We start from the raw sequence: 873,362 nt of genomic DNA on the forward strand, positions 1-873,362 counted from the left end.
GCCACAAACAGATTATTAAGCATTGCAAACATCCCTCCCTGGCATCTTGCAATCAATGGATAATTTACATACAAGGCGGATAATAAGCATGGAAAAACTAACGTCGGTGTTTAAAAATAGTAGCACCCTGAGTGGGATGCTTCAAATAAAGAGTTGTAATGTGATACCACAGATAGAACATGCATTTATGTCTCAGTGCAATTGTCTCTCTTTAAGTTGTCAAATAGCGTGCCCAGCAAACTAGGTATCATGTCAAGGTACTCAAGACTGCCTGGTGCCACGTGATTCTGTCTTTCCACTCAGGTCTTTGGCAGAGGCCCTCTTCCGCCTCCTACCACAAACAGAGGTTGGTGAGGATATAGCAAGGCCTTTTCCATTGTGGCACCCAGGCTTTTGTGCCCAGGGAGGCCCAGCTGACCCCATCATTGGTGGTGTTTTCATGCCTTTAGACAAACACTTTTATTTTACCATGTTTTCACCCAGAGCAGAGATGGGGAACCTGTGGCTTTTCAGACACTGTTGGACTACAACTCCCATCATCCCTGACCATTGCTTAGAGATCTCTGAGTGACAGATCTCTGAGTGAGTTGCTCCTATTTAACATTAGCAGCAAGAAACTTACACCCCACTGCCCCATAATTGACACTGCTGAAATGAAGAAAGCTCAGGTGGGGATTGGTTAACCAAGGGAGGGGTTCGTGTGGTAAGAGTGTAAGCTCCATTCAGTTTTTTAGAAAACAAACCATGGCCCTTCAAATTCCTTAATTCTTGGCCACAGAATTCTTTAATTTGAAGTGTTACACCAGGCTCCAGCTGGTGGAGCGGGATTTTAGTTTTTAAAAAACCACACCCCAAAACAACAAAGTATGTCTGAATGACTCTGCTCTATGAAAACACAGTAAGAGAGGACCCAATACAGTCCTGAGATGCTTTGCCACACACTCCTACAGTGGAGCTTTTGCTTTTGTGTGAGGAAAGAAGGTTGTGGCTGTTTTCTTCTCCGTGATCTTTTATGGTTCCCTCCCTTCCCCCCCACCATCTCCCCAGTATTTCTATTCTCTCTCAGATCATCAACTTTCTCCCTCTTCCCTTCGGCAGTTCCTATAAACAGTGCTCTTTTTCTGGGGGGATGCAGGGGCACGCGTACCCCTAAACATTTTGTGAATGGAAGTTTGGCCTCATTGAGGGGCAGTATTTAAATATGGGTAGGAAAATGAGAGTACCCCTAAACATTTTTAAAGGAAAAAAGCACTGCCTATAATGGTGAAAAAAGGGCTGTGTTCCAGGCATCCTAGAGGAAGTTACTTCACCCACAGCTACAGAAATATTGCAATTTGATAAAATTGCACAGAGAAAATCTGTGCCGAGCAATTAAAAACCAAAATCAATAAAAAGCATGATCCCATATGTCTTTCTTTGACACATAAGGTTCTTAAAAAAAATAATAATAATTCACTCAGATCTCCCTTCATCAAAAGTACTAAGACTGCAGTCCATATGCTCTCTTATTTGGAAGCAAGTGAAATGGAAATAAAAGCAGCAACAAAACATCAAAGAAACATCACATTTCACCTTTCCTATGCAAGAAGAGCTATTAGTTTTGTGTTTCCTCTTTCTTCGAGCTTCCCTAAAGGTGGGCCCTGTCCTTTTGGACTTTATGATGGTGTATTGCATTTGTGTTTTTCTATGATGTTGTTTTTAGTGGCTTATATGGCTGGTTTTATTGTACATTTGGGATTTATTGGAGACTGTGTAGAGATTTTTAATATGAAGAGGTTTAGAAATGGTCTTAAACAAACAAACAAACAAACAAACAAACAAACAAACAAACACACTCAGTACAAATGCAAGAAGAGTTTCTTGTGTGGAGGACCTGGTGAGTGAAACAGAAGAAGAGAGAATGATTCTAATCCTACACTTTTCACTAAATATGTAAAGTGGCTCACACTATTTGGAAGGGGTTTCAGATACTGAACTTGAGGGTGAAGAACTGTCTCAGAGATAGAACTCCCAGTATAAAAAACACTCTTTTCCTTAAAAACTACAGAGCAGCTCCCTTTTAATAGCTTTGTTCAAACACATGCGAGTCAGTGACTGAGAAAGGCACACCTTTAATTAGTGCAGACTGGGAAGCAAACAGAAGATGTTAGGAAGAAATGGGAGCTATTCACAAATACATCACCACTGTGTACTCTGAAAGAAGTTGCAACATCAGCAAAGCAAAGGTAGCATTTCTGGCAGAAGGAAAGTTTGATCATCTGTTTTGAGTCCACGTGGCTCTGAGTCATGTCTCTTTCCTATTCAGTCTGTGGTGTTGGGTAATCTTTGCATTTATAAAATGAAATAATGAACAGATCATCACATTTCTTTCCCTGTAACTCTGAATGAAGGGCAAGCGCTGAACAAATACATGCAGATTTGTGCACAAATGTTTTGGAAGCATCTGAGCTTGGTGTGTTACAATTCCAAGGAATAATGAAAGACCCTTTAGATGGCCTAATTCAAATCAGATTGAAGAGAAAGGCAAATGTATCAAAGACTGGTGCAAAGACTGATTTATTATTATAAATGTGTTTATTTGTTACATTTGTATCCTGACTTTTTAATCCACTGTGACAGTTAATATAATATAGATGCAAAGAAGTGTAATAAAATACAAATAAAAAACAAGGCACATAAACATAAACAAACACAACCAGTAGAAGCCAATTTGTACAGATTGGCATCAGGAGCCTGAAAAAGTCGTAAAAGACAGTATTACCTTGGTCTTCTTTGGCAGGTAGTCTGGGAGCAGCCACCAAGGAAACCAATGGTGTTTCATTTATGTAAAATAAATGAAAAAGCAAATAAAATAAATGAGGTACCAAAAGCAAACATAACACAACACACTCTATGTGGGTCTACTTATGAAGGCAATCCAGAAACCAGTGCCAAATGTGGCTAGAGTGTTGAGCAAACTAGAAGCAAACAGAAACAATTAAAAGCGTATTTGAAACTCTAGCTACCATTTAATCCAGGCATGTCCAAAGTCCATTTTAGGGGTCTAATCCGGCCTGCCAGTCAATTTAATCCGGCCTCCGTGGCAGTATATGTCCTGGGGTAAAGTCCCAAATAAAGCTCAACAATTGGTGGGAAATGGTAAAAAAAAGCTCAACAACTTTGGTCAGCCCTCATGCATGTTCACTCCATCAAATCTGGCCCTCTTTGAAAAAAGTTTGAGCCCCCCCTAATAATCTATTAGTTACCCTGGGACTTCAGAATTGAAGGGAAGCCCACATGGTCCCCATCCATCTGCCAGAGGACTCAAGAGGCAATAGGACACCATACTACTTCTTTTACAGAAAAAATGCAAACGATCCATGGTATGAGGAAGATCAGACTAGGCCCAGCCCTTGGCTAGAAAAATCACATCTTCTTCCACACCCACTGCCAGTAAGAACTGTGTTATAACTACCCGGTGTTCTGGGACTGCAAAGTCGAGGGACAGTCTGGCTCTATTTCATTGGCCAAATAACTTGAAGCCAATGATAATTTTTGTTACTGACTCTAATAATGGGAAGTGGGTGGCATAATTAAGTGTATCACGAAACATATTCCTTAAGCTTTAGAAGAAAATCAGCTTTATGGCTCCTGAGTGTACTACATCTTTTACACACACACAGCCAACCACATGCCCAGTCCTTCAACATCATTGTTGCATAGCTCTCTGCCCAGCCTAGGGTAACCCTGCTTTTAGTAATACTAGTGGAGACATGATTCCCCACTTGGAAAAACACCCTGCACTTTTATTGCTTATAGACCTAATTACTGATAATGCATCCCTCCCCCCCGAGTGCCTTCAGTTTGCATTCAAGTTGGTGCAGTATGGGTGTTTTAAAAATATATGCCTGCATGTGTCCCTGAAAAGAAAATATAGTCTGATGCTAATATAGCAGTCACATTTTTTTGTCTTTAACTCCAAAAGATCTGTGGCTAAATAGGGACTGGAACCAAGGTCTCCTAGTCTGATTATGGGGCATATTTAAGGAACTCCCTAGAAGACATCTATCTTATTAAGACCATCAGGTGAACCTGAGAGTGAATGGAGGAACATGTTAGTGACATGGAATCATAGAACTGTAGAGTTGAAAGGGATCCTGAGGGTCATCTAGTCCAACCCCCTGCAATGCAGGAATCTTTAGGCCAACATGGGGCTCGAACCCATGACTCTGAAAGGAAGAGCATCATGCTTTATCAACTGAGCTATTATGAACAGAGTTCTAAACATCTTGCCATATATCTACTACATATGATATATGCAGTGATTTGCTACTTGCAGACTAGATGACCCTTGGGACGCCTTACAACTCTACAATTCTATGATTCTATTACTGAGTAAACATGTTGTCTAATTATTCCATTGCTGCACATGTGAAATACAATGTGCTGCAATTACTAGAGACAATTGCCACCAATCCCACTGGCAGGACTGCCTCAGCCAGCTGGTATGTAGGGTAACTTCCTCCTCCCACGAAACTGATGTGGGCTGGAGTGGGTCAAAGTGATCCCCAAGCTTATACTGGGGACTATGAGTTCCTACCCTCCACATTATCCTGCCTCCTCCTATATTGCTGTGCCAAGTTGCATAAGAAGTGATTACCCTATAAAGAATATTTTTGAACCATATTTATTTAAATGATTCTTATACTACTTTCCCCAATGTACAAAGCAGTTTACATAGCAATAAAAGAATACATTTTAAAACAACCTAAATACCACCAGCAGTACCAAATATTCTAAATCTTAACAGTTCCTACAGAAACTGGGCAAAAATCTGGTGGAAAAGATTACATACTCCTACAGCCCTTTCAAAGGTCCAGGCCTGCAAACTTCTTCCCTTCCACTGGGAAGACAGTCCAGTGTCAGCTACTGTAAAAATCTTAATATAAGCTGCCCATGCCTGCTGCAAAGGTGGCATAGATGAGAAAACCTGTAGGTGGGCTTTTATAGGGAAAGGCAAGGGACTGGAGTCATGGAAGGCTTGAAAAGTTCAAACCAGTGTTAGAAACTGAAATATGAAAGCTAGGAGATAAATGGCATCTTAAACTTAGGTTATGGGTGCAGCAAAAGAGTGTCTAGGCATGCTTTTTTATAACAAGAATACAAAGCTAAAAATGAATGATTTGCGGACTTCCGGGTTGGCGCCATCGCCGAATGGCGGACTCCCTCCGAGCTCCGGAGGGAGCCGGCTCGGCAGGGGCTGGGTTTTACCGCACCGGCGATGCGGGGACCCTTAGAAACCACGGCCACGGGGGCCGTGGACTTGGAGACTCGGCTAGCACCGCTAGCGCCCTCCCGACTCGTGAAGGAGCCTTTTTAAAGGCTACGGATCGGGTGCCGGGGAGAAGCGTGGTGCTTTGAGTCCTCTGCCATCCCTGCCGAGCGAAGCCGCATGCCATCCGGCGGAGAGCGCTGACTTCTTCCATTGAGAATTTGGACTTTTAACAACAACCCGTGAGTAAATTGGAAATCGGGTTTAAAAGAAGAAAAATTTTTTTGGATTTGAGACGAGCGGGGGGGGATCTAAAAAGGAAGTCAGTCCCCCTCCCTATTGTAGACATTTTAAAACAAGGATTGGGAAGCCAAGGCCCAAAAAGAACGGTATCTTTGCTAAAATCAAGAATTCCATGATGGGGAAGTACAAGAATTGTGCTGGAGGAAGAATTGAAGGAGAAGGAAAATGCACCCCCCTCCCTGGGAACCGGGGCGATTGAGGAGTGAGCCTGGTGAAAAGAGCCGGTGATTTTGACAGCTGTCAAAGTAGCTGTCAAAGTCGGAATTTTAAAGAGGATTTTATTACAAGGACCTTGCTGGTCAAATTTGTTACAACTTGATATAATTTGTTAAGACTTGAATACAAAATGGCGAAAATACGGAGAACAATCGGATTTTTGGAAACAAAGCTACAACAACCCCCCTAGAGGAGCTTCGGGACATTACAAAGATGGGCGTAAGCCGGGAAAAATACAACACTTCGGAATTTCACAGAACTGGTTATCTCCTGGGAAAGCTGCAAAACTGAAACTGAATCTCGTCTACAGGGTGTTTAGACTAAAAGGAGACAACAGAATACTTTACTGAAGAAGGAAGGGACTGAACGCAAGTTTTTGTTCCTGAATAACAACAACCCATGTAGAGTTACTAAACTTCTGAATAAGAAAGTTTTAGCAGCGGAACAAGAGGAAGCTGGACTATAACCTTGAAAGAACAATGGGGGGAATTTTATAATTTGACATTTTTAAAGATTTAGGAATTAATTTTTAAAAAGTAATCCTAAAAATGGGAAATAATTCTGCAAGGAGTTGGGGGAAAAATGGGATTGATGGACTTAAGACTTCCAGGCTGGAAACATAGATTGGAGGATAAGGGAAATTAAACCGGGGAAGGGGAGGGAGAATTAGAATCCAAAGGCTTGCAACTATTTTCTGAATTGGTTTTCTTTTTTCTAATATATTTCTTATTTTTTTATACTTTTATTCTGTGTGCTTTTACTTTAATGGGAAAAAAGGGGGACATTGTGGAAAGAAAAGGGGGTGGGCTATGGGGAGAGATCTTTTGCTTTTTTTTATCAAGGGTGTTGCATAAGGTTTGTATAAATTTAAATTTGAACAATGGGGTATATAAATTGTGCTTTAAATCAGAAACAGAACTTGTGGAAACAACAATATGAAAGGGGAATACGGTAGGGGTGGGGGAAGGGGGGAGTCCCAGAAAGTGGATGTTTGAAAATAAGGTTCTGAATGTATCTTCATAATTTCTTTTCTTCTCTTTCTGTATTTTGGAAACTTCAATAAATATTATTTAAAAAAAAAAATAAAAATGAATGATTTGCAACTAAAATATTATGTTCATTTTTCACATGGTCTAGTCCTTCCCCTGCCCACCCCCCTAATATTCTTAAGGAGGTCTCTTTTCCAGTCTTCAGTGAGGAGCTAGAATTGGGGAGGCAGAAAGGGGTCCTCCTTTCCTTCCACTCTGAAATCTTAGGCACAGTATTGCGCCCAGAGCTCAGAAACTGCTCGCACTAATGAAATTCCCTGTCGCAAAAATGCGCCTAGAACAATGGGAGTTTTGAACACTCGTTCAAACTAGTACCTTGAACTGGAACTGGAAGCAGACTGCCAGAAAATGTATGGCACAGAACAAAACGGATATGGGTGAATCCTTAAAACCACTTAGAAAGCGCAGAACTGGAATCTGTACCTGTTGAAGCTGCATAGTAGTCGTCAAGGGTAGCCCCACGTTGGGCACATTGCAGTAATCAAGCCTAGTGCCGCATGGCAAGGTCTGGCCTGTCTATTAGAGAAGGAGTATTGATTAGCCAAATAAAAGGTAAGAGGTACTGGCAGCACATGTGACCTGCTTCTCATGAAGTAATACAGAAACTAGTTAGCCGTATCCCAAGCCTAAGCTATATGCAGCAATGGGAACACTCTAGCCATGGGTATTGCCTCACCTCCTTCCCTGCACTGTGTACATCAATCAGGCTTGATAAAACTCTTCTACAGGAACTCATTGCTATAAAGGGGGGGCATATGGGGTACATTGCAGCTTCCCTCCCCATGAGCTTGGCTCTCTCTGCAAAATCACTACCTTCCCCTTTTACAGAGCAGTCCTTTCCACAGCCGTCTCCTATCTACATCACTGAGGAAAGATATATCCGAAAATAAAATCTGATATAAGGAATGAAATGTGAATTAGAGATAAATATGTAATATCAAGCAGCAATGGGGGGGGGAGTAGAGATGCGTCTAGGGCAAAGAGTTGGAAGCCAACTTTTTTGGGGGGAAATAATTTAAATCTGATGTGATTTGATATTGATTCGTTAAAAAATTGAAAAACTAAACAATATTATTTGACAGAAAATAAAACATACAATGTGATGCAAAGACAGCAGTCACATATTTTGTCTGTTCTGAGCGAAAGTTAAAATTCCTGGGGCAGTACCTCCCATTATCTGTGCAGCTCAAGGGTTTTATTTCAAGATATGCACTTTCAAGCAATACCATCCCTCTGATATAGGAAAACAGCATTACAGCTTGCTGTGGCCAAAAAGGATATTTACAGGGTACTGTTTTCTACAAGAGCTTCAGAGTCAGGTACACACCCGGTTTCAACCCAGCACATGGGACGGATGCCATATGTGTATCCAGTCTCTGTCTACATAACCAGCTTGAATTTTGAATGTAGAGGTGTTCCCAGTTGCTAGTGTAAATACCCTCCCACTGCCTCTGTTAAATAACGTAGGAGGCAAAAATCTCTCCTCATGATGGATTGTGCTTTGTCCCAGATTCAGATTTACATTCCCAGCCCCCCTTACATTCCCTTCCCTGCTCCACAAATCTGGTGTTCATTTAAGAAACTAGCACATTCTGGCAATCCGTTGTCCATATGAACCAATTGTTACATTGAGGTAATGTACGTAGTCCAGGTGCCAAAGAAACTGCATAAGAAAATATTATTTTCAGATGTGTCTAAAATGCAAGATATATTGGAATCCATGAATATCAGTTGTCTGTCAGGGAAAAACCCAAGGAATTTTGATACTCTTTTGAGTCTGTCAGTCACTGATGTCAAAGCAAACCATCCATCTATATAACCTGTAGGTTTTCAGTTTCCTAATTTAAACATCTAATCATAACTGAACTATTGAAACACCTGCACTGTGTGGCAGATTTCAACTTTTGCTTTTCTTTATGAAATGTCCCATTGAATACTGGTACTGTCAACACTACACATTTTAAGCACTTTCATTGCATCATGGCTTTCGCCAAAGAGACATGGGGATTGCAGTTAGTTAATGGTCTCCTAACAACTCCAAGCATCCTGACAAAACTACAGTTTCTAGGTATCTTTGCAGGAAAGTCATGATTGTTAAAAGTAGGATAAGAGTGTTTTAAATGTAGAGTCTGGATGTGCCTGAGACAACACATTTGAATCAAGCGACAGCTTATGTGAACCAACTCTAGTCATTCTCAAAAAAGTGTCTGCGTCTTTCACACAGGACTGAGTAATGATCCTACTCTATGGTATATTTTCAAAAAGGGATGCATTTTATTGCCAAGTGCACACAAGTCATCCTTTGAAGAGCACTTCATTCTATTTCCTGGATTTCGCTTTCTTTACCGCTAGAAAGCAAATTAGCTTCCAGGAACGAATCTGTACAATTTAGACAGTGCATTGCACCACCCCCTTACATGCACATACATTTTATTTATTTTTTTTTTAAAAAAGATCTAATCAGAATATCATAGAAGGTTAAAGCTTTGTGAACTTAGAAAATATCCCTTGCTCTTCTTCATACTGCCTTAAGGTGCTGTGTTGGTATATTCCACTTGGGGGCATTACATTTCTATGCTACCAAACAGGGTCAGAGAGGCATATACTAAGTGTTGATTATGGCTGGATCAGCCTATTTTCAGTCTGTGTGAATTGTGCATGCAGGTACTCATTCACAAGTCTGTTCTCCCCTGTTTACACATTAATTTGTAAAAATATATATTTTTAAAAAACCATGAGAATTATATTTAACTTTGATTTCCCCCCACAAAATATGTATCTTATCTCAAAGTATGTGTTTCTAAAAACACATTTTAACACAAAATATACATTTTTAAAATATGCATTGTGGTATGTTTTTGAGCTGAGAAATGTATAGGGAAAATTCAGAGAAGTCTGAAGGACAATTATATTCCAATCCACATGCTAGTTGGGGTGATGTGGATCAGGTCAGTCCACTTTGGAACTCACAGATATCAAAAAAATCAAAATCAAATATCTTTAATACGGTCAGTGACCAGGAAGCAATTTATAAAAATATGACATTAAAAGTAGTATTGTGCTACAAATAACAGTAGGAATATGGCCAATTCACAGAATTGGTGCTTATATTTATAACCAGGTTTTGACTTTTAAAGTTTTAAAAATTCAATTCAGGTGTCGCTACTGTTTATTATCGTTCCTTCGATGTTTACAATTTGAACTCCGTTGTTGACATCATTGCTCGTCTTATTCTTGTTGCAATGTAACAGTACTTTGCCACGGACCTGTTAATTTCGGGCTCTTTGTCAGCTAAGAGGTGTCTGATATAGGTGTCGTCTGTACTGCGAGGTATTTTCCTCAGAATCGGTTCGATCAGCTCTTTTCTTGAGTCTCGATATAATGGGCAGTATAAGATGACATGCCCAATGGTTTCGATTTCATTGCTGTTACAGGGGCATAATCTTTGTTCGATCGGTATTTTATTGTATCTTCCCTCTAGAAGAGCTGAAGGGAGAGCGTTAAAGCGGGCCCTGGAAAATGCCCATCGGTGTTTAGCGTTGTCTAGAACTTTGAGATAGTTTGCTAGATGGGGCCTTTGGGGGTTGTATAGAAGTTTGTAAGTTATCGGAAGTTGATTAAAGTCATTTTGGGCTTCAATGTCCCTGAGTCTTTCTTTGATTATGTTCTTGGCCCTTCCCCTTTCTAAACTTAATAGATACTCTGGGGAGAGACCATATGTGGCCAGTTTTCTGAGAGTGCCCTTCAACCAACTAGATTGGAATTTGTCAAGAAGCATCAGGGAAAGTAGTCCAGCCGGCGAGTTGTTAAGTCTTAGCCAAGTGCATAAGGTTCTTATCCATACTTTGGCTTTAATGCTGTATAAGCCCGCTTCCAGTCGTAGGGCGGCGTTTGGGACGCATTTAGGTGTTTGCAGGAAACCTGATTGTATCTTTTCATATGGGTCTAGATTAGAGAGGGAGACGAGTGGTGCGCCGTATAGTATTTGTGCTGTTGGTTTTGCAACGAATAGTTTAATTGTAGCAGGAATGAAATTTCCTCCCGTTGTACGATGGAATCTTAGGATTGCTGTTGTACTTTTTTGTGCTGTAGAGGAGCTGTAATTTATGTGGGCAGTCTTCTTCCTTGATGTTTGGAATATAACTCCTAGATATTTAAAGCATGTCACTTGTTCAATCTCCTGATTGTCTAAATTCCATCTGTATATTTTTCTTTTGTTAGAGAAAACCATGATTTTTGTTTTTTGGTAGTTCACTGTTAATTTCTCTTCTCTACAGTATTGGGATAAGCTGTTAAGAGCTCTTTTGAGGCCCATCTGAGTCTGGGACAATATAACCGCATCGTCTGCATAGAGTAGGATAGGCAGTTTTTTGTCTACTAATTTTGGGGCGTGTGTATCCGCTCCTTGTAGGTGGTCTATTAGGGAGTTTATATAGATGTTGAACAAAAAGGGGGCCAAAATGCATCCTTGTTTAACTCCCTTTGTTGTTCTAATGAAATTAGAGAGTTGACCTTCTTGGCTGCATCTTATACGAAGTCGTGAGTTGTTGTACAATTTGTATATTAGTAGCAGCAGACGTCGGTCTATGGATGATTTGTTAAGTTTGTCCCAGAGTCGGGTTCTTGGGATGGAGTCAAAGGCTGCTTTAAAATCTACAAATGCTGCGAATAGGTGGTGATTGTGGTGCGACGTGTATTTCTCAGCTAGGTGCTGTAGGATCAGGCAGTGATCCATTGTGGATCTCCCCTGTCTAAATCCTGCCTGTGCATCATCAAGAATCTTCGCTCTTTCTATCCATTCGCACAGTTTCTCGCTGAGGTGTTTAGCGTATAATTTACTTATTATATTCAGGAGGCTTATAGGTCTATAGTTGGAGGGATCGTCCCTCGAGCCTTTCTTGTAAATGGGAATAATGATGGAAGTCCCCCAGTCGTGTGGAATCTGTGCAGTTCTATCTATATATGTGAACAGAGAGGCTAGCAAGGGGGCCCACCAGTTCGCATTGGTTTTAAAAAGTTCCGCTGGTATACAGTCAATTCCGGGGGCTTTCCCGTTCTTTAGTTGGTCAATCAGCAGATGAGTCTCTGTTATTGAGACTGCTGGCCATGGCTGTATCTGATCTTCCGGTATGTCTAATGCATAGGACTCATCGCTAGATTCCTCGTAAAGATTATGGAAGTGTGTTTCCCAAGCTTTCATTGATATGCAGCAGGATAGTTGTGATAGGCCCCTATCCAGCTGTACAGCTACGATTCTCCAGAATAATGATGGGTTACTTGATTTGGAGGCCTCTATCAGTTGCTGCCATAATAACTTCATTGCGTATCTTTTCTTTTGTGTCAGGAGTTTTTTGTAGCTTCTTTTGGCTTCAAGCATCTTTTGTCTGTTATCCTCTGTTGGATTATCCTTATGGCAGATGAAGGAGTGGATCAATGATTTCTTGGAGGTTATACACTCGTGATCGAACCACTCCCTGGAAGTTTTCCTATGATGGGGAGACTTGGAATTCGGTTTTACAACAAACTCTTGAATTTTTTGTATAAGCATTTCATATGTTGTCATCATGTTCAGGGCGCTCTCCTCTGTTTCTAGGCACCCTTTCATAATTGCTTTTGAGAGACGGTAGCTCTCCTCAGATTTGTACCAATTAGATATCCGCTCGCTCACTTGTCCATTCCATCTGATTTTCTTGAGGCCTGTTCCGGGTGTTAGATCTGGTTGATATCTGTGTTGTGGTTTGGGCAGATCAAAGGGTAAATCACACACGAGGGATAAAGGTAGGTGATCACTTTCAGCTCTTGCTGTAATGTTGAATTTTGATATCCTAGGGATCAGGTCATGGGAAACAATGCAATAATCTATCGTTGACAGTTTGTGTCCTGACCAATATGTATATTGACCAGGATAATCTCCTTGTATAGCCCCATTCAGTAAGTGTAGATTCTGTCTGTAGGCCATCTGTGCTAAATGTAGTCCTCCAATGTTGCATGTCTTATCGTAGGATGATCTTGTCATTAGGGGTGGGATAGTTTCCATTTCTGGAGGCCATTGGTGAAAATGTGCGTATAGGGCGTTGTCGTTGGGGCCCACTCTTGCGTTTAGGTCACCAGCTAGTAGTATCATGGCTGACGGGTGTTGTCTCCTCCATTGCACCAAGTGGGCTTCCACTTCTTTCCATATCACAGATATCAAATTCCACCTGCATTTCTAATGATAAATAACTTCTTTTCTGTTAGCTAATTAAGAAACAATGGAAAATGTTGAGTATGTTTCTGATTCAGCAGTATAAATCAGGAGGCATCTTCATACCTTCCCATATTTTCTTCCTGATATTGTCCCTCAACTTATTTAGACTGATAGTTTTTCAGGTATAGTTAAAATGCTATAGGTTTTAAAAAACTATTTATCAGTAAAGACCATAGTTGAAAATGACAAAATGGGCACTTTGTCAAAACCCATTTTGCAAGACAGAAACATCATTCCTTACAATTGGTGTTAATCCATGTTAGGTACCCAATACATTTAGTAATGAAGTAGATCCCAGGATCTTTGGTGATGCTAAAAAGTCAAATGAATCCACAAAATCCCAGGAAAACTAAATTCATGTTACATTTTTGCTATATAGACTTCATACAGCTCCAGACTGGATTGATCCTCTTGAGAATAGGATTTTAAATAATAAAAACAATAACAAATAATTTACTTAAAATAAATGTGCATAGGATTTCAAACTTACACAGCAATTCTAAGCTTACAAAGAAGCACCCCCGCCAAGTAATTAGTGTACATCCTTGCATCTAAATATGCTTTGGATCAGATACTTAAATTAGCTTAAAAAGCCAAAGATATATGACTGGGTCCAAAGGAGTCATTCCCTGAGCAGTACAGCACCTTCAGATCCAATCCAGAATCTCTTTTGAAAATTGTTGAACTTATTTTCCATTTTTTTGTTTCCTCTTGCTTGATCTTCTCCCTTTTATTTATACAGACAGGTTCCAAAGTGGTGTTTTGAGCCAAATTGTTTAAAAAAGCATCCTCTGGCAGATTCCCTATAGTTTAGCTAAGTTTCTAAACTAATTCAATTTACATTCTCTTCCTCAAGGGTACTGGTTATTTTTTGTCCGTGGCGTTGGCATTATAATGGGTGACATGTCAGCGTTAATAAAGATTAATGGTAATGTACTTCCTAGCAGGGACAATGCGAGCACTAAAACTCAAAACCTGTTTTCTCCTCCCAGCGCTCTTCTTACTGATCTTGGTTTCCCAATGTTAATAGTTCCATTAACCTTTCTTATCTTTGTGCTATCAAAACACCAGAGATTTATGGCATCTTTTCATTGGACTTTCCTAACTCCTTAAATGTTTGAGCATGCTGGGAAACGCCAACGAGTTAACCTTATCCCAATGTGCACTGGAGATAGGTTTATATAAAATTTACAAGCACTCTGAAGGGACTGGATAGGGAAGAGTTATTTATACACACAGCACAAAAGCTCAGGAACATCCAATGGATCTATAGGTTTAAAGTAGTACTTGGAACTCATATGGGCCATTGCTCAGTGGTACAAAACCTGTCTGACATGCAGAAGTTCCCAGATTAATCCCTGGCGTTTCTGAGCGGGGCTGGGAATGTCCCCAGTCTGAGCTAGATGGAACAATGGGTCTGATTCAGTATAAGGCAGATTTCTATGTTCCTAAATAACACCATTTTAAAAATACAAACAAAAACGGCTGGTGGTTGCTGAAAGGAGACCTCACGGTCTTCCTTTCTTTTTTAGCTTCTGCAGGTACCATAATCACATCTTGTTGTAGTGGGGAGGTGTTGATTCTCAAAAGTAAAAAAGTGAATTAAATAATTTGAAATTAAATCTAAAAGTGGCAGGGGGAGGACGTTTAATTTTCTCAGTAACACTATAATGCCTCCTCCCCCCACTTTTTGGGGTAATGAGAGTTTTTATTCACTTTCATCTTTAAACTGTTGAACATGGTTCCACTGATATATACATACAGTGGTACCTCAGTTTAATAACAGCCCTGTTTACGAACGATTCGGTTTATGAACTCCGCAAAACCGAAAGTAGTGTCCCGGTTTGCGAACTTTACCTCAGTCTAAGAATGGAAGCCGAACGGTGGAAGGGCACCGGTGGCTGGAGGCCTCATGAGGGAAAGTGCGCCTCAGTTTAAGAATGGTTTTGGTTTAAGAACGGACTTCTGGAACAGATTAAGTCTGTAAACCAAGGTACCACTGTCATTGTTTACAATAGAGTATTGTACAATTGCATAAAATGAAAAATGAAACAAGAAACACTCAGGTTCCTCATCTCCTTTTAGCCAAAAAAATCCCTATGGATTTCCTCTCAGTGTTGTTTTCAGCTTTTTATGCAGAAACTCACCTCAGGCCAGGTTAATGGTTAACAGACTCGATTTCTGATGATGTCTGGGAAACTTCTTTGAGTAGTAAAAAACTTCTCCAGCCAGACCATACTTCTGCGTCCGCTCTCTGGAAGCAGGCTTCCTGGGTCATAGCTACTTTTCTTAAAGGGCTCATGTGCCAGGATGCCTAGTTGATAATGCACACATTACAGTGACAACTGAGGAGCTACTTTTCAAAACACTGCCTCAATCTTTCATAATAAGCATAATATGCAATCTGGAAAAATCTAGAATACAACACTATATATATAAATAAAATCAGTATTGAGTTTGTTCTCCTATCTCCATTTCAGCACTTTTATGCTTGCTACTGATACCTTCATTTATTTGCTCTCCCTACAGAGGATGTCGGATAAAAGGATTGAGTGTCTTAGTATAAGGTATAAGCAGTGTTTTCTTTAATTTAAATATTTATTTAAACATTTATATTCCCCTTTTTGAGGAACATCCTCCACAAAGCAGCTTATAATCTCAACTCCACCTGACAATAAAATAAAAAGATACAAAATACAGTACAACCAAACAAAAGACCAACATAAAAAGTGGAGTACAGAAATAGAATATAAAACAGATTAAGTCATAAAAACAAGTAAGAATTTAAAACTAGAAATAACAAGGACTAATTTGAAAATGTAACAACGCTGGAGTTTTTGCCATTTCTAAGGGGAAATAATTCAGGTTCATAATTCTCTTTGCTTAAAACAATAAAATAATCATAAAAGCTTTGGTGGATTGCAGAGGACTTAATAGTTCTCCATTTTTCTACATGCTTATTTGTCCCCTATTTTTCTCATCTCCTTATTATTCAATGACCAATTAAAGTCAATTAATCTTAACAGAAAGTCCAAATTGGCTGCAATAAGTTATTTCAAACAAGTAATTAGATCTTTTCCCACGAGAGAAGCTGTACATCTATCTATTCAGACAGCAAAATATATATTATTTCCAAATACAGTACTTTATTGCATGGGAAAATTAATCACAGCCATTGCAAAAAGCAGCAATAACATTAGCTGACTAAAGACAACTGGGTCATTTCACCGAGAACCTTTCATTTTGACAATATATTGAACCTGGGGAGGATTATAAGGCTGGAATAATGGTGTGATATAGTACAGTTCCCAACCGCTAACTGTGAAATATTGTTGTGTTGGCTGCAATGAACTCCTATAATAAAATTCTATTTTAGTCTCCGTATGACTTTAGCTCACAAAATTGGTGTGGCTTAACAATATCACTGCAAGCACAGAGAAGAGGCCTGTTCGTTTCACAAATCCCTCTGCTGTCAGAGACACCCACCACCACCTAAGAGAGCAATGATCCATCAAATTCAGCATTTTGCTTCCCAGATTGGCCAGCCACCTAGAGCGCTGGTAATACTTTAGCTAGATTTTTGGCCAGCCTTGTGACGTGACCCAGAGCTTTGCCTTGAGACTATTGTGTTTCTGCTGCCATAAACCACTTCTTTGCAGGCTTCTAAAACCACCTTTCTTTCTTTGAACATTCACTTTCACTGAGGCAGTAACATTTCAAGCGAAATATGAGAAGTGGCAGAAAGAAAGGGCCACATGGATCCTATGTATCTTGTAAGAGGCAATATGCCTGCAAATGCAAGTTGCTGCAAATCGCAAGTGGGGAGAAAGCTATTGTACTCATACCCTGCATGTGGACATCCCATGGGCATCTGATTGCTGTGAGAAAGCTGGACAATATTGCCCTTTGGCCTGATCTAGTAGGCCTCTTTTTATATAAGAAATATGAGTAAATATAAGGCTGTGTGGGGTGTTAGGGGAAGGATAGTACCAATGGTGAGGGACATGTTGTGCTCCTTCTGGGATAATATGTCTTTGTAGTCATTGTAGGGATGTGGGTGGCGCTGTGGTCTAAACTACTGAGCCTCTTGGCTTGCCGATCGGAGGGTCGGCAGTTCAAATCCCCAAGACAGAGTGAGCTCCCGTTGCTCTGTTGCAGCTCCTGCCAACTTAGCAGTTCAAAAGCACGCCAGTGTAAGTAGATAAATAGGTACCACTGTGGCGGGGAAGGTAAACAGCATTTCTGTGCGCTCTGGCTTACATCACGATGTTCCGTTATGCCAGAAGCGGTTTAGTCATGCTGGCCACATGACCTGGAAAGCTGTCTGTGGATAAAAGCTGGCTCCCTCGGCCTGAAAGCGAGATGAGCACCACAACCCCATTGTCACCTTTGACTGGACTTAACCATCCAGGGGTCCTTTACCTTTGCCTTGTATGTCTGCTTTTGGTCCTCACCCTGCATTCAGCTCTCACTTGTGCCTCCTAGAAGCTGTCAGCATGCGACAGTGGCAACACTCCAGGAACAGCTCTGACTGGCCCGCTAAACCAGATGAGGGTAGCCAATGGGTCTCAAACCCTTGGTGAATTAGGGACTTCCCCTGCATGCGAAGACAGCCATTGGTGGACTGAATGGATGAGACTAATAGTGGGTCCAGTGGTCAAGAAAGCAGTTTTTGCATATGCTGTAGAAAGAAGTGAGGGGCAGATGCAGCTTGTCATCCTGGGAAATAACTCATCTAGAAGGAAAACACTGATCCTAAACCTCCACTGCCTCGCGGGATATCTTTGGAAGAAGAAAGGCTATGGTGTAAACCCTACAGAAATCCAGAGTGGAGTCCCTAAGATGGTTGGATGGCACGTTGTATGTCTTCTTCTGGCAACTCCTACAAGCCAAGCTGGTGCCAAAACGTATTTCTCTGCTTTCCTTTGGACCACATCAGCGAGGCCAAGAGGGAGGTCTTGCCATCTGGACCTCCATACAGACTGCCCAAGTTTGTGTCCTGGGTAGGTCACTTCAGTGCTGCTAATGCAGCGGAGGCACATTCCATTGTCTTGCGAGACATATGGATGCCAACAACGTGAGTTTTAGTTAAACTAAAATAAATAAATTGCAGGAGCATGGGAAGAAAAAAGGCAAACATCTTTAGCTTAATAGTCATGTTCTAGATCAGGCCTTCCAGATGTTTTGAGACTACAATTCCCATCATCCCTGACCACTGGTCCTGCTAGCTAGGGATCATGGGAGTTGTAGGCCAAAAGCATCTGGAGGGCCGAGGTTGAGGAAGACTGTTCTAGATCTCAGGATCTAGGAAACTTAGCAGAAGAAATGGGAATCCCATCTATACAAATATACTAGTTTCAGCATTTTCAGACATGTCATTATAACCCAGGATGAACTCTATACAGATTTAATCTAAATAATTATGCTGAGAAGCTGTTTAAGTTTCCTGTAGTCAACATTTTGGAAAACCCCACATTAAAAGAAAGGTTTTGGAATGCAGCCACACAGTTTACATAACCTTTAATAAAGATACCAATATGATTATGCATTAATTGTATGGATGGAAGAAAAAGCTTTAAATGATGGGAAGGGCCAAACTGGATAAAAGCAGTGGTTCTCTTTCATTTTTCATCTTGCCAGATCATGTATTAGAAATCTCAAGAGCAACCTCCCTTGCTCACTGTTTGAGCCACTGCTAATGAAATACCACTGAAGGAGCAACAACAATAAATTGCTTTTCTTTGAAGCCACTAAAGGATCCCAATTATTGTTATGAAATGTTCTTGGGAGTCCTACAACTGGGAACACCACCTTGAGAAAGCAGGATAGTTCAGTGTCTTAAAGCTAAAGCTGACTTTAGGTCCAGTACAGTACTGTATTCAAAACTAAAAGTTTAGCAAATAGTTAAACAAGGACAACATTATGGATGTGATTATATCCTCTTTTGAGAATTAACACTACAAAGTTTAGGATGAACTAAGTCACACTAAGGATAGGCTCACAGAAATCAGTGGATTTTGACTGGATCTATTCTGACTAATGTCAGAGACCACCTTTACAAAATATTTGAGAAACAAGAAAGAGTTATCCTTGTCATCCGGAAAGCAATGAACCTCGGGGTACATCTACAAATTGGTTTTTCTAAGTAAAAATGCACGAAACCTAATTTTACAAGCAAATATAGACAAAGGCATTAGGTAAAGTACCACATACTAAAGCCTGACACAGGATCTACAGGATATAGTCTTGCTCTTATTCCTTTAGTGTCAACAGATGAAATGGCAATCAGCCCAGAAAAAGATTCTGTACCTCTACAACAGATGCTGCAGAAATAATCTTATGGGAAAATTGCACTGGCTTATGTGGATTTACTATGCAGGAACTCAACAACCACCAGATCGCAGTCAAATCATATTGGAAAATCTCCAAGGGGCCCAGGCTGTTTCATTAGTGTTAATAATTATTATTATATTGCAATGTGTTCAAAGCCGAAAGTCCTCCCAAAGCTGCTCACAATCAAAAGATTATAGACAAACCACACAACAATACAATAAAGCATAATCAAAATTCCATTGCTAAGATCACATATAAAATTTTTCGTGAAGGTATTAATCTGTAAAGGACAGCCCACACTTTTATGGAGAGCTGTATTGCGTCAGGGGGGTGGGGAACAAAACAAGATATACATATATGCCAATTCACTGAAACTAAAGCAATCTACAGTGGTCAAATGCTTAATGTAATGCAATGAAATCTGAAATGAATGCCTTACTGTTTGAATATGTACTATGCTGCTGCAATCACCCAATTTTAAGAAATAGGCTAAATAATAAGGTCCTTTCATTCCCCCACCCCAACTCATCTCTTATTAAAACATTGTGCCGTATGATGTTCAGTGGTTATTACCATCAACTTGGTAACAACTGACCTGCTGATCATGAACCATCATTGGAATAAATGACCGGAAGCCAGGCTGAAGCACATGTGAAGTCAGGCAGGTCATCGTATTTTTCGCTCTGTAAAGACGCACTTTCACCCTCCTAAAAAGTAAGGGGAAATGTGTGTGCGTCTTATGGAGCGAATGCAGATGGGAGGCTCTGCTCAGCACTCCCTTTAAAGAGCCGCGTGGAGCGCTCCAGCTCCCTTTAAAAAGCCGCACAGCGATCCTGCTTGCTGTCCTGGCTTCTGGGATTCATAATATTTTTTTTTTCTTGTTTTCCTCTTCCAAAAACTAGGTGTGTCTTATGGTCTGGTGTATCTTATAAAGCGAAAAATGCAGTAGGTAGAAAGACAACCACAGAAAAGCTCATTGTATAAATGAGGCCAAAGGTATACTTAAGAGTGAAATTCACACAAAATGGAATAAATCAATAGATGCCAGGAGCTGGAGTCAGGGACAGGTCAGCAATAAAACAATAAAGCAGCCAATGTCAGTGAAGTTAACTCTTTATTCAAAGAAAGCAAGCAGGTCAGTCCTAGCAGCTGCAACAACCCTTCCCAGTAGGTCTTGCTCCAATGAAGCAGTTGTGAGGACTGAAAGTCCTCACCTTCCCACCACTGAAGCTCCCCACCCCCTGGTTCCTTCCCTAGCAGTCTAAGGCTTTGTCAACTTGCCTCTCGTTCATTTCTCTGCATGTTCTGAGAGACCAGGGGAGAGGGGAGCTGGTTGCAGCAGGAGTGGGGGCTTCCCTATATTCTTCAGCAGCCTGCCTTATCTCTATCTCCTGCCCCCCCCTCCTTTCCTGCCTCTGAGTCTGGACTGCCCTCTGCCACAGCCTCTTCCTGCTCACTAAACTCTGTTGCCTCTTCCGCTTCCAACGCCTCCTCTTCCCAGTCTTCTCCCTCTGACTATTCATCACCATCCCACCACCACTCCAGTGGCTCTGAGCCTTCTTCCCCTGGGGGTTTCCCAGCTGGTGCCTCCCACCACTCCATGGCATCCAGCCAGTTCATGACAATAGATTAACAGAAGAGTTTAGGCATGCTGTGGTCTTTGCCTTCTGTCTTTCAGAAATAGTTGACATGAAACACATATGTACAGCTTGAAAGAGGATGTGGGAATGTGCTCCCAAGTCTGGTGCCACCACAGCATTTTTGTATGAATGTATTTGAAACCTCAGGGACTCTAGTTCAAAACCGACCAAGGCACTTTCCCTGCTGTCTTAAAGGCACCAAAAAAAAAAGTATTTTCATTGCACACAGTCCAAATAAAGTAAGGTTTGATGGGTTTCCTTCAAGTTCCCAGAGGGGAAGCGGCAATAAACTAGTTGCATAAACCAGAAAAACTGCAAACCTTTTGAATAAGAACAGCCAATGGCTGTGGTAGCAGCTTGAGGTTAGAAGCCCACAGGAGGCTGCCATGGATTCTGCTTTGCCAGTTTACTAGTCTTTTGAAACCCTCTTTAATCACTTTCCATTTTCCTGGATTCTCTTCTAGAACTTCCACCCAATTCTTTTTCTTTCTTTGTCTTTCTTTCTTTCTGCTTGCCTCTTAGCTACTTTGAAGAATGACATTGATTTTATGGGGTTTTATGTTTTATTTGATATGTTGTATTTTAACAAAATGTTAGATTATGTTGAATCTTATTGAAATGTTCTGAACTGCCCTGAGAAAAGGAAAGCAGGGCAATGCATTTGGCACCAGCTTGGGGACAGGAGTTGCCGGAAGGAGGTGTACAAGACGCCACCCAACCGTTTTAGGGAAACCACTCCAGATTTGTGTAGGGTTTACTCCTTAGCTCTTTATTCTCCCAAAGATGTCTCACAAGGCACTGGGTGTGGATTTTTCCTTGGGGTTTACTCCTGAAGCCTGTGAGAGTAGAGTAGGCATAATTGTGCTGGGTTTCCAAGTGGACAACGGCTACTACTTCATTTTTTTTTTTATAAAATATTTATTAGCATTTTCAAGAAACACACGACAAACAAAAACCAAAAAATAAACAAAACAAAAAACACAAAAATACATAATATTCAAAACTAAACACAGAAAAAAAAATAGAAAAAACACATAAAGTTTCTGTTACTTATTATTCTTAACCTTATTTCTCAGACCTCCTCACACCTCCCCTTCTTGTATTCCAATTTAAATTGTCAATTCAGCAAGTCCTTAACTTATTTCTTTACCTTAGCTTAAACATTTATTCTAACATACTATTATTTTATTTTACTTCTTTTTTCCATTTCCTCAATTTATTTTTAACAACCTTATTTTCAATTAATTTAAAGAGAAAAAACCAATTTTACCTTATTAAAATTATACATCAATACTTATACCTCATTATTTATTTTTAGACCTTTTTCCTAAAGTTGACCAAAATTTCCCTTCCACGATTTACCCAATTTCCTTACCACTAACAAAATATAAAAAGCAAATTATCCTTATGTACCCTTTGGATTCCCAACCTCCACCCACCCTTTTCCCGGTTCCAGTCCCCAACCAATATCCGTCAGTCTTTATGTTATTTATTTAGCCTGGAGATCTCACATCCGAGGCCCTTATATCTCTCTCAGTTCCTTTCTGCCGGTCTCTTTGATAGTCTTTGATATTAAGCCCCAAGTCTCGGAGGGGCACCGGCCCAACAGAATCCATGTTACTTCCAGCCGGTCCTCCATCCTTAAAAGCAAAGCCTATGGGGTGCTCCAACTCTTGTTTCAAATTTCTTCCAGATCCAGATGTCCCCAAAGCTCCAGCTTTCACCTTCAACAAATTTGTAATCCTCAGGTCTTCAGATCTCCTCCAAAGAGGGTCTCTCCATTTTCCAAACTCCCATTCAGACCAGGCTTTCCACATCCAATTTTTATTGTCCTTTTTTGTCATCATGTCAGGCCTCATATTGTAACTCTCCTTTAACTCCTGCAAATCTCCTGCTCCTCCTTCATTTTCTTCAAAAACCACATATTGCTCCATCGTATCTACACTTTCAGTTTCATTTATTTGTTCAGTAGAATAGGCTTCCTGTTTCAAGTCCTTATCAAGCTCAAAAATGTTGTTTACTGTCCAGTGTAGTAGTGATGCCTCTGTAGACAAAGCATTGTATTCATCTTGCAGGTTTCCCAAGAGAACGAGTGCTCTGTCCAGTTCTGCTTGAAATTTACGTACTCCAGCCATTTTTATGATGTAGTGTTGTAGTGTCCCTATTACCCCTCTAGGGGGATTTTAGTTCCTTAGTATTCCTTTCAGCTCAAAACCAAAAGTCCAGTTATTTTGTAACAGTCCTCCTTGTTTTCAACAAATTATACCCAGTAAACCAGCAAAAACAGCAGAAACAATGTTCTCTTTTTCCAGCTGACAACTAGCTGACTAGCAGCTCACTTGACAGCTGTCAAAATCTTCAATGCAACAGGCTTTCTCATAGGACGTTCCCGGGTCTCGGGGGGGGGGGTGAAATTTCAACTCCCAAAATTCTTTTTATCCTCCAGTAAATCTTCTTATCGTGTCAAAACCGTGAAGTCAGGATCTTTCATTAAAAAACAAGAGACAAATTCTCTCGACCTTAGCTGCCCAGTCCTTTGCTTTAAATTGTTTACAAGAGGGGGGGGTGGACTTCCTTTTTAGCCCCTTCCCGCTCGTTCCAAATCCAAAATTAAATTTTTTTTTAAAGTTCCAATCTCCGTATTACTCACGGGTTTATGTTTTGGAGTCCAATCGGTCTTGGAAGAAGTTGGCGCTCTCTGTCAATGGCTTGCGGCTTCACTCCGTAGGCGAGGGAGTACTCTCAGCACCACCACCCTGCCTCCGTTCCGAAGCCTTTAAAAAGGCTCCGTTGCGGATTGGGGGGGCGCAAATGGTGCCCGCCGAGTCTCTGTGTTCACAGGCATCCGCGCCTGTGATTTTAAGGGTCTCCGCTTCGCCGCAGCGGCCAGACCCAGACGCTACGGAGCCGATTCCCTCCGGAGCTCGGAGGGAATCCGCCATTAAACAATGGCGCCAACCCGGAAGTCCCCAACGGCTACTACTTCATTGTCCATGCAGGTATGCTGTTGCATTATCTGCCTTCAGGAGAGTTTGCCTGTTGCAATTCTGCATGAGCTTCTGCTCTGCACTTGCCTTCTGTGCATACTTTTATTAAGAACACATGCTGTACATGCAAAAAGTCAAAGCTTCAGTGACTGGAATCTCCAGCTACAAGGATTTCAGATCCAAAAGACATTCACTTGATGCTGAGAGCCAGATTATGTCTACTGGCATAGACAGACCAATTGCTTGTAATGTGTTTCCTTCCAGTGTAATGCAGTTTCATGTGCATTCATTTATAAATGTTTATTTGATGTTAAATGCTTTATACTGTTAAAAGTATTCAAGGTTGGGCCCACTCAGCCACCTCCTCCCTTCATTTTAGAATGCTATATAAAAATATTGATACCTGTAGAGGCACACTGTTTATCATTATGATTGGGGAGAGGGCAGGATATATAAAAACCTGAGCCCAACATCCCAAGAGGAGAAAGTGTGTTTTTCTACAGTCAAAAAGTGAGTGGCAGTTTTAGGATAAATGGAAATGAAATGTGACCATGAATGATAGTGTAGAAGTTGCTAAAACCAAGATTCACCTTGGACGTGCCCAAGGATTAAGGCCTTCTGGGAGATGATATATAATGAATTGAAAAAAGTATTTAAATATACCTTCTTGAAGAAACCAGAGGCCTTTCTCCTGGGCATAGTTGATCAATCGGTGTTAAAGAAGGATAGAACTTTCTTTATGTATGCCACAACAGCAGCAAGAATACTTATTGCAAAACATTGGAAGACACAAGATTTACCCACTTTGGAAGAATGGCAGATGAAGGTGATGGACTATATGGAATTGGCGGAAATGACCGGCAGGATCCGAGACCAGAGGGAAGAGTCAGTGGAAGAAGATTGGAAGAAATTTAAAGAGTATTTACAGAAATATTGTAAAATTAATGAATTTTAGAATAATGTTGGATTAAAATTAAGAGATTTCTAGCTGTAATGAGTTATAAGAATATGAAAAAAAAATGGGTTTACAAAAGTAAAATATTAAGAACGTAACAATTTAAGAATAAAGACTTGGGTAGAATAAAGAGGGAAACAAATTGCTGAGTTAATAAAGTGAATTGGAATACAAAAAAGAGAGGTATGAGGAGGTCCAAGAAACAAGTAAATGAAAAATAATGTGATGGAAAGATCTTTTTTCTTTTTTTTCCTTTTTTCTTTTTCTGTTTGTTCTTATTTCTTGTAATGTAAAAATCTCAATAAAAATCTTATAAAAAAAACCCAAAAAACCAAGATTCACCTTGTGGGCAGTGACCTTCCTTAAAAAGGAAGCACAAGCAATTGAAAATAATAACAAAAACTTCTGCATGTTTCTCCCCAAGTATTTTGCTTACTTACAGAGGACTCCTCTTTGGCTGAGTATGTCAAGCACTGAACACTAGTTGTATTATACAGTCAATTTTACAGCCCATTAGTTGTTGAATTTATGTAGGAGAGATGAACTGCAAAAATTCCAAGTCAACACCTAATGTTGGCTAAGTGCTTATTCTCCTTTTATCCAATTTATCACACCTTGTTCTTTCAATACACCCCCATTCCAATTATTTTTAAAGTCCCTTCTTTGTTGTTCTTCCTTGTGATGTAGCCTTTTGTGTTTCTCTTCCGTAACTACTGAACTATTTGTCTTAGAGCTAGGTCTAAAGCTTATTAAAGTTATTGGACTTTGAAGTATAAGCATTTGTATAACTGTCATATGCTATGGTTGCTATTTAGAACAGTATTCAAGGCTCCTTTTATGCCAGTTACTGCCTGTAATGTTTTATTAACCTCTCCCTTCCCAACAATGTCTGGACATTTTAGATATATTTGTTGAGAATTGGTAGGCGGGGGGGGGGGGGGGGCAATCATACATTGCTTTCTAGGTTCACCCACCACAGAGAAATCCTTCCTAGAGAGCAGAGTGTGAGCGGAAAAGATATACTGATTTCAGGATGATTTTATTTATAGGGGGAAATAGAGAATGTACTTTGGTATTAAAAATATGTATGTAATTAATACAAAGGGTGCCCTTCCATATTGTTTACATTTTATATTTAAAAGCCCCCCCTTTACTTAAACTGTTATGAGGAAGCGGTGTTTTTTTTCTAGAAAAAGAGGTGTCGATATTCACCATGAAGCTATTATAGTAAGTATCACACTTTTTCACCAAAAAGAAAGAGGTGCAGGTACTCACCACTGAGTTGTTACAGTAAGTCAAGTGCCACACTTTTCAACAACAAAAGAGGTATCCCCTGAAAAAAAAAAGCACTGTGAGGAAGCATTATAGTATAGTGACTATGAATGTAAGCTAGACAATTCGCAGTTCAAATCCCATTTCAGCCGTCACCTTTTCAGGTGGCCTCAGACAAGTCACTGTTCTCTCAACTTCTATCCTGCTAGTCTATAATACAGAGACAGACAGGTAAAGTTTACTTTACAGGCTAGCATCATCTGAAGTATTACAAAAGTTGTGTATGTTGAAGTGGTTTCATCACTGAGGAAATGGAGCTATTTATAAACACCAGGCACTGTCTATTGCTATTTATGTCAGTCTCTTTCCTCCTCTCCAATAAAACCACTACTGCTACTTTGCACCAGCAGAATTTCTCCAGATCAAACTCCCAAAACCAGGGGGGTTGTCTGGGGTGATCAAAATACTGTTTTGTGCACAAGTCTTCTCACATATACAGGGTGTCAGAAATTCCCATTCTGTAGCTTAGATATATGCTAGGGACATGCTTGCTTGGAAACAGATACTACTGTACAAAACAAAGAAAACTTCTTTGAAGTTACCCTGGGATAACTACTCACTCTCTGTAAGCGAATGTAATTCGCTTTGGAAATCTTTTAACAGTAAACTGCCGTGCAGGAATACCAGCAGCTTGAAGCTCCCAACTAACCCCAATCCGTATATACCGGGAAAGGTTTCACGCGTTCAAATGCCTGCATGTGGGGACGCAACCCTCCACACCCTTGTTTAGGAGTTCTGGATCCCGGTGGGATTCACTGCTCAGTTAAGTGCACAGGCTCAAGATGCAACCCTGTGCACATTTGCTCCACTGGGCATAATGGGGAATATTTGAGCAAACCACTCAAATAGCACACACGTACTCGCAGCTCCTAGTTGGGTTTCCCCAGTCGGTGGTTTGTCCCTTTTTAATTCCTACTCACACGGACACTCCGCTTGGCCACCCGAGGAGCTCAACTCAACATGCTTCTCCCCCCCCCCCCCACTCCCATTTCACCCTCGCTAACAACCCTGAGAGGTAGGTGAGGTCCCGAGGAACCTGGCGGCTTTCACACCCGAGTCAAGTCACCGGCTTTCCGCCTATAGAAAGCGGCGCCGGCGGGTCTCCCGCTGCCCCTACAAGCCGGCCGAGTAGCCACCCTTGCATGCATCACGTCCCTTTTCCCCGGGCCGCCTCCTCTTTCGGGAAACCGTCTAGGCCGCGCCTGGGAAGCCAGCTCCGAGGCCGACGGGATGCCGCTGCCCTGTCGCCGCCGCCTTCTTCCAGGAGGAGGCGCGGCAAGGACGCAAGATGGCTGCGCAGGATGACACTGCCCGTCACGTGGCGGAGCCGTCGCTTTCCCTCCCTCCCTCTTTCCCTGCTTGCCTGCTTGCTCGCCCGCCCGGCCGACAGTCCCCTCCTCCTCCGCCTCCGTCCGAGACCGCACGGGCCGCCGCCGCGCGCTCCCCGTGTTGCTGGCGGGCGAGGAGGCGAGGCAGCCCCGTCCAAAGAAGCCTCCTCCATCCCGTCGTGAGCTAGCTCAGCCGGCGGAGAAGCGCTTGCTGCAGAACCACAGCTGCTGCTGCTGCTGCACGCCAGGCACTGGCAACCGGGAGCCTCCGGAGGGAAAGCGGCCCACGGAAGGTAGGTGAGTGCCCGGTGGGTCCCCTCGGGAACCTTCCCCCCCCCCCCGCCGCCGCCGCCCGCTTGCTAAGCAGCGGCGCCAGCGGGAGCAACCGGGATTCCCAATATAGCTCTTGACGCGTCAGGGGAGCGCGGCAGAGGGCCAGGTTTGGAGACATATGCGAACTGGTGGCTGGAGGGGGGGAGGCGGGAGCAGAGGCGAAACGCGCCGAAGTTGGGGGCGAGGGAGGCGCGAGTGTGGGGTTGGGATGTTTGCAAGAGTGGCCGGGGGAGGGGGCCGGGAGAGCGGGGGTCGACACTTGAGGAATTGCACTCCAGCTAGTCGCAGCAGCAGCAGTAGTAATAGTAGTAATAGTGGTGGTGGTATTTTTTCGTCCTCCTATTAAGCCTTTGCTCTGGTAGCAACGTCGGGGCGGCTGAGGGCGGCGGGGTTTCTGCTCGAGCGAGGAGATGCGGCCGGGGCGGGGCGCGCGCTGGCGAGGAAAGGAGGGCAGCAACTCCGGCGGCCGAGGTCGAGGTGCGGCTGGTGTGTTACGTAGGACGGGGTTGCGGTTGTTGGCCAGGTGAGTTGCTACGATATGGGGGGGGGCGAGGAGGAGGAGGAGGGAATTGAGGCGGAGGGGCCTCGGCGCCTCAGCCAGGAGCCGGTCGAGTCGAGAGCTGTTGTGTACACACGCCTTGCCCGTCTGAAGTGACCAGGTGAAGTATTTCGTGAGACCAGTTGCTGGGGAACGTGGACGGCAGAGAGTGCTGTTGTGCTTTCCGCCCCGCTTGTGGGTTTCCCTCACCTCCCCCAGGTATCAGCTGGCTTGGTCAACAGAAAGCTGGACTTAACTTGGTAGGCCTTTGGTCTGATCCTGCAAAGGCAGCTCTTAGGTTCTTAATACTATGACTGGAGGCAGTTACAGGGCCAGGGCTGTGTGTGTGTGTGTGTGTGAGTGGGGTGAGACAGCAGCTTTGTAGAAAGGCTGGGCCTATGAAGTCCCAGTGACTTAAATGGGTTTACGCTCAAGTGTGCATAGGATTACAGCCTGGGGTAAATATATAAGGCAGGAAGTGGGATGAGGTGGGGCTGGTGATTCTGGTTAAGAGTAGTAAGGTTTTAACTGTGTGTGTGAACAGGAGGCTACAGGATGTTTTGCAGTGAAAACTAGATAACACCTGTTGTTCCGTCAAACTGCTTTGTGTGCATTTATATCAGTGCACATGCACAGTGCGGCAATATTAGACACCATGCAGATGAGGGGCTTTGGGTGATGGCATAAAGCAGGGGTAAAACTAGGCTTTATTTCACCCGTGTCAAAGACTCAGTTTGGCTACCCCCCCATGTGCATTTGTGTGTACACACACACACACACACACACACACACACACACACAAGCTGGGAGCCTCAATGGCACACCCCTCTGGAGACTTCACCCAGGGCCAAAAACCTGGCTAGCTGCGCCTTAGCTACGCCTCTGGCATAAAGCCGTCATTTGAGTTCATACCTGATGTTGGCTTTGAACTAGTTGCTTAGGAAGCAGCTCTAATCCCACTTATGTAGAAGCAATCCCTGTCAATTCTTTTGAGTAGAAATTATTAGAGTTGTAGCCTTAGCATGCTATCTGAAGGTGTGCTAAGATTAAAATTAGAGTTTTCACCATAGAGGAAATTGATTTGGAAAGAAGATTTGTGTACTATCTGAGGTTAATGTGAAGGTTGGAGAGGGGTGTGTTTGGGAAATATTGGACCTGGCTAGTGTGCTGTTTGTTAGTCTCTTTTAGCAGTGCTATGGATAGCAGTTCTTAGGAGAACATTTAAATAACCATATCACATGCCATGTTGCATGCACTATTAGAATTGTCAAAGATCTTCTGTGGTTGTAAAGTATTTTTTTAATACTATACCTAGTTCTTGGTCACTGGAGGAGTGGAGCATTGACAAAAAGTTTAACTTTGCTTTTAGAAGGCAGGGTCAAAACTATATTTTAAAAAACGGTTTGCTGTGGCTGCCCAGAAGAGGAAGGAACCTTTTCCCCACAGTTTTGACTCTTTCAATTGGAGAGCATGACTAATTTTTAGGTCTGTGTGCTTTGCAGGCAGGAGCAGTTACGATTTCTTTCCCTTTCCTTTTCCTTTTCCTTTGCTCTCCAGCATCACATGTTTTGAAGGAAGGGAAGCTTCTTATTTTACCTTTCGTTCACACCCCAGCGTTGTAACCAGGAGAGACAGGGATCCAGATTAAGGGGAGGGTATATCTAGAGGCCCCTTCTGGCTCTTCCCCTCCTTGGCGTACCACCTTGCAGAGGGACAACAACATGCTTTTGTACAGCTTAGCATGTATCTGTCCTTCCACCCCCCCTTTCTTCCTGAGCAAACAAAAAATTGGGGCCAGTGCTAAACACAGCATGGCTAGCTCATGTTGGTGCTCTGTTTCTTTGGGGCCAGGTTGATAGGCAAGGAATGTGCTCCAGGCAGCTCTGTGTCTCCTCACCATCTCTAAAAACAGTAAGGAGGCAGGTTTTAGCAGGAAAGTTTGGCCCATGCCAGTTGCTTGGGAATACAGACTATATGTTTTGAGAGTGTAGGGAAGGAATTGAAGGCCCAACATGTCTCTTAGTGAGAAGAGTGGGACGTGCTTCCATTGCTTGCGAGGCATCATCTCCTTAGATGGAGGGAAACTTCAGACATGTAGCAAAGGACAGGAGCTTTTATCTGGGGATAGCCCTGCTGCAAGGACAGTGAATCCTTCAGGGGATCAGATCCACTTGCCCACAGAGATATTGGGCTGGCTTAATGAAGAGGTTATGAAAGAAACACTTGCCGAATGTATTTCATGCCTGCCTAGGCACTGAGAGCATAGATCAAAGAGACAAAGGGAACATTCATTCCCCCCACCATCGTTCTCTTTTTCTTCATCAGCTCTTCCAGAAAGTGCTGCAGGGACATAACCTGTGGCTCAAACCCTGGTAAGGCAATCAATAATCTAAATCAAGGTTGTCCACCATACCTTTTTTGTAGGGGGAGGGTGTGTGAGTTGTTCTTCAGTCCTTGGCACTGTTGGCCCAGCTGTGGCTCATAGGGGTATACTCGTATCCTTGTGTCAATGGTAAGATGATCAGGGTCTTTCCTACACCAAATCAACCAGGAATGTTCAGGTTATTTTTTTCATCATGAACCCATGCTCCTTCAGATAAGAATCACTGGAATCATTTAACATTAAATTCAACATCTTGAGGTGACCATAAGCACTGCTCAAAAGAGAGAGAACTGGCCAATTCCAAGTTTTAACCATTAGACCATGGACTTTGCTTGCCTTCAGGGCTCCATGGCAGTCATCAACTTGCTGCCCTAGGGCGGTTCCATGCCACATTCGCTGCAGTGGCTTCTTCTGCCCTTCCAGACCTTGACAGCTGGGAAGTTGGTTGGTATGTCTGTCTAGGGAACGCCGCCACCACCTCCTCCAGTGGTGATTGCACTTCCCAAAACTGCTCAGGGTTGTTCCAGATGCCAGCTTGATTGGATGGAGAGGCAGCTTTGTCCAAGTGTGTGTGTGGAGAAGGCAGCCCACTCCCATCAGCTGACTAGAGTTGAGGTCTGTCTACTTATTCCTCCTAGCCTTTGTTGATCTGATCAAACAGAAACAACTTATTACTGTCCTACAAGGAAGAACATTTCCTTGTAATTTCAGTAGAACACATTTGGGTAATCCACAGCATCAAGGTGGATTAGCTGAACAGAATGGAGATTGATCAGGGGAGTGGTATCTCTATCCAGTAGTGTTTCAATCCATCATAAACAAAGGTGGGCCTCCCACGGTTGATCCATTTGCCACGAACAACAAGAAAATGGACTTCTTTGTGTCCAGATTCTGGGACCCCAAGGTGCATACAACTCTTCTACCCAGACTAGGGCTCTCTGGGCCCAGGTCCTTCTAGTGGCTCTGCACTGTGGGGACCATGGTTTTTGGACTTTCCATTCTGGCATGGTGACTTCCATTATGCCTGGGCTTTTCCAAGGGCAGTTCTACACATGCACTAGCTCCAACTCTGCATCGGGAGTTTGAACAACACACATTGCTAGAAGAGGGATTCCTCAACATAGTCACTGACAAGTATCTACTAATTGGATATATGAGATTATGTGTCACTATGCATGCAGATTACCGTATTTTTCACCCTATAGGGCGCACTGGCCCATAGGATGCACCTCATTTTTTGGGGGGGGGGGAATGAATAAAAATTTTTTATTTCCCCCGACCCCAGCCCCCAGAACAGGCTGCTATCCGCAAGCCTTGCGAGCCCGGCGGCAACTCCCACCGGGCTCGCAAGGCTTGGGGACACCTGCGCGAAAAGCACGGGGCGTCCCCTGGAGGGCGCCCCGTGCTCCGCGCTGCAGGCTGCCGCCAGCAAGCCTTGCGCGCCCGGGGGGAGTTCCCCCGGGCGCTGCAGGCTTGTGGACACCTGCGTGAAGCACGGGGCGTCCTCTGGAGGGCGCCCCGTGCTCTGCGCTGCAGGCTGCTGCCCGCAAGCCTTGCGAGCCTGCGGGAACTCCCACCGGGTGCGCAAGGCTTGCGGATAGCTTCCTGAAGGCTGGAGAGCGAGAGGGGTCAGTGCGCACCGACGCCTCTCGCTCTCCAGGCTTCAGCGAAAGCCTGCATTCGCCCCATAGGATGCACACACATTTCCCCTTCATTTTTGGAGGGGAAAAAGTGTGTCCTATAGGGCGAAAAATATGGTATATTAGTAGAGATTCATCAACCAGTGAAACCACACATACTTGGATCAGCAAACTTTGCTCACATTGTTTGATGAGTGCACACGATAACATCATTGCATGGGAACCAAGTCAGTTGCTCTGTGGTAGGCTTAATATAAAACTCTCAGGCAAGAAAAGAGAAATGAAATTCAGGAGTGTTTCTGCAAGCACAAGACATTTTTCAGTCTCTTGCACAATCATCATCTAACACAAGACCTAATACAGCAACTTGTACAATATGTCAATATGCATGCTTGTGCTATGTTCCACATTTTGCAACATTTTTTGTGGAAGGCTTTCCAGAGGTGCACGGGACACAGTCTGCCATTTGGAGGCTAGAGTCCCAGTAGTCTTGGGTTTCTTGAAGGCAGATCTGAAGCAAGGCCTTGCTCCCAACATTTTTAAACACCAGCCAGTGGCCCTGGATAGCATTATGTGGGTACCAGAGTACATCTCAGTTTTTGTGAGTGGCTTCCATAATTTCCCCTCTGGTAATCCACATACCTCCTGACTGGGATGTCTCCTTTTATGCAGAGGACCTTCATGGTATCTTCCTTCAAATCATTGGGTTCCATCCCACATGAGCTTATGTGGAAGTTTGTGTTCCTGGTGGCAGTTGCTTCCATGAGCAGATAGGGAAATTGTGAGTGCTATCAATCAGTCAGACAGGAACTATGTGGCATCTATCCTGAACTGGGTTGCCTTGCATCCTGATCTCAGTTTCCTACCCAAGGTGAACTCTAGTTGTCACCCGTTCCTGGGGTCTATATTGCTTGACTTCTCAAAGCTAGGAAAAAGCTAGGAAAAGAAAAAAGAAAGCATAGGAAAAGAAATGGCATAAACTGGATGTCCAGAGGGGAGTCTGGATCTATTTGTCACGTACCAAAGAGTTGAAATGCACAGAATCCCTATTTGTGTTTTACAAGGCAGAGGCCCAGGGCAAAGGAAGTGTCCAGAGGAACCATTAACTGGTTGGTCAGGGAATGTATAGCACTGGTGTACCTACCATTCTAAGTCTCAGGCTATTCTCTTAGGCACTGTGGCCCATTCTATCTTAGCCAACCGCTAAGCCCATTGCTTCATCTTTGGGAGACTCTACAAGGGAGACAAATATGTCCTTGACAAGGTGGCCTTTAGCAGGAGGGTCCTTCAGCAGGTCCTGTGACTGGAAATTCTCCCAGCTAGCTTCTGAAAAACTTTTCCTGTGTGCTCCAGTCCTCGGCTGACTGACAGTGGAAAGTTGAATTTACCATGAAGTGTTCCTCTGGAGCAGATAGCCCTGCCTTGTGAGTTCAGCCTGGAATATTATGAAGTGGGGAGAGATTTCTGTTTTGTATCTTCTGCACTTTGCAGTGTTCCTTTCACTATTCTATCTCAGATTTATTCTGGGTTCCTTGTTCTCTTCTAGTTACCTAGTTCTGGTTTGCCACTGCTCTAGAGTTGTCTGTGGGAGACACTGTTATTGCTAGGACCAAGTCTATGGACTGGGGGACTGACCCCCTCCTCTTCTGGATGGTCACAGGAAGCTTAATACCGTTTTGACCTTGCCTTCTAGAAGTGGAGTTAATCCTTTCCTCTGTGCCCCACTGTCTGCTGACTAGAAGAATAATTAACAGTAAATACAGCTTTCCACAGAGTATAACAAAATCTTGGTCAGTTCTCCTGATCAGTAGGCAATGAGAGTTTGAGAACTTGTGTATTGCAATAAGGAGCTTGGGAAGACAGTTGATGCTATTACTTTGTGTAACAGTGGGATTTCGGCCTAGTTAGGAAGCTGAAAAGAATTGTGGGAGGAGCTTGCATTTAATTATTTTTGGCTTATCTTCCACTTGCTCTAGTATAAATGTAGCAGCTAACAAGCCTGTAATCCATAGCATCTCTTGTTAAGCCTGGGAAAAATTGCTGTATCGAGTCCTGATGAACTGTTGCCAATCAGCAAAGAAGGTAGTGACCTGGATGGGGCCACTGGTCTGATCCAGTTATAAGGCAGTTTCCTATGTTTCCATGCATCTTGCATAGTAGGACTTCTGCCTAGCAGAAGGTTTGCTATGATGGTGGGAGCAGAGCATGTGGCTTACCTCAGTCCTCTGGGTCAAGTAGCACTCATTGAGCTAGCAACTATTTGTACACAATACAGAGCAGCTTAGTTGAGTTTCACATGTTAGCATTGGCAGTGATTTGCCTGCTTATAAAACCGGGTGGCCAGCTGCCCTTTATTTAAGGCTTTTCAAACTATTGAAACTTGATTGCTCACGGAAGAAAGTTTCTGCATGAACGGACTAGAAACTTTAACATTGCTACTTGTCCTAGATGCCATTGTACCATAAAGTCTCTCCACCCATCCCAAGTCAGTTCCAAATGTTGCACACAGGAACTGCAGATGTGATGTACAAGTCACTTGTTCATCTGCTGTTGCAGCAGATAAAGTTGTGTTTAGAAGCTGTTGTCTTTGATTTGGAAACAATAATAAACATGACATTTAAACAATTCTTCTGGAGGGGTGGAGTTTTTGCTTTGAAAAGTGCTTCAAAGTAAAAGAATGTTAGGTCCTTTTTCTTCCCACACCCTCTTCTCTTTTGTAGTTGAGATTACTCCTGAGCTTACTGTATTCCAGCTGTGGCTTTGTATGAAATATTAATAATGGTTAATAACAGCTAAGTGAGATAATGCAATTTTCAGTTACAGAAGATGATCTGAAGAGCTGGCATGAGAGTTTTCACTGTGAACTCTGCACAGCAGGGAATTCAACTCATAATCAAGATTCTTACAACTTGACTATAATGAGGTTACCTGAAAGAGACTCCTGGCAATTTCAATGAACCGCACTTGCAAGTGTGCTAAGGACTGGAGTCTTATATCTTTATTCAGTACTCTGCTGCACATAGGTTTCTGCTTTAGCTTTGCCACACAAGATAATCAATATATCTGATAGTTTTATTTTGTTAATAGTTTGACATCTAAAAATAAGTTTGTGTTAGCTTAGCTTCCTCGCAAAATAAGTCGTAAACTTGGACTTGTGTGTTGTAGTTCATCAGTAGTTCCCTTTCTTCTTTAGGTTTTTGATATTTAACTTTGATTGCTAGGTCTGATTTAATGCTAAAAGATAACCTGGAAAATAGGTTATCTATAAGATTAAGGCTTGTCCCTGCTCAGAAGATACATTTTATACAAACATGTTTGTAAGCCATTTTAGAGACCTAGATAGCAGAAAGTATGATATAAATCTGTTCCATTAATAAATAATGCTGAACAGGAGAGCATATTATGGGGCAGGAGTAGGGAACCCCAAACTCTTCTAGTTGGTGCTGGATGGAGTACAGCTCCCGTCATTTCTTACGGTGTTGACTGGGGTTGGAGTCCAACAACTTGTGGACAGCTGCTAGTATAGGGCTCCCTTTCACATATATTTTCTATTCCTATTTTATGTTTCTTCTTGCAAGAAATGTACCCACAAGCTTGGATTGTCAAAAACCAAAGGAATGAGGCTGTACGTGAATTTATGATTATTGTTGTCAACAGCAGGGGGTTGCTGTCTGTCATTATAGGGCTTTTATTTTCTTGAAGGGGTGATTTATTAATAGAAGGTGGTATGGTCTATATGCTGTATTACAAAGCTAGAAAATATATGCTCCTTACTTCTAAGTTACCTCCACTGGACATAGAGCTTACATTTGTGTAAGTATGCACAGGATCAGCCTGACACTTAAGATCTAGCAGCTGTTTGAGGGAATGACACACAGCAGTGTTCACCTAAAGTAGTGCTTCAAATATTAACGCAGTCTTTCATAGTGATGTTTCTAGTACCTTCTCTGCCACGTCCTGCTTAACATGTGGATTAATTTTGTTGTTGGCTTTAACATGTTCTGCTGAAATTGCGAATGCCAGGTAGCTTGTTGTGGCTAAGATTGCAATACTAAGAACACTTTAACTTGGAAATAAGTCCTATAAATCAGGAATTTCTCTTATGGTTGGGCTGCAAAATACATCAACAAGTCTCTAGAATGTGTCTTCAGAACGTTGTCATTAAAACTGAATAATGAGTACTTTCTTGATTGTTTTCTTTTTCTTTTTCTTTAAAAAGCAATATATGTAGACTGTATAGAAAGTCTTTCAGATAAACAGTACTACATATATTACAGCACTTTAAAATACTTTTTTTTTTTAGTACTGCATAACCCTTTCTGCAAATTGTTCATTTTTGTTACCTTTCATTTCTTGTCTCCTGTCTTCTGTGGTTATTTTCAGTAGATGTTGTAGATAGCAATGGTATCCATACAGTATATATATATTCTGTATCTAAAGAAGAGGCTGGTTGCAATGATATTGAGGAGGGTGGGAATAAGAAAGCTTCTGTTTACTGTGCACTCAGACTTTTAAAATTGATACTAAAAGTAGTATCCTCTCTAATACTCTCGATGTGAACAATGGAAAGAATTCTGGCAGTGGTACTGCTTTGTAAAATGTTGCACAAGAGTTAGCAAAATGTGGAACATAGCACAAGCATGCATATTGACATGTTGTACAAGGTGCTGCATGAGGTCTCGTGTTAGCTGATGATTGTGCAAAGAGATTGAAAAATGTCTTGTTCTTACAGAAGCACTCCTGAATTTCACTTCTCTTTTCTCACCTGAGGGTTTTATATTAAGCCTATTATGAAGCATCTGACTTGGTTCCCATGCTATGATGATTCATGTGCTCTCATCAAATAACGTGAGGAAAGTTTGCTGATTCAAGTATGTGTGGTTTCACTGGCTGATGAGTCTCTACTAATATAAGCTTCATGCCTCATCCATAGTGACGCAATGCTGTCACTTGTCACAATGACTGCATTCAGATGGCACTTCCCCCCCATCTTCCTGATGTTTCCTTACCTGTTAATTTCCACATTTTATCTGATTTTACTATTTTTTGTTGGGAGCCACCCAGAGCAGAGTGGCTATGCAGCCCAGTCAGATGGGTGGCATATAAACAATTATTATTACTATTATTACTATTATTACTATTACAACTTAAAAATCACTTTTGGTAATCCAGTGGAGTCTAGCAGAAATCTAGTGCTCATTTCATGTTATCCATTTTTGGATAAAAATGGGTAGCAATCCTGTTAGCTTGGAAAACCACAGAGATTTGCATTGTGCTTTTCCTCAGGTTTACATGATTGCACCACTGCTGAAGATGTGTTGAAATCTTGGGTGGTATCTTAGTATGCAGTTCTTTCCTGCTATATAAAAGTTAACACAACTTGGCAGTATATGGATAAAAAAAAGGCCATGGTTCCATAACATAGTAGGTACTGCAGTGTAAAATGAATGGTTGAAATTGGGACAGAAACACTAGCATTATCAGTAAAAATAAAGCAATAAACCCCACCTCTAGATCCTGGCTGGGTCTCGGGTTTCTGACAAAAATGGGTAGGCAGCCCACTTCTGTAGCATCAGTTTTGGGGGCTACTCTGGTCATTACTTCAGTGCTGTTGATTGTGGTAGTATGTTGGCATGACTACCCATGCATGTACATCTCATTTCTGAAAGACTGAAATGATCGTGCATAGGGTTGAGCCATGAGTATGTGTGCTATATGTAATAGCTATGTAATCAACTGAAGTTTGTGACAACCATCAGCAGCAGACTTCTGCCTCTACAGCAGGGGTGCCCAAACTTTGAAAAGAGGGCCAGATTTGCTGAAGGGAACATGCGTGAGGGCCAACCAAAATTGTTGAGCTTTTCTTTAGGATTTTACCCCAGGACATATGCTGCCACGGGGGCCGCATTAAACCGACCGGCGGGCCGAATTAGGCCCCTGAAACGGACTTTGGACATGCCTGCTCTACAGTATTGTGCCCTTTTAGGTAGATGGTCTCACTTGCTATCTCAGACTGCTCCTTAAGTTCATGAAATTTTCTTGTAATTAACCTTTGACCTCCTACTGCTGAATTGGCATACTATGTCAACTTCTGGTGCAATCTTTCATTTGCTTTAAAGTAATAACTCACCATGCTATTGAAGTTCCTCTTGCTCTGCCAAACCAGAAGAGACCTATTTATGGTATATACAGATTAGAACATAAATATTGTGAAATGTTCTGCAGAACTACCACCAGTGTACAGAAAGGAATTGTACAGATACATGCTTGGACTAAGGAGGCTCAAAGCAATTAGTCAGACCTTTTCAAAGGTGCCACAGCATTTTTCGGTGTTTGGGCTCTGCAATGTAGGTTGGAAATTAAGTATTTTTCTTCCTAATAGGGGCAATATGAATCTTTGAACTCTGTCTGTAGCACAGACCTATATTTCCTACATTTTTTAAAAATGTGATAAATCATTGTTCTGCAACATAAATGTTCTTTTTTATTCCAAAATGTAGCACAACAAGTGTTTATAACAGAATAATAATAAAAAATCCTATGGGGAAACCCATTGGGCATGTAAAACAATATTGCTTTCTTTGTGTCTGGAGAATACACTTTCTCGTCATAATAGAAAACAACCTTTCAGGTGTCTAATTAAATGAAGTCTGGTTGTACTCCCTTGGTTTTCACATTTGGCATCCACTCATAACTATCCAAGTAAGAAAGGAATTGGTTTCAAAGTCAAAGGGGGGAATCCAGAATAGCATTAAGGAGAGCCATTCATCAGCATAAGGATTTCTGCTTGTGCAACAGAACTTAATCCTCTTCTCCTTCCCTGTGCCCCTAAATCTATTCCAGGGGTTTCCTCAACCATCTGGAGAAGATTTGAGGTAGGTGCTGGGCTCGTGTGGGTGGAGAAGAGGGTAGGAAAGGCCTGTTGTAGAAGTCAAAATCCTTGCACTGACGAGACTCTTTAGTGGAATACTGCCCAAAGGTCTACCAAAGGAAATACCACTGTTCATTTTTTACTTACAGGAGGTTCCGCTTAGTCACTTCAGCAGAGTACCACCTAAATGGGAAGTGAAACCCTGAGTTTTGTCAAGATAAAATGTCCAGCTTATGAAACGACAAATGGATTTTAGTACTTGGTAAACTTACAGTGATGTACAGGAAATGAAGTGAGTGATTCCTTGTCTGACACCAACATTCACCAGTCAGCACTGATACCTTGCCTTTCTGTATCTCTTGAAGACACCAGACAGGTTTTCAGTTTAGAGAGGGAGCAAAAAGGTAACAGTGATAAAGGCTTTTTGGGAATTATTTGAGAATACAAAGAATGTAATGCGATTACAGGTTTAGTGGAATCCTCACAGCATAAACTATGTGTTCTTCTTTTTAGGCATATAATAAAAGGCAACTGCAAACTTGAAATGTATAGGTGGATAGAGATTGGGTAGTCAAGAAAAAGGAGGAAAGTTCTGGGATACTTTACAGACTTAATAATTTTATTGCTGCATTAGGTTTTATGGACCAGAGCACATTGGGTGGATTAACTATTTAGTTTTAAAAGTTGGTAGGTGTTGAGGGATTGAGAAGAGGAAAAGTAATTTGACCTATTGTGGCAAACCAAAAAAGGCAAGATATATCTTCATTAGGGTAGGAGATTAACAAGGCTATTATTTGGAAACTATTAAAGAAATTTGAGAAATATATATTGCAAATCTGGTTATTAGTTGCTGCAGAACTACTCTGTCATTCTCTCTTACCTTTTGGCTTGAGTGAACTGCAATGTCTTGCTGTGAGAAGTACAGTACACAGCTGTTTGGACAAGATAGCCCAATAATAACAAGGATACCATTCTGTAGCTTAAACAAAGAAGCAGTTTTGCTATCGAATGAAAGCAAAAGTTGATAGGGAGTTTGATTTATAATGTGAGTCCCTGGAATGTGGCAGTGTTTCTTGTGCTGGGCAATACAGTTGCATTGCATTGCTTAAATAAATGCCATTCCATCCAGGCACAACATTTCTCTACAGGATAGAAAAGTTTCCCTTCCCCTTTCCCAAGATATTTAGGGGAAAGGAGGACATTGGACAGTTAGTCATGCAGCAATTGTCCTCCGTATGCAATTCAGTAGAGAAATTCTGGTAATATTTCCAAATCTTTTCTAGCATTTGGTACTTTGAGTTGTTAGCAGCTTCAAGTAATGGGGGACAGGAAGAAGGAGAACATCGTTTTATTTATTCAGATCAAACATGTATACGTGTGTTCACATTTTTTTCTCACATGAGTTGCATGCCTTCAACAGTTTCTTATGGGAGGTTTTGTTTGCCATGTCTCTCTTACCAGCTGATACTTCTGTTTAGCTAGTATGCCCAGGAGTCTTGTAATTGCTAACTCAAACATGTTTGGATGAGAGTGAGAAACAGCATACTTGACATTCCTTTTTGCCTTCTGAATATCAATCATACACCTCTTTTTCCTAACAGTGGATGCTGGAAATTTATTATTTGTGTATTTATGTCAAAGAGCGAGTTGGCAGTAAATCAGACCATTCAAAGTTGGGAGTTAACTCTTTGTAAGCAAAAACGTGATCTCCACAGACTTGGCAGAGTGTCAGGCCTAATGAGCACTGCACCTCATTCCTGGTAGGTCTTATCCCATGAATCAGTTGCTGAGACCGAAAGTTCCCGCCTCCCCAGAGTTTTCTAAGTTCTCTCCTTTCCAGGGCTTTCCCCAAGCAATCAGACACTTCACCTGCATGCAGCCTGTCGCTTCTCCGCCCGTTTCAGCTCCCTTCTGGTTTTGGGATATGGGGAGGAGGGGTGCTTGTTGGCATAGTAGGAGGGGGAGATACCCATGATTCTTCACCATCCTGACTCATTTCTGCCTCTTGCCCTCATTTCTCCTCCCACTCGCCGGCCTTGGCTTCCACCTCTGATTCTGGACTTCTCTCTGCCATAGACTCTCCCAGCTCACTAAGCTGTGTTACATCTTTAGCTTCCAACACCTCCCTTTCCCAGTCTTCTCCCTCTTCTCCCTCTGACCAGTCGTTGTTGTCATCCTACCACTGCTCCCCTGGCTCTAAGCCTTCTTCCCTTGGTGGTTTCCCAGCTGGTTCTTCTCACTATTCCTCTGTGTCCAACCACTCACTGACAATTTGTTACTTAAAACAATTATATCCTCCCCTCCATAAAAGTCCAGGGCAACTTACAGTCAAAAAACAATAAGCAGTAGTATGAAATAACATTTTAAAAAAGCAACTCTCTCAGCTGAAGCTAAAATATTTACTGTTTTTGATAGTCTTATAAGTGGGGGAGGGGGAGAGAAACAAGATTGAGAATTGAAGCAAGGGAGAAGTAGCTCCTTTCCAAGTTGTTTGAGAACTCGTACTAATATAGATGGTTAAACCACTTTCCTTTGGGCATTTCCCTGTTGAAAATTTTCTTACCAAGCTGCTTTTACATTTGCAAGGGAAGAGGCTTTACAGGAAGAGACTGGGCTCAGATCTGGGCACCACAGTTTAAGAAACATATTGACAAGCTAGAATGTCTGCACAGGAAGGTGGCCAAGATGACAGAGGGTCTGGAAACCAAGCCTTATGAGGAATGGTTGAGGGAGTTAGGTATGTCCAGCTTGTATAAGAGAAGACTGAGATGTGATATGATAGCCATCCTCAAATAACTGAAAGGCTGTCACATGGAAAATGAAGCAAGCTTGTTTTCTTCTGCTCCAGAGGGTAGGCTCTGAACCAATGGATTCAAGTTACAAGGAAGGAGATTCGAACTGAACATTAGGAAGAACTTTGGTCAGTAAGAGCTATTTGACCGTGGAACAGATTATCTTGGAAGATGATGGACTCCCCATCATCAGAAGTTTTTAAACAGAGGTTGGATGGTCATCTGCCAGAGATTCTTTAGTAGTGATTTTTGCATTGCAGAGGATTGGACTAGTTGACCCTTGGGGTTCCTTCCATGTCTACAATTCTGTCATTTTATAAACTTATGGGGAACAGACAAGCTGCTTTCTTGGTGCAATTTTAGGACTGCATTATGTTTGGGGTGCCTTTTATATGTATCACAGCAGTGAATTCTTACACTGAAATTTTCAAACATATGGGAAATTCATATGATTATTGCACTATATGGATACACTCATGTATAAATATTTTTTCTCAGTGATTCTATTTTGCAGTACATTAAATATTTAGACAATGGAATACTTAGAGGTTTGCATGAGCACATTTATGGCTGTAGCCTATGAAACTGTTCTTAAAAGAAATGGCAAGCATGTGTAAGGGCTAAGTAGCTGGATCTGGGAACAGGCTTTGAACACTACTAGCATGTTGGACATCAGCTACACCTATTTGTCATTCATATTGCACTTGTCAGAACAATTATGACTAAAAAGAGGTATACAAGATCGTAAATAAAATGCAACTATCACAGCAAGTTGAACTTAAAAGTTAATTAACAGTGCCTTTGCATGACTGTTCCAGTCACACACAATTAGTATGCACTTCTTAGGTTTTTCCCCAACAGAAAGTAATTTACAGGTTCTGGAAATCTGATAATTAGCTCATTAATGGCCATCACACCCCTGTTTTTGCACAGTTTTTCTTTTATGTTTCATATTTGCAGCAGAATAACTAGCTTTAGTGTATTATGGACAACTTTAATACTTAGAACAACAGAAATAAGGTAGTCCATTGATAGGATTCTTATCATTTGGAAGTGAAACTGAAGACCAAAATGTGATGTGAAAACTTATTTTGAAGATATATGGGTTACACCTCGAGGTGTTTTGGACTAAAATTCCTGTCTTCCCTGACCATTGGCAGGCTGGCCGAGACTGGGAGTTTGAGGCCAACAATATCTGAAGGACACCAGGTGAGGGAAGGCTGGTTTAAACTGCAATCTCCTCTAAACTATGGGGTGAGAGCATTCGCAGAGCCTAACCCCTGAAAGCAGTGTTCGGAATTCATCAGGCACCAGGCGCATTGTATGTAGCTTGTCACTAAGTGAAGATGCCTGGGTGCCAGGATGGCCCCTGATGTCTCCACCATCTGGAGGTGCATGCCTAGGAATCCTTGGATCTTGCCTGTTTTCCCAAACAAGCAACAATAATTCTATCTGTAATATTTTATTTGCACAATCAGAACAAATTTCAGGAACCAAAAATGCATATTGAAAAATACGACTTTCAAGCCATCTGGCCCCCAATGGTAACTAGGCATTCAATTTTGGTGGCCATAACCCTGTTTTAAGGAGCCATTTGGTGCCTAGCTTACATATCTGAGTTTCTAACACTGCCTGCAAATGTCCAGTTTATTATTCTCAGGCCTCAGGAATTGAAACTGATCCCACAGATCTGCAGGACCTGCCTCAACTGTGGTGTCTAGTTTGATACAGATGTCTGCAGCTTTGTTCTCGGTGCTTTTGTAAATGCATCCCAGTGCACTTCTGAGTGATTAGCTGTTTCTCCCCCCTCAGATTGGGTTTAACCAGCCTGTTCAGCCAGAGCTGTTCTGAGGATGCAATAGAGGCAGATAAATAGACTTTCCACTCTGCCAACAGTGCCACATGGTAGCCATGGTTATATGCTTTCACATATTCTCTGCTGTATTCACCCAAGACTCGTGCCACCTGTGCTCTAACCATCCAGCCCATTTCATTGCCTGGAATTCCTCAGAAGATCAATAAGGTTTCTGGGTTTCCTGCAGCCAGAGAGGGTACTGGGGAGTGATCATGTCACTCACAAATGCATCCAGTGTTGTTGTGTCTGCATTTCTCCATCTCCATCCACAGTCTTGTTGATCAGTTGTCTTGTTATGGTCCCTGGGGCTTTGCTATAAAACGATATTGAGCTGCTGCTTCCTCATGCTCGTTAGAAAGCAGATAATTGCTAATTCTAGTTTTGAAACTTAAACCAGCATGTAACAAGACAGGGTAAAGGTAAAGGGACCCCTGACTGTTAAGTCAAGTCGCGGACGACTCTGAGGTTGTGGCACTCATCTCGCTCTATAGGTCGAAGGAGCCGGCGTTTGTCCGCAGACAGCTTCCAGGTCATGTGGCCAGCATGACTAAGCCGCTTTTGGCAAAACCAGAGCAGCGCACAGAAACACCGTTTACCTTCCCACAGGAGCGATACCTATTTATCTACTTGCACTTTGACTTGCTTTCAAACTGCTAGGTTGGCAGGAGCTGGGACTGAACAACAGGAGCTCACCTCATTGCTGGGATTCAAACCGCCGACCTTCTGATCGGCAAGCCCTAGGCTCTGTGGTTTAGACTACAGCGCCACCCATTTCCCCAACAAGACAGGGTACTTTTATTAAAAAGAAGAGTAGGATTGGCTCAAGGTCCAAGCCATGCACATGGCTAAACCTTCTCTTATGAACAAGATACTGAATGCTCGTAGACAAGTCAGTAGGTTGACATATATAAAGTGGAGTTTTTCCCACCAGAATTAAAGGACAGAAGACCTAAATTCAATTATATAATCTTACTGTTACATATTTTACTAAAAATAACCAATAGGTTTGTGGTTGTTACCAGGACTTTTTCTGATTGAATTGAATTTTGTCTGCTTTATAAAACTTTATTTTCATGTTTCTATGTGTATGCCAGGCTGGGCAGCCAGGAGTGTTATCCTGCTGAAAAGACAAACAAATTTGCTTTGCCGATATTCAAGCATTTAGAGTTTAAGAAAATTGCCGTTGAGAGCTGGAGTGACAATGATTGTGTAAAGAATCTATCTTAGAATATTACAAGTATAATATTCCCGTTCTTGCCTTGTTGAGGAAGATAATGGTAACCTCATGTGTGATATATTAGAAGAGAATGTGTTGAACAAAACTACAGCAAAATAGAAGCAATATCTCTCTCAGTTTTTGTTATGACCTTGTAGGTGTGTGTTTCCAGAAAACAAGATAGTCAGTGTTGTTGTTTGTAGACAATACGGGGAATACATCCATAATGTGGAGCTTTTTCAGTTAGCTGGGACTTTTGTTGTCCTGTTCCCTTGGCTTCCCTCACCCTGTCCCATAGCAAGTACATTAGGTCCTGAAGGAAATGTCTATTGTTTGCTGAACACTTGATCTCTTCTAAGAATATTTTGGGCTGTTCTTGAACTTTTGTTTTGTTCTTCAGATAATAGAGCTATTTTTCTAGAACTGCTTCCTTTTCGTGCTATAAATACAAACATGTTTTCACACAGATATCAAGCAAGAGACATCAAAGTTTAAAATTAGTTGGCAGTAATTTACATTTGATCAAGAAAGGGTGTCCATTGATGGAGCAAGCGAGCGTAAATGATTTTGTTGACCGCCTCATTTATTGAGCAGGCAATATTTTTTTCACAGCACATTTTATAGATAAATGGAATGCGCACAAGACATATATGCACAACAATTTCTGCCCTCTTCTTTTGAAGGGAAAGGTTTGCATTCAGTGAAGCTTTTGTGCACCTGGAGCTACAAATATGTATTGGAGTTGCTGGAATCAAAGCGTTTGAGCTAAAACCCTCTTCTTCCTTTTGGTTTGTAATTCAGAATTCAGTAAATGTACTAAGTTACAGAAGTTAGAGCTTGCTTTTGTCTCGTGGAGAACAGTAGCTTGTTGATGCTGAGGAATTCTTTGTTTGCTACAAAATGTCCACTCAATCTTTGCCACAGCAGTCTTTTCTTTTGACACTTTCGTACACCTGACATACAAGAAGCGTCAAAATTATGTTTCCTGCCCCATTCCTGCTTTAGACCCTGAGTAGAGATTAGCCTTACCCTATTAAAAGACGCCTGCTTCTTGGGAGAAAAGCAATGACAAACCTAGACAGCATCTAAAAAAGCAGAGACATCACCTTGCCAATAAAGGCCCGTATAGTTAAAGCTATGGTTTTCCCAGTAGTGATGTATGGAATTGAGAGCTGGACCATAAAGAAGGCTGATCGCTGAATAATTGATGCTTTTGAAGTATGGTGCTGGAGGAGACTCTTGAGAGTCCCATGGACTGCAAGAAGATCAAACCGATCCATTCTTAAGGAAATCAGCCCTGAGTGCTCGCTGGAAGGACAGATCCTGAAGCTGAGGCTCCAATACTTTGGCCACCTCATGAGAAGAGAAGACTCCCTGTCCCTCAGACCTTGTGGGGGGCAGGACTATATTTTGAAAAATAAAATAAAATTGAATGAATTCCTATGCCCCACAAATAACCCAGAGATGCATTTTAAATAAAAGCACACATTCTACTCATGTAAAAACACCAGGCAGGCCCCACAAATAACCCAGAGATGCATTCTAAATAAAAGGACACATTCTACTCATGTAAAAACATGCTGATTCCCAGACCGTCCGCAGGCTGGATTTAGAAGGTGATTGGGCTGAATCCGGCCCCTGGGCCTTAGTTTGCCTGCCCATGGTCTATACAAAATAAAATATTGTTGTTTAGTCGTGTCCGACTCTTCGTGACCCCATGGACCAGAGCACGCCAGGCACTCCAGTCTTCCATTGCCTCCCTCAATTTGGTGAAATTCATGTTAGTAGCTTCAAGAACACTGACCAGCCATCTTGTCCTCTGTCGTCCCCTTGTTCTTGTGCCCTCAATCTTTCTCAACACCAGGGTCTTTTCCAGGGAGTCTTCTCTTCTCATGAGGTGGCCAAATATAGTTATTGTTAATTCTGGGTTTGTTAATGTTGACATTTTGGGGCACACGGGTCCAAATGCTGTTCAGTTGGAAAAGAGGCTTTCTGTGTCTCCAACATTTTTAGAATAATGTTAGCTTGACAGTTCTGCAGAAATCTTTGTGGAACCTGGGCCTCTTTTTCATGAGGGACTTTAAAATTCCTGCCAAGCTTTTCACTTATGTAAAGACTAACAATGGAACACATTCTCTTCTCCTAGAAACAGCAGTGACTAGCAGCACCCTATGAATTCAAACTTTGCTGCTCTTTTTCTCTCCCTTTTCTGTAGTAAAATGCTATGAATAATTTAGGCAGATGTTAATGATTGTCTTTTCAGTGTGCTATAAATTAATACTGTAATTGACACTTTTCTGCCTTAATAAATGGAAAGTGTTGGCAGATCTTCCTGCCTTTGATTGCTCTCTATGTATTCTTGCAAATAAATTGTTTTGCTTAAATAGAGAAGAATTGGCTTAAAGCTTGTAGGCTGCATGGATTCTGCATTTTTCAAAAGCTGCAAGATAGACTACAAAAGTTCATTGTAACCTGTGGTGGTGCTACGATGGTCTCATGCTGACACCATCAGTACCATTATACAATGCTGACCCACACAGAGACTTTTGAAGGCAGCACCATAATTGTAGAACAATTTGATGTTTTACAGCTTTCCCTAGATGTTCATCAGTGCCCTTTATAAAAGTCTACTGGAAGTGATATAAGAGTTGGAATTATGACCAAAAAATAGTATTCAAAGGGGTATTTTGAGGCAATCATTGTTTTTCAAAAGGAACTTACGCATTTATGTCAATTGTATGAAATTTTCTTTCAGTTGTAAATCAGTACAGGAGCACCCTCTGGATTTGCCACATGGACACCTCTGTTTATATGTATATTCTTTCAAAGGCATTTAATTACACTTCTTTAGAATTATTCTTAAATTTTAATTTAGTCTAAGTTATCTATAAATGATGACTTTCTGATCCTAATAGCTTCCTAATGCTGTTTTGGCAAATGAATGATTGGGGGAGGGTGGATTTGAGTAGCAGTGGGTGGTGGGGCTGGAGCAAAAAGTAGGTAGGGCTACCCTTTGTCACCCTCACATACAATCTTTCTTCTCATCCTAGTGCATGGGTAGGCAAACTAAGGCCCGGGGGCTGGATCTGGCCCAATCACCTTCTAAATCTGGCCCACGGACGGTCTGGGAATCAGCATGTTTTTACATGAGTAGAATGTGTCCTTTTATTTAGAATGCATCTCTGGGTTATTTGTCGGGCCTGCCTGGTGTTTTTACATGAGTAGAATGTGTGCTTTTATTTAAAATGCGTATCTGGGTTATTTGTGGGGCATAGGAATTCATTCATTTATTTATTTTTCAAAATATAGTCCTGTGACACGCAGCGTAAATTAATAATGCAGAGTTTTAAAGAATAAAAGCTTTACTGAATTAAAACAAACTTCTTCATAAACAACATGGTTCCAAACAGTTTGACTGAGATTACATACTGACTGTTCACAACTGAAACAGACTGACTCTGACTGACATCTTACAGAGAGCACAAAAGAGAAACTGGCTGCTAAGTCACATGTCAGAGTGACTCAACAGTTAGCAGTTAGGCCTGAATAACCTTAGTAGGCCCAAATGATTGTGCAGTCCCAGCACTTCCCAGCCTGCTTTGCTGCTTCTGCTCTCATGTGTCTTTGTCACATGACACGGTCCCCCACAAGGTCTGAGGGACAGTTGAAAAAGTTTGCTGACCCCTGCCCTAGTGGGTTACCTTGGAAGGAAGAAATTGCTGTTGTCTGAGGTCTGAATTGCATGCTTGAATAGGACTTTCCCCCTTTCTCTTCACATTGCTCCATTCGTTTTAGTATTCACCCTCCATCTCTCCTTGCAGACTCCCCCACCTCCCTAAATTAAGCTGAGGGCCACAGATTCCCCACCCTTCTTTATCTCAGTGAAACCTGATAATCAATGTATGTTGTTTGTATTAAATGGATGTAAATGTTGATTGCCATTCAGTCCCTTATGTACATATTTACTTATGCCGGAGTCCAGAGGGAGATAGGCGGCCAAATGTCCTTACACCCAGTGGGCTATAGGAGCTTCTGGAGCAGCTTCCAATAAATATAAGAAGCTAGCTACAGCAGTTCATTTAATCAAGTAAAAACAAACCACCCAAGGCTGTAATCCTACTATACCTGTGACTAAGCTCCATTTAACTCATTGGGATGTACAGTTATCTTGTCCATGTCTACTCAGAAGTATGCCTTTAGTATGTGTTGGTCAGGTCTAGCCAACATGGTGCTTTCCAGATGTTGTTGAACTTCAGCTCTCAGCAGCCCCAGGCAGCATGACCAATAAGCAGAGATGATGACAGTTGTAGTCCCACATCATCTGGAGCACATCACATTGACTACCCCTAGTGTTGGCCATTGATGCTCTTTGGAACTTACCTGTTGTTTACACATTCTTTTTTAAAGTGAGTTGTGTTGAAATCAGTGGGATCTTAAAGAATTTTATTGGTTTTGATTGATTTGCATCTAACCCTTTCCCCATGGGTTTTAGAGCAGGATCTTAGCCTCACGGTGAGCCTGCAAAGTAGATGTAGACTGAGGAATGATGTTATCTCAAAGGCAACTGTTAAGATTCTAAGTTAAATTGGCTATTTGAACATGGGATATTACACCCACTTCTAACATAGTGAGAAAGTGCATTTTGGAAGTAAAACTGTTTCCGTTTGGGGAATGTTTTGTAGTGGCGTTATTTCATTGCCTGGCTTTAAAAAAAACCAAGAAACTGTTATTTTCTTCTAGATCATCTTGCACGGTAAATATGATACATGCTTCAAATAAATATTCTCCCAGCTTTAACAATTTATTGCCTAGATAAAGGAAGTCTCATAGCACCTGCCAGGTTTTGCAAACCTTCAATAAGAATAAATATCCTGTGCCAGACAAGGTGCCATTAAGGATTTACAAGGGAAAATAATTGAACTTATTTATCAAATTCTGGTTTCAGACAGCAGGCAATTAGCAGTGTTCTTTCTATTTAGGAACATCATTATTTGCAATAGTATGAATAGTTTTAGTAGTGGATGCATATATTTTCACCTTTTTTTTTTGTTCTCCACTACAGAATTGATTATTGGAACTCATTTGCATTAGGATTCTCTTTTTTAAAACCCTTAAACTTTGACATTTCTGTGATTTTCAAGTACGTAGCTGCTATTTTGTCTCATAGAAATAAAGGAAGACTAAAAAAAGTAAAGCAAACACTTAAGTGTTGCACATATGTAGAAATCTATATCCCTACTCTCCTCTTGTTGCTGATAAATGGATGGATTCGGGTTAATTTATTCAAAGAGACTGCGGACCTAAAACTCAGGTAGGGGTAATACAACATTAATCTTCACAACAGCCCTATTGTGTATTATTCGGTGAGTCTTTCTGAGTGCAGGGTCCTCAAAGTCCAACATCCCATATACTGGACCACCGTTCTGATTCATAGTTAAGAAGCATAGAAATATATGTGTCTAAAATTTCACCATTTGACATGAAGGGTTTCTAGCATCCAATAGGCTAGATGTGATATGTTAGTAAAACAATTTTTCTCTTTTTCTGGCTGACCAAGTAGCAATAATCTCCAGCCAAGCAGGTGTGCTTATACTGTTGCTGGGGTTAAGTTACAACACTGTGTTTGCATAAGGCTGCAGTATGAGGATTGGTAGCTCAGTTGATAAGAGCATGGTGCTGATTAATGCCAAGGTTGCAAGTACAGGACAGCTGCATATTCCTGCATTCCAGGCATTGGACTACATGATTCTTAGGGCCCCTTCCAACTTTACAATTCTATGAAATCCAGCGGGTTCCCTTCTAGTTTAAAAACACACAGCTGAGCTACGGGTACTCATCTCCATTTTAAGACTTGGCACTCTCTGGGTGGCTTTAGGCAAGACAGGGTTGTATTCAAGTATATGGTCTTTCTCTGGGTATGAGGCTGAGAAAGGGGAGAAGCCTCCCAGGTGGGAGCTAGGAGGAGGAAACTCTGTATGTAGATGGAAGATTAAGATTAAATGATGATAGAGACCTATGTACATAAATATATAACTTCGTGTTTATTAGAATCAGTACTATTCTGGCGGTTGTTACTATTTTGTTTCCCCCCTCTCTCCTGCCTTCTTTCCTTTTTTATATATTGTTCTCTATTATTTCTTTCTAGATTAGTTAGTTTCTTATTGTATAGTGTGTTGGAAAACCTTAATTAAAATTGATCATAAAGGAACAAATAAATAAAAAGTGGCACATTCTGATCCTGGAGGTAGCAGATAACCATCGTATCATTGATATGAGTTTGTCCAATCCCCTTTAGAAGCCTCCAGGGTAGTGGCCATCACCACATCTTGTGTTGCCTAATTTCATAGTTTTTGCACAATGTGAAGAAGTCCATTTTGTCTGTTCTGAATCTTCCACTTTTTGACTTAATTGGATGGCCTGAGGTTCAGTATATTGAGGGAGGGGTGGAAAAAGAAGCTTCATCTAGACTCTACACCCTTGCAAGGTTTTTATGAACGTTGATCATGTTCCTCTGTAATTTCCCTTTTCCTGAACTACAAAGTGTTGAAACTGTGGACTTTTCTTGTAGAGAGGATGCATCCGTAAAGTTAGTACCTAGTATTTTTCAAAATCCCCTTACATGGTTCCTAACCACATGATTTAACATATTGTCTAACTTCACCATAGGTTCAGGGAAGGCAATATTCATCCAGAGCACGGTGCACAGGAGGAGAGGCTTAGCCCCTTCCCTACCATGCTTCTAATGAAAACCAACCCTTCATGTGACAGTATGCATTCCAGCTCAGCTTCTTTGAATGCGTTTTTGATCAATCCCCAAAGGTGCAATTCAGTATAGTGTTAAAATATAAAAGTGGAAATTCATGCCCCAAACCCCCTGAACCTATTCTGGGTTTCCCCCCAGCCCTACAGAGCAGATTTTTTTGGGGGGGGAGGGGGAGACTGGGGAAGTCCCATTGCACGAGCGAACCTCATTCTACTCATACAAAAACTTAGTTGGATCCACCCACAGTGTTCTGGAGAGAATTGAATCCATTGGCTTTCCCTTTTAACTTTTTTATTAGCCCTGTCATTTTAGATAAATTTCCTTTTATGAAATCAAATGCAACAGTGTTGGACTTTCCTGCCAATCTCTGAAAATGAAACTATCTAATTCTCATTTGCTGTTTAATGTTTCACAAATTACAAAATAACCGGTAGTGACTGATTTCTGTTATTAGAAGGTTGTAATTTAAAATGTGTTTTTAAAAACGATATTTGTCTTGAATTCCAAATGAAGGCTTGTTCCTTAGAAACATGACAAGAGAAAAAAACAAACTTCTTTTGCACCCCTTTATAAGGTAAAGGTAAGGTAACCCCTGACCATTAGGTCCAGTCGTGACCGACTCTGGGGTTGCGGTGCTCATCTCGCTTTATTGGCCAAGGGAGCCGGCGTACAGCTTCCAGGTCATGTGGCCAGCATGACTAAGCCGCTTCTGGCGAACCAGAGCAGCGCACGGAAACTCCATTTACCTTCCCACCAGAGCGGTACCTATTTATCTACTTGCACTTTGATGTGCTTTTGAACTGCTAGGTTGGCAGGAGCAGGGACTGAACAACGGGAGCTCACCCCGTCGCAGGGATTCGAACCGCCGACCTTCTGATCAACAAGTCCTAGGCTCTGTGGTTTAACCCACAGCGCCACCCGCATCCTGCACCCCTTTATATTCACTTTTAAATAGGCCATTCACTTGCTAAATTGACAGTTGTCACTTCCCATAGTTTAGGCAACAGTTCCTTTAAAAAACAAAAAACCCAAACATTTGAGCTAGAATCCTACTTCTGGAATATTTCATGGATAATTCTTTCAGGTACAATTATATTTCCATGTGAAGTACTTTGTTTTAAGCAAGGAAATGTTGACCCTGTTTGAACCAGATTAATTTCCCTGTGCGGTAACACCACACCTATATTCCCAACTGTTGATATTGCAGGTGAGATTCCTGTTGCAAGGACCCCCAGGCTGATAGATACGCGAGGTTCGCACAGACCAACGCTGTGACTCATAATGTTTATATTAATTTTTTGTCTGATGATTGCTTTGAATTTCGACATAATTGTATGCCAGAGAAATGTCAGGTTACTCCCCCCCCCATTTGCTGGCTTTTATAGCTTGATATTTGGGTGAGGTTTTTTGATATTTAGTACAGTATAGCAATCAAATAATTATTCAGTTCATATACAGATACAAATATATTAAATTACTTGTGCTACATCCTGATGGTTGCAGGGAAATGGCAAATATTTTAAAAACTTGCAGTCCTTTGGTAAGGAAAGGGAATTGCTTTCTATTTTGAATTATTTCTTATGCAGAGGATAGCAGGTTAATGTGAGCTTATTTGGTCTTGTCGTAGAAAGTGAGACGATGCTTGATTAGACAAAAACAATGTACTAACTGTAACAGTGACGAAAAGTTCACCTTGTACTGTACTGACACTCAGAAGAGAGAGGAATGCTAAGAAAGGCAAAGCTAGAACAAAATACTTGCAGGAAACACAGGGAACACAGTACAGGTGAGGAGGAAAAAAGAAATACCGTATTTTTCGCCCTATAGGACGCACTTTTCCCCCTCCAAAAATGAAGGGGAAATGTGTGTGCGTCCTATGGGGCGAATGCAGGCTTTTGCTGAAGCCTGGAGAGCGAGAGGGGTCGGTGCGCACCGACCCCTCTCGCTCTCCAGGCTTCAGGAAGCTATCCGCAAACCGTGGGAGAGCTGCCTGCACCCCGAAGCCTGGGGGCGCGCTGAGCTCAGCGCCCCCCAGGCTTCGGGCTTCGCGCAGCTCTCTGCAAGCCGTGGGAGGGCTGCACGAAGTTGCACAGCTCTCCCACGGCTTGTGGAGAGGTGCCTGTTCTGGGGGCTGGGGTCGGGGGAAGCTCGGGCCGAAAAATACGGTAATAAAGAATTTGCCTGAAAGTGCTCACTAGCGTCTCCTCATCATTCTGGGGGGAAGGTGACAGGTGGGGTGCTGCAGGATTCTACCCTGGGCTCGCTGTTGTTCAACATATTTATAAACAACTTGGATTAATGTATTGAGGGAATGCTAATCAAACGTGAAGATGACCAGTGGATTCAAGTTACGAGTAAGGAGATTCTGACTAAACAGGAAGAACTTTGACAGTTGAAAAGACTCCTATGAGAGGTAGTGGTTTCTCCTTCATTGAAGGTTTTTAAGCAGAGGCTGGATGGCCACCTGTCAGATTCCTACATTTCAGGGGGTTGGACTAGATGACCCTTGGGCCCCCTCCAAATCTACTATTCTATGATTATTTGACAGCTGCAAGAATGGAAGTGTAAACAGATATATGCAGGGCTCCCTCCAACATTTGGGGGGGCATTGCGTGTGCATGATGTCACACGCCACCCCCCAACCTGGCCAGGCCGACTTGGCCCGCCACCCACCCACTGCCAGCTGCCTTACCTTCATGAGACGGATGCACCGGGGTGAAGATGCTTTGCCATGCTGCGTACAGTGGTACCTCGAGTTACAGACGCTTCAGGTTACAGACTCCACTAACTCAGAAATAGTACCTCGGGTTAAGAACTTTGCTTCAGGATGAGAACAGAAATTGCATGGCGGTGCGGCAGTAGCGGGAGTGGTACCTCAGGTTAAGAACAGTTTCAGGTTAAGAACGGACCTCCAGAACGAATTAAGTTCTTAACCCGAGGTACCACTGTACATGATGGGAATGGCCAACACTCCTGTTAGGACTGTAGAGGTCAACATAAGGGAGGAAGACTGGCTTTCTTTGTATAGGGCCTTAAAGTGGGAAGCAGCAGTAGGAAATGGTATTACCACTGATTTTGGAATAAGGATGGCGTTACTATCAGCTAATTGGAGATCTTCAGCCATCCCCAATTCACAACAAATAGGCAGAATGCTGTTGCATGATCTATACGATTTTTGTGTATATGTGCCTTAATTTATTGACTGGAAAGGGGAACAGTATGTAACACATGACCCAAGATACCCTGGAGAATGTGCCAAGCTAATGAGGGTTAGTATGAAAGATTACTGAAATTACATAATGGACTTGGCTTAGATAGAGAATCTTCACAATCAGTACCAAAGCTTGGGTCACAGATTTTAGGATTGGGTAGATTGAACATCGAAAGGGGTTAGATTTAACTCCTTAACATTTAACTTCAAAATTTCCTTGGGTTGGCCAGGTTTATGATACAAGAGCTCTCGGTCAAGAAGATAGATTGGGCTTCAAGTGCTAACCCCACTTATCTGTTGAATTCAGTAGGATTTTCTTCTAAGTAGACATGATTAGAATTGCATTGTTAATGTAACTCAAGATGGAAAAGGCGAGTGCTTAATGCCTGCGCTACTCATAGGACATGTGGTATTAGATGCCACTGCTCCAAAATATGGAAGCTAATAGTGTGTTCCCAGAGGAACACATGTGTAGTTGCAGTCTTTTATTTAAATCCATGAAATGTGGACTTTTCCCATTATATTTCCCAATAATTCATATTGTATCTTTCTGTGGAACATGGTGTGGATTTGTAATGGTGGCAAGGACAGCAGTTTCTCTATGTACCGCTGAATCAAATGACTGTTGGGGGCCCCATGCTGTTGAGATAATACCGTTGGCTTACTATTTGTTTCCTGTTAATTGGGCTTGTCACATTAGCATAAAGTACTGATTGCTTTGGATGCTAGGAGGATAGGTATGCACAGTAAAATGGTTCTCCTGTGACTCAGGCAGGGATATAACAATCCTTCATGCTGCACAGAAAGGTCAACATTTCCTTTCTTGCCTGAGTCAGCCACCAGATCGGAAAAATGTGGAAAATCCTTCCTGATCCCTAACATAGCAATCAATTATGCTCTGAGACCAAAAATAACATTACCCATAATATCAGTATCCGTTGCCGTTTCCTAGTGCACATACTGCGCAGCTTTTGATGGCGGAGGGAACTAGTTTGTTTTAGAAGTTATCAACATACTTTCCAAGTCATTATTCACAGTAAGAAATAACAGTAAAATTATGGCTATAAAACACATTGACGATGCTTCATTTAAGGGCAAAATCCAAACTTACACTGGATTTCATCTGTGTCGTAGGCATCATAAACAAAATTTCTAAGTTATTCCTAGTTAAAGAGTAACTAAATCTGGTACTTAAGCACATTGGCGTAGCCAGGACTTAATGGGGGGGGGCAGGCTTTATGTTTTGGTGGGCAGAACCAAGTTATCTGTGATGCAATTGGCTAGTTAGTTAAACATTTTTATTTATTTACTTGAATGGGGGGGGCAGCTACCCCAACTTCCCTACGCCCATGCTTTCAGGATCAGAAAAACCTGGCAAAGAAAACTGCTGGCCATAAAGAAAAATAATGCTTTAGCCTGTTAATGTATGTAATTAATATGGTTGGTTACAGTGCACAAGCCATGGGAGAAATAATAGTTTGAGAATATTTGAGCAATATCATGCCTGAATCTAGGACCCCTTCAGGAGGTTTTTTGTTTGTTTGTTTTTTTACACAAAGATAAGCTGCCTGCAGGGAAGAATGCACACACCCTTGAGTGTTGTTTCACGTGCATAGTTTGGGAAGCCAAGCTGCAGCAAAAGTATTGTGTGCATGGGATAGGTAATGATGATAACCCCCTTTTGTGTATCCAGTGTTCAAGAATGAGAAACTAAGCAATGGGGAATGCATTCACTCTGAAAGCTATAATTATCTGAAATATTAAAAAAGAACTATAGGCTTACTCATATTCTCTCTCTCTCTCTCTCTCTCTAGAAAGAGACGTTTGAAGCTAAGAAGAGGATTAATCTCAGATGGAAAATTGCATTATGATGGTAAATTCCCACTATTCTGTTGAGTTTGTTCAATTTAGAAAATAGAATGCACTTATCTGAAACTATGTCAGTGGTTATTCTGGGGCAGTTTGTGTAATGAGTGGTTTGTTAAGGTGCTTTTCACCTATGTGGTTAATGTTTTTTTAAAAAAACTTTGCATAGCCTTTGGGAAAAAAGTGATTAAAAATTACAAATTTGTTTGCTGCATTTATACCTTCTTTGAAGACGCTCAAGGTAGCATCAGTAGTATTCTCTGCCCCCCCCCCCATCTTGTTAGGCAGATTAGGCTGAAAAATAGTGACTGGCCTAAGACCCCCGAGTGAGTTGCCTGGCTGAAGGGGGATTTGTGGTTTTGTCAGCCCCTCTATTATACTTATTCACAACTTGTTTTTCTTTTTTGCTTGGTATTGTTAAATTGCTTACCTATTATTATGCAAGTGTACATTTTCTACCACTGTAAAGCTTTTCACTGATCAGTCAGTTAATTAAATTAAATTAAAAATATTTTGATTACTAAAAGGCTGCCCTTGAATTAATTGGGCAACACATAAATATACAAATAGTTTTAAAAGACTAAAAAACAACAACTGCAGACAATCCCTTTGTGGTTATAGTTGGAGCACATAAAAGCGTAATTTCAGAAGACCAAAAACTGACAACATGTATATCAGCTGAGCAAAACGTGGAAATTTTGGATCTTAATGAAAGCCCATTGCTGAAAGAGGCTTCATTAACAGTGAGCACCCTGCTCTCTCCAGTGTTGTTGCCCACATGATGTAACAATTATATAGCTGCTCTTTCATATACTAAGTCAAATTTAGATGTATTAACTTTAAAGGAGTCAAAGTGTGGATGTTTCAGTGTGACCCCCACCTCTTATTTTAATGTTCCTACCCTCTAGATCAGTGATGCCTTTCTGGCCTCGGTGGCCTACAATTCCCATCATCCCTATGCATTGTTGGGACCACTGGCAGAGGAATGGGGGGGCAGGGGGAGAGCATTGCCCCTGGCACCATGGGGGAGGGGCGTTCTATCATGGCTGCCCCCTGAACGCACCGCGTACCCCCCCTGCCGTGCCAGGTAGCGCGCCATGCCCCTGGGACGCACACCACGCCCCCGGGATGTGCGCCAGCCACGCCCCCGCCTGCTCTCCGCCCCCACTGCTGGAGCATGCAGCTTCGCCATTGGCTGGGACTGATGGGTGTTTGTTTCCAACAGCACCAGGAGATCGCCATGGTTGTAACTTTGCTTATTAACATTTTGAATCAATCACTTTACATAGATAAAATGTCATTTGTTCTGCTAGGAGGTTCGTGTGTTTTTCTATGTGCTCCCCATGCAGACTCGCACTGTACACAGATTGGATTTGGAAGGGCCAAGACTCCCATGTGTTCCCATCCCATGCTGTGAGGCAGAGTTATTCATGCAGTCCCCCCACCCTTTACTTAAATGCTAATTTTCTTACAACACGTTTTAATTAAGGGTTTGAGAAATAAGTGATTTGCGTTTCGCTTGAAGGAATATTCCTGTTCTGAATATTTTAACACATCTAAGAAAAATACTTGAGGCAATATTGGGAGGGGAAAAATGTAGGGTTAGAGAAGAGGAATTAGTTTTAGAGCAGATGCAGCAGAAACCACCTTGCTTGGTTCCTCCCCCCCTCCAGTTTGTAATGGTGCATTTGGGATTGTATTGCAGTTTGTCTGCCACAGGGTTTCTTCAGTAGTTCATTCTATGATGACTGTGAGAGCACTGTAGGATGTTCATGCAAAACAAACCCAAAAAACCCACGCTTTCTTGCCTAGCCTTATGAGAATAAATATAAGGATTTTTTTTAAGTAATCATACTGTAATAAAACATCAAGTACAGATTCCAAGATCAGTTGTCAGATAATAGTACAAGTAGAAGAGAATTACACATCTATGGACCCTACAAAATGCATAGCCAAAAATTAATACAAAAACCGAATAAAAAATAACACCTCATCCACCCCAAATTCAGTTGGTGTACTTAATTCAGAAATGATGAATGTTGATCCTGCTAGCTCCAGCCAGAGGTTTACAGCAGGTTGGAAAAAGAGTTTGTCACTGATATGGAATAATTTGTCCTAGTTATTCTCCTGTGTCTGTAGAATAAAGGCAATGTATCCTTAGGTACATAATAAAAAAGATTATGATGAATAAGTGATGCATTCTGGTTCTGATAAATAGACAAGTCTCCTTGTGCAGTCAGGGATATAATACCTGCTGCGAAAGAAAAATATTGAGTGTTAACATAAATGTAACAATGGTTCTTTTTTTAGTGTAGAATATGCCAGTTGGGAGCAATGAACCAAATATTTGAAAAACTGTCACTTCTTCATAGAGCCGAGCATACCATATGAAATTATTTGAAGGGTTAGACCTCCATATACCTAGGTTTGTAAGACAGCCTATGTCAGAAAGGGTAACTGCAGTGTACATTAATTTCTGCTTGTACCAGACCACACTCCACAATGGGTAGTGTCTCTTCTCATCCAGTAGGAGCCTACTTCTTCCCAAGATCTATCGGTTGATGAAGATTTCCATTCCCTCTTGAGTCCAGCCACCACTGGATCAGAGAGGAAGCAGGTAGCCGTAACATGACTGATGCTCGCTAGGAGGCTAGGATAGCAGCCTTAGCCCCCCCAGCCCTTTTCTGTTGCAGCCTGTCAGTGGAAACAGAAAGTTTGGCTAGCTAGACCTGCCAGTAAAGAGCATGAATTTTGCCACAACTGTAGCTGGCTTCCAATGGGAAAGCCTCTGTTGGTGGTGGGTTAGTGCTGGCAGGCCAGCGCTAATGGGATGGTCTGGAAGGGTGAAACACCGAAAGGGTTTTCCCACTTTTTTGTGCCATGATGAGAGTGAGGGCACTCTTCCTGGGTGATTGTTTGTAGATGGGCTTGCTTCTAGGTGAGAGGTTGTGGCAGCTGAGGCATGGGGTGGGAGGGATATGGGTTAACTTGGTTTCTGGGAGAAAGTTATGCAGGGGAGCTGTATCTGTAGTGAGAGCATGAATGCAGCTTACAAACTCATACCCAGTGTGGCTGGCAGGTATTTTGTGATGCTGTTGTCGTACATTGTTTTGATTTACTGTATGTGTGGCATTTTTACTGCATATTTATTCTGTATTAATATATTCACTGTTTAGGGGGTCGTTGGGTCAAAAAGCAGCATAGAAATAAACCATAACATAACCTATTTTAGCAACTATTAATCAGGCCTTGCTACCTGAAGGATTGGAGCTTTCCCTCCATGTTTTTGAATTTTTCTTTTGCCATACTTACTGAGGAATTGATCATTCTCTAAGAGAAAGGGAGGTTTGCTTCCCATACCCCTGCCTGTGCAGTTTCTATTAAGATAGGTTCCTGACCCCACCCTCTCATACCACCCTCCAATTTTAAATGATGCATTGTGCCTTTTTGGGACTCTTTGCCAATTTCACCATTGTAGAATTCCACTGGTGAGTTAAACAGTGGTGAAGTAGATATGATGGTAATTGTTCATACTCGGCATACAGTTTTACCTCGGAAGTCAGAACGGAATCCATTCTGGAAGTCCATCCGACTTCCAAAACGTTCAGAAACTAAGGCACGGCTTCCAATTGGCTACAGGAAACTCCTGCGACCAATTGGAAGTCGTAGAAGCCCCGACGGATGTTCGGGTTCTAAAGAACGTTAGCAAACTGGAACACTCACTTCCGGGTTTGCGGCGTTTGGGAGCCAAAACGTTTAATTTGCAAGGCGTTCAGCATCCAAGGTACAACTGTATTATTGCTTGCTGCTATTCTCTTGATAGGGGACGTGGGTGGCGCTGTGGGTAAAACCACAGTGCCTAGGGCTTGCCGATCGTATGGTCGGCGGTTCAAATCCCCGCAGCGGGGTGAGCTCCCATCTTTCGGTCCCAGCTCCTGCCCACCTAGCAGTTCGAAAGCACCCTATGTGCAAGTAGATAAATAGGTACCGCTTAATAGCGGGAAGGTAAACGGCGTTTCCATGCGCTGCGCTGGTGCCGGCTCACCAGAGCAGCTTCGTCACGCTGGCCACGTGACCCGGAAGTGTCTCCGGACAGCGCTGGCCCCCGGCCTCTTAAGTGAAATGGGCGCACAACCCTAGAGTCGGACACAACTGGCCCGTACGGGCAGGGGTACCTTTACCTTTTTAATCTCTTGATAGTATCACATATAATTTCCCAGTGAACATTGCAGTCTCGTTCAGAGTAACATCCAGTTCTTGACTTGTTATATATTACAGTTCATAAAGTGCCCTTTCAGTTTTTGTTGAAATCCTGGCAGTTCAAGAGTTGCAAAGAGGACATGACCTCAGTAAGTTGCAAAGACAGTGTAATCACAAAGTAAATAAAAACTCCATTGCATGCTATTTTGAACCTAATAAATGGGCCAATGTAATGAAACCTGTTTCTGGACATGTGCTGTATTAAAAGTGTAGCAATACTAACAGAGGGTAGAATTTATTCTGTTGAAAGCAGAGTAATTTTAACTGGACAGGGTATAGTATTTGTGATGTAGATGCATTTTCACTATGAGTTTTCCACTGAACTGGTAATAGTGTTGCAACTTGGTTACTTAAGCCTTTGAAAAAATAATTGGATTTCTCCCGTCAAACCACATCATGTAAACTAGCCTATGCTATCTATCTCATTCCTGGTAAGCACAGATTTACTGGATTATTGAACCAGTGGCCAGTGTTTAGAAATTTGGACTCTTTCATAAGCTCACATCTTCTCTCACCTTTCCATTGGTGAAGATGGAACTGGTTATTGACCTTTATGATTTGGTGTTAGCAACAGTAGTGAAATTATGGAAATTGACTTTGGTTCTGATCCAGTGGAAGTTAATCACAATGAAGTTCTTTTGAAACCCATCAGCCAAGTTAATTTCAGATCAAAGGCCTCTAGTCTATCTCAGTAATAATTCAAAGTGCTTGCAGTAAGCAATGAAGTTCTAAATGGCTTGAGACCTGGGTTTCCGAGGCACGCCTTCAAGCTCGTGAACCTCATGTTTGGCTTTGGGCATACTGAGCCTGAGCAATACCCAATCCTGATCCTCATTAGTAATTTTTATTTATAAAAACACTCTGGATTACACATGCTTAGTACACACCATGTTCTGACTCAGTTTTGTAATATTTTTGGGGGGTATTCTGCTCAACATAGTGAAAAAGAGGGCAAACTCTGTCTTGATGCCTATTATTGTTTTTCAGCTCCCTGGCAAGGAAGTTCTCAGATGCTCAGATTCTGAGTCTTCCTCGGGACGTGGTGGACTTTCCTTCCATGGAGGTTTTTAAGCCACCTGTCATGGATGTTTGAGTCGAGATTCCTGCATGGCAGGGGGCTGGACTAGATGACCCTTGGGTCCCACAGGCAACACTGAATTTGATTCAGTTCCTTCACTTCAGCATTGTCTAAAGCTTGTAAGATCTGCGGCTCACACCAATTGTTTTGATCCTATGCGGTTAACATTTATTTACTTTTGATTCCTATTGTTTGGAGTACTCCTGGAGCTGAAAAATGTGCTGAGAACCCAAAGAACTAGCAGTGTGTTCTGCAATACAACAAAGTTGGCAAACCACTGCCCCGTAACTCGTGATATATATATATATGTTTGCTTTCTTTAACTGCCACTATCCATAGTGTGATCATCTCTTCACCCTTGTTGAAAACCACATTTTTCAGTTCCAGGAGTACTCAAATCAATAAAGCTCTCAATTCCTGGTGTAGCTACAGGTCTACCAATTGCTAATAGGAGAGGAACAGCCTTCAATTTGTCATCCCTTCTGGAAGAAGTAGATATTGTGAATTTTATTAATTTGATACTCCTTTTCACAGTTTTGCTAAGCTGTCTGTGAGCATGCTTTTAGAAGGGCAGGATGTACTTTTAATAAATAAATAATGTGGCTAAGCCTGCAGTTAAGTTGTTGGTTAACAGAAAGATTTGATGGCACCTGGACTACCAAGTTTCAAGGAAATCACTGGAGATTGCTGGCAAAGTTCTCCCAGGTCAAGAACTTTGAGAATAACTTTGATGGCTCCTAAAAAAGCCTACCTGAAGGTGGAGGTGAGCCTTACAAGTTCTCTGATCCATTTCAGTCTCAGATTAAATTCCCTGCCCACCTTTCTCTCTCCCCCTCCCCACCCTGGAGATATATAGGGAAGGAAGATCTATCCCTTTCCTCCATTTCCAGCACACTGGCACAAATGCCCTTGATATTTATGGACTATGACACCCAAAGTACCTTTCTCCTTAGTATACAGTATAGCAAAACACTAGAGTGATGAAGAGGTGCTCCCGTTTCTACACACCAGTAACCAGTTGGAAGGTGGGGTGTTTGGAGGGGCCAGCAGGAAAGTTGTTTTAGAAGATGCAAGATCTGTTGTGCATGGAGGAACACATTTTCTAAGCCTTGAGTTGTCTTGGAAAATGATCACAACTCTTTCTTGAGGTTTTTTCATGTGTTTTTTAAGAACATGGATAATTGCCAAGGACAGCAGAGGAAAACACATCTATCTCTTGGGATTTATTGTACTTGATTAACATGTATCTTAACAAACCTTTCTCAAAATGAGCATATTTAATAGCTTCTGTGGAGACCTGCTCAGTGTTTTTGATGCAACTTTAGAAGGTGTATTTGTAAAAGCACACTGCTTCATCATAGGATTTTGGGTAAGGCAATAAAGGTGGCATTTGTCTGCCACTATGGCAACAGATACTGACATGGAAATGACTGACTTGAAAGTATTATGTTATGATTCATTTCGGGGAAGAACTGAAACTGTTGCTGTTGAATATTGCAAATTATTCATGGCTGTACAATGCAACTGTTTTTGTTTTGGAGCTGTTGCCACAGCAAAGCATTTGGGGAAACACCCTTTTGGCTTAAGAAGGCTGAGGCAGGCTGCATGTAGGAAAGTGACTGCAATACAGCCCCGTGTGCATTTTTTTTGTCAGACCCTTCCAAGAACACCATCAGCTGTGTGTTTATTTAAAGTTTCTAGTTCTTACTGTTAAAGATGGCAGAAATGCTGAAAAGATTGAAGAGGTGTTTTTTGGTTTTTTTTAAAGAGAGACCCAACTGTGGTTACTGTGCATGTAATCAGTCAAACACTTTCCAGAGTTTTTACAATTCTAGATCAGACTATTGTAAAGTACGCACATGCATACCCCACCCACTAAAACTTGGCATTTGTCCTTTGTTAAACAATTTTTAAAATAATACGCAAGTTAGCTGCAGTCCTGCAGGTTTTATACACACACACACACACACACACACACACACACACACACACATTTAATATTTGGGCTGAGTGCTCCTATACCTCACCCCTTCTAGTTTGTATTAAGCCGCCATTCCCTATTGCATCCAAACCAGGGAACCCTGGCTTAATGTCTGTATCTTGGCTTATTTTCCTGGTTTGTTAACAGCATGAGGATGGGGAGTATAAGAGAAACTCTATGCATATAACGTACATGGTATACCCTCTGCGGTTATTGGTAGCCTATCATGCAAGAAGATCACTGATCTGATCTTGTTCCAAACCACTGAAGACAGCTGAATTCGAAAGGCCCCACATTCTCTTTGGTGACTTGCAGAAATCCTTATTCTGTATCTTTAGAAACCAATAAAAGTAACAACCCGATTCATAGTGTGCAATTGTTGAGAAATGTGCTGCTGAGAATAGGCATCACAAAATCAGAATGGGTAACCATTTTTTATTATATATAGCCAGCTGATTCTAGGATCTTTATCCCAGAGAGGTGGGATAAAGCAGAGAGAACAGTGACTTGCCGTAGACATTCCATAAATATTGCAGCTGAGTAAAGCTCTTTAACCTGGGTTTTCCCACACCGAAATCTAGCACTCTGACCACCACTCCACACTTGTGTAGCAATGTGCGCGCCTGTTCCTGCTGTTTTTAGTTTGAAACAGCATCTGTTTCTGTTCCTGGAAGCTGGTCAAATTCTTCCAGCATAGCTACATTCTTCTCAAAATGTATAAGGTTGGTCTTGTTGCATTCTGGGGCCCTGTATCTCAGTGGATCAAAGAATGTTCTTGTTTGGCTTGCAAACAGGGACAGGACAATCAAGCAAGGAATTTTCACCTCAGACCTTGTGCTGGCCGCCTACAAGTGCTATGTCTGGCTCTTGCTAGATATATGCGTGTGCAGATATATGTTAACGAGATGTTGTAGTTTCAGTAAAGTACAGTGGTACCTCAGGTTAAGAACTTAATTCATTCTGGAGGTCCGTTCTTAACCTGAAATTGTTCTTAACCTGAAGCACCACTTTAGCTAATGGGGCCTCCCGCTGCTGCCGCACCGCCACTGCGCAATTTCTGTTCTCATCCTGAAGCAAAGTTCTTAACCCGAGGTACTATTTCTGGGTTAACAGCATCTGTAACCTGAAGCGTCTGTAACCCGAGGTACCACTGTATTTTGTTTTCTGATGTGTTAAATGAATTTTCCTTAACTGCACTGCAATTACAGTTGTATTTTACCTATGTTAAGTAGCTGGAATTGTTTGTGAACATTGACTTTCAAGTGTCTCTATGTGATGAAGCTTGATCTTCATTCACTCGCTGAAAAGTGATTGAGGTAGTTGAAATTTGGCACAGATACTGTTTTAACTCCCCTTTGCCTCCTATCATCACAGCAACTGGCAGAGAGGCACAGGAATGCTGCGCTGTGAGTTCCAAATAAGTATTGTATTGGGGAAGAGGACATTTGTAGTGCTGCCCAGGAATAAAAAATTAGACCAAAAAATATACATTGGACTTTTGTCCAATCCTCAAGATTGTGTGCAGGTGGGGTATATGAGGAGAATTCCAGCAGCAACCAAACACATGTTTGCAAAATTAAATTTGTATTTCCTGGTATTATAGAATGTATGTAAGAAAAATATATATGAAACAATGTCATTGAGTGAGAAATTAGTGAAAAAGTTCTTCTTGCTTGGTAGGAGACAAATGAAAGGCAAGACAGCAACAAATTGAAAGGATGGGTGACACTATGACTTCAAGGAGCAAGATAGGTAAGGCAGTTCCATTTCTTTATTTTTAAAAAGTACATGTGTAAAGTATCACACAAGAGAGAAAAAGACTGGTGCTGTTTAATTCATGCAGGCATGTCTTCTTAGCCCAGTTTCAAGTCACCAACTATCTGCACAGTTGAGTATGTTCTTTCAGAGGCCATGTTTCTGAATTAAGAAGAGGTTTTCCCCCACCATGTGTGACATCTGATTAAATATTTGTTTCAAATACTTGTTTGTACTGTTCATGATAAAATAAAAAGCTTTAATTGCATGGAAGAAAACTCTGATGTCATATACTTAAGATGTTAAATTTGTTCCTGCTAGGGTGTTACAGTAGCCAGTTTAGGAAATAGTATAGATAGCTGTATTAGTACTATGCAAGAGTTGTCTAAAAGCACCTTGCAAAGTTCAAATCTTAATCTGGCTATTTCGCACATTTTATAGTAGTTTGGTTTTTTTAGTGTGCATTTAGAATATACATTCATACCTTGGAGGTCCATTCAACTTCCAAAATGTTCAAAAACCAGAGCACAGCTTCTGAAGCCGCACAAGCCCTGTTGGATGTCTGAGGTCCAAAAATAGTTTGGAAACTGGAACAGTCACTTCCGGGTTTGCGACGTTTGGTAGCCAAAACATTTTGACTGACAAGGCATTTGAAAACCAAGGTACGACTGTATTTTTTTTTCCACCTTCAAAGTTCATACTATCCGGTTTGTTTTTACAAATACTTTGAAATCAAAATTGCAATGTAGTTTGGTTCATGTGTAAGTGATCCTTTCATTTGCAATATCTGGGGAAACTTTGAAGCCAAGTTTTTTTTTTAATAAAAAAAAGCATGTGAAACGTGTTTTGTTGTAAAGTCTAGATAGAGGGAGGGGATCTCTGGATTTTGGCAAAACAAGAAAGCTTACATTCCTAAGAAGTGCTGGTAATTTTTTTTAAAAAAAGCCCAACAACTTGCAGTTATCACTGTACTGCATCAGTCATCCCTGAAGGTAAAATCTCTTGCATTCTTTCACCTTTCCCATGTACTTTTGCAAGCACCATCAAATCTCTCCCACATACAGACATCTGTGTTTGTGTGTGTGTCTGTGTGCAAATACAGGCTAAAGTACTAAAAGTGAGCACATGAAGTAACATCAGCTTGACTAACAATGTGGGATATAAGATTTTCCTGCAAGTTTCAATTCGTATTTTAACGGTCCTGAAATTTGCATTATGAGGGGAGGTATATAAATGTGCTAAATAAATATTTTGTGCATTGTTTTGAATAGCTTTCCAAATATGTATTCTAGTGGCTGACAATCTTTTTTTGTAAAGGTTCTCGCCCGCTTCATATCAGGGATGTCCAGCTTCCAAGAGACTGCGATCTACTCCCACTATAAAAAAGTGGCAATGATCTACCCATTGGTTGAGCTTTTTTAGGGGAGCCTTTATCAAAGTTGTTGAGCTTTTTGGGGAGAGGAACACCCACATTTGTTGAGCTTCTACGAGGGAGGCTTCAGCAAAGTTGAGGTTTTTTCTCCCCCCCCGCCCCCCGCTGATACTCCTGCAGGTCCTGAAACAAGTTTGCCACTTTACAGTTTACTTCCATAGATTATTTATTGACTGTGTGGATGTGGCTAATCTTCTACTATTCCCTCTTATTTTCTTTTTCATGGAAAGAAAATAAGAGGGAATAGTAGATTTAAAGCAAGGTTGCTGTTAAGCTATAATGCTACTGTCTCAGCCAGCATGGCAAATCAGGAATTTTGTAGTTAAGCACTATGTTAGCTACTCCTCAGCTAGCCCATGAACTGTAAGTAACCACTCAGAGATCTATATCTGATACGAGATTGCAGAATGTACTCCATGCTTTTGAGGTTCAGAGTGCAAAGAAGCTTATACCATATGTAGAATTTGCTAATCTTTCTGCCTTCATCAATCAATCTCTTTGTTATGGTCAATGACCAGCATTATTCTTAGAACATAAACTCTAGGGGAGAATATAAATCTTTTTAGCATGGCTAATCTTTTGACCTTTGTCCTGTCCACAGTCCACATAACACACGTTCTGCGTTGGTGATGTAGATGGCAATTCTTATGGAAAGGCAGTGGCACTGAGGCAGGAGAAAGAGGCAATGCCTGCCCTTTCTGTTTAATCCTGTGCAGACTTGAACTGCATTTTGCGTGGGAAATGTTAAAACTCAGCAAGTACACTTGCCTTGTTTCTCCTTCCTATTTTGATTCGAGAATTAATTTTACACTTCCGTTTAATTTTTGTGACATTGCATTTCAAGAGTTCCTTCCTCTAGCGGCACCGCTAGCAGAGGGACTCAGCAACGGTGACGCTTTCACCAGCGATATATCGCTGAGTGAAACTGCCCACTCTGCCCTCACATGGCTAGGTGTGGATAGAGCTTGTTCCTCCCTCTGCATCTTTAGAGTGCTTGACTGAGGGGAGTTGCGGTTGCCGCTCCCTGCAGCGAGCAGTTAAAGGAGCCCCGATGATCTTGCCGTTCACGTGCCAGTGGCGAGAGCACCGGGGCTGTCTCAGTCGGGGGGGGGGAGAGTTCCCTCCCCACAACTGAGAGGCACAAACAAGCTGCATTGTCCCAGCCCATGAGCCTGGGTGAGACCGCCTCAGCTCTCGAGGTGAGAGCTGGGGCAGTTTTACCTGATGTCTCGCGGGCAGAGGCCAATGCATCTTGTCTTTTCAGCATTGCGATATATTGCCAAACTGCAGTGTTTAGCTGGTGATACACTGCGATGTTGAAAATCATCGCCCAGCCCTACTGTGCATATTACCTGTGCATACTTACATTACCCCATTTAAGTCAGTGGGGCTTACTTTTCTATAGACATGCATTGAATTGTAGTTGTGGTTTATTCCTTCCCCCATGTTACCATACTAAATGATTTTCTATGAATGTTAGTTATTTGTTGCCTGGCTGAAGTTGCTTTGATATTCTCTCTGACCACACATGAAACAATTTCTACCTTTATGTGTGTGTGTTTACTTGCAGTTTTTTCATTCTTATTTAGGAACGTGTGCTGGCACTTTGATTATTTACACCAGGGGTGTCTAACTCAAATTCATCGGGGGCCGCATCAGCAGTTTGGTCACCCTCAAAGGGCCGGTTGTATCTGTAGGACTTACAGTACAGGAGAGAAGGGTTCAGGCAGCCGTTGGATCTGTCACATCACAGGATGGCATGCTCTCAACATAAAAACAAGTGGAGGTTTCCTGAATGCATGTAAAGTGGAGGTTTCCTGTGTAGAATTGCCGGTGCCGCTAGAGGGCAGACGTTCTCTGGCTTGTAGGCTGCCGCGCATGCGCTGAAGAGGCGGCTTTCTTGTGTCAAAAAAAAAAAAAAAGCGAGAATAAAAGGTGAAGGCCGGCGGCGGCTACACAGGCCACATGATGAGGTCTGGCGGGCCGGATTCGGCCCGCGGACCTTGTGTTTGACACCCGTGATTTACACCATGTGTTGTTTTTTACTTCTTGACTCTTGCTCTTTGTTACCTCTTCTGCTGACTCTTTTAAGTGCTAATATTTTTAGCAGTAGTTGTTGCACCATTGGTAAGCTACCAACCGTGGTAACTTCCGTTGAGAATGTTTACTTGAGCAGAACCACCTGCTTCAGGTGGGCAAAGCGCAAGAGGCAGAACTCCGCCCACCTCGCCACTTCCACTGCTGCTGGAACGCCCCTTCTTGCTGGCAAGAGGGAGGCGTTTCAGCATGCAGCATTGCTGCTAGTCTTCCCTCACCCAAGGTGGAAAAGCTGAGAGGCAACACTTTGAGGAACACCCCAGTGCTTGCCGAGCTCAGTGAGAGCTGGGACATTTCAATGTTGGTGGGAAAGTAGGAGAGGGCAGGAGGCGGTAATTCCTGTTTCGCCTCAAGTGGTGAAATGGGATGGGTCATGCCTGAGAACCACAGTAGTTATTGGGGACAGCTGTTATATTTGGAGTGTTGCATTGGAGAAGTGTTTCTAAGACCAGCGGTAAGTGTGTATCAGTAGTGGCAAAGGAACATTGAATGGCAGTCAGACTTTGTTACAGGTGTTAACTAGTAGCAGGTAGCAACTGCAACTACAGTAGTAGCATTACAATATGAATTGGTCTATAAGTTCTTATACTGTCAAAAAGATCAGATTGGCATAGTACAATCCCTTGACCTCTGATGTGTCTCTGTTAAGGGAAAGGGAAAGGTAAAAGGACCCCTGACCATTAGGTCCAGTCACGGATGACTCTGGGGTTGTGGCGCTCATCTCGCTTTATTGACCGAGGGAGCTGGCATACAGTTTCCAGGTCATGTGGCCAGCATGACTAAGCCACTTCTGGAGAACCAGAGCAGCGCACGGAAACGCCGTTTACCTTCCCGCCGGAGTGGTACCTTTTTATCTACTTGCACTTTGACGTGCTTTTGAACTGCTAGGTTGGCAGGAGCAGGGACCGAGCAATGGGAGCTCACCCCGTTGCGGGGATTCAAACCGCCGACCTTCTGATCGGCAAGTCCTAGGCTCTGTGGTTTAACCCACACCGCCACCCGTGTCCTGTGTTCTGTTAAGGGAACTTGGGTTTAAAAGATCAGTTTTAGAAACCTCCTTTTCCCTGTAATTGTTTAATATTTTGACAGAGTAATTTGGTAAAAATAGGATTGCCTTTTCTCAGTTTCCCCCCTTAAAATCCACTCTCTGTGATTTTGCACCCTTCTTAAAAGAATTAGCTTTGTTTGTAAAACCAATCAAAAGAAAGGCTTTCTTTACAGTAACTGACTGTTGTGTTTTCAATTTGCAACTTTAGCATCTGCAAATACTTACATAGGTAGGAATTGGAATGAATTTTGGATTGCCCCATTAATATACTTAAGATACTCTAAACTGGAGTTTTGTAACTCAGCTTTAATTATCTAGGTTGCATATACTTTTCAGGAGCAAAAAAGAAATTAAAAGCAATATATTTTAATCCTAAAATTGCCCCACCATTTTTAAGCACTGGAAAACTGAGCTTGCTGAATACCACCACACTCGACATACCATGTAATCTACATTCTCTTGGCACACCCTTCCTCATTCTCTGATCTGTGAAAGCTGCAGTGAAATAAATCTAGCATTTGTGAATGGCGATAGGCTTAAAGTTCTCTCTAACGGTACATAGTTCCTCCCACATAAGTTACAGGCTTCCTCCAGATGAACCGAATTCCCCAGTAAAGTCTTCTCCTCCGCCTCTTTTTCTTAAAAGCTACTGATGTCGCGCTTTGTACACATTGTATGGAGAAATGCAGCTGGGGGGGGGGGAACGTGAGTGTTTTATTTAAGAGCTTTATCTAGGCATGTATGACTTGGTCTGTTGTGGCATTGCTGCTCTCTGTGTGACTTTCAGTGAAGTTCCGACTCTTTTCTTTTTCCTTATGATTTGATGTAATCGTAGCCTCCCCTTACTCTCTGATCACACAGCATGGGGGAGTTCTCACTAAGGCAGGGAAGTAGCAGTTCTCAAATGTGAGCACTCTGAAGCCAGTCTGCCAAAGTGCCTCTTGCACTTGCACATGGCAAAGGCAGCGGTTAAAGAAAACAAGGAACCAAATTTTCTCACTTGAAATAGGGATAATGATTGCAGTGTTGTATTTCACTGTGTGGACGTGCCGATTGGTTGCTTAGAAATTGTGATAAATTGAAAAGCAAATTAAAACCTACTTAAGACTTAACAATATTGTTCTACACCAGGGGTCAGCAACCTTTTTCAGCCATGGGCCGGTCCACCGTCCCTCAGACCATGTGGTGGGCTGGACTATATTTTGAAGAGGAAAAAAATGAACAAATTCCTATGACCCACAAATAACCTAGAGATGCCTTTTAAATAAAAGTACATATTCTACTAATGTGAAAACACACTGATTCCAGGACCGTCTGCGGGCTGGATTGAGATGATGATTGGGCTGCATCCGGTCCCCGGGCCTTAGGTTACCTACCTCTGTTCTCTACCATTGTATGTTTTAGAATATAGAAGTTGCCATCACTGTTTCTCTTTAGGGTGCACTTTCTGTATCATTACAATAGTGGGCAATTTCAAAAGCGAACAGGTTTCAGGGTCCATTGTACTGGCTGTTTAATGGGCACTTTTGTCGGCGTGTTTCTTTCATCCAGGTTTCCGTAACAAAGCTGTCTTCATTATCTGGGTCAGCTGTAATCTCTGTATAAAGGATTCCAGCCAAGGGTGCCCTAATACTTTAGTAGTTAATTTGTTTAGGACTGTGCTGCGTCTTTAATAGTCACTTGGTGACTCATGGCATAATAGGATTATGCCATGGCACAATTGTATTTTTAGCATCTTCAAATGCAGTGTAGGTGTTGGGATTTGAGGAACGGCCAACACCTTAGCAATGGATCACAGTCTGTGAACTTCAGACTAGTATATGAGGTTCATTGTCTCCATGGTTGACTAAACAATTTAGGTAGTATTAGGAATTCCTGATGGGAATTCTCCACTTACTGCAGCTACATATACAGTGGTGCCCCGCAAGACGAATGCCTCGCTAAACGAAAAACCTGCAAGACGAAAGGGTTTTCCGATTTTTTAGCGGCTTCGCAAGACGAATTTCCCTATGGGCTTGCTTCGCAAGACGAAAGCCCACAGGGAAATCTCCGGGGACAGCGGGGAAGCGCAGCGCGCCTTCTCCTCTGTTCCCGGACCTGTCCTGAAGGCTTGCGGTGGGAGGTCCGGGAACAGAGGAGAAGGCGCGCAGCGCTTCTCCTCTGTTCCCGGGGCTTGCGGTGGGAGGAGGGTTTTTCCTCCCCACCGCCAACATTCAGAACAGCATTCTGAATGTTGGTGGTGGGGAGGAAAGCCCTCCTCCCACCGCAAGCCTTCAGAAGAGTTCCCCCAGGGCTGCCTAGGCTGCGGATAGCAGCCTGCTGCCCCGCGCGAGGGGCGCTCTGCTTCAGAGCGCCCCTCGCGCGGGGCAGACATTCGCAGCTTGGGGAGCCCTGCAGGACTTCCCTGCAGGGCTCTCCAAGCTGCGGATAGCAGCCTGCTGCCCCACACGAGGGGCGCTCTTAAGCAGAGCGCCCCTCGCGCGGGGCAGCAGGCAGCTATCCGCAGCTTGGAGAGCCCTGCAGGGAACTCCTGCAGAGCTCCCCAAGCTGCGAATGTCTGCCCCGCGCGAGGGGCGCTCTGAAGCAGAGCGCCTCTCGCGCGGGGCAGCAGGCTGCTATCCGCAGCTTGGAGACCCCTGCAGGGAACTCCTGCAGGGCTCCCCAAGCTGCGAATGTCTGCCCCGCGCGAGGGGCGATCTGAAGCAGAGCGCCTCTCGCGCGGGGCAGCAGGCTGCTATCCGCAGCTTGGAGATCCCTGCAGGGAACTCCTGCAGAGCTCCCCAAGCTGCGAATGTCTGCCCCGCGCGAGGGGCGCTCTGAAGCAGAGCACCCCTCGCGCGGGGCAGCAGGCTGCTATCCGCAGCCTAGGCAGCCCTGGGGGAACTCTTCTGAAGGCTGGCGGCGGGAGAAGGGCTTTTCTTCCCACCGCCAGCCTTCAGAAGGCTGTTCTGAAGGCTGGCGGTGGGGAGAAAAGTCCTTCTCCCCCCGCCAGCCTTCAGAAGAGGTCCGGGGACAGACTGTCCCCGGACCTGGTCTGAAGGCGGTCTCCATAGGAACGCATTAATTGATTTTCAATGCATTCCTATGGGAAACCGTGCTTCGCAAGACGAAAAACTCGCAAGAAGAAAAAACTTGCGGAACGAATTAATTTCGTCTTGCAAGGCACCACTGTATTTTGTAAGTGAAATGAACACTAGCGAATGCAATTTTAGTACTCCAAAGTGCCTTGAGTCTATTACGTTTCTGCATAGTGTCTTGCTGAATTTGAAGATATTGCAGGAAAAATGCTGTTCAGCATTGGCTGCTTTATGAGTAACAGGCAAAATCTCCATCTAGAAACACTAAAAATATCAGTAGACGTTGAATGTAACTTTAGGTAAAACCATAGTAAATTTGCTTTCCCCAAACATTTTAGAGATCTTGCTCATCTTTTGAAGAAGGCTTGAGTACTGGACTGGTTGAACATAAGGAGAGATTATGAAGTGAGATAGTCTTTATAGCTAAACATTAGTAAAATAGTCTTAAAAGATTTAACACTTTTTTCAGACAAGAGTGCATGCACAATATGGATCCCCTGTGATGAGTGGGAACTGTGCTGGTTGAGCTCGATGTATGATGAACCTTTCCTTCTGTGTTGCCATGAAAAGGAAGAAATGCATCCTCAAAAAAAAAAAAAATTTTTTCCCCTTCCAGTAGCACCTTAAAGACCAACTAAGTTAGTTCTTGGTATGAGCTTTCGTGTGCATGCACACTTCTTCAGATACACTGAATCTGAAGAAGTGTGCATGCACACGAAAGCTCATACCAAGAACTAACTTAGTTGGTCTTTAAGGTGCTACTGGAAGGAAAAAAATTTGTTTTGTTTTGACTATGGCAGACCAACACGGCTACCTATCTGTAACTGAATCCTCAAAAAAGTCAAAAGAGGGCACAGAACTATGTAAAATGTGCATGTGCTAATTTACAGGTACACGCACAAATTTAGAAAGAATTACTATACGTAGAAATATTATATACCTTGCCAATAGCAAATAATAAGACTGAACAGGTGACAACTGTGTCTTTCTCGGTCTGATGTCCTGATGTTAGCTGTTAATGGGAAAATTCAGGGGCTTTGCTCTCCCCTTTGAAAGTTATCTGTCTGTTAAACTGGACTTGGACTGGACAGCCCTCCCAACAGAGGACTGTCATCTGTAGTGTAGGACACTTGGTCACTGTGGGGCCAACACATTGGAGGCTCAAGGAGGGGGGGAGCAAAACTATTCAGGTTCACATAAAGTATTATGCTAAAGTCAAAAGAGCCAGGACAAATCTGAAGTCTCCAGTTGTTGTTTTTAAAGAGAGTGGAAATAGGCTGTGCTATGTTCTTAATCTTTAGCATTTCAGATGCCACTCCCAGAAACCCACAGGGCAATGTCTTCAGGATAATTTGTGGGCAGTGATGTAATTAGAAGCAGCCATAGTTGTTGTCTCAGAGAAGCACCACACAGTCTGCCCTTTTGCACCTCCCCCCATACTGTCCACATGACTGACATCTGCTCCTGCGCCTATGGCTCATTCTCAGTATCCACAACATATGTGGTGATCTTTTGAAATCACTGCAGTTCCACGTGAGTAGGGAATAAAGATAGTATAACTGGTCGAAGCCGTAATATCTGTTCAGGACCAGCTTCAAGTTACGTAAAAGCACACAATTCAAACAACTCTAAGCTGCAAAACTAAGCTCAAGTCTTGGCCACAACCCAGAGAACAATGTGACTAGCTAGGAGGCACACACTCTCCTCCCGTCAAAAAGCAACAGCAGCACTCTCCCTCCCTCCCCTCTTTCTTTCTTTCTTTCTTTCTTTCTTTCTTTCTTTCTTTCTTTCTTCCTCCCTCCCTCCCTCCCTCCCTCCCTCCCTCCCTCCCTCCCTCCCCCCAGGTCCATGGTAAGCTGCTTTAGAAATTAAAGAGGAAACTCTCTAGTAGGCCAAAACCACTGGTGCTTTCTGGATTGTTGCTCTAGCATGAGTGGAAAGACCTAGCAGCATGTTAGTGCTTTTCAAATTGTCGCTAGAATGGGTATTAGGTGACTTGTCTTAATTCTGGAGAGTGTCTCCTGTTGAAAAACAAAATTAAAGTAGTGTGGCTAACGTTTTGCAACCATTTAACACTTGTTTTCTTACACTAGGTAGGAAAATAATCATACCCTGAAGTTGTTGGGAAACTGGCATTGCTAGTTTTTGGGTTTTTTTATTTATACTGTACAAGTGTTAAGATATGATAGCAATATTCAGCCTGTTTTTCTCATGCACGCCAGCCTACAAAGTTATTTTGCTGAGGGCTGCAGTGTGTTGTTAGTGTAGTTCCACCTTCTCTTATCATAAGGGTCCATTCAGCCGCGCTATAATGTTCTGTGATGGAGAATTACTTCCTCTTATATGCGCAGAAACAGCCTCTATTTCTCCCTGTTGATTCATCAGATGTATGAAACAGTTTCTGTTATACTCCCACCATTATTGTATGTTTCAAAACCCTTTAAGCACTGCCACCATGTGATCTATGCTTTACTGTTTACAGACATGTTAAACTATAACCCAGTAGCCAAGCAGCTTTGTAAGCAAATCAAAACAACGAAATGTTCTTTATTTATTACCACCCGCAGGGGTAAAATAAGGGCAATACTGCAGTTAAATTGGTCACTAATGCTTGCTTTTATAACGACACTGTTGTAATGACAGTTGCTTTCAAATACAGAAATTGAATTAAGATGGATTTGTAAAACGCAGTTCCTAAAAGTGCCAATTATCCATAGTCTCTTTTCCTCAGGCATGCAGCTATCACCACTATCGGGTGCAGATGGCTTCTGCTGGTTTTCCTATCAGCCAGGCTTGCTGGAATTTCTCTCTGTTCAGCTCCAGAAGCTTTCTTGCTATAAACTCTCCCTTCACTGCTCACAGACTTTTCATGGTTTCTCTGCTAATCTTTGGCATAAGCCAGTGAATCAGCTCTTTTGGGGGCAGACTGTACTTCCTGGTTTTCCCTTGCCTCAGTAGCCTCCTTTCCATCCAGAAGCCTTCTGTCTTCTATCCCAGCTTTTTCTTTTTTCTACTCCTTCTGGTCAACACACTCCGAACAGTGGTAGACCCAGTCTGCTTATGTTCCTGCCAGCCCACGCTTCAATCAATCAGATTTGAGTGGCATAGAATTCTCTCTCCTCATGAGGCTTCCGGAGGCGGTGCCAACGGCAATGGCGGTCTCCTTCTAGCTTGGAGGGAGAAGCTCCGCGGAAATCAGGTCTGTCCGCTACGGCGAAGCGGAGACCCTTGTGAAAATCACAGGCAGGAGAAGCCTGTGACCGTGGGACTCGGCGGGTGCCTGCAGCGCCCCCCGGATTAGCGAAGGGACCCCGTAAGGGGCTCCGGAGCGCAACGGGAGTTTGGCGCGGTGCTGAGAGTCGATCGCTTTTTCCGTGGGTGAAGCCGCACAGCTGTTGCTGGAGAGCGCTGACCTTTTTCCTGTGACAATTCGGCTGCTAAACAACTACCCGTGAGTAGGTGAAGTTTAAGAATTGGGACTTAAAGGAGAAAAAAAGGATTAATTCGGCACTGAAGCGGGAAGGTGTAAACAGGAAGTCGGCCTTTCCGTTTTCTGTACACAGTTCAAAGCAAAGACTCTTTAAGCTAAAGACCCAGAGAGCGGTGTTTTAAAAGCTCCAAATCCGAACATCAAAGTGAAAGAACTCCCCCACCCCAGGCTACTGGAGGGGGGGGGGAGAAGGAAAAGTGACTTTTTTACTTGTGGAAAAAAATAGAGACAGTTATCTAACTCCTGGGAACGGACTGCCAGGTCCACTAGAATTGTTGCATTGAGAGTCGCACTATTTATAGACAATGTAACTTTTTAATAGTTAACTCTGCAAAGGAGATACTGGTTGAAGGTCTTCTCTGGATTTGAAACTGTTGCTTGCTTTCTTGAGGGTGACTTAGGAAAGCTGGAAAAGATTCTTTATTGTAACTTTAATGACTGCTACAGTGTCCCCCTAGAGGAACATTGAAATTGCACACCCAGCTGGGGGATTTTTCCATTCTTGACTCTGGGGATTTTCCACGGTAAGACTTGACCGTGGGATTGACCTTGATTCATAGACAAAAGTGTGATGACTGATAGGACAACAAGATCGGGCAAGGCTAGAGTGCAGCAGCCCAGCACAGTTTCCCAGCAATGTAGATCATCTGTTCCCGGCCCTCCTGTGACACAGGGGGAAGATTTTGCACAAGCTGGGTCAAAAGGAATGGCTTCAGAAGGGGATTTTACTTCTGTGTTAAATAAAATTTATGAAAAATTGGAAGGCCTAAGCAAACAAGTTATTGAACAATCAACTAAAATAGACCGGAATACTGCCAGCATTAATAATTTGGGACAGAAGGTGAATTCCAATACAGAATCTATTGAAAAATTGCTGAAAGAATCTGCGTCTAATCGAAAAATAGCTGAGGAAGCAAAAGAAAAAGCGGTGGCTGTAGAGGAAGAAATAAAACCGATGCGCAAGCAGATTGGGGATCATCAGTCACTTCTGTCTATGATTGAACTGAGGGAGAAACAGACCAATCTGAGGATCAGGGCAGTACCGGAACTTGAAAAAGATAACCCAAGTGACTACCTTACGCAGGAATTTGGAAAATTTTGGAATTTGGAGGTGGAGCAAGACTTTAGGATAGTAAGTGCGTTCAGACTTGGAAGAGGAGGGAGAAAAAACAGGGGGAGAGACTGTTTGGTTACCCTCCAAACGAAAGAAGAGAGAGACAAAATACTGAGTGCGCACTTCCAGAAGACTTTGGAGATCAACGATTCGAGAGTGGAGATTTTTAAGGATATTCCGAAACATCTATTGGATCTTAGAACCAACTACGGAGATCTGGTGGCCCTACTGAGAAGAAACAGAATTGTTTTTAGGTGGGAATTCCCCCAGGGACTATCTTTTACCTTTAAAGGGAAAAAGTTCAAAATAAGATCAGTGGAAGACAAGGGAAAATTTTTGAGAGACCACGAAGAAGACCTGCAAAAAGAAGTTCTAGAAGAGCTAAGAGCTTTAAGATCAGGAGTACTAGACATAGTACCACCACCTTTGGGACTGGACGAACTAAAAAAAGTGATACCACCGTCAGAACAAGAAGAACTTTTGGGAGCAGTTGGAGGAGAATAGAATAACCACACCATGTCTCTGCAATTATTAAGTTGGAACATTCATGGATTTAACTCCCTGGAGAAGAGGAAGAAAGTCTTTCATTTATTAAAAAAGGAACAATTGGACTTAATTTGTTTACAGGAAACACATGTGATAAGGCTACATAGGAAAGTACTGATTAATAAAAGATTGGGCCAAGAGTTTATCTCATCGGACAAGGTTAAAAAGAGAGGAGTTGTTATTTATGCCAAAGAGAGCCTATCACCGAAATTTGTTTTTAAAGATGAACAAGGAAGATTTGTGGCAATTGAGATTCAATCACAAGGAGAAAAATTTCTGATTGTAGGAGTTTATGCACCAAATGAGGGGAAATCTGAATTCTTCAAGAAATTGCATGAGACATTGCTAGACTATATGGACTACAACATTATTATGATGGGAGATATGAATGGAGTGGTATCTACAAATATGGACAAGTTGCAGAGACAGGTTGCAACTGAAGATGGCAGACTACCAAAAACTTTTTTTGAATTGACTGACAATATGGACTTGATTGACATCTGGAGAACTAAGAACCCCCTTGGAAGAGAGGGAACATTCTTCTCTGAAGCCAAAATGACATGGACAAGAATTGACCAAATATGGATAACTAGAGGACTGGCACCTAAGACTCGAAAAGTGGAAATTTGCCCAAAAACTTGCTCCGACCATAATGCGGTGTAGATGGAGATGAAACTAACACCAATCGGTTCCTTCAGATGGAGGATGAATGACACCTTATTTAGAGATCAAGAGGTTACCAAGAAGGCCCAAAAAATCTTGAGAGACTATTTTGAGATAAATTTGAATACCACGGTTGAAAAAAGAGTAATCTGGGACGCAAGCAAAGTGGTCATGAGAGGGTTTCTGATTCAACAGAACGCAATAAAGAAGAGAACTCAAAATGAGAAAAAAGATAAAATCTTGGAAAAAATAAAAGAAGGAGAGAAGAAATTAAGAGCGAAACCAAAGTCGCAAGAGATTCTGAGAGAAATAAAGCTATATCAAGTACAATATATGAAAATGATAAATCAGGAAGTAGAATGGAAAATTAAGCAGATGAGACAAAAGACATTTGAATCGGCTAATAAATGCGGGAAACTCCTAGCTTGGCAGATAAAAAAAAGACAAAAATTAAACACTATCACAAATCTGGATGTGGAAGGAAAGAACATACAGAATCCATTGGAAAGTGCTTCCAGAGATACTTTAAACAACTATATACACAAGGGCCACAGAAAGAGACTGATTTAGACCAATTTTTAAGAACAAATGGATTACAAAAAATCTCTCAAGAAAATAAGATAATGTTGAACCACAAAATTACAGAACAGGAGGTAGAAGGTGCCATTCAGAACATGCAGCTGGGTAAATCTCCAGGGCCGGATGGTCTAACCTCCAAATACTATAGATCTTTGAAAGACTGGTTAATTCAGCCACTAAAGGAGGTCTGTAATGAAATTTTGGAGGGGAAAAAGGCACCAGAGTCGTGGAAGGAAGCTTACATTACACTTATACCAAAAACTGAATCTGAAAAGACACAACTCAAGAACTACCGCCCCATATCCCTCCTTAATGTGGATTACAAAATTTTTGCTGATATCTTGGCTAACAGATTTAAAAAGGTATTAGTCGAAGAGATACATAAAGACCAAGCTGGCTTTCTCCCAGGTAGACATATGTCTGACAATACGAGGAATATAATTAACATTTTGGAGAAGCTGCAAGTGAACATCAATACCAAAGCAGTTTTAATTTTTATAGATGCGGAAAAAGCCTTTGATAATATTTCTTGGAATTTTATGAAGAAAAATCTTCAAGGAATGGGGGTGGGCCAAGGGTTTGAAAATGGTATAAGTGCAATTTACTCAGAACAAAAGGCTAAGTTAATAGTCAATAATGTGATGACAGAGGAATTCAAGATAGAGAAAGGCTGCCCAATTTCCCCATTGCTTTTTATTTCGGTTCTGGAGGTTTTGCTGAATATGATTAGAAGGGACCGTCTGATTAAAGGTATTCAGGTCGGAGCCAAACAATGCAAATTGAAAGCTTTTGCAGATGACCTAGTTTTGACGTTACAGGAGCCAGAATCTAGTACGAAAAGAGTATTAGAATTGATTCAAGAATTTGGTCATGTGGCAGGATTTAAGCTGAACAAGTCAAAAACTAAAGTGCTTGAGAAAAAATTTACACCAATTGAGAAAGAGAGGTTTCAGAAGGAGACAGGTTTAACATTAGTTAAGAAAGTAAAATATTTGGGGGTTAATATGACTGCTAAGAATTTAAATTTATTTAAAGATAACTATGAGAAATGTTGGATAGAAGTGAAAAAAGATTTGGAAATATGGTCAAATTTGAAGCTTTCCTTGTTGGGTCGAATTGCAGCTATAAAGATGAATGTATTGCCAAAAATGTTATTTTTGTTTCAGTCATTGCAAATTTTGGACAAGATGGACTGTTTCAAGAAGTGGCAGAAAGATATTTCTAGATTTGTCTGGCAGGGCAAGAAGCCCAGAATAAAATTTAAAATACTAATGACGCAAAGGAAAGAGGTGGATTTGCCCTGCCGGACCTTAAACTTTACTATGAATCAGCAGCATTCTGCTGGTTGAAAGATTGGCTGCTTCTTGAGAACACAGACATTTTGGACTTAGAAGGTTTCAATAATGTTTTTGGGTGGCATGCATATTTGTGGTACGACAAGGTTAAAGCACATAAAGCATTTAAAAACCATATTGTCAGGAAAGCATTGTTTAATGTCTGGATAAGATACAAAGACTTACTGGAAATTAAAACCCCAAGGTGGTTGTCACCAATGGAAGCAAAGGCTCAGAAAAAGCTCAATATGGAGGCCAATTGGCCGAAATATTGGGAAATATTGGAACAAGATGGAGACAAATTGAAATTGCAGAGTTTTGAGAAATTAAAAGATAAAGTGCGAGACTGGCTACATTATTATCAAATAAGAGAGGCCTACAATTTGGATAAAAAAATTGGCTTCCAGGTGGAAAAATCAAAATTGGAAGCAGAACTGTTAGATCCCAAGATACTTTCAAGAATGTATAACTTGCTGTTAAAATGGAATACGCAGGATGAAACGGTTAAATCTGCTATGATTAATTGGGCACAAGATGTTGGACATAACATTATGTTTGCTGACTGGGAACAGTTGTGGACCACCGGTATGAAATTTACGGCATGTAATGCCTTAAGAGAGAAAGACTCTCCTCCCTGGAAGAGAGGGGAGTGGTTGTGGGCGGGAGCCCGAGCACCGCCCCTAGCAGGGGGCGTCAGCCCCCTGCCTCCACCTCACCTGGCTGGCGCCCACCCCCCTCAGCAGGCACCCAACCAGGTGCCTCAGAGGGGGCGTGTTCAGCAGCCTTTTGCTGCAGCGCCAGCCTTTCCCCGGCCTCATTCTTCGCCGTCGTCTCGTCGCGAGTCACAACTGACTGGGAACAGTTGTGGACCACCGGTATGAAATTTACGGCATGTAATGCCTTAAGAGAGAATATTATGAAAATGATATACAGGTGGTACATGACACCTGTCAAGCTTGCAAAAATATATCATCTGCCCGATAATAAATGTTGGAAATGTAAAGAGAATGAAGGTACATTCTTTCACCTTTGGTGGACGTGCCCAAAGATTAAGGCTTTCTGGGAGATGATCTATAATGAAATGAAAAAGGTATTTAAATATACCTTTCTGAAGAAACCAGAGGCCTTTCTCCTGGGCATAGTCGGCCAATTGGTGCCAAAGAAGAATAGAACTTTCTTCATGTATGCAACAACAGCAGCAAGAATACTTATTGCAAAGTATTGGAAGACACAAGATTTACCCACCCTGGAAGAGTGGCAGATGAAGGTGTTGGACTATATGGAATTGGCGGAAATGACTGGCAGAATCCGAGACCTGGGAGAAGAGTTGGTGGAAGAAGATGGGAAGAAATTTAAAGACTATCTGCAGAAATACTGTAAAATCAATGAATGTTAAAATGATGTTGGATTGAAAATAAGTGGCATTAGCAACAAAGTTAATAAGAATATGCAAAAATGAATTGATAATGGATGAAAATATAGAGTTAAAAAATGTTAAGATATAGAGCTAAGATAAATGTAAGAGGGTAAGGATTTGCTGACTTGATTATGTAAATGGGAATACAAAAAGGGGAGGTGTGAGGAGGTCAAAGAAACAAGCAAAGGAGTTTAAAGTTATGAAAAACGGATTTGTTTTTAAATTTCTCTTATTTTTTTGTCTTTTGTATGTTGTATTTTTTATTTTTATTTTTTCTTTCATGTATTTTTGTATGCATGCTTTTGTAAAACTTTAATAAATATTTCTTAAAAAGAAAAAGAAAAAAAGAATTCTCTCTCCTCATAAGACCGCTTTTCCTGTGTGGCGAACAATCCAGAATTTCCGTCCAGCAGGCCAATTAGAAGCGAGGTTTTACAATTCCTCTAGCTCAGTATAAAAAGAACCCACTTTTCCCAGACTAGTCTTATGTGACAACCACCAACAGATACTTTGTATTTTGAACTGAACCTTTCATGTAATCCCACATACATTGTGAATTTATATACACTGCGTATATAAAACAAAAACATGTCCCAGTATGTTACAAGGTAAAGTAGCCATAGGGACGCAGGTAGTGCTGTGATTTAAACCACAGACCCTAGGACTTGCTGATCAGAAGGTCGGCGGTTCGAATCCCTGTGACGGGGTGAGCTCCTGTTGCTTGGTCCCTGCTCCTGCCAACCTAGCAGTTCGAAAGCACGCCAAAGTGCAAGTAGATAAATAGGCAGGAAGGTAAATGGCGTTTCCGTGCGCTGCTCTGGTTCACCAGAAGCGGCTTAGTCATGCTGGCCACATGACCCGGCAGCTGTACGCCGGCTCCCTTGGCCAATAAAGCGAGATGAGCGCCACAACCCCAGAGTCGGTCACGACTGGACCTAATGGTCAGGGGTCCCTTTACCTTTACCTTTAATGTAGCCATAGATACCATGCATTAAAGGCAGGGATACATCATAACCTACAGACAGAACAGTGGTGTAATGGAATGGCTTTAGGCATGTGGGTTTGAGATGAAAGTTTCATATAGGTAAAATTTCCTTGGGAATTTTAAGACAAGACATGGGATTAGGGGAAAAATGCTGGCAAAAGCAGTGTGAATATTTTGTGCTACTTTTGGTTCACCAGTAACTGGACAACTTTGTCTGGTTTTGATATAAGAGAGCTATCTGAATAGGAGTCCCGAAGAAAATGTTGCCTTTTTCTACATACTTGTGCCCTTAAGTAGGCTTCACGTTTGTGGTAGAAGACAACATTCTTCTCTCCTTTTTTTTTTGTCCAGTGCATATACACCAGGTAATGCATACGTGCATTTAAAGATCAATCCAATGTCATTTAGGCTTTTACTGAAAACTCCTTTGTTTGGTTTGTTATTTTGTGTTTGCCCTTGCAATGCAATTCCAGGCATTAAATGCATAAGAGCCAAGCGGGTTGAGTAGAAAAATGGGTAGTTTTAGATCTCAGTTCAAATTCTCATTCAGCCTTGACTTAAATAGATAGTAAATAGCAGTCAGTCTCTCTTCTTCAACTCTGGCTCACCTGGTTCTTGGGGTAAATATTTTAAAACACTCTCCTTCTCGGAAGGGTATTTAAAATGACAAATGTCAGACACTGATATGGATACTTATGGTGAAGAAAATTTCCAGTTAGTATATTAAAATTACTTGCATTGCATTTTAAAACGGCAGAGGCTGGAAAGTTTGCTGATTGGGTTGTAAAAAAGTAGGAAGTTTGTTTTGCTTGCCATGGTTTTTCTGAATCACCTCTTTGGTTTAGGTTGACAGTTTAGTGTTATTACAGTGACTCACTCTTTTGTATCGCAAACTCCTTTAGCTTCACAATAAACTGTCAAGGAAACTGGTAATGTTATAGTTGGCATCCGTCTGTCTCAAGATACAACTGAGTGCGTCTCTGGGGGTGAAGTCAAACTGCTGCGTTAGCTGCAACAAAGCGACCTCTCCGGGGTACAAGCCTGGGCGGTGTGTATAGAAGTCCTAGGCTGTCAGATGACAATACCCCCAGCCTCACTGATGTGGTCGAAAGCAAAGCAGAGCAATATGTTTGGTACCAGCCCGGAAGAAGGTGTACAAGGCACCATCCAACTGTCTTAGGGAGTCCACTCCAGATTTGTGTAGGGTTTACTCCAGGGGTCAGCAAACTTTTTCAGCAGGGGGCCAGTCCACTGTCCCTCAGATCTTGTGGGGGCCCGGACTATATTTTGAAAAAAATAATAATGAACAAATTCCTATGCCCCACAAATAAGCCAGAGATGCCTTTTAAATAAAAGCACACATTGTACTCGTGTAAAAACACACTGATATCCGCGGGCCGGATTTAGAAAGCGATTGGGCTGGATGCGGCCCCCAGGCCTTAGTTTGCCTACCCATGGTTTACCCCTTAGGTTTTTCTTCTCCTGAAGATATCCCACAAGGCAGCATAGATTTAGGATCAGAGATTTCTTTTTCTTAGATGGAAAAGGTTGAGCCTCATCTGCCCCTTACTTCCCTCTACAGCAGGCTTCCTCAACCTCGGCCCTCCAGATGTTTTGAGACTACAATTCCCATCATCCCTGACTTCTGCTCCTGCTAACTAGGGAGTTGTAAGCCAAAAACACCTGGAGGGCCGAGGTTGAGGAAGCCTGCTTGACTGTTGGACCCACTATTGGTCTTGTCCGCTCCATCCGACAGGGTCTATCTTTGCATACAGGGCATGTCCCTAACTCACTGAGGGTTTGAGACCCATTGGCTACCCTCACCTGGTTTAACCAGCTAGTTGAAGCCGATCCCAGGGTATGGCCACTGTCGCATGCTGACAGCTTCTAGGATCCACAGGTGAGAGCTGAGTGCAGGATGAATAATATAGCAAAAATGGCAAATAACTTGCAACTGTTTCTTATGTCTCCCCTTAAGGCAAAGTGATGTGGCTGAGTGAAGAAAACTTCACTAACTGCATTGCTGCACAGCAGTGAAATGCTTCATCTTGCCCTGTTTATCTTTTGCAGTGAGTTCAGCAAAAGTGAGGGAACAGAATTTCAGCAATCCATAATATGCTTCAAGGTGGCAAAGCACAAAATAAATGTATGCTTCTGAGTCCCTGCAGATTTATTCTGATGGCCAGATGCTCTGCGTTTTAATTTGAAAGTAAATCCCACTAAAATCAACAAGGCTTAATCTGAAGTAATTGTACATAGGTTTGCACTATGCAGCCCAATGCTGTGCAGGCTACTTCGTAATGAATTGCTTCAAGCTTCAACATAAATGTACACAGAACTGCAGCCGTAGTATATTTTTTATAAACTGCACTTCAAAAGCAATTTCCCAAAGTCCTCAAAGTGCTTCACGTATAACATCTCAGTAATTCTTATAACAGCATTGGCTTGTTATCTCCAAGTTGTAATGGGTAGCAAAAGGATGAGGCTGATGCTACCAAAGGGTTTGCAAACGAATTCTGATGGATAGCTGCCATTCTGCAGCCTACTTCAATAAGATTCCTTTTGCCTGTCTGTGAAAGTGAACCTTTAAGTTATGGTGAAGAAATTAAGCTGTTTCCCTACCACCTGATGCATAAATATGGCATCTCAACTTTTGGATGCCTTCCTGTTTTTCCAGAGTTCTGTGGCTCTCATGAGACAGGAAAAAATTCTATAATTGCATCTAACATCGCTCCTTCTCTTCCCTGTTCTTTCATTTTCCTGTAGCAAAGCTCTTAGGATTCCACCTCACAATTCAAAATTGGGTGACTCTCCATCTCTAGTCTTATCTCTGCTACAGTAACTAAGCATATAGACCAGGCAACACTTTGGGGTAGCCTGTGTACACATTAGTTTTATAGTGGCATTTCAAGTTGCAGCGACATTTTTTTGCTTCGGAATCATTTTGTTTTGTCACGTTACTACCTTTAAACCTTTTTTATATGAATAAATATCACACTTGCAACAACAGTGTGGTTATTGTTGGCTCTGTGGAGCAGGCACACTAATATCAGGTTCTTATTGGTCTTTGCCATATCTCTTGTAGTAAGCACCACGTCAAAGCCAATGGTGTTCTGTGTGTGCACAATTGTCGCCAGTAAAGTTCCCAGCAGTAATATTGCTAATTCCCTAAAATTAGCTTTTCTGTGAGTACCTATTTAAGACCTTGGAAACAACTGGATCCAGGTTGCTGATAGAAAGAAGCTTTTAACTGAATGGAAAACATAAAAACAGCTGCTTGCATCATATTCTAGTGTACAGTACACCACAAAATCTAGTCTCTCTACCCCACTTTTGATAACCAATTTCACAACCGATTCTCTTAATCACTAGATTACATTGTAGTGTACTAGTTCTCTTTGAAAAGTCACACATTAGTTTGGCTGTCATTTATGAAGCAATTAATCGAAACCGTTATAGGGAAAGATCAGAGCAAACTTTGTGTCTCTTCCAGCACCTGTCTTTGTCTCCTAGGGTTCCTGAAAGTGACCATTTACAGACCAGTTGTTTTGAAAGTAGTCTACAAAGAAATAACACTCTGGCACATATTTTTTTTAATGAATAAAGTTTCCACTGATTGTGTTCACAGTAAGCATACACTTTTGCCCTTTTGTCTTTTTAATGCTCTGTAGCCTTACTCACAGAAATAACAGGCTGTCAGCACATTATTGGCTCAGCCTGGGATAGTTTGAACATTGGTAAAGCCTATTGCAGAATTAATTTGAGTTTTGTTTGAGCTAGCAGATAGATTACAGCATGGTTTATGCATGTCAGATTCTTTTTATTTTACCATGGACAGATTATGCCTAAAAATGCTTCATTGAAATAAATTTTGGGGAAGAGATGTGACATAGGCCACTACAATTTTGGATACATCAGTTTGGCAACTCTGTTGGGCTATATACAAAAATGTCTGAAATGCACAAGCATGGAAACAAGCATAAGAAAATAAGCTAACCATTTTTAGAACTAGTGCTCACCAATTGCATGAGATGCGGTAGAACCAGAAATGCAGGAAGAATAAGAAATGAAACATTTTTGTAAACTACAGCCTATTTATTGCCTATGCAGTCAAGTGCTACACTGCTACCAATGATGCAAATTCTGGAGAGGAGAACTTGCAACAGGAGCAATACTTTAAGTTTAACAGAATGCAATGAAGAAATTATTTTAGCTCCTTACTGATATAAAAGGACCCAGAACCCTAATAAATAGTTAATTGGAAAACCTGCAAGTGACAAAACAAAACAGCAATAATGAAATGAATAATTCCTACATATGTATTACATCAAAGGAATGAATCGGTTTAGTCACTGATCATTCTTTATTCTTGCCTCTATTCCCCTCCTCTTTCACTCCTTTTTATTTCTTTCATTATCTAGATTGTAAGCCCCTTGGGCCAGGGAGTTGTCCTCTAATTCTTTGTAAAGCCAACACACTGCCCTCCAGATGTTGTTGGACTATAACTGCTCATCATCCCTAATTACAAGCCATGCTGGCTGAGGCTGATCGGGGTTGGAGTCCAAAACCATTGGAGGGCACCATATTGGCTACCATTGCTGTACATATGGATGACAGTATGTAACTATATGATTTTTTACTTCTTAAAGCAGAATCTGTCATCAGAATCATGATACCAAATTACATTGGGCCATTTTGGCTAGTTAATCAGACCGTACATTAGCAAGCACAATTTTTCAATGAAAACTTCTGCCTTCTGCTTTATATATTTCCTTGGTTAAACATGTTTACTTTATTTACTTGAATCTACATGAACTTCCAAACAATAGATTGAGTAACAGTGTGTCCTGAGTCCCTACTACAGTGGTACCTCGGGTTAAGAACTTAATTCGTTCCGGAGGTCCGTTCTTAACCTGAAACGGTTCTTAATCTGGAGTACCACTTTAGCTAATGGGGCCTTCCGCTGCCACCGCGCAGCCGTGCGATTTTTGTTCTCATCCTGAAGCAAAGTTCTTAACCCGAGGTACTATTTTTGGGTTAGCGGAGTCTGTAACCTGAAGCGTCTGTAACCTGAAGCATCTGTAACCCGAGGTACCACTGTACTGTGTTTATATGGGAACAGGTTCAGTATTGCTGCACCCATTTTTTTCACCCACTCAGTTTCCAAACACATGCTCCCATCTTATGTCTTACTGTTCAACCCAACCTTTCACCTACTTGGATTGCACAGACAATTAATAGGCAGACATCTCTGCTGAATTCTTGAAAAATATTAAACTGTTCCTCTGCCAGCAAGTTAGCCTTGTGCAATCCCTTGTCTCTTGGTATCTCCACTGAAGTTAATACTTTGCTTTATCCAAGATTATTTACCCAGATGTCATTTTTCAGCTAGCATGCTGTTCTAAAGGGAGAAGTAACCAGCATAAGGCTAAACAAATCCCAAAGAAACAGATTTCATTTTGAACTGCCGTAGTCCAAACGACCCCACTATAAAAGACTTGGATTTGCACACACAGGGGTGTTCCAACCCCAAGAATTAGCTTCTTATTCTGCCAAAGAACCTTTTGAAAACCAGAGTTTCTGGAGTCTTTTTTCCCTTGCAATGTGGTTGTGGGGGCTGCTTTGGGGGACTTGATATTTAAAAGTCTCACTATTCACAAAGCTGACTATATTGCCTTATGCATGGGGGTCAAGGAGAGAGAAGGGTTATATGTGTCTCTGTGGGTGGATGTGAAATTCCCTTTTCAGCAACAGTAGGCTGTCTGAGGTTCTTCATTCACAGCCCACATGCTTCTAGGCTTCTCCCCCACCACCACCTCCAACAGTAGGGCTAGGGACCCGTTTTCATCATGTGTTTTGTTCTCTTCATTGACTTGCAGAAGGGTGAATGTGACTTGCACTTTCAGCCTAAGAACCTCTGCTTGAAAGTGCCCTTTAATTCTCAGTGTAAAGGTAAAGTGACCCCTGACTGTTAGGTCCAGTCGCGGACGACTCTGGGGTTGCGGCGCTCATCTTGCTTTATTGGCCGAGGGAGTCAGTGTACAGCTTCCAGGTCATGTGGCCAGCATGACTAAGCTGCTTCTGGCGAACCAGAGCAGTGCACGGAAACGCCGTTTACCTTCCCGCCAGATCGGTACCTATTTATCTACTTGCACTTTGATGTGCTTTTGAACTGCTAGGTTGGCAGGAGCAGGGACTGAGCAACGGGAGCTCACCCCGTCGTGGGGTTTCGAACCGCCAACCTTCTGATCAGAAAGGCCTAGACTCTGTGGTTTAGACCACAGCGCCACTCGCGTCCCAATTCTCTGTGTAATTCACTTTAAAGGAAAGCTATGCTTAAGAATTGCGGCCCAAGGTATTGTTTTCTGATTCTCCCAACAGGTTGCCCGTTGGTACTTATGTGATCTCAAACCATCTTCTCAATAGAGTGATTTTCCCACCCACACCCCGACACTTGCCAGAAGAAATTGATCCGAATGACAATTTCATCATCTCTTTTAATTTTAAGGCATCACAGGTGGAATCCCTTAACCTCCTGTGGTCCATTGAGATTGCACCACTGAATAAACCCTTCCCACTTAGGGCAAATTGCTTCGTCTTGGGTCATGCAGTATATTTTTGCCTTTTGTCACATACAGTCACAGTCACAGCCACAACCATACCCCCCCACCCCCATGCTTTGCTATATGGCCATCCTCTGTCCCCTATCTTGCTACCCTCTGGTGCAGAATGAGATGCTGTCCTGTTGCCAGTGTCAAAGTAAGATTCAGCTGTCTGTCTGGTTGGCTTCTGATCATTGAAGGGATGGGGCTCTGGTTACCTTATTCTCTACTTCCGCCAGCAAGTTCATGCCATCCGTGATTCAAAGTGTTTGGAATGACACAGACACACATTGGCCATGATTATTTGCTGGCACAAAGTAAAGAGAAGCTACAAATTGTGGAATGAGTCCCCCCTCCCCCAAATCATTATATGTTTTTATCCAGGCCTTTGGTTGAGTAGGGGTTATCCCTCCTGCTGAATTGATGTTCTGTGCCAGTTTGTTAATTTCACAGTTTTTATTTTATGGGTTTACTACAATTGTAGCTTATTTTAGTTTTTTAGCTGCTTTAATTTTGTGGGGGGTTTTTTTGTAATCTTCCCTGGGACCATTGGTGAAGGGCAGGTTGTGAGTACAAATAATAAATAAATGAAATGCATCTGATTCTATTAAAGCAGATATTGCCTGAATATCATGTCTTTTGCAGCAGTAAGAAAAATGAATGTTCTAACTGCATTTCTCTCTTTCTCTCCCTTAACTGTAGAAAGGCAAATGCAAAATGAAGTGAACATTCCTTTTACATGCCACATGTCAATATCTGTACCAGGCGATTTGAAGCTGTTGTGCATCGACCTGCAAAACTGGTTTCTACTGATCTTTAGACAGGATGAGCGAGTCAAAGAAGGACTTCCTGTTAAGCAAAAATAGTGACAACTGTCCTGTTTAAACGTGATTTTTAAGACTGCAGGCAAGTGTTTGGACGAAATGAAAGAAATCACACTCTGGTCATGCGAGGAAGTGGTCGATTGGTTGTCAGATGTTGTGCCAGAATACTGTGAGCCATTGAAGAATTTCACTGGGCAGGACTTGGTGAACCTAACGAAGGAGGATTTCAAGAAGCCCCCTTTGTCGCGTGTGTCTTCGGACAATGGCCAACGTCTGCTGGACATGATAGAGACTTTGAAAATGGAGCACCATATTGAGGTACACAAGAACGGGCATGCCAACGGCCACTTGGTCATCAGTACGGAGGCCCTCACCAATGAAAATGGTTTCAGCAGCAAAAGCAAACCAAACGGGATGCCAAATGGGTACAGAAAGGATATGATACAAATCCACATGCCAGAACCGGAACGTTCTCAGTATCCCATGGAATGGGGGAAGACATTTTTGGCTTTCTTTTATGCACTTTGCTGTCTAGTCCTTACAACAGTGACAATCTCAGTTGTCCATGAACGAGTGCCTCCCAAGGAGGTGGATCCGCCCCTACCAGACGCTTTTTTTGATCACTTTAGTCGAGTTCAATGGGCCTTTTCTATCTGTGAAATTAATGGTTTGATCCTTGTAGGACTCTGGGCAGTTCAGTGGCTGCTCTTAAAATACAAGTAAGTACATGCATATTTTGATAATATTTAATTCAGTCCCAGATACTAATATTATGTTATTTTTTATACTTTGCTGATTTATTTTTTTCAAGCTGACTCTGCTTCTTTAATAATGAGCCTGGCTTATAAAATGTGGTGGAGAGATGTGTTAAATACAGTCGGAGGCAAGACCAGTAATTTTATGAAATCTGTATGTTAAACAGATATATAAGGATTTTTTTATACTAAGATGTCAACTTGGCTTGTAAGTAATTATTTAGAAAGAAGTTTCCCACCAGCCCCAATACTGCTCACTTGCATTGGTAATTTACCCCTCCTTCTCCTTGCAGGATGACGATGCTTCTCCATACTAGTTATGTTGCTGTCCTCTAGTATCAAAGGACCATTTTATTCATTTTGTTTTCCTTCCTTCCATGCAATTCAAGGCAGTTTGCATGGGAGTCCCTGGCAGTGTCCCATCCAGTTAATACATGGACCTGCTTAGCTTCAGCCAGGCTGCTGCATGATGTGCCTTCAGAGCCATGTCCATAGGAGGGGAAAGCACTTGGGCTGCTCATGCAGCTAAGATCACTGGTGCCTGATCTGCTGAAGCCCTTAAAGCAGACATGGCACATCTATGACCCATGGGCCAGATCAGGCCCATGAAAGAGCCTAGAGCAGTCAGCCTTTCCTCTGCCAAAATTGGGCACCTCACCTTACTTTGGAAAAGTGCCTCTTCTCTCTCTGGCATAGCACCATTAAAAAGAAAGCTGTAGAGGTTTAGGTAACGAGGGAGGGAGTTTTCCTTCCGGGGGTTGGGGGGGGCATCAGAATGTGTGGGGTGTATGTATGTCAGCACATGTGCATGTGTGAATGTGCATTGGCCCCTTCAGCAATTCCTGTTGCTGGCATGCCGCTGTCGGAGGGTTGGCCAACTCTCAGTGCTGCCACCTGGCTGAAAAAGATGGCCACTCTTGCTTTTAAAGGGCGTGAGGAAGAGGGCCCTTTATAGTAGTATTGCAGCATGGTTTCCCCCTAAAATGCTGCCTGCACAAATGCAATCTCAAGCCTCAAGTTCATTTTTTGTTCGTTTGTTTAGTTTTGAAAATGTGTTGATGTTTTATGAGGGAAAGATTCCATTGTATTTCAAAAATAGCATGTGCACAAAGATAGCTCCGTGCATCTAATAAAGCTTTTTGCATAGCAGCTCCTGCCTCATGGCATGGCATTTTTTAAACTGGGGAGGCAGGAGGGGGATTTGCAAAAGCAGTATGAGATATGGCCTCGGTTATGAAGTGTATGTTTGCACTTAAGAGAAAATAGCCTAAAGTCCCATGCCGTTTTGGATCCTGTTCATTGTTATCTACATTACACCTCAAACACATTTGTGTGTGTGTGTGTACATTATACATAATATAGTGTGTGTGTGTGCTTGTGCTTGCGCATGCACACACATATATTCATTCCATGAGTATATCCTCTGTTCTCAGGTCATTATCTTCACTTCCTAAGAGATAAGAATAAAAATTCTCCACAGGCTATAATGCACTGATAGTTTGGAATGTTATGAAAATTGTTTATAACCACACTTTGCTACCAGTACAGCTGAAATTCTGCCTTATAAGGCTATAAAGAAAACTTCAAAATGTGTTTCATAATATTTTTTTCTAATATATAAAGTACTTACTAGTTCCAAATGTAAAAGGAATAGCAATAAATGGCATTTAATGTCTTGTGATATTTATTTATGTTCCAAGCTAGCTTAGTGTAGATATCAAAAAGACCTAGAATGAAGCTATACTAATTGGCTGGCTGCACTTAAAATTGGCCTGTACAGAACAAGTGAGGTGCCCATAAACATGGCAAGATACATTTATTTTTCTCTCTTGAATGCCTTTTATTGGCTTATGTGAAAGAAAGTTAAGTCTGTGTAAACAGGGAGGGGGGTTGTTGAGGCAATAGGGGAGCCTACCTTCAGGTCTTCCCGATTTTCTCCTCTAAGCCTCTTTCTTCCATAGAAACAAATGGTTCACACTGATGTACTGGAGCAACAGAAGCTTCTGCACAATGTTCATGGAAGCCTGTTGCCTTCCTCTGCAGGAGCATTGTCATACTGGACCTCCAGTGCACTTCACCTTTCCCCAAAGGAATAAATGACAACCTCTCATTTATGGGGGCATGGGGAGAATAAAGGCATTTATTTAAGGACCCACTTGGAGTCTAGGTTGTATTTTGCCCCTTTAGAGGCGGGTTCTGCCCAGTGGCGTGCGGTCATTGGACTAGGGAGACTAGGCTAGTCCCCTAAACGTTCCCCTGGCGTCTCCTTCCCAAAGCCTGGGAAGCTTCTACCCGGCTTAAGGAGGGAGGCATGATGCTCCAGAGGGTCTAAAAGCCTGCCCACCGCCTTCCCAAAGCCCAAAGCTTTGGGAAGGAAGCAGGTGGGCTCCAGCATCCTGCCAGAGCGAAGCACGATGCTCATGTGCGTGACATCATCTGCCTTGCAAGCTGGCACCTCTGGCCCTGACTGTTCTCCTATGCAAAAATTCACCACTGGTTCTGCCCCTCAGCTGGATCCCTGATTACAGCCTTTGCTTTGTCCAATAGCCTGCTGATATCTGGATGATTCTGCCTACAGTTCTGTTCTTGGTCAGGTTAGGAGGGAATGTTTGGAACCGATTACCCTGCTGCCATTGCTATCTTGATTTTTCTGGTCTATTCCACTAAGTGAGAATAATAGCTTCCATTTGTTTTTAAATGAATGTTTCATTTACCAAAATGAATATGAATTATTTATTGTCCTAGAGCACATAAATTGCATCTAGAGCCCCATGCTTATTTTGCCTTGAAAACACTTACAATCCTGAAGAACTTCAAGTGATGCATAATTTCCTCCCTTTTCTCTCCAGGTCCATTATTAGCAGGCGATATTTTTGTATAGTTGGCACACTGTACCTGTATCGGTGTATTACGATGTATGTTACTACCCTCCCGGTACCTGGCATGCATTTCAACTGTTCTCCAAAGGTAACTCCCCCCCCCCCTTGTGTTATTGTTGTCTAAAATCTTACTCTTTATTTTCCCAAAGATTTGGAAAACTTTAGTCAGGGTGAGCTGCGAATCACTGGCCAAGGAGAATTGGCAACAGTTCTTTCACGGCTGATCAGTATTGCTTGTTGCTCAACCGTAGTGTTTGATAATAAACAGGTTCTATCAGAATTTAGCTCAGTACCACCTTCCTTGGATCACCTGAAACAAACAGTGTTCAATTTGAGAGCAGTCATATGATTGTCACTCTGAAGGCAGTCCACATTCCCACCAGCCCTCTTGAAAGGTGATCAGCACCGTCGGAGCTTGAGCACAACTACTAGTGACTTCCTCACTACAAAGGATAGAGCTGTATACATTCCCAGAATGTAGGGAGTCCCCTATTGCCACATTTTGAACATGGTTTTTAGACATTACTAGGACTAACCTGTGCTTATACCATCAGCTCTGCTGGAGACACATGTAGCAGGTTGCTGAAATTTCCAGGAAGCTCAGTAGTGCTGATTTCCCTCTGCTGGTATAGAGAGGCAACTCATACTATGGTTTACTATATCTCTGCCTCGTGCTTAGGCCAGAACCTGGAAATGAACTATAGAACCGCCACTTCTACAGGTGCCACATAATGTTGCTGACAAACTTGCAGGGAATCATCACTTTCAGTGCAGTGGCGCCTACAGTACACTTTGGAACTCCTTGCCCATTGATATTAGGCAGGTGCTTTTGCTGTACTGTTTTCAGCAACCACTAGAAAGGGTTGTTTTTTTGTTTGTTTTTGAGGGAACCTGCCTAGAGACATGCATTTGACATGTGTTTAAACATGTAGTTTGATTTACAATGCCTATTTTAAAAACTCTTTGATTTTATTTTGAAAACCTTTAGGCTAACTTTGTGTTGGAATACCTGAGTTTTATTAGTAAATTTTGTAACTCACTTAGGTTTTGATGATTAAACAGTATATAAATCCTGCTAAATAAATAAATAAAAATCCTTGAAAAGCCAGGGTAGTCAGGAGCTGAGTTGCAACCATCAAGTCACCATCCCTGAAATGAAAATGTGAAAGACTGGTTCATAATTTATGGGATTGTTTGTGACTACCATCTTCAGTGGCAATTGTTACTTTTATACCATGCAGTAGAGCAGTGGGGATGCTTAGTGATTTTCACCAAGCAGGACAGATGAGGTCCGTTGGTTGTACAAGCAAGCATGACAGGAGATTGTTGTTGCTATCTCTGGCATCAACCTTGTTCTACCAATGGCATTTCAGATTATATACATGCAAGCGTTGCTATCTGCACAATATCCCACAAACATGCCATAACTCTTGTCACTGGAAGAGGAGTAGCCTCAACAATCCTCTATAAGTCTTCATTGCATAATAGAGGGCAGACACAATAACGAGAAAGAGTTATATTCTTCACTGCATAATGTTTTCTCAAGCACTGTGCATGCCATTTGCAGCAAGGTTTTTGTGAATCTCTTGTCCTTTGTTTGCCTTGCCATCGCAAAGCTCCCTGTTTCTAAACAAACCTAAGGAGAAGTGGCCCTACAGATGATGCTGAACTACAGATCCCATAATCCCTGACAATTGGCTGTGCTAGCTAGAGCAGATGAGGCTCCCACAACAGCTGGATGGCTGCAAGTTTGTCACCCCTGGGATAGAGAAAGAGGAGCTCTTAAATATACCATGTCAAGGGTTAGCATACTATTCCAGTGGACCTGTAGGTCTTTATTGGATGCCAAAACAGTCATTGGTGTCGATGTACAAATCCTGCAGACCAAGTCTTGTATATACTTGTATATCCAAAGGTGAACCTTCTTATTTTGTAGAACTAATGTTGGGGCGAGAGGAATCCAAGATGATGGCGAGCAGCTTGTGAGAGGCAGCTGGAGCTTCCTGTTTATCTGTTTTGACCCAATTCATGCAGAGTTAGTGCCTGCAGGGCTCCACTGGATATTGCAGTTTGACAATTTTAATTACTATTTGGCTGAAATAATATGAAGCCATGGTACTTATAAGGAACATCTCACACATGGTTGCTATTGGTTTATTGTCTATGTTCCAGCACTTGTATATTATAGAAGGCAAGTGCTAGATACAAGATTGAACAGCTGTTCTTCTAGGAGGAGCTCTACATCTCTCCTTTTCATTCCACAGTGTGCTGCCACAGTTTACAAACCATTCTCAATTATGCCTTTATAGCTACTGAGAGAATACAGACAAGTTACCCATTTACATGGCTTGAGCGGGAACACTTTTTCTACACAGTAATGGGCATCATTTAACATTGTGAGCCATGCACACCCGGTTGGGGGCAGGGCCAGGATTTTAAATGGGAGCACTTATAAACATTTCACTATTCCTTGCTAGTTTTATTTTATTGTATCTGAATGGCCATTTATCTGCTGTTAAGATATGCTCCCAGGCATGGTCATTGGAGGTGAGCTGCTTACAGCCTGTTAATTATCTTTAGCTCCTTTTGTTGCAGAGGGAAATCTCAGAGAGAGAGAGAAATGTAATAGCAGTGAGAGTAATGATCTCAGAAGCCAATGTGAATCCCAGATGTTTTATGAATTCCAATATCATGATTTTTCAGGCGAGATTTATAATGTTTAATAGGCATGTGTTTAACATGTGAGACCATTGGCAATTAAAAGTGTGCAACACTGGCTGGATCTTGCCTTATGTACATAGTAGCCACGGAGGATAACATGCATGTCAGCCATTTCTTATCAGCCAACAAGCTTCTTTAAAGATGATGCCAATTGATTTCTCTTTCGCCAAATTATTCAGACCTAGCAAATGATGGTTCTGGGCAAGTTATTTGCTTTTTTGGCTTTGGGTTGTATCGAACAAAGTCATACTACTAGCACCTGTGCAGTGGGAGTTCTTCTCTCTGAATGCCTCCCAAATGTGTTCAGGGGGTTCCTCAACCCTCTGGAGCTGATTTGGAGGGTGGGGCAGGGAAGGTATGAGCAAAGGAGAAGAAATCCAATTATGCAAGCAGAAGTCCTAGCGCTAATGGGATGGCTTTGTTCGATACAACCCTATATTTTTAATTACTCATGCATTTGCAGTTGAAATAATTAAAGTGATATTATTTCAATTCTTAAGCCTTTCCCTTGCTGAAAAATTCATGAATGCAAAGACATGGTTGTTGGCTTCTTAGGATCGTGTGTGTGTGTGTGTTTAAAAAAGATATTTATTTATTGAATGCTATGATACATTAAGTGGTATAGAGTTTTAATGCCTAATAAGATTTATTTATTTATTTTAATTGCCAGGTTCTGAATGTAAATTAAGCTTTCTTTTATAAGATTATTCTAAATGGTATCGATGAAATGTGCTGATGTTTCCTCCCCCCTCTCCTTCCACCAGCTCTTTGGAGACTGGGAATCGCACATGAGGAGGATAATGAAGATGCTTGCTGGAGGCGGGCTGTCCATCACAGGATCACACGATCTGTGTGGTGACTACTTGTTCAGCGGTCACACAGTTATGCTAACACTTACATACTTATTTATCAAAGAGTGTAAGTTTGACTTTTTCAGTTTCGGACTAAAAAGTGTATCTTGGTTAATATGAGAACACACTGTAAAATACTGCCTTGCTGTTAGCGCTTTGTACCTTGATATTTTTGCTAAAAAGTATGTCAGTGGAAATAAATATCCAACACTGAAAGTAAACACAGAAACTCTTAACAAAGAACGCTAGCCTTCCTTTGAGCATGTTTTTAGAGGAACATACAATGGGATTAAAATGTAATTTAGCCCTTCTATCCAAACTCATTGCACAGCATTCTCATCCTTCTCTTATTATGACAACAACAACTTACGGTGTAAAACAAACTGGGGGGAAAGGAAAGGCACATCTCATCTTAATAATATTTGTTTGCTGGGATTGGAGTGTAGTCTATGTTAATGTATTTTCCAAGGAAAATAGTTGCTGAATAAAAGTTTTACCTGACATCACATCTGAATGCTAATACAGTTATGCTGGTCTGGTGTGGCTGGCTCAGTCATTTCTGATCTGCAGCCAAGATTAATGGGAAAACCAATTCAACTCTAAAGCAACTGAGATTGGAAGAAGATTAGCCTAAGTCTTTGGTTCCCTTTGTCATGATTAATTCTCTGCTACCAAATTTCAGTATTTGCCGTTTATAAACCAGTTGCAGAGTTGAAGCATCAATAAATACCCATACACTTGTAATTCTTGGAGAATCATGATCCTCCCATTCATTTTGGTTCTTTCAATTTTGTTTTTGTATGCTTTATGGCTGATAACTGCTTATTGAAAGTGGAAACTAGTACAGTATACAGGCAACTCCCCATTTATGTTCTGAGGCACTGCGTGTGTAAGTGAAATTGCATATATTTGAAACACCATTGATAAAGCCTGCAAACACCCCATTCCCCCACCCCATCCCATTCTGCCAAGGTGCTCAAGAAGCTGGTGGCAGTCCAGCTTCAGGCATGCTTGGAGGAAGCTGGTTATTTGGATCCATTCCAGTCTGGTTTCAGACCACTTTGCTAGCCGTGCTTGATAACAATTAACGAGGGAGAGATGGAGGGAGTGCAGTGGTCTGTGGTTCCCTTCAGATCTCATCTGACCCCTGTTTAAAACAGCTGCACAAGTTGCCAGTAAGTTTCTGGGCTCAATTCATGTGTTCATGTTAGTGTTTAAAGCCCTAAATGACTTAGGCCCCAAAAATCTGGGGGAAAAGCCACCTCATTCCCTACAGACTGCCTTGGATAGTAAGATCATTGGAGGGAGCACCCTTCCACAGCCTTCAGAAGCTTGGAGGGTGATGGTCCAGGGAGAGGCATTATCTGTGGCAGACCCTAGGCTGTGAAACTCCCTTCCAACAGAAGTGTGTCTGGCAATTTTAAATTGCTTTAAACTGCTTTTAATACTGTGTTTTAATTGTGGTAACCCACCCTGGGGCTTGGGGGTGAAGAAGGGCAGGTAATAAATTGTAGTGACAATGATAGCAATAGTAAGTAAACAAGAAATGCATGCTTAAATTGAGCTCTCATTTGAATGGCTGCACTATTCCCTGAAACGTTCTCAGGGAGGCAATGGCAGCTAGAGTTCTGAAGCCACAGATATCTATGATATTGTTACTATCCTCTTTCCATTCCACAGAATGCTGGGGGTTATCCCATTTGAAGATGTTCAGCTTATGATACTGTGTTTAATTCTTCACCCTGTGAAGGAGAATGTGCTATGTGCATGGCATTAATGCTTTCCACCTTTCCTTGCCTTCAGATTCACCTCGGCGACTCTGGTGGTATCATTGGGTTTGTTGGACTCTCAGCTTAGTGGGGATGTTCTGTATCCTCTTGGCTCACGACCACTACACTGTGGATGTGGTGGTGGCTTACTACATCACTACAAGACTTTTCTGGTGGTATCACACAATGGCCAACCAACAAGTGAGTCTCTCTTCCCCCAATAGCTTAAGCTGACCTATTCCAATACATTTGTTCTTGTACTAGATCTGATTTTTTATCCAGACCCTCTGGGAAGGCAATATATATATATGTGTACATTCACACTTACTGTCATGAGGAGGGGACTTGGGGGGAGAGTGAGAAGCAACAAGCTCAAACAAGTTTGGCTACTCATATCTGCCTTTCAGGCTTGTCCTGAATATGTTAAGTACTTCCTGCTCGGTGCTTTCCTACTTGTGAAACAGTCAGGGACAGGGGTTTTTTTTTGTTCTAAGATGTGAAACCATTTTTAATAGATAGTATGCAAAAACATTGATTGCTTCCCAAGATATAATAAGGTATGATAAGGAAAAAGAGTTCCTGAAGCAAAGCACATTTAAATCATAGTTTCCATGTGCCACTTCTGTTGTGCTCTTCTTTTCTGTTGGTGTGATGGGGTACATAGCAAGCTCTCCCCTGTGTTTCTTCTGTCCCCCAGCCCCAAAAAGTAGTAGTCATAATGGGACCCTAATAATGTGTTTCAGGCATGAAATATATTGGAAGAGCAAATAAACTGCTGCCTGTGGGTTTTCCTTTATTGAGGCTTCATTTGTAAACACCGTTGTTTTGCAGGTGCTAAAAGAAGCTTCCCAGACAAACCTCCTTGCACGAGTGTGGTGGTATAGACCCTTCCAGTACTTTGAAAAGAATGTTCCGGGCATTGTCCCACGCTCTTACCACTGGCCATTTTCCTGGCAAGCTCTCCGACTGGGTAGACAGCCTAAGTACAGCAGATTGGTGAATGACACATAACAGCTACAAAAAAGAAGAAGAAGAAGAGATGGCAAAAGAACTGTCCAAAAGTGCTAAGAACTCCGCAAGAAGAGATGCCATAAAAACTGAACTGCTCCCTTTCCTCTACCTTTTAACCATTACCTTGACTGTAATCTAGTCTCTTACCTGGTAAGCACTGTGATCTTTTTCTCTCTCCAAAGGATCTGCGATGGACAACAATAAGGAAACCGTAAATTATCATGCACTGTATACATTTCTTGTTAATAGATTTTGGATTTGCATTGCTCATCACCATGTTTCTTTGTATATGATGCAGCAGCGTAAACAGAAAAAGAGGCTTTTATATCATAAGTTCTGGTCTTTCCAGTCTCGTCTGGGAACAAAGCGTATTATTTTCTTGGGAAAACATAATTTTCATATCTCTTGCCCCAAAGATTGGGCTGTAAGCCATTTTCTAGCAAATGTCTATATGAAGGTTTCTAAATACCTGATTGGGATAATAATATACAGGAATCTTTCTACCTGTTTCACTGAAGCTACTAATGATAGACACAGAAAGGTTTGGTAAACTTTGATTTTGTAAATCTGCAGTGACAGTGTCAAAAAGTGCAAAAAATTATTCTGTTGTAAAGTGATTTTTCTAAGTATTTCCTAACTTTATTTTTCAAAATGATATGCGTAAAAATAAAATCTAAAAAAGATTTTTACATGTCAGAGAAAAGAGTTAAAATAAAAAAAAGCTTCTTGGGAGAGAGATGTATCTGTTTCTAGTGCCTTTCTTGTCTTGATAGTATGGTCAGTAGGCAGTCTTTACAAGTTTTAATTTAAAATAAAGTATTCCATGAAACAAATATTATATGTATTGTATACATTACTAAATTTTGATTTTATATCTAAATTAAATTGGGAATCTGCTTGCAATGTTCAGATGACTAAATTGGAAGAAAAACCAAATACCATAATCAAGTCTTCACATATTGTGGAGATGTTAGAGTGAAATTTGCTTCTTAAATTATTTTATTGTCCATTCCATACATGGATTTTAACTATAGCAAGAAAACAGCTATGGATTCCTTTTTATAAAATTATTTTTCTCCCCAAATGATTAGCAAATCAAAAATCAAACTATAAACAATGTCTCATCCCTGAATGAAAATTTTGTTGAAAAACAATTGATTTCTTGAAAACAGAATTGTGCAGAAACTGCATGTAACTCTAAAATTTCAGTCCTGCCATACATATTGTGTCTGGGGGAAGTATTCTATCCTATACTTGCCAATGTGCAGAACAAAATAGTTTTTTAAGAATGAAGAAGCATATATCTATCTATCTATATAAAAATATATATATTCATTCTGTATTTTACGTGAAACAGAGTTATCTTCTGTAGGGTTTTTTTGTGTGTTCAACAAGGTGAAATTTGTATTGTAAAACAATAATGGTGAAGGAAAATAAAAAGGCTTTTAAACAAGTAGTCTCTTTTTTATAACGTTAATGCCATCTGTGTTGGCTTTGGCTTTTTGTGGGGCTCATTCTGTTTGGCTTGGCTTTAAAACTTGGCTTTAAATGTTCAGCTTTGCTAGAAGGATTGTACAATTTTAGCTATGCTGAGTTCTGCAAACAAACAATATATGATTTTTCTCTTCACCCCTCGGAATTTTGAAACTATATAATTAAAAGTAGTTCTTTTTGTCCACAAAGCAACCTATGCTATGATTATGAACAATATACTTTTAGCTTCCTCTCTCTTTCTGTGTCTCTGGATAATGTAAGGGTGTAAAAAGGGGGGGAGGAATGGTATGGTAAAAGAAAACAAAGAAACATGAATCCTGTGCCTTATTGAAAGTGGGGCCAAAATTTTAATATGTTTAAACCTGTTCTAAATGTAGTGGATCTCATGCTTTCACACCTATCCGACACCTTACTGAGTGTTCCCACCTGGCTCCTGCATTTCTTTCGCGGCATCGTCTTCATCCGCTTTCCAAAATGCTCTTATTGTGCCATTTCATCTCTCCAGCTTGCTGCATCAGTTGGGAGTTTTCTCCTTAATGGTGGGGATGACTGCGGCAACACCAAACACCAACTCTGTGCACTGGTTGCAGTCAGTTCTTGCTTGCAGCTTCAGATTCAAACTGCAATGAACACTAGGTGAAGCAAGTAGCCCATCAAAGTCCAGTATCCTCGTTTCCAGCCATAGGCAGCTTGGGATGTATGTTAAGGAACTTGTAACAATATAGAGCCCTGTTGCCAGCGCTGGTTGAAATCTTATCAGTCTATGTGCTGCTGTACAGACTTAAGCCCCAAAGACGAGCTTCTGCCGAGAGAAGCTGATCTTAAGGGGCAAGGGGTGGGTATGAATGAATACATGTACTTTAGATGCCGCTACTGCTACTATTTAGATTTATATACCTCCCTTCATAAAAAGATCCCGGTGTGGTTCACAGGACGAGAACACAAGATAAAAACACAGCTTAAAATTTAGCCTGCGATGGTGATTTAAGAGGGTAGGCCAAAGGTTTTACCGGCAAGATGAAGCTTAAAGGTGGGGATCTGAATGAAGACAAAAAGGGAGCACTATCTAGATCAGGGGTAGCCAACGTAGTGCCCTCTTGGTGTAATAGGCTTGTATTCAACCTAACAATAAGGAGAACATTTCCCCAATGCAAGATTTCTCCTTGTACAATAGACTGTTCTCACACACACCATGTATCCCCAAAATCTGTACTGGAGGTTCCTCCAACCCTCCAGAGCAGATTTGGTAAAGGTTCAGGTCACACAGGAGGGGAGGAGAGGGAGGAAATCCCATTGCACTGGTGCAAATATTTAATGGAATATCACCAATGGAGTGCATCTCCCATCATTTTTGCCCATTGGTGATGCTGGCTGGGGCTGATGAGAGTTGTAGTCCACTAAACATCTGGAGGGCACCACGTCACCTACCCGTTCTCTAGATACTCTTGGAAGTAGGCACGAGAGGTAGCAAGGAAGAGTAGGCAGAGCCGGTGGCTGAGCTGGTTCAAACTGGAGGACTGAAGCTCATGGGGAGAGATAGAACTGGAAACAATGGTACAAAGATAGGGGTGAAGATATGGAGAGAGCTAAAAAAGGTAAGGATGCAATTTGGGTGTTCTCTGTGATTCAGTGTTTCTGCTTACCCAGGTAGCATTGGTCTCTAGAAACATTTACCAGCTTTTGCTAGGCTGCCAAAGCTAGCAGAAAATGGCAATTTGCTTTTGGTTACTGCTGCACTGGTTAAATTCAGACTGGGCTCCTGGGATTGCTACCTGTCTGTGGCTGCCTTTGGAGATTGCCGTCGGTTCGATATGCAACCAATAGGATGCTGATAGGAACAAAATAATTAGCACATTCTACCCAGTGCCTGCTTCATTTTCCCTGCCCCCCCCGGGGGGGGGGGGCAGAGGACAATTTTTAAGATTTTGTTTAAAATAATTTCAATGAAAAGTATTTGTAGGGAGGTTAAGTAAACGATGAGGATAAGCAAAAAGCAAAGGAAATATTGCTTTATTAATAGTAAGTTTGCCTGAGCCTGTGGGAACAGGGCAGTTTTGATTAAAATAATTACATCAGCAGTAAAGGGGGGGGGGACATACGGGAGTAGGTATGAAATTAGACAATTTTATTGCTGGGATCCTAATAAGTGGAGCAGAAGGGTGCAACCAGCTATTCCGGTTCCTGCAGCTAAGTGTACAAAATGTTCCAGCCTCAAATGAGCACAGCAAAACAAAGAATTCAAAATAAAGTTGTTTCCTCAGGAGAATAAAATGTCAATGTATTATTCATTGCAAATAACCCCGACATTGCATTAACATGTTCCTCGTGCAAAGCAAGCACAAAAAAAGTTTGTCAGATTTCAACTCAAAAGTAACTGAAATAGTGCGGGATGAAAATGGCAGAAGCAGCTGCTGCAGCAGCAGTGGAAGAATGAACACGCCCTTTTCAAATGTGTTGCAGAGCAAAAATACATTGAGAATGGTTCTTTTTATGTTCCAGCCAGCCTACCCTTGCAACCAACCAGTCAGATTTGAGGGGCATATAATTCTACCCCCTCACCAGACCACTTTGTTTGTATCCAATAAGTGACCAAGAATTTCTACCCAGTGAAATTTTACAATCCTCTTGGTTCATATAAAAAGAACCCGCTTTTCCATGACCATTCTTTTTGCAACCGAGTAGCTGCCAACTGCCATCTACCCTCAGATTCATGGTATTTTAAACTTAATCCTTCACATAACCCCACATCCACAGCAAACTCTTATTTTAAAAAAACAAAACCCTGTCTCAGGAAACACATTTTAAATGGTAATTTCTCCACACTCACGTCAAACCCTAATTGACAATGATTTATATTTGAAAACACATTTTAAAACCATTTAAAATATCTGTGTCGTATTTTCTAAAAGCCAGCAGGGAAATAGCAAATAGCCTATTTAGAAACTAGGCTGCAATGCCATTTATACAGCAATATTTGCAATTAGCGTCTGAAGGCCATAAAAAGGCCTGTTTAAAATTATCCAGGGGCGGGGCTTGCCTGACCTCACATGGGATGAAATTCCACAGCTGTGAGGCCACCTCTGAGAAGGTCTTGTTGCATATAACCACCAACATAATAGTATTTGTGATAGACAGGGGAACCAGACCAAAATCTGGTGATGAAGTCCTTCAGAATTGCACCCAGACCCTGATGACCACCAAGACAGCTAGCCGGGGGGCGGGGCGGGGTTGTGGAACAGCACTTTGGAGGGAAGAATAAAAGGAGCAGTTTCTGAGGGACAGAGTTGGACAGGGATAGAGAAGGGACTGAGGGTTTAGTTTGAGAGAGAGAGGGCTTGATTTGAGATGGGAGATAGGGATTAGGAGAGAGTTTGTCTGAGAGAATCTGATTTGAATTGAACATCTGCTCTGAGGAGACCATCGACAGCAAGAGGAAAGAGCCTCGCAGCAGATAGGAAGATGGCGTTGATTGTCTGAGGAAGGTAAACAGACAGGAGTTCACTGGAGGGCTGAGTCTGAGGCAGGAGAGGTAGAAGCAGTGGGAATACAGACTCCCTGGGTCTCATTCCAGTCAGGAGGAGAGAGTTTTTCTCGGAAAAGATTCCCAAGCCGGTAACAAGGGGTGAGGTAACTCCCTGGTTACTAATTGGAGTACCTCAGTGGTAGAATTGCAAATAGTGTGGGTAACTGACGAAAAGTGTCCCTCGCTCATGAACCAAAGTATTAAGCTATGAAGTGTCAAAAGCATTTTAACTGTAACACCTGTCATAAACTCAGTAAAGAAATGAGACTGAAGTAACAATATGGGCATGATATGCTCTGACTGACTGACCCCTAACAGCATTTTGGAGCAGCTGAAATTTCCAAACCATCTCTAAGGAGACACCCCCCCACACACACATAGCGTTCATTGAAGTAGGGCATCCTGGATAATAAATAAGGCAAGGTCCATTCTCTCCAGGTAGGGTAAGGAAACCTAAGTTGGTTACAAAAAAAACAAAAACAAAAAAAAACAACACTGGATTTTACTGCCATTTCAGCATCCATTCCCCAGCTGCTGGCAAGTTCAAACACCATTTCCAAAGTGAAAATTTGATCTGAAGGGTCATGAGGCAACCATTTTGCTGAAGTTACACAGGGAATCCCATGCAATCAGCGTGAATTCCTTGAAGGAAGGCAGGATGTAAAACTTGGTAAATAAATAAGCACCAGCACTTTGAATTCAGTAGAGAAGCAAACAGGAAGCCAATGAAGGTGGTTGAAAAGAGATATACTATCACACCCTCAGTTGAGTATTGTACAGTGTTAGTCATACTGAAATTAATGGAGATGACTACCTTAGGTCTATTCATTTTGAAGGGTCCACTCTCTGTAGAGGTTAGCTGGCTACAACTGCATGTTGGCAGGTTATCCATTGTGTAATGCTATACACCGAGTCAATTATCATCTTACAATTTGACATCTGGCTGTTTGCATTTTTGTTCCAGGCTTTTCACACTTTCCTTGCAGAGGAGAAATATTCCAACACTTCAGGAAATGAGCAAGTAATTCATAATGATGCCTCGTGGGGCCTCAGGTGAGCAATTCTCTGGTGACTTCCTGATTTTTAAAAAGGCTCTTCTCTGTTGAGAATTTTTCACTTAAGAGGATTATAGATACAGATATATAAACACCCACCCACACCCCGAGGACTGCAGGTGTGTCAATCTTTGCCTTTGCCTCAAATGCGTAACTTAGTCTTATCAGAGAGCGGAACTGTACCCTTTCCTAAGCACTCTCATGCTTTGACCATTGACTTCCTGGCATGGGGAAAAACCTGCTGGCTGCTTTTCCTTCTATTCTGCTTTGAAGACTTTGACCTTGTGTTTATGCAACTTCCCAGCACTAGAAGGCTGGCGAAACCTGTCACAAGGCATCTGTTTCCCTGTTACCTTTGGCTGCCTTACATATGCCTAAGGTTTGTTCTTTCATGTTGCATCTTTGACGGTTTTTGATTTCTATTTCTTCTCTTTGGAACAAGCTGCCTCCATATGTCAATTTATCTTACCTATTCAGACTTGCAAGCAGCATCTAATCTAGCAAGAGATGTTGACAGCACAAGCAGGTTTACAGATGTGCAATGAATGAGACTGCAAATGTGAACCTGAATACTCATTTGTATCCATGTGTTAATGCTCAGCTGGGCCCTATTAAACTAGCTGGATAACTTCTTTATATGAATCCCATCCAAGGCTTTTAACAATTGCAGAAGACTAAACCTGGATCATGTGTCATTATCCCTTTCTCCTTCGCTTTCCTCAAACTTTTCCATGTTTGGATTACTGTACTTTTTGCTCTATAAGACTCACTTTTTCCCTCCTAAAAAGTAAGGGGAAATGTTTGTGCGTCTTATGGAGCGAATGCAGGCTGCGCAGCTATCCCAGAAGCCAGAACAGCAAGAGGAATCGCTGCTTTCACTGCACAGTGATCCCTCTTGCTGTTCTGGCTTCTGAGATTCAGAATATTTTTTTTCTTGTTTCCATCCTCCAAAAACTAGGTGCGTCTTATGGTCTGGTGCGTCTTATAGAGCGAAAAATACGGTATATTTTAACTTCCTTATAAAAAGAGTTTAGGATGGAAGGCATTTAGTAGATGCTGATAATACTGATTGACACTTTCAGTCTCTCTGTGTGTGCATGGATAATGCACATGGAATTCTTGGATATTATCTCCCAATCATTACTGACAAAAATATTTTCTAGGGATAAGTTATCCATTAAGCAGAATGCATGAATAGCCATTTCAGGTTCAAAGACAGAAGGAACAACATGATGATTGAACACCCTTTTCTACCTGTTGCATTTGTAGGTGTCCTGAAAGAAGGGTACGTGTTTTTTATCCATCAGCTAGGGGTTGGAGTTGGGGACTGAATTCATTTGCACATTCTGTGTCAGAAAAACCATCAAAATGCCCAAGGCAGAAATGAGCTCATGAAAAGAACAAGCCAGGAATCCAAAAAATAAAGGAGAGTTGGGGCCAGATCTGAAGTGATTTTTTTTTTAAAAAAAACCAACTTCTTGTGCAATAGCAGTGTAAAGCTATTGAATGTGAACTGTCCATTGCTGTTGTTTTGGAGATAGTTTGGCCTGCACCCACTAAGCTAGCCGTTGGCCTTCAGGTGTTGTAAAATACACTGTCTCATTGCTGGAGTGTTGAAATATGATTTAATTTGCCAGTCTGGTTGATTTTTGTATGTGGAATGAGAGGGTGGCATCTTGCCCTTTGCTTCAGGCAACAGAATGTCCTGCATCAGACATTTCGTATATAGGAAGCTTCCCTGCTCTTAGATATTATGGTCCATCTCAGTACTGTCAACACTGTCAGTGAGTGGTTCCCCAGGGCTTCAGACAAAGAGCATTCCCATCCCTAGCTGGAGATGCCAGGGATTGAACTTGTAACCTTTGGCATGCAAAGCAGATGCTCTACCACTGAGCTATGGCTGGCCCTGTCTCAGAACCCAGTGGGCAGGTTTAGCTGGTGGGAGAACTTGAGGAAGTTGCTTAGCTACAGTAGCTTACTTCAACGTGACAACAAAAATGCTCCCTTTTGTATGTGAGGGCTAGGTAACGCATAAGTTCTGTGGAACAGATCTAGTACTATGACAGTGTTAGAATAGCATTAACCCCAATAATTCCCTTTTCAAAAATGTGCCGAAGTACATTCCAGACATGCCTAACTTGGCTGCTCCTTTCTGGAAATCATTAAACTGTGATCTTTACACTTGATTGATGCCCTGTATTCTACAGCCACTAAGGTCAGAAATGTGCTTACTTGCTGCTGCTGCTGCTGCTGCTGCTGCTGCTGCTGCTGCTGCCATTTCTATTTCTGCAAAAAAACAAAACAACACCAAAAAACCCTGAAGGCTTGTTGATACACTCCTTTTTCATAGACCTTGGTTGTGCATGCAGTGGAGATACTGTTCAAAAAAGTAAAACTGTAATGAGTACAAGCAACCACCGGGTGTCACTAGTGTTCCACATAAAATCAGAGACCTCCCTAAGAAAGCATCCCAGTAAATTATAAGCTGCTTTTTTGTTTGAGTTTATAACTTTATTCTAATAAGACTCATACCCCAGGCCTTAAACAAGCTCTGCATAGGCCTGCTTGCAGAGGCTGGGTTGCTGTTATGTCTGAAGAAGGGGAGGGTGGGTGTAGGGCATTTACATCAGACACCCTTGGCGTGCCAATCCATAAAGTCCAAGGGACATGCCACTTTTCTATGTGCAACAAATGTCTGTGGGGGGAGGGAGCATTTGGCCATTTCATTACCCAGGGCTTTATTTCTAGAAAAAAGAGGTGGTGGAACTTGCTGAGCACCCACCCAAGGTTGTTGAGCTTTAGGACCTCCACCTTCTAAGAGCTGCTGTAATTCAGTTCCAGGGAGTTCCGGTTGAAAAAAAAAGCTCTGCCATTACCCCTCCTTCCATCTGACATGGTACAGTCCACAAGCAGGTTTACCACCTCATCTGCTCTTAGGGAGGACTAAGCCTAAAGTAGTGCCCTTCAAAGCATGACAGCGCGTTCAGCCGCACCAAGCAAGAAAAGGAAAGGAAGAGGTGTCTGAGCAGCACTAGAGAAGGCAGGGCTATAACATCCTGTTTACTGAGTGTTCATCCTGATTTGTTTGCGTAATGCTAATGGAGAGGTTAGACTATGTCTTTTCTTGCTTGGGTGTTTGTTCTGACTTGTTTACGGGAAGGTGATGTGACAACAAACAAGCACTCATCCTGATTTGCTTGCGTAGTGTTCATATGTCTTCCCATGAATCTCCACCCCACACTTTTCAATGAATTTCCCCATTACTTTCTAAACTGCAAAAAGTCCAGTTTTTTTTTTAAAGTGGATTTATTGTGTTAGGCCAAACAGAGCACTTTAATCCACTCCAGTTGTGCAATCTCGACATGCGCTTGAATACTTCCTGCAAAACCTTGACCAAAACACTTAAAAAAAAAAAAGCAATTCCTTGGTCCTACCAATGAAATCACCTGAAAATAATTGAAAAAACACCAGAGTTCGTTTGATTTTACGGTTCCCAAACTTCTTTCCAGTTGTTGGCACATGGAATGCCAGAAGTAAAATAAGTCTTTATATGTGCTAAAAAATGTGCCTGGTTGTCTAGCATGCTCACAGATTTTAGGTGTGGTTGGTATGTCTGGGTAGTGGTTTGTTTTCTAGTTTTCTCAGCACATCTGAAACTATTTCACAAAAACAACCCAGCGTGAAAAGGGAAGGACAACTGAGTGTCAGCATAATAAACTGAACAATAAATGGAATTGTGGGTGGGAATAAATCAATTTAACAGAGTTTCCAAGTGTCACAAGAATGGTGATGTTGCCCTGTTGTGTACTATTGCCAGGGACATGTGGCTGTTCTGAGTGTTCTTAGGAGAGACTGTGAAGTGCCACTGTTCTTTTTCTGCTCCCAAGTAGCCCCTTGAACACCACATGGAGCTATAAGGCTAGTTGGAGCTGACTTACTAATCTAGGCTAAAATCCAACTAAAATTCTGCACCTGGGCAATTCTAAGCCCGTGGCAGGCCACAGTAAACTCTGTGACATGCCCAAATGGTACATATCGAGCAAATTTGTATTTTTACCTTATTTCCCCACCTCATCTATATTGAAGTTTTCCATGTTTTGCTAAATTGTAGGACACATTGAATGCTTAACTCCACCCAGTGAAACTCCTATTCCGCCATCTCTCTGGTACTGATTTGGGGGGACAGGCAGGTGTGGGAGACTCCCTGGTCCTGAATGGAGTAACTGTGCCCCTGAAGGAGCAGGTGCGCAGCCTGGGAGTCATTTTGCACTCACAGCTGTGCATGGAGGCGCAGGTCAATTCTGTGTCCAGGGCAGCTGTCTGCCAGCTCCATCTGGTACGCAGGCTGTCTCGCCAGAGTGGTGCATGCATTAGTTATCTCCCACTTGGACTACTGCAATGCGCTCTATGTGCGGCTACCTTTGAAGGTGACCCAGAAACTACAACTAATCTAGAATGCGGCAGCTAGACTGGTGGCTGGGAGTGGCTGCCAAGACCATATAACACTGGTCCTGAAAGACCTACATTGGCTCCCAGTACGTTTCCGAGCACAATTCAAAGTGTTGGGGCTGATCTTTAAAGCCCTAAACTGCCTTGGCCCAGTATACCCAAAGGAGCGTCTCCACTCCCATCACTCAACTTGGACACTGAGGGCCAGCTCCGAGGGCCTTCTTCACTGTGAAAAGTAAGGTTACAGGAAACTAGGCAGAGGGTCTTCTCGGTTGTGGTGCCCACCCTGTGGAACGCCCTCCCACCAGATGTCAAGGAAATACAGTGGTACCTCGGGTTACATACGCTTCAGGTTACACACTCCGCTAACCCAGAAATATTACCTCAGGTTAAGAACGTTGCTTCAGGATGAGAACAGAAATCGTGCTCCGGCGGTGCGGCAGCAGCAGGAGGCCCCATTAGCTAAAGTGGTGCTTCAGGTTAAGAACAGTTTCAGGTTGAGTACGGACCTCCGGAACGAATTAAGTACTTAACCTGAGGGACCACTGTAAACAACTACCATATCTGACTTTTAGAAGACATCTGAAGGCAGCCCTGTTTAGGGAAGTTTTAAATGTTTGATTTTTCAATGTGTTGTTAATATTCTGTTGGGAGCCGCCCAGAGTGGCTGGGGAAACCCAGCCAGATGGGCGGGGTATAAATTTATTATTATTATTATTATTATTATTATTATTATTATTATTATTATTATTATTTTATTGATTTTTGGCAAGCATCATCCAGCCCGCTCATGTTCACACATATATTTATAGCCATGAGGGAAATCGTAATTGGGGCAGACCCACTGATGCTAATGAACATGACTAACTTAGGCCCATTTGTTTCAATGGACCCACTCTGAGTAGGACTAATCGGATAAAATCCTTGGTTAGGTTTATTATTATTAATATTGTTATTATTATTAAAATGGAGATTCTTGAGAATGCAAATTTTGTGCTCATGCCCATTCCATGTCAGGGAATTTAAAGGTACAATGTAATGATTTAATTGCATTTGGAGCTGAAACACAGGTGCCTAACAAAACCAAGGGCCTTTTCACAAGCAAATCCACTTTTAAAAAGATCTCTGATATTTTCCCCAATCAGACTTTGAGGTCTTTTGTATAGGAAAATGGTAGCTGAAGTCAAAACCTCTCTGGTTGGCAGAGTACAGCACATCCATAACAAATGAGGATGCCTCATTAAGGAGGCAGCAAGAACCTAATTTTAATGCTACCTGTTTCTCCCTCTGGGAGAAAGAAACACAACTTGTTTCACTGTAGAATACAGAATTAATGCAAGAATGGGAAGCTATAAATATTCCAGAAGGCAGGTTAGAGTATTCCTCAGCCTATTTTCTTCACTTGGATAAGATCAGTGGCAACAAAACTGAATTTGCTTCTGTGGGGATTATACAGGCAAAAATCCATTATCCAAACTGTGCACCTTGAATGATACACACCTGCATTTGAAATCACATCTCACTCATTTCAGTGGGAATTTGCCTCTATCTCTTTGTTATTCTCCTCCTCCTCTCTGCATGAAGAGTAATGTCTAGACTTTTCCTGCGCAGCCAGCAATGAGGGGGAAATAAAGAGGCACTCAAAGTTATGCCCCTTGAAAGGCTGGTTAAAATGTTCTTAAAATGGTTCCCATTTTACAAGCCCTACCAAGAGTTGTTGTCAAGAGGTAGCTAGCAGTCCGCCTAATAGCAAACTCAGGTGGTGAGTGCTGACAGAACTGTAGTCAAAACAAAACAACTGAGAAATGAGGAGGATATCAGCATGCTTGGGGGATCCTTGAGATTTGCAAAATGGCAAGTAGAAAATAGGACCTTAAAGATGCAGAAACTCACAACATTCCAAACAGCCCAATGAGGACTGAGCATGACACAAATTCCAATGACTGGAAGAAGAAGAAACTAGTGCTGTGGGATGGGATGGAATTAAGTGGAATGGCCTATCCTCCTGGAATGGGACATGGCTGACTAAAACCCTAAACAGGAGCACGGCTGATAGAAGGTGAGGATTTACTACAAAAGGGATTTTGTTGCATGTTCCAATTGTATATATTTAATGTAGTGTAACCCACTGGCAGTGCCTGTGCTCTGAATTTAGAAATCACCAGATTCACTGCCCAGCTTTTCCAGATAAAGGATCTTGGTAGCAGGATCCATAGAGACCTTTGCCCTTGAAGAGCTGTTGTTGGTTTGAGTAAGCAGCGCCGGACAAGATCAATGAATGGGGTGATTTGCTGTGAAAAGCTCTCCTGTTAAAAGCAAAACAAACAAACAAAAGCAAAACAAAAAACAACCATGATAATATTTAAATATAATAAAGAGCCTGCTGGATGAGGCCAATGGCCCATCTAGTCCAGCATCCTGTTCTCACAGTGACTAACCAGATGCCTTTGTGTAGGAAGCTCACAAACAGGATCCAACAGCATTCTCCCCACATGTGATTTCCAGCAACTAATATTCAGAAGCATACTTCCTCTGATTACAAGTAGTGGAAATGCAGGAGATGGATGGTTACCAAGGACATGTAGGTGGCCTTGCACAATGAATCCTTCATGTCAACATGAGTTCAGCAACAGTGATTCTAATGCTGAGTTCTGCTGACTTGATTGCGCTCACAGGAGGGCTTCTGGCACAAAATTATTTGCTTGCCTGCTGGCCTAGCTCATGAGACCCCCAAGGCAGGTGAAGGTAGTAACACTCAAGCCAGGTGAAGGTAACTTGGGGGGTAGCAGTATTGATGCAGGCCTAAACTGATGAATGTGCTGTATAGTCTGGCCAGATTAGCGTCTACTCTTGCTGCTATATCCTTGGTGCTTCCAGCAGCTGAAAGGAGGGATTCTGCCATTCGCCTGGTATGTTAGTGCATTCTATTCTTGTGTCTATGCTTGTGCAAAGGAGTGATTCTGTATCCTTGTGTGTGAGAAGCCTGCTGCTCAATAAGTTTAAGACTTCCTTCACTGCTTGTGTTTTGCATTTGCTTCATACATCCCAGATAAAGAACCCATTGACAAAACACCATGAAGGCAGAACATAGCTAGTAGCTGTTGTTGATAGTTTTAATGTATCTGACAATATAGTTCTGCCAGCGTTTCATTGCCTGATGATCCACCCTACTGTCGGTCATCACACGTTTCCTGTCTGGGCTTATTGATAGGTCTTTACATTGGTTATTTAAAAATATGCTTTAAAAGACAGCTCGCAACAAATAAAGTTTGACCACCTGGTGCTCACAACACAAGAAAATGCCCTTTGAGAAAGAGCACACCATCTTAGCAGATGTGTGCAGTGTATCTGAGTGAATGGATAGTACATACGTTTCAATATTTATTAATATCATTAAATGTATATACTGCTTCATTGGCAAGGTGGCTTCTGAGCAGTTCACACGAATAAAAATAAACCTTCACAATTAAAATGGAGCAACAAAACAAACCTATTAACACACCACGACAATTAAAACTGTCAAGCCAGCGATTAAGACAAGTAAAATAGGAGCTTCAATCAGGAGACTGCTTATGTAAGGAGGTGTATCTTTAAAAGCTGGTGGAATGCCAGTACTGAATATGACTCCCAGCATGTCAATAGTAGCTTGGCAAGAGAGAAGACTAGGAGTTTCTTTGACATACCCATCTGTTATGGATGCTTTAGTTTAGATTCCTGCATTGCAGGGGGTTGGACAAGATGACCCTTGAGATCCCTTCCAGCTCTACAGTACTATGATTCGATATCATCTTTGCATGTGCAGGGAGTGGGACAGGACAAGGGTAGCGGGGCAAAGTCCCAAGGCACAAGCAGAAATCCTTGCACTGATGGGATAATTGCTTAGCATTGCATTGGATACAAGCCTTGGTACATCACAGAAAAGACCAGCTAGCTAGAATACTTAACCCTCATGTGCGTACCTCCCATTTGCAGGAAGGTTTTTTCTGAGAAGGGTTGAAATCTGACACCTCCCATTCTGTAATCTGAGATGGAACAGTTGCAAAAAAGGCTGCCGGCTCTGTAGATCTGCTTTTAATGTCCCCCCCAAAGGAAGAGAAATGGGGAACAGCAGAGCTCTGCAACATCCAATATCTTGCCTTTGTACCCTGGTTAAATATAATTGCTATTTTCATTGACACCTCATAGCAAGTAGGTCATTGTTTCTAGTGGAAATTCTGGCACACAGGACAAGGTTAATTGTGCTGTGCATCAAAATGCATTAAGCAGCCTGGCATTATCTTTTGAGACAATGACGCCACTATTGCCGTTCGTCAGCACAGCTGCTTATTTCAGGCATTGCTTTACTCAAGATAGCAAAAACTAAAAGACAGCGTGGAAGCGATAGAGAAACTTGAACTTTTGCAGACACAACACCAAATGAACTGCAGCTTTCAGATGTCAGTGAAGGGGCTGACTGCCAGGCGTACATAACCCACTGGTGTAAATCGGAGACATTTAAATGCTGTAAATCTTACTACAGGAAAGGGTTTAACTCAAAAGCGAATCCAGTCATTGCTTACAAACCTCAGTGCAGTAGCAGGCCATTTGCAGTTCACTGCCTTATGCAGCTTGGACTAGTGTACTGTTTATCTCCACTATATTTACCCTTTCCGGCCAAGTACTTACACTTATTTATGCCACTGGTCAGTGATAGATGTTGGACTGTTCCTTAGTCTTCCTTCATTCTAGTATTAGCCCACTTTAACTGGTCTAATTACTTTTTGTTGTTGATGTTAATCTGTCTCCTGCTTGTTTTCTTTCCCACGCTGAGGATTAGTGTTAGTATTATTATATGGCTACAGGGCATCAGCAGCGTGCATGTAAATATAGTCCTTGAGACCGCTGTAACTGGAGTCAGCAAGCTTTCTCTAGATGGTTTCCCTCCCTAATCTATGACTTTGATTAAAATGTAGCTTACTACTTAAACGTGACATTCCCTTGCATAGTCCAAAATTGTGAGCAGAAAATGAACAAGCCAGTTCTATCATCCCATATCCTCCTTCCAGTCTAAAGAACATTGACACAGTCCAGTAACACCACGTGAGCCAAGAGCACAGATGGGACATGCTTTGCCCCATCTTTACAATGACAGAAGGATGCAACGGATACTGTGTTAAACACTGCTGGTCTCCATTTAGTTCATTTGGATTTGTTCAGCACTGCCTTGCAAGAACCACTTATTCATGGGCATTGTTGCACAGTGCTGATAGTTGATGAATTCATCCTGCAGTTTTCTGCACAATTCATGCTACGATTTGCTGCTGTGAGCAAATACGTTTGACTACAAGGCATCACTCCTATAAAATGGCAAAGATTCAAATTTTCAGTTTTATTACTTTAAACATTTTTCACTAAACTGAGCTTTAAGACTTATCAACTGCAACATCTGAGATTTTTAAAAGGTTGTGTCCAAGATATTGTTGTTGTTAACAATCTTAATTTAAAGCATGTTTGCTTTGCTCCACAACTGAAAGCTCTCAGACCAGCTTACAAATTTATAAAAAGACAGTCTCTGCTTGTATGTAGGCTTACAATCTTAAAAGACATGACATGAAAGGAAAAACCGCTAGGGAAGGAGGAGGGGTTTTAAAAAAGAGAACTCATGCCTCGTTCTTAAAGGAGGCATGTATCATTTCGCGACACAGTAATTCAGTTTTACTAGCAAATCAGAGGTTAAACTCACTGCTATCCAGCCCTGGGAGGAGAGTGGGCAGCTTTTGCACCAGACACACACTGCAGTTGACACACTAAGGTGTCACGACCAGTGTTTTTTTCTAAAAAGATGTTTAGGGGTACTCTCATTTTCCTACTCATATTGAAATGAGGCCAAACTTAGATTCACAAAATGTTTAGGGGTATATGTACCCATGCGTCCCCTCCCAGAAAAAAAGCACCCGGAAGCTCTGTTGTATTTATTTTTTTTAAAGATATTTATTGGAGTTTTACAAAGACATGAATTTAAAAGATCATATAAAAAGAAAGAAATACAATAAAAAAATAGGAAAATACATAAAATAAGAAAAGGAAAATAAAAACAAATCCATTTTTGTAACCCTGACTCGTTATCTTATTTCCTTGGCCTCCTCACACCTCCCCTTTTTGTATTCCCATTTAAATAATCAAGTCAGCAAATCCTTACCCTCTTTCGTTTATCTTAACTCTATATCTTACCATGTTATAACTCTATATTTTCATCCATTTATCAATTCATTTTTGCATATTCTTATTAACTTTGTTGCTAATGCCACTTATTTTCAGTCCAACATCATTTTAACATTCATTAATTTTACAGTGTTTCTGAAGATAGTCTTTAAATTTCTTCCAGTCTTCTTCCACCAACTCTTCTCCCAGGTCACGGATTCTGCCAGTCATTTCCGCCAATTCCATATAATCCATCACCTCCATCTGCCACTCTTCCAGGGTGGGTAGCTCTTGTGTCTTCCAATACTTTGCAATAAGTATTCTTGCTGCTGTTGTTGCATACATGAAGAAAGTTCTATCCTTCTTTGGCACCAATTGGCCAACTATACCCAGGAGAAAGGCCTCTGGTTTCTTCAGGAAGGTATATTTAAATACCTTTTTCATTTCATTATATATCATCTCCCAGAAAGCCTTAATCTTTGGGCACGTCCACCAAAGGTGAAAGAATGTACCTTCATTTTCTTTACATTTCCAACATTTATTATCGGGCAAATGATATATTTTTGCAAGCTTGACTGGGGTCGTGTACCACCTATAAATCATTTTCATAATATTCTCTCTTAAGGCATTACATGCCGTGAATTTCATACCGGTGGTCCACAACTGTTCCCAGTCAGCAAACATAATGTTATGACCAATATCTTGTGCCCATTTAATCATAGCAGATTTAACCGTTTCATCCTGCGTATTCCATTTCAACAGCAAGTTATACATTCTTGAAAGTATCTTAGTTTTGGGGTCTAACAATTCTGTTTCCAATTTTGATTTTCCCACCTGGAAGCCAATTTTTTTGTCCAAATTATAGGCCTCTCTTATTTGATAATAATGAAGCCAGTCTCGCACTTTATCTTTTAATTTCTCAAAACTCTGCAATTTCAGTTTATCTCCTTCTTGTTCCAAAATTTCCCAATATTTCGGCCATTTGGCCTCCATATTGAGCTTTTTCTGAGCCTTCGCTTCCATTGGTGACAACCACCTTGGGGTTTTATTTTCCAATAAGTCTTTATATCTTATCCAGACATTGAACAATGCTTTCCTGACAATATGGTTTTTAAATGCTTTATGTGCTTTAACCTTGTCATACCACAAATATGCATGCCACCCAAAAACATTATTAAAACCTTCTAAATCCAAAATGTCTGTGTTCTCAAGAAGCAGCCAATCTTTCAACCAGCAGAATGCTGCTGATTCATAGTAAAGTTTAAGGTCCGGCAGGGCAAATCCACCTCTTTCCTTTGCGTCAGTTAGTATTTTAAATTTTATTCTGGGCTTCTTGCCCTGCCAGACAAATCTAGAAATATCTTTCTGCCACTTCTTGAAACAGTCCATCTTGTCCAAAATTTGCAAGCTCTGTTGTAAACCCTACACAAATTTGGAGTCCCTAAGACGGTTGGATGTACACCTTGTATGCCTCCTTCCAGCCAAGCTGGTGCCAAAAGTATTGCTCTGCTTTCCTTTGGACCACATCAGTGAGGCCAAGAGGGAGGTCTTGTCATCTGGGCAGCCCAGGAACTCCATACACACCACCAGGCTTGCACCCCAGAGTGGCCACATCAGTGCGGCTAATGCAAGAGGTTAGTTTCACCCCTGGAGGCACATCCCATTGTCTCTTGAGACAGATGGATACCAGCAACATCAACATTTCGTGCTTGCTGTGCATGTTGCATATATGATGTCTGCCAGAACAATCAAGAGGTGCCAATGAAACTAGAATACTACTAGAATTTCAAGACTGGAGGGATATATATTCATAAGTACAAATTTGAATGTAGGATGAAACATATTTCAGTATTTGAGTGATGAAACTCAACATTTTGATAATTTTTTAAAGAAACTTTTGGCCCAGCTCTTGAATTTGATGTATTTTAGCATGTTTTAGATTATTATTTCTTAAAAACAATTGTTAACCAGTCACCCTAAGTCTGAGTGATAAAGGAATTGGGAACTAAGTTGCCTTTGCTCAGAAAGAGCCCTTTGGTTTTGATGTGGAAACTCTGATGGCCCTTTGAAGCACGAGAAATGGGGACTTGTTTAGTTGCTCATGAAAGGTAAAAAGAAAAAGTAGCCATGTGCTTTGAAAATGGTTGGGCTTCTTGCCTCCCTCCCCACCACCTCCCACTCTGCAACAGGTCAGGTCTGGCCACATTTCAAACAAATGCTGTTATCTCATGCTTTGGAGAGACCTTGACTGTACGAAACAATTTGCTATTATCTGACCTGATGGACTGCAGTTGCATGGAAAAACAGAGATTGCTGTGGTGATGTTTTTACTGTGCACGTATTATATTGTATTGCATTGTACTTTCTGGAGTTTAGAACCTAACATAAAATAACAGAAATGTGCAAGTCTTTTCAAATGTTCAAGCTATACACTGGGCCACTTTTTAGGAGAAACAGTCCCTTCCCCCCATGTGAATTTTCTGCTCAGTTTTCCACTTCTGTTCAGCATTTCCAAATGACTGGTTTTGTTTTAGCATTTATCCTGGTTAATTTGTAGAGAGATTAGATGGCGCTGACTATTTAGTGAGTATTAATCCTGATTTGTTTGCTGGGAGGTTAGATGTTTCTGTAACAAAGCAAGTGTTGTCCCACACTTCCTGGTGAATTTTCCTGACTCTTTCCTTATCACAAAAAGTCCTTTGTTTTGGAGGCCTCTGCATCTTGCACTGAGGAAGGGGCTTGCTGCCATTTGCAGGACCCTGTCTGTCTGGCATCACATTGTATCCTAGCCTTACCCCAAGAAGCTCAAGGTGTTGCAACCCTCCAGACATTGTTGGACTCCATCTCCCATGAGTCCCAGTTGGCATAGCCAATGGTCAGGGATGATGGGAGTTGTAGTCCAACAAAATCTGGCATAGTGAAGGCCCACTATTGCCGTATCAGGTTACTCCAATTTACACTCACGACAGCCTGCTAAAATAGGCTAGGCTTAGACAGTGACTTTGCCAATGCCACATTCTAAGCTTGATATCTGAGCTGGAATTTGAATTCTGCTCTTCCTGATCTAGCACTGATTGTCAGTCCCTCTACAGTATGCAGGATCTTTTTTAGGTTGGCTACAGGTCCACCCCCCACCTCCCTCGCCATGGCCCTTAACTTTGCAGCCACTACCAGTGATGGTATCAGGGCAGGACTTTGAGGCAAACTTCCAGCAGAATGAGCAGGGGAGTCCGAACCCCAGCCACATTTTGAAGTAAATGAAGTAAAACACATCACCATGTAAGATGTTTTTACTGAGCACAGATTGTAGTTTCTGGAGTTTAGAACTTAACATAAAACAACAGAAATGTGCAAGTCTTTTCAAATGCTCAAGCTATACATTGGGCCTCTTTTTAGGAGAAACAGCTCCTCCCCTCCCCACGCAGTGTAAGTCCTTTGCTCCTATGGATCTGGGGCCTAACTTTGACAAGCGGTAGTGACAAGGTTCTTCACATCATTTCTACAACATAACCGGCACAATTACCAAGGAAAAAAAGGAGCCCAGCCTCCACTAGATGGCACAATCCATGTTCTTTCAGAACATCAGAATGTGTACCTAATGCACAGTTAGTGGAGATGTTGAATCCTGATTTCATGCACCTTTGCCCTTTGATGCAATTTAATTTCATTGTTTTATTTGCCTGATTGTGGCACACCTAGTGGAAAAGTGCCAGCATGTATCAACACAGTATACGGTGTCTATAGGCAATTGCTGGCCTAGACTTAAATGGGCATTTATAGATGACCCATGCATCTTGCAGTAAATGTTGGGCTTCAAATGTCATGTTTCATGTTTCTGTTTTTAAAACTGCACCAGCAATTGCTTTTTAAAGAGCCAGACATTCTAGTAGCCCTGGGCAATATACCTAGGAAATATTGCTGCTGGGTGGGATAAGGGGCAAAAATGGGTGGAGTAATGCACACTCTTTTCCATCCCATACCCAGAGAAAGTAAGGGGATGAGCACAATTCAGGGACAGATTTCAGCCAGGGAAAAACATGCAAGGAGGGTAAAGAGCTGTTTATTAAAAACAAATAAACAAAGGAAACTCTTTTAGTCTGTTTACTAGCACATCGGATTCAGAAACCAATGCAGAATATATTGTTACGGAGTAAATTATTGCAGAATATAACCAACAAAGAACCTTTAGTTAGCAGAATATAGTAGCAGAGAGGGTCATGATCCTTGGTGTGAGAATGAGTATGTTATGATGCCCACATAAGAGTGTTCCTACTTTCATCCATTAAATGTTGGATGGAGTGGTTTCAAGTGGTCAGAAAGAAGACACCAGTTAATATGCTAGGGTTGCCATACATCTGGAATTTTCTGGACATAGCCGGAATTTGGCAGTTGGAAACAGTGTCTGAGCGGAAATCACTGAGATGTCCAGAAGTATGTATGGCAACTCATGTTGGAAATGTAGCTATTGGTGAATTTCCTAAGAAATAGCTCAAAAACTATTTGTTGTTATTGGGATTTTGCCCCCCCCCCCCAAGGGAAAAAAGCTCAACAACTTTGCTAAAAGAAGCTTAACAACTGCGGCCATAGATAGATGGCCATGGAAGTAGAATCAGATGTTGATATTCTGGTGGATGTTAAGTGTTGTTGGAATACCATCTTTTAAAGATATCTGTCAGGCAGAATGCTATAAAAGAAGCAGACACGTCAACATTATTTAAGGAAGTTTAATCATTTCTTAACGTCCATTTGATCACAATTTGATTTACAACACAGTTTTACAGAATTTCACACCTGACATTATTTTTCTTAATTGATGGCTCACTATTCAATTTGCTGAATTTCCATTTTTGAAATGAACAGTTGTTCCAAATAAAGTTACCTCCATGATTTCACAGTGTTGCCGCAGTTCTATACAAAGACTACTAAAAGTATGAAAAATATAAGTGCTTTTATGCACACATTTTAATACTGTTTCTGTGTCTCAGGCACCTGCTTTATCTTACTGTGTATAAATAATAGCTGGGGGGGGTATACAGTTAAATAAAAGTAAGAAATGATTTCAACCAGATAGAAGTATTTTGTTGCTAACATTAGAGGTGTGAATACAGTGACACTAGGCAAGTTTCACAAGTGTATAATTAACAAAAATGATTTAGGTTGAACTCACAGATGGAGGCTGTTTGAAGACCCCTATAAACTCACCCTCCACCTACAAATTTTGTGCTAGCATGGAAAGAAAGTTCCAATTTAGCTTGATTCCAATGCATACATATGGATCATCCGAGGTGGCGGAAGGTGGATTGGTCTGCACGTGTTCAGAATACTGGACCTTAGAAGTGGGATCATAGATGAGTAGAATGTCATAAGGTTCCAGGTTCAATCCCTGTCTGAAGTCCAGGGATGGCCTGGACTTTGGACAGGGGCATCACCTCCATGAGGCCTCCACAACCCCCAAGTTCTGCTGGAATGGGGTTCAGCCCCTCCCAATCTTGAGGGGGCCAAGGAGGCCTGGAGGTAAGTTGCCCTGGGCTGTGCAACTTCTCCCAATGCAGCACAGCTTGGTGTGAAGTCGCTCCTGGTCGTGACACATTAAGAGATGCTGCACAGCCTGGCAGGATGTTGCACCACGCCATGCACCATTGGGAGAGGCCACACAGACTAGCACAGCCTGGCAGGCAACTGTCGCATCAGGAGGAAGCCTTGTCGGGGTCTCCTGATGCAGTAAGTCATCGTGCATGCAATGCACAGCTTCCTATCTTCCTGACACAGAATGTGGTTTTCTAGCAATAAGGTTCTGGCAGTAGTCTAAATGTCAGACACCTGCAAATTGTGGTTGGCCTTGGAAGTCACCCCATGTTTCTGGCAGGCGGCAAGTTTTTGCTTTCTTACCTTGCTCCATGGAAGCAAATTAATGCTGCCCTTCTGCATCTATTGCTGAACAAGCAGAGGTGATTTTTTTTGGTGGAGGGGCAGCAGCAGTCCTGTATTTGGTCTCACTGCAAGCTGCAGCCTGACAAAATTATAAAAGAGGCATTTTGCATTCCTGTGTTGTCACTGGAGGCTTTTTAGAGGCTTTCTCTGTTGGTCACCAGGATTAAATTTATGGTCACTGCCACTGGACAACTGGACACATGAGACAACTATGTTTGTGGACCTCTGCTAGAGGTCCCTTCTTTATTGCAACTTCTCACCAAATAGTTGGCAATCTCCATGACACTGTAAGCCATCTCAGTAGTTGGCAACTTTGATATTAGAGGCCCTCTAAGAACCACAAGCTTGAGACTCACCTGAATCAGCTCAGACAGGCACTATCCAGACCCATTGCAGTTGTGCTGCAATACAATAGCCAAATCCACTATCACTATCTCCAAACCTGCTTTTATTTCCTTTCAGGTGCAGTACTGCAACATGACTTTTTGGAGGCAGGTGGCCGGGCGCACAACATATTATCCTCCCCCAAACCCATGCGCAAATCAGTCATTTTATAATCACATTTGTGAGGATGCTAAAATAACATCTTAAGTCAGGAAAGCATCATTTCTAAATGATGCTCATAGAAGATACAAAATGATCCTTCCCATCTTTCTTTCGGGTGTATATTCTAGTTTATCTAGGGTGTTCCTTTGGTTTACAAATGTGGGGATTGGATTGCACAATTCAATTAAAAATCACTTGAGATAGCTATGCTGCAATCCTATGCATGTTTACTTGGAAGTAAGTACCCATTGAACAAAGTGGCTCTTGCTTCTGAGTAAAGTTGAATAGGACCTTTCTTTAATATTTGAAGCTAAAAATTCCAGAATAATTATTCAGCCATATAATGTTTCTAAAAGATTGAAAATGAACATTGGGACCAATTTATTTATCTTTGAGACATTGCTCCCATACTTCTAAGCTCCAATATACTTTCCAGCATGCAGGACAGAAGCCAGTGGTACCAATGAGAGCCTTGGATGAATAGGGCAACCGTGGGAGAGGAAAGGGTTAAATTTCCCCATCCTGTCTGCAGTGACCTCAGCAATATTCAGGGTCCCCTCCCCTGCGGTGTCTGCTATTTGCATTTAAAAACACCTTTAAATGCAGTCAAGCATCTAATGGAGCATCTAGTTTAGCCCTAAGATTATAGCTAGCACACCATCATAAGCAGGATTCATACCTACATGAAATGCTTTACAACAAGAATACCTGAGAAATATAAAAGCCCCACGACTTAAAAAACTCTACGTCAGAGGTTTTCAACCTTTTTGAGTCCACGGCTTCCTTGACCAACTACATTCTTTCTACAGCACCCTTGTGGGGCTCAGGAGCCCAGTTATGTCACCCCTTGCCTGCAGAGCTGGCAGCCTCTCACCCTTGTTTGAACACCCTCCCTTGTGGAGTGTTCCCTTAACCTCCTCTCCCCTCTCCCCTCTCCTTGGGAGTCCTCCAGGCAGCTGCTGCCACTGCCCCAAGGAGAGGTGCCTCCTCACACTGCCCTACAGGGGCCTGGGAAGCACCCCCTGGCCAGCCCCAGAGGCACCATTCACCTGGGAAGCTTGTAGGCAGGGCTGCTGCAATAAACAGCTGTGCAAGCCTTGGGGAGGCAGAGATGTGACAGGGCATTAGAGGAAGGGAGGGGAGGAAAGAGGGACAGAGGCCAGTGTTGCCCATGGCCCACTGACCATCATTCAAGGCACCCAAGGGTGCCATGGCATACTGGTTGAAAACCATTGCTTTACATTATTACAAAAATACTATTGGAAATTGCAATTAAGGACCATCTTTTGTAAACACAAATGAAACAACACACTCTTTAAGTTTTCTTTTCCTTCTTAGGTTAGGCTTACCTCCCTGCTTGTAAAAAAAAAAGTGGATTTAAAAATAAAAATCAGTGTCTACCATTATTAAACTGCTATTCTAAAAGCAGTGAAGCCTTGCTACATCAGAATTTGCCCTATCACTAATTCAGAATCATATTGAACCTGACTAATCATTAGCTTGAAGTAGCTCCTGCCCCCTGCCATAGCTTGATTAAATGTAAGACATTGCTTTAAATTACATAGGCCATTTGGGTTGTTTTTTTAGAATGCTCCATATCCATCACTCCGAGTAGCTACTGCAAATGCTGGATAAGCTTCATAGGTTGCGTAGGTTGCCAAATCTTGTCCCAGAGTCACTGCTTGCTTGAGTTGAGTAGCTGCCACTGCGGCAGTTGCATTAGCAATGTATCCTGCAGGGACATTAAAAACAAAACAAAAAACACAAGGCTATTTTGCTATAGCTGCAGAGACTGACTATAATCCTTTATTCACTTCTTTATTTGGGAACAACTTAAACATTCTTGTTCAAGGACTTTGATTTAACTGAATGTGCAGATTTGGCTGCAAAATGAATATAATAGGGTTGCTGTATTTCAAAAAAGTGAAAATCCAGACACAAAAGTAGTTGAGCCTTTTTTTGGGCAAAGTTGCTGAGCTTTAAACAGCCATGTAAAATATATAATAATGAGGATTTTCATTGGGATTTCTTCCCGCTAAATAGTGCCATTCACCATTCTAAGAGATACTATTGGCAAAAACCTCAGCCACCCTTGCAGTTACTTCTGGGTTAATGTCAGACAGATAGAATCTGATATTTTCATAGTGCTGTGATGTTAGACTACCCAAAAAAAGGGGGGTTGCATGGGTTTGCATAGCTGGTTGTACAATGGACAGTAGAAAAGAATATGCGATTTCCGCCCGGACGCTGTTTCCAATGGCCAAATCCTGGCTATGTCCGGGAAATTTCAGGCTTATGGCAACCCTAAATTACACAAAACCCCTAAATTACACACACAAAAATCACACAAGCCAAAACAAAGTTACGAGGGTCATCTAGTCTAACCCCCTGCAATGCAGGAATCTTTTGCCCAACATGGCGCTGTTACCCACAAATCTGATATCAAGAGTCTCATACTCTTACCAACTGAGCCATCCCAGAGCTATTGGTGCTATTTAGTTTTGTTTTACTGTTGCCATATATTGCTTTTACTGATAGCGCCTGCCTTAATTATTGACACTTACAGCGTAACCCTTTACTCAAAACAGTAGAATTACAGCCTTGATTTGTTTTATCTTGCTTTCTATTTGTACACTTTTTTATATACACATAAAAATGGTAAATAGACTGTAAGGAGGCCAAACATTCATCCAACACTACAGTAAAGAATAACATCCTTCCCTTATGTAGCCTCTATAAATGACACTTAGCCCTGTTTCGACAATGAATATCTAGACAACTCCATTCTTCCACCAAGAAGTAGAAGAAAATATTCTTTAGAATGATGCATTTTCTGTTAGCTTTGGCTAACCTGAGAGATTGTTCCCAGACTACCAAAGACACCTGAACTGGAATGGAGAAAAGGCACCTCTCAGTCTTCCAAGTCATATGTAACAGAAAATAAAGGAAAGAGAGAGGTCGTTGTAATTAAGCCGTAAATGGGACTGGGTTCAATAAAGCATCAGTGTATCTTACATAATGCGGAAGCTTGAACAAGCCTAGACAAATTGATTTTTCTCTGTGGCAGGAAGCTGGATAGATTTTAAACTTTTTTTTCTTTTTTTAAAAAAGCCTTGATGTTCCTGAAAGATTCCATATTAATCAACACATATTAATATTAATGGGCACATATTTCCAGTAATGTGAAAGAAAGAATTATAAATACAGTGCAGAAAGCTTTACTTATAATGTTATTTCAATTTATGTCTCGGCTCCTTATATGCACTAATTTACCTAACCAAGCTTCCTGTATACAAAAGATATTCTAAAAAGATGTTAATTAAAATAATCATATTGTTCTAACTAGCTAATTCATAATATGATCAGTGTGCTATGAAACAGTCTTCCTTTCTCCCATTTGGCACCCATGAGTGCTGCAATGAGTACAAGAGAACTCCTTGGTGCCTGTGAGACCCCTGATGACTTCTTTTAAAAGATAGTGGTACCTTGGTTCTTGAACTTAATCCGTTGCAGAAGTCTGTTCGACTCCCAAAATCGTTCAAAAACCAAGGTGTGGCTTCCAGCTGGCTGCAAGGGTTTCATGCACTCAAGAGGAAGCTGCATCGGATGTTCAGCTTCTGAAAAATGTTCAGAACACTTACTTCCAGGTTTGCAGCGTTCGGGTTCCAATTTGTTCGACAACTAAGCTGTCTGAGAACCAAGGTCCCACTGTGTTTATTTACCTGGTTGCTGGGTGTGTAGTAAAGTGTGCATTGCAAAGTAAAGTGTGCATTGCAGGGGTGGCCCCCAGGGATCTCTTCCAACTCTAGAATTCTATGCCTCTATGAAAGTAAACAGCTGGCCACCCACCAACTTCATTTCCCTAGAATGCATCTGGGATCCAAAGAGACAGGTGAGGACTGGGAAGGAGAGCAGAGTGAAATGACCAGGACCCGGGCAAGGGGAAGAGCCAGAGAGGGAGAGGGTAAACAGAGCAAGAGATAGAGAAGTTGCACAACACGCATGCACGCACACACACACACCAGTGAAAAGATGCTCATGAATTTGCATGCTCATATTTGAGAGATCAATTTTCAAACCATGTGGGGAGCCTAACATGTGGTGCGGCACAAGTTTTTACTGTGCATTATTGATAATTATTTAATATTAGTATAGGTACACTGCTTAGAATTGCCTTTTTAAAATGAAGTGGCTAATAGACGGGAACGCCACTCTGTTGAGTTTTTGTTTGTTTGTTACATTTATACCCCAGCTTTTCTCTAAGGAGCTGAAGGTGGCATACTTGTGATCATCTCGGCAATCCTGTGAGATACATTAGGCTGAGTCTGTGTGTGGCTGGGCCAAGGTCATCCAATGAGACCCTCACAGCTGTGTTGGGATTTTAACCCACGTCCCCTTGGTCATTGTCTCCTGGGTTTCAGGCAGACAGGGAATCTTTCCCAACACTACCTGGAGATGCCAGAAATTGAATCTTGGACCTTCTGCAGATTCTCTACCACCAACTGTGGCTGAGCTACCTATGAGGTGCAGTTAAATAGCCCAGAGAAGAAAATGTTTGCACAACCTTAACATACCTGGGAAAGTTGCTGTAGCCGCAGGGGCCTCTGTTGCTTCAATGGAAATGCCCAAGGTCTGAAGAGTATATTCTGCTGCATATGTTTTGGCTTCATCTACATAGGCACTTAGCTTGGATGGCGTGAAGGGATGCCTGCAAATCAGTGGTAAACATTAATTTCATTTTCCTATGGTTGGCATCTTGGCAAACATCCATCGTATCCTTTGATGCAAGATGTTAAAGTGTTGTTGTTTGACTGAATCACCGAAACCACTAATTAAATAATGCCCCAAACTCTGAAAATCTGCTTGTTTAAAAAATTGAGAGGATAATGGTTCAGGGTATGTACAATTTGCACCTGATGGTAAACCGCAATTTATGTGGGTGGAATTCAACAGAGCGCTAAAGAGATTGTTCTATTAGCACAAGCATTTCAGCTTGACACATGGAACAATCTCCCTTCTTCAGCTCCCACATGCTGTTTTGGGGTTTCCACAGAGCGCCCTGAGCTAATTTAGGAGTGGGTGGGATGTGCAAGGGGAGGAGAAGGGGCAAAAAGCCTTGTTGTGCTGGAGGAAGACCTAACAATGGCTTCTGAAAGCAGGACTGTTTGCTTGAAACTAGCTCTAAGTATTTTTAAAATATATTTTAAATTATCTATATTGTTAACGTTTCCCCTTCTTCCCAAGTTGCATATATTATAAACAATGCATTGTATGACTGAGGGATTAGTGGTGATATCAAATGCCTTTATTTTATAAAACTTTACAGCCCTCCCCCCACTCAAACACAAGGGTTAAACCCAGCAAGTGCAGTAGTTACATACATAGTTGGATTTTGACTGGCAAGGGCAGGAATGGTGATTTTGTACAAGAACAGCTGTCTTTGGTCTTGCCCAATGGCAGAATGAAGTTGGTAGACTGGCTGTCCCCAGTTATTCTTCTGACAGATCTCTTCTAATATCTAGAATGAAAAATGCAGCCATTGAATAACAGAATACATTACTGCAGTCTGGAAACTATATTATCACATCCTTTAAATTTTTTGAATACATTATATTTGCCCGGTTATTTGTGCCCTCCCTTGATACAGGGTCACTGTTTCTTGAGATCAGCAAACATACTATTGTATTTAGATGCATAGCAATGGGAGACAGGACATTTTCTGGGATGGAAACTTCACTATAGAACATCCTTCCTGGAAATATTTGCTTGGGGCCCACTTTTATTCTTTAGGCACCCAAGTGAAAACTATTTTTTCTCCAGATTTTTAGTTCATGACATTATGGTCTTATGTCATCTTTATGTCTGCTGCTAATTGACTTTGTTAATTGTTTTGTCTTTTGTTGAGGCTGATAACTTTTATTACTTTTTAGGCTGGTCATATTGATTCTTTTAAAATGATGGATTGCAAGATGCCTTGAAGTCTAGACCTTGAGGTGGAAAGGCAGGATATAAATTACGGGTTGGATCCAAAGGGCATGGGGACTTCAGCTCATGTGAGGGGGATATCCACTGCTGCCTTTCTCCATCTGCAGACCCCATGCTATTCTCTAATGACCCCCCCAACCCTTAGGACCAACTTTTTTGAAGGAGTGCAAGTAAAAGGATAAAAGCACTGTTTTGCAAGCAAAACAATTTATTCAATCCAAGCAATTTAAAATAAACTGAATAAACACAGTTTGTAATTTGAGACACACTGATGCTGACTACAACTAAATTAAACACGTTGTATCTTTCTCTGAGTAGTTTCTAGGTTCTATCCAGTCTACAGACCCAAATCAGTCTACAAGACCTAATCAGAAAGGCCACAGTGCAATGGCGCAAACAATGTTTAATCTGACCTCATCAAAGCTATCCTGATTTGTAATTTGCAGATTGTTTGGCTGGAAGACACTTTCCTTCTGGATCAGTCCCACAAATAACATTTACATATATTACCCTAATCTGATCTTGCTGTGTAGTAAGCCTTCTGTAAGGGATGAACTGGCCATCTCCTGCTCTGCTGGATCATCTGTAGCTTCCAGGACACAGGAACCTGCCTTATACTGAAGCAGGCCATTGGTCCATCTCAGCATTGCCTATAGTGATTGGCAAAAGCTCCTGCCTGGAGATGCCAGGAATTGAAACTGGGAACTTCTGCATGCAAAGCAGGTGCTTTCCCACTGAGTTACAGTCCTAGTAGCTGGTAACATCCCCACAGTTTGTCCACAAATAGATGAGGAAAGTGGAGGAAATTTTTTTCTTATGGGCATTTTCCACTTAAAAGAACAATTGGATCTATCAGCCTTAAGACAGCTATTTCAGATTCAAATTTGGCTTGATAAAATTGGTAAAGAGAGAGAGAGAGAGAGAGAGAGAGAGAGAGAGAGAGAGAGAGAGAGAGAGAAGCAGAAGCAGAAATTGTAGCTGGAAAAACCCCATAGCCACTAGGAAGACAAAGATGAACCCCAGGAATTATTTTTCTTTACATCTGCTTTACGTATCTAGAGCTAACAGAAAGACACATGCATTGGCCAAAAGCTGGAGCATCATTTATTCTAAATATGTCTTACCCACCTGTGGAGCAAGTTTGATTCCTTGCGGTTTTAAACTGCCATGATTCATTGGCGTAAGCTCCATTCCTGGCAAAAGGTCGTAGAGCTTGTCCTCCCCTTTTTTCTCTCCCTTGAGCTGGTATGCACGACCCAGGGCAGCGTTAGCCAAGTAGCCACGTCCTCCTAGTCCTCTAACTCCGGCAGCCCCTACAGGTACATTCATGTAAATTTCTAGGAATGTAAGAAGGTATTAAACTGAATCAAATTACCGGAAAATCTCCGATTCTTAATTCATTGGAAGACTTTGATCCCACACACTGACACATGATTACAGAGACTGGTGATGGCGATATAAAATTCTATTGGGCACCATGACCAGCTCAACTGTTGGGCAAGGCAAGCCCTACAGTTAGATAAGGAGATGTGGCTGAGCTCAGGCAGAAGATTTTGACAGTGCTGCGTAGACAATTTTTCAATCACTTTAATATATTTAGCCCCACCAGTGTGGAGTAAAGCTTTTATGGGTTGCATTCAATGCTAGTCCAACTCAGATTAGACCCACTGAAGTTAAGAAACATGACTGACTTAGGTCATTAATTCCAGTGGGACTCCTCTGAGTAGAACTTAGTTGAATACAGCCCTATGCCTCTGATACTAAAGTTTATTGTGCTGTTTCCGTGTTTACAGAACATAGTTCAATGAAAAGTAGCCATGTTCAAAGCACAGAATCCCTTTATTGCCTTTGAAGTGAAGGGCAATAATGTGCATGGATATGCACAAGCACCGATGGGACTGTACCTTGTGGAGGGGTTTGTTATTTTTAGTATCTGTAATTTTTAGCTCACAAAGCTTCAGGCACCTTGGGTTCATTTTTTTAAAAAAAGGCCTCAGTCAAGAAAACAATGTGAACTGGGGAACTGCAGCCTGCTGCAATGTATACACCACAAGTGCATCCTTCCAGCAGTATCATTTTGCACTGAATTCCAGGCATACTGTTAATAATACAAGCCAGGTCTCGGGCCAGTCTTCATTTTGTGATTTGCATGGTGGTTTGGGTAAAAACATATTAATTATATATTGCTCTCCTCATCTCCTTTCTTCTGTTTGGCTTAATATGAAGCTTACCTTTCCATTGAGCTCATGCACAGATTATTTTGATTTATTATACCCATTTTTAAATCTATCCCCATTTTATGGATGAAGAGCAATAGCTACAAATTAAACTGATCAACATACAAAGGAATAAATTTAAATTTATCAGTTTCGGTGTTTACATTTGATCCCATTTTCATCAAACTAGGAACTTCTTTTTATATGCCACCCCAATCCTATCACAGATTCCAACTGAGATGATGGGATGGTACACACTCACATGTATGTAATTTAGTAATTCATCCCTCACAGTGCAGCCCTATATGTGCCTACTCAGAGGTAAGCCCCATTGAGTTATAGAGGACATATACCGCATTGTTTAAGATTCTTTGTGCAATTTTATTTTCATTTGCTTAAAGTCTAATTTTTATGTGGAGACTCATAAATGGGAGAGGTGGTACTTAAGTTAGATGTGAATGCAAAATAAGAGGGTGGGGGGGGGGAGAGACTGTTAGGGCAAGGATGGAGAATTTGTGGCTTTCCATATGCTGTTGGACTACAACTCCCATCATCCTTGGCCATTGGCCATGTTGGCTGGAGCTGATGGGAGCGTGAGTAAAGCAACATCCACAGATTGCTGGAGGAAGGGCAGGATAGAGAACTATAATAATAAAATATGTGGTAGCACAGACAACTGTATTAAGGGGAACCATTGTAGTAAGCTTTAGGGCTTTGTGGCCCTCTAGGTACTGACGGACTACAACTCCCACCATTCCTGATCATTGATTATGCTGGCTGGAGGGCCACATTCCTCCTTTAAAGGCAAACTGAAGGTATGCAACAGAACGTTGACTTTTGCTAAGCACAGTTCAAATATCTGGTGCTTACCTGAAGGAATGCCAGATCCCAACCTACCTGTGCGCTCAGGTTGCCTATGGAAGCTATTATTTAGTTGCCTTACCATCTGAGAGAAAGTGCCCAGGTTTTTGGGGTTTTTTACTGCAATGATGTAATTACTTGCCATGCTATAAAGGATGTAAACAAGATTCCTCTGAACTTTGGCTGTACTGGTAACATTATATACTTCCAGTGAGCAAGCATTACCTCTGATGGATGGTGGCCTGATAATGCCCCTGTTGGTGAGATGTCCTTTCGCAGCAGGAAAATGAAGGTTGGGAATAGCAGCATAGGCTTGAGGTGCATAGAATACTGGGGCTCCCAAGTAGGCTGCAGTAGGATCATATACGTGCCCAAATGTATAAGTATATTCTGGCAACACTGTTCCACGCCCTCCTGTGCCTCTGGTGTATCTAACATAGCTGTCTTTGTCTACTGGCTTGGCTAATGTGACTTCAATGGGAGAGCCATCCACTACCTTTAAACAAAAAAAGACATGACAGAAAAATGAGGCATATCAATGCACGAATACACTCTCCAATACTGTGGCAGATACTAAACCTCTCACATCTCAGATATGATCTGGGATCACAGTACCTGAAGGGATGCTTCCTTCTGTATGGAGCTTCCTCTCATATGAGGTCACCCCTACAGGCCCTGCCGTTTCCCATCTAAGAGCCCTCATGTAGAAGGTTATTGAAGATGTCTCCATATAACAGTGGGTCCATGTAGGAGGATTATGATGTTTGAAAGCCTGCCATCACATGGGTGCATGGGCAGTTTCCATGCCAGTACCATGCATTCCTGGTGCTTTGGATATGCCAACACGATTGCTCAGTGGGCAAGTGGCAGTCAAGTGGTATATGAATTGTAATCTGACGGTTGACCTTTCCAGAGGGAGGGGAAATTGCATAATGAAAGGGGAATGGTTTGCACTGGTACTTGGAACAATTCTAGAACCATAAATAGGAAGCATGATTTTAGTCTTACTGCAATGGTGTCAAGATCCAAACCATAACAATGGAACAAGTATCACAGATTTGAAAGACCAGTAAATAACTTTAGCGTAAACCAAAGCCATCCAGGTCAAACATGCATAACTCTGGCAAGCCTCTGCTAGCACTATAGTGCATATACACACATATACACACAGTGTAAAATCTTATTTTGCCATATACATGCAACTCTCTCTACATCCCTTCTAGCCAATACTAAATTAATGCAGCATTACCTTTCCATTTAACACTTTCATGGCTTCAACAGCATCTTCTCTGTTATTAAAGTGCACAAATGCATAGTCTCTGATTTTCTTCACCCGTTCCACTGACCCTGTAGAAAAGATTTGGAGGTTAGGTCTGTCTTGGATATTGCTACAGTAGAAAGTGTCTGCTTGAATTGTGTCCTTGGTCATTAATCTGCCATGCTAATATGATTAATTTTTTTAAAATATTGTATGGAAAATAAATATTAGATCTGGGCATTGCAAGCCATGGACCATTTATAGAAACTTACTTATGTGCCCAGTCTTGCTTATTTTGTCTTTTGGTCTGCAGAAAGGTGCTCCTAAAATGGGTATGATGAACCTCTTGGCACATTGGCTTATCCACCTATTAGGAAGCATCATGTTAACATAAAGACACCCTCTCCCCAAGTGCATGTGAAAAGTAGTTCTGAGACATGGTCTGATTTTGTGTGTGGATGTCAGCCTGATGTAATTAATTTAAGGAAGGTCAGGGTTTAGCTTAAAAGCAAAATATTTCTACACTATCTCAAATTGTTAAAACATTTTTATGGTGAGGAGGTTCATAGTTAGAGAGGGGGATGTGGGTGGGTAGTGATGGGAAGGTTTTCAGTCCTTACTTAATCCTCACAACCTAATGTTCCAGATTTTCTTCTCGAGATTTGAAACCCGATTTTCTGGATGAGTGGGAATTTCCCAAGAATTCTTGCCCGAATCATAACTTTGCTGATAGATAAGAAGCAGAAGCGACTACCAGCAAAGTTCCTGTGTCTAATCTCAGTTACTTAAAGTTAAATGCACAACAATAGATGAACACATGGCACTGGGAAAATGGTAGAATGAGGTGCCATGGGTGGACATGTTTGGGCTGTGGTTTTGATTTCTGAACACTTGGGTATTTTACGTCTACTAAATTTGTTGTGAACCCCTCAGGGACAGAGGAAGAGTAAAAATCCAAAGTAACAGAACTGTAATATTGAATAAACACACATATAACTTCAGGAAAAATAAAGCTTAAAAAATATCCTCTCACAGAAGCTATATCTTTAGCTAAGCATGTAGACTTGAAGCTGAGTATAATTGCTTCTCTTATCACTCAGTTTTTATATCGTAGCTTTGGGCCTATAATGAGCCACTGGAGAATTTGTGTTCAGAGTTCTGCGCAACGGAATGGAAGTTTTACGCCTGTTAATTTCTGTTTTGATGGCCGATTATGCAATATTTTATTAAATTATTTCAGAGAGTATGGTCTGTTAAAAATGTTAATTGAGGTCCTGGGTTTGCAGAACCAAAAAACAAAGGGGGGGTGGTTAGCTTTCTTCCAAGCATATGCAATTAAACAAAACTGAGTGTTAGTTGGTTTATGGAACAATCCTAACTTCTGGCAGCCGGCAGTCCAGTTTAATAGAGTGGAGGAGCCACCAATGATGCCATAACTTGGTTATTTGCACAGGTCAGAATACAAAAATAATCTGCATGCTGGCTATGCGGTGTGCCAGTTCCAAGTCCTGGTCTGACAATTTGATCATTATATCCTTTCATCAAATATTTCTCCTAAGGACTTCAAAGTGGCATGCATGGTGTGTGTATGTGCCCCCTCCAGTTTTATCCTCAGGTTTGGCTGAGAGATGGTGACTAGCGCAAGGTGAGCTTCATGGTTTGGTAGGGATTTGAATTGAGTCCCCCCCTAATTTTAGTCTTGCTCTCCAACCACTACACCACTGCCTCCTGACATTGCAATGAATGACATTGCCTTGCTCATGCCATCTTCTATGTGCTGGAAGGGTGGGCAGGAAATCTTTGGGGTGTAGGTCTTGAAGAATGAGCTTGCTGAGTTCTTGAAAGGCAATGCAATGCTGAATTCTATAAAAGTGAAATATTGCTCCTAAGAACATTCCATACTTGTTTTGAAACCTGAGCACTTAGTAACATCTTAGATTTCATATGATTTAAAGCAGTCAGTAGTCAAACTTCATACGAGTAAGAGAAAGCATATCTGTTTTCTTGTCAAACTTGCAGAGGATTGCCAATTTCTCCCATTAAAAATATCCATTCTGGGCATTTTCTAGTTAATGCATCATCCTGAGTGAAATAAATTTCTTATATTTTATTATATTTCCTAAATATATATTATAATAAAACATTTCCTATATATATATTTCCTAAATTATATTAGTATATTATATAGCATATATATTCTAGTGTTTAACTCTGGATCCACAAGAGGAAAGTGGAGAAGATATAGTCTCATAGTAGCGTGTAAATTGTGGTATTCTTTTTTCAATCCTAGATTTTTCATGGAAAATGCTTTGTTTCTTTCCTGATATTCCCACATAAAAAATATTTCCTTTTAGTACTTTTGAAAAACAGTTTATTGTTCTTGCATTAGTTTACCAACAAACTCTGCGCAACTCTGACCAAGCTGCCTTTTAAATTTTATTTACCTGGTTTAATATTGTTGAATTCTTTTTCAATTGTCTCTTCCGTGGTTGATAACATAAGATTTCGCACATAGAGGATTTTGACTGATGACATTGTATCTTCATCAACCTCAACCTCTGGCTCTGCCCAGTCTACAGCTATGGGATGTCCCCATAATTGTATCCTTCCTGTGGAGTAATCAGAATTCCACAACTATGACAATAAATAAAATGAAAGATAATGGGACGAAGAAGTCCAATTAAGTCCTACTCAAGAACAGTTCATTAAAATCAAGTACATTGGTTTCAGTGTGTCTACTCTGAGTGTAACTTAGATACAACCCATTAAGTAGGTGATTTTGACAATACAGGTTTTCTCTACTTAAGTTTATTGCTAAAATGATTTTACACAATTGTAAAATGTGCTATTGATTGCATATAGATGGGAACACACAGGCTCTCATAGTTACTATTTGATTTCTTCATTGCTCAGGCGTGCACTGTGAGTGAAGCTTCACTTTGTGAAATAATCAGAACTGTGCTAACGCTTACCCTAAAATGCTAGCATATAATGTACTGAATCCTAGGGGAATTTTTCCACTATTCATGTTCAAATTATATACTGTATAAAAGAGGCACAAACGATAGCTAAAAGCCAATAGGCATAAGTAATGGAGAAAAGTGAAAAGTGTAAGACATGCTAAAATCCCCTTTCTTTCCACATTACCTGGCAGCAGTTTCCGCCTTGCCATAGCTGCTGCCCGATGGCTTCCATATTCCACAAAAGCGAAACCACGATTCTTGGCTTTATCGGCAGCGCTGGGATATACAATGACATCAATGACACCATCTGTAACTTTCCTCATCTCTGCCAAAATTTCTTCCCTCCTCTTCGTTTTCGGGATTCCTCCTACAAATAAACGGCAGTTGTCTACACTGGCACAAACCCCTAGGAGTCGACCATTCCTGCATACAAACAACAGTTCCAGGTTTGTTTGTTTTTATGGTGAAACAGGCTTAGCTCTTTGTGAAATCTTGACCCATGATTACAGTTTAGAGCCAATGCTCTCATGTCAAACTTTCTGAACAGTGTAGTTAGTCAAGCAGAAGTCAAGTGAACCAGCCCTTAAAAATATAAAGCAGGCATAGGCAAACTCGGCCCTCCAGGTGTTTTGGAACTACAACTCCCATCACCCCTAGCTAACAGGACCAGTGGTCAGGGGTGATGGGAGTTGTAGTCCCAAAACATCTGGAGGGCTGAGTTTACCTGTGCCCTGATATAAAGGGCTGCAGAATACCCAGTTTTCATTACTTAGCAATAAAATTCAGAGGTTTTTTTTTTTTAGAGGAGAAATGTTAAGAGTAGCCTAGAGCAGGGATAGTCAGGGTGGTTCTCTCTAAATTTTGCTCTGCTACAGGTCCCCTCATCCCTGACCATTGGCTATGTTGGTTGGGACTGATGAGAGCGGTAAAGCATCAGGTGAATATCACACTGGCTATCCCTGGGCTAGAGAATTTACTCATGCAAGTAGTTCTCACCAAAAATAATGATATTAACAAGATCAGGTTTCACATGCAACAAGCACTAGTTAACACATAATCAACAGATGTGTATTTATTCTGTGACAAAAATAGTAATGATTTCTTGTTGTTGTAGTAGTAATAGTAGTCATCTCTAGACACCAACTATGCTTCTCATAGTATCACTTTGTCAGTGGAGTTGGGGATCAACTCCTCTTGCACCCAAACTGGCCTTCTTGAATTCTCTTTTGCCACAAAGGCCACTTTCCTTCCATGACCTTCTTGCTTCTAGTTGGCAGCTGTGGAGTCTTAGGCATACAGACATGGCCCACAGGCTTTTCAGCTGCTGATTAGTAACATGACGCTTTGTTCTGCTGCACATGGTTTTAGGCAAGGAGACCTACTCCTGGTGTTAATAACTGTAGACAATACTAAGCTAAGCAGGCCAATAGTCCAACTTGATATAAGACAATTTCTATAGTTTTCCCTTTTTTGTTTTGTTTTAAAGAGCACAACTTTTATTGCATTTGTTGCATTATATTCAAATTGAGACCTGCTTTGCAGGTGTCAGCGAGATATGCAAAACTACTAAACAAACAATGCTTACCTAATTTCATAATTATTCAGTTGCCTGATTGCATTTTTGGCCTCCTGTTTGTTAGAAAATGTCACAAAAGCATATCCCCTGTTGTTTCCATTGAAGTCCATCATCATCCGCATTTCATAGATTTTTCCAATCTGCAAAAGCAAAAGCATGAACTTCCATAAACGAGCACGGAAAGGGAGCTTTTATCTGCACTAGAGAACATCTCTGGACAAAGTTCTCTTGTTCTTGTGATTCTGTTTGTATTTCTGCTTCATTCTAGATTAGCTTGGCCATTGCCTTGACCATAAACCAGAGCACATTTTACTCAAGATTTGCTTTCTGACCCATGTACAAAGTCAAAATAAACAGAGGCAGCATGTATCGAAGTCCAGGCTGTGCTGAGCTGGAGCCGTTGGGCAGGTTAGCAAAGCAAATGACCTCAGTTAACACACCTTGGTAACACCCTGACTGAGCTCCTGTGTGCAGATAACACCATAAACTTGGGATGGGGGACACACACGTGTGTATCTATTTCTTGCAGGGTGCTCTGGCTTAGAGCAGCTTTCACACATTAGACAATAACACACCCTATATTACTTAGCTACTGTTTGGATTTGCCGGGTCTTGCCTTCACCCAAAGGGTTATCATGACTGGAACCCTTCCAGCCCTCATTAAAAGCCTGGGTATAAATACTGTACCACTAGCCAATTGCCCCTGCATATTGGTGGTGTGTCTCATGAGAGGGGAAGCATGGTTTGTGCACTCACTAAGAATCACTACAAGGCATCAAAACAAGAAGGTGTTGGCATATGACGCAGGACTGTGTCTGTGCTAATGATGCCCTTAGTAGTCTTCACGGGCATTGCAACCACACTTCAAAATTTTGATGAACAATTCCAGTTCCACAGACAGCAAAAACCAAAGCTCTGATAACAGCAGAAAAGACAATGCTCCATTGCACATGAAGATTTAGCTAAATACTCATGCAATGCAGTTTTCTTTTTCCACATCTTTAACAGCACTGTCATGAGCAGTGGCCATACTTGTTTTTGGCTAAGTAGGAAATGGGCTGTGGTTGAGGACTTGTCATATTTACCCCATCCACCCATTATTTCCCCCCATACTTTGTCTCATCGCAGAAACCTTTGACCCTGTTGCCAAGGCTTGTATCTCTAGGTGGTACTGTCAAAAATGGTTTTACTCATGTTAATGGGAGCAATGATGTGAATAAAGGCTATAAGAATGTTCTCTCAGGACACAATTATAGTAATTCATGTCTAAAGAGCTCACTCTGCCATATTCAGAGGTTCTATCACTCAGAACTAAGCTGCAAGAAAGTGATTATTACAGTGCTGAATATAAAAAATGGGACATAGATCCCAAAATGCAGGGATAATCCTATTGGAGGAAGATTTGTACTGTTTATTTTATCATGTTTGCTTCTTGTTCTTCTTCCAAGGAGTTCAAGAGAGTATATGGCGTATTCCCATGATATCACCACAAAAACTTGTGAAGTACATCTGGCAAGGGGGGCAGGTGCAAAAGAAGACTGTGCTGCTGCACATTTAAGAGTTGTGTGGAAGAGGGAAATTTCACTTGCTGAAATTCCATCTTCTATATGAATATCAAAAGTGCAGGCCACCTGGCCACCTGATTACTCACTGAGTTTCATAGCCGAGCAGGAATTCAAATCCTGGTCTTTCCAGGCCCAAACTCTGTCCATTGCACTGTATGGGTGTCACTAGTATTGTCAATATCAGTATTACAAACAATACAACCTAGTTCAAGATACCAACTTTTCCTTGCTTCTCCTGATTCTGCACTTACATTTCAACCAAGATAATGGGATACAGGTGGAATAAGTGATGAAGTGATATGGTGGCTGTTGCTTGATTGGCAGCCTTGAGCATGTAATAAACTGCTCTGGCGCTCCCCATTTTAACCTATGGGTTTACATTGTGAATCTTAATATGAATTGATGTTTCCAAATGAACGTGGATTGGTTAATGTGGTATCTCAGCATAGAAAGCAATTGACTTGTTTAGGTATTTTATAAATGGGCTTTGAGAATACATAATCCAAAAGCTACAGAAGTTTGTCCGCTGCAAGAAAAAACAGCAATGAATCCTGTGGCACCTTTAAAGACATAACACATTTAATGTCTCAGGAGACGAGAGGAAGCAAGTGTCAACCTCATCAGATGCAAGTTACCAGACATATAAAATATGCTCAAAACATTTATATAAAGCAGTGGAAACTATTGTAAGTATTTGTGGTTGGTTCCAGCTACTTTGGTGAAGGGGTATCTGGATCTGAATTAGCATTTCAAAATTCCCGTAACTGGAAATGAAAATAGCACCATATGCTCCATAATTACATTCAGTTAAAAAATTCTCTTTCCATTTTATATATCTCACTAACAACACTTAGAAGTGGCATAGACAAGGCTAAAAAGTATTCTTAGTATCACTTGTGAAATCATTCTTAGGCATTGCGCACACAAAGTCCTCCTGATACTATATACTTAGCTTTCTGTGGCTTGCACCCCGGAAGCTGGAAGCTGACTTGAGAATTGTATTTGCAAATTAGCGACCTCCAGTAAGTACTTAAAACCACACAGGGTCATAGTCATATGCAAATTATTAGAACTGTGTTTTGTTCAGAATTGCATCATAAGAATATAAGAAAGGCCCTGGTGGATGAGGTCAAAGGCCCATGTAGTCTCCCATTCTGTTCCAACTAGATGACCGTGGGAAACCTGCAGTCTAAGAAGCTCAAAGCAATATCTTGGCCTTATAAGAATCACTCAGCAACTATTAGGTTGAAAGGTAGGACTTTTGTGAGGCCACCTAGTTATAGCTATAGTCAACCAGAGATTTGACCCTGGGCTTTTAGACACAGAAGGCTAATGCTTGAGCCACTGTGGCACACTGGCAGTTTCCCATATGGCAGTGTTCTTCCTACTAGAGACATTCTCAGAGTAGGAAACATGCCTGTCCTATTATGTGTGAAGAGCTGCACGAGTCTTTTCTATTTTACCACCCTGATTCTGCTGAGAGGTTCAGGATTGCTGCTGTTTGCACAGTCAAATTCCTAGAATATGAATGTGTGTGTGTGTGTGTGTGTGTGTGTGTGTGTGTGTGTGTGTGAATGAAATCTGCCCAGTTTAAATCATTACTTTTTCACATAACGGGATGAGTTCATCTTCAAAGAGGTCACGGGGTAATTTTCCAATGAAAATCTCACAGCCTCTTTCTGGTGGTGGTCCATCCCAGCCTGGTGGCGGCCCTCCATATTTCCTTTGGCCATTTTCCTGAATTGAAGAGAACAAAAGATGTTGTGAAAACTGGCTTAATTCTTCTCAACACTGCATATCTTTTTATACACACCAGAAGGTTTTCTTTGCCTGGTCATAACTTTTGTCTGTTCTTGCATCTTGGCTTTCATTAGATGTATCTTAGAAAAATTGGGAGTTTTAGTCCAAAACAGTTGGAGGGGACACAGTTCAAGACTTCAGCCAAGTCAATATATTTGGTGCCCCCCCCAAAAGCAACACTGTCCCATAGCCCACTTGAGATTGTGGGACCAGGACAGACTTGAGAGGGTAGAATATACAGATAGTAGGATTTGTATGGTTGCAGTGGACTTTTGTTTTGCCAATTAAATTGCTTACATTGTAGTGCTTGACTGTAGAGCTATCATGTGAAGCTGTAAGTGCATGCAAATGCTGCCCTCACCATGCAACCGCTGCTTGCTTCCTTTTTCATTCCAGTTGTGGGAATGTGAACCCTCTGGAAGACCACACCCTCCTGAAGGAGATTGCATGGCTGCTGATCACATGGGGGTTTCCCCCACATTCTGTATCTGGAATACCACCAGGTGCAGCATAGGTAGGAATCAAATGTCCCATTGCATGCAGTACTGTACCTTATAACAGAATAATATTTATATTTTTGCAATACACATTGTGGGTGGGAAGGGAGAGGCAGCTTATTTAAGCACTAAGTTCTGAAAGTCATTGATCGGGGTGCCTAATTTACCTTTAAATTAGCTGGGGTGCCTAATTTACCTTTAAATTAGCAGTCCCAAAGGAGAAATAATTTGACAGGGAAACTCCTACCTGAATCAAACTATATCCTGTGCGCTGCATTAATGTGCGGAGGGTAGCTTCTTTCTGTGTGCCGGCCAATCCATCCCCGGATTTTTGATTTGATTCCATTGTGAGTGATTATCACCAAAAAATCAGGTTAATTAGGGGTGCTCACTGTAATCAAATTTGAGATAAATTAAGCAGATTAATATTTTTGAAAAAGAAAGCACCACAATATGGGTGGGGACACTGTACACGAATCATTCAAAAGAATTAGAAAACAAAAGTAGAAGATCCAACACCTGAACGAAGCAAAGAGAATCAAGGGGGGACTTTGTAGATTTCTCAGACAAGAAATATACAGCAGGCCTCACTACAAAGTGAACTATAAAGGCTATTTTATTTTAAAGATTTATAAAACACTTCACACCCACAAGCAACCCAGGTGGTGTACGAAAAGATGAAATACATAAGACACAGACTCAATAAACTAAAAACAATACAATTTCTACAATTGTACAGATAATATTGTATAACATGACTGGGTCATGTTTCAGAAAAGCCTTCTTCAGGGAATGGTTGTGTTTAGGGAATGTGTGATTTCAGGTAGTAGGCTTTGAGAGAAGTTGTGTTTAAAAAGAGAGAGAACAAAAAGTCCCCCCCATGGTCAAGTCCAATGAACTGCCTCTTGTACCACGAATGTGTGGGCATGTTTCTCAATCACATCAGTATCACACACACACACACGTCATTAACTTGCGTCATTGAGGGGCAATGGTGGCTGTTGTAGGCACCTGGCCCATTTTCCCTTAATGGGCCATATTTTCGGTTAACAACCCAGCATAGCAATTAACACTGAGGGGGGTGGGGGGTGGAATATCCCATTGGTCCCCTTGGAATGTTTATTTCCTTAAATTGTGGCATCATGTATAGTTAGGCCCTTACTTTATCTACAAAGGGACGCGGGTGGCACTGTGGGTTAAACCACAGAGCCTAGGACTTGCCGATCAGAAGGTTGGCGGTTCGAATCCCCGCAATGGGGTGAGCTCCTGTTGCTCGGTCCCTCTCCTGCCAACCTAGGAGTTCAAAAGCATGTCAAGGTGCAAGTAGATAAATAGGTACCGCTCTGGCAGGAAGGTAAACGGCATTTCCATGCGCTGCTCTGGTTCGCCAGAAGCGGCTTAGTCATGCTGGCCACATGACCCGGAAGCTGTACACCAGCTCCCTCGGCCAGTAAAGCGAGATGAGCGCCACAACCCCAGAGTCAGCCACAACTGGACCTAATGGTCAAGGGTCCCTTTACCTTTACCTTTACCTTTATCTAAGGCCTTAAGTTTATCTAAATGTGCCTAATGAGCACTATTTTAAAAATGTGAGCTGAATCAGTTTGTGGGGGGCAAGGAGGCTGATGGGCTGAGAGCAGGTGTGGAGAAGAAATTTAAGGCTTTCCTCCTTTGGTGTGGGTCTTTTGAAGTTAGTGTTTCATGTCAGTGGGAGATTTTACCTATAGCAAATACTGGCGGGATTCCCCTCTGGATCACAACACAAAAGGATGAGGTTAAATTCACCTGCCATGCCTTCTCTGGTCTTTTAATTTTCAGCTCCCTCATCCTGCTGTTGCAATTTGCATTAAAAAGCAACAGCACATGTAGAGAAGTGCCTTTTAGCCCTAACAAAAGCAGTGTGTGGTTTTAAGGCAAACTATTATCTCTCCCTTCTCTTTTCATTACTACTTGCTGGAGTTTTGTATATATGGAGCTCCTTCCCCTTGTAATGCTCCTGCCAACCTAGCAGTTCGAAAGCACGTCAAAGTGCAAGTAGATAAATAGGTACCGCTCCGGCGGGAAGGTAAACGGCGTTTCCGTGCACTGCTCTGGTTCGCCAGAAGCGGCTTCGTCATGCTGACCACATGACCCGGAAGCTGTACGCCGGCTCCCTCAGCCAATAAAGCGAGATGAGCGCCGCAACCCCAGAGTCGGCCACGACTGGACCTAACAGTCAGGGGTCCCTTTACCTTTACCCCTTGTAATATAATAATGAAAGTTTCACCACTTCACATATCCTGCTTGTGTGACAGTGGTTGGTGATTTTAAACCAACGTGAAAACTGATAGTTTGTTTTGCTTTGTCAGTTTGAGATCTGTACATAACTTGAGTAAATAATGATGGCTTTGTGACTTTATGTAAACAATGCTGTTGGAATGAACACCTGTACAAAGAAACTCAAATTTTAGGAACCTGTTTGTATTAGGATAGTAAGTGGGTATGGGACTGCATCCTAATTACAGCATAAAATAGAAGTTTTAATTTGGGGGAGAGAATCTACATTAAATAATGCTCAAGTTAGCACCAATGAGTGATGGATAATATTTATTTATTGCATTCTATCCCACTTTTTTCTCCAAGGAGCTTAAGGTGGTGTACATGGTTCTCTTCCTCCACACTTAATCTCTACAACAACTCTGTGAGGATGGTTAGGCTGAGAGGCAGTAACTGGCCTAAGACCACCCAGCTTCATGGCCATATTTAGCCTGTAACAGCTTTGCAAACTGTAGTAGCTTCCAGAATTTAGCAGACACCATCTTAGTAGTAGTAAGATGAATCTGAAAACAATAACACTCAACTTGGAAAGCCACTACCATCAAAGGATAATTTAAAATGTTTAAACTAGGTAAATAAGTTTGACATACCTCTCGACTGTTTCAATCTGTTTTTGCAAGATCACAGAGCCCCGCAAATGCACAAGATTGCAGAGTCCCAAAGTGCACTTTTCTGGGCTCTGTGATCTCATGTGGGTCCTGTGACTCACGTGGGAACATAGCTGGGAAGATGTGTGTCCCGGTTTTTGCCCTAAACATGCTGGAGGATATGCTTTGATAGGTAAGAGTGAAACGAGATGTAACAGGGCAGATACATGGATTTATGTATGTATCTGCCCCTTTCACATATAAAACAGGGGAATGGGAATGTGTTGTGATACCAGAAGCAAGCCTGGATTGGAGGATACAAATGTTTGAAGTCATAGAACACAGTGTGTGGTAGTCAACTAAGTTTTAGTCAACCCTACTGAAATTAATGGACCCAACTTAGTCAAGTACATTGATTTCAATGGGTCTGCTCTGAGTAACAGTTGGCTGAATACCACCCAGTGAAGTATAAGTGTCTGGGGTGTGTTGGGGGGGTTAGCTACCCTCACCCATGCACTTTTTTACTCCCCCCAAAAATGTGCAGGCATACCCATTAATACATATGGCTGCCCCATTCATATCCAGTTTAAGCCTTTGTTATCAAATTACTTCCCTGCTTTAACAGGGGAATTTAACAATTTTTAATTGTTGTTTGATTGTGAAGTACTGTCTGAAGTTGCATTACCATTTCACATTTACAGTATCTCACTTCTTCTAAGGTGGCTTCTGTTAAACACTGGAAGCTGCCATGTTTGCAAAATTGTTATAGGGTGGATATTATTCACTATCAGATTGCTTTTAAGACTCTAATTTCCTTAGTATTTTGTAGCTCAGAATTGGAAGCGCAGTGTTACAAAAAGAAAGGGATTCTATTGGCCAGTTAAAATTAGAGCATCTTTTTTATTCCCATTCAAAAGCTGCTTCAGAAGGGGACTTTTAATATAATTTCTCCTTTTTTTAGTCGAAATACTTACAATCTTTTTGCCCTTTTAATATAATTTTGATGTGGGCATTGTCAGCTCATGCAACAAGTAAAATAAATAATTAAATCTGAGTACAATAGAGGCTCCCTTTGTCTAGACACCCATTAAATTCCCATCTTCTGGGAATGTATCTCAGAGCACTGAAACCAGCAGAAAACCTCAGACAATACACATGACTGTATCTAAATTACTTTGTAATACATAGCATATTTTCGATCACCAAGGGAAGGAAAAACCTGACTGACACTATTTTGCCATCCAAAGCAACATTTCCCAATTATTCTCCCACAGACCAGACCACACAGTGTGTTTCTGCATAAGATGCTGATTGGAAGGAGATGAGCCCAGAGAGAAGAAGTAGCAGCTAGGAATGTGCACCGATTTACATGTGCACCCCAAATTATGCAAATCAAGGGGAGGCAGAGAAGTTTCTCATGTTTCCAAGTCAGACTTCACAATTAACAAGGCATCTCAAGGCAGATCAGGGACTCTGAGCAGTCACTCTGTAGCCTCGACTGTCCAAAAATTTCACAACCATTTCTTCCCTCTTTTTCTTGAAAAACACAACCAAGCTGACTCGGGAAATGACCAGAGCTTTATAAGGCAGGGGATAGAGAGGCGGGGAAGATAATTCATTTTGACAGACAGATCTAGTTTTTAATCACAGTGAATTATTTTTCCAGGGCATTCCAGTCACGGGGATTTGGTGGAGGTTAAAAACAGTGTTTGCTTTTCATGCGAATCTATGCTTTCCCCTGTGAAATCTTCATTATATCTCCCCAAATACCTCAGGGCATAAGTCCACCTCACACCAGCGACCCTTGGGCAAAAAGAGTTCTTACTGGGTGTTTTGTTTTTCACATTTTCTCCACCCCAGTCTTCTTGCAGACCCATGCTCTCTCCACCCCATGATTTATATTTTACCCACCCAAAAATGGTGAAGTCAGAGAACCACTGTCACGGCTAAAATGGCCGCTGTTTCTTTAATGCTTAAAAAAGCTGGGTCAGCATGAGTCAGCGGCCTGCACCAGGTTGTATATATAGAGTGAGAAATGTTAGTTTGGTGTTGAGTTGGGTTGGTTGGTTGGTTGGTTAGTTAGTTAGTTAGTTAGTTAGTTAATGAAAGCTGGTAGTGTTGATGTGTGTGCAGTTGGTCAGTCGCTTTTGCAGAAAGACTTTTAAGAATAAAAGCAGAAAGTACTCTGCAAGGATACTTTTCTCGTGGACTCTTTTATGCTGACAAGGGTCCGAGGACCGGGCTGAGGTGACAAAGGGAGGTCAGAACCCTTTTTTTGCTTTTTACAAACACTGACAACCACTGCAGCTAGTATTCTGAAATTCAGAAAGCTTCATCCCCTTGGAGGGGGAGACCATGCCTCCAAATCACATCCAATTCTAGCAGAAAATTTAAAAAGGAGTTGAGGTCCAGCAACATCTCGGATGGTCACAGTTTTCCCACCCCTGGTCTATAGTGACCAGGAACAGTTCTCCAGGGATTCAGAGAGGAAATCCTGCTTGGAGACACTGGGATTGAACCGGGGAACTTAACCCCATTCTTCCCTTTTATACACTCAAGTCTAGATTAGAACAGCAGACTTTTTCAGTCAGATGGTGACTGACTGAAGGTTATCCAGTGATCTTCATAGCTGAGCAGGTATTTGAACCTGAGTCTTCCTTGTCTAAGGTAGCACTCTAGCCAGCATACAAGACTTATTCTCTTCATTTCATATATATGGTACGTAAGTAAGAGTTCCCAAGTAAACTGGGGAAACATATTCCTTATTGCTCACTGTGGCATTTCATTTCTGGGGTTGGGGTGGGGAGGTGGGTTATATTTCCCTAACAGTATGTCATCCGTTATGCATTTAGTAAGTGGTTTTGGTTTTTTTAAGGAATAATAACTTGAGACTTAAGGAATAATAACTTAAGACTTAAGACTGCTGGATGAGGCCAATGACCCATTTAGTTCAGTATCCTGTTCTTGCAGTGGCCAACCTACTGCTTGGGGGAAACCCACAAACAGTATTTGAGTACAAGATCTTGTTGTTTCCAGCCAGTGGCATCCAGAAGCATTGCTGCCTCCAGATGTGGAGGTAGAGCCTAGCCATCATGGCTAGTAGTTTTCAATAGCCCTCTCCCCATGTTGTTTTTTTTAAACCAACTGATTACAGCATTAGATTATATAAGATAACTATCCCATTACCATCTTTTTTCATCTTAATCATTGCTCGTCATGCCAATATATAAAATAGTCTTGTAGTGTTGGTTAATATCTGTGTTTATTATTATTTTTTAGAATGGGATAAAACTAGGATCCTCTGCATGCATGGCACCACTGAGCTGTGGCCACCCCACCTCTGCTGCATGTTCTTTTGATGCCAGCTCCTTTTTGTTTGCATGGCCATGGGCAAATAATAACGCCAGCATTGCCAAAATAACCAAAGATTGACAAGCCGTGCTACATGTTGCGCTCTCATTTGAATGGCTGGCTCTCGGTTCCCTTTGAGGATCTAGCTGGAACAGTCTAATTCATAATGCTTCACTCTGCTGTGGTTTCTCCTCCCCCTCCTCTCCCAATCTGCAGACACATTTGTCTTGACTGTTCAAAGATCAATGCACACTGTGAAGATAGAGATCGTGGGATTTCTCAATCTGATGGAAACACAGGTTTCCAGTGTATTACCATTCCCTCCAGGCTCCTGCTGTGCTTTCCCCCCCTTTTTTGCTTCTGTAGGCTGCTTGTTAGCTGCTCTTGCTGGAAGCCTAGTAACTGTGCCCATGAATAAGATAAGAAAAATGGTGTTTGTCTTCTGCAGATCAATAGACCAACTCACTTGAAAATACTGACTTGCCAGAGACACTTCTAGACAAATCGCATTGGAATGGTAAAGGACAGTATGTTTGGGAACAAATGAAAAAAAGCAGACTGCAACTTCATCTTAGGTGAACAGATGTTACATCTACATACATTTAAAGCATGCTTATAGCACTTTAATCCTGGGAACGGTCCTTTTTTGAGGGTGCTGGGAATTGTTGCCGTCTGCAGTGGTCTCCTGTCAACTCTCAGCACCCTTAGGAACTACACTTCTCAGGATTATTTCGGGGAAGCAATGACCCTTGAAGTGCTATAAGAGTGCTTTAAATGTACGGTGTGAATGTAGCCTGAGTGTGGAACAAAAAGTACTGCGAACTACAGTTGCCAAGCAATTCATAAATGGACTACATCATGATTGGATTTTTCTCACTATAAGATACCAGCAAATTTCAGTATATATTCATTGGGCTTGAACAGAAATTATTCCTACTTCCAAATCTAGGATTTCCCCCCCAAGAGTGGAATAGGGAGTTAGCCCTCAAGTTGATGCACTTGCCTGTTCTCCCCTCTGCCCTGCCAATATTCCTTTCATTGCTGGGTGGGAGAGAAAGTAAGAATTAATGTTAGAGCCCAAGATCTCCTACCTGAGGATAGCAGCTGACAGTATGCCAGCAGCTCCAATACTGAAACAAACACCTCTGATTGTGTTAGATAGGATTAGGGGTTGTGTGTGTGTGCTTGTGTGTGTGTGTGTGTGTGTGTGTGTGTGTGTGTGTGTGTGTAAGCAACACATGTATATGTCACAAGGCAAGTATTCTTCAACATCATGCACAATCCAGTTCATGATAAAGATAAACACAAAGCTTGCCTTTTTAAGGTGCAGCATGAGATAACTAAACGTGGTTGATGGGAACTACACTAATAGCAAACTCATTTCTCTGAGAGCTGTTCTCCTGTGTAGCCAAAATGACACCAACTTCAATCAAGAGAGAAATGTCAGCATAGTCAGGAAACCCCCAAAGTTTACAGAACAAAAATTTTTTTTATTTTTTTTTTGTGGGGTAATCTAAGCGTACCAACTGTTCTGCAAAAAAGCTCAAGGATGTCTGAACATGCTCAGGGGCTACAGAATGCTGACTGTTAGGAAGGAAAACATGAGAAACCAAGGTGCAGGCTGAATGGAATGGGGTCTCCTGAAAGAAGAAACAGCTGTCTGGAACACTGAATAGGTGTGCTCCACTCTGCAACATTTTGTTGCTGGTTCCACTTGTACAGTAGTTGCATTTCTCTACCTGCCTTTGACTGCCCATGATACTGCTTCTTTAGCAAGAAGTAGTAATCCATTGAACACAGAGGCAACAATAAGGCAAAATACACCATCTCTTTCTCCCATCCCCTCCATGTATGCTTTAAGTTGTGTTCAGTTTTTCTTGCAATGGCACCGTATCAGTAATACAGATAACTTTATTCGTTCAGTCCCTGCCCTCAGGTATAATGTATGTCATCCTCAAAAGGTGACTCTGGGCCCACAACGCTAATAATTTAGCGGGTCTGTCTTTTGCTGCTACACTATTTGCATTAAATGCTGAACTGTCAGCAGGCAATTTAATATGAACCATTTTGTTTAATTTGGTGTTCAGTTCATCTCTTCCAGATCTAAAATAGAACACCATGAGGCCAGAGGTAATAGTCGTGATTAAAAGATACTACTTGTTATCTTGCATTCCCTGGTTTTAAATTATAGTACACACTTTGGTACACAGTAGTGAAAGGCACCTATCTTGGCTAGCCATAGAGGTGCTTGCTTACAAACCAGACAGCTATGGATGCAGAAATAGAACAAGAATTCTGTTTATCTTAGAGAGTAGCTGCTTTGTAAGTGAAACATTCACACAATGATTAGCCTCCATGAGTTGTGTTTTAACAAATCTAAATTGAATTGGTGGAGCGGGGGAGGTTAGGAACCCCTCTTTTACCTCCTCCTCAGTTCTTTCTAAATGAAAGCAACCAATTTCTCTCTGGTGGCTGTTTGGTCTTGCTACATTTCCTATAAAACTGGATGCAGTGTCTGCATTTGATGTCCAATGCTTTGGGCGAAAAGCTAGAGAAGGCAAGCCATGCAAACAACAAGAAGGCAACTTTTTAGCCTTTGCCGCTAAGTGTATCTATCCCAGCAGTTGTCTGCATTTTGCAAATACTAAAAATCAACATTCTCATGCCCCTGGTAAACAACTGATTACCAGCACTGGGGAAATTGTATGATAAACACATGATTGCAGACAAAGCCATATACATCCTGCGAGCTGCAGACTCATGCAATTGAATTTTTACATTTCAAATGCTTCTCTTGTTCTGAACAAGCTGAGATTAAGTCCTTCCTTACAAATTATAATAACTGACAGTAAGAAACTTAGCAGCCTATCCCCTATTTTTAAATAAGGTATCAGAGTGAATAAAACTGTACCTGAGCAATTTCAGAGATCACCACCTGGAAGGGTTCTCCTTGATTATGCTGAATTTGCGACGTGTCACTCTGGTTATACTCTAATCATCATATCAAACTCCAAAGGTTCAACAAACCCCAGGTTGGTTTACAGTTCTGTCGGTTAAACTTTAACTGGCCGTATCTCTCTGCTCCATGCAGCCCTTTGACCAGATAGCTAGGTCATTGCAGCTCACTGTCTACACAATGTTTACAAAATGCACAAGGCAAAAGTCACTTGTGGGTCTGAATAAATGTGTGCGAGGTAAGAAGGATATCATTTGAAAACCAGTCTGCTAGGTTAGCTGGGGAAATGTTATTTCGGACAGAGAATTTTTAACTGAAAGTAATTGACTTTATCACACAGCTGAACGTTCCTTAAATAATCCTCAGAACTTCAGAAAGTTCGGATTGTTGACCTGGGTTTGTATGATGTCTAGCTTTTAAAGTCATATGATCCAATGACAAGGTTTTCCATGTTGCTTGATAAGAATCTGTGTTATAAACAGAAGTGCATGGTCTTGTGGGGGGGGGGGGATAAACTGCAAGCGTAGGAAAACAAAGGTGACTACCGTTAGGAATAGTATATTTTTTATACAAACACAAATGAAAAATAGGTCTTTTGAGTGGGTAGTTGTGATGGACTAACAACTTAAATCCTAACTCAGTACAGTAACTGGGATAAATTAAGCTGACATAATATTCTATTAATTAAAGTGAGTGGGGACAGTCTTTGGGTTGTAAGACGAGGCCTCCATTCGTCTTTTGTCTTCTGGATGCTTGACACCACATTGCTATTCTTGGAAAGTGGGTTGAGTAGTCAGGTGGTAAAAATGGGATCTGAGCATGAAATGAAGGGATCACATGAACACTTTGCCACATACTCACTGCAGAAAGTTCAACTTCTATTTACTCACCCGTCTTCTTGATACCAATTTGCAGTTAATGATGTAACACAAAATACACACAAATGCTAATACATACCAAACACGAGAGATGGAAAAATACATAGTTAAATAAATATGTATGTTAACATATATTTAAGCAATATTTTTAGACATGAAAAACCACACGTGCCGTTGTCTCTCTTGCATCAGTTTTAGAGAAACAGGCTGTTTTCGTAGGGAGGTTAGATAATGGAAACTCAAAGTGAGCAAAATCTATTTTTGTCTTAAGAGCAGAATCTGGTTTCTTTTGTTCATGTCTCACATTGTGCTCTGTAAACAGGACACACGGCGTTAATTGGTAAACAGGACACAGCGTTAATGAATTCATGCCTAGAACAAGATAATAGATTCTCAAACTTCCTACACAGCAGTTTTTTCATGAAGATAAACTGAAGGGGGCTCGCAATGCAATCCTATGCAAGGTTCCTTTTAATTAAGTCTCACTGATTTTGGTGCAATTTACACCCACGTTACTGTACATAGGACAGCAATCTCAGACAATGTTTATCCCAATGCCTAATGCCAGGCAGATTTTTCTAACCTCCATAGCATCAATGTTTTTGCTTATTTGCATATACTAATACGTTATACCATCAACCCATCTCTATCTTTTTGCTGCATAGTGTTTTTGAGTATAGAACATGACCATATACCAAATAAAATGGATTTTAGTGTATTCAGAGCTTTTTTGTGACAGTATTCACCAGCATGGAATATTGGCACCAATTTTCTCGCTGCCCATGGCCACTATTATGTGTGGGCACCCACAGCGCTTTTAGCAAGATGTGAATACTGGTACTTAATTTTTGAAAACACAGAAAAAAAGCACTTAGTGTATATTGACTGGATTTCTATCCTGCCCTCACCAAGGACTCAGCCTGGATACAGTGCAGTTTATGATTATCTCAAATATGTGTGTATATAGACATATATAATATATAAAAAGTATGTTTGTGTGTGTGTATAATGATTTGCTGTTCACACGAGTCACATGGCAATTTGCAAACATACCATAAAATCAATTAAAAATTCTTTTAAAAACTGTACCAAGAAAAACAACTAAAGACAGGTTTTAGTAACATGCAGAATAAATATCCAAGGAAGAGGAAACTGTAGGACAGTGGAATAGGGGCATGAAAAGCTAGCCCTGTGGATAGTGAATAACTCTAGTGAACAGTGTACAGACTCTGTGGTTTTGGTTTGGTTTTTGGAACTTAAATTAAGACCAATTCTTCTCTCTCTCTCTCTCTCTCTCTCTGTGTGTGTGTAGTATATATATAGTATATATGTATGTATCAATCAATCAATCAATAGATTTACATTCTATTACCCCCCAAACTGTTATAAAGTGATAGCTTCCTCTCATAAAGTTGGAACCAGAAACTTTGAAAGTCACCTATAATAATTCCAAAAGTAGGCTGCCTTAATTAGCAGCAACTGCAGATCAGTTTGGGTTTAAAGTTTGGGACTTTAGGAAGAAGCAGAAAAATGTTAGGGAAAATGGCCTTTGGAGATAAATAAGCCATTTTCATGTCCTTTTTCTAACAGTTGAATCATCAAGATTGCAGTGTGCCCCCCTTTTTGTACTATAATGGGAGACACATGGAAAATCAGTGTTGAAATATATTTGTCAGAGTTCAGGAATGCACGCTGTTTAAAAAGGGCCTTGCGGATATTTTAAGCAAGACCAGCCTTCTTATGATGTAATGGCAAGTAGTTGCTTTGATGGCAGATTCCAGGAGGGGGCTCCACATTCTTGCTTCCAATGCTAAGGATAGACAAATTTGTCAACAATAGTTTCACAAAAAATTGTTAAGGTTTCTCTGCACATCCAACATAATATAAACCTATTTGTATGTAATTTTCCAAGCAATTCTCCCTAATACAATGCATTATTTTATGTTAATTTCACCAATACAATGGTACCTTGGGTTAAGAACTTAATTCATAGAATTATAGAATCATAGAGTTGGAAGAGACCACAAGGGCCATCGAGTCCAACCCCCTGCCAAGCAGGAAACACCATCAGAGCACTCCTGACATATGGTTGTCAAGCCTCTGCTTAAAGACCTCCAAAGAAGGAGACTCCACCACACTCCTTGGCAGCAAATTCCACTGTCGAACAGCTCTTACTGTCAGGTAAGACAGTAATTCGTTCTGGAGGTTTGTTCTTAACCTGAAACTGTTCTTAACCTGAAGCACCACTTTAGCTGATGGGGCGTCCTCCTGCCGCTGCATCAATGGAGCACAATTTCTTTTCTCATCCTGAAGCAAAGTTCTTAACCCGAGGTAATATTTCTGGGTTAGTGGAGTCTGTAACCTGAAGCGTATGTAACCCGAGGTACCACTGTATATGTATTTTAATACATATTTCCACCCTGATATATGCATTTTGTACACCATTTTGGGTTAGAGAGCTGCACTGAAAAATTCAGAGAATGTGCAAAATGTGAAGGAAAGCTCTGTTTCAGTTTGCATATTTTTTTTCTGGAAGTGTGAATCAGGTAACTTGGCAGTAAATTGTGAAATAAACCATATTCCCTTTCCCCCCCCTCCTACAACCTTCATATCTTTGCTAGAGTTACTATACACCTGGAATTTCCTGGAAATATCTGAAATACTGCAGTCGGCAGCAGTGTCTGGACGGAAATCGTTCTAATGTCCAGAAAAATCTGGACATAAGGCTGCCCATGTCGTCGGTGCTGTTTTTGCTGATTTCCCATAAAAATAGCTCCCAAAGGGCCTTTTTTGTGATTTTCACTGTTTGAAATATGGCAACTATCTTTGCATCATTTGGTAGAAGGAGGTGCTTTGGTTCAAAGCACTTTGAAGTATGTTTCATTTTTTCTTTTTGATTTGGTACAAAAATTATCTGAAGCCAACACGGATTTTTGCTCTTAGTCAACCTGATGCTCTCCAGATGTTTTTAGACTACAACTCCCATCATCACAAGTCAGCATGGCCAATAGTCAGGGATGATGGGAGTTTTAGTCCAATAATATCTAGAAGGTATATTGGAAGGGTAGAGCTTTGTGCTGGGTGAATAAAGGGTGAGATATCAAGTAGAAGATTACAGCCTTGAATGGGCTTAGACTTTGACCATCCTTTATTGTACTCCTATTTTCAATTCTGGTAAAATATAAAAATGACAGGGTAAAACAGAACTGGCACATTGTGGGAAATTCATCATGAACACACAACAGTTCTGTAATGGTTATATGGGGTTGCTCATGCGTAAGTTGCCGCCACTCCTGGCTAGGTTGCCTGGTTAAACCTTTTTCTGGCTGGACAGCCCTTCACTTCGTGGCTGCTTCAGTCGCTAGCAGAATCCATCAGTGGGCGTTTCTTGAACTTCTTCCAGCAAAGAAGTTCTTTGACGCCAAGTCTACGCCTACTTTCCCTGCGCAGAAGTCTTCTGCGCAGGGTGGGTGTGGGTAGCGGAGGACCCATGCTCTCCCTGCTGGTCTCTGGCGAGGAGTCCTGGAGCCCCCTCGCCGATTCCCCCATCTGCCCCTCTTTATCCCTGGTGTTACACTGATTTCCTTCCTCAGCCGATGAGCTCCCTCTCTCCCTGCTGGGCCCTTCTCCAGCATCGCTTGGGAGCCTTGCCTCCACCTCTGGCTCCGATGTCAGTTCCCTGACAAGTTCTTTTATTTGTCATATTACAAAGAAAGTGCTTATTCACACAGCACATAGTTAAGCAATAGAACTCACTTCTACAAGGGCAGTGATAGCCATCAACTTAAAGGTAAAGGTAAAGGACCCCTGACAATTAAGTCCAGTCGCGAATGACTCTGGGCTTGCGACGCTCATCTCGCTTGACTAGCCAAGGGAGCCGGCATTTGTTCACTTCCACAGACAGTTTTTCCGGGTCATGTGGCCAACATGACCAAGCCGCTTCTGGCAAAACCAGAGCAGCACATGGAAACACCGTTTACCTTCCCGCCGGAGCGGTACCTATTTATCTACTTGCACTTTGACATGCTTTCGAACTGCTAGGTTGGCAGGAGCTGGGACTGAGCAACGGGAGCTCAGCCCATCGCGGGGATTTGAACCGCCGACCTTCTGATCAGCAAGGCTCAGTGGTTTAGATCACAGCACCACCCATGTCCCCTGCCATCAACTTACATGGTTTTAAAAGAGAATTGGACAAACTTATGGAGGATAAAGCAATCAGTGGCTACTAGCCACAACTGCTGTTTTGTGGCTCCACAGTCAGGTGCTGAATACCAGTCTCTGGAAGTCACAGGAGGGGAGGGTGCTCTTGCACTGAAATCCTGCTTACAGGTTTTCCATAGGCATCTGGTCAGCTACTGTAGAAACAGGAAACTGGACTAGATAGGCCACTGGCATGATCTAGCAGGCTCTTCTTATGTACACATGCTGATAACAACCTCTAGACATCTTTTTCTATTTTTGAAGTCAGTTCAGGGTATGTATAATTTTTTTAAAACAGAAAAGTGAGATATAAATATATAATAGTACTGTATCCTTCTCGTAGGTTTCACATACTTATGGACTGATTCAACTTCAAGACATTTCCTAAACTACCTAGCTTCATCAGGTGCCCTCCAGATGTTGTTGGACTACAAACTCATCTTCCACCCTGACCATTGGCTAAACTAGTTGGGGATGATGGGATTTGTAGTTCAACAATATATGGGAACTCAAGGTTGAATAATACTGTCCTAAACTGTGTATCTCCAACATGGACTTCTCAAAGTGTGTTGCAATAAACCTTAGCACACAATACGTCACACATAATAATTCTGCCCACTTTTCCCACAGGAAATTATTTATCTCAGGGGGTGGGAATCATTTGTTATATAGTCCTTAGTCACATGACAGTCTGAAGTTGATGTTCCTTTTGTTTTTATTAAGAACACATTGCTTAGTTCTTTTCTCTCTTTGTTTTCTATTCCCCTTTGTAGTGTTTGGTATAAATTCCTGCCTGTGTTCTGTGTAACAGATCAACTCTTGACCTAAGACTCATTTTTTAAAAAAAATCAAACTGAAACCAGTTGATTGTTTTCAGCCTCTAAAGCTTTTTTTATTTAGTATTTTAGAAAAGCTATGTCATTTTGATCTAGCTTAAAAATTTGGACATGTTATTAAACATTTTTTATTTAAAAATAGTGGAATGGATTTCACTTGCTTTTACAGAGACAAAATTATTCGTCTCCAATTGTACTTTCATGTGCTGAGGTTGTGTAGAACGGGTTTATAGAGTTGAGGGTGTGAGGAAGCATCCACCTCCTGCTAAAGCTCTTTAGTCTTGGTGCTCAAATGTCACATTAGACCTGATCATAATTTAAATGCTTGATCTACTGTAGGTGGCACACAAGAACTATGCTTCCTGACTGCCCAGAGAATGTCAGCTATCTGGTGAACTAATGATGGGAAGGAAATAAATGCAAGGGCTTAAAGGGAGAGAAGACTTACAATGTGTAAATGCCGGGCATTTTGAAGGCTGTTGCAGAAGGGCATTTTGGAGTTGGGGGGAAAAGTGAGTTTTTATTTTTATTGACTTCCATTGTGTTATCTTTTTTTCTTCTAGCCAGGGGATTGGCAGAGGGCCTTGCTTCTTCCCTGGTCCTCCCCTGCTTCTTTCCTTCTTGAGCTGGTCAAGAAGATGTGCTGCCCCTCCAGCTTGAGTGAGCCAGAGGGGCAGCGGGGCTTGCTCAGCTGATGCATGGCAAAGTGACAGCCGATGAGCTACCCTGCATGTTAGGACATCCTCTTCATGCTCTGGGGAGGGTCTCCTTGCGAGCCAGGAGAACTCTGCAGGGTGCTCCCCATTTCCGGGTTCTCGGCTCCATGTGTGTGCACAGTTGTAAGCAAATAGAGCTTGCGTAAATGGGGAATTGCCAGTATTTAAATTATAGTAATTCTTTCTAAATTTTCAAACACACACACACACACACAACCATATGCAAATCTCATGCAAAGTGGTGTGATTTTTGGTCCTCTCTCTTTTTTTGGCAGTGCATAACAGGCATTGTCTAATTTCTCTCCCCTCTGGGGCTGCAAAAGAATTGTAAAACAATATTGAACATTCCTGCTTTTCCTTGAGGATATGAAAAGCAGCACTCGGGAAACATTTGGCTTGAATGTTCACAGAAAAAAGAAACAGTGGAAAATGTAAATGTTTAGCTTTTTATTTTAAAAAAGAGTCACAAGCTTGAGTGATGTGGGTGGGATCATTCTATGGAGAAAAAGGGTAGCTTCTCAATCCATACAGAACATTTTACAAGGTATACCACTGAAATGAACATGCAGTGGTGAACGCGTTTCTGCTTTGGCAGATCCTATTTTATGTGTGCCCTTGTGATTTGAAGGTGTGAAAAGTATAAACATATTGGAAGTGTGTGATGAAAGCGTTTAGAAAATGTATGAAAAGGACTTGTTTAATCTTGCGTTCCTAAGGCTAGTGGCTCTCTATTTTGAGTTTCATATTATTTTCCATTTTAATTTCAGTTTTAATCATAGTGACTACATCTACCTGGTGTGTTAGATATTTGCACCAAATTTTGTTCCTTGCTGGTTTTATACAGCTTGTATATTTTATATGACTTGTAAATGTTTTAGCTGCTTACACTTATGTTTGTTTTAGATAATTCTTACTGCTGTGATTTGTATATTTGATTTTAGTGTTTTTACTGGGCAAGAATGGGGCTCACTCTCAGGTAACTGAGCACTGGATTTCAGCCTTCATGTCAATGTTTGCTTTTCATTTTCCCTTCACCGTAGGTGTCTAGTATGAAATACTATTTGGTCATCATACCATCCATATTTTTCTCTCTCCTTTTCATCTGAAGGCTAGTATTATTGATATTTAGCCACTACTGCCATGGCATAATGATGTTTGGGAAATGCTACTATTTTCAAATGTTGACTTTTAAAACAAACCACTTGTGTGTGTGTATGTTTAAACAGGAGCCAACTTTCAGCCTTAAAAGTTTCCTTGTATCGTCGTCCCCTTTTTTCTTTTTTAAAAAATGTGTTAGTTTAAATAAATAAAAAATTCCACATCTGTGAGAGTATTTTTCCAGTCCCATTTTCCAAACTGTTGTACAGAAATGGCAATTCAAGTAACTGAACAAACATTTCAGGTTCATTTTTTAAAAAAATCTTTTCATAAAGTCTATTGGGGAAATAGTTTTTGTAAGCTTTAGAGCACAATCTTGTAGATTTCTGCTCAGAAGTAAGACCCACTGAGTTCAATGGAACTTACTCCCAGGTAAGTGTATATAGGATGCCTGCCTCAGGAAGCTGTGCTCCTGCAGTTTTTTAGTAGTTTTAGCACACAGAAAATGCAGTGAAAATGAGCAGGCAGGAACAGTGTGTAAAAAAATAATATTGAATCCTGTAAACTTTTCAATGGATGTGGGTGGTGCTGTGGGTTAAACCACAGAGCCTAGGGCTTGCCAGTCAGAAGGTTGGCAGTTTGAATCTCCGTGACGGGGTGAGCTCCCGTTGCTCGGTCCCTGCTCCTGCCAACCTAGCAGTTCAAAAGCACGAAATGCAAGTAGATAAATAAGTACCGCTCCGGCAGGAAGGTAAACTGATTCCCAGCAGCTCATATTCAGAGGCATACTGCCTCCAACAGTGGAGGTAGATCGTAGCCCTTGAGGCTAGTAAACACAGTTAGTCTTCTCTTCCATGAATTCATCCAATACTCTTTTAAAGCCCTCCAAGTTGGTGGACATCTCTTGTGGGAGAAAATTCAGCCTGAATGCCCAGGTGGGAGAGAGGGGGCTGCAAGGCCAACTCCATTAGTTCAGTTGATAAGCCATCTGTCATCTGGCTCTCCCCTTCCTTGGACTGCCTCTATTCCAGCTGGTCATTTTAAGATCTGTAGTGTTTTTTGTTTAGAACTGATTATATATTTTCTTTTCCTTCTCATTCCTTTTTCTTTTTGTGCCATATCTTCCAGATTGTGAGGCTGTGGGCAGAGACTATCATGTTTTAATCTGCGTGCGGTTACAACACCTTACACAATGTGCTTAAGGCTGTTCCCAGTGCAAGTAATTATGTCTTCCTGGGGTCTTACACCAGTTCATTATATAACAACATGCACTAGATGGCTACAGTTGCTGATTTCCATTAAAAGTCTTCATACAGCATAAACTTGATAAAAACTGATGGACCTGAAGATAATACAATGGGTACAGTTTTTCCTGCATCATACGCTTTGCTGATGCACCATGAAAAATGTACTTCATCAAAGTTTGATCTTAGATATAAATAGACGCACTGTCAGATTAATATTATTTTCCTCCTTAAATTATTTTATTTCCAGGTAGTGATGATGTGTGTGTGTGTGTGGGGGGGGAATAACCCATTGCAGTTAAATAAGGAGCAGTGTGAATCTATCTCAGTTTTTTTTTTTAATGTGCAAAATTTAAATTATAGGAAATACAATTCAAGCATTCATTACGTGGCTGACTCAGTGTTTCCACATTTTACATAAATAATTATAGAATGGGACCAAAGCATGCCTAACCAGCCCATTATAATAACATTTTTATTAAATTTGAATACTTCATTATTTAGCCATTGCACATATGATTAATCAACCAATCTTACAAAAATGTGCTAGTGATTGTTTAGATCAATAGTCTTTAACCCATTGTTTTTAATTATTATCATTTTTTAAAAATGTTTTTATTTCTCCAAGAACTTTCATTAGAGGATCTGGAGACCATCCTGAAATGAGGAACCCACTTCTATTTTATTTTTTCACTGTATATATTATTCTCCTTTATCTGCTTGCCCCTTAATTTAAGCTTTTTAAAAGAGAAATTTACAGTGGAACCATTGATGCATTTTACCTGACTTTGCACCTTCCATCAATTGAAGAGTCATGCTTCAGTATGGGATACATTGTGGTTCATACAATGTGATCCAATGTCCCGCTTCCAAATCTGCAGTTCCACTAAAATGATACGATAGCTGAGAGAAGTGCAGAAAGAGACACTTCAGTGATGGAAACAATAACAGTGGTACCTCTGGATACAAACTTAATTCATTCTGGAGGTCTGTTCTTAACCTGAAACATTTCTTAACCTGAGGTACCACTTTAGCTAATGGGGCCTCCCGCTGCCACCATGCCATTGCCGCGTGATTTCTGTTCTCATCCTGAGGTAAAGTTCTTAACCCGAGGTACTACTTCCGGGTTAGTGGAGTCTGTAACCAGAAGTGTTTGTAACCTGAAGTACCACTGTAATAAGAACCAATTTAATAGGAGACAATGATCAGAATCATTGCCAATATAAAGACACCTGAAAGAACTTGAATAAAAGGTTTTGCAGGTTTAATATGATAGCTTTTTCCTTTTCCCCTCATGGGAAAAAAAAGCCCTAGTTCATTGACTCTACTAGCAGACATTCTTCATTTAAGTAAATTAGGATTATGGCAGTAGAGTGGTTGAGACCAGGACACAGCCATAAAAATATTTTTATTACAAAATATTTGTGTGATTCAAAAAATGTTCTCTGAGGGAAGATCACAGGAATATGGCACAACCACACCTTAAATATATAGTTTTTTTAAAAAAAATATTAAGAAATGGGCAGAAAGAGAGAGGAAAAAGCACTTCTTAAAAGGATACTTTTCTGACTAATATTTCTATGGCTATACCTCCAAGGGAGAAATTTATAATGCCAAAATAACCCAAAATACTGAAATTACATTCTGCACACCAAAAAGAATAAGAACAGGAGAACATCCAAAGTAAATCCATGTATACAGATTATTAACTAATATTAAAAATTCATTATTTTGTACAATTAATGGTCACAACCCAGCCAATGGTAGGAAACTTAGTGTTAATGCAGGGGTAGCCAATGTCGTACCCTCTAGATTTTGTGAACTTCATCTCTTATTAGCCTCACCCAGAATGGTCAGTGGTAGAGGATAATGGGAACTGCAGTTGAGCAACATCTAGAGATCTCCACATTGGTTACCCATATGTTAATGGGATAGTGACTCATGTGTTAGGTCTCTCCCAGTGCAATCAATACAACTAGAAATGCTTGATTTGATCAAATCCTTTGACTGGTGTTCCACAAACAATGGGCAGAACATTTTTAACTTTTCTTCACAACTTTTCTTCTCCTTTAGAAATCAAAGACCACCTTGAAGAGCTTTGTAAGGTTCCCCTAAATTTTGCTTTTGAAAATCTGTTCGTGCTGTCAGCTACCTGAGTTTTCGAGGAAATCCCTAAGAATTCTGTAATGGCAGTAGCAGCACCCAATATATCCTTGATGTCAGAATGCCTGTGTGTAAAGAATAAATACATATGGCAGAGATGTCTTTGGGGTGTGAACCAACATTACAATCTAGCACATTATAATCCACTCTCCCCCCATTGTTATAGCAGTGGAAATTGGCCAGTTTGTGTGAATGCTCCTCCTTTCATAGTCAAGGATAAGACCATGGATTGGTGGTTGTGATGGGTGTATGCGCCCTTTTTGGTTTCTCTCAGTTTTGCAATTTTTCCACTTTTAAATTCAGTTTTTTATATTTCTGTATTTATCTACATGAAAATTCACCAGTTGTGTTTTTTTTTGCAAATTTCTCCTAATGTACACATTTTTGCAAAGTAATTTGCCCTAATAAGATGCATTTTGTAAGTTTTCCCCTAGTAATATTTGCATTTATATATTTACTTTACCCTAGCGTAATGCATTTTTCTACACTTTATTTGCTGATAGACCTGCACTGGAAAATTCAGAGAAGTGTGAATTTTAGTTTGCACATTGTTTCAGACAGTGAGAATTTGCTGGGTTCATCTTTAAATGAGAACTGAATCAAATGTCTCTTCCACCCCTACTAGAGCCCTATGGTGTTTTGTAATATTTGAGTAGGCAAGGGTGGATGCACAGCTGAAAAACTCTGAAACTTCAGATTCACTGCCAGCATAAGCTCTCCAGAGAGAGGCAGCGAGCACCCTACGATGCGGTTAGCTTATAAATTATTCTTATTCTTATTCTTATTCTTATTATATTAATTTGTAACCCACCCATCTGACTGGGTTGTCCCAGCCACTCAGGGCAGTTTCGAGCATATATAAAAACATTCTTGCTCCATTGTCTTATCTTCAGCTCTACATCTAAGCCATTTTACCACATAGTCTGCTGGAAATGTTTCAGCTCCATTCTATCTCTGACATGACCCTTTTTTCCTTAGATCGTTAGCCATAATCTCAAAACTCTAGGTACTCATTCTAGCTCCAGGATTTTGGAGCAACCTTTGTACTAGAGAACAGCAGAATGTATATATTTGTGTAATTGCTTTACCCAGGGACCTGCTGCAATTCTTTGTTATTGACTGCTATGAAGCACAACCTGGAAATCTAAGTTATCAAGGATTTTAAATTTCTCTTCTATCTTAACACAAGCCTGCTTCCTTTCCCAGAATTGTTTTGCCTTTCTTTGTCAATGTTGCCAGAAGAAATGACATGAACCCTCAAGAGTTAATTTTTTGCAGTCCGTTTCTCCCTATAATTTTATTATATTAATATAAACCAAGAAAAGAAGGTGGCCTTTTTGAAGAGTGCAAATGTGCTGGGATTTCCCCCCTCTGTTAGTTGTGCTTTCTTTGAACTAGGAGCTAGCCTGAAATATATCTGAAACTCAGCAGAGGCTTTTCTCTGTTTGATTTCTGGCCTCCAGCTGAGTTTTGGCAGCCGAGTGCTCCCTGATTCTACCACATAACATTTCAAATTGGAAAGATTCCACATCAAAATCCTTACAAAGTTCTTGACATCACCTAATTACGACTAGCTCTTCTGGTCTAAATTTAGACAGAAGTTTTCAAAAAAAATGCTGCTTTGTTCCGGCATTCTTTTTTTTTGGCAACGTTATAAGGTTCCGAGTGTGCGTTTAAAAGCCCTCTTTGGACAATATAGCCCCAGCCCAGGAGCAGCCAGAGGTTATGGATGTGGCTTCCCAGAAGCAGTATTGGGCATTCAATGGGATGCGTGGGTTTCAGGGCAATTAGGATGATTGAGGCAAGCCGAACTGGCTCCACCCGTGCACCTGGACTGCCCTTACCTCCTGCACCATCCCAGAAGGCCGCAGCACTGCTAGGGTGCCAGGTCCATAGCAGCACCCCTCGCTGACAGCCACTCCTGCCCCACCCCTTAGCATCCACATGTAGAGTGCCCAGCCAATGGAAGCAGACAACTAACAATAGCAGACCCCTCTGCTCAAACATCTGCTCATATGCTACTGGACCAGGTCCAGGGCTCTTGTATTGAGATTCAGAGCCCTGAACAACTTGGATCCAGGATGCTTTAAGAGGTTACCTGAGCCCTTAAATTGAAACCTGGCCACTGAGATCACCTGGAGGAATGCTGCTAGTTTCTCCCCCCCCCCCATTACAGAGGCATGACTGGCCTCAGCCAGAAGTTGAGCTTCGCCAGTCCCAGGCTGTGGAATGCTCTTCCAGGAAAGATAGGGCAGGCGGCCTCGCTTTTGATTTTCAAATGTCTCTATGCAGCTATTTAAAACTTTATTGACTAGCCAGCCATTTCAATGATTGTTCTGCATAGCCTTTAAAAGTTTTTTAAATCACTGTGTTCCACCCTGATGTTTGATGAGAGGGCAATATATATATATAGATACTTTTGTAAATAAACAAATAAATATTCAGGGCTCAACAAATAATTACATAAATAATGTAGGCCGCTTACCTGGGTGTGTGGCCCATTGAACTCAGTGCGACTTATGTCTGAGCAGACATGCATTGGATTGCAGTTCTCTTTATCTTAAAGCTTAGCGATGCGGGTGGCGCTGTGGGTTAAACCACAGAGCCTAGGACCTGCTGATCAGAAGGTCATTGTTCCAAATCCCCACAACGGGGTGAGCTCCCGTCGCTCGGTCCCTGCTCCTGCCCATCTAGCAGTTTGAAAGCACGTCAATGTGCAAGTAGATAAATAGGTACCGCTCCAGCGGGAAGGTAAACGGCGTTTCTGTGTGCTGCTCTGGTTTCCAGAAGCGGCTTAGTCATGCTGGCCACAGGACCCGGAGCTGTATGCTGGCTCCCTCTGCCAATAAAGCGAGATGAGCGCCACAACCCCAGAGTTGGTCACGACTGGACCTAATGGTCAGGGGTCCCTTTACCTTTACCTTTATCTTATCTTAAAGCTTAGAAACTCACCCTTTCCCAATAAAGTGGATTACAGTACATTACTTCATTAAATGCAGTCTTTTTTTATTTATTAAAAAAAAGCAATTTAAAGAAACAAGCATACCATAATTTCTATAAGAAAGCCTTGCATTGCTAACATCAATCTACAAGCAAATGTCAAAGCTTCATCGAGGCTTACACAGGTGACCCTGGCTGTCTGGTCTAAGAGTGGAGGTATAATTTGACCAATTGTAATAAATGCAGAGTGAAAGGAGTCGCCTTGAATACTTGCTTATGGCAGATTGCTTTATCCTTGTTTGTGAAAATCATTTTCTACAAACAAAACAAAAACACTGAAAAGATTTTTAGAAGAAGTTATATTGGTTTTATTTCCCCTTCAATAATATTCCCCCTCCCTTTTTATTCCAATACAATAGATCTGTTGCTAGGCACTCACCAACATTTCCAAGAGCCAAGCAGCATACTGTTTCTCAAACATTGTTTCTACGGAGTTGGGCAGGCTCATTATTAAAACCACATTGCCTATTTTAACATATATATGCTGTTGAAGACATGCAGCCTGATTCAGCAAAGGCAATCTGTGTTGTTTTGTGTATGGGTTCACTTCTCTGAGTTCTTCTTGCTTTGCACCCACAGAAGGAAGAACGCTGCATCCATCACATGAATATGCTCCCTCTTTTATACATTATTCATTTGCATTGGGTCAGCTTGAGGTTTCAGAGAACAAAACTGAGCACTGATTTAATCTCCTCCTTCCCCACTAAGTAATCAGAACCACCAAAGCTGACAGTACTAATAATCTGTTTAGGGAGACATGTGTGTTTGTGCCTCCATGTGTAGTAACAGTTATGCAGCTCACTGCCTTATTAGGATATCTTGATGAGAGATTTGACTTTTACCCACATTGTTTTAAACTGTAGCAAATTCCTTTCCTTCTTTAAAAATCCAGGTGTTCTCACTGGACTGGGAAATCGCACAACACATCTGCTGCATCTGTCATTTGAATACAGTGATTAGCAGAGCCCATGCAGAGGTCTTTTAAATGCAAAAAACTGTCTCAGAGCTGGAGAAGCTTAATGGCTCAAAGGCTGAGGTCCAAACAAGGAAGTGCCCCAATTTAAATCTCACCTCTCTGACCTAAACTCACAAGGTGGCCTTATAGTTTGCAATAAGTTTGGGTTCAGTATACTAAGTAGGGAAACCATCTACAGTCATTCCATAGTCTATGTTCCAGGGGTCCAAAAATGAAGTGACTGTTATTATCAGTCATGTTGGTCATCAGTAATGAGTAGCTTTCACACATTCAGCCCAATAACATTTTAATTAGGGCTACATACATACTACTGCCAAAGAAGAAGCCATACATACTATACATTTTAAGTGCATTTAAAGCACATAACCTCTCCCACAGAATTCTGGAAAATGTACTTTACTCTTCACAGAGTTGCCATTCTCAGCACCCTTAACAAACCACAGTTCCCATGGGGAATAAGTTCGTTGAACAGCTCTCGGATCTACAAGGACTTTAGACCAGCTTTGTTCAAAAATTTAAATCTCCCACTTGGGAGATCAATTGAGAATTTGATTAACTTTTTATTAGTGGACAGGTTTCCCATACATCTTGGAAAAAGTGGCCTGTTTCGCCTTTAGAGTGGCAATCTTAAGCAGAAAAGTTTGTGGGGATGATAAGTTAAATTATTCAGGGGACCAAACTCTTATCTGACAGGATGTCTGGTTTTAATATTTATTTTAACTGTGCAATGCACTTTATTTTGCTTGTATTCTGTTTTGTTTATTTTATCTTTTGTAATAGTTTCAGCTAGAAAAAAATGATAAATAATAATAATAATACAATCATATAAAATAATTCTAAGAGCTAGTGAAATCAATAAGAATAGCAGTATATGCTATAGATCAATAAATTCAGAAGTTCTGAACTGTCCTATCAAATAATGTAGCGTTTATCACTTGATATCCAGCAAACAATAGCACTTTTCAGGTGTTCAAAAGAATGTGCAATGAGTGGGAAGAGGGCATGAGTGTGCATGTGCTGGCTTCACCCCAATGTCTTAGTGTACACCACTCCCTCCACTTCCTAGACCCATAGAATTGTAGAGTTGGAAGGGACCACAAGGGTCATCCAGTCCAACTCTCTGCAGTGCAGGAATCTTTCACCCAATGTGGGGCTTGAACCCAAGACCCTGAGATTAAGTGCTATGCTCTACCAGCTGAGCTATCTCAGTGACATCAAGGTCTGCAGGGACTGCAGCTGTGTTCAGTGGAATCCTTCCTTTGATCAGGACACATGTTTGTGAAGATGTCTGGTTCTGGGCAGTACCTGGGCAACTGCTTAGAACCCATATGTTCGTAATTTTAGGCCATACTGTGGAAGAAGGGTGGGATATATAGGTAAGAAAGCAAGTATGTTAACTATTTTAAAGTCCCTTTTGGCTTCACAGCACTGCTTTAACGTTCACCCTCAGGATGCTGCTTTGAAAGCAGTCCCTTTGTGATTAGTATCATTGAGAACTATGGCAAAACGAGTAGACTTGTCTAGGAAAATGGCTATACTAGTTGTGCATGGAGAGAAAGTCTTTATGGCTTTGAAAGTATAACAACGAGACAGAGTACATCCAAGGTGATTAGAAGAACCCAGCTAAGCTTTCCAGGCAACAACAGAAATAGAATAAATGAGATAGGGTTCTGCAAGCCTCATACAGAGTTGTGAGCCAGGTCTAAAAAAATGCAAATTAGCACGTTCTGAATTTTATGCTATTCTTCGCTTCTGTGAATGTCATAATCACTTCATAAAACAGAATGTAAAATAATAACTAACTGGCAGGTGCACTTAACAGTTTCCCAGTGACTCTGCATGGTTTCTAACACTGGGTAATTACAGAGTGTCTCTTAAACCACATGGAGGCAACCCATGGATTGGATGCAGCTCCCATAAACTGCCCTCCCACCAAATTCCCCAATCGCCACCTGCCTATGGCCAAATCCTGCTGCCCAGGAATTCTGCTGCCTACCTATGCAGCACCAATTTTTAAAATTAGGCATTATTTATATACATGCACAGAGACAAAAAAAAGGATAAGAAAATTGTCCAAGTTTCAAAATGAAAAGAAAATTGAAAATACTAACATTGACCATAACTTGTGGTTCTTGGGCTTAAAATATATATATATATATATATATATATATATATATATATATATATATATATGAGAAGTTTATAGCTAAAGCCTATCCATACTCCTTCTCACACACCCCAATTTTTATTTTTTGCTTTCTGTAATGAGAAGGATGGGGGGGGGTAAGTCATCCCCAAACATCCCCCTCCTGAACAGCTGTAAATCATCCAGAACAGCTCTGAAAACACACAGACTCGCATTGTGAAAGAGCTCTATTGTCCAGTGTTGTGAGGGATCTATTTTTGTATTGTGTGGTGTTTTTGTATTGTATTTCCATGTGAGAGCTAGAAGCATAGAATTTTGAAGGAGTCCTCATATGGTCAGATGGAGAGTGCCCTCTCATCACACACTTCAGAAAGGAACAGTATGAATTGCCCCACTTTTATGCAAGGGCTGGTTCAAGCCTACATCCATGTGCATCACTCAATAGACTCTCAACAGAATTTGTGGTCTGATTTAAATGGTACTGCAGGGAAAAAAGCTTTCAGATCATAGCTTTGCCCCTTTCTGTTATGTAAATGCCACTGGGTTAGTTTCAGATTTCAGCTTAGTTGGGCTGTGTACACATTACCATTTACTGTGGCTCTAGTGCACTCCCCAAACTTGTGTTTGAAGATGAGAAGATGGGACATTTTTTTGCATAGGAGTTCTGTAGTTTCTTGAGTAATACTGGTGTTTGGCATGTTTTCTATCAAACCAGCTTCAGATTGGAAAATGTAAGCCAACGTGAGGTGTATGGATTTCAGACATCTGTAGCGTATGCACAGATCGTGGCTTCAGTGAATGAGAGTTTGGGGGTGTTGCAGGCATGGGAAAATAAATCAGATGAAACAAAGCAGGTAATGGAAAGTACTTCTTCACATAGCACATAGTTAGACTATGGACCTCACTCCCACAGGAGGCAGGGATTGCCACCACCTTGGATAGCTTTAAAGGTGGATTAGACAAATGTACGGAAGATAAGGCTATATCAATGACTACTAGCTTTGATGGCTAAGCTCTGGCTCTACTGCCATAGGCTGTAAGCTTCTGAATACTAGTTGCTGCAAACTGCAGGAGGGGAGACTGCTCTTGTGCTCAGATCCTGATTGAGGGCATCTGGGCGGTCACAGTGAAAACAGGGTGCTGGACTAAATGGCCAGATCCAGCAGGTTCTTGTTGTCTCTCACACTGTCAGAACATATATCATTAACAGCATGGGGAAAGAACTTCTCTGTTGTCCCCAAACAGTTATGCTGCCCTGGAAGGGTTTGACCACTGGGCAGGAGTGATGGGAGCTGTAGTCTACAACATCTGGAGGACACCATGTTAGCTAACCCTACCTTACATGGTACAGTGTATGATTCAAAAAGGAAAGTTCAGAATTTCAGAAGGGAAAGTTTGGAAGCTATGTGCATACTGAGGGTTGAGACTAGCAGATAACCAAATTTTCTGTGTAATAGTAAGTCTGTTGAGTCTTTCCCCTCACCTGAATACAACCCAGTGGTATCTTGAATATTCTGCAGAAGCCACACAAAAGATTTACTGGAATGATACCTAAATGGATAACTGCAGCCACTGTGTGAGTAATGTCTGTGTGATTCTGTCTTGTAAAGTGATCTCCTTTTGTCAGAGGGAGTTCTCAGTGAGGAATGAAGGCACCCGCTCTTCCTGGTTCAATAGCTGGCGAGTCTTTGATATCTACTATCTGCAGTTTCTTTTCTGCAGGGGTGGGGAGTAGTAGTAATAACACCATTAGGAGCTGAGACAATGTTCTGGCAATCTTGGCTGTGTAACCCTGTGAAGTTAATGATAAAAAAAGCCACAGAATGACCCCCACCCCAACCCCAAGCATAACCAGGGGTTAGATTCTTTGAAAAAATCAGTGGCTAATTTTTGTGATTAAGGAGGAAATCAGGGCCAGGTCAGAGGCTGCTTCATAAATCTGTGAAGGACCCTCTGGTTCTGCTATGTTGCCTTTTTTTAGCTGTGCAGCACACTGGACTCTTAGGAAGATCAGATACAGAGCAAGTCTCTCTTATAGTGCATCAAACTTCAAAGGATCCAGTACAAAGGGAGATAGGCTGCCCCTTGAGTCTTTTGTGCATTGCACAGCCAACAAAAGGGACGTGATGTTCTCAGTGTTCATGCTGGGCTGCCAGGAAGGTTGAAACAGCACATAACTGGATGCACAGGGCTAAGGATGGAGCAGGATCTCATTGCATATGCCCCAAAAGCAGGTAAACCCAGAGAGGTCAGGAGATGAAGGATCAAATGAAAGCTGGGGGAATGAGGGTCCTTTAAAGCATTGTGGGTTTGGGTGTCTCTGGCACTTGCCGATTACTCATCAGGGAGTTGGCCTGTGGAGTGGATTCCATAGAGAAATCAATGCAATGGAATATATTTGCACTGACGTTTCATCAACGTGTGGTGTCGTACAGTGGAAAATCTTTGCCTGCTTATTTGGAAGTAAGCTCAATTAAACTTAGTGGCACCTGCTTCTGAGTGAACATGTTGCACGTGTATCTGTGGTGTACTTGAACCAGAAAATTAATTCTTCATACATGCACAATTACAGTGCAACTCTTTTTCAAAACTTCCATCCCTTGGGAATAGTTTCAATTGCCGCCTTTTGAGAGAGAACATTGGAGGGGTGTAGCAGGGCCTCAATGGAAATGAGACACCCCATGAGCCATGCACTGGTAGTCTGCTAGATGCATGACAACCCCTGTTTTTGCATTCTTTGGTGGAGGAGGGGAGAAAACAAAGCCATAACTTTGGGCCCATCCAGGTTTCATTACAGGTGTCTGCAGAAACCTGCTGCCAACAGCACATTTGAAGGGGATTTATACTGGACTGACCCCATGTTATCCTGCATTATTAGGTGTTCAGTGATGCTTTCCCAAGGTTCTTGCTTTATTTCACCCACAATTTAACTCTGCCCATTCCATTGTCTATGTTCCCACTATCCTTTGTTAAACCACTTGGAAGTTTGTTCGTTTTTTACAATCAAGTGGTGTATACATTTTATGAAATAAATAAATGAATCCTCATATCTCCCCTTCCTGCCTTTGTGCAAGTTAATTGCCCTATGATGCCACGCCACCATACAGTGGTACCTCAGTCTAAGAACAGTCCTGTTAATGAACGCTGTGGACAACGACCTCCCCAAAACCGGAAGTAGGTGTTCCAGTTAGCGCTCTTTGCCCTGGAAGACGAACGGAAGACGAACACTGGTGGTGGGAGGCCTTTTTGGAGAAAGTGTGTGCCTCTGTTTAAGAGTGCTTTGGTGTAAGAATGGACCTCCGGAACGGATTAAGTACGTGACCTGAGGTACCAACTGTACTTTCATTTTTTACACTTTTGAAGTTTTTGTGGTCAGGCTGAGATTGCTGTGCTAAACCATCACTCATTTCCACATGCATATACAAGGCCCTCGTGGGAATGCCTCTATTTGGAACATTTAAGAAGTATGTGCAACTAGCTATGCCACAAGGAAATGGATATAATTCAGTGTATTGTCAAGGACCTCTTGCGCTATAAAGCACATTAAAAATGGGAGTAACCCCCCCCCCAAACAAACAGAACACCTGTAGTATAGAAAGCTACAGGATCCTAGCAAGAAACTGTTGGACACACACCAGTTGCAGCTGAAGCAGTACAACCATTCTAAAACTTTTGCAAGCACAAATGGTATTGAAAGCATGATCGCGTATAACTGCCCTGACAGCATCCCGAGTACTAATCATGATGAATGCACAATAAACATAATACATGACTGATGGCCTGGGTTGGGCTTGGTGTGGCAGAAGTTGTACAAGGGTGAGTCTGAGTAATGTTTGAAGGGTTAAGAGAGAGGAATAGTTTTCTCAAACTGTAGCTCGCAATAATACTGTGGTTCACAGACATTTATTCATTTCTTCCATTAAAAGGCACCTCAGAGCAAAGGAATGGAAGTTCCCCACATGAAGGCCTCTGGGAATATTCCAGCAAACAATCTCCCCGAAACCACAAACACAGGACTATTCCAGGATTAAGAGCATGACCTTTTCTGACTTTGTGCATCAGGTGGTTTTAAATAACTCGCCCTTTTTAATCTGCTTTCAGTTTTAATAAATATAATTTAATATCCTTCAAATTTTTAAAAAATAATGTGCTCAGTCTCTACACCGTGGTTAACTTGACCTATTAAGATTAGAACTGAACATAAAATACCAAGTACGAAAAGTAAAATTGTCATGGCATTCATGTACTACTTAGAATACACAAGATCACTGTCTGAGGGGCAATTAGGAATGAAATATTATGCCATGTAGGTCCTAAAATAACAACTGGTCTTCTAGTGTTTCTACCAAACTAGGCCAAATGTATGCTGATTTCCAGGAGAGGCAGAAATGAATTCAGTAGCTGGCAAATGCCTTCTGTACCAGCCACACCATTTAAATATGACACAGGTTGGTATGCGAGATAACAGTGACTGATCCTGAAAATCCCCCAGAATATTTATTCCCCCCCCTCATTTTTTTATATTAAAACCACTGACAGAATTATGAACCTGCTTTGAAGTAGGGGGGGGGGGTGGAGGAAATAGTCGGCATACTGTGGTATCAATTTATTTATTTTAACCAGGAAATGTGTCTGGCAGCTTATCAGGCCGAAGCCAGTGAGATGTGTTGGCAAATGGCAAATCATTTATGCTAATGGCAGGAGGTGTTAAATTTCAGCATTGAGAAACTTCTGCAAAAATTTCCTGCAAGGTGTTCAAAGTCTATTTTTGTACAGCACAGGAAAAAAGAGAACTTAAATACCATTAAGACCTAGCATGATGCAGCATTTCTACCTAAATCTTAAAACAATATACGGCTGTAGTCCTAAACTTGCTTACCTGGAAGGAAGAGCCAAGATAGACAAGTGTAGGTTAAATCAGCAATCTGGTTTCATTTTGACCTAGGAGCAGCTGTGCTGCAGAGGAGTTCTTGGCCCTTTCTCTCTCTCTTCTGCAATATCCTAGGGTTGCATATTTCAAAAAGTAAAACCAGGACACCCCGAAAATTGTTTTAGGTCAGGGAAATGGCAGACTGCCTATGACAGGGATGGGGAACCTGTGGTCCATCAGATGTTGTTCAACTCCAGTTCCTATCACTCATCTGGTGGACAATCTCATCCTTGATTTCCACACTGTGGCTCCAGACCAAATCATCTGTCAGGAGAGCTATGACCTGGCCAGGGCCATCATTATTTTTTTTAATGATACCATCATTGTGATATAAATTACTTAGAGATGTTTATAAAGCTACAACAAAATGCAAAGAATACTGAATCACAGAATCAAAAGAGCATTCCATGCTCAAAACAAAAGTTGCATGTTCTCCAAAATAAAAAATCAAAAAAATCCAATAAGTTCCCATGGTTCCTTGGAGAGCAGAGAAAGAGGTATCCCTGCACCCCCTTCCAGCCAGCATGGAAAGAACCATGCACATATCTCTGCACAGCCAGTGGTGTTGCAAGGGAGAGCGGGGTGTGTGTGTTCGCCCCGGGTGCCAAGTCTGGAGGGGTGACAAGAAGGCATCCCATGGGGTGTTTGCCCCGCCACCCCTGGGCACGGCGGTACGAGCAGCCATCGCGCCGCCACAGCCGCATGTGGAGGATCTGACCACCGTCCGTACAGCGCTCGGGTGCTGGCGGCAAACTGCTATGTACAACGCATGCGCGGTGTCACACGCATGCGCTGTATGTATCAATGCTGCACATATGCTGTACATAGCGGTTTGCAGCTGGCGCTGCCCCAGCGCCATATGGACAGCGGTGGAATCCCTCTGTTGCCACTACAGCTGCGGACGATCCCTCCGCCGCCGCCACTGCAGCCGCGAGCAGAGGATCCCACCACCATCCGTACAGCACTCGGGCAGCGCTGGCGGCAAACCGCTACATACAACACATGCATGGTGTCACACACATGCGCTGTATGTAGCAATGCCGCACATGCGCCCTACATAGCAACGCATGCATCGTACGTAGTGGTACAACGCATGCGCAGCCAGTGGTTTGCCCTGCCCCAGGTGTTGGCTAGCCTTCGTTCACCCCTGTGCACAGCTGGGCACTGGCAAGTTCATAACTGACATCTTTGTGGTATCGGAGAGTGGTGGGCACACCTCTCTACCACCACACGAAGCCCTTTATCCTCATCTCATTTATGTACTTGTAATAACCAAGTCCAAAGGCTGTTGACTTTTAGTCCAAGTCCATCAGTCACCCTGACCGCAACACATTCAAGCTGCAACACATTGGCTTGTGGGCCAGGACGTTAAACGTAGACGTTAAATGTAACAACTGCAAACACACAGGATTAGGATTATTAGGATTATTATTAGGATTAGGATTATTAGCATTAGGATTATAGCTTGATTCCATCTGCAGTTATCAAGATCATTATCACTGACCATACTGGCTGGGGCTGATGAGAGTTGGGAGTCCCATCAGGCTTCCCATACCATCACCTCTCTTTACTGTCAAATAACTTCTCAAAACCCATGTTTCCTAATTTGACATAAAACCCTACGCAACCTAAGTACTAGTGAAAGAAAAGGCACAGTTGTTCTTCCACATTATTTTTTCTCCCCTCTATTTTTGGTCTTCACCTGCACTGAAAATTAGATTGTAAGCTTCTTGGGGCAGGGGACTGTAACTCTGTAGCAGTCTGTAACTGTAACAGGCAATGGGTCATATGTAATGAAATAATAATAAATAATAATAATAGTAATACAGTCCCCCCCATGCAGTGCATCACTTAAAATCATTGCTTGCTCTTCAAATATCCTTTAAAACAGCAGGCAGGCTTAGAAAGCTAAAAACACCCCAGCCAGGGAACCAGTTTAGACTGCTACAACGTCAAATACCTTTCACCAAGTATCATTTTAGTTTTGTATTCTGGGACCATGGTCATATTTCTTTCCACACCCTTCAGTGCTCCAACAAGGTGCTTTCAGACACGAGAGGGCGCTGTTTTCCTTTTATTTGTTTTTTTAGTTAGTTTGTTTTTTAAAAGAAAAAAGACCTAACCAAGCCTTCTGTTACTTACAAGTAACATGCGATATAACATTTAATTCCCTTTTAGGGCTGCTTTCACTTGGGAAAATTCCCCACTCCATGCTTCCATAAACAGGAGGGAGCTTAATTCTTCAGATGAAATCAACAGGACTTGAGTAACGCTTCATTTCCCCTGATTTGTGTCCAATGATTTTGTGTTTTCAGAAATCAGTTTAAATATATTTAAGTCTGACCAGGCCAGAAACTTATGAAGTAGTTTATGAAGAAACTATTTTCTGTCGTTAGGTAGGCTAATCTAAAATAGTGAGAAAGGCTTCCATTTCATCATTTTAGAACTGATTCTTTTTTTTCCCATGAGAAGATTTTTTTAAAAAAATAAGGATTCCTTAAATAGCAACTTGAACTTTCTTTAAATAAGCCTCCTCCCTCCTCTCTGCTATGTTTTTGGCAATTGCCTGAGCACAGCCCTTCTCAAGTTACTCAGATCTCCCACCATCCTTCTCCCTGCAAAAGGATGGAACTACATGCAGAGTCAGCACATGTGTGTTGCCAAATGCACATTTTCTTAAGAGTTTAAGGGCAGGGTAAATGCTTGCAGAATAAAATCAAGCAAGGGATACAAATGTCTTAAACTCCACACTGCGTGCCAGTTCTCCACTGCATTGTGGAGCCTGGCAAGGGTGGTGGGCGGGATTCAAAACTTCCCAGGGGGAATTTCCGGGGAGTATTGGGCATCCCTTTTTAAATTCTCCCCAAATTACTGTTATGAAACATAAGCCCTTTTCACACATTACTCAAACGTAAGGCATGGCCATGTTTACTTTGGAGAGGGGCCATGCTTTTAGCCCTACTTCTGAAACTGCACCACCTTCCTCAAAAGAGTTGTGCCTTTCTTCTGCACAGATGGGGGTTCTGACTGCTTGAAGCCTTTACAGGTGAGCAAGACCACCTGCATATAGATTTCTCTACAGACAAATAAGCGCATCAGATGGTTGCTTGTCAGGGGTGGCAATAGAAAGCACAGGCCTGCTTCCGGCAATGCCATGCCTTTGTGTAATGTGTGGATAGGGCCATAGAGCTATTGGTTACATCCTTCTACCTATCAAAGTTTATGTAACGTAATTTCTATTTTAGAAGCATTTTTCATTTTTGTTAATGACCCAAGTATTCCATCAAAATATTCCATAAAAAGTCATATCTGCCTTAGCTTTGCACAAAAGTGTTGTGTTTCACCATGGCTCCCCTTCCCCATCCCCCATAGCTAAATCCCTTCCCTACGACCCATGAGAATTGTTCAAGTATGGTATGCATTTGCAGAAGCACTGACTGGATGGAATTCCATTTTCCTTTTTGGATAAGGACACTCCCTAAAGAGCCTTCCCTCTCATCCATTCTCATTGAGCTTGAAGGGCCAGTTTCTACCAACAGCCACACATCTGTGTAAGGCACCATTTGAAACATTTGACAGGAGCAGCTGTAGAATATCTGTTTTCACTTAAACTCTGTTTTCTGCCTGCCACCATTTCATCTGACTTTTATCTATTTATTTACACCTCACCTTTCCTCTATCTATCCTTTTCATCCTTCCCACAAATCCCGCAAAGTCAGTTAGGTTGAGAGTACTGATGGAAATAATAATAATAATAATAATAATAATAATAATAATAATAATAAATTATTATTTATACCCCGCCCATCTGGCTGGTTTTCCCCAGCCACTCTGGGCGGCTTCCAATATTTGTAAATTTTGGTTCACCTTAGTTTCTCACTTTTATAATCTTAAATTCAGTCTTCCAGGTTTCTGCAGCAATTTGCTTTAAAAAAAGAATTCTAAAGAAATCCTTCAGCATTTCAATGTGAATTTCACCTAATAAAAGCATACTATTGAATAATGTACCCATTTTTGCAAGCAATTTACATTTTGTATGTTATTTTTACTAGTATATTCACCTTTATGCCCATTTCCCCCTAATACATGCATCTTTCAAAATGTTTGGATGAAAAACTGCATCCCAAAATTCAGATACAAAATTCAGATAAGTGTGAATTTTTAAGCTATGTTTCAGTTCTTGTGCTGTTTTGGAAATTTGGCTTTAAATGTGAACTGAATCAAATATATCTCCCACCCTTTGTTGAGAGAAAGCAATTGACCCAAGGTCATCAAAGAAGCTTCATGACCAAGTGTGGATTTGAATCTAGCTCTTCCAAGTGAACGTCTGGTGCTTTAACCCCACTGGATTGGCAATTGCTTATAATATTTGAGGAGGGGAGATTTGCACTAAGAAGATGTAACAGACAGGGCAGTATTCAAGTAATGTGTTCCATCCATGCAAGGATATCTGCTTGACAATGGAACTCCCCCCCTTCTCTTCTCCCCACATATACCCCACATCCTCCCCAAATCTCTTCCAGAGGGTTGGAGAGAACCTAGAACAGAGTTAGGAGGGAGCAGACTGGGTGGCCTGGTGCAGGGTCTGACACACCTGATAGCAATCCTTTGAGCATCTGGGTCCAATCCAGCTGGGAGGAGGTTATGCACAACCTCCATTGCCATATCCAACTTGCTTCCACTGTATCTGGGCAGTCAACTTCAAGGTCACCAATGACTTAAATGGGCTTTATTTTTGAAACTCTTCCCCAAAGCAGAAGCCAACACCACTTATAAGTTGCCTGTGAATTGTCTCCCCAAATAATTCCAGTAACATTGGCAGGAGTGGTTCTCTAGGGGTGCTAAATGTGGGAGAGTGGCAATGTGCTGAAACTGTGGGGCTTATGAAAAATAGATTATGTACGTGACTGATAGGAAATAGTATAATTACAACTGCATGGAATAAGATTCAAGCATCATGCTGGCTGTAAATTGGGATACAAGGTGTTCTAATATGCCTTTATAATTTGCTGGTGAAACCTAATTGGTTTCATTTTAAAACTATCTAGCTTTCCACTTAATTACATCATGATAGTTTCTTCAAGAAGTGACATTTTCAGGTTACTGGGTTTTTTTAAATATCAAGCAAGGCTTGCTAATTATGTCTCTGATATATCATGTTGGTGCTATTTAGAGCTGTCTCTCTCCTTTTTGGAACAATAGAGAGAGTTGTATTTAATTTTCTTTTTTAATGTGGAAACATTTAAGACTACTTTGCAAATAGCACCATAAGGCTACTTCTCACAAGGCGGCAGTGGCAGCATGAACAGGGATTTCAAAGCCTAACGAATTTACAAGGAAAACTCACATATAACAACTGAATGCCTGTGGGCATTGTTTATTTGATGCTGTGGATGCGTTGATAAAGAGAAAGGAAGATAATGGGGAAACTTCACACACAAAACTCAGAATGGTCATATCCTAGCTGCATTGTTTTTTATTATATAGCATTGAAGAAAAAGTCACCGTTGTATGTTTCCAAAGTTCAGTTTACAACCAATATCTTTACCAAAGATACGTTCACACACAATTCAGGGTTTGGAGGCTGCAAACAATAAGTGATGACTTCCATTTGTGGTGTAGCTATCAGAAACCCAAAAGTTTATATAATCAAGCATAGCTTTCTCCCAAGCCAGTGCCCTCCAAATGCTTCAGACTACAACTCCAATAAGCCCAGTCAGCATGATGGGAGTTGTAGTCTAAAACAGTTGAAAGTCACCGGGCTGCTTTCAGTGGAAGCTATTCATGTGCTCAGGAGCAAATCCATGAATGATAAACATTACCCTATGTGCAAAGTTCTACTATTCAGAAGGAAGCCCCACTGAGTTAAACGAAGCTTACTCCCAGGTAAGTGTGCATAGCATTACAGCCTAGGGATGCAGGTGGCACTGTGGTCTAATCCATTGAGCCTCTTGAGCTTGCCAATCGTAAGGTCAGCAGTTCAAATCCGCACAACAGGGTGAGCTACCATTGCTTTGTCCCAGCTCCTGCCAACCTAGCAGTTCAAAAGCATACCAGCACGAGTAGATAAATAGGTACTGCTGCATCAGGAAGGTAAACGGTGTTTCCTTGCGCTGTGGCACTCATCACGGTGTCTCGTTGCACCAGAAGCAGTTTAGTCATGCTGGCCACATGGCCCGGAAAAGCTGTCTGCAGACAAACGTCAGCTCCGTTGGCCTGAAAAGCGAGATGAGTGCTGCACCCCATAGTTGAATTCAACTGGACTTAACCATCCAGGGGTCCTTTACCTTTACCTTTTGCAGCCTAGGTCTTACCTTTCATGTGTTACATTATCTTACTTGCAGGTAGTGAGGACAGCAGGCATTCAATTACAGTGATGGCTCACAACCATAGATGCAGGATGGTAGCCATCCTTTCTCATTAGGTGGGGCTGCCGCATTTCCAGGTGAGGCTCCATCAGAGATTTCTGTAACTCTCTCAAAGCTCCACAGTCTCTGTATATTTTAGTGTCCATGAGTTGTTAGCAGAAAAAACATGTATGCTGATAGGGACCATTATTTTTAAGTTCAGAGGCTTTTACTGATACATCCACAGCACTTTCCTTAAATAAACTAAAGTTTATTAAAAGTTCTTTAAAGTTTCCTGAAGTTGCCCCTTTAAGCACTCTGCCATTTCTTTCAGTGTAATCAGGATCTCTTTCAGGATCATTTAAGTATAATAAAAGTGGTGATAATGATTTTAAAACATCCACCAGGAAGAGTTTGGGATAGCCAGAGCTTATTGGGTAAGCTGGATATTATTTAGAGCGCTATTATTTTGGGTGGCACCAAAATGATATTTTTTGACCCCCCCTTTTTCTCTTAACCAGGAATTTACATGTCATTTGGTTCTCCTGGACCTTTCAGGAATGTTTGATGCTGTTGACCATTGTACACTTCCAGACAGTCTGAAGGGAATGCACCCAGGACAGGGCTGGGGAACCCATGGCCCTCCAAGTGTTGTTAGGCTCCAACTTCCACCAGCTCTGACCATCAGCCATGCTGGCTGGGGCTTACAAGAGTTGTAGTCCAACAACATCTGGAGGGCCACAAGTCCCCCACAACTCCTGCCCTAGGAGGTACTGTGCTATGGTTCTGGCTCTTCATTGAGTGTCAGAAAGTGATGCTGGAGGACTAATTAAACACCTTGGTCATTTGCGTATGGCATCACTATCTTCTTTGGTAGGTTGTTCAATATCTACATACTACTGAACGGGGTTGTCTGAATGTTTAGAGTGTGTTGTAATCAACATGGAGATAGCACAGAGTTTCATTTCTCCTTTCCATCTAATACCAAGTTGTTGATGTTCTGAACTGCTGCCTGCTGATAGCAATAGGCTGGAGGTGAGGGCTAATCAACTGAACCTTAATCCAGATGAGAGAGCTGTTCCTCATCAGGAAGAAGATAGACTCTAGAATAGAACTTCAAAGTGGGGGGGGGGTTGGGAGGGGGGAGAAATCAGGTATTGAGTTTGCAGGTTGAAGAATCAGGTATTCAATTTGTGGATGTTCCTAGATTCATCCTTGAACCTGGATGCCCAGGTGGTTGCAGTTGCTAGGAGTGCCTTTGGCTAGCTTAGCTGATGAACCAGCAGCGCCTTTTCCTAAAGAGGTCTGATTTGACCCTAATTAAATGTGCCTTGCCCTTTAGTTACATCTGGACTATATTACTGCAACATGTTCAACACGGAGCTAACTTTGATGAGTCCTCGGGAAATTACGTTGGTCCATCATGTGGTGGTCAGGATGTTTGTTTGATCACATTTCACTTGTCATGCAGTACCTGCACTGATTACCAATTTGTTGAGTTTCAGGGTGTTGGTGCTTGCCTTTTAAAGTACTAAATGACTTGGGTCAAGGACACCTGAGGGATTGCCTCCTCCCATACCAGCCTGCCCATTCATTAAGATCTACAGGGAAGAAATAAGGCCTTCTCAGTACCTGAGTGTTTCCATCTTTGATGGCCTTTTACCAGCTTATGAAGACTTCTTTATTCTAGCATGTGTTTAATTTGTTAGGCTGGGTTGATTCTAGTGACAAACTTTGTTTTATGTGCTCTGCCTGCCTTTGGCGAATTGCATCTGTCACCTGTGGGTGTTACGCTGTGATTTTTATATTGGCGATGTTGCTTTTTTATTTTTATATTGTGATTTTAATTGATGTAAGCTACTTTGTGTAATGCATGTGAGGTTGCTACAATGGTTTTATTATAAATAAAATAAATATTCCCAAAATGTTTTTACTTTAATGAAAATGTTACAAATTGTATTGTATACACAGATTGTATACAAGGCAATTGTATGTTGCCTTGTGTTTGTTGGTAGTAAATCGGTAGTCCGGGTAGGGCAGTGCATGCTCTAGCCCCACCTCAACCAGAGCTCTGTGATAAGCATGGAAAATGCAACTAGAAAAGCAAAGCTTTTCCTTGCTCTGTTCAACATCGGAACCCAGCCAAGCTGCTCATGGGGACCACACAATTCTTCAGCAATGGAGATTAGCAAAGGGGACAACTTAAACAACCTCCCCAATCTTTAGCTCCCAGATGCTGTTGAACTGTAACCGCAATACCTCAAAGACCTTCTCTCCCCTTATGAACTTACCCAGACCCTGAGATCATCATCTGAGTCCCTTCTTCATGTGCCTCCTCCATGAGAGGCCCAGAGCATGGCAACATGAAAATGGACCTTTCCTGCAACAGCTCCCCCTTGTGGAATGTTCTCCCCAGGGAGGCTCACCTGGCTTCTTTGTTTCATATCTTTAGGCACCAGGCAAAAACATTCCTCTTCTTCCAGACCTTTGGCTAAGTAAACAATCTATGGCCTTTTAAACTGGTGTGGTGGGGCGGGAGGGGGAGTATTCTTTTTTGTTACTATGCTATGTATTTTTGCATTTTTATATTGCAAACTGCCCTGTGATCTTCAGATGAAGGGTGGTATATAAATTCAATATAAATATATAAATTCAATATAAATATATAATTAAATAGATTTCAGTGGAACTTATGTCTAGGGTATGGGTGGCCAATGTGTGGCACTACAACTTCCATTAGTCCCAAGTAGTATGGCTGGTGGCCAGAGGTAATGGGAGTTATAGTCCTACAACATCTCAAGGGCTACTGGTTTCTCCGTCCAGATATGCATCTAACTATTTTGTAGTTATTTTGTAGAATTGCAGAGTGGGAAGGGACCCTGGGGGTCATCTAGTTCCAATCTTTGCAATGCAGGAATCGCAAGGAAAGCATCCATGACAGATTGCCAAAATCTACAGTTGCCCCTCCCTGAAGCAGAGTGTGACACACTGTTCTCAGCCACCTCACTTAGTAGTAATAACTCACCTGTCCACAACAGCAAGATCCCCACCCCACTGCAGAGATGCTTCGAGCTTTCAGCAAGGCCTTTTCGCTCTCAATTCTCCTTTCCCACCCCAACTCCTTTCTCCTCCTGGTCGCATCACCTCCTGGCAAATAGAAGGGGCAGAAATGGAAGCAGTGAGAGATTTTGCTTTCTTGGGCTCCATGATCACTGCAGATGGTGACAGCAGTCACAAAATTAAAAGACGCCTGCTTCTTGGGAGAAAAGTGATGACAAACCTAGACAGCATCTTAAAAAGCAGAGACATCACCTTGCCAACAAAGGTCCGTATAGTTAAAGCTATGGTTTTCCCAGTAGTGATGTATGAAAGTGAGAGCTGGACCATAAAGAAGGCTGATCACTGAAGAATTGATGCTTTTGAATTATGGTGCTGGAGGAGACTCTTGAGAGTCCCATGGAGTGCAAGAAGATCAAACTTATCCATTCTGAAGGAAATCAGCCCTGAGTGCTCACTGGAAGGACAGATCCTGAAGCTGAGGCTCCAATACTTTGGCCACCTCATGAGAAGAGTAGACTCCCTGGAAAAGACCCTGATGTTGGGAAAGATTGAGGGCACAAGGAGAAGGGAACTACAGAGGACGAGATGGTTGGACAGTGTTCTCGAAGCTATTAACATGAGTTTGACCAAACTGCGAGAGGCAGTGGAAGACAGGAATGCTTGGCGTGCTCTGGTCCATGGGGTCACAAAGAGTTGGACATGACCAAACGACTAAACAACAACAACGCTAGAGCTAGGGGTAAGAAACCTGTAGCCCTCCAGATATTTTGGGGACTTCCCATCTAGCAAGGGTAATGACCAGAGAATGAGTAAATTGTAGTCCAACAACCTATGGAGCTACACTAGAGGCTTATCCCCTTAAAACAACAACAACAACAACAACAACAACAACAATTTTTATTTGTACCCTGCCCTCCCTGGCCGGAGCTGGGCTCAGCGCGGCTAACATTATAAAACTAACACAGTATACAAAGAACATAAGAACATAAAAACAGGCAATCAGTTAATTAAAATACATCTTAAAATTAGTTCAGAGCAAATTAAAATATGGGCAGATGGCAGTCCATGGGTAAAATTGAGAGTGGTTAATATTCTCCAGGGCCAAATGTTACCACTGGTCTTTTAAAGGACCTGTGAGCAGGCTAGGAGGCCTCTTTAATGCTTGTTCTTATACAGAAAGAAAAGAATCAGACTGAACCCCGACCAAAGGCCTGGCGGAACAGATCTGTCTTGCAGGCCCTGCGAAAGATGGCAGATCCCGCAGGGCCCTTGTCTCTTGTGAGAGAGCATGCCACCGGGCCGGGGCCACGGCCGAAGAGGCCCTGGTCAAGGCCAGTCTAATCTCTCTGGGGCCTGGGATCTTCAGGGTGTTATTATTTGCAGACCTTAAGGTCATCCGTGCGGCATACCAGGAGAGGTGGTCCCATAGGTACGAGGGTCCTAGGCCATATAGGGCTTTAAAGGTTAAAACCAGCACCTTAAACCTGATCCTGTACTCCACCAGGAGCCAGTGCAGCTGGTAAAGCACCAGATGAATGTGCTCCCATGGCGAGGACCCCGTGAGGAGTCTTGCCATGGCATTCTGCACCCGCTGGAGTTTCTGGGTCAGTTTCAAGGGCAGCCCCACGTAGATGAAAGATGTGCAGCTGGAACATCCTTGAACAGCATGAAAGATGTGCAGCTGTAACATCCTTGAAGAAGCACGGCTTGCCTGCAGCTATGGCGCTTTTAGGATTTCCGCCTGGTGCTGCAATCGTTTCCAGACTTTCTCGAGGAAAGCCCCACTGAACCCAGTAGGTGTACTTGAGAACATTGCCTTTCAGTACCAACCTCTAGCCATTGAAATCAGTGGGACTTATTTTTTTGTTATTATGGAAGGGTTACACTGCACAATATGAGAACAATATCTTCACATATATGTTATTGTGAAGATTATATACTCTAAATGCATAGGCACTCACCAAAGCAGCACTTGGGGTACTCGAAATGGGAGCAAGAGATCTCTGCCCTGGAATTCTGAGAGGCCCCAGTAAGGAAGAAATAAAAAGATTATTAAGAGTAAAAAGGTAAAGGGACCCCTGACCATTAGGTCCAGTCATGACTAACTCTGGGGTTGTGGCGCTCATCTCGCTTTATTGGCCGAGGGAGCCGGCGTACAGCTTCCGGGTCATGTGGCCAGCATGACTAAGCCACTTCTGGTGAACCAGAGCAGAGCACGGAAACGCCGTTTACCTTCCCGCCGGAGCGGTACCTATTTATCTACTTGCACTTTGACGTGCTTTCGAACTGCTAGGTTGGCAGGAGCTGGGACCGAGCAACGGGAGCTCACCCCGTCACGGGGATTCGAACCGCCGACCTTCTGATCAGCAAGTCCTAGGCTCTGTGGTTTAACCCACAGCGCCACCCGCATCCCTATTAAGAGTACTATGGTGTAATAGCAGGCCATGAGCTGACATGTCCTCAGTTCAAATCTCACATCAAGTGACCCTTATGTGGTCAAAAGGGTAGGAAGCAAAGGTCAGCAATAAACTAGCAAGTTTTCATGCCCAAGGAAAGTCAGCTGTGTTGTTCAAAAATGGCATCAGGAGTGAGCAGCGAAGTTGCCAAATTTATTTGATTATGAAACTCAAGGTAGCCTGTGAATAAATATTGGAAGGATTTCTCCATACAGCAAAATGGTGAATGAGATTTAATATAAGTAAGTGCATAGTCATACACATTGGGGTGAAAAAGAAAACCCACAACAAAACCAAAAATCTATATACGCACACTGATGGGGTCTGATTAGTCTACGACTACCCAGGAAAGATTAGTAGTGAATAGGTCACTGAAAATGTCAACTCAGTGCGTAGCAGCAGAGAAAAAGGCAAATTCTGTGTCAGGAATTATAGAAAAGAGGTCAAAAAGAAAACTGCCATTGTCACAATGCCCTTATGCAAATCTGTGCCCCAGCCACATTTGGAATTTTCTTGTACTGTTCTGATCACACCATCATTAAAAAGAAAAAAGAATACTGCAGTCCTGGAAAAGATATAGAACAAAAACAAGCCAGTTGATAAGAAATGTTATCCATACAAGAAAAGGCTACACTTTTGGAATTGTTTAATTTGGAAGGGAAGGGGAGACGTGACAAAAGTTAATACTGTAAAATTATGAATGAAAGGAGAGATTTCCCTGCTCCTCTTTTAATATTAGAACTTGGGGTCATCTAAACAATTTAATTGGGAACAGATTCAGAAAAAGAAGGCGCCTACTTTTTCAAACTATGCAGAGTTAACTTGTGGAATTAGTTGCCACAGGATGCGGTGATGGGTTTGTTAGGTCTGTACTATAGGTCTATGACCCTCCCCCATCAGCTGTAATAGCTGAACTTCCATGTTCAGAGAATAGTATATCTCTGAATAGCAAACACCGGGGACAAACGTGCAGACGCCAATTTCCTTCATGATCTGCTACTTAGCTTTTTGGAGGCGCTTGGCCGCAGCTTTTGGAGCCCTCCTCACATTTACCCTACGTGTCCTATTAAGCGAGCCACCAGTGCCTTCGGTTCCCAATTATAGCAAGCCGGTTAGTAACACTGACCCACTTTACAAGGCTGTTGTTAGGATTCTCGAGGAGAAAAACGCACCAGGAGTGCTTGGAGCCCTTGACATACGCCTGGCCAAATGCTAAGTACCATTATGAAGGAACCAATTTGTGGAGGTTATTTTGAGGGGAGGGGAGGGATCAATAATTTATGAAGGACATCTAATTTTACAACCCCGGACCCGAAGCTTTGGTTACAGGGAGCTGTGTCACCCTTCAGGCTGCATAGTAATAATGGTTGCTATTTTAAGGACTGCATCTCTCTCTCTCTCCATCAACTTTCTTCCTCTCTCTGTTGTCTGTACCACTTAACACAGAAGATGTGGTGTGTGTGAGTGAGTGAGTGAGAGAGAGAGAGATGGAGGAAGGGAGAGCTCTTGTCCTGATGAGAGAGCTTAGGAGTTTGGTGGGGCTGCTGTTGGCTATTCGCATGCCTCTTCTTTCCATCCTCCTCCTCCTCCTTCTCCTCCTCTTCCTCCTCCCCGAGTGAATCCGGTAGGTATGAAGGGCGGCGGCGGCGGCGGCAGCAGGAGGGTAGCTCTAATTGCTTTCTCAATGAAAGATAATCACCCGGTCCCGAGGGACGCTTCCAGATTAGCACTCAACATCCAGTGATCTCAGCCCTCTCTCATCCTGCTGCCTCCATTTACAGCCCATTCAGCAGTAAGTGGATCGAAGAAAGCCGCTCACCACCACCCATTAGTGACAGCAGATCTCTCCCCACTGCTTTGGACTGACTTTCCCCCCCTTCTTCTTCACTCCCTCTCTTTCCCCTTTCCTCTCTCTCCCTCTCTTACTTAGAGGCTCCATTCACTCCACGCTCGCCTGGGTCGCTGCTGCTGCTGCTGCTGCTGCTGCTTTTGCTGCTGCTGCTCCTTCGCTCCCCCGCTCGCTTCCTTACGGGATACCAAAAAGAAGAAGGAAAAAAAAGTTGCAGCGGAGCGAGGGCTTTCGAAACATGAGCGAGCTGGAAGGGGACTTTGCCAAGCTCTTGCTGCTGAAGGATGAGCGGATTAAAGAGCTGGAGAAGCGCTTGTCCGAGAAGGACGAGGAGATCCAGGAGCTGAGGAGGAAGCTGCACAAGTGTCAGTCCGTGCTGCCCGCGCCCACCACCCACATCGGACCCCGCACCACCCGGGCGCAAGGCATCTCCGCCGAGCCCCAGACCTATCGCTCCTTCCACGATCTCCGGCAGGCGTTTCGGAAATTCACCAAATCCGAAAGGTAGGGACGGTGGACGACGAAAACGGAGAGGGTGTATGTGTGTTTGGAGAGGGGAGGGGGATACGTGCGCGCGTGAGCGCGTGCAGATACGTGTGTCACATTTTACACCCTTGTCTCCTCCAGCCCCAAAGTCTCCTTAAAGCTGGATGGCTACAGCCAAGTGAGGGGCGGAGTTGGGGTGTGTGCAAACCCCCTCCTCGCTCTCTGCTGCCTTTTCTCCTTGGCGGGGCTGCCGCTTCTCTCCCTCTCTCCCCCCCTCCAACCAGCCCCGCTTCCCAAGGTTAGGGGGACAAGTTTCTCAAGGGTGAAGAAAGCGGTGGAGCCTTCTTGCCCTGCCCATCACGTGCTGCCTTGGAGCGGTGCAGAATAAAATAAAAAATAAAAAATAAACCCGGGCTGACAGCAAACCCTCTCGGGCATCTGAATAGTGCGCTCTCAAAGCGTGGCAAAGTTCCTCCAGGAGTTCTTGGGGATATTTTGGAAGAGTCCTCAACCACCTCCTGTGCCCCCTCCCCTCCCCTGCTTCTCTTCTTTGCAAGCCCATCGCCTACCGGGATGAAGAGCCTCTTTTGCTCCCCATCATTTGGCAGTTGGGCTGCCCTTCTATTTTTGTTGAGCATGCCTGGATGGCTGGGCATGCGTAGTCGGGACGGTCGAAGCCGCTTGCCCTTTCCTCCCTTTGCCCTTAGAATTGGCTGCTCTCACAACGGGGGGGGGGGAGGCGGAGGAGGTGTAGAGTGGGCAATCTAGAGACGTTTGGGAAATAAAAAGGGAGGGGAGAGGAAGAAATCTGGAGGGGAGGTCCTGGTGGAGAGAAGCCCAAATCCCTCCCTTTTCCTTCACCCCTTCCTTTCTCCCCGCTCTCCTGGCGCTCCAAAATAATCCCGCCTCCTCTAGCCCGTCCCTTCCCAGTCTGGTTTATGTTGCTGCTTTTTGCGAAAGAAAAAGTAAAGAAAAAGAGAGAGAGATCGTGACACCAGAGGAGCCCCATCGATCGGCCCCAGCATTAAACCCCCTGTGGACATTAGCGAGAGGAAGTACAGAGCGCATTATGAGCTTTTAAGCCGCTGGAAGTGCAGAGCTCAAAATGCATGTTGCAGGATATTGAATATGCCATTAAACGGCGTCTCTCCTTCTCCCTCTCTCACCCCACCCCGACTCTTTTCCTTTCATCATCATCATCTGTTACTCTCCTGCCTAGTTTGAATGATCATACCTTGGAGGGAGGGGAAGGATCTTAGTGAGGAAGGAGAGGTACCAGGCACGTGCTGGACACGTGTGTGTGTGTTTGTGTGTAAACTTAGAACTCGAGGGGGCCAAAGTTTTGTCTGGTAGGGATGGGACGGTTTGAGCTAGAGACTTGGTTTTCGTGCTGATGAGGATTTCAGAGTTTGTATGTATTAGAATCAGTTATAGAGTTGGAAGGGACCCCGGGCAACACAGGAATTTCAACAAAAACATCCATGACAGATGGCCATCCAAGCTCTGTTTAAAAACCTTTGAGGAAGGAGAGTTCACTACCTCTCCCACTGTCAGAAAGTTCTTCCTGATGTCCAGCTGGAATCTCCTCTCTTGCCACCTTTACTGCTGTGTCCATATTTCTCGACTTTTTTAAACTGGCCCTCAAATCTCTCTGAGACCCTTTTGCATTGTTTCTTGTGTAGAAATGTTAACCTGAGGTAGGCTCCCAGAGCGATGAAGGTGAGCAGGAGAGGTCATTGGAGTGGCCACTGTTCCAAGTATTGGGATCTGGGAAGCACAATTACCTTCCAACTACAATAGGAAACGTAAAAGAGTCCTTCTTTATAGTGCTACAATAAACTTAACTGCTCAGAATGGGCATGGCTCGTTTTCTCCTTTTTCAGGGATGATGACAGATTTAAAACCTTCCTGCATCTTCATTCACTTTAATTTACGTTTAACTGTAAGCTTCTCAGTGCAGGGACCCAACCACTTATATGGGTCTACAGTACCATGCACCTTGTTGACACTATGAAAACAATGAACAATAAGAAAAAGTGTCATTAATAAGGATTTTTTTTAAGTACTTAATGAATCATGAGTTTTAATTGATTTGCCCTTGAACAAAACAATAGCTCTAAAGGGGGGGCACCTATAAACAATTTTTTTAGATGATTTACACGCACTGCAGCAGACGCTATCTGCTAGAAGAAGCAGTGCTTCCTGTGTGTGTGGAAAATTCCTCTTCTGTGGTAGTGCTTTATATTCATTCAAGTAATAAAAAGGTATAGGTAAAGGATCCCTGACAGTTAAGTCCAGTCGCAGATGACTCTGGGGCTGTGGTGGCCAGCATGACTATGCTGCTTCTGGTGAAACCAGAGCAGTGCACAGAAACACCGTTTACTAACCTGATCCAAAACACCCACCCACCTCACTCACACACGAAAACAAAGATCACCACAGCCAATCACAAACAAACAATCACACCCTAGGCCAACCCCAACCTCTCTCACCACCAAAGGAACACAAGTGAACAACACAAGCACGCTGACACCAAACTCTACATACATTAAGCATAACAGAAACACCGCTACCCGACCCCACCCCCATCCATCTCCCCTCCCTCCACCCCCTTTCCTTTTTTTTTCTTTTTTCTTTTCTTCTCTCCCTAATGCCTCATCAAATGAAACAGATTTGTAAAATTGTTACATGGAAGGAAAAAAAAATACGAGGCATTATACTTACACTGTAAAACAAGAAAACCCTTAATAAAATATTTTTTTTTTAAAAAAAACACCGTTTACCTTCCTGCTGGAGCAGTACCTATTTATCTACTCGCACTTTGATGTGCTTTCGAACTGCTAGGTGGGCAGGAGCAGGGACCGAGCAACGGGAGCTCACCCCGTCGCAGGGATTTGAACCGCTGATCTTCTGATCAGCAAGCCCAAGAGGCTCAGTGGTTTACACCACAGCACCACCCGCGTCCCCCATTCAAGTAATACAGTAATAATAATAATAATAATAATAATAATAATAATAATAATAATAATAATAATGGATAAAAGTAATATATAAAGTTATTTCTATAATAAAAGAATATAAATTGCATGTTTTATTTATAAACACTGCTTGGTTACTTGAGGGGATCTTTTTTTAAATATATGAGAATGTTTTTAGTCAATTACATAAACACTGCTGACTCTTGTGACATCTGTATGTTGGCTGCAGGCCTAACCATGCTTGGAAAAAAGTTCTACTGAATTCAAGGGAACTTGCTCCCAGGTAGCCTAAACCCTATAAGAAGTTGTCTAGAACGTGGAATCAGCAAATGTGAAATAATTGTTACTGCTCTTAAATCTAGGAGAGGGAGTCTGGATGTGGGGGGGAGAAGATGAGGTCTGAATGAGGAACAGTAAAGATTTGTTTCTGTTGAAAAAGAAGTTGCTGGAGTGACAAAATTACACAGCGGTCCAAGTAGTCTCTGTAAAACTGTGTTAGACACATCCCATACAAAAAAGCCAGAAGGGTGTGATTAAAAATTGGCTTCCTCACAGTGTCAACTGTGGCTTGAATGTGTGTGAGTGTGTGGGTTTGGTGTAGTTCCTTAGTTTATTTCTGTTTTTTGGGTGTCTCATCTTTCAAAACGCCTGGAGTTTGGGAGGTCGGGGTAGGATTGGGGAAGGCTGTCATCATCTTTAATACACCCAGTTCGCTTAGAGGCTTTTTAATTTTTTTTTTAAAATGGATGCACTGGCCCCTTTGCTGCAGTCACCTTTTAAAAATAAGGCTGCATTAATGACTGGGGTTATTTTATGAATTTTGAAAGTCCTGCTTCTGAAGCCACAGCTTCGCTTAAAAGAGAGCACTGTAGGTCTTTTGTGTCAAAATTAAACTGGCCTTGTAAATATAGGATTTAAGTGAGGGGTTCCATGAGACTGATATTCCCACTGGAAAAATGACTTTCAAAGAGGTTTCGCAAGGCTGTGGATGTCGCACTCCTGCACGCCTCCCCGCTCTTTCCCAAACTGGGAAACTTGTGGGGATGGAGAGTTAGTCTCAGTTCACAGAGACAGATTTATCTCTTCCATCAGATGTCAAGAGCACACATTTTTCTTCCAACATTCATTGCAATTATTAAGTCCCAACTTCCTCTTCTTTGTGGTTTACACTAGGACAGAGGGTAAATTCTCGCCGCCGCCCCCCCCCTCAATGTTTGGGCTTCTGCTTTTGAATAGAATACAAGCCATGAAGTTTATTTTCAGCACACTGACTCACTGTAACAGGGAGTTATGACAAGTATAATATATGGAGATAGTAATGGTTGGAATTGAGGGTGGGAGAGATGCACAAGAACATTTAAAGGAACAGAATGTCTTTTTAGTAGCAATACCACAGGCAGTTTTCTCTCTACCCCCACCCCTAAAAGATATAAAATGTTGGCTCTAAAGGTTTTTAGGGTTTTTTAAAAAGTTATATCTGTGTTATTATATCGTACTATGGTTTTATAGGCTTTACTTTAAAGTATTTAAATTAAAACTAATTAATTAAACTAAATTAATACACACTTACCTGGGAGTAATCCCCTTTGAACTCAATATAACTTACTTCTGAGTAGATATGTATACAGTGGGTCTCAAACTGCCACCTCCCATGGACAACTGGAAAGTTGCTGAGGGTCTTGGCAGACCACTTAATGATTTGTCTGCCTGTTGAAGCAATTTTAATTCCATAGTATTCAAACTCTAAGGCAATATAATACATCTATAATAAATAATTCTTTTTTAAAAAATGGAAGAAGAAATAAAAATACAATTAAAAATCAAGATGAACAGTAAGCCCACATTTACTCGAGGGTTTGGTTCCCAGGGACCATGCGCAAACACAAAAAGGTGTAAAGCCAGGAAGACCATCTCTGCTTTTTAGCTCTCCCACCAGTTGAAGAGGAAGCTGTCTTGCATTTTGGGGCCATGCTTCAGATCACCCCCCCCTTGCTCTTAGACCACCCTTCTCTCTGCTCTCGCTAGGACTCTCTGATGATGCCTGAACACACTCCCAGGGTGAGTGCAATGGCTGGTGGGACTGCCAATTGTTGTTCCCCCCCCACACACCTCCTTTTGACGTTTTTCTACTGATTATTTTGATTCCCCCTGCATTTTCCCGATTTATCTGTTTTTCGATTAACCACATAAGGTTGCATCCATGTAAAAAAAGTGAGCAGAAGTTGCGAGTTTAGTGTATTCAGTGGGGCAAGTGGGCTAGCCCCCATCTTCTATCACAAATCCACAGACCAGTGATGGTCCACAAACCGCAGTTGAACTCTATGCGGTTAACTTCTGATGTAAGTAAACAGGAGTAAATATGCTTAAGATCAGGATGAAAGAGTATTTTCTGGATTTCTCTGCTAAAAGATGATGATAAATAGTGACAAATTAATAGTGATAGATTTAGTGCTGGGAATGGAAAGGGCCTTATACTGATGGATTGAATACTAGAGATGGAAAGACGAATTGAAGAGTCCGGTCAAACACAGATCCTAAAGTATACAGAGTAAACGACAGCTGTTAAAATGGCAGGATCCTTTTAAAAATTTGTTTTACTGAAACTCCACCTTGACCTCTCTCATTGTTGGGAAAACAAATACAAATACTGTATGTTTCATTCCCACTTAAATATTATTCCTATAATATTCAAACAACACAACTTCTGTTGGGCTGAGATTTCTCTGATTACGGAGGTGATGTCTATGAAGCATTTTGAGCACATGATATTCACTTGGTAAATGCTAATGGTTTTTTCCGGTAATAAAACAAATATATACATTAATCAAAGTCTTTATGTTGATTTATGTGTCAACACATGATATGCTAAAGGCTCCTGTGAATGATATGAAACGTTTATGGCATTTTTCAAGTATGTGATTAAATTATTGAAATAGTACCCCTTCCCTTTCCCTCCCTCAGGAGTCCAAATGCACTGCTGAATAATTTGGAGTCCCTCTGGCAATGCATAGTGCAGATTGGCCAGATTGCTTGAAAACTGTAGTGAGGAGTCTGAATCCAATAATAGGAGCTGATCTGACATTTGGGCAATGTGACAGCTGGACATTTAAGGTGTGGGGGAGCAATGCTAAAATCTGCTCACATAGCGGACTCCATGCATCCTTTTTTGCCTCCTAAGAAGTGCAAACATAAAAGATGCTGCAAAATCATAGCGTTTCCCTACGCCATGCAAAACAACTTCCTGGTTCAGAGCAATGGTCCAAATAGCACTATTCTTGATAGTACTAGATACTTCAGACTGGAGGTATCAGTTCTGTCAGGCTTCATTGATTATTTTTAGATTTCAGCAATCACTTATTTGGGCACATCAACTGTATCATAATAGATGGCCTGGTTCACCATTCATATTTTGTCACTGGAATATTTGATTGAGCCATCTGACACAGACAGAACTTTCGTATCAACCATTTCACACACAGTGGTTATTAATGGGGCGTGTTTTGTTTGTCCAGGACAAACAAAAAATGCACATGCATGTGTGAATTTGTGCTCAGTTAATACGATCCAGTGATCCTCGCTACTACACTTGTCACTCAATAAAATAAATCTCAACCAATTTACAGTATGAGTTCTAACACTGCAATCCTATGCAGAAATACTTAGAAATCCAATGGGGCTTTCTCCAGGTAAATGTGTATAGGATTGCATCCTAAGTCAATTTATTAAGTAAACTTGTTTATGATTAAAAACAATAGTTTGGAAGCATTCTTTCTTAGATGTTGCATGCAAATGTTTTAGAACAGGCTTTCCCTCTTAGAAGAGGAGGGATGTCTCTTTTCAAAAGGTCATTGCAGTTTGCATAACAGGGTTAGCATTTTGTAATGATTAGCATTGTAAGCCTGGAGGCCTTGGCTCAGGGGTCAGCAACCTTTTTCAGCCGTGGGCCGGTGTACCGTCCCTCAGACCATGTGATGGGCCGGACTTTTTTTTTGGGGGGGAGGAATGAACGAATTCCTATGTCCCAGAAATAACCCAGAGATGCATTTTACATAAAAGGACACATTCTACTTATGTGAAAACACCAGGCAGGCCCCACAAATAACCCAGAGATGCATTTTAAATAAAATGACACATTCTACTCATGTGAAAACACGCTGATTCCCAGACCGTCCGCAGGCCAGATTGAGAAGGCGATTGGGCTGTATCCAGCCCATGGGCCTTAGGTTGCCTACCCCCTGTCTTGGCTCAGCCATGAAGCTCACTGCAGGACCTTGAGTCAGTCACTCTCAGCCCTAACCAACTTCACAGGGTTGTTGTGAGGTTAAGGGGACTGAGGAAATCTTGAGATCCTTGGTGGAAGGATGGGAGTAAAATCTAATAATAATAACATGTGTTACAAAATAATAATACATTAAAAAAATCTGCTGCTTGGGCATCTTTTTAGTCAATCTTTTTTTTAAAAAAGAGTTTTATCTAACAGATTAATCTATTAAGCAATAAAGCCCTCATATCCACGTCTTCCGTGAACTGCTTGTTCTGATTTGGCAATGGAAGCTTGGTACTTGCGTATGCTGAGGTTCTCCAATTGAGCTCTCATAGTAACTGCAGAGAGGTTTGAAAATATAATAGAAAAAACTACCCAGCAAAGAGCCTGGAAGCTAAGTTGCAAATTAAGAGGCACCCAGATTAATTGTTTTTGTCCAATTACTATTCTGTTTAATTCCCTCCAGCAAGGTTTTAAAGAGTTGCTTCAAAAGCTCTTCTTCGCCCTTTTAGACTAAGAAAAAAAGCTCATGTCCACAAACATAGCTTGGGATTCATAATGCAAATTATGTTACGCATGCGAACGAAAAAATGGAAAATATTTGTGACTGTCAATATGGTTTATTTCTGTTGCAAGGCCCTGGATTAGTTCTTTGCAGTATGCTATCCAGATGGGCATTATCGCATGACATTACACAAAATTCCAAAGATCAGGCATGTGCTGTGAAAAAAACACTTCCTTTGGTTCATGTGATAGTGTTGCAAGTTCTCTACTTCTGGTATGTGTGAAACGATAAACAAATCTATCATAATTGCTTGTAATTCCTGACTTTATATACCGTTAACATGAATCCTCCGCAGTCATTTCTGTTGAGAAGTTTGAGAGCTGTGATGTTGTTAGTGATGAGCTGGCATCTTTGCTTGTGGCAAAATGATATATGAAGCTGTTCTCTTATCTTTTTGTTCTCCAGATTTCTGGTAGCCAAAACACTCTTTCTGAATTGAAGGCACATTTCCTGTTGCACCCATAAAAAGTTTCCTTTAGCATGAAAAAAGTAAAAAGGGTTCTGAAGAAACCACTCCACACTTGCACAGCAGCTTCCTGGAGCTTGGGGCACTGCTACTCTACAACAAGCAGCATTTTAAAGTGTAATAAAAAGGCAAAAACTTGCTGCCACCACAGTAGCGTACCCTCAAACATTCAACAGATGAAAATTGGGACAGATTATAATAGGGAAAACAGGGAAATGCAGATTCTCCTCCCTCCTTCTCCAAGCCTGGTAAGACCTTGTCCAGCTTTGGGAAGGAGGTGCGATGCTCTGGCAGGGTCTGAGAGCATTCCTGCTTCCTTTCCAAAGCCCGGTAAGCACTGGCAGAGGAAGAGGAGTGCAGGGGGAGCGCACCGCTCCTGGCAGCGTGATCCCCAGGGTGCCATCGCGGCTGCTCCCCACCTGCGCTGGGTGCCCCGCCCCTGCAAGCGGTGCACCTCGCCCCCAGGACGTGTGCCAGCCCTGCCCCCGCCTGCTCTCTGCCCCAGGTGCTGGAGCATGAAGCTCTGCCACTGCCGGTAAGTTCTTTCCAGCTTCAGGAAGGAGGCAGGAGGACTCTAGGATCCTCCCTGCAATCCCATCTTTATGCAGGCACCCCAGGCCCTTCTATATTTCCGGTACATTCCCAGATCAAATCAGAAGCCGAGATGGCTTCTGTATTTCTGGGGGTGTCATGGTTAAATCATGGCAGCTGAAAGGTATGCGGTAGCTGCTTTTTCCTGAAACTTGAAAGCGGGGATGGGAAGTCTTTGTCTGTCTGAGGGCCGCATTGCCTTCTGGGCAACCTTCCTCGGGCCACATGCCATCCTGCCTTCAGGCAAGGAAGAGGCATTATCAGAGTTGATGGACACAGGCTAGGTCGAAAAACGTGTGAAGGAGGGCCAATGATGGTTGAGGTTTGATGAAAGGGGGTATGGTTGGGGAGTGTCCTGATGGTCAGATCGAGGGGTTTAGAGAGGCACATTTGTCCCCCAGGCATGAGGTTTCCTACCCCTGCTTTAAAGGAAAGTCTGGGAGCTGTCCTTGGTGCCCCAGTAGGTTTTGTCTCTCACTCACAATACTCGAAATGTCACCTCTCCTGACATCCCACTCCACCTTGAGTCAGGAGAACCAGTGATTTTGTGTGTGTTTAGTTCAGCCTCAATGTATATCTTACATAGTAAAATGGTACCTACCACTTGCTGGATCAATTGATGAACAAGTTACAGTTACCTAAGTAAGTACATAGGACGAACTTCTGCAGCAGTGTAATTGTATGCGTGTTTACTCAGAAGTAAGTCCTGCTGTTTACAGTGGGACTTATTCCTTAGCCACTGTGCTTTAAATTGGAGCCTTAGCCACACAGATGCAAGATAGTGAACCTCAGAATAGTTTGGGTGCAGGTAAGGCAGTGGTGGGGGACCTTTGGCTCTGTAGATGTTGAAGGTCTGTGACTCGCATCATACCTGACCTTTGGGTCTGCTGGCTGGGGCTACTGCGAACTGGAGTCTCATCAGGAGAACCACAAGTTCCCTTCTTTGATGTAAGAACTGGACTTCCTTACTGCCCTTTCATCAGTGTGGTGAAGGTTCTTCTTCAAATCTCACTGAGTCTTCCATTTCTGGTGGCAGCTTGAAGAAAAGTGCAGGAAATAATAATGGCTAAGCAGAGACATGTCTAAATCACAACTACTGATTAGCCATAGAATCATAGAGTTGGAAGGGACCCTGTGGATTATCTAGTCCAACCCCCTGGCAATGCAGGAATACGCAGTTGTCCATTATGGGAATCGAACTTGCAACCTTGTTGCTATTAGCACCATGCTCTAACTAACCAATTGAGCTATCCTACCCCTTCTTTGAAGTGGTGGCAGCATTGACTCCTACAGAGAGGCTTACCTGGCATTAGGCAGTGGACATTTTGGCACCAGATGAAGAATTTAGCTTCCCAAGCTTTTCCATCTTAAGATCTTTTAGATCGGGGTGCAGATCCTCAGGCCCAGGGGCCAAAGGCAGCCTTCCAAGCCTCTCTCTCTGACCCTCAAGACACTCCCCAGAGTTCCCTGCAAAGAGGGTTGATTGTTAAATCACTCTGGAAATCGCAGCTCTGTAAGGGGAATATGGCTCTCCAATCCTAACAACTCTTAGCACCTGTCACAAACTACAGTTCCCAGTATTCTTTGGGGGAATCCACGAACGCATACAAGACCTAAGCTTGGATCCAGTCTTGTGTTTTAGTTTTTATTTTTAATTATAAGACACCCGGTGTAATTTTGTTCTCGGATGATATCCAATTATTGTAGATCAAAAGCAATAAGATGTACAGTATTCTTAATCTTTATTCTGGACCTCCTTTAATAATACCTTGTGTTGCAGCCTTGTTAAATGCTATAAGGAAGGGGCAATCATTTGGGGAAGGTTTGCGTGTTCTTTTATATGCGGCATTTGAATAATATATGTGTCAGCAAAAGGTCAGCAGCCTGAGGAGGAAATCTAGCTGGCAGCCAACTGTGTTAGGTAGGAGAGGGGGAAATGCACAGCATGGTGATGTCATGTTATGGGTTGTGTTATACTACATTAGGGATGGAGAACATGTGGGCCACCAGATGTTGCTGGATTGTAACTCCTATTATCCTTGACCTTTGGCCAAGTTGGCTGGGGTTGATGGGAGTTGGAGTGCGGCATCATCTGCAGGGTCACAGATTCCCCAGCTCCATACTCCTTGTTTCTGGGAGGAAGGGAGGAAGAGAGAAGGAGTGGAGACAGCTCCATGAATCTTATACTGTAACTTCTAGTTCCATCTTTATTTGGGAAGTGCTAGCTATTTTAAAAACATTGCAAAGCCCTATGCATATTGAAAGTGCTATATAGCTGGCAGAAAAGGGGATGGTCATCACGAGTTTAGACGTCAATAGATTGTAGTATATATACTTTAAATTTAGAAATGTGTATACCTGAAGTGAGAAATTTAGATTTCCGAAGTGCAGCTAATTTTAGGGGTGTGTGTGAAACACAGCTCTTTGATATTAAATATCCACCCAGCCGTTGCAATTATGGTGACAACAGCCGGTAGTCTTCCCCCTCCCCCGTCCCCTTAATTAATGCTGCTTTGGTTTATTTATTTCTAGGGTGCCCTTCATACAGTCAACTGTAAAATTATACTTGAGTACTAATTTAATGTGTGAAGTTTAGGGCTGTAAAGCTTGTTTTATGCCTTGGGATAGCCAACAGTCTCTTGAAGGAGAACTTTTCTTTCTCTTTCTTTCTTTCTTTCTTTCTTTCTTTGCAGTTTGGCATAAAAATAAGGCCACAGCTAATTGCAATTCTCTCCAAGCACCACCTTTGCCTGAAGAATTGACAGTGGTGAAGTTCGTCTCCTTTCCTGTTTTGCCAACAATTTCTGATCAACAGGCATTCTCTTGTGGGGGCAGACACCCTCTGTGGAGATAAAGCTGTAACCAAGCACAACTAGTAAACAGAACCACTAGCAAAATGGGAACGTCACAATTATTGATTGATTTATATGAGGGATGGGGAACCTGTGGCCCTCCAGATGTTGCTGGACTCCAACTCCCATCAGCACAGCTGATGGTCAGGGATGATGGGGGGGGGGTTGTAGTCCAAAAACACCTGGAGGGCCACACGTTCCCTATCCCTGATATTATGCTGCTCTTTCCTTTGCGCCTGCCATTCAAGCAAGCTTGCAAATTACAATGAAACATGTTTAGCTTGTTGTTATTTATCAGGGCTGGCAAACCTTTTCTTGGTTTTGTTACTGTGCTGTAATTATGAGGACCGTAGAATGGTGCAGTTATAGCTAGAAGGCTGCTTTTCTGGCTTTATTTGCATAAACTGTGAATGGCATTGAATAGCAACATAAGAAGACCCCTGCTGGGTCAGCCAGTGGCCCATTTATGCTAACATGCTGTTCTCCCGGCAGCCAACCAGATGCCTGTGAGAAGCCCACAAGCGGGACCTGAGCACAGGAGCAGTGACGGAGCTTCATGCTCCGGCACCAGGGGGCGAAGAGCAGGCGGGGGTGGAGCTGGCCTGTGTCCCGGGGGTGTGGCATGCGTCCTGGGGATGGGGCATGCCACACATAGGGGCGTGGTACGCACCCTGGGGCGTGGGGCCCAGCACGGGTGGGGGGGCAGCCATGATGGCACCCCACCGGGATCGCGCTGCTGGGGTTAGTGCACTCCCCCCGTACGCCTCTTCCTCCACCAGCGCACAGGAGAACTCTTTCCTCCTGTGGTTTAAACCACCTAGTATTCAGAAGCATACTGCCTGCAACAATGGAGGCAAAGCATAGCTGTTGGGGCTAGTAGCCATTCATAGGCTTATCCTGCACAAAACTGTCCAAATTGGTGGCCCTCGCTGCCTCCTGTGGGAGTGTATTCCATTGTTCAACCATGTGCTGTGTGTCATAAATTTATTTCTTGCTTCTCCACCCAGAAGCTCAAGGTTTTGAATGTTTTCTTCCTCTCCACCTTTTGTATTTGCAACAGCACTTTGAAGTAGGTTGAGCTAAGTTTTTAAAGAATGTTTATTTTTTCAAATTATTATGGAGCTGCAAAGACAAGTAAACAAATAACAAATATTTAATAATATATCCCACTAAAGACAGGACATACAAAACCTAAGCTTATTAAATAACACCCAATATAAAATCATGACCACCATCTTTTTTCTAGACAGCAAAGCTACCTTTAAATCTGAAACTAAAATCCCACCATACTGAACCTTACTTGTCCCTTAGAGACTCTAACTTATGCCTTACTTTTTTGTCCTGCAATAACCAAATTTCAGAGTTTTTTTGAAGTCACATTAAAAAAAAAGATTTCTGCTGTTGTGCTACAGACATCCTGGCAGTTGGCAGTGTCCATGTCAAAACTTCCTTTTGGTGAGATGTCTTCATAAGTATCTGTCCACATATTTAGTAGGGTTAACTGGGGAGAAATTTAAATATGTTGTTTTAATAATCTTTGATATCTCCTGATAAATTTTATTTCAGAATAAAGCAACCTGTATGGATTCACACCAGTGATGCAAGAAAGTCACTTTAGTCTCACAACCTAAGTTTATTTTATTTATTTATTACATTTATCTCCCACCGTTTCCTCCAAGAAGCTCAAAGTAGCCTACACATTTCCACCTCTTCATTTCATCCTCACAAGAGCCCTGTGAGTTAGGCTAGCTGAGTGACAGTGACATGCAGTGTGCTTCTTAATGCCAGTTGCTGGAAACTACAGATGAGAAGAGTGCTGCTCCACTCAGGGTCTACTTGAAAGCTTCCCATGAACATTGGGCTGACCACCATGAGAACAGGAAGCCACTGGCCTGATTCAGCAGGGCTATTTTTATGGTCTTATGCTGGTCTCCAAGGTCTTGGACGGGTCACATGTCATTCCCACCAACTGTTACCATGATCCCTTTGCCCAAAGAGGCCAGGAAATGAATCCAAAAGTTTCCGCTTGTTAAACGTGCCCTCTACCGTAGAGTTATGGTCCCTGAGTTATGGTAGATTGAGATTTGAACAGGTGAATAGATACCTTGAGGGCCTGCATGGTGCAGTGGATATAGTGTTGAGCTTGGTTCTGGATTAACATAGACCTCAGTTTGAACAAAGCCACAAGAAAGTTATGGCTGTTCTACTTTTTGAAAAAAAATATAATCTTTAAAGGTGGCTAGTCTGAAAACTCTGGGAGCTATCTTCTAGGAGCATTCTTTCAGCTTAACCTACTGTACAGTATTGTAGGAAGTGGTAAAATGGTGAGAGGGAGGGATCCATACCCTGATTTCCTTGGAGAGATGAAACCATAACAAATGTATAAAGAGTTATTGAGACTAGAACTACAATAAAACTATTTTAATAGTAACTGAGAATATTGGAAAAGAAGTATTTAACCTGGGGTTTTTTTGTAACCATTTTTACATTCTCATAACTTCCTCAAGCCATTAGGAAGCGTCATGTTTCCAGAAATGGTAAAATGCTATTTAAATGTGTCATTAGAAGAAGAATATATGGCAGATATATATGTGCGTGCCTGCGTGCTAATACAGCTTTATGATTGTAATCAGGTTTATTTCATGCACAATTGAACAAAAGTCATTTAAAACATTTCATAAGCATTTGGAGCAAAAAAAAAAAAAAAAGCTAATAAGGAAAAGCATTGCCATTTGATCCTATTTCCATTTATTTTAGGTAGTTTGACTTTTTGTCTGCGTCAATGTAGATTGAAAACTGGCCCTTACAAAGTTTTATTCTTCTTGCCATACCATGAGGAGGAGGAATAGAACCTCATCCTTTGTGTTTTCATAGTGTGTTGGAAGCCACCCAGAGTGGCTGGGGCAACCCAATCAGATGGGCAGCATAAAGGTAATAAAATTGTTGCTGTTGCTGTTGCTATCCTGGAAACTGGACAGAAATAACTATTCCTTGTATGGGTCTCTGGATCCATCTTTGTACCCGGAGGAAGACATTATAGTGGTACTAACAGTTACATGTGAGAAGAGAAGACTCCCTGGAAAAGACCCTGATGCTGGGAAAGATTGAGGGCACAAGGAGAAGGGGACGACAGAGGACGAGATGGTTGGACAGTGTTCTCGAAGCTACGAACATGAGTTTGACCAAACTGTGGGAGGCAGTGGAAGACAGGAGTGCCTGGGGTGCTCTGGTCCATGGGGTGATGAAGAGGTGGACACGACTAAACGACTAAACTACAACAACAGTTACATGTACTGTAAAAGTGTCTTCTAAGAGTTACATTAAAGATGAAGGTACTGCCTCTTCTCAGAGAAAGGGAATCTGACCACCCACATCCACATGTGCACACCCTTTTGGCTTGACTACTGTAATGCGCTTCATACGGGGCAGCCCTTGAAGACAACTCAGAACTTTCAGCTCATGCAAAGTGCTTTGGCCTGCTTCCTTAATAATGTGAAGAGGTGGGCAAATAGTCAACAAAATTTGTGCTGGGTGCACTGCCTTCCAGCTGCATTCTGAGCCCCGTTCAAGGTTCTGTTCCTATTCTTTAAATTCCTTTGCCACCTGGGACTGATAAACCTTTATGCCTCCCCCTCTCCCCACCTGTTCATATTTGCCAAGGAAGATACTCACTGAATGCCTGGCTGCCTTTTCCATCATTGTAGGAAGTAAGGATAGCCTCTACAAGAAGCAGGCCATTATTTGTACTTGCCCCATGTAAAGAAGCCCACCAGAGTTCACTCTTGCATGCATTCAGGAAATTTTACAGAATTTCCCTTTGTGCTAACACTTGTTATGAATACGGCAGTGAATAAATGATGCTATAAGGCACCATAGTAGCTATTTTTCTGCAGTAAACCAAAATATCTTCTATTATAATGCAGAATGTTTACATTCCTGTGAACACAGAGGAGAATCTTCTAGCAACAGAGACATCCTGGCATCAGAAGCTGCTTGCCTGGTGGTGCGAAGCCCCACTGCACAAGCTTCTTAGCAAGTGAAGTAGCTGTTGCTCACTGGAAAGGTATGGGACATCATGGTGCACATTCACCAGCAGAAGTACTGGGTAGACTCTGTTGGTACATTTGTCCCTTCTCTCTCGCTCCCCCTAAGCAACAGTGACCCACCTGCTGGGAAGCTAGTGTAGTAGCTTTACCCCATCCAGCACGCTTCTTCTGCCTGGAATAGTAAGCCAATTAAGACATGTACGGCAGATCCACACCATACATTTAAAACACACCCAACACTCATTTAAAGCACATGACAACTCCTGAAGAATCTTGGGAACTGTAGCTTCCCCTCACAGAGCTATAGAACCCTTAACAAACTACTGTTCCCAGAATGCTTTGGAGGAAGTCATGTGCTTCAAATGTATGTTGGCACATAAGCTTTAATAATGTTTTTAGATTCCAAATACCAAGAGTCCCAGATTATGTTAACAAAGGGGAAATGTAAAGGATACAGCACATTTTGAGGTAAAATTGGATATAATGTGGCAGTGATGGACTGCTGTTCATTAAAAATGCCTATATTTTTGATCTCTTCCCTTTGCTAATGTTGTTTTTCTTAATATACCCCATTGCATATACACAGAGAGTTATGCCAAAAAGTATTTATTTTTGTTTTAAAGCTCTAAACTCTAATTTCTCACAGGGTTGTCATGCAGTTAGCCACAAGATGGCAGCGGGAGCTAAGGTTTAACTTGCATTATTGGGGTGGGGGGTGTTCAGTTTTCAAAAAGTCTGCCTTTTCATCTCCAGGCAGCAGTGGTTTTGGGGGGGGGGATACTTACCAGGCAGCATTAAATGAGTCTGTTTCGTTTTGTAATTTCAGGGACACAGACTGGTTTCCACTATATATTTCTTTGGTATTATGGTTAGTTATGGTAGACCAGAGTTCAAATCTTTATTCAGCCGTAAAGCTTACTAGGTGACCTTGGGCCAGTAACCATCTCTCAGCCTAACCTACTTCACAGGGTTGTGAGGAGAATCATGTGCACTACCTTGAAATCCTTGGGAGAAAATTTGGTATATAAATGTAACAAATTATAAGCAAGTAAACAAAGCAAGTTCCGAGTTTTTAAGATCAATAAAATTTAACTTATTCTGTAAACTTAGGCAGTTTACAGAGTTAGGCAGACATGAAACAGCCAACACTTTAAAAAAGCCCCATACAATTCCACTGGAATATGTTTTATAAACTGCGAAACTTCCATTCCTCTATGGACACAATTCTATCCATGTCTATTCAGAATTAAATTCAGTGGGACTTACTCCTAGGTAAGTGAATATATGATGGCAGTCAGAATTGCTTTCTGCCATCCTACATCATGATGTAACTTTATGAAAGAATTAATAGTACAATGGTACCTTGGGTTACATACGCTTCAGGTTACATACGCTTCAGGTTACAGACTCCGCTAACCCAGAAATAGTGCTTCAGGTTAAGAACTTTGCTTCAGGATGAGAACAGAAATTGTGCTCCGGCGGCGCGGCAGCAGGAGGCCCCATTATCTAAAGTGGTGCTTCAGGTTAAGAACAGTTTCAGGTTAAGTACAGACCTCCAGAACGAATTAAGTACTTAACCCGAGGTACCATGGTATTGACTGAAGGGGGGGGCCGAGGGGAGAACTCCCAAAACAGGGAACAGGTAGGAGGAGTGGGGGGGAGATAATTCTATCAAGCAAGTGCAGAAGCACTTGTGCTGATGGGACAATCTCCTTAGTGCTGTGTTGAACTCCTATTGTTCTTTAATTGCCCTGGCTACTGGGCTTTATTTTATATGCCAGATTACAAAATAGTCAAGAAAGGAAGAGTGTGCAGAGTGTTTTCAGTTTTCCCTGCATTTCAGACCCCATGTGATATTTCCCCCCGGTTCTGTGTACCTGACTATGAAAGTCTGCATATGTACTCAGTAGTGGAGCTTACTCCCTAATAAGTGTGTTTAGGATTGAGACCTGACTATTATTATAATAAGCAATTGGATGAGCCCAGGGCTTTTTTTCAGCCAGAACTTGCTAGAACTCAGTTCTGGCACCTCTCGGGTAGGTGCCATCGCCATTGTAAGAGAAGAAGGGAGGCGTTCATGGTGAATTCTGGCACCTCTTTTTTTCTAGAAAAACAGCACTGAATGAACCAATGCACTAGGTATGCTTACCAAAGGTACAAATTCATTTGCTTAGAAATAACCACAGTATTAAAAATAACCAAATACTTCAGCATGGATCCAAAAGTTGTTAAGAATGAGGGAGATCCAGATTCAAATCCCCACTCAGGCATGAAACCCAATGGATAAACTTTGGCCACTTACTATCTCTCAGCCTAAGCTACCTAACAAGACTCTTGTAAGGGGAAAAATAGAAGGGAGAATCATGTTTGCTACAATGTGCTGCTCAGAGAAGAAGCTGAATACAAGAAGAACCTATTGTAAGGCAGAAGTGAGAAACCTATGGCCTTCCAGATGTTTGACTACAGATGGAATCCAACAAAACTTCTTGCTTAATGGCTGTTTCCAACCTAGCAGTTTGGAGAACAGTGAAACCAAATCCAGAGGAGTTATCCCATCCATGAAGGTGTCTCTGTGTGAAGTGTGTGAAATGTTGCGGTACAAATACCATTCACAGTTTTTTTTATGTGTGCATGAAAGTGCAGAAACTTTATAAAGTCTCTCTCTCAAAGAAGAGAGTATCTAGGAAGTGCTATCAGCCTTTTTTTGTTGCAAGGAAAAGATCCATTTCCCACTGATGGGGTAGCACAGCAGGGAATGAGATATAATGAGGTCATGTCTAATTGACTTCAATTTTCTGAATCAATATTCCCCTGGAGCATTCCATTCAGCATTTTGCAAGAAGATGATTTCATTCATTTGTACCTGCCTGTAATCGCAATAATCCTCCAGAGCCTGGAAGTGAAGCAATCTTTTCTGATGTCATGGCTTGCATTTTATAACACTCAGTATGAATATTCCACAAGAACATTAATGTACAAGTCCATCAATGGAATTGTGCTAAGGTTGGTTATGAATAGCTGTGGGCAGATTTTGCATGTTATAGCTGGCTAATTTTCAATCTCCCTGATCCCCAGTGCTGCTTGCACAAATCATCTACTTGTACAAGCAGTGTAACATGTATTATGGGAACTGATGTAATCTGGGAACAGCAGTAACTAATGGCATCAAGGAATCTTAGAGCTTCTCTAATAACAAGAGTTGCTTTCACACACTTTTGTTGGTGTCCAGTTTACATTTATACTGCTTATGTGAACAAACCACTCATATGAGAGCTGGAGAAAAAGGAAGGCCAACAGCCAATTGTACCGTGTGAATAAGGCTTTAATAATTCGTTTCAATGGACATATAGATAATGTGAATAGCAGCAAGTGAAACAACGTCCTGTTTATTGAACATTCATTTTTACAAAGCTCATGCTAAAGTTAGACTATTTGGGAGGTTTTACGACAATGAATATTTATCCTGATTTGCTTGTGCGGTGTTTATATCTTTCCATTAATTATTCATTCATTGCATACTTTTCAATGCATTTCCTCATTACTTTCCTAATTGCAAATGGCCTGTTTATTTTTCCAAGTTTATATGTTGCACTATGGCAACAGAGCATTTTGATCAGCTTTATTTGCATAAACCTAAATTTCCAGTATGTACCTGAACACCTCCTGCAAAACACTGGCAGTTTGAAGGCAAGCAGTGGGCATTGTTGCACATGAAACCTTATGCATTTCTTGCTGCAGTTGGTTTTTAACTGCTTTCAGGGGCAAGAGCCCACTTTGACAGATGCATGGAGTCATCATCTAAAATAGTTAAAAACCCAAACTGATCAGAATGCTCATTTCAAATGCACCCTCTCCACAGTAACAGCAAGCAGTTTTTCACATGAATACCTTGAGAGAGATTCAAAGACAATGACATCATCACGTATGGTACCCTAGATCTGATAGTGCAAAAGGCATAATTTTGTGTTTCTCCAATTCTGAGAGTAACATTTAAATAAACCCAAGGTAGGAATCTTATTAACTTGAAAAATTACTGTGTACAGTGGTATCTCGGGTTAATAACTGAGTTCGTTCCGGAGGTTCATTCTTAACCTGAAACTGTTCTTAACCTGAGGTACCACTTTAGCTAATGGGGCCTCCCACTGCTGCCACGCCACCGCCGCACAATTTCTGTTCTCATCCTGAAGCAAAGTTCTTAACCCGAGGTACTATTTCTGGGTTAGCGGAGTCTGTAACCTGAAGCGTATGTAACCCAACTTCAACAGCTTGGGTTACAAACACTTCGGGTTACAGACTCTGCTAACCTGGAAATAGTACCTTGGGTTAAGAACTTTGTCCCAGGATGAGAACAGAAATCATGTGCCAGCGGTGCGGCAGCAACAGGAGGCCCCATTAGCTAAAGTGGTACCTCAGGTTAAGAACTGTTTCAGATTAAGAACAGACCTCTGGAATGAACTAAGTTCGTAACCAGAGGTAGCTCTGTAGTTAATTCAGTGGGACCAGGCATGTGCATATATTTGTGAGAGTTATAGGATGAGTATTTCATGCATTCCCTCCCCCCCCCCAAAAAATGGGATGATTCCCAAGAGTGTTCACTAAAATGCTTTCTTCTGCCCACTTCCAAATGACTGAAATGATAGGAGGTTCCCTCAGGGAAGTAATCCACCGTCTTATAGATTTCACAGGATTTGAGATATTACATTTTAATACAATGTTCAGCCTGCAGAGATTTTTCATGGCTTTGTTATGAATTTTCAAAAATATGGTTATACAGAAACCTAAGAAATATTGTGGAGGTGCTTCAAGACAATGCTGTGATAAACTGCTCCAATCGATCACATCTTTCATATGAGCTCATTTTTTAAATTGCAGGAAAACGTGTTATCTATTCTTTGCATAATTCCCAAGATAGCATGTGGGCAGGATAGAATTCTGCTGTGGCAGACACTTTGATATGAGTTGCTGGCGGTAGGATTAAAAAGGGCACTGTTGTGAAATCCTCAAACTATGTACTTCGGGGAAATGGCTGTGTTAAGTCTGTATAAACAAGAAGGCAAAAGTATTCTGGTACCTTAGGAACCAGCAGCACATTCCTTTAGTTTAGAGGTTTTCAACTGTTTTGAGTCCACTGCTCCCTTGTCCAAGTACATTATTTCTGTGACATCGCTGTGGGGCTCAGGAGCCCTTGCCTGCAGAGCTGGCAGCCTCTCATCCGTTCTCAAACACCCTCTCTTGTGAAATGTCCCCTCAGCCTCCTCTCCTCTCCCATCTCCTTGAGAGACTTTAGGGAGCCACTGCCATCTGAAGATGTTTTTTTAAAAAGTCCCATCTAATCCTAGCCTGTTTTACAGGACAGTTGTAAGCATTACTGAAAGAATATATGGAAAGCCCTCTGAATACTGAAAGTAAGCTATTTAAATGCTAAATATTGTTGTGAAGAAGAGACAAGTGGCTGCCAAGCATGTCCTCATATCAAAAGGAGCCAAAATGCAACTTCACAGGTGTGTGGATTGGGTAATGGGAGATAATGCTTTATAGCCACAGCACAGACTTCAAATCCTTGAGCAGGCTATAGCTGCAGTGCCGTTCTAGGTGCCGATGAGGAGTCGGAAGTGAAATGATGGCTTTTCAACTAAGTCATTGTTGTCTTTTTCTGCATGTGGTATTGAATTGTTTCCGAATTATATTTTACTGGGGAAAAATGACATTGTCTAGAAGAATGTACATTCAGGCTGCAATCTGTGCAGGAATTAAAAAAATAAAATAAAGACAGAAATAAGTGAAAAGCAGTTTACAACTAAAACTTGTACTGTAAATGCCAGTGTATAGTGGTGGAAGATACAACTGTGAAAAATATGCACATGGTGTTGTATCTAAAGGTTCCATTTACCTTCCATGGTAAAAGATGTACAGTGAAGAAAGGAAGGGTTCGTCATTCTTCCCGCTCAGCATTTCTGTGTATTTCTGAAGCAGAATTTGAACAAGCACCTGACAGAAACATGCACAAGCTGTCCTTTCCTTAGAAGCATCTCACAGCAAGAGGATGTGTATTCATTCTAGTTGAGACAGTGCAAAAATAGATAAATGGACAAACAGAATCAGCTGCTTGTCACACTCTCTTCTCCCCCCATGTGCCCACTAAATCTGTTCTGGGGTTCCTTGCCAACCCTCTGGAGTAGATTTGGGGTGGGCATGAGGTGTGCATTGGGAGGAGGGGCCCTATTCCACAAGCGAAAATCCTTGCATTTGATGAGCTATGCCAGTTGCATACCACCCATTCTATCCAAAGCTATCTTTGCTCAAATTTTGAGTGTGCTCATAGAATAAGGACACCTTGACATGATTATTCAGAATCAAAGTGCTTCAAAGAGTATTCATGAAGGCTGATTTTGCCTGTCTAATCCCCATTTCCCCAGGAAATTATTGTGCTTGTTTTCATTTCATTCTTATTTTTACATTTATATCCCAGCTTTCCTCCAAGGAGCTCAAGGTGGCATGCATAGTTCTCCAAATTTCATCCTCAAAACAATCCTGTGAGGTAGGTTAGGTCACCCAGTGAGCATCATGGGGGAGTGCGGATTGAACCTTTGTCTCCCACATACTTGTCCAGCACTCCCAACTACTACACACTGGCTCTTTTGCCTTAGAAAGAAATTTTGGGGATTATCATTGTAAAATGTTACTGCATATACAAGTGGAAGGTTGGTTTCCATTCCCCACCATTACTCACTGACCATAGCTCAGTGCTAGAGCACAAGCTTTGTATATAGAAGGTTGCTGGTTCAAACCCAGGCATCTCCAAGTAGGGCTGGTAAAGAGACCCAGTATGAAACCCTGGAAAGTGGTTGCCAGTCAATGCAGATATAACTGAGCTTGGTTGACCAATGGTCTTGCTCAGGATAAGGTTTTCTATGTTTCCACCCATCCACTCTTTTTGCATCTTGCAAATGCATATCTGGATAGTACACATGTTTGAGTTGTTCCAGCCATGCTACAATAAGTGAGCATCTAGTTAACATTATTCAGTTTTAAAGAAATAGTTTATGTTATGGTCAGTTTGCTAATGTGCCACCCTTCAATGGCCATTGCACGGCAGGCTACTGGAGAAACACCCCCCCCCCCGATGTGACTTCAGTAGCAGGTCTGAGTTAACTGATTCAGACATCTAATCCTTAGTGTGACTGTAGTAGAGCTGTGAGCAAATGGCTTGTTCCGTTTTTCCACCCTATTTATGGGCAAAGGAATTGAGGAATTTACTATACCACATTTCTCCAGGAGGAGAATAAATTCTCTAGCAGTTTTTCTGAGGTGGCCATTAGCAGTGGCACTGGCACAGCTTTTTCTCCTTTCCTGATACATGTTTTGCTGCCATGGCAAGGAGCAGCAGCAGCAATAGTGCTGGCCACTCGGCTGCCGTTTTGCACCATCCACAACAACCCAGGCATATTGTCAGTCAAGGAGATTTCTGGGTAGCAGCTGGCACAAAAAGAATTTTAAAAAGTGGAGAATATCCTGAATACTCCTTTGGGGGGGGGCACGGGTAGGGGATGGGAAAGAGAAAACTGATCAGGTACAAAATGACCCCAGACTCAGGTTTGACATAAATGGCGTGTACCACTGAGAGGCTGTGATGTAAAAATTGCAACTTTAGACAGGAAAAAGCTAGTGGCTGCTATAACTTCAAACCCCAGAGGACATGACATTGATTAGTTATTCTCTAAAGACAGCCTCTAATTTGAGTTCTTTTAAATTGCTTTCAGAGGTGGGGCAGGCAGGGGTTGAGAGAGCCCTAAAATGAAAGCAGTACTTTATGTAAGATAAGAGCAGGATCAAAAAGAAACCCAATCCCACCCTACTGGACCCAAGCACTGATTTTTTAAGAATTTAGTTATACAGAAGCCAGTAAAACAGTATGAGTTGTTTTTACAGTTTTTCAGTTTAAAATGTTACATCTCTGATGTGTGCTTTTCTCAAAAGGGAATAAAATAGTTGCTGTTCAGAATTATTGCCTTTCCGAAATACTTTTGGACACTAAAAGAAAAAAGTGAAATATTTTCATGTGCCTAAAAATAACTAACTATATAAAGGAAACTGTAAAAATAGTTTTCAAAGGCAAAAGAAAATCAGCAAGTTAGACTATGGTAGAAGCAGCAGAGGAGGAAAAAGCCCCATTTTAAGAAGCAGTTTGAATGCAACTGCTTCAAGCAAGGGCAGCAAGCCCTTTTGAAGGATGGCTCCCAGGGCCACTCAGCTGATCAATGCTGGAAGAGGGCCTTTGAAGGAGCTTTCTCCCTATCAAACCCCTTCCTAGCACCGTTTTTGGAAGCTGCTTGAATGCAAACCACTTTGAAACAGAACAAATGAGCTCCCTCAGCTGCACTAGGGTGTTCCCAAAGGGCAAAATGAGTTTGGGTGAACTTGAATTTAACTAGTTTGTTTTGTAAAAGGATGAATTGGAACTGGAGTTAGTTCCTTTTTTTGGATGAGATGATTCCTGCATTTGCAGGGTTTGGGGCTAGATGATCCTCGTGGTTCCTTCCAACTCTGTGATCCATGAACTGGAACGAGTTCCTGTTAAAAATGGACTTTCCAAGCACTGAAAGTGCCACTGGCCTTCAGTGTGCACAATTTTCAGACCCCAGGACATAGGCTTTAAAGGCTCAATGCTAAGACATCACCTCTCTTCTTATTTTCTACCCACTTCCCATCTAGCACCGTGCCTCTGGTTGCATTTTCAAGATCATTTGAGAAGTAATGAAACCAGTGTAATTTAGTGGTCAGAGTGTTGGACTTGGATTCAGGAGACCTAGGTTCAAATCTCTACCTAGCTACAAAACTCACCGGATAACCATGTACCAAGCTAACCCACCTCAAAAGGTTGCTGTGATGATAAAGTTGGGTTTTGGGGGGTAAGGGTGGGGAGCCATGCGTGCCACGTTAAACTCCTTTACATGTAATAGGCATGTAATAGGCAAGTACATTTTCTTCTGTGCTTGGGTGCTGAAAGGATTACTAAAGCCTTCCTCTAACCCTCTAGATGTTTTGGACTATAATTTCCATTAGCTCCATCAGTGATGGGAGTTGTAGTCCAAAACAACTGAAAGGCACCAAGTTGGGGAAGGCTGGATTACTAAAAATGAATTTTCCATTCCTTCTCTTCTCTTTCAGTATGTGTGCTTGGACTGGTTAGTGTTTCTAAATTGTGTCCGCAGTGGTGAGCTAAATTAAATTTTTACATAATAAAAGGATGTGATAATGCATGTATACTTTGGCTTCAAGCCTAGAATTTTGCTAGGACCTTCCATTTTTTGTTCACATTTCTCTAGAGATATCACCCTTTTTTGTATATAGCTGCTGACAAATGTGACTTGAGTCTAGCTTGGAGAAAAGGTGGATGATTATCACACAAACATGAAAGTGTGAAACTGAAGTAAAGCACAATATTTCTGCACAATATTAAGGAAGAAATTCACTTCTGCCATATATATATATATGTATGTGTGTGTGTGTATGCATATATATATATATATATATATATATATATATATATATATATGTGCATATATGCATATATATATGCAGTTGCAGTGACAGAGCATTTCTCCCTTGGGGACTTGAAATCATTTCTGCTATTGGTCTTTACACATTTATCACTGGAGGGCAATAATGTCTGAAGAGAAGATGAAAAAGACCAAAACTTTGGATAAATAATACATAAAATGGTATGGATTTCCATTTTTCTCTTATGACTTCACTGCTGTTTGTGCTCTGCAAGTTGTATACAGCATTGATCATTAGGGTAGGAGGTTTTTCAAAACTAGCCTGGAGCCTTTTGGATTTTTACTTATTTAACAATTTCATCTTCACTTGAGGGTCCATCTGCGACAGCATGAAAACCACATATAATTTCAGGGAGATAGAACTGCCTTTTTTTCCCTTAAGACTTCTGTGTGACTTTGAGTCAACAGATTCTGCTAGTGTTTTTCTTTCTTTCCGCCATTATAAATGGTCGTACATTTCTGAATATTGACCCATTTGATCTGTGGATCTAAGCACCTTTACTTCAGATAGACAACAGCAGCATTCCCTGCTGACCTCTTGTCTATAATTTATCATCTCTGCCTGAGACATCTGTGCAGGTGGGGCTGCCACATTCCCAGGGAGGGCTTAAGAGAAATGAATGGTAATCAATTGTAGCATGCATGACCTATCTCTTTAAGAGCAGACCCGGATCGTAATAGCAGCTCTTCTCCTTGTTTTGGTGAGGGTGATGGCCTTGGTTATATCTGCTTGTATATTCAGCATTTTAAAAATATTTTCTCATGTCTGGCCCCAATGCAATGTAGCAGAATTCCAATCTTGAAATCTTTTGGTTTGTTGTAATCAATGAGGCTTATTTCTCAGTAGAAGCATAGGATTGTGCTGTATCAAAGCAATCCTAAAGTGGCAGTGGAGGAGAGATTCTGTGGCAGAGAAACAACCAGCTTGTGTTAGGCAGGGGGCGGTGACCTGGTGTGTGCATATGTGTGTGTACATTTTCCATTTCCTCCTATTTGGACTCCCACCTCCTCCTCTCTTCCATTGACCCTGATAATTGTGCCAGCTCTGGGGAAGGTAGACTTTTCAACTCTTCTTTCACCCTTCAAAAGAACGAGGGGGCTTTGGATCTCGCAGATCCAGTGCTCCAGTGAGATCTGGTCAGCTCTCAACACAACTTTTTTTTTCTTTTTTTTACCTTTTACCACCACAGAAGCATTTATGCCTTTGGAGTTTTCCATGGTTGTAGTGGGAGTTCCTGGGGTCTCCTCCTGGTCTGTATGTTCCAACCTCACCAAAAATAGCTTGTTTCCACTAGTGAAGTGGCAGCTCTATAAGATCTTATACAACCCATTAGGGACCAGTTCAATATGCTGTAAGAAAGATATATATCACTATTAATCATAAGAAATAGCAGTACATTTTTCACCAGACTTTTAGTGGTTGATGGGTTATCTTACAGTGCTTTTAATTATATTATTTATGTAATGTATGAGAATTGCACCTTATATTTTAATATTTTTGTTATGTATTATTTTTTAAATAACCCCCTTTCTTCTTCTTTTTGTAAACCACATTGGGACCATTTTTGGTGATGGGCGGTAGAGAAATCTCTGAATAAATAAATAAATGACCAGGAATGTATTACATAAATATCTTTGGCTAGCAGTTAAATGAAGGTTGTTTTTTCCCTTTGTAAGCCTTGGTTAAAGTTTACCCTTGCGTGAACTGTAAATTTTTGTTGCCATTGTTCATTAATAATGCACATTTGTTTTTGTTTTCCAAAGCAAATATTCTTTAATACTTAAACAAAATTGTAATATTGTGGCACATTAAAGAAGCATTACATAAAGGCATCACAGATTTTAAATTAACTCATCTAATAACTTCTTCAAGAATATAGGAATGTTGGTAATGTGCTTCTGAATAAGCTGTTACTCTGCTCCTGCCACCCTTCCTTTCCAGCTGTTGTAGGGACATGCTATCTCATTGCCTCGAAATAAATTTTTATTAGTTTTCCAATAATAGCCCAATTATAACAATAGCGATTGCTTCCTGATAAATACAATTACTCAAATACCAATTTATTCCCAATTCATACATTTTGGTTAAAGCAGCTCCCCACATGCTGGATTTGATGCATTTCTGATCATATATTTATGCGCTTTTCTTTTTCTGACCTTGATGTCCCTACCTCATGTTCCCACAATTAGCTTAATTTGTACAGTGGTGAAACCTGCTTTTCCATGGGATTATCCCATACCTCCCATATTCTTGCACGTTGGATGAGGCAGATGGAACCTGTGTGGGTCCTCCACTATGACTAAATATTCCTCTCACTGGTCCTAATCTGCTTATTGGCAAATGCCCATAGCAGCCAAGGGAAGCACCAGGCATGATGCAAAATAAGCAGTCCAATCCCTGGCTTCCAGCCATTCTTCCCCATTACAAAGCCATCTTACTTTAACTTATCAAAAAGAGGGAAATCCATCAAGTATGTCCCCTCCACCCTTGATTCTTTTTAATTCACATTCTTTTCTCCTTTTTCATACTCAAATGTTTTTTGTTACTCTTCCTTGCCCTAATTGTTTTTTCCATCACAAGGTGTAAGAAGCTTGGGTTTCAGGAAATGCAGTTGCTCAGCCTCCAGAAAGTAACTTGATCTCTATGTTAAAGCTGGAGGAGGGCACACAAGGTGAAACATCAGCTTTCATTTTCAGTGATGATATGAAAGGGCATTCAGAGAGATAACATTCCAGGCCATCCTGTTTTTTGTTTTTTCCCCTTCCAAAAAACACACCACTTTCAGGAGAGTCATCAGTACACAGAAGGACTGGGTGGGTTATGTACCAGACTTCCACTGCACCAACAAGCACCGCTCTTCTTCTGCCGCTACTAAAGGTTGGGGCACAAAGACTGGATTACACTCAAAGAAAGAATGAAATGGCACTTTCAGTCAGTGCTGGCCTAAGCCATTTTGCTGCCTGAAGTGGAGCCCAAATGGCATCTCCCTATTGCTTGGGCCAACACTGAAAACAAAAACCTTGCTGCAATATACAAACATCAGTTCCTTTCTTCATCTATCCTTCTTCATGGTGCCACACCTGAAGCAGGTACCTTCATCCAGTTGCATGGCAGGGCTAGCGCTGCTTACAGGGTGGCCAATGTTCTACCAAGATAACTGCAAAACTATAGGTGCACATAGTGTTTTCTTTTAAGCATTTTCTCTTGACTGTGAAGAATTCTGTCGAGCTTGGTGAGTAAATATATCACTAGCATTTGGAACCTTTGCTATGTACGTTGCTCTATGCTACACCAAGCTTGTCAGCTTGTGGTTTTCTGCTATATGCTGTTTGAGTGTAGGGATCATTTTCTGTTCTGCCCTGCATTCATCACATGCAGCACTGTTTATGTTCTGTTGCAGTTCATCTTCTGCTAAAAAACTACACTATTTCTGTCCACTGTGCTGAAAATACATACCGTAATTTACACAATTCATTATATCATTACATTGTCTTTCTCTCTCTCCACCCAATTCATTTCAATGAAGGAAACATATGGTAATACAAATGGGGCGGAGAGAACATAAACAATTACACAGTGGTACCTCGAGTTACAAATGCCTCAGGTTACAAACACTTCAGGTTACAAACTCCGCTAACCTGGAAGTGTTACCTTGAGTTGAGAACTTTGTCCCAGGATGAGAACGGAAATCGTGTGCCGGTGGCGCAGTGGCAGCAAGAGGCCCCATTAGCGAAAGCACACCTCTAGTTAAGAACAGTTTCAGGTTAAGAACAGACCTCCGGAATGAATTAAGTTCGTAACTAGAGGTACCACTGTATATAATTTGTGGATTGAAAGCAACAGTGGCATTTACCGCTAATACCAATAGTATTTGCTGAATTGAATTCCGTTCTGGACATAGAATGAATAAGCAACACTGGCAGTTTCTGATCCTGTTTCCATTTTTATTGGAACTCTCTGATATCTCTGCAACTGGTGGCAGTTTAGCAGTGGGAAGAGACCAAATTCAGTTTTCAGGTGAGTATGAATGGGATCATCCTTGCAGTTTATTTTATGCAATACAGTGGTACCTCGGGTTACAGATGCTTCAGGTTACAGATGCTTCAGGTTACAGACTCCAATAACCCAGAAATAATACTTTGGGTTAAGAACTTTGCTTCAGGATGAGAACAGAAATCGTGCTCTGGCAGCACAGCGGCAGCAGGAGGCCCCATTCGCTAAAGTGGTACCTCAGGTTAAGAACGGACCTCCAGAACGGATTAAGTTCTTAACCCGAGGTACCACTGTATTTTGTTTACTGGAGGAAGTAAGCACATACTGATCCTATTTTCAGGTGATTAAAAAGGAGGAGACATTTTACATTTCTGATGTAGTTGTCAGAGACCACAACAGACTTTTGAAAGTGATTTTATGAACACGGGCACATGGGAATGTTATGTGGGAGTTATCCTTTCCATTATTCATCAAGCTCTTTCAGTGGAACTGTGTCTAAATATTGGATGCAACAAAAATCTAGGATCTTAGGTAGTGGAGCAGTTCTCACTGTACCTTTTCTACTTGGAGGTACTCATATGCTTGCTTAAAAAATTAGATAATTTTTTGAATAAAGCCCTGGATCAGAAGTATCCCACATATGGAGAAGAATCCACAAATCAAACAGAATGAACTGAATTTAAGTAACAGACCTGCTGAACTTCAGTAGTGTAGAGTTCAAGGTCATGCATCTGGGGACAGATAATTAGCATTTGTGTCACTGGGTGGGACATTCAGCAGCGGGAAATGATTGAAGAGGGAAAAGATATCAGTATAAGGATTTTATCTAATGTTAAATTAACCCCTAAGTGTCTTTGATGCCCCAGTACAGAAATTAAGTCTTCAGAGATGATCAAAAAATGTAACTGCACTATGGGCCAAAACACATCTGACGTGAGAAAATTGTGACCATTTTTATTATTTACTGCAAAGCAGGCCACATGAACTGAAAATTAGAACCAGAACACGAGGTGGTGAGGTACAGAACTCTTTTTATGGCACCATTCCCCAGTCTAAATTGGCACCTGACCCCCATCATCTATTATTCTCATTTTGGAATATCAGCTTTGTGGAGTACGGACAGCTTTGGAAAGTACTGACATCCTTGTAGCAGGCATTGTTAAGATTGTGTGTTCAATAATGTGCCCACTCTAAATTATTAAGGTTGAAGAAGGAGGCATTCATGCTGAAACACATGAGACCAGGCAACCAAAATGATCAGAGGAACAGACCATTTATCTTACAAGCAGATAATGATAAAGCTTGTTCTGTTAAGGCAAGCAAAGGAACGCTATAGATGCAAGAACCAGTGTCTACAACTTTAATGCATTTAGATTAGACACAGATATGGCTTTTAAATGTTAGATGCATGCAATTCTGGAATAGCACCCATGGACCACATGCAGAAACATAGAACCATCACAGACTCAAGAAAGATCTGGATACATCTGCATGAGCTGGATAATGTGGTAAGTATTCATCCTACTATCTGGGCCCCCCAGAAGGTAAATGCTTATGAATCTGTTCAGATACTGCCATGTAATTTGTGAGCACATGAAGTGTAAGCACTCCTGTAAAATTATTATGAACAACTGCCTAACCAATATGAGAACTTTAAGTAGTTAACTTGATGCATCCAAGCTGTGAATTGTTGGAGTGCAATGGATGTAAATTTAAATTGTAAATTCATGCATTAAACTGCCAGCAGTGCAGCTTTATTGTTATACCAGAATGTTCATCTTCTACATCAGTTCATCTATATATTTAGTATTATAACATGGAATGAAAAAGGCAGCTATTTGAATAAAAAAAACTACATGAAGCTCAGGTTTGCCCCTGTGTTTATTATTCTTGATACTTGATTTTTCTTTGCCTTGGCATTCATCAGTAAGACATGTTATATTTAATTATAGCAGGAGAACACTTCTCTTGAGTGCGATATTTAGAAGAATAAATACTTGTCAGGCTCAGTTAGTATAAAGTACAATTACAGAATTTAATTCCTGAGTGCGTATGAGAGGTCCCGAGATAGAAACTTTTGCAGGGACTAATAGCCGACTTTTACCATAGACTCTCTTACATATAAGGCTTTCTTCATATGCTATGCTTCATGTGCTCTGGAGTTTTGCTTTGTATCAACTTGTATCCTGTGCATGCTCATTGCAGGTGACATCACCTTGTTCAAATAAGGTGGTTGTTGTTGTTGTTTAAGTCGTTTAGTCATGTCCCACTCTTTGTGACCCCATGGACCAGAGCACGCCAGTCTGAAGCTGTTATAGCTACATAGCAATTGTTTCCTTTCTGTCTCCCACACTTTATGCAGTCTGGTACAGCAGCTCTAAATTGTGCCATAAATTGTGACTGTGAGGCAGGATTTGAATAATTGCTGAATTTAGGTGCAATCCCTAATCCCACTTATTGGAGGGTAAAACCCATTGAATTCAGTAGGAACTTACTTTGTGCTATGCATTATTTGCTGGCGTTCTCCCATTTGGCATATGTTTTTAGAAAGGCATCTGTAATCCATGGAAGCTTCTAAAGCCCATTGACCTGTCTATTTTCATCTTCTCTGCCTGCCTTAAGTGTTTGCAGAGGGTGCAGAACACCTTGTTACAGCTGAAGTGACTTATCTAGAGATCAAACAGGCTCAGAAAACACACAGGTAAAGATTAAGGAACAGTTGTGCAGGAAATGACAGTACTCTTTATTTCTGAAGCATTTCAATATACACCCTTTTACAAAAGATAATGTAACCTTTTACATTAAAATGTGGCAGTTCAGTCCATGCACCCTGACCATAGTGATGATTAGTATGGTTAAGGTAAAGAAGTAGACCTACTCAGAAACAATCCTCAAGGTAACAACTTGCATTTTATTGCAGTGCAGTGCAGAGCTGCAGTTGTGAAAGGAATAGCTTGTGCTTGACTGAGTACAACTGTACCTTTAAAGCACGTTCAAAGCACATTCTTTCCCTCGAAGAATTCTGGGCACTGTCGTTTATCCCTCACAGAGTTATAATTCTCAGAAACCCTTTGCATGTTCAGACCCAGAGACCTCCCCCCTAAATAAAAATACATTTGACTCATATTTTAGTTTGGTTTTTGGTGGAATTTAGGCCACAACTTTATGGATTACAGAAAGTGAGTGGTTGCATAGGCTCTGGTTCAACTAGCTCCCTGCACCTTTGCAGGTACCGCTGACCCAGAGCTCTGTCGTAGGTCAGCCAAGGGTGAACACCTGGGGTAGGTGGAAAGCCTGGGTACAGGCTATGTCCACTCCCCAAATGCTCCCCTGGACTCAGGCACGGGCACAACCCCCTTCCTGGGGGCTGACCAAACCAAGTTGAGTCCCTGGATTCCTTTAACGGAATATCCTTCACATAGGGATGGCGAGACCATTCCCCCATCCCTATCACCTGAACAAGTGTCTATCCGCAACCTTACAAGTTGTGACGGTTTGCTATGCGGCAGGCGAAACCCAAATGGCAACAGCCAATCAGCCAAGTGGGGAAAATTCCTGCCGTGCCCCTGTCCCAATGACAGACGACACACGACGGCATAGCAAGGTCAATCACAAAATTCCCTAAATATAGGGAGAGGTGGGCGGGTGTTCCGATGCACAAGCTGAAAGAGGAAGCTCTGGGTCATGTGCATTGGTATTTATAGGTCCCTCGATCCGCTAAGACAGCACCCCATTGGCCAGATTAAACCCAGCAACGGGGGACCTACCAGTCGGGTGTTGTGGCTGTCCAGTATACCCACCCACAACAAGAAGGTCAGTCTCCAGGTCTCACCGCAACACGTGCCCTCTTTTAGGGAGGACACGCTTTACAAACTTCAGTGCCCAGAATTCTTGGAAGAGGGAAATGCGCTTCGAAGGTAGAGTGTGTAAGCAGCCCTGGTGTAATTATAGCAGCATCCTAAACTAAGCAAAGGGTGGTAATGATTGCATCCTGTTATGATTTCTGTTGGTTGCAATACCCTTTATAATTGCTTTGCTTAGCAAGTGAGTATAACTGTATTTTTATTCCTGGATTTTAATGGGTCTGAAGGTTCCTTAATACAGCCTTAAGTCCTTCCACTAGCCTGACATTTTCCTCTCTTCCCACTTCTCTGTACCCTATAGTACTACATCTGTCAATGGTAGCTGTTTCCATGGTGTTGTTCCAGTGTGACAGACATCGTGCCTGACCCAGCATGGGTAGTTACTAGTGCAGCTGTTAACAGAATTGTTAAAATGAGGTTAATACTTGAATGAAGGCTAATTGGGTGCTTAGTAACCCAGAGCAAAGTGAGGTTCTAGCGGAAATTAGCAAGGAACATTTGTAATACAGTATATGTGGTTGCTGTGAACAAAATTAATTCCATATTCACTTGGAACCATACAAGACAGTACTTTTTTCTTTTTCTTAAAGTTGGTCTTGAGCATTAAAAGAAAACGGGAACAAATTGTGCACTTTCTGGAAACACAATAGCTATAAAACAAAACATTTTCAAAATCTCTATTTGTCCCTTTTCCTCCTCATATTTTGGGGAAATGCATCTTGATGTGATGATCCTTTTTTTAAAAAATGGCATTAAAATAGGTTGTCAGATTTACATCTACATTGCTGTAAAATCACACTTCTATGTTACGAGTTATATTAGTTTTATACAGTTTGCCAGATGGGCAGACTATGAAGAAGGAGGAGGAGGAGGAGGAGGAGGACGAGAAGGAGAAGGAGAAGTTTTGTTGTCAGGCCAGGATTCTGGGAATTGTAGTTCGGTAAGGACCTAGATAAGTTTCTCCCTCCTGAAAGTACAGTTCCCAGAGTTCCTTGGGGGGGGGAGGGAATCACTGTTACACCAGTTTAAGATTGTTTTTATGCCCTCTTCCACATCTCACAATATGATTGTCCCATCCAAACACCCCACCCCCAAACCCCCAAATTTCCCTGAGAAAGGGGAGAGCTTCTTGAGTAATTTTTTAATGGAAAAGGGAGAAAGGTGCAGCTAGATTCTCTATCATGTCAGCTCTAACCTCATGGGAGAGAATAAGTCACCTAGGGTTGCAAGTTTGTGTAGTGGGGCAGGCATCAGAACTCCAGTATTAGATGCAGTTGCCTGTTGCTAGATTTCATAGACAGGGCAGTATCCATGTTTCTGCTGTCACCAGGACCCAGGCAAGCCATGCTAGGATGCCTTCTCCAAGTACAGTACCATGTCCAAATTCAAGTGGTCATCATGTGGTCCTGCATGATGAAGAAGAATGAAAAGGAAGCTCCATATCTGGACACTATTCCATATATATATATGGCAAGAGGTTCACTTCCATTTGATTCACACATAATTATGTTTGAAAAGTAGGTAGTTGCAGATATTTAGCAGGAAAAAATAATGCTCTTTAAAGCTGCACTCCTGTGTGTTCCTTTTCCTGATAGCAAGCCCCACAGAACTTCTGAGTAAATGTGCATAGGATTGCATTGTAAGTGTTGTGTGGGACCATCATTTTAATTTCACTTCCAGCTGATTGTACAAGAGCAATAATGCCAAAGCCACATTTAAAGGCCTTGCTGCAGAAGCCCCGTAATATTTGGTGTAGATGTGATCTTAGTAATCAGCACACTGTCAGGCACTAACCCAAATTCAGGAAAGCACCACAATTGGGGGCAGAGGGCTGGTTGTGTCACCCAGATCCGTAATGTATCATAAGGGATGCTACTGTATATGGAATACTGTAGCATGTGCAAGGAAGTACAGACCGTGAATTGCTCCCTTGACACATTAGGTTGCAATGTGAGTCAATGTAATCAGTGTCACAGCTAAGCCTGTGACATCTGAAAACAAACTCATGGAAATTATAGTCTCAAAATTATCTGTAGCTAGATAATTTTAATTTGCCCTGTATTTATAATAAGCAACAATTACAATTAATTGTCAGACTGAAGTTTGCTCCACAGCTGCCTACCCTTTTAAAGTCCATTGTTGCTCAACAATATTATATTTACATGAGCTGTCAGAATTGACTGGGCTGTGATCAGAGTTTGGTGCCTATGACAAAACAGAAATCCAGAAGAACCACCAAGAAGGATTTGTTTAGTTGGAAGCCAAAATATTGTTCACTTAACTCTGGTTTTTGATAATACCTACAGTATTCCTAAGCACACCTTCTATGGAACTTCTAGTCTCATGTCCAGGTGTATTCCACAATATGTTTTTAACACAATAATAGTATAGATTTATTCTGTTCTAATTTGCTCTGCAATGCTTCCCCAATGTTACTACTATATTATTGCTGTCTGGAGGGGATATAGTGCAACAAAAGTGGTGCAAAAATAAACCAGATTTGTGGTATAAAATGCTACGGGATTTCAGGAGGAAGTTATGGGGTATGCACTGATTTTGCAGCCACAAACTATTGAAAGTGGGATTGTGCATGACTACCCCGGTAGCATTATGAGCACAAATAATCATGAATGCACAATAAAAAAGACATCTAGAGTGGCTCTAAGTCTTACTGAAATTAGGGGGCCTAACTTCTGCTCTCTAAAAGTATTAAAACAGGCCTGTGACATTTCTGAGCCACCACGCCAAATGCGAATCACCAGTGTGTATGGCACTCCTCCAAGGACTCAATAAACCTCTTGTTGCTGCCTGCCTGGGACTACAAGAACAGTAATTTTGTCAAGCACCAGGCAACATGAGAGGGTGGTGTTGGTGTTGGTGTTGTGTGTGTAAAAGGGAGGGTCACTGTCTGAGCAGGGTTAAACTAAAACTGTTACTGTTTCAATACGGTGCTAAGAAACCAAATGCACAGACTATTACTTTAGGAAGCTCTGTGCCAGTAGGTACAGTTCATCGTCCTCTGTTTTTTAAAAAAAATACTATTATTTTGCTGTATCTGCTATTGGAATTCTGAAGCTGGCCTAGTATGCAGCAAATATAAACAGGCCCAACCCCACCATTAGGCAGACTGATGCAGCTGTGGGGAGTGGACTGGACTAACATGCCCTGCATCCCCAAAGGCCCCAGCAAACCTTATAAATTTAAAATAATATCATACTACTTTGAACAGTTGACTGTTTGTGCTTTTCCCCAAGGAATCCTGGGAACTTTGGTTTGTTAGGGTGCTGAGAGTTGTTAGGAGACCTTCACAGAGCTGTATTTCCCAGAGTTCCCTGGGAAGAGGGATGAACTTTTAAACCAGACTGGTGATCGTCAGCTGTGTCCTAAACAGCTCCCAGCATCCTTAACAGACAACAGTTCCCAGGATTCTTTGGGGGGAGCCAGGACTGTTTAAAATGAGATGATAGTGCTTTAAATGCTTAGCACAGGTGTGGCTGAGTTCTTGCCCTCAGGTGCAGTGAAGCATATTATCCCATCACCAGTATTGAAGTAAGATTCAACTGCTGGGCTTAGCTTCCCTACGTGGCTTGGAGGGAATTGTCATTTTGCCCTTCACCTTAGGCAGCAAAATGTCTTGGGCCAGTCCCGAACAAGAAGGTATCTTTCCCCAGATATTATTTTTGTATTAGAGTGCTTTGTCATGTTGTATAGTTTATGGAAATGGTTGAGCTTCTCTCACAGAATTCATGCGACTGCCAAACATTTAAGCTGTTATAGTAGTATGCTTATTATGCTAGGCACATTGATGTGAAGCGGCTTGGTCTGGTAAAAAAAAAAAAAAAAAAGGCACAGAAAGCATAAGCAATGCCCTTCATTATTATAGTCATTTTTAATAGATGTGAGAGAATTATTTAGGTTCAAGACAACTGTGAGCACACCATCTATTCAACCGTTAATGACTGCACATTGAAAATCAGAAGGCAATTTTCTAAGTATTAAACTGGCAATTAAACAAAGTTAGTAGTGCTAGTTAAGTTCAAAGGAATGCACCCGAGAAGTATAAAATTATGAAGTGCTCTCCCTGAAAGGGTTGTGAGGGAAAAGAACCTCTTTCGTGTAACTAGTGTGTGGGAGCCTGTGGTTTGGTATGTTTTGGAGGGAGAAAACTCCCCAAATCCCATTAAAAGAAAACTATGAGCAAACAGGCATCAGAAACTAATACAATTTTTAAATGTTTTAACAAAGCCAGAAGAAAGATAGACACACTTATTGAAAGTTGTTGTGTGCTGATATTACCTTGTTGTACTGTTGTTTATTACTGATTTTTAGTGTTACTTTAAAAAAGAAAAGAAAAAGAAAGTTCTATCCTTTTAAGAATTTGGGTATGTTTTTTGGTGGGAAACCCTCTGGAAGGTTTATTTAACTGTGGCTGGGAGTTATGTGCAAGGCAGCTAGCACAGCTCAGAGCTAAAACTATTCCCTGAAACAACATTATATTGAAGAAATCTGATACTTGTCTTCGCTGGTGGATTTAAGAGAACCTTACAGCAGGCTATTTTGTGATTTCAATTACCGTGCATTTTACTTGTGTCCCATTGGCAATCAGGCAGGATTCCCCTCAGTAATATCCTGAAGCATATATTGCGATAGAAAAGCAGCAGAGATATTTAAATATAAATAGAATGAACATTAATAAAACATGTTTCTTCCCATAAAGCTTGTTGCGTGGGTCATCTGAAGCAAGTCACCTCAATGTAGTGCAGCTGAGCCAGCCTCGCTCTTTGCATGCTCTAGGCCACTGCAACCAAACCTGGGTCAAGTGGGCCAATTGTGCTTCATAGGTGGAGGACCTTAGGACAGTGATTGCTTCTGATAATGGCCTTCTTGTCCTTTTTTTGCTTCTGTGTTTTGGTAAATGCTTGGAAAGTGGAGGTGATTTTAATGTGTTCTAGTATTTTAGCTTTTGTTATGTGTTACAGTATGACTGTAATTTTTTTCTTGATTTTTCTTGGGTTGGTTTGTTGTTGTTGTTTTGCAAACCACTTTGAGAGGTTTTCTTTTTTTAACGCAAACAAGAATTTCATAAATTGATTACCTCTTGATTCACCACTCCATAGCACAAGAAGTTGATCGCTATAGATCTAGGAAAGGTGTTTATCTACGGTCAGTGTAAATGTAAATTCCCCACCATCCCCTGTCTGAGCCTCTTTTGTTGATAGTTTTCTTAGGTAACATATTTTTTAATCTTTTTAATTTTCACTGCTGGTACAGTTACCTAATGCTAGATCCCAGTGTCACTGTAGAAATGGAGTATGCCCAGGAGCAGGATTATATACTGTATATCTATAATAATAATAATAATAATAATTTATTATTTATACCCCGCCCATCTGGCTGGGCCTCCCCAGCCACTCTGGGCGGCTTCCATAAAAACCAAAAATACAATAAAATATCACACGTTAAAAAAAAGCAGGGGAAAGTGGAGGGGATGGTCAATGGTTGCGATTCTGATGACTTTGGAGAATAAAATAAACAGTTTTGTACATATATAAATGCACAGAGAAAAAATGCACCTGTTAATCTTTGTCTGGGGGTAGGAACTGGCAGAAAGGAAAGAAGATACCTAGAGGAAGGAGTTGATGTGAGAAAAGCAATTAAGAGTCAGAAGTATGGAAATAAAACAGCATCTTCTAAATGGATCCACACAACCCTATGATTTTTTAAAAATACTTTCCTGTAATTTTGTATTGTAGCCCTTTCCCCAAGTGTATGTCTCTGTTCAGTGCTTTTTTTCTAAAAAAAAAATGTTTAGGGGTACTCTCATATTCCTACTCATATTGAAATACTGCCCCTCAGTGAGGCCAAACTTAGATTCACAAAATGTTTAGGGTTATGCGTACCTCTGCATCCCCCCAGAAAAAAGCACTGTCTCTGTTCCACGACATATCTCCCATGGCAGGTGCTATTGTTATCATACAGAAGACATGGGTAACCTTGTGTCATTCAGATATTGACTCTTCACAGACTAAACAGTCTCTCACAGGCCACACCTTAAACTGCTCTTTAACTGTGATAATGCCCGCTGCTTGCCTAGAAGCAGGATGGAGAACTGTGTGTGTGTGTGTGTGTAGGTGTAGAAAATTCTGTCTTTTGCATGGTTGGAATGTAACCTACTGGACAAGTTTCACTTCAGTTGCTCTGCCTACTTTCACATCTAGTCCCACCCACCACTAGTATGTGGCCCCTAGAATGTTGCTCATGGGGAAATGTGGCTCTCAGGTTGAAAAAGGTTCTGGTCATATATTGTTTTAGAAGGTCCTGCATAAAGGAAAGAAGCACATATTTCAGAAAAGTTTACAAATGTTACAAATTATTCCTGGTTATGATATTTTATGCTTGTTTGTATTATATTTAGAGTCAGATTGACTACCAAAGTGGCTTACACTTACATTACATTATACATGGGTGTTTGTGCAGCAGTTGAAGTCAAAGTTCATGTTCCAGGGCTCTTTCCAGCAAAGGGAAGAGACAGAACAAGCTGAAGATGGACTGTGAAACTGTATGGTGGCAAAGATTGCTAGTATTGTTTGTATTATTGGTGCTAGATGGTGAACCAATTAATGCCCATTTTCTATTTGACAATTTGACAGAGAGTTAATCTCGCAGTTATATGTGTTTCCTCAGAAGTAACTCCCATTGAGTTCAGTGGAGCTTAATCTTAAATAATTGCTCACAGGATAGTAGCGATACATGCTTATTTAGTCAGCTACACTAGGGACATCTAAGGCTTTGAAGAAGTTTGCTCTTCCCACTATCAGCTGGAAGTATAATTAAAATTGAGGTTCCATGCAGCAGTTAATATGCCAAAATGTTCCCCATAACAGTTGCACAATGCCTGTCCCTATAGTGAAGATCAGTACATGTACCTCAGTTTGTGCCTTTTCTTGCCCGCATCTGTGGAGACTGTTGTTGTTGTCTCCTTCCTTGCAAAAGTTTGACTTCTGCCACCTGAGAAAAGATGGAAAGAGTGTGGGGAAAACAGAGGACACTGTTTTGATGATAATATGTAGATACCCCATAAAAACCAGTGCAGAGCAGTGAATGGCAATTATGTAATAGTCACCTAGTGTGGAAATAAGTTCACTGAGTTTTCCAGTAACTATGCTAAAGATTGCAGCCTTAGTGCCAGAGAAAGTGTATATGGGTTGTATCTAATGAAGCTTTCCCATTTACACTAGGACTTCCAATTGCGCAGCAGAACTTCCCCTCCCTCTCCTCTCTTTCTTGCTCATCCCCACTCACAAATCTGCTCTGGAGGGTTGGTGAAATACTTCTCACAGAGTTAGTGTGCACAGGAGAAGGAGAGGTTGAGGAGGTTCTGCTGTACAAGTGGAAGGCCTTGTGCAAACAGGAAAACTTCACTGACTGCAACCCTGGGTCAACTTGGCTAAAGTGTGCTGTGTGACTATTTCTCTGTGAGCTCATTAATAAGGAAGCATGTAAAGAGCAATTTTGCATATTACATTTTTCGCTGCAGAGATGTCACAATAAAAAGTTGTAAACCCTAGATGCACAGTCACGTGTGAAAATTGACAGAGCACATAATTTGCCTTACAAAGACGTGTGGTGCTTTCTAAAACATGTATGCGTAACGAAACATGTACTTGTGAATTACATGTGTAATGGTATACACATGCCATATTTTGTATCTTACATCTGTGTACACATATGCAAGAAAACAGTCAAGCCAAATGTCCTTCTGATGCTGTATTTTTTTTAATAAAAAATCTAATTCTTTAGTGCTAGCATTGTTAGATTTTAGACACAAAACCTGGTCCATTAGAAATTAGTCTGTAAGGACGAATGAAAGCCATCTGTTGATACATCATAGGAAAGTACAATTTGCATTTCAGAAAACATCTTTGATTTTACTTGCAAATCTCAAAGGAGGCCAAAAGAGGGTCATTCAGCTCTGGAAAAGACTTGTGTTTTATTTACGATTGAATCAGTTGAGACCTAAACATATTTCATTTTATTAGGGGAGGTAATGTTGGAAGATATTTGTGCATATGCACTGTTACACATGCAAGTTTTTTGCTATGACACATAGATATAGCAAACAAGAATTATTCTCAGGATAACAAGGTCTTACTAGTTTACATTTAGTCACCAACAAAATCACATTTTGTTAATAAATAAAGGTTAGATTTGGGGGTTTGAAGCTCTGAGTGATTAAACATGAAGAAAATGCAAAACTTTCAACAACAACCACTCTTCCACTCCCATGTAAATTAGCCTATGCATGATGGGAAATCCAAGCCAAAGCCTGCCTAAAGTTTAGTTTTCTATTTAATGCAAAAAAAATGAGACTACAATGTGAAAAACCAAAAACTTTTTAAAAAGAGAGCAAACTGGAATAAGCTTTTGGCCATATGGTACTTCAATGTTTCACAAACATGTTCAGCAATGGCATTATTTTACTAGTTTCTTCCCCTGCTTCTGTTAATCCCTGGTTGCTAGGATGGGAATAAATCATCTACTCATTTTACGTTTGAATGAAGTGGATGGAATGGTTAGTGGATAAAATGGGTAGTGAATGTGAGCCTTTGGACATCTTGATAAAAAGTGTTCTGCAATATGTTACTGTTACAATCAATAAATTATAGTTCCTATGATGTTGTTAAGGTCAAGTCTTGGGCTTTGCATCCTTTAGTGCTCTACAAATTTCTTTCCCCTTAGAGTACCTGATCTGCTTATAGTCCTAAATAAGCCTGCTGTTTTTATTAGCCTGGGTTACTGTTTCCCGCTATTTCAAGTGTAAATCTAATGAACTTTAAGTAACCTTCATATAGCTATTTATTTCAGGTATTGTTAGTGCTGTGCTATCATAGTCCTTTGTATTCCAATAATTGGTTACAATCAGCTGTGTTTATTTCACTGTTCCTTGCATATTATTTATGCACGAACAACCATTTTCTGATCCAATATGTAAGTTCTGTAGAATGACCAGTAGGTTCACAGTAGAACGAACATTTCTCTTTGGTGGGTGGATGGGTGCATTCGTGCATAAGATTTGCTTGTGCTAGTGTGCCTTTGTGAAAAAATGGGGCTTTGTGATCATGATGCTACACTATGCTACACTATGCTACTGTGTTGTTAGCTAGCTGTCTAGGAGCCAACACTTCACAGAATCAGCAGATGACGCACAAGAAAGTGCCTTGAATTAAACACTGTATAAAATCGTGGGTGGGGCACATGTCATTCACATTCAAAGTTCCAAGCTACTTTGTGTCTGAATGCAGCTGTCTCTTTATAGTTCAGAAAAAGGCTAATGAATATTTTAACTATGAATATCAGAGTAGCATAAAAGGTTCTCATATTGATTTTTTTTAATGCTCAGTAAGACAATAAATATGCATCTGTCACAACCTAAAAGATAAGAAATCTGCGTACATTTCCATTTATTGTGAATCCTTTCAAGCAATGCTTTGCTGATACATTATCTCACGCTATTAGGAGCAGAGGTCTGACTAAGATAGCACAAAATGGAGCCATATCTCAATTTATTGGGGCCACAATCAAAATAAAGAGGAGACTTCTCAGGCCAGAAAGACTTAAGAAAAGAGGAAATGTCAATTTCTCCCACTGTAAATTATTTATGGATTGCATCTCGGAACATATCCATGTGAGGATTATAATGTTTGATCTGGTATGTAGCTAGCTAGTATGAGGGTTTCTGTTGCTTGAATGGGAGCCTCAGAGTCTGTGGGTAGGACCCAAGCTAGTGAGTCTTATGTGTTCAGGTCTCACCCACTTCAGGTGTAGAAGACAATACAAATCTCAGTCCCTGTGTTTGGCAGACGGTATAACACCTCTAGATTGGTTGGAACTGATATTGTTATTTAAATCTGTTTTAAATATTGTGTGTTAATGTTGCAGGCTCCAGTATCCACTGACCTCAGGAGAACACACACACTAAGTCTAGAGATACACATATGGTGGTCCACAGTCGCAGTATGGCTCTGAATCCCAGGAACAATTCCTACAACTATTGCAGGAAACGTGTGCTGCCATGGCTGCAGAAATTGCAAATTACAACTCTATGCATGAACTAGCAGGACCACATTGTATTCTTAATGTGAATGTGTCCTTGGAAATAGTCAGTGTTCCCTTTTCTTTAATTAAAAAAAAAGTTTCAAGTGTCTAAACTACAGAACAATGCATTCGTAACATTGAAAAGAAATGATTAGCTGACATTTCATACAGAGAAGTAACATTTTGCAGATGTAATGGATCAGTTAAAAGTGAAATCATGGGCATCTGTAAAAGAAATATGAGTATATTTGGATTAGGATCGTGACACTAAATTATTATTATGGCTATGTACTTGGATTCTGCTCAGACCAAAATTATGCGGTTGGGGCTGAAGGAGGCAAGCCGCTCTGTAGAGGGGGAAATAAAACATGTCAAAGATCTATTGAGGAGTATTTCACAGTAGTTTTGCAAAAATCAATAATTGAAATAGTGTAACAAATAGCTCATTGCTAGTTTCGAGAACTGAGTATGTGGTGTTTTCAGTTCAGAAGTTATAATTCTGGGGGGGGGGGTGTGGAATCAAAACATTTCATGCAACTATCAGCTTCGTTTTGTCAGCTCATTGTCTGACTTACATAAGGGTGAATGTTTAAGAATGAGGCTTGATGAGGATTCGTATTAAAGCAGTCCATATGAGCAGGTGAGCTGGTTGAAGTCCCTGTCTTACTGTGGAACAGTGGGATGCATTGGGCTCTTGCCTGGAGATAGTTCACACCTTTGTTTCCCCCTGTGTTTGTACTTTATACAATCAAACACCTAACATTTTTCCAGCTGCACATTATAAATCCCTGTTATGCTCCCCAGTGACTTTTTTCCCAGAGGAAACAAAACCTGAGTAAGCACTGCACCCCTGGAATTTCTCACCATTTGGAAAAGTTAGGGCAAGCCTTAGCGTATAATAGCTGCAGCCAGATTCATTGTGAGATTAAGTGTTCTTTAACTTAAAAAAAAACAAAAACCCAGCAACCTTAAGCTCCAGGGGCCTCAAAAGTAAGTCTAAACAAACAAATAAGGAAACTGTGATGAGGAAGCAAGCCAGTGCAGAACAGTCTGTTGCAGAGTAAATGAACACAGCACAGAAGAACCTTCTACAATGTGTAATAGTGTGCGTGGGAGTTCTCCGGCAGCAATCCATGGTGTTAGAATAGGGCTGTTGCAAGTATGCTGGTGTGCGACTATTTCCATCTGTGAAATGTTAAAGGAGATGCAAATGTATTAGCACTAAACACAATTCACAACACAGGAAAACCTGTTCCAGATTATGTTACTTGTTCAAGAAGTTTCAGAAATTTTCTTTAGCTTCTATATGCACATGAGAGATTTGGATAAAAAGAAACACTGCAATCTTATTCATGTCTACTCAGAAATAAGCTCTATTGAGGTCAATAGAATTTACTTCCACGTAAGTATATATAAGATTGCAGCCTAAGGCAATTTCAAGACGAAGAGCTAACAGTGAGGCAAGAGTGTCAGAGAGCAAAATCTGCGCCATGAATGGAAAATGCTTTTCAATTTGGGGCTGCATGTTGTCCTTTCATAGAAAAGAGCCTCAGAGAATCCTGAAAGACCAAATTTTCAAACAAGGTTTAATGTTTTGTCTCTGTGTGTGTGCTTTAAACAAGCTACAGTACATAGACAGAGTGCCACATTCTCAGTGGGGTTGCACAGATATAAACTGAGGCTGGTGTTGGGCCTGGCAAGGCGAGAGGGAATGAAAAGCTCCAGTGTTTAATCACTGGTATTTTTATCAGTTCTAACCCTAGAGAAGAATTTGTGTCAAATCCACCCGACTGGAAAAAAAACAAATGTTAGGTGGGGAGAAGCCTCTGAGGTTGGATTCCAAACAGAATTGGAATGCAGCAAATACTTTTACTGCTGTCAGAAAACTATATATGGAATATCCATTTTAGATGGCTGGAAAATGCCCAGACAGAAAAGTTCACTAACCTAATGTTATTAAAATGGGAGGTGGGCACCCTTATAGAGATTAAAACCATGGCTGGGGGAGATGGATGCACCACCCTTTTCCTGAATTGTTTTCTGCAGAAACATGCTGGGGTGACTTTCCCTCAGTTGTAGATTACATCATGCTTTGCATGCAAAAGGCCCCATGTTCAGTTCCTGCCATCTCTAGCTAAAAGAATCAAGTAGCAGATGATGTGATAACCATATGCCTGAACACCTGGAGAGTCACTTTCAGTCACCCCTCACAAACCTTCAGAAGTTTTGGGCTTCAACTCCCATCAGTCCCAACCAGCATGACCAAGAAAGATGGGAGCTGTAGTCCAACAATCTCTACAGGCCACCAGTTTGTGGGCTGGAAGAATAAATATTCTAACTGAGCATAAGGAAGCTTTTTATGTTTTTGCTTTGGTGAGATTGTTTTTCTTTTTGCCTTGCCCCTTTTTACACGACCGTTTTCCAGCAGCTCCATCTGCCGTGGGCTCCTCTTGGCTTTTTTTGTGGCATGGAAGCCACTGCAGTGTCACCTTTCCCAAAGCTCAAGAAGATAGTGTCAAAAGTAAGAGTTCCTTTGGGAATAGTCTGCACTATGCCTCCTTCCCATGCCAGTGCTGTTTTAGTTCCTTGCAAGGGTGATGCTGACATGGGAAAGAGCGATGACAAAGCCTTCTCCATAGCAGGCTCTCACTCCACTAAGGATATTTTCAGAAAGGGCAGACAAGTAGGATTTTCATTTATGGCTGTTTTCACATTGCTTTCATCAGGACAGCAGCAGGGGAAGAAAGAGTGGCCCTAGTGAAAATCAACCCCCTCCTTATGCCTGCTATTAATGGGGGGAGGGGAGACCTGATTGGGTCCCCAGTGCTATTTAGTGTCGTGTGTAATGGGGCCTTAGTTACACTTGGGAAGGCTCAAGTATTTGTTATTCTGATTTGAGGAGGATTGCAAACCTCTGGTATAGAACAGAAGCTTAGTGGGGGTGGAAAGAGATCTGTTTATTTTTTAAAAAGTTGTGCTGTTGCCATATTGTATTTTTGAAGCTGACCATTTATTCAGAAGTGAGGAACAACTGGCAGCCCAGTACCCAGCATTGCTCGGGAATTTTTAACCTCCCCCCAAAAAACACCACCACCACCACCACTGCTGTTTTGAAATCAGTGATTAAAATTAGTACAGTTTTGAAAGCCTTAGCCCACCATCTTTATTCAAAAGGCTATCCAGTTGTATTGAAACATAGATTGATGATGCAGTGTAAGACGTCTAGTCAGTGTAAGAGGTCTAGTCCTTGCTTAAAGAAGCTAAAATTGGACACTGTGGGGTGGGGTGGGGAGAAAAAGTGAGATAGGAATGGGAAGAATATGCATGCTGTTCAGTTACAGCTGAATTACAATCAGAAGTGACCTGCCAAACAGGTGAGAGCCACAAAACTAGCTTCCTGCCTGGTGGGTAGCAGCCACTTACCCGGAGCAGGAGGTGGTAGGGATGCCAGTGTGGTGCAAACGAATCAGCAAAAGCACCAGATTAGTTCCGCTGGTACCATTGCACTATGCCAACCTCCCTGCTGCTTCACTTCACCACCCGGTAAGCAACAGCAACCCAACTGCCAGGTAAGTGACATGGTGGCTCTTGTCTCTCCTAGTGAATTTATGAATGTAAATTTGTGCCAACACCTTCATGGCAAAGTTGGGTTTTGAGGAGTGAAGTAGTATAGTAGAAGTATGCCAGGCACAGGGAACAGTAAGGGACAAAAATGGATTTATTTGAGGTGCAAGAGGTCTTTTGGGGGGGCAGTTTGAAGGTTCTGGAGTTGGAAGAGTGAAGGTCACGGGCAAGGATTTATCGGAATATGCGCTAGACAGTAAGTAGAGAGGTAATACAGATTCTTCATCATTTGATGGAGTTAAAAGCATGTCCTGCATCTCTTCGGTAATCCACAGATGTCATCATGAGTAAGCCAGCCCCTTTCCCTTCCCTGTGTAGTTTACCCTCATGAGACAGCACTTTGCTTTGTCTGCCAAGCCTAATAACCGCATCTGGCTCCTAATAACTTCCTTGAATGAAATAAAAAGATGTAAATAATTAATATGTCTTAAATAATTCAAGCTGGAAATACAGTACATAAATTTAGCAAACTGACCATGATAATGAGTAATTATCCTTAATTAATCCATAAAGCTCACAGCTAGGAGGAAATTGCATATTAAAGTGATATGGTTCATATAGTTGTGTTAGTGGAAACTGGATTATAAAGTATAGGTCTGACAATATCTACTGTATATTTTGAAAAATGGTTTGTTTGTTCTCTCTGTGTTTGGATACCTCTCAGGATATTGTTGCACAACTCATCTCGGGGGTTTCTGAGGTGGGGGTGTTGGCATTGCATTTGAACCCCAGGCGCCATTTAGAATCATTTTCCTCCTTTCCCCCCTCTTATTAAAAAATAAAATGTTATTAAGATCTTCATAATACATTACAATAAAACAGTGGCGTAGCGTGGGTTGTCAGCACCCGGGGCAAGGCAAGTAATTTGCGCCCCCTAACCCGTGGATTTGCGCCCCCTAACCCGTGGATTTGCCCTAACCCCAGATGTTGCGCCCGGTGCGGCCGGCCCCCCTGCACCCCCCACGCTACGCCACTGCAATAAAAAAACTAAGCAAAACCAGAAACTTAAAGAAGAAGAAGTCCTTTTTCATAGATAAATCTTAACTTGCCCCACATAGAGAAAGGTGAACCCTCCCAGGTTTTCACCTGGGGGCTTCCTTTTCTTCTCCCACTCTCCTACCCTGGGAGTTCTTCCCTTCCCCACATCACACTCAGGGATCTTCATCAACTATTCATCAACTTCAGCTGCATGTTAGCCCCTCTTTAATGCTGAATAGAATAAAACTGCCATAAAACCTGCCTTCTCTTTTGCTCCCTTCCCCTACTCTGACTTTGTACAAATCCAGAATTGGGATGAGGCACTACAAATTCTCCAGTGGTGGCTCCATTCTGATTTCATGCAATCCACAATTATGATACCGCACTATAAATCCTTCAGTGGGGACTGCACGATGGCAGCCTTACATTTTTATGTATATAAGTTAAGATTTATCTATGAAAAAGGACTTCTCCTTCTTTAAGTTTCTGGTTTTGCTTAGTTTTTTTATTGCAGTGGCGTAGCGTGGGGGGTGCAGGGGGGGCCGGCCGCACCGGGCGCAACATCTGGGGTTAGGGCAAATCCACGGGTTAGGGGGCGCAAATCCATGGGTTAGGGGGCGCAAATCCACGGGTTAGGGGGCGCAAATTACTTGCCTTGCCCCGGGATGAGGCACTACAAATTCTCCAGTGGTGGCTCCATTCTGATTTCATGCAATCCACAATTATGATACCGCACTATAAATCCTTCAGTGGGGACTGCACGATGGCAGCCTTACATTTTTATGTATATAGGAAGATACACCACTAACTATCAAAACTAGCTGAATAAAACCTTAATAGAATTATTGGCCAAAAGCCTGAATGAATAAAATACAGTCTTTACATGTTTCCTGGATGTAGTTAAAGAGGGGGATGGCCTGCTTTCCCTTGGGTGAGGTGGGGTGAGATCCATAGCCTAGGGTGCCACTGCCAAGAATGCCCTATTGTAGGTTCCTGTTCTTCATACTATTCCTGCTGATGGGACCACTATTTGGCCTATGTCCTAGATCACAAATTTTGAGTTGAAAGGTATTGGAGAAGGCACTCTTTCATATATGTACTTGCTCCCTCAGGGGGAATGTTACATAGACCAGAACAGGTCAACATTCCAGTTACTGAACCTGTGTATTGTTGACCCACAGGACGACTGTCAGTGTCCAGATACTGATTCACCTGAATACCTTCTCTTGATTCAGGTAGAACCAAGAGATAGTATTGAGTATCATCTGCATGCTGCATGCATAACAGCTTCCAATAGTTTTATATAGATGTTAAAGAGCAGTGGGGTTAGATGGCCCCTTGAGGAATGCATAGCACATATACATACCATGGACCTAAACAGTAGTCATTCAGTACTGTTCTTTGGTAATGAACCTGTAAGCAGAAGTTCAGAGTGATCCCAGAAGATTATCACAATCAGTGATAGCAAAAGCTGCAGAGATATCATGGAAAATCATAAGCGTGGCACTTTCACTATCTCTCTCCCAGTAAAGGTTATCAGTGAGGGGGACTAAGGCTGTTTTGGTACCATAACCAAGCCTGGAGCTCGACTGAAATGTGCCTAGATGAGTAACATGCCTTTAAAATTGCTCAGTATATAAAAGTTAAATTCGGTCATCAGAAATCTGACAAAGTCATTTGACTTACGATCTTCAAATACTTCTCTAAAATATATGCTTATTTCATTCATTTTGAAAAGTTTGGATGAATGATTGAAAGCCTAAAGGCAGGTTTGTGTTGCATTCCGGTGAGGTGATGTGACGACTCAAATATGGTCATGGAACACGAGACACTAGAGGGCACAATTGTACCTTCAGATTTTGTATTTTATCCTTCCCATAAATTAACACAGAAAGAAAATCTGATGAATGTGGTGCATGGTAAACCTACAGCCCATTTAAGGCAACAGAAAAAATGCTAAACAAAAAAAGCAACAGAAAAAAGAAAGGAGGGGAAATAACTTTCTGATTGTTTTCGGCTGTAGTAAGAAGGAAAAACATGACATCCGCTTACTAGAAGGATAAAAATACAAATTATATTTGAAAAAGAGAAGTCAATGTATTCACAAAAGAACAGTGACATTTAAGAAAAATGGCACAGAAGTTACACTATTGTATTTGAATGGCAGAAATGCATTATAAATCTATTTGCTGTTAGCTAGCCTATCATTACGAAAAAAGGCAAGATGTTGCAAGCATTATCTCTTTCATGATGTTATATCGGCAATGCAACCACTAATAGAATGTTTAGTAACTAAAGTGAGAAAGCTTTTTGGCCTTGCAGATCTGCAGCTTTCATGAAATGTCACCAAAGCTATTTGATGCAGAATTGAAATAGTATGTTAGCTTTATAGCCTTAACAGAAGGGATAATTATCATGACCCCTAAACGTATATTTAGAAAGCATGTAAAGACTTTTAGGAAGGTCATAGACTAAAAAGGTCACTTTGTATCCCTTAAAACTCTTTAAGAATGCCATTCATGCCAAGTCACATTATAATAAAGGAATTTGTAGGTTTAAAAACTGAGTTTCACTTGGACACATGCCACTGTTCTGGGGCACTGTCTGAAGGCTCATGGAGCAGCACCCTTGTTGGAACTAAGTGGACCAGGCCTAGTCAATGTTTGAATGAAAGATTGCCTGGTAGTCCAAGGTATGTTGCTTTCAGTTCCATTAAAGAAAGGTATGAAATGAATGATGTGGCGACACTGTGCAGGACAAAAACAAGAATACCATTTGGGGGGGGGGGCGGCGGCGGAATACGTCAAGGTGTGGCAAGCAGATAGATTGTGTGCAAGGTTTCACAGCTTGCGGTGCCCTCTAAAGGTTGAACTATCCTGATCATTTACTATACTGGCAGGGACTGGGAGAAATGTAGTTCAACAACAGCTAGAGGATGCCACATTTGCTACCCAGCCTTACAGCATATCTTTGATACCATAATGGTTAGAAAGATACTACTTTTTAAATGGCTAATATCACATTCTTTGTCCCCCCCCCCATGCTCCTGTGGAATCCCAGGCTTCATGCAGGTTATAGGAGTAGCACCCTTTTATTACTTACGGTTAGTACACACTCCCTGTAGTCCCCTACATTATATATTATTTGAGAAAGACAGAGTTGGGTAACTATGATCCTGTTCCCTCTTCTTCTTGATACTGTCATGCAGTGTGGATTGCGTCATTATATAGTTTACTGGAAACCTTGTACCCGGTGTTGCTTGGGAATTCTAAGAAACCACAACGCAAAAATCGGGGCAGTTTTAAAAGCTTAACTTCACTATTTTGATCCAAAACAACATCTAATTATATCCAAACATAGACAAATATTTATTTATTACATTTATATACTGCCTTTCATCCGGATATCACTGTGCAATAATATTGCAGCCATATTACGGATGAGTTGGAATGAGGCTGAAATATATTGTGGGGATGGGGCTGAGACAGAGGCCCTAAAATGTAGTTTGTTCTTCATAGTCTTGTTGTGTTGGGTAGTTGAGCTCTATATGCTGAGAGAAACTGGCTTGTAACTTAGATGAAAGTACAAGTCTTGTTGCATTGCCACCTCTATTTTCCTCTCACCCCACTCACTTAAATGCAGGTTCTGTGGGTTTGGTTTTTACTCCTCCCTCAGGATCAAAAAGTATCTGCAATATCTTGGCTGTGAATCCTGGAAGACCTGCTCCCTGCCTTGCAGGCCCTGACTGACTCCAGCCACAGAAGCTGAACAGACTCTTGGGTTGGGATATTGTTTAGGGCATTTTGTTGGGAGGTTCTAATGCTGTTATTATTGCTCTAATTGTTTAAAATGGTTTTTAACTTGTGTGTTTTAAAATTTGCTTTGTTATGATTAAGGAATGTAAGATGTTCCAGGGAAGAGAGGAGCAGGGGAGAGCAGGGGTGCCCCCTATCAAAGTAGTTCTGGGCAAGGGGTGGGGCGGGGTCACATTAGATAAGGGGCACACGACACAGGCAGTTGGTGACTATGCCATGCGCCAGCCCCTCCTCCAACCTGGGGAATTGCAGTTGTCCTACCAGCCAGCCCTTGGGTCTGCAGCTGCTGTTGTTGAATGCCAGGTCAGCTCTGACTAAATCACCCCTCATCCATGGTGTGATTATGGATGAGGAGGCTGATCTGGTCTGTATCACTGAGGCTTGACGACTGGCTCAGGACTCCATAGCTGCCATGACAACAATGGGGCTGTCCCAACATGTCACTGGCCCAACATATGTGGCAGGCCACACCGGACCTTGTTTTCTCAAAGGGATAGGGAGAGGATGGTCTGAAAGTGGTGGATATTGCATCAGTCCCTTGTCGTGGTCAGATGCTTCTTTCAGCATCTTTTCCCTTCTGCAGAAGCAGGGGACTGATTAGGATGGGCCACTCTCAGAAGCTGATGAATTCAATGGGTTTCCAGATGGCTCTGGTTTTCTGACTGGTATGACTGGCACTCCTCTGGGACATCTGAATGGTTTGGGCTGATGATACAATTGTCCCTGAGTGCCCCCTCCCGCTTCATGGAGACTGCTTGGCTCCCTGGTATACTCCAGAGTTTAGGACAAGGAAACAAGCTGGGAGGCAGCTCAACCGTGAGTGGAGGAAAACTCTGGCTGAACCCACAACCCTTAGATTTAAAGACTCATGCTCACTGACTGAGCTATCCTTGCTCTTGCTAATGGTCCAGGGTGGCTGATAGTTTCTCAGTGGACTCTCATAGTTGGATAGTACCTGCATATCACTCTTCAGCTTTTAACAAGTTTATTCTTCCCACTTCCACCCCAACTGGGGAGTGTGTGATGATATAAAATATATTCATGAAGGGACGAAAGAAGCAGAGTGAGCAAGAAAGAGCTAAGAGTTAGGGTGTGTGCTCATTAGTGTCTTAGAGTGCAGTGAAGTTGTGATCTCTTGCCCCATGTGTTTCACAGCTCTTTATGCCCAAGCTGTTCACATCAGCATGATTTCATTAGTGTCAATTTCATTTCTATTTGTGTACACACCAGGGGACATCGATGGTGGTGGGGATGTCTTTTACCCTATCCAAAAGTGTTTATACATTGACTAGAGATGAAGAAGGAATGGCGTAAGGACTCCAGTTGGTGTAAAGCTGGTTTGAGAAACAATACACCAAACAGTAGGATTTTATAACAAAGTAGAGGATACATATGCATTTTGGATAACATCATGTTAATGTGGGTTTAAAAAATGGCACTGGAAATGCAGTGAAGGTGCAGTAAACAGGAGTGTGAGCACAGTTTTAGTTGAAGGCCGGAAGCATCCTGAAGCACAGGGTATATTTATGGAGAATTGATGTGAGGCACCCAAGCTTTTGCCTGGCAGGAGCATGTATTCTGCTTGCTTCCTCTTGTGCTTTGGGTATTGTTGCCCTTGGAACTTCTTGCTATTTGGGAAAGTCAGGAGCATATAAATCTGCATATGGATCATTTACTTAAAAATTATCTCTCTGAGCCTACTTGGTTACTGTTCCATTACTTATACTGGTACTATAGGGGAAAAGAAAAGAAAATGCTATACTGGCACATCAACTAACACAGATGCTGTTTCCTATGTCAGTTTATGTGAGACAGCTTAAAAATGATCTATGAATTATCACTCCTATTCATGGATGCTTTGAGTCACATGCTGCTTCCTTCATACACTGCAATCATAATGCCACTCCACATAAAGATCCTAATGTCTGAAGCAGTCCTTTTACTTCTACAGTCTTTCTCTCTCTCTCTAAAAAAGAGGAAAATGAATGGGTGAATGGATGGCTGGATGTGGTGCCACTGATAAACCCGCCTTTGCTCAGGGGACAATCAAGCTGTCAGTCATAGGCCAATGGTCTATGAGGGAAGGACTGTGTAGCAGGAGCTGCCCTGTCCTCCAGGCTTGGACCAGAAATGTCACCAGGATATGATCTGGTGTGGGGGAGGGTGCTTAGGAGAGAAACTGCTCTTCATCAAGGGCATGACAGCCAGAACCACCACTGACAGTGGCGAGGAGTTGCTACTCTTCTAAACATCCAAAATCTGCATAGACAGAACTGTATAATTTGCATTGCAAGAACCATAACTTGAAGCATTGTGACTTGTGCTTGAGCTTGCTTTCCCTTCCCCCTCCCATTCCATTTTTTGGGTGTTGCTTCTTTTTTAGATTATGAGCTTGAGGGCATGAACCATCTTAGGACTGATTCTTCCAAGTTGCTCTGATACCTTTTTGGCTAAATGGCATGGAATAGATGCAATCGCATCAATCAATCAATCAATCAATCAATCAATCACAGGTAGACAACCTGAGGCTTCCAGCTTCATTTTAAGTGCCCTACCCAATACCTCAAGTTCCTTCCTTATTATTTGTTTCAACCTCGTGCTTTTTCTGGCCCTTTTAGAGCACACCCCACTCTTTCTATGTAATTTGACGCAATTGTAAGGGGCAGTATTTTATTTGATAAAAAAATTAACTGATGTTTTAAAACCTTTTCAGATTATATTGCTTGGGAAACTTTATTTTTTTACACTGCATCATCCATATGAGAACAAATGTGTAGGATTTTGTCAAGGGTATGTGTGGAGGATACTGAAGTCAGAAAAGCATTGCTTTCACTTTTTTGCCAGAACTGTAGTTGTATTTATCTGTTGTACTTAAAAAAAACAACAACCCCTCTTCCTGCTTACTTGAGAGTAATCCTGTTAAACCTACCACCAGCATGCAGCCCCCAACAGATTTTCCTTTCAACAGAAGAAAGATTGTCTACCCCTTGGGTAGTTAGTAGTATTCTTAGGACTTCTGTGCTTGGAATGCTAAGAATGTGAATTTTCATAAACGCTTTCTGGAATTAATGATTATGCAGAAATGCTTGAGAACATGACTGCAGAATAGTGTAGCGTCTTAAAGGCAAAAGGGTAGAATATTAAGATATATTACAATTATTGGTAAAACTCAGTGCTTTGTAGGTCATTATTGAGGAACATACAGGGAAGCGGTAGCAGTATGCATGGCATACTATAATTACAAAATATTTACTTGGACCTGGATTGTCAGGACTGAGGAGCATTGCTCATTGCATATGCGTATGCACAAGAATGTTATGTCAAATGTTGCCAAATTTGGAACTTTGTGTAGGCTGAAGACAGAAAGAGATGTTGTTCTCTTTAATTCTAGGACACTAACACTAAGGATGGGAGGGGGAAAGAATGCAATGGCTGATTGCAATAGTCCTCTGTGGTGAAACACAATAAAGTCAACTTGAAAATAAAATTAAAAAATCCAACTGTGTTTCCCCCCACATAAAGACTTTAGGGTTATCTGTACATTAAGAATACATTTTCATTAAAAATGAACCTGGTTACTAAACCAACCTCTTGTCAATTTTCAACATATAATCTTATGATCAGAGGAATTAAAAGGAGACATGTTTTTTAGAACTTAAAATCAGTTTTTCCTGCTATAAGTTTTGATGGAAACAGCAGAACTTGGGTTGTTTTTTGTTTTGATTTTAGCATTGTCTTCTGTAATTAAAGCAAGTGCCTAGCTCTATGACAAGTACAGAGTCAGCCCTATACATGTTGGTGCTATTCCCCTTCTTCATCTTTACCTACTTTGGTTTTCATACAGCAGAGATAGTTGCCTACTAACCACACTTCTTCTGCTATCCTAAGTCCAACAACATGGCAAAGTCAGGAATTAAAAAAATGGCTTAGCTGTTGTGATGTCACAGGGGGATGACATTCTGGGGCCTCATGATTGACTGCTTAGACTTAGATAGAGGCGGCGTACACACCATACATGTAAAGCACCCACCTAGAATCCTGGGAATTTGAGAGTGCTGGGAATTGTAGCTCTGTTAGGGGAAAGCTACAGTTCCCAGGATTCTTGGAGGCAGATGTGCTTTAAATAGATGGTGTGTCCATAGTCTGGAGTGGACAGCATGTACATTGGGGGCTGCTGGGAGAACTCTGGGTGATTTGCAGCAGATTGGCAGAATTTCTGACTCAAAATTGTTTTAACAATAGCAACAAAGGTGCCTCCTCCTGCCCTAAACTAAGACAGTTTGGGGAAAGAAGAAACATGGAATACATTTTGGTTTAATGGAATGTAAACTCAATTCTAGTACTGAGACAGATTTCTGGGCTGCACACATACTGAGATGCATCCTGTTCCTTAATTCTACATGTATGTCCATACTCACTCACCCCAACCCACCAGCTAGGCTTAGGAGTAATATGTATTTCAATTACAGCAAGCAGAGGGCCGTGTGTGTGTGTGTGTGTGTGTGTGTGTGTTTACACAAACACACACACTTTTTGTAACTGTCATCCTGTACAATATTAAATGCAGAATTGCAACTTTGATCTCACTGACATAATGTTCATTTATAAAGGATCCACTTCCGAGTATAAGAAATCAGCTCTTCTGAGGACTTGCTATGTAACACATGGGCCTAGTTGATTATAAATTATAGCAAAGTGGTCTATTGCTGGCAGGAGGAGATAAGGTGTGCTGCTGGGCTTAGAAGGCTGTTGGATAAGTAGTCCGGAACTCCAGACATCAGACGTTGATAGTACAGCTAAGACTGTTGGTACTGGAAGCTAGCAAGAGCAGAAGCAATAAAATATAAAATGAACTATTTATACATACATATATATAATGGCTAAGGTATCTATGAATGTCTTTCCATTTCCTGATATGACTTACAGTTGTGGTTTTTCTTAAATTTGTTATTCTAAACTGTTTTATTATTGTCTCACAGCTACAATAAAAATGTATTCTGCATTTTGTAAGAATTGCTGAAGGCTTCTGGAAATGGGAGATGACATTTCTGGTGTTGTGAGATGAGTTACGTTGAGTGCAGATGCTTGATCTTAGCTGCCACAGCAAATAATGCTTTGAAAGTAAACAATGCCACAGTGGTAACACGAAAGCTAGTGTACAAATAAATTTGATATATTTTACTCAGCTGTGTTATAACCCATATTTATGCATGAGATCGCCTAACATGATATTGAAGGGTGATGCTACAAAGATGCTATTGAAAGCTTCAGGAGCAAAATGTTGAGGAGGGAGGTTGCCATATATATTATACATTCATTTAGGAAATTCTGACTTTGTTTCATACAACCAGCTTTAAAAATATATCAGAAATAGTTAGGTCAAGAATAGGTCGAGAACCAAAGGCCATGTGAAATATTAAGCTAGGAGCTGTTTTTCTGATACCCTGCTCCTGCAGGGGTGTGAGACTGAACTTCTACAGTCAGGTTACAATGTCCTGGGAGGGAGGGAGGTTGCAATGAAGTAGAGCCAACCAACACCAAGGAAAAAGTTGAGTCTACAGTAAGCCCTCAAAGCTGTGGCGGAATAATCTTTGCTTCTCACACCAGAGAACTTAGATATAGGGATCAGCTGCCTTACCAAATCACCTGTTCTGGCCAACTACTGCCCAATAACCTTTTTACATCTAGTTTGTGGCTTCACAGACCCAACCCACAGCTTGGGTTGCTTGGATATAGGAATCGTGAATGGCAAACAGCATGAATTCCTGCCCAGCAGGTTTGAAGTTCCAGATCCTTTGGAGGGTGAGTGGTATTAATGACACTTACAGATATGGTGAAGTACAAGATAGGCTACTCAGGTAGCTACCTAAGCAGCTGAATTAGGTAGTAGAAGACAGAGGTAGTGAACTGAGGCAGTAACGTGGGGAAACTGAGGCAGCTGGGGGGAAAGGTGCTGGCCTTGTTCTCTCCTTGCTGTACTAATACTCTACTTACACAGAGGCTTTTTTTTGTTTTTGTGTGCGACTGTGTGTGTGGTATTTTTTAAAAATGTTATGAAGCACTGAAAATTGTGGTTGCTGAGGCCAGCTCTGTATACACAGCAGATTGAAAAGTCAGAATCCTGACATGATAGAGTAGAGCAGGGGTAGTAGTCAACCTTTTTATACCTACTGCCCACTAATGCACCTTTCTTGATGGTAAAATTTCCTTACCGCCCACCAGTGCTTGGTGGAAGGAGGATTCAGCTTGTGCCATAGAACCCCCTACCGCCCACCTAGAACCCTGAAACGCCCACTCACTGGTGGGCAGTAGGGACCAGGTTGACAACCCCTGGAGTAGAGTGTTCCCAACTGAGGCATGTAAAGGCCCTGCAAGCAAAAGTTACACATCAGAGACAAATGCTTTAGCTCTGCTCATTCCCTGTTGTGCTAATGTTCTATCTGCAGGGACTTCTTCAGGTAGGAGAGCAGCACTCAAGTGCAGCCTGAAGTGGTATGGTCCATTCTCCAACTCATTCCCAATTAGTTCAGTTGCAAGTGCAAACAAAGCCTCAAGACTCTGGACCTTTAAGAAATTACAAGAGCACAGAAGTGGTAGAGTTAGAAGTAGTCTGTAAATGGTCAATTGATGGTGAAAAAGTTTCCATTGCCCGCTAGATACAAACCCTCCAACATTTTTCCAGTGCAAATAGGGACATTGTATTTAACAACAACAACAACAACACTCTGAGCAGTGTCCAACATACGTAAAAACATAACAAAACATCAAACATTAAAAATAACTTCCCTGTGTCTTCTAAAGGTTGTATAGCAGGCATGGCCAAACTTGGCCCTCCAGATGTTTTGGGACTACAATCCCCATCATCCCTGACCACTGGTCTTGTTAGCTAGGGATGATGGGAGTTGTAGTCCCAAAACGTCTGGAGAGCCTAGTCTGGTCATGTCTCTTGTATAGTTACTTATCTCCTTGGCTCAGGAACCAGATAACTGCCACACCCACCAACATTTCTCCAATGAAAATAGGGCCATCCTAAGGAAAAGCTGCATATTCCAGGATCAAATCAGAAACCGGGACGGCTTCTGTAAATCTGGGACTGTTCCTGGAAAATAGGGACACTTGGAGGGTCTGTAGTTATCAGTTCTTCCTTTTGTTGCTGAATTAACCTATTTCCGCCAATGCCTAGTTCTAATGTCAGCTAAAGTTTTTGTGAGTCTGAATGAGACAAATACTATTCTAATTTGGAACCAGATTTGGCTATATGAAAGTATCTAAAGCTGATTTTATTTATTTTATTTTTTATAGAATAACCTGATAAAAACATTTCAAAACATGCCATGCTTGGCTCATGCAAGGTTTCTGACTGAATAAACAGCATTGTTTGGCTTAATTATCTCCTGTGCGAAAGTGATTACCTGTCTCTGAGACTTGTTTCATCTCAGCTAAAGAAACCCTGCATGAGGCTTTCAGTTATGCTCATGGCTCATTGCTGTATATTAACTTTTATCTCTTTACAATCTTATAGAAAATAGCACTGCAAATTGGGCCCTCTGGATTTGTCTTTTGAAGACTGATTTGAACATGTATGTATGTACATAATTCGAATGCTCAATCATGGAATGATTTGCACACACATGTGATGTTTCAGTCCTTGTGTGAGGATCGGTGTGTTGTTGCAAATGTGTGTGTGTGTGTGTGTGTGTGTGTGTGTGTGTGTGTGTGTTTAAAAGGAGGGCAATTAGATATAAACTACAGTGGTACCTCGGGTTAAGAAGTTAATTCATTCTGGAGGTCTGTTCTTAACCTGAAACTGTTCTTAACCTGAGGTACCACTTTAGCTAATGGGGCCTCCCGCTGCTACCATTCCGCTGCCACACAATTTCTGTTCTCATCCTGAAGCAAAGTTCTTAACCTGAGGTACTATTTCTGGGAGTCTTTAACCTGAAGCGTCTGTAACCTGAGGTACCACTGTATATAGAATAGTTCTGCAGCATGAAAATGTACACAGGACAGAAATAATATTTAATATGCAGGACTGCTAACTGCTCGGATTTGGCTGGATCTTGATTTGTGTTCTTACTGTTTCCCCACTAAAAGTGTTATTTTTGTCCTGCAGCATGTCTCTCTGCTATGTTCCCTGTGCCTCCCTTTCCAGTTCTGTGTGTATGCACACATGCATCAGCGGTGTTGCATCCTTTTCTTGGTGCCCAGGGTGTGCATGCCAGGCGGGGTTGGGGCATGGAGAGTCAACAGAAGCCATTGCGCCAGCCCTGGTCTCACCGTCAACACTACTGGGCGTGCACACACGGGGTGCGGAGGATTCACGGAGCCCATGTGCCAGTTCAGCCCTGGCCACTGGAGCCAAGCAGGGCTGCATTGTGCCCCAGCCCACCCATGCAGGAAAGAGGCAGGCTCTTGGTGGACAAATCCCCCTGACACTGGCCAGGCGGCCATTCAGCAAGGCAGCCAGGGATGCGGTGGCGAGGCCAGGCTCCAAGGTCCAGACCCCCAATGGCAGGCATGGCAGGATGGGGATCCTTGCATGGGGGCATCTGGCTCATGCCTCCTAAAAATTGTGTGCCCGGGGCTATGACCCCCCGGGTCCCCCCGCACACTGTGTCCCTGGTGCACACCCATCTGCGCATACATTTGCATTACAGAACTGCTTAAGGATGGGTATAGCAAGCTATATGGAAGGACATTTTACTGAACCAGTTTAACTACGCTGCTGTTTTTCTTCTACCCCACAAATTCATCAAGGATGAAGGGATCTACCATATTCAACAACAATAATAAACAAGGAGAAGTTGGTCTTTGTGAACATATTTTCCCTTTTATCTTATTTATTATTTTGGGAGGTGCAAGGAAATACAAAAATAACATTATCTGTTTATTTTGCAGAGCATGGGATGATAGAACAGAGGCAGAACTGACTAATTTTATTTGCAAGTGCAGTAATGCTTCAGTTTTAAATTGCGTGACTGCCATTCATTTTTGCTGTTCTTGTATTATGGCTCTAATGAGATATAAAAAGCTAAAGTATATTACCAGTTATAGCTCAGTGCATCATTTATTTTTAGTCACTGCAGCAGGTGTCTTCTTTTCTTTCTATTGTAGCATAGATTTGGTCTCTCTCTAGCCCCCTCCTCTTTGTGAGCCATCTGCTTTTAGTTATCTAAACTCTTCCTTGGTTTCAGAATACCATTCTTGGCCAGGTAGCCTTGAACAGACATTTGATCAAACAAATGCTATCTCTAAACATTCTTTCTGGGGTTTTTTTAAAAGCAAGAATCTACATTTTAAGGTGATTTCAACTATTTCACAAAGTCATATAGGTCATAAGATGAGTCATATATGTATCTTTATATGTCTTGTGTTACCTGTGACCTGCAACCAACCCTTCAGATTCTGTCGGTTATTACTCTCTCACACTCTTATAACCTTCCATAGTAGAGGTGGGAACAAGTAGTCCCCCCCCCCATATTATTGCATTGGATGTTAATTTATAGCAGATGAACAGGTAAAAGGTGAAAATGCAACAGTATCAATATATGGAACATTTCTTTCAGAGATACTGGAAAGGCAAAATTCATTCCATGCATTTGCAAATGCAGCAGTAATCTTGATAATTGAATTATCTTGAATAGAAAAATCTCCATGATGCAACGGTCATAGAAGACCCATTGTTGACTCCTTGCATTGAGCTCCTTGCATTCCAGTGCTGCAGGAAGATGGTGGCAAACGTTTTGCCTGCTTTGCAGTTGGTTCCGGCTACTAGGGCTGGGTGATACCTGGTTTTCAGCATCACAATATATCACTAGCTAACACCATGATACACCCTTATATCATGATGTCTGAAATAAGGTAGAAGCTATGTAGAGGCATTGGATGGCTTCATGGTTCCCCCCACATAGTGATCTTTGCAAAGTGCATGCAGAAACACGCACAGACATCATGATTCATAATATATTGCCAGGTCAAAAATTAGGAAACCAATATCATATCAGACTTCAGACTGGTTTTGTATGATATATCTACCAGTCCTACCGTCTACTGCTTTTCTCCCAAGTATGCAACATAGTAAGATAGGTCAATGGGAGACTGAGAAATGGTGGCTTGCTGAAAGCCATCTGGTAAATTTATGGTTGAGACGAGATTTGAATCAGGCTCACATTCTGATTAGCCCTTCTCGAACATCAACTCAAGTGCCGGCCCCAAACATTTCGCTGCATAAAGCAGAGCCTAAATGGCATCCTCCTTCCCACTATAATATACTTTTAAACTGCCTTGCTGCACAGTTTAGATGCCAATTCCTGCCTTTATCCAATCCCCTGTTTTAATGCTGTCTGAAGCAAGTTGTTCCAGGCTGCTACATGGCAAGACTAGCTCTGTAGCAGTTCTAGGGCCACTGAATCCTAGGAAGGCCTATATTATTTGCAGTCTGTGACTTGCATCCTAAGACAAAATAATGTGTGTGTGACTGGAAGGGGGCGGGGCTTGCTTGGAAAGGAGGGAGTTGCACAAAATTATTCAATCTACACAATTTTCCTTTTCTGTCTCCTAGCCCCCATGACCTATCCTGCATTGTTTAGGAGGGGCCCCTGATCTTCTGGGGAGACTTTTCAGGGTACTGTAAATGGAGGGGGGGGAACAGGAAGCCTTATTCAAATGAACTTGTTGAGTTGACTTATTTTAAAATCCAGGCCAATGTACTTCATTATATTTTTGTTTTCATAATCTTTCAAAACCAAAGAACCAGCATCCTTATGGATCATTATCTGTGTGAGAATTATAGATTGGGTGAGCTGTATGTGCACAGGTTTCTATGCCCAGAGCTGTCAATTAGTTGTTACAGAATACCATTGGGTATGTGCTGCTTCATAAATCATATCATTCCTGACCTTCTATGCTTGTTATGGGATTATTGATTGTATATAATGGTTTGGCTCCCCCCCCCTTGATTAATATTCAAGAAGCCCACTCTATAAAGTGCTTTTTCTATGACGTATCAATATACGATTATTCTTAAAAAGTTATGGTACTGGGATGTATGTGCTTTGCAGCAATAGTCTTAGTTTTGCTGGTTCTGCCTGATAAATATTATGACAGTAATCACTTTTCATTGTGGGAGAGAGAAAGAGAAGGATGATGTGTTCTGAGATGAGCTGAAAGAAGGAATGGCTACTTTCATAATATCTAGCTATTTAACTTCTTTTCTTCTTGCATGTAGCTGACTGTACTCACACCACAGTTATGTAGTTCAGTAATGTTATGTTGCGCTGCACAGACCTTTGTGTAGGATTCCAGCCCCACAAGTATTTTGTGTCTTGTACTTTGGCAGACTGAGCTGGTTTTATTTCATGGTGGTTAGGTTTTTTCCTTTCATACAGAAAGAAATCTCTCTGATGTTAAGCATTTCTTTATAGCATTAATTGCAAACCCTTTGATCTTAGCAAGGCATTAAAGAATGTGGCTGTGCAGATTGTCTTTAGAAGGACATCCACAAACCACTAAGATTCAAATGTACAGACCTTTAGTAACCTAAATTTTTGGAAATTCCAGTTTTATCAAGGCTATAGCACATACTACTGTGAAACTTGTAATGGGGATGGAAGGGACTGGGAGGAACTAAAATATGTCTCTTGAGAAATGTATGTCAGAAAATGAAACCTGCCTTGTAAACTATAAAAACAGAATGACTATCTGTCCTTCTGAAGTTTCATTAATCAAATCATCTTGAAATATTTTGAATGAAGTGCTTGACCTCCTTTTGGTGTCTCTGCCACACTTATTCTGCTTTAAAGGAGATAAATTCAATGGCGACTAGTCAGTTAGGGCAAGAGGAGCACTGCTCCACCACCCCCAGGCTGCCCTCTGCCAGACCCCATCTGCCTGCCTCCTTACTTACAACCAGGCTAGTGGGTGGCACTTGCTGGCTGGCAGTCTCTTCTGCCATAGTCTCTGTGTTACCTCTGTAGAACTCAACAGAGGGGAGGATGGAGATAAAAGCAGAAATAGGTGGTGCCAGCTCTAGCTCTGACCGTGATTTGCTTTGGCTCCTTATTCTGTGGTTGCAAAGTTTTCTCGGGACTGTTCAGTGAGTGAAGAACTTGGTCAAAGGCTTTGTGGAAGTCTGAACATACAATGTTTACCAGATTCCCCCCGCCCCCATCTACATGCTCATTGATACTATTAAAAGAATCCTGAGAGATGTGACTCAAGATTGTTACAAGTTGTTTCAAACACTTACAGCTGATTTTGATAAAATGTTTTTCACACATGAATACTCATGAAATTATGCATTTGCTTGTGAAACCGTACAAGATGAGCACTTGGAGTACTTCCAGAGGTTGAAAGCAAGTTATTCATCTGTAATATGAAGATTGAAACAAACATCACATTACAGATGTTTACACAAAATAGTCTTGCCCTTCTATGGACCCCAGCACCACGCACAAATACTCCCCCAAGCCTGCATTTGATAGCATTAAGACCATTAACTACTAGGAAGCTGTACTGTGATTTCAAACATGACTTCATAATATACCCGTCATTCCACACACCATTCAACCATAGTTCAGTCCACAAACTTTCCTGTCAAGAGACTCATGGGAACTGATTGCTTGATTTAAAATATTTTTGCCCTTTCTTTCTGCTATAGTATTCAAGGCAGCTAAAAATGATCAAAACAAACAGTATTCTATAAATAATTATAAAGATTTTAAAAATAATCCAAAACAAATATTTAAGAAGGGGAAATGCAATTCCCATTGCATCACTTGGATTCAAAGCAAAGATGAACTATAGCTGAGTAGAATCAGTATACTAATTAATGTCCCAGTGCTACTTGGCACTTTCTGTCAGGCAGGAACAAAGCCACCACAAAACAGAGCTACTAGGGGAGTGGCTGCTTTAACCTTTGTGCTCAAAACCTCAGTCTCACTGTTCTCTCTCACTAACACATACACATAGGGATGTTCCTAGGGGTTGTCCCAGGGAGGCGCAAAAATCTTGCCTCTCCACTCTGGCTCATAGTGGCTATGAGCCCATCCACCTGCTTCTTGGGCCGCTCCTCCATTCCTCTGGATGCCTCGGTGGAGGAAGTCCCCAGTTGGCTGGTGGCACTATTAGAAGTATGAGTGGAGGGCCCAGCAGGGCTCTGAGTGAAGGCAGACAGAGAGAGTTTCAGGAAAAGGGAAGGAGGCAGAAGGGAAAGCAGCAAGCAGAGGGAAGGAGGAAGCAAGGGAAACAGATAGACAGACCGATGGAGGAGGAGGGAAAACAGAGCAGAGCAGGCCTAATCCTAATAGATGCAGAGAAAATCACTGGTGGGGCATGAAAGGTGACGAAAAGCTAAGTTGTTGAATTTCTGGTACATGATCTCTGCCAGCTTTGGATATGATTATACAGCTCTTTGTCAAGGGCACAAGGAATGGGGGATGCCAATATGGCTCCTTGCAAGGATACAACTCTACAAACACAAATGGTGCCTATACTTTCCAGGGGGGGAGGGAGTGGGGGAGTAGAAGCCACTGAAGTATTATTCTGAGCAGAAGAACATAGCTGGTGGGAGCAGAGATGAAGTGGTTAAGCAGCTTCTCTTCTTGCTAGTCCTCCGTCCAAGGATGCTCTTTGTTTAAAAATGAACTGTATGTGTTGTTTGTAGTCTCTTCCATCAGAGTCGAAGCATTTCTAAGAATCCAGCCCAGAATTCAAAATCTTCACAGATCTTTCTTCTTGTACAAGAATGTTCTGTAAGAAGGGATTATAGTGTTATCTGCTTGTGTTCATAGATCTTTCTTGCACAATCCATGCCAATTTTCTGTTGCAATGTAACATTTTTCATGAGCGTTCCTCCATGGAGGAAAAATGTTAAACCTCATTGTACGCCTGTTCTTCATAAAGCTATGAGCAAACCTGCCAGCTCAACTACTTTGAAGTGTACATTTCTTCACTAGGGGCGTATTACTTTCATGCGGGTACTCTCCCTCCAAATTTGTCACAAACAGAAACATCGCATCTGTCTTTACTGACACAGCTGCCCTCATTATGGTGTTTGGGAGACAAATGTAATCATCGTTCCAGTGCATCAAGCCATTCTAAAAATGCAAACAATAAATAACTTTAAGAGAGTTAGGCGAGGAAAGTACTCATATCTAAGAACAGAAAAAAATGCCTTGCTGTATCTCACTGAAGACCTACATTGTCTGCCTCTGCCTTCCATTAGCTCCAGCCAGAATGGCCAAGGGTCTGAGATGGTAGGAGCTGTACTCCAGCAACACCTGGAGGGCCACAGATGTCCATTCCACGCCCCTGGCCTGTATGAACCAGCACTAAGCCAAGGAACAGCCAGCCAATTGCCACTGGGAGCCAACAACCAGAGAATGATGAATACTGCCACCCTCATTGTTAACAGTTTATAATTTGGCTCTACTGCCTCAGTACATGGAAGTTCAAAGTTTAGCTGTGATGGCTAATGCCATTAGATACTGCATCTCTCCTGCCAATTACCTTTACCTTATGGGAGTATGCCATTTCAAACTTTTGATATTTGCACCACACATGTATGCTCATCCCTTGGTTTATTTAAACCTTAGTACTAAACACTTGGTTGGCAGTAGCTAAATGTGTGAACTGACTCTACTGAAAAAGCATTTCACTTGAGACAATGTGAGGAGATACTAAAATTCTGTGATGGTAACTTCTTCTTCTTCTTCTTCTTCTTCTGTGACATGTGAAGTTGATGCTATTGCACGACATATATGTTTGCATCAATCCTGTGAACCATGTTTGTAGAAGATCAGTGTAAACTTGACTTTCATCTGTGTGACATGTTGTGTTTGACAGCCTGACTACTGTTGTCCATGTACTAGTAACTTCCAGTTTGAACCACTGGAAGATGCTTTTTGTAAGGTTGCTGCTGAGGTTGAACTGGAAGCTGCAGCAACTATGACATGCATCAGCTTAAGTACTCACTGCAGCAGAATATCTCATCATTTTATGCTGCTGTTGAAGGACTTGCACTGTTGAAAGACTTGCCACTTAGGTAGTGGGCAAAGTTCAAGATGCTAGTGCTGATGTATAAAACTTTGTATAGCTTCCAACCAAGATACCTAAAATATAATCTCACCCCTCATTTACTGTGCTCTGCAGGAAGGGACCTCCTGCAGATACCATCTCATCAGGAAGTCCATTCCATATGATGTATGAATCAAACTTTCCGAGTGGCAGCACCTGCCCTTTGGAACTCTCTCCCATTATATATCAGACTTTTACTGTATTTTCAGCACCTTCCTCTTCCAACAAACCTTTTAAGTATACATTATTTTACAGTGTTCATCTGCATTGGCCAATAAATTGGGGTTTTTTAATGTAGATTTTGTTGTTGATGTTTTTATTGTAAAACCACTTTAGGATGTTTATGGGGGAGCATTTCATTCTATAACATAGAAGTGAGCTGAAGAGCAGCTCCACCTTTGAGTTTTGTGGATGAACTTAACTTTTATGCAGATTTGGCAGGATTAAGAAGCCAGAATTGTAGTTCTGAGTTTGCACATATATAAGGCAGAAATAGCCTGCAGAAAGAAGCATAAATAATCTGTTTTTGCCATGAAATGTCATATCTCAAAGCATTTGTAATAAGACACATTGCGCACACTACTTCCTTTCTTCTTCTGCAGTGAGGGGGTTTCATGGCAGTGTTTTGTTTCCTGGTATGAGATTTGGAATTGCAGGTGGGAAAGAATATTGGCTAGAGTGTGCAGGATCCAGGTGCTTTATCTGAAGTCATGCATCAGTTGCTAAGTAGGGACAGCCTGGGCCTAAATTAGTTTGGATTTTGGTGCAGAATGAAGGCTGCACCTGTTTCTCTCCTCTGATTACACAGTTTGAGGGTGTGAGGCCAAAACCCAGCAAGATCCCAGGTTGATGAAGTTGTTACCTTTCAACCCATTCATGACTGAAGCAAGAATGAGTATGATTTTTAAAAAAAACTTTATAGTCAGCAGCCTTTTCCAGTGAGCTGTTCCAAAGGTTTTCTTTCAAAACCCATTTAAAATGTTACTTTTCCCAGCCTCTGGTGAATTAGTTGTTTTTCTTTTCAGATAATTGCCTTCTTTTTGTGTGTGGCTGTAATGACACAGTGGGTGAGTGAGTTTACTACCCAACTGTAGTACAGTAGGACAAGTGACATAACTGTCCTGAGAAAAAGTGGATGTTCTGGAAAAACTAATTATGCCCTGCCTCCTTAAGTTCTCAAAAATTGAAATTCAGGTATCAGAAAGCAGAAAGATAGAAAACCCCTGGAGGTTGCTATAGGGCTGTTTGAAATGGCCTGGTAATGGCTTCACAATGAATATTTTAGATGTGTGTGTCTCTAAGTGTTTGGCGCTACAGATAAATCTTTCCCTAAACCTGGAGTTTGCTTTAGGCAGGCTAGGTTGCTTTGGGCAGGCTATGAAGATCTGTCTTTTACTAGGAGTGCTTAAGGAGAATGCGGAGGAGCAGTCACTGTGTTCTCTGCAACATGTGGAGCCTTGACATATACAGAGTGATATGTGCTTTCCAACTGAGTGACCATAAACAGTCTAAAATACATATTGGGGGTTAATTAAAGCACTTCTTACTATTAAGTAGAGTGCTTCTGGGTGTTATAAATGGGCAGCGAACTCTTAGTAATTTAATTGTTGTTGTTGTTGTTGTTGTTGTTGTTTTTAAAAAACCAACCAAACAAACAAAACCCTGGGAAATAAATGCTTGTGCTATTTTCTGCCTTGGGTTCCAAAGCAACCTGTCCAGCGCTGGGCACTATGCACTTTAACTGGGGCTGAAGGGGGCATTCGCCAACCCCAGACAGCAATGGGCTCTGCAGTCCCTGTTGCTTCTAATTTATTTGTGCGTTTTTAAACCGCAAGGCACTGCTTGGTGCGCGTGTGAGATCTTGCGTGTGCCCATCGTCCAAACGGAACTTCTTCTACCACAGCTGGAGGTTGCTTGGGGGGGGGGGGGGACGGCTGGAGAAGGTCTGGCCAAGCCCTTACTCCTGTGGATGTTTATAGCCGAAGTGCCTGTCTGCGTGCGTAACTAAGGCTGTCTGCCCGCCCGCCCTCCCGATGAAAAGTGTCCAGAGAGGCTGCACATTCCTTTGCAAACGTGGCGTGCCCATTTCAGCGTGAAGTGCCTGGCATGCCACACCGCCCACCCCCTCACCTACCTCGAGCAGGCGGGGCGGCCAGGGGGGTGGGAGTGGGGAGAAGCGAGCCGCTGGCTGTATAGTTGAGCCGAGTCCTAGTAGCCCTCCGAAGAGCGACGGAGGGAAAGTGCCTGGACTACGGCATGCTGCAGACGCCCCTCGCGCGCTCTGTTCCTTCCTTCCCTCCCTCCGTTTCCTTCTCTCTCTCCCCCTCTCTCTCCCTCTCGCTGCCTTTCTCTCCAGTCTAGCTTGACGCAGGCAAGATAGAAATCACAGTTAACCACCCAGCCGTCGCTGAACTGGTGCCGATGGGGCACCATTTAAGACGATGATGTTTCTTCGAAGCCTCCTCGCGTAGCCTGAATCGCCGCGCCGAGCCAAAAACAGCGCCGACTCCAAGCCAGCCAGGCTGGAGGAGGCGCGCGTTAAAAGGCTAACAGGAGCTGCGGGCGGAGGTTGCGGCGGCGGCGGCGGCAACAGCAGCAGCAGCAGGTCGATCGGAGGAACGATTGGCAAAGTTGGCTTGAAGTGGGACAAGCGGCAGGAGGAGGAGGCGGCGGCTACTACTACTTCTTTGTGGGGCGGGGGGGAAAGTTGCCACGCGCGGAGAGGGGGGCGCAGGCAGGAGCCCCACGGAGGTGGAGGAGGAGGTGGTGGCGGAGGAGGAGGAGGAGGTTGAAGGATGGGGACGCTGCGGGATTTACAATATGCCTTGCAAGAGAAGATCGAGGAGCTGAGGCAACGGGATGCGCTCATCGACGAGCTGGAGCTGGAGCTGGACCAGAAGGACGAGCTGATCCAGAAGCTGCAGAACGAACTGGACAAGTACCGCTCGGTTATCCGGCCCGCCACCCAACAGGCGCACCAGCAAAGCTCCACCACCTTGCATGGCGAGCAGAGGACCAAGAGGCAGGCCATTTCAGCCGAGCCCACCGCTTTTGACATCCAGGACCTCAGCCATGTCACCCTGCCTTTCTACCCCAAGAGCCCACAGTAAGCCAGGGGTTAAGCGTTGTGTCCGTGTGGCGTCCCTGTGATGTGGTCTCGGTCTCTCTCTTTCTCTCTCTCCCCCCGTGTATCTGTCTCTGTCGCCCGCACTGCCCATTCACTCGCCTTGTGGATCCCTGTGCGCCGCCTTCTGCTTCCCATCGCTTTCCTCCTCAGCTTCAGAAATTGCTTCCACCCAATCTGCCTTCCCTCCCTCCTAGCGCTAAAAACTCTTTTATCTTTTGAGCTGCCCACATTTCCAACGCCACATTCCTCTGTGTCCTTTTCAGATATCAAGGTATCCAAATCCCCCTGCAGAAAAATGAGAGTTCCTAGAGTGTGGAAATGTGAAGGGCGGGGGAGCACAGTTTCTCTCATTTTATCCCCTTCTCCCTTTCTCAAAATTATCACAGCAGTAACCGCATCATCAGACTGTCTCTTCCAGTGTGGTATGTCGTTTCTGTCTGGGATTTTGATATTGTTGTGGCTTTCTGCCCTGAATTTAACTGGGGACTGCCTGTCATTTGAACTATGTGAACCAAATTCACGGACCTTTTTTTTTTTTTTAATTGCACCCGTTTCCTATTTACAAGGTATTTATTAAAGAGAGAGGGGTGTTTTTGCTAACATGTTCTCCTATGAACCTAAGTTTTCTTTGGAACCTACTCAGGCAAAAATATTTGGGGTATTTTCTTTAACCGTTCTGTGTGACATAAAAAGGTGACCTGGATGCTCTTTATCTGTGACATATATCTATGACTTAGTAGCTCTCTGCAAAGCTGCTTTTCACTTCTTTGCTTGCAAGGCCATCTATCTGCAAGCTGAGCATTGGTGGTATCACAAGGTAGAGGTAAGAATGTGAGTGACAACCTTCCCCACTCAGTCACTTTCCTCTTTCTGTTCCCAGTGAGAATACGACTATAAGGGTTTAGACAGCCCCTTCACAGTACAGTCCTATATGTCTACTCAGAAGTAAACCACTTTGAGTCAAATGGGGCTTACTTCCAGGTCAGTGGACACTGAATTGCCATCTTTAGTGTCCTCTCAGAATCTGAAGAGGCAGCCTTATCTTTCTACACCTCAGAACAAGTTTCCTTTTCTACTGTGAAGATTTCTTTGTTCCTCTGACCCTCAGGTGGTTGTTGTTCTCTCCTCCTGGGTAGTGGAAGGCTTTGGGTCTATTTACTCTTTCATTTCAAACTTTGTCCGCAGTTCCTTACTGGTGTATTGAGGTGGGGGCTGTGAGGCTGCAAAGAAAGAGAGGAAACACAGAAGACCAGAGCTTAATTTCTCAAAAGTAAAGTGCCCAAGGTTCAAGCCTGCCTCTGTCCCTGACATCCTAACCCTTTAATTCAAGCTATATGGTGCCTTGTTGCAATTATTTGGTGATGAAGTAAAGGCAGGGACGCTGTGCACACTTTGCATTTATTGGTTACTGCATCCCATGTACGGGGGCAGGGGAGACTCAGTCCTTGCACTCAAAATATGTACTGTGATAGCCCCATTCTCTGCATTCTTCCGAGTGACCCTGAGAAGAGTGTGGCTTACTCTTAGACCCTCATCTCTTCTGTCTTTCTTCTTGGCTGTACTGCTGTCTGAAACAGAGAGGTGCCTCGCATGAGTTTGCAGCCTGGGCTTTCTCTAGTACATAATTTAGTGTGTCTCTGGGGCACAGTGACACCAGTGCAGGACTTCCTTCTGATTCCTCTCCATTCGCCAGCATTACTTCTTCCTCTCATCTCTCTTGAGTCTCTTTGGAGAAGTCTGGTCCGCTTCACCGTTCACAGCTCATCAAGTCCACCAAGGCAGTCAAAACTGACAAGGCTTTTTAGAGGGGAGAGCAAGGGGGAAAGGTGTCTGTTTTGCTCTTTCTGACAACCTAAGTTAGAATTTAAGAGGTGTCAAAAGCTAATGCAATGTTTTTGCTTCGAAAGCAGGAAGCTATGGGTTGCAATAGTCGACAGATGTTGGTGTGAGTTCAGTTGTTCCTTTGGACAGTATGATCCTATACACATTTAGTAAGCATTAGGGGGCATTGAGTTCAATTGGACTTACTCCCAAAGGGAGTAAATACAAGGGCTTTATTCTTGAGTGAAGAACACCCATCCCATATCGTTCCCTTTTCCTCAGGATAAATAAATCCAGGACTACATAATGACAAGTCTGTGGAGTAAATTGAATTGAGCTGTACTTCTGAGTAAAATTGAAAAATGAGTGTTGGAAACTTACTCACATCCATAAAATATACATTGCTTTTCAGTTTCCTCATGTGGTTTCAAATTCTTGTTGGACTTTGGGGTTCTCTGAGTTACATTGTTTTTCTTTTCTCAGCTTAAGGAAAAACTTTTGATCAACATAAGCTGTAGTTCTCAAGGCACATATATTAGTGTAAATCCCTTAACACCAGGTTTTTATTACTGAGTGAAAACATTTTAAGAATACTCCCCCATACCATACCTTTTACATCAGGATAAATAAATTCAGGATTACATAACAACAACTCTGTATATTCCTATACTCATAATCATCAACACAAGTTAGAATTGCTACTCAGGATGAAGGCATGAATTGAAAGACTCACAAGAACTTACCGTGTGTAACACAATTGTTGGAACACAGAAAATGTGTTTGATTATCTTGGGATTTCACCTCTGGGTTATCGTTACCGTCAATCCATATTTGTACATTTTTAGAACTCCCTGGTTGGCCACAGCATATGGAGGACATCATGCCGGTTATCCCTGTTGTACTGGAATGAAACTCTAGCAAATTCACTTGTGTGCTTATGTGACACACACAAACACTTTTTCTGGCTCACACTCTGGAAGCTAAAGATGCCTCCACACAAGTTTAGGATTGAGTCGCATATTCAAGAGTTGGCTCTCAGTTTGTGGCAACATTAAGGGAATCCATTGCATGTTGGAGCCGGCCATTTGGATAGGCAGTTGTCAAATTGCTCCATCATTGCCACATTTCTGTTTAACCAATGATGTGAGTAATTCCTTTCATCAGCTTTCAAGGCCAGTTTAAGCCTATCTGGGTGTACAAACAACTGGTCAGTTGGAAAGTACACTGAGGTGGCTTACAGTTTGTTTGTTTTTTTGTCAGATGAATAGCCAGCCCCATGTTAGAAGGCTCAAAGAGGCTGAAAGAAACATTGGATTTAATTTACCCACATGCAAATTAAATCACTGAATTGTAAAGGTTCACGCGGTTAGCAAAAACAAAGAGTTTTCTCACTTCAGCGTTATGTTCCACTGAGAATACAGAATAAGTAAAATTCTGTTAAAACAAATGCCCCAGTTTACATTCAGCTCTGTGGAGACATGAAGTACTTTGTGATTCGAATACCAGGGCATACATGCTTCTACATCACCATCAACAATATATATGCAAAAACGCTCAAAGGGTAGGAGTATAAATGGTTTTCTTTGTTTCCCAGCTCCATAATGTTCTGATACATATTTTTCTATATGACTTCTGTGAAAACATTCCCTTTGTTCAAATGCCTGAGAATATGTTCCTCTTGGGATTTCCTTGTATCACTGATGCCTGCTGTCCTTCTGTATAGAAGAAAGTGATAACAGAGGATGTAAGAGGTGATTTAGCTTGTCACTTGTCAATTATCATATTTTTCGCTCTATAAGATGCACCAGACCACAAGACGCACCTAGTTTTTGGAGGAGGAAAACAAGAAAAAAAAAATTCTGAATCTCAGAAGCCAGAACAGCAAGAGGGATCGCTGCGCAGTGAAAGCAGCAATCCCTCTTGCTGTTCTGGCTTCTGGGATAGCTGCGCAGCCTGCATTCGCTCCATAAGACACACACACATTTCCCCTTACTTTTTAGGAGGGAAAAGTGAGTCTTATAGAGCAAAAAATACGGTAATTGAATTCACTGGCTGTCATATCCAGAGCCACAGATAAAGGTGGCACGGTAGGCATATCTTGTATGGGGGAGTATAACTTGTGGAGGGGATAATTATTCAGATAGAGATTCTCCCTTCCAGTGGGAGTCAAAATGCAAATTGTGGGCCAGCCCATAACACAGGAACATGAGAAGCTGCTTTATACCACTGTCTGTCCATTTGGCCTGGTATTACCTTCTCTGACTGGCAGTGACTCTCCAGAGACTCAAGCAGAGGTATTTCTCACTTGCTACCTGATTATTTTAACTGGAGATTGAATTAAGAACCTTCTTCGTGCAAAGCAGGTGAGCCATCATTCCTCCAGAATATACTATTGGGGGTCCTAATCATGCCTATTTATCTAATGATGTTTCTGGCCCTTTTAAAAATAACAATACATGTTCAGGTAAGGAAGAATTTGCAAAGTGCATTTCCTTTACGGAGGACAGATTTGTGGCATCCCATTGGATTTATACATGGCTTCAGAATAAAAAAATGACCAAGCAATAAAATTATAAGAAATGACAAAATGGGAGAGAGGTTGTGACAGTGTGTTCTGAAAAAGGGGGAGGGAAGGTACAATACTCTCATAAAACAAAATCCTATTGGAAACCTTGTGGGCAGCAAACTGTGGAGTGACAGTCAATAAGATGCTGCTGAGTGAATGGGCATTCAGTGTAGGGAGCTCCTTATTGTCTGACATTCTTTGCAACTAGCAGAAAAATCAGGGAAGATCCATTGTGACAAAGATAAGATACAGAGCCTGAACACAGCACACAAGTCCCATTTGGCACTTACTCAGAGGATTGCCCTAGCGTTCCTGATCTTGCTTCTCTCTGTGGTTTTGAAATGTCTTCAAAGGAGAGGAAGAAGAAAAAAGAATCCTTTCAGAATATTTTTCCTGTGCTTGGCTTACCTGCTTAGAAAGGAGATGGTGAAAGGACAGTTGTAATAAATCTGACTTTGAATCTTTTAAAATAAATTTGAGGGAAATAATCTATTCTTGATTCTCACTTGCTGCCACAAGTTTTTAATTGAGAAATTGAAACCTCTGAAGAAGAAATACAGCATCCTTCACATGATTCTTAATTTCCTTTCATGACTGTCCAATCAATCTTCATGTATACCGTTTGGTAATCATGAAAAAGCACGCATACTTCTTTTTTTAAAAAAAGAAGCAATTCATGGCTTATGTCAAAACACACTATATGATTTCATTTATTAGTAGCATCCCAGTTGCTACTTGCATTGGTATTTTGCAAACAGAGTTCATTTTGACAAATTTAGATGCTATATTAACAATTCCTGTGAGGTAGATAAAATACCTGCAGATGTGAGAAATCTTCTTGAAGATAGACTATATAGCTTAAATGTTGATTTCTGTAAACACAATGTTGCTGTCTACGCTTTCCCTATTTGATACAGCTCACTGATGAACTAATGTTCTGTTTAGCCATTTGATATGATCAAATGCATGATCTGCTTGGGGGTTATGCATAACCATCAAGCTTTTCTTTCTGAGAGTTAACATTCAGAACTGTTGCTTCTGTGGAGAGTTTCTCCCTTACTTATGGTCACTTATAAGTAATCATAGACCAGAAGGAGAGAGAAACCTCATTACTTCAATGTCTAATGTTTATGAATAACATTTCCCCCTTATAATATGATCAATTAACTTGTGAATGAAGGCAGGTTTGCTGCTCACTGCTCTGAATAGCAAGGAATTATGTTACACATTAGCTCTCTCATTCATATAAATACTATAAATGAGGGCATTCTTTGCTGTTTGCTGGGATCTGTGATTATTGTTTTCTTGTTAGTTTGCTTTCTCTTCTCCTATAGAAAGGTGACTCCTATGCAAAATAACCTGGGCGTAAGTAAATCGCAAGATAAGCAGTAAAAATTGCACCTTAAAGGCTACAGTATTATTTTTTTTGCCCCATTGCTGCCTTGGATCCTGCACTTGGAGTAATATGGGATATAAATAAAACAAACAAACAAGTAGCAGTATTGATCAAAATAAAATACAGGTTTATTTTGCACTTTAAACATTCAGTAAGTTTCAAGCGTTGCAACTAAGATGGATGTTTCGAAATGAGGCCTCTTTTTACTCATCTGTTTCTCTTAAGTGATAAAACAGGAATTTTTTTTTTTTTAATCTGTTTTAACAAGTTTTTGGATTATAGGCTATCCTCCCTCTCCCTGTCTCATAAAACAATAAAGTATGTAGTTGTACTGTTCAGAAGTAAATTCCACTTATTTCAGTGGGGATCTATTTCCAAGTAAATATATAGGCTACATTTCAACACTAGGGATGGGCAGGTCAGTCCTTGCCCGTTTTGCGTATGTTCATTCCATCCCATTTCCACATTAAGCTGCAATTTTTAAAAAATCTCTATGGAGTGTGTATTTTATCCTAAAGTACACATCTTTATATACATTTTTGGACCTTATTTTTTGAACCACTAAGCACATGGTAAAATTTGGAGATGTGAAATCTGCGAAGTAACTACATTCCAAACATTGCACTAGTCTGGGAATTGTAGAATCAGGTTAGTTAATGTATAGCAAAGAACAAATTTTTAAAGCATCTCTGCACAGCACACAAAGTGCCATCAAGGTCTATTGCACAATGATCCTAGTCCTTTACAACTTTATGTTTGCAGAGTTACCATTGTTTCTCATTGTGGGCATTTTGCTGAGATTTTTATTGTGAGGCTGGGTTTCACCCTTTGACTAAGCCTGAGCTGCCAAACAGATATGAGGCAAAATGCTTTTGAAAGTATTCATTATGTACCTGCAGACTTCATGAGAAATTTTGGCACAGACTGTGGACTGATTTGTATAAATGGGAGGTGAGGGAGAGGACTCAAAAGGATTTGCGTAAATTGTATTTGCATTTACTCAAGGGGAATGTAATTTTCTGACAGGGTGGTGAATATAGGCCAGATGCCTATGATCAGGGCTAGCTCAAGAGCTTTTGCTATTATGTGTGGGGAAGGGGTAGGAGCAGCGCAAGAGGATCCATAAACAGAATAAAGTGCATCCCAAAATCCATTTCAGTATCATTGAGGAGGCTTCTGAGATCTTACTGATGGGGCATGATTGAGAAGATGTGAGGGGGAAATAGGAAGTGCAAGTGCCATTTCCTGCTTGTGTGCTGGTGTTTCTCCACAATGTCCCCATGGGGAGATGTTCACATGGCCCAAGTTGTTGAAATTAAAAGTGGGGACAGGGCTTTTGCATTCAGGTCCTGCAAGCAGGATTCCCATAGGAATATGGTGGGCTACTGTGAGAACAGGATTCTGGAGTAGATGGACATTTGACCTGATCCAGCAGGGCTCTTCTTATGAGCTTATCCCTTCTCAGAGATGTGTGTGAAAATTCTATTTGGAATGTTGTAGAGATGCTTTCATGGGGAACCAGCTCAGGCAGATGCAGTGCGTAAACCTGAGCTATTACCCTATTTCCAGAAGTGGTTTTTTTAATATATATGTGCCACTTCAAACAGCTGCCTGAATGGTTGTGCCAACCCAGTCCTAGCTAAGCTATCTGGATAACTAATGGTAGTACACTGACCATTTATAACCAGCTATAAGATAGATAGTGGGAGGCTTAATTCACTGTGTTGTGTCAGTATTTGCCTCAGCCATTTCAAAATAAGTTACTTTGCCAGTGTCATTCCGTTTAAGGAATTCAGTTACAAATGACGCATTTTATAAAATTGTTTCAGCCACCTTTAGAGCAATGTAGGAGAAAGTTGTGGGTTGTTCTATAACACGGGAGAAACTTTTATTTGGAATAGTTCACTATATGTCTTAGCAAAGTTTTAGAATACAGTTACTTTTAGAACATAAATTTAGGATTTGTAGGACTGTGATCTTCATTCTCTCTGAAACTGTGAAATCTATTAGAAGGAGTGTGTTATGATCATCATTAAGCAATACCCATAATATATTTTGTTGTTGACAGTAATAACTGCTAGAACCATGCTGTTGAAAAGAAAATGCAAACACTGAGATGATGTGAATAAGCTAGCCCTGTTCAGATGCTCATATGTTACCAGACATCCCCATTTCCTGGGCACAGTCCTTGGATTTACAAATAGGCCCCCATACAAAATCCATCTATTTAGTAGGAAGTTGAAAAGTGTCCCTGGATTCATTGAAAAAAATCTGGTAACCTTATGACATATGAACATTCAAGGGATTAAAGTGGGGAGGGGTAGCATGCATGCAAGGCCTGCCCACAGTGCCCTCACGCAGGCAGGGTCCTCTTCAGACCTTTGCATATTTAGTACAAAGGTCTGAAGGCGGTTTCTACATTCGCTTGGCTGAACACATGCAGAAGCCTTCTCAGGACTGGAAACCCTGATAAGGCAGGGGACATGTGTAGTAGATGTGTTCTTCATACCTTCATGTAAAACACACACAAAGGTCTGAAGAGATATCTGGGTGCACGGGGGCACTGGGGACAAAGCTGATGCAGTGTCCTCTTCCCATTTTATGTCCTCCTGTGTTCGGACAAACAGCCAAATAAGACTCCTGCTTATGCTCGTTAACCCTTCAGCAAAAAATTCCTGGCAGTTTTATATAGAATGACACTGTAATCTTTCAGATAACCTCTCTTGCATTAATAACTACTTATTAAAGAAGAAAATAATCAGAATTGATCTCTCTCTCTCTCTTTCTCTCTAAATAAAAAAGAGCCCTGCTCATTGCCATGGAAACCTTTAGGACATTGATAAGATAACCTCTAAATGCTCTAGGGGGTAGGGGAGATTTGTGTCCTAGAAAACTGGCTTTCAAATTGCAGACTGAATGGCCATTAACCAGAGGCCCAGTGTCTGCTGCTCTAGAATATGAATTGTCTTTCTTCTCCTTAGCCTACTGAGTAACAGTTTCCAGGTTTGTAAAGCATATTATTTCACCGGAAACTCATTCACTAGTGGAGATGGGCAAGAGGAAGCGGCATCTTTCTATTGTTACTGCTGTTTGTCGATAGGGCCTAGCCACATATTATTATTATTATTATTATTATTATTATTATTATTATTATTATTATTTTCTCCCTTGTCTGCTTAGCAGTGGAGGGTCTCCACAGTATCCTAGCAACCACAGGCTAAAATGCTTGGCTGCTGGTCTTTTTGCCATCTCTGCCTCTCTCTCTCCCCCACCCACTTAGTTGCCTTGACTGTGTCAATGAGGTGGCAGGACTGATGCCTTGGGGAACTCGCCTCAATCTGAAGGGAGATCTCTAGTTTACAGAGGCAGGTTCTTCAGGTTAAGTAGCATCAGAGCCTGCTACAAAACCTGAACGGTGCTGTCGCTTCTCTGTTTGTTCTTCCTGCTCCTTGTTTTAGAATCCACTGCGATGAAGCCTCAGCTGTATGCTGGAAAACTATTCAGTGTTTGATGGGCAGCACAGACAGAGGACAGTCTCTTTAGATCTGTCTTGTTTCGCTCACTTACTTCAGGTTTTTCCTCTCTCTTGGACCCAGATAGCACATGAAGGCTGATGCAGACCTGGATGTTTAATGCAGATTTGCTCCACTGATATGTAAGGAATATGGTGGAATTTCAAGGGCTAGAGTAGTATGTGAGTGAGAAAGCATTCAGAGCCTTTTCCCTGCTTGCTGTTCATAACCCCCAGTCCATCCTTCCAGGGATACTTTTCTTCCAGTCCAGTTTAATTTATAGTATCAGAGAAGGAAGTACTACATGGGAAAGCATGGAGTATGTGGGGAAGTCACACATTTTTGTGATTTGTGATAGTTCACCCAGATGTGAGCTGTTCAGTTCATGTTGCAGTGATCAGGTTGTGAAAATGTGTGTGAGAGAACCATTAGGACTTTGGGACAGAAATCCGGGGGGGCTTCCAAAGGCAGCAAGACTGACTTCCTAATTTTTGAAATAAATGAAGTAATACATGTTACTAAAGCTGGTGGATGTAAGACCACTGCGTTATATTCAGCACTGTGTGAGAATTCCATTTGTACAATGGGACCTCCCCTTCCTCTTCTCTCTCCACATGCTCCTCCCATCCCCATCTGCTCTTAGAGTCCTCTGGAGCAGGAGCTGAGGCTGTGCAAGGGAGAGGAGGGGGAAGATTCCATGGCACAAGCAGAAGAGTGTTGCACAAGTGGAATGGCAGCGATGGATGCAACCTTTAAGTCCAAAATTACGTAACTGCATCAAGCAGGCCCAAGTTCATACACTTCAGACTGCAAACAGGAACACCACCAGCACATTTATAACAACAATGCTCTTCCCAATAATAATACCATCCCTTGTGCCATTCTGTAACCAATAACTTTCCCTTTGTCCTTACTGGTTTGTTCTCAGTTTCTAGGAAGCTGGTGTTTTCTTTGTGAAGGAGTAGGGCATTCACAATAGTGACTAAGTTGCTGTAGACCTCAGCATCCCCTTCTTTCCTGTCTTTCCAGCTGAAGTTTATTTTCACAGATATTTTGCCCTTTTAAGGCAAATAGCTTGATCAGTGCTGAGTCTCGATTTTAAACAGACAGAGTACCAGGACATTTTTTAAAAAGCTCTCTCTTTATTTCCTCTGTCCATCCCCTGCAAACATCTGGCTTTCTGCGAAAAGTCACTGAGCTACGTGCTGCTGCTGAAAGTACTAATCGAGAGGAAAAGCCAGGAGAAGGGGAAGCATGCTAAAAGAAGATTGGGGTGGACAGTGAAATGGGATTTAGCATTCAATTTCTACCCCCCTTTTGTGTCTTTCATTACCTCCCAATTCCTCAAGATAATCTCCCAATAGCACTATTCTTCTGCAACAGAATCCCCCCCCCAAAAAAAGAGAGAGAGAGAGAGAGCCCAAACCCTACCATAGGGGTTGCCAATGTTGCACCCTCTAATCTAGATGTTTTGAATTACAATTCCTGTCATAGGAACCTAGGAAGCTGCCATATACAGAGTCAGGCCCATTGGTATTCTGGCTCAGTATTGTTTACACTGATAGGCAGCAGCTCCCCAGAGTTACAGACAGGACATCTTTCCCAAACTGAACCGAAGATGCCAGGAATTGAACCTGGAATCTTTTGAATACAAAGCAGGTGATCTACCACTATCTACAGCCCTCCCCCTAGTTGGGCACCATGTTAGCAACCCCTGACATACCATGAGACTAGTATTTGGAAAGATGTATATGAACATTTTATTTCGGACTTGGTTATACTTCTGGCCAGCATCAAATCCCAAGACGTAAAACCTGGATCCTGACATCTTCTAGCAGTCACAACAGATCAGCATAAATTGATCCGTGTGCAAACATTGCAGCTGATACCTGTCTCCTGTCAAAGGTTGTGCTTTAATTCTGTAGTCTGAATTCAATGTGGAGACTACCTTTGTTATTTTATTTAGTACATTTGCATGATATTGATTGGTGACTGATAGGTTTGAATGCAAACTGTATCCACCCATCTATGTAGATTTTTTTCTAGCTTTGGGAGTCTTATGTGCAAGGGTGAAAAGTGGTCCCTTCAGTATATGAAAGACAATGCTCATATTTTCTCTATGTTTTAACAAAAGCATTTTACTAGCAACTGCATTTCATTTTACCTGTTTGTCTAAGGAATTGAAATACTTCACCTAAATCCATTCTCTAATAATATGCCAGTTCATAGTGCTTGTATTTTCTCTTCCCCAAACACCAATGGAACTCTCTGCCTGCCTCTGCTGCTATAAAAAACGTTTGTGTGTGTGTGTGTTTTAAATGATGACTAATTGTCTTTTTGCATAATGAGAAATGGATATTTTGGGAACTTGGATGCAACACACCAACAATAGCTCCTCATCCACCTCCACCCCATCACCACTGTCTATCATGCTCTCCATTATATACAAACAGGATTGTACAATTCGTGACCCACCAAGCTGAACCAGCCCACCAGCAGGCTGGCCAAATGTGGGGGGGGGGGGAGACATGACATAACTCCTGCACCTTTCATAGTTAAGCAGAGTTGAGAATTTCAGCAGATGTCGCTTGTCATTCTACCTACTCCCCAGTCATGATTATAACTTGACAGCTTCCCCTGTATTTGCAGTTCCAGTAAGCCAGCTACACAGGGCAATCATACATACGGGCTGCATTTGCTTAATAGGGCATATGTCCCTCAAGCATGCACACACTTTTTTTAAAAAACAACTTTGCTAGTGTTCTGAATGTTTGTGAGCTAAATTTGTCAGGTTTGGGGGCCATTTGCTAAAGATAAATGGTCACACACAATTCTCCAAATAATCTGGAGAACAAAGAAGTTGCTGAGGACTCACAGGCTCACTCCTCCCCATGCTATCTCAGAATTAATTGGTTATTCAATCTTACGCATGCTTATTCAGGAGTAAGTCTCGTTGAGATCAGTGGTTCTTATCCCAACCTAACTGGATTGTGTTGCTACTGTTAACACAGACCATAGTTTCTCATCTAATATCAACTGGAAAATTACAGTCTGTGCTTGCCCTCCAAAGAAGATATTGACCGTGTATTTTAATTATGGGATTTTGACTAGGTAGATTATTACATTTTAACGCAGCTGTTCCCTAACCTGCTATCTCAGGACAGGAACACCTTCTAGACTACCAAAGCATCTGTCTAGGAGGTTGTACTTTTTATCTGCCTTTCTGTACCAATAAACTCTCTGGTAAGTTGCTACATGTTACTAATTGTTCCTGATAAGCCCCATTTCAGTATGTAATTTAATCATTATACCTTGGGCTAAGATTGTCAATATGGAATGCTTTATATGCAGGGTGAATGTTTAATAGAATTGCAAATAACTTTTAATGATAATAAGCTTCATCTAATCAGTGTCAATGACTAGGTATTATTTTCATTCCTGGTTTTAAAATATGAAAATGCATTCAGGAGATATAGAGCATACAAAACACATTAAGTGTAATAAGAATTACTAGAGATACTGGGGCATTCATTACAGAGAGAAAATAATAAAAAATAAATACTTCCATTATGAATACATTATTATATCATAAATCTGCCTATTACACTTAAATACTGTGAATAACACTCCAACAGACACTGCTGTTGAACAGTCATTATTCACTTCATTGCAATTTCTCTAAGGAATTATAACCCCTGGGCAATGAATGTTGTTTGCAGAATAGTACCTGTGCCAGTGGGCTGCATTTTATAAATGCAGTTGTATATTGAGAGAAAGAAAAATAGTACATTAATAATTATTCTTTATGTGCATATCTAGGTGAATTTCAAGTGTGTGGAATTCACACTTGAAACAGAATGTTGAGGACCGTCTATAGTTCATGAACTAGGACAAGAGTTTCTACAACTTTTAATGTTTGGATTACATACATCAGATGTTTTTGCTTCTCTTTTTAACAAACTATGGTTAGTCATTGTGCTTAGTTTCAACCATGGTTTAAGGACCAAACTGTTCATAATCCTGGTTTCTCCTAACCACGGTTCTTGGCTCAGACAAAACATGGAAGTGAAAGCTTTTAGTCTCTTCATGGCTGCACGTGAGCCTGTGGCTCACTCAGGCATACAGTAGTGGTAAACTGGTTTAGCATTCTCTCCAGTTGCAGCCATCCAGCCATTCATCTTTTCCTGAAGGCTGTATCTTGCATGTTTCTGAAGAAGACATCAATAGCTATACATCTCCTTTTTAGAAGTCATTACCAAAGTGGTTAATGACTGAATTGTAAGGTTACCAGAAATTTGAACATAGACAAATGCCATTTGTTTTTACTACATTGTTTAATCTTTTTTTTGTTGTTGCCAGGAATACATGTACTGTATTATTATTGTAAAGAGCATGGTATGTTATGAGGACATAATGTCTAGGAATGTTGCTTAGACATTCTGGCACCTGAAGCAAAAAATTGAAATAACCTCTGTTAGGAGGGATAAACTGGAGTAATCATTGCTGATATATATCTGCTGGATGTAATAAAAGAAGAAGGTGATGCTTAAACTAAGGGTTCTTCGAGACTGAATCTCACCTGAAAATAGGGATATTCATGTGCCACAGATTCAGGTTGTGCAATTAAAATTCTTTTAGTGAACAACAAACTCATCCTCCCTGTACCCCCAACATAAGACTTTTTGCAATTAGGAAAGTGATGGGGAAATGCAGTGGAAAGTGTGGAATAACATTTGAATGATGCAACATCCTGTAATCCTGCCAGAAACAGATCAGAATAAATAGCCAATGGCATTTAACCTCCCTGCAAACTTGATGCCCCCAAATCACGGTAAATTCTCAATAAAAGATTTGTCAGGAAATGACCTATGCCCTGCAGGACAGCCTCCAACCCTGAAACTGCTAAGGTGGGAAACTGTGATTCTGAGAAGCTAAGATACGAGACTTCTTCTCAAGGACCCAGGAAGAGTTAATGTATAGGAAGACTCACAGCCAGCTGCCAGATAACTTTATTTACCGTACCTATAAAGCTGCTCTTTATTTATTTTTTTGGAGGGGATTCTTTCTCTTGCTCTCCTATCTCAGAAGCAGCTGTTTTTTTCAGTGGTGACTACAGCAGGGAAGTTTCTGTCTCCTCTTGTTTTTGTTTCCAGCATGCCACACTCCAGCCTGAATTGATAGTTTATGAAAGCTTGAACCAAGCAAGCTTGATAAAGATGCAGCACTTTGGTCAGGGCAACCTTGTTGCTTCAGAGCTTGCTCCCCTCTTTAGCCAGCAAGTGTATCTAAGCTTATATTTGGTAGAAACATACCAGTGCTGCTCTGCTCCTTACAAATAGGTGTGTGGGACAAAGGCTAGGTTGTTATAACTCCTCAATGGTTGCTGACTGCACTGGTCTTGCAGGATCTTTCCTACCTCACCTCAATTTGCATCATTATTGCCTTAGGAATTCGGCTTCAGTTTAATTCTAGATTTCCATCTCCTTTTCTAACTCTCCATTCGAAGACATCCAAATAAGCTGAAATTACTAACTCTTACTGACTGCAAAACTTCTTTGCTAATTATGCCACCTGAGAAGAGCAAAATATAATTTTGTGGAAATTATGGACACAATATATTGATATCTCCATTCAAAGGGAATGTGCAGACATGCGCACCTTGAAATTTACTGAAATAAGTTCCCTTGGAATTCCTACAGATATTTCACTCAAGAGGTACTGATTAAATCAGCTTGGATTTTGTGATGTAAAGACAATGCATCTTGAAATGTTTTTGGCCTTGGCTGTCCATTCTAACCCTGCTCTACTTCTGAGATTCCCGCATCAGTCTGAAGCATGTACCTGTATAGAGATGGGGTGATGAACCCTTTTCAGCCTGTGGGCCACATTCCCATCAGGGCAGCCTTCTGAGGACTATGTACCAGTGGTGGGTGGGGCCAGAGGCAAATGGTGGTGAAGCAAATAATGTAAATTTTATCTGTATAGTGTATAGTGCTCCCTCTATCCTCCATCCAGACAATGAGGCTTTATCAGAGTTTAGAGGCACTTTCTGGTCAGGCAAAAATACTTGAGGTGCAAAGAAGGGCCCATGATATTGTGAACTGGGAAGAGTTCTGAGGGGCAGGTGGACCAGATTTGGCTATTGTGCCTGAGTAAAAATCATCTCAAGAACATCTAAGGCAATGTAAGTTGCTGGTTATATTGATGGCTATTACTTTCACGAATTCTTGGATTACTGACCCCCCCCATTTTAACAGTGGTGCCATCAGGGCAGGGTTTGGGGGCAGAGGCCCAGGGTCCCATTCAGCAGAGTGAAGAGGAGGGCCCCTAAACACAGCAGGGCTGGGTTACCACATTTTGAAGAAATTGAAGCAATTCCATTATTAGGGCTGTGCATGGTCTCCCTCTATTCGATCTGGCACTTTGTGTCAGCCCTCACAAAACCCAGGCCAATCTGGGACTGACCCAAACTGGATGTGGGCCCCAAATCAATTTAAGAGAATCCCTAAAATTCAGTTGGGATTTTAAACCCTGTTAAATATGTGGCAGAAAGGGAGAAGACGATGCTGTGGTTTCTCCTTCTCCATTTCCCAGCCACATGTTTAATCAGAGTTTTCAATTCCTAATTAAACATACAGTTGGGAGGGGGTGGAGGAAGAGGGAGGGGGTGGAGGAAGATGGAGATTCATTCCCTCCTGAACACACTACACAGAGCACGACTGAACCTTCGACTCAGACTTCACTCGTGCTGGGTGCTGCTCCAACAGTGTGTTCCTTGTGGAGAATGCACTAGTGAAGCAAATCCCTGCAGAGAGCAGGATTGGATCTTCTGTTCACCAGTTGATGAATGGCGAGTTCAGTCGTGTTGGGTGCTTCTTTGCCAGTACATTCACTGCAGGGAGAGGGACACAGGTGGCGCTGTGGGTTAAACCACAGAGCCTAGGACTTGCTGATCAGAAGGTTGGCGGTTAGAATCCCTGCGACGGGGTGAGCTCCCGTTGTTCGGTCCCAGCTCCTGCCCACCTAGCAGTTCGAAAGCACGTCAAAGTGCAAGTAGATAAATAGGTACCGCTCTGGCGGGAAGGTAAACGGCGTTTCTGTACACTGCTCTGGTTCGCCAGAAGTGGCTTAGTCATGCTGGCCACATGACCCGGAAGCTGTAGGCCGGCTCCCTCGGCCAATAAAGCAAGATGAGCACCGCAACCCCAGAGTCAGTCATGACTGGACCTAATGGTCAGGGTCACTGCAGGGAACATGCTGGCAAAACACATCCTATGGAAGCCATCTGTCTCTCCTTCCTCCCCCGTACCATCTGACCGGCCCACTGTTTGACCTCCCCAGATTGCTCCAGGTGGAGTGATCCAGGGCTGTCTCAACTTGATCAAGCCCAAGCTTGAATCTGTCTGAATTGGCCTGATTTAGTTGATGATCTGGTCTTTAACAACATCCTATTCACAGCCCTTCACATTATTTAAAGAACATCTCATGTAAGAAGAACTGTAAGACCATTACATTTAGACTAGTCTCTGGAACTACCTAACTACCCAAGTGTACATAGGAGCAAAAAAAGAGGTATTTGGAAAAATGGAAAAAGGGGTGCTTTCAGGAGGCCATTACTCAGTAGTAGAACATCTTCTTTATGTGCTGAAGGTCTCAGATTCAACCAGGTAGGGCTGAAAGAGACCTGTCAGAAATCCTGGAGAGCCACTGCCAATCGTTGTAGACAGAACTGAGTTATATGGATGAATGGGCTGTCTCAGCATAAGGCAGCTTCCTATGTTGTAGAAACCTTATTTTATTAATATCTTCTTATTCTGTTTCTACATGTGCTTCACTCTAGCTTTCTCAGCCTTCTTTCCTATCTCCAATGAACAAGCTTTTTCAGTGTTAAAAAAAGTTGCTGTTAAGTCTAACTCAACATGTGAACTTTATTTTTGGGGAAAAGGTGTGTTTCCAAAGCTCGTGTCAGTGAAAAACCAGTTTCTGTAAACAATACTCTGTTTATTTGGAAAATAAGGAAAATAATGTTCCTACCACAAATATGTTCGTGCAAAATGGTTAAGTACGTAAGTTGTGGCCTTAAAAAACACAACATGAATGGATCAGTCTTTTATCCTAGCCTGGAATGAACTCTCTCATAGCAGTTTGTATTACAGAAAACTATTTTTAGACCGTGTGCTTCAAACTGATCCTTAACAAATACTACACTTTATAAGGGCCCTTTTATTATTTCTTCACTATGGGAAAAGAACTATGCTTTTTAAAAATGCTTTCTTTTCTGATGGGCAACAGCTGTATGCATTTTGAAAACTGTACAGCATGTCCCTGTGGAAATCACAAACTTTGCTGGGAGTACATATTTTATGTCAAACAGAATAAAGAGTCGAGAGGGTACACATTCTACATTGGATCCCTCTCCAGCTCTCTTCCAGAGGTCACTGCTATTAGTCATAGGGGAAACAGGACTTGGATGACTGATTCAAAAATGCATATCCATTTGTGTGTATTGGTGTACAAGACTGGAGTAGCAATTCCAGTCCTACTGTTAGGCAGAGTGAGGTGGTTGCCTCAGACTCCTCTGAGCACCATAAACTAGCCTGCCCTGCACTCCCCAAGCTATCCTGCTGCCCTCAGGGGCAGTGTGGGGTGCAATTCAGCTGCTAGTGTTGAAGCACAATTCAAGTGCCTGGCTTTTCAGCTACTGCATATGAAATTGGGAGAGGAGTACCATCTTGTCCTTTGCCTCAGGCAGCAAAATGTCTTGGACCAATCCAAAGGAGTGTATTCTATACAGAGTGAGTAATTTGACAAAAAGAGAAATCAATCTGTTTTATCTCTTACAAAGTTTTTATTCTGCAGGGAACATCAGATTGAGAAATTGACTGGAATTTCAGGGATGGGGTGCTGAGGGTGGTGATGCCTGAGAAGCCATAATTTTGCAGTGGGCAAGCAACAAAACCAGTCTCCACAAAGTTTGGAGTGAGGCAGTTGTAGTTATAAGTACTTGTCATCAAGGTGGAGTTCAAGCCTTACTTGACCAAGTATTTTATAGCCCTTCCAGATTGGGGACTCCAATGGACTGCTTGGATGGATATTATGTGCTCTAGCTCAAAAGGTTCCCAATTGTAGTAGCCTTCGTAGTTGTAAAAAAAAGGAAAAGAAACATATCTTGACATTTTTTATCTTAAAGAGTTATAATTTTCTAGTGAAGTGGCTCAAAACATTTTTTGTGCCTGGGGCAAACGATCAAAATCACCCATTCCCGTGTAAAACAACAACATCAACATATTAAATAATGGATAATTTGTTGCCCTTTCATGATGGCCAGCACCTGTTGCCTCAGACGCCACTTCATTTTGCCTGATGATGGCATTCGCCCTGGTTTTGTAGCTAGCCATGAGGACTGTGCAAGCTGATGCACAGGTTAGAGCCATATCAAATGCAGTTTTTATATTTTGAAGAAAAACAGTTGTGGTGATTCTATACGTGACTTTCCTGTATTTTTCCCCATGGAGGTGCTGTCCCCTCTCTAATGTTTGAAGCAGCCCCCAGGAAAGTCACAAAGATCTAAGTTCAACTAACCCTGTGTATTTGGAAGTAAATCCTAGTGATTTGAATGAATTCCAAGTAACAGCCACAGGTGTTGCCTGGGACCCAGAGAGCTACTTTAAGTAAGACCCATTCAAGGACTAGCACAGCCTTCCCCAAACCTCCAGCTGTCCAAAACAGCTGGAGCCAGGTTGGGGAAGGCTGTGCTAATTTTAATTAAAACCTACCCAATTAATATTCATCAAACCATTACGCTAATCGAAACACAACTAGCCTTTGAAATTTGCACTCTGAATTGTGTGATATGGTTCTCCAACTAAAATACACACATATTAGGGAAGCACATGCATAAAATTGTATTAGTGGAAATAACATAATATTGCATTATATTAGGGAAGATCGCTTGACAAAATTTGTATAGTAGTCAAAGCTTCATACGAAACACAATTATTAGGAGAAATTTATACTAAAATGCTACTGAATTTCCATGAGGATTTTAAAATTGCAAATTGCTGCAGAAATGTGTAAAATGGGGAGAACTGCATTTAATATTGTTTCTCATTTTTTCCCAAAGACAACAGGTGTCTCCATCCCTAACTGGTGCATTCTCAAAAGGAGCTTTGGCTTTATGTTTTTGGAGTGGTGGAATAACTTTCCAGACTTTTTTTTTTTTTTAAAAGCTGTGATGTCCTTGGCTGAGCTTGCTAGCAATTGCAGGTATTTGGGGGGGGGGGGGGCTTCCTATTGTGTAACAGCAGTTCATATTTTTTAAAGTAACACATTTTTACTTTTGAAAAAAAATCATTGCAGGTTCCCCACCCACCCTGTAAATGAAAGGAATGGCTTGCCTTAACAACAAAATCAGTGAGTGTACCAACCTCAGGCATTCAGTAGCAGGCTTCTCTAGTTTTCCATCCTTCAATTAAAGCTCAGGGGAAGGCAGCATGAAGCAATTCGTCCCATGGGTCTTTTTTGGTTCAATGTGCAGGTAGTTAAAGAGGCTGCAGGGCACTGGAGAAGTGCTTAATGGGGGGGGGGGGAAATACACAACTCTCATCCACTTCACAATTATCCACAACATCACATCACCAACCATTCCTAAATAAAGTACCCTGAGAATGAGGCAGAAAAAATGAAAACCACTTTCACAGGGAGAAAGGGTTTTAGAAACCAGAAAGCAGGTTTTATACACTTTATATAAAGAACTGTTCTACACATTCAATGAAATTAACATCCTACTTGATGTGCTACTTTTCTCAATACAAGTAAAGTGGTGTTCGTTTGTTTTTTTAAGTGGGAGTCAAATATATGTGGTCTGAACTAGTTTAATCCAGAGTTACCACTATATTCAGGGCTTGCCCATGACATTTCGCTGTCTGAAGCAAAGGACAAGATGGCACTCTCTGTTCCATGTACAGAAGTTCACTGAACTGGAGAATCTTACTTCAACAATGGCAATGGCTTAGTGTCTTCCAGTGTTCTGATCTTTTTTACAGAGGGGTTTGGCTGGGGGCTCAGGAGGAATGACTTAGGGTTTGGGGCTGCTACTGCCCCTCTGGCATCTGTCACTCCAGCATCTGCCACCTGAAGTGACTGCCTCACTCTGTCTAATGACCACATCCTGCAAAATGTGTAGAACAGTACTTCCATGATATCACTGAAATGCTTTTTGTAGACATGTATAAAGGTCTGCAAATGTATGGCACTCTTCCAAGATTATGCTACAAAACAAACAATATATCTAAAAATTGTAGCCAAACAGTTTTTGACACTCTTTCAGAAACAGGCCTAAGAAAGTCATAGCTTTCCAAGTTCTGAAGTGAGGTTGAAGGCACAAACGTTTGCAATATTAAATGTCTATCATACAACATTTTAAAAACAAAACAAAACAAAACATTTTCATGCTTCACTGTGAGAAATGGTATATTGCGCCAACAGTTGTAATTGATGCATGAGGCCTTAGTCTTGGTGCGCTCAACTTGACTCTACTTAAATAAAGTTATGGCACCCAGGCATAGTTCATCAGGCCCACCTGGGGGATGAAGCCTGGTGCACCCTGGGCATAGCCCAACAGAAAAAAAATGGAGCCTAGTACACCCATGGCATGGTGACCACAGAAACCACTGTGTTCATCTAAGGCAGAGTTTCAAAACTTGGGTCCCTATCTGTTTTTGGACTCCCTTCATCCCTAGCTAGCAGGACCAGTGGTCATGGATGATGAGAACTGTAGTCCAAAACAGCTGGAGACCCAAGTTTGCGAAACCCTGATCTAAGCTGTACAACTACTTGTATGCACTTTTAAGTCACCTATGTAGGGTTTTAATTTTAGGAGGATTTTTAATTAGTTAATTAAAAGTTTGATCTGGAAGCTCCTTCTAAACTTCCTTATCACTTTCACCTGGTCTGTGGAGCTTTTGGTCATCCACTGGACTTATGGTGTCAACAGAACAAATGAAGTTATGGCTTAATCTCACTTACAGTTTAACCTTTAGCCTATGGTTTAACCTCTAAGGGAATAAAGGCACATAAGCATATAAAGAATAAACAAAAGAGACATTTCTTACATTCCAAGACAGCAGGGATATTGATGCTGATCTGTCTGCCTGGACCACTGTTCTGACATAGTCCATAAGTGTAGGGGTGCAGTCCGTGTAAGGTGATGTGCCTTAATTGCAGTATTTCTAAACACCTCCTTTTCTACACATGTGAATTTGGCCTCCGTCCCAGAAATCAGACACATGGAGTGGTAGTCAACAAAGTTTTACTCAGAGTAGACCCACTGAAATTAATGGACCCAACTTACTCATGTTCGCTAATTTCAGTGGGCCTACTCTGAGCAAAACTTAGTTGAATATCACCCATGTACTGTCTATGAGTGTCCCAGGAAGTCCATAGGTGTTTACTTCCCATCATGTGCCTCTGACCTTTTCATTTATTCTGCTTGCTTTCTATTTTTGCTTCAGTCTAACCGCAAGACTAAACACATCTATTTTTCCTGTTCTTCTGCAGACAGCTTTTTACGATATGTGTGAAAAAGAACACATGCCCTCTTTCACCTGCCACTGAGCAATACACCCACAAATCACATCAGGCTAACACAGATGACCCTAATGCTGCCCAAACTACATCTGCATCACATGCAGAAAGCAAGAACTGTAAACATTCATGCAGAATAAATAACTCAACCTGGGGAACTCAGCTGCATACTACCTGTATGATACACACACATGCAGCATACTGTTAAGAACTGAGCATTTAGAGAACATTCTAAAAATTATGTTCCCATTCTGCTAACGGCAAGGGTCACCAGTGAATCCATGGCAGAGAACTCAAATCACATGCAGAGTGAATCATTCAGGAAAATGTCAAGCCATAGACCAAGAAAATCACACACATGCATTATGTGGTCATAGAATCAAGCACATAGAAAACACATTATGAAAGTTCTGCTTTCATAATGCAACTTCTGTTTCTACCATTTCATGCCCCCCAAATCTGTTCCTGAGGGTCCCCCAATCCTCTGGGGTTGATTTTGAGGGCATGGGGGGCAGAGAAGAAGCCTGTTGCAGCAGTAATAGAGAGCATGTGGGGCTTTGCTGCTCACATGTTCCTTCTAACTGAGTGGCTGCTCCACAGCCTGGTGGAGAGAGGAAGGGGCAAGATGCTGGTGAGGTGCAAATGTGCTGGTAGGAGCACCAAGTTGGCTTTGGCAGCCTTGCCCTTGTGGTATTTAGCCATGACTCAACCAGAAAGAGATCAAGTAGCAGCACAGCCCTACCACACCATCAGCTATTGGTCAGCAGAGCTGCCGCATTAGTCCAAACATTTCTCATGGATTTGCGTGATCCAGATTCATCATAGACTGAGAACCTAAGATGGATCAGGAATTTGTGGCCCTCTATGTGTTGCTGTGACTCCAATTCCTGTCATCCCTGTCCATCAGTTGTGATGGTTGGGGCTGATGGAGTTGGAGTCCAGCAACATCTGAAGGGCCACATGTTTCCCACTCTGGTCTAAGATCAGACCTATGAAGTTTGCTCTGTTTTTCTCCTGTCCTGCCCCTTGTGTTCACACAGACCCAGGCTTTCCCCTTTCTTGTATAGGAACTGGATATCCGAAACCTGCTTGGGTCATTTTCTTCTTGTGCAACTGGCATCCTTACTTATCATGTAGCAAGTTATGAAGAAAGCCTCATGTTAGCACCTGACCTTTCTGATAATGATAAAACTATAAATGTTTGTTTTGTTGCATAAAAATAGTAGCAAACTAAGATGTCTTGCCATTTGTACGACTAAAACAGTCTGAAAGGGAGGGATCCTCTAATAAGCTGTCACTGTTCTGTTAGCTCCTATTAGCACACATAGACTAATCCTGCTGGGAAACTGATAGAATTTTAAATGAATTGGCTGTCATCTTTGTTAACAAATACAATTTATGTGCTTGTGTGTGGGAATTCTGTTAATTCTCCATTGAGTGACGTTCAGGAGCATCAGTAAGATTCAGCTACCTTGGAAGCAAGAGACTTGCGTTCCTAATATTTTTACACTTATCCACAGTGGGAGGTAGTAATGCTTCTGAATACAAGTTGCTAGAAACCACAGGAGGGCTCTTGTGCTGAGGTCCTACTTCCAGGTTTCCCATAGGATTGGATGTCCTCTTTGGATGTCCTCTTTGAGAACAGGCTGCTGGATTAGATGGAACATTGGCCCTTCTTACATTCTAAGGAACTGATTGTATACACATAATTTATGAGATACTGCATGGAGATTTTTGGCCGTGATGTATTCTCTGCATATCTAGCAACATATTACGGTACTAGAGTTGTTTGAGAAAGTTGTATCATCTATTTTCTTCTTGCCTGCCAGGCATAAGGGTTCCTCAAATCTTTACATCCCACCTAGACAGTGTGTGATTCACCAAGCTAAACGCAGATCACCTGCCATGTCTCAGTAGCATAAGTAGCATAAGCTGCCTTAGGCTGAGTCAGACCATTGGTTGATCTAGCTGAGTATTGTCTACAGTGACCGGCGGTGGTTCTTTAGGATTTCAGAGAGGGTTTTCCCCACGCCTGCCAGGAGGTGTCAGGGATTTACTCTGGGACCTTCTGCATTCAAAGCATGTGCTCTATCACTGAGCCACAACTATTCCCATCGCTTAATGTCTTTTACTGAAAAATGATAGGGATGTAATTAAGTACCTGGCATTGGGACACCTACTCTCGTTTTGCCACCAGAGGCAAAACAGGAATTGCTGCCTCCTGCACCCCTGCCACTATGCACCCCTTTCTGCTGCCCTCCCACCACTTCCTGGGAAACTGAGCAACAACATGGCATGCAGGAACGCCCCAGCTCTTGCCAAGCTGTGGGATACAGGGCATTCCACAAAGCATTGTTGTTCGGCTTCTCCATCTGAGATTGGGGAAGCCGAGAGGCAATGTTGCATGCTGGAATGCCTTTCTGTCAATGGCAAGAAGGGTGCATTCTGGTAGTGGTAGAAGTGGTGGGGTAGGAGGACCATTGTCTCTTGTTTTTCTGCCACCTGAGGTCTCACCTTGCCTTATGCATGGTTCGGCTCGTATTATTGATCCCATATTGTATTAATGGCATTTTTTTTAACCTCGGTAAATAGAGTTGTTGTTTTTTTATCTGGGTGGGTAGAGGGTGGCTCTATTCCTGGTATTAAAATAGCACTAGTGAGTGGAACTTTTTTCAGGTGTAGCATTTCATTTTTTTTAAAAAAACTCTTTTCAAGGAGTTTATCTTGAAGATTTTGCCATCTCAGCTTTCTCTGTGTTTAGAAGTAAATCTAGCAGTCTTCAGTCTGTTGCTTGAATCAAATGCACTGTTGATTGTTGTAGGCTTTTAAGAAAAAACTATTGAACAAACTGTAATGGGGGCGGGGCGGGAATTGTTTCCCATTTTTCATATTCAGCATTGTTAGAGAAATGTTGAGCAAACATGTACCTAACAAAGATCCTCAGGTGCAGGCAACATTATTGAGGCAGGACCTTCTGTACTAAAATGTTACTGTAATGCACTTATGGCAAATGATTCCAGATAGCCAAAGGTAGTTTGTTCTAACCAGAGGCAGAAGATTAAGGATAGAAGCCTTCTCCAAAAAGTCGCACTGGTTCATAGGCACAAAATCGGACAAACATACGATCCCTATTCTTATTCTTTTTGAGTGTGTTTGCCTTGCAATAGGCCAAGCTAAATATATTTGTTCATTTCTAATGCAGCTGGCATGTACAGCTAGTGGTTAATTTCTAAAACAAGGAGTGCTGCACTTAAAGTGTAACAAGAACTCACACTCTACCATAGAAGCCCTTGCATATAATCTCAGGGGTGCCTGTAATAATGGAGGTATGGTAGATGTGTGTCAGTTTATAGCAAGCTATAGACACTCTCCTCCCCGTCCTCCTCCTTTGACTATCTTCCCCAGACATCTCCCTCCTCACCTCTCCTATTTAGAATGGATACAGATGTGCAGTGGACATGCCTTTGAATTTTTCTTCAACTATAAAAGCATCAGTAGCAGAGCATATGCATGTATACCTTCAGCATTGTGGACTTTTTGGTGCAACAACAAACACAAGATTCCCCCCACCCCATGAAACTGCTGGTTTCCTAGGAAACTAGTGCATAAGAATGTATACCAAAACTTTTAACACTAGGCTTTGGTTTTTAATATTACCAGCAAATAATAGGTGTTAAGATTTTAAAATGGGGATGCAAGATAAGATTCAAGTGATTGTTTTCCCCTCCCCTGGTATCAAGGCCTGTAGTGAAATCCACGAGGAAGCTTTCCTGGGTAAGCTTCACCAAAATACATACCTTGCTCTTGCACAGGTCATACTAATAATAAAGTGGTTTATGCAAGACAACTTTCCACTGGACTTCCACCCGGGAAGGCCCGAAGTCCCTCACCATGACCCCAGTACAAACCCAGAACCGCGTCTGAGTCATCATCATAGGTCTGAGAGGACGTAGCACTAGATGAGGTGGAATTGCCATCTCTGTGCCTCTTGGCCCTCCGCTTGGAGTGACAACTGCTCTGCCACTTGCCACCAGATGAAGGGATTCTAGGCACTGGGAAATCCTCCTCCGAAGACTGGACACTGAGCGTCTGCCTTGCAGAGGCCAATCGAACCTGCGCATAACTAAAAATATGTGAGGTGCTTGGCTGGGGAAAGACACCTCCACCCACATGTGGTGCTAATTGAGGCTCAACATTCCCAGACCCTGGGGGTGCTGACTGCAAACGAGGCATTCCTGACCGAAAGGCCCGCTGCATCATGGCACTCAGACTCCTAGGGTGACCCCTAGGACTGGCTAGAACGGGGATCCTGGAAGGCTGAAATTGAGAGGGCAAAGCACCCGAAGTGTCATAAGCCTCACTCACCTCACTCACATCTGAAGGACCATGAGCCTCAAAAACAGTGGATGACGTGGAAGGGCCAGACTGTAAATCAGGCGGCCTCCTAAACTGCTGGGCCAAGGTCTCAAGTTCAGTGCTGAACCTAGCAATTGCGGCAGGGTCTGAATCGATATTAGCTACAATTGCACCCAAATGATCCAGCGTGTGCCGGGGAACCGCAGAGGCCGGTACAGAACGCAGGGATTGCGACTGATCCCTAATCACCCTCTTAGAAGGGAGAGCGGGGCTGGGATTCCTTTTAACAGGCATCTCTTTTGAACCCTTTCTTACTGGGTGGGAGGGTATTGAATCAAGGCCCCCGCTATAAATTAGGCACCCCCAACACTTAAAATGGTGCTCCCGCCAAAACCAAGTGGGGTTGAACCTCTCCCAAAGCAAAAAGGGAACCCAAAATGGCGACCAGGCGGGGCGGGGGGCGGGAGAGAGATTCCCGCCCTTAATAACAAACTCCAAATAGCCTTTTTACACAAACTGAAAACAGCAATTCTTTTTAGGAGAGGGAACTCTCATAACTGGAACCTGTTAAAGGCAGCCGCCCAAGGCAGCAAGAATCACGAAATCCTCCAAGCTGCCCTATGGCTATAAAGCCCCGAAGCCACAGCCAGCCAGCCAAAGTCCAAGAACAAAGCCATTGCAATTGCGCCCATTGGTGGAAATTAAAAGGACAAGTAGCAAGCTCCGTAGCTGGGAGCGCTCAAGGGGCTGAAAGCCCCCGAAGGAAGAGAGGGGAAGGGGAAGGGATCAACTTAAAATAAAGGGGGAATGGAAATAAATAAATTAAATGAAATAAAATAAATGAAATAATGGAAATGTATCACCAAAGACCATCGTTGAAGGCAAGTCTCTCGGCTGTGCAGTGGGCATGCTGTTAGCTGTTCCGATGCACAAGCCAAAAGAGGAAGCTCTGGGTCACATGCATAGGCATATATAGGTCCCTTGAACCATTTAGACTGCACTCCATTGGCCAGATTAAGCCCAGCAATGAAGGACCTACCAATCGGGTGTTGTAGCTTGTCCAATATACCCACCCACAACACAGGAGGTCAGTCTCCAGGTCTCACCGCAACATGTGCCCTCTTTGAGGGAGGACACACTTTAGATTATGAAAATATTTTCTGGAGATGTTGAAATGTAAAACAACTGTTATGACATAGAGTGGTACCTCGGGATGTGAACAGGATCCATTCCGGAGGCCCAATCGCATCCTGAACAGAACGCAAGATGCAACAGTGTGTCTGCGCATGCGCAGGTCGCGTTTTGCCGCTTCCGCCCATGTGCGTGATGTCATTTTGACCGTCTGCGCATGTGCGAGCGGCAAAACCCGGAAGTAACACGCTCCGTTACTTCCGGGTCGTCGCGGAGCGCAACCCGAAAATACTTATCTTGAAGTGTATTCATCCCGAGGTATGACTGTAGCTACATTTTTCCAGACCAAATATGAAATTATTTAGCATTTTGATGTCCTGATCCAAACTATTATGGGTGTGTAACAGTGTTACAGACCATTAAAACATATGTAAGGCAGTGCCTGCATTTACAAAATCCACTATTGAATGTATCTCAGAAGGAAAGGCATTCTTGGTGATCCTAGTGAAAACACTCTAAAGGTTTGCTATGGAAAAGAAGAGAAGATACTATCTTTTAAAAATGTGGATAAATGCGCTAAAATGAACAGATTTAAAAATAATGAAGTGAACTCAGATCACATCTTTAACTACATTTGTAGACAAGACCTATTTAATATTACATGCTTATGGAAATCATTATTGCTTCAGCTGCACCACCACCCCTTTTGAACTGCAGTTTGAAAAGTGTGTGTTTGCATCTGTACTGTTTCAAATGCACTGTGCATGAAAACTTGGATCATACTACAGCTTGTTTTAAAAGTATACTTAAAAATATGTGCCTCAAAAGGAATTAGTCTTTGAGGGAAGAAACTGTATTGGTTTCTGCAGCTTGGCAACCACAAATTCATATAATACGTTAGAAAAATTAATTGCAGACATAGAGGCTTTAAGTCTTCTTTTCATCCACTTCATATCACAATAACAGGGCTTAGAATCTGCCATTGCTTATTACTCTGTCTATACACTATCTGATGTGACTCGGGTAAAAAAAATCCATCGAGGAGGAGATAAATTGATTTGTGTTTTTGTGACTCTAAACATAAATGAAGAAAACTGCTTTCAGGAAATGGACACCATGTCTTAATGGACAGATAAGATTAAATGGATTAAATCACATTTCAGAAGACATTAAGTCCAGATTCTAATTGTACTGTGGTATGCCTTTTATGAAAATTTGGAAGTGTGTAGCTTTAGTGGACCAGTAAATATACAAGTGCAGTGCTCTTTGTATTAACAAAACAAATGCCATTAAATAGGATGGGAAAGAGTTGTAAAAAGTGGTTTTACATTATATCAACCTGATTAGCTACTGTTGCTTTATCATGTTCATGCCAACATTTGCTCTAATTCTTTGTAAAGGTGGTGGAGCCCATGAAAAGGTAGGAAAGCATGGGAGTCTTTTCTGTATGTTACACACCTTATTTGTTCTCTCAGCTACACTTGCAGGTAATAATACTAAGCTAAACTGTTGCTTAGCATCAATGTATAGGCTCCCTGGAAGGAGACTGCAGCTCCTTGACTCTTCCTTGGTCCTTTTAGCTCAGTATAGTGTAGCAGCTAAGCCAAAGTTTAGAGTATCATCTGAACCTGGGATCAAGGTTAAGCTCCTCTCCTTAACCATGAGCTGTAGCTGGGGCTTGGCTACAGCTCATGGTTGAGAGAGTTTAACCATGATCCTGGCTGCAGCCAACATGCTAAGTCAACTTTGGCTTAGATGCTGGCCTGGCCTGAAAGAACAGGGGCGAAGGAAAGAGAGTTGGCACTTTTTGGGTGCCAACGTATTTGTGTGGTCCTGGCTCAGTGTACCATGATATGTGAACTAGGCCAGCAAGATGAACCAGAACTCTATTGAATCTTACATTGTTCACAGAATCTATTGGCTATTGACATGTCTTACTTGTCATGTTCCTAGTGCAGCATCTGAAGCAGGATCTCATCATGCTTTTTCCCCATGATAAAAATTTCCAGGTGTGGAAAGTGCTCATGCATTTCATCACAGGGAGAGGTTAATGAGCTCTTTCTTGAAAGCTACACCAGAAGTCACATTCATCTGCATTTCCACCATTGCTGCCTCTGCATAACCTTTGAAACCACTAGCGGACATGGTATGACAGCCGCAGCAGCTTGCTTCGTTTGTGCTCCAGATCTGATTGACATTGAGCTATACTGTATAGACAAAACATGATCATGCAAACATTGTGCTGAATGAAAACCCAGCAGTGATTGTTTTTATGTCTTTCTGCAAGTCATCATAATAAAGGGGAACTTCAACTCTACTAGACTATTATAAATCTTTTCATTCCTAAGGATCTGATTCACCAAGATGTGGCACCAAATTTGGGGTTAATGGAAGTAGCTGAATAATTTGGCTTCATATTTGCATGCACTTCAGTAATTCCATTGTTTGTGTCAGTGGAAGTAGAAAAGGCAGAAGGAGAGCTGTTTATCCATTCATGAATGTTTGTATGCTGTTCTTTCCAAGTGAAATAGCTGAAAATATGCCTGGGGGAGAATATGAGTAAAATTTGCTGTACCATTATTGGAAAAAACAATGGTTTGGATTAAGGAAGTTTATATAAGAGACGGCTGCTATGGAGAGTGGAGGGGAAATTCCTATGCACTTCCTAAGTTAGTATATTACGATTCAAGCCTGACTTGAGGTGATTCACCCTTCACCCCACCCAAGCAATCCCTCAAGTTCCATCCCATCTTATTCAGGAGGCTCCTGACCTCCAGAGAGTCTCTCCAAGAGACCACGGAGGTGGCGTAGGGAGTAGAGAATTTCTTCCTTCTGTGCAATTCCTTAATTTAATGCAGCTTAGAATTCAAACCTATATAATTAAAATCAGCTTTCCAGGTTGCTTCTGCTCCTGGAAGAATCCTATAGCAAAGAAAACATCGTAAGGCTCTGCTTCAAATTAATTTCCAAATGGCACAAGTGCTCAGCCAGTGGTCTTTCCTAGCCATAGCCCTGCCTATAATTTTTGGCACTTGACATGAATAGGCTACTGTTGGAATGGCAAGGAATAAATCAGTGAAGCACAGCTGGCATGGTGATGCTTACCTGATCACAATTTCCATTCTAGTGGTTGATTATTGCTTAAGCAAGAACTGATGTAAGAAACCTGACTATCTGGATGCAGATATATGTAAATGTTTAAAAGCACAATTTTGATTAGTATTCCTTTGGCTTGCAGTTTTATTTTAGAGTATAAACACGTGCTGCCCTTTGCTATTTGAAATGAAGTTTCTCACAATGGGAATAACTTTCTCATTTTTTTTGGCCTTCCATAATATAAAGTGGCAGGGTTGTTTGAATTCTGTTCTTTTTCTTTTGTCAATTGCTGTCATTGACATGGCATTTCATGCCCAGAGATAATGTTGGCAGAATAAGGTCTTATGTCATTCTAAGGAGAGAAATTCTATCTCTCCTTCATATTCTTTCCATTCTGTGGCCATATACTCTTTTTCGTTTGAAAATCTCCAGGGAATGAGCCACTTCTGAACTACCTTTCTCAAAGCATTTGATAGATTTATTAATCTGGTTGATCTGGTTGCAGGAAGAAGGCCAATAGGGTGTGTGGGCATTTAATTGGGGAAATATGGCAAGGCTGAATGGCACAATTTCCCCACCAGCAATACAAGCCCTGTCCTTTTTTGTGTGCCATTCTTGTTTATTAGATATCAGGCACAAGGGGGAACTCGCTTTGATTCTCATACTGCCAGATCCCTGCTCCTACTAAGCAACAACATCTGCTATGCCGTCTGCTTTTCCAAGTATCATTATCTTCTCCATCAACCATCCTGGTACATTTCTCAGAAACATCTGTTATCCAAGACCAAGAACAATCTAGCTGTCCCTCATCAAAACTGGCTGCCACTTTTATGGTGGTCCTCTGAAGTTTATCAATTAGTCAAGATGGAGATGCTTATGATTCTTCAGATCATCAGCAGTAGCATAGGGCAAAATGAGGTCTGAGAAAATGATTGCAGCTTACATTATAAACTAATGCTGAATTCTGCAGATATGCTTGTCAGCTTATCAGCTGGTGATATTGCATACGTTGGAGATGCTATGCAGTGCCAAACAATGGAACTGTTGTAGTAAGGCATATTCTGAAACTCTAGCGACAATCTGTGACTCATTTGCTAAGCATTTTTCTGAAAAAAATTGCTCAGATCTTCTTAGATGTGGATTCCATGTTGGGTACAGCACTATCACAGGACATCCTGGGAGATGCGCCAAAGCTTAGTGGTAGAGCATCTGCCCTGTATGCAGAAGTTCCCACATTCAATCCCTGGCATCCTCAGGCTGAGAAATGTATCCTTCCTGTGAAATCATGAAGAACTGGTGGTGGTCAGTGTAGACAATATTGAGCTAGGTGCACTAATGGTCTGTCCAGTGGCGTAGCGTGGGGGGTGCAGGGGGTGCGGGCCGCACCGGGCGCAACATCTGGGAATAGGGCAAATCCATGGGTTAGGGGGCGCAAATCCACGGGTTAGGGGGCGCAAATCCACGGGTTAGGGGGCGCAAATTACTTGCCTTGCCCCGGGTGCTGACAACCCACGCTACGCCACTGGGTCTGTCTATCTCCTTATCCATTTTTGCTGCTATTGCTTGAATGAGCCTCATTTACTGCTGCCTGAAGATGCTGTTAGGCACTAGGAGAGTGTTGACCTACAACTAGCATTCTCAACCACTGCCCATGTTGCTTAATAACATTCATCCCAGGAGGTGTCTGATTGGCTTTAGGAAGTTGTGAATTCCTACATTGTCCATCAAATGATATGAATCTGTATGGCCTACAGTTAAGAGGCTATGTGACTGCAATTCCCATCATCCCTGTGTTGTAGAGATCTGGCTTTGGCTCACCTTTCTTTCCCTTTGTGCCTGTTCTTCCAGGAATGGAGGAAGCAGAAGTGCCTTAGACAGGATGATTGGAAGCTGCATACAGAAAAGAAAAGGGGAGGAAACCTCTAAGGTGAAGGGAGAGGAACCAAAGCAGCCTGATGTAGACTGAGTCTGCTCAGTGGCCACATAATGCTGAATGACTGGGTGGGGTGGGCAAGGGGGTTGCAATGGAGTATTGTATAGGAAAGAATGGCTGACAGACTGGGAGAGTGAACAAGAACACTGCACACTGCAGCATTTGGTGCAGTTTCCACTTGAACCCTCCAGTATATTTTATCTGATGAAAGCAAGAGCATCTCTTTTATATTACTATGGAAGCTACCTTGCTGCAGTTTGTCTAGGAAGCAAACAAAGTAGACACAGTACTTCTGTGCAGTCTGATGCCTTGCTCAGCCCACTGACAATACTGCAGAACTTCAAACAGACCATTGCCATAACAACACTTTAGGAGGAAAAAAAACTTGTAGACAACAAAATGGATATATTTTCAAGGTGCTATGCAAATCTAGCTTTTACTCGCTGTGACTGGTTGCTTTTTAATTTATTTTAAACTTATCTAAAATGGCCAAGAGAGTAATTGTAGGCAATACAGTATTATTAAGCAAGAGTGCAAGATTTGCAAAGGCTTGTAAGAAAGGTAACTGTCTCCCCCTCCCCCAGAATAATCACAGCTAGCAAAGGCAAAAGAGTGTTATAAAGAAATCACTGTCTCACTATACTCATTCAAGAAGAAACAGCTGTTAGTCTTAGTTAAGAACAGAGTGTAATTTAGCTATTTATTTTAAACTATGCAGCTAAGCTTAGCCTTTACTAGTTATTAGCCCTTATTCTTCCTGTCACATTTGTACTTCTGTTTCTAGGCCTAAATTCTTAAAGTAGTTGTGATGATTTGTTTCAACATTGTGTTGAAAGGATAGTAGCTGAACTAAAGCCTACCACATGGTATCAAATATCAAGACATAGATGAGGTGTAAGATGTGTAATTGGAATATCTTGATTATTATTTTAACCACGAAGCAGTTAAAGCAGGGTGGGGGACACACACCAATATCTTTTATTTGTTTTGAGTGTGTGTGTTTTTGCACTTGGAGGAGTGTGTTGAATTTTTTCCTACATGTAATTTCTGTATGGCAATTCTATATGGCAATTTACATGTTGGAAACACTTATTGTAATGCAATAATTGTACTCCATCAGGTTTTAATACTGTTCTTTGTATTAGCTTTTTAATTCTTGACATTGCTTTGAGAATTGTGTGGGAATCAACTCATAAATAGAAATAATAATAAGAATGTGGGTGACGCTGTGGTCTAAACCACTGAGCCTAGGGCTTGCTGATCAGAAGGTCGGCGGTTCGAAGCCCCGTGACGGGGTGAGCTCCCGTTGTTCGGTCCCAGCTCCTGCCTACCTAGCAGTTCGAAAGCACATCAAAGTGCAAGTAGATAAATAGGTACCGCTCCAGCGGGAAGGTAAACAGCATTTCCATGCACTGCTCTGGTTTTGCCAGAAGCAGCTTACTCATGCTGGCCACATGACCCAGAAAAACTGTCTGCAGACAAACGTTGGCTCCCTCAGCCAGTAAAGCGAGATGAGCGCCGTAACCCCAGAGTTGTTCGCGACTGGACTTAACTGTCGGGTCCTTTACCTTTACCATTAATTTTTTTATAAAAATGCATGGTAACCAGGTGACGAGTGTGCCTGCTCAGTCCAGGTAGATGGGCAACTTCAGGGGACCTGCTGTCCCTCCTTATGGCTATTTATCTTTAAAATGAACTTGAACTGAACAGTCCTTCAAGCAGAGGACTGTCATCTGACAACCCTTCTTTGAGGACTAGAACATCCTCTGTAAAGCAGGACACTTGGCATTCTAGGAACAGGTGAAGACCAAGCATGTCTCTCAAAGATGCACAAGGTTCAGTGGTACTTGGATCGCCCTCCTTTTTCTTGTGGAACTCTCCTTCTGAATGCTTATTCTCCACAGTAAGTCACAGTATGTCTGCTCAGGAGCAAGCCCTATGTATTTCAATGGAACTAACACCAGGTAAGTATGTCTAGGATTGCAAGCTTAATAGACACAGTTGTTCTTTTAGTGCCAAGTTGTCAGGAAGCATTTTTGTGCTAATTTATGACATCCTGGCAATCTGCTGCATTTATTACAATCCCTTCCAACTGGAAGTGCCAAATTGTTACTCTTAAATGGAGAACACAACCTTAAAGGTTTATTTTTCCAGAATGGTTGCAGATATAGTGGTCATCTTAAAAAAATAAAAAATAAAAATACGTTGTTTTATCTGCAGGCATGAAAGTGAAGTAGTTTACACTGGCTGAGAAGAGATCTATTGCAATTTACTGCTGACCTAAGTGCATTCTTACATTCTTGTAGCAGCTCTTTCGTTCTGTTCTTTGTTATGGCAGATTATGTTCCTCAATGTTAACTTTTAGTTTGTAGGATGAGAAAAGGCATGCAAGTGAGGGGAGCTGTAAGAGTGTTTAAAACAGGGGTCAGCAAACTTTTTCAGCAGGGGGCTGGCCCAGTGTCCCTCAGACCTTGTGGGGGGCTGGACTATTTTTGGGGGGGGGATGAATGAATTCCTATGCCCCACAAATAACCCAGAGATGCATTTTAAATAAAAGGACACATTCTACTCATGCAAAAACACGCTGATTCCCAGACCATCCATGGGCCGGATTTAGAAGGCAACTAGGCTGGATCCGGCCCCCGGGTCTTAGTTTGCCTACCCATGGTTTAAAAGGATAATGGTCAGAAGGTGACTTCCAGTGTGTTCAGTAAATTTCAGAGGTTATAATCTTTTGTTCCTGGGTGCATTCAGGGCCAATTAGTACACTTTTGTAAGTTTCCAACTTTGAAAAGAAACTTTTGCTATGAAGAGGCTTTAGGTTGTCAGAAAAACTTGAAAATTGTGGTAACACAAGGTAAAACTCTTGCAGTCCTGCAACCAGCTACTGTACTTGCCTAGTTATTTGTAGTAGGCATGAATCTCTTCCACGTGATCACACAGGAAAACCTTTATAAATTGGATAACTATCCCCCCTTCTTTTTCTTGCATGCCATCTATGTGGCACAAACATGGGTGTGTGTGGGTAGACAGACTGACATGAATGTTTGGGCTAGTAACTTCTGTGGGCTCATTTGCAAGACTGAGAGAACAGACTTTGCAGGCCTTCTAAACACAACTGCTAATTATAATTACAGAAAACCAGCAGTCCTACCATTAGGCAGAATGATTGAGGCACAGAAATATAGACACAACATGTAGGCTAATAACTGTTAAAGCATATATAATAGAATAATGATATCATTCAAAAAATAGAAAGAAATCTATTAGAGTTCATATATACAATATAGCAGACTAGTGGCACAGAACATCAAGCCATGTGTTCAAGATAGCCGTGTGATCACGTGACCTGTGTGTCTGCTCATTTTGCTGTATCCGTGCTGCTAACTGTTGATGGAGAACTTCAGAGTCCCCGCTCTCCCTTCTAGTGGTTCTTTATCTCTAAAGTGGATTAGGACTGGAGACATTCATAGATGGAAAGAACCAACAGTCCAGACTAGGGAAGAATGGCAAGCCAAACTGCTGGACTATACTGAAATGGCAAAAACTGACTGGGAGACTCAGGAATCAGGAAGATAACGACTTTTAAAAAGAATGGGAAAAATGCATAACTTACTTAGGAGACCATTGTAAACAAATAAAAACATTAGCTGGACTTTAAAAATAACTTGTAAAGACACGAAAGACATGGATAATTTAGAGAGATGAAAACTGTGGAGAACGTAAATGTCAGGGAATCAGGAGCAGGAGCAATGGGGAGAGAGGAATTGGAGAGTGAAGGGGAAGAATCCGAGGGCAGCGTAGGGGAGTATGACAGTGGCCCGAGAGATTCCATGAGCTTCTCCAGCGAATCAGAAGATTCCCAGAAGGGGGCGCCGATGGTCAGGGCAAGGGGGGTCCCAGGGGGGACGCACCAGAAACAAGGAGCCAGAGGGGAACCCCAAAACAGCAGTGGAGGATCGGGACCAGTTTCCCCACCAGAGCGTAGTGGGGGGGAAGAGTCACATGTGTCAGGGCCAGCGTCTCCTCCAGAGAGGGAGTCAGGGCTGACCACGCCTCCATCGGAGAGTGGAGGAACGGAAGGGAGGTCAGTTGCAGCTAGCCCCCCCGAAGGGGGAAGCAGTGACAGCAGCAGTGAAACGGTCAGGAGGAAAGCTGCTGGCTGGGCGCGCGCGCCAAGTTCAAATGTGCAGGCGCGCGGGACAGCAGGAGACCCGGATGGGGAACCAGCTCCTAAAGCCCGCCGGAGGGAGGGAGAAGGCTCAGGGGAATCAGCCTCAGAGGAGGCTAGAAGGGGCGAGACCCCGGCGGGCAGGCGGACCCAGAGGAGGAAAGAGCAGCGGAAAAGGTGGAGCAAGGCTAGAATCTTAAATTGGTGTCAAGGGGGAGGAGACTCAGACGGAGCATCAGCGGTCTAACGGTTGAGACGTAGAGCTGCGCGCTGCGGCTTTGGAAGTGAAACTGAACTTCAATAAAGACTTTTGTACTTAACAACGAAGCAGCATTGGTCCTTTGTGAGCTGGGACCTAGGGTAGCTCTGACAGTAAAGATATGTAGTCTTAGAAAAATTATTTTAAGGACCCTTGCAAGGGATGGGGGAAGTCATGAGATTCAGAAAATCTCATATATGGATATGTTAAAAAGCTTTTCTTCTTCGTTGTTTTAAATTTGTTCTTGTAAAAACAAAAACAAAAATATTTCGAATAGGAGTGGAGACATTCAGAGGACTGCCCTCTGTAAAGTAGGACACCTGGCAACCCTAGGCACCAGCCAAGGGTTTTCTCTGCCTCTCCTGCCTGCTCCACACTTTTGTTACAGAGGGCAGGGCTGTGTGTTCTCTAAGATAGCTGACTGCATTTAGGTGCAATTGATGATCAGTTTTCAACAGTCTTAAAGTAAGATTCAAATGTCAGGCCAGTCAGCTTTTATCAGGGTGGGGGCGGAGGGCGGGCAGCATCTTGTCCTTTGTTTCAGGTAGCAAAATGTCTTGGGAGCTGTTTGCCTGGGGCTCAATACTTCCATGAAGCTGTTCTTTCATTGTTGGAATCAATGGGTTTAATTCCAGATACAAGTGAACTGGTAATCAGTGAAGGTTAGTCCATTAGAGTGAATGAGAAACTGCCTCATCACTCTCATTCTGCCCTCATCTGTATGTTGTGTTGTTTTTTTTACATACAGCCAGTCAGGCTCTGTCTGTCGTTGGCTCTGGGTCTTCCTACTATTGGTCACTCTTTTTTCTATCATACATTCCAGTCTCAGCCCTCACATTCAAAATAGACTCTGGATCTGAATTCTGATGGATGCTGGCCTATTTACACAGTACTTGGTGTGGGGTTTGCAGTACTGTGCATTTGTATGTAGAATTTGATGCTTCCTTTTCAAATTGTAACATTTGCAAACTTACTAACCCTTCGGGTCCTATACAAAATTAGCCAGTTTGAAAAAAGGAAAAACCAACCTACTTGTTAAAGTGAATGTACTTGATTCACACAGGAATAAACAGTAAATTACAAAGACAAGGTAAACAAGGTTCTCTATCTTTCTAATCAAAGCAGCAGAAAAGGAGCATAATGTATACAAATGACATTTTGTAGTGGCTGCAGAAGAGAGTAGAATGTTACCCCTTGTTTCTCAATTCCGAAATACATGTATCAGCATTTAACAGTCCATGTTACAGCTGCATCTCAAGTGCAATCAAAGAAGGAAAGGGGGAGGGGGAAGAATTGTTGCAAGTTGTCTGTCACTCAGGATAGTAGAAATCTTTTGAGATAATTTAATCAGTTGATCCTTCTGGCTCTGTGAGTAGGTCTCCTGGGTATACTCCCCTACAAAGAGAAACTAGCAAGCCTAAGAAATCACTAAGCTGATTCCCCACTGGCATTTGAACTCCAGGTTTTGTGGTGGAATAAATGACAGGTAACTATATTTTATTTCAATTAGGAAACAAAAAGAACATAGTAAATCACAGGTGTATCTGGTCTGGGGTGGTCAAGTGTTGACTGACCATGTCCTTATTTATGACTATATTCCTTTCTCAATTTGTTCTCTATCACAACCAGCATTATTTCTGCTGTCATATACTTGTTAAAGAGATGCAGAGCTCAAAGAGAGTCTTAAAAGGTTCATTAGCCTTTTGAGGACCTAAAGGGTGAATCATCATCTTTTCAGACAAAACAGCTCAGCTTCCATTGAGAATTTAATCTCCTAAACACGTTCTGGAAAGGAATTTCCCCAATATAGAGCATAATACAATACAGGAAAGTTTGTAATTACACTAAGCCATGCGTTTTAAACTTGTAACATTAAATTTTAGTGTTGATGTAATATGTTTTATTAATGCAGCCTGAATATTTATAGCATCAAGGAAAGAGAAGGGAAGGAGACACCACAAAATGTGATGTTCATAATTTTTCTCATGGAAAAGTCAGTATTAATGAATTAGTAACCTCTGTTTTCTTCTCTGGTAAAGTGCCTCTAAGATGGTGCTGGCCATACTTCCTACATGCAGACTTCTTAGGGCAGGGGTACCCAATGTGGTGTCTCCAGATGTTGCTGGACTATAATTCCATTCACCCTTCTCCTTCTCCTTCTCCTTCTCCTTCTCCTTCTCCTTCTCCTTCTCCTTCTCCTTCTCCTTCTCCTTCTCCTTCTCCTTCTTTGGCGATCACTTGTAGCCAAGTAAGATTGTCTTCCATGAACACAGTCTTAACTGTGGAGGCCATTTCTGGATCCACACATCCTTCCACAGTGGAGACAACGTAGGTTTCCAGACAGGAGTTTTCATGGTGAGGGTTTGCCATATTGACTAACCCTGTCCTAAGACCTGGAATAGTCCCTCTTGGAATCATGCAACCAATGACACTTTGCATGTGCTTCCCTTCACTGTCACAGGAGGTCAGAGCTGGTATGCTGAGGTAAAAAGGGTGCATATCGTAAAAATCAAAATGTGGCATTTCCACATTGTACCCCAAGTCTACTTGCAACTACTTCATCATTATGCTGACATTGAATTTTTCTGAATGAGATAAAAAAGTTGGAAACAGATTGTATTAACTATGTGTTTTGCTTTGTTTTTAAAAGCTAAATATTAGATAATGGTAACTAGTATATTCAGTTGGATTGTGTGTGCTTAATATAGAAAACAACATCACTGTATATTCAAATCCTGGAAAGCAGTGTTCTTAGTCTTGGCATCCTTTGGCCATGGGAAAGCTACCAGAAATCATTTTCCCCTGCTGCCAGATCTGTAAGCCTTCCAGAGACAACCATCCTCCTTCCTGTGTCCTAACAATTTGTTACTTTGGCTTTTCTTCCCTCCCAGTTAAATCTTGTCAGATTGTTTTACAGTCACATTGTTTACACATTTCATTCTTGAAACTTTCACACACACAAAAGTTTTAGCTGCTGTTAGGGGGTGGCCATGTGACCTGCTTTTAAAAAAAGAACGGTCCTCTGTTTGAAGGGCTCCCATTCCAAGTCCACTTTAAAGATTAAGAACCTTGAAGTTGTCCACCAACAGTTAGCAACACCTGGATGGCAGACTGAGCACACAGGTCACCTGGTCATACTTGGTTCCCCACTATGATGAGATCTATTACATTTCTATTTAAATTATAGTAATTATTGCTAATTTTGCATATATACTTATGAATCACCATATGCATATTTTATCCAAATCTGAGCATTCTGAGTCATAATTCAGCTCTCAATGAATTGTGTATGTTAGGTAGGTTTGTTTGTTTGTTGGTATTTCTGCAAATCATAGGATTCTCCTGAACATGTTGATACCTCCCTCTTGTTTCTTAGTTTCTTAGCCATGTTTTGGCTCCATTTCTGTCCGCACTCACCACCTGATTTCTGTATTAATGTCACTGACTCTAATTCAGGCTTAGGAAATACTTCTCTCTGCTTTAAGCAAAAGAGTTCACAATGATCACATATGTTCTTTTAAATTTCACTTTCAATAGCAGCCTTTAAGTAGAGCAAATTAGTGACTTTGCCTGCGCTTAGTGAAGTCAAATTTCCCAGTGACCTTTGGTAGGAAGAATTAGCCTCCAACTCTGTATGAATGACGTTGTCTAGTTTAATTTGGGAACCCTAATAATTCCACAGGTAGGGTGGTGGAATGGGATTAAAGTGAGACAGATGCTGCAGTGTTCATTTTCAATAAATTAAAGTGAAAAAATATTTTCTCTGGGTTTAGGCCTGTATCATTTTTCAATTCCCTTTCGAAGTGACTTCCATTTCTAAAATAATGATACTCACTATTGTTTAGAAAGTTGTCTTGGTAAACTGGTTGATGTATAATCTTATTAAACCTTCTGCAATAGATAGCTTTGGGGGGAAATATTAGATACATATGTGGTATAGAGGTCTATCAATGAAAATGAGGAATGATAACCAAACGATGCCTTAACATGCCTGGGTCAAACAACACTTTCATGCCCTGCTTGCAAGTTTCAGAGACTTCTGGAGAAATGGATCTTCAGCTATTCATAAAATCATAGGAATATAGGAAGCTGCCTTATGCTGTCAGATCATTGATCCATCTAACTCAGAATTGTTGACACTGACTGGTAGAGGCACTCCATGGTTTCAGATGAGTCTTTCCCAGCTTAATCTGGAGATGATAGGGGTTGAACCTAGAGCCTTGTTTTTAAAGTATGGGCTTTACCACTGACCCATGGCCCTCTCCCTTGCAGCAGACTCCCATCCAGGTACTGACTTAGTCTGGTCCCAGTGAGCTTCCCAGATTAAATGGGATTGACCTTGTTTAGGGCAGTACAGCCCCCACAAATCCAGAGAAACAATTCTTAAATTTTAAAGATTTCAGTGCTTTGGCTTGAAGACTCTAGTCAGTGAGGAACAAAATACATGTTAGAATCTCCTGCTGTATTAAGTTGCAAAGCAGCAGTGCAATGAAAATACAAAGGTTAGCCTGTCACCAGCATCTGTGTTAATTTTATACTGGGTTCATCTGCCATCAGGAATTGCCATCAGGAATAAGGAGGAATGAAAGAAAGGTCATGCCTTCACCTTCCCCCGCCTCTTCATTCAAGCAAACAAACCTGCCTTCACTCTCTGTGATTCCAGACTGTTGCCACTTTTCAATGGCATTCAGTCACGTACCAACAAACTCAGGTTGCATAAATATAATTGTGTGGGTCGCATTGCACAACAAACCTGCTTCCCCGAAAGGCCCCATTCACTTTGGGCTGTGGTCTCACCCACCACCACTGTGTGGTCCCTCGCAGATTACTGTCAATATTGCCCTACACAAAAAAATGAATCTGCACTCCTGGATTAAATGAACAAATAAAGAAATGTGCATTGGCTGTATCCCCTCTCTGCCCTTTGGAAATGTTGACAACCTTGGTGTTCGTGCTTCTTTAGAGCTGTTTTTGATGTCTTTTGTGGTACAAAACTCAGCTGAAATTCAAGCTCGGTTGTATGTCACGACACCTTGTGCACCTCCTGAGCTGTTAAAAGTCTGAACCCCTTAATATAATGTAAACTCATCAGGTGTTCAATCCAGTTCTGAAATTCTAATCTCTGCTCTTTTATGCTTTGTGATTGATTTAGAAAGAGATGCTAATTAACTTTTGTCATAATGTTTATTATATGTGACTGATGCTATTAACCCTACGAGGAATTAAAACGTCCACATTGTCCAAATGTTTTCAAAAGACTTCCATAAACAGTAATTGTGCTCTGTATAATTTATGTATAACTGGCAGATTAACTCTACTCAATCACTGCACTGTGAGCAAATTACCTGCTAATTATACTAGTCTGAACTTCTCTTGTTTTCTAAGTGTACAGCACTTAATGGTGTTCTGTATCAGTGATCACATTAAACCTTTCTAGTCTTATGAAATGCAAAAAAGTGAGAGGCTTACATTATCTTTTGGTATTATTCCCTGGAAAACCAAAACAAACCACAACCCCCGCAAATCAGCCAAGCAACAGTCTGTTCCTCCCCACAACACCCCCCCCACAAAAACACCCAACACATCACCCTCCTCAAATTGTAACAGGCAGCACTTCCAAATGCTCTCCCTTCCCATCATTCCCCCAGTTCTTCCAGACACCTATCAGGCAGTTCCTCTTCCTTTCCTTAAAAAAAAATAGAATAGAATAAACAGTCAGCTCAGCTGTGCAAACTGGAAAGCAAAGCACCAGCTCCAAGCGCCCTTCTTTCTTTCCTATTCTAAGAGTGCCTCTGGGGCCAGGTGGAGTTCAGAGGCATTTTGGGGAGAAGACAGTGACTGGAAACTTAAGCTTTTCTCCCAATGGTAAAACTACATATCAGTGAACCATAATAACTCCCCAAATTTGCTACTAATTAGGAAGGACAGGAAGCATGGGGTGGTGGTGACAATGGAGATGTCGGGGGCACCTCTAAACACAACTTTGGTGGCCCCAAGGCTAAATGAATATTCCCAAAAGCCTACCTTCCTTGAAATGTGTCCAGTAAAAATGGTAGGCTTGTTTAGATTGTCTCTAATAAACTCATCCTTTAGCTCAGTTCAATGAAGTGGCTTTTTGTTTCCAAAAACAAAGGAAAGTACAGTAGCCAAAGGCTATTTGTTGTCCCGAAAAAGAAAAGCAAAGGATGAGTTAAATGTCTTATTTCATAGATAACAGAAATTATGTAAAACTTAAGCACAACTGTGTGGGTTTGGTTTTTAATAAAGCATGATATGAGGTTCAGATACTTTCAGAACTGTCCCTAATATCAATGTATTTTTATCTGAAGTAACTATTCAATTATACAAGATGTAAACTGCATTTCATTAAATGCTCTAGAGGAAATTAATCACTGCTGCTTGGCAGGTACCTGGGAAAAATGTGAATGTACAAGATTTGCAATGATGCTAAGCTGCTCTCATGGTCTCTGTAATGAATTAAACCTCACCAAGATGAAAAACACGTACTAGTTGTATTTTAATTAGTTATCTGCCATAACACTGTGTACAACTAAGTAAGGCAAAAAGATTCTTCCACCGCTGCTACACTTCTGCTGTTGTTCTTTTGACTAAAGTACATGGTAGGATGAATGAACTGAGCGATATAAGATGGGACTTAGGAGAAACATGATCAACTTTTGAAATTGAATCAAATGATAAAATTGTGGTTTTAAGTGTGAGATTACATGAAATCAATACAGTGGTACCTCGAGTTAAGTACTTAATTCGTTCCAGAGGTCCGTTCTTAACCTGAAACTGTTCTTAACCTGAAGCACCACTTTAGCTAATGGGGCCTCCTGCTGCTGCCATGCCGCCGGAGCACGATTTCTGTTCTCATCCTGAAGCAAAGTTCTTAACCCCAGGTACTATTTCTGGGTTAGCGGAGTCTGTAACCTGAAGCGTATATAACCGGAGGTACCACTGTATATGGAAACTGTGAGCACACAGAGCTTTTATAAGCATCGGCAGTTGTAGAAGTGTTGCTCACAAATGACGTGTGTGTGCGTGTGTGTGAGACAGAGAGTGTATGCAGTGGCCTAGCGTGGGTTGTCAGCACCCGGGGCAAGGCAAGTAATTTGCGCCCCCTAACCCATGGATTTTAGCACTCGAGTCTCTTCCACTAGAGAGCTGCGAGTGCGAGCGCCCCCCCAGATGTTGCGCCCGGTGCGGCCGGCCCCCCCGCACCCCCCACGCTACGCCACTGAGTGTATGAGAGAGATGCCAACTCCAAAACTGTTTTAACAGGGAAGTCTTGAGATGCAAATATCACTTTCACTTGGAATTTGCTGGTGTGAATTTTGAGGGAAATTTGGTTTAGATTCCATTTTAATGATGCTGCTATTATCAAGAAACATCACTTGGTTGTACAAAGAAACAGTATAATTGCAGCCGTTCTACAAAGCACTTGTCTACACCTACATACTTTGCAGTGTGATCATTGTATATTACATTATATATAATAACTTTTTAGTAAAATGCACAACATTTGTTTGTGTTTTACATGAAAATTCCTGCCAGTGTAATATTTGGGGAGCAGTGGTGATGATAATGGGTTTGAGGAGACCCAGAGGCACACGGGTCAATAAAAAAAAGGTGGACATATCATTCTGGATCTTTGCTCCACCAGCAACGGTGCAGCCATTGTAGAAAAAGTTTAAAATGAAGAAGAAAGAAAACACATTATGTATGACCTGTGTCATTAATGTGGCACTATCATTTTTGTAAACTGCTTAGAGGTCTCATTACAATCAAAGGGCAAATATACCGGTATTTTGTTCAATGAATGTAGGACCCTCCGTAGACCAACCCTAGTAGTGTCATTGTTTGAGAAGCTGTATCATTTTACTAGCAAGAAATGTGGCTTTAAATATTTAGGTGTGTTTCAGTTCACTTCTTTCTGCAGAGCTTTTCAATCCCCCCCAAATGCTCAATTTGAAGTTTATGTTAGCAGCAAGTTTATATAAAAAAATACTGTGCATAATATTTAATTTGCTTGTGGGATTTGTCCAGGGTGCAGTTGTCCAATTACTGCAGGAACCTTTCGCTGTTGTCATTCTCAGTTAAGTATTGTTTGTTTACAATTTTTGTCTAAAATCCCAGCTTGCAGGGCTAGCACAAACCATAATTTGCAAGTTTGGGAGGAATTTCCGTGTGCAAGGGGGAAGATAAGAGAGAATCTTTGAACACATGCCTAATTCCAAGCTCTTCAACACAGTGCCAAATCGTACTAGTTTGCCATCATGTCTGAACTGAGCCAGAGATGTCAGTCAAAGGTCACAGTGGGTCAAGGTATACAGAACTGGAAAACAGTTTTTATTTGATCAAAGACAGAAGAATAGCTAGTGGAGATAACTGAAAATAATTTTTATGCAGTCTGCACAGCTAACAAGGCAAATAATCCTACTGACCAGAATTTGAGAAAGATGTACTAAACTAAAGGAAGATCAGGGAGAAGGAAGTTTCTGTACTTTCAATAAAACGTTACAAGAATGAATTTTAAAAGAATAAAAGAACAAAGATCTTTGTATTGTGGTTGAAACTTGAAGGACATACTGGAAAGAAATGTTAATAACCTACAGCTATGCACATTTACCTGGGAGTAAGCCTCAGTGAACACTGACTTACATCTGAGTAAACATACATGCATTTATGTTGCAACTGTATAATATTCTATAGATTGAAAGTTGACTGTTATTATGGAAGAAGAGCAATGTGGCTTTGTTCTCAAATAGGTTACCTTGGTGTTCTTGTGAAGACGCTTCTACCATATCAATTGGGGGGGTAGAGACTATGCGATGCATTAAATATAATTATGCATGCCACTTAGACTCCTGGCCATGTCTAGCTCTAGCAGCTGGCATGGCTGGGCATGTGCTGTATGATCCAGACTGGTTCAGCAGCTAACCAAAGTGACAGCATGCAGAGATGTCCCCAGAGGCACTGCAGAGGAGATAGTATTGAAAGACTGACTTGTATATCTTTTTGGAAGAGTCACAGATTACATTATGTGTATTTTTTATATATAAAAAAGAACAATACTTCTAGTTTGTGCTGTTAAAATGCCAAGGTGTACAGTTTGGTGAGGTGATTAAAATACGGTTGCAACAGACTATCTGATAGGGCAGCATACATACTCTCCAACATTTCTGGTGAAAATAGTGACATCCAGTGCTATTTTTCTAGAAAAAGAGGTGCTGGAACTTACCACGAGCACCTCCCTCACTCTCTTAGAATGGCCATGGTGCCCACCTGAGAGGTTCTGGAACTGAATTCAGGTGAGTTCCGGCTGGAAAAAGGCCATGGGGATGTCCTATTCCATACCCTCCAACATTTCTCTGATGAAAATAGGGATGTTCTAGGGAAAAGTGGGACATTCCAGGATCAAATTGGAAACCAGGATGGCTTCTGTAGATTCGAGACTGTCCCTGGAAAATAGGGTCACTTGGAGAGTCTGAGTGTAACAGCATGAGAACATACAAAGCTTGAGGATGAGCTTACTTATGCTGAATGACCTGATGATCAGCTCGGTGCTATGAATGAAGTAACAACAAATTGTAACTCATTACGAAGACCATTGCTCCTAGATGGGTGCCCCTTAGTTAGAAGGCTATGTATAATATTGTTATGAGTTTTTTTGTGAGGGAGAAAAGAAGGCTGTAGGCTTGAGCCCCGCTTCAAATTCCTGGATACAGCATGGATTCAATTGCTGGAATAGCCAGGCCAGCCTTGTAATGGTCCGTTAAGTAAGTATGGGTCGTTAAGGTAACAAAGGGAGTGGCTCTGTGCCAGAGGAAAAAAACGAGTGGGTCTCCTTCCCTCAACTGTCTGTTTGTTAAAAAGACAAAAGGCCAGATTTTTGGAGAGTTGAGTGATGTGAGCTAGAAGCCAGAAGCAAAACCAGCAGGCTAGAAAGGTAGAGAGAGAGAGACCTGATTTCTGTTGGAATCCAAGGCTATGGCTATGGGAGAAGCAGGACCTCATCCAGGCTATCACCTCAACACAGGAGGATAGCCTGGCTTATATGTTAGCCTTTGCTGGATCCAGGGGTTAGAAGAGTCCCAAATTCATAACACTACCTTGTACTCCCCAGCAACACCAGGAGAGCCACAAGTTTCCTACCTCTGTATAAGTTTTTGAAAAAAAAACTGAGGGGGGGAAACAACCTTCAAAATATAGTTCTCTAAGCAATTAAACCAGCCAACCTTCTCTCCCCTGGTTGGTTGGAGAATCTAGGAAACAGCAGATGTTTCTGCTCCGCATATTGTATGTGAAGTGCTATTTGCTTGCACCCACAGTCACCCACATGCTCTCCCTTAATGTTGAAGCTACCTTGAGACCATAAAATATTTATTTGGCATATATTTAAATAATAACTAAAGGCAGGATTTGGCAAACAAAATTAACCAAGAATCTCACAAATACACATGGATGTATGATATTTATCTTTTGAATGTTACCATTTATAAATTATGTTCTTTAAGCCCCTGTTTGTTCACATTTATAATTTTCAGATGCTCATTTGCACAAAATCCCTTAAGAAGCTTTTAAACAATTATTGTCTGTAATCTTTATGTTGTTCACTGTATTATCAGATGGATAAAGATAGATTTGATAGACATACTGGGGGAAATTCAATATGTAAATTATGATGACTAGAGCACAGTTAACATTTGTGCTTGAGTGATTCAGAGTAGTAGATAATTCTTCAAGTCTTATGCTGATGCTTCATTAAAAGCTTTGTAAAACATTATGAAAAAACAAAGGGATTGGTCCTACCTGCATTGTTGAGATACTGAACTATGGGGATTTTTGAAAAGGTTATTCAAAAATTACAGAACTATTACAAGTACCACTGGGAAGAACATGGTCCTTTTAACGGTTATTGAAAAATATAATTACGAAAAGCTATGTGGTTACTCTATATTTCTTTCATTAAAACCAGACGACCTCAAACCTTTAAAGAAGTTTTTATGTAACTAAGATACCTCTATAATTTTTTGTATTTGAAGCTGGGGGAACTGCTGAGGTAAAGTTGGTGGGAGTTAATACATGAAGTTATTGTTGTTCATAACAACATTCCGTATTTTTCACTCTATAAGACGCACCAGACCACAAGACGCACCTAGTTTTTGGAGGAGGAAAACAAGATTTTTTTTTTTTTCTGAATCTCAGAAGCCAGAACAGCAAGAGGGATCGCTGCGCAGTGAAAGCAGCAATCCCTCTTGCTGTTCTGGCATCTGGGATAGCTGCGCAGCCTGCATTCACTCCATAAGACGCACATACATTTCCCCTTACTTTTTAGGAGGGAAAAGGGGAGTCTTATAGAGCAAAAAATATAGTAGTTTTTCTTGCGGAGATGTCTGAATTTTGGACTGCTTTATTCCCACAACATGATTGCAGTTTTTTGTATTTTTGACTAAGAGAGAACAATTAACAAGTCCCCAGTTTATGTGCATTCTGTTTCAATGGGTGCTAAGCATAGACCTAGTAGTGACAGTATTTGCATAACTATCCTCCTCTTGTGGTTCATAAACAGGAAAGGTCAATCTTAAAAACAAATTCTGAACATACAGGTGTTCAGCACCCCACTTCCCACCCCCACTCCCCTGCTTCTAGATTTAGATTTTGTGAATAAGTTGTATTGTATATGCATGCAATGGTGTGTGTGTGTGTGTGTGTGTGTGTGGTATGTGAATTGTTTGTTATAAGTATTTTCCCAAACTGAAAAGTAAGAAGTTTTTTTTTTAAAAAAATATTTCACATCACACAATGACATTCACACATGCTGCTTTTGGGAGTTGATTAGCACATTTTGACATATCTTTCCTTTCTCTCCATAGGTCAAAGGATCTAATAAAGGAAGCTATTCTTGACAATGACTTCATGAAGAATCTAGAACTGTCACAGATCCAGGAGATTGTGGATTGTATGTATCCAGTGGAATATGGCAAGGACAGTTGCATTATCAAAGAGGGAGATGTCGGTTCACTGGTATATGTCATGGAAGGTATGTCGTACAGCTGTTTCATTCATATATATATATATGTGTGTGTTTTCCTCTTAGCTGCTTCCAGAGGGACTATCGCTATATTACATGGAACATTCCATAGTGGCTAGAGGAGGCTACTCTTATAACGCGTTTCCACTCATTGCATGTTGCTTTCATACCCAGTATGGTACTTTAATACTAGAATCCATTTTTAACTATATCAGTAAGTGCAGCATATCTGCACTTACACCAATTCAGGATTGGGAAATCTGTGGCATTCCAGGTGATTATTGGCCTCAGTCTCCTATTATCCTTGACCATTGGTCCTGATGGCTGAAGCTGATAGAACTGGAGTTCAACAACACCTGGTGCAAGGGTGGGCAGAATTCATATTTTAGTGATCTTTTTTGTTCTTTGCTCAAACCCTGAGATTTATGAGCCAGAGCCTAGTGCAAAAGACACACACTTAGATGTAAAGAATTCTGAGCCCAGGACTTGTTTTGAGTTCTAGAACTGCCTGGAGCTCATAGTCCACTCCTTGTTACCTTCAAGGATTCTTCATTTCAATGCTATAATTTAGGGTGCTGTTCTTAAATAACTACAACTAAGAACCCCTTGTCTATTTCAAACTACCCAGAGACCTTGCAGTAGATCCATATCTGCCCACTCCTGGTCATTAGGGCTACAGGTAACCCACCCTGATTACAGTGCATTGTTTTGAACAATACCGCTGAAGTGAGAGTGTTGCAAATCTAGTCTCTTTCACTTTGAGTGAGAAACCATGTGGTGGTGTGTGGTACCCTGCTGCTATACAGAGGTTGTGAACACACTTATCTGCAGATTGGGTGCAGGGCTAGAGTACATATTGAGTGAATGGATTGGACTACACTGGGCAGAATCCAGTGCAGATTTTTGTTGATACAGACACAACCTGAGGATTGCTTCCTAATATAACAGTTTAGAACACTGCTATATTGTGCATATTCAGCTGAGTGAAAGGCACACACATTGCAGAACTACTTAGGAAATTTAACTATGCGTATTATCTAGATGTATATTTTAATCACGTTTGCATGATGTTTTCAGATCTGGGGATGATTCACAGTTTCTGTGAAATTCTAAACTGGAAAGCGGACTTAATACTTTGATCATACCCTAGGGTTGTCATATTTCAAAAAGTAAAAACCAGGACACCCCAAGCTTTTATTTTCCTTAAAAAAAATGCCGAAATAATGCGATTGATTTGCCTAAGATCCAGGACAAAGTGCTGCCTTTCAGAAATCCCCCTCAGACCTCAATTCCACGTTTGAAATCCTGGTAATGTCTGGGAAAATCCAGGCATATGGCAGTCCTATCATACCCTATCATCTCTTTAACTATTTGGTTACATGTGGAATCCTGTTGTCATCTTTGGAGTACACAACATAAGAAGGTAGTGACTGTAGTTTTAGACTGTCAAAAATCTAGAAGTTTGAAGACCTGTATTTGAAAACTTGAAATGACCTGTTGTCATTACTACATATACAGTATTTTTCATCCTATAGGGCGCACCGGCCCATAGGACGCACCTCGTTTTTTTGGGGGGGGGAAATGAATAATAAAAAAATTATTTCCCCCTCCCCAGCCGCGGCTGCCGCCCCAAGCCTTGCGCACACCTGCCCAAAGCACGGGGCGCCCTCCGGAGGGCGCCCCGTGCTTTGGGCTGCAGGCTGCAGGCTGCTGCCCGCAAGCCTTGTGAGCCCGCGGGAACTCCCGCCGGGCTTGCAAGGCTTGCGGATAGCTTCCTGAAGCCTGGAGAGCGAGAGGGGTCGGTGCGCACCGATGCCTCTCACTCTCCAGGCTTCAGCGAAAGCCTGCATTCGCCCCATAGGACGCACACACATTTCCCCTTCATTTTTGGAGGGGAAAAAGTGCGTCCTATGGGGCGAAAAATACGGTAGATCATTCATTTTAGGAGATCAGAAAAGTGAAAAATTATCACTTAGTGCAGTGTTTTTAATACTAAGATTGCTGATTATAAAGTACCTTGATAGCTTCATGCATTATAAGTATCACTTAATTGCAAAATATTGTTCTTATCCTTAATTTGTATTACATGATGTAAGAAGTTTTATCATGTTGCTACAGCACTGTCAGATGTTCTGAAAGGAGGAACTGAAGAGCTTTACAGTCTCAAGGGCCCAAGATAGGTTTAATAATCTATCTGTTTCCTGTATAACAATTTAATTTCAGAGAATATGACAGGCTTCTGAGAACTGACTGAGTTTTCTCCTTGTGTTTTCAACACCTTTGAAAAACAGCTGGTGGTGCAGTTGTTGGCACTGCATTTATACATGTTTTATTTGTCATTATCAAAGGGTCTAATTTGGCAGATTTTTGTTCATGTTTGTGGGGTTTTTTTGCACCAGTAAACAACCCAGGCAAATTGATACATTTTCTGGTCACAACCTAATACCATGGATTTCCAAGATATTTAAGGCTGCTTGCTAGGGGTTGGATTGTAGAGTTTTTACGGGGCTCAGTGCATCTCCTATAAGTCTCTAGCTTTCTGGTTTGGTGTGAAAAAAAATGGACCTATTATTACAATATTGTGTAGTATATTGATTTTCTGGGTAAAATGGTCCAGCCCGGATTGAAGCATTTTTAGTTAAATGTTTTCAATGACAGAAATTTAAGCACATACTTACTAACCTGTTGAAATCTATGAAACAATGTTTAACTTTGCCTGTGTCAATCATGCCCTTCCTTGTTTTGGTTGCTTAAATAAATAAAAGGAGCCTCAAAGTTACAAATTATGCTTTGAAATGTAATTTTATTCCAAAACCTTAATGCTACTCTTAAATCACTTTTTTAAAAAAGCTGCTGTCGTAAGTTTGTTTTCCTATCCTTTTAAGGCTAAGCCCTTTTGTCGAAGAGCAGTTTTGTTTTTCTTTCAGCTTTGGGAATGCATGCTTGACTAGAACAATGTAGTGCATTATGAATTGGTGACTGAGAGAGGTCCCTGAACTTGGTAGCTCAATCCTATGTCTACTCAGATTTAAGTCCTATCAAATTAAATAGGGTTTACTCCCAGGTAAGTGTGGTGGTTATGATTGCAATTTTTCCATACTGTGTAGGAAGCAGTACTAACAAATTTTATGTTGCAGTTTCATATAGGAAGCAATAACTTCAAAATTTCCATTGGCATAATATATGAGAACAAAAAAATACATTACCAGGAAATAATGGCGTTTCTCAAAATGTTAGTATTATATTGATATTTAAGTGACACTGGCAGAGGAGAACTTCAGGTTCAATTAAGAGCAGTGGCGTAGTGTGGGTTGTCAGCACCCGGGGCAAGGCAAGTAATTTGCACCCCCTAACCCGTGGATTTGCGCCCCCTAACCCATGGATTTGCACCCCCTAACCCTGACCCCCAGATGTTGCGCCCGGTGCGGCAGGCCCCCCCTGCACCCCCCACGCTACGCCACTGATTAAGAGTGCTTAATCCTCCCGCTACAAAAGTCTCCAGGACATTTTTATTACCTTCCCTCATCCTGGCAGTCTCTGGGACTAGAAATAAGCGCAGCTAGGGGGGAAATGGTCTCAGGGATGGGACTTTTGCAGAGAAGAATCAGTGGGTGCTGGAGGGTTATGCACCTCTTCCTCCCACCTAGTGATTCTCCCCTGCAAGTGTTGCCCTCAGTTCGTGTTATACTTTTGGGAACACTTATCACTTGACACAATTATGCAGCATCATCCTAGGTGAAATAGCAACTACTTTATTTTGTAAATGAGCTGCTTCCAGCATCTGGATGTGTTAAAATGCATGGGCATGGGCACAGCTTAATTTTATGTGAAACGGAAGTACTTTTCAAAATGAAATTCTCGTATTATTTATTTATTTAAAAAATACTTGTGTACCACTGTATCATAAAAAATATCAAAGCAATTTACAACAATATCAACATATAATAAAAACGATGTAAATGCTTAAAGTCAAGAGCCATCAGCTATTATGAAAAGAGGATTGCATAATTTTCTCCATAGGACTGGTGGCACAGAAGTTTGTTAAAAGCTGAAACAGAAGGCACCAGCTGAATCTCTAGTGGCAGAGCATTCCACAAGACTAGGCCAATGACACTAAAGACTTGGGTTCTTGTTGTCTGATGAGCCTTTCCAACTCCAGAGCTAGCCAATGACATATCTTGATGACTGAGCTGGGATATAAGGGTTTTGGCTGTTCCTAAGGTACAGGGCTTTGTAAATTAATACAGTTGGTCTAGAGTGAGATAAACCAGGAGCCTGGTTTTGGACAATGTAATGTTAAGCCAATCCATGGCTTACCTCACACTTGTGCAGTAGTGGCAAGAGGGCAGAAGGAATAAAGCAGCTGCTACCTTATCTTTGGAAATCTACAAAGCTTCCCATTCACACTAAGCCATGGTTTGGCATATTGGGTCAATATATAGATATAAATGGGGTCCAATTTCTACAGAGCTCTTGCAATAAATAGAGAACCTTAAAAAGGTTGAGAATTAGTGCTAACCTGGATTGTAAGAATTCATGTGCCACAGTACTATTGGCTCCCATAGAGTTGTAAGGTCCTTGCAACGTCAGCTAGCTGTTACTGGGAAGTACAGCCCAGTCTGTTGATGGTCACCAGATGTGATAATGCAGAGAATGCTTTCAGGTTTCTGGAATTTATCTGGCTTAACCAGTCTAGGTGTATCTGCGTACTGAAAATGAAATTATAAAGAAATTAAACAAAGTAATGGATAATGGCAACTAGAGTGATGTGATGGTAGCAAGATCAAATGCTTGTTTTCACTGGTAATATACATTTTCACTAGAGCTTACTGATTCATGACTACCTGCAGAATATACTGCTTATTCTATACTCATTTACCACACAGAGGAGCATATATTTAATTAGTTGACATATTTTGTGTTTCAACATTTATGTGGAACCTTAGAAATACTTCCAGAAGTGTCTCCCTTCTACCTGCACTATATCTGGTAGAAAACACATTTTTTGTTCTTTAAGCTTCATGAAATGTTGAGCTCCATAATTCCAGGGTCTTCCTGGATCAACTGTTAGCAGTGATCCAAAGTGGACCAGCCTCCCATATCTTCCTCTTTCCTTATTTTCCTGCACAACACATATCAGCATCAGACCTCAAATTATTTTTAAGAAACAATTATTCAGAGGGGGGCAATCTGCTTTTCAACTGCAATAGAAATTGGTGCATAGATGAACGTTCTCCTTTCTGCAGCCCCTAATGAATTTTCTTCAAACAGTTTTAGAAATCTGTATGCAGTTTGCAGCGTATGTAAACTCTAATTGCTGCTGTGGAGTTTACAAAACCCAAAGGTGCAGCTTACAGACATTCTAAGCTCTGCATGCTAAAATGTTTATGATGTCCACAACTGCATCTCTAGTGCAATAATTCCAGTATATAAAGACTGAAGTTCCAGTTACAGATAGGTAGCTCTGAAGAAGTGTGCATGCACACGAAAGCTCATACCAAGAACTAACTTAGTTGGTCTTTAAGGTGCTACTGGAAGGAAATTTTTTTTTTTGTAAAGACTGAAGTGTACACTAGATACATTGCCTGTAAAATTATACGGGTAGAACTTGGATGTTTTATGGAATATTATAAAGGGAACAAAAGTGCATCAACTCTAGTTCTCTTCTGCAAAGTGGGGCAATCAAGCAGGCCTCCTCCCCAACGCACACTATCTAGCAACAATTTGCCAGTGATTCTGTGAGGATTCTGGACTAGACGGTTCACTGGTCTGATCCAGCAGACTTTTCTTATCTTCTTAGAAATCTTGTGTTATCCTTGTTTCTTCATTTGCAGTAACATGTTCTACTGCTTTAGTAAATGGTTTACTTTACTTTTCTGTGAACAATGGTGCAAGGGATGGTTATGCATCCAAGAGAACACACTGAGTGGAATTTACTGTTGCGTTATGATGTATTTTCAGTGTGTGCAAGCACTGGCGGAGGAAAGGGGAGGCAGGGGGAGCACATTGCCCCTGGCAGTGCAATCTTGGTGGGGTTCCATCATGGCTGCTTCCCTGCCCGTGCTGGGCGCCCCACCCCCGCAGATGGCGTGCCCCACCCCCAGGACACGCGCCAGCCCTGCCTCCGCCTGCTCTCTGCCCGCCCCCCCCCGGGTGCCAGAGCATGAAGGTCCGCCACTGTGTGCAAGCGTTTCAGCTTACTAGACAGAACTATTCCCCCTCTACTCCCTCTGCATGTGGGCAGGGGGAACGTGGGGGAGGAGAGGGTGATTGTTCTTTGCAGGGCTTTTGCTGATGGAGCTCATTAGGTGAATTCCACCCATTATGTTTAAAAGGGAAATTAGTTACATAGAAGTATTACATTGTATTACTTATATTGCATAACTACCAATATTTTTCTTTATTGTTATTGTCTATGCCCATGAGTGTTTGCAATTTCAATACATAATTTTGGTTTTGATGATTGTGTTATTAGCTTGTCTGAATTTTCCTAAACCCACTTGATTTTTAGCAGTGTTTTGTTATTACACTTTTGGCAGTGTTGGTCATGTTTCTGCATGAGAGATTAGTTGTATAACACCATGCAAAAAACAATATCATAAACAGGATGTGTTGGTTGTGGTTATACATTCCCCATAAGAGCACTCAGTGAAGAAGCATGGCATTTATTAGCATGAATTCCGGCAAACACTTTCCCCTCAACCTGTCAACGATTTTTTCCCCAATCGTCTTCTGACCTCCCACTTCTCATTGGTGATTATGATACACATTAGTATTTTATGATGCCTAGCATGTGCTAAGCCTTTTAAAAACCAGGACTGGAAAAAAGAGAGAAAAGTCTGAAAGGTTAAGCAAACCTGCACTTTCTCCCTAATAAGGATGACTGTCACTGGAATGGTATGAAATAGCCATGCACTGCCCCTAGTCATGGTCATTGGATGCACTAACAGAGCAGTGTCAGAGCAGCCATCAATAACAGCAACCATGCTTCCATAAGCGTTGTGCTGTTTGTGCATGAAATGAGATAGCACATGCTCCATTTGTACTTCACTTATTGTTATCATTGCAGGCTTCCCCCCACTTATGCAGGGCTTACATTCCAGGCCCCTGCATGATAAGTGCAATCGCATAAAGTGGGGAGCACCCCACTTTATAAGGAGGGAATGTGAGGAGGAGAGAGATAGAGAGAGTGCACAACATGACTCCAGAGTAAGAAGACTTGGAAGCTGGCAACTCTCCCAGTGTGCGGAGAGGCAGTGGTGGAGGGCAGGGGGAGTGAGGTGGACCAGGCGAGTGTCAGGGGGATGAGGTTGGGCTAGGCAGGTTGACCTTCTGCCCCCTCCACTTTCCCCCCAAGCCCAAGCATGAGCAAAGTCAGGGAGAGAGAGAGAGTTGGTGCCTCATTCCCAAGCGGGGGACCGGGGTGCTCTGCATGTGTGCAGGCTCCACCCCAAAGCACACTGGCTGCAACATGCCACAGACGGGCATGGAGCGCCGCCCAGATGGGGCACCAGGCAGAGGCAGGTGGACAGTCTCAGGAGGGTGAATGTGCTGCCCTGGCCAGAAGGCAGGCGAGCGAACAAGCAGGTGGTCAGAAGCCAAGCTGAGGCACCGCTCCCTCTGTGCACCAGGAGGGCTCCGGCTACTTCAAGACTTGGCAGTTTTGAAAGTGCTGTAGCCCTTCCCTTGCTTGGTCAGCAGCTCTGAGCAATTTCCAGGCAGGAGGGAAAGCCAGCCTATTTATTGATTAATTTTGCAGAGACTTGGATGCAATTAAAGGGGTGGGGAGGGTGATGCTTGTATTACATTTCTATCCCATGTATCCCCCATGGAGCTCAAGGTCATGTACTGTCCTAAGTATACCCAGCTTCCAGTGAAATCTCTCTGCTTCTCTGCCACTGATGGCAACGATAGTCAGGGTTCCCATAGGGTCACTACCCGCCTAAGTGCACATCATGGGTGGACCAGCGTACATACCTTCACTTCAGTGACATCGCCATTTAGTTCCCATTGCAAGAAATTAGATTTATTTCTATGAAGTTGAAAGTTCAGGATAGCGAAGACTTTGCAGTTGTGGGATGGTTGGTTTTCATTTCTGTGCACCTGCTTTAAGGCATCAGCTGAGGCTGTCACACCCCATGAACCTGAGCAATACCTGGAGGTAACTTAGCAACCATGTCCTAGAGCGAATAAAGTGTTGGAAGATTTGTGTGTGCGGTGTGAGTAAATGTCCTCTGGAGACTGCTTGAAAGCATCAGGCTAATTCTCCATGACCTCTCACAACTCCTAAATTCTGCTAGAATGCTGAAGCTGACACAGAAAAAGGAGAAGTGAAAGAAAGGAGACTTTTAAAGTCGAGGAGCAAACAAAGCAAAATTGGGCTGGACACGTATAGTACAGTCGCCAGGGCCAAAGCCAATTATCCTTTTTCCAATTATACTCGGCCCAAAACATTGTTACAGTGTTCCAACAGCGTTTCAAAGAAATGTAGTTATGTTTACTGTAAAGTCCATGAAATAAATTTCTGTGCGATATTCAAAACCATGCTTCCTGCCATTGATGCCACAAGGCAATAATTTTTGGTTGGTTTTCTTGTGGCCTTCCAGCTGTTGTTGGGTTCCACCTCCCATTATTCCCAGCAAGCATAGCCAATGGTCAGGGAGTGATGGGAGATGTAGTCCAATAACAGCTTGAAGGCCACACTTTCCCCACCTGAGCCAGTATCTTTGCTTAGTTTAGATACAGAATAAACAGCTGAAGCTCAGAGCTCAGTTATACTTCATTTTGTTATCTTAATGCAAAGCAGTAGTTCACTGTTCTGCTTTCTTTGTGTGCCTCCTTTTGCTAAACATGTTCAGCTTTCTTCAGTCATTATTTTTAATTAAACTATTCGCAAAGGTCATTATGAAGAGATGGTGCGGCATTTTAATACCGCCAAAGCTGCACTAGGTTAACAGCTATCAGATGTGTGGGTGTTGCTTCTTCCTAATGAGGATCAATGTGTTATTTCACATTTTGGAAGTAGAAATCTTTATCCTATTGCGCTTCTTCCAAAGGTGTCTACATTAGTGTGCCATATTTAACAACTGAATCATCATGATTCCCCCACAACAATATAATTGATCACTTAAATGATAGCCCTATTATAAGCTTTTTAATGAATGCCAATATAAATAAATTTACAGTTTTAAAATATTATTTCACAAGAATTGCAGTTTGCATGAAATATGAGGGCAAGTAATTAATAATATTTTATTTTAGAGCTGGATGCTCATAGGAAGAGATCAAATTTTGATTTAAAGCAAATCAGATCCCTATATTGAAAATACATAAACTAGAGGTGTTTGCATTACTTCACAAAATGCTAGAACAAATAAATGAGGATAGACTAGCTGAAATTCCATGTTATGTTGAGCTATGTGATCTTTTTAAAAATAAAAGACCCCAAAAAACTAGTCTGGGCAGACTGTGAAGTGGAGCAGGGAAAGGACCGGCAGGGCTCAACATCTTCTCTGGTTGTCTTTCAGTTCGTAATCACCTTCCTCACAAATAATTTTCACTCACTGAAGTAGGATCAGGGTCAGCAAGGGTAGATAATGGATTTTGTTTATTTACTTTATTTAAATATTTATTAATCCTGCCCATCAGCCAGAAAAAGTCCTCAAGGTGCTTTACAGATCACAAAAAGGAGGCAGCCCTTGACATTGGGCTTCTAATCTAAAAAGGCATGACACAGAAAGGAAAATGGGTTGAGAAGGAATGTAAGGAAACTCCTGTGCACATTCTTAGTTGCAAGTTCTTCTAAGGAGCAGCTTGGGTGAAAACATTCAGAGAATAGGAAGCAAAAGTTGCTTGTTTTTTAGGGGCTCCAACAGAGTATCATTTCTCTTTCCTCTTCTGTAGCCTGATGTGATGGCTACTGCCAAGTGACTGCTGATAGAGGGAGGAGCCTGGCTCCCAAATTTACTTCGGAACAGGGAAATGGAATCTTGTAATTAATAGTAACAAACTTAATGCTGATGTTGATAGGATTGTTTTCTCTGTCCGCATTGCAGAAACTGCGTGCATAATCTATGTGCATAATCTGCACATAGTTCAGCTCAAATTTTGTTTAGTAGATAGGACACCAGAGATGAAGCAGAGTGTTTCATAAAATAGCAATGTGTTGCTGCTGCATATCAACACAGATGATATGGCACAGATCATATGACATAGAAATAATTTGGAATTTCAGATGTACAGTGGTACCTCGGGTTACATAAGCTTCAGGTTACAGACACTTAAGGTTACAGACTCCGCTAACCCAGAAATAGTACCTTGGGTTAAGAACTTTGCTTCAGGATAAGAACAGAAATCGTGCTCTGGCGGCGTGGCGGCAGCTGGAGGCCCCATTAGCTAAAGTGGTGCTTCAGGTTAAGAACAGTTTCAGGTTAAGAACGGACCTCCGGAACGAATTAAGTACTTAACCCGAGATACCACTGTACCCTCCATTCTGCAGCACTGATTGGAAGTGAAGGTATTTAGCTCAGGGAAAGTCTTTGCAAATACTGAAATGACAGTTACATGATCATTTACAACATAGGTGGACAACCCACAACCTACCCAGGATTTCCCAGTGCCCTATTAGTCTGCTAAACAGGGAGTATAATTTACATTGGTAGGAAGGTGTCCATGAATAACTTTCCCCATGCACCTTCCTGCCCATCATAGTCACTCTTCCCTCCTTACCAAACAGCTGTTAGCCAGGCTATGGGAAGCATAACTGCCAGCAGCAATCATCTGGTGAAAGATGGGATCACTGTTTGTTGTGCCCCTCTATCTGATTCCCAGCTGATGAGTATTGAGAATTCCTACACTTGCATGCCAACGAACGTAGTTTTCCATCTATAAGACGCCCCCATGTATAAGACGCTACCTATTTTGGGGGACTCAGATATAAGAAAATGGGGGGGAGATGTATTCATGTATAAGACGCCCCCTAATTTTGGACTTTATTTTTAAGGGATAAAACCTAGTCTTATACATGGAAAAATACAGTATGTCTGCCTTTGGTTGGTCTATGGTTTGTTCTGGTTTGTGTCCTATGATTCAGCATAATTCAAAAGAATGAAAGGATGGGGTGGGAACAGGAAAACCCAGCAAATTCAGAAACATTACATTAAAGATTAATGGTCAGGTGGAATGGCTGCTATTGCTGGGAGAGGATAAACAAAATGTCAACTGAACTCCTCAGTCTGATGAAGTGGACCTCACTCTTCTGCAGCCAGGTATAATATCCACGAACAGATAATAGTACTGAGAGGGGAGGATTCAAATGGCCTTTGGCTGAACATGAGCTGATGACCATGAAGCTTTATATTCAAAAGCTACAACAATAGACATTGGATGAGTATCCATTACCAGTTGCAAACTTCCTGTAGGCATCTAGTGGCCACAGTGAGAATGGGATGCTGGGCTAGATGGGTCTTTGTGTGATCCAGTAGGGCTCGTCTTATGTTCTTAGGAGCTGGCTCTGGTGGTTGGAATATGCTGTGCTATTTTTGTAGTAGTTTAGATTCACAGCAATGGATATTTTTATTTTATTTATTTTTACTAGCATGGAACAAAACAATGTTTCGTTAGTATTGTTAAATGATATCTAAAAATGTCTCTCTGTTTCTTTTCTTGCAACACAAGTAATTTTTTTTAAAAAAAAGTCTTATGATTTAAAGCCGTCAGCTTTTTGTTAATGTATGTGAAAAGCTTGCAAGAAAAGAAAATCAGCATAAATTATGCATGAAATCAAAGGAGTAGTTATACAGTTCCTGCAGTAGTGCCTGAGATTTGGTACAAAAAGTGACAGCATATTTTGACATGTAATTGAAGCCCTTATGCATATAAACAGTTTTGGTAGGATGTAGAAGTCATACAGAGAGCTCCTTATTCATTACATAGCTTTGAAATAATAATAAGGAAGAGACTGAACCACTCAGAAAAAAATTGACATAGTACCATTTGCTAAAATGGGATGGGGGACTGTTTTCCCAGAGACTCTCTCCACTTTCACTTTGATATGGAAAAAGTTAGCACGGGAATATGAAACAGCCTTGCAGATTTCTAGAAGCAGGCTGAGAGTTTAGGCTGCTTCAAAAGCATTTGCTTGCATGCCTTTCCAATGAAGTATGTGCTCCCACACCATATTTTACTGGGGGGGGGGATCATTCAGTGTGGTAGAAACTTTACTATAGAAACTGTATATAACAGCAAGCATGTTAAGTTAATTAAGGTAAATATATTTAAGAATAATTTTGAAAATGCATAATAAATCTTATCAATAAGTTAGTAAGCTGTCTTTGCAACAGAAATATCAAATTTCATTTATGCAATAAGATCTTCGTATTCTGTACAGTAAAGATAAATAATCTCTCAGCCTCACAACCACTTGCAGCAAGTGTTTCTATTCAGGTTCAATGGGTTTGATGATTATGATCATTCAACAGAATACTTTAATCAGTAGCAGTAACAATGAAAGAACAAACTTTTATGAATTGGATTGTTAGAAGAAAGAAAATACGTTTTGTGAAGTATGGGAAGAGAAAGAAAAGCTGCTGCAAGTCAGGAACTATTGCCTTTTTCCAGGGTCTGGAAGAGTATGTTGATCAGGCCCAACAAAATGCTTTTAATGTCTCGCAAGCCCCCGGTAAAATTTGTGCTGCTCCTTCTGTCGCCTGAGCTCCATGAGTGGTGGCTTTCAAAGGGAAGGAGAAACATTTTTGAAAGGAAAGCACTGGACAGGGATATCTTTCTCCCCATCCAGGAACCTTTCCATCCAGACCAGTGTGTAATAGGAAGGAAAATATCTCTCTCTGCTCTACAGAAGTTGATCTTCACTCCACCTTCCACCCCTCTACTGATTGGCATGGATTGGCAGAACAAAGAGGGGACACTATTATGTCTTCCTGTGTGTCTTTCCATAAACTGGCTATGTCAGTTTTCACTTTAAAATGCACATCACTGGCATTATTTGGAAGATTAGCCAGCAGTCAATGTGGCCATTGGTGTGATAAGGGTTAGGTGCCCTGATATTATTATTATTATTATTATTATTATTCTATTGTGTACGGCTGAGAAGACCTTGGTTGGAATCATGAAGGATACCCTTCTCCCCATGTCTAGTTGTAAACTTGAGGGAAAACAAAAGTCATGATCTTGGGGGATTGCTTTTGCTTTTCTGCCTTTTATCACAAGCTATCTGAACACATGTAACCAAATGGCCTGCAAGCATCTTTAACACAGTTCACCTTGGAAGTTCCCACTGATTCTGTGTGACATGATGAACCGCAGGCTAAACTGTCCTTTCATTTTTGTGGTTGTATAATTCTCAGGTTGCATAAATGGACAGTGAGAACAGTCGGAAGCCCGGTTATAAAGGACAACATTGTAACATACAAAATAATGTACAGAAAGATGAATTGGGGCAGTCATTTTTTAAAAAACACGCACCATAAGATAAACACAAGAAGGCATCTAGAGAAACTGAAAGGTGCCCTATTTAAAATGGTTAAAAAGAAGGACTTTTCGTAACACATAATTAACCTGTGAAGCAAGATATCATTGACTTAAAGAGATTAACTTTATTCAGAAAGATTAGTCATTAATGAGATCATCCACAGTTACATTGTATGGGATTAACAACAACATTTGGGAAACATCCTGCATGCTTCATGGATGGGGGCTGTGGGGGGAGGGATTTTAATAAGAAATATGAGAAGTGACTACAAGAGATGAGCTTTATGCTGTTTTATGTGAGTACAAAGTTACAATCACTCTCTGCAATTATTGTTCTTAAGAATTCTTGGCACACTTATTTCAGCCACTTCATAGCGGTTATTTATTTAGTTCATGCACAGATCCTCATATGTGCAGAGATGTCTGGTTTTCATCCTTAGTAAATAAACTTCCTTCTTTTTGTATGTACGGAAGAGAATTTATTCTCAATCTGTACAAATGGACCACAGACATGTATGTTTTTAAAGTGGGTATGGCATGGGCAGGCATCCTAGGAAAATGTACTAGTTCAGAAAAATAGCAGGGAGTAGAAATGACCTCCTGTCTTACCCTTCTGCCTAGCACAAGCCCATGTGGAAACGTTACGGCAAATCTCTTCCCCATGAGAGATCAGAGGGTGGCAACATGAGAAAACATGAGAAGGGCTTTGTCTGCAGTGGCTCCCAAATTGTGGAATGTCTTTGACTGATTACTATGCTATACATCTTTTAAATGTGTTTTTTGTGTGGGGGGGTATTGGTTTGTGTTTTTTTGTTCTTGTGATTATTACGTAGTTTATGTTTTTATATTGTATTCTTATATTGTGACCCAGCCTGACATCTATGGATGAAGGGTGGTATCTCTCTCTCTCTCTCTCTCTTTTGACGAGACTGAACAAAAGGGTCTTTTAAAAAACAACAACATATGAATGAAACAAATAATAACATTTCTATTTTTATGTTGTGAGCTGCTTTGTGTGCATGAGTACAGAAAAGTAAAATGCAGTTGTTTATTATTATTATTATATAATAATAATAATAATAATAATAATAATAATAATAATAATAGTTAATAGCACCATATTTAGCAGGTCTTACAAGAGGATCTTGGCACTTAATAATGTTCATATACAGTGGTAACTTGGGTTAAGTACTTACCGTAATTCGTTCCGGAGGTCCGTTCTTAACCTGAAACTGTTCTTAACCACTTTAGCTAATGGGTCCTGCCGCGCCGCCGCTGCGCGATTTCTGTTCTCATCCTGAAGAAAAGTTCTTAACCCAAGGGACTATTTCTGGGTTAGCAGAGTCTGTAACCTGAAGTGTCTGTAACCTAAAGTGTATGTAACCCGAGGTACCACTGTAGATGCTATATTATCTGGTGGAAGAACAATCAGGCAGGACATAGTCCCTTCTGTGTACTTCTTTTATGGATTATTCTTTAGCTGTATTTTAAAATTTAAGAGTACTCTTGAGTACTGGTGAGCAGAGGCCTTTTTAAAATAAAACCCTCAAGCAATGCATTTGTTTGATAGTTAATCCACTCCGACAGAAGTGTCAATGAACGCAACTGCGGTTAATGAAAGCTTAGTGGTTCAAGTTCTGGAGGAAACAATTCAAATATAAGCTAATGAATATGATATTAACAAATTGCCTTGCAACCCAATCAATTATTAATAATACAGATTCCACAGTAACAAAATCTAGGAAGCTTTGTCTAAATTGTGAGCAATAGAAAAACCAAACATTGATATAGTACTGTTTCCCCTATACATTGCATTCAGCCTGTCTCCAGAGGCGTGGTACTATCTCTGTTGGCAGGCATGTAAACACAGACTTTAAATTGCTCTGTGGGGAAAATCCCATCTCTGAATCATGTATGAAATTGACCTGGAGATTTTGGCAAGGTATTAATAATTTAAAGGTGACACACTGAGTTTGCTTTAGGACTTGTCCATATTCACCTTTTTTCTGATTAGTCCTGACATTTTGCCCACTGTGTGTCCTTAGCTTTCTTTAAAATATTAGCTTTTTGCTTTCTTCCCTTTGCTTAAAGGTTAGAACTTCAGTGTACAACGTGCAGAAAGGATAGATGTAAGGATGACATAAACATATTAAAAACAAAATGGATTTTTGTTTCTGATTATAAACAATCAAACTGATCTTGTTCTAGCCTGTGCTCTTTTAAAGACTTTTGCTACCTATTAGTTTGTTGCCAGCTTTACATTCCTGAAGAAAGTCAGTGAATGCTGTGCTTTTCCTCATTCTGTAATCATAGTTGATGTTGTTTGTGCCTGCTTCTTTCCCAGCATTATAGACTCAAGCAAAGCTTTCTTTTATCAAGCAGATCACTTAGATAATGGACTCATTTATTTTCATTGAAGTTAATAGAGCCTCAAGAATTTTCTTCTTGTCAGCCCTCCTTTCCCACCACTCCCACTAGATACCATTTATTTTATCTTTTCTAAAAACAGCTGAAATATAGCACAATAAGGGTTTTAATAGTATTCTGTCTATTTTTATTTATTTATTAAATTTGTATACCACCCTTTATCTGAATACAAAATACATAATAGCAAGTGGTTCACAAGAACATTCAAGAATTCCTACCATCTCTCTCTCTCTCTCTCTCTCTCTCTCTCTCTCTCTCTGTGTGTGTGTGTGTGTGTGTGTGTGTGTATCTACATAGTGTGTGTATTATTTTTATCCTGTGAACAGCCCTGAGACCTGCGGGTGTAGGTCAGGATAGAAATTAAATTATTATTAATAATAATAATCTCAGTGCTGGGGAAAGGAGCTAAATAGCAGCTTCAGGGAGCGGATTTTTGTCAGGGCTGTGGTCAGGTCTGCTCAGCTTTCTTCTCAACTGCTGTTAACACAACAAGAAATTTACACGTTTGTTGTTGAACTCCCATCAGCCCCAGTCAGTATGGCCACCAAGGGTACTGGGAGTTGTAGTCCAACATCTGGAGGGTTGCAGATTTCTCCATCCCTGTGTTAAATCCTTCAAGGTAGCTCATCACACTCCAATACCTTATTTGCTGTCCTCTCTGATACAGTCCAAGACACAAGTCCTGCTTGCACCTGCTCTTAAGTGGAAGTCAGTAAAACTCAGAACAGTAAAATGGATGAAATTGGGGGTAAGGGGATTTTTAAAAAATGCATTACTTACATAAGAAGCCAGTCCAAATCACATTACACAGGCGGCATTGTTCCAAAATGAGAGATGCAATTAAGAGAGGCTTTCTTTAATTTTCCTTATGCCCCATTTAAAGCTAATTTACATTTACTTAGTTGCATTCACACCAAAGCTAAGATTCCAATTATATCTAATTGTTGCAGAAGTTTATTAGACGTAAATTCAGTTCCTAACTTGCATGGATTCAAAGGGTTTTGAATGAATGGCGTGATTGGATCTCAGGATGAATGTCTTGGCTCTGCTGGTGGGTTTCTTGAAGAAATTTCATCAGCCTTTGCTGTGATAAACCTGGGTGGGAGTTTTGGTAAGGTTCCAGGATGGATAAAATGTCTGTAATGAACCATGGATGTGTGCGTATTTCTCCACCATCTGTCTTTTGCTTATCACCAGAACAGTCCTCTTGGACTAAAGGTAGGAAATGATTGCAGGAAAGTTGCAAAGGTAATTGTATAGCAGTGCATAAAAAGAGTGGTGCTGGATCAGCCCTAAAGCTCATCTAATCCAGCATTAGGCTCCTGGAGTGGCCAACCAACTGCCTTAGGAAGTGCACAAGCATGTCATGAATGGAATAGTTGTCTTCCCCCCATGAGCCCCAGGAATTGGTATTCAGAGGCTGTATTGATGACAAATAGCCATTGGTAGCCTTATCCTCTATTGATGAATTGAAGTCATCCAAATTGCCAATGATCTCAACATCTTGTGGACTAGTTTAGCTATGCATTGGGTTAAGAATAGCTTTCTTTTTGTCCTGAATCTCCCAGCAGTCAACCTCATTGGATGCCCCTAATTAGAAAAAGATCTCCCTACAATTTTACACATCTCTACCAATGTAATTTATAAACCTATATGCTTCTGGAAACATAGGGAATCCTTTGAGTACATGGGTGGCCCTGTTTTGCTTCCAAACAAATAGGCATTTCATAGAATCGTAGAGTTGGAAGGGACCATCACATCCAACCCACTGCAATGCAGGAATCTTTTGCCCAACATGGGGCGCGAATCCATGACACTGCAATTAAGAATCTCAGGCTGTACCGACTGAGCGATTTGATCACCCCAGTGCACTGTTGGAAGGAACGATTATCACTGAGACACTAACAGGTCAGATACTAAAATTGTATATTATGCAAAAGTGCATTTGGCCTTGATTTTGAATGACAGCATAAAAAAAATGCTGTATTGGCCCAAATATAAGCCACAGGTGCCCATTGGTGGTGAGGAGAGAAATTTGGTTTCAGAGACTTGCGTCAACTAAGTGGTGTTTTCTGAGGTGTGTGCTGTCTCTTAATTCAACTTTTCTTCACCTCACCTCCAAATCCTGTGGTTGCATTGAAGAAGAATGTATCAGCCTCACTTTGCCACCAGACAACCACCAGCAGTGGGGGAAGGAGCAGGGAGGGAAAGTTACAGGTGCAGGCAACATACCAAAAAGTCCAGTCTTTAAGCCCAGTTATTTCCTCCTCTCCTTTTGCCCTGAAGGCATCTGCAGGAGATAAGGATTCATGGCTCATTTCATTGGCTAGGCAGTGCTCTTCCAATGCAATTCATCCAGAGCTGTTTTTTTGGGGGGCAGGGCAGAGAGTGTATTCTAGTCTAGTCTTTTCTAGTCTAGTCTATTCTAAGCATTGCGTTTTATTGCTTAATTAGGCTTCTGCACTGATTTTCAGGGAAGATTGTCTCTGAAAGCAGTTTACAATAAAAAGAAAAACAATAAAGTATTTAAAAGCACATAAAGCATTTAAAATTACAAAAAAATGATAAATATATTACAGTGGAAATATAAAAACCAGCAAAACACAAAACAGCACAGCTAAACCACCAACTTTTTAATTTAAGTCCACACTCAGAATTGACTACCAGAATAGGGGGGACGGGGGCTACTATAAAGAAGGCCCTGTTTCATGTGCCCACCAACCTATTTGTTTATTTTCTTATTTCTACCGAAGTGTCATGCATCTGGTTTTATGGAGGCACTGATTAGATCCAGATCTGCTTAGCTTTAGAAAGTTGGTGTCTTTATACCATTCCCTAGGACCATGATTTTTTCACCCTACTCCTTAACAAAAATATAGTTAAAGAGACATTTTGATCATCCTGTATTTTTCTACAATACTAGGATCTCTTTTACACTAGTAAAGATCCACTCCTGCCATGCTCCCTCTCAGTTTATGATTTCAGATGCCCACATGCTTCTTCCCTGCTTCCCTGCTTTATCTATATATAGTAGGATATAATCCATATCTATTTATCTATCTGCACACACATACACACTGGACACACTCACAAATGAAAGAAAACATTAAACATTTCTCATCTGTCTTGTTGTCAATTAAGAACATAACAATGAATGAAAAATTATGACACCTTTGGATTAACCTGATTTTTCTGTTCCATTTCAGCTTCTTATAAAATACTTTGATTACTTTTTGAGAAGGGTGGAGATTAATAGTAACTTCAAAAGGGCTTTTCTTGAGCTGAGGAAAATTGCATAGAAATTTTCTCTCTCTCTCTCTCTCTTTTAAAAAAAGATTAATATATGGGTGTAAGAGAGAAACAATTATTTTTATTCTCTCTTGTTCACTTTTTGCTATTGTCAGACTAAACAGTCACACAACAAAAAATGTGTATTAAGCTCCCAACTCAGTCTACATGTCCAGTGCCAGAATTCAATCCAGCATCCATTCCTATATATATTTTAGATAACTTCCAGTTGTAACTGTCTATGTGCCTGCTGCTACTGGGTCCAGCTTTGATTGTCTTTTTGCATGCATGGCAGAACTCACATAGACTGTTGTTTTCCTGAGCTTACCCCAAATATGTTCTGGATTCCCTCCCCCAACCCTCTGGAGTAGAAGCCAGGGTGGCGAGCAGTGGTAGATAAGGAGTGCACGGGAAGAGGAGAAAGAGGGGAAGTCCTGCTGCACAAGTGGAAGTCCTCATACAGATGGTTTACCTTTTTTGTATGTATCTGATGTTGTGTGTTTGAGTTCCGCTCATGGCAGCACACTGACGAGGCCTGTGTCATTATATTAGTGAATGCTGAGCATACGTTTCAGCTGCTTATAATTTGACTTTTGTGGAGATGCGCAAGAAACCATTCAGCGCAGTATGCATCAGTGGTACTTGTGTAACACCGGTAGCTACATGACTGGGTATTTTCTGGAGGCAGAAACGCACTGTGGTGGTTGTGTGTTTAGGCTGTAATTCAGCCCAAATCTTCCGCTGGTGTATTTGTAAGTAGTACTGTACAATATATTATTGCAATTGTCTTAGTAATATGCAAGTTACTTTTGCTTTTATCCACTTGAGAGTCATTAAGATCCTACGCTTGGTTTTGAGTAACAGTGGAGTACAAGATCAGATGATGAGCCTCAAGTTGTTCAAAGTGACATAATCACCACGCTGGTGTCAACTCTCTGGAGAACTTATTGCATGGTTCAACTGCTTGTGGAAAACCTCTGTGTGGTTTCTCCGGGAGAGAAGAGTGCAAGTTCAGACTGGCTGAAGAAAATGTTATCCTATGCTTCATTGTACATCTCATCTCCTTTGTACAACGCTAGCATGATACTAGCATAATTAGCATTAGCAAATTGCCCTTTCAAGGGAAGAGAGGGTTTTCTAAAGGGAACAATACCGTTCCAGTTAATTCAGCACAACTGTCTGCTTGATCCACCGAAACGAAAGTGAGAGGACTGGGTTGGGCTTCCGGCAGCTAAATAAACCTCATTAATATTAAAAAGGTACTGAAAGAAAAGGTAGAACAAATATATATGTAAGGCCTTTCCGAACAAATGTCAAGCAAAAAGCATCCAATATCTTAATTAGCCACAGAACTTGAAAAATATGACATTTTGTCTCCAGTAAATAACTTGTTGGAAATAATGCCTAGAAATTGTCTCATTGTCCCATTAGTGTTCAGAAAACTGTTTCCCCTCCTAATTCTGTGTTATGTCAAGGACTTAAATACACTGAGTCTGCCTTTCTCATATATTCCTATTATTTGTCTACAAGCTGTACTGAAGATAAATGATTCTCATCTTTTATTTTTATGACGAGATACTCTACATTATGCTGTTAATCTATCACACTGATGCAGAGGCATGGGAATTGTTAGTATTACTCAAATTTATTTGATGAGTTGATCCTTATACTCACAGTGCTTCTTTACATTTTAAATACTACCTCATTTGGCCTCTTGAATCACAATGCACAATGGCAAGAGATAATTTAGGAGTAGCTCAGTTTTGAAAAAAAAAAGGACAAAAATTTCACAGTGAATAGTATACCTTAAGGTAGCACAGGTGAGAACGAGTGCAAGTTCAGGAGTGTGTTGTTCACGTTTTTTCCATGATGCTTCCATCTGACACTGTTGCTTCCCACAACTGCCATTTCTGATCTTCGTATTGTGTTATGGGTCCCTGTGGCGCTCTTGATGCTTCACATAATCTTAGAATTTTACAGATGGAAGAGACCTTGGATGTCATCTACTGCAACCCCCTGCTAAGTACAGGAAGTTAACAGCATCCTGTTTATACTTTTGTAGTATCTTATACATGGGGCTGACTTTAAAAATGGTCCAGATACTGCAGCTGGTCCAGAATATGTATAAAAGATTTTTAACTGGGTTGATCATATTACATCTGTGCTTTGTTAGCTGCACTTTCTCCCAGTCTGCTTCTGGTGATGGCTTGTTTAACGACTCGTGTAGTTTGAGCCTCTTGACAAAAGTATTTTCACTTAGGACACACTATGAGTTTTGTTTTCTTGCTATAGTTATGTGCCTTTTTATTTTATGGTTTTGTTTTGTACTTAGATTGTTTTTTAATAGTTATTTATTGTAATCTGCCCAGTGGACCACATGTGGTTGGGTGGCATGCAAATGTCCTTTTAAAAAATGAACTAAAATCCCTGAGAGCTCCAGCCTTTGTTTAAATCACATGGAATCATACTACTCAGCAATGACGCTAGCTGGCTGATCATAGGACAACCACTAGCTCTAACCCTAATTTAACTGAGCTGTTGTGAGCATAATATGGAATAATCCACAGTCATAGAAACATGATTAAAATAGAAACATACTTATAATTTAATGGCAAAAGTTGTAGCTGTTAGAGACTGGTTGGATGATGAAGAGTGGTGGGAGACGCCAGCCCAAGAACCCCCAAGGGATGACACAGAGGAAGAAGACTTAGATGCGGGACAGTGGTAGTGGGACACTCAGCACTGGTCTCTGAAGGGTCAAACTGGGAGATGATGGAGGCAGGAGGTGGCTCAGAAGAAGAAAGCCATTCCAGAAAGAACTGGGTGCCGAGAGTCGCAGTGTGAGCACAGACTCTGACTGAGAGGAGAGGTAGCCCTCTACAGCTAGCTCTCCTCCTCCATGGACACCCACATCATGAAGAGCCTTGCACACTGCTGATTGGCACAGCACTAGAGTCAGATGGATGCCAACAATATGAAAATAGTAATAATAGCAAAAGCTTGGTTTGCATGAATACACAGGAAAAGAAAAATGCAATTCAGTAAAAAAAAGTTGTCATAAACGTAGAATGCAAAATGCGGTAATAAAGGGGAAGAAGTGTTGGCGTTATTACCAGCAGGTATTGTTGTTGGAATTCAAGCCACTATCGGGAGAAGCTGGCATCTCTCCCAGGCACCCGGCTTGATCTCCGGTTGATCTACTCTGGCTGCCCACGTCCCGGCAGTCCAGGCAGACCTTGATAGGCGACCCTCCCCAGCATGGGAAGAGCACACCCACTCTTTCCTGCCCCCCGGCAGGGGAAAGAGATGGTCAGAAACGTCTATTTACATGGCTTTATTTCTGACTCTTCAGCATTACAAAAATCATGTCTGCTCTCTTCAAGCATCGGCAAACAAGTGAGAGATACTTCCTGTACATACGCAAGAGGAAGGTATCATATTACACTCTGAGCAAATTCCGGTGAACTGCCCTGTGAACTGACTGAAACGCTGTCTCCCACAGTCAGCCAAATCACATGGTGTAAACAAGCTGGATGTCGGCAGCTGCGATGAGCTCATATGCTGACAATTGTATGCCTCACAAGTAAACCATGAGCAGCAGTACTGCAGAAAAGCATTAATGTAGATTATCAACATGTATTACTATTTATTGCATTTATTCATAGTTTACTACAAAAATGTGTCAACAATATGAGGTTGCCCCATAGTGTCGAAATCAACCCACTGTTGACATCAGAGTGCCAATCTTACACCTGTTTTTCCAAACTTGTAGCTGATATTTTCCACACATGCCATGTCATAGAATGAAAATATCTTTATTTGCAGAGGCAGCAGTACCTCCGGTGATATGAAAACAACAGCCCACCTTGGAACATAAAATATTTTGTAATCTATGATTAACCTCTACCAGGTATTGCTATAATACAGAAGATTATGAAAAAGCAGAAATTAATATCAGCATACTGGCATCCCTGGGAAGCATCTTATATAAATGATATTTATGTTGCTATTAAATGTTCTTACCTTGGCTTTGATTATAACTTTGTAATAAAGGTGCACTGCAGTACATGTGTAAATGGAGAATTATAGCATATATTCAGAGTGGAACATTATTCAGTTAAAAAAACTACTCCTATTCTCAGTGAGCATTTCACTATTCTTATGCTAATCTACCCTTGGGTATTAAAAAAATTGCTGCTGTATTATATATTGTAAAGGAAGTAGAAAGCAAGGTGGTACACTGCCTCTGAATGGTGTAGCAGTTGTCACCCCTACTCATGAGCTATGCCAACAGCTTTAATCTACATTGCCTCCCAATAGAATAACATTTTGTAACGGTGCATACATTAAATTTCTAATGGGCAGAATTAATACACTTTTTTGTTTCACTCTCATTCTCTCTCTTTGTGTGTGTGTATGTAGTGGATAGAATAAATGACTGAATGGACTACGATTGCGCTAAACTTTAAGCCTGGATCTTCCACATCACATGGAAGATATTATGTTACGAGCACAAGGCAAGAGCCAGCAAGATGTGCTACCAGGTTGTCCCCACTAAGTAATAATAGCCCCCAAGTGACCAAGTGAGGAAGTGCTATTTCATACCGTGATTTGTGGAGCTGGCTTGTTTCAGTCATAAACTATAAACACGCAGCTCAGTTTACAGTCATTGCTGAAAAATAAAGAAATAACTTGGCAGAAATTGACTATTTTTGAGTCACAGAAGGAAAATATTGGGGTCAGTTCAGGGTCTTGTAATCTCATTCACATGGTTACTATGTTGCTGACTCTGTTCCTAACAAAAGGCTGCCACACAGAAATTTAGCAGAGAAAAGTTGTTTCTATGTCCTTAAAAGCTTTGCCTGCTTGATTTCTCTGTGCAGTGCTGCTAGTAAAGGCAGCGCCAACAGAAAGCAAGCGATCCTAGATATGCACCTGGAGGTTAATGTCTACTCAACTGTATAGTGACAGCATTCTGACTTCCAGTTTCTTAAAACAAAAACAAAGAGAGAATGTGCTTACATTAGTACAGGGGCAGAGAAATGTATCTGGCCAGTGGGAAGAGGACCCTTATCTCCTCTTGCCCACCCCCATGGGATGACTGTGACCGGTGGGTGGGGCTTCCCATCTCTTGATGCCATCAGGTAGCCCCGTTTTTCTTTGCCCATGCAACTGGAGACCACAGGCACAGGGTTTTGCAAGCACCTACAACCAGCTGATCAGAGGCAGTTGTAAGACCCTGTTGTGCTTTGCAACCTCCATGGACCAGCTGTTTGGTGGTGCTTGCAAAGAAACGGGTGTTACAAAGGCATAGCTAGTCAGAGGTGTCTGTAAAGCCTGCTCTTAGCAAGCTTTTACCTGCCTCACACCTGATATTGTATGACACAGTGTAGGGCAGATGGGGGTGGCTTGGATTAAACAGCTTCCTGGGTCAAATGAGGAGTGGCAAGGGGCTTAGGAGAAACACGAAGGTCTCTGCTGTCCCTGTTCTCTCAAAATCTGCCACCTGAAGCAGTCACTTCACTTTGCCTAATGGTAGGGCTGGTACTAGGGAGCACTATCTGGATCAAGAACTATACAAGCAAACCAGTGTTGTTTGTACAGTTCCTTACCTAATCCAGAAGAAAGCAAGTCCGATCAGTGCATAATTGGCAGTAGTGCTGACTGTTGGTTTGGAGTGTATGAGAGAGCAGGGCATTTTTTCAGGGGAACTTGCAGGATCTGAGTTCTAGCATCTCTCAGGTGGGTTCTGGCACCCCTCAGATGGATGTCATTGCCATTCTAAGAGAACAAGGGAGGTGTCCATGGTGAGTTCTGGCACCTCTTTTTCTAGAAAAATAGCACTTGGAGAAAGTGAAATGGGTACATTTTCCCTTGCCTTATCTTTGAACAGAAGATTGGCAGCACTATCAATGATCTGGCTGGAGCTGTTCTGACTGTGCATGTTGTTGGATTGTTTCCATTTTCTTTTGGAAACTTGCTAGCAAATTTTCATAACTAGGTGGTCTAATAAAAGTTGCTGTCTCACCATAGTTGTTTAAAATGCAGTACATTATCTTTCATGGCTGCATATAAATTTTGTGTCCGTTGACTGCTCCCTTGCAATATGGCTTATTAGTCACGTATATGTAATAGATATAATCCCATAATGCTTGAAACTTCAGAAATATTGTAAGTAAATAAAAGACATAAAATGCAGTAGTTGTGCTTTTGATCTGCCAAAAAGTATAAACCTGTTGATACTGGATCGTTATTATACTGTTTTTCCTTTAAATATAGCCACTTGCCATATATGGTTCATCATGGCAGTGATGCTGACAGAGCAACTGAGCCCTAAATCTGATCTTAGGTTGTATGAAAAGAAAATTAGCCCCTGTGAACATAGGTGATTGCTGAAGTACTTGAAATGTGCTTGCCAATATCTGCAGCTAGCCTTATTGTAAACACCCTTTGTTATAAATCTGGGCATGAATGTGTTTGAAAATTACTTCTAGCCTGGCAGTATTACGGTTCAAACAGTCATGAAGCCAAATGGATTAGAGATGTGAAATTGAGTGACACACACCTGTTTTGTTACTGAATATAACTTTTGTGCAGTTCTGTTTAAGCAATATTACTTATAGAGGTTTCAAAATACCATGAAAGGGGGAGAAAAACCACTTGCTAGGTCTGTAAGAGACCACTATAAATATTCAAGTCATTTTATTGCCTCTCTTTTATTAAGCCAAATGGATGGCATTTTGTTAATGATTTTATTTCAGCCCTTGGAAACAAATAGGCAAAACAAAACATTAAGTTTCTGAACTCTCCAATATTTGCATTCCCTGAAGGTCAAAGTAGATACTCATTTGTGCCAATAGGAACTTCAAATAGTAATTTTGGTGAGGTTTTTTTTTGTACTGTGCAGGGTGGGAAAGAGAGCAACTTCCCCATACCAACACTAACAATCCCAAGGCTGCATAGGCTTGCTCACAGTTGTCCTGTACATTAATAAAAATGTGTATGTTAACTGCAATTCACTTCATATCTAATTTGGCCCTTGGAATCTTTCAGCAGGGGGCATCCTAGATTATCATGACACACAGTATGTCTGGTTAGCTGGAACTTCATGAGCATGCTGGCTCCTGCTTGCGCCTGCTTGCATCTGGTCCTTTTAGCTCAACATGACTTAGCATGACATGGGTTCATGGTTAAGCTCTCTCCTCACTAATGTAATGTTGAGGAGAAAGTTTAACCACTATACCACGTTTTGATGATACACTAAGCTAAACTTTGGCACAGCTGTCACACCATATTAAGCCATGCTTTTACTTAGTATTGTGTGGTAAGCAGCCGCAGTCTATTTTTCTACAGCTAAAATAGGTCCAGATATTTAAAGCAGCTGGGGTAATGTAGAGGAAACACAAATCAGTTGCTTGGGGGAGACACAGAGGCTCTTCATTGGATATTCTAAATCTAAATAAACCGACAGAAATTTAATTCATTGCAGTTTTTCTCCTTCATTTCTTAGTTGTGAAAGACATCTGGGTCAGATAGTTTTCAGTTCATTTTTTATGCTTTTGCAATATGTGGGTAATAAGAAAAACGTGTTGCGGGGGAAGTTGCACGATGCATTAGGTGCTTCTGTCTGAGGTTCACACATTTCATTGCAACAAAGTTGTGCAAGTTACACTTCAGAAGTTGCAACTATATGCATAGAACTTAAATTACAAACCACACTTTTTATTTCTCCCTTGAAATGCGAAATCCTAAACTAGTCCTAGGCTTCATTCCTAAAACTGAGAGTAAGCCCCATTGAACAGAGTAGGTTCTTTACAGTGCCAGATTTATGTATAGGCTAAGTAGGCTGAAGCCTAGGGCCTCTAAATCTAGGGGGCCTCGCCAGCCTGCCCACTCTCCAGCAGGCAACCTCCCCTCTCCCAAAATTGCAAACCCAAGACTTCATGAGAGGGCAGGGCAACTCGGGCCTCTAGGTCTAGGGGGCCTCATCCTTCTGTCCTCTCCCCAGTGCCGCAGTCTCCCCTCTCTCAAAACTGCAAACCCAAGACTTCCTGCGAGGGCAGGGCAACTCAGGCCCAGCAACTATGAGACTCAGGGCTAGCCAGTGGGGCCCAATTTGAAGCAGTGGGGCGCAACTTTTTTTTTTTTTTTTGCAGGGCACCAGTTCACAGCCAAAATCTGCAAAATCTTATAGATATAAATAAAATCCATCTAGATTGCCCTGGTGTGGGGGGCCCCCTAGGAGAGGCATACGGGGCCCAATTTGGCCCAGTTGCTCCAATTGCCTTAAGGTCAACCCTGATGAGACTGTGCAGGGGTTGGACTGACAAGCCCTGCACCTTCTAGGTCCCTGGTGTCACTATTCAGAGTACAGACTCAAGTACTTGTTATGGAAATAAAAGGGGGGCACTTATTGGAAATCAGTTTTGTCACCTCTTCCCCCTCTCTTCTAAATCCAGCCCTGGTTATTTTTGAGAAAATAGCCATGGGATTTAGCTATGTTTGTGGGGGGAAAGATGGCTTTCTGCAGCCTGAGCTATTGGATGACTGTCTCCCCACACTGTCTCTTAGATCCTTCTTGTGAGACTTTTAAAAGTTGACAAATAGCTTACAAAGGATCTGCTGTTTCCACCCTGTATTACATCTGATGCTGTAAGGAGGGCCAATGCGTATCCTATAGAGTTGAAAGGCTGCTGCGTGTATCAAGTGCATTGAGATATCAAAGGCAACCCAAGAGGTCTTGCTAAAAAAGGAATGATTTGGCAAGCAATCAACTTTCCTGTTTGTCAGTCTCAGTAGGAGACCAAATATTTAGTTTTCCCAGGTCAGCAATGCATTAAAAAAAACACAACCCACACAGATCTTTTTATTTCAGTCACTGTGATGATGCAGATGTTAGTGCAGCTGACTTAACCAATATTTCAGCACAGTGCAAATTTGGCAATTCAAGATGGTGATTTAAAAAAAAAAGCTGCTACAGGGATGGGGACACAGAATTTCATTTACCATTTGGTGTGTGAGTTTGCTGGTTTTCCTCTACCCCTCCCCTTTCCATTTTGGATTGTGCTTTTTTATATGATGTGCCTGACAGCAGGAACCATATTGCTTTTATAGATATGTAAGCTATTTTGGGAGTCTTGGCAATATCCATGTTTTGAATAAATAAGTGGCCAAGGGTCCCTGTCCCTCCATCCCACTTTACAGTTCTGAAAAAGCCTTGTCATATCTGTCTGCTTATAGGAATGCTGAGTCTTTCTACACGGCAGCATATATTTGCTGCCATATCTCCTCAGGCAGATCTTTTCATTGCAACTTACAATGGTCTCAAAGCAGTGACATTTCCTGGGGTTTGGGCCAGAAGAATGTGCAAAGGAACCTTCCTGTTGAATGCCCAGTAAATGTTGTAGGGAAGAAGTGTGGGCCTGCACAGAAAAGCTTCACACTCACTATGGGGGGATGCAATGGGCCTTTCCCTGCCCCCAGGAGATGCAATGGGGAAGCACTGGGGCCAGGCAGGGAGCTGCCTCATTGCTTGTTACAAGAGGACACAATGAGAATATAAAAAAACCTGAAAACAGGGAAGGAACTCTTATTCCCCTTGTAGCACACTAGAGTAAATTAACCCCCTTGAAAAACTCTTAGAATTTTACTGCTCTGCCCCCTCAAAAAAGCAGCAGAATTGGTATGTGTGTTGCAAACCCAGGAGTGCCAACTTGAATAAAATATTGTTTATTTTATAATCAATCACATGACACAGTGCACACACACCATTTGAATGGCAATGCCCATCAACTTTTTGGGGGTCAGCCCCCTTGAATATTTTATGGGGGGTGAAGCCCCCACAGCGCCTAGAAGTTGACTCCTATGTGCAAACCTGTGATTTTCCTTCTATGCTTGGAGAAACCAACACTTGCTTTAGAGAGGGAGATGTTAGTTCCACTGACCTGCATTCGCCCCCCCCCCGCCCCCCGTCATAGAGGTAGGACTGAAATCTTCAGTTTGTCTTTACTTGTCAGTCATGAACGTGTGCAAAATTTGCACGGGTAAACAACTTCAGTAGTATCTGAAATACCACCTACTGCATACCCTACAAATCTGAATCCCTCCAACAAATGACTATATAGCAGTTGTTTTTCCTGCTCCCTTTTCTCTTGGAAATTAAGCAAAGTCCTGGATGTAGGATTTCAGTGTGCTTGTGGATAATAGAATGAATAAGCCAGTGTACAGACTTGAGACATAATGGTGAGTAATTCAAAAACCACTGGTTTTGGTTTGTTGCTAATGTGTGTTAATAAAATATCAAACCAGCTCTATAAACAATATGCTGAAGACTCCTTTCATTAGCTCTGTTTGCATTTTGCAGACTGCAGAGCTCATTTACATTAGCTGTGTATACAGTCAGATGATTGGACAGATACCATTTAATTATGCTTTTTCGTTTCTGAATGAAGGTACTGTAATGCCAAAGTAACTTTTTCTGGAAAACTGGTCTTATCTCCTAATATTAATTCTTTCAATTATGCTGAAATATTAATAAGAAATGACAGCAGGGGACCTTCTTAATTAGCTAAGGAGTGGAATATAATTAGCTTGAGAGGAAATGTTCCCCCAAACCACAACGTTTTCGACTCCCACCCCCCAGCATTCTGAACTACCACAGTTGGCATATTAGATTTTTAAAATATTGCACCAAACTGATAGCGTGAATTTGGTAGGTGGGTTGGGCAGTTAGGAGCATGACAGGATTAATTCCCAACATTTCTGTTTGGTAAAATGAAAGCTATCTGCATATTAAGTCCAAACTCCACATAACATTTGAGGGTGCCAAATATAGACACACCAAGCTAGAAGACACTTGATTCCTGTGCTGTCTAAAAGCTCAGAGTTCACAGTCTTGTAATGTGAGTCTTCAGCCATGCAACCATGTGCGGCAGAGCTTGGTATTTACATCCCCAAAAACGTCCACACAAAACAAGGGGAAATCAAAGCTGTATACAGTATGTTAATCAGAATGTTTAGAAACATGCTCAAGGTTTTTGCAGTGCCTGTAATTCTGAGAATATTGGAAATAATTGTCTGGATCCAAACTAAGGTAGTTGCACTGATTTCCCATGACTAATGTGTCCCATTGATTTCATTGGGACCAGTGCTATTTTTCTAGAAAAAGAGGTTCAGGAACTCACCATGAACGCCTCCCTTGTTCTCTTATAATAGCAATGGCGCCCACCAGAGTGGTGCCGGAACTGAGTTCCGGTGAGTTCCGGCTGAAAAAAGCCCTGATTGGGACCAAAGTTCAGTTCACTTAAGCCATCTTATTCAGGCAAGTATACCCTTAGTGATTAATTTCCCATGAGAGAGAGGGAGGGAGCAGAGCTGTATCCATCAAGCCCACCCTGTCATTGTGTCTTTACCAGTCATTCACAAAAATACACAATACCTGGCATGTGACTTAAGAGTAAATGTAGAGAAATTATTGAAAGGACAGTCAAAGACAATAATCGCAATGCGTGGCCCTCCTGATGTTCTTAGATTCAAACTCCCACCAGTCTCAAACATAATGGCCAATGTTCAGGGATGCTGGGAGCTGCAGTCCAGCAATATATTGGGAGCCACATGTTTCTCCCATATGGTATAGTACAATCAATATATAAATTTAATCAATGCACATACCACTTAACATATTTTTAAAAAGACCTCTAAGTGTTTTACAAACTAAAAACCGTTAAATGACATTGCTAAAATGCAAGTAAAAACAACTATATATATATATACTGTCAGTAAAAATGCAGAATACAAAAATAAAGTTCAATAAATTAATTATAAGGAAATGTCCTCTGCAGTGTATGACTATAAGGGAAGACTGCATGCAGCATGTGGACTTCTGAATTAAATAAATTAATTTATTAAATATTACATAAATGAGAGTTTTTGACTACTGCATATGTTGAAAAGAAGGCAGAGGCATCCAGTCCTCAGAAGGCAAAGCAGATCACCATTCATGAGCTCTGTTGGTCTTGCTGTAGCTGCAGCTGCCTTTTCAAATTCCCCATCCCTAAAATGGGATCTGTGTAGCAGATGGAAGTTGTACTGGTCCAAACCATCTCTAGCTCTTCCCTAGAAGATGCAGCACAACATGATGCTACTTCACTTACTGCTGGCTTTTAGATACCTGATGTTTTCTAAGTAGCGTAGCAAGACTGGAGACCATTTGAATGGTAGCTGAAGGCTCTTAGAGAACTTAGGGGTGCTGAAATGTAGAGTCCCAGATATAAGAAGACATATATGTGCACTGCAGAAGTTTCACTCTTCCAAATATCTTTAATGGATATGTATTCATAATTATTTTCTTGATTAGTATGAGGCTGTAAAAAACAGAACTATTTATTTATTTATTTATTTATTTATTTATTTATTTATTTATTGCATTTCCATTCTACTCTTCCTCCCAAAGAAGTCCAAGACAGCAAACAGATATAGAAATGAGAAAACCCTTATAAAATGGCTTAAAATATTGTAATAGCAATTGCAGTTAAAAACATCTAAAATCAGTTACAGTTACAAACATTCTTGGGTTTGCCAGGAATTGTATTCTTCAGGCATACTGTTTCAGGGTAAACAGTAACATTTTCAAATTCCTGCTGGAAGTTAATAATGATGGAGGCAGACACACCTCTTTAGGAAGAGTATTCCACAACCTGGGAACCACCACTGGAAAGGCCCTGTAGTAACAACAACAACAACAACAACAACAACAACAACAACAACAACAGAAACGTCCTTAATTGGGCAGTAGATGAAATTAGGGTGGTGGTCTTCAAGCTCATGACCTTTAATCAGTTACATTTCCGTCCTTTTCTGGGATATGTCCTGAAACTGAGATTTGCCCCAGTGATTATTCCTACCCTACTCTGACTGCTTCTTTGTGAGTCAACTGGTTCTTCACACCCCTTCCTTTCATATCCTGGCTTTCCTTATTACTCAACACTTTAGACTCTTTTCTTTCTAATGAGCTCTGATTAAACTATAAAGACTGCTAGTTGCAATTTTCTGAATTGTGTTGGCTCTGAATTGTGTTCTCTCCCCACACCACTTGTTGTTTGTCTGGTTCCAATGGCTTGCTATGCCACCAGTTGCCTATGCCCATTTAAACCTCATTGTAGCTTCAAGCTAGTCGCAAAGCTTCAGTGAAGATTTCTAGGCTCCCATTGGTTCTGGCTCTTGACATCTTGCAGGCTGACTACCAGAATACTGTCACTGATTATTTTGCAGCTATTAAACCCAAGCACTGGCTCTGTAAGAACTGTCATCTGCTCAGACAAGGGTATAAGCTGGCAGTCCTTTATTTGTAAGGAAAAAGGACAGCAGACCGGTTTCTTTTGTTTCCTTTCCTTTTGTGTAAAGTTCTTTTTTCTTCGGGGTATTTGAAACCAGCATGGAAGACTGATTTTGTACATGAAGGAAAACTTCAAGACATCTAAGACAGAAGGGCAAGTTCTACTTCGTGCAGTAAAAAACACAACGACTGCAGTTCCGCAGAGACCTAGACTGCACCTTTCCAACTATAACACTGACCACAAGGGGAGTTAAGTAGCCTAGCTGTATGCAGGATTAGAGCCCAAAACAATATGATTTTTTTAAAGGTTGGATTTTTTTAAAAAAAGTACTGAAGCGTATGTCAGCTGTGTTCCTGTGATCAGGAATCCTGGAAAAGGCAGAGTCAGTCTTCAATCACATATTGTAATGTACAAAGTGGCTTTAGTTGGTTAACTGTAAAGCAGATTTATGTCAATTGACATTTTAACCAGTCTGTTGAAGCAGGAGTGGACCTCTAAGCTGGAAAATATATATATAAGATTTCAACGTGAATTTTATTCCTAGCGTTGATGTCTGACTCTTTCTTCGTATAATAAGGAAGTCTAATGTGGCACTGTACATTTCTAATAAGATTGAGCTGCAAAATTTGGGTTTGTAGAAACTCTGCTATTTGTCAATTTTGACACATGTTTCAATAATCTTATATTGTAATTAAATATCAGTGAATTGGATCCCAAGCCCCCTGAGGCAACCTACCTGCTATTAGCATTTGAATTGCTTTCTTGAGATGGACCAAACTTTAATTTTCAATTTCTCGATAGTTCTGCCTTCAAATTAATCAAATGAATCAAAGATGAAATGTTGATGGCTTAGTTTCTATAGTTACAAGAATCACATTTCTGCAACCTACAGACAAGGTCAATTGTGGGATGATGTTTCAGTAGTTTGTGGTATTAATGCTTGGGTTGCAATATAAATGACAGAGAGGTCAAGCTTTTACAAAGCGGAGGAGGCATGATTAAGATCCCAGTGTATTGGAGACGACCTATTTTCTTCTGCCTATATATACAGTCATACCTCGGGTTGAATACGCTTCAGGTTGAGCACTTTCGGGTTACGCTCTGTGGTGACCCGGAAGTAACGGAATGCATTGCTTCCGGGTTTTGCCACTCACGCATGCACAGATGGTCAAAATGACGTCACGCGCATGCGCGGAAACGGTGAATTGCGACCCGCGCAGACGTGCAGTCGCGGGTTGTGTTTGCTTCAGGATGCAAACGGGGCTCCGGAACAGATCCCATTCGCATCCTGAGGTACCACTGTATATACAACATATTTTGTAGACCAGGGTACTGTGATAGACAAAAACTTCTAGTTATACGTGGGGAGGGGAGCCAATCATTGTTTTAATGCTATGCAAATGCTTCAATTCTATATGCATGCACTGAGGCGTAAGATCCACTGAACTCAGTGGAACTTACCTCTAAGGAGATAATATAGAACTGTATGGTAAAACTGTTTTATGTTTTCAGAAGCATGGAGGCTGGTGGTAGTGTTGTAAGAAGGCATTGGTTTTCATTCTGTCCTGCCCATGCAGCAATATTTCTGTTCTGCTGCAGTTCAGCTTCTGACAGAGTCTATGATGTACACCTCACTGCCTTCAATGCAAAAATTTTATGTAATTTCACTCTATTCATTTCAATGTAAAGAAGATGTAATGCAAATTGTAGTGGGAATAATCAGTTATGCATAATTAAATAACTTATGTGGACTGAAAATAACAACAGTTGATATTGATTATATTCCTGAACTGATTTCATTTTCCAGACATGGGAAGAATTAGGGAACATTGGCAATTTCTGCTCCTATTTCTGTATTTGTTGGAATTATCTGACAGCTCTAGCTGATTGCTTTCCTAATTGTAAAAATATAATTTTCAATAGCTTGTTGCACAACAGTCACCAAACATTCAGTAAGAATATTTAGGAATTTCAGGAAAGGGATAATAAGAAATATTTAAAGTATCATGGCTCTCCTGGCGACATGCTTGACTCATCCATAGCTTAAAATATTGGGTTCAAGTATGTAATTTACTTCTTGTGAGGGGGTATAGTTGATCAGGGAACACCTTCCACGTAAGAAAATACTGAAAAGAGTTGAATGGAGAGAGAAAAATGGCTAATAGGGAGGTGATTGACACATTAGAATTCTAGAGTAGATAGAAATAAAGTACCATCTCATCTTAACCTTGTGTGGTTGAAAGCAGATTGGTTAAAATTCCACAAAGCAGAGAGCTTAAAAGCTCCTTTTGCACCAGGTTTTCCCAGCGCGGAAAGAGTTTTTAAGTTCTCAGATTTGCCTGCTGGGCTCTGGGGTGCTCTTGGGAGATCTCGTGGGAACTTGGGCAGACCCGTGAGACCTTGCAAGAGCATCCCACACCCTGGTAATTAAGGCAGAGACATTAAAAGTGCTCTGCTTTGCTTGGAAGGTAAGGATGGTCTCGCTGGGGCTGTTCCAAGGGTACAGTTTGGCTATGCACATTTTGGCGTATATGCACTATCCCAGGAACATGCAACACACAGTTGTACTCGGTGGGGTGAGTGTGTATGCTTGTGTTTGTTGTGGTGCCCCATTAATATAACGTTTTCCCCAAGTAGGCTCCTCTGGCAGCTTGTTGTTGTTGTTTAGTTGTTTAGTCGTGTCCGACTCTTCATGACCCCATGGACCAGAGCACGCCAGGCACTCTTGTCTTCCACTGCCTCCCGCAGTTTGGTCAAACTCATGCTGGTAGCTTCGAGAACACTGTCCAACCATCTCGTCCTCTGTCGTCCTCTTCTCCTTGTGCCCGCTATCTTTCCCAACATCAGGGTCTTTTCCAGGGAGTCTTCTCTTCTCATGAGGAGGCCAAAGTACTGGAGCCTCAGCTTCACGATCTGTCCTTCCAGTGAGCACTCAGGGCTGATTTCCTTCAGAATGGATAGGTTTGATCTTCTTGCAGTCCATGGGACTCTCAAGAGTCTCCTCCAGCACCATAATTCAAAAGCACCAATTCTTTGGCGATCAGCCTTCTTTATGGTCCAGCTCTCACTTCCATACATCACTACTAGGAAAAACATAGCTTTAACTATACGGACCTTTGTTGTCAAGGTGATGTCTCTGCTTTTTAAGATGCTGTCTAGGTTTGTCATTGCTTTCCTCCCAAGAAGCAAGTGTCTTTTAATTTCGTGACTGCTTTCACCATCTGCAGTGATCATGGAGCCCAAAAAAGTAAAATCTCTCACTGCCTCCATTTCTTCCCCTTCTATTTGCCAGGAGGTGATGGGCCCAGTGGCCATGATCTTCGTTTTTTTGATGTTGAGCTTCAGACCATATTTTGCGCTGTCCCCTTTCACCCACATTAAAAAGTTCTTTAATTCCTCCTCACTTTCTGCCATCAAGGTTGTGTCATCTGCATATCTGAGGTTGTTGATATTTCTTCCGGCAATCTTAATTCCGGCTTGGGATTAATCCAGCCCAGCCTTTCGCATGATGAATTCGGCATATAAGTTAAATAAGCAGGGAGACAATATACAGCCTTGTCGTACTCCTTTCCCAATTTTGAACCAATCCGTTGTTCCATATCCAGTTCTAACTGTAGCTTTTTGTCCCACATAGAGATTTCTCAGGAGACAGATGAGATGATCAGGCACTCCCATTTCTTTAAGAACTTGCCATAGTTTGTTGTGGCCTCTGGCAGCTATCTCGGTGTATTTCCTAGGTTTGTTATCATGTTATGTCATTGATACCCTATCATAACACTTCCTATAATTCATGGCATATTTTCAGTCCTACTCTCCCTTGATGGTATTCATTTTCCTTATGCATCATTGGAAAGAGCCTACTATACAGCTTCATTTTTTGATGCTTGCTCTAAGGCTGTGTACATACCATGCATTTAAAGTACAGCTCCACCTCCAGGAATCATTAGAACTGAAGTTCACAGAGCTGTAATTCCCAGTGCCCAAACAAGGTCATTAATTACACAGGTCATTAATTGGTGTGAAGATTGTGTAAAGCTAGGGACCACACCAACCACCCTTGAGCTTCACTCCTGTTTTTAGCTCCTTTTGTTTTAATTTGTGTACCCTGATAGCAATCCCTATGGGACTTAAAGTCAATAGAAGAGAATGTACAAGGAGAACCGTGTGTGTTGTGAACTCCTATGTATTTAATGCTGACAAGAAGCTTAGAATGTGCTGCAGAATTCAATGCATCCTAACAGTGTATTAATATTCCCTCCCCGCTGCAAACATCCCAGAAACTTGGGTCCGTTTAGTGTTTTGTCATTTGAATTATAGTATACACCTCCTTGACTACTAATGCATAGATTGGAGCATAGTTATCATTCTGATTATATCCTTCTCTGAATTTTGAAATAGATAAAAAAACATACATTAGAGCATTGGATAAAAAAACATACATTGGATAAAAAAACATACATTAGAGCGTATTTTAAAATCCATATTGTGAGATAAAATAGCTTTACAAATGTACATTCAGAAATATACAGTTATATACAACTGCTTGTGTGGATTTTTAATTTTTTTTATTTTAAATCACAGAGTGAATACATGCAAAAGTGACATGAAGCAGAAATAGACTAATGCACCCAGCTTCCATTTCCAAATGTAGGCTGACATCAAAAATCAAGCCAATATTGGGCTACTAGTCTCAAAGATTTAAGTGGAAGTAAGTAGGGACATGGGTGGTGCTGTGGTCTAAACCACAGAGCCTAGGGCTTGCCGATCAGAAGGTTGGCGGTTCGAATCACTGCGACGGGGTGAGCTCGTTGTTCGGTCCCTGCTCCTGCCAACCTAGCAGTTCGAAAGCACGTCGAAGTGCAAGTAGATAAATAGGTACAGCTCCAGTGGGAAGGTAAACGGCATTTCCGTGTGCTGCTCTGGTTCACCAGAAGTGGCTTAGTCATGCTGGCCACATGACCCGGAAGCTGCGGACAAATGCCTGCTCCCTCGGTCTATAGAGCAAGATGAGCGCTGCAACCCCAGAGTCATCTGTGACTGGACCTAATGGTCAGGGGTACCTTTACCTTTACCTTTAAGTTCACTTAACCAAAGTAGTTTTATGGATTCTGCATTTATTTATTTTTTGTTATTTATCAGCTTCATAGTGAATATAGAATATTGTATTTATTTGGATTTGGAGGACTGACCTCCAGTAAACCAGGTTAGGAACTTGGATGGCTATAATCCTTTCAACCCAGTTTGCAATAATATGAAAATCAAAAATCTTTAAAGAATATGTGTGATGTGTAGGGATATTCTATATAAATATGGACTTCTACTACATCTCATATGGTACATTCCTACATATTCAAAAGTAAATATTGGTATTCTAATGTTAAGTGGTATAAAAACTGGTGTAATAAAGAAATTAAATAAAAAATAAGCTCCCTTGTGACCAAAGATAGTTATGCCAAGGAAAGCACACTTAAAAATTACAACCATACTCTTTCATGTAGGATGGAGGGGGAAAAACTTTCAAGTAATCTAAAACAAATGTCTGCAGAGAGAAGGAAGTGAAATATTTTAATTCGTTCTAAAAATGTAAAAGGATGTTTATATTCGCTATATCAGCTTATTTTTCATAGATGTTTCCAAGTTAAGTCTGGGAAAATAAAATATGAGAAATGGCTAGCCATTATTAATAACATGGATATATTCTTCCAAAGACAGTGCTAATTCAGATTATTGTTATGCTGTTTTGTTTTTTGGCAGTGTGGTAAAATGGATAAAATAGACATTACCCATGGAAATGTTAGAGTTATTCTCTCCTCCATTCTTTCTGCAGAAGAACTACAGGGGTAAATGCATTTCTGCAGTATAACTTTATAATGCCTCAGGGGTCGGTAACTTGCACAAGCATATGAAGATGAAACTTTACAGATAGAAATAAGCTCTGTTAATATATATTAAAAACCATTCTAAGTGGCATGCAGCTGTCTCATCTTGGAGAACTTCCTACCACCTCTCTGTCATTGTTTGGGATTCTCATAAGTTGGTAACAATATGAGATCCAAAAATACGTGTACATCAGTTACCATTTTGGCTGAGTGATAGATGTGGTTATTTAAATCAGTGAAAAATTTATGTCCAATAAATGCCTATGTATGCCTTGCATTGGACGCAATTGGATTACATGATAATGCCCCACTGGTATCGTACAATGCATGTGTTTTATTTCAGCTTTATTAAATAAAAGCTGTAAGCTAGAGAACTGGGTTATTGTTCACACAAGTAGTTAATACAATTAGTTCCCCAGTATTTGATCTACTCAGGAAATATCTATTTATAGCCAGGTTCTGTAGCGGAAGGCTAAATTTGATGCTAATTTACATGAGGGGAATGCTTAGCCTCTCCAAAGTAAATCAAATGAGTATTCTTCAGATTTATTACTGCAAAAAAGAAATGAAGATGTCTTATATGTTACAGCATTTGAAAATCGTAATGCAGTACATATAGATTATTTGTTCTTAAATGAAGCCACCAAGCCCCTTTTATTTTTGGGGACAGGACAAGGGGACAGAGCAGGAGTGATTAAGCTATAGTAGTGCATGGCACCTTTGGGGTCCTGTGATTACAAGATCCAGGAGGAAAGCAGGAGGACTGCCAGATCCAGTTCTGGGTAGCCAGTGCTTTCTCTGTCCAACCTTAGTAAGTGTGAGGGGCACAATGCGGACTTTCGGGATTCTGTTCCATTAGGGTACCACCCGGGGCCCGTAAACAGGCATACCTCCCCCCATGCTATTCAGCCCTGCACAGAAGAATTGGACAGTATGTTTCCATGCACAATTCAAAGTGTTGATGCTGACCTTTAAAGCCCTAAACAGCCTCGGTCCAGTATACCTGAAGGAGCGTGTCCACCCCATCGTTCTACTCGGACACTGAGGTCCAGCGCCAAAGGCCTTCTGGTGGTTCCCTCACTGCGAGAAGCCAAGTTACAGGGAACCAGGCAGAGGGCCTTCTCAGTAGTGGCACCTGCCCTGTGGAATGCCCTCCCACCAGATGTCAAAGAGAACAACAACAACCAGACTTTTAGAAGACATCTGAAGGCAGCCCTGTTTAGGGAAGCTTTTAATGTTTGATGGATTACTGTATTTTATTATTATTATTATTATTATTATTTAAAATGTCACTGAGGTTTTTACTGAGCTTTCCTTTACTACGGAACTCCCATAAAGAAGAAGAGTAGAAGAAGAGTTTGGATTTGATATCCCGCTTTATCACTACCCGAAGGAGTCTCAAAGCTGCTAACATTCTCCTTTCTCTTCCTCCTCCACAACAAACACTCTGTGAGGTGAGGGGGCTGAGAGACTTCAAAGAAGTGTGACTAGCCCAAGGTCACCCAGCAGCTGCATGTGGAGGAGCGGAGACATGAACCCGGTTCACCAGATTACGAGTCTACCGCTCTTAACCACTACACCCATGCACTGTATTGGTAGCATCCAAATCAATAAAATGTTTCCATTCCATGCTTGTACAGCCCAGGAACCTGGGCTTTCCTTGCTTTGGAGCACTAAATGAACAAAAAAGCTTTTGTGCTTTAACAACATGCTAATACACAAGGTCTTAAGGAGTCTCTGAGGGGACCTTCTTGCAGGGGATTCCCTCAAAGCCAACTCTCCGGGGATTACAAAAACAACAACAGCACACATTTTGGGGAACATTCTCCCTTCAGGGGTAGCACCTCTCTCCATATGAACCTATCTGGACCCTGAGATCATCCTCTGAGGTCCTTCTTCGTGTGCTTTCTCCACAAGAGGTCTGTAGGGTGGCAACATGAGAACGTGCCTTCTCTGCAGTGTCCTGCAGTAGAATGTTTTCTTCAGGGAGGTTTGGTTGGCACCTTCATTATGCACATTTAGGTGCCAGGCGAAATATTCATTTTCAACTAGGCCTTTGGCTGACTTACAGCTAATGCCCTTTTAAATATGTTGTGAGAAAGGAGATTGTTGGTTTGTTTTTGCTCATATTTTTATTCTTTATTCTGTGTTTTTTTATATTGTAATCTTAAATTGTGTCACCCTAGAGTGGCCGTAGAATCTCAATCAATTTTCTTTGATGAAAGTACCAAGAGGGATGGGTGATGTGGTCTATTTCTGGTCTACGCCACTTTCCCATGTGTTCACCAGTAAGTCAGTTCAATCCTGTTTCTGCATTAATCAGCATTTTTAGAAATATATGTAGTCTTTAAACATGTTCTCTCCTAAAACGCACATTAAAAAATATAACTTGGAAGCATTTTTCTGAGCCAAGGAGTACATTGGAGCAGTCAGGAAAGGCAGATGTTTGTGGAGAACAAAGTTCCAATTCTTGCATTAGTCTTGTTCAGTTCAAATCAAAATTTGCCAAAAAAATAAATCTAATTCCTCAACGGTCCTTAATTGCAGTACAGCTTATTTCCAAGTAAGGAGCTGGAGGAGAAAGTCCAGGAGATCAGGCACCAGCTTTTAAAATCTGAATCCACTTTGGAAGCTCAGATGTGAGACTTGAACGGGGCCTGTCAAGTTATTTCCTAAACTGTGCATACAGTCATTATGATTTCAGTAAATAAATAATTATCCTAACTTCAAAACATTTCCTCCTATCTGACTCAAATGTTCAGGGACTCAGCAGAAAACTGAAGCCAGCTTTGTCAAGTTTTTCAGCTGTGCAGCTCAGTTCAGTAAAATGAGATGGTGAAAATAAACAAAACAAAAAATCTAACTGAATCAAGTGCTGAAAAGTGTTACATGCTCAGCATTCTATGTTTTAGGAAAGTGCTTAGTACTTCATAAGAGCCCTATTCAGGGATTTGCTTGTCTTGGGTGAGCAAATAAACAAGGGGGAGGGGAGAAGCGCATGCATGAACATGCTAGTTCCACCACCCACCCATGTTCATGTCACCTTATGCACGTCCAACAAGGACTGCCTGGAACAGGAAAGATTTCCCAAGGTTCCACAGCATACGAAGACTCCCCACAAGTACAGGAGAATTCTCCATTGCTGGAGTCACCCTTGAATATATGTAAGGTTATGGGGATGGGCAGGCAGAGGGAGCTGGCACACTCAAACATGCTCCCTCTCCTTTTCTGTGTTTGGGCCTGGGGTTCCCCATCCCTGGGTTAGTAGAGGCCAAATGTGGTCATTGAAACCTTTAAGTTTTTCAACTGCACTCTCTCCAGGCCACACATACTCCTTAGCCATGCACCCTTTCCCCAGGATACACCCGTCACTGCCCATGCTTTGAATCCCCCTAAAGTGTTTTTGGCTGGCTGGAACAAATATTTGAACTTTGATAATACTTCTTGCTTGCTAGGGTGGATATAGTAGGGTTGCCACCTTTGTTCAGGCAAACTAAAGATCAGGTCGGGCAAAATATGGGACAGGTCAATTGGGGAGCTAAAAATTACTTTACCTGGTGCAGAAATGACTTATGCACATACCCCACCCTTTTTCTCTTTAAACCCATAGCTGCTCACCTTGGAGGCCTTATATGAACTATGTAAAAACCAAAATTGACATTATAAATGTTCTTAAAAAGCTCATTTCAGTGGAATTGTACTGCTTACTCTAAACATGAGCACATAATAGATATAAGACAAAAGCACTCTGATGTGCTGATATATTTTTATTATAATTTCCAACACTGAAATGTCCTTTTTAAAACCGCCTCATACCTTGAGCGGATGTTTTCAGTGACCTTTCAGCAAATAATCTATTTTCTGGGTGATTTAGCAAAATATTGGGCCTCCATTGGCATAGATGTGTTTAGGTTTATATCACTTTTGCAATAGATGGTTTTTTTCAGTGTAGATTAGTATATAATAGGTCAGTTTCCTTTCTCTGCCTTTCTATTGATCTGGTCATGGTTTCCTTTTGCTTCGAAGTGTATGAAATACATCTTTTTAAAAATGCTTTTAGCCTCCTTGGTGGTACTAATCTTCCTGTCCTGCTGTGTTCAGAAAATCTGTCTCATGCAGTGCTGCCTGACTGTTGACTTTTGAGAAAAGACAACCTATGTGGAGTTGGTGAGTCAGAGGGGTGAAAAAGGAAATAAGAAGCCTAGCTGAAAACACATAAGAAAGCATCCAGCTGTGAGATACTGTGAGATATTTATTTATTTTAAAGTGAGGATGCTAAAGTTGTACATCAGCAGTAAAATGTCTGCTTACCTTGAATCTACCCCCCCCCCCAAATGTGTCAGGCATTTTTATCAGAGTAAGGATGAAAATTGTCAGGCTTTGTACTACAGACAGATCGTACTTTCCACCGAACCATGCTATGGAGACAGAAAGTCAATAGTTTTGGTCAAGTATTGTAGCAACTTGGGAGATCTTTTTCCTCCTGAATATATTTCCTGCTACTTCATCTCGTCCCCAAAACCTAGGAGACCAAACAGGCAGGCAGGAATTTTCCTTGCCTGTAAAAATGAACACTCGATTCAAATGTTTGGTTTTACCAGTGCCATGTACAAATTCTGTCATTATTCAAAGTACATACCACTGCTAAAACTTTCAGTCAAATGCATTCCCGAAGTGTTGGGCATATTTATTGTGGCTTTGGATTTCTGTTCCACATGCTAGTTTTGGGACACAGTTCTTATTATACCTTTGTTGTAAACAAAAATTGCCCTTTTCTCTTATGGGGTATCCAAGAGCCCATATAGAGTCCTTACGTAGGTTCCCTATTGGTAGGAGAAAATAACAGAGGCCAACCAGAGAATATTGAGAGGCAAAGCAGCTAGTAAACCTGATCTTTATTGATCTGTTGCAACAGGGTCCTCACTCACCACATGAAGGAGGGAGGAGGAACCCAGAACAATGGTGCGCAAGGCCTTATATGGACTTTTGAAATTGCCACCCTATAGATCAAGGCCACCCCCAGAAACATCATACATACATCACAGAAGGGGTGTAACCTAAGACCACCCCCCAGATACATCATACCTACATCACAGAAAAGGCGGTCTAAAACAGAAATTTGAATGCTGTTTTTCCTGTTTGCCAGGTTATCTGATTGTCTTTCCTGATTGTCTTTCCTGATAGTCTGTCACCCATTTCTGCTTGCCTTTCCTGATGGTCTGTCACCCATTAAAATGCTGATTACTCAATTCCTGAGACAATGGGAAGGCTCCCTGACCCCCCCTCCTTGCAGGGAAAACATTTGGTCAGTTTGGGAATCAAAATGGTTTCAGGTCGGTCTTCCTGTGCTGATCTATGTATATGCTTGGTTTGTACACTTATGAACATTTAACATGTATCTTAAGACCTCAGAATTCCTATCACACCTTCAAACATAAAAATACAGCTCCTGTTATTGAGAGTTTAGGCACTGATGCTTCCCTTTTAATTCTCCCTATTTTTTAAATGCTTACCTCCTTTTTTTTTGCTCTCCTGTTGACTCTATTCCTTCTTTGCTTCTCCAAATGCTCATACTGATCTTTCCCATATTCAATGCTTCTCATCTTCAGGCTTTTTGAGAAGAGCTGCTGATTGGAGATAACAGGAATCTTGCAGTAAGCAACAGGGAGATGCTTGATGTGACAAATTCCCAGTGGTGACTAGTACCTTGGCCTTCCTGCGGAAAGGTTTGATGTATTCGGTTCAGTGTGAAAGAGCCAAGACATAGACATTAGCCTGTCACAAAACAAAGATCACACACAATTGGTACAAACACAGTGTTCCTTGGCCCTTAGCGCACAATACAGGACAGGGTGGATGTTTTAAATGAGTAGGTGGTTGAGATGAGTAATTGGAAAGGCTACATTGCGTATTTGTTCCAGTTTTAGTAGGAGAATTATAAGTATTTTAGTAGTTTGCAATATTCGGTACCAAAGCACAAATTTTGTCAAGAGAAGGGCATGAATTGAGAGGTAGAGGTATGAATAGAGACTACATGACCCATAGCAGATTTCTTCCTGGAGATAAATTATTAGTCTGATTTTTCCGCCTTGCAGAGAAGAGATTGGGGGGAAAGTATCTGGTGATTCATGAAGCTGAAGAAAGTCTGAGTCCAGTTACAAGGTTTGAGGCAAGATTCTTCCTTCAAATCCTATGAGATTACTTTGTGTTGTTCAATTTGTAGTTGGCCACAAGCAAATGGAAAGAGCTAAAAAGCTGAACCATGCCAGAGGTAGAAGAGAAGAAATAGATTGATGAACCCTACACAGATTGCTTAGGCATCATGATCAGATATGTTTGGGCAGGAGAACGCTGGTGGATGTGGAAGAGGTTCACATATATAACAATGAAGTGTAGAGTATGAAAACAATGAAGTTGTCCTTGTCTAGTTTCATTATTGTCATTTATTTTACATACCCGTATAAGATGAGAATGCTAGGGATAAGAATGATAGTGGGCCAGCAGTTTACAAAGGACATTTGGAATAGTCATTCCTTTTGGTCATAGTTACTTTTCGGCAGTGCTCATTGTCCCTACACCTATTGCTCTATGTTTCAACAGCCATTGAAATGAAAAGGAAGAACTTAACACCACATAGTGCTTCTCCCATTTATTTCAGCAAGGCTTATGCAGGATAACTTCTCGTTCTGCATGATCATTGCAACAGGAAAGGAAAAAATGTAACACAGTTGCCAGATTTAGGTCCCCCTCGCTACAGATATCTTTTTAAAAAATTGTATCTGTTTTAACTATTTTCTAATTGTAACAAACGAATGAACAACACCAAATAAAAAGGCAGAACAAACTGACAGAGATGTACAGAAACGTCAAATGCATCAGATTATTAATGTATCTGCTTTTGCTCCAGATAACTTTTTTATTGCGCATTTAACATTATTTCTGCTCATGATTTATTGGGGCAGTTACAAGTGATCACATTTTTAATACCATTTGTGACAACCATTGTTTTGGGGTGATCATACCACTTTGTTTGCAGTAGTTGCATGCCCCTGTAGTTTCCTGTTAAATTCCTGTAACTTTTCCTACTTTCTGGGTTTTGTTCTGTTCCACTTCTGTTGTGCTGCAGGGCAAAAGTGCCCCTCCAGATGGCTGTAGTGAAGTAAAATTGGAGAAGCATTGCAGAACAATCCATATAGTAGAATAATGTGTGAATGATCCAGTATAAATTCTCCATTAACTCACTATTATTGCATCAATGGCATGTTGCAGAATATACAGGGGGGGGGGGCGGAAACAGTCTGGAGAGACATTTAGATTCCAATTAATGAATGTCTTATTTTTCTCAGTTACAGATAGGTAGCCGTGTTGGTCTGCCATAGTCAAAACAAAAATTTTTTTTTTCCTTCCAGTAGCACCTTAAAGACCAACTAAGTTAGTTCTTGGTATGAGCTTTCGTGTGCATGCACACTTCTTCAGATACACCGAAACAGAAGTTGCCAGATCCTTCTATATAGTGAGAAGGTGGGGAGGGGTATTACTCAGAAGGGTGGTGGGAACAAAGACATTGGATTCTTATCTCATTATACATGACAAAGCCATTTTTCACCTTCTCACCCCTTGCTTTTTCCTGTAAGACCTATTGCAGTCGTTAAGAGTCGTCAACAGGCTCATCACAGCTATCTGCCAATCACCCATTCCCACCACCCTTCTGAGTAATACCCCTCCCCACCTTCTCACTATATAGAAGGATCTGGCAACTTCTGTTTCGGTGTATCTGAAGAAGTGTGCATGCACACGAAAGCTCATACCAAGAACTAACTTAGTTGGTCTTTAAGGTGCTACTGGAAGGAATTTTTTTTTTTTTAATTTTTCTCATTGCAAGGACAGTTTGAATCTTACACGTTTCATATTATTTTGCATATCTCATATCTATTTTTTTGATGGATTCTCCTTATTAGACCATAATCCAAATGCTTCAGGACAGTCAGATTCATTGTGAGCTGTGGTTTGTTAGAATCAGTGTTTTTTTGTTTTCTGTTTTAAATGCAACAAAAGATAGTGTAGAATTGCAAACGATTCACAAAAAGGCAACCCAAATGATTTTGGTGTTGGAGTAGCTTCCCAGTTAGAATAGGTTTGGTTTAGACCTTTTTAGTTTAGTCTCGAAAAAAGGGAAGAAGGGATATGATAGAAGTGAATAAGCTATGCATGATGTGAAAGAAGTGGATAGAGGACATGGTATGCCTGTGACCTCACATATATATGCATCCCACCTCTCATATAATAAGCAAATTAAAATGTTTTAAAACTGTATTTTTAAAAACAATTCAAACAAGGCCTATTACAACACCCTGGACCTAGTCAGTCAGCCCCCACACCACTTGCCCGCCACTAGCTTGAATTAGCTATGAGGGGCTAGGCTCCAGATGGCCTGTGGTTAGCTGAACTTTTGTAACCACCTCGTCCACATCCTCAGGCCTCAGAGGTGGAACTGGTCCCATAAAACCAGACTAGATGGTACACTGGGATGTCAGCTGGACCCATTGCCAGAATGGTGTCCAAGTAGTTGTTCTTCCAAAGCCTCTGTTGTTTGCTTTTGGGTGTTTTGTTATATGAAAAGCTGTTTAGGAAAAAAAATGCCTTGTGTTTGTGCACCCACTAAATGGTAATGACTTTATTAAGTATTTTAGAGGCTACGGAAAAGTAATCTCTCTGGCCTTAAATTAGTTTTCTCTGTAAACATGTTTATTTTAAAGGTACTTTCCCCCCTATTAGGGTAAGGGTGAAGTTGTGTTTGCTCCTTGGCAGCTGTCTTCGTTTTTGATAATGAACAACTTTTGTCAATAGGTTGTTAATTAGACTAGTTTAATTTTCTTTGTTTTAAAAGCATTCAGCTTCTAAACAAAAGGCACCATCTGCTGCTAAATTGTTTCAGGTAACAACACATCTCAAGCCTTGATGTCTATGTTTTTGTGGATGATTCTAGTAATTGCAGACAAGGGACAAGTATCTTTGAAAATTATGTTTGCAAGAAAAACACTGATTAGGAAAATAATGGAAACTTGTGACTCATCTGGTCACTTTGGGTGAATACAAATTGTCTTTAGGCTACCAGCCAAAGAAGTTTTAAAAAACATTGCCCCTCTCCCTTTTAGGCTGCAAATTTCTCTCATTGATATATGTGGTCAGGCAGGCGAGTGAAAATATACATTGATTAGTGACTTTGGGGAACTTACTTGCAAGTCTAGAAAGATGAAACTCCAGTGCTTTCACCTCCATAAGAAAATGACCCTATAAAGCTGCCCCGAAACTTTGCAGTGTTCAAAGCAAGTACATGCAGCAGATAAAATGTAAGAAGTGTTTTGCTGTCGTAACTATAAAGTAGGTGTAGGTTTTTTCAGAAAGTACACTATTTTGAATCTTAATTTTGCTTTTTGGGTTATAGAAAGTAACTGCATATTGTGCATCCTGCTGTATTCTCAACCAATTTCAGCAAACTGTCATTTTGACAGCCAAACAATGACAAGTAATTTGATAGACTAGACTTTTTATTGGCATATGAAAGATACAGCAAGAGGGTAGCAATTGTCAGACACAGAAGCTGTGAGGAAAGTGCTGAAGTCCACCTGAGTGGTTTCAAATAGGTGAAAAGGCGTTGTTTTTGTGCTGGCAGCACAGTGCTGTCTTGTCAATGTCAGCCTTAGAAGAGAAACCTAATGCATGGGGCCGTAATGAATTGTATCTACATCTTTTTTGAAAAGTTAAGATAACATTACAAATTCAATTATTGCTGTCAATTCTTCTTACTGAATCCACCCCCAAACTACTTTGAAGTTGTTTGGTTTCTTTTTTTCTTTTTACTATCCAGCAGTATATAAATTTTATGAAATAAATAATAAATGAAGTGGAGAAAATGCTGTCAGTATACTTGATTATCAATCCCTTTTAAATTGAGAAGGGTAACTAATTTTTTAAGACAGCTGTTTGCCAGTAGGTTTTACAATGTTTAACACTTTCTATCTATAGCTGGTGTGGCATGGTGACTACAATATAGAGCAGAGATTTCCAGACTGTGTGTCACAGCATGTTAGTGTGTTGTCTTCAGTGTGTAGGTGCGGCATGCGAACATTCCCTGTGCTCCTCCCAGGGCTGGAAAAGGGTTCGTTTAACCTCCGGTTTGCTAATAAAACTGAATTACTGTGTCAGGAAAAGAGGCATGTCTAAAAAGTGTGTCACCAATATGAAAAGTTTTGAAAGCTCTGGTATAGGGTACAGTGTGAAAGGGCAACATTGCAGCCCTGAAGCTATTGCTTGAAGATGTATGCATGCAGCAGTAAGTGCCGCTTTGCCACTTACCGTATTTTTTGCACCATAACACTCACTTTTTTCCTCCTAGAAAGTAAGGGGAAATGTCTGTGCGTGTTATGGAGGGAATGCCTACGGGTGGCATGCCTACGGATTTTCCTCCTCTAAAAACTACGTGCGTGTTATGGTCGGGTGCGTGTTATAGAGCGAAAAATACGGTACTTAGCTTATACTTTAGCTGATAATTATGGTTTGAAAGTGGCATTCAATCACATTGCAGTTAGATAGGAAATGTAATGTCTGTGTTTGCTACTGCTTCTAAATATATGATGCTAATGGTGATTGATGAGATGAGAAGACTCCCTGGAAAAGACCCTGATGTTGGGAAAGATGGAGGGCACAAGGAGAAGGGGATGACAGAGGACGAGATGGTTGGACGCTGTTCTCGAAGCTACTAACATGAGTTTGACTAAACTGCGGGAGGCAGTGGAAGACAGCAGTGCCTGGCGTGCTCTGGTCCAGGGGTCACGAAGAGTCGGACATGACTAAATGACTAAACAACAACAACGGTGATTCATTTCATTTCAAAAAAGATAATTCTGATTTAATATTGAAACTGTAAGTAAATACAGTTAAGAAACTGTATCGGAAGGACCATATCACACATGAAAGTAGCCTGTGTGGAACCGACTGGGTGTTAATGAGCTAGAATGCCCATCATCACTGACCATTTGCCCTGTTGGCTGAGACTGATGGGTGTTGTATTTCGTAACATCTAGAGGGCACCACATTGACTTTACCTTTTCTTTGCAATCCCTTCTCAGCTGTGCTCCCATGTGGAACCATGTTGAAAAATCTGTGAGAAGGAACTATAGAGAGCCACAACCAGCTAGTGGCTAGCAGCAGTCTTTGAAATAGTGTCATTGAGCTGTTTTCACTGCCATCGTTGTCATCACACTTGGATTCTGCTAGCTCTTGTGTGAACAAGAGCAGTTTGCTCTGGCATTCCTCATACCCCTTACCCATGGATGTCTGCATGAAATGTATGTGTGATTTGTATCTGTGAACCAACCCTTAGCGGTATTAGTGCTTGCAAATAATATTTCATTAACAAAGCATGGGAAAATACCTTGACATGACTCATATGTTAGGTTATAAGAACAATTTATTACATTTATATTCCACATTTCCTCCAAGGAACTCAGTGTGGCATGTATGGTCCCACTACTATTTTATCCTCCCAACAATCCTATGAGAGAGAATGATTGGCCCAAGATCACACAGTGAGCTTCATGAATGAGTGGGAATTTAAACCTATGTCTCTTCAACCCTAGTTCAACATTTTAGGTTTGTCCAGTACACCACACATTCATTGTTCAATTGCAACAGCCCAATCTTTTCTATGGTAAGTGAGAAACATAGGATGTGAGGCATACATTGGGTTATGTAAAACTACTCAGGGTAGACCTACTGAATGGAATGGACCCAAGTTAGATATACCCATTAATTTCAGTGGATCTACTCTTAAGTAGGGAGTATATTGGCTCTGGCATTGTTCAAAAAGGTGGTTTGTGGAAGGTTATGAGTGTATGTGGAGTTTAAGCCAACCCTTCACCTCCAATGTTATTTTGTATTTGTCCATGACAGAGTGTTGAGTGTCTGATAGGCCCATTACCCTGCAATGTTTATGCAATTTCCAGGAATTCTATTATCTGATCTATTGCTTATTTATAGCTAATTTTAATTTAATTGTTCTTCCTCTGTGGCATAAGTTGAGAGCCTTCAGATTTTATGTCAAGGAAGGTCTGAAGTTTGAAGCATTTCACAGTGTTGAGGGTTTCAAAATTCAGAATGTCAAAACTGCATTATAGCAGTAGACTCATCAAGCACAACTCTGCCTTCATTTGAAAGGGGATGGGATTAGAAGATTTTGCTTTTACTTTGTGTCAAACCATAATACCTCTTCAGAAATTATGCAGTTAAGGAGAACACACATTCAGGTAGCAGGACCCGCTCCTGTTATCCATGCATGCAGTGCAAATGTCTGAAATGAAGAAAGAAGCTTTCTGCATGTACAGGCTTCCATACGATTTGTAACCTTCAGTGATCATGGTTCCAAATCGCAGAGCAACCTTTATACACAAAGCCATCCCTCCTTCAGATATTAGCATGCTTGAACTGTATGGATAGATGCTGAACAGAGAGGGGGCTACCCACACAGCCCCACTCTATCCTTGCATGTTCCCCTTAATTGTAAATATATCATCTGAAGTGTGTAGTAACTGCAGCACACAGGCATTGTGAGCAACCCCTTCTGTTTACATCGGTCTTCATCTTGGTCTGAAGACACGTTGAACCATAACTTCTTTACAGCCATTATGCCTGCAGTTAAGGAGAACAGAGCATTAACTTACAGTAAAGGAGAATATGTGCAAGGAGTGGGGCTATTCCTCCTGCTATCCATATGTACAGCACAAGTGTTTGAAAAAAAAGGATGTACCGTATTTTTCGCACGATTGGACGCACCGGACGATAGGACGCACCTAGTTTTCAGGGGGGGAAATCAAGGAAAAAATATGATTCCCCCCCCCAGCTCTGGGAGCAGTGGACAGGCTGCACGCAGCCTGTGCGCTACTCCAAGACCTTCTCCCTGCTTTTGCGGGAGGTGGCGGAATTCCCCCACCTCCCGCAAAAGCCCACAGGAGCCCCGCGTGACTCCTGCGGGCTTTTCGACCAGGAGGGAGAAGGGACTGAAACGGCCCGTCAGTCCCTTCTCCCTCCTTGGGGAAAAGCCCCCAAGAACCGCTCGCTCTTTAAAGGCTGCGCGGCTCCTGCGGGCTTTTCTAGGAGGTGGGGGAATTCCTAGAAAAGCCAGCAAAGCCGTGCAGCCCCTTTAAAGAGCGCACGGCTTTTGCCTGCTTTTGCGGGAGGTGGGGGAATTCCCCCATCTCCCGCAAAAGCCCGCAGGAGGGAGAAGGGACTGACTCGGCCAGTCAGTCCCTTCTCCCTCCTTGGGGAAAAGCCCCCAAGAGCCGCTCGCTCTTTAAAGGCTGCGCGGCTCCTGCGGGCTTTTCTAGGAGGTGGGGGAATTCCCCCACCTCCTAGAAAAGCCAGAAGCCACGGAGCCCCTTTAAAGAGGGAGCGGCTTTTGCCTGCTTTTGCACGCCTTCCCGCTGCCCCCCAATCTCTGGGGCTGGCGATGGGGGAAGCGCTGCTTTCCCCACCGCCAGCCTCAAACCCGGGTTGGAGAGTAGCGGGAAGGCGTTGCGCGCCTTCCCACTGCCCCCCAATCTCTGGGGCTGGCAATGGGGGAAGCGCTGCTTTCCCCACCGCCAGCCTCAAAGAGCAGACTCTCCTGGCTTCAGCGGAAGCAACGGAAAGCCTCCGGAGCGCAGGCTTCGGAGGCTTTGCCTTGCTATCGCTGAAGCCAGGGAGCCTGCATTCGCTCCATAGGACGCACACACATTTCCCCTTCATTTTTGGAGGGGAAAAAGTGCGTCCTATAGAGCGAAAAATACGGTACATACAAGCTTCCATAGTATCTGGAACCTAAGTAATCAGGGTCCCATTGGGAGTGGCAGCCTGTCCGTGCAAAGGCTCTTTCCCTACAGAGGATCTTTGCACTATGTAGGTAAGCATAAGAACATAAGAAGAGTCTGCTGCAACAGACCACTGGCCCTTCTAGTCTACTATCCTGTTATAGTGGCCAACCAGATGCCTATGGAAAGCTTAGAAACAGGACCTGAGTGCAGCTTTCCCTGCTTGTGGGGCTCAGCAACTGGATGCCAAGAGGAGGAGTAACTCACTGCAGACACACTCCCTCCTTGCATGTTCTTCTTATCAGTAAGTAACTGCAGATATTATATTCCTTAACTGTATGCATAACATCTGAGGTTTGTAGTGGCTGAATGCAGCCACTGTGACCCCCTTTCCTATTGCGTCATGTTAGAAATGGACCATTGCACCTTAAGCTCCTGGCCACCGTTTACTAACTTCAAGAAATATCGTCTTAACCCAAAGACTCCAGGCCAAATCAAACTGACAGTAATGCTGTTCGTCTGATGGAAATGCTTTTAAAATCTCAGGCTTGCTGCTGTTAGCTTTTAATAATAATAAAAAATCCCCTCATGGTAAAATATATAAACAGCAACCTCCAGAAGCTAAAACTCTAATTCCCTATCAGGGTAAACTGAATGATCTGGATTTTTCATGTTTCAGTCTTTGTATAATCTGCGTTTTTCTGCCATGGATTTGAACACCAACAACAAAAGTTATATAGAATAAGCAGAGTCCATTATCTTCATTTCACACCACAGTGATTAGATCTTTCAGAAACTTTTCCTATTTTATTTTTGTTTGTTTTTATTTTGACTTAACAAGATGAAATTATAGGCTCCTTACCTCTACTCAGACAATACTGTAATGAATTTCTTTCCAGAAACCAATGGATAAGATGGAACATGCTGTAGAGATTAAACTTTGCTGCTACTGGTTCAGAAATAATGCAGTTTCCTTGGTGCCTCTAATCCTTCTTTCGTTTAATATTAGCAATCATGTTGACATTGGCTTCATCAGAATTTTTGTCTTCATTTTCACACTTCAGTTTTAGTTGCACATTACCAGAAGGAAGGAGCCAGTGGGTCCAGGTAGAAGCAATATTTTGTATCACAGTTTAACTGTTGTGAGATTACATGGAAGTACGTCACAACTATATCATCTATAGCAGGAATCACCAACTTTTTGGATCAGTGGGCACATCACCATCAACAAAGTCCTATAGGGTAGTTTTAAAAAGTTGTGAATCAATAAATCCAAAAATACAAGACATGTATTAAAAACAGCATTTATGCAATGAACACAAAACCATCAAGTCCAGCATTAAACCAACACAAACTGAGTACAAAGGCTAACATCAAATCAGAATAAAATCCACCCAAAATACAGTGTAGGGGAAAATAATTAGTGTCAAAGATCCAAAAGGTGATAAAAGCATATACAGTGGTACCTCAGGTTAAGTACTTAATTCATTCCGGAGGTCCGTACTTAACCTGAAACTGTTCTTAACCTGAAGCACCACTTTAGCTAATGGGGCCTCCTGCTGCTGCCACGCCGCCGGAGCACAATTTCTGTTCTCATCCTGAAGCAAAGCTCTTAACCCAAGGTACTATTTCTGGGTTAGTGGAGTCTGTAACCTGAAGCGTATGTAACCTGAAGCTTATGTAACCTGAGGTACCACTGTAACTAAAAAGCCTGGGGAAAGAAAAAGGGTATTCCCCTGGCATTAAAAAGACCACAATATAGGCACCCGGTGAGACACTCTGGGGAAGTCATTGCATATCTCTGGCACCACCACCGAAAAGGCACTTTCCCTAGTAACTGCCTCCCTTTATTTGGTGAAGACATGTGGAGATGATCTTCTTTGTGGCTTGAAGAACAAGACCACACCCCATTCCACATGCAGAAGTTACTTGGAGGCTCAAGACAGACTCACCATCACTCAGCATATGCTACCTGAGGTTTCTGCCTCACTCCGTCTAATGGAAGGGCCTATAAAAGGCCAAAAGAGCTTTCTAATTACCTGGGCAGGTTAGTTCCTGACTTACACTGAGAAGCTATTTTTAAATATCCCAGGGAGGGAAAAGAGAGCTGCCCATGGATATTAATTCACAAATTTAAAAAATTTAATACATTTGGGATCGGCTGTTTGTATTCACCATTGCCCCCCACCCTCAAAATACCCCATTTAGGGAGAGGCTCCAAATGGAGGCGAGAGAGTCTAAAAAAGGGCAATAAAGAGTGATGCAGCTCAATGGGCACAGAATGCTGTTGGGGTATGGAAGGGAGGAAAATGAAGGGGAGTAGATGGTGTGGAATGCTGGGACTCGACACTGCCACATGGGCAAAATGGAGTGTTTACTAACTACACAAGGCTTTCTTTGTTTAGCCATAGATAAGGAGTGGTATTAAGTAACTTAAAGGAGAAGAGGGAGGAGTGGAGACAAAGATCTAAACAGGGTAGCGTACAATATCTCATTGTCTGGATAGGCCATTTCTTGGTTCACACTGAGAAACTATTTTTAAAAATATATTCCCAAGATTAGAAAACATAGACACGAAAGGGTCTAGGCAGGATTTGGTACCAGGCTCTGTCTCCTCAAACCCTCACATAGACGGTGGAAATACAAAATGTGTGTGGGGGTGTGTGTCTCAAAATAAGGACTGAGATGCTCAGTGGGCATAGAATACTGAATGACTAGGAGGCAAAATAAATAAAGGAAAACAGACTGAAATGGAAGGGGAATAGAGTGTCTGGTGTCTTGAAGTGATATTGAATTAGGCTTTTTTTTTAAAAAAAGACCTGCTTAAGGCATAGAGGCGATTCACACATTATGCATAGGCAAAGCTAGCCAAGCGGCAAAGATCTGGCATGTAGTTGCAGTAAAAACAGTTCACAGACAAGGATAGCTCTATAATGCATATTTGGAAGCATGTGTTAGTTGCATTTACAATTTCAGATGTACAGATATAATAGGTATACACCTAAAAAATGAAGTGGGCGTTAGATAGTGAGTGTGAATTCTGAAACATGTTGAAAATATCTGTAAACAAAGCACAGTAATCAGGTTAGGCTTTTAAATCTGTATTTTAGTGGTAGCCCAATGCCTAGACTAGGCAATATTCTGTTTTAATGAAGTGCTCTGTGCTCTCCCATATTTTTCCTAATGACAAAAGCCATTTCTGCATTTTCAGTATAGAAATGGACTTGAAAATTCATGAAGTCAGCCATGCATAGCAGATGGCTTTCATTGTAGATAGGGAAAGAAATCAAAATGTTCATGAACAGTGGCCTATATTTTTAAAGCAATTATCTACTCTGCCAAAGGTGTCATAGGTCACTTTCCTTGCTTCTGATGTGAGTAAAGTTTATCTTTGCCAATTTTGCTGTAATTCTTTATATGAATAAGCTAAATGAAGATCAGCTCTTTCAGAAAGTATTTTTGGTTATATACATAAGACATGGTTTTTTCAGCAGAGGTGGTGATACTGACAAATGAATGTACTATAAGCTTCCTGTCTATATTGACATGCTTTGCGGAGGACATAATGAATTATGGAATAATTGCATATGTTTCAAGCATCTACATGTGTTCTTTTTCTGATATGAGAAGCTCCTTTTGAAAGAGCTTGGCTCATTGTTTCTTATTTACATAATTCCATTGAAATGCATGGCACTTGACAGGGCAATGCAGGCAAAAATGATTGCCCCCTGCTCTGAGGAGCTTAGATAGATTCTGCTGCTGTTAATTTTGCCAAATTATTTTAATTTGGCTTCTAGTTGCATTTTCTACACAGGGATGCTTATAATACTGCTACCTGTGCCATTTGAAATTATCCCTATGGCAAATCAAAGGATTAATAAACTCAGATGAATTATCTGATTCAAATAATCTTTCCCCCCAATCATAATAGGATACAAATAGGTAGGTTCTCTGTAAATCCATGCCCTATCATTTCTTCTCCTTGTTCCTATAAATCTCTCTTAATGTTTGGACAAGGAGCAGAAAAGAAAGTAGTGCCCTTTAGTCAGGACATGTTTTTTTTTTACTGTTCATAAGTTGGCAAGAGGCCAAACCAATTGCAGTTGGGCCACTACTGCTATTTTGTTGTTGTTGTTGTTGTTTAGTCGTGTCCGACTCTTCGTGACCCCATGGACCAGAGCACGCCAGGCACTCCTGCCTTCAACTGCTAATTTAGTGAACTTCAATTTTGTTACCTGTTAGTATGGATGTGACTGCTAATAGGAAATAAAGGAATGAAGATTGAGTTTCAAACTGATATGGTGGTTAACTAGATTGTACAAAGGTGGGGAGCAATCTATTGTTGTTATCTATTGTTCTGTGGAAAATACATGGCACTCTCACAGTAGTCATCTAGATGCTTAAGGGCTTCCCATAGTCACATGTTTGACCACTGTGGGAACAAAATGCTTAACTTGATGGCCATTGGAATAATCCAGCAGAGATCTTCTTATGTTGCCCTTTATGAGCTCATTTGGCATTTCAAATTGGAGATGTCTTGTTTCCGTGGTAGAAACAAAATGACATTCGCCTGCTTATTAAGTGACTGGAAGCATGGTCTTTAATGTTGGCTTATGCAGCTGCTGCTTATTTTGTGTGGGAAGAAGGTGAATGACATGGAAGGAAGATAGCAAAGAGGGAAAGGCTGAAGGAAACAGATGGTGTAGGACAAAGTGAAAAAAATGGAACCCTGCTTTACAATGCACAGCAATCTTTCCAAGTTTTCTCTTCAAATTGGGGTTAGTATTAAGTAATTCAGTATACTTGTTGATTGGAGCTTTCTTTTCTAAAAAATGATTTTTATTAAATATTTTCTTGGTTTACAAAAGTACGTGCATTGTCTCTTTTTTCAGGTTATAGAGTCTTCTACAGATCAGTTACCTTTGATGTGGGACATTAGTGTTGTATACATAATAAGGTGGGGGGGGGAGAAGAAAAGGGTGGAGGGGTGGAGTGGTAAAACATATACTTTTACTTAGTATGTATGTGGGGGTTTTATGTCAGCATCACTTGGGTATGTTCTCTTTCTAATCATTTATTATATTTCCTTGGTAGTGATTGAGAGGGATGGGTGGGGAGTTGAGGCTTTCTTACAGAGTGCCTAGTCACATTAGTTATCCTGGAAGCTAAATATGTCCCTTGTTTCAGTCTCCATACCTTTCACATTTTATTTTACTCCTCATAAGTGCTACTTCCTAACTGGTAAATGGATGTTTAATGCATAGCTCTTATTGAATTGTTAATCACTGGAGTCCATGTCCAGCAGAGCTTGATTATTTAGCTTTATTTGCATGCTTAGATGCTAAATGTTGTTGCTTAGATGCTAAAGGATGGTGCTTGAAGCATCTTGAAGGAGGCATTATTTCACAATTTTATGCTCTGCTGCTGCCACCACCTTCATAGCCACTATGAAGCTAAGGATGCGGGTGGTGCTGTGGTCTAAACCACTGAGCCTCTTGGGCTTGCCAGTCAGAAGGTCAGCGGTTCAAATCCCCACGATGGAGTGAGCTCCCATTGCTCTGTCTCAGCTTCTGCCAACCTAGCAGTTTGAAAGCATGCCAGTGCAAGTAGATAAATAGGTACAGCTGCGGTGGGAAGGTAAACAGTGTTTCCATGTGCTCTGGTCTCCATCATGGTGTTCCGTTGTGCCAGAAGCGGTTTAGTCATGCTGGCCACATGACCTGGAAAGCTGTCTGTGGACAAACGCTGGCTCCCTTGGCCTGGAAGCGGGATGAGCGCTGCAACCCCATAGTCACCTTTGACTGGACTTGACTGTCCAGGGGTCCTTTACCTTACCTTTATAAAAATCATGGTAAATAACATCCCTTCTATTTCTGATGGTCAGACATGTGTGCTATTCCCAGGGCTGCCGTTCTCCCTCCTCGGGGAAAAGCCCCCAAGAGCTGCACACACACTCCGCGTTCTCTTTAAAGGCAGCGTGGCTCTTGGGGGAGCCTTAGTCGCGCACAGCCTCTCCCGGGCAGGGGATGAAGGCTCCCCTTGCCCGGGAGAGGCTGTGTGCGGCTATCCCATAAGCCAGGACAGCCAGCGGGATCGCTGCTTTGTGATCCCGCTGGCTGTCCTGGCTTCTGGGATTCAGAATCTTTTTTTTCTTGCTTTCCTCTTCCAAAAACTAGGTGCGTCTTATGGTCTTGTGCGTCTTATAGAGCAAAAAATGCGGTACATCAAAAGTTGCAGTTAAACCATACTAAAAATGTGTTACTGCTAGGGCTGTGCAGCAGATTTGGTCAAATCCTGAGCTGGAACAGGATGCTTTAAAAGGATTCTGGGCTTGCCTGAGATGAAGTAGGGTCTGCCCTGTACTAAAATGCTTTAGGGGACATGAGCAATTCAGATGCTAAAATAAAAGTATCTGCAAATACTGTTTCTGATAAAAGGGAAAGTATGTCTTTAAGCTTACCATATATGGAAATTGCCAAGGTATGACAATTTCCTTTGCGACTGACAGATCTAGTTTGTAATCAGAGGGAATGATTTCACAAGGGCTCTGCAATCATAGTGCTCTGGTGGAAGGATGTTGATGCAATGAGTAGCTTTGTTCTCCAGTGTTTCTTGCTCTTTTGTAAGAACTACAGTCATACCTCGGGATAAATGTGCTTCAAGTTATGTATGTATGTATGTATGTATGGGTTGCGCTCCATGGCGACCCGGAAGTAATGGAGCGCGTTACTTCTGGATTTCGTCGTGCGCGCATGCACAGACGGTCAAAACACATGCGCGGAAGTGGCGAAACGCAACCCGCGCACACACAAACGCGGGTTGCATTCGCTTCAGGATGCGAACGGGGCTCCGAAATGGATCCCGTTCACATCCCGAGGTACCACTGTACTGTAAGGAACAGTATGCTAGCTGAATTCTAGTGGAGTTATTTGGAAGCTTTTTTGCATTCTTACCAGTACATTCCAAACCATATACTCAGTTTTTTTATTCCCCTTCCCCAAGTCTTCCTTTTTCATTTATTCTGTTTTGACTTAATCTTGCTGCTGTTTGCTTTTGATACTGTCTTAAGTGTTGCTTACTCTATTACAGTGGTACCTCGGGTTACAAATGCTTCAGGTTACAGACTCCGCTAGCCCAGAAATAATACATCGGGTTAAGAACTTTGCTTCAGGATGAGAACAGAAATCATGCGGCGGCGGCAAGGCAGCAGCAGGAGGCCCCATTAGCTAAAGTGGTGCTTCAGGTTAAGAATAGTTTCATGTTAAGAACGGACCTCCAGAACGAATTAAGTACGTAACCAGAGGTACCACTGTATTTTGAGGCAGAGGTATCCCCCTTTCCTTTAGAATAGTCTTGACTAATTTTGCTTTACTAGTCTGCTTTATAGTATAGTTTGTCTGAAGTGATTTTTTAAAATCTTATGCTTTCTTATATTACTTCTCAGTCACTCACTCAAACTTAAAAATATATTCATTTCTATGTCTGTGTGTGTGTCTGCCAAACCCAGGGAAGTCAATTGCCATGGAGGGAGGAGGCGATAGTCAACAAATATATTAAGTTCTGATCCACATATTCATTTGGGGTGTGAGTGGCTAAAAGGTTCTACACACACCTTACCTGGGATTAAGTCCTGTTGAACTCGGTCAAGCTTATTTTGGGGTAGATATGCATGGGATTGCAATGTTAATTTCATACATATCAAACTTGCAGTCTGGTAGTTTTCCCACAACACACTCTTGTTTGCTTTAGTGCTGTTTTTAATGATCTTACACAGCTTTCTATGACAAACTAATTTTGTGCTGGTGCATTTTTTAAATTTGTTGTTTTAGCTGTTGATCGATTATAATTGCATGTCTTGGTTATTGATTTTAAATTATGAGCTGTACAGATGACATGGTTGATGGGGCAGTGTATGAACGCTAAAGAGAAATAAACAAATAAACCTCACTTTATTTACACTTTTGGACAACAGGACCTTGAATAACACAATGTGCAGTGGACCTGCACGTCCTACATTAAATTGTGGATGAGTTGAATAGCATAATATTATATGCCAATATATTATGCTCAGTCCGATGGATGTTGAACAGTGTTTGGTCTTGTCTGAGGTTCTGAAGCAGCAGCAAGCATTCTCTAAACAGTGATCTACCCATTGCCATTGCCAAGAGTTGTCAAAGCTTTGTGGTGGAAGGATTGGCTATAATTGTTGAGCTTTTTTTAGGGGGGAGTGCCTGGAGTTGTTGAGCTTTTTTGCATAAAATCGCTCACCCAACAGTCTGCCGTCCTCCCTCATCCCCCCACTCTGTAGCGGCAATGCGACATAGCGCCATGGTGAACCGTGACGCGATCAGTCAGGAGAAACCAGGCAATCACTTACTTTAATCCCACAGTCGATCTGGAGCAACACAACAATCTACCTGTCGATTGTAGTCAACCAGTTGAACATGTCTGGACTATAAAAAAGGTAAAGGTAAAGGTACCCCTGCCCATACGGGCCAGTCTTGACAGACTCTAGGGTTGTGCGCTCATTGCACTCTAGAGGCCGGGAGCCAGCGCTGTCCGCAGACACTTCCGGGTCACGTGGCCAGCGTGACGAAGCTGCTCCGGCGAACCGGCACCAGAGCAGCACACGGAAACGCCATTTACCTTTCCGCTATGAAGCGGTACCTATTTATCTACTTGCACTTAAGGGTGCTTTCGAACTGCTAGGTGGGCAGGAGCTGGGACCGAACGACGGGAGCTCACCCCGCCGCAGGGATTCGAACCACCGACCATGCGATCGGCAAGTCCTAGGCGCTGAGGTTTTACTGGACTATACTGATGTCTATTAGTAATGAGCTGGTTCATTCTTTGTGTTGCAATCATGTTTGTCATTTGCTACATCTGGTATCTATGATAGGGTCCAACAGCCCATGATGTTACAAATTCCATGATTGAAATGTCTGGTGTCTTTTTATTTTCCAAAAAGCAATCATGGGACTGCAGAGATTTTTATTGGGGTGGCAGTTTGGAGGGGAGGAGTCCCTGCACTGCAGCCCAGATCCAAATCCACCCCCCCCCCATTTGTGTGCTATTAGCCATAAGTCAAAAAAAAGTATAGGCTGATAGCAAATACATGAAGTGTGGACTACACCCTTGTGTTCATAAGACAGCCTGTAGATAGCCTGTGTACATGTTTCTGGGGGGCTTGATTGGCCATGTATTTCTGATATATATGTATGTCATTCACACTGGTTTGACAAGGTCACTGGGGCTGTGTGGCATTCACTTGAAAGTCCTTAAAAAACTGAAATGTGAAATTGTTTAACCATTAACTGCATTGAAATACTTTTTTCGAGCATAATGCATATTTACTTACTTAAATTACTGAAATAAAATGTTGTCATGGCCACTAACAGAGATGGGTTAGGGAAGGTATTTTATAGTGATTGGTGTTGGTTGCTAATAATGTAATCTCCATGATCAGAGACAATAAGGTTCCCTGTTAGGAGGTATTGGGGACAAATTCCTTTCGGCATCTGGTTGGCAGTATCAATAACTCTTAAGAGGACTGTGTCAAATGTCTGCCTACGAACCTTTTCAGTGTGAAAGTAGGTGTGGCATCCACCCTTGCCCCCTCACCATTTTTGCTGATTATTTGCTACCTGGTAAGTATGTGTTTTGGACTGTGTGTGTTTTCTCTGCTTCTTGATGATAATAGATCCCAGTCAACTGAGAATCATGTCCTGATATCTGACAACAACAACAACAACAACAACAACAACAACAACAACAACAACAACAATAATTTATTATTTATACCCCGCCCATCTGGCTGGGCCTCCCCAGCCACTCTGGGCGGCTTCCATAGAAACCAAAAATACAGTAAAATATCACACGTTAAAAACTTCCCTGAACAGGGCTGCCTTAAGATGTCTTCTGAATGTCAGGTAGTTGTTTATCGCTTTGACATCTGCTGGAAGGGCGTTCCACAGGGCGGGCGCCACTACCGAGAAGGCCCTCTGCCTGGTTCCCTGTAGCTTTGCTTCTCGCAATGAGGGAACCGCCAGAAGGCCCTCGGCGCTGGACCTCAGCGTCCGAGCAGAATGATGGGGGTGGAGACACTCCTTCAGGTATACTGGACCAAGGCCATTTAGGGCTTTAAAGGTCAGCACCAACACTTTGAATTGTGCTCGGAAACGTACTGGGAGCCAATGTAGGTCTTTCAAGACCGGTGTTATATGGTCTCGGCGGCCGCCCCCAGTCACCAGTCTAGCTGCCGCATTCTGGATTAGTTGTAGTTTCCGAGTCACCTTCAAAGGTAGCCCCACGTAGAGTGCATTGCAGTAGTCCAAGCGGGAGATAACCAGAGCATGCACCACTCTGGCGAGACAGTCCGCAGGCAGATAGGGTCTCAGCCTACGTACCAGATGGAGCTGGTAAACAGCTGCCCTGGACACAGATTTGACCTGTGCCTCCATGGACAGCTGTGAGTCCAAAATGACTCCCAGGCTGCGCACCTGGTCCTTCAGGGGCACAGTTACCCCATTCAGGACCAGGGAATCCTCCACACCTGCCCGCCTCCTGTCCCCCAAAAACAGTACTTCTGTCTTGTCAGGATTCAACCTCAATCTGTTAGCCGCCATCCATCCTCCAACCGCCTCCAGACACTCACACACTCACACTCACTCATGATGACATGAAAAGGTCACATAGCCAACCATGTGTGATTGAATAATGATATCACAAAGCCATAATGCTTGAAGATGTGTAGGCAAATTGTTAGTTGTGTAGTTAGGCCACAACTGCATAGAAGACCTAACACTGTATCCCATGTACAGGAAAACAGGGTTTAAAGGGCATTTGCATCTTAAATAATTAATACTGTACATATCATAGTACCATGTCTTGCTATAAATACAAATCTGTAGGGAGATTCAAATTGTTAGGAGTTTCAATAAAGGGAGTGAAAGAAGCCACTAAAGGACATCACTCAATATTCACTCTGACCCCACCCTCCACCAAAAAACAAACACAGACAGACAGAAAGAAAAGAAGGGGTTCTCTATATGTTTGTACAAAGTTCAGAGAAGCATTATGCTTGGGCACTGACGGTAGTGGCTTCTGTTTTATTGGAAAAAAGACAAAGACCAGAATAAACAAAATAGGGAAGATCACGTTTACATAGTATTGAAGCACTAACAGATAAAAACTTCAGAGCAAATGTTCTCACTTTAAATGAAGTAGTGTTAATATATTTGAAAGACAGGCCAGCAATTTTCATATGCACTGCTCATGGGCAAAATTAGGTGAAATTTAGATGGTTGAGAATCCAGTGAGAAAGGAACAGCTTAACAGAGTAAGCCTAACACTTGAAATAAAAACTGCTGAATTAGACATGGCTTCAAGTTAAATATCAGCTTCTTAAAGGCCAGTAGAATCCTGTATCCCAGAAATCCACAGATCAATTCTGAGGTTAATGTGTTGCTATGGTTATCTTTTGTGAATTACTTTTTGGGAGAATAGGATTTTCTTTCACTTGTTGTATGCTATACATAAACCTAACTAACTTAAGGGAAGATAGAGAGAAATGTAGAAAAATGAGATGATATCATGCTGCTTTAATTCAGAGTAAATTATTAAAGGACTAGCTTGAGGCTCAAGCTAAAACACACAGAAAGAAGCTTAACATGTATCATGAGACAGATGTTTTCCAGCAGCAGATTTCAGGAAGGCTGTCATTCTCATCTCTTGTGTTCACAACTGAGTTCCAGTCCAAAGCAAACATGGTGCTAGAACATTATCTATGTTTCATTTATTTGTTGTACACAGCACATTATATTGGTCAAACCCATAAAAGGGTCATTTTGACACTTTGCTTCAGGTTCAAAAATCAAGTCAAATGGCTACTTTTTAAAAAAACCATTGAAAGTTTGTATTTCATTCTGAAACTATGAGGTGACTGTCACCACCACATGTAACAGTGAACATGCTGGTCCTGTACATATAAACAGGGCAATGACTGAGACTGCTCATAGAGTTTCTATGCCCTGAAGAAATTCACTATGTATGCATAACAACATTAATTTTTAAAGCATGCCCATTACCCCTCTTTGAGCCATGGAATATCAAGGGCAGTTGAGCATCAGTTTTTAAAAAGCGGGGTTTTGGCTTGGCTTGTGTGAGCCCCAACAGTTTATATAACTTGCTGATTATTCAACCCATATTTTATATTTGTAGCTATATAAGTCTTACACATTCATCAAAAGATTGCCAGTTCTTTGCTGCAGACAAAGCTGACCTTGTAAAACTCTTGTCAATCTGCTTCTTCTGAGCACAGGGGGAGCCTTTGCCTAAGATGTGCATGTGTGTGTGTGTGTGTGTGTTTAGCATGGAGGCATGGCTTTCAACATCATAGCATTACACTATGTCAGGAAAAGATTAACCTGCAGATGTTTTCCCTACCATACAGCTGTTACAAATATGCTTCTTGTGATTTAGAAACTTGCCCCCCACCATGACGCTACAGCTAACCTAGCTTGCTTTTGTTATGAGCATGAATAGGTTGTGCCTTTTTGATATTTAAGCAGCTGTGATTGCACATTTTTGGGTTATGTAGAATTTGACAGTTATGCACTACAACTCAAGCAAGACCTGTGAAAAATCTATATCGCAAGTTTTACACGTTGGCTGAAGTGTGACAACCTGCCTCATCATGCAGTTAAATAGCCATGCTTAGGTGATGAGCTTGATAACCGCTGGTGGCTTTTTGAGATGATGGCTCTCCACACCTGCTTTTGCACAGCACTTGTAAAATGAAAGAATGATGAGAACTGTTTAAGTCCTGGTCTTCCTGCTTAAAAAGAAAAAGCGCAAAGCTTTTACTTGAGTCAGGGCCCATCTGAACTTATTTTCAGTGTCATGGCTAGATGCTTCAGATGTGAGATAACATCTGACCATGTGCAGGGAGCATCACTGAATAATCACAACCAGCCTCCATTTGTCCAGAATGAGAAATAACAGGATTTTTTTGGGGGGGGGATAGGGGGAATAAGCCAGTTTAATATCCCATAAAGGATAGCGAAGGTTGGCTGAGTCATCACATGACTCACTTGACTAAAAGTTGGCTTAAATTTGAATAGATTAAAACAAAACTAATAAGGAAAGTGATGCACCATAGGCACTAGCTTCTAGGAGCCAAAGCACAGGACATCACATCAGGCCCCCTCAATCGTGCTGAGAAGCTGGAGCTTCTGTGGTGCACCCCCTTATGAGGGTGTGTGGGTGTGTGGGTGTGTGGGTGTGTGTGAGAGAGAGAGAGAGAGAGAGAGAGAGAGTAAATACTGTATCTACCTTTGCTCATTACTTTATTAAAATCTCTCAAGGCCCTTTCTTTAAACAACAATAAAAATGCATATAAATCAGGGTTGTATAAAAAAAATCAGCAGATACACTAGGCCATTGACTCAATTACTATGGAAACAAGCTTGCTGTCTGAGCTACAAGTACATCACTGGATGATAAAATTTGCTCACAAAATACCAGAACAGATTATTTAATATGTGAACTTGAACGAAGTCATTGAGTATGATGAACCCGCCCCCCTTATTATATTTTTATCACAGTTCCTTGGTCATATGAGGAGTTCCATCACAGACTCAGATCAGAGCCAGCACACTATTGCCCAAGCAACATGAAGGCTTGTCATAGTATCTTCAACCTCCAACTATGTCTTGTGCTTAGCTGGGGAGAAGGTGAGAGATTCATAAATCTTCTATGACCCAAAATAAGGTTTCTTAAAATAGGCAACGCTATGATGAAATAAGTAACAGCCGCTGGAATAGAACAATAAATTTGCATTATATTTAAAGTCACCTTAGTGGGGGTGTAGACAAGGTATTTGGTGCAGTGTGACTGACCGCATTTTTGCCTAACTATTCATGGGTAGATTTTTCTTGCAGGAACGGATAGACTGGCTGTGTCCAGAAGGTAAAGAATGACTCTAACGGTGGGGTAGGCTGCCTTGAAGGAAGCAGCTGTGAGGCTGTTCTTAAAGAAATCCTCCTTGGACCTCAAAGGTGGTTGACAAGGACCCACTCCTGGCCACTCAACAGGCCAAGCGGATTTCTCAATCCCACGACAGAGAGCAACCCACCAGAGCATTTTGAAGTTATCCTAATGCTGCCTCTGTTCCACAGAGATAAAATGACAGATAATATCTATTGTTAATCATCCTGACAGATGAAGCTGACCTGCTATGTCCTCCCTGGAAATGCATTTTGATGTTTTGCCACCAAACCAGCTTTGATCAGAATCAAGTAAAATATGCATTTTAACCCAATTTATTGCATTTGCACTGATTTTAGGTGGGAACAGATACCTATTTTACCACACCTTCTATCACAGATCTGTGTCCAATGTGTGGTAAACCTAAAAGCCTTCTAGGGCTCATTGAGACTTCCTTTCGTTATGTGTTTCTAGGCACAGGTCTGTGTTTTAAAGTGCTGTGCCTGAGTGCTTTTATTTATTTTTTGTCCCAGTGCTTTCCCCACGACAACCCACCCTTTCCCACTGAATTGGGGCAAACTGCAATCTGAAGAAGACCAAAAATTGCTGTTTTTTCCTGATTCAGTGTTAAAGAGCAATTTTCCACAGGGAAAGCATCAGGACAAAATAATGTTTTTTTAAAAGGGCTTGGACATGGCACTTTAAGCGTGGACTTTTGCCTAGAAAGCACAGGGCTAAATGAAAGTGTAATCCCATAGCAGGATGATACAACCAACCAAGCTTTAGTGTAGTCGCCCTCTGCGAAGAGGAAGCAGTGATCTGAAGAAGAACCCTGCTAAATCTGTGTAGACGAACTTTTCATCATAGAGTGAAAGTTGTTCCAAATGTTGAAACCACAAAATCTGGATTGTTTGTAAAACTGCAGGAAACCCAGCTGTTGCAATGCTCAAAAAAGTGCCTCTTTGGAAACAGTTTTAGTGATTGGAAAATTGTGGACAATTTTTAAAAGAGGCTGCATATAGTACTTTAGCACTTGTAGAAGATGATTTTATTAAACAAGCAGGGCACATTGCCCATACTTGCACAAACTGTACTCCCCCCTCCTTTTCTATCGTTTTAACCCGGCACTCTATATTCAGAGAACTGGCCATTAAATTTCACAGGTAAGGTACATCTGTGACATACCTTTGCCTGCAAGACAGGGTTTTTTTCCTTTGAAGTTTTAGGATATATAATTTGATCCTTGATATCATGATTTTCTTGGAGGGTAGTTTGGCATATGCCTTTTTTCCTGAGATAAAATGAATGAATAAGATAAATTATCCTGACTGATATAAAGTGATGTCAGTTTGAAACAATGTTGAATGTAAGCTGAATGTTGGCAGATTCAGGAGAGATAAAACTATGGAATTTGCTCTCACAGGAGGTAGTGATGGCCACCAACTTGGATGACTTTAAAAGAGGATTAGACAAATTCATGGAGAGGATAAGGCTATCAGTGGCTACTAGCCATAGGGGATGTACTCTGCTTGCATGATTGGAGGCAGTAAGTCTTCTGAATACCCATAGCTGGAAACCAGAGGAGAGGAGAGTGCTCTTGTGCTCCAGGGCTTCTTGTGGGTTTTCCACAGGCATCTGGCTGACCACTGAGAGTACAGGATGCTGGACTAGAGGGGTGTGTGGCCTGATCCAATAGGCTGCTGCAATGGCTTGTGTATGCTCTTTGCAATAAGCACCTCTGCTCACTCAGAGATATTTACAGTTCTTTATTTTACATATGTACAGGCAGCACATTACAATCATGCCTCTGAATCCTCCAGTTCAGATTCTGGGCATGGCTTTTGCCGGCTTCTCCTCCAACAGAAAAGTCGGGGAAGTTTCCTGTGATGCCTCTCCCCCCTCCTCTTTAACTCTCTCCTCTCCTGGGCAGATGGAATAGGCACCACCTCACCATCGGTGCCAGACTTCCTGTGCGGTGCTGGGGCTCTGCTTCTGCATCGAAGAGCCTTACCGCCTCCTGGCTTTCTCACCCTTCCCCATCTGTCACTTCCTGTTCACCTCCCTCTGAATGTTCTTCCTCCTCCCCGGCATTCTCTGGCAGTCCCATGGCAGCTCCTAAGGCAAATGTCCGTTTATGTAGCATGGCTAAGCTAGTTTTTACAACAGGAAGTGTTGTTTTACATTGGTTGATTAAGCCAATGAGTTGATCCATAATTTTGCACATGCAGTAGAAATATTGCTTCTCTTTTTGTTTTTAAAGATATAATATGATACACTGCAACATTTTCAAAAAATGCAGATGGGAGGAAGAACCTCACTTTTGCAGCAAGAGTTCTCAATAAAAGATAGGCTGGGGAGAGTATTCCACAGCCTAGATCCTACTCCTTAGAAAGAAAGGCCATGGCTGAATGGTATAGAACTCTGATGCAATGTTCAGGAGAGCATGAGGTTGAATTCTTCCCTGGGTTAGGAGTCAGGACCATGTGATGGATGTCAATACTGTAGCCACAAACATTTTTGTCATCAGTTTTTCAGTTAAAGGCTGGGAGTTGCCAGGAGAAAAGGATATAGAGAGGATGAGTGCTCTTGAGTGCTCTTCCAGATTGATATTCAGCTTCATAAATTGTTTGTTTGCTTAGCATTTTCCAGGCCCATCAATAATATTCAGTTCATGAAGTTATGGTTTATCCACATTCCATTTTCAGCATAAAGCTCATTGGTATTTATGAAGATTCTGTGACCACAGATGCCCAATTCTTGTGTGCTCGTAATAATGCAGTGTGTGTGTGTGTGTGTGTGTGTGTGTGTGTGTGTGTGTAGCTATGTATCTTTTATAGTGGCCTATATGTTTATATGTTTCTCATGTGTACAACATAATAATTTAGAACACTTCTAAATGAAACAGTAAGTCAAACAGTGTACATTTGACATTTTCAGAGACATTTTCAGTACTTAAAAGAGTAGCAAAGTGCAGGAAACAATTATTAAAGACAAAGTTGTGGAATCAGGCTTTTACAAAAAAAAATTCAATTTCAGATTTTACACAAAAACAAAAATGTTAATGAATATACAAAGAAATAAGCAATGTCAGCAAGTCATGGGTATATTTTAAATATGTTTCACCTCTGGATCTGTTTGTTATGCCCTCACCCCAGCAAGTACTCTTTATCTGTTCAACAAGACAAGGAACTAAATAAAACAAAAAATAAAGTTTGGGATGTAAAGTAGTCCATGGCAGAGTCAGAGCACTTCCAAATGGGCATCAGAGAGGGGAAATTTTTCCTCCCAGTTACAGCCTTAATGCTATTTCAAATGCTGCTCCCCCAGTTTCAAGAATTGCTATTCAGGGCCAAAAAGTGGTTCAGTGAGGTTTTGTGGGAGCTTGAAAAGACAATTGTGAGCATATTTTACAGTATGTATATCCTTTTTGTCATCTGGCAAATTTATTACTACTACTACTATTATTTTTAAAAGCTGTCTTGAGGAGAAGTATCAGGTTAATTACCCTGTGTAATTGTATTATTCTGTAGATGAGAGCTTGAACTGTCCTATATATTGAAAGCTATCTAATTTCATCGAGTGCTCAGATTAATTTAATGTAAAACTGCACTCCAAATTTTAACCAGCAAATTGCTCATCTCAGCTCCAGCTTGTAAAGCAAACGTGGAGCTGAAAGGAAGAGTGAGACGTAGCCATTTTCAGATAATAGAGATGATTATTTGTGTTACATTTGAGGGGCAGGAGCAGCATGACAGCCATCCAGTTACAACAAAAAGTAGATAAAATTAAATTGAAATGCAGCTAATAATAGCAATTATGTTTTACCAAAGAGAGTCATTCCTCTCTACTTATAGCACTAATATTGTGTGCTTTTTTAAAAACAACACCAACACTTGTGGCACTTGGAGGTTGACCCAGTCTGTATAATTAAGGTGTTGTTGCAGGTTACCTACTACCTTTGGCAGAAGAAAATTCTCTTGCACAAACCCTATTTAAATTAATAGATCTAGAACAAAGGGTCTATTTTCCTGGAGTCTATACAGTAAAAGTTCCTGGTGAACTATGCCTTTATATTATCTAGTCCATACTACTTATACACATGCAAACTACTTTTTCATTTGGTAGGGGGCATAGCTTAAGCTTTGCATGCCAAAGTTCCATTCATCATTCCCACCCTTCCTTCTTTAAAAAATAAATTCAGGTAGCAGGGCTCAGAAAGTGCTCTACCAGAAACTCTAAGGGGCAGCTTTCACATTTGAATTGCCATTGTGTTGTTTCTGTTAGCTCCACCAACGCCAACATTGGCTGCAACAACATACAAACATTTTTTTTAAAATGAAAAAAGAACTGCGACCACAGGTTAGCCTGTCTTATGCACCCTTAAATTACCCCATTTCACCTCATGCCCCCCTAATCTTGACCCAAAAGTTCCCAGTAGAAAACCCTCAGCTCAACATGAAATGATTCTTTAGCATTTGCCTTGTATTCTTAATTTACCTCATGTCTGATACCTGTTTCAATCTGTTTCGAACTAATTATTTTCAGTAATTTAAATTAGCAGTATCTGGTTCTTAATCTCCCAGCTGACCGGAAGCCTAAGTTGTTATTAGCCTCACTTCCCAATACTGTATACAAAAATATTGTTTCTGAGTCCTTAGGATATAAGATGAACCCTACTAGATGAGCCCTAAAATCCATATTGTCTGGTTTTAACACTCACCAGCCAGATGCCTGTGGGATATTACAAGTAGTGCATGAAGGCAACAGCTGTCCTCTGTTGTTTTACATCCTTGCAGTACCAAAATATGCATACTGAAATTATTAGGCTAGTAGGTAACTGCCTGGTAACTGTTAGCTAGATAGTCCTTTTTTATTTGATTCACTAATATCTAGCGTCTATGTCTTTGTCATCTTCTATGATTTGCTTCTCAGTTGGTTAAATGTTGCTGTATCTCTATACTTATTTTTTAAATTCTTGTTTGTTAAAGTGAGGAAATCTTATTCAGTAACACCCTTTTTTATCTGGAACTAAATTAATGACATCAGCTGATTATTGTCATCTTAAGGCAAATGCCTAAATAGTTTGCCTTCATCACATTTTCAGTTTCTCGCTGTTATTTTTCTCTTTCCCCCTTATATCTCCCGTGTCATAACTCACCTCTCCTTGCTGTCATCAATCTGTACTGCCAATTTCCCACTTTGCTGTCAACTCCTCTGTTTTCTCTTTTCTTTTCTTCCTGTCTAGTTCTTCTTAAAAACCTTTCACTCTCATGTTCTTTCATCTTTGTCTGTATCACATTTCTACCCTTTGCTTTTCTCCTCTGACTTTTCCTGCTTCTGAGGCACTTTGTGATACAAAAACTGAGTTTGACAAGACTACCAGGTCATTGAGTTAAGCTTTTGCTGTTATATCTGGCTTACTGTTTTCATGAAATCACTGCAATTGCCTTCCTTTCAATTAAGATACCAAGACATTCCTTCTTTATTTCTTACATGATAATTTCTATAAGTGTCATTCAACCTTAACACTGCATCATACTATTCTTGTTTTAGTATAGGCAGCCAGAAAAGATTGTGCTCCTATAGATAATTACATTTTCCCATTACATTGGTAAAAATACTTCCAGTAGGTTTTTGTTCCTGATGTTATGATAAACACCCACCCACCCACCCAATCATCCTGCAGTTGCTGGCCAGTTTTGCTAAGAAAGTTTATCCATGCATAGAAGGTGATGGGATTAGTGCTTTCTTGACCTTGGTCTTACCTGCCACCATGTTGGTGGCTGGAGGGGTTAGGGTGTTAACCTCCCAAAATGAGGCATATTGGGCTATGATGGAGGTGGGGTGCCAGAGGTTTGAGGTCTGCTGGATTCTAAGCCCCATCAAATCCCTGAAGGGCCCAGTCCTCAAGCCTTACTAGCTTTACCAGCTGGAGCTGACATAGAAAAACTGGAACAGAAAAACACCCTCCACCTTCTCTCCTGGCCAGCAGGAGCCAGCAGTGTTACCGATGTAGTGAAGGATGTACTGTTCTGTACTTCCCCTGCCCCTCATCAGGATTTCTATGCTCATAAACATCTGATCAAATAAGTCTTAAATGTTTTTCAGTAGGTGTATTTATAATTCCATGCTCTTTAGGGCATGCTATGGTACAAAATGCCAAAAGGGACATGCAGTATTTGTCAAATGTGTTCAAGCTGATGTGATAGAGGCTTCCCTTCCATTGTGTACTTAGGTGTACTCTCCCCTTGACAATTACTGTGATCAAACAGGTTCCATATGTTTTTTTGAAACCTTTTGCAAAAATTGGAAACCCATTTGCTAGGAGCAAAAATGGCATGAGCAGCCATTTCTCTTTCAAACTGCCTTCAACTCTTTACCCATCCTTATGTCTCCTTACAGCCAAAGTTAATGACACTGCCTAGTAATAGTAGCTTTTTTAGGGGAAAAGAAGTATTTTGTACTGACACAGGTCCATGTAAGCCCACTGTTCTCAAGATTTATGTACTCAGGCCCCTTCTGGATATGCTAAAGACTTTTGTCACCAACTCAACACTAGCACTTTGTTTGTGGGTGTGTATCCCATTGCTGTACACAATGATTTGCAGATCAGGGTAGATGGATATCAACTAATACTAGCAGGAATGCTGCTTCCATTCCTCCCTCTTTTGCTTAGCTCCAGTATCACAGCCGTTTCATCCAAGCAGATAGACAGCTTCTGTGTCTGAAATGTGCACCTTCTGTCTCCATGCTTTTTGCATAGCTTGTGGTTGAAATGGACAGAGAAAGCTAAAGGGGGGGGGGGGGAGGGAGAGAGAGAGATGCCGTGTGTGTGCATGTGCATGCATACACACTCAACACACTTCTGAGTGAAAGGAACATTTCATGCACCCAATACAGCAGTGTCTTCTTGTAAAAGCAGATCATAGCCTTCCATCACTACCTCAGCACTGTGGATGTGTACCAGGTACAAACCAAAGACTTGTCTGAAACAGTAATCTAGTGGTTGGTGACCATTGCAGCACCATTTGCTTCCCCTTTGCCTGCAGAAAATCTTACTTTGTATGATGGGAAGGGGAAGGAGGTTGAGCCAATCAATTGTTGTGACTGCTACCTTCTTCTTCCTTGTCTTCACAACTTTCATATAATTCATTGTGGATAATTAGTTCTTTCCCCACTTGTGTTGTGTCTCAAGTGCACTCCAAACTTACTGGCTTTTTAATTTTATTTACAAAGGACAGTGTGGTACCACTTATGTGGCGCTTAATACGTTCTGTTAAGTAGCTCCTGCTCTTCAGCAGGTACTACTTAACCTTGTTCCATTACACCTTCCATGCATTAGAATCAGGATATGGTGTTTATATACTGAATCTTATTTCCAGCATTTCTTTTTAAAAAATCAGGAGTTGTACATGGGAGTTTTAGCATAAAAGCTGTTTAGCAAAAAAGGTGCTATATTATCCAATATTTTTCGCTCTATAAGACACACCAGACCATAAGACACACCTAGTTTTTGGAGGAGGAAAACAAGAAAAAAAATATTCTGAATCCCAGAAGCCAGAACAGCAAGAGAGATTGCTGCGCAGCGATCCCTCATGCTGTTCTGGCTTCTGGGATAGCTGCGCAGCCTGCATTCGCTCCATAAGACAGACACACATTTCCCCTTACTTTTTAGGAGGGAAAAAGTGCGTCTTATAGAGTGAAAAATACGGTAATTTGTAAAAGTGGTCATAATAATAAATAGAGTAATGCAAACAGAAGTCCCAGGATTAAACTGGTGCAAATGGTTCCTGTAAGAAAACGAAGGGGATTTTTAGCAGTGATGTAATAATGACACTTTGAAATAAGTCCAGTCTATTCATATAGCCAGTGTCTGGAGGGACAAGCTAGAGCCAGCTTCATCCCAGTATCTGTCCATTAAAAAGAATGTCAGCATGGTGGGAGGGGCTGTGTGCATACATAGGTATGCATAGAGTCTCTCCCTACCAACAGGAGTCCCAACGCCAGTGTTCCCACTAAGGGGACTCTGCACATCCTATATGCATTTACTTCCCATTGATAACAATGCACACAATACACAGACAGTGGTGCATGGCTGTAAATGTTGTGGGTGGGACTATCAGGGTCAACTTCTTGCCCCCTCCACACATTGGCTGTACAGATGGAATGGTCACCCTTACAGTTCTGATGGTTCCTTGCATCTGTATTTATAGTATATTCTTTCTTCTGAAGTTGTTGTCTTGAAGAGCTGAATGCGGAAACAAAAAACCCTTTATTAAAAACCTTCTTTGACAGAAAGGAATGCAGAAAATAAAACCTCCTCCTGCAGTGAGAAACGCATGATGTGCAAATAGAAGCCCAAGCTAAAAGCTTTGAAAGCTGTGAGCTAGTAATACTTAGCTGGTGTAGGATATGAACTGGCAGCAAACCACTTAAAGCCTTAAGTACATGTCTAAAATATCCTTTTTTGTATAATCAAAGAATAGACCAGGAATAATACAAATTGTACCACTTATTGTTTCACTTATCTCTTTTGTCTCTCTCTGCCTCTCTCTCTCTGTCTTTGGTGGGTCAGCTCAGTTGTTAACTTAATTCAAGGAGAACTGTTTGAAGTTTATTTGTACAAATTTTCATATTGCATTTTATCATGTCTAGAAAACAAAGGCTAAGAGTGGTTAAGCTAATTTGAGAGAAAGGCTGTCTGAAAGATCAGGGGACTTACACAGCCAGGAGGTGGATTTGAGGTTTGAAGGTATTTGACGAGAGGCCAAAGAAAAGCATTCAGCCAAGCACTGCTGCTCTCCAGCCTTCATTAATCTCATGGTCGACTGCCCTTAGGGTTCATTTTGTCTTTTGCTAATGCCAGATTGTAACTGCCAAGTGCCCTCTCAGAGCAGATCCATGCAATTCTACCAGGCCAAATATAGTCCATCAGCCTTACCTGGCTGCTAGTGAATGTTACCTGATAGGTGCCTGGCAACTTGCTTTTTGCAATCTCAGACAGGCTGCAAAATCAGGAAGGTTATCAAGCTCCTGGTGGGGCTTGGTAGTTTATGCCATGTCAGTTGGTAAAAGGACTATTCCCTTCCTGTTTACAAGTGAAATGTTTAAAACTGATGATGGAGGACTTGCAGAGCAGGTGGGATTTCTTGACTTTAAATAAATACTGACGGCAGAAAGCAGTTTCAGTGTGGAAGGAGCTGGATTTTCTCTTAGCATTTCAATCCGAAGTTGAGCACAAACAGGTGATCATTGCTTCAGCAATTTTTGTTTGCCTAAGTTGTGCTAGGCAATACCAACCACCATACGTGCTTGTGGAAGATAAAAATATTAAGCTCTACTTCTGAACAGGGCAAAATGGCTGTTGCATTGAATAAACCATGAAATCCAATGAAGATTTCTCAAAGCTATGTTCTTATTCCAACACTGAATCTCTTAAGCTGTTGGAGTTTCAGATCTGCTGGGTCACGTTTCTGAGGACTAAAGTAAAAAGGCTAGTATTTCTTCCCCACTGAAACCTGAAAATGAACACACAGTATGTACTAATGGAAGCTGATGATCTAATCTTGTATGCTGACTGTGGCATGACATTACCTTATTTTTTCCATCCTGAATGATATCTTTATACTTCTATTCACTTCTCATCCGCTGTGCAGCTCACAAAGGCAGCTCTATCTTTCATGTATAATTAGCTGACCTTGCTTTCTCAACAAATCTGAGTCAGAGGGCAGATATTTCCATTTATGATTATTGTAGTCACTTTGTTTGCTGAAATAATTTATGAAGCAGATCATAAAGAGATAAACATTCCCACTTCTGGTTGGGGGAGAAATCTTAGCACCAGAGGCAAATTATATTTAAATATGAACTTACTTCACCAACATACGAAATCTCATTTGTTTGGCCTTTTGTGCTACGGCTGTTAATTATGTCCTATAATGAGGTGCCATTGCTTCAAGTTATTACAAATAAGCAGCATTAATTTTCAGACAAAGTAATAGCTTCATGCTATTTGAGAAAGAGGGTGGGTGTAATTACTGTTCAGTTCCATTGAAATGGTGCATCCTTAAATATTTTAATGACTGTTTTTTCATCTTTCTTTTTTTAAAAAAGAAGGGAGGAGTGGAGATATTGTTTACCTTTATTATTAGGGGCAGGAAGCCTTTCAAGTTACTGTAAGAAGAGGACAGACACATTCCTGTTTTCTCTGGCCAAGCAACTACGCAGAAAAGAGAAGAATGAACCTGACCACTTAATTTTTTGAGAGGCTTGTACCCAACTTGTTCAGGGTAGACACATTGAAATTAATGGGCCCAAGTTAGCCATACCCATTATCAACCAAGTTGTAACTTAGAGCCCAGCTAGATATTCAGTGGCAGACCAGAAACATGGAAGCTAGGTGGAAGGGTAACAAATACAAAACAGTAGAGACAGTGGTGTAGCTAGCCACTCGGGTGCCTGGTGAGTCGCACATGTCCTGCAGCCAGGGGCGGGGCAAGCCGCCCATGGGGGCAGGGCGTGCTGCATGGAGCCTCTCCGCTGCCTCCCCCTCAGCTGTAGTGCCGGCCGCCGCAGTGTGGTGCCCAGTGCCAGCCATGTTTCTTTGTTTGTTGACTGAACTAAAAAGTTTTGTGAGTCCTTAAACTCATCTTTTTGTCATTTTGTCACACCCCTCAATGATGACACCCAGGGCGGCTCGCACACTCCGCACACCCCTTCCTCCACCACTGAGTAGAGAGATGGCATGATATGCTGCAGAAAAGTAGTAGAGGAGATGCTTATAACTTTCCCTCTGTGCCACTTTCCCCTCACTTCCTCCATGGAAGGCCACATGGAGTTTTAAGCACTGCTAATTGGCTGACTGATTCCGCACTACAAAATGTGCTCACTCTCACTCCATTGTTTAGCAGCAACCAGGATTCCCAGATCATGGTTTCTATCAAAAGCTCAGCTGAGTCCTCAGTAACTGACTCCCCCCTGTCATAAATATATTTAATTATATAAATTGTTCTGGAACCAATTTTGCTGAAGGGTAATATAGAAATATTTCAAATAAAAATAAATACTGGGGGAGGGTGTGATTTAGCTCAGAGATTGGCTAGTTTCTGTAATCTTGGGAGGCCTTTTTGTGCTCTAGATAGTAGCCTAGGAATTTATTGTGCCACATAAAGTTGGTCAGTATTTATGTAATAGGTTGATGCCATCAAGCATAAAAAGTGTCACAGAGATAGAGCACATGCACTCAGATGTAGCTTCATGCCTTACATTTCAAACCTGTTATGTAAAATATGCTGTTGAAAAGTTGAATCTTTTAGTTTTGTGAATTTGGCCAGTAAATAGAGAGTTCCACACAAGTCCTTGTTTCCATAAAATAAATAGGGCTTGTGTAACAATTATACATTACCAGTAATTACCTTTATTTAAGTATCATTTCCAGTTTTTTATTGGCAAATGATGCTTAGCAGTCCACATTGCAATGATCAACTCAGTAAAAAGAATCCTATTTCAAATTATGCCCATGTGTGGTTTGTCCTACCAACCTTGAGAGAGTAATTTCAATTTGTATGCAGAAAATGTTTGTAACCCTACTGGTCCTTGAGAGGAAATGGAGCAGCCTACACTTTGTGATACATTTAATTGGTAGCTGGTATTTGTTGGCCCATCTTTAAAGATTCAGAAAATGAGTATTTTCTGTATTCTTCACTTTTCTGTCTCTGACCCTCTAGTCTACAAATTTATTTTCTGCTCATTATCTAGGAGAATTAAGAAATGAACTCAAATGTTAGATACAGGTTTTTAGATATTGTTAAATACACAAAAATAACTTGCTTGAAAACAAAACAAAACAGAACAGAACAATAATTCATCATTAGTTCATGACAACCCACAGTGGTGACAAAAATACTTGTGTAAAGCTGCAGCTCTGTTAAACGTTCTGCAAAATTTCATCTGTACATTTTTACAATTGCCAAGTATTCAATATTCAGTGACAGTGTTTGACATCTGAAAGCATATCACTTCCATATTTGATTTTTATATTTAATAACTGACCCTTCAGCAGCTGATGTGCAGTTGTATTTAGAATTTTCTAGCATTTTGTGTGAACTGTGAGGCCTGCATAGGGCAATATTTTCTTCCTGATGACCTTGTTACCTGGGTGGTGGAAAATCAGGTCTCACTTACTGAATTCACCCACTCTGTGACTGTCCCACTGGATGGTCACAAAGGAGCACAATATTGCAATGCAGCCTATACATATATAAAATGCTAAATGAAATGCATGTGAGCTCCCAATTAAAGGAGTGATTCTCAGGCTGTATGATGGAAATGAATTGTGAGTTTAAGGTTACACGCATTGGGTTTTCTGTACATATTTCTTATTCAAGTCTCATAATCCACCTGGTGGCTTGTGGGTGGCAAGCTGTGATTTTTGGCCTTCCTTTCAGTGCAAATATTGGCTACACGTGCATTTTAGTGTGAGAGAAATCATAGTTGAGCTTTTACTTGATGAATGATGGCTTTAATTATGGTTTTTGTTGTGGAATTTTTGACCCATATAAAAGAAGGAGTAACAGGTAATATTCCTTAGATGAAAACATATGGTGTTTGTTACTAATTGAAATCAGTGATTCATTCTCTTGTGTTTCTTCAGTCAAGGTTGCTGTGGGCAGTGTACAATCTGGAGAAGTAAAGCTGGAGAAATGTTTTATGTCATGTTATAGGATGGATAGCCTCACACTTTTCATTTCTGAAAAAAAGAATACTTTTTAATATGCCATATTATTTATATTTGTAGAAGTTGATTTTCTGACCAGCTGTTAGTATATGAAACTAAGTGGCACTCTTTAATTGCTTTTCATATGCGTATTGCTGGTAAATAAATTACATGTATATATCTGAAAAATATGTTTTTGAAAATTTGAGCTAAAATAACTAATGGATGATTAATTCAAAGAGTGGCATAAGTGGAATGGATCTGCTGGTTATCTGCTCCAAATTACTGTTTCTTGAGGAAAGCTCTGACCTTAACTGATAATCAGTGTTAACTGGTTATCCAGTCTATGCAGAAAACTTTGAGATGGTGACTGAGGTGTGTGGTATGTGTGTAGGGATTCATTTTATCCCCATATTATCACCTCTGAGGAATCAAATCAAATGTGTAGAAAGGAAGAATAGAGTCCTGATCTAACCCACATTATAACTATTGATACACAGATGCAAAAAAATTAAAATGTGGCAGTGCATAATAAAATATTTGATTGCTTGGGTGCAGCCATACTCTGGAACTTCATTTAAAGCTCTCAGTTAAAATTAATTGGGGGCAGCGAACAACAAAGAGATGGGGTTTCTGACTACTGGCTGGGGAAGGGGAAATAGCTCTGTGAACTTAAGGAGATCTATCAGGTGTACAGCTGTCGCGGAAAGCTCCATAAAAATATGGAGTTCTGCTTAGATGCATTACATTTTTGCAATTTGGCAAAGTTGGAAAATTCTGATCTTTAAGAAATGTTATGCAAAAATACCATGAAATATTAATTTAGTTGAGAGACTATCATCAGATGCCTTTTAAAAGTTTAAGCTATCATATTTTGAGTTGAAGTAAAACACATTTTAAAAAGAAAAATGAAAGAGGAAATGGTATTACACTGTTTCATATTAACATAATATGTGAAATCGTTTTGTGTTGGATGAATCAGCGCCATAGAAATGCTATCTCACTAGTAGAGGAACTCTGAGAAATGTTGCATTCTTAAGCATAAAGTAGATTGATTGCAACATCTTTTTATGGAGCATAACAGGTTCACATGACAAGCACTAGAACAACTGTTCTCTCTGGAATTGCACTCCAAATGATAACCATTTATCAGGCAGATGGAAACAAACCGTGCACAATAAAATGAAGAGGAAATGAGATTACTCAGGGATCTTTGCTAGAAGTGTTAAGTAGATAATAAAGTATGTTCTTGGGAAGAAAATAAATACAAAATTAGTGAATTATAATGGTTTACACAGATTCCCATGAGTGCATACTCAGTTAAGAAACTTTCTATTTTATCTCTCCAGTACTTTATTTTCCTAGGAACACATTGCACATACGTAGTTGAAGGAGCTGGTTGTTTTCTTGTGTGGGGCTGAATTTCTTTCAAAACTACACAGAGTAGAATGAGGTTCTCTTCAGGGCAATAAATGTTCCTGGTGGTGCATTATGCCAAATGCTATTCTGCAGGATACATTTCCAAAATTAAGAAATGGAGCCATGGTTGACCTCAGTGAGGCTTAATTCATGTCCTAATCCTTCAAACACACATTGTGTTCAAAATATTTGTCAAAATTTGCTCATTGTCAACAGTGAAATATTAGCTTATAGCTAAAGTATGTGTTCTTCCTAGATTGACAATGTGTTGATATGTGGAAGGTCATAACCAAAGTGAAAGAAAAGGAGCTATGAATGCACAATGGAGAGGATAGCAGTGAATCAGTTTGTGTAGCCATTCCTTTTCTTTCAGTCTGTCATTCTGATCATTGCTGTTATGCCCCAATGTCCTCACATACACTGAATGTACATGCTATATCCTCAATCTTTCTGTGTTGAGCAGGAAGATCTGAAATGGGCTTTTATGAAGCCCACTTACCTGTTTAAAGGTGCCACGGTGTTGTGGGCTGGCCACTGTCTCCTCTAACACTATCCTGGCAGAGATAATGGAATATTCTTCAACAGCAGGCTTCGGGGCAGGCACTCAGCCAGAATGGGCCCAAGTGAGCCAGTAGGCTTCACTTGGGACTGCTCCTCAAGCATATAAAGAGGCCTGGCTCCTTCCTCCACACACAGTTCCTCCTCGAATCTCCCACCCAACCCTCCCTTTTAGTTTTCTTCTCTGTATATGCATGGCCTTGCTATGGACTATGTTGGTCACCATATTTTGGGCCAGGCAGAAATCTTTCCCTCTGGTTAATTGGCCCTGTCCAGGGTTTTTGCCTATCTCATAGCAGTCATCACAACTTTGGTGGTTTGGGTATTGGGCTGGCCTTACTATTTGTGGAGGGGAGGTTGTAAGCTTCTGCCCACGCCTCCAAGGGAAGGGGTATCCCATTAAAGGGATCTAGGATGAGGTGCTCCATAGCCCAGGAGGGGGCTAAGCCATAGCACTCTTCAAGGCAGGAATCCCACAGAGCCGATCCTCTTCACCTCGGGGCCGATCCCTATGGTTATACTTCCAGCAAGCAGGCTGGTTGTTGATGGTTATACCCAATGGGTATGCCAAACCTCCTACATCTGTAGTCAATAAAATTTGTGACCTTATTTGACCCAAAAGTGTATTGTGTCTTATCTGGTTATTATTCTGAAAGTCGGGGTGTCAGGTCTGCAGGCACCTGGGCACGCAAGTCTACCGACAATCAGAAATTAAGATAATGCAGAGCTCCTAATCATGGTGAGGAGTTTCAGCAGTCCTACCTGATCAATATGGAAAGGTTGTAGGCAGAGCCAGTGTTCATGAGGATGGGAGGGGGCTGCTCCCCTACATACCTTATGCCCATGTGCATGCGTAGGGGAAAAGTATTGGTACCAATGAATCTGATACAAAATTAGTTCACTTGATATCTAAATCATCAGTGTATCGAGAACTGACATTGAATGAGTTTTTATGGCAGGGTATAAAACTAAGGTTTCTGACACAGAATGTTAAAACCAATTCCAGTGTAATATTTGGTATGAATAGTAAGAATACAAAAATGGAAACTGGTTACCTGCATAACATTTGCAAGCATGGATCTCCCAAGCAGGATTCTGGATGTCTTTCATGTAGGTATTGGAGCACTTTCAGCTCTGGAAATACAATATTAGTCCTGACCTAGTCTTTGTTCACAGGATACTTCAAAAAATTGATGTTACTTACCAGTGCTAAATATTATTTTGCCAGAGGTCTGCAGTGCCATGCTTCCATTTGCTAGGTATGCATGTAGGGAGATACACTGCTTGCTCTGTCAGGTGGATGTTAGATGAGAATATTGTATTGCTAATGACAAGAATAGAATCTCCAGTGTGAACTGCAGACAGTGGTTCATTATGTAAGGAGAGGTTATCAGCAGAGAGATTTACATCTGTTTATGTAAAACAGCCACACTAGAGAGGACAGATAAAATCTTCACTCCTTTTTCTCCTCCTGAATGACAGACAAGTTGCCTCCTTTTTCTGAGAGATAAGCAGCCCAGCAAGTCACTCTTTAGTGGGGGCAATATGAAGGAAGAAAAGTATGGGTCTGAGGATTCATCAGCCATCCCTTGAAAGATAAAGGAAGTCTAATGTTCACCGCTGTTCTTTCTGTTCTGGGCCTCCTGAGGGTACATGAGTGGTGGGCTGCAGTATACAAAATGATGCAGATACAGGTCCACCATCTATATCTATATAGTTATATATCTGTTGGCATCCAGGGTTGGAGTCAAACTGCTGTGTTAGCAGCACTGGAGTGACTTCCCTGGGGTGCAAACTTGGGTAGTGTGTATGGGGGTCCTGGGCTGCCGAGACAACAAGACACCTTCAGGCTTGTAGATGTGGTCCAAAAGAAAGCCAAGCAATACATTTGGCAACAGCTTGGCTGCAGGAGTTGCTAGAAGGAGGTGTAGAAGGCGCCATCCAACTGTCTTAGAGACTCCACTCCAGATTTCTATAGGGTTTACTCCTTAGTATCTTTTCTTCTCCTGAAGATATCTCACAAGGCAGCAGATGTTTAGGATCAGAGTTTTCCGTCTCCTAGATGGGCTACCTTCCCAGGTTGATGAGACCCATCTGTCCCTCACTTCCCTCTACAGCATGTGAAGAAACCACCTTCTTGACCCTTGGACCTACTATTGGTCTTGTCTACTCAATCTGCTGGAGCCTGTCTTTGCATGCAGGGGAAGTCCCTAACTCACCAAGGGTTTGGGTCCCATTGGCTACCCTCATCTGGTTTAACTAGCCAGTCAAAGCTGTTCCTAGGATGTGGTCACTCTCACATTCTGACAGCTTCTAGGAACCACAGGTTCCTGAGTGCAGGGTTTTAACCCAAAGTGGACAAACTACCCCAGAAGGAGCAATATGTGTTCCCCCACCAGAGGTACTGCCCCTTCCCAATACCCCATACACCCCATCTATCTATATATATATACATATATAGATATATCTATATAAAAATTTATATATCCCGCCTTTCAGGTTACAAATCCTTCCAAGGTGGCTTACAAGTAACATATAGATACATTAATAAAATCACAATGAATAATATTAAGATTTTACCATTCGTTAGCATCCTTTCCATAGGGCAGTTGGTGGTAGAAGTGAATAGGGTAGCCTTCTTAGCTACATGTGCACATTCTGGATCAGCTACACTTGTAGCTTAGAGCAGGCATAGTTCACCTTCGGGGCACATCAAACCTATATGTCTTAATAGATAACACATTTGAATAAATATCAGTGCTTAGGCAAGACTTTCCTAATTATTTTTATTACAGAAGTGCTCCTAAGAGCTTTTTTTTTTACACAGATGTGCACTGTGGGATGAGCTTTTTTAAGGAGACCACCCAAACTGTTAAACTGTTGAGCCCCCATAAATATAGAGCCTGACAAATACTGCCTGCTTTGAATCGGAGGATATTTGCCCGTTAATGTTACTTTAATAAACCCATCAGTCTGTGTGGTGTGGTGGCTGCACCTGACCTGAAACCTTGCTCAGTCATGAATTATCTTGAGGTGCTTGAACAAGTCATGCTCCCCATATTTAAAATGAGAATATCAGTGACCCAGTATGTGACATTTAGTAAGGATGGAATGGAACATCTCCTGAAAGTACTGATGCAAACTTAAATAAGAAAAAAAGATGCTTTCCAATAAAGGTCCGCTGTTGTCACATTTTAGCAGTTTAACACACTGCTTGCAGAATGTTCCTCCTTTTGCCACAGACACCACATGGAGCCTTTTGGTTAAAGGTGCTATCCATGGTCTTTCACACATACAATGGTATCTCCGGTTAAGTACTTAATTCGTTCCAGAGGTCCATTCTTAACCTGAAACTGTTCTTAACCTGAAGCACCACTTTAGCTAATGGGGCCTCCTGCTGCTGCCGCGCCGCCGGAGCACGATTTCTGTTCTCATCCTGAAGCAAAGTTCTTAACCTGAAGCACTTTTTCTGGGTTAGCGGAGTCTGTAACCTGAAGCCTATGTAACCCGAGGTACCACTGTAGTTTTATATGTTTATAAAGTGTGGTGTGTATGTGTGTGTGAAATGCCTAAAAAGCATAAAGCATTGAATGTGGTAAGGTACATAGCTATACCTGTGAGGCAGTTTTTACACATTGGTTGTGATGCATGTTGCTGGCAAACATAGGTATGTTGCCACGTTGACATGTGAAACGTGTGCAAAATTTCACCATGTAGCAATTTGGTTTGCTTATCCCCAGTACTCCTGTATAGCCTGCTTAAACCAAATTGCTCTTTGCAGCAATATAAGAGCGCCATATAAGGTGTTTGACGTTCCAAGATAACTACCTTCGAGAAGCAGCGAATGTACTTAAATGAAGAAGGTGAATAATCCAGATTGACATGCTATCCAATAAGTAGGAACAGAATAGCTGTATTATATATGCAGATGGTAAGACACAGATGGAAGGCAGCTGACTGCACACACATTTCCAATGAAATTTGCTATGCTCTGGAAAATTACAGGTCTCATTTTTCTATGGAAGAAAGTATTAGTTCTTTCTCCATGGGATATTAATTAGCAAATTAAATCTTATCATTTAGTAATGGGCTACAGTGTCATACTCAGATCCTTATGGGAATGTCTAAGGCATTTCTTTTGTTTTACTGTTGCCTTTTTTATAACTTGTTTTTAGGTATGATGCTTCAATGGACATTAATCACGTATAGTGAAATTAATTAATCATTTAAATGCATGTATTACACAGCGTTTAAAGTTCAAGAGTTACAACACAGGCAAATTACAATGGGGAGCTAGAGCACAGATAAATGACAAGTAAATTATATTTAATATGGCTGCAACCTGAGACCACATTATATGCATGCTTACACCTCACTGGCTCACATGTAAAGCATGTGCTCCTTGACATTTTTAACAGCCTGCAGCCTGGATGGTTTTAAAATGACTTCAAAAACACAATGCACATTTATCATAATTGCTCACATTCCCACTGTCCTCTCACATAAATTTCTGTCTAGAAATCTTTTATTTATTTGAGCAGATAATTGTTATAGGGATCAGCTTAGAGATTAAATTAGAAAATTTAAATATTTGATGACCAAAAGCTTTACACTCTAGCCCTAATAGCTCACATGTGTATTTATATGTATGTTAATTCTTTTGTGAAAGTATGAATTGCAAAAAGAAAGATATGCCTAGACGTTATATCCAGTAGGCTTTGCCAAATATTTACATTTTTCCCAGAGGTTTTTTGTTGTTGTTCAAGTGATTTCAAAATGGAATCAACCAGAGGTTGTCCCCATAGAAGCCTATTTATGCATTAATTATGTGAAAGCTGCAGGATGGGTTTTAATAGGTAAAGGGACCCCTGACCATTAGGTCCAGTCGTGACCGACTCTGGGGTTGCGGTGCTCATCTCGCTTTATTGGCTGATGGAGCCGGCGTACAGCTTCCGGGTCATGTGGCCAGCATGGCTAAGCTGCTTTTGGCGAACCAGAGCAGTGCACGGAAACGCCGTTTACCTTCCTGATGGAGCGCTACCTATTTATCTACTTGCACTTTGATGTGTTTTTCGAACTGCTAGGTTGGTAGGAGGAGGGACCGAGGAACGGGAGCTCACCCCATCGTGGGGATTTGAACTGCCAACCTTCTGATCGGCAAGTCCTAGGCTCTGTGGTTTAACCCACAGCGCCATTGCAATTTATCCCTCCAGGCACATGTGTTGGGGTTTATCAGAGTTGCAAGATCACATCCTTGGCAAAATTAAAAGCATAGCCATTAGACCATAATAACCCAAGGTACTATTTCTGGGTTAGCAGAGTCTGTAACCTGAAGCGGCTATAACCTGAGGTACCACTGTACAGTGTAAGTGCCTAATGCTGGAGCAAGCAGAGGCATGTCTGCATCCAGTGCTGGCCAAAGCAATGCTTCTTGCTCTCCAGGAGAGGAGGGGAAATGACATCACACAGAGGCCCCTCTACTAATTGTATTTCTATGATCTGAGTATCTGTGTATCACCAGTACAGCTCTGTAGTGTTAGCCCCTTCTCATGCTAACTAGCAAGAATATGCATTAGTTAGGTTTGGTTACTGACCTCCCACAAAGCAGCTCCATGAAATGACTGGCGAACAGAGCTGTGCTGCTGGTCTCCCACCACCCTACTTTCAGGCACATCATTGGCCAGCTCTTTCGATTATCCAGATTGGTGATCCCAACACCAGAGGTGGGGCCTGTGCAGCCCTGCTCCCCAGTCATCACATAGAACTCCCCTCATACCATTAACACACAAAAGGGGCTAAAGATGCAAGGAGAAGCAGGAATTCTAGCCCATATTTCAATCTCACCAACTGGAATAGAAAGTAAGTTGCTGTCTTAATTGCTTGCATTTTTCCTGCTGCATAAAAGGTTGATCCAATCAGAGTAGGTAGAATGACTATTTAAGCCAGGCATCCCCAAACTCGGCCCTCCAGTTGTTTTGGGACTAGAATTCCCATCATCCCTGACCACTGGTCCTGTTAGCAAAGGATGATGGGAGTTGTAGTCCAAAAAAGCTGGAGAGCCGAGTTTGGGGATGCCTGATTTAGGCAGTGAAAGGTGGAGGGGGGTTGAAAAAACTATCCAACACCAGAAGATTAAGCATATGATGTTTCCATATATTATGCAGATTAAGGGGAAGACAACCTTCTATGGCTTGTGTGACCTTGAATTCACATCTGACTCCCTGTGTTTGCTAGAACTCGTCCACAGAAGACAAACAGCCGAAAATTGAATATGGGGGGGTTGTGCTTTAGAAATCAGAGAGCTGCACAGGTTGACCAGCTTGTAAAAATCAGGCTTCTTTTATGACATTGGCACATGCAATCCCACCTTTACTGACTTCTGAATTGAGCGAGTTAGTAAATTGATCATAACAATCTCTTTTTCATTTATGTTACTTTTAAATATATGTCCTGTGCCCTGTTTTTAAGTCCTCTAGAAGGGGTGTTCAACTGATTATTTTTTTTCATAGAATAGATGCAATTCCAGTCTATTCAGCAGTGCTGGGAGGTGTCATGTGGTAGGAGGGATCAGGATATTAGGAAACCTAGTGCGTATTGGCACACATTAAAATGTCTCTCCTAAAGACAAAACAAGGACTATGATTTATTGGTTAGCACCTGGTGAACAGGGATGGTTGAAGCATATGATATATTTCTTTTTATGACATAAACTTGCTGCTGTTTCAGATAATATTAGCATATTCTTTAGGAGAGCTGCTTGAATTTACAGCCCACATGTCTCTCGTGATGCAGTGACTTTTAAAACTCCGATGCTTTGCAATATACAGCTGAACTTAGGATAATTAATTGCACAGGGAATTGGCATAGCACCTTTATGAAAGATGGAAACAATTGTGAATGGCCCCATTGCATTCCTTGATTAAACACAGCATTATGAGAAAACAATGTCAAAATAAAGTGTTTGATTTATCATAACATCATCATTTCCCTAGAAAAGGCCCAGAGCCAAAACAGTAGGGGAACATGTTTTGTTCCATATTTCCCTTTATGACCATAATATTTTCTATCTCAGTGTTTTGTTTTGTTTTTGAAAGGCAGGCCTTGCGTGGAAGTGAATGCAGTGGGAATAATGTATATTCTGAGTTCAATAACTGCCACAACTGCAAACAAAACACATTTTTCTCTTTGCTATAGGGCAGACAGATTCTAATGCTAGTGAAACCGATTCCCAAAATGTTTGCTATTGCTATTGCATTTTCCCCAAAGCTAAAGACTATAACATTTTATTGAAAATCCAAACTTTCTTTAAAGAAAACAACAAATACTGCAACTCAAAATATGACCCAGTATTTACTTCTGATTCTTTTTTCCCTTTGCACTTGCTGTAATTTCTGAACACACTTTCAAAACTTTTAGTAGCATTTGAAATGCATACCTACAGCATAATATTGAGGTTTAGTGGAAATGCTTCTTTATAAAGCATCTAAACAACAACTACACTTCCTTGAGGTACATAGGATAGCCTGGATCATCAACATTAAACCTAAACTTTGTTCTATGCTTGTAGCCTTATTTGTGATGTTGGATAATTCTGTCTGAAACAGAAATGAAAATGACTGCTGTTCATGTTTTCGTCCCAGTTCTAGAACAGAAACCAATCCAGAAAATATCATTGGTATCAGTCCAGTGAATCTGATTGGTATTCATTCACAATATTCTTGTGGTTTTTAAAAGACTGAAAACGATATGTATTCCCTCCCCCCTTTTACAATGTTTTTATTATGACATTTCCTTTACATTGAAATTAATTTTGTGGAAATAATTACATCATTAATTACATTCACATCACAACTTTCATAAATTGTGTAAATACTTACACAAATAATGTTAAATAGCAGATGGTGAAGTTAATAGCTTAGTATTTGGTGGAAGCCAAACTGCAGCAGAATGGAAACAGTACTGGGATGGATGAAGGCAGGTTGGAAAGGAAATAACTGCCTTTTTACCTCCTTAAACCTTATGGATCTCAGGGTCTTAAAGGTATTTATTGGAGTAAAATGTACTGAGTTATCAAAGTATCCTGTTTGGCTGTTTCTCTTGAAGCACATTTTCTGCTTCAGAACTGCACAGTTTGTGATAGATTAAGCTGATGCACTCTTTTGAGTGTTATATGGACACTCACTAGGAACTGCCACTAGGTTTTGCTGCTGTTGTATCTATAACTGTAGGTTTAAAGTTTCTTATTTCAGCAGGCATTTTAAAATAGCTTTATGTTTTTATGAAGAGTTTTAATTGTACGAGCATCCTGATTAGGAGGAGTGATGGGACATGTGTTTCTGGGAAGCATGCTCCCCCACACCCCATTTGATTGGATGTGCAGGACCTTTGGAGGAAGTATGGTGTAGAGTCGGTTGTGGTGAACTTTGCACAGAAAGACCTGGGTCCAAATCCTCACTCACCCACGAGCCTTGGGCAGGCAGGAGCCCGGATAGCCTTGGACAAGTCTTGCACCCCAGTTTAGCTAATGTTGCATGCATGCAAAAACAGGAGGGCTTCTCTTCAGCAATCCAAACTTCAGATCTGACAAGCAAGAGCTACCTATGGCTTGCTATTCTCTCTGGTGGCAGCGTAACAGGAGAGCAGTAAAGGTAAAGGGACCCTGAGAGTTAAGTCCAGTCGCGGATTACTCTGGGGTTGCGGTGCTCATCTCGCTTTACTGGCTGAGGGAGCCGGCGTACAGCTTCCAGGTCATGTGGCCAGCATGACTAAGCCGTTTCTGGCGAACCAGAGCAGCACACGGAAAGGCCATTTACCTTCCCGCTGGAGCAGTACCTATTTATCTACTTGCGCTTTGATGTGCTTTCGAACTGCTAGGTGGGCAGGAGCTGGGACCGAGCAACGGGAGCTCACCCCATCGCGGGGATTCGAACCGCCGACGTTCTGATTGGCAAGCCCTAGGCACTGTGGTTTAGACCACAGCGCCACCCACATCCCTAATAGGAGAGCAGTAGGCACATGCAACCTTTACCCTGCACCAATCTGGGGAAAGATTGCATAACACCCCACCTCCATTGGTAACTAAGGGCTGAATAAATCAGTGAATGATTCTGTAGGCAACAGGGACCATGTCAGTACTGTGCAAACAACAGTTTTTCATAAAATGCTCCTGAGAATCATGAAATATCTGCAGACACCAGTGTGAATTGTTTCCCGCAACCTTTCTGCTGTCAAGCAGGGAATTACTATTAAAGCATTATAACCAGCAACAGCCAGAGAGATATATGGCTTTAGGCAGAAGAAGAAAATCACCTTAATATGTGGACTAATAACGGAGTTGAAGCAGGCCAGCTTCAAAATTTCTTTTTGAAAAGCAGAAGTGTATAAGTACGTCAGTGCAATGCTGTTTCCAAGGCTGAAGCGCAGAGCATCATTAACTCAGTTGATGTTTTTCTGATTATTATCTAAAAAATCTGAACTATTTTTTTTCTACCAGTATTAGGGGGAAAGTTATACTTTTCTTCTTTGCTTTGGTTCATTAACAACAGATTAATGTGAATTTGATTGTCTTGAAAGTTAAAACTGAAGAAAAGCATTTTAGGAGGGGATAAAAATGGATTTTTGCATATTATCTGGTGGTGGTTCATCTCCATCATAAGATTATAAGTGATTGATGAAAAAATCTGCCTAAGCAGTATGTATGTACTGCATGAGATCATGCATGGGACTATTGCTTTTATGCAGCATATTCGCTTAAATTTAATATTGTTTTCAGCTTGATTTCCCCTTCATCCTTCATAGAATTGCAAAGGAGCGGATGCAATTCTGTTATGTAGGTAGTGGAAATCTCACTCTGAGGCCAACAAATCACACCTATCAGGTGGTACCAATAACAGCAAAGAAGAGATACTTTGCATCCTCCATTTGTCATCTTGGTCCATAGGTTGTTGTCTGTGGAGGGCACACCTCTGGATCCTTCAAAGGCCCACTGTGGCATGTTTGCATAAGACTTTGAAAATAAAGTCACTTGTATTTAGGACAACTATTATGATGGCAGTTCCTAGGGAGGTGTTTGGTATTGTATCTTGTCCTTTTTTGTGGAATCAACTTCAATTATTCAATTGATTCCGATGACCTTGGGATCCCTTTCAGCTCTACAGTTCTGTGGAACTGGAAGCTGATGGAACAGTTAACAGAGGTCATTCAAGAGGCAATAATGGGTCCACCTCCCCACACAGCAGGCTGAAAGCAGGCTGCAATCTAAACCATGGCCACTCTGCAAAGCTGCACCCCCTCCCCAAGAAATATTGCTACTTGAACAATAGGGTAAAGACTTTGGCCTTGCTATGTCAGTCACCTTATTGTTGAGGCCAGGTAGGAATTTTTCCACTTGGCAAATTGGCACCAGCCATTTGGTTTTCACCTACCTTGTAGCAACTTTGTAAGGTTAGGCGGTTAGGCACTGGGTAAGCCTGGTTCATGGAGGGGAGGTTGTTGCCTCTGCCTGCCCCTCCTCATTAAGGGTATCCTGTTAAAGGGATCCGGGGGTGTGGATCCTGTCCGAAGTCTGGGCGTGGGCTAGGACCATGCCACGACCCCATCAGTGACCCTGGGGGTGCTCTTAATTGATGTATATCTTAGGGCTCCCCTTCTCTGTGGTTGACCCTTTAGAGACTTCCTGCAGATGGGCAGGAGAATCAGGATATAGTCTGGCTTCACCCAAACGCCTAAGCCAAACCACTCACGTCTGTAACCAATAAAGTTGTGGCCTTATTTATCCCATTAACTCAAAATATTTGTGGCCATGTGTTTATTATCTAAGGGGAACTTTGGGGCCCTGGGCCTCGCCACACAAGCTGCATCCCCTCCCCAAGAAATATTGCTACTTGAATAATAGGGTAAAGGCGGTAAACTTGCAATCCAAGGCTCTCCCTTAGAATGCACTGACATTCCAGCCCTTATTGAATGGTACAGTATGTAACATAATGGTACAGTGTATGTAACAGAATATGAGCATCAGGGCCAGTTCCAGGCTTGAAGGGCAAAGTGCCCTTCCTTAATCAGTGCAATAGTGGGTTTTCTGGTGCTGCTGAAGGCGGCAGCAGCAGTGCTCTGAGGTGTGCTCTAAGCAGCATTGGGAAACCGACACTAGCTCTCATTTCAATTTCCTGCAGTATTCCTAAGGTAAGATCATTCTTGGGCACTGTGAGAAATTAAGATAGTGGCCAACAAGCTCTACTAAGAGCATCAGGCTGGAAAAAATAGTTTAAAGGAAAACCTTGAGAGGGTATCAGCTGTGGACTCTGCAGGAGTGCCAGGGTCCTGGCAGCTGCCCCGGGATGCGAACCTGTCCTGATGTTGAAGCCACCTGCCCCTGATCCCATATCTTGGGAACATTCAGCATAGTTGTGGAAGAGTGTGCAGGTGTTCAAATAACACTGTGATTGTGGAATGCACTCTTTTTGTGGGGGGCAGGCTGGGAAGGGGTTTGAAGTATAGGTGCAGAACCTACACGCATATAGTTTATGCACTACCATACCTCCCTTCCTGTGCACATGTTTACCATAACTTCTAGAAGGGCTTCTGTTTCCTGATCCATTGGGCTGGGGACAAGGGAACAGCTCACACTCCCCTTGGTAAGCATTTATGCTTGACTGGGAAGGCCTGCATCACACTTCAAGCCTCTGCTTCAGCATGTTTCCTCTATGGCTTTACTGCTTGTGTGTAGGTGGGAAGAAAATAAAGCACAAAACCTAAACTTAGGGAAGCAAATAATTAGCTGAAGGGGTGGGGGGGAGAGAGAAATAATAATATCATATTGTATGTGTTTAGTTGCTTTTAGTTTCAGGGTGTGTCATTCAAGCCCATAATAATTATATTAGTACGTGACTTTAAAGCATATTGCAGTCATCATTGTGATGTTGGCATGTTCTTACTGCTTGTGTTTTCAGAAGGAGCCAGGGCACTGCTTACTAGTGGCACATTGCTGTGTTGGGGTGTAAGCTTCCTTTTGTGGTGTTAAACTGCTAAATCTTAGCATTTCTTCCCATTTTCAATATAGCAGGAACATCTTGTCTAAATAATACTCTCACACTTCCGCTCTGCTTTCTCAGTGCTTTCTGAGTGTTCTAGAGCTCTGTGTGAGATTTGCAGTAAATCCCTCAAACGGAAGAAACCAAAGCTTTGCAATATATTTATTTTTTTACACCCAAATCAGGGAATGCTTTTTGCAGAACAGAATGGTCAGCAAATGCTAAGTGTTAAATAAATGTGTGGGGTTTTTGGTTTGTTTTTTTAAAAATATTTGTGCTCAAATAATGAAGTAAAGGGAATCTGTACATAATTAAGGTCATTCTAGCGCACCAAGATGTCAGCCAGCAGCAAACTGTCAAGAAGCAACTATCTTTTTTTGTAAATAGAATGCAAATGAGGCAGCACCTATTTAAGGCTGTATCTTTTCACACTCAGTTCTCTTTTCACATTCATTCACATCCATTCACATGCTGTTTAGGGAAATCCTCAGCAGCCCTTTTTTATTACTCTAAAAATAAAGGCAACTGAGAAATATTTATTTCCTTTCCTTAGCTTACATGACGGGGGGGGGGGGGGGGGACTCCAGCTTCCATCAGCCTGATTCACAATCCATTCAAGCTATTGCATTGTGATTGAAGCTGATATGCAGCATAATCCCAAACAGGGATTAATTTGTACAAGAAGAATTAAAGTGTGTATGAGAGAGAGAGATACTGGAGCTTAAAACATAACCACTCTGCTTCTGACAAAAGGCGTGCCTTCACAATAAGCCTAAGGTGGACTTAGATGTTCTGATGCAACTGGGAAGTCTGGTTTAAATTCAAGTGATGAATAAATTGCCCAGGCAAACAAAAGAAGAGAGAAACCTTGAAGGTATATTGGCCCAGGACTTGTTACTGCTTCATAGATCATCATGTATTTAAACTGGACAAGATTTCCTGCACTAGACGAGTTTGATTCCAAGAATATCTGGTCAGTTAATAAAGCCAAGGAATATGGCATTGCCTGCTGGGGAGAGCCAGTGATGTGGATGCATTTGGAAGTAGGGGCTTGAGGAATTTAGGGCAGATTAGATCACATCACATCAGGGAGTGAAATATACTCAGAGTCGCAAAGTGATTTCATGCTCTTTATTCAGCTCATAGTGGTGAGGAGGAATGAATGAAAGTCCCCTCAAGGTATCTGCTTTATATACATTATTTACACAATGGGCTGCACATGATTGGCTAATTCTGGAATTCTACTGTAAGCCAATCAGGTTGTGGATTCACTTCTATCTGGAGCATTATTGGGTGGTTCCTGCCAACCAATCATATTGCTGCATTGTTCTAGGACCAATCAGACTGCTGCATTCTGAATCCTATTGTTCTAGGACCAATCAGACTGCTGCCTTTTGGATCCTATTGTTCTAGGAGCAATCAGACTGCTGCAGTTTGGATCCTATTCAACTCAGTACATAACACCCCTCCCCTCTAAGTTCCAGTCCTGCCCGGGAGGTCGCATTCATAGTCCTCGAGGTACGCCGGTGGCCTACGTGTGCGTTGCGGCCTGGGGTGTTCCCTGGTCCGGGGTTCAGGTTCTGGCTCATGTTCCAAGGATGCTGGCTGTGATGGGCCTGTTTGGTCTGGTGCAACCGGCTCGCTCAGTCGTGGTTCTGGTTCCGGTGTCCTTTCGGCCTCGCGGGTCCTCTCTGTATTTACTGATTCTGCCTCTCCTGCTTGCCCCTGCTGCTCTATGGGCCTCACTGCCCCTCTGTTCCCTTGGGACTCCTCTGACCTTTCCTCCTCCTGGTTTTCTCCCGGGAATCGTCGCCGTATCTGGTCGCAGTGGCGGCGCCAGCATTGCCCTCCATCCGTTAGCACCTCGTACGACACGGGACCAGTGACCCTGGTGACTGTGGCGGGTACCCATGCTGGGCCTGCCCCAAAATTCTTTGCGTACACTGGGTCCTGGGCCTCGAAGGTCCGGGGGTTCCTGCCTTCCCCCACCACTACCTCATCCTGAGCTCTATCGGGGTGAAGGCGGTCCAATCTGATTGCAAGGCGCCGACCCATTAGTAGTTCAGCGGGGCTCCGGCCAGTCGCTGAGCTGGGGGTGCTGTGTTGTGCTAGGAGGAATGTGGCAAGGCGGTACTCCCAATCCCCTTGCGTCATGCGGCTAAGGGTGTCCTTGGTGGTCCGCACCATGCGTTCTGCTTGGCCATTGGTGGCAGGGTGGAATGGCGCCGAACGGATGTGGCGGATGGCGTTCTGCGCTGTGAAGGTTTGGAATTCTCCTGACGTAAATGCAGTCCCGTTGTCTGAGACGAGAGTGTCAGGGAGCCCGTGGGTTGCAAACAGCCTGCGTAGTACCCGGATGGCTGCGGACGTAGAAGTGGACGGTACCAGTGCGACTTCCAGCCATTTGGTGTAGGAGTCCACCACTATGAAGAATATTTTCCCCTGAAAGGGGCCAGCGAAGTCCACATGCAGGCGTGACCATGGTGCTCGGGCGGACTCCCAGGACTGGACTGGGGCCCTTGGGGGATCTGGGCGGGATTCTTGGCAGGCCTGGCAGTGTTTGACCCAGGCCTCTATCTCTCCGTCGATCCCCGGCCACCACACATAACTCCTGGCAAGGGCCTTCATTCTTACTACCCCTGGGTGTGTCTCGTGTAGGGCTGTGAGGACCCTTTTGCGGAGGGGCTGGGGAACAACGACCCTGCTTCCCCATAACAGGCACCCCTTGTGGGCCGACAGTTCATGTTTGCGGGTTGTGTAGCCGGCGAATTCTGGCCCGGGGCTGCTGCTGGGCCATCCCCTCCACACCCAGTCCAGGACCCGGGAGATGACCCTATCTTTCTTGGAATGGTGTGCAACTTCTTGTGCCTGAATGGGGCGGTCGGGAAGCAGCTCCAGGCTCATAACCTCTTGTGCAGGTGCTGGGTCGGGGCCTGTTTCCGGTAGTGGTAGCCTGCTGAGGGCGTCCGCATGGCCCATCGCCTTCCCAGGGCGGTGAATCAGTGCATACTGGTAGCTGGCAAGGAAAATTGACCACCTGAGGACACGAGGAGACAGCACTTGGGGGGTCTGCTTTTCGGGGGCAAACAAGCCAAGCAAGGGCTTGTGGTCAGTCACCACGGTGAAGGGCCGCCCGTACAAGAAATCATGGAATTTTTTTACTCCCTTCACGATTGCCAGACCCTCCTTGTCGATTTGCGAGTAGTTCCGCTCGGTTGCGTTGAGTGTCTGGGAAAAGTATGCCACCGGTACCTCTCTTCCATCCGGGAGTTGGTGTCCCAGGACAGCGCCAATGCCATAGGGTGAGGCGTCGCATGCTAGCACCACCGGCAGCCTCTCGTCGAAGTGTGCCAAGACCGAGTTTGAGACAAGCAAGTCCTTGACTGCCTGGAATGCGGCCTCCTGGCGCTGGCCCCACACCCAAGGGGCCCGCTTGTCCAGGAGTCTGTGTAGGGGCTCCGCTACCGCCGCCTTGTGGGGAAGGAAGGAATGGTAAAAGTTCAATAGTCCCAAGAAGGCCTGAAGTTCAGTCTTGTTCTTGGGCGCTGGGGCATCACAAATGGCCCGTACCTTGTCCCCAGTCGGGTGGACCCCTTCTGCGTCCACCATAAATCCCAGAAAGTCCACCTGAGGCACTCCTAGTAGACATTTTTCCCGCTTCACCTTGAGACCCGCCGTCTGGAAACGGTGCAGAACGGTGCGGAGGCGGTCCTCAAACTCCTCTGGTGTGGGCCCGGCAATCAACACATCATTGAAGAAGGGGGTGACGCCAGGAATCCCTTTAAGGAGAGAGTCCATTAGGTTCTGGAATATGCCTGGTGCCACGCTGACACCGAATTGCAGCCGCTTTACCCTGAACGCTCCTCTGTGTGTCACAATCGTCTGTGCCTCTGCTGTGGCCTCATCTACTGGCAGTTGTTGATATGCTTGGGCCAAGTCCAGCTTGCCAAAAATTTTCGACCCAGCCAGGGTGGCAAGGACATGGCTGACCACTGGCACTGGGTATGCATGGGCCGTGAGGGCCTTGTTTATGGTACATTTGTAGTCTGCAAATTTACATTTGTAGTCTGTACATTTGTAGTCTGTACATTTGTAGTCTGTAATTTGCTCTAATTAAGGAAGGTAGGTTAAGGGGGGGGGGGAATCTTCCAGCTCTGGTTTATTCAACAAAAAACCAGATAACACACCCAAAAGAAAAATACGAAAGTGTAGGTAAAATAGTGGGTGACTGACAACCTTAAATAAACCCCGCCCAACCACTCCCTTCAGATATACACTCCTTAAATTAACTTGGAAAGTGTCTAAATAATAAAACCTTATCATTAGTATCTGTGTATTGACTTCTAAGTTGAGGTGTTTGATATCAAAGCCGCATGCATGCATAACAGCTGTTGCTTTGAGAAATCTTGTTAGGCAATGTGCAAACTATTTGTCATCATACAAGAAATCTTAAGAACATAAGCATTGCCTTGGAACACCCCCTCCTTTAATTATATAAATAGAATACCAAAAATAGAAAATAAAACACAACGAAGTTACTATATCTAGCTGCAGCTTACTGGGGAACAACAGCCAGGTAACCTGTTCCCAAGTACACCTGCTTCTCGAAATCTAAAAACAAAGTTTGTGCAAGACATTGCATCTCCGGAGGGTGTTCCTACCTACCACTGCATCTCCTCCTTCCCCCTATTGCCTTCTCCTCCTGACCTCAGCTGCTGCCTCTTTCATCTTCCTCCACAATTCACTGCCAAGAAAATGGTGATTGTGCAGCCTTTCCATGTCACAATCTCGGGGTTCCTTTCTCAGAGTGAGGGATTGTAAGTGAGGTGGCTGTGGACTAGATAGATAGATAGATTTTAACTCCTCACCGTCTAATAGCTTTAAATAGTAATTAGGTGATGTCGTGGCAAAGCAGTGGTTATGAAGATGCTCCATAGGTCTCTTCACCTACAGTGCCTCACTCAGAGTGAGGCCTGGAATATCTGACTGCTGCTACTTTCTCAGCAGTGAGCGAATGAGCAAGAGGGAAGGAGCTGAGGAATGGCAGTCAGAAGGGCTGGAGCATTGACACAGTGGTGACTGGCAACGCAGTCAGTTGTGCCTTGTAAGTGGCCGTTCAGGTAGCATCCTTTGGATCTAGTGCGTAAGCCCACATGATTCTACATAACTCATGACAAGGCCAGTTGTGTCTAAATATGCCTCTTAAGGTTGCTGGGAATCAAGTGGTGAAGATGCATCCCATATTCATCTAGTTGGCATCATAGGTGCATAGACCTATGGACTTTTGATCTGATAAAGCAGAGCTCTCCTTATGAGCCTTTCATTTTTTTTAATCTGTATTTATTTAGAACTATAATTTTGCATCCAGTTATTGTATGTACCCCCTGCTTGTTTCATAATCAGCTCATTGTTCTGGAGCACACAATCAATTTTTTTAAAGAAAGAAAAACAATATTTGTATGTCTATATGTGAGTTGTTGGCATTGTCAGTAGGTTGATTCAGATGAGGCTTTAGGTTAGTTGAGTCAATGCAGGATAGGGGAGCAGGATCATGATTTATTTTTATTAAATTTGTACACGTCCCCTCATCTGTAGATCTAAGGCAGTTCACAACAATTATAACCTGCCACGGTCCTTGTGGTTCCTTCCCGGTGGTCCACAACTTTTCCCAATCAGCAAACAAAATATTATGACCAATGTCCTGAGCCCATTTAATCATAGCTGATTTAACCGTTTCATCTTGTGTATTCCATTTCAGCAGCAAGTTGTACATTTTTGACAAATTCTTAGTACTGGGTTCTAACAATTCTGTCTCCAATTTTGATTTTTCCACCTGGAAGCCAATTTTACTGTCCAATTTAAACGCTTCATTTATTTGATGATAGTGCAGCCAATCTCTCACCTTCCCTTTTAATTTCTCAAAACTCTGCAATCTCAATTTGTCCCCTTCCTTTTCCAAGATTTCCCAGTATCTTGGCCACTTCGACTCCATGTTCAACTTTTTAACTGCCTTAGCTTCCATTGGCGACAGCCACCTTGGAGTTTTATTTTCCAGCAAATCTTTATATCTGATCCAAACATTTAATAGTGCTTTTCTGACAATATGGTTTTTGAAACTTTTATGTGCTTTAACCTTGTCATACCACAAATATGCATGCCACCCAAAAATGTTATTAAAACCTTCCAAATCCAAAATGTCTGTGTTTTCAAGAAGCAGCCATTCTTTCAGCCAGCAGAAAGCTGCCGCTTCATAGTAAAGTTTAAAGTCTGGCAGGGCAAACCCCCCTCTTTCCTTTGAATCCGTTAATATCTTAAATTTAATTCTGGGCTTCTTGCCCTGCCAGACAAATTTAGATATATCTTTTTGCCACTTCTTGAAACAGTCCATTTTTTCCATTATTTGTAATGCTTGGAACAAAAACAACATTCTTGGCAATACATTCATTTTTATAACTGCGATTCGACCTAACAAGGAAAGCTTTAAGTTTGACCAAATCTCCAAATCTTTTTTCACTTCTGTCCAAGTTTTTTCATAATTGTCTTTAAATAGGTTCACATTCTTAGCTGTCATATTTATACCCAAATATTTCACTTTTTTAACTACGGTCAACCCTGTCTCATTCTGAAACCTTTCTTTTTCAATCTGTGTTAAATTTTTCTCCAATACCTTTGTCTTTAACTTATTCAATTTAAATCCTGCCAATTGACCAAACTCTTGGATTATTTCCAAAACTCTTTTCGTACTAGCTTCTGGCTCTTGCAATGTAAGTACTAAGTCATCTGCGAATGCTCTCAATTTGTATTGTTTAGCTCCGACCTGAATCCCTTTAACCAACTGGTCCCTCCTGATCATATTAAGCAAAACCTCCAGGACCGATATAAAAAGTAGTGGGGAGATAGGGCACCCCTGACGTGTCCCTTTTTCAATCTTGAACTCTTCTGTAACCACATTATTTACAATTAGTTTTGCTTTCTGTTCAGAGTATATTGCACCTATACCATTCTCAAACCCTTGGCCTACCCCCATCCCCCGGAGGTTCTTCAACATAAAACTCCAAGAAACATTGTCAAAGGCTTTCTCGGCATCCACAAATATCAGAACAGCCTTAGTGTTTATATTCACTTCCAGCTTTTCCAAAATGTCAATTATATTCCTTACATTGTTCGACAAATGCCTTTTTGGGAGAAAACCCGCTTGGTCCCCATGAATCTCCTCCATCAAAACTCTTTTCAGTCTCTTTGCTAAAATGTCAGCAAAGATTTTGTAATCCACATTCAATAACGAGATGGGTCGGTAGTTTTTAAGTTGGGTCTTTTCAGTCTCTGTCTTTGGTATAAGTGTAATGTAAGCCTCCCTCCACGTATCGGGTGCCCTTTTCCCCTCCATAATCTCATTGCAGACTTCCTTCAGAGGTTGTATCAAGCCTTCCTTCAAAACTTTGTAGTATTTGGAAGTCAGTCCATCCGGTCCGGGGGATTTGCCCAGCGTCATACCTTGAATGGCATCTTCTATTTCTTGTGCTGATATCTCCTGGTTCAAAATTGTCTTACTTTCTAACGAAATCTTTTTCAGCCCGTTTTTCTCGAGGAACTGTTGTATATCCATTTCTTTCTGCGGCCCTTGTGTGTAAAGTTGTCTAAAGTAGTTCTGAAAACAATTCCTAATTTCCGCTGGGTTGCTTATGTTCTTTCCTTCCACTTCTATATTTGTTACCGTGTTGAGTTTTTGTCTCTTCTTTATTTGCCAAGCCAGTAACTTGCCACATTTATCAGCAGATTCAAAGGTCTTTTGTCTCATTTGCTTAATTTTCCACTCTACTTCTTGATTCATCAGTTCCATATATTGTGTTTGATGAAATTTAATTTCTCTTAGGATCTCTTGCGATTTTGGCTTCAATCTTAATTTCTTTTCCCCCTCTTTTATCTTTTCCAGTATTTTTTCCTTCCTTTCATTTTGCTTTCTTTTCTTTAATGTATTTTGTTGTATCAAGAACCCTCTCATCACGGCTTTACTTGCATCCCATACTATTCTTTTTTCTACTTTAGTCCTTAAGTTAATTTCAAAATAGTCTTTCAAAGTTTTTTGGGCCTTCTTACAAATCTCCTCGTCTCTGAATAAGATGTCATTCATTCTCCATCTGAAGGAGCCAGTTGTTGTTTGCCTCATCACCATCTTTACTGCGTTGTGGTCGGAGAAGGTTTTTGGGCAGATTTCCACTTTCCTTATGTTCGGCGCCATACTGCTAGTCACCCAAATTTGGTCAATCCTTGTCCATGTCATTTTGGCTTCAGAAAAGAAGGTTCCCTCTCTTTCTAATGGGTGTTTTGTTCTCCAAATGTCAATCAAGTCCATATTGTCAGTCATTTCAAAAAAGGTCTTTGGTAGTCTTCCATCTTTTGTCACAACCTGTCTTTGTGCTTTGTCCATATTTGTTGAAACTACTCCATTCATATCTCCCATCATGATTAAATTGTAATCCATATGATCTATCAAAGTCTCATGCAACTTCTTAAAAAATTCAGCTTTCCCTTCATTTGGTGCATAGATTCCCACTATCAGATACTTTTCTCCTTGAAATTGGATTTCAATTGCCAAATATCTTCCTTGGTCATCTTTAAAAATTTGTTTCGGTTGCAACTTTTCCTTTGCATAAATCACCACTCCTCTCTTTTTTACTCTGTCTGAAGATATAAATTCTTGTCCCAATCTTTTATTTATTAATAATTTCCTATGTGCTCTTGTCACATGGGTCTCTTGTAAACAAATCAAGTCCAATTGGTCTTTCTTTAAAGCATGAAATATATTTTTTCTTTTCCTGGGAATATTCAAACCGTTACAATTCCAGGTTAGAAGTTGCAGAACCATGATGGGGTTATTTACTTTTTTCTCCTACAGCTCCCAGTTTTTGTTCCTCGTTTGTCGGTGGTTCCGTATCCGTATCTAATGAAGGATGCCCTTGTCCTGGAAACGTCTCTTTCTGTAGGTCTTCTTCGTGTTCTCCCAAGAACTTGTCTTTATCACTCACTGTCCTTATTCTTCTTTTCTTCCCCTTGTATTTAAAAGACAAGCCTTGGGGAAATTCCCACCTGAATGGTATGTAGTTCCTTTTCAGCAGTGTCACCAAGTCTTTGTAGAATCCTCTTGCGTCCAAAATACTTTTGGGAATGTCTTTAAAAATCTCAATATGAAAATCTTCGATTCGAAGGGTTGTTTGGAAATGCAGGTTCAATATTTTGTCTCGCTCCTCCTTTGATCTTAGAGTTATTAAACAGTCTCTGGGTCTGTTCTTCCTCTGCCTTGCTCCCAATCTGAATGCGCTTTCTATCTTAAATTCTTCTTTGTCCAGCTCCTGCTTCCAAAAGTCAGAAAATTCTTTTGTCAGATAGTCCACCAGGTTGTCTCCTTCTTTTTCCGGCACAAGTCTAATCCTTAGGTTCCTTTCCTTACGTTGCATATCCTGCATAGAGAGTGCCAGCTCATACTCATCCAGCTTCTTGTACACTGGTGGAAACTTTTCCTCAGCAGCAGTTGCAATTTCTTTAGCTTCCTCAGCTATCTTTCGTGTTGTAGATGAATCTTCCAGTAGTTTCCCAATTGCTTCTGCATTTGAGTTCACTTTGTTCCCAAGGTCAGTTATACTTTTTGTGTTTAAGTCAATTTTCCCAGAGATTTCTTCAATTTTCTTATTTGTTTCAGCAACTTGTACTTTAGTTTCTGCGCCTTGCTTTTTTAGTTCCTCCAAAGATTCATTTATCCTCGCCAGTACCTTAGCAAATGATTCTTCTGAAGACATTGTTTTCACTTTTGCCTTTGCGACAACTGTAGTTCCAGAGGCTCCTGTTACAGAAGCCCTTCTTTGCGTGGAAGGATCCACTTTGTATTGTCTGCCAGATCTCAAGGTTGTTTCTTGTGAATCCTCTTTCTCCTTACCATCTGCCATAACAAAGTCTTTTAGTCAAGGTCATTCCCACACTCTTAAACTGTCAGACAAAAGTTCTCAAGCTTTAAATTCCACTTGTTGCTGAAACAATTTATAAATCCTCTAGAGGGCGTAAAAAAAAAATTTTACTTTCTAGTTAGTCCCACACTCTCCAGAAAATTAAACAAAGGTCCTTCTAGTCCCTTTCAATTATTCTTTTCTCTTTCTGAAGGTTCCAAATCAGTAATGTCCTGCAAGTAACTTTACTGTGCAACAAAATAAATGTTTCAAGTTGAGAGTAGCCAAAGTCAGTCAAAGATACTTTTTTACCTTCTTATAGCAACAGTCCTTAGCCGGTGCTTTTTCTCCGGCAGTCCGATCCCCGGGCAAAAGAGCAGCGGTAAATAACTCAATTTCTTTTAAATTGGCAGGAAAATACTTTAAAGTCTTCTTCCCCCCCCCTCCTGCCTTCGGGGGGGGGGGAGTTCTTTGCTTGGTGTTGAATTTCTTAGTTCCCGCAACTCTCCTTTCAGACGGTTACAGCTTAAATGCCTTTCGCTTTGATCTTGCTACAGAACGGAAAGCAGACTTCCTTTTTGGTGCTTGTCCGTCTCGGTGCCCAATTTCTTAAATTTTAGTGTCCAATTCAATTTTAGAAGTCAATCCTACTCACGGATAGTTGTTCTTTTTAGTCCAAATTCACCGGAAGAAATCAGCGCTCTCCGCTAATGGCGACGCGGCTTCGCTTCGCAGGCTGGGTGAAAGCGACTCTCAGCACCGCTCCATATACCCTCCGCTGATCCGCAGCCTTTAAAAAGGCTATTTCACAGCGTCGGGGGGGGCGCAAAGGTGCCCGCCGAGTCTCCAGTTCACAGGCTACGCGCCTGTGATTTTTGAGGGTCCCCGCTCCGCCGTAGCTGGCAGGACCCGAACCTACGAAGCAGATCTCTCCCGGAGCTCCGGGAGAAATCCGCCATTAAGCGCTGGCGCTAACCGGAAGTCGGTCCTTGTGGTTCCTTTTCTGCCCTCTCTGGGCCTGCTAGTTGGCTTAGTCATGCTGGCCACACTCGGAAGCTGTCTGCAGACAAACGCCAGCTGCCTCGGCCTATAGAGCGAGATGAGCGCCGCAACCCCAGAGTCATCCACGACTGGACCTAACAGTCAGGGGTATCTTTACCTTTACCTATGTGGATAAAGGGTGTTGCACTTGACCCATATTAAATATGGAAGCAACTACATATTTGGATCTGCACACAGAGATGGTGCTTATATAATGCCTTTTCATGGGTATTTTACAAAGTGGGAGAGCAGGCAGACAGGCCCAGACAACACTGGAACTAATTCTGAAGCAGCATCAGCTTCTCAAAAACAAGAGCATGACCATGAATCTCTTCCAGGCTGCTTCTTGCCATTTCTCTCTATCCAGATTAAAAAAATTAGCTTCTCTCCAACTGGTAGGATGGATGGTGCAAATTCCAGTGACTTGGAATAGCCACGATGTATCAAAAAGCATTAATCAGGAGTGTATCGCAACAGTCAAGAGCCAGCAATGCATAAGTTAGATACAGCTGACTTCTTTACATACCTACAGACCATGCCTACTAGAATATTTCATAGGTTTATGGAGTAAGATTTACAGGTCTGGTCCAACAAATGTTTTTGTTTTTTAACCACTGACAGTCTGACTTTGCACCGCTTCCAAATGTTAATGGAGTGCTTTGTCAAGTAAAAATCAGTTAGAAGTTGATTCTCTATTAGATATGATGCTCTTGTGATCTAGCCATACCAACTCCATCTTTTCAAATAACTCTTTGGGATTAATCGGCATGGCTCCTATTGACACTAATGGGAATCATATGGCTAAATCCACATAACTCTTTGAAAACACAAAGATTACTAAATCTCCTCTTATCAGGAAGAAAGGTTGTTTCTTTGTGCTTAAAAAAAAACACATTTAAGAAACTTTAATCCGTAGAAAGAGTCCTATAGCTAGGACATTGCTACAGAGGAGGCAGATTGCATCACTGTGGGGTAGGAGTGAGGAATGGGGTGTGGGGAAACACAGTCGCATTTGTTAATATACTTTGCAGCTTCTGTCCGAAGCATTTCAAATCTCTATTTTTCTTCAGCAAATACGAACAACTTACACTTAGTAATTGTTCCATATAGGACACATGTTAATTGTACAGTTTTGTAAACATGCAAAATTACATTGAAGAAAAATAAGAATTAAAAAGTGTAATATAGTAGATATTCATGTGAAATTCGGAGATGATTAGATATTAGATTTTTTTTCTTTTTAAATGTTGCCTAATGTGGACCCTTTCCTTCATTTTCACCACCCATTTATAACTAACACCGCAACCCACAACCTTAGAATGGCATGGAGGCAGTATTCTACTCAATAGTTTACTAACAAATAAATATTTAGGCCACCTCTACTTATTTTCTCGCTTTTTTGTATTGATTTTCCACCCTCTAAGACCTCTTTACCAGAACATTTTTGTTATGGGCTTGCTTTTTAGGCCTTTAGAATAGCCCCAAAGGCTGCACCTTTGGATCAAATCCCCAGTATGGTAATCTAAAACAATATTCTAATAATCATCATTCATCATTTGTGAAAGCATTTAAAATATAGTAAAAAAATATAGTGCTGTACTGAAATGCAGCAAAAGAACATATTGTGACCAGTGCTTTTTTCTGGGGCAGGGGCAGTATTTCAATATGAGGAGGAAAATGAGAGAACCCTAAACATTTTTTAAGGGAAAAAAGCACTGATTATGACAATCACTACATTGTTTAAGTTCTGTGTTATGCTCCCTGGTACTGCACTGCTAAGCACAGTCATTATGGAAAGCAATCCCCATTTTTTGTTTTTAAAAAATACATTCATTATATTGTTGAGATTGCTTTAAAATATTTTCTTTTTATTTTTGCCACTTTTCCTGGTCCTTGTGTGAGAAAGTACTATTTTAAATAACTTCTAGGCTTTGATCTAGGCAGGACTATGCTGTAATACCATAAAAGATAGGAAGGAAATGAATTTGTAATAGAACTTGTGTTTCAAGGAGATATGTCATGTATGCCATCATTCTTCTTTCCTGCTCTGTCACTTTTTCTTTGCCCTCATATTTTGTTTGTTTTTCTTATTGGTGAGGGCAAAACAAATATGCCTTTTCCCCCTTTTCTTCTCTTCTTATGCAGACTAACCAAGGCCATATTTCATTGTTAAACAAAGAAAAGAAATGCAAAACTTTGGTAATCCTGGTTTTGTCCCTGAACAAAATAAGAACATGAATACAGATCATACAACTGAATATTTTGGAGTGTATTATTTCTCAGATAATATTCCACCAAATCAGGTATTAAGCATCAAGAGGAAGAGGGACCACTATGGATAAATACTCAATAATTAAAATATATAATGTACAAATAAGGATAATCAGAAATCAGAATGTTAGAACATTGAGACTTTCCAACCACTATAGACAATGGTTCCGTTCTGAAGACTTCTGGAACAGTTTAGTAAGGGGACTGACGGTTAACTGGGATGGGCAAATTTATCAATTTCAATTTATTTCAGTTTCTCATTTTTTCCATTCTTAGGTTCAGTTTTCCTACATCAATTTGAGATTTGTTTTCTTTTTAAAGTCAGCATGAGAATTAATTATCAAACTTGTCTTTTGCCTAAGAGACTTTTGTAAAGCAATGCCCCCTATCATAATGCATTTTTGTGTGTTATTTTCACTAATATATGCACATTAGCATATCATTTTTTGTACACATTACTTGGCTAGAAAACTGCATTGCAAAATTTGGAGAAGCTTGAATTTCTAAGGATGGCTGTGTTTTGTTTGTTTCAAATTGATTCACTGAAATGCAATCTGAAACAAATTTCTCCCTCAATGTTACTGGTCACACATTCTGTTTTCTGAAATTGCCATTTAAAAACTAGTTCCACGGCAGCAATCAGTCCATATAATACGTTTCATAACCTGATACATGCTTTTCCAGAGTTCAGAAAGTAAATTTTGTGCTTCAAAGCATTTCAAACCCTGGGAACTTCAATGAAGAGCAACCCACTGTGGCACAAATGGCCACTGTAGCGAACAGGATGTTTATTATTATTATTATTATTATTATTATTATTATTATTATTATTTACAATTGTATACTGCCTTTCACCTGAAGATCTTGGGGTGGTTCAGAGGATGATGAACTAGTGGGTACCTGTGGTCGGATCCATCAGAACCTTATGTCCTCAAAGGACGCTCTGTACACTGATACGCATTTATTTCAGCGGCACTCAGCTTTTTCAAGGAAGCAATCCTCATGGTAATCTAATGCTAAAGAGCCATCCCTAAAACTAAACCTATATCCAACAATCCATCTTAATGTTTAAATCCAGCTGCTATGCATTTGCATTAACATGTTAGTGGGACAACTGGCTGGGCTAGTGATCCATGGCAGCATGCTAACATTACACCTGAGAGCCCTATTTTAAGCATACAGCCAAGTGAAGCGGTCACCACATAGGTATGCAGTTTTAGTAATCTAGGAGCATATTTAAATCAGGACCCAATCTTAAGCCTGAAATCCTTAATGGAATTTGGCTCATGCCCATAAATCACTGAGCTACAGAAGGGGAGTAAAAGGTGCTTCTCCTTATCCCCATTCTTACTAGAGACTTCCATTACTCAGTCTGTATAGCAATATATAGTGATTGCTGTGTTTTAAAAATAAATTTTGCCTGGAGACAAAGCCCTTAATAAAGGAGGGGGGATGAACCTTTTAGCTGTTGAACACTTAGCTTTCATTGCTAACCTGTCATTTTTTTCTTACTTTTGAGATCTCTCTCATCTGATCTCTTTGTTTCTGCACAAAGATAATAACACAGCCACTGCAATGCAGTAAGCTTCAAGGATTTAGGTTGACACTTGCAAGTAAGTAAATTTGTACTGTGGCCAATGTTACTTTCAGAAGTGTGTCAAGCTTTTCTTCACCGAAACTATACACACCATTCTTTCTAATAAATAGATTCATTTTTTAAAAAATAACTAAATACTTATCTGGACTACTGTTCTGGAAAAGCATTGCACTTCCAGACCAGTCTACAAGATCAGCTTTCCCCTACCTGGCACCCTTTGAATGTTGTTGAACTTAACTCTCACCATCCCTGATCATTGGTTCTGCTGGTTGGATCTGATGGGAGTTGTAATCCAAAACATCTGGAGGAGACCAGGTCGGGAAGGCTGCTATGTATGATTTCTCAGTTGCGTGTTGAGGTCCCCAAGCCACCCCTCAAATAACTCACAACTCACACATAATTTTTGTTTAAGGTTTTTGGCATAATTATCGCCACAACTTTATTAAAATACATAAAGTGGTTGCTTAGGCAATGGTTATAACTATCTGTCCGCCCGCCCGGGGACAGAACTGACTTCTGGATTTCAGTGAAAGCCAGTAAGGGAAAACAATATTGGGGAGAAATGGAGCTGAGCCACAGGCCCTCACCTCTCCCCGCATGCTCCCTGGGGCTTGCCGGCCCTAGCCCCATTCCAGGGATTCGGACGAAAACATGGCAAGCCCCTGGATTCCTTTAACAGAATTCCCTTTCAGCAGCAGCATTGGAGGGGCAGGCACAGCCAATCCCTACCCCTCCTCCAACTAATCTGATAACCAGTTCCTAACCGCAACCCTACAAGTTGTGATGATTTGCTACGCAGCAGGCAAAAACCAAATGGCCCAGACAATCAGCCAGATGGACAAAATTCCGACCAGGCCCCTGCCCCAATGGCAGACGACCCCATGACAGGCATAGCAAGGTCAACGCAAAAAGCCCTAAAATTAGGGCGGGTGGGCGGGTGATCTGGTGCATGCAGCGAAAGAGAAAGCTCCAAGCTGCATACACATAATATAAAACGTTTGATCCCTCCCACCAAGTTGGCAACATAGAAATTACCCCAGCAACCCAATCATCCAATTGTTGCCACAGGCCATCTTTCTAACCCTGCCTGGCAGCAGAGGGGTGGCCTGGCAGACCCCACAGCAACATGTGCTCTCTATGAGGGAGAACACACTTTGTCCTTCCCACTGAATTCAATTGGACTTTGTAGTGGATAAGTTTGACAGCAATAGTGTGCATATTTTTATTCTATAAAAGTAAAATAATAATATTGAATCTATGTAGATTTAATAGTTTAACACATACATTTTATTTTTAATAAATTTGTAATGTAACTTTTTTTTTTGACCAACCATCTTCAAGAGCAGCTTTCCTTCTCATGGATATTTTTCCATAGCTAATTTATGTTTGCTAAAATAAGCTGGTGAGAGAAAGTCCTAGCTATTTCGGTGCTCCAGAGAATGCAGCTGTGTGTGTGTTTAAGAAGATTCCAAATTAGGAAGAATCAGTAGGGAGGCCTAAGGGGTAAACCATTATGAATGGGGTTATTATGGACAGCTGTATGTAGGTTTGAGGCACCATGGAACTGCAGTGAGATCTCATTAATTCTTAGGGGATCCTGCCCATCCTTAATTGATTGACACCTTGAAGTATCCATTATAATCATAGAGTAGTCCTTGTAATTGGCTTGGCTGTGCTGTTTCAATTAGGCCACTCCAAAAAAAAGTTAATTTATATAGTACTACTAAATCTGGCACAGGCAAACTCTGGCCCGCCAGATGTTTGGGACTACAATTTCCATCATCCCTAGCTAACAGGACCAGTGGTCAGGAATAATGGGGACTGTATTCCAAACATCTGGAGGGCTGGAGTTTGCCTATGCCTAGTCTAAATATACTGAGTGTCCCAGCTCATCCCTATGACACTGACAATTACTTGTTGAGTAATATGAATTATTGGCTCTCTTAGGTACATACATGCAATGGCGCTAGTTTTTGAAAAACTGGTGGCAAAGATGTCAGGCCAAGAATGGTGAAGATGAACCCACAAATCTTTTGGGAGGCATCACACCTGATACTTCATATCTGAATATTTTTACTTCCCAAAATGAAGACTGAATTCAGCTAATACATTTTCTGAGTTAGAATTATCTAGTGATCTAAATTTACTTGCTGCCACCCACACAGTCTCATGTCAATGGTACGTTTATGTAAGCAGCACATCCTTTTCATCTGCTTTTTCTTTCATTGCCTCAATGTCTTGGATGTCCATGGTGTCACTTAAATAAACAGGATTATCTATACCACATCCATTATATGTGTAGCACAGGAGTGTAGACACAATATTAGCAAAATGTTATTTAATATGCTCTTTAATGTCCTTGTGCTTCCTGTTTATGCAGTATGAGCTTTCTAGTTTTCTGTCTTCATTTCATGATGAGTCTTGGAGGAGCTTTGCGTAAACACGGCTTGCATTGGTTATAGCAGGTTGGTACATATAGCAAGAGCATAGCACTGTGTATCCACTTGCACAATGGGAAGTGGAATTGGGAAACAAGGGTGGTCTGGGACAGATACTTCAGCACCCTGGACAAAAATGTGTTTGCTGTTACTTAAACCCTTAGCTGTATCCTGCCTCCTGTGTCGGAGGTGGTATGCCTCTGGTTACAAGTTTCTGGGAATAACAAGTGGGGAGAGTGCTGCCATGCTGGTTTACAGCTTGCAGGCTTCCATAGGCATTTGACTGGCCATTATGAGAACAGGATGATGGACTTGATGAGCCAATGGTCTGGTCCAGAAGGGCTCTTCTTATGTTTTTGCACACACACACACCATCCGTATCTTAAAGGGGTAGCCCTCAAGCCTGGAAGCTGACACTCTTGCCTGTCCATAATCTCTCACTTGGTACTCTGACTGTGATGGTCAACTGGAACATGATAAGACCCTTAGTGGTATCCAGTCCAGAAATACAGTCTTGAGGGATACCAGTTCAGAAACTTCTGGTTTTCGTGTCTCTAGTTTAGGAGGTTCCTGGTAGCTAGAGTTAGAGCTCTGATCCAGTATCTACATAGTCTGTGCTGTGTAGGCTTTTGTTGGTATTCTGAGTAAGGCTTATGCTTTACAGTAAGGCAGGAAGTGCTCTTGTTCTCAAGCATGTTTCCCATAGGCATTTGTTTGACTACTGTGAGAAGATACTGGACTAGATGGGCCATTAGTCTGAGCCATCAGGCTCTTCTTACATATTTACCTTTCACATTTCACAGTCAAACCATGGTTTGGCTGCCAGGGCTATGCCTCAGGCTCATGTATTCCCTCCTTACCTTGTGCACTCTGATTTCCTCGTCCTGGTTCATGATAACCATAACTCATAATTATGTTCACATTTGGCAAATGATGGTTACCAAAAACAATTGTATGCCTGCAAATTAGAACTGCAATTGTAGCTTGAACTTGGCTTGAATTAGAAATGAAGGTTTGAACTAAGCCCAAGGCATAGTCCCGATGATGGATAGAACATGGATTGGTCATCCTGTGTCAACTGGGCCAGTTTAGTACGAAACAACGAAGGTTTTGAAGGTAATGATCTCTCTGATGCTGCTGGACTTTAAGAAAAATGTTTTATTTTTCTTTGGGCAGAACAACAGCAGAGGATAGGGTAAAGTGGAGTAGCAGCTGAAAAAAAGGCCAAAATAGATTGTAAGAGTTTTGTTAGTGCTTTGTGGACTGCTGTTGTTTTTTAATGCTGGAAATTCAAGCTCACCCGTATTTGTTATAAAATGAGCAAATAAACCTCATGAAATGCCTCTCACCCTTGTTAAAATACACCACTTATTATTTATACATAGAGGACTTATTAATAAAGATACTGAATCAGAGTTTTTGCTTATGTGTTCTTCTATTATTTCTGCTTCCTAATTACAGAATTCTGGTCATTGTGAGGGACAAAGCAGGCTGACGACCTGTCACTCCTTTCTGATTTCCAAAGAAAGCATCCTTAAGTATCTGAGTTTTGGTCTGTCGGTCGGTCTGTCTGTCTGTCTGCCTGCCTGCCTCCCCCCCCCCCCCCCGTTTGTGTGTACTAACATTTCTGGCAAGCGTTTTGAATACATAGCCAATCAAATTTTATCCAGCCACAGTTACCTAGCAACGAACACAGAAATAAAATTTAAACTACCTGCTTCTTGCATCATGTCTGAAATGCTTAAATACATGAATATGGAACAAACTTTATGTTGTTTGCAAAACAGATGGAAATGGGCTGGCAAACTTTATTGGTTCTCCTTCTGTTAATTATCACAGATAAAAGCAACAAAAGAAATGCAGAAAACAGCAGATTAAGCAACTGAGAATTTAGATGTGGGCACAGGTTCCCATTAAAACCAGTAGAACATGTTAGTCATAATTAACCTAAATCCATATATTTTCAGTGGGACATAATCATTACTAAGCTTGGTTCTATTGCGGTATGAGGTGTTCAGAACCAGTTCATATGATCACTTTTATTCCTTGGAATCAAGCAGGCCTTTTTTAACTTTTACAAAGTTTGTCTCCTCATTTTCAGAAAGTGGTGAATTGTTATCTCGACAGATGATGGATGTAGCATTTACAAGATTGGTTGACCCTACAAAAACCACTGGAGAAATCAAGCTGTGATGACATTACTCTTAAAAATCTGTCCTGTGGATTGGCACTTGTTAGCTAAATGTTAGAGGCAGGACAGGAGACAGACATTAAAATGGTGTTGTGAATTCAGGTCCATTGACCTCAGTAAAATTGCACCAGGGAAAGTAATACAGAGGCTTGAAGCATTTTATTAATAGACTTTCAAATAACACCCTTCTTTACTGACATTTATTATAGTTTTCAGATAATTTTTCAGTTCTTTACAATTTTTTAAAAAATACTGCACCCAATCTTCCTCATTTTACTAAACCGACCATGGCAGAAGCATTTTATAGTGATTATTTGTTTTGCAAATGATGCAAAGGCAAGGATGTTACAACAGGTGAAATCTTAGCCTTAGGAAAGTGTGTGTCACAACAAAATGGATTGGGAAGTATAAAATCAATTAAGATGATTGTGTTCATTTTACAGAACATCCTCCTACTGTATATTCTTTTTGCATTGACAAATGTTCATGTGCTCAGAACATAAAAATGCATACATTAATCATTACCAACAAGCAAGTCTTTTTGACCCTGAAGAACACAATGGGAAACATCCAATGTTCAAACTTACCTCTGCAATCAGGAGACTTGATAGGATTTCAGCAAACAACTAAATAACATTTGGCTAAATGTTGGGGTCAGGGTAAGGAGAAAGGAAAGGTGATAGCTTCAGATCTTGGGTCATATAATTTTTTCCGTACTGAAATGGTTCACTATATTCTGTCAGGAACACCTTTTAGGAATAGTGTTACCTCCCCTCACCCCCTGTTTCAGACCATTTTTAGCTGCCCTTTTTTCTTTGATTAGAATGAAATATTTAAAAGTAACCTCAACAAATATTGGGATAATTATTCTTGAGTTTTGTCGATAAATGTCAGTGGACACAAGGACAAATGATATTCCATTTGTCCTCTGGGAAGAGGGTTGGAGATGCTTCTTGATGAGCTGCCCATAGAGACATATTAACCTTTATTCCCTCCCTTCAGCCTGGTCTGAAAGATATTGTTGTCATGTGTCTTCTGAGCTTTTCTGTCACTGAGCTTTAGTGATATATTATAAAAAATCACTTATCCATAGACACTGGGAGCCTGAAACCTATATGGCCTTTACTTTTTCATGGTCTTCACAGGTCACCATGTGACTAATGAAGTGACAAGGAAGGAAGCTCAAGTGATGATGGGAAGAAATGCACTCCGAGTCAGATTGATAACAGCAGAGAGAATTTTTATGTTCTAGTGCTGGGAGTGTGACAGAGACAAAGAAGTTGTTCTTTGCTCATGCTGTGACAGCCAGCTGAACAGTTCAGAGCAATGGGAAATTTTATGAAATCTAAATTCCTCTGCCGTTCCACATAGTTAGGCTCTCTTTGAGGCTGAAGCATTTTGCAAGAGCAAGCAGACACTTGCGATTCTTCCAAGGAATGAAGTATCCAGTAAGATCAGGGCATTCGCATTTTAGATTTCATTGCTCTGTGCAGTACTGGCTGACCATATAGAGCTTCAGGAATAGAGTATTTATCTGTGTGCCTTTAGTCTCCGGGAACCTTGGCGTTTGAAGAATGGAAGCCACTGTATTGTTGCTCCTTTTCATGCAATGAAAGTAATACCAGAAGCCATGGGCCACATTGGTTCAGGTTCCTTCACACCTGCATCACCTCATTTGGTGAAGGAGGAAACATTGAGGTCAGAAAAAATATCAGTGTAGCCCATGGCTTCTGACATTGCCATTGCAATAGCAATATGTGAAGGCAGTTTGTTGCAGCAGTTCCCACACCATAAATTTGACATGAGAAAGCCTAGGAATCTCTGATTAAATGGGGAAAGTGTTACTGTGGCATTTGTTATCCATTTCCTCAATGGAATTCCTGTTCTGGTATCATTTAAGATGGTATTGTCTGGAAATCCTGTGGTAAAGTGGCTTAGTTAGCCCTCTTAGATACTCCGGGTGGTATGCAAATCAATTTTACTCAAAGTAGACCCACTGAAATTAATGTACATGGCTAAATTGGACTCATTAATTTCAGTGGGTCTGCTTTGAGTAAAATTTAGTTGAAAACCACCCCTAGAGAATGACTTGTTGCTGTAACTCATTGCAGGATATGGGTGTCATGCAGCTCCTCTTGAAAACTATAGGGGGGAAGTAAGCATCTCAGGGGGTCAGCTGATGAAGAGCTAGCACAAGTCAAAACACTTGGGGACCTCTTCATTTCCTGTACTGCTACATATAACTTCTTTGTGTTTCTTGGTTTGTGACATTAAACTCTTCCTTCATTGTCAGTATCTATGATTGTAAAGAAAAAGTTTCAACAAAAATAATTTTCATTGTAGTCAGTGTTGCTTCCCTGCATAGCGGTATCAAAATCAAGAGCTATCTTTTCCCATCCAGTGCAAACCTCCCTTCCCCTGGCAGTCCTTTATTAACCATATTCATGGTTCACTGTTAACTTCTGCACCGGTGCTAATAATGATTAATCCTAGCTAGATTTCCCATCTTCTTATGTGTTCAGGTGTCCTAGCTGATTTGCTATAGCTAGTTCTTCAGAACTATCCATGTGTAAAAAGAACACATGAGAAAGGATGGAAAAAGGAGACAATAGCATCCATGCTATTGCATCCATCTTGACTTGCGGAAATTCTGTGTTTCAGCCCATCTTAATTTGGAAGCTGCCTTGGGGTTAGCACAAAGCTGGCAGGCCTGCAGCACCACCATTTTTCATTGATTTCATGTACAGTGGTACCTTGGGTTAAGAACTTAATTCGTTCCGGAGGTTCGTTCTTAACCTGAAACTGTACTTAACCTGAAGCACCACTTTAGCTAATGGGGTCTCCCGCTGCCGCCGCGCGATTTCTGTTCTCATCCTGAAGCAAAGTTCTTAACCCGAGGTAATATTTCTGGTTTAGCGGAGTCTGTAACCTGAAGCGTATGTAACTTGAAGCGTATGTAAACCGAGGTATCACTGTATAAGAATTCTGAAGGGTTCCCAGCCATTTTTCACCCTGTTGAAGTAGCAGCAGCAACACTACCTTACAGAAAGCAGCTGGGTGTTTACTAGATTTGCAGTAATTGCTTCATTTAATTCTTCTAAGTACTAGGATATTAGGCTTGAAATTTCAGAACGTTGCAGAACGTTGCCATTTGTCAAGTGTCAAGACTTCATTCTGTACTGCATCTTAACCATGTTGTGAACGTGGTTTTCACTGATTGATGCCTTGCTTTTATGATTCAGTGTTTAGGATCTGGGGAGAAGTAAGGAGAAAGTCAAGATAAACAAATGAGATTATGTTAATAGGAAGGACAGCTTTTGGAATTTCCTCAGGTTTTGTAATATCTGCTCCAAATGCCCTCCACATGCATTTTGGAGAGGCTTGTATACATTGAATGAAACAAGATAAAAAGAGGAGAGCAGTAACAGCTGTGCAGAAACTGTCTGGAGGAAAGGGAAAGGAAAGCACGTCCTGTTAAGTGAGCTTAAGTGCCAGGTGGGAGCTGCGAGATGGAATGTTGGGTTTGACCACAGAAGAGTCAGATTCAAAACCTTGTTCAAACATGAAGCTTATTGGACATCTTCCAACTCACTGTAACTGACACGGTTTTGGTTACGGTGCATTGAGAAAAGAATAGGGCAGGAAAGGAATTGAGATAAATTAAGTTTCCCATTGATTTCAATGGGAAGAACTTTTTTTTTTGGTATGGGAGAGTGTGTATCTATTACCTCTTCAAGTGTCATTTGAGGTAATTAACTTTTCTGTGGAATTCAATCTACTCTGATTTATTAAGTGAAAGGAAATCAACTGTAGCAGCAATTAGGCAAGTTGAAATGGTAAAGATTTGCAATTTTAAAGTCCGTGTGCTCTTACCGAAGCAATTGTTTCTCATTTCAGTAATTCCTAATACTCTTTTGGTCTCATTATGCTGGCTCCTTTTTCTGCCTTGGTTCCTCCGTTGTTGCCATATAGCAGCTGGTGGGGATAAATCTTCCAAATCCCAAAGATGCTGATGTGCACAGCACCTTTCAAAAACAAGGCATGTATGGGTGAAAAGAACCCTGTGGTGTATCAGAGCATGCAAAATGCCAGCTGTCAGGACTTGTACAAAAACAACCAAAAACACCCCTCCCCTGTTCCTGCTGTAAGAACTACCAGGGATCTCTGGATTCTTTCAGTGTTAAGTATGAGGAATGGTTAAGCAATGAAACTGTGAGTAATTTCCCCCCACCTGGTAATCTGTTTTTATAGATACCATCAAGGAGTTTGGGAACAATTAGCTCCATTATCAAGTGATGAGATGAATAATTTCACACACGCCTGGCTAGAAAAGAGCATGGATTTTGATATTCATGAAAGCTGCTGTGTTGGCTCTCAGCCTAGTAAATGAAACACAAAAGTTAAGTCCATAAGAGGTAACAATAAGCTCTTGAACCTCATCAGCATTTTCATTGGTCAAAATGTCCACTTTGAGGTGGATTTAAGGGGTAATGGTTGAGCAAGTTGGTGAATTGTTTCTGCCAACAATGATGATAAAGTACCTCTTACCTGATGTTGCTTTTGTTTTCTTTTTCATTATGTTTTGTAAACAGAGATGACCCAACAGGTTCCAATCACGGGCTACAGGCACATCCACTGCCATCTTGGACAAAAATGAAATGGTTATAGAGGCCTTGGCAAATGCTTCCCATGCCCTCTTCTTGTCCTCTTGCACCCAAGTGCGTTCTGATCCTCCCAATATCTGTCTTCTTATTTATCCATCTACCATGTTGACCCTACCATTAGGCAAAGTGAAGCAGATGCTTCGGATGGCGGGTTTGGGGAAAGCAAGGAGTGTTTGTAAGGTACAGAAGGACAGATCTGATCAACATTCTATAACACCCAGATACTTCTCCCATTCATGCACTCCTTGTACAATGATAAAATACTGTGCAGATTGCATTATTCAAGAGAAAGGCCAGTATCTGCTGATCTGCATATGGAGAAGTAATTTGAGCAGCATCCTTGTTGGCTTGTTCTTGAAGGCTGCCTCCTTTTTTATTTTTGGTGTCTGCTTGTACCTGCTTCAAGTGTTTTCTTCATTTTCTGGGGTTTTACTACCCTAATTGTGGACCTTTTGTCCTGTGTTTGGGGCCGCTCCAGATGACCTATTTTTGGGCATTCATCCTCATTTGCTTGCATGAAGCTTATGTAGTTCATTTATATCCAGTCTTTACTGAGTATTTGTTCTGACTTTTTTCTTGGATGGTGATACGACAAGGAACATTTGTCCTGAATTTATCCTGATTGGCTTGTGGAGTATTTATATGTCTTCCTATTAGTCATTTATTCGTCCCACTTTTTCCAGTATATTTCATCATTACTTTCCGATTCACAAAAAGTCTGATTCTTTTTTTAGAGTGGATTTGTTGTGCTATGGTGACAGAATCCTTTAATCCACTTTAACTGAGCAAACCTAAATTTCCGTTACGCACTTGATTTCCTCCCTCACAGTAGTGATATTCTGGAAGCATCCATTGAAAGAGGCTGCTACTGTAAGTAATATTGGGATTCAGTCCTATCCTCCTGCAAGCTTTAATTATCAGGGTTAAGTAAACCCATGGAAAGGTCATGGGAATGAGTGCTGTCCACCTGCTATCACCATTCTGATCACCCTTCATGAGTTGGTTTAAGAAGCTGGCTTGTTTCAATAATAGTTCAGGGTACAGACATATTGCTGAATTGTGGTTAATCTAAAACATAAGCACAAGTTTCCAACCTCCTTGTCACCGCTTTGGATGAAGGCAGCTGGGAACAGGCAAGCCCTAAGGCTCATTGAAGTTTGTCCTCATAATATATACATAAACAATTGTATTTGTATGCCACCTTTCCACAGTTCAAACCATGCTCAAGGCAGCTTATAGCATGAAAAAATATGTAACTGCAACATTAAAAAGTAGTCATAAACAAAACATCAAAAAATACACAGCTAAACTGAACAATTTCTATATAAATCACAAAATCTAAAATAAAAATACTAAAAACTAACATCAAGAACAGCAACATCCCCCCCCAAAACCCCAAACAATACCCCAGTCCAAGAGTTTGCTAAACTGTGGTTTAGTGGTAGGTGTGAAACTGTGGTTTAGTGGTAGGTGTGAACCATTGCCAATTAATGGTATAGCTGGTATTAGGAAAGCAAATGGTCAGCATTTCTGGACAAAAAATAAAAAAAGGCAGGCATGATGGGGGCTATATGTGCTCCTTTGTGTTAATAGCAAGGATAGCAGATTATTTCCACATACTGTTTCACCAGAGCTAGCCAAAACTTGGTTTCTGATGTCTAGTTATTGTTAGTACTGCAGATTCATTTGAATAAACCTCAATATTTCAAGCCCTCAAAAAATGAATGGAATCCAAACACTACACTGCAGCTTAATGTACTGGTCTTTATCAAATGTCAAGTTTTATGGAGTCGTTTAGATCTTTAAAGAAATTCAGAAATACTTCCATGTGTTAGGTAGGTAGATTAATATTATCTTCCTCCATTTTCCAGACTGGTTGGCATGGCTTGTGGAAGAGGACAAATTGTTCAGTTTGTATTTGCCAGCAGAAGCTGTCACACAGAAGTGGTGTCTGGTATAATAGCTGCTTTTACTGGAGCAGTGACAGTGAAATTCTCTTTAGAAGTGCTGAGTTCATTTGCTGACTTCATTTCTCTATCTAATAGTGCAGAAGACTGCAGTGAAACTCATTTCCTTCTATGTTTTCTTTTAGTCTAAGCATCAGAGAGCCTCCCACTAGTTCATGATCTTGATCTCCATAGCTAAGGAGGACTCTGGATGTTTTAGTATATCAGTTCCTTAAAAGATGCAAAAAGAACTATTTATATCCCACACATCTTGCTGGATTGCCCCAGCCACTCTGGGCAGCTTCCAACGTATATAAAAAATAGTAGAACAGTAAACATTTTAAAAAATCTTCCTTATACAGGATTGCCTTCCTTATACAGGATTGCCTTCAGACGGCTCGGGGGTCAGATAACTCCATATCCTCCAACATTTCTCCCATGAAAATAGGGACATCCTACCATGTTCTCCGAGGGATGCGGGTGTCGCTGTGGGTTAAACCATAGAGCCTAGGACTTGCTGATCAGAAGGTTGGCGGTTCGAATCCCCGCAACAGGGTGAGCTCCCGTTGTTCAGTCCCTGCTCCTGCCAACCTAGTAGTTCGAAAGCACATCAAAGTGCAAGTAGATAAATAGGTACCGCTCCGGCGGAAAGGTAAACGGTGTTTCCGTGTGCTGCTCTGGTTCACCAGAAGCGGCTTAGTCATGCTGGCCACATGACCCAGAAGCTGTACGCAGGCTCCCTCGGCCAATAAAGTGAGATGAGCTCTGCAACCCCAGAGTCGGCCACAACTGGACCTAATGGTCAGGGGTCCCTTTACCTTTACCATGTTCTCCCACATTTCTCAAATGAAAATAGGGACATCCTAAGGAAAAGTGGGACATTCTGGCAGTGGCGTAGCGTCGGTTGTCAGCACCCGGGGCAAGGCAAGTAATTTGCGCCCCCTAACCCGTGGATTTGCGCCCCCTAACCCGTGGATTTGCGCCCCCTAACCCATGGATTTGCCCTAACCCCAGATGTTGCGCCCGGTGCGGCCCGCCCCCCCTGCACCCCCCACGCTACGCCACTGCATTCTGGAGTCAAACCAGAAACTGGGATGGCGTCTCTAAATCAGGGATGTCCCTGGAAAATAGGGAAACTTGAAGGGTCTGCAGCTGATGGTTCTAGAATGATAGAAGTCACCCATCCCTGCTCTAGTATCTATAACCCAAAAGGCTTGATATCTTGATATATCTTTTAATGTTTAATAGATGACCACTGACCATTGTAACAATGAGAGCAGGGAGTGGCTGAATTTCACACACTGATTTGAACCAGCCAGGCAATTCCCAGGTTGCAGGCTATGTAGTGGAAATACATGTTTTATTTTCCTGTGTAAGAAATCAGTGGACATGGAAGTTATTCTTTGCTCAAGTAATAAATGAATACTGAAGCAAAAGGCTGTTCTTAAGCAAAATGAAGAGCTTGGTTATAATGTGAAGAATTCCTTAATTCCCCTTCCCTGTTAATTTATTGCTTGGCATTTTTTAGGGCTGGAATGCACAATCTTTCAAAGGCCATCATAGAATGTAGTAAAGAATCCAGCTGATACATGCCAACATTTCAAAGTGCCAAATGCCTAGATTCAGGCTTCACCATCCAGTTTTATGATTTACTAATAAAACCAGGTTAGGTGTTCTAATATTTGGATTCAATGTTATGTTAAAAGCCAAGACATTTCTTATTGCTATATTCTGTCAGACCTGACTTGTTGGCAGTGCAATAATGCAAAGGCAGAGGGAAAGCAAGGCAAAGGCGATTCAGGTCTTCAGTAACTGCTGTTTACTCTTGTGATACTTACAGAGATATAGCTTCAACTTCTCTGATCTTCACTCTTAAAAAGTAGAATTTGTGTTTCTGGTATGGACCCAAGGCATTGCTAACATGTTGTGCACAGTGTTAAATAATGATGCATTTTGTGCATTAACAATAAACACCTTTCTACCATTTAGAGTTGTGTATGCAAATGTCATACCAAAAGTGCTTTTTCCACACCTCAGATCAGCTCAGTAGTTGAACTTATTCACAATAAACAAAAAGGGCAGTGCAGTTTAATTGTGTAAGAACACTAATAGACTCCTAGGAGACGTGTGTACATTTTCGTAGTAATGGTTGCTCCCCCCCCCTTTGGTGATAATCCAAGGGTTTTAAGTTTCCTTAATAAGCATACAGATAATGCACGGAAAAAAGTGGAATTTAATTTAGGAACTGCACATGGTTTGCATGGTGGCCCTAGGAAAGTAAAATAAATGCATGCTTAATATAGTTTTTACCTTCCTGCATATGGCCATCAATGAAGGGTCTGGGCAAGTCTTACTTGGGAGACAGCTCCAAAGTCTGGATGTAGTCCCTGAAAGGCCTTTTTTTGAGTTTTCACCAAATACAGTGGTACCTCGGGTTACAGACGCTTTGAACCGCCGACCTTCCAATCTGCAAGCCCTGGGCACAGTGGTTTAGACCACAGAACCACCTGCGTCCCTTCATACTGTTAGGTGTCCCTGTTTGCCTGAGAATTTAATAGCAATTAACACTGCTTAGCTCTAACAAATGTATTGGTATTTTTGCTGCTGTTAATTTGCATCACTAATTTATTTTAGACCTTTTATTGCTTACTATAGATATTCTTGCTCTTTTAAATTTGTTTTAACAGGTATTGCAAAGCATCTTGGTGTCTATTACAATCAAAAGGCATGATAAAAATCTTTAAAATAGATAATACTTAAATACAATATGATCTGCAGCCCAGTTCTGTATTGGCACTTTAGCAGATGTGCCTTTGCAGTGGTGACTTGGTCGGGGGGGGGGGAAGCAACAAGTAAATGGTACTATGTTCACTGGAAGTTCAACTCTGCCCCCGTGTGTCTCTTAAAAGTATCCTGTGAAAATATTTTGCAGTACAACTTTGTAGAATATGGAGATGAGCCACTGGTCCTTTGTGCTTCACTGCAGGTTGCAATGGTGAAACAACAGACCATGTCTCTTTGAATACCCTATCCACTTTTTCATTACTGATGCACAAAAGTTCATAGGGCCATACTGCAAAATGTACAGTACACTGTTTCCATTTTTTTCTGGTGCAAATCTGCATTGTAGAATCTTAATGGAGAAAAAATTGGTTTTGGGTTGCTATGATCAAATTCAGTAGGAGTATTAGACATTTTTCTCAGTTCTTTGAAATTGAGGCAGACAAGTACCTAATAATTCTAGCTTTTTACAGAGGGAAATACTTATTTTAAAACAGCATTAAATTGAGGGTGTAGCTACTCCCAACCACATTTGAAGGAAATAGGTCATATATACATGGAATTCACAGCATGGTTCCTTTCCATACCGACAGCACTCTGTCTTGGGAGCCATGGGAAGTAACCACCACATAATGAACACTGCTACATACAAGATCACTTCACTTGAAATAATATTGGGAGCAGAATGAAAGCAGTTACATTACCACTGCTCCCACACTGCTTCTGAAAACATTGAAAAAATGTTAAACCAACTTTATAAAATTATCTAATCTGTTCCTGAGAATCAAACCATATTTGCACATATTCACTGGATAAAATGACACAATAAGCTCACAGCATAACATAGTTTCACATTTTACTGTACAGCTAACAGGGGGGAAACATGCAATTTTTTTAAAAACAAAGATTTTTATTTATATGACAGAACTGTACAGCATCAAAAATATTCCATATAACAAAAAAAAAAATTGTTAAGAAAAGAAAAATTCTAACTCTGTAGTTCTTGGATATGTTGTAATAACATTTGGGTCTAATAATCTTGTTATTCTTAGTTGCCATAATAATTTGTAAATCATTTACCTTTCTATTTTTATGTATCATATGGAGAAAGACAAAAGGGAATGAAAATTAATAGAGTTCTTGCAAGTAATATTGAAACAGAAATAAAAAAAACATTGTTACTAAATGTTCATTATTAGGGTCATACTTTCAGTGTTATAGATGATGGAGGATATTCTATCCTTTGATTTGTACGTGAAAAATTTGACATATTGCATTAAAAAACTTGGGTTTCCCTATCCCCCTTATCAGATTCATTTGATGTATTATTTTTTCTTGTATAGTCATTTTAAACAGATTTAATAGAATGGCTGGGGGAGATGCCTTGGAATTTCCCCCTTCTTTCATAATAGCCATCTGCTCTATGAAATTATTTAAACCTTAAATACCATTTAGAACAAGACATTACTTTATGTTGTCTGGGAGCATGTTTTCTAAATAACAGCAGGAAGCTTTTGAAACAAAATGAAACAAATGTGAATGACAAGTCAACTTTTATGCTAAAAATAGTGACTCACTACCAACAATGGAAAAAGTATTATTGGTGCTGTTTGCTAGATAAAATACACAGTTCATAGTCACAGGGCAGGTATTTATGGTCTAATTCACACATCCACATTTGTGGTTGAGGACTACACATTAAGGGATAAAATCCATGTGTGAACGAGCTATTGCAGTGGCACACTGAAAAGAAACCTTTTTCTTTGCCAATCATCCCTCAGACACAATTATTTTCAAATGTGTCACATTCTAAACCACTGAGCCTCTTGGGCTTACCAATCAGAAGGTCGGTGGTTTGAATCCACACAATGGAGTGAGCTCCTGTTGCTCTGTCCCAGCTCCTGTCAACTAAGCAGTTTGAAAGCACACTAGTGCAAGTAGATAAATAGGTACTGTTGAGGCAGGAAGGGAAAAAGCATTTCCGTGTGCTCTGGCTTCCGTCTCAGTGTTCCATTGCACCAGAAGCAGTTTAGTCATGCTGGCCACATGACTTGGAAAGCTGTGGACAAATACCGGGTCCCTCAGCCTGAAGCAAGATGAGCACTGCAACCCCAGTGTCAGGGAAGAGTTAGAAGTTTCCAGTTTCTCAGAGGGAGAAAGCATTCCCCAAGGGAGGAAGGAGAGCAGTGAATCTAATAGAAGAGAGCAACAGGAACAACAGGGAGGGACCGGCTGTTCACAGGAAAGGCAAGGGTTAAGTTCTAGCTCAGATTCGGAGGAGGGGAGATACAAGCCAGCTCTAGCCAGGAGGTTAGAAAAAAGAGCGGGAAAGCGAAGGGAAGGGCGCCTTCGCCATTTTGAGAGTGGCTGGTCACGGAGAAGCGGAGCTCAGAAGGTATCTGAAATAAGTGACTCTGAGGAATAATAGTTAAGAACCGTTTATAAGACTGTTTTGTTAATACACAATAAAAAGTTATAAAAGACAAGAAGCATTTGTGTGGTGATCTGAAGAGGACAATGACCAGTCCTGACTCCAGGAGTCGCCTTTGACTGGACTTGACCATCCAGGGGTCCTTTCCCTTTTTTACCTTACACACCATACATTTAAAGCACTCCACAAATATTCAAGGAACTGTAGCTTGTTGGGAGTGCTAGGAATTTCATCTCTGTAAACAGTAAATTTCTAGGGATAAGTGATTCTTTGGGAGGGATGCAATGTGCTTTAAATTAATGGCATGCACACAGTCTTAGAGTCATCAAGGGCTGCAACTGGGGCAACACTAGCACAGGAATGATCCGAATTCTGAAACCAGGAGCTTTAAGCATTCTGGAGAGGCACTTTTATGCTTTATTTTTATTTTTAATTTGTTTTCAGGAAGGTTCTGCTGAAAAAAGTGACGTTTATTCTCTGTTTTGTTCTCTCAACTTAGATAACAATCCATTTTCTCTTCAAAGAAGCTTTAATGGCCCCTGAAGCCCAATTTAAATGTGATGCTGGGGTTTGTAAGAAAAAGATATTTATGAGACATTCCTTTCAAAAGGTACTATGTTTAAACTGGCCCCCAGCTGCTGCATTTGCAGTGCTAACACACCAGTACACCCCTGCTCCGGGGTGTGCTAGTAATGCATGCATAGTTGAGATAAAAAGAGTTTAAATGAGATTTTCTTACACATCTTGCACTGCATTTAAATTAGTCCTCCTTGGACCTGGGAGGAGGGCTTCTTTGACATCTTCATCCACACACAAATTCCAGGGTACTGAGGAAATGGCCACATTGCTTTCTGTTTTCATCTCTGCTCTCTCTTCTCTGCCCAGTTTTACCTTTTTCACCATCCCATTCCAGGTTTGCTGTTTTCTTCATCCTATCCTCCTTTCCCAGCTACTTGCTAAGCTTATCATCTTTAGGTAGCAACAGAATAATTACTAAGAACGGGAGTTTCGCCACAGAAAGAAGAAAGTGCCATTGAGGAGGATGTAGTGGTTAGTGTTTGATTAGGCCTAGGTTCAAATCCCCACTCAGCCAATGAGGCTCACTGGATAACGTTGGCCCAGTCACCATTCCTGAGTTTTGCATACATCACAGAATTGTTTTGAGGATAAAAGAAAGATGCAGCGGACTATGTACACTGGTTTGAGTTCCTTGGAGGAAAGATGGGATATAAATCCAATAAATGCATTTACGAATCCCCAGAAGAAATTGCAAGGCTGAAGATTGCATTATCAAGACCTCTGAATTGTTGGTTCAGGTTCTAGAATCTCTGGCAGTAACCAACAAAGATCTAGTTTGCATCACTGGTCAGCAGAGGAGAACAGGCTTCACCCTGCTCCCTGAACTGCTGTTTCTTTCTTGTCCTAACTCTGACATTTTCTTTATTTTGTTTTATGTGTTCAGCAGCTGTAATGGTTGAATATTTCAGTGGCATGCTGCAGTGTTTTCTGTGGTCTCTGCAACAGGCAGTTTGGCCTAGGCAGTGTTGTAATGTCCAGTAAGAAATGTCAGCATTTGTGCAGTTTTTCCATATCAGTGGAATGCATGCTCTTGACGGCTGCCACTCTGTTTTACACTTCAGCTTTAATTATCTGCAGAATTGCAGTGTGGAGCTCTTTCTGTATGCATGTCAAGAGAAGATAAGAGTTGAAAAAGCAGTAAATATTTCATGACTTCTTCTAGTAGTAAACTGAGGAAGAGCAACAAAATAGAAAGCTGATTTTTAAACCACAATACAAATAAATAAATAAAATGCAACAGCATCTCTTCACCAGTGTGGGGTAGTGGTTAAGAACAGTGGACTCATAATCTGGTGAACCGGGTTCGCTTCCCCGCTCCTCCACATGCAGCTGCTGGGTGACCTTGGGCTAGTCACACTTCTCTGAAGTCTCTCAGCCTCACTCACCTCACAGAGTGCTTGTTGTGGGGGAGGAAGGGAAAGGAGATCGTTAGCCGCTTTGAGACTCCTTAGGGTAGTGATAAAGCGGGATATCAAATCCAAATTCTTCTGCTTCATTTCATTATAGTGATAAATTTTATACATCACTGTGGCAAATAGTGTTTCTGGCTCCTATCCACCCTCATTTACTCAGTCTGCTGCTGAATATTTTAAAATACTATATACATTAGCCACCACCAGTAACAAGAACACATTGTATATATTGCCCTGCCATGGAACAGTAAAGCAGCTGGAGGAGGAGGAGGAGGAAGAGGAAAGGACAGAGGGTGAAGAAAGAGCTGTAGCTGGAGTGGGGCCCTTTCCACATCCTCTGGAGCCCCTAGGAAACTCAACAAACCTGCAGCACCTGGAACTGGGTATGAATGGGACACAGCTTTGGGCAGCCTGAGCAAGTACCAGGCACATTGGGCCTGCCCATTAAAAACAAGTCTAGAGCAAACACCTCTGTTTCCAGGAACTCTTCTCATTGTGATATTTTTGTGGGTGAGTTGCTTGTTTGTTTGGATCCTGAGTGAAAACCTGGAGGCTGAGAGGGAGGGTGTGTCGGAAGGAAAATGAATTGATACTGATTTTTATATATCAGCAACTTAGTATTAAAGTAACATTTTTATATGTAACTGCACATTTTTGTGCTATTTAAGTGCCTGTTGTTGCTTCAGGTTTTTGTGCACAGCTTAGATATTTATAATATATTGAGCAATATAGAAATTAAATAATCAAAATAACCAAGAGTTGATTTGCACTGTAGCAGTCATTACTGGGAAGTTGCCCCTGTATGAACAACAGGCATGGTCAATATTCTAAATAAATAACCCAGCCACAGACTATGACACCCCTGTTTCAGCTCTTATCCTTTCAAATATCATGTATGTAAAGTGCCTGGTTCTCAACACTTTCTGTGTTTCATGAAACCTTCTCAACTTCACTGACTCTCACCAGTGAGTGTGAGGAAGCAGAATATCAGGGGAGTTTAATATATGTTGCAAACTTGACTCAGATTTGCTGTTTTTCATGGCAGTTGTATCTTGCTTATACTATAGGGTTGGGAGCATTTTGCAGCTTAAGGGTCACATTCCCTCATGAGAACTTTCTGGAGGGCACATTCTAGTGGTATTTGGGGCTGGGGGTGCAGTTTTCTCTCTTTTTTATGCCTTAGTGGGAGGTGTTGCAGCACATGGGTAGAAGAGGATTGACCTTCCCTCCCTATTTGTGCCCTCCCCTCTAATTGCCCTCTGGGAAATTATTTAAATCCTAAAAGCTGCTTAGGGAGAGGGTGCACAGAGGTCATAATGTATGGAAAGCGCAATTATGTTTTGGGGGGAAAAAACTTTTATTCAATGGGAGCTTTTTAAAGCCTAATTACTGCATGAGGATGGACTGAGGATGCAGGTTTCTATGTAGCATCCGCTGCTACATCCAGCTTCCCTGGGGCAGAGGTTTCCCATTTCTGTTGTTATACATTATTCTACCATGAGAGTCGTGTATACCAGAAGACTGAATTTGGTTCCTGGTTTGCAATCATATTCATTAAAAGAATACCCTCTACCACAAAATGTTATCTACGCATAAGGAATCTGTGCTTCAAGGCTTCTGTTCCTTATTCGCTCTCCATCACATAGTCATATATAGGCATCTTTATTATCTACCATGTGTAGGAAGAAAATAATTATATTTACATAACTCTTATTTCTTCCCGCTTTTGTAATTGAGTCATGATATGGATCATGCTTTGGAGTGCCTTCAGCCTAACTAAACTAAATAAATCATACAGGACACCAACCAAGGGACAAAACAAGAAAGCAGTAGTGAGAGTAGCAATAATACTAGCAGGCAATGCAGAAAAGATACACTGGGCCAAGAAAAGGCTTGCGAAAGAAATAAGTTTTGAGGAACAGATTTAAAGGATGAGATCTTGATAGGAAGGGAAAAGACTTCAAAATGAAGGCAAGAGTGGGGGAAACAAAACTGGAAATCTGAGGATTCAATTAGATGTGACATTAGAAAATCTGGGGAGGGGGAATGTTGTGGTGCAAATGTGTCCAGTTAGGACCATGGTGCTCGAGGGGAGACTATTACTTTCTTAATTTCTGTGTGGGGAGAAATTGCCCAAGTTTGTAGCTGCAAAGGAGAAGGTTAAACCCTCCCGACCTTGCACAATGTGGTCTGATGTTAAAAACCCAGTGTAAAAATTCTTGTGCTGGAAATCTGGATGTAGTTGCTAAGTATGCATTGAAATTAATGCCTTTGTTTGAAAGAATCTATTTCCCCAGTATACATAAAAATGCAATCTTGTCATTGCATTGGAAGATTTGTAGTGCTGCATCATAATCTTGGATTTGCATGCAGTTAGCGGGTGGGTGGAGAATAGTAGTTTTAAACAATAGCACATGGTTGAATAAAGCAGGAATGGATGGAAACAGAGGAAAGGTAGTGGTGAGTTTAAACAATGACAGAGGTTTGAGTAACATACATGCAAAATGGGGCTGCAGAATAGAAAAGGGAAGTGGCTTCAGAAATTGGGAAGGGGAAGCTCAGGGGGGTTGATCTGAGGGGAATGGCTGGGATTTTGGTGAGCAGACTGGACAGGCGTGCAGCCCAGAGTAATTTGTACTCACAAATAGTGCGTGCATGTGAGAATTAAATTATGTGAGGCATCTTGTGGTCGGATGCCTTGATTCAGGGGCCCCTGAATTAGATTGCAGCAGCCTCATTATGGCTTTTAAACTTTTCCCTTGATACATTTTTCCTAGTTGATAAGGAGGAAAGTTACAATCTCCCTTTCCCGCCAAAACTGCAGTTATCCCTACTGAAGGAAATGTGCAAGTATGTTTCCTTCAGTGGAGCAAATAGCAGTGAGTTGGAGGAATTCGTGCAAGGACTAAATCACTATTCCCATCCAGTTTGGGGACCATGTGACTGCTTTTAAGTGAAACACCAAATACCAGATGATCTGTCATATAAGGCATAATTTGACAACACACCTAATTCTTTTCCCCTTTCTTAAAATAGAAGAGGAATGTATCTTGGAGTGCAAAGAAGTAAAATTTGTTTGCCTGGTGGAGCTGATATGTGATATTTATTCTTTGGGGTCATGAAACCATAAACTTTGACCCTTTGTCAATTCCTGTCTCCAAAAGGAAATAAAGAGAAAAATAAAAATAGAAAGAAAGGATTTGTGGTATTTCAAGGTCTGTTGTAACTGTGTAGAGTTTCTTTCTTTCTGATGAAGCCTTGGTACTCTAGCCCTGTGAAGGAGACAGAGAAGAGAAATCGGTTGGTGATTGAATTGCTACCAGTATGATTAATCCTGCTTGGGTGCACACACAGTCCAAAAGGTGCTGTCTGGTGATATACAGGGCCTACCCTTGATACTGTCTGGCATGTCATCTTTGTTTTATGCAGAAATATTTATAGCGTTACATTTTCTTTTATCCCTGAAGAGAAATTCCAAAGTGTCATCTCCATCGTTAATGTTTTCTCTCACATTGTATCAGGGACTCTTTCATCTGGATGTTACTTTTCTCCAGACTGTTTTGAGTCCTTTAATTTCTAAGAAGGCAGACATAAAACAACCAAAATGTAAATCTGGGTGGGCTATGATAAAATTGATGCCATGAGCAACATTCCTTATCTGGCAATTCTAAGATACCACAGCAAAACAAAATTGTAGAGTAGTATGTTAATTACTTTTCCCTGAACAGCTATGTTGTTCAATGACATTTATTGTGGCAAGGTGCATAGATTAACATTTCCCTTAATATATTTTTTATAACGTGGCTCTCTCTGACACATACAAGATGAATCATTTGTAGAGATATATGTTCTTGATTCTCCTTGGCATTCTTGTCCTTTTCCACATCTTCACCCCTGCATAAGCAGATTTTTCTAAGCTTATTTCTTTCTCTCCCCCTACCCACATCCTCCCTAAATCTAATTCTGTACCAGGTTGAGATAAAAATTGCAAATGTTCAACGATACACGCTGACACTCTTTTGCAGTTCATTTTTGATATTGACAGTATGCTAGAAATGTTGAAGCAACTAATGTCTAAACGCTAATCAGCGGCTTAAACATTTCTTATCATTTCAGCCGTCTCTCACAGCTTCAGCTTCCTGTCAGTGTTAGTGATTTGTTTGCATTAATGCCAAAATAAAGAGGGAAGAATGCCCCTGCTGCCTTGGACAGCTATTTAAACAAATCAAACATGCGCAAACAAATCAGAAAAAACTTATTACGGAATTTGTGTTTGAATAGCTGACATAAGCTCCAAGCTTGAGCTTACTCCCCTGGCAATAAGTCCCATTGAAAGCAACGGGAATTCTTATAAGTGAAGGACTGAAGCATATTTGTCTTTATCAAATTCCTGAGTGTCAGAACTTTTAGAAATATTCCGAAGAGCTCAAGGCGGCGTACCTGTTACATGCCTAGGTACAGGGATTATGCTGCCCAGCCAGGCTGCTCCCCACCCCTTGGGAAGAAATAAGAGAACACCATTATTTGGGTTGAAATAGGCCACAACGTTTATTGATTACACATGGAGTAGGCTTTGGTACACTAGCTGGCTGATGAATGGGCTGGGTCAATCCTGGAAGGGAGATCGCCCTATGATACAAGCCAAATTGAGGTGTTCTTCCCCAATATCACTATCAGAAAGGTGTTATGGCCCATCAGCCCGAGATAGAAACACCCTCCTGGACACTCTTTAATGGGGTACCCATTTAGCTAAAATTCCAACCCATTGCCTTCAGTTGCTATGAGGCAAGCAAACACCTACAGATAGTCAACTTGTCTTCAGGGGAAGTTCCTCCCTGGTCCCAATTACAGTATTCCATAGTAAGGTCTAACTGGCAGCAGCAAGCTCACCTTCAGGCTGGACCAACCAAAAGGGGAGGGAGTGGGGACCCAATGATGATCTGAGCATTGTGATGGTATTTTAATGCCAACATCATCACAGAGGTGTCTGTGGAGGGGATATATTCATCAAAAATGTTAGCTTTTCCCTCTTTTCTTTTTTTAAAAAACCTGTTAAGTCTGGCACCAGAGGTCCTTCTCTAAATATCACTGCCACTCTGTAGGCTTTCTTAATAATAATTACTATTATTTATATATTGCCATGTGACTGGGTTGCCCGGAGAGCCACGTTTTAGACATACATATACATATACGCGCGCGCACACACACACGATTGCCCTGGATTTTAACTGATTTTATATCTGCTGCTTTGTGTATTTTTATTGTTGCTACAATAATTGCTTTTGTTTCTGATGTTTTGATGTTTCATATTTGTTTTATGGTTCTCTTTTGTAGGCTATCTTGAAAATCTAGACTAATAATAATAATAAAAAAAATTGTGATGAGGTTGTAAAAAGGCAAACTAAACGTTTTTATGGCCTTGTAGAAAAACTCAAGAGAAACTGCTATCCTTCAGTCTTTTTTGGTGTTTTTTTTTTTTTTTACTGGCCTGTTATGGGCTGACAGAGGAGAGGTGGAGAGCTCTGTTCCTTGTGCAGCACAGTGCTGCATTTCCATCTTGGCATTCTTGCTGGGTACAGAGGAGAGACAGAGCACTTCATCACTCTTCTTCCAGCCCACTAATTTGGTTGAATGCAATTTCATGCACTCACCTACATGCAATTCCTTGTCACCTTTGGAGTTTGCATTACAACATTCATGCTGGGAACTGATGTGTGTATGTGGGACATGCAGCTCGAAATCAAGAGGCAGGAGGGTTTGCTTCTCTTCTTTTGTCGGTTAGCTCTCCCTTACAAATCTTTTCCTGTCCATGCATCCACACTGGCAGATAAGAGCAGATGGATTACATTTCTTATTCATTTATCATTTATATCTGTTAGTTTCCTGTTCATAATCTGGATTCTCTGGGTGATGTTTTGAATAAGCACATTAAATAAAAGTGATTTTATACCATTGTGTCCTAAGGTGGAAGACTATGTAGGCTTCTAAAATTATGAATGAGCTGAACATGAAAACTCAGGGCCACTACTTAGATTGTTTTCAGATGTGGTTCTGAATAAGCGTGTGCTATTATTTCCTTCATATAGGAAGAAAATTGGGTTTGGGATTGGGGTATTTTGGAAGTGGTTGCCAGAGTTACATTGTAGCATTTTCCTATCTCTGTTTGTCTATCTAAACTAAAGTAATGACTTTTGAACCATTTTATTTAAAAAATAAAGCCTGCAAAAGTTTTAGGCATCATTGGACAGGATTGTGCTGATTTATTCTGAAACTTGGAAATGACAAACATTTTATATATGCCACAAGTAATGGAATTTGGATTGCAGGCTCTAAGCTAGAGGGAAAGTGTGTGAATTTTGGGATGAGCACCTGATTAAAATGAGAAATAGTACTCCAACTTTTGCAGGCCAAAAGTAGAACATTGTGACATGTTGCAGCCAGTAGCCTAGGACAGAATGGATAATAGAAACATAATCTTCCTTATTATGAGCACATTGGATAAATCTTACTGCATATGTGTGTGTGAGGGTTAACTTTATCCTGACCTTTTTGGAACAAAAGAGCTTTTATAAGAGGTCAAATATTTAAGTATGTGGTTATCACCTAATACTTTGTTGTTGTTTAGTCGTTTAGTCGTGTCCGACTCTTCGTGACCCCATGGACCAGAGCACGCCAGGCACTCCTGTCTTCCACTGCCTCCTGCAGTTTGGTCAGACTCATGTTTGTAGCTTCAAGAACACTGTCCAACCATCTCATCCTCTGTCGTCCCCTTCTTCTTGTGCCCTCAATCTTACCCAACATCAGAGTTTTTTCCAGAGAGTCTTCCTGTCTGATGAGGTGGCCAAAGTATTGGAGCCTCAGCTTCACGATCTGTCCTTCCAGTGAGCACTCAGGGCTGATTTCCTTCAGAATGGATACGTTTGATCTTCTTGCAGTCCATGGGACTCTCAAGAGTCTCCTCCAGCACCATAATTCAAAAGCATCAATTCTTTGGCGATCAGCTTTCTTTATGGTCCAGCTCTCACTTCCATACATCACTGCTGGGAAAACCATGGCTTTAACTATACGGACCTTTGTTGGCAAGGTGATGTCTCTGCTTTTTAAGATGCTGTCTAGGTTTGTCATTGCTTTTCTCCCAAGAAGCAGGCGTCTTTTAATTTCGTGACTGCTGTCACCATCTGCAGTGATCATGGAGCTCAAGAAAGTAAAATCTCTCACTGCCTCCATTTTTTCCCCTTCTATTTGCCAGGAGGTGATGCGACCAGTGGCCATGATCTTTGTGTTTTTGATGTTGAGCTTCAGACCATATTTTGCACTCTCCTCTTTCACCCTCATTAAAAGGTTCTTTAATTCCTCCTCACTTTCTGTCATCAAGGTTGTGTCATCTGCATATTTGAGGTTGTTGATATTTCTTCCGGCGATCTTAATTCCGGCTTGGGATTCATCCAGCCCAGCCTTTCACAATCCCCTAATACTAGAGATCATATTTACAGCATTTCGAGGTAAAGTGTTTTTTGAATGTCAGTATGCCTCATCTGCATACCCCAAAGAGCTACTAGGGTCAGTGTAGATGGCACAGACCAAAGCATAATGTAAGGCAAGCCCTTCCTCCTCTGATAATAGCTGGGCATCTTCACATATATTTTACTCCACCTGTGTGAGTTAGTATTACAACAGTGAATCAGGGGAAGCATCAACATGCTTAACTGTCTGAAACTCTCCAGTCTCAGTGCATCGTCTTTATTGCTACAGAAAGAGTGCCCTGCATTTTGATGATCTAGGACCGTGACATCCAGCTTTTCATTGTGTGTGGCAGCTTTCACAAATGTGATGGGAAACCAGGTTTTTCTTTCTTTCTTGCAGGCAACAGGCAGGTTTCTTATTACCAGCTGAGTGTTACACTTTGCATTCAGTTCCCAGCTTCATGTTTCATCTGGCGGTACAGCAAACTTATTCCATGCAATTAAATTGGCAGCAGTTGCTTCTTTATTCACAGCTACAAAGCATGGGTAGCATCATTTTAGACTGAGGTCCTGCATTATAAGCATAGCTCTATGCAAATAATGTAGTCCCATCTTGGCTGGCGGGATGCCTTGTTCTACCATCAGTTATCTCATCACGTCCAACTTCTTACTCTTCATCACTTGTTTTCTCTCTCATGCTTAAGTTCTATTCTTTAGGGTTCTTTTTCATTGGTCTTCCATTATTATTTCATATGCAACTCAATACTGTAATAAATAGAACAAATTCCTACCTTGCTTGAAAGTGGTACAGGAGCTTCAGCTTGTGCAGAATGCTGCAGGCTACTTCCTAATTGGCTATGGGGAAATAGGAACATAAGCAACCAGGATTATCACAGCTGTTTGGCCTGCTGGTTTTGAACTCTAAAGCCATATGTACTGGGGCCTGCACATCTTAGAAACACATTTTATTGCATGAATTCACTTGTGTGTTCATAAATACATTGGAAACTGTCTTATATCAAGTCATAACTTTGGCGCATCTAGCTCAGTGTTGTCTACTCTGCCTGGGATGCAGGTGGCGCTGTGGTCTAAACCACTGAGCCTCTTGGGTTTGCTGATCAGAAGGTCGGTGGTTTGAATCTGCACAATGGGGTGAGCTCCTGTTGCTCTGTCCCAGCTTCTGCCAATCTAGCAGTTCAAAAACTCACCAGTGCAAGTAGATAAATAGGTACCGCTGTGGCAGGAAGGTAGACAGTGTTTCTGTGTGCTCTGGCTTCCGTCATGGAGTTCCATTGCGCCAGAAGCGGTTTAGTCATGCTGGCCACATGATCCAGAAAAGCTGTCTGTGGGCAAACACCGGCTTCCTCGGCCTGAAGCAAGATGAGCACCGCATCCCATAGTCGCCTTTGACTGGACTTAACCGTCCAAGGGTCATTTACCTTTTTACCTTACTCTGACTGGCAGCAGCTCTCCAGGGTTTCAGGCAGTGTCTTCTCCCAGGCCTACCTGGAGGTGGCAGGGATTTAACCTGTGACCTTCTGCAATCAAAGGAGATGCTCTAGCTTTTCCCCTTCAGATCGATAAGTAGGGAGATAGTTCAATGAAGATTATTTAGAGCAGGGATGTCCAACCGGTTGACCACTGGGTGATATTAGTCGATTGTGGGCTCACTTGCCTCAACAGGGGAAAAGAGCATCTGGCCCTGCTACCTCTCTCTTCCCTTCATTCGCACAAATTTGCCCCCCCCAAAAAAAATGCCCTCCTAAAAAAAGTTCAACAACTTTGGGTTATCATCCCCCAAATGGGTAGATCATCCTTTTTTCTATCTGGGAGTAGATTGCAATCTCTTGGGAGTTGGACATCCCTGATTTAGAGTGTCATTTCTCCCATTTCCGCCACCATAGCTGTATGGTTTAAAGCAGGCACGTCCAACCTCAAGTAGGCTGTGATCTACCAAAAACTGGCAGTGATCTACCACCCTTCGAAGTCATTTAAGTTCAAGAAAGAAAGAAAGAAAGAAAGACCCACTACCAGCTACTGAAACACTGTTTCTGTCTCACTACCCTGAAATAGATGAAGATCAGATGGCATCTAAAGGTAATATATGTCAAATCACAAAAAATACAGTTTCCCCAAGTGAGTCTTATCTCAGTTTCACCAATAATAAATGAAAGCCACATTTGCAATTGATTAATATGTTATTATTTCAGAAGCTTATGGCAATTGCTTCTATTTACAGGGGAAGCGGTCTATAGGAAACAGTTAAGAAAAAAATCAAGATAAGGTACAGAACTCTGGGCAGAAAAGAAAACAGGAAGTCAAAATATCATGCTGGCTATAGGGTAGAAAGTTCATGGCTTAGAAGCAACAGTAGCTTTAATCATATTTTTGAGAATGTGTATTGTTCATGTTTTATGGATTTTGTTCCAATACGATACTGGCTATTAAGTACTATTCTTTGCATTACTCTCTGATCTTCACCAGCCTCTGTAATTTAAATCACTTTCAGCATTGTTAGATAATATATTTTTCTTGGATTGGTAGCAATTTCCTAGACCTTTGCTAACACTGTATTTTTTTGCTGCAGTGTTAACACTTTGTTTATGAAATCAGTATGTTTTATTCCAAGTTACTTAATTCAGTTGGAAATGATACAGTTTTCTCTGGGTTAGGCCTTTGAAAGTTGTTGCATGGCATAACTTAGCACAGGATGAGTGAGTGATTTTTAATAACTCCTTATACTCTAATCTGATTATTTGCCTCAGTCTTAATGATATTGCTTTTTTATGTTTATCGTAAATGATTCCCATAGTCAGGAAACTGAACTGAACATGTCAATGTTTCCATTGTTTAATGCCAGTGGTGTTCAGATTCACATGATGTCCTTGGAGTTCAATCACCTGTTTAATAATATTAAGTCAATGTTACAAACAAATCAAAAGATAATAAAAAGTACGCATTTCAGATATTAAATATCAAAGGTATTGGATTAACTAGCAATATGACAAATTGCAACATTATTGGTATAAAAGTTTGCTTTGTGAAGCTTGTTCAATGTATACTTGGTTGCACACTTAATTAAAATGCAATTTGCCTTCTTAGTTTCAGACACCTGAGATTGAAAACTTGTATACACTGGATACAACTGTTGCTACACAATATCAATAGTTACTTTTTCTGTTTAACAATTTGACTTTGTGAGCACCCACTCACAACCTCCTGCAGTTCCTCCTGATATATATATATATCTTTTTTAACTCTCTTACGTTTTCACTGTTGGGTGGTGATCTCTCTGTTGTAAAAGTCATCACTTCCTGTGCCTGGCATGCACTCCGTCCCAGAAACAAAGGTTTAACTTATCAAATTGTTTTCTGCTCTCCATTTTACAGCATGTGAAAACAGTATTTAGCGAAGGAGCAGCTTTCTTTGCACGCATTGTAGAGGGACAATGAAAAATAAGAGTGATTATAGATCAGTATTTATGCATTGTATCACATAAAAAAATTGGTGTAAAGATGTGAGGCAATAAAATCTAGTAGTGCTGTTTCAACAACATATGGGGCGGTGGTATTCGACTAAGTTTTAATCAGAGAAGAACCACTGAAATCAATGGACCTAATTTAGTCATGTTTATTAATTTCAACGGGTCTACTCAGAGTAAAATATAGTTTCATAGACACTATTGGATGGGATTTGTGCAATGGGGAGGGGGCTAAGATGTGCCCTCCATCTCTTTCTAAATTCCTCCTCCTCCTACCAGCCACAGCTATCCTACTCAATGGTTTAGAATGAGATTAGAAGAGTTGTAGTTTTGGCTTGTTTTGCCAAGTTTGCTTGTCTGGTATCTGAGAAGTTACACAACAGGGCAACTACTTCATATCTGCTATAAGTTAAAATGTATTCATTGTTCTGCCAACATGATTGTCCATAAATGTGAGAAGAACGTCATTGTCCTTGTCAAAGGGATAATCACCACCTTTGGCCGTGTTTCATTGTCCGTCATAATGAGGGACTGCAACGTGTTCCCCCCTCCTTGTTCAGCACAGCAAATACTAAACATGTGCTCCATTGTAACAAAATGAATTAATTAAAGTTGCCGTGGATGGTCAGCTCTAATATTTCATGGGGCTATAATTTCTAATGCCTGATTTATTTATTTATTTGTAAAGCCTTCAACAAATTTATAAGACACATTGAAAAGCCAGGAAATGAAGAGCATAACCCCGAAAGGGAAAAGAATGGCTGTTGTGGTTAAAATATAAATTTGAATGGTATAATCCAACAGCTGTTTAGGACTGATGAACATAATGAATCTTGTATTTTAGGTGATTATCAGAGACACTTGAGATAGTGTTCAGAAAGTAATCAGATCTCTTGAGTGACATAAGCAATCTAGGTACTTCCAAAATAAATCAAGGGGTGCTTTTGTCCTTTAGTTACAAATGCATTTATTTTTCTGAAAATGAGCTGATGTGATATTGTATAAAGGGCTAGTAAGCATTTAATATATGAAGAGTTAACACCAAGATCTCCCTTAAGGTTGGATCAGAGAGCTAAAATGGATTGTAGGAAAACTATCTGACCCAGGTAGAATGCATTTATTAACAATTGTTCAAATATGACAGTGTTTATTTTAATTAATTACTTTATTTCATGTCAGGATGTTTTTATTAGGTAGGTTGTATGTTTCTATAGATAGCTTGAGTTATGAATTTGATAAATAAATATTTGAACTGGCTGGCCGTAGCCCTCCATGTTATTCAACACCCACATCAGGGAGCACTCCATAGGATCATAGAGTTCGAAGAGACCCTGAGGATCATCTAGTCCAGGGGTCAGCAAACTTTTTCAGCAGGGGGCCGGTCCACTGTCCCTCAGACCTTGTGGGGAGCCAGACTATATTTTTTGGGGGGAAATGAACAAATTCCTATGCCCCATGAATAACCCAGAGATGCATTTTAAATAAAAGCACACATTCTACTCATGTAAAAACACACTGATTCCCAGACCATCCGGGGGCCAGATTTAGAAGGCGGCTGGGCTGGATCTGGCCCCCGGGCCTTAGTTTGCCTACCCATGATCTAGTCCAACCCCCTGCATTGCAAGAATATGCCAGCTGTCCCATGTGGGGATCGAACCTGCAACCTTGGCATTATCAGCACCGTGCTCTAACCAACTGCATTAGTATTTAATGGGTTTCCAAAAAGGAATGATTTTATGTGTATGTTTTGAATTAGAACAGGACAGTAACTGCCTCCTAGTTTTTGTTTTCAAGTAAAATAGGAATAGGAATAGGCTTAACATGATAATTAAATGGACTGGGCATCACTCTTCATGGTACAGTGGTACCTTGGTTCTCAAACGCCTTGGCACTCAAACAACTTGGAACGCAAACAATGCAAACCTAGAAGTAAGTGTTCCGGTTTGCAAACTTTTTTCAGAAGCCAAATGTGCTCCGTTTTGAGTGTTAAGCTTCTGATTTGAGTGCCACACTTCCGTTTTGAGTGTTACGCTGAGGTCTGTCTATTTTTGCTATTTATTTTGTGTTTTTGTTTTTGTGGCTTTTTTGTTTTGTTTTTGTGACTGTGTGGATGGAACCCAGTTCAGCAATTGATTGATTGATTGATTGATTGATTGTGTGACTGCAGTACAGTGTTTATTGCTTTCACTATATGGATCAATGGTCTTGTTAGGTAGTAAAATTCATGTTAAATTGGTGTTTTAGGGGTGGTTTTTAAAAGTCTGGAATGGATTAATCCATTTTGCACTACTTTCTATGGGAAAGCGCGCCTTGGTTTTGGAATGCTTTCGTTTAGGAATGGACTGTTGGTTTGCAAGCCCCCTCCACAGAGGCTGGCCCCTCTCACTGTCCTCGGAGCTTGCATACCGGTAACCTCCTCTGGCTGACATCCAGACAGACCAGGGAGATTTTGATAGGCGACATTTTCCCAAGCGTGGGTAAATGCACACCCCCTCCTCCTGCTTCTTCCCTAGCAGGGAAAAGGAGACAGACAGAAACGTCTATTTTACATTCTTTTATTTCTGTCTACAGCACTAGAGAAAAACACGTCCTTTCAGTTCAGTTCTTCTAGCAAGTCAGACACACTTCCTGTACATGCGCAAACGGAAGGTTTCAAATTACACTCTTCACAGAGCCTTTCCCAGCCTGTGAACTTCCTGGGAAATTCTTTCCCACAGATAGCCGCATCATGTGATGTCAACAAGCTGGCTGTTTGCAGCTGTGATGTTCTCATATACTGACATGGACTTCCAGAACGGATTAAATTTGAGAACCAAGGTACCACTGTACTTCACAAAGGCTCCTCCTCTTCTCTGAAATCAGTGGTCATAATGTGTGCCTGCTCCCTGTGGCAATTTGCAGGAGGCCTGAAAGAACTTGCATCTCTTCTAGCAATAGCTTGCATTGCCATAGTATGACCTCTGGCCTCAGATGACAGTATAGCCAGGGCAAAGGTCAGAGCAAGATTTCCTTAGTCTACCATTCTATTCCTAACAGCAACCAGCTAATGCCTCAATAGCACTCGCAGGCCAATTATAAAGGTGACAATAACTTTCTGCCATAGCATCTGGTATTCAAAGCCATACTGGCTGCATTCGGATGTCATTATGAACTATGGTTTATTGTGCTGAGAATTTATTTATTTTTGCAATGTATACAATGCCCTGCTTTTCACTATTTTAGTCCCAAAGCAGCTGACAAAATAAAAACAAACAATATAGAACATTTAAAACATAAATTAATAATTGGGGAATTAAATAATCAGAGCAGCATTCATGGTGCAAAGGACCCCTGGAATAAAACAGTTTTAACCAGGCATCTGAAACTGAGCAAAGACAGTGCCTGCCTGATTTGTTGGGCGGGAGTTCTATGAAATCCAAAAACTCCATATTGGCGTGAGTCATGCTACTGGTCCATGGGGGACTACAGTTAGTGCTTCCCCATATGATCTCAGTGATCAGCTTTGGCTTTGCAGGGCAAGGTTGTCCTTAGTTGTTATCCTGGGCTAAAGTTGTTCAGCCCTGCCTGGAGGTGCAAAGGATTGAAATTGGGATATTCTCCGTGCACAGCAGATGCTTTGTCACAGAGCTATAGCCCTTCCCCATAGTTGTTGGCATCTGTTATCTTGGGAGACAATTTAGGAATGCATCTTTGGGGAGAGAAGTCAAACTGTTGGAAGGTTATACTGCCTGCTGTGGCCATAGAGACCGATACAGGAGAGACATGTTTCGTTGCAGCTGGAGCAGATGAAAGCGTGCGGTTGTGCTGCTGCAGATGCACTATGATGTTTCTTCTTTCTGCACTCGTTTAGTAAAATATAAATGAATCATAAAGCAGATCATTGTGATATCAAGTTCTCAGAAACTCTTCTTTTTATATTGCCTTCCATCTACTAATTACTGAAGAGCATCTTTCTTCAATGGGCATTTGGTGTCCCCCGAATACTTTTCTTCACCTCTATCTTTAGTGCACTCCTCTCATCTAAGCTTTGCAGTAGAATTTTTCAACAGCAAGACAACTTTAACTATGTGTTTGTATGTATTCCCAGATAGCTGCCAATTCTGTTGTGTGCCCCCAGGCTTCTGCCTGCAGATTTTGAGGCTCAGCTCTCCTATTTCCTTTATATATTGTAAATCCTTTCCCCCTCTAGACTTCATAAGATTAGATTTCAGCTTTGCATACCTTCAGTAATATAGCTTTGGGGGCTGAAAAATCTGAAATTGTTACCTCTTAAAAGTCTCAGGACTCAGTCTCAAGTGGTGTGCGTCATTTAGTGAACTCATTCCTCCTTAACATGCCATGTATTGAACGGTTTTGAAACATCAGGGGGCTTCTGGATTGCTGCTTAAGTATTAATGATGTCAGAGGCAATAAAAAATGAACAAAATAAAAGTGGAAGAAATGTCAGCAAAAAATGCGTAAAGAGTGGGCCTTTTGTGACAGTACTCGCAGGTACGGAGCACCAGCACCCTTTTTTATGCCCATGGCATCCATGCTGTGCTGCTGCCTATGGCACCTTTATTGCTATCTGAGTATCGCCCCCTCATTCCTCCCCCAAAATGTATTACATAAAGGTGACCCAAGAGTTGCTATTTTGCCAGGGGCCCTGGTGGAATGGGTGTGTGAGGTCCCATCTCTTTTGTACAAGTAAATTTCTGGAAAAGGAACTAAATAGGTCTATCAGGAATGTTGGCAAACTATGCAGGAAAAACATGGTGAAAGAAGCCTAGTCCCTGATTTGTGAGCTTTGGACACGTAGAAAGATTTAAATGTGGAAGTATCATCTGCACATATGGGAGATAAGATGTTTCCTACTTATGATGATTTGAATCAACTTAGATTATTGCTATCTCTATATTTCAGACAATGTTTTTGCAAGGCATACTCAGTGTCAAATCAAGACTCTTTCCAGGGTGGAGCTTCTTCCTAAAAGAAAAATAGCTGTCACTAAACTGAGGAGACTTTATGCTGCTGCAGCTAATAGGTTGGTGAGAAGAGGAAGTAGGGTTTCTATCTGTATTTCTGTATGTGTGTGAGTAAGCACATTATAGCACATAAAATTCTATCATTGAGAACCTGGAACGCAACCCCCCTACAAACAGGGAGTTGTTGTCAAAGAAAAAAGCCCTTCCCCCAATTTTTCCATTTTGACTGGCAGGACTTTGTGTGTGATGCTCAGAGCAACACCAGTGCAGAGTTAGTTTCTGAAAAGTTAAAAAACAGTTGAGAGTGGTAACCTTCTCTCGAAGACAGATCCACAGTGATAGTGTCATCACTGAAAAGTTCATGTCTGATGTAGTTGTTGGTCTGGGCTTCAGAGCAAGGTTTCAGCCAATATCAGTGCATGTAGGGAAGTGCTCCCCCCCCAAAAAAAACCCCTGGGTGAAGAGTGGGGAATTGTCATTATCAGTGAGGAAGCAATACATAGCTCATAGACTGCATCTAATTTTGTGGGTTACAAGCTGTACAGGCCTGTATTATAGCAGCAACATTAGTAGAATTATTTTGCTAATCCAACCAGAATAAAGATGCTATATATTGATAAAGGTGCTTTTAAATCAAAATGATCTCAATAAGTGTTTCGATTTCATAAAACTATATTAACCCTAAACAGCAAAACTGGAAGTTAGTAATAAACCATTAGATTATTGGCCATTATAAAATTGACATTCTCAGAGTCTGTTAATCTGTTTTTCCTTCTCCCTGCTTGCAAGAAGGAGAAAATGGCCATTTAATTATTGGAAGGGGGGAAATATCCTTACAATAAATGAGAATGTGATAGGGCTGTTTAGTTTATAGACCAATTTATGAGAGAAACACAAGTGCAATTCGGCTAAGGATGTTATTTAATTTTTAATTGGATGGACTGAATGTGCTAAAAGTACCAAATGTTCACACCGTAACCGAAAAAAGCAGCCCTTAGTTTATTTTCGCTTTCATTGTGGAGGACAAGAGAATGTGCGATTTTGCCTCCATATTGAGTTAGGGTTTTTGAGGATCAGAGCTTGTATTTGGATTGAGCAAGCAGACTTCACCAAATAGAGTGGAACAGAGATGTCACTTTCCAGTATATTCGCAGGCCCTTCAAAATACCCAACTTGATACGAATATGCCTCCTTGTGAATTTTGCAAAGAAAAATCTTCCACTTGAGGGCAAACCACATGATTAACTCCATGTGCTGTTTAGTTCTTGGGGAGGTAGTGGTGTTCATATACTTTCATATACTTTGATAAAATTCACCATCCCTTACTGAAGTAATTTGCCTTCCTTGAAATTCTTTGGCTATTTTGCCAAGCCAGAAACATCAGCATTTCTCAGTAGTCAAAACGCAGCAGCTGCAGCAGCTCTCCCTGGGACCTGGATCCTGAAATAATAGTCTACATACTATCTTCCCTAATGAAAATGTTCATTACTGGTAGTTTGTGACTGTATTGCTATTTTCTTCTTTCTCTGAGTGCTGTTGGGGCCTGTGATGTCCAACATTATTTGTGCAGTCTCCTGACTTAGTGAGTTAATGATTATATTCATTTGTTCCAAGCTTCTGGCAGTTTTAAACAAGGGACCTTAATTATGCAAAATTCTGTTGTTTATCTGGAAAGCCTAATGTAAGGATGCAGGCAATGAAAATCTACCCCCCCACCAGCTCTACAATGGCAGAAATTGCCCTATGGCAGTTCTGTTCTGATTGCTTGACTCCTGACTGGTACAACATATTTTTGGAACTTGCAGAATAGTATATAATAAATGAGCTAACAAGGATTTTGATATATATTTTTATTTTAAAAAATTGCAGGATTATTTTACCCTCAGGCATATTTTTAAAGAGATCAGGGTACTAACTATTGTAACTGGAGTGCTTTCAAATTACTGTTAACTGTAGAAATATGCATATCTAATCATCAAAAAGTTGATCAGTTTCCTACAGAGGTCTTCAGACATTCTTTACACGAAGCATGTGTATGTGTGTGCAAGCAGTAAGCCCTGCCTTCAAGCGACAAGCTCTCACTACAGGAACAATTACTATGGGCAGACAAATTGTGCATAGACTTAGTGTGCCCATATAGTTTGAATGTACACTGCCTAGTGAATCTATGCAGGACGGGGAGACAGCTGCTATACCGAATAACTGATGGGGTTATTGCTACCCCCCCCAATTAAGCTTATTGGTTGCTTTTCTTACAAAAGTGCAAAGCGACTTACAACACTAAACACATATGTTACAATGTAAACTATATATATATATATATATATATATATAATATATATATATATATGGTGTTCATATTTTTAAAAGGCAGGATTAAAAAAAATCCCATCCACTCAAGGAAGCTACAGATAATCAAAAGCCAAAGGCCTGGCAGAAAAGAAACGTTTTTGCCTATTACCGAAATATATGCAATGATGGTGACAGGTGAGTCTCCCTGAGGAGGGCATTCCACAAACAGGGAGCCATCATTGAAAAGGTCCGTTCTCATGTTGCCAGCCTCTGGACCCTTCCATGGAGGGAGGCACACAGAGAAGGGCCTAAGATGACGATTGGATGTTCTGGGTCAGTTAATATGAGGAGAGTTGGTCCTTGTAGTATTGGGATCCTGAGATGCACAAGGTCCAGCACTTTGAATTGGGCCTGAAAACTAATTTGTAGCCTAGCAGCTGAGCCAGGATTTGTGTTATGTGCTCAGACAATCTTGCCCTGGTGTGGAACCTGACCACCAAGTTATATACCAGCTTCAGTTTCCTAACCATCTTCAAAGGCAACCCCATGTGTAATGCATTGCAGTAATTTTACCTAGAGATCAGCAGAGTGTAGACAACAGAGGTTAGGCTATCCCTGCCCAAATATAGGCTATATAATATTGGTAAGACATAGAGGTTGGGAAATTCATAAGACAGAGGTTGCACACATGAATTCTCCAGCAAGCAATGGCTGGTGCTATTCAGTGCTTGATAAGGGGCATCCTTACCTTGCGTTTTGTGGAAAGACCTTTGAACATGTGGCTGCCATTAAGCACATTGATGCTTCACCCAAGAACCCTTTTGGTCCTGCATGTACTCAAGTGTTTCCTTGTGTACGCAGTGTTTCTGTAAGTGCAGTCTGGAGACTGTCTAAAATATATATAGCTTCAGAAATGATCTCCCAGTGTATTTGAATTTACCTGGGTTACTCAATTTTGTAAAGATGGAAATATTCCATGGCTGCCTGTTGCAATATATCTGCCACTAATTTATTGTGATTGGTATAGATTTGCTCTTGCAGTGGTGGATAATTATATATTTAGTGAGTGCCTGAAAAGCCGGATTTGCTGGTTGGTTGGGAGGTCACAGGTCTTTGAAGTCTACACAGATGTAACATTAATTCCCTCAATTATGAAGAACTGCAGAACATATTTACTCAAAAAAAAAAATTGATCAGAAAGGGGCAGTGATTGGGCAACTCCACATTAAGTGGGCTCTAAGGAACTTGCATTTTTGGTAGTCAAACCTAAGGCACACAAATACATTGGTGTATCATGCCACTTTGAATTAGACAGATTGGCCATGGCTTCTTTCTGCCTCTAGATATGAAATGCCTCATTTTAGACATGATAAAATTACTTTAATTTAATTTAAAGACATGATAAAATTAGTTTAATTGTTTTGAATGCGAATACAAATGCCAATTATGCAATGGAAATGGGTCAAAATAATTTCTTTTGAGAACAGCTTCTTTCTTCATGGATGAATGTTCACAAGGATTAGGATTTCCCCCCTTTTAAAATGACCAAAATTAGTTGCTTAGATTGCTTTATAAGAAGAGGGCTTGCTGAACTGAGGATCATGACATTTAACTAAAAAATATGTGAGTTTTGTGCTTTCTGGGAAGATGTCAGTGTCCAATCTTTTCAAGTTCAGAAAAAAAGTGGGAGGCTAGACTTTTTCAGTGTCTGTTTTATTTACTACAGTCCCTGGAATTAGTAAAAAGTAATTCCCTAATGATGTATCCAGATTCTTACACTATGAGTCTACATCTTTGGCAGCCAAGGAATATGTTTATTTAGGGAGTGGGGGTGGGAACTAGGGCCCATTCCACGGACTCTGCTGAGAAAGTGCTGCAGGCTCTGCTGCAGCCTGGTGGAAAGGCTGCTCTTAAGAATCAGTAGGAAAAGGGACAGCTAGGCTGGTTCTGCTCAGTCTAGCTGCACTTGACTCCACTCCCTCAATGGTCACTTTTCAGCTGCCATTCACCATTGCAACAGCAGAGGGAGAGTTGGGATCGCTGGGGTCACTCAATCAGCTAGGCTGAGATATCAGCCTTGTTTGGCTCCCTTTCTCCCTGAACTGTTACCATTCAATCTGGTCTCCCTAAGAATTTTGCAACTTTAAGAATTAGTGTCTACGGTTGTTGGTTGTTTAACGCACAGTTACCCAATCTTATAAGCTTATCCGCTTTTGGTTTTATACCACTTGAGGCTCATTTCTGGATATGTAGAATGTATATGTATGTGGAAGTGCCTCCCTCAACTACAGATTGAAAGATTAAAGAAATGGAAAACAAAGCATACTTACACTGTAAAGCATTGATTTCTTCACCATATATGCAAAGTGAGAGGGCAGGGATGGGGAAGCTGTGATCATCTAGATGTTGTTAGACTCCAACTCCATCACCCCCAGCCAGCATGGTCAATAGTCAGGAATGATGGAAGCACCATCTGAAGGGCCACAAATTCCCCACTCTTGTTACAGCAGTTCATGCTCATGAAATGTTATGCAGGACAAATTCTAAATGATATAAAATGTTTGTGATGTGGAACTGTTCTTTGTTCACAGATGGAAAGGTTGAAGTGACAAAGGAAGGTGTGAAACTGTGCACCATGGGACCTGGCAAGGTATTTGGGGAACTCGCTATCCTTTACAACTGTACCCGGACAGCCACCGTCAAAAGTAAGGATATTTTGGAGTTTAATCCTAAAGTCATAATGTTGACAAATACTGATATTCAGTCCAGACGCATTTTGGTCAGTTAGTAGTTTTGTGAAGTGCTCGTATCTGTAAAAAGAAACAAAAACGCTCCAGGTCTACACATTTTTGAGGAACGTTTGTTCTTTCCAAGGTAGTCTTTGAAGAGTGAGTGTATCATGGCATGCTATAGAAATTCATGTTTCATATGTCAACAACTGTGTTTTACAGTAAGTGGTTTAGATATATGACAGTTTGCAGAATCTGTGTTTCGGAAGTTCAGTCAATAGATTCTGCACCCGCCCTCCTTCAGTTCTCAAAAGCTTCTGCAATTGAAACTGTTACATTTCCTATTCAAATTAGGGAAAAAATGCATTTTAAAAAACTTAGATGACTCTAGTAGATGAGCTAAAGGAGCTGGTGGAGAATAGAAGTGTTGCTGTGATAAAGATATAGAGTCTCATTTATTTTTTCATTGTTTGCATGCCCTTCTTTTTGCACATACTTAGGGCAAACAGGCTAGAAACTGTTAATGTGTCTAGCCAGCCAGTGCTGTTACACCTATTATTCCTCACAGCATCTCCCTTCTCATCCACCTCCTTCCCAAGATGTTGTTTTGTGTCTGATATTTAACAGCAACTCTCTTTCCTCATTAAACTGGAGTGGTGGTGAGGCCAGAACTATTGTCATCCTGAAATGAGAAATTCTGAAGAGAAATTGGCAGTATATTTGTTAGTAATTTTGTACTTGTTTCATCCCTCCCCACCTCCACCCCATGGATGTTTCAACTGATGGCAATTATGCATCTTCTGTAGGCAATGACTTTGTGCACAATGCCACTTGGAATGCTAACAAGTGACTTCATTGTAATTTCACTCGCTCATTAATGCATAAATAACTGAATGGCAGTCATAATTGAAATTAGCTTGATATTCCTTCGCTCTGACAGGGAGGTCACCAGTTAGCATTTGGAGGCGTTTCTGCTAGTTCTAGATAAACACATGCAATTCCTTGAAGTGCAGAGAGCTTATTTAAGAAACATTATTGACTAACACATTTACATTATTGCTATTGCCTCTGAAACTGGCTGGAACATCTGTCTATTCTGTCTAAAGACAACTTGGCTTATTTGTTGCAACTCTGAATATGCAGCTGGTAAGAAGGAATGGCAACCGTATGGAAACAATGATAATGTTAAGCATTCAGCTTCAAAAATGCAACCTGAAATACTCTCGAAAAGTTTGTCAGTTCTGGCGGACCATTTCTCTTTAACTGTTGCATGTTAAAACCTTGTTCTCACCTTCCAGAGTAACTTTAAAGTTCTGCAAAGAGCCGGACCATTACAGTTCTGGCTCTGTAGCTTTGGTACCGGAAGAAATTCATCAGTGCTCCTCATTAGTCTTCCTAAAGAAGTGAGGTGTCAGTCTGCTTGCAAGGGATTTTGGGATCTAGCTGGGTCTTCTGTGTTATTTTAAGTATGCTTTGTGTTTTGTTTCTGTCTTTTTGTAAATAGTTTTTTGTAAGCTTTCTCAAATGCCAGTAAAATATTGTTACTGGCCACCCCAACCTCTGCAGAGCAGTGCACAAGATACCGTACCAAGGGGTATTGACACTCAATCAGGGTGTTCCTTTGGGGAAAATGAGGTGTGGCGGAGTCTGCAGCATCTTTGAAATATGATTTATTTACACATATGTACACTGGAAGCTTTCAAAAGAGAGAGATTTCACAGCATTCACATCTCAGGAGGATCATGTCCTTCACAGCAGCCCAGTATTGGATTCCCAGACATCTCTGCCCTGCATGGCCTATGCCTGGAGTGCTGGCTCCGCCCTTCTTCCCCATCTGTCTGCTCCCCCCCTCCCCGACCTCTGTTTTTTTCAAAATGGACACATTTTTTCCTGTGTGATCTAACACCTCCTATAACCTCCACCACCCAACTCTGCTATTTCTTCTGCTAACTAACACACAGCTTGCAGGGGGTGGGGGGGTGGGGAGGACAGCATCTGCATGATCAGTTGTTCCTTAATGGCCTGGTACATGCAAATTGCATGACTTGAGTCTTGAAGGTTGCATAGATTAAACATATCAATGGCAATTAGGCTTGTTGTACAGGAAACAAGGAGGCCTTAAATGCAGTGCATCTCATGTATTGCCCAATGGTAGTGGTAGAAAGGTAAAGGGACCCCTGACCATTAGGTCCAGTTGTGACCGACTCTGGGGTTGCAGCCCTCATCTCGCTTTATTGGCTGAGGGAGGTGGCGTACAGCTTCCGGGTCATGTGGCCAGCATGACTAAGCCACTTCTGGTGAACTAGAGCAGGGCACTGAAACACCGTTTACCTTCCAGCCGAAGAAGTACCTATTTATCTACTTGCACTTTGACGTGCTTTCGAACTGCTAGGTTGGCAGGAGCAGGAACCGAGCAATGGGAGCTCACCCCGTCGTGGGGATTTGAACCACCGACCTTCTGATCGGCAAGTCCTAGGCTCTGTGGTTTAACCCACAGCGCCACACGCATCCCTAATGGTAGTGGTACTGCAGTGTAATATTACAATAGGGTAATGACATTTGGAAGTGGAGCAATCCATATATATATTTTTGCCCGAGAGGTACTCAGTTGGATTTTGAAAGGTCACTGCACTTTTTGCATCCTGCTCTTCAAAAAGCACATGATATTGATGTTTAAAACAATGTCTTGCATGCTCATACACTGCATCTGTAAATGTGTGGATTCATATCTTTACAGTATTGCTACCTGTGTGTCTCTGCTGTGTTTGCATGCCTTCCCATTCAAGTCAGTCACTGGCACGTGATAACACTTGCTCTTGCATTATTCCCCACCCCCCTTCCCAAATAATCAGTATGCAAACACACACACACACACCTTCTCTCTGAAGAAAATAAAGAGTGCTGCTTGTGGGGCTCAACAGTTTCCTTTTGTGCTAGTTTTTACACTTGACAGCTCCATTTGTTCATATTAAGTGATGGGTCACTGATTCAAATTCAGAATAAAGGAGACAGCACATAAAGTATTATTGATAAAAAGCAATTCTCTGATCTTTCAGAAATAAGATATTAATCTTTTTTCTTGTTAACAGATGGATATTCTAACTGAAAAAAGCCCTGGCTCAAGTTGTCAGATTCAGTAAAAGACATACAAATTGGTTATTATAAGTATATTACAGAATTATCTATTTATCTCATTAAATCATATTGACCCCCAAACTAGTTAGTCATTTGAAGTTGCACTACAAGTGGAACCTGCAACAAAAGGTTGCAGCATAGTGTGCTCCTGTTATAGGACACTACATTACATTCCTTTTCATTTTTGGAGTTTTGAAAAAAATAAATAAAAATAATTAAACATTTTTCTTTCTGAGGCTGCCGAGCATTTTCAGTTCTTGTTGGACTGATTTAGGGGTGGAGGTGTCTCCTTAGGTTCCCCCCCCCATTTTTTTCCCATACTTCTACAAACCTTAGAGTTCCCATAGCCGGTTGATATTTCCCGCTCAGGTGTGTGAGGTGCAGTTTTAGGCATATAATAATCAGCACTTACACCTGAACGTCATTATTGTTCACTATTATTGTTTTGTTTTTGTTTTAACTATTTATAGTGAGCAATAGTGGCAATGGCAGCCTTAGCAAGGAAGGAGGTTCAGGGCAACTTCAGATGATTACAGCTGCACCCCAGTCATCTGAGAGGTATAGAACTAACCACATTATCCACCTGAATTAACCAAAGCTTCCTGCAGAGGTTTAGTGAAAGAGCAGTCTTCTTTCAGCTTCTCTGAACTTTACAAAAATAACAAATAACTCTTCCTGCTCCAGCCACTCAAAAAGAGAGCAGCAAAAAACAAGTTAAACAATGTAAGACTATTAAGGAAATATCACAGATATTGATGATGTATGGAAGAGAAAGCAGAAATCAGGGCAGATGATTAACTGCTAATTTTTTGCCTGTGATTGAAATGGTTCCAAATAATTATTCAAAAGATTACGCATTCTACAGTGCCAGGATAGTAAACAATTAAATTATAAATGGCACCATTAGCTGTGGTGCTAATAAAGTAGCACGACTGCAGTGTTATACTCATTTTTCACCATTCCAGAGAAAGTCAAGAGATCAACGTACCCTGATAATTAGAAACCTATGTCATGTCTATTTGGAAACTAAAACATCACCGGGGGTGGGGCGGGGAGGTGAGAATAACTGTCCCTTGTTTCCCAGTAAGATTTCAACATTTACTACTGGGGATCTAGGGAAAATTAAACAAAACCAATTGAAATGGATCTAGAGAATCAGTTTCCTCCAAGAGCCCCTAGATCTCATCTGCAATTACCCATTAAATAACATTGCCTAAGAAGGCGAGACTGGCAACTGGCCAGTAATTAATTAGATTTTCTGAATCCAGTGAGGGTTTCCTGAGGTGTTTTTACCACTGCCTCCATAAAGCAGGCTGGGTTTGTAGCCTTGGATGTTACTGTTGCTGTATTTTACTGTTGTGATTTTAATTATCATAAACCACCTGGGATAGTAAGTATGCATGGGCTATATATCTGTATAGTAAATAAGCAAATATTTTTTTTCAGAGAAAATATAGACAGACACACATTTCTTTTAGTATTGTCAGTGGTGAAAACGTAACCTGAAGTCAGTCAGCATAGTGGGAATATATACCGGTAATTGCATAGATCTTTCAAAAAAAAAATTAAAAATGAAGGGTAATGTGGGTGGGTGGGAAGTAACTTATCATTGTCATTTATCATAGTGGAAAGCACAGTGGAAACATCCTTATAAAACCTTGAGACAGCTTTTCCCCCCAGCTAGTCAGCTGTGTATACATGAGGTTCACTTCTGATCTGCTGAACAGCAAAGAATCAGATACAAATGTAGGACAAGTTCCTGCTGCATTTATCATGTAGGTTTGAGCTGTGATAGGGCATGCAGTAGATAAGGCCTTTTCATTGTTCCAGTCATGCTATATCTAAAAGTCTTATTCTTCCCTCTGGAGCAGTTTTTAGTGAATACGTAATCTTAGACTCGATATCACAGTTGGAACTCATTAGGACAGCTGATGCCCTCTGGAAGAGTGATATGGCCATTTGGTCTTACAATAGCTCCTCTGTGAATAAGACGATGATTTCAGTCTCTCAGAGCTGTGTAATGCCGTGATCACTGCACACGAATGTAAGATATCCACTGCACACTGTGTGTGTATAATGCATTGCAAACGGAAATGTTGTTACTTGAAACGTTTTGAGCTTTTAAGTAACTTTGAGCTTTTAAGGACACTGAGATCCAGCGCCGACGGCCTTCTGGCGGTTCCCTCACTGCGAGAAGCGAAGTTACAGGGAACCAGGCAGAGGGCCTTCTTGGTAGTGGCACCTGCCCTGTGGAACGCCCTCCCATCAGATGTCAAAGAAATAAACAACTATTGGACTTTTAGAAGACATCTGAAGGCAGCCCTGTTTAGGGAAGCTTTTAATATTTGATGAATCATTGTATTTTAATATTCTGCTGGAAGCCGCCCAGAGTGGCTGGGGAAACCCAGCCAGATGGGTGGGGTATTATTATTATTATTATTATTATTATTATTATTAATAATAATAATTAAAAGCCAATAAGCAAAAAACAACAAGAACCAGAGCTAACAGTATAGTGCAGTAAAGAATAGGGGTCCTACAGAAAGATAACAGTGAATTATGTAAAGGAGAACCATAAGTATGTGGCAGTGGTTCAACACAAGCCTCTTAGACAGGCATAGGCAAACTCCGGCCCTCCAGATGTTTTGGAACTACAATTCCCATCATCCCTAGCTAACAGGACCAGTGGTCAGGGATGATGAGAGTTGTAGTCTCAAAACATCTGGAGGGCTGGAGTTTACCTATGCCTGCTCTTAGAGATGTTGAGCTTGTTACCTCTTCAAGCATGATGTCAGTTCACCACTTTGTGACATTGTCCAAGAGCTTAGTCTCACAACATTATCTCTCTGCAACTGCGTAACATTCCAAAAGAATTCAGAACTTTAATGAGAATTAGATGAACTGGCAAACACAACGTATACTTTTCATTAACTTCTGCCTGGTTTTCAAATCAGAGTGCTGCAAAGCATGGAGACTCAGAGGAATTAAACAGGTGAAAAGATTGCATTTTAAAAATTAGATAGAAAATGTCAAGGAGAAGACAAATAAGCACAGCACTGATAAGCAAGAAATGTTTTGAGTCTTAACGGGGCGTTGTTATTGAACAACAGAAAGGAGACCAGATTTATATTTGGATTGCTCTAAAGTGGCTACATGCTATAGTTTAGATGTGTAGAAGCAAGCAGAAGAACAAAACAATGGTTTTTAAATCTTAATTTTTGCCTAGGGATCTTTTGGGACCTGGAGCTTCTCTAGTTGTAGACAAATACAGCAAATATGGCAAAACTGTACAGAATAATGTGGGTTCAGACACTTTGCATTGTAACAAACAACGACGGTTGCGTTCTGAGTGCAGATTCAAGATTATATGAACATAATTGGTTGCAGCTTTATCTCTTTTCCCATGCTTTGAAAAGTGTTAGCCATTCCTCTTTGGGAAAATCAAAACCATATTTCCATTTCTGGACTTTAAGCTTGTAAAAATATTTTATCAGCACTTTTCCTATGCCAAAGTCAGCTAAGTTCTGGGTAAGGGGGAAGATTTGACACAATATACTTTTTCTTCTTTCTTGTATGCTTTTGGTATTCGGACATTCTCTTTTTAGGTAATAAAAACCTGAAAAATGTAGAAGCAGCTTCCGCCCTACGACAAGCATAAAACATGTAACATTTCCCCTGAAGAAGAATGTGTGCTTTCAAACTGCACTGGGAATTCTGGAAAGCACTAATATCTATCCTTCAGTAAATCACTGTTGGCTTTGACCTTCTGTTTTTGTGTGTGCGTGTTTGCAGTGTACTTCAGTGATAATATCCAGGTAGAAATTTTCAAGGCATGTAGCTAATCTCCCAGACTTGAGCAGTTTATTTGCTGAGAGTGAGCCACTTCCAATATTCCCAGGAAAGTAGCAACAGAAGACATCTGAACTCTGCCCCACATGCTTCTTGGTCTCATCTAAAGGGGGAAATGTGCCCACAAGGGTGCTCAAGTGCTCAGGCGCTGTACCCAATCATTTGTGGCTTAACAAACTATGGTTTATTAAACAAATGTCATTTTGTATGGACTGGGACATTCTCTTTCTTATATTTTCTTTGTTTTTGTTTTTTAAAAACATTAACAAACAAAAATGGAAGTAGTGCCGTTGCTGCAATTCACATCAGGTTTCAAACAATCCACTTACGGGCCATGAATCATAATTCAAAACATCATTATAGTGAAGACTCTCCTCCTGGAAGAGAGGGGAGTGGTTGTGGGCGGGAGCCCGAGCTCCGCCTCTAGCAGGGGGCGTTAGCCCCTTGCCTCCCACTCACCTGGCTGGCGCCCACGCCCATCGGCAGGCACCCAACCAGGTGCCTCCGAGGGGGTGTGTACAGCAGCCTAAATGCTGCGGCGCCAGCCCCTCCTCGGCCTCACTCTTCGTCGTCCCGTCGCGATTCACCCACCCTCCACTCCCTTTGAGCTCAGGGTCTTAGTTTTCCTTGGCCTTGCTATGGACCTTAGGTTGGTCGCCCTGGTTGTCCGGGGGGCCTGGTAGGAATTTTTCCATTTGGCATTAGGGTTTTTGGTTTCTTCGCCTACCTCGTAGCAATCGTCACAACTTTCATGGTATTGGTGGGTAGGTTAGGCATTGGAATAATGTGTTGTAGTGTCGAAGGGCTAGGTGTGGCCATCGCCTATGCCTTCAATTTTTTGGGTATTCCGTTAAAGGAATCTGGCGGTCGTGTATTCTGTCTGATGCCTGCTTGGCGGGAGGCCATGGCACGACCCTCGGTGACATCAGGGGAGAGCCTATAGTTGGATGAGCATCAACAGGCTCCACCTACTGGTAAATAAACCCCCCTTGTTTTAGACTCACCCCTCTCTGAGGGGGTGGAGTCAGCTGACGTGATCCAATGCCTAAGCCAATACCTTTTCACTTGCTGTAATCAATAAAGTTGTGGCCTTTTCTTGCCCATTAACCTTATATCACGTGTCCTTGTGTATTCTTTCCACATTGCGGGGATCGGGTCCTCGAACCACAACAGAGGCTTATAAAATTATAAATTGTCAGCTTTTCTCAGCATTTTGTAGGGGTGAAGGCATTCCTGAAGATTGATTCATCTTCAGGGTGGTGGTGGGAATTCTTAGACCTTTTAAGGCGGGGGGTGGGGGGTGGTTACCTTCTCCCATGGAGAAGTAATCATGGGTTTTCCCTTTATTATTGTCTCCTTTTGATAAGGAAAAAGTCTTGCTGCTGTTTCAAGAATACCCTTGGGTACAGTGCATCATTTCAAGGGGCATTCTGTTCTCAGGAATGCTACTTGGCTGCTCAGAACACCCACATGAAGCATCAGCAAGACTTTTTCCCCATAGAAGAAAGAAAAATAATAATTAAGAAAAACCCACAGCTGACTCATGTTAAGGTAATGCAACCCTTCCCACCAAAGGTTTTAAAATGTTGCCTGCTTCTCAAAAGCCCCTGAATACTCCTGCCAACACCTTCACAGAGGACAAATGACCCAGGAGAAGTGTATGTGTGTATCACATACCTTTAGTATGAATGGAGTGGAGAGTGAGCACTCAAACACTCAAACTTTGTGTCAATCAATAATACAAATGGGTGAGAGCATGGTCCACCCAAAATGAGTGTGACTCGTGCAGGAGCGCGAGCCAGAAGACGTGCACCCTGGTTTTGCACTGGAACGTGTTGGAGGGTGTGGTGGCACCATTCACATAACACAAACTACCACAAAGATATTGGCATTCCCATGGCTTGGCTTTTGAAAAACAGGGGTTCCACTTAACTGATTGGGAACCACTGCTTTATGCAATGCATAATAAACTTACGGGATTCTTTGTGGCAGGGGAGGATAGCACTTAATAGCGCTTTCAAATAAGAATAGGATGCATTCATGTAGAAGATTCATCCCTAAGGCACTTAGTCAAAATACTTAGGAATGGAGCCTCCCTGTTCAGACACAATGCACAATGATTACTGGATGCATTACATGCGACTTGGCTCTGACATAAATTGCAGATTCTGAGGGCGGATAAGGAAGCTAGTTTTGTTCATACAAAATTATTTTCCATACACTTGAGTCCTAATACCAAGAACTGCAGACAATAAATTTAAAACTTGCAGAGGACAATGCTAGGTTTTTTGTGTTGTTTGTGTTGTTGTTTTTTAAGTTACCAGAGATGTAGTCAACCTCCAGTTGGCTATCTGCTTGAGTTCCCAGTTTTTAGCAAGGATTTCTTTGAATGCCTTTAAATGAAAAAAAAAACAAACCAATACAAAAACATTCCCAAGGGTTTGCTATTTGTTAAACTGACTAGATTGCTGGTTAGTTCTTTTGTATGTGTTTATGCTTAACAAAATTGAAGCTTTGATTTTGTTCGCCTCTTGGGAAGCATTTGGGATCTTTAATTTGTCTTGCTCCTCTACTTCTTGACTCATTTCTTGTTCTTTAGTACTCACTTATTAGAATTATTTGTTTGCCTCTAGCATTTTCAGTGTTCAGCCTTCCTGCTTTATTTCCTGATGCAGAGAATATTGTCACTTAACTTTATTATATCTGGGTCCTATGGGCATTTTCTGTTGTTTTCTTGCTAACTTTGTCTTCTGTGTGGTCTGTCTCTCCCATTAAGCTGTTTTCATAATATTCTTTTACTTGGTCATATTATCCAAGTCCCATAGTTCCCAACTTTTAAAAAATTCAGAACTTGACAAGGCTGCAGTACTACTGAAATGCACATTGCAGCAACTTTCATAAAATTTGGTAACACTTAATGTAAAAGTGAACAGAATGGGATTTGGCTGACTCTGCTGACTGATCCATGATGAACCTAAAGCCAAGACTACCAGGACTGATACTTTTATTACTTCTGGTTTATATTTGTAAATTATAATTTCAGTTATATCTGGTATCACTGCACTTCATCCTTGGATATATACTCATATGAGTTAACATAATGTGTCTGGAATGTTCTCTAATCTTCCAAACTATTGTTTGGAAAATAAGGAATGAGCTGTGTGCATGTTCTTTCCACCCTTCCCCTTTGCTCTTCTTATGGTCTTAATAGCATGCTTACTAGTTTATTAAATCTCAGTTTGTTGTTGAACTGGAAAACTATGGTTTGATCAAGTCCTAAAAACCAGGATTGCAAACTGGGATCAAACAGTGGTTTGCAACTCTGGTTTGTAGAGATGAATCCAAAAAGTTTTCCATTTTGATTGACACAGCAGAATGTGGTTTGATAAACCAGAAGTATGTGAAGGGAGGAGGAAGCATATGCACACATACCTTATTCACTTGGCAGACTGAGGAAAATGATGTCTGTCCAACTAGAAAAATCATACTGTTCATGTAGTATGCGTACCTGGATTACTTGAAACTGTTCACATGGACACAAATTGAACTGTCCTATCAGCCTCGTTACTCTACAGAATATATATTTTAATAGACATGAACAGGATTGGCCTGCATGTCTGTTTTCGAAGTTATAGATACAACTGCAGGAAGAGTTCAGAGCAGGCTCCCTCAAACTCAGCCCTCCAGATGTTTTGAGACTACAATTCCCATCATCCCTGACTACTGGTCCTGCTAGCTAGGGATCATGGGAGTTGTAGGCCAAAAACATCTGGAGGGCCGAGTTTGAGGAAGCCTGGTTCAGAGAAAAGAATAGAATAGGGACCCCTTTTTTTCTTCACTACTTTCAAGAACTACCCCCCCCTGTAGTACATAGGTACAATGTGCTTAGCTTTGGGCTGGGCAGTTAGCCCTTTATACAGCACTGCAGTAGAATTCTTCAAGTGGCTGGGGGAGGAGGAAGTGTTATTTACCTGCCCTCACCCCCAGACACAGTTTCAGCCAACCCAGCATTTTGCTGTGCAACGGTATCGTAATTCCTGACTTGCCAGCTTGTATGTCAAGATGACATTGAGATTCCTGCAGCACTGGTAACAAGCTTATTTGGTGTTTTAATGAAACTACATGTTCTGTGCAGAGAAATTGGTGTAGGGTATGAATGCGTCCCTATAAGAGACTGAAATGTTCTTCTTAAAAGAGAAGATTACTAGCATTTCTGTCTTCCGTTGAGCTAGATGAACATGTGCAATTTCTGGTCAGTTTACACTGTGTGTATGAGTGGGTGAGTGTGTGGGATTGCTGAGTTAGAAACAGTGCTATTTTTCTAGAAAAAGAGGTGTTGGAACTCACCATGAACACCTCCCTTTTTCTCTCAGAATAATAAATAATAATATTTTTTTATTTATACCCCGCCCTTCCCGGTTCAAAAACTGGGCTCAGGGCGGCTAACAACAAATTTAAAACACTTAATTGTAAAAACAGCATAAAATACAGTATAAAAACATGAATAACAATAAAATTCAAAATTTAGAAATCAATTTAGGGGAAATAAGCATTAGATAATCCCTAGGGCTAGCTGGCTGAATTGGTCCTACTTAGGCCAGCGAGGAGGTCAGGGGAGAATTAGCTGTGGGGTCTCAGAGTGGGTAATCTTCATAAAAGGGGAGGGGAAGGGAAGAAAAGGGAAATAAAAGATCAGTCTGAATTCAAATTAAAGGCCGGGCAGAATAGCTCTGTCTTACAGGCCCAACAGAAGGAGGTTAAATCCTGAATGTCTCATAGGACAGAGCATTCCACCAGGTCGGACAATAGCAATGGCACCCTCTTGAGAGGTGCCGGAACTCACTGAAGAGGTTCCAGAATCCTCCTGAGAGGTGCTGGAACTAAGTTCCAGTGAGTTCCCCCTGAAAAAAAGTCCTGGCTAGAAAGCTGACCTGTACAGATCAGTCCTAAATATATTTATTCATGGATTCAATGGAGCTTGCTTCTTGATATGTCAGTTTAAGAATCTAGCTATAAGAGCACCAGTGAGAGATTCTTAACTAGAAATGGGGAAATCTTTCAGTTTGGGTTTCTCATTTTCCAATGTTTAAGTTCAGTTAACCTTATTCCTGCATATTATTCTTATTTATTTATTTAATATCCTGCTCTTTCTTTCAAGAGAGTGGCTTATGTCAGAATTATTTTTTAAGTCTCTGTGAAAGTTCATACACATTTTCATGAACATTTCTCCCAACATATACATTTTCAATACAATTTTACATAACGTGGCTTATTGCAATCAGTTTTCCCGTAATAGAATGCATTTTTCTACACTTTCTGTATGAATGTTTCACTGTTGTATGCAATTATTGTGTGCATTCTTTGATTAGAGAACTACATCACAAGGGAATTTAGCATGAAAGGCGTGCTGTGGTTCATATGCTGGTTTGTGAAGTCCATATCTGGAGGTTCATACCAAAATGCAAAGTGAACTAGAATCATAGAATCATAGAATCATAGAATCATAGAGTTGGAAGAGACCACAAGGGCCATCGAGTCCAACCCCCTGCCAAGCAGGAAACACCATCAGAGCACTCCTGACATATGGTTGTCAAGCCTCTGCTTAAAGACCTCCAAAGAAGGAGACTCCACCACACTCCTTGGCAGCAAATTCCACTGTCGAACAGCTCTTACTGTCAGGAAGTTCTTCCTAATGTTTAGGTGGAATCTTCTTTCTTGTAGTTTGGATCCATTGCTCCGTGTCCGCTTCTCTGGAGCAGCAGAAAACAACCTTTCTCCCTCCTCTATGTGACATCCTTTTATATATTTGAACATGGCTATCATATCACCCCTTAACCTCCTCTTCTCCAGGCTAAACATGCCCAGCTCCCTTAGCCGTTCCTCATAAGGCATCGTTTCCAGGCCTTTGACCATTTTGGTTGCCCTCCTCTGGACACGTTCCAGTTTGTCAGTGTCCTTCTTGAACTGTGGTGCCCAGAACTGGACACAGTACTCCAGGTGAGGTCTGACCAGAGCAGAATACAGTGGCACTATTACTTCCCTTGATCTAGATGCTATACTCCTATTGATGCAGCCCAGAATTGCATTGGCTTTTTTAGCTGCCGCGTCACACTGTTGGCTCATGTCAAGTTTGTGGTCAACCAAGACTCCTAGATCCTTTTCACATGTACTGCTCTCAAGCCAGGTGTCACCCATCTTGTATTTGTGCCTCTCATTTTTTTTGCCCAAGTGCAATACTTTACATTTCTCCCTGTTAAAATTCATCTTGTTTGTTTTGGCCCAGTTCTCTAATCTGTCAAGGTCGTTTTGAAGTGTGATCCTGTCCTCTGGGGTGTTAGCCACCCCTCCCAGTTTGGTGTCATCTGCAAATTTGATCAGGATGCCCTTGAGTCCATCATCCAAGTCGTTGATAAAGATGTTGAATAAGACAGGGCCCAAGACAGAACCCTGTGGCACCCCACTAGTCACTCTTCTCCAGGATGAAGAGGAACCATTGATGAGCACCCTTTGGGTTCGGTCAGTCAGCCAGTTACAAATCCACTGAGTGGTAGCATAGTCAAGACCGCATTTTACCAGCTTCTTTACAAGAATATCATGGGGCACCTTGTCAAATGCCTTGCTGAAATCAAGGTAGGCTACATCCACTGCGTTCCCTTCATCTACCAGGCTTGTAATTCTGTCAAAAAACGAGATCAGGTTCGTCTGACATGACTTATTTTTCAGAAATCCATGCTGACTATTGGTGATCACAGCATTCCTTTCTAGGTGCTCACAGACTGTTTGCTTAATGATCTGCTCCAGAATCTTCCCTGGTATTGATGTCAGACTGACTGGGCGGTAATTATTTGGGTCCTCTCTTTTCCCCTTTTTGAAAATAGGGACAACATTTGCCCTCCTCCAGTCTGCCGGGACTTCGCCTGTTCTCCAGGAATTCTCAAAGATGACTGCCAGTGGTTCTGAAATCACATCTGCCAGTTCTTTTAATACTCTTGGATGCAGTTCATCTGGCCCTGGAGACTTGAATACATCTAGACTAGCCAAGTATTCTTGTACTATCTCCTTAGTTATTCTGGGCTGTGTTTCCTCTGCTGAATCATTTGCTCCAAATTCTTCGGGTCGGGCATTGTTTTCTTTATCGGAGAAGACTGAGGCAAAGAAGGCATTGAGGAGTTCAGCCCTTTCTGTGTCCCCTGTTTGCATTTCACCATCTTCTCCTCTGAGTGACCCCACTGTTTCTTTGTTCTTCCTTTTGCTACGAACATACCCATAAAAGCCTTTTTTGTTGCTTTTAACCTCTCTAGCAAGCCTGAGTTCATTCTGTGCTTTAGCTTTTCTGACTTTGTGTCTACACGTGCTGGCTATTTGTTTGAATTCCTCTTTGGTGGTTTCCCCCCTTTTCCATTTTTTGTACACATCCTTTTTTAATCTTAACTCAGTTAAAAGTTCTTTAGATAGCCACCCTGGCTTCTTTAGGTACCTTCCATGTTTCCGTCTCATTGGTATTGCCTGAAGTTGTGCTTTTACTATCTCCCTCTTAACAAACTCCCAGCCATCATGAACTCCCTTTCCTTTTAGTATTACTGTCCATGGGATCTCACCCAGCACTTCCCTAAGTTTTATGAAGTCGGCTTTCTTAAAGTCGAGAAATTGTGTCCTAGTATGCTTGGCTGCTCCTTTCCGCTGTATAGTAAACTTCAGAAGAGCATGATCACTCGCGCCTAATGATCCTTCCACTTCTACCCCACTAACCAGGTCATCAACATTGGTTAGGACCAGATCTAAAATGGCTGTTCCTCTTGTTGCTTCTCCCACTTTCTGGACAATGAAGTTGTCTGCAAGGCCAGTGAGGAATCTGTTTGACCTTATGCTCTTGGCTGAGTTTGACATCCAACAAATATCCGGGTAATTGAAGTCCCCCATTACTACTATCTCCCTTCCTTTTGCATGCTTGGCCATCTGTTCCAGGAAGGCATCATCTATGTCCTCCGTTTGGCTTGGGGATCTATAGTAAACTCCCACAATGAGGTCACTGTTATTCTTCTCTCCCTTAATTTTGACCCAAATGCTCTCACTTTGGCTTTGAGGTTCTAAATCTTGGATCTCTTCACAGGTATACACATCCCTGACATATAACGCCACTCCTCCTCCTTTCTTGTCTGGTCTGTTTCTCTGAAATAGATTGTATCCCTCCATTATTACATTCCAATCGTGGGACTTATCCCACCAGGTTTCAGTGATTCCTATTATGTCATATTTAGTTTGCTGCATAATTTAATTTATTCCCCTTACAAGGTCATGATGCAGTAGTAAGAAGAACCTAGAGAAAACTATTGGTGGTGAGATGGGGGAACTCAAACAGAATTTCTATTGAAAAAACGCCAGCTTCTCCTATTACTGTTATGGTTAATTACAAAGTACTACCACACAGGTTATAAAGTACAGAAGTTAAACCATGGACAGCAATCAAACCCAGCTGGAGATCAGCTATCAGAAGAAGCAACTGTCCAATGTTAGCCTGATTCAGAGCTTAAAGCATGTAGGTGTGAAGCAGTGTTTGTCTCACTCATCAACTGATCTTCAGAAGCTACAATACCTGCCAGATCACTTTTGTGACTCCAGAGAGATATGGAAGAAAGGCCATAAGTTTAATTTTTAGCTTCAAGGAACCCTATTTTTAAAGGTCTTTTGAAACTTCAACAGATCAGGTTACAGTAGCCCACTGTCAGATACTTTCATCATCATCATCATCCCGTGGGTTTCAAATCACTACTTCTGCAATACAGGTTTTTCATTATTTAGGAGTGGAGCCTGTGTGTGTGTGAGTCCTGCTTTGTGAGGTCTCCCCGAATCACAGTAACAATATTTTTGGAGCTGCCTGAGCTGTTTTATCAAATGAAGATATTGCAATCCTATTTAATGGCACGAGGAAAAAGAATATGCCCAGAGGTGCTTTGTGAGGCTCATTGGAAGTCTTGGATACAATTAAAGCTATTTGCAGTATTCCAGGAACATTAGGGAACAGAAAATTGAAGTATTCATCTCTGATTATGTACCTATTTTAAGCAAGTGAGACCTCCTACTGAAGTCAAACTGAGTGGATTCATTTGAACACCTCATGTGCTTAAAGCTAGACTATTACTTAAATACCTAGCTCATTCAGGGTCTTCTAGGGGCTTTGTGAAGACTTACAGTTCACCTTGAAAGACAACGGTTTCTCCCTGTTTTTCCTCCCTACTAACTTTCAAGTGATGAGTCTCAACAGCATATACTTACGGGTTACATACAATTTTCTGGCAAGGCAATGCTAGGCAGACATTTTAAGAGTTGCCAGTTAAAGTTGTTCATTTCTGATTGAAGTGCCGTTGTTCCTGTGCAATGGGATTTACTCATTCTCCTCTCCCTTGCTCCCAACAATACGTTCCTCATTGTCATAATGTGTACCTTCTGAGTTGGTGTAATGCATATTTGAAAAAAAAAAGCATTCTTTAATTAGCATTCTGAAATTAATAATTTATGAAACACTAAAATGTGCCTGACAGTTAATTTGATTTTCTGAATATTTTGATATCTATTACCTGAAAAAATGTATCAGGAAAAAAGCAACAGATCATTAAAATTATTGAGTATTTCTATAATTTCAGTAACTGTAAAATAAATACTGGAAGAAATACTGATTATGTGCAGATTTCTGATATTATAAGCATGTGAACCAACGGTGGGCTGTCTTGGGTGTAATATTAAGATATAGTTTAGCATTACAAAAAAATGAGTCTAGGCTCCTTGCTCCCCTCAGGCTTTGTATGGTCCTTTATCTCTTCTAGTTCTGCTGCAGTGAGGAATTTTAAAATGTCCGCTTATGTTTATGAATAACTAGTTTTCTGTTACTTCCAGATCTTAAACTTTGGCTCATCTTAACTGTGGCTAGTAAAAACAAACTATGGTACACTATAGTTTGAACTTTGAAGGTGTCTTGCTTCCACTAGCTATAGTTAAGGCAAATCACATTTTGCCTAGATTTAGATGGCATGGCAAACTGTATTCAATCTAAAATGCAAGTTTCCAATCTCCTTGCAGCTGCACTAGAGAACAGGGGACAAAAGAGCCTTGGCTCATTCCTGTAATGCTTAAACCATAGTGCAGCTTACGTCCAAATACATCCTTTGTTGTTGAATTATTATTTTTTTGCAAAATTCGCTCTACACATGTACAGAATATGGAGAAATTTGTTGGGACATCTTCATCAATTTAGCCCTGCGCCTGAACTCCTGAATTGTTACTCCTTGTCTGGATAAAGATTTATTTCTTATTTTGTGGATATAGGGCATAACATAGACCTAAACCTCTGGGAGAAACTCTGGAAGAATGATTTGACATTTACCACGTTATACTTTGAAAGAGAATTATATGAAAATGATGCCTAGATGGTATTTAACCCTGAGTAGGTTGGTCAAGATGTACAAAGTTGGATCAGATCTGTGTTCGAAATGCAGAGAAATGGAACATTTTTCCACATGTGGTGGGCATGTAAAAAAGTTAAAGGCTATTGGGAAATTGTTTACAGTGAGTTAAAAACAACAACATCATTCTCCAAAAAACCTGAGGCTATTTAAAAAAGGAATACTTCAGTTTGAAGCTCCCAGTTATCGGGGGGGAAACCATTTATGTATGCAACCAGAGTGGCTTGAATTTTGCTAGCCGAAAGATGGAAAGTGAGCAAGATCTCTGGTAAGGAAGATTGGCAACTTAATATAATAAAATAGAATAAGAGAGCAAAAAGAATATTTATTCAAAGAGGAGTGGAAAATTTTTGCTGAATATTTAAAAAATAATTGTGTACAATTGAAAATGCTGGTAGCATTTACATAAATTCAATAGTATGGTAAATATTTGAAGGATGTAAAATGGAGAAACAATTAGATTGGCTATAGTAAAATAGGCAGGAATGATAGGTAAGTAAAATGAACCATGAAAGGGGCAGAAGGGAAGTCAATTGCTATGTGGTATTATGTAAAATGTTTATTTTGAGATGTATAAACTGAAAAATTAATAATAATTGTTATATATAAAAAAATCTTTCTTACTTCCATGTAACAGCCTCTCTGTATGCGTGTTTGTGTGTTGGATGGCAGAGCACTTGGCCCACGTTCCTATATTCACTAATGCCACTCTGAATAATTGTGGACCTGCTTCTTAGGCATGCTTGTTGGGACCAGGGCTGGTGTAATTCAGATGCTGCTGCTGTTGGGTTTAGCATGATGTGTGGATCTAGCCATCTTCATGTCCCTGCCAGCACCCAGCAGAGCCAACATAGCTGTAGAACCAGTGGGCCTTTGCTTGGGCTCTGACAGGTCCTTAGTATGCCATGGGCTGCCACTTGGCATGATCAAGTGCAATGACTACACAGGGAAGGTGTGTGCATGTAGGATAGCAACTCCATTAGAACATTGCTCTGGAGAAAGAAGTAAATGCAGACCAAAAGTACGTGTAAAAATATTCTGGTCCAGCCTCAGGAAATTACACTTTTGTTCAACCTCTAAATTAAAGACTTTAGTAATTAAAATTACAACACACTGACAAGGTTTCTCGTCTCAATAGATCTTCAGGTATCAAATGATAATTTATTTAATTTAAAATTGTCTTTATCAATTCATATGCTAGTGACCAAATGATTCAAAATTGCCCTTTGGCACGGGAATATTTTATTTCATTAAATTCTGATTCGTGGTGTAGTTGACATAGAAGTAAATTATGCATATTTCTTTCAAAATTTTCTACACCTGCTAGTTTAAAATGTTGTATCTCTTCTGACTTATATTTTAAGATCTCACAATGAGATTGGGATCATAACATAGGCATAATTGACCAATGTACATTCTGAAACAGCTCAGAAACACTGGAAGGAGCTGACTCTGGCTACGTATGGAAATGAGAGCCTGTACAAAACTGGAGTGGGGGGGAGTGGGATCCAAACCATGGAATACAGAGGGCACAATACTTTTCAGGTATCTTGTCTAATAGAATACTATTATGCATTCTTATTTCTGACGTGTTCAGAACACTGAGAGTGCTGGCTTAATATTAATATTAATGTAGTGCAGGAAGTCTGAGCATGGAAACTGCAATTGCTTTCCATCAACTTCCACAGAAATCACTAGATAAGGAAATATGTACTGTGTAAATTCAGGTATGTGAATAATTTGGGAGGGGGGATTGAGACTGTTTGAAAGCCACCCACTTTCTAAGACACCTGTTATTTTGCTACCACAATATCTCAGTATTTTATATTCACTTCTGCAGTGTGGGAGGAAAGCAGTTTCTTCTTTGAAAACCAGAACTAGGAAATTGTGAAGTAACCAGGTGGGGGCAGAGCTTGTTCTACCAATATGTCGGGAAGAAGGAGCCTGTCTCAAGGAGCCGATATTGAGCTACAAGGAAAGGGCAGAAAAGTTGCCTGCTACTTGATTTACTGTTACGTTTTCACCAATGGGAAGCACCAATTATTTATTCTTTCAAAGGCACCAATATGTATTTGGTTATCTCTGGTTTGAAGTAGGTTACTTGGTTTTTTTTAAAAAAAAATTTAGCTGATCTCAGTTAAAAAGATGCATCAGGACAAACAAAGAATGATTCCTTGACAGAAAGAAGGGGTAGACGAAAGGGATGGCAAAAGTAGAATCTGTGTGGAATTTCCCAGGGTTTTCTGAGAAGGCTTTGCCTGACAGTTTTTGAAACAGAGAGTGTCAGCTGCGAGGGCTAGAGAGGAAAGTGGATGGTAAAGGTAGAAAATAAATTGACTTGCTCATGCCACTAACATTTTACTTACAGTGAGTATCTTGGAGGTGGAAGGAATGCATACTTCACTGTTCAAGGATGTTTCAGAAAGACACATTTTCCCCATTTTCCAGATTCACTACACTCACCCCCAAGCTACAAAATGTTTATGTTCTGCTCTCTAACATAGAAGAGGAAATCTCAGGGAAGGGGAAATAAAAAGATAGCATTTTCCTCTTTCTCCACTTATGTTCCCCCTTTTTGTGGGGCCTCAACAGGCTTACAAGGCTGCAATTCACTGTGACATTTCGTTGCAGGGTAAGTCCCACTGGTTTCATTAAAATGCATATCTCTGGCTCATCAAACTGTATCAAAAATGTACTTTCAGCGTCAAGAAGTATTGGGAAGTGATGAGTCATGTGGGTAATGCATATTGAAAACCATGCGCAATTCATTAAAAATGTTTTGTTTTTTAAAAAATCCTGTATACCTTTTTCTTGGAATAATAACATTTGTGTATAGTACTCAATATTCTGATCGCTTGAAATAAGCTGAAATTCTTTTTCTAACCAAATTTTGAGTGGGCTATGAGTATCATATATTTCTAGCATTGTGCAATATCAGTTATACTGTTGTTGTTGTTTATATGCCGCCCTATACCCAGAGGTCTCAGGGCAGTTCACATGGTTTACAGAACAAAATCAAAACACAAAACCACAAAACATATGATCAAAATAAAAACAACAACCCAATACCCCTCCCCCCTGCAAAAAACCTCCCACATGCTAAAAGGGCATAGGATATCAATCAAATCAACTAAAGTGCTGTGACAATTTTTTGCACTAAAACTTTGGAATAGCAGAAGTCTGAAAAGCCTATTGAAACTATCTTTATTATCATTGGCATTTTTTCATGCCTGATCACAGTCACAGCATTAGCTGGAACAAAGCTGTTTTTAAATATTCTTTATTTTTCATCACTGGCTCCCGTCCATCAGGGATTACATACTTAGCACCATAGCAGTGCTTTATTTATGACTATGTTACAGCATCACCGAAGACTAACAAAGCTCTTGCATATTTGATGGGCCACAGAGGCTTTCTGTTCCTTTGCCAGCACTTTGCCCTTTTAGGAGGCCCCTGTCTCAACCACCAAGGACCAATCAGATAACGACTCCTGAGGAGACTATGTTTGGACATAGCCTGAAGGTTCCACCTGTGTTAAAAGGAGCAGGGTGGGGCCTTCTCATAAATCTGCCTGATGGGAGGGAAGGAGTACAGCTGTAGAGCCTCAGCCAGAATGAAGGTTGGGGAGATCTGGAGGATATAAAATACCTCACAGAGCGGGGAAGAAGTCCAGAGGATAGTTTGGGGCTGCTAGGCCTCCAAGTGAGGGCTCCTCCACACAAAGAAGGGAGGTTTGGCCCTGCTCCTCTGCCAGATACTCTTTCCCTAAGCCTATTGGGTTGGGCCAAATATGGAATATCTGCATTCCACCTCTACCCTGCCCACTTCCTCCATAGGAAATTCTGGGCTATTCCTGCTGAGGCAAAGGGCACAAAAGCCAGGCACCCCAAGACTAGAGGCCTCCAGGTTGACTGTACTTATTATTGAGAGTAACCTGGGATATGGTCGAAGTTTGCCTGTGAAGCGACAGACCTGAAAAGAAAGCCATCACTCCAGCAGTTCCTTCTTTGACCCCTTGGTCAGGTGTGGGCCCATGGAACATACAGAATACCTCTCATTTGATGTGCCGCCTTCTGTGAGGTACAGTACCCTAAACTATACTGTTTGTTTCATTGCCTGCCTGGCGGTGCTGTGTGGGAAGCCATTTACTCCAGCCCAGCTCTAGTCACACATAGTTTCATGCAGTAGTCATGTAATTATTAGGGCAAATGGGGGGACTGCTCCTCTAGTCTGTCTGCCCTCAGCCAGTTCCCACTTGTCAGGCTGCCTGCCTTCTTATTTACAGCCAGTCCATGGTGTGGCACTACTTGTCGGCTCCCTCCTCAAGTCTCAGGGCTGCTTTTGTAAAACTTGGCAGGAAAGAGAATGGGAACAAAACTGGAATTAGTAGGTTTTGCCTTTCATTGGCTCTGACTCAGCATACTGTTGGTCTCAATGCCTTCTGCCCTACTTGTCCCAATGGTGGTGGTTCTGGAAAGATGGATGGAGATGTGCATTCGAATATGCCTCCCACAAACATAGTGTAGATAAATGGCAGCTCTGTTTACATTCTGCTCCAGCTAGTCATATGTAACTATGTGTATTTGGATGGGGGAAGGTATCATTGCTCAAGTTGCCTTGGGTAATTGTGATGTACTTCCTCACACACTTCTTGTGAATGCATTTACATACTTTCAAAAAGGGGTAAAAGAAATCACTGAAAAGAGAAACACATAGAAGAAAAATGGATATAGGAATAGTACACACACACACACACACACACACACACACTCATGACTAGTATATTTATGGGGAACTGCTGTATTTTGAATTACGAGGTGACACATTTAATTTATTTGCAATTTTGTCCAAAATATATTCCTTGATAGGTTGGATTTAAAACCCCACGGAGTGAGAACCTTTTAAAACCTCTTGAATATAGAGTAAATCAATAAAACATCAAATAGACCTTTGAATAAAAAAATGGTTCTTAGCATTGCTAGAGTGAAAACCTCATTATGTAGCAGGAATTGGCTCTCCTTTTTGAAGGTAATTAGAATGGAAAACTTTTAGTTGTCTCGCGACAGATTTCGAGAACCCCCAGACAATAGACTTTGACAACTTTATTTGTTTCTTGATGATGATTGTGCAAACCTTTACATTGGTGCTGAAAAACAATCAGTACTTCAGATGCGCTGGAGATGGTTTCCAGTCTCCACAGCCTCTACACTGCCTCGTAAAATGAGAAGAGGCAAAAACATTATGTTGCGGCAGCAATGGCAGGCAGAAACATCATCAAGACGCTTGTATCACCAATGCTTTGATTTAACAATATCGGGTACAGCTAGCACAGACTGAAAAGAGACTAGACATAATCTAGAATCAAAATATGTTACAAGGCTCAGCGTAAGGGTTTGTGCTAGCTGAGTGGATTTTTTTAAAAAAACAAACATTGAGCTGACACGCCCCCTCCCCCACCATATTGCAAAAGCAGCTTTTCAAACACTTCTCATTTTCTAAAAAAATGCTTTATAACGTAACAAGGTTCAGGGCAATGCCTTGGTGACAAAGCACATGCACTACAGAAGATCCTGGGTTCAGTCTTTGGCACCCCCTGGTAGGACTGGGACTTCTGTTTGTAATCATGGCGAGCCACTTCCAGCATAGACAATAAGGAGCTAGATGGACCAAAGGCCAGACTTGGTTTAAGTCAATCTCTTATGTACAATGAGTGGTCTAAATTCATTGTGGGTCTGAAACCTAGCCAACACAGTAGTAGTAAAAATCGATTTATCACTTATACCAAGAGTAGCCAACATGGTATCCTCCAGATGTTATGGATTATAACTCCCATAAGCCCCAGCCAGTATAGTAACTGCTCAGTGGTGATGGGAGTTGTAGTCTACAACATCTGGAGGGCACCATGTTGGCTACTCCTGGATTACATAGTCAGATATATTAAATCAGGTTTGCTGGTAGTGGAACTCGGGCACCTTACTCCCTGCACTGTCATAATAACTTGCCAGAGTGACGAACTGCTGGCCTTCTCTTATGACAGGAACATGGTAGTATTGTGCGTAGTCATCACCTCAAGTGACACAAGAGTTGCAGATGGTCCAATGAAACCTTTTGCTTCTTTCTGCCTTGACTCCTCAGCCTGACCAGTAGAGTACAGACTTGGCTACTTTCAATCTGGTTGTCTGCATACTGGAATATGTCTCTGTTATTAATTCTGCTAAAGCTTTTCTGCCTGCTTGCCACATTTTGAAACCTCTTTCAATCCTCATTTTGAAACCTCTTTCATCCTCACTCAGTAGGGCCAATGGTCAGGGATGCTGGGAGTTGTATTCCAGGACACCTAGAGAGCCCCTTGTTGACTACCCCCACTTTAGTACATAGATTATACCTTTTGCCAAGAGTTGCACAATCTGTCAGGAAACTGCAGTCAGAGTTTGCAGTATGTTCCTGTACCCTCATCAACCTAGTTGATGGCAGCAAAATTTACCAGATATCCTGCAGATATTTCTATGCCTGTCTTCTAGTCTCACTTGGTCCAAAAATATATTTGACCCTATTCCATTAAGGCAATACATTTTGCTAGAAGCTTCTGCCTGGTCTATCATAGAAGAATCCAGCATGGGTAGACATTAGGCAGGAGTTTCTTGCCATTCATCTTTATCTTCCCCTGGTTCAGATGTAGCAAAATCCAGTAGCCACAGCTGCTTCTCCTCAATTTTACTATTCATGGAACATTTCTACTTATAATTAGTCACATTGATTTTAATGACTTTTACTTCCAAGTAAGTGTGTTTAGGATGGCAGCATTAATTACTCTATTTAACATTTAAAAATGTTAGTGCAACCACTTCATGGCATAATCTCTGTGTCAAGAATTTGGTGTGTGGGAACTTGCTAGAAATCGAGGCTAAGTGATTGCTAGCATGACAGAAAATTAATGTGGTACATTTAGAGTGTGCATCGAGCCACTTGGTGACAAATTTTGTTTTCTCAAAGAGAATTTTCCTCTGCAGCTCTCTAGAAAAAACTATAGCCCTGATAGGTTAGAATGGAAATTGTGTTTCAAAGACAAAACCATTTAAAGGACTACAAGTGCTGTCAGTGAAGTAATTTTGAGTGCATCACATTTAATGTTGAACTATACTACTAAACCAGTACTTTGTATCTTAGTGGTTATAAGTTTGCTTGCTTACAAGTTTGCACCAAACTGTGTTTTAATATAAGGTGAGGCTGGTGGTGAGGTTGCCAAGAATGTGGAATCTTGTGTGGTTTTATTGGTCTGTCCATGGCAGTATTGCCCCTCCTAGATTGGGGATCTACTGGAATCTGGGAGTTTTGGATGTTTTCACTGATTATATAGGTCATGTTGTTCATCCATGCAGTCCTAATTGTGCCTGTCCACAATAAGGCCACTGAACACATGCTACTTACAACCTTACTGATTGCGGATCATATTCTGGATGTTCAGAAAAATCCAGTTTTTGTGTGTGGTTGATTGGGAGGAATCTTGTTTTACTATCTGTTTTAAGATTAGAACAGTGTAGATGAAATTTTGTGCATAATGCTGTTTGTGTTCCATAGGTCACAAATCTGCATTGATGGTTCAAAATGTTGCTGGGTTGTTTTTTACAAATCATGAAACGGTCAGTTATGTCCTCAAATTAATTTCATTCATACCATTTACTCACATGTGCCCTGAAGAATGTGCTGAAACTTCTGATATTCATAACTCATACAAGATCAAGGTGATTTTAAGCTTAGATGCTTTTCAGCTATATAAAGGATTTTTTAAAAATGAAGAGAGAGGAAGGCATGATAAAGAATTTCTTGCAATTGAAGAAATGTTCTGCCTTCTTCAATGGAATGTCAAACCCTTATGTTTGCACTATAAATTTATCTTTCTTTCTTCACATGCCAGTAATTTATATAAAAATGTCCAATGTAAGCAAAGTAAAGCACTATTTAAGCCCCCCCCCCCAGTTTTTTTGAAGCCCTAATTAACTGAAACTCATCCAAATGTTGAGTGCCATCCCTCATATTCAGAATACAATTCTATTAGATCAAATTTACAAAACTAAAGTTGCAATCCTTGCACACTTATCTAGAAGTACCGTGCTTTTTGCACCATAACACTCACTTTTTTCCTCCTAGAAAGTAAGGGGAAATGTCTGTGTGTGTTATGGAGGGAATGCCTATGGGTGACCGGGGGGGGGGGGATCTGCTGCAGTCGTGAGCAGAGGATCCATGGTTCCCCTTCCTTCCCTCCTCCGTGGCTCATGTTGAAACAGCAAAGCGGGAGAAGAGCCGCTGAGTGGGGAGGAGAGAGGGACAGAGAGCCTGCTTCTTTAAAGGAGCAAAGCGGGAGAGGAGAGGAGCCGGTTGGTTCCTTTAAAGCAAGCAGGCTCTCTGTCCCTCTCTCCTCCCCACTCACCTCGCTACATAGCAGCAAAGTTTTTCAGCTCGCTAAGCCGGGGATGAGCGGGGAGGAGGGAGAAAAGCAGAGCCTGCCTGCTTTAAAGGAGCAAAGTGGGAGAAGAGAGGAGCCTTCTCCCCTTATACTCCTCTTCTGCATTAATAGCAGCATCCTTCTCCACACACCCCACGCGTGCTCCTTGTCCCTTGAGTGCTTTTCCTTCCCTCCCCACTTAAAACGTGGTTACAGAGCACGGATCCATATGGATCCCTAGGATTTTTGCATTGGGCTACTCCAAACTCACTGTCAGATCACATGTCTGTGGCCACAGCATGAACCACAAAAATCATATATCCACTGTTTCGTTTAGAATATTTTTTTCTTGTTTTCCTCCTCTAAAAACTACGTGCGTGTTATGGTCGGGTGCGTGTTATAGAGCGAAAAATACGGTAAATTCCTTAGAACTCAGCTAGGTTTACTTCATAGAATCAGACTGTATGGTTGTGGGCTATTTGGTAGTCCTCAGACTATTGTGGACTAACCCTATCGGTATCAGTGGGGCTACTCTAAAAAAGTGGTTAAAAATTATTGCTTAATTCTTCATTTTAAGATGTACATTAGGAATGAAATTGTTTTTGTTTCTGAGTGCTCATAATCCCTCATATGAAGGACTTTCTTATTAAATGATTTTATACTGCAGATAGGTGGATTTACTCCTATTTAATTAGGTGCCATCCATATAAAATTACTGCTGTTTTAAGAGGCTGCATTTCATGGCTCAATGTTTGGGAAGAGGCAGTTTGGAGGACCAAAACTTCACTCATACAAGGCAAATGTATTAATTTGGGGCAATTAGTGCCTCTCCTATCAGTCTTCACAATTCACATTAGGAGGTTCCCCAATTCTGCAGAGTGGCTTTGGGGGACCCTACGGGGGAATAAAATTCATTTTTCTGAATTTCTTTCCTTTCACAGATCTCAGATTCCAAGCCATGCTCCTTAAAATAAATAGCTGGTTCATATTATTATCCCCATATTTCAGATGGGCAGCTGAGGCTATGAAAGAGCAGCTTTCCTAAAGTGAGTTCATGACAGAGGCAATATTCAGCTTGATGACTTTCTGCTTCATATCACACTCCTGTAACTATTAGACTTTACCAGATTCTAATATAAGAATATTGTAAAAAATAAAGTTACTAAATCTGTAAGTGGAAACACATATGCTGAAAATTGATACGATTAGCAGCAACAGCAGCAACAACAAAAATTTCCTCAAACAAAAGTAACTTTTTGAACTAGATGTATGAACTCAGTTTGATTTGAATGCCTATCAGTGGCTTAGGGATTCTAATAGATTATGAATGCTCGTTGTCTCCTTTGCTAAGGATCCTTTAAAATTTTGGACATTTCTGCTCCTCCTGAACAGCAATAATGATGGCACAGATTACTCTGTTCCCTTACTTTCTGAAGATGATAACTGCATTTGACACAGGATCCCTGGAGTGCATTGTGTTCAGAATATTTAACATGGAGGTTTTCTGTTGCAAACACTTTCAGATAGTAAGCTTGGAGAAGCATTCCTGAGTTTACTCATTTTTCAGTTCCCTTTGGAACACAGTCAGAGATCTAATACTTCATAAAAAAAGAAAAAGAAAATGTGCATCCTGTGTGTCTAATGTGTCCAAGACAGATTTTTCCTCTAATATATTTTATCAAAGCTGTTGAGGACATCGGCATACCAGTAGTATTGCCATGTTTTGTCCAGCTCCTCTACCATAAGTTTTTTTCCTACAGAAACTAGCATGTGATAATATTTGTTACTTGTCCTACAAAACTTCACAGCGGATTTCTGCATATCAAAATTCTGTCAAAGGCACAAGAGCAAGACAAGCTAGCTATTGATTATCAAAAACTAAATATTTTGCAAAATCAAATCTCTCATTTGCTTAAATCTGAAGCTCTAAGCTGCAAGAGTGGACAACATTTTTGTCTGACGTGCATAAAAACAAGTTGCAAAACTTAGTAAATGCTAAAAAAAGAAGCCAAGTGTTTAAATATGAGATGCTCTTTGAGCTTGAGGCTCGGGCAAAGTGAGCTTCTTCTCCCCCACCCCCCGACTGGCCCTAATACCTGCAGCTAGATTCCTGCAGGGACTGGACATTGTAGTACTTTTTTCATGCGGAATGTGGCAGGTTCAATTCTTAACTAGACATATCCATTGAAAGGAGTTCTGGTTAAGATCTTTGGCAAAGACCTCTGCCTACTTATCCTTATCAGTCAAAATATAGTACTGTACTAGAAAGACCAATGTTCTGAATCCCATGAAGCAGCTTCATGTGTTCATGTTTGTTTGTGTGTGTGTGTGTGTGTAAATTCAGGAGGAAGCGGGGATGATTTCCTGAGTAGCTTATTCTGCGTTAGGAACAGTCAAATGTCTTTTAAACTTGGATTTACTGTCAGTTCAAGTCATTGTTCACATTATCTGAAAGTTTATGTGCTGTGCACGCAAGCCTGATTGATGGGGAGTGAGTATCTAGGAGGTTGAATGATGTGGCTGTGCACAGCGACCCCCCCCCCTTTATTTTTTTGGTCAGGAGCTGCACTTTTCTGTCAGATTTATACTACAAGAGAAGAATTTACATCAGAAGAATTTATACTCTGTGAATAGCTGCTTTTGTAGTCCTTTCACCTCCTTTTGAGCTGAAAACCTGCTACTTTCTGTCTCACTAGTTCTCTCTCTCTCTCTCTCTCTCTCACACACACACACACACACACACACACCCCTACCTCATGCGACTAAGAACATATCTGTGTGTGACTGTGTGCTACAAATATCTCAAAAAGAAGGGCTCTATCCATCTGCAGCAGAAGAGAGAAAGAAACTTGAGCAGGGCTGCTTTTTTACTTTCTTTGCCCGGAATGGCACCTGCATTTTCTACTTATCTACAAAAACTGAACAAAAAGCATGTGGCACACTATTAATGCTCTGCCTACAGCTGTATGGACCACTACTACTCTTACTTAATTCATCTAAGAAAAAAAACAAACTTTTGCTTACCTTGAAATTCTGTATATCTGATTGGGTGTGTGTTTGTGTGTGTGTGTGTTTGTGTGTGTGTGTGTGTGTGTGTGTGTGTGTGTGTGTTTGCTTTCAAGCAAAATTGCATTGCCAGCTCTCACATTCTCCTTTATTATTTTCAGTTCTTTTTTGTGAGGAAGAAAAGGAAATTCTCTGTGATTGCAGCATTCCCTTAAAGACAGGGGAAGATACCCTTATGGGACAAACACAGTAATCTATCCATTGTAACATAAACCGGGAAGGTGTTTATAGGATTGGCAGCTAAGCTAATTGCTCTCATAGCTCTCAATTTGCCCTGTTACGGTGTGTGACTGATATATTAGGGGTTTTGGGGGTTTTTTAAAACACTTTTACTCATTGCTTATATTTTCCTTGATCTGCAGTGCAAAGGTTGGTCCTGATCCTGGAATAATTGATAGGATGCTGACCTGTTTGTTCTTTACTCTTTCACCTTTTATCAGGTGTTGTGCCATATAAATATTGTTCTATTATGCTCATAAACACAAAATGTTGACTCAAACCTTAAGTGCAGACCTATCCTGTTCTTATAGTTCTTTGTGTGGACAAGAACATATTGTAAATAGAATCAGTCTATTCCTTCAGGTGTGTGTGTACAGTGGTACCTATGGTTATGTACTTAATTCGTTCCAGAGGTCCATTCTTAACCTGAAACTGTTCTTAACCTGAAGCACCACTTTAGCTAATGGGGTCTCCCCCTGCTGCCTCTGCACGATTTCTGTTCTCATCCTGAAGCAAAGTTCTTAACCCGAGGTACTATTTCTGGGTTAGCAGAGTCTGTAACCTGAAGCGTATGTACCACTCTGTGTGCATATATATATATATATATATGTGTGTGTGTGTGTGTGTGTGTGTGTGTGTGTGTATACGCCAGATACTTGGGTAAACCATATCTTTAGTTACTCTGCATATATATATGTAATAGTTTGGATGGGTTTTTTTTTATTTTTATGGCTTGTGTTTCATCTGATATGCCTTGAATACCCAAGTAGCCAAACTGCAGAACACTTGGTTCCATTATAGCAAACATTGTTATAGTTATCCATAATGGGCAGCTTTTGCTTGCATAGCAGCTTATTGTTTCCTGTTTGTTTGCTTTTGAAGTTGGCTGCACCCTAGGGAAATGTAAATGAAAAAATGCATGTATTTTTAAACGCTATGCATTCATTCAATCTTGAAGTATATCTTTAACCTTTCAAAAACTTGTAAGAGTCCTTATTAAAAAGTCATTTCCCAGAAACTTTATTAAATCTTCCTGAATCCTGCCATTAGTTTTAAATAGATTTGTTTATCACTAAGCTATTAGTAAGCAAAAGAAATACAAGGGAAGAAAAATACTTATTTAAGCATGTGGTAGGGAAGCAGCACCAAGACATGAAAGTATCATAATTGCTTTTGTTAAATCTTCAGGGCAGGGCACACGTCTGCTAATGAATTATTCCTGGAAATAAATAATGACGCTTCTGCCTAATTAGAGACGCTTCTGCCTAATTAGAGATTTTATTTTGTGACCATTTGCAGATCACCAAGCACAACAGATGCTGCATACATTTATTTGGTGACACATGAAGGACACATTAGGAGCAAGGGGAGGGATCCCCCATAACCTAAAATCCAAAATGTCATCCCAACTCCAAATATGGCTGGTGTAAGTGCTAAATAGATGGTTGCTTGTTCTTTAGATACATGGCTTTCTACAACAACATAACCAACAAAAGACAGGTCCCTGCCACAATGAGCCCACAATCCAAGTTTCAACAGTTCAGCAAACAGCAATCAGGAGAAAAACGAGGAGATGGAAGGGAGAGGCAAGGCAAACACAAACAGGGAGCAAGTGTCATCAAATGTCCTTTAATGCCATTTGAATTGAATCTTCTTCTTCTTCTTCTTCTTCTTCTTCTTCTTCTTCTTCTTCTTCTTCTTCTTCTTCTTTATTTATTTTATACAATTTTCAGATTTTAAATATACACCATACCTTTTTTGAAAGAAAAGAAAAGAAAAACACACACACTTCCCTCAGGACTTCCTACTCCACCCCCCCATGGCATTCTAATCAAACCTTATTTTGCTGCATATCCTTTTCTTCCATCCTATTTTATCCGATAAACATCCTTTATTGTTGGTAACTGCTGCTCATATTGTTATTCCTATTTGTAAGTTAATGTAAATATTATCTCTCTTTAAATATTCTCCTGGGTATTTCCACTCATCCTTTATCTGAGTTTCGTCTTGGTTTCTTATTTTCGTTGTCATGTATGCTAGCTCTGTGTATTCTATCAATTTATTTTGCCATTGTTCTTTGGTTGGGATTTCTTTCCTTTCATTTTTTGGCATATATTATTCTGGCTTGCTGCGGTTGTATATAAGAAGAGAAAAGGTGTATTTTTAGGGATATCATCATATGTTATGCCTAGTAGGAAGGCCTCACATTTTTTGGGAAATGTAACTTTTTAAAAAAAAAACTTTTTAGTTCTACATAGATCATTTCCCAATAATCCTTGGCTTGTTTGCATGTCCACCACATGTGCATTAAGGTTTCCTCAACCTCTTGACACTTCCAGCACAGTTTGGATCCTTTTAAATCCATTTTTACCAACTTGCTGGGTGTCAGGTACCACCTGTACATCACCTTTTGTATGTTTCTTTAATAATTTTTGGAAAATGAATTATGTGTATTCAAAATCTGAAAAATGTATAAAAAATAAATCAGTGCAAAACTGAGTTGAAGAAGGCTTAAGCCAATGGCTTTGTGGAATACATGGGTGCATTCACACAGCAGTTTATTTCTTTCCCCCAACATTTCCCCAACTCTTAATTCCCACATTATATGCAAGCTTATGCACAATGTAAAAGCCACTTCTAGAAAATGTAGCGGAATGTAGTGGAAGTTTAGTGCTCATTTCCATGTTAATTGCATCAATAAAAAATAATTTGCAACCCCATTAACCCAGAATATTGCTGGAGGAAAGTTGCAGAATGTTGGGCAGTCTGCTGGCATACATTTCTTTCCTGCTGTTTTCATGGGGAAGCAGAAGCATGCATGTGCAGGAAGTGTGAGGGGGTTGCAACTTTGTTTGTTGATGCTTGTTGTTGTGTTACACAACACACTAGTATGAGTGAAACCTAGCATGGCAAGCTACTACATTTTTGACCACACGTATTGGTCAAAAAGCCACAGTGCATCAGGTACTGCAGTGTGCAAGGAACATCATAATCAATAAAATGCAACATTTTCTACAACAGAATGCAACTGGGGTCCTGCCCGTTCTGCACTGTCCCAGAATAGCCCAGGATACTTGTGAGATTTTCATGAACTTAAACAGTGCTTCCTCCCCATCTCCCACTAGGTCTACCAATAAATGGAGCTGTTCAGAAGCCCCAAACTCAGTGAAACTGTCTCACTAAAATCTTCCTCATCCCAACCCACGTGATTATATAATGGGCTGGAGGACTAGGACTATCATGAGATGCAGGAGGGCTTACAGAGTATATGTACCATATATTTGTATAAACTCAATCAGACAGATTTAGGCTGCAAAGGTTCCCTCCTCCCCTGAATCCTTTGGGAAGGCTCGGGAGCTACATAGGTCATTAAAGGTAAAGGTAAAGGGACCTTGACCATTAGGTCCAGTCGCGGACGACTCTGGGGTTGCGGCACTCATCTTGCTTTATTGGCCGAGGGAGTACAGCTTCCGGGTCATGTGGCCAGCATGACTAAGCCGATTCTGGTGAACCAGAGCAGCGCACGGAAACGCCGTTTACCTTCCCGCCGGAGCGGTACCTATTTATCTACTTGCACTTTGACGTGCTTTCAAACTGCTAGGTTGGCAGGAGCAGGGACCGAGCAATGGGAGCTCACCCCATTGCGGGGATTCAAACCACCAACCTTCTGATCAGCAAGTTCTAGGCTCTGTGATTTAACCCACAGCGCCACCAGCATCCCACTCAGGTCATTAGAGCCTTAAAAATTAGCATTTGGGAAACAGGAAAATTTGTGCTTCCTTGTGCAGCATGCCCTCTTGAGAACGACCAGTCCCACAGTTCTTTGTGACTAGCCAGGAGAGTGGAACAAAGAACCATAATAATCAAGCAGGGATATTGATAACTCATAATACTGGGGGATAGTGATGGTGCAGGTAGGCTTTCCAGCCTAAATGTGAATAAATTTCTTTTCAAATTTAAGACTTCTTACAAGAGAGAGAAAATATGTAGAGACAGACTTGTCTTGAGAGCTACAAACTGAGCACTGTACTGTTTTCCATGTCAGTTTTTTCCTGAAGCAGTAGTAGTATGTTGGTAAAATAATTGAAGGTGATTCACTAAATGTATGTTAGCTTATATCTGGCTTCAATACACACACAATATTTTGGAAGAGAGTGTGAATCCCTCCATTCCTTCATCTTATTTTCAGTGGAGTGTGCATAGTCCTATGGGTTATTTGCACACAGTCATTGACTGTGATAGATGCTGAGAAGTTTGAGCAAATTGGCACTTGTGAAAAACAGCAGGTGTTTTACTATGGGGCAAGAACAGTTCAACCACCTAGTTATTTTATCTGTTGATAGTGACTTTGCAAGATAAACCGACAGTGGGGAAATAACTAATGGTTCTGCCATTAAAGGACCAGAACAATAAAACTTTACAAAATGTTTGCAGCCGAATGGGTCCTTTAGAATAATGATTGTAAAAAATCGAAACATTGACAAGATAATATCTTTATTAGGATCAAAGAAAGTTATAACATAGTCAACAAGCTTGGGCAGGACTCTTCTTTAGAAGGAGTGTTACATTTTTTAGATATATATTTTATTTTATTTAATGTAATTTCAGAATTAAAATAGAATGTTTTCTTTCATGACTCATTAATCTATGTACGGGATGGGATTATGGTATGCATGTGCAAGGGGCCCCTGTGTTACATATTTGTACAAGCTTGAAAAATGTTTGCTTGAGCCATCATTGTACACATTTTTAGGATCCTAGAAAACCTAGGCTTTTTACAGCATAGTATGCCAATTAATTTGCTCTCAGCTATTCTGAATTGCTTATAGGGTGTTTGCTTCTGGAACTATATACTTGCTATGCAATATCTAGCAAAGCCAATTCTAGGGCATGTCCAAAATCTAGCCCTGTCTTGCTTTTTTACTAGAAAGTTTGGCGACTGTTACATTGCAGCCTAGCTTCCAATCTAATTTATCAAACTAATTTATCAAGTACATTGATTTCTTAGATTTCCCATGCCACACAAGAAAAATTGCTCAATTTAACTTGAGTGGTCAGCTGAGAATTTTGGCATAGCCATCCCACTCTTTTCAGCTTTATGTGCTTTGCCAGTCATGTTCTTAAATGCAGGTACTTACTTTAAGGAGTTATAAGTTGCTTAATTTTCAAATAAATAGACCAAGTCTTCTCATGTCATTTGTACATCACAAAAACAGCATAGATTTGTAATAATATCTACAACATATGGTTCATTATTAGTGGTCAATGTACATGTTCTTGGTTCATGGAGTGGTTTAAATAAAAACAATAACAATGGAGAAACGGGGCTTGCCGAGTTATAATTTTCATCATGTGGTGAATTCTTGAAGGAAAGAGATTTCATGTCATCACCACTTGAACAGGTAAATGTGCCTTAACCTCCTTAGCTGCTCTGTCCACCACCAGTCCCAATGAGCAACAACCACCACTACTTGTTTTCACTAATGGCTGAGTCTAGGACTAGTGCAGGTAGATGAAGAATCATAATCCAGAACATGAATCCAGAACATAATCCAGAACATGAACACAATGGCTAGCTTGTCTAAACTAGGCTTCAAAGAGGAACATAGGAAGCTGCCTTATAGTTAGTTAGACCATTCTCCTCCTCACTCAGGGGTAAAGGTAAAGGGACCCCTGACTGTTAGGTACAGTCGTGGACAACTCTGGGGATGTGGCGCTCATCTTGCTTTATTGGCCAAGGGAGCCGGCATACAGCCGGCATACACATATGCTGGTCATGTGGCCAGCATGACCAAGCCACTTCTGGCTAACCAGAGCAGTGCACAGAAACACTGTTTACCTTCACACCGGAGCAGTCCCTATTTATCTAATTGCACTTTGACGTGCTTTCGAACTGCTAGGTTGGCAGGAACAGGGACCGAGCAATGGGAGCTCAACTCATCGCAAGGATTCAAACCGCCAACCTTCTGATCAGCAAGCCCTAGGCTCTGTGGTTTAGACCACAGCACCACCTGCGTCCCCAGGGGTAGTCAACTTTTTATACCTACCACCCACTAATGCATCTTTCTTGATGGTAAAATTTCCTTACCGCCCACCAGTGCTCGATGGAAGGAGGATTCAGCTTGTGCTGTAGAATCCCTTACCGCCATCCTGAAATGCCCACTAGTGGGCAGTAGGGACCAGTGGTCTACACTAAGTAGCAGCTGTTATCCCATGTTTCAGACATAAGTTTGCCAGCCTGACCTGGAGAGCAGACCTTTTTGCATGCAGAACATGTAGGCTTTGTAGCAGCATACAGCTCTGTGGGGCTCCAGTAGGACCCATTGCTCACACAATGAATCCCCCCCCCTTTAATTTTGAGTGTCTAGTACTGATAGCAGCATGAGGCGTAAGTGACTGGATTTGCTGTCATAGGTACCACTTTAATTTTCCCACAAGGAAATGCCTGCAGCACATATGTCATGTGCACTACATTATGGGGAAATAAAAATGGTGGCATAGCACCAGCAAATCCAGCAGCATAGGCTCTTGCAAGATTCCTGTCAGGTGCCTTGCCCCTATTACTAGGCCATCAGAAGCAATGCTGAAAGGTATGGCTGTTCTATGAAGCTGGACGCTATGGCAGCAATTTTAATTTATACATAATGCAATCCGGGCTCTGTGAGTCCAATTGTGCAAGTCAGGTGCTTATCTCAGCTCTGCTTTCAGTTTGCATGTCACCCTGAGTAAACTCCTGCTACCTGCAGTCAGGTAAGCCTCATGAATTAGGCTTCTCGTTGGACTTGTGATCTATATGGCAAATAAAAAGGTAAAGGTACCCCTGCCCGTACGGGCCAGTCGTGTCCGACTCTAGGGTTGTGCGCCCATCTCACTTAAGAGGCCAGGGGCCAGCGCTGTCCGGAGACACTTCCGGGTCACGTGGCCAGCATGACGAAACTGCTCTGGCGAGCCAGCACCAGCGCAGCACACGGAAACGCCGTTTACCTTCCCGCTATAAAGCGGTACCTATTTATCTACTTGCACTTAAGGGTGCTTTCGAACTGCTAGGTGGGCAGGAGCTGGGACCGAAAGACGGGCGCTCACCCCGCTGCGGGGATTCGAACTGCCGACCATGCGATCAGCAAGCCCTAGGCACTGAGGTTTTACCCACAGCGCCACCCGCGTCCCTTCATATGGCACACACTTTAATCCTTTTCTTTATACCCAGAGGAGGTTGTCCACTATGTCTCTGCTGGTCTTGACTCCTTGTCATCCTCTACTGGGGGTGCACAATTCTCCCTGTCTCTCCAGCAGGTGCAATTGGATCAATCATTTCCAATAAAGAGGCACAACAGAATTATTTGCCTCTCAAGGTGGCACACAGATATCAACGAAACATGCAGAAATAGAGTGTGGGAGTACATCAACACTTACTCCTACACACTTTAAAAACAAAGCTTTTGGAATCAAGTGGAAGTCAGATTTTTTTTTTTTAAAGCTACTGGAAGTTAGAGAAACCTTGCAGTACAGCATTTGTGCATGCATTAATGACAAACTGATGGAGGAAAGTTATCAACAAGCATTGCGTGGCTTTGCACAGAGCTGAGCTTGTACGAGCACTTCTGTGAAACTGTATCAGGTAACAGAGCTTTGGCTTGAGACTTTCTTTGAACACACTTGATTCCAGTTAAGGCAGCTAAATTCCTTTGGTCTTCCATTTCCAAACACTAAAGAGTTTAATCTGTATGGAACAGTGAATCTTGTACAATAGTCACTGTCCAAAGATAATCACCCACCGGCAGAAGGTATAAGGCCATATTAAAAAGATTACAAATGCAAACTTGGCTGATCTGCCCAGAGTATGCTATATTTAGAAACCAAGCTGAGGTAAAACAGAGCGTATCAAAGTCGGAAATCTTCACAGCTTCCTTTGGCAGTCTGCTGGCATATATTCCTTTCCTAGAAATTCAACAGAATCCCATTTGTATAAGGCAGGCAGGCTGGCTGTTATTTGCAGCTAAAATGAACAAACAAATTTGATGAGTGTCAAAGGATAAATAAATAAATAAAAATTGAGAGAGCTGGCTCTCACATTTTCTTGCATCTCAAGTAGTCTGTCCTAGAATATGAATTTTAACGCAAACACAAAGTATATAATGTGTATCTAGTTAGTAGCAATAACTCTGATTGTAACATCTGGAGAAAGTCCTGCCATAAAAATCAGAATCACTGTCTTCAGTTTCTGTGATTACCTGGCTTGCATTTTACATTTATTCATGTGAGAAGATTTCCCCAGAGTAGTGAATATTGCCCAAATGTAGAACAAAATATCCTGTGAAAACCAGGCACTCTGTTAATGAATTCAGCATTACAGTGGTACCTCGGGTTAAGTACTTAATTCGTTCCGGAGGTCCGTTCTTAACCTGAAACTGTTCTTAACCTGAAGCACCACTTTAGCTAATGGGGCCTCCTGCTGCTGCTGCGCTGCTGGAGCACGATTTCTGTTCTCATCCTGAAGCAAAGTTCTTAACCCGAGGTACTATTTCTGGGTTAGCGGAGTCTATAACCTGAAGTGTATGTAACCTGAAGCGTATGTAACCCGAGGTATCAATGTATTTGAAATTGTCCCATTAGGAAAGCGAACTCAGTAATTATGTAACTATTTACTCTTTTCTTATTTGATCCCTCTGAAATCTTCTATAATACCTTTAGTGTATTGAATCCAATATTCCAGCTTCTTTCTACATATCCACACTTAATATAGTCAACTTACTTAAATTTCCAACCATTCCTTCATGGATTCTTGTGAGCCATCTCCCTTTTAGTTATCCAGTTCTCCTCCTCCTCCTCTCCAAGTCTCAGGATCCTTACCTACTTGGCATTTATGTCAAGATATGTTTCACATTCTTCCTCTGAAAATATAATAAAAAACAGGATAGCTCAGAAGAACTAACCTAAGTTGAACTAACCCAGTTGGATGAGATCAAAGGTCTGTCTAATCTTGTATCTTTTGGCTAGTCAAATGCCTCCGGGAAGCCCACAAGCAGAAAAAGGCAATATTCTTCCCCTGCTTTGCCTCTATCTGAAAGCATTTCTCCTTTATATATGGGGAATTATTTCCCTCCCACTTTGTTTTATTAAAAAGTTCTTGTCACTTATGAATCCATAGCACTCACCACTTAGGCAGTCAATAAAATGAAAATATTTTCATGACCAATTAAATGTGTTCTTTAATAATAATGAATAAGACTTGCAATAAGGTTGCAATCCTAGGCATATCTGCTTTGAGTAAACACACATAGGATAATATTTTCACTCACATTGTAAGATGTAACCGTAAAAGAAGTGAAATAGAAATGTTACATATCAAATTTAGAGTAACCACTGAGAGGCTATGATAATAAATAGTTTAAAGTATAACATTCACAGAGACTTGTTTCAGATATTTTCGATTGGAAAAGTGCAGTTGGTTCTATTGATCCAAGAACTTTAATCTTGACAATCTGCTGAAGGCTAGTATTAATTTTTCACACATTTCCATCTGCTGAAATCCTTATGACGTAGAAGAAAGCTGTTGTCTTTCTAGATAATAAAGAATATATACACATTTTCCCCTAAAAGCCACACCTCTGTAGGCCTCGGAACGTTTTTTGGGATTAAGATGCAGAAACAATAGTAACCAATGAATTATTTATTTCATTAATTTCTGCTTTTGCATGTCACTTTTCAATCTAAACCCCTCCCAACTTCGCTCACATTGAAATAGAATATGAAAGCATTGCTACACAATGCTTCATTATACAAATTAACACACGCACACAATCAGAATTAGACAACACACACCATCAAACAAACAAGGAATTTATAAACTGAAATCAACTCTGGGAATTCTGAAGGTTACACTGGTCAACAACAAATTTGTTGTCTGTGTTTTTTCAGCTGATGTAGGATGTATCTGATGCGCTGAATCCAAAAATCACATTGGTTTTGCTTAATCAGGTCAAGTTTTTGAGCTATGGCCACATGTCTTTTTTACGTTTTTGTTCACATGTACGCTTGTGTGGAGCATTTTAGAAGAAGTTGGTGGGGGTAAAATGCCTTGTCAAATAATTGTTTTGATTGGAAACGATTATTTTAATGACAAGAAGTATTCAGGTCTGATAGTTGTACAGCTAGGGAGAGGAAGGTGCTCCAGAAGGTTATAACCACAGCACAAAGGATTATTGGTCAACCTCTCCCATCCTTGGAAGAATTGTACGGTTCCCGTTGTCTTAGGAAAGCAAACAACATCCTGCAGGATTCATCTCACCCGGGATACAGTCTGTTTGCACTACTGCCGTCTGGCAGGAGATATAGAAACATCAAGTCAAGGACAAATAGACTGAAAAACAGTTTCTACCCGAGAGCTGTGGCCCTTTTGAATGCTGTAACTCGATAGTGTGACTTGGGAGATTGATGGGTGTGGGTGTGGGTGTGGCTGGAATGTGGTTTGTGGGTTGTTGTTGTTGTTTTGCTTTTGTTGTTTTTAAGGGATGGCATCCAATTTCGTTGCACTTGTGCAATGTTGCACGTGTGTAATGACAATAAAGAATCTATCTATCTATCTATCTATCTATCTATCTATAGTTCTGGGTGATTATGTCGAAAAGGGATCAGTTTGAAGTCATAAAACCTCGAAATCTTCCATAAATTGGTCCAGCAAAGCATAAAGTTGGGGGATCAAAACTAAGTTAATGGGGCAGCCGCCCCACGAAGTATCCTGATCTTCAATCAGCACGTCGTCCTGTAGCTCATTGTGATGAAATTCCAGTGCCTATCTTCGGAGAACTTCCTGACATTAGTGACGAAGATGCCTCCAGTGTTGAAGGACATGAAGAAGAAGAAGTGGTTCTTGAAGATGATGCTCCACATCCATTTTCCCAAAAGGAGTTGAATGATCTAGTTCGTGACCTCAGCTTGTCAAAGGACTCTGCCGAACTATTGGCATCCAGATTGAAGGAAAAAAACCTCCTCTCTGACAGTGCTCGCATCAGCTTCTTGCGCAACAGGCATCAAGAGTACCTCCGTTTTTTCTCGGAAGAGAAGGACTTGGTGTACTGTGCAGATATTGCACAGCTTCTGCTCAAGCTTGGAGTGCCACAGTACGAACCCAAAGATTGGAGACTGTTCATTGACAGCAGCAAGCGATCACTGAAATGTGTTCTGCTACACAACGGCAACCAGTTTGCCTCTATACCCCTGGCTCACTCGAGTACACTGAAGGAGAACTATGAAGCGGTGAAGTATGTGCTGGAGAAAATTGGTTATGATCAGCATAAGTGGTTTATTTGTGTTGACCTGAAGATGGTGAACTTTTTGTTGGGACAACAGTCTGACTTCACCAAGTACCCATGTTTTCTGTGCATGTGGGATAGTAGGGACCGTGCTCAGCATTACACGAAGAAGGACTGGCCTGTGCGGGAGGAATTGGTGCCTTGCAAAGAAAGGAACGTCATCAACGACCCTCTGGTGGACAGAGACAAAATACTCTTCCCACCACTGCACATCAAGCTCGGCTTAATCAAGCAGTTCACCAAGGCTCTGGACAAGGATGGTGACTGCTTCATTTACTTGTGCCAGGCTTTTCCAGGATTGACCATGGAGAAGTTGAAAGCTGGCATCTTTGATGGTCCTCAGATCCATCAGCTCATCAGAGATCCAGAGTTCGGAAACTCAATGAACGAAGTGGAACTGGAAGCGTGGAAGGCATTTGTTCTGGTAGTGAGGAACTTTCTTGGCAACAATAAGGCCAGAAACTACGCAGAACTTGTCAACAACATGCTGACTGCTTTCAAAAACCTGGGCTGCAACATGAGCGTCAAGATGCACTACCTATTTTCACATATGGATCGGTTTCCTGAGAACCTGGGTTCAATGAGTGACGAGCAGGGGGAGAGATTCCATCAGGACATGAAAGAGATGGAGACCAGGTATCAGGGTCGCTGGGACGCAGTCATGATGGCTGACTACTGTTGGACTCTGAAGAGAGACCTCCGTGCTGCTGAGCATTCCAGGAGTTCCAAGAAACAGAAGTTCAAGCCCTTGATTATTCAAGTCTTTCAGGAACTCTGTAACTGGAATTCATCAGCATGTAGACAGTGATGTGCATAAGCTATACCATTCCTCTTAAAACTGTGACATTGCAAACAGCTTTCAATACAACACTGCTTTTGTTATAGTATAACAGTCTTAGCATTGAATAACTTACTGCCCAACCCTCCAAGCCAAAATACAGCCTTCCAACCATATAGGACAGCCCATCAGGGACTTAATCAACCAGCTGTTTCTGGTGCTTGCCTGAGACTGCAAAAACAAGGAGGTTATCAAGAACCTGGCAGCCACAATACGTAGCTAGTGAGCTGCATACAGCTTATTGGGTCGCAAGCTGTGCAGCCTTGAACTGCTATGTTAAACGACAACTTAATTTTTCTTCTTACGGTTATTTGCCTATGGTGAGGCTCACATGATCCTCATACAGAATTGAACTATGTCACACATTTGTTTTCCCCCATACACCTTTTAACTTTTGTGATAGAGCAAAATGCATTCTAGAGCTTCTATAATCCTATAATTTTAGACCACAGAATGAAAATAATCGGTCAATTCGAGGACGGGGGACAATAGTCATACATCATGTGCTTGACAGCTGTGAACACACACACAAAACAGATGCAAAACCATTTTACCTTTAAATTGCTAGGATGATTCTGAGAGGATAAGATAGATGATGAATGTCACTGAAATGACTGTAGCTATCTGACATCAAGTCACTCTTTTCTAAATGTAATTGTCACTTAGCAACTTCTAACTGTGAGTAATGCCTTACATATTAAGATGCACTAATACAATTACTGGCATCGCTGCTGCTGATTCAAAATACTGAATAATCTGACTCGATTCTCCTTCAGCCTGCATATTATTAAGCATCAGGTTCAGCCTTTAAAAAGGTAAAGGACAGTTAAATCCAATCACGAACGACTCTGGGGTTGCGGCGCTCATCTCACTTTGCTGGCTGAGGGAGGCAACATTTGTCCGCAAACAGTTTTTTCCGGGTTATGCGGCCAGCATGACTAAGCCACTTCTGGTGAAACCAGAGCAGCGCACGGAAATGCCGTTTACCTTCCTGCCAGACCCATACCTATTTATCTACTTGCGCTTTGATGTGCTTTCGAACTGCTAGGTTGGCAGGAGCTGGGACCGAACAACGGGAGCTCACCCTGTTGCCGGGATTCGAACCGCCAACCTTACCAGGAGGCAAAGTGAGGCAGGTGCCTCAGGCAACAAACACTAATGGAAGGACTGTGTGTTTTGTGGCTTGCCCTGTACTCTAAGCTAGCATGCTGCCTTGAAATATGGTGGTGGATTCTATCCTAGTGCCAGTCTTGAAGTAATTTTGAATGCCAGTCTAGGCAGCTTTTGGACACAGAATTGTTGGATGAATTTGGAGGGAAGAAGAGGATACTAATTATTATTAGTCCTTCCTCTTACTCACTAGTGTGAGTTTCATGACTAGTTAGCAAAGTTTTAAATTACCATTTATTTGCAGAATAAAGTCTGGAAACTTGCGGGAGTAAGGTTGCTTAACCTTATTAATAATTATACAGAATGCTTTAGTAGTCTCAATTTCACCCTTTTAATTCCTCTAAAAAAATGAATAACACAGAAGTCTGTAATGTAAAAATATTCTTTACTCACATAAAGCTTCTGACTTGATTCAGCAGTAAGCATCAGTGAAAATAAATTAGACAGAATATGCTTCTAGATTACAAAACACATGGTTGAGATAAAAATGGAGTCTCTGCTCAGGAGAGCACAGGACTAGCATCTTCTCTCTTTAGTTACTTGATGAAGAAAAAGACTGAGCTCTGAACAGGAAAGAAGTAGTAAGGATTATTTTCCTATTGTTACTTTTCCTGCAAGGGATGTGAGTCCCCTCTATAGGAATTTACAGGGGGTACTCCATGTGTCTTAACCCTTTGCTTATCTAGCAACACATGAAATTTTATTTTGGCTGCATCTTTATCTCCCACATAAATGGGAGAAGGTATCATCTTGTTCTTCACTCAGGAAGCAAAATGTCTGGCTCTGTTGAACATAACTGAATTGGTGGTGGTGATGACAACATGGAAATTCTTCAGACTAGGGCCCAGCAGGATCAGAAGCAAACTGTGTTGTTCAAACAGGTCAGTAGTTCCTGAAAATACAGTGGTACCTCGGGTTACAGATGCTTCAGGTTAGAGACTCCGCTAACCCAGAAATAGTACCTCGGATTAAGAACTTTGCTTCAGGATGAGAACAGAAATCGCGTGGGGGCAGCGGGAGGCCCCATTAGCTAAAGTGGTACTTCAGGTTAAGAACAGTTTCAGGTTAAGAACAGACCTCCAGAACGAATTAAGTTCTTAACCCAAGGTACCACGGTAAAAACAAATCTCATCTCTCACAAAGTGCTTTTTTTGGAGAGATTAGTTTTATGGTTGTATTTGTCCATGGAGTTTCTTCTTGGGAGAAAAGCAATGACAAACCTGGACAGCACCTTAAAAAGCAGAGACATCACATTGCCGACAAGGTCCGTATAGTTAAAGCTATGGTTTTCCCAGTAGTGATCTATGGAAGTGAGAGCTGGACAATACAGAAGGCTGATCGCCGAAGAATTGATGCTTTTGAATTATGGTACTAGAGGAGACTCTTGAGAGTCCCATGGACTGCAAGAAGATCAAACCTATCCATTCTTATGGAAATCAGGCCTGAGTGCTCACTGGAAGGACAGATCGTGAAGCTGAGGCTCCAATACTTTGGCTACCTCATGAGAAGAGAAGACTCCCTGGAAAAGACCCTGATGTTGGGAAAGATGGAGGGCACAAGGAGAAGGGGACGACAGAGGACGAGATGGTTGGACAGTGTTCTCAAAGCTCCCAGCATGAGTTTGACCAAACTGCAGGAGGCAGTGGAAGATAGGAGTGCCTGGCGTGCTCTGGTCCATGGGGTCATGAAGAGTCGGACATGACTAAATGACTAAACAACAACAACAACAAGTTTTATGGTTACACCATCCTTATATGCTCTGTCCTCCTAAACCAAACCCTAACCACAGCTTCTGGCAGTGAAGGAGTAACAGGGATAGCATACCTTCCAACATTTATCTGATGAAAATAGGGGACATCCCATTCCATAATAATATTTTTACTATTTATACCCCACACATCTTACTAGGTTGCCCCAGCCACTCTGGGTAGCTTCCAACATATATAATAAAACATTTAAAAACCTTCCCTATACAGGATTGCCTTTAGATGGCTTCGGGGTCAGATAACTCCATACCCTCCAACATTTCTCCAATGAAAATAGGGACATCCTAAGGAAAAGTAGGACATGCTGGGATCAAATCAGAAACCTGGACAGCGTCTCTGTATCAGAGATGTCCCTGAAAAACACTTGGAGGGTCTGGGATGGCTTATTCATAAGTAGACTGACTCAGTCTATAGAAACATACCATGCTGTTGTTGTTCAACCTGCACCTAAAGCTTCTGCCAACAGTGCTCTCAAGGACTCAGCGTGCCACTCCATTCCTTTCTATGAGAGTTCCAGGTATTCCTCATATGGTACCAACCTGGAGGGCCTCTCAAGGGAATTCTTAGCAGTTGACTGAGGGGGGCGTTGAAGGGTTTCCAGTCTGTCCTCCATGGATTGCATGCCTGGCACTAGGTAAGGGCTAGGCACAACATACTAGAATATACTGGTGTTTAGAATGATATCCTTGCATTCAGTAATGTGTGTGTTGGGTGGGGTTAGAATTATGAAGAATTATAACATTAAACCAGTTATGCATCTCATTATAATTATGTCAGAGAGCTTGAAAAGCATGCAAGCCTTCTCTAATTAATTGCAATGCCATTTAATACTACACAAGTAATGAAAAATCTTAATAATTAGCTTAATAATCTCTCTTTTTGCATTATTTTGTCCTGTGTAACACATCTTTGCCTTAGCAAAATTTAGTTGGATAATGAGGGGCTAGACTAGAGTGACTGCTAAAATGCACATTAACCACATTTCTAGAACACCACACCTTTCAGAACTAGCATTCACAGGTGACTATATTATTCCAGTAAATGCTTAATTCTGTTCCAGGTGGCCTTTGAATTTTTCCAGGAACTCCCTAGATGCCTTAGTGAATAATGATACTCACCTATGAAATAAACCTTCTGTGCTAGAATTGGGGACAAGATTTTGAATGCTTGCATAGCTTAAAGTTGAAACAACATACCACCAAAATATCGGGCTACAATATTTTGTTAGGTAAACATAATCTAGGGGGAAATTTAGCAAATTTCTCATAACTTTCAGATAAGACTTATGATGTAATGTGCTTTTAGATATGTTTTCCATCTTACCAGGAAAGACACGAGTTCATTTCCTTTAATGAGGTTTGGGCTGGGTGTTCATCAGTATGCGGATGATACCCAGCTCTACCTCTCTTTTAAATCAGAACCAGTGAGGGTGGTGAAGGTCCTGTGTGAGTGTCTGGAGGCAGTTGGAGGATGGATGGCGGCTAACAGATTGAGGTTGAATCCTGACAAGACAGAAGTACTGTTTTGGGGGGACAGGAGGCGGGCAGGTGTGGAGGATTCCCTGGTCCTGAATGGGGTAACCGTGCCCCTGAAGGACCAGGTGCGCAGCCTGGGAGTCATTTTGGACTCACAGCTGTCCATGGAGGCATAGGTCAAATCTGTGTCCAGGGCAGCTGTTTACCAGCTCCATCTGGTACGTAGGCTGAGACCCTATCTGCCTGCGGACTGTCTCGCCAGAGTGGTGCATGCTCTGGTTATCTCCCGCTTGGACTACTGCAATGCACTCTAAGTGGGGCTACCTTTGAAGGTGACTCGGAAACTACAACTAATCCAGAATGCGGCAGCTAGACTGGTGACTGGGGGCGGCCGCCGAGACCATATAACACCGGTCTTGAAAGACCTACATTGGCTCCCAGTACGTTTCCGAGCACAATTCAAAGTGTTGGTGCTGACCTTTAAAGCCCTAAACGGCCTTGGTCCAGTATACCTGAAGGAGCGTCTCCACCCCCATCATTCTGCCTGGACGCTGAGGTCCAGCGCCGAGGGCCTTCTGGCGGTTCCCTCATTGCGAGAAGCAAAGCTACAGGGAACCAGGCAGAGGGCCTTCTCGGTAGTGGCGCCCGCCCTGTGGAACACCCTTCCAGCAGATGTCAAAGCGATAAACAACTACCTGACATTCAGAAGACATCTTAAGGCAGCCCTGTTCAGGGAAGTTTTTAACGTGTGATATTTTACTGTATTTTTGGTTTCTATGGAAGCCTCCCAGAGTGGCTGGGGAGGCCCAGCCAGATGGGCGGGGTATAAATAATAAATTATTATTATTATTATTATTAATACACATCTGAGTATTTTAAAACTGCTGCTTTAGAATATTCAGCAGGTGTCACTGGGAGGCAGTCCTCCAAAATTAACCTTCAGATGTCCAGACATGTTTGCATACTGCAACATTTTAATGGGGTTTTGGACTCATTACATTTCATTCTTGTTTACTCTGTGCCAAGACAAAGATTTAGGTTTATACTCTCTGGCACAAAACGTGGCATTTTGAAAGACCCTAGTAAACCCACATGGGACGTGGGTGGCGCTGTGGGTTAAACCACAGAGCCTAGGACTTGCCGATCAGAAGGACGGCGGTTCGAATCCCTGCGACGCGGTGACCTCCCATTGCTCGGTCCCTGCTCCTGCCAACCTAGCAGTTCAAAAGCACGTCAAAGTGCAAGTAGATAAATAGGTACCGCTCCGGCAGGAAGGTAAACAGCGTTTCCGTGTGCTGCTCTGGGTCGCCAGAAGTGGCTTAGTCATGTTGGCCATCACCCGGAAGCTGTACGCCGGCTCCCTCAGCCAGTAAAGCGAGATGAGCGCCGCAACCCCAGAGTCGGCCACGATTGGACCTAATGGTCAGGGGTCCCTTTACCTTTAGTAAACCCACAATAAAGTGTAAGGTGGCATGTAGTTTTCTAGTTTTGGTTTCTTTCAGACGAGGCAGGTGATCTGTTCCCTCTCAGCATGGTACAGCTGCTATGGACATAGAAATGGAAATTGCGTGTCGAGGTCCCCAAGCCACCCCCCAATAATTCACACATCACACATCAATTTTGGTTTTGGTTTTTGGCATGATTTTGGCCACAACTTTATTTAAATACACACAAGTGAGTGGTTGCTTAGGCATTGGTTCCGACTATCTGTCCTTACCCAGGGACAGAACTGACTTCCGGATTCCAGCGGAAGCCAGTGAGGGAAACAATTTTGGGGAGAAAATGAAGCTGGGCCTCAGTCCCTCACTTCTCACCCTCATTCTCCTGGTGGCTTGCACGGCCCAAGTCTGATGCCAGGGACAAGGACGAAAAGAATGGCAAGCCCCTGGATCCCTTTAACGGAATTCCCTTTCCGCACCACCATTGGAGGGGTAGGCACTTACCCCCTCCACCAACCAATTTGAACCAATGCCTAACCGCCAACCTTACAAGTTGGCACAAGCCAATCAGCCAAATGGACAAAATTCCTACCAGGCCCCTGCCTCAGAGCAGACGACCCCATGACAGGCATAGCAAGGTCAAGCGAACAACACCCCCAATACAGGGAGGGTGGGCAGGTGATCTGGTGCAAGCAGCCAAGAGGACGCCCAAAGTTGGGCATCCAATATTTAAAACCTCTGACCACTCCTTCAAAATTGGCAACAAGCAATTCTCCCCAGCAACCCAATTAACCAATTCACTGCCTGGGTCACTCCGCAAATCCGCCCAGCAACACTGGGGTGGCTTGTATCCCCCACCGCAACACGTGCTCTCTGCTAGGGAGAACACGTTTAACTGATGAGCAGGATGGCATGTTCCCCAGTCCAGAGGGAGATGTTAAACTGGTGAAGAACAAGAGTGTACACATCCTCATTACTAAATTATTTACTTGTAGGAATGTTACATAGCCTTTACGTAGCCTGACTTCTATTGCTGAATGAATGGAAGATTCCTCCTGGATAACATCTATGTAAGTCCATAGTAGTTTAAATCATATCATTTGAATGCAGACTTGTTTCATTCAGCTATGACCTTGTTTTTCCAAGTATATCTGCAAAGTTTATAAAAAAAATATTTTGATCTCATACCTTTACCATCAAGACCATTGGAAACTGCATGCAGCCATATGCGCTATAGGGCCACATATTAAAATACATTTCTAGTTTATTTTGTTTCAGCTGGCTTTATGATGATCCTTTCTTCAATGAAATCAATGGAATTCTCAGAACAAATCAAACATATGCTGTAATAACCTTGATCTTCTTTTGATCTTCTTAAGTGTGGATCTGCGTGATTATAATTCTGATACAGCTGAAAGATACAATACGTTTTTGCACAGTGCAACACAAGACACCCAGAATTACAGAAGTAATTCTTTTGTAAATTCAATGGGTTTTTTATTAAAGGAAAAGAAAAGAGTCTCCTGGTTGATTCTTATGTACCTGGTAAAGGACAATGATGCCAGAGAAACAAAAACTTCTGCTGCTTTGTGTTGTATCACTTTCATCATATCACCTATCTGCAGTGTCACTACATGCCATCATCAGTCCTGTTTCTGTCTTTATTACTGAGACTCTGCCAAAGTGCTTACTGACAAGTGCTTACTCTCCCCCACCATGACCCTATCCCAATATGGGACATACCCAGCAGAAAAGGTCCACTGCTACCCTGGAGACTTCATGCATATTGTATCAAAGAGCCTTCCATGACAAGAGAGACCCAGTTGGATTCCCTGGCTACAGAGACACAGTTGTATACAATTCATAACCATCAATTGTCTACTAAACTTTAAATTATGTAGAATTAGCAACGGGTTGATGACCCTGTAGATCATCAGGAGGAAAGGAAGAAAGGAAGGAAGGAAGGAAGGAAGGAAGGAAGGAAGGAAGGAAGGAAGGAAGGAACCATAACACATACTCAGGATCTTCAGCACAAGCATGTGGACCTGCTATCTGAGCTCTTGGAAGATTGCTTCTGTTGGAAACAAGATGTTAGGACTAGACGGCTTTTTTTATCTGACCCAGCAACACAGTTCTTAAATATAGCACTATGAAGTCGTCAGTGGTTATAAACAAATTCTAGAGTTCACCAATTTTTGCATTTTTTAAATGCAAAAGCAATGTGTGATTAGTAAATGAAGACCAAACTAATTTAAGCACATTCATTCCATTAAAAACCATAAGCTTTTCCAGTGTAATACATGGAAGGATTACTTGGCACTGGGCTGGGTCTGCTCTTCTAAGCTAGCCATTTTTATCTCACAACTCTGACATTTAAAATCTTTTGGCAAGAATCTCATTTATTATGCATTGTCAGCCTAATTCATTATTTGTGTGACTTTATAGGCAGAAAAAGAAATAATGGATTATATCAACTGCATGTCACTTAATGAAGATAAAGAGTAACTTAATTTCCATATTAATTTCTCTATTAAAATGACAGTAGGTAGTAGTGTAACCTTTGGGGTCAGGTTAATTGTTTCAGTTATGGGCGTCTAGACCAGCACTGCCACCCCTCTTGTGAAAGTTAATTGGGAAAAGAATGTTCAGAGTTGAAGGGCAGCGTTTCTTATAGGAGCAGTTTCCATTTGCCCTAGTGATTTATATGAATGTGCACATTAGAGCAATGTCGTATCATTCATTTCAAAATGTCAGTTGTGGAGTGAAGAGACCCTGGAGTCGAATCTTCTCTTTTTTTTAATGTGTTGATTCTCCCATGGGTCTCTTGTTGCCATGGAAAAAGTTGTGCTCCTGTCCCCATGCTTGCTTTTTGTGCTTTTTTTTAGGTTGCAACTATTAAGGGTATAATGCAAGTGTTCCCATGTTAAAGCTGTGGGGGGCACTAAAGGTAAAGGGACCCCTGACCATTAGGTCCAGTTGCGGACGACTCTGGGGTTGCGGCGCTCATCTTGCTTTATTGGCCACAGGATCCAGTGTACAGCTTCCAGGCCATGTGGCCAGCATGACTAAGCCGCTTCTGGCAAACCAGAGCAGTGCACAGAAATGCTGTTTACCTTCCCGCCAGAGTGGTATCTATTTATCTACTTGCACTTTGATGTGCTTTTGAACTGCTAGGTTGGCAGGAGCTGGGACCGAGCAACGGGAGCTCACCCCGTCACGGGGATTCGAACCACCTACCTTCTGATCGGCAAGCCCTAGGCTCTGTCGTTTAACCCACAGCGCCACCCGCGTGGGGCACTATTACCCATAAATGCTATGCATATATAAACTTTGATATCCATTTTCTTTACTGCCTGCCAAAACTCCTAATGAGCTCAAAGATAGTATGGAGTAAGTGTGAAACATAAGCCCAAACTAAGCCCTCACTTGTAAAAGAGGGAATCATGAAACAGTCTCTTTTGGTTTCTCATTGGATTTACTTGCTAGGTTTTAAGCTTTTAAAAACTCAAGTTTTCAATGTAACAATAGGAAATGAATGTCCATGGCTGCAATTCTGTGAGGCCATTGAACTTATTGACTTACTTCCAAGAGAATCTGCTGAGGACTGGACTTCATACTTTTAAATCCACAAGAACCATGATCACCATAGGCGTGGTAATACTAAGCCAAACTATTAGTAAGCTTGAATGAGTGAGTGTGTGAGTGCATGGAGGGAAAATTGTGCCTATGCATCTCTTCCTCGTTCCTGCTTCTGCCATTGTACCCAAAGCTAGGCTATGGTTTGACCTAGCATTATTATGTCTGAACCCAGGCTTATGGTTTGTCTTACTTGAGAAAAACCACCAGCTGTAGCCACAGTTTGTTTTTAGCCTTGTAGGCCTGTGAACATTTGGGACTTACCTGGTTGTTTTCTTTGTTTTTGATGCTCTTAACTACATTAGTACTCAGCACTTGACTTGGGGATGAGGCTGAATTTGAAAGCTTGTTGGATGCAGGAAATTGCTGTAATGGAAATAGAGATAGATGTTGCATGCATATATGTGTGTGTGTGTGCATGTGCTGCATGTATGCTGTTGGATCCTTTATTTTCAAAAATGTCAAGCAGCTTGAAGATTAAAATGAAAAGCAAACCAACTTCACATAACATAAGGTTATGGGGGAGGGAAACCCTTAGAATTTGCAGCAGAATAGAAGAGCTACAGTATGCATTCACATAATAAATATCTGCGTTTTCTACATCTCTTTTAAGTCTTCCGTGAACAATTTATAGCCATACTTTTCAAACATTAAACCTTCACAAGAACCCTATCCACATTAATTAGTCTATCAAGTGATCCGTGGACATTCTATGTTCTAGGAAATTATTATTCTGATATGCACACCCATTCCCGTTGATGTGTTGTTCAGGCTTGTTGTTGACCTATGTGAGGAAAGAGTGTCCCTAAACATACTATGCTCTCTCAGGTGGTTGCACATTTCAAGGAATACCAACAATGGTGGGCAAACTGTCTTTCAGAGATAATTGTTAGGTAATTTTTATTATTATTATTATTTTAGAACAAATATTTCCATGTGATTGACAATTCACAAAGTAACCAAATATCTCCTAGATTTAATCCAAGTATGTATCTTGTTTAGGTATTTATTGTCAGGAGTTCAGCCTACACTCGAGTAGGACTCTGGCAGAGACACATGCCCGACTGGCATGTTCCCTCCCTCTTGGTCGATCATTCGGGAGCTTCAAAAGCTTTCTCCTGCCCGAACATCACAGCGACCGATGCCAATCGACACCGGCACACTTAGGGGTCCACAGAGTTTGCACAGTTGCGTAACAGACCTCAGCAACTCAGCATTTTAGCTAATCTACTTTATTTACATATAAACACACACGGAACAGTGCAACATGGCTCCCTCTCTATCTAGCATCAGACAGCAAAGAGAAAAAGAACAAAGGGCAATAGTCCCACTTCATGGAACACAGTAACACAAACATCCTGTCTTCGTCACTTCCCACTCTGTGGAGTCAAAACATATAGTGTCATGTGAAAGACAAAAATCCTATGACTGCAATCATGGAGCAGGAATTCTAACATTTATATATACACCGTAGTAGTTGGTTTATTCTCAGAGTTTGCCTCCAATGCAAGGACAGGTGTATTACTCTAATCAGCCTTAATGGCATGAAATGTTTCTAAACATTTGCAAGCCAGCATTTTCTTTTACTTTTTAAATTCCTTATTTTTATCTTGGATTCTGTCCCAAACATTTGAAAGCTAATTCATTTATATTTGTTTTGTGTACACACACAGGCACATTGAAATTTGTTTGCAAGCAGCAATTCAAATTGAGGAAGAGGGGGTAAAAAAGGCTTCTCAGTTATCAGCAGCAGGCAGTTTTATCCCAGGAATTATGTGGTCAATGCTAGAGGTTTATAAATGTCAAAAATCCTAATAAGCTTTGATTATGTCAGGGGTTGCTTTTCCATTCTTCTCAAGAGGAGCATGTTTCTGTATAATGTGAAATGGTAGCAAAATGTCTGCTGTTAAGAGGTCACAATATGAATTTGATTATTATCCTAGAATAGTTGCAAGCTTTTGATTCCACCAGGTTTCCCAGTGCGTTCAAGTTAATTTTGTGGCTGGCATATTGCTCAGCTTTGCTGAATCAGATCCAAAGCAGATTTGGCAGGCTCAGATTCTAGGAATGACATTATTCTAGGCTACAAGAGGGATTGCTCCATGACTTGACTTGCCCTCATGCTTCTTTTCACAGGTGTTGCTCAGCTTCTTACAACCAGATGCCAGAAATAGCAGGAAAAGTTGGGCTGGGGGAAGCTTATCTTATGTATAAGAGAGATCAGACCTGCAACTTGGCTATATTAGCAGTTGTCAGATTTGGAATGGCCCTTCAACAATCCAACAGGTTGTAGTGTCAGATGGATATACAGTGGTACCTCTACTTACAGATGCGATCCGTTCTGGGGTGCCGTTCACACCCTGAAAAGTCTGCATGCACGAAGCGGCGAATCCGGAAGTAAACACTTCCGGGTTTGCCGCATTCGTAACCTGAAAAAATGCAATGTGAAGCAAACGCAGCTCGAGGTATGACTGTAATGTTAAGCTTGTTACAAATGCATGGCCCATGGCTGGTGAGTGTTGCCAGAACTGTTGCTGGAAGAGTTGCTTCCAGCTTGTGATTCCATGTACCTCTGAGGTCTTTTCTGGTTGCGGGGCCTGAGTGGATTGGGCCATAGCTCCAGATGACCCCCTTGTTCAGTGAACTGACACAGGGTTTGCAATACCCCTGCAAAAGGGTTTTGTTGTTTATGAGTGATGAACATTTATAGTCCTGCCCACATAGTGCCACAGGAACTGAGTTCGGAGCCTCTTGTCCAAGCATGCTAGTTAACCCTACCCCGAATATAAAAGCTTACCCCTTGGATAAGAAGTGCTTCATTAGTTTACAATTTGTATAGAATTCAATGATGACATTTGCCCTGTATTTTCATTTCAGAATTATGACTTAACACTATAGATATTAATTTTCTACAAGAGTTATTTCCCTCATCATTAGGTAGATATTTTTGAGATGCTTAAACTTGTTCTCCCTGACAGTAGTTTAAAGGAGCATTCAGGGAATGTAATTGGTTGGGAAATTACACTCTTTACTACTGCTTCATGAATGCAGCTTTTTGCATGTTATCAGAAAAAAATTTGCTCTCTTGTTTGCGTCAGCTTCTTCACTCTCCAAGGACTGAAAGCAAAGCTCTCAAAAGAGACGAATAAGATAATAATCACTCTACAGAATACCCCACACTGTTTCTTTAGCAAGAAAAAATGAGAGGGGCGGCGATTGTATATGGATTGGCATGCAATATATAGTTTTCCCCAAAACCATGGTAACAAAAACATAGTTCTTTTAAAAAAAAAATCACACGAAAGCTCATACCAATAACGAACTTAGTTGGCCTCTAAGGTGCTACTAGAAGGAATTTTGTTTGTTTGTTTGTTTTGACTACGGCAGACCAACACGGCTACCTACCTGTAAATAGTTCTTTCAAATAATCAATTATGGAAAGTAGCAAGTCTTTTTTTCTTTGGTTGCTTTGGGAAGGGTTCCCCAGATATATGCTGGATGTTTCTTGTTGTGCATGGCCCACTCAGGGCCAATCGCCGCATGCAAACATGTAATAAAATGGGGGGTGGGGTGGCAAAGACTAACAGAATTATTTATTTATTTAATAAATTTATTTATTTTTTCTCATTATAACAAAAATAAATGTACACAACCAATTTAAGACTCCAAATCTTAATATCGACCTCCCCCCTTTTTGTGGTTACTTATATATATTTACCACTGCATATCCAATTCAAATCTGTTTACTGGTTATCCTCTATGTTCTATTCAAGTTATTCTTACTGCATGTTTTTATGTGAATCCTACTAATGATTTAAGCTGTTTACAACAATTCTTCAACTAATCTATAAATTCCCCCCTTTTGTATTAAAACATCTCTTTTCTTGGTTTCTTAATCTTCTGGTAAGTTTCGCCATTTCTGCATACTCCATCAGTTTTTGTTGCCAATCTCCCTTGTTTGGAACCATTTCCTCTTTCCATCTCTGGGCATATATCATTCGAGCACCTGTGGTATCATACATAAATACTTTTTTCCTGTTCATTGGGTACCTCTGAACCAATTATTCCTAAGAGAAAAGCTTCCAGTTTTAAAATAAAAGTTATCTTCAACATTTTTATCAACTCATTATAAATCATTTCCCAGAATGCTTTTGCCACCTTACATGGCCACCACATATGGAAAAAGGCACCCTCTTTCTTGTTACACTTCCAACAGATATCTGATTCTGACACATATTTTTTGCTAATTTACTAGATGTCAAATACCATCTAAGGACTAACAGATTTATTATGGCATAAGCTTTTTTGGAGTACAGTTATCCGATGCCAATACCCACCCCCCTTCAGCTGCTTTCCATAGAACAGAAGCTGCCAGTGGGGGTCTTTCTATTTCTTTTTTCTTGTAATGTTAGGCTGCAGTTATCAAGTGATAAATATACAGGCGAACCATCCTTAAAAAATACCAAGACTGAGGGTAAAAATGCACAGCCAGTGCTGACTTGCATCACAGATCAAATACCACAGGCTTTTTACATCATTCCAGATCTCCTATCTGTGATGCAAGTCACCACTTAATAATAAATAAGTTTTGGAAACAATCAACGAATTTAGTCATTAGGCCTAAAAACCTGGCCTTATTTATCTATACAGACATGCATCTTGATTGCCCTGATTGTATTTGTTAGTACAAGAAAGATATTATTTTTCCCTGGAAGGAAATGGATAAAGATATTGGAAAGAAGAGATACTGCTTTTTAAAATCTTCTCGTGTAAAGCCCCCTCTTCTTTGGGAGCTGTTTATAACAAAATGGCTTATACTGACCAATCAGATCAGTATTAAATTTAACTACAGAGACAGGCAGTGACCCTCCGGGGTAGTAGTATAACCCTGCTATCTCAGATACTGTATTTATTAAATATGGCCCATGCAAAATATGTACTCTACTGGTGAGTAAGAGCCCTTCCTATATCCCAGGAATTTGCTCACATCTGTGTCTCTAGTTCAGGAGACTAACATGATGTCTGAGGCAGCCTCAGCCAGCACTCATACAAATAGTCAACCTGTGCTGAAATGTAATGCCTCTTTAAAACATGCAAGGAAGAACAAAAAAGGAATAAAAATGTACTGCATGGTATTTAGTTTCTGAAATAGACTGTGACAGTTAAACCTTTCAGGAGATGAGAGTGATCATGATGATTGATTTAAATTTGCTTAGCAGCAGCCATTCAAAATAGCTTTTAAAGTAGACATAATGGAGTTTATCAGCACTGTAAGCAAAAAAAAGGTGTCCTGCCAAGCTCTACGGAACTTAATAGGGCTTGAATGGAAGTGGTACTGGGTTCTCTACACTCATTGAGCCCACTGTAAGCATTTCGGCATATTTCACTGGCTTCATGCCCTAAGGGAAAATCTCAACCAAATTTGTCGTCTGATGCACAACTATGGACCTGTACTCATCAGTACATATGAGTTGTGATTTTCAGTCAGGTTATGACAGGGTTCAGCAACCTTTTTCAGCCGTGGGCCGGTCCACCATCCCTCAGACCATGTGGTGGGCCGCACTATATTTGAAAAAAAATATGAACGATTTCCTATGCTCCACAAATAACCCAGAGATGAATTTTAAATAAAAGGACACAGTCTACTCATGTAAAAACATTCTGATTCCCAGACCGCCCATGGGCCAGATTGAGAAGGCGATTGGGCCGCATCCAGCCCCCGGGCCTTAGTTTGTCTACCCATTGGGTTATAAAGATGTTTAGGTGTGCTGTCCTCTTCTCACTAAGTTCCTGAACACTTGCGGTACTTTTCAGCAGCAAGACCAGCATGGGCAAAAACAGCAACAGTTTCCCGGGTAGATTCAAGGTCAGGGTCTGAGTAATCAGAGTCCAAAACAAGGGGGTCAGGCAAATGGCAAGATCAGGGTTCTCCAGGGTCATGTTCCAATTGTCCCGTGGCAAAGAAGGGAATACAATGGTACCTTGGGTTAAGAACTTAATTCATTCTGGAGGTCCGTTCTTAACTGAAATTGTTCTTAACCTGAGGTACCACTTTAGCTAATGGGGCCTCCTGCTTCCGCCGCGCCGCTACCGCACAATTTCTGTTCTCATCCTGAAGCAAAGTTCTTAACCCAAGGTAATATTTCTGGGTTAGCGGAGTCTGTAACCTAAAGTGTCTGTAACCTGAAGCATCTGTAACCCGAGGTACCACTCTACACACGATAGGTTAATTTTATAAATAGTACTCTAGAAGAATGCATGAGACAGGTCACGGGCAATCCACAGTCAGGTTCTGACTAGGAGGCAGGAGATTGATAAAGCATAATGTTGGTACAAAGACATTATTTCAGCTGTTGTTCTAGCCTAGCAGTGGGACTTTTGAGCTGGAGCTGCTAAAACACACCCCAACCTTAGGTGACTCCTATCACCTATCTTCATCTAGATGTCTCCTTGAGAGGAGGGTCTTAGTCCAATGAGACCTTGTCTGTAGTTAACAACTTCTCTAGATGAGACAAGTTTCTTTCTTGCCTTATTTATGGATCCTGGCTCCTCACCCCTAGACTGAGCCTGATCCAGGGCTTGGTATAATGCTGGGGATGCCATGTTCTTCTTTGATGAAGAATTTGCTAGCTGCGACATGACACACGTGTAAGATAAGTTGCTTTGTTAATAAACGAATGAATGAATGTCTATTATTGCGGTCAAACAGCCAGCATTGTTTTGTTACTGACATTTTTTATGCTGACAATGCTTTATTGTTGGTATTTTATTGTGTACCACTCTTAGATCCCTTGTACTGAGGAATAGGGAAATAAATGTTATAAACAGATTAATAACGTCACTTGTTTGGAGCATGGTAGGACACTTATGAGTCAGTGTGGGATGCTGAAAAATTGTGGTTGTTGCACCCTAAAAGATTTGTGAGAATAACACAGCAGACGTAATACAAGTCCAAACTTTACTGTTCTTCCTCTCCACATAATGATGCAGCCCAGTAAAGGGATTGCAAATGACATTACAGATCAGTCTTTGGTTTATTTCTGTGTAATGAAGTTACATGCTGTTCTGCATCATGCTGTGGACTCAAGAGATGCTACCTTTATTTTAAATTGTCACTCCCACCACCTTGAAATCTCCTGAATAGAGGCAGGAGACAGTTCAAAATTATGCATAAGTAAGGAACTGGTCACTGTCAGCTGAATGAAGGTTATTAACGTGTACTTCATCTTACAAATTTATAATATTGACTAATCCAGCCTCTGCCAGCCTGTTACTGTACAGATTTTTTGCATGACAACTCTCATAAACCCCAGCTAGCATTGGCAAAAAGTTGGATTAAGGGTCAGCAAACTTTTTCAGCAGAGGGCCCTCAGACCTTGTCGGGGGCCGGACTATTTTTTTTTGGGGGGGGGGGAATGAACGAATTCCTATGCCCCACAAATAACCCAGAGATGCATTTTAAATAAAAGCACACATTCTACTCATGTAAAAAACACGCTGATTCCCGGACTGTCTGCGGGCCAGATTTAGAAGGCGATTGGGCCGGATCTGGCCCCCGGGCCTTAGTTGGCCTACCCATGGATTAAGCATTTCTCCCAATGCTTAAAGTAGGCTTAATGAGTATAGCCAATCAAGTACCTCTACCATGCAAGCTCTAATAAGTTTTGCAAAGCTTGGCAGGGTGCTTACCTTACAGCAGATCTTTGTAAACTTTTAGTCATGTATCATTTCGTGACACAGTAATTCAGTTTTACTAGCAAACCAGAAATTAAACTAACCCCTTTCCAGCCCCGGGAAGAGCATGGGGAATGTTTGCACGACACACAATATGGAAGACTCTGATCAACAGTCTTCATTTGGTTTGATTTTAAATAGCTATGACTAAGCAAAATATGGTCTGAAGCTCAACATCAAAAAAATGCAGATCATGGCCACTGGTCCCATCACCTCCTGGCAAATAGAAGGGGAAGAAATGGAGGCAGTGAGAGATTTTACTTTCTTGGGCTCCCTGATCACTGCAGATGGTGGCAGCAGTTACGAAATTAAAAGACGCCTGCTCCTTGGGAGAAAGGCGATTGCAAACCTAGACAGCATCTTAAAAAGCAGAGACATCACCTTGCCAACAAAGGTCCGTATAGTTAAAGCCATGGTTTTCCCAGTAGTGATGTATGGAAGTGAGAGCTGGACCATAAAGAAGGCTGATCGCCGAAGAATTTATGCTTTTGAATTATGGTGCTGGAGGAGACTCTTGAGAGTCCCATGGACTGCAAGAAGATCAAACACATCCATTCTGAAGGAAATCAGCCCTGAGTGCTCACTGGAAGGACAGATCGTGAAGCTGAGGCTCCAATACTTTGGCCACCTCATGAGAAGAGAAGACTCCCTGGAAAAGACCCTGATGTTGGGAAGGATGGAGAGCACAAGGAGAAGGGGACCACAGAGGACGAGATGGCTGGACAGTGTTCTTGAAGCTACAAACATGAGTCTGACCAAACTGTGGGAGGCAGTGGAGGACAGGAGTGCCTGGCATGCTCTGGTCCATGGGGTCGTGAAGAGTCGGACACGACTAAGCGACTAAACAACAACAACAACAACAAGCAAATGTAAATTTAAAGCTAGTTACACGTGAGTAATACAAGTCCCAAACTATACTTCAAGTCAGTCAACTTTAGACTTCTGATTTTCATACATTCTGAAGGTTTCAGTTAAGGAATTAAAATAGCAGGCTGCTTTGGAAACAAAAAGAAAACATTAACTTTATAACTAACGCACTAGAGGCAAACTCGACCCTCCAGATGTTTTTGGCCTACAACTCCTATGATCCCTAGCTAGCAGGACCAGTGATCAGGGATGATGGGAACTGTAGTCTCAGAACATCTGGAGGGCCGAGTTTGCCTATGCCTGCACTAGAGGTATACTGGATTACTTCTAAGTGGACTTTCAGCACTTACTTAATGAACAGCATCCTTTATATGTGGAGCATAAACCATAGATCACTGTGGTGTAACAAGCAGAAATCTCTAGGCAGACTAAGACAAAACATGTAAAGAAAAAATAGCCATGTTTATGTTGCACAAGAAGCAAACAGAGTGTGTGCTGCATGGGAAAAGGTGACAGCATCAAAAGTATATTGGATGCTGCTAAATGCGTCATGCACAGAGAAAACAATAAGTATCTGGAAATGTCCTCAAAAGGTGTAAAGCTGAGGATATTTCTCTATTTTCTGCCAGATGTTTTGCAACTGATGAGCTGACCACTTTGGAGAATATGGACAAAAATAAACTTCCTCACCTTGCAAACAAGGGCTTGTTAAACAGGGCAGAGGTTCTTATACAAGAAAGGCTCAGATTTTGATCATGCATTGCTAAGAGAATGAAAGGTGGCTTGTTAAATGTGTATTTTGTAAGACCACCTAAACTTAAGTATGAAATTAGTAACAATTGTGGTGTTGTTTTAACAGAATCTTACATTGAAGGGAAGATAATTCTCATATAAATCCCTGCCTAAAATAATGGGATGTGCTATGATTAGAAACCAATTTCAAATTCTCTGTGTATCTGGTAAATCATTTGCTGATCCAGTGTAGCATGGCATTATTTTAGAGGACATGTTTTCGTTGTATGTCCATAATACTATCTGAGAGTGACAACTTGATTTGCACTTTCCTGTTCATGCAGACAAAAGTGATTTGTTCTCCTTGTTGTGGGGAAACAAAAACACCAAACAAAATAAACAGACAACACAAACAACCAATTTGTGAATATGAGCAGCACAGTGGACCTTATTAATCCAATATTGATAATTGTTCTGGAAATAGCTGCTGAGTAGCCTGGGAACAATAAAGCTGAGGAAATAAGAAATATAAACAAACACGGGGGGGCGTTATTTGGGAAGGGGAGAGGTTGAAGCTGTTTTTAAAAGCACAACAAATGCTAAAGGTCTCATCTGTATCTTCCAAATAACACAACAATTTAAAATTTGGTATATTAAGTCCTACAGTAGACTTGTTAGGCAAAGCAAACAAAAATATTACCACTCTGTTGTAGGCTGCCATACATGGCTGGTGGGCTATATCTGGCTTGATGGGTCCAAAATCCTGGCCTCTGCCTTGATGTTTTTGGACTTTCTAATAATAAAAAGTGGCCTGGTTCCATTTCCTGGGAAAGGCAAATGATAGAATTGATTTTCTCTTTCCCAGCACCAACAAAAATAGGGTGTATTTACCCAAAGTGTGGTGGGTTTTGGTCTGGTATTAGAATTTTCAAAATATAATTTGAATTATAGGCACCACAACTTTATACTCATATTGTACCTTTTGGGAATTTCATTGCTGATTATTGGGAATTCTACTTTCTAAAGACTAACATATATACCTGTTATACATTTTCTTACAATGGTCATTTTAAAATATTGCTTCTGAGATTAAACAACAAATCTAGAGATGAATTCCAAGGTCATTGTTCCATATAAGACACACATGGTTTCATGCTGCTGAAGAAATTGCTTTAGCACAACTAGTATTTTTCTCAGCTGTGACCTACGTAAAAATTGCTCTCTTGTTTTCCTCAAATGGATCCCTGCTATATTGCTGGAAATTCACATACCAATAGGACATCAGCAGCATAAAATCAACATCTTTGATATTGACTAGAAGTCAGTAAATTTAATAGATAATAAAAATATGTTTCTTCCTTAATATCCTCTGGACAAAGTTTAAGTGCATCTTGTTATAACTTATACCGCAAAGAAATGTTTTAAGGTGTAATCAACTCATCTTATAGGAAAATCATTGTTGCCTATCTGTCCAAAATTAATGTGTGCTTTTGACAAGCTCTGACGTGTGTGTGTCTACTGAAGTAAATGATCAAATCGTAAGAATGCACAAATTCTGAGAAAATACATTAGCTCTGGTGGAAAATTGTACCCTGTCAGGCTTCAGTATAGACAATTTGTTTAACAGTTTTTAAAACCAAAATGTTTATTTTTTTTTTGTAATTGGACCTGCCAAGCAGCATTGACTCAAAATAAAAACTAGCCAAACACTGAATTTATCTCACAGCTGTTCAAATCTGTCAGTTTTGATTTCCTTTGCAGCTGAAAATTACTGTCAAAGTTGGTGAGATGAAAGTTTGCCTGTAAGTGTTCTGAAATAAATTTTCTAACATTCCCTATCGTTTTTAAAATATCAAATTTGACACTCATTTATTTTGCTGTATAGTAAGATAGACACATATTCTTCTAGGCCTCTGCTTTTCATATCATTACAAGTGACTTTTTTTTTTTAGCCTGCCAAATAGAAATCTCTCAGTTGATAAATGTTGATGGCGGCCTGTGTGAACTGCATTTTGCTGATGAACATTTAACTGAATTACAAGTGCACTCAACTTTTGGAGTCAATACAACAACAACAGAATGTGTTTCCTGTCATGTAGGAGACCTGACATCCTTGACTGACTTTCTCAGTCTTGCCTAGAATGTTCCTAACAGGTATTAACCATAGATCTGCAGTATAAAGGATGAGATGTAAATTTTGTCTACTGACACAGCATTAGTGTGCTGAATCATCACCAATTTCTCTTGCTATCTATCACTCTGAACTTAAAACTTGTTCACAAAACCAGTCAGGGAGAAGTTAATTTAAATTGGTCTATAGACTACCTGGAAAACAATTAATCTCCTTTGCATAAATATCAGGGATGAATGGTGGCTATCCCGGATCTTTCTAGCTTTTCATTCTCTTAGGGCTCTATTAGAAGAACAATAGGGATGTGTGTGATGCTGTGGCCTCTTGGAGGTTCGAATCCCTGCGACGGAGTGAGCTCCCATTGCTTTCCCCCAGCTTCTGCTAACCTAGCAGTTTGAAAGCACGCCAGTGCAAGTAGATAAATAGGTACTGCTGCGGCATGAAGGTAAACGGTGTTTCTGTGCACTCTGGTTTCTGTCACGGTGTTCCGTTGCGCCAGAAGCGGTTTAGTCATGCTGGCCACATGACCCGGAAAGCTGTCTGTGGACAAATGCTGGCTCCCTCAGCCTGAAAGCGAGATGAGCACCACAACCGCAGTCGCCTTTGACTGGACTTAACCATCCAGGGGTCCTTTACCTTTTTACCTTACCTAGAAGAACAATACCAGATCCAATCAATTGCTATGACAATGCTTGTGAGTTTTTAAAATCAACCTCTCATACTTCTGTTTTAAGTAAATTGATATTAGTCAAAAAATGTCTGGCAGATTTCTCTTACAGTGCCTTGCACAGGACATTACTATCCAAATTTCTTCATGTTGGGTCAGTCAGCCAAACTACAGATAAAGTTTCCACTTATACTTTCACTTATTAAAGTGGAGCATGTGAGGAAAGGGCAGAGGCAGAGCATGCAAGCAAAGGCTCATACGTGTAACACAGGAGTGGCAAATCTGTGGCCCTCCAGATGTTGTTGGACACAAAATCCTACCATCCCTGACCATTGGACATACTGACTGGGACTCATGGGAGCTGGAGTCCAATGGCATCTGAAGAATGACATGTTAGCTGCCCCTGTTGTAATACCATGCTTTCGCATTACGTACATGTGAACTGGCCCATTGATACTTTATATTGGAATAGTCTAGCCTCTAAGCTTTTAAAATAATTGTGGTGTTAGGAATTAATGCAACCTATTGACACCTGTTTTAACCAGTATTGTGTGCAACACTTTCTATCAATGTGCATTTTGCATTGTGAATAATGTTTATAAATTTACGGCTTACTTTCTTGGAGTACCTCTGATCTAGGGCCTGAATCCGGCCTCTCAAGCTGGCCTTCAAACTCCCCCCCCCCCGCACCCCAGACCACCACCTCACTGGCTGTGCTTCACACCCCAAGTGTTTTGCCTAGTTATAATGTATCTTTTAATTTTTATCATTATTATATTCTATATCTGCCCATCATCCTAAAGTCCCAGGGCAGATTACAGCATTTAAAATATTACTATTGATATTATTATTATTATTATTATTATTATTATTATTTAAAAAAAAACAAATTCTAACAATGCCTCTTCTTTGTTTGGATGGAGGATAGAGAGATGTGTGTGTAGAAACTAGCTTTTGCAGAAAGAAAGATGAACTTCTGATATAACCCAGCAGTAACTGACATGCTTCGCAATTAATGTTAGAAGGGCCCTCAGTAAATTCTGCTCAACCAGTTCTTAGAGATCTTTCCTCTTGGTAAGTCATCAGAAAACCTTCTGTACCTCAGTCTTATGTGTTGTCATTCCCTCCCAACTATTGCTAGTTCCACCCACCATTCTGCTTCTGCTATCCTAATTATCCTGTGATAATGATCTTGATTCTCTGTAAGATGAGACTATTAGTCTTGAACTCCAGTGGGTGTTAGACACAAGACCCGTTAGTTGCCACAAACACCCACCATGTGGGTTGTTTATACTGACCTGCTGTGGAAAACTGTTTATACTTCTTTTACACACACACACACACAGAGAGAGAGAGAGAGAGAGAGAGAGAGAGAGAGAGAGAAAGGTGATGCCACATAATTGTGAATTAGATTATAAGTACCTTAGCAATGAGTGCATTTATGCATAAAAATTAAAATGTTTCTCAGAGCTGTGAAAAATTATTCTTCATCGCTTCTGCGTAATGTTCCCAAGGTGAAGTGGCAGATGTTTGAGTTATTAAAGCTATCCCCCAAAGCATGATTAACGTAAAAATTGGGAGGGTTTCTCACCTCTCTTGGATATGTGTAAATGTGCTGAAGAACTTACATAATTGTTTATGAGAAAATTAACTCTGTTTAAGCTAACACAGCAGCCTTATAGGGCTTTTTCTGCAGTGACTGTAGAGCAGACAGCTTTATGTAGAAAAGAGATAGCAACATGCTATATCAGTCATTAGTATCTAGCACTTTAGAGATTAAACATGTATAAATATCTCAAACACTGTATCATTTGCTAATCTGGTTGTTAGTAGGCAACTCACTGTTACCTCTTGGAAGGGTATTATTTTAGATTATTTGCTGTGATTGTGAAAGCTATTTATGACTCCTTAATCTGAGAATTAGAACAAAATAGTGTGACTATCTACTCATAAGTACGGTAAGTTCCATCAAGTTCAATTAGGCCAGGGGTTGTCAACCTGGTCCCTACCACCTGCTAGTGGGTGTTTCAGGATTCCAGGTGGGCAGTAAGGGGTTCTACGGCACAAGCTGAATCCTCCTTCCATCGAGCACTGGTGGGCAGTAAGGAAATTTTACCATCAAGAAAGATGCATTAGTGGGCGGTAGGTATAAAAAGGTTGATTACCCCTGAATTAGGCCTACTGCTAGGAAAGTGTGCACACAATTGTGGCCTTAGACCATTATTGTAACAGATAAAAGCAATTGATCTCCTGTAAAATTTGCACTTGTGGGTTAATACAGATGTTTGTGGGTTAACACTGGTGATGATGATGATTTTCAGATTAATACCATAATTTCCGAGTTGTATACAGTAAGGTTAAAAAGATACAATAAAATAAAAAGAAGATCAGTTGAGCTGATCATAAAATCTGCTGAAATGGCTGCTGAAATAAAAAGATTGTTGCCAGGGATTAGAAATTCAACAAGAGGGTGGGGCGTCGTGTCTACTCTCAGCTAGGGCTGTCCTGGCTCCTGTCCAGACCACAAAGACAGAGGCTCTTATGTGACGGTAAGGAAGAAATATTTATGGCAGCAGAGAAGGAATTCAGGCTCAGCAATGTGTAATGAGTCCCAGTAGCTGATATGCACAGGCTACATGACAGCAAAGGTGAGGCTGGCTGCACTAGGAGCAGAGGTCCAGGTTTATGGAGTCTAGGGTCAGGGACAGGAGGTCAGAACTGCACAGAAGCAGCAAAGTCATCTTAATGGGGTGGCACTCCCACCTGCCAAGTTTTTACCTAGCAAAGTCATCAATCATTCTGATTTAATGCCATGCAACACCCATCATTTGGGGTCGTAGATTATTACAAGTGTGGGATGTGTATAATGCTAAATTTAGAAGTTTAGCATAATAACTTCTAACCTCCAAATTGATCTGCACCTGGAAAGACAAGCCTGCACTTAAATCAGTAATGGTCCTGTTTGAAAAGCATTGGCCTTTCATCACTACCAATACAGACGTTCTGATTGCATTAAATAAATAATAGGTGGCATCATATTGATTTCAATAGAATCAGTATTCTATAGCATGAGTCACTGGGAAAATTTCACTTCCGACTTCATGTAATAGCACTAAATTTCACCCACATTAACTTAAGTTGCAAAGTGAATTGTCTCTTTGAAAGTATCCCAAATGGTTTGGATGGTGCTTTCAATTGGACCATTCATGTTAGCAAGATAAAGCTTAGAATTTATTTAAAGACAGGAAGAAAATGAAGGAAGGTGAAGAAACCCTATGCTCACATGAATTTGCACCAAATCATAGTACTGTAATCAGAGAGGTTGATTTATCTGATGTGTGGCATTCAGGAAAAAAAGCCCATAGAAGTCGCTAGATTGTTTGAATGTAAAATAATCAGATCACTTTTAGGGCACAATGAAGATGCACAGGTAAAGTTACTAAAGCTTTTCCTTCTTTGGTAACAACATGATAAGGTAAACATTCACACAATTATTGTTCATCTACTGTATTACCTTAACGTTATCTAAACTGTGCAGTGACATATTTGCATTATAGAAGAAGCTGATATAAAATGAACATTTGTTGGAAATAATCCAAAAAGGTATTTTGAAGATTTCTGATGAGAGCCTTTTCCACCTGAAAACGACATATTTCTGCAACCATAATAAATGCAACAAACTTTTTGATCAATCTGGAACCATCAGGTCCTGCTTTGTGTTCAGCCCAACACACTCCTGCCCCATCTTAAAAACAAAAGTTTCATCTTCAGTCACCTGCTGCTAAGCTGCTTTCATTTCCCATGAGAGGTTGAAGTGCCTCTGAGAGAGAACTATCAGATAATGCTACTTCCCTACTGAATCAGCTGGTGAGCCAACAAGCAAGGTTTGATAACTCTCATGGGCCCTGTAGCAACATACTTTTAGTATCTGCCAGCCACAGTGAAAGACCCCAAAGGATTGTTCTAATTGAAAAACTGAACGGAAGTGTTCTGATGCATGGAAAAAAATAATTTGGAAGCTATCAAATTGGTGTTGGAATCACTCAGATTAAGCTAAGAATCAGGATACAAAACAGAGTAAAACTTGCTAAAACCCATATCAATCAGTGGACTTAAGTGTGTCGGACTTCGCTCTTGCTAGGTTGAGGGTAAGCTAAGGAACCTGGTGGTTGATTCACATAAAGGATCAGGAAGATCCACAAACAACTCAGAAGCCAGAGACTGACTCATTCTGACTAGTTCTGGCCTACTGGTGCAAAAAAGCCTTCCTTGCTAGTGTGGGTGGCCTTTCCCTAGGGTGACCACCTACAAATTACCCCTCACCCCATCTACTACATATTTTGGAAAGTGGTTTATCTATTGGTCCATCTGTTCTCAATAGTTTTGGACACTTCTTGAGACAACATTGTCAAACTTCGCATGAGAGTTCACGAGTTCACGAGGTAGGGGTGGTAGCCTTCATCAATGATGGGATGCTAGGTGCCATTTTGAATCAAGACTTGAATGTGACTTTGGTATGACTTTGCCCAATTTTGGGCATGGTTGACTCAAACTACGCTGATCAGGACATGTCTGAAGTTACTGTCACCCAGTTTGGCACGACTTTGCCAAATTTAGCATGATTGATCCAACATGTGACGATTTGGATGGCTCTGGAGATATTGTGGCCAAATTTGGTGTGCTTTTGCATCATTTGGCATGATGGGATCCAAACTACAACCGTTTTAAAGCCCATAACAATATTGTGACCCAGTTTGGGGGTACCATCACGCAATGTAGTATGAGGGTTCAAAATTGCACCTGATCAGATACCTTTCAAAATATTGTTGCCCAACAAGGTTTTCTGAGGTGGAGATGGCTTTTACTATGTTTGGATGACACTGAATGCACTGAACCATGTGTCAATGTACGTATGTGCACAACCCCCAAACTCACAAATTACACTATTTAAAAATGGCAATATTATTTGGTTTCTTAGAATTCCTGGGCGACCCCAGGCACCCCATAGTCACCTTTGACTGGACTTAACCATCCAAGGGTCCTTTACCTTTTGTTGTTGTTGTTTAGTCGTTTAGCCATGTCTGACTCTTTGTGACCCCATGGACCAGAGCACGCCAGGCACTCCTATCTTCCACTGCCTTCCGCAGCTTGGTCAAACTCATGTTCGTAGCTTCAAGAACACTGTCCAACCATCTCATCCTCTGTCATCCCCTTCTCTTTGTACCATCCATCTTTCCCAACATCAGGGACTTTTCCAGGAAGTGTTCTCTTCTCATAAGATGGCCAAAGTATTGGAGCCTCAGCTTCAGGATCTGGCCTTCCAGTGAGCACTCAGGGCTGATTTCCTTAAGAATGGGTAGATTTGATCTTCTTGCAGTCCATGGGACTCTCAAGAGTCTCCTCCAGCACCATAATTCAAAAGCATCAATTCTTCGGCGATCAGCCTTCTTTATGGTCCAGCTCTCACTTCCATACATCACTACTGGGAAAACCATGGCTTTCACTATACGGACCTTTGTCGGCAAGGTGATGTCTCTGCTTTTTAAGATGCTGTCTAGGTTTGTCATTGCTCCTTTACCTTTACCTACCCTCTTTTAACCAGAGCTAGGTGCTAGAGCACAGGCTAAAACCTTGTGTGATGTACCTCAGGTCACCTACTCAAGGCAAATTGCAGACTTGAGTCTTGTTTTGGATTTGGGTCAAAATAAGCCCTATATATGACTCTCCCCTTCCCACATGTAGAACTCACACTATCAAAATTATATTTGATCTGAAAATGTCAACATAAATGTCAATCTGTGAGCTGGTTCATTGTTATCAAGTGCAAAATTTTGAATTAAAACAAGGTGGACTAGCAATGACAGCCTTTTAGAAGACATCTGAAGGCAGCCCTGTTTAGGGAAGCTTTTAATGCTTGATGCATTACAGTATTTTAATATTTTGTTGGAAGCCACCCAGAGTGGCTGGGGAAGCCAGATGGGCGGGGTATAAATAATAAATTATTATTATTCTTATTATTCTTATTCTTATTATTCTTATTCTTCTTATTATTATTATTCTGTTTGGATGGGAAGGGATGTTTTCCTGACTTTTTTTTTAACTTTTGAAAAGCAAGGTTTGTCTCTTTCCCTCTGTATTTCAGCTAGTAAAGCAGCTTGAACCTAATCATACCCTAACTTTTACTGCCACATGTGTGGCTAGTCCTTCTGGAGTTAATGTATTTACTTTTCAAAGCAAAACACAAAGATTGCATGAAAGAATCTGCCATAAAATCATTTAAGCCTAGCAGAGTTGATGTCACTTTTGAACCAGAATGAGAATAACTCACAAACAGGTTTCAAGTTATCTCTGCAGTTGCCTGTGGCTAAGCAGCAGGTCCCCCCCCCTCCTGATATTATATTTATCTAACTAGAATATAAGATATATAAACACAATCACAGTGAAGAACATCACATCACATGTTCTTCACATGCTATTTGTGAGAAGTACCTTCCAGGGGTTCAAAATGCACTAACCCAAGGTCCATGTTTCCTTTAGGCTATCACCTCGTGGAGGCTAGTCCTGGCTTAATTAGCTTTTGACACATGCTGGTTCCAGAGGATTGGAAGCAGCTAATGCACAGCTGGAATACACATAGATTTAGCACAGTTTTAACACTGAACTCAGTAATTTAAGGGAGTCTAGCACCCACATGCTGATAACAGTAGAAATCAAAGCTGATGTGTTTGAATATCCTAAAGATGGAAGAGCCACCCAAGGTTGTTTTTTTAGCAGTGAACGCTATCCTTATTGCAGCAACAACAAAAGTTTAGCTGTCAAAGTTGTGATTCTGTTTGTTTGAAGAATGTGTGTGTGGTCCCAGTTTCCCAGGCCTTAGTAAACTCATTAGGCAGAATTTCATTACAACCATCATTCTTTTTGTTTATCTAGTCCACCGATAGTCAGGCGCTTAGGTTTTTTAAAAATCTCTTATCTTTGCAACTCTCCTTTGAGACGCGACAATATATATCTTTGCAGATGGCATATGATACTTCGAGATAATGGCTGAAATCAAATATCATCCATACATTTTTTATATATATAGATTATACAATACTGTTTGTGCTTCGCTATGGGTACAGTCACCCATGGTTCCAAAAGTCCTGCCATATCCCAAACTCAGAACTTTTGAAGGAAAAATATATTTGTTTATATATGGAGCATGCCCTTAACCCATCTAGTCTGGTGGTTGAACTTAATTTGCCACTTGCCCTGGGCTAACCATGGAACCTCTGATAATAGTTGGGATTTGAACCCCATGTTTTATGTTTCTTTCCTTCACCCCTGCCATTACCTACACTAAAATTCTGCCTATGATCCCAAGGACAGAAGTAAATGAATGAGGGCAGGCAATGCTAAATGAGAGTGAATGCATACTTGCAGAGTTGCCTGTCAATCTATATGCCATGTAGGGTTTTTTTGCCTCTATTATGGCAGCCTCATTGTGAGACTGAGTGAAAGCTCCAACCTTTTTCATACAAGCTACCAGCAGAATCTATTGTTAATAGTGTTGTAGGTAACTAGGCAGTATTGGGAATGTCAAGAACAAGTCATCAGGTGGTAACCTCAAATGTATGTCAGTAATGGCCAGTGATAAGCAAACTTAAAAAGAAAAATAGCTTCCAAATACTTAATGGGCTTAGGATTGTATTTATGTTAACTGATAAAATAATATGTTTAATACAAGAAGGAGAAGATTTAAAGATGTTAATGCTTAATTTAAAGGGTATCAAAATTGGGATTTGGAAAACCGTTATAAGGATATGCAATGAAATTCAACTTAAGGGGAAACGAGGAAGTCGTTTTACAAAGTAAATAACTGTTATTTTCAATAAGGTTATGATTTATGTTTGTTATGTTTTGTTTGTTTTGTGTTTTTGTTTGTCGTCGATATTGTAAAAACTAATAAATTTTTTGCTGAAAAAAAAAGAAAAATTGTGTTGTTAACATTACATGCAGTTGTTTTCCAACTTTGAAGAAAACAGGACTGAGGGGCACCAATAGGAATGGAGAACAGACTATTTCTGCTGCACAATATCCATTTCTTGACAGCACAATGATATAGCCACAAAAGCAACCAAAAAGTGCCATGTTTTCTCAAGATGAGTCTTGAACAAGGCTCTTGGCAGAATTTCTTTCTTCTTTCCTCTCACTTTCTGTTCAAAGCCAAATCCCCTGTGTATAAGCTTAGTCATAGAATGGATGTCGGAGGTGGAATGCCTTTTTTGTCATTTCTTTACATTCATTTCTTTTCAAATCTGTGGTTAGGCCAGGACATGAAGTTGGACACTGAAGGGTATTTTTTGTTGCTGCTTCAGTGACAGGTTTTCATACCGTATGGTTCTGCATTTATTTATTTTTGTCTAGTAAAATGTTGGTTCTTCAACAGTATACCGACTTCTGAAAAGCCATAATAATGACCTAAAGAGCAATTTCTGGAAAGCAGAAATAGCCAAAGATAGCAGAAAGTTGCAGATATTTTATGTTTAGCATTTGCCTTCACACTTACCACCTCCACAGCCCAGCCCAGACACACATACAAAGCAAAGCAGAGTGGCAATCACTGTTTGTTTGCTATTTATTGAGACATCCACCCCACCTCTGCCGCCCCCCAACTACATCTGTGGTTTCTTAGTGCTTATGTAACAATGCCATCAGCTTGATAATAATGAATAATTATCAAGTGCAAAATGCTACAATATTATTCCATATCTGTCAGGATTTGAAACCTGCCAGATGTTACATTTATGAAAGAAGTGTGCTCTAAATTATTAGGTAAATACAGTGGTACCTCGGGTTACATACGCTTCAGGTTACATATGCTTCAGGTTACACACTCTGCTAACCCAGAAATAGTGCTTCAGGTTAAGAACTTTGCTTCAGGATGAGAACAGAAATTGTGCTCCGGCGGCGCAGCGGCAGCAGGAGGCCCCATTAGCTAAAGTGGTGCTTCAGGTTAAGAACAGTTTCAGGTTAAGAACGGACCTCCGGAACGAATTAAGTTCTTAACCCGAGGTACCACCAGAGGGTGAAGGCAGTTCCTAGTGTGCATGTTCAGGTGTTATATACTGGTGAAAATGGAGACTTGGTATAAGAGATATTTGTGCACTTGGTCACTCCCCTTTCTTGTGTACCATGAAGAACCATATTGCCCAGTGCTGTAGGGTTTGAACCATGCAGTATAGTGTTCGCATAACTGGGGATCCTCCTCGCCTGGGAAATCAGGTGACACTACAGGACCTCTGTTTGAAGGGCTGTTTTAAAGATAAGGAAGAGCAAGCGCCTTGAAGTTGCCCATCAGCAATTAGCACCTCGAAGCAGACAAAGCAGACACCAGATAGCATCTAGTATCAGTCTCCCCCATTATGGTGAGAAGTGCATCCCCTCCTAAAGAAGACCACCCTGGATCCTGTGGTTTCTAACAACTATCACCCAGTCACACATGCTCCTTTATTTGATAAGGTGGTGGCCAGGCAGTTGCAGGACTTACTGGAGGATCTGAATTACATGGATCTATGCCAATCTGGGTTCAGGTGCAGTTTCGTGACTCAATCAGCCATATTTACTCTGATGGATCACCTATATCAGGAGCAGGACAGGAGTAGTAGCCTCTTGGACTGGTTTTATGGAATAGGCATAGAAGACACTGTTTTACAGTGGCTCCACTCCTACATACAGGGTCATGTCCAGATAATAGCTTTGGGAAACTGCATTATCACCTCAATGGTCCTTGCTCTATGGTGTGCTGTATTTGGGGTTCAGTAAGCCAATAACTCACAGCTCCATAACATCTGAGTTAGGAGAGTCTGTACATGAGCTGCACCATTGTCTAGGCACAGAAGTGAACTGGATGAGAGCCAATACACTGAGCTTGAACCGTCAGATGATGGAGGCACTGTGTATTGGTGGGAGGTTAGGAGAACCCCCTGAATAGCTTGTGTGGGAAGGGGAGGAGGAATTGTTCCATCTGACAAACTGAAATGTGTGACATAGAATTCCATCCACTGCATTCAAATAAATGTGATCCACCCATTTCATTCAGTACTTTATCCCTGCAGAGAGGGGAAGAGATGCAAGAGAGACTCATACTGCTTAGAGAAATCTGACTAGAATGCGCTAAATGAGATTTGAAGTTATCTTCTAAACCCTAATAGAGAAAGGGGGGAATAAAAAGCTTATAAAAGTAAGTGTTATCTGTAAATAAACACAAAGGACAAAACAAATATTGAACAGAGAAAGCAAAAAACTCAGCTTGATAGTACTATTTTTCTCTTCAGTGCTTATTAAACTGTAAACTGTATGAATACCATTGAATATGCTGACAAGAACCGTATTGTTATTTTTAAGCATCCAGGAAGATATGGTCTTTTTAAAAAACAAACAAACCCCAAAACAGTAAATAGAAAAAACACATTAAAAAATTATAACAGTGCCTGAGTTAAATTACAAATGGTTTCCTGTATTAGAGGACACTTGTAATTGTGATCTGTTTTTAGTTAATATTAATATCATTGTGAAGATGAATGGGAACTATTCCTTTATTTATTTCCCTCATTCATTCATTCATTCATTCAAGGCAGCTTTTACAAGATTAATATCCTTGGGAAGAGGGAATACTGGAGATGTTTCCTTACAATAATCCAAACATAAATGTGAGTGTAAATACTGGAGTGCATCAGTATTTACACTCCATCCAATCCTAATTTGCTCTGAGAACAGCAAAGTCCAGTCTTCTTTAAAAGCCTTGCAATTTCAGTTAGCCCAAGCCCAATCGAAGGGTCTGTGCAAGGGTCATATTGTTTGCAAGCTTTGCAAAGGTTCCATCAGATAAGAGTACAGCAGAGATGGGGAACCCTTTGTCGCTTCATGGACTAGATCCTTAGCATGATCGGCCACATTTTATAGGTGAGTGGGGCCATCTGTCAATTATCTGTCTTCACAATGAAGTCAGTGCAAGGTGCTTTGAAATCTTTAACCAAGGACTTCAAAGCACATTGCAAGGCACTGCAAAAATTAAGGTTTTCCCGCCTGTGCTTTGGCAGGGGTTTCCATGGACTCTAGCTGAACTGAGCAGGATTTGAGCCCTTCTCCATCAAGTGATGAGGGGAGGGGGGCTAAATCCTACTCATGTTAGCATTGCACTGACTTCCTGCTGGGCACAGGTGCATTGAGTCAACACAGGATTTAACCCTGACCTCCCACCCTTCAGATGACATCATGAATGGTTTGGGGAAAATGGCCTCATGGGCCAATTTGAACCATATTTGGCCCATGGGTCAGAGGTTACTTACCCCTGGCACACAAACCATTCATGTGATTAGGAAGCTTGTAAGGCTAGGTGGTTTCCAAATCCACCAACTCTAAGAAAAAATAATTGCACAATAGCATTTCCAGTTGTTTTAACACTGAAACTGTAGATATTGAATCTAAAGCAAGCTTCTGTTGTTTCCATTTATTTTAAGCATAATTTTAAGGTTGTATAAAAGTAATGCTATTAATTTAAACTGGTGTAGGAAAGATTCATTTTTGTATTATCCGAAGCAGTGCTATAGATCAATGAGAAAAATAATTTGGAGTAAAGTTGGAAATCATGTTTCATAAGACACATTGCAAATACAGAGAAGGATCAAAGGAATAATGTTAGAATGCAATAGGTAATTATGTTTTGTGTTTGAATTTCTGAAACCTTGTTTACTATATTTTGTAAAAATAAATTTCAGGTATTTGCCACACCTTACAAAACATGAGCAAAGGAACTCTTGATAATTCAGAATTAATGATACAGTATAAATGTAAGCTATTCCTGTAAAATGAATCTACACAAAACATACTTGTATATATCAAACCAGTGGTTTGCCTAGTGACTCATGCCTGATCTTTATTACACCGGCATAAAGCTTAATTTCCTGCAGCTATCACTACATAATTTCACTACACAATTCAGATATCAAAAATAATTTCCATTTTCTGTTTATATACTGAAACCAAGCACAATTATACAAAATGTTAAATTTCCATGTTTTTGACGATACCATTTTGTAAAAGCCTGAAAAGAAGAAATAACTTTAAACACAAATACTCTGGGAAAATTTAGTTGCTATAACAACACACTGCTGTTCTGGTTGAGGTGTCGTTTTTAAATGTATTTTTTAAAGTTAGGTTGCCATAACAATAGAATGCATTTCTATATTCAATTACCATTGTTTTTGGCTTTAAAATAACAGAATGAATATTGCGTGCTTAATCAAAAATCTGCAGGGCCACTTATATTCCTGCGGTCCTGCTTGCCATAGGATATTGTATTCCCCAGAGTGGCTGGGGAAACCCAGCCAGATGGGAGGGGAATAAATAATAAATTATTAATTAATTAATTAATTAATTAATTAATATATTGTAGACCTCTTGCTGTGCAGATCCTCCTTTTACTAGCAATAGAAAGCTCTACTATTGAGGCAACATAACATTTGGTGCTTCACAGGTTGTTAGGGCAAAAGGAGTGTGGATGCTCTGGGGGTATTTGGATCAGGCCCATCTAGTCCAGCATCCTATTCTCATGATGGCCAACCAGATGCAGGATTTGAGCATGAGAACACTTTCCCCTTCTGTGCTTTCCAGGGACCGGTATTCAGAAGCATTGCTTCCTCCAACTGTGGAGGCAGAGCACAGCCTTCATGGGTAGTAGCCATTGAGAGGCCTCTCCTCCATGAATTTGTCTCATCTGCTTTTAAAGCCATCTAGGTTGGTGGCCATCATTGCCTCCTGTGGGAGGGAGTTCCACCGCTTAACTATGCACTGCATGAAGAAGTACATTATTTTATCTGTCCTGAATCTCTCAACATTCAGCTTCATTGGATGTCCATGAGTTCTAGCATTATGAGGGGGATAAAAAACTTTTCTCTATTCACTTTCTCCATGCCATGCATAATTTTATAAACTCCTATCATGTCACCTCTTACTTGCCTTTTCTCTAAACTAAAAAGCCCCAAATGCTGAAACCTTTTCTTCATAGTGGAGTCACTCCATCCCTTTGATCATTTCCGTTGCCCTTTTCGGAACCTTCTCGAACTCTACAATGTTTTCTGAGGTAAGGTGACCAGAACTGTACACAAATGTGGTTGCATCACAGATTTATATAATGGCATTATGATGGCGGAAGTTTTATGACCTACTGAAATTTAAGGACCTAACATAGTTGTGTTTTTCAATTTCAATGGACACCAGCCTAAGCAATTAATCTTCTAGTATGGGTATGGGGGCACTTCAAATCTTAACTTTTTACCATTTTTACATTAAAGCTAACAGTGGTTTAGAAAGCTCTGATTGGGACCCGCCAGCCTTTCCAAAGCTTTCTTTACGTTAAGGGTTTATATTGAGACTTTACAGTATCTTGAAGGTTGAAGTAGAAAAATCGAACAATGCTGTGGGGCTAAACAAATGGAAACTGTTATTCAGTAAAAGGCCTTGTTTCTGGACTTACAGTGCGACCCTCTACACGTCTGCTAAAAAGTAAGCCCCACTGAATTCAATGGGATTTACTTCCAAGTAAGAATGTATAGGGTTGCAGCCTTAGTAAATGTTGATAGTTCATAAAGCCTGGTAAACTTTGCTGTGAGCTTAGAAACTGATGCAACTTCCCCTCTACCTTTGTTGGTCTTAAAGACACGTATTTGAACCACTGGTTGTCATTTTCGTATTGTTTTTATGACTTCTTGGTTAAACACTAAATTTGACTTGGATGATTTTTTAAATTACACTTCTGCCACCATTTGAACTACAAAGGCTGCCTAGCATGTGGCAGCTTCAAACTTATTTTCCTCTTTAGTTAACTCACCAAAACCTTTAGAGATGCTGTGTTAGCTGTTTCTGCCAGAATTTGTGTTTGTTTCTTTAACAGGATGAGGAAGTAGTGAAACTTGAAAATTATTTAACAAACTTTGAGAACTATTCTCCTAAATGCTTTTTAATATATAATATAAGCCTGTAAATGTAAGAATATGACCAAAGAAGTAGAAAGATTAGGACACTGCAGATTTTGTGATCAACTTTTGCTCTCCTATGCTCTCCTAATTTTCTGTCATTCTCAATTCCCTCTCCTTGCAGTAAGGAAGATGCTAAAAATATACTGCTTCTTGTTTAACTACTTTAAGTGGCAAACATTCAATTAGGACTAGTTTAAATTAAAGGGGAATTAAGTAAACAATGAAGGAGTCCCTCCGTTTTAAAGTTGTTTTGAGAGCTTATGTTGCATAATGGCTACAACAGAGGCTGAAGTGTCAACTAAGTGTCAAGTAAGAGTCAAGTAAGACACTCCCAGTTCAGTTCTCCCCTTTGCCCTGCACTGGTCTTAGCTAAGCTATTATCATTCAGCCTCAGGCCCCTATCTACAGTTTGGAAGTACACTACCCTAAGAGAGTGTTGTAAGGATGATAGCTAAGAGAGTGTTACAAGGATAACATATGTTACACTAAACTATGGTCTTGGAAGGGCATGAATGAGCAACAATAAGTATGTGCTCCCCCTTCCCTTCCCTTCCCTTCCCTCTCCTCTTCCATAGCTACAAGGAAGAAATTGGAAGCTTTTGCAATTTAGCATTATGTCCAGATAGGAACCGATTGTTCTTAGTCTAAACTCTGCTTTGCTGAAACACCAAACTGTTGTTTATGAAGCTGACTTGTTAAATGATAGTTAAGGCTAACCACTGTTTAGAATTTAGCAGTAACACTAAAGTGTAGTTAATTTAAAAATGTATGTGAAAGCTTCCATGCAGCCATGCTAAAGGAGGAAGGAGGAGAGAAAGTATTGTGTAAGTCCAAGGCTCCTAGTTTAGCACTATGTCTTAATGAGGCCTCTGTATATGAAGGAGTTTGAGCAGTTTAAAGTGATGTATGGAATTTAATCATTATTTTGTTCACTGAGTACATCTTTATTTCTTCCTTATTTCTTTAGATTGCTTTTACATTGTTTGTCAGTCCTATTGTATGTCTGGGCTCATATTATCTATGAACTTGTGCTATAAGGTGATTTAAATCTCTGCTTTTGTACGTGTTTCTAAAGCAATATTGCCACATCTTGTGAGCATGTGCATGTTTCCAAAGCAATATTGCCATCACTTGTGGAGAGAAGAGACACTTCCCGGTTTTAGATATTTGTAGTATTCTTGATTGAATGTGAATTTTATGGAAGGCAAATACTGCTGGAATAAACTCTCACATGATGAAAAGTTCTTGTGATCGTCCCTTAAATTCTGCTGGTATGTTACTTGAATACTGATAGTAGATTAGATTCTGACAGAATTGGTTCTGAGAATGCCTTTCAGTTGACAACTTTGTGGGAAGAAAAAACCTACCTGAGATAATGTTACCTTGTAACTTTGCTTTCCCCCTTTTTCATCTCTCAGCTGGCATTTTCAAGGCTGTTCAAAGGAACACACTGAAAATAACTAAAGCAAAGACAATAGTTTCATTTTTTAAAAAAATATAATTTGACTGTTGAGGGGGATGCTAGTGCTTTATTATTATCTTGCTTGGGTCTGATCACATTCATAGTTCTCAGCCTCTGTCTGCCATTTCTCATTTGCCAGGCACCGAATCAAAGCACACTGTGTGATTGTTCTAACATGTACAATGATAGAACCTTACTGCTTTTTAACCAACCTGTCATATTTCATTGTTGCTTCTTTGTAAATACAGTTGGTGGTAGCAACATTGTAATTTGGAGAAGGAGTTTTGATCCCAACAACTTATGAGTAGAATGGTCATCCTTGCAGAAACCACTGTGTTTGTGTGTGCGTACACACACACACACACCAGGAACTTGAAGCGGAACAGTCCAGGCTATTAGAAGAGTCCAGGTGCTTAGCACTTAAAGGTGAATACATAAAAAAGGAAAGTGCTTCAGTTATTGGCTGCATTATGTATGCCTGGAGCTGCCAATCGGAGCTAAGGTCCCACAGGTACATAGTGGGAGGACAGAAAGTATTGCAGTAGTGATCAGCTCTTCGGTATTTTCTACGGATGTTATTTTCTTCTTATCAGCGAGGAGTACCAGTTCTGAAGGTAGTATAGTGAAAGCACTCCAAAGGTTAGGGCCAACGCCTGTTGTCTCACCGAGGGTCAGAATGAGGAAATTGTAGTTTGGTCTCCTGCCTAATGGAGGATGTCTGAAAGAGTCCTGATATGATGGCTTTGTGTGACATTGTAAACTATCCTGTGATCCTTGGATGAAGGGTGATATATAAATTTAATAAATAAATAGGCACAACATGGAGAGCCTTCCTATGACTGTCTAGCACTCCAGCTTTTGGCTGTAATGAATATACTTTTCAAACAGTTGGGACAATACATAAGTTGACTAATACTACATGTTAGGTCAACTACAAAGCCAGCCCAAGGTGTTTTGCTGCTTAACCAGCAACAAGAGATCCTTACCTTAACTCCTCTCTCAGGGTGTGTAGTACCCAAGATTGGTCAAAATATTTTGACACTTGAAGCAGCGAATCTTACAAGTTTGGGCCTCATGTCTGCTGTCGGAGGCAGTATCCCTTTGAATACCAATTTGGTGGAAACCACAGGAAGGGAGAGTGCTATTGTGCTTCGGTTCTGCTTATGCACTTTACACATGCATCATGGTAGGATTAGTCCTCAGTGAGGCACACTTTTTTCTTCATTGAAATTAAACCCACAGCTTGTTGTTACAGGAATAAGCATAACCTTGAGCCCACCCTGCCTCTTCTGCAACTTTCCACAAGTCATCCATGAAGTTCCTTTGAGTGCAAAGTGGACAGGGCTCTTCTATCTTTATCTCTTACTCACACCTGCTCGCTATTCTATATCAGATAATAAATCAAACCAACATGCATCTGGTCACTCTTTTGAATTTATTATTTTGTCACTGGATTACTGAGTTGGAATACTTAGCTTATGCTCCTTATTGTTCCAAAGGCTGTGTTAGCTGTTAAGACAGCGTAGCATTTTGAAAGTTCTGCATAGTATGATATTTTTATATAAACATAAATAACTTGGTTAGTGGCATCTGCCTGGTTTTGGAGGATGGAGAGCACAAAAGGAACGAGAATTCTATAAAATGTTTTGTTCATATATTTACAGTTTTGCCTAGATAATCAAATCAGGTTCCAACGTGTCACTAATTAAAAATTGTGCGGCTATTACTTTGAGTAAATAAAACCATATTTAGCACAGGTGTGTGCATAATTATGATATATAAAAGCATTACGTGGTCAGTCAACCTAAGAAGCACTTAATGTGATCTTTGTGCAGTGATCTAGATACCAAACTTCAGTGAGAAATATTCATGTTTATAAAAGACTAGTAAAGAAAGGTTGCTTTTGGCTGCCACCAGAAATCACTCCCCCTCCCCCACACCTTTTTTAAGTGTTCAGTTGCCCAGATTCAATTAAAATCATGCAAGTAATGCTCTCTCTGTCTTCTTGTTTTCAGTCTTGCTATTGCCCATGCATTGATGTTTGTTTATGCATTTAAAATATATTCATTTAAAATATTTATAGATAACCCTTCCTCCAAAGGAGTTCAGGGTGATTCTCAGAGAACATGTAAGCATCATAATACAAACAGCGAAAATATAGCAGTACGAATAAATATTAAAACACTGCACCAGACTTTGCTGCAAAGCATTAAAGACCCAAGCCACAAAAGATAAAGATCTTCAGTTGCTATCTGATGACGAGCAATGAGGGCAGCAGACATGCTTCCAGGGGGGTGTCATTCTAGAGTCAGGGCCACACCACAAATAAGGCCCTTCTGTGTGGTGCAGTGGTTAAGAGTGGTAGACTTGTAATCTGGTGAACCGGGTTCGTGTCTCCGCTCCTCCACATGCAGCTGCTGGGTGACCTTGGGCCAGTCACACTTCTCTGAAGTCTCTCAGCCTCACTCACCTCAGAGTGTTTGTTGTGGGGGAGGAAGGGAAATAAGAATGTTAGCTGCTTTGAGGCTCCTTAGGATAGTGATAAAGTGGGATATCAAATCCAAACTCTTCTTCCTCAAATTCTGATGGGGACTATAAGAAGAATTCCCCCACTTCCACCCAGGTGGTGTTAAGGATTCAGTTGGCTGGCAATGAAGGAGGCCAGTTATTTCTGTGGGCTTTCCTGACAGTAGCTCTCTGGAGTCTCAAACAGAAGTCTTTATCACCCCTTGCTACCTGATTCTTCTGACTGAGGATATCAAGAATTGAACTGGGGACCTTCCACATGCACTCTACTGCGGAGCTATAGTGCCCTCCTAATTACCGTACATCTCCCAGACCTCACATAGGTCACAGCATGCCATCATACTTGCAGGAGCCCTAGTCTAGAGAACTGACCCCTCATTTGGATGCATACCTGTGATAGCCAGCAGACTCGTGACTGAGTGCTAGTAGCAGGCCTTGCAGGGTGGGGGGAGCCAGGTAAACTTGTACTGGGCCTTGAAGGGCTCATCTTATAAGCCTTTTTGTTTGAGTTTATAACTTTGACAAGACTTCTGCCCTTGGCCTCTGATCAGCTCCCCGCAAGCTGGGCATATAGCAACTTGCAACTGGGCTATGTGCCGTTTTGGAGCCTGTGCTTAACTGATTCACATTATCAACAGATGTATGGAAAGTGTTCGAGTTTGTGTGGGGACTGGAATGGAAGCTTGCTAAGCATTCCTAAACTAGTGCAATATATTTGTCTTACATCCCCTTCATTCTAACGGTTTATTAAACTACAGCAGTCAAAACATGTAGAACTGAAATGTTAACCTATAAAGATGCGTTTGTCATAAATGGGGGGGGGGGGAAATGCTATGATGAAACCACCAGTCAAAGGTCTTTCTTAATAATAAGTCAATTATTATTCAGATAGACAAAATATGCTGCCAGAAAAGGCAGCTGTTGCCGTATTTTTAGTGGGCTGTTATTCTTCTTGTTGTTTTCCCTTATACATAGGGCTGGACACTCTTCTTATTAATATTTAATTATTTCAAAGCAGGAAGTTCTTTCCATACACCACAGTTTATTAAGGCTGGAGTGTAGGGCCAAGCTAAATGTTCTAAGGCTGTCATGTATTCATTCATTCATTTCAGATACTATTTATTCCTCTCTTCAGTCCCAAAGGACTCCTAGAGTGGATTACAGACATTATTTTTTTTAAGAGTAGAACACAAACATCAATAAAACTGTACAATGAGTGGGGGGAAATGGTAGAGCAGGCATGGTACACAAATGTTTAAATACAAATCTAGAGACTTAAAAGATATCAAAAGCCTGGACATTTAATTATCTTTCATATTGTACCCCAAAACCTCTTCCAAAAAGAAGTATGTGTATGTCTGGGGTTGTACTTTGATTCCATTTACCCCTTTTTATGTCATATGTTATCAAATCAGTACTACTTACAGAAACAGCCTTATTAGCGCCTGTAGTTGCTTAACTTCCTTTACTCTGTTGCCCTCTTGCTTTCTCCATTTGCTGTTGGGCTGAGTCACTTCCTAGTTATCGTTCTGTCTCCGTCCTTTCTGAGTCACTGAGTTATTCTTCCTGTCTGCTTTCCAACACCCCCTACTTAGTTTCACCCACGTTGATACAAATGGGGTGTTGAGAAACAGCTGCTGATGTCACAAAGGCGCTGATGTGTCCTTAAAATTAGGAAAAGCTATTCCTCTATGGATTTCATGGAGAAAGAAACATTTGGGGAAGGGGGCACATTCCATTATGTTCCCTTTACTCTCATCTTTCCAATTAATTCTCTTCAGCCCACACCAACAAAGCTGTTAGGAGGAAAGACAGACGAACAGAAACATGACTATCACCTTTGTTTTTCAAATAGGTTGCGTATTTACAGTACATTATATAAACTAAACTATAAATCAATAAGATAGGATGTTGAGAAACATATTGCCAGTGCTGTGACACATTTAGACTGAAGCACTAGAGCATGTAATGTATGTAATGTTCTGAGATGCCAATCATAGGATTCCCCCCCATCACTAAGTGCTCATAGACCTCTTTGCACTTCACACTTCAGGTACTTGATGTGCCTATACAAATTCAATGAATTGATTTCCATCTAATAATGATATTTAAAGATCCAGTAACATGGGGCGTTGAAATTTAATTTGCCAACATGAGTGTATTTTAAAGTATACTCAGGGTATGGAAGTTGTGGCTGAAGGACACCCTGAAAGTTGTTGAGCTTTTTTAAAAAGAGCTCAATTTTTTGATTAACTTTCCTATGATTCAGGACAAAGCACCACATTCCCCTCGGACATCATTTCTGCCTTTGAAATCCCGGACGTATGGCAGCCCTGGTTTTCCTAAGCAACAGAACCTTCATAGCAGATTTATCTCTGTCCACCATAAAGTTGAGTTCCATATTGGAAGATACTGTGCCAGTAATAGACTAGTAACTGAAAGAGAGTTAAATGGGAGCAAAAATAATACATCATTTCCTGCATTGGAAGAGTAACTCCACAAATGGCAAAAAGTGAGACAAAGACCTGGTCCACATTGAACACAAAGCCAAAACATAGCTTTGCATGAACAAGCAAATGTGGGGCTGATGGAGCAAAACTCACAGCTGCTGCACTCCTTAAGTCCTGCTGCTGCTGCTGCTGCTGCACTCCCGAGGTGGTTTGGCTTAGCATCCTATCTATACCCCAGGTTGTGGTTTGTCTTGCTCCAGACAAACTAGTCTGATTCAGGCATAAAGATCAGCCAAACCTAATGGCTGGGCCGGCTCTGCATGGACTAATATGAGCATGGAGCTGCACAGAGAAGCCTTGGTGGGCAAAGAAAGGAACACAGGCCTTGTGTTACCTACAGCTGACCTTGTTTACTATCCCATGATACTAGAATGAATGTTCAGAGGATACTGAATTGTAGCTGGTTCTTCTATCAGCCTATAGGTGAATTTCTATCAGAGATGAATACTTACAATGGCTTACTTCAATAAAATTCTTAGGAACCCATCCCTAGGCCTAAGTAAGACATACAATCAACACAGTTTTGAACATGAGCTTTGGTGAAATCAAGCCCAGTCTCTGCTGGCCAGGGATATAAATAACTCCCAAAATAGTTGGGTATGCAGTACATGCCAGACAGAAAGAAACATGTAGGGCCATATTACAGCAAACATAGAAGGTTTTAAAACAAAATTGGTGCAAGCCAAAAGCAAGAGTAAATGGCTATCTATGTGCATTTTTGAAATGAAACTCAGCAGGTGGAAGCATCCCACACATCCAAAAAGACATTGCACATCTGTGTACTAAGGAAGTTTTTTAAGCCCTGCTGTTTTCTCTCAAATAGCTGTAATTACCTCTGAATCCCAGAAGAAAAGGTCTTAAAATCACAGCCTTTATAGGACATTGTCCGCAATACAGCATCTATTACAAATTATTTTAAAGTCGGTCACTGCAAAAACGTAGTGTAATTTTTCAAATTCAAAAGTTTCTGCTTTTAATTTGATCACATAAAATATGATTCTTGCTGACTTTTCAATAAAAAAAAAATCAAACTACCGTATTTTTCGCTCTATAAGACGCACCAGACCATAAGATGCACCTAGATTTTGGAGGAGGAAAACAAGAAAAAAAATATTCTGAATCCCAGAAGCCAGAACAACAAGAGGGATCGCTGCGCAGCGAAAGCAGCAATCCCTCTTGCTGTTCTGGCTTCTGGGATAGCTGCGCAGCCTGCATTCGCTCCATAAGATGCACACACATTTCCCCTTACTTTTTAGGAGGGAAAAAGTGAGTCTTATAGAGCAAAAAAATACGGTATGTTATGGTCATTAATCCATGTAACAACTGCTAGAATCAAGGCAAAGCAAATAAGCATAAAAACCTCTTTGAAATCAAGTATTGATCTTCTGTTTTGTTTAGGAAATGCATTCCCCTTGTAAAGCTGAAAAAGGGAACAGGGAAAAGTTAACAACTAGGCTGGAAATAGATTTAGATATAGATATACAAGACCATGCCACTGTCATGCATGCTCCGATAACATTTCAACTTGATGAGTGTATTTCATTGTAGTTCATGCTGCTCATGAAAAAGTTTGGGAAATTTCAGTTGGTTCATAATATGGCAGCCCTCCCTTTTACCTGGGAAGGACCACTGGTAGGAAATGACAAATCTACCAGTTTAGATTCTCTCACTGTCTACTTTCTTCAATCTAAAATTCAGTTCTCCACATTTCTGCAGCACAGACTGTAAAAGGATTGCAACAAAATACAATGAGATGTATGAACAGTAGGAAAAGAACCAGCTGGCAAAGTTATTGTAGCACTGACAATTCTGTTTAGGAAAAATAACCGTGCATTGCTCTTCAACTGGGGAAAGGAAGGTAGCTATGGCAATGTCTGATTTATCCTAATATTGGGTTATAAACTGGAAATCTTCTGTATGTATAGGCAAGCATGTGGCAGTAGAGACTATGGGGCTTGGACTTGGGCCTCATTCTTTAAGTTTGGCATAGTGTACTCTAGACTATGTGTAATCAGCCCTCAGAACCCCCATTCAGGCATAGAATGATGAAATGGTGGAATGAGCTCCAGTCATTTGCAGTAGGTGTATCACCTTTAATTGTTGATTAATGCTTTGGATTAATATATTAAAATCCAAAAAGGTGTCCCTGATTATTGGGGCAGACATTAAAGAAAGATAACTTACCTTTAATATAAGACTACAGACAGCACGCCCCATCTTGGAGGAGACCGTCACCCTTCACATTCACACAAGTGGGAATGTCCTTATCATTGTCATTTTGCTGCAGAGTTTGCTTCAGCAGGAGGAAAACCTGTATATCTTCCTGCTTGATCCTATTGTAGCTATTAAATGTCTGCCATTATTTGACCTAAACAGATAGAGGTTAATTGAACTTGAGGCTAAAGCATAATTGCCCAAGTACAATTTAAATTCTCAAGACACAGACCATGTTTAAAATGGAAGTATCCACTTATCCTTAGTGAGTATAAGATAGACTATTCTTGAAATACGTTATAAATAATTTTCCTATTAGGCCTCAAATTATTTCAGACTCTCCAAAGTATAAACATTTGTCAGGTGGACTTATGACAGACAAAACAAGTAAAAAATAAAATGTAGTTATGTTGGGTCAGAGATTTATCGAAATTATTTTATTATTTTTGAAAAACAACTCAAATTACTGTTTGTGTTAAATGGGGATTAACATTTCAGACTCCTCAAGAAGAATCTTCCTTTGTCTCCACAATACTAACCTTTGATAAAAAAAACCTTTCTGATTATATCATATCTGCAGGTTCTGGCCCACAACAAATACTGTCAATGTTGAAGTCACAGGTATAGATTCTGACTAAATATAGGTACAGATTCTGACTAAACACCAGAAAGAGCTGGTATGAGCTGTTCAACAGTGGAACAGACTCCCTCAGAACATTGTGGACTCATTGGAGGTTTTTAAGCAGAGGTTGGATTGTCATCTGCTATGGATGCTTTAGTTGAGATTCCTGAATCGCATGGGGGTTGGACTAGATGAACCTCAGGGTCCCTCCCAACTCTATGATTCTATGAAAAGCAGCAAAACAGAGCATGGAAGTCAAATTTCATGATTTGGTGAGAGAAGAGAGTTTTGTATATCTGAGTTTGACATGTAAGAAGTGAAAATGTATCAAATGGCATAGAATTCTTTTCTTCCTTACCCTTAGAAATGTGTAATTTGTGTGTGTGTGTGAGTCCCCTGGCACTTACTGTAACAACATGGTGAGTACCAGCACCAATTTTTCTAGAAAAAAGCACTGCCTGTAGGTTATTTGAGAAAGCTGTGCAGGAATACAGTGCTGCCTATGCTGAATTTTTAAGAAGCATTCCTTTATATAAGCTGAGATTGATTTGTAGGACTTAGGATGCCCATATTGCATTCCATTTAGAGTCATCTATTTTTAATTGTAGGTCCTTCTCCCAGGTAAATGTGAAACCTAATAGGCCCACAGAAGTATCAAGAAGCTTGTGCTTTGAGAATAGGATCAGCCAATAAATGCTGGAACTGACAAATACGCAGCCAATTAAGCCCTGGACCTCCAGCGACTAGGCTGACTTGTTCAGTATAAATTGGAGTACCATTGTTATAAAAGTTACATGAGCTGAACAAGTTCTTTTTCTATTCTACCACAATAAAATGATTATCTGCAAACCCACATCTGTAACCTGGAGCTTAGTGGCTGGAGTGCTGAACAAACTGGAGAAAAGCAGCACTACCATTTTTTCTCAAGATCCTCAGTGTGTTTAGAGTGCATGGATTATGTATAGGTTGCAGAACAGAAGGAGACAGATTAAACGATGGCAAGACACAGAAATATTTTTCTTGTATCATGCACAGCAGTTTTGAAAGGTTTATTTCTTCATCTTGATTAAAAATCGTGTCCAGCTGTATCCAGACATAGACAAAAACCTGCTCATTGATCAAACCCTGCCCAAATAAATACAGAAGTTAAATTACTTCTTTACATTACTGGAAAGAACAGCAGATGGTATTTTGAGGAGTTAAGACTGGTATCAGGTGGGATACTTGAATGTTGAAAATGAATTATTTAGAAATCTTTCAGTGTTGTAACCTGTGAGATAACCTGCCAGCTGTTTGATCTATAAATGTCCTCCTTGTGAGGACAGAGGCAAGGTATTTCCCCTCTCTGCTAGAATGCATTCACTTGTTGTAGGGGCTTCTACTGTGTAAAACTTATTTCTCCTAAATTATTGCAGTCAGATTATTTTTCTGTACTAGCAGAAGCCCTCTATTTGATAACTACCAGTATATTTTACAGGAAAAGCAAATTCTTGGGTAATGTACCCATGTGGAAAACACATGGGCTAAAAACTAATTTTGGAAAGGGAGCTGAGGATTTTTATAACAAAATCCATAGCCTGAGAAACGCTGGGAGGAAAACTTGAGGTCAATTTAATTAATTAATTAATCAATTTAATTAATTTTACCTATGGCTATAAGTATGGAGGGGGAAAGGGATACTTCCTCTAATTTTTCACTTAAATTTGAAAGTGCAAAGGAATGCATTTTCTTAGATAGTACTTGCCACCCATGTCTTTGTCTTTTATGAGAAATAATTAAGAGTTTTGAGGAAAGCATCTGCTTTATGATTAGGGACATTAGAGGAATCTGTTGAAAACATACTAAAGCAAATTTCCTCCCAGCTACTCATTAGGCTACATTGCAGAATGACTCCTGTGAAAAATATTTGCCTTACTTCTCTGCTCTGAACCTTTTTTAAACCTGCATGCCTATTCTATGCATAGCTGTCAATGTTTCCCTTTTTTAAAGGGAAATTCCCTTATTCCGAATAGGATTTCCCTTAAAAAAAGGGAAAAGTTGACAGCTTTGATTATATGTGGTGCCGTCATTATTGATGAACAAGAGTTACACTTGTCAAAGTATGTTACACTGAGGAGTCCAGATTTTGAGAAGGATAATGTGTAAAAGCTTTGACTCAAGGCAGATATGTAGATAACAATCAATGGACAAGGCAGTAATCTATTTAAGAATGCTGCTCTAAAGCTTTGACAAATTGAAACAAACTTAGATTAATAAATGTCAAAGTGTTAAAAGATGTTGCACAGGTACTGGAAAATTGAGATGTTTGTAAAACAGCATAATAATTGGGGGATTATTTTGGTACTGGTCATCAATAAAATGGATTGTATCACAAAGTTAAGTACTTACTACATAATGAATTTTTCTTAGTATATTGGAAAGGCATGTGTGGACTGGTTAGGGACTCTTAGGGTTTCAATAGCTGGGAATGAGGACAATGCAGAGATCTAGTTTCTTCCAAAGAGCCTAGGGCTGTTGAACCAGGCCCTTCTGAAGGCATTTGTGGTACTCCAGAGGCCAGTGACGGGGGAAAACAAAAAGTATAGAATCATCAAGAGTACAGTCATTAAAGTACTGTCTGTACATAGTTGCTGTTTGGATATAATTCCCACTGCCAAATAATTCACAGATAGGCATTTTGATTCCACATTTTTATATTAGTTTTATTCATTTTCCTACCTTTGGGGCGGGGGGCTAACTGGAATTACATCACATTGTAAGAACCACAGACATTAAAAGACTGCAAAGACTTGAGAAGTAAATATGTCATACGCCATAATGTTTTTCTCCTTATTTGTTTAACCACCACTTTCCTTGGCTATTGAATTACCAAGGGAATACTGGAGCTAGATATCTAAGATACCCTTTGAATTGCTGTGTGCTTTTAAGGCAAGTAAGTGCAAAGCTTCAAATACTTTGTTAAATGAAGATGGAGAAAATGCTTTCGATGTATAATGCTGTATGCAGCCTATGAAAAGTATAATGATTCACATTTATTTGATGAAGGCTTTGTTCGCATTTCCGATCAGCATCCCCACACTTGAGATATAGTGATCCTCTGGGATGCTTCAAGCGGTACAGGATGTCTCCAAGCTGTATTTGGCCCAGAGTTCTGAATCACAGACACTAAGTACTCAGTGAACAAATTAGCAGGAAAAGTCAAGAAAATAAACTTAATTAGAGGGGAACAGAACATTACAGCTATGAGATAATGAGTAAATGTACTTTTTATTTAGGGAATTTAATGTGTGGTCAGACACCAGTGTACACATTATATAGGTGTTTATAACTGATGTATGTAGCCTGAGCCCCTAAGAGCAGGTATTATTGCATATAAGAGCCAACTCCTAGGGGCCATGGGGACTTCGGCCCCTGCAATAAAACATTTGAGGGGGCCACCCTCTCCAGTTGATGGGCATTGCCATTCAAATGGTGGGCGTACACCATGTCATGTGATTGATCATGCAGGGTGGAGCATACTTGGTCCCCCCCCAATATTTTATTCAAGTTGGCACCCCTGTTATTGCATATTATACTTTTTTCAAGTGTGCTGGTGGTATGCTTTTGACCTGATGCCTAGATAGGAAACATGTAGTAATCCAGGCCTAATGTGACTCTGACCAAATGTACAAATATTGTACTGGAATCTAAAGTGTTTGGCTTACAGAAGAAGTTAGGGTCTAAGTAGGATAGAGTGAAAGGCCATAGTGGAGAAGTACAACTGGGGAAGTAAGGTTAACTTTTTGTCCTTGCACTGCTTTCCTGAGCAGAATATCACCTCCCCAATTGCTGTTGGCCTGTTTTGCATGAAAGCCAGGCACGATACAGGCATATGTTCTTTTCTTCACTTGGGCTAATAGCTGCTCAAAAAGTTAGGAGACCTTCTGAGTATTTCTATCCTAATCAGCTTTGTACTGCCACCACCCTTGTGGCTGCATTGTATGCTCTCCCACGTCTCATATTGTGACCTCAGAGTAATCACTCCTTTCACAGTATGCAAGAAGTCACTCAGAGGGTGTCTTGTTGCTCAGTTTCAGTCATTGAACACTGTGGCTCCTTGAGCAGGAGGAGAGATGTGCTCATGGAAAGCATCCCAAAGCACAACTCTCCTTCAGTGTGTAGAGTGACTCTGCCTTCAGCAGAGTGGCAACAGTTATGTATTATCTTAAATTATAAAACGCATTGAAAGACCTTATCTGTAATAGTCTTTTCAATAGTGTTCATCCTTCTCTCGCCAGCAGCTGCCAAATAAGAGAGCTATGCATGTGCTCTCTGCTACCACCAGGCTACTTGTGAGGAGACTGTCCCAGCATACAGCATACACTGACACAAATGTCACTGTCATGTTATTATGTATTGAAATTTTGGGTAGCCGGTATTCTAAGGTATTGAATGCAGACTCAAGAACAGCTGCACTAGAACTAGCTGCTTGTATTTCATTAAAATGCAGGCCAGTCTCTTCCAATACAGTTTGATGCGAAAATCCAGTAGGTATTTAAAAGAAGATTCAAGAAACTAGAGCTGTGGTTTCTTGGACATGAAAAAAGATTGAGGTGTGACCCCTGTGAAAATATGGTATTTGGCTTGTAAAGGTTATAAGGGCTGCTGGTAGTTGTGTTGGAATCTAGGTAGTAGATACTCACCAGGGAACTTTGGTCTAAACCTCAGACTGATATGCAAACTCTAGCTGTGTCCTCCTAAATAATGCATATAAGTGAAGTCTACCAGTGACAAGTCTGGTAATGAAATGTATAAAATGTCTAGACACTACACAGCGAAAAGTTAGTTCAGCTATGAAAGCATCCCAAAGGGACATGTTAACTTTACAGTTGTTTCTACAACTTGAGATACCAGCATGGCTATAAAATTGGGTGAACTTTCCTGACATCTGACATGCCAGTGAGTAATCTAATGCCTCCAAGTTTTCCTTCTAGATTTGCAGACTGCCACAAAGGGCCTGACTGCGCATTTCTTACACACTCAAAATATCTAGTGCCATTTTTAAAGGCTATGAATGGAGGATTGTAGCTCGTATTTTTTAGTCATAAACCTCAACTGCCTCCCTCTAACTCTCTCTGCAACATAACTCACTTCCTCTGGTGTGGCTGGTACAGTGCCTCAGCTATTTATTTTTCTAAGGAAAAACACGGCCCAATGCCCCTCTGGTAAAACTGAAAATATTCAAGCAGGGACACTAGGGAGCCATGTTTTAATGCCGTAAGGTCATGTTTTGCTGTAAGTTAACTTACGACAGAATAATATATATTTTGTCCAGAATGAAGCAACTGCAGTATGATATATTCCCTTAGTTCTGAAGTACAAAGGGAATATATGGAATTGTTCATGTGTGTACAATGGCTAAACTCTTAATGAGTTGCATTCTTTAATAATGACACATTCATGACACATAGCTTGACATGAATGACTCCATTTCTAGGGAAGCACACATTGCCTGCTGTACCAGGCTTGAAGGTTAAGAACCTAAAAGCATTTTCTTGGCATTGATTTATTTCTAAATTTTCCGGAGTCATTTCTACCAGTAACCCTGACAAACTATGATTAGACATACATAATAATGAGGATGGTTTAATTTGCTGTGTTATAACAAGATGGGACTTGACAGTCCCTCCTTCCACCAGCAAAAGTAGCATTTTTTTTAAAAAAAAGAAAGATCTAGTTGAGCACAGTTTGATAAATTGCTGCAATTACCAGAATAATGTGATAATTAGTTTGTAAAAATACCTGTATAGAGAAGAACAGTATCTTGTGCCACTGACAAATTAATGAAAATAGGTAGAAAATGCATCTCCTTCAAAGGTCTGCAGGTAGACCCCAACATCCATTAAATTTAACGGCTTACCCTTACATGGAGGGTTCATAAGCAAGGGCTACAAAAACTGCACTCAAAGCACAGATTTCAGTGTAAAATTCAGCATCCAAGATAGTTCTTATAGTTGTCAAAATAGTGATGCATGTGTGTCGCCAATGTCTACTGAAGCTTCATAAGTCAGGGAGTGATCTTATTACAGCTCCTTTGAGTAGTATCATTATTAATGTATATACTGCTTCTAAACAGTTTACAAGTATAAATTCAATCATAAAATATGCGTACATAATTAAAATGAAGAAATAAACAATTCCATCAAAACAGAAAAAGCATCTGTAATTATATTATATTATATAGCAAATCAAGCCCATTACAACATACAGTATAACAGTTAAAACAGTTAAAAGAACAATTTAAACATTTAGATTGAGGAGTCCATATTCAGGGGAATGCTTGCTAAACAGGAGGAATGGGGCCTGAAGCAATGAAGTCGTTCCACTACATTGGTGCCACCAGTGAAACATCCTGCCTTGTTACCACAATCTGATAACCATCCGTTCATGGCAAAACACTGGGTAATACACTGAATGGATGGAAGTAGCAGGGCTTTAGAAATGGTTCATTGGTTAAGAGGAAGCCAATGCAGATTCCTTAGCACTGGCATGATATGTGTTTGACATGAAGCACTATATACCACCCAAGCCACACCATCTGTAGCCTCTGGGCCAACCAAAGCTGAGTAGCTGAAACAGAATGAATTATGCAACATAAACAAATCCAGTAGGATTATTTTGATTTCCTTGGCGTAATATTTGGTTTACTTTGCCATACAGTTTCATTGGGTTTAGTGCCGAAATAAAACGTCCGGGATTCGATGAGGCTTTGCTCCCACCAGTGGGAATATTTTGCAAGTGGGGTTCTCCCCAGGGGAAGATTCCGCCACTGGAGGCACTGGCGAGAGCCAGTGTGGTGTAGTGGTTAAGAGCGGTAGTCTCGTAATCTGGGGAACCGGGTTCGCGTCTCCGCTCCTCCACATGCAGCTGCTGGGTGACCGTGGGCCAGTCACACTTCTTTGAAGTCTCTCAGCCCCACTCACCTCACAGAGTGTTTGTTGTGGGGGAGGAAGGGAAAGGAGAATGTTAGCCGCTTTGAGACTCCTTAAAGGGAGTAAAAGGCGGGATATCAAATCCAAACTCTTCTTCTTCTTCTTCTTTCCCCAATATCACTCCCAACACTGTCCTGAAGGCTTTGGGGTCTGCCTGAAACCATGTGGGATATGACACTGTAACCACAGGGGAAGGGGAAGCTCCACAAAAGTTGCTTCTACCCCTCCACCAGTGGGATCCCTCTGCTGGATTAAAAGTATTCTGTGGATGAAAATGAGTGTTTCCATTTGCAGCAGGCAAAGTCTGGCTCAACCCATATTTGGATAGTGGTTTCATGCTTCTAGGGCTGACCCACTGCTGCACTGCTACTGCTTCTCTACACTCTTACCTCTGTCAACTGGTGCCTTGCTCTTTGTCACTGACATATTTTCTGCATAAGGGGGTCCTCCATCACAGCCCCACTGCAGAAGGTGCCATTGGTTTTTGCTAGGGCTTGGCTGGCTGCACATGTATTGGGTGGGTGCTTTGGATATTCTAGTGCACTGGTATTCGAGGACATGTCAATTTCTGGTACTGTCTGCAAGAGAGATAGATGAACCTGTATTATTTCAATAAACATGTTTATCACCAGGTTCTACCCTTCTGAAACATTACACTGCTCTAGAATAATCTGTTGAGGCTCATGGTTCCACTTACATGGCATCTACTGCAGAAACAGGACCCAAACTCCGTGTTTGAACACTATTTCCCCCATGCTAGAAGGCATATTACTGAATTCTTCACTAATTTTGGACTTCATTATATTTAATAAGGAATGGTATGTTTATTTTAAACCATAGCTTTATATGAGAAAATACAAACACTTTATCCAGCAGTTTGTTTTGTAGTCCATTGTGGCTGATAATTAAATACTGGAAATATGATTATTTGGTTTTGTTGTTCTAATTATTTCATTTATAAGTTTTTCTTTAAGAATTATTCTCAGTTAAAACTAGGTTAGCCCAACTTGTGAGCCTTCAAGCAAATGGCAGCCTGCTAGCCATAGGGCTTGATAAACCACTTGTTTCTGCTGTTTGATAGGGGGAGGTATCGCTCAGCTGTAAGCAATACATGACTGGTAGCATTTGGTTTTGTGGTTACAAGTTGTAAAGGCAGGTTAGAGCCTTTAGTGAAACTCTGGTAATGATTCTGATTTCTGATCATGGAAATTAGAAAACATTCATTTGATACGCTGACTTGATTTTATGGTGAATGAAATAGCACTAACTGAAGTATGATCCTTCTAGAAAAAGGAGAAAGTAATTTTTCCTTGTTTCACTTCAATTAGAAGAGTCTCAAATCATTCTATATTCAGTCACAAAACACTGCAATTATGCACATTTATTTTCTTATACAAACAGCTTCACCTCTGTCTAAATCACAAGCAAGAAAAATGAATACAGCTGATGACTAACATCTTTTAAAACTCTGCCTTATTCAAAGATTTTCAGCCCAAATGCCTTGTGAGTCAACAGTTTAAAAGATCTTGGGATGAAAAGCAATTTGCCTAATTGACAGATGTCGGTCTGGCTAATTCGCCACTCTTGATTACATCCCTCTTTGAAAGCTAAGTACCAACCACAACTTACTCTCTAGCATTTTATATAGGATTTTCACTAACAACTCTGCTCCATCTTACAAATATGCATACTTGCAGTACTGCCATGCAGAATAGTTTCAGCCTTAATTCCAGCAACATGTAGCATGTGGGGATACTATCTGTGCTGTTTATGACTTACAATTTGATTATAAACACTTTCCTCAATGAAGGAAGAGTGTGAGGGGCGGCTTCCTCCTCCCAACTCAGGCTGCACAGTCTCTTGAGCTGCCCCTTATGATACTCTATTCTTCTCCCCTTTCCATTTGTTTTTTTATGTCCCATTCTTTGCCTTACCCCACCTGTGACAACAGTCGTTTAACGTTTTGGGGCCAGTGAGCACATTCAGTCTTCCCTGAATTCTTTTGGAATCTCCGCCACCCCTCAATTTATGAATAGACTTTCTTTACTGATACTTGGAAAACTGCTTGGGGCAACTCTTTCTTTCTTTCCAACTCACCTAAGCCGATTACAATATAACCATCCCACCAGGATGGATGTGGGTATGGGGGGGCCGCTGGGGGCGCCTTGGAAGATGGCCGATATTAACATCTATCCAGCTCGCACGAAGTAATTAGAGGCTGATTATGGGGAGTATATCAGTCTCCCTTCATCTCTCCAGGGGGGAGAGATGCCGTTTTCACCCGCTGTTGCCATAAATCACCCCCGAGTTTGGAAGAAGGAGGGGGTGAGGCACTGGGTGCACAACCCTCGGCGGGCCTCGGAACTCCTCCGAAGCTGCTTCCAGGTGCGAAACTAGTTGCGTTACTTAAAAGGAAAAAAATTGGGAAAGATAACACACATGCTTCAAGAGAGGCAGGAGGTTTTTATCTGCTAACAATTTTACCACTGAAAGGAAGAAGACTGAGACGGACTGAGATGGAAGATTACATCAAAGCACTACAAATATGGTATGTGGATTGGAATGCCGGAACTAGGGGGGGGGGGGACGACTTTTTATTTCTTTTGCTCTATGTGATTATTAATAACCCTCCCTCTGAAGATCTGTCACAGAAATTAATTGCAAATGGGACTAAAAATGAATTGTGTGGGAATAATTATGAACTTAAAGGTTTTAATCTGTGAAGGATTTGGAAAGAAGAAGGGCTCTCTCTTGTGACGCAGTAAGAATGGAAACTTGATAAGAGACCTGTGTTGCTGGAGTTGGTCTTGGGGAGGGTGAGCCGAAGATATATCATTTTCGAGGAGATTGCGAACTGGAAGGGGCAGCCCTCCTGGAAAAAGACTAATTTACGATGCAACAGGTCGGAAAAGCTAAAGAGCGAGTTTCTAGACTGTATTTCATCGGAACGACAAAAATGGCGATTACTCGCTCGAGCGGAAAGGACTGTTGGGGGAGAGTGATTTACGAGAGAGCAGCACAAAGCCCACACAGAAATACAAATAAAACTGTCTTTTTCAACCAACTTGCGGAGCATATCGGAGGAAAATGGAAAGGAAAATGAGTAATGACAAGTATTGAGAAGAGGAGACTGGAAACATCATTCTTAATATGGAAGCAGAACAAATATTCGAGGATTGGACTCCTGCCAATCAAGAAGCATGGGTACCCCCCACAAAAATTTATAATTTGGAAAACAATTGGATTATATGATATGTATTATTATAATTTGGACTAATTGATTTGATGTGTTTAATTTGGAAATATGAAATTTAATAAAAATTATTTTTTTTAAAAAAAAAAAGATGGATGTGGGTATGAATCCAGACAGAATCTATTTTTTTTTTTAAGTTCTTTTTATTAAGTTTCAATTACAACATAAAAAAGAGAAAAACACAAAAACAAAAAACACAAAAGACAAGACAACAATTTCAAAACGAAACAAGGAGAACAAGAAGACAGGAAAAAAAAAAGTATCCGCATCTAACACCAAAAAGCAGCAATCTCTGTTACAGTTCTATCTCTTATTCATTAAGATTTTATGTGATTAGATATTTATATCTTTCTTCTACTCCCCTATTGACCTCCTTCCCTCCTGATTTCGGGCTTCTTGATGAAATTTTCCATTTTCTGCAGCTAGTATTTGTTAACAATTTGCACATCATAAGTTTTATAACAGACCTGCTATAGTTTTTAGGTTTCTATGGTTTCCTTCAATGTATGCCATAAATTTATTCCAATCACTAATAAACTTTGTATTTTATCCAGTGAATCCAGACAGAATCTAGACTAGATAACTCTTCCACATAGTACAACTGCCTCTCCTGCATTTAGTTTTCCCTCTAAAGATATGTTGTAGTTCTGCAACCATGACTTTCTCCCAAGCCTGTTGATACCTCCCTCTTATATGTGGAGGATGTCGTTTTAGCCACACACACTCCACACTTGAAGACTTGAGACTGCTATTTAGATAGACAGATCGATGTATCCATGGAAAGGAAGTAGGTTTCTGGCAATGTAGCTGGCTTCCTGATGACCAAAAAGAACAAGGTGACTGAATTGTATTTTGCTGTCCCACTAAGGAGCACAAGGTGGCATATATAGAGGGGCTTTTCCCTATCGCTTTACCTGTTCCCTGTTGTGCCATTTCTCTACTCTCTTTCTTGGCCACATAGTGATTTACTGAGCAGCACTACCGCATGCTCCTGCCCCAAATGAGAAGAAGTTCCAGACCAGGGTAATGATTCTGATGAGGCCCTGTGCTTATAGTCAGCAGATTGTCACTTGGTGACAACATGGAAGCAGGTCTTCATGACGATAGCACCCACCTTGAATGCCAACCCTTGAGGAATCTGTACCCAAGCTTTCAAGGACTCTCACTCTTAATTTTTAATGTTTTATCTTCTATACTGCTCAGTTTTATTTAAAAAATATCAGTTGATTATTTTACGTTACATATGTCAAATACCCCCACAAAACCCACAGACATACAGTTCTACTTTGTTTTTATCTGGTTTTAGGAAATTTTATTGAATACAGTTGTATTTTTACTGTTTTTATGTAAGCCTCTTAGAGATTTCTATATTATAGCAAGCAGTATAATCTCCAGTAAATAAATAACATACAAGGGCCGATACACCCAGGAGGATTCAGGAAGCAAGGCAAATAACAAAAGAGTAAGAAAAAAGTTCAAATCATATATGTAAGTTCAAATCATATATGTATTGCAACACTAATAATAAATAAATGGGGGGGGGGGAGTTCAGAGCACAGCCAAGGGGAGTGATTAATAACACTAGCCGGTCGGCAGCCTCTGCCTGCTTCTTTTTTTTAATAAGGTTTATTGGAATTGAAGGATACAGGGCAAGACAAGTGTCCTCAGGTGAAGTTCTATAGCAAAGCTGAGGAAGGCTTAGGAGCCATTTCTGATAACTTTTGAAAGTGAAGTGTCTGGGTGCATTTCACTGCAGTCCCTTCAAGGGCTAGAGTCTTGTTCCGGAGCAGTATGAAAATTAAATTCCATGGTATGTTTGACTGATTAAGCATTCAAGATCTGGATTAAAATAATGAAATTTAGTAGTTTTTCTCGTTCTATCCCTTTCCCCCAAGAATAGCCTTTTTGGGGGTTTGTTTCTTCAGGAACGATCACCATAGGTCATTTTAATTGGGTGAGTCTGTTGAATGATTAAGTGCTTGTTGAGACAATCAAGTTGATGTAATTAAAAGAAGGGGCTTTTGGTGAGAAAATATTAATGCAGTTGCTTCTTAGATAGCCCTTTGGCATGCAGGGACAAAATATTATTTCTATCAAATCTATGCTAATATATCTATCTACTTGTGTCAAAATTTTGCAAAGGTTAATTAGATGTAGCAATTGAAACTTGAAATCCTCTGATGAATAGTCTGTGATTTTGTGACATTAGTTTCAAAGCAATCACCCCAAGTTTTGGGAATACATATTAATTATGGGATTTATGCATAAGCAGGTGAGGGATTACCTTTGCAGTAGCATTGGGCCGGTAAATGCAAACACTCAAAGAAGAGGCAAATTTAAGCTTATGGTGACAAGTAAAATTAGTTATAAAAAGTATAATATACCTTGCATGGTCTCTAGAAAGGAATGCCAAGATGTAAACTTGGAAGTCCAGGATTTAATTTCCACCTGTGAACTTCTTAAGAGCTGAACTAGTCTTTCAGGTGAACTTATTATCTGTTAAAACTTCTGATCAAGCGTTTATACTTTTAGATAAGCAACTGATACTGATACTGATACTGATACATGTTCCTTGACATGTCAGTCACAAGTGTCTAGATCACATAAGAATATAATAATTTCTGTTTTTCTCTGCTTCTTGTTTTTTAAAATCTTTTAAAATCTTAAGTTGTTTGCCACATCTTCATGTCAGTTTGCATTTTTAAAAAAATATATAGAGAATCCTCTTGAAAATGCATTGGCATTTTAGTGGACATTTCTCCTAATATACACAATTTTCTGTGCAATGTTATGTAATATACACACTTTTGCAAGCATTCCCCCCAATACAATCCAGTTTGTATATTATTTTCAAGAATGCATGAATTTTTATGCATACTTTCTCTCCCCATGCCTAGATTTGGTCCTGAGTGATCTTAACTAAATAATTGTGTCCTGATTTTGTGTTGTGTTCTGCAGAAGAAAAAAGAAAGTGAATTGGTGGGACAAATCTTTTAAATACTCGGCAGTGTTTTCCATATTTAATAATAATAATAATAAAAATAATACAGCCTAGCTAGCATATTCCTGCCACAATAATTAAATTATCTAGATACTTGTTACCATTTGATTTTAATCTTTCTGGAACTATGACTGTCAAATTAGACCTGAAACAGGAACACTGTAGGGTAATTCAGTGAAATGCTTAAATGTGTGCTTAAGAATTAACACCTGAATGAAGTACAGAAAGTGTTATGGTATATTGTTGTTTAGTTATCTTAGTCGGGTTCGACTCTCCATGACACCATGAACCAAAGCAAGCCTTGGAAACTCTCACTTTCTTCTTAAAGCTTCTCCTTTTTTATGCCCATGGAGTTGTCTTGGCAAAATACTGGAGGGGTTTGCCATTTCTTTCTCCAGGTGGATCACATTTAGTCTAAACTCTCGGCTATGACCTGTCCATCTTGGGCGGCCCTGCACGGCATAGCTCAGAGCTTCTCTGAGTTATTCAAGCCCCTTCGCCATGACAAGGCAGTGATCCATGAAGGGGTTATGGTATATACCATCAACTTTTTTGATGGTAAGGTCTTGAATGCTCATCAGCCTGCTGAAGCAAATTACTAGCAATGTTACAATGAATTAAGGTGTACCAGCCACATTAATTTTAACATGTACCAGCCACATTAATTTTAGGAACAGGGCATCCACTACTTCGTCAGCATAGGAATTTAGTGGCAACATGAACTACTTTACAACATCACTAGTCCATGTGTGAAAATTTACAGTTTTGTTTTTTGCTAGTGCTGCTCATTATAAGTTTCTGAGCACGTGCAGCATCTCCACACTTGAACTGGGCAAAGTAGACCCACCGTCATCCATCAGTTTCCCGTTATTTTCACCAAGTGTGATCTGGCTCTGCAAACGTTATTAGTCTGATAGTTTTTCAAAATCCCAATTAAAATGAGTAAGACTATTGTATCTACAACTTCTTTCATAAAGGTTTTGGCATACTTCTTAAATATTATAAACACTGTTTCTTGTATTCAGCTGGATGTTTTGTTCAAATTTTCACTCCTGCAGCCATCAATTATTGCCAGACAAGCAAACCACATTTTTAACTCCCCTGGTTTGACAGAATAGATAGGTTATCTAAACAGAAAGAGTAAAAAAAATAAATAGTTGGAATGATTTTCAGAATTTTATTTCAGCTCTGCCTAGCACAAGTTGCTTAGTGACCATCCTCGATCAAATGATCCTTCTGTAATGCAGACAGTTTTCAATGAATCTCTGCAACTTTTGAGCTTCTTTTTGCAAGGCACATCTTGGGCTCATTACAGATTTCAGGGAGCCTAGACTCTAGAAATGTCAGGCGCAGCGAGCTGTTTTTCATCTAATGATCATAGGTTCTATGCTTGGCTTATAAAGAGGTTGCAAAAGAGGTCATTTTGCTGCCCCTCTGAGAAATGCATATTGTCAATATATTCTTTAAAGCCTCTTCCAGCAAATTTGAAAGGGAAGGAAATATAATGTCAATCTGAAAAAGGGTCGAGTTCAGAACTGTGTGTAGGTTTTAGGCAGCAGTCTTTGAACTGGAGATGAAACCTGCTGTGAAGCAGAGCCCCAAAGGACTATTTAGCACCTTTGTTGGGCGACTTTGGTTAGCAACTTGACAGACAACTGACTGAAGTTGGTTTATCCTGTTTGCTATTCCCAGCAATGCTGTGTTTGCCCCGGGGCCATAAAGCCACCTGATGAGGAGTGAGATTGTTTGGGTACCTTTCTGACTCTTTACTATGATAATAGGACTGTGAAGTATGAAAGTTTTCATAATTCCCCCCTCCCCCCCCCGAACTAGAGTTGGTAATGCTGCTGAAGTCAGCCAATTAAATTGTTGGCAAATGCTAGCGGTTTGGAATAATTAATAACATCTGGCTCAATGTCACACTAATGCCCATCACATTTCCTCCATCACAATAAGTCACACTTTATTGTTTACCACAAACACAACAATCGTGTCTGCCTTGCTCCTCCATGCTAGCATGCAGGAGAACCAAACCACAATCTCTAGTGTTATGTCCAACCTGGGGGTCATAGCTTATCTCACTCAAGGCAAACCGTGATTAGGAGATAAACCTTGGCTACACATATTGGTTTGTTAGAAAAGAAACAACCTAAATCCTTGGTTCAGACATAAAGCCAGGGATCATTATCCCCTCTTCAAGGCATTAGGAGAAGCAAATCATGCAGTACCAACGTACCAGAAGTACTTGTCCCCACATTTTATTAATCACATACTTGGTATGAATAAGCTTCACCAGCTGACATTCTGTCTGTGAGACATCTTATAAATTGTGTGTGGCTCCTGGTTTACTTTTAGAACCTATATTTCAGTGTATAAGTTTGTAACATTCTGAATACTGAATTCTGATTTTTCTTCTTCAAATCAACTTTTTATGAACTTGAGCTGAACTATTTCATTTTGTAAAAGGGTGAACTGGAAATAGTTCCTTTTTAGACAGAGTGAACTAGAACTATGTCAGTTTTCCAAACACTGTCAGGATTCCTACTCTTTCATGCTATAATCTAATATCTCAAAGTTGGTACCTCTTAATGGGTAACAGATTTCCCCAGGAAGAAAGGTAGAATTAGCAACCTAACCATGGATATGAGCTGAGATGAATTCATCACACAGGAAAGACAGCTGGTGCTAATATTTCCTAATAAACTTGCAAAGAGTGAGATAAATATTTCAAACAACATCTTTACAGTGTTTACAGAGTACAGTAATAATCTCAAGCAGTTGAAACAGTCACAGAAATACTTAACTTCCTTTTTTAATCGTCTAATGAAAAACTTGATCCATAGTGCTCTGATGACTTGCTGATCATTTTGACCTTATCAGCCAAATTAAATCATTTGTTTCCCGACAATGAAAGGATTTCCTGTAAGGCTTTTGTGATACATTAAGTGGCACTTACATTTTATTTTTTATGAATTTTGTTTTGCTTTTAATCAGTTCTCTACGAAAAAGCATCAGATAACTATAGCCACTTGAATTAATTCTGAATTACACACCAAATTTAGGGATGATTCATTGATATACATGTGTCAATAAACATGGCATGTAGTCAAGAATAAAATCACATCAATATTACTTAACTAATTTTTAGCTTTTCCTGTATTTACTTGTACAATGCTTAGAGACATTTATTTTTATTTATTGCATTTGTAGATAAGTGGTACAGGCAATGACCATTTCAAGCAAGGGGTTCCATTTCTGGCCCCCACACATGTCAGTGGAGCACATATAGCTGCCCCCCATTATGTCTTGCCCCGCTCCTGTTCTGCCCTCTTCTGTGTCCAAAAGGACCCACACATTGGTGATCAGACGTCAATTAGAAGCGCCTAAAATGGTTGTTGCTTCTATATAAGTTGTTTCAATAAATAAATATTAAATAAGATTGCTAGTAAGCACCAGCCTTTACAAGAACCATTACAGAAGTGTTGGGGGGGGGAATAAAATTATATACCACTTAATATTGAAAGAAATCTGTAACATGATGTAGTATTAGTATTCACTGAAAAAAGCATAATGTATTAGCTGAACAAAATACAAGAAAGAGGGGCCTCTTTATTTGCTCTGGCCACACCAATATTATTAAAAAGAGGGGGCTTACTTATTATGTATTGTTCACATCAGGGTTTTTTAAAAAAATATATGTGGGAGCATGCGTATATTAATATGAACACAGTGGAAAATTGAAATACAGTGGTACCTCCGGTTACAAACTTAATTCGTTCTGGAGGTCCGTTCTTAAGCCAAAACCATTCTTAAGATGAGGCACGCTCTCGCTAATGGTGCCTCCCACTGCTGCCGTGCCACCAGCGCGTGACTTCCGCTGGCATCCCGGGGCAAAGTTTGCAACTAGGGGCATCTACTTCTGGGTCAGTGGAGCTCGTTACCCAAAGCATTCGTAAGGAGGATGGTATGTAACCTGAGGTTCCACTGTACACAGTGCTTTGTACGAAATTCAGAAATAATACAAATAATAACAACATGAAGAAATAATAAAAAAGTAGAATAAGACCTCTCATCTCTACTGTGCAGCATGAGGGTTTGTGGTGATCAGTGAACAGCATTTCAGTTGAAATACTATGGTAGTTGGAAGTTCCTAAGCACTGCCAGAAATTAAACATAAACCAGAAATGGGGCTATTTAAACCAGTTTCCTGCACCCCTTTCCACTTAATTTGAGCCACTCAGGCTTCATGTGTGTCCCCCTATTTTTTTCTTATCAGGAGCATGTGCCCTATTTTTTCTCTCAGGGAAATACTTTTAAATGGATCACATGTGGTAGAATATGTTTTTCATCCTCCCCAGACACTGATGGAGGGTTCAGAATGGAGCCAATTTATACATGGGAATTCTTAGTACAACTCAGCAGGTGGACCAGCAGTGGAGGAGGAGCTATTGGGTGGAAAAGAACACACACACACACACACACACACACACACACACACACAAATAGTTGGATTATAGGGAAGTGATCAGACAGCAGCGGATACTGTGATTTCTCCAGGGATAGCAAGGGTAATATATGGATGGTGGTGCTCAGGAGACTTGAAGAGATCATTGCACATCCTTGGTGGGAGGGTCCCCTTGCCCAAATATAAACAGTTCAGGTTGACCAGAGGGCTCATGGGACATTTGTGGCAGGAGAGCCAAACCAGTCCTTTCTTCACCATTGGCCTGGTTGTTGTTTACTACATAAATTTGTGGCCTTTTAAAATCCAGTATCAGGTCTGTCTCTTTTGTGCTGTCTGCACTGGAGAATTTCTGATGCATTGGTTCCGCCTGGGAAACAAAAGCAAGCTCCAAAACCTGGAGAGACGTTGAGATTAGGTGAACTTAAAATGTGTCCTAAAATGAAGCTTTATTTTCTGTACTTAAAGCTGCTCATATTGTTTTCCATCTGTTTCTTCGCTTCTTCAGTGAGGAAACACATATTTTTAGACACAAATTCTTTCAGTGGTTGTATATTTAAAACAAGAAATGGATCGTCTTTCTGTTTTCCATCCTACTCATACATGAATCTTTAAATGACCACCCGTAGTTGTTTGGCTTTGTAGAGTTATATGTTTTGACAGGAAGACATTCCTTGAGGGGGCACAACCAGTTTTGCAGTATGCAAACAAGATCAGACAGTGGTTTCATTGTATCATTTATTATTTCCCCCCATGATAATGTTTGTTACTAATGAGCCTGTGTTGTTCGTAGGGTGGATTTTTATATGCTAAAAATATATGTACCCCATAAGTGCTTTTGTGACAGCACTTCACAGCTGTCAGGTAAGATATACTCCACTGCATTTATTAATACAGCAAGGAGAGGAAATGAGAGGCTAAAACAAACAAACAGCACAGAGGAAAAAACCAAGCTGATTATAAATAGTAAACAGAACTCTTGACCTTTCTACACTTTGTGTGTGTGTGAGTGTGTGTGTGGTATTAGAATCAAATAAATCCCAGTTAAATTACTTTTGTTGATGATTCCAAATTAATGTAACAATTTATTAGGATATTATTTAGAGTATAATCATACAGGGATGGTAGGGTAGAACATTATGATGGCCTCACACACTTCTGAAACCTTTCCTACTCACTTCTTACCTCAAGTCTATACATGAGGTTGGGGTTCAGATTAACCACTCACATTTAAAAACATGTGAGGAGGCTTTAGGGTCACACTGTATAGCCTCAACCCCCAAAAGTATCATTCTCAGCCACATGTTCAGCAAGCATGAGGTGTTCTACATGTAAGGGGTGGATCCTGGCTCAGCCATGTATAAACATTGCACAAGGAGCATTCCAGATTGGCCTAGGTTTCCCCCTTGTGTGTGGAATCCTTTCTAATGCTTACCAAACATACAGTGATTTGGTGTTTTGGCCAATGGTCATTTGGGGAACAGGCAGGGCTGTGCTGTACATCATTACATGTATGGGGTTGTACTGATTTGCTGTCTTCTAGTTAAAATACGTGGGGTGGGGGGGGACCACTGAATGATTCCCTCCTCCTTAATTATCAACGTAAAGTAGGTATCCTGCTGTAAAGTTAAAGTTTTCACAGTGCTGGAGTAATTTAGGTCCCAATAACATGCTGTTCATTTTTCTTCTCATGTTAACTGCAATTTAACTTACTCTAAATCCCTTTTGATGAAATCTTCACACCATTGGAACACATGCAGAGTGTGAGAAAGGGGTATGAAATGTCACAGAAGAATCTTCCCCTTTGTGGAGGAGAATACACCATCATTATTAGTACTACTACAACTATTACTTACTGTATATACTGCATAATGCCACAATAAGTTTTCAAGCAGTCACAAAGTATGGATACATAGAATATAATCATGAGGGAAGAAAGCTTTTTTATCTTTTATCACTTTGGGAATGCTATGAGCCCAAATAAAGTTGATACTTAACATTTAACCCACATAAATGTGTAACTGTTTATCCCACGCTTATATTGCAAGGCTGTCAACAAAGTGTGCTAAATAAAATTCAGTTCCTTTAGGCAGCTGAGTATGCAGCCAAATAATTTCTTACACCCAGCAGGATACCTAGTGCTTTGTTAAAAAACACAGTGATGGGAGAGGAATGCGTAAAAGAAAAAAAAGTAGACTGAATCAGGAGCGGAACATGTTTCAGATTCTGTTGTTATCTCAGAAGTGCATAAGCGATAAGGTTGTAACCAGTGGGCAAAGATACTGATTCTAAAACCCTGAGAAGGATGTTGGAAGAAAGCAGTGTGTTTTAACAGAAATTATCTGACTATAAACAGATGCTACAATAAATGGCCTACATCTGAAAGAGAAGGAATACTCCACTGATTTTATCAAGACACTTTATCACAAACTTCTGTGACAAGTGTATTTTTTAATCGCTGTCCTTTGCTCCCTTGTCACTGAGATATCCAGTTCTTGGATTACCTGGGGGACACAAAAACAATAATTTCAGTGGTGAAAATATGAAATCAAAGGATTGTAGTTTGGAATTTGACCACATTGAAGCTAATCCACAATTTTTTCCCCTGCTCTGTGAAACTTAATGCTGGGATCATAAATAAAATAAAAATTGTATTATAATACTGTTATGCAAATAGGTGGTAAAAACACATTTTGAATAATGTGTGCAGTTTGGTCACCTAAATTCAAAAAGGTTATTGTAGATTTGGAAAAGGTTCAGAAAAGGGAAACTAAAATGATCAGGGGCGTGAAGAAACTTCTACATGAGGAAAGTTTACAGAAGTTAGGGCTTTTTAGTCTTAGAGAAAAGGCAAATAAGAGACAACGTGATAGAAGTGTGTAATATTTTGCATGGCATAGAGAAAGCGGGTAGAGAAAAGAGAACTCACAGACATCTCGTGAAGCTGAATGTAGGAAGATTCAGAACAGACAAAATAAATTATTTCTCCACTAACTATGAAATGCTCTTCCATTAGAGCAGTGCTGGCCAATGGCTTGAGTGTCTTTAAAAGAGGATTAGACAAATTCACGGAGGACCACGTTATTAATGGCTACTAGTCACGATGGCTATATTCTGCCTCCATGGTTGGAGGGTTAAGCTTTTGAATACCATTGGCTGAAAACTGTAGGAGGTGAGAGTGCTGCTGTGTTTAGCTTCTGCAAGCAAGCTTCCCATGAACATCTGGGTAGTTACTGTGAGAACAGGATGTTGGACTTGATGGGCCATTGCCCTGATCCAGCAGGGATATTATCGGTATTATGTTCCTATGTTAACAGGTGGTACTGGTTGTCTAGTACGATGAGAGTCCACAAGCTTTTTTTATTGTAAAAAGCATGAATATTTATGGTACTTTTTGTAGGGTAGCTCAGGGACTGCACAATTCCCTGGGTTATTGAAAGCCAGCCTTTGGAGGCTTTTGCATAGTGCATTCCAGTTTTCCAGGACTTGCAAGATGAAAGCTAAATGAAATTCTGAAAAGGGAACTGAAAGTATAGAGGTGGTTTTTTTAGCAATAGTGACAATGAAAACAGAACTAAAAAGATTATTTCAGCTTAGCTCTGCTTATGTTATGCCTTGGGGGTTTAGCTGTCATAAATAACGCTTCATAGGCTGCAGTCCCATGCAGTATTATAATTTCCATTGAGCTCAGTACAACTTGCTTCTAAGTAAACATGTTTAGGGTCTGTGTATTTCAGTATACAGCAAGATGCAGGACCTCTGTTTTTCTTTCTTGCTTCAGAGGTGAGCCACAGTTCCAGCCACTTAGGAGTTGCTCCATTATCAGAAAGCATTCACAAAATGAACCAGAAGTTTTAACTAAAATAAAATTAAGTGTTGCCTTTATAGTAGCTGCATGAGAGCACATTGTTGCTGCAAAAAAAATCTATTAAAATGGAGAAAGGGTGCTTTATATCTCAAGTGCCAAAGCAGATGGAGAGAAAATGAAAAGTGCTTTATTAAGTGGTGTTTCAGCTAGACATCATATCAGACCTGAGCTCTAGGAGCTACACTGAGTATTAGCTGAATCCTGGTTGGTGTTAAAACAAGTTGGTTTTAGCCTTTATTTTGGGATTTGCAACAATTCTAGGTACTTCAGTTAATATAACCTACTTAATAAAGAAAATCTGTGGCAGATGGGTATGCACTTTAAATGTTTTCCAGTTTGGGTTTGTAAACCTTTCAAACCTTCAAAACACATGTGTCTTTTAAATAGTCTTTTCTAGTTCTGGGAATGTATTTTACCCTGGACATAGGTTTCTAGGAACAATTTTTCTTAGAAATGGACCAAACCATTGGTTTCTTCAGAATAAATCATAGCCCGATAATGACAGGAGATCTTCATGGAACATCCAGGGAATCAGTCAGAATTCATTGGTTCTCTCTTGAGTCATTGCAAATGTTTCGAAGCACCAGCCCTCAGTGATAAAACTAGCACATGCAAAACTCAGTTCAGAAGTTTGCCACAGGTTGACAAAAAAAGGGGGGCAGTTTGCAGAAGAGAAAAATACCAGTTTTTTTCTTACTCAAGTTTCAGACAACCAACTAGATATGTGGTGGCTCTAGTAAAATCCTCTTGATGAACTGCAGCTTTTATTTGCCACGCCCAATAATTCAGCCTATATTTGGCAAAAGCCATTTTTCAAGCATTTATTAGATGCTGAATCAAACATATGAGGTAAGGCCTTTCCCACAGCTTGTAAGAGCATACATGGTTCTGTAAGTATCCACCCTGCCTCCTGATTTCCTCCAGGGAAACCTGCAATTGTTTTATTTCTTGTGTGTTAGCACACATGCCCTTACAGGCAGGGCTGAGACAGCCGCCTTGGGTGGTGGAACCTCAAGAGGTAGGTGCCCCTTCAGGCTTCCTGCCCAGCTGGAGAAGCAGTAGTCTCTTCTGGTAAGATCTCACCGAAATCTGACCCTCCCCTAGCTCGCGGTTAGTTAGAAGAATTAAGCCAGAGTTTGGAGTTGAGAGTTTGCAGTAATGTGACCTGGAAGGAGAGTCACAGCAAAGTTTGAGAGCAATGTTTGCTTTCTGCTTGAATCCAAGGCTATGGTTATAGGGGAAACAAGAGCCTTTTGGGGTGTTAATGCTGTGAACCCCTCCCTCGTAGGCTCAGGTTGTGTATGTGTAAATAAACCATATATCATAAAGAAACCACAGTCTCCACTGTGCCTCATTCCAAAAGAAAACAAAAACCTTGGGTAAACGCCTGGGACCCCTGGAATCTTGCACTGCTCAGAGATTGGGGTGGAATGCGACAATATCAAACATCAAGAGAGCAACTGGATAAGATACTTCAAGTAGAAAGCGGGGGGGGGGGGGAGCAATGCTTGGTCTAGCATTTACAATTCCGAAGGATTCATTTCATGGATTTTATGAAAGAGATGTCTTGTTGCATTAGAGGAATAAGGAATTGAAAACAAATCAATACTAAAGTAATACCAAAGTTTATATGGTTGCTTGAGAAATGATAGAGCTGCCAACATTTATAAGCTTAATAATGCTGAGTTTGTTTTGATTGTGTGAAGCTTAGCACAGCTTTTGGTCAATTTAGCAGAGTTCTCTTCCAAAGAACCCCATTCCACTGATTATTATTTTCTTTTAGGCTGGAATTTCTGCATCAGAAAGCTTGTCTCTGTTCCATATCCCAATGTAATTGTCTGTCTAACCTTCCAGAATCAGTGTGCCTGACACTCAAAAAGCATTCCATCTGGAGGTCTCCTAAGAATGAATAATTTTAGATAATAGTAGTAGTAATAGTAGTAGTAGTAGTAGTAGTAGTAGTAGTAATAATAATAATAATAACAATAATAATAAATTATTTGTACCCCGCCCATCTGGCTGGGTCTCTCCAGCCACTCTGAGCGGCTTCCAACAAAGATTAAAAATACATTAAAATGTCACACATTAAAAACTTCCCTCAGGGCTTCCTTCAGATGTCTTCTAAATGTCAGGTAGTTGTTTATCTCTTTGATGGGAGGGCATTCCACAGGGTGGGTGCCACTACCGAGAAGGCCCTCTGCCTGGTTCCCTGTAGCTTTGCTTCTCGCATTGAGGGAACCACCAGAAGGCCCTCGGCGCTGGACCTAACTGCCTTTACCAAAGACATTAGATTAAGCTTAACACGAAGAGCAATAAAAAGATGTTTCCTTTATTAAAAGAAACCTGACATACAGCCTGACTCTGCATAGACGTTCCTCTGCCTATGAGGAATGAGCAGTTATATTTAATTTCACATGAGAATTATCTCCTGTCGGAAATATGCTGTACATGTTTTCTTAATGCTTCTCATCTTGTAGTAAATTAAGCATAATGTTTGCGTTTTAGCTGGTGACATTTTTGTTCATTATAAATACATAGAATGGAAAGAGTAATAAAAAAATCCATAAGCATATGATAGCCTGTAAAGACAGATTTATATATTCAGCTGTCCCAACAAAGCATGTGCTTCTCTAATGCATATAGAGTCCCTGGCTTTGCAGGCCACACTGTTCATTTCAATGGAAGTAGCACTCTGTGGCAGAGCTTTCCAAACTTTTCATGTTGGTGATACACTTTTTATACGTGCATCATTTTGCGACACAGTACTTCAGTTTTACTAGCAAACCAGAGGTCTGCATAACACACCTACACACTGCAGCCGACACACTAATGTGTCGCGACACACAGTTTGGAAAGCTCTGGTCTATGGAGTCATGTCTGCATGTACACAGGAATGCCTCTACATGCATAGATTACATTTCCCAAATTATACCATTACATTTCCCAAATTATACCATTTGTAGATTCTAATTGTAGTTTCATAAAATAAAGTTGAAGCTTCTTGACTTGTTAATCCGTTGAAAAAAATAAAAGACTGACTAGGAGTCAACTTTCAGATGGTACGAAATGATGCGTCTGAAAACTAACCAGAAGTCATCATTGCGCTCAATTTTCTGAGTGCCAGTCCTCATGTAGCCAAAATAGCAGAAAACATACCCCCCCCAACTATGTCATTAAAGCTGGAACTGGAACTGCTTAATGAGGGTTGACTGACTGCTGTCGGGTAGGGGATTGAAATGAAGTATCCTTGAAAGGGGCATGGCAGACTGGCCAGAACCCTGAGCAGGAGCACCTCACAACACAACATTATGAAGCAAGCACCACTTGTTTTTTATTTGGTTTTAGTATGTCCTGCAATAAATAGATTGGGGAATGCAATCTTGCAGCCCAATGCTAAATACATTCTATGGAAAGTGAGGGATGATAGCAGTGAGTAGCACAATCGGGCTTGGAGTGAACTAGTTCAGTTTAATGAAGTGGACTGAATTAGTTCCAAAAAATCTGAAATATACATGAAAGTAGTTCTCAGCACTCCTGCGTGAACTGACTGTAAATTAAATTTGTTTTGGGGTAGAACTTTGAATGATCTCTAGTTAATTTTCAAGTTTATTCTCTTACATTTTTTGTTTTACTCCTTGTTTGTTTTTATTTGTTATTTATTTATTGCACTTATATCCCATCTCCAAGGAACTCACGTGGCAACATAGTTTTCCTCCTCCCCATTTTATCATCACAGCAACCCTGTGAAGTAGGTTAGGCTAAGGTTACCAGATTTTTTTCAATGAATCCAGGGACACTTTTCAACTTCAATGGATTTTGTATGGGGACTGATTTGTAAATCCGGGGAATGTCCCTGGGAAACCTTAGGTTAGGCTGAGAGTTAGTGACTGGCCAAAGGTCATGGCTGAATGGAGATGTGAACCCTGGTGGCCCAGGTCCTTGTCCAACACACTAACCACTACATGGCACTGACTCTTTGGGCTCTTAAAGATCAAAACTGCTGGGGAAAATAAACTAAACTACTCACATCCTACTGCATGTGTGCTTTGATGGTTTCATAGTCTCCTTAAATATATTTTACACTTCAGCACAGCAGCTTGTAACATTATGAATGGTTAAAAAAAATGCTGGCGACCATTTGGATTAACTTGAATTGAATTATGAACAGAACTTGTTTGTTTCATAAAGAGACAAATGTGAGCAAAAATTAGTTCCTTTTGGGACATGCTGGACTCGAACTACGGCTAGTTCCTTTTCAAAACAAACTTTCCAAGCTCTTAGCACAAGTAATTAAAAACAATTATTTAAACAGATGGCTATTTAAAAAGCAGCTAACGAGGTAATGCCTGACAAAAAGCTGTATTTCTGAAGCTCAGTAAAGGGTGAACCTGGCGTGTCTGGGAAGTTGATTCTGTAACGATAGGGAAATCACTATAGTATATTCCGGACTCCCCACCTTTCTTCCATTAGCAGGACACTCTGAGAATTGCCTCCTTTGTATAAGTAGGATATAAAATGACAATAATTAAACTTCATGATGATGGAGAAAGAAAGGAGCAAGAAAACCCAGGTGTGGGTAAATATAGCTGAGCTTGAAGCACAGATGCTTGCCTTTGTGACAACTGCCATTAGCACAGCTAGTGTAGAGACTGTCAATTGTTACTGGAGTTACCAATGAAGGCAAACTCCTGGGAGAGCAAGAGGATATGCTTACCCTTACTCAGTATGTTTTGGGCTTTGTTTTGTTCAGGTTGAACTGTCACCAGCACAAAGGATGCTGAACTGGTTTTGAAACACTGTTGTGTTTTCTGTGCTGAAAAGCCCATTAGATGCTATGTTTATGTAATATTAAAGATATCCTGTCGGCTTCTCCTTCTTTCCCTCCCCACATCTTTCTTTTAGGCTGTAGTCCTAAACCTATTTATCCAGGACTCAGCCCTGTTGGACACTGTGGAACTTGCTTTTGAAAAACCGAATGCAGGATTGCATTGTCATTCTCATCCCCCCCTCCCCAAATCAAAACACCTTCTTTCCCTGTGGGTGTTTTTATCTTAGTATTGAAGTTGATTTATATACAATTCATAATCAAATCCATAAAGTGTAACTTCAGGTATTTTTCTTTAATGCGACATTGTCATTTGTAAAATTTGGCAGGTTTCATTTGGAGTGAATTAACTCAGTCTAATGTATAATGTGCCTTCTAAAATATTTGCTCTTCTGTGCCATCCTTTTAATTAGTATACAGTAATTTATATATGCTTTTCTGTAGAAATGTCTGTCTATCTGGCTTTCACTCTTGATATGAATGGCATCTGTTTAGATTTTTGTGTGTATAGATTTGTAGGTGCTACACAAATACAGTGGCCCCTTGGGTTACGTTACCTTCAGGTAACGTAACTTTCGGGTTGCGGACGCAGCAAACCAGGATTTTGCCATGCGCAGAAGAGCTCTATCATGCTGCCCGTGTGCGCAGAAGTGGCACCTCTAGATGCAGACTTTTTGGGGTACATACGAACCCCCGGAACGAATTAAGTTCATATCTGGGGGGGCGTCCACTGTACAATGAAAAGAGGCACAGTAAGGAGAATGAAGGAGCAAGATAAACGGACAGTGTGTATTTGCATCTATTGCATTTTTCATTGAACTTGGTTGTGTGTGTGAAGCTGACTGAGTAGTCCTGGAGGTCATGTGTGCAAGAAGTAAGAAACATGGCTAATTAGTCTTCTTCAAGTAAATCCTGTTCTAGATAAACAAGTGGAACTGAAAATGTACTCTGAAGAAGCTGGGTTTGTTTGAAGAGAATGGCCTGGTTTGCATGTCATGTGATGCCAAACTATGCTCCCACACATGCAGGCTCCTGGGGAGGAGATTGTGGACATTTTATTCCTCTCTGCTCATGTTGCTGCTGTGCCACACTTCCACAGGTTGACTTAGTATAGCGAAGGAACCCAGGCTTGTGGTTTAGCTCTCTCCAGACTAACCATGAGGCTGTAAAACCAATGTTTATCCTTGGTTGATGTTGGTGGGTGACATAAATTATACTATCACATACCTAACAAATAACAAATAACAAATACTATGCTGAAGTTGGTTATTCATTCTCAGTCCCCTATTTGCATGGATGTTCAAAACAAAGTAAATGCACAGTTGAAGTCTATATATGCACTTCAAAAATAGCTGAAACATGATGATAGAAAATAAGGAACCAGCAGAGGCCACTGAAGAATATGCTTTGGGCAACCACTAATCATACATCCGAGCTTCTGGGAGAGTGTTGAATCCTGCCAGGCCAAAGCTTCCTCAGGAGATGGTCAAGTGCATATAAGCACACCAAAATGTGTAGAAAAAGAATAAGGAAGTGGGGGTAGACACCCAAGATGATTCTTTGGAGCACCACAGGTCAAATGTCCATACATCAACAAGAGAGTTCTCTGCAAAATGGTGTTTAATCCCACAAATGTCCGTACTGAGCAAATGCACATCCAAAGCAGCTTAAAAGAAATAAGTTTAATACAACTCAACCTCAGAAAGATTGAAGAGAGCCAGGAAAAAATAATAATTCGACTAAACGGCCACCCTGCATTTCTGAGACTGCTTTCTTCATTATAATTATTTATATCCTGCTTTACTGGTGGGGTAGAAATTCAATTCGGTTCACATTTTTGAACAAACTTAACTAACTCACACTTTCTGAAATAATATGCAAATTGAAACACAGCCTTCCCTTGAAATTCACCCTTCTCTGAATTTTGCAATGCAGTTCTCCAGCCACAGACTGCATACAGAAATACATCTAATAGAGCAGTGTGTGTATAAACAATCACATATTCATAAAAATAGCATAACATGCATTATATTAAGGGAAATGGCTTGCAGAACGGTATATATTATGAGAAATTCACATTAAAATGCTCATAATTTTTTGTGAAGATTTGTTTTGATCTTATTTACCGTATTTATTTGCAAAGCTGGTGTGGAAATCTGTAGAACAGATTGGAAAACTGAGAAGCTGAAACTGACAGATTCACCCATCCCTATGTACTGGTGGTGAGTTTACAAGTTGGACTAAAAGACATTGATAAGATCACATTAAACAACAGTAAAATTGTAGCAAGTAATTGGGAGTGGGGGGAGAGGCCATAGCCTCATGGTAAAGCATTTGGTTTGCATGCATAAGGTCCCAGGTGCCATTTCCTTTTCTCCTCCACCTCATCTCTGAGCATTTATTACAGCAGTTTATGGTCAGTGCCGGATTTACTTAAAAGCTAAACAAGCTATAGCTTAGGGTCCCACTCTTTTGGGGACTCCTATGATGTAAGTAATGGGCCCTGCCTGCTAGCCTGCTCCCTAAAATATTCAACACAAAAAACAACGACAATTTGTTGTTGACAAAGGACAGCTGGACATATAAAGGGCCCCATAACCTTCAATAGCTTAGGGCCTCATCAAACCTAAATCTGGCCCTGTTTATGGTGGATGAGCTGGTTGTTCACTGGCCCCATAGACTCATCTAAGAGTGTTTCTGGACCTCGCCCTGCATGGCCATTCCTTTCTCCTTCAGATACCTCACTTTCCTCCCCTTGAAGAGGAGGAATCTGACTCCAGCGTAATGGAAGAAAACTACTTTTGTAAGAGAGCAAACCTTGGCCTTGATCTTGAAGCCACTGCCTCAATAGTGCTGTCTCTGGACACAGTGGAAATGACACCACAACAGCCCCTGCTACTTAGGTTGTGTTCACATGAGCACCGTTCTATGGATTGGTTTTAATTTCTATTGTACAAGCTGCTTTTGGAATGTCAGCTGAAAAGTGATATTCCATAAATAAATGAAAGCAGTGAGTATTCCTGTAGCCATAATTCAGTATTAAAAAATGTTTTCTTTTTGTGCTAAGCAGAGTGTCATATGCTATCCTTTACATAGGTCTGTACTCTTTCAATGGGGGCAGGAGTTCAATTATGTTTATTTCAGCTTCCGTCGTTTTAAAGATACGTGCATTTCGAAGATAAAAATAAATCAATGCAACACAGAAAAACCAGTAGCTACATCCATTTGGCAAAATCTAAAATGATGTCTACTGTACAGAGATCAAGTCCATAGAGGGACCTTAGGTAGTTGAATTTTTTTTGAAAATCTGCAGTACCAATGAGAGGAAGTAAAAAGCAGGTTTTGAAGGAGGTATAGGTAATAGACACTGAAATATTTCCAGCAGGAGCTGGGGAAATTTGCTTTTAAAAGCAAAACACAGCCACTTCTGCAAATGATGTCATCCTCTCTGGTTTCCCAAAATAGCTTATGCTTCAGGAAATCTCTAGTTCCCTTTGGAGCTGCTCTGAGGTAACTCCATGTGCAAGGGTAATATCTGGGTGATGTAATGCTCATGGCTTGTTTAGCATAAGAAACAGAGTTACAAAGAAAGCTGTTCCATAGAGTGATATCTGTAGAACCAAGAAATATCTTTGTTTCCTTGGGTGAGTTCTGTTGTTTTGATGTGTACATATCACAGACTTGTTGGGTATCTGCCATGCCTGAAGGATAGGAGAAAATTTCAATTCAGTTGACATTAAAAGCTGAATCTTATCAGACTTGCACCTTCTCAAACAATATTAGAACTGGAATACATCCATCCTTCAAAATTTGTATATATCCCAGTTTTGCAATGCAGTTTGCAGTCAACCAATGTTTCTAAAAATGCATATAATGGGTAAAATGTGCATACAAATGAATATGTTAGTAAAATAGCACACACAAATGCATTGATTAGAATGAACTGCTTGCAAAAATGCATACACTATTCAAAACCTACATACAAAAATAGGCTTATTGGGAGAAATGCACTAAAACGCTGAACAATTTTTGTGATTTTTTTATGGGCAAATTGCTGCAGAAATGTGAAGGGCTGAATTTAATAATGGGAAAATGAGAAATGGAAGAAGAAGAGGAGTTTGGAATTGATATCCTGCTTTATCACTACCCTAAGGAGTCTCAAAGCGGCTAACATTCTTCTTTCCCTTCCTCCCCCACAACAAACACTCTGTGAGGTGAGTGGGGCTGAGAGACTTCAAAGAAATATGACTGGCCCAAGGTCACCCAGCAGCTGCATGTGGAGGAGAAGAGATGCGAACCCGGTTCCCCAGATTGCGAGTCTATCGCTCTTAACCACTATACCACACTGGCTCTCTGGAAGAGAGCAGGCAATCTTTTCATTACTCCTTGAAGTGTATTCATTTTTACTTTTGGGAACACATGCTAGGAAACGGGGGTCAGTCATAGCTCACAGAGGCCTGAACCTGTAGTTTTGTTTATGTAGGATGCAAAGGCAGCTTATAGGTATAACTCACAACTTCTTTAAAATGGACCATGTGAAGAAACTGTCCATAATGAAATTCTGATACTGAGGTAGATTGTGGACTGCTTTATATTGCTGATCTCTGTGACAAGTTGAATTGTAAAGACCAGCAGAATTGCAGCCCAGTCCTATGGAAAACTACATGTTCTCAGCCCACCAGATCTATGGTATTACTTACACCTAATTGCAGCCATTGTTGGTGTCTTACAGTGCAATACTATGCCTGCTTGCTCAGAAGTAAACTCTATTTGTTTCAATAGGGCTTACTCTCGGTAAGTGGGTATTAGTCTCTATTGACATCAGTGCACCTGTATGAAATGCCCACTAGGAGAAAATATGATTTTCCTTAAAGATCTATTTCTCTCTACAAAAGAGCTCCCTTAGACCCTATTCAGCATGAGTTCTCATTTCAGACAATGATTTAAGTAGTATTTTATTTTTTTTGGGGGGGGGGTTAAAAAGAGATTGTTTATAACAGTAGAATGGTGCCTTTGTATTACAGCACTATATTTCTATTCACTTTCTATATTTATTAACAGCTCGTGTTAGATGTGCAACCCACACAGTTTCAAAGGAAGCAGAAGGAGAGCTGTTTCCCCCCCTCTTAAGTGCCATCCTGCAGTGTATTTTGAAAAGCCGCTGCTTTCTCTAATAAAATGTACAGAATTGTGTTTGATTTGGTATGTACTCAATAGCTTGGAAAATAGCCAACGAAGTATAAAACTCATTGACAAAGAAAACGAAGGGATACATCTACTTAAATTTAAACAGTACAGTGGAACCTCGGGTTAAAAACTTAATTCGTTCTGGAGGTCTGTTCTTAACCTGAAACTGTTCTTAACCTGAAGCACCACTTTAGCTAATGGGGCCTCCTGCTGCCGCTGTGCCGCTGCTGCACGATTTCTGTTCTCATCCTGAAGCAAAGTTCTTAACCTGAGGTAATATTTCTGGGTTAGCAGAGTCTATAACCTGAAGCGTATGTAACCTGAAGTGTATGTAACCCGAGGTACCACTGTATATTCTTAATGTCTGGATGTGATGTCAATAGAAGGAACATACCAAGTTGTGAGTCATCTTTCAGGTTTTAGCCAGGAAAAAATGACTTATTGTTTAAGAACTGAACTCTTAACAGGATTCATCATATTTTGCAAGAGCGCTCTGGCATCCTGGGAGAGCCCATGTGAGAGACTAAAGAGGCTGGCTGTGATTTTTCTGTCATGACCAGAACAAGCACAATCTGATTAACTGTAGGGGAATATCCATTCCATCTGTTTAGATGGTGTTGATTCATCATGGACCAGTGAGGATCAGTAGCTAGAGGATGCTAAATGTTGGTAGTAGAAGTAAAATGAAAAGACCGGGGCGGGCGGGGGGAAATGGGTCGCTGGAACCCTGAACATGAGCACGCCAACTGGGAAGAATAACACTGTTGCAGCAAAGGCGAATTTAGAGGAGAATGACTGATTTGGTCGCACTGGGGCATGGAGCCTCTGGGGCGCTGCCAGGGCCGCCACTACTATGAGGTAAAATGGAAGGTGAGAATCAAAGGGGGTGCCAGATTTTGCTGTTGCACAAGGTGCTGCTGAAATTTAAGACTCCGAGGTCCACCACTGGTTGCAGGTCCCATTTGTAACATAATTAAAAATAATTTAAAATGCATTCACATATAGACTGCTCCTAGGCAAGCTACTATGCATTATTCTAAGGGCCACCTCACACACAATATTGTTTTGCACTCTTCATTTGCCTGAGTAATAGGGGTGGATGTCGCATCATCATTTTCTTTGTGAGTGCTAAAGACTGAGGGCAGAACTGGATTTTATAATGACAGATATTTTCCCCAAACACGCACCTGCTGGTTAATGCTAATCTTGGAGCAGAGGCATTTGGAAGGAAGGATTAGTAGGCGAGAGAGGGATGTTGAACACTTTCTGCATTGTTGATTCCCTTCAGCAAATGCCCATGGGATGCTTTTTCCTTGTTGTAGGTTTCTTTTGGTCTCAAAGCCTGGGGTGGAAAAGGGGAGACAGAGAGACACCTTAAAATGGCGGGGGTGGGCAGCATTTGCAGGAGAGATTTGGAATGCAAAGAAATTATTAAACACTCTTCCTTCTTGCTGATTTACATCTGCAGATGTCTGCCTTTGTGTTCACATTATGAAGGAGATGGGTGGGAACAAAACCCTGTGTCTCCTCATGAGCCAGGATCCAAAGAACCACATGGTGTGTGGCTTGCATTTCTAGCAGATACCTATTTCTGATCACTCAGAAGTCGTCGTTAATGCTTAATCCACTAAGCAACAGGGCAAATAGCTTTTGGGGCAGGAGGTGCTATTTCTCCCTACACAGTGATACAAAGCATTTGCTGTTGGCTGAACCTCTGCAAAAGGAATGGGGTTCCTCTTTGACAGATCGTACAACCCTTCCTGTTCTGGAAGTTAGATAAGCTTCTGTTGCTCAGAACTTGACTTTTCCTTATGTGGCCCATCTTATTTTGGGAGATTATCTAAATTAACAATATGGGTTCTGTTGCTGCAAATGGTTTCAGTGAAGTGTGCACAGATCAGGCTTTAGTTCTGAAATCATTAACTCTTTCTTCCTTGCACTCCCCATATAAGCCAGCTAATAACCAGCATGCAGTGGTAAGTTTGGTGCTCCACTGACCTAGCCAGATTTGAGCAGTGACCCCAGAGGTGAAGAGCTTTATGTGCTATTTCCAGTCTCTAAGCCACACAGTCCCCAGATAGAAAATGGTTTTTCTTTTTCTTTTTCTCACAAACAAAAGTTCAGTGTTAGAGCAATGAGCACTTTGATTGAATTCATGGGAGAATATTGTGAAAGCTGTTCTTATTACCCACTGTTATCGGTTATCATCAGAGGCAGCTGAAATATGGTCACTAGCTTGCAAAGCTTGAAAAAACACTTTCCTTTCCTCCTGGAAAAAGCTTCACTGGCAGCAAATCCTTCCTGTAATCCAGCTGATTTGTTTTCTAGTACTATTATTATGAAAAGAAAGGATAGCACAATGATTAGATACTGACATCCGATCCAATCTCTTTTAGCTAAAAGCAAGCATGGTGACATCAGCAGAATGGTTGCCACCTGAGTCGGATGTTTTCCATTTGGAATTCTTGCTCAGACTCCTAATCTGTTGAAGTGATCAAGAGAGTATCTGTTTAAGAAAAAAAAACCATGCAAACCATTCTGATCCATCGATAGGAAGTATCCCCAATCCATCAAGGCAGTCCTGTGGTTGCAGCATCGTGAAGAACATACTCCAAATATAGTCAACCCTTTCCAAGCTCATTCCCCCTCACCTGAAACATGTGGGCCATCCCCTTGTCCTGAAGGCAAGCAAGTATACTCCTTTGTGTGACCTCCTACTTAGTGTGCTCCTTGCACTGTTGGGCAGCATTTGTGAAATGGGTGGGTGTTCAGATGAATCAGGCTTGGGTGAATTCATCCTACCTTGGATTCTGCATGCTTCTTACATGCTAACCTCATGTTCAATATTAGGAACCCATTTCAGTTCTTCAGCCAGTGATACAGAAGCTTTGGACATGGCCAGTCATTTTCCTCTGAACTTGGAAGCTAGGGCCATGACATACCTTCCCATACCAAGAGTCTCCATCGCCACATCTTCCTCTTCCAGAACTTGTGCCAATCCCTCATCGTTATCAGAATGTGCAACCCTGCTACTGTTTCCTCATACCCACACCAGCCGTTGCAGTCCCCTCCTGGCCTCCATCTCTGCACCATACTTCTCTGCTGTATCTCTCCTCAACAAGCCCCACTGAAGCCTCTGCTTACTCCTACTAAATCAGCAAGAAGGCTATCTTTGGTAAATTATTATTATATGCTTCCTATCGGATTGCTGTGAAGGAGCCTGAGTTCCTTAATAGTTAATGGCAACTTCCAACCATATCTATCATCAGGTAGATTTCAAGCAAACAGCCACAATAATGTAAATAAAAACAAACTCTAGAAGGTTTTTCACTATCTAGGGCATCTTTTTGGTAGAAGTAGCAGACACGGAATTGCAATACTGTATCTATTAATATGGAGCAAACCTTTAGTAAAAAATGTTTTAGTTGAACAAAGCTGCCTTTTAAATTCTCGAGACCACTCTGAACTTATTAAGGGTTTAGTTTTGATTTTTACTATGTTGTGCATAGCCTTCCCACTTTATTTTCATTTATCAATGACTTTTTTAAAGCCAAAAAGTGATTTGGCAAGTTGCAGAGCTTTTTCTATCTTGAGTAGATTTAATGCATCTGTGGCTTAAGCAATAATCTGCTTAACGTTGTTGTGGTTAGAAATATTAATTATCTTCTACTTCATTTCTGAATTTGGCTTCCATATGTGTTTGTTTGAAAATGCTGTCAGTAAACATGTAGCAAAAGTAAACATACATGAACAATGCAAACCTTTAATATAAATGGATTCTCCCTACCATTTCTGGAAATAAAGAGTATGCTTTAACAACAGCTGTGTCTTCTTGAAAAGAGGGAGAAAGCCTACTCATTGCTTTGGCATTGGCTTTCTAAAATGGATCATTGTGTGGCACATTATCTTCAGCTGTTCCACCCTGTAGGGCTGCAGTCTATTATAGCTCTCTCCAGAAATGTAAATCTCTTGCTGTGCTTTCTCTGAAGCAATGTTCTGCAGACAGTGAAGCTCCCTTTGTCTGCCTTGTTTTAATAAGTATTTGTTCATCATCTGTAGCAAATGTTAACACCTGGCATTTAGTTCATTACTATTTTTTTATTTTTTAAGGCTGAAAGTGATTTATAGAGCTTCATGTGGTGAGATTGGAAGAAGTTAATACTACTAAATTATATTTCTTCCATCTATTAACAGTTTAACTTTGGTCATGGTGCTTGTTGTTAATATATATTACGTGTGTGTGTGTGTGTGTGTGTGTGTGTGTTTAACACACACACACACACGTACACCAAAAAAGGAAGGTAGGAGGGACATGGAGAGAGGAAGGGAAAGAGATTCATTAGATGCTAGGAAGAAGAAAAAGAGAAGTAAGTAAAGATTTGGGGAGAGGTGAGTCAATGTTCAAAATGGGAAAGGAAATTGGAGGTGTGAATGATACTTGAAGAGAGTTTTAAATAAAATAGAACATCACCTTATTCAGTGAGACAGAAAAGAGTGCAGGGAGAAGAAAGTTCAACTAAAAGAATGTGTGTGGAAAGGCAGGTAAAGAGAGAGTAAGGAAGAGGGATAGGGAATGCCAGGCCCATCAATATTTTTAAAAAGTAAGATGGAACAACTTTATATGATGGGGGAAGTTGATGATGAGAAAAGCGAAGATACTTGATCATTCCGGCAAGGGAGCTATATAACACAAGAAGAAGAGGCAAAGATGTATTTGCACTATGAAACAACTGAAAATAAAGCTTTGCAGAAATGTGCAATAAAAGCTAAAGGATTTTGCTGAGTCAGTACAAAGTAAAACATGAATTTCAGCGACATTATAAAGAAGCAATATGACTTAGCTACAGCATCAATTTAGAGATAGAAAGAATGAGGGGGAGTACAGATAATGGTCAACCTTTGACCATGTTACACAGAGTGAAAGATAAGTTTGTATATAGAAAGTGGTTGACAGAAATGAGTCCAGGAGGAAATTCTACATTGCAAGATTAAAATTTGCTTGAATGAGAGAGGTGTAGAAAGAAAATATTTGCTTCTAGTGTGCATAAGGCAAGCTCAAAGTATTAGAAAGGATGTATTAAGCAGATAAAACAGGTTTCCATTTAAATAAAGGACTAACATATTCAGACACCATGAGTACTTTCTATAGGTAGTGTTTGCTATAGGGTTTGAGGATGCATAAATCTGCCAGGGGCTTTCATCCTCAGATTTAAGAAAGCAGACAACACTGGTATATTATTGTCCATTAAAAATGTTGAAAGAAATAAGAAATGTCGCAAAATTCAAGAAGGCAATTTCGTTAGGAAACATTTTAGCGGAATTCTATACAGTGGTGTCTCCACTTGCACACGATCAGCACGTGCGCTGACACATGTGCCAAAAATGGCACTGAACGGGGATAGAGTAGAGCAGGGCATGGGCAGAACAGGGAATACCCACTTGTATGTGTCATGGTGATGTGCACAGTGACCCAGAATGGAACTCCAGCTTTCCTTATAGTACAGCATCTTAGACCAAAGGTGCTCAGATTAGTTTTGCCTCTTAGGTACCTCAGTCCTGTATATTTATTCTGACAAATCTCCCTCCATTCCAGTACCATACTGTGTTTTGTAATACCCTGATAGTACAGTTTTGGGCATGTCCCTTCCTAAACATATATGTTCAGAATTTGCTTTTTAAAAATCTGACTGTAATTCCCCGCCGCCCCCCAGCCCTACCAATGTACTGTATTCTTGGTGTGTGGGTGGTTTTTGTTTTAACTTAATTTTATCTTATCTTTTTTTACTAAGAATTAGTGCTGTATGTAAGTTTTTCTCTCCTGCTGAAACAATCATTGAGATTGGGGGAGTTTACTAGGATGAAACATTTTTACATTCTCAGTGCTGTTCAGATTATACACCGTTCTGTGATTCCAAGAGAGAGACTGTTAGATGAGAAAGTAGTGAAATTGTGGATGAAACCCTGGGGGACTTAATAGGCTTAGCAGTAAACTCTGTATTCAAAAGTGTCAGGTGCTACCATGCATAATATAACCATGACATGCAGTAGTAGAAGGATGTTTCGATGCTTGTTATACTCTGCGTAATGAATGGGGTTTCTCTTTCTGCTTTTACTAATGTTTGCGGCTCTAATTAGAGGCAAGAGGTTTTTATTTTTATTTTGAGGTATTCAAATAATAAAAAATGAATTGCTGTGAGATGCTCTGTGAGTTTCTCAAACACAACAAAGCCATGCCCAGTCCTCATTCTCTTGCCCACTCTCTTTTTGGGGGTTATTATTATTCATGAATTAAAGTATCCAGCAGGGACGGATTGTAAGTGAAAGTATCTAACTGCGTAAATGGATTTCCACATGGCTTCATGCTGGTCTGTTGCTTGAATAAGCTTTATAAGGAGTGTGCTCCACTAGCCATTTTCCATATATCTGTCCAGCTAATGATGTAATATAACAAAAAGCATCCTTTAGAATTGGAAGGACATGAAAATAATGTCTTTTTTTTTAGTTATTATGAAACATAATGAAATTAAACTACCTCCCACAATTTGTTTAGTCATAAATGTATTTTACCAAAGTGTTATGCGATTGACCTATCTTGAATGAATTCTTTATTTTCTAATCTGTCTTCTTAGCCTGCATATAGCTTTGCACGACTCTTGAATGCCGTACTTGGATCTTGGCTGGAGTCTTTCTTAAGCTCTAGATGCACATGGGCAAGTCATTTTCTGCCATTCTGTAGAAGAACAGTAACAATTGCCTATGTCAGCAGGCTATCTTAAGGACAAATGTGATAATTAGTCTCCAGACTAATGTGCTGTAGAAATTATGTAGAGATGTGCTGTAGAAAATATGAATGGTGACAGTATTATGCATGGTTAAATCCTAAACGTTAATCCAAGTGTTGTTGTAATCTGTTTTTCTTTTTCCTTTTGGTGAGTAAGATTCCACAATTCTGCATACTGGTGGACTTTTATCATTCTCTTTTATCAACAAGGTGGGGACATATTTTCAGTTTCTCAGATTTGATAGGTTGATAATTTAATCATTGTGCTCAGCCCATAGAGAAAAATCCAACACACAGTAGTAGATAGCATGGTGGGTCTGCTGCTCTCACCTGTCAGTTGATTGAGGTGGCATAGTGCAGAGCCAAGCTGGCACTCCTGGCTGGTGTGCTTGCACCATGCTGACCTCCCTACCGCCTTAGTCCTCCTCTCTTCCTCACAAATTAGTAGTGGTTCAGCTGTCAGAAGGTCAGGTGAACACCACACCATGACCATTCCATCTACTCCTGCCTACACTTTGCAGTGGTGCAGTAGATGCAAAACTGCACATGGGACCTCACCATCACGCCAATTATTATTTTTCTAACCTTATCCAAATGCTTTTAGCTTTCGGCAAAATTCCTCAGGTGTTTGCAACATGTAAGAGCCATCAGCTGTTAACTTTGATGGACAACTAGTTAAGATGATCAGTTCTGAGTTGAATTTTCATACATGCCCTTGTCACATGCTGCTTTTCTGCCAGATCAGCTGTAATGCAAGACAGGGCTAAGCCACACACTGTGGAGACCCTCATTTCTCCTCTTGGTAAGGTCAGGGTTTCTTTATAAAGCAAGTTGGAACACAGCATCTCACTGAAGGGTAGGGCAGAGCCATAAATCAAAAGAAGCAAGTTGAGGTCAGTACACCAAAACAGAAGCAGACAACCCACCCACCCCGGAAAACAGACAGAAAAGTATGAAGATAGTCCCCTAGCACTGGCCTCACTGCCATTGACCAGGATACTGAAGGGGAGAGGCAAGGTCAGGGTGGTGGCGTGGGCTTACTGATGGGAGCACTGGATTGTCTCCACTGGCATGTTCGCACTGCTGCAACCTCACTACTGCCTTGAACCTCCACATCTTTGTGCATGGCAGTGATGCTGCTGCCAAGAGCCCAGGTCTGTGGCACCACCCCCTCCCTGCAAGCTGCTCCTGTTGCAAACTCCATTTTGGCTTCCCATTTCTCTTCTTCAGACTCCAAGCTCTAGATCCAAACAGCAATGCTGTACATATTGCAGTCATATTGGGCACAAGCTCGCTGTGAATGTTATGCTACAAATTTAGCTAGACATTATTGAAAATTCTGGGTGTTTTGCCTGACCTATTCTCTGACCTATATCTTCTTGCTAAGGAACCACATGCTTCGTTTCTGACCTCCATAGCAAATCCAGCTTTTCCAAATCCCCTTTTGCCTTCTGACCAGCTTCAGAGGGACCTACAAATATACTATCACAATTCTAGCTGCTAATGTACACGCTTCTTATCTAGTTACATACCAAGTTGATTCATATTATCATCTGGATACCTTTTTTATCTTCAATTCCAAACTTTATAATGTTTCCTTAATCCACATTAGTACAACATAATTTTTATAGCCTAAAAACAATGTTGTACTTGGGAGTTGGAGAGGAATGAATTCCTAGCAAAAGAAAGAAAAAGAGTAATGCCTGGTGTATACTACAATTATTGTAGCAATGTAGAAGAAATGTTGAACAGAACAGTTCATATTTGAAAAGATAATCTGCAATTCTTTAATAGATTTTCTAAAAGCTTGTCAAGATGATTTTACATCTTCTGTACATTATTGTGGTTACATAACAAGTCTTTAATCTTATGCCTTCACTTCAAAGTGTCATATCCAATCCTGTTAATGAAAATGCTCACTCTAAACAAGATGTAGCATATAAATCACCTTGCTTTAAATTATCATTTTGGACCATTCCTGTGGTATCAGTATCTTATTGATAGAATTAGGTATCGTGAATTTATATTATGCTCTTGCCTGGTTTTGAAGCATAGGGCATCACTTGACCTTTTTTGGACATAAAAGAAAAACTACTAAATTTACTTGTGCTGCTTCTTGATGAAATTTATTTTCTTTATCCAGAAAACTATAGGAAGTAGAAATCAAAAGAAGAAGAAAATTCTGTACTTTAAAAAAAAAACCTTTCTTAAGCTAACAGTAAAAATGTTCTTTTCAATAATTTATGTGAATAGAAGGATGAGGGCAGGTTGTATTAACTGGTAGGAGCCAAAACTTGGCAGAGGCAGAAAATTGGGGGTGGGCCAGCATTCGCTGCTCTAGGTGCCATGATCAACAGCAACCAATGTAAGCAAGCTGTGCCAACATACTGTACTACTGGATTTTAACCCTGGTTCACCTTTTTCCTTTGCTGCCACCTAGCAACAAGTACAACCAAACATGCCAGAGTTCTGCTCCCTCCCCATTAATTGGGACCACCTGGACAGTGCACTCCATGTCTTGCTGTGTCTCTCAGTCTGTACACTAGCACTGCTGAGGTGGATGTTTAATATATAATAAGTTAGAAGGTGGGGGTAACTGTTGCATATGTTTTGCTTCAAATTTGGCAAATTTCAGGTTTTCAGGTCTGGCTTCCGTGTTGCATATGCAGGGTAAACTCACTCTCTCTCTCTCTCTCTCTCTCTCTCTCTCTCTCTCTCTCTCTGTGTGTGTGTGTGTGTGTGTGTGTGTGTTTGTGATGTATATTCTGCATTTGCAGCAATAGAGTTCTGTATAAAAATAGTAGTAAATATGCAAGATCATAAAAGGGTAAATTAAAACAATACATCAAATTCGGAGGGATTGGAGAACAAAAAGTCTTTACTTTGATCTAACAGAATAATAATGTGGGTATCACGCAAAATTTTATTTACAAAGGTAGTTCCAAACATTATGTGTGTGTTGTAACTAAGAAGGCTGTCTCACTGGTTACTGCCTGTCTCACATAAGACTGAAGGAGCACTCAGTGGAAAGCCTTTGTAGATAACCTTGGTGCATGAACAGGCTGATATGGGATCAGGCATTTTCAGATACCCAGGTTTCCAAACTGTGTATGGTGTTAAAAGTGAGTACCAGTACTTTGACTTCTGCTAAAAAGGAAGAAGAAAAGGCAGGGAGCCATTTAATCTATTAAAACACTGGTGTGCTATATTTCCTGCACCCAGTCCCAATTAGTACTACCCAGCTTGCAGTTTCCAAATAATCCTCAATGGCAGCTTGATGTAGAACAAAATATAGCAGCCATTCCTGAATGCCACCAGAGCATGGATAACTGTGGCCAAGCTATCTCTGCTGAGGAGAGGAGACAGATACCTCAGCACTCTAGGAGGCACTAAGCTCCACAGAGGTTGCTTGTTCTTAAGTGTCTAATAGCAAAGATGTATTGAGGGGCACCCCAAGCAGTGTACCTTCTGGGAGAGTGTCACTGCATCCAGAAGTTGTGGAACCCCATCTCCATTAGCAGATGAAACACCTACCTATGCAACTTCCATCTTGCCAGGATTTAGCTTCAGTTTATACACGTATCAAAGTTGGGTGTCACATGCCATAAGATCCGAACTCGGGACAGGCAGCAGTGCTTTGACATCTGTGGTTCCTGTGAACTTTTTCTCTTTGGTGAAAGGTGGACAGTTGGAAGGGAGAAGAAGCAACAGGAGCTCAAATAAGGGGCAGCAGCCCATCCCCTAGTGAAATTGTAAGCCTGGACTAAAATTACATTTATTTGCGCTCAGCACAGTGAATGCCGAGTATTAATATTACATATATTTGAAAGTAAACCATTCAAACATGTAATCACAACTGCCACAATGTTTCTTGAATGTTTTAGTAGTGGGTGAGTTATAGCTCGAAGGAAAAACAGTGACATTATAATGGTCTGTCTTACTGGAAAACGGCTATAGAGAGGTTACCGTGTATTATTATTAAAATAGCTTTAGCCTGATAGCTCTAAGCAGACTTTAGAAGCGCGCGTGTGTGTGTGTGTGTGTGTGTGTGTGTGTGTGTGTGTGTATCTCCATCCACTCTGGAATATGAAAAGGAATTAGCCTTTTGCTTGTGTTTTACAAAAAGCTGAGATTGCTTTCTATTCCATATATACTTTACAATCACTTTCCCATGCTTCAGCATGGAATAAAAATGACAGTTTCAAAACAAGCCTTTGACTTGCATTGACAAGCATCATTTTTCTCTCTCTCTGCCCCACAATTCTGCTTGTTTTGGTCCTTTCTGAATGGCATTATTTTCTCATTTTGCTTTTGATGCCATGCAAACGCAGGTCGGTTTATATTTATTTTAAAATTAGAATATATAGGGAGAGAGAGCGAGAGAGAGCGCTTGAGTTTTACTTTGTTCTGGGGTATCATAGCTTTGGATCGTGCTGTAGTAAACCCTGTCCTAAACAATCAAAAGCAAATTCACACTCTGGATCATTCTGTAGATTCTTTCTAGTATTCCTATGTTGAATTATTATCACTACTATTCAGATGTGTGCACAAATGTAGAATGAAAGACAAAGCTCTTAACATCCCAACCCCACAAAGTAAGTGAGTTCACTGTGACTTAGCCTGAGGAACACGAATATGGATTGCAGCCTAAAGCAATTTACAAAAAAAGTGTTTTGTTCTTTTATTGTTGAATACATTATTATCCTCAGAGTGAGAAAGATGATAGTCCTTAGACACAATTCATAGTCCTTGGCGGAACCCAGAGATTATAATTATTCATTTGTGATTTGTTTTTGTTTTTGTTTTTGCATAGTACCCAAATGTGTACTAAAATGTTAACTGCATAGTCCAGCACTTAAGTGTTTTTCAGGTTCATATATTAATTTGCAGCTGAAAGGGGCAACAGCATAAACAGCAGCCGTTAAGTGTGATTGATTATAGGCCAACCTAATTTACCTTTAATAAGTAGTCCATGTACGTTCATTACATGGCATAGACTTACAGCAATAAGTTTTTTGCCAAAAGCACACTAAATTGAATTCATTGGGCCTTTGATTGTGAAACAAATTATAAACAAGTATGAACCCAGCAAGTGCATTAGAGCAGTGATCCTCTGAGATATATTTTGTGGTGCAAGGGTGGTGGAGAGGGAAAGATGTTCTATTTCAGAATGCCTTTGCTGATGAAGAACATACAAGTGTCTACATGTGGCTTATCGCAACACACACACACTTTGAAGTGTGTTTCGAATGAATGTAGTATCTTCACAAACCATTGATAAGTTTTTATGAATCTTATTGTAGCAAGTAAAATATACTTTTTATCTAAGCATTTCACTGCAGTCACATAAGATACTCCTGATCTCTTGCACATGGATCTACAGTGGTACCTCTGGTTATGAACTTAATTCATTCTGCAGGTCCGTTCTTAAGCTGAACTGTTCTTATCCTGAGGCACGCTTTCGCTAATGGGGCCTCTTGCTGCCGCTGTGCCGCCAGCACACGATTTCCGTTCTCATCCTGGGGCAAAGTTCGCAACCAGGAGCAGCTACTTCCGGGTTAGCAGAGCTCGTAACCTGAAGCGTTCATAACCCGAAGTACCACTGTATGTATGAGCTCTGAATGGCATGCACAGCAAGTCTCAAGGTGCCACAACAAATTTATAAGAATTATGCATTTCTGTCTAAATAGAGACGAGTCTCCAACTGTACCTGATTGAGACAGGCTAGTGGTTATTGAAAGTGTGAGGGAACTGCCACATTCAGTAATGTTTCAATTGTTTTTTGAAAACTCACTGGAAATCAGTATCAGGGTCACTGCAAACATAGAACCCCACTGGAAAAGGCTTCATGGGAAAAGTGGGACCAGGTCAGGGTTACATACCCCCTGCTTCCATTTCTAAGATTACTCTTCTGTAAGCTGATTTCGTATTTAAAAATGGTCAGTGGAGTAATGTTGCATGCATGTATTTGTTCTTGATAAATATCTTGCACTATCAAAGTGCAAGTAGATTACATTTTTTTATTATTATTACTATGTATATATCCTGCATTCTCTCTCCCCTCCCTAACAAGAAGCTCAAAGTAGCACCCCCTCCATCCCTGCGGACTGCAGTTCCGTGAAACAGGTTATAGACTGAAAAACAATGATGGTCCCAAGGTCATCCTATAGACTTTGTGCCTGAGTGGCTCTCCTAAATCCTAGGCTGAGAATCTTTAACCACTAAATATCACAGCAACTATAACTAAAATTGATATTTGTGAATTTCTGTTATATTAGTGGATATTCATGGAAGTTGATAATGTTGCCTGAGATGATGTTCCTCAGTAAGGGAGACATTAGTAGAGGGTATCTATTAAAAAATGGAGACTTGGAGAAGAACTATGTATTGTGAAGGAAATTCACCTTCACCTCAGGATAGTAATGCGGAGGTGGGACTGAGACAGGATTTGCAGCAGACAGCTAATGGGCAGGTGCCATTGTTTAACCCTTCCTGCAATTCTTTCTTGCACATGCTACCTGGCCAGGTTTCCCCTATTTCCTCCTCACATAGAGAAATGACTGAGGAAGGTGAAGTTATTTCCATTTTAAAATTGACTAACTCATGAAGGGTTAGCAACACAAACACACGAAGCCATTTCTGCCCAGCAAATGCTTTCCTTCATATTGCATTTATCACCAGACACATCTTTGGGGAGCAAGTACAACATGTTCTTCTTTCCCTAGGTATTTTAGCTGATAAATTCAAACACAAAGTGTTCAAACACAGAATACCAAGTCAAATTCAAAAGCGTTTTCATGTCTATCTCCACTTCACAGCAACGTCTGCCCTCACAATTATGCCTTTGTATTATGTCTACATATGAGATAATATTTATATGCACGGATATAGGTAATCCCTCAGCAAAACTGAACAGATGGCTATTGATGAGTTTTACCAGATGCATGAATGCACCAGAACATTTTCATTATCTTCAAGGCAACTCTTCTGATTTTTAGGGGTTTTTTTGTGTGTGTTTTTTTACTATTGAGCATTTTGAATCGTTTTGTGATTGATTTAGAGAACCAGAAAAATAGGCCAAAAAAGGATGCAGTAGGCATGGCAAACTTCAGTGGCAAAATTCTAAGTGACTTCTTAATCCAGCTTCAAACGCATGACAGCACACTGCCTCAATTCATTCTGCAGTCGCTCTATCATCTTGCAGGCAACCAGAGTATTTGCTATTCAGCACCATGCAAGTGGCCATGCATTCATTCAGGGTATGGAAAGCCCCAGCCTGAAAAGTTGAATGACAATCCAAACACCTAATGCAGGAAGTTTTCAAATTATGAGATCATTTGAAATTTTCATTCTGCTTTCTTAGTTTTGGACTCATGTATTTTTGCTTTTAAGGTACTCCCCCCCCCCCCCAGCTCTATTGAATTAGATAGTTTTTTATATGAAAGAAGAAGTGAGCATGGCATTTAGAGGAAGGAGTGGCTTTGGTCGTTTCTGGTTTTTAATCCTAGGGTGGAGCCAAACTTTCTCAGAGAAGAATTTTTTGAACACCGCCCCCCGCCCCCATCATACAGCTTATGTTTAGGTAGTCACGTTCTACATGCTGCACAAATAAATGGAAGCTTTTTCTGTCAGGATATATATCATTTGGCAGGATGCTGTGGGTAGGAGAAAGTGTGATCTGTGGGGGATCTATTGTGGGGAATTTTTGAGGGTGAAAAACACATTGTGGCCGGGGGCGGGGTGGAATTGAGGAATGGAGAATATAGATGTTGTGGTCCTGGAGAGGGATATTCTGTGGGAGAGAAACTGAGGCTGGGAGATTGGGAGTTGGTGAGCAGTCTAGTGTCTCAGCCTTTGAAATGCATGGCCTTCAAATTGTCATGGTCATCATCATAAGAATGACTAGGCATATTTTAAAAACTGATGTAGATATTTGGGTGTGAAAAGTCAAATCAGCTTTTTAGGTTGATGGACTGTTACACTGGTTAACTTCAGTGCACACTTGTAGTTGCCAACATTGTGAACTTAGCAGACTTTTGAAAAGTGAGAATTTTTAAAAATGGTTATATATCCGAATGTATATATTTTGTTTGTTTTTTTAAAAAAAACTTTTCTGTAAAAGTCATATGACTCAATAAACTATTATAATAGTAGACAGTCATAAATAAGTATTTATTAACTCGTATTTTGTCAGCTTTTCATTGGAGAATCCTATTTTTTATTTTAGATGTACTTAGGAATTTGATTGTTTATTTCAAACAAAACAAGAGAAATGAATTTATTCTACTACATATGTCATATGATCATATGATCTTAGGAAAGGGTTGTGCCGTATCAAAAGGTTTTTTATTAAATTACTAGGTATGAGCTCTGCTTAAGAAAACTCATTTTGTATCTTCCTTTCATTATTCTTGAGGATATGACTCTTTCTAAGTTTGTTTCCAAATTTATGATGAGATCTTTGAATCAGCTGATGATGAATAAAACTTCTTTAGTTGGAATAATGCATCTGAAATCCATTGCTTGGTAGATTTTCCTTCTTTCTTTCTTTCTTTCTTTCTTTCTTTCTTTCTCCTTCTTTCTTTCTTTCTTTTTAATTTTATAGTTTGGAAAAAGAAATTGATCATTCTCACGTTTTCTCACAAATTATTTTCTTTGCAATTCACAAAGGTTTTTTCCCCTCGAATTAAGATTTGCTAATTAAAATTTCCCCTTGTCTTGTTTTTTTTTTTCCAGCTCTCGTAAATGTGAAACTTTGGGCTATTGATCGGCAATGTTTTCAAACAATAATGATGAGGACAGGCCTCATCAAGCATACAGAGTATATGGAATTTTTAAAAAGGTATGACACTTGTTTATTTTTTGAAACACACACTAAATTTGCTGCCCTCACTTCTTGGGTTTTTGTGGGGATCTTTTTTTCTCTTTCTTTTTTGAATGCCGTGTAATGAGCACTCATTTCTGCTCATCACTTTTAATTTTATGTTTTACCCACTTGTTTGGCATAAGAGCTTGAAGAAGGGGAAATGATAACTGAAAATCTCAGCCTCATTAACTGTTTGCTTTTCACTCATTATAATTCATCTGCATGGTTGTTTGTGGAAAAATAACACCAACATCAAACATACAGTAAGCATATAAATACCATTTTCAATATGTGCAAATCAAAGATCTCTCATTAAAAAAAAGACATGTTGAAGAAAAATGTGTTTCAGAAAAATGGTATATCACCTAATTTGCAAACTGTTCCACTTAAAACATTTTTTCATATATATAACTTCCAAATAGAGGCAATTTATGAGGCTTAAGAGAAACAAAAGCTTTTTTGCTGGAGGCATCTGCAAATATGGGTCAAATGAGTCATAGAAGAAGAGAGGCATAAGGATGTGTCTTGTTATCCCTTAAACTTGAATTTAAACTCTCACAAATTATGCTAGTATTTCTTCCCCGCCACATCATTATAAACCTACCATTATAAATCTACCACATTATAAACGTACCACATTATAAACCTACCACAGCTGATTAATGTATATATTAGTTGTATTTTAATTATAAATAATCAAAGATTAAAAATAAACATGTGGTCCTTGTTCAGAGAAAAAACGAATACCACCAAAAGCCACCAGGAATATCCAACAAGTCTTGTTGCCTGGGCAACAGTGTTCCCATTAGCCTTTTGTCCTACTCCCATTGAATCTTTCAGTCCAATGATTGGTTTGTTTCTATGTGTCAAGCTTGCAGAGCCCTGGAAAGAGAACAGCTCTTGTAGATTAATGAACTGAAGTACTAAGTAAATATGCTAAAGCCATTTCCAAATGAAGTCGATTAATCTCATGGTGAATCTGGAATTGTAAAAATTAAAGCCATTATCAATAAATATGCTTTCATCTTGATCCCATGTGGAGTTAGGGATAATGTTGTGCAAGCAGGTGTGGCTCCTTCCTCTGTTCCCTCCCTGCAGCCCCCCTCACATCACCAAAACCTGGTTCAGAGGGTTGGGGGCTACAGGGCAAGTGAGAAGAAGCAGAAGCAGAAATTTGTTTTGCAACATGGTGGGCATCATTGTATGTCTCCCAAGAGGCTTAGGTATACCTGACTCAGCATAAGGTTGGACTTTATGCTGCATGCGTATGTTGAATTACTAGAGAGCAAGTCTCACTGAATTTCTCTGAACTCACAAAGATCAATGGAAGCTCCATAGTGCCCTTTGATAAGAACGTACTTCTCCTTCCTCTGCTTGTCCTACATCTGTTGCTGTAGCAACTGAATACTGGGTGGTGGTACCCTAGAAAACAGCTTTGGGGAATATCTGATATATGGTTTCTGGACATTCTCTCAGTTTTACTACTGGGAATATTTGGGATCATAAAAAATGTGTCTCCAAGCTAGATTGCTTGCTTTGTCCTTCTTCTGGGGTGGAAGAGGATTGATTGACTTGGCACACTTACTTGAATTATCCAGAACTATTTGCTTTGAACATAGTAAGCTGAGTCAGATCATTGGTCCATCTAGCTACACTGACTTGTTAGGGGGCTATCCATGATTTGAGATAGGATTTCAGACAGGCGTCTCTTCCTGGAGATGTGAGGCGTTGAACCTGGAATCTTCTGCATGAAAAGCAATGGTCTACCACTGGGCTATGTCTCACCTTGTATTTGCATCTATTACACTGTGCTTGTATTATGTTGTATCACTTTGCTTATATGATACTATATATATAATATAATATATATATTAAAGGGACGCGGGTGGCGCTGTGGGTTAAAGCCTCAGCGCCTAGGACTTGCCGATCGAAAGGTTGGCGGTTCGAATCCCCGCGGCGGGGTGCGCTCCCGTCGCTCGGTCCCAGCGCCTGCCAACCTAGCAGTTCGAAAGCACCCTTGGGTGCAAGTAGATAAATAGGGACCGCTTACTAGCGGGAAGGTAAACAGCGTTCCGTGTGCTGCGCTGGCTCGCCAGATGCAGCTTGTCACGCTGGCCACGTGACCCGGAAATGTCTCCGGACAGCGCTGGCTCCCGGCCTATAGAGTGAGATGAGCGCACAACCCTAGAGTCTGTCAAGACTGGCCCGTACGGGCAGGGGTACCTTTACCTTTACTATATAATATTTCATGGGTTAATGGGTGATGAGAGCTGAAGTATAAGGGATTTTGCTATACAGTAGACAACTTGACATTGATTCTGAGCCGTCTGTGTTTTTCTGAAGGATTTTTTTTTAACATGGGACCTACTTATAAGATTTATTTACCTTCAGAGTCCATATAGTATGTCCCCAAAACATACAAATGCTGCTTATATCTATTAATTGAGCGTGTCTGATGTAGGTCTGGACAAATCAGACTATTTCCAATCCATGTCACTTTTGTATGTGTTCACTTTTAAATCTGGGCTATCTTTTCCTGTATTAAGCTATGAATTATTATTTCTTAATTGTATAGTTTTACATAGAATTTTAGAAACATAGAATCATAAAGTTGGAAGGGACCCCCAAGGGTAATCTAGTCCAAGCATCCAAGATAGATGGCCATCCAACCTCTGCTTAAAAACCTCCAGTGAAGGAGGTTTGTTCTTCCTGATGTTTATTTGGAATCGGCTTTCTTCTAACTAGAAGCCATTGGTTCAAGTCCTACCCTCCAGAACAGGAGAAAACAAGCTTGCTCTATCTTCCTTGTGACAACCCTTAAGATATTTGTAGATGATTATCTTATCTCATCTCTGTCTCCTCTTTTCCAGGCTAAACATGCCAAGCTCCTGTATTTGGTCTCAAAATATTCATTTTGATATTTTTTTAATTGAGCCAATAACTGTGTTATGACATTGGGGAAGTGTGAAATAACCTGAGTTCCAGCCTGCACATTAGTATGGGTAGTGTGGATTAGATCAGCTGGTATAGTAATTCATGAAGCATGCCTAATTTGGCATAATTTGTTAAGAGAACACTCTGATCAGCATATATTTAATGGAGGAAAGAACAGTGTGGTTAGAGCACCAGACAGTGCAATGTAGACTGGATATACAACGTGAAAAAAGTATATTAAAATTCCATATAATCAATGAAGTCAGCAAATCTGAATAGTTATTAAATTTGCTTATTTTGTACAAATTTAAACATTTTTTGAATTCCCCATATAGTAATAAGGATTGCACTCTTCATAGTGCCTGAAATGATCTTTGTAAAATTGTCTTCTTATTATTGCCTAATGCCACCACCCTCTTTATAAGCATTGTCACTATAATCTGTCACAATGTGCTGTCTTGCACAATTCCAACCTATAACACAATAACAGGGAGTGACAAGGGCTTGAGACTGGAGTGGAAATCTTTTTTCAGCTTGATTGAAAACTAACAGGGGAATCTTAACAGGGGACTTTGGTCCAGCCAGTCGTGTTGCTGAAATTCAGATACCTGCTCTATTACATTGAGCCCCAAAGCACAGCAAAATGACAAATGATTGACTGGATGTGGAAAATACTGAAAGAAAAACTTTGAAGACTGGAGAATCTATGCATGTACACTCACATAGTAGAATTGTAATGTATATGTCACTTAGATTTTGTTCTGAACTCCTTAGCTGAGATCTAGAAATTCAGATAATTTGATCTTCCCTTGCTGTTTTTATTCATTAGTGAATGGTTTTAATTATGCTTTTTTTGTCTACCCATTAACAGAACAGCTCTTCCAGTCCTAATGGGCTGAGTGGGCTATTAGGCCCAACTAAAGCTTAGTTCTTAGTGAGGTGCCAATGTTATGTCTAGAGTATATTAAATTATGGGATGGTACTGTAGTGTTCAAATTATAAGAGAAAGGTAGAGGGGGCTGTAATGGAATTCACAAGTCATTCCTTGATATCTGCAAATTTTAGCCATTTGATATCTCCCTGTAGCTTTTTACAAGCAGTCACAAAGATGACCAACAAAACTGGTAAGGGCACCAGAATCCCCCCATGACCAGTGTAATTCAATAGGCTGGGGCTCACATGATAAAGAATTAGGTCTGTGTCAATTCTCCACAAACAAGGAGCCACCGCAGAACAGGCCCATTCTTGTGTGGCCATCCTCTGGACCTCTTGTGGAGGAAGGGCACAAAAAAGAGCCTCAGATGATGGTTGCAGGGTCTGGGTTGGTGTATATGGTGAGAGATGGTCCTTGAGGTATTGTGATACTGAGTTAGAAAATACAAAAACCGGTGTGAGAGCCAAAATACACTCTCTCTCTCTCTCTCTCTATATATATATATATATAAACACACACACACACACACACATAACATATATATAGCCAAAATACTATATATATATAACATATATATGTATATATTTTACATTATCATAATTGCAGTGCACCATGCAAATATAAATGATCATATTGATTATTACAGAATGATAGTAAGGGTCCATTTCAGCTAGATGCAATCTATCATGTTTGTACATCACAAAACCCAAGTGCAAGCAGTGATTCTTACCGCCAGGTTTTGATAAAGTAAAATCCATTTGACATTCATGTGGTAAGAGTGATAGGCTGTATTCGGCGGGGGGGGGTGACGTTAATTAATGGCATAGGTAGTAAACTATTGCAAATGGTACAAGGACTGAGTCATAACAGGAAGAATTCTGTTATCTCCATTCAGGTGGATGGGTTGCAACTTGGCAGAATTTCTTATTAGAATCCAATACGAAAATAATTTTCCTCAGGAAATTAGGATTTTGTTATACTACACCTAGTTGAAACAGACTTGGTATGATTACTCATAGTTTGTAAAGTGACTTGCAACTATGATACTTCATATATATATATTAAATTTTCTTGATCTTATTATTGCTTGTAGTTCTGTAATCAAAACAAAACCATGCAGACCTTGGATATCCTAATATTTAAGGCTGATTCTGTTCCTAGTGCTGGTTCATAGCAATTGAGTGGAACAGTGGCCTGAGCTTAAATTATGTTGCAGTTAAAGACGCTCATGTATTAAAAGGCAAATGCAATGGACCATCTAACTCATTATACGAATATGTTCAATAATCATAAGCATCATGACACTGTAGTGCTTATGGTTGATTCAGTCCTTAATCGTCCCCAGGATGCACAAGGCCCTAAGTAACTGCAGCATAGACATATATAGAGCTGGAGACATTTCAAGACATTTCTGTGTTGGCCTTTGGCATCTATTATTTCTTATAATAACCAGTTCACACCAGGGACATAGTGGTCACTATCTCATTGGTTCCAATTTCCTTGTTGATTTTGGTCAGTGCTAAAAAAAACCCACAGGAAAAATGATCTGATTGAGTACACCGATTAAGCTATTATCTTGCCTATGTATTGTTCAATCAGCCGCTGATAATTACTTTTGTTGCACTTGGTTTCCATCCCAGTCTAAAAGAGAAGAGATGATCTCCATGGAATCAAAGCTTATTGTTTACAAAATATCCCAAGATGCCAGTTAGTTTCATATAGTACAAGGTAATGTAATCAAAAGTTTTAAGTGGAAAGTATATTGTTGACCAAAAATAGAGAGAAAATAACATGCCTCTTTCGACAACCAAAATGGCAACTAGACATTCCATTTTGGCAACTGTAGCCCTGGTTTAAGGAGCCTTTTGGCGCCTAGCTTATATATCTGAGTTTCTTACACTGTACAAAATGGTTCTGAATCATGATCACCACAGATTTGTCACTTTTTACTTTATTTTGGGTGAAGGCATGAAAATGTTGGTTTGTTCTTTTAAGGAGATTTCTGAAATTATGAACCCCCCAAAATGATACACTGACTACTTTCAGTTCCAATCTCAGAATTATAATTTTATCCCTCTGTCTTTTTCAAAGCTCTGCCAATATTAAGTGATTAAGCTTCAGATTTTAGTAGAGCTTTTCTAAAAGATTGTCAAGATTAATTTAGATGCAGACTTCACAGAGTTTGCTCATCCTTAATTTGAAAGCAAGCAGTATGTGACAGAAATTAAGAGGAGCTTTCTAATACTGGCCTGGTGCAGATGTAAAGTCTCTGGATTTCCTAATCATTTCTGAGGCTCACCAAGCCCCTTCCTCCTCATGTCTTCCCCATTCCTTTTAGGCCTGTGACCCAGGACTATAATAAAACTTATAAGTATTTTTTTGACCCATGCTACATTCCAGTTTATTCTATTTCTGGAAACAGGTGAATGCCCACTCTCCACCAAAGCATGGTGGGCTTCCTTGAGATACTGTCTCAAGACCTCAGTATTAGACCTGGGGAAGGGATTATTAGTACATTTAACCAACAAGAAGTTTGTCAGCCCATGGCTAAAAACTATGGTCAGAAAAGCCACCTCGATTGGACTGCCATCATCCCTCTTATATCATCTGGGTTCCGACACTGCCCTTGAATCCCTGAGGCAAAGGCTTTGGGACATCTTACATAGTGACCTGCGATCCCAATCTTATGTAATTTGTATCCCAGTATCAGCTGGAATCCATTATGGGTACAATTTTCAGATACCCTCATACCTTAGAAATTTCTCTGTACCTACCTATCGGGGTTTATTTACCAAAGCCAGACTAAATGTATTTCCCTTGGAAGTTCTAAATGGCAGACTGAGAGGCATCCCCTATCAGAATAGGCTTTGTTTATGTTCCCAGGATCAATTGTATGAAGCATATCCTACTGCATTGTGGGCAGTATGAGCAAGCAAGGGATCAACTGATCAAACCCTTACTGGCAAATTGGTTTATTTTGGGATACTAAAATGCCCCACCCCACTCCCCAAATGTGATATTTGCTTTCCTGGATCAGTTATTGCTTGAAAAATACAATGGAACATTTTTGCAAAAATCAGAATTTCTTGGGGCAGTTCCCCCCCCCCCCAATGCTCTTTTTGGTTTTCAAAAGAAAATTTCTAAACACTTAGATCTTCATCATTGGATGAGTTTCAATTACTACAGTATGTTAAGATTAACTGGTACAAATTGACATCCCAGCAGCAAATTCAAATGCTCCAGAAACATTCTGTACAATTTTTGTGCCAGATACAAAGCTGTAACGTTAAATGAAATTCAGGGACATTATTTGCTTCTATGCAGGTATCAGAAGCTAAAATATGAATGGAGAATCTGTAGAACTGGGGCTCCCACTATATTTGACCACTGACCATGATGGCTGAGTCTTATGGGAGTTGGAATTCAACAACCTTTGGAGGGCCACAGGATTTCCATCCTGTCCTAGGATGACTATGCAATAGGTCTACTTCTGTGTAGATTCTGCAGTGAAAAGAGGACTGGGGATCCAAGATCTGGATCCCAAGTTCTCTTGGTACAGCATGTTGGAAAACGTCCTGGGGTGTCCCTGCAGCCCCCAAAGTCTGAGTGTCCTCTGGTATGCGCAGCTCTGGAAAAGGCATTTCCCTTCTTCTCCAGTGCGCTTCAGCGACATATATCGAATGATATATGCACACTAATCTTCTAGCATAACACAGCAAGAAGCATGAGACATTGTAGAGCTAATCTACATATTTATTTACATACTATGTACAGACAAAGGAATCATGGCGTCTCTCTCTCTCCAGCTCCAAGAGAAGATACGGGCAGAAGTAAAAGCAAAAGTACAGTACAAATAGTACATACAGTGGAAGAGATAAGACTGTCTTCCGTTCCCACACTCTTCCCAGACAAGCATGTGATTTACACCAATCTCATCTGCAGCATCAGAGGTGTGAAATGCTAACACAGAGTGTGTTATATCTACATTAGCTAAACAGATTTCATTGAAGGCTAGTGATAACCTAATTCACCGAACCAAGATTTTGGCATCTTCCATGTCACACATTTGCAGACATCTTTATAATGTCTTCCCTATAAAGAGCCGAGTGAAACAGTTCTTACATGCTGAAGGCATATAAGAGCGCCAGGGAGAAGAATATGCTAAAGAGATTTGGGGTGAGAACGCAGCCCTGCTTCGCACTGCTCTTTAGAAATAATAAGAACAAAACTATTATTAAAAATAATAGTAATAATAAATAATAAACTGGCTGGGGCTGATTGGAGTTGTAATCCAAAACATCTGGAGGGCACCAGGATGGCAAAAGCTGTTCCTCCTGCAGTATGTGGTCCTCCAGATGTGTGGTAGGAAGATTTATTTCATCACCAGTGAAATACCATCAAGCACTGGCACAGACGGGGCAGCTTTCAAGCCACAGTGCAAGTTTCTTCCAGCGTTGGGTAGTTTTTTTACGAGACAAATGTTGGGCTTAAAGTGGGTCCTCAGGGCAGCATATGGCACAAGTTTTATAAGAACAGCAGGTCCTTTCCTTATTTATCCTCTTTTTCCATACTGCTTTAAATGCATCTAGAAGTCCAAACACATGGATATTATTTCTGAAGGAGGTTTGCTTGTAAAGAACTGAAAGCAATAAGGTGTTTTTCACTAAAACTCTGAGCACAGCCAAGCAGTGGAGCAGAACTAAAGTGCCAAAGTATCAAGCTGTCAATTTCATACTCCCCATTTTAATAAGTTTTTTTTTTTTTTGCCTTGGTCAGTCGACTTTCTATTTTTATTTAAAAGTCTGCATAGGATTGGGATGGCATTTTGATAATTTTAACATTGGGTGTGAAAGTTTAATAATCACTTCTCAGCCAGGGTAACACCGAGCAATGACTAGCAAAATATGTAAAGTAGATTATGTTATATTTTTATATACATGAAGTCTTTTTTCTGGACTGAGTTTTTCTTAGGAATTTTCTCTGGGGTGTCTCCTGTAGTGTTAATATGCCCCAGCCGAAGAGGAAATCAGTGAGAAGTGTTAAATAATGCTTGTGCCTTTTCTGTCACATTAAAAAAAAAACGGTTCACTGGTTTTACACAGAAGGAAATCTGAATAATGGAAATGAACTTTTCCTTAACAAGTCTGTGGGGATTTATATAACATACCTTAGGCCTACTTACAGGTAGTAAAGTGATTTTAAATTAGGTATTCACTGTATTCAATATTTTGATTAGTAGAGCCTTCACTGATTCTTTACTATCATTATAAAGTTCAGGGACATCTATGGAGCACTCACTTTAATGCTAATGGTTCCTACAGCTGGAGAACCCATGCATATCAATAAGGGATTGTACTGGAAGCTAGATGTGATTCAATGTGAAAGTCAGTTAAGTTCAGAATTAAGCATGAGTTTCAAAATATTTAAATAGCAGACAGCAAGAAAAATGACATGTCGTTAGTGGCCAGCTGTAGTCTCTACAGAAGGTAGTACAGTAAAGATTAAAGATTAGAGATGCTATCACGTTTAAGAGTCACATATTGAAAATTAATTTCCAGATATCACCACCTGCAGTGTCAATGGCATCTATTTTAGATAAATTAAGGGTGAAATCCTATGCACACTTACTTTTGAGCAAACATACATAGCATAGCATACATAATCATGGACCCATACAGTTTAGCTGTGGGGGTGGGGGTGGAAGTAGTAAAGAATGAAAAACACAATCTGCACTGGATAAAAATAGACCACAACTTTATTAATTACAATGTAACAGGTTGGGCATAGGCACTGGGCATATATCCACATGATCAACCAGCTCGTTGTTTGACAGCAGGGGTTGACAATTGCTGAGATTCACCATGGCATGAGCCGCAGCTAGGGCATCATGGCCCATCAGCCCCAGAGCTAGACTTCAGGACATAAATCGCCCCCACCAAGATACCTTAAGAGGGTCCCTTGTGGGCTGTGACAGAGTTGCCCTCCCCTATCCCTTCAGCCTAATGAATGGGTCAGCAAACTAAGGTCCATGGGCCGGATCAGGCCCAATTGCCTTCTAAATCCGGCCAGCAGACAGTCCAGGAATCGCCGTGTGGATCGGCAGCGCACGCGTTCGTTCCCTCTCCCTCACACAGCAGCAGCGGTGCCTCCTCCCTCCCTCCTCCTGGCTTCTCTCTGCCTTGCCTAGAGGAGGAAGGGGGCTGGGCTTTGTTGGTGCCAGCCCCTCTCTGGAGCCCTTTCGCGTGCTGCTCATCGTCCCTCCGCCGCCAGCCCCTACTGCTCGCGAGACACAGGAGCCGTGGTGGGCTGAGCACCCCTCTCGAGCGGCCGCCATTTAAAGCAGCCCATCTCTGGAGCCCTTTCGCGCGCCGCTCATCGTCTCTCGTTCATTCCCCTCCCCCAAAAAATATAGTCTGCCCCCCACAAGGTCAGAGGGACAGTGGATCGGCCCCCTGCTGAAAAAGTTTGAGGACCCCTGGCCTAATGCCTCCTATGCCACCAAAGATGGCAGTTTACCGGCTTGCTGACAACCCTATTGCTCCTGCAACCATTCTCAAATACCATTTGAGATGTCCGTAAGCCAAGCGTTGGTACCCTCTGCATACAGGTGTACACCACCAGGCCATTGCAGTTCTTCATTTCTGTATGAAATAGAGGAACAATGAGAAATTCTTGCTCCTGCTCTATTTCTTTTTCAGTCTTGGGGCAAACCAGTGAATATATATTTATACAATAACCATAAATTATCTGTTCCCTGAGTTTCTGTGGAGATGGGTCCCTGGTAGATATTCTGAGGCATATCTTCTGAGAAAGAAGGCTACTCATTGGATGAATCTGTGCACAGAACCCACAACTCCATTTGCCCTTGTGAGTACCTATGGCTTTTGCCCCTTCTCCAAAGGGCTCACCCCGGGAGAATATTGGCAGAATATTTCCCACAAGGTTCTCCTACCTTCTTCCCAGTCAACTGCAAACTAGGAGAACTTCTTTTATTTCTTCTTTTATCTCATAATAATATAGCTCAGCACTTGCTTCTGTAACTAAGAACAGTGGTTCCCTGAAAAGATGTAGAAACAATGTGGAAGGAGACATGTATATTGGGCAATATTTTCTAAATGAAATAAATATGCATCAGTATAATGAGAATGGCAATTAGGTTGTAGGGCTCTGCCCTTGGCAGTTTAGGTTGTCCCCAAAAGCTTTTGAAACATGGAATTCTCAAATCCATTGATCCCACTCTCTTAACTTTTCAGCAATGGCCACAGCTGAATAAGATCATGTGGTTTCAATCTACAGCTACATAACCTGGTGTTTATTATAGTTATATAATTACAGGTTCTGCAACAAACGCTGTTGATGCTTTCAGTTTTCTTTTATTTCTTATAGCTGCCACCTGTATTTTCGCTGCTTCTTTCATATGGATATGCTATTTTGCGTTCTTACCAAAGGCCTGCCTAATAGCTAAAAAAACCAACACAATACATCCCAGTGCTATACATATGATTACCTCTGCCCAAGACAGTTATAATTCTGACTTGTCAAATAATTCACAAAAGGCTGGGGGTTGGCTGTTCCTGTTCTCTGTAATGTCCATCTGTGGGGCAATTTAGGGCTTTCCTGAAATGATGAATTGGTATGTCTGCTAGGAAACAGCTTGTTATAGAGAACTGTAGCACATAAAAATGAAAGCCACAGACTCTGCAACAGAGGCCACAGGTGGTAGCAGGTAATAAGACATCTGCGGATGTTAAGGATTTTGAAGTATTTGACTTTTTTAAAAATGTCCTTTTCAATAGAGCCACGAGTTTTCTTACTGGGATAAGGTCTAATTTGCCAGAGGGTCTGTTGTTTTAGAAGATATAATGTTAAGTTTCAAAGCAAAACAAACCAAGACCTTCATTGTAAGTGTTCTTTTCACTAGATTTACTCTACTGGCTTCTAATGAAAGGAAGAAACTGCTTTTTGTTGGCAAAGAAAAGGCAAATGATCTGGTTTTGTTAAAATAAACTTAACACATAGCTTGGTGGTGTTTGAAAATGTTATCAATGCAAACTGTAATCCAATTAAACTGTGTGTGTTTATGCAAAAGATCGCTGCACACAATGAGGGCTTTATCACAGTAGGTCTTATAGCCAACCAGTCTCCAAAGAGTGGTGCAGATCTTTCCCTATAAGAAATGCCAGTGTAAGATCTATTTAGGGGAACTGTGATCCTTAACTGCATACACAGTTATGCATCTGCAACTCCTCTAGCTCACTGTCACAACATAACTGGAACTTCTGCAAGCAAATTACAGTCTGCACATGCGCAGAAGCGGTCCTCAGGTTGCGGAAACCTCAGGATCTGACCAGACCTCCAAAATGGATACCGTCTGCAACCGGAGGTACCACCGTATATAAGTTTGCCTATGGATTCTGATGGAAGAGTTACTGTGAGATTCCTTGGATTTTGTTGGGTCGTCTCGCAATGAAGCATGCATTTGCATAGCAATAAAAAGGGGAAGGGGAGGGTTTTAAAGTACAGTACAGTGGTACCTCGGGTTACATACGCTTCAGATTACAGACTCCGCTAACCCAGAAATAGTACCTTGGGTTAAGAACTTTGCTTCAGGATGAGAACAGAAATTGTGCTCCGGCGGCGCAGCGGCAATGGGAGGCCCCATTAGCTAAAGTGGTGCCTCAGGTTAAGAACAGTTTCAGGTTAAGAACGGACCTCCGGAATGAATTAAGTACTTAACCCGAGGTACCACTGTAAAAACAAAATAATCAAGATGATATGTAGGGGGATTGGTTGGTGTGCCTGAGAAGCAAGATCTACCTTATAACCTACCTCCCCATACATTTACCCACAAGGACCCTAAACCTTCCCTAGGTTTCACCTCACTCTCCCAGTGTGCAAGTCTATATTCACATTGGGAGTGGAGATCTAGTAATCTAGATTAGGTAGAGGCTGAAACTGTATTTAGCATGGGCTAAAAGTAGGGGTAGGCATCAGGGTGTGCATGCAAACCTTGCCCCAAATGTCCCTGCATGTGGCTGTTGTACTTCAGCGCTTCCCAGCTTATCAAGATTTTCAGTCATGGGGCAGATTTAAAGCACATTTAGCTAAACATACTCTGACGCCCCCTCATACCTCCCCTATCAGTGCAGGAAGATCTGAAGTGTATCCAGCACATGTGAAGACCCTGAGGCAAGGCTTACATGTGCACCCCTGCCCCCTCCCCACTTTTAGCCAATAGGTTTGGGGCAAATGCCTGGATAGCCTAGGCTTTTTTAAATCTTTGCTTCTATTGATATGCTGGTGTAAGAAGCCAATGAGACAGCCCTCTATTTTTCAAGGTTTATCTAACTTCAGCTGTCTGTTTTGTTTTTAGTCCTTGTTAAAGCTTAGCAAATTTTGAGTACTATTCCTTTCTCCCCCACTTGGCTTGGGAATGATAATTCATAAAGTTTCAGTGTCTTTAAAGAGAGAATTGTGACCAAGTTGGCTACACTTTTTGTGAACCTTTGGGAAAGCAATCCCCCTTGGAAGAAATAACAAGTGGATACAGTAGGTGACCATCGCATAGACAGCTGGATGGAATAGTACAAAGAAGCCTTTCTGACAAGAAATTGGCTCAATTAGGCAGCAATTTTCACTAAATCATATTGGCCCTTTAGGTGTTCAGCTGTATCTTCAGATATCGGAGAAATAGCTGTAAGCAATCAAGTGACCTGTCTCACACTATAAACAAGAAAGATGGGGTCAATGCTCTGGCTGCCAGAGATTTGGGGATTTGCTCTTAGGTTTTTCAATTCTTCCAGATGTATGACTGGAAGCTTTACAAGGAGTTATATTTGATTTTGTTCTCCCAAGTTATTTGCTGCAATTTTCAAAAAAGGATCCTCTAGTCCCTGTTGCAGTCCTAACATACATAAAGCATCTGGCCATTCAACTTCAGACATTTGTATACGCTGAGTAGAATGAGCTTGGAATCACTGCAATAGAACAAGTTTCTTGCTTCACATGGGTGTATAAGGGTATCTAGTTCTGTTGATTCACTTCAGTTGCACGAGAGGCCCTTTCTTGATGCCTTTCTTGTGTAAATAAGAAAACTTACTATATTATTTGGTCATAATATAGTAAAGTTTATATACTAGCTTACAGCTATGCACTGCATATGTCAAAGCCTTGTAAGTGGAAATAAGTAATTATTTCAACAGATTCCAAATCCATAGGTACATAACAGCTTCCAACTGTAGATTTTGGAGCAGCTAAAGGAAGTAAAGGAGATCAGTGCTTATTTTAAAAGAGAAATATTTGTTGAGGTGAGCCTGTTTTCAGTCTACAGCATAGCTCTGTTTGGTATTAAGTGGTTCATCAATGCCTTTGAATAAATAAATAAAATAGCAACCACTTTAAAGTTATTGAGGTAACTTGTATTAAAGAACCGGATTGCCTGTTGGCACTGCCTCCTCTCATAGTCGGAGAGCCAGTGTGGTGTAGTGGTTAAGAGCGGTAGTCTCGTAATCTGGGGAACCGGGTTCACGTCTCCGCTCCTCCACATTCAGCTGCTGGGTGACCTTGGGCCAGTCACACTTCTTTGAAGTCTCTCAGCCCCACTCACCTCACAGAGTGTTTGTTGTGGGGGAGGAAGGGAAAGGAGAATGTTAGCCGCTTTGAGACTCCTGAAGGGGAGTGAAAGGCGGGATATCAAATCCAAACTCTTCTTCTTCTCTTCTTCCTGTCTCCTGTCCCAAATCATCAAGCTTTATTTGAAAAGTTGGAGTTCACACACTTATTGAAGTAAGGAAGATAAATTAATTTGTGGTTAATAAATAAAGACAGGTTTTCAGATATGGTTAGGGATGCTTTACAGGTGTTGCTCAGATTAGAGCTGTATGTAGGATATTGTGTACAGTTGGATCCAGTTGGTGCCCATGCATTGGTGACGTCCTCCACCCTGATCTGAAAGGTCTGAGGGAACCAATTTTTGGCTTTTGCCAAAGGCTGCATGGGGGAGAAATATGCAAATATCACTTTCCCTCTTCTTTCATTGCTGGAGGCATCCACCAGACCAAAAGCCTTTCCATATGTGCGTAAATACGTGTGCATGGCTATGTGTGACTATTTCCTCATCGTCGTTAAGCGGGTGGCGCTGTGGGTTAAACCACTGAGCCTAGGGCTTGCCAATCAGAAGGTCGGCGGTTCGAATCCCCGCAACGGGGTGAGCTCCCGTTGCTCGGTCCCTGCTCCTGCCAACCTAGCAGTTCAAAAGCACGTCAAAGTGCAAGTAGATAAATAGGTACCACTCAGACGGGAAGGTAAACGGCGTTTCCGTGCACTGCTCTGGTTTGCCAGAAGCGGCTTAGTCATGCTGGCCACATGACCCGGAAGCTGTACGCCAGCTCCCTCGGCCAGTAAAGCGAGATGAGCACCGCAACCCCAGAGTCAGCCACGACTGGACCTAATGGTCAGGGGTCACATTACCTTTACCTTTATCCTTTGCAAGAACATGCCAGGATTTTTCTTTAAGAAAAAAGATTAGTTGCAAATATCTAATCTACAGCTGTTTCTGTTTTAAACTGCTTCTTTTAAAATGAGTAGATTCTGATTTAAAATGAAACAGCATTGATTTTTAATTTTATGTATGGGTGGGGAGCTATGCATTAATTTGTTTGTGGTTGTGCATTCAATCACTTGTTTTGAGGTGCTCTGCAAAATAGGATAGAGGATACTAATACAAGCATTAAATAATAAAAAAATAAGGAATGAAGCTTTCTTGCCCGGGATAAATGAAAACAGAGGTGTTTAAGAGTCTGAGGAGACCCTGTAACAGAGACTTAAACTGGCCTGGAAGATCCACATTTTTGTTGTGGCTTTCAATGGCTAAATTTAAATTGAGCTGTGGATGTATTTTTAAACATGGATTACAAATTTATTAAACAAATAAATATCACATCCTTCCAAAGAAGTAGTCATAGAATTTTCAGTAGTTCAGTAGTCATAGAATTTTTGTAGAGTTGGAAGGGACCTTGAGAGTCATCTAGTCCTGCCATAGCCATCAACCTTCTGGTTAATAGCCAGACACACTGACCCATTGCGCCACCTGAGGTATTGCTACTTTTATGTATATTGGATTGGTTCCAGAATAAGCAAGTTACATTTAGATACCATTGAAATAAATGGGCAAGATTAGTCATTGCTTAGTTCTCATTGAAATCAGTGGAACTTAAGTTCAAACAACTTAGTCTGGTTCATCCCATTCTCAGGAAAATTGCCAGTAGATGCATACAGAGTCTATTTCTAAAGTACACCCGAGGCAGAAGTCTAGCATTTGCCACAAAAAAATTAACAAACTTTGTTTCCATTGGCCACCATTGTGCTGTTACATCACTGGTTTATAATGTCTCCATATGGGCTATACACTCTTACTGTGTCTTTCAGCTGCTATATTTTATAATATGCTTGCATGTATCGGTATTTTTTATTATTGATATTCATGCACTCTCAGCTTCATCTTGGATGAGGATGGACAAAGCTCAATGAATTCTAAAAGTATTTCTTTTCAAAAACAAAATAAAACAAACAAGCTGTGTAGGCTAATGTTTGCATGAACTACTGCAGGGCCAAAGATTCATCCTGTTTACAGTTGTACTAATCAGGACAATTATTTAATGATAATATGTAATAGCACTATACATAATGAAGATTGGTTATCGTGGCCATGGGTCTGTATTTATTAATCTACACAGCTGAGCTGTGGTAATTTTAAGCTACTTTAAAAACAAATAATAATAATAATCTCCAGTTATATTTGTTCTAAATACATGAAGTGGAACCAACGTGCTGTATATCTCTAATTAAGAAAATGAAAGTGCTTTCCTGACTTTGTTTTGCTGTGGTTCCTTGGGTGCAAGATTCTTTTTTTCTTTTTCTTTACAGATTTCCCGATCATCACTATCTATTTTATTTTCACAGATTTTGTTCCTTCATTTCCTGATTAGAGTAATTCACACTCGGGGAAAAATGAGAGAGAGCTATCCAAACAAATGTAAATTGACTAATTTTAGGCAATTATCCTGTCAAATGATTACGTTTGCTCACATTATGAAAGGAAATTGAACAGCATAAACAGTGGTTCATTACGGCTGTGTGTAGGAATGTGTGTGTAGGTTGAACTGCATACACATAAATAACTATAATTTGTTATTAATGTTCTATAGCGTGTTTCAGTGCACAGTGTTATTTGTTAGTATCAGTAATCTCTGGGTTACCTATGGATTTGATTCTTCAATATGCATTGCTAGAGTGGCCAGATGATTGATTGATTGAGGTGGCCTGACCTGGTAGCAGTGCTGAGCTGGAGGGGGCCAAAACAAGTGAAGCTTAATGCACACAAGGTAGCGGTCTTTCTTGCAAAGGACAGGAACTTGGTGTGTTTTGGATGGGGCAATACTCCCCTTGAAAAAACAATATTATTATCTATTTATTAAATTTCTATACCGCCCTTCATTTGAGGATCACGGAGCACAATAAAAAAGCACAAAAAATACATAACATAGTAACAAACAGAAACCAATAAGCCCACACACAACTTGAAAGGCTATAATTAGGCAAAGGCCTGGGAGAAGTCAAATGTTTTTGCCTGGTGCCTCAAGACATGTAACCAAGGTACCAGGCGAGCCTCCCTGGGGAGAGCATTCCATAAGCAGGAAGGTGTTGCAGAAAATGCCCATTGCCATCCTCCAGACCCCTTGTGGAAGTAAGCACATGAAAAATGACCTCAGTAAAATCATTGAGTTATTTTTTAAAAAACAAAAAACCCTAAAATGACCAAGGCATCGCAGTTTCTCTCTCTCAGAGACACACAATGATTTTAGTTGTTGCTGTCTTGTAAAAAAGAAGGAAAAGTTATGAAATTTTATTGAGTGACAATTGCAAACAGGGCCCATTATCCTGTTTTTGTCTGCTTCATAGTGACATTTCAGTAGAATTTCATGTTGTCTTAACAAGCCAAACGATATTAAATAAATATCTGGGGGGGGGGGTTAGGGGGATGATTTGCCTTTTCCCACATGTAAAATGATTGTGTGAACGCTGCCTGAATTTAGATGGTGACTTTTTATTAAATCTTTTGAACCGTTGTCACTTGATTGACTGCAGTGATTTCCAAGCAAAAGATGGAAAGGACTGAAAATAAATATTCTTCAAACCCATTTCCAGTATTTAATACAATAGCAGACACATCCTTTGGAACTGAGCAAATCAAGTGCCTAAATACAAATGACAAGGAATAATAATATTTTATTGACTGGGCAATTGGTCATTAATTATTACAGGGTGATTTAGGAGGCAGATCTGGAGGATTAGAGGATGCCACTTCATATATAAACAAATGGCAAAGATTTGAAAGTTAATTAAATTCAGATTTTTTTTCTCCCCAAATGTAAAGTTCCTTAACCTGTGGATTCAAAAATTACCTACTGTAACATATCAGGAAGATCAAGAAAAAACACTCTCTTTAATCTCAGTCTATAAATTACTGAAATGTTTGATCATGCAGAAGCTATGAGACACTTCTGTTACACATCTCCCTCTTTTTTTCTGCAGAAGAGTTCTCACAGTCATCTAGTTCCCCAGCTTGTCAGCCTTTTCCTTGCTTCTGTTTCCAGCGTTCCCAGCAATCAGAACTGGTGTGACCATCGGCCAATCAGGAGAGAGTGGAGTTTAAGCGAGCTGCTGACAATTTAATAGTCGGATAGGGACTTTCTCTCTGGGTGGGCAGATGAGGTCTCTGTCTATCTGAGTGGCACTCAGATAGGATACAGTACTCTGTCAGTGGAGACAGATAGTGAACTGGCTCTCAGAGATAGGGATTGTCTGTGGGCAGACAAAGTTGGACTTTCTGAGTTGGGTTAGCTAGGCAATGCAAGGAGGTTTTGATTCCCTGAGGGAAAGTCAAATCCTTGAAGGACTGAGTGGGTGTTGCTGTTTAGGAACACTGCCATTTTAGATGGGAAAAGTCCACCTGAGACTTGGTTGGAAAATAGTGCTGATTAAAAGTTTATCTGTTAAGAGTTTACGGTAAACTAAGTTTTGTGACTCACTTGCAAAACCATCAAGCATTAAACCCTTATAGAGTGTAATTAAATAAAAATACAGTTTTGTCTTCCTCCTTGGAACCTTTGGGTGGGGATTAAGTGGATGATACTGGCAGCCTTCACATAAATATACTGTAATACTTTGCTACAACAAATAGTTAATTATAGACTTTCCCTGTGTGAATACAGAAAGAGTCTTCTCTGTTAACATACCCATAATGTTGACCATGTTTCCCAGTAGCCATCTTCAATGAGGCGATAAAACACATCTCCAAAAAGAGAATAAAAGGGGGCACAGGTTTGCAGAAAAATTGTATGTGCTCGTTTGCAAAGCTATATGAAAATTAGCTTACAATTACTATAATTTAGATAGAAATGCAATATATCTCATAATAGCAGGCTTAGCAGGTAAGCTGTGCTCCAGCTCACTGGTTTGTCTAGGTAATAATTGTCGATTGACAACTTCAAGGCCCCTGCCATTGGGATTATTAATCTTTAAATCAGACTCGGACTAAACAGTCCTTCAAATGGATTAATCCAGTTTATGATTGGTACAGCCCAGGAGCACGTCTACTCACAGTTTTCAGCACGGGATGACTGTATATTTTGAGCTGCACTGAATCTGTAAAAAGGCCGTGTTTGTTACTCAAATCCCAACTGCTTGCATGTAGAAAGATTCTATTGAATTCTGCTATTAACATGTTGCGCACCATCTATTTTGAAAGTTTGGAAGTTGTATCTTCCACTGAAGCATGTGCTGCTATACTTCATTCATTCAGGCAGCATAATGTGAAACACCAGTTCTTTCTGCTTGTTGCACACAGAGGTCTAGATTGCATTAAGTTTGGTGGCAGACAGTGATTTGTGAATCCTTCTGATGGGAGTAGGGTGAATTGTATAGCATATAAGAAATTGTCTAAGGCACTTAGGGGTTGTAGGCAATTAAGTCCTACTCAGAGTTAAACCACTGAAATTAATAAGCCTTAGTAACATTTGTTAATTTCAATGGATCTTCTCTGACCGTGGCTGGTACTTGATTCAACCCAGAATTTTTGTTTTCATGCATGTATTATGTTGTCTCTGTGCATATCTTCATTATCTGAGTTGCTCTCACCTCTGTATTGTCATAATTATTGAAAATTGATTTTAAAACCCCATTAAACTGTAAATAGTTTTTTCTTCTTCACTTCCCTCCTCCCCAATGAATTTCAACCAGATTCCTTCTGAGGGGGAAGTGCCTTTTGGGTACCTTATACAACTATATATAGCTTTCCTACTTCAAGCTGAGCTATAATTCATTCAGCAAAATGGTATACTGAGAATGATGACCATAAGATACAAAAGTAGGGCAGGCAATACAAGCTTTGTTGCTATGGCAATGATTTAATATCTTGTTTATATAACATTGAGGGTGACTTAATGCAAGGGCCTTTTAAAAACTGTATTAAGAAATACAACCCAGCTTGAGTTCTTAAATGTTGCATATTACTTTTCTTATGCTGATCTGAGTTGTAGTTCAGAGTATCTCCAACTTGCTAATCCTCCTTTTGTAGCCTGAATTAATGTTAAGACTTAAAAAAAATCTCAGTAAATGTAAATTATTATAACTGCAATGCTCTTTCATTTCTTGTGAGTGCCAGTTTACATGTGAGAGTCGTTTTCATTCTCAGAGAATTTACCTCCAGACCCCTATATAACTCTTCACCATAGAAACTATACAGATTTGGCTTTCAAAAATCCTGTGTATTTTAAGGAACTAGCTACATCACTTACACAAACTGGCTCAATAGTCACTATTTTCCCCCAGGGAGTCTTGGAGCAGTAGTTATACAATGACAACACTATAGTTGCAGGATAGGAGGAGGATCCCTGGGGCTCTGATCCCTGGGGAAACCCAACCAGATGGGCAGGGTATAAATAATAATGAATAATTTAAATTCTTATTTTTTGGTAATTTTTATGTGCCTTTTGTTTCCTTTTTTACCTCCAACTTTATCTTGTTTAATTGAAATACTTTCAATGCAAAAATTATAAAAAGACAGCCTAGAGTGCCCCGTATCATGAATATATTGAATGAGCAACTCAATAACCACTCCAACCACATCCCAAGCCCTGCCTAGATTCTTGATTCTCCCCCTTCAGTCTCAGGAGTGAAGGTAGCAGCAAGCCCAGTGGGAAGCCTAGAGTTAAAACAACACCAGAGCAGCAGGTAATACCAGGGAGAAGATCCAACTGCAAACAATGACCCACAACCAGAAAATAAAAGATACTAGCAGTGAGGGTATATGTCTCTCAGTCTCCTCTGAACTATTACTATTGAGCTATGTAATGTCTAGCTCACTTAGTCAGCTCCCAAACTCCCCAATTTACCTGCTGCTCGTATCCATGCTTTATTTGTATTCTGGAAAATAAATAAGGAATGGAGACGGTGATCAAAACCTGCTTTATATAAACCTGAAAAATGGTCACAAAACCCACCAAGTTGGTGCAAACTATTAAAATTCTCAGAATTCTTAAAAGATAGGAAAATGTCTAGTATAGTTCTATTCATCTATGACCTTTTCGGCAACTATCCATGCCCTTTTTGGAAGGCCTTCTCTACACAACTGCAAAGGGAGGGCTAAATCTTGTCATTTGTGAGAATGCTTTGACAGATATTTTGACCTTTCAATTTACTTGTTGCACAGAGCATGATTTGCAATTGACTCGAGATTTGGCATTTCGCCACAAAGTACCCATAATGAGCTTATCCTAAAGGGATTATACAGGCTGAAGAACTAAGATATCAAATGTATTTTGATACTTACATATCAGTGTTTATAATTAATAGAAAATAAATTATAAGAGAAAGAAGCAGTGTCTAAAGGAGACCTTATTTAAAACCCTATGTTTAATAGAGTGTGTTGTATAAAAGCAGTTGTAATTTAACTTCTTGTTGACTATGACTCACCACACATGAAATCGGGGGAACCCAATTTGCTTTTTTTCCTTGTGGCAATATGGGTGGATTACTCACTGTGGTAATCTATGAGAAATGAACAGCTGTTCATAAGTGCTTTTGCTAAGATGTTTGCATGGCTTCTGAGAATTGCATTTCTTTAATGTGTGACATGAAAAGCAGCCATCTGAAGCTGAATATACTAAATAACGTTAGAACAGAATTGAAGGATCGTACCCTTTTAGTCCAATATCCTGTTTGTAACAGTAACTTCAAAGGAATTGTATATCACAGCTAGCAGCATTCTAAAGCTTGGAACATGAACATGTCCTGCAGTCTTGAATGATGAAATACTAGCATAGTCAAAAATAGTAGATCAGCCTTCTAATTATAAACACTTTTCCTGGGAAGTAACTTCTATTGATTTCAAATAAAACTACCTTATCATGGAACCTGGCAATCAGCAGAACAAGACACTAAAATATCTAACTGTGTTTAAACATTTTAGTTTTTAATGGTGTAGTGGCAAGGAATTATCTATTGCTATGGGACGGAGTGAAATATATCACATTTCTGTACTCCCAAGTCTAAGTTAGAACAGTGAACCCAGACTTGTGGTTTCTCTCACATGGCCAAGACATTCCATAAATTTGGATTTGGATTACTGCTAAACCCAAGCCATGGCTTAATTCTGGGTGGTGTGGCAGCAGCACAATCACATGAGGCACAAATCATCCATGATATTCAGGCAATGTGCTTGCATGCTCGCACATGCATGCTTAGCCATGGGTTGGGTTAGATATGTTACATGCAAACTGGGCCAGAATTGTGAAGCTTGCAACTAATTGCATGCTTTACTTATCATCATCAGTGTCAATGTTGGGGAAATCTTGAGCAGAACGTCTAGCAACTCTTGGAATATGGCATCTCCATTAGCCCAGTTGTGCTCATGATCCCCATTCTCATTGACCTCTAACCCATGTCCAGGTGAGGTTGGGATGTATTTGTATGCAAGATGTATTTCTGTACTGTACACATTTTGGTAGATTTTAGTAAAATATGCACTTTTGGTGCTGATCAACAAGTTATTGAAATAATCAGATTCCATTATAATGGGAAAGCGGTAGGCCAGATCATCTGTCGAGTTTCATCCTGGCCAAGGCATAATAATATTGATAACATCTGTGAATGAAGCCCTAATATGCTGAGACTTTGGAACCAGTTTTGTCACTGTTTCCATTGTCAAGAGGAAGAGATATTTTACCAGCAGAGAACATGCTTCACATGCAGAAATTGTCAAATAGCCACCACCAAATATATCCCCAAATGGATATTTGGTCCAGCCCTACTTTTGTCTGTTCATTTGTCAGATTAACAGTAATTGTTGGTGCTAGGATATAGTGTCTGTGGTTCTACTAAACCACTAATTTTGTAGCAGAAGGAAGGTTTCTTTATGGAAAATTGTGTGAAAAGTAGATGGTTATCTGTAAGTAGACAAGTGTAGTGGTACATGCTGAACTACAAAGGACACAATTCTTGAACATAAGTCACTTACATGTCAAGTTAAACACTGGGACAGAGGTCAATACTGAACAGTGATAATAAAAATCAGGCCTAAATGCTGAATTAAAAACATCAACTATTCGTTAGTTTTCAGGAATCCACAGAGGGTAAATGTCCTGAATTACAAAACATACAATCAATAATGTCTGTTCCATTTATACTTAGAAAACCAGCAAATGAGAAGATTGCAAAGATAGTGGTGACATTTCTTAAAATAGGCATAGACTTGTTGTCAGTATATTATTGCCTTGGGCAAATCCTGAAGTGGGTATTCTTCCTCCATCTCTGCACAAGTATCAATTATTGAAGCATTCTGCTTAGGTTAGCCTTTAGCTTGTGCAGGTTATATGATTAAGAGGATACTTTGTTCTTCGCTATGTTAGATGGGAGACACAGGAATTAGTCAAACAACAGGTTTCATGGAGTCCTGCCACACTAATTGAACTGCTCAGTGAAATTAGTGTTCAGAACTAAAGATCTCTGAACCGATGTATCAGCCTTTCAAGAGATCTGGAACACCTTTACTACTGCTGTTGGCATCTCTGCTTGTAAACAATTCTAAATATATTTGGATTCATTGTGGAAAAGATCCCAGTATCAATGCATTATAACATATACCTCTTTTGTAAGATATATATGAATACCTATTTAAACTATATAAAAAAATATTGTGACCATTTCTCAAGGATAGCAATACCTTCCAGACAGTTTAGTCTTCCTTATTGATATCAAATATTATTTGATTATATTTTACCATGTTTTAGTTTAAGGCATTGTAAGCCATCTTGAGTATATTTATTTTATTTTATTAATAAATTTCCATGTTACCCTTCATCTGAAGAGCACAATATAAAAACACAATAATACATAACACAATAATAAACAAAAAATAGTAACTCCCTCACAGTTTAAAAGGCCATAGATTGTTTCATTAGCCAAAGGTCTGAGAGAAGAATGTTTTTGTCCAGCTGATGCAGTTCAGCTGGGAGTGATGTGGCAGATGTTCCTTGGAGCTATTGAGTCAGAGCTTCAGTCCAGCGAGGAGCCACGTACCCTCAAGTGCTCCACTGCAAAGGTGGATTTAGGGGAGCATAACTGGTCCGGTCGCACTGGGTACTGAGCTCTGGGGGTGCTGCAGGGGACACCACAACTGTGATTTAGAACGGAGCATGAGAAGCAGTGGGGAGGCAAATTTTGGCATTGCACAGGGCACCACTGAAATTTGAGACCCCAAGGACCACTGGGAAGCAGTCAACTGGCTCTTCCTCCGATGCTCCTGGAGGACCTTTCTCTCAGAGGGGTGCTGTGTATACATTTTGTCTCCACATTCAAGATACACATTTTAATATAATTAGAAACAATAAATTCCTTCCTTCAAGGGGTTTGCATCAGAGGTTGCATCTGAAATTTGGCAAAGCAGAGTGTACTGAATGTGTTAATATTGCATGCAGTGAAAAACTTGTTGCATTTCTTTGTAAGGTGAGGACCTACTTTATGCTCAACACAATCTGTTTGTACCAAAACTCCATCAGAAAGGGTATACAATTATTTTCATACAGAAGATCCTCATTTGCCGAATGATTATGCACTAGGAAAAATACAGCATGGTGTATGACTGTATAGAATTCTGTATAGAAAATGTGTAATATTAGAAAGGAAGTCTATTTTATTAGATGAATAATACAATTCCTTCCCTTTTTGTTGAAAATAATGAGAAAAATGACTTGCATTTGTCCTGCCAAAGTAATATTCAAAACATATATTATTATGCTGATATACTGTCAAGTGTAGCAGGCATAGCTGTTAGACTGAAATCAAATGGTCAGTTGAACTTGATTTAGGTTATCATAAATATCCTTTGTAGATATTGTCAGTGAATATTTAACTAGTTTTGAAATCATAAGGCTCATATCTCAATGAATGTAAATTGCAGAGTAGTGATGCCTTTTCTTCAGTTAGAAGCTTTGACATTCACTAAGACTAAGGAGCTAGTGTTGTCTGTGACTTTGAGCTTCAGCTTGTCTTTTACAAAGACAGTTTTGTTTTTATTATCTCTAAAGTGTCAAAATAGTAAGAGGATTAGGTTTTGGCTTTTTTCTCCCTCCAGTATGCTTTCTATGATTTTATGGGGATTAGATGCTCATTTTGCCATGCAAAAGAATTTATTTAGATTGTTACATCCAGTGAGACCCTTTTAAAAAAGATATTCTATGGCTGGGATAATGCCCACAACCTTTGCGTTAGGGCTGGGGGATTTTTTACCCACCCATGGGCAACCTTCTAGGAGCTGGATGCCAGTGATATGTGGAGCCAGGGGGCAAAAAGTGGGTAGTGCAATAGATGTGACTTAACTTCATACGTCAGGCTATATTCCAGCCACACAAAAAATCACAGGGTTCTGCACACGCCCAAACAGCACCCAGGCAAGCAAGAGGCTTTGTAGCTCAAGGGCATCTTTCAGTCAGACAAAAGTACTTGAGGTAGGCACAAAACAGGGGCAATGTGGGGTGTGTTCTGGGGAGAGTCTTGAGGCTGGGTAGAGAGGCCTGGAGCATTTGGCTCCCATCACTGATTGAAGACATATCGGACAGGGTTCAGTATCCCTTGCCCTAATGATCCCATTGGTCTTTAAGGCGATTAAAACCCAAATGTCTAAATATATAAAAATAGCCTTTAGAGACAGTACTTCCTTGGACACACTCACAAGAGTGAATGCACAATTCTGAAATGATATTCCAAGTCAAGGATGCCTATGTAATTGTTACACTTGTATGGATCATATATTCTGTGTAGAAGCAAAACTTTGTCCATTTGGTACTCCCTGTCCCTTTTGACAAATATTAGTATGGCTGACAGATTGGTAAATGCCACGCTTTATTGGCTTCTCCTGTTAAAATTCAATTTTCTTACACTCCCTTGAACAATGCAATGGCTGTCCATGCAGAAATCCCTGAATACCAGGTGTAACATCTTGTTAGTGCCAACATCATTCTTAGATAACAGTGTTGCCACAGCTCCATCTACTTAGGCTTCTAAAGTTGTCATATTGTACCTATAGCCCTTATCACACATCACTTCTGTTTTCAGGTAATTTGCTAAACAGAAAAAAGAAAACCTATTTCTTTATGTCAAGGTACCATGCATCTTTCTCAGAAAGCAACCTGTATTGCATACTATTGCTTCCTGATGGTCTTCAAAATGATTGTCAGTTGTATCCAGTTTGCTGACTGAAGACTCTTTGATTCAGTGGACGCTCCCATCAATATAATGGGCAAGGATGCAATTTTCACTCCCCTTTCCCCACTGTTTTAAAAGTGTATCCCAAACTAGGGGTGATGGAGCTGAAGAGAGGGTGTAAATATGGGGGGGAAATGTTTAGTTTTCCTATTCCACTAACAAATGCCCCTGCAGATACCAAGAGCGTTCTGTTATCAAAGGGGCATGATTGAATACAGCCTCCTAGGTTCAAATGTCAGAGTCTTGAAGTACTCTTGTGTCCAACAGATCCATAAATATCAAAAAGAAATTGACTGTCAAATAATGCAACTATTCTTCTGAAGATTTTTTTTTTGTTCTAACGTTGAGAGTGAGGAAACTTGGGCGTGATTGAGGTCTCTCTATCTGACCCTCACGCCCCCTTCGCCACCCATCATCTGCTTCATATTCCTCAAGTGCTTTTGCTTAGCTGACATGAAGTGTGATGTATCTTCATTGCCTGGCGAGGAGGATGGAAAGTGTGTGTGTAGAAAATCCTGGCTTTAGTGTGGCTTGAATGTAGCCTGCTATTCAAAGAGTGTTATCACATCCATTGCTCTGCCCAATTTTGCCTTTGCTCCACCCACTTTCACCTCTAGCTCTGCCCACCACTGTTGTGGTGGATTCTCCCAGTTGATTCTCCTGAGGGAATGTGGCTCTTAGGCTGGCAAAGGTGTTCCATCCCTGCCTTACACAGTAACCCATGAAGAGTCATGAGTGTGCTACAGCCAACATGAAATTGTGGGATCCCATGCATAATAAATTATGTTGCCATACTTCTGAGTAGCTGCAGAAATTTTGCCTGCTAAATGCAGGATAGTATCAGAGTTCATTTCATCATTCACACTTCAGGCAACCTAACGTAATGTGACTTGATAGCTCCAAATCATGTGACTGGCTGATTTATTTATTTTTGGCATTTTTATTATATATAGTTTTTCCTTTTGGGTCATTTCATGTACCATCCTGCTCCAATTTTGTTACATGATAGTTTAAAAATGATGTTGTGATTGGAAAGTACATGCTGTGTCTCATAAATCACAGAAGCATGGGCGGAAATAGAGAGTTGTTCCCATTCTCATTCTAGTACTTTGTTCATTCAACATACACATCTGTAAAGACTGCTGGCTTAAGGAAAAAGTGAGGGATAAGCACGGCAGCACAATTACTACTAAATGGCTTTTGTAAAACGTTTGTTCCCCTTATCAGCAGATCGCAGAAGTGCAAACTAAAATCTAGGCTTTTAAAATAAGGAATATTGAAGTTCCTTGATAAAATCAGTACTGATGGAGAAATATCCCTCGAAAAACAGCCTTTCTACCCTTTAATATGCAACTGTAGGGGAGCTTTTATATTTTCTAGGTTACATCTTAGTGCATGTGAGCCACATTGACCCAACAGAGATGGTGATTTCCAGAATCCTTTGCAATGCACAGGAGATGCTTTGTAGCAGAGGAATTATTGTTAAAGTTAAAAGTGCTTCATGGGGAAGGAAGTTTGAAAACCAGTGGGCCAGCCAGGGAGGAACTTCTGTATTTCATTTTGGCATTGCTGTGATGGTTCTCCTCTACCTTTTCCCTCCACACCCATTTCCTTGTATGTTATGCCTTTTTAGTTTTTAAACCAAAGGGCACGGTTTATCTCTCATTTTTAAAAATTGATGTGAGTTGATTTGGGAAACAATATTTGAGAAGTAGGATAGAAATAAAATTAATTCTAGGTGCTAGAATTATTTTGGTTTTGCAGACATTTAAAACTTCAATACATGTAAGAAAAAAGACTATTTCAGAGGGGCTGTTCTGTACCCTGCTCCTAAATAATGCATCGTGACAGAGTAGATTTGTCTTGCTATGCTGTATAATCCTAAACCTGTAAGATCTCCACCATCCCCAGCAGGGAAAACGTTACATCGCAGGAGGCATAACACTTACTGTTTTTATATTGATTTATTACAGCCTTGTATTTTAAACGTTGATGTAAGCCTCTCTGAGCAATGCAAATGCACTGGAAGGACCATATTTAAATCTCTCGGGTTGGCTGATAATAGATATAGAATTCCCCCCCTTAAAGAATCTCCTCTGCTTGTTTTCTATATGCATAGAAATTCCACAGAATTTTATGTATGGGCCATGCTGTTGAATCATTTACTGAAATGCTGTTAAGTCCTTAGTCATCAGTTTGATGATGCCAAGGAACTCAAGCATATTTTTGCTGATAATTCAAGTATGAAATTCTGCATTTATACATTCTTGTAAATATGTATTTTTCATCGAGCTCTTTTTTAAAAAAATTACGCTGTCTCAGTAGTATAAATATATAAATATATAAATGCTGTCACTTTCCAGGTATTTAGAAGCATTCATGGGTTATGTGTACTGTTGGCATTCCTTGTTAAAAGTGTCTTGTTTACTATACTAGTAATTTTGTCACTCTGGGACATCATTTATTTTGGACTTGTGCTCTGTCAACATTTCTAATTGCCTAATTATCTGCTCTATTGCTGAAATAATGCTTTAGAAATGAATGCTCCCCCTCCCCCCAATTTTCACTACTTACATGTGAACTTAATTTGCTCCTTACCTTATATTTACAACGTTGAGATTTTTTAGTTCATTGAGATAAAGTTCATCAGATATATCAAAGATCGAGGAAATGATTTAATCAAGTCCAGCAGCAGCCCTCACAGAAATCTTTTCCCTCTGGGCATACCCTTTGGTAGCTCCATCTTTATCCATTATTAACAGTTTGAAATATCATTCCATTTTCTGCCTGCACTATTTTGCTGAGTTAGCTTCTGTTAATTATGACTTTAATCTGTGATTCAGAGCACGGCAGGGGGCAAAATTAACCAATTTCCACAGCAATTTTTTACTGTGCTGCTTCGTTCTCTTTTTTCCCCCCAAGTGACAGTGTGGAACAGAGCTGGTGTGAATACGTTGCCTACAAAGAGATCTGGGCATTACCACTTTGTTGCCTTTGTCTTTTCACTAACCATATTGCAGACTTGCACAACATTGCTGAGATTATTTCCTAACAGAATTTTACGGTATTCACTACTAGAAAATATCTTATCTTAGATAGTATGCTCATGGATAGGAATTTGAAAGTTCTCAGAAGGATGGATCTGTGGTTTACTGTTATGTGAAATGTCTATTGCTTATGTTACTGTATTCTTTTGAAAATCTATAATATATATATATATATATATATATATATGCAGGCAAGGTAAATATAAGGAAGGACTTCCCATTTAAAAACAAACCACCAAGAATGCTGATTTGCGGCACTTTGTAGCCAGCTTCCCATGCTTCAGTTAAAGCCCAGGGAAAGACATGAGTTAATTCTATCCATGGGGCATTTTCATATCAGGAAAAGTCAGCAGCAGAGCGCTAGAGAAATGTTTAATGGAAAGAAAAACACATTCATCATTCTCCATATATTGCAGTGATAAGTGCAGCCTCCCACTTCCCAAAATTCTAAAGAAATTTTAAAGTGCCCTATGAATGAGCAGAAAGATGGAAGCCTCTTTTTTTGGGTGAAAGAAAATTTTTAAGAAATTAGAAGACAAATTTTGGCGCAACACTGATTTTCTATTTTGTATTCTTACTCACATCCTTATTGCCAGGAAAACTCAGAATAACCTAATATCATTAAAATTGTGGTGCCGATTAATATTACAGTCCTTGATCTCCTTTTGCTAGACACAGAAGTTCCTCATGAGTATATGCATGTACACAGTTTGAAAAGATACACAGAATTTCTGATCTGCCTCCTGAAATGGTGTCATTTTTTTTTCTGTTAGTATGTTCTAAACACTTTAAATGCCAATTTTATATTTAGCTAGAAGCTTCAACCTTTTATTTGGAAAAGAACTATTGAACCTGTGTTAATCCGTATGGATGTTTAAAAGCTATAACTTACTTGGCTGTTGTAAGTGGTTACGAGCTTCTAGATGTGATTTTATTTATACCCTTATGGCCTTTTTCACTTTATATTACAGCGTTCCTACATTCCAGAGCCTTCCTGAAGAGATACTCAGTAAGCTTGCTGATGTCCTGGAAGAGGTATTTAACTTTTAATGTTTTGTGTTAGTAAGAAGAGTATGGTAGGAAGTCTTTTGTTTACAAAAGTAGTTCACCTATGCCAGCCACTTCTGAGGTACTTCTGCTGAAGTAAAGTATCTTCTCTTGGATAATGGTGTTTATGGTACAACTGATGTCCTTTGGGGAAAAAAATAAGGTGAAAAGATCAAGTGGCATATAGTCTACTTCAGCAGAAATTCTGTTTCTAGGGAATTACAAAATTGACATTTTCCTGAAGACTTGTCCACACAGCGCTTGTAGACTAAACACTGTGAGTGAACAATGAGATCACACCTTCAAAGTTGGAAAAAACAACAACTTTAAAAGTGTATTTAGCATGCTCATACTCGTTGTATTGGATGTGAATTAGCATGGCACCAGATATAACCTCAGTTCTCAATTTGGGTTTGGCATTCATTTAATAGTGGTGCTTAGTGCTGTTATGGGGGTTGTGGTTGGAATTGTGAATTCAGGAATGATCCCCAGCTCTTTACAACCTGAAGCCTAACAGCCACCCCACCACAATCAGCTCAGAATCTCCTAAACGTAGCCTCCAGTGGGAATGGCTTTAGATGGTAGGGGATGCCTTAGTCATATAGCAGCCATAGTTGCCAAGAAAGCCAGAAGCATCCATTTCTGCTAGGGAGCTTAGAGACCTCAGGAAGAGGTCTCTGCCATTGTCAGCCTTCACTGTTAGGTTCCCTTTCCTCACCTTGCAAGGGAAGTTTAAGAAAATTTGGAGAGCAGAAATTGTGGAGGATTGGTAACAACTCACTTGGGCTCAGTCTTTCCAAGCTCTCTCAGAGAAAAAAAAAGTGTAAAATATCTAGTCAATTAAGATTTCAGCTCAAGGGAAATCACATGTCCAGTTGTTAACCACAGCTTTTTGTACAGTTGAGTTCAGCATGTACAGCTGACATAGTGCTCCTGGATGTCAGACTGGCTGAAAACCGTAAGTGATAAAAGACCTGAAGGAATGTTTAAACAGGGTCTCAGATACCTCTCTACCAGACTTCCTTGTCTTTTCTGACTGGTCTGGCACTACAGAAGTTTTGACCAACTTATGCTACTTGGTCTAACAAATGTTTCCATTGAAATTAAGCTCACTAGGTTTAAAATACATTGCCTTTCGGCAGTTGCACTGCTAGCATGAATCTTTTTAAAATGAATACATGTTTCACTGCCTATAGGAGAGTCGGTGCCTTCTTTTTCTCCATCACTCTTGTAGCCTTATGCCTTCCATCTTCTCTGCAGTTCTGCCCCATCTCACTTTTCAATGGAATTCTGATGAGCTAGGCTTCATATAATTCCATGCAATTAAGGTATACTAATGCTAGAATTTTGATGAACCATTTTTAATGACCCTCAAGTCCTGGGGGATGTGGGAAGTCTTGTATCCGCTCATTCAAAATGTATTAAATACATATTAATTTCACATCAAGCAACTTGTGAATGTTATTTGTAATTTGCTTCCTAATTACTACTTTTGCACCTGCAAAATTGCATACTAGCAAGTCCTGTAGGCACAATTAATGTCCATTAATATGTCATCTTATGTGCGTTAATTATATGACATCTATACATGCAAAGTGTGTGTCGTTCTCCTTGCGATTATGTATTTTCACATGTTCTTGGTTTATACAAGAAAATAAGCTGTGTTTCTTGAGCAACAACTCACTATTTAAATGTTCACAAGGATAGTTTTGACATTTTAAAAGCAGTTACCATCTGACCTTCATTAATATTTATATACTGTCTTTTTCTGCTTTTATCTAGGTGCTAGATTCTAGCACATGGACAATGAAATTGATGTGCAAGGAAAAATAGTAATTTGGGGAAAGTGGGAAATTGTATAACATGTAAACTGTTCCTTTGAAACATAAGGTATATGGGGAAAGTGGTGAGCCTGCAGAACAAACACTATAATTAAATATTGCCAGGCCCACACCACATGTTAAGAAAAATTGATGCTGGAAGCCATAGCCCCCTTTTCAAGTACCTGTTTTCCTCTTTCTAGTGCCTGATGTTATTACAATGAGCATTACTTTTGCCTACTCTACATACTTGGCTGCTGTTAGTGCAGATCTTAATGATATCAGGCTGAACTAAATATTATTCAGTGAAGGAGCCCTTTGTTCTTTGTGTTGTATAGTTCCACCCTAATTTTGCATCCTAATTTTAAATACATCAGCCATCAATAATGATAAGAAGCCTGACATGAGATGCATACAAGTATCAGACTCCTCCCCTCTAGAAATGAAAACCATTCTAAAAAATCTCAATGTTGGGTTATTCCGCACCATTTCCCCCTAATTTCTGTCTTGCTCCTTGCTCTCAGTTTCCCCATTCCAGCTTGCATTAGAATATAAACAACTACGTGCGCTCACGTATTATATGCTTGTAAACACTGCTTTCAATTTTTTTTTAATATAGATTAAGCAGTATCAAAATGATCTAAGTAAATAAATAAATAATATATCTATAATGGATATATCATTTTAGCAATTTCCTTTTTCTGCATACATTGCATTAGGCCATAAAAGAAACTTCAAAAATGTTCAAATCAGTTTCCACTTCCTTTGAGAATGGCATGGCCCTAGAAAAATCTCTCTCTTTACATAACTGAAGAGTTGGTCAAGTAGGTAACTTGTTGACATAGGAGCTAATGGCTGGAAGCAGAGTAGAAAAGTGCATGCAAGCCTTCTCAATAGCTTTTCCTTTTGCAAATACATCCAGTTGCACTTACCTCCATCCCATTCCCATCCCTCTGATTGCATTTAGGATGCTAAGGGCTGGTTTTGGAGCTTCAGCCTCCATCAGACAGCAAAGCAGAGGAGTTTTAATTAGAATTTTTTTTTAAGGACCCCAAGCTGAATCAGGTGATCTGCAGAGCACATAAGCAGGGTCTGAACCAAATTCTGTGGTTCTGCACACTGCTAATATATGTTGTTGTTGTTGTTGTTGTTGTTGTTGTTCAGTCGTTTAGTCATGTCTGACTCTTCGTGACCCCATGGACCAGAGCACGCCAGGCACTTCTCTCTTCCACTGCCTCGCACAGTTTGGTCAAACGCATAATATATAGGATTGCACTATTACCAATACGTGTGCTTAGGAGCACAGCTTTTTTTTCCCAACCTTATCTAATATGGTTTATCTCGGAAGGTTTTCTGGATTTCTGTTTTGTTTTTATTTATGGGTAGCATTCCATATGCATGATAGAAATCTCTCTGCCTGTGATGTTCCATCAAAATCAAAGGTACTTAAATTATCTTTCAAAGTAACTGCATTTTATCTAGGTTGGTAGTCTTACAAGCACTGAATGAGAATAGCTGACAGGCACTGTTTGAGGCAAGGAATAATCTCTCCTTTCTTCATAGCACAATTTAATATCCTCTTTCTCCTTATGAAACTGTGAATAATCTAGGATGGCTGCAGTGCAGCTCTCTTACAAACTGTTAGCTAATACACAGAAGCAAAAAAAGCTACTTGAAATTGCCTATTAGGCGATTCTTATGTGCAAATGCTGTTGTGAGGATGGTGGTAAAAAGGCTGTTATGTAATGAGATCACATCTTTAAACTTGGAAATTGTACGATGATTTTATTTAGCATATTGTAATGGATATGAATTATCAAAGCACCAAGTCATCAGGGCCGTGTTACCCATAGGCGCTAGGGGTGCAGGGCGCCGGGCTCTCAGGGGCGCCAGGCCAAGAGTCCGGAGCCAAGATTTGGGGTCCGGGAATTGGGAAGAGCCGACAGCCGCTGCTGAGCGGTGCAGAGCCCGTCGGAGCACCGCATCTCTTCTGCTACGGGCGAGTGATTCACTAAGTCAGCCGGCCGGCTCCGCCCTCCTGCACACGCTGCTAACACAAGGCGCCTGGCTTTGCTTAGTTGCCACCGCCTCAGGCGGTGTTGCACTGGGCTCTGATTGCTCCTCCCCCGGCATCCAGCCCCAGCCTTGCTCTGCTGCCACTGCCTTGGGCTCCTCTGTTGTTGCTGAGACAGCCAGCCAGGCCAGCTCTGCCGTGCGCGCCTCGCTGGCCTGCCCTAAAAAAAGTCAACAACTTTGGGGTACCCCCCCCAAAAAAAGGTCGACCACTCTGGGCAATGGTGGGGGGGGCGCCAGGCGGATCTTTGCACTCTGGCGCCACATGTGCTTAAGATGGCCCTGCAAGTCATCATCCTATGGCATGCCTAATAGCAGTGAATTATTTTAAATATATATAGTATAAGAATAATACTGATCATTGAACTAAAATAGCTTAAGGCCACAATTCTGTGTAAACATTTCTGGAAGTCTGTTCCAATGCATGGTACAACTTTAGACTAAAGGTGAGAGCTGACATGATTGAAAGCTCTTTTACACAAAAATAATCCCCCCCCCCGTCTCTCTGTGTGTGTGGAGAATGTGCACACTAGCCCCAAGATCTAGCTTGTATTTGTAGCTGTGGGAAGCAGTGTGATTTGTTACTCTGGGCCTTTCCAATTTGACTTGTTTTTCTTTAACAACTCTGGTTTCAGCACCATTCACTATAATAGGGAATCTAAAAATGGCTGCAGCTCCCCCTTTCCCCACCCCACATAATTTGAACTGTAGTATACCCCTTCATAAAGGGCAAGTTTCAGAATATCTGCAGTGGTTCTCCCTTAAGAATAGATCTCACCTTGGAGCTGGGGGTGAAATAGGAATCATAGCAGGTGGGTAGTGGGGGAGGGGGAAGGAACATGGATCCCCAAGAAAGACTGATGTGGGAAAATGTCATCCCCAGTAAAGTCCCTGTTGCCCAAAGGGTTGTTGCTGAGAAGTGGACTTCTGTCCCCTACCCCACCCCCCAATTTGGAGGGCTATAGCCTATTTTCCCTGGAGACGAAATCTCTCTCTTGACTTGTATAGGTGGAAAAAGCCTCTGGATCACCAGAGAAGACAGTAGTGGAAGAAACTGTACCCTTTCCAGCAAGGGCCCTCGTATCTCAAGGTCTTTGGTGGTGGTGGCTCCCCTACCCTGGATTTTTGGTATACAGCTTCTTCTCACTGGGAGAGAGAAACCTCTCCATTAACTTGAGAAGAGATTGAGGGGGAAAGAGCAGGGGAAGACCATGGATCCTGAGGAAAGATTGGGGCTGGATCTAGACACATCAAAGAAGTGTTTCAGTTTAAAGCGTTTTAATTTAACCAGGGAAAGCAGGTAGAGAAAAAACGGGACTACATGTCGCCATCTGGTGGTACCATGTTATATCGCCCATACAACGCATATACGGTAAATCGTTTTTTTCCTTTACCAGTCTAGTTGAGTCCTGGGAGAAATGTCATCTTCCCAGCAAGTTGTCACCCCAAGGGTGATTGCTAAGAGGTAGGACCTCTGCCCCAACCACAGATTTTGGGGGATACAGCCTCTATCTTCCTCTTGGGAGATAGAGATCTTTCCATTAACTTGCATAGGAAAAAGGTGATAGTAATAACATAAAAAAAAACCCCCAGCAGAGATCCAGGTAAAAAACCTGACTTTTAAATATTTACAATGTTTACTGGATTTGAGCAACAGTGTTGGCATTTAGCAAAAGATACATGCATAGATCTGGTGCATATGTGTTGTACAGACAACGACCGTTTTGTGTGTGTTCAAGGCACGCATGACCGTACATGCATGCGCCATGGTTGGACACTGAATAGGGCATAACATGGTGAGTGGACTTACACATGGCCTGCCATCGCACACAATGACCCGGAAAGCAACCCCACGCAAATTGGGGGTTGCCTGTATCTGTATGCATTGGTTTAAACTGTCTTGATATTTTATGCAGGTGGTTGGTTTATAGATATTTTTTTATAAATAAAGTAAGAAATTGCAGCCCATGACTGCAGTCATGCACACACATACCTCTGTGTGAGTCTTAAGTATGGATATGTGAGCCCTGAATCATTTGATGGGAGAAAAATAGTTTCCCCTATGCTATCAACTAAATTCTAGCATTTCAGTTTAACTGGCTTTTAGAGCAAGCTGTTAAAGCGACCTTTTTTTTTGTTCATTTCATCAGACTCAAGTATTTGTCACTAAAAAGTATTTTTGAAGTGGGGAGGACTCATTTGTTCAATGCTCCCATAACAGGTTTGTATTCAACTCTCTGTGAATAATGAGAGTGGAGAGGCTGACAGAATTGAATAGCATACCTCATAAAAAGAAACTGATCTGTAAACTCAAGATAAATTCAAGTGTAATAGTGTGGCACAGAACACTCTGGGAGCATAAAGGAGTCTAGAATAAAAGGTATGGGGAAGTCAGTCCCAAACTTCAGGAAGAAGAGAGGAAGATTATTAAAATCTAAAGTCTAGCTAACACAAAAACAAAACTAGTTCTGAACATTAGATTGCACAGTCTGTGCCAGCAAAGCACATTGATTTCTAAACAGTAGCTTACTACAGTTCAGCCTAGACAACCAAGAATCTCAGTGCACTTTAATCAAATAATATGTTCAAGGGAAGAAAAGAGGTCCATAGAGCAATAGTTCCATGAAACATAAACAAGTGAGCCAATCCACCTGCCATTCTGTAAGATGCTTTTGTTAGGGCTAGGGTTTCATGGGGATTTTATTCTATTTCCTGTTGTTATCAACGTGACCATAGGACAAATGACAAGTAGATAAATGCCCTTCCTCGGAGGTCAAGAGGCAATATGAACTGGAGGTGGGCAGAGGCTGTTGTGCTCATGTGCTGCCTGTTACTTTCCCACAGGCATCTGCTTGCCCACTGTTAGAACTGGATCCTGGACTAGATGAGCCATTGTCCTGATGCCACATGCTGTTCTTACATTATTAAATAGTATAGTTATATAGAAATCTGCCCATTAACTTTTCACAGCTGGAAGGTCATTTTCTCACAGCAGAGAGCATTTGTACTAAGAAATGCAAACTTCTTTCTCCTCCCAAGATTGTTACATTCTGCAAGAACAGAGCTGGCCCACCCATAAGGCTTTGTGAGTCAGCTGCCTCAGGTGGCAGGCTGGGGGCAGCTGGGAGGGTATGGCAGATCCGGGTCCATGAGGAGTGTGCATCTCTCCGCCATCCATACTTGTCAGCCACTTTCCTCACCCTCTTCTGCCCCCTCACTGCTGCCTGCTCCTCTGTAGCCTCCTGTTTCCTCCCCTGCCACATTCAGTCACTTCACTGCAGTATCTCCACTGGTAAGAAATATGTGGCAATGCTTATAAATCTGAAGCAGTCCTATGCCTGGTTTTACTTAGAGTTTAGTGTGGTTTACTTCCACGCAAACTGTGCATAGGATTGCACTATTGATTGGTGTAACTAGGGGCACAAGTTCTCTGATTCTTGTACACTATGTGAAGCACAATACTAATTAGGTTTACTCTGAAGTAGAGCCCACTGATTTTAATGGTACTTACTATTAGGTAGGTGTACACAGGATTACAGTAATAGTGCTTTTTTCTTTTTAAAAAAATTAGGGGTACTCTCGTTTTCCTACTCATATTGAATTACTGTCCCTCAATGAAGGCAAACTTAGATTCACAAAATGTTTAGGTGTATGCGTAACCCTGCGTACCCCCAGAAAAAAGCACTGGTCATAGCAGATCCCCGCCACCCACAACAAGAAACATGGTCTTTGATTATGTAATAAAGTAAAGGTTCCAACTTATGTGCTTGGGATAATGTCTTTATAACCAGAATAACAATACTATCCATACCAATGTGGTAATGGATTCATAGAAACATAGGGTTGAAAGGGACCCCAAGGATGATCTAACTGTAACACAACCCTCTGCAGGAATCTTAACTAGATCATACATAGTGTCATATTTTTCTCTTGTTGGGTCTCCAGTTTGGCACTGACCCTGTTGTATAGTGGTCCATGCTCATTTCACAAATGTATGAATCTAAGCCAATGTGTGAAGCTAAAGAAGTAAAGGATTTACATAATTACATAATTTCCTTCTTGGTATTTGTCAACCCCTAGGGGTTGTGTTGGTGTTTTGTTATGTAGTTGTGATAGAAACGAAAGGATTGACCCAGCGATGACACACCATCTTTGTTTTAAGCAAATAACAAAGTGTGTTGAAATCCAGAAAACATTGAATTGCAAGCATATAAAGCAGATTAAAATGTACCTTGTGATCATCTGCTAGTGGTTTTATAAATTAGGGTGTTAGCTCTGGAAAATTGTTCAGAAGGGATTTAAAACTGCTTTAACTTTTCTGAAATTCAATTAGGCCATGTATGCACAGCCATCTCATAAATATTATATTGATGAACACTGAAATGCTGTAACTCAGAACATGGTGCTCTCCTCAGCATTCATTCACCTTTTCTATAATTAGTGATGGATTTTACTCACTGCAGGAGAGCAGTAGAGAGGGATAGAATGGGAGGTGCATCAATCATGCACTTCCTCTAGTGGTCTGCATATAAAAAATAATACTAATTAGCTGTGTCATTTACCTTCCGTAGAATGTGTGTGTGGGGGGGTGAAAATTCTTCCCAAAAAGTGTTTTCAGATTGAGCAGTTTAGTTACTTTCCTCTCATTTCCTCTCGTTAAAATTAAAAGCTAGGCAAAAAAAATTCTAAGTTTGTCTCTCCTACCTCAATGCTAGTTTCATCCTGTCCTTGGTTTTATGAGATGGATTTTTAATATTTTTGTTTTTATTTTCTGACATCATCATCATTTTATTTGTATGCCACCTTTCCACAGTTAAAACAATGCTCAAGGCGGCTTACAATACGAAAAGATTTACATAATTACAAACATAGCAAAGTAGTCATAAACATAAATAAAACACATCAAAACTACATAACCAAACTGAACAATTTCCACGTAAGTACAAAGAAAAGAAACAAAAAATAATAATATAAAAAGGTAAAGGTAAAGGACCCCTGACAATTAAGTCCAGTCGCAGACGACTCTGGGGTTGCGGCGCTCATCTCGCTTTAAAGGCCAAGGGAGCCGGTGTTTGTCCGCAGATGGCTTTTTCCAGGTCATGTGGCCAGCATGACTAAGCCGCTTCTGGCGAAACCAGAGCAGCGCATGGAAATGTCGTTTACCTTCCTGCTGGAGTGTCGTTTACCTATTTATCTACTTGCACTTTGACATGCTTTCGAACTGCTAGGTGGGCAGGCGCTGGGACCGAGCTACGGGAACTCACCCCATTGCGGGGATTCTATCTGCTGACCTTCTGATCGGCAAGCCCAAGAGGCTCAGTGGTTTAGACCACAGCACCACCTGTGTTATAATTAATATAAATAACAGCAAAAACTCTTGACAAAATTTCCCCCAAAATACCCCAGTCCTTGCTGGGCAGGAGCAGCAGCAGTTCTTATGAAGCCTGTCAGACCCCGCCCTAGGTGGAAAGAGGCAGGAACAGGGGGCCTTCAGGTCAGAATCCATACTTTACCCTTTTGCTGTTATTTCTTTCCCCAACAGTCCTTTGGGAAATATTTTTTAGTTTCTATATTTCAGTACATGGAAGATAGGGTGCTGGTCAAAAGTGCTAATTGTTGTTAAAGGAGAAGTTACATTTCATATATATATATATATATATATATATATATATATATATATATATATTATAAATTGTTATAAGCTTATTCTTACAAAAAAAAATTGAATTTCTTTGGATTTCTAAATAAATAAATCATAATTTCATATATTGACATCATTTGTGATAATTTTTTTAAAACACAGGGTTCTTTTCTGGTTATTTCATCTGGTATAATCCTGAGTGGTTCTGAGTGAACCATTGGAGCAGAGCCTAATAGACAGCCAAGTAATTAAAGGACTGAAGAGCATAAAATGACTGTTTTAATAATGAATTATTCATGTGTAAACTTAAGCCTGATGAGCTACTATTTAAAGAGTGTGGTGTTATAATACTGCCTTAGGGTGTTGCTTCAGAGAAGTTTGAACAAGTGTGTAACTTTTCCTTAAGACATATTTTTAAGTGAAAGACAGGATGAAAACAGTTTTATAAATAGTAAAATAGGAAGCCATGGCCTTTTGACCTTATTCATACATTTGAGTACCAGATGCTAGAAGGGAGAGGTAAAATTAAACCATTTTATTTTTGCCCAAGATACACAAGAATAGCTGTTGTTGCTTGCCATTATCGTCTGTAGTAACACGTAGCACTGGTTAAGGCATATATCATCAACATAATGGAACAACATAATCTTGTCATAATCATAATAATGGACAACATAATCTTGTCGCACATCTCCTTTCCTTCCTTTGCTCCCACAGTCAGCAACACTGACCCCTTAACACAGAGCTTTCCAAACTTTCCGTGTGGGTGACACACTTTTTAGACAAGGATCATTTTGCAGCACAGTGATTCAGTTTTACTAGCAAACTGGAGGTTAAACTAGGTGCGACAGACCTACACACTGCAGCCAACACACTAATGTGCCGCGACACACACTAATATTAAAGCTCTGCCTTAACAGAACCCAGGCTACTGTGGAACCCTTGAGGCAAGAGGAGTGAAAATTCATCCTATTACAGCCAATGTACATTAGTTCATATCAGTGTTTAGGCAACAACCGATTTATGCGCATATCACTGTGACCCGGAAGTGGCCAGAAAGGGGTCGTAACAGGGTGGCGTGGGCTTATGCATGCTCTGCCATCACATGCAATGACCCAGAGTGCAATCGGGGGTTGGCTTTTTGCACTCGATTCACAGGCAATGGAACACAGTGCTGAACATCACTAGAACCACTTACACATATTACAGAATATATGTATGTATACACAAGGGAGAGAGAGACCCACAGAAATATGTACAGTGGTACCTTGTGTTAAGTACTTAATTCGCTCTGGAGGTCTGTTCTTAACCTGAAACTGTTCTTAACCTGAAGCACCACTTTAGGTAATGGGGCCTCCTGCTGCCGCTGCGCCGCCGGAGCACAATTTCTGTTCTCATCCTGAAGCAAAGTTCTTAACCTGAGGTACTATTTCTGGGTTAGCGGAGTCTGTAACCTGAAGCGTCTGTAACCCGAGGTACCACTGTATATATCATCTTTTAAAACATGCTTCTATCCCTCAGATACTATGCTTTCAACATACACTGAAAATTAAACTTCTGAAATGGCACTCATTCCCCACTAATGACTAATATACAGAGGTGGGCATAGCCATTAGTTCTTATGTCACTTTTTCTTTTTGCTTTGCCATATGATTTATTCTCATATTGCCATGTGGGCTCAATTCTGCAAGAACCGCTGAGCAATCTCACTCAGTACTGAAATCAGCATGTTCCAGTGCTGCCCTCTGCTATGATGCAAGCCACACTGCCCCAGTGCTGTGTCTGTCTCTCTTGCCGGATGACAACATTTCATCTTGGATTTATATCTTAGATTAGAAAGCTTTATGTAGTGCTCTGCTACGGCACTTTGCCCTATCACTCTGATTTATTAGTTGACCCTGGCTGCTCTTAGAAACGTGTGCAGTTTTATCTTTTTGTATAAAATATAGCAGCCCTGAAGATCTCGCCTCATATTGGCCGCATCTTTCTGTCCCAGTGAAAATAGATTATTACTCTTTGTGACCTAATTCATATTGTGAAGCAATGCTGAAGATTAAACATAGAGGGTGAAATGTTTTCGAGAACGCTATTCTGCCTTGGTTTTTAAAAATAATCAATAAGAATATCTATCTTTTTCAAAAGTCTCTCTCTCTCTCTCTCTCTCTCTATATATATATCTATATATATAGCTGCATCAAAAGCAAATTTCTTCCTGTTTAACCTTCTGTGGTATAAATACATTGCTAAGCTGAATCTAGTTTTGTGATATTATGGACTTGTGATGCAAAATCAGATTGAATAACAAATTATTTCAATTAAGGAATAATTAATATTGTATCTACATACACACCACAACCTTCTGCCTCAATCCAGATGTCAGTGCTCACCTCGACACCAGCTGCTTTTACGCATTTGTCTTTTGTTGCCCCTGGCAGATATTTCAGACAATTTATTTGTTAAATGATTACATTAAAATGATTTCTGAGACCTCGGGGTATAGGGCGGTATATAAATTCTAATGATGAGGATGATGAATTAAAGGAACCTTTTCAAAATAGCCTACAAAAATATACCGTAGGTTGAAATCAGTAATAAGTCAGCTAAAGCGTGTGAAGAGAATAGGGGTTAACTAGCATTAGACTGCAATCTAGTTAACTAAAATTTTAATGCACTGTACATAGGGCTGCCTTTGATGATCTGGAAACCAGCTGGTACCACATGTGGCCACTGGTGTGACTGTTGAGGCCAGACAACATATTTTATTGATACGTTTAAAGTGCTGGACTTGACCTTTAAAGCCCTAGTTTGGGCCCACCTTGTTTAAAGAACTGCCTTTGCCACACAAACCTGCCCATGCTATAAGCTTGGCATTGGAGGCCGTACTTTACTTATTGGTCTTGAGTTAGACTGGTGGGCTGTAGGGACTGGGTCATCTTAGTAGTGATCCCTGCCTTGTGGAATCCAACCCCACCTAAGAGGTGTGCTTGGACTCTTCATTTGCAGTATTTCAAAAGGCTTTGAAAACCAACCAGTTATGCATGTCTCTTAATGTATGTTTTATTGTCATGCTGCTGTTTTATTGATGCTTTATTGCGATGCCTCTGGAAATGGCTTTCATACTGGTTGGTTTTCATGTACTGCCTTCTGACACATATTAATTTTAAAGTTTTATTATAATTCTGCATTGTGTTGTTATGCATTTATTTTCACTGTCTTGCCTGGACCTATAAGGCAGCATATAGCTTTTAAAATAATATACCTTTATGTAAAAAGGACTTGGCACTAATATTTTATTTCATACTAGGAATGATTGTTCAGTTTTAGATCTCACCACCTGTTGAGTTATATGCTTTGAGAAGAATGCTCTGAATTTAACACGAGGGGTAGAAGATTCGTTGTTGTGACTTATAGGTGTTTGGATTCGGACATTTCTCTTTCATTTGTTCTGTATATTCTTTTGAACATGACATTTAACAACTTAATAAAGTGTATCCTAAAAAAACAAAAAACAGCCTCTAACCTTTAGTCGAAAAGGTTGATATTATAAACATTTTGTTCAAACAATTATTTTCCATTAAATAGAAAAATGGTTTTCAGCTCACCATCATGATTGTTTGTTTGTTAATATTGTTTCAAAGGATTCTGGGCATTAAAATGTCACCCAGCAGGGTCAAATAGCAATACACAAACAGTGCACTGAACCAAAGTTGCCAAAACGTGTTAGTACATGGACCAGCATCTTTGCTTGCCAAATGAGGTCTAGCTGCCTGATTGGGAAGACACATAGCCCGATGCTATCCCAAATTCTCTGTATCCATGAGCACCCAAGATCAGTCTCTGGAATCTACAATTTAGATCAATCTTATGTAGCAAGGCTGGGAAAGACCTAAGACCATACTGCCAGCCTATAGTCTGACCAATAGTAAGGCATATCTATATGTTCCCATGTAAACTTCACAATGCTCTTTTGCTGTTCATTAGAATACAACACCATTATGTTAAACAAAAGTGAAAAAACCTAGTGTGGTGATGTCACTCAGTTTTTCACAACAGTTGTGCACTTTTTCAGAAAAGCACTAGATTTATACTGGCTGTGGACTAATACATGCTGATATTTTTCAGATATGAAGCCATATGGAATAGCAATGCCTGCAAAGGCAATTAAACATGGCATAGCACACACTGACTCCAAGCAGTTGTGCACTTTTTCAGACACCATTGTGCATTGATACATAGTGATCATTTTCAGACACTGGAGCATGCGGTTCAGCACCAACTTGTTAGGAGGAAAACAATTTGCCTATCAGATGGGCATGAAAACACCAGAAACCCAGCTTCCCGGTGGGAGGGGGAAATTGTACATTAAATGCCCTCATAAAAATGGAAATAGTTTTCATAGGAAAACATAGGCAGAAAAAAGAAAATTTTGCAGGCTTTTGTAAAGAACTTGAGCCGTGCCTTTCAAGTACAGCTTTAGATGTTTATTGTTTAACAGGAGCAGATACATCCAGCTGTACAATGTGCAAGTCTTAGTGATTCCTAGATGTTACACACCAGCTGCAAGGGCAAGTGTCAGTTTTGAGTGAATCATCTTTGGTTTCTCTCTATGGACCTTTGTTATACACAGCAAAAGGAACTTTAACCCCCTGATTCATGATATTTGATTCTTCATCAGCAGTTTACAACTTTGATATAACAGATGTCTAGCAGTAGAAATGAAATATTAGCTGTCACAATGACTATATGCTTGGAGGCTATAACATGAGCTGCCTGCATCATTTTTCTTATTTACCAAATCCCTATAGCTAGGTCAGAACTGACAGATGTGGTGCTGCAGAAGCCCCTCTATGTGGAGTGGGCCAATATTGTATTTAGATTCCCCAAATGTAGGGGAAATCCTCTGAGCGCTGAGCAAGCAGCCTGGTTGACATTCACAACTATTACATGGTGCCAAAATGATGGCATACTTGGAAAACATACTCCAACATTAAAGCAAGTAAACTCGAACACTTCTCTGTTGTTTTGTTTAATTAAGAAATGGGGTAGATTAAGGAATATTGAGAGGGGGAAACTAAAAAGAAGAAGAAGCCAGTAACATCAAAACAAATCCTAACATTCCAGCAGGCAAGAGGTTTCAAAGGGGATCTAATAATCATATTGCTGTTTCTTTCAAGTAATAACATACTTATCTCATAACTAAGGATGGAACTCGCTGCATCTGGCTGACCAGTTAGACTGCTGGACTAGGTCAACCTGACCCAGCAAAACTCTTCTTGCGTGACTTGGCTAAGATAATACAGTTGGCTTCATGGATGAGCAGGGATTTGATTTGACTCACTTCCCTTGGCTGGAATTAGCATTTTGTCCACTGCAATGTACTGCACCCTCGTTATTTTATTTGTCTTGGATTTTAGGAAATAGTAAGCCACTTCCTATAGGAACTTGTGAGGGTAAGAAGTATGTTGTCGGTTTTCTTACGCTAAAAAATTTCACTTTGCTTAACAAGCGATCAAGTCCAGGAGCTAGGCAGGAATCTGGGCATTGTTTTTTCCTGCCTAGGTAAAATGCCAACTACAAATGTATATGGAATTTCAACTTTCATATCACAAGTGGTATAATTATGAAATCAAGATTTCTAGTCAACAGAATGATTCAAAAGTGCCACAAAATAAAGTGTGTGCTTTAGTGTAAGCTACAGTTGTCAGCAAGTCAGTATGCCAAAGTTCAGAATCCCAGGGTTGATCCATGCAAGCAAAGTTCAAAATTCAAAGATCAGGAAATGAGGTTCAGGGTCAATCCAAGTAGCCAAGGCCAGCAGTCAAGACACTAGAGTCAAACCTGAAGCACAGTCCCATGGAGGTCCAGGAGCATCCAAATCAAGGCCCATCAACATAGGCAGTTGAGCAGACACAGCACCTCAGCTCTGCTGTCCCTTTATACTTTGCCTGCTGATTGCAGCATCTGAGCTTGATGAGGCATATGACCCTCACCTGTTCCAAGCCTACTCCAGCTGAGGAATCACACACTTCTTCCCAGAACTAGCTAGTGGGCCCTTGCCTGCCTTAGCCTCCTGGAGCACCCTGCCTGCTGCTCCCTACGCCTCAGAGCCTGCTGTGTTAGTGGAGACAGGGCCTACTCTGGTGAGGCGTGCTGCTGCTCTGGTTCCTATGCACTGGCTCCCACCTCATCATCCTCTTCCCTGTGAGTACTTCCTATATCAACCTTTCTTCCCCATCCCCAGCTTGCCCCAGTGTGTCCCAGTCCCAGCTACAGCCCTTGCTGGGATCCTCCCCTTCCTCCCTCTGTTGTCCTGCCAGTTCATGACATCTAATATCCCTTTTTCTTAATAACTCTGGTTTCTGGTGCAGAGGATTACTCCATTTTAACATAGGTACTGGGATTATTTATGTACTAGGATTATGGTTCAGAGAGAGGTGGTTTTTGTTTTGTTTCATTGAAGCGTACAGGTCCAAAATGTTTGCCTGATTTGTTGGTATTAGAAATAAGCTTGGTTAGATTTTCATTTTTGGCTCTGGACCTTCTAGGGAGGAAAATGGATGTTAAACATTCAAATTGATTCAGCCATATTTGCAATTTGAAAGGAATGTTTGTGATTGTTTTCATTATCATGGCACCCTACTATTTTAAGTGGAAAATGTGTGTGTGTGTGTGTGTGTGTGTGTAATTGTAAAAAAATCTCTCATTTTAAATAGCAGCTTGAGCAGACTATTGTTTGTGGTGACTTGCTGCAAGGGTGTAAATAAGAACAAAAGAGGAACCCTGCTGGGTCAGATTAAAGGCCTATGGTTCAGTGATCTACACTCGCAGTGGCCAAGTAGATGCCTTTGGGAAGCCCATAAGCAGGACATGGACAAAAGCACCCTCTCCCTAATTCTCCAGAAACTGGTATTCAGATGCATGCCACCTAAGAAACTAGAAGCAGTACACAGCCATTGTGGCTGGTAGCTATTAATAGCCTTATCGTCCATGAATTTGTCTAAACCCCTTTAAAGCTGTCTAAGTTGGTGGCCATTACTACAACTTGTGGCAGTGAATTCCACAGTTTACCTATGTGCTGTGTGAAGGACTGCTCTGTGCTCCATGATCAGATTGAAGTGGCTGAGGTTGATTAGAGCCTGGTGCTGATAATCCCATGGTTGCAGGTTTGATCCCTGCATGGAACAATTGTGCATGGCTGCATTGCAGGGGGTTGGTCTAGATGACCCCCCTTTCCAACTGTACAATTCTATCTCTCTCTCTTTTGCATAATTCTAAAGCTATGCAACTCAACAATACTGTAACTTTTCTCTTGGCTTAAGTAATAATTTCTTTGTTGATATGTGCATCTCTTAAGGCCTTGTGATTTGTATGGTAAGCCTTGCAATCTAGGCTCTAAGAATACAATTATATTGCAGCATGTCACTGAAACTGTATGAACAGCTCCAATTAATCTTTTTTTTAATCTTCTTTCTTTTAAACCAACACCCTGTATTTCACCAGAAAAAGTATATATATTTTTTCCTTGTGGCAAAATATGAAAAAGGGACAGAGTTGGGGAAAGGAAATGTCTTTCAAATTAAGAGGAAATGTAATCGCCAATATGTTGGTTTACACTATGTATTGTCAGCTCCTGTTGCACAATATTAATTGATTTCCTATTTAGTATTTGTGCAAATGATGTAAGGATTTATTGAAGGAGTAGTAATGCTACCCTACAAAGGGGGTCTGGAAATATGCCAGTCCTCTTTAGCCAAATAAAGGCAGCAACGTCATGGAAAGGGTTCAAATTTATTGCAGAATAAATGATCCCGAGGAGTTCTCCAAATTCTGGAGCGCAAATACAAAATTTAAGATACTTTTCTTTACATTTTCTTTACATGCTTACCTCATGAACAATCCCTTTCAGCAACATGATTGGATAACAGAATGTGTGGACAGCTTGTGGACTCCTCATGTTTACTTCTAATTGGTTTACAAATAAGCATGGCAACAGATAGTTCTGAACAAAGTTTATAAATTCACTCCGCTTCTGTCTTGTTCAAAATGTTGCATTTTTGGTCGTCTGTTACATGAAGCGATCATTTTGGAGCTTCTACTCGCTTCAAGGCCACTTCGCATTTCTGGTATGTGAAGCTGATAAGCGAACCCCTGCTTATTAGCAAAAAGACAGGTTGAGGTGCATGAAAAATCTCTGCTTAGCTAGTTATATACCTTTATGCAGGACAATGGCACAGATACGTTGTGGTTGTGACTGAAAATGTTTATGCAGGCTCAGCAGGCTGACGTCAGTTGTGTATCAGAAACCTGTTCTGTGACAGAGGGCGAGAGCATGTCAGTATAGGGTACTCTGTACTTCACCTTCCAGCTAGCCTGAAGGAACTTGGCAGATCTCCTGCGTTCCTAATCGGCACAACCTCTCCTTGCTGTCCTGCTAGCTGCTGATAGTGGACTGTAAGCTATTGTTCAGCAGAAACTGACTCAAAGCAGAAATATGAGTGCTGTGAAAGCAATGTATGAAAGCAATGTATGCTTAGAAACGCCTGCCTGTTATGTTGACCCCAGTGGGTCTCAGATCATGACATTCACCTGGGTCCCATGTAATGATACTCGGGTATCAGTAAAACTTGATCATTGTCATATTTGCTTTTTGAGAACAAGTTGAGAAGTTAAGGAATAAAAACGAGTTAATTAAGAAAACATACATGAAAACAATCTTCCCAAATGGGGCATGTTCCATGACACTAATTGTATTTTGGCAAAAGTTATAAAAGTATTTTTGTCAAGCATTTGTTGATTTTAATAACAAGCTGTGTGTTGTTATTTTTTTACTGTGGTTTGTTGTGTTGATGTTTAGAGATACTGTTGTATTAAAATATGCAGCTTGTATTTTGAAAGCTGACCTGGAATTTGGTAACATAGGGCAATATATTAAATACCTAAAATAAGCTCTAGTCATCATAAACTCTAAATACAGATTACAGTCAAGACATCTGTCAAATGCAATTATAGCGCCATTCAAGAGCTTGGTTTTACAACACTCAGCAGCCCAGAGAAGGCACGCTGTCATCCAGCGATGTTTAGCAGAAATTTTACGCTACCACTTCTCACTTCCTCCAATTAATAGAATAACCAGAGAATACATGACTTGAGGTTGTTTTTCAGCTATTATGTAACTGCCGAATAAGTGAATGGCTCCAGGAATTAGACCAAAATAGGGGAAAATGTGAAGGGCTTGTAAATCCTCTTCATACCACTTCTTGGGAAATGAATGCAATATTGATGGAAAGGGGTTGCTTTAGTTCATTTCATGCAGCAGACTTGCTTCAGGAACTGTTTTTGTGATTGTTTTAAAGAGGTTTTATTGAGTATGCTTTATATTTCTGTGTATTTTGGTAAGCTATCTTGAGGACCTGTTGACCAAAATGCAGACTGAGATAAAAATGGTAATAGCAACAATAATAAGCAGACAGTGCCACACCCCACTGAAAGGTTCTCATTATGAGAGGCAATCATCACTTGCCACCTGCAAACAGATTCATCGCCAGGCAGCAGACCTCCTAATAACAGTTCTCAATCTTTGTTAATAACTTAACTGCTACTCTCCTAGCTGTCCCGTATTCCTAGACTGATTGTAAGTACAGTAGCTGGAAGAATTAAATTATCAACATGGAATCAACTATCTTTGATTATGATTTGTTGTCACCCTGCTTAAATTAATTGTTCACCTGGAATTTAATCCTGCCCACAAGTACCACTGACAGGATTGCAGCCTTCATTCTAAAACTCCTAATTCGTTATATGTGTGTTTTCTGATTGAATCCTGGTCCACCAGCCTATCTAGATGACTCGCCCCCATTCACTTGTCATAAATTATTGTGATTATTAGTCTGCTCTAGTCAACTGATGGATTGATCAATAAATTAAGCTACTGGCCTTTTAAGACAATAAACGTTCATTATTAAATGTTGTAGAGTAACCAAAGGAGATGAATATTACCATAATGCCCCTGGTTTTAAGTCTCTGTGAAACATTTGGCTAACTAACCACTGCCAGGCCACTGTAGTTTCCCAAGGTGCCTTAGTCCTTAATATGAACATCCAGCATCCTTAAAGATACATGTCCCATGTGTTGCTGAGCACTGGGATGTCATTTCTGACATCTCCCCTAGGTGCTCAGGTACCTCGGGAAAAGATTCAGCATCCCCAATACCAGGAGGGAGGTTAGATTATGAGTTTGACAAGAAGTTTGTGACAATTTTGTGCTTGTCTCCTTTAACCATCAGGAGTGCTACCTCTGAATTGTTGTATACTGCTGTGGTTTAACACCTATTCATTTGTTCAGTGTGTCACGGTCTTCTGCTAAATGCAAACTGAATCACCTAGAAATCTAATTACCAAAATTTTAATGTAAACCTTCACGTGACAGTTTTAAATGGTAACAAACTTTTTATTTTTATAATCCTGAGAGTATCTAGCAGGTGTTTGACTTTGCTTCTGAGAAGGGGTTATTTGAATAATACAAAAACTAATTGCTTGATTGAGGAAACCATATAATCCACAGTGGTAAAAAACACACACCATAAATTGTAGGGCTTTGCTGGGTATTTCACAAAAATGACCCATTTTAGATTTCCTGCACATATACAAACTTACAGTAAAATAAGTTTGGCAGTTCTATTAAGTCCTCTATGGGGAGAGAAAAGGCATAAAAAGTACTGACTGCATCTGTGCAAGTGAAAACTATGTTCCCCATTTTGCTCATTGGATAGTGCAGTAAACTTTTCCACTGAACTTAATGAGAGATCCAAGTAACTGTTATTGGCAACACTGCCTAATTGTCAAGATTCATGTGATCCTTCAGCTTCTGCTATTAGTGAAAATACCCCATTGTGAGCCCTATTATTCTTGGCTAACTGCTACCTAAGGGAATTTCAGCTGCATTCCAGAAAATGCAGGATGTATCTGCAGAGGGCTTCCGTGGGGAGATATCCTAGATAGCAAAGTTGAAAAATTGAGTCATTAAGACAGCAGAAGACCTTAGGGCTGTAGCAAGAAAAACCCAGAAAGGGGCAGCATGCTTTTAACATTATACCTTGCCTCACCTACTGCCCTGCCTTTTCATCACCAAGTGCTAGCAAGAACAACAACCCATGAATGCGCATATAAGCAGATTATCTCTCAGGGTTTTGACTGGTAAATCTCAGTTGTGTTTATGCAATATATAAGGCACCTTCCCATCCTGGCTTGGGTATAGCAATGAGCATTATTATTATTATTATTATTATTATTATTATTATTATGGCACTGTGGTCTAAACTGCTGAGCCTCTTCGGCTTGCTAATCAGAAGGTTGGCGGTTCAAATCTGCTGGGGTGAGTTCTCGTTGCTGTGTCCCAGCTCCTGCCAACCTAGCAGTTCGAAAGCATGCCAGTGCGAGTAGATAAGTAGGTACCGCTGCAGCGGGAAGGTAAACAGTGTTTCCTTGCACTCTGGTACTCGTCACAGTGTCCCATTGTTCCAGAAGTGGTTTAGTCATGCTAGCCACATGACCCAGAAAGAAGTCTGTGTGCAAACACTGGCTCCCTCGGTCTGAAAGCAAGATGAGCCCCGCACCCCATAGTCACTTTTGACTGGACTTAACTGTCCAGCGGTCCTTTACCTTTACTATATACTGCTACTACTACTATATTTAGGACCAACAATTAACTTATTCCAAGAGGAGGAGGATTTAATAATGCTTGGCCTTTCTTGACCTTAGCAATTCAACTTCTCTAGTGTGAGTGAAATTCAATGTCAATCACAGTAGTGCCATTCACATTAGTGGAATGGAAGTAAGTAATGTGTCTCCTGTATTACTGTCTATACTGCATTGCTCTACATGGGTAAATTGCCTGGAGTGTGATTTGTAAGAAATGGGATAGAGAGGAATACAGAAAACACCATAATGCTATTATAGAAGTCAATGGTTCATCCTCACCTGAAATACAGCTTGCCATACTGCTGACCTCATCTCAGAACGGATATTGCATGACTGAATGTAGTTCAGAAAGGGCAGCTAGAACGATTAAGAGCATGGAGTCTAAAAAGAGTGAAGGTGTCTCTTTTGGAAAGGAGATGGGGAAGGGTGCTGCTCTTTCAGAAATAAATAATTTAAACATAAGAATTGGATATAATTTCAGGATGGTATTCTATAAACTTTTACCTGGGAGAAAGCATCACTGAATCCAATAAGACTTAATTCTGAGTAGACATGTATAGGATTCTGTTGCTACTCTGGATAATTTACAGTAGAATTATTTGCCTCAAGGTATTATTAGGTATTAACATTGTAAAAAACAACAACAACTAGTTTGCATATATTTTCAAGTCTTAGAGTTATTGTAATGTTATGCTAACAGTTAATAGAATACATTGAAATGTATGTTTGCCTCTAAAAAAACAGGGAAAGGAAAACGGGGAAAACAAAGAAAATTCTGGATTCTTTCAGGGCATAATTAGCTACAGCGTCTATGAAATGTTATGCTATTTTATTGGATAACTGAGGCCTTCCTATTGGTTACCCCCCCCCATGAAGAATTTACAATTTCTCCCTGAGGTTAATAAAATAAAATCCCACTAATAAATAAATGTATTATTTACATACTACAAATAATTGCCATGCAGCTAGTCCTGTCAGAAATTAAAATGAGGCATATTACTATTTCTAAACCTCCCCCTTTAAAAAGAATAATGTGATTACTTCCAAAGCTGGCCTGATATATTTTTGCAGCTGAGTTTAACCACAAAATAGTGCTTCCCCGCCAGAGAGGAGGGGGAGTGAAGATCTACATTGGGAACAAGGGGGCGAGGAATCAAATTAACTTCACCCAACAGCTGAACTGGGAAACAAAGGTCATTACAGGATGAAGAGGCCTGTCCAGGACACCCCAGAGGGCAGTCTCCACATTCCCTCCTCAAGGGTGGGAGGAGACCAGCAGTGCTGCCTGTTTGCCCAGAGGTGCTGTGGAATTAGCGGGGGGGGGGGGCTGCTGAGGAGGAGGCTGACGCAGCCTCCAAGTGGCTACAGCCACTCTTGGCACTGTAGCAGCTGGTAATGTGCTCCTTGAAGGCTGGGACACTCCTTTGGATCCTGCCCCCTTCACTTTGCCTCATGGGTGGGTCAGCCCTGATTACTTCTCATGGAAGTATTCACTGTCTCCGAACCCCAAATAGAGACACAGCGATCACAGCCATTTATTGGTTTAAATTTAGGACCTAAGCAAGGAAGATGTGGAAAATCCATTATTACTCCAGACAATAATCCCTCAAGACCTTCCCCTATACTATTTTCCTGATCTACACACAAACACACATAGACTTGCTTTTTCTCATAGTTGAGGAACAAGCATATTGCTGTGACTGTGTTTTATATGGGAGCTATAATAAATAGCTGACATTGTCTAATTTCCTTGCAAGCAAATCAGTATGTATGGTGAACAACTTTTTGGAAGGAAACTAGGTCTATACTTTGTTACACCTTTTTAATACTCCTCATTTTTTATTCTTCAATGCTTATTTGTTCAGGGTTGTTGTTTTTTTACATTGAATTCCACATAATAGAATGTCATTTAATGAACAATGTAATTTAAAACTTTGATAAAAGACACTGTCCCCTGATTATCCTTGCTGGAGAAGAACTGACTACCTCAGTGGACTTAATTTTTGGGCAAGAGGAACCTCCCCGTCCCCCGGCTTTGGGAATGTAGCCTCTATACTGACATCAGCTACCTTTAAGCTCCTGCTCTGCCGGAAGGACCTTTCCTTTTTTGCAGAACTGTCAATTTAACAGGAAAATACACCCTTGGGTCCTCTGCAAATGACAAGTTTAGGACTGGATGTTTTGGTGGGTTAAATGGCCAAATTCAGATTGATTCAGAAATAAAATTATATTATCTTGCCATTTCATCATGACTACTGATAATGAGAAAAGTGAAAAGCAGAATTACTACTACAAACAAAGATAGGAGGACTTGTGAAGTGTCTCTTAATCACCAGTTTTGTATATGACAGTGTGTGAAATATACTTTGATGAAAACTATGACAAAGACTGTTTATTTCTTTTGAGTTGTTTTTACTCCTTGCCACAGGTATTTTCTTAAAGTATGCAAGTTGCAATGCCTGAACAAAGTTGTTGTTGTTGCTGCTGCATCACTAAGAATTATGTTATGAAAATGTAAAGCTGCAAGTTGGGTGACAAGCATTCAACATTTCTTTTGTTCTTGTAATTTTTTATTTTCTGCAGACGCACTATGAAAATGGAGAGTACATTATCAGGCAAGGTGCTCGCGGGGACACTTTCTTCATAATCAGCAAAGGCAAGGTAAGCTCTTGTGGCACCCTATTTAAAGTGCATGTCATAAGCAATAGTTGCATATTATAGGGATGTAACACCAACCCTCGCTTTTTCCCCATGCAGTGCCAAGGGGGGTGCAATATTTCACATTTAATTTGATGTTGTGACTTGGTGTTGGCGATGGAGGCTGCACTTTTCAAATGAAAAACCTAAAGAGTTTTATTACACAGAGCTGTACACATTTTTCCCTTGCAGGGATCACACGATTGTGTAGCTGTTAAAACTAATTTACCTGTTACATTTCCCAAACACGATAAGACCCCTGTGAACGATCCCCAGATCTGTACAGAAATATAAACACGTCGGTTTATAATACAACAAAGTTATATCCAGGAGATCTGCACGTTTCTCTGGAGTTTTTGCATCTGTTTTGACACATCAGCCCACTCAGACTGTATAGCAAACGGCTTTTGAATCTCAACAGTTTTGAAACTTGGTACTTACATAAATTGTGAATTACAGTCAATGTGCAGATTAAAGATGAACAGGCTCAGATAGGAGCTCCAGAATTTATTATTTGGCTTCTCCAATACCTCAGACCTCCTCACCATCAGTTCATTGATTCCCTAATCCCTTTCCCCCTAAATAACATTTGTAACTGGAAAGTGGGGCAGCAATAGCATTGGCAGGCAGCATCAGAGACTAAGATAAGGAGAGAGGCAGTAACCCTTGGAAAAACTACAACCTGCAAGGGCTGCCAGGACTTCTGGTCCTGCATAGTAGCAGCATATTAGAGGGAAAGATTGGAGAGGGCTTATCTCTGTCCTTGCTGCAGTCTTCACCGCCATTTCTGCTCCTAGTGTGCCATCACTAAATATAATTTGAACAGAAAGGTATAAGGGGTTTGGGGTCATCACGGGAATATCAGGGAAGACAATTCATGGATGGGATGACTAGCCAAGAGGGAAGGGGTGGGCAGTTAGCTTGGCTTTTTTTTCTGAGGCAAACTGTCTATCTTTATTGTATCCTGGAAAGGAGCTCAACTTCTTTTATAGAAAATCTGGTTAGGATGGGAGGACTTGGCCTGTCACCAATGCTAAGTCATGGTTCTGTTGTGATCGTTGCAGAATTCTGTGCCACATCTATCATGACCAGGTTATGAAAGCACATTATTCCATTTCTAGCTTGTCTGAAAAAAACTTTCTTTCTATTTTTCAGACCAATTCAATGTGCTGGTTATCATCTTTACTTGTCTAAATAGTCTGCACCATATGAATCTTATGGCTTGTCTCTAGCTGATTCATCTGATTACTATTCTGTATTCTGTATTCATCTGATTACTATTCTGTACTATTCTGTTGGCTCTCCAATCTGCCAGGCCCCATGGTAGGTGGTAGGGTTTCAGTGGAAGTGCCCACTCAGTAGAGTTCTTTATTTATTACTAATATACAAAGTAAACCAAAGATGTAGAGCATAAATAAATACTGTTACAGCAGGCTGAAAGTAGAGTTCTTTTTTGAGAGAAAAGCTATTTCCAGTTTAGTAATATTTTAATCTGGCTCTGAGATTTTTCTGTTGGTGCATTCTACATTAAATTATATGCTTTGTATTAATTATACTCCTATTTTAATGCTATCTTAATAGTTTTGCTGTGCTCTATTTTAATTTTTATTAATATGTTTTGTTTAACAAGGATGAAACAAATTAGTAGAAAAAAATAAGTTAGAGGGAAAGTCCTGAACATGCATTGCCTCTTATTGCAGAGATCAGGTTTATCGAGAAAGGATGTAGGGCAGCCTGCCAGAAACATGGCCTTCAAACTTGCAACTGTCTCTGACCTGTTATGAAATATTTATTAAGGTTTTACAAAAAACAGAAGTTTACAGAATAAAAAGAAAGCAAAAAAAGAAAGGAATAAGGGAAAAGACAGAAAATACAAAAATACATAGAAAAAAAAGAAGAAAATACAAAATACAAAAAACACATAGATAGAAAAAAATTAAAAACAAATCCATTTTTTGAAATCTTTAAGCTCATTTGCATATTTCCTTGACCTCCTCACACCTCCCCTTTTTGTATTCCCATTTACATAATCAATTCAGCAAATCCTTACCCTCTTTCATTTGTCTTAACTCTATATCTTAGCATATTATATCTATATAATTTCATCCATTATCAATCCATTTTTTGCATATTCTTATTAACCTTGTTGCTAATACCACTTAATTTCAATCCAGCATCATTTTAACATTCATTAATTTTACAATATTTCTGCAAATAGTCTTTAAATTTCTTCCAATCTTCTTCCACCAACTCTTCTCCCTGGTCTCGGATTCTGCCAGTCATTTCCGCCAATTCCATATAGTCCATCACCTTCATCTGCCACTCTTCCAGGGTGGGTAAATCTTGTGTCTTCCAATACTTTGCAATAAGTATTCTTGCTGCTGTTGTTGCGTACATAAAAAAAGTTCTATCCTTCTTTGGCACCAATTGGCCGACTATGCCCAGGAGAAAGGCCTCTGGTTTCTTCAGGAAGGTATATTTAAATACCTTTTTCATTTCATTATAGATCATCTCCCAGAAGCCTTAATCCTTGGGCACGTCCACCAAAGGTGAAAGAATGTACCTTCATTTTCTTTACATTTCCAGCATTTATTATCGGGCAAATGATATATTTTTGCAAGCTTGACTGGTGTCATGTACCACCTGCATATCATTTTCATAATATTCTCTCTTAAGGCATTACATGCCGTAAATTTCATACCAGTGGTCCACAACTGTTCCCAGTCAGCAAACATAATGTTATGTCCAACATCTTGTGCCCATTTAATCATAGCAGATTTAACCGTTTCATCCTGAGTGTTCCATTTTAACAGCAAGTTATACATTCTTGAAAGTATCTTAGTTTTGGGATCTAACAGTTCTGTTTCCAATTTTGATTTTTCCACTTGGAAGCCAATTTTTTTGTCCAAATTATAAGCCTCTCTTATTTGATAATAGTGAAGCCAGTCTCGCACTTTATCTTTTAATTTCTCAAAACTCTGCAGTTTCATTTTGTCTCCTTCTTGCTCCAAAATTTCCCAATATTTCAGCCACGGCCTCCATATTGAGCTTTTTCTGAGCCTTTGCTTCCATTGGTGATAACCACCTTGGGGTTTTATTTTCAAGTAAGTCTTTATATCTTATCCAGACATTAAACAATGCTTTCCTGACAATATGGTTTTTAAATGCTTTATGTGCTTTAACCTTGTCGTACCACAAATACGCATGCCACCTGTCTCTGACCTGTTATGGAGACCTCCTCCTTAAACTGCATAATCTGCAGTTCTTCTGTTTCGCAGCTACTGGATGTGAACTTTGCTTTATCTGTTTGCTTAATGTGGAGGGTAATTAGAATGAGCAAAGACTAGTTGGTAACCGAACATAATGACCCTAATGTTGGATATTTACTTAAGCCCAAAGCATAAGTTATGTAAATACCTTAGAAATTAATAAAGTGGATTTATTATATTTATGTTAAGTATACTACATATTAGTTTTCTCTCCCCACACCCCCACCTCCCTGGCCATAGTTCCAGCAACTGATTTCATGGCAACTGTGTTTAGGAGGAAACATGTGGAGGCTTGGCTTTTCTAGAGGGAATAATGAAGCATAGTATCAGTGGTAGGAAACCTCAGCCTACAGGCCTAATTATGACAGTCCAGCCTCCCCATTTGACCTGTGCTGTGACTTAGCCCAAAACACACCCATCTGCCCATCCCATAATGACATATGATACCAGGCATGGGACAGGTAAAGCTGTAGTACCAAATTCAAAAGAAATTGAAATGCACTCCCAATTCTTCCTTTCCCACCTGCAGGTGGAGTTCAGTTTTTGAATTTGACGCCTTTTTCTGTCTCTCTGACAACAAAATGAAGAGCTAAAGCACCAGATTAAAGCTGAAAAAGAGGAATCGGCTGTATACATGATGAGCGTTCAGATAGCCATTTATTCCACATTCACAATGTTTCCCTAACTGTTAACTTCCATGTTATATTGGAGTTTTCACACGATGTAGAAGCCAGTTCAAGAACTATAGTGGAATATAGCACAAGTTTAAAACTCATTTCCATATTATTTGCAAACTGCTTTTTTTCTGGAAGTAAATAACACAGAAATTGACACTAAACTTACACTATGTCCCACTTTAGTTTCGGAAGTGGCTTTACGTCGTGTGAAAGCTCAGATATAATGCAGAACATAACAGTTAGAGAAAAGTCATGGAGATGAAATAAACTGCCATAGGAATGCAGCCACCGAGTGTACTTCTAGTTCTTCCTTTGCATTTGCCACTGCGGCTTGAATTAGATACTTGTTTGAATTCAAGTCAAGGCTGCAAATAAAGAATCTTCCTTTACAGCCATAGTTTGCATTGATTCATCCATTGCAGCCTGCTTTTGAAGTTGAATCACCTGGTGTCATATGATGTCATGTGACTGGCAGGTGGGCAGCCCCACCTTTCATAATTGCCAGCAGGTGGGCCAGTTCTGAATCTGAAACCTCACCTTATGACAGATATAAGCCCCCCATCCACAGGCCTCTTTTATTCTCCATTAAATATCTAGAGATCCTTGATGTTGCATGACTTTATTACATTGCAAGTTTTCATACTGCACTCTTAAACAGGAAAACTCGCAGCTGTATGATGTCATCTATGTCCCATGTAGCATATTCCTGACATTGTGAACAAGGGGGTAGAATGAGGGGCTGCTATTTTGGGCAGCAACCCAGCACCTGCCATAACATTCAGTTCCAGCCTTGTGAAACTATTAGGAGAAAAATATATCAACCAAAACTGGGAATGTGAGCGAACATTTCCTGCGCCAGGCTCAGGAAAGAATTTCATGGGCTTGTTAAATTGCCTGTCTCAAAGGAGAGATGCAAGCTCTTAAAACCTTCATTCCCCCCCCCCCCCACTTGGATGAAAATCCATCAGGAGAAGAATTACTGCCTTCTCCGCCTGAAAAATGCTTTGTACTGCCTGAGCAAAGCCTTTGTCAGCCAGGGATTGTGTGCGCTTTGGCAACTGTTTCAGCTGGCAAAGATACCCACAACCCTCTGAAAGTTGGCCACATACCCACATTGCATTGCATATTGATGATTTTAAAACACGTGAGGGCCAAATCCAGGGGTTGGACAAAGTCCCCATTCACCAGTGAAGGCCTCCCCCCCCCCCCCCCCGCAGATTTACCTCCTGCAGCATCTTTTCCCCACCCCTATAGTAACCGATGGAGCCAATCATTCCTCTGGGAGAGGAAAAAAGATTCCCAAGTATTTTCTCAGTTCTTTAAAATATAACTTGAGTTCTTTGTGTGTGTCCTATAACCCTGTTGTTGAACTGCATAAATGGTTGAGTATTGTTTAGTATTTCTGTTGTTTTTCTGTTTCAAAACAGGATGAGCCAGGGCTTATATAAATGTAAGACTCAGAAAACTGGCCCAATCCAGCTCTAGTTATGTGTTGTGAATCATGTGAAACAAAATCTGTTGGCTTTGGGTGAAGAAACACATGATATTCTGCATCATAAGATGCTTTTACAAAATCTAGGTATTTGACATCACAGTGTTACGATGAAGAGGATAGCAAAGTATTGATATGACATCTTTTCTTTTTGCTCTGTAAAAGGTAAAAGTACCCCTGACTGTTAGGTCCAGTCGCGGACGACTCTGGGGTTGCGGCGCTCATCTCGCTTTATTGGCTGAAGGAGCCGGCGTACAGCTTCCGGGTCATGTGGCCAGCATGACTAAGCTGCTTCTGGCGAACCAGAGCAGCACATAGAAATGCCGTGCTCTGTAGTATACCCTTAAATTAACTTAGTAACACTTACAAGATTCCTAGTCCAGTATTATAGCCCCGTTTTTCAAGATGGGGCCTACGTTTGAAAATGCTAGCTTGGAAAAGGTCTCTTGAAGGCTTCATTATGGAACTGGCATATGAACAGAAAATTTAGTTTACAGCTTTTTCTCAGTACAATATACCTTTTCAGAGCCAATATGCTTTCACTGTCATTTTTTAAAAACTCTTCTGTTCAGGTAAATGTTACTCGTGAAGATTCGCCTGGAGAAGATTCAATCTTCCTCCGTACTTTAGGAAAGGGAGATTGGTTTGGAGAAAAAGCACTCCAGGGGTAAGTATTAAACTTTGCCTACATACACAATTTAGATTTGCTTCAAGTAACGTTTGTCTTGAATAGCTGAAAAATTAGTGGCATAAATGCCACATTATAATGAAAGCTGTGCTAAATTGTAAGCTAGAACTTAAGGAAATAGAATTCTCGGCCACTCTCACTCATCGTTTTGTACTAAAGCAGAAGGCAGGCTGCATATGATTTATAATTCTTTGCAATTGTATGTAAGCCTTGTTATGATTCTAAATGATCTATCAAGCTGCTAAAATGTTTGCTTTCATTCCTGCCTCCCACTTTCCCCTCTTTTCTTTTCTCTTCATTGAACTTTGCTGGGGCATTGTAAGAAGTCAAAAGATGTAAAATAAAGCTGTGGTTGGATTGCTAAATAGACTTTTCAGATTTGTATTTTATTACTTTATGCAAGAATGGTGAAGAGAAGACTCTGTGGCTGGTGGGGCAGTTCACTAGTACAAACCGATGATCATAGCTGTGGTATGAAAAAATCTCCTTGCTTATTCACCTGTTCCAGGGTAGTACTGGAGACAGGGGGTCATTATCCAACAACGTACTTCCAAGAGTGCAATGACTTTTGGCTGCAAAGTAGAATTTCCCCTCCTTCCCTTGCACCCCTCCACACCACCCCCAATCTGTGTTTTCCCCAAACACTCTAGAGCAAATCTGGGGAGGGCCTGGGGTGGGAGGGAAGGGAGGAGAAGTTCCATTGCACTAGCAGAAGTACTATGTTAGATACTGCCCAGTGAGTGCTATCTAGATAAACATCTTTATCTGCCCTAAGCCTGTCCTGTTGTTTTCATTAATTTGCATTGTATATTTAAGAATTCCCGCACAAATTCACATTTTAATTCATATAAATAATAATAATAATAATAATAATTTATTATTTGTACCCCGCCCATCTGGCTGGGTTTCCCCAGCCACTCTGGGCGGCTTCCATAGAAAACCAAAAATACACTAAAATATCACAGATTAAAAACTTCCCTGAACAGGGCTGCCTTAAGATGTCTTCTGAATGTCAGGTAGTTATTTATCGCTTTGACATCCGATGGGAGGGCGTTCCACAGGGCAGGCGCCACTACCGAGAAGGCCCTCTGCCTGGTTCCCTGTAGCTTTGCTTCTCGCAATGAGGGAACCGCCAGAAGGCCCTCGGCGCTGGACCTCAGCGTCCGGGCAGAACGATGGGGGTGGAGACGCTCCTTCAGGTATACTGGGCCGAGGCCGTTTAGGGCTTTAAAGGTCAACACCAGCACTTTGAATTGTGCTCGGAAACGTACTGGGAGCCAATGTAGGTCTTTCAAGACCGGTGTTATGTGGTCTCGGCGGCCGCCCCCAGTCACCAGTCTAGCTGCCGCATTCTGGATTAGTTGTAGTTTCCGAGTCACCTTCAAAGGTAGCCCCACGTAGAGTGCATTGCAGTAGTCCAAGCGGGAGATAACCAGAGCATGCACCACTCTGGCGAGACAGTCCGCGGGCAGGCAGGGTCTCAGCCTGCGTACTAGGTGGAGTTGGTAGACAGCTGCCCTGGACACAGAATTGACCTGCGCCTCCATGGACAGCTGTGAGTCCAAAATGACTCCCAGGCTGCGCACCTGGTCCTTCAGGGGCACAGTTACCCCATTCAGGACCAGGGAGTCCTCCACACCAGCCCGCCCCCTGTCCCCCAAAAACAGTACTTCTGTCTTGTCAGGATTCAACCTCAATCCATTAGCCGCCATCCATCCTCCAACTGCCTCCAGGCACTCACACAGGACCTTGACCGCCTTCACTGGTTCTGATTTGAAAGAGAGGTAGAGCTGGGTATCATCTGCATATTGATGGACACCCAGTCCAAACCCCCTGATGATCTCTCCCAGTGGCTTCATATAGATGTTAAAAAGCATGGGGGAGAGGACGGAACCCTGAGGCACCCCACAAGTGAGGGCCCAGGGGTCTGAGCACTCATCCCCCACCACCACTTTCTGAACACGGCCCAGGAGGAAGGAGCGAAACCACTGCATAACAGTGCCCCCAGCTCCCAGCCCCTCTAGACGGTCCAGAAGGATGTTATGGTCGATTGTATCAAAGGCCGCTGAGAGATCCAGCAGAACTAGGAAACAACTCTCACCTTTGTCCCTAGCTCGCCGGAGATCATCAACCAGCGCGACCAAGGCAGTTTCAGTCCCATGATGAGGCCTGAATCCTGATTGGAAGGGATCCAAATGGTCCGCATCCTCCAGGCGTGCCTGGAGTTGTTCAGCAACCACGCGCTCAATCACCTTGCCCAAGAATGGAAGATTTGAGACTGGGCGATAGTTGGCCATACTGGCCGGGTCTAAAGATGGTTTTTTAAGAAGCGGTTTAATGACCGCCTCTTTCAGCGGATCTGGGAATGTTCCCTCACAGAGGGAAGCATTCACCACCCCGCAGAGCCCATCGCCCAGCCCTTCCCGGCTTGCTTTTATTAGCCAGGATGGGCAAGGATCAAGGAGACAGGTGGTTGGTTTCACGCGTCCAAGCAGCCTGTCCACATCCTCGGGGGTAACGGATTGAAATTGATTCCATGCAACTTGACCAGACAGAGCTCTAGCACTCTCCCGCCCCAGCCCTGCTCCCACGGTGGTGTCTAGCTCCCTCCGAATATGAGTGATTTTATCTGCAAAAAACTTTGCAAAATCGTTGCAGGAGATCTTGGGGTCTTTACAAGGCCCCGGTGGTAAAGGTGGTTCCGTTAAATTGCGAACCACCTGAAAGAGTCTCCTGCTACTATTTTGTGACACCCCCCCCCCCAATTTCTAAACATTTTTTTTCCTCAAATAGCGTTTTGAAAAGTATTTTAATACACATTTTGAGCTGGGCCATTCAAGAAATGTGAAATCTAGTTGATCTAAATTCTACTCTGCACATTAGTTTGGGAGGTGCACATTAACTCAGTTTATATCAGATTTACAGAGACTGAATTCCTCAGGCATCCCTACTTCTAAGATAGGCATTAATATTTACCAAATATTATTGTATTGTACAGCTCCATTCTTTCATATAATAGATAATACACATTCTCCTAAATACTCTATTGGTACACAAAGCACAGAGTGTTCGTCATCACCTCCCAGTATTGATACTTTATAGTTGTCTTGTTATAAACTATCCTTCATTAAATTAACGTAAAAACTAGAAGAAACCAAACTAATCCATTTCAGCAGAAGACCAGATGCTCAAAATGAAATGATGAATCTCCGTAAGCAGTTTGTATTGATATTATTTATTCCAAAATGGCAGTTCTTACTCATTTGAATTCTTATTCATTGACAAGGGTACATGGGCAATTTTTGTACATTAAAATACTCCATTACTTTGATTTCTGAAATTCAGGTGAAACAGTGGGAATATTTATCAAGCGTTCCCAGTTTATAGAGGAAAGCTTAATTATGCAAATCCTTTTTGAATGAAAATACATTCTTGAACTCCTGCAGGGCCTAGATTGCTAGCAAGTTTGTTGTGTTCGAGCAAGACTTGATTTCAGCAATATTTGTTAAATTGCTGAGATATCGCTACATATCAGTGAAATATGCTGGTGAATAGTTGCCCAAGATAAGCAGCTGGCATGTTATTATTTTCACAGATTGGATCATTTTTCCCCACCTGCGTTTTAGCATTATATTTTCAAAGCCTCTTTGGCATTTTAGCCGATTGTTGTCCGTTGATTCTCATACGGGGCAAGACCTTTAAACCAGTGCTGTGAATATTTACTCTGTGATTATGAGATGTTAAACTTTTTGAAAGGACAATTCCAGCTTTGGGAATCTCTGCATAACAGAAGTTGCTGCAGTGCGGCTTTTTCACAGATCACTCAAGCAAAGTCAGAAGGCATGGACCATATGAGAGGAGGTTGTGTTGTATGTCCTCCTCACAGCAGTGTCACCCCACAAAAACCTTTCTTCATAGCATAAGGAGGGTGAAGCTCCTAATGATGAGCTGATTCTACAATCTTATCTAATTTCTTACAACTACAGGAAGAAAAAAAATTCTTTGGGCTGATCCAACTTCTTGACTTTTTAGAGCAAATTTTGCACTTTTACAAGAGATTTCTCCCCCAAAAAAAGCCTTCCTTGGTGCTAATTCTGACCTTTTTCCATAGTAGTTTGCATAAAACAACTGCTGCAGCAACACTATGTTTTCTTTCTTCTTCCTCTCTGGCAACCTGTACATACAAATAAAATTATGACAGGAATTAAATTATTTCCTAGAGGGCAAATGAAGCTAATTGCTTTTCCCTCACCCTGAATGGCTAATGCCAGAGGGTTTCCGAGGCAGCCTGGCCCATCACACCCTATGATAGCAAACTCAGATGCTGAGTGGCGACAGGTATGTTGCCAGACCTAGAACACTGGCAAACAAGAAGGCAGTTTTGGCTTAGGTGAAGTCCAATTTGCAGAAGTACTGTTAATAGAATATTAGGGGGAGGGGACTGTGAATACACATTCCCACCCTTATTTAGTAAGGGCTGGACATGAAGAAAGACTATAGGATGCTGAGTTTCTGTTTGTGGGAAACAAACCAGAAAATCAGGCTAGGGGTGAAGAAATGGAAAACAGATCCTGAAAATGGGCGTGTTTGGCTAGCTGGAACCCTGAACCAAAGCATGCCACCATTAGAAATGGGGAATAAATTTGGTACACCTCACATTTTAATGCAAACCTACTTAATTTGCATTTCAAAAAAAAATACACAAAGTGAAATGCAGCTGTGCTTCCAAATTCTCATTTCTTCCATTTTTGTGAGATGGCAGTTCTCCAACAACAACAAAAAGTGTACACAAATGCATATGTCAGTGCAAATAACCTACAGAAAGCCATTGTAGTAGAGTAAATTGCTTGTTAAAAAAAAGTGGTCCTCAGGAGAAATGTTTTATACTAAAATTCTGGGAAATTTCCATGAGGCTTAAAAAATAATTTGGAAAGTATATGCACATCAAGGAACTACCCATCTTTTATACCATGAGAAGGTCTGTTGATGGTAACTTTAGCTTGACTATTGGTTGAGCTTCATCTTCTTTGCTATCTGATGGACCATTTGACAAGGGCACTGTGCCATTCTGTTTGCTGGTCCTTCCCCCCCTTTTAAATCTTTAAATGCTCCTTTGACCACAAGCTTTGTTATGCTTCCCTGTGTGTGACATTTTCCATTATAATCGCTATTTTCTGTGGTCTGATAGATATCTACAATGTGTTCCGTATCCTTATTGCACACTAGTAAATCTTAAATTAATACCATCCTTTTGTGTGTCCTGTGTGCTGGCAAAGGAGAGGAACATTTCTATAGGGTTCACCCAAAACTAGGAGACTGCACTAGATATGCCGTTTAGATTTCATGCAGTTTTGCATGAAAGATAATCTGTTTGGGATTTTATTTTTGGCTCTTCTTATGCTCCCTTGCCTAATGTGCAGTGTCTTTTTGCTTGTATTCACTAGAGTTTTAAAAAACCCCAACTTACCATGAATAGTTAGAAAAAATGCATTAGGAAAGGTTGGTTTTCAGATATAGAATTTTTTAGAGCGTAAAATCTATATAAAGTTTTGTGGATTGTAAAAGGAGCCAAAGAGACTTTCTTAAGAGCTTATAGAAGATATTTGCCCAGAAATCAATATGCATTAGAACACTAATGCACTGTGGCTTGGGCAATGTTGCTGATTTTTTAATATATACCTGTGGCGGGGGGGGGGGGGGTATGCATGCATACTTTAATTATTCAGAGGCACAAATACAAATATTACGTTTTTATTTTAGCACCTATTTTTTCTGTTCTAGACCCCGGGAGGTTTTCTGTGCAGTTTAATCATTATATTTCTCATCCTATTTCTTTCTTATTTCACATAAAGCCAAGCAGAGTAGGGTATTATTTTTCCTTAAATGGAGGAACATCCCAAAGCTATAGCTGATAGGAGTCAATTCACAATCCAACAGAGCAAATAGGTCTTGTGCATCTGAGTTACGGTAAGTAAGTTGTATATACCACTTTGAATCAAGCTCAACCTTTCAAAGTACAAGAGTTCACTCAGCATCATTGCTGCCCAAAAGAACTTCAGAAATGTGTAGGATACCATATTGATCATCAGTAGCTATGATGGTTGGAGAGAGAGTGCTTGCTGGGATTTTTCTGGGTCTGAGAGACACCTGGCATACACGTAAGGCTAACCATGGTTTGTGTAAAGCCAATGTTTTCTTAACAAAACATGAATTATTCATGAGTTTCCCACAAGTGATGGAACAAACTACAACTTGTCCCCCCCACCAAAGTTCCTCTTATTTTTCAGCCACTTTTGCCTAGTGTTTTTGTAGTTTTGCAAATATCTGCAGTGGGGTGTTCAAACAAGTCCCGGTTAAAAGAGATGCTGACTTTGCATATAACACTGATCTATAGTTAAAACAAACCAAGCTTCATATTTTAGCAAACAATGACTCCAGACTGTGCTTTGTTGGCAGTAAACAAACTATAGTTAAGCTGCTGGGAAGAGTTCACACATAATGCTAAGTCATGGTTTATGAAACTATAGTTTCATAAACTATAGTTTCATAAACCATGGTTTAGTGTTATGTGTGAACCAGGTCTTTACTTCAACACGTTGCAGAAGATCTGTCTGCCATTCTTTATTTCCAGCATAGAACTTGCACCATCAAAGTAGAACTGTAGCAAACTTTTATCTATCCTGTCAACATAGCTTCACCAAGCTAGGGTACAATATCAAGGAACAATAAAAACCTCCATGAAAGCAATAAAACTGAAATCACAGCATATAAACATCCTTTTAAAACAACAGCTAAACAACAGTAAAACTAAAGCTATCCCACACAATATGTTCAAAATAATTGTACTATGTTTACTTGAGTTACTGAACTGAGATGCATATTTTTTTCCATAATTGCTTCTTAATTTCCTCCCTAGTTCAAAATGTTGAAAAATGTCAAACAGTACATTTTTGAGCATATATATATATACACTTGTTGCCTATTCACAAGGTGGTAAGGGGCACGAACCATCTGCAAGTTCTTCTGTATAAGCTTCACTGAAATGAACAAAAGCTGTGTAAAAGCTCTGGTGCAATTCCTCACTAGAACTGTAGCTGACCCAGAGGATGTGGTCTTGAGCTTAGTCTTCCTGAGACTTGTCTTGATATTCATATTCATTTCACTGCCACTTTCATGTTAGTGACACAGGATAGCATCTAGGTAGATTCGGCCCCAGTTTCAGAAGGTGACTGTACATTTCCACCAAATCTCAGGTACAAAGTGAGATTCTGTTGAAGCTAGTCTCCTGCTACAAATAGAAATAACTTGCTCTTTCAGTCCATTGTTTGCCAAATGGCTTCCTATTTTCCTCTTCATTTGACACAGGGACGTTACAACGTATTACAAATCACCTGTTGGGATAGATAATGCAAGTTTTAATTTACTAAATTCATTCTCATTCCTCTCAGTCTATGCTATGCCTGAATAGTTGTGTATTTTAATGCCATTTGAATCGCCTTCGGTAGATTTATCATTAAATATCAACATGGTGCATCAGTTCTGGAGTCAGTCTGATTGTATAATGCCATGCCTTTCATTTGAATCTCAATAGCTGCTGGATTTTTAACACAATTATCTCCAGTTTCTGCAGAAAGTAGGATTTATTAGACAATTTATATCAACAAATCTGGAATTTATTTAAGCAATCTTAGTGTAGTAAAAATACGGCAAATTCTACTTATCTGTAACTTCTTTGATTCTTGTACCTTCTGATCCTTAAGAAGAGTGTGTGAGGAATAACCTCAAGTTAGGGCAAGTTTTAGTGAAATCTGAGAGCAGTTTCAGGTTTTACAGGTGACTTGTTATCAGCTGCTGCCTAGGTTGGTTTTACTTACACAGCCAACATAACTTTCCTTTGCACTAAATCATTTGAACATTACAAACAACTTCTTAAGGTAGAAGTGTGCAAGTAATTGTGCAGGCAGCTGGTGGCATTTGCGTGCAATGCATGTTCAAAGCCACTCTGAAAATACCTTAGTGCACATGAGTGCCCCTGTGGAGATCTTCCTGATGCTTCTGACAGTCTGTTTGCATGGATGTGTAAATGCAGCTTAATTTGCTCCATATAGACCAGGTGCTGGGAGCTTTTTCATCCTGAGCTGATTAGTAAAATGACTTAATATATAAAACGAAGGGATGAGTGGGAAAGAATATATATGGCGATATTTAATGGAGGAAAGACTTGCTGTCTCCCACACCCCGCAAATGTGTGTGTGGCGGCAGTGGTGGAGAATTGGAAATATGTGTAATAATGTGTGTGTGTGTGTGTGTGAGAGAGAGAGAGAGAGTAGGGGGGTTGATGGCTGTCTTTATGTGTGCCACATTGTTTATCTTATTATATATGTTTCTGTTATGTAGTAAACCAATATGTAGAGTGTGGGAATCTCAATGATTAGGAAAGTTTGATCCCAGTTAAGTAAGATTTCAGGTGAGCTCCAATATACAAGGTGGGAAGTACTAGAGAAAAAGATAGTATTTCTACACTCCTGTAGCAAAAATAAGATATTGCGTTAAACTAACCTCTGAGCTCTTTTTTTTTTTAAATCTGCTTAAAGTTCAGAGGAATGCTATTCCATAAGACAATGAAAAATGCTGAAGCTGTGTTGTGTAGATCCCCTGAGCTAAAAGCTGCAGACCTACGCAATAGGAATGTCTTTAGTAGCTTTGTTCTGACTGAAACACATTCAATCAAAGTTTCAGCAAAGTTTATTTCATACGATCAAAATACTGAGAGCACAAGCACATACATCATGTGCTTTCAGTATAATTTTAGTCAATGTGTTTTTTCCAGCCCTACTACATGAGGTTCTTTACACGGAGATGCTATAGGTTTCACCTGTACCTTCTGCATACAAATCATGAGGCTTCCCAATGAGCTATGGCCTTGCTCCAAATTATAGCAGCAGACACCTTTGTTTGTTGCACATATGTGGGACCATAGGGATTTATGATCACATTAAAAAAAAAATCATACTTTTCGTGGTTGGCATTGTCATGGAGAGCATGTTGCTTATATTCAGAAATAACCTTCCAGTGCTGTTCATGTGATCCCTCTGGGAAAGGAGATTATAGTTTCCTTTTTAAACATGAATTCCAGAACATCTTTAATACTATGGGCATGTAGGCAGCTTAAATGACAGACCTACTGAGGTAACAAATAAGATCACATCCTATTTTTATTCTCATTCGTTCAACGTTTATTTATAAGATACTGTCATTTTAATTCTTCCATTGTTTATTTGAAAACATTTATTCGAATTTGATATCCAATATATTGCATATTCCTTTTTAATATGTCAAAACTTATTTTTGCATACATATTCTGGAAAATGGCAAAAATAAAAAAAATACATTTGTAGTATTGACGGTGTTAATAGAGACAAGTTTGATGGAGTTCAAGGCATGATTCAGGCAAACCTAAGTACTCTAACATACCATAGAGTTCAGTGGTAAAGTTAAGTACTTGCTTAGCATTCAGAATAAATACAAAATGGTTGGAGTATGATGCAGGCAACATTTTTGGAGAAAGGGCCATCACTCAGTTTTACATGTTTATGGAAGTTGATTGGCATGGAAGATTACAGCTTAGTTTGAATGATTCAGGCAATCACTTCTTCGTGTTCACATTGCAATCTGTGCTTGAGGAAAAACTGCTTCTTCAGATGCATAGATGTCATGTGAAATCAGCAGCTGGTCATCTTGAATTCTGATACATTAGCGTTCAGCAAGTGTGCATCTGGGAGACTTTTCCAGCTGACATACCTGAGAGAATTTTCATTAGGTTTTTCAAGTGGGAACATGAATGTATTTGATGGGGAGGGATTATGACTTAAATGAATCTCTTTCGAAACTGTGGTATTAGTCACATAAAAAGACTCTAGCCATATTGGATTTAAGTAATGCAAGAGCTTGTTTTTATTATTAAAGCAAGAGCTTATTTTTCAACTTTTCAGCAAATGTCTTAAGACTTTTTGAAATGATGTGCAATTGCCTGTGTGCTTTTATGTAGATTTCCTATATAATAAAACGGAACCACAGCAATTCATCCCAGTTGAACAACATTAGCAAATACAGCACTATGGGTAATGAACAAATGAATATAATATACACTGGAGCTGGAAGATCAGTGAACACTAAAACTGAAATCTTTTGTGCCTTATCAGCTGTCTGCCTTCTGTGCTGAATTTCAAATTGCCACTTTGCATTTCAAAAAAACATGTTTACATAAAACACAAAATAATGAAATGCATTAGATACTCAAAGGAAACAATCGTGTTAATAAAAATTCCATGAATAAAACCTGCTTTCTATGTATTGTAAGAGGGAGAAAATGCCAAATTTTAATTGACTGCCTGATAAAAAAATAGATCCCTTGGCAAAAGTCTATTAGAAGATAAATTATAGTTCTATTTAATATGCATGAATAGTTTATGCTTCTTTCAAGAAAAGAGAAGTAAAGTTGTCCACTCTTTTTTAATCTGTAAGACAAGTATTTTTATAAAGCGAAGGTCTAAAATCAATACAAGGCTTCAAGCAAAGGTAAAAAGCAGAGTTTAATGAAAAATTTTTTGGGAACCATTTGTTTCTGTGGGAAGTAGAATATTGGTTGACTTTGTCAGAAATTTCTTATTTAAACTTCCCATATTCTTGCTCTGATCTTGCATTCCTTTGTCAGTGCTCCTGATTCAGAAGTGCCATAAATGCAGGGCATTCCAATCCAGACCTGGAGCTTGCGCAAGTGATTCAAAGAGTTTCAAGTGGCGCTGTGGCTTGCGCATGGCTTTTGGTACACATGGTATCACAGAGAGCCCAGCTGTGCCTCCAGTTTGTGAAAGCCTAGCTTACCCTACTGGCAGTGTGCTAATTTAGGAATGACACAATTGTTTTTTTTTCTAAAAATAAGTTCTTGCTGGGACTGGAGATTTAGGCATAATTCACTGTTGTGAAATTAGAATTCCCCCCCCCCCAAAAAAAAGTCTCTAAGAATGTCCTATTTTGACAAATATGGGTTACCCCACATGAAGAGAAATATAATTAAAATATAAATTAAAGCTGTTTCCAGGTAAGTTAGTCACACATTTACAAAGAAAAAATACTAGGTCAGGCTTCATGTTTAATTTGTCTGGCCATATTTTAAAACAACTGTATGTCTGTCTGTGAAGAAATCAGATCTTTATTGGGAGAAATTCTCTTCTAACAGTTAACCGTGTGGAGGGGAAATGACTGACCTTACCGAAACTAGAGAGATATTGGGGTTCAATTGACAGTCTACAAGAACAGATAGAGCCGATAGTGTCACTGAAGACTAGAGACTCAGCTACATTAGTCAAAATACAGCTATTTGAATGTGTTATAAACATGTAACTTTTGAATTATGGTGCTGGAGGAGACTCTTGAGAGTCCCATGGACTTCAAGAAGATCAAACCTATCCATTCTTAAGGAAATCAGCCCTGAGTGCCCACTGGAAGGACAGATCCTGAAGCTGAGGCTCCAATACTTTGGCCACCTCATGAGAAGAGAAGACTCCCTGGAAAAGACCCTGATGTTGGGAAAGATTGAGGGCACAAGGAGAAGGGGACGACAGAGAATGAGATGGTTGGATAGTGTTCTCGAAGCTACCAGCATGAGTTTGACGAAACTGTGGGAGGCAGTGAAAGACGGGAGTGCCTGGCGTGCTCTGGTCCATGGGGTCATGAAGAGTCAGACACGACTAAACAACAACAACATAAATACCAGATGGCACCAGAGAGCACATAACCTTGTTATAGCATTTTTACATAGCATTGCCCCCCCCAATCTTTTGCTGTAATGATTTAATTTATAGCAGTTTTTTCCCTGTGTTTAGATCCACCCTAGGTAACTTGTGAGGTTTTTAGTAAGAATGGCTGTGGAATTTAGCTTTTAAATGATGGGGTACAGTTTAAAAGGTCATTTTGTAGACATCTCACTGAAACCAACTGGTTCACAGTTACAGGCCAACAAGGTTTTCGATTTTCAATAAGAACCTGGTGATTGATTGGAGGGCTCTGGAGAGAATAAAAGGGTAGGCTCCATTTAGCAGCCATTAAATCAGTTGGCTGGTCTATAGGAGACTTGATGTGATTTGTTGGGGCACTAAAGAAGAGGTAAGAGACAGCTTGAGAGCAGGCCTGTGCCAAGGGTGGGGGCAGCCAGGTACAGTTGTCCCAGGCCTCAGTGGGCTAAGACAGCCAGGAGGTCCTGCCAGGGACAAGTTGCTTTTTTTTTGTTTGAGTTTATAACTTTATTCTAAAAAGACTCCCACCCTAGGCTTCAGATAAGAGGAGCAGGAGCTGCTGCCACCAAGGGAAACCACCAGAGACAGTTTAGCAGGTGAGAGAGCCTTCAGACTGGGGAGCACTGGGGCAGCACTATTTGGGGGTCGGTCAGTCAGTGTCATCCAGCAATTCTGCAGAAGAGGTAATAGTCAGCTTGGGGCAGTTTTCTTCAGGAAGCAATGAATCTGACCAGAAAGAAGACTTTGGGTAAAGACCCTGATGAATTCTGTAGGTTTACTGGGTGAATGAATCCCTGAGCGGAAGGAAGACTTTGGATGAACTCCTCTCTGTGAATTAACTGAGGGAGGAGAAGCATAAAGGCAACTGGCTGTTAGTTTAGATTAGGAAAGAGAACAAGAACAAGTAAATAGTCTTCTCTTTAAAGTATGTATTACATCTTAAAGCAAATAACTACCAAAGATGTTACATGTTACTTGTCAATAATATTATATCATATTGTATTCCTAAATACAGCCATTATATTGGGGAAAAGGTGAATACTGGAATTATTTGCAACTAAATGGTGGCAGTGGAGTTATAGAAGGGATAAGAAAAGCACTCACCTTTAATACCTGAAGTGCAGAAAAATAATTTTAAGGATAAAACCGGGGCAAGTGGCTACAACCACCTTAAAAAACTTACCTAATAATGTAACAAATGAAGTTCATGGAAGTAAAGTTCCTTGTCCCCTTCTTTTCCCCTGCAGCTACTTGTGCTCCACCCCAAAAAGCCTCCTGAGAAATGGGAAATGAGAAGTAGTGTACTGCTAGGGAAGGAGATAATTGCCCAAAATAAGCTAACTCAAGGAAGTTCATGGGGGAAAAGCTTCACCGCCACCTTCCCCAATAGTCCCTTGTGTGAATCTAATTAGGTGAACTCTTAGTAGCTCTCTTTCGGAATAAATAGTTTGATTACAACCTATGGAAACATTCAGGTAATACAGAAGTGGTTGATCTTCATAGATTTTACTGTACCATTTCTAGTCTTTCAGTTGCCTATGAGATAGACCCAGGCAATCCTTTATAACACAGGAGATTTCTAAATAGAAATTAAGAGCCTTCTCACTCGCTTCCCTGGCCTGAGATTGCTCCAGCATTTAATGGAACAAAATAACATGTATGTTTCTTACTGCTTACTGTATTTTAATTTTGCTGCATCCCTGTCTTCAGCTTATCATCTCTCTCTCCCCTCCCCGGCCACCTTTTCCCATTCTAATTATTTGAGTGCTAATGCATCCCAGAAGGATTTGCTCCCACTTGTGAGGGTTGCCTAAGGTATAAAGGGCTGGTTTTGAAGCAAGTAGGGAAACATTGGCTGTGCTTTGTGCCCAACCCTAAGATTGATCTCCAAGGAAGCTGGAAATGGAAGCAATTAAAGTACGTGAAGGGAGAGAATGCAAATGAAGATGTGGGAAAAAGTTACTCAGCACAACCTTTTCAGTTGTGCTGGGAATGGTACTTGAAGTCTTACAGAAAGATTATAGTAAACACAGAAAATAATTTAGTGGAACCTTAAGGAAAAGGATTCTGATGAATGGTACACAAATCCTATTCCACAATGAATCTTACAGGGTTCTAGAAGATTATTTCGTCTTGTAAGTACTAGAAGATTATTTTTGTATTTTCTTAAAATACGCTGGTATTTTAAGATAACATTGTATTAGAAAGAACCAATTGGACATCTAGCCCAACTTCTGAGGAATCGAACACCTCATTAGCCTCCAACTTCCCACACAAAAGCGCTCACACACCAGTTAACTGGCACAGTCTTGACATGCTTGAGAACAGTATTTTGCGTTAGGAGTATACTCAATAACAATTCATTGTACAGGAGTAAATGACTAAATTCCGCCGTTCATTTTCCTTCTGTAGAACAAGTATGTCTCTGAAAAGAGGACAAGAAAACATGAATAGACAACACAAGGAAAAATGATTGCTTCCCAATTACTTTCTCTCCTCACCCCCACACCGTCTGTCTGTCTCTGTCTCTGTCTCTGTCTCTGTCTCTGTCTCTGTCTCTGTCTCTGTCTCTCTCTCTCACTCTCTCTCACTCTCTCACTCTCTCACTCTCTCACTCTCTCTCTCTCTCACACACACCGCTCCATTCACACAGCCTCTCAAAGAGCATATTCTGTCTCTCTTTCCTGCGGACCGGAAATTCCAGTATGCCAAACTGCAACTGGCCTCAGTTCACTTCATAGGTGTTTGCATGAGGCTCCTGAATAAGCCCAGCTGGAAGAAGCAGGAGCACTGCTTGGTGCATTTTGCCCACAGTGTTTAAAAATACAAGGACAGTGCTATTAATACACTTGGTCACATGTTGTTTTTAAGTAAACAAGATATCTGAGCATGGCCTTCCAAATGGAATACATATTGTTCTTAACCTTTGCATGCACAGAAGGGTTGTTCTGATGTCACTTTCTGTTATCATCTAGTTACTTTTCTCACTGTTATCATATGTACATAGAAACAGGGCTGCCTCCATCCTTGTGCCCTGACTCTGGAACTCCATCCCCCTGGAAGTATAAATCGCTCCATCGCTGATGAGCTTTTGTCGCTTAAATAAAACACATTTGTTCTCCCAGCCTTGAATTCAAGGGCCATATTTTAACTGTCAAAGGGAACAGCACCTAATCAGAGGTATTTTTGGTGGCTGTGGTAGATATTTTGGAATCATCTTCATGATTATAGCTATAGTATGTTGGGAAGGAGAGGGAATGATTTGTGATGCAATAGGGTTCGCCTTTTGAGAATTTGAGTAGCTTTTGGGGGAAATATGCACATCCTAGTGTCAAGATGAATCTGACTTAAAAATAAATAAGGTGATTTAATTTATTATCTTTTAAAAGTAAGTAACAGAAAGGAGGAAACCAAGTGTTAAGTTGTGGGTGAACATATCAGACGACACAGCAATTCTTCAAACAGCTCTTGTTTATTCACAGGCCAGAACAGAACTGAACTGAAGGGTTCAGCCAGCCTGCTTATATAGAGCTCCACTACCACGCAACTGTAACAACTTTCTGTAACTATCCAATCACTGAACATCACTTTCAATCCCTTATATGTGGACCTAAGTGAAAACTATCTACAGTATCCCCCTGCTGGCCCAGGGTGAGAACTTCAGTACATAACACCAAGAATGTTTGAGTCATAGCTTAGTGCTAGAGAACATACGTTTCACTCTAAAGGGAATGTGTTCAACCCATAGCTTTGCCAGCTAAAAGCATTCCTGGGAGAGATGTCTGCCTACCTTAGGCAGGTATTGCCAGTGGAGTATGTGGCCCAATGCAGTGGTGGAGCAAGGGCACCTGGGGCGGCACAGGCGGGGCCAGCCGCCTGCAGGGGTGGGGCGAGCCAGTGTAGGATGTTCCGCGGGGCCTCCGAGAACTTTGCCTGCCTTCTCCCACTCAGCCGCCCTTCAGCTGGGGGGAGGCAGTGGGCGGACTGTTTGGGCAGCATGGAGCCTGTGTGCGCCAAAACCACCACATCTCTCCCAGGAGAGATGCATGGCTCAGGCGTGATGCAGGACCCGTGGTGAGTGCCGCCTGGCATTTTGTCATCTCCCCCTCAGTGGTGACACCTGGGAAGGCCTGCCCCCACCACACACCCCTTCCTCTGCCCCTGGCCCTGGCCCAATGTGGGGTTTTGTTGTTGTTGTTTTTTTGCTTATTTGTTTTGTATTCTCATTTTATGTTTTGTGTTGCATCTTCGGATGCAAGGTGGTATACTAATAATACTAATACTAAATAACAACAACAACAAGGGAATAATAAGTTCATGACTATACCTGTTCACTCTGAGGTAAGTCCCACTGAGTACAGTGAACCTCCCAAGTAAATGTGGAAAGGGCTACAGCACTTTGAGACTAAGAAATATATTCAGGGATATAAAGCTGTTATCTGCATGGAGCACTTATGACAGGGTGAAAGATAAACACATGTAAATCAGTAAACCTTTAAATGCATGGCATTATCATTTATTACTGACCATCACCATGCTAACTTTGTACATTTGAGTTCAGTTCACTGTTCCTTCTTTTACACTCATGGCTGTTTACCAGAAAAATAAATGTAACTGTGAAGATTTTCTGGAACACTTTGTGAGTTTGTGGAATGGATGTTGTACTGCCAAGTTCTGGTATAACCTTCATAGTTTAAATAGTAGCAGAACCAGGGAATATGATATCAAGAAACATCTATTATTGTGTGGTTCACTTAGCACCCTCGCAGAAAAGGGCCTTGATTTCTTTTAAATTCAGCTCTTGGGAAACTTCTTAAAAGCACACATTTAGGAGTTTTAAACATTTGCATCAAAATGGTTAGACATGTCAATGGGAGGCTAGTATTTAAATGGTAAACTACGCAAGTGGTATATTCTTGACAAGTATGACAAAAGTGAAATCATCATAATTCAGGCTTGCATAACATCATGTATCTGCAGATAAACACAGTCATCTTTGATATTTTTATTTAAAGCAACTTGTTCTCTCTTCCATCAACTTTTCCTCTTGGCTACGTATCAGATGGTTTTCCTGTTCCTTGGGCCAAGAATTGAATGGCAGTGTAATTGTAATTAAGAGTTCTTTGACATAATGCCAAAGAAACAAAGATATTTCTGTCACTGTTGTCTTGCAGAACAGAAAAGCCTTTGCAAAGTGGTCAAATTTGTTTGAAATGCTTAATGATTACAAATAACACTCAACAGAAGTTGTAGAATGGGGAAAAAACATATTTCCCAATGCAGTAAAAACCTGTGCACCCTTACTTGGGAAGAAGCCATGTTGGGGCTTACTTTTCAGCAAACATGCATAGTAAATGTATACTATTAAATCAGTATACAGAGAGAAAGAAAGTACAATTTTAAGATTATTAGCTGAGTGCAAGTGTCTAAATTGATAGACAACCACATAGGAATGTGTGTGTCTCACAGAAATTGCTAATTTACCTCAAGAAGTAATTCTAAAGGAAAAATTGTTTACTTTTCAAGGAGATCTACACTTCATAGTGGCAACCTAGGCCAAACCTAGGTCTTACTTTACATAGTAAGGGCATGGTATTTGGTAAGCAATGCCAAATACCATAAAGTGTGCAGGAAATTGCTGCTCACTAGGTTCCAGGGTGAGTGGCTGTTTCCATTTCTTCTACTCCCTTAGTTGGCCAGGCTCCTGGGGATGGGGGTGGGGCTCTGCATCTAGGTACACAAGACAGACATATATCTCCAAATACTTGGGCACATGTGGTGGACCATAAGAACCATGGTTGGTACTGGGCTTGCTGGTAAAAATCCACTGTGTGTCCCTGTTGGCAGACTTACATTCCTTACGTTTTATGGAGTTGGAAATAGGAAGTCATCTTATATAGATTCAGAACACTGGTCTGTATAGCCCAGTACTTTTAGTCTGGTTTGTACAGGTTTTCCAGACTCTCAGGGTCATTCCAAGATCTTTTAACTAGAGATGCTAAGAGCCCAACACGGGATCTTCTGTAGATTGCAAGCAAATTATGTATCAGCAAGCCTTTAGCTCTGCAAACATTGGTGTCCACATAGCTGGCGTAAAATCACTCAAATAGGACAATCCCAAGATGAAGATAAAGTTCCACTTCCAAGATTAAGATCTTCACAAGTGGTTTTATTAGGTACTTTGACGCATTATGCTGTGAATGATGTATTTGCACTGAATGCCACTGACTTCATTTTTAATTCTAATAGAGTGCCATTTATTTCATTCCGGTGTTGTAATGTTGCGTGAGGCCATTTGTGTAGGATACCTGCCTTTCAGCTAGACAAAGAGCCACATCCTGTGAGCTAAAGGTTTCACTCGTCTCCAAGAAATAAATTAACAGCTTGACATTTTTGCAGAAGAAGGTCCTATGTAAGAGACTTGGCAATACTTTGAACACAAAATTCTTTTGTTCCTGTTGGTGTATTGCCCTGCTGCTGCAAAATAATTACAAAAAGGTTTAAGTTTCATCCTTAATGCTATTGTGCTCTTGTGAAAGATTTGACATTTTTCAAATATGTTTCCAAGCACGAAATCACAGAGGAATACAGACTAATTTAGAAAAGCATGTTATAGTTTAACACAGTTCTTCTTGTTATGTCTAAAAAAAATGTTTGTTTAACCTTCCGCAGAATTATGCTCTCAATTTACAAGCAAAGGAATGAAACACAGTTTCCTTTTGTGTGCTGAACTGGAGATATCAAAATGAAAGGCAAAGGGCTGTTCCATTTCCCCTGACTAGTATATTAGTGATCACTTTGTCCCTTCACTGGGGCAAGAAACTGGCGCCAGATGACCTCCGCCTGTGTTTTTTCCTCTTAAAGCACAAGTGAGCCACCTGTGAGTGGGGGGCCACATGGACCCCCCAGCCTCATTTTGCGCAGGCCCTAACACCTCCAGACACACCCCAATTCTCTCATCCCTTGAAAGCTCCTTCATTCCTGTATGTTCTATTATTATTTTTCCTGGCTTTTTAAGGTGTCCCCTATAGTTTTAGAACAATTGGGAGGCATTTTATTTCATCAAACCAATTTCATTTCATTTCATTTTTGTTGTATGGATTGGGGAAAAGAATCCCACCCCACCTAGGTATCTGAGAACAAACTGGCAGGCTTTGTGATGTGTGCATGTGTGGCACACTAAAGTCAGGCAATAATTACTTTCTGTTGCTTTCCAGAACAGCTTTATCTTTTATTGCAGAAAAACCAGGTCTCTGTACTCTTATTGAGAGAGTAACCCCATAAAACACAATTGAGGCTTACGTCCGCATACACCTGCATAGGACTGGGAATTCTAATTTGAGACAGCCATACTGAAGATGGAAACTGAAGAAGGGTGATCTTTAGCTTCTGGCTCTGAAAGGTCGCCGATGCCAAGGAATTGGGGGAGGACGTGAAATAAATTGCAGGCCTTGTGGAGTGGACAAGTGATTTTCTTAATGCAGAAATATACTACTTAGCCCGAGTGTGGTGCGGCCTTTTCAAAATCTTAGTCCCTTGTTTTCTGTAATTTGTTTTATCAATTCAGAGATTAGATTGAGTTGTGTAACAGCAGTCAATCTGCTACTCTTTTGTAGGCTTCAGGTTTCAAAAACTACCTTGATCATATTAAATAATGATCAAAATTGTATTCTGTGAACTCTTTTGAAACAACTCATTCATAGCCCTGAAAGTCATTTGGGAGCCTAACATGATATTGGCTTCATCACTTTATTTACAAGTAGAGCAAGTAGCAAGCAAACACTCAAGAAGGCAGTGTTATTCCTAAACCAACATCAGCCTAACACCTCAAAATTTCTTAACTAGAAGCCCTGAGCACCTGGGGTTAGCTCCAAACCCAAAATAACCTGTTCTCCTTCAGCTCACTTGGTGCACATTGTTTTTCCCCCAAGACTACAAATTAGCTTTCAATTCCAACTCGGACCACTCTAATTACCTCAAAATACTTGGGATAGTTAATAGATTTTTCCCCCTATGATGTCATGCCAAACTCAATGAAGGAGCCACATTCCACAATAGAAAAACATGCCTATAACAATGGGTGATACTAATTTCAGTGGGTCTACTTTGAGTAAAATTCTTTTGAATGCCACCCATTGTTTGTATTGTCAGAGAAATATTAATACAAGGAAAACCTCCACCCACCATTTCTTCCTTATTTCCCCCTCCTTTGTAAAATTCAAATGTGTGAGAATGCCTTGAATTAGGACATGAAGGAAAGCGAGGGAATCCATATTCTTGACTGATTCTGTTCAAGTTAATCCAGAGAGCATCTGTTTTCCTTAGCTAGACTTTGATCCTAGACTTTCCTCCTATTTAATTACACGAAATTCAGCTCATTAACATGATTTGAAAAGTCATTGATTCCCCAATAATAGGGCTTTGTTTCCTTCCAACCAATGCTTTTTTGATCTTTTAACCAGATTTAGTTATAACTGTATCCCAGGCTAGGCTATACTTCAAGAAGAATGGATTCCCATATGCTTTCTTTGTACAGACTGACCCTAATGACATTATTAAATATATTTGGGGCAGAGGTCTCTACATAAGCACATTTCTCAAATGCCAGCCTGTTTTATTTTCTCAAATGCCACTTTTCTGCACTCAGGAGTCCTGAAGCATCTTTAGAAAACATTGTCACACAGATCTCTAAATGGCATTTAAAGATCGTTATGCATTTCTGCTATTCGTCCTTCTATAGAGTAGTCAGCCAGGATGATGTTGTTTTTCAGGGATTCAGAGTAGGGGGAAGGCAGCAACTGAGCTAACGTGGAACAGGCCAAATAAAAGATGAATATACATAGTTTAGGTCCAAAGAAATGGAAGATGGACAAATCTACAGACAGAGATGGTTTGATTCCGTCCTAGACATGACCTATCACAGAGAAAAGGTTTAACAGAAACTCCATTCAGTACAATGCACATGGGTGTTATCCATTGACAGGAGCTCTGGAGATTAATTTCACTGGGGTTCCTTGCACCTGGGATATGCAGTTGCTATATTCCAATCTCTGGAAGAGAGACAGAGAACATGACAACGGGAGGCAGAGACTGCCAGAGAGGGTAAGGGACAGGGAAGAAGAGAGAGAGAGAAAAAGGCAGTGGCAGGCCTTAATCATGTGCCTGTCTTGATCTCTAAGGAGGCTTTCTCCTAGCACCCTGTTTACTTAATTCATGCAACAGAAATTGAGGTGAGCCAAGAGAGTGTTGGCCACTAATGGGGGGGAAACTGTACATAATGAGGAAAAGGAGGAAGACCACTGATTGAAGGTAAGCCCTGCTGGAAACATACAAGCTGTTTCCTCAGAAACTTCTCTACTTTGCAGACCAGCCAGACACATTAACCTCTGAATTGAAGGATTTCATGTGGAAGGAGAAAAGGCAACAAATATTTTTCCATGTCATGAAAGAGGCTCACATTCCTTAGAAACAAACAAGCCGAAGGGCACCTGCACATACCTTTCTGAATCCAAGAAAGCTTTGGACTGCAACCGATGCATTTGCCATCTTCAAAGGTTGCCTCAGAAATGTATTCCCTGAGTCTTCAAGTGGCTTCTCAGTGGGAAAGTGTTTACATGGGGAAGAAGTTGACATCAAATTCCACAACTGGGATTTTGAAATGCAGCCAGTGGCTGTGAAAGAAGCATGTACAGTTATTGTTATCTCCCGCCCCCCTGCATCTGATTTGCAAGAATAGGTAAAAGACACCTGTACATTCTACTTATCTTTATATGCCAACTTTTCCATTTACTAAGCTGTTCATATTCAGGTAGGTAAATTGCTGTGTAACTTTAATGAGAAATGCGTCTACGTGGGATATTAATTTTTAGCAACATCTTCCAAAGCCATAATTTCAAAGGACTTAATTAAATGGCATAAATATCACATTATCTTTCATGGTATAAATTTGGGACATCCAGTTTTTTCTTCATGCTGCAAAGAAATATTTGGCTCAGTGTTTATACACTGGGAAATCTTTTTCACAGAAAACTCCTTCAAGCTATAACATAGAAAATGGTAAAAGAAATATTTATTCAAGAAATCTCAATGCATTATAAACAAACTGAACTCTTCTGGGGGAATAATTCGGGGGAACAAGCATTGTTCTCTAAGCACATGGATTCCATTAAGAGTACTCTACTTGATCCCCCTACTTGATTTTAGGTAACAAGCTTTTTGCTAATTTTACCAGTGAACCAATAATTTGTTGTACTGAAAGAGTAATTTGTTAAAACAGCTAACAGAATTTGTGAATAATTTGCATTAATATCTTAGTATCTGTTTTATTTCATTTGACCTTTAAAATCGATTTCAAAACCTAAAATAAAAGTGCATGTTCATATGAAGATTCTCTTCATATTCCCTTATTAATTACTATTTTTTCCTCTACTACCTATTATAGTACATGTATGCAGGAGAAAATCTGAGGACCAAACTACAGGTTATAATGGCTTTCCGTAAATAGAACTCCCAACTTAACGTTCTTTTTCAAAAATCAGCCAGAGATATTTATTTGTTTAAATTATTTATAGCCTGGCCTATACCACACTGGTCTCAGAGCACTGAAACAATGCTGAAGTCAGCGCCAGCCAGACCTCAGAGAAGGGGAGAGTTTCCACAGGCAGGGTGCCACCATGGAGAAGGTCCCCCTTTGTGTCCCCATAGCTCCTGAAAGTGAGATGCAGAGAAATGCCTTCTCAGAAGATTTTAATGCTAGAGCAAGCCAATACAGGGAGAGGCACTCAGGTTCAGCTGTCTAGGTCTAGATGTCTGCCTCTTATATAGACTACATGGATCAATTTTTGATCAAAAACTTTTATATAGTCATCTTCCAATTTACATTAAGCAGAGTACCCTTCCTTTAGATTTCTGCATGCATTAAATAAAATACACTAAAAGCTTGCAGCTGTAAATGGCAGGTAAAATAACAGAGAATTTCTGAAGCTGCTTTGCAAGACAACAATTACCGCTACTTCATTATCAGTCTTACTATCTATGCAATCAGGCTAGTAGGCCTCTTCCTGTAGAATGTGTTGTGTAAAAAGCTAATGACAGAAGTGCCTTCTTACACTGTTTACAAAGTGTGACCCATAACTGATCAATAAACTATGAGCACCAGAGGAATTCGCCTCATTTGTTGGATTTTTCTTTAATTATCTAGCATTTTCCACAAACTGCTCACGACCTATGTGACTATGACACCAATTAAATAATTCAGTGGGAGTTAGAAAAAATTGTTGCAAGAAGGTAAAGAAAATCTCTGAACGGGGCTGCTAATAACATGAAAACCTGTAAATAGAATATTTCTGAATTTCTTTTGTTTTAATGTCAACTAACTAGAAGGAGCAAAATGTAAATGCTTAGATTTATTCCATGAGTCCCTGAGGTGAAAGTGCATTGCAGTATTTGTACAAATACAATACATTTTTTATATATATACATCAAGGGATAAAATAAAAACAATCTTTCCAATAGCACCTTAGAAACCAACTAAGTTTGTTATTGGTATGAGCTTTCGTGTGCATGCACACTTTGATAGTACACAATAGAATTCATTTTAAAGGACCCCCACTCATCAGTGCTCTTGGATATAAAGGAATATATATAATGGGCCAGCAGAGATCTTCCTGCCTCAGGAATTGAATTCATTTCAACACATTTTTGTCTAACTTGCTTTGAAAGTTATCCAGCAATTAAGATTTCACCATATCCCCTGTGCAGCTAGGATATTCTGCTTGTGTTATGTGGAACATCCAACCCTGGTTGTTTGAACTGATTATTTATTTCCTGTGCATAGTAGCCAACTGAACCTTATTTACACTTTGGTCATATCCAAACCATACATTTTAATTACATTTAAAGAATGTGGCTTCGCCAATGAATCCTGGGATCTATAGTTTGTTATGGGTTCTAGGAATTGTAGCTCTGAGAGGTATTCTCGGTATTCATTGGAGGAAACCATGTGCTTTAAATGTATATTGTGGATGTGAACAATGATAACCTTATATCTTGTGTCTTCCCTATCTTCTCTTTTTCTAAGCTAGACAGATGCATCTCTCTCTCTCTCTCTCTCTCTCTCTCTCTCTCTCTCTCTCTCTCTCTCTCTCCATCTCATTAACCTTTCTTGGCCCTTCCTCTAATACAGGGATGTCCAACCAGTAGATCGCAATCTACTGGTAGATTCCTGGCTGATCCTGGTAGATTGTTGGATCCTTATCATGTGCAAAATGCTTTAAATCTCTGTGCAATCCTCCCCAAAAAAGTTCAACAACTCTGGGCACTTCCCTCCTAAAAAAAGAAAGCTCAACAACTCTGGGCAATCCACCCCCCCACACACACACACTCCTCCTCTCTCCAATGACAATGGGTAGACCACTGCCAGTTTTTTATACTGGGAGTAGATCGCAGTCTCTTAGGAGTTGGACATGGCTGCTCTAATAGCAAACTTGAGTAGTGACTGCCAGTAGAATCAGTGTCAAAACATGGGAAATAAGAGGGGAGGCATCAGCTTGTTCAGTGGAAACCCAAGTTTTGTGGAATTACAGTGAATCACTAAAACAAAAACCCTAAAGCAGGCATGGCCAAACTTGGCCCTTCAGAAGTTTTAGGACTTCAACTCCCATGATCCCTAGCTAACAGGACCAGTGGTCAGGGATCATGGGAACTGTAGTCCCAAAACATCTGGAGGGCCATGTTTGGCCATGCCTGCCCTAAAGAGACAAAGCAACCCCAATCAAGATTGAGCATTCTGTCTGGAATAATTTTGTATAGATCTCACTTGTAGTACAATTATTGCAACCCTGCATGCAGGGCCGGGTTTAGATTTGATGAGGCCCTAAGCTACTGAAGGTAATAGGGCCCTTTATACGTCCAGCTGTCCTTTGTCAACAACAAATTGTTGCTGTTTTTTGTGTTGAATATATGCTATATGGTAATTAATGGACCTAATAGGTATCTAAAGCCATTTGCACATAAAAAATATGTATTTTATCAAAGTAATTGTTGAACTGAAATACAAATAAGAATTTAAATTTGGGGGAGGGGCAAGAGAGTGGGGCCCTAAGCTATAGCTTGTTTGCTTATACATAAATCCAGCACTGCCTGCATGTCAGGGATGAGAAACCTTTGCCCCTCTAGATGTTGTTAGACTCAAACCTCCATCAACCTCAGCCAGTATGACCAAGGATCAGGAATAATGAGAGTCATAATCCAAAAACATATGGAGGGCCACATATTTCCTATTCCACCTGTGTGGTGCTTGCTGTCTAGTTCTATTAAATTAAATGTATCCTACTTCTCTGGCACTTCTTAATTTTGTCAACTTTTATTTTAATCTAGATTTCTGATTTATCACTTCTCCCAAATACTAATAATGAAATCAAGAAGGTAACAAATGATAACACTCCTTCTCTCTCTCTCTGTCTCTCTCTCTCTCTCTCTCTCTCTATATATATATATGGACTGTGAAACATATTCTCTGAAAAACTGTTCATCTAAGAAATCAGTCTGCTTAAAAATGCAACCAAGTTGTTTGCTGCCTACAAACAGTGAGATCGTGAATTAAACAAAAACTAGAGTAGTGAAGTGAAATGTTGCTGTTCTCTGTTCCTTGGAGCTGTACTTGATTTACAGAGCAGGTGTCATGGGAATCTATTGAAGAATCCTCACTGAGAAGCAAGAGAATATAACTGTCAAAACTTTGCAATTATAATGCTTTAAAACAGATAACATGCTATGCACAAGTGGTAACAAAGAAGAGCATACATTTCTATATATTTTCAGCACTGTTAAAATTTTATTTATTCATTCTACATGAATGCTTTCCCTCCAACCTGAATCCTTCCTATGCTACTGTGATAGCTGTCTGTCAAACCTTTTACTGTCGTGGAAACCAAACAGAAAACTTTTCTGAGTGCTTCATAAAAAGTGATCTGATCCAATGTTGCTCTGCAGATCATTCAGGGCTTCACAGGTCTTTTATTAACAACCTTAAGAAGCTGTTTGTTAGGGGAAAGGGGCAGGAGGGACTGAGTTCAACCCCCCAGTGCTCCTTACATCATTATGTAGCTTTTTAAAAAAACACACACACCAAAGTACCCTGGATGGGCTGCCCTGGCTAACTGAGCTGAGATGGAACTGCACACGGGACCATGATTTCCTGTTCAAATGGGTCACGTGTGCAGAAGGCAGCCGCTTTGTGTCATCACATGGATTAAGTGGGTTAGAGCTGTTTGCTGTTGACAATATGCACTGTATGTGGCATTTTTCTACTCTTTTGCCTGCATTGGCCTTGTTTGTCTTCACTGCTGTTTGATTTGATTGGCTGTGGAGACCTTTATTTTCATTGATGATGTCATAACACTATGCCTGACGTGATGACATCACTGATATCCCTAAGCAAATCCCATTAGCTTCCAACCAATCAAATCAGGCAGCAGTAATACGCTGAGTGCCATGAGGGCAAAAAAGAAGTTAAATGGTATTGAGAAGCAGCAGCGAAGGGAAGCAAAAGGGCATCGGACAGTGAAATAAAAACACGCTATGTTTAGAAAGGTCTGCTTAAATCAAGCCATCCTACTCTGCAGTCTGGGATTATAACCTTGTGGGTCACAGGCCTGGGTTGTTTATATTGTTCAACCAAATAATATGTCACTTTAGGAGTTCCTAGCAGTCGGCCCTTTTTCATATTTGATCTTGATCTCTTAGTTACCAATGTTAGTAATTTTAAAGATTTGTGTCAAAATTGTAAAAAAAAATTCATACATCATTTAGTTGAAAATAGATCCTTGGATTTTAAATACAACCAAGCGAATTGCAAAATAAACAAGTGAAATTCAGAGCACGTGGCTATCTGACAGTTGCTGTATATCATTCTAATGAAATCTGACATTTGTGGAGGTAGTCTCATTTTCCTCTGTGCTTGCTTTCCCTGTTTGGTAGTTACATGATGTTAATGACCTAAAGAATCCCTTTGCCTTATGTAAATATGGTTAATCACATATTGCACTTAGGAAATCTGTGTGAAATGAGAAGGGAATAAGAAGATTGTAATCTTGTTTATTTCTTTAAGTGTGGAATTTTGCTAAATTAATCTGCAGTTTATGGTAAATTAATGCATCTAATTAATCAATTATTCAGAGCTTACTTCTTATTGGGAATAAAATTAACTGTACCTACTGCTATATTCTTAGACACACAATATTTTTTGCGATAGGAAGGGCACTTTCAGTGTTCAGTATAAATGCCATGTTCCATAATTGCTCTGAAAACTCACTGGGAAATCTAAGGATTTCTAGAATGATTTGAAATGCAAGGAGACACATTTTGAATATAGTAGCATAAGAACACTTGCCATACTTTCTAAGTGTTGTTGCATTGTGTGGGACTTCCTTGTATGTGATGGGGAAATATAAATGGATGGAGTGTCTATAGTATATTAAAGATATTTTAATAACATCTAATACCAATTGAAAACTATTTCTCTAATAACGTCCAAAGCAAAAATTTTCAAAATTGATTAGTATGGCTCATGAACTTCCATAAAAATATACAAGAATTAAAACAAACTGAACAAATAAAGGTAACAGCCTTAAGCATAACCAAGCACGTTTCAACCAACATGGTCAGAACTAAATAACTAGTTTCGCAACTAATAAGTCAAATACTGTATGTGCGAACCTCACCTGTATGTAAACGTGCTTCGTGGCTCTAAGAAGCTATATGAAAGAGAGATGATCATATGGCCGTTTGAATACAACTTTTTGCAGGACAAGGCCAAAAGGAACACACACACATTGTTTGAGCATTAAATAGGCCACAGACATCTATCAGGTTTTCTGCAAATTGACATTTGTTCCAATTCAGCAGTAAACAGTGGGTTTTCATGGGGAAAACAGCAGGCCAAACACAAAACTTCTCAGGCCTGTGACTTGACAAACAAAAGTGTGGCTGGGCCCTAAGTGGCTTTGTCTAAACGTGTGGAAACCTTCTTGTGATTTAGAACACTGATGATACAGATCCCAGTTATAGGGAGCCTTCAAAATGTTCTTAGCTGAACCTGCGTTGAAACTCTGCGGAGACATAAGTGTTAAGTACACAAAAGTTGGGAGTGGAGAGGGTAGCACATGGGATGCATCCCCCCCCCCATTACCCTACACTTTGTCCTCCCTAAAGTAGATCTTTCTTTTGGGCTTTTACAGAAAGTAAGTGCAAGCTAGCTCATAAAATAGTCATAACAGATATTCAACCAACAAATTCTTCCCAGTTTCTTGGAGGAAGTAACTGGCATCTTATAACTGGTTCTGAGATTCCCTTACCATCTCAACACATTGCATATGGAGGTGATCTGTTTTTTAGAATTTGCCATCATCTAACAGAATAGCTGTGTTGCTCTGTTGTGAAACAGAATTATAAATATCAATACGCTTTCCAAGAAACAGAATGGATGGCTCCATCCTTCATCTTGAAGTTTTGAAATCCTTCAGGAGAATGGTCCAACATGCTTATTCAAGTGTTTCAGAAGTCAAATTTATACCCTGTCTTTCATCTTTTCCTCACTGTATGCAGGCTAAAGCTGTGACACATACATAACAGCAAGCCAGAAAGCAAGTGTTAACAGCAGAATCAGTAAGAACACGTTTTGCAAGCTTGAAGAGGTGAGGGAAGGCAAGGTCACGAAGGCAAAGCATTCTGACACCATGTCAATAGCCAATTGTGGCTCCTCAGAGTTTGCTAAATACCAAACCTCGACCTGTGTTCTAGCTGTATTTTATTATATGCAAATGAACATATACCTAATTTCCATAAAGTTGACAAAAAATGTAATTAATGCATTGGTTAGAAGTCAGAACGAAAGCTCAGGGATGGATTTCCCAGCATAAAAAGAAAAGTAAAGTGGTACCTCGGGTTACATATGTTTCAGGTTACATATGCTTCAGGTTACAGACTCCGCTAACCCAGAAATATTACCTCAGGTTAACTTTGCTTCAGGATGAGAACAGAAATCGTGCTCCGGCGGCGCGGCGGCAGCAGGAGGCCCCATTAGCTAAAGTGGTGCTTCAGGTTAAGAACAGTTTCAGGTTAAGAACAGACCTCCGGAATGAATTAAGTACTTAACCCGAGGTACCACTGTACAAACTTTGATAAGCCTGCTCTTTGATTTTAAGATTCGATTTAGAGAAGAGTTACATTCAACAGCAAGGCATTGTCTGTGTAAAACACAGAAATGAAAATCCATCCCTATCCTTCTGGGAATATGGTGGATGACAGCCCTAATTGCTCTCTTAACACTCCTATCATATGCCCAGCAACATAATTTCCTGTAGGTCGAACTAATGTCACCCCCCACTGGAGCTAGAGAGTAGTTAATTTCTTTTCAAGTCAGCTCCGTAGTTTGGATGGACTTTTTAAGATTACAGAGCACAGCTTTGCATAAAATATTTATGATACTTCAAAAGGAGTGTCGGTAAAAATTCATTTTAGAGTTTATTTTCTTAAAGCTAATATCTGGTAACATAAAATATGTTTTTGCCATTGGCACTGTTTTAGATTCGAAATTATAAGATATTGCTGTGTTACTTTTAGCTGTGATTGGAGTGTACAAACAAACCAATACTCATGCCTCCCTTCTTCCTCAACCACTGTCGTAGAAGGCAGGTGGCATTGTGATGATGATGGTGGAGCATCCTTTCAACACAAAAGCTGGAAGCTTTCTTCTAAACAAATATAAAAATCCTTTGACAGTATATCTTACAATTTTGAAGCTACAGTTATCCCAGTGGCAAAAACATGTTTTAAAATGCCAGAGATTAAGTTTATATCCCTCAACCAAAACCCCTAGAGGTCCATTCTATGACCTCTCGGCATTACTAGGGATGAGTGGGTGTTCTCAACTCTACTCTGTTACCTTTGTGAGGTTTAATTATTCCTTGTGTTCCACTCTTGTTGCCCTCCAGCAAAAAGGAGACTTTAGAAGTATTTATAACACATTTTTCACAACGAAAAAAGTTAATTTCTTTGAGTTTTATGAATATAAAACATTAACGATGATGCCTGGGCTGGGGGGATTACTTTGGCTCATACCCAAGAACATGGTTTGACTCATGCAAGGCTAGAGACTGATCTTCACTGATCACCCCTGCCCAGTGACCGTATGAAACCCCAAAGACTGCTTCTGAAGATTGGGGCACCCTTCAGAACAGAATGGGATATAGCGTGGGGGACTTGAGTGGGCCATGGGGAAACTCAGGCCCAGGGGAGGGGGTCATTGGTTGCCCTCTAGACTTCTCTGTGTGAACGCTGAGATTCTCATCAGGCCACACACCCACTTTTCAGACCCCTTGCTGGTTCTGCTCCACATCCTCCTCCAGTTCTTTTGTTTGACTGGAATGTGTCCTTGAGCTACAGCAATGTCTTTTGCTTGTCTGGATGGAGATAGATAGATAGATGATAGATAGATAGATAGATAGATAGATGATAGATAGATAGATAGATGATAGATAGATAGATGCATGTGTAGAAACGGTGGAATTTTTCATGGTTGGACTTCAGCCTACTGTACAGAGACAAGAATTGCATCCACTGCCACACTTATCCCTGGCATTTGGCCCCCATAATGTTGCCTCTGATGAAATGCAGCCCTCAGGCTGAAAAGGGTTCCCTACCCCTGAATTATAGTCTAAGGGTGGTGCTCCAAGTTGTTCCCAAACTTATGCATGCCAAGATCACACACATGCACGGGCATAGACAGAGGTGTACTGGATTGGTGGGGGGAGATGCCAGTCACAAGAGGATGCAGCCACAGTAGAACATATAAAGCAAAGGCGAATAATACTTCTTGGCACCGGAACTTCTGTGGTGCTAGCAAGGGAGTAAAAGAAAAGAATCTCACAGCGTGAACCTGCTAACAGAAATCAGAAAGAAGTGCATGACTAAATCATGATAAAGGGGACATTTCAGAAGCATCTAATCTCCAGGACTCAGTGATGGCTATGAATTACACACTGCTGATATAATTTTCTTCTGCCTGCTCTGTAATCTGAATCTTCTTTGGTGAATTAAGAAAAAAATTAATACTGTCAGTTCAGCATAGCCACCTGCTTAGCACAGATTGTGTACAGCAGAAAACTATAGCTTGACTGTATTAATCAGGGGTTCATTTGAAAAGCTACACTTAGCAGGGTTTCAGTGGCAATTAATAAAAAAATATTTAGGAAACATGGCATATGGTGCCATAAATTATATACTCAAGCATAATGAATATTAAATCCATTTCCTTCACAACTTCTCTTCCATTTGATACTGAGCAATGAGATCCTCAGCTTTTGCAGTTTGCAGCCACTGCAGACAACTGTCTTTTATTATGACGGCCAGTTCTTGGAATGCTTTCATAGCAGCTTGGCCAAAAGAGGTTTAGCAGGTTCTGGTTTCCCTGTCAAAATCCTGCATTTATAGAAATTACGCCATGGTACAGACTCCTGTTTGTTTCCTTTAAAAATAAATAAATGCTTGCATTCTTCTTCGCCCTTCAATTTACAGTGGCATGAGATATTCTGTCAAATGTGGAACCTCAACCAGGAACCTCTTGTCTCCTTTTTTGAAATGGCATACACTTGGAACTTCAGGGATTTATTTCAATAGGTTTTGGTGGGAGACATGTATTTCTCATTCATATTTGCCTGGAGGCAGTGTGGTGAAGTGGATAGCATTTGACATAGGAGATTAATGTTGAAATTGTCATGACACTATCTGGGCAGCCTGGAACAAGTCATTATCACTCATCCTACCTCAAAGGGAAGATAGAGAAGAATTGTAAAACACTTTGGCCACAATCCAACACAGGATTAAACCCATTTAACTGTACATGAGATTGTAGGCAGGATTTCCATACTGAAATCAGATGTAATAGTACTTTGTGGAGATCCCAGTAAAACATGACATCTGTGTCTGACATTCATTTTTAAAAACATATATTCTGCATTTCTCATTTGAAGTACAATCAAATGACCAATAATTTAAACCTCAATTTTTCAAATAATAGTTCTTATCCTTCATTTTTCATTTATCAGGTGATTTTCACAATCAGATGTTAATGAATACAACAGCAGAAAGTTTGCATTTACCCGCAACCTACAAATAACACTTAACACATGTATTGAAATAACTAGAAAGAGATAAATATATCTGAATTATATTTATGGACTATTATTTTTATTATTACTATTAGCATGAATATTCATGAAAATTTATTCTTCTCCAGAATAACACGTGGTGTATTTCAAGTACTAGTCATATGCTCTGGTGGCCTGTTTGGGGCTGCAGTCTTATTCACACTTAGGTTCTATTGCAGTCAATGGGTTTTACTTATGAGTAGCACTGTCATAAAACTATTATGCATCTTGAACCAATTCTAGGAATCATTAACCGAATAAAGCTCCTCCCCACCCACCTTTAAGGGTTTTATTTTGATTTTAGCAAGCAGCTTCATTTTGATACTGAAGAACAGAATGTGTTCTTCACAAGGAACTGTAGGAAACTGCTGAGCTAGACAAGAAAATAAGAATAAAAAAAAGTTTTGGCATGCAGATTAGCTTGATCCCTTATGTGGGTTAACAGGTGTCATGTTTAAGTGTGTGCTAGTATAAAGCATTTGCCACTACATCTGTTGGTGGCAGAAGGTTTCAGTGCAGCAGAGCTGTTAAGAGAGTGTGGATGATGAGAGGAGGTGCCTTCAAGTAGATGAACTTTGTGCTGCTTTGTGGCTCAGCAATATGCTCTTCTTATATTTTGCATCCTGCTTGCAGGAGATACTTCCCAGAGCAGCTGTGACCTTTTCCAAGCCTAAAAGGTTTTAAGCTGGAAGGTCTGTAAAATTCCTGAGCTGTGCCAGAGCCCAAGGTAGGGTCGTTGGATAGAAGGGAACAGTAGTTTTCCCAAGGAGGAAAATGGTAACCGCAAGCTCTTAACTATGGGCTACTCTGACAGTGAAAGTGACTCTGAGAATGAGGGTTATGTCTCTGGAAGTAGTGATGAAGAATACAGCCTAGAAGTTGAACAAACCTGCGAGTCAGTGCTCACCAGATTGTATTTTCATAATGATTTTATGCTGGTGGGTTGGGGGAGGGGGAGCACTGTGATTGTCTACTGTGTACTGCATTATAATGAACATTTGGATTAGACTAATAGAAAGGAGTATTAATAACTTGCTGCATGTTTGGAATTGGAATCATTTCTCACATCTTAATCTACTGACGTAAATAAACTGTTATTAACTTAGAGGTATATTAAGCACCATAGACAGACAGATATGTAACTTAATGTAATTGGGTTAGTATTCCTAAATTGTAATTAAACTTGGCTCTTTTTTGATAGTTTTCTAAAAGTTTGAGCTCAGTTTCTAAAATAAACTGTAGTAAGCTCTGTTACGTTACTGTTTTCATTGTGTGTGACTCTTTACGTTAAAGAAAACATTAAGTAACATTTGTTTCTTCCTGATCTACCCCTGCCTTCACAGCCAGTACTGAAATGCACTTTAAAAAAAGAAAAAGAAGGCATGTGTAAATTCTGTGTTTTGCACATTGTGCTTCGGCACTAAAAATCAATTTTCACTAGGCAATACATATAGTGTCATCAATGACGGTAACCAAAAGGCAGCATTAAAGATGCATACACAATGCAATGAAGAAATGGAGTATTCTGCAATTAGCTAAAACTTTGAAAGCAGTGGATCAGGATTGATGTGTTACTGCAGGTTTGCTGATACCATAATTTTATTAAATACATACCTTTTTAAAAAGCCATATTACACTGCCAACTTCATATCAGATTTTGATTTATAAAGTTGAGAGTCAATTTGTATACTTGTATATCATAGAAAAGTATCATTTTTATCAGTAAGAGAACAGAGTTCTTTTGTACTAAAACCCCTTTTGATTGAGCAGTGCTTCTACGGAAAGTGTTGATAAGCTATCAGTGCAATATTGCAAATGGCCTTCAAACAGCATTACAGAGATGGTGTTGCAGGTACAATATAAAATCCAAATGTGAGGATAACAAGTGGCAGCTACAGTGAAATGTTGTAGTGTGACATTTTCTTTTCCAGAGGACTGTTCCATTCAGTTCCCCCGCCTCCTTTAATAGTCACTGTATATTCTATTGCCACTGATCATGCTCAGTCTTCATTGGGCCATTGTGACTCCCACCCTCAGAGGCCCTGTTGAAGTTTTAGCACCTTATGTATTGCCTCCTGAGTTTGCAATATGTATATATTGAGGGGTGAGGGACCTATGACTCTTCAGATTTCACTGGATTAAAACTCCCATTATGCCTGGCTGTGGGCTATATGGTAAATACCGGTACTGGCTCAAAATAATGATGGTAGAAAGGCCCAAAACTACATGACTGTGGCAGACTGGAGGTCTGTAAATGGGCCCCTGCCAACTGCTTTTGTCCCTGCAACTCATCTCTCCCTCCCCCCCCCCCTCTCTCTCTCTCTCTCTCACACACACACACACACACACACACAAACTGACAGTCCACTACCAGAAGGTGGTCTACTAAAAGCTGTAGGGGGGAACCCAAGCAGAAGGGGAGGCTTAGTACATTTGACTATTTAAATTGCAACTCAACTGCCTGTTGTCAGGTACAAAGCTGAGGGCTTTCTCTGTGGTGGCCCCATGACTTTGAAGTTCACTACCAGCAAAGCTGCTGCATTTCGGTTCCTCTGAAAAGCCTTGAAGACCCAATTAATTATTTTCACTGGCATGTGTAGGTGTGATTCTCTGTGATACTGCATTTTAGTTCTTTAGTGGTCTTTAAAAAATGCTGCATTTTGCCTTAGGGCTGAATGTGTATTTGTTATCACTGGTTTTAGTAATTGGGTTTATGGGAAGTTTTGTAATGTATTATATTTTATTATCATAAGAATTGTATTTTACCTGCTATTTTGCATGTGGTATTGAGTGATTTCAACTTGTAAAAGTGGCCTTTAAATAGTCTAAATAAATAAATAAATAAAATAGATTTTAATCCTGAACAGGCCTGCTTTTAAAGCCGCAGTTCTGCAGCAATCTCATTTAGTTTGGGATGTGATCTTCTGAAGAACTTTTTTGGCATCTTTAAAAATGACATGCAGATAATGATAATAACACTCTGTTAAATATTCATGCTTCTTACGTGGCCCTTGGTGCTGAATTAGTTGCTCATTTCTCTCATACTGAACCGCAAAGTCAGAGAGACCCATAATCAAGATAAACGAATTTGTAAAAAGGCATAGAAATGACTGAGTAACCTATCTGCTGAGAAAATGACTTCTTATGATAATGTTGTTTTGGAAACATTTCTAAAGAGCCGCAAGATTTAAAACAAAACAAGACATTATATTGTAATGGTTTAAAATATAATAAATCACTAAAACATAATTCTCATTTGTTTACTTTACTGTAGAGACTGTTGGCAAATTGTGTAAAATGCATATTATTGTCCTTTCAGGGAAGATGTTCGGACAGCCAATGTTATCGCTGCTGAAGCCGTAACATGTCTTGTCATCGACAGAGAGTAAGTGTGCCATTTTTTACCCTATGATACCAATTATCTCAAACTGATCCTTATTGAAGTTGTGTGTATTGCCCTTCATCATACAAGTGATCACAAGATGACTTTTAACACAATACTGTATACACTTAGGTCCCGCTAGCCAAATGCTCTTTATATGAAAAATTCACTTATCCAAACATGAGGAATTAGTACCCAAACCTCACTGTGCACATCGTAGATTCAGATACTCAAACAGCCACACATTCACGTAGTACTGCAAAGAAATAAGCAGCCTTAAACAAGACTTCCTTTTTGTGCTTTACTGGTCCATGGCAGCGGTTTTGCCAAAGACTATGGCACAGTTTCCGGGCCTCCTCAAGGGAAGCATCATGCAGAGTGTGTTACAATCTAATAATGAGGATACAGGAGCATGCACTACAGTGGAATGTTATTCTGATCCAGGAATGGCTGTAACTGATGAACCAGCCATAGCTGGTAAAAGACACGCCTTGCCACACAAAAGCACTTGGACCTCGTGACAGAGTACCCCCAAGAGTACCCCCTTCCTACATTGGGGGGGCACTTTACTAATCCGGTATTGGCATAAGATACACAAATTAAGTTACAGTTGATATGTTTGGCAGTGACCACAGTTCTAGTAAAAGGACTCTGGGATTTGAAATGACTAACAAGGATAACTCCTATCTGGTCTCACAGATCCCCAATACTGTCATTCTTTCACTGTTGTTGTAGTTGTTAAAATTTGTTTACTACCCTTAATCCAAAGGTCCCAGGGCAGTTCACAACAGAAAAATTCAGCAGTTCCAAGCTTCCTGGAGATGTGATTTTTTAAAAAACAACAACAACAGAATAATTAGCATTTCTTTATCTTAATTCCTACATCAATATGAAGCAATTATTGGGTTGCTAAATGAGAGTTTTCATATAAATTACAATATGTTGGGTGCGCTCTTATTTCACTTTAATCAATCTATAAATGATCCCCATACCCTTTTAATGAAATCCTCAAATTGAAATACACTCAGAGGGATGGAGGGTGAAACATTAGATAGTAACGTTGAGAGAATACATGGAGTATGGAGTATGGCAAAAAGTTCTAGATTATTTTGTTACTTTAAAGCTCTATTGTGACCATAAATGTGTAAGGGGGGGTTAAATACATACATACATACATACATACATACATAGCTGCAAGAAGTTAATTTGACAATGTATTCTATTTATTGAAGTGTAAGAAAACACTGCTTCAAAGGAAATACATTGTTAATTTAACTTACGACCCACTGGAATTTCACTGGGGCTGTATCTGATATAAACAGATGGGGGCTGTTAGGAATTTGAACTAAATAGCTTCTGTGACACATTTACAAGAAAGGTTCCATGTTGCATAAACCAGCCATTATGCTGCATAAATCCATAGGGAAAGATGGAAATTAATGAACCCAATTAGACACATTCGACAGATATTCATTGAGGAAAGCCGCTAAATAATTACTCACATTTTATTTGAACTATTCAGTACAAACATTTTGCAATTGGAACTTAATCATAATCAAAATAAATAGGTAGAATTAATCCAAAATTAGTCTTTAATCATTTGGTAATTATTTTTTATTCTTATGACAGCAGCTTAATATGCTTTTCTTTTACTACTGACAATGTCCTTGAAGTAGCAGGAGAGTGCATATATAACTCTAAACTTCTGGGACTCAAAGTTAATCCACTGCGTACCAGAGATTTCAACAATGTCGTGCAGCTGAGTGTGACTGCATTCATGCTATTTATAGTGGAATATGTACTTAGTTGTATTGTGACCCTGGAGAATCTGATTTTGCAGACAGCGTATCCATTTCCAACACTCAATTAATTATATACATGAAGCTAAGTGGAGAAACCCATTGTAGATTATAGGAAACCTATTAGGCTTTGTAAAAAAATAAATAAATAAAGTACATGCTTGAAGTCTCCTTTAATAGCTTACGTCAATGCTTTCTTCCCTCACACATTATTCAAGTTTCATATAGAGGATGTAGTCCTGAAACCATTAATCATCATCATCATCTTGCTTATGTCCCTTAAAATCAATGATGTCAAACTTACATATTTTATTGTGGGTGTCAGAGCTCCCTTGATGTAAATGAATATTCTCTGATTAGTGTATGAAGGTCACTGCCACAAGAATATGACAAAGTTAGATGGCTTTAAAAGGAGGAGTAGACAAACACATGGAGTTTAGGTCCATCAATGACCACGTCATAGTGGCTATATGGTATCACCACATTCAAAGGTAGTATGCCACTGAATGTCATTCAAACGTAGGATGCTGCCTTACACTGAGTCATACCATTGGTCTATCTGGCTCAGTATTGCCTACATGTCCTGGCAGTAGCTCACCAGAATTTGGGAAGATCTTGGATTTTCTGCATGTAAAGCAGATGCTTTATTAAGCCACAGCTCTTCCCCCAAATTGCTGGGCTACAACAACAGCAGAGGGTTATTTTCTTTAAGAATTGTCTCTGGGTTTCTCAGAGGAATCTTGTTGTCCACCACCACAAGAAACGGGTTGCTGGACTTAATAGGCTTTCGATCTAATCCAGAGGAGCTGCTCTTGTATTCTTAAATTCTATTCAATTCCGTGAAGGTGGCGGCTCATTAGGAACAAAGGGAGTGGCTCCACAGAACTATCCCTAGCTTTGTAGTGAATGAAATCTGCTCTCACAAGACCACTGAATGTGAAAATTTGAGTGCAACCCCAGAGAGAGTTAATCACAGGTAACAGAGAATCTAAATCCCTTGGATTCCAATTTAACCAGGCTTGCAAAATTTTCACACATGAGTATTTAATCACATTTGAGCCTCTCCTGTATAATCCCATGAAATGGTTAAATCTGAACAGAAAGCATAAAGAAGGTTTTTGTTATGAGAATTACCATACCTGAAATGAAAGGTCAGCAGATTGGGTCTTGGCTCTGCCCACAGCTCAAAGGTAGCTAGGAGCATTTGGGGATGCAGGGCTCCCAGAATTCAGTTTGCTCATGCCTTTGTTGAGTGCAGCCAAATCTCCATTTGTCCCATTCTTTGCTCTCTCCTTGGGTGTTTTTCATATACATACCTTGTCTTGCCCCTTCTTACACTGCTGTTTTTAATTCAGTAGCTTGTTCTTCCTCTGTTCTGCTGGTCCACAAGCTCCTTCTCTGGTGTTTTTTCCTCGGTTCCTTCTCTCTTTGTCTTTTCCTGTCAAAATTAAAAAAGGGAGTTAGATCAGCTTGCCAGCAGCATTTACAATTTCTGCCTTCACTAGGCAAGAAAGTTGTTACCTCATACCACACAGATAAGCGGGTAGCCAGAAAAGACTTGGTGGCAAGAAATCCCTGGGGTGGGAAATCACAGGGAGGCCCCTTTCTTTATTGCTAAGGCACCTGTTGCCTCAGACCGCTTTTGATTTTTCTCCTCCACCTTTTCAGTCAATAGAAGCCATGCTTATACAGATTAAGCAGGCTGTTTGGGACATCTTCCTTCAGGAACCCTACTCCTGGCCAGTGGCATAGCATGGGTTGCCATCACCTGGGACAAAGAAAATTTCCACTCTCAACACCCTCCAGACTTATAGGTTCCTGGTAAACTTCAAGAAGAGCCAATCCAAACAATCAGCTAGTCTACCTGAAAACCCTGCTAGGCACCTCCAGAGGCCCAACTTCTCTTCCTCCAGAACAAGTAGAACAGATCAGCTCAGAGGTTTGGACCTTCATCAAATCTCATGTCTATTGCATGGGTTCTATTTCTGTGCATCTCATGTCTATTGCATGGGTTCTATTTCTGTGCATCTTAGTGACACACATCACTGAGGGCAAAGCACCACACCTGTCCTCTCCATTGGGCTCTACTGCTCTACCAGTAGACATCACATCAAGCAGATACCTGCACGTCAAACTCTCCAAACACCTCTGCCGAGCCTTGTGATCCAACCAGCAGATGGGTTCTCCTTTTCACGATCGTGACTTTTGAGGCAAATAAGTGCCTGTTCTGAAGTACAGCTCCGTGTTTAAACATTGGGAAATTGAAGGATAAAAATATTGTGGCACCAAAAAAGAAAAAGAAAAAGAAAAGGTTATCTGAAACCAACCCTATGTTAACAACAGATGTATGAGCAGACAGGTTAGGACTTAAAATAGCTTGGTCTAGGGCAGCTGGTATAATATAACACTAATGGATTTACCGAGTATTCCCAACATCAATTCTCTGAATTTGTTGTTCTGGTTCTTTTTTATGTTTTTTTAAAGAGAGCCTCATTAGTGCTGACAGAATACTGGTGATATGAAGTGAAACACCATGCTGAGAATAGCTTCAGAATTAAAGGAAATATGCCAGTAAAGTATTTGCAGCAATTTCCCATTTTATCCACTAGCCAAATGAGTATATGTGTTGAAGTCCAAAGTAACAACAAAATAGACAATTGAAAAGTAAATAAAAACACAAGAAGAGCCTTGCTGGATCAGATGAAACATCCATCTTCACCCTAGGACTGTGCTGAACATTCTTTTGGGAATATTTTTGGCACATTCATGAGGGTGTGAGAAGGGCAAAAAAAAACACAATGGCATTAAAACATTATCAAGATGCCTGGAACACTTTTTGAGCAGTTACCGTATTTTTCGCTCTATAACACGCACCTGACCATAACACGCACGTAGTTTTTAGAGGAAGAAAACAAGAAAAAAATATTCTAAACAAAACAGTGGATGTATGATTTTTGTGGTTCATGCTGTGGCCACAGACGTGATCTGACGGTGAGTTTGGGGTAGCCCAATGCAAAAATCCTGAGGATCCATGTGGATCCATGCTTTGTAACCACGTTTTTGCGCCATTGCAGCCCCATGAAACAGTGGGTGCGTGTGTGTTTTTTGGTGCAGGCTGTAGCCATGGATATGCTATGTGATCTGATGGTGAACTTGGGGTGACCCAGTGCAAAAATCCTGAGGATCCATCTGGATCCGTGCTTTGTAACCACACTTTAAGTGGGGAGGGAAGGAAAAGCATTCAAGGGACAAGGAGCAGAAGAGGGGTTTAAGGGAAGAAGGAACACGCGTGGGGTGTGTGGAGAAGGATGCTGCTAATGATGCAGAAGAGGGGTTTAAGGGGAGAAGGAACACGCGTGGGGTGTGTGGAGAAGGATGCGGCTAATAATGCAGGCGAGGGGTCTAAGGGGAGAAGGAACACGCGTGGGGTGGGTGGAGAAGGATGCTGCTAATGATGCAGGAGAGGGGTTTAAGGGGAGAAGGAACACGCGTGGGGTGGGTGGAGAAGGATGCTGCTAATGATGCAGGAGAGGGGTTTAAGGGGAGAAAGAGCTCGAGTGGGGTGTGTGGAAAAGGAGCTTTTCGGCGAGCTGAGCGGGGAGGGGGGAGGGAAAGAGCACTGTTGCTTTAAAGGAGCCAACCGGACAGCAGCCACTTACAGCAGTGTAAGCAGCTCCTTTTCTCTCCCGCTTTGCTCCTTCTCTCCCTCTTTGCTGCTTTACGCAGCTAATGGCGAATCCCCTGCAACCCAAGTCCTGCTCAGCAGATCAGCTGAGACGCTGGGAGAATCGTAATTTCCCCCTCTCCCTCATCCCGTGCCCTCCTGTCCCCAGCAGCCTTTTAAAAAAGTTTTTTACTGGTTTTCACTGCGCTCGTGGCTCAGAGCCCTCCTGTGCCCTGCCGTCCCTCTGCAGCCTCATTGCTCCGTTTAGAGAGCACACGGACCTTTGCTAGCTGAGGCTGCAGCAGCTGTTGCTGGCTACGGGGTGCTTTTTCCAGCTCGCTATGGCTCCCGTCTGTCCCTCCTCGCGTGTAAGCGGCTGCTGCCCGCTTTGCTGCCATGGCTCTCCTTCCCTCTCTCCTCCTTGGCTCCCCCCCTCCTCCTGGCTGTAAAGCAAGCAAAGCTAGAGCCGTGCAAAGCCCTGCAAGTGGCTCCCGCTTTGCTTGACTGACGGCAGCCATGGCTCCGGTCAAGTGCATTCGCTCTGTAACACGCACAGGCATTTTCCCTTACTTTCTAGGAGCAAAAAAGTGCGTGTTTTGGAGCGAAAATTACGGTACTTATTGTTATAAGTAATTCAGTGTTTCTCAAACTTGGGTCCCCAGCTGCTGTTGGACTACAACTCCCATCATCCCTAGGTAGCAGAGCCAATGGTCAGGGATGATGGGAGTTGTGGTCCAGCGGAATTTAAGAAACACTGTAATCTATGAGTCACCAGCAGGGGCTTCTCTCTCCCCCCCCCCCTGCACTTTTTATAAATTTTTATAGATTTTATCAGCATAGGCAAGTGGTGGCCATGATCACCCCCATTTCCAGGGCATTGTCACCACAGCACCTCTGAGGAAGAAATTCATAGTTTCATTTACAGATAGAGGAAAACACGATTGTCTCCTGTTCCATACAGTAGTAGTAGTAGTAGTAGTAGTAGTAGTAGGCTTGGCGATGCCTCCTCCCGCCATGCACTCTAAAGGATGCTACAATGTGATGTAGATTTCTTCCTCAGATGCTTTGCAGGGAAAAATGGACCCAAATGGGGCAGATCACTGCCACCACTTTCCCACAAAGGCAAACCCATTTTTTAAAAATAATAATAATAAAGAAATAATAAGCATGTAAACAACAAATAGAAACACCTCCAGTCTCCCAGAATTTTAAAACTGTAAGTTCCTCACTCATCTCCCACTCCTGAAAATCACAACAATTTCTTTAGTTCATTCTCAAATGTGCAGAAACTGGGTTACCATCTCTACAGCTTGAGAACAAGGCTTCAGAGATGGTGAGCCACTTTCAGGCCAGTCCTACCTTTCCCAACAGATAATTGCTGGAAGCCAATAAGCAGGATATGAAGGTGACAGCCTGCTTGCATTGTTTTTTCTCCAGCAACGGGTGTTCAGAGATGCACCCCCTCTAAACACAGAAACAGTGTTCCTCTGAATATGAATTATCATCTTCTTCCACAGACAAAACATAGCAATCCCAACTCCCAACTCCCGCCACTGGGGCTCTGGAGAGCAGCCACCTTATCTGCATTGTGGTGTCAGAGGTTGAGAGTGAGGTGAGGCAGGCAGACTGGGCCTGACCCTGCACCAGCTCCAGGCTGAGGATGCTGTTTCCAAAGGCACAATCAAATTCATAGCAAAACCCTTTGGAGTAGATGTTACAACTTTTGATGTCCTTTCAAATTAAAAGGAGCATCTACCATTATCTAGCTTTACATCACTTTACCAAACGATCTGACTAATTTTATAGAAACCTACTTGCTGCATCTACTTTCAGTACCATTTATTCCTGTCAGTTTTATACTCTCTTGGTCACGGAGCACTTAACATCTGGTGATTGTTATAATACCAAACACATTTTATTTATGCAGTATGGGTTTCAGTCATGGTTTAGATTTCAAATACTTCTTTATTTTTATGGGCTGACTGTGGCTCAGTTCAATCTCTTTGGATAAATTATTTTTTCCTCAGGCTTTTTGAAGAGCGTATGTAAAAAAGGAGTGACTATAGAATCTAGTTTATCTGTATTTCAGGTCAGTCACCCCAAGCAGATTTTTATTTTTATTTTCTACTTCAGCCCATAGCTGTTTCCTAAAGGCTCTTTCAAAAATCCTAACCCCAGCAGTCAGTGCATTGTCACATCACAAAATGCCTGTTGATCAGGGATGGCCAAATTCTGTAATCTTGTGGGCCATGATACTCTCCAGACAGTGGTCTCAAGAGCAGCCAGCTCCGTAATAAAGTTGGCACTATTTAGCAGTAAATATTCAACAGTTGCTGGAATGAGTTTGTGGCCCAAAACAACTAGAGTTGTTCTGTGGGTATTCACAGCTAAATCCTTATGAAAAGATTCAAAAACCTGCATATGATAAATATAAAAGCAGAAGAGAATTAAATGTTGAGCCAAGTATACATGCTTGGGGCAGCATGAGGGAAACAAATATTGATTTGCCCAACCTCATGCAGTTAAGACTTGTTTTGTTGTTTTCCAGTGTCTCAAATAGGAAACTTCTATGATTGCATGCTCAGACTACGCAGTTCCCACCCCCAGTCCCCACCTCTGCAGTTGAACAGTAAATAAAAAGGACCCAACACAGCTTGAATGGGCTCAAATCAGGTCACAACTTAATGTTAACAACAAATGAAAGAGGTTTGGCATAGGCTTTGGATAACCATAGAATCATAGAGTTGGAAGAGACCACAAGGGCCATCAAGTCCAACCCCCTGCCAAGCAGGAAACACCATCAGAGCACTCCTGACATATGGTTGTCAAGCCTCTGCTTAAAGACCTCTAAAGAAGGAGACTCCACCACACTCCTTGGCCGCAAATTCCACTGTCGAACAGCTCTTACTGTCAGGAAGTTCTTCCTACTGTTTAGGTGGAATCTTCTTTCTTGTAGTTTGGATCCATTGCTCCGTGTCCGCTTCTCTGGAGCAGCAGAAAACAACCTTTCTCCCTCCTCTATGTGACATCCTTTTATATATTTGAACATGGCTATCATATCACCCCTTAACCTCCTCTTCTCCAGGCTAAACATGCCCAGCTCCCTTAGCCGTTCCTCATAAGGCATCTTTTCCAGGCCTTTGACCATTTTGGTTGCCCTCCTCTGGACACGTTCCTGTTTGTCAGTGTCCTTCTTGAACTGTGGTGCCCAGAACTGGACACAGTATTCCAGGTGAGGTCTGACCAGAGCAGAATACAGTGGCACTATTACTTCCCTTGATCTAGATGCTATACTCCTATTGATGCAGCCCAGAATTGCATTGGCTTTTTTAGCTGCCGCATCACACTGTTGGCTCATGTCAAGTTTGTGGTCAACCAAGACTCCTAGATCCTTTTCACATGTACTGCTCTCAAGCCAGGTGTCACCCATCTTGTATTTGTGCCTCTCATTTTTTTTGCCCAAGTGCAATACTTTATATTTCCCCCTGTTAAAATTCATCTTGTTTGTTTTGGCCCAGTTCTCTAATCTGTCAAGGTCGTTTTGAAGTGTGATCCTGTCCTCTGGGGTGTTAACCACCCCTCCCAGTTTACATCCAGTCCACCTGCCGGAAGTGATGTCAAGTGTCAATCTGGCAATGGGAGTTCCTGTGACTTACATCAAATGGGGGCACCCCCATGGGGGTTTCTGCCTTGAGTGCTGAGGTCCAAGCCCCCGCCTGGGCATACAGACAGAAGCAACTCCTCCCAGACCCCTTTAACTGGATACCCTAGATTTTGGGATGGGCAGACAGAAACTACAACCTCCCCCAAGCAAGACTAATGTTTGCCCAATGCCTAAACTGCCCAAGTTGTGATGATTGGTGTGAGGTGGGCAAAAACACCAGGCTGGAGCCAATTTGCCTAGTGGACAAATTTCTGCTCAGGCCTGAACATGGCGACCACCAATACCATAGCAAGGTCTGAGACAGCATTAAAGGAGGTAGGTGGGAGTGTTGGCTATTTGCCATTTAGTAGCGCTGCAGAGAGCTTGCTGGGGAGACCATGCATAACAAGGAACTCAAAATAACTTTAACAAGGTTTTAATAACAAAAACAAAAACTCATTTTACACTAAAGATAACAACAAGCATGACCTAACCACCAACCCATCCCCCATGGTACTGAGAGAGCTAGGTGCTGCTCTTTATATACTATACCCAATTGCTGACACAGCTTAATTAACACAACCTAGCAGCACCTGCTATGTTTCACAGCTGTAAAACTGGGTCTCGTTATTTGCGCTAGCCCTTAAAGACATACACATCTTGTGAAACAATAATGAACCTTCACATTTAAAGAGATTATTCAACAGGGAGATCCAATAAAAAACAAGGTGCTGGGACAGGGCTGCCTTAAATCTCCTGGGAGTGGACCTGAAGGGAGCCTACCTGCTCCATCAGGCCCTCCCCCTGGGACAGCTCTGCCTCCAAGCCTGCCTGTCATTGGCCAATTTGCAGGCGCCTTGGATCCAAGACACCAGCCAGCAAGGTGAGCTCTAAGCTGTCCCATGCCAGCAGGGTAATCCTCAGATGCCAAAGTCCTCATCAGGTCTCAGTGCCAGGAGGCATTGCCAGCCTGCAATGCGGCTGCACCCAAGGGGGGTAAGCAGACTGGTCTAATTAATAATGTATACACAATGTTAAGAGCAAAAGCTGTTGAGCTGCATTTCATTTTTTGCACATGAGAAGGAGGTTTCACCTTCACCACGTCTATAACCGTGTTTCATTTTGCTGTGAACTGAATTATGCTATCACAGTCTTCCCCAAGTAACTTATTGTTTCTTCGTTTAGGATATTTAGTTGGCTCTGCAGGATGGTATATTAAAATAATAGAATTCTTCAGCTTTTATTACCCCAGGCATTAGGAAGTTTGAGCAACATTTGCCAGGGCATTGTCCTTTGGAGAAAAGATCATTGGAGTTGTTTGGTGAATTTGTGAAACTATATTTGTTGTTAGAAGTCTAAAGCTGAAAAGGAATGGTAGAGAAGGAACAGCCAGCTTAGACTGATGGATTCCCAAGACAGAATCCAAGCCCAACAAACTCAGAAAACTCCTGACTGTTTCTGCCCAAAGCCCCAAACATCTGAAAAACCCAGTTCAAAACTACTTACAGTTCCCTTAGACTCACATTTGAAGTCTCTGACTGTAATCAGTTTTATCTGCTTTGCCTACCGCAGTTTGCATCACTGAAGGAAGGTTGCCAAGCTCTTGAAATCAGCGGTTTTGGTACCAGCAGTTTTTAGGAGGTCTGGAGCCACAGCCCAGCACAACCATTGTTGAATCAAATTAGGCACATAGCAAGAAAAACAGAAAGGAATGAGAGTGGCTGGGGAAACCCAGCCAGATGGGCGGGGTATAAATAATAAAAATTATCATCATCATCATCATCATCATCATGCATATCTGGCAACTAGCCAAAGGGCAAATAAAAATAAAAGTGGACATGCCATATTTCCCCACACCCCTATTTATTGACAATTGTGCACTGAAATGCAGATTGTTTTTTTGAGTGCTTAGGGGATATCTATAAGCAGTTTAAATTTCAGCACACCATTTTGGCATAGTGTGTATGCTATTGTTGCTTCTTAATTGTGCCCCCTTTTGACTGGTTTCTATATTTGAATGATGGGACCTTCAACTGAAGTATGTTTCCTGCTAGAAGGAGTATTCATATTTAGGATTCCTCTGCCACCTCCTCCTCCTTGACAAAGTAATAATAATAAATAAATAAGGATAAGAATTTGCACCCCACCCCCAAGACCATTCCAGTGAAACTATCCAACCTCCCAAACACCTCTGGCGATGATTTGTACAAATTCTACAAAAACTTTCCATATCTCAAAATCATTTTCCTGCATATTTAGCCATGTTTCTCCAGGATATTTAAGGGGATAAAGCAGGGCATTCCATCCCTGACCCCAGTTTTTCATTTTCATTTTCCAAATGGAAAAGGAATGTTGATACTCCCCCCCCTTTTTCCAGCCTTATTTAATGCCTGTGTTTGCTATTAGAGGGAGTGATTAAAGAATGAGGAAAAAGTGGAGTTGTTAATAGCAGAAAAATATGTTGTCCCTATGTTGGGAACACACATGTCATACCTTATCATGAAATCAAACTGGAATGTTTGTCCTCTTGTTCAACGCATCATCTGCATAATTGCTTGACTAGGTTTCTTTCTTTTATTACCGCCTCTGAGTAACAGGAATGAGTAAAAATGTGCTGATTGCTGCATTACATGTTCTCAGGCTTTTCAGAGTTACAAATTCGCCATTTGCTCAAAGTACCTTTCTAAATTTTTAATGTGATTGCTGTACCATCTCTATAAATCCAGTTAAGTAACTACATCTTCTGCTATCAGATAAAACAGGAATAGTGGCTTCACACTGGGTGAAGGAAAAATGAATTTTGGTAGATTTGGTTTCCTGTGCGCACACCATGCATTTAAAGCACATTTAAAGCATGTGGACTTCCGCCAAAGAATGCTGGTAACTGTAGTTCACACGACACACCTACACACTGCAGCTGACACACTAACATGTCACGACACATAGTTTGGAAAGCTCTGCTATTGATATTGTAATTTTGAGGATTGTTCAGACTCTGCCAGCAGCTCCCAGCCATTTGCCAGACCCATATCTTTCAATGAGGCTGTTGGAATCGAGCCATTTGCCAGACCCATATCTATCAATCAGGCTGTTGGAATCGATGGCATTTAGACATAGCATTGTACTGAACTGGCCCAGAATGTTACTACAGCTGGCCAACCTATGAATGCTACTCTATTCACCTGTCATGTCAGAGGAAGAGACTCGCAGATAATCTACTTCCATGATTTTAAAAAAATGCAGTTTTTCTACTCTCAGGTAGAATTTGGGAGCTCCCAGCTCTAGTCCCTGTTGCCTCTAATTAATGGGTTTCAGCTAGAAACTTTGAAACTTTGCAGAGTTTCTGCCAGATGGACTGGACACTACTTAGCTAGATGAACCAAGAGCCTGAGTAAAAGGAAGCTCCATAATATAACCTGAATCATTCCCTCAACTTTGTACTACTCATGCACCATTAATTCTACAAGAAAACTGGGTGAGGTAATGTCTCCCCCAGCTTACTGTTGCATCCCATAAAATATCTATCTAGCTATGGAATTTCTGAAATAAGTGTGCTGCAAGATTTAACTGGTGCCTGGACTGAGAATGGAGATCTGAAATCAAAGCCAGGGCTTGACACTAAGATGTTCCAAGCTGCAGTTCTGATAGCTCACCAGATGGAGCAGCCACTCACAGGTTCTATCCGTGCCCTGAAATTAGGGTCGTCATAGCTTTTAAATCAGGCATAGGCAAACTCAGCCCTCCAGATGTTTTGGGACTACAACTCCCATCATCCCTGACCATTGGTCCTGTTAGCTAGGGATGATGGGAGTTGTAGTCCCAAAACATCTGGAGGGCCGAGTTTGCCTATGCCTGTTTTAAATATTTAACAAAAGTATTTTATTGCAGTACACTAGTGTATTCCAGCAGACAGTATGGAAAGCACTAATCCAAGGCAACATTGCCCTAGATAAGCCATTCCTTCCCCCCGTTCAGGTATTATGCCACCTTTTTCTCTCAGCTGATTGGAGGAACCTTAGCCCTGGAAAACATGTGCATTAAATGTTACAATTTATTTCTGTAAGTGCAAAAACAAGTAGGTGCAGCTGAGTATGTGCAAAATGTTTCTCTCTTCAAAATATTTTTGGTTTGTGATGCCTAAGAGATGAATCCCATCATATTTTTAATGTTAAATTATTGCAAATTAAATTAAAATTTGTGCTTATCTCAACCATATATTTTAACGAATCACATTTGCAATAGTCTCCATTATTCTGGAAATGTTATTTGATGTATGACTTAAAAGTGCCAAAATATACATGTTGTTAATTAGTCAAGGATGCTGATGTGCTGTGATTTAGGGGGAGCTCCACCCCCTTCAGTGTGAGAGAAGGATTAATATTTACCTTTGAGAGAGGGCTCTGTATTTTCTTTGCTCTTCCTCTCTTTATTTTTTGATGTTATTTTGTTTTGTTTTAAATTTTTTTTAGATTAGATTGTTTTTTAGTCTATTTTATGATGAAAAGTTTCAATACAATTTATGGGGTGGGGGAAAACCTCCCATGTTTTTGTGTGTAGATACTTTTTTAAAAAAGAAGAAGAATGACAGGTAAAGTAGAAAGCACAAATGAGTGGCTGGAGGGGATTATGAGGAATCATATAATTCTGCATGTCAAAAACTGTGAAATCCTTTTGCTATGGTTTTGTTTATGTTTAATAGTATGTTTATCTCGTATTTTACAGTTGAATAAAAAACAGAGCCAAAGCAGCAACCTTTTTAATTATTAGTTCAGAGAGTTATTAATTTAGAAAGTTGCCGAAGTTTAATTTAGTTTCTTATATTTGCTTCGGGCAATTACCACTACCAAGTAATTAATTAATGGTTTGTATTTGTTGTTGCTATGATCAGCTTAATGCTCCTTATCTCATTTCTCAAGGTGATACTTTAAGAATTGACTTTACTGGCCCATGTCCTTAATATTTCTGCATTCCTGTTGAAGTTCAAAAAATGTGAAAGTTAAATACATATTAATGTTCACCCTGCCAAGAATTGATTTCCCCAATACTCTTTATTTTTAAAATACCATTTTAGTTGCTTATAACATATGAACCCTCCTATAACCTTCCATTTCAAAGGAGAATTGAACTTTGGCCATGTTGCTACTGTATTAGCAGGCAGCTTGTTCTTCTTTCATTAATATACTAACGAGAGAACATAAGAAGAGCCAGTTGGATCAGGCTAATGGCCCATCTAGTCCTGCATCCTGTTTTCGCACTGGCCAACCAAATGCCTGGGGAAAACCCACAAGAAGGATTCGAGCACAAGAGCACTGTCCCCTCCTGTGGTTTCCAGCAACTGGTATTCAGAAGCCTTGCTGCCTCCAACTGTGGAGGCAGTGCACAGCCATCATGGCTAATAACCATTGAAAGCCGTCCTCCATAATTTTTTTCTAAATCATTCTTTAAAGCCATCTGGATTGGTGCCCCTCACTGCCTCTGGAGAGAGCGCTCTCCAACACTAGGAGCAAGGTCTCCGTAGTATCAGATAAATAGTGCTGATTTGGTCAAAAACATATCCATTGTTTGCTTTGATGAGCAAGTATTCTGGCAGTTAAAAGCCAATACACTGGCTGTTTCCCCCCCCCCCCCAAAAAAATCTCAAATAAGTAATCACTAAGATCCACCCCATATTGAGCATCCCATTTTTATTCACTTAAATGTTGGTTTTCTCAGGAATGGGGCACTTATATTTGTTGCTGCTCATTAAAGGCAGATAATTCTTCTGTTGCGTGTTACCACAAAAGCAAATTTGGTTCTTCTTTGTACTTCATCTTTCAGTCCTTCTTAACAATAAGTTGAAGCCTCTGGCAGGCCCACAAAGGCTTTTAAGAAGGCAAGGCAACTAGGCTTGATTACTGGCAACAAACAGGACCAGTATAGAATTGCAACCTTTATTATATTCCATTCCCCCCCTCCCACCATGATGTTTTAGAAGTTTCTTGAAAGGAAGATGTAATTAATGAGTGATTTTTTTTTTAACGGTGTTTTTATTATACTCAAATATTTTTCTTTAATATTTTCCTTTTACTTTACAGCTCTTTCAAACATCTGATTGGAGGCCTGGATGATGTTTCCAATAAAGCATATGAGGATGCCGAAGCAAAAGCAAAGTAAGTGTCAGTCAATGGTTCTTTTATATACTTTCTTTCAATATACTTGCCTTTGTGCTTCTTTATTTAAAAGAAAGGGGAGGGGGAACCAAATTAAAATATTTCTGAAAACAGTCGTTTAGTGTTGTAAAAGAAAATTCCTAAAAATATAAAATTAAAGAAATGTGACCAGTACCAATGTGTATACAGTGGTACCTTGGGTTAAGAACTTAATTTGTTCTGGGGGTCTGTTCTTAAACTGAAACTGTTCTTAACCTGAGGTACCACTTTAACTAATGGGGCCTCCCGCTGCCGCCGCGCCACTGGCGCATGATTTCTGTTCACATCCTGAGGTAAAGTTCTTAACCCAAGGTACTATTTCTGGGTAAGCAGAATCTGTAACCTGAAGTATCTGTAACCCAAGGTACCACTGTAAATTTTTTTGCCATATTCCAAAAGTACAACTATGTTGCACAGTATTTCTTTGAGACAATAAATAAAAGAGCAACAAGTCAAAAAAATGTGTGGCTCTCAAGTAGTGGAGACCTGGGCTGGCTCCTATAGCAGCAATTATTCCCATTGCTTGTCCTGCCAAAGAGGGGTGGCGACGCAAGGAGATATGGGCCTGGGATGGGCTGGAAGGAGGCAGGCAGTTGCCCTTCTGGCCTAAGACATGGAGAAGATGAGCTGGTAGATTCACTCTTAACACCAAAGCAAGGCAGCTACATCCCAGGATCAGCTGAGTGATCACATTGCAGCAGCAATTGCAACCTCTGAATTGCTTGGTCCTGCACATAGAAAGGAGAGGACAACGGAGAGGCGGACAGCCTGCTTTCTCCCTTTACACCATCCTTTTCACCCCTAGTTGATAAACCCAACTCCCCCCACATCAGGAATTATTACACAAACTGCAGCTAAAAAAAACTAGCAGGTTAGAAAGGTTGGTTTGACAGACTAGCTAGTGCTTCAGTCAACATTCATATTAAGAAAGGAATAATATTCCCACCAGCAGACTAGCTGGAATCACGACACCGACAACCTGGGAATATGTTCTCAACTCCTCAGAAATCTGTATATAATAGTACACATTCCAACAAATTGATGATAAGGGCTGCTATAATTGCGACTTAGACATTCTCCTGCCTGAACGATCTTAATAGAAAGTCTTACAAGTGTGCATTATAGTTTAATCTTCTCTGTGAAACCAGAAATGACTTCTATTATTTTTTTTGCAATAAAACGAGCAGAATTCAAGGTTCTTGAGAGGCACAAATTGAAAGGTGCCTAAACAGTATAAAGTTTAAGTGGTAACTTGTTATTGCCATATTTGGAACTAGTCTAGGGTATTGTTGAGAAATGTGTAAGAGAGCCTAGTATGTTTTTGACCCTGATGTAAAGTCGGAACATTATAGATGTCTAGCAAGCTCCAGTGGTAGCCAGCAGAGGAACCTGACACAGGGCATTAATTTTTAGGGTGGTGGCAGAGCTGAGGCATTCATAGATCTTCTGAATCATTTCCCAGAGGGGGCCTGATTTGGGCCTCTGCTATGCCAGCCTGGGGCTAGTGCTGCAAAAAATAATCTCCCATTGTTCCATCCTGCTTGACAGGAGCTGGCAGGGCTGAGGATGCTATGGATTCTCCACTCTTCCCAGGCCCCTCTTAAGACTGCTCTGGCCATCCTTTTCTTGCATGTCTATGCAATCCGAAAGTGGCTGAATTAAGTGGTCTTTGACTTTGTTAAGCTGAAGGTATCACTGCTTCATACATCTAGAAGTTACAAAGCACAACAACTTTTCAGAAAATATATTAGTCAAATATCACAGACAGATTTGCTAGGCTTGTTGAAAGTATCCATATGGAATTAATTGTACCTAACAGAAGCCATACTGAAACCTGCTTCATAAAGGTGTTCTGTTCAACAGTTCCTTCATCTGGCAGAGCTCCTATAAGATGGTTTTTCATGTTGCTCTAATTGACTTCAACTAATTGCCTTTCAAGGGAATATATTTCAAGTATCAGGCTGTGAATTGACAGCAGGAGATACAGTTCTGTGTAAGCAAGGTGCATGCTTGCTAATAAGATAAGTGGCAGAATATTATTCTTTTTTGTCAGTTTGCACTGGAAAATATCACATTATTGAGCACCGATCATAGTGACTTTGAGGAATGTTTAAGTTACTTATTTATATATAGAAAGCTGACTCAGTGATTGATTCCTGGCCACAATGTGTGCAATTCAAAGATTTATCACATCTGAGGTTCCTTCTAGTTTGCTCTATAAAAGAATATAAACCCCAATGCGCCCAGGTATTTCACATTGTGCAGTGTTATCTTTCTTGGAGAAGAGAATGGAGAATTCCCGTCACACAGAAATCTCATTGTTTGCATTTGAACTGCTGGATTGCAACCAGTGGCTTCATTTTGGCCTCTCCTACTAGTGGCAGTGACAGAGAAAAATACTAGATGGGGGGCGGCACGGGTACACAAACAGGACAAAGTGAATTTCAGGGAACCAGCTTGTGAAACGTACCTTTCCCTCAAGTAACCACAAGGATTCCTCATTTGCAGGGACATAGGCTACCTGTTTGGCAGCACCTATGCCCGAATCCCAATTTCACATTCCCAACCATGTTGCTGTCTCCTTTTCCCAGCACCAGATCAATTTTAATCTATCATGCTGAATAATTCTCAGCCAATGAGCATTGGCTAGTTATCTTGTAGATACCAATAATACCACTGTACTTGGTTGTTGTCAGCCTGAGCTACTATTAGTAGCTTTGGATAAGGTGGCGTTGCAAAGCAACATGATGTGTGCAAGGGAACGCAGACTTTTGATATCACTCATTTGGGGATGTGCAACAGAGATGTGGGAACAGATTGTGCATTTCCCAGATAGTGAAGAAGTAATATATATATATAAAATCAGATAAAACAGTGTCTTAAGTAAGCGTAAAGTGTTTGTGTTTCTTCTTCCACAACACTATTGCATCTAACCTGCTATGAGTAATGAAAAGATTTTTGCCATGTTTGGATGTCGCTCTAAACCATACTGTAAAAAAGGTAAAGGACCCCTGACAGTTAAGTCCAGTCGCAGACGACTCTGGGGTTGCGGCTCTCATCTCACTTAACAGTTTTTCCAGGTCATGTGGCCAGCATGACTAAGCCCCTTCTGGCACAATGGAACACTGAAACCAGAGCAGGGCACGGAAACACCGTTTACCTTCCCACCAGAGCGGTACCTATTTATCTACTTGCACTTTTTTTTTGGCATGCTTTTGAACTGCTAGGTTGGCAGGAGCTGGGACCAAGCAACGGGAGCTCACCCTGTTGCAGGGATTCGAACCACTGACCTTCTGATCATCAAGCCCAAGAGGCTCAGTGGTTTAGACCACAGCGCCATCCACATCCCTAAACCATACTGTAGTGCAGTGTAAATGAGCTGGAATGAGCTTCAGCAAGCCTTGGGCACTTGCACTCCCCTCTCCCCTGGTATAGCTGCGAAGAGCTCAAAAGCTGTTGCTTCCATTTTTACTTAACCACAGCTTGTCATGTCTGAACTGACAAACTGGTTAACGTTAACTGTTTTTCTCTGAAACAAGCACAGTTGAAACCGTGGCTTTGTGTGATGTCTGAATGCAGCCTTTGTGCTGGCAGTGCTCTAGAAAACTTTGCTTTCTTCCTATAGACAAGCAACCACAAGGGCATGCCTTTCTTTTTTTCTTTCTTTTTAAAAACTTTTTTTTATTCAAAATTAAAACAACACATATTATCCAGAAACATATCATCCTTATTTTTCCCCCATTTTTCCCCTCTCCCCCCACCCTCCCACATAAAACACCCCCACCCCCACCCCCCGGCTTCCCTCAGTTCCAGTCTTTGGTTTCTCTAAGAATGCTGTTTTCTGCATGTTACACAGTTGTATAGATCCTCAAACTATTTAGCTGATTATCATCAATAAAAAAGTTTGTGAATGTTTATTCAAAGCCAGCCAAAGTTCGCTTTGTTGCGTCTTCAAATACTTTTTAAAGGGTTCCCATTCATCTTTAAAGTCACAGTTATCCTTGTCCCATAGCTTATATGTCAATTTTGCCAGTTCTGCATAGTCCATCAATTTTTCTTGCCATGATTCTTTAGTTGGGGTTTCTTCACTCTTCCATCCTTGTGCTATTAGAACTCTCGCAGCCGTTGTCTCATACATGAAGATGTTTTTCAGCTTTTTTGGCAGATCTTTCTCTACAATCCCTAACAAAAATGCTTCAGGTTTTTAAACAAATGTTAAATGGAACATTTTCTTCAATTCATTATATATCATTTCCCAATTTTTAAAAATTACATTACAATCCCACCACATATGATAAAATGTCCCTTCCTTTTCCTTACACTTCCAACATATATTTGAACTAGTTTTGTACATTTTCCCTAACTGCACTGGTGTCGTGTACCATCTGTACATCATGTAATTCTCCTTCAGTAGGGAACAATCTGTAAATTTTAAATCAGTTTTCCATAATTTCCCCCAATCTTCCATCATAATGTTGTGACCTACATCTTGTGCCCATTTAATCATAACTGATTTTACCTCTTCATCTTTCAGCTCCCATTCTAATAATATGCTGTATGCGGCCTTCAGTAATTTCACTTTCCCTTCGATCACTTCCGTTTGAAACCTAGATCTTGTGTAATTGAATCCTTTCTTACTGTCTTCTTTATGTGTTTCATATAGTTGTTGATAATGCAACCAACTCTGAAAGTGGCATGCCTTTCAATACCACGTTATCTTAGTTATGGTATAGTCATAAATACTGTCAGCCTGCTAAATGCATATACAAATCTTCTCTAATGTACAAATCCTACATATGAGTAGAATTCCAGCTGTATCATCAAGTAAACAATGAATGACATCCTGTGATGCACAACTGCAATTTGTTTGCACAGCAGAACATCTCTTCTCACCCTCCAGCCCATTGTGTCCCCTCAAAACCTCTGCAGGATCCCCCAACCCTCCAGAGCAGGGGGGGGTGGTTTGAACAGGGGCAGTTGCCAGGGGTGGCAAAAGAAAGGAGAAACCCTACTGAGTGAACAGAGACCCACTTGCACTATGGTGAATCTCACCCAGCTACTTACATTTAAATACTGATATAAAATAAACAAAAATTACAGTATATCATAAACAGACATTTCAAAGCAATTGCTTCATAAATTCTGCTTTGAACATCAATATTAATATCATGTTGCCAAAAAAAAATGTGGTAGTGCCAAAAGAAAAAGAATCTACACGTTTTCCTTTAAATATTCTTGAGTTCTCAAAAAAAAAAGCATTGTTTTATTGATGGCTTAATTATGCTACACATGAAATAAGTCTGGAAAAGAACTCCTATCAACTTAAATGAATTACAGATGGCAACACTACAAAAAATAATTTCCAACCCTATTTTCGCTCTGCATTTTAGATTAGGACTTAATTCTTGTTGCCTATCTGTGAAGCAAATTCCATATGCAACAGCTGAAGAAAGCAGTTGACTCATTGCCAGCAAAAGTCTGTTTTTTTTTAATGTTTAATTTGCTTCCTAAGTTATGGAATATCTAAATCTTTATTATTTTGGTCTCCTGTCTTTCCTTCAAGACACTTGTTTTGGCAAACATACGTATTTTTTATCCCATTTTCCCTCACAGGAGACAGGCCCAGTTCTGATTTGGGGAGAGCAAATGGTTTTATGGGAGCCTTGACGCACCTTGGGAGCTTACCAGATAAAGATGTGCTGATGAACCTGCTTAGTTTTTGAAAACTAAATATTTTAAAGGCCCATGTTTAGTGGAGAAGAACTGGGCTGGGTGGCTGTAGCAATCATACTCTGGAGCAGCACTCTGTGTGCTATGACCGGCTCCTCGACAGTAGTGATTACTTGTTCTGTCTGCCCTTAAAGGGACAGGGCCAACAGTGTGTTCCACTTGTGCCAGAAGAATTGTTGCGTAGAGTTGGCACTTCCCCCTTCCTTCCTTCCTTCCTTCCTTCCTTCCTTCCTTCCTTCCTTCCTTTTTTAAATTCGGGACTCCTTGCTTCTAATAATATGAAAGTAGTAGCTACAATTGGAACCTCTGAAAACCCTCCAAATCAATGGTGGATGGAGCAGGATGGAGAGGAACACAGTGTTTGGCAGCATGTCTTTTGCTGGGTGCTGCTAGCTCTTCAACAGCTCTGCACCATCATAGTGCTGCCTTTAGCTATTTCTGCTGCCTCTCCTCTCATTGATGCCTTTTCATAAGAAAGTGGAGGAATCATCTCCCCCTTCATTGCCCCTCAGCAGTTGCAGCTCACTAGTATGTAGTTGTATGTGGTTGTAGTGTTTTGAATTATTGTTTTTAATCTGCTGTGTATTTTGGAGTGATCCACCTTATTATGCTTTTTTTAAAAAATCCTTAAAGAGATTGCTGGGAGGCTGTGTAGAAATATAATAAAATAATAATAAACCCAATATACATAGAATCACTGTGAACTACCACTCTTTAAAAAGAGTCAATCTCCTATAATGGGAAGCATCAACTTTGGATATCAAAGTTATCCATGACTGTTTAGTACATTTTTTAAAATATATATAGATAGATAGCTTGGCCCTACCTGCCTAAAAACTATGAGTAATATTCAGCTAAGTTTTACTCAGAGTAGATCCACTGAAATTAATAAACATTACTAAGGTAGATCCCTTTATCTGAAATTAGGCTTGTATATTCTGTTTTTCTGTAGGAATTCATTTTTGTTTCAGAATCCTTTATGGCCTTTGAGCAAATGCTGTTGCCTAATGCATGCCATGCTGTCATTTTAAGGGGCTGCTCAAGAAGCAATTGGATGACATATATTTGTTACGTGATGGTTCGTGTATATACCATAGACTCCCAAAGTGGTGCAAAGCAGATGAATATAAAAGAAATATACAATAATAGTACAATAAAATACACATAAAGTTATGTGTAAATGTTTATCCTTTGTCTCATGCATTATACTTGGGTCACATCAAATTAGAACAAATTACAATCTTTTATTGATACAAAAATCCCTTCTTTACATTTACTTAAAATTAAGACAGACTCCAATTACTGTTTACACATACAGGATGTCATTTTTTGGTTCCATTGCATTTCGCCCCCCCCCCCCAACAAGGAATTCTCTATTTTAATCATGTTTGGCAAACTACCCTTCTTCCCAGGATCTCAAGGGGGGCATATATGGGCCTTTCGTTGTTGTCGGTGCTATTTTTCTAGAAGAAGAGGTGCCGGAACTCACCAGCCCCCTTTGTTCTCTTATAATGGCAATGGTGCCCACCTAAGACGTACAGGAACTGTGTTCCGGTGAGTTCCAGCTGAAGAAAAACCCTGGTTGTTGTCTTGCATGTTATACTCACAACATAAACTGTGACGTGAAGAGATGGCGACTGGACCAAGGCTTCATGGCTGAGCAGAGGGTAGCTTTAGGCAGTTTTCCTCATTGCAATTATTATGCTGCTGCTCAGGCTCCAAGAGCAATGTAGGGTAGATGGAAACAAAGCACTAGAGGCACTGAGGAGAAGATGCTGAATGGCTTCGTTTTGATCTTTAAACAAAGAAAATACTTGAATAAGAGCAACTTTTTACATTTAAAAAGTGCCAACAGCTAAGAACATGTCTTGAAGGCTAAGAATGTTTTCCTCCTTATCCATGAAACTTCAGTAAACTTGCCAATGAGTGGAAGAAAGACCAATTAAGCTAGTTCAAGGGAAAGCTATAATGAGAAGTTGAATGTGTTTATTGGCCCTCTATTCCCAAATTAAACATCTTTCCACAAAGTAATGGGGCTGCTCATTATGTTAATGTTTGAAAATAACAGGATAGTGCTTTTTCTTTTCTTTACAAAAAGTATGTTCTGGCTTATGTAGATTCTAATGTTGTGAAATCTAACACTGCGCTGCAAAAAGACCACCAAGTTCATGTGAGTGAAACATTCAACCCAATTCAATTAACAGAAAACGTTCCTGCTTCACATGTTATGTTAAAGGCCAAAAGCAAGTAGGGGGACAATTTATTTGCCGCATATATTCCAGTCCTGTTGTCTTTGTCCATGGAGTTTTCTTGGCAGAGATACTGGAGTGGCTTGCTGGTTCCTGCTCCAGGTGGATCACATTTGGTCAGAACTCTCCACTATGACCAGTCCATCTTGGGTGGCCCTGCACGGCATTGCTCATAGCTTCTCTGAGTTATTCAGGCCCCTTCACCACGGCAAGGCAGTGACCCATGAGTTTGACCAAACTGCGGGAGGCAGTGGAAGACAGGAGTGCCTGGCGTGCTCTGGTCCATGGGGTCACGAAGAGTCGGACACCACTAAATGACTAAACAACAACAACGTGTTGTTCATAACCACCATGTTCATAAATGATAGTGCTTTTAAGAGAGCCAGTGTGGTGTAGTGGTTAAGAGCGGTAGTCTCATAATCTGGGGAACTGGGTTCACGTCTCCGCTCCTCCACATGCAGCTGCTGGGTGACCTTGGGCTAGTCACACTTCTCTGAAGTCTCTCAGCCCCACTCACCTCACAGAGTGTTTGTTGTGGGGGAGGAAGGGAAAGGAGAATGTTAGCCGCTTTTAGACTCCTTAAAGGGAGTGAAAGGAGGGATATCAAATCCAAACTACTACTACTACTACTACTACTACTCTTCTTCTTCTTCTTCTTCTTCTTCTTCTTCTTCTTCTTCTTCTTCTTCTTCATAGTGTTGTGCAGTTCCCACTCTGCGGTCACCAGGATCAGATTATTCAATGTGGCACCACTGATTGTGTGGAACTCCCTTCCAGTGCATGTTAAGCAAGCTCCTTCTGTACTAGACATTTGCTAAAAATGTATTTTTACACAGTTTTCCCTGAAGTGTGACCAGTACTGCAATGTTAATTATCTAATGTTGAACAGTTTTAATGTCTGAAGTTTTATATAATGTATGTAACCTTTTTCATTGTCAACATTTGTGGAAGTTTATGCTTTTCAATGAATCATATATAAATTTGCAGAATTAAGCCATTTTTCTAAGTAAAAGCTGTAGCACCTACCCCACCCATCTGCTCCAATTTCTGCTTATAAAGGCAGATTCATTTGTGATTCATTTGTCTCGCCCTTCACATAAAGCCAAAACTGTAGCCCTATAATACAATGGAGGAGATTTGCTAGTCCAAACTATTTAAGACAATGTCACTATTGATGTTTCATTACTATGAAATTTCATTGCTGTTCAGCAATGTAAATAATGCAGATAAAGCTTAGCCGTGTAACCATCTTAGGTAAAGGATTTTGAAGCCTCTGGGAGGCCTTCAAGATCCCATGACTACCATATCTAAAAGAGAAGAAAAATAGACAGGACCACAAAATAGTCTGGGCAGTTCCCCCCATCAGCAGGCTGGGGGGGCACATTATTCAGCTACTGCCACTCTCACAGAGAGAAGCTGTACTGAAAGGGATAGATTGGGGGGTGGGCCTCAGATCTGGGGACCAAATATGGGCCTCCATAGCTCTCTGCCTGGCCCTCTAGACTGGCTACATCCTTCCCAAGCCTCATCCCTCACTGACCCTGCTTCATACCTCCTTGAGTGTTTTTGTCTGGCTGGAAAGTATCCCTGAACTCTGATCATTCTTCTTGCTTGCCTGGATGTAGTCTAGAGAGGGGTGTGTTGAGTGTGGAATTAATATAAGATGATACTCAGGGATAACGTTGAATGTGGTTCAATTGATTGGGGCAATAGCTATAATAAAAATTACTATAATAAGCAATAAGCTGTAGTAAACAATAATAAAGCAAAATAAAAAAAGAAGTGTGCATGCACACGAAAGCTCATAGCAATAACAAACTTAGTTGGTCTCTAAAGTGCTACTGGAAGGATTTTTTTGATTTTGTTTCGACTACGGCAGACCAACACGGCTACCTACCTGTAACTAATAATAAAGCAGATTGATCTGAGTATTGGTTTTTAGCTGCGTTTTTTGTATAGTATGCAATTCATGTGTATTTTATTTATTGTTTTTCTATGTTTAGAACATGCCTTGGTATCAAAAAGGCTGGGATAAATAAAAAAGCAAAACAAATAAAATAAGAATAAAGCTTAGCTTGTTTTATAAAGGATAAAATAAAACATAACATTTAAAGTGTCTACTTGCATATTTAATATAACCAATTTTAGTTGGAAGAAAGACAAATGACTCTCTGACTCCTTTTAAATTATTTCCTATGAAAATTTGCATGTGTTTCTTTTTATGGTTGTTTGTAGCGCAAAGTATCTGAGTTCTAATTGCTATATGTTTTCCCCAGCTTATTTCTGAAGTGAAAATGCTGCTCTAGTCTCATCTGAAATTTCAGGTCTCAGTGCAAATCTAAATTACTCTTATTTTGTGTCTTTAATTCATCAACGTATCTAATTTACAAAATGCATTGTTTACAACATCATAAAGTGATTCCCTTGGAAAGGATCAGGACATACCTTTGAGTACCAAAAAGGTTTCTGAGATAAGCATTATAAGTTGTTAAAATAATTCTGTTATCAGCAATAGAAGCTGTTGTTTTAGTGAAAGCGACTCCTTATCGTATCAGATGAAATGAAACCATATGTAAGGACAACTCAATTATCTTTGCATCTGTTCCTCTAAACTGCTCTAAGTGTTCAACAGCTTACTCATGAGAAGTTCTGTTAAAGTCAATGAGACCCTTGAGTAGTTAATTAGTTTCCTGATTGCATTCTTAACCTACATTTGCAAAGGTGAAAATCTTTCAGTTGATTGTGTGTTTGCAGCTCTGCATTGAAGTACAATGTGCTACAGATTAGCCATACATTGGAAGGAAAGTAAGATAGAAAAATATACTCTGTGTGCATACACACCTGCCAGAAACAGGTGTATATAAATTGAGCCTGAACCAAATAATTATCAGTATTCACTTGGATAGTGTCTTAATACTGGATATTTGCTTTAAAATTTGCAGATGTGTTCCAAATAACAATAGCTGAAAAAATACTTTGCCAAACATTTTCATAGTTCAACTTTAATTCTTGTTCTCACTTTCCTTGGCCCCATTGGACACCATTGATATGTTATCTGATTAGCTGTGCTGATACGTGTGTGTGTGTTGTGATGTTTATGACATCAGAACTTTAGAGCTAGCATCACAGTGGTCAACAAAACCACCAGGCACATCACAGCCAAACATATTTAATGCCATAATGGCAAGTTGGACTGGCAGCAAGGACAACCTTTTTAAGGGGCTAATAAACGGCAGCAGCCACAGGGACAAGAGAGTGTCAAATAGCATAGAAATGATGTAAATATATGTAAAACACATAGTTTTGTCCCAAGCAATCTGGTGGCATATGTGGCAGAAAGATCCCATGGATCTGTACTTAAAAGTTGGAATAGCCATTTGACTTCTACTTCAAGAAAGTTTTTAAGCAAGTGTGTTTTCCCATCCATGTCTCATGTCTACTTCTTGTAGACCTGTACTATTTATTTCAAGTTACCAAATAATTGTACTGCTTTAATCAAATTCATTTTTCAGCTGTTTTAGATTCTGATGCAAATGTCACACCAAAGCTGAAGCGCCAAAATTTCAACAGAAATAAACAGTAATTTTCACAAAATATGGTGATTGAATGTGCTCAGTTTCTAATATATAGCAGATTATCTCATTTAGTACAAGTGTGTGCTATTAAGGTTTATCGACTAGTTTTCACATTAAAATGCAATATCACTTTTTACAATACTTTGTAACCTTTTTAGGTTTATATCTAGTTTGTTCATTCCATAACTTCTTGGCTTATTTGCATTTTTATGTATTATGAAACATAACATTGTCAACTTACTCCTGCTCATTTAGATTTTACAATTTCCCTATTTCGTCTCAGTTTCCATGGAAACCTGAATTGGTATGACAACAGAGAATAAAGAGATGAAGACAGTTCTTCAAGGATATAAATGAACTCAATATAGAATTCCATGGATTATATACCCGTCAGAAATAATCTACGTATTAGCATTTGAGCTGTGTATATTCTAGAAAATAAAATTGCAAATTTTATGGAGGGAGAGTGGAAAGGGCATAGTCTAATTTCCTAGTCTGTTTCTATTAGTAATCCATGCACCTATACTCAAAAAGACTGGCTGGAATATTGGATAAAGAACATAGAAAGTAAGCATTCATAAGATTACAAAATTGCTTACATTTGGGGAAATGTTTTTATAGAGATGTCAATGGGGAGTTCTGATCTAACACACTGGACTCTCACAAGCTACAGGGGTACTGAGGCCCTCGTGGTTGGTTTAAAATGGAAGAGTGGGGAATAACAAGACCAGCATGGATGACACAACCCAAATGCTAGATTCCACCCTGTGGGTTTTTTTTACTTTCTTTTCTCAGTATATCTTTCTAGTTTAGCACTTAAATTATCTCACCAACACTATGGAAAGTGTCCTATCTGGGGTACATCCAGTATCCATTGTTTGTCATGACAAATGCTAGCTATCTAGTTTTTAATCTCATTAGCATGGAAATCCATGGAATCTAGATCATCTAACATTAATCCCTTTACTGTCTGAATATGCCATTAATCATCTTCAACTGTACTATCTGTTATGCAAGTCAAAGTAGCATAATTAATGCTAGTTGAAGTGCAATGTGGGATCACTGTAAGAAGCAAGTAAGGGTGGTTTTTTTTTTATAAATTTTTTATTGGTTTTTCAACACATATTAAAAGACAAAACAACACAATACATAAACAAACAAACATATAAACACGTATAATTTCTTGATCTTTCTTTCCTTAAACCTTCTTTCAGCGACTTCCCCATACCTCCCCTTTCTGCATCCCTGTTTTAAATCATTCCAGCAACCCCTAATTTCAATTTCTTATAGCACTTTCTTTAAATCCTTTTTCTCATATCCAATTGTTTGTCACTGCAATTCTATTTTGCATTACCCAAGACATTTTAACATTCATTAATTTTACAACAATTCTTAAGATAAACTTTAAATTTCTTCCAATCTTCTTCCACCGTCTCTTTCCCTTGGTCACGGATTCTGCCAGTCATCTCCGCCAGTCCCATGTAGTCGATCACCTTGGTCTGCCATTCTTCCAGTGTGGGTAGTTCTTGTGTCTTCCAATACTTTGCTAAGAGTACTCTTGCTGCTGTTGTAGCATACATAAAGAACGTCCTATCTTTCCTTGACACCAATTGACCTACCATGCCCAGGAGGAAAGCTTCTGGTTTCTTCACGAAAGTGCATTTAAGCACCTTTTTCATTTCATTATAAATCATTTCCCAGAAGACCTTAATCCTAGGGCACGTCCACCAAAAGTGGTAAAAGGTACCTTCAGTTTCCTTACATTTCCAACATTTGTTATTGGGCGTATGGTAAATTTTTGCCAGCTTGACTGGGGTCATGTACCACCTATATATCATTTTCATAATGTTCTCTCTTAAGGCATTACATGCCGTGAACTTTATACCGGTGGTCCAAGTAAGGGTGGTTTTGTCCTGTGCTACATCGTTGACATCTGTCTGTCTTGGGAGACAATGGAAGAGTGCACCTTCAGGGATGAAGTCAAACCATCAGAGAGTTACAGTGCCTGCTGTGCCTGCAGAGACCAACGTTTAAGAGACATGTTTTGTTGCAGCAGAGGCAGATGAAGGCATCGTTCTTTCTGTGGTCCTCTCAGTGGTCAGTCCTCCTCTGATCACTGCTGTGGATGAACAACCTGGCTGACTGTCTCCAGGCACTGCAGTTGTCTGCAGGAGGTTCCCACATGGCGGGTTTGTTGTTGGCAACCTTCTTGTCACATTTGCAGACATATTTGTAGTGCAGAGTTGGTCTGCTGACGGGCCTGGTGCCTGAAGCCAATTCTCTGTAGAGCACATACTTGGGGATCCTACCATCTTCCAATCTGTGGACATGACCAAGTCGTGTAGACATTGATGATGTGCAAACATGCTGGGAATGTGGTCTTGGGAGAGCACATCGTTGTTTGAGGCTCTGTCCTGCCATCTGATGCCCCAAAAATGCCCGATACAGGGCGTGCTGAAATAACTGTGTTGGAGATAATTACATGATGATTGATGATAGCCAAGGTAATCTTAGCTATCAAAATTCACTCTAGAGATAAGAATGAGTGGAGGATTAACCTCTGATGCTCTGGAAAAATCACTAAGTTGGGAGACTGAGAAGCTGCCAGCTCCTGGGAACATAGATGAGGGTGGGCAACTTTAGAGGAACCAACATTGTGCCCAGAAGCCATGTAAGAACCTTTTCTGTTTTCCTACGGATATCTAAAGTAATTTTTCTACATCACATTTCCTCCCCTGGGAAAGGAATGTGGTTCGAACAGGAAGAATGCTGTGAAGATCTAATAGTGGAGATGGGAAATTGAAGTTCTTAAGGTGGAGACTGTGATTATCTTAAGGTGGAGATTAAACTTTTAACAAGACCAAGAACATTCAATATGGGAAATACATTGTGGGACATTCCATTGACTCTTGGCACCTTACAGAAATTATTGGATAAGCAATTAAAAGAAATTAGAACTGGGATTGATGAAATGGAGCATGACACTGGAACAGAGAAGAATGAAATGAAATTAAAGGGGAATCAGAGACTTTAGATAACAATATTGATAATGGATTGCCAGAACAGGAGAGTGAAATGGTAGAACTGGAGGCAACAGATGGTGAAATAGACAAGTCCTTCACACAGGTGTCTAGAAGAATTGAAACAGCCAAATGGCAGAGTTGTGATGTTGGAGGAGTGGAACAAAGGTGTGGATGGAGAGATCAAGAGATATTCTAAGATGGCAGAGATAAGAGTTCAGAGAGAAAGGATTCTGTGTATAATTTGGAATGAATTCAGAGGAAAAGGCTATAAAACCTCTCGTGCTTCTCTGGAAAAAGAATGGAAGGAAATGGAATGGAAGAAAAGGAAATGGAATGAAAATTATGGCAAATACAACAAGAATGGGACCGAATATACTGAACTGGGTGCAAAATAATGAATACACTAAGAAAAGAACTACGGAATAATATCTCAGTATATTATGACAGCAGAGAGCATAGGCATAAATTCTGGGGGGTCCTGGGTGCCTTGGCACCCACAAAACTTCCACTGTGGGTGCCCAAGCATGTCTGAGGCCACAGCAGGCCCCAACAGAGAGCCAGCAGAGGCAAGGCAGTGGGCAGCACCAGAAGGCAGAGACTATGCAGTGGGTGCGCACACGTCATGTGTCATGTTGCGCTCGTGCTGCTGGGCACCCACAATCTAGGGCCCAAGTCAGCACTACTGACAGAGAGACACTTATATAGACAAAGATGAAAAGCTAATTTGTATCATGAAAAATCTTTAATAAAATCTTATAAATAAACTCAGTCTTGGAAGAGGCTGACATCTGGCCTTTATCCAAATAGGAGATTTCATACAAAGGTTTGTCCATAATAAGCTGAAAACCATAATATGTTTATTTCAATAGCTACTAAATTCCTACTCCTAAAGAACAGTGGTTTTCAATAGACCAAATCATTCTCATAGAGATATAAATAAAAACCATGGTGCTGTAAATGTCTAAAAAGAAAACATAAGTATATTGTTGTACCATGCAGAGGACATGTCACCATGTACCAAATATATTTATGACCATGGAACAATGTCTTTTTTATCTTTCCACTGGTGCCTTTCGGCTTCATTGTTGAGAATTCACATGTTGCTGAGATAATGAATTCTTACATTTCCACAACAGCGTATTTTGCATAACATTTGAAGGACACTGTATGTATGGGACCATAGTTCAGCCACAGACTACATGCTTTGTAGGTCCCAGGTTACTTTCCTGGCTTCTGCTAATAAAAGAATATTGAAAGGAAAAGGAATCGGGTAGAAGGTAATGTGAAAGACTTTTTTCAGAGAAAAGCATACCTGGATAGATGAACGATTGGCCTGAGACATTTAGTATGTATGCATGAAAATATGTGGGTAAACTTGCCCCTGAGAGCATTGAATGGCCATGTGAAGCAGACCTCGGGATGTATTCAACTGACAGCTACCTCACAGAACTAAAGTTGGCAGGCAGGGGTCCTGAGAATTCAGTGCCTTCAGCATAGGGAAGCAGCCATGCCCGCTGCACAGCCTATTCTGTTCAACTTAATTATTAACTTGTTCTGGTCCTCCTGACATAACTAAAGTGCCTGGTTCATTTATGCACTGAAATGGGAAGTGCTCTGAAGGAAAGAGCTCGGTGAGATTCCCAAAGGCAGCCCAATGTCAGAGCATATGGTATAAGCAGTCCTTTTTCTTTACTCAAGGGTATGCAGTACCAGCACCTTTTTTTCTAGAGTAAAAGCACTGGCATACGTATACATGGAATTATCCCCATCCAACTTTGTTCAGATTGCAGGGGTTCACAGAATATGTTGGAGGGTTGTGCATGACCAAAAAATATAAGTTGCATCACCAAAGAAAATTATAAATTAGGACACTACTTTGCATGTGGTTGTTTTTATGTCAAATTTATAAACAATTACTATAGTGTTATGAGTTTGTGGGTGCCAGATACCTATACAGTCATACCTCTGGTTACAGCCGCTTCAGGTTGTGTTTTTTCGGGTTGCGGACTGCCAAAACCCGAAAGTACTGGAATGGGTTACTCCCGGGTTTCAGCGGTCGTGCATGCGCAGAAGCGCTGAACTGCAACCCGCGCGTGCGCAGACGCGGGTTGCGAATGCTGCGGGTTGCGAATGTGCATCCCACACGAATCACATTCGCAACCCGAGCGTCCACTGTAATTCCTTAATCCAGTATGTGTTAGAAATTAATAAAGTTTTCTTAACCCCTGGATTCAGTAAGTGTTTTTGAAAAAACAAGGCAGGCTAGCTTGCTCATGAGGTAATTGCCTGGGTGATGGGTCATTAAAAGAAAAGAGGCACGTTGATGGTCCATTGAGAGAGCAAAGGGAAAGACAGCAAATGGGTGGGGCTGCTCCTCCAACTCTTAGAGGACAAAGGCCTGAGTTTAGAGGTGAGAATTGGCAGTAATGTGATGGAGAGCAATGTTTCAGAGCAGTGTTTTATGTCTGTTTGAATCCAGTCCTATGGGAGAAACAAGACGCTTTCAGGGTGTTGATACTGTGAACCCTTCCACCATAGGCTCAGGTTGTATATATGTGTAAATAAACCATATATCATAAAGACACCAGCAACAGGTTAGGAGAGCAATGGGAGGAACCTCACCATTTCCTCCAGGAACCGTACCCTAGTTTTCATAGCCTTCACCACAAAGACCGCTACCACGTGAGAAATCCGTGGATCAGCGTCCACCAGTAAAAACTTTACTTGGTCCTCAGGGTTGGCTATTGATTTGGGAATAGTTTGTAACATCGCATCCCTGAAGGCCGAATAGATGGGACAATACAACATGTAATGTGTGAGATCCTCTTTGGTTCTCATATGACAAGGACATATACGCTGCTCTACTGGGATTTTTGCATATCTGCCTGACAAATAGGCCGTAGGAATGGTTTGAAAACGGGCCATGGTGAAAGCTCTCCGAAGGGTGGGGTTGGTGATATTCGCCAAATAATTGGCGCAGGTTTTGACTGATTTCAGTCGGGGAAACCAGTGGGAGGACCCTGGGTTCTGTATTTTTGTGATATCTAACAGAGCGTCTCTCTCCAGGATCCATTCCCGAACTTTGTCCGGGCTCCACAGTTTGAGAATATTAAACTCCGGTAGGGTGTATCTAACCAGGATCTCAGATAGGTTTTGACGCCAAGTGGTGTTCTTTTGAAGAGATACAAAGGCTTGTTTGGCCAATAAGGTGTTTGAAGTGTTTGCAAGGTTGATGTAAAATCGTAGGAATCTTAAGTGGGCCCTGGCAGACACAGAGGGTAATCCAACTTCCATCCTCAAGAAAGCTGCTGGTGTTCCTTGAGGAAGGCCTAGAATCCTCTTGAGGTAATAATTTTGCAAAATTTCAAGCCGTTCCAACAGCCTCTGGTTCCACCCCCAGAGTTCTATCCCATATAACATCTGGGGAATAGCTTTCCCAACAAAAGCTCTTAATGCTGGGATCACCAATTCTCCTCCCCAGGTATGGAAGAAACTAAGCAGGACACCAATTGTTCTTCGTGTTAGGATGGTTACAGCCTTAAAGTGGGCTAGCCAACTAGATGTAGCCTGAAATGTAACACCCAGATATTTAAAAAAGGGGCACTGTTCAATCACATGTTCATCTAAAGACCATCTAAAGGTGTGGCGGGCTCTAGTAAACACCACAATTTTTGTTTTGTCATAGTTTATCTTTAGTGAGTTATGAGAGCAGTAGGCTGCGATCCCCTCCAGCATGCTGCGTAAGCCTCTTCGGGTGAGTGCCATTAAAGCCATGTCATCGGCGTATAGCAATATATTCAAACGTTTACCTTCAATGGCTGGAGCCGATGACTTGTATTTTGCCATGTACTGAACAATGTCGTTTATATAAAAGTTAAAAAGAAATGGGGCTAGCAGGCATCCCTGTTTGACCCCTTTCCCCAATGGCAGTGGGTCCGTAAGAGTTCCCAATGGCCCAGTTCTGATTTTGACTGTAGTATCTGTGTGTAACTCTCTGAGAATTTTTAAAAGTCGTCTATCAATATCCGTTTCATATAATTTTTTCCATAGTCTATCTCTACAGATTGAGTCAAAGGCAGATGTCAAGTCAACAAAGGCCACAAAGAGTCTGCTCTTATACGCTTTTGCATATTTAGCTACCAGGGTCTGTAGTACCATACAGTGACCTATCGTATTGTGGCCCTTTCTAAATCCTGCCTGTTCCTGGTTGAACAGGTTAGAGTGGTCCGCCCAGTCTACCAACTTGTTTAATAAGTACCTGGTATAAAGTTTGTATGCGATGTCCAGAAGGCTTACAGGGCGGTAGTTTGCTGGATCTTGAATATCTCCCTTCTTGTAGATAGGGGCTACCACACTTAGTTTCCAGTTTGCTGGGATTTTACATGTGTTGTTTATTGCCGTAAAAAGTTTGGCCAAAAAGATGTCCCACCATTGGGTATTTGATTTAAATACCTCAGGGGGGATCATATCCTCACCAGGAGCTTTGCCATTTTTTAATGTTTTAATTAGCTGTAGGCACTCTGATTCCGTAACAGGATCCCAACTAGCTAGATGGACATTCTTCAATGGGAGGGAAGGACTCGAATTAGCAATATTTGAGGGTGTATATAGCTGGAAAAACACATCGGATGGAATACTGTTGTTTACAATTTTTCCTTTGGATGAGACTCCCTGTGCTACTATTGCCCAAAATTTTCTATCGTCTCGCGATTTAATCGCCTTAATTTTAGCTTATTTTTATAATTTAATTGTTTATCTTTTAATAATGCTTTATGGTATTTTGTGTAAAGGCATGGACCTCACAAATCTAATAAACTTTGACTTTGACTTTGATAAAGACACCACAGTCCTAGCTGTGCCTCATTTCCAAAAGGAAACATGAATCCTGGGTCAGTGCCTGGAACCCTTGAATTCCACACCACTTGAAGATTGGAGTGGCATGCAGCAGTGCTGTAAATAAAAATGCAATTTTACCACAGTAGAGAATATGGAAGGGAATTTGTATATCTGCTGAGTCTGCTAGCCATGTGTTTCTAATTGGCAGCTTCAGGCTCCTCTTCTGTTTTATGGTTACTTATTCTTAAACCAGACTCAGGCTAGAGAGCCCACAAATCTTCAAACCTACAGCCCATGGGCCAATCTGGGCCCACCAGGAAGTCCAGTTTGGCCCACAAGCCCATTTTTCCCAAACCATGTCCAGCTGTCCATCAGGTGCCATAATGGGTGATGTAAACCTACCTTGCCCTGATCCCTTCAGTCTCCAAAAAGAATCAGCATGTGCAGTGAAAGCAAGCAGACTCTTGTTTTTCTTTCTTTCTTCATTGCTGCATCCCTGCCAGAGGCAATGTCTGCTTTATACAGGCATTGACTCTGACAAGGACCACCCAGTTGCACAGTGATAAAGAAACAGGCACGTGTTTTTCAGCACTGTTTGAAGCATTGTCCCCCACCCCTCCAAAGGTTGCTGGAGTGATCTTTAAAGGGGCGTTTAGACTGCTGCAAAGAGCATTGAGTCCCAGCTCTCCTGTGCTCAGACAGGATTGTGGGGTCAACCTTAAATGGTTGGCATAAGAGATTTGATGCCACGTGATAGACAAGTGTATTACCCCACCCGTCTGTCAAAGTTGGTCCACAAAGTGCCATAAAGGTTCCCCACCCCTGAAATAGAGGACTCATCTGAAAGCTTGTGAGAATTGAGAATTGTCGTGTGTTAAACAGGACACATGGCCACCCTTATCTGTCTGCTCCCCTTAGTGCAAGTAAGGTTCCACTGAGAGTCTCACTCTGAGAGTCAGCTGCCCTACAAAGGAGGTATATAGCCCCCAAGCAAAGTCAAAATAAACCCCAAAGGATTTTAAGCAATATACTGTCTTTCTGGGACACTTTGCATTTATGTGACTGCACAGATTTGAAAACAATATGTATCATATGTGATTAGTTGCAGTTCCCTGCGGAATGTACACTTGGTTTTGCCTCTGCATAATGTGTGAAATGATTCTCTGTGAAAATCTTGACATTAATATTTTAGATATACTTCAAGCCATTCTGAGAATTGCAATTGTACCATAGGGCTTTTCCTGTTACTGTATGACTCCCATACTATTTGTTTTCTGTTCATCCAACATATTGGTCTGCATTATTTTCTACTGCTATCTTGATGTCTTTAGCCTGTGTACAATTACTGTCCCCCCCATTCAATTAGGGTGTAAAAACTGTCACAGATCATTTTTCTTTGCTTTTTTCATTGGAAGCAGATGTCTGGTAGATAGTGAGATAGATTTACTTAATGAAGTCCTCAGGTAATGAAAATAACATCTTTAACCAACCCATATATAGATTGCCACATTATTTTACACCCACCTGGTGGAAGTGCACAGTTGTTGTAGTTAAAGCTTAGGGACTTCTGAGGGGCAGCAAATTTTGTGAGTCAAGAGATGCATGCCCCAGTCCATTTGAGCTTCATGTTGTTATGGTTTTCTAATTGTCTTTCTAAACCAGTCTGTCCTGTGTTCTGCCAGGTCCTTAAGAGTTGGGTTAATAATCAGCATGTTTAATCAACGAATTGGCTAGACATATGGTATTTCTAAGGAATTATCATTATGGAATACAAGGAGAGGTAGCACTTCTGATGGATTTATGTTCCCCTTCTTTCTATGAGAAACAGTAATAATAATATTCTACTGAAGTTGTCTTCCAATCTTTTCACAATTCCTGGCGAGGATCCTGTGGCCCTCTAGATATTGTTAGATTCCCAACTCCCATCAACCCCAGCCCCTGCTTTACATGACAATTGCCCCCACTTGGACTGTGGATATTATGTTGTGCATTTTGCTCTCATGTCATCTCCAAGTCCAGGATTATTGCCCGTGGCATTTCACGATGCCAATTTCAGATTTGAATTTTCTCGGGCTGGGAAAAGAGAAGGTTAGTGATTTCACTACTGTTAATCAGACAGCAAATTCTATGTTATAGTCAGGTGTTTTACAGTAAAAGGCCCAGGAAAGTTCAGACTTCTCAAGTGCATTTCCAGCTCCAGATTGTAGAAATAGATACTAATTTGAAACCACTAGTGCTAATTTCCGGAAACATAGAAGCCATTAAAGCTCTGCTGGGAGTTTCAATTGACAATATGCCCATTAAGGGAGAGGAAACGCAGAAAGATGATCTTCAGAATAAGAGGGAAGTGTAAAGTTACAGAGCTGTTTCTCCTAAAGCCATTTTTCATTACCTTCTTTACCTTTGCTTGAGAATGCTCCCCGCCTCGCAAGGCTAATTGTAGCTTGGAGTGGTCGATTTAGATAGGGGAGATGATGCTGCAAAGGGAACGTTGACTTGTTTTTCACACATGGGTCTGATAACAGATTTGAGAGAGGGGCTTTAGATCACAAAAATGGTATTGGAGAGAATGGTTACCTTCCTCAGTTAGGCAAACTGGTAGAACCCAGACCCCAACTGCACTTAAATATATATACCAGTAAATACAATCACTGATCTCTTGTGTAGTGTATAGCTTTACCCTAAGGAAAAATTCACATTGATATCCGTACTCTGCCCCCTTTATTGAATGATTTTTGGTGTTCTGCTGCTGTTGCTGTGGTGCTACTGTTTTGTTTTGCTGGTACTATTGTGCTTTGTAGCCATGTTGGCTGAATTTCTTTTATATGCTAGCTATTTTTAAGGATCCAAGGTGTATTAAAACATAAAATTGTGTTTTGTATTGTTATCATATTGTTACAATTTGTGTGGAGTAGGCTGTATGCAGAGACCCTTCTAACTCCTGGATCCAGCAAGTGTTAAAATTCAAGCAGGGACTCAAATTCTTGGAATAGCCAAGCTCGCTTCCTGGTAAGGTGGTGTAGCTCTGTGCTAGGCAGCAAATGGATGGGCTCCCTTCCTCAACTGGCTAATAGTTAAAAAGACAAAAACAAGAGTTGAGGGTTGAGTGACAGAAGCTAGAAGCAGCAGGCTGGGAAACCAGAGGGGCAGAGTGATGCTTGATTCCTGTTTGAATCCAAGTCTGTGGCTATGGGGAAAGCAAGGCCCCCTTGCAGTATTAAAGCTGCCAACCCCTCCATTGTAGGCTCAGGTTGTATGTATGTGTAAATGAACCATATGACTTGCCAGCTGGATAGCTCAGCCTGTAGAGTATGAGACTCTTAACCTCAGTTCGTAGGTTCGAGCCCCACGTTGGGCAGAAAGTTTCCTGCATGGCAGGGGGCTGGACTAGATGGCCTTTGTGGTCCCTTCCAGCTTCTGTGGATAAAGACACCTCAGTCTCCTCCGTACCTTATTCCAAATGAAAATACCCTGGGTAAGCACCTGGAACCCCTGGCAACTTGAACCGCTTGGAGTTTGGGGTGACGTGCAACAATATGTTATGTTTGCTGCTTTGTGAGGAGATTCAAAAGTGGAATCAGCAAGTATTAAATAGATTAAATGATGCATAATCAGATTGGTGGGCACAAGAGTCAAAGCCCTTTCAGCAGGGGCCTCATCTTTGTGGAACGCTCTCCCAGAGGATGAACATTTGGCCCCCTCATTAGCCATTTCTAAATGAGGCTTAAGTAACTCACCCCTCCTCAATCCACTATTAATAAAATCTGATGGATTTTAAAAATACCACTACTTAGTCTCATTATGTTTTCTGTGGATTGCAGAGCTGGTTTTTCATTCTATTAAGTTGTTGTTTTAGTTAGAATATTTCATATTCTGATACTATTTTTGTTATTACTGTGAGCTGTCTTTTTATCTTTTCGGCTCAGAAACATAGCACTTTAAATGAATGACTGAATAAATAAATAAATGTTTACATAGGGGAATCTTTTTTTTCACTTAAGACTGCATACATTATTTTTAAATGCAGGCTTGTGCTATATTCAAATAGTTGCATTTTATAGCACAAAAACATGGAGAGCAGGGATTCCTCTGAAAGCCCAGTTGTGGTGTAGATTTTTAAAAATAAATAAATCTAGATTGGTAAGAAATTGAAAGGAAATCCCAAAGCTTACATGATATAAAAACCTTTCCTCAAGTGAATGTAAGTCCATCACTGTATATGCTAAATGAATGACATTTACAAGGGCTGCTTCTTCCTTTTTAAAGACTAGAACATGTTTGCCCCCCAGTGGAAGTATAAAACATACCTCACAGTCTGCTGTGTAAGAGAGAGTGCAAAAACTTTTTTCAAAACTAACACTTCACTATGCAGAATTTTGTGTTTTGCATTGCATATGCAATCACTACTGTTCTCAGGCCATTATTTGGTATCATCTTCTCATTTATTAAACCTGTATTTATGTGCACCGATACTTACACATGGACAATTTTACACATAATCAATTTTAAATGAACTTAAATTGTTGTTTTTAAATCTCCTAAATAACTTTTTAAAACTCTAAACAGCACAAGTAGCCTTTTAGTGTGTGTGTGTGTGTGTGTGTGTGTGTGTGTGTGTTGAAATCCTGCAAATCAGCTGTTTAGCAGGAAAATGAAATGTGAGTGTGGGGGAATAAGGAAATGCATTTACTCTAGCCTCCCCTCCCTTCTAGACAGAGTTTTGTAACTATTCAATCTGCTAAACTCATAAAACAATCACTATTAACTAATTATAGGGAGACCACTGTAGTTAATATGTTCTTGTATGAAATCAGCAGTTGCAACAACGAAATGGGAAATATAAACAGAGCAACAGACAACACTGATTAGAATATCTTGGCCTTTATTGTTCTGTTTAAAAAACTCAGTCCTATGAAATCAATATAGATATGGTCCTGATTCTTCATTGTTAGGAAATATAGTTGAATACTTTGATTACAACTTTGGAGTTGGGGACAGAACCAATAAGGATGGCAGTAAACGTTCATCACTAGGGAACTTTGTGACATGGATATAGCTATAAAACTAAAGTGTTTTAAAATGTGTTGTTTACACCTGAGTCTCTATCAGAGATGATATTTACATTTTTTAAATACTTGATGAATACAAAAATTGATTTTTAGTTTTGACAAAATAGTTAACTAAAATCCAAATGTATTCTTCTCATATTATTTATCTCTTCATCTTGCAGCCATCTTACTATAAAATGTCTCAAAATGATTTACAGTAAATAAAGATTTGTAACAAGAAGTCAGTGCCTATAAAACATACAATGAACTCAATATTCATTGTCCTCAGATATATTTACAGGTCCAAGTGCTTAAGCTTGGAGGCTATGAATTTGTCAAGGGAATATTTCCAATTGATTTTGAAAGGAAATCTTTGAACATGGAACAGGTTAATATGATAGTTTCCCAAGAGCCAGAGATCTGAGCAGTGCAATATGACTTGTTCCCCACTGCAATTTCAATCAATACATAGTTATTAAAGGACACGAAGAGCAGGACAAATAAATATGCACCATGCCAAACAGGTTATATATGGCAGGCAGATGGTATGTGATTCTTTTTCTCCTTTCCATTTTTTTTGTTTCTCTTTTTAAAAAATAAACAAAAAGAGCAATTAAGTTATTCAGCAGAGCATTGCTGTTGCCGTGGTGAACATTTTATTTATGCAAGCCATGCTATCTTTCAGTCTCCAGACTAGAGACAAGAGGCCCATCAAGTATTTACATGCTTAGATGATCAGATTTTGAGTTCGCGGCCTCTAATTAACAATGTGAAATATATTTATCTCCTCGTGAGACTTGGTAAAGAGGTAGGGTGGAATTCACTGTACAAAATTAGCACAGTTGACCAATTAGGAACTCTTTGCCAATATTATAACATCAGTGCACCAGTCCCATTTGCTGACTAATAAAAAAACATTTTAATGATCATATTTTAATCCATTAGTATTGCAGAACTCGATATGTATTTATCTGCTTCACTTAAGCTATTGAGAGGTAGAAGCATAGACAGATATTGTAGGAGAGCAGCAGTTATTTATAGATGCAGATGTTTTACAGAAATCTGCATGAACAGCAGTACAACCCAAGAAAATAATTGCAGAATCCTAAATGGGGGTATTCAGGAGAGCTCAAAGTGCTGTTTGCTGTGGTCACCTAACATTTGCCATAATGATGCACATGAACATATGGGAGATTCCCACAATAATCCTTAAAGATGTTTCATAAACCTAAAGCCTCATGCCCCTCCAAGGGTGCCTGGGCAGGCTTCAATAGATATGTTTACATCAGGGCCGGCCCAAGATTTTTTGCCACCTGAGGCGAACCACAAAAATGGTGCTGTCCTCACTGCTAGGGAAGAAGGGGTTAGTGACAGTCTACATCTGGAACAAGCAGGGGATTAAATCTATACATCAGGATCCGCTGCTCCTGTGGTTCCTGCCGCCTGAGGGGGTTGCCTCACTTGGCTTCATGTGTGGGCCAGCCCTGGCTTACATCCTCTAATTATCTGAGAATGTACATGATGTCTTTGAATGTGTTTTAGGAAAACTGCACCTAAAATTTGGAAGAGAAAGGTAGAAAAATAGCTCAATTTGCAGCTGTTTCCCATGGCTACAGTGGTTTTTAGAAGCTGATCATGTGATACAGAGCCCTGCCTGGTTTACTGCCCTGCCTCCATTGCCTGATCTTATTGAGATTTTCCACTTTTCTTAATATTTGGCTAATACCTGTATTCCTTGCTTGACCAATAAAGATTGGATCACAGTGGCATGCCCTAGTGCTTGTTTTGAAATGAGAAGAAAAAGGAAATAAGCTCTACCAAGCCTGAATTTAACAGGTACTAGGCCTACACCATCTATGATATTCTATGGCATAGCAATTTGAAAGATTTTTGCAATGAACCAAAGAGAGTATCAGAATATGGGGGGCTCCTGAGACCAAGCCATTGACCCAGAGCTGTTGTTTTAGAGCAGTGAGACTATCTATCATAGTCAACTGCAGCTGATTTATATTGCCAGTCCATTAGTATTTCCTTTGAGTTTCAGGAGTAACAAAGCATCATAGTTGGCAGCTTCATCTTGGCTACTTTTTTTATAACCTACACCTGCATTCAGCCAGGGCTAGACCAAATGTTTCATCCAAAATCTATTATTACACACACACATAAAAAAAAACAATGTTGGCTTGCATAGCTATTTGGCTGAAGTGGTTTTATGCTAGCTTCAGCCAAGGGTTCACATTAATCTTGGCAGCAATATTTGAGCACAGAAATTATGTCTATACTAGAAAGGAATTTCTTCTCGCATATTCCTTAAGAGGATCGAAGCCAAACATGAGTCCTGGCAACATTACCTTGAGAAACACAAACACATTATAATGCTATCTTTGTTTAGCTGTACTTTGCAACTGAACATTTGCCCCTTGCTCTCTTTGCTTTAAAATAATGTATGCACAAAATGTCCTGAATATACTTTCTTCAGCATAGTCTCCTTGAACTCCTATTATATTCTTCATGTGGATATATCTGCAAGCAGCCAAGGGGATAAGGGGAGCAATTTTATTCAGTTCTCATTTAAAAGCAAGCCTACATAATTCTCACTTTCTGGAACAATATGCAAACTGAACAACAGCCAGCCTTTGAAATTCACAAATTTTTACAAATGCAGTTCTCCAGTGGACAAATGTGTACAAACAAGTATATACTAGGGTAATGTGTGTATAAAAGTACATGTATTAGTGAGAATAACTTACAAAAATACATTATATTAAAGAAATTGCTTTGCAAAAGTGAATATATTAGGCAAAGTTGAATACAAAAACATGAATTAGGAGAAATTCACACTAAAATGCTGGTGAATTTTCATTAGGGATTTTTTTTTTTTAATCAAATGAGGAGAGTTGAATTTAAGATAGGAAGAATTAGAACCTGAGAGGAATTGAAATGGATGGATTCACTCATCTGTAGTTAGGACAACAAATATATATGTACATACAGAACGTGGAATACTTCCTGTTTAAGTACATAGTAGTACAAAGACTACAGTGATATGCAACCAGCAATAAACAAGATAATGGGTGCCTGTTCTGCCATCTGGGGGATGAAAGGGAAGAAGTTAAAACAAGGAAGGAAGGGGAAGGAAATTAAGCAAGTGGGAGTGATGTGGGAAGGAGCTGCAGCCCAAACTCCCATCTGCTTGCCAAATTGACGGGATGTGCAAAGGATATAGGGCTGATTTTTCTACCTTGAGCTGGCTACTTGAGTACTCAAGGAATGTGTCATTGTTTAGAAGAGGTCCAAAATGTGGCTAACCAGTTAGGGAAGTTGCTACCACTATATTTTGACTTGTAGCCTTACACATTATACTACAGTGGTACCTCTGGTTACGAACTTAATTTGTTCTGGATGTCCATTCTTAACCTGTAACCATTCTTAACCTGGGGTGCCACTTTAGCTAATGGGGCCTCCCACTGCTGCTGCACCGCCAGCAAACAATTTCTGTTCCCGTTCTGAGGTAAAGTTCTTAACCTGAGGTACTACTTCCGGGTTAACCGAGTCTGTAACCTGAAGTGTTTGTAACGCGAGGTACCATGCATGAACTTTCCTTTTGAAAGACAGGTCTTCATTTAATGTTAGATTATTTTGATTTCAGATATTGCTGTCTCCCAGCTGGCTATAATTCCTATCTACATAGTAGTTTGCTGCATAGCTGAATTAAGCTATGCTGCTTATCTGAGAGGATGCTGCATGTAACAGATGTCTGATGTTTCTCAACACATCTCCTTTATTTACTAAAACCAAATTCATAAACCTAAAGCAGAATAATTACAAAACTCAGACCTCATTTATCATTTTGTGAATGATTAGAACTGTGGTGCCTTTTAAGTAAAATGGAGCATTTAAACATAGGGCTTGCAACAATTTGCTTCTCTCACACTTTTGCCTATTTGTTATGCAGTTTTCTACTATAACAACAAGAATTGTTAGAGGTTTGCATTGGCACACTTTTGGAATATCTTTGTTCATTGTTTTACAGATATGCTGCATTTTGATTAGTTATATTCCGATGTGCCATTAATAATTAACTATTTTATAGCAGCTGTTGTATAAAACCAGGACTTGGAATCAGGACAGCGCGTGGGAATGTGTCCATTGGGAAAGGGAGAATCAGCCCACAGCCACAAACCTGCCATCACAAGTTAGAACCAGCTGAGAAACCGCAAGAATAGGAACATTTATGGAGAATCCTACATAGAAGATAACACTTACAGCTTCCTAACTCCATCTTACCCATTCAAATTCCCATGTTTGAGAGGGAAAGGATTGCTCACTCTTACACATAGGTACCTCAAAGTATCCAGCCCTTACAACCTTTCTGTGCCCATTCTTAACCAAACACCCAACTTTTATCTTTCGAAATGATAGATGTCCTTTGCTCAAATCCCGCCCCACCCCCCACAATTCATCTATTTTAAGAGTTGCTAATTCATACTGGTCCATTCAGTGGGTGGAGCCTGAGACACCTCTGAAATTCTCTGTGAGTTTTTTACTGGGCACTTAGAGGACAAAGTCATTCATCTCTGTAGCGAGCTAGATGCCATGATAGATACAGTCTCATGAGGTTTCCAATGACATAATAAGCCATGTTTTGTGGGATCAGTTCTACTTTTTGCAGCCTGATGAGGTTTATAGGCGGCTTGCAAGTATGAGCCCAATGATGGGCCCTTTGGACCCCCTGCCAGTCATGGCAACGTAGCTGCAGGCAGGAACCAATTATCTTTTTTCAAATTATTTTTGTTGATTTTCCAAATTTCACAAGGAGGAAACTGATATCTAGACCCATTCCAATCTGAACTCATGCCTGAGTTCAGGACTAAATCTGACTTCGTTGCCCTAGTGGATGATGACTTCTATAGAGAGAGGGGCAGGGGGAGTGTGCCCCTGTTGCTCTTACTAGATCTCTCAGCAGATTTTGATACCATTGGCCATGGTATCCTCCTGGGCTGTCTATGGGAGATGGGTATATCTCACTCAGAAAAATCATACTTTTCTGCTGTGATTCTGGTTTTATTTATCCCCAGGGATGGTTCCAGAAGATAGCACTGGATGAATGCTTCTTAGCACTCTGGTTCTTGAGCTATTGTTTGGACTTGCTATTAGTGGTTAGTGTCTTAATTTGAAGTCAACTCACATTCGTATTTTTCATTTCTCCTTCCTTGACTTAGAATGCCTCATAGAATTATAGAGTTAGTACCACGAGGATCATCTAATTCAATGCCCTGCAATGCAGGAATCTTTTGCCCAACATGGGGCTCCAATTCATGACTTATTTGACCACCTATTTGCTCAATTTCAATAGTTGCTGCTCTCGAAATCTGGACATCTTACCGATGTTTTGCAAACTGCCAATACTTTATTTTCTTCCCCTTCTTCTGTCATTAGATATATACTGGAATATTTTATGCTATAACACTTTCCTATTATATTTCCACCCTCAGTCTCAGAAATTGGTCTGTGATTTATTCTGTATTTTTCTTTTTTCTTACAAAGTCTACAGTACTCCTGATACTTTGCTCCAGTTGTTCAGGCTGTCATTTTCAACTCTGTCACCCAACTTCCCCTCTCCCACTTGCCTCATTGTCATGCCTCTAAAGTGCTTCTAATTTCCATTCTTATTGGAGGAATTTGCTCATCCATAGCTCTTGACAGTATTCTGGGTGTTTTGTTTGTTTTTTGATTTGCTCCAGGGTGATTTTGTTACGTTTTTACAATGCAATGCTTTTCTGCATATATAGAGTGTATGCAGAAACATGTGCCTTGTTTGTGGGTGACCCAGTTTCATTGCCCTTCTGGTTGGCTCAAAGCCACCGTATTTGCTACTAGAAGGAATGGTTATGTGATCTGTGCGCCAATGAGCTAACAATCTAAATTTTGACAGTGTATGGGAAGAAGACTACAGATGGAAAGGTAAAAGAGGAGGGAGTAAAAAGAGATGAATTTAAATGTAGCCGTGTTTTACATACTTAAACTTCATAGCCTTGAGATTGGCTTTTCTCTTTTGTGTTTGCTGCTATAATTGCCTGTTACACCAAGTTCAGCCCAGGTGAACTATGAAACACTGACAGGTATACACAGGAGTTTCTTAACCTTGGAACTATAAAGTCTCCCCGCTGCTTTTGGCTTCTTTGTATGAGCTCCTTCTGTTCCCCCATAATTTTGATGTACAAATTGGATCCTCCTAACAGAGGGTCCATGTTGTGCTTGGCCCTGAAACTCTTCCCTAATTGGCTTATGGGCGGGGCTTGCCCCACTCCAAGCCGGTGGTGCCACAGTTATGCCAATGGCCTTTAGCCAATCAGCAGCGTGGCAAGGCTGGGGGTATTTATTTGCAGCACGACGTAGGGACCTCCTTTTGCTTTGCACTGCCAAACACCTGCCCACCCACCCGTTAATTAGGTCGTGTTTGGCCTTGCTTTGGACTTTGGTTGGTCGCCTGTTTGGGAATGGGGGCCAGGTAGGATTTTTTTCCAATGTGGCAGATTGGCTGTGGCCACTTGGTTTTTGCCTACCTCTTAGCAATCATCACAACTTTGCAAGGTTTGGCGGTTAGGCATTGGTTTAGGGGAATGTGGGGAGGGGAGGTGCAGCCATCACCTGCCCCTCCAATGAATAGGGTATTCCGTTAAAGGAATCCGGGGGTCTGGATCTCAACTGAAGCCCGGAGAGGGGCTAGGGCCATGCCAGGACTCCAGGGGTGAGCACCAGTCTATGTACATTGATGGAACTCCCCCTGCTGGTTGTTTACCCTTCCAGGCTTCCTGCAGGGTGGGGCAGGAGCCAGATATAGTTTGATACCAATGCCTAAACCAATACCAGTCACATTTGTGTATTTTAATAAAGTTGTGGCCAAAATTTGCCCATTAACATTTAAACTAAATTCTGTCTCCACTGTGTCTTTATTTCCATGGGGGATGGGTTTTGGGGCTCGAAGCACAAGCGGATTTTCTCTTTATATGAGCAATTCACTTTAAAATTAATAAAATGTTATGTAATATAACTGGTTTCAGAAACATGATCAGACAGAAATTTAGTTTTCTTTTTGCTCCAACGCTATGTTGCTTTCAGTACATTTCAAAGAATTGCATTTGAAAATTTGTCATTCCAGTTGCATCATGCAGCATTAGAACTCAAGTGGTGCATGTCCTTGTGGGTATCTGAGTAGAGAGGTCACCAAATCTGGTTTAAAGTGAGTTCTTGGAGCTTAGATTGGAAGGAAAAATGAATTTTGAGGGGGAGAGGAATAATGAAATTTCATAGAGGTGGTATTGGCACCCAGAAAAACATTAATGCAAGTTGCCCAACTGTGTTGTGGACTATCGTCTGCTTCTTACCAGGATTAGATGTCCTGTTTGGTGTTCTGAAACAATTAAGAAATTATGTGTGGGCAGCAAGGGTGATAGTTAGGGAATGCCTTTGGGACAGAAGCCTTTGCTCCTCACTCAGAAAAAATTGCAAGAGGGTCCTCAAATGCAGCAGACCTGGCCTACCATGTTTAGAAGTAATCCAAGTTTTTAATTGCCATCTATAACAAGAGACTCCCATAAGACCAGGTTTACAGTGACTTAAATGCACCACTATTGTATCTACCAACTATTCCATGAAGCATGATTTCCAGGTGAATTTGGAAATTCTTGCTCAAGAGAAACATTTGAGGAGTATGAAGAGGAACAAAAAACTGCAACAGGACTAGCAAATTTTCTGATAGGGCATGAATCTAAAACATTATTCTCCATGCTTGGATGGCCAGTAGAGGCAAGGACTTATATGTAGCAGCTGTAAGCTAAAAGCTACATTTTAAAGGGTTCTACAAAATAGGATATTTGGAACAAAAATCAAATAGGCATTTCCTTGGACTGTCAGTGTGGCAACAATTAGGTGGTGAATGTGGTTATGATTACTAGGATGTTGTATAAACATGCAAACATAAGGAAAATACTCCTGCTGCATCACACCAAAGGCCTATCTATTCCAGCTTCCTGTTTCCCAAAGGAAACAAGATGCTATGTTATTTTAACAATGTAGGCTTAAAGTGGATTCAGACAATGTGTTTAACAGCCCGTTAATATGGAACTGTCTTTCCATTAAGGAATAGACCTTGTATGGTTACTGTTTTATTAAATGCAGGTTATCTTTTAGTAATCATCATGTGAATGGTGTGGTCCTCCAAATCCATTCTTTTGCTGTAATCCTCAACAGGGAGGATAATTCTGAAGCACTTGTTTCTGGATTAGTGAGACTTGCTTCCACATAAATAAGATTAGTAATTTCAGCTAAGACTTGTGACAAATGTGACGTCACATTACAAATAAGAGGGATGCAGTGGCGCTGTGGTCTAAACCACGGAGTCTCTTGGTTTAGACCATAAGGTGATCCAAAGGTCAGCAGTTCAAATCCACGTGATGGGGGGAACTCCCATTGCTCTGTCCCAGCTCCTGCCAACCTAACAGTTTGAAAGCATAGCAGTGCAAGTAGTTAAATACGTACTGCTGCGGTGGGAAGATAAACGGTGTTTCCATGCACTCTGGCTTCTGTCACAGTGTTCCACTGTGCCAGAAGCAGTTTAGTCATGCTGGCCACATAACTCAGAAAGCTGTCTGTGGACAAACACCGGATCCCTTGGCCTGAAAGCAAGAACGCCACACCCCATAGTCACCTTTGACTAGAGTTAACTGTCCAGGGGTCCTTTACCTTTACATTTTACCTACATTACAAATAGAAACATCCCAGTATAAACTATGATGGAAAATGTAAGAGCTAAAAAAAGCATCCTAACTGGATTAAAAATAGATCTGTGAAGTACATTGACTAGGTTACAAAGCTTATCACAATATGTTCTTTATAATTCAGCTATGAAGAGATTTGTAAGTTGATCTTCCATTTGGCAGCATTTTAGCCTCCAACCCCTTTAACATGCACATCATGGCAAGTGTAAAATGATCAATAAGCAACTGTGTCAAACAAGGTTATTCCATGAACCACCACAGGCTCTGAGCTGATTAGCTTCCAAGATCAGATGTAATGTGTTGGCCATAGATGCAAGGTTATGGAAAGGACCTAATAAACAATCAAATGGAGTTTATTTCCCATCAGAACCTTTTGAAATAGGATTACCAGGATTGCTTCACAATATGCTTTTGCAGTTTTTCTATTTACTTTTGCTTTTTGTAATCTTTTTTTGCGTGTCCGACTTCTAGCATCCTTCTCCCCACCTACGGCCATTAGGGGACAACATAGTTGGGCAGCTGCCATGGCCCAAGTCCCAGACAGCAACAGCTGACAGGAGCCCTGATTGGAGTTCCCAACATTGTGGCTGAATTTTCTTTATCACTGTGTGTATGCTCCTCAGTGCTCATAAGATTATCAGCTAAGGTAGAGCAGCAGCAACAGGGACTACCACAAGAACCAGAGCCTTCTCCCTCTGGGTCCATCAGGTAGCAGCAGGAAAAAGGATGAACTGCCACATGGCATGCCCAAAGTGAGAGGGATGATGGGGACTTTTGCTGCAGCTGCTTGCCACCTTTATGTCTGGACCCACTGAGTAGTGGACACAAGGAAAATAACAGCTGTAGAGAGAGTGGGAACACTCTCTACCTTAAAGCTAACCCATGTTTTGTGAATAGACCAGTGGATCAAGGGGCACAGAAGACAGCTGGCCATACCTCAGCCACCCACCCAAACAAAGTTCTTTAACTAAAGGAGAGCCTAAGCAATGCACAGTGGTACCTCGGGTTACATACGCTTCAGGTTACAGACGCTTCAGGTTACAGACTCCGCTAACCCAGAAATAGTACCTCGAGTTAAGAACTTTGCTTCAGGATGAGAACAGAAATCGTGCTCCGGTGGTGCAGCGGCAGCTGGAGGCCCCATTAGCTAAAGTGGTGCTTCAGGTTAAGATCAGTTTCAGGTTAAGAATGGACCTCCGGAACAAATTAAGTACTTAACCCGAGGTACCACTGCACTATATGCGGGGCTTCCCTTACACTTTACCTGGAAACTGCAGTTGCTGTCAGCATGTGACACCTCTGCTCAAAGATCTGCACTGGTTAACTTGTTTCAGTCTGTGGAACCAGCACTGCTTGCTTACAAGTGTCAAATAATATCTGTGCTTGTAAGAAATTTGTACATTGTGTGGCAGCTACACTTTGGAACTTCCTGCCTATTGACATCAGGCAGGTGCCTTTGCTGAACTCTTGTTTGCACCTGCTTAAAACATTTTTGTTTACACAATCCTGTCCAGACACATGGATTAGATTCTAAACAGTTACAGGTATGACAGAATCACTGCTATATACATATAGTAAATTGGGAGAAAAATAATATGCATGAAGGTCTATCAGAATTACATTCTTTTTTTAGTCTAGCAATGTGAATAAAATGTTGAAACCTTAGTCAAGCATAATGTCTTAGGGTTGCTTTGCACATGCATTTAACATTTAAATTTAAATATATATATATATGTTGCTGGTCATGTCAGCAGTCAAATGCGGTTATTTTTGGTCATGTGATTTTTGTTGTTGCTGGTAGTATACTCTCCGGCACAAATGAAGGTGTGCATTTTAGTGTGCTCCCGAGTAATGACAACCAGCAGAAAATAAACATGTGTAATTAATAAAAAATGCCATTAACACCAAACATTCACATTTTTATTAGGCATGCTAGTAAATTAAACACACTGACCAAGGTGTAACTTGTTTTAAATGCCCAAGAGTTTCTTCTGAACTGTGTTCACCCCCATAATACATGGTCACCTGTTTTTGAAACCTTTAGGAGTATACTTTAAAAAAAGAAGAAGCGCTTTTGAGTGTGTTTCAGGAAGACACCTACATCCAGCTGGAATAAATGAGCTAAAAGGGCACGGCTAAATAAGTACCCTCTAATTTTTACTTAGTTAGCCCATGTGACCTTACACATAGTCTGTTTTGGAATGCTTGAGAAACCATCTGTTCTGTACATGGTAAATGTTAGAACCGTATACAGTTTCTGAAGAACAAAGGTGGCAGCACATGCGTGAGGTCTTTTTTTTTTTTCTGGCACCCAAGTACTTCCCAGATGAAACTTCAGTAAGTGAGTGGAACCTGTTCTCCCATTTGCCCTCTTAGCCTTTCTAAAAATACTGTAATCCCCAAGATGAAGCTATTTTGGGAGATGCATCTGCATGGGTATACCCTTGAGAGGCTTAGTTTTGGCATGCGCACATGTGTCAGTTTCACATGGCTTACATAGCTCGTCCTGTGCACACTTATTACAAGCCTCTCTGTACACAGACTCGAGAGACAACTCCTGGATCTGGGAACCACAAAGCTTTTGAATTTGTAGGCTGAGTTTCCAAACGCAGGAGGAGGGGAAATGTTCTTTTAGAAATGTTAATGGGTGTCTGAAATAATTCCTTTCAGACATCCACATGCCAGTTCCTCAGCTTATTGGATCTGATTTCATAAAACCTGGCTGTGGTTTCTCTCCGGGGACCTTAATGATCTTGCCACTTTCAATAAACATTTATAGAAACTGCCAGCTTGCGGACAAGAGAAACTCATATGAAAGACTTTATCTTCCAGAAATATTGAAAAGCAAAAAAAATAAAAATCCTCCAAAAATAATCCCACTCCTCCCACCTTCACGAGAAGATTAATAGAAACTGTCAAGATGTAGCCTTCAGTTGATAACTGGAATTGAATTATAGCGCAAAGCATTTGCATTACACAGACATTCTGTTGGCACCTCTGGTTTATTTTGGGGGCGGAAATGCAAACAGGTTTTGAACGTGGACCAATAAGACAATGGGCGAGAAAACAAAGAAACTTTGAGAGACAAGATGGAAATTAAGCTTGTAAACTCCGTTCAGCGCGCATGTCATCCAGGAACAGAGTTATGTAGCACTCATGTTTGCACTTCTAAGAAATTTCCATTTTTTCGCCTTAAAAAATCCAGATATGAAGCCGAAGCTGCCTTCTTTGCCAACCTGAAACTATCTGACTTCAACATCATTGACACACTTGGAGTTGGAGGTTTTGGAAGAGTTGAGCTGGTAGGTAACAGTTCTCTTTTTAACATGTTAACTCTGTTTTGTGGGTTTGCTTGTGGGGGGAGAGAGGGGATTGGGAAGGATACTTATCTTTTCCTTGTTCGGTACCCAATGAAGAGAAATATTGGTGAAGATAAGGGTGTAAAGCTGTCAGTCACTAAAAAGCAGTAATAAACTTTGCAGTAGTGAGAAAAAAAAAATCTGAATAAACTCCTGTCACTGCCTTTGTAAGTCTGGGTTTTTCATTCTGCAGGGTACCTTGTATTTAAATAATGTGACAGCTGGGGGAACAGGGGAATCTTCCAGCCAATATATTGAAATAAGGACTCACATGGGGCTGTGGTACAGTTTCAGAAATAATGCAATATTTATCATTTCCTCATTGCTATTATGTTTGCTCTGCTCTAGGTATTTGCAATTAAGATAAAAAAACAACCATTTCCCAACTTGTAATAGAATTATGCAATAACCAAAATAGCAATTTTAATGAGCTGTTGTTGTTGCTTTAATTTTATATATTCTGTTTGCATTCTGTTTTATATGGCTTTGTATGGTTAGGTCCCGTGGGAATTTATGCTGAAGGCATGTGATATATATTACACAAAGGTTTATGTTTAAGGCATGAAATATATATTACACAAATAAGTAAACAATATTAATAGAATTATATCGACCTTTAAATATATATAAAATGAAGATACTGGTGATCAATATGTGGGTTTTTTTGTTCTATATATGTGTATGTATCAAATGTATAAAAAGAGGAGAATATATTATTAGTTGGGTGACTCATTTGTGAGTAACAAATTTATAGCAACAAGGAGGACTCCCTGATACGTGACACCTGTCAGACTCTTAGGAACTCCTTTAAGTTATGTACAGTGCAGTAAACAGGTTTTCTGCTGCCTTTCCAAAAATAAAGGGATATCCCTTCCATAAAAGCAAGGCAAGCAAGCAGTCATGCCATTAACAACCTTTTCTTCGGATTGACTTGCAGTTTGTGAGCACAATCCAGAGATGTACACCCAGTACACCCAGAATTATTTGTATTTAAAGTTTAAGCAGGCGATTGCTATGAGCCAAAGAACTCTGCAGCTAAGGCTGCAATACTAAATGCACTTACCAGGGAAGAAGTAAGCCTCACAGAGTGGGAGTTACTTCCAAGTAAATATGCATATGATTGTGCCACAATTCCTTGAACAACAGCTCATATAATGCATATTGAAACAGACTGGGTTTTCAGGTGAGATTATGATATGGCATTGGGGGCCTGCCATTTGGGAGGGATGTCTGGCATTTAATTGGGCATGCCCGGTTCATCTACCTAGACTAAGAATAATCTCAGCCAACCTAACTACAGGCATGTGAAAAGAAAATGCTAAGCTAAAAGACTTCATGTCAAGCAAGTTCAAGAACTTTGGAATGGGTTAGACCACTGTGAAAAGTGGACCGAACCAATTTCTTCTCCATTCCCCGCCAAGCACCAAATTACTGTGCAGTTACAGGTGTAGAATGTCATGGACATCTGGTTGGTCACTATGCAAACAGGATGCTGGACAAGATGGGCCACTTACCTGGTCCAGCTTGGCTCTTCTTATGTTCTTAGAGCTGTATTTTTTATTTCTCTGGAAAAACATTAAGTAAAAAAAAACCACACAACATTGCTTAAATGCTGTTTATAGCACTAACTTGACTTTTGTAGTGGGAATTCTCCCATCACCAAGGTGTAACTTGGCTATCATGTAATCAGTGGTAAGATTGAAAACTGGAATGCCTGTGATTCAGAGCTAGTACTGGCTGGTGGGCTGTCAAGAATGCACTGGCCTACAGTTTAATGTTCAGATGTGGCTTGTTATAAGTACATGGATAGTGCTCCAAACACCTTTGTGAGTGCCAGTTGCTTTAATAATGTGTTCCCTGGACCAATTTAGATGCAGGTACATGTCCATTAAACGAGACAGACATTTAAATAATTGTCAGTTCAAGGAAGATTGGAATGGCATTTAGGAAATTTGGAGTTTTCCTCAGCATAAAAGGCCACAACATAGTAAGCCACATCATAAAACTTAGCGCAGTGAAAAGTGCGCACATATCATATGCAGTAATGGGGCCCCTCCTATATAATTTGGTTGTCTTTATAAGTTAATAGACATTTCCAGAAGACTTGTATTACTATTCATGGAGTTCCCTGGGTGGTTTTTTGTTTTAAGAAATCTGGCCTTAGTCTCATATTACACTATCTCTCAGTAGGTACTATTTTAGTCCTGTTCTTCACCTCAGATGGCTGGTGGTGTCCATAAGGATCTTGCAGAAAGAGACAGGAAGAGACTTGTTCAGTTTTCAAGCAAACAATATAAATGGCTTGCAGAGTTGGGTTTTTAGTGAGAGTAATTACAAATCTATCTCCACACATCCACTAAGAACATAATGAAATTTGCAAAGCGCTTAGAAGCCTATTTTGGCATCCACTGGAATATAAATAAATAAATAAATAAATGCCAGTATTGATACTGATAATTCAAGCAGAATAGCCTTGGTAACGTTGCCTTTAGAAATCAGGTGTTTGAAATATGAGTTAAGTAATCATACAAAGGACTGCAGGGTTTGTAACTCTGGCCCCTCAGTATTCATTCCTATCAAAGGACCATAGAAAATAATCTACCCCTTTTGCCCCCTTAGTCTGTTTTTATAAATAAATAAATGAAGGAAGTGCATAAAAATAACAGTTCATGATCCCCACAATCTACACCATGTGTAGATCAGGCATAGGCAAACTTGGCCCTCCAGATGTTTTGGGACTACAACTCCCATCATCCCTAACTAACAGGACCAGTGGTCAGGGATAATGGGAAAATTGTAGTCTCAAAACATCTGGAGGGCCGAGTTTGCCTATGCCTGATCTACACATTTATCAGACTTAGTGACCTCCTAACAGCCACCATCATAAATCTCCACTGAGTCTGCCAAGTAAGTAGAGGCTATTCCAAGAAATGTCCAGCTCATGTTTCTGCCTAAGATGAAATAAAAGGAAGCAATATAAGATAGCCAGACATCCTGTTTTAACAGCTATAGCGCCACAAAAATAAACAAAGTCATTCTTGTCTTTTGACTAAGAGATGAGCTACACATTACCTTCCCTCTGGGAGGCTGTTTCCACACGCTGACTTTTTTATGCCTGACTGTAAGACCTCATACATTGCGCCATACGGAACATCTCTTCTGTAAAGCACATAGGCTGTAATGCAAAATACTAAAATCTAGCCTTTAGCAGCAACTACTTCAATGAAAGACAGGAAATGAACAAATCTCCTAACTGGATAAGACCCTGCTTATACATTGAAGACAGTTGTCAGCTGCTGTCAGAGGAAAGCCAGGTGCTGGGAACTAGGAGTTAAGTCAAGGATGAGGGACAAATCCAGGAGGCAAAGCTGAAGAACATGCCTGAGTCCAGATAGGAAGATTTTATACTTTGTCCTGTCTTGGAAGAACCAATGGCTAGCATGGGTGGGTGGGGAGCAAATCAGAGCATGGGAAGTCCAACAGTTCACTGCCTAAGAAGATTCTCTCAGCTTCAGCCATGGTGGCTCATTACATGGAGTAGCCAAAAATAGGAAACCAAGAATACCTGGTTTTAGTCCCAACGGGGCCTGTTAGCTATCAACAATTATGAATGCAACTTAATATTTTCTGCATAGTGGCTTCCAAACTCCCTACCAACAGTGAATCCTGTCTTCTCCAGAGAACTTTAGGGCATATTCTAAACTACACACTTAATTCCCAAAGGGTGCTGGTCAGGCCTGATGGGCCTTATCATTCAGGTATTCCACCTCTTTTTGTCCTTGTAAAAACCAGGAAAAAATGTAAATAAAAATTAGATGCAATTATGTATTACTTTATTCTCTAAAAGCATTGTCAACTTGCCTTGCATGAGTAAATATTGAAACCCACATTTCACTAACTGTGTCTGGCAAAAGCCTTTAGTTAAACTACATGAAAGACACACTAGCAATGGGTTTCCATTGAGGCATCACACTGCCAAGATCCTTCCATATGAGCACACACTTGGAGGGAGATTTTGATGGTAGCAGGGAAGTAGCAGTCATGAGAGCCTAATATAAAATATTATCCAAAGGATCAAGTTGATGCTAATTGTCATTTGCTCTTGATGCATGAGGTTCACTGACATGTGCCAAAGTTTTGAAAGCTGTGGGAAAGTTATTTTGTTGTTGCTCCTGGAGAAGAATCCTCCCAGCAGCTGGATCTAGGCTTATTTCGATGTATAATCCAAGTTTTTGAGTTGGGTGCAGGGGGCTCAATCTCCTATTGATAATGAATGTAGGGTGTTGAAAGCAAGACAGTATGATCTCTCTGGCTTCCAATGGGGACCTGACCAAGAACTAATAATTATTATTATTTGTTGTTGTTATCCTGCATTTCCACAATTAAGCATCCAAGGCTGCTAACAAAAATACAAATTTATAAAAATAATGGTGATCCTAGAGCAGGCATGGCCAAACTTGCCCCTCCAGATGTTTTGGGACTACAGCTCGCATCATCCCTAGCTAACAGGACCAGTGGTCAGGGATGGTGGGAATTGTAGTCCCAAAACATCTGGAGGGCCAAGTTTGGCCATGCCTGTCCTAGAGTGTATATCCAGAAAAAAAGGGAGTGCATATACTGCTCCCCCATGCATTGATGTACTATTAAGATCACCATCATCCTTGTGGACTCTTGAAGCTAAACAGAAGAACCTTATTACTGAAGTTGACTACTGCTTTTTAGTGGCTTGCGTTATATGTTTTTATAGTTTTATTTTTTAAACATTTATTATGTTGTAATTGTTATTTTGTATTGTTGTTCGCAAAACTTGGGTGTATAATTGTGGAAAGGTGGGATAAAATTGTTTGAGTATATGGCAGGGAACACTTTTAAAGTTGAGAATATTTATAGAAAGACAAAAAAGAATAATCAGTGAATACAAAACATATCTGAAACTTTTGGACACTTTGGCAGAAATTATAGTCTGTTCCCCAAGCCCTGTCAGTCAGAACTATTGATTTGGAAATGCTTTCCGTTTACCACTGTTCTCGTGGGTCCATTATATAGTGGCTGTCTGCTGCAATACCTATCATTTAAGCATAACATATTGCTATCAGAGAGGTTCTGTTATTGACTTGCTGTGTACAGATCTTGTCAGTACATTGGTACAAAGCCCAAGATTCCACTTCAGTATATCATTTCTTCCTATGCTTTAAAACAGGCATCGGCAAACTCGGCCCACCAGATGTTTTGGGTCTACAACTCCCATCATCCCTGACCACTGGTCCTGTTAGCTAGGGATGATGTGAGTTGTAGTCCCAAAACATCTGGAGGGCTGAGTTTGCCTATGCCTGCTTTAAAATATCTACTCATATGCCTTGTGTAAATTAGCATGTGCTTATTAAGATATACTTTATCCATCAGCTTATTTTGTGTGTGCCCAAAATAGTGCCAAGAATGTGCACTGACTTCCTATGGCTTTTCAGTCATAACTCATAGTGGTTGCTTTACATGCTTTTGAAAACCACCTTCTCCTTTCCCTTAAAATCAGTGGAGTATCTTTTTTACAATGTCACTGGTGCTTCAAGTTCAAATAATATCTCTTCCCCACCCCCTTCTCCACACATATACATGCACAAAATTATGATAGAGGAGCTTTTTTCTAACTGCTTGTCTCTGTGGACTGCACTACCCACTCAAGAAGGCCTTGCAATATATAATACCTCTTATCACCCATTATAACAACAACACCTATAGTTAAAAATGTGTGAGAGAGAGAGATTCAGTTCCTGGATTCCATCTTTTTGTCACACCAGTATGGCCAAGAAATGAGTCACAGGACAGGACTGTCTAGAGTGGATAGAGGCAGTCTTGCTTTTTCCGTTTTATGGTGCAGGTTTATCCCATGCTCCAATGAGATATCCTTATATTATAAAAATATTATTTATACCCTGCCCATCTGGCTGGGTTTCCCCAGCCACTCTGGGCGGCTCCCAATTGAATATTAAAAACACAATACAGCATTAAACATTAAAAACTTCCCTAAGCAGTGCTGCTGCCTTCAGATGTCTTTTAAAAGTAGGATAGTTGCTTGTTTCCTTAACATCCGATGGGAGGGCGTTCCACAGGGCAGGCACCACTACCGAGAAGGCCCTCTGCTTGTTTCTCTGTAACTTTGCTTCTCGCAGTGAGAGAACCGCCAGAAGGCCCTTGGCGCTGGACCTCAGCGTCCGGCTGAACGATGGGGAGGGAGGCGCTCCTTCAGGTATACAGGACTGAGGCTTTAAAGGTCAGCACCAACGCTTTGAATTGTGCTTGGAAACGTACTGGGAGCCAATGCAGGTCTCTCAGGACCAGTGTTATATGGTCCTGGCGGCCACTCCCAGTCACCAGTCTAGCTGCCACATTCTGGATTAATTGCAGTTTCTGAGTCACCTTCAAAAGTAGCCCCACGTAGAGCTCATTGCAGTAATCCAAGCGGGAGATAACCACTCTGGCGAGACAGTCTGCGAGCAGGTAGGGTCTCAGCCTGCATACCGGATGGAGCTGGCAGACAGCTGCCCTGGACACAGAATTGACCTGCGCCTCCATGGACAGCTGTGAGTCCAAAATGACTCCCAGGCTGCACATCTGGTCCTTCAGGGGCACAGTTATCCCATTCAGGGCCAGGGAGTCCCCCACACCTGCCCACCCCCTGACCCCCAAACAGTACTTCTGTCCTGTCAGGATTCAACCTCATTCTGTTAGCCGCCATCCATCCTTGAGAATGCTTCTTTCCCTATTCCCATAAATGCATTTGCAGAGAGTTGGTTAGACTCAGGACTGAAGGACTGAAGAAAGTATGCTCTTGTGCCTATCCTCCAATGAATTAATACTTGTCAAGTGGTGCCTAGGCATCACTTTATCTTTACAAATGAAGACCTCTACACGTGGCCTGTCAGAAGTACACATACACTTTGTGGATCCATTAATTTAAAGGAGGGTTTGAGGAAGTGGGGGCCTGCTTAACTCTCCCAACACAGCACATACCAGGGCAGGTGGTTTACATTGGTTAGGATGCTGTATCCTATAAAAACTGTGCCATTCTGCAGAGCAGTAATCACTCTTGACCACTCTAAATGTTCTCAGAGTGAATAAAGTCATTCAAAAAAAAAGAAATGCATGTAACCATACTATGGAGCATAAGTTCATGAAACAATGTAAGTTCATACACCAGAGGGCCTAGATCATTAACTTACAACCTGTGGAGACAAATAATTGCGAATTAGGTGATTTCAATTTCTTCATCTAATCAATATTCAAAGGTTACATTGATGAAATGAATAGCAGAATTCTAAAAGATTGTGAGCATTCAGAGTATCCTTTGCTTTGATGTGTCCCTTTCTTCCCTCTCTAAGATAATTACAGTGTTTTGTGCTTCCTGGTCTGCTTATTTATCTATTTATTTATTTGGGCTACATTTTGGAAAAAGTTAAGCACTTTTCAGTCCCATTAATTCTCCCCTTGAGACAATTTCTAACTTAAATTGTGTAACCTTCATTGGGTTGTGGCCTTCATTTATCTTTTTAAGCTTTTTACTAACTTAATCAATGGATGAGATTCAGTTATACAATAGAGTTTAAAGAGCAAACCCAAGCAAGTATTTGAAGCAGAGAAAATAAGGCAAGACATGCAACTCTTAATTATTCACAAGTGTGCTCAGGAATTCCTTACTCCAAAACCTGCAAAACACCATGAAGCTTTTCAACAGGGTGGTTTTGTTTGTTACTTTGCTTCCGTCATTTGTTAACTCTCCAGCAAAATGAACATTTATTTAACAGTATCTGACGAAGTGTGCATGCACACGAAAGCTCATACCAAGAACTAACTTAGTTGGTCTTTAAGGTGCTACTGGAAAGAAAAAATTTTTTTTATTTATTTAACAGTTGATATAAAAAAGAAAAAGATCAAAATATATCTATCATTGTTTGAAATGATACAAGAAAAATGTCAACCCTGTATGCAATTAGTGTAGCAACCTAGGACCAACTGCTACAAGGAAACATTTTATATGAAGTTGAGTGAACCATACACATGTCAAGAAAATGAAATGGGAACTTCAAGAACAGCGTGGGAGAATATTCTGCCTAATTTTAGCACCTCCTGACCCAAGTGATCTTATGTGCAGTGTTCAGCAAATTTAATCAGGTACAAAATTAGTTGAAAAATAAAATTAGAGCCTGACTACAAGTCTAAAGCTCCAAGTTATTCATTGTAAGACGAATGTGATAAATAATCATGTACTTTGGATAAGAATTAGGAAAACAAAATAATACCATGATGTTGTGTGTAAAACAATCAAATTAAGTGATAGTACAATGGGTGTAATCGGAAGTCAACTTTATTTTCTCTTAATTTTCTTTCTTTTCTTTTTTCTTTCTGTTCTGTAGATTAGTAATAGATAACAGTAATGATTGATGATGTATAGATTGTATAGTTGTGTGTTATTGTATTCTGAAGTGAATTATGGTGGGATGTTGTTTAAGAACTGAGCATGTTCATGTGGAAGAGTGATCAGATATGAAAGGGCAGACTTTACAAATTGGCAGTACTTCATCTATTCCTGAATCAGTTTTAGAACATGATGTGATGTCTGCATGGAATAGGCCTGACTGGTCTGTATCATAGTTGTTGGATTTTTCATATAATTCATAGAGCCCCGTCATACGCAGGATTTTTAATGTGGAGATATTGGTTGAATACATGTGGTTTGAGATTTTCCTCAGCTGAGTACGTGCTCATGCAATTGCTTCTGTGCATGTCTTGATCCCAATCTACTCTTCCACTCTGTAAGTTGACAAGTGGGTTAGATGCAGAGGGTTTAAAGCAAATAGCATAGTATATCTTTACCTCATGGGGGTAGGGTATATTGTTGTTGTTGTTATTTCTGCCATTCACCCTAAGGTCCCAGGGCAGATTACAACATTAGAACACAATATTTAAAACAGTTGCAGAACAACTTCCAGTCATGGAAATAAGATTGATCTTAAAAATATGCATCTCAAATGTCAAAAGCCAGGGTAAAGAGGCATGTCCTCAGCATTTGCCAGAAGCCAGAGGTTCATCTGGCTGAAGTTGCCAGATGAACCTCTGTGGGGAGTTGCACAAGTTAGGAGCTGTATACTTATACAGTTACAGTATTCTTAAGAGAGTCCATGTCCAAGGCTGTATCTAGGACTTAGCAAGGCTATCACCTGCCTCCATTATGCTCCAGCACATATTCTCCATGACAACAAAAAAAAAGGATCAAAATTACCCATGGCAGAGAGGTTAAACTGAAACCAGTTCTCCAAATGAAACCTGAATCTCCCAGAAGTGAGACTCCTAACTTCAACAGAAAAACACACAGATAGTTTTAATCATGATTCCCCCCCAAGGATATTCACTAGTCTGTTTAGTCATTGTTGTACAACACTATTATTTATTTTTAAAATCTATAACCCTCCTTTCAGTCAAAACTTTCCCACGGTTGCAGTAGTACAAACACAGACACTCCGGCTCATGCATATGCCTTAAATCCAGTAGCTTTTAGTTCCCTGGGCAATGACAGAACCAGGACAGGTTTTCCCTCTTACTCTGCAGTCCGTGTTCTTTCTGGTAGGGAAGGAGGGGAGAAGCAAATCCTCTGCAACTTCTCCTTCTCTGGCCAAAGGATAGGGCTAAGCTGGTCTTTCCTTTGCCATGTTTTTCTTCCTAGAATGCGAAGGGATGCAGCCTCCCTAATGCCTTAGGTTTCCTGTCTACAATGTGATTCCCTCCTGCTCTGCACTCCCAGACAATTCACTCCCCCATGCGCCTTCCTTCCAAACCACAGTTAAGCTTGTCAAATCTATTTTAAACAGTGGTATCTGAATCTATAAGATGCATAACTTGTGAGACAGAGAAAAAATAGAGGTGCTCAAAGCATGGTGACCTCGTTCACTTTGTCTGGCAATAAGGTGGATTAGTAGGTCAGCTGAGCATCTGAAGAAAAAAAAGGAAATGGACAAAGCTGTCCAATTATTTAACTTATTTAAGATATTTGGGGGAGAGGAGAGCTAATTTCCTGTTGTCATGGAGATGGGCCAGAAATTTATATAACCTCTTAGAATTGAAGTTTGTAAGGTTAGGCAGGCCAAATCTTTCCCATATACATAAAGGCGAAATATTCAAAATTAGCTTCAATCCAGTTTCCTAAAAATGGGTGTAAATCAGTCTGGAGGCTGATCAACATCTTTCTTGCACTTTGTATTTGCAGCAAGCAGCACGTACAGGGTGTTAAGAATGCATAATGTTGTTCTGCACATCCCAATCATGGATACGTGAGTAGTTTCAGAGGTCCAGCCGTACCTTGAGTTTGGTTTCCTTGGAATGAGGATTACTTGAGCCTGATGATTTTATTCACACAGGTTTGTATTCATATAGGCTAAGCATAATGTGGGAGGTTCAGAGCATCAACATTCCGTCAGATCCTACTCCCCCATAATGTTTCTTTTGTTGGTATCTTCCTATCTTGGGAGACCAGGACTTCACCTCAGCTAAGTTCAGAAGCACTGAACTGCTTAACTGTAACTTGTAGTGAAGGAGTTTGCTCCAGGAAGGAAAAAACCTGTAGCAGGAATGAATAACCCATGGAACTCAGGATGCTGTTGAACTCAAGCTCCATCAGATCAGCCCTAGCAAGTGGAGCCATCAGTCAGGAATAATGGGAACTGTAGCCCACAACATCTGGAGATGCTACAGCTTCTTTGCTCTCCAGGGCAGTCCTTCACTACAGTGTTAAGCAGTTCAAGTACTTTGAAAAGGTTGGGTTCCCCATCCCTGGGCTACAAAGAGGAAGTGCACGTTATTTTCACTGTAATTAGCAGGGAACCAATGTTACATCTTGGCCTGCTCTCTATATGTATCAGGACCAGTTACAATGTCCACTAAAATGTGGTTGGCTGTTTTTGTTTTCCAAATGGGCAATGAGACAATCCACATAACTTTTGCACAGATGCCATAACACACAAAATTCAGCTGATCTTGTCACCATGAACATAGCAACCTGAGCAGGAATACACTGTACTGACCACATGCATTGGCTAAATAAGGTTCTGTGGTTTAGTTAATTATCCATGCAGCATTTTAGGCATGATGGTGTTTGATGAAGCAAGGCATTTCAGAAAATAAAAAGGACACCGCTTTTCTCATGTTTCAGCTTGTGCTGGCTAATTTATTTTTAACCAAGGATTCGTTTTGCTCATGTCATTAGTCTGCAGACCATTTCCCCCTCCCTCCAAAGAGAGAGACAGAGACCCTCAGTTCTATTTGTGTGCCTCATGTACAGTTATGCTGCAAATATCAGTGTGGGATTCAAGCACCAAGGTTACTTTTAGTGTTTCATTATGCATGAGAGAGCATTCATTTACGAGAATCCATAAAGAGGACATGCACAGACCCATGCTATGAGCAGTCCAGATCATATCAAGTATTGTTGTCTCTTTGCATTTTGTTATTCAGTTAATGCCCTGCAGAAATAGACCTTATGTCCAAACAAAAAGATATTTAGCAGAAACTGTAAAATGTCTCCTAAACAGGGTGCAGAATATGCAAATAAAAAGATGCACAAAGGCATGAATTGAGGCCAATTATGGATGTTTAGCATTATGAGTTGTAAAATAAATGAGACAGCATTATAGCATACTAAAGCTTCACATATGCTTTTTCACAGCCTTTACTTAATATACATAGGAAGCTCTTCAACTATTCATGCACTTGTGAGTATGGGAATAGGTTTTGCAGTACTGAGTTCCACAGTAATGTGGTTACAGTTTATCCTGCACAGTTCCAGATAGAAAACATGGATATCTCATTTTATTATTATTGTTATTTACATATCACTTTTCTACCCTAAGTAGAAATACTCCACAAATATTGTTTTCATCAAAACAAGGAAAACATTATGAAACATTATAAAAAACCTAAAATATCATATAAGAGCAAATAAGTAATAGCAGCAGCCAGCAATTTAAGAACCTAGCTCCGAAAGGATTGGGGTAATAATAATAATAATAATAATAATAATAATAATAATAATAATAATAATAGCTTATACTTGCCTTGTTCCCAAAAGGAGATGTGAATCCCAAAACTTATAAATTCTGCTGGGGGTGCGGAAAGCCTTCGAAACAAACTGTAAAATAAGCACATTCTGTAAAGCCTTAAAAGATTATCCAGCTGCAGGATTTGGGCCCACTATCACAGAATTTTGAATGTTACAATGAAGAATTTAAGAGTTTTTAAATGTATATTTGAAGGGGAAAAAAACCTTTGCTTGTGAACTTTCCATTTTCCCCCCTGCAGACAAAATCTTCATAAAATCATTGCTTTATTGAGTCTACACAAGAAGTTCCACCTATAATGACCCTAGACACAGACAGCGTGTGGATGTTTGTCGGAGACATCAATCACTTTTACTCTTTGCCCCTAGAAAAAGCGACAGAAGTTCTTGACTTACGTATGACACAGTTTATTTAAGATTGATGAATTCTAATGATATCAGGAAACTTAAGATAGATAGCACTCCTTCAGATTACTTAGATTTCTTGCATATTGCTTGCCAGGGATCCACTTTCTGCAAAGGTTACTGCCTGTTTGAAGAAAAAACTGCTTTGTTTCAGAAAAGCCAGTTGAACGGGGTTCATTTCTTGCTTGTTGCAAAAGCCTGGTGTGCTTAAACTATTACCAAGGCTGTTGGAGCAACTGTGTTGTTGCCTTTTGTAAAAGGAAAATGGATCCTATGGAGTAAGAGGCAATATATTTTTCTGAAATTCTGAAATTCTTCCATCTGGATCCAGCTAGAAGTCGGGTTCCTAGAGGAGACTCATGTGTGTAAATGAATGCTGAATACAGAATTCCCCACTCCAATCTAGCAACCAAGATGCTACATACAGAGGCCAATAAACAAAGAGCTGGAATCCCAGGAAATCTGGAAGAACAGAGCACTTGGATGCAGCTCTGCCCCAGCTTCTCTTTCCTGCCAAACAGTGGGATCCAAGCTTCTTTCACCGACCAGGCTATGTGTGCACACCCTTGGCTGTTGCACAAGCATTAGGATGGATCATGGCTTTTGAGTTTCAGTATTATTTCATTTCTGGTGTTTGAGTTTTTCCATTTTTGGCTAGCAGCTTGAATCCATCATGAAACTTAGCATGGGAAAAGGGTCATAGCTCAGTTGCAGAGCAAATGTTTGCATGCAGAGGTTAAATCCCCAGCATCTACAGACAGGGATGGGATTGTCCCCTGCCTGATACACTAGAGAGCCACTGCCAGTAAGTCTAGAGACTCTAGACCAGTGTTTCCCAACCTTGGATCTCCAGCTGTTTTTGGACTACAACTCCCATGATCCCTAGCTAGCAAGATCAATGGTCAGAGATGATGGGAATTGTAGTCTGAAAACAGCTGGAGACCAAAGGTTGGGAAACACTGCTCTAGACAATACGGAGCTAGATGGTCCAGAGGTCTTATTCAATATAAGGCAGCTTACTGTGCTCTGCCAATACTCCTAGGCTGACATTCCTACCCTATTGCAAGGAAGAACCATTCTGCTTTTCACAAGGTTACACTCATTCATGCAGCGCTTACATTTATGACTGCAATTGATGTAATAATGTGTAGTTTTGTTGGTCAGCTGGAAGGGAAATGTTTTCCTTCAACTTCCCACTTTTGGAAGTTTTGCATTTATCCTCTATTTTGTGTGTTATGTCTACAGAGCTTTAAAAATTAGTACTGCATTTACTGCACAATCCATTTAGCATTGCCAAATTGCCCAGGCTCCTCTCAAAATTATGCATTCAATAAAAAGAAAACAGCTGCCAACATGAATAATTTCAAACAAAAGCAAGTACGCCATCCAGGCTAGTAATGCAGGCATTACAAATAGGATTTGTTTTCTTTTGTCATTTATTTTTATAGCTGAATAGTTCTGCGACAACCAACCAATACATAAACAGAAAATCACTGACAAACCCTATAAAAACATATTTAAAAAAAAAAAAAATAAGCATCACCCACCTAATTTGGATTGTGTTTGTTTTTATCAGGCTATGTGTATTTTGGAACCCCATATAAGCATCCCTCACAGTCCATCTGTACTTTGTATTTATAATGAATATTTGTAGTTCTCTGAATGGTTTTCAGAGCAATAATTTGCCAGTTGTATTATGGTGAAGAATCAAGTGAATTGGGGAATGAACCAGTAGCCTCTTTCCTCAAGCAGAAGGGAGGGCATGGAAGGGCTCTGTCTAGGAATGTGTCCTAATTCTGCTATCCCTCACTCTGCCAGCTCTGAACTGCTGTTGAATGTTCAGCTGTGATGTTCGGCACACTGATACACAAGCAGACATTCATGGTAAAAGCCTTATCATGCCATAGGACAAACACAGGTGGAACTTTTTAAGAACAAGAAAGAAGATTCCACCTAAACATTAGGAAGAACTTCCTGACAGTAAGAGCTGTTCGACAGTGGAATTTGCTGCCAAGGAGTGTGGTGGAGTCTCCTTCTTTGGAGGTCTTTAAGCAGAGGCTTGACAACCATATGTCAGGAGTGCTCTGATGGTGTTTCCTGCTTGGCAGGGGTTGGACTCGATGGCCCTTGTGGTCTCTTCCAACTCTATGATTCTATGGTTCGTAAGCACCTTCATTACATTCATTCAATCAATCAATCAATCCATACATACTTTTTCTTTCCCAAGTCAACTTCTGAAACTACCACTTCAATCCAGCAGCTCCATAGTACATATGGCTCTCTGCGTGAGCTGTCCAACTCATTTTAATGTTGAGGAAGGCCCTAGGAACCCCACAGGTATTTCATTCCTAGCTTATGTGCTTTTCAAATGTTAAAAAGAGGTTCACTTAGAAGCCTTTTAAAAACACTTTGGTTTAACTCTCCCACTGAAATAAATGGGAAACTTCTTAAAAGTTAATGTCTCAATTTTAGCATTCTTTTCTATTACACCTGCCATTTTTCTTTTCTTTTTAGGATTATTAGTTTAGCTGTCAAGCCATTGGTTGTAGGATACTTTTGGTGGCCTTAATTGGTCTATTGTAAAATAAAGCCCTCCCTCCTCTCTCTCTCTCTCTCTCTCTCTCTCTCTCTCTCTCTCTCTCACACACACACACACACACACACATACACACAAACCAATCATACATGTGAGACATTTTCACATGTATCTCATCCTAGCTCTTGAAACCAAACTGCTAAATTGCTCAAGTTTACTCCTATTGGAGAAAATGTCAATTGAATTCAAAAGCAGAATCCAGGCAGAAAGCCTTTTTAAGCGATCAAATTGTCTCTCTTTTAGTGACTGCAAAGAAATTGAGAATGAAAGAGTGTTTTCCTCATCCACTGCAGACTGGTGATATCAAGTCATCCCAGAGCACAGGGTTGTTAAACAAATCAGCTTTTGGTCTGGAGCTGCATGCAAATGGATATTACTTGAGCAGTGAAGTTGCTATGGAAGTGTATGCGCTGAATTGTGTTCAGGTGAACAGTTTCCTTTCCAGGATTAAGTTTAAGAAAATGTGTTCCTCCAGTTAGTAGAAAGAGGTTGTGCAGAAAGGTGATTGGATGGTAACTGCCTCATCACAAATCTACCTTTCATTGCCGCCATTGCCCAATTAATCCATGGAGCAATTTTCAACTTTTTCATTCTTCTTCTTCTTCTTCTTCTAAAACTAACATGATGAACAAACATCTAAAATGAGTAATAGTGTTTTTGGTGTTTTTTTTTGGTTTTTTTAAAAAGGGGAGAGCCACCAGAAGTATGTGAGAAAGCAAATGTTAGAGAACTGAATAAGCAAATTTCTCCAAAGTATGTCTGTTTAATGGATTGCAAATGTGGTTTTGCCCCAAAGGAGGGGGAAATGTAGTAATTGGGGCCTGTTTAAAGTTGTGTTTGTATGCACTCTGGCAATGATATTATAATTAGTGGGCCTGACCATTTGTGACCTGGGCAAGGTGATCAAGAGAGATGGCTAGACAGCTTTAGGCATTCTTTTGGAGATAGACAAGGAGAGTGTGATACTCCCAGATTTCTCAGTAGTGTTCAGTTCAATTGACCACTGTATGTTACTAGATGGGCTCTGCAAGGTGGAGGCATGGTGATATGGTGGCTCTATTCCTAACTGCAGGGTTACTTCCGGAAGGTGGCACTGGGTGACTTTTGCTCTGCTCAATGGCAATTAAGCTGTGGAATACCTCAAGCCAGTGGGAGTGGTAATCAGGGGATTCAGAGTGTGGTGCCATCAGTATCTATTTCTAGTCATCTGAATCAAGTGAGCAGGATAAGGGCTAATAAGCTGGATTCTGACAAGATACAGTTGTGGGTTTGTGGTTCTCAGCTCCAGGTATTAGGCAGATGACATACTCTAGAAGAGGTTACACTTGGAGATATTTCTAGGCCCAACTGTGGACTGGGTGACCTCATTGGCTTGAAGTGTGCCTGGCCCACTTTGGCTGGTCAGCCAGCTGCAGCCAGTCCTGCACAGAAAATCCACAGGAGCCCATCCTCTGGTAGCCTCTTGATCTGATTACTGTATGATGACCTTGAAAATGACATGAGAACTGCAGCTGGTGTGGATAATAGGGATTATAGGTTTTGTTTTTTGTTTGGTAAACATGTTTTTAATATCAGTTTAAAGTACACATATACCAGAGCTCATCTGTTTTGTTGGGACTAATAAATTTCTGAATTCAAATCAATGCTATTATGTGGTTCACTGCAAAAGCCTCTGTAACAGAAGAATACATGATGCGAGGAGACAGGATGCAGAGTTGGTGAGCATGCTGGAAAGGGAAGTTTGCAAGTCCTTCCAACAGTTTGAGACCAACTATTCTTATATGTATGTGTGTGTGTGTGTGTGTGTGTGTGTGTGTGCATATATATATATATATATATATATATGGCCACCTGTTTTGTGTTTGCACTTCTACAAACTTTATAGGGTCCAGATGTTAAAATATATCAACGATATTAACGTTTATCTTCACTTGTAGTTCAAAGTTCAGCATTTTAGCTACTTGAGGAGTCATTGTGTGCCCTGATTCCAATCTGCCATTTTCTTTCTCCCCCCCCCCCACCCTTAAGGTCCAGTTGAAAAGTGATGAATCAAAAACGTTTGCAATGAAGATACTAAAGAAACGCCACATAGTGGACACAAGACAGCAAGAGCACATCCGCTCAGAGAAGCAGATCATGCAAGGGGCTCACTCAGATTTTATTGTGAGGTACTATTGTGGTTTCACTTGATAAATCCTTACTGGCTGAAGGTTGTATCTCAGCGTTAGAGCATTTGTTTTGCATGCAGAAGGCCCCACCCCACTGTCTCCAGGTAGGGTTTCGAGAGACCTGTCTGAAATCCTGCAGAGCTGATGCCAGGTAATGATGGTGATACTGAGCTTGAAGGATCGCTGATCTGACCTACCACAAGGGTGTGTTCCTGTGTGTGCAGATGGAACGTGCTTTTCAACCCCACTTGCAGTGTTTGATTAAACATAGATTATTCCTTATGTGTTCTAAACATTATAGCTGACATTCACATGCCCTGAGGCATCAAATGCAGTGCAGGAATTGTGACGCACAGCTTTGATTTATACCAATACCTTGATAATCCAATCTCAAACCCTTTCAAGGAGACTTCAAAAGCACAGGAGAACATTCAAACAGGGGACGGGAACACTCCTTCCATCCCTTCTTCGCTGGCAGTTTTGACAACCTTACCAAGAGAGGGAGGAAGGGGTGGAACAAGCTGTGCTTGTGCATGTGTGCATAGTGTGTGAATTATCTTTTATTCTATCTTTATGTACGATTTATGTGAGAGTTGCAGTGTAGTCTGTATCTGTAGTGTATTTGAAGGTAAAACCTAGCGCAATATAAAACTTCCAAAATAACAGAAGAGATCAAAATACAGGAATATATATATATGCATTTTATTAGTATAAAAGGCATTTTTCTTCCAACATAAGATGGGGGGAAAAGACAAGCATGCTAAGCTTTAAGCCCCATTGCTGCCCCCATCACTTTCATTGAGTTGGAATGTTAACTTCTGCAGCCAGGTGCCTCTCTGCCTGTATAGGCTGCCCTATACAATGTTGTTGGATGCATCTATTGACTAAGTGCAATCATATGCATGTTGACTTAGAAGCGAGCCCCACTGAGTTCAGTGAGTGACATCCAAGCAAATGGGCATAGCATTATAGTTTCAAAGTATCATAAATATCATCCCTAAACTCTCTGGAGATCAGTACTTCCTTCTACCCCCTAGATTATAATAATACATAGATTATATTGATTAAAATGTTCAAATCCTTGTATTATTATTCTTAATAATTACATTTGTTTAACACCGCCCTCCATATCTGTAGATCTCAGGGCAGTTCACAACATAAAATTACAAGTTTTCTTCTCCCTCTCGAATAGGCTATACAGGACGTTCAAGGACAGCAAATATTTATATATGTTGATGGAAGCCTGTTTAGGTGGAGAGCTTTGGACAATTCTCAGGGACAGGTAAGGGAAACTGCATCATTCCTTTGGATAGGAAATGAAATTCTTCCAGCATACTGAATGGTCACTCTGAATTAAGAATTAGTGAGAATAAACTACTGATAATAGGGAGAAAGTTAGGAAGCAGCAGCATTAACATAATAGCACAACAAAGGGAAGAAGGGTATAATAATTATTTACCAAAAGTTACTTTTCTTTTGTCCTTCAAAAAAAATTCAATAGTAAATTCCTAACCTTTAGTAAAAAAAACCCCAAAAACCACACACACAAACACATTCAAATTGCAAGGTGCTGGGGTTTGTTTAGTTACTTATTTTTAAAAACCCTTTGAAATGCTTGTAATTCTTTTTCTCTGATAGTCATGGTATATACTGCCATCTAGCTTTGAAAAGGGTTTATCTTTTGCTTTTCCTCAGCCCATCCATTAATATTACTTAGTAACTGAAACATTATGGCATCAAAACAGCATTCACCTCTGGAAATAGAAAAAGTTTCAGTAGATTTAAAGGTAATTTCCTGACCAGTTATAAGGCAGAAATAGAAATGTTAACCTATGATTGAAACTCAGCTTACATTGAAATTCAAGGTAGAAGCTGAATTTATATTGGGGGGGAAATGCTTGGTACAATATTTAAATGGCTCGTAAATGATTGGATTTTTGAAACACTTTCTAAGCTTCAGCCCAGGGTTTAAAGTGCTCTCTTTAAAGTATTTGTGGGGAATGTAAGAGTAGAATAGTTGTTGAAAACAAGTTTGTACCTGCAGACTTTTTTTCTATTAACGGGGTGTGGGGGGCATACTGCAAACAGCTTGCTAATGAACAGTTTGGAGTATTATTAAAGAATTTAAGATCTAATATTTCCAATTCCTGAAATACAATGTTTGACAGCTGACTGTAATATATACCAATTATTTTCGACCTTGCGGTATGCTCGTGAGAATATTGTGGTATCGATACCTGTCTTTGTTCCCACTCGAATACTTTTATTTTTATTTTTAGTGCAGCATGTGAGGAAGATATTTGTGGCTTTTAAAAAATCATAAGCCTTCAACAACTAAGCAAACAAGCAAAGAAATATGATTCCATGATAACCTTACAGCTGTTTCACAGTAGTGTTTTTCTGGCAGCCAGTGGGGCTGCTGCAGTCAAGTCATTAATATATGAAATATGCTTTCCTGACACCACAAGTCCTTTAGGTTGTTTTTATATGCATTACATGCTAAAAATGGTTGAATGATGCTTTCTCGGTTTGTAAGGTTTACTGCTGCCAGTGGAGATCAAAGCAATTACTCCACACTTAAAACCCTGTATGTAGTTACACAAGTCACTGCAATGTCCCCCAAAGTACTTTTCAGCCATGCAAAAGCAAACCTTTCTTAGAGTACAGACCCAAACTAATCTGATGCCTACCTTCATAATGATGGAGCTTCTAGGTTCTTTGCGTCCCAAATCAGACATGCTCTGTGGTTCTAACTGGCCAGTCCCTGCTATTTTGATCCTTCCCTACAGGGTAGGGGGGGGCATTTGTCACCTAGGATTTAGGTTTCTAAGGAAAATGGACAAAGTGGCTTATGAGTGATTAGGGTGGTTTGTGAGAGATCAGCGACTGGTGAAGCCTTCTCTAGTATGACTTGTAACCAAGCTCAGCAATTTCCCCCTTCTCCATCCAAACAAAACTGGGGGGATATCTAGGCTTATTCTGAACCCAATTACTAGTCAGATTATACTGCAGCATCCACTGTGTCATAACGAGGACCATTATCAGGGTCAGATTCATCCTCAAAATCCCCAAGAGGCCCCAGTACCCATTACCTGCTCAACTAGCAGGTATAGAAGGGAATCCAAACCCTCCAGTACCTGCAGCACACTTCTATATCAGTAGCACTAGGAGAGCCCTGTTTCACTTATGTCAGATGGTAGGAGGATACAGCACTGGGCATCAGGAGATGAGCTAAGTTGACTGGTTTAAGTTTATATCAGAGGAGAGTCCTTAAAATGATACGATTTGCCTCTCTGCTTATTCGTACACTGGAGCTGGTGTTGTGTAATAGCTAAGACACTGAGCTATGAACCAGGGTGCCCTAAATTCAATTTTAACCTTTGTCATGAGATGACGTCAATTTATATCCTGCCCTTCCTCCTGAAGGAGCCCGTGGTGGCAAGTGGCCTTAAGGCAAGTTACTACTGTATTTCATTATCTCCAACATGGAGATTAAAAAAACCCCAAACAGATGTGTTTGTTACAGAAACAATGCATATGAAATGTTTTAAATACAAATATATTCATGTGAAAAATAAATGTAAAGCACTGTTGATCTCTCAGTCTTTCTCCTCTCACTTCCCACACCCCATATCCCTGGTTGCAGAGGTTCATTTGAAGATTCTACAACCAGATTTTATACTGCATGTGTGGTAGAAGCTTTTGCCTATCTGCATTCCAAAGGAATCATTTATAGGGACCTCAAGCCAGAAAACCTCATTTTAGATCACCGAGGTTATGCCAAACTGGTGAGTACTCATGATGTTTTTCTTCCAAATAGCAATAAAATATTACATTGAGATGCTCACTGCATTGTAGTTAAAGGTCTGTCTCCTTCGCCATTATAATAAAATGCCTTCTCCAATGGGTTTATAACAGCCATAAAATAGTGCTTCTGACTGAACAGCAGTACTCAGCTCTGTACTGCCAGGACAAATCAGTTTGTAAAAAGGACTAATGAAAACAAATTAATCTCACTGTTTCCGAATCTTAGACGAGCAGAAGTTGAAGTTCACAGTTGGTTTTAAATAGCCTTTGTGGCATTATGCTCGGAAATTTATTGTTCATACCACATGATTCCAGTACTAGATAAAGAGCTTGACATCTTCCCCAACATTTCATCCAAAGAAACACTGAATCTGTAACGGCTCTTTTTCAAACCATACCTTTGTTATTTCTGCGAATAGTCCGTTATTTCAATCCCCTAGTTTTTGTGTGCTGTGCTACACTATTATCGATAAAAAAATAATTAGGCCTCATACATGCCTGACTTATTACATGCTGTTCTTGAAAGAGATCATCATGGCTGCAGGTGGGACAATCGTTAAGGCTGATAGGAGTGCCTTTCCTTTTATGCTATAAACCATCAAGTGTTCAAGTACAAACCACACAGAATCACAGAGCTGGAGGAGGGGGCTCATTGCCCAACCCCTGCTTGATGCAAGAAATCCAGAACTAAAGTGTTCCTAACAGATGGCTGCTCAGCCTCTGCTTGAAGACCTCCAGTGAGAGCTCACCACCCATCTAGGCCATTAGTGCCATTAAGAAGCTTATTCTAATGTTGAGACAAAATCTACTCTCTTGTAACTTAACCCCAATAGAATCATTTTGAAACTAGGGACAGCTGAACCTGTTTAACACTGCTCTACGTTATTTATTTACAGGCAACCCCTGGTTTGCGTGGGGGTTACGTTCTGGGTCATTGCGTGTGTTGGTGGAGTGTGCATAAGCCCGCCCCCACCCCACCCTCTTCCCGATTCGGAAATGGCCCATGCCTGCATGGTTGCGCAGTTTTTGAATGCGAGCAAAACGGGAGTTGCCTGCATATGGTTAGCTCCTACATAAAATAGCCAGTTATGATGGCTGACGGATGGACAGATCAAATTATTGACCATCTGTAAAACGTGAAGTCTTAAACAAGTGTTATGAACTCATTTATTTTGTTTTTGTACAAATCTTAAGTCTGAAAGATGTTCTACATAGCTTCCTGTACTTCTGCTTTCTGTGACAGCCCTATATGGCAATCAACATTCTCACTCTGAGTATATTCCCATGAAAGATTTCTTTCTGAACTGGTTTATTCTAAGCAAAGCATGAGCATCTCCTCAAGCCTTTGTGTCTGCATAATTGCTCTTTATTTTTTTCTTTCTTGATGGGTGTGTGAACTTTCTTTCACAGGTCGATTTTGGCTTTGCAAAAAAAATAGGATTTGGAAAGAAAACATGGACTTTTTGTGGAACTCCAGAATATGTAGCCCCAGAGATCATCCTGAACAAAGGTCACGACATTTCAGCAGACTACTGGTCACTGGGAATCTTAATGTATGAACTCTTGACTGGCAGGTATGGGCATTGAATTGGAGCTACTGATAAAAATAGATCAGCAAATTAGAGAATATTTCTGCCTTTGTCACTTTGATTAGGAGCACTAGAGGTTCAGAGCTTGCATATGCAATGATTATGCCCTCTCCCCCCCCCAAAAAAAAGGACTACAAACTTATTGTTGAGGCTGCTCATTATTATTTTGCCCTGGTTCACAGTCAGAATTCTAGCAAATAAAAGGTATGGAACAGACAGCAGAAGGGGAAAGCTTGGACAACTGAGGTGCAGAGTTACAAATTTAAATCTCTTGTTCTTCTCCATTCCTTGTTCTTCTGGCAGCCGTTTGTTGTTGTTTTTTGTACAGCAAACACATGTAAAACAGGTCTGTTTTTACATTTCTAATAGAGGCAGCATGAGCATCTGTCAGGAATGATTTAACAGTGGGTGGCTAACCTGTGGCCTTCCAGAAGCATGGTCAGGGATTGTGGGAGTTGGAGTCCAACAACATCTGGAGCACCACAGCTTAGCCTTTTAAGCAGGTATCCCCAAACTCGGCCCTCCAGCTATTTTGGGACTACAACTCCCATCATCCCTGACCACTGGTCCTGTTAGCTAGGGATGATGGGAGTTGTAGTCCCAAAACATCTGGAGGTCCGAGTTTGGGGATGCCAGCTTTAAAAGGACAATGGATTCCTGTAAAGCACTTTGAATGCTAAGATGTGGTACTGAAACCATTTCTAGTAACAACAGCACACCTTGCGTAATTTCTAGATATTGCAACTTCAGAATACTATGTAATTTGGTAAGCCGACAAATCATCACGTTGTCTAGAAACAACAGAATAGTCACAAAAAGTTATTCAGTTTTAACTCACGCAGGACAAAACAATTTCATGATGCTATGGTCTAGGTCCTCATTTTAGCATTAGCAAGCTATAATTCACAAAAAATGCTGGAAAAATATTGTCCTCCAAAATATGTTTTGGCCATGGTTAGTGGCATTTTTTAAAGAACACCAAAAGCCATTATTCAGCTAAACTGTTGTGTTAGTGGAGTGTAAAGGTTAAAGGAAACATTGCTGTGTAAGACAATATTTCACTTAGTTGGGGAGTCATTAAGGCACCCTATCCTTTCCTTTTTGTATCCATGAACTATAAGCACATAGAAATTCTGAACCAACCCCTTTTCTATCTCTCCCCTACAGGAGAGTTTTCAGAATTGTTGTGTGATAAAATCAGGGTCAAATATATGCATTTTAAAGTACCTTTGACTGTTCCTAGAATGATGCACTTCTTCAGACCATAATTCTCAGATTTTCCCAACATGATGCCTATATTGGTTTAATAAATCCATGTAGAACTGGAAAAGTATTCTCACGTTGCAAAAAAGCAAGATTTTCAACTGAAATCTCATCCCATATATATAGCATGCAAAATTATACGAATTCAGCATTATCGTAGTACCTGCTCTTGTAAAAAGGCAGTTATTTGCCAGATATATAGAAATAGGTTCATCAGTTTACAGATTTACAACTCAGAAGGAATGATGACAAGAGCTGTATTACCTTACACCAAAGAAACACAAAAATTCTGCATTCTGTCATAGTTTAAATAAATAGGCATATCACATTAATGTGTGTTTCCCTGTGTTTAAAGTGGCAGAACTTAATATGTATTTGCTGCTGGTAACATGGGTATTGCTGGTTTTAAGAGCCTACACATCATTCTTTCCCAACCTGATGCCCTCCAGATGTTTTGGACTACGGCTTCCATAAACCCCAGCCATTGAGTAGTAGTTTAAAACAACTGCAGGGTACCACAATGGGGAAAGATACCGTAGATGGTATAGCATCTAGTAACAGCACTAAAATCAGCTTGAACGTAACTGCTATATAATGAAAGTTTTCAGGAGTTTAACAGATTTTTATTGCCTTATCTTACAACATTTGACGACATATTAAAACAGATTTTTAACTTTGGGTTTTTCTTTTCTTTTCTTTAGTCCACCATTCTCAGGCCCAGACCCCATGAAAACTTATAACATCATACTAAGGGGGATTGACATGATTGAATTTCCAAAGAAGATTGCCAAAAATGCTGCTAACCTAACTAAAAAACTATGCAGGTAAACACTTTGTAGATTGCATTAGTAGTTTTGTCAAGAAGGGAATGTGAATTAGCACCACAAGTTCTTGCTGTTTTGATGCTGCTTGTATTCTATAGAATTTTTGTGCATGTTTTGGTATTCGGGTTGGTCCTGATTACTTCTGAATAGATGTTGTTGTTGTTATCAATTCTTTTACCTGCCCTTCACCAGCAGGTCAAAGGGTGGATTTCAACAACCTAATGTTCCAAAATAAAGGCAGTTATAAAGCATACTACATTCACGATAATAGGGTGGGTCTTGAAAACACATCTCGGGTGCCAAAGGCCTGGGTGTAAAATAGACATGGTTGAGATTACAGCCTTAGAGTCATACTTGGAGTAGACAGTCCACTGTTTTGATTGTTAGTTCCCTTGCACGCTATTGAGAACAACAGTGGGATAGAGAATGTTTAAATAAATAAAGGATAGTAGAGAATGGAATTACCTCCTAGCTTTTTCATTCCACTCTGTTGTGTGCTGGGGTGTTATTTTTTCTTTTTCTTACAGGGACAACCCATCAGAAAGACTAGGGAACTTAAAAAACGGTGTCAAGGATATTCAAAAGCACAAGTACGTATGTTTCAGATGCTGAAAAGTTATTACCATCAGTTCATAGGACATTTTCCAGATGGTATAAGAAGCAACAGTCCTGCCCCAGTACTAAACGGAGGGAGAAAATTCTGACAGAAGCAAGGGCAACAGGAGAAGTATATACGCAGTGTTTAGGCTTTCTTTTAGTTTGAAGCTTGAAACAAGTTCATTGCTTATTATGAGGCATTTGTTTTGAATTTAAACCACCTCTAGGCTTTTGGGGTGCAACCAATACAGTGGTGCCCCACAAGACGAATGCCTCGCAAGACGGAAAACTCGCTAGACGAAAGAGTTTTCCGTTTTGGAGGTGCTTCGCAAAACGAATTTCCTATGGGCTTGTTTCGCAAGACGAAAATGTCTTGCGAGTTCCTGCGGGGTTTTTTTCCTCCCCCCCCCCTTTTTCTAAGCCGCTTATCCGCTAAGCCGCTAATAGCGCTAATCCGCTAATCCATCAATGGGCTTGCTTCGCAAGACAAAAAAACCGCTAGAGGAAGAGACTCGTAGAACGGATTCTTTTCGTCTTGCGAGGCACCACTATATTTCTTTGTGCAGTCCCTATTCCCACTGATGGGAATTCAATGGACTTGAGCTTTATAGCTCCTAAAACTGGGTGCCATTGGCTCTGTGAGCTATTTGCATTGAAACAAATGCGTGGAACGTTGGTTAATATATTGGTGGTTTTTAACTGACAGTATCTTCAAAGAACATAATTTATATATTTTTTAAAAATACCAACGCAGGAATAGTTCCCACTCAACATATCATAATGAGGTGCCAAACATCATGCTTTCTGTATATATATAAGTCCCATTTTGTTTGACATTTACCATGTATAGAGAAATGCCATTCTTGTTCCTATAGTAAAATATGCAGTGTGACTTTTCACTAGCATAAGTGGTTGTGGGTGGTGCATAATGAGGCACCCCGTTTTCACCACTCCCCCTACCAACTGCCACACTCTATGCCATATCCCATACAGTTGTAGACCCTCAGGAGACTTAGGGGGGCTGCAAATCCTGCTCCTTGCCTTATATTATCATTTCCTTGTTTTTAGGTGGTTTGAAGGCTTTAACTGGGAAGGTTTAAGAAAAGGTACATTGACACCTCCTATAATACCAAGTGTGAGTATACCATTTATTCTGTTATTTGTTCATACATGCTAGATTGGAACAGAGAATGTAGAATTTTTTTGAGACACTCACTGCTACAATAACAAACAGCTTTGGTTGAAAGCCCTGTGGGGCTCCAGCTATACTGGAGCTTATCTATATAAGCATGTTTCTCACTGATGCTGTTGTCAGGGGCATGCATTAAGAGTGCAGAGTTTTCCCTGACGTTGATGCATCAGAGCTTGTGCACATATGTAGAGATGGAGTCCTGGGCTGAGATGTATTTCCAGAGACATATTGTTTTCCTTTTAATTGTAGTAAAGCTGCTAGTTCTTCTTTCCTAGCCAGTTTGCTTTAGGTCTCTTGTGCTTCGCCTTTACTCCTTCCTCCTGTCTCTCCAACATACCCTTTCTTTCCTTCCCAATTGCCAAGTTCCTGCAATTCTATACCAGTGCTAAAGGCTGTGCTTCTGCTGTCAGGCATATCTCTACCACCTGCAACTGCTGTACTAACTCCATGCTAGTCCAAATGATAAAACAGGGACTAAGCAGAGTCAAAGCTGACGGCACACTCCCCTCCAAAAAAGTACAGTAGTCCAAAATAGTTTGCTTTTTGGTACCTCTTCTTTGTTGTAATCACTTCCCTTCCATCAGTCATACAAAAGATTCCTCCAAACACAGTAGTTTATAAGTGACTGAACAGAAGCACAGCTGTTTCTGTACCAGAGCTCCAAACTTCATGGATGTACCTCCAGGTTTCGGTACTGTAGCAGCAGGGAATGAAGCAATGGGAGAAAGCTCTCCGTAGTCACTATATACTTGCAAACATTCACCTTTTAAGCCCACAGACCTTTCCAAAAGGAGGAATGGTGAAAGCTCTGGTTGTTTTAGCATTTTTCTTTGGATACAATCTAATTTTATATATTTTAATTTAGATAACAAATATTCTCAGATCCTCAGCAACCCTTTCCCCATATTATATAGCTAAGCAATGTATATCCTGAAAGCATGAGCTTCATGACTTAACCAAATTGTATTTTTCCAATGTTTGAATGAAAGTGAATTTTTGATTTTGAGTCATACAGTGAACTATACTTTAAAATTTCACTTTTCTGGTTTTAAGAATTCACTGTGAAAACTGAAGCTTCTCCCATCTGCAACTCATGTGATATATTGAAAAACAATCCATCAATTTTGAAAATCCCTAAAACAAATAGTAAATTACAAATTAAAGCGACAAATTATGAATGAATTTATCACTTTTAAATGTACAAAACCTTTAAATTTATTTAGGAGTCATGAAGCTTAGTTTTCTGAAAATAGTGGGTTCCCCTCTATCTTTAGGTACCGACTGTTACCTTCTCCCCACTTACCCAAGCAGTCAGAAGTTCCAGGGGCAGCGCTTCCGAGTTTAGTTTCCTTTGGATGAGCGAGCACTGGAGACTTAAGGTGTCTTTGTACTATTTGCTTTATTTCCAAATATCCAAGCAGAACCTAAGTGGAGACAAACAGGCAGTCTTGAAACCTAGAAATTCCATTATGCTGTATGGATCCCTAGAGAGAGAGAGAGCTCCTCCATCACCCCAAGATGCTTTGCCTGCAGCCAACTCAAAACTCTCTTTCCTTCTCTCCATGTTTCCAAATTTAACACTGTCACCTGTTGTTTCTTTTCAAAATATATTTATATGGATAAAATAACATTTCCTTCACCACCAACTTCTGCTGTGGTCAGGGGCTTTCCCCCCCTTGACCCTATAGAAAAAGGAATTATGAGAAATATAAAGGATGCATATATAGCTTTATGAATTTGTAAGCTTTATAACTAGTTTTTAACACACAAATGTGTGGTCTCCTGGAGAGGAGCTAAGTCAAGGTTTGGCTTCCCAAGTTGTCCAAACTGGGATTTGTGGTTTAGCAGGCTCCTCACTAATTTTGAGCTGTAATCAAGAAGAAACCTTGGCTGCAGCATTCATGGAGTCATAGTCTGGCTTACTGTGTCATGCAAACTAGCCCACTGTATCACTGGCTTTCATGTTTATACTACAAACATATATTTTTGTATCTGTGGTGCCCTATGCTTAACCATCGCTATTTGGGCCCAACCGTTTCTAATTATGTCTGTTCTACTAGCGTTATGTTTATTCTGGCCATTGTACTGGTTCTTGTTTTTCTACTGCAACAGCCATTTGTATATAATTCAATAAACAAATCAATTCTTTTCAAGATTTAGTTAAACAAAGCATGTACTATTTTTATCTGTACCTTCTAGAATTTGTATGATGATTATTGCTACATTTGTGCCCCACCTTTCCTCCAAGGACCTCAAGGTGGTGGCCATGGTTCTCCCCCTCTCCACTTTATTCTCAGAACAAACCTGTGAGGTAGGTTAGGCTGAGAAATGGTGAGTGGCCCAAGGTCACCCAGTAAGTTTCATGGCTGAGACGGTTTTACAAAGTCTCCCTTTGTACCCTGACCCACTCAGCACATTTCTCTCATGTCATTTTATGACTTTTCCAAACTGCTGAATGCTCCTGAACTGCTGTTTCTCATGCAAAATATTCCAAGACAGTGACAGAGCATTCATTGTGGGCGCCCAATGGAGCTAAACAGGGCTGTGCTGTGCCACCTTCCCAACTGCACAGTGGGAAGCCCAGTCCTGCTTCGAGGGGCTCACTCATATCACCTATGCAAAACCCAGCACTGCTTTGCAAGACTTACAAAAGTGGTGCAAGTCAGGCAAGGTGCATGCCTATTGCATTCTTCTCAAGCCACCCTCCAGTTTGAGAGCAGCTGAGAAGGACGCAGCAGGGCAGGGTGCAAAATAGTGCCAGGCTTGCAGGCACTGTGAACTCTTGTGTCCTTCTCATAGCACCCTCCAGCTATGGGGGCACTGTGAAAAGGACACAACAGCTCATGACGTACTGTCAGGCCCATGGGCTGGCAGGGCATCATAAGAAGTATGCCCCCAAAATAACTGTGCCCATGGCCCCAGCCCCACCCCCCATGCCTCCGTTCCAAGCATTCATCACAGATCCCATTGCTGCAGATAAATTTCTCATCCAAGTGACCATCAACATTAGTCAGATCGCAAACTATATAACCAGAAATGCAAAACCCATGACATGCTTGTTCAGAAAATTTAAACAAACAAAACATCTCATGGCAGTACTGTAAATGGAAACTGTAGTATCTGAAATATTGTGCTTTCCAAAGCTGTTCTTTGGAATTCTCACTGGCAAGCATGAAGCTATAGTTTTGAAATCGGAAAACTGTCTAATGATTCCAAACAGCTTGGGCATAAATCATCATCATCAACAGTACAAAGTCTGTTTTTCTCCCCACTGGACAGGTTGCATCTCCAACAGATACAAGCAATTTTGATAGCTTCCCTGAGGACAACGATGAACCACCACCTGATGACAACTCAGGATGGGACATAGACTTTTAATGTATTTCTCTTACCTGCTTCTGCCTTGCTGAAGACAGCTTCCTGAGACATGGCTGCCAGCAGACCTGAAGGAATTGGGAAGGATTAGTGCTCGGGGTCACCATGATGCCTTGATTGATGCTGCTACAGTAACACTACAGTGGCATTAGGACTTCTTGCTTAGATGACAATAGTGCTCTTCACATGTTTTCTGTTTGAACTTAACATAGCAGTTGACATGGTGGTCCTGAAGCAAAGCCTTTTTCACCAGTAATTAAATGTGTTTTCTATCACTGTAATGAACTCGCTCCAGTCGTAATTTGAAAGTTGATAGAATAAGATGCACATAATTCTAGCTGCAATATCTGTATTGCTAATTCTGTTCTGAAATGTTAAGTACTGTAGAATCTACAGTGTGGGATTTGGGGTACTCCCAAAAAAGCAAAAGGAGTGTGTTGGGCCTCTTAAAGCGGGCCAACGTATTAAACCAATGAGGACCACAAAGCTATTGGTCTTGGAGTTCATGTCAAAGCAGTGCTATATAGGTTGTCTTTCTTTTTGAGCAGTATTCATGACAAGAATGAATGTTACCCTTTTCCATATTTAATTTCTGATGTGCTTTTCCCCTCCCAAACTGATAACAAAAGCACAACTGCTACAGTTTTTATTGAACTGTTAAAGCAAGTATGGGTCGGTCGGTTCTCACACGTATCTGAGAACATGGTATATCTAACATTTAATTTTGTTGGTACAGCTACATAAGAGCATGTAGAAGATTATTCATAAAACTACTCATTTTACATATTATATATATATATAATAACTATATTATAAACAAAGACAAATGTGCTTATCAAAAGGTCCTAGAAAGGAAATGATAGCAGCCAACTGGTCCAATAGGAATTTACACTGAACTTAAAATAACATTTACCTTTTAGAGCCCAAGGAGGGAAAATGCAAGACTCACTGCATACTATATAGGTGCTATGTACATTTTTTAATCCATGAAATAACCAAACATCCACAATCATTTTTCAGGAAAATATGTAGCAAGGAATGTGATTGTCAACTAAAATCTCAAAATAATAGTCACACACACACGTTTTTGCTGCTCCTTCATATAGCATTGCCATCATTTGTTTTGCTTTTTGCCAAATCCTTAGTCCCACTGTTTTCTAGCTGTATTTTGATTATTTATTGCAAACATTAAATAATTCCGCTCTCCTCGTGAAACGTAATACAACCACAAGTTATATCAATCAGTCTAAAAAGCATGGAGCTGAAATGTGTGCAGCTGAAATGGGCCACTTCAAAATCCCATTCATTTCAAAGGGAGAGTTGAGTGCATACGGAAATTAATGAGAGTTTAAAATGTTCCAGTTTGGGTGAATCATACTTACTAGGCTTGAGCTTTCTAACATATATGTGTCACTCTTTTGACAGTAATAGATTATAAAAACATAGAATAATGATAGCAATCTCGGTGAAGACATCTACCAGGAAACATTTACTTCCAATATACTTGCACCTTTAGATGAAGTAATCTCACTGCTAATGCAGCCTTACGTATACAACAGAGTTTTTATTAGTTCAATAAAAAACAACCCCTACAACCCACTTTTAAGATGCCATCGCATAATATGAAATGCCACTGAAGATAAACACATCTATCCCCTTGTTCATTTCCGTCAACGTAACACCACTGCAGTCTCACAATAACCTGAATCCAAAAAAGCAATTTTCATCTCGTTTTGCTCTTTATGAGTTAACTTAACCCTCTCTCTTTTTTTTAAATCCGTGTTTCTCCTAGCTTCCATCTTTTTTGTACTTACGCCTCCCTCCTCTTGATTTGCCCCTTCCAATATTTCACTTCCTTTGGGATTAGAAGGGTTTAAGTTCAGGCAAAACTAACTTGTTTAACTTACTATAAAATCTTGACTTATTCATTGATTCCAGATGGGACTTAAGTTCAACTAACTCACAGGACGATCCAGTGCATGCTTTACTCAGAAGTAAATCCCACTGTTTTCATGCAAAAATAAGAATGCATACGATAGCAGCCTCAGTGTAGATCCAACCCAATTTGTTTAATGTAAATTTTCAAACCCTCCCTTGGTTATATGCATTCAAAGCCGTTAGTTATAACTTGCAACAGCACTTTCTGTTAAATGTATGTCACTGCAATTTTTTAAGACTTATATGATTTAGGAAACACAGCAGAATTGTGCTTTCAGTTTGCAATGTTTAGATACAATGCACTTTTTTTACCAACTCAATATAAACTGCGAAATAGCCCTCAAAATCTTTGCTTCTTAAAAATTAGCAGCTGCTCAATCAATTGTTTCAGTTTCCCAAGGCTTATACATTAGAAGAGAGCATGTGGGTTTAAGGAGTGAAAAAGAGATACCATGGCCTTCGTTATATACTTGCACATTTGACATTAGCATAACTCTTTCAGGAGTCATTCCTGTTTGACACTGGTATACATTACAGCAAACTTGTAATCCTATTTCCACCTCATTACTGGTGGAAATAACCAAGATATTTAAGCCCTTTTTAGGGGCAGGAATGCCTTCCCACTATTTGGTTGTGGCATCCACCTGATTGTGATAAAACAACCATGAGCATTAGTGGTCAGGAACAACATAACTGCTGGATCTTAAGAAAGCGCACTCTTCTTCCAGTACATAGGAATATTTGTGGGAACACTAGGATCAAACCACAAAGCAAACACAGCAGCACCATTTGCAGTCTACTTCAGAGCTTCCAAAACTTACACCACTATAACATGACAAGTCTTCCCCTACACTGATGCATTTGAACACTCTTCCTCACACAGCTTCTTATGAGCTGCTTAGAGTTGTTCTGGCCAAACCCAGCATCAGCAAGGACTATGAAGCCTTTTTGGCTAGTGAGGTGCAGCTAGATAGAGATATCACCATTTCCTAAGTACTGTACTGGATTGTGCTGAAGCTGAAGGGGCATGCTATTTGTTTGCTTACTACAATTTATCAAACAAGACATAAAAATATATTAAAATATTGCAATTAAAATATGGGTAAGTAAAGCAGAAGGAAGTGAAGTAAAAACAAAAATAAAGTGCTACTTTATTTAATCCTATAAAATCAGTCTACAGGAGGTACTTTATTGTATACCAGGAATTACTACAGAATCTGCATATGGTAGCTGTAATCACAGACCTTCCAGCATGCAAAAGCTAGTTAACCATTGTGGCAATAATCCCAGATAGTGTTGGATGGACCCATAATCTTTCCAGGGGTTAGCAAACTTTTTCAGCAGAGGGCCAGTCCACTGTCCCTCAGTCCTTGTCGGGGGCCGGACTGTATTTTTTTGGGGGGGGGGATGAACAAATTCCTATGCCCCACAAATAACCCAGAGATGCATTTTAAATGAAAGGACACATTCTACTCATGTAAAAACACACCGATTCCCGGACTCTCCGCGGGCTGGATTTAGAAGGTGATTGGTCCAGATCCGGGCCCCGGGCCTTAGTTTGCCTACCCATGATCTTTTCTGTCCAAATCTGGACAGATTTTTTAAATGAGTAAAAAAATTGGGGGTCAGGCTTTTTCTTTGTAAAATTAAACACATTTACCTTGATTTTACCCTTTGTCAAAATCATTAAACAGGGTTCTCTTTGCTTGCAAGTGCATGAAATCAAATATGCCACTTCAGAGCTATCCTACAATTTAATCCAACAATTCTTCACATTCATGTAGCTATCAACAACTTGAACAGAGGTTTTCTAAACAGATATACATCATTCTCCAATAAGTAAATATATCAACAGTTTTCTGGAAGAACATAATTTCATGTCACTCAGGCTTCTAAAACTAATAGCCTCCTCCTTTTTAAAGTATAAACCAATAAAAGACAGCAAAAAGCTTTACATCATCATGTATCATTTCTGCTGCTCATTAAACCAGTATAGCACAGCATTTGCTACATCTGCCAATTACTTTTATACACCATCCAACACATATGCAATTCTCAACTTAAGGATTTGAACACTATCCAAAGCATTTCCTGACATTTTATACTATAGGGCTAGAACATGACTAGTCATCTTGGTCAAAAGTCACCTTGTTTCTACATTGCAGGTGGACTCACTTCTAAAAAGCACTCCCAGAACTCCAGCTTAATTCATACTCCTACGCTGAGTGAACTTAAATGCAAAACTTGTCCTTTTTGATTAATTGACTTTTCCTGGTTATAAACACGAGAACATGCTATTTCCACTCTAAATAGCTCAAATGACAATGTGTTAAACTAAAAGCATTCAGCTGAAGAGTAGTCACACACAAATTTAGTAATAATTATGCAAGGAAAGTTTCAAAGGGAGCTTGGTATGAATTATTAGGCTTGATTCCTTCCGTTTGTCCTTGAGCCGCATTCAATAGTATATAATTGGTGCGGTGTGCACTTAATACAGATTTATTTTTTCATATGACTCACTGGCATCTTCTTCATCAAATGTATTTTAAATATCTTAAGCTAGCGTGTGTGTATTAATAAACCCTGCATTTATAAGTAATACATTTTATTCACACATATATATACAAAAGCATATACACACACATTCACATTTCAGTGTACTGCAACTTACAACTGGTGCACATGCTACTCTTTCCATGCAGATCCCACAGAAGAATGGAATCCATCCCATGGTGAGTTTTCTGTGCCTGGCTAGGACAAGAAGCAGGGCCATACTATTACAGAAGTCCCTAGCTCCAACACATATCATTAGTAGCTGCAGGCCAGAGTGGAAAACCACACAATTTGAGGGTGAGGGCGGTGGGGGGTGGAAATAAGTCAACTACATTCTATTCAGAGTAGAAATCAGTGAAGCTAAGTTGGTCATGACCATTAATTTCAATGGGTCAACTCCCAAGTTGACTGAATATCACCCAATGACCCAAGTCCAAATCACATGGCTGGGAATGAAAGCTTGCCAGCAGTTCTGCTTGGAAATTTTGTATGCAGACTACTTATTACTTATGGCTGCAGTCCTCAGATCAATTTGCTCATGAGTAAGGTCCATTCATTTTGGTAGAGTTTACTCCCTATAAATGTGCTTGGGATCTCTGCTTCCCTTTAACATATGAAATGATGGTGTATCTGCATAAAAAAGAAATTTGCTGTCATAATGGAGACACATTTGCTAGAACTGGGTTCTAAAGGTACAGGTAAGCTTTAGCTTATTATTACAGTGCTGCATCATTCACAGAAAATTCTTATTTAATAATAGGACCACAAGCAAATATTTATGTAAATAGATATTTTTTTCGTGTTGATATTTTGTGGTACACATATAGCTTTTTATTTAGAACTTCATTGCATTATTCTTTCATTTTCTTATTTGTAAGGTAATGTTTTTAGATCAAAGTAGACTTGAATTAATGTCATAATTGTCAGTATTACTGAAACTTATGTCAACTGTACCGTTGTCCATCTGTCCCATAGTTTTTAGATCATCATCTAGTTATTTGGCATTGTTGCAAGTGCCTTAAAATTCATGGCATCCTATTTAAAAAAAATACAAATTTGGTGTTATGCTGCATGACAAAGACAAACACACCTCAAAATGTTGTCCTTTCTTAGCTTGCTGCGTTTTACAGTTCTTTCGGCTAACAGTTTATAAGCCTTTATTATATAATATTGATGAATTACAGAAATGATGAAGTTGTTCTCTTATTTCTGTTATAAATGTACCAGAGCTGTGTATCTGTTAATGAGATACAGCGTCATTTCTGTGAAATGTATAAATGTATGTGCAGGTCAAATTAATATATGACATACTATCAGTCTGTATACAGGTATTCCTGTTTTGCTAAGCTGTGCAAATTTTAAAACTGTAGTGCAGTAAAAGTTCTAACATATCACATTTTATAATAGGCTCCATTGCAAAAATATTCCGATCAGACCAATGATTAGCAAACTGACTGTCAAATTTACACCAAACAAAAAAAAACATATTCTTTCCATTGTGAAACCAATGACTGCAGAAGGAGTGAATCTGGTTGCACCACTGAACAAAACAGGACCAGTGCTTTCTATGAGTTTCCTTGTATATGCAAATGTTTCTGAGACAAACTCTCAGTAGTACACCTAGAAAGCTAAACACTGAAAGTGTGTTATTTGTCCTCTTCCTCTGTGAACAGTCCACTCCATAAACAGACCACAGCACTGAGACATTGATGTTTCAGGCTTTAATAGCAAAGGGAAATTGATTCAGCGTTGCCTACTACCGTACTTATTCCAATGTATGCTGTTTTTACACTGGTGGCTTCCTTTATAATCTTAATGGCTATTTTTCCTTTGGTTTTCTTCTTACTGAGGATTCTACATGAAAGAGGAGGATTTAGTTTTGTTTGTCCAAGAATACACTTTCATCAAATGGTCTTTGACCAGTTGCACTCTTTTGATGTAGACTAAAACGAAAACAAAAACTTTTTATCATAAACTTAACTGCTTTTGTTTTGCTCTGTATTTTCCCTGCAGCTGTAATTGCCGAGTGCCTGTTGTATACTTTATAGAGTTGAAATAAAAAAAATTACTTTTGAATATTTTTGCCTTGTTCATATTTCTACCTTCTGATGTGTTTCGAATTGCATTTTAAACAGTTGTTAAGCTGTCAATTATTTCAACACTGAATACTAGCTGAAGGAAAGACAGCATACAGCACGGGTCAACAAACTTTTTTAGCAAGGGGCCGGTCCACTGTCCCTCAGACCTTGTGGGGGGCCGGACTATATTTTGGGGGGGAAATAAACGACTTCCTATGCCCCACAAATAACCCAGAGATGCATTTTAAATAAAAGGACACATTCTACTCATGTAAAAACACGCTGATTTCCAGACAGTCCGTGGGCCGCATTTAGAAGGCGACTGGGCCAGATCCGGCCCCCGGGCCTTAGTTTGCCTACCCATGGCATACAGTATTGTCCTGCGCTCAGTACTTTCACAACTTTGTGGAATCATATCCCTTACTCATTTCAGGGTAAAGAAGTTACGCCTGAAATTAATACACACACAAATTCACACACCCACAGCCCTGTGTGGGTATGAAACCATGTAAAACCTATTGACAGGCAACTGCTTTTGCAAGGCGGTAGGGAGCCTACCCTAAAATATTTCCCCAAAAAAAGGGGGTGGGGACGCGGGTGGTGCTGTGGGAAAACCTCAGCGCCTAGGACATGCCGATCGCATGGTCGGCGGTTCGAATCCCCGCGGCGGGGTGCGCTCCAGTCGTTCGGTCCCAGCGCCTGCCAACCTAGCAGTTCGAAAGCACCCCCGGGTGCAAGTAGATAAATAGGGACCGCTTACCAGCGAGAAGGTAAACGGCGTTCCGTGTGCTGCGCTGGCTCGCCAGATGCAGCTTGTCACGCTGGCCACGTGACCCGGAAGTGTCTGCGGACAGCGCTGGCTCCCGGCCTATAGAGTGAAATGAGCGCACAACCCTAGAGTCTGTCAAGACTGGCCCATATGGGCAGCGGTACCTTTACCTTTTTTTAGGGAGCCTAATAATATAGCCCATGCCTCTCTGCACACACCCTGACTTAACTCCCACTTAACTCATACCCTCCAACATTTCTCCAACGAAAATATGGATGTCCCGTTTAATAAATAAATAAATAAATAAAATTTAAACATTTAAAAACTTCCCTATACAGGGCTGCCTTTGGACGTCTTCTAAAGGTTGTATAGTTACTTATCTCATTGGCTTGTGAGTTGCATAACTTTTTCCTTTCCAAGATTTCTCTGATGAAAATAGGGACGTCCTAAGGAAAAACGGGATATTCTGGGTTCAGATCAGAAACCAAGACAGTTTCTGTAAATCCAGGACTGGAATCCCTGGAAAATAGGGACACTTGGAGAGTTTGTTAACTTCTGTTGCTGCCTCTCTACTACTGTCTTATTTAATAATTAATTGGCTCTGTTTAATCAATAAAGCAGATTACATACACCTATTCTGGAATTGTTCTCAAATAGAAATATTCCAGAAATCCATTCAGGTTAATATCTCTGATATTTACCTCTGGAACTTAAATGATTTCTGCTTGGTTATCTCAAAGACATTATTTATTACCAAAGAATACATGCAAGCCAGCCTAAGAGGTTTATGGGGAATGGATATGTTTTACAATATTTTGGATCAAAAAATTCATTTATAATGTCCGACTTTATGCTGCTTTCAACCTGCTGTAACTTCTTTTTGCTCTTTATCTTTGATTTACTTTATTAATAAAATAAAAATTAAGTAGACATGAAATCTATAAAGAAGCATTAGTGTTATGAATACTACACAGCTGTTGGACAGTTGTTTATATAGTCTTGAGTAAAATATAGAAAAACCAGGGTCTTTTAAGTAAATATTTTAAAGTATTTTTAAATACTTTAAAATTGTAAAACCATGACAGCCACACTAGTCAATAGATTAAATTAACTAACATTTTTATAAAAAACTAACATTAGAAGAATTGTCTGGTGCTGAAATGAAAATAAAGATGGTGCCAAGTGATAAGTTGGTTCAGGGAATAGAGTTCCACATCAGAAAAGATCCCATATCCCAACTTACTTCAGATAGTGTCGGGACCTGGAGCAGAGCCTCAGAGGCTGCTCTTAACCTGAGGGTACATTTACCGTATTTTTCGCTCTATAAGACGCACCAGACCACAAGACGCACCTAGTTTTTGGAGGAGGAAAACAAGGGAAAAAAATGTTCTGAATCTCAGAAGCCAGAACAGCAAGAGGGATCACTGCACAGCGAAAGCAGCAATCCCTCTTGCTGTTCTGGCTTCTGTGATAGCTGTGCAACCTGCATTCGCTCCATAAGACGCACACACATTTCCCCTTACTTTTTAGGAGGGAAAAAGTGAGTCTTATAGAGCAAAAAATACAGTATACAGAAATAGGCAGTCCCTCTTATATCAGTCATAGTTATAATAAGCGATTAATAAACAGAATGCAGCACCAACAGCATAATATAAAACTTTAAAGTGATGGGTGGGGTGGAAAGGGGCAGTCTACTAAAAAAGTCAGAGCATTTTAAAGACAGGTTAAAAAGAAATATCAGCATGCTACCTGCACTTATATTGGTGTGCTCCAATCTCAAACCATTCTAGAAACGGTGAGAAGACCCATTTCCTTTGTCTTCCAAAAAAAAATAGCAAATCCCTTACATGACAAAGAGCGTTGCAGTTTGCAATATTGAAAAGGTTTTCTATCTCCACACACTTACTGGCCTTACCTAAATTCCTTGCAAGACCTGACAATATCCTACCCACAACAATGCTGCCTGTGGGTGGTCAGTTATTACACAGCTGTAATTAAAGGATTGTATTTTATGAAATAAACACCCAGCTTTTAAGGGAAATTAACATTTATAATCTGTACTGCTTTGATGAAGTGGGTACTGGTGCAATCTTGAGGGGGATTTTTTTATTGCTTGCCTCTTTCTGCCTTCAAAACCATTTTCATGCTGATGATAAGTTTAATGATATTTTTATCTATCCTCAGTGAAGGAAATCAGTAAAATGAATTGCCTGTGCTCTCTGGGAATATTGAGAAACTGTTCAAAGGAATCGGAATGAATTAAGCAACATGGCTCAGTGCAGGGGAAATTAAGACCTGATGGAACCCCCCTAGCGATGAATGCATTTGTCTCAGTGCCACTGCGATACACCATTCTCTTCTTATAGATTAGGCAGCAACTGCATCCTTTCACAATGTCAGGAGGGGACATATAATCTGGAAAAGCTATCTTATGCAACTCATCAGGAATTCTGTAACTGGCACATAGAAGAACAGTGTGAAAATCTATTGATTTCCTGGGTTTAGGCAACATGCCGAACTCTGTACAGAATGCCTGCAATCCTATACACACTTACCAAGCAGTAAGACCAACTGAGCTCCATGGGAACTACCTCATGCATTGGATGAGGCTGCAAGCAAACCTATTTGCTGCATGCTTCCCTAAATAACAAATTTCAGTGACTCCGAATAAATGCTTGTTCCTCAAAACATATGTATGGTAGGTTTTCTTTGCTTTTCCTAAAAATAAACTCTGTGGACTCCAAGGAACCACATCACACCACCACTTGAGCCTGGGAGCAACACTGGTTTTCAGTCACCTGTGCAACATTCAAATAGTGTTGAATTCTATATGGATTAGCTCCTTACAGAAGACTGCATTGCCATGCACTACATCATCTCATCATAAAGTGATCTAACGTCAGCACAGGATTAAAAAGCATGGTTTCCATAGACTTGAGGAATCATATAACCCAATTTTGACCGGTGTTTTTGGTATTAAATCCCAGTTGCTCTGTCACTTTTCATTTTATCAGAAGAATTTTCACAGCTTGGCGGCATTTTCAAGAGACACAAAACCAGGATGGGGCTTTAGTAACTGATTTATAAGCATCCCCTGCTGTCCTTATAAAGTGTGTTAGTTTCAGGGTACTGGTGTTCAAGGGGGGTGTCACAGCACCTATTCCTCATTAGAAAGTAGAATGACCAAATAAAATGTAACTGCCTTCAACCTCCATCAATTTGGACCTCCACAGTCCTGCCTGTGGTCCCATTAAATTAAGACCTGCAATTTGGAATACCTGAATTAGGACTGAAATTGATGGGAGATCTTGACAGTATAGGAAAGGTCCTATAATGTAATTCCGCTTCCTTTATGCACAGATTAAAGGGAGGAAATTATTTTTATTCATTCATACTCAAAATAAAATAAAACCATACTAGTAGGTTTAGGGGTCTTAGTGGACCACAAGCTTAACATGAGTCAACAGTGTGATTGATGCAGCAGCAAAAAAAGTTAATGCTATTCTAGGCTGCATCCACAGAAGTATAGCGTCCAGATCAAGGGAAGTAACAGTACTGCTCTATTATGCTTAGGAGTACTCAAATTGCCAGTAGAAGTAAAAAATTAATCTGAATTTATTCAAACCTATTTGCGTGGTATTGTTACCCATTTATGGCGTTACAGCTGAGCTTTGTCCAACACAATAAAAGGAAATGGAAATGCTGGATTGTCTCTCCAAAAAGAAATGGTTATAAATCAAGCCCACTTGTCCTATTTGAATTTAATTGTTTGGGGCATGGTGGGTGATAAAACCCATTGGCTCTTTTACATGTTGCAGCCATTATACCAAGCCACCACAGCAGACATTATGTGTTATGCCTCAAAGTGACCAGGCTTGTGACCAGGGCTGGATCTACACTGATCTGAAAAAACGCATAAAGAAACCACTCAATACAATTTCCCATTGATGATGGATTGCTGCTCTACAGCGCCTTCTGGTGTCACATTTTTATAACGAGTTTTTAACGTTGTAATTGACCAGTGTAGATTAGTCCCAGGTTTACTTGAAGGACCACCTTCCTGCATATCACCCTGGGTAAGAACTGATATCTTCTCACTATCTCTCAGGTATTCATAAGGTGACAATACTTGAACTCTCTTCCCTGAGAGGTCCATATGGCTCCTTCATTGCTTGAGTTTAAGAGGGAAGTTAAAGCCTTTCTTTTTAATAAGGATTTTGAGCCCTCCTAGATGTTTTGGTTGCTCATTCTTCAGACATGACGGTTGCAATTAAGGCCAGTCCCTTGGGGTCTACATTGCCTGCATAGTTACTAACCATGACATGTGATACATCCTCATGGATTAAAGTCTTCTGACATTCTCTGATGAGCATAGGAGCAACTACAGGTAAGGGAATGTCTAAAGGAGGTCTAACAGGATACTTGCAAGGAAGCAAGTCAAAGCCTGAGACAATCCATTATTCTTCTATATGGGATTCTAAGCACATTTATGTTACAAATGCATCAGGTTTATAGCACTTTAATTGCCATGTCTCTCCCCTAAAGCATCCTGGGAATGGTGGTTTAGCAAAGGTACATGCTTTTAGATGTTTTTAACTGCAATTGTTTTTCGAATGTTTTTGCTTTCCTTTTTGTTTTTAACTTGTATATGTTTGTATATTATTGTATATTATGTATATTATTGCTGCCCTGGGCTCTTTGGGTGGACTATAAATGCCCTAAATATCAGTAAAAATAATATTAACTTTTACAAGAAATTTACAAAACATTCCTGTTTACACAGGCTTCTGCTGGCTGAAAGTTCTGACCCTAGAAACCCTGCAATTGAGAGGACACGATTACTTTTAGCAGTTTCAAATTGTTTTTAAAAAGAGTGTTTTACTCTGTCCTTTAGAATTTTTAATTGTATTAAGATGGATATGCTTGTAGCTCTGGGCTCTTTCAGAGAGAGGTGAAGAGTATGGATCCAATAAATGATAATACCAATGCCAGTGAAACGTTACACTCCGGGACCCAAACTCAGAAGACATACCCTCCCAACATCCCTCAGAGGAAAAAAGCGATATTAAATTCTACATCAGTATCACTGACGGGGGGAGGGTTTTCTTGCACATTAAGACTTTTAGCAAAGTTAGTCCAATATAAAGTATACATTCAAAGCAGCATAATTAACAGGAAACCAAGATATTACCTTAAAGATGCCTCTTAGCTCAAGGGCAGGGTACCTCTCCTCTGAACACCAGCTGCCACATAGCACAAGAAAAGGGAAAGAGCATGAGGCTCTTCATCTCAGAGTTGTGGGTTTGAGCTCCACCTTGGGCAAAAGATTCCTGCATTGTAGGGGGTTAGACTAGAGGACCCTCGGAAACCCAGCTCTACGATTCTATGATTCTATGACTACAGTATTGAGGATCCACAACAAACAGTAAACTAGATATAATAAAAATTAATACAAGTTATGGGGGGCACTATCTTGTCCCTTTATACTGTACTCTACTGCTGTGATATTCTAAGGGACAAAAACTTTTGCATTTGCACAAGGGCCCTTCCAAGCTGCCCTAGCCACCCACCTGAATCTAAAGGAACAAGGGAGGTGGGAGTACATTTAATTGACCAGCACCAGAACCAGGGGCTCTGGGATCTGTTCAGGGCTGCCCTGAGTTGTCCCGCAACTTACTGTAACAACTGCATGGTGAGTTCCGGCATCTTTTCCTCTTGGAAAAAAAAAAATACTGGATATGGCTATGGAACAAGTTCTACATTCACAGACTGTGTACACACCATACATTTAAAGCACATACCTCCAAGAATCCTGGGAACTGTAGTTCACCTCTCATAGAACTATGATTCTCAGCACTCCTAGAAAAATTTACTCAAAAAATTAGAACATTTTGGAAAAGTTCATTTATTTCAGTAATTCAACTTAAAAGGTGAAACTAATATATGAGATAGACTCATGACATCAGCTGTACGCCATGATCATCACAATTATAATAAATAAAGGCTTGACATATCTCGCTTTGCATGTCATGAGTCCATCTCATATATTAGTTTCACCTATGTTGAATTACTGAAATAAATAAACTTTTCCACGATATTCTAATTTTTCGATTTTCACCTGTATAGCGGGCTAGGGATCCCATTACTCTAGGACAGGGTGCTTTAGGGTGCGTACACACTGCATGATAATGTGAATTCAACACTGGATGCACCAGGAAGATGAAGAAGCCCAGTGTTGCTACATCACCATGTTCTAATAACCTCATGCTTCACTTCTCATCCCTTCTCCCCTCTTATATGAGAACATCTTAGTGGAAGATCTAAGCGTTAGGTGGTGAAAAGTTAGTTTGCGCTTATAAATTTTGTGTAAACTCTTTGATTTTGACTTTGCATTCAGTGGCCCAGTTCCTTGGAATACATCTTAGCCTGGGCTCACTTACATTCCTCTTCTCCAGTAACAGAGGCAGAGCTAGGAAGAGGGTGAAACATAAGCTCCTCTCTCTGACAACCTTCCCTTCCACTCTAGGAACTAGAAGCTCTGTTGCTGCTGTTAAACCTTGAGTCAAGCGGCAGGAACCTCTTGGCTGCTCCTGGCAGAGAGCAAGGAAAAGAGGCCACAAGAGTCATCTAGTCCAACCCCCTGCACAATGCCAGCTGTAGTTTTAAACCAGCCTTTCCTATTTCATGCAGAAAATGCAACACTTAATAGCGCAGCCCTGTCTACTCAGAAGCAAGTTTGCACACAGAAGATCCCAAGTTGCAAAAAACACAAACAAACAGACCCTTGCCCTCGTTTGAAATCACAGTGAGCTGCCATTTCTTCCTGGATATTACAGTAATAATTATCTTGTCTCTATGAGAGGATCTGCTATTCTTGCACAGCATCACCCCCCCCCCTTAACACACACACTTACTGCTTAACTCTTGGGTATATGGGGGGGGCAATTCTTCACAAGCACCTCTCCTTTGAGAAAGGTGGCATGTGGAGTGGGAAATGTATTGGAAATGTGTTGATATTACAGTGTGTGACAGGAAAAAAGGCTGGAGTTCAGAATCCTGGCAGGGCCATGTCCCACTTCGCCCACAAGAGGGGCTTCCCCTAGTAAGCCCACCAATTTCAGCAGGGCTGACTCCCACATTAGGGTGTGTTGCGAGGGGGAAATATGGAGGTGCGGGAGAACAAAGTGAGCCCCTCATGCATCGCAAGACAAAACAAGAGGCTTCTACGGGCAGAAGGCAGAATGGCTCTCTGACAAGGCCCTCGGGGGGGGGGGGTTCCTCCTTCCCAAAGCCTAGTAAGCACTAACTAGGGCTTAGGGAAGGGGCCCTCGTGATTCCTTCCCGAGGCTAAAAACGAGGCTCTTGAGCGGTATGGGAAAAGAGATACTATTACCAACTTAACATGAACAGGCCTGGCCTGCTCCTGTGCCTTTCAGGCCAGCTTGGTCCTCACCTCAGACTACCAACAAGGCTGTGACTCTTGTCCCCATGCCCAGAGAGAGCTCACCTGCACAACCTGCCAATTAAAGGGGGGACATTCCTGTCCTCTCTCTCTCTGCTTTATTTACTGACATGCGCTGACACGAGGTTGCTGTTATTGCTTTAAAGATCTTGAATTTCGTACTCGCCTGCATCCAGATCATCTCTACACTCCTCCAGATCTTGCAATTGCTGCAATAGTTGCTCTTCCAAGTTCTGCTTCAACTTACTGGTCTCAATTGTTCCCCTTCAAGCCATTTCAAATTTTGTGCATAACAAGACCACCCTACACCAGGGGTGGGGATCCTCTGCCCCCCCCCCCACTTACCCAGCCCCCCACCCCTCACTGGCCTCGCACCCTCTTCCTTGAGCCTTTTTCTGCATGGAGGGATTATTCCCCCGCCTACATTAATCCTCCTTGCTGACACGAGGTTTTGGAGAGGACCGCTCGAACTTGAGAGAAAACATGCCCAGCAGTTTTCTGAGAAAAAACACGTCATGATTAATAAACCGCCCTTACATTAAAGAAAAAAGAAAAAGTCATTTTCACGGAGGCGCACAAGCCAAAGCTTTGAAGTCTCCACCAGAGGGAGCCGAGCGAGCCCAGTCGCCCGGCGAGAGTAAAGCGAAGCACCGGCGGCCGCCGTTTATTTCTCATCTCCCGCCCTTACATTAAAGCCCCTCGAATGCGCCTCGTTTGTTTGCTGTCCGGGCCAAAGAGGCGGCGCCCGTGGTCGTGTGAATGGCTCTGAGCGGGGCTCGGATGTGCTGAGCGCGGTGTCTACCGCGAGAGAGCCGAGAGAGCAAAACGGGCGCAGCCAGCCGGACTGATTAAGGCCTTGGGGTGGGACGGGGGTCTCGGAGACGTTTGATCTCCCGCGCTTCAAAGGGAGTCCTGAGCTGAAGCTTCACTCGACGCCGCTCGCCAGAGACGGCTTGAGAAAACACGGCGCAGGCGCCAATGGCAGCGAGCAAATTACGGCTTCCAGGCAGCTGCGAGGCCGCTAGGGGCTGCCCGGCTTGTTTGTTTTTTCAGGCAGTGCCACCACAAGTCCCGCGCGCCCGGTTTGGCTTTTATAGCTGGCCTAGCAGAGCGGCCGCTTGCTTACCTGCAACAGGCGGCCTCCCATTTCGCTTCAGTGCCTCGCTTTGTGTTCGAAGGCCGGTCAGGAGGAGTATTTTGCGCAGGGCGCACAACCCCATCTCTGTGTGTGTTGTCCCTGCCATAGATAAAATTCCCCTCCAGATCTAACTGGGGGCAGGTCTTTCCCTACCAAAACACAGGCGCTAAGCGAGCCCTGAGGCGTGGACCGGGGCAGTTCTCAGCACAAGACTACAACTCAGCTGTAGCAAATAATTCCCAAATTGCGGGTACGCCCAACAAGTGAAGGAAGCGGCCTTACACACCCAGTCAGGCCATTGGTCCACGTGGCTCAATGCCGTCTACACCAATTGGCAACAGAATTCTCAAAAACGGAGAGGATAGAAAGTTCCATTGCGTTACTACCGTGTATTGGCACTTGTACACATGTACAGTAGTCATATTACAGAATGAGAGCGAATATGCATAAAATGGGAGGGGGGCAGAGCGAGCCACCATAATTCTGCCTTTGTCTGATGTATGTTCATTGAATGTCTGAAGAAGGCTGTTTGGAACATTGAAACATTGTCCACATTTGGAGTACTGCTCCATCCAGCTCAGCACTGTTTACACTGACTGGCAGCAGCTCTCTAGGAGTTCAGAGAGTGGGTGGCCTTTCACAAGAAATATCAGGATTTGAGCCCAGGACCTTTTGCAGACAAAGCAGATCACCACTAAGCTGCAGTCCTTCCCTTTTCTAATGGTACCAGGACACAGATACATTTAGTTTCCTTTTGTGCTGCTATGTACACCTATGACCCATCTCAACGCTCTACAATACATCAGGGGGAGGGGCTCCAGGTAACCCAGCATCCAGTGAGAGCTAGTGAGACCATCAGCCAATCAGGATGGGAGGGTGGTTAAGTTAAGTTGGCGCCTCAGTTGTGACACCATCACACTTTAAATCCTTACAGAGTGTAATTAAATAAATGCTTAGGATAAAATATTTGGTGTTCAGAACTGAAAGACTTGGCTTCTGGCAACTACCAGCCCCAACCCATGTGCATGTGTGTGTTTGTGTTGGGAAGGCGGATGCTGGTGAAAAGCGAACTAATCCAAGTAGCCTGAGAAATTGGCTCCTTTGCTATTTGACTCGATTACTTACAATATAAAAAAAAAAAAAATCCCTGCACATTCAGCATGTGTATAGACCTAGTAACTGAGGATAACCCTTCAGAGAGCAGATGAAGTGAACTAAAGTCCATCAAAGCTTAAAGGTAAAGGTACCCCTGACCATTAGGTCCAGTCGGGTTGCGCGCTCATCTTGCTCTATAGGCTGAGGGAGCCGGCGTTTGTCCGCAGTCAGCTTCTGCAGACAGCATGACTAAGCCGCTTCTGGCAAACCAGAGCAGCGCATGGAAACACTGTTTACCTTCCCGCTGGAGCGGTACCTACTTGCACTTGATGTGCTTTTGAACTGCTAGGTGGGCAGGAGTTGGGACCAAACAACGGGAGCTCACCCCATCGCGGGGATTCGAACCGCCAACCTTCCAATCAGCAAGCCCTAGGCTCTGTGGTTTAGACCATCAGAGCTTACACCATAGCAAATATGTCAGTCTGCTACATGCTGTAGGGCTCTCTGTTGCTACGGGGTTATGTGTGGCCCTCTTTAAGGTAGTGTTACAGCAATAGCATTCAACTTCCCTATGAAATTGGGTGGCCCGTCTTGTGCACTGGATTATGCTCCCTAGGATTGTATAGCTTAGTATATGCAAGCAGCAAACAATTCTTCCTGCCTAATTACTTTATCTCTTAACTCCCTCTCCTGGAATTTAATTCTTTCTTGTCGGGAGATTTTCTTTTGTTTCAAAGCCCTTGATGTATAAACCAACCCCCTCAGCCTAGCAGTCACCCCCCTCTTCTTTTCCTGTTAGTAATTTGTTCAGACTGTTCTTGAAAAGCTAGATGGCATTAAAATTCTTCCTTTATTTTGTTTTTTTATCATCAAGAAGATACAGTACAAGAATGCACTCACCTATTTCCTAGTAGCCCCCAGACCGACAGCCCTCATAAAGGACTTGGCTGGATGCATGGCTCACAAAAGTAAGTGCCACAGCTAGGGAGACTTCCTGCCCTCATTAAACAGAGTGCTTGTAGCTGTGATAATTTGAGGCAGCTCTCCAATTAGAATAGCTATCCAAACTTGGGTACCCACCAAACAGGGAGAGTTTATCGTAAAGGCAAGGTGAAATAGGTTTAGGTTACTCTGCAGCAGCATTGAGAGGGCTACTACAGCAGTGAAACAGAGAACTTTATTTCTATTCAGAATGTGTGTGTCTTATGTCCTGGAATGCATTAAGCAAAAACAGCATGTACTGCATGCTCTCTATCCTACTACTAAAAGAACACACAAGCAGACCACTTAGGGTGGTCATTTGCAAAACGGGATCCTGCACCTTTAATAGTTGTGTAGATGTGGGAATTGCAGTAGATGTAGCTTGTCATGCATACTACACCTGCTGAAAGTTCCTGTTCTACACAACCATTAAAGGTGCAAAGGTCTCATCCTCCTTTGCATCTGGTCACCTTTAGTCCACCACACAAATGCCTGGATCAGTTCAGAGATGTGACTTAGGAGTTGAAGCTTGGACTTCCCATAGGCATTAACCACTGCTAGGTGCTTCCCTGTACAGGGAAGGAAGCATGAGCATTCCTGATCACGTGATTCTCCCTATTCATGTACATCTGGGCATACATAGATATCATTTTTATGAATTTGGCTAAAGGCACTGATATCAGAGGTGTGGCTCATACCCACAACATTGGTGTCTTCTGCTTAGCACATGAAAAAATGCACAGAGAAGTCAAAGGTTTGAAGTTAGAAATCTGGCTACAGATGTCAGGGTAGCAGACCACCAAGGGAACCTACCACAATTTCTACTTCTACAACAAGATGCTAACTTACTTGGAAATCACTGATTTCTAAGAAAAATATCTCAGAATCTAGGCCTGCTGACCAATAATAACTTATAACAGTACTTTTAAAAATTTATTAATTCAATGTATACATTTAGGAAGTGAGCACCATTGAACACAGCTAAATTTACTTCTATACAAATATGAACAGTCATAGTAACTTTTAGGATAAGGTTTTCCTATTGTATACAAGCCCCTATGCACACTAACTTGTATACAAGTATACACACTAACAATTGTATACACACTAACAAGTATACACACTAACAATTGTATACACACTAACAATTGTATACAAGCCCCTATGCACACTAATAGGGACGCGGGTGGTGCTGTGGGTAAAACCTCAGCGCCTAGGACTTGCCGATCGCATGGTCGGCGGTTCAAATCCCTGCGGCAGGGTGCGCTCCCGTCGTTCGGTCCCAGCGCCTGCCAACCTAGCAGTTCGAAAGCACCTTCGGGTGCAAGTAGATAAATAGGGACCGCTTACCAGCGGGAAGGTAAACGGCGTTCCGTGTGCTGCGCTGGCTCGCCAGATGCAGCTTGTCACGCTGGCCACGTGACCCGGAAGTGTCTGCGGACAGCGCTGGCTCCCGGCCTATAGAGTGAGATGAGCGCACAACCCTAGAGTCTGGCAAGACTGGCCCGTACGGGCAGGGGTACCTTTATGCACACTAACAGGCTCTTTTCATGCATTCAGCTGAATGCACCAATGTCTGGGCTATGGCCAGGATGAAACCCTGCTGACATCAACAGGGTAGATTACTGTCATTTCCTCTTCCGTGCCTATGAAAATGGGAACCTGTGAACAGGACGTAACATTTTAAATCATAATCTTATTCCAGTTGCAATGGAATCATAGAATCATCCAGTTGAAAAATAAAAATTTTCCAGCAGGCAACCGTCCTAAGGTGCAGTGTATATGAATGATTTTTTTTTCCAGTGTTTTATGGTTATGTAGGTATCCATAACCATAACCTCCTTTAGGCAGATATTGCAATATCCAACTTTACTCCATTAGATTTCTCTAGCTGCTGGCCATAGAAATAAGGACGTTGATGGTTCAGAATCCCTGGTACACAAATCAACCCACTCAGCCTTACACACCTTAACACACACACACCATATTTTTAGACTACATTTATTAGTATTTCCTAGCAGCACTTCCTCACTGCCCGGAATTTAAAAACTGGAGGTACACGTCAATCTGATACAAAGATACAGCAGAATGGTCAATTCCCAGCAGCAGTTTGGGACAAGTCAAGGCAAGAGCAATTAATCATGCTAAGATATGGCAGACAACCCTCTCCTGTGACTGGTTAATTTAGAAACTGAATTCGCTTAAACAAACAACATCAGTCCTACAATAAATCTGTAAAATAACAAAACAGGTATTAGAATCAACTCCAGAACTGGCCCTATTAAACAATTTCCAAGACAACAACATTACAAAAGGCTCATAAGACACCTACTCTCAGCAACTAGCAACATCATAACTAGACACTGGAGGGACCTATCAGGAGTGACCATAGACCACTGGTACCAAACTGTATAGGAAACAGTCTCACTAGAAAACCTAACCAATGAATTAAAACTAGCATGGGGGACAAACAAAGAGCCCAACAAGACAACAACCTTACCCCGTCCTCAACAGCATATCAATTAATATGGCTAACCTGACCCAACGACCCCCCCCCACCTTCATACATGCAACCAAACTTTGCTGCAATAAACTGAATGCAACCAACCAGGCCCTGGGCTCTCCGACCTCTCACACTACCAACAAAAACAAAAAAGGAATACATAAAGAACCTACTCATGTGACACAGTCACAAAACTTCATGCATAAACTATCATTACCCCACCTCTTTCTCCCACTTCTCCCCCCAAAAAACCTCACAATGACTATGATAGCAGTGTCTTGCAGCAAATACAACTGACTTGTAGAAAGGACTTTATGAACTGAAAACAGACATTATGTGTATCAAATTAAAAGTGTGTACTATAGTGTGTACTATTAAAGGACGCGGGTGGCGCTGTGGTCCAGAACCACAGAACCTAGGGCTTGCTGATCGGAAGGTCGGCAGTTCGAATCCCCGTGACGGAGTGAGCTCCCAGTGTTCAGTCCCAGCTCCTGCCCATCGAACAGTTCGAAAGCATGTCAAGTGCAAGTAGATGAATAGGTACCGCTCTGGCGGGAAGGTAAACGGTGTTTCTGTGTGCTGCTCTGGTTCGCCAGAAGTGGCTTAGTCATGCTGGCCACATGTACTGGAAGCTGTCTGCAGACAAACGCCAGCTCCCTCGGCCTATAGAGTGAGATGAGCGCACAACCCCCGAGTCGTTCGCGACTGGCCCTAACGGTCAGGGGTACCTTTACTATTACTTAATGATTGGAAGAGATGTGACTTTCAAAATGCAAAGTCTTCAGGAGTCAGAAAATTGTATTTTCAGGTAGTAGAAAATAAGCAGCTCAGAAGAGCCTAGTATGGCACTCCCGCCTGGTTGGATTAAGTTAAATTGTGGTTGATTCATTTTAATTGGACAAATGAATTGTTTAATGCAGAGGTGGCTAAGAATATGCTCTCCAGATGTAACTTCCATCATGCCTACCCATTAGCCATGCTGTCAGGGACTGATGGGAACTGGAGTCTATATCTGGAGGATTATAGGCTCCTCATCGCTGGTCTAGTGTAATAAATCCTTAGGAATTGAATATTATTTGATTGCCTACTGAAATTATTTTCCCGGAGCCAGCCCATTTTCAGTTTTCATTATTGTATTGAACATCATTATTCGCAGCAATCATTGTTGGATTTATTTCTGGTGTGTGATAGTCGTCAGCTTGGGTGATTTTAAAGAAGCAAGACAGTGGCTAAAAATGGCTACTGGTCAATATAGTTATATTCTACCTCCACTTTTAGAGGCAGTATACCTTAAATACCAATTACAAAGGATCACAAGTGACTGGGGTGCTGTTGCGCTCAGGCCTGCTAACTGGGCACTGTGAGGACAGAATGCTGACTAGCTGGGCCTTTGGTCTGATCCACTTGTTTTTTGTTTTGTTTTTAAGCAGTAATCTCAATGTACCGTACCTGTACCACAGCAACTGAAGAAAAGTTATATATAAATAAACCTGATATGACTGCTTCATTTCTCTTGCTTCAGTAAAGTGATTCATATGGATATGTTCTATCCTTGCATAGGTATAAATCTGGGGCAATAAAAAGGGCCCTTCCCTGGTATACCAGAGGGCTGTTAGATGTCATAGTACAACACAGCCTAATTACAAAATGCAAACTGCCACGATAACATGTAATTGGGTACAAGCAGAAAACAGATGACATGAACATCCCAAAATGTTTATGAACTAGATATGCCAAGGTTATGGTGACAAGGTTAAAAAGATAAGTACCTGCATAAGAGGGAATCTCAGCCGGTGTAGCCCGCATGACAAACTGCACCACTGAAATTTGCTCCTATCTGCAATTTAATGACAAGGAACACCTGCTGAAATTATGCCAAAGAATTGTTAAAGGTGCAGGAGCCTTTTCTTCTTTTCCACTTGGCCACCCTAAGTTACAGTTTTTGGTGGAAAAGTTCAATAGGCTTTAGGTTGCAACAACAGTATCTAAATCTGTTGTGCTATATGTATGCTACATATTTGTTCCAATGCTATAAATATAAAATCTGTATTTTACAAAAATATTGGCTCAATAGAGCTTCTAGCACACTGCAATCCTAAACATACAACCTGGGAGTGAGTCTTTTGGACACAGTGGAATTTACTTCTGAGCAAACATGCAGAAGAGTGTAATATAAATTTATTTATTTTCAAAGCTATGATTTCTCCTGAGATGTAAAAACAGGATAATTAACAGTTTATTTTAGATGTCAGAGACTGACGTTGTCACAAGAAGTTCCCATCTATTCGCTCTCTAGTACATATGGCACAACCATTGTTTTGAAGGAACAATGCCAATTTAAGAACAAAAGGGACACAGAAATGGTTTGTGGATGGCGTGGCTAGCACCCATTAAAATTGTTCCTCTTTGAACTCCTTGACCAACCTAAGCTCCCTAGAAGATCTAGGCCCATGGCTAGAAACAATTAGCTCTCTGTACCTCCAAAGAAGCTGCAGTTCAGAGGATTCCTTATCAACATGAGCTGATCAAACTACATATGGTTTGAGAGGACTAAAAGGGTGAGAATGATTTTTGTGCATAGCCTGTAGTGGTTCTTTGATCTCCATTGGCTGTTTAACTAGCATCTCCAATGATACCAAATTAAAAAATCTTAGCAGTAAAAAAAAATGCACGGTAGGGGGAGGGGGGTGGAAAGCAGACTAGGCTAATCTTGCATTTAATTATTTATTTTCAAATTCCACAGTGCAACTCATCCCCTCTCTAATCTGCAATTAACAAACTCCAGTCTATTGCCTTGCCTCTTAATAGGCCATCAAAGAGCAACTTGAAAGCGCTATTCCCATTGGTCCATCTCTTTTGATGCCCCAAAATTAAAAAATGAAGCCTCGTTATATAAGTTTGCCCGCACCAAAGGTAAGAGTGGGAATGGCTGGATGTGAAACATCAAGAGAAATCCAGCTGTGGACAGTTTGCAACCCCCTATTACGAAGTTCTGTAATGAAAAATATATCTTTAAAACAGACAACTGGAAGGTGGGAGAGGGGTCCTTTCATCAAGTTGCTTTGAAACAGCCCAGAATCCACAGACACTAGTCCTAAGATACTTCAGTGTAACATCAGTGCCATCTCAGAGGAAAATGGCTTGCTGTAACGTAACTTGTGGAATCAACTACACTGAAGCATCTTTGATAGTTGTCTCCAGGGCTGGCTCTATCATTAAGCTGAGTGAGGCAACTGCTTCCGGTAGCAGATGTTGAAGGAAACATAGGCCTTTATCCTCTTTGGAGGAGAGTGCTGTGTGTGCCATATGGGCAGCCCTGCACCCCCAGGTGTGGGGGAGAATGCGATGCCATGAGGAGCACTGAAGTAAGATTCAGCTGCCAGTCCAGTTAGCTTCTGTACATGGGATGGGAGGCAGGAGCACCAGTGTGGTGTAGTGATTGGTGTGTTGGACGGTAAGACCTGAGAGACCAGGGTTCAAATCCCCGCTCTGCCATGATGCTCGCTTGGTGACCTCGGGCCAGTCACTCACTCTCAGCATAACCCGCCCCACAGGGTTGTTGTGAAGATTAAATTGAGAGAACTACATGCACCACCTTGAGCTCCTTGGAAGAAAGGTGGGATAGAAATGTAAACAAACAAACAAACAGAAAAGCACAACTGTCTTGGGCTTGCCCTGATTGTCACCTTCAGTTATTATTAATGTTCCATAGCAAAGGAATGTTGCCCTGTTCCACTGTAACTAATTTGTTAATGGTAAAAATCTTGTACATGTCTACTCAGAAGTAAGCTCTACTGTGGTCTGTGGTACCTGCTTCCAGGAAAGCTTACATAGGGTTGCAGTCTAACATTGATTGCAAAGGTAACATTCTCTTCTTACTAATAATCTAATTCGCTACTGAATATGATAGGGGCTGCAAGAGAAAGAGGGGTGACATTGTTATAAAGTCAGAGTCACCCTTCGTTCCCCACCTTCTCTTCATTTTTCTCGAAAGTAAGCACTATGTTCAGTGCTTCAGAGTTACCGTGCTTGAGATTGCAGCCAGACGCGTTCACTGGAAAGGGAGTGTTTTATTATGCGTTTTTACTCGGAAGTAATTGCCACAGAGCTAAAATATGCACAGGGGGGGTTGCCCTATTCCCTAGACAGCGCACCTTACATGGACAGCTAAAACACGGAACTGTCTGAAGAGAATTCACACCAATAAATTTCCCCTTTGGGTGCTCCGAAGGGATAGCTGCTGCGAAGCCAGCGGAACACCCGCCCCCCGCTTTCTTTGAATAATCGTCTGTATCCAAATCAAATCAAGATTCATGGCATTGCAGCAAGTGAGAATTTCCCTGCCGGCCGTTCCCCAATTAGGACATCCGCCCAATGAGCGAATGGCTTTGCGGGGGTGCGTCGCATCTTCTCCCCCCCCCCCACCTCCGCCGGATGATCCTTTTGTAATCCCATCCTCGGCGGGGCTGCGCGCCCTCCCCCTCCCCCCGAGGGGCGGGAATTAGGACCCCGGGGAGTATAAAGTCAGCTCAAAGGAAGCGAGCGGAGATTCCTAAACTCCCCCGCAAGGCTCGAAGGACCCTTATCTCCTGGGAATTTGCACACACACTCTACTTGGGGGCTTTGAAAAATAAAAATAAAAAATCAAGACCGAGTTGGATCCGAACCCGTGACCTTTCGAGCTGCTATAAAATATTCTCGCCGTCGCAAATATGCTAACGTTGTGCGCGGACGGATCCTGCCGTCTAGTTACAGTGATGGTACTGGCTCTCTCTTTCTCTGGCTGCGCCGACGCCGCGGAGAACTCCGCTTCTATCTCCAACGCCATCATTAAGAGCTCGGCGGCGGCCGGATTTCCAGTCACCCCGGCGCCGTCGGTGTACGACGGAAGTAACACGCACCACCCCGTCGATCCGCACCAGGTATGTGTTTGGGGTGTGTGTGTCTCTTTTTTTTGCGCGCGAGAGGGAGAGGCGGGGTGGGGGTCACCGTCTACCCACGGGGCTCCTGGGAGCCTTCTCCTTTCCGCTGGCGCTTCCTCACTTGGCTTTTCCTCGCCTGCAGGGCTATCCGTGCATCGGGGACGACGACTGCAGAGCGGGAGAGTATTGCGCCACCCCTGCCCTGCCGGGCTACCCGGCGGCACAGATCTGCCTTGCCTGCCGCAGGCGCCGCAAGCGCTGCCATCGCGACTCCATGTGCTGTCCGGGCACTTATTGCAGTAACGGTGAGTGTTGCTTGGCTTTGGTTGTTTGCCTGAGGCTGGACCTGCTGGGTGTCGATAAACCGGTATAAAGTGGCGGGGGGGGGGGCAAGGTGCTCTAGTGCTGGAGGTAGAAAGCGCCCTTCCTCGAATGATAGTGAAATAAAATGATGTGGGTATTTAAAGAGCACTCTCCCCAAACCTGCCCGTCTGGCTGTGGGTGAAGTAATGGAAAGTCTATTGGCTTTTTGGCCAGCATCCTACCTGTCAATGGAGTGGGGGGGGGAGAGAAGTTTGGCTGGCAATGTGCAATTGCTAGAGCACTTACCTAGGAGTAAGCACCGTTGAATATAGGGAGACTGACTTCTAAATTAAATGCAGGATGTGCTTGCTTATGGTGAATGTTTGGGTTTAATCTTGCCAGAGAGCCTTGGGACGCTCTCTCAAAAGTTGATGGTATAGTGAGGGACTGTTACTTACGCAGGGTGACTGCTAGGATTTCAAAACTGATGATAAAACACAGTAATAAATGGCATTGCCTAGGCTAGAGTCCCTATTGCTTCATCTAGGCTGGCATTGTCTACCCTGAATGGTAGCAGCTGCCCAGTGCTGGACAAGAAGAGGGCTTTTCCGTCATCAGCTACCTAATCTTCTTAAATGGAGATGTGGGAGATGAACCAGAGACCTTCTGCATGCCTGACATGTGTTCTGAGTTATGATCCCTCCCTGAAGTTGGCTCCAGAATAGATTGTGCTGTCTCAGGCTAAGCGTTTGAAGAATACAGAGCAGCAAGCCCATTCCAGTGCTTAGGCTTCTTTTCGTTCCTGGTGGTGTTTCAGGTTTTCAGTAACACCTGAATGAGGACTCCCAACCGTAGGAGAAAGAACTAGGTAAATTACCCAAAACAGCTGGATTACTGGGCACTAGCACTGAGGTCCTGAACAGGTTATAGGCTTCAGGGATGCGAGGCATGCAACATAGTATGAGTATTTCACTGTGTAAATGTGTTTTATAAACGGAGCACCAAGATTTTCTCCAGCATCTGAGGAAGTCTACCCAGGAACAACAAAGCAGAAGACTGAAATGGTTTTCCATAGCTATCAGCTTGTTTTCACTGAGTTTTGGTTTTTGTTTGTTTATATTAGGGATCTGTGTACCAGTGGAATATGATAAATTCCATCCTGGGGAGATTGAGGAGACTGTCATAGAGAATTCAGACCATGGCACTTTGGACCTTCACCCCAAAAGGACCACAATTTCATCCCAGTTTCACTATGCAAAAGGTAAGGGTGTTAGCAGCTATACAGGCTGGGGTGGGGTGGGAAAGAAGGCAAATATGGCACTTTTAAGGTTTTTCAAAGTCTTGGAACAATTGTAGATCTTGACTGATAATGGATGCGTTGGGAGTGATTGTCCCACTGCATGCTGCAAACTAATGTGTTGTAGACTGCTGTTTTGACCACTGCAGTGGTGCTTTAAAAATCTGATAGCTTTATGCCAGTCCCTATATAGGCATTTCATCCCTTCCAGGGTTCTCTTAAAATTGATGCCTTCCGCTGTGAAGGCTTCCTTTCGAAACCTCAACACATTTCTAGCACTTGGGTGGCCAATATTTTGAGCATGCTTTCCCCACAAAGTTTTCCTTGCAACGGATGGTACTTGTATAGTGGGACACACATGTCAACAACTGTTAGCAGCAACCCAAAGACATGCTCTCAGAACTGGGCAACATCCTTTGTCAACACATGGCTTGTTTGGTTCAGTGGCTTGCAAATTCCTGTTTATGGGGAACACTTTCACACAATGGATCTGCTAAGGAACTCTTAATATTGTCAAATTGTGTTAGAGGGTTCTATGGCACATACTCAGCTTGTGTGGCACTGGCCTCTGGCCTTCCTATGCTCCTGCATAAACACACATATACCTGTGGTATGTGCAAAGCATGTGCGAGTTATGGTGAAGGTTTCAGGGAAGCACTTTGAAAACCATTGGTTCAGTGTCTTATCACTTTCACTGCAGTTGCTTAAGGAGAAAACAGGACTAGGGATAAACAAGTATCGCTCTGTTCTCAATTACCCTTCCCTTTATTTCCTCAGGTGAAGAAGGTGACTCATGCCTCCGCTCCTCAGATTGTATGGAAGGACTGTGCTGTGCCCGTCATTTCTGGTCCAAGATTTGCAAACCGGTTCTTAAGGAAGGCCAAGTGTGCACAAAACACCGCAAGAAAGGTGCTCACGGTTTGGAGATCTTCCAGAGATGCAGCTGTGGGGATGGATTGACTTGTCGGATACAAAGAGACCACACAATCAGCAACTCACCCAGACTACATACTTGCCAGAGGCATTAACTGTTGCATTTTTATTACTAAACCTGATGGACTTAAAGAGACTGAGGTGTGGGATACTCTTGTTCCGGAAAAATCACCTCCAAGGACTGACATGTTTTAGAGTTTACACTAAAGTACTCCAGCATCTTGCCCCCTCAAAACTGGAGGATGAAGCATGTTTCTTTAGGGAACTATTTTTAAAAGTGACTAATTACAGTAAATTACTGTGTCTGTAAATTCTTGGGTGTGGCACTTAACTGTACATGATGGGAGATTTTAATTTTTCCTGAAGTGCTGCATGATCTTGTCTATTGTGACATGTGTTGTACACACTGGTTTTATTTTATTGAGCCTATTGTTTTGACAAGTGAAATAAATTTCTTTTAATTATCTGTTGGGTGGTGATTCTGTTAGTTGGAATAATTATAGCCATCATTTGCGAATCTTTTTGTACAGTAATATCTGATCACATACTGTCTCCGTGAGTGTAGAAGCACCAACCTAAGAATTATAGGGAGGGATTATACTTGCAAGTTAGAAAAGGTTTGAAACATCTGACACTCTTCAGTTTTGATCAAACGCTGGGGAAGAGTTTCAGATCTCTAATTGTAGGTGTGCTAGGCTGTAACTCTGGTAACTGTTTCCCCATCACTTCAGCCCATTCTGTGGGTTGCAGATTTCTACTGCTGGGTTTCTACAGTAAGTCTAGAGAATACCTAGCATGAAATATTACTCTTCCTCCCTCCTGGCAATTTCAGGGGTGGGTTCAATAGCAGTACAAGTATAGGGGTTGCAGCAAATTGCCATCTAGATAAATTTTCTATCTCTGCTAAACTAATCGGGCTCTGAAAGCATTGTGTGTGCAAGTATTGCACCATTATGCTTGACAACCCTCAAAATTAAACGGTACCGGTAACTACTGTGAATACTGAGCACTTATGTTGCATGAATTCCCCCCACCCACAGTAATCTTCATTCAAAACTTTGTTTATAAAGTATGCTTTCTCCAGTGAATAGACATCTAATTTGTGTTCTGTTTGTAATTCTAAGAACACACGTTTCATTGATATTTCAAGGTAGCTAACAATAAAATGTGCAGGTACCCCAAGCAAAAGCTTGAGGTGCATTCATCTGCATCTCAAATTGAACTACTTTGGAAATTCAAGCAAGAGCTGAAATGCCTTCATACAGGTGTTGCTGAAGCTTCCCAGGATCTCATTGTTGAGGGGAGGATGGCTGGGACTTGAGGATGGTCCTACTTAATTGCGTTCCCTTCCAGCTCATCTCTTGTCAAAGGACAAAACTTAAGGAATACCAATTCTTGATAGCAATACTTTTGCTTTAGGGTTGCAGATTAATTTTAATGGGATAATAGGTTGTTATTGCATGATGGGGCTGTTGAAGATGGAGCTTTCTGATTACAGGAATGCTCCATCATTGACAGAAGGTGGTCTTAACAAATGCCAACTCCAGGAGAAAGCATTCAGATAGGGCTGCTTGTCATTTCTATTTAGTTTCCTCTCCCAGATGGATTTGGTCACTCTTCCCTTCCCCCTGCACTTTTTAAAAAAACTAATCATTTGGCTGTGAGGCCTTTTCAGCAGTATACATTCTCTTGGCATGGTGAATCAGCACTTCTTAAAGGTTAAGGCACACAATCCCCCATAGATCATTATCAGCTGCATTCTTTATTCAGGCAAGGTCAGCTATTGCTCCATTATTTGTATGTTTCTCCAGTGCCATCTTAAGCTTCAGTAAATTGGCCTGAGGGGCTTTGCTGCAAAGACATCAGGGTGGTTTCAAAGCAAAGGAAATGTGATTGCTGTGACACTGCCTTGTGGAGGGGTGGCCTGAACTGATGAGGAAGGATTAATTTCCCCCCTCCCTCTGCCAGCCTTTATCTGCCACAAGAAGATGCAGCTCTCCTCCCAGTGATCATCTGTGGCTAGGGTTTCAGGAAGACACAACGGAGGAGAGGAAACAGGAAACCGCTTGCTGCAGAATGAAGAAAACTCATTTGCAGGGAAGTGACAGGCAGCTCCTTAGAGGGAGAAAAGCTATTAAGTGTTCCCTTTTCAAACCACATCCTCCTTCCCCCTTCCCAGCCCTACTGCCACTTACAATGGCCCAGATCAAATTCACCTGTGCAGCCTTGGGAGACATAAGGCCAGAACAGAGGAGGAAAACTCAACCCTGGAAAATGACCTGAATGAGGAAAGGCAGAATGCTGCTTCTATAAGAACTCCTGCATTAATCACCATCATAAAGGGAGCTCAGTTGAATGGGCACAGAGGCAGAAGCAGTGAAATATTGTTTCTCAAAGGCACATGCTGCAGGCAAAGTCTTCCACCTGCATCCATGCAGCATCTTTTAATGTTTCATTTTGGGAAGTAGTGTGTTGAGGATTCCAACCTAAACACCTTATTTAATGGCAATAATGTGGCGGCCCGATGCAGTCTTCAGTACAATCCCTTTGCCTGGCATTCAGAGGATACATCTGAGCACACAGCATAGAGACTGCTCCCCGGTGTGGGACCTTTGTGAGATGAAGGAATTTTATCCTACTCATGTCCACAAGTCCCACTGAGCTCAATTAAAATTTACCTACTGCAATCTAAGCCTGAGCTGCATTAGGCATGACTAAGGCTATTGAAAGCAATGTGTTTAAATACATCTGATTCTTCATGAGCCTGGGCTGTTTATATAGAGTTGCTCATTTGAGAAAATACTAGCTTGAGGTTACTTATACTATCTTCTTAATTTTGATATACATTTTATGGGTATAGTCTGGGGACAAAAAAGGTTCAAGTAAGGGTTTGCAAAATAAAACACTGCTGAGCTTTGCTTCTATGAGAAACTCCAATTTTTTTGGCTTCGACTCCCCTATTTTATCTGCCTATATAAATTGTGCTTGTTATGCAAACCAGATTAGCGCATTGATGTGGGTTATCTCCCAGCTGTGGCTTCTTTTTGAAGGCAGTTTTATGTTTAATAGGGACACCCAGCATAATAGCTCTGCAAACATAATGCAGTGCACACAATGGTACTTCACTTCCTTTGTATCCCATTTCAAACTGTAGCTTATACCTTCGGCTTCCCTTGGGAATCTAATAGCACTCTGAGCAAAATTAAACCCTACTTCCATCGAAAGAGAAGCCAATGCGCTCAACGTGCAAACGGATGTTGCGGATGAGAGTAAGGAGCTACATGACCATGAGACTTCTGCTTTCTACATTCATTTCTACTTGGTGCGCATATGAAGGGGGCTTGAGAGTGTGGAGAGCGGTTTCTGATTCCTAGAACTACCTACGAGCACCCAGGAAGGAAAATGCAGTTGCAAAGTGGATAGTATAGAGATACAGAAATAAAGAAAGGTTTAGCCCTGTGATGCTGCCATATAGGACGGAAGAGGAGTTGGACTAAAAGATTCAGGCAGGAATAGTTGAAGATTTGAGAGACAAATTAAAAGCTGATGAGGCAACAGAGACTGTGGATAAAGGAAGCATCTCAAGATTGTGGAGAGGAGAACAGCAGCCTTCTGCTCGCCTGCAACATTGCATGCAAATTCCATAATTCACAACAAACAGTAGCGCAGGAGTGGGGGAGATTTTGGCAAGAAACTGAGTCTTGGGGGCCACAAACTAGATTCTGGATTGGGACCTATATGTCCCTTGTATATCTTGCCACAAGAAGTGACAACAAGGAGAGGCTGGACTAACTGTGCATTTAATCTGAGCACCGATACTGGATCTGGAAAGAAATAAGGAGCCGATGGGATGAAAAGCATCAACTCGCATGATCACAAAGCTGCTAAGTGGATAAAGGTGGTCGTGCGTACTGGGCTACTCCACCTTTAAGAGTTCTGTAGAAGAGTGGATTGTCACAGAAATTACACCTACTGAAATCCCATTCTTTGCACAACCATTAAAGGTGTACAAGCCCTGCTACACACACACACCCAATTCTTTTAATTTATTTTTTTATTTTTTGCATCTTGCCACCTAGTATAGGCAGCAGAATTCTTAACAAGAAGTGAAGCTGGAAGAAAAGCCGGCTGGAAAACAAAGCTTTACACTAATCCAAATGAGAAGTAATCAAAGCCTGAACCAGTGTCTTCAGCAGGTGATTCCTGTACCTTGTTGGAGCTGCCCATGCTTTTGTATGCTTCAGCAAGTCCCCCACCCACCTTGGCAATGTGCCCGACCCTGAAGTTTTAACAAGCTGAGATCAGAAGCTCCCTGCTTTTATCTTCCCACCTTGAAATGCCTGCTGCGGAGCGCACCTGAAGCAAATGTCTTTCAGTTGTTTCCTATATCGCTGTCCTGGATTGTATTAGATGTTTGATGAATGTGTGTATTTCTCATATGTAAGCAGTGATATTAATATATGATTATACACTTCCTACATTGCTGAAATAATCACATCTGTCTGAGCAATCTCACCTACTGAATGCTACAAACTGTTCTTCCGTTACAGTGACCTTCGCCATGCTAAGTCCCTGTGAAAACGCATGGAGGCATCTAGATATCTAAACTCAGCTTTGAATAGTTAGATGAGGCCCTGTCTCCAAGGCCACTGGACTCTCTGCACCATTAGTAGGGGTGGACTTGGTAAAATAATGCGCTGAGTGAGGACAAAATTCAGCACCCTCCGTCCTTTCACCTTCCATTCTGTGCATGCTCTCAAGTGCATTTTGTCATAGTTTTGCGCCCCATCTGCTCAATGACCTGTGGGGGAAGGGAACTGCCCACACCGCCCTAAATCTGGCACTTATCATTAGACTGAGTGAGCTGACTACCGCAGGCAGCTGATTTGGGGTGTCATGACAAAGCATCAAATCAGAAATTTCTAAATTTATTGTTACTGTATTCTTCATCCCTTTGCTTTGGGGTTTTTGTGCCTCAGGTGCCACTGTGATAAAATGGTTTAATTCCTAGGTGCAGGGCTGTTTTCAGAGAGAAATGCTGGGTGGCTTCTGCTCTGTCCAGTGGCAAATATTCTGTATAGTTCCACGGGATTCCACTTTGTCCCCAATGCTTTTAAATATCTGTATGAAGCTGCTGTGTGCAGTCATCAGAGAATTTGGGAGTCTGGTGTCATCAGTATGCTGGCGACACCCTCCTCTACCACTCTTTACTATCTTAGTCATATGTGTTGGTGTTGAACCACTGCCTGGAGGCTGCATTGGATTGGAACTGGGGCTAATAAATGGAAACTGAATCCTGACAAGACAGAGACCAGTGCTTCTTGTATCTCAGCTGGCTATTTGATCTGTTCTACTGAAAGCTGCACTCCCCCTGAATGAACAGGTACCGCGTAGGTGCTGTTTAGATCAGCTTTGTTACTTGAGCACAACCGACCTCGGTAGCAAGGAGTGCCTTTTACAGCTCTGGCTGGTTAGCATGCATTTGCTTGTTCCTATGATAGCCTGGCTACAGCTTCGTATGCTCTACTGATCTCATGTCTCAGCTACTGTAATATGTTTTGCAAAGGGCTACTGAAGAATGCAGTGTTTCGGCTGGGACTTCTATATAATGTCATGCAACATCTGTTCTGTAGGACCTGCGATACCTGCCTACACAATGCTGAACCCAATTTAAGGAGTCAGTGTTAACACACAAAGCACTAAGTAACTTGGGGCCTAGATATTTGGCACAGTTGTGCCTCCCCACCCTCGTTTCAGCTGACCTGGGCCCTGAGATCAACAGGGGGCCCCTTTCCCAGTGTCCCACCAGCAGGTGCAGCTTGCTGTGTAGTGACATGGGGTAGGGCCTCCTCTGTTGTGGCTCCCCAACTGGAATTTCATCCCCCACGGATGGCCACAACATAGTGGTTCTTCTGTTACTGAGTGAATACATATTCTCCGGAATATCTATCCCTGCTTAAAGTGTCCTTTTTCAGGTTAGATGGTCAGAGCATAAACAGTATTCCAACTGCAGTCACACCATCAATTAGAAGCAACTTGAACAGACATTCAGGAAATAACCGCATTGAAGGGGTTCTCCCACCCCTTCCAAGGACTTCTTTGATGGACATTCAATTGTGCGCACCATTTCAAAAAAGTCTGGGGTGCCCTGAATTCTGGGTGTGCGCTTACTTTCTGATCATCATGTAACACCTAATACGAATCTTCCCCTACTTTAAAGATAGTTTACCTACAATGTTCTAGTCTAGAGGGGTTTTGTGTGGGTGTGGTGCCTTTTTAACGTTTATTTTCTTATAGTTGTTCTTTAAAAGTGCTTTGATAATATGAAGACAGAACATCAAAGTAACCCATAATAATAGCTCTTTGTATTTAAAAAGTCCCATTAAGCAGAGGATCTCAAAAGTGTTTTCTGTTTCTTAAATAACAAATACAATTAATTGCAAAATATCGTTTCCCCGAGGTCACAGAAGCACCTAATCTGAGGTCACTTACTTTAACTTCACAAAGAATTTCCCCTGGAACAAATGGTTGGCTGCTTTCTGCCACGCCATGCAATTGCCTTCTGAAACTTTCCCTGTTAGTCATTAAGCACATGGGGCCTGCAATCCTGTGCACGCTTACCTGAGAGTAAGCTTAGTTGAACATAGTGGGACATCTGAGGACTAGAATAGACATAAATCAATGAGTTTCCTCTGTAATGGAGCTTCGTTGAAATGATTTATTGATTCAAATGTGATATTAATTTATAAATCACATTGTGACCATTAAGATTTTTGTTTGGTTGTAAACTTGAACCAGGTGCCTGATCACCCAAGGTCAAAAATTTTGTCTGCAATTCTTTGTACATTTATCTGAGACTAAACACGTGGAACTTACTTTTCAATAAACGTGCATAGGGATGAGACAACAAATGGTCACATTATGATTCAGGCAATGCATTTAAACTCACAGGATTCAGGGGAACCTTTGACCAGTGCAAGGCTCTTACTCTACAAGGCTTTTTCCAACTTAGCATACATTTATTGTGTGAGAAAAAAACTGAAATCTAGACGTATACTTCTCTTAACGCCAGATTGTTGAGTCTATTGCACAGTACCTCAAGATGCCTACTAGCGTAAGGCACTGTAAAAACTCTTACACCCTGCCTTGCAAAAGGTGTACTGGCACAAAACTTTGTACAATCTTATGCATAAGGTTTGCCTAACTCTCAATATGTTTGCTGGTTTGCAAACACCTTCGCTAACTCATACAGTAGTTTGCAGGCACTATCAGCATGTTAAGCCTGAGAAGAAGACTAAGGGGAGACACAATGAGAGTGCTCTTCAAATACATGGACTGTCACAGGGGAGATCTCTGCTGCCCCAGAGGACAGGACTATATTGAATGGGCTCAAGTTACAGGAGTGTAGATTTCAGCTGACCATTAGGGGAAACATTGTCATGGTAAGAGCTGCCCAACAATGGAATCAATTATCTACAAAGGTGCTGGGCTGTCCCTTCTATCCCTCTCTGGAGGTCTTGAAGCAGAAGATGGACAGAGACCCGATTCCAAGATCATGAAGGTCGGAGTCTAAAATTTTCCTAAATGCACCACTTATTGGAGTCCTAAATTAATAATGGGGAAAGTCTTGCAAGCATGTAGCCCAATCACACGTATGTTTATTCATAGGTAAAGGTAAAGGGACCCCTGACCATTAGGTCCAGTCGTGACCGACTCTGGGGTTGCGGCGCTCATCTCGCTTTATTGGCCGAGAGAGCCGGCGTACAGCTTCCGGGTCATGTGGCCAGCATGACTAAGCCGCTTCTGGCGAACCAGAGCAGTGCACGAAAATGTCATTTACCTTCCCGCCGGAGCGGTACCTATTTATCTACTTGCACTTTGATGTGCTTTCGAACTGCTAGGTTGGCAGGAGCAGGGACCGAGCAATGGGAGCTCACCCCGTCGTGGGGATTCGAACTGCCGACCTTCTGATTGGCAAGTCCTAGGCTCTATGGTTTAACCCACAGCGCCACCCGCGTCCCTTGTGTTTATTCATAAGCCATGGCTATTATACTCAGTGGGCTTTATTCTAAATTAAATGTGAACAGCCTTTTCAAACAATAACCCCCTTTGTCATTTTTGATCATTTTAGATTGCTTGTACTTTTATTTTTATAACATTGTTATATACCTCGGTTGAGGTATGCCCCCAAATGTGGTATATAAATAACCCTGCAAATAAATGCATGAACGAGACTGCAACATTCATTATATTAGATATGCCCACAATGTTCAACTCAGGATACACAATTTCCCTCTTAAAACAAATGCCACCCTCCTGACAATTTACTTGCCAAGCATGTGTAGTTTTAATTCCATTTTGGCCGCAGAAGGGTACAGAGAATCAGGTTAAACCTTTTTCAAGCTTCCTTGTTTGATCCCACTAAGTAAGTGATATGTACAGATTTTTTTAAATAAAAAAAAACACTTACTGAAAAGCAGGGCGGGGGGGAACAGGTGATTTGCTTTCTGGTAGAGAAGTTTTAATGATTAAACAAAAGAAAAGAACAAGGTACGCCACCTGTTTAAGCTGTTCACTCCTGTTCTTCTAATTTGGCTACAGGGCTGGGTAACTGAATCTTGATCCCATTTGAGGTTGGGAAATGCATACAGGTGGCCAAATATCCAATTATTTCAGTTCTAATAAAAACTACTATTGTAAAGAGGGGGGGGGAGTTGTTTATTAAACCTCATCTTTTTCCTCAACAAAGGGATTACATCCCTGGGCAATTAAAAACAATGCTTTAATTTTGTTTGTTTATTTATTTATATGTGTTTGATTCTGTTCTCTCTCTCTTTTTTTGCCAATAATTAAAGGTTTTGGAAATAGTATTGCGGGTAGGGAAGTAGGTTAAGGAACATCTGCACTGCCTGCGTTGCTCCATGAACGCAACAGAAAACGGTAGGAGAACCCTCTTATTGGCTTATATTTCCAAAAGAAAAACAAACAACCCGCCCCCCCCCCCCCCAGTGAATGCCATTCTGGAAACAATGAAGTCACACAAGGGACCACATCACTCTGCTTTCTCTACACCTCTTTGCACTAACCCATTTATCATAGGAAAATGTACTTTTAATCTAGAGTTAAGACATGCCTTGACCTCAACAACCTAGATTGATTCTGCTGCCCACGAGGGTGGGTGTGGTTGCTCAATACACATCTGCAAACCTTTCTACACCTTTTCTTCCTTGCACATCTCCTGGGTGAATGAAAAAGGAAGTGGTGATTGTGATCTTGGTGTACACCCACCCACCAGGTCACTAGGCAGGTGTGGAGACACACCCTCCATTGTAAGGACAGTTTTAATCTGTTTTCAAAGGGGCACACTGTGTAGTAATGCATAATCAATCTACAACGAACTTTTTGGGGGTTGTTTTTTTTGCACTGAAACCTGCTGAAATGCTTTTTAGGAGCAAAAAAAAAAATATATGCAACAGATTTTCCTATGCAGGAAAAAAATTACCCACTCTTCATCTGCAATAAAATATTGTGCATTAGCAGCCTAAATTGCTCACTCCAATCTGGAGTCATTTGGAAGGTGGATTCTGAACAGAATGAGGTGTGGTGAGGGAAGGTTGTTGCAACTGGCGAGTTTCCTGGGAAAAAGTGGGAAATCTTGCATCGCTTATTCTTGAGTTGAGTTCTTGAGCACACCTAATACACCTAATACAGTGGTACCTCAGGTTACAGACGCTTCAGGTTACAGACTCCGCTAACCCAGAAATAGTACCTTGGGTTAAGAACTTAGCTTCAGGATGAGAACAGAAATCGCACGATGGCGGCGCAGCGGCAGCGGGAGGCCCCATTAGCTAAAGTGGTGCTTCAGGTTAAGAACGGACCTCCAGAACGAATTAAGTTCTTAACCCAAGGTACCACTGTACAGGGATTGCAATATTGTCGAAATCATGCACAGGGTTATAGAAACAGAAAACTGAAATTGTGGTTCCTGATTTGAGCTGTTTCAATGCATCTTGATTTATAACTTATTTGCAGTTCTGACTTAAGACGTAATGATAATCAGCAGCTTGTTTAAAACAGGAAGCTGATGTTTCTAATCTGCTCCTAGCAGTCTCACTGGATAGAAGGAGGAAGCACTCATGCCCTATAAGCTCGATCAGGCTCACTGCTGTAATGTTAAACTATGTTACATACAAGCTGGTCCACAATATATGTTCTGTTTCATATTACGCTGCTCAGGTGGTGAAGCAACTGGAGCTGTTTTATTGTAAACGATTCTGTACATGGATTCAATTAGAGTGGCCATACATCCGGAAAATACCGGACCTGTCCTTTATTGTGGGGCCTGAATGTCCATCTGGGGGGATTTTTAGAATTTAAAGCAAACTTTTTGTGTCCAGATTTTTACCTCTTGGAATAAGGCAACCCTAGATTCAATGGACCTGTACTTATGCATCTAAATACACTCCAACATTTCTTAGATGAAAATAGGGAAGTCCTATTCCATAATAACAACAACAATAATTTTATTATTTATACACCACCCATCTGACTAGGTTATCCCAGCCACCCTAGGCAGCTTCCAACAGATATAAAAACATAATAAAACATTAAAAACTTCCCTATACAGGGCTGCCTTCAGATGTCTTCTAAAGGTTCTATAGTTACTTGTCTCCTTGGCCCAAGAGAGAGTGGCTGGGGTCTGGTGGATGGAGGATAAATAAAATAAAATAAAAACAATGGAATAGGATGTCCCTATTTTCATCGGAGTAATGTTGGTAGGTGTGTAAGTGCCCTTGCTTTGAAAGGTAGAGATGCATGTATGCTGCAACTAGTTCTGATTTGAATATATGGGAAACAAAAATGCTTAACTTTGGCTGGATCATGTCTATTTATCTAGGTTCTAGAATGTAACATTATTAATAAATTTTGGAAAAAGTATTTTTTGGTCTACATCCTTTAATAATTTAATATTTAATATGATAGTTCATTGTTATGCACACACACACTGTGTCTCTTACATAGTACCCGCCCCATTGTCCTTTCTAAATTAAAAGCCTGCTTTTGGAAACATCTGAGAATATAAGTGTCTGAGTTGCAGCCCAGTATTACATGCTGTTTTTAGGCCTCCCCTGGTGAAAATAGCCAATTCTCAATTTATTTTCATATTGTCAACAGACAAAGAGGCAGAGGAAAAGTAATTATGAAAACCATATAATTCTATTCTAAACAAATATTGGCTGCTGTCCTACCTTCAGGTGTTTAAATACTACTGTTGCACAATTCCCACCCCAGTTTCTAAGCAGTGTGAGATTCCAGGGGTTTAAGGCCTGTTTACCCATGCTATCCTTTGGGAATGAGACACAGCGGAGACTGTGGTGTCTTTATTATATGTGGTTGACCTAAACATATATACAGCTTAGGGTCTTGTTTCTTCCACAGACACAGCTTAGGATTCGAAAAGACAGCAGCCATTGTACACTGACTCTCTTCACCTTGCTGACTTTAACAGTCTTCAACCTTTCTCCCCCTAGGTCACATTCAGCCAACTTCAAACTCTGCCTTTGTTTTCTCACTAACTATCTTAGAGCTGGAGGAAGGGTCCCACCTACTAACCTCTGGCATAGAGCTCCTCTCCATAGCTATCTTAATGGCTCATTTTTCAGGCAATTACCTCATCAGGAGACTGGCCTGATATTTTTACCCCTGTAGTATCCAGGGGTTCAGAAGGCTTGATTAAATTCCAATACCTACTAGACCCAGGAATTCAGGGTCTCTGGCACCCACAAACTCACAACACTACTTAAGTCAATAGGAGCCAATGTTACTAGTTACAGGATTTGTTGCTCTGTGGGGAAAAGTTGACAATGAAAACTATTTGAAAACCGTATACATTTACAGGTACTTATTATGAACAGTTAATATCTTTCTCTGTGAATGTTTGGGAGTGGGAGCATGAGCATATGGAATTATACCAGAGTTTTGCTTCCTGAGGCACTAAGGTATGTTAAGGACTACAGTGGTACCTTGGGTTACAGACGCTTCAGGTTACAGAGGCTTCAGGTTACAGACTCTGCTAACCCAGAAATAGTACCTCAGGTTAAGAACTTTGCTTCAGGATGAGAACAGAAATCGCGCTGCGGCAGCGCAGTAAACCTTACTTTGTCTAAAAATGCAAGCTAAGGTTCTCAGGATTCTGTAAAAGTTAACATAGTTATCCACTGCACATGGCACAGTAGTTTTCTAAGTCTTCTGCATTTGCTCACTACAGTGGTACCTCGGGTTACAGACACTTCAGGTTATAGACCTGTTTAGGGAAATTTTTAAGATTTAATGCTGTATTGTTTTTAACATTTGATTGGAAGCAGCCCAGAGTGGCTGGGGAAACTCAGACAGATGGACAGGGTATAAATAATAAATTATTATTATTATTATATTAGACGCTTCAGGTTACAGACTCTGCTAAAGCAGGAATAGTACCTTGGGTTAAGAACTTTGCTTCAGGATGAAAACAGAAATTGCGTGGCGGCAGCGGGAGGCCCCATTAGCTAAAGTGCTACCTCAGGTAAGAACAGTTTCAGGTTAAGAACGGACCTCCAGAACAAATTAAGTTCTTAACCCGAGGTACCACTGTACTGCAGATTTATAAGAACCTATTGGATATTTGTCTTGAAGGGCAAGCTGGAGAAACGGTGAAGCAAGGAGCAGGTTGGCTGACAAGTAATGAATGGAACTAAAGTATTACTGCTGGAGACAGCAGCTGTCTGGTTTCTAAGAGACGGAGTGCATTAGCTGCATGGAGGGCATGATTTCTGTAAACCTAATTTAGTTTTCTTTTATGAGAGGATGAGACCTGAGGCTGTAGAAATGTGGAGGGATTCAAGAGGAAATGAAATTTCAGGTCTGACAGGTTATGTGTGTGCGAGAATGATGAGTCAAAGAGTTTGTTGTGTCTGGAGATGAAAGATAACCTGATGATATGTACAGAGCAGAAAGTACTATTTAACTAAGGATGCTGTGTTGCCCATCATGGAGAAGCATGCCCTACTTGGACAACTCAGAAAGCTGCTTTGCTATATTGCTATCCCACAAGGACCATGCTGTTAGAAGACATTTATTATAATTTTGATGTAGTGTTTTCCTTTTAACCTATTCTATTACTTTTAAAAAAACCTCTCTTTGCGCCATAGCATGCACTCTCTGCATCGCTACAAATCATGCCAAATCTATTAATACCCCCCACTTTTGCTTCTCTATTGCACAGCACTGTACATAGATTCCTCTGCTTAACCCCTCAGTAAACATATTGTCCCTCCCTGACCCGACACAGGTCTGAACCCCATCTCCATTAATGTAACAGGGACTGCAGTGCAAAAGGAATGTTAGAAACCAGGACATAAGTGCTAGCGTTATAACCAGTAAAATGAATGCAACAAACCCCATATCTGAATGCAGCCATAGAATCATGCACTTGGAAAGGACTGCCAAGGGAATCTAGTTCAGATCCCAACAAACACAGGAAACTCTCTACGATCACAAAACAAAACGGATTCTCACTTAGAGGTAAAACGAAAACATTGCCATTTATTATCAGAGAATCACAGAGTTGGAAGGGACTCTGGGAATAATTTACTCCAACTACCTGCAATGTAGGAATTTGCAGCTGTTCATTAAGGGGATCAAACCTGCAACCTTGTCAGTATCATGCTCTAGCATAACCTTGGCATTTTCTGGCTATTATTATTACAACACATAACATGCTTACTTGCAGGCAAGCTGTAAAATAAAACTTGACTTAGATACAAGATGTCATTATGTAACATTTACTGTTGGTTTAAATAGATGTTACATAAAACATTTATGGTTTTATTCTTGCTTTACGGAGATAGCTAGGTATTTGCTCTAGCTCCTTTCCCTTTACAATAACTTGAGACAAGTGCCCTTCCTAACTTCACCCTCTATTAATTAGCAGGCTTGTTAAGAGAGTTTTACCTGAAATGTTCCCTCTGGGTGAGTGTTAGGTTCCTTTCTAGCTTTACAAAGGGCCTCATCAGAAGTCTTCACTCAAGACAGCTTCCCTCTGCAGTCACTATGACCTAGAGATAGAAGAGAAATTGGATTCCATTCATATTTAAAGACAAACCAACTTGATTCAATAGGTGAACCAGAACATAGACATTTGAAATTCCCACTTTTCTCAATTTCTGCAGTCAAGCAAGCTAAGGAATTTATTCAAAAGTGCTTATACAGTACTAGGGTAAGCATAAAAATGCATGCATTAGTGAAAATAGCATACAAAAACCACATTTTTGGTAATATTGCTGGTTTAAAAAAAGCCTATTAGGCAAAAGTTGCATACAAAAATGCGCGTACAGTATTGTATTAGGAGAAATGCACACTAAACTGCTGATGATTTTCATTTTAAAAATGCAAACTGATGTGGAAGGATGCAGAACTGAATTTAAGATTATAAATATTATAAATACTGAAAGAAACCAAAATGCACAGATTTGCCCATCCCTACCCTGTCCTCAGCTCTTCCAAAGTCTGATGCTCAAATCACTCACTATGCTCTTGGAAGCCTTCTCAGCTCTCACCTCAAGTAATTTCAGATTCCAGGTGGGCTTCCCCAGCTGCTCCTACTTCAATCTCTCTCTCAGATTTTTTTTTTTTTTTTGGCTTTCAGAGTTTGTTCTTGAGTCCTGGGCTGAAGCTGTTTACAGTACACCAAAGACTGTCCAACTGACTTACTTCAAACAGTGCCAGACCTGACCTAAAATTCCTTTCAGTCAGGACTATCAAGCCAATCCATTTGTTCCTGTTGGAATTCAAAACTTTCATTGGCCTATAATTACGGACCAACAGATTTGAATGGAATGTCCACCAAATGACCAGCCATCAGCTGTCCACATTTGGATGCTACTGCTTGGTGTATATATAAAAATCAAAACACAGCATGTACTCTGCCATCTTCTTAGCAACAGGGATCAACTTTGACAGTTTAACTGTCACTTGCCCCACTGCTGGCTGACCTTGTATATTTCGGCTCTAGTCAATGTAAAATACATGTTTATTCTTCATACAGTTAACTATTTACATTCTGATCAGCATTTAAAGTATTAAAACATTATTACAATAAAACACTTCCCAGAATATGGTTTTTATGCAGAAGAGAAAGCTGTATCTGGAAGAATGGCGGCCTTCGCAATTTGTACTACAAATATTTCAAATAAGACATCTCCCTGCCAACAGAAACAGGAACCAGAAAATATGGCCAAAGACTGATAATTTGTAGAAAACACAAAAACGTGATTTTTAAATTGATAGAGTTCACAATTTTTAAATTGTGAGTTCTTAGGGGTGACACACCAAAAACCAGGTAAAGTTGGTCCAAAGTTGCATTTCAGTCCACCATCTTGCATCAAAATGGTACCCAGCTTCCATGAAGACCACCAGCCTTATTTTGGGAGCACTCATGCTGCATTTGGCAATGATATTTTGAGAGGTGGCCGAACCTATGCCAAAATATGGGCAAAGTCATGCCTAAACCCTGTTTTGTACTGTCATCTTGATTCAAATTACAGCCAACAGTCCAACATTGACAAAAATTCCCACTACAATTCAGGAACCCTTGTGCCAAGTTTGGTGATGATATCTCAGGATGTGGCCATCCTGTAGTTTTTAACCAGTGTCCCCTCCCTTCTCTGATGCCTTCTTGTGTCTCTGACTCCCAGTGGCTTGCACAGCTGTTTGTTGCATGAGCCCTGGCTACAAGCTCCCCAGGCGAATGGTGCCTCTGTGGCTGGCTGGGGGGTGCTTCCCAGGCCCCAGTGGGGCAGTGTGAGGAGGCACCTCTCTTTGGGGCAGGATGGGCAGCTCAGAGACCAGGGCATCAGCTGCGGCTGTCCAGAGGACTCCTCAGGAGAGAAGAGAGGAGAGGAGGCTGAGGGAACACTGTGCAAGGGGGAGTGTTCGAAAAGGGGTGAGAGGCTGCCACCTCTGCAGGCAAGGGGTGACATAACCGGGCTCCTGAGCCCCACAGGGGTGCCACAGTAAGAATGTAGTTGGTCAAGAGCCGTTGACTAGAAAAGGTTGAAAACCTCTGATGTAGAGAACAGACAGACAGACAGACGGACAGACAATCAAGCCACTGTTCAGAATATATAGTAGACACACACCTGCACGATGTGCCCCTAAACTTGCACAACAGAGAGTTCAGTTTATCTTCTGGGTTTCTCTGCTTTGAATCCACTCAGCATCTTTCTCTACATATTACCTTGAAAAAGCACTTCATAGCTACCTTCACTGAGCCATCCATTCTTCTTGGGTCTTTTCCATATGTTTCTGCTGAAAGCCGTTTGCCACAGTTGGCTGTTTCTCCCCCATAGAGATATACGTTGCACTTAAATAAACATGATTATACCCTATGCGAAACTACAGTTTTCTCCAAATGGTAAAAATAAAGCAGCCAAAGTTTAAATTAGATTGTGGGCTGCCCAACAATTTAACTTCCAATTGGCTTGTGGTTCTTCTCCTTAGCAAGGAGATTTATGGCCCTTGAACTGGGGTTGGGGGGAATCTTTCTAAGGAGGACTGACTCTGAAGGTCTGACTCTGACATGCCTGAAAGGGAGACGGAGCTGGATGGATCATCCATAATCTAATCTGGGTGTGTGTGTGTGTGTGTCAGTCAGTCAGTACATAGTGTCAGTCAGAACAATGTATTATTTGTGCAGGTAAGATACTGGAAACATATTTAAAGTTCCAATCCTATGCATACTTTTCTAGGAGTTAAGTCTGACTAAACACAGTGGGACTTGCTCCTGAGTAAGCATGCATTGGGCTGGGCCATCACAGAGCAATCTTGAAGCAGCTTGTAGGATGAAGGGAGCAGTGGGGCTACCACTGTATTCACATCCTTGCCAACTCCTGCTGTTCGGGGTGGAAGGTGGTGGCATGTTTTTCTCATTGCCCCAGCTTCAGGCTGGCACAACAGAGGAACTGTAGATGCTTTGGATCCAGGCAGGCACAGGCAACCTCAGCCCGCCAGATGTTTGGGGACTACAATTCCCATCATCCCTGACCACTAGTCCTGTTAGCTAAGGATCATGGGAGTTGCAGTCCCAAAACATCTGGTGGGCCGAGGTTGCCTATGCCTGATCCAGGGGGTCCATGGCCAGTCAAGATCCACCTTGCCCCCTTTTAGGTGCCTTCTGCCCACTACCACTACCCGGAACCTCTTACTCATGGACCAATGGTCTGACACAATACAAGGCAGCTTCCTACGTTCCTAAACAAGGTAAACATTGACCCCTCTAGCCCAATATTGTCTATTGAACTCTGGCTGTCAGTGACTCTCAGAGTCTCAAGCGGGTCTTTCACAACACCTGTTATTTGACCCTTTTAACACGATATGCCAAGGACTGAACCAGGGATCTTCCGCATGTGAAAAGCATTGTTCTACTGATAAGCTATGGTTCTTTCCTTGGAAGGATATGCCAGCGCTAAAGGGCAAGCCTTCTTTTTAAATGAAGCAGCAGCAAACACAAGTAAGGCCACCCCTTTGCAAAAGCACTTGCCCTCCCTACCCATCACATGAGGATTACGTTTCACTCCCCTATAGCACTGACGATGAAAACTAGTTGTAATTTTTTTAAAAAAACCAAAAACTTAAAAAGAAAGATAATAATTTAGAGATCTCCTTGTCACATTACATATTTATGTGTGCCATTAAGATGATGAAGTATGGCTAACCCTTTGCATGCCTGCTGATATTGCTGTCAAAATTGATCCCCCTCAAGCTATTTTTTTTGCTCTGAAGAGAAAAGGGAAACAGATTTATGCATAACGCACTGGTAGTCTTGTCAGGCAGCTGTGACTGATGTTTGCTCAGTCGGGAACTCTGCTTGTCTGCATCTTCATAATGTGCCACTTGCCCCACAGTAATTATTCCTTTCCCCCCAACCCAGCCCCACTATATTCAGAAAAGATCAGCAGCATCAATTCTTGTGGATCATGCCATTCAGCTAGAATGGGGGATGCTGTGACCTGCGACACTAATTTGGTGTCAGCTGTAGAAGTAGCTAAACAACAGGAACAGGAAATAAGTACCCAAAGCTTGCCAGCTGCCAGCCAAATTCCAACCTGCTTAAATGACTTTCTAGTCCAACTTGCTAAAAACTGTGATCTTGAGTTAAAGATAGCACATTGCAAATAACATAGGGCAAAGGTTGGTTTGAACTGAATGGACCCTTAGTTTTAGTTTACCAAACTTGGAATAGCCACATAAGTCTTGTTTATTTATGGCTTGACAGTACAAAATACTGGGCATCTACTCTAAGGTGCCAAGCACCCTCAATTTTCTAAGCACAAAGAGAGACCAGAAGACCCTTGATAGCAGGTTGCTTGTCTGTTTGGCATGCACAGTATATTTAGGGATATGCTGAAATGAGAGACTGTGGACAAAATAAGGACTTAGCATCTCTCCTTTAAACTGAACAAATGCACTACTGGCAGGCTAGATTCTGGGTTAGGCCCAAAGCCTAACCAGAATTCAGTGTCCACTAAACTTCTAGAAATTAATGTTTGTAGACCAACCTTCGTTTATGTCCCAATGCTTTCTCTACTACGTTAGTATTAGTCATGTTCCACTGATGCAAACTAGAAGTATTAAGTGTCCAAGTGTTCCATTAATGTTGGTACACCAAAGACATGGCTTGATGCTTCTTCCTGGTATCCAGCCTGTTATGCTTGCTGCGATCCCACATGTTCTTTGGACAGACCCTGCTCCATCAATGTGGGCTGCTCCATAAGTGTGAATGCGGCATTGTCCCACCAACCTCAGCCTATTCTCATCCAGCCCTCCTTTTTACTTATGCGTCCAGATGTCAGGGACAGGGCAGAAGAGGAGGGCACTGGAAAGGGGGGTGATGTCAAGGGCCGGGCAGAGAAGGAGTGGTGGAGACCACCTCCCCATCCTGACCCTTCCAGACAGTGTAGATTTACAACAGTGGTTTGTGGGAGGTCACAGCTGTGCTGTGCCTCTCCCAACCGCGGCTCCTATGCCTGCTCTTGAGAGCGGCAGAGGCAGTGGCGGATGGACCAGCGGCCCCAAAAGGAGCCCTTTTGGGTTGCTACTTCCTCCTCCTTCACCTTTGCCACTGTTGGCGGCGGCGGCGGAGGAACGAACAGCCCGAAAGCAGCCCTTTTAGGCTGCTTGTTGTTCCTCTGCCGCTGCCGCCACCACCAGGTTTGTGGTGTGGTGAATCGACTTATACTCGAGTCAATAAGTTTTCCCAGTTTTTTGTGCTAAAATTAGGTGCCTCGGCTTATATTCCGGTCGGCTTATACTCGAGTATATACGGTAGATCCTGACATCCATTAATTTCTTGGGTTTAGGGGGTTCTTCCATCCTCAACTTGTAACAGTATAGTTCCCTAAATAGAAGTGATTTCAGTGAGTAAGTCCTGTGAAACTTCCAGCACTAGGTATTTTCATCTGTTTATTCCTTGGGATGCTTTAATGAATTTAAGCCCTGGGTAGCCCACTTATTAATTGAACCTGAAGCTTCATTTATTAAAAAAAATAAATTAAATTAAAATTTAAAACATCTCACTGCTTGGCTTTAATGAGCACTTGTGTTGGAAACGAATATGTCCCTCCTGTAAAGTTAAACGGACTGAGTTGGACTGCTCAAAATTAAAATGATTTGAAAAGCTAATCTTCTCAATTCCCAAAGCAAGTCATTAGCTGCTTTCATATCACTTAATTTTGCTAATAGAGCGGAATGTAATGTTCTTCACTGCCAAGACAGAACACTTAACTTTAGGGGGAAAGCATATTGTTCTCATTAATGAAAGAAGAAAATAAATTAACAAAAAAGTTTATTTTTATGGCAATTAGGCCTTCTATAGAATCAGCATAAAACCCAGTTTTAATAATTAACCTTATATCTGGAACAGAAAACCAAGGCAAGAGGATAAGCACGATGGTTGCTTTACCGTATACAAGTAAACCTTCCTTTCAACTGTGATGCTCTAGGAATTGATGAAGGCAAAGTTTACAGCAGGGATGAGTCATCTCAGTCCTGGGGTGGGGAACAAATGCAGATGTCTAGGCCTCTTTGTTTGGCCTTCAGATTGTTCTCATGCACACCCTGCTCCACCCCTGATTCACATCCTTATTGAGTGTTTTTGTCTGGCTGGAATGTATCCTGGAATTCTGATACAGCCTCTTACTTGTCTGGATGGAGAGGGATGGTTGGATGAGTGTGTGCAGAAGATAACCTTCTGTGCAAAGGTACAATGTACATTAATTGCTCTGCAAATTCCGCCCTCTAGCTCTACCCACCACTGCAGAGGCATAGCTAGGAGGGACGGTGGGTGGGACACACTAGGCGCCACACCATGGGGGGACGGCACTTACCATGGGCCTGCAGCACACCTGAGCCATGAGTCTCTCCTGGGAGTGATGCGGTAGCTCTGGCACCTGCAGGCTCCACACTGCCCAAATGGCAGTGCGGGGCTTGCATTTGCCCACCGCCTCCCCCTCAGCTGTAGGGCGGCTAAGGGGGAGGCGAAAGGTGGACTCCATGCAAGCTCCGTGCTGCCCGAAACAGCAGCATGGGGCTTGCATGCGCCTGCCGCCTCCCTCCCAGCCACCCTACCACTGAGGGGGAGGTGGCAAGTGGACTCCTTGGAGGCTCCACTGGGTGCCCTGCCCCAGCTCGCCCTGTGCCATGGACAGTTCACGCCACCCCTGGGGTCAGGGCATACGTGCTGCCCCAGGCGCCCTCATGGCTAGCTATGCCACTGCATCATTGGCATGGGTTTCTCAGATGGGAATGCAGCCCTTGGATCATAAAAGGTTCCCCCACCCCTGGTTTAGAGAGAGAGGGCTTCCATGAGGCAGGAAGAGACCATTGCCTCAGGTAGTGCATTGTGGGGGTGGATGAGCACCGTCGTCGCAGCAGAGTTTCTTTCCAATCACAGCCCTTGGATGTGGGATGAGGAAGCACAATCCCTAGCTGAACTGTTTGACTTTTTCCTCGAATGCAAGTTCAGCCCTGGATGAGACCAATCAAAATGCTTTCATTTATATTAATAGTGCAGCTAGGTAACTGTGATCTTTTAAAATTGTAAGTAGTCCAATATATTTGTAATTGTAACCCTCAAGCACTTATTAACCTCTTTATCATGAACACATGTGGGCAAGGAAGGAAGAAATATATTAGAATTCTTGCATAATGTAGGAAGAGATAAAGGAAAGAATAGGCCTTCTTCCCTCTACTCTCATATTATCGATCCGCTCATTACAAATGATCATGTATGAACAAGCACAGAACAGGAAGAGATGTTGCAAGTCCCAGGTGGGCAGATGCAGACAGATATGAGATCATAGTATCGGTTTCCTACTCATGCAACTCCCTACACAATTACGTAGCTTTCTACATAGTTGTTATGCTCTGGATCTAGTCAAGTCTTCAATATGCTCCTGGGAGGCTCATAAACAGAGCATGATGTAATAGCAGTAGAGAGGATCCTCTGATCCTATAGATATGGGAAGTGTTCTAGTAACAGGTAAATGCATCTGCCGCCTACTGAAATTTGAAGAACCAGGATTCATTAATGAGTGGCTTTTGAAAACTAATGAAAGCCTGATCAATTGTTTACAATGGAGGTTTAAAGCTAATTGTTTTCCTCTCCTTGTCTGAAGTTATACATGCAAGAATCTAAGTTGTTAGTATGAATTACAATGTTTCCAGCAGTGCATATTGTTCCACATTATCTTGTGTCTCCTTGCACCAGTACATAACAAAAAGGCTCCATTTTTCAATGAAGTGATTATTCTTCCCCATACTCTTTGTATTGTCCTCCAGTGTTAGTGCATTGATTATTTCCACCAAGTGTAACTAATAGTTGTGTTGGCTATTAGCAGTCCTCTAACGAGACTAAATCTTTAGCATAGCTATTAGATATGCTGGTAAGTCACACCTAATAGTGATTTCTATCTATTATAACAGCTGTTCAGTAATATCATATCTTTGAGCAAGACCAAAAAACATGGTATCTATCACCATTAATTGCTTTAGACTTCCAACATAAACTATTTAATCTTCCATAAATATTGAGGGTGTTCAATCAATCAATCAATCAATCAATCAATCAATATTTCACAGCAGTGCTGTTTGTTTGCTGTGAAACCTACTGCCACAAATATTTTCATGCAGATACAGGCATTTCATGTCACAGATCTCTTCGTGTTGAGCTTGATAGGTTTTAATTGCTGTTATCTATATTCATAATACCATATATTTCGCTCCGTAATTTCTGAGACTGATCTTTTAGCATTAGAGATTCGAATTCGGTGTTTTCTCAAATAGGGCCATGTTTTAACTTCTGGGTAGTTCATAGTTGTCCAATATAAAGGATCTGTTTCTAAACAATTTTTAATCTCAGTCAATCTATACATTTTCCAGAAATGAAAATTGCCTGGCAAAGTTGCTTTTTTACATTTATTCTTTATAAAATAAAGTTGTTATTGGGGATAATCCAGGATTTAATTTTCTCTTGACTTTACTGTGTAGCAAGCAAAGCTTTTGTACACGGGATAGTTCTAATCAACTCTTCTTAAATAAATAAATAAATAAACCCCCAAAATAGTGTTCTCTTTTGCATGTGGGATGGACATATAGTTCACCGGGTCCAGAAAATCCTGTTGGCAACTGTTTTCTCGCCATCTTTGGTACCCTCCCCTGGACATTTTCCGATTTGTTAATATCCTTTTAACACTGCAGTGCCCATAACTGGACACAGTACTCCAAGGTGAGGTCTGACCAAACAATAATAATGTTCTTTTTCTCACAGTCTTTGCACAGAACTCTGTTGATGCAACCTAAGATTGCATTAGCTTTTTTGTTGCCACATGACATTGGTCATGTTTAGCTAATATATATAACGTAGTATGTACAACTGCTGCTGCCATTCCCAAGAGTCAGGGAGATTCATTGTTAAGATGGGCAAAGTTTGTTTCACCCGCTGCTTCCAATAGGCTGGAAACTGTGGGAGTTCTGTTGGGTCTTGAATGTGTCTGCAGAGATTCAATGAAATGTAAAAAGACAGTGCATAGTTTCACCATTTGCCCTCTACAAAATACAGACTTCAGCCAAGACCAGAAGATTCTAGAAGTGTCTCCTTTGGCTCCACCAGGCAAGCAAGTAATTGAAGAAAGAATAGGGAGGACTTTGATCTCAGTGAGGTGCTAATTTGTAAGATCTGGAGGCTGTTAAGAACTTAGGAAGCAAGGAATCAGTACATAAACAATGACCTTTATCTCGAAGGCCATTACTGACGCATTACTCTCTGGATACATTCATTTACACAAGTTTTTGAAGACAAGACAATGTGTCAATAAAGGAATTAGACCAGACACCTTGAGTCCATCACATTTATCTCAGTTTGCTGACAGGAACAGTAGGTGACACTAAGTCACAGAAAATACTTCAAAGTCTCCTGGGCCCTAGGTTTTCCACAGAAGCCAAACAACATTTACTGCTTTGGTAACAACAAACAATGTGTTGGGATAATGCAGCTGTAAGATGAAAGCCTAGTCCACTTAGCAAAAACAAAGCTTTCACATCCAGTATTCTTTAACCAGATTTAATTCAATTGCCGTTGGCTTTTGAAAATTGAAATTATTTCTAACTTTCATCTTGACCATTTTGAAAGGAACACTTATTTTTTAAAGGGATGTAGCAAGGTTGAGAACTAGGATGTTTAAAGCCATGAAAAGCCAGAGTATTTGCTTCATGCTGTTTAGAACAAACACAGCATGTGGTGTGACTAAAAGGTAAGGATCATTTACCAGGGGAAAAAACCCTAATTTTCTCTGTAATAATTTGGACTTCTGCAAACAGTAAGTTTTTCTTCCCAACCCTCCCCAATATACAGTTTATAATTGTTTGTAGCAATGGAATAGTCCTCAAAATTGTGCAGGGCTTCCAAGATGCTATGAAATAGAAAACCCAGGTGAGCTGAGCGTGCTTTTAATAAAGAACCAGGTTCTCCCTTGAATAAATATCCTGTTTACTTAATGCTGTTGGTGGTCAAATCTAAAACTGGCAGGGTCTTTCAATAAAAAAAGAAAAAGAACATTTTGTTCTGCATTTAACCTACCAGAAAACTGAAACATCAGTCATTTGAAAAGTGATTCTGATAAACAACAGCAACAATTCTATTATCACCTCTTTTAAGTCCTGCTGGCCTCACCACCTAAGACTGTAGCTACAATAAGGCCACTGAGAAACAAGGATAAACTGGCATGCAATGTCAGCAGAAGTACAATACTTACTTAAAACAAAGTAAAATTATATGAAGAACAACCAATACTTTAAAACAATGCAAAAAGCACTTAATAAAAGAGGTTGTTAAAACAGCATATAGTTTATTTTATTGACCCCAGTGTAGGCCTGTTGACTTTCGGTTGAGGAAGGCGACGAGTAAAGCTTCTTGTCCTTGAGCTCCATGGTCTGTTTTAATTTGTTTTAATTTTGAATAGTTTTAAAGTCAGTTGACTCAGCTGTTAAATGTTAATTGAAACATACAGGCAATGAGCATATCTGTTTTATCTATTTTACTTTTACATGGGCTTAAAAGCCATATATTTTAATTGGAGGGCAGGCAGTGGGACAACGATTGTTTTGACTCAGCGCTTAGCTCAACTGAAGGAGACTGCAGTTTTAATATGGCTACCACACAAGCACAGACCTGCAGTGCTTCAGATAAATCGTCCGGAACTCCATTGCCAAATTTAGTCCAGAAATCTATGCTAGACTCTTGTGAATCAACAACTGGAGCAGCTAGAGCAAGAGAGGCAGAAGTGACTGTAAAGCATTTGTGGCAAGATGCAATTCATTTGTCTTCTACGGACAGTCCTGGTTCTTTACATGCTGAATGTGCAAGAAATGGGACGGGAGATGCCTGATCTCAAATAAGATATTTTGCAGCATATTCCTCTAATGAAAGCTTAACCAACTTTAATCTGATAACTTTCATTTGATCAATTGATCCGGACTTGTCAGGAGCCAATACATATGCTCCCAAGCAACCTCAGCTTCCTCCATATAACAAAACCTCAACCATGCATAGTAACAATTTTGGCATAATAGACTCGGCCACAACAGAGGCTAAAACTCCTTCACCATGGGAACTTTCACGTGACCAATGTCTCTTGACAAAACATACAGCAGAGGGAATCTCTAGCAGAACCAACATATTGGAAAATGAATTTCCAGTTCGAATGCCATCATTAATACTTCTATAGTAAAGTACTACGGCTAGTCATCCTCATCCTCATTGTCACTGTCAATCATCAAGTGCGTTTATAAATCACTTCCCATAAAACAACCTTAAGCAATTCAACTATCTGCATTTAAAAGGCTTGTGGGAAGAGGAAGGTCTTCAACAGGTGCTGAAGTATTTCCACACAGCAAACACTACTGTACCAGATAGGCATTTCTTTATTAGTAAGATTAGTTGTTAATGTGGTGATTAATGTTTCCTCAACAGGAGCTAATAGTCGAGACTGATCTTAAGTATTAGTCATAAGATGGAGGAAGGGACTTATGTAAGGCATGGAAAGTAATAATAATAATTTATTTATACCCCGCCCATCTGGCTGGGCTTCCCCAGCCACTCTGGGTGGCTTCCAACAAAAGATTAAAAATACATTAAAGCATCAGTCATTAAAAGTTTCCCTAAACAGGGCTGCCTTCATATGTCTTCTAAACGTCAGATAGTTGTTTCTTTCTTTGACATCTGAAGGGAGGGCGTTCCACCAGGAAGGCCCTCTGCCTGGTTCCCTGCAACTTCACTTCTCACAGTGAGGGAACCTCCAGAAGGCCCTCAGAGCTGCACCTCAGTGTCCAGGTAGAACGATGGGGGTGTAGACGCTCCTTCAGATATACTGGGATCAAAAGAAGCATTTTGGGGGACAGAGAAGAATGAAGCATAGAGAGAAGAATGAGCTGAAGGCTGGAAGTATCTTGGGTCCAAACTAGAGATGACTTTAACTTGAAGTCTATGGTTTGTTTTTAACCATATTCCCCCAGCAATGATTTTCATTGGGACAGCTGCGCACAGGGAGGGGAAGTTAATCCTTTGCTTCCTTGCTGTGGTCATGATGAAAATTCCTACTGCTATAGCTCTTAATAATAGCATTGCCATGTTTAGCATCAAGGTTGGCAGTGGATCTGCTGCCTGGTAGGCATGCAAGTGCTGCTTCCCCTCCACCTATGCTCGGCTTCTAAATAAGCCAAATATATATATATCACAAAAACAGCAATCATAATTCTTCAGAATTATGATTCAAAATTCAGAAGCCAAATCCAGATAGCGCTGCCCCTGGATCTTTCCACTGCTCAGGGAAGTGGGGTGCTTGTAAAAACAGTAAGTGTCATTACAGCATATAAAACTTTCTTTATATTGTTATATTGTTTAACAGATTATTGCAACCTGATTAACTGATTCTTTTGGCTTGGCCAGTATAGATCTCAGACCAAGAGCTGCAAGACAGTTTTGCAGAAGAGGATAGAGAAAGCAAGGGCTGTGTAGCTCCTTAAAGCTTCCACATCTTCCTCAAGTCCCTCATGTTGTTCTTACAACAGCAAGAGGATTTGATACAGTGCTTCTCCCCTTCCTATTCCTCCCCCTTTATCCCCAACTCTTCTAGCTGAGTTATGCTGGAGCTACAACTCAAGTCTGAACTGCGCAAACGTTGTTCTTTTGGCACACTAGGAAAGTTTATGGGCTAGGTCGCTTCTCCACCCCCCTCTCCTGCTAAAGCACTACTTTTTAAAAAGAGCAAACTGCCTGTATTTACACTGTCACTCCTGAAAGTTCCACGTAGATTATTATCTATGTACCAGGCTGACGAACAGTTTCAGCCTGCCAACAGTCACTCCAGAATAAAGTATATATAATTTTAACTTATACTTATGATTGTCGGCAACCGGCTCCCAAACACTTTATTCAGTAAACAACTTGCACATTAGACAGAATGGTGATCAGACTAACAGTCTTTTCACTGTAGTATGTGTGTGTGTGTGTGTGTGTGTGTGTGTGTGTGTAAGCACGTGCACCCACACAACCATCCTATGTTTCAATATGAAGTTTGCCAGCCATGGGCAAGCTTATTATTTAGTAAGTATAGACCAGCAGTCTAAATGCGGTTTTCAGAAGTTATCCTGTCCCAAAATGAAAATTTTCAAGGGCTAATATGAATTTTGATTGTGAACCTATAAGATAAATAGGATCATCTTAAAAGATGGTCCTGGTTGCGGGCAGGCCCTCAACTCAGACTCCCCCCCCCCCCGGCGTGGGTGGAGTAATACCCTCACGCCAGGGTGGCACCACGATCACCCCAGGCCTATTGGCCAATCATTTTGAATGGGGTGATTGTGAGGGGGTATAAAGGCTGCAGCACGACGTGTGCCAAGCACCTGCTTCGCACTGTCCGAAGTCCGATTGAGGGGCTAGAGCCATGCTAGGCCTCTGGGAACACCGAGGAAAGCTGCAGGTGGGTTCCCCTGATGTGGCTCCCTCTTTTGGTGGTTTACCCTTACTGACTTCCTGCAAAGGGGGCAGGAGTCTGATATAGTCTTTTGCCAATGCCTAAGCCAATACTGCTCACATTTGCTGTAATCAATAAAGTTGTGACCTAAATTTTGCCCAACAACCTTAAACCAAAATTCTGTGTCAGTGTGAATTTCTTTATTCTAACAGGGGGGCTGGCTTGGGGGCCTTGACACGCAAGTACTGGGCAATTTGACACAGTCTGTTTCTTCTATATATAAGCAGTCTCCCCCACCCCCACCTCCCGGCCACACCACCCAAACATGGAAAATTCACTAACATGGACTTGAGGATCGAAGACACCACTAGTCATTCTCATGGCTACAGTGGTTTGGAAGTGTCATGAGATCAGTGGTATTTTCAGATCAAGTGACAGACTTCCCCTCACCCATCATTGAAAGGAATGCTTGTGCCCAATCTTAATTGTGAAAATGTTTTGATTGCTTTTATTGTTCATGCCTTAGCTCTACACTTAATAGAGTTGGGTTTTCTTTCTTTTTTTGGCAATGGAATGCCTTTGCGTATTTAGGAAATAATATGTCCAGGATGGGTCACATGCAAAGATTTGTTCATGCATCTGGAAGATTCCTACCACTTGCACCTCCAGAAAGGTTGGCAGTTCTTTTGGAGTGGCATCCAATGGGACACAAGAGACTGCAGTCACAAGTGAAAATGTTCAACACTTCCATTTCATATGGAAGCATTTTAGGTTTACACATACACTGAGCTTTGGGGGTCTCAGCCAAAAATATAATCCTGAGCATTATAGTTCAGTCTTTTCAGGTGATTTACATTGCTCAATGAGAAGTATTACCCAGCACTTGATCATTCCTGTTGCTAAATGAGAGGCATTATACAGTGGTGGACAATTCCTTTGTGTTAATTCTCGCCTATCTCTATTACCGTAGGTGAAGAGAGACAGGAGAGGATGAATACACCATCTTAATAGCATTTTCATGTTGTATGAGAGTTTGGTGAATCCTGCCATCAAGATAATCTCTTAATCAAAATGTGTCAGGAAGAACAGGGATGTTGCAAAACTCAGCACAAATGCATGACTTGATTTGAATTACCGTATATTGCATATGAATCACCAGCCTGAATAGTTTGCAGCAAAGGGCTTTATGTTTCTGGATGGGGACCTGATATTGTGCAGGAACATCGTGGCAGAGATGGGCTGTTGTAGCTTAAAGGTAAAGGTAAAGGGACCCCTGACTATTAGGTCCAGTCGTGGCCGACTCTGGGGTTGCGGCGCTCATCTCGCTTTATTGACCAAGGGAGCCGGCGTACAGCTTCCGGGTCATGTGGCCAGCATGACTAAGCCGCTTCTGGTGAACCAGAGCAGCGCACGGAAACGCCGTTTACCTTCCCGCTGGAGCAGTACCTATTTATCTACTTGCACTTTGACGTGCTTTCGAACAGCTAGGTTGGCAGGAGCAGGGACCAAGCAACGGGAGCTCACGCCGTCGTGGGGATTCGAACCGCCGACCTTCCGATTGGCAAGTCCTAGGCTCTGTGGTTTAACCCACAGCGCCACCCACGTCCCTGTTGTAGCTTACTGTGGGGGAAAAGGTGAGGCAGTGGGGAGGTTGGCATGATGCAAATACACTGGCATCAGTGCTTTCCTCCTTGACCATCCACCTTCTGGTAAGTAGCAGTGACCCATCTGATGGGAAGCCTGCACAGCAGAACTACCCCACCACCAGTCAAGCCACTTCTGCACCCAATAGAGAATAAGTAGGCCCATTCCTTTATTTATCTCCCTATTGGAGCCTTATAGGCAGCTCTGCACCCATACAGGTTTGCTCCTAAGAACAGAATACATTTCTCCACTTGTAGACCAAGTAGTGATGCATTTGAAAGTACATCAACAGTTCTACTGTTGGTTTACACACACAAAAATCCTTCTTATGTACTTTATTATTTTTAATCTCTTGTTTGCGGTTTACAGTGTTCTGCTGTCTTCAATTTGTGGCCATTCGCTAACCACCAGTTGTGATTCTCTGCCAGAAGCTGTCCCCATTACAGAAGCTCTTCTGGGCAGCCACAAAGATTTGGAGAATTGGGATGCAGTGGAATATTTACAGTGGGATTGTTCAGCTGTTGAGAGAAACAAAACAAAACCAACAACAACTAAACAGCAACGCTCTAAAATGGTAAACGCCGGTGAAGAAACAACAAGCAGGAGTAAATTTCTGGACACTGTGCAACAAATCTAACCATTTTATCATGTCAAATCTGACAGACTAAAGACTTGTCTAATCTGGGTATGTGTAAGATGATGCTGGAAACTGAATTCTCACAAGACCTACTGAAATCCAGCTTGCCTCCTCCAGCTACTACCATAAATGACAGATGGAGGAGGGCATTGCAAAGAGCATCGCCTCCCACATCCCCATTGATTGCTCTTCCTTTGTACCATGCATACTAGTAGTGCATGGTTCAAGAAGGTCTTTTCAGGCGCCATGAAGTAGTAGCTAGTATGGTGCAAAATAGAGGGCTGGACCGCAGTGCAGTTGTTAATATTTATGCTAAGCATTATATGGATATAAAAAGCAAGACAGCCTGCAGGCTCACCATCTAAAAGCTATGATGCAAAAGGAAACAAGAGCAAAGAGGAGGAAAGCAAGACTTGGAGACTATGGACTAAGACCTGCATACCTATCTTTGACCACACAGGACCAGAAAGCCGCAAAAGAAGATGGGGGAAAGGTAAACCCACAGAGGCTGTATACATACAATACATTTAAAGCACTTTTTAGGACCCCCTTGAAAGAATCTTTGGAACTGTAGTGTGTTAAGGGTGCTGGGAACTTTAGCTCGGTGAGCGGTAAGCTACAGTTCCTAGCATTTTTTGGCGGGGGAGGATGTGCTTTAAATGTGTGTACATAGCCAGAGACTATGGTGTTAAGTGGTATACAAACTGTTGAAACAAACTATTGCCCAAACATAGTCTATGGGGACAGTCAACAAACTACCCATAAAGCACAATCCTATTCAAAGCAAATATTACTTGATTCAGTGGGTCTTACTCTCAAGTAAGTGTATATAGGATTGTGGCCTTAATGAAGGAGTGATACTTTTCTCCCTTTCCCTGCCTCCATGACACAAGATTCAAGATCCAAGCCCAAATAAGAAATTTGTCCCCAATGTCAGCTTCCTAAAATTACAACATCTGTTTTTATTTGGTGTGCCTCCAAATCAGAATTTGAGAAGCCAGCTGGAAAGCACACATATGTACTGTAGGCACTCCCCAGCAAGGCTGTTACCTTCCTGCAGTGCCCTTACTGATGGGATGGGATATATATATATATATGCGCACAAAGTTTACAGTTTACAGCTAGGGAGTACAGAGGAGCTTGGGCAGAACTACACCATATATTGAAAGTGCATCCAGCACACATTTAAAACACATGATTTAAAGCACATGGCAAAGGATAATGGGAACTGTAGTTTCTGTGGGAGTCAAACCTAACACTGCAAGTTAGTATATGAAGGGGTTAAGGACCACAGAGTTCTAATTGCTGAAGTAGTGTCAGATATGCCACATCTCCTCTTCTCCTAAGAGGGACGAAGTAAGTCTTGTTTCCTGTTTCTCTTCTCCCTCCTCCTCTCTTCACACTGCATGCAATGGAGTCAGACATGCCTCAACATGGGTATCTGTGTCAAACACGTGTCTGAGGCTGCCTTTGCTATATTTTTCTACCTAAGAACATAGACCTGCATTTCTTTTTGCTACATAACATAACACATGATTGTGACCTTGGATCAAGTAAGTAAATCATTTTTGAACTTACTTCAGAGTGTGGTCTGTTTCATGGCATTAGGGTATTATTATTAATTCATTTTATACACCGCCCTATACCCGGAGGTCTCAGGGCGGTTCACAAACAAGACCACAACATATAAAATCAAACCAAAAACAATAACCCAATAAAAAAACCCCAAAAGAGCCACATTCTAAAAGGGTGTTGGATGTCAATAAGATCAACCAAAGGCTGGGTTAAAAAGGAATGTTTTTCCCTGGTGCCTAACGGTGTATAATGAAGGCGCCAGGCGAACCTCCCTGGGGAGAGCATTCCACAGATGGGGAGCCACTGCAGAGAAGGCCCGTTCTCGTGTTGCTACCCTCCAGACCTCTCTAGGAGGCGGCACATGGAGGAGGGCCTCGGAAGATGATCTCAGGGTCCGGGTAGCTTCATATTGGAAGAGGCGGTCCTTGAGGTATTGTGGTCCTGAGCAGAGGGTGGGGGGCAGCTACCTTAAAGCAGCTGGAGTGTATTAAAAATGGTTTAAAAGCCTATCCCTATGCTTCACTAAATCTGCCTAATGATGGATTTATTCATGCTGTACTCATGAAGATTGAACTTGATTATAAATGTTCTCCAAACCGCTCCTTACCCAACAAAGGGGACATGGCACTTACTGGTCCTTGGTCATGAATATGGGCTGCAAATAATTGTTAGGCTTTACACAGAGGCTTCTACCAGCCTCTTTCCTTGCAAAAGATAGAATATAGATCTTAATCATTAAATGCCTGAGAACTACTTGGGGAATGGCATAGATTGCCTTACCTCACGTGTAGGGCAAGATACTTGGATCTAACACCGCTATGTCCTACTAATGCTATTGAATCAATTCCCTCCTGCTAAATTAATTTAACTTAATTAGCACAACAGATTACAATGCATGTTAAAGCAAGTTTGCGTAAGAGACCAACAGTGATGAGTGAAACCTAAGTACTAGGACTTCAGCCATCCAGCATGAAGCTTTAACAAGCAGGCAAGTCAGGCTTTTAAGTTGTGCAAAAAATCTGAACGATCATATTAGATAGGTTCACGCATTCATACATAGTATTGAATATTTACAATCACAGTCCGCAAAGATGATATTTACCATGTCCAGGGAACAAACCCTTTCCATATACTGGGGAATCTGTTCCAGAATCTTAGCATAGTACTTCTCATGTCTCAGTTATTAATTGGCATATTTATAAAATGAAGACGCAGGAGTAACTTGAATGAACTCTCCCATGACTAACAGTACAATCTGGTACGTGTTTATTCATGCCAGAAGTAAGCCTCGCTGGTTTCAAGTTGGGTTTATTTCCAGGTAAGTGTGGAAAAGATTGCAGCAAGGGTAGCCAACATGATGTTCTCCAGATGTTGCTGGCCCACAACTCCCATAGTCTTTGGCTATGATGGCTGAGGCTTATGACAGTTGGATTCAAACAACATCTAGAGAGCTCCGCATTACCTACTCCTAGACTGCAGCCTCAGAATTATAATCTGGGAAACTCACGCCTATGAAGAAAGGAAAAACCAGCTAATTTATTCTGTTGGTATACACCGATATCCTTTCATCTCTTCCAGCGGTGTTGCTTTCCTCCTGATTTACATGAGAGGGTGTGACCCAATCAGGTCCAACAACTGATGCTCTTCCTAAATGCCTGCATTCCTGGTCTGAGCAGTATACTTCCTTTTCCATCCACTATTTTCACTTGGGTTTCCTCCCCATGGAGAGTGCTACTAGTTGGAAATCCTTAGCACCCCAGATGAGCAAAAGTATAGCAGGAGTGCCAGAACGAATGTAAACAGAGAATTACCTTATTACAGCTGCATGTGGTGTTATAATTAAATAAGACTGCAGCAGAGCCACTGGTGCATCACATGCGCCACAGTGTCGCCAAATCTGCAGATTTTCATCCTTACTTTTATTAAGCATGACGATGCCCAGCAGGATCTATTTTGTCTGATTATACTCGACTGGAGAAGAATAGTAAAAGGCAAGATAATTAGAAATATATGCCGAAACAAAGGATGTGTCTACAATTCCTTTTTTCCAAGGCTTTGAAATAGTTCAAATTTCTCAGTTGGCTCATATGTATTCGGAACCCAAAGGATGTCTTAAATTTAGACATATGTCTTCAGTCTGTTTAATGTGCCAGAACAAAAAACATTGCTTGAGACCACCATGAATTGATCTCCAAGTGGCGGCTTGACAGAGTGATCCTAATTTTTAATATGCAACGCATGCCATCATCATATATCTACAGATCTTTGCGGAGGAAACTGCTGCAGCCTCTTGTTCATGATATTTCTGAACTGCTGTAAGTTTTTCCCACTCCTCCCTGTAGTAAAAACTAGGAAGTCTTTGCTGACATTCTCATATGAGATCTTAATTTTAGAAAATCATTTCTTTGAAACACACAAAACAGCAGCAGCAGCAGCATACACATACTGAACTATTTGCTGTCTTCCAATTATGTGGTTTCTCAACTTACTGAATGAGTAAATTAAGATAGACATGTTTGTGTACAAAATGATAGCCGTTTAGCAGCAGTAGTGGCCACAAAGGCAGAAAAAAACACATATGGATGGAAGCTGTACATGATGCATTTAGGCTGATCACCAGGCCAATAATACTTGCTCCCACCCAGAGGACAATGGCTGTGCCTTGTTTTCTTTTCAGGCTCCATAAATAAAGGCCAATCCATGTGTTATTCATGTATAATCAAACAAGCAGATTTCCTTCTAGCAGTTAGTACTGGCAGCGGTGACTGGAGAGAGCCCCAAATAGACCACTTACCGGCTGCTATGGGGGGCAGTGTTTGTGGTCTGGTATGGCCCCAATGGTGACTGGGCGGACTTCCGGTGCCGGCGCAGACTGGAGGAGGATACCACTTCCTTCTCCCTAGGCTTCCAGGGCCTGCCCACAACTGCAGCTAATTGTGGGCAAGCTGAGGGGCATGGCTTCGGAAGTGGACCAGAGGGGAAACCTCTTTCCTCTGGTCTACTCCCTGCCTATATAAGCTAGTCACGCTCTGCACCTGGGCTCAGCGTTGAATTCCCTACCATCCCACACTTAGTGTTACATTCCAGGTCTCAGAATTTTTCAGCTATTGTATTCGGGGCCAGGGAGGACTTGGTCTTCAGACTGCATTGGACTGGGGCTTTTGCCACAACCTGATAGCAGTTAAGGCATAGGGTGGGATTCTTAGTCAAGGTGGACATCCTTGGAGTCCCACCCATTGTGATCCTAAGGAAGCAGGGTATTTGCCAGGGACTGGGCAGAGGAGGAGTGGTGGAGACCACCTCCCCATCCTGACCCTTCCATGGAGGAGAAAGAGGAAGACAGCATAGATTTACAACAGGGTTTGAGGCAGGTCACAGCTCAGAGGCAGATGAGGGGGAAAGCTGGGAAATCATGGGAGAGCCGGAACAACACGTTGTAATTAGAAAGCATTCCAGACCCTCCATCTCCCAGAACCCGATGATCCTTAAAAGTAGGAGAGCAAAGAGCTCAAAGACAGACGGCACGTAGCAGCACCTGTAGAGGGGGTGATGATGATGACGGATGAGGAAGTGGGAGAGATGGGGCAGTGCTGATGGAGATTCACTCAGGACAACACCATTATCCAAGAGGCTGGGTTCTATAGCCTCTCTCTGTAAAGACAGAAATAAAAAAAAGGATGGTAAGAAATTTTTCCTTGTCTTTATACTTTTCTGGGCAACCAGCCGGGAGCCGCTGACAGCATCCTGACAATATCCCATTAAGGCAGCCTTTCTCAACCTGTGGGTCCCCAGATGTTGTTGAACTACAACTACCATCACCCCTAGCTAGCAAGGCCAGAGCTCAGGGATGATGGGAGTTGTAGTCCAACAACATCTGGGGACCCACAGGTTGAGAACCGCTGCATTAAGGGGATCCAAGGGGAGGTGCTTCTGTCCAGATGCCCAAATGGTGGCTGATGGTGATCTCAAAATGGTGATATTGGAGAGTGGCCCCCATTTGATGTATGTCATAGGGCAAGTCTTAACCTTGGTTAACCCTGCCAAACAATCAATCAGCTGTGGATTCATTGATACTGGATACACACCCAATGCCTGCCAAGATCCTTAATCACTCAAGTTGTGGCCTATTTTATGCCAAAGTGATTGAACTATGCAGGGCTGTCTTAAGCATATGCGGCGCCAGGGTGCACAGATCCGCCTGGTGCCCCTCCCCCCAGGTTGCCCAGAATTGTCCACCTTTTTTTAGCAGAGGAGCCCAGCACAGCAAACCACCCCAAGGAGCGCTCTGGGCAGGCAGTTGAGGCGCACACAGCAGAGCTGGCCAGCCGACTCAGCGGCAGCAGAGAAACCCAAGGCAGCGGCGCCACCGCCTGTGTGACTTCTTTATTTTGAAGTGAAACTGCTCACACAAGGAGACCACTTACATGTGTCACTAAGGTGGCTACGGTAATATGGTTGTCGACCCTTCTTAATCTGTTCTTTGCTAAATTCAAGTTTTAGTGGGCTATAGGACAAGGAGCAAAGAAAAAAAGCATTATGGGAAATATAGTTTGTTAAAGATACTGAAAGTTGTTAGGACAGCCCTGTTTCCCTCACAGAATTACTATTCTCAAGAGTGGTTTAACTATCAATCCCTCTTCTCAGAGAACTCTGCAAGAGTGTATTTTTTCACTTCAACTCTTGTTTGCTTCCAAGATACAATTGAACTGGTTAACTATTTTATTTTTAAAAACTAACCCTATGACACAAAGATGGCGCCTGTAGCTATAAGTGGTCTCTGGCCTTGGAGCCATTCCTAGTGCCTCCAGGAGCCAGCTGGGAGATAGTCACCTGGATTTTCTGCTAGGAAAGGAACTACAGGAATGAAGAGGACGATGCCTGTCCCTTTACCTGCAGGTATGGATGGGCAAATATATCAATTTCAGTTTCTCATTTTTCCAGTCTCCAGTTCTCCATATTTCCACATCACTTTGTGATTACTATTATTATTTGAAGAAAAGCACTCATGAAAATTCATCAGCATTTTTGTGCAAATTTCCTCCACAATACACATTTTACAAGTGTGTTTGCCTAATTGTAGACCGACTTGCTTAACAAAAACTGGTGGAAAGTATTTTAGATAAAATAACCAAGGTTGTCAAAAAACAAGACTTTCTGGAGCAGAAGCAGCATGGCTTTTACATAAGTAAAATCCTTTCTCACTAGCCTATTACAATATTTTCTTTATGCATCGTTACCTAATGTTCACATTTTTGAAAAGCAATTTCTCTTAATATAATGCTTTTTTGAATGCTATTTTACTAATATATGCATTTTGGTCACACTTTACTCTAGTGTGTTTACACACACACACACTTTACTTGGATGGAGAAGTGCATTGCAAAATTCAGATAAGTTTAAATTTCAAATGGTAGCTGTGTTTTGCATTGCACATTGTTTCAGAAAATATGGATTTGGTCTTGTCAAACTGCAGCAAAAGCTTTGTTTCAGGCTTAGCATAGTAATACTTTCAACAAAATTAGGAGGAAAATGTTTCCTGTGTGTTAAGAAAACACACTGCAGTTCTCATCAACTCACCTATGGACCTTAGCCCTAGGAAGGAACTCATCCAGTTATCTGTTCTTGGTATGTTAGCATGCATGCATGCTAGCAATTACTTTTCCATGTGTTCCTCTGAGATTTCATCTGCTGATAAAACATTTTGTTCAGCATGCAGCACTTATCATGTGAGGTCAGATGGAGGTGGCACGCCCACTTCCTGTTGACTGTTTGCTGCCACACTTCCTCCACTATTACACGAACAGTTGGACACTAAGCATCCTCTTTAAGGAGGTTTTTTTAAAAAAATCCGGAAGTGTCGCTTACACAGTGTTGAACCATGTGGCCCAGAGTCCTTTCCAATGGGAAGCTTGCTGTAGCACTCTGCTGTATTGATTTAATTCTTTTGTAGTCCCTAAGACTCCCCCTCTGTGTCTGTACAATTGCCAGAGCCAGAAGATTAAAAAAAATATCACATCAATCTCATTAAGCAGTATCTAGGCACATCCGGTTAAGAGCTTGCTTCTACTTTTTTTTTAGCATGATTGAATTAAAGGCAGTGTTCAGTCAACTGAGGAAGGAATAGGAGACCTCTCAGCTTTTTATGGTGTCTATCACCTTGTACCAAAAGCATCTCAGTTTAGTGTTTCTGCTTCTACAGTTTCTTTTATTGCTTCTGCCTACATTCTTATCTCAGACAAAACACTGACTCGCTAGTATTCCTGATCTTTCACTGGAACGATTGGCCTTTCAATATGCCAGACCTTTGTGGAGTGCTGCAGTACAGAGCTGCCTGTTATTATCATTATTTTTGTGGGGATGGATATTCCCAAAACCTTAGAGTTGCTTCGATTGTTTCAGTACAGCTGGGTTACCTTTTCATTTGAGTTTCGTGTTCAGTGAAAATTATTTCCTTTCCCATAACCCTGCAAGAAAAGAAGTCTCAAAACTGGCCTATAGCTACGTTAGCTTGTTATTTGATATAAAGATATTGAAAAGGTTTGAAATGCATGCATTTTAATTTGGCTTGGTTTAGCATACACACACACACACACACACAGTGGCATATTCCAGGTATATCTTGTCCTTTCCCTTAAAAAAAAAAAAAATATTTCATTAGTGTATACTTGCAATCAGAAGTGCACAGAGCCCCTCCCTCAATAAATTGGGAGTGTTTTTATCATGTGCCCAAACACCAATTCCTGGATATGTAGTGATTTGTTTGGCACCATTAATGTTAGATGTTCCACAACCTTTTGGATATTGTTGGTCAAGCTGAACTGAATATGCACCCTCTTTCACAGGACCATTTATCACCCCCAAGAAATAGGAGTGGGATGTCTGGGGACTAGGAGGGTGGAGAGGTGAATGTTACAAATGTTCATCTTATCATAATTATAAGGTTTTTCTCTTTATTTTAAACAAAAAACTGGTCTTGTTCCCACTTTGGAATGCCCCTGAAATGACAATAAATAGGTAGGTTATAGAACTGAATTCAACTAAGCTGCAGATGAAGTCTCACAAATTTAAGGATTCTATTGCTTTGCCTGCTATAGTTTATAAAACAGGAGGGGAAATTGCAGGCGAGAAAAACACATGAAACCATTTCTTCCATGTGGTTCTGGCATTTTCTGTGCAATGTCATCTGATGGAGGGGGGAAAGTATTTAAATATAATTCACGGGGGAGGAGAATGATTTCACTGAATGTATTGTAGGAGGAAGCAGTTTATAGGAATTATCTGTGGTTTACAAGAAAATAATCCTTTTGGATGAAACATAAAACAAACTAAATAAAACAATTCCTCTGAAATGTGCTTTCCTTTGACAGTTTAAAAACCATCGAAGCTCAGGGAATATTGAAACTAACGTGAATACTTTTCCTAAAGGAGAAGCTGAAAAACAATATTCTTTCAGTGGATCATCTATTTTGAAAATTATATAGCTCATGGCCACCGTTTAGATAATTTCTGTTGTTTAATTGACTGGTTTATGCCATAGCATGCAAGTGTCCTTTGTGGCTGGGAATGCCTTTTAGCAGCTTCATCTGGTTCACCAGCTACTGCCATTCCTGAACAGGGATAGCCTAAACACTATAATCCATGCGCTGGTAACCTCAAGGCTAGATTACTGTAATGTATTCTACGTAGGGCTGCCTTTCAACAGTCATTGTAGACAATACTGGACTTGGGTCTGGTAGTGGTCTAGTTCAGTACAAGGCAGTTTTCTATGTTCCACTGCTAAGTTGAAGAACAGTCATTTTCCCCAAAGACACCCAGGCAGTTCAATTACCGTAGTTTTCTTAAAGCCTGCTGTTGCCCCAAACATATTGCACACGATCCAAGGCACCATGTAGCAGTTATTTCTAAGTGTTTGTGATCACTTAGAATCCTGTTAAGGGCTGCAACAGTTCAACTGTGCATTTGGCTGGGCAACCAGGCACTCCAATCAGCTTGTAAGTATATCTTATTGGTTGGTGCAGGATTTGATGACAATAAATGTCTACCAGCTCCATCTGGTACACCAGCTGAGACCCTACCTGCCTGCAGACTGCCTCGCTAGAGGGGTACATGCTCTGGTTATCTCTCGCTTCTTGGGAGCCAGGAGAGTGGAGTTTTCACTAAGCACTCATCTTTTGCAAAGCCAAAACTCTATGGAACTTAAGAGCTCATAGGAAATATGTCTTTAATTATCAACAGTATAAACCACCAGCAAATAGTACAGAAATTAAGGAAGGAAGGAGTTTTATGTCCTAATTTAGTGGAGGGTTTCTAAGTTGTAGCACATAAGTTTGCAATCCCACTGCCATATATATTTTTTAAGGGTGCAGCAAAAAGCATATGTATTGGGTGGTAATGGGGTTTTCCTTAAACAACACATTTCCTCTGTGTAGCTAACATCCTTTATTCTACTATAAGCAGCACATCCTGCAGTTGTGACTTAACATGTACATTTCTAATTATTTAAATATAGGCCAGAGCAGGACTGAGACCACGGTGTGAAGAGAGATACAGTGGTCCCACAAAAAATCCCATTTGAAGCTGATATTAGCCATAGCTATCAATGGAAGGTCCCCACCCAGACATTATTAGTGGGACTGAGGTGCCTTGTAGGACATCTTCTGGAGAAGAAAAGGCTAAGGAATGAATCCTACACCATTCCAGAGTGGAGTCCCTATGACGGTTGGGTGGCGTCTTGTACGCCTCCTACTGGCAACTCCTGCAGCCAATGTGGTACCAACTATAGTGCTCTGCTTTCCTTTGGACCACATCAGTAAAGCCAAGAGAGGGATTTTGTTGTCTGGGAAGCCAGGACCTCCATACACACTGCCTGGGCTTGGTTTGACTTCACCCCTGGAGGTACAGTCCATTGTCTCTTGAGACAGATGGATGCCAACAAGAGGTACATCAAGGTGCAAAGGAGTTTGACCCTCCTCCCCAGACCCTACAGTTACAACCCTGCTCCCTCATGACTGATATAGTTTGAAATTGCACCAAGACACATTTCAGAACCTGCTAATATATAAAAGGAGAAACGCTGTATTCAGGACGGGTCTTGCCACTGGCAGATGCTGCGAATAGTAGTTCTGGTGTTCATGACATTGTGTGCATTGGTTATTTGAAGCTAGTTGAAGCACTACTCTCCTCATCTATCAACTGACTATTCTACTTAGCATTTTTCCATTGTGGAAATGGAACTCATTGGATTATTGAGTCAGTAATAGACTCTCCAAATCACGAGTGATTTATTTGCTTCATCATAGTCATTGATTTGTTGGACAATGACTGATGGACTCCTCTACACACGCTAACCTATATTAGAATCCCCATCAGTAACAAGTTAACTGCTTAACTATGTCAAAAGACAGCTAACATCCATATACAGTGGTACCGCGGGTTAAGTACTTAATTCGTTCTGGAGGTCCGTTCTTAACCTGAAACTGTTCTTAACCTGAAGCACCACTTTAGCTAATGGGGCCTATTGCTGCTGCCGCGCCGCTGGAGCATGATTTCTGTTCTCATCCTGAAGCAAAGTTCTTAACCTGAAGCACTATTTCTGGGTTAGCGGAGTCTGTAACCTGAAGCATATGTAACCTGAAGTGTATGTAACCCGAGGTAGCACTGTATATGCAAAACTTCCAACTCTGAAGCATATATGGCATATAGTCTTTTAAAGGATATATGAACTTTGTGCATGTGTGTGTTTGTGTGTGTGTACACATACATACATATATACACACAGTGCTTTTTTTCTGGAGGGATGCAAGGGTACGCATACCCCTAAACATTTTGTGAATCTAAGTTTGGCCTCATTGAGGGGCAGTATTTCAATATGAGTAGGAAAATGATAGTACCTCTAAACATTATTTTAGGGGAAAAAGCACCGTGTGTGTGTGTGTGTGTGTGTGTGTGTGTGTGTGTGTGTGTCTTGCATGAATGAGGCAACATATTATGGCTACTCACATCCCCCCCCATCTTTTCTGTAAGCAGTAATAAAAAGACATTTCAAATGTATGCATTGTGTTATATCCCTTATGGAAGACCTACACACTGTGTGCTTTGTCACTGATGGATTTTAATTTTATGGTTGCAAGCAACAACCTGCAACAACCTAGTAACATTTCCTTCCGCTGGTCTTCCACACATACCCATAAAAGTATTACATCACACATGTTCTTCCTCCACCATATGGACAACATACAATCAGGAAGTAGGCCATCATTTCACTGGCCTTGTTGGTAACATGGTTACATTCCTTTCATGGTGATCAAGCTTTTCCCTCCATAGAAGGAATTCTATCAAGAAATACAGAAGCATCAAAAACGGGATCCAGAGCTTACTTGGCTAATCATACTGCTCTTTGCTGTATGGATTGGGAATTGCTCTCTTTCCTTGTACACCTTTGCCACATCGTGTGTGTGTGTGTGTATTATATGTGCACATAGTGTGTGTTTATGTGTGTATATATACAGATATACACTGTAGTGTCAAAACACTAGTAACATATTATGCGGAAAGTGCTGCTTTGGGCAATATATATAGTTTGGTGATAGAACTAAATGGTCTATCATGTCCCCTTCAAGTTAAAAATTATTTAAACTCTGAGCAGCTTGCAACAAGCAAGAACAGACTGGGTGGAGTTAGGATGGTATGCAGGGGTGCCAACTGGAATAAAATATTGGGGGAGGAATGAAAGCCTCACCCCGTATAATTAATCACAAGAGACACACACCATTTGAATGGCAATGCCCATCAACTTCAAATGTGACTGTGTTGGATTTTCTTAGCAATTAGCCATTTACATGTAGATTTAATTTAATAGCACTATAATCCCTGCTCCCTACTAGTTTAATAACACATCTTGCACCAGATCTTGGGCGCCCCTTAAGCTCCTTGATAAAATAAAAACCAAAGTACTCAACTTGTTACACTGGTTGTATGTGGAGTTATTACGAATCCAATTGCTCAAAATGTTCCTAATAATTGCCTTTATTAATATATTGCCTTAATACAAGCACAACATAGAAGGATTGTGAGATTTTAAAAGGATAAAAAAATCCCCCTCCCCCCGTAGGTAAGCAGCTCAAATCTTCATTGATTTCAGTGGATGTAGGTTCAGATATTTCTTCATTTTTGAACTTCTTTCATTTATCTAAAATCATTGGAGCCCTGATTCATTAATACCTCTGCCAGATATCTGATGTAAGAAACATAATTACAGCTCAAGACCTTGTCTTACATCATTAACCAGAACTTTGGCTTTTGTGCCCACAATGATTTGAGTGAAGAATTGCTTTTCAGAGGCTGTCATGACTAAAAAGTCATTACAATCAAAATTTCCATTGTTGATTTATTCCTGCTATTTGGGCTCTTAATTTTCAGGGCTTACCAATTAGTTCCGATGATTAGAACGAGAGCTGTTACGCTTAAACTAAAGGATGTTGCCTCCATTCTTCAGAGACTTCCGTGTTGGGTTTTTTTTAACAAAAAACGAAATGGACTTCTCTTATTGTTCATGTTTTCTCTCGTCTTAGGTTATTAATTGCTATGGCTATGATGGGCTTTGATTTATTTAAATCAAAACAGGCCTATCTGGCTTCAGTTACTCTTCATTTAACTTCACGTAGACATCGTTAGAAGTCTTACTGATACAAAGCACATCTGGTTTTGATAAATGACATCTGGGGATACATGGCACCAGTCAGCTCCAAAAACATCCGCAGTTTACCATGCATCATTAGATGCATGCAAATTTTGTCTATGGCTCTAATAACACTGAGTTGATTAAGGGGGTAGAGGTGATAAAGCACAGGAAACTCTCAACAACACAGGGGTTCAAGAAGTAGACTATCACAAGGAGGCACTGCATATTGCAAATAGAGAGGGAAAAGGTTATAGAGCCATATATTGTATGAATTGTGTAAAAATCTACAAATATAATTGATAAAGGTGTGCATATACACATTCCTATACATAATAACTTGGGAGTTTTTCCTCTGCCCTGCAAATAACAGATTGACTTCTAAGTCTGAAGATGTTGAAATCATGCGCTCAAAATGGGTTTGGAAACATGCATTTTAATTCTAAAAGCATATTTTGAAAATAAGTCATATTAAAATTAACAGGACTTGCTTCTGTGTAGTTAATTAAGGTAGAAATTGCTAACCTTTTGGATCAGTGGACCAAAATTTTGAATTCTGAGAGAGTTCTGTGGGTGCAAGTCACAAAATGGCTACCTGGGGATATGGCATAACAAGTCAAATTGTGACTTGGTGTGGTATTTCCAAGCAGCAACTCTCCCCAACTTCCCTTTCTTTCCGTTCCAGGCATGCCTACATCTGCTGTCAGTTCTGCAGTTCCTTCCATGTTCAAGTTCAATTCTGCTGAAACTCATAGCCCCAGTATCCTGTGTGTCTGGCCATCCATAGCCCCAGCTGTCAGGAAGGCACCAGCTATAGTTACAGATATATGTATATTTTGGCTACTTCCCTGTGGTCTGGCAAAAGTAAAAGAACAACAGCAGATACCCAGAGCAACAATTCTTGTCATCATGGCAGTGAGAAAAAGTGCAGCCACAATAGCGGAAATTGCAGCCAGATGCTGCTACCTCTATCTGTGCATACTCAGCCTGGTTCACACTGACATTATCTATGTGATTCAATATTTAGGCATGATGACGAGTGATTTTCATGGAGATTAAAAAATGTGCTGCTTGAATATATAAATTAGCTCCTAGTTATCATAGAATGGGGGGCAGGAAAATGTGATAGAGAAGTAAGCGTGAGAACACTCAGTCACTATTAAAGAAATTAAGTAAAAAGTAATCAAAACAATCTGGGATTTTCAATCTGAATTAATGAAGCTGTGCTAGATCTGCAAAATTGTAATAATAATAATATACTCAATGCTTTTATGTTGGTACCTTAACTACAATTATGGGGGTGCAATTTCTGTAATGTCAGTTTTCAGAATAAAATAGAAAGAAAAAATGATTTCTTATTCTGGATGCAGTCTCATTCCCTGGCAGGAACAAGTGTATTGTTTGTTTAGATGTTTGTGTCTTAGGCGGGAGGAGGGGGTTACTCCTTGATCTATGTTTCTTGAGACCCAGGTGGTTTTGGTGGCTGTAATGGCCTATTTCCAGCCATTCCAGGTAGTTCACCAGCTATGGCTGTTCCTGGACAGGGATAGCCTGACAACAGCGATCAACACTCTGTTAACTACCAGACTAGACTAATGCAAGGTGCTCACTGTGGGGCTACTCTTGAAGATGGTTCATAATTTCAAACTAGTGCAGAATGCGGTAGTAAAACTGCTGGTGGGGGTTTCTGACCAGACAACACATTATCCTGGTCTTGAAATATCTGCACTGGTTGCCAGTTTGCTACCAAACCCAATTTAGGGTGTTAACACTGAAATATAAAGCCCTTAGGCCCCAAATAGTTGAAGGAGCATTTCCTCCCATGTCAACCTGCCTGGGTGGTTAGGATTAGTGGGGAGGTCCTGTGGGACTGCTGCCACTGTCTGTGGTTTGAGACAATGCATGAGAGAAAGAGCCTTCTCTGTGGTGGCCCTACAATTTGAGGAATGACATCTTCTCTAAGATGTGTCTTGGGCCATCATTTAATGATTTTTGCCAATTGGTCAGCATGTATCTCCTTACACAAGGCTTGGGCTGAGTGGATGTCTTCTCTCTTCCTGCACTGCTGTTCTGAGTTGCTATTTTGTTAACTTTGTTATTGCTTAGTTGTATTCATATATTTTATGATTTTAATATCATTTGTGTTTGTTTTAATTGTGGTATTTTTTGTAACCTGCTGGAACCATTATAAAGTACAAATAATAAATAAATATTTTATGGATCTTGAAAAGCAATGCAGAGGAAGATTTGGAGTACCATGTTAAATGCTAATGCTCTTTGTTCAGCTTTTAGAAAGTCTGTTTCAATTTCGGCATACAATGAACAGAAACTCAAAAAATGCTGATGCTATAAAGATAAACATCTTTATTCATAATCTCCCTGGCTTGATTTTTCAAAAATAATAATAAAAATTTAAGCAACTGTTGAAGATGAGTTCAAAGCAGCAGATCTTAAACTGTAGGGTAACTATTGAATGATAACAAGGAAACATTTGGAAAACTGCTCTCTTGGTAGTACATAAAATAATTTCCTGTTTCCAATGACTTGTCTATATGGCTCATTCAGTATGAATTTAATGGGTAACTAAAATATACGTTGGAAAAGAAAATGGCACAATATTCCAGAGAAGTGTTTCCATATGCATCTTGGAAGAAAGGCTTTCTACTGGCTAATAGAAACATGTCCTTTAATCTCAGTGAGTACAATCAAATGATAAGGATCCCAAGTATAAGACAAGGCTTATAACGTCTGCAAGTTTATAAAAAATTAAGGCCACAAAACAGAATTAAAACATTGTGTAGTATTTGCTGCTAATCACCCCATCCTCTTTTAAGTTCTGGTGCCTCATGTAATCAGTTGGCCAGATCGCTTCCTGAAAGGGCTATTTTCAGTTTTGACAGGGTGCCTTTCTGGGTCCCTCCACCCCTGCTCACTTACTGAAGGTCAAACTGTGTTGAGTTTATAAGCTGGTTAATGAAGGAAGTACATTCGAAATGGATGCATGAAGTGCAATGATTAGATCTGAGCTTAACAATATTAACTGGTATGATTTGTCATTGTGTTAACATTTATGGATCTTGAGAGACATGGTAAAGTAAAAATGCAGATATAATTCTTCCATCATTCATCATGCTACTTCATCAGAATGTACTGGTGCCCCAAGGAGAAAAGGATTAGGAATTTAGCCACAATTTTATGTTAAATGCTTGTTTCTTTTATATCACCATAAACCTGCATTCCACTTATTTTGGTTGAATCGCTTAAAATCCTACATCATTGTATGGGATGATAATTTCAAGCATCCTAGAGCCAGGATACATATTACGCATAACATTTAAAAAGAATCTAGTCTGTCTTATTTAAAGTCAGCAGCATTTTCTTCCACAAGATATTCCAACAGGAAACAAAGAGTGGACATTGGGTGCATTACTGAAATAGCTGAAGATAAAGTTCAGGAAACTTTATCTTATGTTCATGGAAACAGCCTTGGCTATCTTGGCTACAAGAAAAGGGGCAGAGAAAGTGTGGCCTCACCTCCTATGGCTGCTTTGATAGGTGGGCTGAGGTGCCCACCTGCCAACCACCTGACATCACCAGGTGACCCAACTCTGATTCTTTCATTTCCTCCTTTTCAGCTCAGCTTGAACTCAAGTTGAGCTGCAAAGGAAGAGCACTACTGAAAGTGCAAATTGTAGCCACTGCATATCAGCTGATCAGCATCGGATGCCAACCTCAGTTTTGGCCTGCCTGGATAATTTCCACTCAGGAATTCCCAAGTTCAGCTGATCTCAGCAAGGTTGCGGCCACTGCCAACCAGCTGATTAGCACCAACTGCAATCCCCTCCTTTGGCAGGAATCAGCTGCAATCCAGAGAATCTTGAGTGGAGCTGATTTCAATCAGCCGGCCATTGCCAGATGCAAACTCCAATAGGGAACTCCCAAGTGCAACCAGTAGGTTTTGCCTTTGGCACCAAATTTAAATGATGTCAAATACAAAGGAATATGCCTGCCAAGGAATATGAAAGGTTCCTTTCTCTCTCTCCCCCCCCCACATACCTTTACCTGCCTCACACCTGGTGCTGCTTATGATGTCAGGTGAGGGGCAGGTGAGGGTGGCTTGGGATAAATTAGGCTAACAAGCTGGATATTTCCACCGCTATCTTAGATCTTCCAGAGACATCAGTATCCTTCTGAATGACTTGTATGTATTCACAGTAGGAGCCACCACCTTTAATCCCTTAAGGATCTGGCTTGCAGTTGTGAGCGCACCAGGACATGCAAGTGGAGTACTTAATACTCTATTAGGAAAGCCAAAATTTATTTTGCATCATGGAGACAGAGACCTGTGTGTCTGTGTCTGTATTTGTTGTATATATGATAAAATTCCACCGAACAGGATAGAGTTTTTCAGGATCCTCTGAGCCTTTGGCAACATGTGGTTTATGAGTTATTTTTTCAGCGAATGCTCAGCTCCGCATTTTGTTATAATAAAGCAAAAGTCTCAAGTCCTGTAAAGCTCTTGCTTTCCTCTGCCCTTTGTTAGCCAGCAGCAATTTACAATGCAGCACTTAGGTGTAAGAGGAAAACTGCAGCTACTACAATCCTGAATCCGTTAGTCATTCATTCCAAGGAGCAAAAACCCCCCTCCTGTATGGCATTCTCCAGTTTCTTAAGATATTTACTCTCCCCTTTCAGAGCAACTTCTGTTGGCTCTAAGACAGTTCAGATTCTGTTGGCTCTATGCCAGTTCAGATTTACATTTTAGTGGGAAATGGGAAAAAAGGAACTATTGCTGTTAGAACATGAGCTGAACAAGACTTGATTGATACCTTTGATCTGAAAATGCATAATTTATAAAGAAAGGAAATAATTATATCACTTATTTGCTCATACATAGTATAGATAACCATTTCACCTACATTTTCCATAACATAGCATGGCATTTGACATTAAGTACTATTTATGTGCCCCTTATCAGCCCCTTGCTTATGATAAAGCAACTTAATGGCAGCTTCAATACCTGTAATTGCTTGGGATACCATACCATTAGGCAGGGAACTATAATTATCAATTCTCTAAAGGAGACAGCCTTGAAGACCAAGGAGCTAAAATGTGCAGTATCTAAACTACTTAAATACAGGTCTTCCCTGATTCTTCATAAGGTTGGTCTCTTAGAGCCAGACAATGTTAGTTCATTTCTTCTGTTTACTATGCTGCTTGAATATCTAGAGGCAGCTCTCTTCCTGAGTTGTAAAGTCCAGGAAACTCTGTGAATGATAAGCCTGAATATATATTACGGCAAGTGTGCTTTTAAAAAAGGGCCCAGGCACACTTGGGTGAATATGATTTTCTGGATCCATTTCATTCATGGTTCAGTCTGGTTTCCTTGGCTGCCTTGTGGAATGACTTATTCTGGGAGAGTAAAACCCTACAGCTTCTTCTGGACCTCATGGGGCTTATGATTCTATCAGCCATGGTATCCTTCTAGACAGGCTGTCCTGGTAGAGTGTAGGTGGGACTGCTTTACCTTTAAAGCTCTTCATGGCTCGTGCCCACAGTATCTGAACAATCGCCTCTTCTGGTATGCACTTGAAACCATCAGTGACAGGCCCCCTCTCTGATTGCTACTGTCAGTTAATATATAGTGGGTGGCTACAAGAGAAAGGCTCTTCTCAGTGGCGGCCCCATTGCTATTGAATGGGCTCCTCAGATAGTACCTACTTTGATATCTTTTTGGCAGCAGGCAAAACCCTTTCTTTTCTCTCATGCTTTTAAAACTTGCTGCTTTTTAAGTTGGCTTCATTTAAATTTCCTGTTTTTAAATCCACCGTTTTTGTAGTTTTTAATGTGGTTTTAATTCCTGGCATTTTAAGGTTGTTTCTGCTGTTTGGTATAGTTTTTAGTCCTTTATTTCGGTTTAAGGATGTTTTCATATTTGATGCTGATTTTTGCTTTGTTTAAATTTCCATTTCTTTCCCCCTTTTCTCTTTCTCACATGCCAAAAGAGCAACAGCTATTAGCCATCTAATAAAATCAGTGAGTATTTTAACTAAATCATGGTCTTGTCTCTAGATTTGTACATAGCTTGGTGACCAGAGGATGCCTTGAACCACTGGGATTTGAGACATGTCTCACGTTCCTGAAGGAGACGGTGGAGCAGATTGTATTCAGTTGGCCAAAGATCTCAGGTTTTAGCCACTGGCTGGCAAGAAAAAAATAATATCAGGACTGCTGCTAATTTTGGGGATTGATATTGTTTGAGGAGCTGTGCTGCTATTTATCCTGTGCACAGAGTTCAGGTTGTAAATAAATGGACTGGGTTAAAACACGTCCTCTCTCCCTACAAGGAAAAGGATGGTGTGTGGAAGCCTTCTCTTGGAATATCCTACCACTCAGGAAAACAGGGAGCATGGAACAATATAAGCCACAGTACTGATAACTGGTTGATGTATGGGAGGTTTTGGTTCATTAAGGCATCTCAGATGAACATACTCCTAAGCCAACAGTAATGAGAAATGCTTAGACTCAAATTGTAGGAGAAAGTTCACTGACTGATCAACCTGAATCCACACGTAAGAATCGTAGAGCTGCCTGCCCAAACCCCTGACCATTCCATGTTGAATGGGGAAGTCTGAAGGCTGTTTGTAAGCCCATTCAGTTGGACACACAAGCCTCCTTGTCAGGCTTGGACACACAAGCCTGATAATGCATTACAACACAAAGACCTTCAAGGAAGGAAAGTTAGAGTTGGGTGGAATTATTCTATCACAAGAAGCTAGGAACCTAGGAAGTTGCCTTACACTGAGGTAGACCCAGTGGTGGAGCTTCATGCTCCGGCACCAGGGGGCGGAGAGCAGGCAGGGGCGGGGCGCACCGCCCGGGGTTGTGGCACACTGCCTGTGGGGGTGTGGCACCCTGCGTGGGCAGGGGGGCAGCTGTGATGGCACCCCACCAGGATCGCGCTGCTGGGGGTGGTGCGCTCCCTTTGCACTCCTCTTCCTCCGCCACTGGGTAGACCATTGGTCCATCTAGTTCAGAGGCTCACCAGGATTCAGAAAGGAGTCTCTCTTAATCCTACCTGAGATGCTAAAGATTAAAAATAGGTCCTTCTGCATGCAAAGCAAGCACTCTTCTACTTAACCATGCCCCCTTCCAGGAAATTGCAAATTTGCAATTGCAGCATAGAGGACATAGTACTGCAGAGGAAACGGCTTTAGTCGGAGGTAAAGAACCTTTGTATCCAGCTCAATATATTTGAGACATGATCAGTCTTTCAATGCTAGTTCCCCATTTCAGAAGGGGCAGAACTCCCTGAAACCCGACAGGGATGCCTTAATGTTACCCGTGCTCATTATGAAAATGTATGGCACTATTCCGCATTGTGCTAAGCTAAAATAAATAATCTGAATGAGGTTCTGAGACCCCCCTTGCTAATCTTCAGATTTCTCTTCTTTGATGGAATGCCATGAGAAAACTGCTTTTCATGGCAGTTCCCACTACAAGCACATGGCTTTCATCTGGGCTGCAACCACAAAAAGAAAACCACGTGTTTATGGCTTGAGAACACCAAGGAGAGAAACCGTACTCATTGAATTTCAGGCTAGAAGAGATGCGCTACGAAAATGTCTCGATTCTCTTGCGTCACCAAGTCCTACTATTATTATTAAACAAGATCAAATGGGTCCAGCCAAGATTAACATGAAAGCAACAGACTTTTTGGGGGGGCGGGGTGCAGGGTTGGGGGGGATAAGGCAGTGAAAAGGAAGTGTGGAAGCGATAGAGAACAAACGTTGTGTGCAGGAATTTGTAATTTAACTTTTAAAAATCCACCACATTTGGTATCCATGTCACTTCCAATATTTTAAAGCCATGCGTTTCTGAAACCTACATAGATCAGGTGTATTAAACTGTGAAGTCCCACTGGAATGCCATTCCCACGTTGACTTGACATGGTCAACAACAAGGAGAACTCTATGAAGGCAGGCTTGTGGAGACCAATGATCAGTGGCCAGCAATTTAAGTTATCAAGGAGGGAATTCTTGAGTCTTGAAATAACTGTATGTGTAAGTGCATGAATTATAGGTGTGAATTGGCAATTCTGAAGTAATAAGAAAATTTTAAAAATGTATAATTACTTTTTTTCCTTACTTTGAGTTTGATGTGTACAAAGTTCATCTTATTATGAACATCTTAATCCAAGATTATAATACAATTAATTTTAAAGGAATACACACACACACACACACACACACACACACACACACACATTATTGGTGTCAAGGAAAATATCTTATAGTTTAAATTCTAGATAGGCAAAGGATTTAGTAATATGCCTAAACTATCCAAGGAATGCTTTGTTGTAAAACATCATCATCATCATCATTATTTTACAAATGGTTAGACTCTAGAGGTGTGATTCTCTTAAATTATATTTTCATTCCCATGAGATTAACACAGCACCCTTTTTTGTAGATTTGTGTGTGCTGTTGATGTGTTTTATCTGACCTGATATTTCATTGTATCATTTGATTAGCGCTTTCATTTTTTGTGGAATTGAATAAGTTGTGCACTATACAGTGGTACCTCAAGTTACAAACGCCTCAGGTTACAAACGCTTCAGGTTACAAACTCCACTAACCTGGAAGAGTTACTTCGAGTTGAGAACTTTGCCCCAGGATGAGAACGGAAATCGTGTGCCGGTGGCGCAGCAGCAGCAAGAGGCCCCATTAGCTAAAGTGGTGCTTCAGGTTGAGAACAGTTTCAGGTTAAGAACGGACCTCCAGAACGAATTAAGTTCGTAACTAGAGGTACCACTGTACATGTATCTTGTTAGATACTTGGCATATGAACTGAGATATCACTGCACCATTTTTAAATAGAAAATGCATCATTATCACATGTACTGTGCTACACTATTGACCAGAAATGTGATTATTAGTAGGTGATTTAATTTTCAACTTTGCAACAATCATAATGCCCTTAAAGTGACTGTAGATACCACAATAGAAAGTTTTTCTTTTTAAATAATGTCCTTCGTTTTAACATTGCAGCTAGAAACCGTAGTTTTGGGATCTCCATGTAGTTTTCTTAAGACTTTTAAGCAGATTTCATTTCATGTTGTATTTGTCCTTAACTCATTCAAATATACCCCCAATTAAACTAGTTTCCCCATAATTCATTTTCTCTACATCCAATTACAGCAGTTTAACTTTGCCATGTGGTTTTCACCGTTGCAAAGAGGAAACTTCAGCTCTGCACAAATTCATGAAAACTCAGTCAAAGATTTACTGAAAACAACCCCACTGAGGAATGTTTAGCATTAGGTAGTTGTTGCCTTCTTGTAGAAACCTCAGCTGGCAAACCTTGCTTAATGATCTGTCTTAATTACTACCACAGAAAATGAACAGATTGAGTCTTTTGAATACAAAAGGTGCCTTCCTACCAACTGAAGTTGTATATTAGAGCAATATCAATTACTACTGATCAGAGTAGCCAAATCATAAACAAGGTAGGCTTCAGTCCCAAGCAGTAATAGGATCAGGAAAAATGGTGACATTGTATATCCCAAGAAGGTAACAATTTTGCCCCTCTGGAACTGATGTATTTTTACAGGTTGGAATTATGGGGCTTTTAAAAATTCCTAATGTGATACGCTCCATGTGGCTGGCAATATGATGAACTGCTAACTGGGAGTTCTTAAACAGCACACAAATGGAAAACCTCAAAATATTGTCTTGCCCAGACTCAAGTGTTGAAGAAGTCGGGCTCGGCACTCAGTTTGTTGCACTCTATTTATAAACCTTTACACAGAAAATGCACTTTTTGCTTGGCCAATATGCAAGCATTTGACTTACACAGAAATATGCCACAGCTTTAGGTTTTCAGAGCCAAAATTATCTTATATATTACACAGCTGAATCTGCTTGCTCTTCCCAACGAAGAAACCATATTGTGGCAAAGCACTATCTCAACAAGGTCTTCAGACTTTTTTTTTATTATGTGCTTTAATTGTATGGCTCTTCCACAATGTTATAGGAAACAGGGAGATTGTGTTGCTCTTTGCTTCCCCTTTAAAGAAAGCTATAGCAGTGGGACAATGTCCTCTTGCACATAAGAGCGGTTGCACAGATTCAGTGGCAGAAACTGTTGTGAGGGCTATCTCAGAAAGGAGCTCATAAAGCAGTTGCTGAATGAGTGTCCAACACTTGCCTGCATGCAACAAACAAGAAAAAAGGGTCAAAAGCAATATGATTTGGGAGAAAAAATTGTTTCCTTATTTGCTTATTTAAGGAATTAACATTTCTAAACAATGTTGCATTGGTTATTATTCAAGCCACAGGCGAAGCCCAGTAGAAGACTCTCAAAACAACCACCTTCCATATTGTAACCACATTATGAATAGTAGAATTAGTAGGGATGCATAGGATCAGATTTTCCCAGTAACAGTCTGTTGGCAGATGGGTACAATATACATATGCTATCATTTTGTAACAGGATCAACGTCTTCTTGAAGGGGAATATTTGGATCCTATGCAACTGCTCATTTATTTAACACACACACACACACACACACACACACACACACACACACACAGTTTGAAATGTCATTTGATTGCCTTGCTGGGAATGTTTAAGTTACAGATAGCCAAACAAACATATCTATGAAGTACATCTCAATGGCTTGATTTGGACAATTGTTCACAGCTTCCAGCCAGGAACAAGTGTTGGGGTTGAGTCATTTTTCACATGCATCTCAAGATTCTTGACAAGCATACCATTGGTTATGCTGTGAGTAAACCAGGAAATTCTGGCTTAATGTTGGGTAACAAATTGGGCGAAGACGTCAGGATCATATCTAACATTAAGCCAGAGTGGCGCAGTTTTTCTGTAAACAGGAAATCTGCCTTAATACAGGCCAGGTTCTTTCTGCCAAAGCCAGCGTGTGATAGGACTAAGGGATGTGCTTGACCACATCACAAGTTTCCAAATGCATAAGTGATGGACTCCCTTGGAATGAGGTGTACTCTCCTTCATTGAAGGTTTATAAACAGAGGTTGGATGGCCATCTGTCAGGAATTCTTTAATTGTGATTCCTTAGCTGTAATTCTCGCATTGCAATGGGTTGCAGTATATGATCCTGGGGATTCCTTCCAACTCTGTAATTCTTTGAAGTCTTGAACCATCATTTGAACCATGCCACTGACTTCAGGTGAACTTATTTCTTGACCTGCCAGTTGAGAATGACACTTCATGCATCTGATGAAGTGGACTTTAGTCCATGCAACATTATACCACAAGAAACACATTCAACTTTAAGGCGACCCAAGATGTGCTGTTTTTGCCTAATTCTAAAGGTTTTATAAAATGAATTACTAAAAAGAAATGTTAATGTGGTTGTAACGACTCCCAGGAATATTAAAAGCTTTATGTTCGCAGGACTCCCTACAAAAGTCAAAGCTGCAGCAAGTCACATTTGCTAATCCTTGGTTTCAGAACTTTGGAAGATAATACCCCTAGAGAGGGAAAGAAAGAGTGTATATATATATACATACATATATATACTGTCTTGTTGAAAGTGGTTTGTGAAATGATAATTCCTGCCCACCCAGTGTATAGAGGATTCAGTGCTTTGAAATAACTTGTTACAGAAATCTATTTTTGGTGATATTTAATTCAGATGTAGGAAGGGAGGCCTACTGAATACAATAGACACATATAACAAGAAACATCTTATGGACTGCATTTGTGTGTGCATGAGTAAACCGACAACCGACACACAAATCTGTCTCTGGGTGTTTTCATTCTCCCTTTCTCATATATCACATGAAGTAAACAATATGTTCACTTCGACAGGCTCATGCTTTTATTCTTGTCTGTTCAAGAGAAGCAAAACAGTGAAATCTAAACTGCTCAGCAATCTTGAATACCCACCAACATTCCTCAGATGAAAATAGAGACATTTCTCACACTCACCCAACTGATCCTCCTTGACCCCCTCCCCATTTTTTGTGTCTCTCCCCCCAAGCATTTCCTATCAGAAGAAAGGCAAAAGCTACCACTACAACCGGACACAGCACACCCACCCTCCACTGTCCCGAGAAAACTCCTTAATCCGTTTTTTCATTGCTTTTTGGTAGGGGAAAGATTAGATGTGGACGAACAAAGCATTTTTAAAAAACAACACAAAACAAAACCAAGACTCCTTGAACTCTGCTCTGCTCACCCTTTCTTCCCTTCCAGGGTGGCCCTGCCCTCTGCCTGCCCCTCAGAGCTAGCAAGTCACACAGGGCTGGGCCTTTCCTCCTCCTTGCCAGCCTTTCCTCCTCCTTGCCTGCTCTCCAGCAGCTGCTATGAACTGTCCAAGGGAGGAGGGCTGTCAGCAGCATCCATGGAGAGGCAGTGGGAGGCTCCCTCGCAGCTGCCACTACTACCACTACCTGAGCTATTGCTCAGGACAAGCGTTGGCTCCTCCTCCTCCTCCTTGAGCTTGGCACTGGCGGCACTGGCAAGAAAAATGGGGACATTCCAGGATCAAATCAGAAGCTGGGGTGGCGTTCATGATTCTGGGACTGTCCCTGCAAAATCGGGACGCTTGGAGGGTATCAGCTTGTGATTGACCTTCCCTCCCCATGTGTTGGCTTCCTTCGCTGACACATGCCAGTGTCCTTAAAAATAGATTAGATCAGCTTGGTCTGCAGTGCTCTCAAAGGCCCTCTTGCTTTAAAGCTGACAGAACCTCACATTTGTCCCTATTGACATTAATTTTGTTAGCTTGGCACAGATTGGAGAAACTGGGCCAACACTAATGAAATAAATTTCAACAGGGACAAATGTAAGGTTCCACACTTAGGAATCAGCGGCAATAATATAAGATGGGGGGACACCTGGCTTGCCAGTAGTACATGTAAAAATCTAGGGGTCTTAGTACACCACAAGCTGAACACAAGCCTACAGTAAGATGCAGCCGCAGCAACAATAACAAAAAAGCTAATGCTATTCTAGGCTGCATCAACAGAAGTCTAGTGTCCCGATCAAAGGAAGTAACAGTACCAACTCTATTCTACCTTAGTCACAATTTTGATGGATAGCTGTGTTGCACTTCTCATATTGTTTTGGAAAGAGTGATTTTTTATAAATTTTATTCAGTTTGCATTCATTGCCAAATTCATCTTCATTTCTATCCATGACCAGCAATAATTTTGTGCAATGTCACCAGTTGTGCCAGTTATAACTTACCCTCCATGCACCCACACTTTTCTTTGGTCGCCTATGAAAGTTGTCATATCAGTTTATCAATATAATGAGTGGGCAGTGGAAACATTTATTTATAGATATACACAAACAATAAAATGTCTGCAGACTGGACTAAAAGACCACTTCCTGACATTAGATTTATTTTGAGCCCAAAGCACTGCAATTTGATTTCTGAAGGTCTTGCGCTCACTGCTTTTAAAGTGTACTTCCTGCCTTTGACCAAGCAGTTGGGAAAATGTCTAAAACAGAATTCATGTCAAATTTCCCCTCTGTATTGGTTGCTTCTCTTCAAATATATGTGAACACCTCTGACTTTAAATAATAATTCAGAGGTATCATTTCAGATAAATATTTTATAAAGCTATTGCTTTATAAAAGAGCTTTAAGCTCTGCCAAAACCTTGCTCACATTGTTCTTGTCATTCCTCTGCATTTCCAGATGTTACCACGATTGCCATTTTTGGAATCTGAACCTTAAAATAACAAACACATCCAACTTTTTAGAAATCTGAGGATTAGTTGATTAGACTTTTAGTTAATCCTGGTATGTCAAGGAACACAGAACGTAAACTTTGATAATTACTGTAAAATCAAAGGCCTCTATGACATACCTCTTCCAGGAAAGAAAAAGGCATATTTTATATTAGAGCATGACACAAAGTAAACAGAGAAATGTTGTTATCTTACAAGTGCTGTTCCGCTTCTTCAGTTTCCTCTAATTATTACTCTTTTTAAAAAAATTCTACGGCAGTTTAATAATCTGTGCAGGCATCTTTTAAAAAGGTAACTAAAAAACCATGCAGTTAAGTACCATTCAATGCACACATACCTCTGGGTTGTGTGCAAAATATACATAACTGAATACTGACATTTACATGTAAATGCTGACAACAATCCAACATGCCTTTTGTGAATGAATATATATCTCAGCTTTTAGGACATATACCAATGAATGCTTCCAATTGTATCAGTGGCAGAACATCTGCTTTGAATGCAGAAGGTCTCCAGTTTAGTCCCACGTTTCTCCAGGTAGTGCTGGCAATGTCCTCTCTCTGAAATCCTGGAGAGCTCCTGCCAGTCAGTGCAGACAGTATTGAGCTAGATGGACCAATGGTCTGACTTAGTATAAGGTGGTATCAGGGACAGTGCTGAGGAGGGCAGCACTGAGGAAGAATGGTGGGAGTCACCCCCTCCTCCTGACCCTGAATCTTCCCAGGAGCAGGAGGACAGTATAGATTTGGAGCAGTGGTTTGCAGAGGGGCATAGTTCAGAAGGCAGAAGCTGGGAAATACTGGATTGGGAACAGCTAGCAGGAGAAACACTAGGAGGGAGAGAGTTAACAGATTCACAGTCTCTAGAGAGTATCCACCCCCTCCCTTTCCAAAGTCACAGAGAGCTCAGAAAGTGTCAGAACAGAAAGTGCAGAGGTTACAAACTCAGATTACAAGACATAGGAGTGACATATATTAATAGGGACAGAGTGAGGAGTAGCCCTTAATTGGGAGCACCGCCATTCTAGGAGACATGTTCTTTGTTCTCTCACTGTGATTATTAAAGATTCCATCTGGTAAGATGTTCCTTTCGTTTGATCCTTTCTTTACTGCCACGGGGGAGCAAGTCGATTCCCAGAAGCCTGACAGGTGACTTCTTACGCTCCAGAGCAATCCTATCTACTAGGAGAAGGCCCAGAGTCTTGCTGGCTAGTAGCAGCTAAGATAAGAAGTTGGGGGAGAATACGTTTATAATTTTGTCTCCTCCCATTGCAACCAGTGGGAGAGAATTTACTATGCCTGCCCCATAGCTGGTAAAACTCCAAGCTGTTTGAGGACATGTTGGGGGAGCATGCCTCACTCTTCCAAATTCCTACTCTAACTCTATGTACTTTTTAAGGATGAAAAAAGATAACCCTCCACCTGACAGCAAAGGGTCCCAGAGGCTTTGTGGGGATCAGACTTCAAGGGCGCCACATTTGCGACCCCTGCTGTAAGGGAACGTTTTCATAAGTTTCCAAAATTAATTCAGACCTACCTTATTTTACTAATTGATTAATAAGTACGAGGAGGAAAGATATGGAAACACTCTCCTGCAGTACGCATTTCAAATTGTTATTTAGTGATGCTGAAAATTACTTCTAGGTAGTGGTGCCTGCCTACTGTAGAAGCCTGTGGTCTCTGATAACCGGATTCTAGTTAAATGAGTCCCATTTACAGTGCAACTGAGATTTAAAAGGGTAAAAACCCAGCAAGTTAATAGATGTAAATTTAAGTAAAAGCACTAGACCATGCCTGCTCACTAATATCAAGACTCGAGCCAAACAATTTGCTTTGGGCATCCAGAAACTATTAAATTTGTTTTGCACATTTGATGGTGGAAGTCATGCAGAGAAACAAATGGATTCGTGGAAATGTGGGATTCAGCTATGGTTATAGATTTAAATTCATAAATTATATAGTCATGAAGAGATATTAATGTAAAAATAAACACGAGCATATTAAATGGGCTGGGATACAACCCAGAGGCTACTGCTACTTTCTAGAGCAGAAAATGGGGAATGTCTGGCCCTCTAGGTGTCATTAGCTTCCAAGTTCCATCAGCTTGAGCTAGTGGAGCTAATGATCAGGAATGAAGGGAGTTGTAGTCCACCAATATCTGGAGAGCCACAGGATCCCAATTCTGGTCCTAGGGGATTCTAGCTTTGATTGAAAAAAAGGATATGTGTAGGGCCAAACAAGAAATGATGGTGTTAAAGCTATCACTAATAATAATAATAATAATAATTTATTATTTATACTTCACCCATTTGGCTGCGTTTCCCCAGCCACTCTGGGTGGCTCCCAACAGAATTAAAAGCACAATAAAACATCAGACATTGAAAACTTCCCTAAACAGGGCTGCTTTCAGATGTCTTCTTAAACTCAGATAGTTGTTTATTGCCTTGACATCTGCTGGGAGGGCGTTCCACAGGACGGGCGCCACTACTGAGAAGGCCCTCTGCCTGGTTCCTTGTAACCTCACTTCTCGCAGGGAGGGAACTGCCAGAAGGCCCTCAGCGCTGGACCTCAGTGTCCGGGATGAATGATGGGGGTGGAGACGCTCCTTCAGGTATACTGTGATCGTTCTACAGTTTTCACAGGGAGGAAGGTTTATTCTTTCCTCCCTGCTGCAGTCCAGATGAGATTCACCTCTTCCCCATGGTGACTTTTCAATCCAGAAGGTAAGCTCATATGGACACTGCCAACCTACCTGCCTACTGGATTACTTCTTCTTCATTTTGCATGTTGACTGGTGGGTTTTACTTCAGCTGTGGTTATGGAAACTTACAAACCAGTTACCTGAATTGACTTTACTACAGTGCCAGGTTGTTGGTCTGCCTTTGGCAATGTAAAATGACTAATAATACAGATTTTTGCAAACAATTTCCCCAAATATAATCCACATTATATGCATTGTGTTTTCATTTGCATTTTTTATGAGCACTTTCCCCTAATATAAGTATTTTTATACAATGTTTGGCTGGATAACTGCATTGCAAAATTCAGGGACATAAGAATTTCAAAGGAGAATTGTCTTTAAGTTAACATATTGGTTTAAAAAGTCAAAATTAGGTAGTTACTCAATAAAATGCAAACAAAATTGAATTTCTTCCCCATTTCTAGGTGCAAATCGGTTTCTCTGTCACACAAATTCAGATGGAGGAGCAAATTACATGACTGCATACTCTTCCATAGCAATCATTAAATAACAAGGGGGTGACCATTTTAGTCGCTTCTAAATGACACACAATTGCCAATGCATGGGTCCTTTTGGACCTGGAAGAGGGAAGAATGGGCCAGAACAGAACAGGGCAAGATGCACTTATGCACACACAATCAACATGCACATGGGCTGGGAACGGAACCCCTACACAAAATGGCCGTTGCTTGTAAAATAAAATCCCCCACATAGCAAACTAGATATCAGGAAGTGTACAAGCCTAATTCATCCCAACATGCACATTTTCTATGCCCTGGAATTTTTTGGTATGGAGGAACATGAGGTTCCTATGAATACAGATGTATGGGTTAGGACTAGGTTTGTGCACATGCCCCAATCCAATTTGGGGCCTGATTCAGCATTTCAGAATAGCCTCGGAATGATCTGGGGCCGACCCAACCCATATCAAAGTCCTAAACCTGGGATATTTGCATAGTGTGTAATTAGTTTTTTAACCTTATTCAACATGTGATGGGGGAGTGGGGGAGAGGAGAGGGAGAGAAGGAGACGCAGGCAATATTGGTCCACTTCGGTTTGGGATCTGTGATTTGGGCAGAGTAGTTGCACAGCTCTAGTGAGGACAAAACTGACTTTAAAATGAGTATGCGATGTATTTATTAGATATTACTTTATGTTCTGCTAATTTATATTTGCACACTTATAAATTCGCATTACATTTACATACCACTCTCTGTCAGAAGGCTATCAAAAGGTATACTCAAAAGACTTTATAGTCTCACAACATCTCACTCTCTGCTTTTCTAAAGTCTGAGAGAGCCCAATGTGGAAACCACACAGAGTTAATGATAATTGAGATCATGTGTTCTTTATCAAAGCTTCCTCAAGAAAGCAGCTTAAGGGGAAAACCCATAAATCTGTCTTGACCACAGTCTACCAGTCTTCTTCCACATTGCTGCCTTTAGCTAATTTGTTGCTTTAATTTGTGTAGGAAGAGGAAAGTCCATAAGAATTATAATCGAACGTTGTTCAGATAATCAGATAAAAATAAGCTTGATTCAGCAAAAGCTCTCGCCTATCTTTTGCAATCCTATACCCATTTACAAGGGAGTAAGATCCACTGAACTCAATGAGACTTACTTCTGAGTAGACATGTATAAGATTGCACTGTTAATGATTTTTAAAGAGCATACTGCAATTTATTATATTTTATTTTATTCTGATTTTATTCTGTATTTATTATTGTTTTTGTAAACAATCTGGGAATCTTTGCTGAAGGGTGATAGGTAAATATTTTAACTAGTAATAGATACTACAGCCTTGCTATGGGGCAAAAAATAAATCATAGCTGATATGGCCAGTTAAGGCAAAGAGCAAAATCTTTTCCTGGTCCCATTCACTAGAGATTGACACTGTCCACGTTCAAAACAACTGCAGTTGCGGATGGGTGGGGAAGCTGGCAACAGTGAGCACATCACAGTCATGGGGACAGAAGAAAAAAATATTCTCCCACAGCCCTCCACCCCCAGCAGCCAGCTTTATGTGGAAATGTGTCCAAGTGGGAGTCAGCAGGCCTATCCTGCCTCCACTTTGCCAGTGTGAAGAAAGGTTGCTCTGCAAAGGCAGTGAGACAGTTCTTATGCATGCATGAAGTTTGTCGTGGCAGCCAAGCAACTCTCGTGGAACATGCCCCCCCCATGGGTGTCTTTTGGCGATGTGATCTTGTGCGAGCCAAAATGGGACACCCCAGGTCCAATCAGAAGCCGGGATGGCTTCTGTAGTTCCAGGATGTCCTACTAAAGTCGGGACAGTTGAGCAGTATGGTAAAGGTAAAGGTAAAGGTAAAGGGACCCCTGACCATTAGGTCCAGTCATGACCAACTCTGGGGTTGCGGCACTCATCTCGCTTTATTGGCTGAGGGAGCCGGCATACAGCTTCCGGGTCATGTGGCCAGCATGACTAAGCCACTTCTGGCGAACCAGAGCAGCTCACAGAAATGCCGTTTACCTTCCCGCCGGAGCAGTACCTATTTATCTACTTGCGCTTTGACATGCTTTTGAACTGCTAGGTTGGCAGGAGCAGGGACCGAGCAACGGTGAACAGTATGGTAGTGGAAGCACATACCTGGAACCTCTGGTGCTTATAGTATGCATACAAGGGAATGAAAAGTGGTGGATTTAGACAGTCTGTGGTTGCTGCTTTTATCCTCTTTCCTATATTTAATTGAATGGATTGTGTGATATGCAATGAGATTTTAAACCAGCGTTGAGAGCATCAGCACCATGTGAAATGAAAGTAAGGAACAGGCGGAAGTGGGTAACTGAGCAGGGAACAGATGATTATGAAAGTACCTTTGAGGAGTCTGTATGTCTGCCAGGATGGGAGGGGGGAATGATCCAAGAGGGGGGGAAAACAGGAAGTAAGTTGTTTGCTAAAATTATCACTTTCAAGTCCATGAACCCAGAATATGTTAGTGCTAGGATAAAAATGAAAAATGCTGTCCATAACTTGTCATCAAAGTTCATTGTCAGAGTCAGCACGAAGGCAGCGAGGCATTTTAAATATAGAAATTTATAAGTAGCTATTTATGTCTTTAATAAAATGATACTATCCAAGGAGAGCAGAAGGAACAATGGGGAAGTTCAGTAGCAGAAGCCTTGTACACAGGTTTGCACTGAACTTTTAGATCAAATTGGTGTCTATTTGTCACAGTTTCATAGAATTTGAAAATCTTTCCTGTTGAAGAATACAGTGGAAAATTCAATAGCCTCTGTGTGAAAAGCAGATGATTAAGAAATCAGATTGCTATCACCTGCAGAACGGAAAGATAAAGGAGGAAACATAAAAAGGATATTTGGTTGCTGCACAAGTAGAAATTGTGATGCTGGGATCAAAGGCCCTGGGATCTAACTTCCTAACCGTGTGCTTACATTTCATTCATTTCAATAGAACTCAGCAGTCTGGCTTGCAAGCTTCTTTTTTAAAGTGTGAATTGCAAAAAATCACAGGAAATCAGAGAAAAGTAGTGTCATATACTAGCTACAGGTATGTAGCTACGATCTGTGCCCCTGCCCACTATGCTTGCCTGCCTCCTTGCCATTCCTCCCACATTAAGCCCCTAGAGCTTCCCCTAACCACCCTATGCAATTACTACGCTACCTTTTCACCTTCCCAACCCCATTTCTGAAGGCACTTCTGTCTTCTGCCGCCCTTCTTTGCACCTCTGTTTCCACATTCACCCTCATGCCAAGGCCTCAGCCCATCCTTTCGTGCACACAAACCACCCCTGGTGAATCCTCTTGCATCTTCATCCTCTCACACCCTTTTCACTTTCTGCCTAATTATGAAGTTGCCACCCCCTCCTATTATTCAGACCCTTTCATGCCCCTGCTTTTGTCTTCAACCCAATTCCTGTGCCTCCTACTCCTTCTTCCTTTTCTGCATGCCCCTTTGCACCCCGATATTTTTTTATACTTCCTTTCCCCTACTTTACCTCCCCTCCTTGCGTCTCTCAGCTCTCCCTTGCTCGCAGTTCAACATTTCCATTTCCATGCCTTTGGTAGGAAATAGATACAGTTCTCAAATACAGGTAGTACTTTATCAATTCATGAACAAAAAAATCAGGAACCTAAGAAACATTTTGATCCTACTTCTCTTCCACTAGCAGGGGAACATAGGAAATGGGTTTATAGTGAGACGGACCATTGATCCATCTAGTACTGTCTACAATGACTGTCAACAGCTCTCCAGGATTTCAGACAGGGTTCTCTCCCCAGTGTGCTGCCTAGAGATGCTAGCATAGAACCACTGAGATATGGCCTTTCCCAGTACTGCACCAACATGGTGTACCAACCTACCTAAAGAGACATGTATTTATAAATACAAGCCTGTCTGCATGTACCATTTGCTGGACTGGGAACTCTGTGTAATCTGAATGTATATATGAATGTGAACTGGAGTGAGGACATGATCTATTGCCACTGTAATGCTTTGAATGGGATAAGCATTCCAAATATCCTGTCGAATGCATGTGCCTGTCCACATTTGCATGCACCTAGTCATGCACCTAGTCATGACGCGGGTGGCGCTGTGGTCTAAACCACAGAGCCTAGGACTTGCCGATTAGAAGGTTGGTGGTTTGAATCCCTGCAACAGGGTGAGCTCTTGTTGTTTGGTCCCAGCTCTTGCCCACCTTGCAGTTCAAAAGCACGTCAAAGTGCAAGTAGATAAATAGGTACCGCTCCAGCGGGAAGGTTAACGGTGTTTCCGTGTGCTGCTCTGGTTCGCCAGAAGCGGCTTAGTCATGCTGGTCACATGACCTGGAAGCTGTCTGCAGAGAAACGCCGTCTCCCTTGGCCTATAGAGCGAGATGAGTGCGGAACCCCAGAGTCATCCGCGACTAGACCTAATGGTCAAGGGTACCTTTACCTTTTAGTCATGTAGTAGCAGCTTGTTTAAATGGGATTAGAGCTGGATGACCAAGAACATGTGCTAGAGAGCCATGGCAAATCAGAGATCCTTGGTGTATATCCACTGCAAGTCCCTACATCTTTACAAATGTTATCACCTGCTTCCCCCAATGTGTCTGAGGACAGCCAGGACATAGATCAGATTTTTGCAACTTGGTGCCCTCTAGAAGTTTTGGACCAGAGCAACTCCTAGCCAGCAAGGACTGATGGGAACTTCAGTCCAAATATATGGAAGGCATCAGGTTGGGAAAGGCTGACCTAGACATTGTTATCTTCAGATAAAACTTAGGTACCAACCCTGTCAGTTGTTCCTGTTAGTGAATTCCATTGAAATCATTAAGATATTCCATTCTACAATAGTTGTGCACGAGATCAAAGCCAATAATCCAAATCCTGCTAAAGTTTGTAATGACCAATTCCTGTTGAAGACAACGGGGCTCTGGCTTGTTCACAGTGAACTTTAGCAGATATAAAAGAACTGATGCAGAATTTGTTTAAATAAATGTAGCAAACCAAAGCCTTTTTTCTTGCCACAGAAGAAAAGGCCGAACAACAACAGCGGTAAAAAAATAAAATAAAAATAAAATTCATTGTGATGCCTACATCATGGAATATGCTTGAATCCATTACCCATATAACATTTCATGTAATTTATAAACTGTTTTGTAGAGCTCATAAGAAACTGTGAGCAAAAACAGAAGTAAACTAATGAAAACAATATAATCAATAAAATGACACTAAAAGGCAGTGGGATCCCCCTTGGGATCATTTCACAGTTGGGGAGCCATCGCTGAAAAGGCTCTGCACCTGGTATGACCACAGAGGTCGACCTGATGATGACAGGGTCTCTGAAGCTAATGGGATGACTTAGACAGGTTCACATACACAATTCCCTACCAGAAGCTGTGATGACGGCCTGTGGCTTAAATGGCTTTAGGGATGGTTTACACAAACTTAAGAAGGTGAGATATTTCATGTTCAATGACAATATACCAGGCTGTTGCCTTCATGTCATAGTAGTCAGTAGTCATAGTAGTCAGCTTCCCACAGACATTTGACTATCTAGAAAAAGGATGCTGAACTGGACGTGTCTGATCTGGCTAGGTCCTTCAGCGTTCCCTGCAAAATTCATTTGTTCATTCTGTAGCTTCTGGGACTATTAGTTTTAAAACTTAGCACAAAATAGGTTAAGTATTTTACTTAATCACAGCGGCAGACAGGAGCGGTTTCTGCCTAAATCACTTATTTGCAGACAAAAATGTTCATTGAGCTAGCCAGGAATCCCCCATCTTTAGGCCTGTCAATCTAGCACCTTTCTGAAGTGCTACTCTAATTAAAGCCAAAATCTTTCCTTTTGAACATAAGTGCATCATCAAACTCTGAGCCGAACAACCATCCTAATATGGGGTCACCCGCAAAGGAGACACAACAGTCTTTATCTGAACTCCCCGGCAAAGGAAAATTGAGGATTTTGTTGTTGTTTTGCTTGTGTTTCTTAACTTTGTCTCCACTAATTAAGCAGCAGTTTATCTACTTGCACTTTGAAGTTTCATTCAATACCTGTCCTGTGTTAAGTCAACAAAAGGCTGAGCTCTAAGGCAGCGAGTGGCTGGCTACCCCTTTCTGACTGCCTAATTAAATGTAATTACTTTATTTTGTACCAAAGTTCGTACTTGTAACATTGCCTTGTAATAATTTAAATTGCATGCGTGCTTCAGGGGGACTGTTTGACGCCAATGAGGAGACATTCCTGCTGTCCCTCCCCTTGTCGTAGCATCAAAGTCAAAAGTACCGGGATGTCATCCCTCTATCTGCTTATTAACCTCACTACAAGAGAAACTCACCAGAGGTGGTGTCTCTGCTTAAATGGACAGGATGTATCCCAGCGGACCCCGTTGTCTTGCTAATGGGGAATGGAAAGGATCCTGTTTCTGGAAGTTTGTAAACAGACCTTTCAAACAAATACATGTTTTAACTGGCTAATCTGCTTCTGTTTTATCCATTTTTTAAACAAAGAAACCAGAATAATTAGTGGCACAATATGGTGATATGTAACAAGGTAATGGCTTCTCTAGACAACTTAAACACAAGATCTGTATGTAAAACTGATTTCACTGTCACTAGACAATACCTTCACTGTCACTAGACAGTACCTTATCAGCCAGATATTTCTCTCTATATATATATATGTATATATATATATCTATATTTATCAGCTTGGGTGGGATAGACAATGTTTAAATGAACTTTTTCATTAACTTTACATCGCAAAATACGGAAGTAAAACAGGGTAATAATAGGGGTTGCCCTGTCTTTCACTTGTGTAGAGTTTTACACACACACACACACACACACACACACACACACACACACATTGAAAATAACTGTTTCATTTCTCATTACCTTCCTTAAAGGGTTTGGGAAATAGTGTTCCATCATAAATTACAGCAGGCTCTCCCACCCACTTTTATGTCCTGAGATGCTGGCAAAAAATATTAAATCAAAAGAAGTTTATTGATATCATAGAAATTGTAAATTACAAGTCCTATTAAAAAAGACAGGTTTAATGAGCTCTGGATAAACTCTCAGTAGCCAGCCAGAATTTTGATTCTGACTTCAGTGATTAATCATATGGTAAATCTGTGTGTCACTAGCACTAATAATAGGGTTTGCTATTTAATCTTTGTTGGCTAGTGAAATAATAGCATCTTTTCTGAGTGTCAGAGCCCTCCCCTTTTGTTAATGGTGCCAGTAGGTCTACAATGCTAGCAGTTAAAACTAATATGAGACCCAAGTCTCTCAAATTGCATCCAAGTTTAAAGAGCAAAGGGGGAAATGGAGAGAAGAGAGCCGTATTTCTTGACTTGGGAGACACAACCAATTTGTGTATTGTGCAGGCAATATTACAAAGAGTGCAGGTGGAAAAAAACAATTCACCCACTTTAATTCAATAAACAAATATTTTATTTATGTACTTATTTTATTTGTTTCCACGCCACAAACTTGTTCAAAAGTGATGTAACATTTTTAAAACACTATAAAATTACAAAACCATAAAATGCAAAAGAAATTACCAAACAGATTCAAATTAATTCTCTAAAAGCTCTTGGTGAAGCAGAAATGTTTTCAGCAAGAGGGAAAATATCAGAATTGCAGTGGCTTGCCTGATTTCAATAGGAGCAGTGTTCCAAGGTACTGGTGTCACTACTATAAAAGCCTTCATTTGCATAGTAGAATAAAAGCCTATCATAAACCCAAAAACTACAGTGGTGCCCCGCAAGACGAATGCCTCGCAAGACGGAAAACTCGCTAGACGAAAGGGTTTTCCGTTTTTTGAGCTGCTTCGCAAGACGAATTTCCCTATGGGCTTGCTTCGCAAGACGAAAACGTCTTGCAAGATTGTTTCCTTTTTCTTAACACCATTAATACAGTTGCGACTTGACTTCGAGGAGCAACTCATAGAACACAGTGTACATAGTAGCCTTTTTTGAGGTTTTTAAAGACTTTGGTGATTTTTGAAGCTTTTCCAAAACTTCTTTTGCAGCCATTTGGTAAGTTAAGCTTTTAAAACTTTTTTGGGGGGTTTTGGATTTTGGGTTGGGGTGTTTGGAATTCAAGGACTTGGTGTTGGGGAGGGGTTTGCAAGAATCTGGAAGCTTGTGTGTTTTTTCCCTGCATTTTTATTATTTTTTGTGACCATTGGGCCACTCTGCTGTTTTTTTTAAAAAAAAATTCTGGATTTGAATTTCTGTGTGCTGGGTGGCTAGGGGAACAGTTGGGGAGGGGTTTGCAAGAATCTGGAAGCTTGTTTTTTTCCCTGCATTTTTATGATTTTCTGTGACCATTGGGCACTGCTGTTTTTTTAAAAAATTTCTGGGTTTGAATTTTGAAATGCTCTTTACAGTATGTGTGACTTTAAAGAGCACTTAATAAACTCTTGTACCAAATTTGGCTTTGTTTGGACTTTTTTTGACCATAGGAACGCATTAATTGATTTTCAATGCATTCCTATGGGATTTCGTGCTTCGCAGGATGAAAAATTCGCTAGATGAAAAAATTCGCGGAACGAATTAATTTCGTCTTGCGAGGCACCACTGTACTTTAAAATCCCTGCTGCAACAATGAGTCTTAGTCATGTCCCTGCAGTTCAGCTGTCTAATCTCAGCTGAGGAAGGAGTTCCACAGGCTTTGGCCCACTATGCTGGATGCACAGCTTCCATACCTGCCAAATGCGCCAGGAAAAATCACTTTGTTCGGGGCAAGAGTGATGTGCGTCACATGACTTGTCTGGCAGCGAGTCCAAGAAGACATGCATCCCAGTTGGATGGTAAGAGCTTCTAGCAGTTACAATCCATGCATCCGAGTCACAGGGGACCACCAACAGAGACTTCCCCAACTACATAGCTGTCAAGTGTCCCTTATTTGAAGGGACAGTCCCTTATTCCAGCGCCATGTCCCACTGCTGTCCCTTATTGATGGATGTCCCTTAAATGTCCCTTAAATGATGTCCCTTAAATTTCAAAGGAAGCAGCTCCTCTCCCTCCCTCCCTGCCAGCCAGGGAGGAGGGAGGCTCCAACTGTGTTGCTTGGCTGTGTTGCTCACCCAATAAGAAGTCTAAGAACGACTGGGGGGGGGGGAGCTTGCATGCCTTGTGTGTGGCTAGTTAATGCAAGCTGAGGGGTTTTTTGAATGCTGGACACCATTTTGTTGCATGTGCTGCTGCAAACTTTGCAGTGCAAAGCCAGGCCGGGGAGCCATCTTAAGTTGAGGCTGCATAGGCCTTGTGGTGCATGTGATTCAGATTCTATTCAGTTGAACTTCTGGTTACAAAGTTGGTTGGACAGTGTTCTTGAAGCTACCAGCATGAGTTTGACCAGACTGCAGGAGGACAGGAAGACTGGAGTGCCTGGAACAGGTGAGGCTGCAGGTCCCTTATTTTGGCTGCTGGTCCCTTATTTTCAAGGCTGCTGGTCCCTTATTTTCAAATCTGTAAGTTGACAGCTATACCCAACTATCACAGTGATCAGGCTGGTATATAAGGAACAACAGAATTGTAGCACTGGAAGGGACCCCAAGCGTCAACTAGTCCAACTCCCTGCAATGCAGGCATCCCAACACATTGTCCCCCATCCAATTCAAAATGATACTGGACCCTGCTTAGCTTTGCAAATGTGCAAGCAGTTTTATTGCAGCACCACTATCATCTTAGGATACCCCGGACCATGTTGTTAAGGGCCATTCGAATTAATACAAGAACACTGAGCTCAGCCTGGTAACATACCAGCAACCAATGCAAACTTTTAAGCACTGGGGTTTTGGCATGGTGGTAGTCTATCCCCATCATCAGTCTAGCCACATCATTTTGCAGCAGCTGGAGCTTCCTGACCAGGTGGAAGGGTAGCCCCAGGACTCAGCTATACAGCTGCAATCATAACATTTTAAGTGTGTTTTTAAGTGCATTATACAAATGTGACACTAGAGGGTGATGGTGAGTTTATGGCAAATTCAATATATTTTTCAATATGCTTAAAAAAGGAGCATTTTCCCAGTGGTTTTTTTATATATATGTGTGTCTAGATTCTACCCCACAGAGAGCAAATTGCAATGATGAAGTTTTGAGTTTAACAATGAATCCCTGCAGCCAGGCTACCGCTGTCCAGGAATGCTTGTATTTGGTGCACTAGGCAGAGCTAGTAGTAGACACTCCTAACTATGGAGGGTACCTGAGCCTCAAGGGACAAGAATAGGTTGAGGAGCACCTCCAATCTGCACGTGGTCTTTCAGAGGGGAGAGTAAACCCACAGAGGACAAAGAGATGGCCAATCTCCTGGAACAGGAACAATCTTTCAATCCACATCATGGGTCTTAAGCACTTTTTAAACAAGCTATTAACATAATGTGTAGCTTAGCTCTCATTTAGCATTCCAAGCCAGGGACCGAGGATCTATTTCTAACCCTTATACACCACAAATGAACATTCCTAAAGTTTTTAGAGAGTATGGCCTGTATAAACCTGGAAATGGACAACTCACTTTGCATGAAATAAAACCTAGCAAGAGAACTCTGGGTCCTTTTTGATGTAACAATGTACAAATCGACTCAATATTTCTGCCCTCTTAAATAAACTATATCATGTCACGGAGCATATAGTATATATGTATACAAATGAATAAAAAAAGCAATTATTTGGGGTTACATAGAAAAGAGGGTGGGTATGGAAAGTTTGATTCAAGACCATTTGAACACACACAAAATCTTTTGATTGCTGTATCAATCAGCAGTTGGGAGGGGGGGAGGCAGTTCCTGATGTGATAAATGGCTGTCAGTCATTTAGCCATGGTGAAGTTGCCGCCAAGCATCCCCTCCACTAATACAAAACACACGCAGCTGGCTGTGCTCTCCCTGTTTTCTTGCACAGAGCCACACCAGAGCAGTGCGTCTCTGCCCTGCTCCAGGCTGTTTGTCTGTGCTAATACCCATGGAGACAACAGCCTGCTTATGTCACAAACCACATCTGTCACCGTGAGCTTTGTTTCTCTAGCCTTGAGTTAATGATTTTTGAAGGAGGCACCAGATCACTCTTGCTCTCTTCTCTTTCTTCATCCCAAGTATGGAGCCTGCCTTTTGGTAGAGGTGGTTGGGAGATCAAAACCATGCCTTGGACAGTGATGGGTGGCCCTGAGCAGCAGAGGATGACAGCGTCAAATCTGTTAGATAAAGCTATAATGTGAATCTCTGTGGCAAGCCACGCTGCATGGTCCAAATGCTTTCTCTGTTGCTGCCGCCACCAAGCGCAACGCTTGGCTTTCATAGCTCTCTGTTTTACTAGGGCAAGCACATCCTCTTCCATGCTAATAAAATAGCTTATTTCTGTCATCACGTTTCCTGATTAATAGCATTCAAGGACCCCCTACTGGTGTTACATTTGCCCACTGCAAGAGCGCTTTTGGAGAGATTCTAGGGAAGGCATATCATATGAAGGAGGGAGAAAAAAAACCACATGCCAGAATCAAGCTGCCATACAAAGTTTCCTGCAACAACCATAAGAGCAGGAAATGTGACCTGCTTTTCAGCTATACCCCTGGAAAACCCCCATTTGGACAACATGCTGGTTTCAATTTGATTTCATCTATAGAGTTAGTGTTAAGTTGTGGGTGAACATATCAGACAACAAAGCGATTCTTCAAACAGCTCTTGTTTATTCACAGGCCAGAACAGAACTGAACTGAACTGAAGGGTTCAGCCAGCCTGCTTATATAGAGCTCCACTAGAACGCAACAGTAACCATTTTCTGTAACTATCCAATCACTGAACGTCACTTTCAATCCCTTATTTGCATATGTGGACCTGAGTGAAAACTATCTACAGTATCCCCCTGCTGGCCCAGGGTGAAAACTTCAGTACATAACAGTTAGAGCAACATTTGGGTCAGCTCTAGTTTTGAGAGTCCCCACTGAACTAGGGCTGCTTGACAGGGCTTGCCAGCATTGGCATGTGAAACTGTGGCAGGTGGTTATGATTCACCCACAATTTTAATTCATTTTAATTTATTTATTACATGTATTTATTACCTTGATGCACCATTCATTCCTCCATGAAGCTCAACGTGGTGTATATGGTTCTCCTCATTTCACCCTCACAAGAATCCTGTGAGGTGCCCATGTAAGATCTCCCACATAATGTATTTAGATTATGAGCCATAGAGAGGGAACATTTGGGAATATCTAAGTAGAATAGCTCTTTTGCTTGACTGCCATAATTACAGACACTTTGTCCCAGCATCTGACAAGCCTTAGTTGGGTCTTGGCATGAATCAACAACATAATTTGTACGCCTTTTTTTGGTTTTCGCAGGCATGATGTAGACATTCTGAGTATTTCAGTCAGATTTAAATCAGTTTTATGTATCCTGCTTTTCTTTTGATGGTATACTGGTTTAAAAAAAAGTATTTCCTGTGCAGTGTCGCCTGCAATTCTGTTTATCATTCCATAGGAAATCCTACTTTTAAGTTTATTGGTCCTTTAAAGCTCATATTTTTGATTTTTACCATGGACACTCAAGTTCAATTTCTACATTCCTTAAAGAAGCAAAATTCCCTTTTATGTCAATCATCTCTTTTCTTGATCCTTAGTGTTCAAATCTGTTGCTTTCTCAACAATAATCTCCCATTCCATGGGAATGCTGAGTTTTGCACTTAGCAAAATAATTGCACACATAATCACACTAGAATATAACCGTTCCTTCCAATAAATTAAATATGTCATTCTTGAACAAATGTGTCTCATTTGAATCTATTTAAAAAGGGTGGGTCTATTGCCCAGCTTGCACTGGTTTGGCATTCTGAGGATGAGCCATGGTAAGAACTGGGCCTTCATATACTCCTCCTTTCTTCTCCTTCAGTTTGGCAGACAGAAGATCAAAAGCTCCTGTTTAGATTGAACACAGTCATGCCATCCAGACCTGGACAAACTATGGTTAATCCTAAGTATTCTTAGCTGAAACAAACCAGCTCCATAAACCATAGCCTGAAGGTAGCTTCTATAATCTAACCATAGCTAACTTCCACAGGCAGCTCCCCATACTTCCCCTAATTCTGCTCTGGAGGGTCACCAGATTTAGAGAGTTAGAGAGGGTGTTTCCACTGATAGAAACCCAGAAACCATCAGTTGAATGACATCATTGGATCATACCCATACAGTTTATATATTCTGTGCTTAAACTGATAAATTAATCTAATAAAAGGAATAAATAATAAAATAAATTCCTCAAGGTTAGTTGGAACAAGTTGCCTGCAACTAAATACCAACAAGACTAAAATGACCAAATTCAACAATAAAGAACCTGCAGAAGATACAGCCTCTTTTTGGTGTGATGAATCCCAGTCCTGAATTCTACAGCGCCAGACGTCAGTGGATATTGTAGCTTAACTACAAAATATCTCAACCAGTCCCTTATAGAAAAGCCCCCCCTCCCTTCAGCCAGATGCCTTTGCCTGTGAGTCACTGACCTAGAACTATGATGATAAGAGAAGCTTTCAGGGAATCTCAGTAATGTGTGTGGACTACAAAGGTATTACAAGCTGTTTTCTTTTGGGATTCCATTAGATCTGTCCTTTTCATCTCTTAATCAATCAGTTTAGATCCTACGTGTATTCATTTTAAGTGCCTTTTATAAGTCTGAAACCTTTGAAGAATGCTGCCCCCCCCAAGGAGATCAGCATCAATACATTTCCAAGCATTTTGGGCATTTGGTACCAATTTATTTGTCTTTTAGGACAGACCACACAAGGTTGGCCCTTGAACCAGACACCGATTCAGGTGAGGTGCAGGGAGAGCAGGACTCTCCAGCACAGGACTGGGGAACCTTTGGCTCTCCAGATGTTGCTGAACTACAATTCCCATCATCTCTGATCCCTGATGCTGACTAGGGCTGATGGAAATTGGAGTCCAACACCTGGTTGACCACAGGTTCACCATCCTTGTCCTAAATCATCTTTCCAAGCTACGATGACATAAACAAATAAAACCTTCACTCTTGAGACATTTCATAGGTTCACTGGGCCCCACTCCAGCAGAGGTTCTTCCATTATGTGCCTCAGCTGATCCCTTCCTTTTGCCTATGTTTTGACTTTCTCATGCAAGTCAGCCATTGAGGTACATAAAAGGATAACCTTGTCACGGTCCCTATTGCAGTTCACACTGGGTAGTATTGAGATCCACTTTTGCCATGGTTTACAGGGGAGAAGCGGCTGTAAAGTGCATAAGGGATATAAGTGCATAAAGTGCATAAGTGCCTTAGGATTATGCTGAATACATTTGGGATGTATCCGAGTTGTATAACTATCTTATTTACCGGTATTTACTAAATTCATATTCCACCTCTCTTCCATCACAGAACTCAAGGCAGTGTACATGGGATTCCTAAGCAGACACTCATTTAGGCAATTATCAGACTCAGACTGGCTTAACCTTCCGTAAGGTGGATAAATTATGTGCAAACAAGCTTTTGAAATATTCACAAGTGAGTTTGTGCTTTTTTAAAAAATTGAATTAAATGGATGAAAATACAAACTGGCATTTTGATGCCAGCAAGATCATGTAGACTCCGGGGGGGGGGGGAGACCCTTGCCAGCATGAAGCATTGGTCCCACAATAAACACATACTTGGAAGCAGCTTTTGTTGTCTTCAGAATATGATCTGAGCTTGAGGAGATCAGGCTTTTGATCTGAGCCATCAGTTTTCTACATGCAACAAATATTGAAGTTGTATTTTTAGAAACGGATCTCAGTGAGAAATGAAGTGAAAAAGCAGAGAAGTTAAGCTACTATGATAAAAACAAGAAACTATACAGGGAGTATGTTACAAGAGGTTCTTCCATTCTTAGTTGCAATATCTACCTGGGATCTGTACAGGACCAGTCTGCTGCTGCACAATTTATGAATACAAAAGGGTTTTGCTTTTCAAGGAGGGTGAAATTTCCCCGCCCCCGGATTATTTGAAGCTGTATTGACAGTTCTTCAAAATGCTGACTATACACATGCATTATCAACAGAATAATTACAGAAGGGCTGGTAAGACTTCATTGAGATGGAACTTCACTTTAAGACAATGGTGATTGAAGAACAAATAGGGAAGAGACTGATTTGGCAAAAACTGTGTATTGCATTGTTAGTTTGGGTGGGTTTGTCTAGATATCATTTAAAGGGTCCCTTGAAGCCCTGTGCTTCTTGGCTGAAGGACTGAGGTTTGATCATGAGAGGGCTAAGGGAACAAGCAGGACTGCTGGAGATTGTCTTGATGGCCCTGGGACAGTTGTCAATGACTCTCTTCTTTTAAGGAAGTGTCTCTAAATGGATGGGCTTTTCTTAAAAGGAGAGACCCACATGGAAATCATGGCTGTCACACTCCTCCCTTGAGTGTGAAATAAGAGCAGCTAGTTTAATTTTGCAGCTGGAGCTGGGAACATCCGTAGGCCTGATTTTGCTCTTGGTGAGAATCCAGTTATATCATTTGGGAGACCACCTTGAAACCTAATGGGGTGTCTATTGCAGCACCAATGCTCTGAGCCCTTCTATCTTATGCTCAGACTGAAGTCTCATCTGCACTATACATTTACAGCAGTGTCATAACTCTTTTCAAACTGGCCTGGCTTCCTGGGAACTGTAGGTTTTTGTTTTTTGTTTTGTTTTAAAAGGGTCCTGAGAGTTGTAAGGAGATCCCTATTCCTCTCACATTTCTCAGAGCTGCTTAACAGTCAATCCCTGTTCCCCAGGAACTCAGAATTTTAGAAATAGAATTGGGGTTATCAGCATTCATATTTGGCTCCTATACGTTGAAACAGTCATATTGACTGTGCAAGTTTATTAACCCCTGGGGTTTGCATCAGCCTGGTGGAAGGGCAGCTTGGCCAACTTGTGGCACTATTGGTTGGGGTCACTGAGTGGGGCTTGTGGGTGTCAGTAAGGGTCCCTTGACCTCTTCTCCCCTCTCCTGGCAATCAGGAGCTTGCAGGACAAACCATCCAATCTGGGAGTTACCAGATGTCCTTGGATTTACTAATGAGTTATTATCTTGTTATTGATGGGCTTTCTGTAAAGCAGCACTGAGACTGCTGTGGCATGAGGAACTCAAAATAGAGGGGCAACTAACGTGATAACAACATTCCTAGGGCTAACAGTTTGGTAGCAGTAGTTGGATTATTTGGTGAGGCTAGCCTGAGATTTCAACCCACAAAAAAACCTTATCTGGGAACAAGAGAATGTATTAGCTCTGGATGGAGAAGAGCTGCTGGGCAGAATCAACTCAAACAGAGAAGCTTCCAAACAAAAGGCTGCTCAGTTGACTGATCTGATCATGTTAATTGCAATCCACAAGAAGGTCCTTGAGAGCAAAGTCACTGAGGGCAGTATCAATCAACTTCTTCATGCACTGTCAATGAACACGGATTCATGGCAGTTTCACTGAGAGGGAAGCTAAATATGAATGCACTTTTGTAGCCGACTTGGTAATTCACTACAATCAGTCTTGGTGAGAGGAAGGTGCTTAATGTGGAATATCATGTTGCACCTGCAGTTACAGGGCTCCTGGTCTGCTGGCCTTTGGTGCCACAGGGCAACACTCAACCCACCACCCTGGTTTCCAGCTTTCTCCACAAATGAAATTCATTTGTCCTCATTTGGCTGCTTTGAGGGATCTCTCTCTTTTACAGCTGTTTCCCCCCAGTTTTATTTTATTTTTTGTACTTGGGCAAAACGCATAGGCCGATTCCACTCTTTTGTTTATTGGTTGTGCTGTTTTGGCTACATTGACACCCAACATCCCAGACACTGGAAAAAGAGGGAGTGGTGCTTTTCTCTGTGGTAGAGTATCTGCTTCACCTGCAGAAGGGCCTAGCTTCCTATTCCCAGCATTTTCACATAGGCAGGGCCGACCCAGGACATTTTGGCATCTGAGGCAAACAACAAAATGGCGTCCCCCTCCTCACTAGGGCAGAAGGGGTGAGGGGAGATCCACATCAGGACCGGGGGGGGATATATAGATGAACATCAGGGTTCTGCTGCCCCTATGGATCCTGCTGCCTGAGGCAGTCCCCTCATCCTGCCTCATGACTGGGCCTGCAAGCAGGAAAGGGAGAGAGCCCTGCCTGAAACCCTGGACAACCACTGCCAGCCAACCTAGATGGACCACTGGTCTGATATGGCATAGGGTGATTCCTATGTTGTAATTCTGTGATCCACTCTGTCAAGAGTATAAATATAATTCTACCATAAGCTTTGGAAAATGGTTTGTCTGCCCGTCTAACCTCCATAGGTTCAGCTGCCTCTTGAGATATTGTTTCCAAATTCGGCATAAGGGTTGCCAAGGTGAGGGGGGAGGTCTTTATTGACTGTTGGATGTTGGGTACAATTTTGAATCAAGATGATGGAACCAAGTGTGGCTTTGGTTTGACTTTGCTGACTTTTAGCTTTAAGGGGAACTCGCAAATAGCACTATCCATTTAAAAATCACATTTTTTTTGTTGTTTCTGCAAATTCCCAGGCACTCTCCATTAGTAAATACAGAGACATTTCCCCAATGTATTTATTTGTAATACATCTATGCTGTTTTTTAATACTGTCATGATACTATGACTATTGTGTGTATTCTTCTAGCTCACTGGTCATGGTGGTAGCCCATCAGACTCTTTTTTTGTGCCTGCCAGGAACTTAAAAAACAGGTGGGCTGTTAGACACTCTGCAGGCTATCATACATAAGCTAATGGTATCCCATTTGGCTTGGTGGACCTTAACTTGTGCAGGTCTGCATTACAGTTTGCTGATTACTTTGACAATGTAATAAAGCCAGTGCTTTTTTCTTTTAAAAAAATGTTTAGGGGTACTCTCATTTTGACTCAAGAAAAATACCATTTTATAGTTCAAGTTGGGGAAAATAAATACAATAAATGGACAAAAGTGCAAAGGTTCACAAAATGTTTAGGGGTACGCGTACCTCTGTGTCCCCCCCCCCAGAAAAAAAGCACTGAATAAAGCTATAAGCTGCACAATAGCTGCTCAAAGCTTCCTTTGCCAGATCCCTCTGTATTTTTTCTCCCTTAGGAGCTTCAAAGAGATGTCTCTTTAAGCCTGAACACACAACTTCATTTAAGCTTTTGTATAACAAGGTTGTGATGTCAGCTGGGAAGCTCTTACAAGAAATTGTTGACCTTTGTATTGTGCGGATTTTGACATGAAACTTCCAGGTTCGGCTAAATGGCTTATACCACAAGAAGTGTGGTTGAAGAAAGTCACAAGCAGAACAAACAAAGGGCATAAATGATTAAACAAAACGCTTCCAAAAAGAACTCTTCCCTCCAATGAATGAAAGTGAGTCTTTACTGGAAAGCTGTTTTGTTTTTGTTTTTTTAAAAGACGTATCAGAAATGCAGGCAGCGCCCTCTTCTGCCTAGTTTTGGAATAGGCATAATATGGATAACAAATACTGTACTCCCAAAGAAATAGTTTTTATCCGGCATTACATGTGTTCAAACCAAGTGAGATTAGGATAATTAATACTGGTCAACACTGGGAAGGAGTAGAGGGCTGAAAAATAGTGTTTTACCACCCACTGAAGAGATGATCTCACTGGGGCGGCAAATGAACAATTCTCCTTCTTGTTTGGGATGTTTTCACCCTTGTGCAAATAAGCATGCCACATTAGTTAGACCTAGAGGTGCCAGCTTTCAAATCAACTCTTGAAAGCACTTGACTCTGATAGCTATGCCTATTTCAACCCCCCCCCCCCCTTTTCCAACAGTACATGAAATTCTTTCAGGTGTGTGCACCCTCAGAACCGATAAATGCCAAGATGATTTCAACAGTTCCTTCCCATTTCTGTCTTAATTGGCCCGCAATCAAAAATTGAAAGTGGTGTTAAGATGTTGAGGACAGCAAGAGCCGATTTTTATTTTTTGCTACAGCACGAGGTGATGGTGAAATGTGCATGTCTCCAAAAGTTACTCAATACAACAGTTTTATCTG

At 41.1% G+C, this 873,362-nt stretch overlaps 3 protein-coding genes and 4 long non-coding RNA genes across 30 annotated transcripts; 3 read left to right on the top strand and 4 right to left on the bottom strand.

Moving 5' to 3' along the window:
• Positions 1-21,516: 21,516 nt before the first annotated feature.
• Positions 21,517-27,577, bottom strand: LOC310762777. The gene is made up of 3 exons (XR_014548164.1): positions 25,324-27,577; positions 24,014-24,616; positions 21,517-21,926 (listed from the first exon to the last, which is right to left on the bottom strand). It is a non-coding gene; the product is annotated as an uncharacterized lncRNA (long non-coding RNA).
• Positions 27,216-102,830, top strand: SGMS1 (sphingomyelin synthase 1). 10 transcript variants are annotated; one of them, XM_083614177.1, is made up of 8 exons: positions 27,216-27,938; positions 57,058-57,116; positions 66,109-66,180; positions 91,270-92,110; positions 94,996-95,113; positions 98,511-98,664; positions 100,401-100,567; positions 101,198-102,830. In XM_083614177.1, the coding sequence occupies exons 4-8, from the start codon at positions 91,491-91,493 to the stop codon at positions 101,375-101,377; spliced, it is 1,239 nt and encodes a 412-aa protein (XP_083470303.1). In that variant the 5' UTR covers positions 27,216-27,938; positions 57,058-57,116; positions 66,109-66,180; positions 91,270-91,490; the 3' UTR covers positions 101,378-102,830. The 10 variants fall into 10 exon arrangements, with proteins under 10 accessions (XP_083470303.1, XP_083470302.1, XP_083470306.1 ...); XM_083614180.1 differs by having other exon boundaries at positions 27,676-27,949; XM_083614175.1 differs by lacking the exon at positions 27,216-27,938 and adding an exon at positions 28,171-28,497.
• A 1,576-nt stretch (positions 102,831-104,406) lies between these two features.
• PRKG1 (protein kinase cGMP-dependent 1) lies at positions 104,407-772,911 on the top strand. 12 transcript variants are annotated; one of them, XM_083614092.1, is made up of 21 exons: positions 104,407-105,584; positions 106,285-106,353; positions 107,359-107,447; positions 188,467-188,889; positions 307,470-307,636; positions 454,675-454,788; positions 588,185-588,290; positions 619,022-619,085; positions 642,911-642,988; positions 649,035-649,129; positions 684,472-684,537; positions 699,715-699,789; positions 736,275-736,371; positions 753,558-753,697; positions 754,890-754,979; positions 757,344-757,485; positions 758,915-759,078; positions 761,058-761,180; positions 761,708-761,770; positions 762,846-762,912; positions 764,244-764,612. In XM_083614092.1, exons 4-21 carry the CDS (start codon positions 188,624-188,626, stop codon positions 764,595-764,597), a joined length of 2,271 nt encoding a protein of 756 aa, XP_083470218.1. In that variant the 5' UTR covers positions 104,407-105,584; positions 106,285-106,353; positions 107,359-107,447; positions 188,467-188,623; the 3' UTR covers positions 764,598-764,612. The 12 variants fall into 12 exon arrangements, with proteins under 12 accessions (XP_083470218.1, XP_083470211.1, XP_083470217.1 ...); XM_083614085.1 differs by lacking the exons at positions 104,407-105,584; positions 188,467-188,889 and having other exon boundaries at positions 106,249-106,353; positions 764,244-764,393; positions 764,585-765,162; XM_083614091.1 differs by lacking the exon at positions 104,407-105,584 and having other exon boundaries at positions 106,249-106,353.
• LOC310763123 lies at positions 235,893-244,625 on the bottom strand. Of its 3 annotated transcripts, none has more exons than XR_014548499.1 (4): positions 244,428-244,625; positions 239,850-240,015; positions 238,114-238,160; positions 235,893-236,158 (listed from the first exon to the last, which is right to left on the bottom strand). It is a non-coding gene; the product is annotated as an uncharacterized lncRNA (long non-coding RNA). The 3 variants fall into 3 exon arrangements; XR_014548500.1 differs by having other exon boundaries at positions 244,391-244,624; XR_014548501.1 differs by lacking the exon at positions 244,428-244,625 and adding an exon at positions 240,801-240,819.
• Positions 665,446-671,253, bottom strand: LOC310762800. The gene is made up of 2 exons (XR_014548186.1): positions 670,444-671,253; positions 665,446-667,422 (listed from the first exon to the last, which is right to left on the bottom strand). It is a non-coding gene; the product is annotated as an uncharacterized lncRNA (long non-coding RNA).
• On the bottom strand, positions 761,188-809,336 carry LOC310762776. 2 transcript variants are annotated; one of them, XR_014548162.1, is made up of 5 exons: positions 808,838-809,336; positions 808,306-808,409; positions 766,362-766,412; positions 764,273-764,393; positions 761,188-761,398 (listed from the first exon to the last, which is right to left on the bottom strand). It is a non-coding gene; the product is annotated as an uncharacterized lncRNA (long non-coding RNA). The 2 variants fall into 2 exon arrangements; XR_014548163.1 differs by lacking the exon at positions 761,188-761,398 and adding an exon at positions 763,503-763,663 and having other exon boundaries at positions 808,838-809,327.
• Positions 791,373-794,749, top strand: DKK1 (dickkopf WNT signaling pathway inhibitor 1). Its single transcript, XM_083614255.1, has 4 exons — positions 791,373-791,783; positions 791,926-792,088; positions 793,210-793,347; positions 794,161-794,749. The coding sequence occupies exons 1-4, from the start codon at positions 791,574-791,576 to the stop codon at positions 794,409-794,411; spliced, it is 762 nt and encodes a 253-aa protein (XP_083470381.1). The 5' UTR covers positions 791,373-791,573; the 3' UTR covers positions 794,412-794,749.
• Positions 809,337-873,362: the final 64,026 nt, after the last annotated feature.

This window comes from Podarcis filfolensis (assembly GCF_964270895.1).
Source record: "Podarcis filfolensis genome assembly, chromosome: 5".
Classification (NCBI taxonomy): Eukaryota; Metazoa; Chordata; class Lepidosauria; order Squamata; family Lacertidae; genus Podarcis; species Podarcis filfolensis.

What these genes read in the sequence shown, in the direction of transcription:
- DKK1 (XM_083614255.1), top strand. Translation starts at nt 791,574, where the DNA reads ATGCTAACGTTGTGCGCGGACGGATCCTGCCGTCTAGTTACAGTGATG. An exon ending in GGGCACTTATTGCAGTAACG is followed by an intron (nt 792,089 to 793,209) that starts GTGAGTGTTGCT and finishes TGTTTATATTAG; the next exon opens with GGATCTGTGTACCAGTGGAA. An exon ending in CCAGTTTCACTATGCAAAAG is followed by an intron (nt 793,348 to 794,160) that starts GTAAGGGTGTTA and finishes TTATTTCCTCAG; the next exon opens with GTGAAGAAGGTGACTCATGC.
- SGMS1 (XM_083614177.1), top strand. Translation starts at nt 91,491, where the DNA reads ATGAAAGAAATCACACTCTGGTCATGCGAGGAAGTGGTCGATTGGTTG. An exon ending in ATACTTATTTATCAAAGAGT is followed by an intron (nt 98,665 to 100,400) that starts GTAAGTTTGACT and finishes CCTTGCCTTCAG; the next exon opens with ATTCACCTCGGCGACTCTGG. An exon ending in ACACAATGGCCAACCAACAA is followed by an intron (nt 100,568 to 101,197) that starts GTGAGTCTCTCT and finishes GTTGTTTTGCAG; the next exon opens with GTGCTAAAAGAAGCTTCCCA.
- PRKG1 (XM_083614083.1), top strand. Translation starts at nt 138,127, where the DNA reads ATGACATCAATGACACCATCTGTAACTTTCCTCATCTCTGCCAAAATT. An exon ending in AAATTCACCAAATCCGAAAG is followed by an intron (nt 188,890 to 307,469) that starts GTAGGGACGGTG and finishes TTCTCTCCATAG; the next exon opens with GTCAAAGGATCTAATAAAGG. An exon ending in TCATAATCAGCAAAGGCAAG is followed by an intron (nt 642,989 to 649,034) that starts GTAAGCTCTTGT and finishes TCTTCTGTTCAG; the next exon opens with GTAAATGTTACTCGTGAAGA.